Here is a 952,106-nt window from a genome sequence, read left to right on the forward strand (position 1 = left end):
TATTCCTAGAGTAGAATGTGTTGGAATAGAGAGGAAAAAGCAGCTTTCAGGATGCCCCCAAGAGTGTGTGATTCTAAAATGATTTAAACAACCTCTGATGGTTTGCTTGTGCTGCCTGTATGAATCGTCCTTTTTGCTAGGAATTTTGTACTAAAAGATGCTATAAATAAAGAATTAAAGAAAGCCCTCTTTCTCCTAGTGGTGGGAAATGGTTTGAAGCTTGTTATCAGTTGTTTTCAGGGTATGGTTCATTTCTTTGGTAGAAAACAATATGCAATGGAAGAGGCACCCCTTGGAAAGGGGAACTACTCTAACCTCTTTTTATCTATATGAATTTCAACAAGTGACCTCACCTTTAACTCGAGGATACTAACTGATATCTGTCTTACCAATTTTGTGGGATAAATGGGATCAAGTTAGAAAGCATACTCGAAAAAGATTTTCAATCTATCAAATGTTCTGCAGACGAAAAAAGCTATTATTATTACTACTACTACTACACCATCATTAGCATTATTTTCAACACTGTTAATATTTTTAAAAAAGATTTATTTATTTATTTTAGAGAAAGAGCACACATGCTTGAGCAGGGGGAGGGGCAGAGAGAGAGGGAGACAAGCAGACTCCTATCTGAGTGTGGAGCCCTAGCCTAGGACCCTAAGATGATGACCTGAGCTGAAACCAAGATAAGATGCTCAACCAACTGAACCACCCAGGCATCCCTGTTACTATTATTTCTAACAGAAGTCTAGAAGGATCCTTCTTGTCCAATTACCTAGCCAATACTCAGTTCATTTCAACAAAGTTCTGCGTGACAAGGAGCTCCCTAATTCCCCAGGCAGTTCATTACCAGGATTTTAATAAGATGGAGAATGTGAGCTTATCAGAAACTTCACAAACAGAGGAAGAAATAATATAGGAGATAGAGGTCTGTGTTCCATAAGACTGCAAAGCAGTTAAGTATGAAACAGCCATCAGAGAGCCCTAGAGCAGAATGAGAAGGGGCAGGTGTGGGGAAGAAAGGGGCCTGTTGGTTGAGCTTTTGCTCAAGCTTGAGTTTCTCCAATCTGGGCCCAGCCACAGCCTGGATTAAGCCTCTGCCAACCTGGCCTGGAGCAGACCTGGGCCATTGGAGCTCTTTGGAGTAGGGAGACCACACTTACCCAATCTATTCTAATCTCACTTTGCCTCTCTGCCAGTTGCACTAAACCTATTCACTTTACCTCATTGTTAGGGGTCAGGTTTAATGGGCATAGAGGACCTCTACATGAAACATGTCTTCCCAGTTGCTTCCTAATGCCTGGAACATACTAAACTCGAGAAAGTGCCTTTAATTCCACATGAAGAGATTATAGGCTTTAAATACCAAGACCACCGTGGTAACTAACATCTGTGAGTCTCAGCGCCTGAGTGCTAAGAGGGAGGGAGAGCAAGATGTGGAAAGGGCGCGTTGAGACTGCAGAAGACAGATCTTCCCATTTTACAAGTGTGCGGTGGAAGTGATGGTGGGCGTTGCAGAGACCACCCGCCCAGTCTCTGCCAACACAGGCAGCTCTGCATCATATGATTCAGGAAGCTGTTGTTGAATGTGGCCAATTTCACATAAGAGAGTTTTGTCCTGGGACAGAATAGGGTGTGGGGGACTGCTGGTGGATCTCGCATTAGGACAGCAAACTGAGTTGCATCTCCCGTTACCTAGCTGTGTGTGGGGCTAGCCGGGTCACCATAGCAGCACCAACACCAAAGAAGGACGACCTTATGATTATTTGATTTGGGTAGAGTCCACAGTTCTAGGCAAGCCACATGCCTTCTTGGTGGAATAAAGTGATTGAATTAGAATGGTGCTCCCCACTCTAGACTGCATGGCTCTCTATGGAGCCACCTCCATTCATCTCAAATGCAGCTCTCTTTACAAACACGTGGATGAGCCCAGAAACAGTAATGACCAGTCTGTTTGATGTACACTGAAATTAGGCCAAGATAGCAGTCCGTTAAGGACTTATTAACATTATTTCAAAACTAAGGGCTGGATGTTTAAATCAAGAAAGAGAAAGGGTGTCTTCCTTCATTCATGGTTCTCTTTCGTTCTCAGAGGGAAGCAGTCACTACTGGGAGGAAGGGATGTGTATTCTGACTACCCTTTAGGTGACCCTATTGCCGGGGGTGATCAGCTTTCTCTGCAGATTTTTAATTCAGGTGAAATGCATATTTCAAGTTACCTTGATGATCTACATGGCAGTCTATGGGAAGCAATCAGAAAAAAAGTATCAGGGACTGCTAGATGGAATGCATTTGAAGAATTTTCTGGTTACTTATTATCAATGCAAGCTACCATGTCAACTCTTCACTTTGTGATTGATTTTTCTCTTTTTAAACTGATGTGTGAAGCCCCAAAGGAAAATGAACAACAAAATATTGTGCTGAACTAAACTTAAGTCCAAGGTAAGAGGCTGTGGAAAAACACTTGGCTTTGTCAGGAGCTAGGACTCTAAAAATGGGCTAGAGGCAAGGGGGAGGCAGAGAAGCTGCTGATAGAATGCTGAGATTTCAAAACATCTCCCAACCTGGCCCCTCAAGCCTATCTTATATACTCTCCATTAGGTTGACAAGCCCATAGGCCAAATCTGGCCCTCTCCCTGTTTTATAAATAAAGTTTTATTGGGACACAATCAAGCTCAATGTATTGCTAGACGCCATCTAAAATAAAACAGCACAGTTGAGTGGCTGCAATGGGAACCAGATGACCTGCAAAGCCTAAATGTTTACTCTCAGTTCCCTTTCAAAAAGTTTGCTGACCACTGGTATATTTGTTAAACAAATCAGTAAGTAACTTATGTCAGTAGGCACCCAGTTTGTGCACATGTCAGCCCATAATAAATTAGAAAGAGTGACAAAGAATGAGACCCACTTTTATTCTTAAGGAACTTAGAATCTAGTTAAGGAGACAAAGCTAAGCATATGTGAAAAAATGGTGAACAATAAAACATAATATATAATCAAGGGTTAAACTGTGACGTGTAGACAAGTATTTGAAGAAAGGCAGGGAGGATCTGTGAGTCCTCTAGTAGTTCGAGCAGGCACTGTTTAATATAATAAAGTTCCAGAATACCATAAGAGCTTGGATGTTCCCTTGAGATCCTCTGTAATTGGATTTGACCTGTATTTCTATTCTAGTGTCGTTTAAGTCACTGATATTTTTGGCCCTGTACTTTGGGGATAACTTTAATGACCAGAACTATTTCTGAGTAAGTTTCACTGACTGATTTTTCTGGGGTTTGGGATTCCTTCGATATCCCTGAACTACAGAGAATTTAATTCAGTCATAGCAGCATAATGCCTTTCTTTTTTGAAGAAAATATAGTATAATGAGAAGAACGTGAGTTTTGGAGTCAGAGACTCCCAGATCTAAATCTTGGTCTCGTCTCCGCCTTGCTATGTAAGCTTGGGGGTTCTGTTAAGCTCTGGGTCTCAGTTTCTTCACCCACAAAATAAAGACAATAATAGCACACACGTCTTCAGGTTGCTGCAAGAACTAAATCAAATAATTCGTGAGAAGTGCTTAGAATCTAAAGTGTCTGGTACAAAGATGGGGCTCTATCAATGTTTTACGGTTGGCCATTGCTTTTGATAACAGCAAGATTTATGCCCTGGACAAGAGAATCACACATCTAGAATGAAAATTAGTGCTTTATTATTTATAAAGGCACTTTGCATATGATAAACAAATGTACTAATGCAAAGTGTAGAATTACTTCTCCCCCTTCTTAGTTTGCTAATGGTTGTGATTCTTAATTTTTAACAATATCCCCATTGCCAGGCCCCTAATTTATTTCTAGGATGTCCTTGGGAACTTGGGGACAGGGAGAAGTATATATGCAAATTCAGATCTACACACTGGTGTACTAAGGGGTCTTGAGTGCTTTCGGGGTCTGTATTGACTGTCTTTGGAGGTGAGGCAGGCTGACAGTGGTACTAGCCTTGTGGTTTAGGGATCAGCATCCATAGGTTTTCTCCTATTTCTGAGACTATGGGAGAAATCATTTGGTAACCAGACCAGTGTTTCTTATTTGTAATAGAGAATAATGACATTTAGTTTTGTAACTGGTGTATTCCTGAAAGAGCTCTTTGAAACACTTTAAGTATTTTGATGTAATCATAACCTATGAGGCTTTAAAATCAGGAGTGTCCAAAGAAGGCTGTGCTTCCTCTGTGGATAAAGCCTGATGAGAGCATTGCTTTTTGTTTCCCTTGAGGTAATTTGAAGATTAAAGGGCAGGGTGTTTTCTACATTTCCTGTTGGTAATAAGCAGCCTTCTACAGGGCTTTGACCTTCGCTACTGTTACGGACTCCTAGGAGCAGTGCCTGTGACCCCAGCCAGCCTGGCTCACGCCATTCCGGGGGTCACTGCCTCCGGGGGCTTTAGTACATCTTCAGAGAACTGCAAACACTGAATCCATTGTTTGGTTTCAGTTGCTTTTGTTAAGAATTATATGGGCTTTATAAGAAAACAAGAAAATGTCAGGAAAACAAAGATGTTTATTTAACCCAAATAAGCCACTATTAGTCTAAACTGTGAGAGCTCTTGTAATAAGTAGGGCAGCTCCTGTCTCCCTAGTTCCCTGTGAACTAGGTGGCAAGTATTGGTGTATTCATTTGTCAGATAGCCTTTACATGTAATCATTTATTCGCTCAGTGAACATTTAGTAGGCTCTTATAAAGGAACAGGCACAGGGCTGGGAGCTGAGACGACTACAGTGAACAAGACAAGCATGCCCTGCCCTTCTGGAGTGTAGAGTCAAACCGGGATAATTCCTAGACATTCCAGCTTGAATTATCACCAAGATAAGCAGTTTCAGCCACTTCTTTGTAGGGAAGAAAACTAAAGAAGTAGCTTTGTGAGGTAACATCAGCTTAGAGTAGAGAGAGTCTAGAGCAGACATTCTCAACCCTGGCTACACATCGTAACTGCTTGAAGGCATTTGAAAAGAAGTACCAGTGGCCAGGGCTCATCCAGACAAGTTAATCAAACTCTCCGGTTGGGCCTTGGTAAATCTCCTTAAAATGAGTCTAACTGCTGACTGGTTCAAGAGCCACTGGACAGCCTGGTTGGCAGCCTCGGTGCCAAGGACAAGCTTCCTGGTTTTGAATGTGGCTCAGCCAGTGTGGGTCACTCCTCATCCCATTTCAACCTCAGTTTCCTTCTCTATAAAATGAGATTCCTAATGAATCTGACTTTGGACAGTTGTTGTTGAGGATTAAATATGAGGAAAGCACCTGAAACCTATCAGGTACTCAATAAAAACGGTAATGACAAAACAGGACTAGACCAGGCAATGCTCTGTCCACCATGATCATTTATTAAGGCCTGTGGTGATCAATTCTGCGACAAAGGGGCTGCTCCATCCTTTAAACGATCCACTTTATTAAAAAACGACACGAATGGCCTTGTTTCTCAAATGAGGAAGAGTATTCCTTATTTTAAGCTTCTTAAACCTCATTCTGTTTAATGTCTCCCACCTGGTATAATTTATTTATTTGTCCATTCATTTGTTCTTTGATTTGACAAACATTTGTCATGTTCCTATTAGGTTGCCAAGTACTATCTAAATATCATCAATATAACAAAAATTAAAAACAGGCTCTACTTTCCAAGGGCTTAAAGTTTGATGGAGGAGATACATGAAGACAAATCACTGTACACTGTCTTTACTATGACAAGAGATTTATAAAAATAAATAAGTACAGTTCTAAGAAGAGTTTCTGGTCCTCCAGGCAATCTGGGTGACCAAAATACTATTACAATTCTGGTGTTACTTAAGGTGTCAGATGCTGGCTTCAGCCCAAGATATTCTGATTTAATTGATAGGTATGTGACCCAAGCATAAGGAGTTTTAAGAGCTCTCAGCTGATGTTAACGTATGTTCAAGTTTGGGAACCACTGATGAAGGAACTTCTTACTCATCAAGGATACAACTCTAGATAGACTGGAGCTGCATGCTTAGGAGGCTTCTGTACATGCCTTAGACTTTGGGATTGGGAGTTTATTCTCTAGGCAACAGGCTGCAGTTGAAGAGAGAGGTGACATATGATTTGCAGAAAGATAATTCTGGCTGCAATGTAGGAAAAGGGTAGGGCTGGAGACAAGATAACCCACTGGGGAGAAGAGATGACATCAAGGGCCTAAATTAGACTGGGATGGTGGGACTCTGATGCCAGGTATCAAAACCCTGGGCCCATAGGGGAAAGGAATAGGAGTCAGAGCAACGGAAATATTTTGCTTCTGCTGGTTTTCAGCTTTGAAATTGAATTGCCATCTTGGTAAACATCTAAAGAATTCAGTGGATATTCCATAAGTTGGTCTTTAAATGAAGACAGCCCCTTCAAGAACTCTCAAGCATTTATGGGTTTCAGAATGACACAGAGGTGGGTTTTTGCCCTTAAAGAATAAAGGGACGCAGATTCTGTAATTATTCAGTTAATTGTGGCAAAGTAGATCATTCAGCTCCCAAATAGACTTTTTGGAGGGAGGGGACAGGAATGGTCTGGCTACTTACACTGATCCAATTACCTGGATAATTGCCAAATATCCACTTACCATTGTGATGTAAAGATTTTTTTTTTTAATTTTTGCCTTATCTAATGCTTCATGTAATCAAAATGTATTTTTACTGTTGTTGGGTCTGTGGAGCTAATGTGACTCTGGTGGCGAGATGACTGGGTTCATTTGTCTCGTGCTCCATGAAATTCAGTTGTCAGTCAAGTCCTAACGCCAGACTCACCACTCTCAAGAAGGAGGTCGAAGACAGCAAGAAGAGCCCAGCTGGAGGCTCACATCTTGGCTGGAAGACACAGCATGACAAATCAGAAAGACCTTTGGTTGCCTTCTAGACTGACCCAACACAAAGTGAGGTTCTGAATACTTTTCACAGTAGTCCTCTAAAACATAAAAATCATTCTTTGCTCAAGAGCCATACAAAATCAAGCCCCTGGCCAGAGTTTGCAGACTCCTGGTCTAAACTGTGCACAAAACAACACATAGAAGGCTGATTTGCAGCATTTGCTGATTTCCCTGCTGTAGCTATCTTACCCTGACTTGATTTCACATAGCAACGCTAACGTCACTGGCTGCAGAGTAGGGGAGAGGTGCTCAGTAGCCTATGGTTTCCACCGTTTAACAGACGTAATAACGCCAAGAACAAAGATAATGGTAAAATGTAGTAAAGAGTTCTGAAGTAATGAGGTTTTGACTATCTCTCCCTTTTGTTTTTAATGCAACTTATTTAATTTAAGCTATGTTTAACAATTGGTACACAAAATTTCGGAAGATTTAACGATCTTCTCTCACCAGCTGGTACAAGCTGGCTCCAGCATACCACTCATAGGAGAAGGGAAGGGGGAGAAATGGCTGGGGTAAAAGTGAGGGAGGGAGGGAAGATGAAATTCAAGACTGTGGGCAAACCCTTGATCCATCAATTGAGAGGTAGCCAAGCTTGGGCATTACACGAGGCAGCAGCTGATTTTACAGAGCTAATTTGGTCTATCTTAATAAGCATGACTCAACTAATTTGGGAAGAAAACTCAGTTCAGTTTGACCAATACCTGGCAGATGCAGAACTCAATTTAATACATGGCAAATCTGATTTTAAAAGCACAGTATGAGAATTTACATGTGAGTAAAACTGTGATGGTAAAACAAAAGATAGAGCTTTTGCCTCACCATCATGTTGGGTTTTCTTTCCCAATGCTGCTCTTACAAAAATGCACATAAACTGAAACGAGCTAAAGCAGCACTCCCGTCCCTAACCGAAAAAAAAAAAAATAACCCTCCTTTTAACATTGCCTGATGTGGGAGTAAAATTTGTCACTCTCAAATCACAAGAGATGGGATTCCTGATTTCTATGGATGTTCTTGAAGGGAGAAGAGTAGACGTCAAAAGGCGTGGCTCCCTGAGTCATTTCTTGGGCTCTAAGCTGTGTGAGTCTTTAACTGCTCCAGAATGGTGCAGAATGGATGGTTTGGTAGGAAGGAAGGAGGAAGGGGGAAAGCAGAGGTTGAGATGTTTGAGGATGGAAAGTAGAATCCAGATGGCCTCTAAGATAACATGTTATTTTTGTGAGGGGCATTGTTAGATTTGCTCACAGATTGTTTCAGTTTTGTGCCCATACTATGTTAAATATTATTTGAAATGAACTATGGAACCACACATATTTCACATTTACCACCTTAAGGTATCCTTAAGATATCTATGGTAGATGGTTTTATGTTTCTATTGATTTCTCATGTTCTTTAACTTTCCGTAGAGAGGAAGCATTTGGTAAATTTCTTGTTATGTTTCTCACTCTACAGCGTCATGGCATGAACATGGTGGCAATCTTGGGAACAGTGCTAAAGACAAACATTAAAAGGTATATGATTCTTTCAGAGAGTCTCTCTCTCTCTCTTTCTCTCTCTTTTCTTGGAAGCTGAGGGAAAGGAAGGAACAGAATCCCATCAGTAAATGCCCTTTGATGGACATCAACAAAAATACTTGCTAACTTTCACCGAGGACTCTCTGTATGCCAGATACCATGCTAAGTATTTTACATGCATTGCAGGATTTAAATTTCAGAATAACTCTGTGGAGTGGGTGCTAGTATTATCCAGATGTTTCAGATAAATTAACAAGGATCAGGAATATTAAATAAGTTGCCCAGAGTCGCTCACTGAATTTGGGAGGGCTGGTTGGGGTGCCTTGGACTTCTCTCCAAATCTCTGCTCTGCACCTTTACTTCCTTGCATCTTCCTTCCCAACTCATTAATCAGGATAGGTTTCCTGAGGTCGATTTACATGGAGTTAACTTCAGAATGAAGGATTAAAAATAGAAGGCACTGGGGGATGGGAAAAGGTAGACTTCTTAAGACAGATACAGTAGAAAAGGAGAAGAAAAATTCTAGATGCTTTAAGCTTCCTGAGTCTATAAGTACACTTGGCTGGAATGAAATGGTTGAAGGGGAAAGAAGGGAAGACAGAAGGGCTGATTTGGTGGAAGGCCATGGAGGGAATAAAATTAGACATTGTAGTTACAGAATAGAAACACTGAAACTACACTGAATCTACAGCATCTCAGGAATGAAAGAGAACTTGAATGCCATCTGCCTAATACATAAATTTGCTCTGTGTCTTGACAAGATGGTTGTTAAGCCTCCTTGAATGCCCTTGAAGATGGAGAACTCATTAGACAGTCTCAACAGGTAGTGTATTAGAAAGTTTTTCCTTGTGTGAAACCCGTAGATGGCTGCTTTACTGGCCAGGAACTGGCTTCGTAAGGCCATACACAACAAGTCCCAGGATAGTCCCTAGGGTAAATACAGAATAGTTCCTAGGGTAAATACAGAAATAGCCACACGTTGACTATTTTTTCCCCAGTAAAATTATTCCTAGATACTGAGTTCACAGATCCTCCCTAATCACTGTCATTCAGAACATTTCTCAATCAACTGGCTTCCTCCTAGGTTATAATAATAATAATAATAATAATAGCTGATAATAGCTGATTGGGTGTTTATATGCCAGGAACTTTATATGTATCATTTGCTATGCTATTATTTCTATCTTAATGAGTTGAGGCTCAGAGAGCCTGAATAATTGGTTCAGGGTCACCCAGCTTATAGACAGAGGAGTTGGGATTTACATACAAGCAGCTTGGATCCAGATCTAGAACACCCAATAAATAAACCACTCTGCCTGGTATAAAAAGAGAATGTTATGGAAGGTGGGGTCTACCCAGGGCTGGCTTCATGGATCTGCAACTTGTACATTTCCCCTTGGAGGGGCTCTGAGCTTGGTTTGATGCTCTGCTTAGGATTCTCTTTCTCCTCTGCCCGTTCCCCACTTGGGCACTTGCGCCAGCATGCTCTCTCTCTAAAATAAATAAATAAATCCTAAAAACAATCCTAATATATTGGAAACAGGGAGCCCTGTAATATCATCTTACACTGAGCCCTGAAAATAAACTGGTTCTGAGCCCACCATTGAAATAATCAAGCTGGAAAAAAAAGAAAAGAAAAGAAAAGAAAAAAGAAAAAAAGAATCAAGCTGACAAATAAACCACCCCCCCCTTTTTTTTGGTGGTGTGGTGCATCTAGCGTTCTATAGTTCTGAAGGTTAGAATGTAGAATGTTTTGCAGAAACCTGGAGAACCCATTCCCCATTCTGCCCCGATCTCACTGCCTTGGAGAGCCCCCGTGGGCAGCCTCTGTGGTCTGGGTGACGAATGCAGGCATGGGTTCTTTCTTGTAGCTTCAATGCTAGGCACGGAGGCTGCACTGAATTCCGGCCAGGATGCGTTTACATTTTTGGTTTTGGTAACTTTCTACTCCTTTGACATCATGTTTTCTGTCAAATGAAATTTATGGGCACATTATAGTAGTTGACAGGAACAGCGAGCCTCCAGGGTTTCCCTGGGAGAAACTTCCACCTGCTGAGGGAGAGCTTCGTCCTTTTGGCTCACGTGGGAGCTCTCGGCTCTCCTCATTCCCTCCTCCGCTGGCCGTAAATGCCAGGAAGGCAGACTTCACAAGACCGGGCAGAGGTGGGACGTGGAACTGCAGCTGGGTCTTTCAGTAACTGTTCCAGGAAAGGTCAGCTGGAAGAGGTCACGTCAGCGCTCCTGCTATCTGCTTCCAGTTGTCTTAGTAAATCCAGTTTAACAAAAATGCGGCTAAGTGAATGTGGCTCAGTCCGTGATGCCAATTAGAAAAAAGGACCAACAATGCGTAATAACACACATCCGGCCAACACCTTCTTTCTAACATCGGTTGCCTGATGTGATGTTTCACTGCTCATTAGTCTTCATTTCGACTGTGGATTCCTTCAAAGTGGCAGGGAGGTACCGAGAGCCCTCACTATGAAAACTGGGTTTCTGCCCAGTTTTACCTGTTCCAATTCAGTGAGGGGTTGCTATAAGCTATTGCCAAGTCCAGCTCTTCCTATCCAGCCCAGGACTTTTATAAGGCTTCATGTTTGGGGAACAGACAGACTTTCAGCTTGTGTTTTCCGTCTCCTGGCTCAAAGCACATAGGCTTTCCACTGATGAAGGCATCTTTTCTGAGTCTTTTTCTTCATTGCACTGTGAGTACAGCATCAAAGTGGTATGTGCTGGCAAATGGGCTCGTCAGGAGAAAATTCCACAGAGGCTGGCCTTCCAGACTTTGCTCTTAGGGCAGTGGAGTCAGGCAGGATCTGGCTGGGCCAGGTATTTATAGAGGATATTCTTAGATAGGATAGAGTTTCAGCAGCTGGAAAAGCAACCCCACATCACAGTGAAATCAGTGGAGGCAGATTTAATTCTCCCTCAAGCAAGCCGGGGTCTCCCAGTGTCAGACACCCAAGTCCCTTATTTTCCGTTGGATTAACCTCCGCACTTAGACCTTTGCCTTCAGCTGCATGACCCAAGATGCTTCCCTAGTGTATTCATGGTCCTGGCAACAGAATGAAAGAAGGGGAGCTGCAAGTAAACTGCAGCCATCACACCCCCTTGCAGCCCCACCGGGAGAACTTCGTCTGTTGGAAGAGGGGAATGTCATCTTTATTCTGGGCAGCCACGTGGGATATGGGCCAATGGATATTGGCAGATAAGTAGCTGTCTCTGACATGTTGTTTTTCTCTTGGGATTTGATTAAGATGAACCAAAATTCTGCTGGGAGCATCTGGTCTCCTGACCTGTCAGGAGATCTCTCTGTGCTTTAGTATATGCTCTCATCTGTGGTGAATTAGAAAGACTAAAGCGGGCACCAGCAGTCCTCCAAGGAGCTGGTGCAAGCCTGCAGCATGATCTCCTACTGGACCGATCTAGGTCTCCCCAGCATTCCCTGCAGGCTTCTTGTTTAGACTACGCTGGAAAGTCATCTTCTTCCTTTATGATGCATCTTACTAGCACTTGGTCTTCATTTATGCACCTGTCAAAGTGTAGTCTCTAAGCACTGGTTTCTACAGACACTCACTTCTAATGCCCTCTACAAAACGCTGCAGCTTCTAGATGTTCCAGTTTGGAGTCTCTGCATCTCTGTGGGATTTGTGTCTCTCTCTCTGTAGGGAAGGTAAGCAGGTCCCTTTTGGTGGGAAGAATTACTTCCTACTTACAGTCAGAGTGGAAGTATGACACGTTCTGTGGGTTCGTGCTCCGTGTAACACCTGTGAATGCTGACCCCAGACAGCAGGGTCTCAGCAGAGTGGGGGCAGTGCTGTGTGACCCCACCCCCCGTCCTAGGCCAACAGCTCATAGGCAAGTGACAAGGGGCATTGTGGGGGTGCACAGGGACTCTAGAAGTGAATGTGGCCATATGCTCTTCCCATCCCAGCTCTACGTTCGGCACAGTGGAGGGGCAGGCAATTTCTTGTTGAGGACGAGTTTACTCGAATCCTCCAAAGTGGTTCTTGGATTCTTTCTTTTTAGCCTCAGAACAAGGCAGAGCCTTCTTCCTGCTTTTCTTTTTTTCTCTCACATTCCAGCCTCCTAGAATGCAGTTCTGTCTTCTGTATTCTGATTCAAATCCTGCTCTCCACTGGAGACTCAGATACCTCCTCTGTGGAGAAGCCCTCCTGGGAAATAACGGCCTCCGAGTTTTTTGACACTTGCTGTTTTCCCCTCATATTTCTTGTATCAGTTGACTCACACTACCACTGATCTCTATTGTGAAGTATTTAAATTTCACATATTTTTGTCTTCCTTTCTCATGTAGGTTGTAAACCTTGAATTCTTTTACTTTAACAGTCATTTATAGTCATTTATTGGGGTCTGCCCTGCACCCTGTACTGTGCAAGGCACTGGTTATGCAAAGACGAACAATCCCTGTCGTAGCACCTATGGAAGAAAACTCAGGAGGGGGTGTCTGGGTGGCTCAGTCAGTTAAGCATCTGCTTTCTGTTCATGTCATGATCCCAGGGTCCTGGGATGGAGTCCCATGTGTGGCTTCTTGCTCAGCGGGGAGCTGCTTCTCCCTTTGCCTGCTGCTCCTGCTGCTTGTGCTCGCTCACTCTCTGTCGGATAAATAGATGAAATCCTTAAAAAAAAATGAGAAAGAAAACTCAGGAGGGAAGGCAGTTCCTGGAAACAAAAACAGAACAAATGATTACTAGTAGACATATGTGCAAATGCTTTGAAAGATAAGAAAACCAACTGCCTAGAAATGTTGGAAAGTTTCATGAAGGAGCTGACATTTCTAATGGCCTATCAGATGGGAGAGGAGTAACAGTTGTGGCTGACTGACACATGAGCGTAACTGGCTACGTTCCACGGCTTTAAGGAGGTGGGAGTTGGAGGGCTGTGTGTGTTTGCGTGGGCAAAAGAGAAGAGGAGCAGGAGAAAATGCTGAAAAGCTGAGTTGGGCAAGATGATGAAGTACTTAGGGGCTCTGCTAAAGCGTTTGGATTATCTTGTAGGGAATGGGGACCCCTGGAAACTCTTAAGGAAGGGAGTGGCGTGGTCACATCTGTACACTGGAATGATGATGTTGGATTCAGTGTGAAAAATGGATTGGGGTGGGAGTAAGACCAGGGACAGGTGGATCGGTTCGATACAAATTCCTGCTGGAGGGTAGCACTGGCAAGAAGGGGTGAGGAGACGCTAGGAATGAATGAAGGAAACACATCTGGGAGACGTGAGGATGTGGAGGAAGCTACAGGTGCCAGAAGTCTTCACGTCTCTGCAGAAGCCATGTCTTACCTCGTAGCTGATAAATATCAACTGACTTTTAAACACTGCACAAGGGATGTGGACTTTGGTGAATATTTAATTTTTGCTGTTAATGACTAAGATTTAAACGATATTGATATCATTTTTTATCATTGATTTTAAGGCTTTCATGTGCGCTTACCGCACAAGTACAATATTTTGTGATGTTGATGATCAGCCTGTTTGGTGGTCAGACTATTTTCTCATTAAGTACCCTTTGTGATATTTTGGGGAGGGCACAGTACACATTCTGGGAGTACATAATCAAAATGTATTCCCTGCTATGTTTTAAAAGAAAAACAAAAACTACAAAATATTTTTTACTTTAGATTTTATGGGTTAAAAAAAAAAGAGCAGAGAAATAGCCTCCTAATTCTTTCCTGCCGTCCCCAAAGAAAGGTGCTGTGATGTTTTATTAAATTCAAACAGTGTGGTTTTGGTTGGTTGTTTGTTTCCTGCTGTCAGGCCAGCAATCCAAACCACGATGTTAGGGGAGGAGGGGTTAAGAAAAAGAAAATGTTTCCTAGTATAATCTCTCTTCTGGTATTAAGACATGCTTTGTCCCTGGGGTAGTATATTCCACCCAATGGCAGAGCAAGGAGGTTTAGGAACGTGTCTTTTCCTTTTTGTCTGGTGTTGCCCATAACCACATAATTGTTTCTAACTTAATTGGTTCAGATGCTGCATTGTTTCTGAAGGAGAGCAATCTTTCTCCTCTCCATCCCTCTCCTGCTCCCCCCGCCCCATTTGTTAAGCTCCTGTGCTCTAATGCTTAAATGCTTAACAGTTTATCTGCTGATCCCCTTAGCTCCCAGATACTGAAAATAAATTAGCTTTATGTTACGGCTGCTATTAATATATTTCTGTTTGTCTTGGCCTCTGAGTTATAGGTAGCCGTCTGCCTTGAACACTGCACCAGAACCTCTTATATAACCTCTTCCAGGCACTGCAGCAAACTGGAATTTATAAATGCCTGTGGAGTGAGAGGGGCTGACTTGAGCGAGGATGTTTGCAGCAGAAGTTCCCTTCCCTGGAGGTCTCTGGCAGCTGATCTTTCCAGAATGACTATGAGAGGCTCAGACTCTCCTGACATGTCTTGCTGGATTATTCACTGACCAAGTTTAATTGCAGGGATCCGGCCTGATGTCAGGATCAAGTTTTATGAAGAATGAAGCGGTACTGCCTCGATTGATGTAAAACTCTAACAAATGATTTAGCTTCATAATTTGAGACTATTTAGACAAAACACACAGATTCCGAATTGAACAGCTTGTCTCCCTAGAGGGGTCCGTTGGGCTGGTAACATTTAGCAGTTGGTTAAAAGGGATGCAGAGCTCCTTGGAAAGCTGAGGTTTTGAACATTTTTATATTGGCTTGCCCTTCTTACCTGAAATCTTCACCAACTCTGTACATGGACGCCAATCCAAACAAATATCTTCAAGCAAAGTTTCTAGAGTTTCTAGAATATTCTAATCTTCCCCACCGTGTTAAAGAATGCCTAAGGATGCAGTATTGAAATTAAGATTTTTAGGTTTTAGTTTCAAAAGAACCGCATGGGTTTCTATTCAAGTGGATCTCAAAATGTGTCCCACAGGGTCACAGGGGTTCCAAGAAAGTGTCTCAGGAACTGCTTGGGACACGGCGAGAGGCCCTGCAGTCTTCTTCCACCACGTTCATCCAGAATAGCTCCACACTTTTATCTGACTTGTATACTGGCCTTCTAAGTAAGTTTCATTCTAAGAATGAGTTCTGCTGCTTAAATGATTGGAAAGCTTGATCTAGCCCAACTTCTCAGTTTTACAGAAGAGGATATTAAGGGCCAGAGAGATTGTACTAACTGTGCACAGTCACAAGGGCAATGACCAAGATGGATCTAAAGCACTGATGTCTTGTTTAACTGTCCAGTGCTCTTTACTTTTCCTAAGGACTCCTGGATTCCTCGGCGCAGCCAGGACCAGCATGGGTCTATTAGCACCAACCTTACAGCTAAACCAGAGCCTAAAAGAAATTAGATTCTGCCTATGGAGAGGCCATAGAGCACAAAGGTTAAACACATAGGTGCTGGATTTGGACTGTCTGGGCTCGCATCTCTTCTCCACTCTTGTTAGCTCTCTGAGCTTGCATCAGCTCCTTAACCTCCCTCATGCTCTGCTTCTTCAACTGTGAGACAGCTGTCCTGGGGATGAAGTAAGTCAGGGCCTGCACAAGTACTGTCAACAGCACGTGGCAAGGAGTTAATACTCAATAAACGTTAGTTTTTATTTAAAAGTTTATATCACCGGCTCTTTGAATCCTGGGCTTTCTGTAACTTTGCCTTGGATGCCTTGTAACCTGTTGATCCCATGACATCTGGTGCTGAGGATGACCTCGTTTGTGGGTGTGTGTTCCCTCCTGGTGGGAGGAGTGATAGGATTGTAGGATTGTAGGCTATTTGGACTGGAAGCTTGTTTTATGCTATAGGTAACTGTGTGAGAGCTGAGGCCCCCTGTGATCAGAAATGACATGCCCAGTCTTCTGGGATTTTCCAAATTGTGACATTTGACACAATCTTGGGGAGCCTGCGGTCTGTCCTAAAACCACTTCTTATTCTTTGCATCACTATGTTTATGTTGCACTTAGAAAAACTGTTTCTTATTGAGGTAAAATTCACTTAACATAAAATCAACCAGTTTATACTGTGCCATCCAATGGTGTTACATACATTCAAAATGTTGAGCCACCAACACTTCTATCTGGACACCAAGCATTTGCATCACTCCTGTTGGAAACCCCATACCCTCTGAGAAGTCATTCCCCATTCCTCCCTCCTCCCAGCTCTTGTTAACTTCTAATCCACTTTCTGTCTTTACAGATTTACCTGGACTGGATTTTTCAGATAAATGGAATCAGGCAATATGTGAACTTTTATATCTGGCTGATTTCACTTGCCTAATGCTTTAAACGTTCATCCACGTTGTAGCATGCATCAGGATTTCCTCCCTCTCTGTGGTTTTTATGCTGCATTTTGGCAAAAGGATCCCATTCTCCCATTCATCTCCCAGCATCCCCCTCAAGTGAGGCTAACTGAAGGAAGCACAGTTTTCTGTTTTTTTCCCCCTCCACTCCAAACCTCCATCATTAATAAGACACTATACTGTGGTCCCTTTCTTACTAACAACCTGTCCCTGGTTTCTCAGGACAGAAGCCCAAGGGCAGAGAAAGCTCACCAATGGTTAACCTTTTATTTATTTTTTTTTCTAAGATTTTATTTATTTATTTGACAGAGATCACAAGTAGGCAGAGAGGCAGGCAGAGAGAGAGGAGGAAGCAGGCTCCCTGCTGAGCAGAGAGCCCGATGCGGGGCTTGATCCCAGGACCCTGGGATCATGACCTGAGCCGAAGGCAGAGGCTTTAACCCACTGAGCCACCCAGGCATCCCAATGGTTAACCTTTTAAAAAAATATATTTATTTTATTTTTTTAAAAAGATGTTATTTATTTATTTGCAAAAGAGAGAGAGAGTGAGAGCAAAAGCCAGGGGAGGGACAGAGAAGCAGACTCCCTGCTGAGCAGGAACCCTGACATGGGACTCGATCCCAGGACCTTGGGATCATGACCTGAGCCAAAGGCAGACACTTCACCGACTCAGTCACCCAGGTACCCACCAACTATTATCCTATCTAGAGTCTATCTGTGAGGTGCCCCTGCCTGATATTTAGACACGTGCTTGTGCCCAGGTATTTGTGAATTCTGAGGACCAGGCTGGCAGCTCTGCTGTGAAGAAGGAACAGACTTCAGGGCTTGGACAATTCAGCCCCCCGATGATACTGAGGTTGGCTGTGGAGAGGATCCCCACCCCCACCCCATCAAGGTCAGTTCTGCCAGCTTGTTGTCCTGGCCTCAAAGGAGAACCAGCTAACATGTTGGCCCATTGGTTCTTGGCAACAATGCCATAATGCAGATCACCAGAGCAGTGAGTCAGTGTCATATCATGATATTGAGGTGTGCTATTTGCTAACCAGGTGAGTTCCTTGTCTGTAAGGATGAACATCTAAACTCTAGGGGATTTAAAAAACAACATCACCATACTAATCAGGCTCAATAATTCCTATTTTAAATGTTGGATCTAATGCGGAAGAATCCCTGGCATCCTTCCTTGGAATCAATTACAGTCAATTTCATCACATTTTACATCAGTTAAAGGAACATTGTCAAGATAAAATCTTGCCCAACGTAGATGTCTTTTGTTATCATTTCCTCACTCTCGGGAACCAAGAACTTCATAGATTATTTTGCCAAAAACGTAATTTTCAAGCCAGATTTTATGGTTTCAGTCTTTATTTGGGCCACGGGGAGGAAAGCAGCAGTCTCCTTTTCCTGATCCCACGCTAGTTAGCTTTCCTGCTCTGGTCCTTCTCCATGAATCTCAGGTATGCCCTGGGGTCTGCCTTCTGTCTGCATGCAGGGGCCTGTGTCCTGTTCCCTTAGGTGCTTGGGAAGTTGCATCTGTCTTGTTGATGGGATGATTTGTGCTCATATTTCCAGAGGACAGACATGGGCCACAGCAGGCACAGCTCCCTGGAAGGGGCCAGGGAGGGCGGCCAGGGATCTGATGAGCAGCAGAGCGTAAACCAGCACAAGGCCACGCTCCACAGGTCTGAAGCTGTGTGCAAGCCAACCTGTAGGCCCAGACACCGTGCATGTCCACTCAGAGAAGCTGAACTCAGAGTAGCCGAGGCAGAAAGAATCAAATGTAGACTTTTATGCCATAGGTGAGTTAGGCATTCAGCAAGAACACCAACAGCAGGTTGGGACACTGCCCATGAGTTTAGATTCCAAAGCAGAAGCAAGCTTTGTCCTGACCTCTTTGACCTTCTCATCTGTTCCCTGTGATGGGCAAGAACCCATAGGTGTGTACTTGCTGCTGCAAAGCAAGACAGGATAAAAGGTTTTATCGCTGATTAAGGAGGGACAGAGAAGCCTGGACCTTGTCATAGGTCTCCTAACATGAGTTGCTAATGAGACTTTGTTCTGCTGTGGCAAAGACCCTGTTGTGTAACTACCCATGACCATTCCTCGTTCACCCACTGGGCAGACCCTCTCCTCGTCATCAAAACTGGAATATCCAAACGTTCAGACACCTCTTCACTCTCTTAGGGTTCCAACTCAGATTCTTTCTCATCACTATGATCTCAGTAGGGGGGATCTCAAGAGTTTCTCCATGCTTTCCCTTCCCTGAATCTTCTGGTGTCCAGCTGAGCTTGAGCCGGCTAGTGGTGGGCCGGGTTCCTTAGCACACAGGTGAATATGGAGTTGAGCTGAGTTCTCCATGCTGAGCCATTTGGGAGACAATGCTTTCCTGCCTCTCATCATTCTTTCCTTGTCCCATGTCTTTGGGCAGAAGAAGATAGAAGAATACGTTTCTTTTTATTTCCACCCTTCTTTCCTTTTCTTTCTTTTTTATTTTTTAAAAAATTTATTTATTTACTTGAGAGAGAGAAGACATGTGCGGTGTGAGGGGCAGAGGGAGAAGCAGGCTCCCTGCTGAGCAGGAAGCCGGATGTGTGGCTCAGTCCAGAACTCTGGGATCATGACCTGAGCCAAAGGCAGACGCTTAACCTACTGAGTCATGCAGGCCTTCCTCCCACCCTTATTTTCTATGGATGTAAAGCTGGAAAATAAGTCTGCTGGAGTCTCTGCCTCTTTTTCTCTCTTGCTTCCCCTTTCCCCAGAGCCAAGGTTCTGGATGCACAACAGAATCCCTGGGGAGACTTACAAATCCCAATGCCCAAGCTGCTCTCCCAACTGACTAAATCAGCACCTCTGGAGGGGGTTCCAGGCACAAGCTGCTTATGTTCTCCCAGTAGGCAGGCACGGCTGGGAACCCAAAAACCTAGTGAAACTTCGTGACCGTGGCCTGGCCAGGGCGATCTTGACCAACCCAGGCATGGCTCTGCTTTCCCTTTCTGGATGGAATCAGCAGGATGCCAGGCTTTACTGCAGTCTCAGCTCAGCATTGGAGGCAGCACAATCAGGAAGAGTGTGGCCTCTAGCCTGAAAGTCACCTCGCTTGTGATCCCAGCTGTCACTTCCTGCGCAGTTTCCTCACCTACGACCTAGGGCTGGAAGCTGTCCAGGCCCTGCAGGGTGGTTGTGAGGATTCTCTGAGTTGTTGTACATAAAAGGTTTAAAGGAACATGTCCCACAGAGGTGCTCAGTAAGTATTACTATCTTTTATAGAATGATTTGTTTTCATAAAACTTTATTGTTGGACATAAATTTTACCTCTTGGTGGTTTCTCTTTTGTCCTAGTGTCAATTTCCTTATCAAAGACAAAATGTCCCCCTTTCATTTCCCCCCTGTATCTTTTCTTTTTAAAGATTTATTTATTTTAGAGAGGGGGGAGGGGCGGAGAGAGGGGCAGGGAGAGAATCCTCAAGTGGGCTCTCCACCTCCCTGCTGAGCTGGGAGCCCAACGTGGGGCTCGATCCCACAACCCTGAGATCATGACCTGAGCTGAAATCAAGAGTCAGATGCTTGGCTGATAGAGCCATAAGGAAGCCTCTTTTCTCTCCTACATTCTGAAGGTTCCAGAGTTTGTGGAAGTTTATTCTGTCTCTGTGGTAAACAAGCTTTAATATCTCCTTAGATTTTCTTACATGGCTAAAAAATTTTTTGGTACCATTTGGAATATAGATGGCTCAGTGGTTTTCTTTTCTTCTGATCTTCTTTTTAAAAATTCCCTTGAAGAGCTCAAGTCCTACTCATCCCTTCCTGAGAGGCCCTGAGTGTGAACAATGACAGGCTCAGAGGAGAAAGGCCCTTGTGTTTAGTCTCACCAAGAATATGTAATTGTCCTGTTTGTTTGCTATGTCTTTATCCTGGAGCAAATGGTTTCTCTTTCTGTGTATGTGCGAGTATTTTGTGGGATAAGAAGGTAGAACCCCTAGCTCCCATCTGGACCCCCTCCTTGCTGCAAGTTCTTTGAGTGAGGAGCACTGTGTGATGGAGTCCTGGTAGCTGAAGTTGGAGGGCATGCTTGGGGCATCACTGGGGGGAAATTCCTGCCATCTCAATCACCCATCCCTCTCTGTGTGGGTCCTTTCCCAGAGCCAGGTTTCATCTGGCGTCTGTGTCATAATGCAGCTGATCCCACCAGCTGATCCCACCAGCATAACTGATCCCACCAGCATCAGTGTCACAGACAGTCCCCAACACAAACATCAACCTGTCACCTTCCACATCTTGGGCCTCCCCTGGCGCAGGAGAAGGCTCAAGTTCGTGCTTATCGGCGGCACACATTGAGAATGGACTCTGATGCTCTTGAAAAGGATTTTTTTTCTTTTCTTTTTTTTCAAGATTTTATTTATTTATTTGACAGAGAGAGATCACAAGTAGGCAGAGAGGCAGGCAGAGAAGAGAGAGAGAGGAGGAAGCAGGCTCCCCGCTGAGCAGAGAGCCCGACGCGGGGCTCGATCCCAGGACTCTGGAAATCATGACCTGAGCCGAAGGCAGAGGCTTTAACCCACTGAGCCACCCAGGCGCCCCTGGATTTTTTTTTTTTTTTAAATGACTTAGCATCCTGGTTTTGCTTCCTTTACTAACTAAACCTACCAAGTGCATCTTTAAATGAAGTCAAAGTTAGGACAATTGATGTTTCAGAATAATTGACAAGCGCGCAAACCTGCTGGAAACAGCAAGGTGATTAGGCAGCTGTGTTTGTGGGTGTTCAGATGTGAATTAAACCGATCCATTACATTTGTTTTGGTGTTCATTGGGGCTGCAATATTTTTATGCAGGAGCTGTGAAAGGAGACACAGTTCAGTGGTGTTTATTAGTGACCTTGTCTTGTCCTCTGAATTATGGACAGGCAGCTCAGAGCATGGGGTGGTTGTGCTAACAATTGCCATGTTTTCTGCATGTTCTATATCCACGAGATGTTGCTGCCATCTCGGGCTTGGATTTTGAAGTAGTGAAAGTGAATGTGGCTTTTCAAATCAGAAGTATTTATAGAACTAGGTTCTGATTTAACAATAGCTGAAGTCCTTGTGCTGGAAATAATAACACAAATCAGGAAAGGGAGAGAATCTCCCTCCCGATAAAACACCTCCCCCCGCCCCTGCCGACAGTGTTTACTTTTGGGGGAGGGGTCTTATGACAGATGAAGGGTTGGCCAATCTGATCAAAACAGTTTTAAACTGAAGGTGCGGGGGGGGGGGGGGGGGGCGCCTGGGTGGCTCAGTGGGTTAAGCCGCTGCCTTCGGCTCAGGTCATGATCTCAGGGTCCTGGGATCGAGTCCCACATCAGGCTCTCTGCTCAGCAGGGAGCCTGCTTCCCTCTCTCTCTCTCTGCCTGCCTCTCTGTCTACTTGTGATCTCTCTCTGTCAAATAAATAAATAAAATCTTTAAAAAATTAAACTGAAGGTGGGTGTAGTGGAAGAAAATGCCAAGCCAGAACTATGGCACCGAGGTTGGCACAGTGGTGTAGCTGAGCCCTCCATGAGGGTGTCCCATTGATCCAGGCTGCCTCTAGAGAGGGGGTGCATGGGATCCCCAGTCTTTGACTTATGAGGAATCCTGGGGCACATGTGGGCAGCCCCTCCCACAAGTGGAGCCTCGTTCTCCTGTCCAGCTGACTCCTCCTTCTGCTCCTGACACAGGGGCCACATCGCACTCACTCGCACAAGCAGATGCTGTCTGGGCTGCACATCTGTCCTGGAATTCTGCATGGGGCTCAGGCCCCTGACACCTCTGGAACCCAGAACATGGATTCCCTTTCCCTTCCAAATACAGGCTACTTTATTCCTTAAAAAAATACAAAAGCCTGACTATACCGTCTTTCCTGGAAAATAGAGCTTTATTGGCACCCTCTTACGCTGTCTCCGGGGATCTTACTGTCCTTGAGGGGTTAGGGGCATTATCTCCAGGGCCCCAAGTGTTACTCATGCTCTATTTCTAAGGGTAAACCTTTCCTAGCAATCTCATGCTAAAACAGATGACAACAACAACAACAAAATTATAGTTCTCCCCCCCACACACACACAGCCCTCGCCCCCACAGTCAAATCTCCAGCAGTCATCTTGCCACAGACTGGAGAGTGACATGGCTAAAATGCCCAGGAACTATGGAAGATGAGGTTGCCAAAGAAGCTGAAGAAACCATAGGCACCATGAATAGAAGTATAATGTCCAACATGAAGGTGGTGATGGTTTGTGCTGCCCTTGTCACTGTTCTGGGTGATAGCTCAAGTCTGTAGCCCATTTGAGAGGAGCACTGATAGAGGAAGCGATGAGGATGGCAGAGGACGTGAAATTAGCTTCTGTTTTGGCTTAGTGAACAAAAGATTGATGGAGGAGGGAGGAAGATTGTATATATTATTTAATATATTATCTATATTATTGCTCCATATTAATGATCTATATTCTAATGCTTATTAATTATAATAGAATCACATTTGGAAAATCTGCTCTGTCTCAGACCTTTGGAAGGTGTTAATTAGTCTTAGTCCTTGTGACAGTCCAGTTGGGTATGGATGAGAAAACTGGAGAGCTTCAACGACTTACCCAGACTCCCACACTAGGTAAGTAGCACAGTTAAGATTCACGTCCAAGTCCTTCTAGCTCCACAGGCCAGGTCCTATCTTTCATTGCTCCCTGGTACGTGGAAGACAGTACACTTTCTCTGCGTGATGCCAGGGCCCCACGGAAGACACCAGAGGAAGAGAGAGTCAACTCAACATTTGGAAGAAATTTCTCAGAGTCAGAGGTGAAATGGATAGCCCAGCTGCACCTGAGTTTCTGGTTGTTAGGAGGTCTTCAGGCACAGGCTGAGGGACTGATGTTGAGGGTACCGTGAGGGTTATTGAATATTATAAGAAGGAGTCTCCAGATGACTCCTAATGGTCCTTCTTATTATATTAGTCTGTGTAAAGTAAACCCCCAAACATACAAGCTAAAAGAAGGTCAGTGTAGTATGCTGGACCAATAGCCATTTACTTAGAAATAAGGACTAATTGTGTCATCTAGTGTTATTAAAGCTTGTAGTTTCACATTCATTCATGCATGCATTCATTCACTTACTCAACAAATATTTTTCTGAGTGCTAATATGGTGATGAATAACATGGAGTCCCTCTCCTCAAGGAGTCTGCAGACCAGAAAAGTCAGAGAGATGTGTGAACAGGTGATTTTAATTCTACATGTAAGTATAATTAGGGAATTACAAGATGCTGAGGGATACCAAAAGCCACTAAGTGGAAACAACTCAGGAGCTAGCAAGGGGAGGGGGTGAAGAAGAGAAAGAAGTCTAGGCAGAGAAAACAGCACATGTAAAAGCCTTGGAGGCTTGAGAAAACTATGGCCTGGATCAGGAAAGGCAAGCCCAGCCGTGCACTTCAGGTGCGGGCGCCCCCTGCTGGTCGAGGTGGATCTCTGCGCCCCTGCAGGGTTGGGTCGCCCCTGGCCTTGACTGGTGCTGGTGACCTGTTGGAGATGATGCTCAGGTCTGTTCCAAGACAATGTCCCCTGCTGCTCCAAAACTTGCACGTTAAAGTCCTGCAAAGGGGCCCTTTGCCCTGAAATTTTCACTAGGTCCGAGCCGTTCTGAATTTTTCCACAGAAATGAGGGGGGCATTCTTTCTTATGCTTTGTCACTGGGAAAAAAATCACGGCTGCTTGTGTCCCTCTGTTTCTTGAAGTCCCTTGGTTCTGCTGGCATCAGCTGCAGTTCATTAGACTCATATGGTGGGGAGTGGGCAGGGTGGTATTATAGGGGGTCAGAGGGGAAGAGGGGGAGAAATTGGAAATTGACATCTCTATTTCTCCCAACTCCCTTATTTTCACCCAGAAACCCCAGCACAAATCTCTTCCACGCAGACACTTTTCCACCTCATGCAGACAGAGCACTGTGGGCCTTCTACCTTCTCAAAAACTTGGACACATCTGAATCCCAGTGGGGGGCACAGTCCAGATTCAACCTGGGATCCCCATGATGTGTGCCTCTATATCCAGGTGTGACTACAGAACCCCAAAATGTGACAGGTGAGGGGATCATCTCATTATTTTCCTACGTCCAAGGCAGGACTGTACTTAAACCATCTCAGACAGATGGTTAACTGTCCTATTTTAAAAGATCTCTGGGGAGGACGATTTCACAATTCCCTGTGGCTGTCTGTTCTAGTATTTAATCATCTCCATTACCAGCAAGTTCTTCTTTATGCTGCATCTAAATCTCTTTGGTTGTGATTTAAGTCTTGTTCCTTGAGGGTAGATGCTGTGGATCTTCTGCTTTAGGGGAGGGGAGGATTCTGGTCCTAATTTTGCAGCCTTGGGAATCATCCATTCTATTTTAACACCCTTCTTTGGGGTTTATTTGTTTTTTATTCCTAAACATGAGGGTTGAAGTAAGGCTGATTTCCAAGGAGTCTTCTGTCTCTAAAAGCTGTGACATCTCAAACTAAAAGTGCTGCACAGGTATCCCATGTGATTTAATACTCTGTGGAAAAAATAATGCTTTTTTGCCTGAAAAGCTTGTAGCTGAAATTTGAAATGATGCCACACAGACCAAGTCCAGAAAGCCGCCTTTCCGTTAGCGACATAGAGTGAGACTCTAGGCAGGAATGGACAATGAAGGGGCTGCCGCCACTCAGAGTTGGACTGTTGAGGGTCACTGCAGGGTAAGCCCTCTAGTCATCCAGAGTCACATTCTGTGGGCACTGCACCAGCCTCTAGCCCCTGACAGCTGAACAAGGGAACACCCAGAGGAGGGCTGTTGTATAGTAGGCTAGAAATTCACCTTGCCCACACTTTCCTATCTTTAACAAGTCACTGCTCTAGGAAGGATGATACCTTAAGCCATTATCATGTAACTCTTTACGGACCTGAGGAAGGAGCTGTCGCAGACTCACTGTCTGACGCAGAGAGGCGGCGGTTAGTATGGGAGGATTCTGGATGTCTGAGGATGGAGGTTTGCCAAGAACAAAGACAAAGGCTCCCACACAGAAAGCAAGAGGATGCTGAAGACAAAGTTTACTTCTTTCCCCCCTTTTTTTTTCAGAACGTTCTTGTCTGCTATCTTTGGTAAGCATGTCCAGAGGACAGCTTGCTTAAGGCTGGTAGTAGTTAGCTCACTTTAGGGAAGAGTTGTCAGGTGCAATTTATCCCAGGCAAAGTTCTACCAGCCAAGCTCGCTAAGCTTCCAGTCTCATCTGTGCAGATCTTCCTTAAATTATGATGGGACCGTGTCCTGATAAATCTATTGTAAGGTGAAAATACCATAATGCATTTAATACACCTAACCTCCCAAACATGATAGCTTAGCCTAGCCTACCTTAAACATTCTCAGAACACATAGAGTAGCCTACAGTTAGGCAAAGCTATCTAATACAAAGCCTAGTTTCTAATAAGGTGCTGAATATTTCCTGTAATGTATTGAAAATGGCACTGAAGGGTGCCATTGTGGTTGAGAAAGGGTAGTTGTAAGGGTAGAAAACACTGATAAGTGTATCAGTGGTTGACCCTGTGATCATGAGACTGACTGGGAGCCGAGGCTCACTGCTGCTGCGTCACATCACAAGAGAGAGGATCATACTGCATACTGCTAGCCCATGAAAAGATCCAAAATTCGAAATTCAAAATCCAAAATTCAAAGTACAGTTTCTATGAATGCATATCACTTTTGCATCTTCCTAAAGTAAAAAAAAAAAATCTGAAGTTGACCATCTCAAGTTGGGGACTGTCAGTCTGTAGGAGTGAATGCGTCTTTAGCCAATGAGAGGATCACATCATGAGACAGATTAACCGGCATTCACCAGTATACTCTTACCTCCTCAAGGTCTTTGAAAGGATACAGAAATAAAGAATTCGTTGTTGGGTAGGCATGCGAGGAATCTTAATCTTCTGTAAATGTAAATGTGAGATTGCAGACTTTCTCTTGCTTTTATTGCTTTTATAAACACAGCACTGGACTCGCTGTCTGCTGACAGCCATTCTTGTATTAGCATTTCAGCTTTAGCTGGGAGTTAAAGTGTATCAAAGACCCAACTCAGTCTTGAAATTGTTTGTTCAAAGTTGTAGCTTACTTAGATGGCTGCGCACTGTATGATTCCAACTATGTAACATCTGGAAAAGGCAGAATGATAGAGGCAATAAAAAGATCAGTGGTTGGAGTGGGGAAGAGATGAACAGGTGAACAAAGAGGATTTTGGGAAATACACTTTTGATATTATAATGATGGATATAGTCATTAAACATTTGTCCAAACCCAGTGAATGTACAATACTGAGAATGACCTCTTATGTAAACTATGGAGTTGGGGTAATTATGCTGTGTCAATATAGGTTCATCCTTGGTAAAAGATATACCATTCTGGTGAAGAATGTTGATAATAGTGGTAAGAGTGCATGGGTGAGGGGGTTGGTATATGGGAAAAAAAAAATCTCTGTCTTCCTCTAAAATTTACAGTAAACCTAAAACTGCTCTAAAAACAAAACAAAACAAAGTAAAAAAATTGCACACAAAAAATTGCCTTGGGGCCTCTGAAGGGGAGATAAAGGGCAGGATGGTCCTACCTGGATCTGAGTCTCCTGGGATGCGGCGTGTGCGCAGATTACGTGGGGGGTGTATTGAAGAACTAGTTCTTACTGTTGTACAGAAAAATCAGGGAAGAATTTAAATTAGCTCAAGATGCTAACCATTCCTTACCTGATGAACAGCACAAAGTTTTGAAAATACCTGAGCCTTCTGTGTAGCCTTCCATTTCTCTAGGCTCGAGACTGGCAGCATCAGCTTCCCCTAGGAGCTTGTAAGAGAAATTCAGGCTCTCAGGCTCCACCCAGAGCTATGTAATCAGGCTGTATTTTAACAAGATCCGCAGCTGGTTCTTATGTATAGTAAAATTTGAGGAACACTGGAAAGTAAGGTCCTTCCAGTGGATTCTCAGCACATTGATCCCAGGCAAAACTGTGAAGCAGTTCTCCTTTAGGTCCGCCAGTCTACTTTTTGATAGTCCTTTTTCTCATTCAAGCTTCCTTCTCCCTCTATTCCCTTCCACTCTCATCCCCTCCTTCTCAGACCCCCCACCTCCCTCCACAAAAAAACCAGAGAGACAAATAATAACAAAGACTGTACACTCAGTATGACCCAGGTCTCTTACATAAAGAACAAAAGAGACATGAGAAAATACTTCATATTAATTATTGGCTACTTTGAAACTTGAAGAGTTCTTTTTTTTTAAGATTTATTTATTTATTTTAGAGGGGAGAGGTAAAGGGTGAGGGAGAGAGAGAATACAATTAGACTCCCCTCTGAACGTGGAGCCTAGCATGGGGCTCGATCCCTAGACCCTGAGATCATGATCTGAGCCAAAATCAAGAATCCATTACTTAACTAACTGAGCCACTCAGGCCCCTGGAAGAGTTCTTTTTCACTGGGATACAGTACTCTAAAATAGGATACTTGGTGTGCCTGGGTGACTCAGTCAGTTAAGTGACAGACTTGATTACCACTCTGGTCATGATCTCGGGCTCCGTGCTGGGCGTGGAGCCTGCTTAAGATTTTTTCTCTCTCTCTCCCTCTCCCTCTGCCCGTCACTCCATGCATGTGGGCATGGGCTCTCTCTCTCAAAAAAATTAAAATAAAATTGGATATTGAACAAATCACTATTTAACCTAAAGATTATATTTCTGTTCATAGAAATTGAGTCACTGTGGCACTCTGATGGAGACTATAGGTATCTGGGGGACAGGGTGACTTTCTTAATCACTCACTTGACCCTCGTGGGCCACCACTTAACTACATAACAGACTGACCCTTACTGAAATGATGACCCTTAAGCCTTCTCAGACTGGTAAGTCCTCATTATTGCTCACAGGTGCTATGTTCTTGGTGCTGCATCTCAGATACTTCTTTCTTATCTGTATTATTTTGATGTACTTGACCACTTAAGATACAAAGTCCAGGTTTAAAAATAAACAATGGATGTTAGGAGGGTTTTGATAAGCCAAAGAAACATAAGCGAATTCTTGGGGCACCTGGCTGGCTCAGTTGGTAGAGCATGTGACTCTAGATCTTGGCGTTGTGAGCTTGAGCTCCACGATGGGCCTAGAGGTTACTTATTAAAAAAAAGAAAGAAAGAAAGAAAAAAGAAAAAAGAAGAGAATTGTTGAGCTAAGATTCCTGGCGCTAACTGGACCCATGCTTTACAGCATGCTAGTAGTTTGCCAGGCAGCTTTGACATGTGATGACTGCTAATATGTTTTTGTGTCCATTTTCTTTCCAGTTGCTGTAGGAACAGATCTGACTTGCATGATATTCTCCCTTTTTATTGCTTGGTCTGATTTGTCTCTCATTTAAGTCACATCCTGGAGACGCAATCCAACATCACAGCAACTCCCTGACTGTCCTAGGCCCAAACATTTTCAGAGGTGAAATCCCTAAACATGAATTTTGTCAGTATGTGCTGGTAAAAGACAGATGCTGGGAAAAGGAAATGGATAAGCCCAGGTGTTACAGATGGGACACTGGCAAATTCAGGGATTGCAAATGTTATGTAAGTAAACACAGCTTTTATAGGTAGGAAATTGCAAAAGACGGATGCTGCGAGTGATGGTCTCTGGGGCCAATAGTCAACCCCTTGCATGTAACAGGGGCCTTGTACTAGAAAAATAAGAGTCAAAACTTGCACGCAGAGTCCCAGATCCCTAGAAGAGGGTCTTTTTAGCTAGGTAGCCCATTAAACAATGATGAGAGGACAAGTGAAGCAATTTCTCTTTCAACTAATCTCTGTGGGTAACCTACCAGGGAGCTTTGTCGGGAACATTAGCTACCAGCTCAAGGCCAGCCTTTCATGTAGATACTTTTGTGAAATGATTGAGGGAAGTAGGGCAGGTCTCCTGGTCCTAAAATATCTCCTCTACCAGCCCGCAACATACCTGAAATTGCACCATTAGCAATATATTCCTTTGGATGAACTCCCTACCACATCCAGAGATTGATAGAACAATCATCCTTACATTCAACATTACATTAAGAAACATTACAAATGTTTCTTAAACACTTACTATGAACCAAACACTATTCTTGGGAATGGAAACTTAAAGGCAAGTAAGACATGGCTCTTGCCTTGCTCTTGCTCAAAGTCTAGTCAAAGAGACAGGAGGTAAACAAATAACTCAAATAAACAAATAATAATTAACAATATAACTGGTGCTCTGATAGGGATAACTGAAAGGTTTTGTGGTGGACAGAGGAAGAGGAGTCTCGTCCAGCTGAACAGGTCTGGGGAGGCTTCAGGCTGCATCTTATAGGATGCAAAGGATTTTAGACAGATGCCAGACAAGTACCAGACAGATGCCAAGGATGGGGGATGGCATCTTGGATGTGAGAGAGAAAGTATTGGTGATGATTCTAGATTATGAGGCCCTGTAAGCAGCAGGGGACATCCCTGTGATCCCTGTGTCTATGTGGAGGAGTACAGACCTTGAATTTCCATAGAACATCATGTAGGTGTTGATGACCATGTGGTTCAAACAGTGCTCCTGGAGATGGGGAATGTTGATATGGTAGGATTTATGCCCAGAGGTGTAGAATGGCAGAGACCAATTTGTCTACTTGGTCACTTTGCTCAAGGTATGACAGCACCAGATTTCTCTTTCAAGTCATCCCCTCTTCATTTAACTTTTTGCCACCCACATGCTACTTTCCTATACAGTGGAGTCTCACTGCATGACTTCAGAAGGAGAGGGTTAACTAGCAGTTTTTGTTTTTGTTTTGTTTTGTTCTTGAGGTTGGACACTTAAACTCCATCTTTTTATTTTTTCCCAACATTTATAATTTGGGTATTTGAAAAACTAGACTATAAAAAAACTATTGACTATTGCTTAAATGAGTAGTTTGCATAATAGGAAATGTTTTAAGCCCCATGCTTACCAAACTTCTGTAACACTGATCAGTCCCAGGAAATGGAGCTTGCTCTGCCATCTGTGCAAACTCCATCTTGATGGGACCTTAGCTAAATGCATAAACTTGACAGCAAATAATGTAGTTAATCTAACTATTCCCCTTACAGGATTTGCCTTCAGAGTCTTAAGGGAAATTTTCAAGCAGAAAATGGTTATTGGGATAAAACTGTTAGAATTGAATTTGCCTTTCATGAAAAATTTGGCAGAATTTGGTTATCAAAGTCTAAGTGTAGGCTGGGTAGTGTGGAGATACTGAATACTCTTGACTTCTGGTGCTGAAGAATTGGTTCCAAATATCTTCTCTTCAAATAGATAATGAACAAGATCTTACATAAGAGGTGATGGCCATTCTAACTGGTGTAAGGTGATATCTCAATGTGGTTTTAATTTGAATCTCCCTGATGGCTAGTGATGATGAGCATTTTTTCATGTGTCTGATAGCCATTTGTATGTCTTCATTGGAGAAGTGTCTGTTCATATCTTCTGCCCATTTTTTGATAGGATTATCTGTTTTGTGTGTGTTGAGTTTGAGGAGTTCTTTATAGATCCTGGATATCAACCTTTTGTCTGTACTGTCATTTGCAAAAATCTTCTCCCATTCCATGGGTTGCCTTTTTGTTTTGTTGACTGTTTCCTTTGTTGTGCAGAAGCTTTTGATCTTGATGAATTCCCAAAAGTTCCTTTTTGCTTTTGTTTCCTTTGCCTTTGGAGACATATCTTGAAAGAAGTTGCTGTGGCTGATATCAAAGAGATTACTGCCTGTGTTCTCCTCTAGGATTCTGATGGATTCCTGTCTCACGTTGAGGTCTTTTATCCATTTCGAGTTTATCATTGTGTACAGTGTAAGAGAATGGTCGAGTTTCATTCTTCTACATATAGCTGTCCAGTTTTTTTTTAACATCTTAATTTTATTTTATTTTTTCAGTATTCCAAGATTCATTGTTTATGTAACACACCCAGTGCTCCACGCAATATGTGCTCTCCTTAATACCCACCAAGGACTCTTTTATTCTTTTTTTTTCCATTTTATTTATTTTTTCAGCGTAACAGTATTCATTCTTTTTGCACAACACCCAGTGCTCCATGCAAAACGTGCCCTCCCCATTACCCACCACCTGTTCCCCCAACCTCCCACCCCTGACCCTTCAAAACCCTCAGGTTGTTTTTCAGAGTCCATAGTCTCTTATGGTTCGCCTCCCCTTCCAAATTTTTTTTTCAATAAACATATAATGTATATTTATCCCCAGGGGTATAGGTCTGTGAATCGCCAGGTTTACACACTTCACAGCACTCATGATAGCACATACCCTCCCCAATGTCCATAGCTCCCTCCCCCTCTCCCAATCCCACCTCCCCCCAGCAACCCCCAGTTTGTTTTGTGAGATTAAGAGTCATTTATGGTTTGTCTCCCTCCCAATCCCATCTTGTTTCATTTATTCTTCTCCTATCCCCCTAACCCCCCATGTTGCTTCTCCATGTCCTCATATCAGGGAGATCATATGATAGTTGTCTTTCTCTGATTGACTTATTTCACTAAGCATGATACGCTCTAGTTCCATCCACGTCGTCGCAAATGGCAAGATTTCATTTCTTTTGATGGCTGCATAGTATTCCATTGTGTATATATACCACATCTTCTTTATCCATTCATCTGTGGATGGACATCTAGGTTCTTTCCATAGTTTGGCTATTGTAGACATTGCTGCTATAAACATTTGGGTACACGTGCCCCTTCGGATCCCTATGTTTGTATCTTTAGGGTAAATACCCAGTATTGCAATTGCTGGGTCATAGGGTAGTTCTATTTTCAACATTTTGAGGAACCTCCATGCTGTTTTCCAGAGTGGTTGCACCAGCTTGCATTCCCACCAACAGTGGAGGAGGGTTCCCCTTTCTCCACATCCTCGCCAGCATCTGTCATTTCCTGACTTGTTAATTTTAGCCATTCTGACTAGCTGTCCAGTTTTCCCAGCACCATTTATTGAAGAGACTGTCTTTTTTCCATTGTATACTTTTTCCTGTTTTTTCGAAGATTATTTGACCATAGAGTTGAGGGTCCATATCTGGGCTCTCCACTCTGTTCCACTGGTCTATGTGTCTGTTTTTATGCCAGTACCACGCCGCCTTGGTGATCACAGCTTTGTAATAAAACTTGAAATCAGGTAACGTGATGCCACCAGTTTTGTTTTTGTTTTTCAACATTTCTTTAGCAATTCGGGGTCTCTTCTGATTCCATACAAATTTTAGGATTATTTGCTCCAGCTCTTTGAAAAATACCGGTGGAATTGAGATATCACCTTACACCAGTTAGAATGGCCAAAATTAGCAAGACAGGAAACAATGTGTGTTGGAGAGGTTGTGGAGAAAGGGGAACCCTCTTACACTGTTGGTGGGAATGCAAGTTGGTGCAGCCACTCTGGAGAACAGTGTGGAGATTCCTCAAGAAATTAAAAATAGAGCTTCCCTATGACCCTGAAATTGCACTACTGGGTATTTACCCCAAAGATACAGATGTAGTGAAAAGAAGAGCCATCTGTACCCCAGTGTTTATAGCAGCAATGGCCACGGTGGCCAAACTGTCCAAAGAACCAAGATGCCCTTCAACGGACAAATGGATAAGGAAGATGTGGTACGTATACACAATGGAGTATTATGTCTCCATCAGAAAGGATGAATACCCAATTTTTGTATCAACATGGACGGGACTGGAAGAGATTATGCTGAGCGAAATTAGTCAAGCAGAGAGAGTCAAGTATCATATGGTTTCACTTATTTGTGAAGCATAACAAAGAACATGGAGGACATGGGGAGATGGAGAGGAGAAGGGAGTTGTGGGAAATTGGAAGGGGAGATGAACCATGAGAGACTATGGACTCTGAAAAAGAACCTGAGGGTTTTGAAGGGGCGGGGGGTGGGAGGTTGGGGAACCAGGTGGAGGGTAATAGAGAGGGCACGTATTGCATGGAGCACTGGGTGTGGTGCAAAAACAATGAGTACTGTTACGCTGAAAATAAATAAATAAATTTTTTTAAAAAGATTAAAAAAAAAGAGGTGATGGCCAACTGTTTCCTTTTTCCATAAAAGGGTTAAAAGACAAAAAACCAAAAAGAACTGGAATTGTGCTTAATGATAGTTAGATTGGACCAGAAGGGATTACTTGGTGTCACCAGAGATTGTAAAAAATGATTTAAAATTCCACCTTCCTGGGGCACTGGATGGCTCAGTTGGTTGAGTGTCTGTCTGACTCTTGATCTCAGCTCAGGTCTTAATCTCAGGGTCTCAAGTTCAAGTCCTGTGCTGGGCTTCACACTGCGCATGGATCCTGTTTAAAATAAATGAATAAATAAAATAAATCAATTTTCCTAGTAATAAATACCCCATTATTTTTCTACTTTGACTCACCACACATTTTCATATTAATGTTTTGTTTTATACTGAAACTCCTCTCCTTAGGGGTTTCCCAGTTTGTGGTTGAGGAAACTGATACTCAAATAACATAGGAGACTTGGTGGAAGTTATACAACCAGGTAGGAATAGATATAAGCTTTGAACCCAGAGTTCATTCTAATACCTAACTCTCTTGCCTCCTAGACTGTAAATGAAAACATGGCAGATTCAGATGTGTTCAATAAATCCTGACTGAAGGCCAGAACAGAGAGAATTTCTTCTGAGCCTGAGAAAATCCAATCTCAAGTTGTGGAAAGGGTAGAACAGGGAGTGAAGTTCCAGGGTCTGCTCTGTGGGGTTTTTATGGATTAAAAACACACTTGAAAACTGAACAATTCTGTCATGGAATAAAATACAAATAATCTGGGGTCAGGAAGGCTCCTTGAGGGTGTTTGGATTGTCATCTTCCAGAGGATGTTCTCTATACTCCCTGGGATAACCAAAGACATGACCACATGACACTTAGCATTTCTTTCTCTAAGCATCTCAAGATTAAAAACCTTGAGAAGGGAGGCAAATTGCTCGAGATCATATTGGGGATAGAGGATGGAGTGAGAATGAGAAATCAGAGATGCTAATTTGTTTCACAAACATGTGCTTACACACCGAGAGCCTGGTGTCCTTCCCAAGAGCTGTGTGTGCCAATGCCCAGAGAACAGCCCAACCCTTCAACTGGCTGCCCCGCTTGGGCCTCCCAGGGTCTCAGCCTGTACTGAACGAGGAGTCTCTACCCTGTTTTTCTTGCATATCCCCCAGAAAGTGTTTTGAAAAAGTATGTGCCTCATTATACATTTTTCAAGTTCATATCCAAAAATTTTCATGATAAGTTTAAATGGTTGTAAATGATGCAATTTCTGGTGCTTTGTAGATCTTGACAGTTTAAAATAAAATAAAATTGCTGCATCCCTCTTTAAAAAGTTTCCAATGGAATATAAACACCATTGCTATTTGAAACCTTCTATTATCCATTCAAAAATATTATATAAAAGATCTTTTTTTAATTTTATTTATTTGACAGAGAGAGATCACAAGTAGATAGAGAGGCAGGCAGAGAGAGAGAGGGAAGCAGGCCCCTGCTGAGCAGAGAGCCCGATGCGGGACTCGATCCCAGGATCCCGAGATTATGACCTGAACCGAAGGCAGCGGCTTAACCCACTGAGCCACCCAGGCGCCCCTAAAAGATCTTTTTTTAAACAAAGATTTTGCATCGTCTCTTTTTCACCTTAGAAACGTATTTCCATTCCATTTCCTCCATAAAAGTTTACCTTGATGCAATATATTTTTTATGCTGAGAAGTCTTTCATTGATGACACAATCATAGTACTCTGCAGCAAAGAGGTATATACATTTAAATTTAAATTTTAAAAAATTTCCTGTGACTATAAGTCTTGGTGCTACAAGTTTCTTCTGTGTTGAATTATCATCACAAATATTATTAATATACAATTGAGCAAAACAATGTAAGCGTATTATGAGCTTTTTAAAAAAAATTCAAGTGTAATTAACATACAGTGTTACATTAGTTTCAGGGGCATGATATAGTGATTCAGCAATTCTATACATTTCTCAGGACTCATCAAGATAAGTGTACTTTTTGTTTCCTCTGTTTATTCCACCCATCCCCCCACCTACCTCCCCTCTGGCAACTACCGGTTGGTTTTCTATACTTAAGAGTGTTTTTTTATTTGTCTCTTTTTTCCTTTGTTTGTTCATTTGTTTTGTTTCTTAAATTCCACATATGAAACCATATGGTGTTTTTCTTTCTTTGACTGACTCATTACACTGAGTATTATATCCACATTGTTGCAAATGGCAAGATTTCATTCTTCCAATGGCTGAGTAATATTCATATATATATATATATACATATATATATATATATATATATATATATATCTCACATCTTTATCCATTCATCTACAGATGGACACTTGGCTGGCTTCCATCTCTTGCCTACCGTGAATACTGCTGCAATAAACATAGGGGGCATATCTTTTTGAACTAGAGCTTTTGTTTTCTTTGAGTAAATACCCAGTAGTGGAATTACTGGATCATATAGTAATTCTAGTTTTATTTTTTGAGGAACCTTCAAAAGCCTCCACAGTGGCTGTACCAGTTTGCATCCCTACTGACAGTGCAAGAGGGGTCCTTTTTCTCCACATACTCACCAACACTTATTTGTTGTGGTTTTTTATTTTAGCCATTCTGTTGCATGTAAAGTGATATCTTATTGTGGTTTTAATTTGCATTTCTCTGATGATTAGTGATGTTGGGCATCTTTTCATGTGTCTGTCAGGCATCTATATGTCTTCTCTGGAAAAATATCTATTTGGGTCCTCTGCCCATTTTTAACTGGATTATTTGGGGTTTTTTGGTGTTTAGTTGTATAAATTCTTTATAAATTTTGGCTTTTAACCCTTAAATGAAATAATGATGAATACAGTAATTATTAATATAAAAATTAAATATTATTCCAAATATATCTCTTACAAAGATGGATGGCTGCAGGGGTATGATGTCCAATTAAAGGAGGCTTTCTGGAGACCAGTATTTCAAATATCTCCTTAAGTTCCCTGGTGGTACTCACCTCTCAGGGAAATGGACCATGGAAGATGTGTGCATGTTGTGTGTTTGTGCGTGTGTGTGTGTGTGTGAAGGTGTGAAGGTGTGCCTTTCTTCTGTGGCATGGGAAAAGGATGGCTGTGAAAGATCAGAAGAGAAAGGGAAAGTGGCAGGCAGCCTCCAGCCTCTGCCCCACACTGTCCTCCAACCAGTGTTAAGATTGAGTGTCTATGGAAGTTGGGGATCTGGAAACTGATTCCATTAAAACGATACATGTACCATGAGGGTAAGCCATACATCATTTTGAAGATCCATAAACTACTCCAAACACTTTTCAACCCACTTAGGAATTCGCTAACATGTTCTTGATTCATCTAGACAAGTGTAGTTTACATAAACTATTCAATATAAGTGTAGGCATAAATATACTTTTACTTTCAGCAGATTCAGCAGAGAGAAGTGTGTTTTGGGATATTTCATCTACAGAATCAGTTGAAACGGATACTGTCATTGATTTATCTAGAACAAATAAAAGCTATTATATGCTACATAAATTATAAATGCTCTCGATATTACTCCATCACAAGATCATTACGGTTATAACCTACCCTCATATGAATTAGAATCATTGACTGATTTTATGCTAATTGGGATGGAAACTAACTCAACTAATCAGAACTTGGCAAAACCCTAACACACATGGGTCACACACACACACACACGGATGTTGATTTATACTAGTCATCCACAATGTATGACGGGCAATGTCATACATTGTGGATGACTTCCTAATTTGGGGAGCTTAAACAATAAAGGTTTATTTCTTGCTTATACTACATGTCCAGAGGGGTTTGTGCGAGAGGTTGTGCTACACAAAGTCACTCAGGGATCTTGGCTGATGGATGCTTCTCCATCTTGTAGCTATACCATCTGGATTATGTGTCAGAAGAGAGAAACAGGAACATCAAAATGGGCCTTTCATCACCTCAACCTTGAAATGACACATGTTATTTCTGCTTACATTCATTGGTCAGAACTAGTCCGACAGTGTGTCCAAATACAGAGTAGTTGGGAAGTACATGTACTTCCATGTACATAGAAGGGGAAGAAAACAGAGTATTATTTCAATTAAATCATAGTAGAAGTTGATACAGGTGTCATTTCATAAGCAGCATCGTCATCTTGGGGAAAAAAAGTCACCAACCGAGGGTTAGTGACAAATAATAAAACAACACAGTTATATTCATTGCAAAAAATGATTATAGAAACAGGACTGAACATGAGAAGAACTGAAAATCTAAATCTGTTATGAGAAAAGGCAAAACTGGCAAACTGTGAAAGAATGAAACTTATCTTCAAATATGACTTTGTCCTAAGACCTCTCTAGTAAATAAAGTTAGTTCTTCGGAGTCTTACAAAGAGATGGTTGCGAGTGCCCAGTCTCACTTGAAAACTCTGCCAAGTTCTTGATTCTACATGGCTCCACCTGGTTGCTAAATGGAAGTCATTTGGCAAGTTCATCATAGTCACCACTAAGAAGATATCCTTTTTGTGGGCCACGAAAGCCCTTCAACTTTGTTTTGTCTAAGTTGTTACGTAGGTTTGTTATGAGGCGTTGACCTCACTATAATGGTTATAATGTTCAGCTATAACTTCTCCATCTCCTGGGACTGGGAAAATCACTTTTCAAGAATTTAGAGGATAGAGTGGCTAAGCCATATCTACTATCAAGCATAATTAGTTATAGGAAATTTGGGTATACTTTCTGAGAATGTAAATATTTGGAATTATTCCTATCTGTATAACTTATATGAATATTCTTTCAGATTTAGTTCACGGATGGGATAGCCATGGGTTGACCCAAGTGTATACCTACAAAAGATCCCTAGATTCTATAGTCACAATAGAGGGTCATCTTCAATAAAGAGGTCTTAGGGAACAAACATCCTTTTTTTTTTTTTTTTTTTTTTTGGTGTAATAAGTTACCTTTCCCCCAAATGTCAGGCAAAGGGTTACTTATGTCAGACAAGAACAAAAAATATTCAGGACTTTGAGAACTCTAGTCTAACAGATTTCTGATCTTATGGGGAAGCAAGGTGGAAATTAATGCCATGAATTACAAGAGGGATAGATGAAAAGTTAAAAATAGAACTACCCTATGATCCAGGAATTGCACTACTGGGTATTTATCCAAAAACCACAAAACCACTAATTCAAAGGGATACATGCACCCCTATGTTTACAGCAGCATTATTTACAATAGCCAAGATATGAAAGCAACCCAAGTGTCCATTGATTGATGAATGGATAAAGAGGATGTTGTATTTATCTATGTAATGGAATATTATTCAGCCATAAAAAAGGATGAAATCTTGCCATTTGTGGAGACATGGGTGGAACTAGAGAGTATTGACCTAAGCAAAGTAAGTCAGAGAACGACAAATACTATACGATTTTACTCAGACATGGCATTTAAGAAGCAAAACAAATGAGCACAGGGAAAAGAGAGAGAGAGAGAGAAAATGAGAAACAGACTCTTTTTTAAAAATTTAATTTCATTTTTTCAGTGTTCCAAGATTCATTTTTATGCACCACGCCCAGTGCTCCATGCAATACATGCCCTGCTTAATACCCACCACCAGGCTCGCCCATCCCCTCAGGACTGAACATGAGAAGAACTGAAAATCTGACTCTGTTATGAAAAAAGGCAAAACTGGCAAACTGTGAAAGAATGAAACTTATCTTCAAATATGACTTTGTCCTAAGTTTATTTAGGACAAACCCTCAGTTTATTTCTCAGAGTCCACAGTCTGTCATGGTTCATATCCCCATCTGATTTTCCCCAAGTCACTTTTACTTCCTTCTCCTAACATCCTCCATGTTATTCCTTATGTTCCTCAAGTAAGTGAAACCATATGATAATTGACTTTCTCTGCTTGACTTATTTCTCTCAGCATAATCTTCTCCAGTCCCGCCCATGTTGAAATAAAAGTTGGGTTTTCATCCTTTCTGATGGAGGTGTAATATTCCATTGTATATATGGGTAATATCTTCTTCATCCATTCGTCTGTTGAAGAGCATCTTGACTCTTTCAACAGTCCGGTGATTGTGACCATTGCTGCTATGAACAAAGGTACATATGGCCATTCTTTTCACTACAACTGTATCTTTGGGCTAAATACCCAATAATGCAATTGCAGGGTCATAGGGTAGCTCATTTTTTAATTTCTTAAGGAATCTTCACACGTTTTCCAAAGTGGCTGCATCAGCTTGCACTCCCACCAACAGTGTAAGAGGGTTCCCCTTTCTCCACATCCTCTCCAACACTTGTTACTTCTTGTCTTGTTAATTTTGGTCATTCTAACTGGTGTGAGATGGTATCTCAATGTGGTTTTGATTTGAATTTCCCTGATGGCTAATGATGATGAACATTTTTTCATGTGTCTGTTGGCCATTTGTATGTCTTCTTTGGAGAAGTGTCTGTTCATGACTTCTGCCCATCTTTTGACATGATATTCTGTTTTGTGTGTGTTGAGTTTGAGGAGTTCATTATAGATCTTGGATATCAGCCCTTTGCCTTTAATGTCATTTGTGAATATCTTCTCCCATTCTGTGGGTTGCCTCTTTGTTTTGTTGTCTGTTTCCTTTGTTGTGCAGAAGCTTTTTATCTTGGTGAAGTCCCAAAAGTTCATTTTCGCTTTTGTTTCCTTTGCCTTTGGAGACACGTCTTGAAAAAAGTTGGTGTGGCCGATGTTGAAGAGGTTACTCCCTATGTTCTCCTCTAGGATTTTGATAGAGTCCTACCTCAAGTTGAGGTCTTTTATCCATAAGAAACAGACTCTTAACTACAGAGAACAAACTGATGGTTACACAGGAGAGCTGGGCAAAGGGATGGGTGAAATAGATGTTGGGGATAAAGGAGTGCACTTGTTGTGATGAGTACCCAGGTGATGTATGGAAGTATTGGAAGACTGTATTTGTTTTTATTAACATATAATGTATTATTTGCTTCAGGGGTACAGGTCTGTGAATCATCAGTGAAAGACTATATTGTATACCTGAAACTAATACTACACTGTATGTTAACTAACTGGAATTAAAATGAAAACAAGATTAAATTTCAAAAAATTAAAGAAGAAAAGGAAAACATTTTATATCTAGCACCAGGGAATACTTTTGGAATTGGCCTGGAACAGTTAAGAAGGTAAAGAGGTAGGGAGGCTGGGTAGCAGAATGAGCTATGGGGTTTAAAGTCAGGTCCACTCCTACCCAACTGAGTTGGTGGGGCCAAGTTACTTCTCCAAATATTCAATGTCTTTAATATAAAAATTGGGGTTAGTATTTAACCCATAGAATTGTTGTAAGTGTGAGGTTGAATATTAAGGGAAAGGACTGCCGTCCGTCATCCAGCAACAGTGCTGGATTTATTTGCCACTTGTTTAATTCTTAACATATGCCCATAATTTTCATTTTATAAATGAAGAACTGAGTGGGGTGGAAGGTGAGAGAGGGATTGCCCAAGTTTCAGTAACTAGTGATTGTTGGACTTGAGACTGAAATGAGAATGGGTGCTGGAACTTAGTCTAAGTTAAGGTAGTACGTAAGTTGAATGGTGGTCCCTCAAAATATATGTCCACATCTTAATCCCCAGAACCTGTGAATGTTACCTGACTTGCAAAAATGGTCTTTGTTGATGTAATTAATGGAAAGGTCTTGAGATGAAGACATCATCCTGGATTACCCAGTGAGTCAAGGACAAATGTTCTCATAAGTGTGAGGCAGAAGAGGATGTGCTGCCAGAAGAGAGGGAGGCAACGTGACCACAGAGACAGAGATTGGAGTGATGTGGTCACAAGTCAGGGAATGCCAACAACCACCGGAAGCTGGAAGAAGCAAAGAATGGATGATCCCCTGGAGACCCTAAAGGGAGCATTACTCCACTGGATTTTTTTTTTTTTTTTTTTTTTACTTCTAGCCTTCAAATGCGATAGAATAAATTTCTGTTGCTTTAAACCACCCATCTAATGGAATTTTTTATGGCAGCCCTAGGACATTAATGTATGTGGGAATGGCTTTCACCTTGTGATGGCCCTTGATGTCCACCTCAAATGTGGACACAATATTGGACTGGTTCTGAGACTTGACTCAGGGGGGATTCTTCTGAGGATCAGCAGGTCATCCATATGAAACTAACTTCCTCAGGGCCTTGATAAGTAATTAAGAAAATCATTTTAATGACTTCACTTTTCCTTTTCTTTTCTCTGTCTGCTTTATTTCACTTATCTTATTGATTTATTTTATTTGTTTATTTTTATTAGTTTATTTATTTATATTGACACATAATGTATTATTTGCTTCAGGGGTACAGGTCTGTGAATCATCAGCCTTACATAACTCACAGCACTCACTATAGCACATACCCGCTCCAATGTACATAACCTAGCCACCATATCCCTCCCCCATCTCCCCCACCCAGCAACCTTCAATTTGTTTCTTGAGATTAAGAGTCTCTTATGGTTTGTCTCCCTCCCCAGTCCCATCTTGTTTCATTTTTCCCCTCCCTTCCCTCCATAAACCCCCACCCTGCCTCTCAAATTCCTTATATCAGAGAGATGATATGATAATTGTCTTTCTCTGGTTGACTTATTTCGCTTAGCATAATACCCTCTAGTTCCATCCTGTTATTGCAAATGGAGGATTTCACTTTTTTGATGACTGCATAGTATACACACACACACATCTATCTATCTATCTATCTATCTATCTATCTATCTATCTATACATACACACATACACATATCCATATATATATACATACATATCCATGTATATATATAATATCTTCTTTATCCATTCATCTGTTGATGGACATCTAGGTTCTTTCCATAGTTTGGCTATTGTGGACATTGCTGCTACAAATATTGGGGTGCATGTGCCCCTTCAGATCACTACATTTGTATCCTTAGGGTAAATACCCAGTAGTGTGATTGATGGGTCATAGGTTAACTCTATTTTCAACTTTTTGAGGAACTTCCATACTGTTTTCCAGAGTGGCTGCACCAGCTTGCATTCCCACCAAGAGTGTAAGATGGTTCCCCTTTCTCCACATCCTCACCAACACCTGTTGTTTCCTGATTGGTTAATTTTAGCCATTCTGATTGGTGTGAGGTTGTATCTCACTGTGGTTTTGAGCTGTATTTCCCTGATGCCGAGTGATGTGGAGCACTTTTTCATGTGTCTGTTGGCCATTTGGATGTCTTCTTTGCAGAAATGTCTGTTCATGTCATTTGCCCATTTCTTGATTGGATTTTTTGTTCTTTGGTGTTGAGTTTGATAAGTTCTTTATAGATTTTGGATACTAGTCTTTTATCTGATATGTCATTTGCAAATATCTTCTCCCATTCTGTTGGTCGTCTTTTGGTTTTGCTCACTGTTTCCTTTGCTATGCAAAAGCTTTTGATCTTGATGGAGTCCCAATAGTTCATTTTTGCCCTTGCTTCCCTTGGCTTTGGCAATGTTTCTAGGAAGAAGAGGTCGAAGAGATTGCTGCCTGTGTTCTCCTCAAGGATTTTCATGGGTTCCTGTCTCACATTGAGGTCTTTCAACCATTTTGAGTTTATTTTTGTGTGTGCTGTAAGGAAATGGTCCAGTTTCATTCCTCTGCATGAAGCCGTTCAATGTTCCCAACACCATTTGTTGAAGAGACTGTCTTTTTTCCATTGGACATTCTTTCCTGCTTTGCCAAAGATTCGTTGACCATAGAGTTGAGGGTCCATTTCTGGGCTCTCTATTCTGTTCCATTGAACTATGTGTCTGTTTTTGTGCCAGTACCATGCTGTCTTGATGATTACAGCTTTTAATAGAGCTTGAAGTCTGGAATTGTGATGCTGCCAACTATGGCTTTCTTTTTCAACCTTCCTCTGGCTGCTTGGGGTCTTTTCTGGTTCCATATAAATTTTAGGATTCTTTGTTCCATTTCGTTGAAAATAACCTGATGGTATTTTGATGGGAATTGCATTAAATGTGTAGATTGCTCGAGGTAGCATAGATATTTTCACAATATTTGTTCTTCCCATTCATGAGCATGGAACGTTTTTCCGTGCCTTTGTGTCTTCCTCAATTTCTTTCATGAGTACTCTATAGTTTTCTGAGTATTGATTCTTTACCTCTTTGGTTAGACTTATTCCTAGGTATCTAATGGTTTTGGGTGCAATGTAAATGGGATTGGTTCTTTAATTTCTCTTCCTTCTGTCTTGCTCTTGGTGTATAGAAATGCAACTGATTTCTGTGCTTTGATTTTATATCCTGACACTTTACTGAATTCCTGTATGAGTTCTAGCAGTTTTGGAGTGGAGTCTTCTGGGTTTTCAACATAAAGCATCATATCATCTGTAAAGAGTACGAGTTTGACTTCTTTGCCAATTCAGATGCCTTTTATTTCTTTTTGTTGTCTGATTACTGAGGCTAGGACTTCTAGTACTATGTTGAATAGCAGTGGTGGTAGTGGACAGTCCTGTCATGTTGACCTTAGGAGAAAAGCTCTCAGTTTCTCCCCATTGAGAATGATATTTGCTGTGGGTTTTTCATAGATGGCTTTTATGATATCAAGGTATGTACCCTTTATCCCTACCCTGTGAAGACTTTTGATCAAGAAAGGATGCTGTACTTTGTCAAATGTTTTTTCAGCATCAGTTGAGAGTATCATATGGTTCTTGTCCTTTTTTTTATTAATGTATTGTATCACATTGATTGATTTGCAGATGTTGAACCAAGCTTGCAGCCCAGGAATAAATCCCACTTGGTCATGGTGAATAATCCTTTTAACATAATGTGGATCCTATTGGCTAGTATTTTGGTGAGAATTTTTGCATCCGTGTTCATCAAGGATAGTGGCCTGTAATTCTCCTTTATGTTGGAGTCTTTGGTTTTGGGATCAAGGTAATGCTGACCTCATAAAATGAGTTTGTAAGTTTTCCTTCCATTTCTATTTTTTGGAACAATTTCAGGAGAATAGGTACTAATTCTTCTTTAAATGTTTGGTAGAATTCTCCTGGGAAGCCATCTGGCCCTGGGCTCTTGTTTTTTGGGAGATTTTTGATGACTGCTTCAATCTCCTTACTGTTTATGGGTCTGTTCAGGTTTTCTATTTCTTCCTGGTTCAGTTTTGGTAGTTTATATATCTCTAAGAATGCACCCATTTCTCCCAGATTGTCCAATTTGCTGGTGTGTAATTGCTCATAATATGTTCTTATAATTGTTTGTGTTTATACTTATAATTGTTATATCTTATAATTGTTTGTATTTACATTTGTGATCTCCCCTATTTCATTCATGATTTTATTAATTTGGGTCCTTTCTCTTTTCTTTTTGATAAGTCTGGCCAGGGGTTTATCAATCATCAATTCTTTCAAAGAACCAGGTCCTAGTTTCGCTGATTTGTTCTACTGTTCTTTCGGTTTCTATTTCATTGATTTCTGCTCTAATCTTTATTATTTCTCTTCTCCTGCTGGATTTAGGCTTCCTTTGATGTTCTTTCTCCAGTTCCTTTTGGTGTAGGGTTAGGCTGTGTACTTGAAACTTCTCTTGTTTCTTGAGAAAGACTTGTATTGCTATATATGTTCCTCTCAGGACCACCTTTGTTGTGTCCCAGAGATTTTGAACAGTTGTGTTTTCACTTTCATTTGTTTCCATGATTTTTAAAAATTCTTTAATTTCCTGTTTGACCCATTCATTCTTTAGTAAGATGGTCTTTAGCCTCCATATATTTGAGTTTTTTTCCAACTTTCCTCTTGTGGTTGAGTTCTAGTTTCAAAGCATTGTGGTCTGAAAATATGCAGGGAATGATCCTAATCTGTTGGTACTGGCTGAGACCTGATTTATGACCCAAGATGTGATCTATTCTGGAGAATGTTCCATGTGCACTGGAGAAGAATGTGTATTCTGTTGCTTTGGGGTAGAACGTTCTGAATATATCTGTGATGTCCATCTGGTCCAGTGTGTCATCTAAAACCTTTATTTCCTTGTTGATCTTTTGCTTAGATGATCTGTCCATTTCAGTGAGGACCATTATTATATTATTGTTGATGTATTTCTTTGATTTTGGGTTTATATAATTGGCTGCTCCTATGTTAGGGGCGTAGATATTTAAAATTGTTAGATCTTTTTGTTGTCAGACCCTTTGAGCATGATATAGTGTCCTTCTTCATCTCTTATCATCTTTGGCTTAAAATCTAATTTATCTGATAGAAGGATTGCCACCCCAGCTTTCTTTTGATGTCCTTTAGCATGGCAAATTTTTTTCCACCCCCTCACTTTAAATATGGAGGTATCTTTGGGTCTAAAATGAGTTTCTTGCAGGTAGCATATCAGTGGGTCTGGTTTTTTTTAATCTGTTCTGATACCCTGTGTCTTTTGATTCGGGCATTTAGCCCATATACATTCAGGGTAACTATTGAAAGATATGAATTTAGTGTCATTGTATTGTCTGTAAGGTAACTGTTACTGGGTAATGTCTCTGTTCTTTTCTGGTCTATGTTACTTTTAGTCTCTCTTTGCTTAGAGGACCCCTTTCAATATTTCCTGTAGTGCTGGTTTGGTGTTTGCAAATTCTTTTAGTTTTTATTTGTCCTGGAAGCTTTTTATGTCTCCTTCTATTTTCAATGACAGCCTAGCTGGATATAGTATTCTCGTCTGCATATTTTTCTCATTTAGTGCTCTCAATTTATCATGTCAGTCCTTTTTGGCCTGCCAGGTCTCTGTGGATAGGTCTACTGCCAATCTAATATTTCTACCATTGTAGGTTACTGACCTCTTGTACCAAACTGCTTTCAGGATTTTCTCTTTGTCTCTGAGACTTGTAAGTTTTATTTTTAGATGCCTGGGTGTGGACCTATGCTTATTGATTTTGGGGGCTTCTCTTTGCCTCCTGGATTTTGATGCTTGTTCCCTTTGCCAAATTAAGGAAATTCTCTACCATAATTTGCTCCAATATACCTTCTGCCCCTCTTTCTTTTTCTTTTTCTGGGATCCTAATTATCCCAATATTGTTTCATCTTATAGTATCACTTATATCTCAAATTTGCCCCTCATGGTCCAGTAGTTGTTTGTCTCTCTTTTTCTCAGCTTCTTTATTCTCCATCATTTGGTCTTCTATATCACCAATTTTCTCTTCTGTCTCATTAATCCTAGCACTAAGAGCCTCCATTTTTTATTGCACCTCATTAGTAGCTTTTTTGATTTCAAGTTGGTTAGATTTTAGTTCCTTTATTTCTCCAGAAAGGGTTTTTATTTCTCCAGAAGGGGATTCTCTAGTATCTTTCATGCTTTTTTTGAGCTCAGCTAGCACCTTGATAATCATCATTCTGAACTTTAGTTCTGACATATTACTGATGTCCATATTGATTAGGTCCCTAGCCATCAGTACCAGCTTCTTGTTCTTTTTTTTGAGGTGAGCTTTTCCACCTTGACATTTTATCCAGATAAGAATAGATGAATGAAAGAACAAAATACTAAAAGTGAAGCAACACCCTCAGAAAAATATACACTAACTAAATCAGAAGAGACCTGAAACCAGGAACCAGGAGGAGAAGAAAGGAGGGGGGGGGAAATATATATATATATATATATATATATATATTTTTTTTTTTTTTCTATTCACCAATCTAATATATATATTAGATTGGTGAATAGAACAGAGCCACACACTTGATTTTGGGTATATTTTGGTCTGTTTGAAGAAACTACCTCCAAAAATTTTAAAGAAAGAAAAACTTATGTATATATAAAAATAAGGGCAAACATGATGAAGGGATGGAATATGACTGTAAAGATGAAAATTAAAAAGGATTCTAAAAAAAGAATTGATAAGTTAAGAAGTTGGTTGAAAAAGAAAAAAAAAGAGGAAAGAATGTGATCAGACTGGAGACTAGAAGAAAGTCATGCCCTAGATTTAGGGTATATTTTGATCTATTAGAAGAAATTTTGTCCTAAAATTTTAAAGAAAGAAAAACCTACATGTATATAAAAAATAAGTTAAATACAACAAAAGGATAGATTATGACTATAACAATGAAAATTAATAAAGATTTTTTTAAAGTATCGATAAGATAAAATAGTTAAAAATGTTAAAATAAGAAAGAAAAAATTTTAAAAAATAGAATAGAAAAAAATAAAATTAAAAAAATTTAACTTTGCAAGAGTAAAGGATCATGGGGAAAATGCCAAGAATTCTAGGTGTTGCTTTCCCTTAGCACTGGAGTTCCACGGTTCTCATTGATCCGTGAACTTGGTCTAGGCTGGATGTTCTTGCTGATCTTCTGGGGGAGGGCCACTTGCAGTGATTCTCAGATGTCTTTGCCTGAGGTGAAATTGCACTGCCCTTGTCAGGGGCCAGGTTAAGCAATCTGTTTGGGTTCACTCTCGGGAGCTTTTGTTCCCTGAATGCTTTCTATACAGCTTTGGAGGATAGGAATGAACATGGTGGTCTCCCATTCTTTGGTCCAGGGGAGCTGAGAGCTCAGGGCCCCACTCCTTAGTGTGCTCTCAGAGAAAAGCAGTCAATCCCCTCTCCGAACGCCCCCACCCCCTGTATCCCGCACTCCGATCACTCACCCAGCCTATGACTGAGCATTTCTATCTCTGGCACATGATCCCATTTGGAGTTTCCAAACCTAGTTGATTCTTGCAGCACACTCTTGTGCCACTCCTCCCAGAGGAGGAAGGAGGGGGGTCTCCTCAAATCTGCCACTTATGGGGTCCCTGCTTGGAGAGCAGTGGTCTGACTGTGCCTTGGATCATGGTTTAAGGTAACCCCAAGCTGTGAGCCCCTTCCTTGTCTCTGTCTTTGCAGCTGGTTTCCCCACTCTGATATCTGGGAGCTCTGCCACACCCAGGCACCCCCAGTCTTCCTGTGACCCCATGGGTCCTGAGAGCACACTGTCCCCACGAGAGCTCCACCCCTGCTTAGGCTCTGGAGCAATGTCCCTCAGTGGAGTCAACTTCTAAAAGTTCTAATGTTGTGTTCCACTGCTCTACCACTTGCTGGGAATCGCCCCCCACCCCTGCAGTCTCTCTTCCTGTGTATCACCTTGGATTCACTTCTCCACACATCCTACCTTCAGAAGGTGGTTGATTTTCTGCTCCTAGAATTGCAGTTCTTCTTCTCTTTGATATCCTGTTGAGTTTGTAGGTGCTCAGAATGGTTTGATAACTATCTGGCTGATCTCCTGGGACTCCATGATATTTAGGTCTCCTACTCCTCTACCATCTTGCTCCTGCCCCCATGAATTAGCTGTTTTTTTGGTATTGGCTTTTCATTGCAAAGAGTCATGAGAGAGGAGGACACTTGGGCCCATTTTGCAGATGGGGCAAACAGGGGAACAGTCTATTGTTGTGACTTGCTGAAGTAGAAAGAGAGTGCCATAATTTGAACTCGCATGTGGTATATGAGTTCTCTGCCAAGGATAGCTAGTCCTCAGGATCAGACCATCGACCATCTTGCTGCTTTCTGCCTTTGGGTTTTGTTTTTTTTTTTTGAAAGTCTCAAGGATAAGTATGTCACCACAATGTTATCCCTGCTACATGAGGCTGCTGTAGGATGAGATTAGAATTTCTCCCATGCTCCACACAGTCTGGTCTCACCTTGGGATTGAAATTTTGGGCTGAGTTTCTAGGGAGCTCTCCTTAAATGCAATATATAAAGACAACACATTGGGTTAGCAAGGATCTGTTTTGTCCTGTGGTTTCTAGACAAATAGGTGAGGAGGAGAGATTTCAATGTGATATAAGGAAGAACTCTCCCAATAGAGCTTCTTCAATACTGACATGGGTTGGGAAGGCAGCAGGGTTGTTACAGGTGTCTCAGAAGGAAGGAAAGGGTCACTCTATAACCTCTTCAACTCTGTTCTCTGAATTGTGAGTGGCATGAGTTTTCCTGGAGCCTTGTGCTCACCACCATTTTAGTTCCAGTACCTGAACTGTCTTGTGTAGTAGAGTGGATTGTTCATAGCCTCTCGATTTGCATGGACTTGGGTTCAAATCTCAGTTTTACCACTTAATGACCAAGCAACCTTGGGCAAGAAAGTTAATCTCTTAGCTATTGTTTTATATTTTTAAATGAGGGTGGTTAAGTCTCTTTGGCAGGGCTGTGGTAAAGTCACATATTGGACATTTGGCAAGTCTTTCTTATGGGGATAAAGGATGATAACGGAAAACATGAAATGAGCACATCACACACACCTTACCTGGATTTTTAATCCTCCCAAGTTCCATAGAGAGGTAGGTACCATTGTTAGTTCCATTTTGAAACTGGGCATTAGGAGGTAAACCAGGTGTCCACATTCCCACAGCTTATAAGTCTCCAAACACCAAGTACTTAAACTGTGGTTGAAGTACCTGCCATAGTACCTGACACTCACTAAGTGTTATTAAGTGATGGTAATTAGTATGAACTCAACAATATATGTCAAGGGCACCTATATGCCAGGTACTATCTATTATTTGCTCATGGAAACATCCAGACAAGTGACATGGGACAAGTCAATGTGCATGAGTTAGGTTTGACTGAGGAAGAAGTACCACCATGAGTGACAGGAGGCAAGGGATTGGTCTTTGGGCTGAGACCTTACCCAGTGATAGGTCTGAAGTCCCTATAGATCAGCAGGACCAGAGTCTGGAAGAAAAGCTAGATGTGAGGTGGGAGAGAGCGAGGCCAAGGTAAAACCCCTAAAAACAACTGCAATTTTTATTTTTATTTTTCTTTCACCACTTCCAACCTTGATTTTGAAACCAAAAGCTGGTACCCTTAACCGCAGGCCCAGACATAGCTTTGCTCTGGCTCAGAATAGCTGAAAAGGGGAAGATCTAGCAGGATGTGGGGCAGCTGTGGACCCACACTAACAGGGCAAAGTGCCCAGATGAGTCACAAGGTGTTGCAAGTTTGAAGCAGCCATCATAGCCACGTGCCAACTTTGACCGCACAAGAGCTGCTGCTTCACTTCCACCTTCTAAATGCTCCGCAAATATCTGTTGTGGGCAATCCTGACCTGGAACCACACAGGGAAGGTAGTTCTGGGAAATACAGTTTCAGCTTGGTCAAGTTGGGCCAACATAAAGCCACCATGCTTATTGTCCCTTGGTTCCACTACTCGGCCCTGTTGAGGGAAAGAGGGTAACTTTGGAAGGCACATTGAAGCAGAGCCTTCTGATTCCCATCTTCCCTGGCAACCTGGCATTTGAAGTCTTGGGTCAGACAGAAAACAAGAGAAATCTACCTGTGATCCTGCCTCCCAAAGACAGCTTTTGTGAACACTTTGGTGCGAACTCTATGTTGTCTTTTTCCTAGTTCAAATATAGACCTGTTTTTAAAAGAAAAAGGGCATCCATGATATTTTGTAACCTGTTTTTCTTCTAGTGTAAATAGTTTTTTTCCAAGTCACTAACATTATACCTTAATATTATTCACATGTATGTAAGGATTTCATGGCATGAATGTATCTAGTTTATCTCTAAGTGGTTAATAGCATAGACTCGGAAGACAGACTGCTGGAGTTCAAATCCCCAGTCTTCCAACCTTTACTAGCTCTGAAAATGGGCAAGGGAGTTGGGCCTCTGTGCTCTTGGTTTCTCACCTGTAAAATGGGGCCAAAAGGACTGCCCTCGTAGGGTTGTTCTGAAGAACATGACTTTTTATATGTGGATAACCTCTCAAAGATATTATTTAACCAAATTTTAAATGGATATTTAGATTGTTTCCAAGATTTTTTACTTTTACACAAACACCACAATTAACAAATTTAGTGCACTCTGAATTCCTTCCAAAGGAAATATTTGTGGTTGCATTAGAAAATCTTTTCCAGAGTAAATCAACGCACTCAATGTGCATTGAGTGTCCATATGTACAACACATTATGCTATACCAAAGAAAAACGTACACAGTTCTCTTCCTTAAGACATTTAAAAGGTAGTGGGGGTTAGAGCAAGGCACATTCATATACAAATATAATACTATGTAGAAACATATCAGCACATAGACTGGGTGGCACAAATGAAGAACTCTGGCAGAGGAGAGCACCTTTTGCTGGAGAATCAGATCAGGCATTCAAAGAGAAAGAAAGACTTCACCTGCTCCTCCCACCGCCTCCCAAATCCCCAAATCAGAATTCAGAATGGTTTCCGTTTATCATGTTGAGAATTTGTTACCTCGAAAGAGATCACCAAGGGCTATGTTCCAAAGTTAGAAGCCGAGATATGGGTGTTCAATGCAAGACCAAATATTTAGGAAATACCTCTTTCTGGAAAAGAAAGAACACATTTCACAGCTGAAAAGAGAAGTGAAAAATGAAGCTAAAGAAGCATGAAGGTAATATTTACTTGCTAGATTTATACAGTGCCTACCTTTAGAAAAGCCTGGCTATAAATCCAGCATGTACCCCCCGTAACTCCCACACACTTTGTTCTGTTATCTGAATTCCCTGAAGCACATTTTGCAGTCATTTTACTGTCATTTTAAACTCTTCATCCTTCTACCCACCCCAGATCACCCACAAACATCCCTTCTTAGAGAGAATGTTTGTGGAGTAAGACACTCCTGGGCTAAACCCAGGCTCCACAGTTTTCCTGCTGGGTGACCCTGGACATATAACTTAAGTCTCTTAGTCTCGGTGTCCATATTTATAAAATGGGGATGCTAATAATAACAGCTACTTTATGGGGCTGCAGTGAGGACGGCATGAGTAAGACCTGTGAAGCATACCACAGTACACATCGCTCAATGGTGTTAGCTATTAGTATTTCTGTAATACAGTGTGTATAGAGGATGCAAACCAATTTCAATATTAAACAAATAACCAGGTTATGTAGGCCTCTGAAACACAGGACTATAATGCTTCTGAAAGCTAAACAGAGGAGATATTTGGCTTTGTGTCATTTATAATCTTCTGTATTAGATTGAAAATTGAGTATGAAAACACCAGAATGGTAAAGAAGTCAGATTTCTCTCATAACCAATAAATCTAGACTGTTTCTAAATCAAGACTGCTTTTCTAAAGGTAGGCACTTGTATAATCCAGACTGCTCACCGTAGGATGAAGATCACTGATAAAGCTTAATGCCTTTCCCAGGGGCATGTGCATTTTTACCTGTGACCAAAAACTTTGGCCAGAGGACAGAAGCTGGAGTGGTGAGGTTTCTGTTACCAAGCAGGTGACAGAGGGAGGCATTTTGGTACAGTGAATTGTAGCACAGCTAAACCACCTCCGCTGCTCATTCGTTCATTCATTCATTCGGCCCCTATTTATTAAGTAACGGCTGTCTGCCAGACATTGTTGTATGCACTTGAGATACAATGGTGAACAAAATATACAAAGATCCCTGTCCTCATGGGTTTCACATTTTAGTGGGGCATACAGACAATGAACAATACAATTAATGAAAAATTAGGCTACACAGTGTGTTAGACAGGGATTAAATACCATGGAAAAAGTAGAGAAAGGGGGATATTGGCAGTGGGGAGGAGGTGTTCGGCAGGTTGCAATACTAAATATGGTGGTTAGGATGAGCCTCATTGAGAAAGTGACATTTGCCCAAAGTCTGGAAGGAAATAAGGGAGTTTACCAAGAGGACATCTGCAGAAAGAGTGTTCCTCAGTGGGGCAGCTGGAACAAAGGGCTCAGGGTGTGTGTGTGTGTGTGTGTGTTAGAGAGAGAGAGAGAGAGAGCACAAGAGAGAGAAGCACAGAGAGACACAGAGAGAGAAGACGTGGGCATGGTGGGAGGTATGAGAGATCATTCCTGCAGTGCTTGGTGAATACCAAGGAGGCCAGTATGGCTGGGAGAGCAGTAGGAGCTAAAAGGTGTACACTGCTGTTCATTGGGGTCCTTGTAGGCTACTCTAAGGAACTTGGCTTTCACTAAGTGCAATAGGAATCACTGGGGGGTTTTGAACAGAGGAGGGCAGTGATTTGACTACTGTATCAGGAATATTCCAAAGGTGGGGAGGGGAAGGGAAATCAGCTACAGCAGAAACTCAGGTGAAGGATGGTGTTGGCTCAGATCTGGGGGGAGAGGGGGGCAGCAGGGGAGAAACTGAGACCTGGACACATTCTGGACCTATCTGAAGGTAGAACGGAAAGGATGTCAAAAATGACTCCAGGTGTTTGGCCCCATCAACCAAGATGGGGAAGGCTGTGGGAGGAGTAGGTTTTGCACAGAATATAAGGAATTCAGTGCTTGGATATGTCAGGTTCGAGATGTCTATCAGACTCTCAAGTGGAGACTGGGGTTGGCCGTGTTGCCTGGCGCTCAGGAAGAGAGGTGTCTGTGGGAGATTCAAATTTGATATAGACAGTTGCTTGAGGGCACGGGGACAGATGGGATCCCCAACGAAGAAGGGTGAATGGGAGGCTAGGCGGTCTGAAGGCAGGAAGGTGCTGGTCTTCCCCGAGGGACCTGTAGGCTCCTGGGCTATGGCTGACGAAGGCCCACTCTAGAGCCGCCCGGGCCTGCAGGGGGTGCCCTGGAACTTGCTGTGGTTGCTGAGTGGTGGAGAGAAATGTTTGCTTCTCTGGGAAGGAGAGGCGCTCAATAGATTCCTTCGGGAGTGGCAGAAATAATTAAGAGAAGTAGGTAAGGATATCCTAGTAGCACACGTGCTCCGCTGCCTCCAAGGAATTAGAAAACCTGGGTCTATTAATCTGTTCTGACATCTGGGCACCACCGCCTAGCCTACGAGGCCCCGCCTCTCCAGCCCTTTCTCTCTCTCTCCCCTCCTCTTCCCATCCTCGCGTCTCCATGTCACTTCTACAACCGCTCTGATTATAATTGATCAAACAGAATCACGGAATCACGGCTCATTTTGCTGTTTTGTTCGGTGGCCCGATCTGCAAAGAGACTCTGGTAGTTGGGCAGATTGTATTCCCCCCTCTTGGAATTCCGCTCACAGAGGCCTTCCCGTCCTGGTCGGCCGCGCAGGGACGCGCGGGTGCCGCCGAGGATAACGAGGGCGGGGGGCCGGGGGTGGGCAGGGTGTGTGTGTGTGTGTGTGTGTGTGTGTGTGTGTGTGTGTGTGTGGCGGTGGTTGGGGGGGGCGCGGTGGCGCGGTGCCCGCGGCCGGGCGCGAGGGGGTGTGTCCGCGCCCGGGCCCGCCCGTGCCCCTCGTCCTCCCCCGGGGGCGCCCCGCGCGGCCCCACTCCCCCGCCCCTCTGCCGGCCGGCCGCCTCGCCTGGCTCCCCTTGACGTCATGTGGGTAGCAGGCTGGCTCGCGCGGCGCGGCCGAGGGCCCGAGCGGGTGCTCAACTTCGGGCTCAAGTCCTCGCCGTGCGCCCTGCGCCGTGCGCCCGGCTCCCCGCGCGCCGCCGCCGCCGCCGCCGCCACATCTGGAAGCGTTCAGCGCGTCTGCCTCCAGCGCGCCGGGCGGGCGGGCGCGGGCAGGGGAGGGCGCGGGCGCGGCGCGGCGGGGCTGGGCTGGGCGGCAGTGAGCACGGCGCTCTCTCGCGCGCCCGGTGTCTCCCTCTCCCTGCCTCTGCAGAAACAGCTCCCTGCCAGAACGGCGCTCGGCGCGGCGCGGCCCGGAGCGGCGGCGGCGGCGCCTCTTCCTGCCTGCTCGCCCTCAGGAGTTGCTGGATCTTTTTGACAGAGAAAAGCCGACGGGGGGCCTCGGGGAGGACTCGGCACAAGCGGGCGGAGACGTTTCAGCCCCCTGCTGGCCCGGGCGGACCCCCTCTCCCCTGCCCGGGGGTCCGCCGTTCCCCCACTCCCCTCCTTTCCGCCTCTTCTTGCTCTGCCTCTCTCGATTGATTTTTTTCAAATGGTGTAGCCGCCAGAGGTGCGGTGCTAAATTCTTGGAAGGGGCCCGGATGTACTGAGGATGCATTACAATTTCACAAAAGGAGGCAGTAGTGGAAAGGAGCAGTTTTTGGTGTTTGATGCAATAATGGGAATCAGGTAATCATCAGAAGGGAAGAAGAAATACTGCAGATCTACGGCTTCCTTGAATTTTGCACGAAAGCCGACCTCGGAGGAGGGATTTAATCCAGACCCGCTTGGGGGTGTTTTGCCATTTCTTCCTCTTCGTGGCTTCTTCTCCTTTTAAAACAATTTTTGGTCCATGGTCAATGAGAACACGAGGATGTACATTCCAGAGGAAAACCATCAAGGTAAGGCTGGACCCCGCCGCCTCGCCGGGGCTCCAGCCCGGTCTCCCTGCCCTCTCCACCCGTCTCCCGCTCTCCCCCGCGCGCTCCCCGTGGCCCCCGGGCCGGTCCCTGCGGAGTTACCCCGGGCTGTGGCCGCGAGGGGCGCCCGGCGGCGGGGCGCCTCGGTCTCGCCCGATCGGCCGGGAGCCCAGCGGGACCTGGGCCGGAGCCGCCGGCGAGCGGGAGCGGAAAATTCCCGCCCCTCCCCCTCCCCGTGCCCGGCTTCTCCAGAGCATGTGTTTCCTATGAATTTCCAGGCGAGGGGGAAAAGTTCCCCAAGTGTCTGCTCTGCCTCGCTTTCTCGCGTTTGCCTGGAGAGCCCAACTGCCCGGCCAGCGGGGCGGGAGGGGGAGAGGGGGATGGGGGCGCGGGCGCCAGCGCCGCGGGGCCCGGGGGGCTGGGGTCCCTCTCCTGGATCGGGGCGCGGCTGGGAGCGCGCGCGCGCACCCCGCCCCAGGTCGGCCTCGCGCCCCGGGCCGCCGCCGGGCATCCCGCTCGCTGCCGGCGTCCCTTCTCTCCGGCAGCGCGCTCCAGGTGGCGGGTGGGGGCCCGGGATGCAGATGTGAGTCTCGGCGCCTCTCTCCCTCTTTCCCGTCTGCCTCGCTCCCTCTCTCTCTTCCTCTCTCTCGGCTGCCTTTCTCCTTTCTCCCTCCCTCGGTCCCTGGGTCTTCCTCTCCCCATCTCCCTCTCTCTCTCGGCTCACCTACACCCACCCACCTCTCTCCTGCCATTGACCCCAAGTGCACCCACGCCCCGTGTATTCTGATTCGCATCCACATGTGGGCTAGCACCTGAGGATGTAAGCAGTTAGAATTCGGGCGGTGTGTGGGCTTTGCTTTTTCATGTTTTAAGGAAATAATGAAAGGGTGTGCCGAGCTCACGAGGCTCCACACTATTGCCCAGTGTTTTCCCAGAATCTCCATCCTTGGCATCAAGTGTCACCAGCTCCCCGCAGTGAGGGGGAAAGGCTTTCAGGTAACTCCCCACTTCTTGGAAACTTTCTCTACCCCCCCACCCCCATATTAACAAGTTATTATGTTTTGGCATTGCTCAGCAGCTCAGGTTATGATGGAGTGTGGAGGGATGGTCTTGCTGGAGTGTGGCAGCCTCCAGCTTCATCTCTGTCTTGTCTCCATGGCTTTCTCTGCCTCTTTTGGGTGTAGTCTTCCCTTTTTCTCTCCCAGTCTCCCAAGCCTCCCTGTTTACACTCTTCCTGTCAATTGCATCCTCCTGATTACCTGTCGCTGTTGGTCCTGTTACTTCCTGGGGTACTTCTGGTGATTCTCTGAGGACCCCAGCCTGGTGGTGGGTTTGCCTCCATGTCTCTTCTTTCCGGCCTCCTCCTCCTCCTTCTGCCCCCATCTCCACCATTTGGGGACAGAGCCCCCCTCCTTTAGAGCTACCTGCCTGGTCTCTGTCCAACCTGAAACTGATTTTGGAGCTAGCTGCCCCTCTGCTTTCCAGCTGGGGTGGCAGTGTGTAGACTTTGACCCATCGGTAGAAGGAATTTTGTCAAGGCCCATGGGTTCTTGGGTGAGCCAGGGCTTTGTCATAAGGGCAGCTTCTGTCCCTGGATTTCTCTATGCCATGACCCCATCTGTCATCTGTCCCCCTGTCCACTTCTAGGCAGATGGAGCAGTGGATGCAATAGGAGCTTGAAGATGAGAGACACAAAGGAAAGGGTGATATTTGTGAAGAGTGGGGATGGATATCTCCCTTCCAGGTTCTCAACTCAGCATGAGCAGCCTCAAAGAGAGCTCAGTAGTATTGTCCTTACTGTCACTAACAATGGCAGTATACTGTGGTAAGAATTGTTATTCACATAACGATAATCTTCACTAGTTTACCAGGTCCCCTCTTAGTGCAGGAGAAACCCCTCTTAGTCCCTTTCCTTTCTTTTGCCCCTTTGTCCCTCTGCATCCCCTTCCCCCACCCCACACATATGCAGGGATCACTCGTTAAAAGTAGGAGCAGTGACCCTGGAGAGGTTTGTGAGAAAGATGGAGGGACAGGAGTGAGGGAGCCGTGGCCGGGAGCTCTGCTTTTCCAGCAACATGCCAACAAACACTATGGCAACCTGAATTCCAGTTCTCTCCCTTGAAGCTGCAGTGATTATATAATTCACGGGAGCAATTTTGCCTCCATTTCTGGATGCAGTTCTCAGGTGAAAAAGCACAGGATCCCTGTCTCCCCTCCATTCCCCATCCCCCTTTCCTTGATGGCCGGCTTTGGTTTTTTTGCAGGAGGAGAGAAGGAGGGTATTGGAGGTAGGGAAGGCAGACCTGGAAAAACATGAATATTTACAAGGAAGGGGTTGCTGTGGTTTAATAACTGAAGGGGTGATGAGACATAAATAGGGGCTCGAGTTTCAGGAGAGAGAGAGAAGAGAAGCCAAATGATTACCTCAGATCAGTGATGGTGACGAACCAAAGAGTAGAGAACCGAAAAAGTTACCAGTGCGGGCTTTACGTTCTTCTCCTCCTGACAGATTTGAAGGCACTGAATGCATTGACCCTTTCTCCCCAGCTTTTTGGTGATGGTGGTGGTGGTGGTGGTGGTGGTGTGTGTGTGTGTGTGTGTGTGTTGAGGGATGGGGTATGGAGACCAGTGATGAACGCGCTGGAATAGCTTGAAGGTTCGCGGAAGGACTGGCTTTTGACCCTGGGTTTCAGGCTGGGAGTGGCTCATGTGGGCCTTGCCTCACCTCTGTGCCCCATCTGCTCTGGTCCCACGCCAACCTCCCACTTTTCTGGGCTGATTTTCCATTGCAGGCTCCAGCTAGCAAATGAGTTTCTTAATAGTCAACCATTTAGCAAATAAAACATCAGAATGTCCCTTATCTGCTGGAGACAAGGCAGAGGGGAGAAACATGTGTTCTGGGAGTGGAAGACACACTGTGCTTTTCTTTTAACTACTTAGCAATACAGCAGAATAGTAATCATCATAATGAAGTAATAATAATAATGATGATCACAGTTAACTCTTTACAAATGGTCATAGAACAATGTCACTTGTCCCTCAGCTTGTGTAGGTTATGGAAAGCATGACATTAGTTTCTCTTTCTCTGGATATTGCATGGAGGAAACTGGAGGAAAAGGGCTATTGAGGCTCTGAATATCATGCCTAGTATTGCTCTGATACTTTTCAGTGTAGCAGGATAATACATAATAGACTATATCACAAGAACCAATTAGTCATATTTCCATCGAGCACACAGTAAAAGTATTGAAGTGGGTACACGTGTGTGCGTACATACACACACACACACACACACACACACACAGAATAAAGAAAATATATTTTAGATTACACAAAAGATTAATGCACTTTGGGGACCCAGCAAGTTGTGGAGAGGAATAAAGTCCCCTGAGACTGTTTGGACATTTTTACCTCATGTGAAGTGGAGAAGTGTTCTCTACAGGTAGATGTTCTAGGGATAGCACTTTGCAAATGAAGTAGTGAGCCGTTAACCCCTTCAGCCATCTCTCAGAGTCTTGGTGATGACTTGAACTCTTCTGCAATTTTTTCTTTGACTTAAAACTGCCCTAGGTGGGTTCTTCTATGTATATAAGACCTTGGACTTATACCGAAGCACGCTGAATGGGGATTTCGAGACCCTGCTGATTTTTGTGTCCTCACTCCTAGCACCAGTCCCCACTCATTCCAGACCCATAATACACGACGGGTGAGTGCATGCCCCCAGGAAGGAATGAGTGCAGATGCAGGAAGACTTAAGGTGGATGTGCTTTCTGCCTCTCCCAGTAGGTGGCGCCCCAGGGCTTAGGAGTCAGGAAAGGGGCGCTCCCATTGGATTTGGTGGGGAAAGTTACTGGGAGGGTTTGGAGAGAATTTCCTGTGCTGTGACGCTTTGATTACGCCCATCCCTGTTCCAGTGCAGAGAACCCCAAAGACCAGTGTGTGTTTCCTTGCTACACATACACCAGAGCCCCCCCCCCCCACCCCCGCACCGGGTGACTTGAGTCCCTCAGTGACCTTGCCACCCTCGGGCAATGCAAACCCACTTTGGATGTCTCCCACTCTTACACACTCTTACCTCTCAGACTTCTGTTTACCTCTTGCACAGACGGCATCCTACTGAGCCTTGAGGGAGCCTTTTGGGCGATTAGCCCAACTTGCTATGGCCATATATTAATTTTCTCCGTGATTTACCATGGACGGTTCAGTCGCCAGAGGGGCTATTACTTCCCAAGCCCAGTGGAGTATGAGGCGACCAGAAATTTGGGATTTGGAAACCCTAACTTATAGGGTTACAAAGCTGGCCAGCTCAAAGGCAAGGAGACATTTTCCTAACTTTATTAGGGAAAAAAACACGAAAACAACTGGGTACACTTCACAGCTGATTTCTGTTTATGAGTCTGGCTGGGCTCCTGCTGGGTAATGGCAGAAAAGCTCCCGAGACCCAGGTTAGGCAGTAACTGAGATTCGTTCTAATTTTCAGTGATGTTTTCTAGCTTCTGGTGTTTCCAGCCCTTACTTCACTTGGTTTCTTAGTTGTTGTGGCAAACTCTCTGAGGTCTGAGGAACCCTTGCCACCATGTTAAGAAGGGGTGACTCAGTGCCCCATAGGGTCTTCTTCCTTTTCAGTAATTCCCGTTGCCCAGTGAGGCAGCCATTTGTGAGTTGGTTGGGACAGGTCAGCCCCTGTCATCCCTATGCCCCCTTACCAGACTCTGAAACCCGTGCTCAGCATTTAAAAGCAGGAGATGGTTTTATTTTCCAACACAGATTAAAGAAAGTGGATAGATTGTTTGGGGGAAACACCTGAAGACTTAATGACAAGACAAACCAGCAAAAATAATCACACTGATTTAGTCTGTTTTGAGATCCCTTCCTCACTGTTGCCTCAGTGAGTGTTGGGCATGAGAGGAGAACAGAAGACTGATGAAAAAAAAAAAAAAGGCCTGGGGAATTGTTTTGCAAAATATCAGGGGCTAAATATTTAGCAACATGAGTGCTAAACATTCTGATAATGAAACAACACTCCAAGCCATGGCTGTCATTATTAAAATAATTTAGCAAACACCTGTTTACATGTACCTCAGGGTTGGATACTGTATAAAACAAGTAAAAGTGACAGGATTCCTTTGGGAAAATGGAATGATTTTCAGCGCCGTTTCAAAGCCAGGTCGGTAGGCTTTCACTGAACCCCTGGCAGGAAAAGCAAAATGGAGGGCTGAAGCAATGAACGTGATTGTTGGAACGTAAAGGGCAGGTACCATGGGAGAAGTCTTCTGCGTGTCTTAATCCCCAGATGGGGTGCTTGTGTGTTCAGTGTGGCGCTGACCCAATGGAGATGCGTGCCTGAAATGCTGCTGCGACGCTTGCTTCTTTCCGTCTATGGTTTAGGAGCCCTTGGAGGCAGCAAGAAGGGAACTGGAGTGGATTCTTAGGTTCCCAGGAGCCTTGGGACTCCTGAGAGCCTCGTGGCCATTCTAGCCTTTGCGCCGTGTGGGTGAAAGCCCAGGAGGGCCTCCTAAACAGAGCTGTGAAATGGCTGGGAGCTTCAGGGAGCCAGGCTGGCGCGAGAAGGATGCAGAAAGAGGCTCAGATGACTGGGGGGAGGGTGTTTGGGGGGAGGGTGGGAATTTGGGGAACATGGTTATTACTTGTGGAGCTGAATTAAATTCAAGTGGTGATTTAAGGGACATAAGGAGAACCGCTTGGGCTCGGAGCTCAGGAGTCAAAGAGAGATTGAAAATAGACCCTAACTTCCCCAGAGACCAAGGGAATGGAAGGAATAGTAAATCTGGCTTGGAGCAGAGGATGAGGAAAGGGTGGGTTGACTGGCAAGAAGCCAGAACCCTTCAGTTCCTCCCCTTCCAAGAGCCCCACCAAACCATTGCTCTCTGTAACACATTCACTTAAAAACGTCTTCTGGCACCGCGTGCGCGTGTGAGAGACACAGAGTGAGAGAGGGTGGGGAGGGGGTGGTTCTAGATTCATGAACTTTGAAGCGCTTGTCAAACAGACATCGAATAAATGTAACGTCTCTTTGGGAATTTACTTTCTAGGATCAGAGCATTTTAAGGAACCTTAGGACAAACTCTGTTTCCAGTTGAGAAAACAGATAGATGGCTCCTAGAGTCAGTTGCTCAGGCAGGGATGTGACAAAGAACAAGGTCTTCAGGCTCTTTTTGCGCCTGCTTTCTCGTGACCACACTTGGTATGTGTTAAACCCCGTAAGAGGGCACTGCTTAGTGTTTCTGGAAAAATTTTGCTTACTCAAACTTTCACCCTCTTCCTGTTCTACCTCTCTCCAATCCTGCCTTTGTACTGGCCTTGAGATCATCTCTGAGATGTTAGAGGTGGAAGCAGAGTGGGGGTGGGGTGGGGATATCTATCATTGGGAAGATTTAAAAATAAATCGCTCAGACCATAAAGTAAAAGTTCATACCCGTCCACGAGGAGCTCTGACCAAATTCAGATCACTATGCTGTCTGCTGACGGATATAGCTCCGAGCTGTTTTTATTTGCTTGCTCCCTTTCTATCCCACTCGAGGCTCTCGTTGTAGCTCCCCAGAGGGAGCAGGGGGATGAGAGGTGAGGCTATGCTGTAGGACTTCCCTTCGCGAATTGTTGGCAGTTCTCTGTGGACCGGCCAGCTTTGCGGTTGGCCAGGCCAGGGACACACAGTAACTGCAGGGTAGGGACCATGGCACATGTGGTTAGCAGCTGACCAGGGGACAGACTGCCATGGATGCCACCTAAGTTTAAAGAACAAAAGCTTCTCCATGCTTCCTTGTTGGGGTTGGTCTCATAAGACCCCCGTCCCTCTTCCCAGGATACATTTTAAATAAGGACCAGGGATTTAAATTCAACCCATGGAAAGGAGTTCATCTAGGACCTGCCTCTGTCGTTCCCATCATCCCTGAGGTCCTTGTTGGCTGCCTTGTTTGATGATCGCATACATGGACAACTGGAAGGCCTTGGTGGCTGACTTGGTTTCTAGCTCTAAGATGGAGGCGTGAGCTAGACTTGTCCTTAGAGATGTGGCCTTTGAGATCCCTGGAGGAAACCACCCTTTCAGAACATAGTGTTGCGATAATCTCATGAAATATTCATGCTGCCAAAGTGCCAGTGGGGAGGGGGTTCTTTTAATCCACTTGGCTATGCTCAGTATTGCCTGCTTGAACCTAGCTAAAAAGAAAATAAAATAATCTTGTGTCCTGTCCTTTAGAGAACCACGCCAAAATCCAGGCAGCAAATGAATGTTCTTCCCATATAGCCTGCGGGCAGAAATGTTGGCTTGATTACTCAATTAAGCTGTGTTTATTTTGTGACCATTGTGTCATGTTCAGTCACTTGCATTGTTTGTGTCCTTCCAAAATAATCCATGTTGGGCTGAAACCTTTCAAAGATGTTGGTTAGCAAAAGTAAGAAAAATAAATAAAAATAAAGAAGGCTACAGCTAGAGAAATGACCGGGGTCACATTCTTTGACTTGCTCTTTTTCTCGGAGAGTTTTGAAGGAATCAAGCCTGACATTTTTTCATCTATAAAATGGAGATAAGAATCCTTAGTTGGTCAGCGTCACAGGGTGGTTGCGAGGTTCCGTATGGGAGAAAGAGTGTAAATCACGCTGTGGATATCAATCATTCTTATCAGAAGGCAGACCACTAGGGTTTGAAAAAGCAGGGCCATGAAACAACTTTCAAAGCGATTCAGACAACTTTGTAGGTGCTGCTGGGTGGCTGACATGATTCAGAATTTCAAGGATGGAAACGTAAAACAAAATGAAACAGGCTGAGGTGGTCTGGCTGATACCAGAATAATCCAGGAAGTGAAAAATCAGCCCTGATAAGCCTGGTGTTTCGGTGTTCTTCACAACCGTGGACCAACGTGAGGCCCGTAGGATGCCAGGACAGGGGACCACTGGACTGCTGTTTCCAACCAGAGGGTCAAGACCTGGGGACACAGGGCTTCCTTAGGCCCAGCAGATGACCTGCCGTCATCTTCTCCCACCCACGGCACAGGGTGCCCTGCCTTCAGCCTAAGGTACAAAGCCAAACTGGTCGGAAGTCCTTTGATGGTCCAAATATCAGGAAATAGGGCCACCAAGAGCAGGAAGGACACCACCTGGGCAAACAAACATCTCCTTGCTTTCTGGCACAAATTCCCCAAATCTAAACACAGTGCCTCAGTACAGAAGGACAGACTGCCTGGAAAATAAAACTTTGCTTCAAATGTAAACCTTGGGTTTAGAAAACAACAACAACAACAACAACACAGCAATGAGGGTTTTTTTTTAATATAATTAAAGTGCTAGAGGTTTGTAGAGAGAGGGAACCGTAGAGCACTGAGACACATCGCAATAGGAAAGGGCTTTACTTTCACATCTTAAGCGACAGATTAGCTTTTCGTTTCCTAAACAAAAATAATCTCATCATTAAAAAGTGTGCTGGAAAATTTGCATTTAAGTTTGCACCTTGTTGCCCATGCTGAGTCCCTTCCCAGCCTCAGGTCTTGGATCTGTGGAATCATTCATGCTTTCATTTTTATTTTAAAAGATTAGTTTTATTGAAGTATAACTCCTTCCTTTATATATTTTAGAATGGGGCAGGAGTGATAACTACTATTTAATGTCTCGTGTGTCTCCAGCAATGTCCTTTGAGCTTCGTGCACTGAGTATCATTTTGTCCTTATATCGGTCCTGTGGGGCAGGTACTGATATTTTTCAGGTGAGAAAACTGAGTACCAAATGTCTTGCGTATCATGGCCAAGATCACCCAGACGTATTGAAGCTTGGCATCAAATCCAGGTCTGTTTGACTTTCAAAACCTTTGCTCTTTCTTTCTCCATATGGGGAAAAGGAGAAAGAAGAACCCTACCCAACCATTTTGGGAAAAATTACCTTGGGCTAGCCTAATGGCACTTTGCCTGCATTCGCTCCGTGGAAGCTCTGGCTTAGGCTGGTCACGTGGTGTGGATAAACAGCTGAACATTTGTTCCTCTTTGGTGGCTGCTTCGTGGTCCCTCAGCACACCCCTCCTCACAATCCCACCCTCTAGCTATTCGTTTGTGCCCATGGTTTCTGCCTGGGCCCACTTTGGCTCTTTGGATCCTCTGTAGACCTTCATGGAAGACCCAGACTGGTCAGTCTCGGCTTTGGGATGATCACTCCTTGGCGTGGCCTCACTTCATCATGCGTTCTTAGAATGTCTTCGTAGTAGTTCCCACCTGGGAAAGTCTCCACCCTCAAATGAGATTCTGAGGAGTTCAGGGGACCATCCTTGCAAGCTGACCTCCCTGGACTTCACACATAATTTATTTGTTTCTTTATTTTTAAATCACATCTTTGTGGAGCTATAACTCATGTGCCGTGAAATTCACCCTTTAAAGTATATACAACTCAGTGGTGTTTAGTATTTTTAGAGTCGTGCAGCCGTCCCCACTGTCTAATTCCTGCACATTTCATCCCCCCAAAGAGAAGCCCCCACCCACTGGCAGTCATTCTCCACCCTTCCCATCCTCCTCTCCACCGTCAGCCCCTGGCTGTCATGCATTTCCTTTCTTTCTATATGGATTTTTCATGCATTATTGTGAGCAATAATAATTCTATAATTGGAGTTCATCTGTGTAGTCTAGCTGTCGGCAGCACATCTCACGCATTTCAGGACTAGGTGTGTCGTGACAATCTGTATGATAGATGATTCAGTTAAAAGGAAGCACGAGATTAGTTAAGGACTTAGGTGTCATTTGGAGGTGAGATTAAGCACTTTCAGTTACGGAAAGAATGGCTTTCAGATTTATTTCTTTTAACTGTCTCGCTAAAGCTAAGTCTACGAGTCACGTCTATTGATAGTTGAAGAAGATGTGAATGATGACCTTTACATTTTTTTTATTGTGATAAAATAAATGTAACGAAATTTGCCATTTTAACCATTCTCAAGCTTTACAATTCAGTGGCATTAATTTACAGTGTTGTACAACATGGCCCCTACCTACTTCCAAAACCTTTTCATCACTCCAAACAGAAACTCTGTAATCACAAAGCACGAGCTCCCCATTCCTCCCCCTTCTCAGCCTCTGGTAACATCTGATCTACTTTCTGTCTCTATGAATGTGCCTACTGTAGATATTTCATATAAGTGGAATCGTACAACACTTGGCCTTTCGTGCCTGGCTTACTTCACTGAGTGTATTTTCAAGGTTCATCCCTGTTGTTGTGGGTGTCAGAACATCCTTCCTTTTCACGACCGAATAATAGTCCATTTTAAGTATATACCTCATTTTGTTTATTGGTTCATCAGAGGATGGATACCAGGCTCTTTTATATTTGTGAAAACCCTCTCGTGCACAATGCTGCAAAGGACATAGAGATATACGTATGTGATTGAATCCTCATTTTCTCTTCTTCCGGGTGTGAACCTGGGAGTGAAATTGCTGGGTCTGAATTATGACTTTTTCACTCTAAGCACCCATTTCTTTTCTTTTTTTTAATTTTTTTTAAATTTCTTTTCAGCGTAACAGTATTCATTGTTTTTGCACCACACCCAGTGCTCCATGCAATACGTGCCCTCCCTATTACCCACCACCTGGTTCCCCCAACCTCCCACCTCCCGCCCCTTCAAAACCCTCGGGTTGTTTTTCAGAGTCCATAGTCTCTCGTGGTTCATCTCCCCTTCCAATTTCCCTCAACTCCCTTCTCCTCTCCATCTCCCCATGTCCTCCATGTTATTTGTTACGTAAGAGCCCATTTCTTGTGCGGCTCCCCAAGTTTGAATCCTGTTTAGAGGAGAATATAGTATTAGTGAGTTCCATTGTGTCAGTAATGAGAATCCAGTATTTTCTCTGGGTGGCCAGTGCCTATATCAGAAATTCGACTCTAATTAGGTGTTTAACAATCTAGCAGCGGTCTTTTGATCCCGCCTCCATTCCAAAAAAATAATGAAGGTCTCTCCATCCAGTTTAGCTTTTACCTCTCTGCTGACTGGGCTTTGTGACTTGACAGGAAATGGGTGTTTGGCAAGACAAAGCTATTTAGTCTGTCTCCGTCTCTCTGTCTGTTTGTCTAGTCCAGGGGCACCCATGCCTGTGGAGAGCAGGATCCAGTTGACAACTGTGAGGACCCTGGGAGAGGATGCCTCCTCCTGCTGTGTGGTTGGGCTGCGTCCTCCTGGTGGGAAGGCCATTCAGCTTGGCTGACGGGGTCTCTGTCTCCCAGCTTTGGAGCTGCCTGGAGGGAAAGCCATGTTCCAGGGCTCTTGGCTACACCTCACACTATTTGAAGTCTAGGCAAGGAAGGAAAAAAAGTGTGATGGAAAAGAAATAAGGGAGAGAATCAGGAAAAGCGAGAGGGGAGTAAGAGAGAAAGAAGTGGTTAAGCAAGGGGAAATTTTTAACACTTGATGGATCTGTGCTGGGGGTTAATGGCCTAATTAATGATTAGGATGCTTCTTTCCAATCTCGGGGTGGCTTTTGTTTTTGGGAATTGTTTTGCCTAAAATTCATAATATCCCCTTACATTTTGATTGTTTAAAATACCCTTTTAAGTCCTTTTCATGTCTTCTACTTTAGCCATTCTTAAAAAAAAAAATCCATTGAAGTTGTGGGACAAGTTTTATGATTCCTAGATTTTCAGATAAAGAAAGGTGGACTCAGAATTTGAACAACCTGCCGGTTAGAGAAGGAAAAAAAACTCATCAGTTTTATTTTTTTTGATAGAATATGTTATGTTAGACTTTGAGCCCATGCATCTTTTGCCTCATACTAAGCTCTCTAATTAGTGGGTTCAGCCTGGTCATAAATATATATCTGTGTATGTGTGTGTGTGTGTGTGTGTGTGTTTCTCAGATTAGCAGAGCTCAGTATGCTAAGATCTTCAGAGTAGTCACTGTGCATCTTAGCAGGTCACTTTGAAGACCAATACACTTGGTTTAATCTAACTATGAGTGCATTCTTCCCTATTAGCCTCTGCCTTCACATCCCTTCCCTGATCCTGTTTACAGGTGTGTTTTGGCCACCATTCAGAGCTAAAATGTTACCTAGTGTTTTTCAAGATTAGAGCCTCTGCTGTCATGTCTGGGTGGCCAGGTCAGCTTGGGGTTCCAAGTTTTAATCCGAGGGGATTACAGTGACTCAGATCTCATATTTGGTCTGCAGTGGATAGGATCTTGTGGCTCTGTTTTTCAATTATTCAATAGGGAAAAATTTTGACCTATGCGCAGCTGTCTGAAAGATCAGGAGATAAGAAACCTTTTCCTAAGATAAGTTGACTGTGACATGTCCCTGAAATGGGATGTTTCATACCAATTGTGATGAAAATAATTTTAAGTTGGTTATTTCCCCTTTCCAGAATTTGGATGGTTGGTCATTCACAGAAAGTTATGACAACTATTATCTGTAAGGCAATTTGCTCTTGGGATCTCTAGATTCAAGGAGACCTTCAAGATTACAGGCTCTCGACTATCCCTTCCTTTAGGGAGTATATAGTCTAGTAGGAGGTAAGATACACACCCACGTTTACAGATACACGTATAAGATACAAGGCAGAATGTTTGATGTTACAGGGAGGTAAAGATGAAAAGCTTACAGGTTTAAAGAAGGAGGGCAACACAGTTAGATGGAGTAAGTGGAGAAAGCATATATAAACATGATGACAAAGCTGTCTTGGAGAGTGAACAAAAATGGGTAGAGAGAAGAGCTGTACATTCCCAACAGAAAGAATGGTATAGTCAATAATATGTTGAAAGGCATACACACTGGATTTTAAAGGAAGAGTGAGTTGAATTGGATTAGAGTACAGGTTATATACTGGGAGATGTGAGAGAATATGGGGATGGCAAAAGAATAACACGTGGAGAGCCCTTGTGTCAGGCTGTAGGGCTTGCATCCCATTTGGTAGGCAGTGGAGGGCCATTTATAGTGTTTGAGTGAGGAATGGTGTGGTCCGAGCTCCTCTTCCAGAAGATTAGGGAGACAGTGGGGTAGGATGAGGTGGGGGGTGCTAAGACTGCTAGTGGGATACAGTTCTGAGGCCATAGTTCAGGTGTGAGAGGGAAGAAGGGCTTTTCTTAACAGAAGCCAGAGGGCAAGGGAACTCTTTGCTGTTGTCTAGGTGGGAAAGGTAGAGGGTGGATTTGGAGGATAAGTGGAAGATAGCCAGCATATGTGCAGAACTAGAGTTCATTTAAAGGTGATATTTAAGCTGTGGAAATGGATAAAATTATTCAGGAGAGGGAACAGAGAGAAGAAAATGATGAAGGGGCTGAAGATTGAGCCCTTACATTCAAAGGACAAGAGTGGCATGCAATGGAGCAGATAGAGCCAGAATGGTCAGGGAGGTGGAAGAAGAGCCTTCCTAGGGGTCATGGAGGGCAAGAAAGCCATCGCTACCAGTATGGAGTGGAGAAGTGAGTAGGGAAGATGGGAACTGAGAAAACCTGACTAGATTTGATGATTTGAGTGGCAGCAGTGGACTTTGAGAATGAGCTCAGAGTAGTCACTGTGCAGTCCGTGAGACTATACAGGCATGGCAGGGTGTGATGGGAGACACATGTGGACCACTCAGGAGTTTTGACTACAAAGGAGAAAAGAAGAGATGGATTTGTTGGCACACGAGAGACTGGACATGGAAGTGGGGGCTGTTGATGAAGCAGATCTGGAAGAAGGCAGTAGACATTGGGGTGAGGGGCAGGAGCGGGAGGTTAAACCCTAGCCAAGGAGGTACAGTTCAGAGGTAGACAACAGTGAGCAGAGGATGAGACAATATAGAGTGGTTTTGGGGGAGTTGAAAAAGGAGATATTATGGGTCTCAGAGATGGCAATGCTGGATCCTGACATAGGTGAGGGCAGTTGTAGTATAGTCTGAGCTTGAAGACACAGGAAGAGGTAAGAGTCGAAAATACAATGGGACATCCTAAAGATATCAGGAAGAGTTCCTAAGTCTCAAAGGGAATGTGGTTGAGGTCAGGAAGCATGAGTCAGGGGTCAGCAGTCCCAGAGAAATGTTCCCCAGAACCGAGTTTGCTAAAGTGAAATAGGCACTAAGTAGGTCAAGTTGCCAGAGGTAAGTGAAGGTAGAGTTGGTGTGGAAGAATGGAGGTGGTTGCCTCTGACAATCAAGGTGGCATGGAGGTTCTAGGGCACATAATCTTCATAGGATACATGAGTCTGAATCTTCTAGCCTGCTTCTGTTCACATAGATGATTTTTCCGGATAGCTGGTTGGCCTCTTGAGTGCTGAGTGAATGTACAGAGGAGCAGGTGGACTTCCTCTGGGGAACATAAGAACAGGAAGAAGATGGGAAGCCAGGGTGGAGAGGATGATGGCAGTGTAAGAAGGGTTGGTAGAGGGTGGTGGGCTAGGATGCATGTGTGTGGAAGGTAGGTGAATGGCCACAAAATTTACTGAAGCTTTCACAGTTTGGCTTGCTGAGAACCTTCTGGGCATTGACACAAAAGCAGAGAGTGCATGTTCCAGAGTCCTGAGGCCATGTTCAAGACAAGGATGCAAGGGAGCAGGTGACATCAGGACTGGTGTGGAGGAGGACTTCAAATATTAAGTTGTCACAGACTGTCTTAGGCATCATGGAAAAGGAGCTTGACCTGCTGGCCTCAGTCATGCTCAACAGTGAATAGGAGTGTTCTGGACAATTCAGATGAGAAGTGCCAGCCTAAGGGTGGTTACCTAGAGAATGACCTGACTGTGGGACTTGCCCACTCCTGTTTTCTCATGTTTCCTTTCCACACCAAATAAGCTTCCCAGCCTGTGATATTGGTTTTCTGGAGAACTGGTTAGCCTTTGTGGAGTATTAAACTCTATGATTTTATATCATTATAATTATGTCAGTATATCAAATTCCTGAGAATGGAACATTTTATTATTTTTTCTTTATCCCCTCCCTCTCATAACCTCAGAACAAAAATGTTACAAACCACTGGAAAATCTCAGGTTGGATCCCATTTGACCTGTGCAATGCCTAGATTTGCCTGCAGTCAAGAAAAATATGATATCCTGAATGTTTAATGAAAGGATGTAAGTTTTTGGTGCCAAGAACAGTAACACTCTTTGAATGCCATGGAATAACGCTCTGCTGTGTAGTGCTTGGTCCAAGAAAGAGTTAATGATCAGTAGGTACCCTCAGGCTCTATCCCAGTCCTTCTCAGCATGCAGGGACTCTAGTAAGAGGTCTGAAGGCACTATCTGTGAATGGGAAAGACTTACCCTGGGGCAGTGAAAGTGGCAGTGGCTGCCAAGGCCTGGTGATTTGAGTAGGGGAAGCTAGGCCCCTGCACTTCCACTCAGGTTCTCTGTACAGACCACTACGATGAAATGTATAGAGAGTCCAGTGGTCCCAAGTTCTGTCCTTTTTCTCTAGCTCCCTGTACCCATCCATCCCCACCTCTTCACTAGACCTGACCATATTGTGAGAGAGCGCCAGGGACAAGGATGAAGCCTTTACTGGAAAGCACATTTTTTTCTCCCTTTCTTAGCCACAAAAGTGGCACCAATTGCTTGTCCGCCTGTCGAGAAACCTCTGGGAATTGGCCTGACCCGTCCTGTGGCCACTGTTTCACCCATTCTGGCCTTGTCTGGGAAACCATTCGCCGAATTTGGCCTTCTTCTGGAGAACCTCAGGATGACACCGACCCCTCCCCCACCCTCGACCCCTTGCTCTCTTGCTGGATCTGGGCAGCAAGGCTTGGGATTTTCCTTTTTCCACCTTAGGGAAACTTGGGCAGAATGCACAATTTTCCTCTGAGGGTATCAGTTGTGGAATGGGCTGGGTCTGGATGGACAGGTTTCCTCAGTGCCTATTGCACTTTCCAGACAACTGGTCCTAAGATATTTCCTTAGACTTTGACTTGACTCAACTAGAATGAAGGAGAAAAGAAGATCCTGAAGAAGAAAATGACCATAAAAAATATTCTTTTGTTGGATGGAGGGATGGAACAGGCCTGCTGTCCCTGAGAGGTAGGCACAGTTCTTGGAGACATCCACAGATAACACAGTGTGTAGTCACGTTTATGCATGCTTGGCCCACGGATAGGCACACTTAGGTGCCTCCTGAGAGTTACAATTATTTCATGGTCCATTTGAAAGAGAGAGGATAAAACGGCAGTAAGGGTAATCTAACTTGTGTTTTTAAGGCCCAGAAGTAAACGAACAGAAATTCTAAACAAAGAGTCTTAAGGAAATGTTCCTCCAACACTTGGGGGCCAAATACTTGCAACTTCTTTGACAAGGATCTCCATGTGGTATGTGTATGTGTGTAAGTGACAGAGAAGAGGCAGAGGGCAGGAGAGAGTGGTGTGTCTTTGTTAGAAATCTCTGAAAGATACCATGTCATCACAGGGTGCAGGCATATCTGGGCACAAGGACACCTTGGGTTTTGATGGACTTCAACCTCTTGCTTTGGAAATTTGGTTGGATCATTTAACTTCCCTATGTCTGAGAATCTGCTTCTGCTGCCACCCTGACCCTCCCTCCCCCATTAAGAATCCATTTATTCTTGAGGTGTCTAGGTGACTCAGTCAAGTGTCTGCCTTTGGGTGAGGTTGTGATCTCTGGGTCCTGGGATCGAGTTCTGAGTCTGCTTCTCCCTCTCCCTCTGCCCCTTCTCCCTGCTTGTGCACCCTCTCCCTCAAATAAATTAATAAAATATTTTTTAAAAGAATCCATTTATTCTTTCAGCCTCATTGATAAATGACAATTACTTGAATATTTCATGGGGATTAATTAAAGTGCGGCAGGAGAAAACTTTTTGTGTCTAGTCATTTATGTACTGTCAGGTACACAGGGAAATTGTGGGTAGGCTCAAATGCATAAAGAATATTTCTGAGCCAGGTTTTCTCTAAGAAAGGATGTCTTGGGGTGGTGAAGGAAGAATGTAAAACAACTCTGCTCTGTGACTTCAGAAATAGTACCAGAGAGAAAGGGCTTTGGACTTTAAAGGCATGGGGATGTCCTGTGTTTCCTTGGCCTTGATGGGGGTCTTGAATTGGGGATGCTGTATTTTACATATTATAGATGTGACAAAGAATTCAGACCTGCTCCCAAGTCTTTGTGAGGGAGCTCTATTTCATCTCTTGCTCTCTTCTTCCTTCTAGGTTCCTTTCCTTAGTATGGAAGCACATATTTTGTAGTTCTTTCAGCAGTGGTCTATGCTGGTAGATTTCAAACCTCTTCAGTCTTTGTTTGACATTGTCTTTTTTCTTTTGAGTTCACTCATGAATAATGGCAGGTACAAAATTCTGTGTTAGCAGTTCTATTTCTTCAGCAATTTGAAGATAATTCCATTTTCTTCTGGACTCTGTTGTTGCTCATGAAAATTCTGCTGTAAGTCTGAATCACTCTTCTGACTTTTTTTAAAAACGATACTCTTTGACTTTAGTGTTATGCCGTTTTACAATGTTGAGTTAGTACATAATCTTTAAAAAATCTTGCTTGAGACTTGGTGGGATGCTTCAGTCTACAGATGCATATTGTTCTCCAGCCTGGAAAATTCTCAGTCATTTTCAGATATTGCCTCTATCCCAGTCTTTCTATTTTATTCTTCTGGAACTCTACTATTAAAATATATTAATCTTTGTCATTGTACCTTTTTTCTTAAATGCACTTTCATATCTTATATTTCATTATTTCTCTTTGTCACATTTTGGGTAATTTCTTCCCCTCAATCTTCCAATTCACCAGTTTTTTTCTTCATTTCTTTCTAAATTGCTGTTTAACCTTTATTTTTTTTTTAAAGACTTATTTATTTATTTGAGAGAGCAAGCAGAGGGAGGGGCAGAGGAAGAGGGAGAGAATCCTTAGTCAGACTCCCCACTGAACAGGGAGCCCAATGTGGGGCTTGATCCCTGGACCCCAAGATCATGACCTGAGATCAAGAGTTGAATGCTTAACTGACTGAGCCACCCATGTGCCCCTGTTTAATTTTAAATGCATTCTTATTTTTAATTCCCATTTTATTTCTAAAAGTTCTATTTTCTTTCTCAAAGTTCTTTTTTTTATAGTGTATTTTCCCCTTTTTGGTTTCTATTCCATATTTTAGATTGTTAATAATTTAAAAACATATAACTACTATAAATATTATATATAGTTCATAAGTATAAAATGTTTAAAGTCTATTTAAAATTATTTTATCTACTTCAGCCCTTGGGGAATGATTATCTCGTTTCTTGAATCTACTGACTTTCACTGGTGGTGGATCATTTCCTTTTGTGGCATGAAAATATTGAGTGTGAGTCCGTCTTCTTTGTGAATTTTTTCTCATGAGGTTCTAAGCACTCTGAGTTATGGAGGTATTGCAATACTGCTGTTTTGCTTTTGCCACCGGTGGGTAATCTTGGTGGTTTCAATGGTCCAGAAACAGTTTTTGATATTTGCTTCTTGACTTCAAGTGCCCACAGCATACTGGTGCTTTAATTATCATGAGAAAAAAGTATTCAGACCCAGAATCTCAGTCAGAGATCAGTGGAATATGCATATATAATGAACTGACTCATACAAACAGGAAACATTTTAATTTTTCTACCGTTGCTGCTTTCAGACCCTCTCAGTTGGATCTCCCTTCCCTGTTCTTTCACATTCTCTCAGGCTTGTCTTTGCTTTCCACTCACATTCAGTTATTAGAATAGTCTCATTTCAATAATTAGGACTCATGTTGTAATATTAAAAAATCTGTAGACTACTTCAGGCCTTACCCCTGGCTTTCAGATTTGTATGGAGAAGTGTCAGGACCTAGTTTTCCCCCTTCTTCTTCTGGTTCTTCCACTTCTCCCTTACTTCTTGGCTTCCAGGATTAGGGCAGAGGAGAGGGACTTAGAGGAGATAGGGGTCAAGTCTCTCTCCTTGGTGCTGTTTTGTACCTGACATTGGCTGGCTGTCACGTTCTCTGCTATGGTGGTCATCTCAACACCAGCTCTTTCTTTTCGTGGGTTGTTTGATGGTCCCTTTGGGGTCCTTTAGAGCACACAGTCCCCTTATGTAGGTGAGAGGGCATCTCCCAGACCTCTTGTGACTCTCATAGCCTCTCTACACTGAGGCAGCCCTTGTGGGCGAGTCTTACAGAGGCTTGAATCCAGTCAGTTCATGTCACATCAGGGTCATCAACTCAGCTCAGTAAAGGCTGTTGTATTTAGTTAAAATTTAGAGTTGCAGGCTGCTTCCCATTGTTACCCTTTCTCCTTACCGTGTCTACTGAAGTGCTCCCGTTCTTCTGGAGAATTCTTGAAGCAGGAGGCAGGCCCTGTCCCTTGGTTTTTGTGTGCACCCTCAGACTCTAAAATACACAGGTCAGTGCTTTCCTGAGGTAGTTCTCTGCTCTGTACATGGGCGTGGGTACATAGGTCCTGTCCCTTAATAGACATCAGCCTGGGGGGTGACAGGCTGGTCTCTTTTTATTGCAGGCACTCCCATCTCAAGAGATGCTCCTTTTGGTGCTCACCTCCCTTGGCACTGTGGGGAGGGTTGGGGAAGCACACTCTGCCACAGCCCACACCTTGCAACCTCTAGGACTCCGGTTTCTAGTCCTCTGCTTATATAGGCTGGATGGGGTGGTGAAGGGGGAGGGTTGAAAGAGGAGTTTGACTACCTCTTAGTTTTGCAGCAAGGTATCTATCCAGTGTCTTTGTTGTCCGGGGGCGGGGGTGCTTCTCATTGATTGCTCTTTGGCTTGGGGCCTCACCTAGAATTCTGAGACAACAGGAAAAGTGCCAATCAACACCTCCTTATCTTTTCCTCAGGAGGGTGGGCAGAGGTTTTAGCCTGGATTTTTTCCCCAGGCTCTTGGCTTTTTGCTAAGGCCTTAGTTTCCATTCTTGGCTTTGTGGGGTCCCTAGCTCCGTCTCCTGCCATGTAGATGTTGAAGCCCCAGCTCTGGGCCTGCAGCCTCCAGGGCCAGCTCAGCCATAGTGCCTCGGCTCAGTACTCGGCTTCATGTTCTTTCTTCCTTCCTGGGACTAAGGACTCCCCTTTCTTTGTGTCAGCTGATATTGTCTAGCATTCCTCTGCATCGTAGAAACAGTGAATTCGGTTTAAGCTGGGTCTGCCTTATTGCCAGTACTCGAAATTTGCATCTGTGTTTTATAGACCACTAATAATGATTCTTGCTTCCATCCCAAAGATGTGAGGGCAAATGAAATCATGGATGTGAACATGCTTGCGAAGTTTTGACCCATTTATGAGAAAGGGATTATTATAAATATACCTCTACCGGTTTGTTAAATCATTCTCCCTTGAGCTGGTCCTTTAGTAAAACTATAAGTGAAACTCTCAGAAACCAAAGTGACATGATGATATTTAATAGTTTACCCCCTTTAACTGTCACCTCCCACTTATGGCACTTAATGACTTCTAGTCTGCCCTTTGGGACTTACTCAGGTAGAGTATTTTAAACTTTTTGGATGTCGGTGCATTATTTCTTCTTTTTAATATCATAAAGTATAAGAGGCATATATTAAGTACACATTAGCATATGTTTGGTATCTTAGTTTTCTGTTAGGTGTATTCGGTATATACCAGATATATCAAGCGGACTCATCTGCTTTCTTCACTTAGGGAACCAAAGACAGGTCGGACTATCAATCATCAATCATCGATCAGTCCATTAATGTTAAGTGAGTGCGTGTTCTGAGTTTGGCACCATAAGAGCCACTTGGCAGAGGGCACAAATAAGCATAGCTGATTTTGACAGCCACGTATGAACTGTCTAGCAGATACCAGATAGATAGACAACAGTGCTCGATATATTGAATAAAACAGATGGGCATCTGCCCTCGTGGAGCTTACAGTGGAGCCACTGGCTGAATCGCGTTAGAATTTCTCAGAGGCGGCAACGTGGTACATTGTGGTAGCCATGCTTGTTTGGTGAGTGAGTGAATCCCTCGGGGTCTGGAAGACTCGCTCCATTTTTTTTTTTTTTTTCAATTAACAGAGCTCTAGTATACAGACTGATTCCATAACCCTATCAGGGATAAACTGAAACAAAACAAAACAAAAGCCTAGTCCAGGAGTTGAGCAACTTCTGGTATAAAGAGGCAAAACATAGTATGAAAGATGATTTTATGGTGGTTTAGTTGTGACCTCTGTGTCATGGAGGTTTATCTCCGGTTGCCGTCTCCCCCTTCTTTGCTCTTTCCATTGCACATCCCTTAGGATCCAGAGCTCTTTGCTTTCTACTTCTCCCTCCTTCTGCAAAACACGCTCAGAGAAGAAGGGTTCGGGTACCCGGCAGAGTGGTGTGGCGCGGTCGGCATTCATCCTGGCCATTGTGAGTGTGTCTTGGGTGAGCTCTGTTGTCCTGGAGGCCATCTTCACCCACAGAGTGGGAGGAGAGTGGTTTCTTCAAAGATGCAGTGAAGAGCTGTTCCAGAAAGAACAGGGCCACAAGGACCTGCTCAGAGGGAGACTGGAATCAATTGTTTCTATTTCTCTGTACATTTAAGTCATTTTTATATCCTTTTTGATGTATTAGCTGTCCAGCCTTTTGTCTAATTGGGAGAAGTGAAAGATTTTGTCTCTTTTGCAGGAATTCTGGACATCAGCCAATTAAGTTCAGGAGGAATTAGTTAAGACTAAATTCATCATATTGGTGATTTTACTGAGCTTATAGTTTCAGATTAAATCAGGTAAAGGATGTAGATATGATGACAAATAGGTTTCAGGTCCTTTGCCTGTTCAGGACTGGTTACGGTTTGGGCTGGACTGCTGTGTGTTGAAGAGGAGTTTAACTGTTGCCCAAGCTGGGAGGAAAAGAGTGCAACGATTGATTAGTGATGTCTGCCACAGCCTTAGCATGGAGGGAATTCGTACAGCACACCTGCTGTTTTGGCTATTCCTGGTGGAGATGGACAGATGCTTAGGTTGTATTTTAATAGCCAGCTGATGCAGTCACTTTTGTCAAACAAATAGTTCAACAACAATGACAAAAAATCCCTTGAAATACATGTTTGGTATAATGAAGAAAAAAAAGAAAAAAACTTACCCATTTTATAAACTCTGTTTTTCATTTTTTATTCAGGTAGGTTGGTAAATCATAGACAAATTTTGAAAGGTGAATTAAATGTGAGAGCTTCTAATTTCTGGTTTAACTTTCCTGGAGGAGTCACTAGATAGTACTTTATGGTTTTTATTATACTGTCTTTCTAAATATTTTTCAAAGCATTTTTGCACATATTATCTCATTTTATTCTCATATGATCCCTGTGACAGATTTGTTTCTAGTGCATAGACTGGGAAACTGGTGCTCAGAGATGATCTGGCTTGCCAAAGGTGGCCATGAATAGTTGAGGGATTGTCCTTGATCCCTGCCCCCCTTCGCTTGGACCATAAAATTTCTGTGAGCCCCCTCCTCCCCCCAGGAGATTTCTACCCAGCTGATTATTGTTGATACCCTCTCTCAGGGACAGGAGACTGTATGTATGCTGGGGCAGTGACTCAAAATAGCGTCTATTTCCTGCTTAAGAGGTTGTCCTGTCAGTAGTAGGCTGATGAACCAGACACCACTGCTTTGGTAAAATACTTTGGGGTTTATAGGATGGAAAATTTTGTTTGGAAATGAAAATAGCCTGTAGCCATTTGTACCCTGAAGTTGTCAGCTGCTGCTGTCTGAGTCACCCCTCACCGTCTTCTGGCACCCTTGGGGGGCCTCCCTGTAGTCCACCTAGAGTGGTCTGAGCGTTGCCATATTTGGCTTTCTAGAGCTTGTTGGCTTTGGAAGTGCCTTTCAACCTGCCAACACCCAAGTGGGGACCCGGATCAAGTCATGCATTTAAATGGCCAGGCAGCAGAGAGAGCTCAAGTGGAGACATCCAAGGGATGTGGGGCCATTTACTTAACATAAATCAGCTCTCTGAGCGGGAGTGTCTTAATGCATTCCTTCAGTTATAAACAGTTTAGCGTCATGACAGCCAACATCTTCTCGCCCCCGCTTTCCCTCACTCAGACCTCTGTTTGGATTGTTTCTGAAACCAGGGACTTTGATGATTGCAAGGCATGGTAAGGAGGCCCTTCTGAAGAATAATAAGCTATTGTTTACCAGAACCTTCCTCCTGGAGCGTTTGCACTCAGTGGGTGCAGGCGGCCTCCCTCTGGCCTTGCTCATGTCTCCCAGTGGGTGCTTTGCCGGGGGTATCGCACCACCTCGTTTCACCCTCATTCCCATTTCTGAGGTAGGGACTCTTGTTATCCCCGTTTCGCAGAAGAGAAAACCGAGGTCCCAAGAGCCTAAGTCATTTACCTAAGGTCGCACAGCTGGTAAGCCGTGGAGCTGGAATTTGAACCTGGGCAGGCCCGTTTTGTGAGCCCTTTGGTCTTAAAAGGTCCTGCCATGATCATCATGTTTCTTTTCTAATTTCGCTGGTTTATTGTTGGGTTCTTGAGACTTCACTTGGTAGCTCAAAGAGCAGCCTGTATGCTGGCAGACGGAGCCCTGGGATCTGCTCAGGCCTCCCATAGCAGAAGCAGGAATTGTGTTGCAGGCAGTGTCAGCCTAGGGGCCTTGCCCACACCTCGGATTTAGGAGAGCAGAGCCAGGGTGCGAGAGTCCTGGTTTATGCCCTGAGCTTGAGAGTCTGTCTGTACCCACGGAACACGACCAGGCAGGGAGTCCACTGTGGTATAAACAGGGGTTGGTATATTTAGAAAGAATCTCCAGGGACAGTCGTCTGTGTTTATCTGCATGCTTGGAGATAAAAGTCAGGGAGGTGGGTCAGTAAGAAAATGCTCGGGTTGACATCCAGTTGACACAATGGCTCTTTCCCAGGGATGCAGGGCGGCCTGATACAGAGGCCTATTTTAGGGTCTTTCTTTATCAGTTTGGAATTGTCACTGTCTGCACTGCAGTAAAACAAGCCTGGCCTGGCTCTGCCTCTGCCTCTCCTGACTAGAAAAACATCTCATCGCACCAGTTTGCCTTCGACCCAGCCTTTGCCCGGCACGCGTACACATCGTGGAACTCTTAACTTTCTCTCCCCAAGCCAGCCGCACATGTAACCTTCCGATTCACTAATTTAGGGCAGAAATGTGCAGAGCTGTGTCAAGGAGAGCTGTTTTCAGTTCTGGATATTACACATGCTTAATGTTCTTGCTTTGAATACATTCCAAGAGGACACAATAAATAAAGGTGTAGGCACACATAGCTCACGTGGAGTCTGCTGCTTTGGGGGATAAACCACATTTATTTTCTCCCTCCCCTGCACCCTGTCTGTTCTTCCTCTCCTCCCCTCCCTTCCCTTCCCTTCCCTCTCTTAAATTCCTTCTCACTTCCTCTCCTCTCCTCTTCTCTCCTCTCCTCTCTGCTCTTCTTCTGTCTTTCCAATTTATTTTCATTTATTAGAGCAGTTTTCCAAGGGGTAGGAAAGAGCAACAGAGATTACATTTTTACCACCCTATGTTCTGCAGTCATGAAATTATTTGCCCTGGCTTTTCTTCCAAGTTCAACTCCCATTTATTCTAGGGTCAAATATACCAGTATTGGGACCATTGCTGATTTTTATAAGATGACTTGATTAAAATGAGCTCTTGCTTTATATAATGAGACTTTATATGTGGGCCACCTATGAGGAAGGCCCAGGAAACCTCCCGCTCTTGGTACACGCAGCTACCACATTTGAAGGACATGGGGTTTTGCTCTATAGTACATTCCACTGAAAGGGGTATCATGAACCAACCACCCATATAACCCAGCAAAACAGACAGAAGTACTGATGAGGGCAAGACAAACTGTCTCGGCCTGGAATAGATTCTAAGCTAAGATAAACTATTGTGTTGTGAAGTAGCTGGAGTTTCATGTTTAGCATCAAGGCTGACTGATGTTTAATACAATATGAACTGTTTCCCACTTGAGGGGTGAATGACACTTAACATGTGTGTCTTTATGATCAACTGGAAAATTTGATTTAGATACATCTACTAACTGTGTCTGTGTGTGTGTTCGGTTGAGGGTTTCACACATTTTGTTTAAATTCAAACATTAGCTAACTGTCTAGGCAAGTGTTTCATATTGGAGCTATCTCATATACAGAAATGATACTGGGGTTCAGACTTTGTAGCCGATGTTTGGTGTCTCTTGTGTTTCATGTTTTCTTCTCCTGTCTCTTTCAGAAGGAAGGGGAGACACTGTGGGCAGTCCAAGGTAGATAGTATTATATGTTACAGCTTTTAAATTTTTATTGTATTTTAAAGAAGAAGGGGAGTGGTTTTGCTGGACTGGGCTGAGTTAGGTTTGGAAATAAAAGTAGCTATGATTTATTGAATATCTCGTGTATTCTAAGCCTATCTAGGAGCTTCATGTGAATTGTGTGACTTAAGTCTCAAAACAGTCCTGTATCTTAGAGATGCATATTTTAATTGCACCAAAGAAAGAATAGGTTCAAAATAGCTAAGGCATCGTGACCCACAGAAGTTTGGATCTGGGAGTGCCTGGGTGACTCAGTTGGTTAAGCATCTGCCTTCAGCTCGTAGGTCATGATTTCAGGGTCCTGGGATCGAGCCCCGCATTGGGTTTTCTGCTCAGCGGGGAGCCTGCTCCTTCCTCTGCTGTTCCCCCTGCTTCTTCTCTCTGTCTCTGTCTATCAAATAAGTAAAATCTTAAAAAAAAAAAAAGGAAGTTTGAATCTGGATAACAGTATAGACTGTGAGGGTGGAAGATGAGGGTCTGGCCTCAGGCACGTGAGGTTTCAGGGGGCTGGAGTGGAACCCTTGTATAAAGCCCAGAACCTTCAAGAACTTTCTGTTCAAGAAAGCGAGATGAGCAAACTTCTGTTTACTGTCCTAGGGTAAACATCAAGGAAGCCTACTGTCTGTCCTGGGGCTTACTCTGTACCACCTGTGAGAAAGAGGGACTCTACACCTGTACCACTTATAGGTGGGAGGGTCTGAATTTATGCTCCTTGCCTATTATAAGAAATTTAGGATAAAAATTTTATCAAAAAATGATATCTTGGATATTGATGGATGAGTGGATGAAGAAAAAATAGTATATACAAACGACTATGGACTAAATTGTATCCCCCACATACATTGAAGCCCTTAAGTGTGTGGAGATGGGCTGTCTGGGAGATAATCTGGTTTAGATGCGGTCAGGAGGGTGGACCCCTCATGAAAGGATTAGTGCCCTTATAAGAAAAGACAGTAGAGCGCGTGCACTCTCTCTCTGCCATGTGAGGACACAGTAAGAGGGCGATCATCCACAAGCCAGGAAAGAGGTTCTCACCAGAAGCCAATCAGGCTGACACCTTGATCTTGGACTTCAGCCTCCAGATCTGGGAGTTAATAAATCTCTGTTGTTTACACCCCCCCACTCTGATGTGATTTGTTATGACGGCCTTAAAAAAGCAGAAAATCCTGCCATATATCACAACACAGATGAACCTTAAGGACATTATACTAAGTGAAATAAGCCAGGCACAAAAAGACACTACATGTATGTGGCATCTAAACTAGTCAAACTCAGAAACAGAAAGTAGAATGGTGGTTTCAAGGGGCTGAGGGGAGGGGGGAAGGGGAGTTGTTCATTAGGTGTGGAACTTCAGTTCTACAAACTGAGAAAGTTCTAGAGATCTGTGGTTAACATTACTGTACTGTACACCTAAAAATGCTGAAAGTAAATGATATGTGTGTGTCTTTTGCTACAATAAAAAAACCCAAACAAACCCTGTCTCTAGGATAATTGATACTCATAATGGCCCTTTGGCAATAAACACAAACAACTCAGAAGCACACTTCTACAGCTCAGGGCCCCCAACACTTTTGTAACATAAGCAATCTTGGCTGAAGATGAGCTCACAATAAGAGAGGTAGACCTCATAAAAATGGAAGCGTCCATGAGTTAGAGCCAGCAGACCCAACAGGCAGTAAAGTTAGTGCCCCAAGAGTGAAAGTAAAAGGACAATTTCAGGAGGTAGTAAAATACATTCATTTGTTTAAAAACAAAGAGATCAAAGAAGAAAGAGAAACTGCATAAAGAATAGTGCTCTAAGAGAAAAGAGAAGTTTTGAAAACAGGGCTCAGTATACTTGAAATAAAGGACCTTAATGAATGGGTGTGTGACATCGGGTCAGATCTCGCAGAAAGTAAAATCTGCAATGGGCAGCTGCTCAGGCTTCGGCACTAAGAGAAAAAGAACGGAATCTGTGGAAAGCCATGAAAGAACCCGAAGACAGGATGAAAGGTTCAATATATGCCTTGATGGAGTTCTAGGAGACAATAGAGAGAATGGTAAGAAGACATTGTTTCAGAAGATAATGCCAAGAACATTCCAAAATTTAAGAGAGATATTGATTTTTACATTGTAGGAGCACGCTGAGTATTGAGTAAGGTAATTAAAAATACATCTACGTCTAGACACTCAATGGAGAAAACTGCTGGTATGTCAAAGAAAATGAGAAAATCTTCAAAGCAAGTGGGGACAAAAGACAAATTATCTACAAACAGCAGCTCATCAAGCTACAACAGAGGCTAGGAGACAATGAAATAATATCTTCAGAGTGCTCAATGACTTTCAAACTAGAATTCTGCACAAAGTGAGATTTTCAGTAAAGAGGATGGAAAGGAATTGTACATACGAGACTGACAGCGTGGACCTCTAAAGTGATCCTTGCAGAAAGAACTACCAAGCCACACGTTCAATAAGGAAGCATTGTTTTCTTCTTACCCTTCTTCTTCTTATTATTTTCTTCTTCTCCTTTTTTTTTAAAGAAGACTAAGATTTAAGATGATTTGAAAATAAGGTTTTGAACATTAAACAATAATAAGGTTCTAATAAGTGATAGATGGGGTGGGTGCAAAGATCAGAATTTAATGCATTCTGAGGTCTTGGTATTTTTCAGAGAAATAATGAACTGTTATTCAAAATACTTCCCATTTCAAAAAAAAAAAATAAGAGAGAGAGAGAGAACTATCCAGACACTGACCTTCGGATACCCATCATTAACACCAGAATAACAACTAATGGATAGTCAATTCTTATCATGTGCCACGATCTGTCATTTATATGATTTTAGCTAGTCTCACAGTGACCATATGGAAAAGATAATGTTGCCATTTGGGGAGCCAAGAAAAGGGGATCTATTTACCTTTGTACTCCCATCGCTCAGTATAATGGACACAGTGGTATGTGTTCAGTAAGTGTGGGTGAGCCAAACCCAGCTGAGGTCAAAATGCAGTCAAGCAGCAGTAGGCCTCCGTCCTGATACTAGAAAAGTGATATAGCCATAGTTCAAACCCCACTCCGCCTAACCCCACAGTCTCAGCTTCTCTTCAGGACTCTGCCCCTCGCTGTTTACTTCTCAGGTAAATGACTTTCGGGACCAGTCGGACATGGGCTCTGCACTTCCTGTAAAGCGATGCCCCGCTTGTCCCCCCTCTCAGACATTCTTTGGTCTCCCGTGTGACATGCCCCACTCACTCCTGATGCCTGGCTGTGTTTTTACCACGTGTCGCACAGGTGAGCAGTCTCCCGGATGTCTGCTTTTTGATTTCACAAGTTTTTATGTGGTACTTAGACAACATTGCCAGCACTGTGTTGCTAGGAAATGCAGTAATGATCACAGCATTTAGAGCGCGTCCCTTCTCCCCTCCCTCCTGTAGACACCTGCCTTTACCATCTGTTCAGGATGCCCACTACTGCCGCTGCAGGACCTTGCCCTTGCCCTCCTGAGATGCTCCACTGCATTCTGGACTGCAGGGAGCCTGGATTTCTCCACCAAGGAATTGTCAGTGAGGAAACTAGCACCTACGGTTGCTAAGCTACACTGTACTCTGTACTGGCCTCACACTGGAGAAGAGGTGCCAAGATATTCCGCACTCAAGGAGTCTTCATTCAGGGGAGCCTGGGTGGCTCAGTAGGTTAGGTGACTGCCTTCGGCTCAGGTCATGATCCCAGGGTCCTGGGATTGAACCCCACATTTGACTCCCCACTCAGTGAAGAGCCTGCTTCTTCCTCCTCTTCCTCTGTCTGCTACTCTGCCTGCTTGTGCTCTCTCCCTCTATGTCAGATAAATACATAAGATTAAAAAAAAGAGTCTTCATTCAGTTTCCTATATCTTAAATAAAAATGCTATATCTTCTCGAGTCTCCATGAAATCTCCCCTGCCCCCATCTCTCTCTCTCTCCACACACACACACACACACACACACACACACATATGCAGACACATACCAAATTAACTGGTGAAGTCTGTGAACATAGTTTTTGTTTTGTTTTGGTGGTGGTTGTTTGTTTTCTGTGACTTTGGTTTTCATCGTGGAGCATGCTTTTGGTTTCCTGCATTGGCAGTTCCTTTCAGGCTGAAAGAACTCATTAGGTCATCCCACATGAGCTGGCTTGCTCACAGAATAAAAGCAGAGCTCAGAATTTAGGTTCCGGTTACTAGCTTCTTACACATCGTCATCATCTTTTGGAGGTTTATCTATTTGTTTGTTTTTCTTGCATTTGGGTGGATGTGAGTTCGAATCTATCTCAGAGGGCTTTACAGTGCTCGAGGGAGCAGGCCTGGTGCTCAGATGGTGTCTTGAAGGCAGACAAAGGGTCTTGGCTTGATGCTGGTAGAAGCTGCGTGCTCCTCCTTCTCCCTGCTTCTCCCCAAGGAAGCCCTGGTTATAGATCCCAGCAGTACCAGGGCCACCTGTGTGGCAGAAGCCTGTAGTCTGTAGTTTTATAGCTAAAACAAAGCATTTCAATTTTCCCCAAAGGGGCCAGAGGGCCAGGGAGAAACTTGGGGCAGGTGGGAACAGCATCCACTTTGCAACTGGAGGAACTCTGTTCACCTTCTGACTCAACCATCTTGGATGTGGCTTGGGGAAAGCCTTTGTTCCTCAGTTTCTCCAGCTGGAAATTCAGGGTACTGATCTCTGTGTTGTAAAGAGGACTGAGTGAGATGATAGCATGAGGAGATGCTTGGTAAATCTTAAAACACTACACAAACACAAGGCATTGTGACTCTTAGTGCGTAGAGAATGGATTGTGGGGAGTTAGTGGCCCTTGCTGTAGCATGTTTCAGCACCAGGAATGACAGGAGCTGTTGATACGTATCGATTGATGATGGGGCAGAGAAGCTTTTGGACTCTGGAAACCAGGGCCTTATATATTAAATGCATGCATTCAGTTGGGTCATTCATTGAGCAAGTATTTACTGAGTGCCTGCTAAAGGCCACGCACTGAAAGTACAAGTGAATGAGACAGTAGGAATCATGGTTATCATTTCTTCTGGCCCTGACAGAGTTAGAAAAATTAGGTATTTTTTTCAGAAAGTGAAGTTTACTTGCTATAGAGGATTGCTCTTTATGCTGATGATACATCTTCCTTGCTCTTGGGTGTTAAATGTCTTCATTTTTGTGAAGTGATGGTGAGAGTAGATGGTAGTTGATTTTTGAAAAATGTCTCACATGGCAAATTAAAAAGAGATGGTACAGGTCCTTGAAATTCAGAAGGTTGGGGACCTGGCTCCAGCCCAAACTCCTACCCAATGCCGAAGTCTTTCTAGTGTTCCTAACAGGTAGTCTGATTTCTGCTTTGATAATTCTAGGGAAGGGGCCTCACTAGCTTTACAAAGCAACCATTCCTCAAAGATATCATTTATTTATTTGAGAGAGAATGAGAGAGAGAACACAAACATGGGGGATGGCAGAGGGAGAGGGATAAGCAGACTCCCCGCTGAGCAGGGATCCTGGTGCAGGACTCGACCCCAGGACCCAGAGATCATGACCTGAGCCGAAGGCAGACACTTAACCAATGGAGCCACCCAGGCGCCCCACCATTCTGGTTTTGGGGAGCATTTATCTTTTGGAAAAATTGAAATGTGCCATCCTCTAACTTCTGCCCATTCATCTTCTTCCACCTGGAACAAAGGAAATGCACTTACGTCATATTATTTAGCCCTCTGGAGTTTTGTAACAAGCCATTGTGCTCCCTCTAAGCATGTTTTCCAGGTCTCTTGTCCTCACTTTTTTTACCCAGTTCTCTGTGGCTTTGTTCTTCACTCTTCATCCTCTTCTGATCACCCTCCACCTTGCTACTGTCCCTCTTGTTGGAGTCTCTTGCCCAAAGGGACACAGGCTTCAGCAGTGGGTGGATTTGTGATGAGTGCTCGGCCAGCTGCTTCCATTATTCTGGGCCCTGAGTGCAGATTAAGATAAAGTAAAGATTGCACTTGGCCTTTTTGGCAGCTGTGTTGTGCCGTTGACTCACACCGAGTTGCAGTCTACTAAACCCCTAGGGTCCTGGTCATATAAATTGCTGATAAGCCAGGGTTCCTCCTACCTTATGTTCGGGCAGTGACATTTTTTCATCTAAATGCAGTACTTTACATTCATACCTATTATATTTCATCTTGTCAGTTTGGACCATGGTTTGCAGCATATTGAGGTCATTTGAATCCTGAGTCAACCTTCCAAGTTACTAGCTATTCCTCCCAGATTTGTGTCAGCAGCACATTTGACAAATTTGTCTTCATCCAAGTTCTTAATTCAGTGTTTAAAAAGCTAAAGCCAAAGACAGAGCCCTGGGTCACATCAGTAGAGACCTTCCAAGTTTAAATGCATCTGTGAATCAATGCTCTAAACATCTGTGCATAGAACCAGTGCATCTATGAATGCATCAAGCCTGAATGCACCTATGTATCAGCTAATTACCGGTCACCTAAATGGGTTATCCACACTGGTGATGTGAATTCTGCTTCTCACTCTTCCATTTATCTTTCTTTAGGCAATGTCTACTATGCCCATTATGGAACCTACCAGTGGTATGATTATGACTATCAAATCTACCTTTTCAGCCTGCATATCTGTCTCAGTTCACATTTTAAATTTTCAACTGGATGTCTCCAAAATGGGTTGAGTTTTTCAAAATCGACTCATCACCTCTATGCCTCCTAAAATCTCTCTCTCTTCCCGTGATCTCTGTTTCAGTGGTGGCACCATCCTGTTGGTTAAGCCAGATACTAGGGTGCGCGTCTCAATGTCTGTTTTCCTCAGACAGCATAGCTAGTTCAGTAGCTGGTCTCTTAGACATTCTCCTCCTTTAATACTTCGTAATCCACTTCCCAGGCTCGGATCTGTCTTGCCTATGTGATTGTAAGAGCCTTCTGAGTTGATTCTCTATTCCTAGTTTTACTTCTTTTAGTGCATCCTCTGCTCTGTCACCAGAAAGCAGAAGCACAAATCGGATGATGTCATTGTATTGCCTGGAGCGGGTTGTTGGCTCCCCGTTGACTGGGAATGATGGCTGGTCCTTCATAGTCTAGCCTTTACTTGCCTTACCAGTGGATCTCTTATTGCTCCCCTCTACCCCTACACTTTAGATGTACCATCGGCCCATGGTTCCCAGGTGCAGTTTACTCATTCATGCTTTGCACATGCTGTTCCCCTTAGCAGGATTACCCTTTCACCCTCTCTAGTCAACTGACTTCTGTCCTTCTTCAGAGCTGGGGTCAAGCATCGCCTCCTTTGGGACTCCTTCCCTGACAGCTCCAGAATGAGTTAGGGGGCATTTTTCTGAGCTGCTGTTACACTCCAGGCATACCCATTAAACACCTTGTCACATGGGAGAGTAACCATGTGCCTGCCTTTTCTACCTGTCTGGGGACCCGTCTGGGCACTTCCCATTGGAGCCACAGGGACATAACAGGTATGAACAAATGGGTGGCTTGCCTAATCATTACCACTTTGTTCTGGACCATGTGACTATTAATTTCCCTGCTCAGCAATATTCTGATTTTGTGTCTGTGCTGTCTCTTTGATTCACTGGCCTTGTAATCCGATTATAAAAGTTAAAAGAGGTACTTTGACATCGATTAGGTTTTTTCTTTATAGGTGTTTTAAATCATTTGATTTATAATCCCCTCTAGGCATGTGAAACTCCATTTTTTACTCCTTAGTTGCATGTTTGTTTCTCTGACCCTGTATTCTTAAGGGAAGGCTATTCACCATCTGTAACAACTAACCCCCAAATCTCATGGGCTTGACACAAAGTTTATTTTTTAGTTTTGTCATGATGTGGGATTCCTCATCGAGTGACCTTCAAAAGGGTGGTTCACTTTCACCTTTTGGCTCTGCCCTCTCTTAGGTCTTCAGAGACCTCTCCATTCAGCTGCTGTATAAAGAGAGAGGTTTGCAGTTGTGAACCAAGAGAGATTGTGTGTGAGAGTTTCTCCCAGGCCAGGACCAGATGTGGTACCAGTCACTTTTTTTCACACTTCATTAACCACAACTCAGTCACAAGGCCGTGTCCAGCTATCAGTGAGGCTAGAGACTGTGGGTTACCTGAGGCCCCAGGACAAAAAAGAGAACACTGATGTTAGTGAGCATTACCACTCAGTCTTGGGTTCTGACCTCGTGGGCTCCCATGCTGCGTTCCAGATCTCTTCTTAGCCAGAGCTTTGCCTCCAAGCCTTTGGATCTTCTGTCTCTCAACCTAGGTTTTTGTGTTTTGCTCTTTTTCTTCCCTTTTTCTCAAACTCTCTGGTCAGTTGTTGGCTAGTTCCACATTCCTTGCTGATTTGGCTAGACTTGATACCACATCTCTCTGGTTTCCTAGCAACTCTCCTTGTCTGGCTCCCGTGTCTGAGACTGGACCATCTGATCCTTGGTACCTGCTTGCCATCACCATGGTGTTCTTTGGATGACAGCCCACCTTGGTTCAAGAGAGGAGAGTCTTTTAAATATGTCCAGTGCTTTGAAGTCCTTCCTATGAGTACTGGTTATGGATTGGAACTCTATTTTTAGAGACAATTAGAGAATGTAGACAGTTGCAATGAGAGCCATAAAATAAGTAAGACATTGGAAAATACAGCTTTGGGAAGCCAAGAGAATCAGTGCTGTGTGACTCGAGGGAGACAAGCCTGAAGGGAAGAGGCAATCTTCACATATTTGTAAAAAGTTGGTTTAAAAATTATTTTAAAGGTGATACAAGAGTAGATGTTCTTTTGTTATTCTGAAAAAGAAGAAAGAATCTCACATTTTAGTTAGAGATTTTTAAGTAATAGACAAAGAAAGAGTTCATGAATTCCAGAATTTGGGGATCTGGGAATAGATTCCTGAGAGCTTAAGTCATACGCTTTCCTGGAAAACATTGTGAGTGTTCCAGATGGGAGAGCCTATCTCAGGTGTCTCGTAAGTGACCTGCTGGGTGGCGGGACGTGGTTGAGCAAGCTCAAAATCTTTTCTTATTTTGTAAATCCAGAACAAATAAGCTGGGTGTCATGCTTTTTTGGCTCATCCATCTTTTGAGAGATGCTCATAGTTAAAGTATTTGTCTCTGGGTAATATTTCCCAATGATTTCATAAGTGGAAGGGGGTTTTGTCTTGTAAGGTTTCAAGTACTACGATGCCTGAATTCCATTACTTATTTTATCATCCAGTCACTCTGCAGGTTACCAACTTGGGCATTCTTTAGATGGTTTGCTTATCTAGTAAGTGGGAATAGGATGGAGTGAATGTTCAGAAAGTTTGTATGAGAAGTAATTCATGTTTCTAACATACTTTAGAATATGTAAGTAAAATATCCTATGCAATTATATTGGTGTTAGGTATAGTTCTCTGTATCTTCGTTCTTTGGTTCGTGCCTTGGGACATGTGTAGTTATTTGCAAATAGTACTTCTTCGGAATAGCTCCTTAAACCTTTGAGCCTCTCCCAGTGAGGCCTGAAGTGGTATCCTCTGTGGGGTTGGGGGCTAGGAAAGAGGGAGAAGAAGCTGGAAGTGAATCTCAGGCCAGGGACCTAACTGTAGAGGCTGTGATCACACTCTGCAGCCAGGCTGTTTGATTCGAACTGGTAGCTTTATACAAATTAGTTCCCTGTGCCTCAGTCTTCTCATCTGTAAAGTGGGCATAGCAATATGCTATGAGGATTAAACAAATTAATATATGTAAAATTGTAAGAACAGGATCTGGCCCATATAATAAATGATCTTTAAGTATTACTTTTAAGCAAGAATTTCCAGAAGTTACCCTTGTCTTATTTTTTCCCTTATTACCTGAATAGGTCCCTCCTCTAACATTCGAGGGTCCCAGAGCTGACTTTAAGTTTACAGAGAAAAGGAGAAGGCCCTTTCCACTGTTTTCATGCTGGCTTGAGTTACATCAGAAGATGACCATGAACACACAGTAATGGACGATTCCGTTGATAGAATTTAGTTGAAATGGTTACTATATGTAATCACAGCACTGAGGGAGTATCAGAGGACAGCACTGCGTGAGGCTTGCATTCCGTTGATATTCTTAAACCAATCAAAGAGATGCTAAATTGGTAAAGGAGGGCTTCCAGACCTGTATTATGACTTCTGGTATGGTCTGTGGTGCTCTCAGATTTTTGTCCTTCATAGTCTAACCAAATTGAAGTTGATCCCTGTTCCCAGTGAATTATCCTGCTTTTACCTCTGATTTTTTGTTCTTGGTAATTTACCTGTTTAATGCCCCATGAGGAAGGCTGGGACAGGGTATAGAGAAATGATATCAAACAAACATTTAGAAAATAACCACACTTATTCACTTACAGTCCAGGCCTCTTCTGAAAGCCCTGATCCATTCTTCCCTGTCTCCTTGGTACTTGGTCTAACATCCCTGACCCTGGGGAGGCTGGCAGGAGAATAGGCACCACTTTGGAAGAATAGGATTCATTTGGAGGAGCTAAGGTCATACTCATGAAAAGTTAAACTCAAGAAATATTCCTTGAGCATCTCTTACGTGGAAAGTACCGTGCTGGGTGAGGGACTTGGAGTACTAAGACTTGACTCCTGTCCTCAGTGAGCTCATGATCTGCTTGGGGAGACAAACACCCAAGTGAGGGCAGGAATCAAGGTGCAAGTAATGGGAATTCTCACACATGCTGGGCTCTAAGAGGCCTTGGGGCCCCAGCTGGGCTCGACTGGTGTGCCTTATACACTCAGACCCTTTTTGTTATTTTTTAATCTGTTTTATGGTGGTAAAAACACATAACATAAAATTTACTATCTTAACCTCTTTTAAGTAAACAACTCAGTTGTGTTAAGTATATCCACATTTTGGTTAAAATACATCTCTGGAACTTTTTGTCTTGAAAAACAGAAACTCTATACCCTTTGAACAATTCCCTTTTCTGCCAGCCCCCAGCAACCATCATTCTACTTTGTTTTATGAATTTGACGATTTTAAATACCTTATATCAGTATCATGTGGTATTTGTCTTTTTGTAACTAGCTTATTTCACTTAGCATAATGTGTTCAAGGTTCTTTTGTGTTAGAGCCTGTGACAGGCTTTCCTTCCTTTTTATGGCTGAGTAAGATTCCATTTCATGGATATATCTCATTTTGCGTTTCCATCCATCTGTCTGTGGACATTTGTGTAGCTCCCACCTCCTGGCTTTTGTGACTAACCCTGCTACGAACATGGGTGTACAAGTATTTCTTCCAGACCTGATTTCAGTTCCTTTGGGTATATATCCAGAAGTGGAATTGCTGGATCCTATGGTGATTCTATTTTTAACTTTTTGAGGAAGCTGCATGTTGTTTCTCTCAGTAGCTCACCAGCTTGCGTGATCACCATGAGGGCACAAGGCTTCCAGTTTCTCCACATCCTCGCCAACACTTATTAATTTTCTGTTGTTGTTGCTGCTGTTGGTTTGGCAGTAGCTTTCCTCGTGGATATGAGGTGATATCTCATTGTGGTTTTGACTAGCCTTTCTTTGGTTATTAATTGAGCATCTTTTCAAATACTTGTTGGTCGTTTGTATATATCTTCTTTGGAGAAGAGTCTCTGCAAGTCCTTTACCCATTTTTTTAGTGTCGACTCCTAGAAACTTTTGTTTCTGTTCTACTCATACCACGCCCCTGGATGTCTGACTCTGGTCTGCCCTTGAGGGCCTGGCAGGCTGAGGGCAGCAAGGACGTTGCCCTTGAGGCGTCCCAGGAGCACAGCTGGCTTGTCACCCCCGAGACTGCTTAACTCTGCCCACTCCCTGCTGCATTCAACTTGGGATGATTTTACGCACATGAGGGTCTAAAGGGTATGAGTCTTCTATGGCTGCTGTAACAAAATGATCACATACTCAGGGGCTTAAGGAACACAGTCCTGGAGGTCAAAGGTCGAAAGTGGGCCTGTTGTACTATATTCCTTCTGTAGGCTCTAGGGGAAGACTTTGTTTCCTTGCCTGTTCCGGCTGATGGAGACTCCTTCCTCCATCCTCAGCGCCAGCTGTGTAGCATCTTCTCCTTTCTCCTCTCCTGCCTCTCTTTTAAGGACTCTTGTGATTATATCAGGCCCACCTGGGTAATCCTGGAATATCTCCCCAACTCACAATCAGCTCAATCACACCTGCAACATTTCTTTGGCTAATAAGGTAAAATATTCAGTTTCCAAGGATTAGGACGTGGATATCTGGGGGGAGGGGGTGAGGCGCAGTGTTCATCCTGCCACACTGGCCGCAGCCACATAAAGGGCAGTGGCTAGAGCAGTTCCGATGGGCCAGTTTCTCATTAGAAGGGCTTCAGCCTTGACTTGGGTTAGTAGAAATAGGGTGTCGGAATCTGGAGTCTGAGGCTCAAGTTTTGGCTTGACTTTGACCTGGCTGGGGAAGCTAGAGCACGTGGCTTGCTTTCTCAGGGCCTGAGAGTCCGTACCTCTGAGGGGACAGGCTGGGACCACAAGGTCTCTAGGGCGCTCCGAGCTTGCTCCCCTGTCTCACCGCTGCTCTCCTTTTGTCTCCTCACATGGCTTTCTCCCGCTGGCTCCAGAAAAGCCTGAGGCGGGCCTGAAGGGGTAGAAGAGGACAGCTATGTCAAGGTTTGTGAAAATGGCTGATGGGTGCCAATGAAGGGAGAACAGGGAGAGGCAAAGCAAAAGGCACAGGGGCTCCGCTTTGTGGCCAGCCTCCTTTCTCCAGCCCGCACAAACGGATCCCTGGCACAAACAAGTGGAACTCTTACATGCCCAGGAAGCTTGACTGGGCCACACATAACTTGCACGGTAATTTCATATGAAACTTCAATTATCCTTCTTTTCCAGTTCAATCCTGATAAGGTCAAATATTTGTAAGCTGTCAGCCAAATGGAAGCCATGGCTCCCAAAGGCTCGGATGTTGTGTAACCCCAGCTGTGTGGTGACTGGCCTGGGCTGTTGTGTTCAGGGAAGTGGGAGAGAGTCTTGCCAACTCTGGCTGTGGCACTGAGGGCAAGACATCACTAGGTGTTGTTGGTTCTCTTTGGGATGGGTGGTCCCGCTGTGCTCTGGAGTGGGCTGGGGGAAGGGCTGGAGAACCGGCGTCTTCCCGGTGCTGGGGAAGGAGCGTGCAACTCCTCGTGTCTCACACCACCCTTTAGCACTGCCAACTCAAGAGACAGCGTTGGCTTGAAATAGTTAACCACCGGTAAGCATGCACTGGTGTTAATGGGTCCCATTTCTCCTTGTGAGATTATTCCTGTTTCACCCATAAACAACCTGACCACCAAAGAGTTTAGGGTCACTTAGCAAAGATCACCCAGCTCAAAAGGGGAGTGGTGAGACACAAACTGAGATCTGTCTCATTCCAAAACTCATCTTCTTAGTCATTTGGTCCTTCGTATCTCCTGGGCTCCTCTCTTCACCTGAAGCCATTGCCTTTGGGAGTGGAGTCTGGGAGCCACAGACAAGGGGAGTGAGGGGAGCCGCAGTCTGGAGGGGCTGACAGCTCGAAGAAACCACGTGCTCTGGCCGAGGCCAGCAGAATGCTTTAGAAAGTGAAGCTGCCTGGAATTAACCTTTGGGCCAGTCTCGCCTGCTTGACTTGGCTGCGTTGGTTTCACGTCCAAATTTAGTTGCAGACTCTGAAAGGGCAAGGTCTCTGGCTGGGCAGATGTTACCAGAGCGTGCATGTGGGTAGGTGTCCATGTGCTTGTCTGTGTGGGAGAATGTGCAGCTCGGGGAGGCTGGTGCCTTGTCGAGGTGGGGAGAGCATCTCATGTGTCTGAGGCCTCCACCATGCCCGCCCCAGTGGGGCCCACACACCCAAACATTCCTGACCACTTACCTGGTGCTAACACGGTGGGGGCCACAGCATGGGAGCAGACGAGGCTCTGCTCGCAGGGTTATATCTGAGCAGGGGGAGAAGGCATGCACTTGCTCCAAGGAGATACAAGGAAGGCAGCGGCAAAGGCCATGGGCTGCACACAGGAAGGTGGTGGGCTGCAAGTCCCACCGGGGACATGCACATGTTTGTACGTGCACATTCATACGTGTGTGTGCGTGTGCCCTAGGGTGAAGGTGTGGTCGTGGGGTAAGTTGCTTTCCTGGACCTCACCCATGGCAGCAGCAGCCACTCTCCCTTCCCCCGTCACTGACGCCTTTACACAATCGTGTGACCGCGCATGATTTGGGGTCAGTGTGTGGGGGGCTCCATAACTACTTGGCTGAAGTGGGAAGTTGAACCAAGCATTTGCCATCCTGAGTGGGAGTCCTAAGCTCCTAGTTTTATAAAGCAAACTGCCTTTCTTTATAAAAGGCAAACGGTGATGCTCAGCAAACAGTGGCTCAGTCGCAGACTGCCAGGGGACCACCCAGCAGCAAAGCTATGTTTAGTCCCTGCGTGTTTTATATTAAAGGGCACTTCAGTGGAGGACTGAGTACATAGAGCAGACAAAAGCAGATGCCCCATTTGCCCCGATCACCTTCTCCACCTGCTAACTTTGACCTGGAGAAAGATGCTGCCAAGTCACCCCAAAGATTCCACATCTCTATTCTTTCTTTCGGGAGCTGTTAGCTCCTGTTTCCCAGGTTGGGAAAACCAAATAAATCTAGGAAGGCTGCCGAAGGAAACAGCATGCAAGGAGAGCTAATGAGCAGGTGACTGTGGTTCCAGCAGCATCCGGCTCCCAAACCTGAGTGCATCAGAGAGGACCAGGAAGAGCAACTTGCTAAGTCAGCGTAGTTCAGAGGCCGGGTGCTGCGGAGGGCAGACACTACATATCCCTCTGTTAAGGAGTTATGGTCATTCTGGTCCATGTTTGTTGAGACTCGGGGTTGGGGGTGGCCCTAGGTAAGTGGCTGCCCTATTAGACAGGTGCTTTTCAGATTCAATTATTTATTAGCATAAAGGAGGGAATTGAGGAGTGGGATGGGGGCACTGAGCATCCCTCTAGGAAGCCTATTTCTTTTGCCAGCATGTTCCAAATGATAAACTCCTCTGCCACCCACATGTGAATTCTAGAATCAATGAGTGCCAAAAATTATATACGATCTTAGAGATCATTTGGTAAACTCCTTCATTTTACCGACGAGGTAAACACAGAGAGGGAGAGGAATTTGTCCAGAGTCCCGGAGCTTCCTAGCAGAGGAGGGAGGAGGAGACCCATGTGCCCAGCCCTGGTCCTTGGTCTCTCTGGCCCAAGGATTGCTGATGACCGAGTGAGATAAGCTGGAGGGCTGCATGTGTTTCAGTGGAATTGTGGAGGTTCATGAATGGCTGACTCTGAGTGGGGTCTCTGTACAGGTGCCTGCAGAGGACTTCGGGGTACTAAGCCTGATGGTTCTTCTCAGGCCGGGGCCTCCCCATGCCTCTCCTTCATTGCTACAGGCCCCAGGACCCAGCCTACTTTAATAACAGCCTCAACAATAGAAGCAACACTGATGCTTACAGTTCACTGAGAACTTCATATAAGGCTGCACCATGCCACGTGCTTGTAAATGTCTTAAAATCCTTGAAACAGCTCAGAGGTCCTTGAGTCTCTGAGCTGTTAACCAAGTTGCCCAGACCAAAAGGGCTTGTAAGTGGCCACGCAGAGTACAAACTTGGGTCTTATGCGACTCCCTCCCTATCTTTGCCGTTCGCCACTAGACTTCACAGCTTTCTTTTCTGGCTGCCACTATCCACTTAATTCCGGGGCAGCCTGTCCCTAAAACTCAGTATTTACAGATCTTGTGCTCTTCTTTCCCTGCTGCCTTCACAGGTCAGCAGTAGATTCTCATTGTCCTAACGGTTCCAACCCCCCTAATTACTGTAGGGACATAGTCGAGGAGACCCACATAAACAGGGTGTCAAAGGTGCGGAGACGATGGAGTTTTACAGCATTTCTGCAGCGCTGGTTTCTGCTCCATTGACTCATAACTCCATTCCGAGATGAAGAATGAAGGTGACGTTGACCTCTGCCTTCTAGTTTTGGGTTTGCAACAGTAGATGTTGCAACCCCGCATCTCCCCATCTGCTCCCTTTTGGCCCAGGCTTTTGATGTACCCGAGGCCTGGAGAAGAATCCCGGCAGCACTAGAGTCCTACGTTGAACTTGGGTCTCCAAGGACCCCCAACCTAGGGGCAGCCCTTGCTCTGCATCTCTGCCACACAACCAGGGTGGCCCTCGTCAGATGTTTCCCTCAGCCCTCCAAGGAGGAAAAGATGGAGGAGAGGGAGACCGCTCCTGAGCTTTCAGGTACTACTGGCCTAGAAGCCAGCAGAAGGAAGAGAAAAGGCAACTTAGGGCTCAGGAAGGAGAGAAAACGCATACACACCCGGGGGGCGGCCAGGGAGAGCTCAAGAGGTTCGTGGCTGCAAGAAGCTCTGAGGAAGGAGAGTGGATTTAAGAATCCAGAGAAGTTGGAGGGCTTGGGGTGGCTGAGTTCATCCTAGCCTGGGTCTCATAGGATGGGGGCCATGTGCTTCTCTCTGCCTTGGTTTCATCATTAGCATGGGAATAATGTCACTCGTCTCCTCATATAAAACTATTGGGATGCTGAGGAGAAACCCCATTCCTTCAGTGAACACTCTTTTTATACTTGATGTGTGTCAGGCACTGGGCTAGGCAGCAGAGCTACGGAGATGAATCCATCATGGCCTGCCCTGGAGACATGCCAGGTGCCCAGAGCAGAGCCTTTGGACAAGACTGAAACTGTGGAGAGCCAGGCATTGATCTAACGTTCTGATCACCCATCTCTCCAGCCAAAGATCTGACGCCTGATAGTGGTGCTTGAGAACACCGTCGATGTATTTGGACGTGAGTCTGGTTTCACTCAGTTGTGAAGACATGTTTGTGTATGCGCATGTGTGATTTATTTGAGAATTGGAAACAATTTATGACCAAAATTCTTTGCATCCTTTTTGCCCAAGTCACGTGCTGAGGGCCCGAGCAGAAGGCTGTGCAGGGAAGCACGTGAATAGGGGTAGAGATTTGTCCTGCCACATACCTCCCTCTGGACTGGGCTGAATTCACCCTTCCCAGCCCTTCCTGAAGGACAACTGCCTTCTCTTTCCAGCTCTTTGTTCCTCAGAAGGCAGCCCCCCACTTCCTAGATCTCTGTCTTCTTGGAATATTCTTCCAAGTGCTTCGGGTCCAACACTCTCTCTGCTTTTTATAAAAAATTAAATTAAAATTTTAATATTATTATAATATGGAAAACTTACATAACATGAAGCTTATCATCTTAATTTTTTTTTTTTTAGTGTGTAATTTAGTGGCATTAAGTATATTCACATCATTGCTCTGTGGTCACCACCATCCCCAGTTAAAGTTCATACCCCTTAAACATGAACTCTTCCCCTTCCTCCCCCAGCCCCTGGCAACCACCCCTCTACTCTCTGTCTCTATGGGTAGGACTCCTCTCAGTACTCACAGAAGTGGAATCAGACAGTATTTATTTCATGATGGGCTGACTTCCTTATTGTCATGTTTTTAAGGCTCATCCATTTTTTAGCCTGTGTCAGAATTTCTTTCCTTTTTAAGACTGAATAACAGTCCATCGTATGTATAGACCACGTTTCTGTTTATTCATTCATCTGTCGATGGACTCTTGGGCTGTTTCCGACTTTTGGCGATGGTGAATAACACGGCTCTGAACTTTGGTATGCCATCTGTGTTTGCATCTCCGCCCTTGGTTCTTTTGGATATAGACTCATAAGTGGCCTTGATGCATCATATGGTAATTCTGTCTTTAATTTTTTGAGGAACCCCAGATACTTCCTGTAACTATTGTACCATTTTATGTTCCCACCAGCAGCGCACAAGCGTCGGCCTTCCTCTGTTTCCTTGCCAATGCTTGCCATTTTCTGACTTTTAAAGAGTAGTATGGGGGGTGTGTGTGTGAAGGGCTCTCTCTGGCTTAGGAGCTTCTACGTGAACCACATGGAGCCCCAAGGGGTCACGAGGAAACCCTGGGATAATAAATTAGAAACGAAACAAGGGCTGGAGGGTCCTATTCTCTCTGTTGCCCTTCCTCACTCAGTGGCCCCTTGGGTCGACCTTGCCTTGTGAGCAGATTGGAGGCCACATCTGAGAATGGCTGAGCACACACTCGAGCCAGGAACCCAACCCAGGAGTAGTCGGATCTGGATGTTGGGCCCACTTTCTCAGCCCTGATCTGCGAGGTCTGTGGGGAGGAGATCCGGGCACCGAGGAACTCTGTAGGAGTAAGACTGGCTGGGGAGGGATGATGGGGGTAGGGATATACAAGACTCAAGAGTTCTAGACCTGAGGCTCTGAACTAGGAGGACTCTTATGGTGTTTGGTTGAGCCTCCTTACTCTTGAGAGGAGGAAGCCGAAGGCCGAAGAAGGAAAGTGATGTGTCTGATCCACACAGAACAAATGGGTGTTGAAGCGGGGGCTGGAATGCGGCTCTCTTGACTTCTGATCTGGTTCTTCTCTTACCAAACTCGGAGAACAGTCGAGATGGCTTCATAGCTCTCTGAAGCTTTGTTTTTACCAAGGAATAGCAGGCCTGGGGTGGGGGGACTTGCTTATTTTTCGTTGCCTTCCACCTTCTTGTCTGCCTGCTGTCTGGCCGAGGTTTTGTGGGGATTAATGAGATAAATGGCTTTGACTTTTCCAAATGAAAGAAGCATTATACTTTATACAAAGCATTGTTATTAAATAGCGTGAAAGCGCAGAGGACTGAGCGAATGTGTTTCTTTTGTCCTACCTTAATGAGAATTAGAGACATCAGGAGCAGGACAAATGGGCCGTGGATGGGTGTGTTTGTGCATTATGTTTTTAGTATGTAAATATGTGTATCGTCCCCCCCCCCCCGCCCCACTCCCCCGCACACAGTGCAATCCCATATAGTGGAAGGACTTCAGAGCCTTTTACCAAGAGAGGTTCCTTGGAAAGTGGATTGCTGTTTTCAAGGATCTCTGGAATCTTCTGCATTCTGAATTCTCTGGCTAGATTCACTTTTTCACAAATTGACACGATTAAATTTGTGTGTGAGATATAGCACTTTTTAAGAGGTGATTGCTTAACATGGAGGGTGTGCTTCTGGGAAAAAGACTTTTTTTTTTTAATAAAATAGCTTTCATGTTTTATTTTACTTCATTGGCAATGAGGTGTTCTTTGGTGCCCTGAGGCGTTATATTTGGACATCTGTGAAAGGGTTCTTATTAAGTATCTTTATATTGGGGTAGTACTTTCATAGACCTAATTTCATTTAGTCTTTATGATTGTCCTGTGAGGAATGTATTATTACCTGTATTTTACAGATGAGTAAACTGAGAAGTGTGCATCGTTTTGTGCTCAGCAGTGTGGCTGGCAGGGGAACAGCGCCAGGGGCCTGGGCTCTGACCTCCCTCCTTCCAGTGTCTCATTCTGCTCCATCTTCTTCAAAGGGCTGGTGCTGAGATGGATGGCACCCCTCAGACCCGGGACCCGAACCCAGGGGTCCTGGTGTCTTTCCCTATGATGCGTACACATATCTGTTCCTACCTCTTGGAGCCCGGCTGGTATTTAATGCAATTGTGGTTACGAATCAAGATGACAAGAAAAAAGAAAGCATCTTGCCCATATAGGTATCTTGGCTAACTTTCAAATCAACCATTTCACTTTACCCTAAACCTAGATACTTCTTCAAAAAAATTTTATTTATTTATTTATTTATTTTTAAAGATTTTATTCATTTATTTCACAGACAGAGATCACAACTAGGCAGAGAGACAGGCAGAGAGAGAGAAGGAAGCAGGCTCCCCACTGAGCAGAGAGCCCGATGCGGGGCCCAGTCCCAGGACCCTGGGATCATGACCGGAGCCGAAGGCAGAGGCCTCAACCCACTGAGCCACCAAGATGCCCCTAAACCTAGATACTTTTGTTTCTAGAGCAACACAGCTGGAGATGCAGGGGTATAGTTATCCTTTGTCCTGACTTTAGGTTCGAGGCAGCAGAGGGCTGCACAAAGGCGCCTGGTGACTTTTCATGGGACTCCATTTCTCTGTGGCTGCAGGCATATGCTTGTATTTTCCTGTGGTGCCCGGGATCGGGAGGAGGAGGCCCTAGGCAGCCTAGGAAGGTGGGCGGCCTGTTTGCCAGGTGGGGTCTGTGGGCACAGCCTACTCCAACCCCCTCAGAATGGGTCTAGCGGTGGCTGGACAAGAATTTGGTACCAGTTTGGCTACAGTAATTTTGGAAGTATACTTAAATGATAAACCAAAACCATAACTTTTTTTCTTTCTGATCACCAAAGAATTATTTACTGTACAGAATTTGGAAAATATAATAATTTCAAAAAGACCTAGTACTTACAAGATTCTTACTCTCAGCGCTATTCTGAGAGTTTTATATTTATTAACTCATTTGATCATCATAACAATGCTGTGTGATAGGCAGTGTTATGATTTCTATTTTACAGATAAGGAATCTTGGGCACAGAGAGGTGAGGTGACTGTTCAGTCACACAGCTAGTGACTAGCAGAGCTAGAATTTGCATCAAAACTGCCTGGTTTCTAAGTCCGTGGCCCTGAGTTCTGGGCTGAACTGCCTCTCTGAAAATAGATGGGGCCACCTGAAGAGAATCACTAGTATCTTTCCTTCCTCTCCCCCCTCCCTCCCCCTTCCTTCTTCCCTCCCTTGCACCACCTTTCTTTCCTCCCTCCCTCCCTTCCTTCCCTCCTTCCTTCCTACCATTTTTATAAATTTTTATTTTAGCTATTTATAGGACAAAAATCTAGATGACACACATACGTTTATTAATGGTGCTTTTTCTGAGGTGGGGGACTTTCTAAGATACTCATTTTTAAATTGTTGGACTTTTCTGCTTTTGAACAGTAAGTGTGTTTTCCTTTCAAGTTTAATAAAAATAGTAGAGATCTTAAATCCTTTTTGTCAAGCTCTTGATCTAGAAAGACGATTTTTTAAAAAGATTGATGTATAGTTGAACAACTAGCACTATTTCTATGTGTTTCCTTCTAGTCTTTCTTCTATGGAAGAAAAAGTGTCTTTTTAAAAAATTGGGGTCATATAGTACATACATTTTTGAGCCTTATTTCTGTTGCTTAATATGTGAAATTTTTTTTCTATTTTGTTTTTCAAAACATACTTTTTATGGCTTCTGAAATTCTACTGTGTGTAGGTGGCAGCACAGGCCAGTCCCCCTGTGATGGGCTTGTAGGTGATGTTCCGTTTGGTGTTGGTACGATGTACACTGTGGTGACTACCTGGGAAGATTGCTTTGCTGGAGTGTTGGGTAGCTCCTGAGAAGAGTAGTGGAATGATTGAATTCCTTAAAGACTCTCATTAGGAGTGCTAAATTGCTTTCCCTACGGGGCTGATGAGCCCACGCTTCCCGCTGGGCCAGGTTCTGGAGTTCAGCTTCCCCTGCCCCTGGGAGGGCTGCAGAGGCTCCAGGAATAGTCAGACCTCTCTCCCACAGAACAGAAGCTCTCCTGGCCTGGAGGGTCTGAGTCTGTGAGCTCTGAGCTCTGAGCTCTGAGCCTCAGCAGGGCTGCAATGCCATATGCCATGCCTTTGTGGCAGTGTGGCCGGCCCTTCACAGGCATGGAATGGAGTCAGAATTACTGCTGTTCCCCCAGGGTGCTCTGCCCACTTCACTTGGCGCAGGATGTGGGCAGATGAGTATTAGCCAAGTAAGTCTTCCTGTCATCCCATCCTCCCAGCTGGTGGGAAGGAAGGGGGTTGGGACCAGTGAATGCACTAAAAACTGTCCTTTCAAGATGGCGCTGCCTCCTATGTTCTCGTTCTGGTGATTGAGAGATGTGAAGAGACTCTGTGTCTCTGTTTTCCTACCAATAAAATGGGACCAAAGCAGGAAAACCCTCTGTATCTTGGGGCTAGAAGTTGAAGTAATTAAAAATGTCACGGGGAAAAACATGTAATGGGACAATGACACTTTCAGATATTCACTCATTTGTTCAACACATGCTCCAGGCTGTTCTGGACTCTGGGGAATACAGTGATGAACAAAATGGACAAAGGTGCCTACTTCTTGGGGCTTCCCTTCTGATGAGGGGTAAGAGACAAATATATACCTAATATATGAAATAAACACAGAAGGGGCTCGGCCAGTTGAGTGTCCGACTCTTGATTTCCGCTCAGGTCATGATCTCAGGGTTGTGGGATCGAGCCCCTGTCAGCCTCTGGGCTCAGCAGGATGTCTGCTTAGGATTCTCTCCCTCTCTCTCTGCCCCTCCACCCCTGCCCCCACTTGCACATTCCCTTCTCTCTAAAGAAAGAAAGAAATAAACACACACATGTGACATACTAATCTAAAATAATTAAATAGCATCACCTCTGTAAACTTCTGTATAGAAATTTCTGATGGTCAAACAGAGTTCTGCAGAAGAACTTCCACGTGGCAAATGTGTTTTGAACACCTACTAGGTGACAGCCCAGTCTGCTGGGTTTCTGAGGCCATAAATCTGGTTCCTGCTCTCAAGGAGCTTATAGATCACTGGGAGAATATGAGAAGAGCCCACATACCAGAGTGTAACCCCTCTCAGGTGCTCACTAGCCGTTGCCAAGGAGACCCGGAGCCTTGCTTTGTCTTCTCATTGCTGTGTCAGACTTGTGGCATTCCTCTTGCCTGTCCCCAGACATCCGGAAGGCTTTTCTGTTTTTCCAGCTGGATGGTATCTGACCTCAGTCAGGGCTGCATCTATTTCTTTCACTAATATGGCTACTTGGCAGCAGCCTTGAAAAAGTAGAAATGCTGACTTGATAAACTTGAACTGATCCACTGGGTCCTGTAATTGAGGTTAGCCATCACCAGGGGGTGCCTTTGTTCAAACAGCAGGAGGTGGCAATTTTTCTCCTCTCCCTGCTTGGACATAAGTGGAAGAAATGTTTTATTATCTTTACAATTTATTATCTTTGTTTGGAAAGTGTGGTTTAGTGTGCATATCTATCAGTTTGTTTTCTAACATTTTTCTTTGCCTACTCTCTGATGTCAATATGACCTTGAGCGATGTGAGGGGAATGACTTTATGGTTAGTGTCCTCTAGCCAAGGTACTACTGGGAGATCTCTGCAGGGACTTCCATGGGAGTCCCTCCAAGGATTCTTTTTCCTTTCTTTCTCTCCTTTTGACTAGCTGCCCTGTGAAGAACAGAGAAAAGATGATTTAGTTTGCTGGATCACTAGAAGGTGTGAACGATAGCGGTTTGACCACTCTTCCTGTCAGCTTGGGCTTCTGAAATACTCCCGGTTCTTTGCCTTGGTCCCATCATTAGAGAGGAGTGGGATGTAGAATAGGAAAGAGATGGTTTTATTTAAGGCAGTGTCTGGATGATTTAGTCGGGGGTTGGCCACAGATATCCCTGGGTCCCTGTCTTTGTTTTGGAGCGTGTGACTGCTGTGGTCACGGGCCTGTTCTGAACATCCCCATCTCTCACGAGCAGTGTTTATAGAAGGGTGAGGGAAGAGTGGAAGAGAATGCTGTTGAAAAGAGTGTGAAAATGGCTCCGGTGAGTGGTAGAGGCAGCAGATGTGACACACCGTGAAGACCCTTTGGGTGCTCGGTCTAGGGAGTGGGTTCCATTTTAGCTGGGATGTCCTAGGGTTCTCTTAGGTTCTCTTAGGACCCACTCAGTTTGGGCGGAAGCATCAGCCTCCCCATCTGCCCCTTGGGGTCATTACTTTCTCTTCATTTGTCAAGAGGATTAATCACTGAAAAATGACTTTTGGTTGCTGAAGTTGTTGGTTGGGTCTCAGACCCTCTTATGCTTTGAACACATGCCTTTTTGCATAGGGTGGTTATTTCCTGATCAGAAAATCCACCCACCTATCAGCATCTGAATCAGTCCTTGATTGCTTTTTTTAAAGAAGTTCCATCACAAATTATGCTCTTTCCATCAGGACTTCCTCTTAATGTAGGCCTGTGCTGTCCTGTATGATAGCCACTAGCCATCTGTAGCTATTTACATGTAAATTAATTGAAATTAAATAAAATTTAAAATGGCTGTAGTTCTGTAGTTGCACTTGCTACATTTCAAGTGCTTAAGAATCAACAATGACTGTGTCTACCCTATTGGACATCGAAGAATTAATCGGGTATTTTCGTCATTGTAGATGTTTTATTAGACAGTGAGACTATAGACTCAGGCAGAGTTCAGATCTACAGTAGACACTGCCATAGTCTTTTTGAGAGGAAACATATTCAATACAAGAATTTAAGGGCTTACAAAATCATGGTAAGGGTTGGGAGAGTAGGCTCTAGGTTGGACCTCTAGGAATGACTCCCAGAACAAGGCTGCAGAGCTGACCCATCAAGGGGACTGGGACTGTGGTATAATTAGGCAGCCGGGGAATCTGGAAGCCACTATACCAAGAGCTGGCTCCAGAGTCACACCACTTATGGACGTTCCAGGCATCAGGAAAGCATCGCAAGAGCCTTGTGAAATAGATAGCCTCCTCAGCATACTTAGTTTCATTCAATTCTTGGGTTGGTCAAACTCCATAGCCACATCAGGAAGTCCAGCTATGAGGGAGGTTGGAAATTAGAGTTTCTAGCTCTTTGGCATCTGCAGGACAGGCAGGAACAGCAGACAGGGGTTGGAATTGCTGCTGAGTTAGTCCACTGGTCTACCCCATCTGCCACATGGGGTTGAGCCGGAGCTGAAGCTTCTCTGAGTGAGCACCACTGGGCTTAAGACAGACAGGGCCTTGGGTATCTTAAAACCAGGAGACAGTTTCTTCCCAGTCCGAGTTTTCCAGCTATCTCTGTAACACTCTAGATAGAGAAGATTAATGGCTTCCTGCTTTCTAGTCATTTGGTCTTTAATGGGCAGAAAAAGCATGGTTTCTGTTCCAGGTTCGCTGCTGTACTTTTAAAGAGAATGGAGGCCCCTGGTCACTGCAGTGAGATGACAGAAGGCAAGAGTGAAATGGGCTTCTGCAAAGGTCTCGGGTGACACCCTGGCCGGAGAGAAAGCATTTCCTTTGCACTGGGGAGCTTGCGAAGTGAGAGGATGGTTAGGACCTCAGGAGGAAATGCACTTTCAGTTCTCTCCCTGCTCAGTGTGCACTGCTGCTCCTTGCTCCCCAAATCAGTCTGGGTTGCTGTTGTGTGTACTAAGTCTTGTCTTTAGTGGTGAGCTCCCTCGTGCACAGATGAAGGTGCTAAGGCTAAGAGGGAGCTTGTGCTGTAGAAGTTCATCCAAAGCACTGTGCTTTTCTCCACACACGTGGCTAATTGGGGATCTCTATATGCTGGGAGTTTGGGCATCTCTAGTCAAGTGTAGTATGGAGGAAGGGAGATATCCTGTGTTTGAACTCTGCCTATTTACATTAGAGGATAAGTGTTGGGGGTTGTGAGAAGGAATTATTTAAGCCCAAACCTGAGGTGAGAGAAGGAATCATCAAGCCAGAATCATAAGGAATAACATTCTAGGTACGTGCAAAGGTACTGTGGCATATAAGGAGGGAGCATTTTGGAGGAGTGAATTGAGGCCAGTATGTGACGATTGCCTTGGACCAGACTGAGATGGGAATGAGATGAGCTCAGAGAAGCAGCTGGGGCCAGCCTATGTGGGCTTCATAAGTCATGGCAATGAGTCTAGATTCTGAAGAGATTTATCTAGGAGAATGACAGGAGCTGATTTATGATTTATATTTCTAAAGGTCGCTCTGGTTGCTGCATGGAGATTGGATTGGGGACAAGCAAAGAGAAGGAGAAATGCCAGGGGGCTACTGCAGCCTTCTGGACAAGAAACAGATGGAGGCCTGGGCTACGGGGTGGGGTGGGAGATGGAAGTCATGGCTCCCAATCTCTACCTTCAGAAATCCCAACAACTGGGTGTGCCTGGGTGGCTCAGTGGGTTAAGCCTCTGCCTTCTGCTCAGGTCATGATCTCAGGGTCCTGGGATCGAGCCCTGCATCGGGCTCTCTGTTCAGCGGGGAGCCTGCTACCTGCCCCCCTCTCTGCCTGCCTCTCTGACTACTTGTGATCTCTCTCTCTGTCAAATAAATAAAAAATCTGAAAAAAAAAAAAAAGAAATCCCAACAACTGTATCCAAGAAGTAAGTGGAAGAACCTGAATAAGCTCATGCTTTAGGGCATAGACAGGCTGACGCCATCAGTTTCTAGTGTTTACCTCTTATCAGCCTTCATCTTTATCATGACATCACCATACTGCTGCTGTTAGCAAATAGATATTGAACATCTTCTGCAATAAGGCCCTGGATCAGGTGCATGGATGGAGATGGATTAAAGGGAAAAAAAAATCCACTCTTTCATCCCTGAACACCTTCTGGGTCCCCAGCTCCACGGGGCTGGGGACCCCAAGGAAACATAAGCCACTACCTCCCGACTTGGACTCTTTCCTTGGACCTTGCGGAGCAGACTGACCTGTGGCTGACCAGTCTGTGCAGGGGTCTTATCCTCATCCTGGTCCCTTGGAGAGGCAGCAGCTGCTGTGTGCGGGAGGAGGGAGCTGCTGCTGAAGTTGGGGAGCTGGGCCATTTGACAAATGGGAATTATTTTCTTCTGTGTGAGGGCAAGGTCGCTGCTGCGGGCACCCACCTGTTTGTGCGGGGCCTGATCTGCTGAGCCGCTGCTCTGGGGCTCATTCAGGGACAAGAACATCAGTAAAAAATAGTTCAGGAAGGCAGGAGCCAGAGCAGGCTTAGACAGTGGCATCTTTTCAGCTGTGGCAGCCAGGAGACAAAGCTTTGAATCAGCTTTATAATTTGAAAATTGGTCTCTTTGCATTGGGTGGTTATTTCGTGCTAACAAAAGCCATCAGGGATATGGTGCTGCTTGTCCTTCCTCCTTGGCACTGCTGTGGGTTCAAAAATGTTGAGCCTAAGGTAGTGATTTTCCATTCCTGGAATTCTTGGATGGTGGTGCCCCCTTCCTGAGTGGGACCTGGAGATCCTACGAGAGCCACGGGTCTGGGTGGGGAGCCATACTAGTGGATGGGGGGACGTTGCTGGGAGAAGGGGAGGCTAAGCTGGGCCCTAGTGGAGGCTAGCCAGAAGGAGCCACACCTGTCTCGCCCGTATGTGGCTCTGTGTTTACTATGGCAGGGCCCTTAGTCAGCTCACACGGCCGTGATAGTGCTCAGAGCGTCCGGGACCAAAATTTTGGAGGCTGTTTTTTTGTTCTTTGGCTGGGGAGAGGTTGACATTCCGTTTTTCCCCATGGGCTTCTTCCTATGTGCTTTCTCCAGATGGTGTGCTCCAGAGAGGTCCTTGTGCTCTGGGAATGTAAATAAGGTCATCCACCGTGCAGGGTGACTCTGAAGTCAGCCTGCCAGGACACAGCTCTCAGAACCATATCTTGGCTCTGCGGAGCCCTGGTCACTTTGCTCCCCGTGTCACCCCCTTGGGGTGCATCGGACGTGAGTACAAAGATTGGAGTTTGAAGACAGTAATCAGCAAGAAGGGGTGGGGTGCCATGGGCTTGTTGTAGAGGAGATTTGGGGGCTGGAGGGGCTATTGGTGGAGGGGTCTGCTGCTTTTACATAAAATTAGTCTTGAGACTAACTTAAGAAAAGTTAGTCTCGGAACTAAAATAGAATCGATAACGTGCTGCCCATACTGAGCAGTGAGGGAGTCTAGGAAGGAAAAATTATACATCACGGACTGAATGGACAAAATGAGAGTTCCAACACTCCCAGCAAACCCAATAAAACGTGAGATTAGACTCCTGGTCACTGGTCACTGGTCTCTCCAATGCAGCAAGTAGAAACAGGGACACCTTCTACTTTCATTCATCCCAGAGTCGCCCTGAGGGTAAGTGAAGGGGCTGTTCACACCGTGGACTCCTTCGTGTGGAGATCACGCCAAACATCAAGGATGTTCTCAGGTCCAAAATGCAGCAGCTCCTTCAACCTCAAGGCCTGTAAACCCAGTAGGAGACGTGTGCTTTGCTTGTGGCCATGGACGTGAGCGCACACGTGTGTGTGCATGTGGGGCACAGGGCTGAGTTCTGAGGAGGCGGAGGATAGTCTAGCAGTGAACCACGAGTCCTGTACGTGCTGCAGAGCTCTTTCATTGTCTCACTTTGTGACCTTTAATGAGTCATACACTCCTTTGTTTTCTTATGTGTTAAATGGAGATACGGATGCTTGCCGGTTACCGAAGCAGTTCTGAAGCTTCGGGTGCCTTTATTAATTCAGATACTGTCTTCGAATTCCTTCCTCTGGGGTATTATAAGAAACATGAAGGCCTCAGTCATATCAGGGTCTTCTTTGCTTTATGCTTAGGATCCACACAGTGAGTGCAGGGAGGGTGACGACAAGGTATGAGAGAGAGAGGACTTCTCGTAGCAAGTGTTGGGTGTTCCATGATCCTGACATTCTGGGTAAAATACTTTACCCCCAGGGGTGCAGCAGCTGCCTAGAGCAGCTGGAGCAGAGGAAAGGGGAGGAGGATGGAATAGACGTGAGACGGGCCCGTGCCACATTGAGAATATAGCCATGAATTGAGTCTAGCAAAGAGGCAATTTTCCAGGCCCTGGGGAGTGGGGGCGGGGCTCTAATGCTACAGGGACCAGGTGGCAATAGTGCAGGAGGCAACTGTCAGGGGACAGGAAGGCAGTGGGCCAGCTGGTACTAAAGAAGACCTGATGTGCTCATCGTGGTATCACATGGTAAAGTCACGGCATCTGTGATACCATTCCCTACCGTTTGTACCCATGGCAGACATCACTAATCTATCATGACATACTTTACTATTATACACGGAGAAGTCTCAGAATCCTCTAGGGCCAGCATTTTAGGCTGTCCTGTCAATCAGCTGGCATAAGAGTAGAAACTTATTTATTGTCTGTTGCGGGTGTGATGAGAGAAAGGACATAGATTTTGGAATTCAGCAAAAATGACAGTCCAGGCAGGTACAAGCTTTGTAGCATTGAACAAGCACATTCGTCAGGTCTTTTTTGGTTGTGAAGGAAAGAAACCCAATTTGAGTTAGCTTAAGCTAGGTTACTTAAGTAATATAACTAGAAAGCTCAGGGTATGGCTAGATCAGGAGCCGGATGAGGTTGCTAGGGTCCATCTCTAGGACAGAGTGTCTTTGCATCCTGTCTGGCTAAGCCAGGTCATCGCTGATTCTGGGGGTGTGGGGGTGGGTGGGAGGTGGAGAGCAACAGGGCTGTTGGTGAAGGTGATAGGGTCTAGACAGCAGGTCACAAGGGGGGCAAAAGTCATCTTGAAGGTCAAACATAGAAGGATGGTTCCAAGATAAGGGTGGGGAGGGGTGGCTAGGAGAGGTGTTAAGTGAGCTGCAGTAAGGAGAGAGACAGGCTCCCCCAAGGCAGTTTGTTCTGGGCCCAGCAGCTTCCCTGGAAGAGCCTTATGTACACAGAGCAGAGGGGAGGGTCATTGTGGGGAGCCTTGGAAGCGAAATACCTGCTCCAGCCACGGTTCTCTGGGCAACTGATGTGGTATCAGATGCTAGACTCTCTGCCTACACTGCCACCCCGTTCTCTGCTGCTTCTCTTGATCCTGCTGCACCTGACCAGGTGACAAGTCTCAGTGTCGTGCCTCTCTTCTGGGGCTACTGCCTGGGCCCAGGCAGAGCTGATCATGGGTAAACCTTGGAGGATCTAGGGTGAGGCATCCAGCTGAGGATGGAGGAAGGCCCACCAAGTGGGCAGTCTTTTTTTTTTTAAGATCTTATTTATTTATTTGACAGACAAAGATCACAAGTAGGCAGAGAGGCAGGCAGAGAGAGAGGAGGAAGCAGGCTCCCTGGTTGAGCAGAGAGCCCGATCGCAGGGCTCGATCGCAGGACCCTGGGATCATGACCTGAGCCGAAGGCAGAGGCTTTAACCCACTGAGCCACCCAGGTGACCCCCAAATGTGCAGTCTTAGAGGCAGTCCTGAAGGCTTCAGTTGCCCTTACACCAGAGAATTGTGAATGCCTCTACTCTGGATTTTATTGGTTCCCAAACAGGATTCCTCCCTGTGTCTCCTCTACCCCACCCTGTCAATCCCAGCCATGCACAGCGCCATTTCCCCAATATCGAATGCTATATGATCCATCACTCCAAAACAAGATGGCTTGTAGTAGTAAGGACCTGGCTGCCTCCCACAGTTTCTAGGGGTCAGGAATTGCTCAAGGCTTTTGCTGAGGTTGCGGTCAGATGGTGAGTGTAGCAGCTGGGAAGTGGCCGGGAGTCTCTCCCTGCGCTTGGGCTCTCTGTGTTGGCTAGTTTGGGCTTTCTCACCCCATGGCAGCCTCAGGGTGTGCACTGTGTTGTCTTGAAAGGCACACACTGTCATTTCTTATGTACTTTATTGGTGGGATGGTCACCAAAGACCAACCCCATTTCAAGAGGAAGGGACATAGATCCTCTTTCCTAATGGGAGGGATGTCAAAGGATTTACTGGCGTAATGTAAAACCATCACAGCCCTCAGCCCTCTCCTAGTCAACCAACACTCATTGCCCAGATGGGTTTGAGGTACCTGGAGGTGACCTAACTTTGGTCCAATGCCTTCATTTCATTATACTATTTTTATTTTTGGAACTTGGATGCAGAGACTTGAATGAATTACACTCTTCAATTCATTGTGCATTTGTCATTGATTCACACGATGACTCTCTCTTCATTCATTCATTCATTCATTCACTCTTCCTTTTTATCCTTCTATCCTACTTTCCTTTTTTCCTCTTCACTTTCCTTAAACAACCATTGTATTATATTAAATGCATATCCTTTATTTCTACGTGTTCTTATAAATGTGATCGACAGATCACTTTGCATATGTACCGTTTTCCGTGTCCTCCTTTTCCCACTGGCTCCATGTCTCTAGGTCCATACATGTGCCATGCGTGTATGCTATAATGCATACATCTCCTCTGTCTGGTCGCCTAACATGAGTCAGTGAGACTGGAGAGGAGGAGCGACATGTCCAAGGTCACACAGCCGAACTGGGACAAGATTAGTTTTCCTGACTCTTGTTTTCTCAGCAGCACACACTCATGTTTGCATGGTCCGCCTCCCAGGCCCTTGTAATAGTTCGAAATAAGATTTAAAAAAAAAAAAATGTGAGTCTGGGTTCCTTTTCCAAACCCTCCTGTTTTCTCTCCAGTAATTGCCATCCTCTGTCTTCTGCTCCTGCAGGTTCCAACTATGGGAGCCCGCGCCCAGCTCATGCCAACATGAATGCCAATGCCGCTGCAGGGCTCGCCCCTGAGCACATCCCTACACCGGGGGCCGCCTTGTCCTGGCAGGCAGCCATTGATGCGGCCCGGCAGGCCAAGCTGATGGGCAGCGCCGGCAACGCGACCATCTCCACGGTCAGCTCCACGCAGCGGAAGCGGCAGCAGTATGGGAAGCCCAAGAAGCAGGGCAGCACGACAGCCACGCGCCCGCCCCGCGCCCTGCTCTGCCTGACTCTGAAGAACCCCATCAGGAGGGCGTGCATCAGCATCGTCGAATGGAAATATCCTTTGTGCTTGGGCCTGGGTGGGCTGCCCCCGGGAGCCCCAGCGGGGCCAGCCCCGTGACTGCTCCCAGACCCACTGCGTCTGTGTCCCTGGGGCGCTGTGTAAACGCAGAGTTTTCGGTGCTGCCTGAGACTCAATTAATCAGAATGTCTGGGGATAGGGCCCAGGAATCTGCTGGAGTGACAAGCAGGATCTTTTTTCTCATATTTTTTTTTCATCCCAAAAGCTGCATTTGAGAAAGCAATCCTGGGAGGTTATGAGATATCATCTAACATAGCTGAGCCTGTCCCGTGATCCGCCGGTGTGGTGGGTGAATAATGGTTACGTGCTGCTTACCCCCCAGGCTTCTTTGCCTCCTGTGTCATGGGCCTGGTGTAGTTGTGTGACCTCCGTTCTCTGTAGGAGGAGGGAGCCCGAGAAATGCGAGAGGGCAGTGGTCAGTGACCCACCCTGCCTCTTGGTTCAAGGCCTAGGAGCAGGTGTTCTCAAACTTGGCTGCACATTGGCATTGCCTGGAAAGTTGTAAGAAAACACAGGTGCCTGACCCCGACCCAGGCATATGCGAAAGTTCTACAGGTCATTCTCCCCGGCAGCCAAAGTGGAGAGCACTGGCCGGCAGTTTCAAACGCAGGTCCACTTTGCATGTGTAGAACCCGGTGATTGGGCCCTTTTGAGAAAATGGCTTTGAAGGGCCAGGCTCTCACTATGGAATTAAAGGCCCCTTAACATCATGGGAATTGTGGGGTGGTGGAGATGGAAAGGATCTTCAAGGTCAGTAGGTCCAGCCCTGACTTGGCCCAGTGATGACACCTTGGCCCCACATGGTCATACGGTTAGTGACAGACAGGACTAGAACTCTGGGACTTAGTGTTGGGCATTTTCATAATAAGAATTCATTCAGGGCAGGTTATCATGTCTCCTGGGGCATAGAACCTGGGAAGGTTCTATGTTATTCATGAGCTTCCATGGAAAGATTGAAGAGCTTTAGTAGGTAGGGGTTGAGAGGCAAATGAAAATGGCTTGGGAGGGAAGAGTTTCTGTTTAGCAAGAAATGTCAGTTCTATAAATGTTTGAAGCCCTCAACTCAAAAAGTAACTTTAAGAGAAAGCAGCATAAGCCACGTGGCGGCTGGAGAGCTGGCCATCTGTCCTGAGTGGCCAGGCAGGCTTCCTGTTCCCAGAGGACCGGGTGAGAGGCCCGGCATGCTGCTGTCACAACGGCTCCATCAGAACCATGCAGTGGGAGGGCTGGGGGCCATGTGGGTCAGAGTCTCCCAAAGGGGAGGGAACTGAGGCCTGGAGAAGCTGAAGATCTGACCCAGATCACGCGGCCTGCAACTCATAGAGCTGGGTTTTAAATCCAGGTTCTCCAAGTCCCCAGTCCATGCATGTGCCCCTCCCCATGCACCCATAGCACAGAGGAGACATACTAGAGTACATGTTCAGGGGACACTGTCCAGCCTACAGGGATGTGGAGGGACCTGGATCTGGGGCCTGAACCATGCCTCATCTTGGTGCTGCCCCCTGTATTCTGAGTGGTCACAGGTCATTGGAATCTCCAAAGCTTCCGTTTCCTCATCTCCAGTAGAAGTAACCGGTGAGGGTGGCAGGGTCTGTGCCTGTAGGATCCCGCTCAGAAAAACACATCAGGGGACGTGTTCCGTGTGTACGAGTTAACTTCATCAGCTCTGATTTGCCCTCCTGGGACGGACAGCTCCCTGAGAGGCAGAGCTGTGTGCAGAATGGAGCAGCAGGTGCTGACGTTCTGGCCTGGGAGGAAGTGAAGAGGGCAGAGAGCAGCACACAGGGCAAGAGGTGGAGTGTGGGAGAGCCGGGGCTTTGTAATGGCGGTGTCTGGAGCACTGTCCATGGAAACTGGTCACAGAGCCACAGGGGGCCCAAGGCAGGGACCTGTGAAAGGACCGTTGACCGAGTCAGCAGCAGTGTTAGCCAGGTCGTGCCACCCCAACTGGGGGATGTGCCCTCCCCTCCCGCAGGAAAGGACGCGGGCCCAGCTTCCGCAGCGCTAGTGGATGGCTTTCCCACATTGCCCTGGAAGGACAGCTGGACAGGTCAGGAAGCGGTCTGGTGTACTCGCCTGTCCGCATTCCTGGAAAGAGAGGAATCCAATGCTGTCATTAAGAAGGAAAGACCGTTTAAAAAATAATCTGGCTGTCACAGGGTGACATAGTACGTTTCCAGGTTTTACCTGGCTTCTCCTCCACTTTGCAGCTCGTGGCTTTTCTTATCTGCCTGATTGGTTTCTTTATACATTATTGTCTCCAGCGGTAGCCAGGGACTTTTAGCATAAGATGATGGATGGATCGCCTGGATTAGGGGAAGGTGTAGAAGTGATTATGTAAGAAACACCCAAGCTTAGCCACCACCCACTATGGTAGAAGGAACCAGTTGACATTTGAGGACAGGTGCATGAGGTCTGACTCAGTTGAACCGATGTGCTGTATCCTTGGTGGGTGGGGGGGCACAAGGGACCAGAGGACAGGAATGAAACTGACCAGCCCCTGGACAGAATGGGACTTTCGTAAGCAGGTGGGGAACTGGCTAGGAGGGAAGGGGTTTCGTGGTAGGAGGTCTAAAGTATGAACTTTCTAAAAATGCTTCAGAGTGATGTCAGGAGAGATCAGCGTAGAGATCAGTGTAGAGTAAGTCATCCTTGGAAACTCCGACTTCAGAACCAGACTTCCTAGGTTTGAATCCCATCCTACCACAAGCTATGTGACGTTGGGCAAGTTAGCGTTTCACCTCTCTGTCTCCTCCGTTAGAAACGGGGATGATAACTGCACCTTCAGTTCAGGGGTTTGCGTGGAACAGAGCAGGGCCCAGCACCACACAGTGGTGTCAGCCACTGTCCCGCCTGCTGTTGTCACTGTCTTCAACACCACCAGCATCCTTACTGGTTCCTTGGTCAACTCAAGGGGCAGTGTGGCCTATTGGAGAAGATGGGTCAGTAGGTCTGGTTCTGGCCCTGGCCCTGCTACTTGTCAGCTTGGGACCTGGGAGAGGTTGTTTTGTTTTCTGTATCTGTCAAGTAGGGGGTTAGACTGTGCATCCTCTTCCTGATATCAGGGCACACACAGAAAATGACAGCCTTCATGAGGTGTGCTGGTAAATGGACCCCCAGCTACACCTGTGCAGCCGAGGGGGATCCATGACCAGCACAGCAGCTTAACCCATGACCAGCATGCCTTCCAGGCCCAGAGCTGTCCTGTTAATGTAGGTCAGAGGCCATTCATGGTGGGGGAGTGAACGCTGGACTCTGCGCTCAGGGTTCTAGGTGTAACTGGGAAGTACCCGCTGTGGGGTTTCGGGAAAGTTTCTCAGGCTCTCTGGGCCTCAGAGTTTTGGACGAGATGACCTCTAAGGTCTCTCTCCCTGCTTCAGTTCATTAACTTCGTGAGTACGGATTTCCCTGGGAGAGGAGTTCCCTTCTTCTAGAGATTTCCATCCTCTTTCCCTTCCTTATCTTGTTGGGCTCTGTGGATGGGGCCAAAAACAGGGCAGTGCTGGGGAAGATGGGGCCCAAAGACCATGAACTGACAGCTTCTCTTCTCTGGTCCTCAGCTGTAGGTGCAGGGTGGAGGGACCAGTATCATATTAACTCCTCTTTCCCTGGAGAATTGGTTCTGCCCAGTATTTTGATAAAGAAATCTTTATCACTCACTGAGTGCATGGTTGTTAGTGAGTGAAGTTGGCTTGTCCCTCCAGATCCCAGCACACTCCGACGGAAGTCAAGAGCACCTAGAACATAAGGCTTGGCTCCTGAAGGTGGGGCCTCCACAGACTGAAGAGAGTTGGAAGAAGGATGGTGGCCCTGCCCTGAAGGACAGGGCACAGGCTGCCACGCTCTTGAGGGTCCAGAGCGCCTAGCGGTCGTCAGGTTCCATGGAAGGTGTCAGAAAATAAAGTAGGAGAAAAGAACAATAACCACTCCTAACTTCAGATTAAAAAATCAAAAGTAAATCTCCGAATTTCAAAGGAAAATCTTGACGTCAAGTCTGCCTCAATTCTGTCTCACCTCTCCCGCCCCCCAGCTTGGATGCCCCCGGGGTGGGGGCAGCATGGAAACCACAAGAGATGGGGTGTCGGGGGGACCGCCCGTCCCGACCGGAGCAGACCCTGCTCTGTAGAAGCAACCCCAAGCACACACGGGGGAAAATGAAGTCCAACGCCATCTAAATAAATAAAAGAAGAAGAAAAAAAGTTTTTAGAAATCTGTGTTTACTCTGGCACGCGACTGGCCTCCACTACTTTTGACATATTAGGAAAAATTTTGGCGGGGACCCATTAGAAGCACTTAAAAAGGCATATGTTTCTTTTCAGAATACAAGGGGCTTGGAATGTATTGTTAACACAAAATTCTTAGGAATCTTTGATTCATTTTAAAATATATGTATATGTATGTTTACTTCACTTGTGCTTTCCGCAGCATTGACTTCCTTAACTCTCTTCCTCAGACCATTTGAAATAATTATTTTACTGACTATTTTTGCCAATTGTGTGGCCTTAGCGATCTATATTCCCTTTCCAGAAGACGACTCCAACGCCACCAATTCCAACCTGGTAAGTCCACCATCCCTTCTCTCTCTGCTTTTCTCCCTTGGTGGAGGACCGAGCTTGGATCACACGGATTCCAGGTGGAATGCGGGGAGAAGTGAGATGTGCGTGAGGCACGTGCAGGGGTACAGCAGAGCTCAGAGCTCAAGTGCTGTTGCTGTTTATTCAGATCAGCACCTGTCTTATCACAGCCTGTTTTCAGGACGAATATTTCAATTAGGTGGTGGTGAGCTGTGTGAGTGTGTGTGTTTGTGTGTGTGTGTGTGTGTGTCTGTGTCTGTGTGTCGAAGGCTACAAAATGTGCTGCCTAAGTTGCACGTGCAGGTGTTTGCAGGAGCAAGCTTTTATTCTTGGATCATTTTTGTATTTATTTTAAGTGATGGTGTCCCATTGGTAGGGTTTACTCAGGTGATCTGTAGTATCACTACGCAAGAAGCAATTTCTAGGAAGCTTTTAGGAAAGTTTCCTGTTGCAGCCAAGATGCATTATTTAGTCGACGAGGTTTTATTTTCTTGGGAAAGATGGCTTTCCATTTGGATTGTTGGGAAGCCAGTGCTGCTGGCAGTTCGGGGTTAGAATTTGTCCATGGAAAAGGCGTGGAGTGTTTACTTTTGGTCGAGCGTGAAGTCATTACAGAGGTCTTTGCTCCGTCTGGGCATGGGAGGAAAAGAGCTCTGGAATGCAGCTGGCAAAATCGGGGCAGTCCGGGGTGCTTCTGCCACAGGCCGTAGGAAAAGCCTGTCTCTCTTGCCCTCTCCTGCAGACACCATAACTTTTCCCGTGATTCCCACCAAATGCATTTTTCCCCATCATCTGTACCTTCCTCTGATTAGCGAGATGGGACTGTCTGATGAGATCATTCTGAAAAGAAGCAGGAGGGTTACCAAATTCTCCTTTCCCTTGTTGCTGGCTGTGGATGGCATCACGATTGGTGTTTTCTGCTTCTTAACCTTTGAAATTTTCTTTAGTCCCCTCAGCATCTGAATCGGAGGCACAGTTTCAACTCCTCAGCTGCGTTCCTCAGTCAGTTAGGCCTGGCTCCACACTGAGTAAGGTAGTGTGGCTCGGCTGGGGTGGCGTGTCAGGGACAGGTTCCAGAGCTGGCCCGGGAGCTCTGAAGGATGACATGGCCAGAGTCAGCAGGCAGAGCCCTTGCTGCCGTCTTCGCGGCCTTCTGAGGCGTGACCTTGTCTCTTAACAGGCAAGAAATCTTTCCTGTGTCAGAATAAGTACAAGCAAAAGTGTCTCCCGAATGGCCCTTCAAGGAGGAGCACCTTCTGTGGGCTGTCCTCTGCGTGTCCACTCCCCTCTCCCAGCCTCCTGAAACCCCCGCAGCTTCGCACTTAATCTGCAACTTAAAAAAAAGACTCTGTGTCTTGTTCGGAAGACGGTGAGGCTTTGGGTGGACTCCAGGAACAGCAGTGGGGAAGGTGGACAGAGAGTTTTAGGGGGTTTGCCTTTAGTCTCTGCCTCTGCCCCTCTAGCCCAGCTCCCTTGGGGATTAGCAGCAGTGGGGGACAGGGAGGGCCCTGCTCAAGAGGGCAGGCTGTGCTGGCTGCATCTGGGGCTGGGAAGCTCGCACTTGGTGGGGGCGGCGGGGGTGGCCGGGCCGGGGAGACCATGAGGGGCTGTGTTGGACCTGCTCCAGAGCTAGGGAGGAGGTTGCCAGGTGCAGAGACTGCTGGAGGGACTGTGGATTTTTAAAATCCCACCGCAGAGTGATGGAGGTGTTCTGAAGCTGGGTGCACAGCTGTGTGACTGCACTAAAAATCCTGGCATCATACACTTAACAAGGGGTGACTTTTATGGTATGTCAATTATACCTCCGTAAAGCTGTATTTTAAAAAAGAGTAACACCGACATGAAAGCCAGGGCCTCACAAGACCTCCCAGTGCCAGTGGCTTGTTGCTCTTTTCTTCCTTACAAATGAGGGGGGAGGTTACATAGGTGGAGGGAGAGAGGGGATGGGGACAGCCAGTGAACTTTGTCGTGAAGTTACTAGGAATTTGGGGTGTGTGGAACAGAGAGTGCGAGGTTGGAAAGGGGCTTCTCATTGTTAGAGCAGTTCCTGGTTCTTTCAAGTCACAGCTTGGCCAGTGACTTACTAAGGGAAGGAAGCGTGCTCACGTTTCCTTTATCCCCAGTCCAAACACACACAGATGCCCAGACACACATGAGGGCACAGGAGCATACAGACACACACACACACACACACACACACACACACACAGATACACTTGCAGACATGCACGCACAGGTAAACATATACAGAGAGACACAGACATACATACACAGACACATTTACACACATAGACACATGCAGACACATACAGAGACACATGCAGACTCACACATAGAAATACACACACAGACACCTGCACACAGAGAAACACACACATGCAGATACATACATAGAAATAGATACAGACACACACACAGAAACACACACACGTATACACACAGACACACATAGACACAGACACAGACAGACATGCACACACAGACACACACACAAACATATACATATGCACAGATACACAGAAACACATACATACATACGTAGACATACACAGACATACACACAGACACACACAAAGACATAGGCACGTGCCTCCCTAATTCTGCTCTATCCCTGAGCTTCCTTTAATATGTATATAATTTTAAAATTTTAATCTTGATATGTTTTTTCAGGAAGAGTACGCATTTGCTACTTCGGCCAGTTTGTTTTTGCTCTCTCTTCAGCTCCATGCTCTCTGTGTTCTGTCCCCATCTCTAGGAAGTAAAAGATATGGATCTCAGTTGGCAAACACAGGAGGGAAAGAAATGCAACTTGTTTTTGCTTTTCTCTCACTGACCATTCTGCCTGATGTGTGATTCCTATTGCCTGCGGCCATAAACCTCACCTCTGTAAGGTCAGGGCTCTCAGCCCCTTTCCGGGAGTTGTAGCTCAGGGCCACTGCGTTATGGAGCCAAGGGGACGTGCTGCTCTTGGTGTGGCTGAGCCACACTATCGCAGTGGCCTTGTCCCTCCTGGAGGGGCTTTGGTCTTTGGTCCACACAGGCGGTGGGCTCTTGTTCCCAACATGGGGTCTCTTGATCTGTAGCTCCAGACCTCTCCTGGCCATGCTGGGGCTGTGAGAATGGAGACATGGTGAAGATTTCACGGGCCCCCTTTCAAGGACATATCCCAGAGTCTCACTCGTTTTTGTTTCCTGGCTGATGCTCCCAGGTTCACCTTCTTGGGATCTTTGTTTGGGGCAAGGTGGCACAGCAGAAGCCTCCCGGGGTCGTGCAGACTGTCCTCAGTGCCCTGGCTTACACTCCTTGGACTCTGGGGCCATGTGTGACTCCTGTTCTCTGCATCCCGCTGGGTCATACCTTCCCTGGGCCACTTCCCTGTGGCCAAGAGGCATTAGAAAACCCCTGAAACAACCAATGAAGCCAAACCCACATTGGCTTATAGGCCAGGCTATCATTCTGCTCCCTGGATGTAGCCAATATGAGCCTTGTGATCTGGGCCCTCCTCTTCCCCCTTCTTTCTGCAGCATCTCATGTTGTGAGATGCCCCTCTGTAGAACTCTTTGACTGTTGGCTCTGGGACAGAGTTACTATTAAGTCCCCTCCTATCTCTTCCCACTTTCTCCCTGCTTCTTCTAGTTTCTAGTCTTGTTTCTACAGGAACTTTGACCAGGTCGCTGTCCTGGTCCTCTTATTTTCTCTTTTTGTGTCTCCCCTTGGTGAGCTCAGCTACTTCCACAATTTCATGTTCCCTTTCTAGGTAAGTTGTTCCTAGACTTAGGTGTCTAGCTCTGAGCTCTTCCCTAAGGTCTGGACTAGTGTTTCCTGCATTAGAGGGGCCCGTGGACCAGTGCAGCAACTCCTGTGACCGCATTTGATATAACCACTTGGATAACCTCAACGGAAAGATGCCAGTGTGTGGGTAGATCTGATTCAGATTTAGTAGTTCTGGGGCATGGCCTGGGAATATGCATTTGAAAAATTCCTCCTGGGCTGGAGTTAAGGAGCTAAGGATTAGTCAGGTTTGGGAACTGCTGTGTTTTTGGATAGTGCTAAATTTTTCGTTGGGCTGTTGTGGGTCCATGCCTTGGCCTTACCACTTTGTCTCTTAATCTGGATCTTCATGTGGAGTTGTTTCGTCTTCTTGAAGCTCCGATCCCTGGCCTGGTAGATGGAAGTCACGCTCCCACCTGGGGTTCTGGGGCAGAGAAGGGCCAGCAGCTGGCAGGAAACACCCAGGGCGGTCCTGGCCCACAGTGATATGTGCCAGGATGTCTCGCAGACCCCTCAGACAGACAAGTTCACGTAGGACTCAACTTCCCTCTCCTCACACAACCAGACTCCAAAAAAGAATGCAAAAGAAACCATGCATGAACATTTCTTCTGACTTTGCCTTTAGCCTAGTCGCTGGTTCTGTCAACCTTGATGTCATACAGAGTCACCTTGAACATCTTCTGCCCCCCACCATGCTCATCGAGCAGATTCAGATACGGCCATCACATTTAGCTTCCTTTCTATTCCAAAGTCATTTGTGTGAACTTTCTGGGCCTTCGTTTCTTTCCCTGTAAAATGGGAATATGTACCTCGTAAGCTGCTGTGAGGATTAATGAGATAAGATGTTTAAGGCTCTTAGAAGAGCGCCATGAGGAGGGCTCTGTGTGGGGGAGTGGTCGTGTTGTTACCACCCTGCCATGGACAGCATCCCAGCCCAGGCCATCATGGCCTTTTGCCTGGACTCTTGCAGTCACTGCTTGCCTTGTATTCTGCCTCGGGTATCTACTTCCATGGGTCCACCTTGTGCTCCTTCAGTCATTTGACAAACATGCATGCCAAGAGCCAGGCACGGTGTTTGGGATATTTTAAGAAGCAGACAGGAAAGATAAACATACAGATGTTTGCAAATAGTGAAATGTCTTATAAGGGGTCAGTGTGTCAGGGAGGAAGCATGGATTCACTTTGCTTTTGGGAAGGGAATAAGGGAAGGCTTCACATGGGAGGTCATATTTAAATTGCATCTCCTGATAAGAGGGGATTTCCAGGCCAAAAGAGTCTTTTCAGTACACATGTGCAAGGGCCCTGGGGTTGTTGTGCCCTTTGTGACTAGAGTTTCAAGTGAATGAGAAGAGAAGAGCCAGGTGCTGGGGGGGTGGGTTCCTGGACCATCCCACCAGTTGAACTTTACTGCAGGTGATGAGAAGATCCTGAAGATCTTCAGAGCAGAAGAGGGCTGGGTCTGGGAGTATAGGTGGGAAAGGGTGCTTTTGCAGCATAATGAAGCTGGCTTGGATGGAATCCTCACTGTTTGTGAAGAAGAAAAGAAACTGCAGAAGTCTGGATGATTGTGCCAGGGATAGAGAGGAGGGTGGTGGATTTAGGAGGTAACCTTCCCTGGACCTGTGACCAGTTGGATATTGCAGAAGAAGCAGAGAGAGCTGACTCTGAGGATGTGATTGGCCTTAGCCAAGAGGATGTCAGGAGAAAGGTCACCTTTAAGGGGAAAACACTGAGGGGTACAATTTGAGCTGTGTTATTGAGGAACATGAGGATGGAGGTGTCCAATAGGCAGCAGATACGGGTTAGGGGCTCAGGAGGTGGTTGGTGCTGCAGAGGGAGGAGTGAGAGGACGGAAGGAAAAGCCACAGGCCCAGCTTGGAGCACTGGCAGGGTGGACAGCAAGAGGAACTGGTGTCCCAGGCTGCGGCCACCGGGTGGACAGAGGGAAAGGAGCTACAGAGGACATGACAAAGGTTTGGCCTGAGAGATTAGGAGGGAAACCTGAGGGAGTAGAACCTTAGCAGCAAAGGTCAGAGGGTTCACAAATGTAAAAGAGAGACCGGTTGCTAGCTCAGGCTTGTCTCTGTGGTCCCCTGGGGGTCCCAGGAGAATTGGCCTGCTCGAGGGGGAGGTCAGGCTCAGGACCCAGTGCAGGAGGAAGGGATGTAGGTCTGCATCTGTAGTCTCACCGAGGCCCTGAGAGAGTAGACGCGTAACCCCTGTTTGCTGTGTCGTGCCAGAACGTGGTCCCCAATCACTTAGGTACCCCTAAATAAAAGCGTGAGAATTCTCCCATTACTTTCATGGCACGGTGCCATCTTTTAAATAAGGAAGTGCTATTTCAGAGTCCTGCTCTCAGAAACTGCAGAGGAGGGACGATGGCGACAGCAGTGGTGGTCAGACCTCGGGGGGTAAGGATCATATGGAGAGCTGCTCAGAAAGCACACTCCCAGACCCTGCGCCCGGAGCACCCCCATTCTGTGTCTGGAGGGGGTCCTGGGGGTCCCATGGGCAAGCAGCGGCCCCGGTGACCAACGCAGGCCGGGGACTGGGGACTGCTCTCCGAGGACAGTGACTCTGATCTCGTCATCGCAGAGTGGACCCTCCTTCGGCTCGCCCGCCCCAGTCTGCCACTGCCTACCCACAGCTCTCTCTGGGCCACGTCGGCTGCCGAGAGGTTTCCCACTCTGTTGGGCTCAGAACAGACTGTTTAACGAAGCGCGCTCGCGCTGTCACAGAATTAGCCGAGAGTCTTCTTCTCACACACACTGGCAAGCCCACACCTGCCCCTGCTCCTGCTGTGCCTTCCCTTGCAAATTTGTCAGCTTCCATACATTCTCCATCACCCTCTCCTTTCTTCTGCCTCCTTAATATAACCCCCATTTATTTTTCTAGCACTTGGCTTTCTTCTCCTTCTGAGACATGAAAAGTATGCCGGGATCGGATTTTTTTTTTTTTTTTTTTTTTTTTGGCTCTTTCTCTCATTACTTAAAGAAAAGTCTGTTCTGTGCTCCACCTCACTTGTACTTCTGCACCCAAATCCATCATCTTTGTTATCTTTCCTCATGTTAGCGAAGCATCATGAAGCTGAGGTGGCCCATGACACGACATTTCTCTGTGTATTATTCACAGTCTTGTCACTGGTGGTGCCACCTGCCATGCAGCTCGTCACATATATACTCTGTCCCACCGATAGCCGTTACCCAGGAGGTGCGGGGTACGTAGGCTGTCTGTCGCGCCCCCTCTGGGCTCGGGCTGAATGCATTGCATATGGGAAACTCCCAGGTCTCTCAAACTCTGAAGTCCACAAAGACTTGGCTTGGGTTGCAATAGTAAGAGAATATATTTGGCATTTGACCTTGTGCAAAGAACAGTGCTGTGTACTTTCTGGAGCAAGAGCCAGGCTCTCGGCCGAGGCAGAGAGGCCAGAAAAGGACTTGTTTTGGGGCTGGGCTTGCTTGCCTCTCCACGAGGGAGTGGAGAGAGCTCAGGGGGATGCGTTCCTCAGAGGCTCTTGAGTTACGTCAGGAAGAGGGTTGGGATGTCAGATTTTCCCATTTCCTGCTATAAAGCTGGGCAGCGATGAGAGTTGGCATCCTAGGCTGGCCATGAGGGTTAAATGAATTAAAGTATGAGAAACGCTTAGAACGGTGCCCGCCACAGCAAATGCGTGTTGTCCTTTAGAACCAGAGGCCGAAAGCTGTCCCCTCCAGCTGGTTCCTTGGGGTAAGTCAGGATTGGTGGCACTCAGCTTGCTTTTACACCAGAAGGGTAAGAGAGGACACCAAAAGGCCCTGTTTCTAGCAACTCTCATGTGGCAAGATTGACACGAGTCTGCGCGTGCCTCACCCTCACCGTCAGACTGCTCTGGGAGCAAAGCAGAAACGCATTCATGGGGGAGAAAATGAGCCCTGAGGGACAGCCCTGGGTGGCCTGTAGGGATCTCCATCCCTCACACCCTGGAACAAGCCTGTGTCCATCCCTTCCCGGTCACAGCTCAGGGAGCCAAAGTGGGCCAGAGCACCGTAAATCTGAGCTTCCCCCGCTCCCATGCTGGCAGGGGTGAAGACACTCCACAGTGTAGTTTAGGCTACTCCATGTCCTGGGATGAGTCTGGGGCCTGCCCACCGAGTTCGAAGAGACCCCTGTCAGAGCTTCTATCTGAGCAGTGAATAAAAATGCCAGTTGGGAGACTCCTCCTCTCCCTGCAGTGAGTTGTGATTTCTTTTATCATCAGTCTTGTCTTGTCTTTGTGGGCTTTCATGCATCAACAAAACGTGATTTACCATTGCCACCTCATATGTGTCCTCCTCATGCCCCAGACACACACCCTCGGCAGTAATACTGGGGCTGTAAGGTGCGCTCATAGCTAATCACAGGTAGCAAGCTGCGGCGTCATCTGCGAATCTTCTCTGTGCCATGTGGTGGTGGTGGGGAGCGGGGTTGGGGGTGGGCAGGCAGCAGCGCCAAGGTGGTCTTTATGCATTTATTTATTTATTTTTTCTAAGTAGTAATTTTTACAGAAAGTGCATACGTTCTGCAGAATGAAGCATACAGATGATCACGACTGAATACTTCTTGCGTGAATGAATAAACACAGACTGGTGTTTGAGGATACACGGGAGCAGAGATTCTTCTTTTATTAAACATTAGCTCCTGTTCCTTGTAACATTTCCCTGTGTTCAACCAACGTAGACCACTTACGCTCTTAATCTGCACCTTAAAAAAAAGTAAGATGCCGGATTAAGGTAAACTTTGGCAGAGATTTTATAGATGAGAGAATTAGCAGGACGCTGTGTTTCAGACCTGCGTGAGGTCTCCCATCGGAGGTTCTGACTGAGCTGGGCTGAGCAGGACCTGGGCATAGGTGTGTCTGCAAAGCTATCCTGGAGCCAGGGCACTGAGCTAGGAAGGGAGACCAGAATGGTGTGGCCTTAGGTCGGTCACTTAACCTTCCTGTTTGTGTCTCTGCCGCCTGTGGGAGTAATCAGTTCTGCTTTGTCATAGTAATTGCCTTTATGCAGTGACCAGCAGGTGCCAGTGCTTTGCAAACACTCTTCCTAATCCCCACAGCAATAAATTACAATATCTATTTACTTCTTTCCTTGGGGGTGGAGAATTCATCCCTTTTGTTTGCTGCTCTATCCCCAGGGCCTTGAGTGGTAACTGGCGCATGTCAGGCTCTTGATAAATATTGGAGGAGTGAATGAATGACCCCTGCCAGGGTTTATCCCTTTGTTTCAGGTGAGGACACTGTGTCTCAGAGAAGTCAAGTGACTTGGTGAGTGAGGGGCAGGGTCTTAATTTGAACTCAGGACCGTATGGGACCATCGCTTGGGCTCTTTGCTCTGTTCTCTGGAGTGTGTAGAGTTGCCATGAGCATAGAAGGAAGTAGAAAATGTTTCAAAGATTAAACCTGCTGCAGCGGTATTAACAGGTAATTTAAAAAAATCCAACAAACTTGGTTCTCTTGCAAAATGAGTTCGGTGAGCCTCAGGCAACCAAAGTTATTAATTTTTCGTAAGACTCCTTGGGGTCTTTAACATGTTAGTAACACTCACTACTTAGTGCTTTGAGTGTATTAATGCATTTGAGCATCATAATAACCCTATGAGATGGACACTGTTATTATCCCATTGAACAGATGAGGACACCGAAGGTCAGAGAGTTGAAGTAATTTGCACCCGGAAACACAGCCATGAAGTGAAGGTGCTGCTTGTAGATGGAGGCAGTTACCCCCAGCGCCTTGTTCTCAGCCCCGGGCTCCCTGGGCCTCCCCCTACCTTCCCACCACAAGACAGCCTGGGGAATGGTCTTCCTTGGAGCACACCATGGGAAATGGAAAATGCTGTGTCAGGTAACGCAGTGGCTTGAAGCCTCCCATGCAGGAGACAACCCGCAGGGGCAGGGCCAGAGCTGGGAGTAGGGCAGGACATACTGCAAGGCCAGCACAGCGGGGGGGATAGGCTGCTTCAGGGGCGTGGCCTTCCCAGGGGACCGCTGGCTCCCCATTGAGCTGTGCTTCCTGTCACTGGGCACCCCGGGGCAATTGTTTGACTCAGTGTTTCCTCACTAAATATTTCAGAGGAAAAGGCATTGTCCGCTCTGTGTTCGCCAGCGGATGGGGTGAGAGGAGAGGGTGCTTTGAAGTCTAAGTACAGTGACACCTCTTGCTCCATTTTTATCCATCTGCCTTCATTTTGGGGGGAATATGTTCCATATGTATTCACACCCAGGGTAATGGAGCCCCTTTCATGTACCGAGCTCTTTTTAATGGAAGTGTATTTGAAGAAAGTCTTTCTAGAATGTAAAATACAGATCCCTGGATCTTTAAAAAAAGAATTCTCAGCATACTCCGTGCTTTTTCTGGGACTGCACAGTCATTGGGAATATTCAGTATATAAACTTGTATAATTCCTGAAAGCTGTCGAGAGGGCGAAGGAGAGTCCAGATGGCCCCTGGACACTGTGACCTGAGACAGTCTTTGGGCCCTGTTTTCATACACCATCCCTGCTGGGGTGTCTCCTGCTCCAGGACCGGCCCTTTCCATTTGCTGTTTTCCCTCTCCAGGGAGTGTAGGCACTGGATCCCCAAAGCCATCCTAACTATGGGCAAAGTCCGAGTAAACAGATTCCGACGGATGAGACTCCTTTATGGGTAAGGTGCATTAGCTTTAATGTGTGGAGTTTAGAAAATTGATTTTGGCTTCTCAGAAGCCTTTTCCCCTCTTTATTCCCTCTGTTCCTCCTGACTTCTGTATGACTGAAGGTGTTGGGTTAGTGCCTTCCAGCAAGCAGGGGTGAGAGCAGCACCGTCCACACTCAGGGGCCCCCACTCGAAGTGCTGCCTCTGCTCGCAGCGCATCTCAGTGTTCACTCGCTTAGTCCTTGCAGTAACTCCAGGAGACCTCTCTTGTTATATTACAGTCATCTCATTTTCAAGATCAGGGCAGGGAGGCACAGCGGAATGAACTAACCAGCCCCAGGAGTGTGGCCCGTCAGCCCACCCCCTTCGCTGCTGCGCTCCATGGCTTTCCTAAGGGGTGTAAGGGCCGGGTATTTTTCTAGAATAGGGGCCTTTAATCACCGGAGGCACAACTAGCATGCCTGTCACATGGGTGATGATCTGTTGAGGGACAATGGAGGGACCATGGATGTGGGGGATAGGCCCCTCAGGGGCGGTGTTGTGTCTATCAAAGGCTCCGGGGCACGCCCACAGCACCTAGCCAGTGCCCTTTGGTAAGTGCTGGTGAGCAGGACGCTCGTGTCTACCCACGGATGCCTGAGCACACTTGGCTTTGACGCCCAAATTCTTTCAAAGACCCCTGACTCACATGAGCTGACATCCTTAGGCAGATAAGCCTTCAGGTCTTCTAAACAGCCGAGAACCTCTGGTTGGAGTGCAGATCCCAGAATCAGCCCGACTTCCTGAGATGAGCTTAAAAACCTGAATAAGTCCTTAAAAGCCTGAAACAGTCCTGAATAAGACTTCTTGGGGATGGAGGCATTGGAAGCAGTTTCTGAGAGCCAGAGAGGCCCCACACTGGAGCAAAGAACCCTCCTGCAATCCTGATCACCGCAGTCTAGTGCCTGAGCCAGCAGAGTCGGGTGTGGGGGACCTCAAGAGCTCCCGGCTCCAGGTGCGGGCCATGTGCCTTTTGTGGTGGGGGGCTTCATGGGATACGACCAACACTCAGGGCCCCACGGGAGATGGGAAAACATTATGAAGCCGCGGCCTAGACCCTGGGGAATGTGATGGCCGTGAGAGAGCCCTGGGCTTGCAGTCACTGTCCTGGGTTCTAGCTGCAGTTCGGCCAACAGCTGGTGGCACGGCCGCGTCCCTCTCTTTCCCTAGCCTTCAGACACAGCCATAGCAGGTCTCAAGTGAGAGGATACACGTAAACGCTCCGAACATGCAAAGCGCCGCATGGATGTCACTACGTTCTCACGGTAACGGTTATCAAAACGAGACAGAGAGATTTGGTTTCTGACCTGTGTACTCCTTGTTTTTCTGGCATGTTCCCCTGTGAACCTTCTCTTTTAGCCTCCTCTCAAGATAACTTAGAGATGCAAACGAACTAAAAGCCAAGTTCCAAATTTAGTTCCTGACCTTTCCAAGATGGATGGTGAGTGGTGTGGCCATAACCTGCTTGCTGCCGGCAGTGCGGCTGGGCCGCTGGAGCCTGGGAAAGCCGGGCAAGGGGACAGCCGTCCGATTCTTGACTGGGCCTGGGACCCACCATGACCAGGCACAGGGAGCCCTTGCTGGGGAGGTCGTGCTGTGCTCGTCTTATTTGCTTCTTGGGGGCTCATCAGCTTGGGCACAGCTGAACCTAGGGGATGAGTCATTCCTTAGCCCTGTCCCACAACTCGTAAAGCCGTCCTCACATACAGAGCAGAAGACACGTGAAAACACGGGAGTTTGTCTCTCTGTCCTCTAGGACACATGGTCACATGCCCTGGGAAGGGCTCACTCTCTGGTGCCTTTGAGTCCTTAGGACCAGGGTCAGACCTTGAGAATAGGAAGGATGTCCAGAAGGGGACCTCGTGAACTGAATCAGGTCTTCTGGAGACTGGAGCACAGGGCCGTGGGACTGGTGGCCAGGTCGGAGAGCACAGGCCTTGGAAGAGCCGGTGCTTGCGGATCGATGTGTGGTGGGGGGAGGCAGGCAGCAGGAGACCTGGGCTGTGTTCATGGTTCAGAATGCAGTTGAGTTTGAATTGTGGCAGTTGGACAGGATTGGGGGAAACACAGGCAGAAGGAGGCTCCGGGGGGGAAAAGCACAGGGAAAGGGCAAAAAGTGGAAGGAGAAAGGTCTGATCTAGTCAGGTGACTCTTCAAAAGGGATGGCGTCCTTCTTGGTGCAAAGATTGAGAGTACAGGGGGATTTGATGTGTGAGATATGCTCTTTTCCTGGTTTTTAAGAAAGAGGGGCCTTGCAGCAAGGATCTGAGCATGACCTCCAGGAGCTGAGAGCGACCTGCTCCGACAACTCTGCCACCAATGTGATGGAGCTTAAGCGAGGACTTCCCTGTCATTCACTGCCCCGATTTCATCCTGAGCAGACAACCCAGCCCCTCTGTGTCCAACTACAGCACAGTGAGGTAGCGAATGGGTTTTGCTTCAGGCAACTGAGTTTGTGGTCATTTGTCCTGCGGCAATGGAAACCTTCACGTTTCCCCCCACACTTACACCCCAGCACCGCTGCGCTTGCCCAGGTCTCTCTGTCTCTTCGCTGAGGAGCTTTCGCTCACACTGCTGTTTCTGGAAACTCTGCTGCCTCCACTTTGCCTGGCTAAAGGCACCTGGTCCTGGGTGTCTCAGGCCAGATCCCGCTCTCCAGAAGCCTTCTCTCCGGTGGTGGTCTGTTGCCTATTAGGCTCCGGTGAGAAGTCACCTCTTGCTGGAAGCTTCCTCTTCCCTTTCATGGCTCTATAGCATTTTCTAGATACAGTGACCCCCTTTGTGCCTGGTTTCCCTTTTGGCAGTCTCAGTTCCCTGAAGTCGCCCAAGGTCACAAGCAGATGACCTGCTTCTGGCATAGCTTCCTGACGTAGCTTCCGAAGGGCAGTGGTCGCCCCGCGCTGTGTTGCGTTGCCTGTGTCATTCACCTCCCTGCATGTCATCACACAGGCAGGCACTCTGTCCTCTCACGTCAGCACGAGAAGGGTGAGTTCAGCACAGTAAGATACATTGAGGGAGAGAGACCACACTCACTAACTTATGTTGTTATAATTGTTCCATTTTATTTTTAGTTTTTACTCCCTTATGTGCCTCGTCTGTAAATTAAACTTCATCGTGGGTCTGTCTGTACGTCTAGTTGGAAACACAGTACACATGGGGTTGGGTGCCAGTGTGCTTTCAGGCACCCACGGGGGGTCTTGGGACCCATCCCTGTAGATGGGGGTGGGGGGGTGGCGGTGTCTCTTACCTAAGCACTGCTGTTCTCCCGCGTGTTCATATGTGGATCTCACAGTGTTCGGCATGCAGGGCTGCTATAACAAATTACCACAGATTTGGTGGCTCAAATTATTTTTTCCTCTCACAGTTCAGGAGGCCAGATGCCCGTGACCCAGGTGTCAGCAACGTGGCTTCCCCCGGGGCCCTTGGAGGGAGAGCCCGAGTTGTGCCTCTGTCCTGGCTCCTGGTGTTGCTCCTCGTGCTTGCTGTTGGCTGGCTTCTGGACATCTCACTCCAGTCTCCATCTTCACCTTCCCATGGCCTTCTCCTCTGGGTGTCTGTCTCTCTGTGTCCAGATTTCCCTCCTCTTACAAGGGTACCAGTCATTGGATTAGCATCCCTCCCACCCTCAATCCCGTGTAACTAGATTCTGTCTGCAAAGACTATTTCCAAATAGAATCATGTTCACAGGGACCAGGGGACACAATGCAGCCCACAAAACACACTCACAGGAGGCTGCACGTGAGCTGGGATCATGTCTGTATGGTCCCAGCACGATGCCTGGATCCTGCAGGAGCTTCGTGTGTATCTGCTGAGTACTTGGCTAGGCTGTTCTAGGCCTTGCTTTGCAGGGAAGGGTGTACCTCTCTGTGGGTGTGAGTGTGGGTGTGGGTGTGGGTGCTGACAGCATGAGCCCCGGGTGCTCTTGTTACAGCAGCCCTGCCTGACAGACGGTAGCTCGTCCCTTCTACCTCAATGGTCTGAGATCCTAGCTCTGTCCTACAGCTCAAGACCTGCTCCTCCCCTCCTTCTCTTGCCTCCTTGGCCTACTGATCTCAGATGTGTGCACCCAAGGAAGAGAACATGCGGTCGGAATTGGAGGTCCGTGGGTAGGGCAGCCCTGCTGGTTCTGCAGGCCCAGTCCTGATGCCTCTTTTGAACCTCCTGGTTCTAGGAAGTGGGATGGAGAAGGCCTCTTGTGGGGCCATGGAGAGGAGCCCTGGCTTCCCCTTTAGTTCCCTGTGCACCATGACTGACCAGGGAAGGCCTGGGCTGGTGTTCCTCCCCTTCCCTGGCACTCAGAGCAATGTGAAGCAGGTCTGGCTGAGGCCTGAGTGGCAACTTGTCTTTGCTAGGTTCAGTTCAAACAGTGGAAGAAGCTTGTGGTGGACACATGGCAACTCAATCAGCTTCTTCCACACCCTTCCAAGTGGTGTCCCTCCGTCTCTTCTTTTGTGGTGGTGGGTCATTGTATTTCCGGCAGAAGACCCTTTCGGTAGACAGAGAATCTCTGTCCTGGGGTAGGGGCAGGCCCCAGGTCACTCTGGGATGAGTCATGGAAGATGGATGATTTGTGGAATGGTCCCAGAAAGCCCCAGCAAGCAGATCCATTTATGGTCCCCAGAAATGTCTTTGGGATTGTGGACAGGGAGCCTCCAGCACTCTTGATTTGGGCTTTCCTCCAAGAGCCATCCTTGACCCATAGAATACATTTAGTGAGTCTTTGCTGCATCAATAACTGAGTGAGTATGTGAGCGAGAGCCTCTGATTGGGGAAGTGGGTGCTGGCGTGGTGGAATGGGCCTGAAACAGCACCAGCCCGGCGTTACAGACCTTCCTCAGCTCCTCACTAGCTGAGTGACCTTCAGCAAGTGTCTCTGCTTCTCTGACCTGCACTTGTTCACTTTTCATTCTATTCAGTGAATGTCTTGAGTGTCTGCTGTGTACCAGCAAGGAGCTAGAAATACAGAAAGTATAGACAGGCAAGGTCTCTGCCCTCCGGGAGCTTATGTTCTGTGCTGCCAGTCAGTAAATAAACAAGACAGATTAATAAACAAGATCATTTCACAGCATTATCCTTACCATGGAGAAGAAAGGAGAAGAGGTTCTGGTGGGTGAGAGGCAGGGAAGGTCTCTGCGAGGCGGGCTCCCTGAGCTGCGAGAGGGGCTGGTGGATGGCAGGGGCGCTGAAGACCTGTGGGCGGGGCCTGCAGGTGGAGCCGGTGCCAGCCAAGGACCCCCAGGTGTGTGTGGAGCACAGTGAGGCAGATGAGGAGGGATGCCAGAGGAGTTGGAGGGACAGGAGGGAGCGGCATCACCTTGGCCCTGCTGAGGGTTTTGTTCTAAGTGTGGGGTTGGCAGGTCCTGTTCGCTTGCAAAGGCCTGCAAAGGATCAGGAAGCATCCAGAAGGGTGTTAGGAGGTCAACAGAGGAAGGTGAAGGCTTCTGCATCGACTTGGGCCTTCCAAGAGGGATGTATATGTGGCCGGTGGCCTGTGTAGATCTCACGAAGAGAAGGGAAAGGCGGGAGGCACAGAAACAAGTCAGCAGCTCCTGTCAGAATGCATCAGGGACATGGAGGCCAGGCCCCTCTGGAGGCAGTTTTCCTGACTATTCTGTACACTGTGGCCTCAGTGATCCAGCCTTTGGTAACCTGGCAACATCTCTACATCCTGGCTCGGGAGGGGAACTCTTCTGGCCATCCCTTTACCCCGTGGAGGCTGGAGAGGATTTGGAACCTCCCTGGGACATGTGGCCTTTGCCTCTTGCTGTCAGAGAAGGGGAGCGTGGAGACAGCACTCTGGACGCTTTCAGTTTCTGTCTATCCCATATTCTATTCCATATTCAATTTCTGTGTATCCCATTTCTCCGGAAGGAGGGTGATGGCAGACTTTTCCTTTGGTGGCAGCCCCAGGGCAGAGGTTGGCCTTGTGTGAGTCCTAACTACCTGGTTCACATGAGATGAACTTGACCAGAAACTGCCCCAGTCTTGGAGGCTTACGTAATGTTAGAGGGGTGTCTACTCCTTCCCATGATTTGGGGAGTGCTGCCAGGCTGGCGCAGGACTCAGGTACAGGGGAGAGAGCCCTGAGCTGGGGGTGCCTGGACTGGTCCTGGCATAGCCCCCACCTGACTGTGTGCCCTTGGAGGTGACACCTGGTGTGGACGAGTGCTTCTGACACCCCAGCTTTGGGCCATACATGTGTCACCTCATTCAGCCCTCGGGCAGACACAGGAGGGGGAGGTGCTGTTACAACCATGACAGAGAAGCAGATGGGCTAGAAAAGCGGAGGACTTGCCTAGGCGATTGCACCCAGAGGCCATGCTCTTGGACTGTCCCCTGCAGCTTTGTGGCCTCTGTTGGCTGAGCTTCCTCTGTAAGATGGGGTGCTGAGATGGTCCCCAAAGTCCCTTGGGGTCTAATGTCCTATGAATTCCTTCCACAAACCTCAGTCAAATACAAGCCATCGGCAGCGCCAGAGTCCCTGTTCCGAAGAGAGGAAACCAGGCATACTCAGTACAGAAAATAATTTTTGGGAATTAATCCCAAAGAGGGCAGATCAATAAAAGACTTTGTACTCCCCCTTGCTCCCTCTCAAATTATATATTTGAGGGGAACTTTAAAGGACTTTGTCGAAAGACTCTCAACATGGGGATTTCCTGGCTCTTATTGGATTGTGGGAGGGGGTTGGCTTATTCTAGAGGAGATACGTGTCCTAAGTTTTGCCCTGACTCTCCTCCCCACGTCCACTCCAACATACAGTAGGTCATGCTATCTGTATGCTGTTAACTGTGTCTAGTCTACTTTAAAGTTGCCTAAAGATATTTGAGTACAAATTTAAAATCCCTGGTATTAGTTGTATTTAAAGAAAATAGGCATGATAGGCAAGTTAGCTCGTTCTTCCAAACAACTGTTGTTTGAGGTCAGCCCGGTGTGGGCATACCAGAGGCATAGGCATTCCTACAGAAGAACTGAGAATGCAGAACTAAGACCTACGGAGCCATGAGGGGCTAACATGTAAGATCCCATACAAGTCTTATTCTAATCATATTCCAATATGATCACATTCGAATATGACTAGTAGGAGGCCCAGAAGGATATGATTAGTGTGAACCAGAGTGGTAGGAAAGGTCTCACTGCCAGCGGGGCTCGAGCGACGCCTGCATGGCCGTGGAGGACTTGGCCAGAGCAGTGGTAGCAGTGGAGTTCCAGGTAAGGAAAGTGAGAGATACAATTCCATGCCACCAGTATGAATTTGACATATAAACACGGGGTTCTCAGGGTTCAGTCTAAGAACATTTTGGGAGTGATCTGCATTCATCATCGACTAATAGATGCTTAGCGCCTACAAGACACAGCAGTCGTTAAGATACAGGGTTCCTGCCCTCCTGGGGTATCATATTATCTAAGGGAGACAGGTACCTACCCACCATCTAATTAAATAACTAATTATTCAATTATAACTGGCCTCTAAAATGTTCATGTTCATGTTTGGGTGTGGCTCTATTTGCTTTAAATTCATATTTACTTAAGCTAGTGAAAAAAAAACCAAAACCTGAGCTAACGGTTCCTTGATGGCATGGAAAGGATGGTGTCTTGTAAAGATGATGTTTCTCTTAAGTGGTGATTGAAACAATGTTTTAGGGTGGAATTTTGGAATTGTGGGATTTTCCTTCTGATCGAGGTGGCCCCTAGGTCATAGAACGTGCGACTTGCGGCGTTAAAGGGATGAGGTGGAAATCTCAGTCTCTGTTGTGGAATAGATTGTGACTGCTTGAACTAAGGTCTTCCTTAGATACAAAGCCCTATGGTGTCTTAAGGCATAAGGAGAGGATTCCAGAAGGAAAGAAAACATACCCAGGAGGAGGGAATGGAGCCACATCAGAGCCTGGAGGGCAGCTGTATGAGATTAGTCAACATGAAACTTAATTTGCATGCCAAAAAAAGTTTCTGCTGTTGGAGGGTTGTTTTAACTGTGGGAAGATGCCTGACCCTCTCAGTGCCACCTGTCAGTTCATACATATCAGGACGATTTGAAATTCTGGGTTGTCCAAGTCATTTTTTTCTCCCTGTAACCAGCCATTTCTAGTAAAGCTTGTGGATTTTTTGTTTAAAAAAAAAAAAAAAGTGCGTGCCTGTGTGGCTTAGTCATTAAGCATCTACCTTCGGCTCAGGTCATGATTTCAGGGTCCTGGGATCGAGCCCCATGTCAGGCTTCCTGCTGCGGGGAGTCTGCTTCTCCCTTTGCCTCTCTCCTCCACACATCACTCCTGTTCATGCTGTCACTTTCTCAAATAAACAAATAAAAATCTTAAAAAAAAAAAAGTCATTTTACCCTTTTGGAATCACGAAGTTTTCCTCCCTGAATAATTTCTTTTTCTTTTCCTTTTCTCCAATGTAGTATTCTTAGGTTTGGCCTTTTGGAACTAAATAATAAAATTCTTTGTTTACTCTGTGGGCCTTTGCTTATGTTAGAGCTGTTTTATCTCAGACATTTGTAATTCTATAAATTGAAATCAGCTTTTCTTAAACTTGTGGATTTTTTAGATTTGAAATCTACTCTTGGTTATGTTTATAGTGACAATGCACTTCTTGTAGGCTTATTCATTTGTTGATTTATTTCTTCATCCTTCACTCATTCTGCTACCATTTATAAACTTGCTTATTATGCACCAAGCCTGGGCAAGGGGCATTCAATTATAGAAAATGTTGTGGGGAAACACTAGATTAATCTCTATTACGGTAAATGTCAAGTGTTGCCATGTGTGGGATTTGGTGGAAGGTGTGGATTTTCCTGGCGTTGGTCTTTCTTGCCTGAATTCTGATCGTTGGCTGGAGCCCAGCAATCACGTGTCTGGAGGGACCCTGCAAGAGAGAGGAAAATGCTGACTGACCTGGACTAGAATGCTAGCCTGGCTGTGTGCCCTTGGGCAAGTTGCTTAACCTTTCTGAGCCTCGGTTTTCATCTATTGCTTAGCGCTAATTATACGTGCTTAACTCACAGGCTTTCTGTGAGGAGAATTACCTCATTAGAGATAATGTTTCTAAAAGCTCTTTGAAAATTGTGCAGCATTATTCAAACGGAAAGTATGGTTATTTTTATTATTGCGTGCCTACTAAATCCACACCAGGAGTGGTGACAAAGGGGAGAGAATGTTATTGTCACCACCCTGCTCTGTCACCGTGCTGGGTGTCATAGGTGTGTTTTGGATGGCAGGGTAGGGTAGTTGCAAGCAAAGGCCTGAGCATGTTTCCTGCCCTGGGGGCGTTGAGGCCTGAGCTCTTGGATGACAAGAACCAGTTAGAAAATCATGGAATAGTTAGTTGTTAAGAGAAGGCAGAGAGGGCTTGAGGATCTCTCCAGGTCTTGCGCCAAAGTTCTAGTCACACTCAGGGAAGGCTTCGCGGGGCAGGTGACCCTCGACTAGGCTGTTATGAGCATCAGAGTCAGAATCACCTTCTTACATTGTTAATGAAGTCAATATTTATTGAGTAACAGTATGTGACAAGTTGAGGAGTTGGGATGCTTGCATAGAAAGGATAACATAAGACTGCGTTCCCCACACTGGGGCCCAATGAGGAGAATGCCAAGTGCCACAGGAAGCCAGAGGAGAGGGCAGCCCAGGTTTGAGAATGCTAGGAAAGGTGACTGAGCCGCAGAGGCTCCTGACCTTAAAGGAAGGGCGGGATTCAGACAAAAGCAGAATCATCTGGAAGGACGTTCCATGTTGCTGCTTATTTGATAGCATTTAATTATCTGTTTTCCCATTGAGCTTGAAGAGATTGCTTTTTACTGTCAATGCATGATTTTGTTCACCTGCCAGAAGAGAAGAGCATCATAAAAGCCAACTCATATAGCCCTCTGCACCATTTCCTCTCTTCTCTATGGAAGGGGTTTTCTGTGATTTGCCTGTGACTTCTCAGGCCCTCAGTAATTCGGGATAAATGTCCGAGGTTAAGAACACTCAAGTAGGACTAGGTATGCCAGAAGGAGGATCGGGGAGGGAAGCCATGAACAGAGAGGGAGGAGGTCAGCCTGGGTCCACCCACTTTTGGGCAAATGAGAGAGTGAGAGCAGACAGCAGTCCCCAGTGAGAAGGCGTCAGTCCCTCAAATGATCAAAGCAAATTCATTTCACTGTAAGCCTGTCTCTGTCCCTTGCTCTGTTCTTATCCCTATCTTTATATCTATAAAATCCAGGGCTTTAAGGATGAGGGACGGCATCAAGGGAAATTAAAATAAATCAGTTATATGGAGTGGCAACCCCCAAAACGTTGAGATTCACTTATCTAGTGTTTCAGAAGCTTCAAAGGAATTGAAGTGTTCAATTTCAAGAAATGGGGCCAACCAGAGAGAAGGAAAGCTAGGAACAGTATACTGCAGGGGTTGAAGGTGAAGTTAAATTCTACTGTTTCAGAAGGACCAGGCTTCTTTCCAGACAGCTCGATTCGGGACCACGTTCATACAGTGGGAGGTTTATTGACAACTTCCTCAGGGAGCCTTGGGGAGTGAAATGCTAAATATGGGCAGAGCACACACTTGGCTTTGCTGATGTTGGGGCTTCACTGAAATTACCTGTTATTCAGTCCTTTCCAGGGACTTGTTGCTCCTTTACGACAAGTGTTAAGGTAATTTTCATTAATTCAGTTATTGACAGAAAAGGCAGAAAGGGAGCTGGTGGGGAGAGAAAAGATCCAATGAGGCTCCGAATTAAGTGCCTGACGAGGAGCCGGAGAGAGAAAGGAGAGAGAGCAGATGTCTTAGGACAATAACATGCAAAAGGGAGTAAGGACAGTACTGTGGCCAGATGGGCAGGAGAGGAAATGTGAATTATGAAGGGAAAGGAGACTTTGTTCTATTTTCCTGAACCTCTTTGGAGACTTCTTTTGGTAATTAAATAGATAGCAGGTTTCTTCCCAGGTGAATCATTTGGAAAAAATCATCCTTTAACACTTGGGTTTCCATGTTCTTGATCATCGTCCTTGGATTACTACCGTCAGCTGCGTGGGATCCACTGGGCAGTGACACGCCACCCAGACACCCGGACGGAGTTAGCAGGCCACTGGGGGTGGGTTAGATGCCCCTGAAAAATGATTGTATGTTCGCATGTATATACGTACACATACGTACTTATATAAAACCCGTCAGAGCTTTCAAAAATTGTTCAAGGAATTAGCACTATAAAGTCATAAAGAAATCTCTGAGGGGACCTCACCAGAGAGAAAGAGGAGGGCAAAGGCCCAAATATATCACCCAGCAGCAAACCAATCATCCATGCAAACGCAGAAATCTCTGATAAATCTCTCGTGAAATAAACTCCCTTCTGCCTGGCAGTTGTCTTTGGAAACGTTCTCTCTGCCTTTCATATGAAAATATTGCCTTGAAAAGACCTGCCACGGAGATATTGATCCTACTTATGAGCAAGGAGACATCTGAGCTTGTCTTCCAGCCTCCACTCCAAGATTCCCTTGTACTAACCCCTGCTGTTCGCACTTGTGCATTTCACCAAACACCCTCTATGGCCAGGCCAGCACTTCTGGTTTTCGAGAACGCGTTACGATCTGGGGGCTCTGGGTCACAGCTTCCATTCATCTGTCATTTACCTTTAATCGCACTGATGACGATTACTGTGATTACAATTCTAGAGCATATATCGTGTGCCAGGAACTTTAATCTTAATAACAACTTTGCAATTCTAGAGTTTTCAGCTCTTATCTGCAAGCAGGGAAGCAGGTTTGGAGACAAGGTAAAAATGAGGGAGCAAGGATGTGACCCACGTTCTGCGTGACTCTAAACGGTGTTCTTCCCAGTGTATTCAATGTTTACAACCATGTCTACCCCAGATATGTTGTCAGAGGGGCCTGAGAAGGGGGAAGAGGGGTATGGCGTTTGAGACCACAGGCATGAGCGAGTCCCGGGGTGGAGACTTTTGCCTTCTTGGACCTGTGCTCTACTAGAAACCATCCCTCCAGCAGGCAAGCAGGTGTCTGTGGGAGTCACCGCTTTGCATCCTGTCTGGACCAGCCCTGAATTTTGTTCTGTGGCCTTAGCAGTGGAGATTCTACATGTAAGACTTGATTTTTTCCCCAGGGTCATAAGGGGCATGATGTCTTTCATTTGGAAAGATGGGGTCTAGGGGGTCACCTGAGCTGCAGAGGAAATCTGCAAGAATGCACCGGTGCATATGTGGAACGAACTTGGAAGCTGATGAGTTTGCCAGACCTGAGAACCCACAAAGGGCAGTTGAATGTCTGAGGCTGAGGAAGAAAGGGCAGCTCTGACCTGTTTTGGGATTTTGTGCTTTGTTCTTGTGACCCTTTGGAAATGCTTGGGTAAATGCACACATGTTCGGACTCATGCCAGGGTGGTGTAAAGAATCAAGCTGAGCATGCATCCTTTCTAGGCTCAAAGCCAAAAGAAAGAGAGGCAGGCCTGGAAAAATATCATGGGAAATGTCATCGTCCCTTCTTTCTCCTGGACTCACTTAAAAAACCCAGGACCCATTTAATATTTTGATTGCAAGAATTATCTCTACTGATGCTGTTTTGCAAAGCAGAAATCTAGGACGATTCCAGCTGTAGGAATTCCTATAGTAGTAGAGCAGGCTCCTGTCTTTTCTGGTTTTCAACATTATCTTAATTTTCCTGATTGTTAACTGTTCACCATACCAAAAGTTTCTTGGCTCAGGGCTGCCCTTGAGTAAGAGACAGTGGCCTTAAATGCAGAGGGAGAAGTTTGTGTTAACTGAGGACAGCAGGTGGGACTGAGACCTAGAACCAATGTCCAAATAAGGAAGCCCAACTCTCAGAGGGCATGTGAGGGTCCAGGCTGGGGCAAACCCCAGGCAGGGCCGCTGGGTAGTGGGGAGTATGAGCTTGGGGCACAGGTGAAAGTGCAATGTTGGCATCGTGAGTGACTTAGGAATGTGGACAGCAGGCCGAATATAAGGAACCAGACTGGCTTTATGAGTCAAGAAGGTAGAGGCGGCAGATAGCGAAGATAAGGATGCAGGTACTGACCGTTGGTGATGGAGTATCAGGCACAGAGACCATAGAGAAAAATCAGAGATCTAGCAGGGGAAATGGGTAACAGGCAGCCATGACATGGTGGTAGAATCTAGGCAGCAAGGGGAGCAGTCCCTCAAGACTTTCCAGGAGAGGTTGGCATTCAGTCATAGGGTTGGCTGGCCTGAGGCTTGTGGATTGAGGTAAGTCGGGGTCGGCCTGAAATGTAAGGATGAGTGGCAGAAGAGGTCAGGTCGTGCTGGCCTTGGTCTCTAGAGGAACCACTGCGTGCAAGAAGGTATGTGTTTGTTAATTGACTGATCAACAGAATTTGAGAGGAACAAGACTGTTCTTCACCCTGAACCCCCCACCACTTCCTGGGGCACGGAGCAGAGGGGAGACAACATAGAGGCCATTCCGAGATGATGCCCACAGACTCAGAATCAGGAATACCCACCAAAGAGAAAGAAGTCTGTGTACGTCACGATATCCTGGTCTCTGAATTTCCAAATAGGACTTCTAGGCTCTAAAGCAACATTGATGACAGCAATGCTTTCCTGCTCCTTTAGAAAGTTAAGGGGCTTTGAAATAGGTAAGGCTAATTTTATTCATTCTCTGAGTTCTGATGGAAAGGGTGTTTGCTGAAAAACGTGTGGGCTGGCATGCAGTGAATACTTATTTACATTGATATTTTAAAGACAATGACAAAGACTCAAAATTTAACCCACAAGTTTGAGTTTTCAGTTTTTTCTGCTTTTCTCCTTCTCAAGGAAGAACTATCTTTATCTCTCCTAGTTTTTTTTTTTTTTCTTTTTTTAAATTCTAATAGTCATACTTTCAAAGCACTTTGAGTAAGCCTTCTGGGAAGATGACATGGAACCACAGTGGTGAATGTTATCTCTGGCGAGTCCAAGGGCCTGGGGCAGCTCATGTCTTTGGTGTCCTGCATATTTTCCTTTGCATTGGCTCTTACCTCTGAGTTCACTGTTGGTCTGTCTTTGGCCATTAAGGGGTGGGGTGAGTGAGTCCCAGAATTCATTGTGTTCCCCTGAACTCATGTGTTTTATTTGCAGCAGACTCTCCCAGTGGTATGGGATTTTGTGGGCACAACTGAACTCAACTGTGATGTGGATCCCTGGAGCCAAAAGAAAACTGAAGATTATCTCATTGAATTCTCTGCTTTACACAATAAGGAAACTGACGCTAAGTTAGATTTTGCTCAGGTCTAAATAAAATGGAAGTCATTTGTACTGTGGCCCATGTTCTTTGTAGACACCACTGACTGGCCAGTGGTAGCTAGAAAATGCGTTTGGGATGGCAGGGCTGGGTGTCTGACTGAGGAGCCTTTTTTTTTTTTTTTTTAAATTGCTGTCAAATTGTCGATATATTTATTTCTTGTTGGAGGCAATATGAATACATATTCCTTAAATTATAATTGCCAAAACAGAACCTTAATAAAGTCTTTTTTTTTAAAGATTTTATTTATTTATTTGATAGAGATCTCAAATAGGTGGAGAGGCAGGCAGAGAGAGAGAGAGAGAGAGAGAGAGAGAGAGGAGGAAGCAGGCTCCCCACTGAGCAGAGAGCCGGATGCGGGGCTCGATCCCAGGATCCTGGGATCGTGACCTGAGCAGAAGGCAGAGGCTTTAACCCACTGAACCACCCAGGCGCCCCCTTAATATAATCTTGATAAAAGATCTATGTGACAGACGTTCTGTAGGAAAATTATAATTTAAGGAATCCGAGGAGCCATTTTTATAGACTTAAAGCCGTGGTCATCATTCATCACATATTTGCATAGGTTTGGAGTAGCAGAACCAAAAATAGTCTTTTCCTTTTCGGGAGCAACTCTGCATAAAATACTCCCTGGCTTTGCACTCTGTCCCTATCATATCCCTTTCAGTAGCCAGGCCAAGAGCTCTGGCCAGGAGGCTGGGTACATCCCAGCCAGAGAACAAGCACTTGTCATAGAATGAGTCGTGAGGTGGGGCACAGAGCCAGCTTTGCCGAAATGGTTTTATATTGAAGAGGAGATTTATACCTGTTTTGACCTCTGTCACTATGAAAGGGCTGCAGAAAAGTAGGGATGAGAGCGGGCCACTCTGGCAGACACATTAAGCTTGTTTTCCTTCATCCCCAATACACAGGGGATGAATCCATTGCTCATATGTGGGTAGATGAGCCAAAGATTGGGTAGAGGCCCAGTTTGGTAGCTTATTACCTGACACTGTATCTCAAACCTGTGCCGCCCGAGGGCTACAGTGTGTCTTGGGGGGATCTGAACCACGCAGTGACGTGGCAATGGATGGACCCCTTACACTTAGCCTACATGGGCAGATTTGAAACCCTCCCGTTTCTGGGGCCTTGACTCGTGTGAGAAGTTTGGAACTTCTCAGTCTGTCATTGTGAATCGTGGTTTCGCTCACTTGGCTTGAGGGCGACGTGAGAGTGCCATTCCTGAGTTAGTCCCATCACTATGGACTGCTTTGTGGTGTAGGCACATTATGAAGGAGGTTGTTCGTACCAAACAGGTCACAGATGTCACTAACAAGAGAAACGAGTCATTGTAACCCACTACCTGTCCTCTCTATCTTTCACAGTCATGGATATCCTAGCTGGGGATGCGACTGTGTGGAATGATGAACAGCAGCCTGCCTGCATCTCTGTGGTCAGTGAGGGTGTGTGACTGAGCTCAGCAGAAGTGATGTGTGCGGCACCCAGGTGTCGCACTTAGGGGGAAAGGTGTGCCTGTGCTTTCCCCTTCCTCCCTTCCTACTGGCACAAGTGCAGTCCCGGTGAGGAGACCCTGTGGGTCACGCAGACCAAAGCAGAGCCCTCCGGACGGCGGGGCAGCGAGCACAGGGGGCCTGCGGCTCTGGCAACCGGTAGAGTTCCCAAAACACCCGGTGTGGGGCGGCCAGCTGCCTGTCGTGGTCTCCGTGGTGTGGACCGGCGGGATGAATTACAAGGAGGCAGCCTCACTTCTGCCCTAAATTTAGTCACAAAAGTCCTGTCCGCTGGGGCAGGGGAGGGGTGAGTCCTCCTTTCCTCCTTTCCTCTTTTCCTGTGTGTGTTAGTCCTAAAGCAGCCCATCACAGCTTGCCTGGGGTGAATGGCAGCCCTCCTTTCACAAAAGCACTCCACTTCCATGATTCCTTCTTCTCAGGATGGCGCTAAAATGTACATAACACAAAATCAACCATTTTAACTAGTTGGAAGTACATAAATGATGCAGTGGCGTTAAGTGCAACAGTCCCTGCCGTCCATCTCCAGAATGTTCTCATCTTTCGGACTTGAGGCTCAGGAACTAATAAACACTAACTCCCCAGCTCAGCCCCTCTGCCCTGGGCCCTGGCAGCTACCACTCTGCCTTCTGTCTCTGCACTTGACCACTCGAGGTGCTGCAGAAGTGGAAGGGTACTGTACTGGTCCCTCAGTGAAGAGAGGTCACTCGGGTTTTTCGTTTTTGTTTTGTTTTGTTTTGTTTCATTGTGCTTCTCAGATACTGTGTTTTTTACAAATTGAAGGTTGGTGGCAACCCCCGCAGCAAGCAAGTCCCTCAGTGCCATTTTTCCAACAGCATTTGCCCATTTCATGTCTCCGTGGCACATTTTGGTAATTCTGACAATATTTCAAACTTTTTATTATTATTGTATCTGTCATGGTGATCTGTAATCAGTGATCATTTTAAAATCCTTTTTTATGTTAGTCACCATACAGTACGTCATTTGTTTGTAATGTATGGTGACTAACATCACACAAAAAAAATACATATTTTTTATTATTAAAGTATAGTTGACCTACAAAGTTATAGCAGTTGCATGTCTATGACATACTGAGTTGACAGTTTTGTACAGCAGTCAGGGCTCCCCATGAGTGAGTCTCACCACCTGTCATGACACAATGTTGTTATGTGTTCCTTACCCTGTTCTTTTCATCTCCAGGAACTATTTATTTTATAACTGAAAGTTTGTACCTTTCAATCCCCTTTATTTCACTCATTCTGCCCCAGCAATCACCAGTTTGCTCTCTGTATTTTTTTGTTTGTTCACTTGTTTTGTTTTTTAGCTTCCACATAGAGATGAAATCATATGGTATTTGTCTTTCTCTGTCTGACTCATCTCACTTAGCATAACACCCGCTAGATTCACCCGTGTTGTCACAAATGGCAAGATTTCATTCTTTCTTATGGCAGAGTAGTATTGCATTTTGTGTGTGTGCCTCTGTGCTTGTGTGTGTGTGTGAGACATCTTTTCATCCATCAGTGGACACTTCGATTGCTTCCATATCTTGGCTATTGTAAATAACACAGCAATAAACATAGAGGTTTATCTTTTCAAATTAGTGTTTTCATTTTCTTTGGGTAAATAACCAATAGTGGAATTCCTGGATCGCATGGTAATTCTATTTTTAATTTTTTTGAGGAACCTCTATACCGTCTTCCACAGTGATTACACCAATTCACATTCCCACCAATAATGCACCAGGGTCCCCTTACCTCCACATCCTTGCCAACACGTTTCTTCTTGTCTTATTGATACCATTTGGTTACCTGTCTTTTTGATACCACTCTGACAGGTGTGAAGTGATCCCTCATTGTGGTTTTGATTTGCATTTCCCTGATGATTAGTAATGTTGAACATCTTTTCATATGTCTTTTGGCCATCTGTATGTATGTCTTCTTTGGAAAAATGTCTGTTCAGGTCCTTTGCCCATTTTTAATTGGATTATTTTTTGGTGTTGAGTTGTATAAGTTCTTTATATATTTTGGATATCTACCCCCATCTCATGTATCATTTGCACATATCTTTTCCCATCAGTAAGTTGCCCTTTTGTTTTGTTGATGGTTTTCTTTCTTTTTATTTTGGTATGTTCCCAATAGTTTATGTTTGCTTTTGTTTCCCTTGCCTGAGGGGGCATATCCAGAAATTTGTTGCTAAGGCCCATGTCCAAGAGATTACTGACTAAGTTTTCTTTTAGGAGCTTAATGGTTTCAAGTTTCACATTCAGGTCTTTAATCCATTTTGAGTTTATTTTTTGTGTATGGTATAAGAAAGTGGTCCATTTAATTCTTTTTCTTTTAAGCTTTTATTTAAATTCCAGCTAGTTAACATACAGTGTAATGTTAGTTTCAGGTGTATGATACAGTGATTCAACACATCCACACATCATCTAGTGCTCATCACGACAAGTGCCACCATCTTTAATCCCCATCACCTACCAAACCCATCCCCTTCCATTCCTCTCGTCTGGTAACCATCAATTTGTTCTCTATAGCTAAGAGTCTCTTTCTTGTTTTGTCTCTTTCTCTTTTTTTCCCCTTTCCTCATTTGTTTTGTTTCTTAAATTCCACATATGAATGAAATCATATGGTATTTGTCTTTCTCTGACTGACTTATTTCACTTAGCATAATACTCTCTAGCTCTGTCCACATGGTTGCAAATGGCAATATTTCATTCTTTTTTATGGCTGAGTAATATTCCATTGTCACATAACATGACATCTTCTTTATCCATTCATCAGTCAATGGACACTTGGACTGTCTCCATAATTTGGCTATTGTTGATAATGTTGCTATAGACATCTGGGTCCCTGCATCTCTTTGATTTGTTATTTTTGTATTCTTTGCATAAATCTCTAGTAGTGTGATTGCTGGATCATATGGGAGTTCCATTTTTAATTTCTTTGAGGAGCCTCCATACTGTTTTCCACAGTAGCTGCATCAATTTGCATTCCTGCCAACAGTGCAAGAGGATTTCCCTTTGTCCACATCCTTGCCAAGGACTATTGTTGTTTGTGTTGTTGATTTTAGCCATTCTGACAGGTGTGAGGTAGTATCTCATTGTAGTTTTGGTTGGCATTTCCCTAACAAAGAGTTTTGTTGAGCATCTTTTCATGTGTCTGTTGACATTCAGATGTCTTTTTTGGAGAAATGTCTGTCCATGTCTTCTGTACATTTTTAATTGGATTATTTGCTTTTGAGTGTTACATTTTACAAGTTATTTATATATTTTGGATACTAACCCTTTTTTTTTGGATATGTCATTTGCCAATACCTTCTTCCATTCTATAAGGTTGCCTTTTAGTTTTGTTGATTGTTTCCTTGGCTGTGCAGAAGCTTTTTATTTTGATGTAGTCCCAAGAGTTTATTTTTGCTTATGTTTCCCTTTCCTCAAAAAAAATCTAGAAAAAAGTTGTAATGGCTGATGTCAGAGAAGTTATTGTCTATGTTATCTTGTAGGAATTTTTAGTTTCAGTTCTCACATTTAGGTCTTATCCATTTTGAATTTATTTTTGTGTATGGTATAAGAAAATGGTCCAGTTTCATTCTTTTGTCTGTTCTGTCCAGTTTTCCCAACATCATTTGTTGAGGAGACTCTCTTTCCTATTAGGTGTTCTTTCCTGCTTTGTCAAAGATGAATTGACCATATAGTAGTGGGTTCATTTCTGGGTTTTCTGTGCTGTTCTATTGATCTATGTGTCTGTTTTTGTGTCGGTACCATACTGTTTTGATCACAGCTTTGTAATAAAACTTGAAGTCAGGAATTGTGATGCCTCCAGCTTTGATTTTCTTTTTTAAGGTTGCTTTGGGTATTCAGGGTCTTTTGTGGCTCTCTATATATTTTAGGGCTGTTTTAGTTCTGTGAAAATGCTGTTGGTTTTTGATAGGGATTGCATTAAGTGTGTAAATTGCTCTGGTAGTATATACATTTTAACAATATATGTTCTTCCAATCCATGAGTATGGAATGTCTTTACATTTCTTTGTGTCATTAATTTTTTTCATGAACATTTTACAATTTTCAGAGTACAAGTCTTTAACCTCTTTGGTCAGGTTTATTCCTAGGTATCTTATGGTTTTTGGTGCAATTGTAAATGAGGTTGATTCCTTAATTTCTCTTTCTGCTAATTTATTATTGGTGGTTAGAAATGAAATATATTGATGTACATTGATTTTGTATACTGCAACTTTACTGAATTCACTGATAAGTTTTAGCAGTTTTTTGGGGAAGTCTTTTGGGTTTTCTATATATAGTGTCATGTCATCTGCAAATAGTGGAAGTTTTACTTCTTCCTTGCTTGTTTGGATGCCTTTTAATTCTTTCTGCCATCTGATTGCTGTGGCTAGGTCTTCCAGTACTTTGTTGAATAAAAGTGGTGAGAATGGACATCCCTGTCTTGTTTCTGGCTGTAGAGAAAAAGATGTCAGTTTTATCCCCATTATGGGCAATTTAGCTGTGGTTTTTCCTATATGGGCTTTATCATGTTGAGATATGTTCCTTCTAAAACTATTTTGTTGAGGGTTTTTACCATGAATGGATGTTGTACTTTGTCAAATGCTTTTTCTGCATCTATTGAAAAGATCATGTGGTTCTTATCCTTTCTTTTATTAATGCGATGTATCACATTGATTAATTTACAGATATTGAACCAGACTTGCAACCAAGGAATAAATCTCACTTCATTGTGGTGAATAATTTTTTTAATGTAGTGTTAGATTTGGTTTGCTAGTATTTTATTGAGGATTTTTACATCTGTGCTCATCAAGGATATTGGCCCCGTAGTTCTCTTTTTCAGTAGTGTCTTTATCTGGTTTTATTATCAGGGTAATACTGGCCTCATAGAATGAATTTGGAAGTATTCCTTCCTTTTCTGTTTTTTGGAATAGTTTGAGAAGAATATATATTAACTCTTCTTTAAATGTTTGGTAGAATTCGCCTGTGAGGCCATCTGGTTCTGGACTTTGTTTGCTGGAAGTTTTTTTTTTTTTGCTTTGTTTTGTTTTATATTACTGATTCAATTTCTTTGCTGATTATTGGTCTGTTCAAGTTTTCTATTTCTTCCTGTTTAAGTTTTGGTAGTTTAAATGTCTCTAGGAATTTATCCCTTTTTTCCAGTTTGTCTAATTTGTTGGCATATAATTTTTCATAATATGCTCTTGTAATTGTTTGTATTTCTGTGGTGTTGGTTGTTATTTCTCCTTTCTCATTTGTGATTTTATTTGGGTTCTTTCTCTTTTCTTTTTGATAACTTTTTGATAAGTTTGGTTCAGTTTCTTCTTTTGTCTAGTTGTCCCTGTACAACTTGTTAGAAGGATTGTCTTTTCCCCAGTGTGTATTCTTGCCTCCTTTGTCATAGACAAATTGACCCTATATGTGTGTACTTATTTCATGGCTCTCTTTCCTGTTCCTTTGATATATGTGTCTATTTTGGTGCCAGAGCCATCCTGTTTTGAATACTGTAGCTTTGCAGTATATCTTGACACTCAGGATTGTGATATCTCCAGTTCTTTCTCAAGGATTGTTTTGGCTATTTTGGCGTCTTTTGCAGTTCCATACAAATTAGGATTATTTGTTCTAGTTCTGAGAATCCATTTTCTTCTGTGAAAAATGCTATTGGTATTTTGATAGGGATTGTATTAAATTTATAGATTGCTTTGGGTAGGATGGACATTTTAACAATATTAATTCTTCCAATCCATGAGCATGGTATATTTTTATATGTGTTTGTGTTATTTTTAATTTATTTCATCAATGTTTTATAGTTTTCAGAGTATTGTTCTTTTACCTTCCTGGTTAAATTTATTCCTATGTAATTAATTCTTTTTGGTGCGGTTATGAATGGGATTGTGTTCTTAATTTCACTTACTATGAATTTGTTAGTGTATGCAGATTCAACAGATTTCTGTATATTAACTTTAGAACTTGCAACTTTACTGAATTGATTGATGAGTTCTAATAGTTTTTTGGTGGAGTCTTCAGGGTTTTCTATATACAGTATCCTATCATCTGCAAATAGTGACAATTTTACATCTTCCTCGCCAGTTTGGATGCTTTTTATTTCTTGTCTGATTGCTGCAGCTAGAACTTCAAATACTATGTTGCATAAAATTGGTGAGATTCAACATCCTTGTCTTGTTCTTGATTTTAGAGGAAAAGCTTTCCATTTTTCACCACTGAGTATGATGTTAGCTGTGGGATTTTCACATATGACTTTTGTTATGTTGAGGTATGTTCTCCCAAAACCACTTTGTTGAGAGCTTTTATCATGAATGGATATTGTATTTTGTCAAGTGATTTTTCTTCCTCTATTATGATGATCATACGGTTTTTATCCCTCTTGTTAATGTGATATATTACATTGATTGATTTGTGAATATTGAACCACTTGGCAACCTAAGCATAAATCACAGGTGATTGTGGTGAGTGATTTTTGTAATGTATTGTTGCTTACTAATATTGCTTACTAATTTTTTGTAGAGGATTTTTACATCTGTTTCATTAGAGATATTGACCTGCAGTTTTCTCTTTTGGTGTCTTTATCTGGTTTTGGTATCTCGGTAATGCTGGCCTTGTAGAATGAATACAGAAATTTTCTTCCTTATCTTTTTTTTTAGAATAGTGTGAGAAGAATAGGTATTAACTTTTCTTTAATATTTGGTAGAATCCACCTGTGAAGCCATCTGGTCCTAGACTTTCATTTTTTTGGAATTTGTTTTTGTTTTTGTTTTGTTTGTTTTGTTTTTAAAGATTTTATTTATTTATTTGAGAGAAACAGAGAGAGAGAGAGTGTGTGTGAACAAGCAAGGGAAAGGCCTGAGGGAGAGGGAGAAACAGACTCCCTGCTGAGCAGGGAGCCTGATTCAGGGCTCCATCCCAGGACCCTGAAATCATGACCTGAACTGAAGGCAGACACTTAACTGACTGAGTCAGCCAGGCACCCAGGAGTTTTTTGATTATGGGTTCAATTTTGTTACTAGTAATTACTCTATATAAATTTTTATTTTATCCATATTCAGTTTTGGAAGGTTATATGTTTCTAGGAATTTATCTACTTTTATCTAGTTTGTCCAATTTACTGACATATAATTTTTTATAATATTTTCTTATAATTCTTTGTATTTCTGTGGTGTTATTTCTTCTCCATCATTTCTGAATTTGTTTATGTGAGTCCTCTCTTTTTTCTTTATAAGTCCGGCTAAAATATTTATTGGTTTTGTTTATCTTTTCAAATAACCAGCTCCTGGTTTCATTGATCTTTTCTATTTTTTAAGTCTATTTCATGTATTTCTACTTTCTTTATTATTTCCTTTCTTCTACTAGCTTTGGGCTTTCTTCTTCTTTTTCTAGTTCCTTTAGATGTAAGGTTAGGTTATTTATTTGAGGTTTTTCTTATTTCTTGTGGAAGTCTGTATCACTATAAACTTGCCTCTTAGAACTGCTTTTGCTATGTTCCAAAGATTTTGGCCCATTGTGTTTTCATTTTCATTTGTTTTCATATACTTTTTAATTTCCTCTTTGATTTCTTCATTCACACATTGGTTGTTTAATAGCATGGTGTTTAGCCTCTATGTGTTTGTATTTTCTGCAGTTTTTTTTTTTCCTGTAATTGATTTCTAGTTGTATACCTTTGTGGTCAGAAAAGATACTTGATATGATTTTGATCTTCTTAAAGGTATTGAGACTTGTTTTGTGACCTAACATGAGATCTATCCTAGAGAAAGTTCCACGTGTACTTGAAAATGATGTGTATTCTGCTTTTTAGATGGAATGTTCTGTATACACCTGTTACATCCATCCGGTCTAATGTGTTGTTCAAAGCCAATGTTTCTTTGTTGATTTTCTGTCTGGATGACCTGCATTGCTGTAAGTGGGATATTAAAGTCTCCTACCATTATTGTGTTACTGTCCATCTCTCTCATTATGTCTGTTAATATTTGCCTTATATATTTAGGTGCTTCTATGTTGGTGTATAGATATTTACAATTGTTATATCCTCTTGTTTGGCTGATCCCTTTATCATTATGTAGTGTTCTTCTTTGTCTCTTGCTACAGTCTTGGTTTTAAAGTCTGTTTTTTCTGATGTAAATATTGGTACCTCGGCTGTTTTCAGTTTGATATGTTTGTTTTTTGTTTTTGTTTTTTGTTTTTTTTTGTAATCCAGTTTTCACTAAGGTGGGAAAGAGGTGGATAAATTCCTTGCTAGAAAGGAGCCAGAGGCTGTGTTCATTGGGGATGTAAAGACTCCAAAGTGTAACCAGTGTAGGGTGTGATAGTTCTGTGCTAAAATGTCTTCCATTATTGTACCTTTTAATTTTCCTTCCTGAGAAATGAAGGGAGTGGTGTCTGCCTTCTTCATTTGGAGGCACACAGACATGGATCATGAATAAGACAGCTGGAATGTAGTTGGCAAAATATTAAATACTAATTATTTCAGCAAAGCCAAATAATCACAGAATCCCTCAAGCTCCATCACTTTAATTGTCCTTTCAGCTATCCTTGGGCATTTCTTTTCCCTTGCCTCCATTCTGCTCTCTGTTTTCCAAAATACTAGGCAGAAGTTCTTTTAAATTAAAGAAAAAAGTGTTCACATTTCTCCCCAGTTATAGTCTTGAGGTGTCTTCTCTGACCAGAGAGGTTTCCTATGTAAAGTTCAATAACAGGGTTTTTTCCTGGTTTTTTCTTTTTGTTGTTTTTGTTTTGTTTTGTTTTGTTTTTGCTTTAGGCTCTCCATTTAAAAATCTCGGGATTCTTCTTGACAAAAGGAGGTTTAATCATCTCCCCTCAGTGATGGGTCCTACTTAGAAAACAAACAAGTAGGAAATCTTGCATCCCACACCAGCCACATGCTGCTGATACTGGCCAGGCCATGAGAAAGGGACAGTACACTTGACAAGGCAGTTCTGAGACTTGAATTATCTGGTGGGTCATCAGAAAACAAAAAATCTGTCCGGTTGTAGAAAGAGCACCACCTCAAGTGTATAGAGCTACTTCCTTCCTGTGAACTCTAGAGTCTTCCTGCTCCCTGCCCCATTCATGGTGGTCATGGCTATCCATGTCCAGCATCCTGGTGCCCACTTAACAAGTAGAGATATTGAGATATTAGAGGAAGGGAGTGTTGTCACTGAGGCCAGTGTGGGCCACCGGAGGACCCAGGATCAGGACTCAGGCTTCCCATCTGGAAGTCCTGTGCATGACTTTGGAGTCGAAGATGTTTCTCACTACAACTCCAACATTTTGGGATTTGCTATGGGGAGAATCCAAGGTCCTGGGGCAGAAGTGACTGAGGGATTACCAGGCAATTTTACACTGAGAAGAAATTAAAGCCCAGAAGAACTCCTCTCATGACTCCTACACAGGCTGCCTCCTTCCTTCTCTCAATTCCAAAGGCACAGAATGTCTGATCAGAGAGTGTAGCATACTGCTTTGTACTGTTTTCTCACAGTTTCATGTATCAACCTTGTCTTGCCAATGAGACAGAAGCTCCCCACAGGATTGATGGTAGGTGGGTGCTTTGTGATTGCTGTATTGATGTTGACAAAGCTCCCCAAGTGGGATGTTCTGGGGCTTGTTTCCTGAGGCAGCTCTGTGTTCTTAAAGAGCACATCCTGCCTTCCTGGGGTACAGGTGCAATCTCCCTCTGTTTACTGAGGTATCAGGAGATGAAAGATCTTTCCACTTGGTGAATCCCATGGCACTGTGGGAAGACTTTTCTAATGCAGACATAATTCTCTTTGCTGGTAATTATGCAGATGTGCACATACACACAAACACACAGAGTCATACCCCTGACGGGTATAGGGCCTTGTTTTGCATGGAGAACACAGAGCATGAAGTTGCACTTCTAGTGATGGCTGTTCCTGTAGTGTGGGATTGATTTGCCTGTAGACAACAGGAGTTAGAGTTTTAGTACTCTTCAGGATCTTCAAGATCATGTTGGACACCTGCCTTCCACAGGTGAGGAGCCTAACAATCTGATAAGCTTTGGAGCTTGGACAAATAATTTTATCTCACTTGGGCTTTGACATCCTTGTCTGAAAAAATGAGATTACAAGGATTTTAAGGATGTTTTCAGAATTCTACATTAAATGAGGTTTTTAAAAAAGATTTTATTTATTTGTTTGACAGAGAGAGAGAGAGAGAGATCACAAGTAGGCAGAGAGGCAGGCAGAGAGGGGGGAAGCAGACTCCCTGCTGAGCAAAGAGCCTGATGTGGGTCTCCATCCCAGGACCCTGAGATTATGACCTGAGCCAAAGGCAGAGGCTTAACCCACTGAGCCACCCAGGCATCCCCTAAATGAGTTTTTAATTGCCATTTTCTTACCGTTCCCTGGCCTTCTTAGAACTGACTGGAATAACTGTATTGTTAAGGAATTTCTGACCTCAATCCATTTTCCTCACATAAAGAATAATTGCGTATAGAGATTCATGTCTCTTGGGGCTATGGCTGACTTCAAAGTGCTATAAGAATATATGGGATCGCTGAGAGAAGATGCCACCTCTTAGAAGACATCATCAACTCAAAACCAGGGCATCTCCTTATGAGAAAATAAGCATTCGGACTAGTGCAGGTCCATCCCTGGAAAGCCATTTGTAGGGGAGCTTGCCGCTTGCTTTGAAAAATTCAATTATGTTCCACACTTAGAAGAGAAATATTTTTGAGTCTGAGGATTTTCTCTTAAACTTTGAGCAAATTATTTAACTTCTCTCTCTCTTTTTTTACATGCCACTTCCATAGCTTCCTAACACTTCTCATTTTTTATTATTAATGTTGTAAAGAGTATTTCATTAAAAGGTAAAGATGAAGAAAAAGACCAATAGCTGAGGCATAACAGTAAGAATGGATCCAACAAACATAAGATTGGGTGAAAGAGGCAAGACAAAAGAATATGTTCAGTAGGATTCCATTCCTATAAAGCTAAAACAGGCAAAACAAACCTGACTTTTAAGGTACACATTCATAAGTGGTACAAGCATAAAGAAAAGTCAGGGCGTGGTTATAGCTGAAGTCAAGGGATCACCATCAATGGATGGTGAGGAGGGTTGGTTCATGACTGGGGACGGCTGTGTGGGAGAGGGTTGGCAGCGTTGTATTTCTTGATCTGGATGTTGGTTACACGAGAGTTTGCTTTCTATGTATTCATTAATCTGTAAAAATATGTCTTAGGCACTTTCTGAATGTATGCTATATTTTAAAAATAGAATAAAGTGATATGGAAATGAGAAAAATACAGTAGTTTAGAAATTGCAGATAAATATGGCAGATTGAGTGCTCTCTTCCAAAACCACACTAAGATGATGGCAAAAGAATCTTTAAAAATGCATAAACCACAGAGACAAAATGAATGGAAAAGAAGACACCAGCAACCACATATATATATGGGGCTATGATTTTATTTGTTCATTTTTTGTATTTGAAATATGCTTTGATGACATATTTGGCCTGAGATTCTTTGCCGTGGTCCTAAACAACCATCCAGCTACAAACAACTGCTTTGCTGGGCTTTGCTTTTTGGATAATTTTGTAGAGGCCTATCCATTCCCCTATTTTCTCATGATGACCAGCCTCATTTCAGTTGGTCTGGTTGGTGTTTGGCGCACAGTTCCTCCACCAGGTTTTTGTGTTTGGACTTGCCACAGCTTGATGCAAGCTTGATGTATGGCACAAGATGGGCCATGGTGGATGGGGTGTTCTTCAGCACCTCTCATAAAGCAGTGTTAGTGTCCCTTTCACCACCAGAAGTAGTGCCTTCCTTGACTATGGTGTGGGGGGTTAAGGTTGGAGTTGAATCCTGAACTCACCAGAGAGGCCCGACTTCATGCAACCCAGTGGCAACAAGGGGACACACACAATATTCTGAAATCTGGAAAGTAGAAGGACAAGTAACAACTGATTTTGCATATATGAGATAGCTGAATCCTGAGCTGGATCCTGGGGAGAATTGAGACCATTAGACCTGCAGCTCACAGCTCCCAAAAGGTTTGGGAATTAGTGGTCTCAGGTATCTTTGGAAATGGTGGTATAAATGGGGTTATAAACTGCGGAATTGGCTCAAGTTCTGTTGAAGGAATAATTAGATCCCAGATCCCACTCCCATCTTAGCAGTCAATACCCTTCTTCCATTCAGCTGAACACTGGAGCGTTGTTCTCTATTGAGGGTGAAGGGGAAGGTCTCTGGACTGGGGCATAGCTGGCACAATTAGGGTGGTCTATTAGGGGTGAAAATAAGGCAGAGACTTCTGAGCTGTGTCCCCACATGGCCCTCACAGTGCCAGTCCCTAACCCTGTACCCTCTAGGTAGGAGATTTAAATATCCTAGCATCCTTTAGGCTGGCAGAGTAGATTAGCCTAAAGAAGACAGCCCTAAAGACACAGCAGAGTCTGCCCAACACGACAATTCAGTCATAACCCCCTCCAGCAAAGCCTGGTTGACAAGGCCCATTTACCATTCAGTGTCCTGACAGTTTTTGGTTGTTTCACTCTTAAATATGATCAGTCAGTTAAGAGTACCTTAATGTTTGAGGAAGTTCCTTAAAATGAAAGTAGAAACCAAAGAAACAAGCAAAGAAGCCATATGTAAAACAGAATATTCAAGGAGAAGAAAAGTTAAAACAAACTACCAACACTCTTTTCTGTCTTTAGAGAGATGAGAGATGATATTATATCTCTGAAGCAGAAACTGATTTCTATGTAAAAGGAACATTCAAGAGACAAAAAGAAACCCAGGGAAGTTAAAAATGTGGTTAGTTGAGGCATGTGAATAGTTGGAAAGCAAAATTGTTGAATCTCTAAGAAAGTAGGGCAACCCCCCCCAAGTCAGAGGTGGAAATTAGGAGAAAAAAATATGACAATTAGCCAATAGGTCCAAGAAGTCCAACCTGTGAATACTAGGAGTTCCAGAAAGAGATAAATGAAAACGCAGTGGGGTGGAAATCATCAGTGAGGCAGTTTTAGTTCATTTTATAGAACTAGAGGGCATTGGTTTGTGGATTGAAAGGGCTCGTTAGGTGCCCATACAAGTGGATGAAATAGGCCTATGCCAAGGGTACCTCATTGTGAAGTTTCAGAAAAGTGAGGACAATTGAGTCATCTTACAAGTTTCTAGAGAGAAAAAAATAGGTTACAAAAGACCAGGAATCAACCTGGTTTAGGGTGTTTTATTAGAAGCTAAAATACAATGGAGCAGTGCCCTCAAGGTTCTGAAGAAATGAGATTTCCAGTTGGGAATTTTATATCCAACCAAGTTATCATTCACACAACAAGGTAGAACAAAGACATTTTAATATAGATAAAAATGTGAACAGTAACAGCAACAACAACCACCAAACAAATCCCAAACACCTCAGCACACATGCACCTGTTCTTAGGAAGCTCCTAGAGGATATTCTTCACCAGAAGGAGGGCAAAACCAAGGGAAACATGGGATTCAGAATCCAACCAGGACAGAGGCCAGTGAAATACATGAAAGGAGATCCTTTTTAGTAACGATGGCGCAGATGTATTGATCTAAATTAAATTATGATGTAGCTCTTGAGGAGGATGGGGGAGACTAAACTGGAAGGAAAACGTGGTAGAAAAAAGTTAAAAATTGGTAAGAAACTGTATAAGCATATTATTTAAAAATATGGAATTAACTACTGAAAGAAGCAGCTAAAAAGTTGAAAGCAGTTGTTGTTTGGAAGAGGAAGTGGGGGGTAAGAAAGGGAACTGTGGTTTTCTTTTGTGATGAGCTGTTTAGAATTATCGGTCTCTTTTAATTATATGGATGTATAACAGATAAGAACAAAAACTGGAAAAAATTAATAGCTTATTGTTGATAAGCAGCTATTTCCCTTGGAATTATTTCACATTTTAAAAAAGAGAGTCCTTTGTTGTTTGTTCATTTATCCAGCAATCTTTTTTTGAGCATCTGTTATGTGCTGGATGTTGATGTCATTTCTTTTTTCAGTGTTTGCCTTTTTTTTTTTTTAATTGTTCCTGTTCTGGCCCTATGTTTAGGGAACTAGTGACCCCCTGTCCTGCACCCCTTTCTCCCTAGATGGCTGCTAAGTGTGGTTTGGTTGGAAATCACAAATTTCTAGCAGGCACAGTTTGTGGTCAATTTGCTGAGCACAGTTCCTGACAGGTAGCAGGCACTGGATTGCTGAGCACAGTTCCTGACAGGTAGCAGGCACTCAGATGGACGGATGGTCACTCTGATGTATGCTCATCTCCTCTCCTCAGAGTAGACTAGAGTAGACCAAATATTGACCTGCTGCACATCCCCAAATCATCCCTTAGTTTAGGCAGACCAGGGCCACTAAGGAGGGCCTGCTGCAGCCCTCCCCAAACCCCCACCCCCGTATTTACACCTTCACTATCACAGATCTAAGTATTTGCGATTCCGTACTTTGAGTTTTGAAGAATATTTGAAATTCAGAGAAATACTAATACCCCTAAGGTGGGGGAAAAGACTATGAACCATTATCATGGTCATTTCCACCCTGGAGTTTCCATACTCTGACATCTCATCAAGGACATAATGGTGGCCAGAGTGCTCTTTTTAATATTTCAAAACACCTAATGGAAACTGCTCATTTGTTCAAGATAAGGCTATAAAGAGGAACGAAAATGTCAAGGTCCTTTGCTCTCAGCTGAAAGACTATCTACTGACTGACTTGGCATTGTAGCTCTGGTCATTCCATGCTGGTCAAATGCTCTGGTTCGTAGCAGTCCATCTCTCTTTGTTAAAGTTTAGAGTGGAGGGGGAGATAAGAATTATCAGCACTATTGATTTGGTTGACAGAACTTTGCCAAGGACAGTGTGGGTGTGGGGAGTATGAAGGGGTCTCTGGATGTGGAGCTGGTGAGGGCCCCGCACGCTGGCTCCCTCGTTCTTGGGGATTTGTGGGAGGCTGGGCCAAGGGCAGAGGGTCCCACAGAAGGCAGAAGAGGGGTGCGAAGATCACCTTCCACTCCCTGCTTCATCACTTTGCAGAGGACTGGACCCAAGGGGCTGCTGTTGCAGTGAAAGGTGCCCAGCCCAGCGTGTCAACTCTCCCCACCATTCAGAACTTACCGTGCAGCCTCACTGCAGCAAAGATAAATGCTCCGACAAAGCAAATGAGCCCAGAGAGAAAAGGAGCCTCAAACTGTGAAAAATGATGGAGACTATGGCCTACTTTCTTGCCTTGTAAAAGTCACTTGCACTTTCCTGGGTGCAGCCAAGCTGCTCTGTGTGGGAAGTGGAGCCGTAGATGGAGATGTGCAAGCCCTGGTGGGCAAATGGAGGGCGCCATGGCCTCCAGTGGTTCCAGCTTTGTAAGTCCAAGACCAAAGAAAGCGAAGCCGGTGACTCTATAGAAAACTTGACCTCTTTGGAGACTCGGGGGTGGAAATGGTCTTGGGGATTTTTGTTTTGTTTTGAAGGGGTGATGTTTGGAAGCCGAGGCTCAGGAGAAAGACATCTTGTCCTTCTTGGGGCACTTAACCCTACAACCTTGGTACTTACTTGTTTTCTGTTGGTTCTGGTGCGTTCTGTTTTTGTATTCCCAATCAGATTCTAAAGTTGCTGATGTCCGTTTATTTACCAGTAAGCCTCAGTTTTCTCGTCTTTAAAATGGAGATAATGATGGCCATTTTGCAGGTTCACTATGAGTATTGAGGGGATCATCGCCTCAGTTTTGGTTTCACAACCTCCCATCCACATCTTCCCTTCCCTGTGCTCTCTCAGAAAGGATCTTACTTCCAAAGAATGGTACTCTCCAAGTAAGAGAGATGGCCACTTTCTTCAAGAGCTTTGCAAGCATCTGAGAACTGCTTCCTCCCATTTGAGGACCCCTTGTTTCTAGCTCTGAGGAGCAGATTGAGAGCCCATCTCTTCAGCTGGGATGAGGATGCTGATTTTACCTCCATAGAGACAGAAGCTCCACCCAGCTGGTTTTCTGCATGGAGTCTGGGAGTGCCTGACAAATTTGGAGGAAATCAATGGGAAAGTTCACAGGTGGATGTGGTCTATTCTTTCTTATCCACAAAACAAAAAATAAAAATAAAAGAAAAAAACAGGACATGTTTTTGAGGTACATTAACTCTGTCCATTAGATGTCCCTAGGTATAAACTAGTTAGAATACCACTCATCCAGTAGGGAAACCTAGAAATGAGATGAGAAGAGGGATGGAAGTGCCCTCTATTAATAGTAGAGGAGTAAACAAGAGGACTGAGGAGAGAAATTGCCTCCCTAACAAAGAGAGTTAGAAGTGATGGATATAGGGGCACCTGGGTGGCTCAGTGGGTTAAGCCTCTGCCTTCGGCTTGGGTCATGATCCCAGGGTCCTGGGATCGAGCCCCACGCTGGGCTCTCTGCTCAGCGGGGAGCCTGCTTCCCTCTCTCTCTATCTCTGCCTGCTTCTCTGCCTACTTGTGATCTCTCTCTGTCAAATAAATAAAGAAAATCTTAAAAAAAAAAAAAAAAGAAGTGATGGATACAGAACACTTAGCACAAAGCCTGGCCCATGGGAGGGGCTTCCCAAAAGGTGACTGTTATCATTAGTGGTGGCTTTGCCATTCTGAGTTGACATCCATGCTGTAAACATAGAACTCTGTTGAGATGAAATTTCCTCATCAGTCTGCTTTTGTGGATTCCTTTACTGAGAACCAACCCAAAGCAAATAGCCCTCTTGGTCATCCTCATTAAAACTAGAATAATTTCTGTCCCTCATTTGCCAATGTGTCTGGAAAACCCTTGGATATACCTTCGGTATTTAAAATATGACCATTGAGATTTGTATGCTTTAAAATTTACAGTGAATTTCCTTGTATGTCACTTGCACCTTATAATGGCCTTATCAAGGATAGGCAGTATGAGTGTCCTCACTTTAAAGATAAAGGAGCTGGTGCCAAAAATGGCTCGAGGACCATGCCAAGTTCACGCAGTGAGTAAATGGCTGAGGCAGGACAGGAGTCTCTGGATTCCACATCCTGTGCTCCATTTTGTAATCCATAATGCTTCTTCCGCCTGCTGTCGATAGCCTAGTAACAAGACTAGTCACTTTTCTTGATGGGAGGCATCTTGTGTAGCCTTTCTGCTTTCCAAAGAAGGAAAATGGCTTTCAACTTGTGGTGAAGGTTCTCAGAAAGATGGGATCCAGAAACATCTTCGAGCCTGGTCCAGGTGCCAGAAGAGTTTGGCAAGTGAGTTTATCACTGCTGAGTCAGGCTCTGGTCCCCCTCCCCCGGGATTTGGATCCATGTCGCAATGACTCTGGCAGCTCTGTGCATTTCCCTTGGCCTCTAAGACATTCCAGTGATGATGATGGCTTGTCAGGGTCATGGCCCTAGTACAAAGCAAGGCTATTTGTGGCTTATCGAAAACACAACTGGAGCCACCTGCATGAGAAGCTGACTTCTCAATCTCTGGGGCCTGAAACTCAGCTGAAGTGAAATGTTCCTATCAATCTGTATAGCAGATATCAAAAGTCACATCTCCTTCATTAAGTTTGCCTGAGTAACTGGAAAACCAAGTTGTCAGCTACCCTGCAGTGTTGGACCAAGCTACTCAGTTTCTTATTCCATTCCCAAGGCCTGCAATGTCCATCTTCCCTCTCTTTGCCTCTCTATACCTTGCTTGCCTTCAAGACCCTACTTCCCCCATGGAGTCTCCATTTCAGAACGCATGTGACCCTGTTGTTTGTTGTTCAAGCTGATGCTTTACTAAAAATCCCCTCACACTGTTGCACGATTACTTTATGCACAGTTATTCTGGCTACATTCTCTGCAGTCAGACACTGGGTCTGCCTTGTCTTTCCTCTTTCTGAAAGAGTCTGAGTGTGCTAGGCAAAAGTGAATGCAGTCAGATCCGTTTGAGGACACATAGTGGATGCTTCTAGAGAAAGCAGAAACCTGGGAATCCAGAGACCTGGTTTTGTTACCTGGGACGAATCCCTTCACCTCTCTGGGTTGCAGTCTTTATCTGGAATGAAAGAGTTGAACTGGATGATCTCCAAGGTTTGTACCAAATCTAAAGTTCTAGGACTACTTGGAGGTTAATCATGAGAGATTCTCATTGCTTTTACCTGTCTGTGTGCATTCTCCATTGCAACTTGTTAAACTGTCCTTTGCTTATCACCTGCGCCTCTGATTTGGCTGCATGTAACTTAAAAAAGAATTATTGTCCTCTCTCAGGCAGAGGTCACAGAGGAGAATGAGGGAACATTGAGGAGAATTTAGAGACAGATGGCTTTCAGTACTGGGTTTAAATTGCAGTCCCATCATTTACTAGTTGTGGGATCGTGAGCAGCTTACCTCATTAAATGCCACTTTCCATATCAGAAGCATAGAGACAATTCTGGTTTCTGAAGGTGATTGAGGAACAAGTGAGATAAAGCATATGTGGTGCGTACACAGTGTAGGTGCTCGATAAATAGTAGTGGCAATAATAATTAGTGGAATTGAGAAGCAAAAGTGTGTGTCTTCTAATCCTTTGGTGAGCATTGTCTGTTGTAAATTCTTGGTTGTATTTTAAGACAAGACCTTTATCGTTTTAATAAGCAGTGTAATGATTTGAGGAAAATCATTTCAGTTCTAATAAGAAGACTAGCAGTACTAATTATGCACATGATAGCATTTTAAAAGAATTCCATAATTTATGGAATTGGGAGAGACTTACAAAAACATGGGTTGACTCTCTGGAGTTTCAGATTTCTGGTGAGTGATTCAAATGAACTAGTCTTGCTTCCTGCCAGTGCAAATAAATCAAGTGTAAACCTTTGCTTTTTAACCAAACTGTGAAAAATGGAACAAGTGTAATGCTAAGAAACTGTTTTAATGAGGCACTTTATTCTTGAGGTGATTTTCTAAGGAGAGACTCTCTAATTTGTCCCTGAACTAACTGAAAGCAACAGACCCACTGCCGTATTTGCTTTTTCAGGTTTTTTTCCCCCTCCAGCTGCTCTGGGTTTAAGTAACTGGAGTTTCTCAAGTCTTCAAGTTGGAGGGTGGCTTAGTGCTCTAAGCAGTGGAGACTAAAAAAGGACTTTGGGTGTAAATCAAAATTTTCTAACTGCCTTGCTCTGAAATGTTGGGAAAGTCACATAAAGACCTTGGCTATCTCAATCTTACTAAATGCAAAAATGGCATAATGGCATGATGAACATAACCTGGCTTTAGAGAGTGTTACTGAGGAAATAAGATGTTAGAGAATCCTTTAAAATGTTTGTTGAGTGAGTGTTACCTTTCAAGTAACTTTTGGACAAAGTCCACATGTGTGCGTGTATGTTAGCCTGAAGTTCAATATTTGTAAAGGTTTCCAGCACACAATTTCTTTCAGAAACAGGGAAAAGAACTTGATCAAAATAATCCTTTTCATCAGTGGCTGGTGAGCAAGATTTAGGACTTACAGATCTCCCATGTCTTATCTTGACAATTTATGTTTTAACTGAATTTCAACATTGACTCTCAGAGTCAGGAAGAATTCCAGAAGATAAAGGAGAACCAGAAAGCCAATTTTTAATAAATACCCAGAGAGTAAAAAGAAATAATCAAAACGACATATGTTGTAGAGGGCATGTGGTGTATGAAGAAATAGCTTTGGATAAAACAGGATAGGGTGAAACTTCAAAGTGTCTTCTGCCGGTTAATCCCATTAGGGTTTCAGTCATTTCTCAGAGATTGATTGTTTCTGGGGAACTGTGTTACATCAGCCCTCAAACTGTTTTTTCAATCCCATTAGGCCCAGCGAACAGTCTCTACTATAGGGAGAATGGGCTTTTGTGTCATGTATACACATGTTCCTTCAGCTTGTCCCCCATCCTCCTCAGTCCCAGCCAGGAGCAGAGAGATGCCTCTACTCTCAGGAGTGTACATGTGGGATTCCCACTCAAAACCCTCTGAGTGGGCAAAAGAAAGTTGAACAGAATGGGGAGGCAGCAGGCAGCATCTGTCCAGGTTATCTTTAAGTTGGCTGATCAATTCTTCATGTGAGTTGTGGTGTTTATTTAGATTTTGGATTTTTATGGGTAGACACACTGCCCAATTCAAAATGCCTCTTCACATTAGAAGTGAGATGTCTAAGGAGTGTCAGAAATGAGGGGGAAAACTGCTTCTCTTGAAGTCTCTTTCTTTCTCTAGTTTGGCAGGCAAAGGAGTTTGTCAAATTGTTAGCCTTATAAATAACCTTAGAGTTTTAGTTTTGTATATGTAAAATGGCAGTAATAATAATGCCTCCCTCATAAGGGGTTAAGAGAATTAAATGGCTTAGATACTTGATAAATGCATAACATTGTGCCTGCCTGGTGTTACAGAAGGCACTCATTAAATGTTAGCTAAAATTATGTTAATTGTTCTAAACTTTTAAAAAAATATTTTATTTATTTATTTGTCAGAGAGAGAAAGAGCACAAGCAAGGAGTAAGAACAACAGCAGGCAGAGGGAGAAGCAGGCTACCCACTGAGCTGGGAGTTTGATGTGGGAGTCGATCCCAGGACCCTGGGATCATGACCTGAGTCAAAGGCAGTCGCTTAACTGACTGAGCCACCCAGGCATCCCATGTTAATTGTTCTAAGGGGAAGGGTTAGTAGGCATGTTGGAAATTGATATTAAGAAGGAATAAGAACCATATTTGGGGAAAGTGGGGATAAAGGAGACTAGTCAAGAGGATTTTGATGTGGGAATATGCAGGATGAGAGCACATGTAACTCCTTGCCCCAAGAACCACCGACATCAGACATAGCAAAAGAAAAGGACCCATGCAGTTTTAAGGCAGTATAAACCTAGTACAAAGGGGCTACCCATGAGTCAATGATACTCAAGCTTTTAATATCACCCTCAGTCACTTTATTCATTGCTGCTTTATTCATTGAACCCCCATTTATCATCCAAACTGTGCATCGATATTATAGATAAAAACAACCTACTCCTTATCCTTAAGAAAGATGAAGGAGGAGGCGGGCAAGTTACCAGACAATTAGACAAGTTACTGAGTGATCAGGAAGAATGAGGTATACTGGGAAGGCTTCTTGGAGGACTTCAGACCTGAGATTAGATGAGTAAGAGTTATCTACCAGTGGGAGAAGAATTTTTCAGGTAGAGGTTGCTGTATGTGCAGAGGCACAGATGAGAAAGCACTGTGTATGACACATCCTGTCTTCTAATTCCAAAGCTGAGTCATCTCAGGGCTCTTCTCCATTGATTGCCTGTTCTCTTACATATGGACGGTATTTTCATGTGTCAAGCAATTTTGGATTATATTCTGGACATTGTCGATGATACATTGGTTCAATTTGTCCCTCTGAAGAATGTTAATTTTTTATTTTAGCAGGTATTGAATTTGACTGAATTCAAACATCAAACTCAATTTTCCCTGTAGTGGGTAGAAACTGAAATCTCTGATCAGTTTTGTTAATCTTAGCTGGGTTGTGTAGAATCTGTCCCATGCTTAGGAGTCAGCTAGAGATTTAGATGGAGTTTATATGCAGAATTTAGAGTTCCATTATGAGACTCTCTCCTTTTTGGGATTTTTTTCTGTCTTTTTTCAGCTGCCTCAAACTCAGTTTTCTGCAGGTTTCTCTCTGGTTTGTAGTCATTTAGTAGGATGCTTATTGGGGCCCTTGGTAAAAACGAAAAGTTATAAAACCCAGAAAACTTGTCCAGTGCTCCCTTTACCTAGTTTCTGCCTGCTTTTGGTTGCCCTCTAGTGCACACAAATAGTTATTTTTGAGTTTTTATTAGATAACAGGTATCCAGAGAGGATTGGTCCAATATAAGGTACTTAATGTATTAGAAGCAAAACATTCATATGGATATTTCAAGAACTTCAAATTGTTCATTAGGGTCAGAGAGGGGAGAGAGAGAGAGAGAGAGAGAGAGAGAGAGTTTATGACAGGGGACTGGAGGGTTATGCTGCTTAGAGAAAGGCAGAGGCCAGGTCATTAAGAGCCTTGTATGTTACACTAAATATTTTGGGCTTTATCCTGAAAGGTATGAAGGAGAGCTTTAATTAGCATAGTAAAACGATCAGAACTGTGTCTCAGCTATAAGACCAGGCATCTGTATAAAGGATGAAATATAAAGGAATATAAATATAGGAATATATAGGAAAATAAAGGAAAGAAATATAAAGGAAGAAATAGAAACATAGTTAAGAGGTGGATGGTTAAAACAGAGTTCAGTTTTCTCCTTTGTAAGACAAGGGTTTGAGCTAACTGATCATTAATGTCTTTTAGGCTTTAGTATTATGATTTTCCCAGTAAAGCCCTTACTTGGCCTAGCTGGATTTGGGGGTTCTTGTGAATCTGTGTTTTGTAGAGCACTATACACAGCACTTTGAGCCCAAACTTCAGAAGATGCCAACAGAGAAAAATATATGTGGTGGTGTTCTATGGTTTATGGATATGCCTTAAGGTAATGGGGGCACCAAGCAACATACAGACCATACAATAGGTCGTTAACAACTTTTGAATTTCTCTGATTCTCCCTTTAGAACTCCTATATCATAACAGGTATTTGGTTATACCATGTTATCTTATATGGCCTACTATTGATCTGATTTTGACTGTTTTTTAGTTCTCAAAGAGAAGGAGATGAGCCTATTAAGAACCAATGATATAGACAGATTGCTATAGGGGTACCAAAAATGGGAAGGGTGGGAAAATATTCTATTATAATTTTCTGAGATCCCCAGGAGAGGCTGATTACAGTATGATGGGCATGTTGATTTCATCCTTTCCTCGTTCTGAAAAATAGGAAGTTGAGGCTTCCCTGAACCTCAGAATGTTCTGTACCTTCTAGTGCTTCCTGAAGAGCAAAGAGCTCCTTTGTGTCAGACTGTTGGATGACAGGCTGAAAAGCAACCTCTGCCCTTGCTCAGGAGGACAATCCAGAGTCATAAAACACTTCTGTGTGTTTTGCTTCAGTAGGAGCTCAGGCCTTTTCATTCTCAAAACTAGCTGAGTATACTGTCTTTGGCAAATTAATCCTACATTCAGTTCATGAAGTATGGGGTTTTAGGAGTTACAGAGGAAGCAACATAATTCTTGCATGTTGTTTCTTGCATGTAAATAAGGCTTTCCTGTTAGGATTGCAAGGCCTGGGCCTGGTGCAGAGATTGGTGAATTACCTTCCTGGCTTTTTACTGTGATGAATGTCATTTTACTCAGAGTTGACTAAATGTTATTGTCTTATATGGCTCTAAAATTTTTCTCTGATCTGTTCCCAGTCTGGAGTGTAGGAGTGCATCAGTTCAGATATTTACTAGACACCTGGGGTTGGCCTGGGGGTATTACAGTGATTAAAATGCAGTCCTTGTCCTCAGAGAGACCCTAGCTAAGTCCCTGCTACGGACCTTCATTGGCTGCTTGGCTTTCAACTCTGCAGACTGAGCTACTGAACATGGTGTGCTTTTCCGTAGAGGTTCTTTTCTATCACACTGTGGCCACTGAATTGGATTTGGTGAGAATATCAGGAAGTGGGATAATGTGATTTTGGCAGAGAAGTTTGAGTTTGGTCACACTTGACATTTTGCCAGCTTCTATTTTATCAGTTCTGGTATAATTGGGCCTAGATTTGAGGGTACTGTGAGGCCTGAGCCAAGTTCATCTCCTACTTCCTTGCCTTTGCCCTTGAAGTTTCTGCTATTGGCGTAACTCATAACATTATCATGGGTTATCCCATGAATTATCATGGATGGAGGCATTGCCTGTAGAATTCTATTTGTGAAGTTCCATTATATTGGGAGAAGTTGATTGAGGAAGCATTTTGACTTATTTATGATGTTCCATCTGAGAAGTATGGATGGCAGAAGTGGGAAGGGAAGTGGGCTGAGTTTCAGGGGTGGATAGAAAGTGATCCAAAAGAGCGTGGAATAGGCAGAAGTAGGAACTCTCCCTTGTTGCAGTTCTGGCAGCTTCTATGCCTATTTTTTTCCTTTTAACTTTTATTCCCAGCACATAATAGATGTTCAGACAATGAAATCTCAAGCCTAGCTTTGGCTGGCAGTTACATCTGTGAATCTCAGCCCTGATTTAAGTCTAGTTAGGATTGAGTCATTAAAGGGTTCTTTGCATGTTCAGATAGTATGTTTTTTACTCAATCTCATTCATTTCAATGTGGCTTCAACATGACCAGGTCTGGGAGGAAAGAGGCATCCCTCTCAATATGGGGATAAGTCCTCTGCTCGGAGGTACCCACTGATTTAGATCAGACACCTGTTTTTAGAAGGACAGGTCTATTTTAGAGCAGGAGAGAGAGGAGCTTAGGCATGACCTAAGGGAAGGAGAGGGGCCAGACTGTCCGGCCACTTCATGTATGGTTGACTCAGCCAGTCTGACTGCAGAATTGGGTCCTGGCCCAGGATGGAGAATATCCACTAATAGGCAAGTGGCTTCAAGAAGATCAAAATAATTAGTCAGTTTTCACTGCTGTAGTGAGTCACCATCTTAAAGACATTATGTTCCAACTTAAGAGTTAGGAAGCTGAGGTAAAAGACGCCTAGTTCCTACTCCCTGGGGAATGCTGAGTATGTCTGAGAAGCCTGAGGGCTGGTGGAGAATGGAAGGGGGCTCCAGTTCTTTTCTGCTGCTTGTGTTTTTGCTTCCTTCTTCTTGCCTTTAGTGGGAAGGAATGGGAGAGGCACCGTTCCTTAGAGGCTGAGGTAGGTTGGAATGGACTGACTGGGGACAGAGGAATGGTCTAGCAGAAAGGAATGCAGCTAAAGCTGCTACCCAGGCCTCTGGAGGCTGGAGAGATGTCGCCAGGCCTGCAGGGGCTCCTGAGGGGTATTTTGGATGGCCTGGCTTTCCAACCCACACAGTTTGAGAGGGCTCAGTGTTCCCCTCAGAGACGGGGAGGAGGGCTGATAGTGTCTGCATCTGGAACTCTCCTCTGTGTGACTCATGCAGCCTGTAGAATGCCCTGTGGCAGGGAGAGATAGCTCGCACCCTGTGGTTAGTTTACAGTACATGGCTTTCCAAGTACTGGGCTGGATTGCTGAGAAGTCTTTCCCTGGGGTATCCCCAGATAGGTGAGGGGAAAATGTCAGTCTGGGAAGCTGATTGTCATATCCTCTGAAATTCAAGCTGGAGCAGCATGACCTGTCAGGGTAGTAAGTTCTGTAGTTGTTTGGCCAGAGTTAGAGGTGTGTCCATAGAACAGAATTTTCCTTGGAGCCGAGCAAGTTGGCCCCCTTAGAGACTGAACCCTTGACCTTTGTTTTCAAAAGCCCCTCCCCCCACTCCAGCCAACTTGCAAATGGGAGGCCAAGATGACACAGGGTGCGGCGTATGGGACATCACCATTGCGGGAAGGACAAGTCAAAATGCATGTTCTCCTCCCATCACAGAGTGATAGGTACCCTGTATGGAAAGTTGGTCAACAAGAGCCTAGTGGAAGAACTCAGAGGGGCTCTGTTCAGGAAAAGTGACTTCCTGGGTCAGTGACCTTCAGGACATGACCTAAACTTTCTGAACTTTCTTTCCACCCCTCCATCTGTCCCTCCCTTCCTTTTGAGTGCCTGCTAAGGGTTTTAAGTGCTGAAAATGCAGTGGGAAATAATAGAACAAGGCTGGCATTCTAGTAGGGGAGCAGGAGAAATGAGGTAAACAACTAAATAAGTAAGACTATTTCAAATACTGGTAAGTGCTTCGGGAAAAAAAAAAAAAAAGCCAAGATGACAGGATGGACAGTGCGGGGGGAATGTGGCTATTTTTGGGGGGTAGCACAGAAGACCTCACTGAGGTCATGCTGTTCAGGCTATGACCGATGGCAAGGGGCCCTTTATTAATAGGTCTGGGAGAAAGGAGAAGGAACAGCAAATGGAATGGCCCTGAGATGGGAAGACCAGTAGGCAGATGGCCACCATGCTCTCTGTGGGCACCGAGCCTGGTCTCTGAATCCCACTGTGAGGGGAAGCTTATCTGGAATTACTGTGTGCAAGAAATATACTTTTATTGTGTTCAGCCTCCTACACGCTGGTGTATATTGGTTACAGCAATTAGCGTCACCCTAACAAATATAGCATAAACCATGACATCTAGTGGCTCGGAGGCCCTCAAGCAAAGGTAGAACCTGAGCACAGGAAGGAAAGCCAGTTATCCCCTCAGCAACAGGAGGGTGCTCACCCCTCTCTCCTCGTAATCTGAGCCAGAGGCTCTGTCTTTTACTTGTTCTGATGTCAGTTCAGAAGGCAGCATTTCCAAACTCTTGTCACGTCACCAGGAGCTCTTGGTCCTCTAATTAAGCAATAATGTGCTTGTCCAATAAGTGCCATATGGTTGCCATGAATCAAGACCAAATTATAATAGCTTTAAAAATTAATATTATTAATGTTGATAATAAAATCTCACCATTTTATGTCATGTTTTTCTTCTGAAGAGCTCAAAATGCAAGTATTAAAGTATAGGCCCAAATATCCTACCAACGACGCCTTAGGAAGAAATAAAGACCCATGGAAGAGTTGGGAAAATGACTTCATACTTTAAAATAAGGCTCAATTCTTTCACCTGTCTTTATCTCTGACCCTGTAAAGATAGCTCATCTTTCCTAGCAATAAACCAGAGTAGTGTGATGATAGAATTAGGGAAATGGGATTATCTTAATGTCACAGTAAGGAGACCCAGCACAAATAAGGGGCTGGAGATAATTAGATAATACCAAATGTCAGGACTGGAGAAAACTGGAGTAGACTTGCTCTGATGAACCTGATCTCTGGAGAGAGGAGGTGGGATGGGAACAGGGAACATGGGAAGGGGTACTGGCTGGCATTGCCCTGTGCCTCACCGGCCTGGAAGTGGCAGGTGACTGCAGAGTTGATGAGGAGCCAAGAGAGGGATTTATCAGGAAGCACTGACTTCTGAGTGGCAGGCATACTTGAGGACAGGAGACTGGCCTCTGTCTAAGAGAGAGAACAAGTCTTACTGTAAGGCAGGTAAATGATGGATTGACAGTGTGCCCAGGGACATCTCTTACTTAGGAGAGACAAAAGAAAAAGTGTAAGAGTTTCTGTGTTTGGCTGTAACCCAGATCCATTTCTTCATTGAACTCAGAGATGCTGTGGGATAACCCAGAAGAGTTGGGGGAGAGTGGGCATTTACACCTGAGGGGGGTAGTTAGGAAAGAGTTATGAGCCACAGAATGCAAAAGAGTTGCCAGGGACACCATGGAGACCATTACTTGGTCAGTTCATTTCCAGGAAGGCCCATCTCCATAAACAAAAATTCATTAACCTTTTATTCAACGGGTATTAATTAAGCTATATGTGTTTTTCCTACCCTGGAGGAGCTTCTAATTAAGATGATCATATAACTTATTATCCAAATGAGGACTCATTTGAGAAAGAAAGGGGGCATTATTAATAATTATACAGGGATAAGGCACACACAAAAAGTGGCCCCAGCAAACCGAGACATACGGAGACCGACCTTATGAGCTGTCGCTCTGTTCACATGGAGGCAGAATGAGATGTCTGCTCCCTGGCCAGTGGCTGTCTCCATTCCGGCCCCATCTCCTGCTGAGCCCGTCAGAACTCAGCTGGAGCCCGACCACCCGACGCACACCAGCACTCCTGTCACTGACTAAGTTTGTGACCTCGGACAGATTCCTTAACTAGTACTCGCATTCTGTCTGTTAAATGGAGATAGCAAGGGTACCTGCCTTGCGGGGCTGTAGTGCAGATGAACCAGTTAGTAGAGATTGACACGAGGATGGTGCCAGACAGAAAGTAAGCACCACATACCTGATGGTCCTTTTGATTGGCTCTGTGACAGCAGGTAACACACCCAGTCTCTCTGCACTTAACCTTCCCTGTCTGGGAAACAGGGACGGGAATGTCTACCTTTTATGGGCTTGGAATTCAATAAACTGTAGCCCCCCTTCTTTATAGTCAGCAGCAGACATCAAAGAGTGAGTTTTAATACTTTCCACACTAGTTCACAGATTTATTACATAATATATTTAGATGTGGTTGAAGAACATTTACTGAATGGACAGGGAGTTTCCCAAGGGGATGGAAGCAGATAGGGAGAGGGATGTGTGGCCTTACATGGAAAAGGTAAGCAGGAATCCAGATAAACAGATGGCTAATCTTCTTAGTACTCTCAGGCAAGAGAGAGGAAATCTAGAAGTTGCAGGATGGTCTGGCCTTTGTCTCAGGATAAAAACCAGAGGGGCTGTCTTTAAACTAGGGAGGCAAGTCACTGGGGTACATCTAAAGTCAGAAAATGACCAGCTCTTTTGTTTCTGGTATTTGACCTCCATCCAGAGCTGATGGGATTCACAGATCTATTCTAGGTACTTCAATTTTTTTTTTCACTTTATGACATTCATCTATACAATAGCAACTTATATTTTTTTAAGAAATGCTTTATAATGGAAAATTTCAAACATAATCAAAGAGACTTATATAATTAATTCCTATGTACCCATCTCCCAGCTCCAGCTCCACATTTATCAACACTTGCCAAGTTAGTTTTATCTATTTCCCTCAAGGCATTTTTTTTCAGAGATACTTGAAAGCAAATTTGTCATTATACACAGACGGTCCTTGACTTACGATGCTTTGACTTGTAATTTTTCGACTTCACAATGGTGCAAAAGTGCTATGGAATCAGTAGAGAGTGTACATCAAATTTGGAATTTGGATCTTTTCCCAGGCTGGAGATATGAGGTTGATCCTCCCCGGTGATGGGGGCAGCAGCCGTGAGCCATAGCTCCCAGCCAGCCTTGTGATCACAGGGTCAACAACTGATCCATTTACGTCCGTTCTGTGCCCATACAACAATTGCTGGTTTTCACTTTCAGTACACTGGTCAATACATTACATGAGATATTCAATATTTTCTTATAAAATAGGCTTTGCGCTAGATAATTTTGCCCAACTAGAAGCCAGGCGGGTGGGCTAAGCTATAATGTTCAGTAGGTGTTAGGTGTAGCAAATGCATTTTTGACTTAGGATATTTTCAACTTACAGGTTTATTAGGACGTAACCCCATCATAAGTTGAGGAAGGTCTATAATTTCACCCGTAAATACTTCACTGTGTATCTGCTACAAAGACTTAAAGACTGTATCACCCCAGACAACAATAACACCAACAAAACTCAGTAAATCCTTGATATCATTTGAGACTCAGTTCGTACTTAAATTTTTCTTATCATCACAAAAATGTTTGTTGACAGTTGGTTTGAATCAGGATCCTAATAAGGTCCACGCATTACATTGGCTTGTGCATCCTAAATCTCTTCTTATCAGAAATTGTCCCTTCTCCCCTTTTGAATGTCATTTGTTTGTTGAAGAAATTGGGTCAGTTGTCCTGTAGAATGTCCCACATTTTGATTTGGCTGACTACTTCCTCATTTTGTCGTTTAATTTGTTCCTTTATCCTCCTTGTTTCCTGTAACCTAGAAGCGAGATTCACGCTCCATTTGTTTTGGAGGGAGGGTCAAGGGTATTCTTGTTGCGGCTATGCACTTCCTGCTGCAGTACATCAGCAATCACTTTTAGGGATGCTGGGACTGGTGAGGGGGCTCAGGGATTGATCGTCAGGCAGCTCCCCATCAGCCTTCCACCTGGTGGTGTCAGCATCCTGTGATGATTGTTGCCCTTACCTGTTATTTCATTAGGACTTGTGAAATGTCCATTTTTGATTCCACCCTTCCTTTTGCATTTAGTAGCTGGAAGTCTTTTGTAAAGAACTACGCTCCCTTTTCATTTATTTGGTTTTCCTGAAATACGGTTTGACAGAAAAAGCATTACAAGTGCTTTCCTATCATTTGTCAATTTTCAGAACAATGAGTTGACGCCCTAGTAAAGGAGGATAGATCTTTCATTAATTAATTAAATGTCTATTTATTGAGTTCCAATTATATGTTGAGCATTGTTCTAACTCCTGATGGTTCAGCAGTGAACAAAATAGATAAATAGGTCAGCTTTCTTGGAACTTAAATTCTGGTGGGAGAAGACAAACACTAAACCAACCAGTAAGTTGATCTATTGTGTTGGGTGATGATGAGGGCTATGGAAAAAAATAGAACAGGATGGAGGTATAGGGAGTGCTATACCTATAGGTATAGGTAGGGATGGGAGTTGGGTTTGCAATTTTAAATAGGGTCAGGAAGGCTCACAGGAAGGTGACATTTAAGCAGAAACTTAATGAAGGTGAAAAAATGAGCCATCCACATGTTGGAGAGGAATATTTCAGGCAGAGGGGCTTGAGGTGGAAGCCTGCCTACCGTATTTGAGGACTAGCAAAGAGGCCAGTGTGGCTGGTGTGGAGTGATAGGAAGAGATGAGGTCAGAGAGGTGGGAGTGGAGGTCGGCCATGTGGGACTTTGTGGATCATTTTAAGAATGTGGGTTTTTCCCTTGAATAAGCTGGGCAGCCACTGAAGGATTTTGAGCAGAGGCATATGATGTGACTCCTGTTGGAATAGTTGGCTAAGGGTGGAACTGAGCTTAGGCTTAAAAGTAAAAAGCTTCTTTCCTTGTCAGCTGGTACTGGCAAGGGGGACACAAGGGGTTTCCTCTATTTGGAGGGGAACTCTGCATCTGGGTAGTGGTTGGACTACAGGAGATGCTGCCTCTTAGACTATCCTTTTAAATTCCCAGGTTTAGCATTTTTCTTGGCGCTGCTGAGCGCATCATAACGTAAAATCCCAGGGTAGAAACCTTCCTCTCCTAGACTCCACACAAAACGACTCTATGTCCATCATCCCAGGGAAATCGAATTCTATCCCATTCTAAAATTATGATACCTGGGGGGAAATGCCATCGCTTGATCCATGTCCTTTTATTCTTGGTTACAAGTCTATCAGAACATTTTCACTACCCCTGAGGAACTGAGGAACTGGTGTTTACTACCAGTGGAGGTGTCTGATGATTCTAGAGCTAGGTCCACATGTGTGGTGGCAAAGACCATCCCTCTAGCCAGGGGCACAGCTTTAAGCCCGGCGAGGGGCAGCCTCACTCAGAGGTGACTGATGACTTCTGCTACACATCAGCCAGGCACCCTTCCCATCTAGAGTTCCCAGTCAGTGTGGAGGACACCTTCTCCTCCCCGCCGCCGGCTCAGCATCCAGAGAGCCTTTTCGTGGACGAGCATCTGTCTTTGCCTGTAACTCCTGCCTGTCGTAGGCTGTGAGGAATTTCTGGGTGCTTAGCAACCAGGAGAGGATACAATACAAGCGGCCCGAATGCCTGTCAAGGAGCTGTTCCCTCTCTCATCTTCTCCTCTGGGCTTGTGTGAGCCATGAAAGCAGCCACGGAGATGCTCAATGTCAACTTAAACTGTGACTTTTTAATTAAAAACAAATTGCAACTGAATCTAGTTCAAGCACGTCTTGCCTCAAAGAAAGCTTGCAAGCGTCCCTTCTCGTCTTTCTCTGTCATCATTTCAGGTGATTCTCTGTATCCTTCTGAGATTTTTGCCCACAGGCCTGCCAAGAGGGTGAGGCACACCAGGGGAAGGTGAGGAAGTGGGAGGAGGCCAGGCCTCTTGCCCTGCAAGGTGCCTCAAGGTGCAGGTTCTACAGAGAATAAAAGAAGGACCTAATGAGGGGAGCAGATTCTCCAATGAAGGGACTTCGTCACTTGTAATGGGCTCTCTGCTTCTTACTGAAAGGAAAGTTGGGTGTTGGGGGAGGGAACAATGCAAAATGAAATGCAAAACATTTCAAATGGATGCCAGTCCTTGGTGGTGGCCAAAACCAGCAATGTGACAGGACAGGACATGGAGCGTTCATCCCAAGAGGCTTCTTAAGGAGCCAGAGGCCAGTGGGAAGGGAAGAGAATGCTTCAGAGTTTACTATCTGCAAGGGTCATGCACCCGTAGCTGTTAATCTTAATCCCTGTAGGAGGCCTGAGCCCTGCTTGTTGCACAGACGAGTCTAACTCAGAATCGATGTTCGGAGGGGGAAGATGGGCTGCAGAGCAGCCGGATCCACACAGGCTTGAGAAAGCATCCAAGCAGTTGTCTTGTGGTGTCACAGCATCTGTGTCTGGGGAGCTGGATGCTAAGACCCAGAGACTGGCCCTCTTCCAGGTTGTCACAAAAGGCTGTGAACATGTCTTAGCTCCCAGGAAATGCCCTTCTTTCCTGGTCCCTGGGCAGACTTGGCAAATTTTTCATGACCTGGTTCCCACCAGGGAGAATTTGGGGCTGCTTGAGTACCAGATTTTTGGACCTATGGGTGTGCTCTTTTTTTCAGATGAATTGCACAGGCCTTGAGAGAAAAACAAAAAAGATAGAAGTGATGAGGGTCATTTCTGTGGTTAGAAATACCTAAAACTTGTTTTTAAAATTTTTTTCCTAAAGCTTGTTTAATGAATTAATTCATTAAATAGTCATTAAAATGAGTGTTGAAGACTTGAAATCCAAAGTCTTTTTTATTATAATCTGAGTGTACTCTTGTATCTCCAAGTGTCCGTGGTCTTTACAGAAGTAAGTGAACGATGTGTTGCCAAAGATGAAGCATTCCCTGGGCTTACTGATGGCAGGGTAGTGAACTGGTGGTTTGCGCCAGATTTTTGACCCAGTGAGCTGTCTGATGAAGGGAAAAAATGCAACCTTATCAGTGAAGTCAGCACCTTGGACCCATAAACTCTTTAAGGTTAGAAGGGCCTCTGAAGTCATCCAACACATTGCCCCATTGAATGCATGATTAGTAATTGATGCAAAAACTCTGGGCTCTGCATTCCAAAGGTTGACCCAGGCCCATGGTGTTGCTTTAGAATGTTATCGTAATTAATGGAATGCTGCTAGAATATTGGCTCCAGACCTGAATTCACAGATTGGAAGAGATTCAGCAATAAAGACATCCAGAAGAAGCAACGGACATTAGTAAAGTTGGAAACTAGGCAGAATGAGCAAAGAGTAAGTCAAAAGGAACAATCAGAGTTTCACCATAGGGATCACCAACCAGTATTCAGTAGTTAAATAAAAGTACCCTTGTTCCACACTTATTTGACATGAGTCCTCTTTCAGGAAGAGCTTTTGCCTTCCTTCCTTTGGTTCTTCAACCCTCTGAACCATTGGACAGGACACGTCATTGCTGGACTGGTCTCCCGAGTCTACTTCCTCTGCAAAGAGGGAAACTCTCGTAGTTTCTCTTTGTCTAACTGGAGAAATTAGAGCTTTTTATACTTGATCTTCAAGGCTCCGTCCTTTTCTCCACCCTTTGATACAAGCTTTTATTTTGGGCAGGTGGGTTCACCTGCTGCTTCCTGAGCAGGCCTTACTCAGAGCCTTTGCTCATGGTGAGTGTAACTTCCATTATTATCCACCGGGAGATTGAGTGTTTGGTAGAGATATGAATGAACGAACGAAGACTCTATTCTAGGTAAACAAACATACAGGTATAAGCACCCATCCACGTGTCTGTGCACATAGAAACACCCCATCCTCCTAAGCATAGTTGGAGATCACCCCTGGCATCCCTCTTTTCTGGCATGTGGTAAAGGGCGAAGGGCCTAGAGAAGTAGAAGCATCAACCAGAGGGGAGAGCATTAAGATACAGAAGCTCCAGTTCTTGTTTCTCCCTGGAGCTGGCATCTGCTAGGAAGCCCAGCAGGCCTGAGTACTGGCAAGCCTGGCATGGAGCCCTTCTCCCTTCAGAGGAAGTGAATGTCCTGGCAGGATGAGTCAGTGGGAGAATGGAACCAGAGAGTGAGTCACTTTGGGAGGAGAGGCTAAAGGATCTTCTCTGCTCAAAGATATTTTAGTCTTGGTAGGTTTTTCCCATTTCTCTTGTTTAGATATAGGTTTGGGGCATGTGATTGCAGTGGATAAGCTCTCAGATGTCATGCAGAAAGCATTCCCCTGAATGTCCAGAGTGTTGCATACTGGAACATTTTTGCAGCAAAGTGAGGGGTTAAGAAGGCTGGCTTTAGAGCGAGGCAAACTGGTCCTGATCATGGCACTTCCCAGAAGCAGCTGGGGACCTTGAGTGGGTGCCTGAGTCTCCCGAAGCCTAGTTTTTACTATCTTTTAAGTGAAGGCTTTCGTGAGTGTCAAATGAGATCACGTGTTCATTTACTCCACAAGTATTTGGGTACCTACTGTGTGTCTGGGACATCGTTGTGTGCAGAGCACATGGAGGTGAAGGCTGTGGGCTTGGGCCCTGTCCTCTGGGGTCCAGGATGCTGGCTGGGAGGACGGCTATGAGGAGACCCATTCCTGTGGTTGTACCCGCAGACCGGAGGGGCTCAGCCAAGACAGTGGTTACAGTGGTCATTACTACCTCTTTGGTTTCCCATAAACCAGCTCACCCCTTCGCACCTTGGTTTCTTCTATAAAATGTGGAGCTGAATGAATCTCAAAGGGGAAGGCCCCCAGCCTCTCATCTTAAGCTGAAATTTTGGAGCTCACCCTTGTTATTTAGAGTCTGTGAGATACAAACGGAGGGGCGGCTGGGAGCAGCGGCATGTGGACCTTCATGTGGGGATTCAGTTAAGATCAACATGAGCATGATAGACTGGCAGGGGGAGCTGAAGCAAATGGGAGAACACTGGACTCTGATATCTAGGCTCTTAAACTCAATTGTTCAAAGACACGATCGGGGAGAGAAGACCCAAGAACAGGGCCCATGAAAATGGTCCAGATGTGTATCTTATTCTTGTATGATTGGGGCTGCTAAAACTTTGGCACCATCCCAAGCTGTATTCGTAGATGGATAGTGCCTAGGCTGTAGGCTAGGGGAAGAAAGAGAGTTACTGTAGGCCGAGAGACCTATGTACATGGTAGCACTTAATTACAGCTTGTCAGATCCCCACGGTAACCCCACAGGGTTGGTTTGGTCGTTGTTATCACTTTTTAGATGTGAACACTGAAGCCTAAGTAGTGGATTGCAAGGGAGGCTTTGCCCAGGGCCCATAAGGAACAGCCATAGGACTGAGGCCAGAAGACGTATCGTCATCAGGGGGTCGTGCAAAGAGAGAGTAAACTGACTGTGGGTTTCTTGCTGATGTAGAACTCAAGACAGTGGGCAGATGCTGTGGGTTCTGCAAAGAGCTGTTCAGGACTAGAACACATCAAGAGGTCCTGTGTTCTCCATTCCACAAGCATCCCAGCAGAGGCTGGAGGACTGTCTGAGGTGTTGGAGAGGGAGTTTCGGCACTGGGAGGGACTGGCCATCTGATGTGTGAGTTTGTGTCTACAGAAGAGTAACCGTCACGGAACCTGAGTCATCTTTCATGACCTCCCCAGCGAGAACCACTCTGACATTGTGTGAGCAGTGAGGTAGTAGGGGAAAGCGACTCCTGCATGGAAGCAGGGCGCGCTGCAGTGACGGGATCTGTACTCCTGGGGTGCAGGTCTTCATGGCTTTCCTTTGTTGCTGCTCCAGCCAGTCCTTCTGCCCCATGTCTTTCGCACGTCTTTCTCCTCTCTTCTCCTACACTACCTGAGGTCAAAACCTATTCTTGTGGGTGAAGGGGTCAGTCCTTTGCCTATTGGTGAACCATGTGGGGGGTTATTGTCACCATACTGAGGGCACAAAAATCTCAGGACATTCTGGGGAGTTGGCTTCTCTAGTGGAGTTTTTAGAGGGAGAAGTGGTCAGGACACCTGCACACTCCCTCCTTTTCTCTGTTTAGTGTGTCCAGGAAATACTTGTCTCATGTCTCCTATGGGCCAGAAAGGTGCTGGGCTGGGGGCTGGAGATTCAAAGGTGACTCAGTTGTGCCCTCATGTTTCCCTCGTGCAGGGAGACAGGGAAGCAAGCAAGCCGACAACACAAGTACGAGGAGCGTTGGTAAAAAGCTGCACCCAGGGCCCTGGGTAGCACGTGGGAGGCGCACTTACCCAGATGTTCCTCAGGCGCTTTTGATGGTGTCATCCTTGTTAAAAGTCAGGCAGGTATTAGTGATGGTCCTCAACCTGCCACATGCCATCTCGTGGGCAAGTTCCTTAACTTTTTGGAGCTTCTGTCTTTCCACCTATATAAAGAGCAAAATACTGCTTCCTTCACACAATTTTTGTGAAAGTGAAGTTAAACGAGTTAATTTAGGGAAACTAACCTAACATCGGGTCTGGCTCAATAAAGGAAAGTTCCCTTGTCTCCTGACCTTGGCAAGGGTGAAGGGTGGGGCTGGAGATCCTGAACTTGATGTCTGTGAGTCCTTAAGGCAGTGGTTCCTGAACTCCTGTCACAGATTGGTGCCCAGCGGGATATCATAATCCTAGGAATGGATTCTTCAATACAAACTTTGGGACACTTTCTCTAGAGATTCTGTGCTGGTGAGTGTAGGAAGCGGCTGCACCATAATCTGAGAGGTTGCCCAAGTGATCCCGAGGCTTAGGTTTGGAGACGTACTGGAAATATATACAGAAGCGTGTGTGCGTGTGCACACGTGTCCATGCCTGTGCACACATATGTGCAGTTTTCCAGAGAAAGGCCTCCTCATTTTCATCAGATCCTCAAAGTGCTTCATGATCCCCCCAAAATTAAGGCTTGGTCTTGTGTGCTGTGTGCTTGCTGGCAGAGAAAGTGGTCTGGAGAACACGGACTTGGGACCTGAGCCGGCCTCCAAGTCTACCAGGCCTGGGGTCTCCTCCTCCCCCTCATTCCAGAGATTCCTGGGGCAGCAGGAACAGGTGGTTGGTGGCCTGACTTTCTGGCAGGTAGGCAAGCAGTTAGGACGCCTCCTCACTTCTGCCTCCAGAGGTTCTTGAGACACTTAGTTGTAACGGGCCTGAAAAGTTGACATGGAAATTGTTTCCGTCTGCTTCCCGTAAACGTAAAGTCTGTTATGAATTACAGCCATCCAAGTGAGAGAGAGACAGGGATTGTGGTGTGTGTGCAGGACAGCCAGTCTCTGCGTGGTCTGAAAGCTTTTGCAATTTTTCCTAATTGGTCCAATCTTTTCTGCAACGAGTCTCCTTTTCTCTTTTCTCCATCCCATCCTCCACTGCTTGAAGCCTCTGGTTTCCTGGCAAGGCGAATGGGCACCAGAGCCGGGATGTTGTTATTCCAGAGGGTTTTCAGGTGTGTGATGGTAAAAGCAGGCAGGAAAGGAATGTTGGCTCTGTGTTTGGCAGCTGGGGGGACTTGTTTTTCAACAGGCCTTCAGAGCTTAGGAGACTTGGACTTTCTGCCTGGTTTTCTGTATTCTTGGTGAGTCTCCTAGATGCTCCATGAGCTGTCATGGGAACTCTGACATCCCCCGCGACGCCCTCAAGTTTCCCACCGCAAGGACAGAAGTTCACATCTGCTTCTGGTCACCGTGGGTGACACCTGGTGATTTGTACTAAGTTCATGTTAGTTTGTAGACTTTGGCGTCAGCTTTGGGGTCCCCGTGCCTTTGTTGTCTCCTGTCAGAGCTAAACACAGGCCAGGTCGATGCGAGAGGTGATTTGCCTCATACAGAACCCTCTGTCACGCGGCCGTATGTAGAACCAGAAACAGTCAGTGAGAGCTGTATTTCTCCACATAGCTTGTAGTCGTTCATTCGTTCCTTCCACACTTCTCTCTTGCTTGTCCACGGTGCACCAGGCACCGTCACGGGCACTGGAAGTACAGTGAGGACCAAGGCTCAGTCCTGCTTTCCTGGAGCTCTCCTTCTGGTGAGGAGGACAGGTGCACAGGCGGTGTGACAAAGCAAACGAGAATCTTGTTTTCTCGGCTGCTTTCCTCTTTGGCGGTCTGGTGGCTTCGTCGTCCTCACAAAATCCTCCTGGCTCCAGGATCTTAATGATGAATAGTAATGGAAATCACTGAAGATGCTTCCCATTCCATGGCTATTTGCCTTTAATCTGGGGTTCAAGTCGTATGGAAAGGTATCTGGAGGTGAATTTGGGGCGGGGGGGGGTTGACCAGGAATCTCCCTCTGACGTGGCTGCTGCTGCCTGGCCGGGTACAGCTCATTCACCGTGCCCACTGCCAAGCCCTGTGAAGGTACAGATGTCTCCACTGACACCCTCCAAGCTGTCTCTCTCGTGTTGCTACCTCGCCGGCTTTTATCGCTCCCACATCACCGCTGGTGAGTCTCGCTCTGTATCTGTGTGTGGCTGGCAGGTGTAGTCGAGAGACAAAGGGAGGGAGGCCAGCAGCAGCGGGGGCAGACGGTTCTTCCTCTCGCCCTCAGTGCCTCCTCTGCCCCCCAGTTTCCACCACTCTCCACCCCGCATCCCCACACACCTTCAGGGCCTTGCCGGGAGGCCTTGAGCCTGCACAAGGGCCTGTCCTGTTCACGGGGCTGTCCCTTGGCCAGGCCTCTGGCTCTGCCCTGAGGCCCTGCTTGTGTGGCCCCAGGCAGAAGCTGCCGTACATCTTCGGCCACCTTTCCTCGTGGACCATGTCTTTCTCCTCCCGTCCTCGTGACCAGCCTAGACTTCCCACAACCTTGTAGCCATCCTTGTGGGCCTCCTGTGAAGAGAGCCCAGCAAACACTGGTGGCCTGACTGGTTTCCCAGCCAGGCCACCGGTGGCTTCCCGGCCACAGCCTGGCTCCTCTCTTGAGCACCTTCCCCAGCCCCCCTTCTCCAAGGAGGTCGCGGCCAGATTCACGTCAGCAGCTGCTCCCACTGCGGGCTGTGGTTTTGGTGAGCTGCGTTTTAGGCCTCTCATCTTTATGGGAAGCCTGCCCGGCCCCGGCCTGATTAGAATTGGATGGTGGCAAGGAAGGTCTCCCTTCCCTCCAGTGGGGCTGAGTGTGTAGCTGAGCATGGCCGGAGTCAGCGGCACGTGGTGGCAGGTTTCCTTCCCGGGTCCCCTGGTCTGCAGCTGTGCGGTGGGTCCACTCGGCTCCGGTGACCCATGCGGGTCTTGCTGTGGCAGGGCCCAGGGAACTAGGTGAGATGAAATGTCCCCTCCTTGCCCCGCTCTGGGAGCAAGCATCCTTGGAGAGCCCAACAGCTGGCTGGGGGCGGGGGGGCACAGTGACGGCCACCACTGGAGCGAGGTCACTTTCCAGGGAGAAAATGTACCTTCTGCTTGGACAGAAGTTTGCTTTACTGAGATATTTATTATTAAAGGAATGAAGGAAGGAAGAAAAAGACAAAGAATGTTAGAGGTCAGAGTCCGAGAGAGCTCAAGACTGAGCTGGAGACAGAGCGTCAGAGAAGAACAGAGCACGAGAAGCAGCATGACAGGCAGAGACAGGGAGACCACAGGGAGAGAAACCGAGAGCAGGCGAGGGCAGCCAGGAAGCGCCTGCGGTGATATTGCTTATGGATTTATTGATCCCTGACTTGTCCACAATTCATGCCCGGGGTCAAGTACTTACCACTCTCTCAAGTACAGTCTTAATGTAGATATCCATTTAATAATAATGGGATTTCTTGAGCAATTGCTGTGTGCCAAGTACTGTGCTAAGTCATTTAACATGACCTCCTTCAATTTTTATCACAGTCCCATGAGGGGGCTATCATTATCCTCATTTTATATAACCCGAACAGGTGCTCAGAATTGGGCCTGTGGGTAGCAAGGAAGAGCCAGGACTCCGACCTCAGGTCACTGTAAACATATGCTACACAGCTTTCTTCTCTTCCATCGGATCCCATGCGGTCCTCTTTCCCCAAACTGACTGTGAGTTCCCTCCCAGCCCTTTTTTGCCCCCCTCCCTCCCCAACCTCTGCCATGGTTCTGGCTTTTTTCTTGCCAACAGCAGGGCACACAGACTCACTGTGAAAGCCTATCTTACGTCTGTGCACCACTCTGAGTTTCTAGAGCTTTTCTCAGGCAGTGAGTCCATGAACACATATTATTTTCTGCATCCTAAAGAAGGGGAAACTGAGGCTCAGAGACCTTCAGTGACTGCCTAGGGTTGCACTACACAACTTAAGGGGGTCGAGCCCAGATGCAAATCCACAGGGTCAGAATTCAAATCCAGCACCCTCCTAGCCTCGCTGGCCACCTCTCTGAGGAGTTGTGTTCCTCATAGCACCACTCCATCTTGAGCCAAAGGAATAACCAGGGAACCAGAAAGTGATTGTGCGTTTGGAATTGAGATGAGATGGTGGTGGGTAGAGAGATGTTGAGGCCGTGAAGGACAGGGTGGGCTCGTAGGAACTGGGAGCCGTAGCCTCTTCCTGAGCAGGGCATCTGAGTAGTGACTTAGTGGTTGACTTCTTGGGGCTTTCAGGAAGTTGCCCTCTTATAGAGTAAGGTGCTGACGTGTCAGGTGTGAGGGGACCCACTGTTTGGGGGGCATGTGTGTTAGTGACTGACAGGCCTGATAGGAGGGCAGCACAGAGAGAGGCAGGTGTGGCCGAAGGGACCAGAAGCAGTGTCTGCAGAGGGTAGGATCTTTGCCTTTTAGTGTTCCATTTACCTTCTCTAAAGGGCGACAACTAAAAAAGCAAAGGCAGATTTTGTGCTGGTGCTACCTTGCCTCACAGTTATAGCAGGAGGCCCGAGCCCCTAAGGCCCCTGACATGTCCTGACCTCAGAGCCGAGTCTGCTGACCCCTCAGAGGGACTAAGCTGTCCCCTCTGCATGATGGCAGGGAGGGTGCCCATGGAGGCGCCCCTGTCCCGGTGGGAAGAGCAACAACTTGGAGCGGCCTCTCCTTGAAACCCTGGCTGGAAATAATAGCTATCAGAGAAAAAGCAAATACCCTAATAGAATAAGCAGCCCATGTGCGAGTTTTTTCACTCAGAATTAAAAGAAAAACAATAGCTAGGGGCCACGTGGTGTCCTAACTTCCATCTTCCCAGGGTTGTGTGAGGCTTCCCAAGGCCTGGGGCCCTCTGATAGTCACCCCATCCATCAGTCAGCATATCACACATCCTAAAACGTGCCCACAAACCACCTGAAGTAGGATATTTTCACTGTCACCAAGTTAGAAACACTGGTTATATTTTTTATAATGTTGAATTTATTAAGAATAAATTATTCATTTTGGTCTTAGGAGAGAAACTCTGTTATACTGATAGATAACTCTGTGTGTTCAGTGTCATTTGACTGGCTGACACAGTGTTAAATTTTGTGGATGTTGAATTTAATATCCATTTTGATTTTGCAGTTTCTTCTATGTTTTGGATCTACCCTACATTCTATCTTTGTGTTTTTAATTTCCAAGTGTTTGTGTGGGACGATGAAAAACTTGTAGGGCATAGGCCCTGAACCCCTGTGCCCAGCAGACACAGTCCTTCTGTCCCTTTGTCCCTTCCTACCTTCTATCTCCAGAGAGAAGGAGAGAAAGAAGGAGGCTCCTTCAGTGAATTGGTACTTACTTTCTAGGCCTAAATTATACCAGGTTCTCAGGTCTTCTGGTCCCCTCTTTGGCATTGTGTTTATAACTATAAAATATAGGACGTGTTCCATGAGCAATGTGGAAAATCTCTAAGTGTCGTGATCAGATGACATTCAATCAATTGTAGCAACCAGTTCTGATTCTCAGAAGTGAGGAGTTAGAGACGTGGGGAATGCTGGCCCTTCCAGAGGCCCTGACTAGGATCTTGGTGCGACTCCGGTATAGATGCTGGAGTCTGCCCCCTGCTCCAAAGAAGAGACCCGTGCTGGATGCAGCCGTGACAGAGATGCCAATATTGGGCCCCGGAGGGGCAGAGTGGGGAACTGACTTGGGTGACGAGCTGAGTTTGTACAAGGAGACAGGAGAAAACCCCCTCTAGGCTGGGGGGCCTGGCTCACCCAGACACATAGGAAGGGCCTGGTCTGTGGAAACAGGAAGAGACTCTGCTGTGTGGGGACACCCTGGCCTCCTAGGTAGGGACTGAGGCTGGGCTCTGGCTCCGCTGCCTAGCTTCCCAAGTGCCACTTTCCAACTGGAAAACTCTATCAGCAAGTTGAGTGGGAACCTGTAGGGAGAGGGAAAGGAGGGAACATTTGGCTATCTTCAACCACAGAGATTTTCCTGGCGTAAGAAAAACGAAAATAAAGTGTCATGAAATTGTGACAGGCCCCATTAACGTGACATACTCATTGAGAGCTCTGATAACTAGTGATATTTAAAGAAGGAAAAAAGAAAAACCCTCTCAAAAAGACATGAAGAGGTTTACTGCAGGAAAAAAAAAACAGATACCTCGAGATCACTGATACAGGAGAACAAAGGAGGGCCTGGATGTGGCCGCCTCTGATCAAGGGGAAAGCCAGCGCTTCAAGGTTGAGCACAGGTTCTTGGCGAAAGCCGGGACAAGCATCTTTGGGGCCATGCCTGGCCTTTCTCTATTAAGTGAGTGGCACATCCAACCAGAGCCCACTCTTTGTTAATGGAAAGGAATCCCCTTCCTATACTAAAAATGAGATTATGTAAAATCTTGATTTATTTGAAAGAGGGAGGGCTTTTTTGTGTCTGATGCATTACCATAAAATGACACTGTCTTACTCCTTATTGCCTCATTAGTAATATTGTACTTCTGTGTGAAATGGTGTGTTTAAACATTGCCAATCGATTTAAACAAAAGATTTCAAAATACTGTAGGATGGAGCACGGTGAAACATTCCTGCCAGCCCGTACTCTCTAGGGTAAGGTTTTTGTCATTTCAAGGTATGCCTGCACAATGGGAACCTAGCAGAAGAGAGGAAATTTCATCAGCACTCAGCTTCCTGATCCCGGCCATGTTTTCTGGCCCTTCCGTTTCCTTCATCCAGGGCTTAGCTGGTCCTAGAGCTGGGCTGGTGGTTTTTTTTCTTTTCTTTAATTTTCTTTTAATTAAAAATGTTCAGGATAGTACAGACCCAGCTGGATATTGAGTTCAGCTGGGATCTACCATTCATCTTTTTCCTTCTTCAGTACATGCTCAGTGAGGACATACATAAACTCTGTGTCCTAGGTGTGAAAAACATAGAATAAGAATAATACAGTTCCTTTCCTTGAGGAGGTCAGCAGAGTGAAAAAGCAGATGTTTTTGTGGAAAATTGAAATATAACCTGGTCAGCAAGGAGGATGGTAGAGAGGGGAAGGAATTTCTCAGCAGCCTTGAGAAAGTGTGTTTGTCAGAATGCCTGTTTGCTGTAATGAATACCCCCCCAACTGTTGGTGACTTAACAGGATAAAGGTTTATTTCTCACATCACAGTCCAACTTAGATTGGCAGGGTGGTGACAGGGGACACTCAGGGACCCAGGGTTCTTCTGTTTCGAGGCCGTGCCATCTTGGGCAGATGAGGTTCCCTGAATCTGGCTGGCAGATGAGAGATAAGAAAAGGCGTGGAGGTTTGCACCCAAAGTTTTAAGGTCTAGGCGTAGAGGTGGCTCTCACCATCTCCCGCATGTTCCATTGGCTTGAATGCAGTTCTGGGAGATCGGGTCTGGTTCTGTCCTCATGTGGAGGAGAAACAGGTTTGGTGAACACCAGTGGCCTGTTCAGTGCAAGGAGCAACTCGCCCATTCTGGGAAGAGCACGTGGCTCCACGAGAGGGGCGTCCTAAGGGTGCACAGGGTTTGGCTGGTGAAGATGCTGAGTGCTGGGTGCCTGGCGAGAGCAGGGCTGTGAGAAGAGGATCTCAGGGCAAGGAAGTGGAAGTAAGTTGGATGTGGCTTCAGCTGGAGCTGGATTTAAAGATTGGCCCACAATTAGCAGTGATATGACCTCGAGCCTGGTCCGTGTGTGTCCCAGGTGTCAGCTTCAGCCCTTCATCCCATGCCCTCTCCCAGACTGTGGCCATCACCTGGGACTTCCTGGCCCAGCCCCCACTGTCTCCAGTGTGAGCCACGCTCTCTGACCACGCCTTTCTCCCTGCTTCCGACAAACCCTGACACGGACGAGTTCCCCTTTGATTTACATTCTCTCTCTCTCTCTCTTTCCAGTCTCACACAAGGCTTTTGTGAGTATATCAGCCTGTACTCAGGTTTTGGGAAGCTCAAGAGAGTTCACATCATTGTAATGTGAATATTGAATGTCTGAAATTTCTGTGCTTGTCCCTTCAGATATTTTTGCCTACCCAGGCTTTCGGGTTTTAATATATTTCTTGCCCTTTCTGCTTCTCCCCCTTTTCTGCTCCCAGACTGCTTGAACACACTCTCCCCATTTTTATATGCAGAGCAGTTTGGCTCTATCTAGTCTCTACCCCTGAACTCAGCCCAGAGCCACCTTCTGCACATCTGCTTAAGTGCCTTCCCACATAGTGGGCAATCAAAGAGGGGTCTGACCCCACCTCCTTGGACAAGGGAAAAGGGGTGGTAGAGAGATTCATTTCCCCATTGCTTTGAAAGTGGAAGCAGATGGGTCCCATTTTTGTTTTAAGTAACATTTTCTTTCCTTTAGATACAATTTCACTATGGGTTAAACGGGACTGTTGCCACAACAATTGCAAGGTTGTTGAAAGAAATAAGATAATTGATGAAAATGTGTCCTGCGGTGCCTGGCACCTCGTTGATCCTCAATTAAAACACAGCTGTCCTGTCCTCTCCCGCCCGCCCTCAGAGTCACAGGGTACTTGAAGGCACAGTGCAGTGTGGTCAGTGACGCAGCACTCAGGGGAGAGACAGAGACGCAGAGGGGGAGAGGGACCCGATAGCTTCATGCTGTGCTTTTACCCAAGGAGATGGGCCTTTATCCTCTGTATTCAGAAGTCAGAACTTAGCACATTAGATATAAATGGGAGGAGAACATTTTTAAGTAGCTGTCTGTTTCAGCAGAAATCTTTTTACTAAGATTCACGATGTGGCTCCAAGTGAGTTTAAATTTGCAGAGCACCTGCAGGAGAAGCGGGCTTGTGGCTCTAGGACCCCACACCTGCACGGAGGGTGGCAGATCTCCTTCTCCTCCCAGGCATGCAGGCTGCCGCCTACCGGCCCTGCCTGCAGGACCCATGAAAACTTGTTATCCCGATGAGATGGTTTGCGTTACACATCCTCCAGGGGGATGGCTGACCAAGCCGGAAGCTGGAGGGGCCTGTGTACTGCTCTAGCAGGCCGCTGGTTTTGAGAGCCCTGCACCTTCACTGCTTTTTAAGAGGCAGAGGAAGAGGGCTGCGGACCAGGGGAGCAATTGGCAGTGTCTGACTGGGCTGCAGTCTCCCAGAGGTGTGCCCCCCCGCCCCCCCCCCCCCCCCCGGCCCAACCAGCAGGGGTCCTTCTCCTGCCTTGAACTTGACAAGTCTTTGGGCCATCCAGCCCCTGCCTGACACCTCTGGGGATGGAAATCCATTTGGGGGATATCTGCAATGGCGCGAGAAAGATTTGTCTTAGAGTGGCCTTCCTTCATCTTCTATGGGCTGGTCTTCATTTTGCCATCTGGAGGGGAGAAAATGTATTCTCTCTTCCTTGGGACATCCTTGTTGATACCAAGGACCGCAGTCCCGTGCTTCTTGGTCATCCTCCCTTAGGCTGACCATCTGCTTCCCTGCACCCTCTCCCCCCAGTCCTGGCCACCTCATCCGAACTCTGCTGTTTGCCTTCAACCCACAGTTCCCCAGCTCTGCCGGGCCGGGGATAAGAGGCTGTTGCTTCCTTGAGGGCAGCTCCTTTCATCACTGTAGCCTGAGATTACAAGCTGCCTTCCTCCTCCTCCTCCTTTCTCCCCTTCCTCCCTTCTCTCCTCCTCTTCCTCCCCCTCTCCCTCCTCCCCCTTTCTTCTCTTTGTCCACCCCCTCTCCCTCCTTGTCCTCCCTTTTCCTCCCCCTCCCTCCTCCTTGTCCTCCTCTTCTCCCCTCCTCCCCCTCTCCCTTCTCCTTGTCCTCCCCCTCCCTCCTCCTCTTCCTCCTCCTTTCTCCTTCCACATCACATTGTTTACTTATGTTGAACTTTCAGACAACTGGAATTCCTCAGTCATTTTTCATATGTGCTGGTAAGCTTTGTTTCTCCCTTTCTGTCCATAGACAGTTCCTTCTCTTGGGAATTTCCTGAGAAATGCTTTTCATTGACACACTTTTCCACTTTTTGGGCTTCTTGGCCTGTTTTGTTTTGTTTTTCCCCCTTCCCCTCTCCTGCTCTGTGATATTCTCATTTTCTTTCCCATTATGAATGCCATGTTTCAGTGATTGGAGGAGTTTGGGGCCTCATCTATTTGGTGAACGTTCTTGCCTGTAAACACTTAGGCCCACTCTGACTCTCTTGCTTTTTCCCATGCAGGCACACTTGTTCCCTGCATCCTAACCCTGCCATTGAACACCCATGGAAAGTGTCCCTGGGTTTCTTGCCCTCAGGCTCCTCTGGGTCTACCCGGCATCCTACACAGGGATGTCTGAAAATTCCACCCCTGGGGAAAGTAGGAGCCCTTTCCAAACAAAGGTCCTGTGAGGACACTTGGGGACACTTTATTCCCAAGAGGAACCACTGACCAGGGTGTCTTTTTGGCTATGATGGGACCTGGTAGAAAAGTTCCAAGTTACCAAAAGAGAGAATATGTTCTAATGTCTTGCAAATGAACCAAATACACTCCCCTTAATGGAAGAAAAAATGTATGTTTGTGTTTTGAAGTCGCTGATACTAGCAGGGATGACGGTAGTGGTCATTCTGTGCCTGGCACTGTGCTCTGTATTGTATATACCTTTGTCGTGCAGTCCAGACAGCAACTCACGAAGAATGGGTGTGCAGATCTCGAAGCCTTGGGTCCTCAAGCCTGCCCTGGTCACATGGCTGAGAGCAGAGCCAGGGTGAGACCTTCCCTGTGCAGGCAGGCACTCAGAACTAGGAAGTCATGGTTTCCCATGGGCAGCAGGGAGCTCAGTGCTTGGGATCGTGGCTGTGCCACTGTTGCTGCCACTCTGGGCCTCAGTTCCCCCCTTGGTAAAGATGGGATTGGATTCGATGTGCTTCAGACTGTTACCAGCTACACGTGTCTGCGATTTGACATCTCTGTCATTTCAGAGCCAGCTTCCTTTGGGAAACATTGTTGTCACAAGAAAAAAATTGCCTCCTATCAAAATGTTTTCTAGTCTCAGACAAAGTGAATGAATGGAGTTAGTGCCAAAGATAGGAAACCATTACTATAGGAAATGGAGGTAGAGGTGAGAGTAAGGGGCAGGGGGTGATGGGCTAACTTCTGAAACTGAATAGGGATGTAGTGCTTAGGGAGCCACGGGACTATCCATCGATTCTCTACGCTGCAGTCCAAGCCTGCTGGAGATAGTGAATGTCAAACTGGTAAGGGTCCTCCTTTCAGCCCCAAACTCAGAAACTTGTGTGACAGGTTAGCAGGGGTCCCCAGCACCATTTAGCTCACCCCTTCATTCTATGTCCATGGAGCTCCCAGCCCTTGGAAGACAGAGACCTTGGAGGCCATATGGCCCAAACTCCCAGAGAGTTCAGATCAGGTGGGCCCCCAGCTGTGCCCTCCCTGGTACTTGTGTCTTCGGAAGCAGGCAGTGCTGGAGTAGGGCTTTCTTTTGGAATACGGAACTCGTAAGAAGACTCTTTCAGCCTCTCTTCTGATGGCTCATCTGCAGCCTGACTGAATGCGGTAGAGTTGGGACAAGGAGTCTGGAGTCCTCCTGTTGCTTCAGGAAACTCCTCTTGTCCATCTACCCCAAACACCTGTGATTTGCTAGCTCACTCTACAGTTAACCACCCTCTTAGCACGAATTAATGAATCCAGGGTTCTTTGCTACTTCTCAGCTGATAAACTGGGATAAAGGATAGTTGAGATTTCCTAGCTTGGATGTAGGGAAAGTCTGCACAGAGTCCCATTGGTAAGAGATGTTGAGTTTTTCACCCCCAAATTATTTCTAGACAGTCCCCAATTTTTGAGCTGCTCCTTTATTCATTGTTAGGTTGGCGTTTTAAAAGTAGAAAATTGTAAATGCCATTTAGATTTCCAGGCTGGCCTGCTTAACCCATAACACAGCTGAAACACTCCCTATTACCATGAATCATAACAGAAAACAATATTTCTGCAAATGAGGAGTATAGAATTGCACTTGTAGACTCTCTGTCTTAAACCACGTTTGGAAGGCCGTCAGCAGTCCCAGCCAGAACATAAACACATTTACACTGAAGTGTAAAAGCAGGATGTCCGATTAATCTTGACTCTGATAAGAGGGAAGTGAGGAAGGAGCAAGAGGTTCCCGGAGATCGTGGTCCTCGGTCGGGGAAGCAGCAAGGAGAGCGGTGCTGTTGAGATTCTTGTATGTGGAGCCCTTAGGGTCTCGTGTCAGCATTTCTTTCTGGATCTTTGTTCTAAATATCATGTGGACCAGCAGGTCCTGAGCTGATAGGAGCAAGGTGGGTAGCAGGCAGGGAAGACTCAAGGGCTTCCATAGTTTTGAGCAGGACAGAAGCCATTGGCAGCCTACCTTCTGGTTCAGAATGGATGGCCTGGGCCAACCCAGCAGAACCGCTTCTGGTCCTCTCCAGGTCAGCAGCCCCATGCCTACCAGTACATGGAGACGTGGCTTTCTGCCAGGCACAGTCTGGCCCGAAGCACCCCTTCCTCCAGGGACACCATCATGTTCTTCTAAGATGGACGCTAAAGCTGTCACAACAAGGAGACTGCAGGCAGTAAGGTCCCTCAGTACAGCCCAGACTGGGCACACTATGCTCTTGGGAAATTTAAATCCCTCTACTCTCTTGGCTGCTTTTCTCTACCGAGACATGTAAATGGAGATTCCCAACTGAAGAATTTATTTGTTCTTCCCTGGGTGGATCCCCTCTCTCCGCCTCTCTTTCCCTTTCCTCCCTTCCCACTCCACTCTCCCCCTCCCTCCTTCCATCTGACCTCCCTCCTTCTTCCTCTCTTCCTTCTCCCCCTCTCTCCCTCTCTTGCTTCCCTGCATTGTGCATTTACTAAAGCTACTCACTGACCATTGGAAATGCCCAATTAAATCCTGAATGCTGTGTAACTTAAATTCAAATTGTACCCCAGGAATTCTGACACAGACTGTGTTTCCCATTGGTTTAAAAAATTAAGACTCAGTGATATAATGTAATTCATTATTATGTAATAAAAGCTTATTAGGGATTGTAATTTTTCAGTGACTAACTCAATTTTACTTATTAGTGTTCATTTAAATCTTAGCTTATTATATGTTCAATACTATAAGTACTAGAACCATTTTTCTAAAATCAACCATTTGGATTTTTTTTCATCAATTTAGAGAAGACTTTCCTCCTGCCTCTTCCTCCAAAAACGTTCAGATAAGTGAAGTTTTCCTACACTTAAAGCAGTGATTGAATAGGACCAAACTGGAGGGTGATTAATTTTTAAACCAGAGGCACCAAACTGAACTACATTTTTATTATTTTCAAAATCTGACACTCTGAGGACCCTTTAGTAGAACCCGGGCTTCTGTAAATCGCCACCCTGAGTGATCAGCTCAGTGTAGAAACGAACCTGTATCTCGAAATGCAACTTGAAGATCATTTCCAAACCAAGCTGCAGTTTCATTAGGAATGTTCCCTGATTTACATTTTCTGGCTTTAGTAAATTCAATTCAAATTTATTTCCTCCTAAATGAATTTTCACCACCGGAAGGCCCTTGTATGGAAATGATCTCTTGTCATTATGTGGTTTTCCTGCCCCAGAGGGTGAGATGGCCTTGACATTTGAGGGCTGGGCACGGCCTGGAGAGGACCCTGAGTTACCTTTCCGGGCTGCGCAGGCACGCACCCATGGCTGAGGCAGGAGGGAAGGGCACCCTCAGGAAGGAAAGTGCTTGTGTTTGTGCCTTCGTCCTTTAGGACAAAACACTCTGATACAGCAGTTCAGCCAAAAGCATCTTTGAAGGCAACAGGGCAGCTGTCTGGCTGTCTCCCTGCCTCCTCTCCCTTCCCCCAAGGGAGTAGCTTCTGAGGAGGCCTCGAGGTACGCTGCTCTCCACCGAACCAGAGGCCTCCTCTCCAAGGCTACTGAGACGTGTTCCTCAGGCACCAGGATGACTCCCCATTTCAAGATTCCTTAGGACTCCAGATATTATAGGCTCTGTATGTGTCTGGAAGGTGCTCTTGGTGTCACTGAGTTCTTCCATTACCGAGTTGTGAAGACTTCAGGTTTAAGAAACAGAAATCAAACTGAAACTTGGTAGAAAAGGTGAAATCCTACAGAGTCTTTGATAGAAAGTCTTCATTTTCTACTCTGCAGATCTCCCAAAGTACGAGGGTGGTGCTCTTGGTGGGGGGGTAGGGGGAGGTCAGACAAGGGGTCCTGGAATGAAGGGGAAAGGACAGAGGACCTGCCGGCTCAGCCCTGCAGACCTGGCTGCTGGGGCTGGCATTCATTTTGACAAGGCCATCAGAAGGTGACGTGCAGAGCAGCACATTTATTTTATGTGATTCTTAGTTTTCACAGTGAGGAACGCATTTTGAGGTACTCTTAAATGTTCTTAAGCATATATCATAAGCTACCACCTCAAACTCTTTTCTAAAATTTTCCTGAAGGAAGTATTTTAGCTCTTGTAAATTAGGTATTGGCCGCATAAAGGCGTTTCTCCCTATACTTGCTGGGAGTTTGTCCCCTTTGACCTCCGCCAGGTGGCTCCAATTTGTTCCCCTCACCACATCATGCCTGTCATCTCCTGAGCCATGGATCCTTCTGGTCCCTCCTGCTCAGTCATCTTCAGCATGGCAGCACCATCCGCAGAGAGCTCAGCTCCCCTAACGTTGTAAGATGGCCGCAGCCATTTCAGACAGCCCAGGCCGAAGAAGCAATGTCCTGGGGACTGCAGGCCTCTCTCCCCTGAGCATCTCTTAGGAGCGAGGAAGTTTTCCCAGAAGTGTCCAGCAGACTCTGCGATGTCTCATTGGCCAAGAGTAAAGGGCTAAATGTCCCTTTAGCCAGGAGAGCGAGAGTATGTTGACCCGTTGAGATGAATTAGGACTTCCCTCCATCATGGGGAGAGGGGGGTCACAACCAAACAGAATCTGGGCCTTTCCAGCCCTGCAGAAGGAACAATGGCTTTTGGGGAGCCAGTGATGTCAGCTTCATCCATTAGTCTCCTGGACTCAGAGAGTACTGTCCACCTATTTATTTAGTTGAAGAGTTTCAGTGTTTTTGTTTTCAAGATTTATTTATTTATTTTAGAGAGAGAGAGAGCATGAGCAAGGAGAGGGGTGGAGGGACAAGAAGACTCCCTGCTAAGCACGGAGCCCATTGAGGATGCAGGGCTCGAGCCCACAACCCTGAGATCATGACCTGAGCAGAAATCAAGGAGGCAGCCGCTTAACCAGCGGAGCCACCCAAAGTGCCCCAAGAGTTCAGCTTTTTATTGAACACGTTTAGTCAAAAAGACCAAAGCCTATGTCATCACTAAGCTCTTCCGATTCTTCTTCCTTTGTTTCTAGCTCCTTCTCTTCAGCTGGGGCAGCTGTGGAGGGGGCAGCGGATCTCCTGCTGGTGTAGATCCCCCAGCCTCTACCTTGCAGCTGAGGATTTTATTGTTGACATTGGCCTGGGCCCCTGCAGACAAGCTGGGCCAAAAATGTTCGACACGTCACCCGCTGCTTTAGTGAGGATCTTATCCTCCGTGACTGTCACCTCATTGTCAGGCGGGATGAGGGCCGAGTAGATGGAGGCTTGCTCCGAGAAGGAGGCCGTGGTGTGGGCACGCTGCTGGTCTGTGGGTAGAGCGAGTGCCTCACCCCAGTGTGGCCTTAGCTCCCTCAGAAAAACTGAGCGCCTTTGTGGCAACTGAGGAAAGGCGGTACTAACCATTTATGTTTTTTTGAATCTCTTGTCATGTGTGAAAATATGTTCTGTTTTCCTCTTTTAAGTTACAATGATTACAGAAGTGACTCATTGTTGACTTGGGCCTCTGCTTTTCCTTGCCTGATCTGGACAAGGTGGAGTCCCTGCTTTTGATCATTGGGTTGGCTGACAGGATTTTAGAATCACAAGGCCTTTAAGAACATGCAGCTCAAACTTTCCATTTTACAAATAGGGAAACTGAGGCTCCTGCTGGGAGGGACTTGCCCGGCGTCCCATACCAAGTTTAGCTGAGCATGCCTGTGATGCCTCACGTCTCATTTCATGTCTTTTTCCTACTTTCATGGTGCTTGGACTCCTTGGCTTCCAGAGAATCATTGCTATTGTGCACTTCAAAGCTTCTTTCCCTGTTAAAACTCACCCAAGAACTAAAGACCTAGATAGCAGTCATTTATAGCGCAGCATGAATATTAGATATTTCATATTTTAAGTCTTCTCTTGAATCATTTAAGACATTCCAAGCACTTATTAACAGCATGAGAATTATTTTGGAGGTAGGAGAAATTCAGTTTTCTCCTTGGTCCTTGGAAAGCACTCCGGAGCCTTGTCTGCCTTCTTCATCTGGGAAGGCACAACGATCTTGCTTCATGTGGGAAAACATCCCGTCTGATACCATCCTTACACCCTTCATTTGATCCAAACATGTTTTGTGAGTATAGCACGAGTTCTGTTGTCTTCTCTGTAAGCAGAGGGCGAGCTGAGGCTCCAGGATAATGGGCCACAGGCCCTGAGAATGCTCTAGGCCCTGCAGATGAAGACGTGTGTCCGATACAGTCCCCTACGGCCCGCAATCCAGGTAGACTTCTCTTCTCCATAAGGAGATGCCTTGTATCTGGAAATCTAAGTGCCCCATCACAGAAGGCTAGAAAGCCTATTTGTACTACAAAAGTTTTGTTTTTTTGTTTTTTCCATGCAGATAAATTCATCAGGAGGTTCCCAGAAGAGGAGTAGTTAGCGTTTTTACCCTGGGGTACCTACGGGTGTATTCAGAAAGTGACTTGACTTGCACACTGTGTGCTGTTTAATGTGAGACACATGTAGTCCTTCTCTTGAAGGGACTTGCCTCTGGACCCTTCAGACCATTAGGTCAGGGAAGCAACACACTACTACCAAGAAGGTGGCGTAGGCGCTAATGTCTACAATCCTGTCCCCAAGCTGTCCTTCCCCAGGGCCACTGCCTCGCCTTCTTCCCCTTCCAGTAACTTCGTTCAGTGCAGGGTGCTCGGGCCGAGACCATTCTCAGTGAGGGGCAGTCTCAACTCACTGCAGGGTGTTTGGAACCCTTGGCTTTCACCCCCGCTCAAGTCCCTATGCAGGTACGGTGACAACTGGGAGAAGATTCATTCAGCACAGAACCGACTAAGACGTTAGAATTCTGGGGTCTGGCTTACTCTTATGTGCAAGCCTGTCCCTTCCTCTGTTTTTAGGGCCGTTTTCTGACTCTAGAGGAGGAGGACTTTTTTTTGGTCACTTGGCTGCTGACACGTTCCTGTGTCAGTCAGCAAACAAATGACATAAACGTTAATTATCGTCCCCCACCCCCTCTTCTCCCTGCACACCCATGGACCTTTCACTCGTGTGTTCTGGATGCATGTTCACACCAGAGAGTTTGCTAAACAGAGCCCGAGGGGGTTGTGCAGGGTACTGTGACTGGAAGACCTTCACAGCCGGTCTGCTTCTTACCACATCTCAGGGTGCAGAGCCCCAGGCTCTGTTCTCTGGTGCCCAGGCGGCATGTGACGTATGCACACCCACCACTTCAAAGGGGGGTGCGGGGTCAGGGAGGCTTGGCAGTTTCTTGGACATCAAACAGCGTTTGCAAAACAAATTTGATGAGTTATGAATGAATCAGAACCAGACGAATTACATTTCTCTCCAAATGTATATTTAAAACTTTCTACACACACAGCAGAGAACATCCGTCCCTTCCCAGAGGATGGGGATCTCAGCCACGTGTCCTGTAGGGTTTGCAAAGCCAGGGTCGTTTTCTACAACGTATCTGCATCCTCATCTGTTCCCTTTCTTTGGCCACCGACCATGCATTTGGGCCCCTGTAAAGGGCTGGGTGAAACCAGGTGACAGGCTTCCGCACACTCAACTGGGAGACCTCTGTGTGTGGAAGTTCAAGGTGCCCTCCCACCCCCACCTGGAGAAGCTGGTTCTCACAGGCCCAACTTGGAGACAGGCTGATGGAGGCGGGGGTTTGGGACATGACAGGTCGTGGCGGTTACAGGGAGGAGGCCGACAACGCAAGGCACTCACTCTTAATTTGGCTTTCTCTTTCTTATTCTTCTATTCAGGTCTCATTAACTGTCACTTCATCTGACAAGTCTTCCTTAAGCTCCTATTCTAAATCCTCTTTCCTGTTATAACCTTTTATCTTGCCCTGTCTTGCCCTTTTCTCTCGCTCTCGTCTCTTAGAGAACTTAAAACAATTTGTAATTATGTATTTATTTGTATGATTGTCTGTCACCCGGTAGCTGGGTGAGCTGGAGGACCTTATCTTCTCTCCGCCGCAGTATCCCCTGTACTTAGCCCAAGGTCTGCAGGTAAGAAATAGTTGTAGGATGAAAAATGGTGACAGTCCACTCCTCTTGGGTTGGTGATTTTGAACGAGGGGGTAGGCAGAAGGCTTGGTGTACATGGTCTGCGTTGGGGATTAACCTTGACTTGGGGGTGCTCAGGGAGGCAGGAGGGCAAGCTGGGCACACCTGGGACAGCTCCGTGTAAAGCAAGCAGCCCCCTTGAGAACCGGTGCTTCCATAGGAACGCCATGCGCTGTAGAATCCAGGCCTTGGGATGAGAGCCAGAGGGAAGAAGGCCAGCTGACAACTTAAATGATGTAGATGAGTGATTTCAGCAGCACAGGGTAGTATTTTCAAAAATAAAATGTGACGCTGGGGGTTGGGAGAATGGCTGTATCTGGGGGTTGAGCATGCTTTTGACCTGGAGCAGGCGCTATGGATGGAGCAAAGGGCTCAGGCTTAGCCCTTAAGGCCGCCTGCGATTCTAGATTCCACACTGACCTGCCGTGTGGCTCTTAGCCACGTTGTTTATGCAGTCTGTATTTTCACCTGTAAAATGCGGCCGGTGATAGCTCCCTCTCTGTGGTGTCATGAATATTCAGTGAGCTGACATGTGTCCAGTGAGTGTTGGTTCTTAGTTGTTTTTCTCTTGTTCAGTAGCCAGCATGGCCCATTTAAAATTTCTCCTGCTCTCCAACCTGGTCTCCTCTTACTTCTGTAGTCAATGACCAGATACACTACCTTTCCGTCCTTAGGTACCTGTTGTGCCCCGGGCATGGACCCATCATTGTGCTAGGGGTGGTAAGGGTTAGGAAGAAACAGGTGTCTCCTATAGAATGTCTCTTCCGTTAACATATTCCTGCGGGAATATAGCTTTGTTTCTAATACTCCTGTTTCATATTTTATACATGGCTCTGAATACCATGATTTTCAGTTGATGTTTATACAGGAAAAGTGTATATTGACATCCCTTAAACTCAATATAACATTTTAAAGAAGAGTCTCAAGTTATCTTTCAAATACAATTAGTGGAACATGAGAAGCATTTGTAGGTGTTTTGTTGAACCACTGAGTGCCAATAAAGGTGATGGGCTTTGGGGCTGTTTTGGGTGCTAAGAGGGGCATGTGACTATATCAAAGGAACATTCATCCATGCCCCATGGGAGGAGTCTTGGCCGCATGTGTTGGAGATAGTCAAAGCCAGTGGAATAGCGAGGTAGACCAGACTGCTTTTCTGGCCCCCAACACACCCCCCAACACAGTCTTCCTTTCCCTTTTCCTGACTGCCAACCTTCCTAGAAGGAGGTCATCCGTTTGGGCCCTTTTAGAGCTCTGGGAGAAACCAGGTGACAGGCTTCTGCACGTTCAACTGAGAGATCGGGAAGTGCTATTTTAAACACTTTCCATCCTAATGTGATCGTTCATATGATAGTTATGTGCTGTAAGTACTTTGCTTACATTTTAGGAAATACATTATAATATATTTTTGTTTGGGGTTGATGTCATATGACACATTATAATTTTTCCTATTTAAAATACTAGGAAATAGGTTACCATTTCCCACAGAACATCTGACTTTCAGAAATGGATTACCAGAATGTGCCTTTTCCCATGTGGTCCTTATCTTCAAAGAATGTATAGTCTAGTCGGGGTGATAAGACAAACAACAAGAATGGAACTTTCTCATAAGGAGTGTAATATAAGATGGCATACAGTTAAATTGGGTGTTGGAGTGTGCAGTCTGGTCTGTTGATTCTGTAGGGATTAGAAAAAACAGAATCCCTTGGGTTGGGGGAGATTCTGGAGAGGTTTCATGGGGGGGACTAGACCTGCGGGAGCTTTGAGACTGACAGGGCTTGGTTAGGACAGGAATCAACTTAAAGGGCACGGCTGTTGGAATGTCAAGGCATTAGACGTTTCTTCCAATGAACATTCCTCAGATACCTATAATGTGCCAGGTACTGTGTTAAGTATAAAGTGGTAAGCCAAGAAATATAAAACATTGCGTGATGCCAACCTCTGATCTCTTTATGAAGGTGGATGAGAAGACATGTACATTGGACACACACAAAAACACACACACACACACACACAGCATAATGCAAATACAACAGTTACAACATGCTGAAAGAGAGGAATAGCTGGATAGAGCACTGTTCACAAGAGGGGAGGTGACGTGTGCCAGAGGGGTCAGCATGGCTTTGCCCAGGATAGCTGTGTTAGTGGAGATGGTCTGAAGGCCAGAGCATGACTAGGGCTGCACACGCTATTAATGACTGGTTCAACAGCACTCATCAGAATGGATACCATGGCTAGGAGAGCTGCTGCAGGGTTCTGGAGCCTTCTGCCCTGCCTGGCATAAACCCTCCGTTTAGTGGATTTAAGGGAGGATCTGGGGGGCCCGAGGAAGGGAGCCTGGGTGGTGCAGGGCATTTGGGAAACTCAGGGAAATGGCCATTTACCAACCAATATGGAGGTGTCTGATACGTCATAATTAGTTGGTACTTGCTGTACCTAGTAGTGGAAGATCAGCCCAAATTGGAGCCCGTGGGGTGAGTCAGCCAATGAAGTCAGGTTATCTCCCTCTCCTCACCCCACCCCAGAAAAAGAACCATGTTTCTCCCATAACAAATACCTTGGTTTTGGGTGTTTTTGTTGTTGTTGGTTTTTTGTTTTGTTTTGTTTTTGTTTTTGTTTTTGTATTTTTTTGAGGTTGTTTCAGCTGGCTTAACCTGAGGGTCTAACTTAGAGCCTGATTACCACTCCCACCCCCCCACATAGAAATAATGAAGAAACGCGATTCCTTTTCCAACTACTCTGAGCATTTGAGTTACTCTAATCCAAGTGCCCCCACCACCTGAGGCCCCTGCCTCAGACCCCTGGACCTCCCCTGCATCCAGTAAATAGAAGATCTATGTCTAACAGGGCAGAAGGCTTCAGAGCCCTGGGCCAGCTCTCCTGGCTTGTATCCATTCTGACAAGTGAGCGATTTTTAAATATTGCTCCCTGGTCCTTAGGCTTTCAGTAAGAAGCAACGAATCACACTATACCCCACTGAAGTCTTGGTTTGGGGTGTATTATTGTTAGAATTGTTTTCCTAAACACAGTAATCAAATACCTTTAAATTTTTGTAAGCACCCATTCTATCTATCAGTATGGTAAAAACAAAACAACCCAAATACCAATAATCCTCATGAACCAACAAACAGTCGAAAGTGGTCCGTCGATGGTTGTAATCATAAGAAATTCACTGGGAGGAGTCATCACGTGCCTGAAATTCGATGGTTCTGGGAAGACAAATGGTGTTCCATCTGTGTGCCTACTTGTATCCGAGAGAAAGAGAGAAAGAGACAGGGAGACAGAAAGAGAGAAGGAGACAGAGAGAAGGGTGTCTGTGCCACTCTGTATCTTGGGCATTGTTTCATAAGATTCTTAACTGGCTTATACCACCATACAACACAGTGTTCTATTAGCAGTTGTTTGGCCAAGAATAAAGAATTGCTAATTATATTTTAGAAATACAGTTTAAGGGAGCTGAAGTTTAAAATAACCGTCTTGAGCTTCAGAAAACTCATCTCTGGAAACCATCATGGAAGGATACTTCTACTTTCCAAGGGGGTCTGCTGGGGCAAAAACAGGTCAGATTTTTCTACATTTCAGTCGGTGGCCTCCTGAAAGGTTACTCACCCATTTCTTTAAAACCCTAATTGCCTTGCTTTCTCAAGAGCCAAGACCCATCCAGTCCTCCAACCACATTCTCACCTAACATCAGAAGGTTTAAAATCCAGTTATTTTAAGTGATGCGTACTCTTAAAAATATGTGTCTGGTTATGTTGTGTATAAGCAGCTCATATCAGAGATGCAGCAAGTCAAGCTATATAAAATTTAGTAACACATGCCAGAGAGGAGACAGAGAGAGAAGAGAGAGCGGGGAGAGAGAGAGAGACTGACTGATATCCTTATCCTTTCCTCTAGGAGAGGCTTGCATTTCACTTTTAACCCGTTTCTAAAAATGGCAAATGCAAAGTAAGAAAACAAGTTTATCTGTTGCAGGAAGGAAGGAAGGGCAGGGAGAGGAATCCGATCTTCAGCTTGGTGTGATTTTATTTTTATCAGACTGTTCTTGCAACAGAACATCTGGGGGGAGTGGCTAGTGCAGTCGGGGTCTTACTCATGTTTCAACAGCTTCATTCGGGTCATCCTCAGAGATCCATTTCCCCAGGGCCATGCTGGAAACTACAAACTCTTTGTGGTAGAGGGAAGTAGGGTTATATGAAAGAGTGTCCCAAGTGAGATGTTGGCAATATTGCTAATAACAGCAGCGTTCGGGTTTATCCTGTCCTTCCGGTTTATGCTGTCCTCTGAGAGCATGCAGGTGGCTCGCCTTGCTTCCCTTTCCTATGAGGAAGGCCAGGCTTGGTGGGGCTGCCTTGATTCGGAAGTCTGGGGAGGTGAGGAGGAGCGAGGCATTCAAGTTTGGGGCTGGATCCCAACCCAGTCCTCACGGGGCTGGCGATGGCATTTGGTCCTGGTGCCTGTGATCTCAAAGACAGTGAGGGGCAGAGGTGATCAACTGTAGACTGGTGGGATCTCAGAGAACTGGGACAAGTTTCTCCATTTGGCAGCATCCCAGTAATTCAAGTGTATTAGCGGGAAATGCATTTGGTTGGCTTTTTCGTTCACTGGTTCAACCATTCAATGTCTGTTTCTTGGTCACCTGTGAAGTGGCCGGCACCGTGCTCTGGCCTCTACTTGGGGCACGTTGGAGCTGGCTGCCTTGTCATCTCCATCAGTTCAATAGCCCCTTCCCATTGGAAGCTGCAGCTGTAACTGGTTATTTTGTGCTGTAGGGAAGGAAGAAGGTATGTGGATGGGTAACGAGCACCGGCTGGGATCTTACGTATCAGCGTGGTTGTGTAGTGATGGCAAGAACCGACTCTTGGGTATCTTTTAGCAGAAGGGAACATAAAGCTTTCAAAAAGGCCCTATTTTCCAGTCAGTGTTAGGCCTGACTTTCCACTTGTTTTGTGGTCAAGAGAAGGACCTGCTGAAAACCCAGGGGTCCGGGTGCACTTTGGCACGCAGGTGCCCTCAGCTTTGGCACCAGGAGCGGTCTATCAGGCAGATCTTGCTGATTTAGTAGCCCTCCCCAGGCCATCAAGTCAGGGCCATTTATAGTTTGGGATCCTGCAGCTCCCAGAACGCTACCCCACTTTCTTACACTTGTAGAAACTGCACTCCAGTAGCATTTTCGGACTGGTCTGCACTGTGCCTGGCCACAAGAACATCAGGTCCTGTGGGTACATGGTCCCCCTACTAGAAGCCTGGGTGTCTGACTTTGGAACAGAAGGAATGTGACCATGAACTTCAACATCTCTAGATACAATGCTGAAAGCAGACTTGATGGCTACTGTGGCTGTAGGTTTGTAAGAATATGAAACTCTCTGGAGTTTTGTTGAAATACAGCCGTCATGAGCATCACTGTTACTTACCTGCTGATTCTCATTCTTTCAAGAGCATAAATTAATGCATGCAGGTTTGGCCTTGCTCAGAGGTTGGGATGGGGAGTGGGGTGATCAATGGGACTCGCTCTCAAATCCCCAGTTGTTCTGCTCCTTTTTTTACTTGTCATTCTCTCCGCTACCTTTATGTTATTTGCACAAGCTTGGGGAACCAGAGGCAGGAACTAGCATTTGGATTAATGGCTAGATAATCCAGAACAGTCGAAGAACCAAGAAATAATGTTTATGTTCTGTTCTGGGTCATATATTTTTATGGGGTGATGGTGAAAGAAATAATGACTTTAGCTTCTTAAGTACATACTTCTTGCACTGATATTAAAATTAGCTACTGTTTGCATTCGCTGAGTGCATGTCCACCATGGTGGAGAAAGAGAACTCAAGGGTGAGTTTGGGGGAAGGAAAGAAACCACAGATTTAGTTGTTGCTGTTGGCTTCACTTGAAGTAGAGATTTGAATTAGCACATACTACCTGAGTTAAACAAATTATACTTACAGAATTCTGGATTTTAATTTATTGGATCTGCTTAAAGCATGAGAAACTTGTATATGTGATAAACTTTTTTTTTTTTTTTTTTTTTTTTTGCGATTAGAGACCTGGATAGAGAGTAGGATTTGGTTCTTAGAAGGCAGAGCTTAGAATTTTATAGAAAGAGAGGTGTTTTATCTAGGTCATGTATTATTACTGTTAATATCTTTGCCATTTACCCAGAACGCTATCCCTGCCGTGTTTGAGGCCGTGCTCCTTCCTTGCTTCCTCTTTCCCCCCACTGTGTGTGTTGTGTGCAGACTGTGTATTTGGGATGACAGCAGACGCTAAGGTTATGAGAGCGAACAGTTTGGTGTGATTTCTGCCTTTGTGGAGCTTAGGGTCTGATGGGAGAGACGAACAAAGGAAACCTGTAACCGTCAGACACTTGAATTTTCTCCTCTGCTCCCAGAGCCAGACTGGAAGACCCTGAAAATAATTCCAATACCTGTCCCTTGGAGTAGTTTACAAATTGCTCCATGATTTTTATCCTTACGCTATCTTCCCTTTTGGAATTAGTGTGATGATGGCTCTTTCAGTGGTGGGATCACAGTTAGAAAGGAAACCATGACCCACTCATACTGCCCACCCCGGGCTCCTGACTTCCACAGAACCCTCTGGGGCTGAGGCTTACTGAATTATGTTCCAAGACAGAAATGGTCAGTTAGGACAGGGCACCTGCCACTTCCCATTCATTCCAATCGCGGCGCTCATGTGATGGCCCAGAGCGGGCCCAGCTTCGGTCTGGAGTGCGGGCTGACCTCCAGAGGAGGGGAAAATGCCCCTTGGCTTTTGTGCTGAGGCTTTCTCCGGTGCTGCTTGTTAGCCGGCCTCCAGATGTGAGTCCTCACCTGTCTACAGGTGCCCTCTGTGCGGCGGCTGGGGAGGGGTGCTCCTGGGCCCCTGGCGTGGAGGTGGGGCGCCGCCTCCTGTGGGCTGCCAGGCGGGGAGCAGTGGGGGCCGCTGGGGAGAGGGCCGGGCCGAGGCGGAGGCGAGATTATTGCCTGTTACACATGGACATCTAGACGGGGGAAGAAACATAACGGCTTTATTTTTAGGCTTTGCTAATTCTCACTCTTCTCCTAGTTCGCTGCTACCTGGCAACAGCTCATTGTCATGGCAACGCCAATGTTAATGAGTGAAGCTCTCTGTGTGTCTGTTTTACCCTGTGCTCGGTGACAGACACTCAGCGTGCTATCTTTCTGGCCATCAGAGGCCGATCGCCAGCCTCCCTTCTCTGCAGAAGGCCTCCCAGTCCCTGTCCGTGAAGGAGAGGAAGGGAGGCAGCTGACAAGGGATTTATGGTATTGCTTACACATTCCTAACGTAGTCTCTATTTACAGATGGGCCTGCTGGCTTTGCACGCAGCCCCTCCTCTCATCGGCCCCCCTCCCTTTACATTTTTCAGTGGCAGCCATAGGCTTTTGAACCATAACCAGCTTTCTCAGGTTCCAAGAACCTCGGGATTTGGGCAGGTTTTTCTGGCACCTTCTCAGCAGTTGGTCAGCAAGGCTCTGAATCCCGGGTCCTGAAGAGAGGGGAGATTGTTGCTGGTCTCGAGGGAACCAGGGCCTTACAATCCACAAGGGAACCCCTGCACCCCTGGCCCTCAGGCTGAGAAGGAGTGATGCCACCTTACCTCTTGTCTCGGTTTCCCTGACATCTGTTGATAGAGGTCGTCATCTGGGGCCTCAAGGTCATATGTGAAAAAGAGTAGCAGAGTCAGCAGCTTCTTTGTGCCTCAGTTTTTCCATCTCTAGGCCACCCTCCGTGTCAGCCTGCTGAACCGGGATGCATGTGAAGTGTTCGGGTCCCCCCACCCGGTTCTGTCATGTGGGTGGCTGCCTGCACCTCTCTGTGTCTCAGCTCCATCACTTATGAATTAAGGATAAGCATCAGGTAAATATGGGCCAGGTGGCTTAAAGCAGTATCTGGCATAAAACAATGGTTCAATAAATATTAGTTATTACTCTGGCCATTATTTGATTTTCACACTAACCTTGTGAAATAAGTACTGTTCATATTCTCAAATTGCAAAGAAGGAAACTGAGGCAGGAGAGGTGGAACTGGAAGTCGCTGGAAGTGACAGACTTCAGTGGGGAGCCTCGGTCCAGTGAGCTTGGTGGCACCTACCCTCCAGGACTCTCAGGGCCACCGTCCTCACAGCTGTGGAGAGCTGCCTCCTCTCCTGCGGGTGGCTTTGGGGCCTCAAGGATGTGCATGAGGACTTTGTGCTCCTTGGATAAAAGGTGCTGTGTGAACCAGAGTGTTGGAATCATGATGAAGCATCCCCTCCAGGGAGGTGGCTCACGGCTGGTACGGCTCATCTTGAGGTTGGCCCGGGCACAGCAATGTCATGAGCGATGGAATCCACACAGCCACCTCTCCACGGCCCTGGACTGTTCTCGGGACACAGGGTCCTCAGTGATGGCCTCTCCACTGGGCCACGAAACGTATCACCACTTCTTTACTCCCCCTGGCTCACCAGAATTTCCAGCGCCTTGTAACCTTTTTTCCCCCCCAGAGTTCTTCTAAGTAAATTATTCCATGTATTTTTTTTTAAAGTAGTAGCAGAATCACATAGCACAAAATAAAAAATACACAGACAAGCATCCTGTGAAAAGTCTCTCTCCTTCCTCGCTCCTCGCCTCCAGGGCCTATCCCTGCAAGGAGACCTACACGTCAGAGAACATAGAGCTGTGTCCTGACTTCTTCAGCGCTGATGGGAGCACTCACATATTCTGTCCTGCGTTGCTTTTCCCCAAACTTGACTAGCCCCGGGAAGTCGCTCCGTATCAGTACACAGTCAACGAGAAGTGACCTCAATCACTTCCAACAGCCAACTGACAAGTTTTATTGGGTTTTTATTCTAGGTAAATAAACTCGTGAATAACTGTGATAGAAGCGTAAGAAAGCAGCGAGTTAATAGTAACAGTTTTCTGTTACTGAGTATCACCGGGATGATAATACAGGATTGTCTTGAATCCCTCAGCCATTTTTTTCTCCTCACCTGTTACGAAGCTGAAATCCAAAGTCACCGAGCTAAAAATGAACCTGAGTCCATCTGTGTCCACATCCCTATACCCTTTTGGTTACACTGTGCTCCTTCTCTTATGTAAACACGCTCAGAAGTGGGTCTCAGCCACAGGCCTGGGCTGCGGGAGCTCACTCCCTGCCAGTGACCGGTACCCCTTCCTGTGGCGATGACCTCGCTGAGCAGTCCTCCTGTCCGGCCCGCCTTCCCTGCTCCTGCAGGCCTGGCTTCATCCACGGCCAGATGCTTCTGCCTAGCAAACAGAATTTATTGATGTGTGAGATTCATTTGAACTCCATCTCTGCTTGTCTTTGCTTCTGTTTCCTTTTCCATAAAATGTGCAGAGCCATCTTGCCCCCACCTAAAAGAGGTACTGAAGAGAAGATACAGGTCATGTTCAGGGTCTCCCCTCCTGCCTCCTTCTGATGTTGCAGAGGGAGTCCTCTGGGTCTGGACTCAAGCACCTGACCAGTGGGAAGTCACGAGTCAAGGGGCACGAAAACCTGGAGACGATTTGGGAGCACTTCCCTGCTCATGCCTAGTACGCACTACACCAGAATTCGCTGCACAAGATAGGCAAATGCCTATTCTGGGTTCCCCAGTCAGAGAGAGGTCAGAGACATCCCTGTCTGAGCTCCCCAGCTTCGGCTTTAGTCTGCTTTTTGTAGGTCTGTCTTCATTCTCCTTACCCCTCCCACTTCCCCTCTGTTCCCTTCCATGAGCTTGCACACCTCTTAGGATAGATTCTGATCAGCTCTCTCGGTGCCAAGGACTTTGGGGGGCCTGCACTCCAGAGAGGGCAGAGAAGAGTTCAGAGGTCGGCTTGCTCATCCCAGCTCCCAACCACACCCAGGCGGGTCCTGTCCCCCAGGCAGAGCGGCCTCTCCCTTCCCTCTAGGCCGGGCTACCTCATATCCCAACCCCTCTCCCACTGCTGGGACCACCCTTCCTCCCCCCACCGCCCCACTTTGTGGGCATTCTGCAGGCACTCTGCCTCCACTAGCTCACACTCGTTCTCTCTTTGGAACTCCTGCTCTGGTTGCTGTCTCCCAGCACGCATTAGCATTCCATGTGGATGGAGGAGCGGCCCCTGGAGCAGAGCTCACCTGTTGGCATCCAGACCTATCCCAGCCCTTTAGATGCAGGCCCTCCAAAGGGCCCAGTTCTCAGGTCTCCAGGTGTCCAATCTTGGGGAGCATGAAGCTGCTGCTGGGACTGCAGCCTGGATGGTCTTCTAACATCCCGTTTGGAGGGCTCTCCCCTAAAGGGCAGAAGAGCCCCAAGGTGAGGTGTGAAGGGCCGTGGCGGCCCAGGTCTGCCTGCTGGGAGAGGAAAGCCCTGTGGGGGAGCAGCAAAGGGTGAAACTCTCCTAGGGTATGTCCTGCCTCGGCCACTTTGGTTGTGAAGCTTCTGACTGAGATGTTAGCACTCATCTTCTTGGTGAAGTCACGATGCTCCCCTTTTAGCGATACCCTCTATTGTCAAGAACTGAGCGGGAGAGATGATGCCTCCTAGCAGGCTCGTTACAGAAGGAAAATGATTGAATATAGAACCAGGCACACCAAAGGAAGTACCTAGGAATCCTGGGTGAGAATGGGGGGAAGCCAGGGCCTGTCGGTGTTTTAGGGTCACAGGAATGTGAGCATGGCCCAGGTCCTCTGTCTCCTCCAGTGAGTCCAGCCTGGCTCCCCTCCAGGGAACCAGCCTCGTCAGCAATCTTCTTCCCGGCTTGGCGAGGGTCTGGGACCCCATCTTGGCTCTCTCTCTTTCTCTCTCTTCCTGTTCCAGCTGCCTTAAAAAGACCAGATTATAATTCCCTTAAGGACTGAGTAAGCCCAGAGATGCCTCCTTACCTGCTTACACATATCGACATTCCTTCCAGGAAAGAGGCACATTCTTTTTGCGCAGTTAGGAAAGGCTTGCACTGAAGGAGGCAGAGCTGTGCAGTGAGGCTTGCAGGCTGAGCTATAACCAGGCAAATGACTAGGGTGGTTGGCTGGCCAGCAAACCCTTTTCACTTTAGATCAGAAAAAATGAGGTCTTCACAGGGCAGAGATTTTGTAAAGAAAGAAAAGGGGCCCTCAAAGAAGAGAGTTTATAGCAGTGGTTCTTCCGCAGAACAATTGGGGAGGGGGAAGATTTAAAAAAACATCCTCTGCCTCACCCAGAGATTGGGATTCAAATGTCTTCTTCAGCTGGGCCTGAACATCAGTTCTTTCTTTTTTTAAGATTTTATTTATTCATTTGACACAGAGAGAGAGAGATCACAAGTAGGCAGAGAGGCAGGCAGGGGGTGGGGGGACAAGGCTCCCCACCGAGCAGAGAGCCTGATGTGGGGCTCAATCCCAGGACCCTGAGATCGTGACCTGAGCCGAAGGCAGAACCCACTGAGCCACCCAAGCGCCCCATGGACATCAGTATTTAAAAAAAAGAAACACTCCCAGGTGATGCTAATAAAAGCCAGGTTGAAAGCCAGGTTGGTTTTCAGGTGTTCAAAGAAAGAAGGCAAGGGGTGCCTGGGTGGCTCAGCCTGCTTCCCCCTCCCTCTCTGCTGCCTCTCTGCCTACTTGTGATCTCTCTGTCAAATAAATGGATGAAATCTTTGGGGAAAAAAAAAAGACAGAAGGCAAAATGTGTAGATCCCAGCATAGAATTTGCTCGTTTCCTAGGCTAGGACCAATAGAAGACCTATCCTGACTTTAATTCACAGTGCACATTCTGAAAATATATTTCAGGATTTAAGAAGTTTGGGTGCTTTAAAAAAAACTCATCGTACACCCATGTTCATAGCAGCGTTATTCATAATAGTCAAAAGTAGAAGCAGGGACTCCCGGGTGGCACAGGCGCTTGAACGTCTGACTCTTGGTTTTGGCTCAGGTCGTGATCTCAGGGTCATGGATAGGGTCCCATGTCGGGCTCTGTGCTGAGAACAGAGTCTGCTTGGGGGTCTCTCTCTCCTTTGCCTTCTGCCCCTCCCTTCACTTGTGCTCGCTCTCTCTCTAATAAATAAATAAATCAAGAAAAAAGAAAAAGTGGAAGCAACCCAAATGTCTGGGGAGAGCTGAACCGTTAAACAAAATGTGGTTATGTCCATGGGGGAAAAAGGAAAGAGAGTGTGACCCAGGCTACAGCCTGGGGGAACCTCAAGGACCTTACACTGGGTGAAGTAAGCCCAGACACGAAAGGACAAATACTGTGATTCCACATACAGGGAGTGCCTAAAAGAAGCTAATTCACAGAGACAGGAAGTAGAATGGTGGTTTCTAGCCGCAGTGATTGCTGAACCGGTACGGAGTTTCCATCCTGCCAGATGAAGGGTGTTCTTGAGTCAGACGGTGGTGGTGATGGCACAGTGACGTGAATGTACGTTAGTACCTCTGGCCTGTGCCCTTGCAAATAGATAAGATGGTAAATTTTATGTCCTATGTATTTTGCTACAATTAAAAAAAATATTTCCAGATTCATAATAACTGTCTGTTTTAATATTTTGGAAAAACAGAAATTGATAAAGAAGAAATTTTAAAAATACTCGTTATTTAGGTGTGTCCTTTCTTCTGCATGTGTGTAAATGGGTGCCCGTGTGCACACACACATGCACACACACAGATTTTGGATCCTACTTGACAGACAGCTGTGCACCACGGGTTTTCATTTGGACCGGCTCTGGCTTTCTGGGGATGACTCTGTTTGCGGGGAGGGCTAAGGGAGGTCACAGGATAGCGAGGCAACACGGCACACTCGGGTTGGGGGTCAAAATCAAACTGAACTCACCTTGTGGCTGTGATGTTCAGGATCTATATAACCTTGGGCCTGATTCTGAGCGTGTGTTTCCTTGGGTCAAGGCTGTTTTGGGAATTAAAGAGAGGCTGGGCACCCTCTCAGGCCCCCAGGAAATGGCAGCTGTCTTTGAAAATTCACTGTACGCCTCCACTGAAGATGCCACAACCTGTTGCTTGTCCTTCTCTCAACTTCCCCAAGGGCTATGGGCCAGCCTTGACCTGAGATTTTGGAAATCCGAGGGGGTGCTGCCCGGTGCCATCACCCTTACACTGCCACACCCTTTCTGGGTCTGGTGCCTGCACCTGTAAGGTGCATGTTGGTTTTGGGGTCTCGAGGCTCCCCCTCATGCCACCTGTGCTGACAGTCTTTGTTTCTTCATAACCTTTCCATTCCCAACGCACAGCCCTCAGCCGGTGTGTGGTCACGTTTACCTCCCGTGGGAGTCCAGTCTGCTTGGCTCTGCTCCACCCCATTAGGATCCATACCAGCAACGTGCGGCCCCATCCCAGATGGGAGGCCCTCCCTCTGTCCAGGGCACACTGCTCCATGGCAGACTCACTTACCTTTTCTAGGAAGTTGTTTCCAGTGGTTCAGGACAGTGGTCACAAGGAGCCTGAAGAGGCTCTGCTGGGAAGAGAGGGGTATTTTCCCTTCAAGACAGGGCTGGGGGTGGGGCAGGGGCCAGACGGCCCCCTCCATGACTTCTGAAGCTCTTAAACGAGGGCAGAGGAAACAGATGGATGGTAAGGCTGGAGAAAGGAGTTCTAAGTCCAGCTTAGAGCTGAGCACATCCTTCAGTTGCCAAATGGAAGGTCTCTATGTGGCAATGTTGGGAGGGAAAATCGAGTTAGGCTGGCTTGTTCCAAATAAAATGCTATATTTAATTTCACTCTGGGAAACATTTGATGTCCGGGCTACTGCAATATGTGAAATACATTTAAGAAGATCTGTTTCGTTACAACAGGAAAAAAAAAAAAAAAAAAAGGGAGGGGCAGAGAGCTCCCCCTCTCCACTGTAGGTTGCACATAGGGGAATCCGATCATTTCCATTGGTTTTTAATCACCCAGAAGCTGCTGACCATGGGTTGGTAGTCTGTGTCTAGCAGCCTGAACATTGTTGTATGAGTTATATGTGTTGCAGCGTTTCAGTCTGGAAAATGCCGTCAAGGAAAACAGGCCACTCAGCATAGGAGGGAAGCTGTCAGTTTTGAAATGAAATAAGATGGAATCGGGGAGGGAGACAAACTATAAGAGACTATTAATCTCAGGAAACAAACTGAGGGTTGTCAGAGTGAAGGGGAGTGGGAGGGATGGGGTGGCTGGGTGATGGACACTAGGGAGGGTCTGTGCTCTGGTGAGTGCTCTGAACTATGTAAGACTGGTGAATCACAGACCTGTAGTCCGGGGGAAATAATACATTATATGTCAATTAAAAAAATCAGTGCTGTGCATTTGTGTGCTTGACGTAGGGGAGGAAAGGTTGAGTTAAACCTGGGCCACATTAAACCAATCCGGCGAATACGTGTCTACTTGTGAAGTCAGGCTGGTGAAGTCTTGTTTCCAGACCTGCTGCGTCCCTTGTGATCGTCATGAGCACTGTGGTTTCGCACACTTCTCTTTCCCAGTAGAGGAGTGTCCTCCTGCCTGTGTGGGCTCTGCAGAGAATTAGGGACAGAGCCCACAGAGCTGTTTTACTTTTCACATTGTCCCTGCCCCTTATGGCTTCCACGTTTCTCTGTCCTCACTCTGCTCTTCTTTTGGTGTGAGGTCGGACAAGCTCTTCCCCTCTTCCGCCCTCATGTTACCTCCCGTCAGAGGGCCTCGCCGAGGCAGAGAGACCGGCCAACAAGGGCTGCTGACTCAACTCAGGAAACTCCTTTCTTACAATTTTCCAGGCCAACTAGGAACTAATAAACATTTTGTTATCGTTGTTGTCGTTCATTTATTGAAAAAAGAGATACAGAATCAAGTGTTTTCAAAGATTGTGCCAATGTCTGCAGTTGTACATAGAAGTGGTCAAATCTGTCTCATGTCCAGTGTTTCCAGTCAGACGTCCGCAGGGAGTGCTCCAGCCTTCTTCCTTGAAACTGGCTTGGCTTTATCCCTTCACGATGATATAGATTAGAGAAAGAAACGAATCTTTTAAAACGACTGTGAAGGTTTCTCTTTGGAGCACCTGAAACCCTGGAAGCATTACCTTTCACACACACCAAGGGCTTTATTATGTCTGAAAAGGATTTTCTGCGGCGCTCTCTCAGGCAGAGCCCTGGGAGGGAGAGGAGACATGCGTGCGCCTTGTGGCCTGCTGACCCAGGGCCAAAGGGGAGCCCAGGAGAGTGGCTGACCTTGACGAGGACTCTGATGCTGGATAAACTGCAGACGTTGACACGGACAGGAAGAATCATACAGGGAAGACTGTTCTCGACGATAGAGGGGGTTTCCTACTCTGCAGAGGTGGAGGGAAAGGGTGCTTTGCCTCCTGCACCCCGAATCAGCAGGAGCTTGTGGAAGGGATGGGGGACTGGGAATCTGGGCACCCCAGTTCTCAAGCTGGGCCGCGGGCGAGCTGGACCAGTGTGTATAAAGCACGTGTCGGATGGGTGCATGTTGGGATCTTGAAGTAATTGTTTTGTGCCGTGATCTCAATGAAGCCCGGTCCCTGATCCGTAGGATTGGGGATCGCGGTGTCTCAGAGGGTCATCCAGAGGCTCGGAGGTGGTCATGCATGTCAAATGCCAGGGGAGGTGCTGGCTCCTGGTGGGCGCTCAGCACGAGGCGGGTGGTACAGGCACGGCCGCAGCCCACCAGGAGGACAGCTGGGCGGGTGTGTTTGTCAGCCTCATCTGCACAGCCCCCCAGCGGTTGTCATCTAGGGATCTACCATCTACGCTTCTCACTCTTTTGTTTCTAATAAAAGGTCAGATCTCTGGGTAGTGGAAACCGGTCATATGATACTACCTGTGGCTTACTAAGCTAGACAGTTTAAATATCTCTATTAACGCGGGAGAATACACTTTCAGGTGTTTTCCTGTATGTTGTAATTTCTTATGGTAAATTTGCCTTTTCTTTTTTTTTTTGCTTTTTTTTTTTTTTTTTTGCCTTTTCTTTTTTAAGCTGAGTTTTTTGGTTTTTGAATGGGAGGGGCCCTGCTTCTGAAGCCTGGTTAGATTCTGCTGGATCTGTGTGAGGCCGGCGAGCCATCCCAGCCCAAGCTCTGCGGGCTGCAGTTACCCTTCATTCTTGACTTGTCCTCATTTATGGCATTTCTTGTCTTTTCTCCTTGTTTCTGGAAGGAATCAGGTGATACATTTTATATTGGCGATTTGGCTCCAATATTATGCTTAGTTAGGGCTGTATTGAAATTACTCTTATGTGTGTTCATTTACTCAACAAGTATTTACTGTGAACGTCTGATGCTTGGGCCCACGGACAGGCATGGGTGGTATAGCAGCTGGCAAGAGTTTACATTTTCCGTGCATAGAAGAGGAGGGGAAGGGAAGGAAGGGACAGAAAGTAGAGTAGCAAGCAAATCAATAAGAGATTTTCCTATTATGATTGGTGTTGTAAGAAAGGAATCTAAGAGACACAAAGCAAAGGGATGGGATAACATGACTATAGGGAGGGAGTTTCTTGAAGTTGGTGGCCAGGGAAAACCCCTCTGGGGCCTCGATGAGAAGAAGGAGCTAGGCTTAGGAAGAAAGAGAGGAAGAGCTTCTTGGGAGAGAGAACAGTAAGTACAAAGGAGGCAGGACAAGTGGTGTGTGTCTGAAACAAGAGTGAAGATGGCACAGAGTAAATGACGAGGACGGTCATGGGTGGGGAGGTGGGAGGGGCAGGCAGGGGCTAGATCATGACTGATAGGGAGGGTGATACGTTTATTTTGTTTGAAAGGTCATCTGCCTGTAGTTTGGAAAATGGACTTGGTTGGGGGTGGGTGGGTGTGAGAGACCAGTTGGGAGGAATGGAGGCCAATACCAGGTGCCAGCAGTGGAGGTGAGACAGGTGGATGTGATTTGCCCCCTGGGACAAATGGGGCGTGTTTTGGAGGCAGAGCTGCTGGGCAGTGGGAATGGTCACACTCACTTTGAACGCAGTTTGTTCAAAATGTTCAAGAGCCTTAAAATCTTCATTCCTGGGCTCCTGCGGTGTTCAGTTGGTTAAGGGTCTGCCTTTTGCTCAGGTTGTGATCCCAGGTTCCTGGGATGGAGCCCCGAATCAGGATCCCTGCTTAGCAGGGAGTCTGCTTCCCCCTCTCCCTCTGCCCTCCCCTCTGCTTGTGCGCACACACTCTCTCTCTTTCTCTCGCTCTCAAATAAAGAAATAAATTCTTAAAAACAAAAATCTTCATTCCTTTGGTCCAAGAATTCTATAGGATTTTATCCTATGGAAATGATCAGAAACACATACAGAGACTATTTACAAGGATTTCATTGTAGTCTTATTCATAATAGAGTCAAACCTGAGATAACGGAATTGCTCTCCCCTTTTCTTCAGTCTCTAGGGGGTTGGTTAGCTACATTAGGATGCATCCATGTGATGGAACACAGGTAGCTATTCAAGTGATGATGTGGTAGATATTGAATGGCATGGGAAGATGTTGATAGACAGCTAAATAGAAAAATATAGAATGGTATCCATATGATCTCCATTTCATAAAACATATAAACTCTATTTTCATCTCATATAGATTATAGATAGAATATACTATATTCTGAGAAGTCTACCAGGGTATATATCAGAGTGTTAAGGACAAGCCATCTTCAGGGAATGAAATTATAAATGATTTATTTTCTGAATATGATTCTTATCAATCGTCAGTGATAAACATTTTGAAATTAAAAGTAAAAAACAAGTGTTATTTTAAAAAGGTAATGGGTGGTCTTACCATGTCTGATAATGTAGAATAGTGAATAAATCGGTAAGATAACAGCCCTGTTAAATATCCTATTACTCAGAGGGCGGCATTTGTCTTCAGAAAGTTTGGGTTGAGAAAAACGTTGATCTTGAATCAATAAAATGGAGTTGGAGTCCCAGCTTCACCATCAATGGGCTTTGGATCTTAGGCACTACATGCAGCCTCTAACACACAGACCCTTGGCTTTGTCGATTTCCGAGCGGAAATGAACGATCATAATAACGAAAGCAGTTTTCATGGAGTTGTTTTGAGGATTAAGTGATAGGCATGAGAAAAGAGTTTCTAGGAGGAAATCCCAATGTAAATATTAATATCCTAGGGTCCATGTCTTCACACACAGACATGACTGTTGGCACAAATACCTTTGGGAACAGGTCATTTGCGGTGTACTCTAGTGCATAGCTCATGCAATAAAGGGCCACGCTTTGACTAAGCATTAGGCCAGCTTGCTTCTGATCCCATGCCCTGAGAAAAGCCAACAATCTGAACTTGAAGTACCATTAGCTTGTCCCGAGCAGCAGGCAGCTCGCAAATGAGGAGTGCTTTCTCATTCACTGGAAAGCTGTAGATGAAATGCCATCTCAGCAGCCGCCGCAACCGAGCCCCTTTGATATATCACTCAGCTGTTCTGTTACATAAACCTATTGGAAATGAACCTGCAAAGGAGTTGAGTGGAGGGAGGTACCAGTCAGAATAAGGATGAAGGAGAAATGCACTTCTTCTCTGTTTAAAAGACATATTTGCTTTTTAGTGAACCCTGGGCACTGGGATCTGAAATGTCATAGTCTTTATGGAATGGAATGGATACACACGGAGACTCCGATGAACAGCTCACAGGCACTTGACTTTTAAATTCGTAAATCGGGACAGGCCAGCGACATCGTGCATGGCTCTGCAAGTCTCCTACTGTATTGGACGGTGGTGTCCACCTTACAGTGTCTCATTGGAGAGTTACCCCTCCAAAGAGAAGCTGTAGAGAGAACAGGTCCCTTATAGTATAAGGGTTTGAGCCTCTGTTTTCAGCTTGGGATTTCTGGGAAAAGGGATATGAAGCAGCCAAGCCTGACCAATCTCTGAGGTTGAATTCTTTGGGGATTCCCAGCTTCACTGAGGTGGGATAGAGCACATGCCAGTTACGATAAAGGATAATTGCTACTGGGCTGAGTTCCTACGCTGGGAAGCGTACTGGTGCCCAGCAGTGCCTCCTGACTCTAAGAACCCTAGCCTTGCCACTTTGGACAGGTACGCCGGGGGCTGCCAGCGATAGTGTGGTTCCTTTTGATGTACCATTCGTCATCCTTCCTGTGGCAGATGACCCTACCATCCCCTTGTTGATTTATACAGGAAGGATAATAGCAACAGGGACAGCCATGCTGGGTACTGTGCCCACTGCTTTACACACACCATCTTGTCTAATCTTTGCATTAACTCTGGGAGGTAGGCATTGCTGTGTGCATTTCACAGAAAAGGAAATGGAATTAAGTAACATGTCCAAAGTTACAAAGCTAAGAAGTTACTAATCTGGGGTTTGAATTCAGGCCTCTCTGACTCTGGAGTTCACGATCTGAGCTCCTCTATTATCCTGCCTCTTCCTGAGTTGTTTTTCCAGCACTATTGATGGTTTTTTTTTTCCCTTTTTATTAATTTTTTCAGCGTAACAGTATTCATTCTTTTTGCACAACACCCAGTGCTCCATGCAAAACGTGCCCTCCCCATCACCCACCACCTGTTCCCCCAACCTCCCACCCCTGACCCTTCAAAACCCTCAGACTATTGATGGTTTTGAATGTGATTCTACCCCACGTCTATTAATAAGGGCCTGCTCTGTACTAGGTGTTACTCAGGTTTTTTTAAAAAATGAGTAAATTGTGGCTCCATCCCTTAAAAAACTTATGTATATTATTATTTTTAAGAGTTTAGATAAAGTCTATAGCAAGAACTCAATGAGTAATTTTTGAAGAAACAATAATAACATTCTGAGTTACTTTACAGGTACCTACAACTCCATTTAGAGTATGATGTATCCCATAAGAGATGTATGCATAAAATCCTCTGGGGGTTTAAAGAAGGGAGGGAATTGGGAGAAAAGCAATTTGAATGTAATGTCTGTGATGGGCCTTACAATTTGTAGGGACTGAGACGAGTAGCACGGTAAGAATTGCCACCTGGTCTTGATTGTTGGATTAGAAACTGAACGTGCTCCTTGCTGATTGATTCTTGCAACTGACCCCATGCCCTGGTTAATTTCACTTTGTAATTCGACTTCACAGAGATGTTTAGAAATTGGAAATGGAGTTTTTATTATAATAAACATGGTTGGTCTCAAGAGACCTCGATGAAAAAGTAGGATTCCCTCTCTCCCCCTCACTATCACCTGTATGTGACACACGTCTTTATTCTAGAACTCTCTCCAGCACTTCAAATCCACCTGGCCACGCACTTCAACTTGGTTATCCTAACATTCTATTAGACGAAAGTCTAAAACGGAATGAACTACCTTCCCCATTTTCCCTTTACTGGGAGCTCTCATCCTCCCAGCCACCTGTTTCGACACCTCATGGTAGTAGCAGGGATGGTCAGTTACATTGTAATTTAATATTAAAAAGGATAGAGTCTTGTATTAAGAGGTGACTTTGGAGGTCGAGATCTGTTGTTGACTCACTTTGGGAGCTTGGGCAGCAGCATAACTTGCCATCGATTTCCCAATGAAGAAAAGGCAACTTGGCTTCTTTTGTATAAGCAAATAGAGAGGTGTTGGAGATAATTAAATTGTAAAGCACCTTGGGGTCCAGAGACGGGAGGTCATGTGTAAACGCTGTGCCATTGCCGCTGTTGGCATGCGGGGATGGTAACGTATTTTTGCTTACAGAGTGATTTTCAGATGTTTGGGTGAAAGGGACCATGTGTACGTGAGCCAGCTGTGATGGCTCTTCTTCTAGCACAATCTACAAAGTGCTTTCTGTCCTGCCCAAATTTTATAGGAGTGGAGAACTTTTATGTTTTAATGTGGTGGCTTTTTAGAATGAATGAGTGACCAGGAGTGTTCCAGCTGGAAGAACGGGCAGGTCGTCAGGCCTCCCTTTCTGATTTGCTTTCCGGTCCTGCACAAGTCACCTCACCTCTCTGCTTTCTGTTTCTCCGTCTGTGAGACATTGCTCACTTTGCCAGGATATCTTCAATCTGAATAAGATAATGTGTGGGAACCCTTCCAGGTGCTGCAGCATTAAAAAGCATTTATTCATCACTTATGTAGTGTTGTCTGAAGAGAATTATAAAGACTACATTCCTCCCTGGCCTGCTAGATTCTATTCTAATATCCTCTTAAAAAGGCAGAAACTAGGAAGCTAAGGAGAGCAATAATTCAAATGCTATCTTTGTGTTGTAAGATACAAATAACAGTAGCATAAATAATTAACAAGAACTGAACAGGGAGAAATCTGGTTATCAAGATGGAGCTCACATCAAAAATCTACAGATTAAAGGGGAAGTTCTCACCTAGCTGGAACTGAGTGCTCCAGGAACCTTATTTTCTGTAAATGAAATTGCCAGACATTGCCCCTGGGACCTGAGCGAGGGGCCGTCAGTTACGAGCTGGGTGTAGGGTTACAGAGGAAGTTCTCTGGAGAATTTTGTTGGAGATTCTGGTTGTTTAGGTTTCTGCCACTGGTTCTTCTTCCCCAGTGCAACCGAGACTCCTATTAAGGCTTACCATCCTGAAGGAAAGAAGGCCTGTGCCTTAGGGAGGGTGTTCTAGGGCAGTAGGCAACCACCATTTCACGTTCTCAACATTGTGGTCATCGCATTGTAGGACTTCGTGAGAATGAGATCAGAATCAAGCTGGACATGGGTGAGGCCCTAGAGGGCAAGGCAGCCCAACAAGAGCAAATCATCCGAGTAGGAATCATCCTGAGGAACTTTGACGAGAGACACACACACACATGGTTTTCTTCCTAGAGGTGTGGTAAGACCTGTCAAAAACTAATTAAATTAGCTATTATTTGTGTTTCTCTTCATAGTTTACAGCATCCTTCGACTGCTGTGATCTTCTCTGACACCAAAAGCTAGCTCTCGTGGGGGGCAGGACCATTACTGATGACTGCCCTTGTGCATCTGAGGAGACTCAGAGGCCGAATGATGTGGTCAGGGTCACACAGCCAGTGTAGATCTAAGATGGAGGCCGGCTCTCTGAACTCTACATTCACTCTGAACTCCTTGTCTTTCTCTCTGGAAGGTCATCAGCATTCTAAAGCCACCTGTATTTAAAGACCACCTGTCAGTGACAGATTTTCTGCACCAAGATTTCAAGCCCCATAAGGTATCTGGATTTCCTCTCAGTATCTCACATTTTAAAATTACTATTTGTCCCCACAGCACACAGTATGGTTAATGACTGACTTGCTGCTGTTCATAATTACACGCGTCTTTGTTTCCTCTAAGGAGATTCGGAATGGAAGCCAGCAAGCTCAGAACTTGTCCTTTACTGTGCTTGGGTCATAAGCAGCTATTAAATACGTGGAGCTTGACTCCCATCTTCCTTCAGTTCTCAGGCTTTCTCCCTGGTGTTTTTCAGCAGAAGTTTCGAGTATTCTATTGGCATTGGGAGGGCTCTTAAGAAACAGCCTGTGGTGGTGCAAATTCTTTTCTGACAAATGTATCGTGTAAGCAGTAAATCTGAATGAGCCACCCCTGGGTCCCTGCCCCTGTGGAAGATGCTGACCTTGCCTGAGGTGGAAAGAGGTACCTGTCCAGGGCCGACTGCAGATAATGTCATTGCTGCTGACGCTGTAACCTCCATGTATGGAGGAGATCCCAGCTAAGTGATCACTCCAGAACTTCTGGGTGGGTCACTGGGCTCTTCCCTGTGCTCTGGCCTCCTCTTCTGAGCAAATCATCATCCTGTCTGAAGTTCTGTCTCCCTGCATATGCCCAAGACCTCCTTCCGAATAGGGTGTAAATGACAGTTAGGATTGCATTTCGCTGCAATTTCCTTCTCCCTCTCGCTGAGGCCACCTTTCTGGAAAAATGATCCTTATACATCAGTACCAGTTTTTCCTGAGGGTATTAGCATTTCAAACTTTCAGTGCGAAGTGGAGACCCTGTCCCCCTAAAGGGCTCTCCCTGACAGACAGTACAGTCTAGCGATGTGCACGCTGGGCTTTGTGGTCTGACCGACCTGAGCCGGAATCCCAGTTCCACTTCCACCTAACCTTTGGCAAGCTACTCGACCTTCCCGAGTCTCTAAAATGAAGATAGTGATGCTGTGCTGTTGGGAGAAGACCACACAAAGTCCCTGGCTATGCCTGACTTGTGGAGAGTCACTGTACATATTTCCGCAACACTTCCCTCCTTTCCTCCTGAAGAGCCCACAAGGCGTCTTTGTCCAGCTTTCCATTTCAGGCCAGTGGACAGTGTGCCAATGAGGCAGGAACCAAAGGTCATTTAATAGCAGCTATCACTCGTACTGGACAATACACATTGAGTGTCAATTTCTTTCTGGTTTGATATACAGTATTTCATTGATTCAAATGAATACCTTCCTCTTAAATTTCAATTCCTCTAAAATTGGGATGCATTTTTTCATTGATGGGGTGTTGTGGTTTAGTGGGCCGCATTCTTTCTTTCTTTTTGGCCTGGAAGGTAATGGCTGTGTCTCATAATCTATTCCTCCTTCGATTTGAAGAAATACAGTAGTTTTTTTTTTCTCTTTTTTTTTTTTTTTTTTGAGAGGGAGAGAGCAAGTGCCAGAGTTGGGGGGTGGGGGAAGAGGGAGAGAGAGAGAGAGAGAATTCTAAGCAGACTCCACACCCAGCACAGAGCCCAACACAGGGCTCAATCTCACGACCCCGAGATCACCACTTGACTCGAAGTTAAGAGTCTGATGCTTAACAGACTGAGCTAACCAGGCGCCCCTATTTTTTAGAATCTGAGTTTAAACTCCCTCAGGTGTCAAACAACTATTCTGCTCTGGTGATCCTTGATGCAGCCTCTTCCCAGGCTCTTTGATCTGGGTCATCTGTCAGTGTCCCCATGTGGCATACTGTCTGAGTACAGAAGCAGTAAAGGAGGAGTTTCCAGGCTTCCGGGACATATTGGAATAGGGTGTAAATGACACTTAGGATTGCATTTTGCTGTAGGGCTCAGGTGGCTTGCACTAACTCTGTCTTTGGCCCCAAGATACCTTTCCAACCTTTTACACAGGAAGCTCTCCTTCATGTTGACATGTATAAACTCTTCTAGTTAATACAATGCCTGATGCTGCTCACTCTATGCCTTACAGAGGAAATAGAAGCTTAGGAGTTAACTTACTTGCCCAGGGCTTGAACTCAAGTCTGCCCCACTCCAAAGTCCATGATATGAACCACTCTGCCCTATTCCTCTCTCCAGCCTATGCTGGCAATTTGGTCCTTGTGTTCTCCTCACTCTCCCACAGCTAGTGGTAAGGATAAAACAACACAGCAGTTATGTGTGAGTTTTAGTTCCCTAAGAACCTGGTCAACATGCCGTGGGTAAAGACGTAGGGGTTAGGTTATGGATTTTGGAGGTGAGGGAGATGGGAAAGAAAGGAAGCACTGTGGAGATGTTGAGTTTTGCACTTTGCAGGTGAGTTTTCAGTTCTCCTCCAGCTGCACTCATTCCATCTTTTCACCTTTGTCCTTGTGTGGGCAAGGTCCCCTGGGCTCGGAGGGCCTGTGGCTGCCTGGCAGGAGCAGGGCTGCCCTTGGCCTCTGACTTACTTTCTTCTTGAAAATAAACACAGCAGGATGCTTCTCTCTTTTCTGACTTGAGTCAGCTCTCTTCTGACTAGTGCCCTACTTGCCAAGGAAAGAGGAATTGTGTTTGAGGAGCCGTCTACTCAGATAGAGGGAAAATGAACATTTCTAACAGTGAGTAATGGAAACTGAGTATCCACGAGGAAACTGTACTATATAAGCAGGTCCTGGGCAAACAGAGAGAGAAAGACACTCCCACCACCTCCAGGAGGCTTCATCTGGTAGGAAAGACAGTGGAAATACTGGCCAGTGGTCATTAACAGGCGAGAGTATTAAGGGACATGAGAACGGAGACATGACGTTGGTTGGTAGAAGGAGTATGGGATTTGGAGTTCTGAAGGGCATAGCCAGTGTTGTCTTTTTCTTGCTGAGTCACTTATTTTGTGCTAAGTTTCCTCATCTTTAGAAGGTGCATAAGTATATTTTATCTTGTGGGCTCACTGAAAGCATTACTTAGCTGCCCCTGTAAAGCGCGTGTGGTTCATGCAGGCCTCATCCAGTGCCTGAGCATAGTTGGTGCTCAATAAGTAGTAGCTATATATTGGATACCTAGCAATATGTGTTTATGTATTTGCATGTATGTCTACAGCTTTTAAATTCCTTCTTTCCTTTCTTCTGGTATTTATTGATACTAGGGACTTAGCGGTATAGAAAACAGCTCTCCCTGCCCACATATAGCTTAGGTTTTGGTAGGGAGAGACAGTAAATAAAATAAATAAGTAAAGCACATGATGTTGGATGGTGACAAGTGCTACTGAGAAAAGTAAAGCAGGAAAACGGGGGTGGAGGTGTGGGTGGAGGTTTACATTATAAATAAAATGATTAGGGCAGTCTTCCCAAGGGGATGCTTGAGGGAAGCAGCCAGCTGGATATTTGGGAGAAAAGCATTCCAGGTGGAAAGAGTTGGAAGAGCAACGGTGCAGAGGGGCGAGTGGCCTGGTGTGCTCAGGGAAGCACAAGGAACCCAGCACATCTGGAGGGGAGGGGCCTGAGCTGGGAGGAGTGCTAGTTGAAGGTGGGGCAGAGGGCTAACCAGAGGCCAGATGGAGCAGGGCTTCGTAGGCCATGGGAAGGATATTACTTCTTGGAACAAGACAGGGGCCGTTGGAATTTTGAGCTGGAGAGTGGTATGGTCTGACTATGTAATACCAGGACAACTGTGGTTGCCATGTGGAGAAATCACATGTGGGAGAAGGATTCTGTGTGTATACGTGGGCATGCGTGGACGTGTGTGTGCATATGTGTGCGTGTGTGCGTGTTAGCATCGAATCCCGAGAACCCTGATGTAAGCTGAGAATGTGATTGCCTTGGGTTACGAGGACAAATGAGAATGGAGATCAGAGAAGATGAAGGAGGAGGAGGCCTAGAGAAATATGGTTCGCATTGTGGGTTTGGCCCTTCCTTGTTATTTGTCTGAATGATTTCCCATCGCTGTGGGTTGGGGAGATTGTGGCAGGAAGTGAGGGGCTGTTGACCTTTCCACCAGGTCGGGGCTGGGCCTTGAACATGCCAGAATGTGGTGGAATGGACATTGTGGGAAAGGCCCAACACTCTGGTGTGTGTCAGAAACTAGAGCAAGCCAAGACCTGAGGTCATGTTGAGGGCAAGGCAGGGACCCTTTCACTGTGGTTTTCCCGTGCTGGAATAAGGAGGAAGAGAATTCTTGGTAGAGGTGGGAGGATGGGGTGAGAGCCTAGAAACACAGTCATTGAGAAGTGTGTGTCCGTGGATTGTCTCAATTCCCCGGGAAGATGTGAGGATCCAAGTGTTAAGAGTATGACCTAAAGTGTCCAAAAGAAGACAAGACAAGAAGGAAGAGCAACTAACTCTTTGGTAGTACTCATTTTGTGCTAAGTACTGTTTGGAGTACTTGATTTGTATTAACTCCTTCAATCTTCAGCATGGTTCTAAGAGGTAGATAGCATTATCAGCCCCATTTTGCAGAGGAAGAAACTGAGGTTAAGGACCTTGCCCAAAGACCTACAGTTAATAAGTGCTGGCCATCGTTGGCATACATGTTCTGACTCCAAAAGCCTCATCTCTTTTCCCTTTATCAATCTGGTAATCATTTGTTATTTCTCATGTGGAATTCTTTTTAGGAAATAATCCGTACAAATATACCCAAAGGAACTGTGTGGTCACAAAGGGAAAAAGCAGATGGCTCAAGTTCTTAATTTTCCCACATATGTGTGTGGGGTACCTGCCTGGCAGCTGGCTATTTCCACCTCTTACTTGGTCATTTATTGACATATATGTCATCTTCCTTCCTACGGCTGGAAACTCACTGAGGCCAGAGTCCACAAGGAATTCATTTTTGTATTTACTATAGGCTCTACACCAATGCCTAAAACATAGTAGGTCCTCAGTAAATATGAAATAATTTCTCAAGTTGAATGGATGTATTTGGTAACCAATTCTAAAGCCATCCATTTCTGAAAATAATTAAAAGAGGACATTTGAACATGTGACTCATAAGACAAGGTTACACTTGAATGGAGCTCTTATGATTTTCAAAACCCTTCCGCAGTTTATCTCATTTTGTCCCCTTGCCAACCCTTGTAAAGATGGTGGGCCACACTTTATTTTTCCAGTTTAATTAGGAAAAAACCGACATTAGTGTCAACAAGTGATCTACCCAAGGTCACAAACAGGGTTATTTTGGTGTTGTTTTTTTATTTTGTGTTTAAAATCAGAGCAGAATGGGAACTATCATCTCCCAATTCCCCATTTTGTGAACAGCATGTACCTACTGAGCACAAAGCTTGAACACGGGACCTAATGATACTCTTTAGGCATGAACAAGAATGTGTTTTGATTCCTTTCTTTCTGGCAAATTGCAAATAATTTAGTATAGTGCTACTCAAAATGTGGACCCAAGCTGGTAGACCAGTTATCAGTTACCAACCCATGGTGAGATCATGAGCTTGTAGCAGAGTGTAAATCAACTCTGTCTATAAACACTGCTTAGTTTACCTGACTTTTTTTTCTCCCTGTTCCACTTTTTCTTTGAAATATTCTTAGGCTTACATCAAAGTTGAAAAATAGCACAGAAAGTGTGCATAGATCCCTCACCCAGCTTCCTTTTATGTTTTTATCTCATGTAATTATTAAAATGTAGAAATTGCCATTATTACAATACTTCAATTAGCACTCAGACTTTGACTTTTTCCACTTATGCTTTTTTTCTGGTCCAGGATCAATATAGGGTCCCACATGGCATTTAGTCATCAAGTCTCCTTAGTGTCCCCCCAAAACATGGGCTTATCCCTCAGTCTCACCTTGTTTTCCCATGACTTTGACACAAGAGTACAGGTCAGTTATCTTGGGCAATGCCTCTCAATTTGGGTTTGTCTCTTTCCTCGTCATTACATTGAAGTAATGCATTTTGCTTTCTGAATATATGCATCACTTTTAAATATCACAGAAGTAATGTGCCCTCCATATTCTATCATTACAGGGGCAAAAGATGTTAGAATGTGTTTTCGCTGGGGCCACTGACCTTCATCACTTGGTGAAGGTGGTGTCGATTGAGCTACTCCACTATAAAGCTGCTATTTCCCCATTTCCAATTAATTAATATCCTAGGGGAGATATTTTCAGGCTATGCAAATATTCCATTACTTCTCAAACTATTGCTTATAATTTTAGCATACATCGTGGATCTTGCCTGCAACATTTATTACTGTGGTGTTTGCCTAATTTTTCTGTTGTCTTCTTTCTCTCTACATCTATTGATTGGCATTCTTCTATAAGGAAGAGCTATCCCTTCTTCCCCATTTCTTTCTTTATTCAATTACTAACTTACATCATTGTCATGTTTATTTTATTCTATGGGCTATAATCTAATATTACTTTTATTTATTTTGTTGTTCAATTGTTCTAGCTTTGGCCCTTGTTCTAGCTTTGGTCATTGAGGGCTCTTCCAGGTCAGCTCCTATAGCCTTCAATATGCCCTCAGCCTGCAAGCATTTTCTTGCTTCTGGACCATAAGATGCTCTAGAATCTTCTTGAAATTTTTTCTATTTCAGCCCTGGAATCAAACACTTCTCCAAGGAGCCCTGATTTCTTTTATTGGAGAATGATATTTAAAAACCAAGATTTAAGCACTAGGTGTCTTCATTGCTATCAACTTCTTTTTATGTCAATATTTCCTTGGTGAAGAGATCTTACCATTTTGAAAGTGAGTCAACTAGCTCCTTATCTTTTCGTGGGCCAGTAACAATTTGCGACCCTGCCACTTTGAGTCTCAGTGGTCTTGAAGATCTGTCACCATGGACCTGTCACCCAGCTGGTGGTAATTTAAGTTCCATGGAGAAAATCATGAATCAGTGTTATTCTTTCACTCATGCACGAAGTAAGTATGTGTTGAGCACAAAATACGTGTCAGGCCTTGCAGTGGGTGCTAGGCTCACAATATGCATGATGTTCTCCTGAGGAGCTTATAATACAGTGTCTTCTATTACATCTAGGAGATGGTACTCCTTTTTTTGGTCACTGCACATTATAAGAACTCATTTAAGATTATTCAGCATTCTAAAAACTCAGGGATTCAGCCTCAGGGATTTTTAATTTTGATTTTGGATCCAGAAGTTGTTAGAATATGAACAGACTATTCCCTAGCACAGCAGCACTTGGTATCATTAAAAACTTTTGCCCAGACTTGATTCTGACATTTGGGTAGTTGACTCTTTTAGGCCTTGTGCAAGGAGGCTGGAGATACATACATGGACTTGAAACGACTTTTGGTGTCTAACTGCTCACTTTAGTCATTGTGTGGAGCAGTCTGCTGGCAGGAAGGAGGAAAGGTTTGCTGTAAAAGAGGGCTTCATCTTCAGTGCTTCCCTCTCCCATGGGGCTGGGGAGAGATAGGAATCCTCTTCAAACTGGTCTCAGACCCCAAAATGATCCCTTTGGCAAAAGTGTGTTTCCAAAGACTCTTTGTTACTTGACTTTAATCTACTCCACCTGCACATCCAGTTGGATCGGGGTTCAGATGGAAGGAGATTAGCAGTGAAGTCACTTAAGGTCACTTAGATGTGCATTATCTCCACTCCTACCTCCTATACTTCCCATCTGGTTTAGTACAATCTGGCATTATTTCAGTGTTTCTGACTTTGGCTTGTTATTAGTATTTCCTGTAACTTTTTGAGCATGCATGGACGAAGAATCTCTTTCACAGCTCGGAAAGGTGTCTCTGGCAAAGAGGCTTCTGTTGGTAGGGCAATACAATCCTATCAAATGAGCCAATTGTCTGGAAGCATCTGTTGATCTTTTTTACTTTTGGAAAAGGTGGGAGTGCTGAAAACGGATGCTAAGGCTTGTTCTCTCTACACTGGTCCTTTCTGGGATCCATGAAATTATGAGTATTCTGTGTCACTAAATACACGTGTGTTCTTGGCATGCAGAGTATATATGCAATGGCTGACTTATTACCTGTTCTTGGGAGGAAGGGAACAGTGGAGCTGTGGTCAAGTCGATAGTCATGCACTCTAGTTAGAAATGAGAGGACAACAGAATCAATGGTATTTGCCTTGAAAAGTAACTTAGGCATCTGAGAATCCATTTGCCGGATGTGTCAAAGAGGGGCAACTAGGTGTGCACTTCTTAGCATATAGTGCCATTCATCTAGGGTGGCTGATTCTCCAGCCTTGAGCTTGGTAGATGACCAGTGGCCAGATTATGAATATGAATCTTTAGTGCCTATCTCAGTGCTTGTGTTGATGCTTTTCACAGAAATTTTATTTGTATGTGCCTGTGTGTTTCTCTATTTTAATACATGAAATCCAGTTTAGAGAACACCTTTGTGTGCCCCATCCTGCTTATAATGCAGTGGTCTGCCCTTGAGAATTTTAAGTGAGCTGACCTACATAGCTTAACTATTTCAGTCAGAAGTAACAGGGAGTGTGGATTGGCAAGAGGTGGAGGGCACGGAGGGAAAAGCCCCTCCCAGAAGCTTTGGTACAGGCAAGGCAATAGAAGCGACAAGGGATTCTGGGTGGGAATCTTAACTGATAGCTATCATGCCTGCTTTCACCCCTTGTGAAGGTGGTTTCTTGGTATGGTATCCCTTTCTATGGACCTGTATGGGGTCTTTATGGGATTGAGGCAGGCTAACTGTCTTCTGGGGAAGAATTAGGACAGGTTATTCCTTAATTTTCCAAACGTCTACTCTTTCATTGTCAGCTGTCTCTACACATGATTCTTTGAAGGGGTGGTTCTCTCCCCATCTCTCCAAGCCTCGTCTCAATGTGGAGAGGAAATGCTGTTTATGGTAGATGGTAGCGATTCTTCCATTCTTATTCTCCAGTTCCTCCTTCCTGCTCAGAATTCTGACTCCACAGAAATTCCTAATTAGCTCAGTTGCTCTACAATGACAAGCTAACATCTGGAGCTACCAAGTCAGGAAAGCCATTCGGCCTGGATCCAGCATAGATTTTCTCCCCTTCTCACCCAGCTCAGCAGCTGGGCATTGCACCAACCCCGACATTGTGGGATGAAGATGCCAAGGGCTGGAGCAACTGAGGGCTAATTGTTTCACCCAGAAAATCATGGGTTAGATATTTTTAAATTGCTGGCTTATTTTGAAGAGTTTTTTGTTTTGGGTTTTTGTTTTGTTTTGTTTTATTTTGGGGGGGTTGTTTTGGCTTGGGGTTGTTTTTTTTTTTTTTTAAATAGGAGATCAGGAAGTTGTACAGTCACTCGAGCAGCCATCTCTCCTACATACTGCCTTTAGAATGTGCCCACTAGATTCGGGTGGTGGGGATTTACTTAGGGCTGTGATCAGGTAAAGTGTAGTACTCTTCAAATTCTATCTGTGTGACTCCTCAGGAATAGGGTACAAAACAGGGACATATCAGATGGGGGTAGGGAGGGAACAAAGACATGAATGAGTAACAAAGAATTGTCTCTATTAGGCTAGATGGAGACAGGTGCACAGGAGAAGTAAAAGCCACTAGTCTCCATTCTTCAGTTCCAGCTCATGGACATCCTACCATCTATCTGCTTGCCATATATAGAGCTTATTATGGGACTGGAACTAAGTGTTACACATAATTAACTCATTCAGGGTTCACAGGACCTGATAAGGTAGGTAGTACTATTATCCCTTTTTTTGATAGGGGACTCTTTAGGCTTTGAGGAGGTATTAAATTTGCTCACAAACATTTGCTTCTGGAGTTAGGATTAGAGAGCAAGTATTTTGGCCTCAGAATTTGGCCTCAGCCTGCTATTCCAAAGACATACTGTCTGTCAGTCACATGGGTTCCATCCTCTCCCAGCCCCAAGGGTTTTCAGAGAAGAATCCATAGTGCTCCTTGGATCAGTGTGGCTCAAACTCAAATTTGCATGTGAATCATCTGAGGATCTTGGTAAAATGTAGATTCTAATTCAGTAGGTCTGGGGAGTGGCCTCAGAGTCTCAGCTCCAATAAGCTCCCAGCTGATGTCAATGTGGCTAATTCGTGGTCCACACATCAAGCAGCAAAGCCTTAGTATACTATCCTACGGTTTTCACTGCCAGACTGCACTTAACTGGCTATGGAAGAAACCCTTGCATTTGAATGGAGGGCTCTTTCAGCAATAGAGTAATAACCAATATGAATTTAATGAGTGATCCATTGGCAAAGAAAAGACCTGTAACAGTAGGGAATAATCAATTTTTGTTAAAAAAAATAATTTTCCTAGGACTTTAATAGAAAATGGAAAGATTATGTCCTCCCTTTCCGTGTAGTAGCCAGTGGTCTTTCATTTGTTCTTGGGCTAATCTCAGTACTTCTGGGCTAGTTTCAGTCCTATTTTTTTCTGAGTCCCCATTACAAACCGTTCTCCCATCCACACCCCAGCAACGTACAAGGGATCAGACGCCAAGTTAGATTCCATCAGAGAGGCAGAGTCACCATGGTAACCACATCCTTTGAGTCTTGAGTGTGCCCAGCAACCCAAGCAGAGCCAGTAGTTGAAGTGAACCAAGTTGTTCTCCAGAGAGATGTGGGGAGGGGTGTCCTGCCTACACTAGGCTGCTATCTCTTCACCCCTGCAACTAGGAGCTTCCACTTGCTGTGAAGAGTCTAGACTCTCAGAACCTCCTCCCCTCCCCGGAATCTTAAAGTTAGCCTTCCAGGTTTCCTGATCCTAACTGCCCGACACCATGAGAATACTGCAGTGTCTTGGGATACTCTTGTTCTTCTGGTTTGAGTTTTGGTGGATAACCACATCCGAGTCTTCCTGTGTTAATGTCTCGCTGTTTTGGTTTATCTGCTTACTGGTGGTGTGGGGCATGTGGCAAATCCGGTAGTGAACAGGCCAGAGAAGACGAGACCCCATCTCATGGAGAATCTTAATTCTGGTATATGGAATCGGTGAAAGTGTGGCTAGCTTTATCAGGTTTTCATTTTATATGTTAGGACAAAAGGCTACCTTCTATAATTTGGAACAATCTCTTCTTCCTCTCTTTCCTTTCTGCCTCTCTCCATGGCCTCCACTGCCCAAGGGACGATGGTGTGGGTTCACTTTGTCCATCTCATTTGGATGACATCATCAAAGAAGCACTCTGTACCTCTCCATTGAGACTCATGAGATGACCTAATGTTTGATGGAGCTGAGAAAAAAGAAACTAAAATGACCCAATGGAACGTAAATGCTGATTTTAGTTATTATTGTTTGATAGAAACAATGAACTCAATTGCATTAGCTTGGCCACGTGACTTCTTGAAAGGCACCTTTCAGATATGGAAACACTTTAGAGGGTTGTGTTGAGGCTCTAAGGAGACATTGAGCACTCAATTCCCAGTGGCCAATGGTTGACCTCTTTTGAGACATTTCCAACTGGAAAGGAAAGACAGGTCTTCCTGCCTCTCATGGAACCTCATTTTTAATGACGTGGCTTTATGAAGATGTGACCTAAGGAAGAACTGGTACAGACAATGCTTTTTAATCTCACTCGCCTTATTCTTCGTTTTTATATCTAAACTTCAAGAAACCAGTGTTCGCTAACAGCACTGTTTTTACTGCAAAGCAAAACTTCAGGAAAGGGCATCCTTGGATTGAACATTAATTAACAAATTTGCTGTCAGTCTAAATTAAAACCTACACTGCTTCCCTTTGCCGCCCCCCCACCAAGCTCTACTCTTATAGATTCCCTCCAGAACGTTTTAAGTGGTATAAAAGTGACAGTGCTTGGTTTTAATATTGAAAACCTAAAATTAATAAATGCAGTTTTGACTGCTGCTACTGTCCATGTGTTCTTTGCTGTAGGTTTATTTAAAAGCCAAACAATGGTGCTGTTTCCAGAGACTCTTTGTTCTAGTCTTCATTATCAAAGCCGACAGAATCAGGTTTGGGACCAAGGCTCAGGCACATGAAACTAGCAAACTATTATGCAGAAGAAGCATTTCTTTTCAGAGTAACCAGTATAGATAGTAAGCACGCTATGTCTATAAACCAAGAAGTATTTCCTGTGAAGGGGTAATCAAGTGATTAGTTGATCTTGACGTCATCTTCCCATAGAAACAGTGGCACCGGAGCAAAGATACACTTTTACTGACTGTAGGAAGCAGTAGAGCAGTTCCTTCGTTGAATCTGATGTCTGTCAGACCTAGAAGTTTCTCATCATACATTCTCCGACTGGTGAAGGGTGGTGAAGGGTGAACGATTTGGGAAATGAAGAGGTACAGTATGAATTGCATTGAAATCCCTTTGAATCTTAGAGAAGACTGGAGGGGGCTTAGTCAGTCTGACTTGCTTAGGAGTCAGAAACAGAAAAGTAGCTCAGTGGAGACCAGGAAGGATCGAGTTAATGTGGAATGGGCTTCAGTGGGTCCACGAAGTGCCCTGGAGAGGAAAGGGTTGGCTGTGCTCAGAGAGGGGATGGGATCTGGATTACTTGGTCCTTTGGGTGGAAGGTTACTGTGTCAAGAGGTGTTGCCCATCTTTCTCTACAACAAGCAGAATAAGAGGGTTGTACTTGCAGAAAGTAGAGAAGAGGTGAAGTTAGCAGCAGATCTCTCTGGCTGTGGGTGACATATAGGAACTGATGATCCAGGAGATTCTGGCACCCCTAACTCTGGCGTTTAAGGTCACAGGTTTTCATTTGCCTCGCTTAGCTCCTCAACTTATGGCATAGCTTTGAACAAGTTGCCTAACTACCCTGAACCTTCATTTCCTCACCCGTAAAGTGGAGAAAAGTCTTGTTTGGGAAGGCCGTTAAGAGGATCACATGAAGTAACAATATGTAGCATCAGTCCTCACATAGCGGCTCTTCAGATGTCACAAGTTGTTATTACAACTTCTAGTTCTGTTGCAGCTGCCGACGGAGGCGACACAACTTCTAGTTCTGTTGCAGCTGCTGACGGAGGCGAGGAGGAAGTGGCCAGAGAGACGGTCAAGATCGAGACATCAGAGCTGGCCCTGGAATAGCAGCAGAACTGTTTGAAGGGAAGTTGCCTACAGAACACCCAGTTTGGCTCCACCCACAGGCCATTGAGTGTCATGTGGTAGACAGGACAGAGTTGGGAGGTTGAGAGGACAGGAAGGGTTGGGACAACAGCACTGCCCCTAGCCTCCCAGGGCCTTCCCCCCACACGTATTACACCCCAGAAAGGCTGTGAGTGGGAGCCACAGCCAGGAGGAGGTTATGGGTGTGGAGATAGTGTCAGAATGAGTTTACCACGGAGCCTACGGAGTGGTCAAGTCTCCGCCCTTCAGCCCAGTCCCTGGGGTCACAAGGGCCTCTAGTTTCTCTAGCCAGCCGTAGTGTTTTGGCTGTTTTCCTGGGAAGCCCAGTTTTTAACTGGTAAGGGATTTTATTCCAATCATCTGTTTTCGTTCCCTTCTCTGTTTTTGCTTGTCCTTCTCCTCTCCCACCAGCCTCCCACTCTGCCCCCCTACACACCCTGCCTGCTTTCCAATTTTAGCAGTGTTACCAGGGCAGCTCTCAGAAAGCCTGCTTCAGTGGTTCTCGCCTGGGCCGCTTCCACGGCGTCTGTGTGCCGGGTACCATTCATCGAGGCTCAGCGATTGGGCCCCATCTGTTCCTCTGGCTGCAGCCGCCGAGCATCTGTGGGGGGCGGCGAAGGCTGAAGAGACCCAGACGGGGGCCAGGGAGGACCTGGCCACGTGAGGACCCTGCAGCAGGGATGCCCAGCAGGAGACGCAGAGCACAGGGCCCTTGTGACCTCCAGGGGTGGTGGGTGGGGAAAGGAGAAAATGGAGATCGAGTTAAAATGAAAAGGGTTTAAAAGTGATTTGTGAAGAATTCAACACATGTCTTTCAAACTGCTTTATTACTCATAGGAATTGTATCAATCAACAGTGAGCACTAAATTGCTGGATCAGTCAGAAAATATTGTTGCTGCTGAAGAATCAATGCTAATTGAATCATTAGGGCATTATTACACGAAACACAGAGAGCCTGCGATGATAACTCGCTCCGCTTGGTCGGTCGTCTTCCAAGAAGCAGTGACACTGAGTCTGTACAGCTGATCTACTGACAGGCTCCCCTCCAGTCCTGGCTTTCTTATTGGCGTTAAAGGTGGGTAGTGGTTGCGGTAATATTCCCCTATTTAGGAAAAAATGTAACATAGTCCTTCTTGAAGTCAGTGATAGTGAACAATTTTCGAAAGTGAGAAGGTTAAAGAAGACTATGGATTGCATTTTAGACGTCTTCTGGTGGAGTCTTTGATACGTGAAGGTACATCTGCAACTTTACTGAAGTAGGCAACATAAAAAAAAGAAAAAAGGAAAAATGATTGACCTGGGCTCAGAATATAAGGCAGGGCTGCAGTGAAGGCGCTGGTTACAGCCTGGGCACTCAGGTCTGAGCCCCCAGGCTGGCTGGAATGGCTCCCGAAGGGGCAAGACACTTTGTAAGGTCTTGGAGGCTGGTGTTAGAACTGGGTTCAGTCTCTATGCCACAAAGACTGATGTTGACCTTTCTGTGTAGAGGTACTGATGAGTATTAGTGAAAGGAAGAAGATACTTTCTTCATCCATATCTGGATTTTGGCAAATAATAAAGGAGGTCACATTGGCCTCGACATTCCCTCCTCTTCCACCCCTCTTGTGGCCCTTTTCTCTCATGCCTCATCCACCCTGCTGACCTCTGGCAGCCCAGAGCCTCCATCTGGGACCCTTGCCCAGACCTCCTCTCTCACTCAGTCTGGCTCTCTTGTTCTGAAATTCCCCTCCTTTTGTGAGAAGCCCTTACCAGGTCTGGATTTCCACAGTGCACATCCCCTCATCCCACCATGTCGGTGGGTGTTTTGGCCCATATGAGGTTCCTCCCAGGGATTACAATTGCATTTGAATAAGAGGTTACTGGGAATGTATGTCCTAACCCAATTGGAATGATCCTTGAGGGGATTTCAAGGATTTCTTAAATAATGCCAGAGACAGACATAGTTCACATAGCCAGTCTTGGCTGTGTCTCTTCTAACAGTAGGAGGTGATGGGGGTGGGGAGAAGAGAGGCATTTCCTTGTAGGCTCACTGCAGCCTTCTTTCTGACTTCCATGTGGACCTAGAGGCCAAACTTCCCCCATGTGTCAAGGAGCCAAGGAGCACAGTGAGAAGGACAGCATTTATTGCCGACATGGTTCATGGTTGTGTACGTATGGGCAGAAATATTACAAACATTTCTCCTCTCTGCATTGCCCTTGGCCATTCTTTGGAGGAAGAAAGCATTTAGCATACTTCTACTTTACATGGAAATACTTGGTCATTTTTCTCACTTGCCCCAGTAATTAGTTTTTCTGTCGCCTCCATGATGGAACTGAAAGGATTGTCATGAGGTACCATGAGCTATGACTGTGTGTTCCTCCCCTTTTTCAAATGCAGAGTACTCATTCCATAAGACTCTCTTGTTGTCAAGGTGACCCCTTCTGAAAAAGCTTAAAGGTAACTGTGTGCATCCGCGCTCATGTTTGTGTGTGTGTGTGTGTGTGTGTACACAAGCCAGGGAGCGGACCAGCAGAAGAGAGTACTTGTGTGGGGGAATATACATGTGATCAATCACACAATGTGAGAAGCCTGGAAAAATAGGTCAGAGAAATGACAGGCCCACTGTTTATGCTGTAATTCTGAGGTTCATCCCATGTCTTAGAAGATTAATGAGTGGGGTTTTGAGTTGCTTTGTGCTTTCGTGGGCTGAGCAGTGTTGGGCGGATTATTTTTGACCACCCTCCCCTACCCCCGGCCCTCCCCTCTCCCTGTTCAACAGTCCTATGGGGGGAAACCATCAACTCTTCCATTTGTCTGTCCTCCCTTCCTCAAAAACACCTCATGGGCAGCATCATTAACAGAGGGTTTGTGGCAAGATCCCTCCCAGCTTGGCTGTCTATGCCATAAAATCAGCGATTTTTGTCTGGTTTTATCCCCTGCTGTATTCCTAGTGCCTGGAACACAATGAACATTCAAGATAGTTGTGTCGAATGAATGAGTTTGCAAAGTATTTTTCCTAATTTTCACTCATGAGCACCTCCATTCCATCTCTGCCCAAAGGTAATATTACCATGCTCTGCTCCCCTGCTGTCAATATCCTCACTTGAGATCCTTCCTTCATAACGCAGCCTCATTTCTTGATCCAAACAGCTTCCTAGTCCTCTGCCCCACCTCTGTCCCATCCACATAGCCCCTCATTCCAGTCAGGCCGCTTCTTCAGGGTCACCACATGGCCATGCCCTTTTCCTAGCCCGCTTCCTTACCTCCTGGGATTCTCTTTGGCTTTTAGGTCGGAGGTCAGAGGTTGCAGGCTCCCATGCCTTCCAGAGCCAGGTGAGAATCCTCTCTCTGCCAGGTGCAGGGAGAGGGTTCTCATTCCCATAGACGTATGCTCCTCTCCAGTGTTGCAGGAAAGCAGCAATGCAAGAATCATGATAAATAGCTTCTGACACTTGGCCTCTAGGTTGGAGAAACAGTCGGGGATGAAGGCATCCGTGACACACAAGAATGCGGGTGACACACGAGAATGCAGGTGACACACAAGAATGCGGGCTCCCTCAAGGTACAGCTACAGCAGATTAACCCCACGAGGGAATGTCTACTTATTCTCATCAATCCTTCTGAGTTAAGAAAGGTTATATGGATTTTAGGTGAAAACTAATGCTTTGTAAGTGTTGGCTCAAAAAAAATTTTTTTTGAGACAACTATGCTATTCAAATAGAACACATCTGTAGGTCAAGTTGGCCCACTGGTCTCGTGTGTGTGACCTCTGGTCCAGAGAATCTTCTAGGTCACAGGAGCCCAACTGTCTCTTTCCCATCCCAAGTGCCCCTAGAACTTAGAGAAGCAGCGTCATGTGGTAGGAAGACCGCTGGCAAAGGGTCTGAAGACGTACTCTCTAGTCCTGGTTCTGTTCTTCATTTCCTCGTTTATAAATGGGAGCAGGAGGAATATTTGACCTTTTCAGTTGCTTGGCTTATAATTTTGGAGTGTTTTCATATGCATGATTTCATTTGACCCTCAGAAAAATCCTGCGTGGTAGGCTTGAAAAATGTTCTTATTCTTAACTTAATAGGAAAGAACTGAAGCTCAGATGGGTTACGTGTCTTACTCAAGGTCATACAGGTTATAAGTGGTGGAACTGGCCCCCGTACTTGGGTCTTTTGTTTCCTGAGGTTTGATATTTTGTTTCATTTTTAAAAAAGTTTGGACAGAATGGGATCCTTTTTCTTGATAAGCTGTTAGGTACTGTGTGGACCCCTAAGAAGGAGTGAGAAGCTTGCTGTTACATGGGTTAGTATGCGTAAGGCAGATGCCGTACATTTCCGCACTCATCTGAACAGCACAGGATCGATCTTGGATTGTTCGATGTGTGGTGATCTTTTCTGACCAGACTGTGAGCAACTGGAGACAGGAATGAAAAAGTGGTGCTGTGATGTCCCCTGAGAGGGATGTGAAAGCCAGGCGGTGCCTGCAGACAGTCAGGACCTGGTGGCTCTGTGATTCTCACAGCTCTGCTCATCATCAGCCAGTAGCCGTTGGTCATGGGTGTAGCGTAGCACGTGTGGCGGCCGCCATGAAGATGGCCGCCATCCCAGATGCCCCGGTAGGGAGACAAGGAGTGAAATGGCCCGGTGGCATGCTGGAGCCTGTCCTGTGTTTGAGAAATTCTCGGCTATGGGCAGTTTCACTCTTGTTTCACTCCATTTCTTCACCACGAGGCCCTCCGAATCCCAGGCTTACAAAGCCTGCCTTCGATGATGGTGCGAAAGGCTGAGGAAAGTAAAATATACTGCTCCCCTTGCCCAGGACCCAGCACCAACGGGTGCCCAAATGCTATGCCCCATGTGGAGAGCCCTTGTCACAGCACTGCTCACAAGGGTGCTGTTTATCTCCTTATGCCAGTGCCGGGCACTGAATTCCCCTCTGCAGTTGTCAGATGGGATACATGCAGCACAAATGTTCCTTTGTAAGCGTACCTGGAGGAACCTTTTAACCTGAAATTTTACGAAGACAGTAAAAATAAGTGGGAAACAACTAGGTCGACGTAATGGAAAGAATGATCTTGAATTTGCTTAAACTTCTACATACCTGGAGATTCAGCAGAGTGATGATAAAAGTCCCATTCTTTTTTTTTTTTTTTCTTTCTTCCCAAGGAACTGGTTAAAAGCTCCAGCCAGTGTGCTTAGGAGTGTGGTCTCTAGATCGTTCTGAGACATTCCCCTACCTCTAGATCCATCCCTGCTGTTCTTTGCTAGGACTTAAGTCTTTTCTGTTTCAGGCCTTCAGCCTCCTCGCTCTCAAGTCAGGCACTCACTCCAAGATTCTTTTCATTATGGCCTTCATTAATTACACTGGGAAGGGGCCTTTGGCTCTCCAGTGTGTTGTGCAGAATGTTAGCTGCCTGCTTCGCTCATGACCACTAGCCTAGGAATGTAGTGTTGACTCCGGTTGCGGCTCCGCCCTCAAACAGAAGCACTTGGGGCCAGAGCCTGTATTCTTCACCAGGCAGAGAAAGGTGTTTCCTGAGTGGGAAGTCCAGGTGCAAACAGACCTCACCCTCCCATGCCTCAGCACAGCCGGGCAGCCACGACACTCCTCTGTAAACCAGGGGACAGCCGGCTCCTTCTGAAACAGCCCCTCAGGTCCGGGCTGCAGATCCCGATTGTGCCGCCCACCCCTCTGTGCTCACTGTGGCTGAGTCAGTACACACTGACTGCCCACCCTGTTTGGACCTTGGCGGAACGGTGTACAGAGTCCTGGCGTGTAGGCCTCTGCAAGTATAAGGCTGGGGTGGGGAAGGGGTGAGTCGTGGGAGCACCCAACTCCTGAGAGCAGAGCCTTCGGCCCTCTCTGTCCTGTGCGAGGGCTCCAGCTTGGGGCCTTGGGTTGAACTCCCCCACAGGAATGTGCTGGGGATTACTGGTTAATGCCAGTAAAGCACTTGGGCTATAAATGTCAAGTTTCGTGTTAATAAACAGGGGGATTAGGTTCATTTATGCAAAAAGGAACCCCTTTCACAATGGACGTTGCAGAGAAGGCTTGACTTTTAGCAACAAAAACAAACAGTCTGCTGTAAACCCCGCTTCCTGGAGCCCGAGGCCTCTGTCTGAGCTCCCACCCTGACATCCCACTGGCTTTCTCTCCCTCACTGGGAGCTCCATTCCACCGCCGAGCTGATTGCCTAATTGTGTTGGTGCATTTGATGTCTTCTGACATGAAAGTGTCTTGGGGAAGTGTTGAAAGAAGAGCAAACAAGGCAGAGCTCACAGGGCCTTGTGGAGAGGCCCCCACACTTTGTGACACCAAGTGGAAGAGGTGTTATTCTTCAGATGTTTGCATACTTTAAAGCTAATGGTCTTCTATTCTTCCTGTTTTGTACACAACAAAACCCGAGCATAACAATTTCAACAAAACCGAAGTAGAAGGATTTGCTCAGAGCTCATTCTCTCTAAGAAGCTTCTTTAATAATAAATTTTTTTCAGCTCAGTTCTCCTGAGAAAATCCTTCAGCACACGTGTACTCAGCCATCCAGGTTGAGGTTTTTACTAACGAGAGAGTAAAGGGAAGAATCCTTATAGGCCGCTTGGCCAGGAATGGGCTGGGTGTTGGATAAAGCGGTCCTGGTCAGGTATGTGTCCTCCCGTTTCGCAGACGAGGCTGCTGAGCTCAGAGGGGCTGGTCTAGATGTTGGAGCTTACGTGCCTCTCACTGTGTCTCCTAAAGGCAGCAGTTATACTCTTCGTTTTTATTTTATGTTAAGTCCCATAGCACCTAGTATAGACTCATAGCCCTGTAATTCTGAAATCTGAACATCTCTGAAAAATGGAAGGTTCCATCATTGTCCATTTGGCAAAAAACTTGACCAAACTCCCATGGGAGCCAAGTGACCTCAACTGACATGAGGGTAGGTGTAGTCTTTATTTAACTCACTTAGAGTGACTATTTATAGGATTCATGGCACAAATGGGTTGACTTGTGGGGTTCTTCATCTGCAGTGCTATTAGGTACAGTATAGACACAAATGACCTTTTGAGAATCTGAAACATTCTGAATTGCTAAATGCACTTGGCCCCGAGGTTGCAGCAAGGGACTGTGGCCACCAGCAAACACGGGCTACACCCTGTCACTCCGTGAGCAGGAGACCCCAGCACAGTGATTGTCCTATGCTATGTGCCTGTAGCAAGGGGGTTATAGGAGCCAGGCTCCCTGTCCAGAGTCTCTGTTAGGCATCCCCATGTGGTGGTGAGAGGAAGGGTGGGCAAAGAAAGGAAGAGAGGAGGTGCCTTGTGCTGATGGCGACATGATGAAGAGTGTCCACAGTCATTGCTGCGGGAGGACAGAGCTGGGCTGTTCAAGGGTGTGGGTCCCTAAAGAGGGGATAGACCCTGATTAGGCAAGAGGAGAAAGTGGGGCTGGAGAGGTCAGGGGTTCAGAAGCTGGGATGGGGATATCTAGATGTAGGACATGACGAGCAGTCCTGGACAGGAAGGGGCAGATTCTGGAGGCCTTGAGTGCCCAGCAGGGGAGGATGGACCCAGTTCTACAGCCATAGAAACTAAAGCCGAATTCTGAGCCAAGAAATAATCTGCTGAATATAGTGCTTCGCTGAGACTTTTTGGATGGTAGCTTCCAGAATGAGTTAGATCCTCATCCCCAGGCTTCCCTTGTCCCGTAAACCACTTTTCCGTTCCCGAAATGAATTTGGAGAACCTCCAACACTCACACTATTCGTAATTCTTTAGTTATGATATTTAGTATTTAGTTATAAATTATATTTATATAAGTTGTATTTAGTTAAGAGTATTTGGTATTTTGTTTAGTTATTACTTACAACCTTGCTATGAGATAGATACTATCATTGTCCCCATTTTGTAGATGGGGACACTGAGGCTCAGAGAAGTTAAGAGGTTAGGTTAATTGCCCCAGGCCCCAGGCCCCACATGCTGTGAGGACGGTGATGAGGAGGACCTGGCCAGCACGGTTTCTGCACCTATATTTTGATTACTACCCTCTGCCCTCACCTGTTCTTCCACATAGCCCAGTAATGAGACTTTTTAAAAATCAGCGCTGCATCCTGGGTATGGAGTGACTCCGCGGCTCTGACAGTGTCCGCGAGCTCTCTGTTCTTGCCCTGGAGGATGGGACGGCGGGGGAAAGGGGCACCCAAGGGCAGGTGGTGACCAGGACGCTTTAGACAAATGTGCGGCCAGGGGCAGGACATGAGGTCCTGAAGTTTGTGACCCAGTCCGTAAGAAATGTAAGGTGGGGGGCACCTGGGTGGCTCAGTGGGTTAAAGCCTCTGCCTTTCACTCAGGTCATGATCCCAGAGTCCTGAGATCGAGCCCCGCATCGGGCTCTCTGCTTGGCGGGGAGCCTGCTTCCTCCTCCTCTCTCTCTCTGCCTGCCTCTCTCGCCTTGTGATCTCTATCTGTCAAATAAATAAATAAAATCTTTAAAAAAAAAAAAAAAAAAAGAGAAATGTAAGGTGGTATCTTCAAGGAGACCAGTTCCCTCAGTGACAGCCTTGTGGGTAGCAGCAGCCACATCCCTGCTTCCGTCTCTCCCATCCACTCGCAGGCCGCTCTCCCGTCATCCACTCACCTACTCCTGGAATAATCTCCGAGGGGCAGAACCAAGTTCACTCAAAACTGAGAAAAGCTAAGATGATCCGTTAAGAAAGGCTACATCAGTTTTCTTCCTTTAATCCTTTGACTCCGAAAAATCTGCGGCTTCCCTTAAATCATTCCGTTTTGTCTTCTGCCCTTTTCGCCCTGATTATTTTGGAAATCAATTTTAGGCTTTTCTTAAGCATACGTTTCGGGGAAGAAACTTGCTTTCTTTCCACAGTCACGGCACACTTGATGGAGGTGGGGACACCCTTGCGTTTTCCCGGGTGGTCACTCCTGGACTCCCTACACCCCTCTGCCTTGTCGGCGATGTGGTGTCCGCTCTTCCCGTAAGTCCCGTGCTCCCTCGTTCTTGGCCTCCGTATTCCGGGTGGGTTTAATTACCTAATTCGCATGTGCCAAGATGAGCTATAACCTTTGTTGGGAGATCCCTTGGGATTTCTGGGGCGGGAGAAAGCACAGCAGTGCCACATGGTGATGGAATGTCCCGATTTGCCATGGCAGGGTGGCCGCGGGCTTCATCCTCCCGGTGGCCACGTCGTTCCCAGGCCTGAGCTCTGGGCTTCCTCGTCCTCCTGGTGAGGGGCCAAAGTGGGATCCAATTTCCCGTTCTTCCTCAGTTCCCTGTGGACTAGGATGGCAAGATTTTGCAAAGGGACAAAAGAATCTTTGCTGAAACTTCTGAAGTCTTTAATCACTCGTTCTTTTTTCTTCTTAAACCCCGAACTCTTGCCAAGCTTCTCTGTCCTTCCTTGAATTCTCTGTTACTTCCACTTCCCCTCGTTTCACCTGCTGCTCCTTCTCTTTGTTCTCCAAGAGAGAGGAAGCCGACTTGAATTTTAGGAGCAAAGCAAATAACAACGTGGGGAAAACAGAAACAGTGCTGTCGCCACTGCCGAGCGGGGACAGATGGTTGAGAACCTTTGTAGACCAGGGGGAAAGAAAAAAAACAACTCTTCTTTCCTCTCCCATTCTCAAAAAAAAAAAAAAAAGTAGTTATTTCTAAAGTTGAGCTGGATTATCAGGTGCCTTTGTTTACTTTGAGCTTTTTTTTTAACTCATTAATTCTGTGTGTGCATAGGTGTGTGTATTTCTTTTTGTTGAAGGAGAGATAGCATCTCAAGACTCAGTTAACCTGGGAGGGTTGGTTCCTTGTAAAGTAACGAAGCAACAGCTCTTCTGTGCTCTGTTTATACCATATATTCTCCTGGTGTCTTAGCCTAGTGTGCTGTAGACTGGGTACTTCAAACAGCAGACATCTGTTTCTTCTGGTTCTGGAAGATGGAAGTCCAAGATCAAGGTGCTGGCAGATTTGGTTCCTGGTGAGAGCTGAATCCCTGGATTATAGAGAGTTTCCTTCTTATGGTGTGCCCACATGGCCTTTCCTGGCGTATGTGAGTGGGTAGAGAGAAAGCTCTAGTGTCTCTTCTTCTACTTATAAGGTTGCTAATCCCACTGTGGGGTTTACTCTCATGACCTCATCTAAACCTAATTCCCTTCCAGAGCCCCACCTCCAAATACCATCACACGGGATTAGAACTTCCACATATGATCTTCTGGAAGGGTAGGGGGCACATGAACATTCAGTCCATAACACTCAATTTCTCCTTCCCAGCGGATGGACTCTTCCTTACAAACAAAACCAGTGAGCAGGGTCTCTTTTCCTACTCAACTCCTGACCAGCTAAGGAGAGGAGCAGATGAGTTTGGAGGCCAGAGCTGGAATGCTGGGAATGTCCATGATGTCCTTCCAAGAAACATTCCTCTACAGCAGGGCCAAGGACCCAAGGGAACATCTCTTTCCATTATGAAGGAGCTGGGGCCCATTCCTGTGTTCCATTTTCCCATGGTTTTATTAGCAAACTGAAAGTAAGACGTTAAGCCCACGGTGCCATAGAAACTGACAGATGATGTGCTGCTAAGTGACATCCAGGACAAGCGAGAGATGATGCTGGTGAGGGGATGGCAACAACAGGGAACAAAAGCGTGTCCTCCTTTCTGTCTGGGGTTAGGCAGGTGTGAGGATCCCCAGGTCCATGTATAGATGCCATGCAGACTCCAAAGCCTCAGGGGGTATAAACTCTTGCAGAGAACAATACCCAACTCCACTTTCAAAGGTGAATCAAAGAAGGGGACAGACATGGCCTCCCAGCTATGGTGTCCCCCAGGATGGAGGTGACAGGAGTTGGCTAATAGTTGACAGCCATAGGTTCGGTTATGGCTCTGATGTTTGCCAGCTCTGGGACCTTGATCAAATCATGTCAACTCTTGACCTCAGTTTCTCCATCTTTAACACAGGTCTCACAGGGCTGCTGCGAGGACCCCTTATGGGACGCACCAGGCACAGTGCCCATATAATAGGGCCCTCAGTCAGTTTGGGGTGTTCTTACTATTGTCCCGTGCAACTGGCCTCTCTGTTGAGTTTAGGACGTGTTACAATTCCTAGGATGCTGAGGAGGCTCTCAGGAGAGCCTGGTTCTCTGGAACCAGCTTGCTTTGGTTTGAATCCCAGCTCTGCCATTTACAAGCTGTATGACCTTGAACAATTAACTGACATCTCTGGGCCTCACCCTTCTCATCTGAGAAATGAGTATACAAGGATAATATACCTTACAGGGTGATGGGGTGCGAATATATGGGAAGCAGGAGTTGGCAGACGATGGCCCACAAGCCTAAACACCACCTGTTTTTGTAAATAAGGTTTTGGTGGCACACAGCCATGCTCACTCATTCACGTATTATGTGTGGCTGCTTTTCTGTTACAACAGCAGACATGAGTAGTTGTGGCAGAGACTGTCTGGTCGACAGATCCTAAATTATTCACTGCCTGGCCCTTTACAGAAGAGGTTTGCTGACCTCTGGCTGTAAGAGGTTTTGACAATGCCTGGCACGGAGTAAAGGCTAGAAGACTGTTTGCTATTGTCACTACTATTAACCATTTACTGTTTGTGGTCGCTAGGCTCTCCCGTGCATCTGGCACACATAGCTTGTGATCATCCCCTTCTTGTTGAGGACCTGTAGTTTAGAGCACTCAAGTGACCTGCCCAACAAAGGCCAGGCCTAAAGTCTAGTTCAGGGCTCACTCGGGTTTTGGCTCGGAATCAGAGACACCTGCTTTGCCTTCCCTGTGATTCCTCAAGGACAGAGCTGTGTCTGTCCATCCCTATTTCCACTCTTCCCCCCAACCCAGGCCCCCACAGCGCACTGCACAGAGCCTGGCTTCAGGGTCGCCTGCGGAATGCATGCCTGCTGCCCCCACCTGCCCAGCTCCCAGTACTGAACTCACCATGTGGGACAGCTTCAGCGCCTAACTGCTGCAATCAGGAGGGCTTGGCTTGTTACTGTGCGGAAAACTCCTCTGCTTATGCACGGAACATGGGATCTGGGAAGGCACCGCCCAAGATCCTCTCTGTCCCCGGACCTTTAGTCAGAACCATGGGTGTGACTGATGATAACTGATCTCGGACTGGTTCACGGAGCACGTTTACCTCCATTAACTCACCTGATCCTCATGGCAAGGGACGAGGTGGGTGATGGTGTGCCCATGAGTTAAGCTGAGAGAGCCTGACCCCTTACTCAAGGCCATGTGTTAAATGGCTAAGTCAGACACGGCATCCTGGTCTTCAGCTCGGTCTGGCTGTTCTCCCTCCCCCAGGCGGCCTCCTGTGGTGGTGCCAACACCATACCCCCAGGCACTCATTCCATCGTCTACTGAGTCATTGCCCCATACTTCTTTGTGCTTCAGGAGTTTGTTCCACTCTCAGTGGAGATGAAAAGAAGCTACCCAGAAAAATAACGAATTTGTAATCTTTGGTCTTGATGGTGTCTTCAGCCCTACCATTCTCGGCTGGCTTTTCTGACCTTATGGGTTTCTTGGAAAAGAATCCATCCCACCCACCAAAGTGACTTCTACTGTGAACTGTCCTTACAACTTCCGGTGTGAAGCAGAAGGAGGGACAGTCTGTTCTGAGATAGCTCAGCCCTTCTCTAGAATAGCTCTGTCCCTCCGGAAAGCCCTGAGTTGGATGTGTGTGTGTGTGTGTCTGTGAATGCTCCTTGATCATGCAATTTTTGCCTCATCAATATCTGGGGAGAAGAAAACCATTCCTGAAAGTTTCTGAAGAGTGCAGGAAGAAATGGAGCATGTTTCCAGTTATGATGAGGCCATGGGGATAGAGGGCCAGGGAGATCAAGTCACCAGCAGAAAATGTGGTACATTTGACCTGTTTCTTGGGGACCGCAGTTCAACCTAGGAGGGGACGGTCGACGGCTGGTCAGAACAGCATCCAGGTTGCAATTGTGACGGTATGAAATGGCTTGGATGAACCATGCTGGAACCTTCCTCATGAGAAACAGGTGCTACAGAGAGAGAAGACACTCCCGCAGATTTCCAGCAGAGCTTTCCAAAGCAGGGAGGTTGAGGTAGTTCAGCAAGGGCACTGGGAAGCAGCCAGATGTCCGGGGGTTGATCCAGAGGGGCCTGCCACAACCCTTGAGTTCCCTGTCACTGACCTTCCTGGCTCGGCAAAGTCCTTCTAGACATCACCATTGCAAGTGTCACCAAACTCAGCCTCAGTCCCCTGTGAATGTATATCCATAACTTCTGGTGGATAGAACAAGAAATTGCTTTATAACCACAATGCTCTTGGTTTTGTGTCTCTCTTGGACAAATAATCAGAAACAGCTGCCCTGCAGCTCTGCAGAGAATGGAATCTTTCTAGCCTCCATGAAGTGAAAACAATTCCGGAATCAGAACGGAACAAGGGCCAGGGTGAGAGGTGGGGCTCAGAGCGGACTCCTGGCACCCCCTTCGAATTGACCCCAAGTCACTTCCTTTGCCTGGCCTCTGGTTTCTGCATCTCTTCAACGGGGCTAATGAAACCTGTTTCTTCCTGCAACTCCACACCCCATGAAAATTCATTCTGTCATCTGCAGCAGGCTGAGGCAAAGCGGCCTGCCACATAAAACAGCTTGAGTCCTCAAGCACGGTGCATGGAGGTTGTTTAATGAGTGAAGCTGCGTAGCCTACTCCATGTTTGTCCTGCCATTAAAATTTTTATTATTTGTGAAGTATCCACTGGAGTTCAGGAAAAGTCCGCACACCACTAAATTGAGGGAGCTCAGCTCCTGCCGCAGTTCAAATGAGCGCTCTAACCCCAATTAATCATGATTTTTTTCCACCAGAGACGGCTGCTTGCATGAATGTATTATCTGCTGGGGAGCGCTGACGGGGCCTGCTCCCAGTGTGTAAATATTCTGTCTGCCTAAAAAAGAAAGTCCAAAAAAGGGCTGGTTTATCCAGAGTGGCCTCTGTGATCTGGCCACAGTCAAGGGCCTCTTCAAATCATCAGCTCTGATATTATACACAAACATTTGGGTCTCCAGGATAATCTGGAAAGAGGATGCAAGAGGAGGGGAGGGCAGAGTGCTGAGTGGGAGGTGCGGGGCTGGGGGCAGGGCAGAGAAGACCAGAAAGCTGAGAGCTGAGGCTGGGAAGCCATGAAGCAGGGTTGAAGGCTTCTGCCATGATTCATGGCTTGTCCTGACAGACAGCCTTTCCTGTCCATCGGGAAGCAGGGACAAGAGTGACGAGCTTTGAATGTCAAGGTTGTCTCCGTAGGTGGTAGAGGCCTGCTTTGCCCCGGAAGATTATTCAGTTTTACTGAGAGCAAACGTCAGACTGGATCAAGGTATTTGTACATGGACAGCTGTATGTTTTATATACAGAACTGGGAGTCAAGTCCCTTTTGTCCTCTTTGTAAGTTTCTACTCATTCCCACTTATTGTTTTTTTTTTTTTTTGTTTGTTTGTTTTTTTTTTGTTTTGTTTTACCTCCCAAGATCTTTTGAGGTCCTACGGAGGCCTTTTCGGCATCACTTAGAGGGTGTCCCTTAGCTTGGATTACACTACTTTTCGCCCTCCCTGTACATTCAAACTAACCTGCAAACTTGGATGACATACTCACCCCCCACACTCCCGTAGAGGAGTACCACTTATTTTATTCTCTACTCTTTCTGTGACCACGGGAAGGGAGGAGAGCATTTCTATGCCACATCCCTAGAGCGGAAGGTGTGGGAGGAACACTTTCCACTTCTCCCTATCTCCTCATGCCCTTGACCCCAGGGGAGGTGACGTAACTTGTCTGATTCATGAATTTGGCCTAGCCCCTTCTGGGACTTTCTTTTGACTCTACTTGTCCCCAAAGAAGAGGTCACCAAGTTGCTGGGGCTGGCTCTGACCCTGTGGGGAAATCCTACAATGGCCCCCCTTTTGGGTTGGCTGAGTAGCTTTAACTCGGAGTGAAGTGTCAGGCAGTCCTCCATAACCACCCATCTAAGCCACATTCTCCAATTTAGAATTTGTTCGTAATGAAGCTTTTAGCTTGATTTCAGTCTGTGTGTCTCCTATATCTTATTTCTTAATTGGTTCTGAACTTGCAAGAGGGAAGAAAGGACGATTAGTTTTTGGCCACAACCCAAAGCCCCAGAACTCCTCCTCGATCACTGATTATAGAAGGCTCTCTGAGCAGCTCTGGGTATAATGGAGGCAAGACAACATCTGTGGACCCTTTTCTCCCTCCAGAGAACTATTTAGAATTCATAAGAACCTAAGTCTAGGGCTCCTGCTTTTGAGAATGTCTGCCATAGAAATGTTAGAATTTTCCCCTTTCTTTATCTCTGAAAGAACGATGCTCGCCTAAGAGGGCATCAAGGAGTAAATGAAATGTCGCACACTCAAATATTCTAGGTCATCAATAAATGCCTGCCCTCCTTGGTTGCCTCCATCCCAGTTAAATAGTGCTTGCTGTCAGAAAGTCCATCCCGAGGTCCAAAACTTGCCTGTCTTATTACAACTGAAGGCCATTTCTTCTGTCTCATTGAGAGTGATTTATAAGCTACAAATGATGAGAAAACCTCACATCCCATACACCTGTTTTAGGGGACTGTTTGAGAGAAAGAACCTCTGAACCATTAGAGAGAAGCATGCCAGGAGGGAGAAGGGACAGCCAGGGCATCCGGGGAAGGGGGTTTGTGTCTGAAGGAGTTTGACCCATAGACGGACAGTCGTGAGTCTTCAGGTATCCATTGGCTGACCTCATCTGGGCACTCCTGAGTCTGGCTGTGCCTTATTTAAAGGAAAGACTGACAAGGTCTGGGAAAAGTTGCTGGAGGTATCCTATGTTAGTATATAGCTTTCTGTCCCACAACTTGAGACACAAAATTGTCTCATTAGCAACTAGACAGTTGCTCACAGGTTGGCAGGGAGGAAAGTATCAATACAGAAGAGAGTCTTAAAGCAATCCAGAACTCTTCTCAAGTTTTTTGGTTTTTTTTTTTTAAAGATTTTATTTATTTATTTGACAGAGAGATAGAGCCAGAGAGCACAAGCGGAGTGAATGGCAAAGAGGGAGAAGCTGGTTCCCCACTGAACAGGGAGTCCGATGTGGGACTGGATCCCAGCACCCTGGGATCATGACCTGAGCTGAAGGCAAACGCTTCACGGACTGAGCCAACCAGGTGCCGCCTCCTCAAGCTTCTTGAGGACAGGGCCCGCGTCTTACTTATCTTGGTACCCCTGATTGTCAGGAGCAACCCTTTTGTTTTGTTTCTTTCTCACATAGGAATAGGCTCCTTTTTTGTTTTAGTTCTGGAGGTGTACTCTGTGCCCCTGAGTTTTCCAGTTGTAAAGAATGGAGGTTCGGGGGCCTTCCAGGCAGCTTCAGGAATGGGTGGCTTCCCATTTCTCTTGTGTCTTTTCCCCCAAGGCTGCAGTAAACTGATGCAGGCGTGCGTTGCCTCCTATCCCGTGCTAATGATGGTTCAGGGCCCTGGTTTCCTCTACAGCTCACCTTTTCTCTGCCTGACTGTTAACATCTACCTCAGAGGATGAGGGCAAAGAGAAAATCTAGTCCAAGTGCTCCATTTTGTTATTTGGCCGTCAGCGCTGTTGTGGGATAGGGGTTGATGTTAGTTCTGCCGACTCATCACAATCTCTGGGGAAGGGAGAAGATGTCTGTCGAGAAAGTTCCTCAGGAGATGATGATATGGCCCACTCCCCATGTTGTGGACTGCAGGTTCCTTTCCACCATCAAGAGAAAGATCTTGTGTTATCCCTCTCCTCTTTTCATGTTGGCTGGTGATTGAGGAATGGCCTCTCTGAGACTCATCCCAAAGGTCTTGTAAATGAAGAGACAAAGCTTAGCTGAAGAATGTATGCTTTGAGGCAAAACTCAGGAGCAGCAGCCTTGAATGAAAGCAGCCTTGACTCCCCCTAGACCTAAAGGTACTTTGGCTGTGGAAAAGTAGTCGCTGCGGACACAGAGAACTTGGACGCCTTCCCCGGCTTCACAGCTGACTTGCTGTGTGACCTTGGGCAAGTCAGATTTCCTCTCTCTGCCATCTGTAAAATGAGGATAAAGATGCTTGCTACCTACTGGTTTTACTGAGGTACCGAGGGTGTGTGAAGAATGGCAGAACCAAGAGCTCACGTTCTGCCGTAGGAACAAAGCCCTGTTCTGAGGACACCATCAGTCCCTGGATGATGTCTCCCCTGAGAACCTGGGCAGGGCTTGCAGACTGTCCTGGGGTCATCCTGTGGTGTGGGAGGCAGGCTCTCCCTCCAGGTCTGGACCTACTTCCGAATGCCCTTGCCTCTCGACCCCAGCAGAGAAGTAGGGATGTCTGAGCTGTGAGGAGGTGGTGGGTACAGATGGTCTCTGGCTGAACGAGAGGGAAGTGCCAATCAAAGAAGGTCGGCCTCCCCAATTAGAACTTGGAGCAGATGGGTCTGAGGCATCTGGGAGGCGCGCTTCCCAGTTTACTAAGTCTGTGAGAGTGAGCTGGCGGCCTTCAGAGAACCAGAGGGGTCACCTAGTTCATTTCCTTTCTTCGAGGAAGGGCATTTTTAGGATAAATCTGACAGATGAGTGTCCTCATTCAACAGATAGTTAATGGCTTTCCTGTGACTGGAGCCGAATGGTAGGCCCTGTGGATGTAATACTAAACAAGATAGGCCTGACCCTGACCTCACCTCACAGATGTTAACAATCACACCCACTGCTCCCTGCCCCTTGCCTAGGATTTTGGGTGGGGCAGGAGGAGGACAGTCACAAATGCAGATTCCTGGATCCCGCCCAGAACTACTGGGTCAGACTATGAGGGGTAGATCCCAGGAACCTACAATTCTAATAGGGTTCATAATTCTTGTGCGTGTTAAAGTTTGATAACTGACCGTCTTCGCTGTCAAAGCGAAAAGTGATCACTGCCTTGAGCACACCGGCGTCTTAAAAATGAATGATACATACACTTGTAATGGTTTTGCTAAGTCTAGTCTCCCATGTCTCAGTTGCTAGAAGTCCTCCTCGCAACCCCCTGTTCTGGTCACATGGAAAATGCTCGCATCAAATGAACTAAAGTGTTGATTGAGCTTTTATAACCTGCCTAGCTTCATGCTGTTCTAAAAAGAAATGTAAAAGCTATAATCTTGGCCCCTGATGAGCTTGCAGGGTTCTTGGGCTGATAAGACACACCAGTTACCCAGTTATTGAGGAGACGATGAAGGGCCCAGAGGGAGGGCGAGTGAAGTTCCTAGGCATGCAGAAATAAAGACATTGATGGGGGACAGAGTTGCAGGCACATCTTTTCCAGACAGCCTCTGATTCCAGCCTGCTGACCAGAATCCTAACCTGTTAAAGAAGTTGAGGTATCCTGGGGAAATTCAAGAGATGCAGGTGTAGGGGAATCTGTATTGAGGAAAAGCTCCACCCATGATTCTGAGGTGTTCTGGGGTTTGGGAACCAGGACACTATCTTTTCCAATACTGAACAGGTTTCCCCCCTATTTAGCTCCGTTCTATTTTCTGTGGGCACAGGAACATCAGTTCGTCAACCCATTCCTCTACTACGTAAGCTGAGTAACAGTTGGACTCTGAAATCACAGGGGCTTCACTCAGAAGCTTACTTATCACTCACTAAGTCCAGTCAGGGACTCGGGGGTCGCTCTGCTCCTTATTTATTGAGGGATCAAGACTTTGCCATCTTTGGGGAGTGGCTTCCAAGGAGGTGACCTCCAGCAGCCAACCAGCCAGTCAGCCAGAGGAATGAGCAGGGAGGATCATAGTGACTCTGATGGGTCAGGCCTGGAAGTGGTGACTGTCACTTCCACGGATGTTCCACTGGCCAAGGTTAGTCATGGGGCCACATCTGTCTGAAAAGGAGGCTGGGAAAGGTAGTCACCCTGAGCACCCAGGGGAGAGGGAACTGGGTCTGGTGAACAAGTCAGCTCTGCCCTAGCATGTTCCCGAGCATGGTTTCTTCTAGAACCTTTGTCCCTGATCTCTCCACTGCCACATTCTCCCAGTCTCTCGAGCAGTGAGGTGCTCAGTGAGTCCCACCTCTCCAATCTTCGGACTTCTTTCACACTCTTCAGAACTGCAAAGAAGGCCTTGAAATTGTACATTCTTTGCACCTGCCCCCTCCCTCCCCCTCATTTCTCCTCTTCCTGCACTTTGTTTTCCTTAGGCTCAACCATCTGAAATCACTGATATTTGATACTCTGCCCTACAAAGATGGCATTTTCACTTGGTTCGATTAACATTATACTCTTAGCTTTCTCCTGAGAGAACCCTAGGTTTGCCTTCTATCAATGCATTCCCGGTCCACAGGCAGAAATTTCTTTGAGAATCAAGCCAAAGGAAAGAGAGAAAAGATGTGGGTGGGGTTGGCCTTCAATGCCATTACCCGATGTGTTTGGGTCTGCCCTACCCCAACTAAGAGGAAGCTCTCATTTCTCACCTCTGCCTTGAACCTTAATAATGACATCTGGTTTCTGGTTATGTACTAAAAGTTTTTATATACATTATCTCAATTGCTTTGAGCAGTCGACCTCTCAACTAATGAGATATGCAAGTTACATAATAATTTCCTTCTTTGGATTAGCTGCCAGGAAACTTGGGCCAGCATTTATGATTAGTCAGAATAATTGTACTATGCTTTTGGCTGGTATACTTTAAAAATTTACTTATTAATGTTTGATAATTGTCATTTTTGTCTTTTTTTTTAAATGTGGGATTAAAAATCTCTCAAGTCCCTTTTTAAAAATGGTGTGGGATAAAACAAGTACTTCTAGTTATATCGTAACAGTCTTTTTAGGAAGACTCTATTACCTTAATCTTACATATATGGAACTGAGGTCCATAAAAATAGATTTTTCTGAGCCCTGCTCAGTGTAGTCACTAGAACTCTAAGACTCTTTCTATCCATGATGCTGTCTTGTCCAAAGACCCATTACCACTTTAATCACTTCCCTCCCAATTTCACATGACTCGTATTTTAAGAGACTTATTATTTTCTATCCTACATATTATTATAGATGCGGGAACATCATCCAATTAAAAGGAAGTCATATTTTTTTCAAGTTCTGGTTACTTTTGTTCCATTAGAATGAATTTTTAAGGTTTTAGAAGAGGAAGAGAGGCAAAAAGCCCTTTTAAAAAGTAGAACTGAGAGCTGAATTAATAAAGTAATGTTATGAATTCAATATAAATTAACTTGTATATGCTTTTAAGTTCCAAAAATTGGTGGAGATGAAATTATACTCGTGAGTGAGCATGATTACTAACAATGGCTTTTCCTAATGGGAGGTGTTTTACATGGGCTTAGGGAAATCAGCTCAATATTTCCTTCACGTTCTGGTTTTTTCTTTTCTGTGTGAAGGGGGAAAAAATTGGGGGCCATGGAGATGCCAGGAAAGGTTGCTTAAAGCTCAAAATGTGGTCTTGTACTAACATCAAAAATCACCTGGGAACCTACTAGAAATGTCTTGCCCCACATGACAGAATGGGAAACGACCCCACCCCCAATCTTGGAACCCACCAATGTGTGTTTCAACAAGCACACCAGGTTTTTCTAGTGCAGGCTGAAGTTTGTGACCTAAAGCAACATCATTTGGAAGCCACTTCTTCATTTGGATAGGAAGCAGGGAGTTAAAACATCTCTGAAGGAATTAAAAATGCTAATGAGGAAAATTAATGTCTCTGTCTTAAACCAAAAAAGAAACAAACCAAAAAACAAATGACAACAACAACAACAAAAAACCCTTCATGAATTAGTGGTTAAAGACCGGAAATAAGGTTCTCTGAAGTGTTCCAGTGAGAGAGCCAGGAGCAGGACCAAATTTTTGAGGGTCTCTTGACAGCAGGAAGTGGTTGGGAAGCCTGTCTTCTGTGTGGCAGTGTTGGATTAAGAACTGTCTCAGATCTAAGTGTGTAACATTCTTTATATAAGTAGAGCAAGAGTTGTACTTTTAAAAAATGTTGTTATTAAAAATCAGCCAATTTATGTTCTTAAAAACTGAGTGGGAAAAGCCTAGGTAAACAACAGTGTAAGCTCTATTCCTGGTTTCTTGGGTGTTTTGATGTCATACTCCAAGAACTCCTCTTTCCCAGCTGGCGTCCCCAGGTTGCACACTCGTGTCCCAAAGAAAGCAGCCATCTCAGGAGCGTTGTTCCTGCCAGCTCAGTCAGCCCGGAGGAGAGCAGGATGCCTGCTTCTCAGTGAGATCATGGACTCCTGCTGTGCTGAGCACAGTGGCCTACGAGACGCACCTGCTAGAGCTGTGTTCCAACCACACTTTAAAAAATTTATTTATTTATTTATTTATTTGACAGAGAGAGAGAGAGGGAGAGAGGAGATCACAAGTAGGCAGAAGGGCAGGCAGAGAGAGAGGGGAAAGCAGGCTCCCTGCTGAGCAGAGAGCCTGATGTGGGGCTCGATCCCAGGACCCTGAGATCATGACCTGAGCCGAAGGCAGAGGCTTAACCCACTGAGCCACCCAGGTGCCCCCATGTTAACATCTTTTAAATGAAAAATAATTGTTTTCTAAAATAAAATATTAAGTGAGAAGAATTTCATTACTTTACCTTTTAAAGAGCTTCTTTAATGTCTGCCTTAACAGAGGACAGATTCCAGTATCTGCTTTGTCACTCAATATGATGCAACGTCACATGTTGTGTGGTTACACAGTATCTGGAAAACTCCAGTGTGAGACTGTTAAAGTGAAAAAAGGAAATAATGTCTTAGAATTACTACGAAAATAGTTTTGAGTTCACAGACACACTGAAAGGCTCTTAGCCACCCTTCTGGGTTCCCTGCAATACACTTTGAGAACCATTGTGTTAAAAAAAGTCATGAGAAGAGTGTAGTATACTGCTTTGCACATGGTAAAAACTAAATAGTAAATTATAGTTGTAAACGTCCCCATCAGCTAGGGGACAGCATCAGAGATAGTTTCTCTGCACATCGGGGCAGAACGCTAGAAGGAAGTGGGCCTTTGCTTCCTGCTTCCTGTGTGCATAAGCCCACAGAGCCAGCAGGTGTTTCTGCTGCTGCCCCAGAGCCATCCCGTGACACCTCGTCTGGCCGGCGAGAGCCTTGCAAGGGCCTGGATGTGTTTCAGGCAGTGGCGCCAGGATTGTGCACATGGACTAATATGGAGATGATGTGACGTGGGCGTCATAGAGAGGCCTTTCCTCCTAAGAAGCAAAGCACTCGCCCCTCCATCATCTCGTTTGTCTTCTTGGCATCCTCACGTTGGTGTGGTCTCGAGGCAGGTCAGAGCCAGGGCCAGGAGAAGAACCTGAGCTTTCTGCCTTAGGGCAGAGTCAGGGAAGCATGGAATGGGCAGGCCCAGCAGAGCCCTGCCTAGGGCCCCAGTGCTGTGCTTTCAGGACTCACAGTTGTGGAAACAGACACTGCACAGCTCAACCTAGTGGATGGCCAGGTGCCCGCGACTGTCCTCCCAGCGGGAGACCCGCGCACCACGTGACAATCAGCTGGCACTCCCAACCACTTCTCCCTTGGCCTTTCTTTGAGTCCAAAAGCCATAATGCAAGCAGTGGGCTGAGTGCTGTAGCAAGCTGCTGTGTTGGCATGTAATTTGGAAACCCTTTTCACTTAGCCATCTATTAAACACCTGGTGTGTTTTGAGTTCCCAATCTGTTTCCTCCCTCATCTGCCGCCAAGGGAGAGAATATAGGAACACTGACCAATCAGAGGCAGCCTCGGACTTGGCAATTGCGGTAGCAGTGTTTCTTGTGGCCAACACCTGTGTCTTGGGCACCAGCCGCGGTGGTGCGCAACCATAGGCCGAGGAGGAAGGGTGGGAGCTGGTGCCTGTTGTCTTAGCAGATCGGCCTCTGTGGGTGGCAGAGTCAGAGCTAGCTGGAGCCCATGGAGGGAGACGGCCAGCCACCACAGGGATGCCCCACAGGCTCAGGATAGGGATGAGCATGTCTAAAATGTGAAACAAGTGCTAAGGGTCCAGAAAGTTAGCGGGAGAAGGAAAGAGTGACAGCATATAGGAGAGCAGAAACATGTGGCAGATCTGGCTTCTGGCCCCTGCTTTTTAAGGATCCTCTGTGTACCTACAGGGGAGGGGTTATAGTCATTCAGCAAATATCAGTTGAGTACTTGTTATGATACATCCGTTGTTCATGTGAGTGAATAAAACCGACAAAACTGTCTTCAGGGAGCTCCCGCTTTCGTGGAAGAAGGAAAATAAAGAATAGGAGAAAACAAAGCAAAAAAGAGTTAAACATATTATAGGTTAGATACAGAGAGGGAATTAATGCAGGGAAGGATCAGGGTGCCAGGATGGGGTTCTAATTTTAAACAGGGGTCAGGGAAGGTCTCATTGAGAAGTGACATTTGAGGCAAGACCTGGGGCAGTTAAGGAAGTGAGTCCAATGGATATCTGGGGAAAGGGCATTCAAGAGCACAGGGAACAGCAGGTGCAAAGACCCGATGCTGAGAGTATGTTTGAGGAACAGGGAGGAGGCAGGTGTAGCTGGAGCACAGTGAGCTCTTTGAGATGAGGTCCGTAAGAGGAGGAACTAGGGAAGAACACTGAGAGCCTTATAGGTCATTGTGATGATTATGGCTTTTACTCCGAGTGAAGGGTGAAGCTTATAGAAGGTTTTCAGCAAAGGAGCGACATGATCTGATGATGTTTTTAAAGGGAATAGAAGGGGAGGGTGCTGGAGCTGGAAGAAGCAGGAAGATGGGTCAGGAGGCTAGATCAGTAATCCAGGAGGCCTGGACCAGAGTGATTACTGTGGAGGCAGAGAGAAGTTGCTGGAATCTTGATATATTTTAGAAGTACGGCTGGAAAGATCTGCTGACATATTGAACCTTAGGTGTGGGAGAAAAGAGGCTTAAAGATCAACCTTACATGTCTTGGCAATTGGAAGGCTGGAGATAGCCAGCATCTGAGATGGGCAGGGCATGGGTGAGAGTTGAGCGAAGTTCAGGTGTTGGGTTTTGGATGTTTTTAGTCTGAGATATACAGGTGAATAGGTCAGGGTGATTGGAGAGTCCCAGGCTGCAGCAGGGAGAAATCAGAGAAATGACCTGAGAAGTGTAAGAGAGAGAGCAACAATGGCAACTCTTGTGTAGACCAGTCTTACTCCTGGGATCAAATGCTAAAGGACAGGGCATCTTAGTGCTAGCCTCAAACCCCGAGCCTCAACCCAAAGAGCAGCGAGCAGCTGGGGTCATCCACTCCTCCTCCTCCTTGCTGGTGCTCCCTAGTGGGCAGCAGGAGACAGCGTTGAAAGCCTTCCTTCAAACAGGGCTGACTGCCAGGGAATGGGCAGGAAGGACGAGGCCCTGATGGGATTGGAATGGATGCAGTTTATCGTGGTGTCTCCTAAGATAGGGGCTGCCTCTGGGAGAGCCTCCGCGGGGGCAGGAGGGCGGGTGGCGGCTTCTGGGGAGGATCCAGGCTCTGCCTTTCCCAGAGCAGTCCTCTGGTACTGTGGTTCTGGGACTGTCTTCAGATGACTGCAATTGTCCAGAGAGATGGAGTTGGCAGATCAGAAGTTCTGGATTAAACCTGCAGAATGTCAGGATTGACAAAAAGAGCATCCTGTCCAAGCCTCTCTCCTTACCGATGAGGGAACTGAGCTCCAGAGAGATCACATGTTTTGTCCAAATTAGAAGCTTTATGACCTAGGGCAAATCACTGAACCCTAGTATCCATGCCAGGCAGAGAGCACCTTCCCAAATGTGCTGTGTGCTCATAGTTCTTCCTGTTCCCCAACCCTCCTCCACATGGGCTTTTCCCTGCCAGATCAGGGTTTAGGGGATGATTGGCAGCCCTGAGGTCACCCAGCCCTTTTGGCAATGCGACCATTCCATCGGATGAGACATGGATTCCTTGGCAGTTAGTACTTCCTCAAGAAAGACTTTTCTTCAAATGGATGGCACCTCTTTTGGCTTTGCTATTCCCCACGTCTGCACTGGGGCAGAGAGTTAGCTCTGCACCAGCGTGGTGTTCATCTGTCAGCATCCACCTCCTGCCCCATCCTAGAGCTGTGTTTTCTGGCCTGCCCACACCCACACGTTGGTCCCTTTTGTTCTCTGCAAATCCCTCTCTCCTTGCAATAGTCTGAGCTGCCTTTTTCTTGACTGCCTTTAAGTCTGGATTTCTCCTTAAATATCAGCTCCAGGACGCCTGCCTGATGAACTGAGGTCATCTCTACCCTCAAGTGACCTGGTGAATTAAGCAACAATACCACGGATTCTAGGACAGTGAGTTTGAAGATCAGCATCTTTGCTGGCCTGGTGGGAGGCTCTTGGCCCTTCTGGAAGTGGGTAGAGTGACTCTGACTTTCACACAGGCTTTAGGAGGGAACTGAACTGCTGGTGACCGTGATTGTCCATCCGCCTCTCTAGGTGAAGAGTTCCCGGCCCCATGCCCTCCAGTCAACAGCTCCAAGCTTACAGAGCTGAAGCCAGCCAAATGAGCATTTGTTCTACTCCTATTTCGTGGGGAGATCCCAGGCCTGGACCCCCCTGAACCCACAGGCACTTGACGCGTTCTTTCAAAGCAAGGAAGGAAGGTGATGTCCCTGGGTCTTGCTTTGCCTCAGCTTCCTGCTGGGCGGTGAGGGAGGGGGAATGTGAGTGAGATCAGGGACTCCTGAATCCCCACCACATCCTTCTCCTCCTGTCCCTTCTTTATAGGTTTTCAAACCTCTTTCTTTCTGTGATTGCTGACTAGCACCTCCCAGGGGACTCTCTTGCCTATAAATGTAGAGTGAGGCATGCTTCTCCCCTGTCATCTTTCTTCCATTGGAGATTCTAGAACTCAAGGCTCTGGGGCAGTGGAATGAGCCTGAACCTGAGAGGGAGGGCCTAGGCTGTCCCCCTCTTGCTCGGTGAAGCTGACAAGTTCTCTTACTTGCCTTCAGACTCTGTCTCCTCTGAAAGGGGTGCTGGTTTGGCCCGCAATCCCTGGGGTCCCTTCTGGCTCAGACACACTGCCAATAGTCTTGTTCCTAGTGTCTTTTTAAAGGATCCCATGTTATTTATCTTGGGATCTCTGCTCCCCTCCACTGCACACTGCTATCCTCGCGGTAATGACATCAAAACACCCACACTGTATCTCAACAATCTGATGAGATAAATGCCTCATCCTCGGGCTCTGTGGACACAGAGTAGCAATTCTCCTATCCCACTATCAAAGAGCTCAGAAAACACAGGCTGCCAAGGAGGAAGAGGCAGGCAAGCGGATCACCATGTGGGAGTCACGAAGCACATTCTCCCAGCCCCAAAGCCCTCATTTTCCCCAAAGCTGCCTCACTTTTCCCCTTCCTCTACCTCCAGAATAATGCCTCTGGGCTGGTTAGCTTCTGAGAATGTGCTGGGAGGGCTGACGTCGGGAGCATATGGCCTTGTTATCCTGCATACAGCTCCAGTTTGGACACAGTAGTAACCGGCCAGGTCCGGAAAGTAATTAAGCTGTGCAGATTGACCCAGCGAGGCAGCAGGGGGCCACCAACACCTGCCCTCATGCTCCTTCCGAGGGGTCGCTCTCACCTGTGAGACAGCCCGAGCAGCTCTCAAGGTTGGTGCTGCCGGGGCTGGCCTGATACGCTTGCACCCCCTTCTCCCTTTATGGTTCATTGAGCTGGGAAGTCACACTGGGTTCCAAGAGAGAGGCTGTAGCTGGTGTGGTTGCAGTGTAGGGAAAACAGACCCGGCCCTGGCATGCTGGGGGAGTGATGTTGGGCCTCAGTTTCCCTGTAAGCAGAAAGGAGGTCTTAGCAAGGTCCTCCCACTTCCAGAAACGCTGTGGGTATCTGGGGATGTGATGTGAAAGCACTCAGACTTAGAGACTTGGAGTTCACATATCAAACAGTGTCATGTATGGAGCTAGGCAGGTGTGGGTTTGAATCTTGATGTGCAACCTGGTGGAAAGTACTTGACTGTTCTGAGGTTCCCTTTCCCCATCTGTACCTTGAAGGATAATACTACAACTGGTTTCTGATAATAATAACAAGGGCATCTGTAATTTATTGAATTGGATTTTTCCTGAAACCCAGCACAGTGCCAGGCACACGGTAGGTGCTCAAGAAATATTCATCAAGTAAGGGGAGACTAGGAGTCTGACTCATACTCTTCCTTTAGCCCCCTACACCAAACCAATTAGGTACTATAGAGTTATTATCCCCATTTTAAAGATGAATAGAAGAGTCCCAGAGAGGCTGAGCGATGTGCCCAAGATCACACAGCAGGGAACGGTGAGATAAGGCCCATTGTACAGTACTTGCTACCAATTTCTGGGAGGTTTGGCAATAGGGTGTGGGCCGGACGGTCCACAGAGGAAACAACTGAACAACCAACCGGATGCACCATATTCCATCCTCAAAAATACATTTCCCTCAAAATCTAGGGGTTGCAATGCCTTCTTTACAGATGCAGAACTGAGGCTCAGAGAGGGAAAGAAGTTGAAAGACTGCTAGTTCCAGCTTGAAAGCATCTAGGAAGCTGTTTCCCACCGGAGGGTCTTGAGCTCTGGCCTGGCAGCCCACATGGTGCTCCTGCCCTGTCCGGGGAGTGGGGGGACTGGAATGTCTCCGACTGCCCGCGGCAGTAAGCAAGGAGCACAGCACGCTGGAATTCCTTCCGTGTGGCACTTCTGGGAGGGGTGTCTCCCCCCCACAAATGATTCTTGGGAAATCTTGGCGCCTGGCTGGTCTTGCCGGCCCTGTTTCCCTGACTGTTCTTTCGGTCAAGGAGCGCTCGCCAAACATCTGACACCGTTCAGGCTCGATTGCACGTAAAACGAAGAGTGGGTTTGGTTTGGTTTTGTTTTGGGGTTTTTTTTTTTTTCCCTTACCCTCCTCCTTTTTTTTTTTTTTTTTTGCCCCTTGTGTCATCTAAGAAGCAGGTTAACAGGTTTCGGGGGTCTTTGATTCTTTTCCAGAATAACAACCGCATGGGGCTTCTATTTTTGTTAAACGGCCTGTGGCTTTTGCAGGGGACCAGTTGGTTTTCATTTGGTGCTGAAGCTTTACTTGCTTCCAAAAGTTTTGATCAGGTAGCTTCTGAAAGAGCGAGAGCCTGTGAGGGCAAATGATGCCTTGTCCCTCTGAAGGGAACTTGGCTTTCCAGGGTACAGGCAGGAGAGGGGTGGAGAGCCCGTGAGGTGAGATTTGGAGAGGCCGAGGGTCACTGGCAGGATCTGGGCAGATCCAAGCTCCGTGGCTGGAACAAAGAACACTTTGAACCCTGCCGGGCTCTGGCATGTTTGTTGATCGACTTATCCAGGGCCCAAGCCAGCTGTTCTTGTTCCAGAGGATTTCATGGATTAACTCCCAGGGCTTCGGAAAATTGTTTCTTTTTAAGAAAGGGAAGTTTGGAGGTGGCTGCAAAGGAAATGCTTATGGGAAGCCTGGGGGGCTGGGGAGCTGGGGGAGTGTTGGAGGGGGTGGGAGGCCTCATATTGGTTGGGGCAAAGGCCAGGGGCTCCCAGTGAGGGAATCACCGGACTTATGGCATCCACGCTCTTGGGAGGGTTCCTCCAAGAATCTCTTCCAGCAAGGTCTGGTGGAGAGAGGAGTATGGATGCCTGAGGCCGGGAGCGTCCTGGGTGTTAAGCTAGACCACAGCAAGGACTCCCCAGGGCTGAAGGTTGCTAGGCACTGGGGGAGGTTTCCTAGGGAGACCGTGGCTAGAAACACCATCTGCCAAGGATGATTTAGTTCCAGAAGAGGCAAGGAAAAGAACAAGATGGTCTTTTCTGTCCTAGTTAATCTCGGTTCCGTTCGCTCGGGCCGAGCATTCCTTTCCTGAAGTGGAAGTGAAGGCAAATGCACTTCTGGGTAGACGGTCTTGTAAGAGGGAGGGCCCCACCTCCTCAGCTCACCCCCAGCTCCCTGCCGGGACCCGGAGTCTCCAGAGCTTGCCTGTTCCCTGCCTGTTGTCCTGCCCCTGGCAGCAGGCACCAGCAAGCCCACGTGTACTGGTGGGGAGGGTGTAATGGGGCTATGATTAAATACTCATACTTTGTCAAAACACTGACAGTTACAAAATGCCTCCGCATCTACTCAGGGAAGGGTGAGCAATGAGCAAAATGACTTCAATATGCAAAAGACATTCCGTGGAGTCCAGGAGGGAATACTAATCCTGGAGCCAGGAGGAGTAATGGGGATTAGTGCTTGATTTATAGGCTGGCTGAGAGACAACAACTCGCTGAAACCTGCCTCCATTCTACTATCCACATGTGCGCTTAAGGAGATGGGCCCACTTTGGTTTGAAAAGCTGCCTCTTCTTTGTTGATGGGAATGAGAGCAAAGTACCTGACCAAGGTTGAGGGTGGAGGGATTCTGAGCCCCCTTGTTCTGGATTCAGCATCACGTGCCATCCTCTGGACAATAGAATTATGTTGTCCCTTGAAGAATTTGTAACACGAGAAGGGTGATTGCCTATTTAGGATGGGTCTGGAGAGAGTCACTCTTGGAGGCAAGGGACCAACCAACCATGGAAGCTTTGTGTTTTCTCTATATATCTTCCTCGACTAAATATAAAGAATGGGTATCAAGTGTCCGGTTGCATCCCCATAGCAAGTGGAATTCTACACTGATGGACCCACTGAGAAGACCTTATGGTAGGCCATTTTCATCAAGGGCAAGGGAGCCAGCAAGGCTGTTGAGGCTCCCAGAGCTAGCAATGGAAGCCAGCTGGGTCCGTAGGGAAGAAGTAGTGCCCTCGGGGCACAGTGAGAGTGGGAGCTGGGAAGGAGGAACCATGAGCTGGAAATCGCGGTCATGCAAGGACATGGCCGCTACTGGCGGGACAATGGCACCACATCTGGCAGGCATGGAAAGAAGACCCCCGACTGCTCTTTTCTCATATGCTCTGGTGTCTTTCTTGTGCTTCTCATTGGCCAGACCAGCCTGAAGCCAGAGGGCGGGAGTGCCTGGGAGATGCCTTCAGGTCACAGAGTAGGGTGGGGAGGGCAGAGAGTGGCTCGAAGAGAGGTGGCAGGGAGCAAGAACTTATTTGGGGTATTAGCTTAGTTTAGCCAACTCTGGAAAGCTCTTTCTGAGAAGGGAGTTTATAAAGAGGTTACCCACTTTCCGATGATTCTGTCCCCAGGACGAGCATGCCTACCTTGCAAAACACATTGCTCAAAGGATAAAGGAACTCTGAAATGGGCCACATACATCCTCTTGTGAAATATCAGCCTTTGGAGGGCAGCGCCAGAGTCTTTTTTTACCAGGTGTCTTGAGGAAATATTAACAGCCCCCACCTGTGTGCAGTGTCTTATACTTCACAGAAGACAGGAACTCAGGCCCCTTGAGGCTGACAAGGTGGTGACAAGGTGGCCCTTTGAAGGAGTGAAAATGAGCTGGCCTGACTCAGCAAGGCCCGCAAGCACTCAAAAGGTGCAGTAATGCCTCTCTGGGACAAGACCACGGTCATGAGCCCGGCAAGAACTTGTGACAGTGGAGGGCAGGAATCAGGAGGCAGAGATGGAAGTCACCAGACGGTCCCTCTGGCTGAAGTCTGGCCATGAATATGTCTCAAGTAGGGCTTCTCGTTCCTAAATGTCTCTGGTATCCTGAAGCGACTACTTAGATGATTCTTCTAGGCAAAGAGTCTTAATCCACTGGAGGGGGAGAGCACATGAAGGCATTAGCATATCCAGGCCAACCAGATGGTCATGTCCCTCCTGGGCCAGGCCCAGTGACAGGCGGGGGTGCGAGCAAGGTGAGAAGGAAAGGGGAGATAAAGGGCATCAGATACACTTTGCCAAGGGCTGATGGTCTGTGTCTTGTTCTTTAGGACAACGCGGACCTGTTTGGGATCATAGCCCACACCAGTCTTTCTTGGGTAGCGATCTCTTGCTCTCCAAAGTCTTGCTGGGCGCTCCTCCTTGGCGGTGTCCTAGGGCAGGAGGGTTTTCTCATCTGCAGCCTTTAGGAGGCAGCCAGCTGCCACCACTGAGGCTGGGCTGGAAGGGCCTGGGCAGGGTGGGGTATGGAATCCACTTCATGGTTTCTGATGCCAATTTGGATGAAATGCAAATTTTCCTCCACTTTGTGTTTCTCTTTCCCAGTTCTGCCCTGAATGGAAAAAAATGTCTGTAGATTTAAGTCCAAGGTGAAGCACTAGGGCTGGTATTTTCCCTTTTGACATGAAACAGAAACTGGAGACAGCCCGGGGCCTTGGGAAAAGCATTCAGAAAGACTGTCCCCTACTCTGGGTCATGAGCCAGATGGCCTGAACTCCAGTCCTGGTATTGCCGCTTGCTGGCTGGATGTAAGTTATTTAATGTCTTAGCTCTTCGGTTTCCCAATCTGTAGGATGGGGCTCACCATCATACCTACATTAGGGAAACTGAGGTGAGGTCCAAATGACTTAAAGTGCCTGGCGTACAGTATGGCACCATGTGAATATTTGCTATTATGACCATGAGGCATCCTCTTCTGGGCAGGGCATCCTCTTGAGGCTCTGGGGAAATGGAGCGTCTGTGAGGCCCTGAGGGGGCCAGCATCCCTCGAGCATCTCTTTCATCAGGAAACCTGCAGCGAGTCTGCTTGCTTGAAGATAGAGTCTGGATCCACGCCACAATCTGGCTTCCAACCTGCCCTATGCTTACTACAAATCCTCAGCCTCAGCGGGGAAATCTGGTAGTCCCCACCCCCGCCCCCCAGATTTGCTATTACCTATGGATTTACTTCTGCGTTTCTAACGCTTCTTTAAGAACACAGAACAAGGAGCTTCTTCCTTAGCAGTTCTCGTAGGGCCTGGCATTATAGGGATTTGCACGGTTGGGTTTGTAGGGCCTATCTACTCCCACAGGGGTTGACTTCTTTCTTGTTTCGTTGATACACAGTATTGTAATGTAGAGACAGACAGCCCTTCCTCTCAGACGCCTGTGAGGTGACAGCAGAAGGGCTGCGGCGGTCGCCTTGGACCCTGTCTTTTCCTGAAACTGAGGCAGGTCACCGTAGGACCAGTGCCACAGTGTACTTATCTCTTCTACTGAACACATGTTTGTAGGCCCAGGACCTGAATAAACTAAGTCTACAATGAAAAGAAATCACTTCATAGGCAAGTAAGACTCTGATGTTGGCCCTTAAAAAGAAACTACTTTGTATATGTGTTATACTTTCATATCGTCCCTATTAGAAGCACAAAGACTAGGTGTTACCTTTGCTTATCACTACATCTTCATTGTTAAGGGTTATTTACCAAGATGTCTGTCATTTCAAATCTAAACTTCAGTTCTACGTAGGGATCCAGGAGCCCAGGCACATGGCATTAGGAGAAGGAACAGAACTGGCAGAGAAACTGGACCCCTAAAATCTTACTCTCTGTGCAGCCTGGGGGGCTCCTCTGGGTGCTGGGTAAGGACCATCAGGGCAGCCGGTACCCTAGGGACATGCTCTTCCTTTCCGAGCTGGGGAAAGGGCCATCATCTTTCCTGAGAATCAAATCAAAAGAAAACCAGAAGAATCTAGACTTCTCAGAATGACTTGGCGAAGAAAGCCCAGGCAGATAGAGGTGCTCAAGGAACTCTATAAGCTGACCTGTGGGCTCCTTGCCAGTCATTGGGCACCATGGGGAGTGTGCCGCAGAGAAGGGAGAGGGCCACCTTCTGGGCCAAGCAGGAGTCCCACGTGCTCAGGAGGTGACAGGAACTTTGACCTCTGGTGCAAAGCTCTGAGAAAGTGGCTGGTTCCTGAGAGACAGCACAGTGTAGACTCAGCAGCCAGCCTGCCTGCATGGGAACTCCACCACTTCTGGTTGTGGGAGCTTGGCCAAGTTCCTTTACTTTTCTGCCTCCCAGTGTTCTTGTCTGTAACCTGATGATGATAATGGTACCCACCTTGGAAGAGTGGTCTAAGAATTATCTGAGCTAAGGCATGCCACAAGCTTAGCACAGAACCTGACAAAGTACCCAAGAAGTGTATTATAATTATTATCATAATAACAATAATATTATTATTATTATTCAGGATTTATCAAAGAAAGTTTCTGCCTTTTAATGACTTAAGGTGAGTCCAGCACCTCCCTGTTACTTTCCTACCTCATCCAGGTTTATTTGTCCCAGGTTTTGGCCTGAGGGTTCTACGAACTTTATTTCCCAGCCCTATGAGAGATCCAAAGACGATGATCAATAGAACCACATTTGGCTCAGGCAAATAGGGCTCATGGGTGGAAGCACTCAGGGGACACACTTCTCCTGAGTTCATGTGAGAGTCGCATCAGGAGCTTGGCTCTGTTCTGAGTGGTGCAGAAGACGAGAAATTTCCCACAGGGTTTTCAGAACTCATACTCTTTATGGTAACAACTAGCACAGAGCAGAAAGTGGGAGGCTCGCAGGGACTGGGGCGTACTAGCTGGAATGGGCCACGTCCAGAAAGAGCTAGAGAGTTGCACTGGTCCTGGGGATGCTTCTGGTCATGCTCAACTTGGGCAGGCTCGAAAGATGAAATGGGCTCTCGTACCTGGAGGGCTAGGGCTGGTCTGGGGGCAGAGGATGGGAGTGGGGAGGAGGCTCTGCTTCACTTAGTACCCAGGCCTGACAGTAATTGTATGCAGGCTTTGCCCTTGACCCTGGTGAGATTGACTGTAAGGTGCAAAGGATGTGGGCTCAGCTTTTAGCGGATGGACTTGCTCATCTGAGTTCTACGTAGCCCTCAGCAGGAATTATCTTTCCCTGGTTTTAAGGAGTGGTTTAACATCATACTTCGGGGCTTGACTGGTATGGCGGATGGTGATGTCCCCGTAAGGCTACATGCCACATCCTACATGGCTCTATCCTTTAGAGCAGCCAGTCATCATTCTGTCTGACCTATTTCTAAGCTGGATCCAGCAGCCGTCTCCAAACATGCTGAGGAGCCCAGGTGTTAGCATCCTTGAGGACTTACAATCAGAAAAAGCCCTGTTGGCTTCATTCATTCAGCTGTGAGGTGTCTGCTCTTGTTTCTGAGCTAGGAGGGATCCCTTCACCTCATAGAAGGAGGCTTGTCCTGGAAGAGGGAGTGTTTACCTCTGTCGGATTGAGAGAGGTTCTGGAATGCCACCAGCTCCCAGGGAGCCTCCCGTGTGCTCACAGTAAGCTGCCGTCAGAGGGTTCAGTGGTTGGTGGCTGCTCGGTTCGGTTTTGAGAAAGATTACAGCAGTTATGGCAAGCATGGCAACCATGAGCCAAGCCCGCCAGAGGGTGGGCTGGGCGTCTGAGGTGCGTGATTTCTGATGCTCACAGTAACTGCCCGAGGGGGGCGCTCACATTTTCTGTTTTCAAGTGGGGAAACTGAGAGCTCCAGTGTCTTTTCCAAGGCCACCCAACTAGAAGCCAGTGCAGCGTGAATTCAAGCTCCGGTCTGTCCGGGTCCCAGACTGTGCCCTTCTTACAAAGAAGTGCAGGGGTACCGTCCTGGGCAAGAGGTGATGGGCTTTGCTTTAAAGGAGCATTGGATGGGGGCAGAGTGCCAGAGCGGGCTGGCCCAGGGGCTCCTGGCCGGAATGGGGAGCTGGCTCCCTGCAGTCCTCAAGGGCTGGGCACAGACCTCATGTCTCCGTCAGTAGACGTTGGTCCCAGGCGGCGGGTCCTACTGGCAACACTCCCGGCCTGGGCACGCCCTGCACAATGCCTTCCGTGCACGTGGGGACCTCTTGACAGAGAGTGACAGCTGTGACTCAGAGCTTGCTCCAGCGGCAGGAGAAACGCGGGTGAAACAAGGGGGAAAGGACTATAATTACCTCTTAACACGTTTCCACATTTCTCTGCTGTCAGAATGGTTTTGTTTTCTGATTTATTTTGATCTCCTGGAAAATTAGTCGCCGCAGAGTGTTCGGTATGTAATGGTTGTCCCGCCAGCAAGCAGTCCTCGTCGGCAGTGCGAGCCGAGCAAACGTGATTTTTCTCCCTTCTCCTCGATCTGTGTCAGCTTCTGTGTGTGTCGAGGACAAGGGGAAAGAGGTGACCATGTGTTACCAGGTATGTCTGCTGCCTGTCGTGTGTCCTGGATCTGCACCATGACCCTATAAGGGGGCAGTCTTGCAGGCGGTGTCTGCCTAGAAGCTCCATGCCCCCCGTGGATTGCCCAGTGAGCCTACAAGCCTCAACTCTTTTGCCCTCGAGACCAAATAAAAGAATGGCATTCCCAGTGGGATAGTTGTTAAATAAGGGAATACTTGGAACCAGAAGGAAATGTTGGCAGTCTGGGAAAGGCAGGTGCAGCTGGGGTGTTTATGGGTTGAGGGTGGACTAGGTCAAGAAGCTTGGGTACCTGAATCAGGGATACAAGGACCAAAGAGACCAGGAGAAGCTCTCAAACATCAACTCTAACCACTCGATGAAATGACCTAGTGTATGCAGACTCTGACAGCTCTGCGATAACCTGAATTCATTCCAGCATGCCAGAAGGGCTGCAGAGTCGCTGCAGAAAATCACATTAAGCTTTCCTATTGGAGACTGTGTCCTCACCTCACAATGAGAACTCACATTCACAGGGCACTTGGTGCTCGCTAAGATGATCTCATGGGCTGGGTGATTCTCCCAGTGCCGCACGAGCTGGCTGTTGTTCTTGCCATCCCCATTTCATAGATGTAGGAATAATGAGCCATTGCTTTAGAAGCACCCCTACTGACAGTGACTCCTAACAGTTATATTTATCAGCTCATGGCCTAGAAACATTTTGTTTAATTCATCTCTCTCTTTTAGTAGACAGGCAGACAGGAGGACACGTACACACCTCTCTTTCTTTCTCTGAGATGGGTAGGGAAAGCATTTTGCTCCTGGTTTCTCAATAGCAATTTGTCTTCGCTCTCTAACAAAAGACCCCTTCAAAATCCCCTTTTCTTAGAAATCTAAGGAGGCTTCAGGCAGCAGCCGTGGGGCCCCCAGCCCAAGCACAGGCTCCTAGGAAGACCACCAAGAGGATGCTCCAAGTCTTCTCAAGGATCCCAGCAGAGCATGGCTTGAGTCCCTCTCTGCTGAGTCTCGACGGGCAGTGACAGGGGCAGTGGAGGGAGCCTTCTCTCTCTTGCCTCCTCTCCCTAACAGGAAGGTGGCCCTTGTCCTCTCCACTCCCTCCCGCCCCAGCTGCTCGCCACAAACAGGTCTGCTTTCTCTGATGCTTTACTGCATGTTAACACTTAATTCCTGGACTTGATCCTCTTATACCTGAGCTGACAAAGAGCAAGCAAAAGGGCCGGTAAATATTACATTAGAGGCAGAAACCACCTTTAATCTGATCACACCGAGGTGGTTACATATTGTCACCACTTTTAACACAGGCTGGGGGCCGTCCAGGCACCAGCTCCCAGGGCACTGATTACTGGTCTTTTTCAAGGCCCACAGCGAGGACCCACCGTCACTCCTCACCACAGCTCGCCTGGAGAACAGATTCTGGGCGCTTTGCCCTTGCGGCTGATACGGTCCATAGGGCACAGAAGTGTAGGAGAGGAATAGATCAATGTGTGAAGTCACCAGATACCCAGATGCTTGCTCCTGGCTTTTATAGCTCCATTTATTTTTAAAGATCTTTTTTGTTTACTGAGGTATAATGTTCATACAGTAAAATTATTTCATTTTAGGTCTACATTTGTGTGAATTTTTTAAAGTGGCTTTCTTTACGGAGGTCTAATCAACATACGACAAACCACTCATATTTCAAGCAAGTACTCTGAAAAGTTTTGACATGTACATACTCTTGTGAAACCATTACTGTAGTCAAGAGAGTAAGCATATCTGTCACCCCCGAAAGTTTCCTCTTGTCCCACGGTAATCCCTCCAGCTCATCCTCCCTGCTCTTCTGTCTCTTTCCATCACCATAGTTTATATTTTCTACAGTTTTTTTATAAATGGAATTTTTTTGTATGTGTTTTTTTTTTCATCTCACTTCTTTCATTCAGCATAATTATTCTGAAGTTCATCATCCTCTTTCATTGCTGACTGATGTTCCATTGTATGGATATACCAAAATTTGCTCACCCTTTGATGGACATTTGCCTTCTTTCCAGTTTGGGGCTATTCAAGTAAAGTCACTATGAGTACTTATATAATGAATACAAATCTTTGTATGGGCATATGTTTTCTTTCTCTTGAATAAATACCAAAGAATGGAGTGGTTTCATCATATGGGAGTATTTGTTTAACATTCTAAGAAGTTGCCACATTGTTTTCCAAAGTGGTTGCAACCTCTTACACACCCATCAGCAGTGTAGGACAGTTTCAGTTCCCCTACATCTTCGCCAACACTTGGTAGGGCCAGTGTTTTTAATTTTCGCTGTTACGTGTATATAGTGGTATCTCGGTATGTTTTCAATTTGCATTTCTCTAGTGACTCATGATAGTGAGCAAATTTCATATGCTTAACTGCCATCCACATATCTTCTTTGGTGAAGTATCTGTTCATATCTTTTCCCATTTTGTAATTGCATTGTTTTTTATTGCATTTTGAGAGTTCTTTATATATTCTGGACACTAGTTCTTTGTTAGATATGTGCTTTGTAAATATTTTTAATGAGAGTCTATGGCTAGTCTTTTCTCTGTTTTCTTTGTCTGAAAGTTTCCATATATATGTGTGGATCTATTTCTGGATTCTCTATTCTGTGCTATTGACCTATATGTCTGTCTTTACACCAATACTGCAGCTTTGATTACCATCACTTTGTAATAAATCTTGAAATCAGGTAATGTTAGTTACCTCTTCAACTTTGTTCTTCTCTTTTCCAAACATGTTGTTTGGACTATTCTAGATCTTCCACATTTCTGTACATACTTTAGAAACTTTGCAGTTTCTACAAGAAAAGGGTTTTGCTTCATGTATTTTAAAGTTCTGTTAGTAAGTGCATAAACATTTAGGGTTGTTCTGTCTCTTTAAGGAATTGCCCCCCCCCACCTTTATTATTATGAAAATACCTTCTTTATCCCTGCTGGTATTCTTTGTTCTGAGCTCTCCTTTGCCTGATATTAATGAAGCCACTCTGGTTTTCTTTTGATTTGTGTTAGTATTATTTATCTTTTCCTACCTTTAACTTGTAACCCATTTGTATCTTTATATTTAAAATGGAATTCTTGTAAGCAGCATATAGTTGAATCTTCCTCTTTAATCCAATCTGATTGTCTCTTACTTTTAAGAGGGGGTATTCAGACCATTATATGATTACTGATGTATTGTGAGGTTTAAGTTTATCATCTTGTTACTGGTTTCTGTGAGTCCAATATGTTCTTTGTTCCCTTTTTACCTCTTTTTCTGACTCTTTTTGGATTGAGTATTTTTTTTATTCCATTTCATCTCTTTTGATGGCTTCTTAGCTAAAATTCTTTGTTTTGTTTTTTTAATGGTTGCTTTAGGGTTCATAGTATACATTCTTAATTCATCACAGTCTACCTCCCAGTGTTACTATCCCACTTCCATTTAGCATACTACTTACAATATGTTTCTCCCTTCATGGCTTCTATGCTGTAGTCATATGTTCTATTTATGCATTTGTTATGAACCTCATAATACATTGTTATTATTTTTGTTTAAGCAGTATTTTAAAGAAAAATATCACACATACTTTTCTGCCATTCTTCATTTCTTTATGTAGATCCCCATTTTCATCTCATATCACTTTCCTGCTTTAAGCATTTCTTAAAGTGCAGGTATGCCAGTAATGACTTTTATATGTCTGAAGAAAAAAAGAATTTTCACTTTTATTTTTGAGAGATATTTTTAACTTAGTATAGAATGCTAATTTGGCAATTTTTTCTTTCATAATGGAAAGGCTGCTGTTCCACTGTCTTCTTGCTTACATTGTTTTCAACAAGGAATCTGCTGCCATCCTTGTCTTTGTTCCTTTGTAAATGCTTGTCTTTATGCTCTGACTGCTTTCAGTGTTTTGGTTTTTTTATCACTGGTTTTGAACAATTTGATTATGATATGTCCTGGTGTGTAATTTTTTTTCTATGTTTCTTATGCTTGGAATTCACTAAGCTTCTTAAATCTGTGAGTTTATATTTTAAAAATTGAATTTGGTGAAGTTTCAGCTGTTATTTCTACAGATATTTTTTCTGTCTCCTCCTCCCCATTCTTGTGAGAATTCTAATTACATATATATTAGGCTGCTTGAAGCTATCATACAGCTCATTAATGCTTTTCCCATTTTATTTAATTGATCTTTTCTTCTTTCATTTCAGATAGTTTCTATTACTGTGTCTTCAAGTTTACTAATCTTTTTTTGTGTCATGCATAATCTGATCCTAGCCAGTATATTTTTATCTCAGACACAGAAGTTTTCATATCCAGAAGGACTATTTGGGTCCTTTACTATTTTTCATATCTCTACTTAACTTTTTGAGCATATGGGATGTAGTTATGTTTACAGTTTTAATATTTTTATCTGCTAATTCTGATATCTGTGTCATTCTGGGTCAATTTGAATTGATTTTTCTTCTCGTTGTGGGTTGCATTTTCCTGTGTTCTTGCATTGGATGAAAGACATTGTAGGTTTTGCCTTGGTTAATGTTGAATTCTCACAAATTAAATTAAAATAACTTCATAAATATTTTTAAACTTTATTCTGGGACTCAGTTAAGCTATTTGGAAACAGATCCTTTTTTTTTTTTCTTTTGTCTTGCTTTTAACATTTGTTAGGCAGAGAAGCATGTGGTCTGGGGATGATCATTTTCCACAACTGAGACAAGACCCTTTTTGAGTACTCTGCCCAATGCCCTGTGAATTATAAATTTTTACACTCTGGTTAATAGGAACAGGCATTATTTACAACTTTGTGTGAGTGCTGGGCACTCTTCCATTTAATCCCCTTGGATGGGTGGTATTGTGGCAGAAAGACCCTAAAGTGATCCTCAGTGATTCCCACCTCTTCTTTTTCATGCCTTTGTGCAGGTCCCTCCCCTTGAGCATCAGTAGGACCTGTGGCTCATTTCTAACTAATGAAATATGACATAGATACTGGGATGCCACTTCGATGACCAGGTTAGATCATATAGTAAAGGTGTCTCTTGCATGATTATTTTATGTTATATAAGCTTTCAGCTTAGAGCTGAAATATTTCCCTGTGGGTTTGATGACATAAGGGGTCATGTTGGAGAATCTCCCATGTCAGGGAGCTACAGGCAGTCTCTAGAGCCCAAGGTTGTCATACAGCTACAATGAAATGAATTCCACCATCAATCTGAATGAACTTGGAAATGAACTCTTCTCCAGTGGAGCCTTCTGATGTTATTATGCCCTGGCCAAACCTTGATTACAGCCTTGTGAGGCTCTGAAGAGAGGACCAAACTAAGCTATGGCTGGACTTCTACAGAAACAGTGAGATAATAAATATGTGTTGTTTAAGCCACTGCATTTGTGGTCATTTGTTACACAGTAATAAAAACTAATATAGTTCTTTGCTGTGCCTCTGGCAGTTTCCTCACTCACATGTTTCAGTCAGTATTGTGCTGAATCACCCAAGGGGACCCTCTGCAGATCTCTGGAGTTCTCCTTTTCCTTTCTATTGCTCTGTCCTACGAAGTATAGCCACCTCAGTCTCCCTAGACTCTCAGCTCCTTCTCCTTAACTCTGGGAGTCTTCAAGGCTCCACCTGGGCTCTCCCTACTCACACCGTGGCCTGCAGACTCTAACGAGGCAGTGAGCTAGGACAGTCGTGGAGCTCATCTTGTTCCTTTCCCATGTCTCAAGGATTTCAGGCAATGCGTTTGTTGCCTGATGTCCAGCCTTTTGAAAACCATCCTTTCACACTATTTTTTTTTCTATTTATTTTAGTTTTGGGTTGTTTCAGGTGAGAGTGTAAATCGGCCCCTGTTATCACATCTTGGCCAGAAGCAGAAGTCTCCAGTTGGACGAATTTTGTCGAATGTGTATCATTGTATAAGTATTATCACAGTCCAGGAGGGAAGCATTGCCCTCCTCCCCCAACGTTGCCTTTGTATGTATTCTTCCCTTAGCACCTGGCAGCCCCTGGTCTGGTTTCCATCCCTGTAGCTTTGCTTTCCTCAGAATACTGTATAAATATGATTCTGCAGTTTGTTGACTTTTGAGTCTGGTTTCTTTCAATTTAACAGATTTTGCTGTCATCCACGTCATTGCATGTCGCCGTGGTTCGTTCCTCTTTGTTGCTGAATAGTGTTCCAATGCATGCGTGGGTCACAGTCCTGCCAGTGACGTGGGAGTAATTAGTCCAAAGAGCCATAGATACTAGGGGAGAAGAGCAAATTCCATGCAGCAAGCCCAAGTCTTTCTGCCTTACTTCCTGCCTGCCTGCCTTCCCACCATCTTTTCCCCTCCTTCCTCCTGTCTCTTTGCCTTCTTTCTTGCCCTCCTACCTATCTTCCTTTAGAAAAATCTAGGCAGATTTACTTAATAATTTGATCATGGTTATTATTTTAAAACCAACCCAGAACTTTCAACCTCTACTCCACACCCTGAGACATCTCCCTCTATCCTCCAAGCTAGATGACTGGTTGGAAATTCTGGAAGGAAGAGATCCAAGGGTGACAATTCTGGAATTCAGTGGACTTGCATAACATCACACTTTGGAGGCTGGATTGGGATATATCCAGTTTCTCCTGCATTCTCCTTCTCCTTCTTTCCTATTCCCAAAGTCAGGACAGTCCTATGAGCCAAAAGGCACTAGCCAGCCTGAATGCATTCCTGGCCTACAGAACTTAATGCTTGGATTTCCTTCCCAACAGGAAAGGAGCTGGTCTGAGGAGTGAGGCAGGACTGGTAGCTCTGTGGAGGCTGAGTGTCTCCCATGTAGGCCCTGAAGACCCTGCCTGAGGCAGTGAGTTTAGAAATTCACCTCGACCATAGCCATGTCAGAGGGGAAAATGGCACCCATGCAAGAGTTTAGAAAGAGGAGGAGATGAGCGTGCTCTGTATGTGTGTGAGCAGGGTGTGTTAGCCAGTTGTGCCCCCTAAATGAGCTCTCAGGAACAGTTGAGTCTCACTCAGTTCCTGCCAAAGAAGGGGTATGGAGCAGGAAGACCTAGGGTCTGTGTGTGGCCAGTCTCCATAGATTTAGCTTTCTTCCAGTTTGGTGAACTCACTTAAGACCCTTCCTCATTCTCAAAGACTTATAGTGCATGGCAGTCAGGAATGTCTTCAGCTTCAAGCACTAGGGTTCTTGATAAGTCTGGAAGTAGCCTCAGGTCTGTCTTGCAGCTCAAGATGCCACTGAGGAGAGGACCAAGGCTCTTTATCTCTCCACTCCCTCATACTACACCTTTCCATTCTCAGACTTGTTTTCTCATTTATTCAAGGTTGTTGATGCAGTGCTGGGCATCACTTCCACATTCAAAGCAGGGTGAGGGAGGAAGGTATGGTGCCAGCGGCAGTCTGTCCCCTTTAACGCAAAACAGAGGCTTTTCCCAGAAGCCCCCAGGATAATAGTTCTTGAACTTCATGTATGTGTCACCTGGGGGTCTTGTTGAAACACAGATTTGGGTACTGTAGATCTGGGGTGGAGCCTGAAATTCCACATTTTGACCAAGCTCCCAGGATATGTCAGTGCTGTTAGAAAGAGCCTTTTAAGCGGCAAGGTGCTAGGCTCCCTCCAACTTATTGCCAGAACTTAGTCACATAATTATGACTGGCTGTAACGGAGGCTGACAGAGTAGCTTGCTTTTCTCCTGCCTTTATATTGGAAGGGGCAAAAGAGAAGAGAGAAGGAGGGAGTTCGTAGGACCGTCAACTAGAATGCTACTGAAAACGCAAGCTATGGGAGCCTCTGAAGACATAGGTTGACTTGGGACAAGCTAGAGCCTTTGTCCCCACAACGGGGAACGAGAGACATGCTTCCACTATATCCCTACCACAGGGATGGGGAATCCCTGCCCCGGGCTGATCAGTCCTATCTACTTGGGTGGTGAGTGAGTGCAAGGCGGCAGGGATTCTATTTACTGAACTTCCTTGCCTCCAGCACCAAGCGCAGTGCTCACACTCAGCAGTACCTGATAAAATGCTGAGTGAATCGAAATGTTGCTAGTACATTTCTAAAGACAGTGCTTCTCAGACTTTATAGATAGAGTTGCCTCGCACAGGGGAACCGTGTTAAAATGCAGATTCTGATTCGGTACATCCAGGAAGGGGATCCAGGCTGCTACATTTTGAACCAATTCCCAGGTGGTGCTGCTGCCGGGGATCCTGGGCCCCACTTTGAACAGAAAGGGCTCAACCATACAAAGTCAAGTTTTCCTTCCTGACTTCGCAGTGGTTGCTTCTTACTCATTCACTCAGGGCGAACCGCTGTTTATGGTGATGTTATTAGATATTAGAAATAGACACATGGGGGGCGGGGGGACAACCCTGGCTGTGCTTGTTTCCAGGGCAGGGGGCCTGGAAGCCTGTAGATGTCATCCCTTGCTTCCTTGGGCCCCTGCCTGACCCAAACAAAAAGGAGTAGCGTACCCCGGGTGAGAAGAGAAACCAGCCAAGCATATCTATCAACAGCTCCTAAGTCACTTGGCGTGCTTGGCCACCCTTGTCTCGGTCCCGGCCTTCCGGAAGTGCTAGGGACTCAGGCCGAGCTGCGTGAGGGGCCGATGCGTTGCAGATGTCCGAGCTTCACTGGCACAGAATGGGCTCCAGGAGGGGGGCTGGGGGAAGCTAGAAGAGCGAGAAAAAGACGTTTTCTGTGAACAGTTGTGCCCAGGGGAAAAGCTGAATTCTCTAGAGCAGAGCTTTGATTTTTTTTTTCCCCCTAAGTAGCAGGAACACAGTTACTGGAATTTCTCCTGAATTAAAAGCCAAACAAAAGTTTCTTGCGGTTTCAGTTACACAAGAGACCACTGCCAAGATGGAATGAATGAGAAAAGCTGCTGAAAGGAAAAGTCCATGAGGGGCTCGGGGGTGAGGGGTGAGCAGGACAGAACCCCAGGGCCCTCACCAAACAGCCCTCTTGGTCGAGGCACGCTGCCCACTTCTAGGCAGTCAACTTTTTAGGGAAAGAACGGACTGTACCAGTCTTCAAAAGGGGGTATGCGAAAGTGATACGTGCGCTGGAGGACGTGGACACATGTAAACGATTAGCGTGCCTCTGTCATTTACCATCATTCAGGGCCTTGCACCCTATGGGGTCTTGCTTTGTTCGGTTTCCCGGCTGATTGGCAGCTGGGCCAGACGGCGCGCCTGCCCCTGAGCTACGAGGCTCTTGATTCGGCCTTGCTCCAGCCAACGCCTGCTGCTCCAAGGGGGAGGGATAATTAACCTCAACTGGTGATCCCCAAACTTCATTTTTCTCAGCACCTCGAGCCTCCTTCCTCTACCTTCCCACTGGCCACAGAATGTGCCTGGCCAGAGAGTGGCTCCTTTCCGCTCTCCAGCCTGCCCTCTGTGGGTAACGCTGCTTGAAGTCAGTGGAGAGCTGGGGGGAGGGCAGACTGCAGGGTCCTGGCTGGGGCTCCCGTGACGGCCAGTTCCTCCACTGCGGAGAACCAGGGACCACAAAGTGCTGGCAGCAGCCTGTCTCAGACACTCTTACCTCTTAAGAAGCTTTCTGTGTTTCTCCATATTTACCTACAAGGAATTTCCCCTTCCTTGGGTCAAGCGGGCTAGAATGACTCCTGAGAGCTGACTTAACTCCTTGCTCAGAACCCTGCATTCAGTGCTTGGAATGAACAGTGGGAGGAGTATTTACCCTACAGAAACAGGCAAGGGCCACAGATCAGGGCTTCCGGCCCACTGACCCCTGGAAAGTGGTCTGTTAAGTGCTTACCAGCATACCACTGGTGAAGGTCGGGTTGAAGTTGGGGGAGGGCTTGGTAGTAGAGGGAATCCCCCCTCCTTCCCCATAACCTGTGCTGACCATCATTGAGAAGCTTATTGGAATGAGGAGCTCTGCTCTTGGAAACTTCTGTGGACACTTCCTTACCCAAGGGGGGTGATCAGTTCTGTTGGCGGCATCAGGTCTGAAGCAGAGCTGGGCATAGGTACTCCAAGTTGAATTATAGACAAGACTTACTTTCTGTGTTCCTTGCCTCCCTTCCACCCCTTCCACCAGTCCCTGTCTTCTTATCTGACATTATTTCTACTCTTTTTAAACAACCTGCCGCTGATATGCTCATTCAAAGAGAGATTGGTGCCTTCCTACCCAGGGAGATTCTGGGGGTGGGGAGGGGAGTGTTTTATTGGGGATAAAAGTTGTAATTCCAAGGAATACTGTGCTGAGAGTGGGGTTCACTCATTTCCCACTGGAGGGAAGGAAGTACTTTTCAAATCACACAGCTTTGCAGATTTTGTAGTATTTTCCGTACATCCTTGTGTATCTTTTATAACATTTTCAGATCCATTTTTAGGATCAAATGTCTCCACAGAGACTCTTAACTCCATCCCTCATCTTACAGGCAAGGAGGTTGAGGCCCAGCTAGATTTCCTAGGGACCAGACTCTAATGGAAGTGAAGGTGTCCCAGTACCTTTACCCAGTACCAAGCTTGAGTGTTGAAGGGGCCCTTGCCTCCTGTGAATCATGAATGACCGCTGGCGTTATTAGAGTGAACAGAGAATCACCAGGAGCTAAATACCCATCATTTGCATCTGGCCATTTCTGTATTATCCTTTTTCTTTGCAGAGAACTTTGAAACTAGACTCGCCTGTTTGACTTTCCTTTGGAGTTAATGTCAAAAATCACTGTGGTCTGGGAAAAAGACTTGGCTATTTATATGGAACAGGAAGAGAAAAGACGAGCCTTGATTTTCCTGGCTCTTAACTTTCTTTAATGAAGGAATTTGAGGAAATGTCCTGGAGGCAGGTATTCCTAGAATAGAATTTTTTTTGAGGTGGCGCAAGCAGATGGAAATGTGCCTTAGGCTGCGTGCCAGACTTTATGGGCTGATGTCTACATGACACGCACCCAAGAATCTGCTGTAGGTCCCTTGGGAAAGACATCACAGACAAGATGGAGCCTGAGGACCCAGTGACTCAGTGGCTTTGCAGCAGTCTGGCCTTGGGTTCTTCCTGCTGGTCGAAACCCATGTTCGGGAGGCTCATTCAGCAACTCACACTGATCAAGCCTAGATGAGGTGCTAGGCATTGGCAGGGTAGTGGCACTGAGGGGGACTCAGTCCCTGCCCTGGAGACCTCACCGGCCAGGCGGGGGAGATAAGCCAAGAACAAATCACCACATAGCTCAGGCACTAGAGCAGTTCTCCTCTGAAGAGAGGAAAATGGAGTCAAGGGAATCATCCTTACACTTGTGTCATTTTTCTTACTGAGTGATAGTCCTGACAGGATAAAGGCTTTCTTCCCTGTCCCAAAGGAGCGTGCCTCAGGGGCTGACATTTACCAGGACAATACTCGGTAGCCAGCCTCCATTCCCAAGTGCATTGGAACCCCAGCGGAATTTTCAGCAATTTTTTTTTCTCTTTTTCTGAAGATAAAAATCCGAAGTCCAGGAGTGGGGGCTTGTGCAAGCCTGTGTAAGTAGGTGTTTGGTGTCTGGTCTGGCTAACTGGTCTCCATTTCCCTTATATCGTAGGTTCCCCTGGGAGCCTGTCTCCAGCTGGCAAAGGGGCTGTTGGCCATTTAGACCCCCTCTGGAATCCTCACCGTGGAGCCTTTCTTTCCCTTCTGGTCTCCTGGCATTTTTAATCCCTTTTCGCTTCTTCTTAAGGAGTGTTCTAGAGAGGACGGTACTTGGGAATGGCACCCTTCTCAGTGGACCTCCCTAAGGTGAGGGACAAGAGCAAGACTGTGGTCCAGAGAATGTGCCCTCATGGAGTGTCACTGGATAAATGGCCATTGTCCCCTGAGGCGTGCTACTCCTACCACAATTCAAGAGAAACAAGGCTATACAAGTGAAAGTGACTCATTTGTTCAGTGGTTCTTTAGGACGTGAGGTCCTTGCCCTGAAGAGTAGTTTCATCCTACATGGTCCAGAAAGGGTCTTGCCTGATGATAAGCTATGTCCAGCTTTGTGATTCTGTGTAAAAGAGGTCCTGTGCCACTGGGGATGATGGTGTGGATTCTTAAAGTTGCCAAATACTCATCTGTAGCCACACATTAGAATTACCTGGGAGTAAGAGAAACAGTGTCCCCCAGATCCTACAGTCTAATTAACACTTATGGTTCTCAGACTTTAATGGTCATCAGAATCATCTGGAGAACTTGGGCCATACCCCTGAGTTTCAGGGGTCCTGGCATGGGGCCTGAGGGTGTGGATTTCTAATAAGCTCCCTGAAAATGCTGATGCTGCTGAGAGGGGACCACAACTGGAGAATCACTAGTGTGGACAATTCCGTGGCACCTCAGAACCCCTGCTGGTGTGACCCAAGCGTCAGAATTTTTTCAGATTCCCCAGGTGATTCTAGTGGACGACCATGGCTACAAAGGATAGGAAATCAATGGTTTTATTGCATCATCTGCCCCCTATTCTCTGGTCAGATTGCGTGCCAGGCCCTGTGTTGAAGTGCAGGGGACCTCTAGGAGTCCCACTGATTAAGCGAACCTGGACCTGCTCAAGGACGTCCAGTGGATTTCATTGTCCTTTTGAGAAGTGAAGTTAACCTGCCACCTCTTCCTGCCCTTTCCTCCTGAGTGTGAATGTACAGCAGGCTGCCAAGAGCAATGTCATTTGCCCTAAGCCTGCTTACTCTCTCCAACGAGCCTCTCCCTGAGCTTGGATGATTTCTTGCCAAACCCACAATGACAGGCATTTACCTCCCTCTGCAGTTTGAGACTCTTATGCAGACCCTGGCCCACCCTGGGTGGTTCAGGAACCCGTCAACCCATTGGCCATGGCAACCTAGGGAGCATCACCAATTGGTCTAGAATAGGCTGATTGCACCCTGAAAGGGCCCTTTCCTCTTCCTCCCGTCATGCATTTCCACTTTCCCCTTGGGGTCAGCTCTTCTGTTACCTGGCTATTGTTTCTGGCTGGGGTCTGTGTTTTCTGGGGCCTTCCACCATGGCTCTTTCTTCCCAGCTCAGGGACTGGGTGGAGGACCCTCCTTATGTTCAAGACTTCGTGTCCTTGGCAGGTCAGAGTCTCTCTGGTCTTGTCTCCGTCAGGAAGCCCCACTGCCCCCATGCTACAGTGGTTGCGACCTTTGTGGCAAGTCTGCTACAGCTCGCAGCCAGAGTGCCACTCATATGCGTGCATGAGCTGAAAATGACAATGCAAACGGCGAGGCAACACATGTATGGGGAGGCAAATTTTAATGAAAAGTCTGTTCTCCAACTCAGCCCATCTGTAAGGATACAGAAATGCCGAACTGTCAGGAGACCTGTCAGGTTCGAAGGTTCTCCACTCAAAAGTGGACCAAGTGAAAGAACCAGGGCTCCATTGACATTAGATGTCTTTGGTGAATTATGGACCAAAGGCATCCCATTTGGGGAAGGTGTGCCCCCAGGCAGTTAGGAAAGTTGGCCAGAGCCAAAGCTTCCTGAGGAATGGGAGTCTCCTCTCATCTGATGTGCTGGGGGTAGGGGTGCCCGCTGTGCAGAGAGAAGTCAGGCTTTCTAAGTGGGGAAGTGGAGCACGTGGCCAGTCGGCAAGTTGTGTATCTTCCAGTGGGTGTAGCTGGGAAGGCCTTAGACCCAGTAGTCATGTTTGGTCTGCTGGAGCCTGGAGAGGGAACAGGCCAGAGGAGGGCAGCCAGTCATTTTTGGATCCAAACTCTGGGACAGAGCTCACTGAAGAATGATTTCCTATGGAAATCTCCAGGGGAGGGATGGAGAAGAGCTGCAGAGTCTAGGAAACGTGTGCTTGCCATGTGGGCTCTAGTATAATCAGGAAAGCAGATCTGTACAGTGGAAATGCATTCAGGCAACAAATATTTATTGAGTTCTTACAATGTGCTGGCATGATGCTAGTTCCTGGGGACATGGTGTTGGTGTAGATAAACCCAGTCCTGGTCCTCACTGAGATTCCCAGGCTGTCAGAGCATATCAAAATAGGGTATTGCATGATGAGTGTATCAGGACTCTGTGTGCAATGGGCCACGGTTCCTACGATCACACAGTGGAGACTCCCAGATCAGAAATGACTTTTGAGGGTCTTAAGTGGTCAAATACAGCCTTCCTTCCTTCCTTCCTTTCTTTTTGTCTTTCTTTCTTTTTTTTTTTTCCATTTTATCATTTACATATTCACATTCTGTCAGCTCAACTTACTCTTCTGCTCATAAGAGAAGGAAGTTTGTGTTGAGTCCTACAGAATCCCTGAATATTTGCATTTGGGAGATCACCTAGGTCCCCCCTCCTACTTTCAACATGAAGATACTGAACCCAGAAAAGTTAAGGAACTTAATCAAAATGATGCAGCTAGTTAACAATAGAATTTGGCTGGCAAGCTGCTTTCTGGACTCCTAACTTTACCTTTGTGTCACCTTTGCAAAAATGAAGCCAGTTCAGGGGAAGTTCTGGGGCATTTACGGCCAACTGCTCTCACTCTGAAGAGTTAACATTTTAATTGGCACAGCAAAGCCAAGTCTGCAGGTGGGTAAGTGTGGACAGGTGGAGAATCAATGTCAAAAGAGCCTTCTGGTCAGCACCTGACTCTCTTTGCACATGTTGTGGCAACTGGGAATTGGTGCATCAGGAAAGGGATGATGCTGGGAAGCTGTGTTCTGGGACCCCTAGGCTCAGCAAGGCAAGTATATTTTTCAGAGAAAGGTGATGCTGATTTTCTCTAGGAAGCCTGTGGGTGGCATTCCCATGAGTGAAACATTGGAGCAGGCACTTTGGGAGACAATTATAAGAATGAAGGAGAAAGTGCTGGTTGGAGAGGAAAGCCTTCTTTGGGGGAAAGAAATTGTGTCAAAAAATTCCCTTTCCCAGCCATGCAGATCTGGGGAGATCTGAGCAGAGGCCATGGTGGGAAGCCTGCCGTGGGGACATGAAAAGAGCCCCAGGACCAACCCCCACACCCCGGCTTTATTAAGGGAACATGCAGGGTTATTCTACCCAATAACTCTCCTGCCGGACCCAGGACTATTCTACTCAATGGCATAGAGAGTGAGAAGTCAAACCTGTGCAGAAAAGGAACCAAAGACTCTTACGAGAGTGAAGTGTTAAATTTGCCTGGAGAAGTTACTTTTCACAGGGATGTGAGATGTGTGAAAGACTGATATTTCAGGAAAGAAATTGCCCGTATCAACAGCACTGGTTACAGGATCATTGGGACATAGAGGTGATTTCCTGACTGCCCCAAAGAAGCACATCCTTGGCTTTCTCAAGTGGGTGTCTGAATCAGTCGACCTATGGAGGAAAATGGGGATGGTTTACGGCATGGATTTTGGAGTTATGTAAAACTGGATTGAAATCCTCAGTTTGACTAGCCACCAACCAGGTAGGCAGGCCACTCCGACTTGCTGAGTCCCAGATCCTACGTACTATAAGGTAATAACTAATATGTCACAGGGTTGTTGCAAGGATAAAGAGTATCTAATCTCCCTGTAATATGTCTGGTTCACAACAGGCACTTAAATGGTAGCCCTTACTAAAACAGAACAATAAAAGGTCCTACTCCTGCAGCCAAAAAAAGTTTTCTGGAAGTGGAGCAGTGTTTTAACGAGGGAGCCTCAGAATCCAGAGACACCAGCCAAAACAATCAAAATGGAACCCAGACGGGTGTTTATCCAAGGCCCTCTGCTTCCCTACTCCACCGCTCTGCCCTGGAGCCTGCCGGGAGAATTTGCCGGCGCCACCTACTGGTCGTTTCCTGAAACTACAAACTCTTTTTCTAGATTGGGCTCCTCCGTGAGTAGGACACCAGGGAGAGGAGGGAGGAAAGGAAGGTAACTAGTAGTTTTGCAACTGTTTTGATTACTTCAAATTGAGATGTTTGTAAATAAGATGTTAGAGTCTGGAGATTTTGTTTGGTCTTGTGTTTGGCATGAATACAGTTTTATTAAAACTTGTCACAGCAGCATCCTGCAAGGGAGAACACAGGATCTGGCTGTGACAGAGCTAGAACGACTTCCGAGTGGCAGCATTCGGAAACGCTTGTTCTGCGTAGCACACCCAGGCCACTGTCAATGTGCTGTTTGCCCATTTTAAGAAGCAAGAGAGGCGAGTGTCACCAGCCCACTCAAGATGGCCCATTTGTCATTAACATTACCTCTGTTTACTACATGGGGAAAGTGATGCACATACAAGGCAAAAATCCTTTTCCAGAAATCCTCAGTGTGCCAGAAGAAGAGAAAGATCCAAATTAGGGAGCCGTCCTACATTTTGTTTTGAGTTTTTGTTTGGGAGCATTTTTCCAGCTGAGAAGGCAAGAAAGGGCTGTTTCAGCTCTTCACTCCTTGGTTGGGTTTAATGATCTTCCCCAGTTTGGAGTGGCTCTGAGCCTAACTATCAGTAAGACCAGCAGGAGGGTGTCACTAGGATTACAAATAAGGGGAGACCAATCGACAGACCTCCATTAAGCACGACTAAGTACTGGGCCTTGCTCTGGTTCCTGGGGAGGCAAAGAGGCCTGGCACTTGGACTTATCCTTAAGAAGATGATGGTGGGGAAGTGAGACAAGGAGATGAGAATTTAGTGGCAGCGGGCAAGTATAGGATAGTGAGGTGAACGATGGGTCCCATAAGACGGGACCATCCTTCTCTCGAATCTTAAAGAAGGAAGCATGCATGTGTTTAGTTGGGAGTGGTTCTGGACCTCTGAGATGACGGTTCAATTCTGTGTACATTTTGTGTGTCTTTCCCTGTATGGAGAACATTGTTGTAGATGCCCTAAGGCATTTGGGGAAGGATGAGGTTAGGTACATTTTCCTGTCCTCTGTGTCCTCCCACTCCCACACTGTACAGCATAGAGGTCAGGAGCACTATTTCAGGAATCAGCCCACGTCTGAAAACTCCAGCACTTGTCAGCTACATGACCTTGAGCAAGTTATGGAATTTCTCTGTAGTAAAGCCTCTTATAGTCAATCAGCAAATATGTATTGAGTATCATCTGCGAAGGCACTGGGGTTTTATGGTGGCTGAAGCAGGTCAGTTAGGGGGTTAGGGTGTTGAGAGGCATAAAGGATATGCAGATATAGGTAAACATGGAAGGAAGGGCAGTAGCATAACTAAACTGAGCTACCTTCTTGAAGTGGCCTAGGGAACCTTCCAGTTCTCAGCCAGATCTCTGTCCCAAATGGACAGACCCTGGTGAAGGGCCAAGTGGCAATGTGTTTCAGTGTCCCTTCCAGCCTTTCTTCTCTTTCCGTTTGGTTTGTGCCCTGCAGCACTGGGCCCACACTGGCGTGCTGGTGGGAGCCTGCTTGCCTGGTTTCAGGGCACTGCCAAGGAGCCTTCTATAATTGTTTCCTTTCTTTTATTTTCTGGCATATTTATTAGCTCAAAAAGCCCTTGGCAATCAGGAAATTCCACTTCCCTCTACAGCTTCTTTATACTTTCCTTGGTATATGCCCAGGCCACAAATACTTGTGTGTTACTTGGTTTTTCATGGAGACTCCTTGTAAATTCTGAGGCCTGGTGGGTGTGTTTCCACCCCCTGGAGGTGGGAGAGGGAAAAGAGAGTGGAAGGGGAGAAAGTGAGCCATCTGGACATTGAAGTGTTCCAGAGTCTGGGGTTTAGCATGTCACGCTGACTGGTCATCTTGGTCCCCATCCACTTCCCAAGTCTGAACTTCCATCCCCTAACATGGCCCGGAGAGAAGTCTTCATGCCTGTGGAGGCCTCTTGTGAGGAAACTGTAATACTTTGAAAATCTCCTCTGAGACTGAAAGTGAAAGAAACGGACTCAAGCCGTAGCAGAGCTGTGTTAGAGTCGTTAGAAGTCGGTTTTTTTCTGATAGAAGTAAAATACCCTTCTGCTTCTTAACAATAATGTGAGTAGGGGTACCTGGATGGCTTAGTCAGTTAAACATCTGCCTTCAGCTCAGGTCATGATCCCAGGGTTCTAGGATCAAGTCCCATGTTGGGCTCTCTGCTCAGCGAGGAGCCTGTTTCTCCTTCTGCCTCCCTCCCCCTGTTTATGCTCTTTCACTCTCTTTCTCAAATAAAATCTTTTAAAAAACACAATAATTTATGTAAATATGAGTGAGTCTCACCTGATTGTGACATGGCGACATAGTGTGATCCTTTCTGTAGGCACCAGGATCAACTAAATGTCTGGGATGCTTAATAACAGGTAATACTCTTTAATTCTCTGACTCCATGAATGCCTCTACATCCAGAGTCTTTCACAGTTTGACCTTTAGAATAGCTTTCTTTGACTTATTAGTTATTTTTTATATACAGATACTTTGTTTTCCCAAGTAGATTATACATTTATTATTTTTACTCTTATGTCTACCGGAGCCTAGAATAGTGCTTTATTGTTAAAGACAATCAAGGTTGATGAATTATCAATAGATCACAGACATTTCCAGGTTCTGCCACTGTCTGTACACTAATTCCTTTTTTTTCTTGAGGCGACAGGGAGCTCTTATAATAATTCTGCTATGAAGTTTTCTTTTGTATTAGTGTATTAATTTAACCATTTATTAACGGTCTAATGCACCAGACATTGTCAGGTGCTGGTAATGTAAGGCAATCCGAGGTCCGATCCTGGGGTGAGGGGTGTTGACTATCCACATGGGGAGACAGACATTCAATGACACTCAATATGAAGATACATATAGTCTTTACATAATTTAAAATGAAATATCAATTAATAGTGTATTAATACCAAGTATGTGTGAATAATTTTGAATGGAAGGAGTGCTTTTTGCCTAGTGTAAGAGGAGAAAGTTGCAGAGAGGATGCATTTGACCTGGAACTCGAAGATAAGTAGGAGTTCGTCAGAAGAAAATGTTGGTGGTGTGGGCAGAGAAAGAAGGAAGAACATTCCAAGCAAAGGGAAGAGCATGACCCATGGCATGAGGCGTGAAAGTGACTGACGTTTCTGAGGAAGCTCGAGCAGGCAGCCTGGTAGGGAAGAGGCAGACTGGGGTCAGAGTGGGAAGACCTTGACTATCCTGGGAAGGAATGGGGTCTGTTCCCTTAGGCAGTCGGCGAGTACCCAGCCAACCTCTGGGGAGGCCTCTCTGGTGGGGCGGGGGGGGCGGGTAGAGGAAGAAGAGTGGGATAGGGAGGCTGGTGGGGAACTATGCTGGCAGGTCACGGAGGTCAGGAAGGCCTGGGCTGTAGTGGTGAGGGTGGGAATCCAGGCAAAAAGCAGCTCCAAAATGAAGTAACTCTGTGGGCCGGGAAGACTGTCTCCAAAGGCTGTTGGAGCACATCACAGAGCTTGAAGAATGCCAGCTGGGCCAAGAAAGGAGGAAGACAGTCAATGAGAGTGGAACTCAGGCCATCCAAGACAAATGAGCCCAGGAAGACCTGCAGGCACAAGCAGCTTTGTTAATTAGTAGGTCATAGGTCACTGGAGTAAGGAGCATCTCTGGCAGCTGCTGGGACTGTGGATGCCTTGTTGGTCATGTTGACTGAGACAAGTAGTCAAGGCAATTTTCACCATCAATCAAGAAGAAAATCCAGCCACAGGTGGGCCAGGCAGTACTCTGTTCATGGGTGCAGTTGTCTGTCCCCCACTCATGGGAGCTTCATGGTCAGTTAAGCAATAACTAGGCTCACCGTTCTGTGGCATACTCTTCTCAGGGAAATGGTTTTTTTGGCATTTGTCTCGCCTCTTACCCTTCTTCCCATTTCCTCTTCCAGCATGTCTTCTGGGGCCTGGACCATTGCAGTAGTCTGCCAGCTAACCCCCTAGGTATAGCCTCCCACAGGGTTTAGGAAGAAGATACTAGCAGAGGTGTGCATAAAGGCCTCCACTAGAGTCTTCTTCCTAAACCCTCTTTTGCTTTTTAATCCCCCTTTAAAACAGGTTCTTTGGGTCCTAGAAGCCTGGATAATAAACATCCTTAATCTGGAAGGTGGCCCTTAGCAATCCCCTCAAACCTATTCTCCATTATTCTTTAGGATGCAATGAGTATGGCCAAGCGGATTAATTCCTTATTTCTTATTCCTACAGTGGCCCCTGTCAACCCCCCCACCTAAAATGCCTCCCCCATTCTGCCTTTCAAGGTTTCATTCAAAGCAACCCCCCTTGCAATGAAACATCACTCCTCTGACATCTTGCAGCCCTCACTAAATACGTCACACATTTGGTACCTGGTAAGTGTGCCCATGTGCCCGAATTTCTCTTTCCAGGGCAAGGAATTTTCTTCTGTCTCCTAGATTCCCAGTACCTAACAGAATTCCCTTAAAATAATACTGTTCAATGGATATGTGTTGATAATAATGACTCTGGCTCAGCTGGGGGCCAAATAGGTCCTAAATGGTATTAAGAATGGAAAGGTTTAAAATAATAATACCTACCATTTCTGCTCATACCAGTAGGTCAGGCAAGGTGCTAGGCCCATTGCAATCCAATGTTTTAAGTGTTGTAGCCACCCTGTTGCTTGGCAACACCTCCACATTGCAGATGAGCCAGCTGAGACCCTGAGGAGCTCAAGGTCACACACCTGCGAATGGCAGAGGTAGAAGAGGGCCAGCTGTCCGATTCTAAGCTCATGCGCCTAACCGCTCAATGTGCCTCCTTTCTCAGTAGCTCATACTGCAGACTGCATGGATTTTTTTTTTTTCATCATTTTGTTTTTGGGAACATGTCGCTTCTTTGTCCCTGTGATTGGGTCTTGCCCTCCTCTCTAATAGAGGAGCAGCCTTGGGAGGAAGCAAGGAGAATGGAAGGGGTGTCACATGCCAGAGTGGTCAGAAAAATGAGGCTGCTCAGCAGGTGTCATAAAAATGAATGACTTGTGCCCTGTGCCTTAGAGTAAAGATGGAAAAATGGAAAGGGAGTGGGGAAAAGAGAGATGTTGACAGATGATGAGTGAGCACAAGTGTTTAACCATGCTAATGGAGTGGGGACGTGATAGCCACTCTGCCCTAATGGTTACAAGGAGCCGTCTCTTCACTGCAAAATGCACAAGTGCAAGGAGCCTTCCCCCTAGAGACAGAGGAACCAAAAACCCTGACGGCAAACGATGGCCAAAGCATTTCTCTATGGTCTGGCGTCACGGGCCAAAAGACAGGTCATAGGCAACGAAGACACTTTACCTTGAGGAAAGCTTAACCCTGGTGCTGGTTTTGGCTCCTTACCCTCCGGACTCTCCGTCCAAGGCCGTGGCAGCGCTACATGGGGATGGGCTGGAGGAAGGTTCCTGGGCTCCAAAAGAGTCCAGGTCCAGTGTTCTTTCCCTCCTGACGCCAACCCAGAGAAGCATTTGGAGCTGCCTGCAGAATAGCCTCAACCCAGACTGCCCGCTGTCCACCACCACCCACACTGCTGCCAGGCAGATGGGCCCCAGCCTCCCCCCGTGAGCTTTCGCACATCACATGGCTGGCTAACAGAATTCACTGCCATGGAGCCAAGGAGTGAGGAAAAAGGGAAGGAAAGTGGGGTTGTACAGAGCACAGAGTAGTATAAAATGCCTCCAATGGCCTGTGGTCCAGCAACGGGGAAACATTGCACGGGGTGGACCTTTCCTTCCTTGTGAATGTCCCGCTGCCTGAAATTCTACCATTAGAGCTTCGCTTTGCCTCTGCTAGTCGGTAATCCTCTAGAGAAAGAGAAAATTTTAACTTGCTAACACCCTTATCAGAATCACTTAGCTCATCACAGATCAAATAAATCCATGGAACTGACTGAAGAAACGGAGATGGGCTTAGAAAGCCAACTGTGTCTTCCTTATCCTTTTGCCTGGGTTCTGCCTCAGGGTGCACCCCTCTGTTAGTTGGTATTAGGAAAATATGCAGAAGAAAAGGGACATCGAGTATAGGACAGGGAAGCAAACAACTCAATAACAAAACTAACACCAGTGATGTGTGCAGGCTTCCTGGGTGTTATCCCCTCAGTCTATCCTCCAAATTTTAGTTGTCGCTGACTCTCCAGGGACCGGAGCACAGAACACATGGGGACTGCCACGGCAGGGAGAGGCCTTATGGACAGTAGCATTTACCAGAGGCATTTAAAGGCTGATTGTTTCCTCCACAGAGCTGGCTGGGCTTTGAGAGAGAGATTCTGTTGGCGCCAGGAGGATACTGACAAATAGAAAACCGTTGGCGGAATCAGGAAGTTGTCATCAGTGGACAGGTCCATGGGCCTGGTTCCCTCACGCTGTTATTAAGATTGTTATTTTTAATTCCTCAAAAGGCAGTGGGTTGTAAGAAAGTGGGCTGTTGCCCCTGCTTCCCAAGAGCCAACGCGAAGGACAGAGATTGCTAAGGAAACATCCCTGCGGAATTCTGACACCCAGGTGTTGTGTGCCCCCCTTCCCCTGCCACCCCCAACCCACCACCAAGCCTCCCAGTGTGCTTGTGAATTTTGTGAGTGATATTTTGACATTGAAATCATTCAGGTGGCATTTCTTTGAGCATCTCGGGTCCTCTCCTGCTTGGTCTGAATATATACATAACAGATGAGACTATCCATATATTGTGTATGCGTGTGAATATCTGTATGTTCTATACGTGCAGACACTTGTATATTCACACGGCTTACATAGACTATTTCTCCACGCCCCTTGCATATACCTGTGTACATAACCTGTGTATACCTGTGTCTGTTCTTAACAGCCGTGTCCATACAGATGCGTTGCCGCACGCCAGTATTTGCTAAAAACACAAAACAAAACTGAAAACCGCACACACGTTTAAAGGGAAGGGGAAGAGTCTAAGTGTCTGAGGCAGGTCGTCTTTTCCATTTCAGGGGCCCTTGGTCATTGTTCCAAAATGTACTCCCTCACCAGCTTGTCTAGTCTGGAGGGGACGGTGTTCCTGTTGGTTACGGCCAAGGGCTCTGGTGTCAGGCAGTTCAGTTCAAACACCCACATGTGCTCCGGTGACCTTGGTTCAGGTGCTTGCCCTCTCGAAGTCTCGGTTTCCCCGTCCGAGGAACGGGACAACCCTTGCTACTGCTCCTGTGCTGTCGAAATGCCTAAGTCAAGGGAAGTGTGTGTAGACAGCGTGGGACCCTGCCGGCCTGCGACAAGCTCAACAAGGGTCTCAGGTTTCCTTAACAAGAAACGAAGTCACTCATGCTAGAAATTAAAATGCAGGTATCCCTCGGGTGACCGTGTCATCAATTCACAGCGAGGCTTCAGTGACTGGTATTATTCATTTCTGCCCCGGTGCACGGAAAGCAGAGAGGAGAGTCTGGAAGCTTCGCAGGCTAACTGTTGTTGTGCCCCGGGGCCGTCTGGGGCCACGGGTCGGGTTCTGGTTCTGTTGTTGCCGGCAGGTATGAGTGAGTCACTTGCCCTCGCAGGCTGGGGTGCTCTGGAGGGGCTCTCTGCCGTCCCTCCCAGCCCTGACCTTTTGCGTCTGTGATGCCAGCCATGCAGGGACCTGTGCTGAAAGCTGGCCTGAGGAGGGACGCTGGTGTGCTCACCATCTCCTAGGGACTGGCCTTTCTCAGTTTGAATATGTTTCTGTTTTACTTTTCCTAATGAGGCTGAACTGAACTAATGCGGGAGAGTGGGGGGTTAAAGCATGTTCACGTTACTGGTTTTTAAATTAGCTGGAGCTGCTAAGGAGATCCCAGCTCATTTTGTTTACGTGAGAAAGGAGCTTTCGAAGGTCAAGGCTGAATGACCAGAGTCCTTCTTCCTAAAAAAGACAAATGTGTGAGCTACACATTAGAATCACTGGGGAAGCTTTAAAATCCCTGATGTGGGGGTACCCTGGCCCCACCTCTCCTTAGCTCTCACCTTCCCCGGACACCACTATGGAGGCCCAGTGGATCAAACTATATACATTTCCCAGTTGTATACAGGGAGGGAAGGAGGCCGGGAGGGTTGGCATGCCAACCTGCTGTTTCCCATTTCCCACCCAGTGGGTGTCACTAAGGATTCGCTCAAGATCTCTTGTCTGATGCCTGGTGTAGACAGAAGGCACAGACTGGATCAGTGGTTCTCAATCCTGAATCACCATCAGAATCACCCGGAGATCTTGGAGAAAATACAGATTCCTGGGCCCCACTCTGACTTGCTGAAACAGAATCTCGGCGGGTAGGAATGAGGAAAGATGATGATGATTATTGTTATTATTGGATTTGATAATCAGCCAGATTCAGAAACCACTGGCAGGCAAAGACTCAGTTTTCATTTTCCAGGAAAAGAGATTTTACATCTTTCCTTTTGACCCTCCAAGAGCTCTGGGGTCCACTAGATAGACCCCTTCTGAGCTGGGGGACCCAGACAAGATACTCATCCTCCCCTAAGCCTCATATCATCATCACCACAATGCTACCCACTTCATAAAAGTGTTGGGAATTAAATGAATTAATACATCTAAAATGTGTGGCACATCATAGATATTGAGTAATTAACCACCATCATGATCCATTTTGTAACTCAAGTAGAAGCTAAAGGCTAAGAGAGAAATTTAGGCATTTAAAGAATATGAAGTAAAAAATTCTGGCCCTGAGGTCTGTGGCCACTCTAGGGGCCGGAGGGTGTAGACCACTTCTGAATTTGTGTCTGAACCAAGAGCCCTGGGGAGGGCTAGAGCAATGTTATACACTTTACACTCAAGACATATTTGTAAAGAGTGAAGGCCACCTCTGGGAAAACAGTGAGGTCCTCATTACCATCAAAATGAATTCATTGACATTCATTTATTGAGTGCCTACTGTTTGCTCAGCTTGGCGCTTGGTAGCGTGACATGAGAAATGAGAGTATTCCCTTCCTTCGGGGCATTTGCAGTCTGGTCTGGGAAGCCCAGTTTGCATTGTTGGAAGAACAGGAGCCAGATGAAAGGATGTGTAATTAAGTGCTAAATGTGTCATTCGGACTCTCCAGGGCTAAAGGATTATGGGGTGAGAACTCAGTGAGCCCTGAAGATGGGAAGGGGCCTCTTGAGAGTCAAGGGAGAGGGCCCTGAGTCAGGAACCTGCCAGGGGACACGTGGAAGGTGGGGCTTCCCAGGAGCAGCCTGGGACAGGAGTGAAACAGCCGAGGTTGGGGTGATGAGCTGCCAGCCTGCCTGGGATCCCTGAGCCACAGCCCCTTCTCATGGGGGCCATTTTCCTCTGTGGCCTCTGGACAGCTCCCAGTGGTCCGTGGGCACACTGTCCACTCCTGGTGCTAAGCAAGTCCTCAGTGGGGGACTACCCAGGAAACGGTGGTCTCTGCCTCCACGACCCAAGCACTGTCTGGGGAGGCACTCAGCTCCAGGGCTGGGCTGACTTGGGTGGGTGACTCTGTGCCCCCACTTAGGGGGCTTCAGTAGAAACCTCTGTCCCGGAAGACTAGCTTCCTTCCAGGTAGAATAACTTCCTTCCGGAAGACTATCTTCCTGCTTTCTTCTGTGGATCGTAAAAGTTTTCCAGACTCGTAAAAAAATTTGTTTAAATACTCAGATTCTCTGCCTTATGTTGGAAATGCTGCAGCCTTATTAATTCCCCTCCTGGAGAATCACAGATTGCTCATTAACATGTTCAAGGTTCAGAGAAGTCTTGCAGTAAAGAAGCGTGGGTCGGGTCACCTCCAAACTTTCTTAACCATAGAGCACTTCCTCCTACCAAGCACCTATGTACGCTCTGAAAAATAAGCATCCTAGCCTCATCTCCTGTGGACAAATGGGGCTAATGAGGTCCTACAAAGCACAGCATGAAGGAGCCTTATAGATACCTTCTGCCCTTCCATCTTCCAAGGGAGGCTCACAGAGGCCCAGGGTGCTGACAAGATTTCCCCGAGACTCCCCAGGTGGCCATGGCAGTGGTTGGGAGCCCCAGATCCTGCTCCCGGTGTAATGTTCCTTAGTCGTTAACCAGCTGGAAATAAAAATGAGTAGAATTGAGTCAGGCTTTCCAGTTGAATGAACTATCAGTGCGGTTGAGAGGCTATTTTGAAGACGTTTTAGGTTGGTTTCTGGGTCAGTAATTTTACAAAAGAAGTACGATCCAACTGATTTATTAGGAAAAAATTTGTAAACTTTGGTTCACTTGCAAGAAGAAGTGTTTGGGTTTCTGAAAAGGACACCACTTTTGAGGCTGGATGATTTTCGTGACGGACAAGTGTTTACGAACTGAAATCTGGCCGCCTGTGCTCTCGGTGAGACGTGCACCCTGAGTCCCTGCCCTGAGGCCACATCCGCAGCTCTTTAACCCATTCGCCACCCTGACCCTGGGCTGAGGGACTCTCCCCGGACGGGGAGGGTAGGATGGAGGGTGGCCAGCCTGGGTGCTGGAAAACAAACGTGAAGCTCACCTCACAGAAGAGACAAGAGGGTGGTGGCCAGGCCATTCCAGAGGTAAGCCACAGGAAGCGACATGTTCCTGGAAGCTCCTTCCCTTGTACCCCTCCCCTCCTGGAAGCCCGTGGACTTTTCTTCTGGCTGGTGGCAGCTCTCCACCTGTATCCGTCCTCTCCCCTCTGATGGTCCACAGGCAGCTACGGTTGGGGGAGGAGCACTGGCCACCTGCCCTCTCTTACTTACATACTTTTTCTTTAGAAGGGTTAAATACATTAATAGCTTATTCACCAAAATGTATCCAGACCTATTTTTAGTGCTTTGAACATGTTGACTCTTACATAAGATTCATTCAGTATATATAAACTATTCAGTAAATATTCCCTCATGAGAAGAATGGTATTTTGGTCTGTTTTGTTTCTCTGGCCTTCACGTTCTAATTCAGGACCGGGGAGCACATTGGCTCCTTCTCCATGTTGGTTGCCTTCAGATGGCATGCTCTGACTGGGTCCTGTTGCCTTTGCCTTGGTGAGGGGTCTGTGCCCCGCCTGGGAGGCTTTTTAAATGCTGGGCACGTATCGCAGTACGGGTAGGGGAGGCAGGAGAGCAAGATTCCTCGCTGGTTCTATGTGTGGTGGAGAGGGGGCGGCCTGGAGCCGTGGGGTGCGGCCTGGGGTGGGGAACATGGCTGCGGACCCTCTGTCTCCTTTTCATCATCCGTTTCCTCCTGCATCTCCTCCTTCGGCCAAGCTGTGGGAGCTTCAGGCATGAACCGGAGGGGATGTGGTTGAGTGTTGGAGCCAACATCCTGGCTCATGAACATGGCTTCCGGGTAAGCAAGTGTCTTACAGATTGGAAAATCAGTGAAGGAATCTGTATGAGCTTGCTTGGGCTGCCTTAGAAAAAGTGCCGCAGATGGGGTGATATAAACAACAGAAATGTATCTTCTCATAGTTCTGGAGGCCAGAAGTCTGAGCTCAAGGTGTTGGCAGGGTCGGTTTCCTCAGAGGCCTTTCTCCTCGGCTTGTGGATCACCGCCTTCTCCCTGTGTCTTCACACCACCTTTCTTCCACATGTGTCCGTGTCTACCCTACTGACCTCATTTTAACTTTCTTATCTCTGTTAAAAACTGTATTTTGACGTATAGTAATATTCTGAGGTACCAGAGCTTTGGACTTCCACATGTGGATTTGGTGGGGTGGGGACACATTTAGCCCTAACAGAACCCACCAGTGGATTTGTCTAGATGGGCAAGACGGCTGTGGAGGGTTGTGCAGACGCTGGGGGCTGGACGCAGCCCTGAACATTGGCATGTTTGGGGCAAAAGGCTGCTTGCAGTCGAGGCCATCTTGTCCGGCTTTCATCCGGATTGTTCCAGCTCACCGCCGAGACTGTGGAGGGAGTCCTTCCAGCAGGCCCGCTGCTTTCCAGGTGACAGGGGGCCTTTCCTCCCGAAGAGCTGCAGCACGCCTGGGCATATGGCATGGTCTCCTTCACCTGCTGGATGCGGAGCGGGGAGTAGGTCGCGTTTGTCACTTCTCCTGTCAGAGCTCTGAGAGTTCAGACAAGGACAGATGAGAAGATGTCTGTCAAGGACTTTGAACTCTGGTGGAAAGTGAAGCATCAGACGGTGGATTCTGGTGAGTTCCAAGTCTGTCAGCCAGAGTCTGTGCAGCCCGTGTGGACCTGCACATGCACACGTGTGTGTGCAAGCATGTGCCCCTCTGTGTGTGTGTGTGTGTGTGTGTGTGTGTGTGTGTGTGTAAAGGGGTGGAGGGGGTTTGAGAAGGCACAGGGTCCTAGGAGAAATCTGAAGAGGGGTGCAGCCCAGGAGACTTCTGGGATTGTCAAGGATTTCCTCCGTCGTGGTCAGGCCACAGCAAGCTGGTGGGGAGAGCACAGGGAGCACACTTGTTCACCGGCCAGCAATCTAGGAAAAGCTAGGTCTCTCTGGACATGTGAAATCCCCTCCCGTGAGGCATATTTTGACCCCTTTGTTTGCACCATTCCCGCCATGAGCAGGTCCAGAACGAGTTCAGAAAGCTGGGAAAGCGAGCGTCAGCTCACATAACTCAGGGCCCACGGCAGGCAGACCTGCGATCCTTCCCCTCCATCAAGGGACATAACACAGATTTCTTACGGACCACTAAGCCCTTCCAGACCTCCCAGTGATGACCTCCACACCCCCTTCTGGACGCCCTGCCCTGCACAGCGCGTTCCTCAGAGCTAGGACAGCCAGGAGCTTTTAAATTCAAAAGATGCTCATTGCGGGGCGCCTGGGTGGCCCAATGGGTTAAAGCCTCTGCCTTCAGCTCAGGTCATGATCCCAGGGTTCTGGGATCGAGCCCCACATCGGGCTCTCTGCTCGGCAGGGAGCCTTCTTCCCTTCCTCTCTTTCTGCCTGCTGGTGATCTCTGTCTGTCAAATAAATAAATAAAATCTTAAAAAAAAAAAAAAAGATGCTCATTGCATCTGAACACGGAGCTCAGTGAGGTTCAACCTGTGGGCACAGAGCAAGGCTCTAGGGGAAAAGAGGCACAGGTCAGGGGGAGCCCAGGGTGGGGAGGAGAAAAGTAGCTGCGTCCAGGGGCTTTCAATTTTTACGGAGTTTTCATCTTGAATATGACATTAAATTTGTACCTAGTTGAAGGCAGCTCGAAGTAGCTGGATGGCAGCCGCGTGGGCCTGTCTTTAGAATGATCTCTGCCTTGGCATCAGCCCCATCCCGAACCACTCAGAGGACCGCTGGGCAGAGACTCCTTAGCTGGGGCTGAGGGAGGCGTCTGACAATCCATCTTCCCTGAGCTCCCGCCCGGCGCACAGACGTGCACACCGCAGGGGTGGCACTGTACTCGGTCCGGCTCTTCAGGCCACCCCTGCCCCTCCTGTTGCCAGTACCCATGCCAAGAAGCACAGAGTTTGAAATCTGAGAAAGACACTAGCATCACCTCATTCGATCCCATCATTTTAGTCTGGGGAAGGTCAAGTCACAAAGCAAAGTTCACGGCGGAGTCACGGAGAGGCTAGCTCTCCTGCTTCCTAGTCTGGTGCTCCTGCTCCGTGTGGCCATGCACTTGTCTTATTTTGGATGCTCTCCTCACTGTCCCGCCTCTCTCAGCTGTGCCTGCTCATAGAGGTTCGGAAACAACTCAGACTGGGTACCCTCCTTCCCATCCCCCAAAAACCAGCTTGGTAGTGAGGCCGAGTTGTGATGTAACATTAACAACAGCAGACACCTTTCTGATGCTTACTATGTGCTGGACACGGGGTCCAGTATAGTACTTCGGTTACCCCGTTTAATCCTCAAGGACATTCCCCATTTTAATGGTTGAAGAAGCCGAGGCATGAAGAAGTTAAGGAACTTGCCGGAAGTTATACAGCTACGGGCAGTGGAGCCAGGATTTGAAACCAGGTAGCCTCACCCCAGATGCCGTGTTCTTTTTTTTTTTTTTTAAGATTTTATTTATTTATTTGACAGACAAAGATCACAAGTAGGCAGAGAGGCAGGCAGAGAGAGAGGAGGAAGCAGGCTCCCTGACAAGCAGAAAGCCTGATGTGGGGCTCGATCCCAGGACCCTGAGATCATGACCTGAGCCGAAGGCAGAGGCTTTAACCAACTGAGCCACCCAGGTGCCCCCAGATGCCATGTTCTTAACCAAACCTGTCTCTGCTGTGAAGGAAGACCCACTGTGCCACTGATCCTGTCGGGTGGCAGGCTGCTAGAGTGAGTGTGAACAGGAGTTTGGAAACTTCCAGAAGCTACGGTCTGGTTGTGTGGATTGATGTTTCCCAGGCTCTGGCTCATGGTGAGAAGCGTGCCATGAACAGACACACTACACCTTCAGACTGTGTGCTCTTGTGGTCTGACACATTCCAGGGCCAGACAGGAGGCCAGCAGGCAGCCTTCGAGGAGAGACTGGCCGCCTGTTCAGGTCCACCGTCTTCTCCTCAGATTCCCCTAAAGAGAGTGCAACCTTGCAGGACCCGGGCATCTCCTCGCAAATAGCTACTCTGAGTGCAAGCACTTGAGTAATCATAATGTTAGGTCCTGTAGGCTTTTGTTCTCTGGAATATAAAGTGAAAGGGAAAACCCCCACAACAATTCCTCTTCTGCTTTTCCTCGCGTCCAAATCCTCAGACTCAGTCTTTTCCCAAAACCCACACTCGGGCACTTCTGATCCTCCACCTCTGTGTATCACACACTGTCTTCCAAAGAGTATCAGATAAACTTTACTTGTGAAGAGGGTCTGTCAGTCAAAAACGTTTGAGACATGCTGGTTAGGAACATGCTAAACAAGCTGATTTGTCATAGGACCTATCATTGGAGTCTTAAAATGTGCAAATATCCTTTGAAGAAGAGCTAAGGCACTTCTGTCTCACAGACAAATGAGAAAGAGTTCCCTGAGCCTGTTTGTCTGGGAACTTCTCTGGCAATGGCAAGAGGAAATGAGATCGTGTCCATTTGCTGTCCAGGGAATTCCACGTCCCCAGGGTGAGAGGTGGGGGGGAGAGGACCCCCCTTGCCACACCACTTCTGCTACCTGGAGCTCATTCTTAGCTGCCTGCGGGGTACCCAGTTGAAGCATGAGACATCCTCCTGTCAGCCCACTCTGCATCCATTCTCGAACATGCTGGCATCTTCCTTCCCTTCCCTCCCATCCATTCCTGGGGCGCAGCCTGGGGCTGTGCAGAGCTGCAGGTGTGACTTGGATGTTGGGTCATCCCAGGGTTGTGTTCTGGGCTCCCGCTGATGTGCCCCGGAGGCTGCTGCTGGTGGTGCTGACCACTGCACTTTAATTTACTTTCCGTATCCAGGTGTGGGCTCAGGTTTTTTGGAAAAGGATATCATTGCCAAAAAAAAAAAAAAATCTGAAAGTTGTAGATTTAGTTAGTTGAGACGAATTAAGGCTCCCAGATGCCTGGGGAGCTATGCAGGATTACACAGTTTCTTGGAAGCAAGAGAGCCATGACTAGAATCCAGCTCCCTGTTGCCCGGATTTGTGGGTCTCCCCACTGCCTGGCTGTGCCAAGAGGCAGAGGTGGATCACCTGCAAGTTTGGTTTTCAAATTTGACTATGCAGCACAACCATCTTAAAAAACCGCCTCTAAAAATTACGGAGCCATCCAGTCACAAAGGACCAGGACCTTGCAGAATGAGACCAGCAACATTGGCTGGGAAAGACACTGCATCATTTGAGGCTGGGAATGGAGAGTTCCCTTCTGCACTGTGGTCCTTGAGCACTAAGGACCTTCACCTGCTCTCCCGTGCATTTGAATTTGCACGGTCTTTGGCCAGGGCAAGGACGTGCAAATTCTTCTGGCTTAAGCCCACTTGTGTCACTAACTGGCCACACTCAATTCTAAGAGACCAGTACAACTTTGCCCATCACTGCAGACTCTAAGAGAGCCTTATTTAAAGGGAAGGCCCCTGGCTCTGGACCCAGAGATCACCATTCAGGAGGTGCAGGTCAGGAATCTGCATATTTAACTAGCGTGTTTCCTTTCTACACCCACCCTGTGTGTTTCTGATACAGTAACTCCTTGGACGACACTTGGCGAAATGCTGATGTAAGTCGTGAAGACCCAAAACTGCTTAATTATAGGAAGCATTCAAACACCCACATGCTAGGATAGGAGGCTAGAAACTCCAGTCCATGACTGTCCAAGTGGGTTAGAAAAAGAGTGAGGCATTTTAGGTTTTGTTTTCTTTTTTTATGAACATATAATATATTATTTGCTTCAGGGGCACAGGTCTGCGAATCATCAGGCTTACACACTTCACAGCGCTCACCTTAAACGTGTAATGCAGCGATATCCTCTTGATCGTTTTAAAAAGTATTTATCAAGCACTGCTTTCGAGGTGGCTTTGCAAGCACCTTACGGCCCTCGGTGATCCACACAGAGGTGGTCCCTGCCTTCCCGAGACTCATGATCCGGGAAGGAAGGAATGAGGAAGTGGAGCAGGAGGGCAGGTAGAATGCTGAACACCTAACACAGTACATGGGAGACAGCTGGGATCGCCCCAGTTTCCAGGAGGGGAGCAATCCGGGGGTACCTAGTGCTATCTGCGGTCGGAGACATCCATGGTGGCCTGGAGGGAGCTGTGAGACCCCCAATTAAAGCTCCCTGCATGGTCCCCAGAGCCATTCAGCTCACCACTCGTGCTGCCCAGGCTACCGTGGTGGGAGCATTTACTATTCAGACCCCCTTACAACTCTGAGCTGGTTTAACCCTTAATAGCCCCATCAGGGAAGTTGTCACAGTATCTCCAGGTAACTCACAAGAAGAGGTAGGCTTAGAGAAGTCACTTAACCCAAATCAAGGCCTCAATTCAGGTCTGTCTGACTCCATCGCCCACCTCTGTTCCCTTCCGGTTCCTCAACTGGAAAGTTGGAGTGATACTTTGTCCCCTGCTTCCCAGTGAGTATCTGAGAAGGTGGAATCCTTCAAGTGTATCACCAGCAAATCAAACTTGGCTTTTGAATGAGTGGGAGGCAAAATGACATTGACAAATAATAGGATTTATATGAAGTTTTGATTTGTTTAGAGAGATACTATAAAACCTTTAGCATTATTGACTCGTTTGGAAATTTGACTTCCAAAGGAGCAAATGCAAAGTATTTTTTCATAACCCAGCCTTCCTTTCTCAGATCTGAAGAGGGAAATAATATGGTCGATGCCGGAAAGTACAGAGTGGGTTATATTTAGCTCTGCCTGAAGGCAGGGGGATGGACTAGATGAAATTTGCAAGGGCCTTCTACTCACAAGAATCTTTCATTCACTGGGTTCCAGTTCTCAGTGCGTAAGAGGTGCCAAGGACCCAGTGTGTTTTGAAGATATCTTGTAACCAACTCGTAATGTTCTCAAGCACATCAGATAAACCAACTGTTGCCTCCAAACACTCTTCTTAATGCAGATGGAGTTTTCTGTGAATCCTGGAAAATGCGCTTGGGTGGGAGGTAGATAAGGAATGGGGAAAGGAAGACAACCCAAATTTTAGCAGATTAAGGGCTGGTGCCTGTAACGACGCAAAACACTTTCTAGAAATCTAATCCTGGTCATGGGGGTAACATCTTTCCCCAGGCTCTCATCTTACGCTTCCATTCATGCCGATGGCAGGAAATGGTGGGGTTTCCCTGTCTCTGCTCAGAATCCACAGGACATCACTCTTCCTCTGAAGCTGGCCAGGTTCTTTCCTCATGTCAGCAGCCTGGGAGAAAGCCGCTGTCACCTCATCTCTCCCTTGAAGCACATCTAACTTTCCCAAATAGCAAACTCTGTGTCTTCTAGCAAATGACTTCCAGATGCTGGAAGCAGCGGCCAGTGGAATTTTATTGCCCCCAAACTGCGGTTCTGGGCCACATACTTCTGACTTGAAGGTAATTTGGAATGTAAACAGTGCAAGGCATGTACTGGAATTAATTAAAGCTACCCTGTATTCTCCACAGCCCGCACGACTACAATTAACTGTTTACATTAACAGCAAGTCGGGCGGATCAACCAGAGTGTGCACAGACCCTTGCTTATCACTTTCCTGATTTTCCTTCAGAGAAAGAGTGAAATTGGACCCCTGGCCCATGTCCTCAGGGGTGGCCATCAGTCCCAAGGTAAGAAGAGGCTTCCTAAGCTCTCTTCCCTACCGAGGTGCAAAGAAGAAACACAGGCGGGGGTCACGTGTTCCCCCAGAACCAATGACAGGTGTGACCCCCTTCTAGTTGCTATGGGTCAGACATCAGAAGCTTATTTAACTAGGAATTCAGTATGCACCTGAAGGGACGGTGACAGCCACGGGGGCTCCTGCAGAGAAAGCCATGGCATAGAGTACCGAGCTGCTAAAACTAGAGAAGGGTTTGGGGACTAATTTCTTAATTTCATGATGGCATTGAAAAGTAGGTGGAAAGGGGTGCCTGGGTGGCTCAGTGGGTTAAGCCTCTGCCTTCGGCTCAGGTCATGATCTCAGGGTCCTGGGATCGAGCCCCGCATCAGGCTCTCTGCTCAGCAGGGAGCCTGCTTCCTCCTCTCTCTCTGCCTGCCTCTCTGCCTACTTGTGATCTCTGTCTGTCAAATAAATAAATAAAATCTTAAAAAAAAAAAAAAGAAAGAAAAGAAAAGTAGGTGGAAAGTTCCAGAGATGGACAGTGGTGGTGGTTTGCATGACAATGCGAATGCACTAATGCTCCCAATACAGATGTTTAAAAATGGTTCTAATGGTACATTTTATGTTTATGTGTGTCTTCCAATCCATCCCAATAAAAAAGCAGGATGACCAGGCTGTAAAGGCCCTTTGGGACAATGCAAAACAAGAGAGTCTGGAATATTCCTCACTGTCCACCATGCAATATAAAAGGGTGGAGTTGTTCTCCGGGAACAGTTCCACACAATGCCAGGGTGTCCCCTGGGCATACATATATGGAAAATAGCAGGAAGCCACACCCCTGGGACCCACCAGTCCCTCACATCCCCTCCATGTCTTAAGTAACAACTTATGACAGGGAGCATGAAGAAAAGCTGAATAAGTGGTTACCTGCATTCATTATTGACTGTAGCCATTAAAAGAGACTCGAGGTCATCTAGGTTAGCCCCAATCCTACGGGATGAAAGGGCCTTAAAAAGTCTTCAATGTGGTGTGGGCAAGTGTCTGGGTGGGGGCGCCACACACCAGCTGTTGTGTTGTCCAAACTCTGATCGTTGGAAATTCCTCCTTCTATTAAGGAAAAGAAAATCCCTCTAACGTATTCTTGGCCCTCATTCTGCTCACTTAAATTACAAGACTCAGTGCCAACCCCTCTTTCAATAGTACTTTAAGAATTTGAAATGATATGTTAATAAAAGTATAAAATAATTAAAAAAAAAAGAATTTGAAAGTGAAATTTGAACTTTCTGTTGCTACCGGAACTTCTGTGATCATCCTCAGTTCCTTCAAATGCTCCTGTGTCCGTTTCTAGACTCCTCGCCATCCCGTACATCTTCTTTTGGGTTCACAGTAGCTTTTCAGAGAGATGCCCAGCACTAGACACGGTCTGTTGGTGGTCTGCCTAGAGAAGGTTGTAGAAATTTTCTGTTCTGATCTCTACACATTCAACACTATGACCCAGTGTCATATTTTAACCAACATGACATAGTCTTACCTTAAAGAAAGGTCTTTAAGTTTCCTAAATCCTCCAGATTTTTTTTTTATAGGAATAGCTGTTGAACAAGATCTCCCCACTCTTAAAGTTGCATAAATTTGTTTAACCTGAACCTAGAAAGTTACCATAAACCTCATTATGATTCAGAATGTTGAATCAGTCCATTGGATATTGAGATATTGAATCTTGACTTCCTCACTGCTGTCCTTCCTAGCTTTGAGTGTGTCTACGTCTTCATCTGAATTACAGTTCTGCCTATCACGGTTTGATAGGAATGTTGGGCAGGATTGGGTCACGGAGCACAGAGACCACCTTTTCAGTTTACGGCGAACCATTAATCAAAGCTCTGTGTGCGTGGCAAAGCTGCTCTGAATCCACTTAGTCCCTCTTCAGCTCCTCGTTCTCTAGTCTGTTCTCAAGGACTGATGGAGCCTCTGCCTGAGATAGGCTAAGTGACCGTGTCAGCCAAGTCAGGCTAAAAGCAGAGCATGGTCCTTGGCATGTAGTGGGTGTCCAGTACGTTCTGTGGGATGAGTTAATCCATGAAGATACTGGTCATTCCCAAACCTCATTGTAGGTGAGGCTTTACTTCAGTCACACAAACATTCAGGCTTTACTTCCTCCCCCTACCCCAAAAGAGTTTCTCTAAAACTGCTCACAAAGTGAAGTGGGGTTTTGATTTCTCCTGGCACCCCCGATAGGAAGCTACTGAACAGGAAACTAGCCCAGAAGTCTTTGGAAAGAGGAGTAACCTAAGATTAAGGGCCTAGAAAATCCCCAAAGGGGTAGGGGGAGACCATCCCTGTAATCAGTGAAGATAAACTAAATGACAGTTTGGGACAACATTTGGTTTCATTGGTTCACTCAGAACATCGATTCAGAGATCTGGGGAGTGGATTTTCCTGACATCAAGGAAGTGGAGGCCTTGCCCTCTGACAGAAATGCCCACTCCTTCCCTCCCTCCCTCAGGAAACAAGTCTGTCAGGTAAGAGTTAAGAGGACCCAGGAGGGCCCTTCCCGGTGAAGCAGCATTAGCAGGTTGGTTGAGAATGAAGCAGATGGGGCTAAGGAAACCAGGCTTTCAGCTGAAAAAGCTTTTATTGCTCTTCATCTATTGACACTTTTTCAATTAAGAAGCCTCCCCTGAGATGATCTATCGCCTCCCTGTCTGAGCAGGAAATAATTACCATCAAAGCCATTCCATCACTGGCCATGCGTCTTTCTTGTGTCTTTCTCGTGGCTGGAGAGGCTACAGGGAAAATCAACAGCCTCCTGCCTGCTGTGATTCTATGGCCACAGGGCCCCAGCTCTGGATGCTGTCCATCTTTCGGGAAGGCTCAGCCCCTACTCTGCTTTCTCCTCCCTCTTCTTGGTCTCTTTGGGACTGGCAACACTGTTAGGAAATCTCACTGTGTCCCCTGCTGCCTCTAAGGAGCCAGAGAGCCGGAGTGCCCACTTTCTCTTATTCTTGGGACCTGCTGTGTTGCTCATATATCCAGATGTCTGGGAACATGATCCAGGAGGGCTTACCTTAGGATCAAATCTTTATCTTACTGAGGGTTTTTTTTTTCCTTTTCCTTTTTGAGAGTTCAAAATTCCCCATGTCCATGATCTGATATTTTAAAGTAAATAAATATAAATTTTATTGACATATAACATGAGTATGGCCAAACATAGAAGCTATAAGTGTCCAGAGAATCTTGATGGGTTTGCAATGAGTCAACACTGGGTAGCCAGCGCCCAGATCAAGAAATAGAACATTATTTGCACCCCGTGTATCTCCTTCCAGCCACTATCCCCCTCTCCCTTAAACACTGTCCTTTGACTTGTAACTGCATAGCCCAGTTTTGCCCTTTTTTTGTACTTTATGTGAATGGAATCATTCACATACCTCACGTACATTTGGGTCTAGTTTTCTTCCCTCAAAGTTACTTTGAGATTCATCCATTCTGTGGCCTCAAGTTGCTGTTTGCTTGTATTCGTTGGTGAATAGTATTCCATAGTATGAGTAAACAACAGTGTTTTATCCATTCTGCTATTGATGGATGTTTAGTTGGTTTTTTAAAAATAGCAAACATATGCATGTATGTCATTTAAGTGTAATTTCTAGGAGTAGAATTCCTGAGTCATCGGGTATGTGTATGTTTAGCTTTATTATTGCCAGTTTTACAAAGTGGTTCCGCCAGTATGAATTGTTTTCAGTGTAGAGTAACATAGGAACAGTTCTCCACTCCCCTCAGCCGCAACCGCCATCTTGCTTTTGTAGAAGGAAACACAGAGGTGTGTGACTTCTCCCAGGTGAAAAGGGTCAGGTCTCTTTGACCCCTCACGCGATAAACTTTTCACGATGGATACATGAGGGAAAAGGGTACATCCCCCACTCCCTCTCAAATTTTCTTTCAGCCTATGCTTCTACATTGACGATTTTTCATGGGATGTCTTATTGAAACTGCAAATGCTTAAACAAAGATGAGCACCACAGGAGTGGTTGTTTCCTTACTTATATGGTTTTGGGCAAGGGTAAATCCTTGCCCCTCCCTTGATGGATATCACTTGTAACTGTCTGATTTTTTTTTTTTTTTTTTGGTACCCATAATCTGGGAATGAGAGAAAAGTGACTGTTTGCTTAAGATTGAATTTATGACAACACGGGACCAGCCTCCACCAACTCCACTGATGAGGGCCCGAGTAAGCATGTCACATACTTGTATATTTTTCCTTCCAGCTACCCGTCTTTCTTGCCTTCTTGATTAGGAAGCTGTGCTGTCAACGTGTTTGACTTACGAGGGGAAAGAATAGGTTTTCTCGGTCCTTTATGCTGCCAGCAGTTCCCATCAAGGAAAGAAATGAGGGCAGACCTCTTGCTCTCAGTCTAACCTAGAGCTGTAGGGGTGCCTCAGTCAGCCTCCCCAGAAGGGTTTGTGGGAAAGGGGTGAAAGGGAAGAAAATCTATTTATTGAGCAAAGATTGAGTTCTGGGCATTATTTTAGGCATGTCGATATAGCTGACAGAACCAATGAATGAATGAATGATTAGTTTTAAAATACAATTAAAAGAGCTTCTGCTTTCTTCCGTAGAACAGAATTCTGAGATTATACTTATATCTGGAGTAGAAGTGCTCTAAGAATACACGGCTTTTTGGCAAAAGTCCCTTAATGTTCTCTAGCCTTGGGAGCCTCTTCTCATCAACAGAAAGATCAGTGTTATAGTTCTTTGTATAAAAGACTCTCCTGGCGTCTTCAGAATCAGCTCTGAGGGTCAGAATAAACACAAGCCATGAGCTATGACCAGAGGACAGGGCCTTTGTGGACGGAGAGGTGACTGGGGGCCCTGTGCCCCAACCTAGGAGGTCACTAGCTCCATCAAGAGAATGGGGTCTGGGCCTATTCAACTTCCTCTAACCCGGGGCAGACCAAAGCTGGACACAGCCAGAGCAATTAAGAGCATGAGCTCTGGGGGCACCTGGGTGGCTCAGTGGGTTAAAGCCTCTGCCTTCGGCTCAGGTCATGATCCCAGGGTCCTGGGATCGAGCCCCACATCGGGCTCTCTGCTCAGCAGGGAGCTTGCTTCCTCCTCTCTCTCTCTGCCTGCCTCTCCGCCTACTTGTAATTTCTGTCTTTCAAATAAATAAATAAAATCTTTAAAAAAAAAAAAAAAGAGCGTGAGCTCTGGTATCAAATCACAGCTTTGCTATCTCCCCGCAAAAATGCCCGTGTTCCTCTGGGACTTCAGTTCTCTCATCTGTAAAATGGGGTTATTCATACTGACCTCACTGGGTTGTTAGGAAGATTATCTCAGTCAGCCTGTGTAATGTGTAGAGGATGTGGGAAACATTCAAATGTGTTGGCTATTATTTTTGTTGGGGGAAAAATTTTCATTAGGCGCATACTATAGGACACTCCTTTTGGGTATTTGCCTCATGCAGAAGCCAAGACAGAACCGATCCAGAAGGCTCACATAGGACAGGTTGTTCCTGGAAAGTCTGCTTCAGCTGGTGAGGAAAGCCTTTGTTAGTCCTGTATAAAATGCCGGGCATGGGCTCAGGCCTTGCTAGAGCAGCATCTATAAGGTCAGATCCCTGAAGACCCCTGTGGCCAGAGATGTCCCCAACTACCTGTTGATGCCTGAAACGTTATTAACTCATTAGCTCACCAACAAAAAATGGCCGAGCTTCTGCTAAGTCCAGGCCTTGCTGGTGCCCTGTATGACTGTGCATATGTTCTTGCTATTGAGAGGGCTGGTTGCTGGTAGGGAGACATGCATACATGCATCAAAAGATGGCCAGTGACACAGGGAAGAAAGTGGCTACCTACTGAGTGTCCGTGTGATTTTGTGGATTAAATGAGATCATGCATGCCAAGTTCTCAGTGCTGTGCCTGAAACATGAAGGAATATCTTTAACTTCCACCTCAAAACCAAACCAAAACAAACAGAAAAAATGAAGCATTGGTGAAGATGTGGAGAGACTGTTCACGGGATGGTAATCTGTCGACGGGAAGGTAAAATGGCGCGGCTGTGATGGAAAACAGTATGGCGGTTCCTCAGAAATTTAAAACAGACCTACCATATTGTCTAGCAATCCCACTTCCGGTTGTATACCAAAAAGAATGGAAGGCAGAGTCTCAAAGTGGTATCTGCACACCCATGTTCGTGGCCTCATTATTCACGATAGCCAAAAGGTGAGAGGAATCTGGGCGTCCATTGGTGGACGAATGGATAAACAATGGTCCATACATACAATGGGCTACTCCTCAGCCTTAGAAGGGAAGGAAATTCTGACATGGGCTACTGCATGGAGGAGCCTGGAGGACATTATGCTGAGTGAAATAAGCTATTCACAAAAAGGCGAGTACCGTCTGATTCCATTTTTATGAGGTATCTGGAGTAGTCAAAGTCAGAGAGGCAGAAAACGGGAGGTGGTGAGGAGGGGCTGGAGGAAGGGAGAAGGAGGAGTTGTTTCATGGGTATAGAGTATCTGGTTTGCAAGATAAGAAGAATCTGGAGAACGGTTGCCCAGCAATGTGGGTGTGCTTTATGCTACTGAATTGTACACTTCGGACACATTAATACAGTAAATTTTATATTTATGTATATTTTGGCATAATTTTTTTAAATTAAAGAAATGTTTTAAACATAAAAGGAACACAGTAAACAAATATTTGTAGTGTCTGAATCCTGCCAAACAGAAGAACTATCTTGGAGGGCATGAGCATTGTGAATAAAGACAGGTTCTGTGGATGGCTGGCTGTGGGGACACAGAGAGGAGGGAGAGGCCAGTTCTGGAGGGGAGGGCTGTTACTTCTCCGGTCTCTTTGCTGTCCTGGTCTAGGTGAAGAGATTTCAGGAGAGCAGAAAGACATGGTCCCCTTTCATTTCATAATCAAACTGAAACCAGCCTTGGGAGAATTCAACTCATTCGAAGGTATAAGTACTGATATCATGTTTTAATTAGTGGGCGGAAGCTCAGGGTGGCTAAACCCTAAGGAAATGTGCCATCTATGTGTGCTATGGGGGCGGGAAGTAGAAAGCAGTGGGGTGGGGGTCCCAAGATACATTGGAAGGTGTGTTTGGGGTTGGGAGTGGGGCTGGTGGATACCAGTGGCTTGCTTATAAGAAAAGTGCCAGTTGTTCTAGCCTCATTGACTTTCCCCATATCAGATTCATGAGTCGTTTAAAGACTTTTCTGTAGGCTCCCCCAGTTGAGTCTCCTTCTGGAGCTGGAACCCACATAATCAGAAAAGGTTTTCTAAGAGCTTCAAAACACACTTACAGACCTGACAAATGGCCTCAAGTCAGAAGAGACATCTTACTCTGTAGACACTTCAACAGTGAATTCAGTGAGGTCGCAGTGGAGGGAATCTCATGGTGTTGGCCTGCCATGTTGAGCCACAGCCCAGCACCGTGTTGTGAGAGCCTTCCTTCCTGGATGAAGACCAAGGGCAGACAGATCCAATGACACTGGGATACATCATTCCTTATTCTTGGGTTCAAGGCACAGGCCAAAAAGAGGCATCATTCATCTGTCCTTCCACTGGCTGCCCACCTTCTTCAGATGCCCTCTCTGTGTCATGGCCACACAGTCTTTAAGGACATGGCTCCTGCCCTTCAGGGGCTCAGAGTCTAGACGTCCGTTGCCAAGGACCTTGGACAACAGTGGAGGAGGCAGAGTGGCTGCTGGGACACAGATGGGGCCTCGGGGTTTGGGTGTGTTCATGGATCCCACAGGCTGGCAGACATTCATGCATTAGGACCTAGGTAGAGCAGTGCCTGGTGGGAAGTAAGTGCTTCAAGGGAGAGAGATGCAGAGATGGAGAGAAGGAGCGAAGGAGGGAGCGAGGGACGGTGGGGGAGAGAGGAATTCAGGCAGGCCTACTCCTCTGAGTTCTACTGTCTGGAACAAGGACTGAGAAATTCAGAACTGAGCTCCTTTTCTGGTAATAGTGATGTCTTCCCAAGGGACTAATCCTTGGTCTCCAGAGGGGTACTCATAAGTCTCTGACACCAGTTCTTTCCTGGGAACATTAGGTTCACAGGCTCCTGTCCTTGAGGAAGAGGCCCCTATCCCATGGCATATCAATAGCTCTGTCACCTGTCCTGGCCAGGCAGGGGTCCCCGTGGACCCCAAAGCCTCATGGGCTCTCTCCCCTTACCATGGCAGCCTATGTGATATGCAGGGGCTGGGATCCATGCAGGGATGGGTCGCTTTCCCACACTGCATTCCAGGAAGTGGACGAGCTGTCGTGCGTGGCTCCAGGCTCCTGACACCCCTTGTTCCCTGGACCTCTTTTGCTCCTTGGGAAAGGGCTGGGCGGTCCTCATTGGCTGGACTCCAGGGTCCCCATGCAGGGGCTCCAAGAGGTGAGCCTTGGGCCTGGGGGCATGGCTGCTGCTCATGTCCCCGAGGTCTCAACTCAGACCTGCGTAGTCTCCAAAAGCCGACCTTGTCTTCTCCCAACTGTCAGACGCTCCTTAGACATCTCTTTGATTCCTTGGTCGGCTCTGATCGGACACATCTACAAGTGTTGGGGGCTGGTAGGTGGTGGGCTGGGCTGGGGAGGGTTGAACATTCCCGGGGAGGGAAGGCAGCCAGAGCGCTCAGGGGGACAGGGCCGGATCCTGAGACGAGTCAGGGAAGCACCCCCTGACACAGGAGGTTCCGGCCAGACATTTCAGTCCCTCATGCTTGAGTCATTTCAGCATTTCAGGGAAAATACAAACCGTTTCCCAGGGCTGAGGAAGCCCTGTGAGCTATTCTGGTCTTGGCATCAGCTCCCCACCCCTCTGCAGCACCGGTCCCCTCGGGGGTTTTGCTGCAGGATGGTCTCTTAACTCTGACATAACGTATTTCCTTTCCTTTCTCAGACAACCAGTCCCAGCTCCACCCCCTGGCCCTCTGGGGATTCTGCGTCTAGCTGGTCCAGTGTTCAGGCCACTAGGTGTGGCCCCTGCCGGAGGACAAGCCCCATTGTTACTGACCCCCAGGGCCGCTCCAAACTGAGCAGAAAAATTGGATTTCCAGTGCTTTGTCAGTGGCTGCACTCAAGTCCAGGCCCTGTGGGACGCAAGCTACCTAAGCCCTGCGTTCCAGCCTTAACCTTACTCCAAGCAGCCGGAACAGCCCACGGCTCTACCCTCTCTGGAGGTCTTGGCCTTGAGTTCATTTATTTCCTGTGTGTTTGTTGAGTATATGTATTATATTTATATATGAATATATATATATTTGTAAATATAAAAACTTATATAATAAGTTTTTATGAAATAAATTTTAATTATATTAAAAATTTATAAAATAATATTTTAAAAATTATAAAAGTTATAAAATTTTAAAAATATAAAAATAATAAAAATTTAAAAAATAAATTTTAATTATATTAAAATACTAAATATATATATTTGTTAAATATATATATTTCATATATATATATTTTAGTAAAAAAGAAAACATCAAATATCCAATAGCACCATGCCCTATTCATGCCCTTAGTCTGAGGAAATGCACACGGAGCATTCAATAGCAATTATTGTAATTAGCAGAATGCCCATGTGATCTGTCACCCTTGGGCCCCCGCTCTGTGATGAGCATGCCTGTGACATTTATGGATACTATAAAGGGCAGAGGAGGGAGACGGGGGTGGGGGGGGCCCGGCGCCCCTGGGCTTTCTTCCCTCCTCGGGGTGCATGAGGATCTTTCTGGGTTGCCATCGCCTCCCTCTACGGCTGCCTTTCTTTGTAACCCACCCTCAGGGCACAGTTCCCCTCGAGAGAAGGACTGTATTAATTAAGCTCATCTCTGAGGTTTGTAGCCTCGGTCAGGCGTTTAGGCCAAGGCAGCTAGGGGCCAAAGCAGAAGACAAGGAGGACAATATTCCCCACATGCTTGAAAACCCAAGCCTGTCTACACACCCTCCCTCCCTCCCCCACCCCCCCCAGCCAAGCCCCCTCCACACACACTGAGGGCTCCAGGACACTTACAGGTCCTGGGTGAGAGCCAGACCTTGTACTCCCCCCCACCCCCGAATCCTTGGATGGGAGGAGGGTTTCAATGGCCATGACCACTGTAGCAGCAGCTGTGTGAGGCTAGGGATGGCTGAGCCTGCAGCCCGGGATCGCATGTTTACAGCCATTGCAAGATTGAAATTTAAAGGTGTGTGAGGCGCAGCCTGGTTCTCCAGCCCACAGAGCCCTGCCTGCTGGGCCAGCTTGGGCTGCCAGGGTCCCTGAAGCTGGCACAGCCCCGATGGCTCTTCAGACCCTCTCACCCTTCCCAGGGAACCTCTTTCTGGTTTCTACGAGTGTGGTGGGGGGAAGGAGCAGATGCCTGTGTCACTGCTGTCCCTCCTCTGTCCCTGAGCATGACAGGATGGTTTGCCTTCGGTCCCCCAGCCCAGGCAGCAGAGCCCTGGAGTCCCCATCTGTAAAATGGGGACTTCCACCCAACTTCCAGTCCTGATGGGATGATTTAATGCAATACTGCTTAGCCTTGTTTTGACGTGGATGAATTAGCTAATTAATTAATTAATTAATTCCAGTGAGTCAGTAAATACTGAGCACCTGCTGGGTGTCAGGCAGGAACTACCTTAGGTTCTGGGGCTGGAGCGGTGAGTTAAATAGAGCTAACCTTGCTGTGTGAGTGTGGGATGCGTGGAGGGAACAGACAAGCCAGTAAATAAGTAAATGAACAGGGTAATTTCAGATCATGATATATGCTATGACGAAAGTAAACTCATACAGGGCGGCGGCTAAAGACTGTCCGAGAAGCTCCCATTGGAGCTGAGACTTAGATGAGGAAAAATAAGACCATTTAGAGGAAGAGAACTGGAGGCAGAAGGAACAGCTCATGCAAAGGCCCTGAGGCAGAAAAAAGTGAAGTCGGATTATGTTGTGAGGGTACCTGGTTCCTGCCTCCAAGGAATAGTGTGGCTTAAGTTCATGTTACATTCTGAGGGCACCTGGGTGTGTACAGCCAGAGAATCTTCCACCTCCAAGGGACTGCTGAGTTCCTGGGATCTGTCTCAGATGGGCCAGAGCTATCGGAACGAGACACAGCTGCCGAGGCATCTTATTTTGTCCGAGAGCTAAAAACCCATTTATTTATAGAGCATTATTAAGAAATGAACTTAACCCGGACTTTCGGTTGTGTGGCCTGAAACTTGGGTGTGCGCATTGTTTACTGCTGCAAGGTATTCGCCGTGCAAATGTGCCTGCTCTGGGGGGGGGGGAGGCAGGTGCAGGGCTGGGGGACCCGAGGAGGTCTCACTTGCTCACGAGGTGCAGCCCGGTGAATCATAGGTGGTTCTGAGCCCCTCCAGAGTCTGGTTTCTGTTTTTAATGAAAGTAGTAGTGGTGCTCCCCGCCACAGGAGCTAGAGGGCCGACTGAGGGCTGGCGGGGTGACAGCACATTAACTCCGGGGACGATGTGTCCTGCCACCATGAGGGCCCTGTGGCCCCTGATGGTCATGAAGCTCCAGGCACGTGTGCTGGCATACAGTTTCAAATTCGCCCAGCTGCACTGTCCCATCTGAGCTCTGAATGAGTCAGAGGAGGCAAGAGAGGGTTTGCCACCTCTGTCTGGCAGCGGGACTGTCCGTGCTGAAGGTCCTCACCGCGCATCTGCACTTCGGTCCAGCCCAGCTTGCGAGTCCTTCTCACAGGCTCTGTGCAACAGCTCTCCTCCATCTCCTTCCCCCACCTCCCAATCTCCCTCTCCCCTTCTCTGCACACATGCGGAAGACAGCCAAACACAGCTGCAGCTCTTTTTCCGGCAGAACTTGCTCCGTCTTCTCAATCTGGTAAATCACATTTCAAAGTAAATTTGAAGTTTAGAAGTTGTTCTTTAAGCTCACAATCCCGAAAAAAAAATAAAAATAAAGAACACCCAAGCAGCCTTCACTGCTGGCAGCCCTGCTGGGCTCTGCTCTTCCAGGGGCCAAGTACTGTTGTGCTCCCCCCCGCCCCGGGGCTCCTGGCAAGGACGGTGGGGAGAAGGAGTCCGGCTTCATTTGGTGGACTACGAAAAAGTGGTGACAGGATCCAGGGGAGTGCTTGGGTGCTGCGGGTGTGTAGAGAGTGGAGCCTCCCGGATCACAGGCTGGACACAGCCCTGGAACCCCCCCTCCCATGCTCCCCTCCCCCTGCAGTTCCCCACAGGCTGGGGGGAACCTGTCCCTTCCAGCCCTCAAGACATGAGACTCCCCGCTCGGGGAAAACCAGCCCACCTCAAGGTTTACTTCCCAGTGGCTCCCCATGCTTCTCTTTCCTGGGTTGTATCTTTGCATAGATACAGGCTTGGGGAAACTGCATTAAATCAAGAGGGACCTTAACGAAGGTTGACTAGGGCTTTGTGGTGAGTTAGTGGGGGCAGTTATGTTTGGGCAAGTTTCTAGAGGCGCCCTTCAGACCATCTGTGGGAGCGGAGGGTTGGGCTGGGGACCTTCTGTCTCTGTGTGGGAGCAGACCTCCTCCTGTTTCCAAGCAATGGGTGGGAGCTTGGAGTGGGATAGTGGTGGTGAGGCACATGAGACCGAGCCCTTCTCACCCAGGCCCCTGTGTGGTAGCCCTTTCTATTGCTGGTGAGCCTGGGTTGTGTCGTTAGCCTGGACCTTTCCATTTGCGAACAAGCCAGTTGGCTCTATATATAACCCAAGTGTCCAGAGAACTGTCAATCCTTCTCTCCAAGTCTAAAAATAAGAGTGCAAGTCCCAGCTCTGACTCTTGACAGTGACTCACTGTAGCCTCAGTTTCCCTCAGAAGAGTGGAGGATGGGGCGGACATCCCTGGACCTCCCTGGGCTTTGCATAAGACCTACAACCTACAAACATCTCACAGGGCAGTGGACATGTGGGGGAGTCCGACAAGCGTTCATGGCTTTATTGGTTTTGCTTTTTGGAGGTTTTCCATCTTTCATGTTCTCATTTCTCTGGACCAGGAGGGGACTGGCCGAGAACTTACGGCCCAGCCACTTTGCCCGCAGGCATCTGAGCACGTACTCGGAGAACAGGCTGAATTTGCCCCCATGTTTGCCCAAGGCAATTTCATAATTGCATGAGGAGCACACGGCACCCCCCAACCCTTCTCGCTGCTCAGAGCCACCGAGGCCCCTTCTGCCCAGGAAGCTGCCTCCTTCAGCCTGCACCTGTTGGAGAAGGAGCGTTGCCAGGATCCTGATGCTTTCAGCTGCTTTTTTGCTCTGCTCTTCTGTCTGAAGTAGGAAATAGAGCAGACTTGCCGCTAGACTCCAAAGGTCATTAACAATATGAAAAGGAAATAAACAGCCCTCCATAAATCACCTCCTCAATGGGCCTGCATGGCAGGGTGTTGGGAGAGGTAGAGCACTGGGCCTGGGGAACTGAGCTGGGTCTCTCTGCATGGTCTGCCTCTGTCTTCGTCCTGCACTCTGTCTGATGAACCCATGAAGAAAAAAATAACGCACACCTCGTGTACCCCAGGCACTGTGCTGGGCACTTGTACGTTGGTATGGAATCTTCACCATGACCCACGAGAAGGCAATCTTCACCTCCATTTCTACCGATGAGAAAACCCAGGTTAACAGAGGTGAAATGACAGACTCGAGGTCACGCACATTTAAGCCCCAGGTCTGGTTCCAAAACTCCAGCAGGGCATCGGCCCTTTCCCAAGAGTTTTGCCGTCCGAGAGCCTTGTGCAGGGATGCGAGGGGGGCAGGTACACTGCCCTGCCCCAGCTCCCTTTTGCCCCCCACTTTATGCCACCTGGTGTCTAGAGCACCCATCCTCTCTGAAAGCCCTTCCTGAGCAACCTCGGCCCCTCCGCCACTATCTAATCTCCAATCCCATTTCCTCTGAGCTCCTTTCACATCGGAAAAGTCTCCCCTAACCTCCCTGATGCAGTAAGAATACTTGGTCACAAGTGGTAGATGAGCTCACTCCTGGGGCTCCTCTGTAGGATGCTTACAGATTAGCCCTAACAAGTAATTGTCTAATGGTTGCATTTTTTTTTTTCTTTTCTGGGTGGGTCATGGTAAAAGGTTATTGGAAAGAACATGGGCTCTGAAAGACGGATATTGAATCCTGATCCTCACTAGCGTGAATGAGGATGAATTCCCCAACCTGTCTAGGCTCCCACTGTATGACTTGTAACCCCGGGATTAAGTGAAATTCTGTACATTAGGCACACAACACAGAGCCCAGTACCCAGAGGAACCCTCAATAAATGTTAGTTTCACTTTTGTTCCTTTGGCGGGCGAACAGGTTTTTTCCTGCTTTCTTTCAAATTCTGTAATAGCTGCCAACTCCACTTGTGAGTGAGACCAGCCCTGGCCACGTGCTCGGGGTAGCATTGCCCTGACCTCTTCCTTAGGGGCACTCATCCTCGGGCTGTGCGGGCGGCAGGAGAATTTCCCTGGACCAGGGAGGAAAAGGGGGCTGAAGAAGGACACAGGCCCCCACTCTCTCCCCTGCTGGCTTTCCCTGGGGGTCCCCACTGCATTCACAGCAGACATGGGCCCTCTGCGCCCTCTGCTGGTCACCATGGGGGAAGGACACGCGAGGGGCCTGGGGCAGCAAAGCCCGCCTTGGCCACGGTTTAGGAGGAACATTTTGTTTTCCACTATTAAGTTTTTCAGAAGGGGTTTTGAGGTAAGGAGTGAAAGAGGCAGGGAGAAAGAAAAGAAGAAGAATGAAGGAGGGGAGAAAGGGAGATAGAGAAAGAGAAGCCGGGTGAGGGACAGGAGTGTGGTCAAGGAGAAGAAGGCCATATGGCATATGGCATGTCTTTCAGAGGGAACTTTCTGGGAGGGAACAATGAACTCAGGTTCATTAAAGATCACCTGGGAATCTTACAAATACTACAGATTTTAAAAAGTCAACTGTATGTCATAGAATTTTAATCGGATTAAGTGAATCTGAAGTGGGGCTGGGCATCTGCCTTTTGATGAGTTTTCTTACAATTCTGAGGCAGAGGTTTGGAGACCAGACTTTGGGAAGCAGTGAACCTTCAGCTGGGCCTCCAAGAGGCTGGATTCTCAGAAATGCCCAGGCCCCTCTCCCTAGACAAGACGGATTCTTGGTCTTGTTGAAGATGGCCCAGGCACTCAACTTGAAGGGGCTGCCCTACTGCCCTTAGACTCTAGTGACTGTTTTCCACAAAGCTAATTGGGCACGACCCCTACCTCTTAGCCCTCTTCACGTTGTGTCTTCACGTTGTGAGTACCTCCTGCAGCTCTTTACCTATCATTCTTGGCCTTGGGGGTCCCATCCATGTGTCACCCACTCCCCAAGGCCTAGCGTCCTCGATCATCAGCTCAGTGGACTTACTGCCTGAAACACAGCCTACTGTGATACCTCATCACTCTCTCTTCATTTCATGTCCCTCGGAATGGCTTGTGACTGAAAGGTGACTGAGATGTGATCTAGTCTAATTGTCTGTAAGGAGGGTGCCCATGAACAAATCTTCAGGAAGCTTTCTAAAAATATGCAAGCTCAGGGGTTCCAGGAGGCTCATGATTTGGTGAACATTCTCTGGATAATGCTGTGGCAGAGACATTAGTTACCCTCTAATACCCATTCTTGTCCTCCCTCCATGGTTGCCTAATGCAACCATTAGACACTCACTCACTCTTTGCTTCTTTATTCATCCTCTAACACGTGATGGCTGGAGCTCTGGCTGCCATCTCCGTCCATGGATAGGAGGTCTACACTCTGGAAATGCAGAAATGGTGAGTTGGCAGCATTGGGGTGTATAAATTAGATAGAACAACTCTTTACCTCCAGATTTTTATATAAGAGGGAACAAGTAAGCTTCTATTTTGTTTAAATCACAAAAAAAGTCTGGACCTGTCCATGGAGACTCAGATGTTGGATGTCTGTTCCTCTTGCTTGTTCAGTAGTTTTATAAATTCTTTGTACTCGTTACACACTGTACTCATATTTCCTTTGCAAATATTGCAAAGTGAACACACTGCTAGGCATATACAATTAACCAGAAATATTAAGTTGATTGAGTGACTGATTGACTGGGTTGCCCCTCTTCCTATTTCTACACTAAGAAGATGAAGTTCATTTGGTAAAGTCGTGAGTTCTGGGACTTCTTTCTGATTCTGTCAGTAACTAGTTCCGTGGCCTTGTAGCTAACCCGTCCACTCTAGAAGGGCAGTTTTTGACCAGACGACCTTCACACTCCATTTCTAACAGACTGCAAGGCTGACCTTAGTTCTAAAAGGTATTGTGTGATGTGGGCAGGAGTTGAGAACACGTGAACTTGATTGGTGAAGTTCACTCAATGACCCTGCTGGTTCATCCATGACTGGGAGAGAGAAGGGGGCAGGGGGCAGTGCAGCAGTTTCACTAGAAGAAAGATAGTGACCTCGGAGGGTTGCCATGTCAAAAGCAAGATGAAAGTTCAGTTGCTTCATTCTATGTACTCACAAAGGAAGATGGATTCAGAAGAAGACAATGAACGTGACTAGAACTGGTTGAGTGAAAGCCCTAGGAGGTGAGGTTATCCCTGAACCCTAGCATCTTGGTAAAAAAGCCTCAGATGCTTCCTCTGACCTTATCTTCCTCCTTCACCTCTGGCCTGTCATCCTGAATAGCTAATTCAAAAAGATGAGATCATGTAATTACTCCTTAGGAAAACACATATTCCAGATGCCCTAGATAGGGGACCAGTTCTTTGCAGAGGAGAATTTCGATAGCATATCAAACAAAAGAGCAATCTTGTTAGATCTATCAGAGAGGTAAGGCTGGTTGCCCCTTTTCTCTCCATGCATGGAGAGTTGAGAGGATGCTAGCTGTGATGTCGGTTGCCCCTTCAATCATCCCTGAGCTTTGTAGGTTTACTGGAGAGGCCTGGATTTCTCAAGATGGACTGCCTGTGCTTTCTACTTGGCATCTGGGCAACAGAACGTCCCTGCTGATATTCCGCTCCCCTCAGGGAGCAGTGTCTGCCCAGTGGGGCTTTGTGTCTAGGTTTAATGTACGTTCTCAGACGTTATCATAGCAGTAAGGTCACCATGATTCCAGTATGATATTACTGAAAAAAAAAAAAAAAAGCAACCCTTTTAATGTGTCCACAGTTGTCACTTAGTTCTGCCCTTAGAACTGGTGTTGAAATTGGCTGAAGGTAGAGCTGGATGGTGTTGTCAACCTGAGCTCCAAAGGCAGGCCAGAGTGTCAGACACCTCCTCTTGTTCAGTCACCCTAGGAAGGACATTAGGAATGCAAGGGAGCATGTGCAGATCGGCCATCTTCAAACCCGTGTGAGCAGCTTCCTATGGCATCCATAGGTGAGCACGTGGTTTGACAGAGAAGTTTTAGGGACGTTGGAAACGGAATGAATAAATACCACTTGATCTGTTCTCAGGCCATTTATTTACCATCTTGGTGTGATTCAACCATGATGACTAGATGGGGGCTTTTATTGTATCATTCCAATTAGGAAGTCATTCTTAGTTACTGTTCCTGTGTCTTCCAGTGGTGCCCTTGACCAGCAGCAACTATGCTTTGACAGCGCAGGTAGACATGGCCACTGTCTCAGATCGGTTAGTTCAGGAAAAACCACAGGATGGGCATTCGTGACGTGTGCTGGGAGCATCTCCGTGTTTTGTGACGGAGAGCTGAAGAGCGTGCCTGAGGGCAGTGTTAGTGTCTGATGTTGTTCTGGTCCCTTTGGTCACTCCCTGGACACAGTGAGTGTGCAAATACTCCAGGCTCTGGGAGGTGCCTCTGTTCCAATGACTGCATTTCAGTCTCTCCCCATCTTCCCTACCAGAATCACGTCCTTTGTCTGGACATAATTTCAGAGTGGTTTTGATGAGTGGATTAATAGCATCAACATTTTCTACTGTCCAGTTATTATAATTTTTCAAAAACATAGAACTCTGTAGTGTTCTAGCCAGAGTTAGGTGCTATCTCGATGTTATAATGGTTGCTTGCCGTACTCAGGCCAAGTATGGGAATATGCTCATCAGGAAAGACTCCCTTCACCCAACTGCAGCAGTGATGTGCCAGCCTGTGCCGCCCCCCCCCCCCCGTCAAGATGGTGAGCCCCTAGTGGTCCACCCTCAGTAATAGATAGCTAGGGAGGCCAGGTAGTTGTGTGAAGATAGGGATGTGGTAAGAAGTTTGAAGCATGGGAAAGATGTGGTTCTGTATGCACCTTATGATTATTTTGGAAATAGAATTAAAGAGGGGGAGTTCTAAGACAAAAAAAAAAAAAAAAAGGACCAGGTAGGTGCTTGTGATATGACTGTCATGGTCTTTGCAGTAAAAAATAAATAAATAAATAAAATAAATCCCCTACGAATCCTTTAAGAACAGGTTTCCGAGTCGTAGTCCACTTCTCAGAAGTCACAGCAGCCAGGTTTGCTCCATTCATATTAGAGGTCTGCTGCTGAGGCAGTAGCTGGTTTGCATTTAGGGGCCATGCTATCTGGAAAAATACCCATCTCTAAACCCGGAAACCAACCCAATGTGGTGAGATGCTCTCCCTTTGAAAGGCTCACTGGAGCTAAGAAAGACTAGGTGAACCACTGGTTGGTATCTCCCCATGTCCAGAAGGGCATGTGTGTGCTGAGTGTGGAGGTGGTTGGTGTCACCCACACTGTCTGGACTGCATTCACCCCTTTTCCTCCCTCCCTCCATCCTTGTCACCCTCATAGTAGAATCAGCACAAGTTAAAAGCACAGGTCATGGGACTCTACCTAAGTAGGATATGTGAAAAGGAACCCACCTTCCTTGTGCCCGTGTGGGAGGGCTGGGTGGTGAGTGTGACCTCAGGCAGTCATCACACATTTCTGAGCCTCAGTTTCCCATCTGAGAAATAAAGGAGTTAACATTGAAATAGTATTAAAAGTAATAACGACTAACATGTACTGGGCTCTTCCATGCACTAAGTACCATTTTAAGCACACTGTAAGGGTTTTGACTCATTTAATGCTCATAAAAACCCAGATATCAGCTTCATCAAGAGACTGAGGTTGAGTTCATGGCTAGTGTACCTATGAGGTAGGTACAATTAATATTTCCATTTTACAGGTGCAAAAGCTGTGGACTGGATTTAAATCCAGGGAGCCTGGCTTTAGTGCAGAGGCCAAATGCTTAGCTGGGATGCTCTTTATCCAAGATTCTAAATTATGTGAGATTAGGAGAGAAAAACAGTTTACCCTGAAATCTCTATAAAAACCACCTGGCCAGATGGGATACAAAAGCAATTTCTAAAAACAACAATGATAAATCAGTGATGAAGGGAAGGATTATATAACAAGAGGTGCTATGACAATTGGTTTAGCTACTTGGAAAAAAATATCAAAGCAATTTAGATCTTCATCTCATACAGTTTGCCACAATATATTCCAAGTTGATTAAATAGATTAATGGAAGGAGAAGAAAATAGAAGTGAGTATCAAATCTTTGGCTGGGGGAGGACTTTAATAACTCAAAACAATGGAAGAAATTACAAAAGTTGATGCTAGTTCTAACTTCAAAAATTGAGAAATCTCTACAACCAGAAATAAAAAGTCAAGAATGAATTCACTAGGGTACTTACCACAAATGTAGTGTTTTTGCCTAATGTTTATATTTTAAAATATATCTAAAGGAATAAGAAATACGAAGACTCTAATAGAGAAATGGGCAAAAGAGCCACACAATGTCCTCATAAACATTTGGGAAAATGTTTGACATAACTAATAATTCATAAAAATTCTACTTTATAAAGAAATGCCATATTAATATCATTATATATGTGCCACATATTACATATATGTATATGATTTGTCTACATATATAAATATGCAGGTGCACGTGTATATGTATGTATACTATGTGTACACACACATACCCGTATTTCCTAGCTCTGTGGCTACTGAAAGCACTGAGAAGTAGTAAGCAAACCTAGCATCCAGTTCTTGGCCTCTAAAAAGCATTCTCCTCTAAAAGGAATCAAAGTAAACCCAAGAGAATCCTGTGACATCTGGTGCCAGAAAGTAATGCTCACGGAATGATGTGTCAAGGGACATAGAAGCCAGTTCAGAGGGACTCCCACTGGCTCAATCTGAGCTGATTGGAGCTTCAAAGTAAATGACATGAACAGACTAAATAAAGTAAGAAGCCATGAGTCCATACTGATATAAGTAACTCAAACAGTAAATAAATGGGGAGGAATGAGGACAACTTTCCCTTGAAACAAAATGCTGACTAACAGATGTGGAAGGAATGATGCCATTAGAAAGTCACCATTCATTGCTTCAAATAAGAATCGTCAATGTAGGCTAAAACCAGTAAGTGAAGTTTTAATGACGAACAGAATACTCACACAGTCTCAAAGTATGCCCCAGAAATTACTTACAAAGTGGTAACCTTCCAGTGGAGAAACCCAGATATCAGCTTCATCAAGAGACTGAGGTTGAGCTCATGGCTAGTGGGACAAGCCTACATCATGTACCCCACTATGAACCTTGAGATGGGTACAATATCTCTTATGGGTATTCCTGCCTGGAATGTATAACCTTAATCTAATTGTGAGGAAACATAAGGACAACCCCAAACTGGGGGACGTTTTAGAAATATCCTGGCTTTTCCTTTCCAAAAAGTCATAGTCAGGAAAAACAAAGCAAGACTGAGAGAATCATTCCATTTAAAGGACACTAAAGAGAAATGACAAATAAATGTAATACACATGATTTTGGATTGAACGCAGAACTAGATTTGGGGGAGGGATGGCTATTAAGGACAATGGGTGAAATTTAAGGTCTTCAGTGTACATACAGTATTTATCAATGTAAATTTTCTGGTTTTGCTAATCATACTATATGAGAATGACTTTGTTCTTATGAAATATGTACTGAAGTATTTAGGTATAAAGGGGTATTGCATTTGTTACTTACTCCCAGATGATCCAGAAAAGATTATATATATATATTTTTAATTTATATATATATATATTACACATGTAATATGTTTGTCATTACATCTATTGGGAGAGAATGATAAAGCAAATATGACACAATTTTTAAAATTGAGCAAATCTGGGTGATATGTTGTTAAGAGGGCCTTTTACTACTCATGCAACTTTTCTGTAAGTTTGAAATCATTTTAAAATAAAAAGTTAAACAATAACAAATGCCCTGTTTTGCCTCCGGAATTAGCAAAGGGAGCAGGACGTGAGGGCAAAGCAGGAAGTCCTGAGCCTTTCCAACAGGGATGGCTTCGCCATTTGTCTGGAGTGCAACTGGACAGTTTGCATTCAGACCCTGAAAAGTAGTCATCTTTTAGCCCCACTTCTACTCAAAGAAAATATACAAATATGTAAAGATTTATGCATAAATGTTGTGTTTCAGTGTTACTCTCAAAAGTGAAGAATTGGAGACAACCTAACTATTCAACAGTGGGGACTGGTGTGGCCCCACTAGGGAACATGATGGGCTTGCTGCATGATACATTGGAAGAGTCTCTACCCCATGCTTATCTTATAATATCCTGTGAAATACCAGAAAACAATGTACATGCTTATCTCAATCACATTTAAAACATACATTAAAAAATCCGGAAGAAAGTGAGCCAGAATAGTAAGATATGCCTATGTACCATTTCCTCCTACTTTCTAATGCTTTTCAATAATGTCACATTTCTTTTTTTTAAAAAGATTTTATTTATTTATTTGACAGAGAGAGAGATCACAAGTAGGCAGAGAAGTAGGCGAGAGTTGGGGAGGGGGAAGCAGGCTCCCTGCTGAGCAGAGAGCCCAATGCGGGGCACGATCCCAAGACCCTAGGATCATGACTTGGGCAGAGGCTTTTAACCCACTGAGCCACCCAGGCGCCCCAATAATATCACATTTCTTATCCCAAGCAAATAATCTGAAGTCAGAAAATCATGGCAACAACAAATAAAGTAGTGATGACTATGTGAACAAAGTCCAGTGTGTGGACAGTCTTCCCTAGCAGCCCTGAAGCCATCTCCTTGGACTTGCTCCTATTCTAGCTCTTGAAAGAGGGATGGACACTAAGAGGGTCAAGGGGACAGTATGGAAGGGGACCCTTCTGTGGATCATGGGGGGTCACGATGGAATCCCATTTAATCCCCTAATGGATAAGGATAAGGAAACTGAGTCTAAGAAGATTAAATGATTATACAAGGTCAACATTTAATAAGAGGTGAGGCTGGAGTTCCATGTGAACTTGTCTGACTACAAGACCTATGTTCTGACTCACTGCCCTGACTGGCCCCTGGGCAATGGCAGCCGTGAGTGGAATCAGCCTGCTTGCTGCTCCTTATGTTTCCAGCCTGACCAGTCTGTTTGCTTGCCTCCTCCTCTCCATCTTGGTTTCCTCAAGCTTCTTATTTAAAAAGCAAGCATCCTTTTTTTTCTTCTGGAATTCTCATCGCACAGTGGCCTAAGGGGAAGCTAAAATATTCACCTACATGTTGGAAGCATTAACATATCATCCAGTCCACTTTCAAAGGTGACTTACTTAGCCTTCAAGCAGCAAGGAGCCCACACTGTTAGAATGGCTCTGGCCCTGTGTTCTCCATCACATCAGAGGATGCTGCAGGGAGAGATTTAGTTTGGCACCCACAAGACTTTCAGACACTAAGAGCAACAAACAGAAATAAATGACACAAAGACGCCATTCACTCTCTCCCAGAGAGCCTTGAGAAGAAACGCCTAATGTTTGGGTTTCTTCTAGCTATGGCACCATCACCTCATCAGATCCTTAACAAGGGCATCATGAGAAGGTCAGGGCAAGAATCGTTACCCTTAGAAAAAGAAACAAGGCTCAGAAAGATTAAGTTACTTGTCTCTGTTCATTGGTGATGGAGGTCAGTCTTCTGACTTCAAGACCCGATTTCTTCTACCCCTAGGGATTTAAGATCTTCCTTAAAGACCACCTCCAGGACAAGGAGATGAGCTGCATCATTTCTAACACTACTTCCCTCTGCAGCTAGGTGGCCTTGTCCATTGTTATAAAGTTTTCTCCTTCAGTCTACCCCAGCTAGTGAAGAAGATTCGTACAAGGCAGAGATGTCTGGGAGCCCCCATCTGGCCACTCTTAATTTGTCCTGTTCCAAAAGAGACCACCACCCAGTGAAGGCCCCCCAGTAACACGAAAGTTCAGCAGGTGTTCACTAGTGCACACTGATGATACTACTGGAATTGGGGGGCTCAAAGAGAAGGGAAAAGCTTGCATGGGTTGAGTGAAAAGAACAAACTCTAGGCTCAGAGGAACAATGGTGTTGGTTCATTAGGATGACTCCATTTCCACCCGGCAGACTAGGCAAGTTTTTTAAGAGAGGAATTTTGCTGTTGTGAGGCAAAAGTGGGCTTTAAAATCTGATACATCAGCATTCCATGCCGACTTCATTCCTTACTTGTATGACTTCCAGAAAATTCTCTAACCTCATTGACTCTTAGTTTCCTCAACTGTAAAATAAAGATAAACTCTCTCATAGTTTTGTAGCAAGGGTTAATAAGATGGCAAATACCAAAAGCCTGCCATAATCAACTCTCAACAATTTTATTTTACTCCTAAATTAAACAGATATGTCATACTTTAGGGTTCCCATTGTATGTTTGGGAAAGAAAAGCTCATAATTCATTCAGTGTCCTAAGCTGCATTTCTAGGGCCTCTCCCACTCCTTTCGTAAAGCTCTACATTCCCAGATCTGTGTGAATGCCCCAAGAGGAGGCATCCAAAAGCCCAATTTAAGGACTCTTAAATGTGCTCAGAGCTGGTGGTGGCCACTCACAGGCCCTAGCCTTATCTGAAGCCCCTACAGCCAGAACATGACTGCAACCACCCATCATCACCCTCGCTCCCCCAGCAGCCTCAGATTGGCTGCTGGAGTTTCCATCTGGGTTCTACCAACGGCCCTGATGATTTACGTCCCATGACCCAGTGTTCTGCACCCACAAGCCTGCAGCCTCCCACCTGCCGGAAGTCATTGGGAATTAAAAACACCAGTGAAAACAAACAGCTGCAATGTATTATGTCAGAGCTGTTTCCTTCCTCTTGAAGACAGTCTCCAGAGGTAATTTTCTTGAGGTCACCTACTCTGCATTGAGCTTATTAGCTTAAAAATGACCTGAAATGTACAGTGATTTGCAGGTAAAGAAGAGGGAAAGACATTTTCCCATGGTTAGCAGACCATCAGGGTGAGATACCCACATTGGCTCCTTCCTGTCACCAGAAAGAAGGTCTGCTCTATGCTTTCCTACCAAAAGCATTTCCATGGTCGCGATGTGTGGGAGTGGGATCCAAGGTTAGAGACCCAGCTCTATCATTTGCCTGCCAAGTGACCTGCCACTCTGAGCCCTTGCGACTCCAGCATCATAGTCTTGTCTGGTAGACTAAGAGTGCTGACATCTGCTGACCTCATTACAGGTTGTGGTGAGGTCAAATAAGGCAGCACAAGGGAAAGAAGGCCCATGGTAAATTCTAGAGTGGAGATTCCAAATGAAGTTGTCACAACTTTTGGCAAAAAGAATATATGGTAGTGGTATAGATATCTTTCCCCAAAAAGCATAAGGCTGGGGGAAAAACCTCAGGGCTGGTCCTAAGGCTGTTACAGAACAAATAGTTTTTAAGTAGTAAAAAAGAAAAAAAAAGGCTGGAGGATTTTAGCATAGGAAACCTCAAAAGCCTTGAAAAGGAGTATAAAACCTCTCCAAACAAAACAAAACAAAAACCCTAAGCATCCTCTTTGTTTCTCAGCGACAGTTTCCCAAACTATTTTAAGCCGCATTGATTCTCAAGAGAGAAACCACCACCAAAGCATGGATGAAGAACTTTCATTTCCCTGCCACCACTGTGAAATACCCTGTGCTAATTTAAAGATCTAGAATTTTCTAATAAAAACAACCAGAATGTGTTAGGCAGAATTATTCCAACTCTGCCCGTCTGTCTTTCTGTCTACTGTATCTATCTATCCATGTAGCCTGCTGATTTCCAAAAGATTCAAGGGGGTTTTATTAAATTTAAGACCATATGAAAGAGGACAATTATAGCCCCTATTTGATTTTCACATTATAGATAGGGCAGAATTTTTTTTTTTAAGAGCCGTGTTTGTCTCTGTCCTATTTTGGGGCCCAGGTACACGGTTCCTATTTTTAGTAGCTCCATGGTATTGTGAATCTGCGATTTCAACCACCAGTGAGTCAGAAGGTCTGGCTGCCCAGAGATACGTGACTCAGATGGGCAGGAATAGTCTGTTCACCAGGAGATGAGGGCTTAAAGGGGAGCTTTTGTGCTTAGTGGAAAACGTAAATGAAAACATGATGTTTAAATAGAATTCTATTACCCTTCTGGAGGGTTCTTTCCCCCTCCTCCCTGAAACTTCTTATATTCCCTAGCCAGGGACGAACCAGTGCCGACCCATTAGCCATCTCCCCCTTTCCAGAAGCATCCTGGGGAAGAGGTTTCTGGGCCACATCAGACTTCAGAGCTAACAGAACGGTCTCCTCCTAGGCAGAAAAGGTGGAAGAAGGAAGAAGATGGAGTACAGATGTTGGGGTAGGTGAGGGTCACAGGGAGATTATTTGTCTTTCGTAAGAGTAAGAAACTGGAAGGATGGTTGGCTGCATCTGAGAAGGAGGAAGCAATGGATTGGTATTTTCTTGATGAGACATTGGGCCCGAAATGCCATAGAATGTATTTAGCCATTCACCACGCGTCCATGCATCGACCTATCCACACATCCAGTTACACAAGCATCTGATGTCTTTCTTGAAAGCTGCCTCCATACCAGGGCCTTCACCAGATGCTCGAAGAGGAATACCTGCCCTCAAGCAGCTTATGGGTCGGTGGAAGATAGAACAGGAAGGGAGGCAATTTTGCTGCAGGATCCTTCCAAGGGCAAGGGCTGGAGACTGCACATTTTCAGGAACTTCGGCACTTCCGAAAGTCTCCGTAGAGGCTGTTTCTTTAGAGCTGGGTGAGCACTTGGGGTACCTGAGCGGGTAAACAAACCCAGGGGAAAGCAGGATCATTGGCTTTAGCCACGTGAGTGCCCCCATCCCTTCATACTTTTCCCAGACCCCGACCCCCCCTGGAACAAAGCAGCTGCAGAACACGCTGGGCGTGAGAAGCCCTCAGCCCCACCTGATTGAAAATGCTTATGGTGGAAGCTGGGATCGTTGTGTTTTTAGCTGCTGCTTAGATTTTCCAGTGTTCCATGAAAGCTCCTGAATCTCTTCCCTAAATAACAAAGTTCTGTTTGGTATTTGGTGAAATGTTTGGAGTGCAGTGTTCAACTGAGCAGAACTAAGCTGCTGACAAAATACTGTCTCAGTCATTTAATAATAATAACTAACATTTGTATAGCACTCTACAGTTTAACAAAGCCCTTCGCAGCAGCTCTGTGAGATCCATCTGAGGGCAGGGTTATCGTAAGCCATTCACCTGTGGAAAATGCCCAGAGGAGCTGAGAAACGAGCTCCAGGGCCCATGGCTGGTGAGGCCAAATGTGGGACTCTTGAGTCCTGAACCAGAGTCACGGTCCTTCACTAGCCCCTCTGAAAGCTTCAGTGACCAAACCCCTGCTGTCCAATGCCGGTTGCGTTGCAGCCTCTGGCCTCGGTCCCCTGCAATGGCACTGGCTGCTACATCTTAAATCTTCCCCAAACTCTCCTTAATTGTGTCCTTTTCCTGCTTTAGCACCTAGAACGTCTCTTCCAAGATTCAATTCAAGCTCTTAACACTGGAATATCCCTTCTTCACCTGGTTCTGTCTCATTCTCCAACCCCACTTCCTTATGAGCACCAGCTGGCATTTCCTACAGCCAGGCTGACTTTTCTCCATGGTGGAGCATACCTGGGTCTGCTGCAGATCCCAGGGTTGGCTCTCCATAAGGTGGGAGACGGGCAATTCTTCTGTTGGCTTTCTATTATGACCTCCTTGGTATCTGGCAAGGGGCTAGTTAATGAGCAGCAAGCCCTTTTGGATTCAGTAAGTCAGAGAATCGGAGTGACTCTGTGTAGACATAATGGTACCATGACAGAGTGAAGAGCAAGATAAGGCTCCCTTTGTGCAAGAGACACATCTGAAACAGATGCTAAGGGGAAGAGGAGAACGTTGGTTCAAGACCCGTAGACCCACCTCATCAGCAGGACTGAGTATGTTGCTTAAGGTGTCTTGGAGCCAAAAGTGGCCTGCAAACCAGAGATGTGCCCCAGCCTACCAGTGGAAGTTGTGTCGCTGAAGTCATGGCCACTTTCCAATCACTGGTAATGGCCACGGATGGCTCATCTCAGTTGCTTGCTGGGCAGAAGCCATCCTATTGCTCCCCTGTGCTTGGGTGAGGCCTAAGGGGATGGGGTTTGAGGTGGGAAGGGGAGCTCAAAATAACTTGGGAGCAGAGAATGACTTAGAGAGTGGGCCCCAATGGGGGATTCAATGGAAGCATGACATCTTGGAGGGAGTGCCATTGGAAGTGGAGTGGGGTGTCAAGGGCTTGTCCTGGGCCTGAAGAAATGAGAGGACATTTCTCCTTTGTGTCCCTTTCTCCACCAAATTCATCCCCTTCCCCCATCAGCTCCCCAATGGAGCTATTCTACAGGTCACTTTAAACTGGTTTAATAGCTTTTATGGGCTAACCTGATCATCTTAGTATGAGTTACCATATTGTTTGGTGGGAAAAATGCTTCCCCTTTCTTTCTCCAGATTTCAGTAATAGCCTTTGTTTAAAAGAATAATCTTAAATGCAAGTAATACATAATCCTTATAGAAAAATTAAAGGACAGGTTTAAAAAGAAAAAAAAAATCTATCCAAAATATCAGACCTCAGGGACACGACTATCTTTTCTGTGTATATACTTCCATCCTTAAGCATACAAATGCAGAAATATATAATTTTTAAAAAGAATCTTTAAAAAAGAATTTTTAAAAAGCACTACATAGTGCTTTTTGGTGCTTTTTAATAGCACCGTGGTGCTATTGTTGGGGTCCATTATCAAAGAACGAGACTGAGACAAAGTGAAAGTCATGCAAAGCTTTATTCTATGTCAAGCATTAGAAGTCAGACTGACCGGCCAGGGCCACCTCCGAAGAGAGCGACCCCTTCCCGATCTCACAGGCTGGTTTTATAGGGCATAACCGCAGACCCAAGGTACATGGCTTCTATTGTTAAGGCGTTTACTCCCGGAATCGATAACCAGAACCGATACCAGGAACTACTGGGGCGTTTATTCCCGGAATGAAGTCCGTGGATGTAAACAACAATATAGCTACCTAGGCAATATCGAATCGCTCTGGCTAAGCAGGCCCTAATAGTTAAACAGGTTTTAACATTAAATTGGCTCTAACACTATGTAACCTGGTTCTTCTTTAATTACATGCCATTGAATATCCTTCTGTGGCATTAAATATGAATCTACAGTATCATTTTAATAGTAACCCGATATTGAATTATATGAAGGTACCACAATGTATTTAAGTCATTGCCTGTTTGGAGAGCATTTTCTATTATCAACAGCACTACGAAGAATAGCTTTATCCTTTTATATATACCTTTATGATATATATAATAAGTAACTTTATTCAGTATACAACTGTTTTGGTACTTACTTTTTCCTAATAAGGAATTCTAGTAGGCAGATTTATAGGTGAAATGTTATGCTTCTTACTATATGTTGCCAAGACCCTTAAAAAAGCTTATTCAAATCTAGATTCTCAGTCGCAGAATATATAGTTTCCAGTTCCTCAGACCCAGCATTATCTTTACTAATCTGAAAGGAAATATCAAATACACATGATAGAGCATTAGAAGCTATTTTCTGAACCAACCCTCATTCTTTTCAAACACAACCAGAAAGCCAACTGTAAAGTCTCACAAAATATGGCCAGACCCCAGCCAGGGGCATCCTTATTTCTTCTTATTGTTGAGACAAAATTCCGGTGCCACAGAAAAATTTGGATAGTTCCTAGAAACATAGCCAGATGGGATTGATTTGATCCCTATCTGAAATTTCCTTAAAAAAAGAGAATATCGTTCATGTCCAACTATTTAATTTATGTCCTGGGTCCTGTGTTTCCCGACCGACTTTGGACTTTGATTGAAATACAGCACCGGACTCTTCAAGACCACGTCAGTGGTAGCAGTGAAGTGGGAAGTGCACTGGGATTGGGCCAAGTGCCCTGGGCCTCTCCAGGCAGGGCTGCTCAGTATTTGTCCCCCTGAACGGGCCCTTGCCGCCCTGAGCTGTGGAGGTTTGCAGCAGCAAGGAAGAAGGCTGTGCACCCGGGAGAGGGCCCTGAGCCCCTTGCCCATAGGCTAGCTGCATGACTTTGGGCAAGTGACATGCACAGTGATCACATCGTCTTCCTCTCGGAGTCGTGAGGATCAAGTAGCACATTAAGAGCTTGGCACACGAACCTCATTTTCCTTTCACCCTTTCACTCTGCCTTCGGTTCAAATGAAGGATTAAATGATGTGATCTCTAAGACCCATTTTAGATCAAATTTCCTTAGGATTTCAAGTCAGCAAAAGTGAGGTCCTGCCTTTGAAAGCATTGATTTCAGAGTGACTGCGGAATCCTAGCTTAGGAGGGGAAGCTTTCGCTGGCCCTGCATTTTGCACAGGTCCAGACCTCAGCACTCACACGGAGGCCTCCTCCACACAGGTCTGCTCTACCATAATGTTGTTCGTGTGCTTCTGGTAGCTTCTTGCCTTCATGGCTTTTGTAGAGCATCAAACATGAATTTCCTGAGGACGAGCCCATGCCTATCATCTCTTTGATGGCACCCCTGCAAGTCCCCCAACTGCCTCATCTCCGTGCACCTGTATGGTGGGCCACATTCAGGCATGACTAACCGGTCGATAGGGAGTTTGACTGACAGCGGATTTATTTCATGGGTTCAGCCTTCCTAGCTTCAAAGTCTTACCCATTGTGGCTGGCTCTTGGTTTATTCCAGCCTAACTGCCCATCCCCAAGACCCCCACTCGGCTCACAGCTTCATGGAACTCTCCCAAGTATCCTTCCTGGAGTCATTCCGTGCCGCTCTGGCAGGTCTCCACCTGCCCTCCCAGGCTAGAACAATGGGAACGATGATGGGGCCCTGCCGTTTGTTAAGCAAATGAAACAGAACACGTTATTTCCAAATATTACAGAAAAAGAATGACTCATTTAATATTAGCCACTTAAATATTATCTTTAGAAATGGCTTCCCTCTGGCTCATCAAGCAGTCTCATCTCCACTGTATATTAGGAATGTAATGGCTGAGCTCTAATTCCAATGATATTACCTTCCCTGTAACTCAAGCTGGGTGCCCCTCAGTGATGGAGCAGAGTCCTCTTGGGTTTCCACTTCATGCACGTACTGGAGCCTTTCCTGTTCCCTGCCCTGTGCTCTCACCCATCCTGAGAGGAGTTAATCCATACACAGGTGTATCCTGAGTCCTTTATATGTTGCCAACACTTCGTGAATTCACCTCAGGACTCATTCACCTACTTCATTCCTTCCATAAGTATTTAAGAGCGGGATAATAGACACTTGCTTTGAACGCAGAGTTTCTTTCTAATCTCATGAATGGAATATGACTAACACAGTGCCTGGCACATAGTAGGTACTCAAAACATTTTTTTTTAAAGCAACTGTCGTGGTTTTTGATGGACTGTGTCAAATATGGAAGCCCTGGGGCCTAGAAAGATTTGCCTGGGTGAAAGGCTTTGCTGCTTTCTTCAACAGAATACATGGAATATAGTTTAATTATTCAATCATATATGCAATCATATATTTAATCAAGATACTCCAAAGCCATCATTTTGAACATCAGTGCTGGAGCATCATGAAGGGACAGGGTTCTTTGTGACTGTATTAAGTAAATCAGAGGGTTGTCTTTGCAGTCTCTCTGTTTGATTGCTACAGGTTGTTTCCTTCCTTGCAGTGAGACTGTGGGATGATTCTTTTTCTGTCCATGTGTCTCTTTGTGATTCAAGGATCATACATTTATTTAGCATTTTTCATATGCATTATTTTACTTAGTCCTTACATCCACTCTGCAAGGGAAATAGAATCATCTTCTGTTGGTTGATCAGAAGGGAGGGGGGAATATCCGTGAAGCTTTTTAAGAGTTAAGCGATGTATCAAAAACCACGTGGATAGGGAAAGAGGCAGTGGGACCGAGACCCAGGTTTTTGATTCGAAGCTGGGGTCTCTTTCTCTGCCCAGCCTGTCTCCTTTAGCAACTCCTTACCTTCATCTCAGGGTGCTGGTGACCGGCCACAGACCTTGTTAAAAGAGGGGGTAAATGACTGGGTGAAGTCTAAAAGGCTGGGCTTCCAAGGGACTGTTTGAGATCTAGAGCCTGGATTTGTGACCTTGCTCCTTACTGGCTATTGACAGACCTTTTTCTCTGATGTATAAACAAGGAAGATGGATAGCAGATAGGGTTGCCAGATTTAGCAAAAAACAAAGCAAACAAAGAACAGTAACAACAACAACAAAAACATAAGATGCCCACTTAAATTAGAATTTCAGATAAACATTTTTTAGTACATGTTTCCCATGTATTATTTGGGAGGTACTTATAAAGAAGAATGACTTTTTTTTTTCTTTTTGGTCTAGCTGTAATTCAGATCTAGCTCGGTGTCCTTATTTTACCTGCAGCCCTAATAGCTGAGCTCTGGCTGTATGAAGGGTCTCTGCTTGGTAATGACAGAAGTGCCTGGAGTAAGAATAGAGGCCAGGGAAAAGAAACCGGTAGGGTGCAAAATCTATAGTGTTAATTAGATAATGCTTCCTGGAAACAATGGGTCCTGAGCTGCTGTTTACACAGCAGTAGGGAAATGGTTTGGCAGGTAGCTGGAGAAGGAGCCATTCACAGGAACAGAAGAACAGCAAACTGGAAAAGGATGCTGGCCAGAGGCACACACGCAGACCAAACAAGGGCCAGTTTTCTTTGACTAAAAGTAAATTACTCTTCGAACATAACAGTGTTACATCCCCTGCCTAATATAATGATCAGTCTGCTTCCTGTACGGGAAAGAGGGAAAACTGCGTTGCCTTCCCTGTGCTCTCAGGGTGATCTGACAGTGATTGTTTGAGAATCTCTGGTGCCCTCGGGCAGTAAATTTAAGCAGCAACCTGCCTTGAAAATGGAATTAGCTTCCTAAGACATCTTTTAGGCAGTCCGGAATTTCTTAAAATCTGGGATATTGTTTTTTTCCCAGTAGCGTCTCGAGATCTCCCAAGCTCTGTTTTTAAGGCTGATTGCTAGCTGCTAGTAGGGAATTTTTCTGTAAAGATTCCAGGGGAAGTTTACAGGGTAAGTTGAAAATCACCAGCCTAGGGAGCCTGGGTGTCTCAGTCAGTTAAGCCGCTGCCTTCAGCTCAGGTCATGATCTTAGGGGTCCTGGGATCAAGCTCAGCAGAAAGCCTGCTGCTCCTTCTTCCTCTGCTGTTCCTCTTACTTGTGCTCTCTCTCTGTCAATTAAATAAATAAAATCTTTAAAAAAAGAAAGAGAAAAGAAAAGAATCGCCAGCCTATTAAATGGGATGATGCAGCAAAGACAGGGTGTTCTTTGTGACAGGCCTCTTCTGGGTGTGCAAGTGTTTCACTTGTGTCTTTTCACACTCCTTTGGGAAGGTTCTCTTGTCCCCACAGGAGCAGGGACATGCCTCATCCCCTTGTTGGAGGCTCTCTCCCTCTCCTCTCTTTTCAGGGTGCTTTACATTACAGATCCAAGGACCAAGCAACTCCCTTTTAATATTTATATTATTTTTCTTGAGTGCTTATCATACACCAGATACATAGAAAGATGCACTGTCCAAGCCTCCTCTCTTAATGGGTTTTTGAATGCCGACTGGGTGCTTGACCCTGTGATGGGTCTTTTACCTCCACTTCAGCACCCATGCTCCCAGAGGGAATACGGAAAAGGAGGTGAGGGTGCCAGGACTTGCCTTGTGCCCCACAGCTAATAAGCAGCAGAGTGGAGATTCAAACTCATGTCTTAGGACATCACTCAGGACAGGGATGACAAGCCAGGGCAGGGTTGATGGTGTGCAGTGATGTGGGACTACATGGACAGAGCTCCTGTTTCTTTAGGACAGGTTTACTTTGACAAGCTGGTGCTGCGGCCCCAAGAGACTTGGCTTGGGGTTTTGCCTAGGTTCACAGGAGTGTGGACAATGAGTCCAGCTTTTCCCAAACATCTAGAAATGAAGCTGGATATCACAACAGGGTCAAGCTCTGGGGACTTGAACCCTGCATCTTGGTTTGAACAATCTGGAAAAGTTTCACCTGTTGAGAACCAGGAGAAAGGCAAACAGGTGCCCTTTCCACCAGCGGAGCATGGGCATGGCTAAAGTTCACTGGAAGGCTTGGTTCTCCCCAGGAGTGCCACGGGGGTGGGTGAGGGGTGTTGAAAGTACTTGCCCAGCATGTAGACGCCAAGGAGGACTTTGCAAGAATTGGGGGTGGGGGGAGGTGGCTTGTTCCCTGTGGAGCCATGCTGGGCACTGTGCCTCCCCAGACTCAGACACTGCCCTCTCTCCTCCTTCCACCTGCATGCCAGCTGTCAACTCCTTAGTAGCCGCATCATGAGAAGTGCCAGGGCCCCAAGGGAGGGCTGCTGTGGGAGATTTAGGGGGGTTGCGCAGGGCAGTAACTATTAACTAATTCTGAAGTATTTTAATGATTTAAATACTTGGTTAGACCTTAAGTGCTTTCTTAGACTTATTAACTTGGGCAACCTTCACAAATAACTCCAAATAACTCCAGGAGTTAGAGTCTGTTCATATTGTCACTTCACAGGCATTGAAACTGAGACACAGAGTCATTAAGTGACTTCCCTAAGATCCCACAGCTGGAAAGTGGCGGAGCTGGATTTGAACCCCTCTGCTTCACTTTGAAGGCTGTGTTCTTTATTACAAGGTGATTTCTGTCCTTTACTACAAGTTGTCTCTGCTCTTTCTGGAGGCTGGTCTCTGCTGGCCACCTGAAATCACTCATATCAGAACCATGGCATGGAGGTGGCTGAAAAGGATGGGTCACAGTGCGGTCTTTCCCTGACGCCCTAAAAAGGAGGAAGGGATAATGTGTAGACCTTGGAACCTTCACGGAGTTCCCCTTTCTTCTTTCTGTCCTGCCCAATTCCAACATCCAGGACCTGGAGGAAGGAAAGAAGAAACGTCCCTGCTCTATCCCCTCCCCCCAGGGCCCTGCCCTGCCCGGCACAGGAAACCCCATGAGTTGCCTCCGGGACTTGCTAAGTGTGTGAAGAAACTAGGGCCATGTGCCAGTGCTCAGGCTCAAAGGAGGTTTTACGATGCACAGCCTGCCTCTGTCTTCCATCCAGAACCACTGCAGGCCCTCTCGGGTCCTGGGGGACCTCCTACTCTCCCTGGAAACCTTCCCGGAGACCTTTCTCTTCAGGAGGCCATGGTCGCGGCTTGCCTGTCTGTGGGGGAGTATGGAAGGCCGGGCTGTAGCGTGCGCGCGCGCACGTCTGTGTCTGCGTGCGCATGCGTGTTCGGAGCTACTCCACCCCCTCCCTCGGCCCGGGATGGATTCCTGCTGCCCAGGTTCTAGAGGAAATGTGTCCATTGTTCCCATGCTTTGGGACAACGGGCTTGCTATTTTTAAAACTTTGTGACCCCAGGAAGAGATAGGTGTTGATGCTGTGTCCGCGTGGCTGTGGCTTAGCCCAGGACTTGCCCTCTTTTCTGAACGTCCCCTTCACATCTCAGCCCCTGCTTCAGAGGGTGCCCCGCCAGCATCTTCCAAGCCTGGAGGATGACTCCCTTGGTCTGCCAGTGTGACAAAGCGCTGGTTCACTGGGTCTCAGCAGGGGGTGATGGGAAGGTCTTTCAAGGTAGCATTGAGAAGTCAGCGTTTCACTTATTTCTAATAAATCTAATAAATCTTTGTATCCACTTCATGCCAGGAATATACAGGTGGATCCATAAATATACACAAAACAGTGTATACGTGACAATCATCTGGTTTCTCATTCTGCTCAAAGATTCTTTTGAGAGCACCCTGTGATTTGAATCTTCTGACCTCCGGGTTTTTGCCCAGCCACCTCTCTCCTCGGAATGCCAGGCCCCTGCGTAGCCCTTTGACTCTGGCTAGTGCTGCAGACTGTCAGACTTAGGTCATCTGACCCTCTTCCAAGGAGTGAGGTGCCCCTCCTTATATGGCAACATACCCTATTTTAGTGCGTCTCCTGCCTCGTTATTCTTCGCTTCCCTAAGTTCTTCCAGGGCAGAGACAGTGCCTGACTCCCTGTCCTATCTCTAAGGGTCTGTGAGCCTGCCATGCATGTGCAGTTCCTTCTCTGCCTCCCCACACTCCACACTGTCCCCGCTCCATCAGTGAGGAGTGGACCGAGATTTACCAGCACCCGTGGTGGCCTGTCTTCCAGATCATTTCATTGTCATTTGCACTTCCACCAACATCTGGGTGCTGTGTGCAAGGCCCATTCACAGCATTCATTATTTCATTTCCTTCTGAAAACGACTCTGCGACGCATCTGCCAGCTGCGTAAGCATCTACTTTCTAGAGGGAAGAGATGGGGGAAGGAAGGAAGGAAGGAAGCAGGACTCTACATGTTTACTTGTGGGTTTAGTTAAAAGCTCTAGCAGAGATCCTGCATGCGGCCAGCTCAGAATCAAGCATAGTCCCCACGCGCCCGTCAGCAGGAATGCAGGTCTGAGGCTCAGAAAATCTCAGAGCGCGGGAACCCAGGAGCCAGGAAGGCCCAGTTCATAGCTCCTGCCTTTGGAATTGCTGGTTAGATTAGTCTTTTGGGAGCCGGACCCCTGTGGCCCACATAGGCCTGTTCTCCCTCTGCCTCATTCAAGCCCGATCTGTAGACATGGGGCCAGAGGTGCCCACAGATGTCCCCTGGCAGCTTCCACAGGAGGCCATGTTCCCTCAGCCCCTTCCCACTTTGGGAACAGGTCTCAGACCCCGATTCCACCCTCCCTGCTTCCCTCCTACTCTAGGAGACTATGTGTGTGCAGGGGTAATATCTTAGCCTTCAGACCTGAGAATCCAGAGGAGGGGCTGGGAGTGAGAACTTCTACCCTGGGGCTGTTCTCACAGAGACATTGGGAACAGCCCTTGGAACATGCTGAGTCCGTGCCAGCTGGGAACTCTTGTGAGGTCTCAGGGAGAGAAGTTTGCCCTAGAAAAAGCAGTGAGGTGATTGTGTGCAGACCCACTCTGAGCTGTGAACAAGCCCCCCACCCCACCCCCGCCTGCACTGGAAGTGGGAGAGCGGCCGAGCCAGCTGCCAGCAGTGGGACCATTCCTCCTGGTCGTGCCCAGGGATGGGGAGGGGCCTGGACAGCCCAGGGAAGGTCCAGGCCAGTCCTGACCTCCTCGACCTACCACCCGGCCACTGGATTACAGGTCTGCACACCCACCTCCCTCCTCAGGGCAAGGGCAGACAACCCCCACTCCCGGCCAGAAGGAGCTAGAGCTTTCAGGCCCAGCCTGGGGGGACTTCCACTGGTTTCCAGCCCATGCTGAGTCACGAAGCTTCTCAACCACTTAGTCAGACGAGCCCAACGTGGAGGTGATTGGCATGCTTCAGAGCCCCCTCTCCTGTTGGCGTTTCTGGTGTCTTCTCACTGAGCGGCGGCACCTGGTGCAGGACTACAAATAGTCTTGAGGAGGGAATGGGGCTCACAAGCCGGGTGGGCAAGGACTTCAGGCGAGTAGTCGGCACAACAAGAGGCACTATATTAAGGCCTGGTTATGTTTAGAAGTCATCCTGAGAATGTTTGGCATGCTGAATATAAACTCGCACTTCCGTCTGCCTGCCACACTTTAAGATCTCTCCCGGAGGGACCCGGAACGTGGGGCGCCCTGGAGAAGGAGCCGGGAATGTCTCAGGGGAAAGGTTTCTTTCTCAGGAACCAGGGGACAGTGGGAAATAATTCCTGAGCTTGCTCCCCTCCTGGACTTCCCAGATAAAAGATGGGGACATGGGTGGATGTGAGCGGGTGACATCAGCATTCAGATGCCAGCGGGAAAAGCTCTCCTTTGAAGTCCACCAGATCCCTGGTTGCCTTAGTGCCGGACGCTTGCTGAATTGAAGGATGATGGTCCCAGCAAGGACTGCAGGTCCTTATCCAGTCCTCTTACCAGATAGATGGGGAAACTGAGGCCCAAGAACAGGCTTGTGACCTGCTCAAGGTCACACATCCTTTGAGTAGCAATCTAGGCTGTAGGCTGCGAGATTCCTTTGCTCTAATACGTTCTCATGGTTGTAAAAATACGTGTAGGCTGGGAAATGAAAATTCCCTTTAGATTGAGATGGCACCAAAATGCAGCTTATGGAGATGAGACTTGGTTTAGAAAAGGGTCTTGGTGGCTTTGGGATAAAGAAGCAGTTCGGCCTGGGTTTTAACCATTTAGAAAATTTCAACAGAGATTCTCTAGAGCTTTCTTAATTAGAAACACCTTTTTTTTTTTTTTAAGGTGCAGGGGAAAATGGAAGGGCTCCCAGGGGGTAAACATCTTACAGGCAAATGTTTGACTCTGCCAGGCCAGGAGCACCTGTACTAAGGACACACCAGGGAAGGAGAGAAAGCCCGCCCACACGCCCACCCTGCCCTCATCCTCACTGAGACGTTAGCCCTGTGTATGCCATGGTCATGGGCGTGCGGTGTGCTCCTGGGCTCTGGAGGAAGGTCCTGAAGATGAGTGGGAAGAGCTCTGGACTCACACAGGTCTGGCTTTAAGTCCTAGCTCTCCTTCTCTGCAGCTTTATAAAGACTTGAGCTCTTTCGTCTTCTGAGCCTCAGTCTCCTCCTCCGTAGAATAAGGGTAGCTTTGTGTATGCCCAGGGCCTAGCACAGGGTCTTCTGAAAAGGGCTCTGCCTATAGTAGTTGCTCCAGAAATACCGCAGTCTGCCTAGGAATTTACAAGTTGGTTATTTGCTTAGATTTGGGGAGGAAAGAAGAGTAATTTCCCATGAATCAAAGTATAAAGATGTGGTCGTTGCTGAGATCAGAGAAAAAAATGGACCAAGGTGAAAAGAGTGGCCCCAGGGCTCACAAAAGGTTTCACAGTTCCTTTTGGGCTCTAGCCGTATGTTCACCTCGGAAATCATGTTTAGTCACTCAGTAGCTTGTCTGGAAAACTCTAGTGAGGTGACCCTTTCCTTCTTGTGACTTCCTTGTTTTGGCGGCTTCCAGGGAATTCCTTCTTGCTGCATATGTCTTCTCTCCCTGCACCAGAGTAAGATCAGAGACCCCACCTCACTTCACCAAGTCAAGGACCCACTGCTGAGAAAAGCCCAGGACCAGACCTCCTCGGAGGGCTAGGTTGTGACGAAATTGATACTAATCAACTCTGATGGAATGGCCATCACAAGCCAGCCACTGTGCCGGCTGCTTTACTTCAGAGCAGACAAAAGCAGCAGGATACTATCATTACCCCCATTTTACAGATGAGTAAGTTGAGGTCCTATAATTTGCCCAAAGTCACTTGAATAGTCAGTGTCAGAGGTGGGATTTGAACCCTGGCAATGTGACTCTAGAATCTGTGCCCTTAACCACTACACCATACTGCCTTTCAAGTAACAGAAAGAGAAAGATCAAAGGGGGAGAATGGAGCAGAATATGCCCATTAACAGGAGGTAGAAGAGGAAGTCCGCTGGGTCAGGGGTCCAGTTACATCAGTGAAGCCCGATGGCTTGTTGGATGGGTAGCATTCACTCCCTGCAGGCTCAGTGGTTGGCCTGAACCCTAAGGTGCCCCCTCCCTTCTCCAGCTCTTTTCCATTCAATGAGACCTGAGCTCTGTCCCCATCACCACACATGCCTGCTCTGGCCGCCACACTTGTCTGGCCCCATAGCCTTCTAACCCTTGGACACTAGTGTCTCTTGGGTTGGAAAGACTGTGGAGGTCACCCAGGTCATTCTCCCACCCAACTCAGATGTCCCTCTGTGGTCTTCCTGGCAGAACCTGTCAGATCATCCAGGATGATGGAGCCCCCCCCCCCACAACACCCCCATTGAATTGTTGGCTCCTGTTTATAACCTCAAGCCAGAGGCTTCCTCCTCACAGTGGCTCCCACAGGCCCTCTGGTCTGCTCCCTTGGGGTTTTATGAAGGCAGTGGCTGAAGGAACTATCAGACACTCTAACTCACAATTTTCAACCTTGGCCCTACTGACATTTGGAGACAGAGCATCCTTTGTTGTCATGAGCTGTCCCATGCTCTAGAAGATGTTTAGCAGTGTTCCTAGCCTCTACCCATCAGATGCCAGGAGCAGTCCTCCTCCCCAGTTGTGACAACCAGAGATGTCTCCAGACACGACCCAATACCCCCATGGGGAAGGGGCATGAAATTGTCCCTGGTTGCAAGTCAGTGCTTTAATTCTGCCTCTGACAGTCCCGACAGAAGAGAAATCACCTTCCTCCATCTTGCCCCTGCTGAGGGCTGTGTCTGGGGTCCCAGGGTCAATGCACCAGGGGACCTCACAGCCGTTGCCCAGCCCAGAGGCGCTTTGGTTCTGTTGGTCACCAGTGTCAGGAGTTGGAGGTGGATCGCAAACCGCTCACTCCCCAGGCCCTGTCCTGCCTCCTCTATCCCTCCTCTCCTCAGGGTAGCTAATGCAGTCTGCTGAGTGAGGGCTTTTGCAAGGATTGGGTGACTGTAAGGTTGAGAGGCCAGGCATGGAGGGATGGTTTGGTTGTAATGCCTTCTTTCCCATTTATCCTTCCTCAAGAACTTTCCCACGGTTACCATCTCATTGGATTTGTTGTCTTCAGGGCTGCAGAATGGAAAACATCACAAGCGTTTCCATCTTGGCTTGATTTCATGAAAACGTGTTTTCTTGCCATAGGATCTGTGGTTCTGTGCTTCCCTAGAGTGTCCTTTTCCCCACCCCTACCCCCAGATCCACACCCAATGCCTCACCCATATGCCCTGGGATGAGAAATTACCCAGTGAGGAAACTGGAGCAAGAAGGAGATGTTCCCTGGGTTCCAGAAAGGCCTGGAACTGGAGTAGGAATCCTGTTTTATCAGGTTTCTGTCTACCCCGCGCAGGAGGCCTCAGTAAGCTGTCCTTCCCAATGAGACCTGACTCAGAAGTGTATTGGCCAAAATGCCTGGCTTTTACCCCAAACGCAGCACAATTGCTTCTGTCCCCAGGGTCACAACACCTCCTTCCTGTGCTTCTAGTTCGCTTGGCAGCAGCTTGGTGAAAAGATGGGCAGTGTGGGGCGCCGTCAGATTAGATGCTCACCTAATGTCTCAGAGTCAGTGGCAGGGTGGGGACCTGTGTCTACTTGGCTCTGCTCCTGTGTTCCCTTCCTGTCTCCACGCTGTGCGCCTTTGGCAAGAGACCCCTTACTGAAAATCCTACCCCAGAGGGACTGTCATTTCTTCTCCCCCTTCCCTGCCTGGCTAATGAGGTCTCCTAGGCGGCCTGAGGTTGTCAGAAGGTCTATATGGTGAGACCTCAATTGACAGCCCCTCTGGGAATACAGTTCCCCTGTAATTAAATTCTTATGTTAAAAAAAAAAGTCTTCATCAATCATACAAAACAAGCTGCTTGCATTTGATGTGTGTGGGTTGCAGGAAGATTTGGTTAAAAAGTGGTAGGATTTGAAGACCTTCGCAAAACATGCCAGGTGAGTTCCTTGTCTTACTCCTCTTCCCCCTCACATCACCAGTAACAGCCTTATTCCTGGTCTTGGAGGGAGGTGCTTGGACCCAAGGACTGCTGAGTAAGCACCACACTCCTTGTTGGGAGAAAGAGATCCCGTGTTTGAGGGTTTGGGACAGCAAACCAGTTCAGGACAATCCCTGACCTGTCTCCTGGTGGTGATGGGGGCTCTGAAGAGGCAGTTAGCCTCCCTGGGCCCCAGTGTTGCCAGTCTGTAAAGTTGGACAGTGTTGTTCATGCTTTCTCAGAGCAGTGGTGAGGGTCCTACAAGACTCAGCAAGACAAAGGTCTTTCGACTCCAAAGCGTGCACAGAAGGGATTGACAGATGGTTATTGTGGAGAGGAGGGTGGAGCTCCTGCTGGGTGTGAGGCAGCGTGCTGGGTGCTGCTGGGAGGTCACCTGCCGAATCCCCGTCAAGGCGAGCACGGGGAGTGGGAGTTGGGAGGAGGACCAGATTACTCGGGCTGGGAGGCTGAAGGGTGTTGTGTGAGAGAAGGTGGCGTCACACGGAATCCTGGCATATGGATGGGATCTCCAGAGGGAGAGGTGGTGGACTGTATCCAGCCCCGCCCACGAGTCTCCTCAGGCCTGACTCAGCCTAGGGAGTGGGCGCCCTTGGTTTCAGGAAATTCTGAAGTCCGCGGTGCCTTGTGGCAGGGTGGGGACCTGTGTCTACTTGGCTCTGCTCCTGTATTCCCCACCTGTCCCCCGCAGGAAGGCTTGTACACTGCTGCTCTAGATTACCTTCCTGGATCAAGCCCTCTCTGCAGCGCTGCAGGAGCTCTGGACCTCACCCAAGCAGGGCTTATGAGGGTAGGATGTGGAGTGGGAAAGGCTGCCAGGGTGTGCTCGAAGCCAGTCAAAACCTGAAGTGTCCCGTGGAGGAGGCAACAGCACCATGGGGCCTTGGATGTGCCGCCTCCTCCCAGGGCACTGGGGGCCAGGGAATGCACTCTGGTCTGGAGGACTTCCTGGAGGAAGTGGAGCATGAACCGTGGCTCAGCTGTGGACAGGATTTGAAGGGGGCTATGGTCTGGGTGGGTGCTACGGCATAAGCTCCGGGCTGGGGATGGACAAGGCCTGTCTCGGGGATTATGATTAGATGTACCTGCTGGAACAGAGCCGTGTGGAGAGCAGCAGGGAGGGGCAAGGCCAAATGGTGGGGGGACCACAGCTTTGGGTTCTGAAATGCCAGTTAGGCATCTCAATATCACGCCATAGGAAGCAGGGTCCTTTTGAATGTGGACAGAGAGGTGATATAGAACAGTGCTAGGTTTGTTTTTGACTGATTAATCTGGCAGCTGTGTGCCCAGGATGAGAGGGGAGAGAATCTGGAGAGACTCCCTGCAGGCAGCCCTTGCAGTGGCCTGGGAGCCAGGCAAAAATGATGGAATTGGGGAGTTTACTTCCAAAATGCAGTGGGGAGATGGGAGGTGGCTAGGAAGAAATGGATGGAATCTGTGCTCCAGAAACTTCCAAACCTATGCATGCTCCACCTTCCGTGTTGCTCTACCATGGGCAAGCTGCCAAGCTTCCCCTCCCCCAGACCCACTCCCCCCACAGGACTACAGCGCCCTCAGATCCCTGCTCCCCTTAGCCTTTCCAGTCTCAGAAGCCAGTGTGAAGCAGGGAATGGAGAGCATGAAGTCAAGCAAAGAGCTTTGTGTTTCTTTCAGTGTCTCTGGGTCATTCTCCAGCCACCTGCTTGCAGTTCCGATAAGCCAAATCTTTCTTTAGACGAGCTGCAAAAGCAAGCAAAGCAGCTAGCCAGGAACGCTGCCACGGTGTGCGGTCATTACCAAAACACTGGTGGGATGGGAAATTGTTTTTAAAAAGGACTGAGAATGTAGTCAGCCATGGAACTGAATCCCATCTTTGAGAACCAGGGAACAGGAAGTGGGGGAACTATCTCCCTGGCTGTGTGTGTTCTGGTTGGGCCACAGGGATGGCCCGCTACTAACTGGTCCAGTGGTCAGTCATGTGGAAAAGGTCAGAAATGGGATCTGCCTGGCACAAAGAGCCAAGGTACTCCTGCCCACAGGGTGGGTTAAAACTCAGTTTTTCTGAGCATGGCAAGAGAATGCGGAATCTCAGCTGCTCCAGTCGTGCTTTCTTCAACATGACAAGACAGGCCTTGATTTCTGGTTCATTCTCCTTTCCCTCCCTGGTCTACTCTCTCCCTTTCAGGTTCAACCCAAATATTCTTTTCAGAACTGGTGGGTTTGCTCTAGCCTTAGCTGCTGTTTCGGTGAGCAACTGTACATAACCCAGGTTTGCACAGTAGACAAGTTGAAGAACCCTGAAGAAATGAAGCCAAATGCTCAGGGTTTCGGGGGGACACCTGGAAGGACCAGGAAGGAACCATAACATTTTGTAAAGTGGATATTAAACATACAGGAGCAAAGCCAGTGTTGTTTCCCTAACCCCCTCCCAACAATATTTACAGTATGTACCTTCTGTTGGCTATAGCGTCAGCATGAACTTCTGAATTGGAAACGGGGTTTTCACCATTGTCAGGCCAAAGCAGTTTCGAGGCTTCCTTTAAGACCAATGATGGATTAAGCTTTGGGATCTGTTCTCTTCCAGAGGGGGAGAAGCAGGCAGCATTCGGCCGATGTGTGCCACCTTCCTCCATCAGTCATTAAAGAACCGTGCCCCTTTTAGAACCTTCTCACTGTCCCACACTTGAACTAATGTTGATGCCAGACTCTGCTCCCACCCTAGTCCTCCGGCCCTTTCTGACCAGGGGGTGCCACACTAACTGCTAAATATTTTGAGAAGCTCTCACTCTAGTCTGCAGCCAGTGCCAAGGCCCTTATCACAGAGTACTAGAATTTCCTGCTGCTTAATTTTTCCCTTATTAAGATAGAAGTGGTACTTGTCAAAACCCTACTCACTCTCTTAGGTCCAGCCCAAATGTCCCTTTGTTGAGGAAGTCTCTTCTGGTTACAATGAGTCACCTGCTTCTTTGCCCACATGACACTGAGTTCATGGCTCCTTTATGGAACTCCTGTTACCAAGCAGTGTTCACAACAGGGACCAGTTGCCCCCCAGGGGCCATTCAGCATGAATGGAGACATCCTCCAATACAGGACAGGCCCTACAACAAAGAATTACTGGCCCTGCATGTCAGTAATGCCAACCGATGTGTCTCCATGTCTGCCCAGCTCCTACCTGTGAGCCTCTCGAGGGCAAGACACTGCAGCTAGTTGTCATGCTCCAACCCACTCCTCCCTGCCCCCACCCCTCAGGAACCAGGGCGATCCTTTGCATTTAGTTAGACACTCAATAAATGCACTGAATTGAATTCATTTAGTTAAATTGAATCAAATTGAATTGAACCTAAGCCACCCGCCAATCAGTAGGCAAATGCACCAATTACCCTGGGCGATAGTTCGATCTTCCCTTTACTTCACGATCCAAGTGGAGAAGGTCCTGGTCAAGCCCACACCGGTAGGCTAGCCCGGGCCCCAGAGGTTGAATAGAGGTTAGGGATGACTGTGAACATTTTCAAGGTTCATATACTGTGTCACTGAGTAGCCTTGACTCCTCATTTATCATGCATCTCAGGAATGCAAGAAGTATGACCTTCTCATCACCCCAAAACAGATGGAGCTAAGAAATACCACTGCCCCAGCTCTCTTTTGTAGTAGGTGTGGGAGAAGTGCAGGACCATCCTACATACAGACTTCGAAGCAGTGTGGTAAGGAGCAGAACAGCATCCTTGCGTTGTAACCCACAGAGAAAATGTTCCTATCTCTTCTACACCAGTATTGACAGTCTGACGTTGACCCGTGGGCTTAGTTCCCTCACTGGTAAATGGGAATAATGGATTCTTACCTGCTTTGAGGCAGGAGCTAGACTTGGCCACCTCAGTGCCTGAGCCAAATTATACTGAGCATTCTCTGTGCATTGCTTCATTTGCCTTTATTAGTGTTCCTGTACCATATGATGGGGCCACTGAGGCTCAGAGACATTGCATTGCTAGCTCAGGTTCACATAGCTAGCAAGTGGGAGAGACTGGTCCCAAACTCAGAGTCCATGCCTTGCCCACTCCAGAACACTGCTTCCTCCTTTCCTTCTACCTCTCAAAAATGCAGCATCTACCCTCCTTCCATCCTCTTCATGGGGTCTTAAAAACATAAAACTATTTTGCCTGGGTGTTTTTAAGCCATTTTTGGAATATACACAGTGATCTCTGGGCTCTCACTCACTGACTAGAACCAAAGTTGGGCAACATTAGAATTGGAGGTTTCTTTTTATTCAAGATTAGGTTTTCTGTTCCATCCAGAATAACCTACTGTTCCCCAGCTATATACACCCTGGTTTCAAGCAGATCTAAAATTACAAGAGAATTACCTTGCTTGGAGGCAGCTGGTATTTCTGTTTCCTGATGAAAGTAGATACTAGAGAGTGGAACTACCCAGAAACCAGGGGGCGGCATGTTGGCCATACGGGAGGCAAATAAAGCTCGTTTTCTTTTCTTGGCCTTCTTAAAGATGTGTCTAATTTTGGGCATGTTTAGTTTGGTTCATCTGTATCTGGAAAGGCTCTTCTTTTCTCCCTAAGTGACATCTCTCTTGAGCACACAATTCCCTCCTCTCCAGGTGAGTAATCCCCTCTCCAGCTGTTCGTAATTACTAATTAGTGAACAAAGAGGCTAACAAACAAAATTAGCTATTGGGCCATAGTTTGGGATTGAACCAAAGGGAGAAGAAAGACTTCAGTGTGCTTGTCTTTCGCCCCTAAAGAAAAAGGGAAACAACAAAATAAAACACATTTGCCCTCAGTAATTTATTGTAGTCACACCCGTGATGTCCATAGCCAGCATATTTATGCCATATGAGGAGTGGTTGCAGGGAATTCCTCACCTCCTCGGCAGTTGGGGGAGGGGGGGCCAGAGAGGATCCCCACAGAGCATGCCTGGCTTCATCATAAGATAGAGAAGGAATGAGCTGCCACTCTCTTAAAGGGGTATGCTCTGTCCTACCCATCCATTTTCGATGTTGACTCGGGAAGTGGTACCCTTCCCTCACTGTCTCTCTCTCTCTCTCTCTCTCTCTCTCTTTCTCATCTTCAGTATACCCAAGTGCAGAAGGAGATATAGGCATTCATATTCCACTAACATTTCTTGGCATATAATTACATCATCTCTTTCAAATCTCATTACAATCCTTTCCTCTATTGGCCAAGAGATTGAGGCTAAGAGATACAGACTTCTTTGGAGACACACCTAATAAGTAACCGTACCAGGAATTAACTGCGGTCTCCAAATTCATTGCTTGTAGTCTTAGGAATTTACAACTAATAAATGCCAATTTCACTGGGAAGACCAAAATAGCATATAAGAAAGGATTTGGAAAGAGAGACGTGCTAAATTAGGAGCTACTAAGTGCACTTGGCTTTCTAGAAGCTGCACAATCCAGGTTAACCACAGAGTGGTGGGTGGTCTGTGGGTGGGAGAGTGGGACACTCACCCACTTGGTTGTTCTGTGAGATCAACTCTCGGGAAATATTTAGAACCCAATGCCCATTTTCTAACTTCCTCAACCAAGTGCCACTGGGAAGGAATTTCTGGGTGGTGGGGTAATTGTTCTAGGCCCCTGGAGGCTGCAGAAGATTCTTTCTCAATTTCCCTGGTCCTTTTGCCACCACCCCACCCTTGTCCCTGCCATCTTCCTCCTGCCTTCCTGCTGCCTCGACCCCTGGACTCTGTCCTTCTTTGCATCCTACTCTCTGTCTTGCTTCCCTTCTTCCTCCTTCCTCCTGGCTGCCTCATCCTTCATATTATACCCTCGAGAAGGTTCTGCATCCCTTAAAAATCTTCTCCAAGTTGGATTTGTGCTTATGACGAATGGCTGTCATTGGCACCAGAGCTGCTGATGACCCTCCCCTTCCCTCAACTCTGGCTTCCGCATCCCATTCTGTTTTCCACCCTTCTCCATTGCTGAGTCCCAGCCCACCAAGTTCCATCACCAAGATCAATGGCAAAACTAAGCAGTCCTTCCTGATGTTCAGATGGGCCATCAAGTAGGCCCTCAGTTCCGTTGACTCACCTTGTCTCTTTAGCAAGCACCCAGAAAACTTTTGAGGTGTGTTTCCATGGAAATGATGGAGTCTTCCTCGTAGTCCCTTCCTTAGACTTTCTTATGCAACCTGCCTCTTTCCAGAGTGCTGGGATGCTACAGGGAGGTTTCTTAAATTAATCCTGTCAAAATAGCCTTCGAGTTCTTTTGGAGCAGGGATTTTTTTTTTTTTTTAATCTCACAAGACACAAACTGTTCAAGGGAAGAACTGGGAACAAAGACAGCTCGAGAGGACTGGAGGGAGCTTGGAGAGCATTTAGAGGAGAGCGTGGAAATGATTGATGGGCTGGGAAGTGGGACCACAGCAGAGAGGTGAGAGGCAGGGGGGCAGGGGGTGACTTAATGGGGAGAAGAGCAGGCTGACAGGTGACCTAGTAGCAGACTTCAAGTTTGTGAAGGGTTAGTATACGGAGGCTGGTGATTAGCCAGCTCCCCATCACCCCCAGAGAAGAAAAGACACTCAACGAGGGAGGAAGGAGAGCCTGAAGCTGCCGGAGGAACTTCTGACCACAGAGCATGGTGAACACAGCAAGAGGGTGAATAGTAGGGCACCCGCACCCTGAGCCAGGTGCTGGGTGGTGCAGGTGGTGAAGCATCTCGCTCAGAGGCTCCCGGTCGCTGGCGCTCTGATCAGCACTTGGACAGCAGCATCAGCATCTCCGCACACACATTCAGGATGCAGTTTCCTGGGTCCCACCTATGTTCCCTGGTCCAGAATTCCTGCGTGGCAAGTCCAAGAGTCTGTTTTTAACAAATTCTCCCAGAGGAGTCTTAGGAGAGTCATTGAGAACCAAGGGCTCGTATATGGAGAAAGAGAAGACACCTCCCCAAATTCCTCTTTCCCCCTTCATCATCCAGCAAGGTCTCTCACCACCTGTGAGCCGTTCCAGAACCCAGGCCACATTTGCCCAGGTGGCTCCACCCAGGGTCCCACTGGCTCCCTTGCCATGGGCCCTGTGTGGTTGGAGACTGCCCGCATCTCTCAGGAGCCTTAGTGCCTCTCCTCAGGCATGGGCATGAAGCTGCTGGAAGAAATGCTTATCCCACCTTTTGTTCCTGACTTCACTGGCCGGGCCCGGTGCTTAGGTGGCAGCTCTGTGAAGTTAGCTGGGACCGGGGAGTCTCTGAAAGCCCCACAGCTGCTCCAGTGGGGCTGGGATTCAAGACACTATCCCTTTTGCTCAGAAGCAGGTCATTTTTCCTCTCCTGGTCTGGTGCTCTTCTCTGGAAATGAGGGAGTCCTTCCAGCTCTTCCTTTCTGTCTGCACTGGCTGTTTGAGAAATTGGATCTCATGAAGCAAGCTTAAAGAAGGTACAATCTTAGGTCCAGTGCAGTCCTTCAGAGTGCAGTGGTTCAAATTTGGTGATTTTTTTTCTTTTTATGTAATTTGCACTGGCGAGTTGGGATGGATAAAGAAGAACATACCAATATGCCTATCCCCAGGTAATTTGCCTCCTGTGTGAGGCTGCTGCTCACTGCATGGGACCATGGATACACATTTCTCTCATTTGGAGGCAACATTCCAAACTACAGATCCTGTTGTTTGGCCTTGGAACAGTTTTTTTTTTTTAAAGATTTTATTTATTTATTTGACAGAGAGAGATCACAAGTAGACAGAGAGGCAGGCAGAGAGAGAGAGAGGGAAGCAGGCCCACTGCTGAGCAGAGAGCCCGATGCGGGACTCAATAATGTTCATAGGAAGAAAAGGAATGTTGCAGGAAGGAATCATAATTTCATGGCCTTATTTGCTTTATCCTTACTGACTTCCAGACTGCAGTGGAATTAAAAAGAAGAAGAAGAAGAAAAAGGCAATTCCAATTCCAATGGCAATTATGAACTTTGCTTCTAAGGTACTAGGGCCTTGGTACTTGAAAAAAAAATAATGAAGCTTTGGTATAAGAAAAATTCCTAGTTGTCTGCTCCAGCATCTAGTCCAGCCGTCCTCCTTAGTAACTGAACCTTGACATTCACCTGGGCACATTGCTACCTAGACTGGAAAGACTGGATTTTCCAGTCTCCTGTAAGGCTTGGTAACAATTTTTGGCCAATGAGAGGTAGAAACTAAAGTATTCTATGCTATAATTTAATAAAGCCTCCTTAAGGAAGGGATGAGCCTTTTTTTTTTTCTTTCTTCTTTCCTCCTTGCAGATTCCTGGAATGCAGTTGTAATGACTGGAATTCCAGCAGCCACATTAGATGATACAAGATGGAAGTGAAGCACTGATGGTGGCAAAACATGGTCTTAATGACCGTGAAGCTGTCATCCCAGTCCATCTCCTTTAAGACAGAGACTTGAGAGGAAAACAAAGCCACTATTATTTTTTTTGTTTCATTTATGCAGCTGAAAAAGACACAGGAAAAGACACAGGGTTTGTTTGTTTGTTTGTTTGTTTGTTTTTATTTAACTTAAAGACACAGGTTTTAAAGTCAGACTGGGTGTGACATCAGCCTGCCTCTGGCGAATCATGACCTTGGCCAAGTTATCCTCTTGATTTTCAGTTCCTTCATTTAAATTAGAGTCATAATCTCTACGTCACAGGCTATTTTTAGGCATTAGATGTCATATTTAGAAGGTGTCTTATTACATTGTAGGAGATTAAAAGTAGTGACTACATGTGTATGTATGCCTGTGTGCCCATCTGGCTCCAGATACTGTGCTATGCCCTGGGGGTCTGTAGATTGATAAGTACACCCCTGCTCTCACTCACAGGCTCGGGGGAGTATGTCAGTGTTATAGCCGCAGCCCAGTTATAAAGCGTGTGTGCGTCTACATGCCTTGGTGCCGGCTGAGGTGATCTTAGTGAGCACACCAGAGATCGAGGGAGCTCTCTTAGAGTGGGGCTCTTGGCCTCTGCTTACTCAGACTTGCCACTTGGCATTCTCTTCCCTCTCCTTTACTCCTCTGAAGCCTGCCTATTTTTGTGGCCCGTCCACGTCCTCTCTCTTCCATGGAGCCATCTAAGCTATTCCAGCCATTCCTTGACATTTTACTGAATTTATTTCAGTCAAGACCACACAGCTCAGGGCTTACCATGTTCTCCTGCTGGGTGTGTGTGCGTGTGTGCATGCATTTGCATGCGTGTGTGCCAACGTGCGGGTGTGCTTGTACATGTGCACGTGCACCCATCCTTTCCAGCTGGACTGTATTCTTCTTGAAGGCAGAGACCAGGTTTTAGAATTCTTTTTATGCAGAAAATATAGTAGGTGCTCAGGACTGTCATTGAGAAAGCAGAATTTGACAGGTTGAGAATGTTCTTTTCCTGTGAGAGCTGGGTCGAGTTCGTGGTCATTTTCCATCTCCTGTGGCCACAGGCTGTATGATGAGGCAGAAAGGGAAAATGTGAAGAAGATGAGGGATGGTGTGGCTCTGAGAGGAGCTCATCACCTGGCCCAGACTCTGAGCCCAGCTACCAGGAGACTGTCTTCTCCCCAGGTGCAAACCGGATGATAAGGGGTGGTTTCTCACCCTAAGGAAACCTCCACATAAAAATTGTCTTCATCAAAACCCTCCCAGTGGCTGTAACGCGCTATTAGTCATATGTGAAAATGGTCCAGGAGTGAGTAGGTGACAGGTATCTAAGATGAACTGTCTCTTTGTATCAAGAGTGAGCTCTTGAAATCCCATATAATCATATTTCAGCTCTCAGAGGGCTGTGGCCCTCACCCTAGGAGCCACCTCTGACTTTTCTTGCCTCTTGTCATACCCTCTCCTTGGCTAACTCATAGCATTGCCTATCCTCAGGAGTTCCCTGTGAGGATCAGGAGACAAGCTGCCTTGGAGGGTTTCCAGTACTAGAAATCCACCTTGGCTAATCTGATAACACAATGGGAAGATCTTGAAAAAATACCAGACAGAATTATCCTTCTCCCCTCCATGTCATTTTTATACTTCTATTTTTATAAATCCCACATTATTTTGACCTGACTCAACTACTGCCATAGTCCACTCCAAACAACTTAGTAACCTGTGCTAATAAAAACCAGTTAGGACTGTCACAAGAAATGTGGATTATCTGCCCTCCCCATCCCTTGTCAGTGAGGACTTTCTCAGGCTGCTGGGGGGCTCAATGGAAGGATAGTTTAAGAGTACCCACTGTATGTCCCACATTAGGGTCTTCTCTCCACACTCCCCATCTTCCTGTTTTTCAGGATTGTCTTTTTTATTTTTTTTTCCATCCTTCCTTTCCTTTGTGAAAGAATAGATATGATGTGTATGTGGGAGCTTGAGGCAGATAACCTGGGAGTTCTCTGTCAGCCTGAGAGTCATCATCTTCCTTATCTTGGTATAGAGAGTCCTGTACCTCCTCCAAAGGCAGCCCTAGCCCATCAGTCAGCTGTCCCATCCCCAGCCCCAGGGTTCCTGCTTCTGGTGTGAGTCCTCAGACCTCAATAAGAGGGGAGATCAGAGTGAAGGCTGACACCCCTCCTAGTAGCTCATGTTCATCTGTAATCATTGTGATTCTCAAGGTTGCCACATGAATGTATGTAAGAATAAAGAAACTAGATCAGAAAGATTAATGCCAAAGGGAAAATGCAATTTTTACAGGCATCTCTAAGAGTTAGTTTGTGACTTAAGACTGGGCAGTGACAATCAAGGAACACACCTGCACCTCCTGTGGAAGAGGTTGGGAGAGATGCTGGGTGTCAATAAGGCCCACATTGTTAAATAAACCCCCAGCTGGGTGTGACAGTCTAGCGCAGACTTAGCAAGGATCAAAAGAGGGAAGAACTTAAGTCATGTTGTGGAAATGTACCATGGACTGCCTGTATAAACAAAGATATGAATAATGATTTCTTAGGACAATTCATAAAATAGGTACAGAAGCAAAATAGTCTTGTCTTCTGCTAGAAGTCTCATTCAGCTAAAAGAAGAGCATTGAAATATACTCTTGCCATGGATTACTGGGAGTTCCAGCTCTCACAAAGAAAGGGGAGCGACAATAGGGACCACCATGCTGCACTCAATTCCGAGCAAAGAAGAGCTCTTTGGAGTAAGGACTTCGTAGAAGAGAGCAGCCAGTCATCCTAGGGTTCCTACTCATAAAAGGGAGACTATTTTTTTTCCCATTTTATTTATTTTTTCAGTGTAACAGTATTCATTCTTTTTGCACAACACCCAGTGCTCCATGCAAAACGTGCCCTCCCCATTACCCACCACCTGTTCCCCCAACCTCCCACCCCTGACCCTTCAAAACCCTCAGGTTGCCCCAACCTCCCACCCTGACCCTTCAAAACCCTCAGGTTGTTTTTCAGAGTACATAGTCTCTTATGGTTCGCCTCCCCTCCCCAATGTCCATAGCCCGCTCCCCCTCTCCCAATCCCACCTCCCCCCAGCAACCCCCAGTTTGTTTTGTGAGATTAAGAGTCATTTATGGTTTGTCTCCCTCCCAATCCCATCTTGTTTCATTTACTCTTCTCCTATCCCCCTACCCCCCCATGTTGCTTCTCCATGTCCTCATATCAGGGAGATCATATGATAGTTGTCTTTCTCCGATTGACTTATTTCACTAAGCATGATACGCTCTAGTTCCATCCACGTCGTCGCAAATGGCATGATTTCATTTCTTTTGATGGCTGCATAGTATTCCATTGTGTATATATACCACATCTTCTTTATCCATTCATCTGTTGATGGACATCTAGGTTCTTTCCATAGTCTGGCTATTGTAGACATTGCTGCTATAAACATTCAGGTACACGTGCCCAAAAGGGAGGCTATTAAACAGAAAACAGCCCATAGACATCAGGAAAGGATGCTATGAAAAGTACAGAGAAGAGAATGGTCTTGTGCTTCCATGAGAGTCTCTGAAAGGGAAGATGTTTATGAAGGGCAAAACAAGTAGTGGCTTTTGGAGGATGCTGGGACCCATGTCTTGCCTCCTGCAGGGGACAAGGAGAGTAGGAAAAGAGAATGGCTTATAGGAAAAGAGAATGGCTTATAGGCTCAAAGCACTACAACAATACAGTTACAGAGGAATTGAACACATGTATTTATAGTATCTATCTGAATTAAAGGGTTAAAGTCTGTCTTGACCAACTTTATCCTAAATAATGGAAGAATGTCCTGATACTTTCTCAGAGTTTTTTTTACAGTGATCTCAGTGAAATTATGGAATGTGTATAGAGGCCAGAGAAGGCAAACATTTTGATTTTCTAAAGTCCGGAGGCTCTAGAAGAGTAAACTTGATGTTACTCCCTGACAGACTCTTAGAATTGATTCCCTAAAAGATAGCATATGTGTGCTTTAGAAAGAAATCAGTAATTTTAGGAACACACTAAATTAACTAGATTTTCTTTAGTTGTGGGGTTACTAGGCTTAGATCAAAACAATACCTAAGGTAGTGTTGACTTCAATAAGGCATTTGGAATATCTATCATGATTTCTCCATGGGAGAAAAAATGTTCAAAGTAGGTTTGTGATTGATTGGCCAACTCTGATCAAAGAATGTGGGCTAACAGATTGATTCAGTCTGGAAAGGGGCCTCCAGTTCATTGTCATGGTGCCCAGGGCTAGTCAACAGGTCTGCGCTGAAACTGAAAAAAGGAAACGTCACATTTGTTGAAGACACAGAGTTGGGAGGGATGACTAATGCCACAAGTAGAAAAAAAAAATATTTACAAGATCCATGCTGACTGCTTACTTAACATGGCAGGAGACCAAACATGCTTGACATGCTTCCTAAGAACTTCCAAATAAAATACCCATGAACATACCAACAAGTTTAAAATTGGCAATCACATTATAAATTATGGAGTAGTCAAGAGCATACATCAAAAACAAGTGGAATTCTTACCAGTGGGACTGGATGGCTTGCGAGGCACATTCCTGGCCTGCATTCCACACATTTACCTATCGACAGCCTCCAAAGAACTGGATTGTTAAATAAGATGTAACTCAGATAGAAAAATGTTATAAAACATATTAAGATATGCAAATTCTCAGAAATAAACCATTCATATCTCCCGCCTGAAACAGTGAACAAATGAATCCTTAATATTCAGGTGACTGAAATGAATCAAAATCAAGAACTTGAGGTTAGTATAAAATGGACCAATGGTGAACTTGAAACCAACTAAATAGAGCTAGGGCATAATAATTAAGAGCACAGGCTCTGGGATCACAGAGACCAGCAAATGAATCTTAGCTCCGCCACTTACTAATTGTGGGACTATACAGGAGTTATTGGACCTCTGTGAATCTCATTGAAAAAGTGGGATTTCTAAATGAATTAAGTAGAAAATGTGGATAAAGTGCTTGATGCAGTTCCTGACACATAACAAGGGCCTGATAAATTTAGCTTTTATTGATCTTGTTAATATTATTTTTATTATTTTATTTTATTGATCTTGTTAATATTATTAATAAAAACAACTTTGTTAACTGTGGTTACAAAATGGAAATTGGAATTAAATTTAAAAATACTATATTTTGAGGAATAATATGACAAGTAACTGAGCATATAATACAATATTAAAATAATAATGACAAGTAAGTAGTGAGTGTGTAAAGAAAACAGGTATTACATATATTTAAAATATATTAAATATACTTGTCTTAACAAGGGGATCCATGAGTTAAAGTTTTGTTTTGGACTTCTTAAATTATAGAGGTTTTTATTCCATATGCATATAAGTATAAAGGTTAAAAACCAGGGTCTTTTTGCTTTCAAGAATACCAAGAGGCTAGGGGCGCCTGGGTGGCTCAGTGGGTTAAAGCCTCTGTCTTTCGCTCAGGTCATGATCCCAGGGTCCTGGGATCGAGCCCCGCATCGGGCTTTCTGCTTGGCAGGGAGCCTGCTTCCTCCTCTCTCTCTCTCTGCCTGCCTCTCTCCCTACTTGTGATCTCTATCTGTCAAATAAATAAATAAAATCTTAAAAAAAAAATAAAGAATACCAAGAGGCTAAACAAAAAATGAGAAACAAAAATACCAAGAGGCTAAACAAAAAATGAGAAAATAAATATACACAAAAATGTCCAGAAGCATAAAACAAAGTAGAAGAAGTAAGGTCAAACATATCAACTGTGGTAAAATATATTAAGTGGGTTAAATGTTCTTATTAAAAGGGTTCTTATTAAACCCAGAAATTTAGATTAGAAAATAAAACCCAACCATATTCTTGTACAGATTCACTAAAGACAAATGGTACAGAAAGGCTAAAAATAAAATTAATTAATGATTTAGAAAACAGTCTAAAAGTAGATTTAATAAATATATCAAGGGGTTATTGCTATGAAATAAAATATTATGTGACTTCTGGAAAGTTTAGAAATAAAAGAGGAAAAGGAAAATAATACCCAAGCATACTATATACAAAGGAGATCCTAAGGTTAAGAGAATGGATGCTATTCATATTTCTATGCCAATAAATTTGAAAATCTTAATTGCAACATTATATAAAAATTAAAGTTTCAACTTTAGATCATTTGGTCCAAAACACAGAAAAAGATTAAAATTAAAAATTTATAGTCAGATAGTCTCTCCTCTGCTGTCCTGCCCACTGCTCTCTTTCAGTGTATTCAATAAATTTCCAACTCCTTAAAAAAATTATTTAATAAAACTAGCATTAACTTGTCAAAATTGTGACACGCAGAGAAAAAAATTATAGCAATCTTACATATTTACACAAATGAAAAATAAATTGAATCCAATGGACTCAAGGACAATTTGATATTGGAAAAGAACACATTAGTGAATCAATTAAAAATGTGAATCAATTTAAAAAATAGCACATCTTACAATAAAATCCAATACCCATTTTAAATACTGAAAATAGAATGATATGAAACATGATTAAAAAAATAGTATCTATCTCAAACCAAACAGTAAATATTTAGCAATGAAAGTCTAGAGGCATTTTCTTTAAAATCAAGAACAAGAAAGGGATGCACACTAGAACCATTGCTGAATAACACTGTAAAAGTTCTAGGGGATGCAACAAAGCAGGAAGTGGAAAGGAAAAGATAAAATAGCCAATATTTGCAACCAATATGATTAGAGTCCTAGACAATCTAATAAAAATGGTTAAAATTAATAAAAGCACATGGAGGTGGCTGGATATGACAAAAATACTTTAAAAATCAGTTGCTTTTTTAAGTATCCAAAATTAAATACATGAGACTACATGATAAATTTAACTGAAAGACATAGAACATAGTTTGAATAAATGGAAACATGGAAAGAATGAATATTATGGAGATGCCAGAACTTTTCAAATTAATTCAGGATGGGGGTAGTGGGAAGAAGGAGAGCACTTGACAAAAATAAATCTAGAGTTTTTCTGGGGCAATAAATAGGCAGAATTTACCAAGAAAAACATATGGAGAACCCTAGTGACAAAAGGAACCTTTCCTTTTTCTTACATAAGAAAATGTGTTATTAGCATTAAATAGAATAGTATAGGTAAAGGAATCCACAAGTAGAGCAGTGAAACAAAACAGCTAAGAAATAACCTCTGGTAATATTTAGTGGTGGATAGAATAAATTTTTTGAAAAGAAAGGTGTCCAAAATAACTTCGTGAAATAGCATCATTTCCGGGGGCTTTGGGAAGCAGAACTAGTTCTTGGGGAGGAGTGAAATGGAGATCAGAGCCCTAAAGTATTGTATCAGTTCACAAGCAAAAGAGAAGACACGTCTGTTGCATCTGTACTATAGCTCATATTGTATACTAGAAAACAAAACCTGTTTTCCTTTACAAAATCAGTTTAAAATTACCTCCGATTTAGGTATGGGAAAAAGAATCTTAAAATGTTTCCAAAAAAAGTGAAATTAGGTATGTCTTATTTAGGTGAAAATATGGCTCTTAAGAATCTAGTATATGATAAAGGAAGCAATAAAATTCACTGGTAGGGGTGAGGTGAAGGTGCTATATGATTAAGCATTTGGGAAAAAAATAACTTTACTTACCTACCTTATATGTTCAACCAAAACAAATTAAATAAGCTATAAAAAATAAAACCATAAAAATAATAAACCATAAAAATAGGGAGATGAATATTTAACTGCTCTCATAATTATAAGGGGCTTTTTAAACATAAAAGTAACAGAAGAAAACACAAAGGAAAGATTAAGAGATTCAGTGCATAAAAATATAAAACTTTTTTTTTTGAAGATTTTATTTATTTATTTGACAGAGAGAGATAACAAGTAGGCAGAGAGGCAGGCAGAGAGAGAGGAGGAAGCAGGCTCCCTGTGGAGCAGAGAGCCCGATGCGGGGCTCGATCCCAGGACCCTGAGATCATGACCTGAGCCGAAGGCAGCGGCTTAATCCACTGAGCCACCCAGGCGCCCCAAAAATATAAAACTTTTAAACACAGAAAAATTGAAGAACTTTAGAATACAACACAAATTGGAAAATATTTTTTAAAATGACAGGATTAATATTTCTGCTAGGTAAGGTGATCTGAGAAATTAGTAAGAGAAACACTCACATCCCTATTGAAAAATTGGGTAAAGGACATAAACAGATTCATTCACAAAAGGTTAAGTACACTTTGGTGTATATATATAAAAAATCAGTTTGACTAGTGAAAAAATACAAATGACAACAAGTCTCCATGTTTTTACTTGTTGAAGTGATGAAGATTTATTTTAAAACATAGTATATTAGCCAAAGGTTTGGTGAAATGGGCTATCATACTATGGTAGAAATAGAAAAATTTATAGCCTTGCTGGAAACAATTTATACAAATTGTGCACAATTTATATATACATAAATTTATACAAATTGTATACAATTTATACAAATACATCTAGGTCTTTGAAATGTTTCTACCCTTTCACTAATAATTTTCCTTTTAGGAATCTGTGTTAAGAAAATAATTAGGTAGCAATTTATATTTATGTACAATGATGTTCATTGCAGCATTACATATAACAGTAAAAAGAAATTGGAAATAAGTTAACATCAAAGGAGAATGTTGAAATAAATTGTGTTATAATTCATGTGATGAGCTAATAAAAATTATGTTTTTGAAGCTTACAAGTCAAAACGCTCATTGTACATTAATAGTAGGATATAAAACATATGGACAGCATAATAACAGATTAAAAGGAAAATAAATATGCATAATTTCACATTTTCTATACCATACAAAAATAAATTCAACAATTTATGAATAAAAGTTCTAGACCACAGCTAATAAGATAAATTTATTATTAGAAATGTAAAGTTCTGTACTCAATCTAAAAAAATCATCCTTTTCCTGACTTAACTACTGTATTTATGGAAATAAAACAGAGGCTTTAGCTGCCCCTGTGCTTGGTGATGTGATCGTAACCAAAGCAAACCTGGGTTGCCTTGATGGTGGGCTGGGGTGTCCCAGAGGGGGAGACAACAGTCCCCTGTCCTCTGGTATAGGTCAGAGCACATCTTGAGCTTGGGCTGTCCCTGTTTCCAGGGGCCAAGGAGATTCCTCATCTCATCTCTCTCATCTCAGTCGCATTCAGTGAAGGCAACCAGAGGCACCATCTGGAAATCCTGTTCCATAAGGACCTGTTCAGGACCTAGGGACATTTTGCCTAGAGAGGAGAATATTTATAAAGGGGCAATGTTACAGCTGATTTCAATTACATGAAAGGGCTGTCACAAGGAAGAAAAATTAGGCTAATTTGGAGGGGCTTCAGGAAGCAGAACTAGTTCTTGGGGAGGAGTGAAATGGAGACATATTTGAGAACAATGTAAGGTATGAGTTACAATAATTAGATGTGTGAACAAATGAGAGCTCATCTTTAAAAATGATAAGCTGTTCAGGACAACAAGGCTGAACAGCTCTCCTTGAGGAGTGATCATGAAAAGACTTCATTGAGCAGAAATTGGCCTAGAAGCCATTGAAAGATCCTTCCAGCCATAAGAATCCATAATTTCATCAACGACTGACTGGAGGTCTAGTCTGAGTCTATAGGTCTGGCCTGGGGCCTTGGAGTCTATATTTCTAACAAGCTTCAGGTGAAGCTGATGTCGCTGGTCTAGGGACCACACTTTGAAAACCACTGCTTCAGGTCACTTGGAGTAAAAAATCAGGAGGGTTTTTGGAGTTTATAGAGCTTACAGCCTAATGATATAAAAAGCCCAGCAACAATATATGGCATTTGGGAGACATGCTACATAATAACTGACTCTCTTATCTACAACCCTTGGACTGTACTGTTGAAATCTGTGGAATGAATTACAGGCTGTTCAGAAGTCTGAATGGACCAACATTTGTACTCTGATGATAGGACAGCCCTGTGACCAAGCCAAATAAATTGAGACAGATCATTGAAAGTCTCTAAGGGAAGCGATCTTCTATTCTTCAATTTTTACCTTGGACGTGGTGGGAAAGTTCACTGTCACTTAGAAATTCAGGAAGAAACTATAGTGATGGTCTCGGGTTTCAGAATGGCTCACATGTAGCTTTTATTTGGAGTTTTGTCTTGTTGGTTGGTTATTTAGTGTTTGTTGTTTTCTTAACCCAAGAAGAAAGCCTTCCTCAGTGAAACCCCTTGCTATGATGACAGCATAGTTCAGGACATAAGACACCACACATGGGCCCCCAAATTTGGACATTGTCCCCAGTGTCTCCGAGCAATTCTAATGAGGAAGCACACCTCTTGCGATTGCCTCCACTGAAACTGAGCCTCATTTACTTGCGTTTACAGCTAATTGGCTTAGGAAGGAACGGCCTTCCCCCCTGCTCCCCACCCCTCTGCTGCTCTCTTCCCAAGCTTATGATGTGGAGTGTGAGCAGACTAGTAGACTGTGAGCTTAACACACTTTGGAGTCAGTTGCCATGGCACTGGCGAGGAATCTGGTTCCCATGGCAACATCAGGTTGACTCGGTGCACCTTCCAGCACAGGCAGATCTTGAGCCATGGCTTATTTGATCTCAAGTCAATCTGGGAGAGATTGTGTATATAGTACTAAAGAATACCCCATTTTCCTACAACCCACCCACTCCTTCCTGTCTGCTCTCTCTCCTCCATATCATCAAGATTTTAAAAAAATAATAATAATTTCATATGTCCTTTCTTTAACATACAAAAATAAACTTAATTATTACTTTAATACCTTCTTAGGATAAAGGTGTAGTTTAGAGGGTCAGTTTCTATTTTTCCCCTTCAAAAACCAATTCACCTGTTGGCATGCCTTGTCTCTAGCGTGGCCTGCCCAGCTAGTTAGGGGCTGTACATTTTACTTACCAGCACTCGTTTCTATTTCACCCTTTTTTTCTGGTTGTCTTCTCTAACTTCCCTCAGGTCCTGCCTTTCTTCCCTGGCGTGCTAGAATTTTCTAGTATTGGAATGTTGATTGCAGTATTGAGGAAATTTGTCCATCATTTTTGGTTATACTGAGGTTTTTATTGTCGTGGCGATCGTTGCTTTTACCCTTGTCTGCCTTCCTATTATTTGTGGCTCTCCCTGGAGCCTTCCTAAATTCTCCACGCCTTCCTAAGCCCTGCTTGCTTTCCTGTGACTGGGAACTTGGTGTTACCATTTGTTCATTGACAACCGTGCCACTGTCTGATGTGCCTGGTGGGCTGCCAGAACATGGCCTTCCAGGCCGCCATCCCTCCAGCCCTCACTGTAGGGCTTCCCAACCCCTGCCCCGTGTTGCCCCTTGGGGCCCGGGCCGCCAGGTGGGGACCCAGCCAGCCATGGTTTTCCCATTCCTGGGCCTTGACAGAGGGTCAATGCTCTCCTGCAGCTCACACCTGCGTCGAGCTCCCCACCTGCACGCTTTGTCCCCTCCTTTGTCCGCTCCAGAGCAGGGTCCTCAGCCATTCATTTAGCAGGCAGAAAATACTGATAGAGCTAATAACCACAGCTGCAGGAATGACACATTAGCATTAGGTGACAAATAAACCATCTCCCATCAGTCTCAGCCCTGCTGCCTCCAACCAGCACAGTCAGGAAAGCAAACAACAAAGTTGAAAGTCATTCCTTTAGTTTCCAAGTCACGCATCTGGTACAAGCCTCACTCTTGGAGTCCTGGGTGGTTCGACACCAGGGTCCGAGGCAGAAGAGCCTCAAAGTTTGGCAACATTGCGTGGGAATCGGGCAGAAAGGATCATAGAGTGCTTTCGACGACAGTATATGCTTTAATTTGCCCAAAAACTTTTGGAGATGAATTATCCCCTTTTTCGGATGGGGAAACTGAAACCTAGCAAGGATAACTGAGTTATCCAAGGTCACCAGGCTAAAGAAGAGCCAGAGCTGGAGCTGGAACATAAACCTGGACCCACGGCTCACTTCTCACACCTGCCCTTCTCTCCAGGCCGCAGATGTGCTGAAAAAAAAAAAAAACAAAAAAAAACACAGGAAATAGCGTGGCTGAGCTGCTGCAGAAGAAGGGCGAGTGTCTGCCCCATGTGCCACCTCGGCAGGCTGGGTTGGCTAGAGATGTGTTGGACACAGGTAGGGCTCGGCTTGGGAAGCTGCTGATGATAATGACGCCTGGTGTCATGGCCTGGGTTGGGGTCTGGCCCTACCTCCAGCTCCTGTGGGACCTTAAGCCAGGACATCTGCCACAAGCAGGCCACATCTTAGCTTTCTTACTACAAAATGGAAGAGTCCCTGAGGTCACGTTCATTTGTATCACTGTATGATTTAGAAAGCTCTTTGTTGATGATCACATGTTTCCTTCTGAAGGTATTTTCACTTTCCCATCTATAGTCAATACTTAGTTGTTCCCTGTGGGTCTGTCCAGGCCCCTACGGTCTCTCCTCTCCACAGGCCACACCATAAGGATGCCTTTTATTAATGTTATAATTATTAAGTTGAATCCTCGCTTTAGCATTTTTTTTAACAAGCTAGGTGGGGACAGCAGCCTTCTGATGGGGTGACCTAGACAGCGCAGAGACTTTAGCCCTGCTGGTGCTGTCCCGAGCTCATAGGTAGCCCCCGGGCTGACCGCACTTGTTAGCAGAAGTGTTGGCCAGGCCACATGGATTCAGAGCTTCTCCTCCAGGGGTGAAACCAGTCAGGGTCTTCTCACGTTAGGGGATTATAAAAGATTAAACCAACCCAGAAACTGTCAGAGAAGATCCAAACCTCAAGTAAGAAAATGAGAGAGATGGGAGGTGGGTTAGGCGGGCCCACATGGCCGTCCTTTGCCTAGCACCTCGCCCGGCACCTGACAAACTCACGGGTGTTCCCCAAACATGGGTTAAATTGCCACAATTGCTCAGGTGATAGGGGCCACTGAGCCCAAGCAGAGTCTCCCTTGAAGCCTAACCTTGGGGCAATGGTAATTTTTTTTTTTTTCCGGGAGAAAGCATACGGCCATCCAGGCTACACAGGATTAGAAGTCTGGTGTAGACGTCCGGTGTAGACGGAGTGTAGACGGGAGAGTCCCCAGCTCTGAACCTGCTGTGGGATGTTAGTCAAGTCATTAAGCTCCAAGCCTCGGATTGTGAGGACAAGCACCCCTTCCTCTCAGACTTGCTGTCAGACTTGCTCTCAGACTTGAGTCCTTACAAAATGCACCTGAGCCGGGGGGGTTGGTGGCGGGGAGAGAAGAGAACAGAGATAAGGTCTTACCCACCTTCCTATCCCCAGCAGGTGGCATAAGGCTGGCACTTGCAGGTTCTTAAAAACAACAACAACAACAACAGGGTGGTTGCATAGATGAATAGATGGGAGGGCAGATGGACAAACCCATGAACAAGGAATGTTCTGAGAGCTATGGGAGATACACTTCACTTACTGTGAAGGGTTGTCCTGCTTTCTGTAACAGGCCAAGAGCCAATTCCCTGCTGTCTGTTTCTGCCCAGAGAAGCCCTGGAGGGAGCCGTGGAGAGCGAGACCCACCCAGAAACACTCAGGCACGAAGCTTTAACTGGGATTCTGCTGCTCTGGGCTGAATGATGCTACATCTGTCGCTAGGAGCATAGGTTTCAGGCACACCTTTCTGCGCAGAAAACCCCAGCCTCTAGCCTGCACAGCAGAGAAGGGGTGGGAGGCAGTGGCACCCCCAAGAGTGTGGCGCACAAGGCCCAACACGGAGCGTGCTCTGCTCCCTGCCTGCCTGGCTGGAGATGGATGACAGTAATCACAGAGACGATAATCTGGCCTTTTCTTCCAGGCCCACCTGCTGCTGCTGTTGTCACGTTCTGTGCTCTGCTGCCGTCCTCCGCAGTGGTGGGGCCTGCGTCTTGGCAGCCCTGGGGTAATAATTAGGGGTGGGGCAGCTCCCCAGCTGGTGTGATATATTTGAGGAGGGGCCCCGGGGAAGAGGGGATGGCTGGGACCCAGCCAACAAAAGGAGAAATTAAATGGGCTGTCCTGGGAACCCACAGTTAGCATTTACACGCCAGCATGAGCTGCGGGTTTCACCCGAATAGCAGGGCTTTGGCGACGGTCGGGCTCCCCTCCTCCCCCATCCCCTCTGCTACTCGTGAGGACAATTTATTTTGACAAGGTTGGGGTGCCTGTCAGCAGAACCACTCAGATACAACGCTGTCATGCCTAGGGCTCAGGGGCCAGGTCCTGGGGCTCTCCAGGCATCCCATGCAGCGCAAGGACAAACACAGTGACAGAAAGCAAATGAGTGTGGCTTCACAGGGCCACTGTGCCTTGCCCCACTCAAGGCCCCTGTAGCAGCCCAGCCCTCAAGGAACTTACTGTCTACGCCTCCCTTGCTGAGTGCCCTCCACCTACATTCTGCAGGCTGTCAATGTGGGTGCTCAGACCCAGATTCAGAGGAAATTAGGATTTTGTTTCATTTACTGTCAGTAGTGTCCAAACTGCCATATTGGTTGGGGTAGACAGCCAGGACATACTGACAAAGAATAGCTACAGATACTGTGCACTGGGCACACCTGTGTCCTTTATGTGATGTCATCCATGACAAGCTCCACAGCTTACAAGAGAGGCTGTGTTATTTCCACTTATACCTGAGTAAAGTGAGGGTCACCTACAATTCATGGCTGGCCCAAGTTCAAAAGCAAGTGTGCCTGACTCCTAGAGCTCTATTTCTTGGCGCTGTCCAGAACATGACCCAATGTCTCCCTTAATGGAAGTGTAGAATGTCCCCCTGTGTGGGAAAACACGGGGGAAGAAGGTGGTCTTGAGGCTTCCAAATGAGCTCCTGAGCTCAGGAGCTGAGTAAACAGGGCTCACCGAGGACCCCAGTGCCCTGGAGCCAGGAGCTAGTGGGGGTGGGCTGAGAGCCTTTGGCGCAGCTGAGCTGGGACTTCTATGCAGCTGGGAACTCGTGGAAATCACTTGCCCTCTTTTGGACTTGAGCTTCTGCTTCTTTTGGAAATGATGATGACAAAAGAAATAGTAGAATTAATGATCGCAAGAGGGTTGGTAACTGCTCAGGAGCAAGCAAAGCACTAGGTCTTGGGAATGGAGGCCAGAGGTAGAAACAGCTTCAGAAAGACAAATTGGGTGGATAGAAACCAGCTTGCAGGGAGGGGTCTGGGTGTCCCAAGGGATGCATGGGCCCTCAGGTGTGGAGTGCTTGGAATGCTTTATGCCCAGGTGGGTGGCCAGAGTTAGCGACCTCAATGACCTCTGCAACGTGCAGTTTTTTGACATTATTTTTCCCACAAATCCACCCACCTTCATTACCCATGGCCTCTCAAAGCCATCAGACACAGGCACGTTTGTGCCATGCCCGGGGCAGGGGTGGGAACTGTCTGCCAGGGCCGCTATCAGTGGAGAATTTAAAAACAATGATAAAACTGACCAAAGTTTTGGTTTGCTGTGTATGGCCAGGGTGCCCTGGCAATTCTAAATGACGTCAGTGAGACAGTATGGCCCGGTGGGACAGGAAGCTTCCCCACCCCGTTGCCTGCCGCAGAATCCACATGTCTCAGGCCTCCCATGCTCCCTTGGCCACCCTTGATGTCTGGCTGGTAGGAGGGTTTCCTCGTGCACCAGCGCCTCCGCAGCCCGTTTCACGCATCTTTCGGGCCAAGCCTGTGCTTTCGACACAAATTTAGCTTCTTTGTGGTTGTCTTTCCGCAGCTACCTGGAGAATGGTGGGAAACCCCAGGAGGGGAGGAGAACACGCAGGGGAAATACCGTTTTCCTTTTTTGTTATTTACTTATAAACGTCACAGAAATATTTCTGTTCACTTCGGGGTTTTTGCGATTTGCTTTTTTTAACTGAGGCCTAGATCCAGGGCCTCCTTTGGCAGTGTCCCTTTAAGCAGAAGCGAGGGAGGGACAGCGTGGCAGGGATGCGTGAAGCTGCTGAGGTTCTGGTACTGTACAATTTTCTGGGTCCTGACTGATAAATTATTGTGCGTCTTCCGTGGGCTCTGACACGCAATACAATTTGTCCATGGAGCCGTGATGATAGGCTGTCCTGGGCTGATCATCGAGAACCCTTTATTTAGCGCCTTCAGCCTTTTAGAGAAATCTAAGTAACTATTCACCTCCCTTTATCGGTTTTCTCTTCCACGTTTTAGCATAAGTGGAAAAAGCTTTTAACCTTGAGAATTTTACTCACATGGGGGCTGGGGGTGAGGAAGATGTGTTGTTAAAAGCATAAAGGAGGTGGGAGGATCTTGACACTCGCCGCCGTTGGGACAGCTTTTTCTTGGCCTGCCTCCTGGGAGTGTGAGACCATCTGGGTCCTAGAGGTTGTTGAGTCCGCCATCATTTCATGGGTGAAGAAGGGAGACCCAAGAGCTAAGTAACTTGCCCAAGGTCACACAGCGAGTCCGCTGTCGATGCCCCAGGAGGTGGGGTGAGCCCTGGTTCCCCGTCGGGCAGGCCCTTATCAGGCCGCCATGCTTCCCCTGGGCTTTGGACCCCCCGAGGCGTCCCCCCACTTAAGGGATGCTCAGGTCAGCTTAAGCACCTGTTCAACTTTCTGCCCAAATGGCTGGGCGTCCCCTCCACACTTTTCCGTGTCACCATTCTTGGTGAAAGGTTGTATCCTCCCGGCGACAGATGCCATTTCTGTTTCTGTGTAAATTGCTGTGTGTAGCATCTGCGCGGTCTCACCCCACCTCGTGCAAAACAGGCGTTGGCATTTGTATGCTGCTTTTTGGATTTGGTTTTACAAACCTTAACACACAAAGCTGCCTGTTTCCTTAAAGGCACAGGGCTTGCAATTTGGGTTAACTGAAAAGCAGAGCCTGGACAGTGGTCTTGCGATTCAAATACAGTTTCCAAAAGATGCGACCGACAACAAGAGGGCCGGCAAGCATTTCATCCACGTATTTTGGGATGAGAAGAGCTCTCATTAATTGTTCTCTATCTGGTTATATTCAGCTGATTTTTTTTTCACCCATCTGGGCGTCTTCTACTAACCTTTTCTAATAAACCGGGTCCCTAAATTGGTTTGATTCCAGGTGTTTCCTCATCCCCATTTCATTCCCAGAGAACAAATACACAAGCCATTCGGGTCAGCTCTCAGCATAGCGTCCTGTTCTGATGAGGTCCTTGTCTTCATGTACACCTGTGGGGCCTGAGATCTTTCTTGCTGTGAACCGAGTGCTGCGGTCTGGGAGTAGGGGACGCCGCGCCAAGGAGCTCCCTCACACAGCAGCCTCACTTGGCAGACACTCCAGCCCCAAGAAAAGATGCTGCCCCTTTCTGCCCAAGAAAGGCTCTCACTGCAGAGGTTTTTGTCCAAGGGGGTATCACAAAGGTTTGTTCTGGGCTGAAAGCTGGCTCGAAAGGGCTCTGCCTGTGAGCAACATTAGAATTAAAGACATAATAATACTAATTAACTTTCCCATGCCCATGCTCTGTGCATTTATTATTTGTATAGAGATAAAGCCTTAAATGATAGGCTGGCCTCTTTGGGAGCCCCAGTTGGGGGAGGAAGAAGGCAATGTCCTCATTACAGCAAATAAGATGGATGGTGTTCTGCCAGTGTTACACATCCCCCAAGGACCACCTAGGGAAGGTGCAGCCTCCTTCAGAGCCAGGCCTGGGTCCTGGGGACATGCACTTTCCCCTGACAGAGTGTGGGGAGGGGACCAGGGCCCGTGGAAGAAGAGAAGAAATTTCCCGTGACTTGGCCATCTGTCTTCCTGGGCCTGCCATGACCCCGACCACAGCAGTCCTCAGCCTGGCTGCCTGTGACTGCAGAAAGGTCCCTCACTTCCCTGGCCTCAGTTTTGTCCTCTACGAATGGGGAAGGGTGGAGGATAGATTAAAAAAGTCATCCACCTGGAAAGGGTTCAAAGAGTCCTTGAAGCTCCTGGAACTATGTGCTAAACACAAATGTGTTTCTGGGCATTTTTCAGGGACTGAAAGTCTACTGCTTGCCTCTACCTCTCAGAAGTCCCTGAAGCAGAGGTGAAGAAACACTAAAGGAGGCACACACATCCCCCCCACCCCCTGCCAGGGATCCACTTTTCTTTTCTACTTGATGAGTTTAGAGCAGCCAGACCTGATCCCCCAGGGTCATGGATGTGGATGATGGATGCTCGGGTTGAAATACCCTCTAAAGTCGCTGTGTAAAGGCTCTTGACCCGATGGCTTCCCAGCGACGCTGCCCCAGTCGGGTGGCTTGAAGTGTCCCCACCTCATCTTCAAAGGCTCTGGAAAGCTGGCTCTGCTCCCCAGGTTATCCTCAATGTAAAGCCCCAGGCCACTGGGTCAGTTCTGGGCTAACCCTGAAGACCATTCTGACTACTGGGCAGCTTAGCAGTTCCCTTGCGACACTGAACCAAGCCCGTCTCCCTTTGGTTCCCTCACGTTCTCAAGAGCTGGTGCACACCTGCTCTCGCTCCGGTCAGCCCATCTGTAGAGTCATCGACAGTGAGTCGCGTTTGAAATTGAACTAATAAGTTAGTGATAATGAGTATGACAACTGGGAGTGCTTGAGAAAAAAATCTTCCAGAGTACTTGGAGATATCCTGGGGGAAAATAGAAACAACTTTATTTAAGAATTGAAGCATCTGGGAAAGTGCAGGGAGACAGATTCCCAGGCACTGCCCCGAGAATCCGAGGCCCCTCTTTGATTAAGTTCTGCCCGCCGCCCAGGGCAGACAGGTTCATTCCTCTTTCGTTTTCCCCAGCATCCCCCTTGCTCTCATCGAGAGTTCTTTACATGAGATCCAAGGGTCTGTAGATGGAATTCCAGAGGGTCCGTGAACTTGGATGGGAAATAATTGGATCTTTTCAGACTTCTTACTGAAATGTATCATGTTATTCCTTTGTGAAGTTAGGCAACAAACCACAATCGTAGTAGCAGGTTCTGTGACTTTGTCCACCAGTCAAAACCCTGGGTATTTATTTTCCTATCCCACTGAGATTGTTACAGATGTCTCAAAAGGACTGTTTTCCCCTTGCCAGTATTTCAAAATTCTGGTACTCCACTAGATTTTGTATTTAATGCACTAATAAAGAAGCATGGGTATTTTTAGACTGAAAATTCACCTTTTGGGGAAGCCTGGGTGGCTCAGGTCATGATTCCAGGGTCCTGGGATCAAGTCCCACATCAGGCTCCTTGGTCAGCGGGAGCCTGCTTCTCTCTCTGCCTCTGCCTGCAGCTCTGCCTGCTTGTGTTTTCCCTCTCTCTCTCTCTGACAAATAAATAAATCTTTTTTAAAAATTCACCTTTTAAATACTTTTGATAACTGTATTTCCACATAAGTCACTTTCTTTGCAATCCCTGATTTCCATTTTAAAACATTATTCTGAGAAGGGACTCACAGGTGTCACCAGAACTAATGAAGGCCCCCAGAGCCCAAAGGTTACAGACCTCTGAGCCACAATCCACAATTCACTTTTAGATCCTGTGCGACTTCTGTGACGGTAACATCATGGGTAGAACTCTGAGCTTAAGTGAATGTTGGGGCAGGAGAGACAGAGTCCAGGAGAGGGGAAGATGGAGGAGCCTGTGTGTGCTTAGAGTTGAAACCAAACAACATACCCTACAAGGAAATCTTCCTGACTTGGAAACCCTCAGAATGGTTTGCCTGGGACACTCATTTACCTCCTCGTTACATAAGAAAATAACTCGTGAGTACTGAAAGAACTTGCATCGACGGACTGAAACTAGAGCTCCTCGGACACCTTGGGTCAATTTATTTACTGAGGTCCCTGCTCCCCACTGTTCCTTAGAGTCTCATGGCTTTGCTCTGAATGCCTAGATCGGAGCTTGAAAGCACAGACTCTGAGTTAAGCAGGGCTTGCCGGAGACAAGGAAGGAGACCCCCAGCGGTTAGGATTTTGGACTCTAGAGCCAGCTGGAACTAGTTTCCAATCCTGGGTTGACATCCGTGCTCTCACTAACCCTATGACTTAGGCACACTGTTTCATGTCTTCGTGCCTCTGCTTTCTCATCCATAAAATGGGGTGCCGTGCCGCTTTAGGTGTGCCCGACTTGTCATAAACACTAAACAGTGTCATGAGCCAACTGCGCCTGCAGCATTTGAAAAGCTCTGCGAATGGAGGGTGGTTGGGGAGCAGTGGAGACTGAAGCGGGGAGTCTTGTGGCAACATTTAATCTGGGGAGTCCTGAATTTTCCTTTTACCTGTCATTCACATCATGACAGCTCGTGGGTGATTAAGAGACCCCAACATGACCGCAGCTCGGGGCGGGGGCTGCAGGGGTATAGGAATGTGCCCTTTCTCCTTGGTTCCTACGTATTGGTATCTTCAGGTCCAGTTGAATGAGAGGTCAGCTGCAGCTCCCGAATAAATGCATGCCGTTATAAATAGAAGGCCGAGATTCCCAGACAGAGAGGAGGGCAGTCAGTGAAATGGCAGCAGAAGTTGGGAATTGTCACTGCTCTGTCTGTAATGATAATGTTAAGAGCAATAATCATCATCCTAAGAAAGGCTCTTGTAGCAGAGCCAAGGCAGGCCAAAGAGCCTTTTTCCCATGCCTTCCTGGAGAGAGCTAGACACTCAGACCACATCAAAACAGAAGGAACCAAAAATACAGCGAAATACCCTTTGCCCCAACTGGCCATCACAGAGAAATAGGGATGAGACGGCCCGCTGCAGAATGGGCCCCCGAGAGAGAGGAGACTGTGCCCAGTCCTGAATTTATCTACTGGTTTAAACTTCCTCCTTTAATCACTTCAGAAGAGCTGTTAGCAGGCAGGAAATCTAATTGATTAGCATTTCGCCTCCTGGCTTCCCTTTCTGCCCCAGGTGCTAATGAGCAGGGAAATCACAGATCCTTCCCCACAAGGTCCTTAAGAGGTCATGTGACTGCCACCCCACCTCAGCTGAACCCCAGCAAACCACCGACTGTTGCGTTCTGGTTTTTAAACCCCCACAGACTAATTTTCTTGCCTCTTGTCATCACACACCACACAAGTGAGCCGCAACACAGGGGACCTGCCTTCCACCCAGCCCCGGGGCCCATTGGTGGGGCATCGCTGGTCCCCTGTCTTTTGGTGGGATTTCATGTTCTCGGAGAGGGTCACTGGATCTCAGCTCCTGCGGCTGCACGGCTGAGCGTCTTTTCACCCCGTGTGCCCACGCTGCCCTTTCGGACCTCTCCCATCAGTATGTTGTGTTCACATCCCTCCTGGCTCTCCTTCTGCTTTCCCCATGGGTCCCAGAACTGGCCACGGAATGCATTCCAGCCTTTACGGTCTGGGAAGTCACCTAGCACCTGCTGGCCCCTCCTCCTGATAGAAGCAGGGTGCTCCTCCCCTCCAGGACCCAGCTCTTTGTCATTCCCCCTCTCCTTGTCTCCTGGATGTGCAAGCTCCCTTTATTTCCCTTTCCCTGTAGAGCCCCAAGGTTATAGACCTTCTGTACTTCTTCTTCTCTGAGTAACAAGAGTGACAGGGAAGGGAAGCTAAGGAAAAGGAAGCTGCAAGGCCAATCAGAACCTGGAGCTTCATCCTCCCCTCAGAGGGGTCCAGCGCCCATGAGGGGCACCGCAGGACACAGACCCCCTCTGGAGTGGCAGGACTCAGAGATCTGCAGAGCAATTCCTTTGCAATCTGAACAAAGCCCATTCCTCGTCATTAGCAAGTGCTTTTACTTTTTGGTCCACTGGAACTTAGCGCTCGAGTGGTTATGCAAAGGGCTCTCTGTGTCCCATTCGGCTTTCATAGTCCCTGTTGATGCCATCTGGAAAGGGGTCAGGGAATGGTCAGCTTCTGACATGGGAGCCAAGCGACTGGGAAGAGAGGGCAATGGAGAAAGAGACAAGCCAGTGCTCATTCAGAGGGGCTGAAAATTGCTTCCAAGGGCCTGAAGATTTACAAAGATGCAGCCTGGATTCCAAGAGCAAATGAGTCTTTCTACCCATAACAGGTTGTAATTTGAGTCATAGAGGAAGTTAAGAAAGTAAAAACATCAGCAAATGCCAGTGTGATAAAATCATAGTCTCTGGGCTGGAAAAGACTTTAGAGGGATCTGCTTGAACTCCTTCACTTTAAAGATGGGAAAGCTGGCCTGCTGGGATTCACACGGCTGCTCACTGCAGGACGGGGCCAGAACCGTTTGCCGTCTGTCCTGCTCATGCCTCCCTCTCTCTCAGCAAATGAGCCTCACTGCCCATTGCAGATACCAAACCAACAGAGAGGCTATCAGAAAATAACTTCCCCTGCTTTCCCAGGATCCACCACCAAATACATTGATTCCTACAGTCACCCTTCCCTTGTCCCCGTGACCCCCCATCCCCGAGGGCCTGTGAGACCCACGGCAGCCTTCGCAGCCTCCCTCACGCTGTCTCTCCCTCTCTACCCTCTCTCTGTAGCTTCATTAAATCCCCGTCAGCTTTTACTTGCAGAATCGCACCCACGTCTGGACCAGTCTCTCTTCTCCCCTGCAGTCTTAATCCATGGGCCACTCTGGAACCAGAGCTTTCTCTCTAAAATGCAATCCTGATAAAATCATTTCTCTTTTTAAAAGTCTTGAAATCCTTCAATGGCCCCAGGTTCCCCTTTGGAAAACTATCAGATCCTTAACGTGGTTCACAGATTGGTGATCCATACCTTTGGATGCACATTAGGATCACCTGGAGATCTTTTAAAACTTACCGATGCCTGGGCCTCGACCCTCCTGATTCTGCAACGTTCTTCTGGGTTGGGGCCAGCCGTGTGTGGCAGCTGGAGCTGCTCCGACTGGCTCAGGAGAGCCAATCAGTAAATGTTCAGGAATTTTGCAAGTGGGTTGTTAAACATGGCTATTATTAAAAATTAAATTACATAAACCTATGGCTAAATTACATTAAAAACAAAGGTCATAAAATACTCAAAATCCATCACTTACTAATGATTTGACTGCATTTTCTTACGAGCTATGCTCTTGAGGTTATTTACATCGATTGTGTTTGTATGATGGAAATAGATCATGCTACGCTACTGGGCACATTTTTCCAGCTCTGCGTTCAGCCACTTGAAATCAGAGGGAGTATTCATACGGTGAAAGGAGCAACACATTAGCCCCCCACCCAATCCAGCTGTTTATATCATTGGGTGAGGCTCATGTGTGGAAGGAACTTTTTTAAAGCTCCCCCAGTTGAGTCTACTCAAAGTAGACTACTTTTTTTTTCCTTCAGTTCAGCCACACAGAACCACCTCCAAGGGCGCAAGTAGGTCATGTTGTTTCTTGTTTTTGTGTTTCTATTTCCCTCAACACGCTGTTCTTGTGCCTGGGACACTGGTTGCTTCCCCCTCGGCCTGGCAAGCACTGTTGCAGTTTCAAAACTCAGCTCAGTATCTTGTCCTCTAGGACAAGTTCCCCTCTCCCAAGTCTGCCATTCTGCCTTTGGCACTTGCTCATACAGAACTTTACAGTACTTTCTGATTTCTATTTCTCTCTCCACCTCCTCTATTAAACAGTGAGCACCTTAAGGTCAAGGTCACAGCCAGCTCACCAACATCCTAGCATAGTAGATACTCAGCTCATGCCACATGGATAAATGAGGGAATGAACCCAGGTCTCCTGGCCCTCTGCACAGTGCTCTTCCCACCCCTGCTATACCACCTGACCCAGCTGTTCTGAGCTCCTGAAGAGTCAATTGATTCCAAACCTGTAAGTGGATTGTGCTCTGTGCCTGTTGCCATTGAACCCAATAGCAAGATGGCTTTCCCTTGTCTTTTATTGAGTTAGGTTTAGTTGCTTCAGGGCTGGTATGCAGTGGTGCCAAGGCAGGCAAGAGGACGGCCCTCAGAGACCCTTCAGTCATGGGGGAGGAAGGATCAGGGGAGAAAAGAAGCACTTACTGTTAAATGTTCCAAGTGCTATGGAATGGAATGTCTCTGGCTTTGGGGTTACCTCCTGGTCTATGGTATGTATGGCTCCCCAGAGTCCAATGTTGAGGAAGGAGGCAGGTTAGAAGCTGTTGCATGAAGCTGGAATGTGTTCTGTGTGTGGGCTCCAAGGCCAGAGACAGCTTGGTGGGTTCAAGGAACTGAAAGAAGTTGGATCATAGAATTGTAAGAAAATGAGTAGTGACAGCTGAAGCTGGATAAGCAGTCAGAGACTAGCACAGGGTCTTGGAAGCCACTTTCAGGAGTCTGGATTTTATCCTGGAAATGGTAGAACACCACTGAAGCATAAAGCAAGACAAGCCTACTATCAGATCTGTATTTAAGAGAACAGTCATGGTCCAGAAGAGACAAAAGTGGGACAGGAGACCATGACTTTAATAGGAAAGAGGCTATTGTGATGGATAAAAGGAAATTCATTCAAGAAACAGAATCATGGAACATGATGGTGGGACTTACTGGTGAAGGGGAGGAGGGATAAAGATCTGCTTGGAAGGGTAGAGAGGCAGATCAGTTCATGGGCTCATCTTTGGGTTTGTAGAGTTGGCAGTGTTCATGATGTATGAAAGTGCAGTTATCTGGGAGGGAGTTAAATTTTCAGATCTGGAACTTAGAGGAGAAATGTAGGAGAGAAATATAGACTAAAGGTCATCAGCTTATAGATGGTATTGAAACCCAGAAACAAAGACCATCCATTGCCAAGAAGAATGAAGAGAGAGGAGTCTGATGCATCTCAGGACATCAATATTTTGGTAAATGGCCAAAGTAAGAAGAGCTGGTGTGCCCCAGGGGCCAGAGAAGTATAAAGAAAACCAGGGAAGTATGGAGTCGTGGAAGCCAAGGAAGACATATTTGGAGGAGTAAGTGGTGAACAGAGTCCCACATTCTTGCTGATAGGAGAAGTCAAGTAAGATACGGACTGGCATGCGACCCTTGGATTGAGGACGTTGGTTACTTGTGAGATCGGCAAGAGTAGGGGTGCAGTGTTGAGCAGAATCCTGGAAGTACCATGCCAAGGAGGGGTGGAGGGATGAGAAGACACAGACAAGTGTGTAAACTCCTTCAGGACACTGGGCTGCAAAAGGTGGGGGTTGGAGAGAGCAGTCTATGGAAGGAATTCTGTGGGCTCAAGAATGGTTTTTGGTGTGATAGTTTGTTTTCAAGTAGGAGAGGCAAGCTGATTAAATTTAGAGTAAAAAGGAAGATTGAGAGCTTGTCCTCTGAATGAAGAGTGACCTTTTAACACAATCAGTGCTATATGTCATTGCATAGCCACTGTATCTAACCTGATAGACCCTTAGAATTGTCAAAGACACTTCCTTACTTAGCCTCATTTCATTGATAGTTGCCTCTGCCGATTCAACTTTGCCTCCTGATTGTCAATACTTTGGGCCTTCATTTTTCTCTTCCTTGAACAGATTTTTAAAATAAGCCTCCTGTCATCAGCATTTTGGGGGCATCACTAATCCCATGTGTTTGTGTTCTGTTCTTATTCCTGCTCTGCTCCAGCCTACCCGTCCCCATCTCTAGACCCTCTGGCCCTGAGTCCCTCTATTCCTTCCTCCTTTATTTTCTGAGCAAGTTCCAGCTGGTGAGGATATACTCAGTAGTTCCTGCCCCTCCTACCTCTCATTTAGCAGAGTTTACAGAAAGCTGCCTAGGGCTGTCTCCTGTTCCCAGGCTGAGGAAATTAGGCTGAATTTTTATTACAGCTACTCTCAAGAATCCTTCTAGAAATCACAGAATCTTAGAACCTTATTATGGGAGTAGAAGTTGAGAGGTCATCTAACTGATCCCCTCACCCTTGCAGTTTGATTTCTAAACTCTTTATAAATAGATCTTCTTCTTGAAGATTTCTACATAAAAGATCACAACCCAAGCCTATGATTAGGGTGACCATATACAGCATTTGAACAGGGATACTTGCAAGGATGAAATGGGGGCCCTAACCAAATAGGACAGCAAGACAATTGAGGTAAATTGGGACTGGGCTGGGCTAGCCATAACACATAGCCATTCTACATATAATGAGTATGAAGGACAAAATCTGAGAAAAACTTTTTTGGCAAAGGTTTAACATGAGGAGATAGTCACAGAGCATTTCCTATATAGGGTAAGCCTTGTCTAGCTACTGGAACCAAAGACGAATAAGACATAATCCTCTCCCTTAAAAATTATTGGGGAAGAGAGAGACAAATTCAATTTGCAGTCATTCAGTTTGGTAAGTTTTTATTCCAGTTTTGATAAGGAATAGTTTTACGAACAAAGTGTTTGGGAACACAGCAGAAGAAGTGGTCAGGCTATAAGCATTCAAGAATCAGAGGAGGTGACTTGAGAGCTAGGCTTTGAAGAATAACAGGATTACTCTGGAAGTAGGATCGTAGAGAAAGGGGGGAAACATGAAGATATGAAGAGAGTGTATGACCAGAGGACAGTGTTTATAAAAAGAGAGAGGTAAGAAATAAAGCTGGGAAATGGAGTGGGACCCTCCTAAGAAGCTTTAACCTCTTGAAGGCATGATTACTTCTGTGTGTTTGTTATCTCTCACATGTGTGCAGGGCTGTGGCATGCTGGAGTTTGGGAGACACCTCTGAGGAAGATGTGGAGAAGGGCAGAGTAGGGAGTAATTGGAAATAGGGAGACCAGCTCAAAGCCTCTCTGAGCAACAGTGGAAAGGGAGTGGCCTTGAACTAAGGCAGTGTCAAGGAGGAAAAGAGGAGAATTTAGCAGTGAAAATGAAGGGACTCAGTGTCTGACATTGATGATGAGAACCATTGGCAACATCTAAGGAGTCTACTTTGGAAGACCAAGAAGATGGGCTTCTCTTCACTGAGACATGCAGTAATAAATGGGCTGGGTTTGACCTCACTGAAGGCAGTTCGGGTAATTATTTGGGTGTTTATGGTACATCCACAGGGAGACGCCCATTATATCTCTGGATCTGGGACTGAAGGGACACATTCCTGCTGGAAATATTGATTCTTCAGTGGACTGATTGAACACGTGATGGTAGACGAGATTAGTCAGGGAGCAAGTATGGAATTGAGGGAATTTGGGAACCCAGGTTTGACTTTTGGGAAGCATCTAACCCCCAAAGAAAGGGGAACTATGAAGGCTTTTCAGAAGGAAGAGTGAGCAAGGTCAGAGAGTCAAGAGGAGTACTGTCCAGGAAGCCAGGAGAGAAGGATGCTCAGTGATGTCAGAGGTGACCAAGGAGAGGTCACTGGGTCTCAGACCCAGGTGGTCACTTGGGGATCTTTAAAAGAGCAGTTTTAATAAAGTAATTGAGCAGGATCCACGGCTAGTATTGGGGAGTGGGAGAAAATGGAGAGGCAGAAAGAGCAAAGTGTAGCCTTCTTCTTAACATTTGGAGTTGAAGCAAAAGAGAAAGTTTGAAGTTTAAGGGTGAGCTGAGGTTTCACAAAAAGCATTTCTTTTCAAGTTAATGGAGTCTTAAGGGAGTCCCTTTTTACAACGAATTCTTAAAGAACACCCACTCTGGGCTCTTCAGTATAATGAAGACTTAACTCTGCCCATTTGAATTAGTGCTACCCAATACATTAGCTATGAGGCACATGTGGCTTTTGAAGTTTAAATAAATTAAAAGCAAATCAAATAAAAAAATTCAGTTCCTCAGTCTCACGTGCTGAATATCAATATCAAGTGCTGAATCGCCACATGGCTCCTGCTGAGCACGTGGGACAGCCCTGATGCAGAGCCTTTCCAGTACCACAGACATCCTGTCAGACAGACGTCACCATATTCCACCATCTCCCCAGTCCTGCCTTGTTGACTTTAGTGTGCTATCAGTGTTCTCTCCTTTCCAAACCCAGTTCTCAGGGGAAGAAATCCAGATGCTACTTTTATCCGATGTGCTAAAAAATTCTTATAATTGTTAAGTCAATTCCCCAGACGTTGATCTACAATACATTGTTCTAGTATTGCATGGAGCACTTGGTGTGGTGCAAAAACAATGAATACTGTTACGCTGAAAAGAAATAATAAAAAAAATTGTTCTAGATGTTAAGCAAGACGGGGGGAGGGGTAGATAAATAGATTATTTTCTAATGAACCATCTCTTCACAGTCTTTTCATAGTTACCATCAAACTATTTCCGTCTGATGGAAATAGTCATGATTGCCCTCTGTAACTTAATTTTTCTAATTTTTTTTAAAAGGAATGTGCTCATTAGAAAAATTTGGCAACAGAGCCCCTTCCTTCTCTCCAGGAAGCTAACGGGGCCCTGCTAGCTTTCCACCTGTCTGGGCATCTTTGAGCAGACCTTGTCAACTGGTGGAAAGAGAAAGCTTCTGATTTGCCAGCTCCTTCAGTATATCCGTCGGTTGGTAGTGGATTTCTGAGAAGCCATCATCTGGCCACAGGCCCAGAGCATACTTCTCCTTTATCATTCTGAGGGAATTGGTCTTTAGATGATTCGATGTCTCCAAGATGCTTGTGCATAAAGAGGTCTTTTCATTGTTGTTTGTGCAGAGGAGTTGACTCCAGGCTGGAGAAGTGTCACAGATCCTCCTGTGGGACCCAGAGGCGTTGTCCAGAGAGCACATTGGCTGAGTGTTCTCAGGGATGGTCCCACCTCATGTGGATGTGTGGATGGGCACATTCGGCAGACATGTGGCAACTAGAAAGCTTTTCTCTTCTGTGTCTCTGGCCTCAGTCCTTACATCGAATAAGACTCTGCAGTATTGACAGACCGCCAACTAGCATTAAGGCCCTAATGAAGTACCACCTCTCACTCCAAGCCCCAGACAGACACCTGCCCCTCACCTAAAACTCACCCTGGAAGCTGCTCCTGGAGTCACCATCCATGTACTTGAAGCTAATTCTGCAACTTCATCTTCCCCAGAAATCTGGGCTCCCTGAGAGAGGCAATTCTTCCCCCAGCCCCCCCAATGAGTACATCTCAACAGAGATTGCCTGATACACAACAGAACATACAACCTGGGGTGAGGAGGCCTCTTCAGATGATCAGTAGCTGAATAGAACAGGGGCAAGCAGTATGTGAGGAACTTCCTGCTGTAGACCCAGACCATGGGCTCATCCCCGACTGGTTGGGGCCTCCAACACCTGCTCCCCCAAGGATGACAGGTTTCCGAATGCTGGAATCCTTCTCATTTTTCGGCTTTGTCATCAGTTAGCTGGATAACTGAGGGCAAATAGTAATTGGGAAGAGCTTTGGAGCCTGACAGCTCAGATCTCACATCCAACCCCTTGCTATCTGTAGGTTTAGGGCAAGGCACTGAATTTCTCTAAGGCTCTGTTTTTAGTCTGTAAAAGATTATAGGGATACTCACTTTGTTTGCAGAGTTGTTATGGAAATTAAATGATGTGTGCCAAATGGCTAGAATAGATGTTTGGTAGATGTTAGCTTCCCTTCTTCTCTTAGGTTTATATCCTTGTTGGAGCTAAAATGTTGTCCTCCCAATGACCCTTCAAGGTAGGGTTTATGTCTCTGAATTGGACTAAAAAAGAGGTGGGGCAAGAGTCTACATAATTTGTTCAAGGCCCTAGGGTAAGCCAAGGGTGGTGCGGTCAACACGGTCCAGTGATCTCCTCCTCCTGCTCCTTGATGGGGCCTCTCTCTGATGTGCATACAGGACCCCTTCCTTATCTCATGGGGTAAGCCTGGACACAGCTGCGATAAACACAGGCTTCAGAACCTTGGAGCTTAAAAAAAATAAATGTTGACTGATAAAATGGAAATCTCTCCATTCCTCAATTCTTGACTTTCAAAGGAAGAGGTAGATTTATTCTCCTCCCTCAAGTACACCTTTAAATATTAAACCATTGACTTAATTATAAATTTTTAAAAAATGGAACCTCTACTGCCTGGAGAAAATAGCCATCTTCTCTCCCTGGTGGAGAAGAGGTCACATCACTTCCTGTCTATGTAAATATGAAGTGTTTTCAATACGGGGAAACCCTGGGTGGGGTTTCAGAAGGCCTCTCTGCTTGGCCCACCCAGAAGAGTCTTCAGGGAAGCAGTGGGGAAAGGGGTGGGGCAGAGCAGGAAGGGCTGTAGAGGGACAATGGCAGCCCATCCCCAGAGAAAATGCAGCAGGTAGTACCAAGCCAGGCTGTCTCAGGTTAGAAGTCTTAATGGGTTGTGTTTCCATCTATAACCAGGCTGGATATGCCCTAAGCGGCATCCACAAAGCCAGTCTGAGGCTGGACTTCAGTTAGAGCCCAAATTCTGCAGGGTCAGCTTGTTTAACTCTCTGTGTTCATATTTTGTATTTGCTTTCCTTTTTTTCTTAGTTTCCTAGTGAAATTTTTATATGAAAATTCCCAGTTTTAGTTTAGCTAACAAATGTTTTTTTCCATGACTCTTAAGAGAGAGAATCAGTGCGCCCCTAGTGGCCAGAAGCGGTAGTTACAGGAAAAGGGAGCCAGGCGTCCCTCAGAGTCCCTCAGAGTGGCTTCTGCGGGAACCATCCAGGAGACAGCAGATTTTCCAGGCTGGAGCTCTTTCTTCCTTGCTGTCTGACATATTCCATATATATACCATATATATATACCTTTATACAATGGAGACCTCTGTGCCTCACTGAGCCATGTGATTTTAGGAAAGTTGGGCAGTGAACAGACTCCCAACTTTCTCTTTTGCATTTCTATCAGCCCAGATCTGGGCCACATAAACAGTTACTCATAGCCTTCTACTGAGAGTTTAGAATGTACTAGGCTTTGACATATATTATCTTATTTAATCCTTAAAAGCCACGATCAGGCACTATGGTCCCCTATTTTCAAAATGGAGAAACTGGAGCCAGAGAGATTACTTTGTCAAGATCAAATAGTGAGTCTTGCTTATTGGAGCCTGAGTACACAGTCCATTGTCTACCCTCCTGACCCTGAACGTCAGCAGGGGATGGCCCTGACTTGTGGATGGGGTTCAGCTGACTGTATGTAGTATGTGTGCACTGTATATTTTCTGTAGTCTGGGCCATTGAGTCCTGGTTGAATAAATAGAGCTTCTAGAAAACAAGAGTTCTCTTTAGAGAGCTGAGTTATTCCCTGAGGTTCTGCCTGTGCCAGGTTGTGTGTGTTTCAGTGACAAGTGTCTGTACTCCAAGCCTTCTTAGATAGGGACAACTGAGAGAGGTGAAAAGTGGGATCAATTCAGGAAATGTGCAGATATTTGCAGCTTGATTATTCCTGAGTTTATCACTAGCAGAACTGTTTCACTCCCTTCCGGAGCTGAGTACACAAAGGTCTTTCCGAGTAGAGGTTTGGGGTTTTTTCTCTTTCTGTGGTTGGGGGACAGAAAGGCAGTCCAGCCAAACCAGTGGCTTGGGACAGGCCTGACATGGTTTGTTACCTGGGGAATGTGCTGAGCTTTGATTCAGCTGAGCAGTGCTGGCTGCCCACGCCTTGCGGTGACATCAATAGAGGAGCCTGAAACATAGGGCCCGTCTGAACAGGGTGAGTTGTCACTAGGACTTGCCCTATCACCGCCTATTAAATTTTCTGGGGACCCAGCAGCCCCCAGCCTGTGACCACACAGTAGCCAACTCCTGGCCAAGAGCTCTGGCATGGAGCTAGGCCTCTCTGACTATTTAATGTTTTATTAGTGGTTTTCCAAAGGCATGGGTCCAAGCTTGGCCAGGCCGCACCATTTGGAAGTATGTGAACACTTAATAAAACCAAACTGTGGAAGGATCCCCAACCCAGGACTCTGGTCACCTGGAAATCCAGGCTGAAAGCCCAGAGAGGGATACTGCATCATCTTAGCTCTTTTCTTTTCTGAATACTTCTGTGCCATTCATCTGTCTCTCTTGAGTTATCCAGCCTGTCTGTAGTTCTTACCTATTGGGGCTTCCCTAACCCGTTTTCATCTCTGATGAAAGTTTTGGACTTTCTCCTCAGGAAAATGCACCTATGCACGAACACACAACATTTTGCTTAGAATTGCAAAATGTTCACGAGCCACCCTCTAAAGATGGACCCCCACTGAGAACTCCTGTGCTAAACAACAGTTGCTTCCAGATTTAGACACGGGGGACTGTGGCGTGTTATCTCACTGAGCAGAAGAGCAAACAGGTTTTTTATTTTTGAAATGTCAGAAGTCCTTGAGTTGCAGAATGAGGCCTAAGCCATTAGTCACTTTGGACTTCCCAGGAAAGAGTGGGAGCTCAGGGGAGTGACAGGCCCTTCCAGGCAGAGAGTCACTCAGGGGCAATTGTTCGGAGCTCCCAGGGACTTTAGCTGTCTTTGGGCAAATCAGGTAGGGGGCAGCAGGGGACAACAGGTGCTTTTCAGCTGGTGCAAATGGCAGGACACGGAGGGAAGCCTGTAAGGCAGCACATCTGTATTCTGATGCGGATTGTTCTCAACCCTGTGGCCCTGAGCAATGATCTATGGCCCTGTAAATGATTTAAAAAAAAAAAAAAAGAAAAGAAAAGGTTTGTGTTTCCAGAGGAATTAAGGCATCCAAAATATCTGGCACAAAGTAGGAGCTCAATAAACCAAACAGGGCTGATGGTAGAGATGGTGGGAAGAATAAGCAACCCCCTTTCCAGATGAGTGTGTTAGTGTCTGCAGAAGCCTTCTGGCTGGTTTCCCAATTTACGAGCCTTCTGAGAAATCCTGTGTACTTTCCTCCCTCCCTCTAGCCCCCACCCCCAGCTTTTGATTTGGGGGGAGCTGAGAACAGTGAGGAGAAAGCATAGGAGGGTATTGTGGCAGTGGGCTCCTGCAGATGGCATGATTTGTCCCCCATAGGAGTGGCAGCATGTGCCCTTGGGGAACAGGAGGGACTCTGGAGTGTGAGCACCCCAAGGACTGGTCCAAGAGGCCTCCTGCCCCAGTCCCAGGGCCAACAATTCCCAAATCTCCACCACCTGCCTGAGTACAAGTTGGGATAAACACAGGCCACACTGGCAAGGCAGTTAGGAATAGGCTGTTTGGCCTCTTCGGAAGGGTAGAGGAGGGCTTCTCACTTTTCTGTGCTGAAGACTAGTGCTCTCTTAAAAAGTCCTTATTTGCATTGCCCCTGGGAAACTCCAGTAGCCAAGACACTCCACACATCTGCCCTTCCCCAGAAGAATACCTGACACCTTGAGTCTCCGAGCCAAAAAAATTGTGTCGAGTTTTACTTTGTGAAGTTGGTATTATAAAAGGAATAAGTACTTCTTCATCTCTACATAGAAAGTGATCACACTGAATTACCGTTTGGAAACGCCCCCTACTCTGATAGTGCCTCTCAGTGAACGAATGTGTCCTTCCCCTTTGAGCATCCGGAGATTCTCAGACTGTTAACAGTCAGCCTGGGAGAAGGGGAGGCTGGGGCTGCGGAGAGTGAGTGTGAGTACCTGGCTGTGTTTACTTGTGGGGAGTATAGCCTTTTCTTTCTGCGCCACCCCTGTCCCCTGTCCCCCAGCAGAGCCGCAGCCGAGCAGGAATAGCTACCGCTGAGCTGTCACTGTCTCTAAGAGTGACATTGCCGCTTTTGCTAACCTTCCCCTGACCATCAGATGCTCACAAACATTTGGGCAGCTTGTCTGACTGCTGTTGATGTTTTCTAAACAGATAGTCTTGGCCTCCGCGGAAAGGAAGGACAGTGAGCTGTGCTCCGTGGGGACAGAACTCCAGCCTGTGAATCAGGAGACTGGCCACTTAGGAGCCAGATCTTCTGGGAGCCACATCTTACCTGCACATTGTGCACCTTGGGTCCCCAGTACATTTGGTCCCCCCCACCCCCAGCCTCCCGCAGTGTTATCACCAGTGGTTGAGATTCTGTCTAGGGAAGCACTTTGAAATGTGCATTCCAGAATTCCAGCTGTGCTCATAGCTGTGGCAAGAAATGGAGATCATGCCAGGGCTGGAGAAGAGGGTGAGGGGCGTCCAAAGGCGTTACTAAGCAGTTCCTGGATCAGATGTCCCAGCAGAGGCCCCGCAGGTCAGGAGACAGCAGAGAAGCAAGGAGGCTGTGGCACAGTCTTACTTGAATCTTAAGAATGGAAGGATTCTGGGGGCGCCTGGGTGGCTCAGTGGGTTAAGCCGCTGCCTTCGGCTCAGGTCATGATCTCGGGGTCCTGGGATCGAGTCCCGCATCGGGCTCTCTGCTCTGCAGGGAGTCTGCTTCCTCCTCTCTCTCTGCCTGCCTCTCTGCCTACTTGTGATCTCTCTCTGTCAAATAAATAAATAAAATCTTAAAAAAAAAAAAAAAGAATGGAAGGATTTTGAAAACAATGTAATGGGGCAGGCAGAAGAGCGGTCCTAGAGGCGGGTGGCAGAGGGGCCTCCCTGAAGGAGGCTGGACCAGCCCGCATGCCTGTGCCTCCGCCATTGTGTGCCCAGCCATCCTCTGTCCAAAGGGTCGTGTTTCTAAAACATGAGTCTGATCCTGTGATGGCTCCCGTCACCCAGGAGCAGGTCTGTGCTCCTCAGGGTGGTCCCGCTCCCCTGGCTCGCCGCCCTGTCCACAGTCCCTTGCCATCATACAAAACTGCCACCATTTCCCAGCCCTGCCCAGCGCGCCTTTCATGACTGCCCTTGAAGGAGCAACTCGACTGTCACCTCTTGAGTGAAGCCTTCCCTGACCCTCCAATCCCTACCTGGGTAGCTCTCTGCCCATGAACTCATGGATCAGGCTGTCCCCCCACCAGGTCCCTGCTTCTCAGAATGGAGAAACCTCCAGCAGGGTCCACAGCCGGCTCCCCGTTGTTGAGCAGCACAGCACCTAACTCATGGCAAGTGCTGGGGAGATGCCGCTGACCAGCAAGCTCTGGCTGAGAAGCCCTCACCCTGTGATCTCATGCTCTGGGGTTGACTTCCATGTTTCCCTTCTGTCCCCAAGCTTCCACTCTTCTGAGGCCAAATGGCCCTTTCTTCCATGACTCCATGGGAGCCTTCAGTGTCTGAGTGAGTGGGGAGGGCCCCACAACCTGACCCCAGGGCACTGCCCTTAGCCGCCAGGTTTGTCGAGGTGGGCTCCACAAGCCACATCTTGTGTGCAGCAAGGCATTCACGAAGGATCCACAGAGCTGGAAGGAATCTCAGGGCTCCCACCTCCAGCGGAAGGTGAGAAGAGGCCCCCACACCCGACCATGGGAACACTTCTCCTCCGGCCTCCTGCTTGCCTGTAGTCTCGCCCCCCACCGTGGCTGGCTCTCCTCGCTCCTGATGAACAGTTCACTGGCATTCATTTCCAGCAGCCGGCTGCCTCTCCCATTTGCCCCTGCTGACATCCTTGGGCAGAGCGAGAGGACAGCTGGCTAGAACCAGCTCCCCAGGAGGACCTCAGCTGCTCCCTGCCAACCGCTCATGGGGGGCATAGCCGTGACACGAGGGACAGGCTGTTCACGCCTCGGCACAGCTTCTGTCCCCCAGCTTAAAGGATTAGGGCCGCATCCGTCCAGCCGGGAGAACTTGTACAGCGGGTCTGAGCAGAGTGGGGAGCAGTGGGAAGTTTCTGTTTTTTTTTTTTTTACCAGAAGCCAAAGAGAAGAGTGATTTGGCCGCAGGATCTGTTAAAGTACAGAATGTGAAAATAAGGAAAGAGACAAGGGACAGACTGCTTGGGCGAAAATGGGGGAAACCGGAGAGCCGAGGTGTGTTTAGCCCGTTTTGTCACACTGAGCAGGATTGTTATTAGTAATATTGAATACATTATCCCAGCACCCGGAGGGAGGTGAGTTATGTCACTGTTGAAGCTGATTAGATTGGGAATTAATCATGGAGTTGGCAGCGGGCCCTGACAGATACGCCCGGAACAGGGTGGCGGGTGTCAGGGCCTGCAGCCCACGACGTGGCAGGCACCTTTGACCACGGAGGGACTGTGGCCTTAAAGAGAGAAGCCCTGCTACTTCTCCAGCTAGGGCTACCCCTACCCCCACAGCCCTTCCACTCAGAGTCCACAGTGGGTATGGACATAGATCTAACAAAGTCCTAGCTCTTTGACCTTGATCACATCACTTGACCTTTCTGACCTGCACAGGTCTTTTTACTGAGGACGAAGTGGAGGCTCCTAGGTAGGGGCTGAGCTTCTCCCAGGGTTAGAGGACAGAGGAGGTGAGGATGGAGTGCTTTGTGGACTGGAAGCAGGTAGGAGGCTGTGTGAGTCCTTGAGAGAACCGGGGGGCTGTCTGCAGGGGTTTTATGAGGACAGTTCACCCTAGCCCCTCCAAGTTCCTTCCTGACCCAGGCCCACAGTGGATACAACACTTTTTTTTTTATTTTAATTAATTAATTTATTTTTTCAGCATAACAGTATTCATTGTTTTTGCACAACACCCAGTGCTCCATGCAATACGTGCCCTCCCTATTACCCACCACCTGGTTCCCCCAACCTCCCACCCCTGCCCCTTCAAAACCCTCAAGTTATTTTTCAGAGTCCATAGTCTCTTATGCATTATGGCTTGCCTCCCCTTCCAATTTCCCTCAACTTCCTTCTCCTCTCCATCTCCCAATGTCCCCCATGTCATTTGTTATGCTCCACAAATAAGTGAAACCATATGATACTTGACTCTCTCTTACAACCCTTTTTATTAGGCAATTCATTCCTTTCTATCTTCAGAGCTCTGAGAAGCGCTCCTTGTAGCCACAGGAGCAATCTGTTGTGGACCACATGTCAGACTCGGCAACTCAGAAGTGAGGAGAAGTGTCTATGGGGGAAGTAGGAGGTTTCTTCTGGGACCAGGCCATCGGAGGTCTTCCGGGCTCCACTCTGAACTTGCCCGGCCCTTCTTGTCATCAGGCCATCTTGATTCAGCCAAGACAGGTGGGGGTGACATGGGGGGACCAAGTAGGCAGACATCCTCTGGATTCAGGGGGTGCCCAGTAGTTTCTTAGGCTGCCCAGTTCATCAACAACAACCTTGAGATGCCATCTCAGTGCCCCAGGCCATAATCCCCAGAAAATGGAGCTTGTGGGACAGTCTGGCCCATGCCTTCTCCCCACATGGGTTTATTCTCGGTTTCAATAAAGAGCTGCTCACAGTGACCTCAGATCCTCAGTAACTTGAAATAAGCTCACTGTTTGGCATCAGCCCTGCCTTTCCTCTCTCTTGGCTTTTGGAAATATTAATGCAAAAGTGCTTGCTTTTAAGCATTAGGGGTTTGATCCCCTCCATTGCAAGGGATTTAGATTTCAACAATAGGTCTTAAGCAGGGGCCATTTTTAAAATTTCCCTTCCTGGAGGTGAGAGCGGAAGGGTGTACTATCGAGCATGGGTTAGGTGCCTGGGACTTCGCATTACCTCAGTTGTTCCTCACTACAAACCGTGAGGTGGGTCATGTTATACACATTTTACAGATGTGAGAACTGAGGCTTGGCAAATTTGGGTAATTTGCCCACACATTATATCGCTGGTAAACTGGGATTCAAACTCAGCCTCGTTTGACTGTAGAAACCAGGCCGTTCCTTTCTCTCTTGTTGCTTTAGCCCTAAAGCTACCTGTATGTGGTCCTCTGGTAGGCATTGAAACAAATGAGATGAACAGACCTGTTGACTAGTTTCAAATTTAAGACCCCAAACCAGACCCACCAATAAGGACTGAAGCTGTATCTTTAAAGATGGGTGACATAAAATTTATTATACTCATATTCATAGTGCACACTTGTAATCACAAACACATCTTCATGTCTGTGCCCTCATGTGATCACCATCACCAGCCTAAGAGGTTGGCAGGTAATACAGGTCTCCTCTTTAAACATATGGGGAAATTGAGGCACAGAGTATAAGGTCATAGAGCTAGCAGACAGGGAAGACACCGCAGGGCCTCTGCCCCTCATTGCAGGGCTAAACGGGTGGAAACAGACAGCCTGCATAGGGTTCCAGCCCCTTCACTTGTTTAGCTTCATTTCCTTAATGAAGTTACTTAACCTTCCTATACCTCAGTTTTCCTATCTTTAAAATGGGTGTACTAGCACTTACAGGATCATTATGAGGATTAAGTGAGTTAATATCCACAAACAAGTACATAATAAGCACTGGTACAAACCCAGATGTGCCTTTGGGGTCCTTTTGTATCCTTCTGGACATTTCCACAATAGAAAGGACAGGGACAAAGTGTCTCCAAGTTTTCTACTAATTAAAGAAGGCTCCAGACATGGAGTCAGCCATACGAGGCTGGAATCCCAGAGTTTGCAACCCTTGCCTAAAACGTCTTGGATGGTGTCTATGCACGAATGGTTCACGTGTATGCCTCTGGACAGAGAGCTGTATTACCGTGTCCCAATAAGATGGCAGTGCTGGAACACCCTGCTTGCAAAAACCTTGATTTCCAACCTGGTTCTGGGACTTCACCAAAGCTACGTAATTACACAAGCAGCACTTGACCTTTCTGATTATTTATCTTATGGGCAGGCAGCTCTCCAGGCCTTTAATGTTAGGCTTCGCCTCTTATTCCTGACACTTAGAGGATGATAACTAAGTGAGGGGAGAGTGCTGTGTGCAACATGGCTGGCTGAGACGAGGAGCACGGTTTGAAGGGGCAATGCCCTGTGCTTCCGGGGCCAGAGCCAGGCCCCATGTGGAGCTCTGGAGAACAGGAGCCAACCTGGAAGGAGCCAGCTGGGAAAGGAAGGCGGGAGATTGCATTGCAGGCAGTATGGGTGTGGAAAACGATGGGCTTGGTTTCCCAGGCCACTGTGTCACTTGCTACTGTGTAACCTTAAGGAAGGCACTTAACCTCTCTGCGTCTCAGTGGTCCTATCTGGGAAATGGGGATATTAATACTGGCTCTGTCTATATCACAAGGTGAAATCAATTCATAAATCTTAAGCACTCCACTGATGTTGTTACAAACTGGAGATAATCAGTGGTAGGCTAGCAATGACTTTCCATCATTAGCCGGCCTTGTGGGCCCCCGTGTCAGTGGGCATTTCATAGTCCAGTCTCAGGGCCAACAGGAAGGGTCTGCGGCACGACTACCATCACCAGATTGTTGCTTTCCTCAAGGATTTATTCTCTGGGTGCTGATTTAAGCCATCATCATTTATAATGCCTTATGAATAACAAGTCCCTTGGATTTTCCCCCATCCATTTGGCCCCCTGCTAGGAGCAAGATTGTTTTGTTTTGTTAAGAAGGTTGAAAAGTTGAAAGGGACAGCCAGATCATGAGGATCTTGGGTTGGGGGAATTGGAATGGCCTTGTGGGGACAAGGGAGGGGAACTTGGGTATCAGGGTGACATCACAGAGACACACAGGTCTGGGATGTAGGACTAGAGTGATAAGGAACAAGCCACAGTCTCCCCAAAGTTTCCTAGAGCCCAACCTGTTTTTTAACACCCTTAATTCCTTTCTGACCAGTGTCTCATCCCCAAAGGTCAAGTTGAAGTAGACAACACTCCAGGCCCAAAATCCTCCTTGCTTTATTGACATTCTAGTCTTGCCCCACAGCTGGGTAGCTTCCTGTTTACTCATCAGCCAGGGCCACCAAGCAAAGGTGTTGGAGGCGGGCATGAATGTGGTGTTTTCAAGGACCTGGAGGAGGTAGGATTTGGAGAATGTGGTGGGAACTGCAGGCACACAGCTCCCACACTGGCATCTCATCTCACACAACTCTGCAAAGTCCGGAACAGCCATTTAAAGGCTGCTTTTCCTTTCCCTTTCTTTTTTTTTTCCTACCTTTAATTAATTTAAACTTTTTTGATTAAATGACAGCTTTCATCACTCCTGGCAGCTGCTGAAAGACAAGATAATTTATAGATGCATTGACACTATATGATTAGGACAAGTACAGTAAATAACAGATGAGATGACTTGCAGCAACCCAAAGGCCCCCATCTCTCCCATACACCCCCTCCCCTCTCCTGCGTGAGTCCCAGGTAGATATCTGCTATCACCACTTAGGGATGTGTGGGGCATGGGATGCTTCTCCCAAACACAAGTCAACAGAGATGATGGCAGGTAGAAGACTGCCCTTGTGCCAGACACCACAACCCTGCCCAATCCCTCAGAGGGCTCTTTCAGAGCTGCCTGTTACTCCCCGGGAAATGCCTAATTCTCACTCTCAAAAGCTTAGAGGTAGGTCCTCTAGGTCAGAATTTCCTTGTTGGTTACTGGGTACACCTGAGGGCAGGGCCTGGGACACACGGTCCCCTGGGCCAGTCACTTCCTGCCAACCATAAGCATTCCATTCATTTCCCTCTGGATGCCATGAAAAATACTAACATTTTCTCTGTGTGCCTCACTATGAAAAAGGTTGAGAATCTACTCCATATGCCTCTGGCAAGGAGAGTGATTAAACCAGCCCAGGAAATATGAGCATCTGTCCTCAGGTCTTCAAAACTGTTGGGATCCCCAACCTCTTCAAAAATACACCTCGTTGCCTTTTCATGTTAATCAAGAATGTTCATGGTGGTCAACCCAAACCTGTCGTTCTGGGTGAAACATGTTTCCCTTTGTTTGACCCTCCTCAGTCTAACATTTGGTGTGTTCATTTTCTTAGTCATAGGGGTCACTTAGTAGGCATTTTCTGTGTGTGTGCGGGCATTGTCTGTGTATTTATAATTAGTATTTACCAGGCAGGGTTAAATCATTGACATTCAACTGTCTACAATCCTGAATTAATTAGACATTGAATCAGAAGACAAGATTCTATTTCAGCTCAAAGGTTCATCCTGGTTTGCTTGCCCTTCCAATGTGGACCCTTCTCATGTGGCTGGGAAGGAAAAACCAAGCTCCCAATCTAATGAATGAGGTGCCTTAGGTTCCAAAAAATTAAGTGGACAAACATGCATAAAGATAAATGGTGTATCTTGTCAGCTTCTGGGGGAATTTCTTGTTAACATGGGAAGAAATGAAATAATTCAGATTTACATGGAAATATTACACAGTTTGTGGCTGGGTTTTTGTTTTTTGGTTTGTTTGTTTGGGTTTGGGTTTTGGTTATTTTGGGGGGATTTTGTCTTCTGGTTTGGTTTGGTTTTGTGGATATTGTTTATAAAGAGCCAAGCATGAAAGACAGAGAGGGAGCCCAGAAGAAGACAAGCTTTATGATTTATAAATTGTAAAGGAGGGATCTATGGTATACATATTCCAAGTTTCCCCTCAATTGCCTAGCACGGTGCTTAGGGCACAATAGATATTTCCATAAACATGTTGCTCAATTGCACAGGGGAGCTTACTGTGTTGGCAGCACCCGTGCCTCAATTTCCCCACCTGGCCAGCAAGGTTTGCTGGTTTGGATTCCTTAGCAAGGATGTGAGTCACTCACCGAGAGAAATCAGGACAAACAGGGGAAGAATATGGATATGCTCTACTGATCCAAGTCATGTTATTTTAAATTTTCAAATAATTATAGATTCATAGGAACTTCACGATAGTACAGAGGTTGCATCTGTACTGCAGAGGTTACATCTAACACAATTATGGTACAGTAGTGAAGCCAAGAACTGATATTGGTCCAAAGTTTTCCTGTACTTCTGTGCCATTTGGTCACTTGTGTGGATTCATGTGAGCACCACCACAATCAGGATGCAGAACTGTCCCCTCCCCACAAATTCTTACTCGTGTTTCCCCTATGTAGTCACACCCACCTCTTTCCTCCCCACCATCCCTAATTTGTGGCAACCACTAATTTGCTCTCCATCTCTATGATTTTGTCATTTTAAGAATGTTATATAAATGACTTCTTCTCACTTTTCTATGGATTACCAGAACATTTTTTTTAGAACTCCATTTTTATTTATTTGTAGTATTTTTCTTTTTTTTTAATATTTTATTTATTTAACAGACAGAAATCACAACTAGGCAGAGAGACAGGCAGAGAGAGAGGAGGAAGCAGGCTCCCTGCAGGGCAGAGAGCCCGATGTGGGGCTCGGTCCCAGGACCCCAGGATCATGACCTGAACCGAAGGCAGAGGCTTTAACCCACTGAGCCACCCAGGCGCCCCTATTTGTAGTATTTTTGAGTGTATCTCTTTATATAGCTATTTCATTGGTTGCTCTCGGTATTACATTATAATATATACATAATTTATCAGTCTACTGGTGTTACATTTTGCTAATTAATTTACTAATTACATTTCTAATTAATTAATTAACAGTTCAAATTGTAGCTATTTTATCTCCTCTTACCCTCCCTGTTTATAATGTAATCACTGCAGATATTTTCTCCACATGCATGAGAAAAACATTAGTTTAAAAACTTTGCTTTAACCATCAAACATAATTTAGAAAACTCAAGAGGAGAAGGAATGTCTATTGTATTTACCTCTATTTTCACTCTTTCTGTTCTTTCTCTCTTCCTCATGATCTAAAATTCCATTTTCCCCCCAAAGAAAACAAAAACAAAAACATTCCCTTTCTGCTCAGAGAAATTCTTTTAGCCCTTCTAATTGTCTGCTGGTGGCATTCTGTTGGTTTTCCTTCATCTGTGAAAATAAATGTGTCTTCCCATCATTCATGAAGTGTATTTCTGCGGGATATAGAATTTGCATTGATAGGTCTTTTCATTCTGCCCTTGAAAAAGTGTTATGCCACTTTCTTCTAACATAGATAGTTTCTGATGAGAAATCGAACTCTTTTCCCCACTAAGTAACACATTCATTTATCTTTCTGTGCTTTCAAGATTGTTTATTTGGTTTTAATTTCTGGGAGTTTGACTGAGCTGTGTCTTGGTGTGGTTTTCTTTATATTTATCTTATTTGGGACCATTCAGCTTCTTGAATCTCTAGATTTATGTCTTTTGCCAAATTGGGGGAATTTTTAGCCATTGTTTCTTTTAATACCTTTTCAGCCCCATCTTTTTTCTCTTCTCCTTCTGGAACTGTGATAACATGAGTGTTAGAACTTTTTTAATTGTCCCATGGGTGTCTGCCACTCTGTTCCCTTTTTAAAGATTATTGTCTGTCTGTTGTCTGCACTGGGTAATTTCTATTTTCTGTCATCAAATTCACTGATTCTTTCTTTTGTTGTCTCCATTCTGCTATTGAGCCTGTCCACGGAGTTTTCAAATTTCCTTTCTTGTATTTTTCATTTCTATAATTTCCATTTAGCTCTTCTTTTTGTCTCTATTTCTTTGCTGAGATTTTTTGTTGTTGTTTTTTTCTTCCCTGAGACTTTCTCTTTTTTATTGTTTCATTGTTTCAGGCTCATTTTTTTTAAATTAGCATATATATGTATATATTTTTTGTTTGTTTATTTACAGCATAACAGTGTTCATTGTTTTGGCATCACACCCAGTGCTCCATGCAGTACGTGCCCTCCCTATTACCCACCACCTGGTTCCTCAACCTCCCACCCCCCCCCGCCCCTTCAAAACCCTGTGGTTGTTTTTCAGAGTCCATAGTCTCTCATGGTTCATCTCCCCTTCCAGTTTCCCTCAACTCCCTCTCCTCTCCATCTCCCCATGTCCTCCATGTTATTTGTTATGCTCCACAAATAAGTGAGACCATATGATACTTGACTCTCTCTGCTTGACTTATTTCGCTCAGCATAATTTCTTCCAGTCCTGTCCATGTTGCTACAAAAGTTGGGTATTCGTCCTTTCTGATGGAGGCATAATACTCCATCGTGTATATGTACCATATCTTCCTTATCCATTCATCCGTTGAAGGGCATCTTGGTTCTTTCCACAGTTTGGCAACCGTAGCCATTGCTGCAATAAACATTGGGGTACAAATGGCCCTTCTTTTCACTACATCTGTATCTTTGGGGTAAATACCCAGCAGTGCAATTGCAGGGTCATAGGGAAGCTCTAGTCTTAATTTCTTCAGGAATCTCCACACTGTTCTCCAAAGTGGCTGCACTAACTTGCATTCCCACCAATAGTGTAAGAGGGTTCCCCTTTCTCCACATCCTCTCCAACACACGTTGTTTCCTGTCTTGCTAATTTTGGCCATTCTAACTGGTGTCAGGTGGTATCTCAATGTGGTTTTAATTTGAATCTCCCTGATGGCTAGTGATGATGAATATTTTTTCATGTGTCTGATAGTCAGGCTCATTTTTAATTGCCTGTTGAAGCATTTTTATGATAGCTACTTTAAAATCTTCATGAGATAATTGTAACATCTGGGTCATTTCAGTGTTGGTATTGATTTATCTTTTCTCATTCAACTTGACATTTTCCTGATTCTTAGTGTGATGAGTAATTTTGATTAAAACTGGACATTCTGAATAATATTTAAAATCTTCTATTATAGCTGGCTTCCTTTGATACCAACCCAGCAGGGAAGAAGAATGCCACCTCATTACTGCTGGGTGGGAGTAGAAGTCCAGTTTCCTCACTTGGTCTCCACTGACACACAGTAGGGCAGGGTCTTCTCATTACCTCTGGTGGTAATTTAGGCTAGAACTCTGGTGATACCATCCTCCTGAGCCATCACAGGGGGCCAGATTGTCACTGGGCAGTGATGAAAGACCTGATTCTCCATCCTGATTCTTACACTACCGCAGCAAGAAGAGGGAGGTGCACCTCATTATTCCCAAGTTGGAGTGGAAGTTCCGTTTCCCCACATGGTCTCCACTGACACCATAGAAATACTGAGGAGCTTCATTACTACCAAGAGGGGAAGAATATACTTACTCCTCACTTGGCCTTGTCTGACACCATCCCAGCAGGAGATTCAGGGTGCTTCATTATAGCCTGGTGAAGATGGAAATTGAGGATGGAAGTCAAGGCTCCCTACTCAGTCTTTGCTGAAGGAGGTGGGAATGGAGCAACAGTTTTTCCTGTGGTGTTTGGCTGGAATAGAATGGTGACTGTCTGAATTCTTCTCTCTTGGTTTAAAAATGGGAGGATTTGAATAGACATTTCTCCAAAGATGATATACAAATGTCCAATAAGCACTGGAAAGTTCTCAATATCACTAGCCATAGGGAAATGCAAATTAAAACCACAGTGAAATATCACTTTACACTTATTAAAATGGGTCTTATCAAAAGAATAGAAAATAACAAATGTTGGCAAGCATGTGCCGAAATTGGAAACCCTGGGCATTGCTGATGAGAATGCAAAATGGTACAGCCACTATAGAAAACAGTATGATGGTTCCTTAAAACAAGAAACATAGAATTGTCACATGACATAGCAGTTCCACTTTTGGATATATACTCAAAAGAAGTGAAAGCAGGGACTCTGGTTGTTTGTACACTCATGTTTATAGCAGCATTATTCACAAAATCCAAAAGGCAGAAACAATCCCATTGTCAAACAATAGATGAATGGATTAAAAATGTGGTACAAATACACAATGGAATATCCTTTGGCCTTAAAAAAGAAGGAGATTCTGACACATGCTGCATCAAAGATTCCTGTAAACATCATTCTAAGCAAAATAAACCAGACACAAAAGGACAGATATTGTGTGATTCAACTTATAGGGGTTACCTAGAGTAGTCACACTCATAGAGATAGAAAATAGAATAGTGATTGTGAGGGGCTGGGGAGAGGGCTAATTGGGAGTTATTATCTAATGGATACAGAGTTTCATCATCAGGGTGATAGTGATGGTTGCACACACTTTGAATGTACTCAATGCTACACAATGGTACACTAAATAACAGCTAAGATGGTAAATTTCATGTTATGTATATTTTATCACAATTTGGAAAAAGATTTCCGTCTGGTCACCACCCCCTTTCCTGGGCCTTTGGCTAAAGGAGCAGACTTCAATTGGGTGTTTGTTTGTTTATACCCTTCAGGATTTCTGGGTTGCCCAGAAACCCAAGAACCTCACCCCTGTGTCATTCTTTGGGTCCTGAGATTCCTAACTGGACTGCTTTCTTCTCTCCACCTTTTAGTCTTTTTATGTTTGTTTTACATATAATATCCATGGATTTTAGTTGCACTTTGTGGGAGGAATAGGGAAAAATATGTCTGCTGCGTCTTTTCAGAAGTAGAAATCTGAAAGCCACTTTATTTTATGGATGGATTTCTGTACATGTTTCATTTCCTTTTGCTAGCTAGTGAAATCTCATTCCTTTCAGTTTAAGATATGAAACTATATGTTGGAGTACCTGGGTGGCACAGTTGGTTGAGCATCTGACTCTTGAATTCAGCTCAGGTCATGATATTTGGGGTTGTGAGATCGAGCCCCACACTGGGCTCTGTGCTCAGCAGGGAGTTTGCTTAGGATTCTTTCTTTCCCTCTGCTTCTGCCCCTCCCTGCCACCTCTTTGCTTGCTCTCTCTCTCTCTAAAATAAATAGATAAATAAATCTTTGAGAAAACTATAGCTTAAAAAATCTCTCATTTTTATTAATAAGGGCTCCTAATTCTGAAATCTTACGTTAATATTTCTAAACATTTCCAGACAATGGTTGTAACATCAGATAAGTAGCATGTTCCCATAACAGTTCATTCCCCACAATCTCTTCTCCCCTTTGTTTCAACAATACCAGTCCCAGTACCATTCCCAACCATAAAATTAATCAATTCTACTTGTGCAGACACTTCTCTTCTTGTCCTAATTGTCAGTTTCTTCAACTGATGCCTGCTCTTTCATTCTTTTATTAGCATATGTGATCGGTTATGCGTATGTTAGATTTTTCCTTTTGTTCTCATCATAGCTGTTAGTATTCAAAACACTCCTTGGTTGAAACACCCTGATGTAGCAATAGAAGCAATGGGCTTTGAATTAGATATTTGGGTTCTAGTTCCAGTTTTGTCACTGACCCGCTCATCGCCTTATTTCCCTGAGTCTCAGATTCTTCACCACTAAAATGAGGGAAGGAGAACTGGATCATCCCTATGGACTGTCCCTGTCTGAACCAGCTTTATGTTTGGTCCTCATCTCTAATAAAGCCAAAGTCATGTTCGGACCGGAGGATTAGAAACAAAGGTGACACCACCAGCCTGATCTCCTTGATGATTATCTGCTGATGTGCAGCAACCAGCATTGGCTACAGGTTATGTGTAAAACTTCCATCAAGACCCCTATTTTGGGGTTTGTTACCATAATTGTTTATTTTCATTGATCATTATACTTGGAGCAAAACCTAAATTATAAGTGATTTTTGTCCACTTTTCCCCTTGACGTTAGGCACCTTAATCATGGGTCTTCTTTCCCTTTTGCCTCTTCCTTTCCTTCCTTCCTTTTCTACTCCCGTGACAGGAGTAGAAAGTGCTTGAAGCTGAAGTGCTCACCTTAGCAAAGGAAGTCCCCTGTGCTTTCTTGATGCCTCCCATGGCTCTTGTACCAAATACAAGAAAGAAGAGTTAACCCAGGGGTGCTGTCCATCAGGGGAGGCAGCACCTCAGGTGTGATGCACAGCATCCTTGTCAGACCAAGAGGAAGAAATAAGGTGGGAAAGAAAATGAGACAGGATAGGAAGGAAGAACACACAGCAGAACTAACAGAACAGAGAGATGGATGAGCGGGATAGAGCAGGAATGCACACAGAGGAGAATTTTCTTTTCTGGTGGGGATGAATTATTCCTTACCTGTTAGCCACCAGGCCTCCGTGAGCTGGCAGCTTCTTCCTCTCACAGCCTCCGGGTTGTCTGTCGCTGCCAGCCTTACCCGTTGGGCTGGTGCACCTGCTCCTGGTCTAGCTGGCCAGAGGGATAGGTTCACCTCTCCAGACCAGCGTGGCTTGTCCAGTCTCCATGCCCACAGTGAATGCAGAACCCACGTCACTTTGCAGGGCACCTTACAGAGCACCATTTTAGCAACCTGCTTCTACCCATTTTCTGGAAACAGGAAACTCTGGCTTCCCATTATCTGCCGCACGAAGGACGTAAAGAACCAGCCCCCTCCCCCCCACTCAGATCCTGGAGACATGTTGTGTTAAGAGCTTTTCAAGAAGGGAACCCCTGAGAGGAACTTGGCTCATCATATAGTTATATTTTTAAGGGGCCATGATTTCCATAGGTCACTTTGTGTAAAAGAAACCAAAACCAAACATTAAAGGAAATAAGAATAAACATGCCTGGAGTTAAAAAGAAACATCTGGACTCTGTGTGTGCATGCGCGTGTGTGTGTGCCTGTGTGCGTGTGCATGTATGTGCATGCCTGCATTGTGTGCATGTGTGTGTGCGTGCCTACGTGCATGTGTGTGCATGCATGCGTGTGCATATGCGTGCCTGTGTGCCTGCGTATACTCAGCATATGCTATATTTTCCGGGAGATAATGCTCTATGTAGACCACTTCCCTGTCCTTTTTTTCTCCTTGCTCTCTGCTACTGCAACATGGATTTTTCTCTGGTCTTTGTTTCCCGACACTCCTTTCTAGGACAAGAGTTCCAGACCCTTCCATATAACTGCTAGATTCCGTCAGTCTCTGGAGAGGCATGTCCTGTGCTATTGGGAAGGGTCTGGGTCAGCACCAATCCCACCATTGTGATGCTCCACTCAGACCTCCCCAGAGGGGTGTGTTGGGTACTTCCAACATTCCCTAGCAGATCCTACCTCTTCCCAACCTCCTAAACTCAGTGAGAGGTCAGGAACTACCATCAGCTTAGGAGGGAAGAAGAAAAAAACAGAATTCTCACCTCCAGTACCAGTCCCCACCCACAACTCTTAGCAAGTGAGAATGAAAGCAGATCTTTCTCTGGATTTTTATGAAAAAGCTAATTCCAAAGAATTCAGCATCTGGAGGTAGTCAGAGGGCTAGGGCCTTTGGGGACAAGGCATCTGAAAGACCTTTTAGAACCAAGGAATGGAGGCTGGAGATGGGGACACACCAGAATGTGATGCTTCTATTTTCCACAAGATAGAAACTACCAGTAATTACTACAGAAGCCCTGATCCTCCTGGGGGCTAAAATGGCTTCAGAACAGTTAACACCCTTGAGAAACAGAGCCGAGGAGCACTTGCCCTACTTCCCTTCCAGCCCTTCCTGGCCCAGGGGTAGCTGAAGCTGCTGTCTGTGCCTTCCAGCTGCTTTAGAAACCAGGCATGAGGTGGGCAGGCCACCCTTCACATTTCAAACCAGGGACCCCAGAGGTATCTGGAGCTTGCTGAGAAGCATTGCTGTGGGAAAGAATTGCAGAGCCCCTGGCAGTAGGAGAGAAGGGTACCGAGCACACAGCCTTGCCCACCCCAGGGCTCCCTCCTGTAATCCCTTCTATTATGCCTTTAAATCCATCCTCAGCAAGGACAGATAGAAAGCCACCACCTTCTGTGGTGGTCTCCCTCAGGGAACTGCAGACATCTGCTTTCTTTCATCCCGGTAGTCATGTAGGAGGCACGGGGCCCGTGAGAGGTGAAGGCCTCTGAACCTGGATGACTTCTCCCTCCAGCTCACCCTCAGAGCTTCCATTTGGGGATAGGAAATGCCCTTCTGGGGCCTAGAGCCATCTTCTGATCAAGCTTGGCCTTGCTTCATCACCCAGGTCCACCCCCACCAGCCGTGCTCCTCCTCTGCGTGCTCTCAGCTGCACAGAGCTGGTCAAGCTTCTGCCACTGTGACCCACAGAGGTCCCCAGGAAGGGCAACTTCATGAAGAGGAGAACTTCCCCTTCTCTCCCTCACCACAGCTCCTAGCCCTACTGCTTAACTCCCAGAGCACCTCCTACCAGGAAGTCCTCAACCCCTCCTGGGAAGACAGGCCCAATCTAGAAAATTAGTAGGCCCTTACGAGGTTAGTTCAGCCTTCAGGCAAGTATTGTCACGTCCGGTGTGCCGTCCAGGAGTCGGCTTCTGACTAAGTAAGTCCCCAAGGGGTGTTTGGGTGTTTGGGGAGTTTGGATCCTGACCCTTGTCAACCTCAGCAGTTAGCCATGACCCCAAGCAAACACCCGCCATAGGAGACAGCCCGGACTGACTTCTGAAAATTGTCTGTAAATTGTGGGCTGAGCCAGGAGTCAGAAAACCTGGGTTCTCATGGCCTCTCTGGTGCTAAGCTTCTGAGGGTCCTCAGGCAAGTTACCAACCTTCTGGGAGGTTTTTTCCTCACTTGGAGTAACAGTACCTGCCATCAATGAGCTCTTAGTAGCCTCATTTTTTTATATACATTCAAGGGGTGATAAATACATAACAGTAGAGTGATGTGCTCGCTGACCACTCAACAGATCAACAGACAGTGCCACCTGTGTACTCACACTGGGATGGACGTTGGTTCAACACACATCTCACCTAAACCATATGCAACTATGAAATGCAAACATAGTCATTATATTTTTATGATGATTATTCCCCCTATTCACTTTCCGAGTTCAGAAACTGAGGCTCAGAGAGGTGAAGTCACACAACAAGGTTACACAACAAGGAGAGATACCAGGAAAGGTGAGAGTGTGATAGGGATGCCCAGTGGAAAAGCTCACCATCTTCTCTGGCCATCAGCGGCAGGGGACTAGACAGTGACGCCCCCACCCCCATCAGATTGGGGTCTTTGTCTCAGGACATGATCAGAGCTCAGGCTGTCCAAATCTAACACCAGCCCCCCCATGGCCAGTTCAGCAGCTGGGCAGTCTTCACAGGCAGGGTGAGCTCCAGGCAGACAGAGGACATCTGACCAGCCAGAGCAGCCATAGCCCATTAACTTCCCAGCACCATTACCATTCACCCCAGTCTAACCCAGTCCAGGGAACACTGGTGATCCCACCAGGTCAGTCTCAGTTGTCTAGACCAGAAGAAGGAGAAGGTGCTAGTTACTCTTAACACAACTCCCCATGAGAGCCTGGCATCCTGGAGATAGGCATTGACTCCACTGGCATTTGTCCTTGTGTGCCTCAGTGGCATTCCTCCCCTAGAGTGTGCCCCAGGACCCCACAGACACCAGGGCACAGATTGGGGTGACCAAGTTTTGTGAGCCTGGTTCTTGATCATTGAGTCTGAGAAAATGTCCTGGAAGAGCAGCCATAGAGGGGCTAAGACAGAAGCACCTGGGGAATGTGATGTGTGCTCAAAGATCTGGTCCCTTAGACAATAAACACTCTAGACAGGGCTTCTTGACTTGGCGCTGGAACCTCTTGGAAGTTTCCCTCAGAGAAACTCTTGTCAGGCAGCAAGTCTCACGATACAGAGGTACTTTGTATCTTTGGACATGTTGGAAACAAGGGGCGATGTCCAGCACACCTGGCTGCTTGAACAGGGTCTCTGCAAGGGAAAGACGTAAAGACCAAGCACAAGGCAGCGGCACACTGGCTGGAAACACCCAGGTCCAGGAGGCTCTGGTTGCAGACATTCTGCCTCATGGCTCGAAGCAAAGAGCCCTGAGCTGCATGGAAGGAAAACATTCTGTCATCTCTAGTCTGTAGTAAGTGCTCAATAAATCATCTCTCTTTTTCTTGAACCAGGGGGATAAATAAATATCTTGATCAATATGTCAATAAGTAGCTGTGTAACAGATGTCTATAAGATGGATTTAATGTATTTTCAGATTGTTGACATCAGAAGGGGGGCTGTGGGAAGACAGCGTCTGTACCACAATACTCCCATCTGCTGGAGGCCCACCAGCCTACCTGTTCTAATGACAGTATCGTAACATAAATAAGGGGAGGCACCACCAAGGAAAGGCTTCGAAAGCATGCTGTTTCGTCCAAATCTAACAAATTAAATTGTAGGCGAAATTTAAAACGTAAGCTAAGAGGCTGGCAGAAAGAGATGTTCATTAGATCAGTCATCTCCGGGGTCCACCCAGGGCTTTTTTTGGTGAATGAGTGACTGGCTGAAGCAACGTCAGCCACTTGATGCGCAGTGAATGCCTCTCCCACCCACCTTCCAACCCGTGCCCTCCTGCACCCTTCTCCTTCGTCGCTTAAATTGCCATCTGAATTTATTGCTCCTGCCAAATGAAGTCGACTGAGATGGAAATGTTAATTTATTGGACCAGACATGTGTCAACACAGCTCTGATAAAATGTTCCTCTATGCCATCCTAAAGCCCACCGTCTCGCCACCCCTTCCTGCACCCTATGGAGCTGCCGCTTGACCTTGTGTGGCAGCTTCTGGCGACAGCGCAGCCACTCGGGTCTCGAGACCACCCTGCCCTTTCCCAGCTGTGTGACTCTGTCCATAACGTTCTGTTCACCTAAAGGGCCCTCTGTTGCCATCTGCCTCTGTTGCCACACACCACCCCCCTCCAAGTAGCCTCCCCTCCCCTGAGCTGGAGATGAGCTTCCCTTCCCCTTCCTCAGTGTTCCCACATTCTACCTTGTTCTATCATTATCTGAATATATGTCTTCCTCTCCTGGTGGATCATAATCTCCTCAAAAGCTGAGAATGTCCGATGCATGTTGAAATCAACCCCTAGCCATGTGCCCCCTGACTTGGCACAGTACCTCCCGTGAGGGAGATGTGCCATGGTGTGTGCAAGGATAATGGGGCTCAGAGGAAGCCAGGCCCAAGCTCAAGGCCTGCATCTGTCATCTGCCGTGAGACTGTGGCCAAGTTGCTAAACTTCTCTAAGCCTCCACTTCCTTCTCTGTAAGACGGAGATGACACCAGGCTCACTGGGATGGGGATTCACTGACTTACTGTGTCTGCACATGGCTGTCCCTCAAGTTGGCTATCTTGTCTCGTTCTCCTCACCTCCCCCGTTCCAGCATTTCATTTCAAGGGACAACACGACCCTCGAGTTTCTTCATGATTCAGCACTTGGGGATGGGAATTTTACTGAGATGATCAAAGGATTAAGCCATACGAAGCTCTGGGAGAGATACCAGCTTCTTATGGGTGACCAAATTCTGACTGAGTACAGATGACGGAAAGGAGGCGAAGAGCCATACAGATTTTCCTCTAGGGAGGTGTGAATATTAGCCATGTTCAGCTCACATCCTGATACTAGACCAGGGCTCCTAACCCGCTGGCCTCATAGGCCAGGAAAGCCTGTATCCTTTGGGATGTTAATGGTTGTTCTGAGATAAAGAAACCCAAAGGTGTTCTGTGGTATGCAGTGAGGGACAGATACAAAGCCCGAGTCTAGAATGAGGCTAAAATGCCCTTTGTGTCTTGATAGTGTTGGGAAAGGGGCCCTCCAAGCTTCCCAGGTGTAACTGGTCCTCAGCACATGCCTTGTATTGAAATGGCCTCTCTCCCTGTCTGGAGCCTTCTCCTGGCTTAGGTGTCTCCAGGCCAGGCCCACTGCTTCTTCATCTGTGGATCCCTGGTGCCTGCGTAGTGCCTGGAACATGATAAACTTATAATAAATGTCTGTGGAAATGATCAGAACTTGTCCAGGCATCTGCCTGGACCAGCCATCGTGTGACCCTGGCCGGGCGCATGGAGTCCATTCCCACAGACCCTGCCTTTGGGAGCCCGGGGTCAGAGAGAGCTGCAAGGGAAGGAAGGGACACGAGGAAGGTACTCACTCACCCCAGAGCAGAGGCTGCTTGTGCCCTTGCCTCTCACTGAGGGTGGCTGGAAGTGTACCATCTAGCCAGAAGGCGTTCAGATGTCTGCAGGGGCTCCTGGCTTCTGTCAGGCAGAGGCCCCAGGTCACTGGCTTTCTTCCTCCACAGATGGTATGCAAATGGCCAGCTCTTCCCACTAGAGCCAAAACTAGGGCTCTTCTTCATCCAGTTAGGGGGTCTGTGGGTTGCTAGAGGCAGTGTGGGACCAAGACGTGCCAGATTCATGCCCTTAGGCTCTTCTGCAGGGCACATTTGATGTGACACCTGTGTGCACTGTGGGCTCCCGTTCCGCACATGCTCACATCCCTTTCTGCTGGGCAGACTCCCCTGGGGCTCTGTGAGCGTGGCTGCAGGAACCTTCACCCTGGGCGTCCATTCGGGTGGTAAACTGACTCCCATAGGTGTTGCAGCTTACCTTTGAGCTCTCATGTGTTTTCCTGGCTATTCTGCCATCTTAGCCTCCTTTTTATTTTTCAGTTTTCTCCTCTAACAATTTTTATTCATCTTTTGCCTTTCGTCCTCTTTCTTCCCTGGTGGGCATCCCGCCCACATGCGGGCTGATGCTCTGAGAGCCCCATCAACCTCTTCTACCCACATTTCTGGATTCGACTCTGGCTGTGACTCTGACTACTCAGCCCCTGTGGGGCCCGGCCAGTCCCCCTGCTGTACTGGGAGCTGCTCTCCCGAATTGCTATCCTGAAAAGGAAATGTTCACTTTTCTTCCAAGTAGAAATGTTTTATACTATTTTCTGCAAGCCCCACAGAGAGTGGAAATAAAAGCCAATAATAGCAGCAGGAACGACAACAAGATCACCACGAGAAGAAACAAAAACCTGTGACAGACTCTGGAACCCGAGCACCTCTGATCTGATCAACCCCGTGGTCATGGGAGGGCGGCTGTCAGGGGGCTGATCCTGGCCTCCTGAGCTCAGAGCCGCTGGCTCTGCCCCATGTGGTAACAGCTGAGCACCTGTGCTCTGACTGTGGTTTGGCAGGTATAATTGGCCATTCTCCATCACTGCTGCATCTTCCGTCGCTCCCCTCTACCAGATAGTAACACTTTTCTTCTCTGCTTCTCCCTTTGCCCACTTTCCTCTCTTCCCTACTTCCCTGGCCATCTTCCTCTGCATCCCACTCCCCAGGCTGGGACCTGGTGTCTTCTCTGACACTCACTCATAGTGATCTCACTGTCTACAGGCAGTGCCTCGTCTTGCTTCTGTCTCTCTGCTTTCCCTCTCGGTCCTTCCAGAGGGGCACCACGTCCCAGACTAGCTTGAATTCAGGATTATGAGGAGGCAGGACACCCCCATATATGCAGAGTCTGCTCCTCTTTGCCCTTCGGGCCCTAGCTCATTGCCTCCTTCTCACGGAGGCCTTCCCTCATGCCTCCATGAATTTCCTCATAACAGCTTAGTACTATTAAAAATGTCTTATTTGTCACTCATTCAGTGTCCTCTCTCCACCAGAATGCAAGTTCTGTGAGAGCAGGGACCTTTCCATGTGCATTGCTAAGTTCCCAGGGCCTGGAACAGTGTCAGGCACATTGGCGAAGCTCCCCTGGAAAGGAAGGAGGGAGAGAAAGCTAGAGAATAAGGAGGGAGAAAGGGAATATTTACAAATGTTAACACATTGGATCCCCATAACAGCCCCTTGGGGGTAGCTACTGTTATCTCCATTGTACAGATGAGGAAACTGAGGCATGCTATTAACGTAACTTTGGCCAAGGGCAAACCCCTAGTAGGTGAGAGCACCTGATTTAGAAGCAGGCTGTCCCCCTCCAGAGCCTGGGCTCTCAGGGGCCAGTAGTAAGGACGAGGCAGGAGTCTGGCTGCCGGCCGTCGGGACTCCTCTCATCGCACCAGGGCGCTATCCGTGAGGACCAAGAACTTGGCCGGGTCATTTCTACTTGGCACCGACAGCTGGAATGAGGCCCACATGCATGATTTCATTCATCTTCGTCTTCATTACCACCTCAGAAAAGGGTGTGACCAGCGTCGATTTCACAAATGAGGATCCTGAGGATCAGAGAGACTAAGGGATGGACCAGAGGTCACATAGCCATTAAGAGCAGGGGCCAGGCTCAAACTCTGGTCTCCTCATTCCAAATCCAGCTTTCTTCACACTCCTCACCCTGCTGGGCTTCCCATGAAAGATGCTCTTTTGACATCAGTGACTCCATCTCCCTGTTTTGAAAACTCTCATTCCAGACACACAAGGTGCGAGCATGCTGATAATCACCTCGGATGGCATACGGTCATTTCTATAAAACGCTAAGCTTTGGGCCTCAGGCATATGATGTTGGTCCGAGGACTCAGCTCGTGCCATTCCAGTGGAGACCTTTTCCTGAACCCGGAGCCTTCCTCGAGCTGGTATTCCATGTACTCAGCACTGTGATGAATGTTGTATAGGCTGGTCCTGTGTAGAGGTCTCCCGAGGTGAGCAGCTTGAAAACAGGGCAACCTTTACCCAAACATCGGGACCCCTCAATGGCCAGGCTCAGGCCCCAGTGGCTGGCTGGTGGGTCTGAGCTCTGGCTGATAGTCCTCTGAGCTACATGCGGACACGTGTGCCTCGTGCTTCTCTCCCATCCCCATTCACCTCTGGGGGTGGGGCCCAGCATTTTTTTTTTTTTTTTAAGATTTCCCAAAAAGTGAGTGCTGATAGTCCCTCATTGAGCCTTTTGGAGCAAGGAGCCCCAATCGGTGTCCTCCTCTGTCTTCTGGCGACGTGTGACTTGGCTGCAAGGGGGGTCCAGGCAGATGAGACAGGAGAGGTAATGATGCTGTTAATCAGAGACACTAATCCGTGCTAATGTATCATCCCTCCCAGGTAGCAGAACATTCTAATTCAGTTAAAAATCACATCTCCTTGAAAAGGCCCTTGAGAAGCGAGTGATGGGGATGCTGAGAAATCAGGAAACTGGCTGGAAGTTTCTTGGGGCAGGAGATTTTTCACTGTTCCCATCTGCCCCCCTCCCCTCCACCCCTCCATGCCTCACCAGACGGTGACTGGCTGGTACCAGAATGGCAAGGATGGTGTTCCTGGCAGACTGCCTTCAAGCCACATATGCAGAAAGCACCAACTGCGAGCCCCCGTACATGGGCACAGACATGTGGGCGGGGAACCCGTGGTGAGCCAAACCAGGAGCACTTCTTGCCCTCGTGGGGCTTATACATACCGGAGGAAATTGAGGTTACTTAAGGAATTATTACCGTATTGTAGACTGAAGGGGCTATTCCTTTCCTGACTCTGGGGTCCCCCAAACCCTTGGGGTTTGGCCTGTGTTATGTCCTGTGGTGTCAGACCCCTGATAAGGTCCCAAAGTGCTCCACCTCCCCACGGCCAGGGACCTGACCTTCTTTTACCCTCGGTCAGCGTCTTCCACATTTCAGACAGATATGAACACAGACATGTGCAGACACCCCAAGGACTGAGGCCTCCAGGAATTTTTGTTACAATAATGTACACATGACTAACACCGGATCCTTCCTGGGAGCAGGTTTTAAGAATAGAGAGAAATTGACAAAGGTGTGGGCCTGAAGGGAGGCGGGTGGGGAGCCATGAAACCAAACTCTGCCCACAGCACACGTTTCTGCCCAGGAAGGCCAGAGCAGTGTTGGGGAGGCAGGATTAGAGAACGGGAGGCAGAGGAGAGGAGGAGGAGGAGGGTGGGAAGAGAAGAAAAGGCTCCCGTGGGATGTCCCAGTTATCTGCCTTAAAGACAGGAATGGGGAGCCAGGATCACTCCTCCAGCAAATAAATGGAGCTTTGAAGAGCACGCTGGCCAGTCAGTGAGGCTGACCTTTGCCTGCACGGAGTTGCTAACACCCCTGGCCGGCTGGCTGAGAAGCTGCTAGATGTGGATGTCTGCAGCCTGACGCCAGCCACGCTAAGCCCAGTGAACTAGGGAGGGACCTCAGACCACCTCCTGGAATCCCAGGCCAGATGGTCTCTTGAGAGCTATGGACTCCTATTGAAACATGCATATAAACACACACACCAGACTCTCCATGTGCTTTTTCATAGCCTGGGCGGAGGTGAAGGGAAGGGGCGTTCATTTTACAGATAAGAAAACTGAGGCCCAGAGAGGCCAAATGCCTTCCCCCAAACTGAGTCCTCTCAATCCAGTCCTGGGTTTTTCCTTTTGAGCATCCCAGATTTACCATGAACCGCTTATCACACCCAACCAGATTTGGTAGGGCATAACGGGGGGAACCCAGAGCTGAGAATTTTACAATGCAGTTCAGATGTCACATCTTCTGACCCCATAAATAAACTCAGACTTGATGGTCGATGTGTCCTGATGTGGGCATCTAGAGAACGTTCCCCCAGAGAGGGGCATAAACCCGTTCTCCAGGGCATGCGGTGAGACCTCCATTAATAGCAGTAGCAACATGAGGGAAGAGAACAGAGTTCTCGGAGGTGTACATTGCCTCTCCCCTTAAGAGATTTTGACTCTGGAATCAAACTTCAACCAAATCGCAGAGAGGGCAGCTGGTGCTGAGGTGAAGCTGGCTTCCGAGTGTGTCACAGCGGGTACTGGGACCTCCGCCACCATCTCTGTTTCCCACATGCTTGAGCCTGGTCTACACAGAATATATTAAGCCTTGCTTGGGGCACTGCCAGGCTTTTCTTTGTGATGGCATTTTGGCCCTAGCCCAGATAACTCAGCTGGACATGGACGACAGCATCAGGCAAAATGGTGTGTGTGACCATGTTGGGGGGAGGGGCGGCAGAGGAAGAGTCAGTGCTAGAGGATTAAGAGCTACAGAGCCCAAAAGGGACATGGAACCACTCCCACTAATTATATCTCCTTCTTCTCCCCTCCCCTGCTTCTCTGCCCTCCACCCTGCACAGTCACTTTCCTCCCAGCTGCCTCTACTAATTCCTGTGAGAGATTGGGTCAGGGAGACACTGCCAGTCTCTTCCCCACAGAGATGGCTGAGGTGGTGGGAGGGGTCACAAGGTGGATGGGGCTACCTTCAGTAGACAGAGCTGGTGTCCTGCCAAAGGAGAGGCTGCTTGTTGCTAAGCTGCCAGTCCTGGGCTGGCTTCTTCCTAGAGACGCACTTAGTTGTCTCTGTCCTGAAGCAGGTGTGGGTTGGGCCAAAGTGAGAGGAGATTTGTACTCTGGGGACCAAATTACCTAAGTCCCTTTAAGTGTGTGTCCCGTAAATGAGCGAATGTGATTTTTCAGTGTGTCTTTAAGCAAGGTTTCTGGAACATACTTATGAACTTTGAAACATGGAAACAGGAGTTAGACGCAATCTGTTCAACGCTGAACCTTTACCTGAAGTGCTGGACAGAGCCAAGTTGTAGGTAACAGGTAGAGCCAGACTCTCAAGTCCTGGCTCCCCAAATCGCTAGACTCCCGGAGCCCAGTTTCCTTATGGAGAAAATACACCCATTTCTTACAGTTGTTGTGAGGATTAAATGACATTTCGTACTTGAAGCTCTTTGTGCAAATCTGGGGGCAGGTATGTGCTATTGGGTGTACTAAACCTTAGTCCCTTCTCTTATTTAATTGGAGGAAACTTACTCTTATTTCAGCCAGATCTGTGAAGTAAATTTAAAGTGATGTAGCGGGACACCTGGGTGGTTCAGTCGGTTAGGCGTCTGACTCAATTTCAGCTCAGGTCATGATCTCAGGGCCATGCAATGAAGCCCTGTGTCAGGCTCCATGCTTAGCATGGAGTTTGATTGAGATTTTCTGTGTCTTTATCTCCCTCTGCTCCTCTTCCCTTCTCCAAAATAAACAAATTTTTAAAAATCTTAATAAAAAATGAAAATAAATAAAATGGTGTAATAGCCAAAAAGTTAACTGGATCTGGTGAATAAGCCGAGCTAAAGTCCCAAGAAGTCAATTTTACTTGCCTTTAAATAAAATTATCAGATTATTTTTCTCATACCCCTTACTCAAAGGGTCAGAAAACTTAATGCTTACCACAACACTTAACAGGGAACTTATAAGTATTTATAAAACATGTTGTATGTTTTCTGTGTTAACTGGCTTTGCAACCATTTTTATAGCATAATTTGATCAGATAACTCAATGGTATGATAACTTCTGGAAACTTTGCCTCAAAAATGAGAAAATGTAAGGGCCAAGAAAAAAAAAATCATTGGTCAATGTCATAGAGCAAATTAAGACACCACGCCTGGTTAAAATCTTCCACCCTTGAAGCAATGTGAAATATTGTTAACTACTGAATACCATAGTTCTTTTTTTAAGGGAAAAATGGGGCTCACCAGAGGAAAAAAGGTTATCTGAGAGGAATTGTCAAGATTTGAGAAGGAAAAGTCAACAGAGCGCAACTAAAGCAGTTTAGCAATTGGATCCCTTCTTCTTGCAAAACATGCTTCTCTCTCCAAGGATGTTGCTATCTTCCTTTCCTCTCTCCTTACTGGTCTTTAATGGTCTATAGTAGTAGTATAATTCTCTACCCATTGTTAAGGCCATACTAAGACAGAGTGAACTTGGCAATGAATGAAATACTATTCTACGTTTCTCTACTTGGAGAAATCCATCAATAATTAGACTTTAATTTTTCAATTTTACAATCTAGAAAAAGAAAATGCCCATAAATCTCCCAAAACAGAAATCAAATGTAGCCCATTTAATTACCAGCAAGTAAACAAAGTGATTCTTCCTCTGTAAGATACCCAAATACATTCATAATTGGCTAATTAAACTACCATAGAAATGATCATTCAGTATAAAGAGGAGAAAGAGAAAAGGAGGAAGGAGGGGAGCATTCACAGGCACCCGGTGCTTTCAGCTGGGAAAGTAATGAGATTTTCCAGGCCAGTGGAATAGAGGGAAAATAACAGGAGAGTGGAAAATAACCCCATTTTGGTGGCGTTGCTTCTTCAGACACAACTAGAAACCCAAGGTAGGCCTTCATCCTGTCTTACCAAAAGAGCATCTTCCCTTCCCCTTCACATCCCCCACCATCCTGTAGGAAGATGCTCCCAACAGGCCTTCTTTCAACTCAGTTTCCTGGCAGTTTTACCCTATAAGGAGTTAGAGTATTTTGGATATTCTGGGAGATTCACTGAGGTGTAATTAAGGTAACCATAGTTTCTAGTTCACCTGAGACAATCCCTGTTTAGGCCTGTGTCACTGTGTAATTTTTAATAATTCCCCCTTTCCCTCTCAAAAGTGCCCTTGTTTGAAAGATAAATTATATGGTCACCCTGTAGATCATTCAGAGAGCATGGAATTGTCAACTTGTAAGTCAACACTGATGGACTGATGATAGTTGCCTGGAGCACTGTTGTTGAGAAGGATTCTGAGGTCGTGTTGTGGCTCAGCAAGTAAAGCCACGGTGCTCACTCGACAGTATCTCTCAAAGGAGCAGTAAGGAAAGGGGCAGCACTCCCTGGGGCAATGGAATCAGCATGAGCCAAATGCCAGGAGGTCTGAGTTTACACTCAATTCTGCTCATAATTCCCTGCACCATCTTGAGTGGATCACTTCTAGCTAATGTTGAACCAGGTTCCTTGCAAGGTCTCTTCCAATTTCGTGAATCTATCTAATCTTGCATCAAGTGGGAAATTCTCCTAGATGACATTGGAACTCCCTTCCTACCCTGAAATGATGTGATCCTATGATCATTTTATAAGAAGTTTCTCTCCCCAAAGGAAAACTTTATTTGGGGACCAATGCCAACTAGTACCTCTGTAGTTTACTCCACAGTTTATGGAACACCTTCATGTATGTAACCACAATCCCATGATACAGGCTTTACTGTCATCATCTTCATTACATAAGTGGAAACATTAAAGCTAAGAAAGGCTAAGTAACGGCACTCTGGGCTCAGACTGCCTGGATCTGAACACTTGGTGTAGCATTTACAATCTGTATGGTTTGGCCAATTTGACTTCATCTTACAGTATCTCTATTTCCCCATCTTTAAGGGAGGGCTAATATATTTGGGTTTTTTAAAAGATTTTATTTATTTATTTATTCATTCATTCATTTGACAGAGAGCGATCACAAGTAGGCAGAGAGGCAGGCAGAGGGAGAGGAGGAAGCAGCCTCCCCGCTGAGCAGAGAGCCCCACACAGGGCTCAATCCCAGGACCCTGAGATCATGACCTGAGCCGAAGGCAGAGGCTTAACCCACTGAGCCACCCAGGTGCCCCAGGGCTAATATATTTGTATCATGATGTTGTGAGGATTAAAGAAGTCATTTGTGAAAGACACTTGGGATTTAGAACACACATTATAAAGTTAGTCGGAGGAAGGTGGTAGATGGTTGAGGTGGTGGTAACAGTAATAATACTAATAGCATTAGTGGTGTGTGGTAACCGGCTAGTAAATGGCTTAACTAGGATTCTTCTCAGGTACTGTGACCCCAGGGTTTATATTTGACCCTGGAATTCATTGCCCCCTCTCTATGTTGGGGTTTATAACCACAAGCCTAATAGTAAGGAAAAGCAGCAAGCCTAATAGTAAGGAAAGATGAAGACAGGTCTAAGAAGACACTTTTCCCATGTAGCACTGAAAGAATTCTAGCTGGGAGTCAAAGCCCTGTCTTCCTCAATCTCAGATCATTCTAGCAAAGGATGTGAACAGCAGAATGAAGACTGCTATTTAGGCCATTGCTGTCCTTGTGGTTTCACAGTGGCCAGGGGAGTGAGCCACGCCTGCTCTCTCTCACTCGACACCCAGGCAAGTCTGTATAAGCTGTCGGTGTTTCTTTAATAGCACATGCTCATTATGTGGTTCCATACTGGCCAGGAAATTTTTTTCTCCATCCATACCTAGCAGGGTCTGGTGTTCCGTTAATGGCATCATTAGTATCACAGGCTGATGCTCATGGTTCTGTGTTTTCCCATTTCCAGTGCGTCTCTGCAAATTTTAAGCAATTTGTGAGAAATACCTCAATTAGCTAAACTTGTGTGGGACTCGGTGAATGTTGAATGTACACAGCTGCCCATCCCTCAGGTGGAGAAGGGAAAATCGGAGAGGGATAAAGAAGGGAACAGAGGAAGGGCACCTGGGTGGCTCAGTGTGTTAAGCCGCTGCCTTTGGCTCAGGTCATGATCTCGGGGTCCTGGGATCAAGTCCCACATCAGGCTCTCTGCTCAGCAGGGAGCCTGCTTCCCTCTCTCTCTCTCTCTCTGCCTGCCTCTCTGCCTACTTGTGATCTCTCTCTGTCAAATAAATAAATAAAATCTTTAAAAAAAAAAAAAAAGAAGGGAACAGGGGGAATAGGTGGGAATAAGAAAAAAGCTAGAGACGAAGAGGGGAGAGAAAAAATAAAAGAGGGTCAGGAAGCCAGAGAAGAGGGAGAGCAAAGGAGAGCTAACAGCCTATTCTTAAAGGGCCATTTTCACCCAGCATGAGGCAGAATCTCTTCTTCTTTCTTGGATGTTTGGCATCTTGGATAAGAATAGATCAACTGAATGGCATCTTAGGGACAGGGAGTTGGAGAGGAATGTGACACTTCACAGAAAGCTCAGGCATGGAGTGTGCTCACTCAGAGGTGGTGTGAGTTCCTCCATTGTGCTGAGTGGAGACAAAGACCCCGGTGCACTTGGAAGCAGAGCCACATTTCCAGGGGAAGTGTGTATTCTCATGAGTGGAAAGACTGGCTCCCCTCTTTGTAGCAGGCTCTTCTGTTCATCTACAAAAGGAGAAAGAGACATCTCTGAATAGAAGGGGTCTTCCCAATACTTCCACAAGGAAAGTGAGCAAGATGGAAAGAAGGACTTTGAGTATTCCAGGGACAGAGTATGGCAACAGCAAGGGGCAGCTGAGTAATCTGCTCCATGGGAGGGAAGGAGGAGCATCAAGGGGAGAGTCCCAGAGGAAGAGGGGTGTACAGTAAGGGGCTGAACCAAGCCTCTGGCCCTCAATCTCCCCAAAGAGGGACAGGCCTCAAATCATTACAGAGAGAGTCAAAGCCTATAGCACCAAATTAAAGCATTCTACAGAGAATGACTAAATAAATTGTAGTACACCTATTCATGCTACTAGCATGCTGCAAAGATATTGAAAGTGAAATTGAAGACAAAATAGAACCATGCATAAGACATTTAAAACATTTGTTAGGGCCACCTGCATGGCTCAGTTAGTTAAGCATCTGCCTTCGGCTCAGGTCATGACCCCAGAGTCCTGGGATCCGGTCCCACATTGGGCTCCCCACCCAGCGAGGTGTCTGCATCTCTCTCGCCCTCTCCCACCCCCAACTTGTGCTCTCTCTCTCTCTCTCTCGCTGTGTCAAATAAACAAATAAACTCTTAAAAAAATAAATAAAATAAAACCTTTTGTTAAGCAAAAATAAAAGAGATCATAAAATAATATGAACAGTGTGATGACAGTTTTGGAAAACAAAAATACACACACTGAGGAAATAGATTGATCACACTTACCCAAATGATGACAATGGTTACCTTAAGAAGTAGGATAGTGCTCATTTTTATTTTCCTTTGTCACCTCAGAGTCTCTTTAAATTTCTGACATGAAATATTTTATCTAAGCTATTAGAAAATAAAATGATCAGGGGTGCCAGGGTGGCTCAGTTGGTTAAGCACCTGACTCTTGATTTTGGCTCAGGTCATGATCGTGGGGTCGTGAGATCAGCCCTGGGTTGCCCAGCAAGAAGCCTGCTTAAGATTCTCCCCCTCTGGGGCGCCTGGGTGGCTCAGTGGGTTAAAGCCTCTGCCTTCGGCTCAGGTCATGACCCCAGGGTCCTGGGATTGAGCCCCACATCGGGCTCTCTGCTCCGCGGGTAGCCTGCTTCCTCTTCTCTCTCTGCCTGCCTCTCTGCCTAGTTGTGATTTCTCTCTGTCAAATAAAAAAAAAAGATTCTCTCCCTCTCCTGCTGCCCCTCCCCCTCCCCAACCCCGCTGGCACTGGGAATTCTCTCTCTCAAAAAGAAAGAAAAAGAAGGAAGAAAGGAAGGAAGGGAGGGAGGGAGGAAGGGAGGGAGGAAGGAAAGGTGGAAGGAAATAAAAAATGATCTGAGGGTTGCTGGGGCTGGGGGTGGGGGTAGTAGGGATAGGGTGGCTGGGTGATGGACACTGGGAAGGGTATGTGCTATGGTGAATGCTGTGAATTGTGTTAAGACTGATGACTCACAGACCTGTATCCCTGGGACAAATAATACATTATATGTTAAAAAAAAGAAGGAAAGAAATGAAGGAAGGAAGGAAGGAAGGAAGGAAGGAAGGAAGGAAGGAAGGAAGGAAGGAAAAGAAAAAAGAATCAAGATTGTAAGACAGAGAAGGACTCAGATGAGGGGACTGCATGGGAACATGGGGCAGGAACTGAGAGCTAGGCTGGAGGTGAAGTGAGAGAGGTGGGATAGCCTGTTGCTGACCTGGTTATGAGCCATTTGAGAAAACCAATCCAGAAGATTAAACTAGGAGAGCAAGAAACCTTGGCCTTTACCTTCACCGTTTAACCTTTAGCAGCCAGTCTTCCCAGCTCTGGCTTTTTTGAATGCACTTACCTCATTTCCAGCCTGGGCTTAATGCTCTCCTCATTTGCAATGCTAAGCTTTTTATCTGTTTTTCTCCTGCAAAGCTTTGTAGTTCACTTTAAAGACCTTAGTGAAGGCTGGAAGTCACAGGAAGCCCAGATTATCCAACGCCCAGGCCTGGGACAAATGAAAGGTCACAGGAATGAGAAGGGAAGTTTCCAGAGGGTTCCAGAAAGTCCTGGAAGATGCGGGAAGCCAAGTAATAATCTGGCAAGAGGGGTTACTTGCCTTGGTTTGGGTGTGCCTCTCTGACTTTCATGGTGTTAGTATAGGGGGACAAGTAACCATTCCCTACGTTCTAGAAAGCATTTGTAGTGGGACTGAAAAATGAGCTCAGATCCCATGGAAAAGCATGAGGATCCAGGATAGAGCTCAGAGCTGGGTGGAAGGTGCATTGGTGAGAACTGATGCGGCACAGTTATTTTCAGATACTCATCGAATTTCCAAATCTCATCAGTCAATGAGCAGTAAGTATGCCTGTTCTGCGCAAGATATTGGGTTAAAAGCTGAGTCTAAATATAAGACAAGCAAGCCTTTGCCCATGGGGGACTGGCAACTTACTAGAGAAGCCAAGATGTAACAAACCCACGTGAAGTCAACATTATCAAAAATAATTGATTACAGTGTGCAAGACATGCCACAGGGTAGTGACTAGGCGATGAAAGGCCAAGGGGGACACACGGACAGAGAGTGCAACCTTTCTGAGAGCTATTTAAAGAACAGGCCATTGGCCTGAGTCTTTAAGAATGGGCAAATCAGAGGAGAAAGTGGGCAGATATTTCAAACCTGGGGGAAGAGTGTAGGCAAATTCTTAGAAACAGGAAATCTCAAATTATATTAAAAGCAACAGAGGATAGAGAAGGCCTGTGCAATTGTTGTGGGAGAGGTGATGTGTCAGCAAGCTTGTGCTGTGTAACAAACTATCCCACTGCTTAGTGACCTTAAACAAACCACGTTTATGTAGCTCACATTTCTGCATGTTCGTGATTTGGATTAGACCCAGTTGAGCAGTTCTCCCAGACCCGGCAGGGGTCCACTGACCTTAGTTGGGTTTGCTCAAGTGTCTGTGGCCAGCTGCTGGGTCACTAGAACTGGCCTATTCATCCTGGCCTTGGCTGGGATGGCTGGGATACCTCTCTGCTCTTTCTGCATCGTCCTTCCTATTGGTCAGAGCAGGTGACCAAGTCAGCACAGATTCCAGAGGTAGGAAGACTATGATTCATTTTTCTAATTCAATGTGATTAACATGTAGTGTATTATTAATGTCAGAGGTAGAGTTCAGTGATTCATCACTTGCATATAACACTCAGTGCCCATTCCATCCTGTGCACTCCTTGATGCCCATCACCCAGGGACCCCATTCCCACACCCATCTCCCCTCCAACATCTCTCTCTGTTTGTTCACTACAGTTAAGAATATGATTCTTGATGGGAAGTGTGAAAAAATATCGTGGCCATTTTTGCCAGCTTCCACAGATTGATCAGCTGGCGCCAAATCCTAGAGAATTTGAGTAAAAGAACTTCTTAGTAGGAAGGACATGGGAAGTACGCCATGAGCTCGAGAATGGGAAGGACTGAAGTTTCCCAAATGCCAGTGTGCGGGTCTCTGCCAGTCCACAATGAAGATTTACAGGCCTGCAGTTAGAGGAGGAAAAAAGCAGAGGGCTACGTGAGTGGATGTGTTAAGGGGGGTGGGGCGGGGGGGGCGGCCAACTGCTCTTCATTCTGGGCTTGTTTCTCCTTCCTTTTATAAAACAAAAGAGGGAATAAATCGCCATTGTTATTTTTAATATTTCTACTTGGCAGAATGAAAAGTTGGCAACTCAAGTCTGTCCCTAACATCTTTTTGGTCTTGCTATTTTACTGATCTGCGAAATCTTGACAAGAGACCAGGAAGCACCACACAGCTGATTAAGACAAAAGATTTCACAGAAGAGAGAGGGGGCTCGCTGCTGAGCCACACAATCAAGGAAGGCTCCCGGTGGAGGTGTGGTCTTGGCTTGACCTGGAATGGCTAGCATTTTGTGAGGCCGATTTTTAAAAGCCAAATGATGTCAGCTTTGGAATGTTTATACGGTATTAGTGAGCCCTTATCAGATCAAACATTCAGCCCCATGACTTCAGAGCTTTCAAGCTGAGAAAACGCTTTCAAAGGAAAGGCTATCTTATATTGCTTGCTTGGAAATTGAAAATCTGTTTCAATTCTACTTGAAAAGTGCTTTCATAAGATTCACTTAGACATTATTGGTTCAACACTACCTACAGAAACAGCCCAGGCTCCTTTCCCTGACACGTGAAACCCTCCTGGATTGGGCCATTCCCACCTTTCCAGCCTCTGTGCCATTGTTCCTTGCAGAACTCTGCTTTAGCCTCATGATCAGATGCCTTGTGCTTGAGTGGCTTGTCTCCTGACCTTGGATTCCATCCCTGTCCTCCCCACTTTCCATTCTACCCCTTCCCCAGTGCTCAGGGCACTGGCCGCCTCCTCCAGGAAGCCTCCCGGGCAGATGAGGCCAGCTGTGGCATTTGTCTTCTGCATCACACACTTGGTGATTGATTTTCTTTTCCAGATATTAGTCCTACCATCCTAGACTGCCACCTCCCTGAGGGTGAGGTTCTTGTCTTCCCTGGCTCTAGGTGCCCCACAGTGTGCAGCTCTGGAAGACACTCCACTGATGTTTAAGTGTCCCCACTAGTAGCTGGTTGGTGGGTCAGTAGAAGAAGAATGGAGTTGGGTCGGAGTCCAGCGTTGCTCTCCCTGAAAGGGGCGTCTAACCTGGGGGCCCTCCGCCTCTGTGCTCTGATCCCTATCATTTCCGGTGAACTCCCAACCCAATGGGATACCCCCTGAGTGGCTGGCCATGTCACTAGAGGCACTACTGAAGAAGCAGAGCACATCTGGGGGCAACTTGGCTGTGGGTGGTCCGTCAGGAGGCCAGCAGGGTGGAAGCTGACCCCGTGTCCATGCCTCGCCATGTCAGTTCTGTGGGAAGACGAAGCTGGAGTATCACAGGCAGTAGCTGTGTAGCAAAGTACTTCAACCTCATGGCTTAAAGCAATAGAAATGTATTCGTTCAGAGTTCTGGAAGCCAGGAGCCCAAACTCAAGGTGTTGGTAGGGCTGTTCTCTACGGGGAGAAGCTGTTCCAAGCCTTTCTTTTAGCTTCTGGTGTTGCCAGCAACTCTCGGCATTCCTTGGTTTCCAGATACATCACCTGAAACTTAGCCTCTGTTGTCACGTGGCCTTCTCCCTGTGTGTGTGTGTTTCTCGTCTTGTAAGAATGCCAGCATAGTGGATTAGAGGCCCAGGAGACTGCTTTGTGTGTCAAGTTCAGAAGTTTGCAAGAGATGCTGGGAACTGTTTGGTAGATACCATTCCTCTGCTCGCTCCCAGGAAGGTCACAGTATTCTGGACTCCAGGAGCCCAGCAGCACCTGGCTAGCCCATCTTGGCTCATGGAAGAGGGGTTTCCATGTGCCTGGGTGTCCAGACCAACTTTGGTGAGGGAGGTGTGTGGAGTGAGAAAGGAGGCTGTATGTGCTAAGGCCTGAGACTTCAGCAGTGATCCTAACTTTCTACAGGCCCACTACGTTCTATTTCATCCCATGAGTTAGCAGGATAGATCTTCTTATTTCTAACTCAAATCCAGAGACCCTCGGTGTCTTGCCTGAGGACCTATGAATGGTTAAAAGCAACAGAGTCCAGACACCTTGACTCATGGTTTCATATACCCTTCCAGCTAGTTCCCAGAACAGTTTGTGGGAATCTGTAGACCTTTTCTCCCTCACACTTACCTTGGCTTTCCTTCCCTCACCTGCTCTTTCCCTACTCAGCCCAGGGAGGGTCCCCGTAGCTCTTGGATCCTCAGGGCCCCACACGTGTGAGACCCAGTGCTGGCATATAGCAGGTGCTCGGTAAATACCACTTCCTCTCCTTCCCCTGTGTATTCCTTCCTGCGTACAGTGGGGATCTTGTTGTATAGCTGGTATTTCCTCAGGAATACAGAAAGTCCTTCCTTTGCATTCCCCACAGCTCTGCCACACAGTTGGGCATTGGGAGCTCCATCACCACAGGCTGATGGCAGATAGCAGGCCTGAGTGCCCTCCCGCCCCTCAGCCTTCCTTTCCTGCTCAGTCTCCCAGCCTGGGAACACACCAGCCGCTGACATCGACGTCACCTGGTGCCCCAGCGCTGTCCCTGGCCTCTGATGTCTCTACAGAAGCCACACATCCCTCCATGTGTGCAGCTGCAGGCCTAGGTCCACACCTCCCATTAGGCGGGCAGGTCCAGATTGTCCCCACAGAGCCACTTCCTTCCCAGGAGGCAGAGATATGTCTGAGAATCCTGTAGCTAAAAGGAGCCACAGAAACCACGCAGACTTGCAGTCCCCAGCTTGGGCACATTCCAGAAGCTGGGGAGCCCACTAGAAACCCAGATTTCCAGGCCCTTCCCCAAATACTCTGGTTCAGCAGATCTGCGACGGAGGCCTGGGAAGCTGTGTTTTTAACCAGTGCCCAGGATGTTTCCAGGGAGCCGTCAGAGAGCCAAGGTTGGTGATCCACATATAAAACCCGGCCTCCTCCTTGTGTAGATGAGGAAAATCCTGTTCACAGAGGCTGTGTGGCCAACCAAGGTCATCCAGCTTGATGACGGAGAAACTAAAATTAGAACCCAAGATTTCCGACTTCCAGGTCGGGGCTGTCACTGGCACAAGCTTACTCGTTGCCCTTGCTGTGTTCCCAGAGACAGAAAACAGTGAGAGGCAACTTGGAGTCCAGGGATCCAAATGTGTTGCTATACACTGAGAGGCCGTAGAAACATGGTCAGCTTGGTGAGGCAGACCGCGGCTCCAGCCTGTAGAACAAGGACAGTGATGGTCCCCACCTCCCAGGGTGGTTGGGACATCATGTCTGGAGAGTATTACCCCCAGGCCCTGGCAGGGGACAGAACTGGGAGCCAAGAGTTTGGCCCACTTGTGAGGCGTTCAGATCCCGGAACCTCATTTGGAAGCCACTAAAGGACAAGGGGAACCCTGCCAACAGGCCAGACTAGCAAGTACCATTGTACTGCTGGGCCATGAGCCATTTTCCTCAGGGCCCAATGAAAGTCAGGGTGAGCCCAGGGACCCCAAGCATCGTGGCTCATGGCATTCTGGAGCCCAAGATCCCCTTGTCACCTATCACAAAATCTGACCTCATCAGGGAGACAGCTCAAACCCATTGCACCCCTGTAGAGGTCCCCAAAGGAGCAGACCATGAATCATTGTTACACTCCCCTCTCCGGGCGTGTCCCTGGTTTAGCTCTCTGGTTTATATCATGATCATTGAACTGATCAGCAAGGAGAACAGACCCATTTTTATAAGGGAAAGGAGACACCCCCCCCAAAAACCAAAATTATGACTGCTTGCAGTTTGCAGGAAACACTTTTTAAATCAGTTCTGCCTTTGGTAGAGGCATCAGCCAGTTTCCAGGAAGAGTTCATGCTTGAGAAGCCCAGCACAAGTTGGAGGAGAAGCAAGCAAATCCCCTTGGAGAGGTATGTGGTCCTCAGGGAGACAGGCACAGACATCAGGGGCGAACCCACAGACTTCCCAGGGCAGGAGGTGGGCCAACGGCACCCACAGAGCAGAGAGCAGAGACCATAGCTTTGCATCATGGCTGTCCTGGACCTTCAGTGGCCCCAGGTGTCGTCAGAGTCTGCAGGATCCTGATGGCCGACCCGGAAGACCTACCCTAGCCACCCGGGGAAGGGGCTCCAGTGTTGTGGGGTTCGGTTTCTGCGCTATGAGTCTGCGACTCTCACCCATGAACCCGCAGTCTGTACCATGGGGAACAAGTGTCTGAAGCTATCAGACATCCAAGGGAGGCCAGAGGTGAGTGTCCTCATGAGACAGGGGAGGCAGCCCCACTCCAGGACCCCTCACAGAGCCCGTGCTTGAGCCCCTCCTGGGGCCACTCCTGTCTTCCGTGAGAACCCAGGGCTTCTTCCTGCTTGATTCACATGTTAGGTCATCGTTGTTTCTGTTTGGCTCCTTTTACTAGTAAATACTCGTCTATTTCTAGTCATACTGGTACAATACTTCGATAACTACAAAAGGCCTGTTTTTATTTCCAACCCACCACATCCCCGTGAAGTAGATTTTATCATTTCCGTATGACAGCTGAAGAGACCAAGGCCCAGAAGATAGAGTGATGTGCACAGGAATCATGGTGGTCGGTGGCAGGTCAAGGCCTTATTGCTCCGCAATCAAAATTCTGCCTTTGGTTTGTGCGGGCTAATACACAGAGGCAGCCTAGGCCCTGACCTCCAGCACCGTAATCCGATGGAGGAACGATAGCATGCTCACAGTTCACCCTAGCACAGGGCAGGAGATTCCCCGCATGTGCTCCTCCCACCGCTGTCCAGTCCTTTCGGAAGTGCTGTGGAGTGTAGATGCTGGAGATCAGAAAGGTCAGAGGCGCAATGTGCTTTTTTAAAAACATCATGCAAAAGGGGGTTATTATCCTGTTGTCTGTATGACACAACTTCGTGGCTTTGGGCAAGTCCTTAAGTCCTTACCCTCTTTGTGCCTTACTGTCCTGATCTGGACAAGAAGGCAGTGAGCCCCCAAAGCTTCCAGGTTCCCTCCAGCCTGATGTTTTGTGCTCAGATGCATTCTGCACACCACAGAGCTTGATGATCCTCCCAAGCCTTCTGGGCCAGCCACCAGGAAGGAACTAGAGCATGAAGGGGGCAAAAAAAAAAAAAAAAAAAAACAGAAACAGAGACTGGGTGAGGGGAGTATTCCCTTTGGGACAGGAGCCAGAGTCTACTTGGGCAGGGAGGATCTGGTTGCCCAGCAGCTGCACTGGCTGCCATGGCATGGATCTTGTTCCCCAAAACTGATGTCCACGCTAATATCTCTGCGCCATGCAGGAAGTGTGGCCGAGCTATTGCTGGTGGACATTCATGTCCTTGCCCGTCAGTTCGTAAGGAGCCTGGATTGAGGGGGGCACTTGCCTGTCTCAGCACAGGAGGTAGGCTGAGACGCTGAGACAGAAAATCCGGCAGACACACAGGCAGAGCTGGTCCCCTTGGGGTGATGCACTTGCAGGGTTACGAGAGCCAGGGCAGCCTCAGGCCCAGGCAAGCCCAGGTGCATGGTACAGAGAGGGGCCTAGGCAAAACAGCAGAAGCACTGTGCTTCCCTTGGACCCGTGCCTGCATGAAAGATAGCCCTTCTCTACCTCCATGCGTCCCCCACCTACCCATGCATCCGTTCATTCACTCGCTTCCTTTGCTTCCTTCTCGCTCATGGACGTGAGGGCACCTCATGGTATTGAGTACCAAGGTCAGAGGGACCTTGGAAGAGATGGATGAGGCCTGAAGGCAAGCCTGCCCCAACACAACCCTTCCCACTGGAGAACACCAGCTCTACAGAGTTCTCCTAGGAGAAAAAATCGGCCTCACTGTCACATCTCCTGATCAGTCTTCTCTTCTGAAGCTACATGGAGTCAGTCCAATCCTTTCAAGGGACAGTTCTCAAACATAGTATTTCCTTAAATGTGGCATGTGTCCTGGCTGGCATGTAAGATGATTCTAGGTAGCACATGGACAAACCCTTTAGTAGTTCTTTTCACTGTCAGCTTTGATGGTAACATGGATACTTCTAGTTAAAAAAAAAAAATTGCCTTCCTAAATGTCTGTATGAAAAAAGTCAGTTGATTAAAGCAGGAGTAGTAAGTAAACAATACTAAACATACGTGAACATGGCCAAAATGATGCTGGTCTTGATCAACGCCTGTCTGTGCTGCCCCCTTGCCAGCATCCCCTTTCACCTCTGTTCCCATCCATTTCGCCCTGTTCTTCGACCACAGACTGTGTGTAACTATCACAGCTTTATCTACCCAAATGGTTTCTCTAACCCACGCCTTCAACTCTGACCCAGCATTGTCTCCGAGGCCCTGCAGGCATTTTCACTTGGATGTTATTGCTTCTCCTTGTCATGTCTACGTGACATCTCGGATACCATGGGATTCTAGAACCATGGCGGGTGGGGGAGGGGTAGACACGGGGAGGACATTTCTTAATTTCCTGTTTAACATGCTAGTGCACATTTTCCCCTCAGTCCTTAAAGAGTCTCGACAGGAAGATACTATCTCCATTTTATAGCTAAGAAAGTGGATGCATGTGACATTTAAACGGTTTGGCTAAGGTGCAATCCTTGTGGGAGATCTGAAATTTAAACTCAGGTTTGCCGGTGCCATGGAATTCCCATTATGCTGGGTGGCCTCCAAGCCGCGGCAGGAAGGGGAGTGCAGTTTATCTGGCCAGACTTCACATTCGGTAGATAAAGACACCCCAGCCCAGAGAGCTTGGGTGACACACCCAAGTTACTCTGCTAGCTCTGGCCAGCTCCTGCTTGGGACTCCTCCGCTCATAATGCTCGCTCTTCCCATCATTCTGAATGCGAAGTTTGAGGTCATCATGCTTGATGGTCTTGTAGTCCACTGCAGTCCTAGTGTTTCCTGAACCTGTTGCTGCCTTTCCGGTCCCACTGCTCTATCCTTCTCTGGTTTGGGTTGTCGTCACCTCCTTCCTGGACTGCTGCAGAGTCTCCCGACTTCAGTCTAGTCTGTCTGGGGACTGCTTTCCATATTTGTCTACGTAAAACATATCTCGGCACACATCACCCCTTGATCACAAATCATCATTAGTCCAAGTCACCACAGACCTTTAATCCCACGGACCTTAAATCCCAGGGACAGCTCCCTCATATGGAGTATAAACTCTCTCCTGTCACTTGAGACCTGCTTTAATTTAGACCCTAACGGTCTCTCCAGCCTTGTCTCCCACAGTGCAAACTCTCTGGCAAAAACGGTCTTCTCCTTGTGTCTCTGTGGGAACTTACACTTCCCATATGGAAATCACCTCACTGCACCCAGGCTCAGTCCTCAGGCCCAGCTCACACCATCTATGCTCGCCTCCAGCCGTTGGAAATCCGCCTTTTCTCCAAGTTCTTAATCTGCTTCTTAATCTGCTTCCTACATGCAGGAGTCATTTAGTAGGTAGTAAATGTGACCCTATGATAGAATTCCTCCCTATCAGGCACATTCTTCCTGCATTCTGGCCTGACTGTGAGCACCAGGAGGACAGGGCAAAGTCTGATACCCTTTACAATCTCAGTCTTTAGTCTCCGTGCCCTTCAGGGTGGGCCCCTCCGTACGTGTTCTTCATAGTGACAATACCACATGTCTTTATGGGGGCAGAGGGTAAGTCTGCTGCTGGGAAAGTGTCCCTCCTTTCTACTCTGGGAGCTGCACACCAAGGGCTGGGTGACAGACGGCCTGCAGATCCACAGGGCTGTCTGGGGAGCAGATAAGAGGAAGATGTGAAAGCACATTGTAAAGCAAAAAGTGCAGGTGTGTGAAAGAGGCTAAGACTGCAAAATCAACCTTGATGTCCTCTAAATGTCCTTTGGACTCAGCACTGGAAGGATCTCTGAGCCTCCAGTTCCTGGCCCTGTATAAGGCACAGTAGGGGACAGAGGGAAACTGGGCACTCACACTTCTGATGGGGAAGAGACATCCAGGACACTTGCCACAATCTGAGGATGTTTAAAACACGCCATAAAGCCAGAGGTAAAAATTCCAAATGACTGCCCCTAAGGCTATAGGGCCCACAGGAAAAGGAGATTGAAAGCCCTCAAGAAGTCAAATGAACTCTCTACTGGGAGGAGGAATCCATTTGAACCCAGAGGAAGTAAGAACGTGCCAGGCTAGGAGCCACAGAGGCTGGAATGGAACTAGGCATGTAGGAAAGTCGTTTCTTAACTCGAGTGGTTGGTGTTGGGATAAGACATGTGGGAAGGGAAAAATTCAAGCAGAAAAGCTGGTGCCTCGTCAGCTAGAAGTAAGGAATCCCTTCAGGTTCCTGAGGAGGGATATGGCATGATAAAAGTGATGTTCTGGAAAGTTCCTTGCTCAGAGATTTCTTTATCCTTTGAGGGAGGGAAATGCACACTAGAGAGAGAAATGCCAGGTCTGCATCCACATCTTCTATCTCCAGGCTTCTGGTGCTGGGATGTTGAAGGGGATCCTCTGTGCCTCTCCACCCAATCTCTTTCAGGACTGTAATGTTACTGCCTCATGCAGCCGTATCCTTTGTCTCGACAGCCCTGTGCTGAAACAAGGCTAAGCACAGAACTACGTGGGCTACCCTCTGATGGGGATTTGGGCTGAGCTGGCTAGATCTAGTCTGAGACCATAATCTGAAATAAGCATCTCACGCATAGGCTGAGAGCTAACCAGGAGACAGAGGAGCGTTTGTCTTAGTGTTTACGAGCTCTCCTCTCCTGGCTGGGTGAGGCTAAGCTCATCTCTAATGTGCCCAAAAGGCTGAGAAGGGGTGGAAGCACGGAAGGGCAGTGGGATAAAGAGGCTGAAAGAGGAGTGACTTGTAGACAGCAAATAGAGCCTATCAGTAAGGGGACCTTCAGAGGCAAGTACTTGAAAACTCAGCCTGAAATGGTTTCTACAATAAGGAAATTTTATCTCACATAAAATAGGTCACAAGTTAGGGTGACACCAAAGTTGGTTAAATCAATTTGCTGGTTCAATGACTTTATTCAGGACTCCAGTTCTTTTCACCTTTTCTCTCTGCCACCATCAACACGTCACTCTTGTCCTCAACTAGTAGTCCTCATGATCCCAGATGGTTGCCATGGCTCCAGGCTTCACATACAGACACGAGCCTGTCCAGCTAAAGAAGAGATTATAGTGCTTTTTTGAATGTATGTCTTTCTCCCTCTTTTAATCAATGAGGAATCTTCTAGCAGCATCCCAGATCATTTCCCTTCATGTCACACTGGCCAGGGATGGGTCACATGTCCCTTCTGTAGCCAATGGATGGAGGAGAAACACTGGCCTCCATTGGGTTAGATTAATGGTTGGTTTTTGGCCACAGTACTCCTCACAAGTAGTGACCAGGTTTGATTAGGAGTGGGAAGAGAGTGCAAGGGTCCATACTCTAGCCAGCATCTTCAGCCACATGTCTTCACACTGGCAGTGGGAATACAGAGTGCCCAGGGTCAAGCAGGCTATGCAGCTCAAGCTCTTGTTTCACGTTGCTGGGTTTCAACAAAAATCATTAAGTGTAGTCCCAACAAATCCCCATGCACTTCTAGTCTCACAGTGGTGCCAAGTAAATGGGCCCTGGGGTGGTTGAGGGCTGAGTGGTGGGGTCCATCTATCACTATAACCACAAATAAAGTCATTAAACTTAGAGTCCTGGCTCTATTGTCTACTAAATGCAGGACTTTAAGGAAAAGTACTAAATCTCTTTGATAAGTTTCCTCATGTATCTAATGGAGATAATATTTTTAATTCATCATGCAGAGTTACTATTAATATTGTAACTAAAGCATCCAGACTCAGACTCAGGTGTTAATGGCAGCTGTGGTGGAGGAGGAGGAAATGGTATGGTGGTGGTGGTGGCGTTGGTGGTGATGGTGCTCATGGTAGGGGTGGTGATGGCAGTGGTGAGATAATAGTGTTGGTAATACTGAAGGTATAGGTGGAAATGGTGATCAGGCTGCAGGTGGTGATGACGATGGTAGTGGTGATGATGGTGGTGGAGGTGGCAGAGGTAGTGGTAGTGATGGTGTTGATGCTGATCATCGTGCAGGTGATGATGGCAGAGGTGCTGATGATGGTGGAGGTGGTGATGATGGTGGTGATGGTGGTGGAGGTGGTGATGGTGCTCACAGTAGAGGTGGTGATGGCAGTGGTGATGACAAGAGTGGTGGTGGTGCTGGTGGTGCAGGTGTGATGGTGATGATGGTGGTCATGCGATCGTGGCGCAGGTAGTAACGGTGATGGCAATGGAGATGATAACAGTGTTGGTAATACTGATGGTACAGGTGGTAATGGTAATCAGGGTGCAGGTGGTGATGGTGATGGCAGTGGTGATGACGGTGATGGGGGAGGTGGCAGAGGTGGTACTGGTGACGGTGGTGATGGTGATCATCATGTGATCATGGAGCAGGTGGTGATGGAGTGATGATGGTGGTGATGGTCCTTACGGTAGAGGAGGTGATGGCAGCGGTGATGACAATAGTGGTGGTGGTGCTGGTGGTGCAGGTGGTGATGGTGATGGCAGTGGGGATGATGATGAGGGTGGTGATGGTGACGGTGGTAACAGGAGGAATAAAGGAAAGAAGATAAAGTACCCACCCTTCCTGTTTCACAAAGAGATCATTAGACTTAACATAAAAGCATATAGGAAAATGCCTTCTAAACTGTAAAGTGCTACCCAGTGAGCTACCACTGTGGTGATGACGACAAGGTTAGCAAACCCCCTATGTCCATGGGTACCCTACTCCCGCAGAGCACTGACTGTCATCCTTCACCCTGTCTGCCGTAACTGAAATAAGTCATTTCAAGAGGCAGAGGGCTGTGAAGTTCCCAGAGACACAAGGGAAAAGCTCACAGCTCTGCTTCTTTAGCTAGAATGGAACCCATTACTGTAGCTCTAAGGGCTAAGGAGGGAGGTGAGGCAAGGCCATTTAGAACACATGGAACCCAGCAAACAGGATACAGAGAACGTTTGGTTTTGTTTCATTGTTAAGTTGCCTTGATAATACAAAGGCGGTATGAGGACTAAGTCTCTAGTTTTTGTTGAAGTCAAGAGGGTCCAAAGAGACAGAGAAGTGAGTTGTGCTACCTGCTCTGAGGCCAGGACAGGAGAAGAGCCAGGGAGAGGCAGCAGGGCTGGTGCCACTGACAACTCCGGCGCCCAGTAGGCTGTCATGGGAACAAGGAGAGCCAGGACCTCAGGGGAGGACACACAAAGTTCCCTGGAGCAGGGACGTCCGCTCCATGAACGTGTGCAGTATATCTACTGTGTGCAGATGCTGGGGTGGCAGTAATTGACAGCAGCTCCCATTGGAGCGATGACTCTGGTTTCTGGTTCTCATAATTACCACTCTTCCCACTTTACTGATAAGAAACCAAAGTTCTGGTAAATTATTTAACTTGTCATAGAGAAATAGTTTGATCCCAGGTGCATCTGACTCCAAAGCCCTCTCTCCTCTGCCACTTTGCCTTTCATTTAAAGACACTTCTTTACCAAAGGTGACAAAGACACTTACTCCTGCCCTGCAGACCCCCTGCCCCTAGAGAGGAGAAACACAGAAAACTCACACATTGTGATGATCATCTGAAGAAGGGGTGCCACAGCTGGGGCTGAGCCTGACTAATTCCAGCTCACTGGGGGCAGAGGAGGCAGGGAAGAGTGGAGAAGAGTCCACACAAGGTGATAACACTGGAGCTGGCTTGGATCTGAGAGGGAGTCTGCCTGGTAGAGAAAGGGGCGAGGCTTGCCAGGGCATGAAGAGAATTGTCCAGAACGTCCGGTCTGGTTTGGGCATGGTCAGACCCGTGTGACTAGAACTCAGGGTGGTAGCTGAGGATGAGGCAGGAGGGACAGGTGAGGGGGGGGTGACTGTGACAGGCCTAGGAGCCAGGTTTGAGGTGGCTAGATCCTACTTTAAGGTAGAGGGGAGCTGTTGGAGATGTTTATGCAGGAACACAGCCTAGATGTCAATGGGAGGGTTTAGGGAGCTGTTTTAATGTGATGAAGGCCTGGATGGAGATGGGCAGTGGGGACAGGCAGAAAAGACAGGGTCCGTTTCCCCAGGTCAGGTACTGGTGTGACTCTTCAAAAGAAGATAGGCACTTACGAGAGTTTTGAGGCCACCGCTGCACACTCCCTCCATTTGGGAAATTACATTCTAGACCACAGGTCACTAAGCACATGCCCCATTGTCCCCAGGAGTAATTCAGCCCTGACTGGTAATATCTGTCACCCTCTTCACTCCATTACCCCCAAACAAAAGGTAATATCCCTGAGCCAGAGTGAACTCCTTAGAGAGGAAGGGGCTGGCCATATTCTGACAGCCAGAACTGCCCGGTGAAGGACGGGCCACCTCAGAAGGAAATGACAGCCTGAGGTGAAGGAGGTCAATGGGAGGGTCCCCTGCTGTGGGCAGGAGGCTGGCCCCGGAATTTGGGCACCCCAAGAGAGGGGTGCAGGCAGCACGTGACAAAGGTTGACTGTTCCCTCTGTACTAACCACATGCTGGACACGAGATAAAGAACGGAAGCAGGCTGGTCTCTGCCCTAGGGGTGTACACTGAGGAACCCGGGCTGGAGAGGGACCCAGGGAGGGACAGAGATGCTGTCTTGGAGACAGGGCCAGTGAAGGGTCCAGGAGGAGCCAACACGCCTGTACCTCTACATCTGACGTGGCCTGCTCGGCACTCATTGGACCTCAGGCCAGTGCCACTGGGCTGGGGCAGCCAAGGCAAAGCTGGTCTCCAGAGGGGAAGACATGAACTTGAGAAATTAGTAAGTGGATGAGTCACTTCAACTTAGCATCATGGCTAAGCATGGAGAAACAGTCCAGTTGGAGGAGAGTTTTTGTTTTTTTAAACAGCTACTCTAAAACCAATGATCCTGGCATACTTCTCAGATCCCTCAGCCTCAATTGCTCCTTGCCCTCACTAAATAGGTAAAATTTTTTTTTCAAAGCTTCTTTACTCTTAGGCTATTAAATGGTTTGTCCTGTCCCCTCTTTCTTCACTAGAAATCTCAAGTCTTAAGGCCAGACCATTTGAACCACCAGATACCTTCTAAATGAGGCCCTTGGGAAGGGCCTGCCCTCAAAAAATTGTGAGACTGAAGCATCCATCTCCAGGGGCCTCTCGCATCCCTTCCCAGCCCCCTTCTTCTCCATCTAGGTGTCCCAGGCATCTGTCCAGGCGTCTGTCCAGGGTATCCAGAAGATTACGCTGTCCACTTCCTGATGAGTTAGTCCCTGGGAAGGTGAATGCTGATATAGGAACTGAACATGACATCGTGTACTTTGGCAGGAGACCTCTAAGGAAAACCTTTAACATCCAAATCCTTCTCTTTTTTTTTTCCACTGTGGTAAACTCTGTATAACACAAAATTTGCCATTTCTAACCATTTCTAAGTGCACACTTCAGGGCCACTAATTCTACTCCAGATGTTTTGTATCCATCACCATGGTCTATTTCCAAAGTTTGTCATGCCCTGAAATAGTTCCTCCCTCATTCCCCTTTCTCATAGCCTTTCCTCTACTTTCTGTCTCTGTGAATTTGCCCATCCTCGACTTTTCATATAAGTGAAATCTTACGACGTTTGATTAGCGTCATGTTTTCAAAACTCATCTCTGTCATAGCCTGTTGGACCTTCATTCCTTCTTATGGCTGCCTAATATTCCAGTGGGTGAATATTCTTCATCCACTGATGGAAGAAAGGCTTCTTAATGGCTGAATTCCAGGCACCAGGAGAGACCCTAGGAGAAAGGAAGATTTGGGGATCCCTCCTGCCCTCCTTTCCAGCCACTCTACATAGGTGGCCCTTAATTGCCCAGCGTCTCCCGATGGGCACAGTAATCCAGGATCTCAGTCAGCCCACAGACAGAGACCACTGCAGGAACAGCACCAGACCAGCCATCGGGAAACACAAGGCCTTGGACAAATCCTCTTACTTCTATCAAAGGAAGAGCTTGGGTTGTGTGTCCTTGTAGGAGGTCCTTCCAACTTCTCATATTCTGCCAAGTCCCTCAGTGTCCTGAGAGACACATGCAACACAGCAAGTGGTATGGGACAGAACAGACTCTCAGGAAACGTGTCTAACTGAATGAAGGAGTGAAGGGCCGAGAGAAGAACTGGAGAGTAGGAACTAAGGTACTCAAGTTTCTTCATCTCCCTTCATTAGAGATAGTCAGGAGGCCGTTTTAGAGGTCAGGTTGAATGATACTTAAATTATGAAACAATCTGGCATACAAGGTGCTGTTTGACACATTATTATTGTGTCTCTTGTCTTTGCACCTTGTACTGAGATGGAATTGTATGACTGGGCTTCTCATCAATTCTGTCTGGTGCAGCTCCAATAAATACACTTGCATAAATTTAAGTTACTACACACACACAGGCTCTCTTCGTATGAATTCTCACACCTTGCCCTCTTATATGGCAGGTCTAAGCTCTATAGTGTTCAACCCAGATGGTGGGCATCACCAGCTGTGCCGTGTGTGTGTGTGCACGCATGCAGAAAACATGCACATGTGCTTAGACATGGCAGGCTCTCCATGGTTGTCCTTGTCTGAAGAGCTCTACCCGGACATGGCTTCTGTCATCAGGAGTCGGTGTTCTCCCGAAGCACAAATATGAATAATCTCCCTACTGAAGGACCTTTATATTATAAAATCTATTTGTGTTTATAGTGATCCTCAGAGCAATGAGGAGAGGAACTCTTTGTTCCTGTCTGTGTCTTGGAATCCGACTCTACCTCAGGCAGAACCACACACATACCAGGGTTTGGCATCCTCATTCACCACAGAATTTTGAAGAGACTTTGGAAATCATCTGCCACTTTGGAATTGGTGTTCAAAGTTCCCAGAAAAAAAAAAAAAAACACAAATAAAGAGGCAAACAAAATAATGATTCCTCTTCTCAAATAAAAATTTTCTGCAGGAACCAGCATTGTAAAGCCAATAAAAGTCCTCTAGGCTAGTCAGAGATGGCGACTTCTTTTTCTTGTGTTGTCTCTGTCCTCGCCCCATTGTACTGGTTCCCTGGGCTCTTTTGAACTGTGTTAGGATCCTTGGACAACTTAGCATGTGGATTGGAATGGTGCTGCTCTTGTTCAAGACAGCAGGGGGTTCAGTGAGCAAAGGCCCACTTTCTCAGCCTTCCCTAACCTGTAACTGCTCCCAGAGCAGCGCTGTGGAAGCCCAGGGATCTCTGCAGCATCGCATTTTTTAATGCTTAGCTAGTCCTTTTACAGACAAGGAGACAGACCCAGAGAAGTCAAGTGACTTGACCAAAGACACACAGCCAGTGGTACCAGAATCAAGATTATTACCATCAAAAGATAATTGAGTTTGTCTCCTATAGAAGGAAAGATAAGATACATGTAAATGAAGAGATAAAGGAAAAACTAAAATAAACACTGTTCTCATCAGTGTCTATTAGTTCCACAAGTGTTTAGAAGACTGATATCATGGTTCCTGGAATCTGAGGCTCTTTACACTGAATTTTTCTAAATATTTGAGACATGGGTATTGCCGTGGGTGCCAGCTTCCAGTGGTAGTGCTGAGAAATGAGCAGGGAGAGAGGAAGGGAAGGGTGAAGAAGATGAAAATGGAAAGGCAGCAGTAAGGGAAACAGCCGTGGATAGAAAGGAAGGAAGACAGGAGCGTCTGAAAGGCTGAAGTCATCATACCTGTCCCAGGGAGGTAGGGCTTCACTCTTGCTTTGGGAAGGGGGTCTTCCAGGAGCCCTGGGACTCCATTGTGGTGTATTACCATTCCAGCCTTAATCTTCCTCTCATCTGCAGGTTTTCATGCCTCCTTAACCCTGTGCAACTTCAACACAGAACAGTAGGAATGGGAACCTTAGTCTTTCCAGGTTGACTTCCAAAGTTCCTGAGTTCCCAAAATCACAGAAAAAAAAAGTTACCCCTTTTTCACAGGCTGAACATTGTGCGTTCTCAAAGAGCTCTGTGGCCCCTCAGGATTCAAGAGGGTGCACAGCTCTGGCCTCAGAACTCAGGCAGGGGGAGAGCTATGAAGGAGTGTGTAGTCACAGGACCAGAGGCATAAGACATCAGCACAGCAAGTGAAAGGTCTTGGACAAACTTTTGCATTACTCCACTCCATTCATTTTTGCCCTTAGGTGTTTCTGTGGCAACACAACATATGTTTTGAAAGGATCAACCAAGCTGTTTCACTTGCTTACATTTTCGTTTGTTTTTCTCTTGGGTTTAGGGCAGGTGGGATTAACTTCAAGAGCACTCATCCCCCTGAAGTTGAATGAATTGAATAGAGCCATCAGCACGCGCATGCACTCAGCAGCAACAGACACCTGCCTGGTGTCTCAGGATTCTTTGTCCAGACCCCTTCTTACTCAGTTCTATCTCAGATCCCTAAACAACTTAGGATGAGGACTCTGACCCAGTTGTGTCTCTGAGAATAAGCGGGGACCAGGGAGAAACATTCCACTGCACCCAGGAAGGCAAGATGAGATGAATGGACCTTTGGACCCAGGGTCAGGAAATCTGCTTTCCCATCTTCTGCGTATACTTCTCTGACCTTAGTATCTTACCAGCATCCTGGATTTTCAAGTAAGGTGGTTAATTAGATGCCCTCTAAGATTCTTTCTGTCTCTCCAACCCAAGTGCTTTAAGCAGGATCCTGTAAGTTCTACCAAGGAGGTATAGTCCCATAAGGTGAAAGCGCTTTCCAGGGGATGAAATTGTCCCCCACGGAAAGGGATTCCAGCCTCATCTCTCATCTCTTCAGTCTGCACACTCTTCCTGGGGCAACCTCATTCAGCCCTCGCCTGCAAGCTGACCTCCCCTTGACTCCTTATGTCTGATCACCAGGAGCCCCGCAAATGTCCCATAAATGCTTTAATTCAGCAAGTCCAGAACTGATGTCTCTCCACGCTGCAGCAAGAGGCATGGCCATCCAGAGTCACCCAAGGTAGAAAACTCAGGCAGGGGAGCAGTGCCCTTCTTTTGCTGTTTCTTCCTCCAACCCCTCCATTCAACCAGAAACTATGTTACCTTCTTTCTATCTCTCAAACACACCTACATCTCACCAGTCCCGCTGTCTACCTTGGCTCAAGCCTCCGTGGTCTCTGCATGGGTCACTCCCCAACTCCCTCCAACCCCATCACCATCCTCACGCTCTAGGCCAATGCCAGATGATAGTACACATCTGACTCCAATATTCACTATCGCTCAGGATAGAATCCAAGCCTCTGGGGACAGCCCTAAAGCCCCTGGTCATCTTGTTCCTACCACCTCTCCAGCCCCATAGCCTTCACTGCAGCTGATCAGATGCCTGCATTACCTGAAGCTCTACACACACACACACACACACACACACACACACACACACACACACTTTCCATGTTTTCCCTTTCAACCCCGTCCCAAAGGAGTTTAACACATCATCAACCTAATAAACGCACTTTAACCCAACATCACCTCATATTAAAAGACCAGAGGCTCCCACATACTGTTACTTGTTCCAAGGTCATGCTCCCCCCCCATCCCTGTAATGGGTAGTGAGTAAGAGACCATCCTGTCCCTAAGGTGCAGATTAATGCTGGCCTCTCCATTCCCTTCCCACAGCTTCTGCCTGATCAGGGCCTTCATCAGCACATGGGCCGTGTTTCTTAAACTTCAGGGTGCCTCTGGAATACCTGGAGTCATCCAGGCTCCACAGCCAGGGGATCCGCTTCAGTAGATCAGGGGAGGGTCCAGAATTCTGCATTTTTAAACTCTGTATCCTCAAACTGCTTCACCCTGAGCTGGGCACAGTGAAGCTAGCACTCATTCCAAGTTCAGCAAATCAGAAAGATTGGCTAGGAGCACAGGTACATGTGTGGGCTAGCCTCCCCCCACACAGCTACCCATCAGGCTCCAGTGGCCCTGCTCTTGGAGCACCTTCCCAGCAGGAGGGCATCTGACTTCCCAGGTGATGCCCCCTCTCCACGTGTGGGTGAGACCTAGAGGTCTTCAGTTAGTTCCATCTGACCCAACAGGTGATGGGAAGATAGATCTAGGAGCTCTGAGCCTACTGTCTCCTTGGGGGCTGTGACTGGACCTGTCCTGCTTGGAGGATCTGTGGCCGAATACCATGTGGACCAGTGTTTTGTGGCTCCAGAGAGATGGGCTAAGGCTCCTGCAGAGCCGAGCAGTGGAGCGTGAAGGCATCCAGGCAGCCTTCCCCTGGTGGGGGCCATTAAGGCACCGCACTGGGAACAAGGTTGTGGGAGAAAGCAGTTAGTGGTGAGGGAAGCCAGTGAATCAGCACACAGAGTCGGCTCGCTCTAATTGAGCCAATGAGTTTGTCCTGTTAAGTGTGGGCTCCCAGGGACAGGAGCTTCATCCTTAAATGCAAAACCTTCTTCAAGGTGGTAGAGAGAGGAAAAACACTACCTCCCACCCCTTGAGAAAAGAGATGAGCCTTTACTCTTCACTGCCCCACCCCAGTGCCTGCCTCCATCCTGGAAATGCTGATTTTCTCAGCTATCTCTGTCTTTGGACAAAGATTTTTATTTTCTCAAGAAAGAGAGAGACTTCAAGTTTAGGGTCAGGGTATATGAGCAGATTACCTGTGTTTTAGCTGCTGTTAGGAGATTTTCAAGGTCTCAACTTCTTTGCGGCTGTGTTTCTAGTCTATCATTTTGGAGATCCCAAGATGGTTTCTTTATCTTCAGGTTTGTCACCTCAAGGTGGCAGTAGGTACACTTATCCCATGGTTCTGTCCCCTCCTTTCTGAGCACTGTTCTTTTCTGTCTTGGCATCATTTCCCTCTAGATCAAGACATTATGAGTTCTCTTCTGAGAAGGTGCAATGAAGCATTCACTGATTAACTAAATAAGATATTTCTCCAAAATGCGTAATTTTTCCACCACCCAAATATTTGCATTATAATGGGACATTTGAAGACTAAAGAAACCCTTAATGCCCAATGAACTGGAGCTCTAAATTTGGAGCAGACTGTGGCATTGGTAATCTGGCTTGGGGGTCCCACCTGGTGTCCCCCTAGAGCCTACCACAGAGTGGGCAGCACTCTCCTCCACCTGCTTGGGAGATCTGCTGGTTCAGAACTTTCCAGATCCCCGATCTCATTGACTTTATTTTTCTCTCCCTTCTATTTTTGTTTCCTAGGAACGAGTGGAATATCTCTTTCTCATAATTTTTACTGTGGAAGCATTTTTAAAAGTAATAGCCTATGGACTTCTCTTTCACCCCAACGCTTACCTCCGCAATGGTTGGAATTTACTAGATTTTATTATTGTGGTTGTAGGGTAAGTATCACTACCTTTCTCTCTTCCCTCCCCTCACCCCTCACCATCCACCAACATGTGCCTCCATTTCCTTCTGTTATTTGTGTCTCTTTTTATTTGGTCATCGTGGCAATGGGCACCAGGCAAGATGAGAGGATCCATTAGTCGCTTTGAATTCAGATTTCTCCAAAGGGAAAAGAGCTCTTACGTAGGAACATCTCCCTCACACACATGCTCACATGTGTGCATTCACACACACACACACACACACACACACACACACCACAGAGTGGGATCTGAGTGCTTTCATGGAGCTCAGGATCCTCTCTACAACAGAGGAGATTCCTCTGCTTGAAGTCTTCTATTCCATCTCCAACCACATCTGGCCCGACCACTCTTCGAACCAGTTCCCCTGCTGGGTTCCTGAGCAGGGTTCGCCCAGCTGGCCTGGCAAGCAACCCATGGCATGGGGGTGATGGCAAAGCTAGCAAAGAAAGTACCATGGATGCCCGATCTTCCCTCTACACTAGGCCTCCTCTGGGGCCCCAGGAAACAGGCTGCTCAAGATAGGTGGGTGGGGAGATGACAGAGAACTACGAAGGGCCAAGTCATGGGTGGCCTAAGTAGAACCAAACACACCTTTCCCCAGACATGCTGTTCCACTGTAGCATAAGATAAAGCAAGGTCAATATATGCTCTAAGAATAAAAAAAAAAAAAGAAATGTAAATAATCATAAATAAAATTCAGAAGTGATGATCTCCTTATGTAGGAATTAGTGACTTTACAAAAAGATCCTCTATGAAATATCTGTGCACGTGCTATGTGAAATGTAGTTCATTAAGACACAGTTGCTAAAGTTCCAGCCACTCCTCTATTTTGTGAAGGGAGGGCATCTTACAGCAGGTTCTCTTTCAAGAACAAGCTGAGGCTTCTGGGAGCTCATTTGGCATTTCTCTGAGCCCCGAGAATGGTCACGTGGTGGCCGCCTGGCGTTTTTTACTCCTGCGGAGTTCCGACAGACTTCAGCTTCAAGGTCAATGTGTCACTGGGCTCATGTCCCAGGAACCTATTTTTGGCGGGCACCATTCGTGCCTTCCCAATGAACACACGGGTCCTTCTGGACTCCTTCAGAGTGCTCACTGCTCGTCATCTCCTGGGAGTGTCTGGTCTTTCCTGCGGGAAATAAGAAGAGCAAATCAAGACCATTGAGAAGTTCTATCCTTGCTTCTCGCCATCTGGATGACTTATTAGGGTTGTTTGGAACTGTCTTAGGGTTTTTTTTTTGTTGTCTTTTTTTTTTTTTTTTGCACAGCCAATGAATGACACACTTTGGCCACCTTAACACCAAGGATATTTGGGTGACGTGAGAAGCACGAAAGTTACTGGAGTATTTGCCAGGCATAGATCAGGCTCCAGAAGCCTGGGAGCAAGGATGCAGCTCTAAGACATCTTGCTGCTTCTGTTCTCGCCAGGATAAACAAAGAATAACAGAACAAATGCCTTGAATTAACTCCCTAAACCATGGCAAAGGCATTTAAGGTGCCTTGTTCCACATGCCCCTGAAGCCTTTCAAATTCAGTGTCTTTCTCACAGCCTTGGGCTCTGGGGAACCCTTCCCACAAGTCTAGGAAAGAGCCCCAGGAATGAGATTGATGGAGAGATAAGGGTGCCTTCAGGGTCTAATTTTTTTTTCAGCAAAGAAGCTCATGTTTATGGAAGAAGTTAGAGTTGACTGCCTACTGTGCTCTGCTCCCTCCAGGGCCTTCCCTACAGCCTAGGAGGTTGAACCTGGAAGCACAGGGCAGAGCTCAAACCTGCGCTTGAGAGGGAAGGAGCTAGATGCCTTGTGTAAACAAACACATAGCATCTTCTGCTTGCTTGAACCTTGCTTTATCCATCGCCCTTCTGCCCCTCCCAGTAACCACAGAGGGCAGCCTTCGTGAGGTCAGCCTGGATTTCAGTCACAACTTCCTGGGATCTAGGCCTCAGATTTGATCCTCTTCCCAGAGATGCCCCAAGTTGGCTGTTTAAACCCCAGAGGTTACAATGATAGAGGTTGCTTAGGTTGTGGTTCACCATGACCCTCTGGGCTTCTCCCACATTACTATCACACACGGACATATTTGACACCTAGTTCTCTTCTCCAAGGGCACTGGTCATAGAGACTCTCTGTCTAGCCTCAATCTTGCCCATTCTTCTAACTTGAAAAATCTCCCCCACACACGCACACACGCACACATGCACACACGAGTGTAGCTCAACCACCTCTCTACAGCTATGCCTCCTTTTTAAATCATATTAAATGGATATCTGTCTGCTTCCCTTATGTCTCCTAGGAAATATCTTCTCTCCCAGGCTCCTCCTCGGCAGCCACTTAGGGGAAGGTTTCTTGGGCCCTCCTGCAATCAGAGGGGATCTGCCTTGCCCTGGGAGAGCTGGGTTTGCCTGCCTGCTGCCTGAGTGCTAGGCTTAGAGCTGCTCTCTCCTTTCTGCATTGCCATGCGGGGGGCCTGTGACAAGAGGCATTGCCTAACCCCCACAGACCTGTCACGTTTCCTGCCTAAAGTGGAAGGGTCCCCTTGCTACAGTGGGGAGAGGATACTACTGAATGAACGTGGGGAGGACTTCAGAGCCCTCTGTGAGCTACCCCTCCCCAGCCCAACCCAGGGACCTGGGGGTTCTCACTGGATCCTTCTGCCTGAGACAGTCTCCTCCAGCCGGGAGGGCTTTTGCTGCCATCTCTCTCCCAGTATGTTGGCCCCGCCTTTCTGATCCACTGGGCCCTCTAGAGCCTCAGTGTCCTCTTTTTAAAAGCTCTAGGTCCAGCTAAGGAACTGCCGGACACAACTCCTGAAGAATTCCCCTGCCAAGCATCCACGTCAGAACCCAGCCCTTAGGGATATGTAGACCACAGAGCAGTGGGTTTGGCTTTACAGTCTCTAATCGAGGAGAAACACACCAACTCTACAAGCCAAGAACATCTCCTAGAGCTCTTCCTGAATTTTCTACCCCTTCAAAAATTAGAGTCAGACACTTAATAAAATGTCTGCATCAAGTTGAGGCAGGGGAAAGAGAAGAAATTTGTCTAACCTCTGTTCCCTTAAATAAATAATATTTGGTGAACATCTTGTACCCTAATAAGCATATTGCTTTCTTTCAGGAAATACTAGGAACCAAATCTGGTTTGGATTTGGAAAGTTGTTTGACAAACTTGCAAACTACTCTTCATTTTCTAAGATTTCAGTGATATAGACTTCAGTGGAAAGAACATTTCTCTGCAGGGAAAAGCCCATTTCCCCCATTCTGGCAATTCTGCCTGGGGTTCAAGTCATCACCAGCTAACACATGACACTAGCAAACTGCCAAGCTGAAAAAAATCACAGGGCTGAGAAAGGTTTTAGATGTCAGAGTTGTCAAACTTCTTTTAGCTACAGAACCCATTTGTTCAAGCAAAGCCTTATTCAGAGAGCCACGAAAGCCACTCTGTTCTAGCCACTTATCTCTGGCCTTGCTACCCAAGAAGTCCCTGAGCAGTTCCATGGAGCCCAGTTTGGAAATTCTTCATCTAGACCACCCCCTCCTTGCTGGGCCCTGGCTGGATTTAATTTTCTGCCAAGCTAAGCCCCCAGCTGCAGCACTCCCTGTTTCCAGATCCAGTTCCCTGGTGTGAGTCATTTCGGGAGTTCAAGCCTATTCTTCAAGAACGAAGTTGCTCTGGCCCCGAGTTCAGGTCAGGTGTGGGGTCCGAGTTCTGAAACATGTGCTTCCCCCGCGACCCCCCGCCACAGCCCAGCATACTCTCTGCTGACAGTGAATTGGGAGTCATCTCTAGTACAAAAGACAGGAACTGCCCCATGTGTCCTTTCCCCTATTTTTCTTGATTACTGCAAGAGCCCAAGATTCTAGGCTCCCATGCGCACGTGGTTCTTTGCGTCCTGTGTCCCCTCTCCCTTGTCATCCCTCTGAAATCTTCCCATTGTGACTTCTGCTCCCTGCAGGCTGCTGCTCATTCAGGGGTCAGCAGACATTTTCTGTAAGGGGCCAGATACTCGTTTTCAGCTCACAAGCTGTGCGGTTTGTCTCGATGATTCAACCCTAGCAAGAAAACGGCAGTCAACAGCAGCAGTATGGGAATGATGGGTGTAGCTGAACTCCAGCAAAACTCCATTTCCAGAGCAAGTGGCCCAAGGGCTGCCCTAGACCCGCAGCTCTGTGTCTGGCCACTCACTTAACTTCCTGGCTCCCCCAAGGGGCCTGCTCCATTGCAGTCTCTCCCAAATGCCATGTTCCACAGCCAGAGGTCAGGAGAAGGTCCCTACGCTTCTCTTATTTCTGCTTTCAGATTGGTGGCCTTTCCTTCCTAGCCACCTCTGGTTCTGATGTGTGTGATCAGACCCTTTCACCCCGACTTCTCCCTATAGGATCTCCTCTAGTCCTCTGGGGACTCCTCATTCCTTGAAGACAGGAGCTCTTGGCTCACTCCCAACTCTCCAACCTTGCTATTCCTGCTGTCCCCTCCAGTACTTTCTTAGTTCATTGATATCTTCTCCCCACCAAGGGATCCTGACTCTATCCTGTCTCAGCTGCCCACTCCCAGGGTTATAGCCAATACCCCTGACATAACTAACAGCTGTACCCTCCCCCATAATCTCAAATGAAACACCCTGCTCTGGAAACACCACGAGCCATTTTTCCAGCTTACTCCCTCCAGCACTTTGACTCTGACAGTCCATTCATCCTGTTCCATTTTCTCTGTTCCTCTGCCCATTGTGTCCAGTCCTCCTTTTAACCAGCTTAGATGTCCAGCCCCATCACAATCTCTCACTTGCCTATACAGTCAACTTCCCACTTTCCATCTTCACCGACCTTGTTCACTTGGAAAAACACCAGCCCTGATCAAATCCAATTAGATGGAGATCAATCTGGTACCTGAAGTTGTGTCGCTGAAAGGGGTAGAGAAACATGCAAAGCTGAGCTCATGGGTTGCACTTGACACCTGTGACCACCAACTTCAAACAGGTCCTTAATAATACCTGGCAACCCTACTCCATTCACTCCTCCACTTTCTTTGGTGAGTCTTTAAAGGGGGAGACCTTTAAACTCCCAATACCTGCTCCCTTTTCCCATTTTCAGCCAATGACTTTGCTACCTGTTTCCCTGAGAAAACACAGGTAATCAAGGAGAATATCAGTACCCTATGATGCACTTTACCCCATGAACCATGAGAAACCATCCTTTCCCCCTTCTAGGGCCAATACCCCTCAGGGTGCAGGAGATCCCTTGCACCCTCTGCAGGATAGCAATACTTCTGTAATTGTGCTCTCACTTCTCCATGGTCCAATTGTCTATTTCTGTTACATAACTCCCATCACATATAAAAAATTGCTATATTTAAAATATATAAAAAATATATATTTCTCATTAAAAGCAAACACAACTCTCTGAATTCCACATCCTTTTCTGGCAACCATCTTTTTTCTTCTACTAACTTTTACAGCAAAATTCCTCAGAAGGCTTGTCCATACCAGCCACGTGGCCACTCAGTCCAGAACATGTGGCTAATCTGAATTGAAACATGCCGTCCATGTAACATACACAGCAGATTTCAAAGATTTAGCATAAAAAGAGTAACAAACATCTCGGGAAAAACTCTTTGTATTTATTAGAGTTGAAATGATAATATTTGGGTTATGTTGTATTAAATAAAATATATTATCATAGTTAATTTCGCCAGTTCTTACTTTTTTAATGGGGCTGCTAGAAAGTTTAAATTACATATATGGCTCATATTTGTGGCTTGCATCCTATTTCTGTTAGACAGAGCTATTTCAGACTTTTTTTTCCTATCCTCTCTTGAACCCATATCTGTTAGGCATTTGGCCCCATCACTTCTCCAAAACAGATATTTTCAAAGTCTCAGGAGTCTGCATGCTGCTGAAGCCAGTGGTTAGTTTCCCATCCTTGTATCTGCAGCACGAAACCAATTTCCAGGGGATCATCTGTTTGTACCTAGGCAAAATCAAAGGGGAATAATTAGGAGGAAGGAAATGTGTGGGGATGAGAGAGGATGTGGTTCCCGGCCACATGACAGCAGGAGCTAGGAAACCATGGAGTGGGAGAGAGGGCACTGCAAGAGGACTGAGACACAACAGCAAGCCTTAGCAACTTTACGCCTCTGTCCAGGCTTCCCAGGTTATACAAAGCCAGTTGTGTTCGTGCACAGCGTTGCCTATCAACTCTCAGACCTCTCTGGGCAACGGTGATGCCCTTTGGCAGGGAGGTAACTACACTGAGGGGATGTCATCTTATGATGGGCACAGTCCGTCCCATGTACACACCTTGGCTCTGGTTCCCGGGCTGGGGATGTTTGCAAACTTTGCTATCCCAAGCTGCCTTCAGAGAATTCAGGGTCTGACAGTTCCATCTCCCCTTCCTCTCTTCTAGGCTTTTTAGTGCAATTTTAGAACAAGCAACCAAAGCCGACGGGGCAAATGCTCTGGGAGGGAAAGGAGCTGGATTTGACGTGAAGGCACTGAGGGCATTCCGCGTGCTGCGCCCATTGCGCCTGGTGTCTGGAGTCCCAAGTAAGTAAAGCCGTTCTTCCGGGTCGCAGTGGTATCTTGTCACCCCCCTCTGCTGTCTGAGTTGCCAGGAGCCCTTTGCAAGAAAACTGATTCCATATCAATGGAGGTGTTTTTTCTTAAATGAATTCCTTTGTTATAAATAAATAAACAAACAAACAAATAAATAAAAGATTATACATCCTTAAAAAAAAAAAAGAACCTAACTCTGATGTGAGCCCATGAAAACACACTGTGGTCCCAGCTCCTGTAAACACCTGGAAAACATCCACGGCAGCCAAACAGCCAAATGAAGACAGTCTACCCAGAGAAAGAAATCCTTTGGCCAGCTGAGCCATCCTCCCAAGGCCCTGGACTGGGAATTTATTAAGCACATTTGCACCGAGGAGCCAGGTGAGCAGAGAAGGCTAATCCCTAGGGCTCAAGCTCAAGGTATTTTAGCCAATGAGATTATCTCTACTTTCTGTATTTTTCCAAAGAACAATCAGAAAAGCATCAATGGTTGTTCAAAAAGTTCTATTTGCCATTTCTCTCAACCCTCTCCTTCTTTCATGTCAAATGGGACATTTCCGGCTTCAGAAACCCTATTTATGGACAGGCTGCCTGCCTTTGTGAGAATTGGTTTTGCCCAAGGGTGGAGGGTGTTCAGCTCTCTGACTCAGGCCAGAGGGCATTAGAGAGATATTGTCTATCCAGATACCAGTCCCGTGGACAGCCCCTCTTCTCCCTCTTCCTCCAGAAGTCTGCTCCATTGTGGATGAGCCCCGGGCACTGAACACTGCAACTTTGGGCACCCCGCATCACCTTCAACAAAGCACAGCCCCAGTTGCTCTTAGGGGTTAAGTCAGCTTTCAGAGAGCTCCTCATTCCACTCCTCCTTGATCGATTGGCACAATCTGAGCATAATTCTGGACTGGTGTGCTGAGATTTTTCCTTCTCAATCAGCTCCATCACATCTGGCCCATAAGTCAAAGTAGAGACGGTCCTTATGGCTGGGCTAAAACCAGATGAATTTGGAAATGGGAGCAGGGCACAGGAAAACAAAGAGGTCCTCTGAACACTGAGCCTTTACCACAGAAATGTGAAGGACCTTATATTAAACTATCCGATTCTTTCCATATACGCACAGAATGGTGAGCAGATCTTCCCAAAGTAACCTAACTAACTAGCAGCAGAACAGGACTAGAACCAGGTCTCCTGACTTCCAAACCAACTTTCTTTCCTACTATGCAATACAACTTCTTGTAAAGGATTAACTAGTATAAACCTCTTGTCTTAGACTTCTACACATATATCCCATCTCTTCAATTATATTATAAGCCCCTGGAAACCCAGAACTTTGCTTTATATTGGCTCTGTTTCTGCACCATGCCTACAATGGTCTCTGCACAAGGTAAGGAAATTTATTAGATAAATGAAGGCAAGAATTAGAATGTTTTCTTTGCAGTGGGGCCACCTGGGAAAAGTTTGTGGTCTTTCTTAAACTCAAAAGTGAATGTGGAGCTAAGCCTCACACACACATTTGGAACAGATTCTTTCTACTTGGACTTAAACATTTTAGGACATCTAGAAATAGAAACAGTATACAGTTGACCCTTGAAAAATGTGGATTAGGTGTGCTGACCCCCACCTTGTGCAGCTGAAAATTAACATATAATTTTTGATTCCTCCAAAACTTCTCTACTAATAACCTACTGTTGACCAGAAGTCTTACCAATAACATAAACAGTAAGTTAACACATATTTTATATGTGTTATAATATACTATATTCTTTTTTTTTTTTTCCCTTTTTATTTATTTTTTTTTTCAGCGTAACAGTATTCATTCTTTTTGCACAACACCCAGTGCTCCATGCAAAACGTGCCCTCCCCATCACCCACCACCTGTTCCCCCAACCTCCCACCCCTGACCCTTCAAAACCCTCAGGTTGTTTTTCAGAGTCCATAGTCTCTTATGGTTCGCCTCCCCTCCCCAATGTCCATAGCCCGCTCCCCCTCTCCCAATCCCACCTCCCCCCAGCAACCCCCAGTTTGTTTTGTGAGATTAAGAGTCATTTATGGTTTGTCTCCCTCCCAATCCCATCTTGTTTCATTTATTCTTAAAATAAAGTAAGCTAGGGAAAAGTAAATGTTATTAAGAAAATCATACAGTGGGCACCTGGGTGGCTCATTCGGTGAAGTGTCTGCCTTTGGCTCAGGTCATGATCCCAAAGTCTTGGGATGGAACACTGGAATCAGGCTCCTTGCTCAGTGGGGAGCCTATTCCTCCCTCTCCATCTGCCCTTCCCCACCCTGCTTTTGTGCTCTCTCCTGTGCACTCTCTCTCAAATAAATAAATAAATAAATAATTTCTATAAAGAAAATCATATAGTGAGAAAAAAAATACATTTATAGTACTGTTCTATATTTAGCAAAAAAAAGTCTGTCTGTAAGTGGACCTACACAGTACAACTCATATTGTTCAAGGGTCAACTGTATACGAAGATCAAGATCCAATTTCCCTTTTGTCAAGCCTAAATTCTTGATTTCTTGATTAGCTTTCTTGATTAAATTCTAAATTTCTTGATCAATCAGCCATAACTCAATAGACGAAAATCAAGGAATGAGAAGGAAGGTGAGAATAACTTTGAACATGACTTTAAGGAGCTTAATATGATGACAATGATGCAGCCAATGTCTCAGTGATAGGAGCTATGAAATTCTCCAAACTTCGTACCAAACTACAGGGGACATGATGAATCTTACCCCCTTATGTGTGTGCTTATTAGGAGCACACACTTTCAGAGCATTGTTCTGTGTATGAGGACATACCATAAAGAACAAATACAGTCCTTTCACCTGAGGAATCTGACAATCTAATAAGAGTGTATCAGTTAGCTTTTGCTGTAGGAACAAACAATCCCAAATTCTCAGTGACTTAAAATACAAAACCTTTATACTTGGTCATGTCACATGATGATGTTGGCCAGCTCCCTCTTTTCTGGGCTCAGCTGGACTCTGGGCTTCTATATGGGATCTCATTCCAGACCCCAGGTTGAAGAAGCATCCAGCAGGTAGGCCATGTTGTTCTCATGGTAGGGGACAGATGTTCAAAAAGGGACAAAAGAGCACAAGAATAATTTAGGCTTTTGCTCAGAATGGCTTATATCATGGCTACTCAATTTCCAGGGGCCAAAGCAAGTCACATTGCTATCTTTGTTCCAAGGATAATGGGACACAAAAGTATACTGTACCTATGAGAAGCAAGGGTGAACAAACAGTGCAGTCTAAACCAAAGACTGAGGAGTTTGGATTTAGCGGAAATATCTATGGTAATTACTCTAGTACAGAAATTCTCAATTAGAGATGCATATGGTTGAGAGTCACTCATGCTTCAGTGCATTAAAAAGGAAAATCAGATTAGATACAGTAGCTAGGTTCCACTGTAGAAACTTCGTAAAGAAGGTGTCCCATCGCCACATGCATTTAGTTAATGGTAGAACTGTAGAGTGCAGTCAGGAAGAGATATCATACCTTGGAATTCTCTCAAGAAGATGAGTAAGGCCCTACTATTACCTGTCATGCAGTCCAAGAAGGTAGCTTCATCACAGAAGATGATCACACTGAGATGGTTTTGCAGGTGTTGACAGCCTTGCAGGTAGCTTCATGCTTATACATAAGGTTATGTATTCTTATACATAAGGCTTGTGTTCCCCAGGTTGCCAACAGAATAGCTCTTTTTGGAGCTTAAAGGAAGGGCTAATCCAGCCTGTTACCCTTTCTCCTGGAAAATTGTCTGTGCAACTTTTAAATAATAAAAGTGAACAAGTGCCTCGTGCTAGTTTGGTTGTATCATTCAGGAAGATGTCAGCAATCTCTCCTACCACTCCAAACCTAGACAAAGTCCATTTCGTAGATCTTTTAGGTATCTTCTTTCATATTTCAGCAGAACTCAAAAGAGTTGCCTGTATCTGTTGCCTTCAATTCTTGTCTTCCCATTCTCTCTCAAATCTCATCAGTCAAGCTTTCTCCCCTATTACTGCAGTAAAACATCTCTTCTCAAGACCACCAGTGATTTTTCCATGTTACCAGACCCAGTGGTTAGTTCCCTGGTGCCACTGTATTTGATCTACCTGTAGGATTGGATGCAGCTGATCATCCCTTGTCTTTGAACCACCATCACCACTTAGCTACCAGGATACTGTTCTTTCTTCTTTGGCTTTTCCTTATCAGAATTGCTTGCTGACTTACCCTCACGTTCTCATCCTCTTAGCATCGCAGAGCTGCAGGTTCAGTCCTCAGATCTCTTCTCTATTTCAGGGATACTTAGTTTCTGAGTATCTGGCATTAAATATCCTGAGCCTTCTGACATTAAATATCTCTTATATGTCTTCTAATAACTATGAACTCTATGTACCAGTTCTAACCTCTGTTCTAAGCTCCAGACTTGTATACCTCCCTGCTTATTCCAGTCCTTTCATTTGCTGTCTAAGCATCTCAAACTTACCACATCCATAACAGAACTTCCAGTCTTCCCAAAGTCTTTCCTGTCTTGGTCAATGTCAACCTCATCCTTCCAGTTACACATGCCAAAAATCTTGGACTTATTACTTTCTCTCACCCTTTGTAGGCAGTCCCTCAGGAAATTCTCTTGGGCATACCTTCAAGAAACTCCCTCTTTCCTACCACCTCCAGCACCAGCCACCTCTCACCTTGATCATCACCAACACCTCTCACCTTGATCGTTATCGTAGCTTCCTAACTGGATTCTCTGTTTCCATGCTTACCTTTTGCCACAGCTTATTCTCAACACAGTAACCAACGTGGTCTTTTTGAAATACAAATCCTCGTAAAATACACATCACAGCTGTGCTCAGAGCCCCCCAAGTCTCCCCTCACTCACTGATGAGTGAGAGAGTCCCACAGGGCCCTACATGGTCTCACTGCCCTCCTCTCTGAAACCATCTCCCTCCCCCCTTCCCTTCTATCTGTCCCATCTTGCCAGCTTCTGTGACCTCCTTGCCACACTTCCAACACTCCAAACCCACTACCATCATGGAGCCTTCACGCTTGCTGCTTCTTGTGTCCACAATGCCCTTTCCCCAACTCTCTGCTGGTCTGGCCTGCTCACATGGTCAGTCTCCACAGAAGTGTCATCTTACCAGAGAGGTCTGCTCTCCCCATCTGTTAACATACTTGATGCTTAGAGACTTTTCATGGGACATGCTTTCCCTATGGTCTGAGTTTTTGTAAGATTAGTTCTTTCTCAGTTAAAAGCGTCATTTCTGGAATCACACAGAATAGAAAACACTCTTAAACAAGGGTTTGCTTCCTAATTGAGAAGTGAGAAGAGGCGTAAAACCCTTTCTTCCTATTGTTTCTTGGTCAGATTAGAACTGTTTCTTGAAAACAAATCAACACCAACCAGCCAACACGTATCTGTTGATTGGATACGAGATAAAAGGTGCCAGAAGAGACAAGACAAAGTGGTTTTGAGCAAGAGCTCTTGAATCAGACTGCCTGGCTTCTGCACTGACTCACTCTGTGACCTTGAAGAAGTTACTAAGACTTTCTGTGCCTTAGCTTCCTCCTCAGTAAAATGGAAATAACAGTAGAACCTATTTCATATGGTGTTAGAAAAACTAAAGGTGTTAATGCATACAAAGCCCTCATACAGCATCTTGCTTATAGTAAGTGCTCAGTTAAATGGTAGCGGTTACATCACAGCGTATCCCATCTCATGATACGTGAGGCATGTAAAATCCAAGTACACGACAAAATCACTATCAAGACAAAACAGATATACTTTATTTTTTTAAGATTTTATTCATTGATTTTAGAGAGAAAGGGAGAGCACAAGCAGGAAGGAGCAGAGGGAAGGGAGAAAGAATCTGAAGTAGACTCTTGAGCGCAAAGCTCAATCCCGTGACCCTGAGATCGTGACCTGAGCCAAAACCGAGAGCTGGATGCTTAACCGACTGAGCCTCCCAGGCACTCCAAAAGAGATACACTTGAAACAGTAAAGAATATTTAAGAGTTAAATAGCTACAGGAGACCAAAAACTACTAGAAAGGCATTATATGTGGGAAAATGAAGTAGATCCAAGGGGCGTGTTTCCCGGGGACTATGGCAGCCCAGAAAAGCTTTATGAGGAGACGGTATTTGAAACAAGACTTAAGTTTCTGGTAGAAGATGTAGGGATGGAGATGAAAGGCCATTCGGGGTGGAAACCTCACTTTTTTGGGTCACAGCCCAGACCAGCACGTAGGTCTCTGTATGGACCAGTCCACCACCGAAGAGGATGCGGTGAGAACCGGGTGATGCGGGTCGGCACAGACTGCAGTGGGTCCTGGGTTCCAGGACAGGAAGGTGGTTTTCTAAATAGACTCAGTTCTTTCCTCTCCACTGGAAGCATTCAAAAGACTGCAGTGCAGAGAGACAGCAAAATGCCTCAGGAATCTCCTCCAAGAGTATCAGAATGGATGGCAGATCTTAGACTCCAGGGAGGTTCGGTGGCCCACCCTGGACACAGCTAACTGGTGGCAAAGCTGGGGTCAGAAGTAGACCAGAGCAAGCTCCCCTCTCCCACTCTGGCCAGCCTCCCTCCCGGAGGCCAGGTTCAGGGCAAGCCACTCTCTGAGCTCTCCACCAGAGACCTCATACTATGCAACACCTACCACACTGCTTTTAGTGCTGTTGAGAGAGTGCATTCTTGACCCAAAACTTCCTGCTGCAAAAGTTAAAAACTCACTGGAGTGCCCAGGTACCCAGGTGAACTACACTCATCCCATAATGCAGTTTTTTTCCCCCGAAATGGCTTATCCCCCCTCCTGGGGATTAGTAACTGTGAAATTGGCCACACTGAATAGCAAACGCTGCCAGTTAATCAGACCCATTGGGGGCACATTAGAGCTGCTAAAAACAACTTTCTGGAGTGTTTTTACACTTCGATGCTTCAAAAGAAGTTATGCCATCCTACCTAGAATTTGCTCTTCGGTAAGGTGGGCCACAGCGGATTTGCAGTCACTGTTCCTGCTCCCGGGACAGGGTTCCCAGGGGGGTGCTTGCACTGCTAGGGAGGACGAGGGCTCAGGTACCAGAGATGGTCCCAGCAGCAGCTCCCTCTCTGTATTTAAGGACACTTCACATTCCAGATTGGATGAGAGAACGCCTGTCTAGAGCTGATATTTGCAAATCTGAAATTTACAGATTTTGAAACCTGTGTCCCAGAGAAGACCCATTAGTCAGAGCAGAGGCTTGCATGCACATTGTCCTCTCCCCAGTTCCTGCTCTTTCCTCTACCCATGTCACCAGCTTCCCAGACCTCCCTTTCTTCGGTTCATGTGGCAATCCCATAATGTGCCAGCATGCTGCAGGTGAGGCAGAAGAGCTCAAGCCTGAAGTGGACAGAAGATTCAGGCTCCAGCCCTTCTGTCCCGCCCACCTAGCTCAGGGACTTTAGGCAGGTTGGTTGGTTCTGGATCTCTGTTCTATCTGTGACTTGAAGAGCCTGACCTACCTAGCCTCTGCGTCTCTTTCCCCCTTCCACATGCTCTTCCACTCTGCACCAGCTGGCTGCCCTTGCCAGTAGCAGGCCTCTTGTTTCTCCACTCTCGGCTTTCTCTTCCCTTTCATTTTCTTGGACTTGGCCCTCTTCTCCCCCTCACTTTCTAATTTGCTTTCTCTGCCTTTTCATCCCTTTTGTCCCAAGGGGATCTTAAATCCCTAAGGGGATCTAAAACCAAAATGAGGGACCTTAAACCACTTACAAGGCTGCTTGATACAAGGACAGGGGCAGGTGCCTAAGTCCATTCCTCTCTCTACTTCTCCTTAGGAGGGACCAGAAGCTGCCCATCCCACTGCCCATCCCGTGCAGAAGTCCTGTCTGCAGCATCTTCTAGGTCCCTCCTCTGCCACTTTCTTTTACTAAAACAGGAAACCTTGTTCTCTGCATTCCTCTCATGGTGCCATTCCTGAGGAACATCTGAGTGGGAAAGGACTTTAGATAATCTGATCCAACCAAGTTTCCATTTTACAGATGAGAACACTGCAACCAGACATCTTAAATGACCTTCTTAAGGTCACACAGCTCCCTGGTGGCAGGCAGACAGGACTCAATTTCTACACCACCTGTAAGAAGACTGATGGACGTCATGATGGGATGTACAGTTTTGTACAGTCTTTGGGGTTCCCAGAGCTCCCTCGCACACATTGGTTCACAGACACCCCAAGAGGGAAGCCTGAGGGAATGTCAGTGCTCCCTCCCACTTTCCCGCTCCAGGCAGCCTGCCGGCTTGCGTTCACCAACACAGAGCGGACCCTAGGGAGGACAGCTATAAACAGCACAGCCTCTTAACTTTCCAGACAGGTTAGCTGGCCTGCTTTGCTCTGAGGAGTCTGATGTCAGCTCCCTGGTGTTGACATTCCTGGCGTACCAGAAACAGAACAGAATTTAGAACAGGGTCCCGCCCCAGCCCCCCCAAACCTGTCATGTTCAAGGCAGATGGGAGTTGACACCCACCCTCTCCCAGGTCACCCAGCATGATTCCACTACGGCACCCCTCCTCTGATTTGGGATCTCTTGATGCCCCAGAAGAGGAGGTCAGGGGCACAGTTACAACGGCAGCTCTGCACCCAACCTCTCTGTTCCCGGCTTCACATTGCCTCAGTTTCTCTATCTACAAAGGTGAGCTTAGTGATGAATGTTCCATGGATGGGGATAAGGTTTTACCTCTCAAGCTCCAGGAGTTTCTAGCAACAGAGATACCTTTAAATCCACCTCTTGAAGAGAGACATTATGGATTGCAATGAGCCATGGCATCAGGTAGTAAGGAAAGGAAGACGACCCAAATGCAGCAAAACAAGTTATTTTAAACAACGAGCATATTTCAAAAGTTCCAGGCCCGGTTGCCATGGTGTTTCACTGAGAGATTATTGAATATCAATAACAGTATCTGACTAAACCAGGGAAATCTCTATTATTTGATGTTGTATATACACTAGCTTAAAAAATAATAATGACAAAGAATGCATTCAATCACACAATAACTTCTCGTAATTATTAAAAGAAAGCACAGACATTCCCCTGTGATGAAAATGTCCCTTTTTGATTTAAGAACAAAATGTAGGTGGTGATAAATGGTAGGGTTACCACCAACTAAAAGCAATATTCAGCATCAGTGCAAGGCTTTCAGACAGACTGCAAAGGATTTATTGGCTGATTAATCAGCCCGGTGGTCCAGGAAGGCAGGGACATTATCCCTAATTTATAGATAGGCAAATACAGTCCCAAGCGCTTCTCCCAGAATAATGAACAGAGATGGGTTCAGACTATTTTCCAAGTCAGGAATACTCCCGGTAGGACACAGGTTGCTGTGGTTTGGAGGGGGGTACATTTCCCATCAGGGTGCTCCATATGGCTTTCAAGACGAGGACAATTAATAGGATGTTGGTTTATTTATGTTTCGATGGCCGGTGAACCTCCTTGGTTTCAGAGGCTGATGAGAAATGGAACCATTCCAACCTGGGACTTGGAGAAAAGTGGGAGGCACTCCAGGTCTTCAGGTGAAGAAAACAGGGATCTAAGTCTGGCCAGTGACCTTACTGTTTAAACTCTGACCTTCAGTTTTCTCATCTGGAAAATGAAAGGGCTAGACTGTATTCAACCTAGAATTCTTCTGAGCTGTATCATCCTATACTTCAGTGGCAGAGAACAGAAGTAACCTGAGAATTTCTTTTCTTAATCAATAATTCTACATGTAGTCATCGATAGGGCAGGAACTTTGGCAAACCCCTTCTATCTTTCAGCTCCCAGGACATTAGCAATCAGGCCAAAGGTGGGAGAAGTAAGTCAACACTATTTATTTATTTATTTATTTATTTATTTATTTATTTATAAAGATTTTATTTATTTATTTGACAGAGAGAGAGCACAAGCAGGCAGAGCAGCAGGCAGAGGGAGAAGAAGCAGGCTCCCTCCTGAGCAGAGAGCCCGACATGGGGCTCAATCCCAGGACCCTGGGATCATGACCTGAGCCAAAAGCAGATGCTTAACTGACTGAACCACCCAGGTCTCCTAGTCAATAATATTTATTAAACACTGATCATGTGCCCAGGATTATGGCAGGTGGCAGCTCATAGAAGAAGAGAGAGCTTCTTAAATTCAGGAAGCTCCATGATTAATTCTGTTTTGTGCCTGGCCCTTTCCTGGAGGTCCCTAAACATGAAATAACAGCCAGCAACAAGATGACTGTAACCTAATTTAAAATAATGATAATAATAAAGGCCACTTAGGCTTATAAGTGACACATGCTTTACAAGCGCTGGAAGGAAAAAATGAGGGGTTAGAAAATGAAGATACAGTGGGGTCAGTGTCCCATGAAATGATCGATATACAGAGCATGAACCCCAGGTACCTGTTATTCTTGGTTTGTTCCCTGCTGCTGATCCATGACAATTAGTAGGTGAGAACATAGACAGTGGAGTTCCACTACCTGAGTTCAAATTCCCAGAGCCACCACTTATTAGCTATATGCCTGAGTTTCCTAACCTATAAAATGGGGGTTAAAACTGCATTTACTGGGGCACCTGGGTGGCTCAGTGGGTTAAAGCCTCTGCCTTCGGCTCAGGTCGTGATCCCAGGGTCCTGGGATCAAGCCCCGAATTGGGCTCTCTGCTCAGCAGGGAGCCTGCTTCCGCCTCTCTCTCTGCCTGCCTCTCTGCCTACTTGTGATCTCTGTCTGTCAAATAAGTAAATAAAATTTTTTTTAAAAACCGCATTTACTTCATGGAGTTCTTGTGAAGATTAAATAAATAAATGCTCATAAAGCATTTAGAAATATGCTCCATAGATAAGAAGCGTTCAGCAAATATTAGCTATTCATATTCCTGTGGGTTCAACTCTTTACCTATGTCAGACTCCAAGTTGGACTAGTTAGAGGAAGGGGAACTTCTACAACTGATTTTTAAAAATTAACTTTAATGAAGTATAATTTACATTCAATAAAATTCATACATCTGAATTGTGTATCATCACAAATGTAATAACCTAACAATAGTATTTCATTTACCCAACCCCCATCCTCTGTGATTGTTATGTGTCTCTTTTTACTTATACATATACTTAAACCCCATCTTACAGTGTTTATATATATATATATATATATATATATATTGCTTTAAGCAGTCAGTTATCTTTAAAGTAAATCATGATCTACAGATCCTAGCTTCCTTCTTTTTTTTTACAGATAATTTCTTTTTTAATTAATTTTTTTTATTTCTTTTCAGCGTAACAGTATTCATTGTTTTTGCACCACACCAGTGCTCCATGCAGTACGTGCCCTCCCTATTACCCACCACCTGGTTCCCCCAACCTCCCACCCCCTGCCCCTTCAAAACTCTCAGGTTGTTTTTCAGAGTCCATAGTCTCTCATGGTTCATCTCCCCTTCCAATTTCCCTCAACTCCCTTCTCCTCTTCCTCTCCCCATGTCCTCCATGTTATTTGTTATGATCCACAAATAAGTGAAACCATATGATAATTGACTCTCTCTGCTTGACTTATTTCACTCAGCATAATCTCTTCCAGTCCCGTCCATGTTGATACAAAAGTTGGGTATTCATCCTTTCTGATGGAGGCATAATACTCCATCGTGTATATGGACCACATCTTCCTTATCCATTCGTCCATTGAAGGGCATCTTGGTTCTTTCCACAGTTTGGCGACCATGGCCATTGCTGCTATAAACATTGGGATACAGATGGCCCTTCTTTTCACTACATCTGTATCTTTGGGGTAAATGCCCAGTAGTGCAATTGTGGGGTCATAGGGAAGCCTCCCTCAAAAAAATTGAAAAATCCAGAATACACCAGCTGTCTCTACACCTTAAAGAACTGGAGAATCAACAACAAATCAAACCAACTCCACACACAAGAAGGGAAATAATCAAGATTAGAGCAGAGATCAATGAGGTAGAAACCAGAGATACAGTAGAATGTATCAATGAAACTAGAAGCTGGTTTTTTGAAAGAATCATTAAGATCGATAAACCATTGGCCACACTAATCCAAAAGAAAAGAGAGAAGGCCCAAATTAATAAAATTATGAATGAAAAGGGAGAGATCACAACTAACACCAAGGAAGTAGAAACAATCATCAGAAATTATTACCAACAGTTATATGCCAATAAGCTAAGCAACCTAGATGAAATGGATGCATTCCTGGAAAGCTATAAACTCCCAAAATTGAACCAGGAAGAAATTGACAACCTGAATAGACCAATATCTAGTAACGAGATTGAAGCAGTGATCAAAAACCTCCCAAAAAACAAGAGCCCAGGACCTGACGGATTCCCTGCGGAATTCTACCAAACTTTCAAAGAGAAATAACACCAATTCTCCTGAAGCTGTTTCAAAAAATTGAAGCAGAAGGAAAACTTCCAGACTCTTTTTATGAAGCCAGCATTACCCTGATCCCCAAACCAGGCAAAGATCCTACCAAAAAGGAGAATTTCAGACCAATATCACTGATGAATATGGATGCTAAGATTCTCAACAAGATCCTAGCAAACAGGATCCAGCAGCACATTAAAAAGATTAGCCACCATGACCAGGTGGGATTCATCCCTGGGTTACAAGGATGGTTCAACATTCGCAAATCAATCAATGTGATAGAATAAATCAATAAGAGAAGAGAGAAGAACCACATGGTCCTCTCAATTGATCAGAAAAAGCATTTGACAAAATCCAGCATCCGTTCCTGATGAAAACGCTTCAAAGTATAGGGATAGAGGGAACATTCCTGAACTCCTATCTATCTATGAAAGACCCACAGCAAATATCATCCTCAATGGGAAAAAGCTTACAGCCTTTCCATTGAGATCAGGAACATGACAAGGATGCCCACTCTCACCACTCTTGTTCAACATAGTATTAGAAGTCCTAGCAACAGCAATCAGACAGCAAAGAGAAATAAAATGTATCCAAATTGGCAACGAAGAAGTCAAACTCTCTCTCTTTGCAGATGACATGATTCTTTATATGGAAAACCCAAAACACTCCACCCCCAAACTACTAGAACTCATACAGCAATTCAGTAACGTGGCAGGATACAAAGTTGATGTACAGAAATCAGTGGCTTTCTTATACACTAACAATGAAAATACAGAAAGGGAAATTAGAGAATCAATTCCTAGTTTCCCTCTGGTTTCATTTCCCCTCATCCTGAAGGACATCCCCTAGGATTTATATAACCCAGATCTGTTGCTCAGACCAGAGATCAGAATTCTCTCTGCTTTTGTTTATCTGAAAATGTCTTTATGCCATCCTCTTTTTTGAGGAATATTTTAGCTGGATATACAATCCTGTTTGACACATTTTTTTTTCTCTCAGAACTGTAAAGATCCTATTTCATTTTCTCTGGCCTCCATTGTCTCTGATGAAAAGTCATTGATATTATCATTGGTTCCCCTGTACATGTTTCTTTTTTTATCTTGACTGCTTTCTAGAAGTTCTGTCTTTGGCTTTTAGCAGTTAACTACAATGTCTCTTGTGGTTTTCTTTTTTTTTTTCTTTTTTTTTTATTTGTTTATTTTCAGGGTAACAGTGTTCATTGTTTTTGCACCACACCAGTGCTCCATGCAGTACGTGCCCTCCCTATTACCCACCACCTGGTTCCTCAACCTCCCACCCCCCCACCCCGCCCCTTCAAAACCCTCTGGTTGTTTTTCAGCGTCCATAGTGTCTCATGGTTCATCTCCCCTTCCAGCTCCCTCAACTCCCTCTCCTCTCCATCTCCCCATGTCCACCGTGTTCTTTGTTATGCTCCACAAATAAGTGAGACCATATGATACTTGACTCTCTCTCTTGAGGTTTTAATTATATTTTTCCTACTTGAAGTTCGCTGAACTTTTCAGATTCATTCATAAATTGAAGGCTTTCATCAAGTTTGGGGAATTTGAGGACATTATTTCTTCAAATATCTATGTTTTTTTCCTCCAATCTCATGCTTCCTTTTCTAAGACTACAATTTATACTTATGTTAAGTGATTTTATATTATCTCATTGGTCCCTGAGGCTTTGTTCCGTTTTCTTCAGGTTGTTTTATTTTTTGTGTGTTTCATAGATCAAATAATTTCTACTCATTATTCTTCCAGTTAACTCACTTTTTCCTCTGCTGTCCTCATCTTCATTAAATGTATTCAATAAATTTTTCATTTCAGTTACTCTTTATAGGATCTCCATTTGATTTCTTTCTATGTTTTCATTTTATCTGTGAAATTCCCTATCTGTTCTCTCTTTAAACCCATATATTTATTTAATTCTTTTAATATGCTTTCCTTTAATTCTTTAAATATTTTCTTTCTTAATTTTTTTTATTTTTTCAGTGTTCCAAGATTCATTGTTTATGCACCACACCCAGTGCTCCATGAATATGTGCCCTCCTTAATACCCACCAGACTCTTTAAAGTATTAGCCTTACTTTAGGGTAGATTACTTATTCCAGGTGTACTTTCTAGTGTCTCAGTTAGTTTCCAAGGGTATTAATACAATATTAACTAGACCTCTCCACTATGGCAGACCCAGAATGCCATCCTATAGACACTGCTCTTTCCTCAGCACTGCTTAACCTGTAGTATTATTCTCTCCTTTGCCCTATAACAGCTGTTATTTGATAGCCCTCAGTGGTCTCACTGTGCACAGGCATGACCCAACACTAAGCCAGGGACACACAGGCAACACTTTCACAAACTTCTAGAGCTACTTATCTACCCAGCTGCCTCCTCTCTGATGTCACACCACAACCACTACAGCTGCCCAAATTCTGATCTGATCTCTGCCTTCTCAAATCAGTGAGGTTGCTGTGGTCTGTCTGCTTGGACTATAGCTCTTGGTGCTACAGTGAGGAAATTGTTGCCAGTCACAGAATTGTGGTGTTTACCTCATGAGTTTCAATTCTCTCAGGATTATAGCCTTGTGCTGCTTTATGTCCACTTTCTGAAAATAATTACCTCATATTTTTGCCCAGTTTTTTTTTTGTTTTTTTTTGTTTTTTTTTTAAGATTTTTTTAAAATTTTATTTATTTGACAGAGAGAGAGATCACAAGTAGACAGAGAGGCAGGCAGAGAGAGAGGAGGAAGCAGGCTCCCTGCGGAGCAGAGAGCCCGATGTGGGGCTCGATCCCAGGACCCTGAGATCATGACCTGAGCCGAAGGCAGCGGCTTAATCCACTGAACCACCCAGGCGCCCCTTTGCCCAGTTTTTTAATGTTTATGGTAGAAGGGCTCATCTGCTACTAGTTTCTTCAAAATAGCTAGTAATGGAAGTGTACTTGATTTTTAAATCTCAAAATTAATGATTACTATGTTAGCAGATGTAAAGTATTTCCCAAATGTTACATAAATTATATATGACATTATTTCTTATGTAATATATAATATAATTCTGTTATATTATAAAAAATTATGTATTAATTCATTTGTCACACATTTACTGAGGACTATATATAAGGCACAGTGATAGTTGGAAGAAGAAAAGGTACTAGATCTTTCTTAAGATAATTAGAAAATAACCCAGCAAATTTTAGATCCAGAGTGGGCTTTCTCATCCAATATTCACTTTTAAAGAGTCACTTTTAAAGATGTTGAAACCTAGACCCAATAAGATGACATAACTGCCAAGGTCACACAGCTATTAGAGGTAGAAGACAAAATAGTCTGGAATTTTTTCCAGTAAATCTGAAATCTCTTTAAACAAAACAAAACACTAAGCATAATGCTTGGAGATTTTCTCCTATGAAGAAGATTTGATCAGTGCCAAAGCTTCTATTGATTCTCTAGTGACTGAGCCAGAATGGGAAATAAATAAGTCTGGAATCCGAAGAACATTTTGTTTGAATTTCATAGAAAGATTGACTTTAGTGTAGAGTCACCATAAGTTGGCATCAATAAACAAACTTGTTTGTTAAACTCCACCTCAGAAACAGCTGGGGAAGAGAAAGCTGTGAGTTGCCTGGGTATCATAGTGTTTGTTGGATAAAGAGAGGGATATAATCAAGACTATCAGAGTACTCATCCAACTCGATGACTCTATAGTAAGCATGTCCCATTTGCCACCTGAATCATGAAGACATTTTTCAATTTTCCTAAAATCTGCACTTTTACACATTTCTGAAAGGAGTAAGAATCAGGAGCCAAATCATCACTCCCTCCTGTTTAATCTTATTAGGGTATTTCACTCTGTATTTAGCCAGTCCACAGAAACTTCACTCCAATCAGCTCTCTCCAGGGCCTAGCATTTATTCGAGTAGCAGAGGTTTTCCAACCCATTTTTACTATGTCCATTCACTCAAAGTCCCAGTTACCTGGATCTGAGGTGGTGGTGGTAGTAGGGAAAATTGTAATGAAGGGACGCCCCTACATGACTTTTCCCTAGATGACTTTTGCATTCCGAAATGACACATGAGGTAATTTAGATCACTGTCCTACTGAGGAAAACTAGAAAGGCTGAATAAAATAATCTAAATCTCTTTTCTGAAACTTGAAAAAAATGCCTATAAAAAACAAATATCAGTCTTCTTTGGAGAAAGATAACATCATCAAAGTTCTCAAGTTATTTTGAAAAACAATTTTACAAAAATAAGGTCTAACCCACAATACAAAATAACTAGGCACACAGAAAGACAAGACAACAGGAATGAAAATGAGTAGAAACTGTGGACAATAGAAATAAGCCCAAAGGGGATCCAGATATTGGAATTATCAGATATAGACTTGAAAATATTTATATTTATTATATTCAAAAATATCAAAGACAAGGTAGATTATTTTCCAGAAAACCAGAAGATATTGGAAAAGAGCCAAATGTAAGGTTAGTTATGGAAAATACAACAGCAAATATGAAACATGCAGTAAATAGTTTTAAAAAGATTTAGTACAGCTGAAAACAGAACAGTTGAATTATTGAGAGATGAGGGGAAAATACTGAGAATGAATCATAGAGAATCAAAAGAATGGGAAATGCAGAAAACAATGTAAAAGATTGGAGAATAAATGTTGAATTTAATGAAAATTTTTTTCCTACTCCTTTTGATAGATGCATGATTTTTTTTTTTTTTTGGTTAAAAAAATACTTTTTAACATGACACTGAAGCATAATATAGTGTTTACCTAGATGTAGGAGGGGGTACTACCAGGTGGGGGCATGAGTGGGACTTCTATAGAGCTGGTGATATTCTATTTCTTGACCCGAGTGAGAGTTATGTGGTTTTATTTTGTGATAAATTATACTCTGTAACCTCTATCTTTTTTTCACTTTTCTATATGCATGCTGTACGTCACAGTTTTTCCCAAAAAGGTTTAAAGCAAAAGAAAAAGTGCAGGCCCAGGCATCTACATCATTGGCAAGTGCCGAAAGAAGCCTGTTTCCTATCTTGCCTGTAGCGGAAAGATAGAGTTGGTCACCAGTAGGGGGGCAGCATAGATAGAGGTGGCAAATCATGATCCCAATGACTCCCAATGGATTAGAGTTGTCATGAGAGAGATGTTGTTGAGAGGAATTGCAAGGCCCCATCTGGGACAGGAGGAAAAGAGGCCATGATGGATAATAACATCTGCCACAGCACAGGGTCAGAGAGTAGTGCAGTATATCTGCCTTTTTGCCTGAATAGTAGCTAACGGTTGAGGTTTTAAAGTAAACTCAGCTTAGCTTTTAATTCCAGCTCCAGATGCGTCATATTAGACAAGTTATCTGTCTTGCCCAATTCTCAATTCATTTATCTCTACCAAGATCATTGGAGAAATGAAATGATATATGTAAAGCACTTAGCACAGTAACCAGCACAGGCTGAGTCCTCAAGAAATGGTAACTGATATTATCATTATTGTTCGCTTTGGAACATCCTGTCTCCATTTTGCCTTATTTGTTTTCTTTCAATGTCAGGAATTTTTTTAATACTTTTTTTTCTCTGAGGTTCTCTTTCCAACCCATATTGCTAATACAAAAGATTAATTCAACATGAAGGTTGATATTTTAATTATTCTTACAGTTTTTAATTTATTAGGCAACAGAATATTTGCCATTCCTTTCCTAGGACAACAGTCCCCCTTTGGTGTTCATCAAACCACTTGTGACATGCACAAATTTATTAATATGGAAAGGTTAAATTAAAAAGAAATGAAACCCTCTAATGAATAACAACATTTTAATAAGAACATGTAAAAAATAATAAAACTTGAGACTCTAGGAAAGCTATCTAGACTAGAGTTCTTCTTCCCTTCATAGGAAGGCACTTTTCCAATTAAGAAAATGCATCAGGCACCCTTGAACCTCTCAGTGTGATAAACTTCCTCCTTAACCCAAGAAAGAACTACCTGTCTTCCTAGTTTCCTATATTTCTTAATATATTTTTTACTATAAGCTTGTAAACCATTAAAAACCAATGTAAAACCATTGGCCGGGGCACCTGTGTGGCTCAGTGGGTTAGGCCTCTGCCTTAGGCTCAGGTCATGGTCTCAGGATCCTCGGACTGAATCCCTCATTGGACTCTCTGCTCGGCAGGAAGCCTGCTTCCTCCTCTCTCTCTCTCTCTGCCTGCCTCTCTGCCTACTTGCGATCTCTGTCAAATAAATAAATGAAATCTTAAAAAAAAAAACACCATTGGCCAAATGAAGGCACAAAACATGATCTATACATAAGAAAACTATTAATCAAGATAAAGAGTCATATTGATATGATCTGTGAGATTTATCACACCTCTTATTTCTAGCCGTCCAAGCTAGTTCATGCGAATCAGAAGTAAGCTTTAGACCAATAATCACAACCTGATGTTGTTGATGATGATGGTAGTCACAACCAGAAATGCCAATTTCTGGAGCATTCATTTTTTTTAAAAGATTTTATTTTATTTTATTTGACAGAGAAAGAGAGATCACAAGTAGGCAGAGAGGCAGGCAGAGAGAGGGGGGAAAGCAGGCTCCCCGCCAAGCAGAGAGCCTAATGTGGGGCTCAATCCCAGGACCCTGAGATCGTGACCTGAGCCGAAGGCAGAGGCTTAACCCACTGAGCCACCCAACAGCATTCATTTTTAAACATCAATAAGGGATGACTTTGGAAGATGAGGACCAACTCTGAGCCTTTAGGAGGAAGTGAATGAATTTCCTGAGAAAACCAGAGTTAGACACAGCCACATAAGGGGTGGAAGACTTACTGAATAAAAGAGCAGAAGGAAGCTTCATCCACTGACACAGCTCACAAGTACATTCCTCTCCCTCCATTATGCTCCCACAGTTCTTTGGACAAAATTCTTAGGAACATTGTCACCCATTTCTGCAATTAGCTGTTTCCATGTCTGCCTCTCTCTCCATCTAGCTTACAGCTGTTCATGGCCAGCAACTGCATTTCTTTGTCTTCATAATATTCTCCAGATTAAAAGAATACAGAAAGGAGGGAGGAGAAAGAAAGCAAAGAACTAACTGTGGATGCGGAAGAACTACAGGTGTACACCCATCACAGACACAAGGGGGGAGAGAGTTTCAGAAAGAAGGGAGTAATCAATGGCATCAAAGAGGCCAATGAACATAATGGCTATGGCAAAGGCATGGCTTGGCCAGTTGGTGGCCATAAGTAACCTTTAAAGATGCAAGCTTGGTAAGAGTGGAAATGATATTACCAGGCTGCACTATGAAGAGGGAAAATTGACGCAGAGCTCTTCCTTCCTGTAATGTTGCAGGATTGGGTCACAATCATCCAAGTCCTTTCCATAACTCTGTTAGAGAGATTTTATTGTTACTGGAAGGAGACACTAGCATATATCACTTCTGCTCCCAGCAGCGCAGTGTAGGTGTAAGTCTCTCTGTCTAGAAAAATAAAATAAAATAAAAATTGTATTTTTATTTTATTTTTTAAAGAATCCTATAGGACGCTGATATCAATTAGTGTGTGTAGTTTCTGTATCCAATGCTGACTCCACGCACTTTACTGGTCACACTAATTACCTGACAAGAGTGATGTGACAAGGATCACCCTACCCCAATGAAAATCCAATACCTGCTTAAGAGCATCTCATACTTCAGCAAGGCTGGATGAGATTGTCTTGACCTCCCAGGATGACCAACATGCTCTACGGCCTTGCTTCCCAAAGTGTGGTCAGTGGAGCAACAGCTTCAGTGTCACCCAGACCTGGTCAGAATGCAGAATTCAAGCTCCACCCCACATGGCCTGAAACAGAATCTGCATTTTAACAGATTCTGTGTTAAATAAATTTTAATCTGTTTTAGAGTTCCACTGATAGCCTGACCATGCCTACAATAATAATGGTGTTTACTACCAGTGACACATTGTTCTGAGTATTTGTTGTGAACTGACTTGTTTAGTCTTCACAGCAACTTTGTGAGGTAGGTACTATCATCATCCTTACATTAAGATGAGATCAAACATCTTGTCCAAGGTCACTTGTCTGAGGAGTGGTGGAGCCAGGATTCAACCCAGGCTTTTGGCTCCAGGGGTCCATATGCTTTAACCACTGCACTGCACTGTCTTTTTCCCCCACCGTTTTCTCCCCCGCCCTGCAATTAGCAGGGTATTTCATAGGTGCTCAATAGGTTCACCAGTAAGGGATGCAAAGTTCTGTGTAGTAGCCTGGAGAAAGGCAAACTTGGCCCTTAGAAGAAGAGCTTTCTACTGTCTGGGTATACCAGTTGCTTTTTGTTAGAGAAGGAGAGATCCTCTGATAACATTTCTACCAGGGGAAACTTAGAAAGAAGTAGCTGAAGAGGGAAAGCCTCATTCTAGATTATCTTCCTGGGAGATGTTGGAATTTTATCTAAACTTCTTCAATGTCTGTGTCCCAGGTCCAAGGTGATTCAAGTCTAGGGACAGCATGGGGCTTAATGGGCATGGTAGGGACAATAATCTACTTGAGCACCTGTTTTAATGGAAATATATTCCTTTTAGACAGCATCCAGTTCTGAGGTGAGGCTAGTGAGGAAGCTTAGAATTGGCTCACCATGTAATGACTATGTCATTTTCTTTAAATTTGGTTAAAAGTTTGTTGGAAAGTACAGAAAGCATACCACACTTTGTGGGACCAAACTCTCAGTTGAGCATCATCCAGCTAATCAGACTTCTGGATTAAGCCGCATGTTTTTCTGCCCACCATTCTGCAAAGAGAGGATATCCAGCTTAAATCAAAGAATTGTTTTCTAAACTCCTGGGTGTGGCCTATATTGGGGACAGTCCTGACTCCTCCCTCAGACTTGGACACAGGGATATGACTTCTTTAAAATGCCCTGACACATTGCAGAGTCCTGAGTCGACAACAAAACCACCAGTAACTCCATCAGGAAGTGCTGACTGCATTAAGAATGGGGTCTGCCTCATTTTAGAACCTTATCCAGGTTTGAGATTGGTGGGACATCTCTTTCCATCTAGGCTTCCTGTGTTGGTGGCATGTTATGTGGGGCCGCAAATCCCTATTCAGTTGTATCGAGTCAATCAAATGCTTGGTGATGAAAGTGGTCTCTAAAAGATCCAGCAGAGCAGAACAGGCATACCTCAGAGACATTTGCAGGTTCAGTTCCAGACCACCACAATATGGTGAATATTGTAATAGAATGACCCAAATTTATTTTTTGGTGTCAAATACATATAAAAATTATGTTTACACTATGCTGTAGTCTATTAAGTATGTATTAACATTATGTCTAAAAAATACAATGTACATACATTAATTTAAAAATAGTATTGCTAAAATATGCCAACCATCGTCTGAGCTTTCAGCAAGTTGTTGTCTTTTTGCTGGTAAAGGGTCTTGCCTGCACATTGATGGCCACTGACTGATCAGAGTGGTGGTTGCTGAAGGTTGGGATGCCTGTAGCAATTTCTTCAAATAAGATAATGATGACATTTGTTGCATTGATTGACTCTTCCTTTCATGAACAATTTCTCTACAGCTTGTGATACTCTTTGATAACATTTTCCACATAATAAAACCTCTTTCAAAATTGGAGTCCATCCTCTCAAATTCTGCTGCTGCTCTATCAGTTTATGTAATATTTCTAAGTCCTTTGCTGTCATTTCAGCAGTCTTCATGGCATCTTCACCAGGAGTAGATTCCATTCAAGAAGCCACTGTCCTTGCTCATGAGAAGCAGCTCCTCATCTGTTCAAGTTTTATCACAACAAGATTCCAGCCATTCAGTCATATCTTCAGGCTCCACTTCTAGTTCTCTTGCTCTTTCCACCATTACTTCCTCTGAAGTCTTGATCCCCTCAAAGTCAGCAGTGAAGGTTAGAACCAACTTCTTCCGAACTCTTCTTAATGTTGATATTTTGACCTCTTTCTGTGGATCACAGATGTTCTAAATGGCATCTAGAATGGTAAATCCTTTTCAGAAGGTTTTCAATTTACTCTTCCCAGATCCATCTGAGGAATCACTATCGATGGGAGCTGTAGTTTTATAAAATGTATTTCTTAAGTTGCAAAAACCTCGAAGTTGAATTTACTCTTTGATCCACAGGCAGCAGAATGGATGTTCAGTTGTAGTCATGAAAACATTAATTTAATTGTATGTCTCCATTAGAGTTCTTGGGTGAACAGGTATATTGTTAGTAAGCAGTGATATTTTGAAAGGAATCTTTTTTTTCTGGGCAGTAGTTCTCAACAGTGGGCCTGAAATATTTAGTAAACTGTATTGTCAACAGATAATGGTGTCATCCAAGGTTTGTTTTTCCATTTATAGAGCTCAGACGATATTTATTGTAATATTTGTGGGCCATAGAATGGTAAATGAGCATTGGTTTAACTTAAAATCATCAGCTGCATTAGCCCCTAACAGAGTCGACCAGTCCTTTGAAGTTTTGAAGCCAGGCATTGACTTCTCCTTTCTAGTTATGAAAGTCGAGAAGGCATCTTCCAATATGAGACTGTTCTGTCAACATTGAAAATGTGTTGTTTAGTGTAGCCACCTTCATTAATGATCTTGGCTAGATCTTCTGATAACTCACTGCAGCTTCTACATCAACACTTTGCTGCTTCGCCTTGCACTTTTATATTATGGAGAAGGATTCTCTCCTTAAACCCCATGAATCAACCTCTTCTAGCCTCAGACTTTTCTTCTGCATCTTCCTTACCTCTCTCAGCCTTCACGGAAGTGAAGAGACTTAGGGCCTTGCTCTGGATTAGGTTTTGGCTTAAAGGAATGTGGCTAGTGATATCTTCTCTCCAGGCCACCAGAACTTTCTTCATATCAGCGATAAGCCTGTTTCACTTTCTTATCATTCATGCATTCACTGGAATAGCACTTTTAATTTCCTTCAAGAATATTTCCTTTGCATTCACAACTTGGCTGTTAGGTGTGAGAGGTCTGGCTTTCAGCCTCTCAGCTTTGGACATGTCTTTCTCTCTAAACTTAATCATTGCTAGCTTCTGATTTAAAGGGAGGGAGAGAGAGACCCATGATTCTTCCTTTCACTTAAACATTTAGAGGCCATTGTAGGGTTATTAATTGGCCTAATTTCAATATTGTTGTGTTTCACAGAACATTAACTAATTAAGTTTGCCATCTTATATAGGTGGGGTTCATGGAACCCCAAAACAATTAAAATAGTACATCAAAGATCACTGATCTCACTGATCACAGATGACCGTAACAAATATAATAGTAGTGAAAACATTTGAAAAATTGTGAACGTTACCAAAATGTGACACAGAGACACAAAATGAGCAAAAGGCTGCTGTGAAAATGGCACAAATAGACTTGGTCAGTGCAGGGTTATTGTAAACCTTTATTTAAAAAAATAAATAAATAAAATAAATAAAGCAAGCAAGCAGTATCTACAGAATGCAGTAGAGCAAAACACAATAAAACCTCTGTTCTGTTGGCCCAGTTCCCTGCCTTCCTTTGCTCTGTGGCTAGGCTGAGGATTATTTCCTCCATTTTACAAATGGGGAAGTTGTCAGGAGAGCCTTTCTCACCATGCTTCCTGAATTGCTTTCTCTGAAAGTGAAAGTGATTTCTGCTTCCTCATACTTCAAACAGAAGCAGTAAACTGGTTTCCCAAATCTTCTTCCAGTACTGTCTTTTAAGAGGCAGAACAAAGTCAAGGGAAAAGCATGAAGCAGGACAGGAGAGCCATAGGTCTTTCCTCAGCTGTTCAGGCAACCTTCCTCAGCTGAAACTTACAGACCTCTCTGCCTGGACTTGTCTACCTGCCCACTCACCTGCCAAGGTTCTCTTCCTCTTAGGGAAGCCGTCCTCTACCATCCCTGCCAAAGGATGATCCTTGCCGTAACTTGTTCTCTTCCCTTAAAGCTCTTAACAAGTTTTTAATTATTTATTGATTATGTGATTGTCTGATTCATGTTTGGCTTCCATTACAAGCTCCATGAGGACAATGCCTACAGACCTCTTATCTACCACTTTATCCCCAACCCTAGCATAACAGGTGGCCCATAAAGCATAGCTTGATAAATATCCTTTGAATGAGTGAAAATTTAAGTAGCAAGTTAGGTGATCCCAAAGTCCTATTCCTGTTCTGACAAACTGTGAGTCTACCTATGAGAAACTTGTACCTCCCACCACCACACTAAACCCAAACCAAACTCTTTTCCTAGTTTAGTGATTCTCATCATTGTTTCCTTATTGATTCTATGATCAGGATTTCTTGATCATTTCTATTGCCTTCTGAGTGCTTGGCTGGAGCCATGGAGTCTGGAAAGTTGGGACGTGAAATGTACATTCCTAGCCAACCACGAACAACAAAAAAAAAGCTTTAAGTCAAAGCAGAAACTAGACAATGAAATCAGACTAACATTAGCAAAGATCTCCAATTTGGGGGTCTTCAATTATTTCTCCCTTTCCTCTCATTTTACACTAGAATGACTTGAAAGTTGAGTTCAAAAGAAGGAGCATGGGAATAGAGTTTACATGGCCTATAGGTCTAGCTCTTGATCAGACAACCTTTCTGCACATTACTTTTCAGCCCCAGTAACTTTTCATTTTCCTTCTTCAGGCTCTTGCTCTCAAAGTCATTTTCAAACTCTCTCCTGATGTGACCCCTGGGGCACTGTGAAGAACAATTCATCACCAAAGCAGGGCTTAGTGAAGATGCTCTTTTATAAAACAAAAGATTGTGATATGTCCTCAGTCTTGTATCCATCACAGTGGACCCATCTCATAATGGGTGTGGAAGCCTGGGCACTTTCAGGCTAATCTCAACGCTGTCTTCAGGAAAGATGCCAGGTTTTGCTTTCCATAACTGAATGATGGTTCCTCTTAATCTTTTAAGGAAAAACAGGATGTTTTATGTACTCAGATCTTCTAAGCCTTTCCTAACCTGGAATTTTCAGTTTGGACCCCTAAAGTTATGCAGGCAATTGTCCAGGGCTTAACAACAACATAAGAGAGAGAAAAGGAAAAACCATATACACCAACTAAGCCCCATCTCTGTCCTTTTCTTAAATTCAGCATTGGATGGTGGCACTTCCCAAAGCCCCGTCTCCCTGGGAGATCTGGAAGCAGGCATTTTGGGAGATTTTCCTTCCACCAAGAGGTCACCTGACATGAACTGCAAATTATCAGACACTGGATTTCTAGATTATATGTTTAATCCCTGTGTGGAACTATATGTTCCAAATTTTCTGGTATAGTTCTCGTATCAAACATTGTCCCCATAAATATATGTATATTTGTCAGCTCTCATAACCTGATGTGAGGCTAGGAAAATAGACTCATCCTCTTTGTGAGCCTTTACTGATCTTGTGTTCACAGGACATTTTCCAGCAGTTGCTTCACCTAGGTAAGCCTAAGGCCCATTTGCTTCCACCAACATGAGCAGCCAGCCCTGAAGAAGGGTCTAGCAATTGCTTATCTGCCATAAGCGTGGCTTATCTGAGAAGAACACTTGGGTGGAGAAATGCTGATGTGTTTTCCAAATTAGAGCTTGAGCTAAGGGAGCCATTTCTGGGACAGCTGTGAGCCAGTTCCAAAGAGAAGATATTAAGCATCTGGGGCTTGAGAGCCAAATTCTGTATGATGGAATGGAAAGAAAGCATTCTGGCCCAATCTTTCACACACCAGCCTGACTTCTGCCATCCCAGGCTGGCTGTGAGGAAAGCAGGCAGGAACTGGAAGCCTTTCCTGGACTGGCCTTGGAATTATCTGGGCTCTCCTGGAAGCAGGGCCTAGGCTTCTTACCTTTGCTGCGGATGTTGCAAGCACGTGTTAGTGCTTTACAGACACAGAATTTAGAGACTGAGAGCCACACTGTAGGTGGTGTGGGGAAACATCTAGCACAATGGCAAAGCCCACAGGCCCTGGGCTATGCCTGACCCTGTACCCACACCATTCACCAGCTGTGTACCTATTGGAAAGTCATTTAATCTCTCTGGGATTCGCTTTTCTCATCTGTAAAATATAGTTAAAAAATTTATTTAAATTCAATTTAGTTAACATAGAGTGTATTATTAGTTTCAGGGGTAGAATCGAAAGATTCATCAGTTGCATATATCTCCCACTGCTCATTAGTTACCCCATCTCCCACTCCCTTCCCTCCAGCAAGCCTCAGTTTGTTTCCTAGAGTTAAGAGTCTCTTACAGTTGGTCTCCCTCTCTGATTTCATCTTATTTTATTTTTCCTTCCCTTCCCCTATGCTCACCTGTTTAGTTTCTTAAATTCCACATATGAATGAAATCATATGGTATGTCTTCCTATGACTGACTGACTTATTTCTGTTAGCATAATATCCTCTAGTTCTACTTGTGTGATTGCAAATGCAAGATTTCATTCTTTTTGATGGCTGAGTAATATTCCTCTGTGTGTGCATGTACCACATCTTCTTTATCCATTCATCTGTTGACAGGCAGATATCTGGGCTCTTTCCATATTTTGGCTATTCCACTACATCTTAAAACATCCCACTCCTCTTCAGATAGGTCTGGTTTTCTGATAGTTTTCTTTTCTGTTGAATCTAAATCTTTCTTGGAAATGTCCAAGCTAGTTCTTGTTCCATGTGTATGGTTATATCAAACTCATCTAACTCCTCTTCGTCAAAATAGCAGTTTAAATAATGTGAAAATCATTGATATCACCCTCCCTGCCTGTGCCTTCCCATTCCATGAGTCTTATCTTTTCCTGACAATACATCTTCAGTTTCATCTAAAGATGCTTGAATGACATTGTTTCCAATTCTTTCATCATTATGCTTTTTATTTCTTGAGGCAGTCTGTGCTTACAAATGTGATTTATCTCCATGTGCATTTAATCACTACTATGTGCTGAGATACAAAGATGAGAAGATGGAATGAGGTTGCAGGGAATGGTGGAACAGCATATGCTAAGATAGGAAGGCATGAAGCCAGAGAACTTCAGACAGTTCCGTGTATTCCTGGAATGTAAGGTGTAAACTGGAATTGGATGCAATGAAACTACAAAAGGAAGCAAGTGGGTTTTACCTGTAGGTGATAAGGGTCATTGAAGGATTTTTCATTGGGGGACAAGACATTCTGGTTTGTGCTTTAACATGAGATTTCTAACTACAGCAAGAAGATCGAATAAAACTGGACATAAAGTGGGGCACCTGAGTGGCTCAGTGGGTTAAAGCCTCTGACTTCAGCTCAGATCATGATCCCAGGGTCCTGGGATCGAGCCCCGTATCGGGCTCTCTGCTCAGCGGGGAACCTGCTTCCCTTCCTCTCTCTCTGCCTGCCTCTCTGCCTACTTGTGGTCTCTGTCTCTCTGTCAAATAAATAAATAAAATCTTTTTTTAAAAAACTGGACATAAAGAGACATTAACGGAATGAAGAACACCAAGAGGATAAAGAAGAAGAAAATAAGTCATGAACAAAAATGTCCAAAATATATGCCAAAGGCTGAAAGTGGTTATCTCTGGGTGGTGGAATAAGGGATGATTACCTTCTTCTTTTTGCTTCCCATGTTTTGTAATTTCTCTGTAATAAGTATTTTCTATTTTCTCTATGATTTTCTATTTTTCCTATAATACATGATTTTTTGTATGTTTGTTATGTAGTAAAAATAAGTTATTCTTGTCTAAAGACACTTCAAAATCAAACTGTGTGACTTGATAACCAGTTAGAGGGAAGAGCCTCAGGAATCAATTTCTGGGCTGGGTGCTCAGGTGGGTAGTACAGCCCCTGGCTGAGATAGGGGCAGGGGAACAGAGCAGTACTTCAGAACTCTGACAGCATGCCTCATGGTGGGAAGGAAGCCCACGGGCTGCTGTGGCTTCCTTTTGACCTCTTTGTAGCCCACTCATTAGTCTCTGCCTGAGTTTGCAGGCCCCTGAAACTTACTTGTCCATTCACATACTTACCTGTACAGCAGACTCCATTGCAGCAAAGGCCATCAGAGCACTGTGATAGCAAGAGTATTTACTTAGATTGAAAGTTGTGTCCCTCCTTCAATATATACTCACTGAGTGCCTTCCATGGGCTCAACACCAAGCTGGGCATCAGTGCTAAACTGGTGAAAAGAGCAGGCAGTTCCTGTCTTCACAAAACTCAGCCCAGTGTGAAGGACAGATAAAAATGCATAAAAACCACTTACTGGGCATATAATTCCAAAGTGAGACTAATGCTCCAAAGGAAGGAAATGGTTCCAAGGAGATAGATAAGAGAGGAAACTTCTCTGTCTGGGAGCTTGGGGAAGGATCCGCAGAAAGAGAGATGCTTGAGTTGAGAGATGAAGGCTACATAGGAGGTAACCATGGGAAAGACTTTCAGGCCAAGGGAACAGCAGACTTCACAGCGCCGTGGTGGGGAGGTGCAGGCATACCTTGTTTGATTGCACTTCACACTATTGTGCTTGCAAATATTACTTTTTTTTTTTTTACACAAATTGAAGTTTTGTGGCACCCCTGCATCCAGCAAATCCACCAAGCCATTTTCCTGACAATGTTGTGTCTCTGTGTCACACTTGGGTTATTCTCAAAATATTTCAAACTTTTTTTATTATTTTATGTGTTATGGTGATCTGTGATCAGTGATTAGGACTCTCTGAAAGCTCATATGATGGTGAGCATTGTCTTGCCAGAAAGTATTTTGTAATTAAGGTATATATGTTGGTTTTTTAGAGATAATGCTATTGCACACTTAATAGATTCCAGCATCATGTAAACTTAACTTTTACATGCCCTGGGAAAGACAAACATGCACTTGATTTGCTTTAATGCAATATTCCTTTCATTGCTATCGTCTGGAACTGAACCCTCAAGATCTCTGAGATCTGCCAGTATGGCATATTTGAGGCCAAAAGAAAAGCTGTTTTGACCAGGAGCACAGAAAGTGAGGGGCAGGGGATGGGAGTGGATGGAGAAATTGAAAGGGGTCCAGTCCTTGTGCCACACTGAAGGGCACAAGAGAGACTCTGGTCTTTATTCTAAGAGCAGAACCTCTGGCCATGGCACAGAGGAGAGGTTCCCATTCTGTGTATCCCACCACTTTCTCACCAGCGCAGGCTATGGAACTGAAGGCCCAATAACAAAGCTCACTGGTGGCCTGGGTAGGCAGCATTGGGAGACCTCCCTCCCCCTTCAGTGAGTAGCACTTAGAGCGCTCCCCCACCAGCAGACACCTCTGAAACTTGCTTTGCAGTTCAGTTTTCAACTTCTTCCATGGGTTCGCATACTTTACCACTAATGTGCGTACAACTTGCTAATTAATGAAATCATTTGGATCTGAAAACATCTTGTTCTAATGGGAGGCTGCAAGGCACTCTCATTAATTCACAGGTAAAATTATTCCAGCATTTCTCTTCTTTTATTTTTTTTTCCCCTCTCCCCATCTTGGCTTAATAACTGGGGAGAATTCCTCTAATTAGCCTTGAGAAAAATTACTCCACCAATCACAGAACACCAGTGGCTGCCTTGGGGCCTGCGGAGAGGGTGACCCAGACTTTGTTTATCCAGTGCAGAAGGAGGACTGTGGGTGAATGCAAAGGTGAAACTCCCAATGCACAGAGCAGGGGAAGGATATCCACAGCTGGTGGGCCACATCAGGTGAAGATGCTAAAAGTGCCCTGTGTGGTGTGATGCACAGGTGGGTGTCCTATCATATGTATGTCTAAGGCGGCCACAGGTTTTCTGCACAATTGGCCTCCATGTAAGGAAGGAGAATCTACCCTTCCCCCCACGTCTCTCCTAGGAGATGAAGACTTGGTGTACTCACTGTTGACAGAAAGCTTTCTTGGAACTGGGGGTAATCTGGGGGTGACTTGCTGGTAACTCTCCACCATTTTGCAAGTGAAAACTTATAACATCCCTTTTAAACAAAGAGCATTCTTGGTGTCATTTATGGTTGAGCTTATAAGTTAGGGGGCCATCAAAAAAAAAAAAAGAAATCTTGCCATTTGCAACAACATGGACGGGACTAGAGGGTATTATGCTAAGTGAAATAAGTCAAGCAGAGAAAGAAAATTTTCGTATAATCTCACTGAAACGTGGAATTTAAGAAACAGGGCAGAGGATCATAGGGGAAGGGAGGGGAAAAAATGAAACAAGATGAAACCAGAGAGGGAGAAAAACCATAAGAGACTCATAATCATGGGAAACAAACTGAGGGTTGCTGGAGGGGAGGGGAGGTGGAGGGATGAGGTAACTGGGTGATGGACATTGGAGAGGGTATGCGCTGTAATGAGCACTGGGTGTTATAGAAGACTGGTGAATCACAGACCTCTACCCCTGAAACAAATGATATATTATATGTTAATTAATTGAATTTAAATTTTTTAAAAAAGAATAAAAAATTCTGTTTCTTATCCAATTATCCTTATCCTAACACACAAACTTTTTTTTTCGACATTCTTAGATGATGAACAACTTGACCAAGAAACTATTTTTAAAGTAAAGTATAAATAAACATACTATCATTTCCAAATGCTGTCCAAAGACATCAGGGGAATTTATTCTAGAGGTATTAGCCCTGCCTATAACTATAAATTAAACATGTCCTGAAATCTTGAAAAAAAATTTTTTAATTAAATTAAAATTTTTAAGAAGTTTAAAAAAGAGAGAGAGAAAGCAGGAAAAAGATATAAGTTAGGGGGTCCTTTTTCCCATAAGACAGCAGTATAAACCTATAGACTTTTGAAGTGCACTGACAAGACCCATGTGCTAAACAGGATTTTTCATTTACTTTTTTTTTTTTTTCCTGACAGGATCTGGGTACTTTTAGTTTTTATTGTGGTAATGTATCCATATCAAAATTTGCCATTATAACAATTTTAAGTGTATGGTTCAGTGGCACTAAGTATATTCACATTGTGCAATCATCACCACCATCCATCTCTGGAAGTTTTTCATCTTCCCAAATGGAAGGTACATACCCATTAATCATCAACTCCCTTCACTGGGGTTTTTGAATGGAAGGCTATAATGTTCTTCAGACTCGGGTCCTGAGGGAAAGGGGCCTGGTCAGAAATCTGTAGGAAGAAAGGTCCACCCATGTAGTCCTTGGAGAGAAGCCCACGGAGTTCTCACCACCTACATTTTTCCTGAGATATGAATCAGTTTCAACAAAGTAAGTCCCACCCTCCCAGATGCCTGGCAATCAGATTTGTGTTTTCCAGCAGATGGGTCAGCCATTGGCTCTAGTAATCTCACCTTGAGTGATAAGCAAGTCTTTGCAGGGCTATTTCTAGTCAAAATTAACTCTCACTATAGTGAGATGCTGGTCTGGGACAAAAAGATGTTAGGATATTAGAAAATTGGATAGTTCTGGATAAAACAATATGTTCTTCCCCTTAGAAGCACAGCATCTGCCAGTCCTTTCATTTGGATGTGCCTCCAAGAAAGATCTGAAGTCAGGCCAACCTAGATATCAATCCCTACTCTGTCACTCACTCACTGTGTGACCTTAAGCCTCACTTTCCTTATCTAAAAAATGGGGCTTTGTGATACATCACTGGTAGAGTTGCTAAGAAAATTGCATAAGATTATGTCAGTATGGGCACAAAAACAGACACATAGATCAGTGGAACAGAATAGAGAGCCCAGAAATAGACCCTCAACTCTATGGTCAACTAATCTTTGACAAAGCAGCAAAGAATGTCCAATGGAAAAAAGACAGCCTCTTCAATAAATGGTGCTGGGAAAATTGGACAGCCACATGCAGAAAAATGAAATTGGACCACTTCCTTACACCACACACGAAAATAGACTCAAAATGGATGAAGGACCTCAATGTGAGAAAGGAATCCATCAAAATCCTTGAGGAGAATGCAGGCAGCAACCTCTTCGACCTCAGCCGCAGCAACATCTTCCTAGGAACAACGGCAAAGGCAAGGGAAGCAAGGGCAAAAATGAACTATTGGGATTTCATCAAGATCAAAAGCTTTTGCACAGCAAAGGAAACAGTTAACAAAACCAAAAGACAACTGACAAAATGGGAGAAGATATTTGCAAACGACACATCAGATAAAGGGCTAGTATCCAAAATCTATAAGGAACTTAGCAAACTCAACACCCAAAGAACAAACAATCCAATCAAGAAATGGGCAGAGGACATGAACAGACATTTCTGCAAAGAAGACATCCAGATGGCCAACAGACACATGAAAAAGTGCTCCACGTCACTCGGCATCAGGGAAATACAAATCAAAACCACAATGAGATATCACCTCACACCAGTCAGAATGGCTAAAATTAACAAGTCAGGAAATGACAGATGCTGGCGAGGATGCGGAGAAAGGGGAACCCTCCTACACTGTTGGTGGAAATGCAAGCTGGTGCAACCACGCTGGAAAACAGCATGGAGGTTCCTCAAAATGTTGAAAATAGAACTACCCTATGACCCAGCAATTGCACTACTGGGTATTTACCCTAAAGATACAAACGCAGGGATCCGAAGGGGCACGTGTACCCGAATGTTTATAGCAGCAATGTCTACAATAGCCAGACTATGGAAAGAACCTAGATGTCCATCAACAGATGAATGGATAAAGAAGATGTGGTATATATACACAATGGAATACTATGCAGCCATCAAAAGAAATGAAATCTTGCCATTTGCGACGACGTGGATGGAACTAGAGGGTATCATGCTTAGTGAAAGTCAATCGGAGAAAGACAACTATCATATGATCTCCCTGATATGAGGACATGGAGAAGCAACATGGGGGGCTAGGGGGATAGGAGAAGAATAAATGAAACAAGATGGGATTGGGAGGGAGACAAACCATAAATGACTCTTAATCTCACAAAACAAACTGGGGGTTGCTGGGGGGAGGTGGGATTGGAAGAGGGGAGGGGGTTATGGACATTGGGGAGGGTATGTGCTATCGTGAGTACTGTTATGCTGAAAAAATAAATAAATTAAAAAAAAAAAGATTATGTCAGTATGGCAACCACGACAACTAAACGCTATCGTTTCCAATAAATGGAAACTGATGTGCTCACTGTTACTGTCTGATTTTGTCATTGTAGGCCTCCAGGTGGTTCTGAATTCCATTATCAAGGCTATGGTGCCCCTGCTGCATATTGCCCTGTTAGTGCTGTTTGTCATCATCATCTACGCCATCATCGGCCTGGAGCTCTTCATGGGGAAGATGCATAAGACCTGCTACAACCAGGAGGGCATAGCAGGTAAGGGAAGATGCCCAGGGGTCAGCTCTCAAGAAGCTTCCCTGGGTTGTCGCTACTTTCCTTGTAACGGGGTGAACAGCCACCACGTGATCAGTGGTGCTAGGGAAGGCCTCCTCCATTCAAGTACTCATCTTTCCATTCTGTGGAATAAGAGGCAGAGGTAGGTATTCTTTTCCTCTTTGTTACTTTCTTTCTAATAAAATAGGTCTCTGTTAAAACAGCTAATTGCAAGCTTCCGTCCAGCACTACTAAACAGTTAAATGAGCTGTGTGAATCAAGAAACATCACCTAGACAACCTGGAGTATTTTAATTTAAGAATCAGCTGATGTAGTGAGCATGTATATCTCTGTCCATTGGTCCTTCAGTGTCGCTATTCATCCAAAGCTCTTTCACGAAGGCAGCTTTGCCAGCAGCCAGTAGATGCCTCCATTACAACCCTGGGTTCTGTGCACACCTCAGGGTTGATCTTGGCTCCTCTGTGCTGTGTTTTCTGCTTCTCTCTTCATAGGCCTGACAGATGCTGGCCCCCTGTCATGGGGTGGGGGGCTTCTTGAGACTTCTCTCCCCATGGTCTTTCCATAAATCAGTATATTTAACAAGAAATGCTAAACCATTAGGCACTTCTCGGAATAGGACTAAAATTTTGGCTTGTGGGATGGATATATTACAAACTGTTGTCTTAGGTTACTAAAATCTCAGTGGTGCCTTTAAAAAATTTTCATTTAAATGGGAATTGACAGAACTTTTCAGCAGACATGTAAAGTAGTTTAACACAAAAACTTGTTGAAAAAAATACTTCCCCCCCTAAAAGGGTTAGAGTGTTAAATTTATGTGATTGTTTTTTTCCAACAACCAGATCTTTCATCTTGGTTTTTGACATCTTGGTAGAGAAAGGGGGGACATCTGTCTGAAGCTTTAAAAGATAACTCATTTCTCTCCATCTGTACTGCTTCTCCTTCCCATTCAGCCCAGGCATTAAATTAAATTTGACCCCTCTTCCTTTACGATGGTGAGGAGGGACAGATCTGCACAACAAAGAATGACATAGGCTATTCATATTCAGAAATCAAAATAGAGTACCTGATCTAGATGGTCTGGCTTAACTGTTGGATTGACTGGGTATTTGTAGTTTCTAGATCACTACTACGTGACCGTAGTCCTAAAACAACAACAAAAAAACCCCATAAATCTATGATTACAGATTCACACCATTGTTTTTACTTTTGTGATAAGGAGTCTATTTAAGAGACCATTTTTTAACTCTGGAGAGAACTTCCTAATTGTTTGAGCCATAATTGTATAAAATAAACTGTCGGGGCACCTGGGTGGCTCAAAGGGTTAGGCCCCTGCCTTCGGCTCTGGTCATGGTCTCAGGGTCCTGGGACCGAGTCCCGCCATCAGGCTTCTTGCTCAGCAGAGAACCTGTCCCCCCACCTCCCCCCGCCTGCCTCTCTGCCTACTTGTGATCTCTCTCTGTCAAATAAATAAATAAAATCTTTAAAAAAAAATAAATAAAATAAACTGCCATATTTTTAAAAATAACTAAGTTCTTTAATATTAGAACATCTTGCCTTCAGTTAAAATTCTAAGATTTCCAGCTTTGCTTAGAGGAATACCAAATAATGCAATGAATAGTATTTTCCCCTTGAATTCAAATCCTTCTTGTTCAGTTTAGTCTATAGCCAGCCCTGAACCAATAAATTTATGTTAATTGCGTAGCTTTGTTAGAGCTCACTCTAGGTCCCACTTTAGAGCTGGACCGTTAATCTCTAAAGTTTATGCAGTCATATTGAAATGATCAGTGACTCTTTAGACTCAAACTCCTCAGGCTGTCATAGGGAGGTTGAGTGTCAAAGACCGTAAGAGCAGGCGTGTGTGACGGTGTGGCTCTCACCAACAGCATACCAAGGGGCAGGAAGACAACAAAATGGTGAATTTCTGCCATAGAGCTAATGATAGCAACCTTATCCTGCAACCAACCACTTACCTAAGGAGCACAGCTCCCAGAGCTGCACATGGCTTCTATCATCCTGCTGGGAAAACAGCAAAAGTACATTTTTCACTGGTGGCAAGATCCTCTAAGGGCCTGTGCTAACAAGCAAACCTGAATGTTGGAAGTCACTGGGCTTTCTTGTCAGACCTGCAGTGGCCTCAACCGGCAAGAAAATGATGGGCACGATAAACAAAGGAGACACAGGATAGGATGCTCTTCTCTGAACCGCAGCTGCACAGTCTGGTGAAACAGCCGCCAACGGCCTGCCAATGCTTATAGCAGCCTTCCCACTCTTAGGATAAAGACCAGAACTGGCCTCACCAATTGGAGTGGTCTTTTTAGAACCGTATTGTTTTCCATTCTTGATTTAAAAAACAAACAAACAAAAAACAGGACTAGGAGAAATACTTTGGATTTCGCCTTCATCCTACCAGAAGATGCATCAGATTATTTAGCGGTGGGCTTTACCTTCACCCCACAAGTCAGAAGGGAAGTTAGCTGTCATGGTGAAAATGACCATCAGCCTGGGGATCCAGGGTGTCAGAGGACAGACACTGAGAGAAGTGTTCCAGAGAGAGGAGCCATGCCAGCTCCAGGAAGGTGACCTCACTCTGTGTGGAGCCAAGCTCCCTGCTGGGAAGAGGGGCTAAGGACACCTGGCTGTAGAAGCCTCTTCACTCAACACTCTGCAATCAGGAGCTCTGGGAGCTCCTCCTTCCTAAATCTGCCATCTGATGACAAATCCAGGGCCCCACTCCATCCTTCCCAACAGAACATGAAACCACAGTCATCAGAGCCTCTTCCACCTACATAGTGACTAAACTAATGAGAAGGGAAAAAAAAAAAAAGTATGGGAATCTGGACATGCTCCATGCAGTCATAGAGAAGGAGACCAAAAACCTGCAATCTTTGAAACCAACCCCCATGTTGGTTTTGGAGAGTTTTATACTACCTTTGGAATGGGTGATATTTTTCATAAGCCTCAGACTTTGTGTTGAATTACCATATTTTTCTGCCAATTTGGATTATACAAAAGTGCTTGTGAGCCTTTGTGATAATGGAAGATCAAATTCTTCTTGTTGCACTCTAAGACTTTTTCTCAGACTGGGAATTTTATGTGCTTGTAGATTGGAGGACACATCAGATTTTGAGCCATGCTTTGGCTAAAGAAAGCTCTGGAGCTGGCTGGGTGGACCATTATTCAGCCTGTAGGCTGCCCTTCCAGTTCCCTGTAGAGGTGGTCTCTGAAGGGGCAATTTTTCTCTGATCCCAGAGGCATCTGCAAGGCGCCTTCCTAGTTCCTCAACAGACACATCACCATATGCCGGCACCTTTTGTTTCTGGCTGTCCCATCTGTTTGATGACACTCTGAGCCAGGCCACTCTGAATCGCTCTCCCAAGCACACTAATTACCCCTGAGACTGGCAAAGAATTGGTTGGTTCAAACCTAGAAATGAAATCACTCTCATTGTATTCACTCCTTAAAGTTGGGTCCTAAAAAAGTAATTGATTTTGTCTTTGGTGATTTCTCCTTGGAACTCCTAACTGGCACTCTCCCAGGATTTCATGTTTTTGTTGGTATTAACTGCGTTTCTAAAATCTCTTCTAATCTTTGCCTCCATTGTTTCACCACAAATTTAATTTGGACTTTCCAGAATGATTCTACTTCACTTCTGTTTTAAAGCATAAGGCCTACATCTTTGTTTCTTTCTCCTACTTTTGTTCCTGCTTTCCTCCCTGGGGCTTCATGACTCTGCAGAAGAAAACCAACACAATTTTCATGTTCAAATTAATTTCCCCCCACCTTCAAGTGCATGTCGCAAGGACCTGCTGATGTGTGTGTGTGCACATTTTTCAAGTGTTCCCTTCAGTGCTTTTTATAGATACCTATTTTTACCAGATCATCATTGCTTCTTAATTGTTCTCAAATCTTTTTTTATTGTTGTTCAAGATAGTTTAAAATAGCAGTGGTGTTTGAGCCTTTAGATAATCTCTCTGAACCTCATCCTTTTTATTATTATTATTATTATTATTATTATTATTATTATTAATGAGATCCCTTCCCCTTGATGCCATTTTCCTTTCAACATATATTTTTCTATAAAACCCCAAAATGTGTTTTTCTTCCTTGAGGACACTCAGCATTCACTTTAGCAACCTTCACTTTTGCCTTATTTTTGCCTGTTTCAGGAATATAGAGCACAGGGAAGACTGTCAGATGAGCAGTGACAACACAAAGATTAACAACATCTTTATTCACTAGAAGGCAAAACAGGAGAAAAAGAAATGCAAGTTGTTCCTCCATTTTTTCACCTTCTCTTTTGCTCCCATCTCCTATATCATTCCAGCACTTTTATCACAGTGACTGAGCTTATCACAGTAGAAAGTCATCACCAGAACGGGTGAGAAACCTAACAGAACGTATAATGTATTTAGTTCTTCAATTTTTTAGGTGTTTGTTGCCCACTTTTTAATGCATTCTTTAGGGTTCGGATTGATTTCTGAGTTTCCCACTTTTTATAGCCTCCCGTTGTTTAAACTCACAGCCAAATCTCCAAAGACTTTACAAATTCAGAAGTCACAAAAAATTGACTAGAGTTCAGCTCCCTACTGGGAGCCAGACCCTGGAGTCAGGAAATGGGGTGGACACAGTCATTCCCTCAAACAGTTCAGGGACCAGTGATGCAGACCTTTACACCTTGGTCATCACACAAAGACCCACAGACAACCTGAAGCACCAGGCCAAGGATAAGCCAGGAAGCATGGTTCACAATAGCCCAAACCTGGAAATAATCCAAATGTCCATCCCCTGGTGAATGGTTAGACGTACAGTGAAATGCACTTCTTGGCAACAAAAACGAATATACTATACTGATATGGGCAACAACACAGATGAACCACAAAAACATTATGCGAAGTGAAAGAAGATGGACACAAAAAGCCACATATTGTATGATTCTTTTTATATGAAATTTCTGGAAAGGCAAAGCTGTAGAGACAGAGTGTAGATCAGGTTGCTGGGGGCTGGGGAGAGGAGCTTGGATTGACTGCAAACAGGCACACAGAATTTAGGAGGATGATGGACATGTTTTAAAATGGGTTGTGGTGATAGCTGTACAACTATATAAATTTACTAAAAATAATTGAGCTGTACATTTACATTGATGAATTGTAAGACATGTAAATTATATTTCAATAAAGCTGTTAAGAGAGAAAAAAGTAAAAAAAGCCAAGAAGACACACTCCAGCATATATTTCCAACCATACTGCTCAGTTCCATTCTCATAAGAACTGTCTCTTAGTTAGGATTAATATTCCTCTTCCTGTCTTCCTCTTTGGAGTAAACAATTTCAAATTTGAAACCACAAACTGAGAAAGAGCCAATCAACTAATAGTCTTCAATACAGAGGTACTAGACATTCGTAATTGTTGTGATGCATATGAAATAAGAAAAGACCCTGGGTGATCTGTTATTCTCTAAATGAAGAACTTTAAGTAAATTCTCTATCTGGGGACATATCTTCATTATTGTTAAAGGCAATCATTTGTTATGACCGAAGTCTATTCTGTTTATTACCATTACCTTCTATAAGCATGAAACAATGTCCTTAATTTCACAAACTTCTGTGAATTTCAAACTATTACCTTCCACAGCTGGGTCAAGGCTACCAGTATTTTACCATAATGGGAATCCTTAGATCAGTCTAGTCTTTTTTTTTTAAGGGTTTTATTTATTTATTAGAGAGAGAGAGAGAAAGAACACACATAAGGTTGAGAGAGAGAAAGAGTACACGTAAGGTTGTGGGAGGGGGCAGAGGGAGAGGGAGAAGCAAACTCCATGCTGAGCAGGAGTCCTGTGCGATGTGGGACTTAATCCCAGGACTCTGAGGGCCTGACCTGAGCAGAAAGCAGATGCTTAACTGACTGAGCCACCCAGGTGCCTTTAGATCAGTCTAGTCTTATTTCAATTTACCAATGATCTCCACACCAAAAATATAAGCTACATCTTAATTATTAATTTTCTAGTAACTCTTCCCAGCATGTGAAATTAGCCTAAGCACCATCTGTAGCCACAGGAGATATGTTGTACAGTTTCCTGAAAAAGCCCTGTCGGTACCTAGGGAGTTTTCTCCCTGCCACCCACTGCAGGTCTGTCTTGATTAGAGGTCAGAAAAGGAGTCCTCTTCTGAAAGTTATTCATGCTGGAAACCAAAGAGCAGTGCTGCAGGGTTCTACATGACAATCAGCAGTGTTTATGCTCGAGGGTTGTAATAAAGACCACTATTGTTGATACTCCCCCCATGGGAAGAATTATATTTTGTCCTTCATCAGCATAAGGCTTCTGCTATAAAATGACTTGTATCTTTGGTAATGTGTCCTGCAACACGTAATGGAGAAAGTGTTACAGAATGGGACTTGTTGGCTCATTATGTGAGAGATTCTTCCAATCAATATAACCCTCACCCTAAACTCTGGTATTCTAATGGAAGGCTCCACAGATACATTATCATCAAAGAAAGAAAAGGTGGACTTCCTATCACTTTCCAGAATGTTTATCACTTGGAGTGATTGCATCATCATTAGCTTTTAATTGGCCATTTGCCATTGACCATGATGACAACATGTTTCAGCAGAATGTGCAATAGACTTACTATCTTTGAAGTCAATTAACGAGGTTAAAATACAGTTTTACAATTAGTTCAAAGTACTGACCTCCTAAATCAATGGCAGCCTAAAATGAATACCTCGTTCCTTATGTTGTTTAATTTGTCTGTGGGGGAACTAATGAAAATGTGTTCTGCATTATGGTTGCTGTGGTTGTTTTGCCTAACCCATCAACCTTATCCTGCCAGTTTTCTCTCTGACTTCTCTCTCCTTTTTCTGCCCATTTCTCTCCATCCCCTCCGCTGCCTTCTCTTTTCCCCTGGTCATTCAAGATGTTCCAGCAGAAGATGATCCTTCCCCTTGTGCCCTGGAGACAGGCCATGGACGGCAGTGTCAGAATGGCACTGTGTGCAAGCCCGGTTGGGACGGGCCCAAGCACGGCATCACCAACTTCGACAATTTTGCCTTCGCCATGTTGACAGTGTTCCAGTGCATCACCATGGAGGGCTGGACAGATGTGCTGTACTGGGTACGTAACTTGAGATGGGCAGAGGCAGGGAGTCCAGAAGGCTGTGAGCCTGTCCTCAACATCTCCCTTTTCTTCCACTCTCCCCATGACTTTGTGGTCACCTTGATGGAATAGTTGATGAATGTCTTTGATTTCTTCCAGGTCTTTCATGAGAAACAAAGCATGAAATTTGCACCCTAATGAGTCTCTTTGTCCGCCCATCAGCCTAAGAGAAATGTCATCGTTCAGTTTATCCTACCATAGTGAGAAATACGGGCCTACAGCTGATGATCTGTGAATGAGTTGGCTAAACCTGACACAAGGATTCTATTCAACTCCCCTTCCTGTAGAAACTATAGAGTTTCTTCTGTTCTTATCCTTGTCTTGCATCTGTCCCCCACAGAGAGCTAGAGAGCACAATTATTAATTTTTAGGGCTAAGCAAAAAAAAAAAAATTAGGGCTAAGGAGAAAAGTCAGGCCTGGTCTTCTAACAAGAAACAATTTTTATTGAACTGTTAGTATTATGGCATGCTATTATATTTCTATTTCTCATGTTAATCTTACCTTATCATATTAGAGTAGTCCATCAGACAAACACATTGCCATCATTTTCACTGCTAGCAAAACACTCTGCTGGTTATGTGTGCGTATTTAGAAACACCACTTCCTAAGTGTCAACCAGTCAATGGTAAATCTTTTACCTTCAAGATGCCCCTTTTATTATCCAGCAGCCGACACTACTTTGCCAACCTTTAAGCTGTTAAAGTGCCAGATTTCTGCCTATGGGACAGGCAAATATACACACCATATTTGAGCTATCTCCTTTCTGGCAGAGTCAAGTCCATTATCTGTAAAAGCTCCAGAAAATATAATTCTTTGTAGGATCTCCTACTTGAGCATGAGAAATGACTTGCCAGAATCCAGTGTTGTTCTCCAGCATTTGGGTGAAAAATGCTTGTTGCCAGTCTTGAAAATACCATTTCACCCACAGTTTTGCAAATAGTCAAATTTATTTGGCCATGCTGAAAACAGTCTAAGAGTCTGCTTGGGGAATAGTGTCTACGTACTAAAGCAAGGAAGAGGGAAAGGGAAGCAAATGGCTTCCCATTGAACAGAGCCGCCAGATAGAAAGGAACTGGTGCCAAGAGAGGTATTGACTTCTTCTTAAAAACAGAAGAGTTTTGTAATAACACAAAGATGTGATACAGGGTATTGTATCTTTTAATTTTTTCATGAGCTCCATATCTTATTGATTCAAAAATCCTCTTTATCAGGTTTTTATGTTCAGGTCAACATGCTGAAACCCAGTGTTGTTATCAAATGCATACTCTCTGCAAATGACTACTTGAAACTTGCCTGAGAAACTTGTACCCAGAAAACATTTATTGAGCATTCTTTGCATGCCAGAGAAGCTCCTAGGTACAGGATTCAGATGTAAACAACATCCAGTTCAGACTAAAAATCTCAGTCTAGAGAAACAGCAAATCTAAGCTGAATAATGATAGTATATGACAGGAACCGGGCCATGGTAGAGTTGCTGTGTTGTGATACTTTGAGAGGAAGACAAAGGTCAAGTCACCTCTCTCTCAAATTAAAATGAAATGCTCAATAAAACTGGCTTTGAATAATTTCTAAGAGGAAAAGAGGGAATTAAATGTACTATGCTTAGGCAAATTTATTTCATTTAGCAAAGCTGATCAAATTCCCAAGTGGTCCTTCTACCTTGGGTAGATCTCTCTGGCTATCCAAGAACAGAAATACCCTTCTGTACATGGACAGTTTCTGCTATGGGCAATGTAACATATGAGCACATGGAACTATGCTTTGGAGCCTCATCACATGAGCTTCAAACCCATGCTTTAAGTTGCTATAGGAACGCCTTCCATGATGGTAAATTGAGGGCACGGTGGCAGTGGGTGGATGGGTGTAGGGCTGGGGGAATAGGTATAATTTACTTTGCTGATGGCCCTGGTGTATTTTTGTGATCTTCCTTCTTCACTCCCTCCCTCTCCCCCAACATAAGTCATTGATACCCCACCAGCCAGATGTGACCCAAAGAAATACTGTCGTAATGACAGCCAGAGTGGGGAATGAGAAGAAGCACACAACTGCAACTACCAATTTTCAGCAGCTGTGTTGTTCTTTCTCCCCTGGGGTGTGTGTGATAGAGCTCAGGCTGGGAACGGAAAAAGTGTCAGAGGTGAAGGAACAATCCCAGGCTCATGGGACATGCCTCTCTGATTTTCCCAGCACCTTCCCCAAACGGCCATATTGTGTGTGTGTGTGTGTGTGTGTGCATGCATACACACACACGTGCGCACGCACACAGGCCCGTATACACACACACACACACACACACACACACACACTTTAAAGCTGAAACAGCCTCATACTTGGGTATTCATGATGGAAGCACTCCCCAGCCCAATGCTCCTGCTTTCAGACAATTTCTCTAATTGCTTTGATCTTTCTATGGCCATTTTTCCATTCCTCCTTCTTTTCTCTCCCTCTTACTTCTTCCCCCTCAGCATTCCTCCTTCTTGCCTCTGAGCTTATATCTCTAAACCCACAGACTCTCAAATCTCAGTGTACTTTAGTATAAAACATGGAACTTTCTAAATATAACAATATCCAGACTTCCCTCCAAGCCACTGAATGAGAAGTTCCAAAGTGAGGCCCCAGTATCTGCATTTTGAAAGGCTCTCCAGGTGATTCTGATGCCCAAGTAGGAGTCTGAAAACCCCTAGAAGCCTAACCTATTCAATCTGCATGGTGCTGCTTTGATGCCACTGAATTTGAACCAGTCTAGGAAGCTATGGAAATTGGAGAAGCAGGGTCTTCCACTCAGAAGAATGCATTTCCCTTCAAATCCAAAGGACAAGTCTACAGAATGTTGGAAGAATCAACCAAGATTTTCAAGTATAGCAATGAGTGGAAACCCCAGAGCCAGGTTCATTCTGAACTATCAAATAGCTTGTTAGATGTTCCTAGGGAGAGAATCAGCCATTAAAGCACTAAAGAAGCAATTGATTCAATCACTGGATATAGCTTGGGACGGAAGGGATTAGGGAGGTCAACAGTAGCAAATGGCAGACACCTGCTTCCTACTGTGGATAATATCAAATCCATTTCTCTTTTTCTGTGACATCCATTATTTCATCCCATTGTTATGATTTGAAGAGTTAGTGGACTAAAAAGAAGATCAAACTTAGCCAAGTAATAGTAGAATAGCTAGTTAAAGTTACTGGCCATACATTGGGTCAAGGTTCCAACTAAGGTGAACAATTTGTTGAAACACTTCTTTTACCGAATCTGCAGATGACAGGGTAAGGAGTGGGGGACACTGGGGATTCGGAAACTAAGCTAAAACTCTTGTTTGAGGTGTGGTTTCCTCGAGCAATAGCTTCTTAAGCCAAAGCCCCATTTATTCTCAGAATGTCCATGTCTCTTCTAAAATGGTGGGGAATGGTGAGCAAACAAAAGTATCAGCCTTCTTTAGAAACAATGAACCACCAAGAGAGGGAAGAATCCAATAGTGCATAGAATCACCATTAGTTTCTATTTCTATGTTCAGATTTTTATAGTGTTTTTTTTTTTAACCAAACACCCCTAACTTTCTGCGTGTAATTCAAGACTACTTGTCTTATATGGTTTGAGAATGTGCCTTCTTGAGTATGGAAGAGGCTGCTGAATCAAGATGATTTTCCAAATCCAAGATGATTTTCAGGATTCTTAGATGTGGTCTGAGTCAGTTTGAAAATCATTATCTCTTCCACATTGCATCCAGATCACAGTTAATTAGCATAAACATCAGTCAGGTGCTGAGTTTGTACTTGAGATAGCTCTGTGCTCTTGGGGACAGAATAACATGACCGCTTACCCAGTGTTTGGAATACCTGGAGAAAGTTACATGTGAGACTTGTGGGAAAGGGAGGGAGCAGTTAGAAGTAGGCAAACATACATGTTTCTAGCTCTTCTGGAATCTAGATGCCTGAATAAACCTTCATCAAGAGGATTCTGTTGACCTCTGTTCACCCAATACCCTCCTGATCCAGGGACCCCAAGAATATTACATACTGTGCAGCACAGTAAAATCACTCAGGTCTAGGTTTCCCTGGACTCAGGCCCAACCTACCTACCACCAATATAGTGGGATCACTTCTTTCCAACACCACCCATTTCCCCACCCCAACAATTGGCTTAAAAAATAGAAACTGAGCTTAAAAATAGAATTAGAAAGAATGCTTAATGAGAAATCATATAATGAAAAGATTTTTAGAATCACAAATAGTGTCTTCTGTAGTATCTGGGTTAGTTTGGGTTCAACAGGAGAACTTGGGGACAAAATTCTAATATTTTAACCTTTCATGAGGCAGTTGTCAGCTCCACACTTGGTCTTGTCATCCCACTTACATGTCTGGACATGCTGGGAAGATAATTCCTTCTAAAATCCCATACACACAGAGATGGACATTCACATCTGCTCTTGGTGCTGCTGAAACATCCTTCATTTATAACAAAGGTCTTTTACATCCAGGCAGGTTGATTCAGGCTTTACCCTATTTTTTCCCCACTCCATCTTTTTTTTCAAAAAGCCACCTCTTTTCACTACAGAATATAGAGAATGTCTTTGAAGGCATCAAGAAAGCAGAAATGGAGCTGAGTTCTATTTATGGCCTAATAGTCATTCTAAGTGAAGAGCTGGAAAAAAATCCTCAAGTAACCTAGAAACAGCATCCTGGGCTTTTTCACAGGTATCAGAACAGAGAAAGTAGTAGGTCCTACTTAGGACCCTATAGTTCTTAACTTTTAATCTGCTTCTATTAGAGTGCTCCCCACTTAGTGCCCATGCTGTTTTAGACAAAGAATGTCATCTAGACAATAAACTAGTGGTTTACAAGCATGTCAAGAAAGAAAATTAGCATCCCTCAATGCTATTACTTACTTAATTTTTAGGCTTTATTTTATTCATTTCACTGGTATTAGATGAGTCCTTATTATTTAATAATCTATTTAACAAACATTTGTTGAGTATTTACTATGTTCCTGGGACTGAGTAGGGACTGGGGTAGAGGGATGGAGAGATGAAGTCCTGCCTTCAAGGAATTTAAGATCTTATTGAAGAGATAGAGGACACATAAGGAAACATGACTTAGTAAGACAGTATACACAGAGCTCTGCATTGGCACAGAAAACTTCGGGGGAGAGAGGAATTTCACTCACTTTGAGGCTCCTCCCCCTGGGGAAAGCAAGTTTATAACATTTAGGGAGATTGGAGAGAACTGGTTTTTAGGTTCTCTCAACAGAACCAAGAAACAGCTCATCTTCCCCAAAGTGCTCTCACCCAAGGTGCCTGAAAGGCCACATGCCTAAAGGTGCAGTCACCAGCATCAAACTTGACCCCACACCTGGTTGCTGCCCAGGACAGATAAGCAGGGCTTCCTTTGGCTATGAGCCTGCTATCTCCTACACAAGTGTTCATATTTGGGGCCACTCACACTCCCTAACCTCCCCCAGGATGTCAGTGATCCCCATGATCCCATGTAAGTTCAGGGATTTTTAAAAAGTAGATCAAGGAGTTAAATGTGTTGGCTTGCCTTCATGTTAGGAGCCTTTTGGTGTCTTCCCCCACATAATCCAGGCTTTCACCTGTGCCCTGAGGCAGTCATGAGTTTTCCATGTACAACAATAAACAGGTGCAGGACCAGGAAGGAGTCAGGTTAAACTTGTTGTCTGACTTGCTGCTCACTCATTGACCTATGGGTGGAAACCCTGTGTCTGCATGCGAGGTGACGAAGGTCAAGAGTAGTCACAGATTTTTTGAGACATTGCCCCGGGCACTGGCATTCATGACAGCAGCAAACCCTGTCCTCTAATTATACTCTGTGTAAACCACTCTGATTTTTAATGGGTCTGCACCTCCTGCCTTTGCTGTAAAGTGACAGACTTCTTGGCATTTAGTGAAACTATTTAGTCTTTTTAGATCCACAGCGACTGTGGAACAAACCTTAAGAGAAACTGCCACAACTTGAAAGTGCATGGAAATCAGCTCAGATTGAGAGTGGCCTTGATGCACTAGGACCCAGGAGGTGTTGTTCCTCCTATTTTATCTTCTTTGGGAAAAAAAAATATATGTTGGATTTGAACGTTTAAGGTTGAGGTTGCCCTCAAGGAACTAGATATTGTTTTCAGGAGGTCCTTCTGTGTTTTTCATTCAATATCATCTTTGGGCTGTCTGTAGATTCTAGGAATAATCAAGCATGTGTTTCAGCAAAGGCTGGGGTCATCCTATAAGTCCTTGGGCCTGGTGGCTGCAACAGCTGCTGATGGTGGACATCAAAATGCCTAAATATGTGCCTTCCTTAAAAAAGTCACAAAGCTTCCTTTGTTATAAACCTAAGAAATATATAGCTTTAATGGTTTGAGAAAACCTATCCTTTTTTCACCTCTAAATAAGGGTGTCAGCAATCTAGGTCATTTTTTAAAAATATGTCTTTATTTATTCACTCTCTTCTTAATAGCTCCATTCCAGCTGATTTAAGACATCAATCTCATCACTCCAGGCATTGCCCTACTTCAGAGCCATCCAGTATTGTATGCTCTCTACCCAGTCTGCCCCCAAAAGTAGGTGGCCTAGAATAAAGAGGAGAAAGTAAAAGAGAAAACAAAGGGGGAACTTTCCTCTCAGGCCAGAGCCAGACAGACGAGAGAATCATTCGCCAGTAGCTGTTGAGCATTGCTTGCTGAAGAAGTGATAGGGTCTTAGGAACACATTGGAACCTCGTTAATCTCCCATCTGTCCTCCTGCCTCCTGCCCCTCACCTGCTATTCTGCATCTTAAACCTTTGAAAGAAATGTCTCACAACAAAGATGAGACCAAAGCAGAAGCATAGGATAAGGGAGAGGTAGACACCATGAGTCTCCTGGATATGTCCCTGGCTCTTTATGGGATATCTACAGGGCATGAATATATCTATAGGTCATGAGGTTATCATGAGGATATCAATGAGATATTTATGGGTCATAAGGTTATGAGGATATTAATGGGATATCTATGGGTCATGAGCTTATCTGTGGGTCATAAGGTTATCACAAGTCTCTCTATGAGCTATGTATGGGCAGTGTGGCTTGTAGCCCCCTCCATTTGAAGCCCTTAATGATGCTGGAAGTCACTCACCTATGACACAAAGGAAAGGATACCCAAAACATATAAGGGCCCAAGGAAATCTTCAAGGTTCATGGGTTTGTTGACTTAGGAGAGAGATGTGGTTCAGGGAACTGTATTTTCTTTAGGGTTATGAGGAACCAGCAAGGAGAAATTTCATTCCAAGGCAGTTTGTTGAGTGCCAGCCAGCCCTCATACCCACTCTCCATCTGCTCGGCTCCAGAGGCAGCTTTGGGAGGGTGAACAGCAGCAAGTGTGCCATTGTCTCCAGCAACTACATGTTCCTGTATGTCCTAAGTAAGGAGGTCTGAGATCTGAGGCGAAGCAGAAGAACTCATGCAGAACAGCCCCCCTCTGCCACTCTTGGGAAACGCTCTTCTGGGATTAGCACAGAGCAGCTGGTTGATCAGAAACATGGGGTCCATGCACCCATGGGGTTGTAGGCAGAACGCCATGGGCATGGACCTTTTCTCAGGTGGGATTCCCAGCTTCCATCAGCTCTTCTTGACCTCCCCCACCCTCCCTAACTTAGGGAGGAGGAGAGGACTCTGACCTTCACTGGCCAGACTTAATCTGAGAAAGGAAAACCTAGGACCCTTAGATGCTTCACGGCCTTGGGTCCAGTTTCCATAAATACCTCCTCACAGATGACTTCTCCTATCCCAAGGCTGTTTTCAACCCCATCACTCTCACTGGCACAGAACACAACATCTTACACACAGTAAGCACTCAGGAAATACTGTTGAACAAATGTGGACTCTAATGAGACCACTGCTAAGAATAGTGAAAAGCTTATGCCGTGGTTCCCCATAATAAAATGTGACATTCAAACCCCCTGGAATCACATGGTCATCCTTACAATCATTATATGGCCTGTGGTTGACTATCTCGCCATCATGCTTATGCCTTTCTCCTCCCTAAATTCATTTCACCAGTCCTGCCCCTTCTTACATGGTGCAGTTTTCTTTTTCTGCTCCTGGGTGGTCATTGGACTTTCCTCTGCTGGTTTGGTTTCCTTTGTAGACTTGCCTCTGATGGATACTTTCTGGTTAAAGGAGTCTTTCAGGCTCCCTGTGATGGGGGCAAGCTCTGAAACACACAAAACCTTTCTACCCTGCTTCTCCTAACAACCACTGTTTTTCTGGATATTTTATCCCTCAGCCACTGGGAAAAGTCTCCATCCCAGAGCCAGGATGGGTTTTCAGCTGTGGGTTCTATTTTTAGTAATTGCCAACTTCCTAGGAAACCCCCAGTTCTGTCCCAGGATCACAAGACCTCTGGGCTTCCTATCTGCCCCTACACTCCTGCCTTTGTTGCCCCATGGTGCAAGATTTACCCAGTCCTTCCTGGTCTGTCAGTTGCTTGCTTTTCCAAGCCTCAGACAGTCACTCTTCCCCCTACACTTCTAGAACCCTCTATGGTTATTCCTACAACCTCCTTTACCACCTCACATTATAGTTGCTTTTTTTTTTTTTTTTTTTAATCTGTCCCCATGCTAGGAAGGGCTTCCTATTCATAGCACAGTGCCTGGCACATATCAAATTCATTCATTCACTCAACATTTACTGAGTACCTATCATATGTGAGGCACTGTTTTTGGCATTTGGTCTGGTGAACTGCCTGTCCTCAGGGAACATACATTCTAGCATTGGAAGACAAACACGTAAGTGTTTGTAGAAAGTGATAAGCACCATCTGAAAAATGGCAGAGTGTGTGGGAATGGCAATGCTCAATAAATTCTTGTTGAACTGAATTGAATTACGATATGGTTAAGTAGACCTACATTGGAAACTCTTCTTTTGCTCAGTGACTCAGTTCAAACCAATGACCCCCAAACCCTGAACACAATTTTTGTGTTCTGTGCTATGGTTGCATTTGGTAGATTCCTTCAACCAAAATATAGTGAGCCCAGATAAATAGTATTAGATTTGAAAAGAATATATTGGGATGTAACACTTCAAACAAGTTAAACTAGGTGGGAGCGGTACTTCTCGACCTGCTTTACTCACAACACACAGAGAACGTAGTATTTGTCCAGCATCCTCAGGCACATGGGTAAGGTTTCTTGGAGCTTGAGAAGGGTTGAGGAAGGTACTATCCCAGCCCACATGTAACTCATTTAAGGCACCTAGCTTTAGAATCCCCGGGGTGATTAACGTGCAGAGTCATGAGGCTCACTGACTTGGAAGCAATCTGTGTCGTTAGCAATACTTCCAGATGATTCTGATGCTGTGGTCTTCAGACCACACTTTAAGGAACACTGCCATGTAACAAAGCAGAGACAGCTAGTGAATCACGGTATTTGTCGTGTCCTTATATTTGAAGTTGAGAGCTAGGGAGAATAGCTGTAAATCAGTGGTTCTCAAACTTTAACATCAGACTCAACTTGCTGTAGGGCTTGCTAAAACATGGGTTGTTGGGCCCACCTGCATAGTTTCCAGGAGGGCCGAGTATGTGCATTTCTAAACAGGTCAGGGCCACACTCAGAGATCCACTAACATCAATCATTTGGGAAGTTTGTATAAGGAATTTGGATTCCTGTAAGGGAATTTCACAAGGACAAAGTTGGGGTTCATTTTAGAAAGATATGACTAAATCCTGCTTAGTCTAGTTGGAAAGCATTAAAAGAAATAAATTTGAAAGCCTAAATCAGAACAAATTTCCTGCTTGATAAAAATTGTTCTCTGTAACTTCACATCATGTTGACACCTACCCTCCAGCCAGCTATGTGCTGATAAATGTTTAACCACCAGTTCTTAAGGGTAAAGGGTAAAAGGGGGGCTGATCTATGTCATTTGCCCACTCTGCTCACCATGACCAGTTTCAGGGAACCCTACTGACGTCAATGAACACAGTCCAGGGAAGAAACTCGTAGTGGTTCTCCAAAGCATTGGACCCAGCAAACCATTGCCTCCAGCTGCTGCAGGGGTTTGCCACCTGTCAGAGGCTGCCTCCATTATACAGTTAGGTACTGGTCACTGTCTTCAGGCTACAGGAAACGTGTTTGCAGGACAAGTACTATTGTCTGCATAAGTAACCAAAACGACAGTCCTTCCTGGTCCGTGGCCCAGACTGCTCGTGAAACACTGCAGTTTTGCTTCTAAATTCCAGGCCCAGCTCAGGAAAACCCCTGGGAAGGGCTCTCCTTCTTCATGCACCTTCAAAGGTTCTGGGTGTCTGACTCCTTCAGAAAAAGCCGAGGCCCACCTGACACCAAGGTTAGGCTATCCTGGGTGCAGTGGAAGACTCCATGCCACAAAAACCCAACTGAGCTGAAACCACCCTAGGCTCACGAAATCACTTTTTTACGTGACCCATCTTACTAGATAAGTGAAAACACTGAGGAAAGTTTTCTGGTTCTGGAAAATAAAACAACAGAGAGAGCCAGAATTTAGAGCCTACAGATGTCCCTTAGAGTTCAGGTCAGGGTCATGGGGAAGTATTTTGAATATTGATGGTACCAGTGGTGACAGGACAGTGGATCCTGGTTTAGACCTGCCAGTTTCCCCCAGTTCTGTCCACACCCTTCCTGCCTGCCTCCTCACTTTAACTCATTCTGCTCTCTCTTTCCTAACCTGCCTTCATCTTTCCAGATGCAGGACGCTATGGGCTATGAGTTACCCTGGGTGTATTTTGTCAGTCTGGTCATCTTTGGATCCTTTTTCGTTCTAAATCTGGTTCTCGGTGTGTTGAGCGGGTAAGCTGACCATTTCTATGTACTCTTTACAATGCAGCCGAGCAAGGTCCTAGGTCCCACTATATCCATCACCAGGGTCCTCAGGGATGGGATCCTAACAGGCCAGGAAAACCAGAAAAAAAAAGTCCCCATTCAACCACAGATTCTGACCCAGTGTCTGGCAGGCTGTTTGGCCTCTGATTTGCACCTAGAGGATCCCCGGGTCCCGGCACTGCTTGGGTCAGTGTTCAGGAGCCGGTGATGGGCACTTGGCCGTGCTCGGCTGCTGAGTGTGCCTCACTAACTATCATTCCATTCTTCCAGGTCAATGATGCCGTAGGAAGGGACTGGCCCTGGATCTATTTTGTTACACTAATCATCATAGGGTCATTTTTTGTACTTAACTTGGTTCTCGGTGTTCTTAGCGGGTAAGCAGGACCAAGGAAAAAGGTCTTGATTTTATTTTATTTACTCTTTACGCTATTCCTGGCTTTATTCTTTTTTCTGGCTCTGATGAACCTGGGATAAGAGGCCACCTCGGGAGCTTTGAAGTGAATGGCCTTGGCCTGGCTGGACAGAGGATCAAATGTACAAGGATTAATCTGTTGGTTTGGGCTTCACGAGGAGATTCTTAGGCCCACCTGTCTCCTAGCTCATCCAACCCCCTCCCACCCTGAAGCAGCTAAGTAGGTAGGCAGGGTGCTTCTCCTTCTGCCTGAGGAGCTGTATGGTGAGAGCCTTGAGTTGAATGGGTTTGGCGGTAGGGATTGCCTTGCCAATAGGTACTTGCCTGATTACAGTTTGTGGCAGGCTAACAGTAAAGATTTCAGGTAGCTTTTACGCATTGTTGAATGGACTGGGATAATAAGGGTTTGATTTAAAATATAAGTAAACAGATACAAACTAAAAATAAAATTTTCTTGGATTCTAATTCATAGACTCTACAGTCTATCTTGTATGCCCTTTTTCTGAGTGGAAATGGTGCTTAGCTGTTCAAAGCCATAGATTATTTGAGAATAGAGATGGAATATACTTTCCTTTAAATGTATCTACTCGGCTACAAGTATAAAGTTTGCCTAATTTTGGCCTTTGCTCCAATGAAGTTAAAAAGTGGTAGAAATAGCATATGGTTGGGCCATCTAGCTGCCCTGGGGACGGCCACCTTGACACTGTAGAGAATCACTGGGCCTTTCCTCAGCCTACCTTTTTCTTCACAAGTCCACACCAGCCAGGCCAAGCCCTAACACCTAAATGCTCCCGGTGACCTGCTCATGGGTGACCTACTCTGCTGCCTTTGCTACAAGGGGGAGGGGGACAATTTATTTCTGCCCTGCTTAAGACAGGTCAGCTGCTTTGAATAGCCTTTCCTATGTCTCTAGGGACATTCATGCTGGGAGAAAGTCAGGCATGAAAGAAATGATTGCATTTAATTTTTACTAAGTACATGACCTGGGAACAGCTCCTCCCATCTCCTGCCATAGCCTAATGCCATGCAAAAACATCAGGTTTAGTCTTTGGGATTTGGTGAAGGGAAGAATCTGCTTCCATCCTCACTCCTCCCATGGTGGGTGCCTGTTAGGGACTTTGATGACACCGTGCCTTTTGCCAAGGTAAGGCCACACAGGAGACTAGGGTCTTCCATCAGGGATAAAAATGATGAACAGGACAACATAAGCCCCTGATTAGCTGCCTGGAAGATATAAAGGTTTTCATTTTTGTGTTACAACACAAGAAAATGCTCCTGTGTTTATGTGAATCAAAGCATTGAAAAAACCAACTTTACTCCCACTCAAGACAAATTTGGATATCCCAGCTCTGCATTTGCTGGATGCATAATGTGGGCAACTTCACCCTCCTGAACTTTAATTAACTATCAAAAAAAAAAAATGAAGATAATAATACCAACTCATAGATTGTTGTCATACTAGAGTGAGAGCATTTGTGTAAAATACTTGGCATATAGTAAGTGCTCAATAATGGTGCTATCATGACAATGATTATTGTTTACTTGATGCCTATCATAACTGGAGCTATTACATAAAATCCTAGCCTTTTTCTTTTAAAGATGAGGAAAGTGAGCCCAGAGGTAAATGGCTTAGGTGATGTCATTGTGCTTCTAAGTATCAGAACAAGGACCAGAACTCAGGCAGAGCCTGGACCCCATCTTCCCATCACCGTCCATTGAATATGCATTGAATGAACTTGAACTGTAACACAAGCCAGAGCTTTGAACCTTAAAAAAAAAAAAAGTGATTCTACTTTCTTCCCCCAGAGATTAGGAACAAATCTAAGCAAGTAAAATTCCCCCCAGGAATCCAAAATGAAGAATCAGCACTAGCCAATGAAGGCCCTTCTTAAGCAGGATATCTACTCACAGTCATTCTTGCCGCCTGCCCCCAAGGAAAATTGTCTTCCTGGCAGAAAAGTCAAATGGCAGCAGCTGTTGATGTGGGAGAAAAATCGTTTTGAAGACCATGTCTTGGACCAACTCAGTCCCAAAGCTTGTCAGGTAGTAATGCTCCCAACATGAATTGACTGAACAGAAACACTAAGGCGTTCAGACCTCAGAACTGTGAGCTCTGGAGTCCATATAGCAGGACACCTTCCCTGACCCAGTCCCAGAGAGGCAGTGTGCTCCTCACAGCTCTAGAATTGCTGATAAAACATCTTCCAAGGCTTCTTGGCTGCTGGGCACACCCTCTGCACTGACAGAGAAGTGTCAGTTGGTAGGCATCTCCCCTTCCTGGTTTGAGGAGGCCTCTTAATCAGTCTAAAGGGCTGGCCACTCAGAATGGCCTGTGCCAGGTCCATGCAGTGACAAAACCCAGAATCAGCCTCTTGTTGGCTAACCACATGGTGGTGGCCGTGGTTTCAGTTTTGGGTCAGCATCTTGATCAGACAGGACAATTCATAAAAGTCATCACAAAAATGCAATAAAATTGCTTATTCATCAGTCAGACTTGATTAAACCAACCTTCCAAAAGCATCCAAAACCGTCTCAGAGCTCTGCGAAATTCACCGTCCCAATGATAACCTTAACAGTAACCAGCCTCCATGACAATCTCAGTGCATGGAGCTTTTGGTGGATAACTCATTCGAGGCTCACAACAATCCTATGAGCTAGGTGCTACTTATATCTCCATTCTATAGAGAAGAAAACTGAGGTACAGATGAAGAAACCAATTCAATCCTTACAGGTGAAAATGGAGGATCCAGGATTAAACCCAAGCAATGTGAATCCACAGCCTCTATCCTTAACCTCCATGTGTTACAATCCCCAAATTCATTTAACTGGCTAAGCCCATGCTCCTCAATCTGAGTCAGGAAGTGGGGAGGTGAAGAGCAATAAGTGCAATGAGGAGGAGCAACAGGAATGGGGAGGAAGGTAGAAGCAATCCTTGAGACAGCTGTTGGAAACAGCTACCGGTAACAGAAAGAGTCCCAACAGAAAGCTCTAGAGCCCCACTGAGGAGGCTGCAGCAGGGCATGGTTGTTTAACATGGGGGCTGGCATCCCTGCAAATGTTCATAGTCCTTGAGAGAGAACAGACACCCCACCACACCAGCTCAGTAGAACTACAGCCTTGGAGCATTTTGGAACTGGAGGGGCCTGAGACCCTACACCCATCAATTAAGGACAATACTATTTTACAGTCCAACACAGTAACACAGCCTCATAAATTATGTCCTTCAGTCACCAAAGAAAGGTTAAATTATGCTTAGAGTGTTCTACTTATGAAGGAAAGAAGACACTCTATAAAGAAAAACGTAAACATTCCAAAAGTTTGGTCACCAGACAGTTAGGCACCCTTTATCTGGAACACTCACATATTCAGAACATCTTTCTCATGAGGCCAGATAGAGTCAATGTAAATCATATATATCACATGGATTTTTTTAATTTAATTTTATTCTTTCAATGTTCCAAGATTCATTGTTTATGCATCACACCCAGTACTCCATGCGATAGGTGCCCTCCTTAATACCTACCACCAGGTTCACCCAACCCCCGACCACCCTCCCTTCCAAAACCCTGTTTGTTTCTCATGATTCGTCTCCCTCTCTGATTTCCCCAATTCACTTTTCCTTTCCTTCTCCTAATGTCCTCCATGTTATTCCTTATGCTCCATAAGTAAGTGAAACCATATGATAATTGACTTTCTCTGCTTGATTTTTTTCAAAATAGTTTCATGTTCATTATCTATTGATCCTCACAAACCACAGGACTGGTATTAGCACAGACAAGAATTGAATTATATTTGCTTTTCTCTTCAAAAATCTCAGTCTCCAGCCTACTAAAATTAGAGCAGTGACAATGAGATTCTCGAAATTGCGCTTAAGCTATAGTCAGGTAAAAGTCCCCAGACTCTGGAATCTGGTCATTTTTTATTTTAAGTGATTGCAAACTGAGGACATCAGACATGTGCCTTCAGTAGACAGGGAACTCAAGGATCTTAGGTGTATAGTCATCCTGTCTTCTTTCTTCCCAGGAGATGGGCTTGTCTCTCTCCCCAAAACAAAAGAATGCTTGGGGAGGAAGCATGTTGCAACCTGAAAGCATAACTAGACCATGGCACTGTAGTTAAGACACATTGTCTGGGACCAGAAGGATCCAAGAGAAAGGCCAGGACATGCATTCTTTGTGGGTGGACAGAATGTCTACAATCACATTCATTATCTGTATAGTTACAGTCTATGAGGTCACTATGAACACTGAATTAATGACTACTAAGCCATTATTCTTGGACTCTTGGGAGAAATACAGGAGAAATGGGAGCATCCTGTAAGCCTCTAGTCACAACATTTGTGTCAACCAACCAATACACAACCTTATTTTATGTGTGTTTCTGTTTAAAGGCATCTTATTTAATATATATTGTTGATGCATTAACATGATCTCATGGCCAACAGCACTCTAACTGATGCCTGAACAGAGTTTATCTGACACATGTACTTTTTCCCTAAGGCACATCACAACCTTCTCGCACTTAGGAACTCTAGACGGCACTGCAGCACTGTGCTTGGGGACTATTATCTAACAGAAAAGCCACCAACAGAAAGCGCAGAGATGTGACAAACATGGCACTAAAGAGATCGTAAAAAGTACACTGTCTACAGTATGCGAACTGAAACAAGAAGGCAGAGTGCTGCTGTGTTTGACTTCAGCTGCGAATGTGACTCCAGTTTTCTGCATGTCTGCATAGGACCACAAAGGCACACATGTATCGATCTGGGAGTTACATAAATTTTAACGAGTAAGCAAATTTGCAAATACAGAACCTATGAATAATAAGAATCGACTGTTGATCATCAGAGGGCCCAGAGCCCCAGCGTTCTGTATTGATTGGGTTTTCTACATACACCTCCCTCTGCATGCTTTACATTAGTGAGCACTGGTCCCCAGCTCTCCGTTCCACCCCTCATTTTTCATGTTGGCCATTGCTGGCAAGAGCTGTGTTCCTGCTTTATGACAAATCCCATGGCTGTGACTGATTTTCTAGCCAGCTCTGGTCCCTGAGCCCAGCACAGCCTGTCAGGCTGGGGCTTCATGTCTTCATTAGCTCAGTCCCCAGAGCAGGCATATGGCTGGAATCCAGGTGAGAAGATAAAAAGAATCAGATACCACCACCCAGCAAATCCCTTACTGAGTGGAGTCTGGAAAAAGAAACCTTGGCTCACCTTCCATCCAGGCACAAGCCGAGTTATGCCCCTCATTCCACTGGAGCCAGTGAGAGCCAGTAAGGCTTCAGATCTGAGCCTGTCTCTACTCCCCTCACACCTCAAATACAACCTCATTTTCTTTTCTCCTTACAGATGTTTATGTTAGCTCCCCAGAGTCTTAGGGTGTGGATGATGAGCTTTCATCCCAGGGGGCAGATGCTGTAACACAGGACTGGGTCAATTGTTCCTACTCCAGTTGGACCCCAGCCCTATTCTCCTGACTCCAGAAGAAGGATGGGTCATTGTTCTGCAACTAGAACTTAACCTTCTGTGAAATATTCCAAAAGAGCTAAAGTGAACCTTCTGTTATTCAGTCCCCTTACAACCCCAAACCCATTCCACAGAAAAGAAATAGAGAATGCAAATGTGTGTGGGCAGAAAGTCCAGAGAAAGTCTTGGAAGCGCAATTGTTGGAGTCAATTTGCATGGGGAAGCCACTGCTGTATAAAGTGACTGTCTCCAGAGAGCAAGTCTAGAGCCCAGGTGGTATGACCAGATGTAGGGAATCTATCCTTGCTCATCCCCAACAGCAAAAGGAGGAAGGGAACAAAGTGAGGCAAAGCTTCCATCTTCATTCTGAGCTGTCAATCTGGCCTTTTCCCTGGCATTAAACTCCCTGGGAAGGAAATGAAGGTACCTGCCAGTTGGCAGGAAGCCGGAGAAAGAGCAAGTTCAATCCAATTAGAATTGGATTCAATCAAATTTAAGAAGAAAATTCCATCCAAAGCAGAGCATCATTAAGACAGCAGTTGAAGAAAACTCATTAGCTTGAGAGTCCCCACATCTCCCAATTAAAAAATTCCCTAGACCACTCCCAGTCCTAACCCCTTTTTATCCACAAAAAATGGTGAAGACTAAAAATCTGTGCTCTCCTAAGCAACACAAGCAAAATGCAAATACTACATGGAGTTGGTGGTAGAGCCGTCCCTAAATGACTAAATGGATTCAGGAGCTTTCGTCTACCTGTAGCTTGTTGCTGCATCCTTCTTTCTAAGGTGCCTTTCAAGAAATTCCTTCGAGGTGGTTTCTACAGCCTCCTGCCCTGAACTAGGCCTGTACTGGTGAAAGAAGGAGGAATTCTGTCTCTGTGAATTAACCAAGATGCCCAGTGCATGTTACATTCTCACATACACATGTATGTACACACACATGTGTGCACACACACACCACTGAGGGCCCATTTCCCATAAAGTGAATATCAAAAACCAAAATGCTCCTAACATACCTATTTTGGAAGAAAAGACACAGACTTGCTTTGAGAGTTGAGAACTAGCCTTCTTCATCAGTACATTCTGCTGCCAGCCCCTTCCTTGCTCAGAAAGTGAATTTGAAGTCAGAGAGAAAATCAGGACAGAATCAGAAAATAGGAAAGAAATACCCATTCTGTCAGAAATTTTTCAATAGGCCCTTCTTCCAGCAAATCCCAATCCAATTGCAATTTCTACCCATTATTGTTTTAAACTGAATGCATCATTTAACTTTTATATCATCTTGCTTTTATGTATTTTTCCAGCCTGATTAGATTTCTTTTTCAACTAAAAGGGCAGCCCCCAGGACATTTTCTTGTGTTTAGAGTCCTCATTTGTCTCCTTGTGGGGAAGAACTTTCTCTAGATTAGAAATCCTTCCAGGCATGTTAAAAGTGGCAAAACAAACTCTAGAAATGAGAAGAGAGGTTGAGGTGGTTAAACCTCCTGGGCCTTTAATCAGTGGTAAATATCTACCAGTTGGCTTTCGGGGTGGGGAGGAGCCCTTGTTCATAGCATTTGCCAATTTTCATGGTGTAAATATTCCCACCATGTCCAATTTCAAGCCACAAGGAGAGAGACATCAGTGAAGCTAGAGCAGCAAAGGGCCATGTGTAGTAGGCTCCCGGAAGCCAGTGTGGGTGAGTGGCCTTCAGCATGCCACTGGCCCTTAACGCCTTTGTCACCTAGACATACTTTGAGGTTTTCCAGTGCCCACCCAGTTCCAGCAAGAATGAAAGTGCACAGCCCCTAACTGTCATGGAGGGTTTGTAGTCACTATTTGAAAGGGGTTTCCGGGTCACAGGAGAATAGTTGTTATTAAAAGGCAACGACCATGACTGTGATCCAAGAACGAGGGAAATGGACTTTATCCATCCCTTTGTACTCTGTTGGCCTGCATCAGGAATGTCTGCTTTGGTGACTTTCTGTTTATGTGAGAATAGAGACAAAGCCTGGGATGAGGAGAGAAGGCTGTCTGTGGAGAGCAGGGGCAGGTGGGCTAGTCTCTTGGTGTGAAGTAATTAATCCCTTTGTTTTCTCTTATCTCCATCTCTCCATCCCACCTACCTGGCCTTCCTCCTTCTTGTATGCTGCCCTGCCCCTCTGCTCTCACTCCCCAGAGAATTTTCCAAAGAGAGGGAGAAGGCCAAGGCTCGGGGAGATTTCCAGAAGCTTCGAGAGAAGCAACAGCTAGAAGAGGACCTGAAGGGCTACCTGGACTGGATCACCCAGGCAGAGGACATTGACCCCGAGAATGAGGATGAAGGCATGGATGAGGAGAAGCCCCGAAACAGTGAGCAGTCTTTCTGTCTTGAGCTACGTTCTGGGAGAGGGAGGAGACAGGGGCCAGAACAGCAAGATTGTCTATGACCAACTTGTCCTTACAGTTTGTCTTGCTGGAGCAATATTCGATGCATTGATGACTGTCATCTCTACTCAAAGAAATTTGTCACAGATGTGACATAATTGCTGTTGATCTGTAAAGCCTCATATTCCTTTTAGAAAGATTCTAAAAGACTGTTGAGGTTTTGCTAAGGTGGACTCTTTTTTTTTTTTTTTTTTTTAGTGAGACATCGTCCTCCAGGCTCATCTTTTTGGGCAGGAGGCAGATTATGGTCTTCCCATTTTAGAGTATTAATGTCCCTATTGTGTGGGAACGTGTATATACATATAGCCTAACACACATATATAAATATATGAGTTTAGTTTCCTGTCCTTATGAGCAGGCATTATGTCCATTGTGTTCAAACTTCCCAGTTGGGTTCTGTGTGCTTCTGCTTATTAGTAACTGAGTTCTAATTGGGAATCTGGGAGAAGGAGCAGGTGGAGGGAAAAGGGAAGAAGACAGTCAAAGATGTGAATAGAGAACAAAATCTCTGCTCCCTTATTTCAAAGACCGATTTAATACATCTATCAACTGTTCTCTTTCTGATAACTCTGCTCAAGGTGCAATTACAAAATTAAAACACACAAACAACAAGGGACTCATAACAACATAATTTAATAACCTAAGGAGACCTTTGTGCTCTACTAAGTAGTTTTGCAAGTTGGAAGGCAACACCTTTGATGGATTGTAACAGTGAACAATGATGCCATTGAGGGTCTTTCTGGAAAAATGCCTGGCAGCTTGTATTATACTGTTGATGGTACTGTGGAGTAGTTGATTCGTTTGTGGACTGAATGGTATGGTGAATAAATAAGTTGGCCTGTGAGTAACAGAGAAGCTTACCTCTAAGGCACAGAAAATGGCATCTTGGCTCCTCTCTTCACCTTAAGTCAGGGTGAAGCCCCTAACTCATGATTAATGGTGATGAGCATGCTTCTTATTGTGTTGTTTAAAATGTGCAGTATCCCCTACTCACTTAGCAATTAATTGCCATCCAGAGACGTATAGTTATTCTGTTCTCTGGCTAAAGCCAGAGCTTCCAAGGAGAAGTATGCTGCTTCCTTGCCTTGCCCATTAAGTGAATAAATTCCAGGGAGTTTCCAGCATGGAGTATTGTTTGTTGCTAGAGCAGACCACATTGACAAGGCCCATGTGCCCACACTGCTGGCTAAGCTTTGGGAAGAGCATACTGAACTGCATACCCCAATGGACAGGGTCTCTGCCTCATTTTCAATAAGCCCAAATACGGAAGAAATCAGACTACAGAGGCTCTTGTGTCTCTCATCACATGGCTGGAAGACACTTTTGAGTCTGCTTCTTGTTCTCAGTCAGTCTTTCCTGGGAGGATGGAATGGGACCCTGGCTCCTTTAGTTGTGGAGTTGATGGTGGAACAGTTCTAGGGGATGGGGCACGGGAATAAGTATCCAAAAAAGCAAGATATAGAGAGTAAAAAAAATAACACTTGCAGTGAAGTGAATGTGAGAAACTTAGGAATGGAGCCAGAAAATGGGTCCAAAGGACTGTCTATTGGAGAATTCCAATTACAAGCAGAGTTGATGTGATTAAATTATTAAGGAATTGGCAACCTAACAGATCTGCAGGAAAAGCAAGTCTATGGCTTCAGAACTATATTCTCTTCTTCAGAACTTCATAATTCGCCCTTCAAAACAAATACAAGAGGAGAAGTTCTGCTACAAATTACATGTGTGTCTCAAAGTAATATCTTGGCCTTTGAAATTGCTAAAAGATTACAGTTTAGTATATTTGCCAGTTCTTTTCGTTCCAAAATTAAGTAGTCTTTTAAGGGAAAGGGGGTATTATCACTCTTCATTGATGGTTCTGGCAACTTCTGGACAGAATCCCCATCAGCCCTTACTAGACACACTGGTAACCCAGAGTTGGCTCCAGCACAAAGTAAGTTCAATGGCACATTCTGTGGTATCTGGTCTTACCAAGAGGGAGTCAAATGACTCATTTTTTACTAGGCAAACCTACAAAACCACTGAGGAAGTTGAAGGAAAAGGGGTTGGGAAGACAACAGAGTAAAAGGGCATAGTGGGGAAGAATTTCTCTAAGTTATCAGAACAAACAATGTGGCCAGTAAAATTATATGCAAAAATATATTCTAGTTCATTCTTTCTTCTTTCCCTCCAACCATCGATCAACTAAGGGCAACTCTGTGCCAGTCACTGTTTTAGGCACTGGGGATATAACAATGAACAAAGTAGTCAAACTTCCTTGCCCTCGTGGAAATTATATTCTAGTGGGGAGATGGACAATAAATTAAATAGTATGTCAGAGAGTGACAAAATGACAAGTACTATGAAGACAGAAGTGTTGAGAGGTGGCCAGGAAATACCTCACTGTGGAGGTAGAATTTGAATAAAGACTTGAAGGCAATAAGGAAATGAAACTTAGATACTTGGGAAAAGAGCATTCTGGGCAGAGGGACTAGCCCATGGAAAGGCGTCAAGGTAGGAGGATGGTGGACATAGAAACAGAAGGGAGACTAATGTGACCAGGGAGAGTGAATAACAGGGACAGTGGTAGGAGATGAGGTTCAAGGTTAACCAAGAGTAGATCATGAAAATCATTGTAAGAATTTGGACTTTTACTAGAGGTGAGCCAAGAGTCCCCTGGTGGTTTCAAGCTGAGAAGTGACACGGCCTATATATATTTGACAGGATCCCCCCAGCTGCCACGTGCAGAATGAAATGGAAGTGAACAAGGGTGACACAGGGAGCCAGATAGGCTACTGCCCCGGGAGATGGTGCTGCCTTATGCTGGTAACACAACATGGTGGGTCAGGCTCCAGAATGGTCTCATTTGCTGGCATATCAGATATGGGATGTGAGAGACAGTGAATTTAAGGAGATCCCAAGGCAATTGTCCTCAGCAGTATTAAGAGCTGAATCATCATTTATTGATTTAGGGAAGATGATGACAGGAAAAGATGTCAGGGAGAGAGTATCCGGAAAACTGCCTTGGACCTTCAAGTTTGAAATGTCCATTGGACTGCCAAGTGGAGATGTTGAGTGTGCAACTGGGATAAATCTGAGTCCGGGGAAAAGCCTGGGACAGAATTGTAATTTGCAGAGTCAATATTCACCCAGCTGTGATAGTAGGGCATAGTATAGACAGAAGTGAGACGCAGCCTAAGAACCTGAGTCCCAGTGATGTTTGGAGACAAGAGTGATGAAGAAGAACCAACAAGGGAGGCTTAGAAAGGTATGGTCAGACAGACAGGAGGAAAAGAGAAGGAGGATCTGTGCTGCCCTGAGGCCAAGCTGGGTGAGTACTAAAAGCTGGTCATTGGGCTTAGCAATGTGGAGGCCACCACTGGGTGAAATGGTGAGGTCAAAGCTGGAGGGCAAACGAGAGTCTTCTGTCATGAGTCTCTTGGGTCTAGATACTTCACAGGATAGTATCAGGCATTGTTTGCAGACCTCCTGTTGTTGTGACACGTGTGGTCTAGCTGTGAGCCATCTAAAGAAAGAGGAGGGGAGGAAAAATTCACGCAATCCAGCCTTCCTGTGTCTATAAGCCAGCCTTGCATTCTGTCTCCATCTTGAGTCATTTCAGTACTAGCCATTGCCTCGGCAATTGGCTTCAGACAGCCTTGGGAAAAGGAGAAAATGACACTCAAGAGCTATTTTGGTGCCAAAAGGAATAGAAGCAAGCAAAAGTCATGCTTGTGCACTGTTGCATTTTTGATACTTCCAAAGCAGGCAGACGCATGGGTCTTGGCCTCCAAGCTCCGCTCCTCCTGGGTAAAGACTGGGGTAATGTGGAACCCTCCCCCTCACCCCTCCCCCTCCAAGCGGCAACAAGCCTCCCTTGTGAAGGCACCACTTAACAAAACTATCACTGATGCACGGAACCCACTGTCACCAGGAGAGACACGCTACTCCAAGGGCTGGGCCCATTTCCCAGCTTCAGTGTCAAATCGGACAGAAGGCCAGTCATTAGAGAAAGAGAAGCCATAGAGAAAGAGAGAAAGTCAGAAATTTCTTCTCTCTTTTTCCTCCTCAGGATCAAAAAACTGCACGTATTAAATATCCATATGGGAGTGTCTCTATCGTGCCATTAAGACAATTTAAATGCACTCCCAGACCTCCAATGCTTGCAGTCTAAGACAGACATTTATGTGGATGAGCCTATAAAAGACAGACCGACGGTAGGACCAAAACATTGAATTTCCACATAGATAAGCAGGATTAAATATTTACGCCCATGGTGTTCAGTTATGTGACACGGAAGCCACTTTGGCAATCATCATTAGCTGACGAAGCCGCGTGACAGCTCTGTGCCCCACAGAGTCTAGGGTAGTGGATTATTGAAATACGGAAATTTGAAGGCTTATGAGAACTGCAGGTTGCCCACAAAAGGGCCCCGTGTGGCTTGAGAGCAGTAATCTGAATATCACTGATTTACATTATATACGTGTCAACGGCATGTGTATCATTATTTCAACCTTTCTTTTTGTTCTACATTTTCATGAGTGAAATCAGCATTTACCCTGGATTTGACTTGTGGTCAGGGGTTGCCAAGCATCTGGATTTCTGTGACAGAATCCCACCAAGGATCTGTCTCTACAATCGTGAGAAGAAACACTAACAACTGTCTTTTCCTTGATTCCCTTCTCAGCTTGCGCCCTTTAGTTACCATGTGTTAGAGGACCTGACCGCATGCCTCTCAGTGAAAGCAAACTCCATGCAGACCCCAGAGATCTCTTGTCCCCTGTGTTAACTCCCACTGGTCCTAATTGGGGCCCTAAAACTTCAGTGTCTGAATGTGGCCTTAGAAACAAGGTGCGGAAACCAGAATCCAACACAGGAACAATAATCCACCTGAGTAGATTATTAGCAAGGGCAGGACTCAGACCCAGGTCCCCTGATTATCCATATGGGACTCATTCTACCACACTGTGGTGCTTCTCACAGAAGCCCTGTCAGACAGTTCTGGGCAAAAATCCTCCCTAACCCTCCCTAGGGGATCCCATGGCCCTTGGGGTTTCTTCCCCTTTTTGCATGCCTGCTAGGCCACACTGTGAGGTCCGCAGTCAGCTGCCCTTAATTCACCCTCTCCCCCTCCTCCCTGACAAATCCCCAGCCTTGGAAATACTAGTGTGCGTAGAAGCCAAAGGCTTACAAGAGTTTGTGAGTGCCTCTGCATAAGCAGGCTTGGGTCAAGCGTCTTCTCTCCTGCCCTGAGCAGAGAAGCTCAGACCATCACCTGACTTGAGTAGCTTCCCCATTCTGTCCCCTCGGAGTGACTCTCTTGTGGCATCACTGATGACTCCCTCTCTGAGTGCTCCCTACAAGCTCCGAATCATTCTCCCGTCTTGCCGAATGCCATTTGAAACCAGGCAGAAGGGCACAGAACCCCCATAAGCAAGGACAGTGGCAAGGTAGGAAGATTGCCACGTCATGGGAAGGTGTGGGATGCTCTTGAGAAATGACGGAGGGCTGTTCCCTGAAGATGCTGGCCACTAGTATGAACCACTATACACTGGGGCTCCACTATGAGACTCATTCATAGATTCTTCTAGCTCTTGTATTAATCAGTACCCCTGGGTGGGGGTCCTGGACCCAGGATTGTGTGCAGTACCTCACGTGGGGGATCATGTCATCACAGAGACCCAGGCAGGCCTTCCCAAAGGTAACACATCTGCCTTTGGAGCAGACTCTGGCCCTGAAGCATGTCCTTGTCCCAGCCTGGGGAGCTGTGGAGAGCTACCAGAGGGGTGGCATTGACTATGCAGGGACAAGTCAGGTGTGCCGATCTCACGGAGTGGCCATAGAGTTCTTAAAGCAAAATCAGTTTGGGGGTAAAGCTTGATGAGCTGGACCTGTTGGGAGACCATGAAAGCCTTCTCAGTGAATGGCAGCTGTAGGCTCCTGGAGGAATGGAGAATAAAAAGCTACATAGCATTTTAACAGTATTTGACGGCCTGCCCATACAGCCTTAGGTCAACGTAAGGGTGCCTGACTGGTCTGTGACATCATAAGTTAGTAAGGGCCCTGTTCCCACTCAGGAGGCCCCTGTGCATCCTTTCCAACACCCCACCTCCCACCCACTCAGGGAGACTCCCAGCTTGTACACGTTCTCAAGACAGAAGGAAGCTGGCTACACCATTGCAGAGCCCAGGGCTCCATGGGGATGCCACAGGAAGGAGAATGAGGCAGGCTCGTGCCCCAACACAGTTACACGCAGCTAGCTCCAGAAAACAAATGGTTACATTTATGGTAAGGAATAGGTCAACACCAGCTGAGAAACATGCCAAAAAATGGCTTCTTACACATTTTTAGACACCTGCCTTTGTTTTGGTTTAGGCTTTACTGCCTAAACGCCCATGGCAGCAAGCATACAGCCAAGCACTTGCTAGGTAACACTGAGGTTTCCCAGGGACAAAGGATCACCCACCGAGCCACCAGACATGGTGTCTGGTGCCATGACAAGGGGACAAGTGGGAGCTGTTTTCCTGGGAGCACTGGCCAATCATGTACCCCGCAGGGGCAGAGCAGAGGCTGTTAGCTCTTGAAGAACTGAGCAAGACCAGGAGTCCTCTGTGGGGCCCCAGAGCTTGGAAGACCCCCTTCTTCTCCAGTGCCGAGGTACAGCACCCTCTGCCTTCCAGCCAGGGTCTCAGCCCGAACTAGTGTCTTCTGAGCCCTCTTCTGTCTCAGAAGCTTCGCCACCCTCCCAGCGACCAGCTACTGGGCTAGGACTTCTTCCTCCCTCTTTCCCCTCTCTCCTCTTCTTCTGTGATCCTTCCTCCATTCAGTCAGCCACCAGACCCTATCAGTGGTCCCCCCACCCCACCCCTGGCCCTCTCCCTCCCCTTCTTACCACCCCTCTTCCCCAAGGTAGTAACCACCTGGGAAACTACCACATACCCTGCTTGGTATAGCGGAATTCGTACTTCTAGAGCTGACAGGTCAGTCTCCTGCTCAGAAGCTCTCAATGTCTCTCCACAGCTACAAAATAAAGCCTAAGCCTCTTCCCCTGTATTCTCAGCACCTCCGACCTATCCCAGCCAACAGCTTTAATATATCATTCCCTACTCCCCTTCAGCAAAACCAGACTACTCTTGTTTTTCAGATAGGCTTGCTACTTCCTCTCTTCTGGACTTCCATGCATCTCTGCCTGGCATACATTCTCCTCCTCACCTGCTCCGACCTGCCCAGTCTCCCAGACTCTCTCAGTCCTCCCAGACTCTCCGTCTCATGACAGGCAGTGCCAGATACTCTTGACCTCTGCCCCGCCTCACTGGTGTGAATACAGATGGCCCAGCCCTCTCATCGTACAGAAAGCCCTCAGGAGGCAAACACTATGCTTTCCCAACTTCCCAACTCACTCTTCCACTTAGTATCCAGGACAGTGATTCATATTTAACAGACGTCCACCCTCCAAAAAATACTGAACTGAATTGAATCAAACCCAGCTCTGTGGGTCAAGAATATTAAGGTTTTATGTCTCTACTTACTTGGCCAAATACCCTTTGTCTAGTCTTAGCCATACTCACAATAGGCCCTCGGAAAATGTTCCATCATTGACAATGTGGGTAGAAGTGAGTCAGGGGCTGAGGAAGTGGGCCTAGAAGAACAGCTGGAAGGAACTAGAATTCCAGACCCACTGAAAGAGAAAGCTGGGTGGTCAATAGAGCAAGGGGGAGACTTCCTGAGGGGGCGTCATTGTTCTGCAGCTTGTGCTTTTGGGTTCTGAGATCGGATAGCGGACACATATCAGTCCTTCATGGGTTCTCCTAATAAAGGCAAGACAAAGGAAAGGGCATGATAGAGGACATGTCTTTTCCTTGCATGCAAGATAGGAAAGACGTAGATTATCTCACTTAATCCTCCCCACGATAATCTTATGTCAATACTCCCATCCTCATTTTATCCATAGGAAAACTGAGGCTTGGAGAAATTCACTTGTTCATGTCACATAGCTTGTGCGTTGCCCAACCTTAGCTAGGTAGGCCTTGATCCCAGTTCTGCTGACTCTGTACTATGCTCCTTTATACTCCTATATACTCCTTATACCATAGTCCCTCCCCTCAGTGATGTGAGGGCTTTCCTCTTCCTCCAACCGGAAGGGACCTAGAAGAGGGCCAGCTAACTCCTCTGGGAGGCCAAAGTAGGCTTTGCTGTAGCACTGATCACCTTCAGTCATTAGACTGAAACACAGGGCAAGGCAAGATGGGCAGAGAAAAGAAGGAGGGGGAGGGCCGTAGAGGGAAAACAGTGGCAGTGGAAACTGATCTTAAATGTTAACACAAAGGGGCATGAGTTTGATTTTTAAAGAAAGAGAAAAGATGAGCTTTATGATTATAAGAACTACATTTGAAACATGAAAGGAAGTGATGACATTATCTTGTTCAAGCAAAAATCAAAAACAAAAACAAAAACAAATTAACTGAGATCAAAAACTATCCATCTCATGGGGCGGGTCGAACCCATCTGGCTCAGTCGGTAGAGCACATAACTCTTGATCTCAGGGTCATGAGTTCAAGCCCCACGCTGGGCATTGAACCTACTTAAAATAAAATATGTTTCATCTTTTTTTAAAAAATCCATTTGGAATGGCTTAAGAGACAGTCTTGCTTAAAAGAAAACTTATGAATTATATGACCTATCAGAGTTTCTTTCAGTTCAGGGACCCTTTTGGACTTGATTAAAAGAGAGTGCCACCAGAATGGTCCAGGAACGGGGTGTTCTAACTCACTGATCATCCACTCTCCTTCCTTGGCAAACCCCATGAAGCCTGTGATACAGTTTTCCTATGATGATGCAGGATTGTGCAGTGCTGCAGGACCATCCCTTCCAAGCCGCCAACAATCCCAGGAACCTTGGCATGGTAGGGGCCCAGAAGAATAATCTCTGGCCAGGGACAGCCTCACAGTGAGGAGTTCATATGTGGTGTTTTCAAAGAAGTCTTTTCACCTACCTGAAGCCACAAAACCCTTTGACCAATGGATCTGCCCACTCAGGCTCGTCCAGGGTAGGTGCCCAGTAAAGTGCTGATTTGATTTTAATTTGGGGCTTTGCAAACAGATCGACACACCTGGGAGCTGGAAGTAGCTCAGCAAAGGGATTAAAGGGGAGATGAATCACCCTAAATTTCCCTTTGATCCGTTTCCTCTGAAAACCAGTGCTTGGCCCCCAAACAGAACAACCCACAGTACAGTTGCCCTTGGCTCCCAACCCCCACCCCTCCCTTACTTCCACATAAACACTGGGAGATAAAAGCCCCATGTCACATCAAGATATATTACCTGTCAGACGGCTGGTAGTGAAGGAGAAGGAGTGACAGCTCCTGCCTCTGTCATTCCTTGCTGTGGTAGAAAATCATCTGGTGATGGAGGGAGATCAGCCACGGACTACATTTCCATCATCAGGGCACGTGGCATGGGAGGCCAGTGCAAGGGGGACAGACACTGAGAGTGCTGGCCTTACAGTGGCAGAAGAGTTTGGAGGAGACCTCCAAAATGACCTCTGGCCATCAAGACCAAAAAACACAGGCAGGGTCCTAAGGAGACTTACAGCCAAGTGAAGGAGACAGATGCACAAGCAGGTTATAGCAATGAGTTGAAGGAATGGACAAGGTACTAGAGAAATACAGAGGAAAAGGAGTGGCATTTGGAAGGGGATAGATGAGGCTTTCTACCCAGGGAATGATTCTGAAGGGGTGCAGTGTCAGTCGGGGTGGGCTAATCATTGTCATAAGCAACCTCCAAACCGAGTCTGGCGCCTGACACAGTGAAGGTTACTTCTTGCTCCACGGTTGTGTGGGTTTCCTGTTGGTAGGAGGGGAAGTTCGTCTCCATATAGATAGACTTTGGGAACCAGGTTTTCCTGCTCACAGTTCTACCAACCCCTGGGCCTCCGAGGCCTCCATGGGTCCTCTGCATCAGGCCAGCAGCAGAGGGAAGGGAGAGGGAGCGTGATGGCCAGGCATAGGAGTGTGGGCATGGCTCCCATCCTCACCTCATTGACCAGAAGAGTTCTCAGCTCCAGCTAGCTTCCGGGGGCTAGAAAACCTAGCCTAGCTAAGTGCTGGGGTAGAGGGGCGGGAAGGGGGAAGAAAAACTGGGGTTGGGTGAACACAGGACAGAGGCTCTGCCCTCCCAAAGACTGGGAACAGTTCACAAGGCCAAACCGGTAAAAAAAAAGGGCGTTGTAAGCTGAGGGAGCCATATATATCAAGGATAGAGGCAAGTAACTGGAGGTGGGAGGAGAAGAGGAGGAGGAGGAAGGAAAAAAATGTTACTTTAGGGCACATGGGGAGAAATCAAAGATTGAGCCAAGAAGGAAGGCAGCCCTGGTCCCAGAGGGCTTCAGATATAGACCTTATCCTATGATTAAGGAAGAACCACCGAAGAGACTTAAACAGAGGTCACTGTGGAAAGGCTACCCTAACCTTGATGGGAACCAATGGTTGGAGGGAGGGAGAAGCTGGAAGCAGGGAGATCAGTCATTTCAGGGGTCGATACGGCCGAAATGAGGATCAAAGGAGAAAGGTTTGCCAAGATGGCCTTCCACCGGTCGCCTGCATCCACTAGGAGAGTCCTGGGGGCTAGCCGACCAAGGAGCCTTTGGAAAATATTCCCTGTGCTTTTCCAGACCCAGGGATGGTGGAAGGGTTACAGCGGTGACCTGCCCCTCTGAAGGACTCCCCCCAGGAGCTGGTTTGTCTTGTCTGGGAGCTCTTTCAGCCCTTGGCCCCTGCTTTCCAGTCCTGTTTCTATCCATGACTAAACACACCAACAAACAGTGCCTTTCCCCTGACAGGTGCCACATGTAGAATTCAAGTGACTCTACCCCATTTAATCCCTGCCCTTATGATTAAGTGGCTTATGAAAAAAAAAAAAAAAAGGTTGAGTAACAACCCCAAACATAGGGCTTTGATAGCTCCATCCTTCAGGATTACTTCATCAAATGGAAATGCACATGCCTCTGGTGATAACTACAGTGTTTCCAGAAGAGATTTATGCTCCCATATAATAGGAAAGATTTTGTCCTCTTAAATAACTATAGTACCTGCTGTAAGTGCCGGACTATTAATCACTGTGATCACTTTGTGTTTAAGCCTCGTGGTTAGTGGGACGGGACTGGAGCCTGGTCAGAACAACAGAGAATCACCCTAAGGGAGCTGCTCAGTAGAAAGGTGGTCCCTTGGGAAGATGGATGGAACTCTTAAAGCCAGAAAGCAACATGCTAGGCTGGACTGCAGGCAGCAGGCAGCGGGGAAAGGGAAAGCTGGAACAGGGAAGACTGGGCCAGTTAAGTATTATTCCTGCCTCCATCTGTCTGCTAGGACAAATATCCATAGACTGCCTGGCTTCAACAACAGACATTTATTTCTCATAGTTCTGGAGGTTAGAAGTCCAAGATCAGAGTGCCAACATGGTCAAGTTCTTGGATGGTCCTCTTCCTGTTTGTAAAGGGCTATCTTCTTGCTGTGTCCTCATGTGGTAAAAAGAGCACAGGCCATCTCCCTGACCCCTTCTTTTGAGGCCACTAATCCCCATCTTAAAGACTCTATACTCATGATCTAATGACCTCTCAAAGGCCCACCTCCAATACCATCACACTGGGATTAGGGTTTCAACATACAGATTTGGGGCAACACAAACATTCAGTCCATTGCAGTGACCTTTCTGTGTCCCTATATTAGGCCCTGGATTCCTTCTCAAGTCAAGTGGATGGCTACAGCACAATCAGAAAATCAAAGAATCCTAAGGCCCCAGGGCACACAGGGGTGTCCCGGTCACTGAGTCTCTCTCCTAGCCTCCGGGCAGAACCACACAGTGTCCTCTCACGCCTTACGTACCTATTAAGTGCCCTGGGGGTGAAAAGAAGCATCTGGATTATTTCTATAGGGCCCTATCTCCTCTAAGACTGGCTTATTTTCTGAAGACAGCAAAGAGCAGATTTCCTCCCCACTCATGGTGTTCACAAACTTATTTTCTCTCAAAGATGCGTGCAGATTTCAACACTCCCAGGGCAGATCACAGAATGTGCTCAAGGGTAACATAGTGGGAACTGGGCAAAGGCCTCCCAGAATAGAACAAGCTGTGTTGTTCATTTCCAAACACCTGATTTCAATCCTAAACTTGGACTTCACTGGAAAGTCCAAACTTTCCTCCTCCTGCCCCCAGTTTGGATCCTCCTGCAGGACCCACATGCACCATGACACTCAGCACCAACCCTCCTCAAAGGGGAGGATGAGCAAGAAAAATGTGTTTGCCCAGAAGACCTGATTCCCAAAATATAGCTCATGAATGAATGGTCTCTGCAAAGGTCCGAGGAAGACCAGAGAGAGAGTCGAATATCCTATTCCAGGTGATATCTCCAGATGGCCTAGGAAGAAAAAAAAAATGGAAGAGAAAGAAAGATTTAGCCATTTATTTAAATTCATGCAAATATATACTCCTGGCAACAGAGACTTAATTCCTATTAGTTCATCAGACTGACCAAAACTATCGCCAGCAAAGATCTGCAAGGGTGATTCACTAAGACAGAACTTTGAAGAAAGTAAGTTAAACTTTGTCCTTTCCAAAAATACACATTTAAATTTTGACAAGTTTCTTTGGTGTTAATTTGTCTTATTTTTATTTTTTACAAAAAGATATGGGTATGAAGATATTTTTTAAATGTCTAGACAAAAAAAAAAAAAAAAAAAAAAAAAACCTTTGGTGCTCCCTAAATCATGCTCTAAAAATCATTTGCCAACATAAAGCTGGTTTTGCATAACCTAACCCATGCATAGGACTTCACAGCGGCTCATACTCGGGAACACAAACAATCCAAGATTAGAGGTCAAGAGAAAATATAAACACGGGCTCAAAGCTGTTAAAGAATTATTACAATGGCCCTGAAACTTGTCTGTGCTTTGGTTGGGTGTGACATAATAGATCTGTTCTCAATGATTTACTGATGAGGTGGAAAGCCTTAATTATATGCTTGACAGGCTGGCTTTAAGGGGAAAAGCCTTTGTTTACCTTACCAATTCCAAGCTTCAAATCAGCCTGTCCAACCGTTATATCTCATTTCAATGACTCATGAGATATGATAATGGTATCTCATATCAGGCCAGTTATTATGTTAACAAAATTCTCTGAAAATAGCAACACAGACATATAGATACAGATACACACACACACACACACACACACACACACCCCTCATACACACGAGCAAGAAAAAATTGAGGACCCCTTTCTCATCAGAAATACTCAGAATTGGAGTCTCATTATATTTATTATTACTTGCTTTGGTAAGCTGATATGACTCGAAGCTTGGTGTGATGTTTTCTGTGCCCAGCAGAGACAGAGAAAAAGATTGCCCTATCACCTGAGAGGAGAGTCTCTGTCTGGTATGAAAAGTAAAGCAAATGGTAGAGGGTCCTAGGCCCCTCGACCTGCAGCCTGTTCTGCCATTCTGCAGGGACTATGAAAGTTGCAATGGTCATTTGCCAACAGCCAGGCAAAGAGCCTTGGTTTTCACCAGGAAGATCCCAAGCCATAGTAAAAATTATGGAACTTCTTCTTGAGCCTCTCAGATGGTATATGATCATTTTCATCAATTATAATTTCCATGATCGCATTAATCTATGCGGTCCCCAATCCAGGAGGAGTTGAGGGTACACACAATGTGAGATGAATGGCCCTCCTCTTTCTCTCCTAAAAGGATAATAGTTTTGGGTGGGGACAGTCCCGTGTGTTGCAGTGGCCCGAAGGAGCCCAAAATAAAACAGGCCACCCAAGCTTCCAGGCCCCACTCAGTTACCAACTGGCAGTCGTTCTCAGTCTCCTCATTGGTAAAACGAGGGTTGGGGCCAGACAGCTCAGAACAGCTCCACCCCCACCCCTTCCAGATCTGTGTTTTGTTTCTATAGTTCTAAGGTGACATACATTTGCTTTAGTCCTAGGAGCTGAACCAAATCTAGATCTTTCCAGTCCATCATACCTCAGTCAATTCTAGAAGCCTGCAGTTCCCAGACTCCCAGAATTGGCACTGGGTCTCCTGCAGGACCCCCCAACCCCTGAAAGCCAACCTGTTCTTCCAAAGACCCTCCTGGTATCTGCATGCTTTCTGCCCTCCCTACCTGGAAAGTCTGGCTCCGCCATCTGTCTCTGGAACTGCGTTGTCCCCATTTCCACCTTCTCTCCCCTCCTGTAAACTTCCCCCCTCCTCACGCCCAGCACACCTACTCCAGGCCCGCACGGTATAGTGTGTCTATTTATTTATCCATTTTCTACGATCTCCTGGGTGGTGTACCTTGTGAGGGCGAGAACTTTGTATTCTCAGCACTACTAGCACAGGGTCAATGAATCTCTGTTAGAAAGGGGGTGGGGGTGGAGGGAGAAAAGTGAGGTTGGCCCGAACGTCTGGTGCTCTGCCATTAGGAGCAAATGACTGGGGCCTGCCTTGTCACTGTGTCAGAGCTAAAGCCAGGAAGAGCCAGATCTGATACAGCGGAGGATATATAATGAATGAGACATACAAATTACTGCTTTGTCATCCATTTCTTGTCTGCCAACATTTCTTTCTAACTTCTGCGAAAGGATGGGATCATTCTATAGGGTTTTTCTTCAGGCTCTCACCTCTTCTCCCCTTTATTTTTCAAATCCATGCAGAGAAGTATCAGAAATATCCTTATTCTATTTCTCTCTCCACGAGGCCAGCTAGCCAGTGGTCAGGAAATGGTTAAGAGAGTACCAAGAATAAATGCTTAACTGCTTCTTTAGGATAGGAAAGCTGAATACGTTTAAGGCTTGAAAAGGTCAACTCTCTTGCAAGGGGGCAGAGGTTTGATTTCATCCATTATGTGGTCTTTGGCATAATGCTCATTTCATTCACTAGATGCGATGGAGATTTATGGAGTAAATGTTATCACAAGCTGAGACTTAATGAGATCTCAACTGTATCTCCTGGATGTAGTGGAAAGCAACCATTTTGGTAATAAATAGAGAACAGCATCTAATTTGTAAATTCCCCTTTCCGTTTCTAAGTTTAATCAAATCAGTGAAACTGAAGGGAATTGTTGATGACCCAAAATTATTTTCCATGCCTCAGTCTGGCCAGGAAGCATCGCTCCTAACGGAAATGGCATGTTGCTCTGGCAATGGAAGGGGATGACATTTGTCATTAGACTAACCCAATTGTTGCATATTAAAAAATATGTTTAGGCCAAAATCTATTTAAAACCAAACTGGAACTGGGGCTCCATAGCCCTGTTACTAGTGTCACCGGTTCATAGAAGCAAAAATTCTTTCCAAATAAGCTACAGAGATCTGTAGCCGGGGCCACTCTACAAGGGCCCAGGACTCCTGTGACTTCATCTTGACCCAACGGAGACTTGCAGAGTAAGACTAGAAGGGCCACCACGGTGCCCAAGCTGTGGTGGCAAATAACCTTTCATGGCATGGCAGACAGCAAGTTAGGAGACCAGAACACAGTCTCTGGCAGGTTCTGGGTTTCACGTAGGGTTTAAAAAAAGAATTAAAGGAGCACAAAAGGGAGGTAAATGCAGCTATCTTCTTTCCAGTTGTGCTTAGTTTTTCACAACGAATGGTGGGTAAAGATTTTTATAGATTGTCTTCTCTTCTCAAGAGCTGCAAGCATTTCCAGGGCAAGGCCCATGGCACAGGGGAGTCACTGTTAGCACACAGTAGGAACCTCATGAATATTTCATGAAAGGACTGACAACAATGATGAAGACACTGGGGTTGGGGGGTGGGGGTTGACGGCCCCAAAGGGAGAGCGTTAACTGCAGCCGGCCTTAGGGTTTGGCCCTGGGAGTACATATGTCATCACTAATAAGTGTTCAGATTCCAGATGACCTTTTAGATGCAAAACAAGTGATCTTGCGATTTTTCTCTTTAGCCTGCATTTTGCTTTTCCATTCCCTAATAAATATATATGGCATCCAGGCATGCTACACACAGAGTATTATTACTGAAAATTGTGAACAGCTTCCACTTCTCAAGCACATCCTTTAGCTCATAGTATCTTTAATCCTCACTTAAGCCTCTGAGATTGGTAACATTATCTCTCTTTTTCAGATGAGAAAGATGAGGTTCAGATAATTTGCCCAAGGCCAGGCAGCCAACAGGAGGCTTAGCCAGGGGTCAGGCCCAGGGCTGTCTGACTCTAATGGCAAGCCTCTTTCTCTTTTGTCGGCAGGAAAGATCAAGCACAAAGAACAAGGTAGCCCCCAAAATACCTCGTGATAGGGAGGGGAAATCTAGGGGCAGGAAGACCCCGGAAAGCAGTTAGGAGACCTGGTTCTTAGCCTCAGCTCTAATACGAATAGCTCTGGGACCTCAAACAAACTCTTACCCCAGGTCTCAGTTTCCTAGCATATAAAAGTAATTCTCCATCTCCAGTTTCCTATAAATCCTTGAGCATTCTGATCCCTTAAATACCCCTCTGGGGCTGTCTTTTTCTTTGAGTCCTATATTCCAGAAGTGGTGGCTGGCTGGGCTGAGGGGAGAATGTCCTCATTTTGCAGACCCTGGCTCCCTCCCTCTTGGCTGGGCAGCAGTGGCTCCAAGACGGAAACCTCCCTCCGGCATCCAGCAGCTACTTCATGCCCACACTCTCCTGCTGTGTGCCCAGAACCAATATCCCGATAACTGTCTTGCCTTGAAAACATCGAACAGTAGAATTTCAGCACTGGAAAGTGTCGCAGAAGCTCATTCCTGAGCGCCTGGTGTCTCCATCTCTGTCTGGGTGAAACTCGTCTGTAGCATCTCTACAAGACAGAGTCTCGCCCCCACTTTCTCGAACACTCTGTGGGAGGAAAACACCCTCCCTTTTTGTGCACCTCTAGGTTTTATAAAAATTATTCCTTCTCCTGAGCTGACACCTGCGGCTGTTTCCTTTCCACACACTGGTCTGAGGTGTCAGGGGTGCGACAAGGCCCTCCCAATGGCACTGTTAATTATCCTCCCTCAGCTAATTCCTCACACTAATTGCTTCTCTCTCTCTCTGCTCTCCCTCCGGCCTTACGTTTCCGTTAGGGGTGTGCTTCTGACATCCTTGCCTACCTCTTCTCATTGGTCCTCCCAGTAACCAATGAGGGAAGCACAGAGCTCTTCAGACTGTGTGTCCTTCCCAGACACTGAGTCAGGGCTAAGGAGGACCCTGGAATGCAGGGCTTCTGGCTCTGGCACAGACAGTTTCTTCAACACGTCTCTGCCTGCGTCTCTCTTTCCCCCACCCTCATGCAGCCTGACCTCTGTGCTTGGTACCTCCGATCTGCAAAGAGGCTCACTCCCCTACAGTCTTGTTAGAATGAAAAATGGGTTACTGTCTCCTTTCTGCTTTCCCCAAATAGAGCAAATACCCTATCTTCACTCCTTTGCAGCTAACCGTCAGATCAGGAGCACTCCCAAAATGCAAGTCACAAAACCCAATAGAGTTGCAGACAGAGCAAATACCCTATCTTCACTCCTTTGCAGCTAACCGTCAGATCAGGAGCACTCCTAAAATGCAAGTCACAAAACCCAATAGAGTTGCATGAGTCTGCCTGAGGTCCCCGTGTCCCCACTGTACAGATCTACCAACACCTGTTGATCATTCAGGCCACACACACAGCCCTGCCCTTCCTTACTTGAAAAGCCTGTTCCTTATCCCACCTACCGTGACGGAGACTCCATCTGAAAACCAGAAGTTCTGTGTCCTTCTTTCTAGGTTTCCTGGGCCACTGAGCCCACAGCATGAAGCCTCATAGCCTGGGTGGCTCAGTGGGTTGGGCCGCTGCCTTCGGCTCGGGTCATGATCTCAGGGTCCTGGGATCGAGTCCCATATCGGGCTCTCTGCTCAGCGGGGAGCCTGCTTCCCTCTCTCTCTCTCTCTGCCTGCCTCTCTATCTGCCTGTGATCTCTCTCTGTCAGATGGGTAAATAAAATCTTTAAAAAAAAAAAAAAAAAAAGAATGAGTCCCAGATGAACCCAAGGTCGGGCCTCCCATCTAAAACCACTTACTGGAGCATTAGCATTCCCACTTCTAGCTCGTGCCTCCAGGCCTTTTGCTTGTTGAAGACAGTGGTCCCTGTTCTCTAGGTTTCAAAAACACTTTCTCTCTTCTAAAGGAAGAACAATGAGCCTCTCCAGCAAGCCCAGCTCTCCTGAGAAATTACAGAAGAGTTCTAAGATTAGAGAAAAGAGGAAGGAGGGATGAAGGGTGAATAATACCTTTGATTCAGATTAAATTTGGAGGGGAAGAGTCTGGAGGGAGAGGCTATGGACTAGAATAATAAAGCGGCATTGTCCGGCATTACCACCCTCCCCCCGCCTTGCACATTTGGCTTGGGGTTGGTTCTCCTCTGCCTGGTTCAGGGTCACCCCGCTGCTATTGGCATGAGCACCCTACCCAGCAGCGGCTAGTCTTGGCCCTTCCCCAATATAGCCCAAGAGAGAGGAAGGAGACTTTAGTGGGTGGCTGACTTTGCGTGTTCCAGTCCCCGCCCTGATGAAACAGAAGGAAGGCAACAGTGCTGACCTTGATCCCATCCCAGAGATGCCCATCTGCACCCTCTCTGAGCATTGGGGAAGAACACCGAATGACTGCTTGCAGGTGGGCTCCTGGGCCTCCAGCCCAAGTGGAGTCCTGCTCCCAGCCCTGCGTACTTCCCATCTGGTTTCCCAGGGAAATCAGCATCGCGCCACAGAAGGGGCCTAGTTTTCTGAGGGCTGCAGTGGAAAGAAAAGGAAGGAGAGTAAAGCAGAAAAGAGCGGGTGAGTCAGTGAGGTGCGGCTCTTCCTTCCATGCATGAGCCAGAAAGTAAAAGGCACCGTTGGCTGGGGGAGCAGCAGCAAGCTGACAACTGACCAAACCTGTCTCCTTGCCCCAGCTCCGCGCCTGCACAGCCTCGGTCTCCTCACCTAGAAATCGTGAAGGAAGATACCTTCCCTGGCTGTCTCCCTGGGTGGTTGTGAGAATTAAAATGGCCTCGTTTTCCTGAGAGTGACACCAAACAGAGCTGTACTCCTTCTAGCCAGCAGAGAAAGAACTAAGAGCACTGAACTACATGGTACAAACAGTGTCTATTTGCGGGGGGAAGAAGGCTGTGATTCCGTGGGATTCAGGAAGGCTTCAGGAAGCATTAGGACTTGGAGGTAAAGAGGAACTTGAGCCCATGGAGGAGGAACAGGGACACAGATGTAAGGCACACAGATGTAGGTGGGTGTGTGGTGACTGGCCAGCCTCAAAGAGTGGCATCAAACCAAGCTTGCCCACAGCAGAGGTGGAGAGGAGAGCTGAATTCCTGGCCCCGAGCATCCGTTGGCTGGAGGTGGAATGCGGCTTCGGGTCGGGGAGCAAAACCAAATCACAGGGGCCTCAGTAGGCAGGCTGAGGGTCCTCTGCGAGACAGTGTTGTGACACTGGGAAACATGTAGAGGGAAGAGAAAATCGGGTAAGGGCTCCAGGAACCCCTTCTGTCTGGGCCCCGCCCAACTCCCCACAAACAGGCCACAACATGGGGATGCGTCAGGCCGAGCACCGTTGTTGTAAAGCTCAGTTGTGTTTCCTCAGCAGAAGAAACCTTAGGAAGCTTCTCTCAAAACCCCAGCAAAGGCTTGAAAACCCCCAATAATGACTACTTCCTGGACTACCAAGGCAGCCAGGCCACTTCGAACACATTTCTTATGTTAGGGCAAACTCTTCACCCCTCCAGCTATTCCTTGATAACTTTTCCTTGTAGAACTACTCTAAGCAGGCAGTATCTTGCCCCTGTAAGCAAAGACTCCAAATATTTGAGGAGGGTGAGGAGGCCTCTTAAAAAATACATATATATATTTGGGAGAGAGCAAGCAGAGAGAGAGAGAGAGAGAACCATAAGCAGGAGGAGGGGCAGAGGGAAAAGCTGACTCCCCGCAGAGCAGGCAGCCTGATGCGGGGCTCGATCCCAGGACCCTGGGATCATGACCCGAGCTGAAGGCTGATGCTTAACTGACTGAGTCACCCAAGGCGTCCCCCATGATGAGACCTCTTAACCTACCCTATCTAGATTAAACCTTTCCAAGTTTCTGCCTAGAACATGGCATACCACCCTTCACCATCCCATAAGATCTCTGTCCCAGAAATCCACCTGTCTGCTGCCCCTCCCTGAACAGGGTCCTGAGCTCCGAATCCCAGTCTAACAGGATCTGAGTGATGCAGAGGAGGGGAGCACCACTTTCCTGGGTCTTTGCCCTGGGTGGGGGTCTAAGATCGTGGGAAGTGACACTGCAGAGGGACCGCTCCGTGACAGATGTGGGCCATTAAAGTAGCAAGACGGACCCTGGAATGCATCGTCACCCCAGCAAGGAGGAAAGTAACAAGCACAAGCCCCCAGCAGGAAGAGCGGGGAGATTAATTAAAGGAAAGGACTTGCCACAGAAGGGGGCGAGCTGATTGGTATTCTGACAGCTGCCCATAAACTCACCGATTAAATGACGGGGCTGACGAGACACCATGCAGTTAGGAGCTAAAGTGACTCACTTGACATAAATGCTGCGAATGGAGGCAGCCTTGAAATTTAAGGCAACAATTTACTTGCACACTGAAGGGGAAGGCAAGGCTAAGACCCTTCCGTAGAGAGAGTGCTCCTCACTCAAGGCGGCGCCCCCTCTGTGGGTATCCACAATTTTTGAGATTCTGCTGGGCCCCTGGAGGGCTCCTTGCAGGAAATCTGACGTGGGTCAAAATTGCCTCGAGTAGCAGAAAGCAGTGAAGGGGAAGACAGAGCCTGAGAGAAAAGAGAACATGAGAGTGAATTGTGAGCTCTCTACAGCCTTTGTAAACAGCCGAGAACAGGGTGCAAAGTATAAAACTCACCAGCAGTGGAACTTCTGAATTCCAGACAAGGGGAGAGTTCAGCTGTGATGTGCCAGTGTGAACTTTGATCCTCTCCATGGTGCGCGTGAATGGCAGGTGAGAAAGGTGGCAGCACTGCATGGTGGAAAGAGGACTGTCCCTCTACTGCCAACCAGCCTTGTGACCCTGGGCACATCACTGACCTTCTCTGGGCCTTAATATTCCCATCTGTAAAATGAAGGTCACCCCTTCTAACCGTACAATGCAGATATTACTCAGATCTCCCTTTGCAGTGCAGAAACTGAGCCACAAAGGAGTGAAGTCCCACATCCAATGTCACAGAGCTCCAAGTGGCAGAGACCGGAGACGGACTCAGGCCACCGGGCGCTGCTCTGAGCCCTTCCTCCCGCTCTTAGCATAGAAGAGCTGGCAGGGAGGCCCTGGGCAGGATTATGAAATAACTGGTTTCTCCCCCAGGATCCCCACCTGTATTTTCTGCTTCTCTTCTCCTCTCAGTGATCCAGGCTCATCTGCAGGGCTCTCTAGTCCTTTCTTATGACTAGGAAGGGACTTCATAAATTCATTCAATATACATAATGGCTAAGAGGGGAGACTTAGCATAGCATACCATAGTTCAAAAGCTGGATCTTATTAGCTGCTTGCTTTGAATAAGTGAATTAATTCTCTAAGCCTCGACTTCCTGATCTATAATATGGGAACACATAATGGGGACATACAATCCCTCGTAGGATGGTTTGAGGCTTGAATCAGTGTATATAAAGTGCATGGAGGAGCAGCCATTATATAGTAAGTGATCAAAAAACAAGTATTCAATACTATTAGTATTAAGATAGGAATGGCTGATACTACTATTACACATCCAAGAGTATTTGCCCTGTGAGGGGAAAAGACCCTAAATGAAGGCATGACCAGTAGACATCCCTGGACTGGGCTGAAGAGGGATGGAAGACACAAGTCCCTCTCCATTCCTGTTATATCATACCACATGGGCGACCAGTTACTGCTAAACCAGGCTTTGGGAACTAGAATAATGTCCTCCTTTCAGCCTAAAATCAGTTTGTGCCCTAAAAGAACTGAGCTTCCAAAAGGATGCTACACAGAAAGACCACCATCATCCATGTCCAGAAGATCCTGTCTCAACCCCAGTGGCTGAGCTGAGCTCTCTTTTCCTGGGGGATGTCCTGGCTCTCTTGCATGATGGGATGTCCTGTTTCCCCCATCGTCCCAAGGGCCTGAGAATGTTCCACACTGCCCTGCCGTCCCCAGGGAAGGTGCAGCAGGGTGGGGGAGGAAGGAGGGCCAAAGGCCGAAGTTCGGATATTTGTCTGACATGGCTGAACTTCCTTCCCCTGCCTCCTCCGGCCACCGGCCACCTCCCCCTACTCGCTCCAATGGCCCGACTCAGTGGCGCCACAATTGTGGAGAGGAATTTTCTGCTTGGGAACACTGGATGTCTATGGCCTGCTGAGAGTACAACGACCCTGGTTTTCTTCTTTGGATTATGGCTGCAGATCAAGGGCAGGCATTTATGCCTCCTCCCAGTTTATAGCAGTAATAATAATTATTATGATGGCACATCATACTTATATTTTGCCTTTTTAATAAGTCTACTTTGTTTGGCTTCTTAATATTTAATCCTGTTTTATATTTACTTTCTGATGGCTTAACATCAACCAGGTTTTAATTGCTTATGTGGAGGAAGCCTTGCTGGGCCCGGGCTGGCAGGAAGCTTCTGAGAAGACTCTGGGGGCTGTGGCAATGTTCACCGTGACCTTTCAACCCCGACAGGCCACCATGGCTGGGCTCCATTTCGCTTTAGTTTCTCACCACTCTCTCCTTTTCTATAGTTTACTTTTCTCCTCTCCTTCTCCCTCTCCTTCTTTCCCTTAGAAGAGACCTGCAATCCATCACCTGATTTAATGTATTAATGTAAGAGATGAGAAAGAAGAGAGCCCCAATCATCATGAGATTTGTACAGGGTTTGGACCTATTTCATGGCAAGGCCAAGGAAAGGATCATCTTTAGCATTTCCTAAACTCACCGTAGTAAGGGGATTCCTAAGACTCTGAGCTTTAAAGGCATATAAAGGCTCCTTCATCTGTCAGCCTGAGACTATATTTGCCCATGTGTTTGATATATCAAACTGTAGAAAAGTAGTAATAAATAACTTTCCAAGTTGTTGGGTTTCGGGTTTGGTTTTGTTTTTTGTTTGTTTTTTTTTTTTTTTGGTTGGTTGGTTTGGTTTGGTTTGGTTTGGTTTTTTGTTTATTTGGCAAGAGAAAATGAAATGAAATGAAACATAGCATAGTTTCTCTCAAGAGAGTGTCCTGAGGCCATAACCACAACCAGAATGTCCAGTTCTGTTCTGCCGTGGGGCTAAAGCCGTGCCCGCTGAAACAGCCTACATCACTAATTCTTGTCAATTGTTCTTCTGCATTCAAGCAAAATTATTCCAGAAGTTGTCTGATGTAGCCAGGAAAGTCCTGGAGCAAGAACAGCCATTCATGCCATTTACAAGCTTTCACTCTGGGGGCAACTAAGTTCCACTCGTGGGGACTACCCTTTCACTTGACGGGGGGATACATGTGTCATGTTATCTGACATAAAATATAAAGCAGATGATTGAAGGAGAGGTTACGAAAAGAGGCAGGAAGTTTTAAGGAAATCAACAAGGGATAATGCAGGACCCTCTGGATAGCACCTGTGGGTCTGCTGGAAGGACCTGAAGGGACAAAGTGAAGGAGCAGTTTCCAGAAATCAGAGAGGGTGGCCATGCGGAGAGGGCCACGTGATCAGGCCTGTGGTCTTCAGCAGCAAGAGGCAGCCAATGTGTACTGGCCCTGCAGGCAGTGCCAGGGAAGTAAATACCCCTGATTACTCATAGACGTACGGCCTGCCAGCACCTCCCATTGGTCAACACACCATGAAACCCTAGTGTAGAAGTTGTTGATGTAATTTACAAACATCAGTCTCCTGGAGTATAGGGCATAGCAGACAGGGATGGAGGACGCCTCTGAAGGATGAACCCTCAGGTTGTCCAGCATGTAGGAGTGTCCTTAAAATTCCCTAAAGATAGAAAGTATTATTATTATAGTTCCAAATCTCATACCACTGGGATCTGAAAGGAAGTCCAGAGAATTCTAATATAAAGACTCTGCCCTTGAGAAAATGATAATTTTGTTAGGGAGATAATCTAATACTCCTACAGAAAACTATAAGAAAAACAGATTAAAATTAGTTGGTAATATTAGCAAATTCTTGTATCACTTACCACATACAAAAGTTTTTATAAATATTATTTCACTTAACCTTTACTAGAACCTCATGAACTAAATAGTATCATTAACCACTTTTTACATACAAGGAAACCTGAGGAAGGTTAAATAACTTACCTGTTTCATGGCTAGGAGAGGTTGGAACTAAAACTTAAATCCGCGTTCTAATTTTAAACTCTCATGGATCCCAATGTTCCAAGAGCTCAGAAGAGGGAACCCTATGGCAGTGGGTGGGCCTGAAAGTCTCCACAGATGAGAACTGGGCCTCCAGGAATGGATGAAATTTGACTAGTGCAGGAGTCAGCACACTTTTTCTCTGAAGGGTCAGTTGGGTGTTTTCAGCTTCGCGGCTACATGGAGCCTCTGTTGCAACCACTCAGCTCAGCTGCTGTGGTGTGAAAGTAGCCATGGACAAAACAGAAGCGAAGGGCTTGGTTGCGTTCCAGCAAAATTTTTTTTTACAAAACAAGAAGCAGTCTGGATTTGGCCCAAGGGCTATTGTTCCTTGACCCCTGGAATACGTGAAGGGGAGGTGGACAGGGTACAATATGTGACATCATAGCTACAAAAGCCCAGAGTTTCAAATAAAGATGGCACGTTCCAGGGACAATGAGGAAGGCAGCCCAACTTGGGTGGAGAATTTCTGCAGGAAGTAACGGGAAATGAGGATGAATCAGTAGTGTATTTAGTCAGCCAGGACTGCTTTAACAACGCATGGACAAGGTACCTTAAACAACAGAAAGTTATTGTCTCATAGTTTGGGAAGCCAGAAGTCCAAGAGCAAGGTGTCATCAGGCGTGGTTCCTTCTGAGAGTCATGAGGGAGGGACCAGCTCTGAGTTTCTCTCCGTGGCTTGTAGATGGTTGTCTTTTCTCTGTGTCTTCACATTGTCTTCTCTGTATGTGTGTCTGTGTCTTCCTCTGATCAGCATACCAGCAAATTGCTTTAGAACCTGCCCTCATTATCTCATTTTCATTTAATTACTTCTTTAAAGACCCTTTCTCGAGGGGCGACTGGGTGGCTCAGTGGGTTAAGCCGCTGCCTTCGGTCAGGTCATGATCTCGGGGTCCTGGGATCGAGTCCCGCATCGGGCCCTCTGCTCAGCAGGGAGCCTGCTTCCCCCTCTCTCTCTGCCTGCCTCTCTGCATACTTGTGATCTCTCTTTGTCAAATAAATAAATAAAATCTTAATTAAAAAAAAAAAAGACCCTTTCTCCAAATACAGCTATACTCTGAGGTACAGGCTCTAGGACTTGACATGAATTTCTGAGGGGCACTCCCAGCCATTACACATCGCATGGAGCCAGATTACAGGGAGTTTTAGAGTCCAGATTAGAGTCAGGGGGGTAGGAAATTAGGAATCCTTTTGCATGTTAGTCATAACTCAGATTAGTACTTGGAGAAAATGAATACTAATTATACAACTCATATACAAAAAAGATAATAAAATGGGCAGCTGCCAATTAAATGGCAAAATAAATTGTTCAGTTCATCCAAGAGCACGTGGAAGCCTGAACAAATGGCAGCCTGGCAATCTGGCAGACCCAGGATTCGGCCCATTGGCTCCATATGGGTCTCCACAGCACTGGGGAAGTTCAGGTTGAATAACAATTGCCCTCGGTTCCTTGGGCTTCAACATTCCCACCGCACCCAGGATGTCTGGCCCTGATGTGCCATCCATTTCCCAATGAAAGGAGATAAAAGATTGACAACAGTTGATAAGTTCTCTGACTTGGGTAATGAGGCTGACAGCTAACTTCCAGGATGACGACCAGGCATTTCTCTTAGCAGATCTCAAGAGAGGCCAGCCATTCCTGCTGAAAGTCTCCACAGAATATGGCAAAGCCCCATCCATGGGACAGTGTCAGAGCCATTTGGGTGACCAAAGATTTCAGAACTAGGTAGATTTCTCCATCTCTCCCAGGTCTGTTCCTCGTTCCCTCACGTGGAGTTTGCTCTAGTGTCATTCGGTCAATTGTGATGAATAAAAATATCTGAGACAGACAGCCTCAAGAAACAAGACCAGATGTTTTATGTGCGGATTCTTCTCCATGCATCTCCCCCCAGCCTAGGGAGAGGAAGGAAGGAGGGGAAGGAGGGAGAAGGAAAAAGAAAGTAAAGGAAGGGATACCTGAGAAGATTTTGCTTACTGTTTCCTTTATGGATCGGTTGCTAAGTAACCTTAGTGACTTTCTTTTTCTTTATCAAAACTAACGTTGCTCTTACTCTCAAATCTTGGTCAGAGCCCCTTCTGAAGTCATTTTTTATGCAGGTGAGTATGGCCATCTTTGGGAATACATATTACATCACGGTAGCTAAATGAGATCTCCTGTTTTTTTTATGGCAAATGTGAGTGCTGATACACTGGGACAACCCAGAGCAGATTCACCACGTGTACAGAAGCTGTGTACGGAACTGACTTTAGACATTAGTTTTACAGAGAACTTCTCAGTTGACCACAGCTTTGGAAGGGCTGGCTAGCTGATCTGTGCAGCCATGTTTTCAATGCACTATCTGGTGTTTAATGGAGGATTCTTAAATTTTAGTAAATAAACCTTCAGAAGGTTTGCAAACCCACATGTACCAGGCACTCCTAATCTTCACCATGGCTTAGACCTAATACTCCTCCCCCAACATGATTCGTATGATTTCCAGCCATGTAGGAAATGGCTTATTATAATCCCCCCGGTATCCGCACAACTGTTCTCCAAGCAGGTCAGGGGAGACATTGGTTATTGTGAAACAAGATCTCTGCATCTCCCTTGAGACGTAGAAATCATCTACCAGCCACCATTCAAGCAAGAGTTGTCACCAAGAGAAAATATTCTGGGGAAAGAAGACATTAATTCAAAATACAATCAGTTGTTGGTGAGATGGAGTCAACACAACTCATTGTAGCAATTGTGATATGACTAAAAATGTATTTATGTTATCCACCACCTGCAACGGCAGCTGTTAATTACTCTTCCAGGAAAATCTCATTTTCTTTGGAAATCTTCTCAGCAGAAGTCAAGGAACAGGACAGCCCAGAGACCCAGATTGGATGCATAGCACCAGCTAACAATGCAGTTGGAAAGTCAGAAAACTAGCTTCCTCTCTAACATTCTTTCTCAATAATATCCTTCCTAAATCATTCAAGAATCACACTTCATTCCGCAGAAGGCATGTTGTTGTGACAGTGTGCAGATGAGCACACATCAGGTTTCACTTTATAAGCATCAAGAGGGGTGCCTTTAGAGGAGAGGTCCCCTTGGGCACCTGGGTTCTTTGCTCTCTTTCTGCCTTAATTTCCAAGCAGTTCATCTCTGAGTGGCCACAGGAAGAGGCAGAGTCTCCAGCTCATCCACCAAATAAGTATCCAGCATTTATCATTCTCAGTTTCCAACAGTTTGGGCACTCAGACTCCAAGAAGGAATGCAAGTCCATCTCCATAGGGCAATTGATCCCTTAAAGAATCACCTATGATCCTCCCGTCTAATCCCTTAGTAAAATAGGAACACAAAATTGCATTTTCACCCATCTATATTCCTTAGGTATTTTTGGGATAAACTATCACAAATAGGTACTAATATATGAATGTACTGCTCCCTCCAGGTGAGAGATTTTCAATTCAGCAAGAAACCTTCAGATATATGACTTGATCCAAAAGAGCAGATATGCAGAAACTACTGCACACTCATAAGGAAGATGATTTAGTTGCTCTTCAAATCACTTTCCACACAGGTAGCTTCCAACTTTGCCCACATAAAAGACCAGCTCTGGTCAAATTCAGTCATACACTGACTGACCATGTTTTTTATCAAGCTCTTTCTATTGTTTTCAAAGTTATCATGCAGTTATTTCTGAAATCAAACAATATGGGGCAATATTGATGCCAAGGCCAGAAGCTGAATAATGGCTTCTCTATAACAGGTCATGTTGTTCTGGGCTTTCCATCACTGGCCAGTGCTCTTGTTCCCCCAGACAACAGTGAACAGACAAACTTGATAACTGGTGGCCTCATGTTGACCCCTGTACACCTCCAAACAAAAGACCACTCACTATGAGATGCCTACTTCAGTAACGGTTATCATTGCATGTTGAGACATATCTTTTGCTAGAAGGCAAATTGGAACCAAGCCCTTCATTTCAGCTCCTGACCCTCAGTGCTTTTCTCATATGGGATTTTTGAGAAGTGTCTGCTTATTCCAAGCTTTGTATTTTAAAGATGTGTGGTTGGGACATGGCCCTTTACCCAGGTTAAAAATAAGATTGATCCTTTTTTTCATGAACCGGTCTTCAGAATTCTCACTAGCAAGCAGCATTCAGGGATGCTCACTGAAGGTGTCCAAGTTCCAAGGGAAGTGGATAAAATAAAGAAGCACCTAAAAACTTGAACTGACCTTCCCTTCATGCCCTTTCCTGGGACTGATGAGGCCACCTACCCATTCACCACCAGGACACATGCTTCCTTTCCTGACTGGTGGCAGATTTCCCACCTCATTAATAAGTTGTGACTAATCCCCACTCACCATTTACCCCCAGCACCCTCTGTATAGGCCTGGCAGAGGTGAAGTTCATGCTAGTTTTGTCAAACAGAGAAGGAAAATTATTTCTCTGGTATGAGTTAAAGCATTTGACATCCAGAACTCAAGGTCTATTTGCAGAATACAGAGTTCCCCCTCTTCCATTTGTGATAATCAGTGTCTTTACAATCTCCCTAGCACTCTCTTCTTCAACTATAGCCCAGAGCCAAAAGAATCTTATAGAATTCTTCTCCTTTTTACACCAAACTCCTCAAAAGACTACCCATACACAAGAAACTGAGCAACTACTTTACCTATTTAAACTGATTGAAAGCAGATATATAATAGGGTTTGGATATGATTAGACCTGAAGCCCTTGGTGGGTCATTACTGAATGGGACTGAATAGTTGAAGTGGACAAAGGGGGCAAGTAGATCCATGGACTGTTTTTCATTAGCTAATGGCATGATCAGAGTGTAAGTGCTGAGGGAGGGGTAGATCCACTACCAGTGGAGAAGAGATCAAGTCACCTGACCGTTGGGTAGAAATGAAGGGGTAGCACCAATGCTAGTTTGATTTTAACAGTTACCTTACTGGAGCCTGTAGGCAGTGGGGATGAGTGGTGGCCTCTCCCAGAAAGCTCTTACCTCAAAGCCACTAACTAGATAGACCAATGTAGACTGACACTTCTGCTGGAGTAACTGCTTCTCCTCAGGGTCCGTCATTTGTTTTGTGTCATTAATTCATGTGATTTGGGGTTTTGGTTCTACTTTGTTATGTTTTCTTATGTGTTTTGGTTTATTGCTTTTTATAATTTTCTTAGTTTATGTTCAAAGATGAAAATGGATGTTCTATGTGAAAGCTGAGTTCCTTGTTTCTTTCTTTTGCCCGTGGTTGACTGCATGCTCTCTATTGATGTCTTGTTCCTGGTTCTTGACACTGACCATCTTGTCTGTGAAAGGAGGCACTCCAGCGGGCTTGCTTGATCAGAAGAAAGGGAAGTTTGCTTGGTTTAGTCACTCCACAGAAACCCATGGTAATGTTCCCCTGCGCTCTATGTGTGTAAATGTGCATTGGTACATACCAGACTAGATGGGAGGGCATTTTTCTTGATGTCTTGTGATGCAATGTTCATGAATGTGTAGTGTGTGTGTGTGTGTGTGTGTGTGTGTGTGTGTGTGTGTGTGTTCAAGGGGATGGTAATCTGTCCCATTCAAAGCCACTGCCTTATCATCTCTTCATATATATATATGTATATATACATATATATATAACCAGAAGACATGACAATCAGCAGCAACTATTCCCTGATGGAACCCTTCCTTTGGTTAGTGCAGCCAAGATTAAGGTCACTATAAATGCCAACTTGGTACTGGTACAGACAGTTCTTCGATTTAGGAGATGATATGGTTCCTCCTAAAGCTCAAGCCTATCCACTCCTTATTTGGTTGTATTTCTAAGCCTAGCATACCACTCCACTAACACGTAAGGAGCTCTCTGGGAGTCAGAGCTCCTTAACTTTATTCTTTTTTAAGATTTCATTTATTTATTTGTTTATTTGTTTACTGTGGGGTGGGGCAGAGCAGAGGTAGAGAGAGAATTCCAAGCAGACTCTCCACTGAGCACACAGCCCAGTGCCAGGCTTGATCTCACAACACTGAGATCATGATCTGAGCCAAAACCAAGAGTTGGATGCTTAAATGACAGAGCCACCCAGGTACTCCCAGAGTTCTTTAACTTTAAACAATTATGCCTGAAGAATTAAAGGAAACTTAGGTCAGAGATGACCAGAGATAAATGGATTGAAAGGACTGAAGGCTCTTCAATTGTACGACTTCTTCCTTAGTATAGTTGGAGGAAGGAACCTGGAAGGCTCTGAAGGTACTGTCTTCCTAGCTCCCAGTACTTAAACCAGCTCCCTCAGACCTCAAGCTACAAAGGGTGTGAAATGCTGTAAAATTCAACACCACCATTTGGTTATTTACCATGTTCTTATGATGCTTCCAGAGCCTGATTTGGCTATAAGAAACTCATCTTGTCTTAAGGTATAGCATAGGGAGCTGGTCAACAGAGGGGCAATCAAGATAAGCATGGTACAGGGGTTCATGACACTTGTATTCATGACCAAGTCCTACCCCAAACATGCTGTGTGAACTTGAGCATCTTCCCTTCCCTAAACCCCACTTTCCTGTCCTATAAATTGAAGGGAATAAGCTAGAGCTGGGTAATATCTAAAGGCTCATCCAGAGTCAGCCTTCTTTGAAATGGCATCTAGATTTCTTTTTACCCAACTGTATTAAAAATGAGTCCTAGGTGAGCCTGGTGGTGGGTATTAAGTAGGGCACATTTTGCATGGAGCACTGGGTGTGGTGCATAAACAATGAATCTTGGAACACTATAAAAATAAAATAAAATTTTTAAAAAATGAGTCCTAGGGTAGAGAGTTCTCTCATACATGACAATCAAACATATGTTAAGTCATGGGCTTTCTGTTTGTATCTTGCATGTTCCTGAAATGAGTCTCTTCTCACCCACCCATCTTGTCTTCATCCAAAAGAAATGAATCTTGGACAATCTCCATCCAAAAATATTATCCATATAACCAGTAGAATCTTTTTCCGATGCCACACTCTCACTAATTGCAGATTCTGTGGCTGATTCGAGTTAGTGATTTTCTCCACCACATGAGGAGTTCTGTTCTGCAGGGAGAACGAAACCAGGACCAATGCCGTAACGGCCATGCTGAAGAACAAGGGTTACCAAAAATAAAACTCATTGTTGTGTCATATTAAAAGGGTAAGAGAGGGTGAAGAGGAAGAATTCTCTTGAGTGAAACTTCTATTTGAAATAAAAAATAATGATAAAATAATGGCTTCTCTACGCCACCACACTGGGTTCCAAGCTAGAAAATTCCTGCCACTCTGGAAATGCAGCCCACTGCTGCCTTGGGAAGGGAGTGGAGATTGACCAGACAGATTGACACCAGTGGAATTAGATGGTTTATATCCCAAGTCGGCCTGCTGGGGTCGGAAGGTCAGTCAGGATTGCCGGAAGGGGAAATGACATCCCAGTCTACCTGCAATCTATCTTCAAGTCACATTTAAACTTAATTGGTGGTTTCCACGGTTATGCTCCCCATTCCTGGTGTCTGTAGTGCTAGTTTGAATTTTAATACCCGATTCTGGTAATCGTCATTTATTTCAAGCTCCCTATTTCAGGTATGGTCCTAGATGGAACTGACTCAGGACCCAGTATGCACTCCAAGTAAGGGGGCGGTCTTCCACACCCTTCTAGTACTTCATGAGACAACAAAAACATCCTTCCTACAAACAAGCTGGACCCTAAGTTTGGGGATGAAACCCCTTAGAGTTGGTGGGTGGGGGAAAAAGCAAAATAAAATATTTTGATGAAAGCTCCTCTTTTTATGGTTAGTAGTGGATGCAAATGGAAACCCTTGTGCAGTTTTTCTGATGTCACAGAGTTAAGGGCAGGAAAGGATTCAATGGTCAGTGTCTTCAGGAAGTAAGGCCAACCTAGTTAAACTCACCCTAGACAAGTTGTAGGTGTGACAGTCAAGGAAACCCCCAAACTTGGCCATGGCAGTGCCAGTGTCCAACCTGCTCAAGCAGCACCTCTGCCTCCCCCACTCTGCAACAACTAATAGAATCCTGCTCAGGCTCTCCTCCTCCCAGGTAGCCCACAGTCTTGGGACTAGGTGTTTTGCAAACTAATGCTCTTCTCTCCCCTTTTCCTTCCCACCCTCAATGCCTTGTTCTGCATTGGTTCTTGTAGTGAGCATGCCCACAAGCGAGACCGAGTCTGTCAACACCGAAAACGTGGCTGGAGGTGACATCGAGGGAGAGAACTGCGGGGCCAGGCTGGCGTGAGTAGGCACGGCGAGCCCAGAGACTTGGGCTTCTCCAGGGATGCGCGCAGGGATGCTGTGTCCTGAAGTCACAATGGGCTGGCCCTTCGTGGGTACAGCAGAGGTCAGAGAAACAGAAGCTCAGGCAGTGACTTCTGTGGAGAAAAGAAGGCTCTGGGTTGCAGGGCCTAAGCAGGGGCAGGAGTCTTAACATTAAGACCAGTCTCTAATTCTGCTCTCCTGGGAGGGTCTGACTCAGGATTTGGAGTCCTTGTCCATTACATCAGAGAAATACAGGACAGGGGTAGGGGGACAGTGAGGGGAGGTTGGCGGTGGCTCTGAAGTCTGTTTCTTCCCAGCTACCCCCTATCATATGAGGCACCTAGGTGAGGGTTCCTGGGTCCTGCTAACCACCCTTTCCATTTTGGTAAATGTGACCTGGAAGAAGAGCGAACAGGTAAGAAAATACCCTGGGAGATAATCAACATGTTGGTCCTTCTCTGCAGCTCTAGTTACCCACCTAGTGAAGGGAAACAGATGCCTGAAGTGTAAATTTGAGTTAATAAAAAAATTCACCTGTGCTTAGCTTGGAATGTGGCCAGACACCTCCTCCAAAAGCAGATCCAGCCTAGATGCCCACAGCTTCCCTTCCCTTGGATCAGACCCCAGGCCTCAGTCTTCAGGGAGCGGACTGGCCCAGGACTGGCCCAGTGCACAGAGGGACAATTCACGCATGAACTATCACCGTCACCCACCTTTGATCTTAAAAATGGAAACCAGTAGTCCCTGGGAAATGTTCCCCCACCAAAAAAAAGGGGGGGAGGAAAAATAGTCTTACTGCTAAAAATAAGCAAATTGCTGATTCTATTACCAGCATCTCAGCAGAGTCCAAAGATTAAAGTCCTATTCTGTCAGGGATTCACATTGACCTTGGGCATGAGGCCTCCTGGAGCATTCAGGTTCTGCTCTTGGAAGTGGGCTTGATGGGGTAAGAACTGTAAGCTCATCCCACTCACTGAAATGCACGGCATAGAGGAGGCTGTGAGTAGGACCAGTCCCAAACAAAATGAGTTTCTAAATCACTCCACAGTGGAACAGCATCTTATTTCACCCTTCATCCCTGAAATGACTCAATAGTCCAAGCAAACCCCCATCCCTTTAAAAAGATTCTTCATAGGTGAGTCTGAACACAAGCCATGCCAGCCTTGAGCATGGTTTCCAAGAAATGAGACGGGAAAACAAGACTTAGGAACAGACTGCCTCTTGCAACTTCTATTTCCAGGGTACACAGGGCTTTCAGCATCACTCACTCTGACAGTGGCACCAGGGAGTCTGCACTGCAGATTTCTCGGCATCATTGGGAAGCGATTATTGTCAAAATGTTGTTAAAATACGGGGCTAATTATGTTTTTAAGCAGCAGTCCAAGCTTTTCCCTCTTCTCCTTTTGGAACCATACAAAGCAAGTACTCAACTTTTTGCAAATGGACCCCAGCGAACCTGTGGTCTTGACACCGTGGAGGGGTGTAGAGAAGATGGTGGAGGACCCTGCAACTCAAGATTTGGGGCATAGCCCAAGTTGCAAATCAGGAGGGACCAGGGAAGTTCCTAGCCTTAGGAAGTCACTCAAGAGTACATATCAGGAGAACATGGAGATATGTTGGAAGAAGAACATGATTATCCTCTGGAAAGGGAAGCTGGCACCTCCAGTTTATCTGTCCTTTCCTTGAGGCATATTCTGCAGGCTGGAAGAGTTCTGTAGAAATGGTCCCTGTTATCCTTATGAATATCCACATTTATGCTTCTACTCTGTGCATATAAAACATCTAGACCCAGTGCCAGGATTATAATATATACTTAATAAATTATGGTCTTTCCCCATCTCTTTATCCAGCCTCATCCCACTCCCTGCCTCAGACAACCATGGGATAAGATTGCCAACATTCCTTGTGGGAGAAACAGTATGAGAAGAGGCTAGGGGCTGAGACTGAGTGTGATGGGAGGAGACAGTGAGGGGCTGGCATTTTTAAAGCTAAGAGGTAAAAGTCTTGTGCAGTCAGATGAGATCAGGATGAGAATTTATATGTAGTGAGAAGGGCGGATGAAGATGGTCCCTGAGGGGGTGAGCACAGAAAGAAAAAGGAACTGAAATATGATATTTTGTTGGGAAGAGGGAGTTGATGAAGAAGAAGGAGACATCAATGTTTGAAGACAGAATATAGTAAGGATGCTAAAGTAAAATTTGAAGCAAGGGTCCAACTGAGGGACCTGCAGATACCATGCAGGTAATAGGATATGGTGGTCCAAAGCTCGGCTCTGAACAAGGATAGAGCCACACCCTTGAGGTCATTAGTATAAAAACTATTTATGAGGCTATAGGATGAGAGTTGGTCAAGGGCTCAATCTTGGGAACCTGACAGACAGAAGAATAAAAACAAGTAAGTGAAACAGATGAAGATGTGTTAAGAGAACAGATAGCAGGGGCGCCTGGATGGCTCAGTGGGTTAAAGCCTCTGCCTTCGGCTCAGGTCATGATCCCAGGCTCCTGGGATCAAGCCCCGCATCGGGCTCTCTGCCCGGCAGGGAGCCTGCTTCCCTTCCTCTCTCTCTGCCTGCCTCTCTGCCTGCTTGTGATCTCTGTCTGTCAAATGAATAAATAAAATCTTTTAAAAAATTTAAAAAAAAAAGAGAACAGATAGCAGCACTTGCAGGAAGGCTACAGGAGAAAGAGTTTCAAGAGAGAACTATCTATTTGTACCTTCATTCAGCAGTGTGTGCAGCTTGGTGCAAAGTGATGGTGAGGCATACCAGTAGAAAAATATTGATAGATCTCATTGGAGTTCATAATCTGGTGTGGAAGTGGCATTAAACAAGTAAATAAGTCCAAGTATTAAGAAGGAAAAGTAGCTATAATATAGGGTTAATAACAGGTTAGACTTGCAAGTTAGGAAACACTTTTTTGAAGAATTAAATTTAAGCTAAGAACTGAAGAGTAAACATACGTATTGAGGTAAAGAGTAAGGAAGAATGTTCCAGTCAAAGGCAACAGTGTGTTTCAAGGCCCTTGGAGGGAAGAATAGAGAGGCCAGTGTGTCCAGAACAGGGCACTTGGGAGGAGAGGGAGAGAGGAGGTTGGAGGTGGGGTATGGCCTGGTAGGTGCCTAGTGATCTTTGTCTTTATCACAAGACTGTGAGAAGCCACAAGAACATGGAGCTGGATAGGGAGAGTGACTGGATTATTTTTGCATTCTCGAAGGATCACTTAGATGTCAGGGAAAGAATGGGTAAAAACAAGACCAACAGAGAACACAGTGAAACACAGTTCAGCAGCCTCGATAGCAGTTAGTGAGGTATGAGATGATGCTGGCTCAGGCTAGAGTCACATATGGAAATCAAGAAAGTGGTCATGGGTTCTGGAGCCATACTCTATAGGACTTATTTGCTGGAGCTGGAGTTTTAGTGAAGGAGAGGGGTGAGAAGGAGCCAGCATAGGGCACTCCCTCCAGAAGTGAGGCCGTGGAAGGGAAAAGGGAAAATAAGATGGTAGAAAGGGAGGCAGCAATGGCCAAGTGAAGCTTTGTTTTTTCCTCATAGTAGACACTGGGGAAGTCTTCATAGCAAAGAAGTGACCAGTGAAAATGGAGGATCTAAAGATGCTGGGATGGAAATGAGTAATTATAGCAAGACATTGCCTAAGTAGAGGAGAACGTTGACTTCAGAGACACCATTGAAGACACTAGATTTACACAGGAAAAAGGCATTCCATACCTCTGGGACTAACTGGAAGATAGAAAAAAGAGACCTGGCATCAGGAATCCTGGGGTCAAGTCCCAGTCAGCCACCAACTAGCCATGTGACCTCAACCAAAGCACTTCTGAGTCTTGGTCTGGCCCTCCAGGACATGAGGGAGTTGGCTTGGTTGTTGGCTCAGGACACTCCTAACAGAGGCCCAGGATTCCTGGGGGCCATTTTCAACACTTGTACATTCGGGCTTCCATGTAAGATTTCATATGAATAAAACATTTTACAACCCGATAAATTGCAAACCATAGATCCAGGTGACACCTAAAGATCCCTTCCAAGTTCTCAAACTCTATAGTTCTATAAAGAATATAGAATCAGAAATAGACTCTGATACAGAAAGTCAATGTTAGGAGACATTATCTGTCATCTCATCAAGAAAGTGAGGGTTAGGTGTCCTAGGAACCTGAAGAACAGAACAGAAGATTCAAGCTAGTGAGTCACCAAGAGGTCACTAAAAGATCGCTGAGCAGTGCTGAAGCCACAGTGGAGCCCGACATCGTAAATGTGAAGGCAACCTCTCGAAATAATTTGACAGATTTTTTTGGCAACCCGCATAGGCCAGAAGCACTAAAAACAAAAGTGTGAACAAGAGTAACGGTGTAGCAAGACAGACAAAGTACAAGTCCCAGGCCATGTGTTGAGGGCAACTTGTATCTGACGCTAGTACCAAGCCAGGAACTGGAAGTTAAGACTGGCATTAGCCCAGGAGCCCTGGAAGGGGGTGAATGATGGGGGAAGACCCAGTAAGGGAAAAGATTAGGTTCGAAGCAAGAGCAGGAGAATGAATAGAGAAGGAGAATCTGGTCAGAATGTGGAGCAACTGAGTTCAGCACCTACTTGTTGAAGCAGTGCTCTGTGATGAAGAGGACCATTACCCTTCTAGGAATAACAGCTGTGGATGGTGTTGAGGTTATGGCATCAAGGAGGTTGAGTCAGATGTGTGTCAGCCTGGGGCCATCTGACTTACATTAAAGGCAAATTGGAACAGTTCAGGGAGATACTATTTCATACCGCAGGTAGTAAACATATGGTGCACATTACTCTAAGAAGGGGAGAAAGGCTGAAATATAAATAGGCCCCCAAGAAGTAAGTAGTTAAGCAAAAAGAAAGGGGTTTGGGGCTTGTCTCTAATTCTGAACCTTAGTATCAACAAAGAAAATCATGGTTCCCTGGAAGGTTTGTCTTAGAGGCTTGGGCAGAAAAAGTATCTTGGGTTGAAGCAACTTCATGTCCAACCCAGTAGAATTGCTCTGATGGTCTTGAGTGTGAGTTACTTTGTCCACCTCCTAGCTCTTCTTTGAGAGGCCATTTAAAAACACGAGGTAGGAATTGTACCTCACTAGGACAATAATGATAGAAAAAGCCAAGAAGACTTCTGAGCAAGTTGTGCACCTCCCACTGGGATTTGGAAAAGCTAGAGCCTCTATTTTGCTGAGGAATCTGAAGTGGTTTAAAAACCAGTAGGAGGAAGCATTTGCCACACACCAGCCAACCCATGGTGTGGTGTGGGGGCCAGGACACCAGGCTGCCATAGATTCCCCAGCTTCCTTACTCACACAGTGAGACGGACCAGCTTTTCAAACCTTGAGCCAATGGTAACTTCCCAAGAGGTGAGACTGCTGAGCGATGGGGTCCTTCTGTATTCATGAAGTGGGATCCTACTGTTGACTCCCACCTATGTAAGGAAATATGGAGGAATCAATACACGTGGGCTTTACAGAGTTCTAACCTCAGCTCTCCAAGAGTTGGGATTTTCCTTTGTCTCCAGACACTTGCCACTAGAGCAATACCCTCCCCTTTCTTAAGAGGGGTGTTTAAGTAATGTGGTATTTAAAAGGAGATGAACATTTCTGACCCAGTGAGCCTAAAATTATGCTCACAATCCCCTGAGATTAGCAACAACAATAAAAAATCAGTCTTCAAGTATGGTGTCAAGGGTTATACATCAGGGCTTGTAACTAAGTGGGAAAGAAAGTTCTGCTCCATTTCCTCCTCTTCAAAATGTGCCAGAATGCCAAGGAAGGGCCCATAGCTCATGAACATGCTGGAACTAGGACTAGAATGTCATTTCAAAAAGTCACCTCAGCTCTGATCCCCCTCTGTGCCCATGTTCCAGAGTCATTTTCCTGGGAGATATGATTTTGAGTTTTAAGAACCCACTTTGCTTATGACTCCCTTGGACTGAGAGAGCCTTAAAGGAAAGAGCACGTGGTTTGCACTGAAGGACACCCCTGAGAGGATCATTGAGACATTTCTGAGAGGGGTCAGGCCAGACTCTATAGACAGAGTCATGAGACTAAAGGTCACAGTCATCCACTTGGCTTGTGCCTAATAGCAAAGAGAATCAACTGTCTAAAATAAGTCTAGCAAAGACCCTGAAGGTCCCCAAACTCAGCCTGGGCCTGCTGGGGGAGAGAGGACCCCGATTCTCCATCACCCAATTAGCAGTTGGAAAACATTTGTTTCCCCCATTAAACTGTGGTTCTAAATAAAAATGCAGCCCTTGGCTCCTGGTCCCCCTCCCACACGCTTTGTTAACATGTGATTAAATACTCCAGCCCTAGCAGGCAGTCTTGGGGGTGGGAAAAGGTTATTAGCTAACGGTTCAGAGCAGTAAAGGCACTTGGCTAAGATTCTCAGTGCCCCAGAGATATAATTATCTCATGCACGATGGCTTTGCCACCTGTCACATCTTCTGGTTTAATTTTTTTTTTTAATAAAAAATAACGAGAGGGGTTGTTTTCTTGCTATGTGACAGAGCTCGCTTTGTGCTGAGCTGGGACAACACAGGCTTGCAGCGGCCGCCTCCCAAACTCCCTGCTCCTGTTTTCTGTCTGCATCTGTCTTCATCTTGCTACCGGTGTCTCCATCACTTTCTTCGTCTCTACCTTGCATTCTGCATCCATCCGTCTGTGTGTCCATCTGAGCATGGCTGCTCCACCTGCAGTCTCCCCGGTTCGCTCCCTGAACACCAAAGCCTTTTCTGACACATTGCCTTCAATTGCTTTGTCTCAAGGGCTTTCCTCCCCCCACCTCCTTCCTTCCTCCCTCCCTCTCTCTCTCCCTTTCTCTCGCTTCCTCCTCCTCCTCTCTCCTCTCTTTCTCTCCTACCTCCCTTCCTTCTCCCATCCTTCCTTCTCCTAGTCTCCCCTGGACTCTCCAACATGAACTCAGTAGCCTCAGGGCCTCCCTGAAGGGTCCACCTTTCAGTGGGCCTCCCTCACCGTGACCGCTTGAGTCACACCTGTCCTGTGCTTTTGCCCGAAAGTCCCCCACATCTGCAAGGTTGCACATGACTGTCAGTATCCTGGGTTTCTGTTCCTTTAGGCCCAGTTGCAGCCCTCAGGCCAAGACTGGGGGGCCTCTCAGTTCCCGCAGGCTTCTTTTGCTTATCTTCCCTTCCTACCCCAGCATTGGCTGGACTCCTGCTGGGACAGCAGTGGGGTCTGATGGGATATTCCTGCCTGTGGCTTCCAGCTGGTGAGAGCTTCACATATGCAGAGAGGCCTTCCTCTCCTGCATGGCTCATTCCTAACACACAGTTTAACCTAACTTCACAGGACCTGCTGGGCAGATGCTATGTGCCACATGGCATCAACCCTCTCCAGGGACCATTGGTTCCACTTAGAAAATACTAGATCTGTTGACACATAAGCTGGGCCAGGCCTCAGTGTCCACGTTCATCCACATAAACATGCCAAGAGATGCTGACAAGTAGGGTTCTCTCTCTCCAAAGTCATTCCACGTCACTCCACACATCCATCTGGTGCCCTTTCTAGTCATCCAGGGCCATCAAACTTCTCTAGAACTGCTGAACATCTTTTAAGTGAAAGAATAGGAATATATGTCCCTTGGTAACATCTCCTTTTTCTCTTTCAGCCACCGGATTTCCAAATCAAAGTTCAGGTGAGTGAAATGCATGCTCTTCTTTCCCACCACCCACCAGCTCTGTCCTCGGCTACACTTTTGGGTAGCCCAAGGTAACACCAAGGGGGGAGGTGGTTACAGTGAGAGTGTTATTCTAAGGAGTAAACGGCTGTCTTTTGGATGGCTACCAAGAAAAGACTTATAGATCAGATTCCACATATAATTCAGGGGTTGATATTTGTTGAATTTTCTTGGCCAGTCTTTTTGGCCAGTACCATCCCTAGGAGGTAGTAAGACCTAATGTGTCTCCGTTCCTTATAAGATGAAGTCCAGTTAAAATAAATATAATGTGGACACTTGCTACTATTCTTGCCTACTTCGTTTTATGGAACACAGTAAGAAATGAATGTTAAGGATTATGGAAAGAACATAGGATCACAACATTGCTGTTTCAGAACCTTTCACTGGACCCGTCTTCAGCCCCGTGTCTACATTTCCAGCCTCTCCTCTTGCACTCCTCTGCTTGCACTCCTTGTTCCAACCACGTGGAACTTCTTGCAGCCACCAGAATGTTCCCTGTCCTCTCAGACATCAAGGTCTTTCCGTATACCCTTTCTTCACCCTGAAGACATCGTGTCCACATGTCTTCATATGGGGAATCCAGGTTTTTGTTAAGAACCTCAGATGTTACTGCATCTACATCTTATGCAAACCCTTCCAGGGAAGTTACTCAACTCCCTCCACTCCCATAGTGTTTTGCTCATACTTCTGTCATAGCACTTAGCATACAACACTACAATTATTGGCTCACGGCCTTCAGTAGGCTCTGCATGCCTCACACATATTCTTTCTAGAGAGCCTAGCTAAGTTCCTGCCCAGGGGTAGGCTCTCCATACATATATGTTGAATGGATGAATGAATGGATTTGTGGAGTGGAGACGTGAATTTTCCCCCACAAAGCTTATACATGCCAAAAATACTGGTGTTTATGTTTTGTAATTGATCTAATCTTGCTTCCCTAGCCTCACCCACTGTGTAGCAGGAGCATAAATAACACTAAATTTTAGTCCAGCTGGGTAAATGGAACCCAGTGCTATGCTTTAAATAGTCCCTGAAGGTAAAATGTTCAGTCTCTCATATTTCCACTTCCCTGGGTTTTCTTCAGAATGGAGTCTGGATGCATGGGGACCGGGAACTTCAAGATCCTGGGAATTAAATGGGGCTTATTAAGGGCTGCTTCTGGAATCCTTCTGAGTCCTTTGCCTATTTATACTGTTTGATGGCTAGCCTGGGCTTCTCTCTGAAATTTCAGGTCCTTACTGGGGTGCAGCAGCCCACCTACTTTGGACATCCACTGCTGGAGTCCATGCCCCCCGTATTTACATTTGATCTTGAAATCTCGACCTCTGCTATCTGACCCCCAAGCTCTGTCAGTCCCTGACTTCAGCACCTCCATACCTCATCTGAATGCGTGGACACTTCCAGGACCTTCATACTCCATGAACAAGCTATGGGGAACCCAGAGCACTATAGCAGGCTCACCTACCTATTTGCCTCCTGATGCTGCACCAGCCTGAATAAAGCTCTGAGCCAAAGGCTGGCATTTTCCCAGGGGCCTGCAGACATCTTCCCCCATACTACACCCAGTGGAGGCTACCCACTAGCCTCAGCATCCCTGGGTCTCCCCATGACTATTTGGGTGTTTCTAGAGCAACCCTCTGCAACCTCTTGAGACTTGGCACCCAGGGCTGAGAATTAAGTGAGGACTGTGGTGTCTGACTTTCACCTCTATTTCTGATACCTTCTTTCTCCCATAATTCACTGAAATTGGAAAATGTAGGCCTTTCTCCCCTTTCTTTCAAGCCAAGACTTCCTTTACATTAAAAAATCTTGGATGTATTGCATGGAGCCCTAAGTGTGGTGCATAAACAATGAATGCTGGAAATCTGAAAATAAATTAAAAAATAAATTTAAAAAAATAATTAAACACACACACAATCTAGGGTCAAGTCTACCAGGCCTAGCTCTTATTACATGAAAGAAAGTTCTAGAAATATAAAAAATCTTTTCTCTCTTGGTAATGCTTAGATTTTACTGCTTTAGCTCCCATGTCTGGAGAAGTGGTTAATACATAATAGGGAGTGAATTAATATTTGCTGAATGAATGAATGAATGCATGGTCTTGCTTCAGTAAGACTATAGGCTTACACGGGCTCAGAAAAAATGTCTAATTTGACAGTCAAAGCTGAGAAAGCACTTTGTGTTCCTGACAGTTTTAAATCCCCCACACAATAAAAGTAAAGGGATCTAAAAATCCATTTGCAAATATTTCCAAAATATCATTCTCATTACATGCAAATGAATGAATCATAAATGAACAAATGAATGAGTGAACAAATGAAGAAACATGTTCTGAAGGATTGGAAGAGAAACGACATTTTTGTATGTACTCTGTCTAGTAAGAGATCGCCCAGGAGATTCTGGGAACATTTTTCTACCCAGTGACCCATGATACAACCCATCCTTTTAACAAAGGAGAGGAACAGTGCCCCTCCCCACCCCTGGGAAAACCTTGGGACTCTTTGCTAAGCTTTGAGACTCAGCTCAACCATCTACTTAACCTCATGTATTTCAACCACTGAATCTCTGGGAAAGGTTTTTTCCTGTGCTGCTACTATTTGAGATACAACAGAAATAAGAGAGAAACCTGTATTCCCAAAAAGCATACTACCAGTAGTTTAGCACTATCATTCAACCCATTTTTAGATGAAGATACTAAGGCTGAGAAAGACCAAGGGTCACATGTTCACATCTGGCCAAGTCAGAACCCATAGCCAGGTCCTATATTGCTAACCATCATGCTAGCCTAGTGAAAGGTTCTGCCCGGAAATACTGAACCCTGTTTCTGCTCAGTTATTATATTTTAGGTGTGGGCCCATAGTTCTATAGCAGTGTTATTAAAGAGAAATACAATGTGAACCACATTAGGACTTCTTAAATTTTTCTAGTAGCCATGTTAAAAAGTAAAAAGAAACACGTGAAATTAATCTTAATATAATTCATTTAACCTAATATATCTAAAATATTATCATCACAACATGTAATTAATATAAAAATTATTAATGAGATATTTTACATTCCTTTGAATGCAATCTTTGAAATCCGGTGTATTTTACCTTATGACATGTCTAGGCTTGGACTGGCCAATTTCAAGTGCTGAAGAGCCACATGGGGCTAGTAGATACTGCACCAGACAATATGGCTCTAAAAGGTCTGAGCAGATAGCAAACGGTGGCACTCTAGTCTAGATGCTACAGCCCACTGATGATGTGTGTTTAAGGAATATCAAAAGCTGTCAATGGATTGAAAATGCCATAAAAATTATCAAAGTATACCCAGAGCCATTTCTGTCTGCTGAGAAAGTTGCCATTACAGATGCAAAAGGAATGTCTCCTCATACTTCCTACATCCTGGTTGTGGCAGCCATGATTGAAAAATGTATTCTGGTACACTGAAAAGAAATTAAAAAAAAAAATAAAAATTTTTTAAAAATGAAAAAATGTAGTATAGAGGGAAAATGGAGAGAGAATTTTTGTAACTGAGAAATAAACTTGTAGGCAGTAAAGAACCTGCTGCACTCTAAAAAAGATACTAAAATTTGAGTTTTTTAAAATACCCTGATCATTTTCTCAGTTTAACAATGACAAATAAGACAATCTGAGTTTCCAAACAGCCTATTCTGTTTGTAATACTGAATGATTCAAAGTCATGATTTACTTAAAAGAAATGCTAGAAGAGAGATGTAAGGGGAAATTCAGCCAATTAATTGTCTTATAATATTAGGGGAATATTAGGGTAGTCCTTTGGTAAGCCAAGTTTCCATTTGGAGGAATTAGTCACAATGAGGAATTTTACAACATTTGGGTCTCACTGTTCAGAATAGGATTCAAACAGTTAAGGAACAAATGATTTAGGAAGTCTTGTGCAATTTGCAGGTATTAATCATATAACTTGTTGGAGTCTCCAGGTCTTGACTTTATAGAGCTCTGAAGTGAATCCTGTAGGGTTCTAAAGTTTGGGAGGACAGTCTTGCCCCATCTTCATTGACATGATCAGCTGGAACAAGGCACATATCCAAATTTGTCTACTCTCTAATGGTCCATTCTAAGTTACTTATGTATAGTATAAAAGAATTAAATTTAATCATTTTCTGTGTGGCTTGTTCTCAGTTAAAGATAGGCACCTACTGTAGCCACTAGAAAGAGCCTAAACTGTCCACTATTTTGAGATAGTCTGCTCTTCTAGATGCCTACTCAAAATTATGTGCCAAGCAAACTCTTTTAGTAATGCTGCCCCTCCCTCACCCCACCTTCATTGCTGGGTCACAAGAGCTCCAGGGCTCTCAAGCCTTGTCTTCAGCAAGAAGTTAGTAAATCTGCATAGAATTGTCTCTGCTGTTCTATCAAGCTGTCAGTCAAATGTCCCTACTGTGTAAGATGGACTGCACTAATTACTAGGGTTGTATAGCAAAGTACAAGACACAGTACCTTTCCCTCGAGGGTCTTATGATCTCCCTGGAGAGGCAAGAACCATATAGTAAAAGATAACTGACAACATGGGGAAATGGGAAGCCATTTCCTCTGCGTAACCTTTGCTGGCACCTCCACCAGGAGGAGGAGGTCCTTTGGTGCACTCCTGTGGCACCTCTGTGATGGTGCTAAGCATACTCTTTGATTGCTTGCTTAAGGATCTTTATTGCCCACGTAAGTTTTATGCAGAAAAAGACTACCTATTGCGTTAACTGATGCATATCTACTACCTATCCCAGGATAGTAACAAATATTTCTTTAATGTACACCCAAAGTGAGTAATGCAGACATAAGTGGGGCAGGAATTCTGAGCCTGGGGAGACTAGAAAAGTTCACCATGGAGAAGCTGGGACTGAGCTAAACCCCAAAGAATGGGCAGGACATAGAAAGGGGAGGTCCTGGCAGTTGTGGAGACAGTCCACGGAGGTGGAAAGGCAAGAGCAAAGCCCAGACTTAGGAAGAGGTAAGGTGGATCCCAGGGTGAGTTGAGCAAAAATTTCCCATGGGACTGCAATGGTACAGATTTTTGAAGAAGTAGATTAGGCACATTCATATCCACCCTTCTGTCCTATGTCTACATATGGGAACTTCTATTTCTAGAGTAAATGACTTTTCTAGTTAGTATGAAGGGAACGTGAATAGCAGGAAAATTTCTCCTCCCTACTTTATCAATTAATTTCTATATCCTCCATGCATATGTAAACACACAAATAAATTTACACATTCTAATAAATCATTACATTTATTATACCATAGGAAGCGTTGCCAGGAAACCAGTTGTCAAGCAAAGCTATATTTTGAAGAGTGGGAGGTGTATAATTATCTTTAAATACTTTCTCTGGATAGTAATTACCCCCACCCCCACCCCAGCCCAAATCCATGTGACTCCCCTGAATGGCTGTGCATGGGAACAGCACATTTGACAGCTACTACCCTGCCTCTGACAGCCACTCCTTAAGGGGGTCAGGCAGTTCCATACCCATGGGACAGGCCTGACCTTGTGGCACCCCACATCCCAAACTTGGGAAAAGAGGAGCTTAATCAAGTTCTCAGTATGAAACTGACTCTGAGTCCATTTCTACATACTGTAAAGGAACACAAACTTGAATCCTTTGGACTCTGAGTAACAATTATCTGTGATTTCTCTAACAAAAGATTAAATCTATTTAAAACACCCTTTGAAACTACAATGTAAGCTATTTAAGGTCATATATGAGTTTGTCCTGCAAATTCATTTTTCAGGAAAATAATTGTTGTACCAAATTTCTCTATAGTATGAATAACCACAATGACAGGAAAGAAGCAGTGGCCTGCCCTGTTGAGATAAGACTCTTCAGTACCAAGAGCTGGCAAATTTCAGAGGACGCTAAGGACCACCTAGGACCACTCATCTCATTCTTTGCCCCTTTCTTCACCCTCCCACATCCTCACTCTTACACAAGGTGGTATGTCAGGGAAGGTAAGCCTCCCTAGCATTTAGAAACTTTAATTTTCTGACCTGGATGCACTTCTTCTCTATGTAGTGGATTAGCCTTAAGTAGCAGATAAGTGTCCCCGACAAAGGGATAGCACGTACTGGAGATGGCATTCAAACACCCACATGAGCAGGGTCAGATCAGAACACTATTTGATTCATTCTTTCTTCCCTCCCTGTTCTGCAGGCCAAAAACCAAGTTCTCCCTGTCGTTCCAAGGAGACCGTTCTCTTCTTAGATCTTCTTTTCACGTTTCTAATCTCATAATAGATATTAACAAAGATTTGGTAACAGCATTTTCCACAGATAGTAGGTAGAAAATACAGAATGAAAATACAGATGAAGTCGAGCTATCTTGATAGGCTGTTTGGGGGGTTGGTGGAGGAACCCATTGAAGCAGGGGTCTGCTTTTCCAGAAACCTAGAATACAGACTTGAATACAGCTATTCATGGACTGTTACTCTGAGATACTGCTTTGCCCCTTCCCCCACCTTCTTTATTACCCAAACCAGGGTGTTGCCTTCCAGCTGCCTGCTGGGTCTCTCTACACACATGACATCCAAGCACCTTAAACCTATTTCCTGAGCTGAGCGCCCCACCTTTCTCCTTGTAGCAACCTCCCTGCCCAGAGGACTCCTTCTCTTTGTCTGGACCTATAATTATTGGAGGTATGACTCTTCCAAATCACCCCAGCTGGAAATTTTGACTGTCCCTTCCATACCTTTCTCTCTTACCCTGCACATCCAGTCAGTCCTATTGATTCTGTCTCAAAATAACACTGTCAACTCAGTGTCCTCTTTTCCATTAATAAAGCTACTGCCTTCATCTTCTCCAGCCCAGATGGCCAAAAGAGCATTTCTCATACTTCCCCTGATCTAGAAATTGTTTTGTTGGTTGTTTGGTTTTCTACTGAAAGCTATAAAGTCCTCTACCATAAAATTTAAACATGTGAGTGACTCCTTGAGATCATCTAGCTTAGTGGTTCTCAACCATGGTTGAGGCATGGCATTTTTCTAATCCACAGATTAGAACCACCTGGTGAGCTTTAAAAATCTACCCAGCCCCCAAAGAATCAGATTAAGTTAGTTTGGAGTTGGAGTCTGGGTACTGGTGAGAGTTGATGGTTATGTTTTTTTAAGCTTCCCCAGGTAATTTTATGTACAGTCAGAATTGAGAATCATTGACCTAAGTCTCTAACCAAGAGACCAAAGGAACATCATATGGACCATGGCCGAGCTTCCAGGTGGCCATGTGTTGCATAAGCTCGGACATAGAAATGTGTGTATGTATGGGTATGTTCGTTTCTTCTGAACAAAGGATCTAAACATTCATGAGATTCTCAAAAGTTTCCATAACCCCATAAAAGCAAAGAACCTCTGATCCAGATTCTCCCATTACACTTTACAAATGAGGCAACATCTGGGCAAAAGATTGGGCTGGGGGGGAAACCAACTCTGGCTCTGCCACTGTATGATGTCTGTCAAGGTACTCAACCTCTGTGGCCCTTAGTTTTCTCCTTCTCAAAATCAGGGTAACACCTGCTTTGCAGGGTTATTTAAAGAATCAAAGAGAAGGCATGAGAAGTGTCTAGTACAGTAACAGGCATGGACTAGTCCTACTACTACTGTCACTACTAATAATACTCTCACGTGTGCAATACATTTTTGAATAATGTCATTATCATAAAATAAAAATACGTATTTATACCAGATGTATTATATGGCATTTTTCAATCCACACAATATCCCTTTGAGCTTGACCCTATTCCTGTTTTACAAATGGAGGAACCAAAGCTTAGAAGGGTCAGGGCCACACCCAAGACCACACAAGTAAGTGGCAGAGCCCAGTTAACTGACGAGAAGCTTATCTCCTGGTCACCAGATTGCACTGCTCTGCGGAGGCCAAGTCCGCAGTCCAGAGAAAGGATGGTGCCTTTCAGATTGGAAAAATGATGAATTTCACAGCCACCACCCCACCCCCCTTCTCTCCTTACTCCCTTTCCAGCCGCTACTGGCGCCGGTGGAATCGGTTCTGTAGAAGAAAATGTCGTGCTGCAGTCAAGTCTAATGTCTTCTACTGGCTTGTGATCTTCCTTGTGTTCCTCAACACGCTCACCATCGCCTCGGAACACTACAACCAGCCCCACTGGCTCACGGAGGTCCAAGGTGAGAGGCAGTCCCTGGTGCTATCCTTCTTTACTCTTGTTAACTCAGCTCTGAATCCCAGGGAGGGAATAGTCACAGGCACAAGGTTGACGGGAAAGCCACCAGTGTCCGTGGTTCTTGGCAGGTGCTGTGCTGGGGTCACGAAGTGCTGAAGAGCTTGCAAGCCCCACAGTAAAATGCAGAGCCTCGTTATAAACAGATGTGGTTCTTGACTGGGCCCACATGGTCTGCCTGCCCCAACAGTCACTATTGTGTCCAGGTGACAAGGACACATGCTATCGTTTATTTGGCTATCTCAGACCCTTAGCTGCCAACTTCCCAGAAGAGATTTTCAATACCTCAGGCCTTACTGTATCCTGCAGGTGGGTCTGCTAGAATGGGTGTGGATGAAGTGAGCAAAAAGCCAGGAAGGAGGTCAGTAGTGGCCTGACCCCGAGGAGCTGTCCTTCATGAGCATATAGTAGCCATCACCCTTCCCTGAAACCCTAGAAGAGGACTTCCCTAGGCAGTACCTCCACTCCCAAGGAGTCAAGCAGACACGGGGGCTTCCAGAATCCTGGAAGGTAGACTGTCTCCCAGTGCATGGGGTAGATACGGATGGCCTGCCCCCCTCCCCGATTGGTTTGGACAGAGGACTCACCTCTCAAAACCTCACTCTTCATCCCTGAGAAAGCAGCTGGGGGAGTGAAGAAAATCAGCGCACACAGCCTTTGATGCTTGGTAGATCATGTTTACCATGATTATAACTAGATAACCCCTTTCCTGGCCATTTGGCCCCAGTTGTTCTGTTCTGGCAGCAACATAGGGGAGAGGTGTTCTGGCTGGGAAAGGAGAACCCTGGCCTTTTTTCCAGTGGTGATAATTACTGTTTTCTCTCTCCTCCTCCCACCTCCCTCCTCTCACCCCCGTGCTGGGATCCTGCCCCCTCGCCTGAACCCACCAGACACAGCCAACAAGGCACTGCTGGCCCTTTTCACTGCAGAGATGCTGCTGAAGATGTACAGCCTGGGCCTGCAGGCCTACTTTGTGTCCCTCTTCAACCGCTTCGACTGCTTCATTGTGTGTGGGGGCATCCTGGAGACCATCCTGGTAGAGACCAAGATCATGTCTCCCTTGGGCATCTCTGTGCTGAGATGTGTCCGGCTACTGCGGATATTTAAAATCACAAGGTATTTGGTCTCTCGTTTCCCTTCAGACCTGGGACTCAGGGAGAGGTTCTTCCAGAAGGCAAGGGAGGCAAAAAGGCCTGGGTGGGAGAGCAGCTGCTATTTCTTGAAAGGTCTATCCTTGGCTCATATACGATGGAGGGGAATTTTTCTTCATTTAGATGGCATATCGTTTAGAAACTCCTTTGGCTGCTGATACCAGAGACAACTCAGTGGAATAAGCAAATTTGGGGTTTGTTCAGTTACATAAAAGAAGTGCAGAGGTGGCAGTCTAGGAGGCTTCAAGAAGGCTTCAGGGATGCAGTCCCCTTGTGTCCTTTGCTTTGACAGCCTCAGGATTGCCCTCCACTCCAGGGTCATGAGGTGGCTTCCAGAGATTGAGCCATCATGTTTGAATCAAGGCAGGGAGAAGAGAAGGGGTGAGGGATCAAAGGGGGGGCCCTTCCTGGCAGAGTCAGCCCCTTCAGAGCTCTTCTAGACTTCACCAAAGACTCTGTTGGACACCCAACTGAGAAATGTGGTCTTTTTGCTGTGCATGTGCTACCGAAAATGCAGTCAGGATTCCTTAAGTGGAGAAGGATGATGGCTAGTGTGCCACAGATGGTTCTCACCCCTCCTTCCACACATTCACCCCCTCTCCATCTGCCTGTCCATCCACCCACCCAAAGATTGCAGGCTCCCCAACTCTCCAGGTCAAGCCGTGATTCTCAAGAAGAGGACATGCATAGGCAGGGGACAGGGAGGTGGGCATCATGATCTAAAACAGTAATTTTCAGCCATGTTGAGACCCATTTGGGGTGGTGAAGTCAATTGACTGGATCACAGCCACCATTTTTAAACAACTTTATTGAGATATATTTCACATACTATATAATTCACCCCTTTAAAGTATACAATTCAGTGTTTTTCTATATATTCACAGAGTTTTGCAACCATTGCTACAATTTAGTTTTGGAACATTTTCTTCACCCCAAAAAGAAAGCCATACCTACTCTTCATTTGTTCCCTCTTCCCTCCCAGTGGCAACCACTAATTTACTTTCTATCGCTATAGATTTACCTGTTTTTGACAATCCCTATAAATGAAATCATGCAGTATGTGGTGTTTTGTGACTGGGGTTCTTTCATTTAGCATAATGGTTTCAAGATTCACTCATGCTGTGAATATGTCATATGTCAGTACTTTATTCTTGTTTATGGCTAAATAACGTTCCATTGTATGGATAAACATCGTGTTTGTTCATTCATTCATCAGTTGATGGACTTTTGGCTTACCTCCCCCTTTTTGCTACTATGAATAATGCTGCTATATACATTCATGTTCAAGTTTTTGTATGGATATACATTTTCATTTCTCTTGGATATATACCTAGGAGTAGAGTTTCTAGATCATTTGATAGCTATACTTCTAAGATTTTGAGAAAATGCCCAATTGTTTTCCAAAGACTATGCCATTTTGCATTCTCACTGGTGATATCTATGGGTTCCGATTTCTTCATAGTCTCATTTTCAAAGAAAGAACGAAATAGAATAGGAAAATATCAGAAGACCGCACATGAACATAAGCATTGTTTCATAAAAATCTTTAAGACATATGTCTGAGTTGCAGTATAATATATATTTCTCACTGTGGGGTGTGGTCAGACTTGAAGGGATGTGTCAGAAACATGTGGTACAGAGAGGGCTCAAACTCTGGCTCCCAGGGGTACAAGCCTCCTCTCCAGAAGAGTCTCTGCTTTGGGATCCCAACTGACAATAGGGGCACTGGAACCATCAGTTGGATTGTGTTGAGGGGAAAAGGGAATGGGGTTGACATCTTTCATTCAAAGACCTGAAATTAACCACACCCTGCTCGATGTGTTCTGAACTTGCCTGAGTGAGTAGTCAGGGCTTGCAAAGCCGCATTTGCTTTGCTGTTCTGCTCATGGATCTCTCAACAGCTCATTCCTGCAGTGCTGTCGAGGGTCGAGAGTCAAATAAGAGAAAGCATTTAAAGAGCTCAGTTCAGTACCAGGCACAGGGACACTCAAAAGCCAGAAGGCTGATTATTAATCTAATTGTTACCATTGTTGTTACTAGGAGAAGGGAGAGGAGGAGCACTGAGAGCCATCTAAACACATACACAGTTTCATACTTCTGTTTCTCTCCCATATTCATACTGCATGTCAAGCTCCAAGAGATAGGGCAAAAGGGGTATGGTATGAACAGAATCCAGGAGACATTTCCTCTGGCTGGGAAGATGGAGTTTTTGCTCATGAAATCACTGAAAGAAAATCTAAGACAGAATACAATGAGCCATCAAATGTTGGAATAGGGGGAATACATGCTCTGGGAAGTCAGGAACCCGAGAGAGTCCCTGGAGAAGATTTAAAGTCACAGTATGGGCTCCAAGGACATGCAGAATTTAAACCCACAAGTTTAATGCTCCTAAGCAAACACCTCTCTTCCCTTCACCCCAGGAAAAGCTCTCTCTGAATGCCCTGAACATTTTGGTATTACAGAAAATCCTTGGTTTGTAGTAAAAATAGTAGAAATACAGAAACAATTATTGTTAACATGCATCAGGACTTACTCTGTGCAGATAGTGTGGCCCGACTGCTTTCACTTGATTCACCTTCACAATGACCTATAAGAAAGAGTCAGAGCAGGGCACTATTACTATTCCCATTTTACAGATGAGGAAACTGTGGTTCAGAGACTTCAGTCACTTGCCTGGGCCACACAAACTGCTCAGGGGTGAAGCTAGGATTATATAGAAGATCTGTCTGTCTGACCTCAGGTTCTGTGCTCCTAACCATGACTGTGAACTGTGGAGTTGATCACTAAACTGTCTTGCTGTCTTTATCCCGGAGACATGACTTAGGATTTTTATAAGTTGATTCTTGTTATTAGATATTCATTGACCCTACCTGTTCTTCGTTGGGTCTGATAAAAGCTATTTTTAACTTGGAGTTTTTAGTGCCTCCTAAATAATTCTCAGAAGTCTGTGTTTGTGGGTTTATTTATGCTTTTGTTTTTTAGATTCCTATAGAAAAGAATTCTTGGGGCACCTGGGTGGCTCAGTGGGTTAAGCTTCTGCCTTTGGCTCAGGTCATGATCTCAGGGTCCTGGGATGGAGCCCCACATCGGGCTCTCTGCTCAGTGGGGAGCCTGCTTCCCCCTCTCTCTCTGCCTGCCTCTCTGCCTACTTGTGATCTCTCTCTCTCTGTCAAATAAATAAATAATCTTAAAAAAAAAAGAAAAGAATTCTTTTTCCTATTGTCATAACGTCTTGAAGAGATTTGACAGTCATTCTACTTATAATCAATTTCTTATTTCTAAGCTAAAACTATCACCAAGAAGCCATTTTTTAAACTCTGTCTTTGCAGAAAGCTTCCTGCAGTCCCTCCACGGGAAACTTTGGTGGTATTTTCAGATCTCTACAAAGTCTATAAACATAATAATTTAATTATCTAATTGGAAGTTACTTTGGCAAGGGCCATCATCTTCCCATTTGCAAGCATCCAACCCCTCTGGGGGCTTTTGGAAAACAACACAGAGACTATAACTATGTGGGGAATCCCATGCCCCCTCTGAACCTTATCTCTAGTATACTCTAGTGACTAAGAAAATGCCTAAAATATGGGCTGGGAGTGGACACCATGGTCCCTGGAGATGGGTCATCTGTGCATGGTCCTGCTATCAGGCAAGTATATTTCTCTCTCTTCTCTTAAAACCTCTTGGAGAATACTTTGTAATATCTCACTACTATTTGTATGTTAAAGAAGCATTTTTTACAACATATTCTGAACCAGTATTGTGATTCTCAAACTTAGTTGGACTCATTAAGGAGTCATGAAGGATCCCCACCACTAGAGATTTTGACCAGCAACTTCTAGAGAGTTCCATGCTGGTAGTCCAGTGACATCACTTTGAGAAGCACTGGCCTAATTTCCTATTGTTCCTTTGTCCATTTCCCTGTCTTAAAATATGGACTTATATGTATTGTTGGAAAACTTGATTTTTTCATCTACACTCTCTACTGTAGCCCTTAACCATGTTAAGATTGTACTTTTGATAGTTCTTGACTGGTAAAATATATAATGATAAAAAGCTACTATGAATTTAGCAAAGTTTTTTAATTATTTGAATTTTATTAATTCTTTTTTTTATTTTTTATTTTTATTTTTTTAAATTTGTTTATTTACAGCATAACAGTGTTCATTGTTTTGGCATCACACCCCGTGCTCCATGCAGTACGTGCCCTCCCTATTACCCACCACCTTGTTCCTCAACCTCCCACCCCACCCGCCCCTTCAAAACCCTCTGGTTGTTTTTCAGAGTCCATAGTCTCTCATGGTTCATCTCCCCTTCCAGTTTCCCTCAACTCCCTCTCCTCTCCCTCTCCCCATGTCCTCCATGTTATTTGTTATGCTCCACAAATAAGTGAGACCATATGATACTTGACTCTCTCTGCTTGACTTATTTCGCTCAGCATAATTTCTTCCAGTCCCGTCCATGTTGCTACAAAAGTTGGGTATTCATCCTTTCTGATGGAGGCATAATACTCCATTGTGTATATGGACCACATCTTCCTTATCCATTCATCCGTTGAAGGGCATCTTGGTTCTTTCCACAGTTTGGCGACTGTAGCCATTGCTGCAATAAACATTGGGGTACAGATGGCCCTTCTTTTCACTACATCTGTATCTTTGGGGTAAATACCCAGCAGTGCAATTGCAGGGTCATAGGGAAGCTCTATTCTTAATTTCTTCAGGAATCTCTTACACTGTTGGTGGGAATGCAAGTTAGTGCAGCCACTTTGGAGAACAGTGAGGAGATTCCTGAAGAATTTTATTAATTCTTATACACCTGTGCACATTTGAAGTGGTAATGTACACACGGGACAAACTGTTTATTTAGAGTGCTGTAATGGTTGGTGTATCCATGGATTCATGGATCCTTTCCTATAATTCCAAGTTTCCCTTTCCTCACCCAGGACCTATGATCTGAGTTTGGAATACTGACCTAGACCAAGAGAACTCGACCATGATATTAAGACACAATGGTATGTCTAGAGCAGTTGAGCAGTGTGTAGCAAGTAATTTGTTATTACAGGAGCTGAAATACCAAAGTTTATGAACAGTTTCTTTTCTAAAAAATAAATACAAAAGCTTCAACATTGTTCTTGGGACACCCTCATTCTTGGTCATTTGCATTCCCAGATACTTTTATGAACGGGCAAGAATGGGCTGAACTTACCACTCTTCATGCTGCCTGAAATCTTCAGTATGTGACAAATATGAATATAGTATACGACAAAAATGAATTATTAGCATGCTTATTTTTGAGTGGTCAAAATCTGAGAATGCCTTAGAGAGTATACTATGTATATGAATATCAGCTATCCTATATGTTTCATTAAAAAACAAAACAAGACTGGGAACCCTGCACTGTACTGTAAATCAGTTCATTCCTGGGTGTTAATAACATTAAGAGTGGTAAATTATGGAGTAGGGAAGGCAAGATCCCTGCCTCACTGATAACAGAAAGGCACCCCACATGGCCAAAATTTTTGTCATCTTTGGGTACATTATCCATGCCAGTGGGCCCTCTGGCCACGTCATAGATTGTGTTCTTTCTCCTGTTTTGAGGCTTTACCAGGCTCTTGAATGTTGCCAGTTTTAATACCAAGTATGTCTACTCATTGTCAGCCAAGTCTGACTTATCATTCTATAGGGAGGAAGAAAGACCTCAGTTAGACTAAATCTGGACGTGATTCCAATTTACTAATCACATCTCGTTTTTTAGACAGTTGGTTTTTAAATGCACTGAAATCCCTCCAGCCCTTTTTCTCTCTTAAACTTTAAGTCCCTTTCTTTTTCCTACTGCTCTTCCCCTGTGGCTCCCTTCCCAGGCCCTGAAATGTGAGTTTGGGCTGACTCAGCACAGACAGATTTACTGGTGAATCATGATCACATATGGGCTCCCTCCATAGCGCCCCAAGGTGAGAGCCTTTTGCAAATTCTCCAAGCTCTAAATGTCTCCATTTCAATTGCCAGAGTCTGGCCATGAGTATCAGATCCAACCCTACACCACCCCAACCTCCCCATTCTAGCCCTCCTCTTCTTAAGGCACCATGGAGGCTCTGAGCTCCTTAAGGACCATTATTAAAGAGATATATTTGGCATCTGCCCAATTTCCAGGCCAGGGTCTATGGAGAAGGCAGCTCAGACTCAAAAGCCTGCTCACTGACATCAGCATGAAGTGTGGTTATTCTCTGGGATGGTGACTGGCTGGTATCATGTACTGGGGATTAAGAAGACACCAGTGGGATGACTTGAAGGTGCTCCCTCCTTAACCCTGACACATCTGGTACAAGGGCCCACTAGCAGAACTGAGTAGTTCTGTAGTCCAGGAGCTCAAGGGAGCACAATCCCAAGGCAATTCTAAGGTCAACACCAGATAGCATTGCCAGCCTGACCAAGTTACCTTCCCCCCAGTAGGTTCCTTTCTTGATGTGACCAAGACATCTGATGTGAACAGAGAAGATGAGACCTTTGAACTTTTTATCCAAGGCAGGGTTTGACTCTAAAATAAAACCCATAAAATATGAATTTCCTAGAATGGAGGGAGCAGAGGTAGGTATCACCAGGAACTAAACTGGTAGATTTGGCCTTGGGCCCCTTGTTGTCCCCAGACCCTGATCATAATATTATAGAATTTTCTGTTTGGCTCTTCCTGGACCAGCATATGCCTAGTTCAGCCTCCCATCACACTAACCCCTCCAGGCTCTATTGCATCTTACAGGACCAGGGGCCAAATTTACCAAAGGACTAGTCCTTGCACACCCACCTTGGATGTCCATGTAGCTGGTACAAGGAAAGGTGAGGGCAAGGCTGAGCTTCCTCCCTGAGTGAGCCTTCTGTGCTTGTCAATCAACTGACATGATCTGCATTCTTCCTCCCTCCCTTAGGAATGGTGTATAGAAACCTCATATCGCACAGATTTGCCACAGGAAATTTGCTTTATAGATACTCTACTAACAATAGATCACTACCACCAACACTGAAAGGAGGTTTGGTTTTTTTTGGGGGGGGTGGTTACCCCTCAGGACAAGAAGAGTTGGGACAGATATAAATTTAGTTATGAACCTCTCTGGAACAGAGAGGAAGAAGGGTGAAACATTTGCAAAGCACCCTAAAGCTATTGGTACTGTTATTGTGAAGATCTTTTATTTATAGCAAGCTCGATGACCTGCTTCATACCTAGAATGTAAAGGACCTGGCCTTGAGCTATTTGAAGCAAATGTTCACAGGATGAAAGTTCCAGCTCAAGCAAGGCTCAGGTCACTTCCTGCCATTGAAGATGCAGAAGAAGTCCACAGGGCCCAGACAGACTTAGTGCAAGAAGAGTGATGGAGATACAGAACGCCTCCACAGATGGTGGTCACTTAAGCCAAGAGAGACAGAGGGGAAAGGTAACCAAAGTGAAGCCATAGTCAATGAGAGAGAATTTAGGTAACAAAGAAATAGCTCGGGTAAGAAAATCCTCATGTGCACTAGCTTTAAAGAGAGAACAGTGGGCTAGGATGGATGGGATTGGGGGGGCCAAGACACCCTTTGGATAGAATGATTCAGAGTCACAGGAGAACTGGAAAGTTGATCTCAAGGATGACTGTGGCCGGTGGAGAGTCAGAGGATGGTAGGGTTGGAGGAGGGGAGTCTCAAACGGTGGGTATGTACATCTGGGGCTGTGAATCCCCAAATAGGGAATGAAGACTTCTGTGGATGGGAATGCCTGTTACACTGTTCTGAGGACAAGATACTTTGTTTTCCTTTTTCTCTATGAGGTCCAAGACATTAATTTGTTCTGCTGCTCGCTTTCATCCAGGTTCTTTTGTGTGTGTGTGTGTGAGTGTGTGTGCTTCATGGTATTCATAGATTAGGATAAAAGCCTCAGTCAATTACTAATATGTGTTTAACCCTTTTAGCTTTTATGTCTAGACACTAATATGTCTAAAAAGGAGAGTGTTTCTGGGAGTTAAGGCATCCTCTGATCTTCATGCCATAGCCGTCACAGCCAGCAAGAATCAGATTGGCATGAAGGAGGAGAGAGCTTCAGGACCTGCAAGGCTGCCAATATTTCATTTAAATGCTATTTCATGTCACCCTGCCCAGAGGCTACCACATGTCACCTAAAATCTCATCAGTATCAGTGGTAATGAGGGCCCCACCCTATCTCCTGCTATCAGCCAAGGCATGCCAGGCTCCAAAATCCAGCTCCTCTATGAACCCTAATAGTGTTCTTTGCCAACATCAGTACCAAAATCCCTTTGTCTCAGTCCTTTAGAGAGAACATAAAACATCTCCAACCATGTGCACATTAGGGATGGACACCTTCTGTTCAGCAAGCTGTATGCCTCTGGTCATGCCAGGCCACTGGCACCAGCTCTGCTCCCTTAATTCTGCTCCAAAGGAACAGCCATGGGGCACACTCTGGCTTGCCCCTGCTGAATGGAAAGCAACTGGAAATCAGAAGCAAACAGCATCAACAGACATTTGTTGATTTTTCTTCACTCTGTCTGAACTGTGCGACTGGTCCTTGAGGCAGAATCTTTTTAGCCTGGGTGTTTTTCACAAGAAGGGTAGACTGATGCCCATGTACTTGGCTGCAGTTTGTCTCTTAAACGCTGGTTCAAGCCCTCGAATCCACAGCCATTGGTTTCGAGCCACCAGGATGGGCATTCTTCCACAAGGGACACGCATTCCCAGAGCTCTTTGAGAAATCCCAGCAGAAGGGTCTCAAAGCCATAGCAACCTGGTTGTCTGTAGGGCAATTGATACATACTCACTTTTTTTCCTTTTGGTTAAGGTATCATTGACATATTATATTATATTTGTTTCAGGTATACATAATGATTCAATATTTGTGTACATTGCGCAGGATCACCACAATAAATCTAGTTAACATCCATCAGCATATATAATTCCATTTGTGTGTGTGTGTGATGAGTACTTTTAAGATTTACTCTTGGCAGCTTTCAAATATGCTGCATGGTACCATTAATTAGAGTCACCACGCTGTACATGACATCCCCAGGACTTATTTATAACTGGAAGTTTCTAACTTTTGACTTCTTTCACCCATTTTGCACACACACACCCTCCAACCCCTGCCTCTGGCAACCATCTGCCTATTCCCTTGATACATAATAGTTTGACTTGGGCAGTGGAAACTCTGACCATGAATTTAGGGAAGCTATAAGAAAAGAAATGATGCGGAAGAGGTGCAAACAGCCCCTCCTCGCTTTGAGGCAAAGTATGTTTGACTTAAGTGCGTGCGTGAGCGGTCCCAACACCACCCCACCCCTGTTCCCACCTCACACGTACAGAAGTGTCTGAGAAACCCACATCCCCTTGTTTTTCCCTCCAATAAGTATAAATATGTCACATTCATAGTAAGATTTGTTCATTCGACATAGTAGTCATTGATCATATCCTATGACGAGGCACGGCCCTAAGCACTGAGGTTATGAACAAAGCAGTCGAAATCTCTGCCCCCATAGACCTGACATTCTGGTGGCAAGAGGTGATGAGTATGTTAAAAAGCAGGACTAGGAGATAAAACGTGGTGAGGGAGGACCGCTGTGGTGAGGGAACATTTGAGCAGAGTCCCACAGGGCCTGAAGAAGCGAGCCACGCAGAGTTCTGGGGGAGACCTCTGCAGAGAGCAGAAAAACGGAGACCAGGAGTGTGCATGGAGGCTGAGGGGACAGTTGGGGAGCGGTGGGCTGGAGCAAGAAAGGGCGGGGAGAGTGGGAGAAGAAGTCCTAGAGGTGGGAGGGGCTGATCCCACGTGATCTGTTAGGCCTTCCAATGGGAAGCTTTTGGAGGGCTTGAAAAAGTGTTAAGACTTGGTGTGCCTTGGGATTTGAAAGGGCCTCCTACTGCGGGGGTGTGGAGTGCAAAGATGATTGGGCATTGGGAACTTTGTAATATAAGTTTGTCTTATTATCGGTGATTCGAAGTGTAGAAACTTGGTTAAGGGGATGTCTGCCAGATTTCTCCGCTGCTAAGGTAACCTTTCTCTTTGTGATTAATAAGTAATCTATGGAGTGATACTTCAAGAGTATGTGTATGTCCTACTGGCCAGCAAGATTTCAACCAATGGTTTAAGCATCCATGATGATCTTTAGCTGAATTAGTTGTTGCTGCAAAAGGGTGATCTTCTAATTCTATCATTCATTCATTCATTCATTCATTCATTCATATTATCCACTTGACATATTCTGTAAAGGAAACTTCTCCCTCCTTTTTCAAATACCAGTGGATTTAGATTGTCTTTTCGATCTTACTATCTTACTATCAATTTAAAAAAAAAAAAGTATGGTGCATTTGAGGGCTTTTCACCTGAGATGTAGGTGACATGGAGAAGGGCTGCAGGTAGCAATTGTCAACGCAGGGCAACCCATGAGGAGGCAGAAATCCAGCTGGGAGGTTGCTGGCTCAGCTGGTGACAAAGTTGTGGGAAGTGGGCAGACTCAGACTTCTCTTGGAAAATGGGGCCACAGAGCTTGCTCGGGGGGTGTGGGGGGGGGACAACAGAGATGGGAAGGGTAACTGCAAGTGTTGTGTCTTACACCAAAAACTGCAGTTGTCACTTACTAAGAGAGATCATGGAGTAGGAGTTCTGTCGTTCCTCAAATCTCAGGTTGTGAGCCCACCACTGGTTGACCAAGAGAAACACAGACTTTCCCTGGATAACTTGAGGGATGTGGGGAAGCATGAGAAGAGTCGTCACTTTTACTCAAACCCTCGGTCCCACTGCTGACCCCTCTGACCATGGCAGCCCCCACCCCTGATCTAAGTCTGTCCCTTCTGACCATGGCAGCCCTCACCCCTGCTCCATGGGCTGGCCCTTCTAGGTCACTCACTATCTGCCATCTTTCACACCCAACATTTCCAAAGAGTTCTCCTCCATTGCATGACTCATTTTGTTCCTCTACCACAGCCTCCACATTCCCAGAACCCTGGACACTCTGAGGGGCTCCTCCCCCATCCCCTTCCCTCTCTGCCTCCTGGTGGCTCCACTCCACCAAACCTGTGTCCAGTCTGGGGCCTCCCTGTCGGGCTCCCCATAGGGTCCCTGTGGCTGTCAGACACTTCTGAACCTCAGTCGTGAGCCTGGTTTGACTTATTTCCCTCATGTGCACGCACCTCATGAAAATTAAGACTTGAGCCTTCTGTGGCCATAAAGACTTTTCCAGAATATTCCAAGACATTTGAACACACAGAAGATCTCTAGGGGGCTCTATGACTTTAATCTATAGGCAGACACTTTCCCCTCTGATACAGCTGGAAATTTTCATTATAAATATGCTCTAAAGTTACTGTTTCCTAAATACCAGTTTACCAACAAGTGTTGGAGGGGTTCTATGAAAATCAATCAAGCCCCAGAGCCAGAGATTATGATTTCATGTTCCAGGGTGAGGCCTGGAAATCGGTATTTAGACAATGACCAAACCCCTCAACATTTTCCTCTCCAGCCAGGTGTGGGTACACTGCTTAAAATGTAAGAGGCACAGGTATTCTAGCCCCAGAGATGTTCTCTTACTTCTTGCTTTAAGCAGAACAAATATGACAACCTCTAACCTACGGGGTGCCAGGTGGTCCATCACACATACTGGGTGAGGACAAAGATGGAGAGGATGGAAGAAAAAAACTTGTGATCTCTGTCCTCAAGAGCTCAGAGCCTATTTGGATCAGAGGAGACTATCACAAATGAAAAACACTGAAGAGCAATTATAGAATGGATACAAATAAATGTATATTAATATTCTGCAATTAGGAATTAGGAAGAAGTGTGGCTGGCAGGCAAAATAGAGGTAGAGAAAGGCTGAATTTGTGAAGGAGAAAGGAGCATTAAAGACTCCAGGCTGGGAAGAAGTTCATGTTTACATCCAAACTGTTGGCCCATCTGCTTCTTTCAACTAATAAGGAACCATTCTCTGGAGAGAAGTACCAAGGTTGGGGCAGGAGGCAGCTGGGAGGCTAGAATGGGAGTGATTTGCATGTCACCTTTTTGAGCAGCAAAAACAATTCAGTGTATATATTGGTAGTAAGCTGGGAATGCCTGAAGTGGAGGAAATCAAGCTCGTGGCCTGGAAGGCAGGCAGGCCAAAGGTGGAGCTAAGAAAGTAAGATTTCTCTGTTGTCTCACCTGCTCCAGCTGGAGGCTGTGTTCCTTTTGCTACGGTGCATTTCCTCACCCTGACTGACCCAAGCCACATCCCGCAGCCATGAACAGCCCACGCCTCCCCCTCTTTCCAAGAGGAAGGCATTTTCCCCAGGCTACAGTAGAGAACCTCTGTGTTTACAGGGGAGAGAGGTCTGTGACTATCAGGACTGGGGGCCTCCTCTCCAAGGTGCCCCACCAATGGCCCATCTCTGCCCGAGAAGACCCCCCAGACTCCCACACTGAGGGTGGAATGGGTTTCCTGTACCCAGGATTTCCCAGACTTGCCTGCTTGTCAGAATCATCTGGGATGCTTGTTAAAAATACAGATTTCTGGGCCCCAAACTACAACATTTGAATCAGAATCTCCAGAAGAGAGGCTTTATAAAAAAAACATTTCTTTGGACAGCAGGGTAAATCTGGGGAACCTCACTGAGCCTTGAAACCTCTGTTTCCCCTGGGTGACCAGCTGCTGCCTGGGCTGAGAATAGCATTCTTGGGGGGAAAAATGGTAATTTTCTGTCTAAAGACCAATAGTGATAACAGTAATTACTAACCTTTATCAACTGTGTGCCAGGCTCTATACTAGGGGATTTTTTAAAGAGTGGGAATTATATTTTTTCCAGTTTTATTGAGAAATAATTGGCCACACATCACTGTATAAACTTAAGGCATGCAGCATGATGGTTTGATTTACATTTATTATGAAATGATTGCCACAATAGGTTTAGTTAACATCCATTGTCTTAAATAAATACAAAAAAAGAAAAGGAAAAAAATCCTTCCTTTTGATGAGAACTCTTAGGATCTACTCTGTTAATATCATAGAGCAGAGTTAACCATAGTCATCATAGTGTACATTACATCATCATGACCTATTTATCTTATAACTCCAAGTTCGTACCTTTGACCCTCTCATCCAGTTCTCCCTCCTCCCACCCCCTACCTCTGGCAACCACAAATCTGATCTCTTTCTTCACGAGTTCGGTGGTTTATTTGTTTTTGTTTTTAGATTCCACATATAAGTGAAATCTTATGGTATTTGTCTTTCTCTGTCTGACTTATTTCTTTTAGCATAATGTTCTCAAGGTCCATCTATGTTGTCATAAATGGTAGGATTTCCTCATTTTTTACGGACAAATAATATTCCAGGGTGTGTGTGTGTGTGTATTATATATACCACAAGTTCTTTGTCCATTCATCCTTTGATAGATACTTGGGTTGGCTCTTATAAATAATGCTGTGAAGAACATGGGGAGAGCAGATATCTTTTTGAGTTAGTGTTTTCGTACCCTTGGATATATTCCCAGAATTGGAATCACTGGATCATATGGTAGTTGATTTTAAACTTTTTGAGGAACCTCTATGCTGTTTTCCATAGTGGCTGCACCAATTTACAATCCCACCAACAGCGCACCAGGGTTCTCCTTTCTCCAACGCTTGTTATCTCTTGTCTTTTTGCTGATGGCCATTCTGATGGGGTAAGGTGATACCTTACTGCGGTTTTAATTTGCATTTCCCTAATGACTAGTGATATTGAGCACCGTTTCATGTACTTGATGGCTGTTCATGTATCTTCTTTAGAAAAATGTCCATTCAGGTCCTGTACCAAATTTTTTTAAACACTATGCTTTTAAAGATTGATTGATTGATTTGAGAGAGAGAACACACGCACCCAAGTGGGGGTAGGGAGAGGAGTAAGCAGACTCCACATTGAGCACGGAACCCAATGCAGGGCTGAATCTCAGGACCAAAGCTGAAGTCAAGAGTTAGATACTCAAATGATTGAGTCACCCAGGCGCCTCTGTGCCAGATTTTTTGGATTATTTGGGGTTTTGGTTTTTGGTTATTGTTTTGTTTTGTTTTTGCTGTTGAGTTGTCTGACTACTTTCTATATTTGGATATCAATCAGTTATTGGATATATGGCTTGCAAATATTTTTTCCTGTTCCATAGGTTGTCTTTTCACTTTGCTGATGATTTCTTTTGCTGACTGCAAGCTTTTTAATTTGATGTAATCCCACTTGTTTATTCTTTATTTTGTTGCTGGGTGAGCTGCTTTTTTTTTTTTTTTTAATCTCACGTAATCATCCCAATAACCTAGTGAAGTATTTGCTACTGTTATCTTTGTTTCCTCAGAGGCAAACAGAAGGGAAGTTAAGTGACTTGCCCAAGTGCAGCTAACATCTAGCAACTGGCAGAACTAGGTTGAAACTCAGACTTCTGACTTCTGAGCTCCATCTATTCACCACTGCATATTATTGATCCTGGGACCTTGCAATGACTAGTTCCACACTCTAATTGTGAGCTTACCAGTCCACTCCACACCACTGCCACCATCCCCAATGAAAGGGGAAAAGAAGGAGTTGTAATTTATCTTAGAATTTCTAGTGGGGGGGGCGCCTGGGTGGCTCAGTGTATTAAGCCGCTGCCTTCGGCTCAGGTCATGATCTCAAGGTCTTGGGATCGAGCCCCGCATCGGGCTCTCTGCTCGGCAGGGAGCCTGTTTCCTCCTCTCTCTCTGCCTACTTGTGATCTCTCTCTTTGTCAAATAAATAAATAAAATCTTAAAAAAAAAGAATTTAAAAAAAAAGAATTTCTAGTGGGTGTATGAGTGAGGAGTGATGTTAAGGAAAGCACAGGAAAAAGGACACTAATATCCCCCATGCTGGTCCTCAGGTACTGGAACTCCTTAAGCAACCTGGTGGCATCGTTGCTGAATTCTGTGCGCTCCATTGCCTCCCTGCTGTTGCTCCTCTTCCTCTTCATCATCATCTTCTCCCTCCTGGGGATGCAGCTCTTTGGAGGAAAGTTCAACTTTGATGAAATGCAGACCCGGAGGAGCACGTTTGATAACTTTCCCCAGTCCCTTCTCACCGTGTTTCAGGTATGGACTCCTCTCTGCTGGGATAATGAGTGGGAGGGTTGTTGAGTGGTGGGGTTGGGTTGTGGGGGAGAAAAGGTGATTGGAACTTTCATCTTGCACCGGGCAACCCAAGCCAGCCTAGATCAGCCATGGAAGGTCCATGCCCGGGAGAGTCTTGAGTCTTTCTGTAGTTCCGCCTACCCTCAGTCCCCCATGGAATCCCACTGTTGGATGGACCACTGGGGGAAAAAATATAATTGAGTAGTTTAAAAACTCTTGTTTAAACATGGAAGCCTTTATTCAAATAAATTCTACATGAACACCCAAAGTACAAACAGAGGAAAGAAGACTGCGCTTGTTGGGGGAGGGGAAGGTGATGAAGCTCTGTCTTTTTACACACCGTGCTTGTCACCAGGAAAAAAATGTAACTAGCCCATCAAATTTGTCATCTTATAGACATATTAGTGTCGGGTAAAGCTAAAGGAGCACTTGTTGAAGTTTCAAAGTAGATTGATTTACAAGAAAAATATGTGGATGTGGCCCAAATCTTAAAGATGGCGCCCAAATGAGTAATGCTGAGGAAAGCTGGAACAGCACAGTACTCTCTCAGTGAAAACATTCACATTTGTGCAAGGGCCCAGAGGAATGGCTAGTAGTGGCCATCTTGTGCAGTAGATTCGAAGAAGATACTTTGACCAGGAAGCCTTTCCAGTCACTTCTCAAATAATATCATGCCAGAGCCCATGCACATTGTCTGAGGGTGAGCTCAAAGTTGCCCAGGTGCTTAGCTCTGGGGTCCAAGAGGAGGGAAAGAGGTGGAAAAGAGATTTTAGACAATTTTGTTAACATAGTGGGGCAGGGTAGGGGAGTTTTGGGGTTTGCTGTTGGTCTAACACTGTGTCCCTTATTGGTGGGAATGTGTCATTCAGATCCTGACCGGGGAGGACTGGAATTCGGTGATGTATGATGGGATCATGGCTTATGGCGGCCCCTCTTTTCCAGGGATGTTAGTCTGTATTTACTTCATCATCCTCTTCATCTGTGGAAACTGTATCCTTTGCTCCTGCCTCCCCGCCCCTGCCGCCCCACCCTCCCTCAGCCTGCAGCACGATGCCAAATACAGGTGCCCAACAGGTCCTGACTCGGGGCTGAAAAGTGTGGCTGCCCGCCCACAGGGCCCCCAGGCAAGCAGGGGAAAGATGTGCTCTGGGGAGAAAATGTGTTCCTTTCCAGAATCACCTTAGCCATGGAGGAGGGTCTTGGTGGAAGCCTGGAGCTTTCGCATAGGTGGGGATGTAAGTTCATCTTCCCAAACCAGTTTGGGCTGTAGTGTTGCCTGACTCCAGGAGGCATGTTCTCATTATAGTCTGGGTGAACAATGCCCCCTGGTGTTGTGTACGGACAGCTACTCACATAGATTCCAGGGTGAACACATTTGGCCTATGGCTGCTGGAAGTAAGAAGTGCCGTCCAGGGGACCTGAGCCATCATCCTTGAAATGACCTTCATCTCTCCTTCCTGTTTTCTGCTCAGTGTCCCTCCCTCTGAAGCTGCTCTCCAGGACTATCTTTAAGGTGGAGCCGGATAGGCTTCACCATGAGGACCTGTCAAGTGCTTCCAGATCCAGGCTATGGGCAGGTTTCTGGGGTCTCAAGCCACAGGCGATCTAACCCCATGAGGGTTGTGTGCAGAGGAAATGGTAAAGTAGAGGCAGCTCTGGCCCAAGATTCGGGTTTAAATCAGGGCTTAACGTAGTGCTAAAAGCTTGGGCATTGCTACCAGAAGACCGGCCTCACCTTTTACCAGCTGGGTGACCTCAGCAAACTAAAGGCTCTCTACCTCAGTGTCTGTAAAACGGGTGATGAAATATCAGGGCCTACTGCTTAACAGGTCCCGGTGAGGTTTAATGGGATGATGATTGTGAAGCCCCTGCTGCTGTGGCGGGAGGCGGGGGGCTGGTGTACACTGGCACCGTTGGGCAAGCCCTTCACCCCTGAGGGTTTTGGCTTCCTGGTATGGTATGGGAAATGGTGTGGCTGTCTGGGGGCCTGGGGGTGGAGGTTAGACTTAATGAACATTAAGGGCCCATGCAACTACTCTTTTTTGATTCTGCTTCTCCAACCCACAGTGTTTCTGTTCAAGGTTGGGGTGGGGAGTGGGGTGGCAAGAAGAAAAGGGCCAATAATCACTTCGATTCGGAGTTCCCAGGATTCAGCTGGCTCTGACTGGACGCTCCAAGGGCCTTTGTATGCACAGGCTGACATGAAGAGTTGGCAGAGAGATCAGGGCACCTCCTCAGTGCTGGTTTTCATGAACTGCTCTTAAGAGCATTCTGCATTCTGCTAGAGACAATGCTGTTTATAATGTCAATTATAGCCAGTCATCTCAGTAGGGAAACCAATAAGGAAAGCTGGCAGTTAAAGAGCAAGGCAGGCTCACTACCTAACTGGCTGCCCATTCCAGTCTGCAAGCTAGCCTGCTCTCGACCCCTTAGAAATCTCCTGGTCGCTGGAGAGGGAGAGGAGTGGAAGAAGGACGCCACTGGGCTGGGTACTCTCGGGGTGAGTCACCACTGAGCTCACTCTGTGGAGCACTCAACCACTGCATATCCTGCACCCTTCCTGCCCCCTGAGTCCATTGGAAACCCCAAGGCCAAGGGTCATTTTCTTTAAGAATGGACACAAACAGATATCCTACTGAATGTGTTCTTGGCCATTGCTGTGGACAACCTGGCGGATGCTGAGAGCCTCACGTCTGCCCAAAAGGAGGAGGAAGAAGAGAAGGAGAGAAAGAAGCTGGCCAGGTAACCCTCTAAGCTTACCTAGCCCCGGGGCCCCAGGGTCCCAGTTCTGAAATGCCACTCCCATTAGTGGTAGCGAGAGGCTTGAGCGCTGGCCTCTGTTGGCCAAACCTCCTAGAGGACGCCGGGTATGGGGCTGCCTATAGAAAGTTGGGCCCCTCTGCTAATACCTAGGCATGGCTCTAAGTAGGGACGATCGTGAGTTACAGTCTCTGTGAAGGTGCTGGATTTCCCCACCTGTCTAAGAAGCTGGAGGGTGCTCTTGAGAAGGGAGGTCATGAGAGGTGGAGGGAGTGAAGGGTGTGGAGAGGAGGAAGGCAGCCACTCAGAGGGGAAATGCCATTCCAGCTGAGTGACTCCTTTTCACTGTTTGATAACTCATCTCCGGTGTTCAGAAAGCAAGATAAGACCCTGCATTGTCTTCTGTCATTGTCTAAATGGGACTTCATCAGCCACACATCTGCTGGATACTGAGCAGAATTTTCCAGAAACCTATCCTGAATCAGATCCAGAAACTTCCTCTGATTCAGACAAGGACTTGTAGCAGCTAAGAAGCTGAAAGAGGCCAACTGAGTACCAGACAGAGCAAGGTGTAGCCAGGCCAAGCATTGCGGGCCCGGCCCAGTGGCATCTGGGGTTGAGTGGCATGTGCCATATGCCCCAGGTGAAGGAAGATGGATGTAAGCCCAGGGAATCTGCTCCCACCAGTCCCCAGAAGACCACAGGGTAGTTTGTTTCTTCATTTTTCCTATCATTCAGTAAACATTTAATTTTTCCTCCTGCTGACCGGCCAGGACTGCCAGCCCAGAGAAGAAACAAGAGGTGGTGGAGAAGCCAGCCATGGAGGAGACCAAGGAGGAGAAAATTGAACTGAAATCTATTACTGCTGATGGAGAGTCCCCACCCACCACCAAGGTAAGAAGCCATCTTCTTCCAGGATCTGGAAGACCCATTGCTGGGGGAAGGAGGGCACAGTCCCAGGCCAGGCACCCATGGAAAGGAAGGAGGAAAGAAGGAAAGGGATTCAGTGAAAAAAAAACCCATGTGGGTGGCACAGGAGCAATGTGAAGAGAAGGCCGGCTGGGTGAATCCCACCCTTCTGTTGATGTCTTTAAGGATATACGCAAGATAACAAGGACTTATTTTTGAGTCAACAGCTCAGCCATTGACTATAATGCAATTTCAAGGCCTCTCTCAGCCTCTCTAATTGGGGAATGCATCTAACTGGATTCTTCCTCCTTCTCTCGTTTGGCTGCTTAGATCAACATGGATGACCTCCAGCCCAATGAAAATGAGGATAAGAGTCCCTACCCCAACCCAGAAAATACAGGTACCAATCCCACTGCCTAACCCTGAGGTTGGGAGGTTGGGGGTAGAGATCTAGATTCTAAAGCCATATGGAAGTAGCCATGTATTAGGGATGGGTGATTCCAGGTTCTGTCTCCAGGTACCTTGCACCACTAAACGTCTTCTGTCTCTGTAGTTAGGCATTACCAACTATCATCCAGAGGAGAACTTTGCTCCTGGCTTCCTCATAATAACAACATAACATTAAATAAGTTGTGTTTGAGCAGTCTTTCATGTCCTTTGGAAGGTGGATTCTATAGACATTTAAGGGTTTATTATATCCTCTGCTGTAAAATCATTAACTTATGTGATTTGCAAGTTGCAGCATTACGCTTACTTAATAATAATAGTAAATCCTGACTCTGTCTTATCCTTACTGGGGGCGGGGGGGGGGGGCAGTGCTGAGTACAAGGACAGTACCACCACACATGTCTCCGCTGGTTGCTTCATAAAATGCTTTCATTTATTATAAAAAGAATTCTTCACAACTCAGCCTTCTCATCTTCTGATACCTAAGTTGGAAGGCAGTCTCCTCTGAGAGGGCTTACTATCAGAGGTCCTCAGGCTGCCCTCCATCTGTCCTTCCTGTCTGCAAGGACTCGGGCAGCCATCTTTGTTGCCCTTGGGAAGCAGGCTCATTTTCCCCCTCATTTACCTCCTGCCCCCTAGGAGGATTTGGTTTGCTGGGAATTGGACCAAAGGAAGAGCAGGAAGGGTGTCCGAAGCCTGAAAGCTCTACTGGGTGGAAATTCTTACAGGATTTCAAGGACTAGACATGTTGGCCAAAGTCAATGGGGAATCCTGTCTTGATCCTGAATCATCAAATTAACTCTAAAATGACATTTTGGAGATAAGCCAGGGGGAAATTGAATAGGGACTGGAAACTAAGGATTTGAGGTAGTTTTTGTTTATTTTGTTACTGTAGTGGTGTTATTATAGTTCTAGCCTATACATGTAGATGTGTGTATGGAGAGTCTCTAAAATATTTAGAAGTTGCTTAAAAATATACTGCAGTAGCTCCTGTTGAAGCTGGGTATGGAGGCTCACTGCACAAGTCTCTCGACTTGTGTGTGTATTTTCCAAGTTTATAAAGAAAGATAGTAATGAAAGGAATCCCCCTGGGCCCCAGGCGGTGCTAGCCCTAGCTGCCAGGTGCCCCTGCACACAGCACAGGGAGACAGCACAGATTTGAGGGCACTTTCCCATGTGTGCCCAGCTGTAGGCAGCCCAGGCCTGCTCCTTCTCCCTGGCGGTGGGGCAGCTACACCTATGACCATAGTCTCCAGTTCCATCATTCTAAATATACTGGTGCCTTTTCTCTTCTTTGTTGCCCTTTGAAAGAAAGGGAAGCAGGTCAGGGGAAAAAAAATAATGAGGACATTGTCACCATATTAGCCACCACAGAAAAAGTGCCTTTGTTGACCCAGCTTTGAGGATTCTTGGAATGGTTTTGCTTTTAGACTGAAAAGCTCTTCCCACATTCTGCTGATTTGTCAAGATCCTGTAGGTTTTTTGAGTGTCCCTTCCCCTGTCATGTGACCACCCTTCTCCGGCCTCCTGCAGACCCAGCCCCTCCCAGGTTTCTCTTGGTCCCAGGCATCTCACACACCTGTGTTGAGACCTCTGGTTCATAGGTAGTTGAGGTTGTTGTGCCTCAGCCCACCACCACACTCAGGCCTTGAAGACCAGCCCCAACAGCTCCCCATTCGTTCACTGTCTCTGCTTTTCATTTTTTCACCCAAGGGTGGTATCCTCTTAAAGCTGGTGGTTCCCCACGTTCTCCCTTCCTCCAAGGGACCAGTCTCTGCTTTCTGGCTCCTTCTTCCCCTGCCTCTGCAGGGCACCTCCTGGACCCTAATACCAGATGGAGCAGAAGTCCCCAAGGATCCCTCCCAGGATCACTTGGCCTGCTATCTCTGTTCTAGTCAATCTCTCATTCCCAGCTGCTCCTCTCTCTTCTGAACCAGGAAAGGCAAAGAACCTGATCTGCCATTGTCCTCCCAACCCTGCCCCTTCTGCTTTGTGGCCTCTGGGCATCCAGCCTCTCCTGTGCCCACTTCACACAGATGCCCTTTGGAAGGCAGTGCTTGTAGACATCGCACCTGCCCCATGTACAGCCAGACTCCCGGGGGGTGGGGGGTGCAGGGCCAGAGAATACTCTCACTACTCCTCCTGCCCCCACATCTCCCTCCGGCTTCCTCCTCTCCCTGCCTCCCATGCCCATGCCCTCCCCCACCCCCGTCCCAGCTAGGTTGTTGTTCTTGCCTGTCCAGGTTGTACCCAAAGGTGAGTGCAGACGTGACTGAGTGGGCATGAACTCCAACCTGCACTCCCCTAGTCAGGACCCTTGCCCTCAAAGAAACACCCCATGGAGGGGCCTGTTTCTGATTTGTACAACGTACCAACCAGCCAGCTGTGGCATGTCAGTCCTTCCCTCCCTGCGGAATCTCCAAAGCTCAACAGTTGGTTTGAGCCTCCCTGCTTAGCATACATTAAATTTTAGAAATATTTGCTCACCTAGGAAGGGTGCCAAGACTGTGCTTTTATTTAATCGAGTCATTTATTAGAGGAAACATACAGAAGTGTTGGTTTGCAGACTTAAAATTAATAGAGACGCTTGGAAAAGAGAAGTGAATGACACCAGAGAATGCACAGGGATTCTCTGTTCTTCCCGATGCTTTGGGAAGGCTGCAACTGCTTCAAGGGGTTTGAATAAGAGCAGAGCCGTGAGGTGGGCAGTGGGGGGAGAGACAGCCAGCCTTCATGGACAAGAGTGGGCTGGGCTGGGCTTGGTTTTGGGGGAAGGGGAGAGACCATATTATTGTCATAGACAGGGAGCTGGAAAAAACCATGGAGGTATTCATTCACTTAATAACTACTAATGAGACACCTACTGTGGGCCAGACACTGTGCCAGGTCCCAGGAATACACCTGTGGGCAAGACAGGGAAGGTCGCTGCTCTCCTGGAGCTTACAGTGGGGAGACAGTGTCTTCTGGGGAGACAGATAACGAGCAAGAAAGGAGGCCAACAAAAAGGTCGTGAGGTCTTTGGAGAACAGTGTGGAGATTTCCTCAAGAAATTAAGAATAGATCTTCCCTATGACCCTGCAATTGCACTGCTGGGTATTTACCCCAAAGATACAGATGTAGTGAAAAGAAGGGCCATCTGTACCCCAATGTTTATTGCAGCAATGGCTACGGTCACCAAACTGTGGAAAGAACCAAGATGCCCTTCAATGGACGAATGGATAAGGAAGATGTGGTCCATATACACTGTGGAGTATTATGCCTCCAGAGAAAGGATGAATACCCAACTTTTGTATCAACATGGATGGGACTGGAAGAGATTATGCTGAGTGAAATAAGTCAAGTAGAGAGAGTCAATTATCATATAGTTTCACTTACTTGTGGAGCATAACAAATAACATGTAGGACATAAGGAGATGGAGAGGAGAAGGGAGTTGAGGGAAATTAGAGGGGGAGATGAACCATGAGAGACTATGGACTCTGAAAAACAACTTGGGGGTTTTGAAGGGGCCAGGGGTGGGAGGTTGGGGGAGCCAGGTGGAGGGTATTATGGAGGGCACGTATTGCATGGAGCACTGGGTGTGGTGCAAAAACAATGAATTCTGTTACGCTGAAAAGAAATTTAAAAAAAAAAAAAAAAAAAAGATCGTTTGGTAGCAGTGAGCAGCCAGCAGATACCGAAGCCAAGCGCTATGTGAACGAGTTCCTCAGTGGCATGGGGCTGCTTTGGCTGTGTGGTCAGAGAAGGCCTCCTGAGGGAGGCAACATTCCAGCTGAAACCTGGATGAGGCAGAGGACCTAGACGTATGGAAATCAGAGGAAAGCGCTTTCCAGGTGGAGGGCTCGCAAATACAGAATCTCTTGGGCAGAATGGTCTGTGGAGGAATCCAAAGAGACCACCGTGCATGGAGCAAAGAGAACAAAGTGGAATGATGAGACAGGCAGGAGCCGGTAGGGCAGGGTCTCTGAGGCCACCTGAGTGGTTCCCATCTTAGTTGATGCCGTGGAGACTCACCCGAAGTTCTCAGGCAGAGGAAGATAAGATCTCATGTCTGAATTATCTTTAGCAGACTGTGCAGCATGAAAACAGGGCAGTAGATGGCCAAGAGTAAAACGGAAAGCAGTGAGGACATTAGTAGCAGTCCCGTGAGAGGCAGTGGCCACTTGGGCCAAAACAGTGGTGCTGTAGATACAGAGAACAGGCAGAACTTGGGGCGCATTTGGCAGGACTTGCTAGCAGCCTAGAAGTCAGCGAGAGAAAATAAGTAATGGGGGGAGATAAGGTTTTGGAGCTGAGCCAGCAGAGAACAGGCCCTGTGCAGCAACAGGTACAACCTCAGGCTTCTGTCTCCGGACACCACCCACAGAGCTCACTTCCAGGGGCGTGGCCTAGCCAATCATGCCAGGGAACTCTGGGCCACACTAAACACTGTAGGTCCCTCCAGGGCAAGAACCACAGCTTTGTGTTCAGTACACTGTAGGCGCTAGGTGTTAGTAATATTTTTATCTGAATTGGCTGTGAGCAAAATCACAGGGGTGAAAATGAGTATCAAATGAGGTGGGGGGGGGTGGCAAGGATCACTGAGGACCAACAGTGAGGCGTCCAGCTACATAGGGGGTTTTACTTTTGCACACGGGTACCTACCATCATGAAAGCCACAGCAACTCCGCAGTGTGCTTCTCCACGCCTCCGAGAACGGACCCCTAAGGGAGTCCATCAGCATCCGGAGCTGGAGTGTAGGTGGTTCTGTTCCCAACCCCCAAAACAGAACTTGACCTGACTTTTCCTACTCTGCCAACTCCGTCCTTATACATAATACATGCAAAGCATCACAGCTGTCAGATTTCTGGCCCTTTACAAATTTGGGCTTGTCCTTTAGACGTGGTTTCCTCCTAAACACTATGTCTGGAATTCAGCTGGTATGTGTCTGAACCTACTGGCTTGCTCCTCCCTAGCAATAGGAATCAGGACCGAGCTTCATAATCAGCAGGGCAGGCTACTGCTGATGAAAGCAAAACTTTTCACCAGGAACTCGGAAATCCACAAAACTAGTAAATATGTTTTTCTTTAAACACGAATGACTAAAGCAAACATTAAATTACCTGTTACCAAATTATCATGAATAAGAAAGTGTTATCATGAATAAGAAAGTTATTATGAATAAGAAAGTTGTTAATTTAGAGCAGAACTGAAAAGAATACAAATGGTTGGGCAGGAATTGAAGAGACTTCTCAGTGAAATTTCATTTGTAAATATTGCAATTTAGGCCAACTCCAGTTTTATTTGTTTTGCTTTACTGGGAGACTCCACGTTTCTTTTATCTACCAAGGTGTGGCTGGAAAGCTTCAGCCCTTAGCCCAATACAATTTTTCATCTCACATCTCTCTTCTGCTAAAAATATTAACTGCTTTTCTGGTCAACTCTAATTACTCCTGGGGAGGGGGGAGTAAGGGACTGATTTATGCCTATATTCTGCTGGTCCTCCAAAAAAGCCTTGGGCCCCAAAATGCTTCTTGCTTGAGAACAAACCATGCTCTGTGCCAGGTATCTTTTCTTCTCTGTACTACCTGGCTTCATTTTAACCAGAAGAGGAGAGAGCATGAGGAGATGTGGCTGGTCTATAAGATATCTTTATATCTTTCCAACTATCTTTCCAACAACTGAATCTCCTTCTTCTTTTGCGAAGTCCTCTTCCTTATAAAGCAAATGTTGGTGTGAACGTGTAATCATCATCAAAAGCCAAGGGCGGCTACATGCTGGACAAGTGTCTCTCTCCATAGTGCCTCTCTCAGCACATAAAGAGATACATGTAAAATCAGGCATGCTGGCTATTGGGTCCTAAGTGCGAGTGCATGCAGGAGGCCAACAGGGCCCCAGAATTGCAGGCAGGTCATTCTGGAGAACCCAGGTACTCGGGAGAGCCAGGTGAATGATGCTGTCTGACATCGCAGTCCTCCTAGCTCTGCAGAGAGGGAGATGAGGGCAGTCCAAATAAGGAGACAGCATGAGGAAAGGAAAGGCGAAAGCACATGGCGAGTATATTCATTTCCTGGAGCTCTCATAACGAATAACCATGAACTTGAGGGCTTCAAACAGCAAACATTTATTTTCTCACAGTTCTGGAGCTTACAAGTCTGAAATCAGGTGTTGACAGAACCATCCTCTCTCACCTCTTCTGTGTCTCTGCTGGTGGTCAGCCGTCCTTGGCCCTCCTTGCCTGTCAGCCTCATCACTCCTGTCTCTGCCTCTTTCTCCACATGTATGTCTCTGTGTCTCCTTATAAAGACAGTTTATAAAGACAGTTTAGGGCTCACCCCACTCCAGTATGACTTCATCATGACGATACCTCTGCAAGGACACTCTTTCCAAAGTTAGGTCACATTCTTAGGTTCCAGCTAGGCATGAATTTGTGAGGGACATTATTCAACCCACCACTATGAGCCTTCGGAAAACAGGCTCACGGAAAGAGTGGAAAGCCTGTCAGGGAAGAACAGCAGACAGAGGTCGGACCAAAAAAGGCACTAAGCACTACTTTACAGGCTGAGTCTTTCTTGTGGGCAAAGATTGTAGCAACAGCTAACTTTTATATAGAACTTGTCATGTGCCAGGAGCCACTCTGAGGTATATATGTGCTGTTTTCCCACTCACAGATAGGGAAACTGAGACACAGAGATACTAAATGCCAGAAAGAAACAGAGCCAAGATTTGGGTCAAGGCATTGGCTAGAGAACCCATGCTCTTACTCCCATTCCCCTACTAGACATTTTTAAATGCATTTGGTCAGAACAGGATATGTAGTCGTTTCCTGCCATGGGCAGTGGCCTTACAAGCAAAGGGATAAGCCATTTGCTTTTGGTCCACAGTAAACGTGACCACTAGCCTGGAAAACAAAGGTGTTTCTTTAACTGGTGCTGATGTCTAGAATTTTGAATGAAGGGCCTCTTGTGTTCAGCATCATTGCCCTATTATCCCTACAGTGCATGATTTTTTGGTATTTTTCAGGAATGGGAGTGTTAAATTTAAACTCCAAGAACCTTCAAGAATAGGGCTGCTTGCAAGTCAGCTGAGCTGTACCCATTCCCCTACATGCAGCCTAGATGGGCAAGACCTGGCAATGTCCAAGCCTTACCTGATCACCTTTCCTAGCACCTTACAACTAGGATGACTAACCATCCAAATCCAACTGAAGAGCCTCCTGGGATGTGGGAATCTCAGTTTGGAAACCAGAACAGTCCTTGGCAAACTGGGATTGAACTAGTCACCCTACTTACAACCCCCTTTGTCATGTGCTGCCAAAAAAGTCTCTTTAACAAAGATTCCAGCACTCACAGGGAGAGAGCTGAGTGTCTTAGTTGATACCCCTCACTTTCAGAGATGCAAATGGTGTCTTGATTCTGGTCAGTAGGAAGGTATTGGAAGTAGGCAGCACAGCAATAAAAGCTCGTGGGAGTAGTGGAGTTATTTAGAATGGTGCTTTTTTCCTTGCAGGAGAAGAGGATGAGGAGGAGCCTGAGATGCCTGTGGGCCCCCGCCCCCGCCCACTCTCGGAGCTGCACCTGAAGGAAAAGGCGGTGCCCATGCCAGAAGCCAGTGCGTTTTTCATCTTCAGCCCCAACAACAGGTGCGCAAGAATGGTGGGGAAGGTGGGACTCCGCTCCCTTCATGCCACATGCTCAGCAGATGCCAGCATCCTCCGACCTCTAGTGGAGCCTGGAACTCTCCCAACTCCCCACAACGTGTGTCAACAGGTGCTGATTTGGGGAAAAGCACCCTGTATTCCAAATCAGAAGACCTATGTCTATTTTTCCCTCCTTTTTCTTGACACATGTAAACTCTATTTGGAGTCTTTTGGTGATTACCCTCAGTAATTTACCAAGTCTATTTAACTTAACAAAGTATAAAGTTCAGCAGTATCCTGGACCTTCTGCAAAATAGAAGGAGCTTATGCTATTTTAACTCCTCTCAGCCCTCCTAACTTAAATGTTGTTGTTGCTTAGTATTTTAGTCCTATTTTTAACATAACAAGTTAGACATTATCATCATTATCATTATTATTCTATCAACAATGTAGATTTCGATGTTCGTACAACTTGCCATTTTACTTGTTCACCATTTTTTCATACATCTCAGTTCATCTTTCTGCAATCATTTTCTTTCGTCCTAAACACATATTTTTAGGAACCCCTAGTGTTCCATGATGGTAAAGTCATTTGGCTTCTGTTTATCTCTAATTGTTTTCATTTCTTGTTCTTAGAAAATAGTTTTGCTACGTACATAATTTTGGGTCAATAGAATTTGTCTCACAGTGTGTTAAATATATTATTATACCATATAATTCTTTCTATCATTGCTTTGTAGGTAATCTGTCCTTTATCTCTAGCTGCTCTGAACATCTTATGCTGCCTTGGTGTTTAGACTATCATGTGTCTAGATATGGATTTTTTTCTCTTTGTCCTGCTCAGTTTGGAAACCAGGTGGGTCACAGAAACCTGGAGGACTCTCAGGCTGAGCCAACACCCTTAAGAAGCATCTGGAAGAAAGTTTTCCAATCTTAATTTAGGTCCAAAGGAATCTCACCAACTAAGATGATGTATTGAGGTCATAAACAAAGATTTAGCATTATGGATTTATATTTTTCTCCAGTTCTCAAACAACAGTAAAAATCAGAATAAGAATTTCTAATTCTTGAAAAGTTGCAGCCATAATTTCTTTATTCTTTCCTTCTGACGCAATTAGCCATATATTAGGTCTTGTCATTCTGTCCTCCTGTCTCTTAATGTGTCTTGCAAATCTTTCGTCTCTCTTTTGGTATTCGGGATACTTTCTTCAGATATACCTTCCAGTTTCTTCATCCTGTCTTCAACTTTGTCTGTGTTACTGTTTAAGCCAGTTTTTATATTGACTTTATTCTTTTTTCATTTCAAACATTTCCATTTACTTCTTGATTTTCTGGCTCCATCTGTCTATATCAAATACACCCCTTGTTGAGTTACCATCTTTGTGCTCAAGTCCTTTATTCTGTCAAATATTCAGTATTTAGTTGTTCTGCGTTCTCTATCTGATGTGTCCAGTATACGCAGTCTCCCAGAGAGGGTTCTAAATCACTCGTTTGTAGTGTCTTCTGATTTCCCATCTTAGTGACTCATCCTCTTATGCACTAAATCTTTGATTATGACCGCAATACATCATCTTAGTTGGTGAGATTCCTGTGGACCTAAATTAAGATTGGGAAACATCCTTCCAGATGCTTCTTAAGGGTGTTGGCTCAGCCTAAGAGTCCCAGGTTTCTGTGACCCACCTCAAGTCTGGTTGGAATGCAGTTTCCTGACAGCAGTGTTGCTACTGGTGTCTATCCTCAGGCAGCTCTGCCCTTCCTGGCTACGTTTCACACAGACCCTGGCTCAGTGGGTATGTGTGATGATCTGTTGAAATCAGATTTCAACAGATCTGTTGATCTGTTTGAAAAGGATAATCATTGCAGACCTCTTAACTCTGATGAAGCCAGAATTGCCTCAAAAGGTTTGTCCTTTCCAGGATTTGCTGCTTGTGCAGCACTAGGGTCTCTCAGAACATTTAGTCCACCACAGTGCTGTGAGCAGAAGTCTGAAAGCATGGATTCAAGCCCTGAACCCTCCCCCTCCCAACACTCACACAAACACTAGAAGCGGTCTTTCTGGGCCAGCCTCTCTTTCTCGGGTTTCAGTGTTTTTATCTATAAAATGAAGATAATAACACCCATATCCCATTCCTAAGCTGCCGGTATGCAAGAGGATGGAAGACGCACTTGGCATTCAAGGATCTAGCATTCGTGACACCATCAATGAGTGCCCAGAGGTCCATGTGCATAGTTCTTTGTAATTACTCTGAGGTGTGGAATTGAATTGCATGCCTTGAAGCTATTACACAGGAGCAAATTGCCTAGCCAGAGGGCAGGCTGAGCTGGCCTCTCACCATCCACGTCTCTGGGTGGCTCCGTCATTCCCTATACATAAAAATATGAAGATCTTATGAAATGATTTTTTTTAACGGTGGGAAAAAAAGTCCTCCCCCCACCCAAAGAGCCAGTTGTTAATGTCGCAGAAGTATATGAAAATTTGGGGATTCCCAAAGTTCTCAGATGTAACCCTCCGAAATGTCAAAAGCTAACTGCCTGTGAAAGTGCTTTGGAACTGCGTAATTCTGTGCAGATGTGCCTCACAGTAGGGGCGCGGAGTGGGGGGTGGGATGTGGTTGTCATTACCCAGCAGCAGTAAGACCTCAGATGAAGGGCCCACCGCCAAACTAACAAGCACCTTTCCCAAGGTGAGCAAAGGAGCACTGAGCTCCAGAGACCCGGGAACTTCTTCCTTGGCCTCCCTGACGTGCTTCTGTCCTCTCCTCCCCGCACAGATTCCGCCTCCAGTGTCACCGCATTGTCAATGACACGATCTTCACCAACCTGATCCTCTTCTTCATTCTGCTCAGCAGCATTTCCCTGGCAGCTGAGGACCCCGTCCAGCACACCTCCTTCAGGAACCATGTATGCATTCCCTTTCGTCCCCTGCACTCCTTCCTCCCGGGAATGGGACTAGGCCCACACTATGACTGACCTCAATCAGGGGCCCAATATTATATTCAGATGCACAATAAACATTCTTTTAAGAGATGAGGGCTTTGGTAGAAACCCTCAGAAACAAATGTAAGAGAACAGGTACGCAAATGCCTCAGGCTGGCTCAGGTTGGCAAAGTTCAGGACTCTCATTGCCCTGTGGATGTTTCCCTAAAGGCTCTGGTTCCTTACATACTTAGTTAAAAGAAAAAAAAAAAGGAACTGCTGACCTCCTGCCTTGTTCCCAAAAAACTCTGACCAATCCCAATCACTGGGGAGGGGAGCATTGTCAAGTAGGTGCCAATGGTGACGCTGACCTTATATAAAAGAAAGCTCCAGTGACCTTGTGTAGAGTAGAAAACTAAATTTGGAGACCAATCCAAGGCTCTGGTGAACAACATTGAAGGCTAGAGTAAGAACTGCTATATCTCAAAGCCTCAAAACTTTGTCAAATCCCAACCAGGTAGGCATGAAGAGAGGAGTCCACCAACCTAAAGCAATACCCATGCCAAACCACTTGGTGGTCCTACCGCCTGCTTGGTCCAGAGTTTTCTTAGAAAGCTGTTGGCCCTCACTCTGATGCATCACCTGAGATATAATAGAGGATGAAACCATGTAGCCTGCGCCAGGCCTGGGCAGTCCTCAGCTGGAGGATTCTCCCTTCCTGCCCCAAAGAACCCAACACCAGGATTTCCACCAACATGAGAAGCTAGCTGAGTCACACCAATGTGAGTTAAGCATTTTGCATTTTCCTGCAATAAAAAGCAAACCCCACTCCCTGTCCTTTTGACACACATCCCAGTGGTCTGATTGGAGTTTGTAAGTGAATTGGATTAATGAGAAAAACATCCAACCAAATGCTGCCCAGACCCAGGACCAGCCAAGTCCTGCCCTGGAAGCTCCCCTCCAGTGTCTGGGGAATTCATCTGGCGCCACTAAGCTGCCTGAGGCCAACCCCGCTTCAGGATCCAATGCTGTGTATTATGTTCCTCATCTCCTAACTTGCTTCCATCTGTCTCCACATGGAAAAGCTCACGTGACCTGTAGTATGGTTCGGGAGCTGACCTCTCCTTCCCGCCCACTTCTCTCCCTTTTTACCCCATTCCCATCCTGTTTCTTTTTGTTTTGCAGATTCTGTTTTATTTTGACATTGTTTTCACTACCATTTTCACCATTGAAATTGCTCTGAAGGTAAAGCCCTAACCCCTCTCTCCTCTCCCCATCCTCCAGGAAACAGCACTAGCTCTCTGCTGCTGTCTGTCTCTAACACACATGCTTCTGTTGGTGCCAGGTTCACTCTCAGAGCCACTAATCCAATTGTGCTTATTTTTCAGATCCTAGGCAATGCAGACTATGTCTTCACTAGTATCTTTACATTAGAAATTATCCTTAAGGTAATGCAGTCTGAGCAATGCACTCTGTTGCTTTCTCCGTCTCTGTTCTGTCTGCATGTCTCTTTTCTCCCTTGTTTTCTTCACTCTCTTTTTTTACTCTCAAGCCTGAGATTGGAAGAATTAGTGCCCTTCACTTTGTGCTATGCCGGAAGAAACCCACCCGCCGTGCTGTGCCTCCTCTCAGTCTGGAAGAAGCAGATGGTTCACAGTGTCAACATTGATGCTATCCTGTCACCAGCTCTGGCACTGTGCCAGTCCACAGTGCCCCCTACACACACACACACACACACACACACACACACACACACATCCCATCTGCAGGTCATTGATGACTGACCCCTACTTAGAACCCCCTTCCCTCTCCTGCCCAGAAGGAATGCTGCACAAATTCCAAGAGTTGGGCATGGAAAGCCACTTTGGACAGCCATTGTTGACACCTTCTTCAGTACTAGGGGCAGACACAAGGGCTAGGTTGGAGTTTGGCCTGTGTGATAGTAACCATGGGCCTGAGGCAAGTTTGGGGGCCAGCCTTCCAATGAGGGTGTTCAACAGATGACTGTAGATTACGTCTAACTCCTTGGGTTCCTGTGGAAGAGCTTTGTTCCGATGCCCCTTGCCCTAAGCATGGAGGGTGCAGAATTGTACTGGAGAGCTAAGCACAGGGGAGTGAGGACCAAGAGCTGAAAGAAACTGGAGCACCCAGGTCCCATCCCCAGTCTTGAGAGAGCACAGGCCTGGCCCCACCTGAGGCTGGCACCCCCAGGTGCTTGAAGCCCTGACTGAGGAACTGCTACAGACTTACCCCATCCGTGGAGCCCACCCCTGAAAGCATTGGGATGAGAGTTGTTTTCTAAGTTTTATTTTATTAATTACATTAATTTATAATTAATATATTTATTTTATTATGACTTCTACATTTTTCCAATATACTTCTGAGCTTCTTTTTTTTTTAAGATTTTATTTATTAATTTATTTGACAGTGAGAGAGTTCATAAGTGGGCAGAGAGAGAGGGGGAAGCAGGCTTCCTGCTGAGTGGAGAACCCGATGCGGGGCTCGATCCCAGGACCCTGAGATCATGACCTGAGCTGAAGGCAGAGGCTTAACCCACTGAGCCACCCAGGCGTCCCTATACTTCTGAGCTTCTGAAACAATGCATCGCCAAGCCACTCCAACTGAGACTCAGGGTGTGAGTTCTGAGACCAAGGAAAAGTGCATTTCTGCACTTCTCTTCTCAGAACAACAGGACGGATTTTAACATTACCCCAAACAGAAGGGCTGTAGGCTTTAAAGCATATGCTTCAGCTTGGAGTCTTCTTCCTGGGAGAGTCCAGGCTCCCTTTTCCCCCTTCCTGGGGCCTATGTAAGCCACTGTCCACACTTGACCACGTGCCACAGCCGGCCTGTAGACAGAACCTTCCTTTCCTAATGCAACTCCCAAGTCACGACCCAACCCTTTAAAGTACATGGCAGTTCTATCCCTTCCAGGTAAGGAGTTGAGTGGGGCAGTTTGGGGTGGCTCCTCTGTGACCTTATCCCCAGAAGCCTGAGATGTCCAGACCCCAGTTTCTGTCCCTGGTTCCAGTGACCAAGGGTGTTCTTTGGGTTTTCTCTTCTATTCAAGGGCAGTGGATCTGACCAGGCCCTGATTCCTGGCATAGGAAGAGGGAGCCAAAAGCTGCCCAGCTACATTAAGATATACTCTGTAAAACCCCTTTCCATGGTGAGCTGTGTTCTCCTGGACTTCAGACTCCAGTAGGCACTTAAATACCAAAAACTCGTTCCCAGGACAAAAAATCTTGAGTCCCAATTCTCAGGATTGCTCCACAGAGCTCACCTTGTGGATTTCAGTGGTGTTATTTTTCCTTCAAGTTGCCGTGAGCCGAAGTGAAAGGTCTCTTTGCTGGGATTGTCATGGCAAGATCCTTCCCTCCCTTCGCCCTCTCCTACTTCTACTCCCATTGGGTCTCAGTGTGCTTCTACATAAGAACCCCAATGCCCCTTTGCTTCCCCGCACCTCCTTCCCTGGCCCCTCTGCCTTGCCCAAAGGCTCAGCTTCATGCCATGGCACAGACAACAGTGGCCCCATTATCCAAGGGGCACCTAGCATCAACAACAGTTGAAAGACCTGGGGATGTTTGGTCTTAAAAAGAAAAGGCTTGTAGGCCATGACAGTTGCCCCGCATACTGCAAAAGACTGTCACATAGAGGAGGGAGGCAGTGAACCAAGTCCAGTGAGTACAGTTAACAACATGCATGTAGTAACTAGAAGAGATGCTTGGGCTGGACAGAAGGGTTTTCCTGTCCTTCCTGCTCAGAGTCCATGATCTCATGCCCACATTTGTTCTTCCCTCAGCCTGAAAATAGTCCAACAATAGGCTTTTCCTATGCAATGGCTTAGAACTTTTAGGAAGCAGGAACTGAGTGGGTGGCCATCAGCCAAACAGGGTAAAGGAAAGACACTTGGCACTATGCACCTGAACTTGGCCTCTTCCATTGTCTTAAATGCCTAGGATGATTTTCAAATAAATGCTCCATTTTTTCAGGGTCCACTTGCCCTTTCTCGAAACCCTGACCATTCTTCCTCTAGCCCTGCCTGGGCTTGTGTCCCCTGTGCCCCTATGCACACACACGCATACACACACACACACACACACACACACACACACACACACACACACTCGCACTTTCTGGAGTGCTGATCTCATTCTAGGTCCCCTGACAGATAGGATCCCAAAGCAAAGGACAGACATTGTCACTGTGAGCCCCACTAGTGCATTTAGTCAGGGAGTGCCCCTCCTGTGGAGGGCTCTGTGTGCTCTGTAATGCCCTCACCATATCCAAGCCAGGAGTGAAGTGGGGTCAGACTCAGTGCCTTTTCTGAAACTAAAAGTGTGAAGGCTGGGGAAGGTGCTTGGCCTTCTAAAGGCACAGGGCTTCTTTGGTTAAGTGAACTGTAGGAGCCACCCAAGTCTAGTCTTTGGGGTCCTCGATCTTCATCAAGAGACAGGACAGCAAGCATCTCCAGATGGCAGACCTTCAGGAGAAATCTCCAACTATATTCCCCTGCATCCTTTTATATAATATACCCACTTCTAGAGACTGTTGCAGAACACAGGTGCCTTAGTCCCCTGTGACCCCCTACAGCAAGAGATAAATGGAAAGAATTAGGTTGCTAGAGCTATTTTTGCCAGTTTCCCCCTGTGTTTGCTTTTGAATTGCTCTGCGGACATGCTGCCCTGGGTATGCTCTGATTCCAAAGAGATAAACTGGACCCCAGATGACCAGGGAGCCACTCTCAGTCTCTCAGCTATCAGCTCCAAATTGTTCTCTTCGGCTGATGCTTCATGGCCCATGGCCTTCCACAACCCTTAACCTGGAAATCTGCTGGCTCTTAATTCAAGTCAACAGAATTGGAAAGGTTGTTTGTTGAACGTCTACAGTGGCTTTATACTAAGCTCAGAGAGAGATAATAATATCCAAGTCCTGTAACAATAATCACCATCCCAGGGGATCCCGTTTTAGACTTCAAAGGGCCTTCACGTTGTCTTTCTGTGTGTGCCTCACGAAGACAGGGAATAATATGTCCACTTTGTAGCTGAGGAAACTGGATATCCTTATATAGGAAGAATCCAAAATTCAAATCCAATCTATCTGGCCCCAAGTTCGGTTCTCTATAGTGACAACTAACACTTACGTGAAGCTTAGTATTTGCAGGGTAGTATAAGTATTTTACCTGTAATAACTCATTTGATGCCTACAACCCTATAAAGGAGATATTATCATGACCCTCTTTCTCAGATGAGGACACTGAGACACAGAGAAGTTGAGTAACTTGCTCCAGGCCATACAAATAATAAAATATGACAGGGTTAGGATTCAAACTCAAGTAGCCTGGCTCCAGAGTCTATTCTCTTAAGCATGGTACCATATTGTCCATCCAAACACACAGCTCTGGCCTCAAAGAACATCAGTCTAGAAGCAAGATAATAGAACCAAATTTAGAATATGTGGCATAGATCATAAAACACCAATTAAACTTAAGAAGTGGAGGAATGCTAACTGCCAAAGTTATTGATAGAACGTCTCACTGGCCACTAGGGTGACCAGCTGTCCCAGTTTACCTGAGACTGAAGAGTTGCCTGGACAGGACACAGGACTTTCAGTGCTAAACCAGGAAAATCCTGGGGAAACCAGGACAGTTTGTCACCCCACTGGGCATGCCCCACCTTTCCCCAGATGCCTAGTGTCTGAAGCTGGCCCGGTTGATAGACTTTGGAGAGGAGGTTAAGAAGTCTGCATCCAAAGGAAGCCTTGTCTAGGCAGTGTCAGCAAATGACCCCCCAGGGCCCAAGCCACAGATATGTGATAAGGAACAGAGGAGGAAAATGAGAGAGGGATGGCAGTGTCCAACATGAAAAAGCTCCTAATATAGGATGCAAGAGTCGAGTGTGGCCTAGTAGGTGGAAGGACCCACTTAACCATCCTGCACGGGGGATTGTGTGGTGTTTGTATAAATGCTTGTAGAACTCTGTCCTTGGTCCAGTCTCTCCTTCTGCAGTCCTGTCTGCCCCCAGTCCTCTCACTGCTCTTCAGCTTGCTCTGCCCAAGGGATGCTGTGGGAGGAGAGGGAGGTGTGAGGGGGTCTCTGGAGCTTGGGCAGGGACCATTCATGCTCATGTTTCTCTGTGCCTCCCTACAGATGACTGCTTATGGGGCTTTCCTACACAAGGGCTCTTTTTGCCGAAACTACTTCAACATCTTGGACCTGCTGGTGGTCAGCGTGTCCCTCATTTCCTTTGGCATCCAGTGAGTAGGACTCCTCATCCCCAGATGGGAGCACACAAGTGGAAATGGGTGTCAGAGAGGATGACCAAGACTCTGGAGAGCATTCTTGCATGGCCACCGGTTTGACTGACAGGAACAGGGTGGTGTCCCTGACTTGTACAACATGATGGCTTTTTGTACATGTCCTTAATGGTATCACACTTGGGAGTATGTCAATCCAGTAAGAATATGTTTAAATATCTGGATCTTGCCATGACAGGCAAGACCAGGCCAGTTATAATGAGAGGAATATCTCTAGGGCCTTCCTGCCTCCCACCCAGTGACCCTCAGCTCCAAGGGCCTGCCATTTCCATGACCAGCTCTGATCTTCTGGTCCACCTTCCCTCTATCTCTTCCATCAAAGCACCTGATGAGAAGAAGTTTGTTGGGGGAAAGAGAAAGAGACAGGGAAATTACCGTTTCTCAATCTTGGATGCATAGTAGAATCACCTGAGTAGTTTCAGAAAAGACATTCTCCTGGATCCCTCTCCCCAAGTTTTTATTTAATTGGTCTGGGGTACAGACCTGCACTTTAGGAGTTTTTAGAGCTCTCCAGGTGACTTCAGTGTACAACCAAAGTTGCCAACTTGCTCGATAAAAAGGATCTGATTACTAGCGTCTCCCAAGTTCTATCTGTGGCTAATGTTAACCCTGCCCTTCAACCGCAAGGCATTTTCATGTGCACAATCTTCTACGGTCTTCACAAAAATAAATAGATACATACATACATACATACATGCCTATGAAGCAGGCAGGACAGTGGCTGTTACTGCCATTTCATAGACAAGAAAACTGAGGTTCAGGACATGAGACTTGCCCAAGGTCATAACAATGGCAGAGGAATGGGGTCCAGGGTCTTCCTTCCCAAGGGTGTTTTCATGGCAAGCTTAGAGAGAGTGGATACTGGGGCATATGAAATAAGCCCCTTTCTGTGATCATCTGTTGTATTATACCAGCTGTCTTCCTAGGCCTACAGGTCTAGATTCTAGTCCCAGCACTACCACTAAACTACTATTTAACCTTGAACCAAGAACACCCCCACCTTTATTCTGTGCTTTCCCCTGCCTGATCTTAAAATCCCTTCCATTCCAATTCAGTGCAAACAGACTCCCTCCCTGAGACACTGGGATAACTAGGAATGCCCTTTGAATCCTTTGAAATAAAAGAGCCATGAACCAGAGAAATCAGATCTTTCTACCAGATACCTCTTGAGCACATTATCCTAACCTCACGTAGAATGAAATCAGCCCTTGCTGAGGTGTCATACATTTTTTAGGTCCCGCAGTGGATATAAGGCTCTCTGAAAGCTTGAGAGGATATCTCAATCAGGGTAGTATGTGGGGGTTGGGATAGACCCCATCTGGGTTGGGTTGATGAATAACTTCAGAAACCACATAGGCTTCCTGCTGAGAGGCTTCTGGGAAGAACTGTACCATGGTGCCTCATTTCCACTGGGGAAGAACAAAAGCTTGAGGCTCCCAGAAGTCCTGGCCAGGCCCTAGCCTCCACCTATGCAAAACCTACTGTGTAAAATCCATTCCTTCAAGTCCTGAGTGTGCTATGAACTAGTGGGTTTCATAAATGCATGTAATGGGCAACTACCTAGGACACATGTTTGGAGAGAACACCAGAATATCTCCTCCTATGCCCATCAGCTCCAGCCAACAAGGCCCCGGAAGCTCCTCCATCTATATAGCATTTCTTCAAGTTCAATGATGTCTTCATCAGACATCATAATAAATCTACCACTTACTCAGTTCATATGTGCCAAGCACACTGCTAGATGATGCAGATATGTTTCCTCATTTAATCCCTGCAACAACCTCATGAGGCCCACTTATAGATGAAAAACTAGGGTTCAGAAAATTAGGAAATTCATCCTCAGTGAATTGGCTGTTAAGTGGCAGAGCTGGGGTTTCTCTTTTTTTGTCTGAAGCTCCCTTGAGTAGCACATTATAGTGCTAATGACTCGTGGTAAATTGCTTTTCATATTATTTACACACCAACAGGAAGTCCCAGGGTCACCAGCAAGTTCTAGGCTCTTCTGGGTGTGGGAGGTGGGAGTAGAGAATGGTCCCAGGATGAAAAAAATCGCCAAAACAGACTTTACACTTTTTCAGGTTGGCCTGCGGTCAGCCCGTCAACACACCCGCTCATCACATTATTTCCTGCTCCACCAAAACAGGAGCTTACTCGCCTGCCCTGTTTCCCTCTCCCAGGTCCAGTGCAATCAACGTGGTGAAGATCTTGCGAGTCCTGAGAGTCCTCAGGCCCCTGAGGGCCATCAACAGGGCCAAGGGGCTAAAGGTGAGAAACATGGACCTGGGTGGGGAACCAGCAGACCAGTGAGCATCTACCTGGCTATGGTTGGTGGAAGTTAAGCAAGGGACTGTGGGGTGGGGGTGGGGGATGGGCTGGAGGGAGGAGAAATGGCCAGAGCAAGTGGCTGCTGTGTTTGAGCCTGGACTCTCCTGCCTGTACCACCAGTACCACTTCAGGAAGAAAAGAACAAGGACAGGCAGCCTTTCAAAATCAGAACTACTAAGCAAAACTTTCACAAGAAGGAGAGGCACACACAAACCTGGGGGCCCACGTAACAATGAGGTCCCCATATTCTTACTGTTATAAAATGGGCAGCTAGCAGGGCTTTTGTCCCTAGAGCCATCTAGAACCCAACAGGTGACCTTGAGTTCCATTGGATTCCATCGTCATGTGAACCTGGATGATGCTTTGCCTGTTTGAGTCCAATTTTCCCTCTTGTGGCAAAGGGGCTGCCCATACAGCCTCCTTGGAAAGGCTCATGGCTGGCTAAAAGAACTCAAGCTGCCAGCACTTCCCGAACCCCGACTTCTCGTCTCCGCAGCACGTGGTTCAGTGCGTGTTCGTCGCCATCCGGACCATCGGGAACATCGTGATTGTCACCACGCTGCTTCAGTTCATGTTCGCCTGCATCGGGGTGCAGCTTTTCAAGGTAACATCTTGGCTCTGACATCTTGACATCTGTGCTCCTGCTTCCTTCCCCTTCTGTCAGTATTCCTGAGAAACAGAGCTGGCAGGTACAACCAAAAGATGACAGCAGCCTGGGTCAGACTTGGGATGAATGGATCCTCCAACCCCCCTTCTCTCAGCATCCCCCTGGGGGAAGAGGAAGAGACTGGAAGGAGGTGCTCTCCATCAGGCCAAGGACCCCTCACCCTCACAGCGCAGCCTGCCATTGCAGTCCCTGTCCTTCCTTCTAGCAAGAAAGGGAGAGGGACTCATCCTCTGAAACCTTATGTCAGTCATCTGCTTAAAGCCCACAGTGGTCTGCCCATTATCAACAGCATCAAATCCACCCTTCTCCATCTAGCTTTCAGAACCCTGCATCCATCCAGGTTCTCTTTTACTGCATCTGGACAAGACCCCTTGGCTATGGTGAGGCCGGTGTCCATGGTTTCTGCTCTTTTTGCCTTAATCCTTTTATTTTTGCTATTCTACCATCTGAAATGTTCTTCCTGCCCTCTCCCAGCAACCATATAAATTCCCCTGATTTCCTTCCATCGAATTTGTCCCTCCAAACCCTGTTCCACTTCTACCTTCCTCAGGCCAGCTGAAAGTCCAACATTCATGGAGTAGAGTTTCCTTTCTTTTTTAAATTTCAGTGGTCTTTGCAGCCCTGAGCATCTTTATTCGTTGCCTGCTTTGTGTATGCGAGTCATATCTTCCCAATTTGATTCTTACCTCCTTTCACTTTTCATCCCAAGTCCCTAGCACAGTGCTGGGCTATAGAGATGATTGCTAATCATTTTTGATTCATTGATTAACGAACCTCTCCAATCACTTTGTTTTTCTGCCTTCCAGGGAAAGCTCTACACCTGCTCAGATAGTTCCAAACAGACTGAGGCAGAATGCAAGTGAGTACAAGTGGGAGGGCAACCAGCATCAAAGCTCATTAATTCGGGGAGGTTGGTGACTTGGCCTGAGAGGAAGGACAGCCCATTCTTTCCGAGATGGCACTGATGGTTGGACTTTAACCCATGGGCAACTTAATCACATTAACATGACATGTAAGATTATCTATTCTTTTTTTTTTAAGATTTTATTTATTTATTTGACAGACAGAGATCACAAGTAGGTAGAGAGGCAGGCAGAGAGAGAGGAGGAGGAAGCAGGCTCCCCGCTGTGCAGAGAGCCTGATGCGGGATTTGATCCCAGGACCCTGGGATCATGACCTGAGCCGAAGGCAGAGGCTTTAATCCACTGAGCCACCCAGGCGCCCCTAAGATTATCTATTCTTAAAAGGTCTACCCTCTCAATTTCTTCCCAATGGCCAGCACTGTGGGATTTAAGCCTGGCCAGTCTTATCCCACCTGGCAAGTCAGGAGTCATCAGTGGGTCAGGTGTGAAGGGAAATGAGAGACCCGAGAATTAACTCTTCCTTCTTTCTCAGGGGTAACTACATCACATACAAAGATGGGGAGGTCGATCACCCCATCATCCAACCCCGCAGCTGGGAGAACAGCAAGTTTGACTTTGACAACGTTCTAGCGGCCATGATGGCCCTCTTTACCGTCTCTACCTTTGAGGGATGGCCTGAGTGAGTATACAAATTGAGGCCTGCCCACCTTGATATTAGAGACCAAGACATTCCCCAAGTTTTATTAATCTACCACACTCCTTCAGAGGTCATACTTACCTGCATCCTTCCCAAGCAATGAGGGTTTTTTTCTAGAACAATCTGCATACCATGGTCACTGCTGAAACATAGACTCTTCCTTTTCAAGAAGATGTCAGCATTTCAGAAATTCCAACCAAAAAGGAGTTTCGTTTAGTTCCCCATCCCCACGTCAGAGTGAGCCACAATGATAGGGGTCTTTGTCATTATGATGTCATGATATCTAGGAGTGGACTGAGTTTCTCCAGGTACGAGCCCCTGGATTACCACAGGATTCAAGACTACTACTCCCAACATGCACTCAATGTGGACAGAGATGGCAGAGGTATCTCTTTTTTAGACTCTACCCCAGTGTCCTTAGAAAAAGTCTTGCCTATAATTACTGTGAGAAGTAAGAAAGGGACAGAAGTCTGAGGACAAATTCCTCATAGTCATAGACATGGATCAGCCTGGTTGGTCTTTTACAATGCATCACATTTACCAGGATGTTTCATGTATCTTGTATAGACACCTGCTTCCCCATACCCCCCACCTGTGTATTCCAGGAAAATTACTGTTGAAAAGTTAGAAAATTCTAAATATTCCTAAGTCAGTAATAACACATGGATCTGAGATGAGAGTAACCATTCTTATGTGGTAAAAACATAAACAATAGCTAAAGAATAACCGAGTACTGGGCAGAGTAACAAAGGAAAGAAAGGGGATAATCCCTGTCCATGAAGAAGAACAAGCATAATGGGCACGTAGTCCAGGCCCAGATGAATGGCAGACACATGTAAACTACCTAAGTATGAACCCAAACCATTGTTGATGATCTGAGTAAGCCTGGGTCATTTTTTACCTAGTATTTTTATCGAAATGGATGTTTGCTCTCAGATAGATTTATTTTATGTTCACTGTAACATCCTCTGAGTCTATGCTAGTTTGCAAAGCTGTTTCAATATTTACTTATGTTTCCAGTATTTGAAATCAATGTCCATGACTCATTTTACATTGAAGTAATTCTTGACAGTTTCAAAACCCCCTCATATACATTATACCAACCACCCTGCCAGGTAGGAAAGTCAGGCTTATTGTCTCCATTGTACAGATAAAGAATCTGAGGCTCAAAGGGGTTAAGTTATTTGCCCATGGTCTTGCACCAGTAAGTGACAGAGCTGGGACTTGAACCCAGATCTTCTGACTCCCATCCTAGAGCTGTTTCCAGCACCCCTGACCCAAGGATCCATAGGAGCAGTGGTGCCATCGTTCCACAGAGGTAACACTGCCTCTCCGCTTCCCTTTGGGGCCTGTCTCCTTCTGCAGGCTTCTGTACCGCTCCATCGACTCCCACACAGAAGACAAGGGCCCCATCTACAACTACCGTGTGGAGATCTCCATCTTTTTCATCATCTACATCATCATCATTGCCTTCTTCATGATGAACATCTTCGTGGGTTTCGTCATCGTCACCTTCCAGGAGCAGGGGGAGCAGGAATATAAGAACTGTGAGCTGGACAAGAACCAGGTAGCTTCCTAGGAAGGAGAGAAACAGGTGGCGGGGCAGCGGGGGAGCAGGGCTACTTGAGGAATGACAGCAGTTAGCAGCTTGTGGCCCACCCGGAAGAGAGGCTGGAGTCAGGAGAGAGATCCATGCAGACACTAAGATTATGCATCTGCTCCTCAATAAGGGAGCAGTCCTCTGGAAGGACCTGGACAAAAGAAATGCAAATCCTGGATCTGGCGAGTGCCTTCAGCCAACAACTATTGGTTAAACATCTACTTAAGGAGACTCTCTGATAGATTCTGTGGGAACAAAACCTCATGTCTCAGAAATTGCCTAGTCAGAAAGTGCCCAAGTGGGTTGGCACATTGATCATGAAGAAAGAAACTAGAGCAATGAGGGCATGAGTATTTCAGGGGTGGGGAAGAGATGGACATTAGAAAACCACTAGGAAATGTTTTCTTAAATAAAACACAGAGGCCTGTGCATGAGGTGGGGGCAAGAAAGAGGCTTAAGTAGGAATGATATGGGAATGCCAGTACTGTAAGGTATTTTGTTGGCCTATGAGAAAGAGCTGGCAACTCCATCAGTGAGGAATGAAGCTGCAGCATGTGGTCACAGAGGCCACTTCCCCAACTCAGCTCCCTGATAGGGAAAGTCAGGTGGATCTGTATCCCTGTCCATGAGTGACCTAAGGTCTTGTATGGGAAGGTACATGGCACAAGACACTCAGCTCTGCTCCAGTTATGCAGCTGGACCCCTCATGGGTTTTGATGTCAACCTCTTGGGTTTAGACTCACCATTCTGGCTGCTGAATGGCCTTTGGATTGGAAGTAAGATGGGAAAGCAGGAGGCCAATTAGAAAGTGTAGATGAGAGATGGTTAGACCCTGATCTACTATCAGGTTAGTGATAGTGGAGGTGGACAGGATAAAGGAGAATAAATTGCTCAGGCCTAGAGATTGGGTGCAGAGGCTGAGAGTAAGTGAAGAGGCTGCAGTGACTCCCCAGTTTCTGATACAGGAATCTGGGCCTGGTGCAGAGAAAATGAACCAGATCTGTGTTAGAGTCCCAAGAATCTAGCTAGCCCAAGCTCTGATTCCCTATCCTTGAACTGTATCTTCTGATCTTGTGGATATGGGTAAATAAGGAAGACCAACTTAGGACAGGAAGGAAAAGTTGAGAGGTGCCCCAAGGAGAGTCTGAGGCATAGGAAATAATCAATGGGAAAACCACCTCTCTGTCATTCAATAAGTATTTATCAAAGGTCAACTAAGTGTCAGCAGTATACCAGTCATTACCAAGTTGGAAAAAGGAGACACAAGCTCCTTGACAAAATCTTGGTAAGGAAATGGACTAGAGGCAATGCTTTCCTTGATTAAGGGAATGATCAAAGAAAAACAGTCCAAATAACATCTTAAAGCTGTAAATGAGCTAGATAAGTATATTTTTTTCTCTGATGCCCAAGGTGTGTCTTTTCATCCACACCCCACCTCCTCTGCCATCCCCCCACACATCATCCAGGTTACTAACCCCCTCTCTCAATTCCCGCTCCACCCCTCCTGCTGCCTCCCTCCCAGCGACAATGCGTGGAATATGCCCTCAAGGCCCGGCCCCTGCGGAGGTACATCCCCAAGAACCAGCACCAGTACAAAGTGTGGTATGTGGTCAACTCCACCTACTTTGAATACCTGATGTTCGTCCTCATCCTTCTCAACACCATCTGCTTGGCCATGCAGGTCAGTCCTAGGGGGACTGTGGATCCATGACAGCTGTAGGAGGGAGGATGCTAGGGGAGGAGATGAAGAATAAAAGAGCTGCATGACTGTCTCCAGTGTGTTACCTTCATGTTGGCCAAGAGAGGCAGAAAGAGCAGAACTGCTCTCTTTTCCCAGATGGAGAAGGACAAGTGTCCCTTCTCAAAGATGAGCTCTTCTCTGAGACCTTATAAGAGAATCCATAGATGCCTAGGTTAATAAAACATTAAGAGTGAAGGAAATGGAGAAGAGAGGGAGAGTCTGAAGAGGCATGAGTATAGAGATTGATTCTGTATCCACCTGTTTTCAGGGACATCAACTTGTGCTTGAGCTCTCTTAGGAACCAGAAGTCTCCATAAGTTGTCATAACCAGTCAAAGCAGAAACACAGAACTCTGCCAACCCATGTTTTCAGAGCTAGCAGAGAAGGGAAGAATTTGCAGGATTTCCTGAGTCCACCTGGCTGCCCACAGAGATGTGAATGGCCTTCCAGGGCTTGGTTCAAGGAAGATCTCTGTTGAGAGGAGGGTGGTAAGGAGTAGGGATGTCCCTGCCTCATTTTCACAGTCCTTCCCCTCCCCTCAGCACTATGGCCAGAGCTGCCTCTTCAAAATTGCCATGAACATCCTCAACATGCTCTTCACTGGCCTCTTCACCGTGGAGATGATTCTGAAGCTCATTGCCTTCAAACCCAAGGTAGGCCTCTGAAAAAGGTGTCTGGTCTACAGGCACTGGAGGGATGGACAAGGGGGAATGCCAGTACTGAAAGAAGGAGAGTGAGGGGCAGTAATAATCAGTGAAAGACCCCATCTTCTTGAAAGATAAATGGTACACAATTCCTAAACCTACCAGGAGTTGCACCAGAACAACCACTTGAGATAGAGACTCCACTCTAGTCTTTGGCTGGGAAATACAGGAAACAGATTCTTCCCTGTGATGGGTCTCTTCTTCCAAGGAGACAGATGATGGTCCTTCTCCTCTTTCCCATCCTGTCTCCACCTCCATCCCCCAGCACATAATCTAGAAGAAATTTTGCCCACAGATTGGCAAACCAAACCTCTTCACAACAAGCCCCTCTCCCCAGATTCACTCAGGCTGCTGTTCTACTGTCCTCTCCCTTCATTGGCCACAGACCATCCTCACTGTGAAAAGCTCAGCCAGGACTTCATTTGCTCAGGGCGCAGTTTCCCAGCCTAGTGCGGTCCTCCTGTTCAGAAGTTAATTCATTGTCCCCTTGTCCTTTCCAGGACAGGAAGGGCAAATGTCTGTGGCTTGCTACTTGTGAGCAACTTCTAAAAGAAAAAAAAAAAAAAGGCTGCGATAAAGATTAGAACCATTGGCTGAACGAGGCAGGGTAGGGAAGGTTGGATTGCCTGTGCTTTGGATTCTCTGTGCCCTCCCTAACCAGCCCTACCCCCATTCTCCTGGATAATGGAGGAGTGGACTGACTTGAGCATCACCCACCATCTTCCACCCCTGAAAACAGGTCAGAATCATTGGCATCCACTGGCCTAGGATTCACAACACAGACAGCTGCCCTTGAGGGAGAATATAGCTACAGCTCCTTTTGGAGAAGTCAAGAGTTGGTTCTAAGAGAATTATATGGCTACAGACTTGAGGAAAGCTCTCTAGCTTTTTGAGCCTCTTCTCCCCCTCCTTTACTACACACAGATTCAACACAGATCAACAGGAGACAAAAAGGAAGTGTCTTTGTCCATATACTCCATTTTCATTCAAATTCTTACTTGTCCTGGGGTTATTTGGGACAGGGGGAGTGCTCCTTGGTTGTTGGATCCATATTCATTCAACAAGATGTGTATCGTTTTCTTTGAATTAAAATTCAACTAACATTTCTGAATAACCTACCATGTGCTACACATACCTCATTGCACATAATCCTTAAAAACACCTTCATAACACAGGTATTAGCATCCTCATGTTAGGGAAGAGGGAAGTGAATCTCAGAGCAATTAAATGTAATATTAATTACACCATTATTAAGTGGCAGAACTGGGAATAGAATCCGACTTTATAGTCGATGTAATTTCCACCATGCCAAGCTGTTAGCAAGCATCTTCCATGTCAAGTGTACTGCTGGGTGCTTTTCAGAAAGAGGGAAATAACCTGTGAGGGACTTCACGATAAAACAGACAATATCCTTGCAATGCTGATTCCTTCTCTTAAAGAATGCCTGGGGATCTTGGCTAATTTTCAGAGAATAAGACTCCTAGTAAATGTCATTTGGTGATAATAATGGTGTTTTCTACCTCCTCCAGGGCACAAAATTACTTTTTACACTTTCCCTTCCAAGCCCAGTCCCATTCAGGGGCATAAATTTTGTCCTGACCTAGAGAAGACCACTGAATCTCCCTGGTCACCTTCCATAGGGCCCATGGGACCTTTGCTTACCTGCAGTCCTGTTCTAGGCCACGTGGCCCAGCAGTACTGACAGGTTCACAGCCCACAGCAACATGAGCGGTGAGGCTGGGAATGCAGGATCATTGCCAAGTTGAGGTTCAGTCGCAGATGACAGCCTCTAGTAGGGAAACTGACATCACTTTCACCTAGTTTCATGAGACATATGGTTTAAATATTTCAAAGCCTTGAGTCATTCCACAGTTGACTCAGATGTGTCTCTGATGATGTCTGATGTCTGCAGAGTCCTGCGGTGGACTTTGTGAATTATTCCTCATGACTACAGAAGATATATCAGGCAGACCTGGCCTAAGAAGCAAATAAAATTGATCCCTGTTGGGACCTCAGCCTGAAAAACCCCCTTACCTAAGTCCTGCAGATCAAGGAATAAGCCATTTCCTAGGAAGTAGCTAGCTGCAGTGGTCTAAACCATAAAGTGACTCCCAGCTTCCCCAATCCCTAGTTTTCTGTTATGATAGGATGGAGTAAAATAAGAAAGACTTTTCCCAGAGAACTAAGAGAACCATCCTGGGGCTGTTTGCATTTCACACATGCCAAGGTCAATCTGTGGTGTAAAGAGAAAGGAAAATGGATAATTTCTGTGAATATCTCTAAAAGAACTTCCTGGCAACAGAGGGGTAAGGGTCACTGGACCTGTCTAGCCAAAGAAGGTTGACCAGTTGGGACTTGAGGAGAACAGGGTGCCCTGGTTTCTCATTAAGCTATGTTCTTCATTTAGGGAATAGACTCCAGGAAAAGCATCCTCCAACATTTCAGGCAGAAAATCAAACCAGAAATGACTTGAAGTCTTGGTAGAACTATCTGGCTGGGTGTGGCGCAAGCACCAGTGACTTCTGAAATATAGAACAGCTTTCATATCTCACCATTAACTGAGATTCTGTTCAGCACCTTTTATTCACTGGCATGATTCTTTATACATGATATGAATCAGCCTGCACTTGTCAGCATTAGGCGTTAAAGGATAGTTAGGCAGCAAAGATGCAGAAGACGGGAAGTTCTCAGTGCTTGACTTTTCTTCTCTATCCTTTCAGTCTCTGTGATTGGTTGGTTGGTCGGTTGGTTGGCTGGTCACTTTGTACCTTGTTTCATTCTTTCGTTGTGTTCATGGTGATTGATGTCGCCAAGTTCTTCATTTCTGTTCTCCTCACCACACCATGGAAAATGAATTTACTCAAGTAAATCCCTGCCTTAAATCCAACTGCCCCACTCCTTAAGTTGACGTTCTATTCCAAACACACCAAAAATTATGGATAAGTATAAACCAGTTTAGTGCAATTCAGTCCCCCACTAAAACATCAGGGATCTGTGGGGATGTCTGAAGAGAATGCAGTAGGTAATAGTACTATTGATTTCAACACCTATAGCAAGCCAGAGGAGATCCCTCCCCTAGAGTAGGTGACACTGAATGGTACCTGGGTCCTACGTGATTGTGTAGGACCAAGTTGGTCAGCATGGGAAAGTCCTGGTGAGAATTGTCTGGAGGTAACTAGATACCTGGGTCGTTCTCCTATAGGGAATTGGAATGCATCAGCAAAGATGGAAAAAAAATTGAAGATATACTTTATGACAAGCACTGAAAAAATATGTAATGGAATAAATCTAACAAAAAATGTCATCTCTACAGAGAAAACTATAAAATTTCATAGAAAGGAACTAAAGAAAACTAAGTAAGTTAAGAAATATATTGTGTTCATGAATTGGAAAACTCAATATTACAAACATGTCATTTCTTTCCAAACATCCATAGATTCTGTATAATCCCAGTGAAAGCTCCAGATTGGACTTTACCCAAGGTGAAAATGGCAGAGGAAAGGGAAGCCACCACGACACCCTATCTGACTTGACAGGCTGACCCTGGGTGGTCCCACAGCTTCAGCCCACTCGGGCAGCTGTGACATCACCATGGAGAGAAGGGCAAGAACCTGGTTTCAGAAGCAGGGCCAGGCACAGACACTTCACTGCTAACTACAGGTTTTAGTAACAGAAGGGCTGATAATGTCACTATGTTGCCTGGGATTTGCTGTTGACAATGACTCAGCAAGAACAATGAGGAGGGGAGGAGGGAGAGGAGGGGCTCCAGGCTTGCCCTCTTCAAGTAGATTTGCCAGGAAGGTAGGAGGCCCTCCCAGTGAAAGGTTCCTGACTCCTCTGCTCTCTAGAAACTTTCGCATGGGTCACGGAGGGATGAAGAAGCAGGTCTGCTGTTGCAGAGAGGTATCTGGTGCCCCTTGGCTGCTGCTGTCCACTCCGTATCTCCCTGGGGGGATGACCCTGGAGGGAATTTGACCCTGGCAGCTCCCTGTGATCAAAGCCTTGGCCTCCCCTTTCAGCTTTTCCCAGCCTGAGAATAGTCCAGAAAGATGAACAGAACCAAAGTAAAATCACTCATTGACCTTCCAGGCACCCCAGGCTTCCGGAATAAGAGCAGCCGAAGCCTTGGGACTTACTTTCATCTTGCAGGACAAATTAGGGCCCAAGGGCATTTCAAACCTAAGGGATGAAATGAAGCCTCTAGACCAGCTCTGTCTAACAGAACTTCCTGCAATGTTCCATATGCAGTGTCTACAATACAGCCACTCGAAATGTGGTTAGTACAGCCAAGGATTGGTTTTTCAAATATATTTAATTAATTTACAATTATATAGCCGAATGTGGCTGCAGCTGCTCTATTGGGCAATACAGCCCTAGACACTGGTTCTTTCCCATAATAGTCCCAGCTTCTGCTGTCCTCTGTCTGTCTTGGTTTCTTCAGCCCAGCTGCTCTGGCTTCATGAAGCCAGATGGTTTGCCTCACCCTCCCTACTCTTTCCAGCTGTTAATTTTCTGCCAGAAATTGACTCATCTTGGTGGAAGTCCTCTTGACAGGGTAAGACAGTCTCTTGCTCTGGGATCCCACACTGTGGATTTTCTCCTGACTTGCCAGCCCTTGCTGTCACCCCTGGATTTCCTCAGTCCTTGTCAGCTGCAAGTGCTAGGCTCTTTCCTTACGGATCCTGTCCCACCTGGGTTCTGAAATCAGGAAGGCCCTACGGAAGGCGGAGAAAGTGCTCTGGCAGGTGCAATCTGGTATTATTAGTCTGCTGCTGGGGGGTGAATATAAGGTGTGTCCCTGGTGATCCCTGGGGCACCCAGCTACGCTTTTTCCCAGTCCACTAGGCTCCAGCCTAAGTTTCCTGATGTGTTTTAGTGCCCCAGTAAAACTGAAATCTGACAACCCTAAACCCCTCCCTGGTTCTTGCACATCCCAGTTGCTGGACAGAGACTTGCTGCCTTCCCCAGCTCGGCCCTGCCTGGCCTCCTCACCCTGCCACTGGCTTCTACTGTTACGCTCCTTGTAGCTGTGTGGGGCTGTTGTGACTCCTGTCCCCTGCCCCTGACACAGAACTTGGCCAACATTTCATAGTGTGAGCTGACAGTGGGACAGTAATTCAGCTGTCACCATAGTGTCTCTGCTCTGGGGGCTTTTTTGTAACCTCTGATTCCTTTCTGGAAAGAGGACATGAGGGCAGTGAAGCCTTGACTGCTTCTTGGAGGGTAGAGAAGCAGAAAAAGGGTGAGGCTGGAGGCAATGGCCGACACGGAGCTCCCACTTTCCTCAGTCTGTTGTCCTGTGGAGTCCCTCAGTGGCCCCATGCACACTTCGCTTGGCTTGAAGCAAGGGATGAGTCATAAATAGAAGTAAGACTGGTTAATGAGATGCTCTGAGAACCAGAGCTGTTCAGGACCACAGAGGTCAAATGCTTGTCAGGTCCCTTCCCATAGCCCAGGCCTGGGCACAGCCTTACTGTGGTCCCACCCGCCCAAGCGGCCATTAGGCTATGAGAAGGAAGCAGCAGGAGGTTCTCCGGCAGGAGGTTCTCCAGTGGCCCTCTTCCTGACCAGCACTGTGCAGGGCCTGAGCCAGAGTCAGCATGCTCTGCATCTTGCAAATATCCAAGCCTGAGAGAGGGTACTGCTAGCCTTGGACTTCCCACGCACAAAGGTGGCCTTCCTCTTACTGCCAATGGTGCCTGTACAGTGAAGGGGATCCCATGGCCTCTGATGGTCCCCAGAACAATCTTGTCTCTGCATGTTCTGTTGTTCTTAGTAGTGAGTCTTCTCCTGGGAAGGGTTGTGGGCCCTGATACGGGTGACCACAGGCCCTGCCAAGGCGAGGAGTATCTCGGAGATGTCCTAAGGGCGTGACCAAGATGGAGCTAATTTCTTTTCACTGGGCTTGTTGCAGAGGGGACAAATGCAGGCTAGGTTAGGGCTCTAGGTTCACATATGGACAGGCAGAGGGAAAGCTGGAATGGGGAGGTGGATGGCTAGGAAGCATTCAGCGAGGACACTTGCAAACAGACTCTGCAGTCCAATTTCTCAGGCTACTCTGGAAGTATCCATGCCTAGAAGTTTCTTTCCATAAAGATCCAGTAGCTAGGGATGCCTGGGTGGCTCAGTCAGTTAAGCACATCTGCCTTTGTCTCAGATCATGATCCCAAGTCCAGGGATAAAGTCCTGCATCGGGCTCCTTGATCAGTGGGGAGTCTATTTCTCCCTCTGCCTGCTGCTCCCTCTGTCCCTCTCTGCTGCTTGTGCATGCTCTCTCTCTCTCTCTCTCTTGCTCTCTGTCTGACAAAAAAGAAAAAAAAAATCCAGCTTCTTGTTTCCCTTTGGCAAATAGCTTTCCACACACTGCCTGAAGACATCATAAATCTCCCCACTGAGCAAAGAGCCTGATGCAGGACTCGATCTCAGGACCCTGGGATCATGACCTGATCCGAAGATAGAAACCTAACCGACTGAGCCATCCAGGTGCCCCTACACCAGATCTTCTCCATTCACTACTTCAATCAGTCTGTGAGAGAAGCATGATGGTATTTAGGAAACTGAAGGTCAGAGAAAAGCTAAGTCATGTGTCCAAGATGGCAGAGCTAGGTTTGGGTTGTTGTTTGGGAGGATCTTAATGCAGGTGTAGGTGATTCCAAAACCAAGCTCTATCCACTATCCCCTCATTGACACAACAAATGTGAACCAGCTGAGGTGTTGCTGTGCACCAAGTGGGTCCTCAGCAAGTGTTCACGTTCTTCCTTAGAAGCCAATCAGAGACAAAATGAAAGTAAGCCTTTCTCAAGTAACAAGTCTCCGTAAACTGACAGTCTCTCCATTCCCGTGTCCTTCCGTCTCCTCTGAGGCTCTTTAACTCCCTTTCCCCCTCATTCGCCCATTCTGTCCTTGGCTCCTGTGTTTCCCTGCATTGGTCTGGACCTTCTGGATTTCCCTTCCAAGCCTGCAGTGCCAGGTGCTTTCAGGAGAGGAGACGGTCGTCTGATGGGTGACTACAGCTGAGAGCCTACATGTTAATGTGTGTGCATACATGCTTGCACACGCACAGACAGATGCACTTGAAATGGGAAGACTTGCAAAGACGTGGAGACAGAAATTAGATTGCCAAATTCCTGGAAGGCAGGAACAGTTTCACTGGCATGTCTGTGTCCCCTGAGAGGCACTCGGTGAAAGTTTAATGCATGCATGCCAGCATGCATGATGGAAATTATGAAACTGGAGAACAAGGAAAAGAGAGTCAGAATAGTCATATCAGAAAACACCATTAAGATCAGTGATCTTCCACCAATGAGGAAATCTCTAAGCCTTCCTCCTTTTTGCCGTAAGAGATTTCTTCAGGCATCTATGCTGGGAATCCTTCTTTATATTTTACTGAAGGTGCCCCAATGTAATTTCTACTTAGTCGTACTGCTTTTTCCATCTTTTTTTCCTGTAAATGGTTGTCGAGCATCTCGGTGATGATGTCGAGACATGGTACCATATCACAGGGCTCACAGGATAATGTAGAGACAGAGGGGTTACGGAACAGGGCAAGTGCTGTGCTGGGGGAGATGGGCCACCACAGGGACAACACCACTGGGGGAGAGAGACACCTGTTTCAGATAAGGTAGTCAGGAAGTTACCTAGTAAACCGAGGCCCAGAAGTTGAATGGAGCTGGAAGAGCCTTTCAGGCCCAGGGGAGAGCAAAGGTCCTGAAATAGGGGTATGTTTAGCTTATTTTGGAAACTGAGAGCAGTGAGCAAGAGGAGGGTTCAGAAAACAGAGGCCCTTGGGGACCTGGAAGGGGTGTGGCTTTATGCCGACAGCCCTCAGAATCTACACCACACAGAGCAGGGCCTCAGGTGGGAAATTATAGGATCAGATTCCTGTTTTTGAACCAGCACACCAACGGCCTCGAGAAGAAGACATACTGATACAGGCCAAGAGGGGAAGCAGGGGGCCTGTTCCTGGACATGAGGTGACAGCCACGGAGAACACGTGCAGATGGGCAGGGTCACAACATCGTCCAATGGTGAAGATGGTGTGAGAGTGAGGCAAAGGAGTCAGGAAAGGTCAGGAGAGTCTTTTAGCAAGACTCCCTCTTACCCACCTCATATCCCTCCGGATGCTAACACGGTAGCACTGGTGCCTGTCAGGTACTCTGGAAATGTCTCCTGAATACGAGCAAACCACAGACCACGTCCCCTGGGGAAACGGAGGAACCTTGTTTCCTTCCCCAGAGAAATGATTCCAGCCTCTCTACCAGCTCTAACATCCTATGAGGAAACCCCCTTCAATTCTCACCCTCCCCAGGTCAGCCCCAAGAACTTGCTGGAGAGGGAAGCAGAAATGGAAAGTGAAGGGAGTGGCTGCTGATGGCTGCCATCTGGAGAGGCGATCGGTAGGACACAGCCACCTAAACTAGGGAGCTCCTGCCTTCAGTGTAATTAGACAGGTTTCTTTTGTGCAAGACCCAGAGCTCGTGGCCTGTGCGCTCTGAGATGGCCCTGAATAAAGGCTGGGAGATTCGACATTTGCAGCTTTTTTAGAGGACTGAAGCCTTGTTTGGGGTTTGCTTGTCTTGTCTCATTGAAGAGCCAATTACCATCTCTCAGCACTAGCAGCCCACTAAACATGGCTTTGGAAATCTACAGAGGCCCCACCCAGGGCGATAGGGCTGGCATGGAGGGTAGAGTGGGCAGGGCGCAGCCGTGGATGTGCGAAGTCCTGCGGTGCCTGGGGCAGGGCCACCCACAGGAGACCCGGCCTGTGGGTGCTGGGAGTAAGGAAACCCTGTGGGCAGGTCCTGTTCAGGGGCCTGTTAAAGGCCTAGGTTCAGCATAAATTAAACTAGAAGTATGAATGGCTCTTGGATTGAATGACTTTCTATTTCCACACCAACCTGGAAAATTCAACTTTAAAAAACCCCAAGAGCAAGCAATAGTTCCTTTTAAGAGTTCTATAGAAACTTAGACATCCTTTTAGGCTAGTGGGCTTTGATCCTTACAGAACCAAAGTTCCCTTTGTGTAACAAATACTCTGTTATATCGCCTTAATTTTCCTTAAAGAAAATCAGAGGAAACTTAAAACTTTATGTATACAAGATTCACATCTATACACATAATGTCATATTTATATATATATAAATATAATATACTTATATATATATTTTTACACTAGGTATGTGTGTGTATATATATATGTATATAAAATCTCTGAATTTTAATGTAATGGAAAAAGTCTGTAGTTAGAAGAATTCATCCCACATAAAAAATAGAGATTAATGAAAGAATGAAAGAGCAAGATTATGAGACCTTGGAATAAAAACTTAAGTTATAACCGCCAGGCCTTGTTTGCTTGTGGCACCCTGCATGTCTCCCAAAAGTCATACAGGACACACCACAGTGCATTGGGCAGAACTGTCCCATGCCTACCATGAAATATAGCATCCTTGGCCCACCCATGCATTACTAAATGCCAGTTTGGCCCTGAATCTTAGCCGTGCCCTCACAGGTTCCCAAACACCCCTCTAGAGGGCAGTGCATGCCCCAGAGTGAGAACCAATGCCTTAGGCTAAAGTAGGACTTCATTCAGCCTCTTATTTAATTCTTGAAACATTTGAAATCTGTTTATCCGAATTATTAAGAAACCAGTGTCTCCCATCAGCAGGGGAGCCCCTCAACCCAGAAAATCACCACATATGTACGTTTCATTCAAAGGGGTAGAAAGGGAAGGAGAAAGAAGGGAGACAGCAAGGCGGTGACATGTAACACCACACCCCCAGCCCCACCTCTTGGCTGCCAGCGGCAGTGGAGTCAAGAGGCACCTGCTGTGTGGGGTGTAGCTCCTGCCTGCTTCTTAGCAGTCTGATTGGTGAGTTGGCATTACCCTGATTATTATTTATTTGTGGAATGTCCATGGGGTACCTGATCTCAAACAGTGCACGCAGACAGGCACAAATGGGCTTTGACAGGGAGGGGCCTCCCCACCGTGGCTCTTGTACCCAGGGATTTGCATATTGTTGCAACATTGTGACAGGTTTCTTTCCTGCCTGGCGCTTGAGAGCTTGGAAGTCACTATGAATGATAAAAAATAATTATATGACTTGCAGAAAGCCTTTGTGTGGGAAGGGTGATATTAGCTATTACATTTAATTATTTAATGTGGAAAATTATTCACACTGTGTAAAGAAGCCCAGAGGAAAGTACACTGTGGTTCCTTTCTCCAACCCTACCACTGAGAAGGAAACCGGAAATAACCGAGCCTGGGAGGGGAAGAGGGATCCCCAGACCCGTGGGGGCTTGGGGTCACCGCTGTAGAGGAGGGGGTCTTGCAGGAAGGCCACCAGCAAGGCCAGGAGAGGCAGGCTACCACGGAGCGCTCCAACAGCCCCCAGAAGCCAGCAGGCACTGTACGAGCTCAGGTTGTCCTCCCAAAGCCCGCAAGGGCTGCACAGTGATTGTTCCTGTTAGGCAGAGAAGGAATGGCGGGGGGTGGCTATGGAAACTCACCTGCACAACTCCAGGTACATCTCTGGAAGCGAATGCAGAAGCTCAGTGCATTCCCATTTTGTTCACTAAAGTGGGTGCAGGTACAGCCTCTCACAACTGCAGGGGGCCATACCTGCCCCTTCACTAAGGAGGGCTCAGCCCCAGTTAGGTCAGGAAGGACATGAAGGGGACCGGTCAGATCTGGGTTTAGAGTGCTTTCCCAGCTGCGCTGGAGGAGAGAAGATTTAAGGCAGACGGCACAGAGCTGTTACAGGTCCGAGTTTAGCCCTGGAGCAGAGGGGTGGGAGGGCTCCTCCCTGTTCACCCACTCCCAGGGCTGTCTGCTCTCCGCCTTCTCTTCTCCCACGGATAGTGTCCGTGGTGTTTCCACGGGACGCATCCATTCAGTGCCCTGGTCCTGGAGGGGACCTTTGCAGAAAGCAGCTCGGTAGCAGCAAGAAGCAGCTACCAGGATCCTGCCGCCTACTCCTGTGCACACTGAGGCACAGAAAGAACCTTCTGAGGTCCCCAGAGGGAGCTTAGCCAATAACCCCCGTGTTTTCATCTGCTCCCAGGGGAGAAGGATGCCAGAGTCAGATCTGTTCAATCTTGTGTAGTCTCAGGTACCTAATGAGTGCTCATTATGTGTTGGTGAGAGAAAGAAATGAAAGAGGGCCTTTAAAATGTTCCTGGGGAGGAAAATCTTAATTTAAAAAAATTGAAGTAGAAGGTGTCCAGTTCCAAGTGCATATTCCTCTGACAATGGCAAGAGCAGCCCCATCACCGCCACCCACCTGGGGCCTTGTCTCCACAGGGGTGTGGACTCAACCCCTCACCCTGGCCGGCAGCCTGCTCCTGCCCCTCGTGTCTGCTGTACGCCTGTTCTCAGTGCAGCCTGAGACTCCGGGAGCCCCTGAATGACCACGTCACGAGGGAGAAACTGACAGAGGAAGACAGAAGCCTCACTCCCTCCCAGGCTGCTGGGAGCCTGGAGCAGCTGTGTGCTCCCGTCATGACTTCTCCATTAGATGCCACTAATCTCCATGATTACTATTATGTCTAAATGACATCCTAACGTAATACAATTCCTATTATCTCTGCTTGGTGTCAGTTATCATTGTGTTCCATGAGATTCCATGAGATCTACTCTTGCCCCCTCCGCTGAGCTGCCAGCTGCACTCAGCACCTCTCCCTGGTTCGTTCCCTCTCCCCCCACATCTTAGTCCCACCACCTGGACCCCAGGAGAGACCAGGGCTTCCAAGGAACTGGACACTGCCTCCCCGCCCACACCAACCGCCTCTGCTTAGCCTCTTGCCTCATGTGCCTTCTCTCAACTGCTTGCTCACTCAAGCAGGGGCTCTTGTTCTCCTTCAGGGAACGCCCCCCACCCCCGCCGCCACCTCAGGTTGAGGATGAGCCATCGTGGGTCCCTCCCTTGCATTCTAGGCCCTGCCTCCATCAGGTGTCCGGACCCTTCCTCCAGCTTTGTGTGGATTCCTGCTTTCCCCTGCAATGCTCTGGCCTGCCACCGGGGCTCTGCATCCTGCCCACCTCCTCTCAAGCTTCCTTCCACTCCTTCCTTATACTCCTTTCTCCTTCTCCCCTTCTCCCGCCATCTGCATGGCTTTTCCTAACTCCTCCTCCCCTCCTCCGCTCTGCTTCTGCCTTCTACCTTTCATGACCTTCCCCAACCTGCCCTTCTCGCCTTTTGCTTCTCGCGTGACTCCTCAGTCCCTCTGGTTCTCCGGCATCTCGGTGTCCTGAAGTTGGCATTTCCCTCCCTCTGAGACTCCTCCTTCCTCACCTTTCTCTGTCTCCATTCCAGCACTTCTACCTCTCCTCTCGGCTCAGGCCTCTCACGTTGACACTGTCTGGGGCTCCAGGTCCCTGGAAATAAACACCCCCAGACAGACGGAAAGTCCAGGTCAGCTTCCCCATTGGGGCCAGGCAGGCTTCCTCATCACCTCCTCGGGGTCCTTTGCTTTGCCATCAGAGGTAGATTCTGACGATGGGCAGGCAGGAAGAGAGAAGAGGACACACACACACAAAAAGACAAGTGATGGCAGCAAAACAAGTCTTAACCTCAAAATCCCCACGAACACACAGTGTACTCCCCGGTGCGCAAGATTTCCTGCGATTTGTTCTCACTGCCAACCTGTTTTAAAACTTGTATTGTCTCTGAGATCACAGAGGGGGCCTCTGGGCTGGGCAAGGAAGGAGCTGAGGACCCAGAATTCAAGGGCAAAAGCATTTGTCTCTAACCTCTCCCCGGGATCAGAGGTGGGACCAGGCCCGCTTGGCAGCCTACTCCTGTCCTCCTGGCCCTCCAGGTAGAAGGAGGGGAACCTGGTTCTCCCCCCGTGGCAAGTGCGGTTTCTCAGGACCTGGCAGTTAACTGTCCACAGGACCCTACCTCTAACAAAATTTAGCCATGACAACATGCAAACTGTCATCAGTCTCAAAGTAGTACCAGCCAGATTTCCTTAAAGAGGCTCAAGACAGGCACACGACTCACTAGTGACTCAAGATGGGCAGAAAAGGCCCTAGATGCTGGCGAAAGGTAAGCTCAGGATTCCAGAACCTTCAACTCTTCCCTCCTTCTTCCACACCTGGGCTTTGCCTGCCCTTCCACTCAGTGTCACCCCCAAATGGAATGTGTGCTTAACTGGGAGAGAGGTAGACAACTCGAGTAAACCCCGACAGTCATCCAGACTCATTTACAGCTAACTTCAGGCCAGGCACAGGTCCGAGTGCTTTACATATGTTGTCTCATGTAATCCCCATTGTAACCCTATAGTTCTCCCATTTTATAGGTGGGGAAACTGAGGCCCAAAGACGTGAAGTTATTTGCTCAAGAGTACCCAGCTTATTAGTGCCAGAAGTAGAATTTGAACTGACAACCTACTTCCAGAGACCATGCTCTTAATACTGCCTCTGTCAACTTGGCATAGCTTCAATGACGGAGGGGAATCAGGGCACAGAGAATCCAAAAGAGAGGAAAATCCACAATTCCTGTGCATTCAAAATGTATAACATGGGGTTTTGTGGCAATTTTCCCTTCTAATAATGATTTGCTGGAGCTATGATCAGTTTTGTCTACATCATGTTCTCAACCCACTTCAGCCAGTGGGCGGAGGGTCGGCAGCACCAAGGAGAATGGGTCATACTGATGGTCTAAGTAACTGCTGATCATGGTGGGGGGGACACTCATCAGCCTGAATGGTGCATGCAAGAGCATCCCCAGGAAAGCCAGAGAAGAGGCCCATCTTCTGAATTCATCCCCAGAGGCTGGGAATGTGAAAGGGGGAAAACCCATTAAATCTGCAGGACTTAAGGATGTCAAGGGAAAGCCTTTTCATCCCCCAAACACCATACCTTCTGGGTGATCAGCCCTGCTTGACTCTGGGGAGCTGGACATTAAGAGGTTTGGTTCACCATTTCAAGGAGGGCAAGAAAAACCCTTTCCCTAATCGTGACTTCTACCCTACCATTTGGGGCCTCATCACCAGAGGACAGGTGTAACTGACTCTAGGTCAAACTGATTTCATAAGAGAAAAAGCCTATGATTTGTTTCTGCCCTCCTTCTTCCATTACATCCCCAAAATCTGTATTACCTGTGGTTTCCAGCAAAGAGGTAGGCAAAAACGGGTGTGTGTGTGTGTGTGTGTGTGTGTGTGTGTGAGAGAGAGAGAGAGAGAGAGAGAGAGAGAGAGAGAACGAGAGCGAACACTAAACTCTTATACTCCAGAGAGTTCAGGAGAAAAAATATTCTTCCAGGCCCTGTCCACTTAGGGATTTGACAAGGTATCTAAATGGCGAGCACCTTGTTGTGGATGGGATGAGAGGAAGGACCATTGAGAGTGGGAGGAGGAGGTGGGTGGAGGAAACAAAGAGCTGAAGCTGGGTCTGAAACCGTCTTCATGGTCCAGCTTGGAGAATTGATGGCATTGTGGGACAGAGAAGACGGAAAGATGGGTGGATGGGTTGGGGTAAAAATCTGCCTCTTAAAGGGATCCTGTCACCTGCCCCCCTCAGCATGCTCCCTCACCCTTGTATTCTCGCTATGCGCACATCTCCTCAGGCAGAGTCCAATAAGGCAACTGGTTGGTCTCTGCAGCCAGTGGGGGCCCTGGCACTGGGCCGACCAGGTAGCTTGCCTGGACCAAAAGCCTCACCCGCACAGCCTGGTGAGGGCAAGAGCGAGGCACAAGGCTTTCGTCTTGAGAGAGCCCAACCAGTGGGATCCTGCCATGCAAGTTGGGAGAGGGCCATGGTCAAGGAGGAGTGGACTAGTGTGTGTTTTCCCTCCATCTGCACATACACAAATTCCCAGAGAAAGGGTGATGAGCAATGCCCAACTGGGAGGGTGGCAGGGTCCCTTTCGGTGTCTGCCTTTCCCTGGTGCTCAGCAGCTGACTAACCTGTGTTTATCCTGCCTTTGCCCTACTCTCCTCCTTCCTCCCCTTTTTCTCCTCTCTCAGAGGCGTTGCACACCAGGACGGCTTACCCATTTTGTTTCAGGTCTCTGACGAGTGAGAAGATTCCAACTCAACTTCCTTTCCTGAGCGCTGAGCCTTCCCTTCCCTCTCCCTGTCTCTCCTCTTGCCCCCACACCCGAATAACATTTTGTTACCACATTTTCTAGGTTAGATGCTGAACGTTCCTGGACTCTGCTCTAGCTGTTGTTTCTCTTCTTTCTCTTCCTTGATTCTGCCTCTCCTTCCCTTCTGAAATAGCTTTCCCCACAAAGATGGTCTTCCCATCGAAAGAGACCGCCCCAGTATTTTCCAAATTCTAATTTTAAAACATATGCACATTTATAGTTCATTTGGAGTCCTTCCTATTTATCTCCCTTCTTTAAAAATCAGCCTTCTCCATTTGCCCTGTGAATAACATCTAAGAACCTGGGAAGGAATTGGTTATTTCCTGCTCGTAGCTTGTGACTTAGATGGGAGACAACAGTCTCCCTCTGCCTCTAGGGCTCTAGTATATTCAGTAATGATTCTGGGAAGCCAACAAGAAAGCTATGATTTCCAATTGACCCTCACCTGACCCAGCCCTGGCCAACCTCTGCTTCTCCAGAGTCTGGCTGTCCAGAGTCTCCACCGTGGCGTTTCTGTTTTCTTTTGGCAGAAATGCCTGGGAACAGAGAGGCCCCTTTCCCTGTGACCTGACCTCCCATACTAAGAATAACAGCCCTAGGACAGCATGTCTTTGAGATCCCTCTGGAAAGAGGGCATGGCTGGGAAGTGGGGAAGTTCAGGGAGCTAGATAGAGCCAGGAGGAAATGGAAGAACACAGGCTCTTAGCTCTTGTGAGTAAAAAAATTAAAAGGGAGAGTTGGCAGCCTTCAAACACTAGGGAAAGAAGTCTGGGAAACTCCCAAAGGACCCTCCATGCTTTCATACCCACTCCCCAACCCTCCCATCTCCTGGAAGCCCCAACTAGTGGCTCAGAGAATAGGAAAATGTGTTGGTCTTGCTGAACAAATGTGTTCCAGCCCTGTCTAGTCTCCTTTGCAGAATATTTCCTGAAAAAGTGAAGAAGCAAGTGTACTTTTTAAAAGAAGACAAGTAACTTTAGTTAGGTCCTTTCCTTTCTACTCCTGGGAAATATGACTGTCCTGTTCCCAGGGTCACCTGAACTGTGAGCCTGTACCCCGTGTGGCCACAGGGCAGTGTTCTCTAGACTCCCACACCTCTCAGAGAGGCAGATGGTCCAGACCCGAGACACCTGTCCACTCTGTGAAGGGGCCACCTTCCCCGGACTCCTGGAATCCTCTAGGAAATCTGGAACAGCCTCTTCCTTGGCTGACCAGTTGTCCAAGACCTCAGAAAAGTCTTTCAAAAGCATCTCTTCCTTTCTCCAAGTACAGTGGAACACAAGTGAAGTCCAAGTATACAGGGTAAAGTGGTGAAGTCAGGACACAAGTCTTAGGCCCTCGGTGCCATGGCACGACTGCTTCTACTCCCTTCTTGCAAAGTCTATGTCCCATACCCTCTACCCAGTCTCCCCTATCAATCCAGTTCTTGGATTTGATAATTTCATTCCCTTTGGGTGGCATCTGCTGTCATCAGGGACTCTACACCAAACTAGTAGACGTTAGGAAAGAACCTAGGGGAGGTGCATAGTCTATGCCCCCAAAAGTACTGCCTGGGGCCATATCTGACACTACTGATTTACCTGGACTCTGTCTCCTTTCAGTTCATAAAACCTCTGCCAGGACAGCACTGTCCCTGGAAACACCAGGGCATGGCCAGTGCTAGAACAGCGGTGACCGTGATTCTAACTGCAAAGAGTCCAGCATAGATAGTATTGTTTTAATGATGCAGTCCTCTCATTATTCCCAAGCTTTAGATGAGTTACCACTGAGCCCAGATGACCTGGCCACCCTTCGGGACCACACTGCTGTGGTTTTCAGGTCTTTGGAATTCCCAGACCATCCATAGGACCACATCCCACTCATTGGGGAGGGGGGTGTCACACAAGTGTGTCCCTCCCTACCTCCAGAGTGGCCCTTCTGATGGAGGAGAGCCAGGGGCATAGGAGACGCTGAGTGGGGACTGAGAAGAGAGTCCATCCGTGTCCCATTGTCACACCATTGTGACTGGCACTGCCTGCCCCCCATGCCCACCCCTGCCCCCCACTGTGGGAAGCAGAAAGAGCCTTTGTGCAGGAGGGTGGCATGGTGGGATGGATCTGGAGGAAGGGGGGCCAGGTGACTCAAAGAGGGCGGGGCAGGAGGGTTGGACCAACCGCCTCCCGGCCACCCGCTTCCCTCTTGGGCTCCTGGCCACAATATGGGTGTTCACGACTCCAGCAACAACACTGAGGTGCCCGGACGGTGATTCTGATGGTGATGTTGCTCTGTTCTTGTCTGTCTAATATTCCTTTTTAATCCCCATCCTGCCTGCCCCTCCCTTATGTAGGGTTACTTTAGTGATCCCTGGAATGTTTTTGACTTCCTCATCGTAATTGGCAGCATAATTGACGTCATTCTCAGTGAAACTAATGTGAGTATGACTCTGCCCTCCCCAGGAAGCCTCCTCCTTCCTCCTCTGCCTCCTCTCTTTCCCCTTTCTCTCACTCTCTCTCTCTTTACCTCCTTTCATTTGTTTGGTTTTTTAATTTCCTGTTTTTACCCCCCTCCAGTCATGCTTTTTATTGAACCTGCCGTCGTCTGTGGGGGAAAAAAAGTGGGAGCTTCTCCTCCTTTTTTTCCCGTTTGGCCCAGCTCTGCCCCGTGGCGCTGGGCCCAGGGACCCGGAGCTGAGTGGAGGAGGGGCAGGTGCGGGTCCTTGGTACTAACCCAGCTTTTGTCAGGCCTCTCCGCCCTGTGAGAACCAGGTTGCCCAGGTTTGAGCCGCCAGAACTGTAGAGTGGTAAGAGAGTATTTAATATGCCCACGTAACCTCTTTCTTTTCTCATTTTTTTTCTCTTCTCTCCTTTCTTTCATGCTTTTTTTTTTTTTTCATTTTTTTCCTCTTCCTTTTTGTTTTGTTTTTCTCCTTTGTTGTTGGTTTGTTTTTTTTTTCTCTTCTCTCTTTCTCTTTTCCTCGGCTTCTCTGCCCCATGCAGCACTATTTCTGTGATGCATGGAATACATTTGACGCCTTGATTGTTGTGGGTAGCATTGTTGATATAGCAATCACCGAGGTAAACGTAAGTACATGGCGTCCGTCCCTAACTGTCCGTGCCTGCTCTAACACTCATTTGTCTTTTCCCGGGTTCATTTTTTTTTCTTCATTTTGTGTTCTTCTCCCCACCTCCTTATTTTCATTTTGTTCATTTTATTTGTTTGTTCAAATTAGTTTAAAGGATTTTTTTTCTCCTTGTCGCTTTATTTTGAATTTTTCTGTTTTTTGTTGTTTTGTTTTGTTTTTTTAACTTTCGGAACGAGTTAGGGCCTCCCTTTTCCTTTTATGTTCTGATTGCTGCCTCTTTTCTCTCTCCCGTTCCACTCAGCCTGGCATGACTCACACTGTATAGAAGGAAGCAGCGAGGGGAGCCAGAGAGTGCCGGAATGAGGGGACAGTCACAGCTTCTGGGCCACGGCTGAGGCAGGGACCCCAACCTCCCCTCACCCCCACCTTCACCTGCAGACTGCTCCTTACCCTGTCTTCCCTTCACCCCCATGGCTCCCTGGAAAGGAGCTCTCTCCGGGTGGACCACCAACCTAAGTCATCTCTGGAGTGGCTGGAGAGCCAGAGCACTGGGAGGTCCACCCAGCGGTCTTCCCGGGGGCGGGGGCCTTGCCTCCCCACTCACTGTGGAAGCAGCCTCTGGATGAGCACCTCACTCCCACACAAAGCTGCCCAGAGAACGGACTCTCACACCCACCCCGTTCTCTCCCTGCTCCCCGACCCCCTCACGACCCCACCCCTGGCTCCCTGGCCTCAGACAGAACCCCAGCACCTGGCCCGGGGCTTCCTGCCATCTTCTCCCGAGCTGTCTCCTCCTATACAGTAACTTCCAGTCCCTGCACATGTCCTTTTGTTACCTGGCATGTTGAAACCTTCTCTCTTTATCTATAGGCAAGCCCTCTGGCAGTTAGTCTTTAACATGTGTTGTTCAAATTTTTCATTGTTATTATTTTTCCTTAATTAAGAGACTTGGTAATGTTTGCACAAACCTCTGATGCGCTGAACCATTGAATAACAGCACGGAGCAGATGCTGTAGGGTTTTGATCTAAGATGTTCGAATCTAACCTACCAACCGCCACCACCCCCCTACTGCATCCTTACCGTCCCCCTGCCGGCTCTCTATTTCGCTCCCAATCAGTTGAACTGACGTGTTATCTTATCCGCCTGATTCCCCTGACTGGAAGCCCATCTGCCCCCCACTTCCAGCACCTGGACATTGGAAGGAGCCTGTTGCGCTTTCCCTCCCTCCCCCTCCCATCGGCCTCTCACACCGGCCCTGTTCACCCTATAGCCATAGATTTGATGGCCCCTCTGTCTCCAAGATTCCCCTGGGTTGTCTTTGTCTCATGGTGTGCATGTGTGTGTGTGTGTGTGTGTGTGTGTGTGTGTGTGTACACACTGTCCCTTGACTTCTCCTAGGAAAACATCAGATCATTAAAAAAAAAAAGTCTACCTTCCTCCGCATGCTCTGCACCTCCCCTCCCCCCAGCGCCCCTCCCCTTCACCTCACCAATCTGGGCACCCTCTGAGCCCTACAGTGTCTGTCAAGTGCTACTCAGGGCCAGGAGTCACCCCCTCATTTCTAAAGGCCAACGCCTTTGTGCTTGCTCAGAGCTCCGCCCGTGCACTGCTCTCAACTGAGGGAACGTGCAGGATGGGAGATAGGAATGAGACAGGGTACAGGTCCATACAGGTCCGGGACCAGGAGCCCGGTGGCAGGAAGATGCAGAAAGGTGACAGCAAGCTTTTCTCCTCGATACAGTCCTGAGGTTGTGAGGGGGTCTTTTGTGGTTCTCGCCCTTGGCAAGGCCTGTACCACTCAACCTGCCATTTTCTCCCGAACTACTGCTGTTCTTAAATGAAAAACAAAGCAAAAAGAAAGAAAGTGGCCAGTGTATAAGATTTCTACTGAAAGAGTGGCTATGTGGGGGCTAGAGGGGGTATACAGGGGGAGAAAGGAGCTTGAAGTCATCCTGCAGATACTTATGTTTGTATAATGATTTTCTACTTACAATTCACCTGCACATACATGTATCTCAGGTAACTCTTACCTGCCCTGTGAATTTAACAGGCAAGAATTATCATCCCCAGCTTGCTGACCCTAAAGATACTGATGGAGAGATTTAAGTGCCTTTCTGAGCCACACAGCTGGAACCCAGACCTCCTGCTATAGCCCATTCACTTTGCCCTAGACCACAGTCCCCGTCTCTTCAGTCCAAGATGCCTTTAACAAACACATACATCTCACATAACCCCCTCGATGGTACTCCCCCCAGCCAGGATTCGATCAGCCCTTAGGTCCTGTAATTTATATTTTCAGTAACCACACAGGTTCTTTTCCCATTTTCAAAACAAAAATTATGTATCAGACCGCCTTAGAGTTCTGATACAGAACTTAGAGTTCTGATACAGCCTCCCTCCATCCCTCGCTGGGTTTTTCCTTACTCCTCCAGGCTGAGGGATTTGTTAAAAGTCATACTGAAGGGCTGTCTGAGGATTAAATGGGGACAGTGCGTGTGCTGGAGAGCAAGAGGAGGTGTCCCAGGACCCACCCCCAGCACAATGATTGGCTTCTGAACCAAGAGAATAACCATAATGTCACCCACATCCCGAAGGCAGTGTGGGAGAGGAAGTCAGAACTTCTTCCCGGAGAAGTTAGCGAAATGGTAAAGACTTGGTTTCCTCATCTGTCAAAGGAATATGATGATTTTTCCTGCAGTGTGTTTGGAGACTGAAATAACAATATCTATTTTAAAACTCTGTGAAACTGTAAAGCACTACTCAGTGGGAGAGACTGTGGATCCCAAGTATGGCACCCAAGCAAAGGACATTTTTTCCAAAAGCCCTCCTAGAAGAGCTGGGAGGGTCCTTACTTTCCCGGATATGGTTAGACTCTGGAGTGTGGTCGACAGGTTCAGCCAGATGAAAGTAAGCACGGAGTACATGCCCAACCCAAGCCTCAAGAGGCCCATGCCATGAGAACAGGCCCGGCGCAACCCTGCCCTCAGGGGCAGCCAATATGGTGGATGACAAACTAAGGAGCAGTGATGCCTAGTCTCAGAGGCAGGTCCCTCCACCACGTGGCTCTGCCTTCATGTCACTAGCCGCTTCTGGGTCTAGACGCTCTCTGGTGTGAAGAAGTTCACAGTGCCAGGGTGGTTTCCCAGGGTGCTGCTCTAGGCCTTCCAAGAACATTCTACTCAGACTGTCATCACAAGACATCCATTCCCAGACATATGTTCTATTTAGCAAGAATCCACACTTTCAGCGTCAGAGGAATCCATGAGGAATTTTCACCTGTCACTCATCATCTTTGACTCTTTTAAGACCACAGAAATCAACTCTCGTTTCCCTCACCAAATCCCAAATTTACTCCAACTGCCCTCAAACTGTCCCCGCAATTTATACTCTTGTCCTCGCAAATGCCTTCTCTTCCCTCCTTGTCTTCACCAGTAGGCTGTGGCGCCCGCTCCCTCTCAGGAAACAGGTTCTCCACCCATCCCAGGCCATCGCTTCTTCATCCCACTGCATTTATGGTCTCACCTTCTGTATATGTCAGGCACCATCTCAGGCACCTAGGATACATCGGTGGCAAAATGAAAGCCCCTTCCTCATGAGCTGGCATTCCAGGGTAGAGGGAAGAGGCAGACGATGAGCCATACGTCTAGAAAATAGGAATATCATACAGTGTGCTAAATGATGATCAGTGCTTCAGAAGAAATTATGTCACGTTAGAGGGATCAGAGGTGGCAGGGACAGGGAAAGCAGGTGCAGTGTCAAATAAGATGGGCTTTCCTGAGGAGGGGACATGGCACGGAGCAAAGGTGTGAAGGCGATGAGGAGCTGCGTGCAGATATCCGGGAGAGGAGCTTCGGGGCAGAAGCAGCTGCCACAGGGGCTGGAGCACACAGAGGAGGGGCACAGAGAGAGAGGACTGGACAAGGGACAGGATTCTGGCTTTTATACTGAGCCAGAAGGAAAGACACTGGTGCCTTTGAGAAGAGCGGTCCCACAGTCTGACGCATTTCCAAAGGACCACCTTGCTGCCTCTAGGAGTCGGGGTGGAAGCCAGAACAGCGCTCAGAAGGCAAATGCAGGAACCCAGGTGGGAGGCAAGGGGAGCTGGCCACAGAACAGGAGCACTGGAAGTAGTACCAAATGGTCAGATTCTCAATCTGTTGTGAAAATAGAACAATATCTCCTGAAAGACTGGATGTGGGTGTGGGCAGAAGAGGCATCCAGGATGGCTCGGGGGGCCTCATCCACGAATGTTAGAGATGAGGACATGGAAGGCCAGGGACAGGAAACAACTCGCTCATTCCCCCAGCTTGTTCATAGCAAGGCCAACCGAGAACCTGGCCGCTGACTCCCCATCAGGTGCGTTAGTGTAGGTGATGTAACCAGACATCGTCTATATATATGACAATGGTCCATGTGGCCAAAGCTGGCTCTAAAGGAGATTAAATCAAGACTGGTGGTCTCAGGTTAAGCTGGAGTGGATCAGAGTGGAGTGGGGCAGACTTGATCCTTGACACCTCTTTACACCTCTGTTTCCCTTTGTTGGATCCCTTCTTCTGTTGCTCATGGATCTCCCTCCGTGCCCCCTTCCCACTTTCAGCACCACCCCCAGCCCCACAACAAAACTCATACGACCATGGCACCTGTTTCCAATGTACTAATTCTTACTAGGGTGGTAGTGGCTAAGTAAGCTACCCTTCCAAAAAGTAATGTTGCCCTTAAAGAGAAGGCAGTAATGCTCAACCTAAAGAGTGGAGATCTGGGACATCTGGTGTGTCTAATGTAAGACTTTTGGGAACATGACACCTGAGTGAGAGAGTCTCTACACCCCATCCTCCAGCTGCTCTACAAAGGCAGTTTTCTACTCTGCTTGGAAATAAAGCCAGCCTCTGGAGATTTAGCAGTGTGTCTGAATAGGAGCAGTCTAGCTGGCAATGCAGGAGTCATTTCGAAAGCCCCCAGGCCTCTGCAAGGCAAGGCAAGGCTTGCTGTGTGGGCGGCGGACCACAGAGCACTGTGAGGTCAGCTGTGATAAGAAGTCAGGCCTGAGAAATTGGCCTGGTAGACAAGCCTTTCTAAAACTGTGACATTGAGAAGTGCCCTGCAGGCTTGACCTGAGAGGTCCATGGGAACCTCTCTTTGTCTGGACATCCTGGTTGGGGCTCTTAATTCAGCCTGTGTTGGATCACCTGAGTGTTTAGGCCATTATGACCCAGCAAGACTCGTCTGCCCTCTGCTTTCTGCCTCCTTCACTTTCTCTTTTCCTCTAATTTTCTTCCCTTTCCTTCTCTTTTCTCATCTTTTCTGTCCACACACAGCGCTCTCCTTTCCCCTAAAATAGAAGAGTGGAAGGAAGCTGTCACAATACTCCCTTGGTTTGGCCAGACAGCCATCTGGGCCTGGCCAGTGTCTGTTGCTTTAGTTCCCACAGGCTAGCAAGCTACTGTCAGTGTGGTTGCCAGAAAGCTGCAAGCAAAGGGACCTAGAACATTCCATGAGCTGGTAGAGAATGTGAGAGATCTATGCCCCAGGTGGGTTCAGAAATGCCCACAAATGCCCCCAGAAGGCATAGCCTGCACTATTTACTCTATTTAGTGTGTCTTTTCTCTGAGTCATACTCTTGTTCTCTGTCCCCCTTTCTTCTCTGTCCTTCTGGGCTTCTATGTTCTCTCTCTCTCTCTCTCTCTCTCTCTCTCTTCCTTTCTCTCTCAAAGAGAGTTCATTGATGTTGTTGTTGCTGCTAACAAAGTGATTTCATTCATTTATTCTTCATGGGTTCTTTCTGTTTGTCATTTGAGTGAAAGATACTGGTTGTCTTCCCCAAGGGAAGATAAAACTATCTTGACAATTTCATCACTCTTGTTTAGTATGAATTATTGGCGGGTAATAACACCTGGGGAACCATCAGGCTCCAGGTGACTAACTCAGTGACCCCTGAGGCTAACCATGCGAGCTAGCCACTGGGCAGCTAATAACAGTGGTCACCGCTGTCCACCTTCTGCAGTCTAGCCCACAGAGACTGGAGGAGCAAGAGTGAGCCAGGAACCAGCAACCACCGCGCTCTGTACCTCTCCACCAGTTCCCTTGGGGCTAAAGACCTTGAAGTTCAAAAGAGGCATTTCAACTGTGTGTCTGTCACCACAAAGATTCAAGAAGGGCCCTTTTCCTTCTGACTAGAATTTTACCATGGGAAACAGATGCAAGCCAGGAGGTCTCCAACATGGTGGACAGATGGACAAGGGAAGAGAGGCTGCTCTTTCCACTGCCTCATCTTTGGGCTCTCATTTTTCCCTGCCCTTTTCTGTGCAGTGTTTCTGCTTCCCTTGTAATCCTCCCTTCTTTCCTTTTCCTTAGAACCGCTCCTCCACAGATCCATCTCCAAAGACCAAAGACCTCCTCCACAGACCAAAATGGAAATTCTATCTAAGGACTGCTTTCAACTACCTATAATTCCTTCCTTTGAGGACTCTGAAAGCCATTGCCATCTACCCTCAGCTTCTGTGTATCCGAGTTGACCTGAGCTTATTTAAGCTTTGCGTCTCCCTAGCAAAGAAGTTCTTCATGCAACTTCAGAGGATTTCCTGTTTTAAAACATATTTTACTTTGGCCTTCTTAAAATTCTCTCCCCTGCTGCCATCTCTGGTGGCTCTAAGATTCAGCATCTTCCACCTCCTCCACATCTATAGGGCCACAGTTTAGTTCTTGGTTAGAAGAGGAGATAAAAGGATAATGAAGACCTCCCCATCTTAACTTACACTTGCTGGCTCCTGACCATGAAGGTGGCGTCAATGTCTCTTGAAGCCCCTAACCCCTGCCTCTCTTCATGTGTACCCGACTGATAATCATCCTCCCAACTTAGATAACTGGACTTTCACAAACAAAACCCCAACCTCTCAGCCTTCCACCATCCCACGACACTCTTGTAACTGAACCAGACTTCCTGTCTTGCAGATCAAACTGAAATGAGATTAGAGGCAGTGAATGCATAGAATGGACTTTGGGGAGTAGGGAGGGATGCCAGCTGGACCCAGATCTTCATGTGGTCTGAAATGGAGTTTATATTTGATCTACTCCCTAAGTTCTGACAAGAGTACTTTAAAAAAAAAAATCAACAACTCTGTAGCAGAGCGCTAGTAGAAGACTAACGTGCTCCTGTGACATTGCTTTTGACTCATGTTCCAGAGGAATGTAGAATTTCAGTGACTCTAATATTATACCCATTGTCTCAACGGCACCAGTGGGTTGTGCAGACCTGTTCTGTGAGGCTTGTTCATGACCTAGCCAAGAGCCAGCCTTCCCTGGAGGGAATCAGAAGGTAACCTGCATTTTTCGAAGTCAGTATGTCCAGGAGGGTGCAGCAGGGGCTTATGATCTCTTCAAAATTCTCTGTAATGGTCTGATCTAGAGAGAATATCCTAGAAGACAGCTTGGTTGAATATTACAGCCTAGATATCTACTACTTAGCCTTTAATTCCTAGTAATCCTTGCCTCCTGGCTATGTGAAAGAAAGAGAGAAAGAAAGAAAGAGGAGTAAGGAAGGGAATGAGGGAGGGAGGGAGGGAGGAAAAGAAAGGTACAGTCTCCTTTTTATATGGTTAAGAGCTATTTTTCAACAATCTTTTAGTTCACCAGAGACTATGTAATGTTAACAATTGGAAAAATCCCCTCCTCCATCCCGTCTCTTCACCAGCCTCCGATGCTTCCTGAGTTTCATCCTTCAGTGGCTTATGCGTGGTCTAAAGATGGTCTCCCAATGAAAAGGAGCAGTGAGGACATTCCAGAAACTAAGACTTCATTCATTGAGTGATAAGTTTTCGTTTGATCCTGTACTTAATTCAGAAAGACAGTTTTCCAGAGAATATCTCCTATTTGCTGCCACTCATGTTGTCATTGCCAGTTATACCAAACCTAGGTAATCTGTGTAAGTATAGAGAAGTAAGGTAATTGGGTTTTCCTTTCAGTCTGCCCTTAGCCTGTTAGCTGGAACCACTAGCCAGGACTCATTCTGAAAATGTTCCACCTCTGCCTCACCTCATTTCATTTATACCAATTGCACAAACAAATTAAGTTAATTGCCCAATATCTTTAAACCCCTTGGAAATTACCAGATCATTAGAACAGAAAGATGAAATCATTGGCTGCTCAGTGCCTACCCTTACTGGGTAGAACACCATAGGAAGACTCAGCCAGAATGTTCAGAGTAGGTAAGCAGCTCTGCTGGCTCCCTCTAGAAGGGTAGTATGGGTTGGGTCCCCAGGCTCAGGGGCACGAGTCTTCAGGGAATCTTTCTGCCCTTCTTCCTCAGGAGAACCACAGATAGGGACTGGGAACCCAATCTGAGAAAGGGTCACAGGTGAAGGGTGTGAGTACTCTGGGCTACCAGCCATTTCTGAATTTAGCTCAAAAAGTAGAAGCGGCACTAGGTGGCCTTTCAAGACAGGGTACTGTGGAATCCCGGAGAGTGGTAAACAGCACAAACATGGCTCTGGGCTAAAGGTGCAGAGGCCCAAACCCAGTGAGTCCAGTCTCCCCTTCTAGCTCACCAAGGGATTCCACTTGCTTCTGGGCAAGATACCAGAGACTGGAATGACTGCACAAGAGCATCAGGAAATGTCCTTAGGGGGTTGGCAGTGTGTCAGTAGACTGTGGCTTCTCTGAGGGCGAGGGCTCGATGTCATGCTTTTCCCTATCGTTTCCACTTAGAAATCACCCAGTGGTTGCTTTCTGATTTTATTATGAATGATTAGTTATTTTTGAGATCATGGATCTTATGAACATAGTTCTTCAAATATAAACAGGCCTACATGAGACATTGATAAATACTGCTGTAGAAGGTCAAAAGTGCCCTCCGAATAGCATAGCTTAAGGCCCAAGAAAGAAAGTAGTCTGTGACTCTCCAGATTCTCCCAAAGGGAGACTCTTAGGAGAGCTGTCATTACCTGGGCTGGGAACCCCAACTCAGAGTCCCAGAGAGCCCCATCCTTCCTCTCTCTTCTGCCTTCCTTGCTCCTCTTGATTTCTCCTACTCCTACTACAGAGCTGTATCCTAAGGATTCTCAGTACATCTTATTAAAATACTAAGATATAATCAAGGTTATTAGAATACATGGACCCAAATGGGTTCTCTAAATTGTCTTTCTGGTCCTGTTCTGGATGGTATCAACCCAGAGGACTCTCTTAGGAATGATGAGGAGTTTTGACAGTTTTCAGGATAGATCCAAGAGGAGAGCAACAGCCCAGACCTGCCGGGAGCTCTTCTGATGCACTGGTGGACTTGTCTCCGTCTCACCCTGACACTCCCTCCCCCACTGAAGCTCTAGAAACACAGAACTGCTAAGCTATTAACACGGGAGGACAAGCACTCAAGCAGCTAGAGATGTCTTCCGTGTGTGGTTGTGTGTGTGTGTATGTATGCGTACACATGTGTTTCTATGTTCTTTCTCAGCCTGCTAGCCAAATTCTAGTGATTCCACAGCCTCCAGGCCTGTGGACTGACCTGGCAGCTGGTATTCCTCCTGAAGCAGAAACCAAGATCTAGAATGTGCACTCTAAGGGACTGGAGAGGTGTCCCTCCCCTTCTCTTCCCTTGCCTCACCCTTTATCTCCATCATTCCCGAAAAAGGTCATCTTACCAATTTGCTGTAGGGAAGAAAAGGAATTTGCTGAGAAATTTGTTAACAAAGAAGTATTTTCAGTCTGCGAGTAAATGTATAGTTATGCACATTTCCATCCTTCAAAACTTCCATTACATGTTTTCCTCGTTTGTACCTTAAAAACAGAAATACAAGAGCAACCATCTGAAAGTGGAGGGTAAAAGCAAAGTCAGGACCTTGTAGAAAGAGTTAACAGCTCAAAATGATCACGACAATCAGGAGCTGAGCTCTGAGTGCTGGAGCCCAAAGGGTAGGAGAACCTTCCCAGATACAGGCTCAAGGAACGGAGGTGGCCGTGGGGTACTCACTAGTGGCTGGTCTCTTCAGCTCCTGCCTCAAAATGAGCTCAGCAGTCAGACCCATGAGAACAGCTATTTTGGGTGTTAATAATAACATCCTAAATTATGTGCAGAGCTTTAAACGTAAGAAACATTTTTTCACACCAATGAGCCAGGCTCTCCACACCTATAGACTAGTAGCTAAGCGGGGCTATCTCCCTCCTGAACCTGAGCTTGAGGACTAGCCCTGCTACAGAGGGGCTTGAGGACCACCTCTTTGGAGCCTCCTCAGTGATAACTAAAACTGAGTTTTTCCCTCAAATTCAAGGGTCATTGCCCTTGACCTCCTTTGCTCACAAATGTTTGGGCAGGGACATGCACTGAAACATAAGCAAAGCCTTTCTCCTCCAGCTGGCAATGCTTGGGGTGAGTTAAAATGCAGAAAGGGCAACCCCTCCAAGGTTATCTTAGGACACATAACTCATTTTAGGGGGAAAAAAAAACCTACCCCCACAAAATTCAGAAGCCCCCATGTGAAACAAGCATGTGAATTATTTCATTCGTGGCCAGCGATGGTCTTGAGCAGACAATGCCTTCAGGTTCTCCCTAGACAGAACACCCATCTGTGCAGAGCCCACACTCACAGTGATGTCCCAGAACCTGCCAGGCCTGTGCTTTGTATTTCTTTCACTTGTTTCCTTTTGCCCTCTCCTGCCACGGTGTTGCTCCTGTGTTAGCCAAGACCTAGAGTACCAGGCATCTTCGTTGGAGACTCATTACAGCTTATTTCTATCTGCCTTTCTTTAAAGCCAGCTGAACATACCCAATGCTCTCCCTTTATGGTAAGACCAACCCTCCCAACCACGCTCTTAGCTTCTGTGACCCTCCTCTAACACCCCCACTCTCACCCACCCTGATGCCCGGCATCTCTGGGAGCCCAACCTCTCTCCCACTGCATGTAGCCGCCATGTCTGTCCTGTGCCTCGCCCGCCCGGTCACGTGTGAGCTGTGACGTGCTGTTGTGTGATGGTGTTCCTTTCCCTCCCTGAGCTTTCCTCTGGGTGAACATTCACTGTGATCTTGACCATCTAATGAGCCACCAGGAGAGAAGCGGACCCAAGGGTCATTTCCTGTTAAACATTCTGAGGACTCCACGGGCTAAAGTCTCTAACTTTAATCCGATGTGGGAAATTTGCAGTGGGCACCCATGAGCGCCACGGTCAGGGGCTCTGCAGAAAAGAGGAAGGAGAGGGATGACCCAGGCGGGAGACAGAAAGTCAGGCGATAACTTCCCACAAACCATCCAGTGTCTGTAACTACTGGCCTCCTGTGCTCTGAGTTTAAGGCCACAGTAAAAGGTTGTAAGCTGGAATCTGTCACTGGGAGTGTGGCTGAATATCCAGGCATGAATTTTTCTAAATTCCTGAAGTTCGTTCAAATTAGGCTACACAGAAAAACAAACTCAGGGGTTTGATGGGATCATTCCTGATATAGGACTGTGATCCACTTTGCCTAAAGTGATAGACGCTGCTAGGTGTGACCTTGATGTCTCCTTGGAACAGGCTTCTCTAAAAATCTGCCATCACACGTTTCAAAACGGAGTCAAGTGTGAGTTTTTAAAAGGACGTGTGAGTGGGTTGATTCCCTGAAAGTCAGCGGACAGGGGCAGATTGGGTCTGCGAGTGGTGCTTCCTAACACAGTCCCTCCCAGGCTGGCTGGAAGGCCGCCCAGGAAAAGGCTGAACCCGGGCATCCTACCCACTTCCCAGGGGTGGCCCCTGGGGTCTCCTGACTCCCTGCATTGTCATTTGGTTTTTTTGGAGGACATTTCTGTGTCTCTGTAGAAATGTGTTTATCCTCCTAGAGCGTTAGAAAACTGCAGCTACTGGGAGTGGGGAGGAGCGAGTTTACGGGGTGGGGGATTTGAACCCAGCATGGAATTTAAACTGCACGCTTGACTTTTCTTTTTCAACTCGTCAAATCCAGATGCCCCTGTGGCACCAACTTCTCAAACTCTTGACACTCACAGCTGAACTTCCCCACTTCAGCTTGTTCTTTCTTCTTTTTTCTCCTTTTCCGAACATGGTGGAACTGACAGCTGAGTTATAAAACCCTGAGCCTTCTCTGCCTACTCCTCTGGGGGAACACAACCTCCTTTTAAGGAGAGAAAATAGAATTTCAAGTAGATACATGGATGATAGAAATGCAGAGATTAAGGGCATCAAAGGCTTCAAAATAGGCAGGAAGGGTAGGGCCCCGGGGTAGGACCAGGGCTATGGCTGGCTGTCCCTCCCGGGCTCCAGGGCGGCCTGTGGAGCAGCACCCCCACCCCAAGCCCACAGGTCGCCCTGCCTGAGGGGAACAGGTCCCCTGTGCAGATCTGAGGCAGCTCTGGTTTGAAACTCAAAAAGATACTGTGACTCTCCCCCAGTCTGGGGAGTCCAGAGAGTAGGAGAGACCCTTCCGGTGTGGATTCTGCACAGCCCTCCCAGGGTGCAACGAGGGTGTGTGGGCAAGGGGCAACCGCCTCTGGAGCTTTCTGCCACCCTTGTGGGTTTCCCGTACGAAACAAGAGTAAGATGGGTGGCCTCAGGAACCACTGGCCATGTCCGTGACAGTCGGCAAGCCACCAGGTTGGAACAAAGGGCCGCTGGGGGCCTTCAGGGGCACTGGCGCTAGTAGGATTTTCAGCGGGGGGACAAACAAGGTGTGGACGTTGTCAGGGACGATTGGCCTGGAATGATTCAAAAGAAAGCAGAGAAGCAAGAAGGGGGTGTGCCTGCACAGATCCTCCCTGTCAGTGACCTGGAGACTCCTCCACCCTTGAGGGTTGCGTGGGACAGGAACAGTAACAGGAAGCCTGAAGGGTCCGTTCTCTCCTGGTGCCAGAAGGGCTGGGTGAGCTGCACTAGCTCTGGGGAATGAGCGGGGAGCTCCCGGAGGGCTCCCAGCCACAGCTTTCTGGCCAGCACGGGCTGGAGGAGGGTCGGGGGAGGTAGTCAGTCCGTGTTGTTCTCAGGTCTGGCGGCAGAGGGTGATAGGACAGCCCTGGCCAGGCACGTGCCTCAGCCCCAAGGCCCTCTGAGTCCCACAGGTTGAGGAGGGCCCTCGGCCGGCAGACTCCAGCAGCCCTTGCACCGGGTTCCTGCCTCCCCTTGGCTTGGCCCGGATCCAGTTCTTCCTCGCCTTCCCCTTGTCCCCGGGCTCCAGGACTACCCTGAGGAGATGATCTGCCCTAAGCTGAATCCTTCTGTCCTCCTACACCCGGACCCGGACTTATCTAGGGCTCGCTTCGAGTGTGCCTCCCACCACTTCTAGGATCTCCCACAGTCTAGAGAGGGTTGGGGCCTCCCAGAAGCCCCACAACAGAGGGGAGTAGCAGGGGAACAGCTTCAGCGTCTGAGGTGAGGCAAGGGCTTGCAAACAGACACTCTCCGCGGGCTAAGCAACACCCCTGTCCCCACTGTCCCTGCAGCCATGTGGGAAGAGGTGGCACAACAAGACTTCCGGAGTCCTGAGCTGCCAGAGCACCAGATCCCTGCCGCGGGCACCCCACTCCAGCCCTATTCTCTCTGTCAGCCCTCCCCGCCCACCAGGGCCATCACCCCTCGGGCTGGATGGAGACCACGACCCACCCAGCCACTTTGCTGAACGCCACATTGCACTCGGGATGCACGTCACCCCACCAGGCCAGACGTAGGCCGCGGCTGCAATCTCAGCTCGCAGCCGAGGGTGGGTGCGCCCAAGGCAGCTCACTCTCGGCCTAGATTTCAAAGCATATGGAAGTTCCTTATGGAATCTTCGGTAGTTCCACCCAGGGGGTTAAGAATCAGGAGTGAAGGGGAAAAGAGGAAAACTGATAAACGGGGTCATAGGCTCAGAGGCCTGGGCACAGCTTGGCTCTGCCGAGGTTGTCAGGCCTGGGTTGTCTACCTGGAAGAGGGGGGCAGCTGGCTTCCCCATCCGTGGCCCAGGGTAGAGAAGCTAGTGCAGCTAACCTTGCCCTGCCCTGCCCGGCCTCCTTCCCAACCAAGGGCTGTGCTGCTCAGAGCAGGGCCCACCTCGTTCTTGCCCGCCCCTCTCTGTTGCTGTGTTAACTACCACCTCCTATTGCCGATGGATTCCAGAACGCAGAGGAGAACTCCCGCATCTCCATCACCTTCTTCCGCCTCTTCCGGGTCATGCGCCTGGTCAAGCTGCTGAGCCGAGGGGAGGGCATCCGGACCTTGCTGTGGACCTTCATCAAGTCCTTCCAGGTAACCACTTCTGCCCTCAGTGGGCCGCAAGAAGAGCATCCTTGGCTCCCAGAGTGGGTGCTGCACCAGGGGCTGCACCCAGCTCCCCCGGGGCTCCCTGAACAGGAAGCAGCGCCACTAAGAGTCGAGGGCCAGCCTTACCTCGCTACTCAGCAGCTGTGTGACCGCAGCCTCCCTCTCTGCCCTTGCTTTCCTCCTGTCTATAATGAGGCCCCAGGACTCCGTCTGTGTGATTTTTTTTTTTAATTTTTATTTATTTGACAGAGAGAGAGATCACAAGTATGCAGAGAGGCAGGCAGAGAGAGAGGGGGAAGCAGGCTCCCCACTGAGCAGAGAGCCCGATGTGGGGCTCGATCCCAGGACCCTGAGACCATGACCTGAGCTGAAGGCAGAGGCTTAACCCATTGAGCCACCCAGGCGCTCCCCCCGCGCCGTGTTTTTTGAAAGCATGCTCCTGGAGCCCCAGATTTCCCCCAAAGCCGGGTTAAAGGAGAGGCTAAAGGGGTTCTGCTTTCTTCTCTCATCTGTGCATTTTTCCGCAAGAATTTACTGCACAAAGAGTGGAAAAAATTTGAAAAACATGGGCCGAGATGATCTGATAACCTCTGGGGCCCTCCCACTTTCAGCATTTTTAGGATCCATCTGTCACCTTCCTCCCAATAGGCATTTCTGTGATGTCTGCTGTCCACACCTGTTTGTAGTCTCAGCCAAACTCTGTAGAACCCTGGTGTCACTCCACTCAAGGAGACATGGTCCCCTCCCAAGGGCCCAGGATTGCCTAACTATAGGATTAATTCTCTTTTCTCAGCCATTGTTTTCCATCTGTGAAAACAGAATAATGATCGCCCCTGGCCATCTCTGAGGAGTGTTATGTAAGTTTGAAGTGAAAGAGAAGCAGACTCCGTGAGGTCACTTGAGTTCCTTGAAGATGAGTGGCGTAGGGACCCCTGCATGAACGTCCACACTTCCTTAGCCCGACGCTGAAGGCAGCTTCTCCTTGCCCACAGAAGCACCACTTTCGGGCTTCCCGACACTGAAGGATTCCTTCCACGTGCCCCACTCTAGCCAGTCTGGGCCCAGTTACAGGCACAGAGGAGGTCCCTGATCCAAACATGCCCAGAACTGAAGGTGCAGCCAGAGGCAGTGCTCTGCGGCCAGGTGCCTGCCTTGCTTTGGAATCCTCTCCCAAGTGCTCAAACACCCTTCCAGGCAGCCTTCCGCCCTGGGACTCATTGGCCCACGCCCTTGACTGGCCCAGCCTGGTTGCACTCCTCGTAGGCAGCCCTCTGCCCACCAGGCCTTCCTGAGGAGCTGCAGCTGCCCTCCCTGCTAGCCTTGTCCCACCCCTCCTACCCCTCTGGTAGGTGCCATACCCGGTTCCCCAGTCCCTGGGAATCTGAGGATTCTAGGGAGAGCAGGACTGGAGGCTCACCCTATCCGTGGGATCCCATGGCCATGATGACTATAGCCAACATACTTCCTCCCTCCCCACCCACATACATATTTCCTAGGAAAAGTCGACAGACCTTGGTAACTGTGAAGAGAGGCTAGAACATGGAGCCCAGCTCCAACCTGATGGAAGCCCCATCCGTGTGATCTCGCAGTGCCATCTAGTGGCGGGTGGACGCCTGGCAAGGCATTTCCTAGCCTTAAACGTGGGGCCGCCCAGATTCCAGAATAGACCCTGAGCCCCAGAAGGCCTCTCCCCAGGAGAAGCGGCAGGGACTCTGGAAAATTAAGCTGTCTGAGCTGCCAGACAGATCATACATGGAGTGAATAAAATATATGGGACCTGAATACGTGGGAGGCATCGCACTCAGCCTTTTGTAAGCTTTCTATTGTTTAAACACCACAGAACCCCTGAGAGGTCATTACTCTCACTTTTCAGAAAAGGAAACTGAGGCTCAGAGAGGTTAAGTCATATGGCCAAGCTCTCATGACGAGAAAGCGGCAGAAATCAGATTTGAGTCCATGATCTTTCTTCTACTTAAGTTCTCCTTAGTAATTATTTTTATTATGACTAGCGGGATATCATCGAGCTACGTAAAGGAAGGGTGTAACCTGCCTCCACCCCACACCTCCCGAGGAAACCCCGGGGTGTATCCTTCACAGCTTTCTCCCTACTCAACAAAGCCCTATGTCTAGTCGGAGGACATTTGTTCATGCTTGATTGTTTTTACTAAAGCGGTATCCTACTATATGTATCTGTTACTCTGCAGCCTGCTTATCTCCGTGCACCACACTGCTTCTCAGGTGATTGAAACCAAGGGAAAATGAGAGGTCAGTGCCATGGTTCAGGCCTTCTCCTGGTGCCCAGATCTTCTGTGGGGGCTCTTGGAAGTGCCCTCCCAAAGCCAGGTCGCAACACCCCCTGGGAAGGGATCTGGCCAGCCATCCCCCACCGACCTCACATTGTCTCCTGTGCTTCCTTCCAGGCCCTGCCCTATGTGGCTCTTCTGATAGTGATGCTGTTCTTCATCTACGCAGTGATCGGGATGCAGGTAGGACAGCTGGCCCTCTTCTCCTCGGCCTCTACTTCTCTTCCCGCCTCCCAGACCCACGTTCCCAGACATCTCCCTCTTGCTCCTGATGCTCCCTCCCTCAGCTTCCACTTCTGAGGCCAAGAAGGTCAGAGGAATTAGAAAGTCCCTTCAAATGGCGTCCTGCATGCAGCAGGGTGAATGGCCATGCGCTGCCCTCACTTCTCTCCCCTTTTGCCCCAGGCCTGGTCTCTGCTCTCTGTAGGGAAAACCACTCCCAGACTGACTGCCAAGGGCCTCAGGAGAGACAGGTCCTTGCAGAAAACAACACGAAGGGTGTGTCAAACAGCACCCCTCCCCCTGCCCAGGTCTGACAGCCTGAGAACTATCCCCCACCCCAGCACCATTCTGGAGGAGCTAATGACAGAGAGGGGTGGAGGAGAAAGGGAAAGAAAGAAGGAGGAAGGAGGGGGTGAAAGGGAGGAGGGAAGGCGGGAGTCAGGCAGGCAAGCTCTCCCCATCAAACACACAGCAGTTTCAAGGGCCTCCCCTCACAGGTGCCCACTGCACGTTCCCCTACCTCCAAGCCTGCAGCATTCTCCAGCCAGCCTCTCCTGGGGGCTCCCGAGAGCACCAGAGCCCAGCACTCACATCAGCCAGGACTTTTCCTTAGTGGCTCCTGAAGGAAGATTCCCCTGCAGAAGATTCTTTGCAGAAAGATCCCGGATTCCTAGGCCAGAATCTTAGATAAAAAGAGCCACCCTGCCACCTCACTGAGGGTCACGGCTTCTACGATAGGCATAGCTCTAACAGGCCACAAAAAATAAGGGGACCACTAATTTCAGGGATAGATTAAGCTTGCCCACATCCCAGATTGCACCAAAATCCAAGAACTGAATTTGGAAGAGTAGATATCTGGGCTGAAATGGCAACGAAAAGGAGGCCAGAGGCTTGGGTTCTCAGGACCTAATGGTGACTGTAATTGGTAACAGTGCTGTGCACTTGGAAGTGGCTGCCAGTAGGTCTTAGGCATTCTCACCACACACACACACACACACACACACACACACACACACACACAGCTACTATGTTAACTGTGGGAGGTGATGGATGTGTTAATTACCTAATTTGGTCTTTATAATTTTTATAATTTTTAATATTTTTAATATTAAACTTAGAATTGGTCTTGGTAATGATTCTACAAGCATTGTACATCAAATCACCACCATACCATACACTTTAAATATATACAATTATGTTTGTTAATTATTCCTCAATAAAGTTTTTTTAAAGAGAAAAAATATATATTCTCAAGAATTTGTAGCCAAAAAGGAGACCAGAGAGCACTCTGTCCCCACACAGAAGCACAGGGCTGGTGGCAGTGTCCACCTGCTCTCAGCCCAGCTCCCAGTGGCCCGGCAGGACCTCTCTTGAGGACCCACGGGTATTTTTCTTCTTACACCTGTCCAGTGTGGTGGATGGAGATCAGAGGCTGGATGGGGCAGCAGGTGCCTGCCCTCTTGAGGCCCTGTCAGGTCCTATCAGGGGACTGAGTTCAGCTATTGGGCTGGCCTGACCCCCAGTCAGCCAAGACCTCTGAAGAGACCACCGAACAATGAGTAGGAACTAGGACCCTGTCTGCCCACACTTCACTGAATCTACCTTCTCTCCCCCTGCTTAGGTGTTTGGGAAAATTGCCCTGAATGATACCACAGAGATCAACCGGAACAACAACTTCCAGACCTTCCCCCAAGCTGTGCTGCTTCTCTTCAGGTGAGTCTCTGAGGACAGGTGCTTATAAACACCTCCATGACGCAGCCCTGAGGTCTAGACGTAGAATGCGAGGGAACCCTTCCAGGGGAGCGGGCAAGGAGGGAACGGATGCTGGATCTCCCTCCCTGCACTAGAAAGCTGGCATTTCCGTGCCATTTGTAATACTTCCCACTGAGCGGCACACTGGTCACTTACAAACCTGCCAGTAACCGCCCCCCAAAATGCTAGAGGATCACAAGTCAAACACTGACAGCACCCCGGTCTGGAACCTAAACAGTCTCAAAGCCAAGCCTGTGACACATTCGCTTTGGGTAAGACACCTAACTTCTCTGAGCCTCGGTTCCCTTGCAAACAAATACAGCTGCCAATGTCAATGCCACGTGCTCTGTTGGTTATTATGTCCTCGTGAACTTAGTGTCCTCCTCATTAAGCCAGCCATGAGCCTTCACCCTTCCCAGAATGCCACGGCCTCAGGCCTAGCTGGGGTCAAGAGTGTTTCTCAGCCTGCTTCTGACTGAGTGAGTCCATGTCACAGCCTGCTTCTTCCTCCTCTGACTCCTAATGACCCCCTTGGTCTGCGCCCTTGGTTCTCCCTCTCCTGTTCCTCACAGCCTGGGCTGCTAGAGGAGACTATCTAGACCATCTAGACCAGGGCTGGTAGATGAGAACTATTTACCCCACCAGCTTATATACTCTACATGTTATGGCACTGAGAGAGGCAGTGAACTCCCTGCCATTCCCTGGAGTCCCTCTCCAGAAGATCCAGAGATCCACTCTCTCAGAGAGCCCCACCTTCACCGAGTTCTACAGAATCCTTTCCCCACACCCAAGCCCAAGTATCATTATTACTCAAAATGTATTAAATCGAAATGACAGCTCTTTAAATACCAGTGAGACATTACCACCTCCCTCAGATGGTGGACTTTGAGAACACAAAGGCCCCTGTAAACCACAATCTAACAACAACACTTAAGCCTGTGCCATATTTAAATACCAGAGCTGGTATTTAAATACAGATATAAGACTGAGCACATGGCTCCATCTCCCCTCCTTTCCTAAAGTTCTTAATGATAGAAGGTATTTTTTAAAGGAATAAACCCACAACAGTACTAAGAAGGAAGGTTTAAAAACAAAAACAAAACAAAACAAAACAAAACAAAACAAAAACACCATGGCAGAGTGCTATGAATGACGAGGAATTTCTAAATGGAACGAATCAGAAGGGATTCAATTGACAAAGGAACAAGATCTGAGGAAAACCTATCCCCAAGAATGTGTGGTCTATGGAAGAAGTGAGAACAGTTCCAGGATCAGCAGGTAAAAGGCCCGGGAGAGACCTGGGGCCATGACAAGGCTGGCTCCTCAAAGGAGCTAATGCTCACAAGCTGAAAGCAGCAGCACTTGACATCACGCCCCCGGGCCTTGGGGTCTGAGAAGTAGAGCAGGTACCCCCAAGGAACCCCTACCCTCAAAGAGAGGCTACGTCCCCACCTCCCCTGGCGGCACATTGTTCTCTTTCTTCCGTAGTCCCCAGAGAGACCCTGGAATGAGAACTTGATCTACAGAGATGTGAACAGGGTCCTCAATCACAAAGAACAGTCAATAATAAACCCAAAGTATTTGGGGGAAACGAATATCAATAAAGATCAATAATCCTCAATTAGCAGATGAATGAGCACAGGAGGAGGAAAAAGAACATATAAAGCCATAAGATTTGAAAATAAATATAATTCATATCTTTAGAGAGGTTGCAGAGCATATTACATCTGTTGGATTAAAAAGGAGGAGGCAGAGGAGAAGTCAATATTAAGTCACTATTAAGAAGAACAAATTAAAGAGACAACTCAGGAAATCATCCTTGTTGAAGTATTCAGAAAATGGGCACAGCTAAAGAATGAAATAATGAGCTGAAGGGTCAAATCTACGGTTCTCTCAGTATACAGCCAAAAGGACAAAAAGATTGAAAATATAAATAAAATACATATAAAAATACAAATAAAAGTTAATATAAATCAAAGTTATAATAAAAGTTAATATTTATCTTTCTAATACAAGTTCAGGTAAAAACAACAGAATGAATGGAAAGAATGAAATCAAGGGACGAGAAACATGAAAGTGTGCTGACATTCTTCTCTTGTTTATGGAGAAGAAACAGATATCGTTCAATCTATACACAGCCAGTGGAAAGTGTATAAATAGGTATGTTAAATATTTGAAGGTAAACCGTTAGAGAAACAGAAATGGAATATATATATTCCAAATCACTAGATGGAAAAGAAAAAAAAAAACGCAAGGAAAACCTCAGCAATTCTGCAAAAGGAAGAAAAGACAAAAGAAGGAAGATGGGGTGGGGAGGAAGGGAGGGGGAGAGGAAGGAAAAGAAAATTAGAAAATAAAACAAGATGGTAGGAATAAAAACAAAAATTAATCACTAAAAATTCAATTTCTCTATCAAAAGATAGATACTCTAATGTTGGCTTCAAGAAGTCTAACTGTAGCCTGTTTATAATAGAGTAAAATAACGGAATGGGAAAATAAAGGAATGGAAAAAGAATACCAGACAAAACTTCAAAAAAAAAAAATAGGTGTAGTAATAACATCAGAAGAAATAAAATTCCAGGTGAAAAGCATTAAACAATACAAAGAGGGATATTTGTTACTGATAAAAGGTATAATCCACCAAGATTACAAAACAGTCATAAAACTACATGGAACTATATCAAGGATACTAATAAATGATAATAAATGATAACACACAATGGGAGACATATAAAAACATGACAGAACAAATAGAACAAAAGAAAGGGTAAAAAATATCTAAAAATACAACTGATAAATTTAAGTAAATTTATAATCAATATATGAACCAAAAAAGTACTTTGTTTTTAAGAACCCAGAAACATTCATACAAATTGGCCAAGATTTAAGTCACAAAGAAGAATTCAATAAATTCTAAAACTTCTCTAACTTCAATACAACAAAAATTAGAAATTAACCACAAAATCAGTAGTTCCTCCAAAATCTAACCACTTAAAGCAGGGGAAAGCAGGCTCCCTGCTGAGCAGAGAGCCTGATGAGGGACTCAGTCCCAGGACCCTGAGATCATGACCTGAGCTGAAGGCTGAGGCTTAACCCACTGAGTCACACAGAAGCCCCTTGACTCACAGCTGAAGCCACATACTTCTTAGAAATTAAAGAGTTAGAGCAGTACATCTTAAATTTACAAAATGCACCAACCAATACCAAAGAAAATTTCAGAGCCAAAATTTATTTTACAAAATCTATAATAACCAAACTAATGAATGGAAAAAGAATAGCAAATAACCCCAAAGTATGAAAGTACACACTTATTAAAATAAGAGCAGACACTAATAAAATGTAAAACAAAAATATTTATCAATAAACCCTAAAACTAAGTTCTTTGAAATGACCGATAAATAGACAAACTCTTATCAAAACCAATTTTTTAAGAAAGGCATATCAGGAATAAGAAAAGTAACACAATTACAGATATGGAAGAGATTTTTAGAATGATAAAATATTATGAACAAATTTATGCCAATATATGAGAAAATTTTAAAGTATATGATTTTATGTAGGAAAATATAAATCACAAAATTATCTTAAAAAGAATTTTTTTAATTAACCACAATAGAAATTGAAAAGATAGCCAAGGTTTTGGTCCTCAAAATGTTCCAAGATCCAGGGGCACCTAGATGGCACAGTTGGTTAAATGTCTGACTCTTGGTTTTGGCTCAGGTTGCGATTCAGGGTCCTGAGACCCAGTTCCATGTGAGGCTCCTGGCTCAGTGGGGAGTCTGCTTCTCCCCTGCTTCCTCTGCCCCTCCCCCTACTCCCACCACTGACACTCACAAGCACCCTCTCTCTAAAAATAAATAAATCTTTTTTTAAAAAGTTCCAAGATCCAGTATTTTTATGCGTGATGTCTTCTCAAATACCAAGGAATAGATCATTCCTATGTTACATAAAATTTTCAGGAACAGAAAGGGAGTATAAAATCTCCTCAGCCATTCCATTAAGTCATTCTATAAGGCTAAATAAGGCTAATACCTCATGTATTAAGAAAGGAAAAAAAGCAAGAAGTATAAATATGAAAATGTATAGACATAACTGTCATTGTTGGCAAACAACAGGTTAATCCAAGTAGAATAAAACAAGCAAATCAACTCAAAACCCTTATAGTAATTCATTGGATCGTAAAGTGGAAGATTAACAAAGGAAAACAATCACTATCCTGTAGTGGCAATTATTAATTTGGCCAGCCTGCTGTAACAAAATAAAAAAATGGCTGGCTTAAACAGCAGACATTTCCAGGGCACCTGGGTGGCTCAGTGGATTAAAGTCTCTGTCTTCGGCTCAGGTCATGATCCCAGGGTCCTGGGATCCAGCCCCACATCAGGCTATCTGCTCAGTGGGAAGCCTGCTTCCCCCTCTCTCTCTGTCTGCCTCTCTGCCTACTTGTGATCTCTCTTTGTCAAATAAATAAATAAAAACCTTAAAACAAACAAACAACAACAACAACAAAAAAGAAAACCAGCAGACATTTCCTTCTCACACATCTGGAGATTGAAAGTCTGAGATCGGGGCACCTGGGTGGCTCAATGGATTAAGCCTCTGCCTTCAGCTCAGGTCATAATCTCAGGGTCCTGGCATCCAGCCCCACATCAGGCTATCTGCTCAGTGGGAAGCCTGCTTCCCCCTCTCTCTCTGTCTGCCTCTCTGCCTACTTGTGATCTCTGCCTGTCAAGTAAATAAATAAAATCTTTGGGGGAAAAAAAAAAAGTGCTGAGTTCAGGGTTCCAGCTAATTTAGTTCCTGGTGTGAATCCTCTTCCTGGCCTACAGACACCCAGCTTATTACTGTGTCCTCATAGAGAGAAAGCTCTAGTGTACCTTCTTGTTCTTATAAAGACACTAATTCTACTATGGGGGCCCCAGCTTTACACAACCTGACCTAAGTCTTATTACTTCCTGAGGCCTCACCTGCAAATTTATTGAGGTTTAGGACTTCAACATGTGCATTTGATGGGGACATATTCAGTCTATAATAGGTAATTTATAAATATAATAGAAAAGAACACATGCTTTCACCTTTTCTAATCAACATTATATTGCAAATTTGGATATCCAATACAATAAAAAATAAATAAATCAGGGGCTCCTGAGTGGCTTAATCATTAACCATCTGCCTTCGGCTCAGGTCATGTCCTGGGATAGAGCTCCCAATCAGGCTCCCTGTTCAGAGGGAAGCCTACTTCTCCCTCTCCCGCTCCCCCTGCTTGTGTTCCCTCTCTCGCTGTCTTTCTCTCTGTCAAATAAATAAATAAATATTTTAAAAAAAGAAATCAAAGAGTAAGAATTACAGAAGAAGTAACAAAATTAAATGCCAAAAACAGATTTTGGTGAAACTCAACAACAACAACAAAAACAATTTTAAAATGAGCAAAGGGGAGTATGGGGGGTACCTGGGGTGGCTCAGTCAGTTAAGCATCCAACTCTTGATTTAGGCTCAGGTCATGATCTCAGGGTTGTGGGATCAAGGTCTGTATCAGGCTCCTTGCTCAGCAGGGAGTCTGCTTGGGATTCTTTCTCTCCCTCTCCCTTTGTTCCACCTCTACTCTCTTTCTAAAATAAATAAATAAATCTTTTTTTTTTCATTTTATTTATTTTTTCAGTGTAACAGTATTCATTGTTTTTGCACAACACCCAGTGCTCCATGCAAAACGTGCCCTCCCCATTACCCACCACCTGTTCCCCCAATCTCCCACCCTGACCCTTCAAAACCCTCAGGTTGCCCCAACCTCCCACCCCTGACCCTTCAAAACCCTCAGGTTGTTTTTCAGAGTACATAGTCTCTTATGGTTCGCCTCCCCTCCCCAATGTCCATAGCCCGCTCCCCCTCTTCCAATCCCACCTCCCCCCAGCAACCCCCAGTTTATGGGATTGGGAGGGAGACAAACCATAAATGACTCTTAATCTCACAAATAAATCTTTTTTTTAATGGACAAAAGACTTGAATAGATTTTGAATAGACATTTCTCCGAAGATACATGAATGGACAATGAGCACATGAAAAGATGCCTAACATCACTAACCACAGGGAAATGTAAATCAAAACCACAGTGAGCTACTACCTCATCTTCATTAAGGCTACGATGAAAAAACAAAACAAGTGTTGGCAAGGATGTGGAGCAATTGGAACCCTTATGTCCTGTTGCAGGATATAAAAAGGCATGGCTATTGTGGAAAATTGTATGATGGTTCCTCCAAAAATTAAAAATAAAATTATCATATGATCCATCAATTCCACTTCTGGGTATATATCCCAACCAAGATTAGAAGAGATATTTGTGCACCCATGTAGAAGCAACCCAACTGCCCATTGATAGGTGAATACATAAGCAGAATGTGGTGTATACATACAATAAAATATTATTCAGCCTTGAAAAAGGAAGGGAATTCTGCAATATGCTACAACAGGGTTGAACCTCGAGGGCAGTACTAAGTGAGATAAGCTAGTCACAGAAAGACAAATACTATGTGATTCCACGTATATTAGGTACTTAGTCAAAATCGTAAACACAGAAAGTAGAATCGTGGTTGCCAGGGTCTGGAACAGGAGTGGGGAGAGGTGAATGGCGACTTATTAGTTAATAGGCACACAGTTTCAGTTTTACAAGATAAAAAAATTATGGGGCTGGATGGTGGTAATGGCTGCACAACAAGGTGAATGTATTTAATACTGGTAAATAAAACACTTAAAAACGGTTAAGATGGTAAATTCTTTGTTATGTGTATTTTACTACAATAAAAGGAAAATAAATAAAACCTCTTTTCAAAATTAATTGCCCAAGTAAACCATACAAGAATTCAGCAAATCTTTTACAGATAACTATAACTTCTTAAATGTACTGCTTATAATAAGAACATTTTGTTTATTTATTTCAAATAAGATACCTAGAAATAATCTAACAAAAGATATACATGGGGAACTATAAAAATTTCTTAAAAAACATTAAACAAATGGAGAGATATGCCATGTTGATGGCTGGGACACTTAATGTCACCGAAATATCAAATTCTCCAAGTTAATCTACGCAATTCCAATAAGACTCTCAGTGGGATTATTTGTGGAACTTGATGAGCTGATTCTAACGTGTCTGTGGAAGAAAAAAGGAAAAATGAATAGCCAAGGCCATTTTGAAGAACAAGCTGGAAGGACTCACTGTCTATAAGAGAGCAAGACTTAATATAAAGCTTCATGATTAAGACCATTTGTACCAACATAGACAAATAAACCTACAGAATAGAATGAAAAGGCAACACGAGGCCCACACATCTATGGAAATATAATTTATGTCAGAAAGGATATTTCAAGTCAGTAGGTAAAGATGGACTTGCTCAATAAATTGTATTAAGAAAATTGGTTATCAGGTGGTGGGTAATAGGGAGGGCACGTATTGCATGGAGCACTGGGTGTTGTGCAAAAACAATGAATACTGTTACGCTGAAAAAATAAATAAATAAAAATTTTAAAAAAAGAAAATTGGTTATCTACACAGGAAAAGATAAAGCATGTGTCTACCTTATATCAAGCACAAAAATACATTACAGATTAATGTGTTATTACATAAAACAAAATTTTAGAATTTTTAGAATATATAGGAGAATATCTATATGGCCTAGAGTAAGGAAGGATTTCTTCAAACAAGATGGCAAAAAGCACAGTGAAATTTAAATTTTAGATTCATCAGGGGTTCCTGGATGGCTCAGTCAGTGGGTTAAATGTCCAACTCTTGATTTCAGCTCAGGTCATGATCTCAGGGTCATGGGATCAAGCCTCCTTTTGGGCTCTGCATACAGTGGGGAGTCTGCTTGAGATCCTCTCCCTCTCCCTTTACCCCTCCCTGAACTAACCGTTTCTATCTCTTGCTCTCAAATAAATAAATAAATCTTTAAAAAAGTAAAATAAACTTCAGATTCATTAAAATAAATAGGTTTCACCATAAATAAGACTGTAGACAAGCCACAGACTGAAAGAAGGTACTTGTTATGCATGGACCTGACAAATGATAATAGAAAGAATATATTTTTTTAAAAGACCACAAATGAACAAGAAGGCAACCCGAGAGACAAACAGACTAAAATATGAACATTGCAGTTCAACAGAAGGTGAAATAAAAGTTATTAACCCATTAACCATTTAAACACAAATTAAGACAGCAATGAAATATCATTTCAAATATATCATATGAACAACATTTTAAAAAATTCTCTAATACAAAGAGTTGACAAGTCTAAACCCATAGAATCAGAATGTAGAAAAGGAATTGCCAGGAGCTAGATGGGGTGGAGATAGGAAGAAGTTAGTAGAAGGGCACACACTTTGATCTACCAGGTAAAGAAGGTCTAAAGATCTAATGTGTAACATAGTGATGATAGTTGATAAAACTCTATTACATACTTGAAATTTGCTAAAATCTGAAATGTGCTCATCAAAAAAAAAATACATGAAGTGATGAGTGTGTTAATTAACTAGGTGGGAGGAACTTGCACAATGTAGAGTTGAGTCAAATCGTCACAATGGACACTTTAACTATCTTACAATTTTATTTGTCAGTTATAACTCAGTAAAACCAAAAAGAAAAAAAAAAATGTTGACAGGTCTGCAGAGCAATGGCATTTGTCCTGCACTGATGACAGGAGCATAATTCTTGGAGAAGCAGCAATAACTAGTGAAAACGAAGACATACCTACTTTACCTGGCAATTCCACTTTCTAAGCAGACATCAAGGCATGGACCTGCAAGCTCATTGCAGGGTTCTTTGTAATAGCAAAAAAGGAAAGAAAAGGGAAAGCTTTAACAAGACAGCAGGTTTTTAAAAATGGTATACAGAGGGCCCCTGGATAGCTCAGTCAGTTAGGCATCTGCTTTTGGCTCAGGTGGTGATCCCGGGGTCCTGGGATCGAGTCCCATATTAGGCTCCTGCTCAGTGAGGAGTCTGCTTCTCCCTCTGCCTCTGCTCATGCTCTTGCTCTCTCTCAAATAAATAAATAAAATCTTTTTTAAAAATTGGTATATACATAGAATATACTGCTATATGGCAGTTAGATGAATAAATGAGAGCCAAATGGATAAATCTCCAAAACTTAATATGAATGGCAAAAAGAGGAACTTTTCAGAAAAAGTGGTTTGTTCCCATCTATGGAAAGTTTTAAAACATTCAAAACAATGCCATGTATCTTCATATTTAGTGAACATTATCAGAGCATTTAGGGAATGATAAACACCAAATTCAATTTAGTAGTTCCCTCTGGGGGAGGAGGATGGGGCAAGGGTTGAAGAAAAGATCCCGAGATATGAGATGGGCCCCACAGGTGGTGGACTCTCTCACCGCTCTCCCCTAGGTGTGCCACAGGGGAGGCATGGCAGGATATCATGCTGGCCTGCATGCCAGGGAAGAAGTGTGCCCCCGAGTCGGAGCCCAGCAACAGCACAGAAGGTGAAACACCCTGTGGCAGCAGCTTTGCAGTCTTCTACTTCATCAGCTTCTACATGCTTTGTGCCTTTCTGGTAAGCAGAGGTGGGACTAAACAGCCACAGGTCATGAGTGTGCAGTTCAAGGCAGCCCAGGCCTGCTATCTATCCCTGCAGCTTGCAGTCAGAGGAACCAGCTTGGAAAGACTCAGTAGCAGTGTCCAACCACTAGAAAAGGTCACAAAGTGACCTGGGCCAGAGTGAGCCCAACCAGCACCTTTCTTATCTCTTCTTGGCTCTTGTCATGGTGGCAGTGTCCCAGGGGACAGAAGGGATGTGTGTGGGGGCCCAGAGGCAACTGATATGTTTTGGATACTTTGATGAGAAGTGTGAGGAAGGGTGGTGGAGAAAGCTGCCCTCTGTCCTTGGGAACCCTACCCAAAGTTTGGTAAGAGGGAAGCTGTACAGCCCACATGTGAGATTCATACCACACTACTCCGAGGAGACCTATGTCAGGTTCATAGCCAAGAGACAAAAGTTCCAGGGGCTGATATTTTAAATGGTAAATAGAGCTGGTCTTCAGAAATGCGGGCTTCTGCCATGCATGGCACTAACTGGCAAAGTGGATTTAAATGGCAAGAAAGGCTTCATATCTCTGTTCTCTGCAGATCATCAACCTTTTTGTAGCTGTCATCATGGACAACTTTGACTACCTGACAAGGGACTGGTCAATTCTTGGTCCCCATCATCTGGATGAATTTAAAAGAATCTGGGCAGAGTATGATCCTGAAGCCAAGTAAGTTCCCAGAGGGAAACACTGATTCCCAAAGCCCAGAGGACACAATGCGAACCTACCAACAGAAGAGGTTCAGCACAGGTTAGCGTTGGGTGGATTGATTAGAAACACTGAATTGCACCAGACCCCAGGGTCAAGGGTCAAGGGCCAGTAATAGTAGGCCAAGCATCTTTGACTAAGTCAAGAACATATCTATTTTCAGTTGAATAGAAGGATGGGAGATCCTTGTGTCAGGAATAACTAGTAAGTATTCAAGTTAAAATGTTTAGAGTCAAGTAGATCTCAACTCTATTCCTGCCTTGGGTACAAGGATACCCTCACTGGTCAATCACATTTGGTTGACACTTAATAAATGCCTTTTGGACAGATGGTTAGATTGCCGCAGCAAGTATATGTGAGAATCTCATTGCGCTACCTGAAGTTCCTTCCACCTTGAACATAGAACTGGTGGAAAACTGCTCATTAAAATCTAAACATGTATATATTGGTTTTAGAGTTTTGCCATGCAATTCTGCAACTCTGCACTGAGATTGACCAACAGGGCGACAGCTGTGGAGAGCCTAATACATGAGTCTTGGGCTGCAGGCTGAAACCATGGCCCTCCGACTGATCTTTCCCTTCTGCCTTTCCTCTTTTAGGGGTCGTATCAAACACCTAGATGTGGTGACCCTGCTCCGGCGGATTCAGCCCCCACTGGGTTTTGGGAAGCTATGCCCTCACCGTGTGGCTTGCAAAGTAAGAGATAATCTGGGCTCACAGGGGAAAAAGAAAATATGGGAGGAAAGAAGACTATTTGTCTCATGACCTTGGTCAGGCCATTGATACTTTAAGGAAGTGAAGATAATATTTTATGTGCTAAAGAAATGGGCCTGAGCCAGATTATATTTTAGGGTTCCTTCCAACAGCAAACCCTCAGATTCTATAAAAGAAAACTGAAGTGAATGCCTCATGGTCCAACAAGCCACATGCCCAGTCCCATCAGGTTTTACCATCTAGTCATCCTGGAAGACTTTCAGCCAGAGATGGATAGATTAAGGGTTCTCCTCCTGGGATCAGAGAGCTATTAAAGGGTCCATGCATCAGCTTCAGGGACCTATAAAGCCCTAAAATTGTGTACAAAATCACTGAAACACTCACAAATTGTACCAAAGAGAGGATCCATCATGTTCATCAGATTTCTAAGTGAGTCTGTGACCCTATAAAAGTTAAAGACAAGCATCTTAGACTCTTTAGACCCAACTCTTGCTCATGTGACCCTCACATGACCTTGAGAGTGAACACCCCTTAAATTGTGTGATCAGGCACCTCTCTTACCTAACTGTAATCTCAACCAGGTAGCCCCCATGGTTGCTGAAGAGTACTGTTTCTACTCTATCCCCTCTTCTTTTAATTCCCACTTCCACCATTCCATACTCCCTGTTGGAATAACAATGAGCTGAAAGGGGTTGGGGGAAGTGAGGTCAGAAAGCTGTATAGAAGATGCACAAATAGAAAACCTCAACTCCAGATAATCCATTCATGGGAAATAGAGAATTGAATTGTGCTCCATTTTACTCAGTTTTTTCTCATTTACATCTCCACTTTGCTTCCAAAAAAATTTTAGAAGACTTCCAAGGTTATATAAGATATGAGGAGGGGAAAAAAGCACAAGTTAAATGTAAAGTCAAAGCCCAGCGAACAAAATAGCAGGTACAAGTGTGGCCTGCATGAGGTGATAGTGCATCCATCACAGCCTCCAGAGGGGCCTGGACAGGCTACCAATGTGTTCAGCTTCCCAGTGACTGCTCCACAATTCACACTGTCCATGAGAGTCAAGAAGACCCAGTCACTCAGGAAGATTATAACTCTTCTTGGCACTATGATTAACAAGAGGACATCATGTGATCTAACAAATAACATCTTTGACCACATTTTGAGAGCAAATGCCAGAATGACTTTCATGGTGCCCTTTCTCATAATTACTCTGCTGTGTGCTGAGGACCCACACCAGGGCACAATGCAGCAACAGCAATTTGGGGCAGTGATAAAGGAAGGAAAAGGGCAATCCAATCCTATCCAGTCAACAAGCTTTTGACCCAGCCTGATGCAGAGGTATGTTTTTTAATATACAGAAAAGAGGATACACTGTGCCTCCTGCAATGCAAACCTGCCATTATTGTCTCTCTTAGCAAGGCTTTGGATGAATGATGGCTGGCAGGTGGGCTCCTGGCAAGTGCCTGGCATGCCAGTAGAGAGTGCATCCATATGCCTGAGTAGACATTTGAGCTGAGGAGGGTGTTGGGTGGGCTTAACATGTCTTTGCGGAGCAAGGGTTTAATAAGGACAAATTCCATTCCTGCCTCACTGTGTGCAGAAGGGTGAGAGTACTTATGGGAGAGCTGAAATTCTCCCCAGAAGAGGTTTTGAATACATTTTGTGACCCATGCCTCAAACCCCTACCTGCTGCTGACACTTGCACACAAGTTTGAAGGCTCCCTTCCAGCATTCTCCTGCCATGGTGGTTCTGTAGGTCGTTTGAGAACTATTTGCTATAATCACCAACTTTGCCTCCTTTTAACCTCCAGCGCCTGGTCTCCATGAACATGCCTCTGAACAGTGATGGAACGGTCATGTTCAATGCTACCCTGTTTGCCCTGGTCCGGACAGCCCTGCGGATCAAAACAGAAGGTAAGGGTCATCTGAGGGCTCCTGGGAGAACCATTTAGAAGATCTAGCAGACTAACCCAACAGGTGGCAAAATGCTCCCAAGATCTTCCCATTCTGGGTAGTATCAGAGCAGTGGTTCAGTGGTAACCTTCACATCCAGGGATGTTGAAGAGACTTGGCCTACTCTTGTTTCCTTTGCTCCTTGAATGGTTTTTTGGTCTCTAACATATTTACTTTGAATTCTAGCACTCCATTAATTTCTAGAAATTATTCTGGATGATATCTTGAAGTCATAGTTTATAGTTCAAAAAGCAGAAGGTGATGAGTGTTACCTAAAGCAGGGCTACACCCCATCAAAATGGAATGTTACTGACTGTGTGGATCTCTTAAATGCTTAACTTTCTTTTTAAATTAGAACTGTCAAAAGGGGTCATATTGGCAAACAGTGACTATGGTCAAAGTCATCACATACAATTGTACAAGCTGTGTGTGGATCAAGGTGTTCAGCCAGCCAACAGGTGTGGTTTAAGATCTCACCTGTGCTCTACTGGTTGGACCATGATCCCTCAGGTCCGTGTTCACCTGCAGGGATGCCTTCTGGGTTGTACAAAGTTACCCTATGGACTAGTAGCAGCCTTGGCTGAGATAATCTACTGTCTTTATAGATGATGAGTATTTCTGAACCACTATGTGGAAAAAGCTACATAGAATGTACCTAGAAAGATGTGATTGCTCACAAACAGCTTCTAGCTTATTATAGTGTTTTATAGAATGTGATCAAAAGACCACCTGCCTCAGATTCAGCTGCTGAAGCTTGTTTAAAATGTGATAAGTCATTTATTCTCTCTCTACTTCAGCTCCTTCATTGGTAAAATAAGAAAAATAATGATGTGTAGAAATTCAGTTCAGTGAATAATCCAGCAGAGAAGTGCCTTTCTCAGTTAAATCCTTCCAGAAAATAATAGAAACATCTAAAATGAAGGAAAACAAGAACCAGGCCAGCAAGATACATGCTAAAATAATGAGCTAATCTTTAAAAAATTAAAAATAGTTCAAGTTATGCTGCTGAAATAAAGAGAAACAAAGGCTGAGGAAGGCAGTCCAAAATGTTGGCATAAGAAGACCCTGAACTCACCTCCTCCCAAGGATACACCAAATCTACACCCACATATGGAGTGATTCTTCTGGAAGAACTGAATGCTGATTGAATGACTTCTACACAACAAAGGTTAGAGACCCACACAGAAAATGACAGGAAAGATCAAGATATGATAACTATGGGAAACCCTTCTCCACCAAACCAATGTGACAACCTGCAGTGAGGAAGAATAACACCGAGAGCCCTATACCCAAATTCACCCAACCTGGGACACAAAAAGAACAGTGGCTTAAATGGCAACAACACTATAAGTGAAGGAAATCCATTTATATCCACTAAATGGCAGGTGAAGGGGAACTACTGGAGTTCTCTTCAAGTTGGAGGTACCAACAAGCACCATTGTTTAAATTCCCCTCCACCTTCATAGTGCAGATGGGAGCAGGATCCAGGTGCTCTAGTTGGCCTGCTAGGGTTACTCCAGTGAGCCCTAGGCCCTTAACCTACACCAGCTCTCCCCAAGATAACCCCCCACCCATCTCTGCCCTACCTCCAACCACCCTGCCAAGGTGACCTCCAGTTACAGTGTACCCCCAGAGACCCCCAGCAGTGCCTGCTTAGGCTCAAGCCATTCCATCAGGGTCATCCAGGCATAGTGCACCCCTGGACTCCCCCAGGACACATTGGCTTCAGGTCCAGCCAGCCAGCCAAAGCTTCCAGGCACATGCAATGTACATAGGGAATGTACACAATGTTCACAAGACTACTCCTTAAGACTGGGGTTGGTGGCTATTCCACCTAATTTGTAGAGACTAACCCTGAAAGTCAAACAAAATGAGGATACAGGAGAATATGTTCTAAATGAAAGAACAAGATAAAGCCCCAGGAGGAAAAAAACCCTGATGAAATGGTGATAGGTTACTTGCCAGACAAAGTAGAGTTCAAGGTAATGGTCATAAAGGTGTTCACCAAAGTCAGGAGAAGAATGGAGGAACACAGTGAGAACTTCAACAAAGAGAAAATATAAGAAAGTACCAGAGAGGACTCACAGAGCTGAAGAACACAATAATTGAATTGAAAAATACACTAGGAATCAACAGCAGATTAGATGATACAGAAGAATGGCTTAGCAATCTGGAAGACAACAGTGGAAATCACCCAGTCAGAAGAGCAAAAAGAAAAAAGAATTTTTAAAAATGAGAATAGTTTTAACTTTCTTAATTTGGGGAAGGAAATAGGCATTCAAGTCCAGGAGACACAGAGAAACCCCCTCAAAATCGACAAAAATAGGTCAACACCTCAACATATAATAATGAAGCTTGAAAATTTCAGAGATAAAGAAAAAATCCTGAAAGCAGCTCAGGACAAAATGTTCTTAACCTACAAGAGTAGTAGAAACATAAGACCAGCAGCAGACCTGTCCTCAGAGACCTGGCAGGCCAGAAAAGGCTGGCATGATATATTCATTGTGCTAAATGGGAAAATATGCAAACAAGAATAGCTGTTATTCAGAATAGAGGAGAGATAAAGGCTGTCATTCAGAATAGAAGGAGAGATGAAGAATGTCCAGGACAAACAAAAGCTAAAGGAATTTGTGAACACTAAACCAGCCCTGCAGGAACTATTAAAGGGTATCCTTTGAATGAAGAGAGAGCCCAAACTAACAAAGACCAGAGAGGAACAGAGACAATCTACAGAAACAGTGACTTTACAGGTAATACAATGGCACTAAATTCAGATTTTCCAATAATTACTCTGAATGTAAATGGACTAAGTGCTCCAATCAAAAAAACATAGGGTATCAGACTGGATTTTTAAAAAAAGACCCATTGATATGCTGTCTATAGGAAATTCATTCTAGACCAAAAGACACTTCCAGATTGAAAGTGAGAGGGTAGAGGACCATTTGTCATGCTAATGGACATCTAAAGAAAGCTGAAGTAGCAATCCTTATATCATACAAATTAGATTTTAAACCAAGGCTGTAATAGGAGATGAAGAAGGACACTCTATCATAATAAAAGGGTAGTATCAGAGTACTGGATCTAACAATTGTAAATATTTATGCCCTTAACTTGGGAACAGCAAATCATATAAACCAATTAATGACAAAATTAAAGAAATACACTGATAATAATACAGTAATAGTAGGGAACTTAACACCCCACTCACAACAATGGACAGATCATCTAAGCAGAAGATCAACAAAGAAACAAGGGCTTTGAATGACACACTGGACCAGATGGGCTTCACAGATATATACAAAGCATTTCATCCTAAAGCAACAGAATACACATTCTTCTCAAGTGCACATGGAATATTCTCCAGATGAGATCACATAATGGGTCACAAATCAGATCCATGTCGTACAAAAAGACTGAGATTATACCATGTATATTTTCAGACCACAGTACTTTAAAACTTGAACTCAATCACAAGAAAAAATCTGGAAGGAACACAAATACATGAAGGCTAAAGAGCATCCTACTAAAGAATGAATGGGCCAACCGGGAATTTAAAGAAGTATTTTTTTAAATACATGGAAGCAAATAAAAGTGAAAACATGACAGTTTAGAACCTTTGGGATGAAACAAAGGTAGTCCTAAAATGGAAGTATATAGCAATACAAGCCTTTCTCAAGAAACAAGAAAAGTATCAAATACACAACCTAACTTTACACATAAAGGAACTGGAAAAAGAACAGCAAATAAAGCCTAAATCCAGCAGAAGAGAAATAACAAACATTAGGGCAGAAATCAATAATATAGAAATTAAAAAAAAAAAAACCAACCAGTTGAACAGATCAATGAAACTAGGAGCTGGTTCTTTGAAAGAGTTAATAAAATTGATAAACCCCTAGCTAGATGTATCAAAAAAGAAAAGCAGAAGGACCCAAATAAATAAAATTATGAATGAACAAGGAGAGATCACAACCAACACTGAAGAAATACAAACAACTATAAGAGAATACTATGAGCAATTATATTCCAACAAATTAGGCAATCTGGAAGAAATGGATGCATTCCTTGAAACATTTATATTACTGAAACTTACCAGAATTAGAATTAGAAACCTGAACTGAACCAGAATTAGAATTAGAAACCTGAACATAACCAGCAAATAAATTGAATCAGTAATTAAAAATCTAACAAAAAAGAGTCTAGAGTCAGATGGCCTCCCAGCAGAATTCCAACAAACATTTAAAGAATTAATATCTATTCTTCTAAAGCCATTTCAAAAAAATAGAAATGGAAAGAAAACTTCCAAACTTATTCTATGAGGCCAGCATTATCTTGATCCCCAAACCAGGCAAAGACCCCACCAAAAGGGAGAACTACAGATCAATATCCCTGATGAAAATGGATGCAAAACTTCTCACCAAGATATTAGCTAATAGGATCCAACAGTACATCAAAGGGATTATTCACCATGACCAAGAGGGATTTATTCCTGGGCCGCAAGGGTGGTTCAACATTCATAAATCAATGTGATACACCATGTTAATAAAAGAAAGAACAGAACCATATGATTCTCTTAATCGATGCCGAAAAAGCATTTGACAAAACACAGCATTCTTTCTTGATAATAAAAAAAACTCTCTGCAGTTTAGGGATAGAGGGAACATACCTCAATATCACAAAAGCCGTATACAAAAAACCCACAGCAAATATCATCCTCATTGGGGAAAAACTTAATGCTTTCCCCCTAAAGTTAGGAACACAACAGGAATGTCCACTCTCACCACTGCTGTTCCACATGGTACAGAATCAGTCCTCAGCTGATCAGACAACAAAAAGCAATCAAACAACAAAAAGAAATAAGGGCATCCAACTCAGCAAAAGACATCAAACTTTCATTCTTTGCAGATGACATGATTCTCTACTTACTCAAAAATTATTAGAACTGATACAGGAATTCAACAAAGTGGCAGGATATGAAGTCAATGCACAGAAATCGGTTGCATTTCTGTACACTAACAATGAAGCAAAAGAAAGAGAAATTGAGGAATCAGTCCCATTTACAATTGCATCAAAAATCATAAGATACCTAGGAGTAAACCTAAACAAAGAGGTAACGGATCAGTACTCTGAAGACTACACAGCACTTATGAAAGAAATTGAGGAAGACACAAAGAAATGAAAAAACATCCCATGCTCATGGATTAGAAGAATAAATATTGTTAAAATGTCTATACTACCCAAAACAATCCACACATTCAATGCAATCCCTATCAAAATACAATCAGCATTTTTCATAGAACTGGAACAAACAATCTTAAATTTTGTGTGGAACCAAAAGAGACCCTGAATAGCCAAAGGAATGTTGTAAAAGAAAACCAAAGCTGGAGGCACTACAATTCCAGACTTCAAGCCCTATTACAAAGCTGTAATCATCAAGACAGTATGGTACTGGCACAAAAACAGACACACAGATCCATGGAAGAGAATAAAGAATCCAGAAGTGAACCCTCAACTCTGTGGTCAACTTATCTTCAAGAAAGGAGGTAAGAATATCCAATGTAAAAAAGACAGTCTCTTCAGCAAATGTTGTTGGGAAAATTGGACGACCACATGCAAAAGAATGAAACTGGATCACTTTCTTACACCATACACACACACACACACACACACACACACACACACACACACACAAAACCTCAAAATGAATAAAAGACCTAAATGTGAGACAGGAATCCATCAAAATCTTAGAGAAGAACACAGACAGCAACCTCTTTGACTTTGGCTGCAGCAAATTCTTGCTAGCCACATCTCCAAAGGCAAGAGAAACAAAAGCAAAAATGAACTATTGGGGCTTCATCAAGATAAAAAGCTTCTACATAGCAAAGGTAACAATCAACAAAACTAAAAGCCTACAGAATGAGAGAAGATATTTGCAAATGACATATCAGATAAAGGGCTAGTATCCAAAATCTATAAAGAACTTATCAAACTCTACACCCAAAAAATTAAAAATCCAGTCAAGGAATAGGCAGAAGAGGTATTTATCCAAAGAAGACATATAAATGGCCAACAGGCACATGAAAAAATGCTCAACATCACTCATCATCAGAGAAATACAAATCAAAACCACAATGAGATACCACCTCACATCAGTCAGAATGAACAACTCAGGAAACAACAGATGTTGGCTAGGATGTGGAGAAAGGGAACCCTCTTGCACTGTTGGTGGGAATGAAAACTGGTGCAGCCACTCTGGAAAACAATATGGAGGTTCCCTAAAAAGTTAAAATAGAGGGGCGCCTGGGTGGCTCAGTGGGTTAAAGCCTCTGCCTTCAGCTCAGGTCATGATCTCAGGGTTCTGGGATCGAGCCCCACATCAGGCTCTCTGCTCTGCGGGGAGCCTGCTTCCTCCTCTCTCTCTGCCTGCCTCTCTGCCTAGTTGTGATTTCTCTCTGTCAAATAAATAAAATATTTTTTTAAAAAAAGTTAAAATAGAACTACCCTATGACCCAGTGATTACACTACTAGGTATTTATCCAAAAGATAAAAACATAGTGATTCAGAGGGGCACATGCACCCCAGTGTTTATAGCAGCAATGTCCACAATAACCAAGCAATAGAAAGAGCCCAGATGTCCATCAACAAATAAATAGATAAAGAAGATGTGGTATATAGATAGATACAGATATAGCTATATTGGAATATTACTGAGCCATCACAAAGAACGAACTCTTGCCATTTGCAATGATAGGGATGGAACATCAGGGTATTATGCTAAGCAAAATAAGTCAGTCAGAGAAAGACAAATACCATATGATTTTGCTCATATGTGGAATTTAAGAAACAAAACAGATGAACATAGGGGAAAGGAAGGAAAAATAAAATAAGACAAAAACAGAGAGGGAGACAAAGCATAAGAGACTCTTAATCATAGGAAACAAATTGAGGGTTGCTGGAGGGGAAGGAGGTTGGTGGTGTGGGATAACTGGGTGATGGGCATTAAGGAGGTCACTTGAAATAGTCTGGTGAATCACTAAATTCTACCTCTGGAACTAATAATACAATATATGTTAGTAAAAAATGAGAATAGTTTTAAGAACTTCTAGAACAACATCAGATACACAAACATTCACATTATAGTAGTTCCAGAAGGAGTAGGAAAGCTTATTTGAAGTTATTTGAACTTATTTGAAGAAATAATGGCTGAAAATTTCCCTAAGGTGGGGAAAGAAACAGGCATCCAGGTCCAGGAAGCACAAAATCCCTAAACAAGATGAACCCAAAAAACCCACACCAAGGAATTTTATAATTAAATTGTCAAAAGTTAAAGACAAGGAGGGAATTTTTAAAGTAGAAAGAGAAAAACAGCTTGTTATGGACAAAGGAACTGCCATAAGACTATCAGCATATTTTTCAACATAAATTTTTCATGGTGGAAGTAAGTGGAATAATATATTCAAAGTACTGAAAGAGAAAACTGCCAACCAAGAATACTCTACCTGGCAAGGTTATCATTCAGAACTGGAGGAGAGAGAGTTTCCTAGGCAAGCAAAAGTTAAAGGAATTTATCACCACTAAACCAACCTTACCAGAAATATTAAAGGGCCTTCTTTAAACAAAAAAGAAAAACCTATAACTGGAAATAAGAAAATATATGAAAGAAAAATACTTGTTGGTAAAGGAAAATATATAGGAAATGTGGTAAATCAGCCACTTAAAAAATAGTATGAGGATTAAAAGACAAAAATAGTAATTTAACTATAACTACAGTAAGTAGCTAAGGAATACACAAAATTAAAACATGTCAGGGGCGCCTGTGTGACTCAGTTGGTTAAGTGTCTAACTTTTGATTTTGGTTTAGGTCATGACCTCACAGTGGTGAGATTAAGTCCCACTTCAGGGCTCCACACTTAGCAAAGAATCTGCTTGAGATTCTCTCTCTCCCTTTTCCTCTGTCCCTCTCCCTACTTTCTCTATCTCTCTCTCTCTCTCTCTCTCTCTCTCTGTCTCCCTCTCAAATGAACAAATAAAATTTTTTACTTAAAAAATATAAGATGTCAAATAGGATGTTAGAAATATAAAATGTTGGGGTGGGGAGTAAAAATGTAGTGCTTTTATAATGTGTTCAAAACAAATGACTATTAGTTTAAAATAGAATGCTATGTATATAGGTAAATATATATGAACCTCAAGGTAACACCATAAACCAAAACTTACAATAGATAAAAAATAAAGAGAAAGAGTCTCAAACAAAACTAAAGAAAACCATCAAACACAAATGAAGAAAAACGAAGAAGAAAGAAACAAAGAAGAAGAACAACAAAGCAGAATTGCTATACCAGGAAACAACTGACCAAGTGACAATAAGTACATACCTATTAATAATTACATTAAATATAAACAGACCAAGTGCTCCAATCAGAAGACATAGGGTGGCTGTATAGATTTTTTTAAAAGAACCATTTATATACTGACTTTAAGAGACTCAAATCAGATCTAAAGTCCACACAGAGACTGAAAATGAAGAGATGGGAAAATGATATTCCACGGAGATGGAAACAAAAAGGAAGCTGGTGAAGTAATACTCACATGAGACTAAATAAACTTTAAAACAAAGACTATAACAAAAGACAAAGAAGAGCATTACATAATGGTAAAGTGTTCAATCCAAGAAGAGGATATAACATTTGTCAATATTCATGCTTCCAACATAGGAATATTTAAAAATATAAAGAAAATATTAATAGACACAAAGGGAGAAATTGAGAGTAATACAATAATAGTAGGGAACTTTAATATTTCCCTTAACCAATGTATAAATCATCCACAGATTCAGTAAGAAAATACTAGCCTTAAATGACACATTTGGCCAGAAGAACTTAATAGATATATACGAACATTTCATCCAAAACAACAGAATACACATTCTATTCAAGTGCACGTGAAACATTTTCCAGGATAGTTAAGCCACAAAACAATTATTAATAAATTAATAAATCCAAGAAGACTGATGTCATATCAAGCATCTTTTCTAACCACAATGTTGTGAAACTGGAAATTAATTACAAGAAGAAAACTGGAAAACACACAAACATGTGGAAAATGAACAATATGTTACCAAACAACCAGTGGTAAACAAAGAAATCAAAGAGGAAATTTTTTAAAATACCTTCAGACAAAAGAAAATAGAGACACAACTTTCCAAAATCAGTGGGATGCAACAAAAGCAGTTCTAAGAAGGAAGTTCATAATGATACAGGCCTACCTCAAGAAACAAAATAAACCCTTGCATTTGGAGACATGCCTTGAAAGAATTTGCTGTGGCCGATGTCGAAGAGCTTACCGCCTATGTACTACTCTAGGATTTTGATGGATTCCTGTCTTACATTGAAGTCTTTCTTCCATTTTGAGTTTATCTTTGTGTACAGTGTAAGAGAATGGTTGAGTTTCATTCTTCTGTATATAGTTGTTCAATGTTCCCAACACCATTTATTGAAGAGACTGTCTTTTTTCCATTGGATATTTTTTTCCACTTTGTCAAAGATTAGTTGACCAGAGAGCTGAGGGTCCATATCTGGGCTCTATATTCTGTTCCATTGACTGCAGGGGCACATGTCCAAATTGGAAGCAGTTGGCAGTTTTAGAAAAAGACCCCAAGAGTGATATAGAACAGAAATTTACAGAGACAATCTATGGAAACAAGGACTTCACAGGTGATATGATGACAATAAAATCATATCTTTCAATAATCACTATCAACATGAACAGCCTGAGTGCTCCCATAAAACAGCACAGGGTTGCAGATTGTATAAAAAGACAGGACCCATCCATATGCTGTCTACAAGAGATTCATTTTGAAATTAAAGATACATCCAGACTAAAAGTGAAAGGATGGAGAACCAATTTTCATGCCAACGGACCTCAAAAGAAAACTGCAGTAGCAATTCTCTTATCAGACAAATTTGATTTTAAGCTAAAGACTGTACTTAGAGATACATAAGGACACTATACCATTATTTTTTGTATATATATATATATATATATATATATATATATATGTTTTAATTTTTTAAATTTCTTTTCAGTGTACCAGAATTCATTGTTTATGTACCACACCCAGTGTTCACGCAATACGTGCCCTCCATAATACCCACCACCAGGTTCACCCAATTTCAGACCAATATGGATGAATATGGATGCTAAGATTCTCAACAAGATCCTAGCTAATAGGATCCAACAGTCCATTAAAAAGATTATCTACTATGACCAGGTGGGATTGATCCCTGGGTTGCAAGTGTGGTTCAACATTCGCAAATCAGGGGTACCTGATTTGAGCCACCACTGAGCCTGGGTCGCTCAGTGGGTTAAAGCCTCTGCCTTTGGCTCAGGTCATGGTCCCATGGTCCTGGGATCAAGCCCTGCATCGGGCTCTCTGCTCAGCAGGGAGCCTGCTTCCTCCTCTCTCTGCCTGCCTCTCTGCCTACTTGTGAGCTTCCTCTCTGTCAAATAAATAAATAAAATCTTTAAAAAAAAGTGCAAATCAATCAATGCAACAGAACAAATCAATAAGAGAAGAGAGAAGAACCACATGGTCCTCTCAATTGATGCAGAAAAAACTTTTGACAAAATCTAGCATCCGTTCCTGATTAAAACGTTTCAAAGTATAGGGATAGAGGGAACATTCCTCAACGTCATCAAATCTATCTATGAAAAACCCAGAGCAAATATCATCCTTAATGGAAAAAGGCTGACAGCCTTCCCTTTGAGATCAGGAACATGACAAGGATGACCACTCTCACCACTCTTGTTCAACATAGTATTAGAAGTCCTAGCAACAGCAATCAGACAAAGAGAAATAAAAGGTATTCAGATTGGCGAAGAAGAAGTCAAACTCTCTCTCCTTGCGGATGACATGATACTTTCTATGGAAAACCCAAAAGACTCCACCCCCAAACTACTAGAACTCATACAGTAATTCAGTAATGTGGCAGGATACAAAGTCAATGTACACTATACCATTCTTAAAGGGTCTATCCAGCAAGAGGATCTACAATTTACAATTATAAATATCTATGCCCCCAACATGGAAGCAGCCAACTACATAACCAACTGTTAACCAAAATGAAGAGACATATTCATAATAATATGTTAATTGTAGGAGACCTCAACCCTCCCACTCTCAGCAACAGACAGATCATTTAAGCAGAAAATCGACAAAGAAACAGAGCTTTGAATGATACACTGGATCAGATAAACTATATATATATATATATATATGAATACACACACACACACACACACACACACACAGAATATTCTACCCTAAAACAACAGACTACTCATTCTTCTTGAGCACACATGGAACTTTCTCAAGAATAGACCACATACTGGGTCACAAATCAGGTCTCAATTGATACCAAAAGACTGAAACTATTCCATGCACATTCTCAGACCACAGTGCTTTGAAGCTGGAACTTAATCACAAGAAAAAGTTTGGAAGAAATTCAAACACTTGGCAGCTAAAGACCTGCACAAGAATGTTTGGGTCAACCAGAAAATCAAAGAACTTAAATAATTCAAGTGAACAAAAACACTTCAGTCCAAAGCCTGTGGGATACAGCAAAGGTGGTCCTGAGGGGGAAGTACATAGCCATCCAAGCCTCACTCAAAAAAATAGAAAAATTCCAACTACCTTTACACCTTAAAGAAGTAGAGAATCAACAACAAATTAACCCTAAGCCATGCATGAGGAAGGAAATGATTAAGATTAGAGCAGAGAATTAGAAACCAAAAATACAGTAGAACACAACAACAAAACTAGAAGCTGATTCTTTGAAAGAATTAATAAGATCTATGAACCACGGGCCATATTATCCAAAAGAAAAGAGAAAGGACCCAAATTAATAAAATTATGAATGAAAGGGGAGATATCATAACACCAAGGAAATAGACACAATCATCAGAAATTTTTATCAACAGCCATATGCCAGTAAGTAACCTAGAAGAAATGAATGCATGCCTAGAAACCTATTCTGTTCCATTGATCTATGTGTCTGTTTTTGTGCCAGAACCGTAGCACAGCTTTGTCATATAGCTTGAAATTAGGCAGTGTGATGCCCCCAGCTTTGTTTTTCTTTTTCCACTTTTGGGACTTCATCAAGATAAAAAAGTTCTGCACAGCAAAGGAAACAGTCAACAAAACAAAGAGGCAACCCACAGACTGGGAGAAGATATTTGCAAATGACACTACAGATAATGGGCTGGTATCCAAGATCTATAAAGAACTTCTCAAACTCAACACCCCCCTCCAAAAAAAAATCAAGTCGAAAAATGGGCAGAAGACATGAACAGACACTTCTCCAAAGAAGACATATGAATGGCTAACAGACACATGAATAAATGTTCAAGATCATTAGCCATCAAGGAAATTCAAATCAAAATCATTGAGATACCACCTTACACCCAGTCAGAATGGCAAAAATTGGCAAAGCAAGAAACAACAGATGTTGGAGAGGATGTGGGGAAAGGGAAACCCTCTTACATTGTTGGTGGGAATGTAAGTTGGTAGAGCCCCTTTGGAAAACAGTGTGGAGTTTCCTCAAAAATTTAAAAATGGAGCTACCCTATGATCCAACAATTACACTACTATGTATTTACCCCAAAGATATAGATATAGTGAAAATAAGGGGAACATGCACCCCAATGTTTATAGCAGCAATGTCCACAATAACCAAACTGTGGAAGGAGCTGAGATGCCCTTCCACAGATGAATGAATAAAGATGTGGTCCACATAAACAACGGAATATTATTCAGCCATCAGAAAATATGAGTACCCACCATTTGCATTGACATGGAAGACTGGAGTCACTTATGCTAAGTGAAATAAGTCAAGCAGAGAAAGACAATTATCATATGGTTTCACTTATATATGGAACATAAGGAATAGCATGAAGGACATTAGGAGAAAGAAAGGAAAAATGAAGGGGGTGAGAATCAGAGGGGGAGATGAACCATGAGAGACTATGGACTCCAGGAAGGAAACTGAGGGTTTCATAAGGGAGGTGGGGTTGGTGGGGATGAGTTCGCCCAGTGATGGGTATTAAGGAAGACATATATTGCATGGAGCACTGGATGTTATATGCAAACAATGAATCATGGAACACTACATCAAAAACTAATAATGTACTGTATGGTGACTAACATAACATAATATAATAAAATAAAATAAAACGTGGAGGAAGAATTTTTTGAAAATCCCAAATAAACCATCTGACTCTATACCTAAAGTAACTTTAAAAAGAGGAACAAAGGGGCGCCTGGGTGGCTCAGTGGGGAGCCTGCTTCACCCTCTCTCTCTGCCTGCCTCTCTGCCTACTTATGTTCTCTGTCAAGTAATAAAATCTTTGGCACCTGGGTGGCTCAGTGGATTAAGCCTCTGCCTTCAGCTCAGGTCATCTCAGGGTCCTGGGATTGAGCCCCTCATCGGGCTCCCTGCTCATCAGGGAGCCTGCTTCCCCCTCTCTGCCTACTTGTGATTTCTCTCTCTCTCCTTCTGTCAATAAATAAATAAAGTTTAAAAAAAAAAAAGAGGAACAAAGCCCAACATTAGTAAAGGGAAGGAATAAAGACCAGAGTGGAAATCAATGAAATAAAGATTGAAAAAAAAAGAAGAGATAATAAAAGTAAGATTTTTTCTTTTTTTTTAAAGATTTTTTAAAATTTATTTGTCAGAGATAGAGCACAAGCAGGGGGAGCAACAGGCAGAGAGAGAAGCAGGTTCCCCACCAAGCAGGAAGCCTGATGCAGGATTTGATCCCAGGACCCTGGGATCATAACCTGAGTCAAAGGTAGTCACTTAACTGACTGTGCCACCCAGGCATCCCAAGAGCTGGTTCTTTGAAAAGATCAATGAAATCAACAGCCAAACTCAAGAGAAAAAGGCAGAGGACCCAAATAAATAAAAACAGAAATGAAGGAAAAGTTACAACGAACAGACAGAAATACAAAGTTAAGACATTACTACAATTATACACCAACAAATTGGGAAACTTAAAAAAAATGGATAAATTCCTAGAAATACATAATCTTCCAAGGCTGAAACCCACACACACACAAATAGAAAATCTGAATAGACCAATTACAAGTAATAAAATTGAAACAGTGATTTTTAAACTCCAAAAAAACAGAAGTCCAGGACCAGACGGCTTCATGGCTTAATTCTACCAAACATTTAAAGAAGAGTTAGTACCTATTCTCAAATTATTTCAAAAGACTGAAGAGGAAGGAAGTCTTCCAAACTTATTTTACAAGGTCACATTACCCTGTTACTAAAACCAAAGATACCACAAGAAAGAAAATTACAGACCAACGTATCTGATAATATAGATGTAAAAATCCTAACAAAATATTGGCAAAAAAAAATTCAATGATACTTTAAAAGGATCATACACCACAATCAAGTGAAATTTATTCTAGAGACGCAAGGATGGTTCCGCACCCACAAATTAATCAGTGTGATACCTCACATTAACAAAACAAAGGATAAAAATCATATGATCATCTTAATAGGTGCAGAAAAAGCATCTGACAAAATTCAACATTCGTTTATGATAAGAAAAAAACTCAATAAAGTAGGTATAGAAGGAATGTATCTCAGCATAATAAAGGCCATATATGACAAGCCCACAGCTAACATCATACTCAACAGTGAAAAGCTTTCAGCATTTCCCGTAGGATCACAAATAAGACAGTATGTCCACTCTCACCACTTTTATTCAACATAGTATTGGAAGTCCTAGCCATGGCAATTAGGCAAGAAAAAGAAATAAAAGTCATCCAAATTGGACAGGAAAATGTAACACTGGATAGGAAAAGACATATTTGCAGATGACATGATACTATATAGAGAAAACCCTATATAGAGAAAACCCTAAAGACTCCATCAAAATCTGTTAGAACTAATAAATGAATTCAGCAAAGTCACTGGATACAAAATTAACATACAGAGATCAGTGTTTCTGTACACTAATAACTATCAGAAAAAGTAAGAAAATAATTTCATTTATAATTGCATCAAAAATAATGAAATACCCATGAGTAAATTTTTTTTTAAAGATTTATTTATTTGACAGATAGAGATTACAAGTAGGCAGAGAGGCAGGCAGAGAGAGAGAGAGGAGGAAGCAGGCTCCCAGCTAAGCAGAGAGCCAGATGCGGGGCTCGATCCCAGGACCCCGGGATCATGACCTGAGCTGATGGCAGAGGCTTTAACCAGCTGAGCCACCCAGGTGCCCCCCTATGAGTAAATTTAACCAAAGATGTGAAAGAACTGTACTCTGAATACAGCTTAAACTGTTAAAACTTAAACTAAAAAGGCACCTGGGTGGCTCAGTCGGTTAAGTGTCTGTCTTCAGCTCAGGTCAAGATCTCAGCGTCCTGGGATCAAGCCTCACATCAGGCTCCCTGCTCAGCAAGGAGTCTGCTTCTCCCTCTCCCTTTTTACCTCCCCTTGCTTGTGTGCTCTCTCTCTCTCTCTCCCTCTCTCAAATAGATAAATAAAATCTTTATTAAAAAAGACATTGATGGGGACACCTGGGTGGCTCAGTGAGTTAAAGCCTCTGCCTTCGGCTCAGGTCATGATCCCAGGGTCCTGGGATCGAGGGTCCTGGGATCGAGCCAGCATCAGGCTCTCTGCTCAGCAGGGAGCCTGCTTCTCTTCCTCTCTCTCTTTAAAAAAAAAATAATAAAATAATAAAAAAAAACAAAAATAAAAAAGACATTGATGAAAGAAATTGAACACATGAATAAATGGAAAGATATTTTGTGCTCATGGATTAGAAGAATTAATATTATTAAAATGTCCATACTACTGAAACAATCTACAGATTCAGTGTAATCCCTATCAAAATACCAATGGCATTTTTAACAGAACTACAACTCAAAATGTGTATGGAACCACCAAAAAAATTCAAATAGCCAGAGCAATCCTGAAAAAGAACAAAACTGGAGGTGTCATGCTCCATGATTTCAAACTATACTACAAAGCTATATTAATCAAAACAGTATGGTACTGGCATGAACACAGACACATAGATCAATGGAACACACTACAGAACCCAAGAAAAGACCCACACATATAAAGTCAATTAACCTGTGACAAAAGAGGCAAGAATATACAAGGAGGAAGTCTCTTCAATAAATGGTGTTGGGTACATTGGACAGTTACCTGCAAAAGAACAAAACTGGACCACTATCTTACACCATATGCAAAAATACACAAAAATTAAATGGACTGAAGACTTGAATGTAAGACTGGAAACCATTAAACTCCTAGGAGAAAATATAGGCAGTAAGTTCTTTGACATCGGTCTTAGCAATATTTTTAGACCAGTCTCCACAGGCAAGGACAAAAAGCTAAAATAAACAAATGAGATTACATCAAACTAAAGTTTCACACAGCGAAGGAAACCAACATAATGAAAAGACAACTTACTAAATAGGAGAAGGGTTGGTAGGGTTTGTTCCTCCCGGAGCTCAAAGGAAAAAGCTGTTCCGTGCTTCTGGTGGGGGCCAGCTCTGTTTGGTATTCCTTGGCCATAGTGGTATCTCTCCAGTCTCTGCCTCCATCTTCACATGGCCTTCTTCCCTTGTGTGTCTCTGTGCGTCTTCTCCTCTTCTTATGCAGACACCAGTAGTATGGGATGTAGGGCCCACTCTAGTAAATCTTAACTGATAACATCTGCAAAGACCCTACATGCTAAGGCCACATGCTAAGATTCCATGTGGACAGGAATTTGGTGGGGACACTTTTCGACTCACTACAGAAGATAAACATATTTGAGCATTACTTTAATTAGGACTCTTTCATTGCATCTATCAGAAACCACTAACTACCTTAACCAGGAAGGGAATTTAACCATGCAGAATTGCCTCCATAACTCGGTTGTCCAGGATCATCCTCTGGTGCCAGGTACTGTTTGGATCTGACAGGCGACTCAGGAGTCCATCACTCTCCCTCCATTGCCACCTCAACTTCCTTCTGTTAGGAGCCTCTCTGGTGTGGCCACAGGGCAGATTTCATCTCAGACAGTCTAAAACCAGAGCTCTCAACCGTACTGCTTGCCCTGTGTAGTAGCAGTAAACACCCTTTTATTGGTTTCCTATGGCTGTGGAACAAATTACCACAAATTCTTTGGTTTGAACAACACCTAGTTGCTAGCCCACAGTTCTGTAGGTCATAGGTCTAGCTGTGGGTAGCTGAGTTCTCTGCTAGGGCTCTTACAAAGCCAAAATCAGGATACTGATGAGGATGTGCCCTCTTCCAGAGTCTCCCAGTTCATTCAGGCTTTTGGAGGAATTCATGTCTTGCCATTGTAGGGTTGGCTCTCGGGTGGAGACCACTGAGCCCCCAGAGGCTGCCTCTCTCCATTCAGTTCACAGCATTGGTGTGTGCTTTCTCCTAGGCCACAGCAGTCCCCTCTCACTACTCTGCTCCCAACTGGGGACAGCTTTCTACTTTTATCTTTTGACTTCCTTCATGTAGTACTTTTTTATTCATTTTGTTTTTATTTTGTATTGAAGTATAATTGACATATAACATTAGTTTCAGATGTACAACATAATAATCCATATTTGTATATATTAAGAAAAGATCACCACAGTAAATCTGATTAATGTCCGTCACCATATATAGTTACAATTTTGTGTGTGATGAGAACTTTTAAGACTTACTTTCTTGGCAACTATCAAACGTGCAGTATGGTTTTATTAACCATAGTCATCATGCTGTACATTGCATCCCATGATTTACTTATTTTCTAACTGGAATTTACACCTGAGAACTGTCTACTTTTAAAGAGTTCATGTGATTAGGTCAGGTCCACCTAGATAATCTCACCATTTTAAGGTGATCTATCATAGGGGTAAAAATCCATCATAGTCCAGGGACCATGAGCACACCACGGACAATGCAGGGTGTGTCTAGATCGGTGCTGGTGGGAGACGGCTCCGGGAGTCTTAGACTACTGCCCACCACATCTTTTCTTACAGCTGATATACCACCACTGTCCCAGAGGCTGCACAGGATAGGCATCAATTTAAGTGGTAAAAACTGGAGAAAGTAGACCCAGAGAAGCTCCAAAACGGAACCCAGTGTGTTTTGATTCCTGCTTCTACACTGAGGTCTTGCCACCTGTTCGCCACAGGAGACATAGCAAAGAGCTTGGACACTAAGGTCCCCCTGTATATGGATGCTTTGTTTGAGGGAACATTTGATCACCCATGGAGCCCCGTGAGAAGTGCCATGCACAGAGCAGCCCCTCTTGCTCTCCAGCAGGTGGCCGTTGAGCTCAGCTGAGCCAAACTGTATGGTCCTCCCCAAGGGCCACTCACAAGGAAGGAGCATGTGGGGATGAAGGATTGCCACTGGCGGCCCGAGCAGCAGGCAGGGAGGAAGGGAAAAGGGACAGCACTGGACAGGGAATGGAGGGAGGGGGGAGTAAAGCATAGAGACCAATACAAAAAAAAGAAGATGGAAGTGACATTTGGCAGACTGGAAAGAAAGAAAGTGAAGCTGATGGACCAGGGCTTTCTGTGGGGCTGCAGCTTCCACAGAAAGGTCCCACCCCATGGATCCCTCTGGGGTGGACCCTCAAGGGGCTGATGACTATTTTCAGCCTCATATCTCCCTCCCCTCAGGGAACCTAGAACAAGCCAATGAGGAGCTGCGGGCCATAATCAAGAAGATCTGGAAGCGGACCAGCATGAAGCTGCTGGACCAAGTGGTGCCCCCAGCGGGTGGTGAGTACTCCCAGGATCTCCACACCCATGACTCTTGCCTGGTTCCTGAGTCCATGAGGCTCATGGGAAGCCTGCTTTCCCCACCCCACTCTGCCTCTCCTATGGGGCCTGAAGACTCTATTGGTTGGAAGGGCTGAGGGTGCCACACCTTCACAAACTCAGATACAGGATATCAGGCTGGAAACCTGGTCCAATCATAACATTTCGTAGACCAGACAAAGCCCTTGACGCTTAGAAGTTTGGCAGAATTTCCAAGGAAACTCTGCAAAGTATAGGTTTCCCCCGTAAATTAGTAGGCTGGTTGCTCTGGAAGTAATGGGGACCTGGAAAAAGAATTCCCTGAGATCCCCTCTTGATTGAAATTCTTTTTGTTTAATCTAGAGCAGTGTTTCTCTACCCTCTCAAACCCAGAACCCCCTTTCAGAGCAAATAGTTTATAATGCCCCTACTATTATCCTAAATGAAAATAACTTTCCTACAGATATAATTTCCAAAATATTAATATAACACTTTAACTTGGGGCACCTGGGTGGCTCAGTCAGTTAAGAGTCTGTCTTTGGCTCACATCATGATTCCAGGGTCCTGGGATCGAGCCCCACTTCAGCCTCCCTGCTCCCCCTCCCACCCATGCCCTCTCTCTTTCTCTCTCTCACCTAAATAAATAAAATCTTTAAATTATATATTAAAGTCAAATATTTTTCAATATATATACGCTCAGGCACTATGGGTTATGGCACTGTGCCAGAAGTTATAATTAACTGATAAAATACTTTCATGGATCCACTTATGATGAATAAGTTTGTGTTTAAAGGAACTAAGACAATATTGACTATTGTTGACATTTTGTATTTGTCATTTTGAAGTAAGAGATAACTAAATATATTAAATAATACACACATGTGTATGTATACATACGTACATGCACAAACATAGAACAAATACAGACTAATATAAGCGTGTCAGATGCAACAGGTGACTCAGATACCACAAGGGGCATTGCCATCAGGGATTCAATTTTCCAAAATGTAAAGCCCTCTTGGTCAAGTGCAAACAAAGCAAAATATGGTTTCCTGTCAATTTACCTAGCAGTTATACAAAAAATATTATTTTCTGTTCATATGTAAAATGAAGTTAGGTTCTTAGCTCAGGTAATTATAAACAGGTCCTTCCCCCACATGGACACCTAGCTGAGTGCAGATCTATTATTTGTTGTGCAAAACATGCCTGTGTTTTAAGGGATACATCTGGAACCACCCGATGCCTGTAGCACACTGGGACAACCAGGAAAGTCCCCACATTCCCAAAACACTCCTTAAAAATGGGACATCAGCCCTGTTGAGAATCACTTCCCAAAGGGAAGCAGCCCAGGGAAAAGTCACCTAGATGGGCCAAGCCCCCATGAGGTGTTTTGCATACCTTATTTAATCCTTATACCATTGCTGTGAAGTTTGCTCAAGAAACTGAAGTTCTTAGAAGCTATGTAGCTGACCCAAGGCTATAGGGTGAGTACCTGGCAGACTCAAAATTCAAACCCAGGTCTGGGGGACACCAGAACGCCAGGCTCTTTCTGCCCTGCAGCTCTTGCTGACTGGCTACCCTAGAGGGGGACTTGGGTTTCCTCTCCCACATGGGAATGAGGTGTTTACCAGTTGGAAGGTTGGAAGGTCACCACTGCCATGGACTTGGCTATTCTTAAGGGACAACTAGAAGTAGGAGAATCATCACAGGCCCCTATGCCTAATCTACCAGCTGTCTCCTGGGGCCATTTCCCTCAGAAGAAGAAGATGGAGCCAAGAGGCAATGTTCTCCTTGGAGACTCTTCGGTTTCTCCACCACCTGGTTCGTTTCCAACACAGAGGCTGACTATGTCATGTGTAACTTGAGGGTCTAGCCCAGCAGGGATCCAGCCAAACGACATGGTAAGAAAATCCAATCTGTCTGGTTGAAAACGAAACCCAAACTTAAAGAAAGGTGTTCCTTCCACCAAACTCCATCTTAAACCAGAACTGTTTGCACTTAGGGGACTGATCAATTTATGATGGGCACCTCAAGTTTTGGAATCAAATAAAAATTAGTTAGCAATGTCAGATTTGTTTGTTTGTTTTTTACTTTGTAAAGCTTTTTTTAAAGCAAGGTGGGAAATAATTTTGATAATAGGCTGCTTCTACTGTTAAAAAAAAAAAAAAAGAGGAGCTAAGAATATCTTTGCTTATTTGCAGAAAGCATTTGCAGAAAGACTCTCTGGAAAAATACTCCAGAAGCTAATTTTAGAAAGGTTATCTATTAAAAGGTGGGGGAGGGGTGAGAGAGAGACTTTTCACTGTACACCTTGTAATATATTTTTGCCTTTCTGAACCATGTGAATGGCTTTAAAAAAATACTTTAAAAAAAAGTTTAGGGGCGCCTGGTGGCTCAGTGAGTTAAAGCCTCTGCCTTCGGCTCAGGTCATGATCCCAGAGTCCTGGGATGGAGCCCCACATCAGGCTCTCTGCTCTGCGGGGAGCCTGCTTCCTCCTCTCTCTCTGCCTGCCTCTCTACCTAGTTGTGATTTCTCTCTGTCAAATAAATAAAATATTTAAAAAAAAAAAAGTTTAAAAAACTTCAGAAAACTTGGATGCTGGGGGAAAAAAAAAAAAGTGAATGAAACCCAGCTGAATTCTCCCCTTTACCTCCCTTCTGTCTTCTCTTCTCCTGTCTCAGATGACGAGGTCACAGTTGGCAAGTTTTATGCTACCTTCCTGATCCAAGAGTACTTCCGGAAATTCAAGAAGCGCAAAGAGCAGGGCCTGGTGGGCAAACCCTCCCAGAGGAACGCCCTATCCCTGCAGGTAAAGGGCAAGAAGGGGGGTCCGCACAATAAGGAAGGGCTTGGTCACCTTCTTCTGACATCTGGCCTGGGGTTAAGTCTCTCACCAGTGGGCTGGAGGCCAGTTCCCTCCAGAAGGAAACTTTCGGAGAGCTCCAGGCCTTTCCAAATGTGTGTGTGTGAGGGGGCGACACACTGCCTCCCACACACTCTGCCTTCCCTAGTCCTGCCTGCTTCACAGCCCCTTCTAACAGGCCTATATGCTTCCTGGGTGGAGAAATGGATTCTCACAGTCCAGCACAGATAAGCCCTTGGCAGACTTGCCTGCCTTACGGAGAGGCTGTGGGTCAATCAGCTGGGTGTCCCTCTGGGTTTCAGGCTGGCTTGCGCACACTGCATGACATCGGGCCTGAGATCCGACGAGCCATCTCTGGAGATCTGACAGCTGAGGAGGAGCTGGACAAGGCCATGAAGGAGGCTGTGTCTGCTGCCTCTGAAGACGACATCTTCCGGGTAGGTGGACGCCGAAGGAGCACTCTCTTACCTTTACAAGTCCGGCTGGAGGCAAGAGGGTGGGCTGGCGTTCTGCCAAGAGAATCCAGGGAGAAAGTCCCGAGTTCTCTGGCAGATTCCAAGCTCTTCCAACTCAGCTACTTCCTATACCTCTGCCTTCTCCAAGTCTGACTCTATCTCAAGCTTGGGCTCTCGGGACATGGCAGCTCCCAGAGGGTCACTGGCTCTCAGGGAAAGAGCCATTTTCTTAAGGGACATGTTCCCTAGGAGAACTTTCTACATTAGAAACTGCAAAGCCATGGGGTCACTTTTGGCCACATCTAACCTGCAGACCTATTTTGTTTGCCAACATTCAGAAATATGGCACATTCAACTAAAAACCTAGACCTTTGACTTCTCTTTAAAAAATCAGAGACTCTGGATTATGTTCCCACGTGGCAGCAGGGGAGTGGAGCCCAGGGGCAATTGTCTTCTTGAGAGAAAGCCCGTGTTTTCCCAGCCACAAAAGTCCCCTCCGGCCTTCCTTCCCTCTCCTTTCCTGGGTATGAAGGCTGAGCATCCATTCTCAGTAGACCCCAAACCTGACTCTGCCAGAATAGTGCAATCAATGCTTGTATCTCACTCTCTCCATTCAGTCATCCCTGCTTATCCCCAAAGGTATTTGGCTAAAATCCCTCCAGAGTAAGGGAGAAGCCACCAAGCAGTACCACGCTGGGGGCCCTCTCAGCGGCCCCTGCCAGCCCCCACACAGGGGTCCTGAGCTATGGAGACACCGGGAGGGAGGACGGCCTGCCCTGCCTGTGGCTGCCCTGTCATCACCATCCTCATCCTCATCACTGTGACATGTCTGTCACCGAATGGCCTCAGGGACACAGCACAGGCTAACACTGCCCCAGCGAGACCCCACAGACCAACTTACAGATAGCAACTCGCCCACTCACCCCAGGACAAGGAAACAATATTGGAGAAGAACACTGGGTCCTGATTAGAAATCTCTAAGAATCGCCCCGGGGGGATAGAAGGCCATAATATAATTAACAGAGTCAATGCCTCATCCTTATTTCCAAAAACCTTTTGGCTAATGTCCTTTCTAGTTTAGCGAGCCAGTTGGATCTCCATTTTTTTAAATTCTCGTTAGAATCTCCCAGTCCCTTTCCCCAGCCCTCAGCCCTCCCAGTGCCTCACAGCTGCCAAGCAGAGCGAGGGGCTGAGCCAAGGATTGCCGTCCTGCGCTGCTCCTGGAGACTCGATCCCGTCCTCAGGGGGTTCGTTAGAAAGTCCCAGGGCAGCAGCCTTCCTGCCTGACCGGTCCTGTCCCTCACCCGTCCCCCAGCAGAGTCAGAGGGGACTGTCCAGGTCCCTCCCTCTCCGGCTTCCAGGCCACATGGGTGAGGAGTTCCCCGTGGGCCGCATGGTGCTGCCCGGCGTGGCTGCGCTCTCTGGAAGGCAGACAACCTTCCATGGCTTGGCCTAGAAAAGGAGAGGTGGCCGACAGGGCTTTCTCCTCCATGCACCCCTCCCGTCTCACCTACAGAGGGCCGGTGGCCTGTTCGGCAACCACGTCAGCTACTACCAAAGTGACAGCCGGAGCGCCTTCCCCCAGACCTTCACCACCCAGCGCCCACTGCACATCAACAAGGCGGCTAACAGCCAAGGCGACACCGAGTCGCCATCCCACGAGAAACTGGTGGACTCCACTTTCACCCCCAGCAGCTACTCATCCACTGGCTCCAACGCCAACATCAACAATGCCAACAACACTGCCCTGGGCCGCTTCCCCCACCCCGCTGGCTACCCCAGCGCAGTCAGCACCGTGGAGGGCCACGGGCCCCCCTTGTCTCCTGCCGTCCGGGTACAGGAGGCCGCATGGAAGCTCAGCTCCAAGAGGTAAGCCGGAGGGTGGGGCACCAGGGCCCGTGCACAGGGGCCCCACATGCTCCAACCCTGAGTAGATGGGGGTTGGAGTTTGGCCCACAGGCCTACCACTCACCCTCTCAAGTGGGGCTGGAGGCTGCAGCCTCAGACCCCATCAAGAGATAGGCCAATGCTGCCTCCCATTCTTGCCCTTGATTACATGTGGCAGCCACGCCTGGGGAAGGCAGCACAGCCCCGATGGCCATCTAGTGTCCTGACCACACCTCTGGACAGAGCCTCTAGTGCTCTTTCTGTTACCCAGGCAGAGGAGCCCAGACCCCTGACCCCCAGCATCCTGGCAACACAACAGACTGTTCCTCAGGCCTTTCCCACATCTGCACAAACCTGGCCTTTGACCTAGCTGGGATGGGACTGGAGCTACCACGTCTTCTTTGCACCCTTCTCCACCCTCTTGGGAGGAACACTTTGGTGGTGGGAGGCCCTTCACCATAGCTCTTGCCCGCTCTGCCCCAGTGCGGGATCGTTCCTGGTAGTTTGCTCTCCCACCGCCTGATGCATGCTTTTCTCCCCACCTTCCACTACCTGGGGCTCTGGGATCCATTGTTATGATATACCAGGGTGGTAAAAGCCCACGTCCATTCTCTGGGCCTCTGGAAGCACAGCCTGGGCCTAAAGGATCTCCTCCCTGTTTCTGTCAACAGCTCTGGGTTTCCAAGGCCAGGTGGGAGAGGACTTGCTTCCCCACCACCGTGCCCCCTCACCCTTAGTGGACAGCACCCCCATGACAGCAGGCCGGGAAAATCACCCACATGCCATGTCCTGGGGCAAATCTCTCAGGCTCACAAGCTTAGAAAATAATCATGATGTGTGAGCATCTTTCTGGACAAGTGTCCTGAAGCTTCTTTCATCTAAGGAGCCCACCTACCTGCCCCCCGGTTTTCACTTCCCTTCTTAACACCCACTTTCAAGTGGCCCCGTGAACGCCTGTGTGGCCTGGGCCTTTAACAGTGTCTGATGACAGCCAAGTCCGATTGGCCATCAGTCTACCTCACTGCATGGAAGAATGGCTGGTGAAACCACCCAAAAGCAATGTCGGGTGAGTCTTTCTACTCAAGAGATGTCTACCGAGGCCTTCTATACACAGTACAGCATGCCAGCTCTGGATTTTATATGCTGACCTGAAAGGTTAGCATTGCACAGGGGAGTATCAGAGTTCAAGTGGCTGGCCCATGTGTGTCTCAGCAACCCCTCCCTTTCCCGAAAACCTCCTACAACCGTCAGGCACTCAGTCCTAGTGCCACGTTCTCCCTTGCTCCCCTTATCCAAACCTCTTTTTTAGGAAGGCTCATTGGGTCTATCCTTAGCATCTCAGGGTGAGCTAATACCTCCTTCAGAGCGTATTTTTCTCTGAAAACGTGTTCTGTATTAAATGAAGGGAGAGTGGAGGTAGGGAGAGACATCAGGGGATTTTCCTCCTCTCCCCACAGGCACCTCTGTCCCTAAACTGTGATGCGCGCCTCCTCCAAGGCCTAGCCCGTAGCAAATGCTCCCCGAATATTGGCTCCCTCCTTCCCAGCACAGTGGGAAAAGTGACACTCAAGGCAGTAAGCTTCAGCTTGGTGAGGACAAACAAGTCAAGCAAAGTTGTAGCTCTGGGGTCTCAGCCTTTGTGCTGCAGCTCGAGGCTAAGTGCCGGGGCTCCAGGACTGGCCTCGTTCTTGCTGGGACGGGCCAGCATGTCTTGCACACAGTGGCCCCCAAAAGTGGTGTTGTCTGCCTGCTGCCATTCTCCTCTCCAGCTCATCCCATTACGCCTCCTCCGAGCGCCTTTCACTCCCCTCTCTTCCCACCCCATCCACATTCCATCTGTCCTTACTGCAGGTTGGGCCATCCCTGGTTAAGGCCTGCTCCCGAGAAGCGGGTAGGTACCTGGAGAGTGGCTTCCTGAGTTGCCCCAGCTCACAGGCTCCGGTTAGATCAGGGGTGCTTATCCAGCACTCAGCCCTAAGAGGATTAACTGAGCTCTTGCCCTCCTGTCTTCCTGGGTTTGGGGGTAAAGTGGGTCCCATCATTCAGGATCTATAAGAAGAAAGACTGAGGGAGGTATTGAGAGGCACAGACAGGAAAAGGGAGAACATCTGGGCCAGAGCTAAAAAGACCCCAGCCCGGAAGGTGAGCAGAATCATCCAGGACACACCCAGTAGGGGAGTGTCTCAAGCTCAGCAGGGACTCAGGCTCACTGCCCAGGAGAGCTAACCAGTCAGCGGGAGGCTTCTTGTCTGTGCCGTCACTCCAAGGAGCCAATGTCAAACCCAAAGGCATGGCAAACTGTGACCCCAGGAACTTCCCGGCTCTGCCCAACCAGCACCCTAAGGCTCGGCTCTCTCTAGCAGAGGGAGAGGACAGCCCTCTCAGGACCCACCCCAACCCGTACAGAGCAGCCTAGGCCCCTGTTCTAAAAGCTGGTTCTTCCCACCTTTCAAAACCACATCTCACCTGTTACTTCATTTATTACTCACGAGCTTCTGAGTCAAGCAGGGCCTACGCTACTCCAGTTTTATTGAGAGGGATAGAGGCATGAGGGTGGGGAGGCAGTGACTTATGCCAGAGAGCAACTGAACTGGGGTCCGAACTCAGACCTCCTTGGGTCCCAGCCCAGAGCTGCTTGTTCTGCACGGGCTCCTGATCTGGGTCTTACTGTTTCCCTGGCTCTGCTGCTGCGTCAGCAACTATGGGAGGAAGAGGCCACAGCAGTTGTGCGTGCATGTGTGGGCACGTGTGTGTGTGTGTGTGTTCACTGTGTGAGTGCATGTGTGTGGTGTGTGGTGTGTGATGCCTTGCCTGCTGAGGGAACGATGGGGTTCACAGCTTCTGACTTCGTTTCTCCCCCTTGGACACTTCAGGTGCCACTCCCGGGAGAGCCAGATCGCCATGGTGTGTCAGGAGGAGGTCTCTCAGGACGAGACCTGTGAGGTGAAGCTGAGCGAGGACATGGAGTACTGCAGCGAGCCCAGCCTGATCTCCACAGAGCTGTGAGTGCTGCTGCCCTCGCCGCAGGCCAGTCCCTGGGGGTGCAGGGCGCTCCCTTGGAATCCCTCCTCCAGGCAGGACTTGCGGAAGGGGAGACCAAATATCAGAAGTATGCCTGAAAAGCTTCTGTCACCTCATGAGGGACATGGATGCATGACCACACCCACACACACGTTACAGACACGTACACACACACACAACATATACACACATATACACACACGGTCCCTGGGTTAGTTTGGCCTTTCCTCATGAGACAGTGCTTTCAGGAAGACTTCAAAACATTGTCTCATAAACTTTTTTTTTAACTGAAACCAACTGTCATAAATATATGTTATAGTGAGACTCAGTACACCCCACCACACATATGCGCACGTATTAGCAAATAAATGTTCATGAAACTACTTATAATAAAGCCACCCAGCAGAGGGCACTGTTGGCAAACAGTGGCTGAGATTTTTGTCAGTGCTGGAATTTTTAAGAGAAGGGTTTTTTAACTGCAAGTCTCGACCCGTTAGAAGGCTGTGACATTTACTTAATTATGGTCACCACTTTCTTTTATATTAATGTTTTGTTGAAAAAGGTACATGAAAAACACCCATGTACACAGCCCCAGGTGGACATAACAAGCAAGCCACCTCATACCTTCTGTCTTACAAAAGCGTGACTTCTCTGGAGTCTTGTCTTGCCCATTCCAGCAACGGTGTCCCAGTTCACTTGGTTCCTTTTCCTGCAGCTTCAAAAGAAAATCAAACTCCTCTCGGGTCAGGGGCTGAATGGAGAGCCTCTGGCAAGTGGAGAGAGCCCTATTTTTTTTTTTTTAAAGATTTTATTTATTTATTTGACAGACAGAGATTTCAAGTAGGCAGAGAGGCAGGCAGAGAGAGAGAGAGGAGGAAGCAGGCTCCCTGCTGAGCAGAGAACCCGATGCGGGGCTCGATCCCAGGACCCTGGGATCATGACCTGAGCCGAAGGCAGAGGCTTTAACCCACTGAGCCACCCAGGCACCCCAGAGAGCCCTATTTTTTAAGGCACCTCCAGAGGCTTTGTGAGCTTGGGGCTGGGTTTTGAGCTCAGGCACCAGGGTCATGAAACACTTCATCAAACAAACTGTACGTCGACCTTGGACCATTTGGGGTTGTCTTCTTTGCTGGATGGGTCATAATGGGGATTATTTTTCTCAAACAGTGTGTGGTATGGGGCAGCCTCCCTCACAAGCTTCCCAAGTCCTGTGAGGCCTGGTTCTTCGCAGTTGCTCTGGTAGAAGCCTTCCTCCTCCCGCTTCAGGGCCCCAAGAAGTTCTGGGGCTGGGAGTTGCGAAGGCCATCCCAGTATACTGTCTGTTCAGGCTGGGCTCTAAGACCCCCAGCGCTGAACTTCACCTCTACACTTTTGTCTAGTGGGCTCCCTGGCTCTGACATCATCAATCAGTAACTGCTTAGATCCTTCCCACCGTTTTTAGAGACTGAAGCCTTCTGAGGGCTGGAGTTATCCACTTGCGTTGGTGCCCCCACTGGGTTCTTAGTATTAGTACATCTTCCTACTGGTCCCTTCTTGTCCAGCCCAGCAGGCTCGGCAGCCCCAGTCAGCCTCTTCCACGGTCTAGGCATGGTTTCCCTGCAGGGGTGAAGAACAGAGGATTCTGGAATCAACCGAGACGTATGAGAGGCAACTCTGTTTCTGCCCCCAGAATCCTCCCCCCAGGGTCCAGAAGGCCAGGCCATGATAAGCACTTCAAAAGAAAGACTAGCATAATACAGAAACAGAATAGCATAGGTTCGAATAAGACAATAGATGATTGTGTATCCAATGTCACAGAGGTATTATTTGGTGAAATATTTGTTTAATTGTCTCATATGTGTGTGTGTGTGTGTGTGTGTGTGCACGCATGTGTGTACTCAGTCTCATAAAATGTATTTCTGTGGCTTGCATTCAAAAACCTTAAGGTGCATTGTTTTAGAAGCTTTCCTAAAAGCACCTTCTAATAAGGAAGGACCAACCCCTCAGCGTTTTGATTTTTAGAGACTTCAAATTTTTACATGGCCACATACCCTAGAAATCGGGGAAAACGTATGCTTCCATCAATTTTGGCTCTTGTGCTTGGTGCATCCAGGCACTCTGCTAGATTGTGACTAAACCGGCCTCGGCACGCAAAGATATTTTACAAACCAGTAAACGTCTCAGATGAGGGGAAAAAACATGGAAACGTTCACTCACAGAGTGATACAAGCAATGAAGGGGACGGACCTTCAGAGCAGGTTGAGGTCAGAGTGACCATAACAGGCTCCTGGCACAAGGCCCAACAGAAGCGGGGTCTTCAAGAGTGGGTACAATTTGGAGAAGAAGAAAATGCAATAAGGAAAGCTTACCACGTTGAAAATGAAAGGAAAGGTTTCGAGGTTTTCTGGTCAGAAATTTTCCTGCATGTGTACCAAGGGTCGAAGCCAGTATGCTAGAAGCAAGGAAGGCTGCACGTTCTCTGTCCTCAAAGCATGTGGAGTCACACCAGGGACAGAGTCCGGGGCCTCATCTGTAAAACGAAGGGGTTAGAAAGCCTTGGTCTTCTTGGCCTGCAGGCTACTCCCCCTGCAGACTGTGAAAGCAACTTAGCAGATTGCAACTGACATTATTTAGTGAAATAGACTAGACTAAAGTAGAATAGAAACCACCAGAGGACAAGGCGTGCAAAAAAGGTTAAGTATGGTTCATGAAGTTGAGTTCTATTAGGTGCATATGTAAATGGGATGATGTACGGTCTTTCTCACAGTGAGTCCCATCCAGAATAACTACTCATCCAGTCACTGGGTGGACAGATGCCCCCAAAGGCCCCTTACAGCTCTGCTCTCCATTGACTGGCTGACTGGAGGTTTGTCCGTACGTAGCTGCTGAAGTGTCTTGATGATGAAGGTGGGCAGGCAGAGAGAAATTAGGGACAGGGGGAGAAGTTCGGGCTGAAGTCAGGAGTGGTCATGGTAAAATAGCATCCACATATGGAAACAGAGGAGCCTAGGCTTTTCCTGGATAGACTCCTGTGGGCCTAAAATTTTTTGCCAACTTGCTCACCAACTTTGACTCAAGAGTGCCTCTACTTCCGTAAATCAGAAATTCAAGGCTTCTGATGGGGAGCTGGAAACTTCTGTGACAGGAGGAGCCTGGGGTGCTGGGAGCTGGGGTGGTGAGTTCTTGCTGCCCACTCCCCAGACCTTTATGGAAGCACAAAGCAGGGGTTTCCTTCATTAAGGAAAAAAGCAAACTGGGGGCCTGGGTGGCTCAGTCGTTAAGGGTCTGCATTCAGCTCAGGTCATGATCCCAGGGTCATGGGATTGAGTCCCATATTGGGCTTCCTGCTCAGCGGGAAGCCTGCTTCTCTCCCCACCCCCCGTTTGTGTTCCGTCTCTCTCACTGTCTCTCTGCCTCTGTCAAATAAATTAATTAAGTCTTAAAAAAAAGAAAACTGACTTTAGGGGGTGGCACTGTCCCTATGGGGTGGCCCTTCCTGACCCCACAAATAAGCTCCAGAGTTCTCTGTTCCAGACTCTCCTATCAGGATGATGAAAACCGGCAATTAACACCGCCTGAGGAGGACAAGAGAGACATCCGGCAATCTCCAAAGAGGGGTTTCCTCCGCTCTGCCTCACTAGGTAAATACTCACACCTCTCTCTCTCCAGGTGTGACAGGTCAGGGACTTGGTTGATTGGCTGCAACAGCTCCACACAGGGGCTGGGAAGATTTCCTGAGCAGTGAGACGGGATTCCCAGGGCAGGGCTTGCGGAGATGATATGGACGTATTCATATGCTGTGGGAGGCGAATGGAGGAGGTTATTCCAGGTCACTCACACCGCTCCTTGTACCCCCCAGGGTCTGAGCCTCACAGCCTTAGGTCCCCTTTCCTGGCGCTGATCACAGTTCTTTGGCTGGCTTTGCAGGTCGAAGGGCCTCCTTCCACCTGGAATGTCTGAAGCGACAGAAGAATCAAGGCGGAGACATCTCTCAGAAAACAGTCCTGCCCTTGCATCTGGTTCATCATCAGGTAGCCCAGACTTTCAGAAACATCACTGGGCAGCACCCGGCAGGCTACACAACCCCCATGATTATGGCAAATCCCAAGACCCCACTCAGTCCTCCCTGTCTTGGACCACTGACAGTCCTAGCCCCTGGCCCTAACAGTCCCAAAGGAGGGGGCTCGTCCATGCCAGTGAGAACCTTAACAAGGTCTGTCGTTTGGGGAGGGAGGACACCTAGGAAATACTGGTGAGCAGGAGCTCCTCACATGGTCCAGAAGGATCAGTAGCTCCAGGATTCTGCCTGACCTTTCTTCCTACAATGGCACAGACCTTCCCTCTGCAGACATCAGCACCTAGAGTTGCAAGATACCTGAATATCTGGATATAGAAAAGATCAAAGAATCTGCCAGCGACATGATCAGGAAAACAGGTCCAGAGAAATCCGATAGTTGAAATAGCCCTTGGCATGGCCGACTCCAGCTGAGCCAGTGAAATCCAAGACATCCGTATCTAACATGTTCTCAGTATCTTTGAACTAATGGAAGCCTCAAAGAATCAAAGGCCAGTCCCTTATCTCTAGGAAAATTAGGGTTCAAATTTCCCAAAGTTTTTTCCTCTCTAATTGTATACTCCCTCACCACACACCTATGATTTTTTTTTAATACGCAAAGACACTCAACTATCAATCAAAGCTTACAATAGGTATAAGATGGCCAGTGTGGCTCAACTAAGTTGATATTATTTCAGCTCAAAGTATTCACAGTTTTGCTTAGCTTTTGTGGCATTGCCAGCATACAGGTGATTCCTACTGGGCTTTCTGGAATATTGAGCACAGCCTTACACTCCCCTCAGATCTCCAGGGAACGAGGGACCCCAAGTTGGAGTCCGTCAAGAGCTGTGGGCAGAGGAGACTGACAGGCTGGTTGGGATGGAAGGAGGGGGGACACTGGGTGTGCTCTTTTCTATTTTTAAAAATTGCTAGAAGTTCATTTCACCCATGTGTTCTTATCATGCTGTGGTCAAGAACCTCTTCTTTATTTATACCCTCCCCCCTTCATGCATTTCCACTGCCCCCACCAACCCATGCTGCAGCGTTCCCTGCCCTCTGCCTCCCAGCTGGACTCTCCTACCACCCAGTGCCACCTTCCCGCGGACACCAGCTCAGAGCAGGTGGCTCTGTCCTGCTGACACGAGGCCCAGGCCCCAGCCTCAGGATTTTCAAACATAGTGGGGGCCTGAGGACACAATGTATAAATAGTTGAATCACAATACAGTGTAAGATTCGAACAGCAGTAAAATTTTTTTAATTGAAAAATTTTTTAAAACAAAAATTTAAAAAAACAAAGCTCAGTTCAGAGACGTGCTGAGCTGAGGATCAGCAGGACATGGTTCATGGCCTGATTAATGGTAAAAATTAAAACTAAGTACGGGTTCTGTCTACATCTTTGTTGCGCACAGTGTCCTTGTCCACAGACCTTATGTCAAGCACACAAGACAGGGAGACAGAGGGCATCAGTGTCCTGGTTTCACAGACGATGAGGGCAGCATTCTTTCTAGACTACTGATGAGAAAGCTAAAAGCCAGAGGATTGGCAGCTGCCCGGTGATAGGGCCGGTGCTGAGAAGGGGACGCTCTTGATTCCACTCCATCCCAGCTTTCCGAATTTAGAGGAGAAAGCGATCCCTTCAGACTGGCACGATCACAAAATCTATTTTGGGGTGGCGGAAGCGAACGCAGCGTCCCAGGGAGGCGAGGCGCGCGGGCTCCGGGCGGGTGGAACCCGCGGGGGCGGGGTGGGGGTGGTGGCAGGAGCTGCTCAGAAAGCAGAGGCGCGCCCTTCCCGGTAACTCGTGCTCTTTGTGCGTCCACAGGCATTGGCAGTGGCGGGCCTGAGCCCCCTCCTCCAGAGAAGCCATTCCCCGAGCACGTTCCCCAGGCCGTGCGCCACGCCCCCAGCCACACCCGGCAGTCAAGGCTGGCCCCGGCAGCCGATCCCCACCCTGCGGCTGGAGAGGGCCGAGTCCAGCGAGAAACTCAACAGCAGCTTCCCGTCCATCCACTGCAGCTCCTGGTCCGGGGAGCCCGCGCCCTGCGGTGGGGGCAGCAGTGCCCTGCGGAGAGCCCGGCCGGTGTCCCTCACTGTGCCCAGCCAGGCTGGGGCCCGGGGCCGGCCGTTCTACGGCAGTGCCAGCAGCCTGGTGGGAGCGGTAAGTGACCCTGGGCCGCCTGGCAGGTGGGGGAAGGGAAGGCCCAGGGCAGCCCTGGGGGACTTCGCATGAACAATTGGGACGGGAGTCTCTGGTCCTTTCTTGAGTGGAGTGGATGTCAAGTCTCTTGGCCAGAAAGACTCTCACTCCCAGGAAGGAGGGCTTGGTGTACAGAAAATTGTGATCACACAAGATGCTAGAGGCTTCTGCTTGGGTACAGCCTGCGCAGAGGGAGAAAGGACTGAGCAGCATATCCCAGTGGCAGGCCAGGGAATGTCCCCCTGGCCCCAGCTCCAGGGTACAGCCAGAGGGGAGCTCTGACGGCTCCAGGTGCAGGGATGGGCTTGGGCTGTGTTTGCACACAGAAAATTCAGGATCTATGGTGCTCCAGCCTGGGACGCATTAGAATAACCTGAGGAGCTTTGGAAACCTAGGACACAGTAAATGGGTATTTTTTTTTTAAAGCCCTTCGATCCTAATGCACAGCCAGGGTTGAGAATCACTATTCTAGAACAAGAATGCCTCCAGGTCCTCTATCCTCTGCCCTGGCCAGAGCATCTGGCCAGTGCGTTCCTGGCACCACATTTTAGGGGACTTCAACAAATTGGAACAAGCACAAAGGGACACAGCAAGAAGATGGCAAGGTCCCTAGAAGCAATCTCATATGAGTACTAGTTGAGGGAGTCAGGGAAGCAAACAGGGAGAGAAGATGGCTTAGGAGGCCACAGTAGGTATCTCTACCGTAAGGTCCCTCATGTCCTGGGCAGGGGATCTCAAGTGCAGGACTGGAGTGACAGATCAACCTGACAATCAGGCAGATTTCAGATTCCATGAGGAAGACCTTTCCAACAGAGCTTTCCCAAAATGAGGAGGGTTTTCCTATAAAGGAGTGAGCCCACCATCATTGGACGTATGCAAGCAGAGTCAACACCCATCTGGTCATCAGGCTGTCATGCAAGCAGTGGAGAGTTAAACCAGATGACTTCTAAGTTGCCCCCTAGCTCCAAAACTCTGTTCTTCGCCTGGCCTTGGTTATCCACATTCAGTTGACAAATCCCGAATGAATGCCGACCAGGTACAGGCACTGTTGTAGGTGTGGAAAACAACTGAGAAACAATTTCTGCTTTCAGGAGCCCATGCCAGGGTGAGGAGAGACAGATCCTAAATACACATGAATGTAGTATGTCCCACAGGGTGGGATCTCTGAAGAAAACATAAGCAGGACAGGAAATAAAGAGTAATGGGAGCAGGGCAAATGGCCCTGGAAGAAAGGCATTCCAGGCTTCACTATTAATCCCCTGCCCTTGGCTCAGTAGCTGGTTTCCCCAGAGCCAGTCACTAAAGCAGCCACTAGGAATGAGGGAGCAGCCCTGGGACCTCAGGCTGGCCTTTGGAGCTGGAGCAGAGACAGGTGCAGACATGGTGTTCTGCACACATCCTACGCCAGGATCCTCACCCACACGAACGCAGTCAGCCAGCAGTGGGCAAGGGGCACGAGTTAACAGTTTCCCCAAAGGAGAGTGAAGATTTCTGGGCAAGAATAATATGGGGGCACTAGGGGTGCCAGAGAGGAGAAAATATAGGGCAGATGGGGTTCTGCCTTGGCAACACCCCCTTGGCCACTCTGTGAGCCAAATTTTCAGGTATTTGACAACAGTTTTTGAGTATCCCAGCCAAAACAGCTCTCCTCCAGCCTACACACCCCTGATTCTTTGGACAATGTTCTGGGTCACCTCCCTTCTGGGAGTACCCCTCCCCACCCCACCCACCCCACCCTCCCACGCCCACATGCACAGGCGCGGGTGCGCACACTCCCTTCCCGAAGTTCCCAGTCACAAGCCCCTTGCACCAGCCCACAAGGAAAGAGTTGACTTCCAGGAATAACGTTCCTCTTTCGTTCTTCATTGCCCCCTCTCCCCACTTCAGGTCTTGATTTCAGAAGGACTGGGGCAGTTTGCTCAAGATCCCAAGTTTATCGAGGTCACAACCCAGGAGCTGGCTGATGCCTGTGACATGACCATAGAGGAGATGGAGAATGCCGCCGACAACATCCTCAGTGGGGGTGCCCAGCAGAGCCCCAACGGCACCCTACTACCTTTTGTTAACTGCAGGGACCCAGGGCAGGACAGAGCAGGGGGCCAAGAGGGCGAGAGCTGCGCCGGGGCTCGGGCCTGTCGGAAGAGCGAGGAGGAGCGCCAGGACAGCAGAGCCCATGCCGGCAGCCTGTAGTCGCTAGGGCTGGGGAGACGCTGGGTTTTTTATTTGTTTCAATGTTCCTAATGGGTTCGTTTCAGAAGTGCCTCACTGTTCTCGTGACCTGGAGTTAACCGGAACAGCGTCTTCATTCATTTCGTTGGGACAAGACGCAGAGTTGGGTGGTGTGCAGAGTCCGTTTTCCGGGGGGAAAGAAGGCAGCAACCCCAGTTTGTGTTGTGTCCACAGAGGTAGAGTGGTGAGGAGGAGTGGAAGAATCAGGGAGGGAGAGCAAGAGAAGAGACGCCTGCCCTCCCCTCCGGGCATGAAGGAGAACCTCAGCTTCCTGCGGTAGCCCTCACCAAAAGGACCCTATGTCAAACGGGTGTCTTTCAACTTTGCTTGTAAAAAAAAAAAAAAAAAAAAAAATCATTTTGCACATATTCTGTATGAGCCTCACTGTCTCCATAGAGCCAGGGCCCTGTGGATTTGCAGAAGGAAGCAGGGGTGTGACTTCAGCGAGGACCCAGCAGCGTCCAGGAGAGTGAGGAGGAACAGCAAGAGGTAGCGACAGGAGCTCAGGAACCCAAACGGGAGCGGAGCGCAACGGGCGCGTGGCAGCCTCAAGGCCAAGGCTCCGCGGCCACCCGCCCTGTCTGCGTCAGTATCCCCATACCTGCACAGGCCCACCGAGCTCCAGACCATCGGCTGGGTCTGCTTCGGGGTGAGGGGGGCACTGGCACCGCCTGCCAGGGAAGGAGCAGCCCGCCCTTGATGAGACAAGGTGGTGCTGAGCTTCTGTTGAGCGCTCTTTTGTTTTGCGGTTTGACGTTTTTCTTGACAGCATGTTGCAGTTTTCGTTTTTTGGGGGTTTTTTTTGTTTTGGTTTTATTTTAATTTTGTTTTCCCAGGGGGAGGGACGGAAGAAGTGTTTACAAAGCTTTGTAGCCACCCACCTTACTGTTTTCACCTTTGCAAATGTAAATTGGGTTTGGTTTTACTGTATTATTTAAACGGTTGTGGTTTTCTTTTCCTACGGTAGGCTCAGTGGAGGCGCCGTAGGCAAGTTTTACCAGCCATTGTGTATGCGCAATAATGTGTTATAATTTCCGTAGGTAGTAACAAAAAATTTTTTGGTTTGGTTTTATAATTTAAAGGTAATGCACTTGATATGGTCTTGCACATATGGGTGATTGAGTTGGGTTCTTTTTAATGCGGGGTGTATTTCCGGGTGCCAGAGAGAGGAAGCTTGGATGAGAGAGTCTGAGTGTGTGTGTGTGTGTGTGTGTGTGTGTGTGTGGTGGGTTGTCTGGGCACCTGTCGTCTGTGTGTATGTACACCTACAGAGTACGCCCATGCGTGAATGATTGTGTAACTCCCCCTTTCTGGTCTAACTGTGGGGAGCTCTGAATCTGGGGCCATTTGAAAGCAAAAACAAACCACTGTCTCTGCTTCTGAAATGGGAATCAGTAACTCTTTGCATTTTCTGTCCCACAAGATATGCAAAAACAATGCAATAATATTCATTTTAAAAATACAATTGTGAGTTGTGTTGGCATTAAAACTGTATTTAAAAAAAACACACACACAGAGAAATTTAAGGGAAAAACTCAAGAAGGCGTTTTGCTTCGATATATTCCGTGTAATGTTTTATTGCATTGATAATGTTTCTGTTGAAGAAACTGTTATACTTGAATTCAGGTCAGTTTCAGTATTTTACAAATATTTTTTTAAAACTGAATTGCAATTGTGCCAAGCGAATATAATGAATTGAATTAAGTTTGTTTTTGAATTCACTTCTTGTATATTTTGCTGCATGTAAGTAAATCATTTTGTATTTGGAGTGTGACAAGCTTTACCCTTGAACTTTGAAGTGCTTTTCTATATGTGGTTGGGGGAAAGGGAACGGATATTCTTTTAATTTGTACAATGAGCAAAAGCATCACCGGTGTAAATCATTATTCTGCGATCCACAAACAGGTTTGGACATTACTGTTTTGCATATCTTGTGTTCGCTTCTGTTTCCCTCCATTTTTCCAAAACTATATGATAAGTATATTCATACTACGCCTTGCTTTGAGAGACCAGGACATGTCTTATTCCTGTCTTCATTCTATCCACTCTGCTCCAGTTCTCTGATTTGGACTTTATCTAGGGGCAGTCCTGCACCATGAGCATCAACATCCCGCACGGGAGAGGTGGCTGGCTTTTCTGCCACTTCTGCAAACTTTCCTCAGTGGTTTCCTCAGAAAAGCTTACACTGACTGAGAGGATGGAACTAGAGTCGGGCTGCCTGGAGGGCAGGGAATCCTCCCTCCGGCAAATGCTCTACCCAAATGCAGACAGCAGGGGCCTGAGAACAGCCACCAGGTAAAACCTTTGTCCCTCCAAAAGTCAGCTCTGTCTTACTCACTTCCTCTTCCTGGCTCTGAAGCAGGATTTCCTCCAGATCCACCCTAGTGTGTGTGGCAGCTATGGAGGGGACCAGGACCAGGGAGGACCCGTTAGAAGGTCACAGTGATAGTGGAACTGGAGATTCTGTGGGAGCATCTCTTATACCTGGTTACATTTGCCTAGAACATCAGCTTATCAGTGCTGTTTCCTTCAAATAGATTCAACAATCATGGTTGAAAAGGAAGTGATTTGGGGAAAACAGGACCCAAACATTCATCCAGGATTTAACCAGGATTTAACCAGACTGGAATGTCTTCCATTCCCAGTGCACTCTCAGCCCTTATGTGAGCAACCTAGAAATTAAAGCTGGGGAAAGTCCATTCCCCAGTGAAGTCGAGTCTCACTTTCAAGGACTGATCGATAAAAAAGTGGAGAAACATGCCAGATACTCCCAGGTTAATTTACAGTCTAGAAGCAGGAGGGTTTCTTCCTGTTTCTCCAAGCCCAACCCATCCAAACCTTCCTGGTTTCTTTTCAGTGCCATGAAGGCATTCTAGAGTATCCTCTGTCCAGTTTCCCAAGATATGTTCCAATGTGCTGCTAAGATTTTAGTTGTGATGGAGAGGGGAGCACTTTTGGATTGATTATCTGGTTCTTGCTGTACATTTGGTCCCTGGATAGAAATTTGGACTCTTAACTGACACCACACACACACACACACACACACACACACACACACACACCCAACACACTCACACATTCACTCAGTCTTCATGCTGCTTTCTTTTTCCTTTTGGGCTTGTCTTCTGCATCACCAGATCTCATTGGCCAGTGGCATGGGCTACAGCTACCCCTAGAGCCCTGCCTGTGTGTGGCCCCTTGCCCTTCACCACTCATACTTACGGGATCCCTTCTTCTTTCTAGTCAGCTCTGTCAGAAAACCGGCTAGCCTTGCACCCTACAAGGACAATGTCAGCAGTGACAGGAGCACCTGGCCCTGTGCTGCTGGGAAGGAAAGGAGTTTCAGACGGAAGTTCCCTGTGTAGGGTGATGGGTCTTTCTGGCCTGACCTCATGACTGACTGGTAGAGGACTGACATAGGAGACCTATCATCATGCAGACTGGTAAAATCCATCATGAAATCATGAACCTCCTCTACAGTGTATTAAGTGATGTCTGCCCCCCACCTAGAGCAGAACTTTGCCCATGACTGTCAAATCTTCTGAGAACCCTTGAGTGACAGGAGAAAGCAGCCAATGGCTGAGGACCAACAGGACTTGAAGAAATGCTGTGTAAGTTCTGGGGGTTGATAAACATGGTATTTATTTGTCCTCTGAATGGCCTAGACTCTTCTATTTCCACCCTTTGGCTTTCTAATAACTAGTGATGTGCATGGCTATTTTAAGCAGAGAGATTCTCAGTTGTCTTTTTTCTGCCTGTTTCTAGAAGTTTCTTTTTGGTCTTGAGGCAAAAAGAGGAGAATATTTTCCTATATTTTGCTTGTTTCATGAATTTTTCTCTGCTCTGCTTCAGAGGCTATTATAATCCCCCCGCCCCAAACCTTCTGACTCTGACTAGGAGGTCCAAGGACAAAGGAACAAGGCTTTCTTACTGTCTTGATTCTGTGACCATGCTTCCAAACCTCAGGGGCTTGTCTAGAGTGAAGCTATTGGTTTCTCACAGCCATTTTCCTTCCAGAACATCTCCTGATCATTCAGCTGTATATAGTAAGGCAAACACAGGAGGACACCTTCCAATGCCTGAGAAATAAGAAAACCCTGAAAATGAAGAGTCTGGAAGTCATCAAAAGGGTTTCATCATTCCTAAAGATCAAGACATGTAACAAGAAGCTAGTTTAGCCATACAGAATAACCGTGGTAGTCACGTTTTTAGCCTCATCAAACCATAATTATAAATGTTGGTAAGGAGGGTGATGGCATCTCCATCCCGAGGGACCTAGAAAAAAGTGAAGTATCATTGTCTAAGAGTTAGAAACCGTTTAGCAAAGAGAAAAGGCAATCTGGTTTCAAGAGGACCTATTTAAGCTTCAGTTTAGTAAAACACGTACTTGCTGATAAGAGAGCAGGCCAGTTCTATTATTTCAAAGACCAGCCAGGGGAAAGTGTTGGCACAGAGGGAACTGGAGGGAAAATGCAGAAAAAGCAAAGAGCATGTCTTGACTCTTTATGCATCTCTTCTTATTTTGTGGAAATGACCAGTACAGAGGAGAGGCTAATGCCTCAAGCATCAACTTTGGAAAAAGAGAAGAATGAAATTTCAATCATTGTTTTACCAGACAAATTAACCTATCTGGCTAGATGGGGGATAGCTGCCGCCCTGTTTTTCCTCTCCACTAGTGTTCTCTCCTCATATTAGCTGGCAGGCCACCTAAAATCAGCTCCAGCTAGTCAGAAGGCATGATGGGAAGCCTAATGTCGCTCACAGTGAAGCTCTTAGTCACCACATCCAGGCTCTCCATCAGCTCCCTCGGAGGAGACTCAAGGAAAAGAGACAAGGGACCCATGTGTCCTACAACAGATATGGGATCGTTATCCCCTTCCCCAAGCCATTCTCTCTACTCCAGCCTCCTGCCTGGCCCCCACTTTCCTTCCTCCCCTAGTCCAGTCAAAAGAACAGAGGGTTGAAAGGAGTCCAATGTGCAGATTCTTAAACAGTTTCTTTGTGAAGCTAGTTCTGGTTTTAACTCTATTTTTTTTTTTTAATTTCGAAACAATGAACCATTGCTTTGTGAAGCCAGATACCAATGTAACAGGTGGTTTCTGCCAGACTCTCACATGGTTGGGAGACACTTGAACATCACACATGCACACACACACTTTCATCCTCATGCACACACAGGCACACACGTACACTTCCTTAAGGGACAGGGGCTAGTGCTGGGGTTGAGCTCTGCACAAATGAGGTTTTCCTCCCAGAAGGCTGAGCACTATACAGAGAGACATGGGGGGTGAAGCAGAGTAACCTCCTGGGGTAGAATTTGTTGTCATCTAACCCTATTATTACTCTGATCTAAATATTTATCTGCATTGAGAAATACAACCACTTCTACAAGCAGACTTCTCCCTCATGTGATTTCCAGAGGCTTCCTCCAGAGAAGATGCAGTAGTGAAGGCTCTTCATGTCTCCAGTGTACTAGAAAAGCCTTTGTTCGGTCTCTGGAAGGGAATTAGAGATTGCTAGCAGCATATATTGAGCTGAGTTGAACAAATCAATTCAACACTGAAAGTGGAGTCAGAGTTGGGACTTCCACAGAAATCCCCTATCTCTCTACTGAATTAAGGAAGACAAGACAAAGACTAGATAATTAAACAAAAATGTTACATCACCCAAGTCAAATATTCTCCCTTCAGATCACATGCTGGCCTCCTCAAAGCTGTACTCTCTCTGAGGGGACATCCCATGCACCCCACTTTCCAGAATCTACTAGATTTGATAAAATCTACTGATTTGATAAAATCCTACTGTTTTGAAAGAATTCTAGCATGACATTTAATCTCCCATAAATCAGACATTTACTGCAAATTTGCCATCTAAAAATCACTCATGTACCTCATACATAAGGATGTTTCACCTAGGTCATTATCAAAGAAATCTCTTGGTGGAAGAGGTTGTACGTCTTAAGGAAGGGTCATTTCGATGTTGAAGGTTGGACATCCTGAAGGATGGACATCGATGGACAGGGTGGTTCTTTTTCTCAGTTTAAGCCTGGAGAACTCTTGTTCTGATGTTCGTGGAGCCCTCAAGCGTATAAGCAGAAAGATGAGGAAGATGACAGTGAGCGAGCACCAGCCTTGGCATTAAGTAACAGCCAAGGCTGGCTGAAGGCTGCAGATCTCAGACACTCTGCCGGAAGTCTCCCCTGAGTCTGTCACTGGGAGGGGAACGAGAAGGCTCCCTTCTATAGAGTCATAGGAAGAACAAAAGAGGACAGTTCACTGAGTCCTGTTCCAAGCCTCCTCCCCCTAAGATTTCCCAACATGGAGAAATGACATCAAGGCTTAAAAGAAGAAAAAAAACTTGGGAACGAGGGTCGACGGTTATAAACAACCTTGTGCAAAGGGCTCCTTCATAAGGCCACTCCAGTGACCCAAATGTTATGGGCACTTTTCTGCTTGCACATGTCACACCACCCACGCATCAGAGTTGCATCCCATTCTCCCAAATTCATAATCCACTTCTTGGTTTCTCAACAAGGTTATACACTACCCCATAGCCACTTCCTGTCGCGCCCAGAACATGTGCTGTTCTCCCAGAGCCTTGTGGGAATAAGATCTAGGACCAAACAGACCGTGGATATCAAAGGCATAAACAAATCTGGACAAGTCCATGACGGTAGTAGTTGAGAAAACCTATGGAGAAACACAAGTTCGTTAAGAAATAGGGTGGCGGGTCCCCAGCTGGTGACGCATTAGAATGTCTATTACTCTCACAATCTGCTTTTTTTATTTTAATACCCTAGAGCTGCCAAGCAGAACTTGGGTCCACATCAGAGGCTCCAGAAACAACCCCTCCTCCCTTCTTTCCTCATGTCCTCCTGCTCAGGCCCATCTTCATGCCCCCAAACCAATCTGTATCACGCTTGCCCTCAGTGCAACGCAGAAAGATGGACAGTCCTCCATCATCATCCCACTGCCTGTCACCACTCCCACACCCTTGTGCACCCCACACCTCCCTCTCCAGGCTCCACGACTTCATGGTCTTACTGTTGTAAATACTATTGTACAGTTTGTAATCATCAAATAATCCCATTGTCAAAGGCCTCGCCTGCTGCGGCGCCTTCTCGCCCTCGAGAAAGGCCAGGGAATCTAGAAGGGGTAACCTTTCGAGAAGAGCTTCAGGGTCATCTCTGTGTGAGACGCTATGTATATTCCTGTAAGATTGCATTTTTATCTAAGGAATGATGTTATTTAAAAAACAAAAAAAAACACAAAAAACAAAAAACAAGAATTGCAAATAAATTTCTTAACAATGTCTACGCTGGTTTAATCGTATCTTCCCTCTTCCACATCCCTCCTCTTCTGCTGTTTCCTAGAGGTTACAAAAATACGCTGAACTGCCATATTCCCCTCTCAGAGGCTCCAAAGGGGAGGGAGATGGGGAAAAACATATGAAATCTGAATCCAGTGATAATCTCTAACCTTATATCAGCAATTTACCCACCTCTTCCTTCCTTAAAGAAAAATGGTCAAAAGTTGACAAGGAGATAGAATAGAAGGAATTGAATGGATAAGCTACAAAACAGAAGAACAGCCCCCCCCCCATATTTGGAAAGGCACAAAGTTGGTTTTGAATAACTGAAGGAAAGAAGGGGGAAGGAAGAAAAAAGGAGGGAGCAGGGAGATAAGATTATGTATATTAAAGTAATTTAAAGACTAAAAATGCCAGGTTCTTTTTTTTGTTTTGTTTTATTATTAAACTGGCTCCGACAAAGCTTCCAGAATAATTCCCTGTGTAAAAATAATTTGTCCCAGAAATCCATGTGTCTTAGTTGAATACAGTTATAACAAGAGAAACCCTCCCACCCTCTCCCCATGGATGATCAAGTCCATTTTAGGAATTACAGGACATCAGCCAACCTCCCTGCTTCTTCAGAGCCCATCCTCCCTAACCCATCACCCAAACCCCGAGCTCTGGAGTCTAAGGTTTCATGAGAAGAACAGAGGAATGGAAAGGCTGGAGAGAGTAGCTACTGGAGCAGATTGGGAGAGCGCACTACCAGGACCTGCCCTCAAGGTCACAACCCATCTTAACTAGAACAGATTCAGGCTTTACCCTCAAATGAAATTACCGTCCCTTACATTTTGTATGCTTTGGAGTAAATAGTAGTAAAAGGATGGGAAGGATAGCCCACGGCAGGAATTAAACATAGCCATAGGAGCGTGTCACCCAAGGGAGGCATCCCTTCTGCTTTTTAATTTGGTGTCAGCTGTTTAGGTCTGGCCTGGTCTGCAAATCATCTTCCCACATCAGGTCTGCTTCTGCCCATTTCTTCCTTTCCACCTCCAAGGAAGATGTGGTTATTGATCTGTTTGGTCAGAGTACTAGATATTAATTGGGCCACAGCTGCTAATGGGCAGGATTACAGCATGGTAAGAAAATAATAATAATAATAAAATGTTTTAAAAATCAGTATCCATACATGACACTGACTTGTACTTTAATTTTCCAGCCTCCATTACAGTAAGCAGATCTAAGTAGTCTTTCTACAAACCTCTACTTCTTTATAATCTTTCTCTTTCCTTGTTTCCATATGGCTTGCCAGGTAACTGGGCTCAACAGTGTCTCAATATCTTGCTCTTCACAGCATTTATGGGTATATTACCCCAAGAATTAGGCTGTAGAAAGTGGGGGGTGGGGACAAGAAGACCCTGAATTTACCATGAGCCAAAATGACGGGCTTCAATCCAGCCTTCATAGAGCGCTATGTTGTACATGATTAGACATTATTCCATCTAATAAAAGAGTAGCACGCATTTTCTAGTTGGCTACAGTCCAATATATATATAGTTTCCTGGGGAAACCCACAAAGGAGAGACAGGGCAGAATTTGGCACTCTTGAGCAGTTTAAATAACATCAAAATCTCCCCTCAAATTGGTTGACCATTTAGCCCAGGTATTTCGACGATGTGACACAATTTTAGAATCAGAAAATAGGTTTAAGATATTGGTATGTAATTTTCTGTGTGGCATAGTTCCTGCTACTCAATAACACCTTCTCCTCTTGGGGCGCCTGGGTGGCTCAGTGGGTTAAACCTCTGACTTCAGCTCAGGTCATGATCTCAGGGTCCTGGGATCAAGCCCCGCATTGGGCTCTCTGCTTGGCGGGGAGCCTATCCCCCCCGCCCCCCGCCTGCTGCTCTGCCTACTTGTGATCTCTCTCTGTCAAATAAAAAAATCTTAAAAAAAAAAAAAAAAAACTTCTCCTCTCACAACTGACACATGCAGTTCTAGCATTAGTGTCTCCTCCCTTTAACTTTGGGAAATATTATCAAAGCATAGTTTCTGAACCACCCAGCAGAATCACTTGGAATGCTTATTAAAATACAGATTCTTGTTTTACCCCCAAACTTGGCCTTACCCCAAAACTATCAAATCAGGTACTTGGCGGTTGGTGCCCATCGATATGCATTTTAGCAGGCTCTCCAAGTTGTTCTTATTAGGCCAAATACTGCAAACCACTGGTATCAGACTGATATCTATTAAAATGCAAGTTCCCTGGGAGAGGAGACTTTTTAAGCTTCTTTCACTCCATTACATCCCAGAGGAAACCAACGGTCTGAGGGTCTAAGTAAAAGATTTGCTAGCAGGTTTTGATGGGAAATGGGAGCAATGGTTGTCAGTCCTGAGGAGAAAAAGCAGAGAAGGGAAGAGAAAGTATGACAAAATGTGCAAGATCGTAACCATTTATATAAAAGAACCAGAGGCATAATGAGGCAAGTTTCTACTTCACCCACACAGGAATTCTTAATTGACTAGGGAAGCGATGAGGTCAGATAAAGAGATGATTTGGCTTCTGTTTGAAGGTCCAGCAAGAAATGAAAGATGGCTTGACCTCCTGCACATGACTTTCATCTTAAGCTCTTTTTAAGAAACTGGAAAGACTTCTGAAAATTCCTTTGAGGGTACGGTGGTCCTCAAAGTCAATCTATTGGCAATGGGACTCTCCCCAAGTCCTCTCTAGAGCATCTTAAGTTAGAGGAATGCCAGCACTCTGCATCCAAAAGTAGACTAATGGGCTGGGACCTGGTAGTATGAAGGAAGAGAAGACTCCTGGGTGTTTGAGGAGAGGGTCTTGTGGAATTGCCTGTACTTCAGGCATTCTCCAAACATAGCAGTGAGTGGCAGTCACCCCTAGAAATTCCACTTAACAACCTCGAAGTGTCAGGTTTGTTTTCAGACAAGGAGAGAATTTGAGGTATCTCAGAACTAGGGTGGCCCTATAGTATGTTGTCTAAAATTGGGACTTTTGAGAGTAAAGAGTCCTGACCCCTCAGTTGTCCCAGTCCAACCGAGACATTTGATCACCCTGGCTAGAACCCAGAAGAGAGTGTAACCTAGAGACAATGGCATGTGGATTAGCTGGCACTCAGTAGACAGAACCTCCTTTATCTCCACTCTCGTGCCTGAAGTCAAGTATCCACAAACTGACCTTTTTAAATAAATCAGATTACATCATGTCACTGCTCTCAACTGTCCAGTGCTTTCTCATCACACTTGGATTAAAATCCAAAGACTTACCATGGTCTATAAAGCCTAAAACGTCTGACTTCATCTACCTCTCTGCTTCTCAGACCTCATTTCCCACCATTGTCTCTGTCCCACTTGCTCACTTTCAGGTATACTGACCTTCTTGTTGTCCATTAAACACGCAAAATTATTCATCCCTTTGCCAGTTATCAACTTATTGCCTCTCAGCACTAAATCTATGCATTTTACCCTGCTCTGGGATACTGGAACTCAACCTTATAAACATTTCTCCTTTGCCAGCTGGCTCAATGTCAGTACAGCCTTCGTCAATAGAGGGCACTGAAAGGACATGGTAAGGCCATTGCAAAATAAAAGGATTTCCTTTCATAATTTAGTGTGTCATTTTTAGGCACATAGTGGAGCAGTCTGTAGGAGGTGTGGTACTGGTCATCTCAGTAACCCTTCCAGACAAGCTCTAGCCTGCTAATGCCCTCTAGCAAGTTTCTCCAGCATCCAACAGCCCATGTTTGTGGACCAGTTCTGGCCCATGCCTTCTGGCAAGTTTCCTTAGCACCCGCACACTGTGTGATCCTACGGCAGCCATGCCTCACCAAGTAGGTCTGAATCAGCCTTGAAGTGAGTGGTCAGAAGAGTTCTTCTATGTTCTTTGTTCCTCCATAAATTACTCTCCCCCAGCCCTAGAAAGAGTAGCTGCTTTTTTTCTTCTAGTTTGGTAGTTAACCTCGTTTATGAACTATGATTCTTTATATTAAATTTTTCCCATTCAAATTACTAGCATGGAGTCGGTCTCTTGATTGGATCCTGATATAGAATTGATATGGAGTGGTCTGGGGAGACAGGCTCTCAGAGACAGGAGTTGAGAATGGGTTTGGTTATATGTTTGCATCTGAGGGCAGTGCTGAGTTCCTTGCTAGTGGAAATCAGATGCTAGGTATCCATGACGTAGATTGACATCTCAGTTAATTAAATTATCACCTGTGATGAAGTGTTAATTAATTAAAGCAAATACCTTGGGAGCCCAAGTGACTGCTGCACTTATTGTTATGGCAGTAGTAATGACAAGGACTGTGGTGTAAAACTGATTTTCCTGAATATACTGCAGCACTTACAGGAAGAAAAAAAAGCTCAGAATTATAATCTGAGAATCACATAGCTCCAGGGGCAGTTCTAACATAATATTAATTTCATGTAACCAGTTTTGAACACAAATTTAACTATACAGGTGGCTGAATTACAACATCAGTTGAATGTAAAGTTGAACTTTTCAAGTTTCTTATGTGAAATAATGACCTGGAAACTTGGAATGGGGAAATCTGGTAGGATGCAAGTGAAAGTGAGATTCTAAAATCTCCAAGTCACTTTGAGCATCCTTTTGCAGTAGAAGCAGATCAGTACTATAATGACTAGCTTTCATTTGCTGGAAAACTCGATGATAACTTCATCTGGACAGATGTCTTGAAAGATGCTTATCCTCCTCAAGATGCACCATCATCACCTCTTGTTGCTACTAGACCCACAGCTTGATCAAATCTCAGCATGTTTCAGAGACTCAGATGCACAGTATGACCCAGGAGGAAATGGCTTATACTCTAAATGAATTAAAACACTTGTCTAATATATATGTTGGCAGAAATCTGGGGGATGTGAGTGAGGGTGGATTCTAAGGGAGTTAGAACATGGAGAGTGGAATATAACTCTACATCAGACCAAATTAATTTATATGATATATTTACTAGAGATTCTGATCTTATATTTTAAATTGGGCATCTAGAAGCGTCTCTGACATCTGATTAGGTGATCAGCTTACTCTTGGACTCAGTAGTGTTCTCTGCTTAATGAGAGTGAAATGCCATAGTTTCCATGACCTGATATGGAGGAAGGAATCCGAAGACTTAGGAAGATGGGAATGTTGATGTGTATTTATCATGTGCAAATGTATACCCAACCCCTCAACCATATCCCATGAGAAGGCTCAGAAGACCCTCCCTCCAATAAGATTTTAAGAAATAAATTAGTAAAGGAGTACCTACATCCTTTCATAGCTCTATAGTTACCTGCATTTATACTGCATACTAGATATGGCCATGGCAGTGGGGTGCTGCACTGATTTCAACAGGATTAATGGAATTAATTAATTAATTAATTAATGGAATCTCAGAGTAACAGAAGCCAAGAGGCAGCATATAACTGTCTGACAAGGTGAACACATTTACTATAAAGGGCAGCAGGAGCAAAGGTAATCAGAATGCTTTAGCCAGTTGGGATCTCAAGTAGTGGTTAAATGATCCTATAGTAATGAAAGAAATCACCTATTAAAATATTGCTAGATCCATGGCAGGAGTCAACTATGACCTATGAACCAAATCCAGCCTTCCACCTATTTTTATAAATAAGGTTTTATTGGAACACAACTACATGCATTTCTTTACATGTAGTCTATGGTTCCTTTCCTGCTACACCGAAGAGTCGAGTAGTTGTGACAGACTGTTTGGCCTGCAAAGCTTAAATTTTTACTCTGGTTTTTGTCAGAAAAGTTTGCCAACTTGGATCTAAAACTTATGTTCTTTTCTGTTCTGTCGGTTAAAGATTTGGTTTGAGTCACTGCAATGGAGATTCATGACCTCTCATCCAGTTTCCAGTCCTAAACCAGTTCACAGATCCAGAGACCTCTGGTTGAAGAGGAGACACCTCTGCAGAATGGCCAAGAGTATATACAGTAAACATTCCTCTAACACTTCCCTGAAGATATCTATAGCCATTTACTAGACTGGCTGGGTACTTGAGAAAAGGAAATACCTAGACTACTAAGGGATCAGTAGACATAGACTCTGAACGGACGTTAATTCCTAAGAATCTGAACCACCGCTGTGTTCCACCAGTCACAGTGGGGGCTCATGGTGCTTGGTTGATAGATATATACCTCACAGAATTGAATCTGATCAAAGACTAATTTTACAGCAAAGGAAGTAGCAATAGGCTCATGCCCATGGAATCTTCCCACAATACCCCAACACCCAGAAGCAGCTGGCTGAATTGAAAAGTGGAATAACTTACTGAAAACTCAGTTACAGTACCAATTGTGAGACAACACCCCGAAAAGATGGGTGCAAGCTTTTCACAGGCTGCAATATATATTTTGAACCAGAGACCATTGTATAGTGCTATCTCTCACGCAGCCAGAATATATGTACCCTCTAAATCAAATGGTGGAAGTGAGAGAAGCTCCTCTCACTATTATACCTAAAAAAACATTGGCAGACTTTTTCACTTCTCCCCCAGCAACCATGAGCTCTTCTGGTTTGGAGGTGTTATTTCCCAATAAGGAAATACTTCTCTTAAAGGACACAGTGGTCCCATTGATTTGGAAGATGAGACTGCCTCTTGGCTATTTGGGGCTCCTTACCCTGAGCCAATAGGCAAGAAAAAAAAAAAAGTTACTCTATAGGCTGGAGTGATTGATCATAACTGCCAAGGGGAAATTGAGTTGTCCCTACAGAGTGGGGGACAAAGAAGACTATTTCTGAAACCCAATACTTCCCATGCCCAATAGTAAAGGTTAATTGAAAACTATAACAAACAAACAAAAGAAAAAGTCAAGACTCTTGAAGAATCTGATGCTTCGGAAATGACAGTTTGGATCACCCTACCAGTAGGGTCACCCTACCACTTAAGTTTCTGGCTCAGGACAAAGAAAAAATTGAGTAAAGAAGGGAGAAATATCAACTATGACTTTGTGACCAGTCACAAGAATTGCATTAGTTTTGCACATTTTCTTTTTGTGTATATATTTATTTGTAAATTGTAATAATTTTCTTCTCCTTTATTCTTTCCCTTATCATCTTACATGCACAAGTTGTTGAAAATTAACTTGATAATTTAACCATTGGGTAGCAAAATTTTCAGTGGAACTATGGCTGAATTTGAAAGTACTGAATACAGTCAGCAATGGGTATAGTATCTATTTTGAGTGTCTCCATTTTGGAGAAAGTGTGAGCACCTTTTCCTTGTATGAAGGACAGCTACAGATTGTTGGGTGGAAACAGAGTTGTTTCATTGTTGTTTGAAAGTTCAAAATGTGGGCAGAAGGATACATATCGAAGCTGAGTTGCCACAGTGTAGACTGTGCCAGGTATCAATGCATTGCTTCTCTCTCTCTCTCTCTCTCTCTCTCTCCCCCTTTGCCTGGCTTTTTGATATTGGGGTTGGACCCTATAAACATTTCTCCCCTGCCAGATGGCTTGATGTTCAGATTTTTCATTAGATAAAATAGGTAATAGTGGAAGGACACTGGGAGACACTAGTAGAAGGAAGGGAATTGCTTCCAAGGTGCTATATCTTGGTGCAGCAGCAGGTGCTCTGTGTGTGAAAGACTTGGTAGCACTCACCTAAGTAGCCCTATGGACTGGCTCCACCTGCACTTTCTGGCAAATCACTCTATTTCTACAGATTAGCTCTGACCCAAGCTTGTCACGCTCTAGTAGGTTTTATCATCCCTACTGGCTCCATATTCCTGTAGCAGTCATACCATTCCCTCCTTGTTCATGCTCCCTCAGCCCTGGAGACAGACGCTGCATTCTGCAACTGCTACTTCCAGATCCCTTAAAGTCCTCTTTTATCCCTTTAGGTAGTCGATTATTTGACTAGTTACCAAGATTTTGCACCAAACTCTCCCTGTTCAAATTATTGGTGTGGTTTCTGTTCCTGATTGAACCCTGACCAATACACCACCCTCTGCCTGAAACAATCTTCATCTGGATAAATACTTGCTCAAATGTAGTGGTCGACTGACTGTTATTACTGTCTAGACTGTCCTTCTTTGTGGCTAACCTGAAGCCTCTGACACAGCCTTTATCTAATCTTTGAAATAAGATGGCACAAACCCAACGACTGGGCACTATTGCCTGCAACCAGGATGAGCCCAGGGGAAGGGGATATGCAAGATTTACTTGTGATATAAACCAGACTTTGAGTTTTGACTCTCAATAAACCTGCCTGTGAAGTTTTACCACTACCCACAAGCCTCTCAAATAGCATCAAGATTCTCTGAGAGCACCTGATTATACTCTCCATTTGCCCATACAGTATTTACTGGTTCCCTACCATGTACCAAACACTGTTCAGGGCACTGGTATACAGCAACACTTGGCTCTGATTCACCACCGAAAATTTTCACATTTCTAAAAGGTAACACTTCTTCTACACAACTCAAAGCTTGCACTGGGTAAAACCTTATCCACAGGATGTGGCTTCCCCACAACCCCAGCTAAATTTCAAACTGGGGCCTTAGAGGCCCCTGCAGTTATGCACAAAGATGCCCAGCCTGGAATGAGAGTCGAAGGTGGCATCTAGCAGCTCCAACTGCCAAGCTTTGTGCCTGGTGGGGGCTGTGTGAGCCCAGCAAGATCACGTATTTATTTGTGTGTGCAACAAAAGGTGCTGGGACCTCAGATCCCACTTTGCTGAGACCAGTGCAGAGCAAGATGGATCATTCAGGACAGTGAGAATCTTGGGAGAGGGGACAGAAGCAGCAGTCACATCAGTCTCTGACACTCTCTGCTAAGACTCATACAAGCCCCTTAAACTGTGCCTGAAACACCTGCTAGAAGAAAGTAAAGGAGAATTGCTTCCTAGGATGGAAGAAAAGCCTCCACAGATGCATTAATGCTGAAACCACCCAACCTCCCCTGGCTCTTGTACCATTGTGGGGCCCCTGAAGTCAGTGTGTTAGTTTTCTATTGCTATGCAACAAATCTCCACAAATTTAGCAGCTTAAAACAACATGCACATATTATCTCACAGTTTCCATGGGTTAGAAGCCAGGCATGGACCCTCTGCTCATGGTTTCCCAAACCTCAGTCTAGGGGTAAGCTGGGCTACATTTTCATCTGACAGCTTGACTGGGGAGGAATACACTTCAAACTTCATTTAAGTTATGGACAGAATTTAATTTCTTTGCAGTTATATGACTGAAGACCCCATTTTCTGCTGGCAGTCAGCTGGGGGCCACTCTCAGCTCTAAGAAATTGCCTACAATTCCCTGCCATGCATGCCTCTTCAAAGCCAACAAGGGAAAGTCTTGTTCTAACCTGCTAAAATGGAATAATATATAATATGACATAATCCCAGGAGTAACATCTTTTGGTTAGAAGGAAGTCACAGTTTCTGCCTGCATTCATAAAGGAGGGATTATACAAAGACATGGATGCCAAGAGGCAGAAAATCTTTGGGGGCCACCGTGAGATGTCTGCCATGGTCAGCCTCAGGAAAATTCCAACTACATCCAACTAAATTATTTGGGAACATCATGCTTGCTTGGATAAGACAGACTGTACTCAAAAAGGTGAGGCTCTTGGCACTGCCCCCTGTTCCACATCATACACCAAGCACCTGGAGGGAGCCCAAGCCTCAGGTCATTCAAATTACTTCTAGGGATGACTGCTTAGCATAGGATGAGGTCATCAGCCATACCTTCTCTGTAACAGACTCACTCTGATCCCTATCTTTGCCTCCCTCCAGATGTGAAGAGCTTTAGCCATAGCTGGTCAAACCACCTTGCGTTTGCAGACAACGGGACTCAGCAGGGAGTCCAAAGGACGGTTAATAAGTCACCTATGTGTAGGCTTGAGCTGGGTTTCAACAAAACTCAAGATAAACCAGGTCTTGGAGTAAGGCAAGATTCTGGACACAGAGAAACCCAGTGCACTGCTTCCACAAAACCTCATTCCTACCCTAGCCACACTCTCTCATCCTTTCCCCAGGGGGATTCATCCAGATATATTCAGTCCTCACTGGAGACTCAGTGAGGTGGCAAGACTGGGCCCACACCTAGGAGCTTGGGGAACCTGCTCTGCCATTCCAGCTGAGAATTTTCCTGTAGAGAAGAACTATCCTCTCTGTATTTACAACCTAAACTGGGAAGGCCAGAGTACAAGTCAACCAATCTCCCCTGAATCTTTAAAACTCTTAGCTCCTAGACGATGACAACACTTCCTGATTTGAAGATACTGGAAGAATGAAGTAGCAAGCCCAATGCCAAATGCTTCTGCGAAGGAGTAGATTAGATAACACATTTGAGAAAACTCTGAAATGTTATCAAGGGTGTACCACCCACTCCACACTTAGACAACCTGAGCCTGGTTGTAGAAGAAGGAAACAGAACATCCAAGGTTTATTTCATGAAGGACTAAAGCAAAGAAAGTTAGCAGGAGGAAGCCCTGCCCCAGACACAATATTTAAAGGAATACGAAGTTCCTAGTGCAAGGGAGGAAAGACTCTCAATAAAACCTTCCAAAATTAGTCAAGCCAAAACTTAGCACTGGCAATCCCTTTTAACAGGTAATGATGGATGCTGTATATGAAGAAGCCTGAGCAGAAGAGGATGATCATGAAGGACAAGGTGACGAGGGTGTAGATGGACATTCGCTTCTCCATAGTACCCCTGATCAGGCAGATATAGGGCCCGGGGCAGCTGTCCGTGCTGCAGTGAATGATGGCTTGGCTCACCAGGGGCAGGTGTTGGAACATGAGAAGGAAAGAAAACACGCACTGTGCACCAACCTGCAGGAGGAAGTAAAGAAGGTACAAAAGCAAAAGCATCTTCTCCTGGTGGAAGTTCAGGATGGACTTCTTCGGGGAAGGGACATGTTCCTGGATCCCCACCATGGAGCCTTCCTCCATTTCGCTTGCCACTGGCTCCACTAATTTGACTTTGATCTGCTTGTGCCGAATCTGAGCCATGAAGAATTCCATGAGGAAGAAAAGGGCCAAAAAAATAAAGAAAAAGAAGTACCAAATTCCCACTACAGGACTGCTAAAACGTTTTTCAAAACACTCAATCAAACAAGGGTTGGTGATGTTGCCGTGGCACCAGAAATCTTCATGGATGGAGGCCCAGGGCATGCGCACCACGTACACCACCACTCCATACACGGCAATGAAGCCAAACCACAGCTGCCGCCCAACGTAGTAGCTGGATTTGTCACCAGCCACCGAGTGTAGCACAGGGATCAGTCCAGCTACTGCTGCTGCAGCCATCTCTTCAGACCCTCAATGGATCACGGCATCCCGAGACCAGGAGAACTCTCCACGGCACCTCAGGAAAGGCAAGAACAGGAAAAGAAGAACACAGGGTCAGAATGTGGGAGCAGGTGCCAAGAACCCTGAAGACATCCAAGGGATTGATTGGCTCAAGTTTCAGATCTGCCACCAGCAGTTAGTTTCACATATTTATACAACCCCTATGCTGTGGTTATTCCTCTCTCCATGTTTCAGCCTCTGATAAAGGCTGTGCACTCAGGACATGCCCAAATGCACTACAGTTACATGCCCAAATGCACTACAATTACATATCTCATTTCTCCTACTAGACTATCAGCTTCCGGAGGTAAGGAATCAAACTTTATTACAAGTACAACAGCCATATCATCCAGTATGGATGATTACATCTAAGGACCTAATTAAACTTGATAAATGAACAAAGGAAGGGTGGAAGGAATCAGTGAATTTAACAATTCAGGTGTGTCTGGTTGTTCTAGAAGCCCTATGGCAATCTCTACACTTTGTATCTTTCCCAGGAGATGCCCTAGGACTACAGAGAAAAAGAATAGTAAAGCACATTTCCTTTTCTTTCTTGCCCATGACTTCTGTTCCATCCACAATTCTTCAGAGGTGCCTAGCACCACATATTATTTATAATAATTATAATAATAACATAAATAATGAACAATACAAACAATAATAGCAGTAACAATGATAAAAAAAAAAAAAACACTGGCTACTTATTGACAACCTATACATGGCAAGCCCTGTGCCAGTGGATTAAATACATTACAGAAGAGTAAAACGTGGGTGGTGCAAAAACAATGAATGCTGTTACACTGAAAAGAAATTTAAAAAAAAAAAGAAAAAAAAAGAAGAAGAATAAAACGTGGTAAATATCTTTATTAGTTTGATTTTGTTAATTGTCAGTGCTTGTCCTCTCTTACATACGTCCTTGCACATGACAGTGATCAATCATAACTTAAGGTTAGAGTATTTAACAAATTTCTTTTTTTTATTGTGATGAAATACACATTAACATAAAATCTACCATTATGACCATTTTTAAGCATAAGCTTCTGTGGCATTAGGCACATGTACACTGCATCCACCCCCAGAACATTTTCATCTTCATAAACTGAAGCTCTGCCCCGAAACAATAACTCCCCTTTGTCCCCCACCCTCTCCCACTCCCTGGAAACCACCACTCTACTTTCTGTCCCTATGAGTTTGAATACTCTGGGAACCTCCTCTAAGAGAAACCATATACAACATTTATCCTTCTGTGTCTGGCTTATTTCACTTAGCATAATGTCTTCATTTCATCCATGTTGTAGCAAGTGTCAAGTTGTCCTTCCTTTTGAAGGCTGAATAATATTCTACTGTATAGATAAAATATTCACTCATTGAAAGACATTGGGGTTATTTCCACTTTTTGGCTATTGTGAATAAAGTGACTAGATAGGTGTACAAATACATTTGAGTTTCTACAATCACTTCTTGTGAATATGCAATGAGAAGTGGAATTCCTGGATACCATGGTAAATCTATGTTTAACTTTTTTGAGGAATGACCACGATGCATTTCTCAGCTGTTGTGCCATCTGCATTCCTACCAGCGATACATAAGTGTTCCAGTCTTCCCGCATCCTTACCAACACTTGTTATTTTCTGAGGGTTTTTAAAATGCCTTAGGGGGCACATGGGTGATTCAGTCCATTCAGTTAAGTGTCCAGCTCTTGATTTCTGCTCAGGTCCGTGATCTCAGGATAGTGAGATCCAGCAGGGTGTCAGGCTCTGCACTGGGGGCGGAGCCTGCTTGGGATTCTCTCTCTCCCTTTCCTTTTGCCCCTCTCCCACACTTGCTCACTCTCTCTCTCAATCAATCAACAAATAAAAAATTTTAAGATGCTTAGGACTTTCATTGAAAAATTGTCACAGTTAGTGCTAAAAAGTCTCCTTCAAAGGTGCCTAAGACTCAGCAACATTTCTAAATTACTCCCAAGTATCAGGTCACATCATTCATTCAATATCATTCAAACAGCCCATACATAGGCATCATGAGAGGCAGACTCCAGAGTAAGCTGATGGATGCGGGACTACCTGGTCAGCCTACCAAGGGCAGTGGGTGATCAAGGAGAAGAGCCAAAGGGGTAGACAGGATGGTGGAGAAATGATACATATACTGGGCACTTATTATCTGCTAGGCACTCACTATAAGTAGACAGTTATGTGGTTCATTATCTCATTTATTCCTTAGAACAACTTTATGAGGTAATTATTCTCAGTTTCCAGAGAAGAAAACTGCGATTTAGAATGCTTAAGGAACTCCTCCATGATTATTATACTGCCAAGCACATGGAGCTGCCAGGATTAGAAACCAGGCAGCCTGAACTTTGGACTTCACCTGCTTCACAAGGGCATGGCCCAAAGGTGACAGGGAAGAAAGCAGGAGGGCCATGGTGGGTCCCTAAACTCTCACCTGCCAACTCTTGTGGAAAATAAAGCAGTTGGTTTCCAGGCCCACAGATCTTTGCTTTTCTTCCTTCGGAGACAACTTGGTGGCCAAATCCCAGTCAACTCAAATTAAAGCATCAAATCTCCAGTAACATGTGTTGAGTAGGGACTAAACGCGCAGGCAACTGGAGGAGTGGAGACTGTCTGTCCAGGTAGTTTGTCCCTGCTTCTGCTGCCACACCTCTGAAGCCCTGTCTCTTCTGTCCTCTCCCATGTCAAACCTGGTGCTCAACGGGAAACCTCTGCTTCCTCGCCAACTGCTCCACTCCTTAGAACCTCCCAGCTAGCTGCCCCATTGGCTCTGCCACCTGCCTATCTTCACAGCCTCGACGAATCATCACTCGCAGAAAAGCAGATGTAGAAGAACCTTCAGATCAAGTCCCCTACCTTGTGGTGGGGAGAGTTTGTATGGGGTCAGGAGCCAGGGCGATATTCGTGTCATGATCTGTCCTTTGCCTTCTGTCTGTTCCTGGATTCAGATCCCCAGTCGTCTATCAGCAGATTCAGCAAGGAATATCTGATACCTTTCCCATTCTCCTCAAACCCTCAACCCCACTCCTAAACTCTCATCTTATTTAAATTGAAAAACAAAAAGAAATTACCAAACAAGAAACTCCCTCATTTTCCACATGAGTCCCAGACCTTCTGAGAGACCCTACTCATGAGTCAGACCCTGTCTTCCGTGTATCCTCGATTTCTGCCTCTCTACAGAAGCTTCCCACCCCCTGGACCTTCTGAGAGACCCTACTCATGAATCAGACCCTGTCTTCCCTGAATCTCAGTTTCTGCCTCTCTACAGAAGCTTCCCACCAACATCCTGTTTCTCCTACCTAGCTTCAACACTCTCTACTCTTCCTCCCAGCCAAGTTCCTGGGAGGGTTGGCCCTCCTCTACCTATCTATGCTGCCTTCAGCCCCTCCTGGGTGGGGAAGTCAGGATCTCCGTCCCCATTAGAAGAATGATGAGCTTGCTTTAAGTCAAGCAATGAGAATGACTGCTTCACTCTTCTTTTTTTGCCTTGCCTGAAATCTCAGAATTACATGTTCAGTTACAGTAATTCTATTTGGCTAGGTTCATGGCATATTTATTTTCCTTCCTTGATAATTTTAATTTTAATTTTATGGTTTGATACTATAGGTCATATTGTAAATTAACACAAATTCTTCAGAGCTAAAATTATAAATAGACAAGAAAAGAGACACCTGGATCAATTTGGGTTTGATTTAAAGAGCAATTTCACAGGAATTGTTTCGTAAATTATTTAATATATGGAAAAAATAGTATGCAGTCATATAGCTCTAAATTCTCAGTGGCTGACATAAAGCAGATCTTAGTAAATGCTTGTTGAATATGTGAATGAAAAATACAATGCTAAGAGAGGGAAAAACTGCAAAATGTTATGTGCTCAATAAACACAACATTGTTTAGCTACGTATGCCTATCTTTTTTTTTATTTAAATTTATTTTTTTTTCAGCGTAACAGTATTCATTGTTTTTGCCTAACACCCAGTGCTCCATGCAATACGTGCCCTCCCTATTACCCACCACCTGGTTCCCCCAACCTCCCACCCCCACCCCTTCAAAACCCTCAGGTTGTTTTTCAGAGTCCATAGTCTCTTATGGTTCGCCTCCCCTTCCAATTTTTTTTATAAACATATAATGTATTTTTATCCCCAGGGGTACAGGTCTGTGAATCGCCAGGTTTACATACTTCTCAGCACTCACGATAGCAAATACCCTCCCCAATGTCCATAACCCCCTCCCCCTCTCCCAACCCCACCTCCCCCCAGCAACCCCCAGTTTGTTTTGTGAGATTAAGAGTCATTTATGGTTTGTCTCCCTCCCAATCCCATCTTGTTTCATTTATTCTTCTCCTATCCCCCTAACCCCCCATGTTGCTTCTCCATGTCCTCATATCAGGGAGATCATATGATAGTTGTCTTTCTCCGATTGACTTATTTCACTAAGCATAATACCCTCTAGTTCCATCCACGTCGTCGCAAATGGCAAGATTTCATTTCTTTTGATGGCTGCATAGTATTCCATTGTGTATATATACCACCTCTTCTTTATCCATTCATCTGTTGATGGACATCTAGGTTCTTTCCATAGTTTGGCTATTGTAGACATTGCTGCTATAAACATTCGGGTACACGTGCCCCTTCGGATCACTATGTTTGTATCTTTAGGGTAAATACCCAGTAGTGCAATTGCTGGGTCATAGGGTAGTTCTATTTTCAACATTTTGAGGAACCTCCATGCTGTTTTCCAGAGTGGTTGCACCAGCTTGCATTCCCACCAACAGTGGAGGAGGGTTCCCCTTTCTCCGCATCCTCGCCAGCATCTGTCATTTCCTGACTTGTTAATTTTAGCCATTCTGACTGGTGTGAGGTGATATCTACGTATGCCTATCTTAAACTAATGAACAATGTACATATAGGTGGAAATAGAGAAAGCATTGGCATGGTGGATTTGTGGGTGGATTTCTTTCTTTTTTATTTATTTTAATATTTTTACAGTGAATACAAACTGAGTGGAGGTATAGAATGCTCTGCAATACAATTATATGTTCTCATTTTTAATTTGGTAGAAGATGGGGTTTTGGTTGTCTCTTAAGACAAATCAAACCATTTCAAAATTCAGTAACCTAAAACAGCAATGGCTTATTTATTTCTAAAAATTCTTTGGGTCAAATATCTGGGCAGGGCCTGGTTGGCTAGTTCTTCTGTTCCAAAAGTGGTATCCATGAAGTTGTGGTCTAAAGGTGGCAAGCCTGACCTGGAAAGTCCAAGAAGCTTCACTCACATATCGCATGTTCAGCTCCCCAACATGGCCTCTCTCATTGCACATGCTGGCTACTTCATCACTCAGTATTTTATCTCTAGCTTCTTTACTGCATGGCAGTTGGCTCTTCCAGAGAGCAAAAAAGCAGAAACAACACTGCATCTTAGAGGCTAGCCTCAGAACCACATAATGTCACTTCTGCCATCTTGGATTCAAGGACACAGAAATAGACCCCCCCCCCCGACAAGAGGGTGTCATTGCAGAAATAATGCAAGATGAGAGATACAGTTGTGGTCATCTTTGGAGACCAATCTGCCACTGAGTGCTTGAATAATGTTTTATTCCCAAAGTTGCAAAGAAACATCTTTTAAGGTCCCCTGCCTGGTGGAACAGACTCTAAGGACAGTGTTATATAAGACCTCAAGTGTTCATGTCAATCATCTCAGCTGAAATGAACAAAGAAATGAGCAGCAGCAGTCTTGAGCAGGCCAGAGGGTAACTTGAGGCATATCCAGAGACCATGAGGCTAGCTATGCAAGGACACTTTACGAGGAGTGTAAACTTGGTCTGCCCACTATGGGCTCCTGAATCTTGACCACAGTTCCCCCACATGAGCCCCTCCTAATTCATTCTCTCTTTCTCACTCTTTCTCCAACATTACCTGGAGGTTTTATTTTTCTCATTAGAAGTTATATAAAAGTGATTTTTAGCATAGTTTTTTTTTATTGTAGCAGAATACACATAACATAAAATGTACCATCTTAACCATTTTTAAGCATGCAGTTTAATGTCATTAAATACATTTACAATGCTATTTATAAACCATCACCACCATCCATCTCCAGAACTTTTTTATCTTCCCAGACTGAAACTCTGTACCCATTTGACACTAACTCCCCTTTCCTCTTCCCCTGAGTCCTTGGCAACTACCATTCTACTTTCTGTCTCTGTAAATTTGACGGCTCTAGGGACCTCATATAAGAGAATCATACCATATTTGTCCTTTTGTTCCTGGCTTACTTCACTTAGCATAATGGCCTTAAGGTTCATCCATGTTGTAGTATGCATCAGAATTTCTTTCTTTTCTTAAGGCTGAATAATATTCCATTGTATGGCTGTACACATTTTACTTACCCATTCATCCATCAGTGAACAGTGGGGTTGTTCTACCTTTTGGCTTTTGTGAATAATACTGCTATGAACATAGGTATTCAAATATCAAAAATGGTTTTTAAAAGATAATTAGTTAATTCAACTAGTATTTATTGAGCATCTACTATGTGCCAGATGTTGTGTTAGGTGCTGGGACTACAATAATAAATAAGACCATCTACATGTTCACCCACCTCCTTGAAGCTTGAAGGGAGAGATAGAGATAAATAAGGAGATTTCAACATGGGGAGATAGCTAGTAGGACAGAAAGAATGTGAACCCATGGGCTAGGTACCCCTCCTAATCTTCTAACAAAGGCTTTCTGGGTGGTATCACTTTGCACTTGAGATCTGAAAAATGGTACAAGGGTGTGGGTAGCAGACAAGTGTGGACAGGCAGAGCAGCTTAGGCAGTAACCCAGAGGCATATGGGTCAGAGAAGGTAGGGTTGGTAGGCAATGAGGCCAGAGAGCCGGGTAAGAGCAGAAGATACAATGAAGGCCCTTGGGAGCCTGGCAAAAGTTTGGATTTATCCTAAAAGTAATAGGAAGTCATTGGGGTGCCTGGGTGGCTCAGTGGGTAAATCCCCTGCCTTTGGCTCAGGTCATGAGCTCAGGGTCCTGGGATCAAGCCCCACGTCGGGCTCTCCGCTCAGCAGGGAGCCTGCTTCCCCCTCTTTCTCTCTGCCTGCCTACTTGTGATCTCTCTGTCAAATAAAATTTAAATAAAATATTTTTTAAAGATTTTAAAAAGAATAAAATCTTTAAAAAGAATAATAAGAAGTCATCAAAATATTTCGAGCAGAGAGGTGTCATGATCTACTATTCACTTTACACTAACTCCCTGTCTGGGTGTGAACGTGGGTGGTGCAGAATAGCAGCAAAAGAACAGAGGAAGCCACTGTAAGTGGCCGGCAGATCCCATGTGGCAGATATTGGTAGGATTTTGTCTGAGAGACTTGTGGTTCAAGACACGAACAAGGTAAGTTCAAGGTAAGCAAAAGGTCCCACACCATGTCACGTTTTCAGGCCCTCAGCTGTGGGCTGGACTAGACCCAGAGGTTTAGATGAGCTGGATTTTCAGGGGCAGGGAGGGGCTGTGGTTCAAGTCAGCCTTTCCCAGAGTGCTGCTTGCTGCTTCAGAGCAGGAGCGGAGCAAGGTGCAGGGCTCTCAACATGTGTACTCTCCACATTTGGGGTAGGGCTTTCCATGAATCGGTCAGTAGGCTAGCATCCCTGACCTGGGGGAACTAAGAGCAAGTAGCACTCTCTGCACGTCCGGACAACCTGCAAGCCCAGGGCTGGGAGCTAAAGGCAGCTTCTGGAGCCCAAGGCCTCTCAATTTAAAAGGGATTTTTCCCGGGGAACGGCCCCACCCTCTCAATCCAATCTTCAACCGGATGCCACCTTCCTAGCTTTGACACATCTGGTGCTGACAATGAGGGAAGGAGCGACAGGTGAGCTTGGGAGGAATTTACGAGGGAAATGCAAGGAAAGGGGAGTTCTCAGCCCAGCTCTAGCAAAAGGGACTGTTCAATAGTGAAACTGATGATGAGTAGGAGGAAATGGAGACTGGATCAAACCCACACCTGCAGCCAATGCAACAACATGTTTTTTATGAAAAAGAGAAAGCTGAGAGGGGTCCCTTCGCATCCCAAGGGCCCCCAACAAGACTAGCAAAAGCACAAAGATGTGTGTGCTGCTAGGGGTAAGGCGCTAGCCCCAGGACAGCCAGGAGGTGGGAAGCCCACATCAAGGTACTCATAAAGTAGGCTGAGTTTGGAAACAATGTACCCTGAGCTCCATGGATGAGAATTCAGGTTTTCTAGGTGAGATCCATCATCTCAGGAACAGGTCTTCAATCAGAGTAAGGACATCAGGACAGCCCCTCACTCCCTCCTTTCAAGGTCAGAGTGCATGAGCCTGAGCAAAGCAAGGAGCTACTCCCACAGAAGCAGAGCAGTTGAAAGAGTCAGAGCTGAGCAGTGTTGGAAGCGGAGGGAGGTCAGAGGCCCACCCTGTGTGCAGTGCAGAAACCGCCCTGGAAACCCTTGGCGACCCCACCCATCAGAAGTGGTTAACACCCTTCAAACTACCTCATCAAAGACAAAAAGGAACAAGAGGTTTGTGACACTGGTTTACATTAGGACTTGGTTCTTTTCTCTGCGGCACCCCCAGGGCCTGGAGGAGCTGAATAAGTAAGTAATTAAGTAATAACCCATTTTGGCAAATAGAGGTGTTTAAGATGATGTATTCCACACCGCCTTAGCTTGAATTAAATAAAATCATGCCACACATTGCCCCAGAAATAAACGAGATGATCAAGACCTGGGACTATGATAGGAGTGTGTACTCTGACAAATGGAGGGCCCAGACAATAAGCCCCGTGGTTTCTGAAACAGCAGCCAGGAGGAGGTCATAACCCAAATAGCTACAGAAATTCCAGGGCTGTCACAACGGGGATGCCAGAGTGCTCAGGAGCCAAGAAGACTCATCTCTGTGCTTTTGCAAGTCTTGCTGGGGGCCCTTGGGATGCAGAGGGACCCCTCTCAGCTTTCTCTTTTTCATAAAAAACATGTTGTTGCATTGACTGCAGGTGTGGGTTTGATCCAGTCTCCATTTTCTCCTACTCATCATCAGTTTCAATACTGAATAGTCCCTTTTGCTAGAGCGGGGCTGAAAACTCCCCATTCCTTGCATTTCCCTCAAGATCATCAAGCGGAAGTCCTTGTCTGGTAGGAGCTGTGGGGAAACCAAAGAGCAAACCGATACCTCCTATTTAAGAGCAGGTCTGTCTAACAAGGACACCACTGAGCCACTGAAATACGCAGGCAGATCATCTCACCTGGAGGACTTGTAGTTCATAAGGCATCCAGACACAGAAGGCATGTCGCCATGCTGCTCTGGGCATGAGATCATAATCCAGCATCAAAAGATAAAGCTGTGGCAGTGTGAGGATGCATCTTGACTGCTGTTCTTCCCCTCATGTTGAACCCTCAAGGTCAGGACCCAAATAGGTCTTCATCTGACCCATGAATAATGCACGGGTCTAATAGCTACACAGCAGGTGTGAGCCCAACGTACTAGAACAGTATGGTATATATACAAGCAACGTACCCGAACCAGGAGAAACCATAATCATGGCACGGCATGTCTGAATGGCTACTGCTGCTGCACGATGAGGGTCCTTGCCAACAACCAAGAGCTGGCATGTGGGAGAACCGCAGCTATTACTCTGACGAAGGAACTTACGTCACTGCCCTTGGCTTGATGTGCGAGGCTGACACTCCTTCAGAACACAGTCCAGACTTTCTCTCCATCGTAGCATCTATAGGAGGCAAGGGAAGTAAATAAAAGATGGCATAGACTGCCAGAGAAGCAAATACACACCACACCCGCAATCTAACCCAGAGGACATGCTTCCTATCAAAACAGGAACATACAAGAGCCATCAACAGGAAGAGGGAGCATCCTCAGTTCAACCTCTGACTCAGAATGGAGGGGCGGGTGCAGGGACGGAGGAAGACGCCGCTCGCAGCAGTGCCTATGGGATCTGTGAAGCTAGGGTCCAGTGCCCTGTCTAAGGGAATGGTGGACTCTGGCCAGAACACAAGCATCCCATAATCTCACAGTCACCTTCCCTGTAGCATGGGTTTGGGCCAGTCTGAATTCCGGCCGCACAGCAGCCGGCGATAGGAGGAAGCTCCTGCAGACAATCAGGAGCAGGTGGGAGGATTGCTTCACCACCACCTGCAGCCTTGTCCTACCGAACCAGAGGTCCCAAGAGCCCAGCCAGTGTGTGGCAGACACTGCCATCCCGCTCTTTTCTCATAGGACTAGAATTGTGAGCTGGGTACATAGCTTCCCTTAATAAGACTGTATTTCCCAACCTCTCCTGCTGTCAGAAACACCCCGGTCAACGGGATGTGAGCAGGTGAGGTGGCAACTTCCGGACCCTCCTTTCCTCTCCCTTTCCCCTTTCCCACTCGCTGAAATGCCGTCCCCAGATGCAGAGAAGGGCCTTCCCCCAGGAATAAAAGCATAGAAGGATTCTGGCCCCCTGAAGGTTTCCAAAACAGAGTCTCCTTACTTCTACAGGCAACAGAAATGCAGTGTCTAAGTCAGCATTCTCCTGGATGTCTCTGCCCCAGCCGAACTAACATCCAACTAATATCTGACCCAAGAATCGGCGGAATCAGGTAATTTCAGAGAACTGAGAGAATGTAGAACGAGTGGCTGAGAAAGGTCAAGGACAATACGAGGTGGAAAAAAATAAATACAATTGCTGCAGGGGCAGCGGTCTGTGAACTCTTAGCTGCCACTACCAACCATGGCTCCAGAAGACCAAATGCCAGGGAGGAAGGTGGAGATCACGCCCGGGCCTGTGCTGCTCCTGGTGATATTCTCACTGCCAAAGTGTCCTGAGGTGGGCATCAATTTTCAAAGGTGGCTCGGGACCCGCAAAGTCTTGCCCTGGGGAGTCCCCCTCCATGAGCGCTGAGGAGGAACCCTCCAAGAACTGCACAGAAACAGAAGAAGTCATGCTCAGGTTCCTGCAAGGAAACTGCCAGGCAAACACAAAGGCAGGCCAAACAGCCATCCCCTGATCAGCTGTGGATGGGGTAAAAGGCATCCACATGTTCCCACCTTCTGGAGAGCAGAAGGATGGCTAGGCCATCCCAGACCCCACACATGTACTCACCTGGGATTTGTACAAAACAGGAGGTTCTGAGTTCTCGGGCTTTGGTAGCCTAAAAACAGTAGAGAAAGCAGCAGGCCTATGTTCCTCCCACCCCTGGCCTGGAAGATTCCTCATTCTCTGTTGACTGCTGAGAATAACGAACTTCAGTTTTGACTCCACCAGGAACAAGGAGGCACCAGGTAGCCGGGTCTAATCACACCGACTGTAAACTTGCTCTCACATGTGTCCTTTCTGTTTCCTCACAAAAAAAGGAAACAGAAAAAGGAAGAATGGGAGGAAGGGTGGGATGAAGAAACCTTCGCTGGGACCTCACTTACAGGTTCTTATGCTGTGCACCGCACAAGATCAGGGGGCACCGTTCACCGAGATTCTAGTACTGATAGTGTTTCCTGGAACTGGGCATTGTGCACACCATGACCCTGGGTGAATCCAATGCTCGCTGTTGTGGTCCCCAACCCAGCTCCGTAGAGATGCCTGGCTCAGTGCTGAGAGTCCCAGCGACTGCCCTGGAGTTCAGACTGGGTAGAGAAGGGGAGACCATTGGGCTGGGAGGCTGGGAGACAGGAGGGCTCAAGGACTAAAGGCCCCAGGAGGCAGTGAGGCATGGAGATCATGCTTCAAAACTGATACACTCAATTCATGTGCCCCCCAAAACCCTGCTATGTGACCTTGGGTAGATTAGCAATTTCTCAGGGCACCTGGGTGGCTCAGTCGGTGAAGTGTCTGATTCTTGATTTTGGCTCAGCTCATGATCTCAGGGCTGTGAGGTGAAGCCCTAGGTCTGGCTCCTCAGCATGGAGCCTGCTTGTGATTCTTTCTCTCTATCTCTCTCCCCCTCTGTCCCTTACCTGACCCCATTCTCACATGCTCTCTCTCTCTTAAAAAAAGAAAAAAATTAGTAATCTCTCCCAACTTGTTAGCTCTTCTATGACATGCCCACCTCACAGGGTGCTGTAAGGATTAAATGACACAGCTAGGGGAAGCCAGGCCCCGGTGTGGCGCTCGGTCTGCACTCGGCAAACTCCATTTACATTCCCATCTGCTCCTACCCAGCCTTTGGGTTTCCTGAACTTGTCCGTAAAGCTGATCTATACAAACTTGGAACTATAGTCGATGAGCAGTGGGGCAGAGCGTACAGGCACATAGGTCTATGGCAGGTGGAGGAAAGGGGTGGCAGCCAGCCCAAGTTCCACTCAGCATGGTACCTCTTCAAGCCACCTCCCAAGTCTTTGCTTTCATGTGATTTTAAGACCTCGTAAATTTAGTCTGCCCTGTGGGAGCTCCACAGCACCAGCACCCACATTCTTCTTGGGATCTGACTTCTGTCCCCACAACCCACCCCGCGTCTGTCTTCTCCAAGGTCACGGGGAACCCCTTGAACTCTCAGTCAGTTGGCCCTTCTGAGTCTAGTGCCCCATGCGGAGTTTGACTCACAGAGCTCAAGAAATCTTTGTAAATTTAGATGTCTCTCTTTCCTGGCAATCACCACTTCAACCAGGTGGCCACACTTAGCATTGGTAATAGGAAGAGTTAGGCAGCCCTGAGATGACGGAGAAGCACAAACTGTTCACTTTAGATAGGGGATTGTATGGTCTGTGAATGCCCTAATAAAGCTATGAAAAAGTAAATAAAAGTAAATAATAGTGGGAACAACCTGATCTTATTGGGTCTCCCAGTGTGGTGTCATTTAAAATATACAGCATTGCTTGGGGGTTATTCTGGCCAAAAAGATTTAACCTGAATAAAATCAAGCCTTTTGGCCTCACTTCCAGTTTATAGGAAGTATGGGGAATAGAACAAATCATGCAGGGTACCTGGGTGGCTGTCTGTCAAGCATCTGCCTTCGGCTCAGGTCATGATCCCAGGATCCTCGTATTGAGTACCACGTCAGACTCCCTGCTCATCGAAGAATCTGCTTCTCTCTTCCCTTCTGCCACCCACCACCCACGCTTATGCTCTCTCTCTCTCAAATAAATAAATCAAAATAAATATCATGCTAAGAGACACTACAAGGAAGTTGTAAGACTAATATAAAAATGTGGAATATTCTGTGGCGCCTGCGTGACTAAGCCGGTTAAGCAGTCTGCTTTCAGCTCAGGTCATGATCCCAAGGTCCTGGGATTGAGCCCCTGCTTCTCCCTCTGCCTGCTATTCTGCCTGCTTGTGCTCTCTATCTCTCTTTCAAACAAATAAATAAAATATTTTTTAATTCAGTGTAATCTTTTAAAAGGCAAGGGAACTGTTCTAGATATAAAGAGATCAGCCACATGCAATATGTGGAACTTGAATGAACCGTGGTTTTGAAAAAGCCAGGGTAAAAGCATTTAGCGTCACAACTGGAGAAATTCAACCATGATCTGAGTATTAGGGAGTTAGTGTTCACTTTCTTAGGGGATAAAGACATTCCGTTGACGTAGTGAGCTGTCCTTACTCCGAGGAGGTTCCTGCTGAAAAATTTGGGGGCCAACTATCATGATGTCTCCACCTGCCAAACATCTCTGAACATACACAGAGAGAGGTAAAGCAAATATGACAGAGCGTTAATGAGTATTGAATTGAGGGGGTGGGGGGACAGGCTTAGTAGTACTATGCTTCAACTTTTTCTTAGGTTTGAAATTTTGTAATAAAATGCAGAACAGAGTGATTTATTTCACTTTTTTCCTTTCCTTGTTCCCTGCCACCATGCTAGATAGTTCAGCACCTCATAGGTGGACAGGGGTGACATGAACACAGAACCACCTTCTCTGGGGCACTGGCCCTCATCTCTCCGCACAGCGAGCCATACACGCCTGAACTGGTAGCCTGCAGCCTTCTGAGCACAGGGCTGCTAGAGCATGCGCCACCCTCCTTGCCATCTAGTCATTGTCTGTCTTCCCTACATACCAAGGAGTTCCTAGAGGGCAGAGACTATATCCCTCCACTTGTGGGTCCCCTGAACACAGAGCCTGGCACAATGTAATGATCAAGAAATCTCAACGAAGGGGTGTCTGGGTGGCTCAGTCGTTAAATGTCTGCCTTAGGCTTAGGTCATGATCCCGCATCAGGCTCCCTGCTCAGCTAGAAGCCTGATTCTCCCTCTCCCACTTCCCCTGCCTGTGATCCCTCTCTTGCTGTGTCTTTCTCTGTCAAATAAATAAATAAAATATTTTAAAATTAAAAAAAAAGAAATCTCAACTAAATGAAAGATTGGATGGATGCATGGATGGATGGATGGTGGATGAACAAAAAAGCAGACGAAGAACTGGGCAGGTCTTCTAGCACTCAGGTCCTGCTGCTCCAGGCCACCTTCTATGGCACTGCCAGGTGAATCAGCAGAGGCAAAGTTCAGACAGAGGCGCTCCCTGCACAGCACACACCAATGGCTTCTTGCACCTAATGACTGAAGCAGCCTGACTCTCCCACTATAACCCCTGCATGATCCAGTCACATTTGACTGCTTGCACTCCCTGGAAAAACTCTATGCCTTTCCTTTCAGTGTTTCCTGTGCTAAAATGCCCTTCTGTCCTGCCCACTCTCTCACATCTCAAAACTTTCTTAAAAATCTATTTCATCATAAAATCTTTCAGATGCCAACAAACAGATGGGACCTTTCCCCACTCTGGAAATCAATTTGATTATGTAATGGTATATTCTCTTAAAATTTTATTCTGCCAGCTAAGGACAGAATTCTTCAAGAGTAACTAAAATCTATGTCTTGGGAAAATATATTCACAAGTTTGGATACCTGGGTTTTCTAGGCATCTCGAACTCCAGCCATGAAAGCAGTACCTATGCTCATCAAACTCCTAAAAAGACAGACTTACATTTCTTTCCAACCGAACTATCCAAAGCACTTAAACTCCTTTCCTAGAACTTGGTAAGTCTTAAAGATTCCATAAATCAAATTATCTAAAATCTGAACACATTACAAAAGTAATCAGACTTTTTTTTTAGATGTATTTATTTATTTATTTATTTGAGAGAGAGAGAGAGATTGTGAGCAAGGAGGAGGGGCAGAGGGAGAGGAAGAGAGAGAGAATCTCAAGCAAACTCCCTGCTGAGGGCAGAGCCTGACCTGGGGCTTCATCTCATGACCCTGATATCAGGACCTGAGCCAAAACTAAGAGTCAGATGCTTGACTGACTCAGCCATGCAGGCTTCCCCGAAAGCAATCAGATTCTTTTTTTTTTTTTTAAGATTTTATTTATTTATTTGACAGAGAGATCACAGGAAGGCAGAGAGGCAGGCAGAGAGGCAAGCAGAGAGAGAGGGGGAAGGCTTCCTGCTGAGCAGAGAGCCAGATGCCGGGCTCGATTCCAGGATCCTGAGATCGTGACCTGAGCTGAAAGCAGAGGCTTAACCCACTGAACTACCCAGGCTCCCCAGCAATCAGATTCTTAAACACATTTCAAATTATCCAAATCTATTCTCATTCAACTCTTTACATATTTCAAAATAACCCACAAGTTTGATATCAAATTCTCTTAAAGGTTTTAAAGTACTATCACAAGTATATTATGTCAGACTCTCTAACATGACATTCTCCTACAAATTTCAAATTCCTTAAGAAAGAACAAAGACCAAAAAAAAAAAAAAAGAAAGAAAGAAAAGAAACAATACATATGAATTACTACAATGATTTCCAAAATATTTTTAAACCTAACACAAAGCAGTACTATCATGATTTTGCTGTACTTTTTTTTTTTTAATCTCTGCTCATTTCTACACCTTCAGAGCAATGTATCTATACTTAACCACATTAAGGAGATGAGAATAACAATTTCAGTTTGCCTGGGACTACTCAGTCCAAAGCTAGGTGCTCAGATGGGTTACAGATTCCAGTGATAGAGATTCTGAATTATGTCAAAACAGCGGGGTCTGGTTCAGGGGTAATCCTCCCTGAGCCCCACAAAGACAAGATGAGGCTTTTCTTAGAGTCTTACAGTAATGGAACACCTCACTTTTTTTTTTTTTTAAGATTTATTTATTTGAGAAAAAGCACAAACACACACAAGTTGGTGGGGGCGGGGGTAGCAGGGGCAGAGGTAGAGGGAGAATAGGCTCCCCTAGGGGAAAGAAGCCAGATGTGGGACTCTGTCTCAGGCCCCTGAGATCATGATCTGAGCCAAAAACAGATGCTTAACCAACTGAGCCACCCAGGCGCCCCTGTGCCTCACATTTTAAAGGTAACCTCTTAGACAACTTACAATTGCCTGATTTGAAAAAAGATCATGTATCCCTTTGCAATCTAATGGGATTCATCAAGGTTTTTTTGTTTGTTTGTTTTTCTGGATAACAACCATTACCATTTTAATGCATTTCTTTTTAGTCGGTCTTTGTGTGTCTGTATATACATTTCACAAAAATAGTATCACACTATACATAGTGAATCTTTTCCCCTTGAATTTTTCCCAATGTTTTATTATAAAAAATTTTCAATACACAGAATAAATAAAAATTTAATAATTAATTAATTAAAAATTTACATACAGAAAAGTTGAAAACCTGTACATCACCTAGGTTCTACAATTAACATTTTGTGATATTTGCTTTATCACGTATCTGTCCTTTTACCCATTCCTCTACCCATCCCCCAATCTGTCTTATGCATCTCAAAGTAAGTTGCAGACATCAATATTGGCATTTCAGCATGCACAACATTAACTAGAGCTCAATACTTGTTCCTAGTGTTTCTAGAAAAAGTTCACAGTTAAACATAGAGATTTTGGATGTGCCATTAGGTGAGTTTTAACAAACATATCTACTTATGCAACCTAAGTCCCTGTAAGATATAAAACATTACCATCTCTCTAGAAAGTTCCCTCGTGCCTAGGGTTGCCAGATTTAGAAGGAAAAAAAATAGGGTGCTTTGTCAAATTTGAATTTCAGATAATGAAAGGGTAATTTTTTAGTGTATGCCCCAGCTACTACATGTGAATACTTATCCTAAAATAGTATTCATTGTTTATCTGACATTCAAATATAGCTGGGCATCCTGTAGCTTGTGTAGCAGTTCTACTCACAATCCTTCTCAGTCAGTCCTGGTTCCCTATCCTCGTGGTGCAACCATTGGTCTGATTTTTTTTTAAGCCACCATAATTAGTTTTACCTGCTATTCACCTATCCAACTTTATAAATTAGAATGAAAAAGTATGCACTCTTCTGTACAAGACTTCCTTGACCAACATATCATTTTTGAGATTTGGTCATGCTTTTGTGTCCAACAATAGTTTGTACCATTCTACAAATACAACATTTATCCATTCTCCTATTGGTGTATACCTGGACTGTTTCTAATTTGGGGCCGTTATAAATAAAGCTTCTATGAACATTTTTATACAAGTCTTTTTGGGACTTATTCTCTTGGGGAAAAAAAAAACACCTAAGAGTGGAATAGTTGGGCTAAAAAATAGTTGTATGTTTAGTTTCCTAAGAAACTTTTTCCAAAGTAGCTATATAATTTTACATTCCCACCAACAATGTGTGAAAGTTCTGGCTGTTTCAAATCCTTGCCAATATTTGTTATTGTTAGTATGCTCAAATGTAGCTGTTCTGGTAGGTATATAGTGGTTTTTCATTGTGGTTTTAATCTGTATTTCCCTAATGAATAAGGATGGTCAGCACGTTTTCATATGCTTATTGGCTACTCATACATACCTTAATTTGTGAAGTGTCTATTGAAATGCTTTGCCTATTTTTAAAAATTGAGTTCTTTTCACTATTAAGTTCTTTACATGTTCTGAATATCAATTCTTTGTCAGATGTATGTCATGCAAAATATATTTCCCTGTTCATGTCTTATCTTCTCATTTCCTTAACAATGTGTTTAATAAACAAATTTATTTTTTGGTTTATGTATTTTTTTAAAAATTTTTTTATTTGTTTATTTACAGCATAACAGTGTTCATTGTTTTGGCATCACACCCAGTGCTCCATGCAGTACGTGCCCTCCCTATTACCCACCACCTGGTTCCTCAACCTCCCACCCCACCCCCCGCCCCTTCAAAACCCTCTGGTTGTTCTCAGAGTCCATAGTCTCTCATGGTTCATCTCCCCTTCCAGTTTCCCTCAACTCCCTCTCCTCTCCCTCTCCCCATGTCCTCCATGTTATTTGTTATGCTCCACAAATAAATGAGACCATATGATACTTGACTCTCTCTGCTTGACTTATTTCGCTCAGCATAATCTCTTCCAGTCCTGTCCATGTTGCTACAAAAGTTGGGTATTCATCCTTTCTGATGGAGGCATAATACTCCATCGTGTATATGTACCACATCTTCCTTATCCATTCATCCGTTGAAGGGCATCTTGGTTCTTTCCACAGTTTGGCGACCGTAGCCATTGCTGCAATAAACATTGGGGTACAGATGGCCCTTCTTTTCACTACATCTGTATCTTTAGGGTAAATACCCAGCAGTGCAATTGCAGGGTCATAGGGAAGCTCTATTCTTAATTTCTTCAGGAATCTCCACACTGTTCTCCAAAGCGGCTGCACTAACTTGCATTCCCACCAACAGTGTAAGAGGGTTCCCCTTTCTCCACATCCTCTCCAACACTCGTTGTTTCCTGTCTTGCTAATTTTGGCCATTCTAACTAGTGTCAGGTGGTATCTCAATGTGGTTTTAATTTGAATCTCCCTGATTGCTAGTGATGATGAACATTTTTTCATGTGTCTGATAGCCATTTGTATGTCTTTGTTGGAGAAGTGTCTGTTCATATCTTCTGCCCATTTTTTGATATGATTATCTGTTTTGTGTGGGTTGAGTTTGAGAAGTTCTTTATAGATCCTGGATATCAACCTTCTGTCTGTACTGTCATTTGCAAATATCTTCTCCCATTCCGTGGGTTGCCTTTTTTGTTTTGTTGACTGTTTACTTTGCTGTGCAGAAGCTTTTGATCTTGATGAAGTCCCAAAAGTTCATTTTTGCTTTTGTTTCCTTGGGCTTTGGAGACATATCTTGAAAGAAGTTGCTGTGGCTAATATCGAAGAGGTTACTGCCTATGTTCTCCTCTAGGATTCTGATAGATTCCTGTCTCACGTTGAGGTCTTTTATCCATTTCGAGTTTATCTTTGTGTACAGTGTAAGAGAATGGTCGAGTTTCATTCTTCTACATATCACTGTCCAGTTTTCCCAACACCGTTTATTGAAGAGACTGTCTTTTTTCCTTTGAATATTTTTTCCTGTTTTGTCAAAGATTATTTCACCATAGAGTTGAGGGTCCATATCTGGGCTCTCCACTCTGTTCCACTGGTCTATGTGTCTGTTTTTATGCCAGTACCACGCTGTCTTGGTGATCACAGCTTTGTAGTAAAGCTTGAAATCGGGTAACGTGATGCTGCCAGTTATGTTTTTGTTTTTCAACATTTCCTTAGCAATTCGGGGTCTCCTCTGATTCCATACAAATTTTAGGATTATTTGCTCCAGCTCTTTGAAAAATAAACAAATTTTTAAATTTTCATTATATTTCATTTATCATATTTTTTTGTGGTTATTATTTTCTGCATCCTAAGAAACCTTCATCTATTTCCAAGTCACAAAGACATTCTCCTCTGTTTTTTTTCTAGAGGCAGTACAATTTTTGCTTTTATGTTTAGATCTACAATCCCTCTTGAATTAATTTTTATGTATGGTGTGAGGTTGGGTAGGAGTATACTTTTTTCTATAGAGATCCCCAGCTGTTTCAGTATTATTCCTTAAAAGACTTCTTTTCCCATTTAATTGCTTTGGCATCTTATCAAAAATCAAATGGCCATATAAGTGTGCATGATTTCTGGAATCTCTATGTCCCATTGACTTATTTTGTCAATTCCTATAAAGAAGCCTACTTGGATTTGGAATGAGAAATATTCTGCAAATGTTTTTATATTTTACTTCCTTTACAATGACCACTGATCTCGACCCATGTTATTACAAGCACTTACACAAAATTCTATACCTCTCATCACATCTTTCTGTCGCTCAGAAATGAAAATGACTTTTAAGCCTCTGATTCTTTTGACTCATCTTGTGCAATTTCCCCCAGTATTATTGCTGTTCCATCATTTATATCCCTTCCCTCTCTTCAAATCTCAATGTTCCCTTTTTAAAATAAAAATTAAACAGTTATTCTCGGATGTAATGATTCCCTGCTCTGGCTTCATGTAAGACCCTCATTGAGGTGTTCAGAAATTCTAACTTCTTTACCAAGCTTACCACCTGGTTCTCTCTGTCATAGGCTCTGTCACAAACTGTGATGTCAGGCCAGTGACTCACTGATCCGTTTACTTACCACTAAGAGAAAAGATTATTAGACTAAATCAGTATTGTGGTTTAGTTGTTGCGCTTGTGGTGGTTTTATTTTTGTTTTGTTAATACTAAAACCCCCTTAAGAATCTGATGAAATTTATGAATTCTCTTTCCAGGGAAAGAGACATAAACACATAAACATTTTGCAAATTATTACTGAGTGTTTATAAACTTCCTAGAACTTATCCATGGACTTCAGCTTAACAATCCCTGGACTGAATGCCTTTTAAAAAAATTTTTTTTTGGTAATAACTCTTTCTTATTCTAATTTGAATCTGTCTTAGAAATAGAGGAAAAGCAGCAATTTCCATCCTTGCTAAGAACATGCGTCTGAGAAGAATGGTGCTGACATCCTGCAGGTACATTCTGGTGATTGGGATTCTGGGAAGTTCCTGTGCCTAGAAGGTAAGTGATAAAGGCAAGAAATCCCAATACATCTGTTTCTGCCTCACAGAAAGCAAAGCTAATCGTTTATAGAATTTGATGGAACTCTCTGCTTAAGTAGTACTTCTCTATCTTTCAATCTGCTCCGTAAAATGTGACCAATATGCTCAACAAATTAGAACTCTTCTGCTAAATTTAGTTGGAAATGCTGAATTGAATTTAAAAATATATGTTGCAAATAAAATATTTTAATGTCATAACAACAGCTAAAGATTAGGTAAAGTGGAAATTGTATTGAAGACATCATTATGAACTCCTACTTTTAAAAAGTATAATAGTCTCCCCCTTATCCACAGGGATATATTCCAAGACCCCCAGTGGACGCCTGAAACCAAGATAGTACCAAGCCCTATGTACCTATTTTTTCCTCTACATACATACTTATGATAAAGTTTAACTTATAAACTACTTACAGTAAGAGATTAACAACAATAGCTAAATAAAATAGAACAATTACAACAATATGCTGTAATAAAAGTTTTGAAAATATCTATTGTACTCACTCTTCTTCTTGTGTTGATGTGAGACAATAAAATGCCTGTTTGATGAGATGAAATGGGAGAAATGACATAGGCATTGAGATAAAATGTCGAGCTACTGTTGGGTGCCTGGTGCCTCAGTCAGTTAAGCGTCTGCCGTTCAGGTCATGATCCTGGGATGGAGTCCCACATTGCATCAAGCTCCCTTCTCAATGGGGAGTCTGCTTCTCCCTATCCCTCTGTCCCTCCACCCCACCACCACACTCGCACTCTCTCTTTCTCTGTTTCAAATAAATAAAATCTTTTTAGAAAAAAATGTCAGGCTCCTGTGTCCCTTCTGACCATATTTCAGAAGAACGATTATCTTTTTCTGGACCACAGTCCCTGAATGGGGTCTCTAATATATCACTGAAATAACCAACGTTTGGTGAAAAGTAGCTGATTCCATCTTTGTTGCCTAAAATACTTTATTTCCAGGTAATGAGATGCTTCAGACCATCTGGGGCAACACTGAGGAGACAAGAGCAAGTTTAAACGATCTTTCGCTGGCTGAGATACTACAGTTTGAATAAAAAGGAAATAATCATTATATTTCATTGGAACAAATCTGAGAAAAATCATGAGCCTATAATGATACTCCAGAAGGAGAAAAACAGGAAGTGCCCTATGAGAAAATTTCAACTCATGAAAATGACCTTTAGAGTGATGGTTGTGTTATTCTCTTTCTTATCACCTTAGTATTAATATTAATTGTATTGCACTGACATTTTTATTATGTCAAGAAACTGTTAAATGCATTTATTTGTTTAAAAAGATCAAACTTGGGTGCCTGGGTGGCTCAGTCATTAAGTGTCTGCCTTGGGCTCAGGTCATGATCCCAGGGTCCTGGGATGGAGCCCCACATCAGTCTCCCTGCTCATCGGAAAGCCTGCTTCTCCCTTTCCCTCTGCCCCTGCTTGTGTTCTGTCTCTTGCTGTCTCTCTCTCTGTCAAATAAATGGATAAAAATCTTTTAAAAAAATAAAATAAAAAGATCAAACTTGGAGTGCCTGGCTGTTTTGGTCAGTGGAGCACACAACTCTTGACTTCAAGGTTGTGAGTTTGAACCCCATGTTGGGTGTAGAGAATACTTAAAATTTTTTTAATTTAATAAAATAAATTAAAAGCTCAAACTTTATAGTTATAAGGGTAATTGACCCCAATGATCATAGGAGAGATACCTACAAATGACTTCAGTTGATAAAGGAAAGAAATATTAGAAGGGTGTGGAATCCAATCCAGCGGTAGAGTAATTAGCTACAATCTGGATGCAGGGTTCATGACCTCATCAACTCAGATCAGAAGTACAGAAGCTATGAAAGAGATTCTGTCAGAAAGTGGGCACAGTCCAAGTTTCAGGGGAAAACTCTGGCCTGAAAAGGTCTATTACAAATAAGAAGGATTTCAGTTTAAATATCAGTTTGTTTTTGTAACACTAAGAAACACCCAAACTTAGTGACTAAAATTATCTCTTATTATTTCTCTTCATTCTGTGGGTCAGCTGTTCAACAGCTCTTCTGGTCTGGTCTGGTTCCAGCTGGTGCTAATGGTCAGGCTGAATGGTCAAGGTCAGGTGGTTGAAAGGTTACTCCATATGCTTTCTCATCCTCCACTAGATTAGCCCCGGCTTCCTTACGTGGGAGTCTAAGATTCCAAATACAGTAAGAGAGAGCAAACCACAGTGTGTTACTTATACTATTGTCCCATTGGTCAAAGCAATTCCAATGACCACGCTCAGAGTAAGAGTGAGAGAGGATTACTCAAGAAGGTATGAAGCAATCAGGATACAAACCATTACTGCAATAATCTCCTAGAATTTGTTAACAATTAGATTTGCAAGTGTTGCTTAAATGCTTAGAAATGCTTTGTTTGTCAAATTTATAAGTCTACTTGGTTAGCATTAGAAATGTTTAAGAGAAGCAGACACATAAAATTTGTAATATGGTTTGAAATGTCTAAGGAAATATAATTAATCAAGTTTTGAGTACTGTTAAATGTTTAAAGACCATTTAATCTTAAATTTATGAGTTAACTGCACATGAATCAAAAAACAAGTAAAAGTGATTGTTCTTATTTTAAAGGAACATTACTAAATTAATACATGTACTAGCAAGATTTCCAAGTTTAATTTAAAAGCTTGAGGAAAAATTGGGACTTAAATTTCATAACTCAGTTTAGTAATAATTAAGATACCAATATTATAAATAATTTTCCTGCACACAAAAATCTCTCTCAAGGGACGCCTGGGTGGCTCAGTTGGTTAAGCGGCTGCCTTCGGCTCAGGTCATGATCCCAGCATCCTGGGATCGAGTCCCACATCAGGCTCCTTGCTCGGCAGGGAGTCTGCTTTCCCTCTGCCTCTGCCTGCAACTCTGTCTGCCTGTGCTCTCTCGCTCTCTCTCTCTCTCTCTAATAAATAAATAAAATCTTTTTTAAAAAAATCTCTCTCAGACTTATTAAACCTCAGCGAACACATTTATTCAACAGTTCATTCAAAATATATTTGTTGATCATCTGCTCTGGTCAACAACAGGTGGTAAATTACTCCCAGGCCCTCCTTCTTTCACTGAGATTATACACTAGCAGAAAATACAGGGAGATAATAGACAAATACCAGTCAATCAGAGACTATTTCCTTATCTTCTGACTCTCTCATCTTCTTCATGGCAAAAACCACTCTCTCCATTCCGTCATCATCCAGTAATAGAAGCAGGGGTGTTCTCTCTTCTCCAGCCATCCAAGATGCCAAAAGGAAAGAAGGAGAAGGGGAAGAAGGGGGCCCCATTTCCTGATGTTGTGAAGAAGCAGGGGCCAAGGAGGTGATCAGTGTCCTGTTTGAGAAAAGACCCAAGAATTTTGGCATCAGACAGGACATGCAGCCCAAAAGGGACCTCACCCACTTTGTCAAATGCCCCCACTACATCCAGCTGCAGTGGCAAAGGGCTATTCTCTATAAACGTCTAAAAGTACCTCCCAGGATTAACCAGTTCATTCAGGCCTTGGCCTGCCAAACAGCTACTCAGCTGCCTAAGCAGACCCACAGATACCAAAGGCAAAGCAAGAGAAGAAGCAGAGATTGTTGGCCCTAGCTGAGTAGAAAGCTACCAGCAAAGAAGTTGTCCCCCCTAAGAGGTCACCTGTCCTTAAAGCCTTAAAGGGTTACTACTCTCACCACCTTAGTGGAAAACAAGAAGGCTCAGCTGGTAGTGATTGCACATGATGTGAATCCCATTAAGCTGCTTGTCTTCCTGCCTGCCCTGTGTCGTAAGATGGGGCTTCCCTACTGCGTTATCAAGGGGAAGGTCAAGCCAGGGCTTCTGGTCGAAAGGAAGAGCTGCACCACTGTCACCTTCACACGGGTTAACTCAGAAGACAAAGGAGCTCTGACTAAGCTGGTGGAAGCCATCAGGACCAATTACAATGACAGATTTGATGAGATCTGCTGCCACTTGGGAGACAATGGTCCTACGTCTGAAGCTGACGGCTTGCATCGCCAAGCTGGAAAATGCAAAGGCTAAAGAACTGGCCACCAGACTGGGCTGAGTGGACATTGTTGAATTTTCTGTACATAAAAGTAATAAAAAGTTCTGTTTCAGCCAGTGGAGGGGTGGAGGGGAAGCAGGGGCTTCTTCTCTTTTTCCATAACCAAAGACACTGGCAAGTTCTTCAGTTCCTGCCTGACACCTTCCTACCACTCCTTTCACAATCAGTCAATGAATCCACAAATGCTTACTGAGCATCTCCTATTTCCTCAGAATGAGGCTCTGTCTGGACAGAGAAGAAGGGAAGAGAGAAAAGTAAGAGCCCAGAAACAAAAACAGATGAACAAAGCAACCCAGTGATGCACTCAGGAAGTAATTATTTAACACATCACACCCTGCAATGCACTCGAGGGTGAGAGGAACACAGTGGTGAGGAAGCCAGGAGCTTTGCTGGAAGGAGGGTTCGGTCGTGCAGGCAAGATTTATTCAATTGAAGACACCCACTTTTTTTTACATTTTATAAAATTTTTATATTTATTTATATATGTATTTTATTTAAATAATCTCTATACCCAACGTGGGGCTCAAGCTCATGACCCCAAGAACAAGAATCCCACACTCCTCTGACTTAGTCAGCCAGGTCCCCTACATCTTATAATCTTTCAAATTGCACTTTATCTTATGCTGGTGATGCTTTCCCCTGGCTGAAATGCAATAACCATAGCACAGAGCAGCATCACATCCTGAGAGCTGTGGCAGAGCCTAGGGCAATCAGAATAGGGGTCAAGTCAGGCTGCAACATTAAAGTTGCCTGGGAAACACTAAAAAAAAAAAAAAAAAAAAAATTATGCCTCGATTCCAGCCCAGACCAACTAAATCAGTATTGGAGAGGGTGCGGCCAGACATTGATAGTTTTTAAAGCACCTCATGTAGCAAGGGAAACCAAAGCAAAAGTGAACTATTGGGACTTCATCAAAATAAAAAGCTTCTGCACAGCAAATGAAACAATCAACGAGACTAAAAGGCAGCCTATGGGAATGGGAGAAGATATTTGCAAATGACATATCAGATATAGGGCTAGTATCCAAAATCTATAAAGAACTTATCAAAGTCTACACCCCAAAAAATTAAAAATCCACTCAAGAAATGGGCAGAAAACATGAACAGGCATTTCTCCAAAGAAGACATACAGATGGCCAATAGACACATGAAAGAATGCCTAACATCACTCAGCATCAGGGAAATGCAAATCGAAACCACAATGAGATGCCAACTCATGCCAATCAGAATGGCTAAAATTAACAAGTCAGGAAACAACAGATGTTGGCAAGGATGTGAAGAAAGGGGAACCGTCTTGCACTGTTGGTGGGAATGCAAGCATGAATGGAACTAGAGTGAATTATGCTGAGTGAAATCAGTCAGAGAAAGATGAACACTATATGATCTCACTTGTATGGAATTTAAGAAACAAAACTGATGAACATCAGGGAGGAAAAATAAGATGAAAGTTAAGAGGGAGCCAAATCATAAAAGACTCTTAATCATAGGAGACAAACAGTGGGTTGCTGGAGGGGTGGTGGGTGAGGGGATGGGTAACTGGATGATAGGCATTAAGGAAGGCACATGATGTTGTATACAAGTGATGAATCATTAAATTTTACCCCTGAAACTCATAATACACTCTATGTTAACTAATTTGAATTCAAAGTTAAAGATAAATAAATAAATAAATAAATAAAGCATCTCATGTGATTCTCACATGTAGCCAGTGTTGAAAACCAGGGTGGCAAGTTCAAACTAGGATATATATACACATTTCAAAGGGCATGCCTCCATGGAAGCTTTGGGGCAACGCTTAGCAAACTAGAGCCTGCAGCCCAAATCTGGCCTGCTTTTTACCACCCCAGGGACTGAGATGAATTTTACATTTTTAAATAATGGGGAAGGGGAATATCAAAAAAAGGAGTAATATTTGGGGACATGTAAAAATTATATGGAATTCAAATGTAAGTGTCCATAAATAACATTTTACTGGAACACAGTGACCCTTAGTTTACATATTGCCTACAGCAGCTTTCGTGCTCCTATATCAGAGTGAAACAGCTGGACAGAGGCCATATGGCAAAGTCTAAATTATTCATTATCTGGCCCTTTACAGAAAAGGTTTGACAACCCCAGCTTGAAGGAAATGGATTTCTGGAACCTCGACAGCTCTATGTCCTCTCCCAAGAACTTACCTGCCTAGGAAGATGCCAGATGTCAAGGGGTCACATATGGGAGGCATCTTCTCCTTCCTCACCTCTTTTTCACATTTGCCCTTCTCCCACTTCTAAAAGAAGACCTTTCCTCAGCCCTGAGATTTCCTAAGCACTAAATTAAAAGAATCTCCCCCAAACACTGATATGTAATGGGGGTTCTAATGACATTTTGTTTTCAGGTCAGGAGGGTTCCAAATATTGCATTACCAAAGCCAAAGGAAGACCCAGTCAAGTTGTCAGCTGCCAAACCATTGAAAATATGTGGTGACAGAAGGCTATGTGATTTTTGCTGTGTAACACAGAAGGGGTCCAAAGAATTGAGTAACTAGTTTTGGGTCCAAAACTAGTATAATTACTTATGTAAACAAAGTTTTCAAGGCTTACGTGTAAATAATTAAAATGCTGAACGCAGTCCCATTTGATGAATAAGCAGTACTGGTCCACAGATACAGGAGGAAAAAAAAACATTGGTTTCATAAGAAGTGAATTTCAAGTAACAGTTTGTTACTATGTTTAATGATTACTTATCAAAACTTGCATCATGTTTGCATTATTTTGATCAACTATGTTCTAATACTTGTAATTTTGAAATGAGGACCTCGATTTCTTACTGAGTGTTGAGGCCTTTCTCAGTTCCTTGACTCTGGGCCTCTCCTCAGCGCAGCTCACAGCAGCCCAGAAAGAGGTTGGACAGCAGAAGCCACGGTCGTTTTGCAGCCTAACTGCAAGTGACATCCCATCACGTTTGTCTTACTCTATTCCTGTTCTATTGCTGGAATCAGCCCACACTCAAGGGGAGATAAAAAAGGTGTATCTCAAGGGATCTTGGGAGCCATCTCAGACGTGGCCCACTACAAATGTCAAATTCTGATAACATTTATGTCCTCTACATCTGTTTCAGTACAGGATGAAAAGTTGTAGGTGTCATCCTAAAAATGGGTGACAGGATGCAGAGTTTTCCAGAATTCTAGAAATAAGTAAAGGTGTTCGGAGACCACGATGCCTGAGGCCTTATGTTGCCGGGGCCTGTCAGGTGGCGGGGTCTAGCAAAGGGTCTGGGGGCGGGGGGGGGGGGGGCTCGGGCAGCGGGAATGGGAGACAGAAAATCCACCGCACCAGACCTGGCGGCTCCATCCAGTCCGGGTGAGTGCGAAACACAGGGAAAAGCCAAGCGCGCCTAGACTCCGCGGGTGTCAAAGAGCAGGCGAGGAGATTAGACTTGAAATGCGGGCGACAGAGGCTGTAGGGAAACGGGGACAGGGGGATACAAAGCAGTCTGCCGAGGCAGATGCGGCAGGAGCAGGCGCGGGAAACCTCGAAGCCGCGAGCCGGGGCTGGGGCCTGAAGGGCCAGGAGAGCGGAGATGCGCGCCGGACTTGGGATGAGCGCCCTTGGGGCGTCCGGACGCGATAGCAAGCAGTCGGCGCTCGCTCCAGAGGATCGTCGGCGGTCGGGACCGGAGACCAGGAGCTGGGCCCACGGCGCAGTCCTCCCGAGGACGCGGAGTACGTCTCGGGAAATGGGGCGGCCTGGAGCGCTGTGGGCGCGCAGACTGGTCCCACACCGGGTGCCTGCCCCCCGGGAATTCAGTCTCGCAGCGTGGGCGCCAACTGTGTGGGAAACGACTGCTCCCCGTTCCTCTCCCGGGACTCAACCGGATAATGCGTCGGAGCCGGCAGTCGCTGGCAGAAAGGAAAGCGGGAGAAGGCAGAGCCGGCCCACGCAGCGGCCAGTGGTGGGGTCAGAGACAGGGACGACGACCACGGACAGCCCTGGAGTCTCGAGCTGGGGCCTGACGTACAGGGACCGAGAAGACCGAAGTGGGCTGATCAGGGGCGAGGGCAAAGCGAGAAGCGACTGAAGTTGGGCGACGGGGCTCGCGGGTAAGAACGGGGACGAAACTTCCGAGCGGGCAGAGGGCCGAGGGCGAGGCGACCAACGCGGTACGCGCGGCGAGAAACCCGGGCGCGGGCGTGGAGGCGGGGCGGAGGAGCGAGGGGAGGAGCGAGCACCTGCACGCACCGCGGGAGGAGGGCCCAGCGCGGCGCGGGTTCCCGGCCCAAGCCCTGCCCCTCGGTGGCCCGGCCCCTGCGCGCCTGGAAGCCGGAAGCGGGCGAAGAAGAGCCAGCTCGGAGCTTCTCCGAGGAAGGGCAAGCCCAGGGCTTGTGCCCCGCAGAGCCCCAACCGCGGGCTGTCAGCGCTCTGCGACAGCGCGGGACCATGGGGACTCCGCGGCGCGGGCCAGCCCTCCTCCCGGGGCCCCCGCTGGGGCGGCTGCTAGTGCCCCTGCTCCTGAGCGGGCTGTCCCTGGCTCGCGCCTCCCCGCGACTCTTGGACTACCCGGCGCCAGTCTGCTCTCAGGAGGTGAGACCCCGACGCGTCCAGAGGATGCTGCGGGGCCGGGCGAGGTGCCCCCGGCCGGGAAATGCGCGGGGGTTCTCAGCGGGTCCGAGGGTCGGCCACGAAGAGCGGCCACGCTCGGGGGGACACTTGGAGCGGTGGGAGTTGCGGGGAGGACGGGAGAGCAGAGGGAGTTTTCGGGGTAAACGACCGACCCGGCGTCCTGGGCAGGAGGCGGGAGGGCCGCCACCGGGGTCCCACGGTTCGGGGAAGGAGAAGGAGGCGTAGGGCCCGGCCGGACAGGCGGGCAGAGTGGGTTAGAAAGGGAGGTGGGGAGGGCCCTTCGGGGGAGCCAGTACTGGCCGGGAGCGGCCTCCTCGCTGAGCACCCTGCGAATCCCCGTGGTGCCGGGGCGGGCCACGGCCCGAGCCCCGGACACCCATCCGAACCTCGAGAGCTTCCCCTCAAAGGAGTCCGTCCAGCCCCGGGCATTCGGATTAGGGGGCCGCTGTTCGGAAGTCTGGGGCCGCCTCGGATCTCGGCCCTACTCCCCGGGAGAGACCCCGCGGTCCTAGAGCTCTGCGCGCGAATCCGGACGGCCGGTGCGGGCTAAGGGCCCGGAACGGTGAGACGGACACTTGTGCGGAGGGCAGCCGGCTAACTCCGGGCGACATCTCTCCAGAGGGGCGAAGCCCTGAGGATTGGGCAAAGGATTAAGACACCACCTTTCCAGCTCCCACCACCACTAGGGTCCAGTTTGTGTCTGTCAAGTTGTACCTGGGCTGTGCCCCCAGGAAGTGACACACCCACCTGTTGGGAAGTGATGTGGAGGACCATCTTCAGGGCAAAAAAACAAACAGCAAATCACCGTGCCCACCTCCACAACTTCTCCCCCCAAAGCTGCCCTCTCTCCTCCACTTGCTCTCTGGTTTCCTCAGCCCACCCCCACCACCACTTTTTTTTTTTTTTTAAGATTTTATTTATTTATTTGACAGAGAGATCACAAGTAGGCAGGGAGGCGGGGGGGGGGGGGGGGGGGGGGGGCGGGAAGCAGGCTCCCCACTGAGCAGAGAGCCCAATGTGGGGCTTGATCGCAGGACACTGAGATCATGACCTGAGCTGGAGGCAGAGGCTTAACCCACTGAGCCACCCAGGCGCCCCCCCACCACCACCACTTTTGATCCAGTATCTGAGTCAGAGGATATGAAACAACCAAGGAGATACTTCTCCTTATCTAATTTTGTGGAGGATTTGCCAAAAGAGGGTGGAGAGTGAATGACTAGCAGGATTTTTTTTTTTTTTTTATGTGAAAGATGTTGGGAAATGGTCTTGAGACTCCTACTTTTAGGCAAAACAGGACATAATGCTCAGCAGATCCTTCCCACAGAAGTTGGTATAGAACTATTCTACCTAGAGAATTCGGTGTTCATTATTTAATGGCCATTTGCCAGCTGCCTGCAAAATACAAGGTCCTACTGTTGCTCTGAACTGAAACTGTCAAGAAACACCCCTGGGACCCTAATGTCCGGGAACTTAAATCATCTAGGAGGGGAAGAGGCTTGAAGATGCTAACTGTGGTACAGGGCAGCCTGTAGCAAGTGCTCTTTGTGCAACCCAGAGAGTGTGCAGAATTCCAAGGAGAAGAAAACTTATTTCCAGCTGGGATGTTCTTCATCTCAGATAAGGCACTTGGGCAGCCCTGTGGTGGGGGAAACTCAGAATCAGAGGTTGTGGAGCAGTCCAGGCAGCAGAAAGGGGTTGAGCCAAGGCCCTTGGATGGACAGGATAAAGTGGGTGGCTGCAGTGGAGGGTGTGTGTGGCAGGGAAGTGAAAGAAGAAGCTAGAAAGGCAGGTAGGGGCTCCACGGTGCCCTGGTGTGAGAGCTAGACTGTTTGACTTTAATTGCTCAGTGGGAAGCACTTCTGAAAGTCAGGAGCAGGGGCAGGGCTGGAGAGAGAGATACTTATCAGCCAAAGTTGTCTTAGATCTCCCACATTTTCTCCCCTCCCCCACCTTGCCTTTACATTCCCATCTGGCTCACAGCCCCCTTATCTTCATGGACTCGTTCCTTTATTTTTTTTTTTTTTTAAGATTTCATTTATTTATTTGAGAGAGAGAGATGAGAGGGAGGTCAGAGGGAGAAGCAGACTCCCCGCAGAGCTGGAAGCCCAATTCGGGACTCCAGGATCATGACCTGAGCCAAAGCCAGTGGCACAACAAACTGAGCCACCAAGGCGCCCCTGGACTAGTCCCTTTAAAAAGAAAGAAACAAGCACCTTTCAGATTTCTCTGCCTCCTCAGAGCACCTGCATTTGCATCCTGACTTCACCAAGTAGAATCTCTGCAAGCTTGAGCAGCTCAAGCGGCCTATGGCTGGGTGTCCTCCCTTCCACAAGAAAGGGCTGGATGAGCCATCACAAAGTTTGTCCAAACCATTTTCCAGAATATAGATGCCTGTCCAAAGCCCAGTTGGATTGAGTGTTCAGTGACTGTCTCCCAAGACAGAGAGGAGCCTTCTGCACACCTGTTCTGTTCCTAGCCTGGTGCCGCACACACAGGATGTGGGGGCTTCATAAATATTTGTAGAATGAGAGTCAAAGGAATGAGTGAATGAATGAATGAAAAGCAGTGATTACCTGAGACCAGGCATAGCACTGTTTCTGGCTTCCTGGGTTTAACAGCTCCAAACCCAGATGACTCTTGGGTTCCCCACAGAAATTGATATTGGAGTGACCATAAGTAATTGCAATTTCCTGAGCAGTCTCTGGGTTGGCCCTTCCCCTGGCCCAGGCTTTCCCTCAGGTCCCCCACAACAGCTAGCCCAGGGGAGCTCAAGGGAAGACAGTGACTTGGATTTGGTCAGTATGAGTGTTAACATACTGTTTTATAGACAGGATGTGTGTTGTCTTACAAATTCTTTTTTCTTTCCTGAGCACTTTGTGGTTTTGACTTGTGGCAGAATGTTTGATTTAAGCCTTCCCTTCTGGTTGCCATGCCACTCTTCTGGTGTAAAAGGCTGTGTTCTGGGGACACTCCTACTTGGTGGAGGCATTCCGGCAGTCCTGGCTGCCAGCCCAATGACCAGTTCCCAGGCCGTCAAGCCCGACTTCGCACCCTGACCGCACCAGGCAGGACTTCCTTCTAGAGACCGTAACAGCACAGAGTCGCTGGCAGGACTCAGCAGGGCTGGGCAGGGGAGAGACCACACGGGGTCCAAAGACCTGGGCTCTGGGTTGGGCTTCCCTGCCTACCGGCTCTGCAGCTCTGGGTGTCACTCCACTGTAAGGAGCCAGTGTTCTCACAGATAAAAGCTGCTCACCTTACAGGGTTCTGGGGAGAGCAGATACCGTGGAGGTGAGTGAAGGCACCAAACTACATGTGTTGTAGCTTTGGAAGTCTCCAAGGCATTCCATGGACCTGTAGCTCCGGGCCAGGCACTGTACTGGGGCCTCACCTGCGCAGCTTCCCTCCACACTCACAACAGCCCACCAGGCCGCACCACTGTCCCCTCCTAGAGAGGCTGGGTGATTGGCCGAAGGTCGCCCCACTAGGGAGTGCTCGACTGAGAAGCCAAGCAGTCTGCGACTTCAGAGCCCACTTTTCTTGACCAGGCACTTGGTCTTGTTCTTTGAATGTACAGAGTTTGACACAGTGAAAGAAATTCCTTCCTTTTAATCCTCACCACTGTGGAGAGAGACTATTGGCCTACCTGTTGCAAGTGTCCCTTTTTTTTTTTCTTTTTTTTCTTTTCTTTTTTTTTTTTTTTTTTTCATTTAGATATTATAGCTGTGATTCAGAGCATGGATTCTAGAGCAAAACTGCATGGGTTTGGGCGCCTGGGTGGCTCAGTGGGTTAAGCCGCTGCCTTCGGCTCAGGTCATGATCTCAGGATCCTGGGATCGAGTCCCGCATCGGGCTCTCTGCTCAGCAGGGAGCCTGCTTCCCTCTCTCTCTCTCTCTCTCTGCCTGCCTCTCTATCTACTTGTGATCTCTCTCTGTCAAATAAATAAATAAAATCTTTAAAAAAAAAATACTTAAAAAAAAAAAAACTGCATGGGTTTGAGGGTCAGCTCTGTGGGACCTTGGGCCACTTAACAGACCTCTCTGTGTCTCAGTTTTTTCATCAATAAAAAATAGGATAATGGGGGTGGGGAGCACCAGGGTGTCTCAGTAGGTTGAGCCTCAGACTCTTGATTTCGTCTTAGGCCTTGATCTCAGCGTCCTGAGATCGAGCCCCGCTTAGGGCTCTGCATTTAGCATGGAGTCTGCTTGTCCCTCTCCCTCTGCCGCACCCCCTATGTGCACCTGCATGCTCTCTCTCAAATAAATAAATAAAATCTTTTAAAAATAATAAATAAAACCCAAACCAACAGATCTCTGTCCCAGCCCTCGCTACTCCCTAAAATGTTCCCAGAGATGATCACCTTCCACTTATTTTAAGGTTTTTTTTTCTCTTCCTGGCATTTGCCTCCACATTTCTAAATGTACTTATATTGTTATTCTTGTCAATGTTAGATGTTGCCTATTGACTCACAGTAGCTAAAAATTTAAATTTCTTACATTTCTCCTTCCATGGCTTCTCCCAATGTCCCCATTGTAGTTATATCACAATTTTAGTGAAATCCATCATCTGTATTTGTAACAAGTAGGTAATCTTCACTGCTGAGGCCCATAGGTGTACTTTGATTACATTCCTTTTGTGGTGTAATTCCTTTTCCCTTTCCGAGATGATAAGTGCCTTAATTCTTCCATAATCTTCCATGTAACTAGTCAGGTCTTTTTCTGTCAGATTTGTCAGATGTTTTCCCCAAACATCGGATTATTCCTTCGATTCCATTCCCTCCCCCTTTCAGAGAACTCCCTCCCGGAACCCCGACTTCTCCAGCTCCAGCCTGGACAGATCCTGGCTAGGCCTGTGGTATAACTGTCATACTCGCTGTCCTGTCCTGGATCCTCTGTGTGTCCTCCCAGGGCTTCCCTCCCTCATTCTCCTGGAACATATCCTCCTACAGTTTCCTAAGAAAAGGTATAAGGGTATGAGGGAAATATATACATATATATGCCCTCACGCTTTTTATTAATTTGTCTGGGCATTAAAATCACAGGTTAAAGATAATTTTTCCTCAGAAATTTGAAGGCCTTGTTCTGTTGCCTTCTAGCAAACAGCGCAGATGCTGAGGAGGCCAGGGCCTTGCTGACTCTCTGTGTGTGGTACCTACTTTTTCCCTCTCTGGGATTATTTAGATCTTTTTATGCCTGGTATTCCAGAAGTTTCATCATGTTCGACCTTGGTCTGGGCCTTTTCTCTAGGCCATTCAGTGAAACTTTTTAATTTGGAAGTATGTATCCTTCAGTCTGGAGTGTTTCTTTGCTTTTTAATTTCTTCCCCTCTGTTTTCTGTATAATCTTCCTCTGGAAATCCAGTTAATCATACCTTGATTTCCTGAGTTCATTCTCTAAATAGTCATTTATTTTTTCTCCTATTTCTGTTTGTGTTTATTCTACTTTCAGAGAAATTTCCTGAATGAAAGCCCAACCCTTCTATGGGGTTTTTTTATTTCCAAGGTTCATTTTTATTCCCTGCTTTCTCATTTTACCACAGGATCCTGTCCTTGTCAGTGTCCTCTCTTATCTCTTTGAAACTATCATAATTTTGTTTGTTTTAATTTTATTCTGTTCCCAGCATTATTTTTTAAAATTTGTATGTTTTGATCTATTTTTCATACAGGAAACCCTTCTTAAGTATCTCATACTCTTCGGCTGTCTGAGAAGATTTTTTTCTTTAAGATTTTATTTGTTTATTTGACAGTCAGAGATCACAAGTAGGCAGAGAGGCAGGCAGAGAGAGGAGGTAGCAGGCTCCCCGCTGAGCAGGGAGCCCAATGCAGGTCTCGATCCCAGGACCCTGGGATCATGACGTGAGCCAAAGGCAGAGGCTTTAACCCACTGAGCCACCCAGGTGCCTGAGAAGATTTTTTTATGAAGATTTTTATTTATTTGAGAGAGAAAGAGTGAGAGCAGAAGCAGGGGGAGTGGCAGGCACAGGGAGAAGCAGGCTCGCCACTGAGCAAGGAGCCCCATGTGGGGCTTGATCACGGGATCATGACCCAAACCCAAGGTTAACAAACTGAGCCACCTAGTTGCCCCTGTCTGAGAGTATTTTAAGAACAAGGTCCTGGGGGCACCTGGGTGGCTCAGTGGGTTAAGCCGCTGCCTTCGGCTCAGGTCGTGATCTCAGGGTCCTGGGATCGAGTTCTGAATCGGGCTCTCTGCTCAGCAGGGAGCCTGCTTCCCTCTCTCTCTCTCTCTGTGTCTACTTGTGATCTCTCTCCGTCAAATAAATAAATAAAATCTTTAAAAAAAAAAAGAAAAAAAAAGAGCAAGGTCCTAATCATGATGAGCACTGAGTAATGTATGGAGTGTTGACTTATGATAGTGTATACCTGAAACTAATATATCACTGTATGTTCACTATACTAAAATTAAAATGAAAAACTTAAAGTTTTTAAAGAATGAGGTCCTAGGGGTGCCTGGGTGGCTCAGTGGGTTAAGCCTCTGCCTTTGGCTCAGGTCATGATCTCAGGGTCCTGGGATCGAGCCCCACATTGGGCTCTCTGCTCAGCGGGGAGCCTGCTTCCTCCTCTCTCTCTCTCTCTGCCTGCCTCTCTGCCTACTTGTGATCTCTGTCTGTCGAATAAATAAATTTAAAAAAAAAAATCTAAAAAAAAAAGAATGAGGTCCTAGGGGTGCCTGGGTGGCCCATTTGTTAAGCATCTGCCTTTGGCTCAGCTCTTGATCACAGGGTCCTGGGATCAAGCCCCGCATCAGGCTCCCTGTTCAGGGGGAAGCCTGCTTCTCCCTCTTCCACTCCCCCTGCTTGTGTTCCCTCTCCCGCTGTGTCTCTCTGTCAAATAAATAAATAAATAAATAAAATCTTTAAAAAAGAAGAAGAAGAAGAATGAGGTCCTTAAAAGCTGATTAAATACTCTGTGTAGATAGGGGCTATTGATCGCTGGACTTTAGGGAGTCAGACTAATAGAGAACATATCCTGTCCATCAATGGACTCTAAAATGTTGGAATTGGGAGGTCTTTTCAAGGGTTTGGCTGCCAGTGTTCTGAGATCAGAGCAGGGAAAGAGGTAACGGTTCCCAACATTCCCTTTGCAGAACTTCACTGAACCAGACCCCCTTCAGTTCCTTTGTTTATACTACCTCCCCAGACACATGATACCTTTAAAAGACCTGATGTTTTAAAAGGTTCTGTTGGCTTCTCTCTTGTCCTTTTTCCCTTCTGCACCACTCAGATTCAAATTCCTCCACTTGACCTGAGCCATTTGCCTATGCCTCCTTCCACTTGGCCTTTAAAAATTTGTTCTCAGGACGCCTGGGTTATTCAGTCGGTTAACCAGCTGCCTTCGGCTCAGGTCATGATTGCTGGGTGCTGGGATCCGACTCCTTACTCAGTGGGGAGCCTGCTTCTCCCTCTGCCCACCACGCCCACTGCTTATGCTCTCTCTCAAATAGATAAATAGAATCTAAAAAAAATTTTTTTAAATTTGTTTATATCTTTTGTCCACTGTGTTTTCTCTTTGTCCATGAAAATTCCTAAAAATGTTCCCTTTCCTAGAACTTTCCTGTGGTTTGAGGAGAGGGAGAAGTTAGCATATGTCTATGGTCAACATGCCATGACCTCTAATAGAATGTGTTATTCTGTATTTCACTGATACGCATAATTTTCGCTTCTGTTTAAATCTCTTTCCCCTCATCTTCCCTCTCTCCATCTGTTCTGCTTCCATCCCTTTACAGGTCGTCTGTTAACGACCTCCTATGTATCTGTCCACATATTTTTATCTGTTCATACAATGATATTCATCATATATATCATATATGGGAAGAGTTTTCTCATCACTTATTTCCACAGAAAATTGGATCATTTGCTAAGAAGTCCTTCACTTATGTTTTTCACTCATCAACACATCTTAAGCATCACTCCAGGTCAAAAGATAGCTACATAACTCATTCTCTTTAATCTTTACATGATATTTCCTGGTCAACAGCAGTGTCTTGTCCTCTGTGCCCTAGTCCTAGGAGTTTCTGGTGGGAGGAGAAATGAGCATGTGCGTGGAAGTTAATCTCACCGCCTCGGACAGAGTGACCCTAGAGTGAGCAGAGGCAGCTGGTGGATTCTGTTGAATGTGTGAGGAACGCTTCGCAGGGTTTCAGTGGCCCTGGGTGAGGGAGAATTCAGCGCCAGGAGCTGGACAGGACCCCAAGGGCTCATGAGCTGGTGTCCCAGAGGGTAGGGTCTGGATAAAATGGCATGCTTAGAATCAGTCCCAGAGCATGCTCAAGGTTTTTATCCCTGTATCCGCTCTGTGAGTGAACCCTCGTGGATATCTTCTCCCATCTTTACCCCCTCTCTCTGCTCCCTCTTGAGAGACAGGCAGTTGCTAACCCCATCACCCGGTTTACATGCATACACCAAATCCCTCTCTTGTTCTGAAAATTGTATTCCTGATCTGCTTCAACATCTGTCTTTCTACTCCACCTGATTGGTCCATTTTGCGCGTGTGGGTGAGTCGGAATAGCCGAGCCTGAGTTCCTCCTTGCTCCACTGCCAAACCTGAATATGTGGAGGTCACCCCTTATAATAAAAGCTTCCATTTACTGAGTGCTTACTAAATGCCAAGCTCTGAGGAAAGGCAGCCAATAATTAAAGAGCAGCCATTATGTGCCAGACACTGGACAAATATTGTGTCATTGAGCAGGCAGTGACATGGTTCCCTGAGCCCTGCAGCCAACAAAGTTCTTCATCATGATTTTCTTAGGGCTTCTAGTAAGCGGCCTGTGTAACGGTTGGTGGCGCTGTATTATTTTATTTAACTGTATAATCAATACACAAATACATTTCAGCTGTTTGAAACTTTTTTTAAATTTTTTTTAAGACTTTATTTATTTATTTGACAGAGAGAGATCACAAGTAGGCAGAGAGGCAGGCAGAGAGAGAGGGGAAAGCAGACTCCCCGCAGAGCAGAGAGCCCGATGTAGGGCTCGATCCCAGGACCCTGAGATCATGACCTGAGCCGAAGGCAGAGGCTTAACCCACTAAGCCACCCAGGCACCCCGGCTGTTTGAAACTTTTTGTAATGCAGATATTAGAAGCAGAAAGTGAAGGGTTCCCTCCCACACTCACACGGCCATCACCACCAGCCCACTCCCTGCCCCAGGATCTTAATGTGTGTCTCACTTAATTCTCAACAATGCTCTGGACGTGGTATTATGATCATTCTGATTTTACAGTTGAAGAAATCAATGCCGGGCAATGTTTGGTGTCTGGCCTAAAGTCACTTAGCTGGTAAGTGGTGGTAAGGTGACTCAGCTCCAAGGATGTGTGTGCGTGTCTTCCGAAGTAGAGTCAGCTGGCCAGAATGAAGTCAGTGATTGCATTTCCTACTGGTTGTAATTAGGGCTTCTAAATTTGGCTCTCCAGAGCTCCTCTGGGTTAGAGAGTTCACACATATTGCTGAAGTGGGAGGCAGCTATGAGGTCACATTTGTGCTTCAGTTTTCTGATCTATAAAACAGGGCTGAGGGTAACGCTTAGTTCTAAGTTTATGTGAGGATTAGAGAAATACTCTGTCTCGGTCACCCAGATCAGGACCTGGCACCTAAGAGGGCTCGTAGGGAGGTGGTGAATTTTCCGAAGCTGACCCTGTCATGGGGGCTGTGGTTTCGTTCCCTCCTCTTGCAGCGCTGTCGTTCACATGGGAGGTGCAGGGCCCCAGGGTATTTAGAGGGCTTTCAGTGGGTGCCCCGAGAGAACCTTCTCGGTGTCTTTTAAAAGGGGGAGGTTCCCAGCTGTTAACAGTTACTCAGAAAATGCCCTTTCCATTCTGTCATCCACTGGACCCACTTGCCATCCTGTTTCTCCCTGGGTGGGCAGGATGGGAGAAGCATGAGAAGATGATGATTCCCTGCCCCAGGAGCAAGGGTAGCACCATAGCACCACCCCCAAAAGCAAGGGTGGTGCTATGGACATCTTAGTCTTAAGAATGAGCCAAGGGAAGGGAAACATGGGGAGCCTGACTGATGAATGACCATTCCTTCCCAGCTGTAATTACCTCCTTCCTTTCTTCCACAGGGACTAAACTGCGCAGTCAAGAATAGTAAGTCATCTGTTCGGGTTCATCCTGCTAATATTAAGTGCTAACCTTGTGCAGCGCACTGCCCCTCCCCCTAGGCTCAGGGGGAGGGTGACAGCCTTCGGCGGGAGGGGTCCCTGAGAATCCAGGCTGTGTGCACCTGCGCCTCCTATCGAGGATAGCCATGATGCGAAAGTCAGGAAGTGAGACATGGGATTGTCACTTGGGTTTTGAAAACATTGTCTGGGGTGCCACCCCGGTGTGTCTTCCATACGATTTGATTTGCCAGATCTTGTCACTAGAACATGAGAGACACCTGTGAGGTTGATCCTGTTTCAATTCAAGCAGGAGGCACATACTTCAAGCATCTGTGCTGATTAGGGACGAGCCCTGGCATAAAACATATATTACCTTTTATTACTACCCCGTCCTTCCCATGCCCCATTTCACTGCCTTATCGCAAAACCAAGTTTCATGCTTTGTCTTCTGTCCTAAAATGTCCTTTAGACCTTAGAGCAGGGGCTCAGACAAGCTGGAGAAGAGAGGCGCGGGGTGGCAGAGCCGGCCGGGGTCCCAGGCAGCCCTGTGTGTGCACGATCAAGCTCTCTGGAGCCACTCCTGGGGCATCTTGCTTGCATGCCTCCTCTCCGGCAGCTTCTTCAGGTTCTCACAGAGCATGGTGTTCTCTGATTCCTGCATTTTCTGGCTCCAGGTACCTGCCTGGATGACAGCTGGATCCACCCTCGAAATCTGACCCCTTCGTCCCCCAAAGATGTCCAGGTCCATCTGGACTTTGCCCACAACCAGCATGGAGACCTCCTACCTGTGGCTCGCATCAGATGGACCCTGCAGACAGATGGTGAGCGGGTGTGGGGGGCGGGGGATGGTGCTGGGAGGGTCTGCCCTCCTCCAGGTGAGCCTGCACATCAGACCAGCTGCCTCTCCCACCAGATTCAGAATGGGGTCCTGGACCCGTGCTCAGACATGAGGGCCTGGATTTCATGCTGAAAGCCTCCATCATTTCGTGCAGTCAATGAGTCCTTTTTTAGTGTATTAGATATTAACCCATGATGCTGTCTTCTCAACCCACCATCCTTCCTTTGGCCTAAAATCCTTATCACCCCGGAAAAAAAAGTCAAGTGGTTCATTCTCTGACCGTGATACCAAATGGTAACACATTGGCCAGTGTGCTTTTTCCTTTAATTTAGGGGCAGGAATTTTTTTCTTTTTTTAGTCCTCTCCACACCTAACGTGTGGCTCAAACTTATAACCCTGAGTCCTCTCCACACCTTTTTTTAGTCCTCTCCATACCTAACATGGAGCTCAAACTTATAACCCTGAGATCCTACTAAGCCAGACACCCATCCCTAGGGGCTAGCATGTTTTTAAAACAACACTCCCCCCACCAAAACCTCTTCAGCGATAGAGAGCTGTAGACAGAATCAGGAAGATTGGGGTTAACAAGAGCCAGCCCCACATTTGTGACCGGGATCCCGGAGAGGTCATCCTCCTTATAGCCCCTGGTGCCTACCCCAGCCTCTCCAAGGATGGAGCCACATTGGGACACCCAGGCCACATCGCCAACACCCTAGCCACAAATCTGTATAGCCTTTACCTTTGGCCCAGCGTCAAGTTTCAAGTGTCCTTGCCTGGCTGGGAAGTAACGCCTGCAAGGCTGCCAGCTCCCCCAGGCCCAGGAGTGAGCTGGAGGGAACAGGAAGTAGAGGGTTAGGTACAGTGAACAGATTTTAAGAGTCAGTTAGCATAACGGACAGGGAAGTGCCACGCCCAGCGGTTTGTCTCTGTTGACCTGCCTGTGTTTGTCTCTTCCCCCACCCGCAGCCAGCATCCTCTTCCTGGAGGGTGCCGAGCTATCCATCCTGCAGCTGAATACCAATGAACGCTTGTGCATCAAGTTTGAGTTCCTGTCCAGACTGCAGCATCATCGCCAGCGGGTAAGCAGCCGGCCCCAGAGTGGACTGTGTCCTCTCTTGATAGTGAGGGGCAAAACTTGTTTTTGGAAACGTCCCAGACACGCCCACCCCTGCTTTTGCTCCCAGCGTTCCCTAGTTGTTCAGCATAAAGTTGAGGGGAAGGCCTTGCACAGCCCTACTCCTGTTCCCTTCCTGTGTAACCGAGGTTCACAGTGGGGCATAGGGCGGGGAGTCCCTGCCTCCAGCAAGGAGCAGCTCTGCCCAGATCTGGGAACTGCCGTGGCTGGGGGCACAAGCAAGGGAGTTCTGCAGAACTCTGCATTTATTTTGCTGCTCGCTGCCCAATGGTAAAAGGTTGATTCACATTTGGTGGGTTTAAAGTATCAGTTCACAGAGTGGGGTCCCAGGACGGGCAGTATCAGCACGCCCTGTGAACCAGTTAGAAATGCAGAAGCTCGGGCCCCACCCCCGACTTCTAGAATCTGAAACACTGAGTCGGAGCCCAGCCGTTGGGGCTGAACCAGCCTTCCAAGTGATTCCAGGGCAAGCTCCTGTCCGAACACTGCCAGTCGAAATCTGCCAAAGGGCCTGTTCTCGGATCTCCCACAAACCCAAACAGCCAAGACAGTTCTCTTCCCCTTTATTTAATGAGAACCCCCAAACTCGACTGCTGGCTGGTTGCTGAAGCCCAGGTGCCTAAATGGATTTAGAAGCAAAGGACCACACACCCCTGCCCACACCCAGACTAATTAGGATGTGAGTTTAAATCAGTATGTGTTATTTGCACCATCCAGAAAATATCCTCACACCTTCTCTTATCTCTGCAATGAAGGCACAGGCTGAGTGGGAATCTGTAGCCCTCCCTCTGCACTTTTGTGTTCCAGAACATTCTGAAGAAATCCAGGCTCTCCCATTTAAGGAGGAAGAGTCACTTAACAAACTGTTTTTAGCTGCTGCTTGTGTGCTAGCTCTCTCACTAGCCCCGAGTCCTCTGGCTCAGCTCCCTCACCCCACCGTTCTGGAGTCTGCGGGCTGACGACAGAGGAGGACTGTGTCGGCTTTCCCCAGATTTTCTGGCGTATGACACTACTGTCTACTGATGAGCCCAAATCTAGGATTTTTAAGTAGGCAGCGAAGACCAGAGGAAGGAGAGCAGAGACACGTCTCCCTCTGATTTTGGATCTTGCTGTGGTGGTTGTTACCTTCCTATTTCATGGACCTTTCAGGGGGCAGGTGGGGGTGGAGTTCTCTGGGCACACACCACTGGGGGAGAGGTGTGTGTGTGTGTGTGACCTGTCCAACCTTGCCTTCCTCCCTCTCTTCAGTGGCATTTTACCTTCAGCCACTTTGTGGTGGAACCTGGCCAGGAGTATGAGGTGACCGTTCACAACCTGCCCAAACCCATCCCTGATGGGGACCCAAACCACCAGTCCAGGAACTTCCCCGTGCCTGGTAAGAGCGCCCTCCCAAGCCATTCCTTTCATCACTTGGCTCTTCTTCGAGAAGAAACCAGCAGGTGGCTCAGGTAGCAGCCTTCCCGCTCAGCTGGGCCCTGGCTGCCATTGTCAGCACAAGGTACCTACAGAATGAGCAGACGCTGTGCTTGGGAGCTCCTTGCCCAGGCTGCATCAGGAAGACAAGCCACTCTCGGGAGAGCTTTGACCCCCTGCTTCGAGCCTCATCCCAGCTCTCATCACCTTGCTCTCTGCACTTTTGTCTTTTTCATTCCCCACCTGCCCTGCCTGGTTCTTCACTTTTTACCCACATTTATCGATCGCCGTCCCGTGTGTGACACCATCTCCTCTTCTCCCTCAGACCTGTCGTGCCTAGGAAGACCGCTGGGCTTACCTTCTAAAACGTCATTTGATGTCTGTGCACCTTCTAGGTCCCTTTCCTGCCAGCACCTCAGCCACAACCTACATTGCTCATTGTTCAAAGCCAAGTACATGTGGAACCCCAGCCCCCCCAAGGACAGGGTCTGGGGCTTAGACCCATCCGTGTACGCTTCTGAGCCCACCATTGCCTTGTGTGTAGTAGGCAGTCCAGGAAATGCTTGTTCAGAATGATGACAGCCTTCTTCATTCCTGGAGTGCTACACACACACACACACACACACACACACACACACACACACACGCAGTCTGCTTACCCTGCTTTTATTTCTCTTCATGTTACCCATCACTCCCTGACACATTGTCATGATATTTTCGTGGTGTTACATTATGCTGTTTTTTTCTTTGGTCTCTTCTACTGGAATGTGCTCTCCGGAGGGCAGGGACTGTCCCTCATTCAGCACTGTATCTCTAGTGCCTAAACCAGTGCCCGGCACAGGTCGGGTGTTCGTAAGGGCTTGTCAGAAGAGAGAACCTCCCAGGGCCCTCCCTTGTTCCTACAGTAGACTGACCTAGTCCCTATCACAGCAGTTCATACCTGTCACATGTCTTCTTAAACCAAAGTGAGAATGTTACAGTCAAGACCATTGGGGAAGGGAAGTCAGGAAGAGGTCTTTGGAGCCGTGGTCCTCAAGGCAGTCTGTAAGCCAGTGGCATCATTGAATCACCTGGGAGCTTGTCAGAAATGCAGATTTTCAGGGACCCTCCCCAGACCGACTACATCAGACACTACCCAGGGTGATGCACAGGAAAGTTCGAGAAACACTGCTGTGAAGGAACAAAGTACTTCTGCCCCTGTCAAGAGTCAGAGGCAACTGCAACAAAAGCTTGGGGAGGGCAGACTGGGTGGGAGAGGAACTGGAGTGGGCGGAGACTCTGAGAGCAAGCTGAGGAATACAGCTGCATCTGGAAGGTTCTCTGAAAGAGGAGGGAATGACACAACCAGGTCAGCCCCCAGTTCTGTGGAGCCCCTGGCCCATGGCAGCAGTTCACTCCTGGAGCTTGCTTTGACGGGCTGTCTTTGAACAGACTCCCCAGAAGGAGAGGTGGTTATCCCTGGTGTCGGGAGTCTGGAAAAGCCAACTTTCTAAGGCTGAAGCTTAGTGGTTCCCCTTCTCTCCATGTTGGCAGGCTGCGAGGACCCCAGGATGAGGATGACCGCACCGTGTGTGAGCTCAGGTAACGGGGCCAGCGGCCTTGCTGGGAGAGCTTCCCCGAGTGCGCACGCACGCACGCACACACCCCTCACTCCCAACCCGTGTCTGTGCCCTGGGCAGGCAGCCTGTGGGATCCCAACATAACGGCAGAGACCCTAGAGGCCCAGCAGCTGCGGCTAAGCTTCACCCTGTGGAACGAGTCTACGCCTTACCAGATCCTGCTGACCAGCTTTCCACACACGGAGAACCAGAGCTGCTTCCATCATGGCCTCATGGTGTCCAAGGTAAGGCCATCACTGTCCTGAGCACAAACGCCCGCTCACCAGGCATCAAGCCTCCAGTACTGTGGTTGATCCCAGGTCTGCACCACTTGGCTCTTGTCTTTCCTTCTGACGTGTGGTTGGGGTAGAGTCAGGTCTGTGGGGCCTCTTTCCTTTGGCTCCATTGTGTTGTTGATCTCTGCCCTGCTCGCCCCCCCCATCCTCTCAGTTCCTCCTTCCACACAGGCCCCCTGGTTCTCCTTGCCCTTTATTCCACCTGTTCCGAAAAGGACCTGAAGAGTTTTAAAACGTGGGTATCAAAACAAAGGGGAAATAAAGATGAGGAAACAAGATGAAGCGAGGGTGGGGTTTCTATGGAAAATGTGTGTCAGGCAGTTGGCTGTGAGCACAGGTTTGTCCTCACAATCCCCAGCAGCCAAAGCAAAGGGAGAAACACTGGTCACTAGATGTGTTCCTGTGTCAACAAGCCACTTGCCATAGGGAAATGGAATTTTTCCTGGAACGGAAACCTGGAGAGCCGTTCTCCACATGGCCTTCCTCCAGGACCCACTGGACAGTGATGGCCGAGTTCTCAGCAGCTGCTGTAGAGCTACGGCAAGCCCGTGCCGATCCAGCCTGATGCCCCCTCTCCTCTCCCTGCAGCCCACACTCGAGGAGTTCCACCAGCGGGCCAACGTCACGCTCACCCTGTCAGACCGGACTTGGTGCTGCCGCCACCGAGTGCAGGTGGGTGCATGTGCACAGGAGGGTACTCCACCTAGAGGGGCCAAGTAGGGAAGGAGGGCAGCTCAAGGACTCCTGCTCTCTCCAGGGACCTGGCTCCCCGACCCCCTGGGGCTCCCTCATAGAGAGGCATCCTGTCTGCCTTCCCTAGCCCCATACTCCCGGCCTCCCTGGGCAGGGCTTCTTGGCACCCAGTAGCCAATGGGCATTCTGCCTCGCAGGCCGTGGGGGTCCTAGAGTGGCCGACCAGGCTCTGCTCCCCGCGGCAGCCTCTGTTGGCAAGGAAGCCTTCGCGGAGGGCCTGAGCCCCCCACCCAGCATCTCAGCAGCCCTCTCCTCCCCGCTTTCTCTGCTCTCCCAGATCCAGCCCTTCTTCAGTAGCTGTCTCAACGACTGTCTCAGACACTCCGTAACCCTTCCCTGCCCAGAAATTCCAGATGCTCCAGGTAGGCGGTGTATGGCTGCTCTGCGGCATTCGGAGGGATTGAGAGTGAAGGAAGGTCAGCACCTTGAGCTGAACCCTAACCTGGTGCTGAGGTGGGGGTGGACTTTAATTTTACTTGGAGTTATTCAGGCCTGCAACACGGAGCTGTCAGAGACACTCCTGGGTTGGCCTCCTGACTGCCTTTCATTAGCTGTGTAGCCGCGGGCAAGATCCGTAACCTTTCTGATCCTCAACGTCTGTGACTGAAGAACTGAGGATTGTTCTGGTCCGAGAGTTCCGGTACGGGCCACAAAGTGCTTTGTCACGTCGGCTTTTAATCCCCACGGATTGTGACTCCTCGGGCCATGCAGTAGAGCGTGCCTCCCATAGTTCATAGATGAGGAAACAGAGGCACAGAGATGTTCAGTAACTTGTCCAAGAGCACTCAGCAGGGAAGTGGCAGAGCTGCCTAGCCCCAAATGGGGAGCAGAGAGCCACAGCCATTCCATCGGCCGGAAGGAGGATCTGGCCCCTGGTGGGAGTTGGGGCACCTCTTAGCAGGCCAGCAGCTCGCATGTGTCCTGTAGACATTGTCATTAAGCGGAATGGGTCTCTGGAACACTCAGGGTAGGGCCGAGGTCACCAGCAGGCCCCCGGTGGACATTAGCGATGGATTTTGTGATTACTGCTAATAATGGATACTGTTTTCCCTTTGTTCTCATTGCAGTCTCGATTGCAGGTAAGGCCAGCTGTCCTTCCTGTCCACTGCAGGAGTCCCCTGGGGCCCTTCCTCAGGGGCCACATGGCAAGTCCCTCACTGAGCCTCATCTGGAGCCAGGCGGAGAAGGCTGAACCAGGAGGCCAGCCCCGGGGTGGAGGTTTTCAGCATGTCATGGCACAGGCCGGAGAGGACTGCCCCGGGGCTGGGGGAGCTCAGGGCTGGTGGGGCAGGCCTCCTCTGCCGTGTCACTCATGCCGTTCCGCTTCCCACAGACTACATACCCCTATGGGTGTACGGGTTCATCACGGGAATCTCCATCCTGCTGGTGGGTTCCGTCATCCTGCTGATCGTCTGCATGACCTGGAGGCTGCCCGGTAAGGATCGTCACAGGGTTTGCCCCTCTGTCCCTCTCTGTCTCCCCAAGCCCTCCTCCTCCCACTCCAATCTCTGAGAGGCCATACTGGGGTGGCACCCTGCAGTCCCAGCCCTTCATCTCAACTGAATTATCGACATCATGTCTCTTGGGCCACGGCAAGCTTAACTGTCAGGAGCTCAGCCTGCAGAAGGCTGACATGAGCTCGGATCCCAGCCCCACCACTTACGCCCCAGGCCGATTACTTCAGTCCCTGAGCCTCGGGTTCCTCTTTTATAAAATAGAAGTTAGAAAGATACCCACATCATAAAACGAATGGAAGGATTACATGAAATAACATATATGACTTCTTAGACTAGAGCCTGGCACTATTTGCTTGACAGATGTTAGCCATAATTTTGTTTATTGTTACCAAAATTAATATTTTTAAAATGAAGTGGATTGGAGGAGTAAGGGTAGGGTTTCCCTGCCTCAGACATGATCAGCCAGGCTACAGCCCATCCTGTAGGCCCCAGACGTGTACATTTGTTGGGGAGAACAGCAAGGGACAGCATGATGTGACAGAGAAGGCTCTGGATGGGCCCAGAACACACGGATGTGGCCCCTAGCTCTGCCTCCCTGCAGCTTGCTGAACAAACCCTACATCTGGTTTTGCCTTCTGGAAAATGGGATAATAACCCCTCCTCCTCAAGGTTGGGGTGTGGATTGAATGGCCGAGCACAGAAGGTCCTGGCCAGTGGGTGCTGGGAGATAACAGCTCCCTCTCCCTACAGCCCTGTCTGGCCAAGTTCTGAGCAGAAAGCACATGGGGCCTTCTGGTGAGGGGCTCCGCCTTCCCCTGCCCCTCCATGGCCCCGCACGCCTCCTTCACTGGCCTGAGAGCCGTTCCCACACTTACAAGGCTCATCAAGGTTAAGTATCAGTCATTATTAATTGTTGTATGATGGGCTCTGGAAGACCCACCGCGAGGGCCCTTCTCCACAGGACCGTTAGCAGGGTCAAATAAGTTTACATCTCCGTGAGTGCTTTAAAGATTGATTGATTGATTTGGGGGGTGGCGGGAGAAAGGGAAGGCATATCAAGCAGACTCTCTGCTGACCGCTGAGCCCCCACGGGGCCCCATCTCATGAGCTGAGCCAAAACCAAGAGTCGGACGCTTGCTTACCTGACTGAGCCAGCTCCTCCCCACCCCCCAACCCCCACCCACACCCCCGCCTCCCACTGTGAGTGCTTCCTAAACTGTGAAACCCCCCAGAGATGCCAGGGAGGCTTTTTCTTCATTTCCGTAGTTGCACTCTGACCTCCTTATTGAAGAGTCCCCTACACCCCGGGGTGAAGGAAAGGACACTTGTTTGACTGCCTTTGGTAGTTCTGGGAAGAGGCCCAAGAGGTGGGAATTAAAATTCAGGCTCGAAAAATCTTCCTTGGCCCCCCGTGGGTTCTGGGCATCCTGCCACGTCACCGAGGAGCTGACTACCGCACCACGGTTTCCTTCTTTGCGTCTCTGGGGGAACCGTTGCTTCAGAATGTTGTTTCCTTTCCTCACCTCAGAAATACCCAGAGGAAGTGTTGTAAACGGGCCTGGTGGGGGCTGCTTCTGGAGATGTGTCGTAAGCCTCTTGCAAGGACATTTCTGGGGAAGAAGCTTACCCTGCACTGGGGGGTTTCCTCAGGGCTGGCCAGACCATGGGGAGATAGGAACCGTTGCTAGAACAAGGGACGATGTGGGGGATCCCCTAGTCACCGTGCCGGGGGTCCTCGCTAGGTCAGTGCTACAGAATATTCCTGACCCCAGCTGACTGTGTACCATGAGCCAGACATTTCACAGATACAATCTCTTAATCCCCGCCACACAGACGCCTTTTACAGAGGAAGAAACTGAGTTCCAGAGCCTTTAGTAACTTTCCCAGATCTCCCAGCTGTTGATGGCAGACCTGGGAGTCACACCTGAGCAGCTCCTCACAGCACGGGGTCCTGCAAAGGCCCCAAAGCACCTAGCAACTGTTGTTTCTGAACGCCCTCTCAAGCCGTCTGTCCTGGGTCAGGGGTGGGGCTAGCACTCCATCAGATGCCCCCAGGAACTGGTCCCTGTTGCTCCTCCAAAAGAGTTGCTCCAGTGTATTTTTTTTTTCTTTTAGGGTCTCATCGTGAAAAATATGGTAATGACAGCAAATGCACAGGTCAGTGTTTTCTGGTGTGCGTGGGCTGGGTTTGGTGTGTGTTGCTGTCAAAGGCATGCTTGAGGGTTCTCCTGAGACACAGGGGTGGGTTGCCTTCTGCAGTTTAACTCCTGACTTCCTTCAGGAGACCTCAGCTTGGAGGACCCGCCTTCTAGGACCCCCACACAGAGGGGACCACAAATGACCAGGCTGGGATACCATTTTTGAAATCACTTGGGCAAGGGAAGGAAGAGTAGGGTACCGTCTTTGATGAAGAGAGGTCCTGCCTATAACAGAGTATAGAATGTATAGAATACTATAACAGTATTCCGTAGGCAGGCCTTTGTGCCTTTTCTTCTTTTTAATTACAATAATTAAAGTGTAGGCTCAAGGCCAGATAGGAATCTTGAGAAAGAAATTCACTCTCCCAGAAGGCACCACACTGATTCTTTCCAGGCAGCCAGAACGGGCCTTATTGCAAGGCGTCGGCTGCATCACTGAGAATGGGGAGCCGGTGTCTGCTGGTCCAGCTGTCCCCAGGCTGACCAGTGGGGACCGCTGCCCTGGGCCTGCGGTTTGAAGATCGGTGCAGGTGCACACCCAAACCCAGGGGCCTGGCTTTCCTTGTTTCCCTCAGATGTCCTGCCAGAGACCAGCCTGACCCCACCACCCCTGAAACCCAGGAAGGTCTGGATTGTCTACTCCGCCGACCACCCCCTCTACGTGGATGTGGTCCTGAAGTTCGCCCAGTTCCTGCTCACTGTCTGTGGCACAGAAGTGGCCCTCGACCTGCTGGAGGAGCAGGTCATCTCAGAGGTGGGGGTCATGACCTGGGTGGGCCGCCAGAAGCAGGAGATGGTGGAGACCAACTCCAAGATCATCATCCTATGCTCCCGAGGCACCCGGGCCAAGTGGCAGGCCATCCTCGGCTGGGAGGAGCCAGCCGTGCAACTCCGGTGTGACCGCTGGAAGCCGGCGGGGGACCTCTTCACCGCGGCCATGAACATGATCCTACCAGACTTCAAGAAGCCAGCCTGCTTCGGCACCTACATCATCTGCTACTTCCGTGACATCAGCAGCGAGAGTGACATCCCCGACCTCTTCAACATCACTTCCAGGTACCCGCTCATGGACAGATTCGAGGAAGTTTACTTCCGGATCCAGGACCTGGAGATGTTTGAACCCGGCCGGATGCACCGCGTCGGGGAGCTCACAGGTGAGAACTATCTGCAGAACCCGAGCGGCTGGCAGCTCAAGGAGGCAGTGGAGCGATTCCGGCAGTGGCAGGTCCAGTGCCCAGACTGGTTCGAGCGTGAGAACCTTTGCTTAGCGGATGACCAGGACCTCCCGTCGCTGGACGAAGAGGTGTTCGAGGAACCCTTGCTGCCGCCAGGAAGAGGGATCATCAAGCAGAAACCCCTGATGCAGGAACCCGCCTCCGAGGGTGGCCTGGTGGGAGAGCTGCTCGTCAGTGAGGAAGGAAGAGGACTGTCAAGGCTGGACCCTCAACTCCTACCCCAAGGAGAACTGGCAGCCCAGGCTCTCCAGACCGCGGTGCTCCCAGTGGAGGAGGTCCCTCTGGCTCAGGCCGTGGAACCCGTTCCTCTGGCCACCGAGAGCAACACAGCAGGCCGGTTGGCTGTAGGGGAGGCAGACGAGGCCTGCCCGCTGTTGGAGGGCTACGGCCCGCAGCGGAACAGCGTCCTCTGCCTCCCTGTGGACTCAGAGGCCCCGCCTCTCTATAGCACCCCGATGGCATCGCCCAGCTGCCTCCCGGAAGATGTCAGAGAGCAGCTCGAAGGCTTGATGTTCTCCCTCTTCCAGCAGAGTCTGAGCTGCCAGGCCCTGGAGGGCTGGGACAGAGCCCCGGTGGCTCTCAGAGACCTCTGCACACCCTCCGAGGAGGAGCAACGGCAGTCGGTGCAATCTGACCAGGGTTACATCTCCAGGAGCTCCCCACAGCCCCCCGAAGGACTCACGGAGATGGAGGAAGAGGAAGAAGAGCGGGACCTGGGGACATCGGCCAAGCAGCTTTCTCCCGAGGACCTAGAGAACCTAAGAAGCCTCCAGAGAAGGCTCTTCTTCCAAGAGCTTCAGAAGAGCTCCGGCTGGGACAGTGTGGAGCCAGAGGAGCCCTAGGGCCTCCCCACATGGAGGGTGTTGAGAGAAGGAAGTGTGTGTATCCACAAGGGTTCATGCGAGTGTCTGTATATATGTATGATTCCTGTATTAAGTGTTTGCCTTTAGATGTGGACCTCTCGAGCCCTAGGTCTGACCCTGAATTTTCTTTCTCTGACCCTCTGGTCATGTTCCATCCTGGCAAGAATCCACAGCCCGTCCCTGCCCTGAGCCAGTGACACAGTGTCCTTGAGCCACCGTCATGCCATTTTCAGTCATGCCACATTTATTTTGCACCTCTTGTTGCCAAGCTTGTGAGATGTAAAGGTAAATCTTACAGGGTAGTGGCCCTGGTCACCAAAGGGCTTACCGTCTGGTGAGAGTGACAGATTAGCAAACAGGATGGTCCTGTGTGTTGGAAAGGCTTGGTAGAGGTCTGCCTAGGGCTGTGAAAGCACACAGAAGGAGGAGCTGAGCCCAGAGACCGTGGTTGGAGAGGGCAGTGGTCCCCGGGACAGGGGCGGCACCTGGCGTGGGGCTGGAGCCAGTGGGGCTAGAGTGGGAGGACGGGGCAGCCAGAGCCCGGGCTGGGAGGGGCTTGTGGGCCAGGCTAGGAGGGTTGGGACGTCAGCCCAGTGGCCTGGCATTCCTTTGATAGGGTAAGCTGCTGCCCTGCCCAGGAAGGGCCTGAGGACCAAACATACCCGAAAGCCCCTGGACAGCAGCACCCCTCGAGCTTGAGCGCCCAAGCCTGGATATGAGATATGGAGGGCTCCGGCAGGGTGGGCGCAGGGGAGCAGGCCTCTCTGAGGGGGAGGGAAATGGGCCTCTCTGTACTTAAAAGTCTGAGGCTCGAAGGCAGTATTCGAGGAGAGATGCTAAAGTTCAGTGGGTAAAGAAGCTGTTCTTCAGGCGCCTTCTTGGGAGGAGCTGAGGGCTTCTGTCCATCTGCGGTTCCGGCCCGGGAGGCCATGTGCCCTGCACTCGGGTGAGCTCCTTGCCTGTACCCTCGCCTTCAGCTGGAGCTCCGAGCTTCGGGGACGGAATGGTGAGAAACCATCCCAGGTTGTGTGTGTGTGTGACACAGACATGTGCACACAAGAGAGATGATCAATAAAAGAAGGAATAAATGTGTCTACTCTGGTGAGAACCCCGCGTCGTTCTGTGGAGTCACGTGTTAGCACAGGTCAGGTTCCCAGCTGTCCGGTCCTTCCAGTTGTGCGATTTCCTGGCACAACTGAGGGGATGGTGGGTTGGAGGCCCAGACCATGTGCAGCCTGTACACAGCCCCACGGCCGTGAAGGACCAGGGGAGGCAGGGCTGCATACACAGTGTGTCTGTCCCCCAAAATACCTCAGTGTGACAGTAGCGGAGGGACAGGTGATTAGGTCGGGAGGAGGGAGCCCCAGAGAGCTCCATGCACCCGTGAGGGCGCAGCGAGATGGTCATCTGTGACCCGGGCAGCAAGCTCCCACCACACATCCAGTCCACCAGCTCCTTGGTCTGGGACTCACCGGCCCCCAGAACCATGAGCCGTGTGTGTACTTGCAATCTGCCCCATGTTCAGTGTTCTGCGCTGAGCCCTTCCAGACTGAGCAAGATTGGGAGCCACGTTCTCCCAGTTGCCGGCCTCTCAGGCTCTGTCTCCCTTCCAGTAAGCTGCCCGTGGGCCTCGCTGGGGCCACATGCCTACCAAGCTTTCAGTGATGTCACCCCAGCTTTCACGAAGTGCTTACTCCTTGTCCAGAGCGTGGAACAGCATGGGGGACTCGACACACCACCGGCGTGCCCCAACGGATGTGGCCCTGGTGCCCAGAAGCATACTTGTCATTTGAATTGCATTCCCCACAAGCCTTGACGTCCAGCTCTGCTGGCCTTGGAGGCCACGTGTCCTCAGTTAGCATTGTTCACTGTGTTCCCTTTCTCTCTAGGGCGGCTGCTTGTTTCCCTAACAACTTTATTGAGATACGGTGCACATCCATGTCATTCACAGCTGACCATATGCAGTTCAATGGCTTTTAAGCGTTCAGAGCTCAGTAACCATCGGCATCATCAATTTCAGAACACTTAGCCCAGAAAGAAATCCAACACCCCTTCATCCTCACCACCCACCACCCTCAGCTCCCCATCCCTCTATGGATTTGCCTGTTGTGGACATAACCAGTACAAATGGAATCGTGAAGTTCCCGAGGGCTTCTGGACCCTTCCTTGAACGTCATGCCCTGGTTCCTCCCCTTCCCTGGAGCCCCCAGGGTCACACTGGCCTTTGCTCACCACACATGCCAGAAGCTCTGTCAGCCTGTGGTGTCTGCTGTCAGCCCAATGCCAAGACCATGAAGAGCGTGTGTTAATAAAGCCTTGCCTTGCTTTTCGTATTCTTCTGAAATATGGCTAATAAAATCCTGCTTCACCCAGAAACACCATTCTAAGAACAAATGTCCCACAAGGTGGGGTTTTCCTACCACTCAAGACCCTCTCCTAGGGGTACCTGGATGGCTCAGTGGGTTAAGCCTCTGCCTTTGGCTCAGGTCATGATCTCAGGGTCCTGGGATCAAGCCCCACATGGGGGGGGGGGGGGCGGGTCTCTGCTCAGCGGGGAGCCTGCTCTCTCCTCTCTCTCTGCCTGCCTCTCTGCCTGCTTGTGATCTCTCTCTCTGTCAAATAAATAAATAAAATCTGAAAAAAAAAAAAAAAAAAAAAAAAAAAAGACCCGCTCCTAAGTAGAGTAGAGCAGAAGTGGCCCAAGGGGGTGGAAGGACCCACAGTCAACGTGTGACCCAAACCTACAGTGGAGCGGCGACCTGGCCCTGGCATCTAGCTTCCGATTCCTGGGTGGGTTTGCGTGACTGCCTGCCTGCCATCTTTGATCCTAGTCGAGGCGGTGGGGGCTCAGGGACTGATTAGGTGGTGGTGTAGACATGCTTTCCAACTTTGCTTCTACCCTGGATTCTCTTTTCTGCTTAGGAAGGACCTCAGAGGGTTTCAGTAGTTTGAGCTGGAATTTCTGAATGCCAGCGTGTGATGGATTTTACTTCGCTTCTGCTTATCTTTAAAGATTAAATAAGGCATAAAGGAGAGGAAGATGTACTTACAATGCAATGGGAAGTTTTAATCCGATGGCCTTTAGGCTCTGTGGTTGATGTCCTCCCTTCCCAAATAAATAAGGGCAGTGCCAGGCCCGCTTCTGCTCCAGCGCTTCCTGAAAAGACCCACCAGGTCAGGGCCAGGAGACACCAGCTGCTCCAGGCTATGCAAGAAAGTAAGGGCCCAAGTATGCCTGAGTTTGGAATAAAAAGCAGAGCTGGTATTCTAGCCCTGCCTTGGGTCTCTCCAGTCTCCTTGGGTGGTTGGAGAGAGAGGTTCTTAATTTTTTTGAAGATTCTATTTATTTTTGAAGATTTTATTTATTCGGGGTGCCTGGATGGCTCAATCGGTTAAGTGTCTGCCTTCAGTTCAGGTCATGATCCCGGGGTCCTGGCATCAAAACCCGCATCAGGCTCCCAGCTCAGTGGGAGGCCTGCTTCTCCCTCTCCCACTCCCCCTGCTTATAGTCCCTCTCTCACGTCTCTCTGTCAAATAAATAAAATATTTTTTAATAAAAATAAAATTTTATTTTTTATTTAAAAAAAAATATTTATTCATTTGAGAGAGGGAGAGAGAGAGAGAGAGAGCATGAATAAGCAGGGGGAGTGGCAGGCAGAGGGAGAAGCAAGCTCTCTCCTGAGCAAGGAGCCTGATGCAGGGCTTGATCCCAGGACCCTGAGATGAAGGCAGACGCTTAACCAATTGAGCCACCCAGGCATCCAGAGGGTGGTTCTTTAAAAAGAGGCTGGCAGCAGCTAACCCAAGGTTAGGGCCTTGGCTCTGCTGCTTGCCAGCCCTGTGATTGATCCGGTGGTCTTCCTGAGCTCTCAGGTTGCGGGAGGCTGAGAAGGGGCTCCGCCCTCACAGAGGTCTCTGAGGAGTAGACAGAACCTCCATGTAAGGCGCTGGGGTGGGGTCACTCAGCACACGGTTGCCTTCGTTCCATCTAGGTGTTGCCACCCGTACCTGCTGCTGCCCTTGTGAGGAGTCCAGGGGCTCCCTGAGGTCTCATCACCTCTCAGCAAGGAGCACAGACCAGCCTCCTCAGCTTGAGGAACGTGGGGCAGTTTAGCCTTCCTCCCACTGTTAGAACTTTCTTGTTCTGGTGTTCGCTTTTTCAGATTACAAAAGCAATATACAATCCGATATTCTATATTATGGGAGAATATGAAATAAAGCGACTGTCCCCAGCCCCTGGGTACAGGCTGTGAAGTTAGGGTGCCCACTCACAGCTTCCCACATCACTGCTAAATGGCTTCACTGTCCATCTTCTTGCTTTTGGTCTGTCCCCTGCCCTCCATGCCCTACCACCTCTCCCAGATCTTGGTGCTGGGTGCACATTTGTGTCCTATCTGAGTTGGTTGAGGCAGGTGAAGTGCCCTGAAGAGTCAGCCTTGTCCGTCGGAGGAACATGGAGTACCCCTTCTCATGATTTCAAGGATACCGGGAGGTCTTGTCCAACATGTTCCCAGACCCCAGTCCCTGGATTCCCTTCCTAGGAGGAGTAGTTCCCTAAGCTATTAGTTCCATGGATCCTTCCTTTCTCATCAGAGAGAAAGAAGGTACAACAGTGACCTGAGAGGAGAGATAGCAGAAAGACATGACGCCCGATTGGCTGTCCCCTGATTTTCACTCAGTGCCACTTCCTTGGGACTCACACAGAATAGGAAAACCAGCCCCTGCTTTTTAGCTAGACCATTTAGCTTTAATAAGAGAAAGTTGAACTCTGTCAACAGCTAAGTTTGAAGGCTGCCTGGGATGGTGCAGATTTTGGAAACAGGCCTGGGTTCAAATCTGGATTCCTCTCCTGACTCCAGCATGGAATTCAGCAAGTTACTCTATCTTTCTGGACCTCAGGAGGATGGAGCTCAAGCTCCCTTGCCCAAGGCTGTGAGGATGAAATGAGCAGCTCTCCACTGGGGGCCTCTGCAGGCAAGCACAGAATGTGTCCCCAGATGCCTCCCAAAGGCCAGAACCCCGGGGACAGACTCAAGCCCTCGGCAAGGCCCACATGGGGCCTCCTCACTGCCCCGCAAATACACCCCCATCCGCGTGCCATTTCTTCGTCTTTCACACGTGCTTTCATGCACGGTCCCGCTGAGCACGGGGGGACAGCTAGCTCGCTTACCTGTGAGAAACATGTCAACATAACATGCTTGGTCAAATTCATTACCTTATTAAAAGGAAGATGTGGTCTTATGTTTTTCTGTCTTTGTTTTACATGTGAATTTTGTCCTCAGTTATGATTATCAATGTCTTGAGGAAAGGGACAGTCTTTCCATATGCCCCCTCATTTAATTATTCACACAGCCTTGTGAGGTAATAGTGCTCCTGGGTGATAAGTGATGACGACACCCCAGGAGTGGAGGTCAGTGCCCACAGCCTCAGTGGGTAGGAAGCAGAGCAAGCCCAGGACCCGGGTTCCCATGCTCTCAGTTTGCCTCTTTTGCCTTCTGGGTCCAACTGCTGTGTGGCCCTTGGAATGGCTATGAGCATCACAGGGCAACAGCACAGAGTGTTTCAATAGTGCTGGCTGTTTCTGTGCTAAAAGAAAAAAAAAATTTTTTTTGTGCAGACTCAATATTCTGTCAGACTTCACAGTCCCCTTTGTGTGGTGGTGGTGGTGGTGTTTAAAGAAGGGTCTTGCTTGTCTCATTCATACATAATTCATGCCTCTGGCTGGGGCAAGAGTCAGAGAGGAGGACAAAGTATTTGAATATAAGTTTCTCAAACTCTTTTCTTTGGGAACTTACTCTTAGAAAGAAATGAGAGTGAAAGCCCCAAGTGTCTGGGGAAATGTCTCTCAGATCAAGAGCCCACGTGAGTTAGCTCTGCCTATAGGAAGTCTGCCTAGACATCCCCCAGGTCAAGACCAGAGCTACCCCACCTCCCTGACTAGTGCCAACCACCTAGAAGGAAATGGCCAAGTGTACCCACAATGTTAAAACAAGCCTATAAAATGATGACAAATGTCACAGTGACATTTAAGAATTTAGTAAGGAAACCAGGACAGGAAAGATCTTAAAACAAACCACACAGGAAGCTTGTCACAAGTCTCAAGTTTTTTATTTTCAGAACAGAGGCTGGTTTTATTTTTAAAAAGAAAAAGGGGGGAGGGGGAACGTGCTCAATGCTAGTGAGGTGCAACTTCCCTTCTTCCAGGCTCTAACTTCCAGCCAGCTCTCTTCCCCCAAAAATACATGGACTCAGAACCAGGCCAGGTTATATCAGAACAGCCTTTAGAGAGAGGCCGGTCACCCCTTTTACAATCTGTAGAGTCAGAGGCTCAGGTCAAGGGCACACCTTACTGGCACCACATTAGAGGCATTGAATTCTGTATCCAGGGTACTTTCCTGTGAACCATACCGCTGGCATGAGCCTCAGGAGACAGTGCACCTCCCCAGGGAAACATCTCCAGTTTGACCCCCCACTACAGATGCCCCTAGAAAGCAAGAAAAATGAAACTTTCGGAGTCATGTCTCATTGTTAGTGGGGCAAGGAAAGAAAGTAAAAGCACTCAAGAAAAACACCGGAAGGAAGGGATTGACCCCTGAGCTCAAAGTGCTCGCACCAGATGTTTGAAAGAGAATGTCCAAAGGTGAGTGGGGGGCCGGCAGACAGAGCCTGAGCAGGCCCAGCCTCTGCCAGCGCTGGCTGGGTTGCTGTCAGTCTCTCGGCGTACCTAGGGAAGTGGTAGCTCATTGGAACCTATCACAGCCTCCCACCAGAAAACTCAACAGCACTCAGATTTTACAGTCAGTCACTCAGCAGGCGAGACCAGCATCCAAACAGGAGAAAGGGGGTGGGGCAGGGGCCAGCCAAGGGCTGGCCATGGCTCAGACACAAAGTCCATTCACAGCCACTGAGTATAGGTAGCAGAGAGAGCAAAGCTGGAGAGAGGAGATGGAGACCCAGGGAACAGTCTGGGCCTAGGACTTTGAGCACACGGAATTCAACGGGAAAGGATATGGTGGGGGGAAAAGGGAGAGTGGGGAGACAGAAAAAAAAAAAACTAGTTGCAAAATCCAACCCACTAATAATATTGGACCTAGGAGGGCAAGGGGCTGGGAGCATAGATTAATACATTGAATGTAAACATGTTTCCTCCATCATTCCCCACTGTGACAGTAGGGGAGGCTCAGAAGGACTCTGGTCAAGACATCAGTCCCTCTGTGTCTCCGTCTCCATGGAAGTCTTCTGTCAACAAACCCTCAAGAAATTGGGAAAGAAGAGCTCCAAGTAAAACACTGAGACCCAGAAAGCAAAAGCAATGTGCTATCAAAGCGAGTGAGGGATAGTCAAAACTACAATCATGACTTCTGGTCCTTTGCCCAGGGTGTATTACACCACACAAAGCATACGAGGGGGTGGGGGAGGGGAAACAAAAATTCTTACAGTTTTGCCCCCACTCCATCCTATTCTGGTGTGGAGGACAGTGAGTATTTCCTGGCCTTGCTGCCAACAGTCCTCCTGCACTCTTACCTCTCCGAAAAATACTTATCCACCCTCAAAGATTCCAAGAGAGATGTCCCACATCGAGACCATAAGTGGGCAACGCCTGGGTGTCCCTTGTCATTAATCTCAACAAGAATGCCAGAGAGGAAGGCGGGGCAGGGGGAGGATTTGCCCAGACTCCCTATGCAGATTGCCTTCTCCTTAGAAATTATCTTTGCCAGAGCAGAGGACAAAGGTCATCACTACCTTTTCTGAACCACACCAGGCTTCCCAGAGGGAAGACAGATGTGGAATTGGATTTCCTTGAGCCAATGGGAGCCCCAGCTTCACATCATTTCAGGAACCCCACCAAGGCTGTTGTTCTAAGCCAAGATCTGACCCAGTTAACAACAAACGTCGGGAAGGATAAGAGTTCTGGGTGCAGAGGGAGAGAGAGTGGGAGGGCAAGCCAATGGCTGATACTCCACAGACCCTGTAATAAGACTGGCACCAAACCCCAGCTGGATCTAGTGGCCATGTTAAATGCAACTTCTGAGTATTTTGCTTTTATTTTTTTGCAAGCAGCATCAGTGCATGATGCAACAAAAGTTGAAAGCACGGAGGTAGAAATGCTCACTCACCCAAGAAAGGGTGCAGTTTGGTCCTTAGGGTATGGACCCTCTCCTCCCCCAAGCTGAGAAGAGAGGAGTAGAATTGAGGAAGATGCTGGGTGAGCGTCTCCCTTGGAGGAGAGCAACTGGGCAGCTCCCAGGAGCCCAGCTCTTTCTGGGAATTCATGGCCACAAATTCAGGTAGGAATGAGGAGGGTGGTCGTATGTGTGGTGGGAAGGACAGGGCCTTCCCAGATCTCCTACTGATTGCAAGGGGCCACAGTGTGGAAACAAGAAAACTATACTATACACACAGACAAACACAGACTTGGCATCTACCATCTGGGAAAAAAATCCAATAGACACATCAGGGGAACAGTGGATTCTGGATCAGTTTCAAGGCGTGGGACAATGATCACCAACCACAACCTATAAGAATCTGGCACTTCCAAGCCAGAGGGAAGGCTTGAGGCCCAGCACCCCTGTCTGGGCACGCCCTTTTCACCATTATCCCCCACAATGGACAAGAATTAGGATGGCAGTGGGAAAAGCAAGAAGCAGAGGTATCTGGCCCCTGGAGGCTAGATTAGTGTAGGGCATGGAGAAGGGGAAATAGAGTAGTAGATGGACCTTCCTCCTTCACCATTAGCTGCTGGTCTCCCTCCAAGCAGTCTTGACCCAAGGGGTTCAGAAGGACATACTGGCCCTTAGCCCTATTAAGTTCCGTCTTCCAAATAGAACCTGATCAAATCTGGGTGAAAGACGATCAAAGGACAAGGGGCAGGGGTCTCTCAGCCCCAAAGCAAGCCCCTCTCCCTTATCCCTCCTCAATTCTGGGAGGCCACGGCCAGAGTATTGACATAGCCATGGGCACCCCCCTCGTTCTCCGAGATGCAGTGGCCCAGCTGGGAGGCTCCCTGAGGTGGTGGTGGTGGCGGTGGCGGTGGCGGGGCGGAGGGCGGAGCGCCGTAGCCCCCTCTCCCCCGAATCGGGGAGGCCCGACTCCCCCGGTCCCAACAGCCCTCGAGGGCTTCCAGGCCACGGCAGCCGAGGAAGAAGAGGTTCTTGAGCATGAAGATGGAGAGGGGCTGCTGGTAGCTCACCACCAGGAGGCAGCGCAGCGCCAGCAAGGGCACGTCCACCAGGCAACCGCCCAGCAGGCGCAGAAGGCGGCTACAGCTGCCCGGCCCGGAAGCCTGGCCCCAGGATGAGGCTGCCGCTGCGGCGTTGAGCTCATAGAGCCAGAGCACCGGCGAGGCGAGGGTGAGGAAGTAGACGGCGATGAGCAGGTAGCGCAGGTGCGCAGGTAGCGGCACGCGGCCTTCCAGCATCAGCTCCACCAAGGTGAAGCTGTCGAGCAGGTCCAGACACGTGCCCAGGAAGCAGCCGGCGGCTCGGTGCTGCTGGGGCTGCAGGAGCAGGGGTCCCGCCGAGCCAGGGGGGGCGCCCGCCTCACTGATGGCCCGCACCAGGCTGTATAGCAGGGGCACGGATAGCGCCATGGTGAGGCGGAAGCCCGTGGTGCCGAAGGGCGCGCGCAGCTCGATAAGGTCCAGGATGGACGTGCCCAGGATAAGCACCACCTTGGGCGTGAAGGCGATGGAGTAGATGAGCCAGGCCAGGTAGGCGAAGGCGAACTCGCCCGCGGCCCCGGCAGCGCCCGGGCCGGCTCCCGGGCCACCTGCGCCCCCGCGGGCGCTGCGCGCCTTGGCCCCTGCCGCAGCCCCGGCGGAGGCGGCCGAAGCGGCCGGTAGATGTAGAGGCGGCGCGGCGTGATGGTGGTGCTGGTGGTGGTTGTGCGCGCCGCTCACCGCGCCGCCCCGACGGCCCCGACTGTTCTTGGCGAAGAAAATGGCCCAGCCCACCACCACCACCAGGTCGGTGGCGATCCAGGAGCACCAGTACAGGTCGGTGACGGCGATGAGGTACAGGTCCAGCAGACCACCCTGTGCCAGCAGCAGCACCACGGACAGCGCCTGGTAGCCCCAGCGGCACCCCGGGCTGGGGGCGCAGCCTCGGCGCCGACCCCTGCGACCGGAGCGGGCGGGGCGGCCGCAGCAGCAGCAGCAAGAACAGCAGGAGGTCCCCGTGCCGGTCCCCGTGCCGCCCGCGCCCCCGGCCGAGCGGCTCCCGGGGCCCCCGACGACCCCGGCAGCAGCGCCCCCGCCGAAGTCCGCGGCTGTCATGCTGCAGGAGGAGGTGGGCGTGGAGGCGGAGGAGGAGGAGGAGGTGGCGGCCGAGGAGGAGAAGGCGGCGGGCGCGGGGTCGGCGGCTGGGGCGCCCCCCTGAGCCGGGGGTCCCGGGAGGCCGGCTGGCACCAGCGGCTTGCTGATGCTGATGCTCTCGTCGTCGTCCTCTCTCTCCGCGCCGGTGCTGCTACTGGGGGAGCCGCCGCCGCCGCCCCCGCCGCGTCTGCCGCCGCCTCCCCCCCGGCTGGTGCTGGTGCTGGTGCTGCTGTCGCCCGAGCCTCTCCGGCCGCGGGAGGAACCCCCCCGGAGGAAGAGGGGCTGCAGCCGGGCAGCGGCGGGGGGCGGTGGGAAGGAGCCGGACGAGGACGAGACCGAGCGGGGGTTGCCGAGCGCTGGGTGCATTGTCTTCCGAGGGGCTCCGGGGGGCTGCCCTGCTGCTCCCTCCCCGCCAACCCCGGGCTGGCAAGGCGGCCGAGGGGAGCCGGGGCCAGCCGCCGCCTCCTCCCCAGCGGCTGGTACTCGTACCCGGGTCGGGCAGCAGCGAGATCCGGACTGGAGCCACCGGACTGGGCGAGCCAAGTCCCGGGTGGCTGGGAGCGGGGTAAGCGAGGAGCTGAGCCCACCGCGGTGACGACGGGCGCGGCGGGGGCGGGGAGCTAGCCTAGCCGGAGAGAAAGGGGAGGCTGGCGGCGGGGAAACCAGGACTGGATTCAAGGGGGAGAGGAGGAGGAGAGACCAGAGAAGGAGAAAGCCTGGCTCGCTGGATCAGCAGGAACAAAAAAGGGAAGGGGTTGCTGAGGCGTGAGAGTTGGGGTGGGGAGCCCTGTGGGGGGCCTAGAGAATGAGAGTAGGGAGAAACGTGGGAGCGGGGCGGAGTTGGCACTGGGAGGACCTAACCCGAGCAGGCGATTCCTCGGGAAGTCGTTCAGCGATCCCACGAGCCGAACTGCTGAAGCGTTAGTAACCGGATGGCCTTGGTCTCCGCCTCTGAGCACCAGGCCCAGGCTACAGGTTCCGGCCTCTGCGACTGGTCAACACAACTTCTGCAGACAGTAGGGGCAGTTGGGGCCTCTACACCGGGGCCAGCGCCCTTTCACCAGGGCAGCCTGCCTCTCCTTCAGGCACTTGAAAACTAATGGAGGAATCCGGCCGTGCTGATTAAAAGTATTGGGAACTCAGCAGCCCAGACATGAATTTCTGCATATTCCTGTGTCCTGCCCTGGGTTCAGTGATGGACCCTCAGGGAGGTCCCATTTTCCAGTGACTGGAGTGGTTCTTTGAATATAACTGCTTGGGAAGAGAGCGCGGGTAAAAGAATAATTCATGTGACCCCAGCCAAGTGGGGCTTTGGGTATTCTCAGAGGTCTTTAAAGTGAGTATTAGAAATGATAAAGATGTATCTAGCAGAGAGGAAGAAAAAGGGACCTGTAGAGCTAAGGGTACCCTAAGAAAAACAAATGCTCCGAGAGGGTGCTGGTGAATATTAAGATCTGCCACTGTGGCCTGGCCCTGCAGCTATGAGCTGCGAGCACACTCTGACTCACCCCCTGGGATCTATTCCATGACTGGGGCTGGAGACCCATCAGCAACTCAGAAAGGCAGCCCACAGAGTTATGGCTTTAGAGGTTTAGGGGAGAAAACAATGACTAGAGCATTTAGGGCGCGTGCACACACACACACACACACACACACACACACACACACACACACACACAAATCTGAGGCTCATGTAAAACACAAATATCCCAGCCACATCAGAGCAAGGCAGGAAGCTTGTCTGCCCCGTATTCCTTCTCCACATACTTCAGCCTGCAAATTCCCTGCCTTGGCTTCATTGCTCTTAAAGCTTGTGCTGCTGGGGCTCACACCACACAGTGCCAGAGAGAAGGATGTGGTAGCACCCTGGGGGCTCCTTGCCCACCCGTCGCCCCAAAATCTGCCTCCTGAAGAAGGGTCAGTTTGGGTCAAATCTGCTTTTTCCAGTCTCTTGGAGGTCCATCTCTACAACTAATCCATGGTAGATAGGAGACTTAGAGCCACCAACCTGCACCACTTCCCCCTGCCTCTGGGACACATAAGCTTTAAGAAGTTCTGTGCCCAATCATGCCAGACAGGAGATACTAGGTGGTGAGAATGTGAGCCCTGGGGTCAGTGGTCTCAGCTCAGCTTGTGTGATTTTGAACTGGTCATTTCCCCTCTCTGGCCTCAAATTATCCAACTATAAAAAGGGCCAATATCTATCCCAATAGGCTGTTATTAAAAGAGGTCATGAGTTCAAAGAGTTTAGCCTAGTGCCTGGCACAGAGTATGTACCCAGCTAAAGGCAGCTGGTGTTAACATAATTCCACTTAGCTCTTATCTTAACCTCCCAGGGAACATTTCCTCATGGCACTAGCCACTAATGATGTTTTCTAGACTGGACTCTTTCCTGAGGCCACATTCAGAGCTCTGTCCCCCACAGCTCTACAGTTCAGTAAGTGCCAGGGAGCAAAGCTGCTCTCATTAGGACAGTGGTTCTTGGAGCTGGACTTCACAGACTTCAAAATGTGAGAGCTTCGGCTCTGGCAGCAGGTGCAAGGCCCACCCACAGGGGGCAAGGTGGGGAATAAACAGCGGGTAGAGCCCACACTCATATGTGAACATCACAGCAGGTCTGGCAGATGTCAGGGCTGAGACAGTCCATGTTAAAAAGCAGATTGGGGAGCTGCCAACTGCTAATGGGAGTGATTCTAGCCAGTCTCCCAGCTTTCCCCAGGGAAAACACCAGCCAACAACTAACCTGAAAGTTGACCCAAGACTTCTGCTCAAGTTAATGAAGCAGTTGAAGGAGCAAAAGCAGCTGATGAAGGCAAAGAACTGGGCTCCCAAGAGAACACTGACAGATCTGTCCCCCTGTCCCCACATCTCCCAGCTCCCCTGACCCGCTCATCCCCAACTGCTCTCACCTGGTAGGCCCAGCCCCTCCTCCCACAGGTGCCTCCAGGACAGGAATCCTCCTGGGTAATTTGAATTGTAACAGCCCTTTGAAGCTATCTTTTGTATTTCTGGGGAATATACTATCCATCAGTTAGGCTAACTGTATGTTATCAGTTAGTCCAATTTTTTCCAATTTAAGGCCCTGAATAAAAGGGCCTTAATATACATATAATAAGGATGAGAAATCAGAGTACATGAAAGAATAAGTTGGTGGTCTGGGTATTGGAGGGATAGGTTTTTTCTAATCTTCTGTGTATACACACACACAGCCTTTGCTTCGGGAAGGAAAGAGCTTGACAAAGATGGGACAAGGAGAAGAAAGAAGCCAGAAAGGCTTTCTCATATATAGAGTGAGAGCAAATATCCCATAAGGATATAGAAAAGGGAAGACACAGTCACCAAGTACCTCATAAGCACTGAGGGTCTAGCTAGATATCTTACACACAATACCTGGAAACTGAGACACAGAGAGGTTAAGCAACTTACTCCACATCACACAGCTAGTTAAGGGCAGAGTTAAGGTTAGATCTAGACTTCCTCTCAGTCCAGCGCTCTCACCACCCACCACTCTCCAGGATGGCAGCAGCTCATAGGCATCTTGGGGGACAGGGACAAACTAAGCAGGTTTCAGTCCAAAAAATATTTCCCTAAGAACCTGTTAAACACTGGACACTGGGTAAGGTTCCTTTGGAGGCCTGATATTCTTGCCCTCCTGGAATGGAAAAGCCAAGGGCTCACTGCCTTCCAGGAGCAGCAGTGGATGGACTTGAGTAAGGGAACAATATCCCCAGCCAGCTCAGCAGCTTAGGAAAGCTCAGAGAGGCAAGGCCAGCCCTTCCACATACTGAACCAAGGCCCTACTCTTTCCTGACCCATTCTCTGCTCACTATCACTGCCCTCTCTCACCTTCACAGCAAAAATAAAGAACAGGTCCAAAGAGAACTATGAGAGGGGTGTATGGAGCCCTACAGGTGCTCGGTGAAAAGACACAAGCAAGGCGTGGTTCTCAACTACACAGTCACTATACTGACTCTCAGAAAATGAAAGGGAAGCTGGCAGGAAACTGGGACTAAAGTAGGATGGAGTCTGTGAAGCTTGGGCTTAGGAACTTGAAGCCTCAAAACAACTTTTAGAGCTCTCTAAAGATAGACACTACTACCACTGCCCCAATTCAGACCTCCTGTAACACCTGAGGCAAGCCTGTGCCTTGAGCTGCCCCACGGATGTCTCACAGAAATGCCACTACCTTCTTGGATAAAGAAGTCCCAGCATCAGCACTCCATGTGTCAGTCCCTGGGCTAGGTGTTGGGGTTCCAGAAACTAAAACAAAGCAAGTCTTTTCCTAGGCATCCACCCTGGGTGGAAAATGCAGTGAAGTGACCGAATGCTAGACAAGGTCCAGAAGAGGTACAAATAGGAGTCAGTAAAGCCTTAGAGAGGTTATGTGCAAGCTGCTGTAAAAGGTGGGAAGATGATGGTTGGCAGATGGGGGGATGGGGATGGGCTGGGAGAGCATTCCAAGTAGAAGGAGCAAGATGAACAAAGTACCTATGGTATGAAATAGAAGGACACATTTAAGGAATTGCAAGTATTTGACACTGCTTGAATATGAAGTACAAGAAGGAACAAAAAAGACAAGGCTGAGGGAAGAGGCAGGAGTCAGGTTACAGTGGACCTCAGATGCCACACTGAGCTTGGGCTGCGTTCTGAGAGAATAGAGAACTCTTGAAAGCAGAAATGTAGCAAGAACAGATTTGCATTTTAGAAAAGTTGTTTTGCAGTAAAGATGATGGATTGGAGGGAAGAGAAAATGAAAGCAGAGACTATGTTCCACTTCTGGCAATACTGTGAACTAAATAATATAAAACCTCTCCAGCTCACAAAAAAACACAAGATAAAATTGAATATCCTTTTAAATGCCCAGTTAAAAGAGTAAGATAGGGGCGCCTGGGTGGCTCAGTTGGTTGAGCGACTGCCTTCAGCTCAGGTCATGATCCTGGGATCCCAGAGTCCTGGGATCGAGTCCCGCATCGGGCTCCCTGCTCCTTGGAGAGTCTGCTTCTCCCTCTGACTTTCTCCCCTCTCATGCTGTCTCTCATTGTCTCTCTCTCAAATAAATAAAATCTTTAAAAAAAAAAAAAAGAGTAAGATAAATTCTTGGAGCCATAAATAAAGAGCAAACTGAAAACCAGAATGATAAGTGAAGTAAATGATGCTGTGAGTGCCTTCACATATGTAGTCTGTCTCAAAAGGGAATGTTGTTTAAGATGGTAGGGACAAGCCATAAATAGCAATCTAATTTAAATTTACTTAAATTAATATTAATAGAAATAAATTGAAACTTAAAATTCAATTTCTCTGTTTCACTAGCAATATTTCATAACTGTTCAAAAGCCCCATGTGACTAGTGGCTACCATATGGGACACCAGATATAAAACAACTCCATCACTGTGGCAAGTTCTATTGGACCACACAAAATGGGAACTTGGATTTAATAGCCAAACAGAGACAGAAAACCTGGCATTCAACCCAAATGAGGCAAGAAGGCAGAGCTGACCTTCCTACATAAAACCAGAACCCTCAAAGAAAGGATGGGCTAGAAAAACAAATCTACCACTCAAACAGGGAGACTGCATGGAAATGAATGAGCCTGGTCCTAGGCTGGAAGTGATATAAAAATCTTTACTGAAAATTCATTACCATGGGTTTATACCACGTATAGATTTGGAATTTGAATGAGCTCATGCTGAAAAATTAACATTAATATTAGTTGTAGGCTGACAATAGCCATGGATGCCTACCAAAAGCAAATATAAAACAGTTCTGAAGGGCCACACCTTCAACCCAGGCCTTAAAAAAAGTCCCATAGATAAAAAACCAGTAAAAGTGAACTTACAGTCCCAAATTACAAAACACATAAGGAAGTAATCCATCATGAATGAAAGCCAGCAGATTAATATAGAACAAGATCAGACCCTCCCAACCCCACCACCAAGAACTTCAAATAATGAAGGCTATACCACCAATAGGTTTACAATGATTAAAAACATAAAAAAGGAATACAATGTTACAAAGGAGAATGGTATAGAAAAAGAAAAGAATAAGGCAGGGAAAAGTACATCCAAGAATGGCAGTGTATGGATCTCCATGAATTTTCTTCCCAGTGAAATCACCACATAAACAACCATTTAAAATTTCTGAAATCATCTTCGGGCACCCAGTAAAAGGAAAAATGTTTATTCAAGAAAGCATACTAAATCCCTTTAAGAATAGCAAGAGTCTGTGGCATTTAAGCCACAACCTGCTCCCTTCCCTCCCCCAGCTGAGTGTGAGAGAAACTCTACTTCAGATGAGTACAGCCAAGAAGAAAGGGCCCCTCATCTCCCAGTCTAGGATAATAGTTTCTCCCTAAGGGATTTCTAATCCCACTCCCAACACCCACCCCCACCCCTGCTTCCTGTGTGGAAATTCTGTTCCAGAAAAGCACAGTTGAGAGGCTTGAGATTTCCTACTTCTACCCAGTCCCTTCTTGTAGAGTCAAAGTTCTAATCTAGGTGTGGCAGACCAAAAATACTGGGCCAAATCACCCTGTCCCAGCTCACTTGTAGCCTAGGGGTTCCAGGCAGGGAGGGGCAAGCTGAGAAGACAAGTGGCTATTACCACCTCTTCTCATCACCTTCCAATTCATAGAAAAGGTGTTTCACTCCAAGAGAAGTATGTTGCTGAGCAGCAGCACAAAGGCTCTGCCTTAGATGTAGAAACAAAAAACTCTATAGATCAACCTAAGGACACTGACTTTATTTGGAACAGAGTGTGGGGAAGCTCAAGTCTAAGGGCACTGTCGAAGACAATGGAGATCTTAGTGGTGAGTAATGTAGAGGAGGCTGATAGTTCCATGATGGAACAAGTGGAACAGTAAACCAGCTAAAACTTTAACAGAGAGAACCAGGGAAGGAGCTAAAAAGAGCCCACCTAGAGACAGAGTAAGCCTCAAAAAGTGGTCTCAAGAACTATCCCTGCAAAGGGGCCCTACTCCAATGGATCAGATGTGGAGCAATTGATGCCCCATGACATTGTCAAAAATAACAGGACAATCTGCTATCAGTTAGTGAAGATTAACAGATGGGTGTGATACCAATAGAAGCTAACCAGCCAGAAGCATAACTGGGAGATCAGGGTAAAAGACCATCAATGAGAACCCAGCAAAAACAAGAGGGAAGGGAGACTGGGTACATGTCCGAGGCTATTGAAGAGACATCAGAGGCTTCCCACTACAAGGAAAATAGACTTGACTAAATTTGTTCAGCCATGGACATCCATGACATCCACAATGTCCATGACAAAAAGTCCTGAGGTGGGGGTGAGAGATCATGGTCAGTTTCCCAAATTGTTATAAGACATTATCTTAAATGTCCTGTTGTAAAATATTATGAAACATAGGAAAGTGTAACTCATACATAGGGAATGAAAGTCAGACAACAGAAACTGCCACTGAGGGGCCCAGACATTGGATTTAGGAAGAAAATGCTTCAAAGCAGCTACTATAAATTGTTCAAAGAACCAAAGGAAAGCATGCTTAAAGAATTATAGGAAAGTATGATGACAATGTCTCGTCAAATAGAGAATCTGAACAGATAGAAGAAAATAATAATAATCATATAATAATAATACAAAATGGAAACTTGGGAGTTGAAAAGCTCAATAACTAAAATGAAAATATTCATTAGAGGAATTCACTCAACAGTTCATTTGAGCTGGCAGGAAGAAAGGTTCAGCAAATTAAAAGATACATTAATGGAGATTAAACACTCTGAAGAACAGAGAGAAAAAAGAATGAAGAAAAAAAAATGAACAGAACCTCAGAGAGATATGAGACACCATTCATCATATCAACATACACATAATGAAAGTACCTGAAGGAGAGGAGAGAAAGAAATAAGAGCAGAAAAAAATATTAAAAGAAATAATTTCTAGAAAACCTCCCAAATTTGATGAAAACTATTAATCCACACATCCAAGAAGTTCAACGAACTCCAAGTAGGATAAACGCAGAGATCCAGAAATATCATAGTCAAAACATTAAAAGCAAAAGACAAAAAGAAATCTTGAAAACAGCAAGGAAAAAACTATGTCATATACAAGGAAATACAAGTAAGATTAACAGTTAACTTCTCATCAGAAAGAGTAAAGGGGTGCCTGGCTGGCTCAATCGGTGAAGCATGCAATTCCCAATCTCAGGGTCCTGAGTTCAAGTCCCACCATTGGGCATGGAGCCTACAGGAAGAGGGAACTTAGGAAGGGAGGGAGGGATAAAAAAGAAAGAAAAGAAAAGAAAGAGTAAAGGCCAGTGGCAGTGGGATGACATATGCAAAGTGCTGAAAGAAAAAAGTGAAACAGGGGTGTTGGGGGTAGCTCAATCCATTAAGCAGCAGACCCTTGGTTTTGGCTCAAGTTGTGATCTCATGGGTCATGGGATCAAGCCCCACATTGGGCTCCACACTCAGCAGGGAGTCTGCTTGAGATTCTCTTTCTCCCTCTCCCTCCACCCTTCCCCCTACTCACATGCTTTCTCTCTCAAATAAATCTTTAAAAAAAGAAAAAGTGAAGAAGATTCTTATATCCAGCAAAACTATCTTTCAAAAATGAAAATGAAATAAAGACATTTCTAGACAAACAAATTACTAAGTAAAAATCTGAGAAACCCATTGCTAGCACAGCTACTTTATTTTTAAAATGTTATACTGAAGGACATTCTTCAGACTGAAAACAATAATTCAAATCCACACCCAAAAGAAACAGAGTGCCAGTAAAGGTCATTATGTAGGTAATTATAAAAAATAATGTAATTGCGTACTTTTACTCCTTTCTTCTAAATTATGTATAAAGCAATTGAAATAGAGGTTCTAATGTAAGTAATTATAAAAGATAATACAACTGCACATTTCTTCTTTCTTCCAACTTCTTTAAAAAGCAATTGCATCTTTTTATCAAATGATACTGGAACAACTGGACAGCCACATGCAAAAAAAGCAAAGAAAAAAAAAAAAAGGAATCTTACACCCTTCACAAAATTAACTCAAAATGGATCAGAGACCTAAATGTAAAACACATAAAACTTCTAGAAGATAACACAGGAGAAACTCTAGATGACCCTGGATTTGGTAATGACATTTTAGATGTAAACATCAAAGTCATGATCCATGAAAGAAAGAATTGAAAAGATGGACTTCATTAAAATTAAAAATTTCTGCTCTGCAAAAGACCCCATTGGAAGAATGAAAACACAAGCCATAGACTAGGAGAAAATATTTGCAAAAGACATATTTGATAAAGGCCTATTATCCAGTGGCACCTGGGTGGCTCAGTCTTTAAGTGTCTGCCTTCAGATCAGCTCATGATCCCAGGGTCCTGGGCTCCCTACTCAGCGGAAATCCTGCTTCTCCTTCTCCCACTCCCCCTACTCGTGTTCCCTCTCTTGCTGTGTCTCTGTCAAATAAATAAATAAAATCTTTTTTTAAAGGACTATTATCCAAAATACACCCAGAACTTTTAAAATTCAACCATAAGAAGACTAACAACCCAATCAAAAAGTGGGCCAAAGACCTTAACAGATCTCACCAAAGAAGATAAACAAAGGGCAAATTAAGCATATGGAAAGATGCTAAACATTATATATCATCAGGGAAATGCAAACTAAAACAACAATGAGATACCACTACACATCTACTAGAATGGCCAAAATCCAGACACTGACAAGTGCTAGTGAGAATGTGGAGAAACATGAACTCTTATTCAATGCTGGTAGAAATGCAAAATGATACAGCCACTCTGGAACACACTTTGGTATTTTTAACTAAATATACTCTTACCATATGTATGATCCAGCAATTGCACTCCTTGGAATTTACCAAAGGAATTAAAACATACCACACAAAAACCTGCACATGGGTGTTTCTAGCAGTTTTATTCCTGACTACCAAAACTTAGAAGGAACCAAGATGCCTTTTGATATGTGAATAAACCATACAAACATGAAATATTATTCAGTGCTAAGAAGAAATGAGCTATTGAGCCATGGAAGGGGGCAACTAGGTGGCTCAGTTGGTTGAGCATCTGACTCTTGGTTTCAGCTCAGGTCATTATTTCAGGGTTGTGAGATCAAGCCCTGCATGGGGCTGGGCACTCACTACAGAGCTGCTTAAGACAATCTCTCTCTCTCCCTTTGCCCCTCCCCCAGCTCACACATGCGGGCTCTCCCTCTCTCTCTCAAATAAATCAAATCTTAAAAAAAAAACAAAAGACATGAGGAAGCCCCAATGCATATTACTAAGTAAAAAACAAACAAACAAACAAAAAAAAAACCAGACAACCTCAAAAGCCTACATACTGTATGATTCCAACTTTATGACATTCTAGAAAGGTAGAACTATAGAGAATACAAAAAGATCAGAGTTTGCCATGGGTTAGGAGAAAGGGAGGGATAGATGGAACACAGGCGGATTTTCAGGGCAGTGAAAATACTCTGCATATAACTATAATGATGGATACACATCATTATACATTTGTCCAAACCTACAAAATATATATCACCAAGAGTGAACCTTAAGGAAACTGTGGACTTTGGTTGATTATGATGTGTCAATAGAGGTTCATCCTATCCTTCTTAAAAAATGTGCCGCTCTACAAAAATGAACTATTAGACTTCATCAAGATCAAAAACTTTTGCACAGCAAAGAAAACAGTCAACGAAACCAAAAGACAACTGACAGAATGGGAGAAGATATTCACAAATGACATATCAGATAAAGGGCTAGTATCCAAAATCTATAAAGAACTTATGAAACTCAATACCCAAAGAACAAATAATCCAATCTAGAAATGGGCAGAAGTGAACAGATATTTCTGCAAAGAAGACATCCAAATGGCCCACAGACACATGGAAAAGTGCTCAACATCGCTCGGCATCAAGGAAATACAAATCAAAACCACAGTGAGATACCACCTCACACCAGTCAGAATGGCTAAAATTAACAAGTCAGGAAATGACAGACGTTGGCAAGGATGTAGAGAAAGGGGAACCCTCCTACACTGTTGGTAGGAACGCAAGTTGGGACAGCCACTCTGGAAAACAATATAGTGGTTCCTCAAAAAGTTGGAAATAGAGCTACCCTAAGACCCAGCAATCACACTACTGGGTATTTACCCTAAAGATACAAATGTAGTAATCCAAAGAGGCATGTGCACCCAAATGTTGATAGCAGCAATGTCCACAATACCCAAACTATGGAAAGAATCTAGATGTTCATCAACAAATGAATGGATAAAGAAGATGTGGTATATGTATACAATGGAATACTATGCAGCCATCAAAAGAAATGAAATCTTGCCATTTCCAACAACATGGATGGAACTAGAGGGTATTATGCTGAGCGAAATAAGTCAATCAGAGAAAGACAATTATCATATGATCTCTCTGATATGAGGAATTTGAGAGGCAAAGTGGGGGTTTGTGGGGGGTAGGGAAGGAAAAAATGAAACAAGATGGGATCGGGAGGGAGAAAAACCATAAGAGACTCTTTTTGCCGAAGGCAGAGGCTTTAACCCACTGAGCCACCCAGGTACCCCCCATAAGAGACTCTTAATCTCAGGAAACAAATTGAGATTTGCTGGAGGGTGGGAGTGGGTGGTAGGGAGAGGATGGTTGGGTTATGGACATTGGAGAGGGTATGTGATATGGTGAGTGCTGTGAAATGTGGAAGCCTGACAATTCACAGACCTGTACCCCTGGGGCAAATAATATATTGTATGTTAAATATATATATGCCAATCTAGTAAGTGATGTTGATGATGGAGAGAGGCTATGCATTTGTGGGAACATATAGTATATGGAATATCTCTGTACTATTCTCTCAATTTTGAGAACCTAAAACTGCTATTAACATTGTCTTTTAGGGCACTGGGTCGCTCAGTTGGTTGGGCAACTGCCCTCGACTCAGGTCATGATCCCAGAGTCCTGGTATCGAGTCCCACATTGGGCTCCTTGCTCAGTGGGAAGTCTGCTTCCTCCTCTGCCCATCTCCCTTCTCCCTCTCCCTTCTTTTTTTTTTTTTTTTTTTTAAAGATTTATTTTTTTGACAGATAGAGATTACAAGTAGGCAGAGAGGCAGGCAGAGAGAGAGAGAGGAGGAAGCAGGCTCCCAGCCAAGCAGAGAGCCCGATGCGGGGCTTGATCCCAGGACCCTGGGATCATGACCTGAGCCGAATGCAGAGGCCCTAACCCGCTGAGCCACCCAGGCGCCCCTCCCTCTCCCTTCTCATACTCTCTCTCACTCATACTCTCTCTCTCTCTCTCAAGTAAATAAAAACTTTAAAAATTAAAAAATTATATTGTCTTTTAAAAAATGCAATTGCAGGGGTACCTGGCTGGCTCAATTGGTAGAGCATCGATCTCATAGTTGTGAATTCAAACACCAACTTGGGCATAGCGATTACTTTAAAACACACACATACACACAACTGCATATAATTATAATTGTATTGTTGGGCCTTTAATACATAAAAATACAATATATTTGACAGTAACAACACAAAGGAGGTGGGTGGGAGCAAAAATGTATTAAAGGATCAAACATCAGGTGGTAACCTGAATTCTCAGAAATGAAGAGAACCAGAAGTAAAAAACTTTATAAATACTACTTTCTTTCCCCTTTACTCTTTCTTTAGAAGACATAAAATTAGGGGCGCCTGGGTGACTCAGTTGGTCAAATGTTAGACTCTTGATTTCAGCTCAGGTTACAACCCCAGGGTCCTGGGATTGAGCCCTGGTTCAGGCTCTGTGCTGAGTGTGGAGCCTGCTTGAGATTCTCTCTCCTTCTCCCTCTACCCCCTCCCCAACTTGCACTCAATAAATAAATAAGTGAATAAATAAGACATAAAATTTTATAACATCATAATTATAACAAAGTATTGTTAGGTTTATAACATACGTAGATAGAACATGTACAACAGTAATAGAACTAAAAAAGGAAGGGACTTAAAAGACATAGTAGTTTCTATATCTCACTGGAATTAAATTAGTATAAATTTGAAGTAGATTCTCATAAGCTAAGATATAAGCCTTAGAGCAATCACTAAAAAAAAAAAAAAGTTAATTTAAAATTAAAGGAGTTAGGGGCGCCTGGGTGGCTCATTGTGTTAAACCTCTGCCTTCGGCTCAGGTCCTGATCTCAGAGTCCTGGGATCAAGCCCCATATCACGCTCTCTACTCAGCGGGGAGCCTGCTTCCTCCTCCCTTTCTGCCTGCCTCTCTGCCTACTTGTGATCTCTGTGTCAAATAAATAAATATTTTTTTTAATTTAAAAAGTAAATAAAATTAGAAGACTTAAATGTTACATAAGAAAAAAAATCACTTAATACAAAAAATATTTCTTTAAAAATTAGTACCTCAGGGGCGCCTAGGTGACTCAGTGAATTAAAGCCTCTGCCTTCAGCTCAGGTCATGATCCCACCGTCCTGGGATCGAGCCCACACCCGGCTATCTGCTCAGCAGGGAGCCTGTTTCCCTTCCTCTCTCTGCCTGCCTCTCTGCCTACTTGTGATCTGTCTGTCAAATAAATAAATAAAATCTTTTAAAAAATAAATAAATAAAAATAAAAATTAGTGCCTCAGATTTCAAATATATAGTCACTGAAAAGAATTTAATAGATGAATTAAGAAAAAAATTAGACACAACTGAAGAGCTAGCAAACTTAATAATACATCTGAAGAAATTCTCTAGAATGCAGTACATAGAGATAGAGTGTGGAATACATGAAAGAGAAATCCAAAACGTGGTGGATGAGTTGGGAAGATCCAAAATATACCTAAAGAAGTTTCAGAAGGAGAAACTAGGAACAATGGGAGAAAGACAATAAAGAAATTTTAGCTGAAAATTTTCTAAAATTAGTGAAAGAATTTCTCCAGTCCAGAGATTTAGAAATTGCAATGGATCCTAAACAGGATGAATAAAAATAAACATGCTCCTAGATGCTTTGAAGTGAAACTACAAAATGTCTAAATAACGAAAAGATCTTAAGAGAAAGCAGGCAGTAGGGGAGCCTGGGTGTCTCAGTCATTAAGCATCTGCCTTCATCACAGGTCATGATCCCAGGATCCTGGGATCAAGCCCCGCATTGGGCTCCCTGCTTGGCAGGAAGCCTGCTTCTCCCTCTCCTACCCCACTGTGTTCCCTCTCTCACATTCTCTCTCTGTCAGATAAGTAAAATAAAATCTTTAAAAGGAAAGAAAGGGGCACCTGGGTGACTCAGTGGGTTAAGCCTCTGCCTTTGGCTTGGGTCATGATCTCGGGATCCTGGGATCGAGCCCCACATCAGGCTCTCTGCTCAGCGGGGAGCCTGCTTCCCCCTTCTCTGCCTGCCTCTCTGCCTAATTGTGGTGTGTGTGTGTGTGTGTGTGTGTGTGTGTGTGTGTAATAAATAAATAAAATCTTTTTTAAAATTTTAAAAAGGAGGGGACACCTGGGTGGCTCAGTTGGTTAGACAACTGCCTTCAGCTCAGGTCATGATCCCGGAGTTCCTGGATCCAGTCCCACATCGGGCTCCCAGCTCCATGGGGAGTCTGCTTCTCCCTCTGACCTTCTCCTCGCTCATGCTCTCTCTCACTGTCTCTCTCAAACAAATAAATAAAACCTTTAAAAAAAAATTTTTTTAAAGGAAAGGAAGGAAGAAACCAGACAGTAAAACAACTTACTTTCAAAGAACAAGTTAGATTGACAGCAGACTTTTCATCAGAAATAAGAGAAACCAAAATGCAACTATGATTTTAAAAAATACAGCTTAGAGGTGGCTGGGTGGCTCAGTCCCCTTGGTTTGAAATATATGTTCTGGGTGTCTGACTCTTGGTTTCAGCTCAGGTCATGATCTCTGAGTCATGGGGTCGAACTCTGCAACTGGAATTCTCTCCCACTGCCCCTCTGCCCACTCGTGCTTGCTTGCTCTGAATAAATAAATCCTTAAAAAATACAGGAATCTATCCTCAGCTTCAAATCCTAACTCCACCACTGAGAATCTGGGTGACCTTTGGTAAAGTACTTAATCTCTCTGTCATCAATTTTCTCATCTATAAAATGGAGACAATAATAGTACTTACTTCACAGAGTTGTTATGAGGGATAAAAAAAATTAATGTAAAATAAATAAATAAAATTTTTTAAAAAGAAAAAGAAAAAAATTAATGTATAATTAATATATTGAAAGCACTTAGAAAATTTGCTGCTACAAAAGAACCAAGTTTCAGAAAGACATCATAATTCTGAACTTGTATGTACCAAGTAACATAGCCTCAAAATGTAAAGTAAAAATGGATAATTATGAGACATTGGCAAATATTTTATTATAGTGGGGGATATAAATACATCTCTTAGTAATGGATAGATCAAATAGTTGAAACACTGGTAAAGAAATATAGTTTTAACTGCATCATTAACAAGCTTGATATAATGGCTGAATATAGAACTGTATATCCTCCAAATTAGATTACTACACATTGTTTACAAATATATGTGCAACATTACAAAACCTGACCATGGACAGACTATATTCCTTGACCTCAAAACAATTAGATTAGAACACAGTAACAGAAAGATAACCAACCAACCACTCCCCACACGTTTAGAATATTTTATTGTTTTTTAAACAGTTATTTAGGAGCTTTTGCTTTTTTAGAAAGATTTTATTTATTATTTGAGAGAAAGCACAAACAGTGGGGAAAGGCAGGAGAGGGAGAAGCAGACTCCTTGCTGAGCAGAGAGCCTAACACAGAGCTTGATCCCAGAACCCAGAGATCAAGACCTGAGCCAAAGGCAGATCCTTCACTGACTGAGCCTCCCAGCATTTGGAATATTTTATTTGGAATATTTTAAAACATACTTCCCAGTAACCCATGTAAAAACTGGAAAACATTTAGAACTAAATGATTGTGAAAATACTGTCAAAATGAATGTGATACAGCCAAAGCAAGACTTAGAGCAAAATTTACAGCCTTAAATGTTCGTTACAAAAGCAGGAAGACTAAAAATTAGTAGGCTAAGCACCCAAATAAGTGGGAGAAAGAGCAACTGCAATGAAAACATAAAATATTAAAGAACAGAAATCATTAAAATTGACATTTACATACACAAATATCTGTCATAATTTATTAAGGAAAGGGGGAGAAAGTATAAATAAAACAGTATTAGGAATGAAAAAGGAGATCTAAGTACAGAAACAACAGAGATTGTTTTTAATTTTATTTATTTATTTGACAGAGAGAGAGAGCACAAGTAAGCAGAGAGACAGGCAGAGAGAGAGGGGGAAGCTGGCTCCCTGCTAGCAGAGAGCCCCGTGCGGGGCTAGATCCCAGGACCCTGAGACCATGACCTGAGCTGAAGGCAGAGGCTTTACCCACTGAGTCACACAGGCACCCCAAAACAACAGAGATTTTTAATAAGAATATTATGAAAAATGTTATACAAATATATTTGAAGATTTAGAGAAAAATGATAAATGGCCTAGAAAAACATGACCTTCCTAAACTTGCCAGAGATAGCAAAATTTGAATATATATTTAATTCTTAAAGAAAGTGAATCAGTAATTAAAATTTATCAGGTCCAGGTAATTATCTGTGTGTTCCACCAATATTCAAGAAACTGATAATCCTGGGTGGCTCTGGGTTAAGCCTTTGCCTTCAGCTCAGGTCATGATCTCAGGGTCCTGGGATTGAGGCCTGCACTGGTCTCTCTGCTCAGCGGAGAGCCTGCTTCCCCCTCTCTCTCTGCTTGCTGCTCTGCCTACTTGTGATCTGTCTGTCAAATAAATAAATAAAATCTTAAAAAAAAAAAAGAAACTGATAATTCTATTCTAAACAAGCTGCTACAAAACACAGGAAAAGATAAAATGGACCACCATTTATTTTATGAGGCTAATATAATGATATCAAAACCAGACAAAGACAGTAGAAAATAATTAAAATATTCAGGCGAATCTCATTTATGAATATAAACAAAGAGCTCCTAAACAAATGCTAGCCAGTAGCTGCCAGCAACATGCAATATAACCAATTAGGTTTTATCACAAGGGTGCAAGGAAGATGAAGAGATGAAAAAAAATCTATACTGTAACTTATCACATTAACAGATCAAAGGAGAAAAGCATTTATAATCGACTCAATTAAGTATAAACAACTTCCAACATTTATTAAACAAAAATTTAGCAAAATAGAATTTCTTTAGCCTAGTAAATAGTAGTGTGGCAACAAAGACAGGGTAAGATGCTGATTATATCTTTTTTCTAGGCACAAAGGAAGATATTTCCCATCTTCCTAGTAGTTGCATTGGAACCATATGCCTGGATACGGACAGAAGTGATGCCTACCACTCCCCTGTCTGGTCATAAATTGCTTCATAGTCATCCACCCTCTCCCTCCTACAGAGACCTTGGAAATCATGTGTTGAAGACGACAGCATCACAAAATGGAAGGTGCCAGGATCCCTGAATCATTACTCGGAGGGGAAAGGCCAAGACTAGCCACCTAGCCCATATCAGACTATGAAATGAGCAATAAACATTTATAAGATTTTTTTTTAAAGATTTTATTTATTTGACAGACAGAGATCACAAGCAGGCAGAGAGGCAGACAGAGAGAGAGGAGGAAGCAAGCTTCCTGCCAAGCAGAGAGCCCGATGCGGGGCTCGAACCCAGGATCCTGGGATCATGACCTGAGCTGAAGGTAGAGACTTTAACACACTGAGCCACCCAGGCGCCCCATAAGATTTTATTTTTAAGTAATCTCTACATCCAACATGAGGCTCCAACTCACAACCCTGAGCTTAAGAGTCACATGCTACCAACTGAGCCAACCAGGAACCCCAACATTTATTTAGCTAAGTCACATTATCATATATTTTCATATATCTCATATATGTATTTCTTTCTTTTTTTAGAAACCATAGTGGAAATCATGAGTGATGGGTCATTGTAGACATGGCTTATGCAAGAAAGAAGATCCAAATTCAGTAGAAGACCCATATCAAATATATGACATTAACTATATGAAAAGATTTATAAATAAATGTGCATTTATGTATTCAAATTAAAATAAAATCTTTAAGGATATGTAAATATCACTTTTTACAATTGCTGACTTTTCATTTAATGGACCAATCACAGACTTCATCTATGATTTTACTATGTTCAGAGTTCTAGCTTGACTAAAAATAATCTTTGACCTCTGTAGCTCTTAACATCCAATGTATGCTTCTGGATATCTTTACCATGCTGTACTGCAGCTGTTAAACTGAATGTCAGTTCCTGTATTCTAAGTATCTTGAAAGCCATAGTTCTTTCTGCAACCTTTAGTAGAGTTTCCAGTCTAGGGGGAAAAGCAAACATTAAATAAGTAATTTGAAAGATTATTGAGTCACCTGAGCAAGTAGTTTGTGATGCTTTACAATCACACAGCAAGAAGACACAGTACAATTTAAAGGTTAAAATTTATCCCACTTTTTAAAAAACGGAGGCATAATTTACATCACAACATTATATATTTTTTAAAATTGAAGTATAACTTGGGCACCTGGCTGGCTCAGTTGGTGGAGCATAACAACTCTTGATCTCAGGCTTGTATGTTCAAGCCCCACACTGGCTGTAGAGATTATTTAAAAATAATCAATCTTGGGGCACCTGGGTGGCTCAGTTGTTAAGCATCTGCCTTCAGCTCAGGTCATGATCCCTGGGCCCTGGATCGAGCCCCACATTAGGCTCTGCTCAGCAGGAAGCTTGCTTCTCCCTCTCCCACTCCCCCTGCTTGTGTTCCCTCTCTTGCTGTGTCTCTGTCAAATAAACAAATAAAATCTTTATAAATATTTTATTTTAATTGAGGTATAATTTACATATAACATATTAGCTTCAGGTGTACAACATATGATTTGATATTTGTATATATTACAAAATGATCACCACAGTAAGTCTAGTTAACATCCACCTCCACAGTTAACAAAAATTTTTTTCTTGCAAAGAACTTAATTTCAAGTACTCTCAGCAACTTTCAAATATATGTTTTTTTAAAAAATTTATTTATTTTGACAGAGAGCATGAGCAGGAGGGGGAGAGGGAGAATGAGAAAATTCCAAGCAGACTCCTTGCTGAGCCCAATGTGGTGTTCGATCTCACGACCCTGAGATCAAGACCCAAGCCAAAACCAAGAGTTGGCCTCCCAACCAATGTGTCACCTAGGTGCCCTTTTAATACAGTATTATTAATTCACTACATTGCACATTACATCCCCACAACTTAACTAATTTTATAATTGGAAGCTTATACCTTTTGGCCCCCTTCACCCATTTTGTCTACCTCACCCCCCACTTCTGACAACCACCAATCTCTTCTCTAGATTCTAAGCCCAGTGGTGGGGTTTTTTTTTTTTTGCTTTTTTGTTGTTGTTTAGATTCCACATGTAAGTGAGATCAAAGAGTATTTATCTTTCTATAACTTACTTCACTTAGCATAATGCCATCGAGGCCATCCAGGTTACTGTAAATGCAAGATTTCCTTCTTTTTATAGCTGAATATTCCATTGTGTATATGTAAATGTATATATTATGTGTGTGTGTGTGTATATACATACACATTTTATTGATTCATCCATTGATACACACTTATCACATATATGTTTCTGCATGCTATTCTGTCCCATTGCTTTGTATTCCTCTGCCAACAGAACACTGTCTTAATAAGTTTATAAAAATGTTTGAAACTGGAGAGGGGCCAAGTCATGTCAAGACAGTGAGCTCCTTCAAGACCAGGGCTGTTTCTCACTTCTTATTCTTGGGCTTAGTAGGTAGGTGCTCAACAATCATTTTCTAAGTAAATAAATGAAGCCAAAAGAGGAAGTTAGAAAGACCAAAAGAAAACGCAGGCAAGGGACATGCCCCTCCCCTCTCCAGAGAGGTCCCAGAAATGCTAAGGCTGATCTGGTAGGAGTTTAAGCCAGAATGCTCAAATCAGAGTGGGAGGAGGTAGAGAGAGTTTCAAGCTAGACCCCTCTTCTAAACCTCCCAAAAAATAGAAAATGACAGAAGGCTTTTGGAACCAAGAGCTAGAGGAGCCTGGAAGCAAAAGCTAAAGCTGTCAGCTTCCCAGCAGTTCACACCCTGAGACAATCCTCCCACCTCCAACCCCCGAAGCTGCCAAAAGCCCCAGGCAGAGAAACAGGCGTCCCAAGATGGCCCCAGCCTCAGCAGCACCATGCAGCACTGGGGGAGTGACAGTGATGGGGGGGGGGGGGGGGGACACTGTTATAGCTGAGATATTTTAAAATTCCACCCTCAAGACAGCTTCCGGTTGCTATGGCAACCCTAGCTCTGCTGGGAGTCCTGATTACCAACTTGCTAGATGCACCTGCCTCTGGCAGCCTAGAGGTGTCCTCAGGAGGCCGGGAGCTGCTGCCACCAAGGGGAATGCCAAGGAAGTTCCCCTATGTTCTGGCTCCAGGGTAATGACTGAAGGGATCCAAGGTAATTAATTCTCTGTTCAACGTGAACACCCTATGGTATAGATTTGTCCCATGTTAATAATTTTAATAAAAATATGGACCCACTTGTTGTTTAGTTTGACTTAGTCTTTTTTGTTTTATGTTCACTTTGCTCCAAAAAACACAAAAAAGTAACATTTTCATTTACCTTGGGACCGAGCAAATGAAGCAGTTGGTTGCCAGTTTTGGTTCCATAGTTTAGACAAAGCCCGTAAGGGACAAGACTAGCCCTGGAGCTGAGTGGGTGGCCCCGCCTTCCAACATAGCTTTGCATAAATACCGTTGCAGACACTTGCTCTCCGGCACCCAGTCTGGAATGGCTGGTGGTATCCTTAGGAAACCCAAACAAGTAAGAGAGGGAAATGGCCACAGCGCCAGAATGACAGGCAGCCAAAGGGAAGAGTCAGAGGCAGACAGACACAGAGATGCTGCCGTTCTGTCATTTCAATGTGGAACCGAAGGAATCTTGATTCTGGCAAGATTCCTCCCCACATAGTCATACTTGGCTTTATTATCCAACTCATTTCTGTACTCACCTGTCATTCCATTTGGTAAGCTTGACCTATTTGGCCCAACGAGAGCTCACACGGGCTGTACGCGGGACAGCAGCTGCTCCAGTATATAAAGCAACACTTGGAGAAGGGCAGTGCGCTGGCTAAGGGTGTGGAGAGTCTAGTGTGTATCTCAGAGAAAACACTGGGCTCTGTCAGAAGACTGAACTGCAAACCCAGCCCCTCCATTTGCTGACTTTAGTCACATCATCAGTGAAAGCTAAACTCCTTGAGGGCAGGTACTGTTGCCAATGACAGGTCATTGCCCTGGCACCTAGAATGGTATTTGGCACCGCGAAGATCTCCAATAGATGTTGCAGAAGTGAAAGAATGAATAGTCTCTGCCAGAGTGTCTTCATTTATAAAGATGGGATAAGAATTCTCTCTCCATTAGGGGCTTTGGGAAGCTCTAATAAAATAGGATGAATGACGTCTAACTTAAAGTGCTTTGGAAAAGGTTAAGTGATGCCCAAATGTAATCTAACAAGCCTGTTACTCACCCAACAGCTCAGATGAATATCAGACAAGATGTTTCCAAGCCCAGGGCTTACCCATTTCCTCAGAGCACTTGGAAGAAATACTCACAATTAAATGCCTTCTGGATCCCAGGAGCTGGTGTTTTACTACTTAGTTGCCTACCCACCATCCATTCTACTGGTCTTCCTTACAAATAGACCCTGATTTTCTTTGAGAAATAATGCACCCTGTCCCTGCCTCCTTGTAGCTACCAGTGCCTATATGATCCACCTGTAGTTAACCAGACAGATCCAAAGTCTGGAAAAATTCTTTTAAAGGAATCCAGCTCAGGGAGCCTGGGTGGCTCTGCCGGTTTAGCATCTACCTGAGGCTCAGTTCATGATCTCAGGTTCCTGGGATCGAGCCTGGCGTCAGGCTCCCTACTCCACAGAGTCTGCTTCTCCCTTTACCCAACTCCTCACCCCCTGCTCATGTTCTTTTTGTCTCTCAAATAAATCTTTTTTTTTTTTAAATAAACAAGTAAGTAAATAAAGGAATCTGGCTCCACTTGCTTTATCTTTACCTTTTCCTCCTTCCTCCTTCCTCCTTGGAATGTGGCTGAGAGGCCAAAGGGTAGAATGGTGCCATCTTGCAAGTGGACAAATACACATGCTCAGGATGGTATAGGCCAAGAACCGGAGTCCTTGATGACACACCCTTGAGCTGCTTCCCCACCCTGAGATGCCTACTCTAAATTTCCTATTGCTTAGAAAAATAACCACCTATTTCCTCAAGCCACTGTAGTCATATTTCTGTAACAAGCAGCTGAACAAAATCCTAAATGATACAGTACTGTACTTAAAATAGCTCATTTATGAAATACACACTACCAATGCCAATTTTACAGATGAGAAAATGGAAGCTTGGAGAAGTGAAGGAAATTGCCCAAGGCCGTATAGCTAGTGAGTGGCAGCTAGGATTTGATGCCAGGTCTGCCTGACTCCAAGACCCTTAGTCTTTTCACTTTTGCCATGATGCCCAATGGAAAAGAAATGAAAATCATGTTTGTCTCAAAGACTACAGAAGGACTTCACAGGGTCTGCAAACTTACCAAGTGCCAGGCATATGGGTGTGGGTACACAAGAGTGAATCAATATGGACAAAGTCCACAGAGCTTGTATTTTAGTAAAAGACACAGAATAAAGACATAAATATAGATCATGGGGTAATAAGGACTATGGAAAAAATTAAGCAGGTAAGAGGGATAGAGTACTACCTGTTATAAGAAGTTGAGAGAGTCTCTTTGAGATGACATATCCACCAGATATTTGAGAAATGACAAGAGGGGGAAAAAAAAAAAAGGGAAGGGGTGAGCCATGTGAACAGTGGTGATAAGGTAAAGGGAACCGCAAGTGCAGAGGTCCTGTGACAGGAATGGTACGGTGGACTGGCAAGGGAGCCAGCAGGGCTGGTACGACATGAAAGGGAAAGTGGGAGAACAGGATGGAGAAGCATCTGTGCTGCGGGCTCTTCCTCTGGGTGAGACCAGAAGTCACGGGAGGGTTCTCATCAGAGAACAGGTCAAACTTAGGATGCGGATTCTGGGGCGCTGAGGGGAGAGCTGCAGAGAGGGAGGAGGAAATGAGATAGGGAGGTCAGACTGGAGGCTGCCACAACAATGCAGGCCAGAGAAGCCAGCAGCCTGGAGCAGGGCAGCATCGAAGGCTGGAAAGTGCTTACACTTGGTATATTCTGAAGGCAAAGCTGCAGGATATATGGATGGTCTGGCTGTAGGAGATTAAAGACAAGGATGAGGGGCACCTGGGTGGCTCTGTTGGTTAAGCAGCTGCCTTCGGCTCGGGTCATGATTCCGGGATCCTGAAATCAAGCCCCGCATGGGGCTCCCTGCTCAGACGAGAGCCTGCTTCTCTCTCTCTCTCTCTGCCTGCCGCTCTGCTTACCTGTGTTCTCTATATAAATAAATAATTTAATTTAAAAAAAAAAAAAAAAAGACAAGGATGAGTCCAGGCCTTTAGCCTACTGTCTTCAGTGCTACTGTCTACTGTTGGGAGGGAGGGTGCGTGCAGCAGGACCCCGCCTGGGTACTAGCAGTAGGGTTGGGCTACGTTTGGCTTTGGACACAGCCAAGCTCTGATATTTATGAAGTGAGCATAGCTCATCACTCCCTCCTTTGTGAAACATGTTCACTCAGCTTCCCAGACACCCATTCACTCGTGATTCCCCTTCTATTTCAGTGGCCACTCCTTCCCAGTCTCCTATGTTCTCTCCTCTCTGAATGACTACCAGGCATCCAAACAAAGGTGTCAAGAAGTCAGTGAGATACAGCCAAGTAAAGAGTGTTTTGAGAAGAGGGGAGGGAGTCACCAGCTTGTGTCACATGCAAATGATTGCTAGAGTAACATGAGGGCAAGGACCAGGGGATTTGGCAAACGGGACTATGGACGACACATACCATGGAGAAGTGAAAATGGGTCACTCCCAGAAGGAGGAATATAAGAAATACAGACTTGCCAGGATCACTATAGGAGAAGCTCCTTCCTGCAGAAGAAACCATAAACAAGATCCTTTCTTTTCCACATCAGAGGAGTTGTAAAGTACATGCCAAAGCCTGGGCATAACTACTTCCCAGACAGACTCAGGCTTTGCAGGCTGGAGCCGGGCTGGGGATTGGTGGTGGGAAGGAGAACAAAGGTTCCTACCTCAGTAGACCTCAGTGCCTTATGGGAGCAAAATGGCACCGATCTCTTTGCTTCAGGGTCACCCACACTGCTCACCCGCTATCATTCCTCAACAGGACTTTTCAGTACATTCCAGAAGTGGTTCACAACTGACAGCATAATGAATATTTATTATGATTATTTTAATTTAAAAAAATAAGCCTCAAAGTCTCTGGGCAGCAAGCTAAAATACAATAAGAAGCAGTATCATAGTATTAGTGACACACCTTGCTGGCATGCAGCATGCCCTCAGTGCAGGCAAGGCTCCGCATTATTTCACACCACTTCCCCTTTTTTCAGAAGTCCCTACTGAAATGAGAGAAAACTGAGGCACAGAGGTAAAGGGACTGGCTCAAGGTCAGACTGCCAGAAGCAGACAGGAACTGGGCCCAGAAAATCCTGATGGTTCTACCCAAAATGCTCCCCGGGTACAATTCTGTGGCTACTGCCCAGCAGGAGAAAAAGCCAGTGTCTTCTTCCAAGTGACCAGTAATATCCACTGTGGGGCCACACAGAGTGTCACGGGAAGCGGCCCTGACTTGATGCCCAGTGATCTGGGCCAAAAGCTAGTCAACAGGACTCCCCTCTAGCTCCAGGGTCCCTCCCTCCCTTGTCTCCAATGCACAGCCCTTACTACAAAGCCCAGCCCTCCTTGTGAAAAACCAGCTGTATAGCCTCGTTCACATCATTCACAATGTGCGACGCCTCCATGAGCCCTGGACTGAAGCTGAAGTCCCGGTGCCCATGGAATGGAGCCTCCTCTGCTTCTTGGGTGGGCCTGGTGGGCTCTGGGCCCTTGGGATTGTACACACCAGTGCACACCAGGATAGAGGCGCAGCTCTGGGTTGCTGAGGGCCGCTGCTTCCACAAGCCACCGGCCCCCTGCTCCTCTGCCCCACCATGCTTCGCCATCTGCAGGTACTTGTGGAACAGGTTGGCACCGTAGACATCAGACATAGGGTTATCACTGGAAGGGGCAGCCATACCGGAAAAGGAAAGAAGAGAAAACCCCAGTTCAGTGTTACAAGGCACAGAGAGCAGAGGACAACTGTGGGACTAGTATGTGTTACATATAGGGAAACGGGTCGGTGAGTAGGCAGGGAGGAAGGGCAGGGGAAGTCCGAAAGTGATGAGGAGATGGAAAAGTACTTACCCGACAGCATAGAGCTTCTGGATGGGGGCCGCCCACCCCCGCCTCTCTGCCTGCTGCTGGATCAGGTCCTCTGCATACTGGTAAGTGAGGACGCTGGGTTTGCCCATCAGGCCCTCATATTTCAGCTCTTTGCCTGTCACCTTCTGGTAAATGGTTTCCAGACACAGCAAAAAGGTGCCGTGGCCAAACCTGTCAGAGAAGAGAGCTCAGCAGCTCGGGCCTCCTCTCCCTGGGTCTAAGCAAGACCCTATACACCAATCTTTCACTCCAGCACCCTGCTACTGACAGATAAAGTGAAATTACTTCTAGTAAGAATTACATTTATTATCTGTCTTTATGACCTGCTGTTATCTACTAACATTTGTCGAGCACTAGAGTGGCATATCACATGTAACTCTCAGAACAACCCCATGAGAGCTGTCATCATTTTCATTTATCAATGAGGAAACTGAGGCATACAGAGATTAAGTAACTTGCCCAAGGTGGCAGAGCAAGGATTACAACCCAGGCAGTCAGACTCTACAAATCTAAATTCAGCTTTAAATCTGTGCAGACTACCGGCTGCCTTCTCCCCTTCTTTCTTGGTGCCAGTTTTCAGCTCACCATATTGTGACCAGGTGTACAAAAGTATTTCCTTGCCTCCGCTGCAGCTCGTGTGCAGCCATGTGAATAAGCTACAGCCAAAGAGTCTGTTTCACAAAAAGTGAAATCAGAAGTACTGGGCTAAACCTCTAGGAAGTTTAAAATTGGGGAGTGGATACTCTTTTCCACTCTCCCCCACTCTTTCTTGCTGCCTGGAATGCTGATCTGGTGCCTGGAGCTTAGGCAGCCATTTGGGACTATGCTGTGAAGGGCAAAGGATCGCATAGCAGGAAGACAGGAGCCTATGTCCCAGACAGGTGTGACATCCACACAAACCCTGCACTGCCTACCGCATTCTTCTTTTCCATGAGAAAAAAAGAAACTTCTATCTTGTTCAAGACACTTTCAGGGGAGCTTGGGTGGCTCAGGTCATGATCCCAGGGTCCTGGAATAGAGCCCCACATCGGGCTCCCTGCTCAGCAGGAAACCTGCTTCTCCCTCTGCCTGCTGCTCCCCCTGCTTGTGCTCTCTCACACTCTCTGATGAATAAATAAAAAGTCTTGAAGGGAAAAAAAAAACACAAAAAACTTTCATTTTGGGTTTTGGGTTTTCATCCCTGGCTGCTAAGCCAAATCCTGATACTGTCCAATATATTAAGGTTGTATTTCAGTGTCAATTATTTATATAACAAATTCTACTTCCAATTTTTAAATTAATGGGTGAAAAGTAATCTCAAATCTGATTTATAAATTGAAATTTGCTACTTGCTATTCTGTTCCAGTCTACATAGCCAACCCCCCTCACCTAGTGTGTTGGCACAGCCTAAGTGCAGGAAGAAAACTTCAGAGACAACATCTAACCTCAGGATACAGAAATACACCTTTCTTTTTTTTTTTTTTTTAAAGATTTTTTATTTATTTATTTGACAGGCAGAGATCACAAGTAGGCAGAGAAGCAGGCAGAGAGAGAGAGAGAGGAAGCAGGCCCCCCGCTGAGCAGAGGAGTCCGATGCGGGGCTCGATCCCAGGATCCTGGGATCATGACCCGAGCTGAAGGCAGAGGCCTTAACCCCCTGAGCCACCCAGGTGCCCCAGAAATACACCTTTCAAAGTAACAAGAGAACACCACAACACCCATCTCTTTGGAGTTACTAAGTCAAGTCACTTGAGGCAGTGTTGGGCCTGCTACCCTCTGTTGAATCACTCACACAGCCCACTGGAATCAGTAGCATAGAGAGAAAACTCTGGACTTTGGCCCTGCAGATAAGAGCCACCAAACTGTATACAGTAGCCATTGCTGTACTTCCAGAAAGTCCCTCCAGGGCTGGAAAAAGACCTGCCTAGACTGTGCTTAGCCTCAGACAGGAGAGAGGAGGTCTACACAGCTGAGCAGGGAACGGTGAGGCAGAGGGAGACTGAGAAAGTCACTTACCCACTGGGTCTCAGTTCTCTGGCCTACATAACCGGCAAAATAATTATTGCTCCCCTTGCCCCCACATCTTAAGAGCAGGAGAAGACAAAGAGGGAAGGAACCAGTGCTACAGGGAGGAGGCAAAGAAGAGCAGCTGTACTGCTAGGCCTCAGAAGTCATCCATTGTTCAGGTTCCATAGACTGAAAAATAACAGGTTCTGGAGGCACCCAATAGGCTGAACGGGTGGAGCACACAATGCCTGATCTCAGGCTTGTTCAAGTCCCATGTTGGGGACAGAGATTACTTTAAAAAAATTTTAAATCTGAAAAAAATAAAATAAAATAACATGTTCTATTAAGAGTCAGGGGAGCAGAAGCACCTGGGTGGCTCAGTTGATTGAGCATCCAACTCTCGGTTTCAGCTCAAGTCATGATCTTGAGATCATGGGACTGAACTTCACATCGGGTCAGTGCAGAGTCTGCTTGAGATTCTCTCTCTCCCTTTCCCTCTGCCTCTGCTCCTCCCACTCATGCTCTCTCTTTCTCTATAAATAAATTAATTAAATCTTAAACAAATAAGATTCTGGAGGGCAAAGGCCATGTGTTAAAGATCATCTCAACATATCTTCAGTGATCGGTAAGCTATACTTTTCATTTACTAATTAGTATGCAAAATAACCCCTTGAAAATCCTCCCAGAAAGGACAAGTTTCTGTGGCAAATACGGGGCTGACCCAGGCAGGGGTAGGTACCAAAATGATGGTAAGAAACTGTCAGCAGGACTGTCTAAGCAGCAGCTGGCAGTGGCCACAACTGTCAAGGCCAGAGACTCTGTGTCCTTACCTGGGCATCTTGGCTTCAGCCATCCAAAGGAGATCCATGTTGCTGGCCAAGACAGGGAGATGGGGATAAGGAGCCGTCGCTAGACCAGTCCCAGGGTTCCCATTGCTGAGAAGGACATCCATGATCAGCTGCAGGCTTGTCTCCCAGCGGACTGGCTCCCCAAGGAGAAGAATCCCTTTAAAGAGCAAAGGCACGGAGGTGAGGCACTCTGCCTGGCCTCTGTGGCAGGCAGGAGGAAGGCCCTTAGGAGGCCCGCTGACGCCAGCTGGTGCCACCCAACCACAAGCTCTTTCCCCACAGTACACACCCCGGCAAGGGCACAGTTCCCAGAACCAGCCTTCAAAGATCCATTCACCCATTCACCCAAGGTAAACAAAGCCCAGGACCTGGGAAGGCACTTCCTAAGGGCTCCCATTTCCACCTGTACTCACCAGTACTTCACAGAAAAGGTTAAAATAAAGAAAACCAGCAGCCAAGTCTCTGGCCTGCTTCCTCCTGCTGACTAATGCTCTCCAGACCACCTCACCCACAAGTACCTTGCAAAGGGCTTGCCTTCCTCAGCCACTTCTCTCTGAGCCCCAGGGGCCAGTAAACCTAACCCCTAGGAGAGGAGGATCTGGAATGACACAGACTGGCATTTCAAACCTGACCATTTTCCTTGTGACTTTGGGCAAGTTACTTATCATCTCTCTAAGCCTCTGCCTCAACTACATCATAATGATACCTACAATTGTTTAGGGTAAAAATGAGATAAAATAAAGCACTTAACCCATGCTGGACACATAACACTTAACATGGTAGCTGCCAGTATCTAGCTACAAGGCCAGTGGTCTCAATGGGGTAGTACTTGCCCCTAAGGAGGTGTTCTAGAAACTGGAGGATGTATTTTAATTGTCACCATGACTGACAATTAGTGGCAAGGATTGTGGGAGGGGGCCACGAATGCTAGATTCTCAGGACAGTCCTGAACAATCAGAAGCTGCCCTGGTCTATTAACATTTGAGTATCCCATCTGACATTCACATAGGTAAATAACCTGTTTATAAGTAATTGAGCCTAAGCCCTAATTTCGTTCTACATGTAAACATAAAGTAGAGCTTTAATAAACAATTTTCTAAAAATGCAACTATCATGTAAATCAAGAGAAGTCTGCAGTTTATCTTTTCAGAATTTTACCAAAGTTATTCCCTATATTGAAAAATCACTTTACCAATGATAATGCAATCCCTAATGTCTGAGTCACCCATAAAATACACCTATATCCCACCTATAAATACACTTATATCACTGCTTTTGTAGCTATAACATTCATGATAATTCCATGTTTGATATAATCATTTTACTACTTCATTATGTCTTCCTGAATAATCATTTACATACTGAAATACACATTACCTTACTAAAAATTTTCCTTTTATTTCTCCCTATTACAATTAGGGCTTTATTGTGCTCGCTTCGGCAGCACATATACAATTAGGGCTTTACAATGAACTAGTTAATTTTTAATATACATATACAGGGAAGTTGTATCATCTATGAATTTCACTGCAGGGCAGTAAAGGGAACATTATAGTATTTTTGTTACATGAAGGGGAACTGGGTTTAGTGCAGCTGAGAAACACTGGCCTACATTACCTTTGGGAGTTTTTCCATGCTAAGATCTTCTACACTTAACAATTTTTCTGGAATAATAGAGCAAGTGATAAAGGCAGGGAAAGATTAAAAACAAAGGTCTCAGAGGTAGTGAAGGGTAGATCGAGACTAGAACCTAGGTGACCTGATACCCAACGCCTGTAGCCACCCTACCAGTCTACAGGCAAACAACATGCAAGAGAACAGCCTGGAGGGCCAAAAGGAGAACCACCCAGAGCCACACCTACACCAGCAGAGGCCCTCATTACCTTCAATGGCCGGGAAGTCGTTCCTTAGAAGGGGCTGCCAAGAAACAAAGAAAAGGACGATCAATGCCAGTCTCTATCCACTTCCCAACAACCACACAACTATATCATAACGAGTGGCAAGAGAAAAGACACATTCTAGACAGATCAAAAACCACCACCACCCCCACGGTCTAGCCCAAGCCAAGAAGAAGCTGGGTAAGACCGAGGATGAAAATTCACAAAGAAAGGTGAAGTCAGAATGGGCAGGGCTCTCACAGAACACACAGAGGAAAGTCACATATGGACGTCAACCAGGAGGAAGGGCTGGTCACCTGTCCCTGTGAGGACAGGAGGTGAGATGTGGGCCAAGCAAGGGTCTAGAATCAGGTAGCTAAGATGAAGGTGAGCCTATGAAGGAAAGGGAGGTCACCAGGGCATGACAGACCATTTCTTTTGATGTGATATGAAGAGGCAGGAGCCTCTACTTTACCCATCCTCTGGGATCTGTTCCTTCCCTAAACTATTAGTCTTGGTTCTACCACGAACCAGCTATGTGACCTGGAGTAGGTCACTTCCCCTGTGTGGGGCTCAGTCTCTGAGCTGCTCTAAGATCAGTTCCAACTCAGACATTCTAGTTCCCCACATAATTTGCACGGTCCTAGGAGGAAGATTTTGAAGGTGATGAAGAGCTCTGTTCAACTGGAAAGCTCTAGAGGAAGGAAAACTAAGGCTACATAAACAAACAAAAGTAAACTTGTCTTTTTATAACTGCATTTCCCCACATTTTGACAATGGTCTGACTTAGACTGCAGGCCATGTGATAGAGTTCACATGAGGAAGAGGGGTGCCAGAGAAGGCACCATCAAGAGTCAAGAAGTCATACTCTAAAGGATCAAGGAGAGGCACTGTAAACCAGTGGTTCAAATATGAGCCAAACCCAAAAGGAACACAGGCATACTCAGAATTGCCAGTTACCTTTACAAGCAAGCTGTTTCTCATAAGGACAGCTCTCCATAGCAAGCTTTAGGATAAAGGAGCAGCAATGATTAATTTCCCAAAGGTTAATGGATCTCTTCCGAGCAACACTCGGAAAACCAGCCGGTAAAACAGCTAACTCCTCGTTGGAGATGCTAGGGCTTTGAACGGGGTTCTCAACTAATGACAAACAATGCAGAAAGGAAAGCACTTAGGAGCCTGTTGCCCCTCTGGGCCATCCTTGTATATCTGGAGAACAAAATCCTTAGCCAGATGTGCCTCTCTAAGGTGGAAAAGATGCAGCTCTCGGTGGGAGGGGTTGCAAGGTTGGTAAGAGGAACCCATGTGGGGAATACGAAGAGAGAACTAAACATGAGACACCCAGGAGCATGCTCCTTATTACCGTGGTCTTTGGCCGCCGCTGGAGATCTACCATGTCAAGCACAGGAAAGGCCATCCGCAGCTCATCCACAGTAACCACATTCTCGAAGCCCAATCTACAGCAAGATCAGGGAAGCAAAGCCAGACAGTTCTGGAGGAAGATGGCTTTAAGGGGAAGGGAACCAACACAGTCCCAAGGAAACTAGGGAATCTACTCCCCAGACAGGAGTGAAGCAGTGAGAGCCCAGACATAGCCCAGAAGGCCATCGTCAATCCTGAGGGTGCTGGCAGATGGGCCGTGACTACATAACGATGCAGCAGCAGGGTGACAGGTCCCACACTGGGTACTACCACGGCACAAAGGCACACAAGAATGTCTGGCCTCAAGGAACTCACCATAGGCCCAGGGCCCATCTAAACCAGGACTCTGTGAACACTGCTGGTTTGGGGGAGTTGAAAAGAGGAGACTGGTCACTGGGCTGGTAGCTGGGCAGAATCCAGAAGTCAGACTTGAGAAACTCTTGAGGATGAGCCAGATTCAGAAAGGACAAGGAGGCAACAAAGAGCAGAAAACCAGTGCCAACCTTATCTCTCCGAGAGCTGCCTCCATTTTCTGTCTCAATTCCCACTTACAATCTTCACTGGACATGGTTTCAGATTATTTTCAAGATGAATCTCCTAAAAATGCTGCTTCTGTCAGATTACCCAACAGCAATAGAACCTGCAAAGACTCCCCCTGCCCTCCTAAGTAAGCCCAGTGGCCTCTTGCCTTTGCTTCTGAGGCTTCCCTTCCAAGGGGCCACTCCTCCTGCTGTCTCTTACTCCCCACTCTATCCCAATCCAAACTTCGACTTCAGGGATCCTCACCTTCCCTTCCCTCTGCAGCCTCCTTAGCTCCTTCCCTGCACAGAAATCCTTAACTCTAACCATCTCTGGTAGCACAACCACACCCCTCCATGAAGCCAGCAGTCATAGCAGCTCCCAGGGTGTTCCCTCCCCAATACCTGGGACTCTCAGAACCTATACAGCACTTTTAAGTTTTCAGTCGTAAGCTGTCGTTTTTTGTTTTTTTTTTAAACACAGATCCTGGCTGGGCTTCAGGTCTAGGCTTGGAAATGTTTTCTTTCTTTCTTTCTTTTTTTTTTTTCTTAGAGAGGAAGTAGAGGGGAGTGCAGAGGGACAGGGAGAGAATCTTTTTTTTTTTTTTTTTTTGGATTATTTACTTGTTTATTTTCCAGAGATTGAGAGACAGAGCACAAGCAGGGGGAACAGTAGGGGCAGAGGGAGAAGCAGGCTCTCCACTGAGTGGGGAGCCCAATGCAGGACTTGATCCCAGGTCTCTGATCCCAGAGCCACCCAGGCACCCCTAGATATATACCAGAGACCTGGGATCATGACCTGAGCTGAAGGCAGATGCACAGCCAACTGAGGCACCCAGGCATCCCTAGAGAAAGACAATCTTAAGCAGACTCTGTACCCAGCACAGAGCTGGATGTGGGGCTTGATCTCTTGACCATGAGATCCCAACCTGAGCTGAAAACAAGAGTCGGACACTTTACCGACTGCACCACCTAGGTGCCCCCATCATATGCCATCTTAAATACTCCTTTATCATTTATGAATCTGTAATTCCTGCCTCGAGTATGAACCCTTTGATGAAGACAGAGTCCCACATGCTATTCTTGGAGAACATCCCTGAAGAACGTGCTGGTACCCAGGAAGTGCTCAAAACAGGTCTGCCAAATGAGCAAATGAATATGTGGCTTGAGAACAGGGATCAACTCTTCTGCCTTTTTTCTAAAGATTTTTATTTATTTATCTGACAGAGATCACAAGTAGGCAGAAAGGCAGGCAGAGACAGAGAGGATATCAGGCTCCCCGCTGAGCAGAGAACCCGATGCGGGTCTCGATCCCAGGACCCTGAGATCATGACCTGAGCTGAAGGCAGAGGGTTTAACCCACTGAGCCACATAGGTGCCCAATTCTTCTGCTTCTTGAGTGTGCCCAGACCCAAAAGATTCACTGTGGACACTTAATACTAGCTAAGAAGTTGAATGAGCACCCCGAGGAACAAGGCTAGAGCAGTGGTTCCAAACCTAATTAGAGAATCACCTAGTTTTCTCTTCTAACATACAGACTGCTGATTCTTCTCTCACACCTAGTGAACCAATAATCTGTATTTTAAGCTCCCCAGTAGGTTCTGATTCAGTGGGCTGGCTTTTTGGAAACTATGGCACCAGGACCAGCCACACCTGGGAGCCATCCTCCCTCCCTCTAGAGCCCATTACATATCCCTTGAGCCCTGGCACCATGCAGCCAGCCCACCTCATCATGGTCCTGTCCACCCCCGCACCCCCATCCATGGGAGGAAAACTCCATCCTGCCCCCTCCTCTTCAGCTAGGACAAGCAACACCAAAAGGATACACTCGGGCATTTTCCACCACGGGCCCTTGCCCAGACACCAGCATCCGCTTGTTGTGATATTGCGAAAAGAGCTTCATGGGGCTGTGAGAGAGAATGACTTGGTCCGGTTCCACCTGTAGCAACAGTCAAAAGACAGAGGAGAGCAGGGGAGACACAAAGTTGATGGAAAATAAGGGGGAGACAGGTAGCTCCTGTCCACTTAGGAAGGGAAAAAAACTGCCCAGAAAAAAAGGGAGGGGGTCCTTTCTGGCACCCAACACTTGTAGACACTACCCAAACAGGTGTGAAAAGAACCTGTCTAATTTGGCTCTTGCCACAAGAAAAGAACAAGCAGGAAATGCTATCAGTTGTGGGTTCTGACCACTGACTGTTTGGCTCAGTTTCTTCATCTGGACACTTCAGGGTTAATGCGCATGTTCTTTGTCACAGTCACAGAAATCTGCCTCTGACTTTCTGTTTTCAATTCTACTTAAAGACTTAGCTTTTTAACATTTATAGTACTAACTCCAACGATGAAGCCAATACTCAAATGTTTTTGGAACCCTCTCCAGAAACCACAGAAGGGAACCAGTTGTACTCCCTTGTTCTGCATTCAACCCCCAAGCAGTGTTACCCAGTCAATCAGCCACTTTATTTACTCTCTTGGTTCCAAAGGGCTCTTTCCAAGAACTCAATCCACCCTTAAAAAAGAAGAACATGTCAACACTGATATACCATGTGGAAGGGCAAGTGGGGAAGAGGGACTGCTTTTGGAGGACAATGCTCATTCAGGTATATACCTTTTTTTTTTTTTAAGATTTTATTTATTTATTTGACACAGAGAGACAGTGAGAGAGGGAACACAAGCAGGGAGCGTGGGAGAGGGAGAAGCAGACTTCCAGCTGAGCAGGGAGCCCAACACAGGGCTCGATCATAGGACCCTGGGATCATGACCTGAGTTGAAGGCAGCTGCTTAATGACTGAGCCACCCAGGCACCCCTAGATATGTACCTCTTTATGAAAAACAAAGGCTATTACCTCAACATCCCACCTGCTATTACAGACATTTAGAAAAATGTGACCCTCGCTTTCCAGGGGCTGACAATCCAAAAGAGACAACCCTGATGCCCAGAAAAGAAATGGATACAAAGACAGTAGACTTAAACTGCCAAATCCATGGGCAGAATTTTTGTGTTCAGCATGAGCTGATATATAAAAAATACCCTTGCTGTAAGGCTCTCCTCATGAAGCTAGGCTTGAGCTTCAGTTCTTTGTACTACTGACCCAGCCAGCGGGCCATGCCCTAGGGCTCATCAACACTGTACCCCAACCCAGGAAAGGCAGCTTAGTCAGAGTTGGAATGGGGGTTCCACTGACAACCAGCTCTTTGGGCATTTCTCCAGTGCCTCCTTACCTTGAACCCCAGCAGAGCTGATAGTTCCTGGGCTTTGCTGTGTTGTAAGATGTTGCCAGCATTGGTGACAAAGACCACGGGCACCCGCAGCTGCCCATGAGCGTTCACCAGCCTGCGGAACGCTTCCAGAGCCGCAGGGATCACTTTGTGACCCCGCACCAGCACTCCATCGATGTCCAACAGGAACCCAAAAGTTGGTGGGCTCTGCACAGAAGAAGAGAATCCCTACAGCCTGAGTCAAGAGGCAAAGGAGAAGAAGGAAAAGACCCTCACAAGAAGGGGCGCCGCATCATCTCCAGGTCACCCAGAGTTCTGAACAGAAAATGAGGACATGGGATTTCTGAGAGGGCAAATCTATCTATACCAAAGAATTAGTCCATTTTCATGTATTTTTAAGCATGTAACTATTTGGCTAAAACTATCTTCCCATAATTAATATAAAATAATTTTTTAAGTGGAAAATAGAGAAATTCAAAAACATCCCAGGGCTTTAACATGATCTTGTCTCTTCCCTAACAAGATCTTTGATCTTGTCTCTTCTTTTTCTATTATTTTGTCACATAGACAACTACACTTTACATGTTCAATTTTGAATCTTGTTATTTGACATTCAAATATTTTTATATGTTACAATAGCCTTCATAATCATCTTTTACAATTTTATTACAACACACATGGAGTTTAAAAAAAAAAACCTCAACTGCTACAGATAATATTTTAAAAATGTTTAATTTCTTGCCTCCTTCCACCCAGTGCTATTTCCTCTCTCATAAATCTCCAGAAACTCTGTGTACATAAATATTAATAATTTTTTATCTGTTGTTTATTTTTATCTGTTAACTAACAGCATTATATTGCGCACTTTCTTTTCCATCTGACCTGTTTTTACATGGTATCTCTTAAGTTATCCTTCCATATCAATATACATAGCTCTATCTTCCAAGCATCATTTCTGACTACAAAATTCTGAGCAAATATTCCACTAACATTCTATTTCCCCTATTTTTGGACATTTATGTTTTCCTACATTTTTGCTACTACAAATAATGTTATAAGAACTTCTTCATGCTTACTGGTTTTTCCCTTAAGCTAGATTCTTAAAAGCAAGAGTAAAAAGACAAGAGAGTGCAAATATTTTAATAACATTAACACCTGACAAAATGTTTTCCAAAAATATGTATCAATTTACACGGCCACTGGTAATGCATTTTATTCCTGCCCGTATTGATTTTCACATGTATCAAAGAGTTTGTTAATTATCAAACATCTTGCTAATTTAAAGGTTTAAAAATATGGTATCTCGGGGCGCCTGGGTGGCTCAGTGGGTTAAAGCCTCTGCTTTCGGCTCGGGTCATGATCCCAGGGTCCTGGGATCGAGCCCCACATCAGGCTCTCTGCTCCACAGGGAGCCTGCTTCCTCCTCTCTCTCTGCCTGCCTCTCTGCCTAGCTGTGATTTCTCTTTGTCAAATAAATATTAAAAAAAAAAGGTATCTCATTTCAATATGCATTTCTTGGGACTTATAAAGTAGAACACTGTCCTTTTTTTAAGTTTTTTTTTTTTAGTAATCTCTTCCCCAACACTGGTCTCTAAGCCAGCCAGGCGCTATCCTTTAAAAATAAAAAAGATTGTATTTATTTGAGAGAGAGAGAGCATGCATGCTCGAGTGCACAAGCGAGAGGGAGAGAGGGGCAGAGGGAGAGGGAGAAGCAGGCTCCCTGCTGACCAGGGAGCCCTATGCAGGGCTCAATCCCAGAACCCTGAGATCATTATCTGAGCTAAAGCAGACACTTAACAGACTGAGCCACACAGATGCCCCTAAACACTGTCCTTTTTATTTAAAAAAAATTCATTCCAGGGGCACATGGCCAGCTCAGTCAGTTGAGCAAGAAACTCTTGATCTTGGGGTGGTGAGTTCAATACCCATATCGGGGGAAGCGACTACTTAGTAAGAATTTGAAAAAAAAAACTTAGGGGTGCCTGGGTGGCTCAGTCAAATAAGCATCTGGTTTTTGGATTTGCTCCAGGCTTAGTGGGGAGGCTGCTAGAGATTCTCTCTGTTCCTCTCCATGCTCTCCCTGCCCCCCACTCTCTCGAATAGATGAATAGATCTTTAGGAATGAAGTTTAAACATGAATAAATACAGGGGTGCCTGGGTGGCTCAGTCCTTAAGCGTCTGCCTTCCACTCAGGTCAGGATCCCAGGGTCATCGGATTGAGCCCTGCATCGGGCTCTTTGCTCAGCGGGAAACCTGCTTCTCCCTCTCCCACTCCCCTTCCTTACATTCCCTCTCTCACTTCGTCTCTCTGTCGAATAAATAAAATCTTTAAAAATAAATAAATACAAATAAAAATCTCATTCCATTTTTTAATTTTTTAAGATTTTATTTATTTATTTGACAGAGAGAAAGAGATCACAAGTAGGCAGAGAGGCAGAGCGAGAGGGGGAAGCAGACTCCCCGCCAAGCAGAGAGCCTGATGCAGGGCTCAATCCCAGGACCCTGAGATCATGACCTGAGTCAAAAGCAGAGGCTTAACCCACTGAGCCACCCAGGTACCCCTCATCCCATTTATTATTAACATATAAGATGTTTTTCAAATGTCAAAAAAATCCAACCTAACCTGTTTGCTACTTTCCTTTTGTGGGCCCACTAAGTCAAGCCATTGTTACTGCATACACCTACTCATGGCATAGGGCTCTGTTTGTGAGCAGCAGGTGCTTTGGGCCCTGCATTTTCAGCTGGGGTCAAAGAAAAAGCAACCAGTTTGGGAAACCCATGAGAACTACAGTATTTTCACAAATGCAAATCAATTCTGAGTACTTAAGTTCTAAGTAAATAAACAGAATTAAACAAAGGTAGTTTCTTAGAAGAGAATTTTGAGCTAGGTAATGGAAAAGTTAAATAATTGCCTTCATTTAACAACTATCTATTGACAGCCTGACCAGCAGCAGATCAGACAAGCAGCCAGAAGTGGCCTCTGTCTACACAGTTCAGTGGGAAAGACAATTAAACAAATAGCCATAGGACAGTCTGCACTGAGTGCTACATTAGGAGATGAGGGGAAGGAAAGCACTCCAAGACCCTTAATGAGGGGCACCTAACCGGAAGAAGGTGGTGAAGACTAGCCATCCTAGGTCTCCTAGGCCAACTGAAATGGAAAGTAACATCATGTCAGACCTGTACTGTAGAAATATCTTGGCTGAAAAGTCAAGACTGAATGAACTGAAGAAAGTCAATTTGAAGGAGACCAGTTGGGACCAACTACAATCTAAGACAGATGATGGTGGCTTTAACTTGGTTTAACTAGGCAGTGGCAACAAGAATGGTAAGAGGAGGGCAGGTTATACATAGAAGCAGAACAGCCAAGTCCTGGTAACAGCAGGATGCAGGGCTGAGGGAGGAAGGAGCCACAGGGACTCCCATACTTTTTTTTTTTTTTTTTTTGGCTTGGGACCCTGGGAAGGTGGATGCTGGTATTAGTCACTGACCCAAGAAACTAGATTGGCAGCAGCTGGGAGGCCAGTGAGGGCAGAAGATACATCCCATTTTGGACCTGTCAGATATGCAAGTGGAGACACCAGCACTGAACAGAAGGTCCTGGAGAAGAAAATCCAGAAGCTCTCTGCTCTTACAGAACAGCTGAAACTTGGGAAGGGACAGAAGAGCCCGAGAAGCACAAGCACAGTGAGAGCAGAAGTAAGGCTTACAGAGAACCAGACCATCATCATTTAAGGAAGGGCCACCTAGGAGTCACCAGCAAAAGAACGAGTAGCAAGTCAGTATGAGGAAAATCAAAAGGGTGTGGTGTCAAGGAAGCTAAGGGATAAGTTTCCGGAACAAGTAAACTAGGAAATGGAGTGACTGGGGCGCCTGGGTGGCTCAGTAGGTTAAGCATCTGCCTTCAGCTCAGGACATGATCCCAGGGTCCTCCCTGCTCAGCAGGAAGCCTGCTTCTTCCTCTCCCACTCCCCGTTTGTGTTCCCTCTCTCGCTGTGTCTCTAACAAGTAAATAAATAAAATCTTAAAAAAAAAAAGAAGGAAATGGAGTGACTGTAATGATCCCATCTTCCCTCTGCTGAACAGTTAAGACCACCCAGGGAGACAGCCTTCCAGCTCCTTCATACTAGCTTGTGCATTGGACCCTTCAGCTTTCAACAATGGCAGCTTTGATGCCAAGTCAGAGGTGGGAAGGGACCCTGGAAAAATAGAGAAAGCAAGTCAAATCAGTAAGACAAATTCTGACCACCAGCAAACACAACCGCTGGAGAAACTTGTCAAAACCTACATGCCAGGAGGGAAATACCTAGTATCTCTAACTCTTGGCTCCAAAGGCTGACCCTGTTGCACTCCAGATGGGTGGACTGTACTGAGCTCTGAGTTGGACATAAAACAAAGATATGCTTACTTAATCCTTGTACCAACCTTCTGGGGGTGGGTGTCATTATCCCCAACTGACATTACATAGCAAAAGGGGCCTGGTTTATGTATAATGCTCAACATGGATATTCTGACTGGATGAATAAGAAACCAAATTGAGAGAGAAGAATTAGTCAAAGGTGACCCAGTTCACAAGTGCTCAATCCAGAGGTCAGCCTTAAACTGGGCTTATGGCAAACTCATAGTTCATTCCGTGGCCCCCAGGGCAGCAAGCACCTCAGAGTAAGGAAGGGATCCAAGAGGTACCAAGATATCTGTGTTGGAACATGTTGTTGCCACACCTCCTGCCACCCCCCAGTCATGTGAGTCAGTCAATCACGTTCCTCTGTACTCAGTGTGCTCATGTACCAGAAGGCCCTCAAGGATCCCTGGATCCCCACCCTCTTCCTCAACAAACCCACCAGAATGGGGGTCCTAAACAGGGGCCCACTGGTAGATTTCAGAGTGGCCATAAAACCCCTTAAAAACTCTACGTGCGTTTTTCCTGGGGAAAGGATCTATGGCTCTTTTCTGATTTTATCATTTTATTCTTCTCAAAGAGACTCACTGCACAGGTCCAGATGGAGGAGGGGTATGATTTTCCCTTAACCTTCCACCCTGGCACAATGCTTAAACTCTCGTAGATACTCAACAACCACGTGGTCTACCTTCTTCCTTGTACTATACGGATATACAGCATACTGTTCTGAAAGCTTACATGTAAAATTCATATGCCCATAATTTTGAGACAATCAGGGGCATTTTAAGGACAGAATTTTAAGTTACATTAAGGAACTGGTAATGTTACGTATAACAACAGCATTATAGCTAGGTTTAAAATGAAAATGTCGTTTTCTTAGAGGTACATATAGAAGAATTTAGGGTTAATCCCTAAATGACAAGAAATCATCATTCATTTTAAAATCTTACAGCTGGGGGGAAAAAAAAGGAGGGGAGGGTGACAAGCAAAGCAAGTCTCAAAATGTCAAATATCAAAATGTCAATAACTGGTGAATCTGGGTTCATAATATTATTCTGGTTTTGGGTTTTTGAGAACTTAGTTTGTAAGTATTTGTTCTGATGGCTACAAAATTTAACCATACAGTTTTAATGGTCTTCTGGCCATGTCCTAATAGTCACAAAATTTGCTCTCTTTAGAAATAAGAATCGACAGTCCCTGCTACTTAGAACAGTTGTGTTTTCAAGACAATTTAGCAAAATCCTTAAGACTTCCTCATCTCTAACTATACAAATAAGTAACATACACCTCCAACCCTCAGGTGAATGTACGCAGAGAAACCAGGCACCCAGCCACAAGAAAGTAAAGATGCAAGTCAACTGTAACAAATGTGTCACACTACCGCCAAGATATTAATAATACACAAGCCAGAAGACCATTAAAAACTGGGGGGAGAGGGCATAAAAATGGGATTTCTCTACACTTTCCATTCACTCTGTCTTTAATCTGCTCTAAAAAATAAAGTTTATTAATTTTTTTAAAGATTTTATATATTTATTTGAGAGAGACAGACACAGCCAGAGAGGGAACACAAGCAGGGGGCGTAGGAGAGGGAGAAGCAGGCTTCCCACTGAGCAGGGAGCCCAATGCAGGGCCTGACTCCAGGACCCTGGGATCATGACTTGAGTTGAAGGCAGACACTTAACCACTGAGCCACCCAGGCGCCCCTTACTAATTTTTTTACATGAAGGTACCTAGAGAAGGAGAAAGAAACAGACTTTTTCTCTTCATTTTTCTTTTCATTCTCTTCTGTATCTGTATTCTGATTTTTCTTCTTTATCACTTGGGGTTTGTTTCTTTTTCCAATCAGAATTTTTTTTTTTTATTTCTTTTCAGTGTACCAGAATTCATTGTTCTTGCACCACACCCAGTGCTCCATGCAAAACGTGCCCTCCATAATACCCACCATCTGGCTCCCCCAGCCTCCCACCCCCCCCCCCCCCCGCCCCTTCAAAACCCTCAGATTGTTTTTCAGAGTCCATAGTCTCTCATGGTTCATATATCACTTGGGTTTTTAAAAAACTAGTCCTAGGTATCAGGCCAGATCCTCTAAGTAAAGTTCGTATCCTTATCTGTGGCAATGATTTAAAATATGTGGTTTTAAGATTAGTTTGGAGTGAAAGGACTACTAAGATGTTCCTCTGTGTTTTGGCTTCTTACCTGTTAAGGAGTTTGGTAAGTTTTCAACAATAGCATTAGAACTACTGTCTACTTTACTGTCTACTCCATCCACTTCCACATTTAAGAGAACTTGCTATGTGCCAGTCACTGTGCAAAGTACTCTGCATATATCACAAAAAGTACCCTACAGATATTCTCGCAAAAGCACTGCAGGGTAAGCAATATCCTCAATACACCAATGGAGAAATTGAAGCTTAGAAAGCTAAGTAATTTGCCTTAAGTCAAACAGGACAGGCAGGATTCAGTTCTAAAGCCAGTACTCTGAAATGCTGTGCTATGCTACATCCCTTTCTTCCCCTTCTCTACTCTATCAGAAAGTCACTAGGAATGATCTCAGGACTTGCAAAGACGCTAAAGTAAATACAATAGTTATAAATGACAGCAAAGTCCTTTTCACAACACATTCTCATTCCATGCTTCCAGTGTGGCCACTTTCAGCTTTGTGACACTGGTCAAGTCACTTAACTTCTTTGACTCTTAGCTGCTCCATATGCAAAATGGTAACAGTGATAACACAGGGGTTAAGAGCTAGAACTCTGCACCAGACTGCCCTGGATTGCAGGATTAGAACACTGACCAGCCATATGCCCTTGGGCAAGCTGCTTAACTTCTCTGTGCTTCAGTTCCTCCATCTGTAAAATGGAATAACAGTACTTACTTACAGCTCTGAAGTAATTGTGAAACATCTGACACAAAGAGCTATGTTTTTAAAAATAAGTAATTGTTTAAAATTATCAAGGGGTTACTGTGAAAGCACTACAAACATGTACAATATTATTACATACAGAAACTGTGATTTTAGAAAACGAAATTATCCTTAAAAAAAAAAAAAAAAAAAAAAGGGACAACTGGCCCAGAGGAAAGTGAGAGTGACAGATGTGCCCACCTGGCCTGGAGTCCTGGCACAATGTCCACCAGCTGTTTGACCTGACAAAGAAAAGCACTTAAAAACTTGACTCCAGGGCGCCTAGGTGGCTGGTTGAGCTACTGCCTTCAGTTCAGGTCATGATACTGGAGTCCCCGAATGGAGTCCCGCATGGGGCACCCTGCTCAGCAGGGGGTCTGCTTCTCCCTCCGACCTTCCCCAGCGACCTTCCCCATCTCATGGTCGCTCGCTCACAGGGTTACATCCACCTCCAGAGTTGGGGAGAGAATTATTACCACTGAAGTGCCTGGCACAAATTAGGGACCCTGCGCCGGTTCCCCTTCTCTCGCCTCTCAGATCTTCCACGTAACAGCTGCTCATTATGAATAAGGTTCACAAGCGAACGGGACCAAAGTAAAAAGCCCCACGCAAAACCCACATTCATCGCTGGGTTGTCCATTTATAGGTGCAGCTCCCAGAAGGGAGTCCACTACGAGTCGCCAAATTTCCTTCAAACGTAGCTGAAAATCAAAACCGAAAGACTCTCATCCTGAAGAATCACAGAGGAAGTGCAGGAATCATACCCAGACCGGGAAAACAGAAACACAGAAACTGCCGAGTAACTTTGGAGACGAAAAGCGGCGAGCGGCGAAGAAACAATCCTGGCGCGCGTTTTGGGTTTGTTTTGTTCATTCTCTCGCTGAAGTAACTTTTCATGCAGGCCGAAGGCATGACAAATCCCCTGAATGAGGGGGAGGCAAGGCGTGCAGGGGACACTCGTGCTCAGGGCAAGAACGAAGTGCACTAGAGGTCAGTGGCCTTGTCCAGGAGCTTTGCGGCCCGCGGCCCCTCCCTCCCCGCGGCTTCGGCCCCACCCCCAGCCCTGAGGACCCGCTCGGCGGAACTCGGGCGTTCTCACCTGCGCGGCGTCCACAGAGTAGCCTCTTCCCGGGCAGCGGCCCCGGAGCCCCAGCGACTCGCGCGCCGCCCGCCACCAGAGCCCCGGCGCCGCGCGGACCGCCGCGAGGGAGCGGAGAACAGCCATCCAGCCGCCCGTCGCGCGCACGTGCAGACAGCGCCAGCCCGGTCCGTGCCCCACCCCGCCCCCGCCGCACAGCCAATCAGCGGCCGGGGAGCCCTCGGGCCGGGCGGCGCCCAAGGCATTTCGGGAGTTGTAGTCCCACGTCCGTGTCCCGAAGCCTGGCGGGGCGCGGGGCGTGTTAGGCGCGGAGTCAAGCCCCGCGGGGGGTCGAGCAGGGTACAGGGGGAGGTTGGGGCGGGGGTTGTTGCCCCGCGGGCCAGGGGTTAGGGGTGGAAGGTGGGGCGAGTGAGATTCCTTTTAGAGGGGAAGGAGGCAGGCAAGGTCCGGCCTCTTAGTAGATGGAGACTTGAGGTAAGCTGGCAAGTGTTCACGGACTCTGTACCTGCGGACTTCCTGGAACGTGCGTTTCTGTCTGAGGTCCCAGCTCCCTCAACCCTCAGCCCTGAGCAACTCTCAGGGAGACGAGAAACTGTGGAAGGAACTAATACTTATTTGCAAGGAGCGGGGGCGGAGGAGCAAAGCTTTCTTTTAATGTCGAGAGCCCTGAACCCCAATCGATCAAGGAATACTTGGAGGTTACCAATTAGTCATTCTTGTGGTCTTTAAGAAAATATTCGCTAAGGTCCTCCTTCCTGCCCAGCTCTGTGCTAACTCCTGGGGAGAATATATGCGTAAATAATACTGCAAAGTCACACTTTATAGGGAGGTTAAGACAGGACTATAATACAAGGTAGAAAATAACTCCCGAAAGAGGGAAAGCACCATTGTGTCCACCATTTGAAATGTTTAAGATGCTCCCTTTCAGACCGTTTGACCTGTCCCTCATTATAGTTACAATAAGAATGGATGAGCCTGCAATATATTTAGCACTAGGTGAGAGGAAGCAAGGTAGGGGTCAGGGATGGGCAGAGAGTCTGCCCTCTCAGAGGTTAGCAACACCCTTAGATCCTCAGCCTTGAAGGCCAAGATCTAACTTTTGGCAGTTCCCTGAAACTGAGAGGATCTGGCAGACTGATTCACATTAACCAACCTACAACTGCCCAGCACTTAAACCCTGCCAGGGGACATGGCTTTTCAAGATTGAAATATTCTCAATCTCTTCCCGCTATCAAACTACCTGGAAATTGCTTTAGTGGGTAGAAGGTTTCTTGGTGTAGTGATTTTAAAATATACCCACAATTTATTTGACAATCCTCTTCTAAAAAGGTAGAGTTTATTCCGTTCCTGATGAGTGTGGGTTGGACTTAATAACTCCTTTGTTTGTTTTTAAGGAGGCTCCACACCCAGAATAGAGCTAACATGGGGCCTGAACTCACCCCTGAGATCAAGACCTGAGCTGAGATCAAGAGTCAGACGCTCAACCGACTGAGCCACCCAGGTGCCGCAATAACTCACTTTTAACAAATAGAGTGAAGTAGAGATGACACTGTGATTTCCAAGGCTCGGCCATAAACGATATGGTGTTTTCCACCTTGTCCTCATTTGTCTCACTCATTCTGAGGAAGTCAAATACCATATCGTTAGGACACTGGAGCAACTCTCTGGAGAAACTCATGAGCTAAAGACCTGCAGCCTCCCGCCAACAGTCGTGTGAGAGAACCGTCTTGCAGGCAGCTCCTCTAGAACTCATAGACATCTTGGCCAAAACCTCATGAACAACCCGAAGACAAAACTACCCAGCCAAATTACTCTTGAATTTCTAATCCTCAAAAACCAGGAGATAATAAATGCTCATTGTTGTAAGCCAGTAAGTTTTGGGGTAATTGTTGCACAGTAGTAGAGAACAAATACACTTGATGATCAAAATTACATCATTATCATGGCCCCATCATCTCCAGAGGTTCTCAACCTGGGTCAGTGTGTTCCATATCTGGATCTGCCTCGCTTTCAGTCTTCCCCAGCTATGGACTGAACTCCATAAAACAGCAGCCATCCCTAGCAGGAATCAGAAGTGGCCTGATGTGTTTCAGGAAAGGTGACAGAACAGGTGATTCTGGGAGGCTCCAATCTGGTTATTGTAATTAATACTCTGTGTTGTGTGTGTACATATGTGTATTTTTTATGCATGTGTGTTTAAATATTGAAAAGTCTTCCTTAGATTCTCTAGGACTTCTTTTTGATTTGTTTTGTTTTAAAGATTTTATTTATTTGACAGAGAGACAGCACAAGCAGGGTTATTGGGAGAAGGAGAAACAGGCTCCCTGCTATGCAGGAATCCCAATGTGGAGCTCAGTCCCAGGACCCTAGGATCATGAACCAAGCCGAAGACAGACATTTAGCTGACTAAGCCACCCAGGTGTCCCACTCTCGGGCTTTTCAAGCCAGAAAAGATTATGAACCATCTATAACTAGAAAAGTCCTTGAGAGCAGGTTCCCTCTCTGATTTGTCTTCATCTTCTTCATGGGTCCTATCATGGTGACTGCACTTGACAGCTGCTCAGTTAATATAAGTAGGCAAATGAATGAATACCCATGCTCCCACTGTCCCTCTGAACTTGCTCACATCTGCTCGTACGTCCATGTGTGCGCACCAGCCTGCTCATACCCACACACAGACTTTGTGTTGGTTAGGACTAGGATTGGCTGTAAGTAAGAAACCTCCAAAGACTAGTGGCTTACATAAAATCTAAATGTTTCTTTCACACACACTAAGTTGGGAAAGAACACCATGGTTTGATATTGTGACTCCACCAATAGGTGCCTGGGCTCCTATTTTACTCCTCGGCTGTCTTCACTACCCAACTTCCGCTTCGTGGTCCAAGATAACCACTCAGGCTCAGACTTTATGTTCACGTTCCAGGCATTAGGAAAAGAGACAAAAAAGCTATGCCGTCTCCCTGTAGATGCGATTCCCAGACGTCTTCCACAGGCAGGCCTCTTTTTATTGCATTTCACAGATGCTGCATTTTTTACAAAAGAAGCTTTGAGGCAACCCTGCCTTGAGCAAGTCTCTCGGGGCAATTTTCCCAACAGCATTTGCTCGTTTTATATCTCTAGGTCACGTTTTAGCAATTCTTGAAATATGTCGCAATTTTTCATTATTATTATATTTGTTATGGTGATCTATGATCAGTGATTAGGACTTGCTCAAAGCTCAAATGATGGTGAGCATTTTTAGCAATAAAATATTTTTTAATTAAGGTATGGGTTTTTTAGACATAATGTTATTGCACACTTAATAGCCTATAGCATAGTATAAACATAACTTCAAGTGCACTGGAAACCAAAAAACGTATTTGACTTGCTTTATTATGATCATGCCTTGGTTTCCGTGGTCTGAAACTGAACTGGCTGTGTTTCCCACGTGTGCCTGTGCACCACACCTGCTTACGACTCACTGGCCAAAACTTAATCACGTGGCCACACCTAGTGGCAAAGAAGGTTGGAAAATGCAGCCTTGTGCCTGGTTAAAAATAGGGGTTTCCTGGGGTGCCTAGGTAGCTCAGTTGTTTAGTATCTGCCTTCAGCTCAGGTTATGATCCCAGGGTTCTGGGATCAAGCCCCACATTGGGCTCCTTGCTCAACAGAAAGCCTGCTTCTCCCTCTCCCACTGCCCCTCCTTGTGTTCCCTCTCTCACTGTCCCTCTCTCTCTCTCTCTGTCAAATAAATAAATAAAATCTTTGGGAAAAAAAAATAATAGGCGTTTCCTTTTCCACATAAGAACGGAACAAAGGAAATTGGCATTTTATGTCTCACACTAGGAGGTAGACAAAAGGAAAAAACCCCAGAGAGTTCATGGGTCCCCAGAGGAAGGGCTGGAGAGCTGTGGCTGGAAGAAAGTGAGTGTGGGTGGGGAGCAGACGACAGGGAGGTGGTGGACCTGGGTGGTGGTCAGTAAAGGGACATACACACACACACACACACAGAGCTTTCCCACGCGTCACCCAGTCTTGCTGAGGGAGAATTTTGAGAAAAGGGTAGAGTTCATCTCTGTTGAATTCTCCACATGTTTTCCTGAAAATAGAACTTTTTTCTTTTTTTTTAATATCTTATTTATTTATTTGAGAGAGCACGAGTGAGCAGGAAGGAGGGGGAGAAGCAGACTCCACACTGAGCAGGAATCCAGATGTCGGGCTCGATGCCTGAACCTGTACCATGGCCTGAGCCATAGACAGACGCTTAACTGACTGAGCCACCCAGGCGCCCGACAACTTATTTTTTCTTTAGAGAGGGATAGCGGGAGGGAGGGGCAGAGGGACACTGGGAAAGAGAATCTTAAGAAGGCTCCACACCCCATGCAAAGCCCAAAGCCAGGCTTGATGTCACAACCCCGAGATCATGACCTGAGCTAAAATCAAGAGTCAGATGCTTAACTGACTGAGGCATCCAAGAGCCCCTGAAAATGCAACTTCTATTAACAACATTACTAGTCTCTCTCCACCCGGGACATAGGACATGATTTACCTGGTGTGTGGGCTTGTAAGAAAGTTGGGCACATGTGACTCTGTCCTCACTCCCCTTTGGGACCCAGCCCATCAACAGGACCCGGTGTTCCAGGCTGCCCCCGTAGTGAGGAGGGCTGCCTTTTATCCCTGTGCCAATGACCTCTGGATTCATGTGATTCAATGGTAAAGGGATAGCAAGCCCATTTGTCTCCCAAATAAGCCATGTTCTCCAACAAGCTTTTTTTTCCTCCCAAATTTTTATTTAAATTCTAGTTAGTTAACATACAGTGTAATATTGGTTTCAGGAGTAGAATTTAGTGATTCATCACTTAATACAACACCCACTGCTCCTCACAACAAGTGCCCTCCTTAACGCCCATCACCCATATACCCTATCCTCCACCCACTGTCCTCTATCAATCCTCATTTCGTTCTCTATCATTAAGAGTCTCTTATGGTGGGACGCCTGGTTGTCTCAGTGGGTTGAGTGTCTGCCTTCAATTCAGGTCATGATCCCAGGGTCCTGGGATCTAGTCCCACATCAGGCTCCTTGCTCAGTGGGTAGCCTGCTTCTCCCTCTCCCTCTCTCTCTGCTGCTCCCCCTGCTTGTGCTCTCTCTGACAAATAAATAAAATCCTAAAAAAAAAAAGTATCTTATGGTTTGCTTCCCCTTCTCCTTTTTTTTCCCCCTTCCCACAGGTTCATCTATTTTGTTTCCTAAATTCCACATATGGTATTTGTCTTTCTCTGACTGACTTATTTTACTTAATACTCTCTAGTTCCATCCACATCACTGCAAATGGCAAGATTTCGCTCTTTTGATGGTTGAGTAATATTCCATTTTATATATTATTATATATTAATATTGTATATTATACATATTATATATTATATATTAATATACTGTTATATATATTTATAGTATGTACACACACACATATATACCCCACATCTTCTTTATACATTCATCACTTGATGGACATTTGGGCTCTCTTCATAGTTTGGCTATTACAGGTAATGCTGCTACAAACATTGGGATGCATGTACCCCTTCAAATCTGCATTTTTTGTATCCTTTGGATAAATACCCAGTAGTACAATTGCTGAGTCATAGGGTAGCTCTATTTTTAACTTTTTGAGGAAATGCCACACTGTTCTCCACAGTGGCTGCACCAGCTTGCATTCCCACCAACAGTGCAAGAGGGTTCCCCTTTCTCCGCATCCTCGCCAACACCTATTGTTTCCTGTTACGACAAGCTTTTAAATCTGATATTTATTCCATCTGTCCCATGTCTATTTTTCAACAGAGATTTAAACAGGAAAGCAAGGAGCATTTATGGACCCTTAGAGCCTCCATCATCACTGGTTCCAGACTAGCAACCCCTGCTTGCCTTCCCAAACCCTGGTGATTAGCAGAGTAACAGGCCACCCGTGTGGTAGGGAGCCTGCAGTGGTCTCCGGCCAGCTCCTGGCCGCTCCAGATCTCTGAGGCAAAGAATGACATATATCTTTTGCACCTCAGTTAGAGCTCTGACTTGAGACCTGGACAACAGGGACACAGGAAGTTGAAACAATTCACTGCATGCTGTAAATAACTGATGTTCTCTCCTAAGTGGAAAGCAAGTGTTTTGAGTGGGAAGGAAGGTCATTGCCAAAGACACTAGATGACAATGACAGGAGCAAAGCAAAGGCCCCAAGAGGGACCCGAGGCCTTGAAGCTTCAGCACCCCACAGGGCTCCTGCTTGGGCTAACTCCTTCAGTTCTCTCGCCCACCAGTAGCCCCTGCTCCAGAAAAAATCAGACAGCGGGTGTGGCCACGTCAATCCGGGGCTAAGGGCAACAGGACCTGCAGTACGCTGAGCCTCTAGAAGAAGGCATTTTTGAGAACCCATCTGCTGCAGCTGGGGATGGGAGTCCTGGGCAGCAGCTGGTGACTCAGTCTCATTCGGATTATTTACAGAAAAACTTCAAACCTCCCAGGCTAAGGTACTGTGGCATTAAGCCCACCCCTCCAGATCTTTGCCCTCCTTACCCTTGGCTGCGGGGTGGAAGGGTGACTTTCTGACGTCTTGTCCCAGCCATAGAAGAAAATGAAGAACACAGGGAGCCATGTGGCCACACTGATGAGTTCTCCTTACATCCCCGTGTTCCTGCTCAGATGCTCCTTCTCCCCAGAACTGCCAGTATGTCGTGCTTTGCTATGAGCTCTTGTTCCCTTCCAGGCTCCGCCTCTCCCCCACTCCCTCACCACCTGCTCCAGAGAATGGTAGGCCGAGAGGCCATGTGTGAGGGTTTAGCTGAATACCGAGCTGGGTCATGCTCCAAGACCCGGCAGTGAGGAGGGCTCCTCAAAGATGCAGGAAACAAGATGGCAGCTCAGCCTGGCACACCCGGCCTGGTCCTCCAGGCCCCAGCTGTGCTCTGTCCAATATGTCCATGCGAAACACAGGTGGATTTCTGAGCGCAGGGAAAGAGAAGGGCTGAACAAAAGAAAGGGGAAGCTGGAGAGGGAGAGAAGAGAAGAGAGAAGAGAGGCAAGAGAAGACTGATCAAGGAAATGCTGAAAACCCTATCCAGAGACAAGTGAAGAAAGAGGAAGAAAACAACAGAATGGAGAGTCCTAAATATCTTGGAAGTATGTGACTTCCGAATGAATCCCTGGGCTGGGTTCCTAGCAGCCCCAGGGGTCCACCCCTCCCTGCTCAAAGCCCGTGGCCCTTCTCCTGCCGACTCCCTGCTGCCTGCCCTTCCTAGGCTTTTTTCTTTTTTTCTTCTTGCTAGTCTCATGAAGCACGGGGGAGTGGAGAAGGAACAAAAAAGTCTGTAACTGGCTGTAGTCAATTAATTGTGAAACTACTGCACTCAGACCAGCCCCTCTTAGACATTTTCAGCTCCTCGGACCTTCCCAGACTGGGTCCCCAGGCTACACTGAACTTCTGGGTCAGGGAGGAGCCAGGATCCTCCCAATATGGCTCCTTGTCTGTTCCCTGTCTTGCAGAGCCCTAAGGGGAACACTGACCAACAGCAGCCCAGCCCTCACACCCTCCTGCCACTGGCTCCCAGGGAGCTTCTGAGGGGAACCAGTGGGGCCCCAGCCTGCCAGCTCCATCCCAGTTGACTAGCCCCCACTCCTGTGGAGCCCCCAGCCCTCACAAGGAGGCAAGAGGATTCAGGAGGGATAGGGTGGGGAGGAGTCTGACTGACATCCAGGCAGAGCCCAGCCTCTTGAGGAAGCTGAGCAAATGGAGGAGCTGCCCCTCCTCAAGCTCTGACTCAGGGATCTCCATCTGGTTACTGCCTCTGCATCTCCAGCCCTGCACACGCCGTGGGCTGTTGGGACTGGTTGCTCCTCACTGGTAGGAGATAGGAATGAAACAGTTCTATGGGAAGAATTACACCTACATCTTATCAAGACTCTGAGTTCGGGTCTCTGACTCTGAGTGCCTGTCTGGCTCAGTCAGTAGTGCATGTGACTGTTGATCTTGGGGTCAGGGGTTCAAGACCCACATTGGGTGTAGAGATTACTTTTAAAAGACTCTAATTCCAACTACCAATTTGCAGGAAATATGCCGGCCAGAGGAACATGTTAAAGAATATTCCTGGGCTCACTTCCTTCAGTGGACACAACTAGATAACATCCATATCAGCATAAATAACCCAGAAAACAATAAGAAGTCTGGCAGAATATACCCCCTACAGCAGAGAAGAAGGCACATCAAAGAGAATAAGGAGGGTAGAGACACGGTCAGGAGCTAAATGGACCCAGGGACCATCTGCAGGAGGCATAACAGGCACCAAAGGAAGAGGAGCAGATCCCTAAGCCGGACATCCCAGGCACAGGGGGCCAACATGGGCAACATGAATCTTCATAACCCTTGGCCTTGAAAACAAGAGGGGTCCAAACACTCTGGGGGGCTTAACACCTGAACACTAAAACTCAGTGGGTTTGGCTCTAGAAGAGCCAGGAGGGTAGACCCCCTGCCTTTAAGAGACAGTACAACAAACAGCCCCACTGAGAAGCAGCATAGTAGCAGCAGTTTGAAAAATGCCTGGAGTTTATGGGAAGACATATTTACTGACCTCAGAGTGTGTGCTGGAGGAGCAGGGATCGCTGGGAGACCTCTCCCAGGATAAAAGAGCTGGTGGACAACATTTCCTTCCCCTGCCTCAGCCTAGACACAGGGACACCTGTGGGAACCAGTGCAGGGCCAACATTTGCTATCTAACTTGCTAACGTGCCCCTATCCTCTTCTGCAGACCCACCCCCTCCAACCTAGCCTAAGCAGGAGTTTTCCTCAGCGGCTACAGGTCCCCTCCAGCAGCTGACTGGCTAGGACCTCGCTAACACCACATGCCTGGTCCCTGCATTCTCCTGCAGAGCTGTCCCCTCCAACACTCCCTTGTCAGGAGTCTGTCCGAAGCGGCACCACAAGTGCAGCAGTGTAAAAGCAGCCCCGACAGGGCCAGCACCATCCCAAAATGACGACTACCTGAGGGAGGAGGAAGAAAACCACACACACACCAGTTTGTAGCCCAGCAACGGGCTGGGGGCAGACATCTAGTCTGACTGCAGGACATGCCCACCAAGGAAAGCTTCTCAGAGGACAACACTGAGAGAACACCAGCAGCTCCGGCAAATGTCTGGTCTGACTCAAGTCCAAGACAGGCCTGGACTGGCCCACTAACAACACAGGGACAAAACCCTGCCCACAACAGGTGAACAGAGCCATAGCAGATGACTGGACTGAAGGCAAATGTGTCTGAGCCACACAGCAAGATACACACAACACACACAGGAGACACCCCTGAAGTGCCAGTTTATGAACATAAGACTTCTTCACAAGGCCACTACTTCCAAGAGCAGAAGACATAGCTGACTTTCCTAATACACAGAAATAGACACAGAGAGTTAGATAAAATGAGGAAACAGAGGAATATGTCCCAAAGGAAAGAACAGGACAAAATCACAAGAGAGCTAAATGAAACAGAGGTAAGTAATATGACTGATAGATGATTTAAAGTGATGGTCATAAATATATTTGCCAGATTTCTCATAATATTCCAAAAAATAGAAGAGGAAGGATAGCTTCCAAATTTATTCTGAGACCAGTATTATCCTGATACCAAAATCAGATAGAGACACTACAGAAAGAAAGAGAGAAAGAAAGAAAGAAAGAGAGAAAGAAAGAAAGAAAGAAAGAAAGAAAGAAAGAAGGAGGAGGGGAAGGGGAGGGGAAGGAAAGGAAAGGACAGGACTACATGCCAATATCCCTGATGACTATAGATGTGAAACTCCTCAACAAAATACTAGCAAATTGAATCCAACAATACATTTAAAAAACTCATTCACCACAGTTGAGTGGGATTTATTCTTGGGATGGGATGGTGGTTTGATGTTTGCAAGTGCATTCATGTAATACATTATGTCAAAAAGAGAAAGGATAAAAAACATATGACATTTCAAGAAATGCAGAAAAAAACATTTGACAAAGTACCACATCTATTCATGCCAAAAATTTTCAACAAAGTAGGTTTAGAGGGGCCATATCTCAACATAAATATATATATATATATGAAAAACCCATAGTGAACATCATTCACAATGTGAAAAAATGAGAGAGTTTTCCCTAAGATCAGGAACAAGACAAGAATATCCACTTACCACTTTCATTCAATGTAGTACTGGAAGTCCTAGTCACAGCAAATAGACAACAAAAAGAAATAAAAGGTATCCAAATTGGTAAGAAAAAAAGTAAAACTTTTGCTATATGCAGATGATATGATACTATATACAGGAAACACTAAAGACTCCACCAAGGGGTGCCTGGGTGGCTCAGTCGGTTGAGTGTCTCCCTTTGGCTCAGGTCACATCCCAGAGTCCCGGGATCAAGCCCTGTATCAGGCTCCTTGCTCAGTGGGAAGTCTGCTTTTCCCTCTCCCTCTGGCTGCTTCTCCCTCTGCTTATGCTCTCTCTGTCAAATAAATAAATAAAAATTTTTTAAAATATATTTTATTTATGTATTCGAAAGAGAGCAAGAGAGAGCATGAGCAGGATGAAGGACAGAAGCAGACCCCCGCTGAGCAGGGAGCCCAATGCAGAGCTTAATCCCTAGACTCTGATCCTGAATAGCCAAAGCGATCTGGAAAAAGAATAAACCAGGAAGTATCACAGTCTCAGATTTCAAGATATACTACAAAGCTGCAGTAACCAAAACAGTATGGTATTGGCACAACAGTATACACAATGGGACAGAATAAACAGTCCAGACTTAAACTCACAATTACATGGTCAATTAATCTTTGATGAAGCTGGAAAGAATATCCAATGGGAAAAAGAAAATCTCTTCAACAAATGGTGCTGGGGAAACTGGGCAGCAACAAGCAAAAGAATGAAAATGGACCATTTTCTTTCTTTTTTTAAATTTTATTTATTTGATAGATATCACAACTAGGCAGAGCAGCAGGCAGAAGGAGAGGGAGAAGTAGGCTCCCCACTGAGTGGAGAGCCCTTGGTGGGGTTCAATCCCAGGACACTGGGATTATGACCTGAGTCAAAGGCAGACATTTAACCTACTGAGCCACCCAGTTGCCCCAAAACTGGACCATTTTCTTACACTATATACAAAAATCAACTCCAAATGTATTAAAGACCTAAATGTAAGATCTGAAACCATAAAAATCCTAGAAGAAAGTGTTGGCAGTAGTTTCTCTGACATCAGCAGTAGCAATATTTTTCTAGATAGGTCTTCTGGGGCAAGGGAAACAAAAACAAAAATGAACTATTGTTGGAGCGTCTGGGTGGCTCAGTCAGTTAAGCATCTGCCTTCAGCTCAGGTCATGATCCCAGAGCCCTGGGATCAAGCTCTACCTCCAGTTCCAGTCTCAGCCAGGAGCCGCTTCTCCCTCCCACCCTGTTCGTGCTCTTCCTCACTGTCTCTCAATCTCTCAAAATAAATAAATACATATAATAAATAAATCTTTTTTTAAGTAAAATAAATATTTTTTAATCAGGTCAGCATCATGACCTGAGCCAAAGGCAGATGCTTAACCCAACTGAGCCACCCGGGTGTCCCTCTCTGTACTGTTTTCCACAGTGGCTGCACCAGTTTGCATTCCCACCAACAGTGCACAAGGGTTCCTTTTTCTCATCCTCACCAACACTTATTTCTTGTGCTGTTAATTTTACTCATTCTGACAGGTATGAGGTAATATTATAGTATTGATCTGCATTTCCCTGATGATGAGAAATGTTTATCATCTTTTCATGTGTCTGTTGGCCATCTGGATGTCTTCTTCTGGAGGTTGGTTCACATCTCCTGCCCATTTTTAATGGGATTATTTGGGGTTTTGGTGTTGAGTTGTATAAGTTATTTAATATTTTGGATACTAAGCCTTTATCAGATATGTCGTCTACAAATACCTTCTTCCACTCAGTAGGTTGCCTTTAGTTTTGTTGATTCTAATTTGCTTTGCTCAGCGGAAGATTTTTATTTTTACGTAGTCCCAATAGTTTATTTATTATTTATTTTAAAAAGAAATCTTTATTTCTAAGGATAAAGGGGTAATATAGACCACAGGATAACATCAGTCTCTGCCATATTACTCCTGAAGCAGAGCAGAAGAGGAGTAGGACTTCATCTAAGAGCTCCAGGTCCTATGGTTGCCCAACTTGCCCTCACCAGGTTTCTTTCCAAGATTAACTCAGGGTTTGATTTTTTTTTTTTAAGATTTTATTGGGGCGCCTGGATGGCTCAGTGGGTTGGGTGTCTGCCTTCGGTTCGGGTCATGATCCCAGAGTCCCAGGATCAAGCCCCGCATCGGGCTCCCTGCTCAGCGTGGAGTCTGCTTCTCCTTCTACCCCTTACCCTGCTTTCTCTAACTTGCTCTCTCTCTCTCTTTCTCTCAAATGAATAAATAAAATCTTTTAAGAAAAAAATATTTTATTTATTTATTTGGCAGAGAGAGAGATCACAAGTAAGCCAGGGGGCGGGGGGACGGAGAGGAAGCAGGCTCCCTGCCGAGCAAAGAGCCCAGGACCCTGAGATCATGACCTGAGTCGAAGGCAGAGGTTTTTGTTCTGTTTTGTTTAAGATTTTATTTATTTATTTGACAGACAGAGATCACAAGTAGGCAGAGAAGCAGGCAGAGACAGAGGGGGAAGCAGGCTCCCTGCTGAACAGAGAACCCGGTGCACGGCTGGATCCCAGGACCCTGGGATCATGACCTGAGCCAAAGGCAGAGGCTTTAATCCACTGAGCCACCCAGGCGCCCCAGGGTTTGATTTTTCAAAGGATGATATCTCCTTCCCCTTTATCCGTTGTTCCTATTGCCTGCCTATACACTGGTTTCTCCCTATAGTGTTAACTTTTCCTTAAGAGCAATGAAGAAGAGAATATCAGAGCCAGAAATGTTCCTAAGAAAACACCCAGCCCAGCCCCTCTAGTGACAATGCTTGCGAACACACACACACACACACACACACACACACACACACACACACACGAGATGGGAATAGAGGCAGAACTAGAGCTAGAGCGCCAGCACTCTGTTCTCTGCCCAAGGTGAGTTATTCAAGAATAAAGGAGGGCAGGACTTTTCTGAATGAGGTCTGGAAACTTGCATGAGCTCCAAGCATCAGGAGATGATTGAAGGAAGCAAAGGAAGAGTTTCAGGAAAAGGCCATTACCAGAGCTCATAGTCTAGAAGGTTCCACCCCTTTTACAGAAGAGACAGTGTTGCAAAAGTCCCTTATGTACTACAGAAAATTGTGTCTGATAGAAAAGAAAATTGAGGCACAGTCGGTTGAGCGTGGGACTCTTGGTTTTGGCTCAGGTCATGATCTCAGGGTTCTGAGCTCGAGCCCCATGTCAAGCTCTGGGCTCAGCGAGGAGGCTGCTTCAAATTCTCTCCCCCCCCACCCCTCCCCACTGGCATTCTCTCTCTCTCTCTCTCTCTCTCTCTGTCTCCCTCAAATAAAGAAAAAATCTTAAAGAGAAAGAAAGAAGAAAGGAAGGAAGGAAGGAGGAAAGGAAGAAAAGAAAAAAGAGAAAAGAAAAAGGTAAAGAAAGTGATTCCTTATTTTTCCTTAAAAATCTCATTGGCACATTTTTCTTTTTTCCATTTCTATTTCTAATCTATGTGGACCAGGCCTGTGACATATTGAGCAAGACCCTGCTTCCCATCAGCCAGTGCACAGGTGATGACAGCACCTTCTCCGGGCCTCACCTGAGCTGCTGTCATGGAGGAATCCAGAAAGACACAAGTCTATAAACTCAGGGAAGTGCCTGCAAGGCTCTTGGTACTTGGCCTCTTCTTCATTCATCAAATAAAACAGGTACTTACTCTATTGCAACAGCGTTTATAATAAAGGATATTTGAAAGCTATCCAGATGCCAACTTGTTGGGGTTTCTTAACTACGGCATGTTACCACAATGAAACACTGAGTTAGAAAAAGGAAGTACTCTCTATAACCCAAAATGGAAAGATTCCCAGGGCACACTGTTAAATAAAAAAAGCAAAGTCCAGAACAGTAGGCATAATATGCTGTCTTTTGTATCAGAAAAGGAAAAACAGAACATTCATATTTGTACTCATTTATTTTGCACAAAGAAACATGAGAAACTACTAAGTATTGTGGGGAAAAAATAGGTGGGGTGCAAAAGAGGATGGGGTGAAGTTGGGATGGACGTAAGACTTTCCAATCTGTTCTTTTCATATATTTTTTCTTCTTAAAAATATGATTGTATACCTATTCAAATTTTTTATTTTAAATACAATAAAATTTAGGGGCACCTGGGAGGCTCAGTCGGTTGGGCGTCTGCCTTCGGCTCGGGTCATGATCCCAGGGTCCTGGGATAGAGCCCCGCATGGGGCTCCCTGATCAGTGGAGAGCCTGCTTCTTCCTCTCACTCCGTTGCTCCCCTTGCTTGTGCTCACTCTCTCTCTCTCTGTCAAATAAAGAAATACAATATTTTAATAAATAAATAAATATAATACAATTTAAAAATTATTATGGCACTATCCCCTCATCCTATACTATGTGCTCTAAATTTGTGCATACAGGATGGCCTAAAGTCAAGAGCAGACCTTTCTACCTGGGAGGGGAAGATGAGGCAGCAAAAGCAAAGCATATGAGGAAGGTAGTGGCAAGAGGTAAGGCAGAAGAAGGGAACTGGAAGGAGACCTTGAGAACTATTATACTGTGGGTAGGGAATGGAGCAAAAGAGTAACAGTAGGGCTACCTGTGTGGCTCAGTGGGTTAAGTGGCTGCCTTTGGCTCAGGTCATGATCTCAGGGTCCTGAGATCCAGCCCCGCATCAGACTCCTTGCTCCGCAGGGAACCTGCTTCTCCCTCTCCCTCTGCCTGCTGGTGCTCTCTCTCTCTCTCTCTCTCAATCTGTCAAATAAATAAATAAATAAAATCTTTTAAAAAATAGTTTTATTTATTTAAGTAATCTTTACAACCTGGGGATCAAACCCAGAACCCAGAAATCAAGAATCCACACTCTTCTGACTGAGCCAGTCAGGTGCCCCAATATGGGTGATTTTTGTTTCATCTATACTTTTTGGAGTTTACAGATTCGCTACTACAAGCATGTTTTACAATCAGAAAGTATTATTATTAAATGTTACTTATTGTCTTAAGTGTTACTCCCAGCAGTGACAGGAGGCGACAGCAGAGGATAAGGGAACCAAAAAGAATGGAGAGGCGGGAGACATTTCTGTGGTGCCGCGAGTGGCCACCAGGGGTCAGCAGCACGCCGCAGTCCGCCTGCCCCTTGCCACAGGTGAAGGGGACGAGGCTCTCGCCAGGAAAGGTCCTTCACCATCCTCAGTCTCACACTAATCGCCATTTGCTTTCCACATGCTTCTGTCTCGGGCCATTTCCCACTAAATGGCAGTCATGGGGGCCTCCGAGGACCACAGCTGTCTGCAAGCTGGGGGGCGGTGGGGGTGGGGGCTGGCAGAGATTCCCGGGACCTGAGTTCTGCCTGCCCAGGGACCCTGGACAAAGAGAAGGCTCTTCCCCAGAGGCCCTGGACTCCAAGGATCCACTCCTCCTGGTGGGGGACAGGAAACTGAGCGGGTTTCTGGGACTGGAACTCAACCAAAGGAGAGCAGAGGGCTCAGCCTGTCCCAGGAGGAAGATCACTGCTCCCAATAGGGCTAATGGTTCTGTCCTCATCAAGCAAGAGGAATGGTGGAGAGTTTGTCTGAGGGTGAGTTGGAGGCTGCAGTTGCCCAAACTCCACCCTCTGAGCCGAGAACTGACCTAGGCCTGCCAGGAGTTTCTGGAAACCTGTTACTGAGAGGTTCTTCAGACAAAAAGAGAGAACATACAAGTAGTATGAACCCCGACCTAAGACTCTGGAAACCTACTGTTACCTACTGTGTGACCTTGAGACAGTTGTTTACCCTCTCTGGGCCTTAAGTGAGTCCTCTGTTAACACAGAGTTAGATAAGATGATCTTTAGGCCTCTCCCAGCTCCAGTATTCCATGACTCTAAAAATTCCAGTCTTCCTACCCTTCCCTGCCCCAGAAGGGCCTTAGCCCTGGGAAGATCTGGCTGGACCAGGACAGACCTCATCTGCCTTACGTATGATCTGTGGCCAGTCCCCAGGCAAGGTCCCTTTGGATTGGATCCAGGCCACCCTGAAGGTGGAGAAGGAAGAGGTTTTTGGCTGCAAGCTGGGATACACTGAAACTCAGCAGCTCTGCTCCCCACCCTGCATGTAAGCATTACATGTAAGCATTGAGTACTAAGGATGTGGCCCCCATCCCGGGAAAGCCAGATGGAAACTGCTCCCTGTCCCCACCGGGCTCCCAGATACCCCAACAACTCTGCCAGCACCACCCCCCCCCTTCTATTTACCCCTTCCTGGACAGAGAAGAAAGGACCAAGAAGGTTAAGTCATTTTTAGGGTAACTGCTATGTAAAGAACATATTACATATGGGAAATAATATGTATAAGCCAGCATGCTAACTTACTGTTGGTCTGTGGATACAGTTCTATACACCCAGTCCTCCAATGACAGAGTCTTGGGAGAGGCAAGGATCCCAGCAGTCACACAAAATCTTGAACTTGTGAAAAGGGACATTCTGGGATTCTGGACTGGGTGGCTCAGGCAGGTTACAGAATCCTATTCTGGTGAGCTTTAAAAATTAAGCAGGCACATCTTCCTGATTCTTTGGATGGCTCTTCCAGAAGCGGCTATGATTTACATAGCTTTCAGGATCCCTTCCAGGCGGAGACCCTGTAACTCTTATCTCCAGTTTGCTAGTCTTATCAGCCAACATACTTTACCCTTGTTTTCCTTTTTTTAAAAAAATTATTTATTTGTTTATTTATGCATGTATTTATTTATCTATTAGCGAGAGAGATCACAGAGGGAGAGGGAGAAGCAGGCTCCCCACTGAGCAGGGACCCTGACATGGGGCTGAATCCCAGCCCCCTGGCGATTATGACCTGAGCCGAAGACACTTAACCAACTGAATCTTCAGATGAAGAGCTGAGCTAGAGCAAGACCCAGATCCAGATTTTGTGGAACCCTGAGACTTACATATATTTGAACGACCCTCTTAAAGAAAAGGTATTTTTTTATTTTTTTATTTTTTTAAGAAAAAGTAGTTTAAATTACTACTCCATGGGTTCTCTTAGAAGAGGTCCATGCATGTGCAAGGCCCTGAAAGGAGAGCTCCAGTACACCAGTGAATCTGCTCCCTTCTAGAGACCTCTTCAAACTCTAGAAAGCCTGCCTGCTTCTCTCCTTCTTCCAAATTTTTTTCCCTTTCCTCCCCTCCCTTCCCCTCCTCTCCCCTTCCTCTCTTTCCCCTTCCCCTTCCCTTCCCTGTGTTCATTGCCTCCGTTCCCATGAACCAGAGGGACCTGCAGAGCGGGGGAAGCAGTGTTAGTGGGCGGTAAAGAGGGACCGCATGCATGCACGGGGGAATCAGGAACTAGGAAGATGCATTGGGGTAGCAGGAGCCAAGTTTCTCACAGCTGGGGAACAGAGTTAGAAAGAGCTGAGGCTGGAATAAACCCATGGTATTGAATGGAATGGGAGATATGGGTGCAAACTCATGTTGGTTTGCTTTTTTAAAGTAAGCTCCAGAATCAGGCAGTATCACAGAATCAGGCAGTATCCAATCTAGCAAGTAGAGGAGCCCTATAAAATGGAAGGTTTTCATAGGAAAGGGGGTGGTGGGGGGTGGGGGCAGGGTACAGCACCTGAGTGGCTCAGTAGTTAAGCAGCTGCCTTGGGCTCAGGTCATGATCCTGGGGTCCTGGGATGGATCCCCGCATCAGGCTCCCTGCTCAGTCCGAAGCCTACTTCTCCCTCTCCTGCTTCCCCTGCTTGTGTTCCCTGTCTGTCTGTGTCTCTGTCGAATAAATAAATAAAATCTTTAAAAAAGAAAGAAAAAAAAGGAAAGACAGTGGGGGTAATGGGGTAAGAAGTTATTAGCAAAAGAAAAGATAAGTCCAGGCAAGGTCATCTCCCCTTAGGGTGAAGGGCATAGGCTCTTATTAGGTGGATGACCTCATCTTTGGGAGATGGAAAGTGCCTGTGTGGTAGATTATCTCGCTGGTACTGATTAGAAAATTCCTGACTGACCAGTTAAGACTTACATTTCCGGGGTGGGGGGAGTTGAAAATGCAGTTAGGTTAGGTATTAGGCCCCAGTTTGGTAACATCCTAAATGACATCATTTTGGGAGTGTGGTTTTCTTTTTAACAATATAAGTTATAGTCACATATACACATACATAAATGTAATTTATGTATGTGTATACACACACCATTAACAATGAGCATATCTGGGGCACCTGGGTGGCTCGGTGGGTTAAGCGTCTGCCTTTAGCTCAGGTCATAATCTCAGGGTCCTGGGATCGAGCCCCACATCGGGCTCTCTGCTCAGTGGGGAGCCTGCTTCCTCCTCTCTCTCTGCCTGTCTCTGATTACTTGTGATCTCTATCAAGTAAATAAATAAAATCTTAAAAAAAAAGAAAGAAAACATAATAAAAACAAACAAACAAAAAAAAAAACACAACACACAATGAGCATATCTAATGTTCAGGTCAAGGTTTTCTAACCAAGGAACCAGAGTTCTTTGGAGAAGAGCTCATGTCCAGTATGAGATAAGGAAAGTACAAAATGAACCCAGGATATTTAATTGTGTCAAAAAATAAGGAAGTTCTCAAAAAATTTTAAGAATTTATCAGTCACAGGAGCCAGCTTAACAGAGTTAAGCTGGAACAGTGTGAACATCTTAAAAGAAATAAGGAAAGTGTTCGAGTATAGTCCATTGAATAGAATCAGAATCCATGAACCCTAATGATAGATAGAGCTAATATTAAAAAAAAAAAAAAAAAAGTTACAGGGGCGCCTGGGTGGCACAGTCATTGTCTGCCTTTGGTTCAGGTCATGATCCCAGGGTCCTGGGATGGACCCCCACATGGAGTTCCCTGCTCGGTGGGGAGGTTGCTTCTTTCTCTCCCACTCCCACTGCTTGTGTTCTCTGTCAAATAAATAAAATCTTTAAAAAAGTTATTTAAAAAAAACTGCCACAAAGACCAATTTCAGACCACCATTGGTTTCACAACGCTGAAATTTTAGTGAATCTTTGTTGCTTGCTGGTGCAGATGGCCTCCAGCAGGCCCTGATCCATGTGCCCCCCCAACCTCCCACCCATGCCCCATGTGATACACTGAGGACAAAGTGTCCCTTCTGAGGCCTTTCTCCTGAAAATGTATAAATTGGAATCTCTTCAGAAGGAAACATTACATAGACGTGAAATGAGACACACTCTACCAAATTATTGTTTGTACTCTTCAAAAATGTCAAGGTCATAAAAGACAAGGAAAGACTGAGGAACTGTCCCAGAGTAGAGAGACAAGAGAGAGCATAACTAAGTGTAATATGTGATCCTGGGTTTGATCTTTAAGATCTTTCTGGGCCAGAAAAGAAATATGCCCAGAAGGGCCAGGGCCGGGTAGTATTATCTTATCAATGTTAATTTCCTACTTTGGGTGGTTATACTATGATTACACAGGAGAATGACACCATCTTTGGTAACTGTGCATGGCAGTGTTTACAAGTAATGGGTCATAATGGTATCTTAAGTCTCAATTGGTTAGAAAAAATAGGATCTATTATGCAGACATCGAAAGAGATACAGAGACAAACCATAAGAGACTTAATCTCAGGAAACAAACCGAGGGCTGCTGGAGGGGAAGGGGGGTAGGAGGGAGGGGGTGGCTGTGTGATGGACACTGGGGAGGGTATGTGTTATGGGGACAGTGCTGTGAATTGTGTAAGACTGATGAATCACAGACCTGTACCCCTGAAACAAATAATACATTATATGTTAATTTTAAAAAAAGAGATACAGATATATATGCAGAGAGAAGGGTATAGCAAATGTTGTAAATGTCAATAATTGGGGAACTTACACAAGGAGTATGTTAGAGTTCTTTGTACTATTCTTATAACTTTTCTGAAGGTTTCACATTATTTCAAGATAAAAAGAAAAATGTTCCATGGTTTTCCCTAAGGCTGGATCCCAAATTCTCACCTGCTGGGAAACAGGATGATTTGCATCTCCAACAACATTCTCTCCATTTGAGAAGTCTCCCTGCCCTTCCCTGGGAGCTATGCCAGCTGATGAAAAGTTCCAGGATGGGGCTGGACCAGGATATTCATCAGGGGCCAGATAATAGGGACATATACAATAAGCCTGGCAAGTCAGGGACTCTTGGTGTCCCTGGCCATTACGTTTTTCCAGACCAGACAATTCACCTGACAAAGAAGGAAAAACCATTTAACCTTATTCCAATAAATAAATAAATATAGACTACATAATTCAAATTACAAAATATGTTTAACAGAAGGCTTTGCTTCAGATTTCCTTTAAATAAGTAGCAAGGCCCCAGGTGCAGCATGATTTCATTTACAAAAATTCAATTAACACACAAGTTTTCCCCCAAAAACATATGTCAGGGTAACTTCTGGGAAGTCCTACAGGAGGAATAAGTGAAATCAGATTTAACAACTCGACTCCTGGCAGAAATATTACTTAGTTCCAAGGGGGTTGCAACCTGTTTCCCAGATCTTCATAACTTAGCATCTGGTTCTGTTGATGTTTCTAGTTCACTGTTAGGACTCAGCCTCTTGAGCCAGGCATGAAGACAAGAATAGTAGCTGGTTTAATTTGCCAAATCAGAGATCACACCAAGTCCAGGCAGAGACCTTACACTCCTGGGAGAACTCTGTAATCACAACAACTTGCTACAGAAGTCCATTCTGCTACGTTCCACTTTCACCATTTATTAAGTGCAAGTCAGCTGAGTTGGGACCTATATTCTATCTACTGAGATTGGCTAAGGCAATAAATCAAAGACTGTCAGAGTTAGACGGGATCTTAAAGATCATCTTGTACCATCTGGGTACCAGCCTGTGGTTGAGGATCCCTAATCAGCGAGACTTTTTCTTTGTCTTTGAACCAAACAGTGATAAACCACTCATGAAGAGACAGTGGGCTGCTGCCTTTTAGCTCAGGTGCAGGTGATGGGTGATGGATGAGAAGACATTTGAATTCTCCTGCAACTTCGAAGGAATTCTTTGATCCTCCTTCACCTCCCTTAGTCAAGTAAAGACAAGGCTGGCTTCTTGCCTTCCTTTTCCTGACGATCAGGCCAGGTGCCAGAATTTGATCACATAAGGTCTTTTCTTCGGGGAACCTTTGCTTTGTTCCCTCCTGCTTAAGCAACCAGCTCAATACCTACAAGTTATATCCATTTCATTCAACTTATCTTTTATTGAGTACTGACCAGGTTTGGGGCACGGAGCTAGGCTCTGGGTTCACAGTATACACAAAACAATCATTAGTACTTGCCTACACAGAGTTTACAGTCTAGGGGAGGGAGACTATAAACACAGAAATAAATATATAATTACAAATTATGGTAAGAGTCATGAAGGGGAAAAGCAAGGTGCTATGAGAGATATTAATATGTTAGGGGTCTAGAAAACTTTTCTGAGACAGTGACATTAAAGGTGAACCCTGAAGGATGAGCAGGAGTCAGTTAGACAAAGTGGAAGGAAAGAATATCCCAGGCAGAGAGAATGGGAGAAGACTCTGATGCAGCATAGAGTTCAGATATTTGAGAAACAAAGGACTAGTGTGGCCAGAATCTGGTACAATCAGGGGGACTGGAGTAGGATGATGCTGGAAAGGATTCAGGTTAAAAAGGAAGCTATGTGCCCTGCTGAAACATTTGAGTTTTCACAAGTGCACTGACTTGTAAGCAATGAAGGAAGCTGATTTAATTTAATTTTTAAAAAGTCATTGCTCTGGGGGCACCTGGGTGGCTCAGTGAGTTAAAGCCTCTGCCTTCGGCTTGGGTCATGATCCCAGGGTCCTGGGATGGAGCCCCGCATTAGGCTCTCTGCTCAGCAGGGAGCCTGCTTCCTCCTCTCTCTCTGCCTCCCTCTCTCCCTACCTGTGATCTCTGTCAAATAAATAAATAAAATCTTAAAAAAAAAAGTCATTGCCCTGCAAAAATTGAAAGGAAGAAGGCAAAGAAAAGAAAGAAGAGATCAATTAAGAGGCTATTATAACTCAGACAAGAAGTTATAGTGGCTTGAACTCAGCCAATAGCAATAGAGATAGAGAGACATGGAAAATTCAAGATATATTCGGATGTAGGGACCAAGTGGAGAGAGCAGTATCAAGAATTTCACTGAAAAATTCTACATAGAGCAGCTGGGTGGAATGGAAGGAGGTCCCATTTACCAAGATGAGAAAGTCCAGGAAAAGGTTGAAAGGGTAGAGATTGTGAGTTCAGCATAGCACACAGGTTTCTGAGATTCCCGTGAACCTTCCAAGTGAATAAATATATTGGGAATCATCAGCAAATAAATGGTATTTAAAAGCAAAGGAGTGGATGAGACTACCTAGGAAAAGACTATAGAGTAAGAGAGAAGAAAAGAGAAGCAGAGACATAATAGAGAAGAGGCAAAACTAAGCCCTGAGGAAATGCAACACAGACATCTGAGAGAGAAGAGCATCTGGAAAAAGGACCCTGGGAGCAACTGCCAGAGAGAAAGGAGAAACCAAAAGAGTTGATGTCACTGAGGTTGAGAGAAAAGAATATTTCAAAAAGATGAGTTTGGTAGACTGTTCGAGTGTTTCTGAGAGGTCAAGCAATGTAGAGACCATTGATGACATTCATGAAGTCAGTTTTGATAAAGAAATGGAGGTAGAGGGGCCTCTGGGTGGTTCAGTCATTAAGTGTCTGCCTTTGGCTCAGGTCATGATCCTGGGGTCCTGGGATCGAGTCCCACATCGGGATCCCCGCTCAGTGGGAAGCTTGCTCCCTCTCCTACTCCCTCTGCTTGTGTTCCCTCTCTCTCTCTGTCAAATAAATAAAATCTTTTAAAATATTACTAAAAAAAAAAAAAGAAATGGAGGTAGAAACTATACTGGAGTGGGTTCAAGAATGAATGATAGAAGGTGAAAACAGCTTGCAGAGGGAAGCAGAGGAACAGGGTAATACATGGCTATCTTCTCACTTTGGCCTCCTAGCCAGGTCAGCTACAAACTTATTCCATCTTTCCTCCCAGGTTTTCATGGCAGCCTTTTTCTCAATATCCAACAAGGTGCTGAACCTGCAAGAGAAAAGGCACTCAGGTCAGGAGAGAAAGGTTTGGGGAAAAGCTGAGGGGGTCTCAGATGTTTGCAGAGCACATTTCTCCCCAGTCCAAGAGCAATAAGGAAACAGAGGCAATGTAGAAAAAAAACATAAAAAACCTTCCAGACTTCTTCCCCAAAACTCTAAGAGAGATAAACACAAGTTGTAGGGTAGAAAAGGGAGTTGGGGATCTGGGAAGTACACAAGATACTCACTTGATAGAGTTCATAGCCAGCTGTTTAAGGGTCCTCAGATCAGCTGCCATTCCCCCAATGCCCATGAAGGCCTCATAGAAATCATAGGATAAGCCTTTGGCACCAAAGACAGCTGGGTCATCAGAGCTGATCACCATGGGGTACCCAGTGGCCATCAGAACAGCAGCAGGGTGATTTCTCAAGTCAGACACCAGTTTCAGAACCTGCCAATAAGAGGCAAAGGAGGACAAACTTTGACCATAAAAAGAGTTGTCCCAAGAGAGGCAAGACCCTGAGGATAACCAGCTCCTTTCTTACTCTCATCATCCCTGACCACTGGAATGACTTCTAGGCACAACACAGAAATAGAGCCAGGCCTTGTGTTCTTCCTATTTTTTTCCAAGTTTCTTTACCACCACAAACATTTGGTCTCTCTCTTGGTCTGGCTCAGAGCTGCTCTCCTGAACACAGGAAGATAGACAGGTGCACAAGAACCCCAAGCAACTGTGGAAACAGCAGTATCCTATGGCCCCTCCCACTTCACTAGGCTTCCTCACTGTCCCTTTAGCTTTGTCTATAGCTTTGCCCAAAATTCCACCCCACTGGGGACCCTCACTGCTGCCTCATTGTTATGAATGGGTTAGGCAAGAGCCCATTCCTAAATAACTTACTAATCGGAGTGAGACAGTGGGGGAATACAGAAAACAGGTGAGCAGAGGGGCAAGAAATTATACAGGAAAGAGTTTGGGAAATCAGAACAGAGGTTGAGATTGGAGGATTGGTCACATGGATCACGCATACCTGGTTGGAGATGGGACAGACTTCTACAGGGATGTTCTTCCTCCAGGAGTCAGCCCAGACTGCTGGGTGTTTGGTCAAAGCAAATCCATGGCCAATCCTGGTAGAGTTCAGTATTAGAGCATCCAGAAGATTTCTATCTATGGAAGTACCCTGCCAGTCTGGGGAAAGGGGATAGTTTTCAGTCAAATGGATCTGGCCCATAGACCATACTCAGATAAACACTTCCAATCCCCAAGCAAGAAAAAAACCACACAGGCGCGTGCGTAAGCGCACACGTGTGCACGTGCGCACACACACACACACACAATTTTCCTTGTAACAATGTTAATGAAAGGCAATAAAAGCCTATTTTATGTATGTATGTAACAGATGAGGAAGTTGAAACTTAAACAGGCTTCATAAACTGAAGGAGCATACTCAATTAAGTAGTATAACTGGGTTTCGAACCTTGGTCTGTCTGACTCCACAGTCTATCTTCTTTCTTTCCATTTGTTTGTTTCCGGAGCAATTTCCTGGGAACTTTGTTTATTATCTTTACAATAATGTGTTGCAAACTCTCGATATAATTTACTTGTATGTACTTACTCAATTTGTATCTTCACCAATATCAACTGCAACATTGACTGCAAGATCACAATGACCGGCAAGGTAGTGGCAGGTACTGCCTATTTACCAGCCATCCCCACTGTATCTTCCTTGCTGGCAGGGCTTTCTTTGGAGGGTGAAAATTACAGGTCTTGACTCTGCTGGCTTCCCTTGCAGCTAGGATAGTCCTAATGCTGGCCTGGAAGGTAATTGGTCGAGAGCTCTTGGGTTTGCTTCTTCCCTAATAAAAGGAGATGCCCTGGAGCAAATATCTTGACTCTTGCTTCACTGGATTGATTACACCTAAATGTAACTTGACTATCTGACTACCGAGTACAGTGACCCCTGGACTTGAAGAGGAAAGCAGAGGTCACTTATTATGTAAAATATTAGGTGACTTTGGGGCACCTGGGTGGCTCAGTTGGTTAAGTGATTACCTTTGGCTCAGATTATGATCTCAGGGTACAAAACAGATGATCCAAAATAGATAACCTTGTTGCAAAACCTATTAAATGTGCATATTCCATTCCTGGCAGCCAAAAGCATTCTAAGTGATCTACATGTAAAATATGAAAATTCTACTTTTTTTTTTTAAAGATTTTATTTATTTATTTCACAGACAGAGATCACAAGTAGGCAGAGAGGCAGGCAGAGTGAGAGGGGGAAGCAGGCTCCCTGCCAAGCAGAGAGCCCGATGCGGGGCTTGATCCCAGGACTTTGGGATCATGACATGAGCCGAAGGCAGAGGCTTTAACCCACTGAGCCACCCAGGTGCCCCGAAAATTCTACTTCTCTGTTAGGAATAAAACCCCAGAATTCCCCCTGCTAGTTAGGGTATGTGTTTCGGGAGGATTTTCACTGGTTTCCTACCTAAAACTTTCTTTTCAAAGAGCTCTTCCTATTTATTTATTTAAGATTTTATTTATTTATTTGATGGGGTGCCTGGGTGGCTCAGTTGTTGAATGACTGACTTTGGCTTCGGTCATGATCCCAGGGTCCTGGGATCGAACCCCACATCAGGTTCCTTGCTTGGCGGGAAGCCTGCTTCTCCCTCTCCCACTCCCTCTGCTTGTGTTCCCTCTCTCACTCTCTCTCCCTCTCTCTGTCAAATAAATAAATCTTTTTTTTAAAGATTTTATTTATTTATTTGACAGAGATCACAAGTAGACAGAGAGGCAGGCAGAGAGAGAAGGAAGCAGGCTCCCTGCTGAGCAGAGAGCCCAATGCGGGGCTGGATCCCAGGACCCTGGGATCATGAACCTGAGCCAAAGGCAGAGGCTTTAACCCACTGAGACACCCAGGTGCCCCAATAAATCTTTTTTAAAAAAATATTTTATTTATTTATTTGAGAGAGAGAGAGTGAGTGAAAGAGTGAGGATAAGCCAGGGAAGGAAAAAAGGGAGAGGGAGCAGACTCCCTGCCCACTGAGCAGTGGGGTCTGATGCAGGACTCGATCCTGGGACTCTCAGGATCATGACCTGAGCCAAAAGCAAGTGCTTAACTGACTGAGCCACCCAGGCACCCCAGATCGCTTCCTTTTTATTTAATTTTTAAAAAGATTTTATTTATTTATTTGAGAGAAAAAGAGAACACATGAGCAGGGGGAGTGGCAGAGGGAGAGGGAGAAGCAGGCTCCACTGAGTGGGAGCCCAACATGGGGCTCAATCCCAGGACTCTGGGATCATGACCTGAGCTAAAGGCAGATGCTTAACCAACTGAGCCACACAGGCACCCCTCTTTCTTTTCAAAAATAAGAACATGACTCTTGGGTATGAACACCCTATATTTCTCCTGGCAAAATCCTCTCTTAGGGCCATGCATCTTAGAATGTAGTTAGATCCTGGTACAGTGTTTCATACTGTTGAAATTATTTCACACAGATAAGTATGGTTTCCCCAACTAGACCACAAGCTCTTCAAGGTTAACAACCCCTATCCCTTATCACATCCCCCACAAACACTTCTTCAAGTCTCCTACAACTCTGATCTAAATTGGATCCAAAATGACTTGAAATGTCAGGGGAAACGAGATTAATGCACACGGACCCTTTCTCTGAGAGATGGTGTGATAAACCAAGGTTTGAGCCTGGTTGTGAAATTCAAGCCCCTACTGCTCTTCACTTCTAAGGATGATAGGTGCCTAAGGTACTCAGAGACAGCAGGTAAGACACAGCAGCAAGCTTTCCTCCTGACACCTCATTTCGACCTGAAATTGCAGCCATGATCTGGGATTCCTTTTGCTTAGGGTTTACATATTTTAAGGACTGTAAAATGGGAAGGTCTGAGAGATGACCCATGAGCCTGTAGAGTGAGCTTCGGGGAACAAAGCTGTGGCTAGGCTAATGGCATTTCAGAAACAATAGCAGTGGGCCAGCTGGGTGTGGTCTCCTGTTCAGCACTGACAAGTGTGGACAGAGCCTCCTAGCTGCTAGTGCAGGCCTGGTTCTAGACTCCTGTGTGACTTTGGACAGGTGCATTTATTTCTTAAGCACAATTTGCTCATTATAAAATGGAGATCATCAGAAAAGGCTCAAATTCAAACTCCACTAATGACTAGCTCCTTGCCTTTGGACCAACCACTCTGTGTTTGGAGACTTGGGCTTTTCACCTATAAAATGGGAAGGGTGCCCTAGGTGGTTCATTGGGATAAGCACCCTACTCTTGATTTCAGCTCAGGTCATGATCCCAGGGTCCTGGGATCGAGCCCCGTGTCAGCTTCTCTGTTCAGCGGGGAGCCTGCTTTTGCTCTCTCTGTGCCTGCCTCTCTGCCTACTTGTGATCTTGATCTGTCAAATAAATAAATAAAATCTTTAAGAAAAAAGAAATAATATATGTAAAGATACTATTATCATTGTTATTCTTCCTCCAGGGGTTGCCATTAGGATTAAGTGAAATAACACATATGAAATGGACAAGTGCCACAAAAGGACTATCAACAATACCAACACTGTACCAGAATTCCATCAGTTCTCTTGAATGATGAGGAGGAGCCCTCCTATCCATCACCTCCTCTGTTCTGCTTGTCTTCAGATGGCTCACCTGTCTCTCCAGCATGGAAAAAATAAGGCAGTTTAATGCCCTGCAAGGCGGGTATCATCAAAGCCTTCCTGTAGTCATACAAGGTACGGCCAGTGTCCTCACGCCCCACCTGCAGGACAGAGAGGAGGGGACATGGAGCCATCTGCTTGGTCCATGCCTCAGCTGTCACTCCAACAAAATTATGCTTCTCAAACTAAACCACACATACCCCCAGGGTTTTGTAGCTGTGTGCCAAGAGGAAGGGCGCCTTAGGATAACAAGCATATCTCCTTTGGAATGCTGATTTTAATTTGGGGGGGGGGCAGACAAGGACACATTTTTATAATAACCCAAATATGGATATTCAATGTAGTGGAATGGAGTGTAGGCTTGAAATAGAGCTGGAACTTGCGAGTAGATCCCTTTGAACAACTACCTAGCCCCCTTCCAACCCTAATTTCCCTCTAGGGCTTGTCCATTACAGCCCTTGTAGGGACTGTTCTGGAAGGTCTATACTAGAGGTGCTTTTTCCCAGCCTCCTTTGTCTGTGCTGCATGCAGAGGGAAGAGGTGAGATGAGAGGGACTTCTGCCCCTTTCAGGAGAGGCCAGACCCTTTGAGCAACCGCCAGGGATCCCAAGAGGGCATCTCGGGTCCAAACAAAATGAGTCTTTGAAATCCACTCCTGAGTTCTGGATGGTCTGAAAACAGGAGCTTAAGCAGACTCGGGTAAAATGTACAGATTCTGTAAGAGGGAGTCAGGAGCACCTTTCAGCCAGTTAGTTGAAACTACTTGAGCTTCCCTAACAAGATTAATGGATTGTCATCTGGGAAGTGTGCCCTGGCTGGCAGAACCTGGCGATGGCTTTGATTTGGTGGAGGGGCAGAGGACAGTTTTGCCCAGGGCTAGCCCCATCTCTGCTTCCAGGCCTCCCCCTGCACTCTCCCGCCATGTGCTATGGTTTTAAGAATCAGCCATGGGTGGGCAACGTGGGCTAGAAAGAGGGTGGAGGGCAAGGGGAATGGGAGTAAGCCCACCATTACTGCCCAACCTCCCTGAATTCTCCTTATTCTGCAACTCCCCCTTTCAGCCTTCTGGCCCTTTCTCCTCCCCTTTCTCTTGTGACTGCAGGCCCCCAGAGAAGGTCAGTGCTAAACTCTGGTCAGGCCTGTGCCTCTATAGAGGTCTTCCGTGGGAGCCAACAAGGCCTTCAGGAAGAGCTGCCTGCTGGACCCTGCTCTCAGACAGTTTCGTCGTGCAGTCCGTTACCAGGTCAAAGCCTGCCACCATCGTGGGGAATGTGGCCCGAAGCATCATAGCCATTTGGACGGATTTCGCGATGAAGGACACATTTCTGAATCTGCGAGAGGAAGAGAGAGAGAAGCAGGGGCAACAGCGTGACTTGGCATTGGTGCTGCTGTGTACCCCCGAGTGGCTCCGCCAGTGCTTGAGCCTGGGCCAGGTCAGGGTACTCAGCAACCGCTCCCCACTGCCCATGTGACCCTCTCCTGACTCGGCCGTCGTAACTCCTGCCAGGGGTTACCTCTGAGAGATGCTTCACCCAAACCCAACCCTATTGAGGACTCCGGCTGGCTCCAGAATGACCCGTGGTGTCTGCAAGGCAAGACCCATGGGATATGCTTCATTATCTACATTTGAATGAAGCAAAGAGGCCTTGTCCAAAACTTGCCCTGCATCCCTGAGAGGATGGCTTCTGGAAGCGGGTGCAGTACAGAGCCTGGCTCTCTGTCCACTGGGCACCTAGGAAATGCAACAGATGACCCAAGTCCCTGTCAGGTCAGCAGGACCTGGCAACAATAGGTCCTTTGCCCCCAATTAATTCAGTGAGGCCCTGGGCACTCCGGAAACCCTATGACCGAACTTCTGTCTTCTCTCTGCACCCTCTTTGTTCCAGTCCAGGAAAAGGATGAGGCGAACAACAAGACAACAGAAGCACTGAAGGGAAAAGTCTGGTACATCTCTGTGACAGGACAAAGGTCTCTGCACAGCAGCTGGCTCACTTGTCCCTCAGTGACAAAATTTCTGTGGGCCTAAATTTCTCTGCCCCCTAGCCCAAACTGCTTACTCCCTCTCCTGCAGAGCTCTAAGGGAACACAGAGGATTAAGCAGTTGCAGCCCAGCCCTCACACTCTCCTGCCATCGGCTCCCAGGTTGCCTCTGAGGGGAACCAGTGGGGCCCCAGCCTGGCAGCTCCATCCCAGCTGACTAGCTCCCGCTCATGCATGCCCCCACTCTCAGCCCTCACAAGGAGGGAAGGTGATTCAGTGGGGATGGGGTGGGGCGGGGTCTGACTGCCCCCCCAGAGCCCAGCCTCTAGGGTAGGCTAAGCAAATGGAGGAGCTGCCCCTCCCCGAATCCTGATTCCATGTGATCTGCATTTGAGAACCCTGCATCTCCAGCCCTGTGCACAGTCACAGGCCTTAGACTGGTGGGCCCTCTGGCAGGAGGAAAGAGCTGTCCTTCAGTATAATCAATAGGAAAATTCAGCTATAAAGCTTTCTGTGCTTGCTTGGGTAGAGTGGGTCCTTGTTCATGCTATCAGGTCCCACATACATGCTCCTGTGGGGTGTCTACACACAGACTCTGAGATAGCGGTCCCTGAGGGCTGGGTCACCAGTCAAGGCCTTGCACACAGCCATCCCCCATGGATGACATTAAGCAGAACCCCAGAGGCAAACTGAAACAAGGAAAGGAGCCAGTTATGAACATATAGGCAAAAACATATCCCAGGCCAATGTGGGGCCTAGAATTAATATGGAAAATTGTCATAGTTCCTCATTTAAGCTCCGTGGCAAAGATTCGAACTAGAAGTGACTTTAGAGGTAGATGTTTGCATGCGGCATGAATGCACCCACTGACTCCACGGCTCTTTGGCGCAGGGTGTAGGTCTCTGATGCCAGCCTCCCTCTTTTTTCTCTCTCCTCCCCTCCCTTCCTAGTGGCTCTATCTGCATCCCATTCTCTCAAACCCTGCAGCTTCAGCCATGTCCTCTCTCACCTGCGATCTGAATAAATGAGCTTGATTCCAATAAATCCAGGATGCTTTTTCGCAAACATATAAGCCACTTCTCTGTAAGTCTTCACTGACCACTCTTGGTTATGGATGGTCCCATTCAGTTCATATACCTGGGAAGGAAGCATGGTCATGATCAGACATCAGAGGTGAGTGAAACTTCATTCCCATTGCCAATAAGCTCTAAAACCACGTTGGACTTTGCAATTTCCTTACCTAGTGCCTTCAACAGCCTCTGACATTTCTCAGAAGTCCTAGTCCTATCTGGGATAATGCTCTTGAACACCACAAAGCAGGCTGTCTGCCTGTCTCATTCATTGCTGGGTCCTCGCACCTTGAACGGTGCCTGGTGCTCAGGAGGCATGTATGTAATGAATGAGTAACAGGTCAGCGGGGGACAGGACCCACTTCATCTCCCCACTTTCCCATCCCTAGGTGGGATGTCCCCTGAGGTGGACATGGTTAGGGGTGGAGTGAGAAGAGCCAGCAATGGACAGTAGGTAAGACAAAGGGGAAGGAACGGGTGGAAAGAAGTTCCCTCTTTGCAGGTTGGGCCACACGAAACCCACTGAGAGAGGCCAGAGAGCATTGGCGTGGACATGTCCCCTGCAGCTCCCTCTGCCCTCCCCCGCCACTGGGTCAGCTCTCACCCCGGCAGAGAATGGCAGTTCAGGGTCAGGACAGGATATGGGAGTTTCTTCCCAAGAGACTGTGGAGCGAGGGAAGATGGGAAGAAGTAATATGCAGAAGTCATTTCCATGAACATCAGTTAAAAACCTGCCATGGGCAAGGAACCAGGCTAGGTCCTGGAGGGGTAGACAAATGTTAGTAAGACAAGATGCCTGCCCTTAAGGAATTCCCGATTTAGTGGAGACAAGCTCTGTTCACATTTATGACACAAAGCAGGAAGAATTAAGTGCCAAATAGAGGTTTACAGGACCTCAGAAGGAAAGGGGCTTCCTTTGAACTGGGTAGGGTCAGAGATGCTTTCTGGGGAAATGGCACTGAAGTATTGATAGGCCTGTGTGGGAAGCAGTGGCCCTACAGGGAGCCAGACCTGCAGGGTCAGGGAGCAGAGGCTAACGGGTAGAGACAGAATGGAAGCCATGAGCTCTCCCACTGCCTGCAGGAGAAAAGTCCTTTTTCCTCCCTGGGGTCTGATATCCTGGAGCTGGTCGTGTCCAGGAAGTTCTTCTCATTGCCCAGCCAGTCACTTGCTCACTCTCACTGGCCCACAGGGCCTCCCCTTTCCCTCCTACCTGTACCCCGAGGTGTTGCCTTCTGTCCGGGGGCAGCCTCCCCAGCACCCTCTTTTCCCCAGGCCCATGGAGCAACCTCTTGGCTCTTTTTCACCTCCGGGGGTCCTGTTCTGCAGCCTGGCTTGGGGGAAGTGGGGTGGATGGGCAGCTCTTTCTAGCTCCTTCTCTTGGCCCCATTGGCCTTGGCTCTTTGATTTCCTCTGCTGCTGCCCCAGTGAAGCCTGGCCTCTCACACAATCCCCCACAAGGCTGTCTCAGCCAACTGGGCTTGGTATTGGCAGGTGGGCCTTCCCTGACTGCTTGGCCTAGAAGTGGACATTCTCAGGCTTACTGAAGGTTAGAGCTGCCAGAACTTTCCAGAGGACAAAACCTTAGAAACTGATGACTCAGTATCTAGTATAGCCTGTTACTACTATTAATGTTTTTACCAAAGGGAATCAGAGTATGCCACCCTAAAATACGCTCCTTTTGCATAAGGATTACTTTGAGTGGAAAGCAATTAAGCAGCAAACACAGAGCTCTTTGCCCTTCTCCTATCTGCCTATAGGCAGGACATAAACTGTTGGTGAAGCTTCTCTCCCTTCTATCTCCCATACCAGAAGAACAAAGCTTATCACTGGAGACAGAAGGTCGGCACCGAGAGGAGTCTACATAAGCAAACCGTACTATTATAAACCTTATCTCCTATGAGTTTCCCCCATATATTCCCCTCACCACAATTTACTGCCCCAGAAACCCAAACCCTTTTTCCTTTGTATTATCATTTCTCCACAATTTATCACCGCTGGTTAAAATCATGTATAAGCACCTGTTCTACCCACTTCTTTGGGTCTCACTTTTTTTTCTACACGACCTCCATGCACACAAAAATTAAACATTAACATCAAATAAAATGTGTATGTTTTCTCCTGTTAATGTGGCTTTTGTCAGTTTAATTTGCAGGCCCCCAAAACTGAACCTTAAGGGTATAAAGGAAAGTAACTTTCATCCTCTCCTCAAGCATTTTTTATTTTATTATTTTTTAAAGATTTTATTAATTTATTTGACAGAGAGAGACATAGCAAGAGAGGGAACACAAGCAGGGGGAGTGGAAGAGAGAGAGACAGGCTTCTGGCTGAGCAGGAGTCCAATGCAGGGCTAGATCCCAGGACCCCGGAACCATGACCAGAGCTGAAGGCCTAATGACTAAGCTACCCAGGCGCCCCATACCAAGGATTTTTTATTTTTTTTAAGATTTTATTTACTTATTTGACAGACAAGGAGGCAGAGAGGCAGGCAGAGACAGAGGAGGAAGCAGGCTCCCCGCTCAGCGGAGAGCCCGATGCGGGGCTCGATCCCAGGACCCTGGGATCATGATCTGAGCCGAAGGCAGAGGCTTTAACCCACTGAGCCACCCAGGCGCCCCCCCCCCCCCCAAGGATTTTTTTAAAAGAGAACTCTTCCTGCCGCTGATCAAAGCTTCAACATAAGGCACCTGGGTGGCTCAGTGGGTTAAAGCCTCTGCCTTCGGCCCAGGTCATGATCTCAGGGTTCTAGGATCAAGCCCCACATCGGGCTCTCTGCTCAGCAGGGAGTCTGCTTCCCCCTCTTTCTCTGCCTACTTGTGATCTCTCTTTCTCTGTCAAATAACTAATAACTTTTTTTTTAAAAAAGATTTTATGTATTTATTTGACAGACAGAGAGAGATCACAAGTAGGCAGAGAGGCAGGCAGATAGAGAGGAGGAAGCAGGCTCCTGGCCAAGCAGAGAGCCCGATGCAGGACTCGATCCCAGGACCCCGGGATCATGACCTGAGCCAAAGGCAGAGGCTTTAACCCACTGAGCCACCCAGGTGCCCCTAAATAATATCTTTTTAAAAAAGAATAAAAAAGCTTCAACAGACTTCCAGGTGCTCTGTTAGAATCTTCACATCTTTGATGCTGAAAGAACCTATATCCTGTAGTCCAGCAGTACTCAAAGTGTAGTAAGGGAACTCCTGTGGGTCCCATAGACTTTTCTAGGCAATCTGCAAAATCAAAAACTCTTTTCATAGAAGTTTTAAGATATTATTTGTCTTTTTCATTCTCATTCTCTCATGAGTGCATAGAATTTTCTGGAAGTTGTATCATACGTGACAATATTTCTCTGACAAATAATGGGTTATGTGCTCGTGCAGTCTTGTGTTTTGACATTTTCTCAGTTTTAATTTTTAACACAGGCTGGATTATACAGCAGAGAGTAGATACAATCCATATAAACAAAAGTTCTTTGGGATCCTCCAAAATTTTTGAGTGTCAAATTTTGAGAACAATGCATTAAACAAACCCAGAATTGATACTTGAAGTTGTCTTGGCATTCTCCAGCTGACTTGCAGAAGGGCAAAACAGAATTCTTCCCCATGCTTTGACTGCTGTGTCATTACTGAGTCACCTGCCCAGACACACCCACGGGATTCTAAACCGCTGACGGGGAGGATCCAGGTCCAGGTCCTTTGGACCTTTCCACCTCCCCTCCCACAGCACCAGAGTAGGAGCTCCACAAATAAGCATTAACTTAGGAAAAGCACTCTCTGCTTGGAGTTCCAAAAGTACTAAACCCCAGGCAGCATGTTTTAGAGAAGGGATGAATAGTTGGAGATTGGAGGGGTGGCCTGTAGAGTCTAGAGTTGGTAGAGTCATGCTCACAGAACTGAAGGGAAACAAAAGAACCTTTAAAAAAAAATCAACAAAGGACAAGTCTGCCTAAAAGAAGATCCTTGGCATATGAAACGAGTAGGTACAGATATGCAAATGACACACCAGAGGCAGGATGGGGGCTTGCATATGGCCACAGTTTCAAGCCATCAATTCTGTCATTCCAGCACTTACTGCTGGAGAATCTGGGCCGCCTGCCTTGCAGGGTTCCAATCCCTCTGCCAGTTTCCATAGCATGGAGAGACTGGAAGATGGAATCTGGCCCCTGGGGCTACAGATGCCAAGCCCTGAGCCCTCATCTCTTGGTGTCTCACTCAGTAAATCACCACTGGGGCTGCCCGGGGCCTTGTGCTCCCGGGCCTCTGGCTGAGAAACTGTGGGCTTTACAGAAGCACCCAGGGCAAGATCTGAATGCTCAAGAGCACCCCCATTTCACAGAGCAAGAGACCCTTTTCATGGGGAGACCTGCAACTCCTCACAGCCTCACAGCCACTCATTACCCATTAGAACCATTAGAACACGGCTGTGAAGCCAGGCACTCAAGGAAAGTTCTCACCTGGTTAGGGGGTTCTGGGCAGCCTTCTGGGTTGGGGCTCCCAGTGGAGGTATGTTCTGCCCCAGTAAATCATACCTCCCAGGGTCGCTGCAAGGATCAAATGAGTTAATATTTGTAGAGCACTCAGAAATGATAACTATGAGGGCACCTAGCTGGCTCTGCCAGAAGAGCACGTGACTCTTCCAGCCCCCCACTGGGTGTAGAGATGACTTCAAAAGATAAATGAAAACATTTTTTAAAAAGATAATTATTAATAATAATGTTGTTACTATTACCAATCTTATTATCACCAGATACAGAAAAACAACTCAAAAATCTGCAGTTATCCTAGGCAGATGAGTTAATATCTAAGAATTTAACAATTAGTAAGTACAAGCAGATGGTGTGAGTCATTGACCTAAGACCATGTGATACAAAGCCGCTATATCCATGTAATAAGCCCCCTTGAGTTGAAAACACTGGATTCAATGTAGATTATTATCTCCGTTTTCATTATAGTTTATTTTTTTAAGATTTTATTTATTTATTTGACAGAGAGAGAGCAGGAGAGCACAAGCAGGGGGAGTAGCAGAGGGAGAAGGAGAAGCAGGCTTCCCAACAAGCAGGGAGCCCGACCCAAGGCTCAATCCCAGAACTCTGGGATCAGGACCTGGGCTGAAGTTAGTTGCCTAACCAATTGAGCCACCCAGGCACCCCTTGTTCATTATAATTTAATTGGGAAACTATAAAGTTGGCTATTTATACAAGCCAATATAAGATTACAAAATTTTATTGTCTGTGATATCATGGAATTATAGAATTTTGAAGCTGGAAGGAACAGAAGGGAAATGTGAGATTGGACAGTTGCTCAAGGTCACACAATTAGTTTGTATCAGACCAGAAGCCAGGACTCAGAATTTCTAACTCTCAACACAATTGGAGCACCATGCATTTCACCTGCATTAACTGAGCTTCTATTATGTGCCAAGAGCCTTGTATCATCATCTCCTTTAATCTTCAAAACCACACTATCAGGTAGTACTCACTTTACAGGTAAGGAATTTGAGGCTGAGAAAGGTCAAGAAACTCAGTCCCACTCCAGAGTGGGGGTGAGGGCTGAGGAGTCTGCCGAATTTCAGAACCTTGCTGACCCTTAGTGTCACCAGAGCAGCCCGTCTTTACCTTTATACTCCAGGTATAGGGGTCTCGGTGTCTCAGCTCTGGCGACACATTAGAACCTGGGGGAGGGAGATGCCTGGGTTTCACCCCAAACTAATTAAACCAGAATCTCTGGGGTCAAAGCTGGTTATTTTTATTTTAACCTCCCCAGCTGATTCTAATGTACAATGTACAGCTAGGGTTAAGATCTACCCTGTTCGTGGACTTGACAGAGAAGAAAATGCTTGATTACAGCATAGTAGGGTAGTGCTATCATCAAGGAGAGCAGTAAAGGTGGTCCCCCCAACCTCGCTTGTCACTATTCTCACAGAGTCACACCAGTAACTTCACTTCAGCAACAAGCCAGGTGGAAATTTTCAATGGGGGATCTGCCAAGAATCCAGGAAAAACCCCGGAGTGGGGGCGTGAGAGGGTAGGCGAAGCCTGCCCGAGTAGTGTTTGTTGTACAAGGGACAGCATCCAAGAAAACGTCTGGGGACGACCATCCTGGGTTCTCTAGGCCACTGACGCGTCTCTCTCCTAAGACCTCCTGTCAGGAAGTGCCAGCAGGGCAATCTCCTGTTGATAATCCTCTGGGGTCTCACACCAGCTCCACTCTGAAGCCTGGCCGGGACCCAGTCTGGGCCTCCGATTCTGGCAGTGGGGGAAGGGGCTGGAGCCCAGGAGATAAGACCCGCCTAGCAACTGTTGCTAGAGGCGAGTAGCCTTTGTTATCAAGCATTAGTAACACAATAGGAGGCTGAGCAGCCAGGATAGTCCATCAACATCATCCCAGGCCCTGAATTAGCCCCACAAGCAAGAAGGGGGAGGTTGTGCGGCTCAGCAAAAGGATTCCCGTGCAGACGGTTTTTAGTTGTTAATGTGCTGACGGCTCCCCCTACTCTGGCTAATGGGGGGCATTAAGGCAGAGACTCTATTGCAAGAGGCCTTTGTTCCAGGGTCAGAGCAGAACAAATGGTCAAATCCCATCCCCCTCAGCCTCTCCAGAATCCCAAATCCCAGCAGCCTTGCACCTTCTAGGATGGTGGGGGGTGGGCAGAGAGGGAAGAGAGGTTAGGAGCTAGCCAGGGTCCCCACGTGAAATGCCCCCGGAGCCCACTCCTCCGCGGAGTAAGGAGAAAACAGCGCAGCCGAAAAAGGGGAGGAATGAGACAGGAACTCTTGCCTTCCCTCCAGTTTCTCAGCATCTTCCCCTAAATGCTTCCCCACCGAGCTCAAGATGAAAGTCACAACCCTCAAGCGACCAAGATCCAAAGCCTCTGCGATTTCCCCCTCCCTCCTCTGCCCTCCGCCCCCAAAGGCGCCCAGGGCTCTGACAGGATTGAAGGGCTACCTCCCCCTTGCTCCACACCGAGAAAGCCTCCAGGATTGCGCAACAGGAAGTGGTCCCCCCAGCAGGGGCCAGCACCGCTCTGGGTGAAGCATCTGCTCAGCCAATCCCAGGGGCTCTCTCTCCCCCGCGGAAGGGCGAGACGGGAAGCCGCATGCCCTCTCCAGCAGCTCCTTTTGAGCCGGAGCATGGGTCCTTCGATGCTCATAAAATCCAGGCCCTCCGTCCAGTCACTCCTTACCACCAACACGATCTTGGCCGAGCTCTCTGACCTTCCCGAGCCTCAGTTTCCACGTCTATAAAACGCAAGCTTGCTATGCAGCTCAAGTGTTTTGTAAAGGTCAAGGCGAAGACAGCCTTTGCTCCAAGTGTGGCCTGGTCAGACCATGTGCATTAGAAACACCGGGAGGAGGGGAAGCGCTAGTTAATTTTGCGGCTTCCCAGCCCTACTCAAGAGCACGGAATTAGAATCCTGGCACGTTGGGGCCCAAAGGTGAATTTTAAAGAGCACCTCCAGATGATTCATCTGAACAGCCAAGTTTGAGGACCACCATCAATAAGCATCATTATCACTACTGGGGCCTCTCGGCAACCTAAGATGTGGTGCCGGTCTGAAATATCTCACAGTCCGACATAAATAACGGGGCAACAGATGCTGGGTGCCGGAAATCCACATTTCCAGGGGACAAAGAGGGAGATGTGGGCTGCCGCAGTCCCGGGTCGGGGGTGAAGGAGGGGTTGGCGGACTTAGGAACCAGTTTTAGTGGAACCCAGAGGGGAGGACGGGCGTAGATGGGGGTGGAGCCCACGCTTGGAGAGAAGAGGATTTTCCAGGTCCAAACCTGGCAATAAAGTGTTCTGGGAGGTGCAATTTCTTCTACCCCACACAGTCCAGGCCCAATGCCAGCTCATCTCTTTTAGAAATTATTCTCTTTAGAGATGGATAGACCCTGGTTTCCTGCAAAGGGATCCTTTGTCTCCAGGTCTTATCTACTTGGCTCACAAAACTGGGGAAAGCTCTGCTGAGGGACAAAGGTCAGCCCCACTCCCACTTCCCAAAAACTGTCCTCAGAGCTTTCACTACCAAACGTGCGGTCAGATCCCAAGGGCGATAGGCACCCTTAGCTGAGCGCCAACTCTTCCCAACCCTCCAGGGCTGGCCTTGAGCTAAGCTCAAGGAGTGTATTAACATATCTAAGGGGAAGGGTGGGTCGCCCTGAGAGTTGAGCCTTGAGGAAACTTGGTCTCAGATGAAGGGAAAGGGAGCCGGGACCCACAAACTGGAATTACTGGTTCTTGAGACAGGCATCTACTTCATCAGAGGGTCCTTGAACACTAGATCAAACTGGAGGAGTAAAATCAATTTAGGAGTCCCAACAAGAATTAAAAATTTTTTAGAATGCAAAAATACCAGAATCTCTGTACATTGCATTGTTTCCTAAAATGTTTTATAGATACATACAGATACATGTGGAAACACTATATAAATAAAGTCAACTTATTGTAGCACTTTCTCCCCCCTCCGGGCAAAATAATTTTCATCGGATTTTCCAAAGATTAAGTACGCTGTTACAGACTCCCTTAAATTCTCAGAGCCCAGGGACAATAGGGCTCCCCACTAGGCTCACCAACATCCTTCTGGCTATACCTTGGCTTCAGGAAAGGCTAAGAACTGCCCTCAAGGAGAGAGAACTTCCTGGTCAAGAAGAAAGTCTAATCTAATTGATAGTTTTCTTTGAAAACCAGCACTCTGACTTTCTTGTTTATTCTTCTGTCTCTTATGAATTTGGTCAATGTGTTTTGGTCCTCTGGAGCTCTGTCACTTCTGAGTGTACAAACAATAACATTTCCAAGCCTATAAAGACCACGGAATATGGTAACAAAGCCAAAATGATGCCACCCTGTGGATCTTTCCACAAACTTGAAGGTTAGTCACCAAGGCGTTGGTATGCTCAACAAATATTTCAAAGAATAAGCAGACTAGTTAGGATACGATATAGGGGAGAGCTCTACACAAAGGTCACATTCCCCAAGCCACTTAAAATATTTAACCAGCTCAAACTCTTGGTGAGCGCACCAAATGGAACATTCAGAAATCCTGCCCACTCCCACAATACCCAAATCTCTCCCACAAATAGTCTTCAGGGAAGTTCTGTCCAACAGACATCCCAAAAGAATGGGTCCAGGATCACCTGGGGCTGCTCTCCTCAACGATGTGTCCCCTAACGTCGAGAACATCCTCGTTCTCTCCTTCTACAATGGCTCCTTCTCACACCACTACATGAACTTTCCATCCTATTTTTGTTTGTCGGGCCCCTTTCTTTCTTTCTTTCTTTCTTTTTTTTTAAGATTTATTTATTTGACAGACAGAGATCACAAGCAGGCAGAGAGGCAGGCAGAGAGAGAGGAGAGAGCAGGCTCCCCACTGAGCAGAGAGCCCAATGCAGGGCTTGATCCCAGGACCCTGGGATCATGACCTGAGCCGAAGGCAGAGGCGTTAACCCACTGAGCCACCCAGGCGCCCCATGTCGGGCCCCTTTCTTGACCCACTCCTCTTTTCAACGCACAGCTTCTGTGGGAAACTCACCCCTCTGAAGAATTACCTTTCTGCAGACAAATGTCAAACATCTGTTTCCATGCTAGAACTCTCCTCCGGGCTCCACAGTCATATATTCCACCATTTCCCAGACATCTTCACAGGGCTATCTCATAGGCCCCTCCAATTCTACAGGTTCAAAACCAAAATTTCTGTTCTCCCTCCCCATCCTGCTTGTCCTCTTACTTCCCCATCTCCATCAGTGTCACCACCAGTCAACTCAAGTTCAACACCAGTGAGTGGCTGTAGAGCCTCAACCCCACATGGTCAGTCAGGAAGACCTCTAGAGTGCTCCTCATTGCTCCTGTTCCCCAGCCTTGTGACCTCATACCTGCTGTTTCCCTACTTTCCCAGTCTCAGTCCCCATCTCTCTCAGCCGGCAAGCCTCTCACTATAATCTGTTCTCCCCAGTGCTACCAGGGTGATCCATTTGCCAGACCCATCAGCTGTCCCAGGACCAAGAATGTAGTCTTAAGTGACTCTGGGAAGCTAAATTTTGATAGTCAAGCCAGAGCAGAGGAAAGAGTTGGGCTCACCGGGAGCAGCATGGCTCTGAGCTCCAAGTAGAGCACATTGTCCTGGTAGAACTCCTCCAGAGCCTGGAAGATATAGTCTCTGAACACCGGTGCATAGTGGACAAGGCCAGAGATCGTGAAGAAGATACTTTGAAACTTGGACCAGACGATATTTTGGTTTGCATAATCCACCTCTGGGTTCTCAGTCATCAGCGTGAAATTCCTTAGCAGTCTGTCCGAGACACAAAGTCGGTAAATTGAGGAGGCGTATTTCAAGCCATCACCTTCAGGCACCTGCAGGATTCTTGCCCACCTTGTTTCTCCCACCAGAAGCAAACCCAGATGCATCATGGTGAACAGTGAGGAGAGGCCACGGGAAGCACCCTGGGTTCTCTCATGGAGCCCCTCCCTGAGACCCGCTTTGTGCTCCTCAGGACCCAGCTCAGGTGGGATGTTCCCACCAACGAGGCTCTTGTGCTCCCTTCTGCATGCTTAGCCAGTCTGACCCCACTGTACTTACATCCTAGACCAACCTCTCTTTGGGGGAGTGGGGTGTGTTATGCATGTAATTATACCCCCTAAAATCCATATGTTGAAATCCTAACCCTCAATGAGACTATATTTGGAGATAGGGCCTTTCCAGTGGTAATGAAGGTTAAATGAGGTCATAAGGGTGGGGCCCACAGAGACTAGGACTGGCATCAAGGACACCAGTGACAGGCATCACACACACACGGGAAAGGCAGGGGAAAGGACCTGTGAGGACACGCTGTCTGCAAGCCAAGGACAGATGCCTCAGGAGAGATCAAGCCTGCCAGGATCTCTATCTTGAACATCTAGTTTCCAGACCAGTGTGAAAATAAATTTTGGGGGACATCTGGGTGGCTCAGTGGGTTAAGCCTCTGCCTTCCGCTCAGGTCATGATCTCGAGGTCCTGTGATCAAGCCCTACATTGGGCTCTCTGCTCAGCAGGTAGCCTGCTTCTGCCCACCCTCCTATCCCCCCTCCTGCCTCTCTGCCTACTTGTGATTTCTGTCAAATAAATAAATAGGGGCACCTGGGTGGCTCAGTGGGTTAAAGCCTCTGCCTTTGGCTCAGGTGGTGATCCCATCGATCGAGCCCGACATCGGGCTCTCTGCTCAGCAGGGAACCTGCTTCCCTTCCTCTCTCTCTGCCTACCTGTGATCTTGGTCTTTCAAATAAATTAATTAAATATTTAAAAATAAATAAAATAAAATTTTACAAAAAGAAAAAGAAAAGAAATTTCTGTTGTTTAAGACACCTGGTCTGTAGTATTCTGTTATGGCAGCCCCAGCAAGCTAATACAGCAGGTAGGATGGAAATATGGGGACTACACAACCCAGGCGTTGCCCCTGAGTAGCCATGTACTAGCTGTGTGGCCTTAACCTTGAGCTTCACATTTCTTATTCGTAAAGGGAAGTAAGCTCATAAAAGCACTCTATAGATGATTTTATGCTGAAAACAGCTATTACTTATAACATCACTTACAAGTGTGTTGAGAAGTTGCTACAAAACATTTTCAAGCTGTTTCACCCACCAATGCACTGTCATTATTCCAGGAGCTAGGAGCTTTTCATCCTTCTGGTATTAAGCATCAAGGCAAAATTCATCTGATGCAACAATAGTGTTACTGTTAATCTCTTACAGGTCAAATGAGATTTTAAATGAACCAGGAACTTGCTATTTGAATGCTTTTGTGAAGCAAAGTATCTTATAAGGTTAAGAGCCTCCTGATTTTTTTTTTTAAAGGTCCAATTTGCATATATGGTTTGTACCAAGGAAGATACACCCACACACTACCCACTATGTCTTAAGGCCACGTGACACATTCTTTCGGAACCACACTCACCTGTAGTCAAACTCAGTGATGTTCTGCATCTCCTTTCGATACTTCTCCAGCAAAACCCACTCCGAACACTCTGCTGGCATAGGGGTAGGGGGTGTTGGATAAGCAAATTTGAACTTCAGGGCCCCCTTCGGGGTGATACAGAAATGGCAGTGGGGCCTATAGGTGACATTTTTCACCAGCCAGTTCATGCTCAGGATGCCGAAGTCATGGACATGTAAGGCAGCCCCTGGAAGGGAAGAAGGGCAGGGGGTGGGGTGAAGCAAAAGAGGTCGAGTCCACGTTCCAGAGCACAGAAGCTGTGAGGACAGTGTAGATGGCCACGAAGTGAGAAGCACGGGGATGTCTATCTGGCGGAGTTCCTTGGAAATGCCCATCACGTACCTTTCCCACTCAAGACCTTCCAGGCCTCTGTGTGCCTTTGTCTCCCAGGGATGGCCACGGCCTTCTCTGCTCTGGTGTAGGAAAGGTGCTTCCCTCCCCAGTCAGAAGCCATGATGACCTCATTTAAGAGAGGTGGCCTGATGGGGCAGGGGAGCATGAGGCTTGGAATCAGGAGACTGGGGCTCAAGCTGGGCTCCCTCTCACCACCCAGCACAGGAAGGGATGTAGTAGGAAGGAGCTTCAGCTCCTGCCGCCACCTGTTCCTAACCCTCTCAGCCTGCTCCCCAGTGCCCCGCACAGCGGTGAACTCCCTGCTTCCCACTAGCATCTAGGTAGCTCCTGACCTGCAGGTTTGCCATCGATGCCCCACTACTTTCAGAGCGGACACCAGTTTCATCTACTGAGCTCCTCAAGCCACAGTGTACACTATCCCTCTGCTCTTCCTGCTCCATCTCAGCACCTGGCCTTGACACTGGCCGCATAGGGGTCCTAGCTCTGTGAGCTTTGGCATGTCACACTCTCTAAACCCTGTGTTCGCTATCAAGTAGAGAGGTTACTTACCAACTTGACATTTTAATCTCTATTTATTTATAACATTAAAATAAAAGAGGTATAGGAAAGTCCTAGGGACCCCTGAATGCCTCAGTTGGTTCAGCATCCACCTCTTGGTTTCGGCTCAGGTCATGATCCCATGGGGTGGTGGGATGGAGCCCCACATTGGGCTCTGCACTCAGCAGGGAGTCTGCTTGGGATTCTCTCCCTCTGTGCCTCCCCCCATTCATACATGTATGCTCTCTCTCAAATCTTTAAAAAAAAAAAAGAGGTATTTATTTATTTGAGACAGAGAGAGAGAACACTTGCACGCAAGAGTGAGCACAGGGGGAGGGAGAGGGGCAGAGGCAGAGAGACAAGGAGACTCCCCTCTGAGAAGGAAGCCCAATGAGGGGCTCAATCCCAGGACCCTGGGATCATAACCTGAGCTGAAGGCAGAGGCTTAACCGACTAAGCCACCCAGACATCCCCTAAACAAATCTTTGAAAAAAAAGAAAACTCCTTGTAAACTGCAAACTGCTATTTGCATGTGCAGGATTGCAATTATTTTAATATTCATAGAAATGTAAATATACTGGGGTGCCTTGGTGGCTCAGTCCGTTAAGCCTCTGCCTTCAGCTCAGGTCATGATCCCAGGGCCCTGGGATCCAGCCCCACATTGAGCCCCACATCAAGCAGCCCCTGCTTGATGGGCAGCCTGCTTCTCCCGCTCTGCTGCTTGTGTTCTCTCATGCACACACTGTCTCTCCTGCACACATACTCTCTCTCTCAACTAAATAAAATCTTTTTCTTTAATAAAGACTCTATTTATTTATTCATGAGAGACAGAGAGAGAGAGGCAGAGGGAGAAGCAGGCTCCCCACTGAGCAGAGAGTCCGATGCAGGGCTCAATCCTAGGACCCAGGGATCATGACCTGAGCCAAAGGCAGAAGCTTAACCATCTAAGCCACCCAGGCGCCCTCAACTAAATAAAATCTTAAAAAAAAAAAAAGTAAATATGCTCTAGACATGCCATACTAGAAATGCATTTATCCACGATGCTCGTTCATACCATACCCTGTTTGTTACCTTGACCCCTGAGAAAGGGCAGAAGAGGCAGATGAAAGATATAAACGGAGCAGTAGGTCCTATGGCCCAGACACTGCCGCATGGGTGGAGGCGTCTGCTTTGTCAGGAAAGACAGTAAAGCCCAGCTCCCACTCCCCACTGTCTCTCTGAGGCAGAGTCCCCTCTGAAGCTGGGCTTTTGGTAAACCAGCAGCCACCTTGGACAACCCCCCTCCTAGTTTGCCAAGGAAGAACAAAGGTGCAGAGTAGCTGAGTGGGGTTCTCACTGCTCCTTTTTTTTTTTTTTTTTATCTTATTTATCATTATTTTTTAAAGTAGGCTCCACACCCAATGTGGGGCTTGGACTCACAATCCCGAGATCAAGAGTCCCATGCTCTATGGGCTGAACCAGCCACGTGCTCCTCCCTGCTCCATTTACAACTACAGCTCCAAAAACAATGCTAGCTCCAAGTTTAGTTCCCCCTCCCTGCCCAGCATGTGCAAACCACCCCCTCCAAACCTCTACCTTTGGGCATCTTCTTCAGGATATTAAACACCTCACTTTTCTCGATGAGATTCTTGGCCTGGAAGAAGTGCATGCTGGGAGGGAAATTCTGGATCTTCATGGCCTGCGCCACCTCAGCCTTTTTGAGGGTCATGAGCCTCTCATTGGCCAGCTCCTCCTGCTTGGTCAGCACCAGCTGCCCCCCCAGCTGCAGCATCTTCTCTCTCATCAACAGCTGGGTTCGTGCTTCATCTATGGATATGGCTGAGCAGAAAAAAGGTATCGCCACCACCAAATGCAGGGAGAGCAGAGCTGGCCACCCCGATGGGCCACCCATGGACATTGCGGTGCCTGGAAGAGGAAATTGCTCAGATGGAAACCCAACAGAGCTAAAGAAGGGAGTAGATCAGTGCAAATCAACAGATTTAAGTGTCAAACTCTGATTTTCCTTCTCCCACTCTGTTCTCAGGTAACCAGGAGGCAACATACTTCTTTAAGCCCACAGAGAAAAGACCTCCAGGTACAGACCTGAAGGGGTTTCCCAAATCGTAGTCACCATGAGCCCTCCTTGAACAAAGTGGAGCGTTTCAATTAGTGAGACATGTTCACACATAGAGGAGTATATATACTGCAATCAGATTTTAAGTGTTTCACTTTTAAATATCATCAGAGGGGCACCTGGGTGACTCAGTGGATTAAGCCGCTGCCTTCGGCTCAGGTCATGATCTCAGGGTCCTGGGATCGAGCCCCACATCGGGCTCTCTGCTCTGCAGGGAACCTGCTTCCTCCTCTCTCTCTGCCTGCCTGTCTGACTACTTGTGATCTCTCTCTCTGTCAAATAAATAAATAAAAAATCTTTAAAATAAATAAATAAATAAATAAATATCATCAGAGAGCAAGAGCTCACAAGGCATACAAAGAACGCCTCCAGCATCATAAAGGAACTTCAGGAAAAAAAAAAAACAAAAAAAAACAAAGGGAAACAGAGACAATGCAGGAAATAAAAGAAAAATTCAAAAGAACCATAGTTAATAGCCCAAGAAAGATATGAAAAGATACTGTGTCCATAAAACAACTACAGGGAATTAGAAAAAATGTAATTTCTTTTATATAATGGCTGGCTGGCTCAGTTCATAGGGCATGTAACTCTTGATCTCGGGGTTGTGGGTTCAAGCCCCACAGTGGGCACAGAGATCAGTTAAAAATTTGAAAAAAATTAGGGGCACCTGAGTGGCTCAGTTGGTTGAGCAATCTGCCTTCAGCTCAGGTCATGATCCCAGCATCCGGGGATCTAGTCCCCTGTCTGGTTCCCTGCTCAGCAGGGAGTCTGCTTCTCCCTCTCCCTCTGCTGCTCCCCCTGTCTGTACTCTCCCTCTCCCCCCCCAAAAAAAATTAAAAATTAAATTAAAAATAAACAGAATGAGAAAGAGCTTTTAGAAATTAAAAATACAAAGGCTGAGGGTCTCCTGGGTGGTACAGTTGGTTAAGTGTCTGACTCTTGTTTTCAGCTCAGTGGTGGTCTCAGGGTTGTGAGAATGAACCCTACATCAGGCTCCATTCCCAGTAAGGAATCTGCTTAAGATTCTCCCGGGACACCTGGGTGGCTCAGTCATTTGAGCGTCTGCCTTCAGCTCAGGTTATGATTCCAGGGTCTGGGATCAAACCCCGTATCAGACTCCTTGCTCAGGGGGCAGCCTGCTTCTCTCTCTGCCTGTTATTCCCCTGCTTGTGCTCTTGCACTGTCTCTCTGCCAAAAAATTTTTTTAAATCATTAAAAAAGATTCTCTCTCCCTCTCCCTCTGCTCCTCCCCCCATGTTTTCTTACTCTCTCTCTCTCAAATAAATAAGTGAATAAATCTTTTTAAAAATACAAAAGCTGAAATTTTAAAAATTTCCTAGCAATATTATAAGATGGAATTGAAGATGATCTTTTTAAAATTAGGACAAATAAGAAGGAAACAAATGAGGTGATTTTAACTCAGGAAACCCAACCCCAAATAACAGACATATCAGAAGAAAAAAGAAGAAATAGGAGAAAAAAGTATATAAATAGTAGAAGAAATTGGGCCAGAACGGAAGACCTAACTCTCTGGTTTAATGAGCTGGTTTGTTGTTGAGCTCCTAGCAAAGCAGAAGCAATTGCTCAATAGCTACACCAAGATAGGTCGTCGTGATATTTCAGAACGGTAGCACTAAAAGCTGCTAAAAGTTTCTAGAGAGTAGCTAGTCCAGGTTCGCAGTGAGCAAGGATTTAAGGGGAGAAGGAAAGAAACTTGCTTGTATTGGGGCTCCTCATGCCAAGCACTCCACTTGGATCATTTACGTGAATTACATTTAAGAATTATGGGGTGCCAGACTGCCTGGGTGGCTCAGTGGGTTAAGCCTCTGCCTTTCGGCTCAGGTTGTGATCCCAGGGTCCTGAGCCCCACAGCATCAGGCTCTCTGCTCAGCAGGGAGTGTGCTTCACCCTCTTGCCTGCCTCTCTGCCTACTTATGATCTCTGTCTGTCAAATAAATAAATAAAATCTTAAAAAAAAAAGAATTACAGAGTGCCAGAGTATGTCTCAATCAGAGAAGTGTGTCACTCTTGATCTCAGGGTTGTGAGTTTAAGCCCCATGTTGGGTATAGAGATTACTTAAACAATTAACATATACATATAATATACGAATTAATATATATGAATTAATATCTATAATAATTAATAACATATATGAATATATAATACAGGTATTAATTGTTTCTGCATACTTGAAAGTATGATATGGTATCCTGGAAAGAATCAAGGCTATAAACTGGAAGACCTCATGATCGGTCATGAATTAGGATGTCTTCAACAGTGAGACTTGGGCAAACTGCTTAATATCTATGGGTCTCAGTTTTCTCACCTGTGAAAAGGGTGAATTACACTAGATCAGTGGCCCTCCAAGTGGGATACCCATATCATCAGTGATACAAAATACCACCGTTTAGGTTGAATAAAAAAATTTTTTTTTTAAATAAGGAGGGGCACCTAGGTGGCTCAGTAGGTTAAGCATCTGCCTTCGGCTCAGGTCATGATCCCAGGGTCCTGGGATGGAGCCCCACAAGGAGCTCCCTGCTCAGCAGCAAGTCTGCTTCTCCCTCTCCTACTCCCCCTGCTGTGCTCTCTCTCTCTCTCTGGCTCACTCCTTCTGTCAAATAAATAAATAAAATCTTTTTTTTAATAGAAAGATATTAAGTAAATAGAGCTGCAGGGATATGAAAAAGGTGAAAAGCTTGCTAATCATTGAAATACAATATATCCCAGACTCTTTCCAGGACTATTCACTTACTCTAAGATACGCCAGACACCAAGAGGGAATTTTCAGAAGGAACTGGATACTATTTACTCTTGTACCACAGCTATGGCAGGGGCTGTACCATCCTAATCAGAGAATTGGACTTTAGAAGAACCCCTGCAACTTCATGAAGTCTTCGAATCTCTCTTCAAACCAGTGTTTGCCAACAGCTAAAAGAGAAGAATGACATTTATGTCACCGTCCCATCCATCCCATGCTGCGTCCTCCAATCAACGGCCCCAGCCCCTTGTCCCTCTCTCTTTACTGACACGTAGCAGAGGCCACTAAGTTCCACAGCGTCCACCTCTGTCCTCTCCACAAACCCCAGAAGCAGTTGTGTGGCCCAGCATTCCAGGACTTTTCCTGGCCTGACAGACAAAAGCTTATCTAACACCAGTCTTGGCCAAGGCTGACTGAGCATCAGGAAAAATCATCTCTAGAACACTTGTCACCAAACTTACTTCATCTCTCTCCTCATGAAAAATGTCTTTTACCTTTAAAAGAGGGTGCACGAAGACACTATAGTTTGTCCCCAGGGTAAGAACAAAGAAACAGACCATGTGCCTCTATGACTCTAAGTCAGTGTCCTGAGGTCCACACGTCCCCACTCCCTACCATAACCTCATGAGCTAGACCCCCACCCCAGGGGATCCCAGGTACCTCAGAGCAGCTCCAGAAACTGCAGACTGTTTGCTGAGTCCCCGACAGCTGTGTCACAAGCACCAGAAAAGCTCACCATCCTGTTTTCACTTCCTGTCAGGGCAGGTTTCACTTCCTCCCGCCTCATGTTGCTCAGGCCTCCAGAGAGAGGCAAGGAAGACAGGGTCTGGCTGAGCTGAGGCAGTAAGGGGGCCTGAGAGTATGCGTTTATGTGTGTGTGTGTCCGTGTGCGCACTTACGTGCTTGTGCGGTGATCTGTGTGTGTGTGTGGTCACGTGTATGTGTGTGGGAGTTACAAACATCTGTGTGAGTGTGTATGTGGGTTAATGCATGCGGGGGTTATGTATGTGTTTGTGAGTCAGTTATATGCATGTCTGTGTGTGTCTGTGTGTTTGTGTGAGTTTATGTGCGTGTGTAGGCTTCCATTTGTTTGGGGGTAGGATACCTGTGTATTTGTGTTTGAGGTGTCTTTGTAGGGTCCAGAGCATAGTTTTAGACAACAAGCACCACAAGGAGGCACTCCAAAATTTGCTCATAAACTTTGCGGAGTATAGCTGTCCTCCAAATGTGGTCATGGATCCTGAGGCAACGCTCTAGACAGAGGGTGAAAAGGTAGATATAAAAGAAGGTAAATGCTTTAGGTGAACAATTCAGGGATCTGGGGGCAGGACCGTTGAGAAAGTAGGGAGGTGTGAGGCAAGAGCAAGGGGGCGGGGAGGACAGACAAGAAGGCGAGAGGCAGAAGGTTCTGGAGAGAGAGCAGAGTGGGCCCAAGCCCTGACACCCAGATGCCTGAGTCAGGCCTACCTTTGCACCCTGGCCTGGCCTTTCACAGCTGTGTGGCCTTGGCCATGTTATTTAAACTCTCTATACCTCAATATCCTGATCTGAAAATGGAGGTCATCAAAGTAAGGACCACACTCCATCCACTGTGAGATTGCAGGCTAAGTGCCCGTGCATAGTAAGTTCTCAAGAGATAGCAGCCGTTACTACTGTTAGAAATAACTCTTGTGACATATCATCCAAGTCAAGCTAAAAAAGAAGGGTGAGGCTCAGTGGTTAAAGCCTCTGCCTTCGGCTCAGGTCATGATCTCAGGGTCCTGGGATCGAGCCCCACATGGGGCTCCCTGCTCGGCAGGGAGCCTCCTTCCCCTTCTCTCTCTGCCTGCCTCTCTGCCTACTTGTGATCTTTGTCTGTCAAATAAATAAATAAAATCTTAAAAAAAAAAAAAAGAAGAAGAAGAAGGGTGAAACTGTACCAGTGACTTCGGCGACACACGCCTGCTCCACAGACTTGCGGAGTACCCCTCTTCACAGCCTCCTCTCAAGGCCTTCTGCCCCACAGACACCCACTAACCCTCAGTACTTCCACTTCTGCTGTTCCTAAATGTCTGGAACCTTGGGGCCCCTGGCCGTCATCTTCTCCAAAAAGTAAGAAGGTCATCTGTTTCATAAACAGGAAGAAATCCAAAAGTGAAAATACAGAGGAACTAGCAATTCCCTCATCATAAGTTCAAGATTAATTTGTTTACGAATCCGTGAAATCAGAAAAAACAAACAAGTGGTAAAGACAGACCAAACTGACCTACAGAAGGCTAGAAAGGAAAAAAATCACCAATTTGGAACATAAATCATTAGAAGGTTTTTTTTAAGATTTTATTTGTTTATTTGACAGAGAGAGCACACAAGCAGGGGGATGGGCAAGGAGAGGGAGAAGCAGCCTCCCCACCAAGCAGGGAGCCCCATGGGGGACTTGATCCCAGGATCTGGGATCATGACGTGAGCCCAAGGCAGTCGCCTAACCAACTGAGCCACCCAGGTGCCCTAGAAGATTTTTTAAGATACCAGAGCAAAGCTAAGATAAAGCTTTTCTTCCCAAAACCTTTGGTTAAATATAAGAGCTAATGTTCACATCTCAAAGGATTGGCTCTGGAGACTCCCGCTCACGACTTGACAGGGAAGGGCAGAAAGCCAGGGGACTGCTGTGGGTCTTGAGGCTGAGGTTACTGCCTCAGGCAGAAGCTGTTTGGACCAGGGGAGTGGAGGCCCCAGCTGTTGAGACGGAAGCAGAACGGGGAACAGCAGTATCAGAAACAATGAACTGACCTGGAGAGTCATCAGCAGGACCTGCAAACCTCTGAGCCTTCTGAGCCACCAGCCTCTTTGCGGCTGTGGCAGTAAGCACGTGTAGCAGAAGAGGTGTGCCATCTGATGACAGCAAGCCCCGGTGCAAAAGGGTGAGGCCGTTTTGGAAGAAAATTCTGCCAAGTGCAGAGATCATAAAATGTGGAATAGGGCTCTGCTGTTTACACTTTATTGAAGACAACCATCAGAAGCAGAACTGGCCTTGTGTTCAGAATCTGAAAAATCTACAGGGCAGAAAAAGGGGACCCAAGCGTCTTTTGGTGATTTCAAAGCTTAACCTAAATGGAATGAAGTCTGAAAAGACAGGCGGGTTATGACCCCAAAACTGGAGATAGGAGAGGTTTTAAGAATTAAAGATGGTGTATGGCTACACAAATTTTTGAGAGGTATTTTCTTTTCTTTCTTTTTTTTTTTAAGATTTTATTTATTTATTTGACACAGAGAGAGAGAGAGAGAGAGACAGAACACAAGCACAGGGAGCAGGAGAAGGAGAAGCAGGCTTCCCACAGAGTGGGGCTCCCAGGACCCTGGGATCATGACCTGAGCCAAAGGCAGATGCTTAACAACTGAGCCACCCAGGTGCCCCTGAGAGGTATTTTCATTAAAACATTGTTTTGTCCCCTCAATACCATGAGTTAATGCCATTGCTATATGTAACCTACAGCAAACTATAGGAGCGTTACCTGTAGTGGAAGTTTTGCAGTGCTGGTTATACCACTTCTAGAAAAGATAAACAAGGTTCTCTGATCCCAGAGTTTAGAAAAATGAAATGCTAATTGCTAAAGTATATTGAGAATTATACTAATCTAATCCTTGCAGTGATCTTATAAATTGCCAGCTCTCCTTGACCAGTGAGGCCACTGAAACACGGGGAGGGAGGCTAGTAACTTGCTCAAGGTCACACAGCTGGACTTGCAAGCCTTCCCTGGCAGCAAGGAAACAGGAGGTCTTCGGGGCAATGGAGAGCCACTGGTGTGGGAGAGTGCCCCTCAAGGGCAGATCCCTGGAGGAGAGCCCAAGTCCCAAAGATGGGACACAGGAACAGATATTATCAGGCATAAGATGATTTTTCTAGATACTGGGAGCTTGTGCTTTTAGCCAGAGTTTTTCAGGAAGCAAAAAATTAGCTCTTTCAAGGAACTGTTGTGTGATTTCGGAAAAAAAATTTTCTTTTTTTTTTTTTTAAGATTTTACTTATTGATGTGACAGAGAGACAAGTAGGCAGAGAGGCAGGCAGAGAGAGGGGGGAAACAGGCTCCCTGCTGAGCAGAGAGCCCGATGAGAGGCTCGATTCCAGGACCCTGAGATCATGAGCTGAGCCGAAGGCAGAGGCTGAACCTACTGAGCCACCCAGGGACCCCCCACCAAAAAAATTCTTAACATCGATGAGCTTAATGCCTTTATCTCCAATAAGGGAAGAGTAACATGTTCTTCTTACTAAGTTTTTTACCAAGTAAGTTTGTGTGTGTATGTTAAATAATACAATAATACACATGAAAATATCTCTTTCTCTGTTCTCGCTCTCTCTCACTTTTTTTTTTTTTTTTAAGGGAGAGAGAGTGCACAAGAGGTGGAAGAGGCAGAGGGGGAGAGAATCTTAAACAGGCTCCATGGTCAGCATGGAGCCCCATGTGGGGCTCAATCTCACGACCCTGGGATCATGACCTGAGCTGAAATTCAACCCTGGGATCATCCCACGACTAAGTCAGTCAGGCCCTCCCAAACTAGACCATTTAAACACAAAGACGAAACCCCTAGAGCTACAGACATTCTTTCCCAACTCTGTTTAGAAGAGCACTGCAGATTTCTTTGGGGGAAGAGAAACAGTTTCTAACCTCCTTAAGGAAGGCGTACCCTACTAAAAATGAAGATAATATTGAAATTTTACACACTTAACAAGACTTTTCCCCTACTAGTCTCCCTAACATCAGCAACCAGCTTCATACCCACAGTGAAGAAAAGGGAAAAGCCTTCTGCTGGGTCCTTCACCAGCCCCTGACAATAGCCCTATAGATACAGACAGGGACTTGCCAGATCACTTTATAGCACAAGGGATGGCCAACAACCACCCCTCCCCCACATACACAGAGCTTGTAGCATCCTTTTATTACCCCACTCTTTTTTCTTTCTTTTTTTTTTTTTTTATACTCATTTGAGAGGGAAAGAGACAGCGACAGAGAACAGAGCGGGAGAAGAGGGAGAAGCAGGTTCCCTGCTCAGGAGGGTCCCAACCCTGGGATCATGACCTGAGTTGAAGGCAGAGGCTTAACCTACTGAGCCACCAGGCACCCCTACCCCACCTAGCCCACTCTTAAATATAAGCAGACATCCAGGAGCTGCTACACTTGAGGTATGCTATTTTATGACAGAGCAAAAAGTATCTTGGAGGAAAGAGAATGGGAGAGAGAAGAAAACTCCATCCAATATATTAGTGTCAGAGAGGTAAGAGAAGATGTCATACCCATAAAACAAGGACAGGATGTTATAAAGAAGGGAGAGTTAAAGAGTGAGAACTCAACTCCGCACAAATAATGGAGAGTAAGAATGAAAAACTATAGAAAAGTTGAATGATAAAGTTAACATCTTCCAGAAGGAAGAACAAAAAGACAAAGAAAAGAAAAAGTAGAAGGAAAAGATTTATTTATTTATTATTATTATTATTTTAAATTTGTTTATTTGAGAAAGTGAGAGCATGAGTGGAGGGGCAGAGGGAGAAGGAGAAGCAGAATCCCCACTGAGCAGGGGGCCTGACACGGACTTGATCCAGGGACCCTGGGATCATGACCCGAGCCAAGGCAGCTGCTTAAACGACTGAGCCACCCAGGCACCCCAGGAAAGGATTTTTTTTAAAGGATAAACAGCCGAAAAAAAATCAAAGATATGAAACCATCATGTTCCAGAAAGAGAAAACAGAGTGGAGAAAAGCCAAAGAAATAATTCAAGAAAATATCATAGAACAGAGAAACATGTGAATCTAGACTCAAAGGGTCCTTGGGAGGCCCACAAGATAGCTGAAAATGAGCCAGGGCAAGGCCATAGTGGTGAGAGTGCAGAACACTGGGGACAAAGTAAAGAAATCCACCTCATCTAAAACAAGAGGGTTGGGGGCACCTGGGTGGCTCAGTGGTTAAGCATCTGCCTTTGGCTCAGGCCATGATCCCAGAGTCCTGGGATCAAGCCTCACGTTGGGCTCCCTGCTCAGCGGGAAGCCTGCTTCTCCCTCTCCCACTCCCCCTGCTTGTGTTCCCTCTCTCGCTGTGTCTTTGTCAAATAAATAAATAAAATCTTTAAAAAATAAAAATAAAACAAGAGGGTGAACCAGAAAAAAGTAATTCAGGGGACCCGGGAGACCGAGATCCAACACACAAGAGGAGTTCCGGAGAAGAGAATCTGGGGATGACTAAGGGGAAAAGACAGAAAACTAAGTATAAATAAACAAAAAACAGTGACTAACTCCAGGAAACACAAACTGTGGTGACAGGGGAAAGTTATCACAGCGAACCACACAGCTCAGCCGTGTCTGAACAGGATCCCTAAGACAGCCCTGAACATAGAGCTGACAAAATCATATAAATCCATCGGGACGATGGAGGGATAGAAAAATGAGGGTATGGTGGTAGAAGTAGGGGGAGAGCTGAGAGAGACCGAAACCTTCTGGAGCAGGAAGCCTGCCGCTCAAGAAAGGGAGCAGTAGAAACAGTTATTAGGGGTGTGGAGGAAGATGCCAAATGATTCAGCTGAAAGGCTTGAAGAGCACAGCCTCTGGAGAGCACAGAATGGTTGGTGTGGGGGCTGCAGGGGAGGGGTGAGTCTAGAACAATCTGACTCCTGAACCAGGGGTGAGAGTGCATGGCCCTAGTCCGACTGCCTTCCTCCTCTTTTTCTGGCTGCTGAGCCTGCCCGTCCAGGGACCCTGTGGAGTATAGAAATGAGCGGTGTCACACACAGAAAAATCACAGACATTACACCCCAGCAGAGCTCAACAGTTCGTCACTCACTGAGGACTGGAGAATTCCTGCAGAGGACCCATTTCAAGATTCTATGAGGCAAAGTCTGAAAAGGAAGACCGAGCGATCCAACGATTCATCACTCTCCAAAGTTATTTGCTCAGCATCTAACTTCTCCATTCATTAGATTACAACACTTAGTAAATATACGTTCAAAAATCGTTAACATTTCTTTAGCACTTACTGTGCGCCAGACACTATGCTCAAATGCATTAGCAGTGTTGTCTGATGTGGTCCTCAGGACAACCCTGCAAGGTGAGTACTTCAGAATCTGTAAAATGGGCAGATGAGTAATCTGCCCATTTTACAGATTCTGAAGCACAGCCCAGACTGTGAAATATTTGCTGCCAGGCACACAGACTCCAAGGAGCATGCTCTTCCCACTCTGTTCTACTTACTGCCCTCAGCGTTTGTTTTCTTTTTTTTCTAAATGTACTTACTTTTTTCCAGCTCTACTGAAATGTAACTGACAAATGACATTTGTAAGTTTAATTTGTCCAACATGATGACTTGATCTATACATGTATTGTGAAATAATTGCTCTAATAAAGTTAGTTAACACATCCATCATCTCACATAGTAACCATTCGGGGTGTGTGTATGTGTGTGTTTGTGTGTGTGTGTGTTAAGAACTCCCAAGATTCACCTCTTAACAACTTTAATAAATAAGGCAGTGTTGTTAACTGCAGTCACCATGCTGTATGTCACATTCCCCAGAACTTACTCCTCTTCTTCCACGTTACCTTGTTCCTTGCTGACTTTCCGGTACTCTACAGGATATCGGTGCATAGTAGGTGCTCAATAAATATTTGTTTTTACCGCCCTTCTTGTTGGGATACAAACACTGAAAGTGATACCACGTAGAGAGAAGCCCTTAAGCTCATGTCTCTTGATGTTGTGAGGAGTAACTGCGCAAATTCTGACCTCTCGAACCCAAACTCACTTACTAACTTTTTTACCTCCTCTCCCCATAAAGCCTGATCTTCTTCCAGTTTTCCCCTCCTCATTACATGGCACCTCCATCCACTTAATTGCTTCTGTCAAAGACCCAATTCTCCCGTAGATAAGGAGCTGGCTGACGCTGGCCACATCTCCCCTACCAAACCTTCACCAGTCCCTGCCGGGTCCCCCATCACCCATATCTTCCAGCTCCACCATCCCAACACGAGGCCCCAGCATCTCTCATCTGCTCTACTTCCAGAGCTTTCACTTTTGTCCCCTTTCTATTTATTTTCTAGCTCTAAAAGCACAAAATCTCAGCATGGCCCTCATGCCCCTCCCTGCTGAAAACCTTTCAAAATGTACCCCAACTCCTCTTCTTGACCCACTAGGGCCATGTTCTATCTGGTCCTGGGACTCTCTCTCCACCCTCTCCCCACCTGCTCCCTTTTGCCCACTGACCAACCTTCTTGTAGCATTTCATGTGTGGCGAACCCTTGCTTTTCCCAGACTTTTCAAGGTGATTCCGTTTGCCTGGAATGGCTGCTCCACTTCTCTACCAGGCCCCAGTGCAAATGCTTCTGCCCAGGGAAACTTTCCGTGAACACTCTGCCATCTAAATAGAGTTCCTCTGGGACACTCTTCATTATATCCTTGTCTTTTCTTCTGCAGTATGTACCTCAGTTTATAATTGCATATCTACAGATTTCCATGATTGTTTAATATGCATCTTCACATTAGATTGGAAGCTGCTTGAGGGCTTTCTGAAGGGTTGTTTACTGCTGTGTCCTTTAGGTATATCGGTGCCCCGCTCAGAGTAGATGTCCCAAAAACACCTGCTGGCAAGCAAGTGGGCAGGCAGGAATGGACACATGAATGAATGAATGATGAATGAATGAATGAATGATTGCATGAAAGAAAGTAGAGAGGAAAAGAAAATTCTGAGTGTTTGCTGCATGTAATAGACACGTGGGTCTTCTCAACTTGGTGTAATAGAGAAGAGGGAAATGAGAGTAGAGTATCTAGTAAAGGGGGGCCAGTCAGCACAGCCGTTCACCAGCATGGCCTGTACTCTCTGTGAACAATTGCTGTAATAAATAGATAAGTCTATGTCAGTGATGTAAGTGGTGCCCCCTAGAATTGTGCAGTGCTCATGCTGCACAATCGCACATGGTAGCCTAGGATGGAATGATAAACGCCAATGGCCTATTGATAAGCCTGGGCTGAACAGACACATGAAAAAGTGCTCCACGTCACTCGGCATCAGGGAAATACAAATCAAAACCACAATGAGATATCACCTCACACCAGTCAGAATGGCTAAAATTAACAAGTCAGGAAATGACAGATGCTAGAGAGGATGTGGAGAAAGGGGAACCCTCCTCCACTGTTGGTGGGAATGCAAGCTGGTGCAACCACTCTGGAAAACAGCATGGAGGTTCCTCAAAATGTTGAAAATAGAACTACCCTATGACCTAGCAATTGCACTACTGGGTATTTACCCTAAAGATACAAACATAGTGATCCGAAGGGGCACGTGTACCCGAATGTTTATAGCAGCAATGTCTACAATAGCCAAACTATGGAAAGAACCTAGATGTCCATCAACAGATGAATGGATAAAGAAGACGTGGTATATATACACAATGGAATACTATGCAGCCATCAAAAGAAATGAAATCTTGCCATTTGCGACGACGTGGATGGAACTAGAGCGTATCATGCTTAGTGAAATAAGTCAATCGGAGAAAGACAACTATCATATGATCTCCCTGATATGAGGACATGAAGAAGCAACATGGGGGGGTAGGGGGATAGGAGAAGAATAAATGAAACAAGATGGGATTGGGAGGGAGACAAACCATAAATGACTCTTAATCTCACAAAACAAACTGGGGGTTGCTGGGGGGAGGTGGGGTTGAGAGAGGGGGAGGGGGTTATGGACATTGGGGAGGGTATGTGCTATTGTGAGTGCTGTGAAGTGTGTAAACCTGGCGATTCACAGACCTGTACCCCTGGGGATAAAAATACATTATATGTTTATTAAAAAAAAAAATTTGGAAGGGGAGGCGAACCATAAGAGACTATGGACTCTGAAAAACAACCTGAGGGTTTTGAAGGGTCAGGGGTGGGAGGTTGGGGGAACAGGTGGTGGGTAATGGGGAGGGCACGTTTTGCATGGAGCACTGGGTGTTGTGCAAAAAGAATGAATACTGTTACGCTGAAAAAAATAAATAAAATGGAAAAAAAGAAAGATAAGCCTGGGCTGGCAGATCTTGTTTGTTCGTATTTCATTTTACCCATCTTTGGTGAAACACTGAAGGATCTCTAGGAATCAGGTCTTGTCTCAGAGTCACCTACTCTTCCATTGTTTTGTCTCTAGTCTCCAACGTACTCTTTTGCAAGCACCAACATTTACATTTGCCCTCTCTATGGTTTCCTTTGTTTCATTCTTATTTTTCTTTTCCTATTTTTGGGGGATGGAGTGGCGGTTTTTTCTTTATTACGCCTGTCACATCTTGTAAGCCTGTACTCTGGTCCTTTGCTCTGGTTAGTTCAGACAGTCAATCATGCCAGTACCCGTGTCTTGCTACCTTCGAAGTGGTTTCTGAGTCCAAAGACAAGAAATGGCGTCTAGTGTGACTGTGTGATTTTGGCCAGCATTTTCTCTGCTATAGACACGAGGACCTTAGACTTCTTGGGGGTGAAGGACTTTCATTACCCTCTGTTGACCAGGCAACCGTAGGACTTCCTGTGCATCCTGGGCTGAGGGGGGCTGTGTTATTCTTGAACATGGAAGGGAAAGAGCCAACCGCTTTGGAAACCCAGACATCCACCTTTTTTTTTTTTTTTTTTTTTAAGGAAGTGCTATGCCCACCGTGGGGCTTAAACTCACGACCTGAGATCAAGAGTTGCGTACTCCACTGACTGAGCCAGCTGGGTGCCCTCACTTCTTTGAGTATTGTCTCCTCCAAGGATTCCACTCTGTTCCTCTACCTGTACAGCATGAGCTCTTTGGGATATTCTCCTCTCAGAAGGAGAGATGTCAGTAAAATAAATCAGATCATGTCACTCTTCTAAAAACCCTCCAAAAGTTTCCCAGAACAGCTCACTAGTTTTATTGCTTCCCTGACAGTCTCCTGCTGGTCACATCAAATTCTTTGCCACTCCCTGAACCAGCCAAGAAAAGGTTTTCCTTCCCCTTCACCTGGCCAACTCCTACTTTCCAATCTCGGCTTGCACTGCTTTTACTCTCAGAAGTCCGGGTCCCCTCCTCTAGGACAAAAACCAAGGTCAGGGGCTGGTCAGGTGTCCCTCCCCTGCTCAGCCCCGGATCTCAGCGCTCACACCCATTGCAATCTTCCAGGTACCTGTGTGTTTCTACCACGAGGATGCACCTTGTCTGAAGGCAGAGACTCCAGAGCACGTGCTTGGCACATTACAACCACGCCTTTGGTGTTTGCTCAGTGTGAGTAAATGGATGAAAGAAGCCACACAGTATCCCTTACCTCTTTCAGGCTTCAGTTCTTGTCATTGAGGGAACATAGGGAACAGGGACTCAAAGCTGTTCCTTGCCAGTCTCTGTTACTCTGATTTAAGCAGGTCTTTTATCCCCAGAGTGCACTTCCTTATCCCTGTTCTCTATCTCTCCACCTCCTCTTTAGCCCCAAAGCTCCAACCAGAGCCTCCCAATCTATGACTATTCAGGGGGATCATGGGAGGGACCTGCACAAGGAGATACAGAGAGACAGAGGCACCTTGAGAAGGGCAACAATCCCGGCTTTCTGACTGCCTCTTTTGTGCTCTGCGCTTTACCTCCTGAGCCTTCCAAATCTGTGAAGAACCTATTATTGTCCCTATTGAGGAAGGGGTGGACACTGAGGCCCCGAGGCTTCAATAGGAAACCCATCTAGTCAGTTCCACAGCCACCAGGAGGTGGGACCAGGTAAAAACAGCGATAGCACATGCCCTGAGCCTGTAGCAGGGCTGGCCGAGGACAGGGATCGCTTCCTGTGATGCTCACAGTAGCCTCAGGAGGTGAGCAAGCCGTTCATCCCCATTTGGCAGGTAAGGAACCTGAAGTCTGGGGAACTTAAAAAACTCCATCCAGGTCACACAGTCAGTGGCTGAGCAAGGACCACGTTACTACACCTGCCCTTTGCTTAAAGCCCTCCAGGGGAAGAAAACAGAAAGTGTATGAAAAATAAATAAGGTACACAAAGGATCATTAGGAAGGGAGAGGGGTTCTGGAACAAGGAATACACATGGACCTCAGTCTTCTTCACCAAGAGGAGCCAAGAGGCCATCCATACATCGCACATCGGGAGAATGAGCTGACCACGCCCACCACACGTGCCCTCACCACCTTCCTACTGGACACTTCTATTGGCCTTTCCCCCCACGACTGCCCAGGGGCCGGTATCAGTTCTCAGGTCACCTGCTTTCCAAAGGTCAACGGTCAATGCTTCCATTCATGCAGACAGAAGAAAGCCCTATAGAAGGCTGGGCCCAGCTCTCCAATTCTCAATCTTGACTGCACATTAGAATTACCTGGAAAACTTTTACAGCCTTCACACAGCTAAGCCCCACCCCCAGACCAATTAAACCGTAATCCCTGGGCTGCAGACTTGGGTACTGGTATTTTTTTAAAAAGCTTCCCTAGCGGTTCTCATGTGTAGCCAGGGCTAAAAACCACTGCATTTCAGGAGACGGGTCCACGTGGAAAAGTTAAAGAGCAATCTGTGGCACTATTTACACACATAAAAGACCCAAATTCTTTTGGAGTCAGGGAGGGGAGTTGGTGACAGCCCCATAAAGGAGGTGAGATTTGACGTGACCCCGAGCAACAACCAGGGGAAGGAGGAGGGAGATATAAGAGGAGGAAATGACATGACCTTGTGCTTTCCTCATCCCACACAGGGCCCATCCAGACTCTTCTGCTCCCCAGTGCGGGTTTACCAGGGACAGAAGTCAGCGAAGGCATGCAGAGCAGAGCTCCAAGTATAAAGGTTTATTTTGAGGTATATTTAAATGGTGCCTGATGGTTGCTGAACTGGAGAGAAGAGAAAGGGAAAGTAGAAAGAACAGGAGAAGAGCACTTCCTCTCCTCTGCCCCCATCACTCCATCGTCCTCCCTCGAACATTATCACGTTTCCTCCACCCATCTCCAAGAGCCCCTGTGCTTACCACCAACCTCGGGGACTCTCTCAGGACTGTGCTTCCAATGAGGCACAGCAGTTCAGAGGACAACGCCCGGTTCCTCTGCTCCCAGAGCACCGAGGAGAGGAATGCCTCCGGGCCTGCAGCTTCCCCTAAGGAGAGAGAGGGCAGCCACGGGCTGCCTCTGAGGGCCACACCCTCTCCTTACTGCCCACTCCAGATGCAGGTGAAAATGTGTTTGCGGCTCTAATTCATGGAGAGAGACTGAGGTCCCTGCAGGAAAACAGTCTGTGGACGGTGATAGACCAGAAGTTCCAAGCTGAGGGTGTTACCCCAGAGACCAGTTCAAATGGAGGAGGTGGGTCAAGATGGAGAAAAGGGCCATGTCAGTCATCAAAACATTACCTAAATAGGGTTTACAATGCTTCTACCAGGGCACTTGGGTGGCTCAGTCGGTTAAGCATCTGCCTTTGGCTTGGTTCATGATCCTGGAGTCCCAGGATGAAGCCTGCTTCTCTCCCTCTGCTGCTCCCCCTGTTTAAGCTCTCTCACATGTGCTCTCTCTCTCAAATATCTTTTTTTTTTTTTTTTTGGTGCTCTGTGTGTGTGTGTGTGTGTGTGTGTGTGTGTGTTTTGAAGATTTTATTTATTTATTTGGCAGACAGAGATCACAAGCAGGCAGAGAGGCAGGCAGAGAGAGAGGAGGAAGCAGGCTCCCCGCTGAGCAGAGAGCCGGATGCAGGGCTTGATCCCAGGACCCTAGGATCATGACCTGAGCCAAAGGCAGAGAATTTAACCCACTGAGCCACCCAGGCGCCCCTCAAACAAATATAATCTTAAAAAAAATAATAAGAAGAAGAAGAACATTCCCACAATTAGGACCTACTTTTCAATACTGACCCAAGCCCCTCTAACACTTCCCCACAGCCTCTCAGTCATGCTGGTGATTAGGGTAGGGTCAGTCCCTCTGGGCTCAAGATCCAGGCTTGGGGGTTGTGCCAACCCCTCACCACCCCCAACTAACCAAGAACATCGATTTGCATCTGGAATTGTCCTACGTCAGAGCGCCCTCCCAGGCAGCATTCCCTTACCTCCAAACGCAAATGGATAGATCTGGGGAGACTCCACCTCCAGACATGGGACCTGCAGAGTCTGTGTTAAAATGCAAATATGAGGGGGGCTTAAATATTTTTAAAGATGGAATACAAGAAACAAATTGCCCCGGGGCAGAAAGGATTACCTTTTATATGCAAATGAAATAATGAATCTTTAAATACAGTTTTTGTCAGGGTGATGAGCTGACTGAGGCTGGAGGGAAGGGGCCACCTGGGTGGGCCCCAGTGCATGATAAAAAACCCACCAGGGCCAAGAAGAGAAAGGGGATGCAAGACCCTGGGAAAGTTGATACAAAAGTCTAGGGGCAAGCCAGTGTGGAGAAAGAGGACTAGATTCCTGGGGTTAGTAACTAAGGGTGACAAAGAAGATTTTGACTTTGTCCAGAAATCCAAGTGGTCAGTTGGGGCAAAAGTAGGCCAGGAAGGTCCTACCCCAGAATCTGAAGGCAGGAGCTCAAAGCAAATGGAAAGTGCTCTGTCTTAGTGGCCTGGACTTCTGCTCCTGCTCAAATCTGACTCTTCTCTCCTGGAACACACTCAACTGTGGGTTTCCTGATTGTAGGGGGCTATGTTGAATTTTAGTTTGATACTCCCAGTGCCTGGCATTCATTAAGCAATCACCGGTGAAGGAATGATTAATTATTTGCTTCTGTCTTCCTTCTCATTCATTCATTCACCAAGAATTTACTGAGGTCAGCTGTATGCCAGGCAATGTAATGGGTATGGTCCCCATACTCACTAGACAGAACGTGAAGAAATGATCAGTTAATTCTGCAAATAATTACTTTTAGGGTATGGAAGGGTAAGAACAGCAGAGAAGGGAGACCCAACCCAGAGCAGGGGAGTACAAGGCTGTTTCCTACAGGAAAGCTTATTTCAAATAAATCTGAAGGAGGGATAGAAATGAGAGCAAGAGGCATTGAGGGCCCAGAGTAGAGCAAAGGTCCTGAGGTAGAAAGTTTAAGGAACTGAAAGAAGGATGGAGGCTGAGTGGCAGCAAAGGAAAGTCAAGTCTATTACGTGAAGCAGAGAGGTAACAGTGCATATTACCTTCCATCTAGAAGGCCTGCCCTGTCAGAGAGATTACAGGGAAGTCCATTCCAATGGACTAAAGTAGATCTGCATCCGTCTCACTGCTTGTCCTTTTCTTTTTTTTTACGTTATTTATTTATTTGACACAGAGAGAGAGAGATCACAAGTAGGCAGAGAGGCAGGCAGAGAGAGGAGGTAAACAGGCTCCCCACTGAGCAGAGAGCCTGATGCGGGGCTCGATCCCAGGACCTTGAGATCATGACCTGAGCGGAAGGCAGAGGCTTAACCCACTGAGCCACCCAGGCGCCCCTTGTCCTTTTCTGATTTTGTTTCTTGGTTTGCTTTTCCGCAGCTCTTGAACCTGGCTTTGGGAGCTGCCCTCCTCCTTTCCCACAGGGATGGGTGTCTCAATCTGTAAGTGCAGTGACCCCCTGGGAGCCATTCACAGCGGCGAGAATCAAGTTTTGGGGAACTCATTGCTGATGAGTCACCAGAGAGAGTCTGAATGGATGTGCAGAGCACCCTGAGGAACCCTTGGGAAACTTCAGCCCTTTCTGTCTGACACAGAGGCCTCCACCAGACAGAATGGGAGGAGTGGAGACGACTCATGGAGATGGGGGATTGTAGATGGGTAGGAAATTGGCTTACAAGAGGCAGACAGTGTGTACCTTGAGTGGCCAAGCCAGCCGTAAGCTGTCTTTTCTATTTAGGTGAAGATGGAGCAGCTTATGAAGCTTCTCCAGACACCTGAAGACAACTCAGAGAACAGATGAAAGGAGACAAAGTGGGAGGCCTCCCAAAGGCTCAAAAGAAGGCACTGTTTCTAACCATCCAGGTCAGAAGGGACTACTAACTTAGGACCTGAAATGCAACTTCCTCCCCTGGGCTTGGGAGACTTTAAACAGAGGACTCGGGGCACCTGGGTGGCTCAGTCAGTTAAGTATCTGCCTCCCGCGCAGGTCATGGTCCCAGGGTCTTAGGATCGAAGCCCGCGTTGGGCTCTCTGCTCAGCAGGGAGTCTGTTTCTCCCTGTCCCTCTGCCTGCTGCTCCCCTTGCTTGTGCCTTCTTTCTCTCTGTCAAATAAATAAATAAAATTTTTAAAAATAAAAATAAATAAATAAATGTAGGACTCAGCCACCTGGACTTCTGACCTACAGAAATTGTGAGAAAATAAATTTGTGCTCTCTTAGGTTGCTATGTTTTGTGGCAATTTGTTGCATCAGCAACAGAAACGAAAGGACTATGCAATATTTTTAAAAATATTGTTTTTTAATTGGTGCTCAGAAAATATCTTCCTTCTTGTAATTTTTCCTCCTCCAGTGAAATTTAGAACACGAGTCAAGAAGAAGCTTCTGAAAAATCAAGCTCGGTCCCATCTACATTTTAGGGTAAACTAGGTCCAAGGACTCACCACTGGTCTTATTTTGTCAATTTCTGTTCAGGAACCTGATCCAGGCTTTCCTCACACTCTCAAGAGAGTGCTGAGGAAAGCATGGCAAAATCAAACACTTAGTTATGATGAAAGAGATTTCATCGTCTATCATCCTAGCCTGGGGTTCTCGAAGTGTAGGCCCTGGGCCACAGCCATGAGCATCACTTATAAACTAGTCAGAAATGCAAAACCTCAGACTCTTCCCAGATTTACTGACCAGAAACCCTGGCGATGGTGCCCAGGTATTTGCGCTTTAAGAAGCCCCCCAGATGATCCTGATGCCTGCTCGAGGTTGAGAACCATCGTGCCTCCTAGCTTGTATAACGCCACCTTCCTATAAATGACTGGGATGAGTGGCAGAGTTGGTACGGGGAGAGAGTAGAGGCATTCCAGAAGGTAGAGAGAGGTCCCTAGGTTTATCCTAGCAGTTCTCCAAGTTGCCACCAAGTCTCCAGGGCTTACCGACAAACTCTTCAGTACTGGATACGCACAAATGCAGTGCTAAGGACCAGCTAGGTTAGGCAAACTGGGCGGGTAATAAAGGGAAGTGGCAGGTGCCCTTTCACGGAGCGTCAGCTCTGAGCCGACACTGGCAGGTACTACCCAATAACACACTGTGGGTGGGCACCGTGTTCACTGGGGAGGGCGGCAGGCCATCCCATCCTCAAAAGTGCTCTTCTATGTAAGTTCAAGACCTACCAGAAAACACTATTCCAGAATACAAGTAAAGCACATCTAAATAAACCAAGAGGTGCCTGCAATTACTCACTGCAAAATGTTTTTTAAAACCTGAAAGGAGTCCTCATGTACTTAGCTCACATCCTACATGACTGGGCGAGAGGTGGCAAAGAAGGACGCCTGGATGGCTCAGTCAGTTAAGGGTCTGCCTTCGACTCAGGTCATGGTCTCAGAGTCCTGGGATAGAGCCCCACATCGGGCTCCCTGCTCAGCAGGGAGTCTGATTCTCCCTCTCCCTCTGCTGTTCCCCCTGCTTGTGCTCTATTGCTGTCAGATAAATAAAATGTTGTGGGGGGGGGGGAGCTGGCAGAGGATGACCCACAGCAGACCCGGGAAACAGGAACTGAGGTGAAAAAGCAGCTTTTCTAGGCACCTGTAGGAGAAAAGAAGGGGAGAGTGTGAGGCACACGAACTCTGGGGACTGAGTTGTGGAGGGAGTCTGCCTACCCAAGGCCCCTGGGGCCCCAGCTTCCCCTTGGATCTCGTCAACAAACAGGCTGTTGTCCAAACGGGCCAATCAGGACTCCACTCATTAGCTGCCTTTTGGTCTTCTGCCCATTTATGTCTCCCTAGTCTTTCCGCATGAATTGTTCAGACTCACATCTCCGTATGCCCACCCTGACATGTAGCTTCTTGGCAGGTGCTTAGGAGCTCACCTCTGCCCACCCCTACCTCTACTTGGATGGCCCCAACAGCTTAAAACAGACAGCCCATGAACGGACTGCCTAGTGTGGTCCACCTAGGCAAAGAGGCAACCCCTGGGAGAATGTTCTCGGGGGTCCTCTCAACCGTGCGCAGCTCATGTCCTATTCTTCCATACAATGTGAAATGACACCTGTCACGGGGGTGCTTACATGATGTGGGGCAGAGTGTGAGAGAGTAGGAAAGAGTTCGGACAGGCCACGGTCAGGGAAAGAATTTTTTTTTTTAAGGGAAAGAAATCTTTCTTTTTCTTTAAGATTTTATTTATTTATTTGACAGAGAGAGTGAGAGTGTAAGCACAGGGAGGGGCAGAGGAAGGAGGAGAAGCAGGCTCCCCGCTGAGCAGGGAGTCTGATGCGGGGCTTGATCCCGGGACCCTGGGATCATGACCTGAGCTGAAGGCAAACGCTTAACCCTCTGAGCTGCACAGAAGCCCCTAGGGAAAGAATTCTTGATGGAGACAGGGACCCTATTTGTTGATGTATATCAGAAAGTGTAAGCCCAAGACACAGCTGGACTGCAGTGCCCCTTTGGGAACTCCCACACACGTGATACATACCAGTGGGGGATTTCCAGAAAGTTTGGGCACTTAATCTGTGACAGAAGATACTTCCCTTCTGGGGGGTCTCAACTTCTCTATTTGTATTGCTTTGCTATGACTCCTGAAACAACACAACAAAGTACCACAGACTGCGGGCTTGGACGGCAGATATTTACTTCCTTACAGTTCTGGAGGCCACACGTCCAAGATCAAAAAGTGGTAGCCGATCCGGTTTCTCTTGAGGCTCTCCACGTGTCTTGCAGGTGGCTGCCTCTCTGTGACCTTTCCTCTGTGTGTGTGTGCCCCTCTGGTTCCCGCTGTGTGCCCAAATTTCTTTTTCTTAGGAGGACACCGGGGCATCTGGGTGGTGCAGTCAGTTAAGCATCTGACTCTGGGTTTCGGCTGGGGTGGTGATCTTGGGGGGACGGGGTCAAGCCCCATATCAGGCTCCACACTCAGCGTGGAGCTTTATTTGACAGAAAGAGAGAGACAGTGAGAGAGAGGGAACACAGCAGGGGGAGCAACAGGCAGAGCAGGCAAGGGAGAAGCAGGCTCCTGGCTGAGCAAGGAGCCGGACGCAGGACCCTGGGATCCTGGGATCCTGACCTGACACTTAACAACTGAGCCACCAAAGCGCCCTCATTTAACTTCTTTAAAGGTCCTATCTTCATGGATGTATGAATGTCAGAAGGCTGCAAGTCATCCCAGGGCATTACTGAATAAGAAATACTAAGAAAAATCCATCTTCGTAGGTGAAGGAAGGAATGGTGAAGACAGCTGTGTTATCAGCAGAGCACCTCTAAGCACCCCTGCAAATTTTCAGAAAGGTCTTTCTTGTCCTTTATTAATGAAAAAAATATCACTCGTTTGAGTTCCTATGAACTGAGGGCCTCCCTGGGCTAAGCATTGTGAGGGTAAAGCCGTAAGAGCTGAGAGACCAGGCCCCCGGTGCAAAGTAGGTGTCATCTGATGCCATCAAGAAGCTGGAGGTCAGGGTAGTACCAGCCGCCCCATCCCAGTCCTGAAGGCGCCCCAACTCTTGCTGGGGAGGCCGGACCAGCTCCGTCGTCGGTGCAACAGGAACACCCCCGGGCAGCGCACGGCCGGGTTCTCAGTGGCGCCGCACAGGCCTCAACCACTGTGGGCCTTCAGAAAGGGGAAGACCGAGGCAGCGGGGAAATGGTCACCAGCTTGGGCCATCATTCCTGCTGCAGGTTTGGGCTCCGGACCGTAAAAGCCAGCACTTATCTCTCCTCATCATGCGGACGCCTCCAGATCTGCAGTTTTAAGTTTCCAAAATCACACCTCCAGCTTGAGTCTTGCTCTGCTCTACACCGTCCCCACCCTTGCCCCCCCCCCCCCCCGCAACATTCCCCAACACCCAATGTGAACTGAAAGCTTCCCCCTCAGGGGCGGAGGAAGAAAGGGGTTCCCCACCTCTGCACACATACCTGATGGAGGCAGCTTGACTGGACAGGGCACAGAGGTTCACCCTCGCACCCCCTTCCCAGCTCAGCCCAACCCCTCAGTGCCGGCGGAGGACCTGCTGACCCGCCAGGAAACAGGCCCGATTCAGGTGGGAGGCCCGGCTGCTCATTGACTGCACCAGGCATCAGGAGACCACATGTGGGCAGGAGGGGGTGCCTATAGGATCAGAGAGACCAACAGAATCCCAGCGAGGCAAAGGACACACAGCCCAGGGAACTGATTCTCTCTCCTCTACATTTTTAGGGTCCAGGATCCAGACTGGCCTGGGAGAGCAGGCAGGGTCTCCTCACATCTCCTGAACCCCACGGGGTGGGTCCGAAAGGCCCCCGTATGCTCGCCCCCAGGGTGCCTGTGCCTAGCTTGCAGATGGGCCCCTCCTAGGTTTCTCAAGGGTGCTGAGGGCTCTGCTGGTGGGGCCTCACTGCCCTCTACGCTTGGCAGTCCACAGGGGGCCCCGTGAGGGCCAAAGCGCCGTTCCTGCGGTGACATGTGGGGAATATCTCTAAAACACCAAGATTAGAATTCACTTTCATGGAGAAAGGGAGTGTCCCGTGGCCTTTTCAGAAGCAGCATTTGTTGGTGTGGAGTGGAGGGCAGCAGGGTGAGGGCAAACAAGGGGAGATGGCTAGTGCAGGCTTCCGCATGGCCTGGGACCCCCAGCTGGCCTGCCCCTCACGCGGCCCACAGCTGGAGACAGACAGGAAGGAGAAGGAGAGACCCACAGTCCGGGTTCAAAATACGTAGGGTAAGCTTTTTGGTGAGAACTCCTAAAAACAAATATATTATTTCTTCAAGACTCACATTGTGGGGCGCCTGGGTGGCTCAGTCGTTAGGCATCTACCTTCTGCTTGGATCAGGATCCCAGGGTCCTGGGATAGAGCCCGATGTCAGGCTCCCTGCTTGGAGGGAGGCCTGCTTCTCCCTCTCCCACTCCCCCTGCTTGTGTTCCCTCTCCCACTGTGCCTCTCTGTGTCAAATAAATAAAATCTTAAAAAAAAAAAAATAAGACATTGTGCCAGATGTTTTACATGTATTGTATTATTCCACTCAATTTTCTAGGTATTATTACCGTTCCATTGTAGAGATGAGAAAATGAGTCTCAGGAAGGTAACTAGCTTAGAGAATTAACTTGCCTATAGTCCCCTGGCTAGTAATTGGGGGAGGTAGAATTGAACTCACTTGACCCTGTGGCCCACATGGTAACTACTGGGCTCTACTCCCTCCCTTGTAAACTGAGGTTGTCGATCCTCAGGGATCAGCAGGGGCGATGCCTTTACAAAACCAAAAGCAGGGCTTAGGAATAAATACTCTAGTTCATAAGCGGTCTGCAGTCTGAAAGTTAAAAAATATAAAAATAAAAAAAAAATTAAAAATTATTCTTTCTTGAGGCATATTTTACATAATTCATCTATTTCAACTGTCCAATTGAATGATTTTTAGTAAACCTACCAAGTTGAACTGTACAAGCATTATCTTCAATACTTTTAGAACATTTCCATTACCCCAATCATATCCTTTATGCTCATTTACCTGCCGGTCAAAATATGACCCACAGATGTTGTGTTTGGTCCACCAGATTTAAAATATTAAAAAAAATGTTTTTGTTAGTTTTCTAAAATGAGATGATTTCAGATAAAAGTCTTAAATTTTAACCTCTTTTTTTTTTTAAGATTTTATTTATTTATTTGACAGACAGAGATCACAAGTAAGCAGAGAGGTAGGCAGAGAGAGGAGGAAGCAGGCTCCCTGCTGAGCAGGGCTCGATGCAGGGCTCGATCCCAGGTCCCAGGTCCCAGGACCCTGACCTGAGCCTAAGGCAGAGGCTTTAACCCACTGAGCCATCCAGCGCCCCAAATTTTAACCTGTTGAAAAATCAGGAGATTGGGCAAAATTGGACCTTCCTTTACACAAGGCAAAACTATTACCTGCTCCTTTCAGACAAACATGTACTTGCTAGTTCCTCATGAAATCAGTGAGGGCGCCCAGGAGGGGGCCCCAGAACCATGGCCCCAAATGTTTGCCTTCCAGCCCCAGGCACCTGTCTGCACAGCTCTTGGCAGATGGCAGAGCCGTTGTGGCTGTTTTGTTGTGACAAAGATAATTTTTGGTTCTTACCAAAAAGGAGCTGCTCTTTTTACTGGAGCAAACTTCTCTGAAAACAAAGCCACATGTCTTATTTTGAAACTTCATGATTAGGGTTTGTACCTGATGTGGTCAAAGAAAGCTCAGAGTTTACTTCTTTTCTTGCAATCTCTTTGGAATCTACCTCTCCTTGCACATGAAGATGGTATTTCTCGAGTCTTGTTTTTTGGCTTAAATTTGCTAGACTCAATGCAGACACACTTCTCACGGAGCTTGTGACAGAGCCGATCTGAGGATGACTTCTGTAGTTACTCAGGTAGACACTGCTGGTTATCTCCCCAATTTTTTCTTTGATCCTGACCATTTCGTTCAGAACGGCAATGTTTTCAGGGAAGGTGCACCAGACCCTAGGGAGTGAAATATGACTGGCCTGATCCATTCTGGGGACTCAGGTTTCTTTAACTGACTTAGGAGTAGGCATATGACCCATGCTAGTCAGAGACAGAAGGGGGTATTAACATCAGCCGGGGGATTTTTGGAGCAGATTCCCCTCTTTTGCCATCTTTGTTTATTGTCACAACAGTACGTAATACTTGGTGCTACAACAGCCACCTTGTGATCATGAGGGCAAAACAGAGAGAATCACAGAGAAGCTAAAACAGAGCCCTGAGCTCTGAGTGCTGAGCTGCCACATCCTCCAGACCTTTCCTTCTGGATTTCTGGTTACATGAGACAAGATATGTCCTTATTGCTAAGGCCACTTCTACCTATGCATTCTGTTATTTGAAACCAAAAGCATCCTGACCAAAGTGTAACATTCGAATCATAACTCCTATTGCCAACGGGGACACCTCCCTGCTTTCCATCATTTGTTCAATTCATTAACCATATTTTGGGGTGGGTTTCTCATGTAGAAAGCTACATTCAATCAGTTTATGTTGGCACGGGTTTTTTTTGTTTTTAAGGATTTATTTATTGGAGGTTGCCTGAGTGACTCAGTCAGTTAAGCACCTGCCTCGGGCCCAGGTCATAATCCCAGGATCCTGGGATAGAGCCTGTGTAGGGCTTCCCGTTCAGTGGGAAGCCTGCTTCTCCCTCTTCCTCTGCCCCTCCCCCTGTTTGTGCTCTTTCTGTCAAATAAATAAATAAATCTTTTTTTTTTTTAAAGAAAATTATTTATTTATTTGAGAGAGAGTGAGAGTATGTGCCCGTGCCCCAGGAGGGGCAGAGGGAGAAAAACTCAGGCAGACTCCATGCTGAGCACGGAGCCGACATGGGGTTTGATTCCACGACCCTGAGATTATGACCTGAACCAAAATCCAGAGGTTGAGTTTTTCCTCATCTTAACTCCAGAGTTTATGCACAAATGATATGACCTAAAAACCATAGAAGAAAAGACTTTGAGGTTAACCAAGGAAACAAAGGACAAAGGCACAGACCTTGCCACAGCAGATGGACTTCCAGCAGCCATCCTGGATTAAATTAAGAAGCAGGCAAAGAGAGTCACCTGGCAAACCACATACTTGTGGCCAGCCCTGAAGACCTAGGAAATGGCTTTGTTTGTGCCAGCCTCCACCCACTGGCTTGTTTTAATTAGAGAATTAATAGTCCCTTATGTCAGGAAGGGCTACAGCTGCTTCAAGCCTCACCCCACCCCAGCACCTGGGGGAAGAGTACTCAGTCACCCTATTGTGGGAGGGTGAGGGGGCAGCCCCAAGTACTGGCCCCGGGCCCTGGACTGAACCCAAAGCTCTATTCACTGACAGTAGCTCCCATCTACTGAGCACTCACCGCATGCCAGGTATCCCTGGTCATAGTGCTAATCCCTAAGACTACTCTGTTAAGTGGGATAATTATAGGGCCCATTTCACCGACGAGGAAACCAAGGCTCCAGGAGTTCAAGTGACTTGCCTGAGACCAAAAAGCTGAAAAATTGCAGTGCTCACTCTGCTTCCAAAGTTTGTCCTTTTTCCTTATAGCATGTTGCATCACTGCCACCCAAATCCAGAACAAGGGGGCCAGAGTTGCCACTGAGCTCCTGGGAAGGGCCTTGAGCTGTGGCTCATGGGTCTGAACAACTCCTTTCTAGCAGTGAGGCCTGAGCCCGAGCCTGCCTCTCAAGCTCCTAGCCTCCTAGCCCGTCAAGGATGACCCTTCTACCCTGACACACATTCTGAGATTTGTTATGGTAACCAGTTGAGGGAAGGCCCAGGAACCTTCCAGCCCACACTCCGCCCCCTTCTCACCTGTCCTCCACCCTGGAAAAAACCTGCTGATGACAGCTTCCACTATTAACACAGAACCATATGTCTGGCCAAGAAGTTTTAACCAGAATCTAAGCAAACCTTTTAGATCTAACTTTCAGTTTACAGGAGTATACAGATAATGGAACAAGTTAAATGACACTCTGGGGAAATAATTAGACAAATTCATGGTTTGGAATAGTACGTAAGATATATAGGTCAGTACCTGTCTCTTTGAGAATCGACAACTATAAAAGATGAAGTGATTGTGGTTGTTGTTAAAATAGATTTATTAAATAATTTATTAAGTTATTTAATATTAAGTTTAATAATTTATTTATTAAATCCATTTATTAAGTTATTAAATAGATTTTTGAGAAATAACAATAAAATGCAAATGCATGAGCCTTGATTGTGTCCTCGTTTCAAAAAACCAACTTCAAAGATATTTGGGAGCAAATGGGGAAATTTGAATATGGCCTTTTTATTAGATTAAATTACATAATTATTTTCATTTTGTTAAGTGTGACAATGGTATTATGACTATGGAGGGCAATATCCTTACTCTGGAGATGTACTTAAAGGAAAAAAGTCACTGTTTATAATTTACTTTAAAAGGATTCAGAAACATAGAGATAATAGGTAGGTACGTAGATAGATGATAAATGAGCAAATATGGCAAAATTTTAATCATTTTTGAATCTGGGTGGTACGTATATGAATATTCCTTGTACTATTCTTTCTACTCTTCTGTGTGTACTTCAAACATAATAAAAATGTGACTCGGTCAGTTGAGCACCTGACTCTTGATTTTGGCTCGGGCTGAGATCCCAGGACCCTGGGATTGAGTCCCACATCAGGCTCCCTGCTCAGTGGGGAGTCTGCTTGTCCCTCTCCCTCTGCCCCTTCCCCCTCATGCTTTTGCTCTCTCTCAAATAAGTACAATTTTTTTTTTTAAAGAGATTTTGTTTATTTGAGAGAGAGAGAGATCACAAGCAGGTGGAGCAGCAGAGGGAGAGGGAGGAGCAAGCTCCTAACGATCAGGGAGCCGATGAGGGGGCTCTATCCCAGGGCCCTGAGATCATGACCTGAGCCAAAGGCAGCCACTTAACTACCCCTAAATAAAATCTTTTTTAAAAATGGGGAGGGGCACCTGGGTGGCTCAGTGGGTTAAAGCCTCTGCCTTAGGCTCAGGTCATGACCTCAGGGTCCTGGCATTGAGCCCCACATCAGGCTGTCTGCTCAGCGGGGAGCCTGCTTTCTCCTCTCTCTCTGCCTGCCTCTCTGACTACTTGTGATCTCTCTCTCTCTCTCTGTCAAATAAATAAATTAAATATTTCTTTTTAAATGGGGGAAAAAAAACCTTTCATAACAAGAAGTTTACAGACCAAATGAGGATGACCATAGTATGAAGACCTGAAGCCACGGCCTCTGTTGCTGAAGTTTTTTTTGTGGTTTTTTTTTTTAAGACTTTATTTATTTGACAGATAGAGATCACAAGCAGGCAGAGAGGCAGGCAGAGAAGAGAGGAAGGGAAGCAGGCTCCCTGCTGAGCAGAGAGCCCTATGTGGAGCTCAATCCCAGGACTCTAGGATCATGACTTGAGCTGAGTGGAAGGCAGAGGCCTTAACCCACTGAGCCACCCAGGCGCCCCTGTTGGTGAAGGTTTGCCCACCTGGTCCCCTCCCTTGCCATTCTGCCCAGCTGTTGGGCTTCCCTGCTATTCTAGCCTGGACTCTGAGGCTTGAATGAGCTCAGACTGCTGAGGCTCCTAGAACCAGACCAGGAAGAACTAGTTCTGGGGCTGGACAACCAAAGTGGGATTCCTAAATGGTGACCTGGAGTGAAGATAAATGTGTCTCCCATACAGGCAGCCCCTGAGAGAGAGAGAGAGAGAGAGACCTTATAAGGAAAGCGGAAGCCCCTCCCAGGCATCCCTCTTGGCAAGAAAAGGAACAGTTAATAGTACAGTAAGATTAAAAAAAAAAAAAAGTACAGCAAGATGTAAATTATTAATCAATACACTGTACACTTTAGGCTTACACAATGTTATGAGTCAATTTCATCTCAAAGCTGGACAAAATAAATAGCATAGTATCATAATGGGCAGCAAGGCTGGGCCCTGAAGTTAGAACCATTTACCAGAGTAGAGAGTCATTCCTGGCTCTAAAGATCAAAAATGAGGTTGATATTTCCCAGTCAATTGGCAGACTTAGCCTATTTTCCATAAAACACCAGGGAACAACTTTACAGAACTTGAGAAAACTATCATGTAACTCATATGAAAAAGTGGGCCAAAAATACAGATTTGGGGGCACCTGGGTGGCTCAGTGGTTTAAGCCTCCGCCTTCAGCTCAGGTCATGATCTCAGGGTCTTGGATCGAGTCCCGCATAGGGCTCTCTGCTCAGCAGGCCTGCTTTCACCCTTCCCCCCTGCCTGTCTCTCTGCCTACTTGTGATCTCTCTCTCTCTCTGTCAAATAAATAAATAAAATCTTTTAAAAATATACAGATTTGAAGAATATTTTTGGAGATTATAATCTCCTTGAGGAGAAGAATCATGCCTGGTTTATCTATCTTCCAACCAAAACCCCCATTACTGTAGGATTTTGCATACAATAGATACTCATAAATTTCTTAAATTTGATTGGGATAAGCAAGCAACGCAGTCAACCGCAGAAGCCTGGCTCCCTGCCGTGGCCAGAGAGCCCTGTATTGATATCCCTGGGAGGCAGAGGGTCATCAAGCCCGACCAGCAGCACACAGAATGGAAGAACATAAAACCTCAGAAGCCAGCTCCCAAGAAGTTCGGCAGGCAGTCAGATTCATGCTGCTGGGTTGCAAAGGGTTGGAGTGGGGACCACAGGGGTCTGGGCCTTGGGCATTTGCATCACCAATTCCAGGAGAAATACCATCTGCAAGTAAAGAATCAGCCATATCAGGGGCGCCTGGGTGGCTCAGTGGGTTAAAGCCTCTGCCTTCGGCTCAGGTCATGATTCCAGGGTCCTGGGATCGAGCCCCGCTCAGGCTCTCAGGGAGCCTGCTTCCTTCTCTCTCTCTGCCTACTTCTGATCTCTGTCTTCCAAATAAATAAATTTTTTTAAAAAATTCTTAAAAAAAAAAAAGAATCAGCCATAGCAGCCAAGACTGCTTAAAATTTCTCTAAAAGGCTGGTGCTGACCTTGGAGTTCAATACTGGCTCTGCCAAAAATGTATTGATCTTTGAGCATAAATTTCTTCACCTAAGATGGAGATTTATTTTAAAAGATTTTGTTTGTTTATCTGACACAGAGAGACACACACAGAAATCGAGGGAACACAGCAGGGGAGTGGGAGAGGGAGAAGGCGGCTTCCCGCTGAGCAGAGAGCCCCATATGGGGCTCCATCCCAGGACCCTGGGATCATGACCTAAGCCAAAGGCAGTCGCTTAACCAACTGAGCCACCCAGGTGCCCCTAAAATGGAGATTTTAATAGCACCTCTCTCATAAAAGAACCCAGTAAGATAATATATGTAAAATATCTGCCAACATTCATGGCCCATATAGCAGACACCCAGTAAACAGTAGCTGGTATTACTATTGTTCCGACTGCAAACACACTTGACAAAGCTTTTCTAAGTACAATCTACCTGGATACATTTATCATAGCCAGTTTTCTTAAACATAAGGAAGAAATTCCACTGGCACCTTCTTTTCCCATGTTCATTAAGGTTGTAGGGAGACATGGGAGATGAATGACAGAACTGTCCTCTCAGGGTCTCATACGTAAACTCTGGCCCCCAACAGGTCAGTCAACTGTATAGGATCAGAACCAGATCATTTCCGTCCTTGGTACTCCTTCGGGTCCAGCAATGTCGGTCACAGACTAAGCGCTCAGAACAAACATCTGAAACCCAAGAGCAGTGATGTGACTGGTATCCGTGGCGCTCAGGGCACTTCCCTCAGCAGGCAAAGGCTTACACGGTGCAGGAGGTGTGTGGAAGGGCCAACGTGCCCAGGAAGCGCTGAACGATGGTATCCTGGCTCTTCTGCCCTTTGGAACTCCTGACCTGTAAGAGCGAAGCTTCCAGAGCTTCCTCCTGATGAAAGTTTTAACTGGGGCTACAGCCAGAGCCTCTGGGGTCAGGAAAACAAGCAGTCACTGGAGCTGGCTGTGTTACTAACCACCGGGGAAGGGTGATTTTATTGGGTTACCTGGCCTCTGCAAGAAGGAAATGGGCTACAGGCAAAGAAATTAGCATTCTAAAAGCAAGAACGTTTGGAAAGTAGAAAAGAACTCTGAAATCAGAGCCTCCAACCCCACACTTTCCCCAGCAAGGCCCAGAGCAGGGAGGTGCCTGGCCCTCCACCACCTCACTCGTTAGCAGCGAAGCAGGTGCGAACTAGAAGTTAGAAGCTGACCCCACACACCCAGCCTGTCCCACTCAGGCCAGCCTCTCCCAGGAGGCTGTCTGTCTGCTTCACCACCGCACAAGACGGTCTCACTATTCTGCCTTGCCCAAATCTGTATGTCAGTCCTCCCACAGGCCTCTGCCAGGCTTCCCACCCTGTGGGCACCGTAGTTCCAAGGGGGCACTGTGCTCAGAGAGCAGCAAGCTGGGACTTGTGGTCTTCCTGAGTTGTTGTTTTTGGCTGCTTCGGGGAGCCGGCGGCCACCAACTGCATCGGAGACGTCCGCCAAAGGCATCTGCGTTTCGTACACGGTCCTCAGTTCCCAGCCACCAGGCTCGGTGCCAGGGAAGCAGGCCCTTTGTCAACAGAGATGCCCCGGCTTTGTGCGCCAAAACGGAGGCAGAAAAAGTCCTCTGGCATCAGACCCGCCACCAGGGGAGGAGGGAAAGGGAGTCCTCTACGGAGGTTCCCGTAAATGTTCTCATTTAAACAAACAAACAACAAGAAAATAATAAGAGGGAGAAAGAGCCAAGGGGCGGACCAAGCAAACTTCCGAACCTGCAGTATAAACGAAATCGTGACTTTGCTCCGGACCCTACTGTGCCGAGAGGGGTGGTGTGTTTACGAACCAGGTCAAAAGACATCACGGCAAATTACGGAGCAGCCGCCCAGCCCTGCTGCCAAACGATTTAGCATGCAAATAAGGCAAGCAGTGAAGCGCGAAGGGGACCAATAAGGTCTTGGGCAGCTGAAGAGGGAAATCCAAACTGAGCTGACTTGAAAGTGAAGGGAGTCACGGGGGCGACCAGAGCAGGGGTGGGTTCAGCTATCCTGTTCCCGCCAGGGATGGTTTGCATTGGCTTGGTCCAGGCTGATATGAAGGCGAAGAGCTAGCTGGTTTGGCCCCCCAAGGACCGTGACAAGTCACACACGGGAGCACAGCACACTGAGGCCCAGGAACATTTATGTGAGTGTGTGCCTGGCGTAACCCAGCAGGAATGCCTACCCATAGTCACCGTGGCGCCGAGGCCGGGAGGGCATTGCCAGGGTGTTTGCACCGCGGAGGCTCGCAGATGGGCCCCAAAGAAACCTTTCTGAGTCGGGGGACAGCAGGCTATCCCCCCGTGAATCACTCTCCGGTGGTTTTGCTTTGGTTTCAGAACCTGTGGCTAGGGCAGAAGGACCAGGAGGGCCCCTGGCCGGGTGGCTTTCTCTCCTCCCAGCTGCTTCTGTCTCTCTCCCAGGCTCCTGGACACAAAACAGCTGAGCAGATAAACAAGTCACCACCTGCTCCCTCCTCTCCCGTGACACCGCCCCTGTCCCCAAGTCCCACCCCTTCTTCCTAGCATTCTCTCCCTCCATTCCTCCCCAAGCCAAACTTCCCAGCCGCAGCAGCTGCAGCCGCCTCTCCCCTCCTGTGCCTGCTTCCCCAGCACACCCTGCATGGCCCCCCTCCCCCCCCCCCGTGCTCCCCACCAATGGCAAAGGAGGAACATGTGTATAGAGCCCTGGGCTCTCCCTCCTCCCAGAGCCATTTCAAACAAAACAGTTGTGCTTTCTCAAAGTAATGCGTGGAGCTCTGTGTCCCCAAGGAAAATGAGTTTATGGTATCCACAGCCCTGGAGCCAGTGACGGTCTGGCCACTTGGCTCAGAGCCCCTCTGCCAGGCAAGAGAGAGCTAGAAGCAAGGGGTTCATCTGAGCAGAAGCCAGGAGGAGGCCAGCTCCATTCCAGGACGCGAGGGAGGCAGATCCCTTGGATGGAGGGCAACAGGAAGCCGCTCCAAGAGGCCAGGAGGCCAAGGCCCAGTTTAAAATTTCGAATAAGGGCCACCTTTCTGGTAGCCTGCCTGCGCTCACAAGCACCAGCGTGTGCGCACACACGCACACATACACACACATGGTGTATTCTTATTACCAAAATAAAGGTTGTCACAACAGACTGGGTTCAGTAGTCAGAAGCTCCGAGTTGGTGCTGTTTAATAAGTCCCCAGTGCCCATGGTAGCCATTACTGAAGACCTCAGTGGGTGGGGGAGACAGGAGAGGAACCCCAGAGTGCCTCCTTTCAGGGAGGGGAGCTGTGCTGGGAGCTGGGTAGTGAGGACTCCCCCAGAGGACTCCTTGGCAATTTGGAGTTTAAATTTGGGTTACTGCTGGCTCACCTGAGTCCTCTGAAGCTTAAGCCACTGAAACTGGGAAGTGAGTAGACCAGCCTGTCTTTACCTCCAACTTCCCTAGTTCCTGAGAGGTTTTTTTTTTTTTAAGATTTTATTTATTTATTTGACAGACAGAGCTCACAAGTAGGCAGAGAGGCAGGCAGAGAGAGAGGAGGAAGCTCCCCTCGGAGCAGAGAGCCCAATGAAGAGCTCAATCCCAGGACCCTGGGATCATGACCTGAGCCGAAGGCAGAGGCTTTAACCCACTGAGCCACCCAGGCGCCCAGAGAGTTCTTTTTTTAAAAAGATTATAATTGAGGTATACTTGACATACAACTCAGAGGTCTCCTGTACTATTTTGTGGACAAGCAGGGAGTGGAACAGAGGAAGCAAATCTGGCTTCCACTTGCCAAGTGTTACAAATCTGTCTGCAGGCTCAATGCTATTTTGCGGAAAGTAGCAGCAGCACAAGACTGGATAGCTGGCACCTGGGTTTGAAATAAGTGAATGGTGGGATGCCTGGGTGGCTCAGTTGGTTAAATGTCTGCCTTTGGCTCAGGTCCTGGGATATCCCAGGTCCAGAGTCCTGGGATAGAGCCCTGCACGGGGCTCCCTGCTCATGGAGAGCCTGCTTCTCCCTCTGCTATTCCCCCTTCCTGTGTTTTCTCTCTCTCCCTCTCTCTCTCTAATAAATAACATCTTAAAAAAAAAAAAAAAAAACAGGGGGCGCCTGGGTGGCTCAGTGGGTTAAAGCCTCTGCCTTCGACTCAGGTCATGATCTCAGGGTCCTGGGATAGAGCCCCGCATCGCATCGCAGCATCGGGCTCTCTGCTCAGCAGGGAGCCTGCTTCCCTTCCTCTCTCTGCCTGCCTCTCTGCCTGCTAGTGATTTCTGTCTGTCAAACAAATAAAAATAAAATCTTTCAAAAAAAAAAAACCAAAAAAACAAAAAACAGTGAATGGCGGTGTGACCTTGGGCAAGTCCCATAACCTGTCTGAGCTTGTTGTCCCTTTGGTAATACCCCACAAATTCAACTGCTCCATACTTCTCATGTGAAGTGAAATGACAAGGCAAAGTTAATGGAACACACCTCACACACCAAGCATTCTGCTGAGGCCCCACTTGATGCTCGATAAAATTGTTTTTTCATATTCCGTAGGAGACAAAATGGAAATACCAAATGGAAAATGGACAATGGAAATGGCAGGCACCAAACCCAGTGACTCTGAAGAGGTCAAAGTAGACCCATTCACTGTGTGGGATGGGAGGAGGCAGGTGAAACTTCTCTAGGATGTCTGTGGACAGTTCTTCCCTCCTCCTTGGAGAGCCCGGTTTCCCAGCCGAGGCCCTACCAACATTTGGGACCAAGGAATTCTTCGTGGTGGCGACCCATCCTGTGCATTATAGGATTTTCAGCAGCATCTCTGGCCTCTCGAGATGCCAGTGGCACTCCCCCCCCACCCCCCAGTTATGACAATCAAACTGTCTCCAGACACTGCCAAGTGTCCCCTGGGAGCAAAACAGGCCCTGGCAAAGAACCGCCTCATGAGCTGGGAGCAAGCACAGGTCTCCTCTTAGGAGTCTGAACCAAGGCTGTGCGAGTAGCAGGGAGTCAGTACGTGTTAGAAGGATCAATGCTCACTGATCCCTTTCTTCTAAGCAAGAGAGAACTTGAGAAGGAAGACATAGTCATGAAGAAGGCAAGGAGTGGGCCCTCTCTCAAATATGGTGGATGGGTGGGGGAGGGGGAGCAGCAGCTGCTGTTAAAGGGCGGGCAGGAAGGGCTAACCTCCCCCTCCCCCTCCTACCAGGGGCACTGCCCTGGAGGAAATTTCCCACTGTTGGATTTTCATCTCATCTGATTTGAATCGAAAGGAGGTGAATTTGTGAATCAGATTGGAGAATGATGCAGGGTGGTAGGAGTCTGCTCTGATCTTGCCCTTGCTTTATAACTAATGAGATGTGTGTCCTTGGACAAGCCATCTCATTCCTGCAACTGTTTCTCTGGCTGTGAAATGTGGGAGTCAGAGTTGATAAGTGCTAAGGTCCCTTCCAGCTGTAACTTCTAAGGCCTGTGAGCACCACAAATGTGATTAAACCAACTGGCTAATTAGGGCGAAGTAAAGTTCAACCTTACTGCACCACAAACCAGCACGTAATTCTCCACTTGTCTTTGTTACCAGCTGTCGCTGCCAGAAAATCTTTCACAGCTTCCTCCTATATGGAAAGCACTGTGCTAGCCCCTGTGGGAGAGAGACTTTCCCTCTTTCTAATCTAATGCAAGATAAAAATAATTCCAATAAAAGGCCATGACTGAAAAATGCCTCATACCCTCCAATGGCTTTCAAGTAAGGCCAACCTGAGTTAGAAGACTGCCTCCACACTCTGTGCCCACAGGCAAGTCACTTAATCTCTGCTTCTTCATCTGTAGAATGGCCACAATAATAGCCCCCATGTCACAGGGTAATTGTAAGAGTTAAATACAGGCAAGAAAATTAGCATGGTGGGGTGCCTGTGTGGCTCAGTTGTTAAGCGTCTGCCTTAGACCTGTCGTGATCCCAGGGTCCTGGGATCAGGCCCTGCATTGGGTTCCCTGCTCGGTCGGAAGCCTACTCCCTCTCCCACTCCCCCTGCTTGTGTTCCCTCTCTCGCTATCTCTCTCTGTCAAATAGATAAATAAAATTTTTTTTTTAAAAGTCTCAAAGAAAAAAAATAGCATGGTGCTTAGCATGTAATTAAGTGGAAAAAAAAAAAAGATCGGAGTGACTGGGTGGCTCAGTCGTTAAGCATCTGCCTTCAACTCAGGTCATGAGCCTATGGTCCTGGGATTGAGCCCCACATCAGGCTCCCTGCCCTATGGGGAGCCTGCTTCTCCCTCTGCCTCTTGCTCCCCCTGCTGTGCTCTCTCTCTCTCTCTCTCTCTGTCAAATAAATAAATAAAACTTTTTTAAAAAAGTTCACAGTAAATAATTGTCGGGTACTCTAGACCAGGCATTGTGCTAGGCCTGGGAATCTGGTTATGAGGACAGGGCTCCTGCTCTGGAGAAGCTCAGACGGTGGGGAAAGAAACAATGACAAGCCACCATGTCCTTCAAGGGCTGTGACAGAGCAGGGTACAGCCAATGGTCTTCACTCAGGTGAAGGAGGCAGAACATTCCAGATGAGAGAACACATGTGAAAAGGAGCCGAATGCTCCATGCTTCTATGGCACCACAGGCTTCTGATCATGGCCGAGTATGTATGCGATGGGGTGGTGAGTAAGCCTGAATGTTGGTTCCTCAGAGAAGGGACCTGCACAAGAAACACTTCCTCTTTGTCACGTACACTCTTTCCCTTTTTTTAAAAAATATTTTATTTATTTATTTGACAGAGAGAGAGGTCACAAGTAGGCAGAGAGGCAGGCAGAGAGAGAGGGAGAAACAGGCTCCCTACTGAGCAGAGAGCCCGATGCGGGGCTCGATCCCAGGACCCCGAGATCATGACCTGAGCCGAAGGCAGAGGCTTAAACCACTGAGCCACCCAGGTGCCCCAACTCTTTCCCTTTTTGACACCACCACCGGGTGGCTCAGAGCTGATTTTTAGGCTCAGTTACTTGCCTAAGTAACAAGTTACTTGTTAGGTTCAGTTACTTGCCTGAATCTAGGTTTTCTGCTGTCATTATTCTCTTGCCCCACTTTCCTTTATAGCATGGATCTCAACATCAACCTGGGGTTTGGTTCTGTGGTATGCTGCCATTGATTACAAGCTGCCTTCATTCCTTTCTGAGCACCGATGGCACATCAACGAATGAATGATGAAATACAGAAGTGCATGGATGAGAATGAAGTCAGACCAGGGTGGTGAGTGTGGCTCATTTCCAGCCACATCCCCAGTGCGGGACCCAGGTTCTGGCCTACCTAGGAGCTCAGTACCTGCTGCTTCAGAGAGTGGTATCAGAAGTATCTCAACTACAGGAAGCCCTCCCTGTAAGATACAAAAGAACCAGCCTAGCGGACTGTTCACGGGCCCGAGCACACATTTGATGTGTCCATACTGGACCTCTTTGTATGCTGTTCCCTTCTTGTCTAGGCTGCAAGCCTTGCTGTTCAAGCCACGTGGGAGGCTATGCCTTACGGGGTTTGCCATATATCTCACTGTCTCCCAAACTGCGCTTAGCACAGAGCTGACCACAAAGCAGCTTCCCCAAATTTCTATGGTTTTAGCCTAATAAATGCATGATTCTTTGCAGTTGAACAAGGGTGAGCACCTGGCTCCCTTCCAAGTCTGGCTGGAATTGTTTCCTCCCTGCCCACACATCTGACCACAGGGAATAGCATTTCTTTCACCCACCCAGTAAATCGAGTTTTTGCTGGATGAAAGAAGGAGAGAACTGCTTCTTAGGAGTCTGCGTTGAAGCCTTTGTGCATTTTTATCAATGCATTATTTGACCCCTTCCAACAACAGGCAGGGAAGGCAAGAAGCTGCCAGTCCTCTAGAGAAGGGACAAAGACTCCCAAGGAGGGGACGGCAGACCTGTAGAAACCCCTGACAAGGCTGCCCTCACGCTGGGTAGACCTTTCCTTTCGGCTTTTCTCAAGAGTCAGCTTCAGGCCAAGGACAGGACTGGTGGCTCAAGGAAGACTCAGCTTCCAGCTGTGCTCAGCGGCCTAGCCTCTCCCACACCATCCTTCCTTCCTCCTTCTCTTTCTTCCTCTCTCTCCCTTTCTCTCCCTGCCTCTTGCAGTGAAAGGACTCCCTTGACAAGAGTATCAGGTTTTAGGGGTCTGTGTCCTGGGAAATTATGGGATCTTTTCCCCTTTCTCTTTTTAACCAGGATTACACATTCAGAGTGGGCTGGCTCCCAGGGCCTGCCCAGCTGTCTCATGACTGGAGGATGCAGAGGTTTCTGGGCTTGGCCACCCAGGGGAGGGTGGGCAGGTCACTGAGTGGAAGCTCCCAGGACTGCTCTCCCTTCTTTTGACATCCAGAGACTGCCCCCACCCCCGCATTCTGAGATCCCTAGCGCTCCTTGCGGGGTGGGAGTGGGGGGTGCAGTTCAGGCCCATCCTCCCTGGTCAGGCATCTGGCCACCAAGTCTCCTTCCACTCCAGGGACAACTACAGGAAGAAGGGAAGATGAGAGACACCAGGTTATTTGTGATCTGACTATTCTCGTTTAGAAAAAGAAGCATTTTGCAATGTATACATATAGCAAATCATTATGCTGTATATCTTAAACTCATACCACATTACATGTCAATTACATCTCAATAAAACTGGATTAAAAAGAAAGAGAGAAAAAAAAAAAAAGAAAGAGAAGCAGGCCAAGGGGGTAGATGAGATTAGGAGACCAGCAGAGGGGAGAGAGTGAAGAAACGAGGGTCTCTGTAAATTCCCTGTGGCCGTGGACCCCGGGCTCTGGCCACCAAGAATGCAATAGAGGCAGCAGGACTCTGAGGATGTGGCCTGAAACAGGTCTTCTTTAGAAAACTGGAAAGGGTCAAGGGTAACCAGACTGGCGCAGTAGGTAGAGCATTCGACAATCTCGGGGTCGTGAGTTCAAACCCCGTTTGGGCATGGAGCCTACTTGAAAAAGAAAAGAAAATTAGAAAATGAAAATATTGACTCTAGGGTGCAGGAGAATGAGCTCCTCCTTCATCAGCAACATTTTGCTGGTACAGCTCTTCTCTACTGATAATCAGAGCAAGTCGTCCCTCAGTGTAAAAGTGCAGTTTTGTCCCCTAATTTGAAAGGCTTGGAAAATGTGACCTAGTTTTGGCCGTTCCCGCTACTCATGGCCAGTGGAGTTGTGGGCTCTTAGCCTACTGGAGGCTTAGGCAAAGCCGTCATTTTACAGGTGGGGAAATGATGGCTGAGAGGTCAGGACGTCCCAAGTTCACACAGGGGCTTTCATGATGGAACCCATTCCAGAACTCAGGCCCTGACTCAGCTTTCCTTCCCCCAACCCCTCCTCCTACCCTGCCACACCAGGGGGCGGGGAGTGGGGGTAGGAGGGTGAGGCGTTGGGGGGTGGCGATTTAGGGATGTAGGGTAGGTGAGGGATGCTGGCCAACTCTGGGTGAGGGCAAAGTGATTTAAACAAACAAATAAAACAGACTAAGAACAAAAGGTGAATTGGTAGTAGGCTGAGGGTGTGGAGTCGGGGTGGGTTCTGAGCTCTTGGGGCTGAGGCTAGGGGTAGAAACAGTCCGCTTTTGGCCTTTGAGGGTCTCTTAAATGCCAGCCATTGTCAGCCTTCCCCTGTCTTCCAGGCCAGGGCTGCTGGGACACTTGGTATTTTCCAGGACACAATCTTGAGCACCTTAAAAGAGGGTCCAAAGGGAGCTGGGATCAGCGTCTGGCTCAGATTTTCTTACTCTGAGCCGGACACAGTCTTAGGAAACTGCCCACACTGCACAGTCCTGTCACTCAAACGAAACCTAAAACCTAAGGCCCGGGGAGTCACACGTGGTCAGCAAGGACACCCCAGCCTGGGGCTAAGCCAAGGGCATTCGCCTGGGCAACTCGGGGACTGCTCTGCAGCTGGGATCAGTCCTTTCCTCAGACCCACAGCACCACCGCACCCATTCCCTCTCAAGACCCCTCGCCGGTTCCCCTTCGGTCACAAAATTCCCTGCGCTTATCTTGGGGCTCGCTCTGCTGTGGCAACAGCATGTAACTTCCCAGGGTTATGAGAAATAACTTCCCTAAGAGTGTCACCAGCTGCAGACGCCCCTGTCATAAACTGTCCCCTCTCTAAGCCGCCTAGGGCTTTTATCCCCTCCCTCTTAGCTACTCATTACCCAGCTTAATTAGGCCAGGAAATGCTCACGCAGAGGACACTCTCTGCGGGAGGCGGGGCTGGAGGAGAGATTCTCAGCAGCTCCACTTCCTGAGGCTGGAGCTGGGGGCTGGGGAGGGCTGGGAGGAGGGCTGTGGAGATGGCGGGGCTGTGTCCTCCCGAGAGCAGCTGCTGGGAAAGAGGCAGAGATGCGCACACTTGCTCCCCCGGCCCTCCAGGGAGCTGAGGGTTGCACTTGTTTACGGAACAGCACGGGATCTGAAAGCTTGCAAGTGCCTCCCCACCCCTCAGTGAGCCAGCCACCCTCCCCCCCAGGACCACATAGAGTGTTTCAGCCCAGTGCCCATCACAGTTAGACAGAGCCCGACACTGCCTCCGTGTTCGGCCAACCCCTGACCTTCACCCTAAACCTCTTGGGTCGGTCGTCGGGGTGGCCGAGTAGGCCTCCCCAGGAAAATAACGCCAAGGTTCTTGGGAGCTGGAGCCCAGGATCGAGTCGGCCTTTCTGCCGCAGTAGTGGGCGAAGGGCAGGTAACACTGTCTTGGGGTTACCACACGGGACTGACAGTCTCAAGACCAGCCTTATGTCCTCTGGAATTCTGTGACCTTGGATAAATTGTTTCATCTTTCTGAGCCTCCGTTTCCTGAGCCACACAGACCAAGAGTACTGTCGACCTGTTGCGAGGTTGAGACCATCTACTACAACCTCATGGCAGAAACGGGCAAATGGTCAGGAAGAAGGAGCTGGCATTCCCCCTGTCAAGACTGCGGCCGGGGGGGGGGAAGTCTGCAGCCATTGACTCCCCAGCCCCGTTTTTCTTTAAGGGAAACTTTAAAAAACGGGGAAACCAATATTAGAGCTCCTCCGATCTGCTGGGGCCATTCATACTTACATTCTCTCACTTAATTATTAAGTTACCTGTTGGGGCTTCCGCATACAAGTGAGTGACCCGGGGCTCAGAGAGGGCGGGTAACAGCTAGCAAATGGCAGAGCAGATCATGGGCGATAGGATTTGGGAAGTCTGAGGCTGCTGTAGGGCCTGGAAATGTCAGAAGGCCACCAGCCTACAGTGAGGAGGGTGACGTGAATCCCAGTCCCAGCAGGCGGATCATCACTCTCCAAGAGGGGATTCTGAAGGCTTTGAGTGAGACTGTCCTGCCAGAATGCGTCTGACTGGGGAGGCTCTCCTCAGAAAACACCCACCCCTGACCTTTAAGCTCTGGAGCCATCTGGTTCAACAGTCCCTGGTTTATGGTTTTGTGCCTTGCTGCTTCCATGGAATCGGTGTTTTCTGAGAAAATCTGCATTTCTTGACCTGTGACCTCATTTCCCTCACCTGGAGGAAGACACTGTGATCTCAGCTCTCAGATGCCCACTAGCACTGAGATGAGAAGGTTCACAAGTAGCTTTGAAAAGTGCTTCTCATTCCATCAAGAAAAAATAACAATGTTCCACAGTAGGGATGGGGTGGGGGCTGCTGAGGAGGAAGGGGTCCCTCCAGTTCTATCCAGAGGAGGGCAGCAGTCTATTTACCCAGAGAACACCCAGCGATCCAGGTTCTCCCAGGTCCCCAAAGGAATCTTCGTCTGCTTTTGACCCCCCCCCCAGGGAAATGCACCCCTGCCTCCCCGAACTCCTGTCCATTGGTTTGGGGAATCCACCGTTTCAGGGGTCCATGACTGAGGGACTTGACTTGGGACTGAACCACTAAAGCGGTTCTCACTTGCAATCCATCAACTCAAAGGAAGCTCCTGGTCGAACAGTCAGAGGCAGACAGAACCTCAGAATCCTGACTAAACCCTGACTAAACCTCCAGCCTTGTCACTCTGGGATTTCGATCTGAGGTAAGTGTAGTCGGGGTAAAGGAAACAACTTAGCCGCTTCCCAGGATGCTAGAAATGCTAGAAATGCCATCAGGCAGAATGCCCTGCAACTCCAGGGAACAAAACTCGAGTGAAGTCCCTGGGAGGCAGCGTGGGCTTCCCCTTCAGAAGGCCCTGAGCGCTGGCATCATCAGTGAGTCATTCAGGCTGGTTGAGGAGGCAGACCGTGGGGGCTCACGGGAAGGAAGGGGTAGGCTGGTCTTTGCGCTGAGCAAGGCTCGGGGCGGGTGGGGTTGGGGGGAGGCTTTCCACCCTGGGACTTGGGTCACAAGGGTCCTGTGAAGGAGAGCTCCAGAGGGAGCTGGGGGCGGGGGAGGGGCCGCTGGCCCACAGAACCAGGCCCCCCAGCTCTGGCACACGGGATCTCCCTTTGGGCACCATCTGGGGCACCTTTCAGGCCTTGGCTCTCTTTCATTCAGTCGACATCCCACCCCTCCCCTCTTTCCACCCTCTGGGAGGCATCCTCTTCCTCTGGCTGACTCCTACACACAGGCAGGGGTGGGAGAGCAGCTTGGGGGCAAACACCTGCTTGCTGCCATTGTATCGCCTTATTTAGGGGGTGGGAGGGCCCCCGGTAGAGCTCGGCAGTTTGGTTATACCCTCCCTCCCAGAGAACAGGGGAAAGCTGAAAACTCCCCTGGGCCTCAGAGAGGGATTTTCAGCAAGTCATTCCCACAGGGCGGGGGAGCAAGAGGAAGGGTGCCATTCACCCTCCTTGGCAACACCCCTCATTTGTTCTCTGGCTCCCTGGAGCCTGGCAAGGCCACGTGGCTGATGGATACAGTCACCTGTGTCCCTCCCTCCCATCTGGGTCGGGCCCAGTGCTGCCTCTAAGCACCAGGCCTGCCGCACAGCACCTGGAGTCTCGGGTGTGGGCAGGCGTTTGTCTCACCGAACAGCTAAATGCCAGGCCGAGGGCACTGAATCACACATACCACAGGGGCCTGCGGGTTCAAGCCGTCACCGGCTGACCTGCCTTGGAAATGCAGGGATTTGTTCCAGTCCCTTCCTGGCTACCCCACCCACTTAACACCAAGTTTCAAATGCCAGGTTGGAGAGAGAACCACAGTGAAGTGATTGTGGAAACACTGGTGTCCGATCTGGGGCAGTTAACGAAGAGGAGGAGGCAGGCCCCGCCTCTGGCTGTGCTGGCCCACCGGGAGAAGTGTCAACCCAGCCCCAGCCACAGAGAGAAGGTCACACCGTGGGGGGTCAAGGAGAGCATGTGAGAGTAAGAGCAAGTCAGGGGAAGGCATCTCTGAGGAAGTGACATCTCAGCTGAGGCGAGCAGACGTTAGGCAGGTCAGCCAGGCTCAGCTTGCAGGTGGCTGTCAGAGCTAAAGCTCGAAGACAGTATGAGGCAGCACGTTCCAGAACCCAGGCAGGCTCCAAGTGAGAGCTTTGATGCTGGGCTTTCTAATGATTCACTGGGTGGTCACACCAGCAGCCCCTAATTTCTCTGTGGCTGATGCTATCGGCCTGTCTCCCAAGGATAAGAGATGTGTCCCTTAGAAGTGTTTGAGATCTCCAGACAAGACCCAACATGCTGTTATTATCAGTCACAACATGTTATTTCTAGTTTCTACCCACTCTGCAGAAAGAACGGTGCCCCGTCCCTTCCCAGTCTCAACCGGGTACTTCCCCTTAAGATTAATACAGATTCCCACAGACGGTTCCAGATACCTTCACTCTCTCCCTTCGTGTGGATGATCCTTCAAATGTAGAAAGACTCCTGTTTCTGCTGTCTCTCCTTCCGGGCCATCCTTTTCGCAACGTCTCATGACTTTTTTCCTTCCAAGTAACCAAATATTTGGAGTAAGTGGAGAGGCCTTCTGTCCCTCTCCCTTCCTTCCCTCCACCTCACTCACCCAGCGCACAGCCACTGTTCACAATTTGGGGCGCTTCCCGCAGTGACCTCGCTTGGACGTACATTCATCTCAGCTGAAGTCATACTCTTGGTTTATCATTTATCTTTCCGTATTTGTCCTTATCTCTTGTTGTTATCTGTTGGGTAGTATGACTTAGTTCTGGGTGTTACTTGTTTCTTATATATTTATTTTCATGCCCTCCCATGTTCATTGCTACCTTATTGACGATAGACGAGATATGGAAACCACCTAAGTGCCTGTCAATGGATCAACTGATAAAAATAAATGCTGTATGACATCCACCTGTGTGTTGTATCTAAAAAAACCAAACTAAAAAAACCAAACTCATAAAAGCAGAGTGTAAAATGGTGACTAGTAAGGGTGGTGGGAAAATAGGAGTGATTTTTTTTTTTATGGTGCAAACTTATAACGAAGAGACAAACAAAGGATTGTTTTTTATTGATGGATATTTGCACCTCCCCCTTTTATTGCTGTTGCATATGGGTGACTTCTTAACAAGGTGGGCTGGATTTCAGATATTTTTATTTTCTAGAGAACTTTCTTCAGCAAGGCAAGATGAGAAATCCACCACTGATAATGCTGTTTTTGTTTTTCTTTTAGTTAAGTGCTGTCTTTGGAATCATGGCCCATTTGCTCCAGGGCCAGGTTGCCTCATGTTAAGATGACCTGAGCCTCCTTGCCCAGAACCGCCCCCTGCCCCCAGTCCCCATCACTTCTTATCCTTATCCTAGTACAAGGTGGGGAACAGTCATTTCCCTCATTTTGTCTTGATATCTTGCTCTGTCTCCCATGGACCAGGCTCAGCATTTCCAGCTTGTGTGCATCTCACTCCCGCCACAGGATTAAATTGGGCCCCACACCCCAGCCCTTCATTTCCCCAGGATCCCTTTGGACCCGAGTCCTCTCTTACCTCAACCCCTCCAGCCCCTCTCCCCTTGCGGGCCGCTCTCTGTGCCTATCTGCTTCTATTGAAGCTTTGCTCTGCCTGTCCTGATCTCATTTGTCCATTTATACTTCCTCCCCATCTTCTGGGAACCCTGAATTCTGCAGGAGTTTCCAGTGCCCCCCTAGCCTGAGCCCCTCCTGTGCTCTCCCCTCTGCTGCCTTTTTTTCTCTCATCTCAGCGCCTTTTGTTTTCCACCCCACTCACCAGGTGTTGCCCCCTTCCCTGGCCCTGTCCCCATGGTCTCTCCGTCTGTCTCTCGTCCAACAGCCTCTGCTCCCAGCATCTCTCTCCCTAATGCCATCTTCAGTGGCCAGGTTTGTGTAGCACAAAGTGAAGAAGCTTGGCAATTACCTAATGAGTCCACACAATGCAGACAGCCAATTAAAATATCCTTGACACGATGGATCCCCTCACTGGGTAAGGCTGAATTCCAGCGAGGTCTGCCCTTCACCAGATCTGTCGTACCATCCAGATGACTGGAGTGACAATGACTGATGTTTATCTCACTAGCAAGTGAGAATTTCAGAACCTCTCTGTCTGGCTGCCATCTCTCCAAATAAAGGATGTTTAAATACACCTGCAAACAAAAAAACAGAACACACAAAAAACCACTTTCTTGGGGCGCCTGGGTGGCTCAGCGGGTTAAGCCTCTGCCTTCGGCTCAGGTCATGATCCCAGGGTCCTGGGATCGAGCCCCACATCGGGCTCTCTGCTCTGCAGGGAGCCTGCTTCCTCCTCTCTCTCTGTCTGCCTCTCTGCCTAGTTGTGATCTCTCTCTGTCAAATAAATAAAATATTAAAAAAAAAAAAACCACTTTCTTAGAGTTCGTTTATAACTGTGAACTGAAATCCATCCTCAAAACAGGAATTTCTGTGGAAAGTGCTGTTTGCATGGTGACTTAAATCTGTTCATAGATGTGTCCTTTTGCAAAACACACAGCAAAACTGAGCATAGCAGTTTTTGTAACTCCAAAGACCTTGACATTCCTTCCTCTTGCCTTGTTATAGAAGCACAAACCAGAAGACTCCTAATAAGTTAGCATAAGTCAGGTGCTTGGGGCTGGTTCAGGATAGGAGACGCTTCTCTGATCTCAACACTTTTTTTTTTTTATTTGCCTTGCTTAACAGGGAGCCTGCTTATTCCTTTGTCCCCCCTCCCCCTGCTTCTGCACGTTCTTTCTCTAGCGCAAGTAAATAAACAAACTATATATATATATATTTTTTTAAGATTTTATTTATTTATTTGACAGAGAGAGATCACAAGTAGGCAGAGAGGCTGGCAGAGAGAGAGAAAGGAGGAACAGTCTCCCCACTGAGCAGAGAGCCCAATGCAGGACTCGATCCCAGGACCTTGAGATCATGACCTGAACCGAAGGCAGAGGCTTAACCCACTGAGCAACCCAGGTGCCCAAATTATATATATTTTTTAAATAAAGTTTTTTTATTTGAGTAATCTTTACACCTAACGTGGGTCTCAAACTCACAACCCCGGGAATCGCACACTCTTCCAACTGAGACAGTAGGGCAGCCCTCAACGCATTTCTTTTCTTTTTAAGACTTATTTATTTATTTGTCAGAGAAGGAGAAAGAGAGCGCACAAGCATGGGGGGAATGGCAGGCAGAGGGAGAAGCAGACTCTCAGCAGGTGCCCGACACAGGACTTGATCCCAGGACCCTAAGCTGAAGCCAAATGCTTAACTGACTGAGCCATCCAGGTGCCCCGATCTGAAGTGTTTCTGAAGAACATTCTCTAAAACTGCATCCTCTTACTTCCCGTCTTTACCCCTACTCTGGGCTATCAGTCTCGAGAATGGATTTAGTAAAAACAACCCTAAAGCAAAGCAAATATTCCCTGCCTCCCACTTCCCTTAACCTATTCACTGAGGTGACTTTCTTTTTTTCTTTTTCAGTTTTTTAGATATTTTATTTATTTGAGAAGGCGGGGGTGGGGGCAGAAGGAGATGGAGAAGCAGACTGCCCACTGAGCAGGGAGACTTGGGACCTCAGGACCTGAGCCAAAGGCAGCCCCTGAGCCACCCAGATGCCTCCTGAGGTGCCTTTCTAAATGTGAACTGTAATCTCCCGGATTTCTAGATCTAAGCGTTGATCTCAGGTCCTAGTTCAACCACTTATTCACTGTGTGTCTTTGGGCAAGTGGCTGTCCCTCTATAAGCCTCGGTTTTCTCACCTGTTTAATGGGGAACAGATGCACCACCTCCCAGGGTTGTGGTGAGACATAACTGAGACACCATATTTATAAAATTGCTTTAAAATAAACCACAGGAGCTCTCAGTTGGGGTGCCTGGCTGGCACAATTGATAGAACATGTGACTCTTAATCTCAGGGTTGTGAGTTCAAGCCCCACATTGGATGTAGCGATTACTTAAAAAAAGAAGCAGCAGGAAGCAGGGGCACCTAGGTGGCTCAGTAGGTTAAAGCCTCTGCTTTTGGCTCAGGTCACGATCCCAGGGTCCTGGGATGGAGCCCCACATCGGGCTTTCTGCTCAGCAGGGAGCCTGCTTCCTCCTCTCTCTGCCTGACTCTCTGCCTACTTGTCTGTCAAACAAAATCTTTAAAGAAGAAGAAGAAGAAGAAGAAGAAGAAGAAGAAGAAGAAGAAGAAGAAGAAGAAGAAGAGGAAGAAGAAGAAGAAGAAGAAGAAGAAGAAGAAGAAGAAGAAGAAGAAGAAGAAGAAGAATGCTCTGAAGGATAAAATAAGGAGTACCTGGGTGGCTCAGTTGGTTGAGCATCTGACTCTTAGTTTTTGTTCAGGTTGTGATCTCAGGGTTGTGGGATCGAGCCCTGTCTTGGGCTTCATACTCAGTGGAGAGTCTGCTTCAAGTTCTCTCTTTCTCTCTCTCTCTGTCCCCTCCCTGCTCGTGCTCTCTTTCTCAAATAAATAAATGAATCTTTAAAAAGATAAAATAAAACATGGCAAGTCCCTGATGGGTTCTAATGTGGAAAAATTTCAAGTACACCTTCTTTGTTGAATTGTGTGAGAAATACAGATATGGGGAGGGTCGGATTTAAACACACATGACTTATGAAATAAATTAAGAAAAACTTTACAAAAACATTGGATTTTCCATGTTAAGGGAAGGTTTCAGTAAACTTTCAAAAATGCCGTCTTCGTATTTCTCAATTGTGAAGAACAAAGTCTAGGATTTACCTGGTCCCACCAATCTTCAAGACTAGCAAAGAAACCCAAAGTTAGGAGACCAACCAGCACGCACCCATTCAGAAACCCACTTTGTGAGCGTCACCCAGAGGAGCAGAGATTTCCTTTCAGACACCCTGGACTTGAGGACAGACCCCCCCTTTCCTTTTTGTTTCTGTCCAGGGTCCCTCCTCTATGCGTCTTCTTTTTCTCCAAGGTGAGAAATTCCTGCGGCGCAATCTGCACACCCCGGAGAGGCAGTGCTGTGTGGCGGACTTACAGAATCATCCACCAGTTTAGGAGGCAGGAGAGCTTGGATGAGTTGCAAAGCCTCTAAGCCTCCGCTTCCTAAACTGAAATGAAGATAATAATGCCAACCTTGTAGGAAATGTGTGATTAGATAAAAATGCATAATTGAAAACAGTTGATAAATTATATAGTACTCTACAATGTAAGCCATTATTATCATGATAGATCATTTTTTAAATACTTTATTTATTTATTTTTTTTTAAAGATTTTATTTATTTATTTGACAGAGAGAGAGATCACAAGTAGGCAGAGAGGCAGGCAGAGAGAGAGGAGGAAGCAGGCTCCCTGCAGAGCAGAGAGCCCGATGCGGGGCTCGATCCCAGGACCCTGAGATCATGACCCGAGCCGAAGGCAGCGGCTTAATCCACTGAGCCACCCAGGCGCCCCTACTTTTTTTATTTTTTAAAAAAATTTTACTCATTTATTTGAGAGAGAGAGCGAGCTAGAGCAGGGGGAGAGGGGCAGAGGGAGGAGAACCAGACTCCCCGCTAAGCAGGGACCACACCCTTCCCCACATGCAGGGCTAGGTCCCAGGACCCTGGGAAAATGACTTGAGCTGAAGACAGACGGTTAACTTACTGAGTCACCCAGGCACCCCAAGACTTTTTAAATTTTAAATAATCTCTACATGGGGCTTCAACTTACAATCCAGAGGCTGAGAGTCACATTTTCTACCGGCCGAGACCTCCAGATGCCTAGAAACCAGTTTCTCTAAAGGCTTTTTTCCTTTGGAGGTTCTGCAGAAGAAGTTTTCCCTTTTTTTTTTTTAAAAAAGACTTTATTTATTTATTTGAGAGAGAGAGAGAGCCCACAAGTGCTGGAGAGAGGCAGAGGGAGACGCAGACTCCCTCCTGAGCAAGCAGCCCAATATAGGCCTTTACCCTAGGACCTGGGATCATGACCTGAGCCGAAGGCTGACACTTAACTGACTGAGCCACCCAGGTGCCCCTTCTTTTTCTTCTTCCTCTTTTTAAAGCTTTTATTTATTTTACTTTATTTTATTTTATATTTTAAAGATTTTACTTATTATTTGACAGAGAGACAGCAAGAGAGGGAACACAAGCAGGGGGAGTGGGAGAGGGAGAAGCAGGCTTTTTGCTAAGCAGGGAGCCCCATGAGGAGCTCCATCCCAGGGTTCTGGGATGGAGTTATGACCTGAGCCAAAGACAGATGCTTAACTGACTGAGCTACCCAGGTGCCTCTACTTACTTATTTTAGAGAGAGCCATTGTGAGCAAGCATGGGGAGGAGGGGCAGAGGGAAAAAAAAATTTCAACCATACTCCCCGCTGAGCAGAGCCCAGCTTGGGGCTTGATCACACAACCCTGAGATCACAGCCTGAGCCAAAATTAAGAGTCCGATGCTTGACCAACTGTGCCACCCCAGTGCCCCATTTTTTTCTTCCTGCATCTCCTGTGTCTCCCTTTTGCCTTCTCCTTCCCCTCCATTTCCCTGTCATTGTCCATCTTCCCTGTGCCCACCTTTGAGCTTTGATCATGGGCTCCAGGGAAACCTTCAAACAAGCGCAACACCAGCATTCCTAATCCCTGCTTACCATTGCATGACTTTTTTTCTACTGGATACATGGAAGTTACCATCCAATCTAATTCTGGGGAAAGGATGGGAAGGGAGTTCTTCCTCCAATAGTCTTTGCATGGTTCCAAAAAGAGGCACATTGTTTGGGAAGGGGCAAACTGTTGGCTTCCCCCCAAATAGCACTTCTTCAGGAAACAGACACTCACTAGTTTATCAATATAATGCACACTTGTGGTGAATATTATTGAAATCTGTTAGCCAGAGAAGCCAAGATCTTGCCATTGTAAAGGGGATAGAGAGGGAATTAGAAGAGTACTCGCATGATAACAGAGCAAATAGAGAGAGGAGATTAAATGATGGAAAGGAGGGGCACCTGGCTGGCTCAGCCGGTGGAGCATAGGACTCTTGATCTCAGGGTCATGAGGTAGAGCCCCACATTGGGTGTAGAGATCACTTAAAAATAAAATAGATGAAAAATAAAAAAGATTTTATTTGTTTATTTGAGAGAGAGCAGGTGCACAAGTGCATGAGTGGGGGAAAGGGCAGGAGGAGAAGCAGACTCCCCACTGAGCAGGGAGTCTAATGCGAAGCTCCATCCCAGGACCTTGAGATCATGACCTGAGTCATGATCAAGGGAGATGCCTAACCGACTGAGCCACCCACCCAGGCGCCCCAAAAATAAAATTTTTTAAAAAAGATGATGGGAAGGAGAGACACATAGGAGGCAGAAGAAGGGAAAAAGCAAAAAGAACTTTCTTCAAAGGAATCTTTCTAAAAAGAAAAATTTGGTTCCATTTCTCAGGGTTCAGAATTCTAGGTTGATTGTTTCCTCTCACAACACGTAAATATTTCACTCAACTCTCATTTGCATAGTTTCTGAGAAGTTAGATAGAATTCTCATCTTTGTTCCTCTATCAGTTTTTCCTCTGTCTTCTTTCAGGACTTTTTCTTTATCTTTGATTTTCTGTAATTTAAAAAGGATGTGCCTAGGTGTGTTTTTCTATGCATTTATCCTGCTTCATCTATTTTGAGCTTCCTAGATCTGTGATTTGGTGTCTGACGTTAATTTGGGAGATATTCTCAGTCATTATTGTTTCAAATCTTTCTTCTATTCCGTTTTCTCTTTCTTCTCCTTCTGGTGTGCCCTTCTGGTACACCTTTTGTTGTTGTCCCATAGAGTCCCTGGATATTCTGCTCTGCTTTTTTCAGTCTGTTCTCTTTGTTTTTTGGTTTTCAAGGATTCTATTACTGTAACTCCTCACTTACAGATTCTCTCTTCAGTCCTGGCCACAGCGATTCTTCATTTCTGTTACAGTGTTGCTGTTGTTTTTATCTCTAGCATTTGCGGGGAGGAGGGCTCTTCCTTAGGATTTCCATCTCTCTGCTTACTTTATCCACTAGAGTTCTTAACATATTGATCATCGTTGTTTTAAATTCCTGATCCGATGATTCCAACATCCCTGCCATATCTGGTTCTGATACTTGCTCTCCAAATTGTGTTTTTTTGCTTTTGGGTACCCCTTGTAATTTTTTCTTGATGGCGGGACACATACTGGGTAAAACAAACTGCTCTAAGCAGTCCTATAGTAATGTGTTGGTGAGGCATGGAAGGAGGGGAAACATTCTACAATCCTATGATTAGGTCAGTCTTCTATTGAGCCTGTGCCTGCCCTGTGAATTTCACAAGATTCTCGGGGCTTCTCTCCACCCTTGTGAGTGGGACAGGATGGCTAGAGTGGGCTAAAGTTGGGCATTTCCCTTCCCCAGGTTGCTCTAATACTGCCACAACAGTTTAGGTTTAGGTTAACTAGTTTCCCCTGAGAGCAGGCCTCCATAAGAAGGATAGAATGTTCTGGCTATTTCAAGATGGTTCCTTTCTTCCTCCTGCTTCTGAAAGCCTAAGTGGATTTTCTTTCCTTACTGTGGGGATCTGGAATAGCTCCTAGAGGCAAATCTTACAATATTGTCAGGGACCTCCCCCATTACTGGGTCCCCCTGGAGTTTTTAACTCTCTGACTTGTCCACATGAGCCTCCAGAAATTTGTCAGTTATAGCTCAGGCTTTCCTCCCCAGCACTGGTTTCAAGATTCTACTTGGAGTTCTGCTCTAGGAAGCCATGACTTCCTCTATGTGTCTGTCTGTCTTTCCAGTCTTGGGGGCAGCAGTTTGCCCTGCGCCCTCCCCTCTCTTACAGATCCAAGAAAAATTGTTGATTTTTCAGTCTGTTAAAGGTTTTACTTATTGCTAGGATAAAGTGTCAACTCCCAAGCTCCTTTCATGGGGAACCAAAAGCCAAAGTCTGGCTCCATTTTCTAATGAGCTAAAATAATTTCAGCTCTCAGCCTATAATTCCTTCCTTTCTCTCTGTTTGTTGTTTCTGCCATCATCTTTAGGTATTTAAGATCTATAGCTCAGTTTCAGTGAAAGATGTAACTAAACATGTGTTAAATTGCTTGTTGTCAATATGTTTTCTTTTTTTTTTTCCTAGACTTTCGTCAATATGTTTTCTTTACCATGCCTTGAGGTTGTGCTTCTTCTGTGCTCTTATTTTTTTTAAAGATTTTATTTATTTATTTGACAGAGAGAGAGAAGTCACAAGTAGGCAGAGAGGCAGGCAGAGAGAGAGGGGGGAAGCAGGCTCCCTGTTGATCTGAGAGCCCGATGTGGGGCTCGATCCCAGGACCCTGAGATCATGACCTGAGCTGAAGGCAGAGGCTTAACCCACTGAGCCACCCAGGTACCCCTGTGCTCTTATTTTTAGAGAATTTATTTGGGGAACCCCCTGCTTGTGCTCTCTCTCACTCTCTCTAAATAAATAAATAAATAAATAAATAAATAAATAAAATCTAGAAAAAAAAGAGAGAGAGAATGTATTCTATCCACTATCTATTCAAAAGTGAAGTAAAGAAAACTTAGTGCTCAGGAAAGAAGAAAAACGACATGTGTAGCCTGACTTACGACACAAAAGGCAGATTCATGTTTGAGCTTGCTTCCTCTCCATACCCATCAGAGCTGTTGAGTAAAAACAACAGAATCACCTATGGATAACTCAAGAAGAGAAGAAATTAACTGAAAGGTGGTCTCCAGGAAAACTAGAGAATCAGGCTTGGAAAATGGGCAAAACCCAAATCTGTCCATATACCTGTGAACCCTACTAGGACCCACCTCAGGAACACTACTAGGAGGCCTCTAGAGGACACTTGGCTCCATTTCTGTAAATTTTCAGTAACCATTTCTACATCTCTGTGGCACTCCCTTCTGATTCCAAGAATTGAGCTAAACCAAATTATCTTCCCTGTGGGAAGAGGAAATGCTGGCTCAGCCTTCCATGGTGGAAGGACTCCTTCACTAGGAAAGGCTAATAAGTGGGGTGGACATTTGGCAGTGGACAACTAAACAATGACCAAAGTCCACTATAACGTACCCTTTCTGTAGCCCAGTACCCACATGCAGCCCTCTTCCTACTTAATCCTTCCTAGGAGGTAGAAGACATCCTCCTCCCTATCTACATTGTCTAGCAGCAATCCTACATTCCCTGAAGGAAGGATCAATGATCCGGTCAACACTCCAACTCCCCCTTTTTCCTGTTCGCTTGATGACACAGGAAACAAAACATCGGGTAGCGGTATGAGCTTGTATTTCAATATGTCTCCCATGGAAGCTTTCTTTCCATGGACACTAAAACCTCTAAACCAGCAAAGAACAGATTACGTGGGGATAGGAAGCAAAAAAATTTGTGAATGGGTCACTGGGTATAATTCTGCCCACTTTCATTTCCTGGTTCTTACCTCTGTGTATTTTGCATTTTTTAAAAGTAATCTCTACACCTAGCATGGGGCTTGAACTCATGACCCTGACTGAGTCACATGCTGTACCAGCTGAGGCAGCCAGGTGCCCCGCTCTGTGTATTTTGGCTGCAGGAGGGACCAGTCCTCATGCTGGTCATTGGTTTGGAGCACAAGCTCCAGCCTGCAGTAGAGCACACTAGTCTCTGAAAGTGCTGTGTCTTTGCTAGCCCATGCACACCACTGTTCTATGACTTCTTGACAATGGGGAGCATGATAAGACTACTGAATCTTATGACAGCAGTGTACTAGTTCTTTCTTTCACCGTAAAACAAGGTTTGTGGGACATCGTGGGGATGTTTAAGGCATTCACTATCTTCACAATTTTTAAGATGTTTAAGTCCCAGTGTGGGACTTGAACTTAACAACTCTGAGATCAAGAGTCAATGCTCCACTGACTGAGACATTCAGGTACCTCTAACGTCACAATTTTTCTATCGGCAGAATCACGGAAAGCAAACACAATTTAGGAGTGTCTATTCTGATAAAAGAAAAAATAGAGGTACGTTGTTTTATGACAACGGGGTCCAATGTAGTAAAGCAGTCACCAGGGAGCTAGCTGGTCTCCCCAGTGACTAGGACCATAACAAAGACTTGGTGTGCTGCAGATTGGGCTCACAGCAGTGGTGGGGGTCAGGTCAGCCTGGGTAAGAAGTTCACATTGTTGAGACCATCCATACATGATCTTCATTTTCTTGCCACCATGACCTTTTGCTCCAACGTGTAAACCCTGGGGTAATGGATAAGGAAGCTTCCTGATATCCACCTAGTGGTCATCCTACCCACCTGATTAAAAGCCTTCTGTGAAGTGGAGTCCTTTTGATAAGAATTCACATGGAAGGGGCACCTGGGTGGCTCAGTCGTTAAGTGTCTACCTTTGGCTCAGGTCATGATCCCAGGGTCCTGGGATGGAGCCCCGTTCAGCGGGAAGCCTGCTTCTCCCTCTCCCTCTGCAGCTCTCCCTGCTTGTGCTGTCGTGTGCACTCTCTCTTTCTCTCTCAGTCAAATAAATAAATAAAATCTTAAAAAAAAAATTCACGTGGGACACAAACATACCACCCAGAAACCGTCCTCCCTAGTTATTGGGAGGGATCAATGAGGCAATAAATGGGAAATGCATGGCACATACTTTGTGCTCAATAGATGGCACTTATTATCACTAAAGAACAGAATATGTACAACGTGTAAATATTTCCTGAAACCATGTTGAAAAAATATAGTAGAAAGAAAATATAAAGTATGCCCTTTGTATAGTGCATAAAACAGCACTCAAAACAGGCTCCAGAACACAAAGAAACTGTGTTTCTTTTCTAGGAAAACTACTGACTTTGATCTAATCCAATAGTAGTTACTTTAATCAGGGGGGAAAAAAGGTATTTTCATTTTGGAAACAAAATCCCAATGTCAGCTTTAGGTGCTGTGTTTGCTCAAAACTCTCTGATCGTATTATATTCGTGGATAGGCAGTTGTGGTCACCACTATACAGAATAGGCAATAAATTTCATTAATAATCCAATTGATATTTATTGCACAGGACATTGTGTGGGCTGTGGGCCCAGCCCAGAAGCAAGGTTTGCTCCAGCTTCTAGACAGCTGCAGTCCAACGTGGATAAAACCAAATGTGATATCGACAGGGGCACATATACAGAACAATAAAATAAGGGGCACTGGGATACCCAACACAGGTTCAATGACGGCTGAGTACCCACAATGTCCTTCTCTTTTGCCTTTGGGAAATAGAGGACTGCTCATTGTGTATGTGTGTGTGTGTGTGTGTGTGTGTGTGTGTAGGGGGAGGGCAGCGTTGGGCAGAGGCTAAGCCCTGGACACAGCATAGCTCACAGGAGGTGGGGAGCAGGTCAGCCCGAAGGAGAGGGTCGATTGAGCTGCAAGGGCAGTAGCAGGAAATGAAGGGAATGAGGTCTTAAGGTCACCCTCTATGTCAAGGACAGAGCCAGTGAAGAAAACTAGAAATCAACACTCCCAGGCTCCTAACATTACTGGGAGACACTGCTTCCTTCATATCTCATAAATCACGGAATTTTCCAGATAAATAAACTCATTTAATTCCCCTCTTTGCAGCTATCACTAAACGGGAGTGTTTTCCCAGAGTTTCCCAGCCTTATCGCAGACATTGGAGGTGGAAACGTAGCTGACTTGCGCTAACTACAACCAGATGAAACTCTGTCCGCTGGCAAACCCGGCGTTGGTCTGCATGCTCCTCCTCAGCATTACAGATCTCCCCCGGAACATCCCAGCCTTTACACCCTCATCCTGACGGCTGGCCACTTCATCGCACGTCCGTTTCCATCCAGATCTTTCCACGCCTGCGTGAGCATGCGGGCACATGCATGTGTGTGTGCATGCGCACTGCTCTAAACGCCTTAAACGCTCAAGGTTTGTAGGTTTTAACTCCCCCACACCTATTATCATGGAAGCAGCCACGTAATTGGTCTCAGTAAACACTTTCTCACCATTTGGGAAAAATTTATGGGTAAAGATACCCTTTTAGTGCTATTCCTTTGTTCTCTACTTCTAGGTGACCCTCAGTGAAATCTGTTGCTCTTGTGTTAATGTTCCCGGTACTTTCTGTGCAGCCTAGAAAGAGCCCATGAGTTGTCTCCCACACAAACCAGCCATGCGGGGCCGGTTTTACTTCTAAGGGTTCATTGTTGCCTTTGAAGTGTGATTTGAGAGGCTGGGCATTTCTGCCTCCCTCCGCGGATGCCTAAAACATAACCATGAGACATTCACTCACCTGCACTCAGTACGTCATTTTCCCGATACCCTCTTGAAAGGCTTTAGCCAAGAACACTTTGAGACCTGTGAGGCCGAACTCTTCTGTTCTCAGTGCGGGGTCTCACCGCAGCCGCACAGAGCTGCCTGAGAAGCAGACCAAGTAACTCAGGAAAGTACCTGGCACAGGGCTTAGCACAAAGCCAAGGCTAGGTCAGCGATCGCCTGCTTCACAATTTCTGTTTCTCATCTGCAAAAAAGAGTGTTTCCTTGCCCACCTTATACGCGTGACCTGAGATTCTGTGTCCACGCCTGTGCCCCTTCAGCGTCCGGGCTTTTAGCACCATGGCTTTCAAGCGTTTTAAATCTCAACTCACAATAAGAGAGCAGCCTCATTGGCACAGCCCCAGTCTTGCCTGGCTCCCCAGCCCAAGGACTGCTCCTCTTTGCTGAAATACCCGTGTGTTCCACCTCCCCACCCGCCCAACCCACCTCATAGAACACCGCACCCCTGACCAGAGGCTCGATCCCATCCCAGGAGGGAATGTGCCCTTTCCTCCGCAGAACAGGTCCGCATCACATGTTCTGGACGATCACTGACTTAACCCAGCAAGTCCTCCTCATCTCCTGCCAGGCTCAAGGTCTTGCAGTGGGGTCCAAGGTCGAGGTGAGCCTCTGGGTCAGGGGCCCCTTTCCAACCTGCATTCACTGTGAGTATGGGCACCTGCCCCCTCTTGCCAACAAGGCTCCTGATGCATCAAGCACGCACTCTTACACTGCTCGAGGACAAGCCCTTCACAGAAGTGGCATTGCCTAAATGTCAGGAGGCACCTCTCTCCTCTGAGCCAGCCCAGTCACGTGATCTTGCCAGGCAGTGTGTAGTTCCTTTCCTTCATTGCCCACACACCTCCTCGCCCTCTCCCCTTCAGACCATCTGGGAACAAGGCACAGGCCCTGGGCTGGGCCACATGTCCCAGATACATCTCCCTTAGTTGTACAAAAAAAAAAAAAAAAAAAAAAGGCCAGGAGACTATGGCTCTGGTAAGACTGCAATAAATTTAGCCAAGAGCCCTCCTTCTCCATGGCTGCTGTCTGCAAGAAGGGAAAGGGAAGGTTTCTTTTCCAGCTACAAGGTTTTTCTAAGAGTCCAATGAAATAATAAATTATAAAAATTATTCTCATTTATTTTTAAAATATTTTATTTATTTATTTATTTATTTTTTGAGAGAAAGGGAGTGACAGAGAGAGAGCACAAGTGTCGGGGAGGAGCAGAGGGAGAAGCAGGCTCCCCACTGTGCAGGGAGCCCGACATGGGACTCAATCTCAGGACTCTGGGATCATGACCTGAGCCGAAGGCAGAGCCTTTAACCAACTGAGCCACCCAGGCGCCCCTCTTTCTATTTCTTGAGACCCTCCGAAGCATATTCAACCAGGCACTGAGCTAAATCTTTCCATTTCTGTCCTCAGAGAGTTTACTATTTAATGGAGAAAAGAAATGCAAACAGTAACAATGTGTTGTATATGCCTAATAGTATCATTTTTTCACGGGACAGGGCAAGTGAGTCAAGGGAGTCCCCCTAATGGAGTCATTGAAAGGAAAATGCTGAATGGTGGAGATAAAAGGTCAGTCAGACAAAGTGATGGGGGAGAGCTTTCAAGGCAGAACATCCAAGACAAGGACACAGTCCATTATGGAAAAGCTCCGTCTTGTGGAAAGCAGGGGATACGGCCAGAAACGCTGGCAAGGAACCTTTTTTCAAGAACCTATGCCATGCTTGGGACTTCGGTCTATCTCTTGGGAGATAGGCAGTCATGCAAGATTTTAAGCAAGGTGGGTAATGGTGTCAGATTTGTATTTTTGAAAGCCCCCTATGACGGGAAGATTGAAGCGATGCCATTAAAAGGGACCGTAACTGCTATTAAGCAAACCGTATCTGTGCGAACAAACCCACATTGGAAGCGCCAGAGGGAATAGTGCTGTGACAATCTTGAGGTAGAGGTCCCTGAGGACCAGAATGAGGGGGGGAAAGACTGATTGATCCACATGCTCCTTCTCCCTCAGCACCTGCCATGAATGTGTTCCAGGCCAGGAGAGCAGACAGCAGTTTGTGGTGAGGCCAGTTCACGAACGTGGGTTTTCTGGGGGTTGGTGAAGACGTAGGTGTGGCTCTGCGCTGAAGGGGAGAACCAATGGAACAGAATTCGAAAGTGGGTTGAATAACACATAGGAGCTGGGTAGGCAAAAGAGAAATGATCCCAGTAAAACTCTCATTAACAAATCCTTTGGGATGAAAACTTTCTTGAACAAATTCATGCTGGGTGAAAGTGGGGAAGTTCTAGACTCAGGGCTGCCTTCTTGGTCTGGTCTCTGTGGAGCCCATCCCAGCAGTCTCGGGGGCGGCCTTCCCGGGGAGCGTCGCCTGGGCCCCTGCTCCTCACAGAGCCAAGCCTCCCAAAAGCTGGGGAACGAAGGCCTAGTTTCAACCACACTTCACTCCTGAGGGAAGTAAGAACACCTTCTTACAGGGTAGAGAGACAAAAACTCACCACCCCTGGAGGGAAAGAACTGTGGCTCTCACTGGGAAGCTACCCCAAGCAGGCCTCCTGGGCCACCCACCTCTGACTCCCACAGCCGTTTGGCCTTACCTCTGTCATAGCACCTATCACACTGCATTGCAATCCTTTATTTACTTGACAGGTGATAATTTATTTCTTACCAGACAATGAGCTTCCTCAGTGCGGAAACAGGCTTAGTCATCTTGGCCTCTCCTCCATTGCCTGCAACCTAGCATGTTATGTTCCCAAGAAGTCAATCAAGATTAGAAATGAATGGATGTGTGCTGTTTGTCCTAGTTAGAGCCTCCATTCACCGTTGCCTCTTCCCTAGATGAAGGCAACAACCCCGAGCTGGAGCTCCTCTCTGCTCTGGCCTCCCTCCCTGCTGTTTGCCACGCAAAGGAGAGACCAGGGCAGCCTTTCTCACACACCAATCCTATCACACCCTTCCCTGCCCCAAACCCTTTGAATGTTCAAGTTTGTTCTTGGAATGACTTCCAAACTCTTTAACTCATCCAGCAAGCTTAACGCAACCTGGCAGGCAATTCTGTCAGATCCGCTCCCCACCCAGAGTGAGCTTGGGTCCTAGAGAATGCCTTTCGTTCACCAGTGTGTCCTGCTGTCCCTTTTTGGCTCTGGCCTTTCACATATGCCGGCAACATCCTTAAATTCTCCTCCCCCTAGATAATTCCTCCAGGTCTAACTTAACTGTCTTCCTATTGCCTTCAGTAACCTCCCCAGAGAACGTTAGCTACTCTCCTCAGTCTTCACAGCGCTCTGGGCACCCCCCAGTAAAGCACTGGCTCTGGCTCGAGGTTGCCTGCTGACTCATCCGTGACCTCTATTCAGCCTCAGAACCTGCGAGGGCCCAGAACTTGTCTGTCTTGTTTGCCAAGACAGCCCCAGAGCCTAGCACAATGCCTGGCACTCAGCGTCCTGAGTGTGCAAGAAATAAGTGGATCCTGGAAGAGGCCAAAGAAAGGAAAAGCTGCCAGCAGAGAAGGGCATGAGGGAAGAGGGGTACATGAAAAATGAAAGAGAAATAAAAGGATCTAATCAGGTATCCGTGAGCCAATGAAACGGCGGTAGAGATGAAGGGCACTGGGTCTGAGGGAGAATTCTAGGAGTGTCTTTAGCATGTTGAACGTTAGTTAGGTCCCTGTGGCATATGCAAGTAGAAATGACTACTAAGAAGTTGGAGATCAGGGTCAGGAGAGAGGACAAGGTGAAATGAGAGCCTTGAGAGTTGTATCAGCAGAGGATGAAGTCAGGATATCCAGGGGTGGGGAGGCTGCTCACTGAGGGGCGTTAGGGGAAGCGTGACGGAGGGGGTGGTCACCTGAGGAAGGAAGGGTAATCGTTCTCAGGGCAGGGAGGTTTGGGGCATGGTGATCAGAAAGCCGTAGTGGAGAACGGAAACTTCAGGGAAGGATAAGTGTAGGAAAGAGCCCCAGATGGGTTGGAGGGGCTGGGCATGGGTCACAGGAGGCAAGATTCGCTCTGAATAAAAGTAAGGATACCCCTTTTTTCTTTCTTTTTTTTTTTTAAAGATTTTATTTATGTATTTGACAAACAGATCACAGTAGGCAGAGAGGCAGGCAGAGAGAGAGGAGGGGAAGCAGGCTCCCTGCTAAGCAGAGAGCCTGATGCAGGGCTCGATCCCAGAACCCTGGGATCATGACCTGAGCTGAAGGCAGAGGCTTTAACCCACTGGCCACCCAGGCGCCTCACCCCTTCTTTCTCTGAGTGAGGCATGTGGCAGGGAGGAAAGCTGAGTGGGTTCCTGCCAGACAGCCTCTCTTTTCTCTGTGAAGTGGAAGATGATCTCAGATAAGAGTCCAAGAGTTTCATCCCAGCCCCACCAGGAACAGCCGTGTGGCCTTGGTCTGCTCATGGAATCACTCTCCCCAGGACTCAGAGTGATTTGGAAACAACGCCATCCATTCTGATAACTCAACAGCCTCATTTATGGAGACTTTCTGTTTCCATAAAAACCTTTATTTACCACGCAACACACATTTCAGCTAAGCTGTCTAAACCTTGCCTGGATTGTCTTTTTGTGGAAGCAGAGCGGGTTCAAAGGGACAATAAAAAAAGAGCCACAGGGCGAAGAAAACAAGGGGCACAGAAGTTTATCAGTCTCTAGCCTTGATATCTGAAGAATATTAACCCTCACACTAGCACTGAATGATCAAAAGACAAGTATTGACTCTATGAGTTATAAATTCTTACTATCTCTCTAGTAAAGAACTCTACATATGGTATAAACACTGCTTTGAATAAATTTAATAATTTACTCATTTCCCAACAAAAATTTATTGAGCACCTGCTCTGTGCAGGGCAAGGAGTCTACAGAGATGAATTAAAAAAAACAGCCTGCATTACTAAGCTGAGCTAGGATATTAGAATACAGTGCTGTGGAGTGGAAATAGAATGGGAACCACGTTTTCAATTTATTCATTTATTTTTCTTTAAAAGATTTTATTTTTCAGTAATCTCCACACCCCAAGATCCACCACCCCAAGATGAAGAGTCGCATGCTTTATCAACTGAGCCAGCCAGGTGCCCCCATATGTCCAATTTAAAATTTTCTACTAGCCACTTAAAAAAAAAAAAGAATCAGTTGAAATTAATTTTATTTATTTATTTTAAAGATATTATTTATATATTTGATAGAGAGAGAGAATGCGCACAAGCAGGAGGAACAGCAGGCAGAAGGAGAGGGAGAAGCAGACTCCCCGGTGAGCAGGGAGCCGGATATGGGGCTTGATCCCAAGACCTGGAGATCATGACCTGAGCCCAAGGTAGACGCTTAACCAACTGAGCCACCTGGGCACCCCAGGTGAATTTAATTTTAATGTTTTCTTAAACTCAGTATATCTAAAACATTATCATTTCAACATATAGTGAATATTTAAAAATTATTAACAGGTATTTATGGTCTTTTTCTCATAGCGCTCCAATCGTGTGTGTATTTCCCCGACAGCATATTTTAGCCAGCAGCATACCTTGTTCTAGCCAAGTGGCAAGTGGCCTCTGGCTACTCTGTTGACAACACACTTTCAGTATCTCTAAGTTTTTTGTTTGTTTTTTTTTTAAGACTTTATTTATTTATTAGACAGAGATCACAAGTAGGCAGAGAGGCAGGCAGGGAGTTGGGGGAAGCAGACTCCCTGCTGAGCAGAGAGCCCAATGTAGGGCTCCATCCCAGGACTCTGAGATCATGACCCGAGCAGAAGGCAGAGGCTTAACCCTCTGAGCCACCTAGGGACCCCAGCTTCTCTAAGTTTTAAGGTGAATGTCACAGGGGGCTTCTGGGTCCTGGATGACCCCTCTGGTCACCCTCAAGTCCTTTGGTGTCTGTCAGAGGCTGGAGAAATCAGAGGCTTGCTGGGCCGGCGGCGTGTGTTTATTCTGAGCAGCTCATGACCAAGGGGGAAGCCTGGCCTCATCTTTACCCCCTTCCACCCGTCACCTTGATCCCTGCTCGCAGCCAGAGGCAGGGCCATAACCTCAAGCTGTCCAATCTCAACAAGAAATCACTGAACCAAACTTCCTCCCCAGGGGACAGAAGCGAAGATAGTTACTGTCTTTCTTCGTGGGGCCCACAGAGTCACCACAAAGTGGTGAGGCTGTTTGTTCCGTGCCTGGCAAGTTCGGTTACAAACGACTCGCAGCTGTCAGCTTGTGTTCAGGCCTCCTCTGGTCTCCTTGGCTGGCCACCCTCTCTGCCTCACTCCCACTGTATCTGCTCATAGTACTGCACCCCTGGGATTTTCTTTTTATTTGCCCAGCATCCTTTCTTTGAAGGAACAGTCCCACTCCACTACCCCCATCTCATCTCATTTTAGTGGGGCTGTCAGTCTCAGGGGCCCTTTCCCACTCCTACCATGCAGATGGGCACTTCACAGATCCCAAGCCTGTCAGACGCTCGCTCCTTGACATTTAAATATTGAGCAGAAACACAGGGGCTGAAGGTAAGTTGGAACAAGAGCCTAAAGTCCACACACATGCTCAATTCCTGTCCTTTCAAAGCCTGGTGATTTAATTCTTCCTTTGATTCTGTGAGTTGTCCTTCCAACACCCCTGTCTTCTGCCCTTCCTTTTCTCCCCTCTCATGTTAGCTTATAACCAAAGAAGCCTGATATAAAATTCTAACTGTAGTTTTGCAAAAAAAGGAAAAAGTAAAGACACAAAATGTACACATACATATTTGACTTCTGTCATATATAAGCACACAGATGAATGTGTGTAAAAGGGAATTTTAAAGGGAATTTGTGAAAAGGGAATTTTAAACCATGCTAAATACATGCTTTTTAAGGTTCACACCTAGGTTTGTTTGGTTTTATTTTCTGAAGCAAGGATCATTGGATGTTTCCTATGCCTCACTGTACTTGAAAAATCAGTATGTATCCAGGTGAAATCACACCACCTGCCACCTCCGGGCTGAGCAGCCAAGTGGCCAGTGGGGTATTGGACTGAAGTGGGTCACCTTGGCTCTCAGCCTCTGCTTGCTGTGGGTGTTGTTCAGCTCTTCCCCCCCCCACCCCATTGAGGGACTGAATTCTAAAAATTTTATTCACCTAGTGTCAGCAAAAGTAAATGGATGGTGAGATGAGTAACAACTCTTAGACTAAAGATACCATACAAGAATATTCTTGGGGCATCTGTCTGGCTCTGTCAGGGGGGTGTGTGACTTTTGATCTCGGGTTGAGTTTGAGTCACACACTGGGTGTAGAGATTACTTAAAAATAAAATCTTGTGGGGCGCCTGGGTGGCTCAGTGGATTAAGGCCTCTGCCTTCAGCTCAGGTCATGGTCTCAAGTCCTGGGATCAAGCCCCACATCGGACTCTCTGCTCCGCAGGGAGCCTGCTTCCCCCCCTCTCTCTCTGCCTGCCTCTCTGCCTACTTGTGATCTCTGTGTGTCAAATAAATAAATAAATAAAATATTTAAAACAAAAAAATCTTGGGGCACCTGGGTGGCTCAGTGGGTTAAAGCCTCTGCCTTCCGCTCAGGTCATAATCCCAGGGTCCTGGGATCAAGCCCCATATCGGGCTTTCTGCTCAACAGGGAGCCAGCTTCCTCCTCTCTCTCTCTCTCTCTCTCTCTCTCTCTCTCTCTGCCTACTTGTGATCTCTGTCTGTCAAATAAATAAATAAAAATCTTTTTTAAAAAAATCTTTAGGGGGTCCCTGGGTGGGTCAATCGGTTAAGCATCTGCCTTCGGCTCAGGTCATGATCCCAGGGTCCCGGGATTGAACCTCCACATCCAGCTCCCTCTGCTCAGGGAGCAGCCTAATTCCCCCTCTGCCTGCTGTTCCCCCTGCTTGTGTGCTCTCTCTGTCTCTGACAAATAAATAAACAAAATCTTTTTTAAAAATACAAAAGAAAAATATTCTATAAAAGATGAGAATTCAAGAATAAATCAGGGAGGGGCACCTGGGTGACTCAGTGGGTTAAAGCCTCTGCCTTCGGCTCAGGTCATGATCCCAGGGTCCTGGGATCGAGCCCCACATCGGGCTTTCTGCTCAGTAGGGAGCCTGCTTCCCCCCACTCTGCCTGCCTTTCTGCCTACTTGTGATCTCTGTCTGTCAAATAAATAAATAAAATCTTTAATGTTTAAAAAAAAAAAAGAATAAATCAGGGAGAGATGGAGAGTATAATTCAGACTTGGCACTCGGGGGACTCTGGCTCCAGTGGTCTACTTCTGGGGAATTACTGCTAGTGAACCCATGAGAGCGCAGGTGAGCTGGCTCCAACATTTAGGACACACACAAAACCAGTTAAACGTGGAGCATTTGGTTGCAAAAAAACCCTAGCCTTTGACCCTTGCTCTAACAACTAGACAATGGAATGGGGGGGAAGCTCCCATGTGATTTGGGAAGATCCTCTGGAAAGTTGGGGGGCCTACCACTCACACTCCAAGGTTTTACTCCAAACACATTTGCATGACAGATTTCTCTAGCATTTCTGCAAGAGAAATTCGGAACAGGAACAGCTAGAAGTAGAAAAATAATTGATGAAGGCAGAAAATCCGTAAGCAACGATGTCTCTGGAATTGATATCAACACTGAGAAGTCACCAGCCTGGTAGTGGTAATGGCCCGCGGGTGAAGCTTTGGAATTAAACGAACCCCAACCCCCACCTGCAAAGCGAACCCTATTAGAATGGTTAAGGAGGGAGCTGAATTCCTCCACAAGACTGTACGCTCTTGTTCACTGCCCTGCCAGGACCAGTGCTTCCCCAGTCAGCTGTTCCTGCACATAAGCACTCCCTTAGCCCATAACTATTTGTCCAGTGGAAAGAGATGGACCCAGCCAGATGTGTGGCAATGACTACGTGCCCAGAGCGAGCAATAGTAGTGGAATATTAGGCTTTCTCCCTGTTTAGGTATACTGCTCCTTACAGCAGGAATTAACTTAGGCAATAATAATTAATAATAATAATAATAATAATAAACGTAGAGAAAAAAATTAGAGAAGTAAGAGGAGGAAAGAATATTTCACTGTCCCATCCCCAGCTCAACCTAGCCTGCCATCTATTGCCCAAGCAGCTCCACACTCGCTCCCATTCTCCCTACCCCTGCCCCCAGGAATATTTCTCTTCCCAGGATGACTCTCTTAGTGTGGTAATTTGCTAATGGCTAATAAAACACTAGACTTGATATTCTTCTCCTCCTAGGTAGCAATTTCATTTTTAGCAGTGACCTTTGGGAGACAATGGCTCTGTCTACTGGAATTATGAAAATCCTGGAAATGCTGGAATAATCATGAAATCTTTGCAGTTCTGCCAAAAGGTTACAAGGATGGTGTTGTGGTGTGAATTTCCCAATATTCGCATGTTGAAGCCTGAAGCCTCCAATGTAACTGTATTTGGAGATAGGGCCTTTAAAAAAGTAATTAAGGTTAAATAAAGTCATAAGAGTGGAGCCCTAAGCCAAAGGACTTGTGTCCTTAGGGGGAAAGGACACCAGGAGTGCATGTGCTCAGAGAAAGGACCATGGAATACACAGAGAGAAGGTGGCCATCAGCAAGCTGAGAAGAGAGGTCTCACAGAAACTAACCCTGCTGGCACCTTGATCTTGGACTTTTAGGCTCCAGGACTGTGAGAAATATTTTCATGTTACTTAAGCCACCCAATCTGTAGTATTTAGTTGTGGTAGCTTAAGCAGACTTATACAGATGGTCAGTGACTACTTGGGGAGCTCCCTATCGGAACACTAAGGACTAGGAAAAAATCATGCCACAGAACAAATGTGAGGCAGCTTTCTGGAGCTTCAAATTCACAGTGCGATTTTTGGGAAACGTTATTTTCTTATTAAAATAAACACAGATATATTCTGGGATATCACAGATACCACCATGGTATAGCAAAGAAATTGCTCCTCGGCAGCAAAGTTCTCTGCTCGATCAGCTGCATCCTGTCAGGAAAATAGACACACCAGTGCAAGAAACTGGTTGCTTGTGTTGGAAGAACCAAGGAGTCAAACAAGGGATAAGGAGTCAGTTGAGAGTTTAGCAGAAACAAATGCCCTGCCAGGGTTAGAAGGACGCAGCGACCAGGTGATGTTCCCAGGCTCCTGAAGCCAGGGATGATTGCTGGTGTTTGGCTGGGAGGGAGGGGAACTTGGCAGGGAGGGACGCTGGGACCATGAAGGGAGACATATCCAGCTAGGGATGGAGCCATGCAGGAGACTCTGCCTTTGTGGGACATTGGGCCTTTGTAGGAAGAGAAACACTCAGGCTTCTTTGTTCTTCTCACTCTCCAGGCTTCCGTGGTGCTTCACATTGGCTACAGGACAAGGGAGCCTGGGAAATGTAGTTCCCTACCATACAAGGCAGGGCCAATAAGGCAGGACAAGTAGGTATCCTGCGGTGGAAAAATCTGGGAAGCACTGGTTTAAGGAACTTCTCTGAAGCTAGGGGAAAGAAAGGAGATATTTCGTCATCTGCTGGTTAGGTTACTTCTTCAGTATCATTTACTTTTTTTTTTTTTTTTTCATTTATTTATTTGAGAGCGAGAGAGCACCTAAGTCTGAGCAGGGGGAGGGAAAGGGGGGGGGGACAAACAGACTCCCCACTGAGCAGGGAGCTGGAATTGGGGCTTGATCCCAGGACCCTGAGATCACTACTTGAGTCGAAGTCAGATGCTTAACCAACAGAGGCACCCAGGAGGCCCTAGTCTCATTTACCTTTGACATGGAGAAACTTGAACTGGTGAATCTCTCTAGAAGCTGTGGGTATGCTTGATATCATGATCATCCTATGGCCTCCCGGTTCACACAAAAGTTGGGCTTCTCCGGCTTTGCCCATTTCCAGACCCCATCCTCTCAAGTCAGGGCAGAACAAGGGCAGCTTTAGTTACTTGGGAATGGCTGTGCCGGTCAACTGTTCTAATTATCCTTACGTTACAAAGTCTTAGTCTGTTCAGGCTGCTCTAACAAACAGATCAGACTGGGTGGCTTATAAACAACAAAAATTAGTTCTCACAGCTCCAGAGGCTAGGAGGTCCAAGATCAATGTGCCGGTGGTGTTGAAAAGGCATTTGCTACCTCCTGGAGTCTCTCAGGCTTTGAGGGCAAGTTATGCCCCCATGGCTTTGCTCCTGCTGATCCCTCAGCTGCTTCTGCCTACCCCGACCCTATTTATTCTTTGAGGTCCTGGCAAACGCCTTTCCCAGGAATGACTGTGAACCCTTTCTTTAGGCTTCTTCGGCACGTTGCTTTTTCTATCTGCTTGGTCCTTACTTTCATCTTCTTTTTTGGAATGTTGCTGACAAAGCTATCTCTGTAAGTGGACTGGAAAACCCTGGAGGGCAAGGACCCTGTCTTTTCATCTTTACAGCCTCTGCAGTGCTCAGAGCAGTGCCTTGGACTAGCACATAATTTTGCCTACTGAAATTAAGTGGGGGGAATTTTGTATGATTTTAAAGATAGAGTCTGTTATCAACTGAATGTAGCCCACCAAAATTTCTGTGTTGGAATCCTAGCCCCAGAGGCAATGGTGTCAGGAGGTGGGGCTTTGGATGGTTAATTGAGTCAGGACGGTGGAGCCCTCATGAATGAGATTCATGCCCTTACAGAAGAGACCCTGGAGAGCTCGCTCTCCTTCCTACCAAGTGAGGACACAGGGAGAAGATAGCTGTCTGTGAACCAGGCAATGGACTCTCACTACATACTGAACCCGCTGGCACCTTGGCCTTGGACTCCTTATACTCCAGAGCTGTGAGAAATACATTTTTGTTGTTTATAAGCCACCCAATGTGTGATCTATCTGTTAGAGCAGCCTGAACAGATTAGACAAGGTCATTTCCCCCATGCTCTTGTGCCAAGCTCTAAAGACCAGAATATCAGGTGTACCACCACTGTGCAGGGTGCGGGTGCGGGCTTCACAGTGACTCCTTAGTGACCCTGGCGCCATTGTTTACTGGAACTGGATCCTCTACTTTCAGTTCTCTTACTTCTCCCTGCTTCCATCCTAGCAAATTAAAAATTACACTTTGGTATGACAGAAGGAATCTCACCCATTTTCTAGATTGGGAAAAGGTGACTCCTGTGTCTTAGTAACTGAGGGTTCAAAAAGGAAGGAAACAATCAAAAAGGAAGGTTAGATCTGCTGAAGAGCTCAGGCCATTGTAGCTAGAAGACAGAATGACTTCACCAAGAAAACTCACCTGTGATAGGAGACCTAGACTCCTTTTCCTGACCTGCTGAGCAACCTTGGGTGGGTCATTTCACCTCTATTTTTCCATTTTCATAAGATGAAGGGATTGGACAAAATACCTTAAAAATCACTTTCAGGGACTCCAGGGTGGCTCAGTTGTTAAGCATCTGCCTTCGGCTCCAGTCATGATCCCAGGGTCCTGGGTCTGAGTCCCACATGGGCTTCCTGCTCAGTGGGGAGTCTGCTTCTACCTCTCCCACTCTCCCTACTTGTGTTTCCTCTCTGGCTGTGTCTCCTCTCTCTGTCAAATAAATAAATAAAATCTTTAAAAAAAATCAGTTTCAGATCTAAAAATCTTCTTCTTCTTCTTCTTTTTCTTCTTCTTCTTCCTCTTCTTTTTAAGATTTTACTTATTTACGAGAGTGAGAACAAGCACAGAGAGAGAGGGAGACGCAGACTCCTTGCTGAGCAGGGAGCTGGATGTGGGACCCGATCCCAGGACCCTGAGATCATGACCTGAGCTGAAGGCAGCCACTTAACTGACTGAGCCACCCAGGTGCCCCAAGATCTAAAAATCTTCTGATTCTACAATTTACCAAGTCTGTAGGACTTCTCTCCCCAGCTTTATTGAGGTCTAATTGACAAACATACGTGTGTATTTCAGGTTTGCCATATATAGACATGTGAAATGAAGATCACAATCAGGCTGATTAACACCTCCATCACGTCACATAGCTACCATTCCTTGGGTGCAGTGAAAACCCTGAAGAGCTACTCTCTTAGCAAACTGCAAGTACACAACCCAATCTTTTTTTTTTTTTTAATATTTTATTTATTTGACAGCAAGAAATCACAACTAGGCAGAGACGCAGGCAGAGAGAGAGAGGAGGAAGCAGGCTCCCTGCAGAGCAGAGAGCCCGATGTGGGGCTCGATCCCAGGACCCTGGGACCATGACCTGAGCCGAAGGCAGAGGCTTTAACCCACTGAGCCACCCAGGCGCCCCTACACAACCCAATCTTATCAGCTGTAATCACCATTGCTTTATGTTAGATCCCCAAGTAAAACTCTTTCTACATCGATTTAAGCCAATTGTGACTAAATTGATTTTTAGCTCTGTTCAGTTCAAAGGAGAGCTCTTATTGAATCCCCCAAGAGCCAACAGTGCACCTTGGTAACTGAGGGGCCTTCCCAGTGCCTGTCTAGAGTCCTTGCCTTTACGTGCATGGCTTACTTGCCCTCAAAGCACCCTGCCCGTGAGCCCTGGATGCTACCTGGAGAGACTACAAACAGCTAGGGGGTAAAGTGAAGAGGAAATCCCCTTTATTCTAATACAAGTCTCCTCTGCCCTAGCAGGCTGTTCTCTTGCCTGTTCCTACCATTTGATCATCTCTCTGGAACCTGGCCAATTGCTTGCTCTTTCTTTCTTTCTTCTTTCTTTCTTGTTTAGATAACACTCTGGTATCTTCAAAGGGGAAATGTCTGGAAGAAAAACAAGATGACATCTAATAATTTACTGGCTTCTGCCTCTGATAAATGATTTTGGACACTTTAACCTATAGGGTCTGTTATTAAGAAGCTCAAAATTTTAATCAGAAAGGACAGGAAGATTTGTATATTTAAAAGGGATTAGTGGGTGCCTGGGTGGCTCAGTAGGTTAAGCGTCTGCCTTCGGTTCAGGTCATGATCCCAGGGTCCTTGGATTGAGTCCTATGTGGGCTCTTTGCTCAGCCGGAAGCCTGCTTCTCCCTTGCCTGTTCTACCTGCTGCTCCCCCTGCTTATGCTCTCTCTCTCTCTCTGACAAATAAATAAAATCTTAAAAAAAAAGAGAGAGAGAGAAGGGGTGAATTTTTCTCTGTGACACTCTAATATGTAAGGAAAGGAAATAAAAATAAAAATGATCAGTAAGTATGTGACCTAGTGGGTATTTTGTTTGTTTGTATTTTAAGTTGTTTTGTTTTTATTTATTTCTTTTTAGAGATTTTATTTATTTATTTGACAGAAAGAAAGAGCATAAGCTGGAGGAGCAGTAGAAGGAGAGGGAGAGGCAGGTTCCCTGCTGAGCAGGGAGCCTGATGTGGGGCTTGATCCTAGGACCCTGAGATCATGAGCAGCTGCTTAACTGCTTAACTGACTGAGCCACCCAGGCGCCCCTAAGAGAGAGGGTGCTGACAGACCAAGACCTTGCCATTGAATCACTTCCTTGTCCATCTTGTCAGCTCGTGGGATACATCAGCTATCTATTGCTGTGTAATGAATTACCCAAAACGTAATTGCATAGAATGATACGGATTTATTTTTTCCCAGTTCTAAGGATCAGGAATCCAGGTGGGGCTTATGTGGTGATTCTGGCTCAGGATTGCTCATTAGGTTTGGAGAGGATGTGAGCCGGACTTGTAGTCTAATCTTAGAAGTGACAGTGTACGGGGGCGCCTGGGTGGCTCAGTGGGTTAAAGCCTCTACCTTCAGCTCAGGTCATGATCTCAGGGTCCTGGGAGCGAGCCCCGCGTCAGGCGCTCTGCTCAGCAGAGAGCCTGTTTCCCCCTCTCTCTCTGCCTGCCTCTCTGCCTACTTGTGATCTTTGTCAAATAAACAAATAAAATATTTAAAAAAAAAAAAAGAAGTGACAATGCACTATTTTGTCCCTCTCGTGGATGAAGGATTCAAGGCCCAGAAAGGTGAGGCAATTTACCTAATTGCTGGGGCTCTGTGTGCTTCAGTTATTAAGCGTCTGCTTTCGGGTCACATCATGATCCCAGAGTCCTGAGGTTAAGCCCCAACCAAGCCGGGCTCCCGGCTCTCTGAGAAGTCTGCTTCTCACTCGCATACTCCACCTGCTTGTGTTCCTCCTCTCACTGTCTTTCTCTCTGTCAAATTAAATAAATAAAATCTTAAACAGAAGAAAAATTTACCTAATTGCCTCCATCTTGTCCTTGCAGACCTATTCTGACCATTTTCTGGAGACTGTTCTGTAGGGTAGAGGTAAGGTTTCAGGAGCTTGATGTAGATTCCCTGTGCCCAGACATGCTGGCTTAAGAAAACAGTGTTAAGAATTAATGCAGTAAAGCGGCACCTGGGGTGGCTCACTGGGTTAAAAAGCCTCTGCCTTCGGCTCAGGTCATGATCTCGAGGGGTCCCGGGATTGAGCCCCGCATCAGGCTCTCTGCTCAGCAGGAAGCCTGCTTCCTTCTCTCTCTCTGCCTGTCTCTGCCTACTTGTGATCTCTGTCTGTATAAATAAATAAAATAAAAAAGTAAATAAAATAAATAAATAAATAATCTTAAAAAAAAAAAAGAGAGAGAGAGAGAGAGAGAAAGAAAACACAGTAAGTATAACCAGACAGTGTGGAATGGTGGGAAAAGGGGGTGTGTTAGACTCAGATAGGAATGGGTTCAAATCCAGTCTCTACTACTCGCTACCTGTGTGACCATAGTTACCTCACTTTCACCCAGGGGGAGAAGAGACTACCTTACAGTGCCGTTGACATGTATAGATGAGATCCATAATAGTGGCAAGGAATATGAGAGAGAGTTCTGCAGTTTCTTTCTTGGAAATCTCTTTCAGATTTTTCCTTCCTGTTCTTTTAGCCATGGACACTGCCGTGGTCTGGTCCTCTTGAGCTTGTGCCCAAGTCCCAGACACACTCTTCCAAGTGGTCTGTTGGCCTTATGTTGGTTCTGCTTTCTTCTCCTTTTTCTTTCTCTTTCCTTCTCTGTGCTGTTTTCTTCTCCTTTGCTGGGTGCTGCTGGGTTAATGTTCCTTTGCCACTTTCTCCTTTCAGCAAGCCGTTTTCTGTCCTTATACTGCCTCTCCGTTGCCTGAGGCATTATTTCCCCTGCCTAACCTGTCAGCTTCTCACACATGATTCCCATGGCCCACACCATTCTCCATTCAGGGTGGTCTCTTCACTGCTTTTCCTCTTCTGGACTCTTGTCGTTATTCATTATTTCCCCAGGCAACAATGGCCCCTCCCCCACTGGTAAAAATTATGTCCCTACTTTAATGTCCAGGCCAAACACCACTTACCACAAATGCTTCTTCCACCACCCGAGCGTAACTCAATGCAACCCCTATTTATTGAACAACTGTTGTGTGCTAGGAACTGTGTGATAGGAGAGGTTATACAGCTAGACAAAATACATAGCTTGAGGCTTTCTAAGGAAAAAATATTTAAAAAGTGGTATTTGATCTGGGATTGGATGGAAGGTCGGGATTTTTTTAGGGTGAGGTGGGCAAGGTAGAATGTAGATCTGTTTTAGTTTTGGTATTTTTTTGTTTTTTGTTTTCAAGAAAAGCTCCTCCCCACTGCAATGTGTTCCACACATAAGGAAGGATTGCAATAGCAAGTTTGTATAATGAGACCCTACCCTCCCTGGCCCTGGACAACACTTGATGCAAGTTGCCATTCAGTTTTCTTCTTTGTGAATTTGAAATCAAGGTTCCTTGATGTTGGTTAATCTCTATCCTTGCAAATGAAGACTTTGAACTTGGATATGTAGGGCAGCAATCCTCTACTATGTGCCCAGCCTGCAGGAGAAGAGAAATGAGAAAAAAATATTTAAAGAAGAGAAGACAGGACCACAAGACTATGGGGACGACCAGCATTTTCCAGGTCCAGGTTCCAATTCCCTTTGAAGCTTGACTAGATGTTGGGCTATGAGGTTTATGAGATTTCTTCATATCCTTGTAATAACTTCCATCTTTTTAAAAACTTTTTTCATTTTTTTAGTAATCCCTATATCCAGTGTGGGCTCAAACTTAAGAACCCAAGATCAAGAGTTGCTTGCTCTTTTTTTTTTTAAAGATTTTATTTATTTATTTGACAGACAGAGAGCACAGGTAGGCAGAGAGGCAGGCAGAGAGAGAGGAAGGAAAGCAGGCTCCTTGCTGAGCAGAGAGCCTGATGATGCGGGGCTCGATCCCAGGACCTGGGACCATGACCTGAGCCGAAGGCAGAGGCTTTAACCCACTGAGCCACCCAGGCGCCCCAAGAGTTGCTTGCTCTTAAGGCACCTAAAGTTTCACCTTTTTTGTTTGTTCATGTGCTGCATTTGCTTATAACCAAAAATATTTAATGAAGACACAGAGGCCTAAACATTGGGATTTATAAAAAGAGGCAGAGTCTGAGAGGTCCCCTTACACCAGAGTACAAGGTGAGGTGTACTTGGCCGTCAGGCTGGAGGAGTAGGTTATTATAGACACACTGTGGAGGGCTCTAGGTACCATATATAGAAGTTGGGATCATACTGCTTAAGAACCACTGAGGGTTGGTGTAGAAGATAGACAATGGAAGCAGTGGTACATGGATTTGAAACCCAGCTGGTAAATGATAATATCTTCTAGCTATGTTTGGGCAAATTAACCTAATCTCTTAAACTTGGTTTCTGCATTTGTAAAATGATAATACTAATGTGTAGCTCATAATATTTGGGGAAAATTTTTATGAAATAAATGATAATAAATTGTCAAATACTATGCACTCAAATGGTAAATAGTATTATTTTTATTTTTCCCTCCTCTGAATTCCTATGACACTTATATCCAATACTATGCACATTAGCCTTATTTATTTTTAAATTATTTCAATTTTGTCTCATAATCAGATCAAAAGCCTCCATGAAATAATAAAATCGTAAACTGTTTTTATATTTCTCATAATTCCTATATGAGTTTCTGGGCCCAGAGTATGAGGAACTAAATACTCTGATTGATTGCTTGTTGGCAGCAGCAAAATCACTCTGCTCTGGAATTTAGTGGCTGATAAACATTTCCACATGTTGACTCTTCATGAACTGATGGTCTGGGTTTGAGGCTTAGCAGAAAAATGACCACATCAGTGAAGCCACTTCCCAAATTATGAGATTTAATGAGCCAAGGAAATTTAATTATTCTCCAAAGTGTATTTTCTGGTTTAGATTATGACTTGGTGGCAGCAGTTGTTTCTACCAAATCTTTTGGAAAAAATTATACACAGATCAAGCAGACCTATGATTTTATTCAGTCATTCACGTTTGTTAAGAATCTGCTATATGGGGACATCTAGCTGGCTCAGTCAGGGGAACATGCACCTCTTGGTCTCGGGGTTGTGAGCTCGAGCCCTATATTGGGTGCAGAGATTACTTAAAAATAAAATCTTCAGAAAAACAAGAATCTACTGTATGAAAGGTATTGAACCAGTCAAGTCTGATGCAAAGATATATACAGAAAAGGATCTCTGCCCACAAAATGTTTGCAATCTATCCAGGGAGTCAAGCCATGGAAATAAATAATTACAGGGCAGTATGTGGTAAGTATAATAAAAATGGTCAAAAGTCTGCAAGAGCTTAAGGGAACTGAGCAGTCAGGAAGGGCCTCCTGGAAGAAGTGGTATATATACATGGCTTTGAAGGATAGTAGCATTTAGGATTTCAATAGCTGGAGTTGGGTGAAGAGCCATCTTAAGCTAAGTGTTGGGAGTCAAGACCCAGAGACTAAAGAAGTCAAGGTGGCTAGAACATGGGGTCTGTGCAAAGGCATAAGGCAAGAAGGGGGAGACAGTCAAGAGTCAGAGCCAGGAAACCCTTAAATGCTAAGGATTTGGATTTTTTGTTAGACAAGAGAGAAGTCCTAATGTTTCCTGAGTAGAAGAATCATGGGACATTTTTTTTGTACAATCTGTGATTAATTAATGGTGATGTGTAGGTAAAAGAAACTTAAAGCAATTGGAACAACCCAGGTATGGAGTCAGAAAGGCTGAAATTAGGGGGTTGCATTGGAAATGGAAGGGATATTTATTTTTGTGAGAGATAGAGGGAGAGCACGAGTGTGGGGAGAGACAGAGGGAGAAGCAGGAGTCCTTATGCCAACTCGATGCCAGGACACTCTGACCATGACCTGAAATGAAGGCAGACACTTAACCGACTGAGCCATCCAGGCACCCTGGAAGGGATATAAATAAAAGATTATAAAGGGCTCGTTAACTATTTGGACATAGAAGTCTGGGGAGACATAAAAGAAAATGTTTTCCTGAGATGATGAGCTGGGATCTGGGAGCTTCGGTTTTGGTGTTACCGAGACAACCACGTCAATATCTGGTCGGCACTGGAAGCCTGGCTAGAGCTCGGGAGGAAAGTCAGAACCAGCATGGAGTTCACAGTCCTTCCCAGAAAATCCTTCCCATAGGAAAGACTACATACTTAAACAAACAAACAAACAAAAAGTAGAGAAGAAAAGATAAGTAGGCAAAATTTGAGTCTGTCACATTCGGGGAACTGGAAGAGGAGCCAGAGAAGGAGACAGAGAGAATTCAAATATAAAGTAATGACAACTAATTAAGTACTTATTATGTTCCAGGTTCAATTCTAAGTGTTTAAAATCAACTCACTCATTTAATTCTCACAATGACTTAATGATGTAAGTACTATCACTTGAAGGCACTGAGATCAGAGAGCTTAAGAAATTTGCCTGAGCTCACCCAACAAGGTACAGAGCCTGGAGTCAAACCCCAGCAGTCTGACCATACGAGTGTTCTTTTATTTCTTTATTTTTAAATTTTTTTAATTTTTTTTTATTTTTCAAGTACTCTCTACGCCCAATGTGGGGCTTGAACTCAAGACCCCAAGATCAAGAGCTGCATGTTCTACTGACTGAGCCAGCCAGGCCCCTCCCAGTGTGAGTTCTTGTTTTTTGTTTTTGTTTTCTTGTTTTCTAAAGATTTTATTTATTTATTTGACAGAGAGAGACACAGTGAGAGAGGGAACGTAGGCAGGGGGGAAGAGGGAACGCAGTTGGAAGAGGGAGAAGCAGGCTCCCCATTGAGCTGGAAGTCAGAAGCAGGGCTCTACCCCATGACCCCGGGATCACGAACTGGGCCGAAGGCAGATGCCCAACAACTGAGCCACCAAAGCACTCCCTGGTTTTTTGTCTGTTTTTTTTTTTTTTTTTTTTTTTTTTTTTTTTTTTTTGAGCGAGAGGGAGATTGCTCCTGCACTCGAGAGGATGAGTCCAAGAGAGCATTAGCTGAGGAGAGGTGAGAAGCAAGGGGAGGGGTGGGGAGGGCAGAGGAAGAGGGAGAAGCATTCCAGGACTCTGAGATCACCATTTGAGTTAAAGGCAGATGCTTACCCAACTGAGCCACCCAGGCGCTCCCTCCCAGTGCGAATTCTTTTTTTTAAAAAATATTTTATTTATTTGACAGAGAGAAATCACAACTAGGCAGAGAGGCAGGCAGAGAGGCAGGCAGAGAGAGAGAGGAGGAAGCAGGCTCCCCGCGGAGCAGAGAGCCCGATGCGGAGCAGAGAGCCCGATGCGGAGCAGAGAGCCCGATGCGGAGCAGAGAGCCCGATGCGGAGCAGAGAGCCCGATGCGGAGCAGAGAGCCCGATGCGGAGCAGAGAGCCCGATGCGGAGCAGAGAGCCCGATGCGGAGCAGAGAGCCCGATGCGGAGCAGAGAGCCCGATGCGGAGCAGAGAGCCCGATGCGGAGCAGAGAGCCCGATGCGGAGCAGAGAGCCCGATGCGGGGCTCGATCCCAGGACCCTGAGATCATGACCTGAGCCAAAGGCAGAGGCTTAACCCACTGAGCCACCCAGGCGCCCCTCCCAGTGCGAATTCTTAACCTCAATTTGTTTTGCCTTGAAGGTAGTGGTATAGGGGGACACTTGGGTGGCTCAGTGGGTTAAGCCTCTGCCTTCTGCTCAGGTCATGATCTCAGGGTGTGAGATCGAGCCCCACATTGGGCTCTCTGCTCAGTATGGTGCCTGCTTCCCGCCCACCCCCGCCTGCCTCTCTGCCTACTTGTGATCTCTGCTGCCAAATAAATAAATAAAATCTTTAAAAAAAAAAAAAGAGTGCTATAGGATTATCACTGAAATCGAGGGAGATAGGAGTTTCAGGGAGAAGGTAATCAAAAGTGCCAATGTTGATGAGAGATCATGGAGAATGAGAATCATTACCATGAAGCAAGACCTGAAAGGGATATTCTACACGGAGGCTTTGATTTCACAATATCACGTATGCACAAGCACATACTGTCCACTGGACTCATACTGGCCCAAATCCCTTTGACAAGGCTGATCAAGGATGACAAGAAGGTTTTCACTCAGGTGATTGTTCTGGAAACAAGGGGTTGAATGCATTAGTCACTAGCCCTCTCTGTCATCATCTTAGCTCTATTAAGCCCATTCAACCTGCCATTCAGGTGGCTGGAGAAGAATGCAAGCCAAACCCCAAATATCTACCAAGCGAGCCTTTAATAAAAGGCCAGAGCAACTTAATGAAAGCTTCAGCTCTCCTCCTGGCTAAGACCAAAGAAAGGTGGGGAAAGGGATCTTACCATCAAGAGAATTTAAATAGGGCTTAAGTAGCACAGAGAGTTCTATTTCCCATTAGAATAATAGAACATTATCCTGCAAAGACAATTGAGGACTATTGAGTTTTTAGGTAAATTTATATTGGGGCACTGGCTTGTATTTTTGATTCTAGTCAATTATCTTTGTGCAGAATTCAAGTATACCTTCAGTTGGTATTCAGTTGGCCTTCTATGGGCTGGTTAAGGATGATTTCTGACCAGGGCACCTGGGTGACTCAGTTAGTTGTTCATTTGCCTTTGGCTGGAGTCCTGGTCCAGCAGCAAATCCTGCTCAGCAGGGAGTATGCTTCTCCCTCTCCCTCTGTCCCTCCTCTCCCCTCCCCTTGACTCATGCTTTCTCTAGAGAACTTTCTCTCAAATAAACAAATAAAAACTTAAAAAAAAAAAAAAGGAAAGACTTAAAAAAAAAAAAAAAAGATGATGGGGTACCTGGGTGGCTCAGTGGGTTAAGCTTCTGCCTTCAACTCAGGTCATGATCCCAGGGTCCTGAGATGGAGCCCCACATCAGGTTGTCTGCTCAGCGGGGAGCCTGCTTCCCCTTCTCTCTCTCTGCCTGCCTCTCTGCCTACTTGTGATCTCTCTCGGTCAAATAAGTAAGTAAAATCTTTAAAAAAAAAAAGAAAAGAGGATGATTTTTGACTAGCGTAAAGAATATGAGACCTCGGGGTGCCTGGGTGGCTCCGTTGGTTGAGCAACTTCCGTCAGCTCAGGTCATAATCCTGGAGTCCCAGTATCGAGTCCCATATCAGGCTTCCAGTTCAGCAGGGGGTCTGCTTCTCCCCCTGTTCATTCTCTCTCTCTCTCTCTCTCAAATGAATAAATAAAATCTTTTAAAAGGTTTGTTTCTAAAAAAAAAAAAAAAGAAGAAGAAGAAGAAGAATGTGAGACCTCTGATCTATATTTCATTATGACTTTTCAACCTTCTCCAGCTCAAATTCGTATGTATCTCTGATTCTTCAAGTCCACATGTCCTATTGACCCTGTGTATTGTTTACACCATACCCTATGCTTTGGAATGCAGCAGCCATTCCTTCCTTCCTAACTCTTTCATTTATTCATTTGAGAGCCTATTTTGGAGCAGGTGTTGTTCTAGTTAGACAACATGAATAATAGTCAAACGCATCAGATGGTCATAGGTGGGATGAAGAAAAATAAGTGAGTGTAAGGGAATGGAGAGACCATGGTGGCTATTCTAGAAAGTGGGGTCATGGTATGGGCTGACATTTGAGCAAAGACTCAAGAGAAGGCTCCAGACACAAGGATATATACACTCTGGTTAGGTTATAAACCACTCAAAATCAAGGAATGTGTCTTGTTCATTTCCTATCTATCAGAATATCCACTGCTGTGTCTAACACAAAGTAGTTTCGCAGGAAATCCAGGGGAATGGCTGCTTGAAATTATAGTTGGAAAAAAGAAAAAAAAGCAACCTATTGACTGTTATGTTGGACTAGACAAAACATTTGTGGCACAAAAGCTTTCTTTAGAGGGAAATTTATTATAACTAGGTGAACCCAGTATTTTCACATGGGACATGAATGACAACGGTGGGGTTATTTTGTTTGTTTGTTTTAAAGATTTTATTTTTGGGGCGCCTGGGTGGCTCAGTGGATTAAGCTGCTGCCTTCGGCTCAGGTCATGATCTCAGGGTCCTGGGATCAAGCCCCGCATCGGGCTCTCTGCTCCGCAGGGAGCCTGCTTCCTCCTCTCTCTCTGCCTGCCTCTCTGCCTACTTGTGATCTCTCTCTCTGTCAAATAAATAAATAAAATCTTTAAAAAAAAAAAAGATTTTATTTTTAAGTAATTTCTTATTTTAAGTAATCTCCTTTGGGTGGCTCCAACTCATAACCCCAAGGGCTGCATGCTCCACCAACTGAGCCAGCCGTGGACCCCTGAAAAGGGTTTTATTATATTTTAATATAGAACTCTTTTTAGCAATAACAATTATAATAAAATTTTATCTGTTGAATTAACCAATGATTAGTTCAAGTTTTGTACACTTCATTACCTATAAATTCCATTACAACTTTCTGCCTTACTTATAAAAATAATTATTTCATGGGGCGCCTGGGTGGTTCAGTGGGATAAGCCTCTGCCTTCAGCTCAGGTCATGGTCTCAGGGTCCTGGGATGGAGCCCCACATCGGGCTCTCTGCTCAGCGGAGAGCCTGCCTGTCCCCTCTCTCCCCACTGCCTGCCTCTCTGCCTACTTGTGATCTATCTCTCTCTGTCAAATAAATAAATAAAATCTTTTTTAAAAATCTGAAAAAAAATTATTTCAAGTAGGCAATACATTTATAAGATTTGAAAATCAGAAAGAATAAATGGGTACATAGTGAAAAATCTTCCTCCTGCCTTTGCCCTTCCACTGCCCAGTTCCCAACCTCACTCCCCACCCACACACAGACATTACTAGAATCTTGGATATCCTTCCACAGTTTTCTTCCTAAATATACAAACAAGTACAAATAAATACTCTTATTCTCCCTTTTAACACAAATAGCCCATTCTCCACTTTGCTGTTTAAAATTTCCTAGTGCATCTTGGAGGTCTTTCCATATCTGTACGTGTAGGGTTTTTCATTCTATTCACTGTTGCATAATGTTCTATTGTATAAAGGACCATGATTTATTTAGAATGTCTCACCAGTGGACCACTAGGCTTCCAGTTTTTTTGTCATTAAAACAAAACTTCAGGGGCGCCTGGGTGGCTTAGTGGGTTAAAGCCTCTGCCTTCAGCTCGGGTCATGTTCCCAGGGTCTTGGGATGGAGCCCTGCATCGGGCTTTCTGCTCGGCAGGGAGCCTGCTTCCTCCTCTCTCTCTCTCTCTGCCTGCCTCTCTGCCTGCTTGTAATCTCTGTCTGTCAAATAAATAAATAAAATCTTAAAAAAACCCAAAACAACAACAACAAAAAAAACTTCAATAAATGCTGTGGAACATTTATCATTTTACACATGTATGAGTATAGCTGTAAAATCCCTCCGAGAAAAATTACTGGATCCACAGATGTCTTAATTTGTAATTGTTATAGATACTGCTAAGTTGTCTTCCCTGGAGTTTGTACTGTTTAACTGTCCCGCCAACATCAATGAGAAGGACATTCATTTCCTCTTTCTTTCATTCATTACATAAATATTAGTTGACTATCCATTTCCTCTTAGGCACCATGGGAAGCACTAGGGATGTAAATCAACTAAGACATGATTTCTGCCCTAAAGGAGCTTCTGGTCTGGGACACAGTAGTGCTCAACTGGGGCGGTTTTCCTCTCCAGGGGACATCTGACAATGTCTGGGGACATGACCATGAAGTGGTCCGAAGTGGCAATAGTGCCCAGGCCAAGCAATATTGATCGAGTGGGGGTGACAGTCATGGAAATGCGCTGTGGAAAAGTTGTGTCCTAGAGACTTGGAGGAGAGGCTTCTGAAGGCCAGTCAGAGCCGGGAGGATGGGTGAGAAGGGAAAGCAAAGAGCCAGCATCATAGCACAGAGCTGTGTGAACTGTTTTGAGCAGCCAGCCTAGCGAAAGCTGGGTGAAGGAGGCATGTGCCTCAGGGCCGGAGGAATGGTCATGGATCCGACTGACAAGGGCATTAGTGGTCAGACTGACGGATGGAATCTTGAAGCAAGGTGGGGAGTCCCTGAAAGGTTTCAAGCGACGAAATGAGGCGCTTAGATGTGCATTTTAGAAACAGGAGGGAGGATAGTTTGGATGGGGGCCAGGCTGGTGACAAGCAGAAGAGTTAAGAGGCTTGGCAGTAATCCAGATTGCAAGTGATGAGAGCCACAACCAAGGTGGGAATGGAGGGGAGGGGTTCTGGAGATAGAAAGGAGCGGAGAATCAGAAGGACATGGAGCTAAGAAGGGGATTTATAGGATGATTCCTTGGTTTCTGATATGTAAGCAATAGGGTGGCAGAGAGGTCATTGTGTAGAATACAGAACACTGGAGAAGAGCAGGTCCGGGGAGGGAGAAGGTTAGTCAATAAGCAGGGAATATTGAGACCTGTAGTTCAGCAGAAAGCCCATCTGAGCATCCCCATTTAAGAGGCTTCAACAAGGAACTGTCCTTTGAAACTTTGGGAGTGGATGAGGTCATCCAGGGGGAACGCAGAGAGAGAAGTGGGTAGAGAACAGAGCCCTGGGGAGCAGCTGCTGATTGGCCTCCACGGAAATTGCATGAGAGCTGAATGCTCATCTCTTTTATGGATTGCTATTCTCGTTTCCTCCGGCTATGTCGACACTGCTGCTTCTCCATTTTCCTCCAGACAAGCAACCCAATTTTTGACATCTTTCTAAAAGGCTATGCAAATCTAACTTGCCCTTAATACTGTTATTATCAGGGGCGCCTGGGTGGCTCAGTCGTTAAGCGTCTTGCCTTCGGCTCAGGTCACGATCCCAGAGTTCTGGGATCAAGCCCTGCACAGAGCCCCACAATGAACTCCCCCTATAAGCTCCCCATGAACCCCCAATGAGCCCCCCAATGAGGCCCATATCAGGCTCCCTGCTCAGCGGGAAGCCTACTTCTTCCTCTCCCACTCCCCCTGCTTGTGTCCCCTCTCTCATTGTGTCTCTCTCTGTGTCAAATAAATACATGAAATCTTAAAAAAACAAACAAACTCGTATTTTCATTGTCCCAGTTGCCCATCTGGTACCTGAAAGTCTTCTACAACATACCCCCTGCCACCTCCCACAAACCCTTTGGTTACATTTTGTTGTTTAGAAACTTAGCTCAAGGGGCAACTGGGTGGCACAGTCGGTTAAGCATCTTACTCAGTTTCAGCTCAGGTCATGATCTCAGGGTTGTGAGATGGACCCCTGAGCCCCAAGGTGGGCTCTGTGCTCCACAGGGAGTCTGCTTGAAGATTCTCTTCCTCTGCCCCATCCCCCCAATAAATAAATAAATAAATAAATCTTTAAAAAATTAAAAAAATAAAAATAAAAACCTAGCTCAAGTATCTTTTCTGCCTGCCTTCTTAGGAACCCTGGGCAAATATCTGTCATGGAATTTAGATACCTCACTATAGTTGTTGGGCTTTTCTGTCTGCTTCCCTCACTATACTAAAAGCTCCTTAGGGCAGGAATCACAGCTTGTCTTAGACTCTCCAGCACCTGATACATAGCTTGGCACTTAGGCATTTGAAAAATGGCTATTAAATGAATGACTTGGAGTTCTAAGAGGTTTATTGACAAGGCTCCTATACATTCCAGAGCACTCCTGGTTTACACCTGTTGACCTGGAACAGTTATTAATAATTACCCATTTGGGGTGCCTGGGTGGCTCAGTCACTAAGTATCTGCCTTCAGCTCAGGTCATGATCCCAGGGTCCTGGGATTGAGCCCCACATGGGGCTCCCTGCTCAGGGGGCAGCCTGCTTCTCTCTCTCCCACTCCCCCTGCTTGTGTTTCCTCTCCCTCTCTCTCTCTCTCTCTCTCTCTCTGTCAAATAAATAAATAAATAATCTTTAAAAAAAATAATTACCCATTTCATCGCTTCTCAGCCTTTGGTGAAGATCAAGTATAGTATCTGTTCTTATCAGCTTAATATCTGATATATCCACTATCCAATGACAGCACATTAAATGGATTTTTGGAGAAGGGAGATCAAAAAGGGACTTGTACCGTCCACTCCACATATCAACCAGGTGTTGTAGTACTTCCAGGAATCATGCCCTCCCCTCGAGGACAAAATAATAATAATCGTATAATCTTATAATTATATATAATCAGATTATATAAATAAAATATAATTAATGTATCATAAATATAATTAATATATAATAAAATATATGGCTAATATATAATATAATTAGTAATATATAAGAGTGTGTGATTATTATTATCATCATTATCCCTTTCAATCTCAAAAGTGCCCTCATTTGCAAGATATATTATGTGGTTATCCTATTTATAGAATACCCTATTGTCATAGCTGGTCCTAAGTTTTGGCAGATGTCTCTACTTATAAGACATTTCTACCACAGAAACCAGCAGACACAGCAGGGTCTGTTACTCAGACAACATCAGTCTGTTACTAGACAACATTAAATAATGCAAACTGCTTTTCTGAAATTATGAGGCAGAAATGAGACACTAGAGTTATGGGAAAGAAAGGAATTCACACAGATCCTTATCATGATAAAACTTCTTTCAAAACCAGCAAGCTGTAGAATCAGTACAAAAAAATTACTGGCACAAATAGAATGGTGCAATGCTAAGAACAGAGGACTACAAGATTTTATAGATATGAGACCTCACAAATCAGGTAGCTACAATAATTTATTGTGTAAATGAGGACCTGAGGCCCAGACAGATTATGTTGAATCAAACAGTTATAAAATTCATTTTAAAATAGGCTCTATACTCTGGAAAACAGTACGGAGTTTTCTCAAAAAGTTGAAAATAGAGCTACCCTACGACCCAGCAATTGCACTACTGGGTATTTACCTTAAAGATATAAATGTAGTGGTCCAAAGGGGCATGTGCACTCCGATGTTTATAGCAGTAATGCCCACAATAGCCAGACTATGGAAAGAACCTAGATGTCAATCAATAGATAAATGGATAAGGAAGATGTGGTATATATACACAATGAGATACTACGCAGCCATCAAAAAAAATGAAATCTTGCCATTTGCAACGATGTAGTTGGAACTAGAGGGTATTATGCTGAGTGAAATAAGTCAATCAGAGAGGGACAATTGTCATATGATCTCTCTGATATGAGGAGTCTGGGAGACAGGGTGGGGAGTTGTGGGGGGTTGGGAGGGAAGGAATGAAACAAGATGGGATTGGGAGGAAGACAAACCATAAGAGACTCTTAATCTCATGAAACAAACTGAGGGTTGCTGGGGACTGGGGGGCAGTAGGGATAGGGTGGCTGGGTGATGTATATTGGGGAAGGGATGTGCTATGGTGAGTGCTGTGAAATGTGTAAGCCTGATGATTCACAGACCTGTACCCCTGGGGCAAATAATACATTATGTGTTAATAATAAATAAATAAATAAATAAATAAATAAATGGCCAAAAAATGGAGCCTAGATATAAGGGTAATCAAATATAACAAAGAAAGAAAATAGAGAGTTCAAAACTAGACCTACATGTATGCAGTTATTTGATTTTCAGTGACGGTGCCAAAGCAATCCAATTAGGAAATCATTTTCAACCAATGGTGCTGAAACAACTAGATATCCATAGGCAGAAAAAATGAACCTGACTCCCTACCTCACACCATTCACAAAGACTAATTTGAGATGGATTGGAGACCAAAATATAAAAAATAAAACTATAGCAGTGCCTGGGTTGCTCAGTTGGTTAAGCGACCAACTTGATTTTGTCTCATATCATGATCCTCGGGTTGAGTCCAGAGTCAGGCTCAGTGTTCAGCAAGGAGTCTGCTTGAGGATTCTCCCTTCTCACTGTGCCCCTCACTCCCCTCATACTCTCTCTCACTCTCAAATAAATAAATATTTTTTAAGAACCACACAGGCACCCCAATAAATAAATCTAAAAAAACCCAAAAAACCATAAAGTTTCTAGAAAAAAACAAAAAGATGTCTTAATGACTTGAAGCTAGATAAATAGATAAATATTTCTTAACACACAAAAAGCAACAACTATAAAAATTTGACAAATTCAACTTCACCAAAATTTAAAACTTCTACTCATCAAAAGATACTGTTAAGGAAAGAATAAGCAGGATGCCTGGGTGGCTCAGTTAGTTAAGCATCTGCCTTAGGCTCAGGTCATGATCTCAGGGTCCTGAGATTGAGTCCCACATTGGGGTCTCCACTCGGTGGTGAGTCTGCTTCTCCCTCTCCCTCTGTGATCTCTCTCGCTTTTGCTCTCTCTCTAAAAGTAAATAAAATCATTAAAAAGAAAAAGAATCAAGCCACATATTGAGAAAAGAATCTGCGAAGCATACACCTAATAGATACCTACTTGTTACAAAGGGAAAAATAGTAACTTCATAGTGGAGAAATTACTGAATGACCAAAGTTAATATTACCAGTAATGGCACAAATGGGCATCATTTACTGCCTGATAGGATGCACTGAGAAGGACACAACCTTCCTTCTGTGGTATTCGTGGCAAAAAATGCATAACCTCAATCTAAACATCAAACAAACCCAAAATGAGGGAAATACTATAAAATTCCTAGCCTGTACTCTTGAAAAGTGTCAAGGTTATAAAAGACAAAGAAATACTGAGAAACTGTTCCAGATTACAGGAGACTAAAGAGACATCATAACTGAATGAAATATGTGACCCCAGATAGAATAAAAGACATTAATGGGATGATTGATAAAATTTGAGTAGGGTCAAAGTTTAGGTAATAGTATTATGCCAACATTAATTTCCTAAATTTGATCATTGTACTGTTGTTATATAAAAGAATGGTCTTTTTAAAAAAAAAAAGTAAATGCACACTGAACATTTTAGATGTAAAAAGATATCATGTCCATAATTTACTCTCTAATGTATCAGAAATTATTATATCTATCCATCTATCTATACTTATATATGTATATCTCTGTCTATATTTGTATCCATCAATACTTATATATGTCTGTGTGTGTATATATAGAGAGAAGATAACTGGTAAAGCAAGTAGGGTAAACTGTTAACAAGTGCATACAGGAACTCTCAATGCCATTTTGTGACATTTTGGAAGTCTGAACTTCTTTTCTTCTTTTTTTTTTAAGATTTTATTTATTTATTTTACAGACAGAGATCACAAGTAGGCAGAGAGGCAGGCAGAGAGAGGGGGGAGGAGCCAGGCTTCCTGCTGAGCAGAGAACCTGATGCGGGGCTCGATCCCAGGACTCTGGGATCATGACCCGAGCCAAAGGCAAAGACTTTAACCCACTGAGCCACCCAGGCACCCCTGAAATTATTTTCAAAACAAAATGTTTTATATACATATACAAAGGACTTGTACCCAGAAAGTATAAAGAATGCCTATGACTCAATAGAACAGCCCGATTAAAAACTCGACAAAATATTTGAAGGGACATTCACAAAGAAAGATATATAAAAGACAAATACAGGAAAAGATGCTCAAAATCATTAATCATTAGGGAAAAGCAAATAATATCAAATATCAAATATTAACTTACAAAAGTTGACAACACCAAATGCTGACGAGGACTTTGAACAACTAGAGCTTTCAAATACTGCCAGTGGAGTGTTAAATGGTATCGTTACGGGGCACCTGGGTGGCTCAGTGGGTTAAGGCCTCTGCCTTCGGCTCGGGTAATGATCCCAGAGTCCTAGGATCAAGCCCCGCATCGGGGTCTCTGCTCAGCAGGAAGCCTGCTTCCTCCTCTCTCTCTCTGCCTGCCTCTCTGCCTACTTGTGATCTCTGTCTGTCAAATAAATAAATAAAATCTTTAAAAAAAATGGTATCGTTACATTGGAAAAAGTTTTAACAGGCATTGAACAATGCCTCTTTCATAATCCCAAGAGGACTGAAAGCATATGTCCATCAACAGGAGAAAGAATATAGAAACTGTAGTATGTTGAAACAAATGAATGAATAAATGAATAATCTCAAAAACGTCGTGCTGAATGAAAGAAGCCTTACACAAATATTACATGGGGTCTGAGTCCATTTAGATGAAGTTCTAGAACAGACAGAATTTATCTGTGTCGAAAAGAAATCAGAATAGCAGTTGCTTCTGGGAGGGTGGACATTCAGATTGACTAGAAAGGCCTTGGGGGAACGTTCTGGGGTAAAAGTAATACTCTATATTCTTGTTAGCAGTTTGGGTTACAGGCATGTCCTTTGTCAAAACACATTGGATAGAACACTTGAGGTTTGTTGATTTCACTGTATACAAATTGTGCCTCCATAAAAAAGAATCATAAATAGCCATTGACCTCCAGTTATTCATATGCAGGTTGAAGTGTTTAGAGGTGAGGTGTACTGATGTCTGCAACTTACTTTGAAATTTATCAAAAGATAACATCGATCAATACATGGTTAGATGGAAATGTAAATGATACAGCAAATAAAGTGAAATGTTAACTGTAAAATACATATATATATAGGTAACAGGTATATACATGGTCACTGTACAATTCTTTCAACAGTTTTTTCTGAATGTTTGAAATTTTTCATAATAAAGTGTTGGGGGAGAAATTGAGCCAAAAATCCTGGCTTCTTATTTCCCATTTTGCTATTCTTTCCATTATACCACACGTAATCAAGCTTTCAGTGTCTAATCAACGGATGTTAGCAGTCTGTTTTGAAAAGTCAGGCCAAGGGCCCCTGGATGGCTCAGTTGGTTAAATGTTTGTCTTCAGCTCAGGTCATGATCCCAGGGTCATGATCCCTGGGACTGAGCCCCACATTGGGCTCCCTGCTCAAATAAATAAATAAGATCTTTAAAAAAAGAAAAGAAAAGCCAAACCAGACTAACAATAAAATATACAGGAGATATGACAAGATATGCTAGGAAAATCCTCCATAAAGCCAGGGATATTAGCAAGCAATTCAGACCTTAAAAACAGTCATCCAGCTTAATTAAGGCCCAAGAATGCAGCAAAAATCTAAGAGTAAACATCCTGAGCAAGGACCATGGTGCCTTCTGGGGAGCTAGCAGGTACAGTATGCATGACGTCACTACAACTGACATAATTTCAAAATATGTTAAAGACCTACATTGTTACAATAAGGTTTTATGAGGCTTTATGTTTGTATGACTTCTGCCTTCCTTGGACTTCATATCTAATTTCTTTTTTCTTTTTTCTTTTTTTTTTTAAAGATTTTATTTATTTATTTGACAGAAAGAGATCACAGGTAGGCAGAGAGGCAGGCAGAGAGAGAGAGAGAGAGAGGAAGGGAAGCAGGCTCCCTGCTGAGCAGAGAGCCCGATGCGGGGCTCGATCCCAGGACCGTGGGATCATTACCTGAGCCAAAGGCAGAGGCTTTAACCCACTGAGCCACCCAGGCGCCCCTCATATCTAATTTCTTAACAGTTTCACCAACTTCACTCTTGAGTCATCCTTACTTAACAAACAAGACAAGATCCCGGGCAAAAGGTGCAAGAACATAACTGGTTTCCCTGCATAGGAGCAACTCTTTCGCAATTCCATTTGCTGAGCAAGACACCAGAGGATGACTAAGAGGAAAACATATGAACAACGACTGTGTAGTAAACAGGACCACAGCGGAGGGAGCTGTGCGCAGGAGCTCGGCTTTAAGCAACATTTTGTAACACTGTGTCACAGAAGCAGCAAAAAAACTCTACTTGGCTCAAGGAACATCAAGAGGGCATCTCTGGCCTGCTCTGTCAGACTTTCCCAGAGGTGGAAAGGCCATGTTACAATTAGCTACCAACATTGATCTGACTTCCGTATTGGCTAAAGCCAGAAACCAAAGGGCAGCCAGTCTTGACTTGTTTCCAGCCTCAAAAGGATGGTCAAGTCTTGCTGGCCACACTCAGAAATCGGGATGGCACTGACTGACTGTATCAATGTTGAATATTAAGGCTGTATAGAGATGAACAGGGACATCTAATACCTTAAATTCACCTTTAATTCATTTTAAAAAATTAAAGTTTATAAAAGATTTCAGTTTAGGGTGATTAAAAAAATATTTTATTATAAGAAAAATACATGTTTCGTTAAGAAGATTAGAAAAGTAGACAATTCAGGGGCACCTGGGTGGCTCAGTGGGTTAAGCCTCTGCCTTCAGCTCAGGTCATGGTCTCAGGGTCCTGGGATCAAGCCCCGCATCAGGCTCTCTGCTCAGCAGGGAGCCTGCTTCCCTCACCCCCTCTGCCTGCCTCTGCCTACTTGTGATATCTCTCTCTCTCTCCGTCAAATTAATAAATAATAATCTAAATAAATAAATCTAAATAAATAAATAATCTAAAAAAATAGGCAATTCAAAAACTAGAGCTATTCTTTTCATTTTTAAGCTTACAAATAATATTTACCTATTATGAAAGTCATGCTTATTTGTGAAACATTTGGAAAATAGAAATGTAAAGAAAAAAATTTAACTGGTGATTATTTTCACTAAAATAATTAACTGCAACATTTCTGTACATTTCAGCATTTTTTCTCAAATGTTTAATATATGACTGACTCCTACACAACTCTTCCAAGAATAAGTCTGTTGAGGGGCGCCTGGGTGGCTCAGCTGGTTAAGCATCTGCTTTCAGTTCAGGTCCTGGGACCCTCATGGGGCTCCTTGCTCAGCAAGGCATCTCCTCCTCTCTCCTCCTCTGCCACTCCCCTCTGCTCATGTGCTCTCTCTCTCAAATAAATAAATAAAATATTTTTTTAAGAAAAAACATGCCTGTTGTAAGAGATTTTTTTTTAAAGATTTTATTTATTTATTTATCAAATTGAGAAGGAGCAAGAGAGAGCAAGCACAAGCAGGAGGAGCAGCAGGCAGAGGGAGAAGAAGACTCCATGCTGAGCTGGGACCCCAACGTGGGACTCGATCCCCAGATCCTGGGATTACAACCTGAGCCAAAGACACTCTTAACTGACGAAGCCACCCAGGGGTCCCCTCCCCTTTTTTTAAGGTGTAAACAAAATAATACTAAATAAACACTGTTTAAAGTACTGGTATTAGTAGTTCTGGTTTTCACATAATATTAAGTTCCAAATTCCATCTCCTTAAGCAAATAAATTGAATAAAACTGGACTCTAATTCATTCTCCCGTACTAAGGGATGAATTTGCCAATGCAACAATGATGACCACCATTCTGCTGGGCTGCTTGCGTCGTGAAGGGAGCAGCCTGAGGACCTCCTCCCTCTTCATGAGCAGACACGGTGGTGAGGCCCCAGAAGCATCCCCAGTGTACATGAACTTCACTCTTTATTGGTACACCTGAGGGGCTAGGTCCAGGTCACGCTGATCCTGGTCCCCTGGGTTGTCTGCGAGGACTTGAGGTGGGGGTAGCAAGTTTCCTCCCTTTTTCCCTCTGGTCCAAGAGTGGATAAACACTAAGGCTTCTTCCTTTCTCTCCCTAACATAGTTCGGATCTCTCGGGAATTTGCCAAAGGAACTTTCCTAAAAATTCAGGGAAGCCCAAAGGAAAACAAACAAGGGAAACTCAAAAATAACAGAGTCAACAGACAGCACACAGGTTCTGAGCTTACAATAATAGCTAACTCACATCCATGCTTGCTTCCCGTTTTCTGGGAGCCTCTCAGGGAACCTGCCTTTACCGACTGTAGGCTGAGTCCCACTCCAGAGGTGGGATTGGGGTGGGGCCCAATCTCCTACGTGTTTCTAAGAAAACCCTGAGAAGCAAGAACGCATGATGATTCATCCCTTTCATCTCCTTAGGCATCTAAGTACAGTCCTTCATCTCCCTTCTCTGCAGTTAAGGAAAATTTTTTGTGCATAGCAGCCTATGTAAGGGGAATGTCCGAGCACCAAGGTCTGTGTGAGAGATGGTGTGATGTGGTAAAAAGAGTTGGCCTTGAAGTCACCCTCCAGGCCCAAGTCTGAACCAGACTTTGAAGCTTCCTCGCTGTGCACTCTTTTTTTAAACCACTTTATTGAGACATAATTTACATACCATACAATTCACGTATTTAAAGTGTACAATTAAATGGCTTTATTATATTCACAGCATTGTGTAATCATCACCATAAGTAATTTTAGAACATTTTCATCATCCCTGTAAGAAATCTCATACCCATGGTGCCTGGGTGGCTCAGTGGGTTAAAGCCTCTGCCTTCAGCTCAGGTCATGATCTCAGGGTCCTGGGATCAAGCCCCGCATTAGGCTCTCTGCTCGGGGGGAGCCTGCTTCCCACCCCTCCTCCTCCACCACCTGCCTCTCTGCCTACTTGTCATCTCTGTCTGTCAAATAGATAAATAAAATCTTTAAAAAAAAAAAAAAAGAAAGAAATCTCATACCCATTAGCAGCCTCTTCCCTTTTCCCCAAACCTCTCCCCTCACCCCCCCATCTCCACCCTAGGCAACCTCTCAACTTTCTGTCTCTGTAGTTTTGCCTATTCTGCTGGTTGTGTATTCTTGAAAAAATTATTTAACCTCTTTGAGCCTTAATTTCTTCTTATGTAAAATGGAACATAATACCCTTCATATATACAGCATGTAGGAGGCATTTTTTTTTTATTTTTTTAAAGATTTTATTTATTCATTTGAGAGAAAGAGAGAATGAGCACACAAGCAGAGGGGAGGGTCAGAGGGAGATGAGAAGTAGATGCCCCTGCCGAGCAAGGAAACCCATGCTGGACTCAGTCCCAGGACCCTGTAATCATGACCTGAGCCGAAGGAAGACACTTGACCATTGAGCCACCCAGGCACCCCTAGAGGGACATTTTAAAAAGTTCTTTCCTCCCCTTTCATCATGGGCCTTAAGATACTTGAGGTACTCATCATGGGCTTTGAGGAATTTGAGGCACAAAGGGGTTAAGTGACTTACTCCAGTGACAGAGCAGGTAGGGAAGTGGTGAAGCCAAGTTTCGACCCAGGCAAGCTGCTCCAAAACCTGCACACTGGGAGAGACCACACTGTACCCTCCAGTATGAACCACCCGTGCCTGCCACTTGTCACCGAAGAGCTTGTCCAGTTCAGAACTATTCTTTTTTTTTTTTAAAGATTTTATTTATTTAGGGGGCACCTGGGTGGCTCAGTCATTGGGTGCCTGCCTTCGGCTCAAGTCATGATCCCAGGGTGCTGGGATCGAGCCCCACATTGGGCTCCCTACTCAGTGGGAAGCCTCCTTCTCCCTCTCTCACTCCCCCTGCTTGTGTTCCCTCTCTCGCTGTGTCTCTCCTTGTCATCCATTAAATAAATAAATGAATAAAATCTTTTTTTTTTTAAAGATTTTTATTTATTTATTTGACAGACAGAGATCACAAGCAGGTAGAGAGGCAGACAGAGAGAGAGAGGGGGAAGCAGGCTCCCTCCTGAGCAGAGAGCCCGACTCGGGGCTTGATCCCAGGACCCTGAGGTCATGACCTGAGCCGAAGGCAGAGGCTTTACCCACTGAGCCACCCAGGCGCCCCTAAATAAATAAAATCTTTAAAAAATATTATTTATTTATTTATTTGACAGAGAGACAGCGAGACAGGGAACACAAGCAGGGGGAGTGGGAGAGGGAGAAGCATGCTTCCCACTGAGCAGGGAACCTGAAGTAGGGCTTGATCCCAGGACCATGGGATCATGACCTGAGCTGAAGGCAGTTGCTTAATGATTGAGCCACCCAAGAGCCCTAGAGCTTTTCTTTAATAGGAATTTCTATTCCACAGCAATGGTCTAGATTCCCTGGAAAACACTTGTTTCTAGACTACACAGTGCAGGAGTCTGAATGACTTTGGGAGTGCTGATGGTGGTCTGTGAATTCCAATCAGGGACATATGAAGGTATGTGTTTCTAGATCACATCACCGACCACAAAACCCCTCTGGGATGGGAAGATCCTGTTATTTCCAAATAGTGTGCAACCAAGCTGATTGGTGGTAACCTCTGACCCTTAAGGGAATGCCTTTCTTGTTGCTTACTAGATTCATTTATTGGAAAAACATCGTATCCTCTACTTGTCTTAGTACTGAGAACCCGTTGTAGTTCATTTGAATTACATATCTGTCTTCTACTGACTTTCCAAGATATCTGAGGACAGTGTCCGTTACTGATATACCTCTGTGTTCCTTAAAATTAATGCAGTTCTTGCGCATCGCGGGTGCTTATATTTTTTGAGGAGAATTAACTGAACTGAACTAAACTGAATCAAATTGCTTTAGGTCCGATGGAAGTAACTGTTTATACCCTGGAGGATATTCCCGAATTCTTGACATAATTTCAGTTCTATTCTAATTTTGGCAGAGGCAAATTCCTAAAGTTTACTACCATACCTTCTCTCCTACTTGATGATTACTCTCCAGGGACCAGAAAGTCAGGTTTCGGCCTGTGGTGTCCAGGGCCCTAGGAACAGAAAATCAGTTGAAATGAAAATTTAGGCTTCCCCTTTGGATCTGGTTTTAGTAGGAAATATGGAATAGAGTGGGAAGAAAAAGGGAGTCTCCTGCAAACTGTGAGGGACTAGAAGGGGCGCTTCTTTCTTGCCTGTGCCCGGTTCCTAAGTTTATCGGCCACAGAGTCTTGTGTGTGAGCTCTGGTTGGTTGTCCTGGGCAGCTGGTCCCCCACCCAGGTGCCCCCATGCTTCTTTTTTTTTTCTATTGTTTTTTTTGGTTTCTATTTCATTGATTTCTGCTCTGATCTTTATGATTTCTCTTCTCCTGCTGGGTTTAGGGTTTCTTTCTTGTTCTTTCTCCAGCTCCTTTACGTGTAGTTTCATTGATTTTTCCCATGCTTCTTTTTAAAAAAGGTTGATTTTTTAATTATTCGAGAGAGAGAAGGAGGGGTAGAGAGAGAGTGAGAGAGAATGAGAATCTCCGAACTGAGCATGGAGTCGACATGGGGCTCAATCCCATGACCCTGAGATCATGACCTGAGCTAAATCGAGATGGATGCTTAACCGACTGAGCCACCCTGGTGCCCTTGGTGACATACTTCTTATTCTCAGTTAATGAATTCTCTGTGTGGGTGGGTGGGTGGGTGTGCCTTCTCTACATATTAGAAATGTAGAGAAGGCTAAATTTGTCTAAAACCACGTAATTTTGCTTTCCGCCTTCAAAAAAGAGGATTGAGGGGCACCTGGGCAGCTCAGTTGGTTAAGCATCTGCCTTCAGCTCAGGTCATGATTGCAGGGTCCTGGGATCAATCCCCATATGGGGCTCCCTGCTTGGTGAGGAGCCTGTTTCTCCCTCTCCCTCTACTGTTCCCCCTGCTTGTGCTCTCTCTGTCAAATAAATTAATTAATTAAATATTTTTAAAGAAATAAATCTTTAAAAAAAAAGGAAAGAAAAGAGGACTGATCCCTTATGGACTATTTCGTTTTGATTACCTATTTCATTCTTTCAGATGTAATTGAGATACATAAATAGTAATATGCAAAGTATATGCACAAAAGCTTGCTATATTGTAATAAACACCATTCAGTCTAAAATAGCAAGCTATTCCTAGATCTAGGCCCAAAGTCTCGAAAATGCTCGGTTTCTGTTGGACAACAGGGGTTGATCAGAATAGTGGGATCTAAAGGATACCAGTACCTCCCTTCCCTCTACAAAAAGACAGACAGACAAACCTCAGATACCTCTGGGTGTCAAGAAGCCTGCAATTCTATTCACTATAGAAGAGAAACTCATTCTGAGGGTTAAGCATTATCCTTTCAAGGAGCTACCCTTTTAAAATGGAAATGAAGGGATAATACAAGAAGTTGCTACTATCATAGTATGAATTGCTTCCTAATATAGTGTCTCTGTCACCCAAGGTGGAAATAGAACAATTTGAGGATATTGAGGGCTTGGAGCATAGAGAAGAGTGTTTAAAAGAAAGTAGAACAGTGAGATGTGTCAGAAATAAACTTACCCACTTTGAAAGTTTGCCTCAGATCTGCTCTGGTTGTAAAGAAGGAATCCAGTTTAAAAATAATATCCAGGGTGCCTGGGTGGCTCAGTGGGTTAAGCCACTTCCTTCGGCTCAGGTCATGATCTCAGGGTCCTGGGATCGAGTCCTGCATCGGGCTCTCTGCTTGGCAGGGAGCCTGCTTCCCTCTCTCTCTCTGCCTGCCTCTCTGCCTACTTGTGATCTCTCGCTGTCAAAATCTTTAAAAAATCTTTAAAAAAAATCTTTAAAAAAATCTTTAAAAAGTCTTAAAAAAATATCCAACAGATGCTCTTACAAATCTCTATTCTTTCATTTTTGTTAATTTATTTTATTATTATTTTTTAAGGATTTTATTTATTTGAAAGAGAGAGAGCATGAGATGGGGAAAGGTCAGAGGGAGAAGCAGACTTCCCACTGAGGAGGGAGCCCTATGTGGGACTCTGGGATCATGACCTGAGCCGAAGGCAGTTGCTTAACTAAATAAGCCACCAAGCCAACCTGTCAATTCTTTTTTTTTTTTAAGATTTTATTTATTTATTTGACAGACAGAGATACAAGCAGGCAGAGAGGCAGGCAGAGAGAGAGAAAGGGAAGAAGGCTCCCGGCTGAGCAGAGAGCCTGATGTGGGGCTTGATCCCAGGACCCTGGGATCATGACCTGAGCGCGTGCGAAGGCAGAGGCTTTAACCCACTGAGCCACCCAGGCGCCCCCTGTCAATTCATTTTAAAGAGGGATCTTTTGTTAAGCTATCAACACAGTATCTGAAAAATTCAGTATGATTTTCAAAGTGTTCCTTTGAGTAATATTTTGACAATACATACAAACATATTTTCATTTGGATGTATATATTCTCCAAATATGAATGGAATGTATGTAGAATATTTGAATAACAAATAGCCAAGAAAAAAATCCCTGAACATGTATATCCTCTAAATTTATTAAAATTAAGAGAGCAACCATTAAGATCCTTAACCCTAACCTAACTACACTTTTATTTTTCAGCCTCTGCTAATCTTAGGACCAACATACAGAAAACAACTTTCTAACATCAATAGAAAGGGAAACCTTTAAAAGGAATATAGTCCAACCCTCTCATTCTGCACATGGGCAAACCAGGATTCAGAGAGTGAGTTGATTTGCTTAAGGTCCCTTGCCTAGTGAATAACAAATGGGGAAGTAGAAGTCAGCATTTCTAATTCCCAATTTTAAAGCTTTCTTACACTTCGTTGCCTTGTAAACAGAAAACTAATTATCTGTTTTTAGTAAATACGTATTCCAGGGGGTACCTGAGTGGCTCAGTCAGTTAAACATCTGCCCTTGGTCCTGCTCAGTGGGGAGTCTGCTTGTCCCTCTTCCCTCCCACCCTTGTTCTCTCTCTTTCAAATAAACAAATAAAATAATAGAAAAAATACATCTTCCAGTTTATTTAAAACCATTTACCATTCAGGCAAAGCACTTGTTAGGAATCGCTATGCTTCTATCCCTTCCTTTAGCAGAGATTGCAAATTGTCTTCCAATATTCATTCTCTCCTTCTTCCCTTAAATGAAACCCCTGATTTTTAGCTGGACATAGGAATACTCAGAATAAAGAGGTCAGGGCACCTGGGTGGCTCAGTGGGTTAAGCCTCTGCCTTCGGCTCAGGTCATGATCTCAGGGTCTTGGGATCGAGCCCCGCATTGGGCTGTCTGCTCAGCGGAGAGCCTGCTTCCTCCTCTCTCTCTGCCTGCCTCTCTGCCTACTTGTGATCTCTGTCTGTCAAATAAATAAATAAATAAAATCTTAAAAAAACAAACAAACACAAAATATCTTCCTTCAGTGTACATTAATTTAGACTTTTAATTTTAGGCATTTTATTTGAACTAAATCAGATGTCTTCTTTACACAATTGGCCACCCAGATCCCGTTCCTGAAGCAAACTATGTATGGACTACCATTTCAATAAAATCTCGCTTTATAAAATTAATGTTCATATTCTTCCAGATCCTTAAATTTGTATGCCACTGATTTAATATTATTTTAATTTCTTAAGGGACTGGAGGACATTGTAGTTTCCTTTCCTTTTTTTTTTTTTTAAGATTTTATTCATTTATTTGGGAGAGCATGTGTGTGCGCATGTGCACACACACACACCCCTCCCTACACAAGTTGGGGGAGGGGCAGAGAGAGAGAGGAAGACTTTGCTGAGCAAGGAGCTGGACACAGGTCTTCATCCCAGGACCCAAAAATCATGACCTGAGCCAACATCAGTTGCTTAAGCAACCAAACCGCCCAGGCACCCCTCTTTTTTCATTTTTAAGTAGACTCTACGTCCAATGCAAAGCTTTCACTCATGACCCGGAGATCCAGAGTTGCATGCTCTACGCACTAAGCCTGCCAGACATGCTCCTAGTTTCCTGATTAAGATAAAATTTGGAAGTTTCAAAACATATTATAGGCTCAAAGGACTTCCAAGTACACCAAAATTTTTTATTAATAAAGAAAAACTGCAACTGAGTTGTTCTTAGCAAAAATACCCAGGAGTTTGGTGTGTAGAAGAGTTAAATCACCAGAGGAGGCAGACAGAATAGGCTGCTGGGACATGCTATGCCCCCACCTAGAGGTGTTAGAGCTTGGGTCAGAACCTGGTTTATTCACTTTCTCTGGTTTAAAATGTAAGAAGTGCCTTTGCCTCATCCCTTTCCTTCAGACTGGATAGCCGAGGGAGCTTTCTGATTTTATCTTTGAAATTTCTCTTCAACCACTGCTCTGCCTTCTCATTGGGGCAAAGCTAATCTTGGTCCCTATTTCCTCTGTCCTGCCTTTTGCAAGTATCCCAAAATAGTTGCACTGATTCCAGTGCTCTCTCCTAAGTCCTTCCTGGCCCTAGGCAACCTACCCAAGCGGTTTCTCAATCTGCTCTAACAAACATTATCCACCAGAAAGCCCAGTCTAGTCCACCTCACGAGCATGCTTGCTCAATCCTGTCAATGCCTGCCCCTTTGTTTATGTTGTTCCCCATATCTTAAATGCCTTTCTGCCTCTTCTCTGGCTATCCAAAATCTCACCCGTAGTTCAAGTTCAGCTTCGATTTCACCTTCACCATGAGCTTTCCTTCCAACAACTCTAAACCACAATAAATGCTTCCTTTCCAGTCATCCCATAGAACTTAATTATGGAATCAAAGAGTTGGAAGGAAACTTTGTAATAAATAAATAAATATATTTTAGCAAACAAGAAAACAGATTCAAGGAGATAATGACGTGACCTGTCTAGGGTTATACATCTGGTAAATGATAAATGGGGGAAAACAACCAAGACCCCCAATCTTAGCTTAGTCCCATTTCTCTTCCGCTTGTCTCTACAACTAATAGGAATTTGCTTGTATTATTTGCATGTGTTTCATGGAACAAATTTGGATCTCCCTACAAAGATTGAGTTTCTCTTGAGATTGGAAACCATGTCTTATACTTTTTTGATGTTACCACAGCAAATAATAAGCACTCAAAACAAATCTTTACGGTATTAAAATTCTAAATTTTAAAGTCTTTTGACAGCTCCACAGTGCCTTGAACATGATGCACATGATGGGTGCATAGCAGATTCTTCAAAAATATTAGTTGGTTGATTAGCTGAGTGAAAGACAAGCACACACTCAGGCATTCCTTCATTCTTCAGCTACAAAGATACTATGCATCAGGCAACATCTAGGTGCTGGGGGTACACAGATTATGACATGCACTTGGGGTACACTAAGTTTCAGTGAGGATAAATACACACACTTGGCAACCATACAATAAAGTGAGAGACGTGCACAGGGGATAAGTACTGTGGGAATGTGGGGGCAGGGGGCAGCACAAAGAGCCTTGGAGGAAGACTCTTCGGAGATGAGTCTTGGAGGGATACAGTCTCACCAAGTATAGGGAAAAAAGAGGAATTCCAGGAATCAGGGTCAGCGACATACAGAGGCAGGCAAGTGTGTAGTGTCAAGGGACGACAAAGAAGAGAAGGACTCTTGGAGAAGGTTAGAGTCCGGACAGGGAGGTTGCATCAGCTTGTAGAGAACCTTGCATGCAGTACTAAAGAGTTTGGACTTTATCCTGCAGGCAGTGGGGAGTCAGGAAACTTTTTTTAAAGTTTTATTTATTTAAATAATCTCTGCACAACATGGGGTTCGAACTCAAAACACTGAGTTCAAGCGTTGTATGTGCTTCTGATTGAGTCAGCCAGGGACCTCAGGAAACCAGCTGAGATACAATCCTAGGTGTCCATGGAGGAGAGCTGAGCAGCAGGCAGGAGGGTGGGAGTGGGACAAGGAAGGCACAGTTGGAGTGGAGAGGCACCTAGGTGCCCCCCTTTTTAAAAAGATTTTATTTATTTACTTGAAAGAGAGAGAGAGTACAAGCAAGGGGAGTGGCAGGCAGAGGGAGGGGGAGAAGCAGCACCCCACTGAGCAGAGACCCTGATGTGGGGCTTGATCCCAGGACCCTGGGATAATAACCCAAGCTGAAGGAAATCGCCCAACCAAATGAGCCACCCAGGAGCCCCACCCCCTTTTTTTTTCTTTAAAGACTTTATTTATTTGTCAGGGAGTGGGAGGGAGAGAGAGAGCATGTGCATGCACAAGCAGGGGAACAGCAGGCAGAGGGAGAAGCTGAGCAAGGAGCCCAAGGCGGGATTCGATCCCAGGACCCTGAGATCATGACATGAGCCAAAGGCAGATGCTTAGTTGACTGAGCCACCCAGTTACTTTTTAAAAAGTTACTTTTTAAAAAGCATTTTCTGTATATCAGGAATACTTCACTCATTCAATCCTTACCATGAAATTTGAGCCACTTGCCTAAGCCACCCAGGCTCAGTGGGTGAAGCATCTGCCTTCAGCTCAGGTCATCATCCTGGAGTCCCAGAATCAAGTCTCTCATCTGGCTCTCTACTCAGTGAGGAGTGTGCTTCTCCCTCTGACCCCACCCCACTCATGCTCTCTCAAATAAATAAATAAAATCTTCAAAAAAAAGGTGGAGGCTTAACCCACTGAGCCACCCAGGTGCCCCAATAAATAAAATCTTTAAAAAAAATTACTCCATGGGGCGCCTTGGTGTCTCAGTGGGTTAAAGCCTCTGCCTTTGGCTCAGGTCATGATCCCAGGGTCCTGGGATCGAGCCCCACATTGGGCTCTCTGCTCAGCAGGAGCCTGCTTCCTCCTCTCTGTCTGCCTGCCTCTCTGCTTACTTGTGATCTCTGTCTGTCCAATAAATAAATAAAATCTTTTAAAAAAATTACTCCAAGAAGAGAAAGATTGTGAATAATGGATCTGGGACCACATATTATTCCTTTTTTAAAAAACAACTTTTATTCAGACAATTTACATACCATCATATATTAATTTTAAAGTGGAAAAAAATACATTTGTATATTTAAAAATCACAGAACACTCCAGTTCCCAGTGGGGAAAAAAATCACTATTGACATTTTTATATACTTCCCCCTTCTGTGAATGTTACCTTCTGT

General features: G+C 45.9%; 5 protein-coding genes, 1 non-coding gene and 2 pseudogenes across 24 annotated transcripts; 4 read left to right on the forward strand and 4 right to left on the reverse strand.

Annotated features, from left to right (window-relative positions):
- The first annotated feature begins 55,106 nt into the window (after positions 1–55,106).
- On the forward strand, positions 55,107–682,878 carry CACNA1C (calcium voltage-gated channel subunit alpha1 C). 17 transcript variants are annotated; one of them, XM_046012080.1, is made up of 49 exons: positions 55,107–55,808; positions 112,032–112,353; positions 116,832–116,937; positions 435,193–435,332; positions 441,757–441,896; positions 475,303–475,461; positions 482,393–482,589; positions 493,735–493,838; positions 501,498–501,670; positions 534,173–534,263; positions 541,927–541,953; positions 549,982–550,142; positions 551,086–551,311; positions 566,202–566,409; positions 567,318–567,438; positions 569,076–569,190; positions 569,982–570,102; positions 570,448–570,517; positions 578,051–578,183; positions 580,952–581,081; positions 582,282–582,341; positions 582,485–582,544; positions 587,245–587,351; positions 589,589–589,676; positions 590,233–590,340; positions 591,210–591,262; positions 591,799–591,945; positions 593,329–593,530; positions 595,086–595,244; positions 595,847–595,957; positions 613,424–613,507; positions 614,073–614,156; positions 624,897–624,929; positions 628,215–628,343; positions 630,779–630,844; positions 632,505–632,596; positions 642,025–642,190; positions 642,763–642,890; positions 643,529–643,625; positions 645,455–645,557; positions 664,291–664,392; positions 667,093–667,220; positions 667,577–667,711; positions 669,246–669,598; positions 672,490–672,618; positions 676,151–676,257; positions 676,544–676,647; positions 678,493–678,828; positions 680,755–682,878. In XM_046012080.1, the coding sequence occupies exons 1-49, from the start codon at positions 55,760–55,762 to the stop codon at positions 681,055–681,057; spliced, it is 6,567 nt and encodes a 2,188-aa protein (XP_045868036.1). In that variant the 5' UTR covers positions 55,107–55,759; the 3' UTR covers positions 681,058–682,878. The 17 variants fall into 17 exon arrangements, with proteins under 17 accessions (XP_045868036.1, XP_045868021.1, XP_045868022.1 ...); XM_046012065.1 differs by lacking the exons at positions 493,735–493,838; positions 582,485–582,544; positions 614,073–614,156 and adding exons at positions 493,328–493,431; positions 531,342–531,416; XM_046012066.1 differs by lacking the exons at positions 582,485–582,544; positions 614,073–614,156 and adding an exon at positions 531,342–531,416.
- On the reverse strand, positions 673,018–674,226 carry LOC123945915 (annotated as a pseudogene).
- Positions 682,879–723,796: 40,918 nt separating the features above from the next.
- Positions 723,797–724,603, forward strand: LOC123947080 (annotated as a pseudogene).
- Positions 724,604–728,880: 4,277 nt separating this feature from the next.
- IL17RA (interleukin 17 receptor A) lies at positions 728,881–752,201 on the forward strand. Its single transcript, XM_046012538.1, has 13 exons — positions 728,881–729,164; positions 739,281–739,305; positions 739,994–740,140; positions 741,124–741,236; positions 742,541–742,667; positions 744,239–744,286; positions 744,385–744,548; positions 745,188–745,271; positions 745,630–745,714; positions 746,420–746,431; positions 746,686–746,787; positions 748,925–748,966; positions 749,583–752,201. The coding sequence occupies exons 1-13, from the start codon at positions 729,021–729,023 to the stop codon at positions 751,082–751,084; spliced, it is 2,595 nt and encodes an 864-aa protein (XP_045868494.1). The 5' UTR covers positions 728,881–729,020; the 3' UTR covers positions 751,085–752,201.
- A 5,038-nt stretch (positions 752,202–757,239) lies between these two features.
- Positions 757,240–761,933, reverse strand: TMEM121B (transmembrane protein 121B). The gene has a single exon (XM_046010839.1). It carries the CDS (start codon positions 761,781–761,783, stop codon positions 760,020–760,022), a length of 1,764 nt encoding a protein of 587 aa, XP_045866795.1. The 5' UTR covers positions 761,784–761,933; the 3' UTR covers positions 757,240–760,019.
- A 23,861-nt stretch (positions 761,934–785,794) lies between these two features.
- HDHD5 (haloacid dehalogenase like hydrolase domain containing 5) lies at positions 785,795–805,276 on the reverse strand. 2 transcript variants are annotated; one of them, XM_046012355.1, is made up of 8 exons: positions 805,110–805,276; positions 796,710–796,913; positions 795,317–795,429; positions 792,914–793,007; positions 791,557–791,590; positions 789,656–789,830; positions 786,822–787,010; positions 785,795–786,635 (listed from the first exon to the last, which is right to left on the reverse strand). In XM_046012355.1, exons 1-8 carry the CDS (start codon positions 805,233–805,235, stop codon positions 786,302–786,304), a joined length of 1,269 nt encoding a protein of 422 aa, XP_045868311.1. In that variant the 5' UTR covers positions 805,236–805,276; the 3' UTR covers positions 785,795–786,301. The 2 variants fall into 2 exon arrangements, with proteins under 2 accessions (XP_045868311.1, XP_045868312.1); XM_046012356.1 differs by lacking the exon at positions 796,710–796,913.
- A 14,240-nt stretch (positions 805,277–819,516) lies between these two features.
- ADA2 (adenosine deaminase 2) lies at positions 819,517–854,455 on the reverse strand. 2 transcript variants are annotated; one of them, XM_046013560.1, is made up of 12 exons: positions 854,359–854,455; positions 853,693–853,868; positions 850,402–850,731; positions 847,897–848,122; positions 846,048–846,258; positions 835,926–836,053; positions 834,177–834,267; positions 832,929–833,037; positions 829,306–829,463; positions 828,526–828,728; positions 828,192–828,287; positions 819,517–819,564 (listed from the first exon to the last, which is right to left on the reverse strand). In XM_046013560.1, the coding sequence occupies exons 3-12, from the start codon at positions 850,721–850,723 to the stop codon at positions 819,552–819,554; spliced, it is 1,557 nt and encodes a 518-aa protein (XP_045869516.1). In that variant the 5' UTR covers positions 850,724–850,731; positions 853,693–853,868; positions 854,359–854,455; the 3' UTR covers positions 819,517–819,551. The 2 variants fall into 2 exon arrangements, with proteins under 2 accessions (XP_045869516.1, XP_045869517.1); XM_046013561.1 differs by lacking the exon at positions 819,517–819,564 and adding an exon at positions 825,065–825,416.
- Positions 854,456–934,661: 80,206 nt separating this feature from the next.
- LOC123947679 lies at positions 934,662–934,851 on the forward strand. The gene has a single exon (XR_006819777.1). It is a non-coding gene; the product is annotated as a U2 spliceosomal RNA (small nuclear RNA).
- The last annotated feature ends 17,255 nt before the right edge of the window (positions 934,852–952,106 follow it).

The sequence above is a fragment of the Meles meles genome, chromosome 7 (genome assembly GCF_922984935.1).
Source record: "Meles meles chromosome 7, mMelMel3.1 paternal haplotype, whole genome shotgun sequence".
Taxonomy (NCBI): Eukaryota; Metazoa; Chordata; class Mammalia; order Carnivora; family Mustelidae; genus Meles; species Meles meles.

Excerpts from the sequence above, each read along its gene's own strand:
- CACNA1C (XM_046012080.1), top strand. The coding sequence starts at position 55,760 with ATGGTCAATGAGAACACGAGGATGTACATTCCAGAGGAAAACCATCAA. Across the intron at positions 116,938-435,192 it reads ACGCCACCAATTCCAACCTG|GAACGAGTGGAATATCTCTT; the intron begins GTAAGTCCACCA and ends TTTGTTTCCTAG. Across the intron at positions 591,946-593,328 it reads ACCTTTGAGGGATGGCCTGA|GCTTCTGTACCGCTCCATCG; the intron begins GTGAGTATACAA and ends CTCCTTCTGCAG.
- IL17RA (XM_046012538.1), top strand. The coding sequence starts at position 729,021 with ATGGGGACTCCGCGGCGCGGGCCAGCCCTCCTCCCGGGGCCCCCGCTG. Across the intron at positions 744,287-744,384 it reads CGCACCGTGTGTGAGCTCAG|GCAGCCTGTGGGATCCCAAC; the intron begins GTAACGGGGCCA and ends TGCCCTGGGCAG. Across the intron at positions 744,549-745,187 it reads ATGGCCTCATGGTGTCCAAG|CCCACACTCGAGGAGTTCCA; the intron begins GTAAGGCCATCA and ends CTCTCCCTGCAG.
- TMEM121B (XM_046010839.1), bottom strand. The coding sequence starts at position 761,783 with ATGCACCCAGCGCTCGGCAACCCCCGCTCGGTCTCGTCCTCGTCCGGC.
- HDHD5 (XM_046012355.1), bottom strand. The coding sequence starts at position 805,235 with ATGGCTGTTCTCCGCTCCCTCGCGGCGGTCCGCGCGGCGCCGGGGCTC. Across the intron at positions 796,914-805,109 it reads ACTCTGTGGACGCCGCGCAG|AGCCCACCAACTTTTGGGTT; the intron begins GTGAGAACGCCC and ends TCTTCTGTGCAG. Across the intron at positions 795,430-796,709 it reads CAGCTCTGCTGGGGTTCAAG|GTGGAACCGGACCAAGTCAT; the intron begins GTAAGGAGGCAC and ends CTGTTGCTACAG.
- ADA2 (XM_046013560.1), bottom strand. The coding sequence starts at position 850,723 with ATGTCCATGGGTGGCCCATCGGGGTGGCCAGCTCTGCTCTCCCTGCAT. Across the intron at positions 848,123-850,401 it reads CCTGAAGAAGATGCCCAAAG|GGGCTGCCTTACATGTCCAT; the intron begins GTAGAGGTTTGG and ends CTTCCCTTCCAG. Across the intron at positions 829,464-832,928 it reads TTTCCATGCTGGAGAGACAG|ACTGGCAGGGTACTTCCATA; the intron begins GTGAGCCATCTG and ends CCCTTTCCCCAG.